Source organism: Emys orbicularis, chromosome 1 (genome assembly GCF_028017835.1).
Source record: "Emys orbicularis isolate rEmyOrb1 chromosome 1, rEmyOrb1.hap1, whole genome shotgun sequence".
NCBI classification, from domain to species: domain Eukaryota; kingdom Metazoa; phylum Chordata; order Testudines; family Emydidae; genus Emys; species Emys orbicularis.
In genome coordinates, this window is record NC_088683.1 from 245,589,821 (window position 1) to 246,743,253 (window position 1,153,433).

At 42.4% G+C, this 1,153,433-nt stretch overlaps 3 protein-coding genes across 5 annotated transcripts; 1 reads left to right on the forward strand and 2 right to left on the reverse strand.

Moving 5' to 3' along the window:
- Positions 1–71,572: 71,572 nt before the first annotated feature.
- GABRG3 (gamma-aminobutyric acid type A receptor subunit gamma3) lies at positions 71,573–614,696 on the reverse strand. The gene is made up of 10 exons (XM_065403796.1): positions 614,644–614,696; positions 609,847–609,995; positions 582,883–582,950; positions 315,926–316,146; positions 312,196–312,278; positions 145,965–146,102; positions 91,103–91,255; positions 76,548–76,744; positions 74,311–74,340; positions 71,573–71,851 (listed from the first exon to the last, which is right to left on the reverse strand). The coding sequence occupies exons 1-10, from the start codon at positions 614,694–614,696 to the stop codon at positions 71,573–71,575; spliced, it is 1,371 nt and encodes a 456-aa protein (XP_065259868.1).
- A 13,689-nt stretch (positions 614,697–628,385) lies between these two features.
- Positions 628,386–716,074, reverse strand: GABRA5 (gamma-aminobutyric acid type A receptor subunit alpha5). The gene is made up of 9 exons (XM_065423471.1): positions 715,989–716,074; positions 703,508–703,629; positions 700,806–700,873; positions 700,474–700,694; positions 675,207–675,289; positions 645,169–645,312; positions 631,985–632,137; positions 630,155–630,366; positions 628,386–628,688 (listed from the first exon to the last, which is right to left on the reverse strand). The coding sequence occupies exons 1-9, from the start codon at positions 716,072–716,074 to the stop codon at positions 628,386–628,388; spliced, it is 1,392 nt and encodes a 463-aa protein (XP_065279543.1).
- On the forward strand, positions 643,372–921,518 carry GABRB3 (gamma-aminobutyric acid type A receptor subunit beta3). Of its 3 annotated transcripts, none has more exons than XM_065423468.1 (10): positions 643,372–643,472; positions 760,292–760,339; positions 766,879–766,970; positions 767,151–767,218; positions 891,216–891,436; positions 897,305–897,387; positions 899,377–899,514; positions 905,925–906,077; positions 908,218–908,462; positions 921,168–921,518. In XM_065423468.1, exons 1-10 carry the CDS (start codon positions 643,372–643,374, stop codon positions 921,516–921,518), a joined length of 1,500 nt encoding a protein of 499 aa, XP_065279540.1. The 3 variants fall into 3 exon arrangements, with proteins under 3 accessions (XP_065279540.1, XP_065279541.1, XP_065279542.1); XM_065423470.1 differs by lacking the exons at positions 643,372–643,472; positions 760,292–760,339 and adding exons at positions 766,373–766,419; positions 916,738–916,743; XM_065423469.1 differs by lacking the exons at positions 643,372–643,472; positions 760,292–760,339 and adding an exon at positions 766,340–766,419.
- The last annotated feature ends 231,915 nt before the right edge of the window (positions 921,519–1,153,433 follow it).

A 1,153,433-nucleotide genomic window follows, 5' to 3' on the forward strand; every position in this document is an offset into this window, starting at 1 on the left:
CCTTGCTCTAATCACATAAATCATTTTATGCCAATACAATATGCTTGAAGTGTGATGGATATGCCAGGAGGGATACACAGTCATGCAGACTACTGGTGACTTTCAAGTTAACACTGATTTTGATTTTTGCCTTGATTCTTTCTTTTAGTATCCTTGAAGCAGCCAATGAGAAAATGTTTCTTGGAGGTTTACAGAGGCAGTAATATTAAATGAAAAATGTTAATCTTGTATTATTGCTGTCATTTTGATACAGAATTATACCAATATAATGATGCATGCTGTTACAGTTATCTATTAGATTGCCTTTCAGATTCATTGCCAGCTGTCTTAGACTCTAACCCTTTCTGTGCTTCTAATGATATTTAACTCAAATGGCTGAAAACCTATATCTTGGAAAGTTTTGGGAAGTTAGATGTGTAGCATTAAGGTCATCACCATGTAAAAACTCAGTCTTTGCCTCTTCATAGTGATTGTGGTACTACTGTTGTAAATATAGAAAGATCCCACTGGTAATTGTAGGTATCTGAAGCTGTGAATATTCAGGGCTGGATCCTCAGTTTAAATCAGCATAGCTATAGTAGATTTCAGAGTAGCAGCCGTGTTAGTCTGTATCCGCAAAAAAGAACAGGAGTACTTGTGGCACCTTAGAGACTAACAAATTTATTTGAGCATAAGTTTTCGAAGTGGGCTGTAGCCCACGAAAGCTTATGCTCAAATAAATTTGTTAGTCTCTAAGGTGCCACAAGTACTCCTGTTCTTATAGCTGTAGTAGTTATCTTATATTTTCAAAGGGCTTTACAAGCATTAATGAATTAATTTTAACATAGACAAGCAAGCCTACATTTCAGAAATGAGCAGAGATTTTAAGTGCTGACCTCGGAGACCTTAAGGGGTCTGATTTTTAGAAAGTGCTGAGCACTATGCCTCTGAAAATCAGGCCCCTTTAAGGTGTCTCAGGGTGGACATCCCAAAATCCACCAGTTACTTTTGAAAGTTTAGGTGGCAGTGCATCTTCATGGAACGGGTATTTGTATTTATTTTGCTGAGTCCCAGACAGAAGAAACTGCATTTGTGCAGAGCCTTGCCAGTTATGTCTGGTCTGGTGTGGCATGAAAAGTGTTAATGGCACAAGCAAACCCTAAGACTAAAGTAACTGAACTGAGAAGAGCATTAACTGTACAATGACAAACATCATTTGGAGCCTGTGGGGTTGAGAAGTGGCACTTAGTCATTTACCCAGGAGAACATAGGGAGGGCAGATTGAAAAAGTGTTCAAAATGTATAAGTCTATCACTGTCTATGCTATTTATGATAATCTTGTCCCTTCTAAGATGCACAAAGCTGTCAGCGACACTTCATAAAATATGCCTCTCTGTGTCTTAAGTAAGCCAGGCTGGACAATATTGAGCAGTCTTAAAAATGTTTCTTTCTTCCCTTGCTAAAAGCAATCGCAAAAATCCCTGTGAATTCTGTTGTTGAACAACAAAACAAAAACGGGGGGCAGGGGAGGGGGGGAAATTCATACATGAGTGACAGCCACTCAAATGGTTTTACTAGCTTCAAGCAATATGCTGTCAAAACAGCAAAATGATATTACTCTAATATAAGAGTTATTTGCCTGCAGAGGCTTCCTGAAAATAATATCAATCCTGGCTATACTATTTTTAACTTCTCTGCCTGTGGTTTTCCTCATCCGGTTCCTTCTAATTCCTGGGAGAGCCCTGGATCTTTGAATTAGCCTCCTTTTAGTGTCCACAAGTATTTAATAATGCAGGGGCTGTGTTAACGTGATTCCAGTAGCAATGCTACTCACATCACAATCTTCGTGAAGAGAGATAATCCTGTAGAGAAGAGTCCTACATCTATTGAATGTCACTTTCCACATTTGGGGATTTAATAATCCAAGTGAATCAGCTGGACAAACTCTTCTGCCTCTCTTCATGAATATTGATGTTGGTGACTTGACTGAATCTATAATTGGTTGTTAAATGTTAGTGTTTGTTAAAGATTATTCATGCCAGTGGGGGAAAAGGGAGGAAATGTGTACTGTTTCTTTAAAACTGTAGTTGGAAGCTAGGCAAGGAGGAAATGGGAAGGTTCTAGGCAGAGGCTGTAAGGTGAAGCAGACAGAGGGGGTAAGGTTTAAGGGATGATGATTTTCCTTATTCTAATAATTTTCATTGTTCAGTATTAGAAGAAAGTGACTTTCTGTGATTGTTTATGATTATTATTATTCCCCATTAAGAACAATGTGCTAAAGAAACTGGATTCTCTTCTCCTTTGTTTCACCTTGAATCCAGTGGCTGCTCACATACTGTTGAGATGGGATGTAATATGAACTTAAATGGAAGAGAAGAAAACTCGCCAACGCTAGAACCTTAGTGAATCCTTTAGTTCTTTGCTGCCAAGGTATTATTTCCAGCTATGAAAAAAAAGTTTTTCACCCCTCTTATTCAAGATCCAGCTCTGGAATAACCCAGCCATCTTTCATTGCCCCCATTCATTTTGCAAAACCTTCTCTGAGAGCATATCCTCAGCTTCTGAAATTTTCCATAATGAAAAGTGCAATTCAGCACATTTGCAACACAGTCATCTTCAGTGGCATTACCATCTCCAAGATCATAAAAAAGTCAAAGAAAAACATATCCCTTCACAGGGCCTCCCACTACATAATTATACTAAATAATTAAGAGAAGGACTGTACCTAGGCCTTAGTGTCTATTTTAACTGCCGAAGCATGAAGCATTGTAACCAACATTTCAGCTTTCAGGCTTTTCCCAAGAAACTTTGCAACTTGAATTCCTGTCCTCCTCAGTGTACTAGAACACTAATATTGTTTCAAGTCCCTCACTGAACTCTCTTGTTAAGTGGAAACCCAAGTCACTATTGTTAAGCCTGACCTTAGCAAGTTCTTGATTTTGGGTTGAATTCTTGTGGTGGTCCATACTCACAATGGAATAGTTGTACATTGTAGCGTGCACTGTAGCATGATTAATTTGTTAGCATCTCTGGCTACTGTGGCCTTTTTTATTACTTCTTTTTTTGGAAGACCTGGCTTCATCCCCTTTCTGGAACAAAATAATAAATAAATTATCTGTAGGATTCAAGCACTGCTGTGCAGAATGTAGGTTTGGCCGGATTAAGTGTTAAATTATCAGCTGCCAGACAAAGGCTGCTGTGAAAGCTTGATTGTGCTCTGTAAGAGTTTGGGCAAAGACTAGAGTGTTATCACTGAAGATGACTGTGTTGCAAATGTGCTGAATTACTCTTCTGATTATGGAAAATTTCAGAAGCTGAGCATATGGCATTTATTAATCTTTTGCACCATCTCAGGGTTACATTCCTGAATAGAAAATGCTAGCAAGTAGCATAGTTCTGATGTATGTTCTAGCTAAGGGACGCATACATTATAAAGCAAACTTGGAAAGGGAGCTTTTTTGGTGAATACTGACAACTGTTTACAATAAAAATCTCTATCTTTCTCTCCACCACTGAATAGGGAAGCTGAATTTTCAGGGCATTGTGACCTCTTTCAACACTTCCATTTTAGGAATTAGCAGCTAGATAGTGGGCGATGTACTAATATGCAACAGCTTTAAATGACACAGTTGCTACACCACTGCTCATTTGTTATGACAGAAACCGGGTAATAAAAGACAGGAAGCATCTTGTCTGTTAAAAGTTGGAATTACCCAAATCTACAGTTTCTTTCAAAGCCACCATAAAAAAACCTTCATCTCATAATTATACTCATTGCAGAACAAAACACTTGTTAATTTCTGTGGATGCTAAAACAGCAGGCTGTTAATCATACTGCTGTTGGCAAAGGATCATTTGTGTTGCTGAATTGTTGTGATGTATTTGATGAAATGCCATTACAGGATGGCTTATATCTTGCCTAAACAGCTGAAGATTAGAATTATGGAGCACAAGAGGTGTGTTAGGAGAAATGATAGGAATGCACTTTGGGCCACGTTGAAGTTTTTATAAGATGTATGTTATGTATGTTGAACACAAATCCTGTTTTTTCTTTCATGAAGCATTTTGCTTTGCATTGGTGTAAATCAGAAGTAACTCCAATGACTTAGAGGTTTTTAAGGTCAGGCTTGACAAAGCCCTGGCTGGGATGATTTAGTTGGGAATTGGTCCTGCTTTGAGCAGGGGGTTGGACTAGATGACCTCCTGAGGTCCCTTCCAACCCTGATATTCTATGATTCTATGACTGAATGTAATCAGTGTTTATTGTAGTGTAACAGAGCAGAGACTGGTCCATGGGCCTTAACTGTATGTAAGATCAAAAATCCTGGGGAAATGTGACCACAAATATTTCTCATTTCCTTCTTTATGAATGTCTTTCCCACTAGTTTTCTATTGTTTTATGTTCTCATGCATTCCCATATGGAAGCGGGTTAGGTCTGTGTTGAATTTCTCTTTTTTCACATGTTAAAGATTCCATTATGAGTCAAATCTGTTGCTCTCCACAAACAAACATGCATTACTTTGTGTTGTTATTCTTGACATTTGGTCAGTCCCATCGCTCTAAGCAACATTTTCTTTCAGAAACTGCCAAGAAATCTGTCGGGACATTTTCTCCTGTATGTGGAAGAGGAGGAATAAGAGGGGGGGAAGTGGGTGATATTCTTTATAGTTTAAAAGACCCTTGGGTCACTGATAGGAATTATGGTCCTAAAGTGGCTAGAACTCTGATTCATAGATTTTTAAAGCCAGGGGGACCATAATATCATCTAGTCTGACCTGCTATAGAACACAGGCCCTTAAATTTCACTCAGCTACCCCTGTTTTGAGCCTGATAACTGGTGCTTAACTAAAGCCTATTTCCCAGAAAGGCATCCACTCTTGATTTGAAGACATCAAGAGATGGAGAATGCACCACTTCCTTTGTTTGTGCTAATGGTTACAGGACTGTCGCATCTTACGCGCATTTAACATGCGTGATTTCAACTTTACGCGGTCGGCAAAAACAAAAAACAAAAACAAAAAAAAAAGAGAGAAAAACAACAGTTTTAATACTATACCTGTAGTGCGGGCGATTTCGCCCGCCATTGAACTCAATGGGGTTTTGGCTATATGCGGTTTTCGCTTTACGCGCTAACCGTGGAACGGAACCCCCGTGTAAGATGAGACAGACCTGTATTCACCTTCCCTGTTAAAAATACATGCCTTATTTCTAATCTAAAACAGTGCATGCTTGTGCAGTTTCCTGCCCATTTCACTGAGCTCCTGGATTCTGACCACTCCCTCTTCCCATTGTGCAAGGGCCTGGAAGCTACTGGTGCCGTGGGCTACAACTAGCCCTTCTGGATCCACCTGCGTGAGGGAGGATGGGCTGGAGTGGAGACTGGACAAGTGTTTGGGAATTCACTGTGGACCTCCAAACCAGGGTTCCTGGGTAAGGGCTCAGGAAGGCTCCTTTACTTTATCTTCTGAATATTATGTAGTGACTGAGAATTCAGAGTGATCAGAAGGCTTTGGGGCAGGAGCTGAAAGTGGGGACTGATTGGCACCTTTGCTATCTGCCCAGCTTTCAGTCAGTAGGGGAGATGTCAACCACGGCCTCCTTTCCTGCTGACATGCTTTCCCCCCCCCATCCCCCCCAGCGCTATAGACCCTGCCTCTGGGAATGGGGCTGAGTATCTGTGAAGCAGCCTTGCAGCCCCAGACCACATAGCCCAGGCTTTGATTAATGCTTAGGGGCTATGGAACACGGCACGGCTCAATAAGATTGTCCCAAGTCACTGCAAATTTGTGCAGTTACCATTTTGCTAACTGGTGCAGACCAAAACGTCACCAGCAAAGGTTTGCAACGGACGTTTGCCCACATCCAGAAAAGGGGGAAAGAGGTGGGGGTTTTCATCTTAGAAAATGTGAATCCATGGCAAACCCCCTTCCTTGCATTTTGTCCAAAAACCTTATGTTTGTCCAATCAATCAATCAATCAATCAATCAATAAAGGCACTTTAATAAATAAAATCAAAGTCTGAGATGAAAGCATATAAAAAAACAAAAAGCTTTGCTTTTTTTGAAACCCTCTGAATTTACCTTAAAAACAAAAACAGCTTTGTTTCCCAATGAACAATCACAAACGGGCAGTTGGCAGAGTGAAACTTTACATAGTAACTTCAATTCATGTGCAAAATACTGTCCCAGCATTCATCACTTGGAAGATAAATTCACGGAGTCAGAAATTCTTCTTTCCTCTGTGTTGATACAAATGGTTAAGAGCTGAGTCAATATTTATTTTGTCTTTGTGGACAACCACAGATTTTCAAGGGCACCCAAAGATATTATCAGTCACACAGTATGTCATCAAGGAGACTGTTTTGATTAGCGTGCAAAATGGATGGTCATATACTATAGCCGGGGATGATCATATAGTACAGCAGTCATATAAGTTAATCATAGTACACTATTAGATGGTGATAATGCATATTCCTGCTAACCCAGTTAACATCTATTTCTTTGCAGGATTTTGGGAACATCCAAAAGCTTTTAATAAATGAGGGAGTCTGTCCCTTTATGGGTAGTGGTGCTTAACGGTCGGCCCACCCCATCACATGCTGTGACCCTTTAAGCTTTTTGGGCAATCTGATATATAAACAATGGCATAGGAAATAGCCTGAGGACGGTCAACTTAAAATGTCTCGCGGCCCGCCAGCGGATTACCCTGATAGGAAATAGTAGCGTTTGGGAGGAAATCCCATTACTGTTTCTTTAAGCACTGGGAACCCCAGATCCATAAAAGGGACTTAGGTCCCATGACTTTGAGGTACCTAGAAACTCACAGGAACAACTCTGTGATCCACAAAACTCGAGTTAGGCACCCAGGCTCCCTGTGCAATGCATGGGGAGAGACAGACACCTTAGAATGCGCTCCACAAAGCCAGCATGCTTGGCATGGAGCTGCCTAAGCAAGCCAATGAGAGATTGTGACCCAAGGATCTCTTCATGTCAACTGGCAGACGGCTCGGGGTGCATAAGGGATACAGGGATCCCCTGGGAGTGGTAGTTACACTCTAGTACACCAGAGAATGTCATAACGTTTCTACTAAAAACCCGTGTCACACCATTCATTATAATCATTGCAAAATGTATGTGCAGATAAACTATGTAAGGCTATATATGTGTGTATATATAAACTATATGTATATGGGAAATTATTTTCTTAAAGCCTTGTAGTTAAAGACAGCTCACCTGTAGCATGCCTTGAGACAGATTCCACCAGAGGTGGGAGACATTTAGCTCCCTAGCTGGCCATTGTCTATTGTGTGAAGTCTATTAGTGCACTGAGTCAAATGCTAATGAAGAGAGAGGGTAGGGACTTCAGAAGGAAAAATTAACAGGAAGAGGAAAATGGGGATGTGGGGCTCTGTTTTACTAGTGAAGAATAAAGGGCTGGTCTAATATATGTAGGGGTGCAGAGACACTAGGGCATCCTTCATCTGAGACCATAAGTTGCTAGTGGGTTTGATCTCATGAAAGGAGGGTCGCAGCCATCCTGGTTGGAAAAATGCGGAGAGAAGGACTTTGAAGTAAGCAGGATCTTATTAGACAAGAGGGCATCTTGTTAGATGAGTTTAGGCTCCAGAAGGCGTCTTAAGATTTTATTTGATATGTAAACCTTTGTTCCAATATTTCTGCTTGCCATCATTTGAATCTCGGTTCTTTGTTAAATAAACTTATATGTGCTTTCTCTATAAATAAATCTAGGTGCTGTGGGTTATGCAGAGATGGGGGGTCAAAGGTGTAACTAGTAAGCTGTGGTGTACTGTTCCTTTGAGAACAGAGCCTGGTACATCCGTGGGTGTCCAGTGGCTATGGGGCTGGATGCTGCAGGGGGTTTCTCGGAGGACTTGGGGGTTGGAACATGCCTATCTCTAGCCTGCACGAGGCACAGAGGAGCCCACATCGGCTAAGAGGGGAGTGTTTTGTGTTGCCTGTTGCTGGGAGAATCAGGGAGCTGACCCTTGACAGGTACACACAAGGCTTCTTCATGCTATGGGCAGTTGTTATCAAGGTGCCTCACACCCCTGGTAGCCCTGGGAAGCATCACAGAGATACCAACCAGCGGCATATGTCTCAAGTCCCACCCCGCTCTCAGAGTTTGACACCTACCTCTTTTGTGATTCATGAAACAGGGGCAGTTAGGTGTTCGGCTGCTTAAGTCACATGCTGGGCCCAATCCTCTAGGGGTGTTCAGAGGCCACCTACTGGATCAGACCCCTCAGGTGAGTTCACCCAAAGCAGTTGAGGTGGGGAGAGGAGGCAGTGCTCCCTCATAACCTTTAGCCCAGTGGGTTAGGGTCCTCACCCAGGATGTGCGAGATCCCCAGTTCAAGTCCTGCTCTCTGCCCGATGAAGAGAAGGGATACAAACAGGGATCTGCCATCTAGCAAGTGAGCACCCTAAGCACTGGGATATAAAGCCTTTCTGATACTTTCACTGGCCCAATCAATATTTAATTATTCAATTAAAGTGTTAGAACGTCAATAGGAGAGATTAAGGATGACCCACTTCAGACTGTTCCATAGCCTAGTGGTTAGGACACACACCAGAGAGATAGAAGATCCCTCTTCAAACCACTTCACATTAGGCACAGCGGGAACTAGAAGGCAAACTTGAACTGGGGTTTTCTCACATCTTGGGGGAGTACCGTAACCACTAGGTTAAAGGCAGCCCTTCCCCTTCCCCCAGCTGGTTGTGTGACTCACTGGAGGGGCCCAATCTGGTAGGCGGCATCTGATCGTGCCTATGAGATTGAGCTCCACATGCGACTTAGGTGGCCAATTGTCTGACTTCCCTGGTTTGGGGCTTAGATGGGAGATCAGCACCCAGCCATCTAGAGTGAGGCAGCAGTATGCATGCTCAGAGGCAAAAACATAGGTACCCAGGGAACTTTTACTGCAAAACATAGGTGTCTTGTGACTTTAGCCACCTACAAGGATAGGCAGCAACTGAGTGGGATTTTTGTGGATTGCAGTGGGGCCTAACAATGGGACTTAGGTGCCTAAATACCTTTGTGGATCCCACCCCAAGAGCCTTGCCGAGTGCACGGGATCATGGTCCCCTTTCCTGGCCAAATGTAATGAGCTTTAGGAAGCAGACCAACCTATATGCTCTCTTCTTCCTCATGAAAAGGGAGACACCAACAGTAAAAGGCCTGCTTGCTGAACCCACTAAATGTGAGGATTAATTGGGGAAAAGGGACCAGCTGAAGGAGAAACTGGCTAAGGCCCTGCAGCAGGCAAAGGTAGGGGCAGCTCAGGGAAGTGGTGTGGAATTGCAGGAACAGTCCTTAGCTTCCTAACCTAGGGTTCCTGGGCTGGAATCCAGAGGAGAGGGTGGGCTTCCTCTCCCTGAGCAAGAGACAGATTACAGGCGTCAGAGGCCAAGAGTGATGAGTCCCATATAGGAAATGATGGCCTGACATAGAGGCCACTAGACTTTGAGTTTTCCTATTTTGGACTTTTCTGATAACCCTGGAAGAGGACTGGACTGAGAGGCCATGGAAGCAGCAGACTGTTCTGGAACCAGGAGGATGGACAAGGATCCACGGGAGTGGAAGATCCCTTCAAGCACTGTGTCCTGGCATGAGGGGGTGCTCTAGTGGTGAGTGAGCTAGGAAGTAAGGAATCTTGCAATTTTAAGTAGGTTTTGGAATAACTGGGTTAACATAAGATATCATTTTAAAAATTAAGTGCATGCAAATGGTCATTTAGAATATAATTGTATGTTGTGCATGCAGTTCCCCAGTTTGTGTGCACAGTCATGGAGGAACACAGCCCTATGTTGCCTGTGAGTGTCTGAGATCTCAGAACAATAATGGTATATTCCCCAGGTCATACAAACTAGACAGAATAATGCAAGGGGGCCAAAGTCTACTATTGGTTACACTGATATAAACTGGAAGCAACTCCACTGATTTATCATGGCATGTAACATTGATGTTCCTGCCAGCTGTAAAAAATTAGGTGTATTCTCCATTTCATATCTAATATCATGTAAAAGACACTGTCATGCATTTGCAAAGGGATGGTGGGAATGCTTTTGAGGATTTAATAATCTCACTTCTGTAATTTACATAATAAAGCTAATTTAATTTAACCGGTTTCTCCATTTATCAAATATGTGTTTGCAAGGATCTTGCTATAATCTGTAGTAAAATACTTCCCCCTCCCCTTGTAAAAGTCTCCTGCTTGGTCTTAAAAGCTGTAAGAGAATCATACTTATAACAAGTAGCAGTGATTTTCTCAAGCAAAAGCTCGGTCCCTCCATAGGAATAATGTTTTTCTTTTAGTGTGGACTAGCAAGAAGTCTAGCTGCTTATTTATAAATAAACTGTAATCCACAGAGTGTTAGTAGGAAATCCAATAAACTGGGAGTTATAATAATGAAATGTAAATGTTATGAACATGTGAATCAGAAGCACCAAATGACACTTACATAGAAGAGGGTGCACTTTAGCAACATCCCTGAAATGGTAAATGGAACATTTAGAGAGATCCTTAATGATTTCCTGCATATTCAGCCCATAGTGTAATAATGTCTTCAAATTCCTAGCTGCGGGGACAGGTGTAATATTGCCATAGTCATCAAAAGTTAAGGTAAGAAGGTAGAAAATGTGATAATAGTATAGGCTCCAGGATAGTTATGCCATTCAACTTTGAAGTGTTCTTCATAATGACAATCAAAAGACACCGTATCACATTCTCTGTCATTGCAGGTGTACTATAGAGAAAAGAAAATGTAGATTTCACTGGGCTACACCATTGTGACATGATAAACCTTAGGGGGGAAAGTCAACATAAACAAACATGTGCATTCTAATTGCCCTGGAGCTTGGAGGAACATCTGTGCTGGTTCCTGTTCTGTCAGACGTCTTGTCTTCAAAAGATATAAATTGAATAGGGCCATAATAGCAAGATTTAAACAACTCAAAGAGCAGTTTGGCTTCTCACTGTAATGTGATTCCCACATACTGTAATTTTCCACTCAACCGTACCAGAAGTCTAAGGACTGGATTCAACTCCCAATGAAGTCATTGTAAAAGCTTCCTCCTATAGCAGTGAATGATGGACTCGCCTTTACAAAAAAACAGCATGACAGATGGCAGTCATGGGCACTAAAAAGACCCCTGCAGGTTCTAATCAAAGCCACTTCCATAGTGGGTTCTAAACCTGGTTTTATCAGCACACATTCTTTCTAAGCAGTGGCTAGAACTGAAGTGTACATTTGACAAAAAGGGTAAATGAGAGGGAGGTCTGGAGCTAGCAATGTAATGGGGGACAAAGGTTTGGGTTTTGTTTTTTTTTAATAAAGGAATTAAAGTTATGCAACTGTCCCTTTAAGCTGAGTGCATAAATTGACAGGTTCATTTTCTGTACCTCTGCTGCACAATGCTAAACATGAGCTAACTTGTTGCAAAGGCTTCTCCATATTCATAAAATAACCTTGCAACATACTCCTGGCTTTGGATTACAACTGGAGGCAGTAATGCCTGAGAGTATTCTTCAAGATCATAAATTTACCAGCTTTTTGATAGATGCTTATGTTAGAGTTCTCAGCACTACAATCCCCATTAAGAGTCCTCTGAGACAGTTCTCGGGGTGCCCCGGACTGTGAGTAACCTTGTTACCCCCATGCCTCCAACATGAGAGAGTCTTGCTTGTGCTTCACTGGTGGGTCAGCTCCCTGGCACCACCAGCCTATTAGCCACCCAAGCAGGGCCAGTGCAACCACTAGGCAAACTAGGCAGCCGCCTAGGGCGCCAAGATTTGAGGGCGCCAAAAAGCAGTGCCCAAAATGTCTGGGATGCTCACCCGGCGCCGGCTAAACATGTAACCCTCTTCCTGCCGCTGTGCGAGGTGGCGCTGCGGCTTTGATCAGCTCCGGCCGGCCGGCCGGGAAATGATGTCATTCCTCCTCCGGCCGCCGGGGGCGCTGCGCTGCTCCCTGCTGCTCTGGCTCTTCCCCAGGGCCCCGCCACTGCTCAGCCCCGTCCTGCCCCCACTCCCCTGAGCTCTGCAGCAGGGCTGGGGCTGCACTCACCGGCGGCGGGAAGTACCGAGACCCGGCCCCAGCCATGCCACAGGTGAGTGCTGGTGGGTGCTTCCCCTCTGCCCTCCAAGCCAGCCCCCCCCCCCCGCTTCCGCCTCCCCCACGGAGGCCTGGGGCAACCCCCCCCCCCACGGGGGGGCTGCGTAGGGCCCCAGAATATCTAGGGACAGCCCTGGTACCCGCCACCCTGCCCACAGCCAGCCCCACATGCCCTGTCTCCAGCCAGCCCCGCACCCCCTGTCTCCAGCCAGCCCCTGCTACACTCCCTGCCCTGCCCGCAGCCAGCCCCGCACCTCCTGCCCGCAGCCAGCCCCTGCTGCACCCCCCTGCCCTGCCCGCAGCCAGCCCCATACTCCCCTGTCTCCAGCCAGCCCCTGCGGCACCCCCATGCCCGAAGCCAGCCAGCCCCACACACCATCTCCAACCAGCTCCACATCCCCTACCCTGCCTGTCTCCAGCCAGCCCCACACCCCCCTGCCCGAAGCCAGCCAGCCCCACATCCTGTCAGGTTATTCATTTATTTTCATTAAATATGTAGTCTAAATAATGAAATTAATAAATTTTCAAGCCGAATATGTATGTATTCTAATGAACAATGCCACATTATGCAGTATTCATTTTTGAAAGTTTATAATAAGCGATGCTCTGGGGGGTGGGGGGCGCAAGGTGGAAGTTTTGCCTAGGGCGCAAAATATCCTTGCACCGGCCCTGCACCCAAGCACTTGGCACTGGGCTATGTCAGCCCTTACTTTGCCTTGCACCTCAGTCCTGGAGTCCCCTTGTAGCATTCCCGTGTTGTGCTCAGACCCATATCCACTGCACTCTCACAGAAATGCCAGGACTGCTCTCCCCGAGGGAACAGCTTTCACATCAGATTGTATGATTCAACTCAGGATCAGCATTTGGCTTAATAACACATCACTTACATTAAAAGTGAAAACAATAATCCCTTCATCAGAGAGTCAAGTGATTGTAAGAATACTAGAAGTAAATGGTTACATGTAAAACAAAATTATAATATGCTCTCTAGAGTAGGGTGACCAGATCACCCAGGTCAAATATCGGGACGCCGGGGGGTGGTGGGGGTGGGCAAAAAAAAAAAAGGTGGCAGAGCAAACAAAAACAAAAAAATGCAACCCCCCACACACACACAAGTGCTGGAGGGAGGCCCCGGAGACGCAGGGGGAGCGGGGGGCTGCCCAGCCCCTGGCCAGTCGCGTCTGGGCTGGCTGCCCAGTTGGTGCAATCCCACGGCGGCCCCGGGGCGGAGGTATCGGCAGCCCAGCCCCGTTTGTTCCCCTGCGGGACCCGAGCACTCCGGGGCCGCCACGGGATTGCACCAGCTGGGCAGCCAGCCCAGATGCGACTGGCCAGGGGCTGGGCGCAGCGTGCGCACTGTTGGGTCCCCGCAACAGGCCATGGCCGCTTCCTCCCCCCGCGCCCCTCCCTTCCGCCCCCCTACTCTCCCTACCACCCGACTGAGTCCTGTCTGCGCTCGGGGCCAGGCCGGACTCTCACTCACGGCACCCCGCTCCCCCTGCGTCTCCGGGGTTCGGGCCCGGGCGCCACGTGCTTGGCCGCTTCCTCCCCCCGCGGCAGTGGGAGCTGCAGCAGCGGCTGCTCCCGAGTCCCGCTGCCCAGGTGGGGAGAACAGCCGCCGCCTGGCCCCGTGGGCGGGCCGCCCCCCTACTCTCCCTACTGCCCAACTGAGTCCTGCCTGCGCTCAGGGCCAGGCCGGACTCTCACTCACCCCGGCCCCGTGCTCCCCCTGCGTCTCCGGGGCCTCCCTCCAGCACTTGCGGAGGGAGGAGGAATGGCGAGCCTGGGGAAGAGGCGGGGATTTGGGGAGGGAGCCAATGGGGGAAGGAAGGGGCGGAATCAGGGCGGGGTGGGGTGGGGGGTGCAAGCACTTCCGGGCTCCGGAGCATTTGCTTGTTTGTCCCGTGTCCCGACCTAACATTGGTCGGGACGCGGGACAAACAAGCAAATATCGGGACAGTCCTGATAAAATCGGGACTTTGGTCACCCTACTCTAGAGACTAAGCTTCCAGGTTAAGCTCCTGTCTAAAGAAGTTTCTCTCCCTTCCTCCCACCCCCCGGCCAAGTTCTTTGTGGCATTTACAGTCAAAGTTAGCTGAGATCCCATTTACTTCCTAGGTGCAGGAGAAAGGGATGTTCTTTTTTGCCTTGTACTGAGATAGTCCCCAAAGTTCATTGTCTGCACTCAGAGACAGTATAACCACCCGTCGCTTGTTTTTCCTGTGTGCTGCTTCCCTGCTGACTTCACATCTCTTTGTCGACTTGGTATGTAAATGGGTATCCATTGCGCTAGCTTACAGTGCTTAATTTACATCTGACAGAGAGACAAGTGAATAAACAACTCTCTGACAGAAAACCTGTTTTTTCACCTCTGCAGCTGACTCATACCTGAATACAGACGCTAACATATGTTCATTGAATACACATAACTCCTATTATATTATCTGTACATACATCTCACACTGATATTCATGACGAGTGTAACCCCAGCTTTTACTGAAGACCTCACATGACATTCTTTGATGAACCATTCCTACGATTCTTTGGTACATACCAGAATCAGGACTTTCTTGTAACCCCCTTGCCAGTTGGCACTAAGGGGTTTTAAGGTGACAGACTCTCAGCGGCAAAGACCAGCAACTGGTAGTTATGCAACTAATACAAACAGTGATGTACAGCAAGCCAGAACTGATGAACTTTAGGTTGCTGTGAGAGACGGTCTTCTTCTTAGCTGGTTTTTAGATGGTCTGTTGCCAGAAGCAGGGCCGCCCGGGGGGGGGGGGGGGGGGAAACAAGTGGGGCAATTTGCCCCAGGCCCCAGGCCCTGCAAGGGCCCCCATGAGAATATAGTATTGCAACATTTTTTTATGGAAGGGGCCCCCGAAATTGCTTTGCTCCAGGCCCCCTGAATCCTCTGGGCGGCCCTGGCCAGAAGCACAAGATATTTTAATCCAAGATGATGAGGTCATGTCAAAACCACTGCAGCGGAGAGTATCACTTATTGCAACTACTGAAGCAAAGCCAGATAATGGGAGAGCAGAAAAAAATAGCCAGATGCACTGTCCATAATGAGTTTGGAAGTGTACATATTAAAAGTGGATGCTAGCCAATTAGATGATGTGCTGATGTAGCCAGTCCAAGGAAAGCAGCGTGGCAAGTGGTTTGAAGGGGCTGCAAACAGCAGTGTCCCCTAATCCACAGATATTTGCAGGGTGTCTGATAGAACGGGGCAAAGTTCTGGAATCTGGAAAAGTTAGGCAGGGCTAGTGTCAGCTGCCAGCCATCATCACATTGGTTCAGCAGAATAAGTGAGGTAAGTTTAATTATAGTTAAGGAATATGTAAATAACCAAAATGCATAATTGCTTGTTAATTCAGGATCCGAACTTTGTCCCAGCCAACTTACCATCCTGTGTTGGAGGGAATCAAATTACAAATAACTAAGCTGGGATTCAGACTTCAACTGGAGACCTACTGGTATGAAAGTTTGAGTAGGAATGTAGCTGATTCTGTGACTTGGAGGGATGAATACAGCATACACTTTTGGCCCTGCCAGAGGCTTCTGCACAAATTATTTCAGGATTATACTGTGCTTGCACACCATACCAAAGCACAGAGAGACAGAAACAACCACTGAGCTCCAGTTGTGCTAATGTAAGCGGGGGAATGGTCCCGCTATTGTGGGGAACTTTCCTGGCTTCTGCACTACCCCGGTGAAGTGGGCTAGCGAAAGGATCTGAGTCCTCGCTCCCACTCCCTTTACCCAGAGGCCTCCCTGCCCTTGAGGACTCCCCTTCCACTCTCCTGTCTGGCAGAGTCCTCGTAACCCCAACAAGGCTGGGCCCAGGATTCCTGGGGGGCTCAACCCCCAACCCTGCTGTGGTCACCTAGGACAGGGGCTAGGGTGTCCCCACTCCGGGGTACCCTCTCTGCACTGGGCACCTCCCTGACCCACTGATTATTCCATACAATTTAAAGCAAATACAAGTTGTTTAATTAACAATTAATCTAAAGAAAAGAACAAGGAAAAATGGGAAAGGTTAAAGGAAAACACATCACCCCGCTCTGTGGCAGGGAACATCACAAACAGTGTCTCTGGACATCAGGGCACTTCACAGTCTGTTCCTTGTAGGTCCCAGATTTCCTTCTCAGGCCCTGGCTGTGCTGCAGGTATGCTGCGGGTTGGACACTTGCAATGGTGGTGGCCACACACCTCCGGGCTTTGAGTGGTGGGACCCTTCTTCCCAGCGTCAGCCCCCCGTCAGGTTAAGGTCCCCCTCCCGGTCTGGCCTGCAAGGGCCCTTGTCTGGGGGTGTCTTTCTGTGCTGGGCCCTTTGCCCAAGGTCCCCCCTTGGCTGGCCCCACTTGCTCACCACACCTGGCTCTGTGGCTGCAGCTCTGCTCCCAGCACAGGATCTGCTCTCCCTGGGCTGCGTCTCTGGCTCTGTGGCTGCGGCTCTGCTCCCAGCACACGATCTGCTCTCCCTGGGCCGCGTCTCTGGCTCTGTGGCTGCGTCTCTGCTCCCAGCACACGATCTGCTCTCCCTGGGCTGCGTCTCTGGCTCTGTGGCTGCAGCTCTGCTCCCAGCACAGGATCTGCTCTCCCTGGGCTGCATCTCTGGCTCTGTGGCTGCGTCTCTGCTCCCAGCACACGATCTGCTCTCCCTGGGCTGCGTCTCTGGCTCTGTGGCTGCGGCTCTGCTCCCAGCTCAGGATCTTCTCTCCCTGGGCTGCGTCTCTGGCTCTGTGGCTGCGTCTCTGCTCCCAGCACACGATCTGCTCTCCCTGGGCTGCGTCTCTGGCTCTGTGGCTGCAGCTCTGCTCCCAGCACAGGATCTGCTCTCCCTGGGCTGCGTCTCTGGCTCTGTGGCTGCAGCTCTGGCCCCTTTGGATCTGGCACGGTTCTGCTCTCCAGCTCAGCTTGGGCCCCTGCTTTCTCCTTAGCTCGGCCCCACTCAGTCTGACCCAGGCAATTCCAGCTCACACGGAGGACGGGACCCCCCTGGCCTCCTGATTCTCTGATTAGCCTGCCCTCCCTGTCAATCAGGCTGATCTGGAGCATTGGCCTCTCCCCATTGTTCCTGGGGACTGTCAGTCTCAGGCTCCTGATTTGCCATCGACCCTTCCCCTTTTAGTGCTGGGAGCTAGCCAACCAAAACACCCCCACTGAATGTTAGTAAGGGGGCAACAGTCCCCTTACACTAAGTTAATACAACTAGTTCTTGGAAATAGAGGAGGGGGAGAAAGAAGGAATATTATGGCCAGACGGACAACTGCGATTATCTAGTCTGATCTCCTGCATTACACAGGCATTAGGACTTCCCTGAATTCATTCCTATTTGAACTAGAAATTTTCATTTAGGAACATACCTAATCTTCACTTAAAAGTTTTCATGGATGGAGAAACTACCACAACCCTTGGTAGATACTTATAAATGGGCTAAACCCAGGGGTGCTTAGACCCATATTGGTCAGTTCCAATGTGGTCAAGCAGGTAATACCAATGAACCCTTTAAGAAGTGACTTTTTACACCCTTTAACAAACAAGTGATGTTATTGCCAGTTACTGACTTCAGCTACAGACCAATTTGAGACAATTCACCCTTTTTTTCAGTCTTAATCCAGACAAGATTTACAATCTCCTTTCTTCTCAAGCCCTTTCCTCCTTATCTCTTCCCCTCCTTCCTACTGACCAACAGCCTTTTTGTTGCACCTGGATTCACATCTGAGATAACACTAGTTTGTGGGATGGGAAGGTCTATGTTGGCTCCTTTAAGAGAGATTATTTTTGTCTTATTGAAAACCATCTGCAGTCACTCCTATCAGTCAGAGGCCTTCTTAGAAACTTCCCCTTTCATTAGGTATTCTTTGCATCAGACATCCTCCCTACTTTGTACCTTTTGGCCTTTCTTTGTAACACATATATATTTCCTTAACCAATAAGCTAACTTTAATTCTTTCTTAACCAATAAGCTAACTTTATCCTACAGTAAGCCAAACAAATTGAGCTCCTCAAGTCTATTTTTATAAGGCATGATTTTCCAATTCTTTAATCATTCTTTTGGCTCTTCTAAACCCTGTCCAGTTTATCAACATCCATCTTGAACTGTGGACACCTGAACTGGACACAGAATTCCAGTAATGGTCACACCAGTGCCAAATACAGAGGAAGTATATTACCTCCTACTCCTAATTGATATTCCCCTGTTCATACATCCAAAGATTGTATTATCCCTTTTGGCCACAGCATTGCACTTGGAGCTCATGTTCAGATGACTATTCTCCATGTTCCCCAAGTCCTTTTCAGAGTCATTGCTTCCCAGACTAGAATCCCTCTTCCTAAAATTGCGGTCTATATTTTTTGTTCCTAGATTTTCCATTTGGTAGTTTTTAAAATCGAAACATATATTGTTTGTTTGTGAACAGCTCTGTATCAGTTAGAGGTGATGAGTGGGGGGGGGGCATGCAAGGTCAAGTCCCCCCCGCAGCAGCTGGCCCAGGTGGGGAGCGCAAGGGGCAAGGAAGAGCCTCTTCTTATGCCGGACGCTGGTATGCTGCTCAGTGGAGCCGCTACAGTGCAGCAGCTGCCTGCAAGACAGCCTAGCTGCAGTGGGCTGCCCCCCACCAGGCTCAGCTTCTGGGGACAGAGGCTGAGCGAGCCGAAGTCCTTCCTCCCTCCTGGCATGCTCAGCCCCTGTCCCTGGAAGCCAAGCCCAGGGAGGGAGTGGGCTGCCGCTGCCCCTCCCCAGCTAGGCTCTCTCACAGGCAGCTGCTACGCTGCACAGAGTGGTGACCACGAGCAACTCCGCCCCGCTTCCCACCCGGGCCTGGCTGCCAGGGAGAATGGCCAAATGTGCTGGGGAGAACCGATGTAGTGGGAGAAGGACAGAGCCCCTCTCTCCCTGCAGGCAACGTGAGATGAGGAGGGGGCGGGGAGAATGCGGCAGCCCTGGGCTGGGGACAGGGTGGGGGAGGAGACATGTAGGGCAGTCAGATGTCCTCCTCTTTAGATTATGTCCTGTCATCTGTGTGTCCTTCCCCCCCTGCCCCCCCCCGCTCAGTATGGGAGGCACCAGTCATCTACGGTATCAGTGACCTGTTGTCTTAATTATTTACCATCTCCCCAATCTTTGTGTCATCTGCAAACTTAATCAGTTTTGTGTGTTTTCTTCCAGATCATTGACAAAAAAGTTAAATAGGGTGGAGCTAACAACCAGTCTCTGGAAGACCCCAGTAGAAATGTATCCACTTGACAAAATGAGAGCTAAGGGGCTGATAACTAGCACTCAGAATGCTACTGCCGAGGATCCAGACCTTCCACTACAAGAGACTGAGAAAACTCAGGCAGAGCTTTGGACAGCTTGTGTTGTTGTTCATTTACAGATAATCTGTCTGCCAAGAGATTGCAGTCTGGAATCTCTTTAGGAGGTGAGATAAAATGTTGAAGCTTTCCAGGCCTCTCTGAAGCAGCAAATGGACCACAAATATTACAGCAAATTAAACATTAGTGTCAACAGCGTTGATCCTGCACAGAAGCACATCAGAAATATTTTTCTGACTTAGGAATTGATTTATCTGAAATAATAACTTCAGGGCTAGATACAAGAACTTTGTTCAAATTTAGAGGTTTTTTTAAGTAAAAGATATTGTAAGGAATTCTGAAGTTCAGACTCACAATAGATTGATGTTTGAGCCTATTGTTTAAGGTAAGCAGTTTAATGCATACCCACCACCTATACAAAACCTGTATAGCAGAGAACCAAAGTATTGAAAAGATGCACTTGTAGAGGAACCTACATTGTCTTGGGCCACATCCTGGGTCATAGTAAGGAACCTAGAAGGTGACATATTATCAGATCAAAAATGTTCACTAGGTTTGATTTGCTTTTAGGGTATCATCAACTCAACACCCTGGTCTGGCAATGAGCTCCAGTGAAGCTCCACTGCCTGTGCAGAGCTCCACTGAAATCAGTGAGACTCCATTTGGCAACAAGGAACTGCCTTTATGGAACTCATTGTGGGGCAGGGCCCGAGGTTGCACAGACAAAAGTTACAGAACAGTGATTGATCCTATGGTGATGACGGTGATGATTTAACATATACATTGTGGTGATGACTAGAGAGAAACCAGAGAAATTGGCAAATATGAGATTTTTATTTATTTGGCCAGAAAAACAAAAAATCAGAAAAATATTTGGTCTGGTTTTGAAAATGTTCAAAGTTGGTCAGCAAATCGAAGAAGTGCATTGCATTCCAGTCAGCTTCAGAAAATGTAGGTCTGGATCTCCTGTTATAACCTTTAGCTCCGTGGCTAGGGGACTTTCCTGGGAGAAAGAAGCAAGAACTCAAACTCAGATTTTTCTGCCCTCCTCAGTGACCAACTTAACCACCATGCTATAGGCTGAGGTGGGGTGGCTGTCATCTAGCCTACCCAAGCTGTTCTTTTCTCTGCCTGATTCCCAGTTGGGGTTTGAAACTATATCTGCTACCTCCCAGGTGAGTGCCTTAATCACCAGGCTATAGAATCATAGAATCATAGGATTGGAAGGGATCTCGAGAGGTCATCTAGTGCAGTCCCTGTACTCATGGGAGGACTAAGTATTATCTAGACCATCCCTGACAGGTGTTTGTCTAACCTGCTCTTAAAAAACTCCAATGATGGAGATTCCACAACCTCCCTAGGCAATTTATTCCAGTGCTTAACCACCCTGACAGTTAGGAAGTTTTTTTAATGTCCAACCTAAACCTCCCTTGCTGCAATTTAAGCCCATTGCTTCTTGTCCTATCCTCAGAGATTAAGCAGAACAATTTTTCTCCCTCCTCCTTGTAACAACCTTTTATGTACTTGAAAACTGTTATTATGTCCCGTCTGAGTCTTCTCAAGAGTAAACAAACCCATTTTTTTCAATCTTCCCTAGGTCATATTTTCTAGATTTTTAATCATTTTTGTTGCTCTTCTCTGGACTTTCTCCTATTTGTCCACATCTTTCCTGACATGTGGTGCCCAGAACTGAACACAATACTCCAGCTGAGGCTAATCAGTGCAGCGAAGAACGGAAGAATTACTTCTTGTGTCTTGATTACAACACTCCTGCTAATACATCCCGGAATAATGTTTTCTTTTTCCGTAACAGTGTTACACCATTGATTCATATTTAGCTTGTGGTCCACTATGACCCCCAGATCCCTTTCTGCAGTACTCCTTCCTAGGCAGTCATTTCCCATTTTTATGTGTGCAACTGATTGTTCCTTCCTAAATGGACTTCTTTGCATTTGTCCTTATTGAATTTCATCCTATTTACTTCAGACCATTTCCCCAGTTTGTCCAGATCATTTTGAATTTTATTCCTATCCTCCAAAGCAATTGCAACCCCTCTCAGCTTGGTATCATCCGCAAACTTTATAAGTGTACTCTCTATACCATTATCTAAATCATTAATGAAGATATTGAACAGAACCAGACCCAGAACTGATCCCTGTGGGACCCCACTTGTTATGCCCTTCCAGCATGACTGTGAACCACTGATGACTACTCTCTGGGAACGGTTTTCCAACCAGTTTTGCACCCACCTTATAGTAGTTCCATCTAGGTTGCATTTCCCTAGTTTGTTTATGAGAAGGTCATGCGAGACAAAAGCCTTACTAAAGTCAAGCTATACCACATCTACCGCTTCCCCTCTATCTACAAGGCTTGTTACCCTGTCAAAGAAAGCTATCAGGTTGGTTTGACACGATTTGTTCTTGACAAATCCATGCTGACTGTTACTTATCACCTTATTATCTTCTAGATGTTTGCAAATTGATTGCTTAATTATTTGCTCCATTATTTTTCCCAGGACAGAAGTTAAGATGACTGGTCTATAATTCCCTGGGTTGTCCTTATTTCCCTTTTTATAGATGGGCATGATATTTGCCCTTTTCCAGTTGTCTGGAATCTCTCTCGTCTTCCATGACTTTTCAAAGATAATCGCTAATGGCTCAGATATCTCCTCAGTCAGCTCCTTGAGTATTCTACGATGCATTTAATCAGGCCCTGGTGACTTGAAGACATCTAATCTGTCTAAGTAATTTTTAACTTGTTCTTTTCCTATTTTAGCCTCTGATCCTACCTCATTTTCACTGACCTGAGAAGATGGTGCCCTCCAAAGAGAGGTCTGATGTGCTGTTAGATTGATAACTGCGACATCAAGGTGTGAGCCTGTGTGTGTGCATGTACACACATACAGGTATGCATCTGCACTTAAATGTACTTTGTTAAAGTTGTTACATATATTTATGTGACTTTTTCATTCCATTTTTTGACCAGCCTCCTCATCACTATTTGTGAATATGAGACATTTCAGTGTTGGTCTGGGTGATTCAGTAAAACTTGTATCCTACTTTGAACACATGTATCCAACATTGCACCTACGTATTTGGAAATACAAAGATTCTCTACTGAATACACATTATTGACTGAATAATGCCTTTTATACAGCGTCTTTTAATCTAACGAAGGAACTGAAACAAAACGATGTGACGTGGTGACTAGCTTCAAAGCTCAAGTGCCAACATTGGGTATTTCTATGAATGCTGCTTAGGTTATCAATTATTTGTTTGGAACTAAATCAAATATTTTAGAACACTGGTTGGCAAATGGCTTTGTGAAGCCAAAAAGACCACTATCCACCACATGCAGCATTTGCCAAATACAGCTGTAACTTCTACCGCTGGGTGATGAAGAACACATTGTTATACTTTCACAGTCCCTTCATCTTCCTTCATTTTATTATATCTGTAGACTATGTCATTTTATTTGCTTTATTTTATATACTTTTTCAGTGCCAGTTAGACAAAGGAGAGGTCCCAATGAAAGCATATTTAAGTGGGGGTGAGGGTGGGTGTCTTACCAAGGCTGTAAAAAGCAGAATTAATATTACTCCTTTTGGTCTTTCAAGAGATCCTTTGGTTAATACACACCCCAGGATTACTGCTGGGCAAATGGATTTTCAATTCACTGGAAAATTTGAAGAGTTGAGGGGGGGAAATTGTTTCAGGTCAGATCGAAAACAATTTTTTAAAAATATTTTTGGCAAATCAAAAAGTTGAAAAAAAATTACATTTCATTTAGATTCTGAGCATTTTTAAGCATTATCACCATTTTAAAATGGTTGTGACATTTTAAAAATAAAATTAAAGGAAATTGCAAAACAAAAAGTTGTTATAAAAAATCAAAAATGTATAATTTAGAAAATTTGGAATTAAATGCTTAAATTTTATAGATTTTTTTTTAAATGGACAATTTGGCAAAAGACATGAATTTGTCAAATGTTTCAGTGTTGCTATATCTGCATTTTCACTTAAGAAGTTGCAGTCAAAATGTTTTTCTCAGCTCTACCTAGGATGGCATTTATCTATATTGCTTCATTGTGAATTCTTCTCCAGTATACTATCCAGTATAACTCCAGATTTTATTTTCTGCATTATTGCTTTCTAATAATCTCCAGTTCTGAATCTCTGCCCATTATTTTTTCTCCCTAGATACATTGCTTTACATGTATCTGTTTTAAATCTCATTTATTTTTGTCCATCTCTTTCTTAGTTTGCTAGATTGCTATGTTGATCTATCCTCTCTGGCATTTCCTAGCAGCTCACATCCCTCACCTTCAGACAAACTCCTTGCTCCAGTTTCCTGTGTCCTTTCTTCACCTGCTCATCCCTTTTCACAAACTACCTGGATTACAAACCCTCCTCATAACCATATGCAAATGACACAACTATGGTGGTGATTACTCCATCACCTGTTAGATAAGGGGTTAAGAGCCAATTAGTTCATCTAAAATTGATTGATTGTCTCCTGGCTTGGAGGGGGCAGAGTTAGGTAAGTATCATTAGGCACTTCGGCCTTATGAGGAAGCTGAGGGACAAAGAGAAAGGAAATTTAAAGAGAGTAGCTCAGCCCAAGAGGAGTCAATTCAGCAGAGGAAAGAAGCTGGGAGGATCTAAGAAGAAATTAGAGGCCTGTGAATCAAAGGGTGGTTGCATTAAGCACAGGCTGTAGGGAAGCAGCACAAGGGGGTTTGGAGGTAGTAAGCAGGCCAGGGAAATAGCAGTGTGTCTGAAGAAGCAGGCCTATCTCCTTAATACAGAGTCCCTATATAATAAGGAATAGCCTAAGAGGGGGGTAGAAGGCTCTTTGGTGTTGGGATATTTTATGGACTTTCTAATTGGATTGTTTTGTTATTCCAGAAGGGGATTAAACTTGATGTGAGTTGGCCTTGATTTGATATTGGCTGATCTTCACTGCAGAGATTGACATTGACCAGCATTGTATCTTGCTTGAATGTACTTGATTTCATGTAGAAGGGGCTTAATTTGGATTCAGATCTTAAGCCTCCCAGACTGTAGAAGTGATGATCAGAACTGGGGTTTTGCTTTGCACATCTTTTCTTACTACAGGTAGATTTGGTGAATTGATTGAAATAAAATAAAGACAGAACCAAGTCTTCACCCATAACTCAAACCAAATTTGTTTGAGGCTCAAAATAAATCAGAAGTTTTCCCCTTTATTTTTCATTTTCTTGGGCATCTTCACTTCATGATTCTGGATGGGATTGGAAAGCTGAAGTACATGGGAAAAGGCTGTTTCATGGAGTATCTTTGGACTGAGAAGAAGCAAGAATTATCAGAGATCTCATGAATTCTTCTTATAGCCAATTTTCAAGATACAGGCTAGCTGAGTTAAGTGTTCATAGTTCAGGTTGCAGAACTGAATCAAAACTGGGCTACACTTCACTGTTGAATGCAAGGGTAATGAAATGTTATGCTTATTGTATGTGTAAAGGGCAAAAGAACTGAACTTAGCCTGCCCTGATTGGGAGGTCACCCTAAACTGAACCTCACTTGCTAAGTATAACCCACACACCTCCTGGGTGCGGTGTTCTGTCCCATCTAGTGGCACTGCGAACACTTAGAGGGAGATTAATGAATCTGCTCTACAGCCTTAGCTAAGGACCATATGGCTTTTAGCTCCAGGTCCGCCCAGAGGATTCAGGGGGCCTGGGGTCTTCGGCAGCGGGGGGCCCCCGCCGCCGAAGACCCGACACTTCGGCGGTGGGTCCCGGGGCGGAAGGACCTCCTGCCGCCGAATTGCCGCCGAAGACCCGGAGCGGGAGAAGCTCCGGGGGTCCGGGCCCCGCGTGAGTTTTCCAGGGCCCCCGGAGCGAGTGAAGGACCCTGCTCCAGGGGCCCCGAAAAACTCTCGTGGGGGCCCCTGCGGGGCCCGGGGCCTGGGGCAAATTGCTCCACTTCCCCCCCCCCCCCCCCCAGCGGCCCTGTTTAGCTCATGTATTTAGCTCCAGAGGTCCCAGGTTTGATCTCGCCTACCAACAACTGGGGTCTGTTGGTGCTACATAAGCATGGGGTAGGGATGCCAAATCCCAGTGCAAATGAGAGGGGGTTGAAACAGGTGTTCCTACTTGATAGTGTGAACTCTGTCTAAAAAATCCTAGACACCATTTCGCCTTCTGCTCTCCAGAGTTTAAAGACAGAGCTGCTTGTACTCAGTTGAGAGTCCTTGTTTCTGTTCAGTGGTTACTAGAACTGAAATCAACTCATGAGTAGGTCTAGGGCTAAGCCTTAGACCTGGTGTGGGGACAGTGTTGCAGTGAAAGATGACAAAGAGGCAGCAACTAAGGCTACGTCTACACTACGGGGGGGGGGATCGATTTCAGATACGCAAATTCAGCTATGGGAATAGCGTAGCTGAATTTGATGTATCTGATCTGACTTACCCCGCTGTGAAAACGGCAGCAAATCGACCGCCGCAGCTCCCCCGTCAATGGCGCTTACTCCTACCTGGGCTGGTGGAGTACGCACGTCGATTCGGGGATCGATGATCACGTCCTGACGAGACGTGATAAATCGATCCCCGAGAGATCGATTTCTACCCGCCGATCCGGGCGGGTAGTGAAGACAAGCCCTAAGAGGTTGCCCACTACCCAGTGATGGACCCTCTGAATGCAGCATTGCAGAAGTGGCAGTGAGTGGAAAGCAGTGGCAGCAATAACAGCCGCAAAGCTGAGTAGCAGCAGAGACAACAGTGGCAGCAAGTGGCCAGAGACGGCCAAGATAACAGTAGTAACAGTTAGCCAGTCCCAGAAGCAGGGGTGGGAGGTGAACCCACATGAACCCACTTCTGAACTCTGGGTCCTTGCTGACTTAAGACTACCAACTGTGAGTGGAGTGCAGCAGAGGGACAGAGGAGTGATGTGTTAAAGGGACATTTGTTTGTTGGACTTTCACGCCGCAAGGCGGGAAACTAAGGCAAAGGAAACTGCCTAATGTATTCTGGGGTTGGTGTTTGCTTATGGTTACATGCTTTGAATCGGGATTGTGGTATTTTCCCAAATTAACGCTGGATTCGGTTTCCCTTTTTGATAAGTTTCTTTTTTTTCTTTTGTTATATACAGACTCAGTACTTGTGAGGGGGGAAGTATTGCCTCAGAGAGGCAGCCAGGGTGGTGGTCGGTTTTCCCCGATTACTGGGTTGGGGCTCAAATTGATTCTGTTTCTTGAGAGGAACCCCTGGATATTGAACCCCAGCCCTCATGGAGTTGACAACAACCTGACAGAACGGTTACACACCGATAACTAAATACAATTATTTTATGTGCAAATTTGTCTCCTTCTAGCTGTTTTCACTATTCATTACATTAAACAATCTGCATCTGAAATGTCAAATCATTAAACTGCAGTTATAGAAAAAATTATAAATGTTGAAGAACTCAATAATTTCAAGCTTACACCTCTGTTTTGACCTGTGTGCCTTGTTCTGGATCTTTGGACTGCAATCTAAAAGCCAGTGTGACCTACTTGGTTATTAGCATGTTGAGACTGAGCAGGGAAGAGAAATGAGAAATAAATGTAGTAAAATTAAAATTAGCAAAGCAGCTCTTACCCTCTGAGCTCTGTTTGCTTGTTCACAAGATCCCCGGGGTAAAACCATCTTCTTCGTCATAAGTGACTGCTGCCTCTGCAAACAACTGAAAGTGGTGCTACTTGGTAAACAAACACACTGACTCTCAGTATAATGTACTGTGGGCTTGCGGGTGCGTTTGTGTACTGCTGCCCAAGGGGGCGATTGAGTGTAAATACTTCCGCACTGTGCTGGTTGGTCCTGACTAGGTCTGAGATTCCAGACTATGGCCTTTACTTGGTTGCATGGAGCAGGAGGGTTCACAAAAATCCTTCCTTTCCTTTTGTGTGGCTGTGCGAGGGCCTCCTGTGAAGTGTACCTTGCCCCACCACTGCCACTGGGGAACAAGATGCTGAAAAGGGGCAGGAGTTGTGTCCTTCCCTCCCTCTATTCTAACCTGCAGATCTGGGCTGGCACCCAAGAATGATTGTGTCTGCCCAAGGCATAATCTCTATAATGCTGTACCTGCGGTGGGGTAGCTTTGTGCCACCGCCTGTGCAGGGCTATGGACAGATGTAGCCAGATCTAGTTCTGTTTCATAATTGCAATCTGCTGACGAGCCCAAAAGGAATACATACACGCTACTGCTAGAGATTGCTGACCCCCACTGAAAATTCTACCTTCCCTTGAGTAGGAAAAGCCTAGGGTGTGGAATGAGAGAATATACCATGTGCTGGATAATAACATGAGGGGACATGCTTGTAAAACTTAAACTATCTCTTTATTTAGAGAACTAGTTACAGAAGTGCTGCAGCTAGCTTCAAAACGGCATGGGGTATCGTGAATATTGTCCATCCACTCCTCAGCTGTGTTGAATTTGGTGGGTAAGTTAATGCAGGCTGGATCAGTATTAACTTATCCTTCTTTTTCTCCATGGTCCAGGACAATCTAGTTAAAAGAATGTAGGTCCCATGGCCAATCGGGGAGTCCATTTAGCTTGGATCCTGACAGAGGGGCAGAACATGGCTTAGAGTCATTGCAGAGGCATGAGGCTTCCTCACAGATGGCCAGAGCCCCTGAGATCTGCTGTGTTGCCAGCTGTCATAATTTCATTGCAAGTCTCATGATATTTGATACTCTTCTTAAAGTCTCAGCTTCTGGAGTCATGTGATTACATGAGAATCTCAGCTTTGATTACTTTTTTAAAAGAAGTTTTTAGCTGTCATGTTTGTGGAGGAAAGCCCCAAAGGCTCAAAACCCAGGCAGCATATAAAAAGATCCTAAAATTTATTTAAAAAAAAACAAACTCATGATCTGCATGGGGAGGGAGGGTAATATGATTTTTTAACCCTTGGGCTTGGCAATATTAGATCTGCATAGAGTTTGTGAGGTCCACTAATTTTGTGGACCAAATCACCCATGAAAGAACATGTAGGAAATTCTTCAAGAGGAATGTTGTGGGGTTTCCTGTCCCTCTGTCTGGACATCGTCACAATAATCCCTATCTGTCATTCCTACATGATGAATAGCTTGTCACCAAATACATTCTATCTTTTTACGTTATTTATAAACCTATACTATGTCCCGTGTTATGCAGGAGGTCAGACTGGAGGATCATAGTAGCCATAAATTCTATGACAACTTTGGTGAAACCAACCACTTACAAGAAAACTTTTCCTAACCAGGAACTTTTCACCCCTATATACCTTTATTTTGTGATACACTGAGCATTAGCTACCTGTTCAAACTGAATAGGAGCTCTGTATATTGGCCAATAAGTAATTGGGAATTGGGGTAATTTTCTTGGCACCAAGACTTTGTCTAGGCACTAGTTTCCTTTGAACTTCAATCATGTTAAGTAACACAAAGAAGACTACACACTTTTAACCAGCAAGATGACATAGGGACTAGTTAGTTGTGATTTATAGAAAATGAATTTCATTCTCATGAACCTGAATGCTGCAATTATATACCTCCGCCTTTCATACATGTAGCTTCTGCATCTGTGTCTTTAATCATCTGACTCAGTTTTCCTTTTCTCTGCCTCCCTCGCAGACTTGGTTTATTCTCTCTCTAGACCTCTGGGCATGTGTTGACAGTACTTTTAAAATGGTCACAATCTGAGAGGAGCTATTCTGAAAAGCCATTCAGCTGATTGTTAATAGTAGTCATCAGAATACTTTGTAATTATTCCTGTAAGAATACTTGTATAGATTACATGATAGGATGATTACAGAGGACAATAATGGCTGCCTTGAGTGCCCATTATTTATCTGGAAAGCATTTTTTAATAAAGAAAAAGTGGCTGCCATACATTATGTAAATGTTGCACTGTTTTTTGTTTTTAAGTTCTTGCTCTTAGCTTCTCTCCTACCTAACATAATGACAGGTTTCAGAGTAGCAGCCGTGTTAGTCTGTATCCGCAAAAAGAACAGGAGTACTTGTGGCGCCTTAGAGACTAACAAATTTATTAGAGCATAAGCTTTCGTGGGCTACCGCCCACTTCTTCGGATGCATATAGAAAGGAACATATATTGAGGAGATATATATACACACATACAGAGAGCATGAAGTCACCTCCTACAAGACAGGCCCAACAAAGAAAATAACAGAGCACCACTAGCTGTCACCTTCAGCCCCCAACTAAAACCTCTCCAGCGCATCATCAAAAATCTACAACCTATCCTGAAAGATGATCCCTCACTCTCACAGATCTTGGGAGACAGACCTGTCCTCACTTACAGACAACCCCCCAACCTGAAGCAAATACTCACCAGCAACCACACATCACTGAACAAAAACACTGACCCAGGAACCTATCCTTGCAACAAAGCCCGATGCCAACTCTGTCCACAAATCTATTCAAGTGACATCATCATAGGACCTAATCACATCAGCCATACCATCAGGGGCTCATTCACCTGCACATCTACCAATGTGATATATGCCATCATGTGCCAGCAATGCCCCTCTGCCATGTACATTGGCCAAACTGGACAGTCTCTATGCAAAATAATTAATGGACACAAATCTGACATCAGGAATCATAATACTCAAAAACCAGTGGGAGAACACTTTAACCTGTCTGGTCATTCAATGACAGACCTGCGGGTGGCTATTTTACAACAGAAAAGCTTCAAAAACAGACTCCAACGAGTGACTGCTGAGCTGGAATTGATATGCAAACTAGATACAATCAATTTAGGATTGTATAAGGACTGGGAATGGCTGAGCCATTACAAACATTGAATCTATCTCCCCTTGTAAGTATTCTCACACTTATCAAACTGTCTGTACTGGTTTCAGAGTAGCAGCCGTGTTAGTCTGTATCCGCAAAAAGAACAGGAGTACTTGTGGCACCTTAGAGACTAACAAATTTATTAGAGCATAAGCTTTCGTGGGCTACAGCCCACTTCTTCGGATGCATATAGAATGGAACATATATTGAGGAGATATATATACACACATACAGAGAGCATGAACAGGTGGGAGTTGTCTTACCAACACTGAGAGGCCAATTAAGTAAGACAACTCCCACCTGTTCATGCTCTCTGTGTGTGTGTACATATATCTCCTCAATATATGTTCCATTCTATATGCATCCGAAGAAGTGGGCTGTAGCCCACGAAAGCTTATGCTCTAATAAATTTGTTAGTCTCTAAGGTGCCACAAGTACTCCTGTTCTTTTTGTCTGTACTGGGCTATCTTGATTATCACTTGAAAAGGTTTTTTTCTCTTACTTAATTGGCCTTTCAGAGTTGGTAAGACAACTCCCACCTGTTCATGCTCTCTGTATGTGTGTATATATATCTCCTTAATATATGTTCCATTCTATATGCATCCGAAGAAGTGGGCTGTAGCCCACAAAAGCTTATGCTCTAATAAATTTGTTAGTCGCTAAGGTGCCACAAGTACTCCTGTTCTGCTACCTAATTTTCTCAAATACTTGCTTTTTCCATATAGCTCCAGGATATAATGCTGCCTGCTTCTTATTTACAATGTCACCTGAAACTCAGAACAGGTGTTCTCATGCCACTGTTGTAGCCGGTGTTGCAAGATATTTACATGCCAGATGCACTAAAGAGTCATATGTTGCTTGATGCTTCAACCACCATTCCAGGGGACATGCGTCCATGCTGATGACGGGTTCTGATCGATAATGATCCAAAGCAGTGCGGACCGACGCATGTTCATTTTCATCATCTGAGTCAGATGCCACCAGCAGAAGGTTGCTTTTCTTTTTTGGTGGTTTTGGTTCTGTAGTTTCCGCATCGGAGTGTTGCTCTTTTAAGACTTCTGAAAGCATGCTCCACACCTCACCCCTCTCATATTTTGGAAGGCACTTCAGATTCTTACATCTTGGGTCAAGTGCAGTAACTATCTTTAGAAATTTCACATTGGTGTCTTCTTTGCATTTTATCTAATTTGCAGTGACAGTGTTCTTAAAATGGACAACATGTGCTGGGTCATCATCCAAGACTGCTATAACATGAAATATATGGCAGAATGCAGGTAAAACAGACCAGGAGACATACAATTCTCCTCCAAGGTGTTCAGTCAAAAATTTAATTAATGCTTTTTTTTTTTTAAATGAGCATCATCATCATGGAAGCATGTCCTCTGGAATGATGGCCGAAGCACGAAGAGGAATATGAATCTTTAGCACATCTGGCATGTAAATATCTTGCAACACCCGCTACAACAGTGCCATGCGAACACCTTTTCTCACTTTTAGGTGACATTGTAAATAAGAAGTGGGCAGCATTATCTCCCATAAATGTAAACAAACTTGTTTCTCTTAGCAATTGGCTGAACAAGAAGTAGGACTGAGTGGACTTGTAGACTCTAAAATTTTACATTGTTTTGTTTTTGAGTGCAGTTATGTAACAAAAAAATCTACATTTGTAAGTTGCACTTTCATGATAAAGAGATTGCACTACAATGTATGAGGTGAATTGAAAAAATACTATTTCTTTTGTTTACCATTTTTACAGTGCAAATATTTGTAATAAAAATAATATAAAGTGAGCACTGTACACTTTTTATTCTGTGTTGTAATTGAAATCGATATATTTGAAAATGTAGAAAAACATCAAAAATATTTAATAAATTTCAATTGATATTCTATTGTTTAACAGTGTGATTAATCGCGATTACTTTTTTAAAGTTAATCATGTGAGTTAACTCTGAGTAATTGACAGCCCTAGTTTTCACATTTGTTGAGCTGATTCAAACCCCTGTTCAAAAATGAAAATACACTTTGACCTCATCCTTCTTCCCTTTACATAATACTAATGAACTCACCAGACAACATTCAGTCTCTGCTTAAGAAGAGCTCAGGAGTGGATCAGTGGAAAATTGCTAATGGATATCCTGCATCACGCCATACGTTCCTCTTTATTGGATGTAGGGCAAGTTTCTGTACTGAGAGGCAACACAGAAAGCACAATACCTGAAATAGGACTGGTGTGTAGGTGGGAGAATGGCTTTAGCCCACCTTCATGCTTCCCAGACTCTGAGCTGAGGCGGAGGCTGCTGCAGCCTTTGGTGTAAATTATTTCATGAGGTCAAGAGGTAGAGATCTGTGCTCTGGGTCTGCTCTAACTTCTGGCAGTCTGACTCTCTCTGCTCTCTATGTGCCTTGAAGCCCAAAATTGATGGAGTGCAACGTGCTCTGGCCACATCTGTTCTGTTACATGCTCCTGCACTGGAGGAATTCCCCAGGGACCTCCTTGGCTCCCTTATGGCCATTGTATGTCACTGGAATGTCATGAAGAGGTTGTTGAAAAGCCTGGAATCTCATGGGCTCTGTTTCTTATTACATCACCTCACCTGATCCCACCTCCATTCCACCCATTATGTCTTGATAACCCAGCCTTGATAAACCAGCTGTGTGACCAAGATTTATAAAGGTGACTAGTGAATGTGGTTATCTCAGTTTTTGGGTGCCCATCATAAAGGGGATTATCTAAAAAGTACCAAACACCCTCCCTCTGAAAAGCAGCCTCTGTGAATGTGTCTCATGCTGGGCATCCAAAACTTGAGACTTCCACAGTCATGAGTCAATCTGAAAATGCTGGCTTAACTGTATTTGTAATGTTTAGCACTTATGCAAGCCCATCCTCATCATCACTACCATTTTCCTACTTAACAGTTACAGGGTGTGTATCGCTTCCAGACATTTATGTTTCTTTACCCTGATCCTTCTCCTTTTTTCCCTTCTTTTCTGGGGGGAGAGAGTTCAAATATTATCCATTACAGAGGTGACATTCTTCCATCAGCAGCGTCTCACGAAAAGTAGGCCCCAGCAATCTGGAATGTACAACGCTATAAAGACTGACCGTGAGGGGAGAAATGCTTTATTAGACAGGAAAGTAACTTGTTAATAAATGTAAGCTATAGATTGTGGGGGTTTTTTAACCTGCAACATTATGTTTTCAAATTCTTTTACTTGTTTTGAGTTGAATCTCTAACTCAAACTTTGTTACATAAACTGCAGTTTGGTTTTACTATAGACATGTCTACGTGCTTTGCTCTGAGGAGACTGTTGAACTGACATAAAGCTGGTAAAATGGGGTGCATTGCTTCCAGGGAGGCAGTGGATCAGTGACCATTGCAGGTGTCCAGAAGACAAGGGACTGGGCACTTAAGTGTAACAAAGTGAGTGTGTAAATTGCTAGCCTTCAGAGAGGGAAAAAAATAGGGCTTAGGAAGCCCAGAGTGGAGTGTTTGTGCTGTCAGGGGCCAGAAGAGTTGAGAAGATTTTCCCCTGGTGGGCCCAGACAAGGCTCTCTCATGCTGTGAGCAGGTGGTAGCGATTCTCCTCAGGTAACCTCCAAAAGTGTCGTACCTCTATAAAGGTCTCAGCAACAGTTCTCCATCATTCTTCCATATAGGTCTCTGTGGCCTAAAGAAAGTTGATCAATCCTCTACCATTCGGAGGAAGAAAGAAAACAAATGTCTTTTCATTAAAATTTCATCAGCACCTCCTTTCCCACCTGGTCAGATTTCATGTACATGACTCTGCTAATGTTTTGTTAGCACATAGTTAAAGATTGAAAAGTTTAATAGGGGAATGATTTGATCTGTATTAACCCTGAAGTGAAAAGAACTGGGTCACTCCCCAATCTATCTCCCTCCGCTTCAAATGAACACTGACATTTTAATCAGCCTATTATTCCTGGGTAAAATAAAATCACATCAGTCATCACAGACCTCAGAGAGCATGCCTTGAGCTCAGTGCTCAAAGAGGGCATTTATAGTATATTGCAAACCTTCTTCACACTGCTCTCTGGTTTAGCTTTATTACACAACTGTGCCCCAACTACAGGGAAACACCTTCAGTTTGATGTTATTACTGATCTTACTATAAATTGAATGACGGTTGGATCCCAGGAAATTTGGATCCCTCCAAATACTGGAAGAATCAAGCAGAGCAGTAAGCCCCAAGTCTTGGATAATGGGTTCTCTAGCAAAGTGTCGGAGAGAATTATGGCATTATAGGCTTTATTAATAACGGACATTTATATGTAACTGTGGTTAATTTCAACCTGTCTCTTAGGTGCTTTTTAAGTCAGCTCAAGGGGATTCCTTGCGTTAAACTAATAAATTCAGGAAGAAAAAGGATGACATGTTTTATAAGTCATCTCATGCCAGGTAAAAAATGACAGGCTCTCTGTTTTCCTACAACAGATTGCCTATGCCATGTGTAGCAACAATGGTCTTATTATTGGCAGTGCAGGTAGCAGTGCCTACAGGTAAGGTTACCCAACACTTTCACCCACCCTTCCGGTGCTCCAGTGTCGTGGGGGCTGGGGCTGCACTGCCTGGCCTCCCTGCACTCCGGGGTTGGGCCGTGCTGCCTGGCCTGCCAGCGCTCTGGGGCTGGGGAGGCTGGGGCTCTAGCCTGGGGAGGGGGCTGGCGGCCACAGTGGCGGGGCTCTGGTCTCTGGTGGGCGGGATGTGGAAGGGGCAGGGCCTTGGGAGGAAAGGGCGGGGCCTTGGGAGGAAAGGGCGTGGCTGGGGGTTAGCCTCCCCGAGCCAGCGGTTCACCCGCCGCCCATGCTTACCATTATAAACCCCACTTTTCAGTTGCTGAAAACTTTGCTACATTTTAACCATTTGGATGGGAAATTTTCCAGGCTGAATATCAGCCTCAGGCTTATTGAACTGTTTAGTTATTGGACAATTTCAGCAAAAATGGTTTGGCCAGCTCTCAGAATGAGGTTAGTGTTTGCTCATGTTAAAAAAATGTCTTACAACCTTTTTATTGAGAAGCTCTGATTGTGTTTGGGAGCAGGTACTTTAAATTAGGGAACAGTCACCCTAGTGTTAGCCATCCCTGTGAAAATCTGCCCAAATTTGGTCAAGTTATGAGTTTCTGAAAAATCACAGCTTGCACATGAGCAATAGACTTAGTTTGATAAATTCTCTGATTCTATCTGCACTGAGCACACTCAAGCCAAGGGCTCCATGGGCTGAGAAGGACTTTCCTTGTAATTACTCCTCCTGGCCAGGGCTGGCTCCAGCATTTTTGCCGCCCCAATCGGCGGGGGGAAAAAAAAAAAAAGCCGCGATCGGCGGCAGTTCGGCGGCAGCTCTATTGCAGCCGCTTCATTCTTCGGCGGCAATTCTGAGGGACCCGCCGCCGAATTGCCGCCGAAGAGCTGGACATGCCGCCCCTTTCCGTTGGCAGCCCCAAGCACCAGCTTGCTGCACTGGTGCCTGGAGCCGGCCCTGCTCCTTGCATCCAATAGCTGCTGTGACTTTCGGCATAGGACCTGAGGATGGGGGACTGGGATGAGGGGATGGGTGGCTGGGACAGGGAGCTAGGCAGGTGGCACAGGGATATGTAGCTGAGGGAAAGTTGTGATGGAGACTGGTACAAGGAGCCTGATGGGAACCTTGGACTTGGATGAAGACAGGCTGAAGCAGCCAGGGGCAGATGAAATCAGACTAGGAGGAAAGGGGCAGAAGGGTGTGTGAACATAGGTGCTGGAACTAGGGGTGCTGCCGCACCATGTGGCTTAAAGTGGTTTCCATTATATACAGGATTTACAGTTTGGTTAAATGGTTTTCAGCACCCTTACTATAAAAATTGTTCCAGCACCCCTGTGAGTGACCACTAGAGAACACTCCTCTCAGAACATGCAATAGAACCCAGTATTCCTCAGTCTCCACACTCTTCTGCTGTCAACAAAAAGCCACAAAGCCCACTAGCAAAATGTGTTCCTCATCTCCCTCTAGCGGCTAGGCCACATACTGTATAACAACCTACTACTGCTATCATTAGCTCAGGTGGCGGAGGTCTGTGCTGTGGATCTTAAGATGCTAACCATACTGATGAACCATGTGGGCATCCATATGATTCCACATGATGGAATTTCTGCCCCCCTCCCCCCGCGCCAGTTTGGTATTTTAAAAAGTTAGCAAATTATACAAAAATTACATTAGAAGAACTCAGAAGTCAAGCACTCAAAAATTAGGAAAGGCCAGAATGAAGGTTGGCTGTGCAATTTTAATTTGGACCCCTTGTATGTGTACACTGGGATACAGTCTTTAACTAATTGATCACATGCAACTGAATCCTTGCCTCAGACAGTGCACAGGATGAATCAGATTGCAGGGTGAATGAGGCTGTTGGCTGTAGGAACCCTGTTTTATTTATTCCAGAAGTTGGAAGATGTCTAGTGAAAGAATCAGGGGACTGCAGGAACAGAAAGGATGTTCTGATGGTTTAGGGAGTTGAATGCCACCATGGCAACCTTATTTCTGGCATTTCTTAACTTTTGAGGGCTTGACTTTGCAACCGTAAATTTATTTGAGTGTATTTTTATCTAATTATTATTACAGAAGCATCTAGAGACCCAAATGAGATCCGGCTTCCATTGTGCTAGGCACAGCATATGCACAGAGTGAAGAGCTTGCTATCTAACTAGACAAGACAGAAAAGGGCCAGGAAAAAAGGAAGTATCTTTATCTTCATTTTACTGAGTGAGAACTGAGCTGCAGAGAAGTGCAATGTCTTGCCCCAGGTCACATGGGAAGTCTGTGGCAGAGCCAGGAATTGAGTCCAGCTGTCCCATGTCCCACTTGGATGTGTTACTCACAAAACCATTCTTCTCTGATTAAAGATAGCTTCCTCTCTACGCAAAAGAATTAATGGACACAAATCTGACATCAGGAATCATAATACTCAAAAACCAGTGGGAGAACACTTTAACCTGTCTGGTCATTCAATGACAGACCTGCGGGTGGCTATTTTACAACAGAAAAGCTTCAAAAACAGACTCCAACAAGAGACTGCTGAGCTGGAATTGATATGCAAACTAGATACAAGCAACTCAGGCTTGAATAAGGACTGGGAATGGCTGAGCCATTACAAACATTGAATCTATCTCCCCTTGTAAGTATTCTCACACTTCTTATCAAACTGTCTGTACTGGGCTATCTTATCACTTCAAAAGTTTTTTTCTCTTACTTAATTGGCCTCCCAGAGTTGGTAAGACAACTCCCACCTGTTCATGCTCTCTGTATGTGTGTATATATATCTCCTCAATATATGTTCCATTCTATGTGCATCCGAAGAAGTGGGATGTAGCCCACGAAAGCTTATGCTCTAATAAATTTGTTAGTCTCTAATGTGCCACAAGTACTCCTGTTCTTCCTCAGAGAATTTGTGCTGATGAAGAATGCACTTAACAATTGTCAATATAATAAGATCCCTTAGAAACCAAGCAGTTTGTTATGTTCTACCATTGTGCCTGTAATTAAAAACCATTTAACCCAAATAAAGCTTTTCCAACTCACTGGATCTCTTTTGTTTTTTGCTCCTGTTCTAAATGACTATAGTGTTAGAAAAGACACTCAGCTGGCAATTTATTATTTTAATATTTTGAAAGGTTTTTTGAAATTTCAAAAGGTGGCTTTTTCTGTGTATCAGAAAAGTAAATATTTTTACTGAAAGTCTGTTTAGAAAACCACAATGCACTGTTCAGTGTTGTGGATAAGTTTCATAAGCACTCAGTGCACCTTTATGCAGAATGACAGCACCTGTTGTAGCCATCATTTAAGTTCCAACTGTGGGGAGATTTTCAAAAAGTGCATAAGGGCTAGATTTTTAAAGGTATTTAGGTGCCTAAATATGTAGATGGGCAGCTAGTGGGGTTTTCAAATGTTCCTTGGTGCCTAACTCACTTAGATGCTTTAGAAAATGCTACTGTAGAATCTTAGCTGTATTTCACACAGACCACTGAGCAAACTTAGTATCTGAGGCAAAAAGTGAATAATCCACTCTTTATTTGGCTTTCACTGTGGTGGATAGGTGGATAGGTCAGAGGAAAGTATCAGGGGGTAGCCGTGTTAGTCTGTATCTACAAAAACAATAAGGAGTATGGTGGCACCTTAAAGACTAACAGATTTATTTGGGCACATCCGAAGAAGTGAGGTCAGAGGAAAGGAAGCCTTTGGAAAAATTCCCAAGAATAGAGCTGGCCGAAACTTGGGATTTCTGATACCTGCAAAATTTTGATATTTCAAATACTTTTGTGAACCAGAAATCCCCCAAATATTTTGTTACTGACACATGGTGTTTTCAGAAAGAAATATGCTCCCAGCAGCTGATTGAAACTGACATTCTTGTTACTTTCATCCTTGCTAATAGCAGCAATGAAAAGTGACAAGAATGTCAATTTCATTCAGCAGCTACTCAGGTGGGGCTCCCAAGGTCTGTGGCTCTGGGGCAACCCCCTGGTGTGGACTTCCCCAGGGCAGGAATCCCAGGCTTTCCCGACTCTTTGGCCAGCTGATTCCCAGGGCTGCTGGCTCAGGAATTTGCATGGTAGGGGCTGCACTGGAGCCACAGACCCTGAATGCCCTGGCATCCAAGGCCCAGGGCAGTTTTCATACTGGGCTACCAGAAAGCTGTGGACCCTGGAAAACAGAGTTTCCCAGCCCCAGGACAGTTCACATTGCCCAGCAGCTGGCAGGGGAAACCAGGTAGGTTTCTGATGGAACCCTTTCTGTGATCTGATGACAATTCTGTGACGTTGTGCAGTCTACATGGTTTTATAAAAACATGATAATAAGTGAATATAATGTAACTGGGATAGTTTTATAAAAAATTTGATAATAAGTGACTATAATGCAAATGGGATATGCTTTGTGCAAAAGGTCTCTTGTAAGGTATCATTACAAAACTCATAATCTACTGAGTGTGATCATCCTATTTGTAGAAATGTACCACTCTTGTATCTAAAACTAGAACTATAAAATGTAACTCTGAGGGCCTATTGTAATTATGTAAAGTGTGGGCCATTAATGATGGTTTGGAATCTTGATGACTCCCATTGTCTGCAGATGGCTGTTTACCTGTGAGTCTCCCTGTATATGTGTGTGCTGGCAAGTGAGTAATGAAGTCTTGCAGTGACATGTGATCATGTCACCTGAACTGGAATCCATCTTTAACCTGGTGCTTTTCCAGTGAGGGGGGGTGGTGGAAACCCAGAGGGACAAAGGGTTCCCGCCTTATGCAAAAGATATATAAAGGGGTGGAAGAGAACAGAGAGGGAGAGAAGCCATCATGAAGAATCCCCTAGCTATCACCTGAGCTGGAACAAGAGCTGTACCAGGGGAAAGAATTGTGCCCAGGCCTGGAAGGTGTCCAGACTGAGAAAAAGCTTACTGAAGCATCTCTGAGGGTGAGATTATCTGTATTCAGTTTGATTAGGCATAGATTTGCGCATTTTATTTTATTTTGCTTGTGACTTACTTTGTTCTGTCTGTTACTACTTTGAACCACTTAAATCCTACTGTCTGTATTTAATAAAATCACTTTTTATTTAGTAATTTACTCAGAGTATGTATTAATACCTGGGGGAGCAAACAACTGTGCATATCTCTCTATCAGTGTTATAGAGGGCGAACAATTTATGAGTTTGCCCTGCATAAGCTTTATGCAGGGTAAAACGGATTTATCTGGGTTTAGACCCCATTGGGAGTTGGGCATCTGAGTGCTAAAGACAAGCACACTTCTATGAGCTGTTTTCAGGTAAACTTGCAGCTTTGGGACAAGTGATTCAGACCCTGGGTCTGTGTTGAAGTGGACTGGAGTGTCTAATTCAGCAAGACAGGGTGCTGGAGTCCTGAGCTGGCAGGGAAAACAGAAGCAGGGGTAGTCTTTGCACATCGGGTGGCAGCTCCCAAGGGGGTTTCTGTGATCCAACCCATCACAAATTCATCAAACTCAGACTGTTTTTGCCAAACACGTTGGGTTCAACAAACTGGTATTTTCTCACAAAAAGTTTTTCAACCTGCTCTACAGAAGAGAAATATACATTACAAGTTAATCGCCCTCTGCCTTCTGCAGGATCAACACTTCACTGTTCCCCGAAGGTGTTCTAACTAGGGGCTGACTCCCAAGAATAACAGGAATAAGAGCCTGTTAAAATGAATAAACTATGGCTATCTTAAAGCAATCTGATGTTTCAATAATGAAAGTGACCAGGTTAAGGTCACTCAGGAGCAGGTCTAAATTGGGCTCTGAGCTTTCAGTAAGAATTTTTGTTTTCTAATAATCTACTGCAGATATGACACTAAGACTGAGCTGACTGAAAAGATAATATTCCTGCTGATGCACTGGTTGAGCTTGTATTTTCTCCCATTTATTGTATAACTTCTCCTTGAAGATGACTGTATGGACATAGGGTGTTAATTTGTCTTGCATATATGTCACAGCAAGCTCTGACCTGGTCACTAGTGCACAAATGAAAGTGTATTGCATTGGAAGCATATTTTTATGGCAGAGTGCACAGGAAATCTATGTGTTACTGTAAGCAGAAGTGATTTACTATATGGTGCTCTTCCTTCTGAATCAATAGGAGAAGCAGGCAGGGCCGGCTCTAGGCACCAGTGTTCCAAGCATGTGCTTGGGGCGGCCCTTTTCAAGGGGCGGCATTCCGGCCCTTTGGGGGTGGCACTTTTCAAGGGGTGGCACTCCTGCTTTTTGCTTTGGTGGCGGCACTCCTGAGCCAGCCCTGGAAGCAGGTGAATACTACAGAAACCTTCCTGATAGAATTGGTTTGGATATTTAAATGCATAAGCTTTTGCTAAGTTCACATCCCTCTCGGGTTTCTTTTCTGCAAATTTTCTAGAAAAATAAGTTTGCCAACATGAAAGCTAGCTGCAAACAGTGAACACTGACAGAAAGCAAATGTCAAATTAATAATTTCAATGATTTATACCAGATATGTGAATCTATTTGGTATGGTCAGCCCAGCAGGGAACCAAAACATAAAATGCTACATATGTATCCCATCAAAACAGCTCAAATTTCAGATTTATAATATCAAATACTGAAAAGAAGCTGCTTGTGAACATGCTACAGACCATTGTAAGAGTAGTGGGGAGAAAATTACATTAAGACTGTACCCAGCCAAAATATCTGACAGCAGCTGATGTTTTTTTCTAGGAATAAGTCAAAACCTGCTTGGTCTTTGGAAAGGAGGTTTAAAATTCCCCACCTTTTACCTTTCCCTAAATGGCTCTCATTCCTTGTGATAACTGAGTTATGCTTCTACAATCAGATAGCAATAACACGTGACTTGTGCCCATAGGTGTTGTTTGACTTCTATATTTGAGGGGGAGAGGAGGGGCAGTTCCAGTCAGGCCAACTGCCTGTGTGTGTATGGGGGTGGGGGTGGGAAGAAATTCTGTGCCTGCCCACAGGGGCGCCTTTTCAGATTTGGGAGTGGGGGCGAGGGCGCAACTTTAACTGATTCCAGGTGCTACTTAGGCAACTGAAAACTCTAGTGTTTTTGCAGATAATAACTTCAAAATATCTGACAGGAGCATTGTATCTAATTCCTATATCAAGAAAGAAAATTAAATAAACATTAGACCCACTCAGCTCTAATACTAACATGTTCTGACATCTTGTGGCAAGTCGCTTATGGGACACTGGTTAGGTTTACAATTGTAATGTATATTCTTACTCAGATACTCTTACTGAAGTCAGAAGGGACCATTGTGATAATCTAGTCCAGGGATCGGCAACCTTTGGCATGCGGCCCATCAGGGAAACCCGCTGGCAAGCCGAGACGGTTTGTTTACCTGCAGCGTCTGCAGGTTCGGCCAGTCGCAGCTCCCACTGGCCGTGGTTCACCATTCCAGGCCAATGAGGGCTGCAGAAAGCGGAGGACAGCACAGCCCTTGGCCTGCGTTGCTTCCTGCATCCCCCATTGATCTAGAACGGCGAACCGCGGCCAGTGGGAGCTGCAATCGGCCGAACCTGCGGACGCTGAAGGTAAACAAGCTGTCCCGGCCTGCCAGCGGGTTTCCCTGATGGGCCGCGTGCCAAAGGTTGCCGATCTCTGATCTAGTCTGACCTCCTGCACATTGCCGGCCACAGAACCTCACCCACTCACTCCTGTAATAGACCCCTATCCTCTGGCTGAGTTACTGAAGTTCTCAAATCATGGTTTAAAGACTTAAAGTTACTGAGAATTCACCATTTACACTAGTTTAAATGACCCCATGCTGCAGAAGAAGGTGAAACCCCCCACAATTTTTGCCAAACTGACCTAGGGGAAAATTACTTCCTGACCCCAAATATGGCGCTCAGTTAGACCCTGAGCATGGGGCAAGACCCACCAGGGAGATACATGGGAAAGAATTCTCTGTAGTAACTCAGAGCCCTCCCCATCTCCAGCCATTGGGGATTTTTGCTACAGGCAGTCACCAATGGGCCACACACCATTGTAGGCAGTCCTGTCATACCATCCCCTCCATAAACTTATCAAGTTCAGTCTTGAAGCCAGTTAGGTTTTTTTCCCCCGCTGCTTCCCTTGGAAGGCTGCTCCAGAACCTCACTCCTCTGATGGTTAGAAACCTTTGCCTAATTTCAAGCCTAAATTTGTTGATAGCCAGTTTATATGTATTTGTTCTGGTGCCCACGTTTATGCTTAACTTAAATAACTCCTCTCCCTCCCTGGTATTTATCCCTCTGATGTATTAATACAAAGTAATCATATCTCCCCTCAGCCTTCTATTGGTTAGAGAAAACAAACCAAGCTCTTTGAGTCTCTTCTGATACTATAGGTTTTCCATTCCTCAGATCATCCTAGTAGCCCTTCTCTGCACCTGATCCCATTTGAATTCATCTTTCTTAAACATCGGAGACCTGAATTGCACACAATACTCCAGATAAGGTCTCATCAGTGCCTTGTATAATGGTACTAACACTTTCCTGTCTCTACTGGAAATACTTCGCCTGATGCACCCCAGGACCACATTAGCCATTTCACAGCCGCATCACATTGATGGTTTATAGTCATCGTGTGATCCACCAATACCCCCAGCTCTTGCTCCTCCACTGTCGCTTCCAACTGATAAATCCCCAGCTTATAGCAGAAATTCTTGTTAGTCCCTAAATGTATGACCTTGCACTTTGCACTATTAAATATCATCCCATTTCTATTACTCCAGTATACAAGGTCATCCAGATCTTCTTGTATGGTATTCCAGTCCTCCTCTGTACTGGCAATACCTCCCAACTTTGTGTCATCTGCAAATTTTATTAGCACACTCCCACTTTTTGTGCTACAGTCAGTAAAATAAAAATGCTAAATAAAGTTGGTCCCAAGACTGATTCCTGAGGAATTCCACTAGTACCTCCCTCTTGCCTGAGAATTCACCGTTCAGTATGACCTGTTGTAGTCTCCCCTTTAACCAGTTCTTTATCCACCTTTCAGTTCTCATATTAATCCCCATCTTCTCCTCCAAGTTAACTAATAATTTCCCATGTGGAACTGGATCAAATGCCTTACTGACATCCAGGTAGATTAGATCATCTGCATTTCCTTTGTCTAACAAAACATTTATCTTCTCAAAGAAAGATATTAGTAACTTTTTGTTACCACCTCTTGAATACAACAGTTGAAACAATTGTAGAAAAATCTACAATTACTTTCTATCATTTAGACTACTTACTTTTTGCAGTTCAACAAGCTTGGAACAGATCATTTAACTTTAGGAAACATCCTAACAGCCCTTCTTATCTTAATTACCCGTTAATCACTGTTTATAAACAACATTCTGACTCCCTGCCTCCCGGGTGCAAATTGGGAGCAACAAGTCTCCTGTCTCCTCTGCAGAACTCACTGCATTGCACACTCTGGCTGCCTGCCCTGGAGGCTTGCAGTTTGTTTTTGTTTGTTTGGTTTTTTTTTTGGGGGGGGGGGGGGGGAAACAATGCCTATGCATTGTGCCCAATCGCAACTAAATCCCCATGTCTGGGATAAGGCTGGGATTGAAGAGCTGTGTACTTGTGCTGTACCTCTTCTGTAGATAAATAGATGACTTCAGTCTCTACACCTGTCAGTTGGGGACCTTGCACCAAAACTAACTACAATTTGAAAAACCATATAAAAAAGAGGACAGACAAACTATGATAGGTTCATTAATTTACAGCTTTTAGACTAGGGCTGACATTTTTTTTGCTTAACCACTCACCATTTTCCTCAAATGTGCATCATAAGAAGTGTTCAGAGTTCATCTTGTTTAAGAAACTGGACTGATTTATTTATAGGTATTTCTGTGGCGTTAATTTCCATGGTATCCAAGCCCTTCAGATGCAGAATTGTTTGTGCTGTGGGATCATTTGAAGTGTGGCCCAAGCTACGTACAGTGCATTTATTCCTTTGCCCACTATTCAGCATAGAATATTTTTTGTTTAAATTAATGATGGAGCAGAGCTGCACAGTTTCAATCTGAGCATCGTTTGCCTTCAAATAACTTTCTACTATTTCCCAGTGCAAAGAGATTTTGTAAATTAAACCATATTAAATGTAAAGATAATATAAAGCTGAGATGAGCCCTTGCTTGGAAACCATGCCATATAATTTCTTATTTAAGGTGCCCTGTTTCTTTTTCGCAATCAGTGATTAATATGATGACACAAATGCACTGTCATGGTGTACTGACCCTTCAGGACTCAAGAAGGGTAAAACCTAATACAATCTATGGTACTTATATGATCCCTATTATCATGGTACCTGAATGCCTCACAGTCTTAATGTATTTATCTTCACAACATGTGAGGGGGGAAGTGCTACAAATATGGAACAGAAGCAGAAAAACCCAAGTGACTTCCCCAAGCTTATCCAGGAAGTCTATGGCAGAACAGGGAATTGAACCAAACCCCAAGCTAGTGCGCAAATCACCAGAGAAACCGTCCCTTCACCAGGCTTCCTTTGGGGAGGCCCTGTAATCATTGCAGTGATGTTTTCAGGGTACCAGAGAAAGCAAGGAAACCGATTATTGCTTCCAGGGATCCAGGTGGAATGGGTGTAACTGCCAGTGCAGATCTAGATGTGTCCTTGGGTTTCTGAGAGGAATTACTGCCTAAGTACTTTACAAGTGTTCTAATCTCCTCAGTGTGGCTCATGGATAGCGCTGGGCTTCTGGTTTAGTTAATCAGGACAGGAGGACTTTATCAGCCTATGAATTGACAAATCAGGGTATGTGAATAGCTGGTCTCATCACAGAAAGCAGAAGAGAGGGGGGAAAGAGAACCTACAGGGAGAGGTGATTGGGGTGGCACCGTTTGTCCTACAGTGTCCATTTTACTGGTAAGGGGTCCCTAACTGCATAAAGAGGGATCATGGTTCTGCAATTCTAGGTGGAAAGGGTTTTTTCTTTGTTTTAGGTCACCACCAAAATAAACATAGGAAGGAGAAATGTTTATATCGAACCAATAAAAACTGAGATGCATATCCCATCAGCAGTGCTGCCCTATGTCTGCTGCATGATTATTTTCAATTGGTTCCAGCACATAGAGAAAACTGCCTGTTTGAACTACAGTCTCTACAGACAAGCGAGCATATGGTTTTGGACTGCCAAAGTCCACAGCCCATTGACTAGAACGATAGCATAGTATTTCCTATCTTTCTTAGATCATCCCATAAATCTGAGACTAAAAAAGAAGAGACACAGCATGAACATAGCAACGTGACTGGAGCCTTCGTCAATTCCATGATGTCTGTATTTCAACAACAATATAGCAAGGTAATGATGACACTAAGGAAATTGCATTCTGATCCTTTGTGAGGGCTTTCAAGACCTTTGCACCTACCTTGATGTGCTCTCTCACTTTCTTATAATAGTCAATATAACGTGCTGACAGAATGTTATTAACTTGCTGCTAATATGACACCTTACAGGAAAAAAGCATGGATACAGAGAAATATTTCTTGGTAAAACCTCATAATACAGTGACCTCTCATTTAATGTGGAAGAATAAAATACTTTGAAATATACACATCGTTTTGTTATATCTTTCCCATACCACACTGGCCTCAAAGGACATTGGATTATACCTTGAGTTTAAGCTAGGTGTGCATAACGCAACCTAAATATACAGTAGACTGAGATATATTGTGTATTATAAGTGAGTTTGAGTTTTGAATCAAAAACTGGAATGTATCAAAATGCTGAAATGTGCTAACATCTGGATCATATGACTGACATTTTCATAATTTATGTTCCTTGTAGCATGCAATTATTTTTCTGAGAATTTTTCTGAGCCCTTTTGAGAATGAGATTCCATGTGTCTGTCCATTCTACCTCTTCAGAAAGCATGGGTGAGCTTGGGAGCATCAGCAGTGCCCTAAGGATGGGCTTTTCAAAAGAGCTCAACTGAAGTCAATGAGAATTTTAGCAGTGGCTTCAATGGGAGCTGAGTTAGGCCAACAATGAGCATTTCTGAATATCCCATTCATATTCTCCATTCTGCAAGTGCTTCCTGTGAGGAGGATTTTAAATCTTGTCACATATGCATGTTTATAAATCAGGTTCAGTTGTCAGAATTGTCAAAAATTTCTAACATGTACAAAACCTGTTTGGTCCATAGCAGCAAATTGTTTGCCCAGTATTAGTTTATATAAAACTAGCTGTAATGCACAATTAGAGTCTGAATTACTCATAAAATAGTGTTTATTTACTGTAAATACATTAAATTAGAATGATTATAAAATACATGAATAAAACTATAATTATGTAAATGGCACAAAGAAACAACTTTAAAAGCTACCAATGTACAAAATACTTCAATCATTTTAAAAACTTGAATTGTTAAAGGCAGGGTTCAGAGTAACCTCTCTATTCTTAATGCACTGATTTAAAAGCCCCTTATTATCAAGAACAAGGTGCTACACTGAGAGTGAGAACCATGTTTCAACACAACACTTTACAAACAAATTAGTTAAAACATTTCACATTGCGCAATAAAACTAGCGATGGACTGGAGCAGTGGGAAGCCATTAGACACACGGGAGAGGTGATCACTGACAGAGCAGTTCAGTTTGCTTTCTGAACATAACATTCAGGAAAATCCGCAGTTGAGAATGTGTATCTGTAGCACAAAGAGGTTTTCCACCTTTTAAGAAAAGTTCAAGCCTTGCAAAACTTGAAACTTTTATGGTACTTGTGTTGAGCATTCTTCTCTATGCTGGTACCCACCCGCATTTTTGGGGACTTCTTTTAAAATGAATTTTTAGAGATCATGAAAAGAGCTGGAGTGACAGGAAATCTGAGGTCTTCTACTTGCCTACGGAGCAGGTACAGAATACACAATTACAATGGAATTTCCCCACATTGCCCCATCCAAGTGCCTCACCCTTGACTTGGGGAGCTCACTCCTAAGTGTAAGAGGTTCAGCCTCCTTGACGATTAAATATTTTGTGTCTCTACTGAAATTGCTAATAAGGATGCCTGTAGTGACTGTTTTGTTTTTGAGTGATGGAAACTGGTCAACTACTTATCAGATAGCTGCAAAAAGTCCCCACCCCCCAATCCGCCTGATTGCATATAGGTGACAGCACCTGAAATGGGGAACCGTGGACTTCCATTCAGTGCAGAGATATGCAGGCAAAGTGTCTGTGTAAGGCCTGCGGGAGTTGAAATATGCACTGATATTGGGTACTGCTTTCCAACAAAGAGTGAAGTAACTGCGCTTCCACAAAAGGGCTCGGAACCCACTCATCCAGACCCTGTGTGCTGACAAGCACCTTAGTGTCAGCACATGATGAAAAGTGAGAGGTCCCGAAGTGCAAAGTAGGCATAACAAAGACTGAAGGCCAGGGCTCGGGCATATGCTGCAGTGGCAGCAAAGCCACAAGCTGGAATACCAGGCACAACACGGTCACTTTGGAGGGGAGGGGATAAAAGAGCAGCCAGACAGCGGTTAGCCAGACTAAACCAATGTCCTAGGAGCAAGGGCCATTGTCTGTGGTATGTAACGGAGCAGCACTTGGATAGAAGGCACACAGAGAGCTTTCCACAGTGAACTGCAGGCACCATTCCCATTATGCTGATGGTAGCATTGAACTCCAGAGGCAAGCTGCAGATGGAGCACAATCTCTGACCAAAGGCCTTTGGATAACGTGAGCAAACTGTGGGAAGCCAAATGGACATAGTCCAGCTGGTGTTCACATCCATCTGAATCTGCTGAATGACATTTAGCTCCTCTCAGGCTGAGCGCTTGCAAGGGTGGAAGAGGCCTTTCCAAACCTGGTATAGTCGCCAGCATTAGTAGCAACAGGCTGTGTAGCTTGTCTCACCAGGGCACAACTGGACCAGGTGCAACATCCTGTGACTCTCCTAGCCAGTCAACATCACCCGATCTTCCCCTTGGTGACAATGCCCATGAGAACTGCCCAGGCATAGCTGGAGGGGTGGTCATGACACCTGATTACTATGTGGCAGAGAGCCAGCCATACACGTCTGAGATGGTCGGGCTGTATGCTGTTTCTGTTAATGTCTGTATCACATTAACGTGCTCTTCCAGCACTTTCCCTCAGTCCTGCAGCAATTTGTAAAATCCCCTTTCTCTTTCCCCCCAGCCCCATGTTAATACAGGCCTTTCCTGCAGTGGTGTTTTGTTCTGCCTCCTGAATGTAGCAGCGTCAGCCTCTGCTTTTGCTCTGTGGATGATACTGGTGCGTATAGTAGCTTTCCCTGCTGATATTTATATTAATACCTACTGTGGTGATTTCAGCTGGCCAGGCCCTTGGGTGAAGGTTGCAATACACACTCTAGTTTTCCTTGTCCTACAGCTATGCCTTCTTGCGTGGGGCCCAGTGGTGGGGAGATCAAGAGGGTAAATTCTTCCCATATGCACCTTCCACTTCACACCATGAGGGGCATATCAGGGACTCAACTCAGATGCAGTGACTATACTTCTGTCAGTACAGCTCCTTATGGGGCAGTGCTGCCCAGGGATGTGTGTGTAATGGGTAGCAGAGCCTGCAGCTGCAGCTGCTCACAGCACAGCAATGATCAGCAGGTTGTTAATTGGGTCTGCTCAACCGTCTATGACATTCTACCCATTGCGGGGCCTGCAGGTGCTGCCACCTCGCCTGCCTTTGATTCACTATCCTCCCTTGCCTGCCACATGTTGGTGCTAGGAGAATGCCACTCAGTGCTCTCTGCTGTATAAGTGGCACTATAACACTATGATATTCTGTGATGACTTTTGCCAGTGAACGTGTATATAGACTGATAGCAGCTCACGCAGTGCCTCCAGGGCTCCTGTTTGCCCTGCTGTGGAAAAGCAGTTCACGCTCTTCTTGGCCCTTGCAGTCAGCTGTTCACCCTTCAGTACATTTGGACCATTTATGGGAGGTAGCTACATGTTTACAATGCATAAGGTCTGCTCTCTGGCTCTTAGTTAGTCTCACACCTGTCAGTATTTGCCTCCGTATTTGATATAGCTGATACATCTTAGCACACACTATTCATCCAGCTTTCCTAGGGATGGGGTTGTCTCAGACCTTGTTTGGCTAGATGCCATCCTTTGCAGTATCACTTGTGATTGGTCATCTTAGTGTCATGTCCTAGAGGAATTGGCCACACCCACCAGCAAGGTCACCTCACTCTGATATCCCAAACTCCTCCTCCTCCAAGATGAGCTACAGGCTGCATAAATGAGCCTCTTGGTAGTGAATGTGTAGTAGGACTTAAACTTCACTGCACACAGCAGAGCTACTCCTTTCTCTTCACAGAAGTATTGAATTGAGCCCCTAAACTTGAAAGGACCCCTGTATCGCCATCAGCTTCCTTCTGTGTTTGTTCCTTATAAAGTTTCAGGTGTTCATTTACTAATGTACCTGTAAAACTTCTAGTAAAATAAATAAATACCTACACATATAACAGATATAGCTGTGAATCTTGGGGCAAATGCATTAGTCACCAAACCCCTTACAATCATGTTTTGACCCTTCACCTGCTTATGGTAGTGACCAACTGTGACTTGTTGGCATTATACATGGCTACAGGTGAGAGAAACGTACATTCAAAAAGAGTTCTGTAGCTTTGTCCCCTGTAGTAGGAATTTGCTCACTCCACACCATTTGGAAAACATACAGTTTTAGGGGTTACCTATATTTGAGATATCTAGGAAAAAATTTATTCTTATCCACAGTGATTTATAAATGATATTACAGTGAATGGAAGGCCCTCATCCTTGCCCTCTAATGGTTGGCATCTCTATTTTGGAAGTACCTAAGTCTTCCCAGGTGTATCCAAAATATCTTTCTCTATGCACACGTACACACACAATCACAACACACAGTAGCTGTTTTGTAGCTAAGTAGCTATTAAAATATCCACCACCGATCTCATTTTGGGGGGCTTAATACTTTGCCATTTCAGACAGCATCTGTCTGGAAACTTGGCATATAAGTTACCAATTGAACACACATTTAGGTGTTTTATTTTGTTCATATAATAAAATGCATGAATTTAGTAACATATCAGTTAGTGAGCAGTAAATAACAAAACTGTCAGAGAAGCAGAGGTGTTTTTTTTTAAAGTAGCCTTATGAATAAATGTTTTATTTGGAACAATTTATTTGTTCATTAAACAAAATGTTATTGAAATAAATTAGACATTAGAACTGGGACTTTTAGTAAGTCATAAAAGTTTACATCCCTTAATTTGGTGCTGAAAGGTCCTGCTTAGTGTGATTAATGCTATGCCCTAGCTCGTGTTTAGTAAGGGCTACTGTCCTGGGAATGATTTGAACAGTAGTGTCAAGCAATATATTTTGTATATTGTGTATGATTATTATTTTACTAATGAATTTAATGAACACATGGAAGGAATAATTGGTGTTAAACAATGCCGGTACTAGTCCACTGGGGGCCCTAAGAAGGAATATTCTCCCCCCCCCATACTAATAATTAATAGGGGGCCCCCCTGAGCTGCTTGGGGCCCTAAGCAACTGCTTAATCTGCTTATGCCTAGTGCCAGCTCTGGTGTTAAACAACTTTTGTTTAGTGTTTTTATTACTTACCTACTCTTGAATTTCAGCTATGCAAAGCTAGGTCATGGAAGGAGGGAATTCCATGAGACATAGGATGGGGGGTTTCCTGAAAATTCTCCTCTGAAGTGGGTTCTGAACTGGAACTAAACTTTCCCAAAGTAGATAAGGATGATTAGTGATAAATAGCATGTTTGGCTATAAAGATGGAGAGGGTTCAGAGCCAGTGTTGTAAATTCAGGTTCATCTCTATTGTAGTAGCAAAAGAATAATGAGCCATTAGCGATCCTTTCACGATTCTGGCCCAGAGCCCTAGCACAATGTATGGGGGAAATATTTCACCACTGGTGTTATTCAGACTTTCACTAGTAAGAATACTATGGTCCAATTGAAAACAACGGGTATTTTGCAATTGATTTTGTTTGTTTATTATTTTGGTTGGAAAGTCCTGTCTAAGGACTTTGGACAAAATTCTATTTAACGTCAACCTTATGAAGTGCCTCTAGTAGAAAATTCATGCATCTCCTTTATGCAGCTCTATGTCATAGCCAGACGAGCTTGAAGCTAGTCCCCAGAGCCACACACCTTCAAAACTTTGGGCAAGTTTGGCTCTGAACCCAATCTTCTCTTTGTGGCTTTGGTCCAGTCCTACTATCCAGTCTAGGTTTTGTAGTGATCTGATAACTACTCAGAAAACAAAAGTCATTTTTTAAAAGCAAACAAACAAACAAATTGGTTTAAATAATTTGGGAGTGACAGACTGTAGCGAGAGCTCTTGGGAGGGTAAATTGAGGGGTTTAGTGAGGGTTAATTCCATATGTAGGTAAATTAAAGCTTCCTAGTTCAAAAGCTCTATTAGAAACTGCCATACTGCTACCTCAATATTTGCATCTGTTTCTTTCTACCATTGGCTATCTTGCTATGATTCACAATGGCTGGTGCTGGACAGTTGTCAATGAACCCACCGGACTCTAGAAAGTTCCATCTCATTTCCCTTTCCATGCAATGTGTATCCAGGACTGCTTGGAGGGCTAGCGGGGAGGTATGGGCTGTGGGGCTTTCACTATTCTGAAGATACCCAGCTGTATACCTCTGTTTTATCTGACCCAGCCAGTACTGTTGAATGTCAGCATCTGATTGAGAGCCAGCTGGTTAAAGCTCAATCTGAATAAGACTGAGATGGTGCTGTTAAACTGGGGTGAGTAACCACACATTATGGTGTGGATGGTATCTTGAGCATGTATGTGCATCTTTTCTAACCAGGGTTCACCTCAGAGATATTATTGGATCCTTAGCTGCTTCTAGATGATCATATAGCAACAGTGACCAGGAAATGATATTCATCTTTGGCAAAGCAAATGCAATAGTTTGTTTCAGATGCTACCATAATCCATGCCTTCGTCACGTCAAGATTAGATTAGTGTATTGTACGTTGCATGAAGGTACACCTGCAATCAACCTGGAAACTGCAGCTAGTGCAGAATTTGGCTTCCCATTTATTAAGTGGTATATCTCTCCATAAGCACAGGACACTGGCACTGTGTGATCTGCACTGTTTGCATGGTTTCATGGTGGAGTTCAGAGTGTTGGTTTTGACCAATTAGGGTGACCAGATGTCCCGATTTTATAGGGACAGTCCCGATATTCAGGGCTTTGTCTTATAAAGGTGCCTATTACCTTCCAACCCCTGTCACTTTTTTTCTCACTTGCTATCTGATCACCCTGTGACAAATCAAACTCTAAGTGGCGTGAGTCCTGCTTACTTGAGAGATGTTTCTGTCACTGAGCCATAGTGCCACAACTCTGGAGGCACATCAGCTGGGACCTCTTCATTAAAAAGACAGAGATCTGCTGACATGGGTTTCTCCCTGTGGGACGTGAGAATTTGGGAATTACTCTGCACCTTGGTCGAAAGTATCCTGAATCGGTTGACCTTCAGGCCATGCTGCAAGGTCTATGCATTTGCCCAGGCTTTGAGGAGAGAGTTGAGATTATGGAATGAGGCAGAGCATTATCCATATTTGAATTCATTTCTGGTTGATTCAGTTTTGGTTTTAGAGGAAGAGGAAGCTGCTGGCTGTATTTCTTATATGACTAGGGTTGCCAACTTTGTAATGTTTATAAACCAGACACTCTAGCAGGAGTTCTGGAACCCCCCACTTTCCCACCCCTTCCTCCTGAGGATCCGCCCTTGCCCTGCCCCTTCCCTTTCTGGATTTCTGGTTAAAAACTGGGCACCTGGCCACCCAGGGCCGGCGCTTCCACTAGGCGACCCTAGGCGGTCGCCTAGGGCGGCAGGACTTGGGGGGCGGCATTTTGCCACCCTTGGCGGAAATTTGGCAGCAGGTCCTTCACTTGCTCCGGGACCCGCCACTGAAGTGCCCTGAAGACGCGGAGCGGAAGGACCCCCCCCCGCCGCCGAATGCTCAGAGGAGGAGCGCTGTCCCCTAGGGTGGCAAAAACCCTGGCGCCGCTCCTGTGGCCACCCTATATGTGGCTGCATTTTTAAGTTCTGTCAAAGATGCCTGTGAGAGGCTCTTAAAATACTTATTAGAAATGGGAATAAAAATTAAAATAAAAACACAGGAAACTTCAGCCAATGTAGGAGGAGAAAGAGGCAGAGGTAGAGGTGTGTGCCAATTTCTAATATATCTTTTTAACTATGAAGTATTAATTTACTTAAGTATGGTTATTAACCCTAATTTTTATTTTAATATCTGTCAGTGGCAGTGGATTTGTGTGTGTGTGTTTTAATACCTTCTGAATATTCTCCTTGCTTGCAGCATTATCCACTGCCCATTTCACAGAGTGATTTTACTTTAATTGCATATTCATTTGTCACTGTCTAGTGGGAATTCAGTCACAAATAAGAATTGGAGTGATGAGGGAGGGCAAAAGAGAAAGAAAGAAAGATTGCATGGGCCTGATTCTCCAACACCTTGTGCAGTGTTTTATACCTACATAAAGTGGGCAAAGAATGCTACCATATCAGAAGGAGAATTGCATCCCTACTTTTAAATGGTGGGAAGGAGTGTCTTGATCGGTCAGCAGGGTTTCAGTCCTCCAGAATGTTGACAGGAGTAGAAGGAGCATTCCAGTTTACATTCTGGTAGCTAGAGAGAATAGCCACTTTATTGTTTACACCTTGATGAGACAAACGAACGACCCATTTATACAGGACAAATGACTCTGTTTAACAATGCTTAACCAGAGATCTGGCTGAACTGGGGTATTACAACATTTTCTGGCCACTGTATAGGGTCCAATTGTGTTATAAGTTGGGTCAGCCCAGGGGTGAAAGTAACTTAAAGGATTTACCGGTATGCCGGAGTCCTTAGGAGGAGGCGGGGCCTCAACTAGAAGAGGCGTGGCCTCTGTGGGAAGAGGCGGGGCCTTTAAATCCCCACCTGCTTTAAATCAGGATTTAAAGGGCTCAGGCCTGGGGCTGTGGTAGCAGCAGCTGGGAGCCCCTGGCCCTTTAAATCACCGCTGGAGCCCCGCTGCCGCTACCCCAGGGCTCCACCAGCCGGACTCTGGTGGTGATTTAAAGGGCCCGGAGGGTAGCAGCAGTGGGAGCCCCGGGCCCTTTAAATCGTTCAAAAACCACTGACTGGGCAGGATTTTTGCAGTTCCTTCTCAATTGCATGAAACTAGTCCCTAGATTCCTGGGGGTGGGAGGAGGGGGGAGGACCCAAACACCTATGAAACATTTAAGATTTTCACTCAAAAAACATCCTAAAGCTATTGAGAGCAAACACCTTGCACTTTCTAGAGTTTTGAAATTTCCTATATTTCAAATTGCCCTGTGCTGCCCCGCCAGCCGGTCCCCCCTACCCCGCACCCCCCAGCAGCGCCCCGCCAGCCGGTCCCCGTACCCCGCGCCTCCAGCAGCGCCCCGCCAGCCGGTCCCCCTACCCCGCGCCTCCAGCAGCGCCCCGCCAGCCGGTCCCCCTACCCCGCGCCTCCAGCAGCGCCCCGCCAGCCGGTCCCCCTACCCCGCGCCCCCCAGCAGTGCCCCACCAGCTGTTTCTCCCCTACCCCGCGCCCCCAGCGGCTCCCCGCCAGCGGCTGGAGCCCCGGCCCTTTAAATAGCCGCCAGAGCCCTGCTGCCACCTCCCCAGGGATCCGGCAGCAGGGCTCCGGGGACAATTTAAAGGGCTGGGGCTCCAGCCGCTGGCGGGCGCTGCTGGGGGCACAGGGCAGGGACCGGCTGGCAGGGCGCTGCTGAGGGCGCGGGGTAGAGGGGAATGGCTGGCGGGGCGCTGCTGGAGGTGCGGGGTAGGGGGAGCAGCTGGCGAGGCGCTGCTAGGGCCGCGGGGTAGGGGGACCGCCTGGCGGGGCACTGCTGGGGGGTGCGGGGTAGGGGGGACCGCCTGGCAGGGCGCTGCTGGAGGCGCGGGGTGGGGGGACCGGCTGACGGGGCGCTGCTGAGGGCGCAGAGTAGGGGGGACCGGCTGGCGGGGCGCTGCTGGGGCCGCGGGGTAGGGGGACCGGCTGGCGGGGCGCTGCTGGGGCCGCGGGGTAGGGGGACCGGCTGGCGGGGCGCTGCTGGAGGCGCGGGGTAGGGGGACCGGCTGGCGGGGCGCTGCTGGAGGCGCGGGGTAGGGGGACCGGCTGGCGGGGCGCTGCTGGAGGCGCGGGGTACGGGGACCGGCTGGCGGGGCGCTGCTGGGGGGTGCGGGGTAGGGGGGACCGGCTGGCGGGGCAGCACAGGGCAATTTGAAATATAGGAAATTTCAGAACTTTAGAAAGTGCAAGGTGTTTGCTCTCAATAGCTATAGGGATGTTTTTTGAGTGAAAATCTTAAATGTTTCATAGGTGTTTGGGTCCTCCCCTTTTCTCCCCCCTCCCTCCAGGAATCGAGGGGCTAGTTTCATGCAATTGAGAAGAAACTGCAAAAATCGTGCCCAGTCGGTGGTTTTTGAGCGATTTAAAATGCCCGGGGCGGTAGCAGCGGCTGGAGCCCCGGGCCCTTTAAATCGCCCCCGGAGCCCCGCCGTCTCCCAGCAGGTCTCTGGCGGCTATTTAAAGGGCCCAGGGCTCCAGCCACTTCTGGGAGTCCCAAGCCCTTTAAATTGCTGCCTGGGGGAGCCAATCTGCCCCGTAGGGCACACCAGCTCTTGCTGGTAGGCCATACCGGGCGGACCGGCTTACTTTCACCTCTGGGTCAGCCACACTCAGTCTAAACATGGAAGTTGAGTGTAACTGTTTATTCTGAGTAGACAGGTCAACAAAAGCCCCATCTGACGTAAGAACATAAGAAGGGCCCTACTGGGTCCAAAGGTCCATCTAGCCCAGTATCCTGTCTTCCAACAGTGGCCAGGTGCCCCAGAGGGAATGAACAGAACAGGTACTCATCAAGTGAACCATCCCCTGTTGCCCATTCCCAGCTTCTGGCAAACAGAGGCTAGGGACACCATTCATGACTATTCTGGCTAATAGCCATTGATGGACCTATCCTCCATGAATTTATCTAGTTCTTTTTTGAACCCAGTTATGGTCTTGGCCTTCACAATATCCACTGGCAAAGAGTTCCACAGGTTGACTATGCGTTGTGTGAAGAAATACTTCCTTTAATTTGTTTTAAACCTGCTGCCTATTAATTTCATTTGGCGACCCCTAGTTCTTGTGTTATGAGAAGTATTAAATAACACTTCCTTATCTACTCTCTCTACACCAGTCATGATTTTATAGACCTCAATCATATCTCCCCTTAGCCATCTCTTTTCCAAGCTGAAAAGTCCCAGTCTGATTAATCTCTCCTCATACGGAAGCTGTTCCATACCCCTACTAATTTTTGTTTCCCTTTTCTGAACTTTTTCCAATTCCAATATATTTTTTTGAGATAGAGCGACCACATCTGCACACAGTATTCAAGATGTGGGCGTACCATGGATTTATATAGAGGCAACATGATATTTTCTGTCCTATTTGCTATCCCTTTCTTAATTATTCCCAGCATTCTGTTCGCTTTTTTGACTGCCGCTGCACATTGAGTTGATGTTTTCAGAGAACTATCCACGATGACTCCAAGATCTCTTTCTTGAGTGGTAACAGCTAATTTAGACCCCATCATTTTAAATGTATAGTTGGGATTATGCTTTCCAATGTGCATTACTTTGCATTTATCAACATTAAATTTCATCTGCCATTTTGTTGCCCAGTCATCCAGCTTTGAGAGATCCTTTTGTAGCTCTTGGCAGTCTGCCTGGGTCTTAACTATCTTCAGTAATTTTGTATCATCTGCAAATTTTGCCACCTCCCTGTTTATCCCCTTTTCCAGATCATTTATGAATATGTTGAATACGACTGGTCCCAGAACAGACCCCTGGGGGACACCACTATTTACCTCTCTCCATTCTGAAAACTGACCATTTATTCCTACCCTTTGTTTCCTATCTTTTAATCAGTTACCAATCCATGAGAGCACCTTCCCTCTTATCCCGTGGCAGCTTACTTAGCTTGCATAGTGCTTACTTGCATTAGATCTGGCTCTTGCCACTGCTGCTGGCTGTCCACAGCAAGCCAACTTGAGGGGCAAAACAGTACATTCCATGAGACATTAGAGTTTGCAACAAGCTGTCCCATGTCCTTGAAACAGATTTTAACTTGTGAATTCAATTAACTTTGCAGGTCCACTTTTTGGTTTTTACACTAGAGGTCTGGGCAGAATTTTCAGGAGTAGCTGAATGGGTTGCGCATGGAAAAGTCATAAGCAACACTTAAATTATTTTACTTCCTATCAAGAAATACAAAGGATGATGCTCACTCAGGAAACACCTGTGTACTGGGAAAATATTTAGGGAGTTTCCTGGATTCAGTTATCATCAATGATCTGACCACTGGACTGCAGCTGAGGCCTGGTCTGAGGCACAAGGGATACCAACAGGTGGAGGCTAGGCATGTTTGCACAGTGTTAAAGCATTCACAAGGGGAATGGACTGTAAAAAAACTGCATTTGAAATTGAAAATGTGAAAGTGGCACAGTTTTTGGAGGGGAGACAGACAGCTTTGAATGAGCTAGTGACTAAACCAGAGCTGGAAGTTAAAAAAGAAGAGGAAAATCTCTTCTAAAATAATGGGATTAAAGGCAGGAAAATAAAGGAAAAAGCAATAAATAATTTGACAAACCACAAAAGAGAATGTCTTTCTCATACTAAGGGACCAAGAGCAATTCTAGAGGTTTTCTCCACTTGATCCTTATCAATTGTAAGCCCAAAGCATTACTTTTGAAATGGAGGCTTGAAATGAAGCAGGGATTTCAGAGCAGCAATTGGTTGATATCTGTGGATTCTGTGGCTGTCGATGTAGAGACAGAGGGAGTGGGGTTAAGTTTTAGGTACCAGAATAGGATCTGATTTTTCCCAGGAAATTCAGTAATCCTGTTTAGAGCTTTAGGGAAATTTACTAGTATAATTATAATGGTATATATAGTCTGGAATAAGAGTGTCTGAATGGAGACTCGTACCAGTATAACTGTACCAGCATAACAATATGTAACTATTGATATAGTTATGCTGGTAAACTTTCCCATGTACACAAAGCCCTAAGAGTTAAATTAAATTAAGAAAACAAATTCTTTGGAATTTTGGATGTGGACATCTCTATAAAACCAACACTATATACCATTTTAAAAAAATTATTCTACTGCTATATTCAATTCTGTTTATACATCAAAGAGATTACTTCATATCTTGTGCCACATTACCCTGCTGCTGTTTGTAAAGGATGTAACAGCAGCAGGATCCATATTGGATCCATGACAAACTGATCTCTATTTCTTTTCAGCCTACAAATCAGTGGTTGTTAAATCTTAATGTTGGAATCCATTTTTTAAGGAATAAATGTTTGGCATCTCCATAAAGTCTTCATAAAACATCCTAACACAATGACACAGTTGTCATGGTGCCTCCATCATCATCTTTGCTTCAGACAGTATTTCAGTTTTTTTTTTTTTAAAGTTGTTTACTTTGAGAAGAAAGCACAGTCACCAATATATCCACTCAATCCTTGGCATTTTCTGGCAATATGTGCATTTATTTGTATTCAGAAATACAAATGTTGCAATCAAAATACAAATATAAATATTGGTCTAGACGCACAGCCCTACACCTTAACACAAAGTACAGTGGAATGTGTGTGCCTTTAAGGGAAAAGTTGTTTGAGAACTTGAGGGTATGAAGCACAGAGATGTTTGGCTTTTTTTTGATGGTTCGGCCTGTGGGGTTTCCTAGGATGGTTATCTTGACTAGAATGACATACTGGTACTAGTGCTACCTGTATTATCCAAGGCACATTGGGCACAGAAGTTTACTTTCATTTCACTATGACATCACAAGCTGCACTGCTAGCAAAGAAATCACACGTCCGTAAGAAAAACCTAGTAAGTAAGGATAGTAAGAAATCTATGTTTGTTCTTGGGTAAGCAAGGTGTATTTTGGCACTGTTTGTGTGGATTTCACTTAACTCCCCAAACTGCACTGACTAAACTAAAAAAAAAAAAAAAAGAGAGAGATGCATTTGCTTATGTTGGACTACCTTTTTCTTTTTTTTTTAAGTTACCTATGACCGTAACATGTTGGATACTAACGTCTAGCTAGTATCACGTGGTCCACTGAATGACAACAAAGCCTCATGTCTCCCTAACACAAGTAAATAAGAAACTGAGGGATTGATCCTCCAAGCTCTCTACCCCTGAAGTCAATAGGAGTGTTGTATACTTGAGCCAATGGTGAAATTTGATTTTTCCTGTGGAAAGTTCCCACCAGACTTGTTATGTACATTCTTCATTTGCACCACAGTAACCAACCCCCCCCCCCCTGCATTCAGCGGCATTTAATAGTTAAATCCTGCAATAGGGTCCCATGAATTCTACAGCATGTTCAGTTTGAGATGCCTTGTCATTAGTAGTTTCCAAATGTGCTTTTATCAGGATACTGTGTGGAGGACATCTTCAACTGTTATTTTCTTTTAATATATCATTAAGATATAGATCATGCTATTTGTGTGTTTTTTATAGGACAAATTCAAAATGTTAAGACTTTCAAACACTGCATCCAATGCAGATAAAAAGAGAGCAGCAGATTTTTCTCTTTCTGGTAGCATGGCTGATTTTACCTTATTCTTTTGCAATTGTGTTTGATGTTTTACATGTATTTTTAGATAATTATATTGAAAGAAAAAGAAAGAGACTTTTTGATCAAGATTCCAATGTTTTTAACTCAGTCACAGAGGCCTAAAAGACTTCTCCTTAGAACTTTTAACCCCAGCACAGGCTCAGTAATAAGTCAGCAGAATAGTGTGCTTTCAATGGTAATGGTTCCTTCTTGGTGTTCTATAGTGTATATATCAGGGAAGAATCCTCTCGCAAGACCATTGCCATAGGCTAGCAGTTTGTATGAAGGCCCACTAGCACAAACGTTAAACATCATGAAAAAAAAAACCAGGAGTAATCAAAAAAGAGAGATGGTCCCTGTCACTCCTATAGGTTCCTCTGTAATAGGCTCTGCAGGTTAGTTTGGTCCTTCAGCTAATCCTGAGTTATTGTGACATGCTACCACTAGAGCTGGGTGACAACTGCAGATTTGGCATGACCAAACAATTTCCTGAATTTGTGTTGATTTTGCCAGATTGCTTTGCTTAAAAAAGAAAGAAAGAAAGAAAGAAAGAAAGAAAGAAAGAAAGAAAGAAAGAGAACTTATAAAAATTCAAAACAAAACATTTTGTTTGGGCATTTTTCCAAATTAAACATTTTGATGTTTCTATTTAAAATTACTTTTTGTTTTGAAATTTCCTTCAACTTTATTTAAATTAAAAAAAAAACATTAAAAAAAAGCTCAATGAAACATTTTGTTTCTGATAGAAGAAAACATTTTGTTCAACCCAAAATGATTTTTTTCTCCAATTTTTTGGCACTGTCAGTGAACCAAAAAACCCTCCAGCTATTCACCTCATTTGTTGCTGTTGCTCCTCTGTTGAATGTCTCTGGTTATTATCCAGACAAAAGAATACCTCACAAATAATTGACTATATCAGTGTCTGGATCTAAACCTGAGAGAGCCCACAAGTCAGACGAATGAACAACACAAATGCCATTGGATCTCCATTTTCTTTCATCCTCTGTAGCTAAGCAAATGATTAGAAGACCAAGATGCACTGTTTAGGCATCATTAAAGAACTCCTGGGTGTCAAATACTGAGGCACTTAACATTATGAGGAATGCCCATGTCTAATTACAGATATCCCTTGTGTACAAAACCACACCACCAACTGAGGCTCACAGTGAAAGAGGAAAAAGAAAATAAATTTAGTAGCAGAAGGGAAAGACATAATTGCAGATCTGGGATACCTATGCTGAGAAATGTCAGGGGTTAGTAGCCAGATGCTGAAAGGCAAATAATACTAGGGAGTAGTCATATTCTACAGTAATTAGAAAAACAGTTAGAAAAGTTAAATCTAAATTATTTTCAGATGATGTAACTATACTGGTAGCCAACCCCTGGGCATAATACCAAAGATGGGGGTGGACTAGTATGCTTTTTTCCACCAAACATACTGTGTAGGGGAGGTAGTTGTTTCACTTGTCACATTAGTGTAGCTGAAGAGAGGGTATGTAATCTCAGTGTTAAACACCTTTGTGAGAGAGGAAACACTTCAGACGTCAAGAGTAAAAAGCCAAGAAGCTAGATTGTCTAAGAAATGAGGGCAATAGTTAAAAAAGAGAAGGGGTCATTTCCGTGGGAACAGGCATAAGTGCTATGCTGATTGAGTTCTGGAGGATGATCTCCATTTTCCCCCCACAGAAGTACTGGTACTCTTAAAAGAGAAAAATGTTTTGAATCTTTAGCAGCCTGTATGCAAGTGGATGTAGGCCCAGGCAAGTGATACTTTGTTGTCTGTAATAAGCAAGCGTAAGTAAAATGTCCACGTGATTAGGCTTGAAATAAGAATATAGCAGATGTCAGATACTGTTCTTGGACTGATGTTGCTATTTAACATGGTTTCCAGCAAGCCATTTATAAAATTAATGACAGCTGCTCAATTACCATCTTCTTTCTCTTGTGTTCTTTATTTCTTAAGAATAAAAACTGGCAGCATTGTAATGTGTGAGTTGAAGCAAGCTGTGGAAAGTTGCTCCAGCTCTGTGGGTCATTGGCAAAGGGTGAATTACAGGATGGGCACTGTCCATGGATCAATGTTCCAATCTATCAAGTCTTCCCAACCATTCTCCTGCTCCCCGCCCTCCCCAAACATGCACTATTGGGTAGCAAAGCTTTTGCAAAAGTAACATACTGGTTGTCTTAGAAGAGGAACCAACCCAAGAATATACTTCACTGGAGGTACAGATCCATATGCATACTTCTTTGACAGAGTTTTTGGCCTAGTGGATGGGGGGAAGCAGTGGATGTGATATATCTTGATTTTAGGAAGGCTTTTGACACAGTCCCACATGACATTCTCATAAGAAAATTAGGGAAATGTTGTCTAGATGAAATTACTGTTAGGTGGGGGCAAAACAGGTTAAAAGACCATAGTCAAAGAGTAGTTATCAATGGTTCACCATCAAACTGGTGGGATGTATCTAGTGGGGTCACACAGAGGTCTGTCCTGGGTCTGGTACTATTCAATATTTTCATTAATGATTTGAATACTAGAGTGGAGAGTATGCTTATAAAATCTGTTGATGACACCAAGCTAGCAAGTGTTGTTAGCACTTTGGAGGCCAGGATTAGCATTCAAAACAACCTTGACAAACTGGAGAATTGGTCTGAAATCAATCAGAAGAAATTCAATAAAGACAAGTGAAAAGTACTATCCTCAGGAAGGAAAAATCAAATGCACAACTACAAAATTGGAAATAAGTGGTGAGTTTGTAGTACTGTTGAAAAGGATGTGGGATTTATAGTGGATCACAGATTGAATATGAGTCATCAATGTGATGCAGTTTTGAAAAAGTCTAATATCAATCTGGGGTGTATTAATAGGCATATCATCTGTAAAAGACAGGAGGTAATTGTCCCACTGTACTTGGCACTGGTGAGGCCTCAGCTGGAGTACTGTGTCCAGTTCTGGGTGCCACACTTTAAGAAAGATGTGGACAAACTGAGGAGAGTCCAGCGGAGAGCAACAAAAACAATAAAAGGTTTAAAAAACAGACCTCTAAGGAAAGGTTTAAAAAAACTGGGCATGTTCAATCATGAGAAAAGCAACCTGAGGGGTGGGACCTGATAAATCTTCAAATATGTTAAGGGGTGTTAAAAAGACAATGGGGATCAATTGTTCTCCATGTCCACCAAAGGTAGGACAAGAAGTAATCTGGAGCAAGGGAGGTTTAGGTTAGATATTAGGAAAATTTTCCAACGACTCCTCTACCTCGATATAATGCTGTCCTCGGGAGCCAAAAAAACTTACCGCATTATAGGTGAAACTGTGTTATATTGAACTTGCTTTGATCCACCGGAGTGCGCAGCCCCGCCCCCCCAGAGCACTGCTTTACCGCGTTATATCCGAATTCATGTTATATTGGGTCGCGTTATACCGAGGTAGCGGTGTATAAGGATAGTTAGGCACTGGAACAAGCATCCAAGAGAGGTTGTGCAATCTCTCTGTCATTGGAGGTTTCAAGAAGTGGCTAGACAAACATATGTCAGGTATGGTCTAGGTATACTTTGTCCTGCCTGAGTGCAGGGAGCTGGATTAGGTCCCTTCCAGACCTACTTTGCCAGAATTCCACACCCATGACAGCTAATTCACAATAACCTTTGCAGCCTCAATTGTCAAGGTGCCTTTGCAGCCCAGACTGTGATTTACAGTTGTCCCTCTCTGTCAGAACACCCAAGGGAGAGTTTTTGGAATAACAGAGATTTGTCTCAGTAGGAGGAAACAAAACCATAATCCTCACCCTTCCTCCTTTGGAAACGTATTCCTAATTTATTGTTCATCCTCTGCCCATTTGAACTGGCCATTTGGGAAGTCAGCAGTGATGAGATAAACATGAGTTCTGAGGTGGTGTAGCTCTTATTTCATAACTGCACCTCCTAGAGGAGGAAAGAATGCTAAATGAATCTGAAATTATGAAGAAAGGAGGCTGTTTGATTGGTTGAAACACTACTGAAGTTTCGACACTGTTTAAAGATTCAGGAATTTGTGTAATACTTGAAAAAGAAAGATGACGAGTTAGCAAAACTGCTTGAGACACATGTCAAAGCATGTTAAAATACACAACGTATACTATAATGCTCCGGGAATATTTCTCACGGATGGAATGCTGAAGGCCATGTTATTGTCCATCTTCCCAGCTGCAAGGATGTCCATATATCCTGAAATATCAAGAAATGCAAAAGGCACTGTAACAGGCATGTAGACTTTGCCTTAGGCAATAAATTAAATGAAAAATAACTGGTTTTGTGCTTGCACAGTTTCTGAAAGTAATATAACATTATGAATACTGCAGCCTTTTCTCACTAAGACAGGATTGTCCAGGCAAACCCACGAATTCTACTTTGTTGGCAGAAGAAAAATATTTCTGTAATGCTAGTTGTTGGGGGAACTCTTTAATGTATGCAGAGTGAAGAAGCTAGCTATGACCTGATCTTTTTTTGTGCTCTCCACCGGATCCCACTGTAAGGTGTGTAGTAATTGTGATGTTGTATGATTGAGATATGAGTTAAAATTACCAGTGTTAGACAATTTCAACAAATATTGTACAAAGTATATCATGTAAGGTGTCAACACAAAAGTCATGATTTGCTGAATATGAATATCCTTTTATATGCATGTTTGTATCTGAAGTTATAAATACTGACTAGGTACTGGCATTCTACATATGTTCTGTATTCCTGGGTAACACCCATTAGGTAATTTAAATCCAGTCTGGCCAACACATTGTGAATGAACTATTCAAGATGATGGCCCATTAAAGAACATGTAATGCTCACAGTGGGCCACTGAAGAAGCTTTTCCCTGCCCTGTGAGTCTTCTGCTGGATGCATTAGCCAAAATATGGGTAATGGCTGCTCCTGCAAGTCATCAAAGCATGTAAGGGCATGTGACTTGCTCAGGTGACCCTGGACTCCATCTTGTGCCTATACTTTTCCACAAACTGTGCTGGGGCCTTTGTTTGGGACAGCAAAATTCCATCTGCATGGGAGAGGGTATAGAAGATCCTGGAAAAAGTTCCATTTTGTCTTCATTTCCTGCTTCATTTCTCTGGACTGGATTTCTAATAAGGAAGCTCAAACAAGGATAGATGACCCCCAAGTTGTTTGGGTAATATCTAGAGAGACTTTTTCGAAACTAGCCATTAAAATGGTTAAGAAAAACATATACATATAATCATTGCAAAGTTCTTGTATCATGTTTGAAACTGATGGATTTAACTCTCTATTTCTTTTCTCTTAAAATAAACGTTTAGATTTTAGCTATTAAAAGATTGGCAACAGTGTGATTATTGAGTAAGATCTGAGTTATATCTTGACCTGGCTATGTAGCTGGTTTCTTGAGCTCACAAGAACCCTTTGTTTGATTAAATTGATTTTCACTAACCACTCATCACAAAGTCTAGTGTCTGGGTGGTGAAATAAGAATTTGGATGCCTAAGAAGACTGTATTTTTTGACTTCTTGCTAACCAGTGTGGTGAGACAGAAGTTTACCTTTGTTACTGGCTTGGTATATCTATGGTAGAATAATCAAAAGTGTGGGGGTGCCTGCCCCATTTCTCAACTGTTTGTTGTGAATCTGGTATTCTCAGCTGTGACCCACTGAGGCCTGGTGACAGTAACTCAGAAGACTTTGATATTAGTGGTACAGACAGAGTCATTTGACAATGCAGAGGCTGAGGGGGGACAATGAGTTTGATGAAATGTACTTCAAGATATAAAGACAAAGTCCCTCAAGAGGATGAATAGACCAGCAGTTAGGGATGGAGCATGGGACTCGGGAGACCTGGGTTTCAATTCCCTGCTCTACCACACACTTCGTATGTAACCTTGGGCAAGTCACTTAGTCTTTCAGTTCCTCATCTATAAAATGCAAATAATAGTATTTCTCTAACTCACACATTAAAGACTGTGAGGTGCTCAGCTATTACTGTGATTGGGGCTGGGGTGCACATAAATAATTAAGATAGATGTGTTATTTGGTATAATATTTGCACGGATACTTCCTCTCCCCAAAATACAACTTTATGCTAGCTAGTTGCATGCGTTTCCTGCTGCTGCTACTTTTGAAAAACACAAAATAGGCCAGTTATCTGACTTGCTGTGAGGTGGGATTTTTTTGTTTTGTTCTGAGCTGGAGGGAAGAGAGTATGAAGTAAAGTGAGTGAGACAGAGTCAAGAAATGTACAGCAGTCAAGAATACATTTGTCTATTTTTCTTTTACCTCCGTGTCTCACCACCTTTGTACTGCTGGATGCTTCCTAGTATAATTTCAGGTAATTTTTATTGATGCAACCTACCTCCTGTGGGGGGATGGGAGAAAGGGTTAAGAACATAAGAACATAAGAATGGCCATACTGGGTCAGACCAAAGGTCCATCCAGCCCAGTATCCTGTCTACTGACAGTGGCCAATGCCAGGTGTCCCAGAGGGAGTGAACCTAACAGGTAATCATCAAGTGATCTCTCTCCTGCCATCCATCTCCACTCTCTGACAAACAGAGGCCAGGGACACCATTCCTTACCCATCCTGGCTAATAGCCATTAATGGACTTAACCTCCATGAATTTATCTAGTTCTCTTTTAAACCCTGTTATAGTCCTAGCCTTCACAACCTCCTCAGGCAAGGAGTTCCACAGGTTAACTGTGTGCTGTGTGAAGAAGAACTTCCTTTTATTTGTTTTAAACCTGCTGTCCATTAATTTCATTTGGTGGCCCCTAGTTCCTATATTATGGGAACAAGTAAATAACTTTTCCTTATTCACTTTCTCCACACCACTCGTGATTTTATATACTTCTATCATATCCCCCCTTAGTCTCCTGTTTTCCAAGCTGAAAAGTCCTAGCCTCTTTCATCTTTAATGTGCTTTAGGTATTTCAGTTGCTATTAATCTACTGCCATATTTATATTGATGTATTAATGTAGCTTTGTAATCAAAGGCATCAGCTGCACATTACTGCTATGTGTTCCCAGGGTAAAATAAACTTGTCTGGAAGAATTTATAGAATATCTCTCTTTTTTTAAAGAGGAAACCAAAACCAAGGAGCTTGCTGTACATTAGGATTCAAGGTTGGAATAACTGAGAAGTGATAGCTTTTGTATCAAGCAGAGTGTTTTTATAAAGTTCCAAGTGCACTAAAAGCGCTCTCCTTAATGCAATAAAACACTTCTCAACTCCTGATTGAAGTAAATCTACAGTAAATGAAAGGTTTTATTATTGCACATTCTTCTTCTTGGTGTGTTAAATGTATTATCTCACTGGGTAATGAAGCAAAAGGACAAGGGACCTTGGTTGTTACTTCAACAAGCTATCTCAAGTTAAAACAACAAAGGTTGTCTATTGATTTTCATTTTCATAGAAATGTATATGAATTGCTTTTACTGGCCAGTCATATTTAAAACCTTTTTATTCAGTATGGTAACATAAATGTTATCACTAAGACTGAAACTGGGTAAGTGTTAATCAATACCATTAACTCTCTTGCTTTTCAGATTTTTGCACAACCAAGACATGGATAAGTCTTTTTGTCTTAATGCCTGTCTCAATGCCTGCAACAAAGCTCATTAGGAATAGAATGTTCTCAAGTATTAAAAAGTAGATTGTTAAATTTGGGTTGTGACACTCCAGAAGAGTGTTGAGCTACTTACTTGTTCATAAAAGAGCCAAACAAACCATGGGTGATATATGATTTTCATATCACGTTAACATGGGTATGGATATTCCTTAGTGCATCAAAAGGGTTTAGCACACAGATTTCATATGCAGGACCATTTTCTCTGGGGATATAGGTAGGACAAAGAGATGATGCAAATAATTGTATTTTGAATTATGCCGAGCCCAACAGACCAATCTCGCCTCAGTCTAACAGTGGCTTAACTGCCACCAGAATATTAAGCAGTGAAGCAGACACAGTAAGCCATGGAAGCTAGCAACAGTTCCAGGGGCAATGACTATAAAAACACACTCCAGAACCTAGTGTCTCACAGCTGCCGACCTTATATACAGTTTACTGCACTGAAGCTCAAATGACCAAAATAGAGACAGCAGCATAGCCCAGTTAAAGAGGAACATATTTCACACAGCTGTCAATAGATAAGAGCAGTAGCAAGTGAAGGTTGCAACTGCAAGCTTCTGTTCAGTGTATATTGAAATTATGTGACTCGTCTCAGTACATCAGTACTGGAGCTCTTGCTGTGAAACTGCACTTCTATAAAGCTAAGGAAGATAAACAGAAATTTGTGGCAGGGGTTATTTTGCCGCAATCACACTGAACTGGGAGAGAGATGGGTGTGTGGAGACATACATGGGGTGGGGTTTGCAGTTGTCCAAGTATAACAACTGAAGTGCACCTTTAGTTATACAGAGGCTGAATTTTGGTCTGGTGCTTTGCTATTGCACAGGATGGTGAAGAGCCGGGTTTTTAATGTTCTCAACATCTGTTTGTGTCGCTACTCATAAAACAGAGGCAATATAATCAGACTTCTAGTAGAATTCATCTTCCAAGGAAGGACCTGAGGGTACTGTGTGCTTTTTGCTGAGTTGGGGAGCAATCATAGAAGCATGGGACGTGAAGGGACCTCAAGAGGTCTTCTAATTCAGTCCCCTGCACTCAAGGCAGGACTGAGTATTATCGAGATAATGAGTAGAAGCGCAACCACAGTATGTGCATATAGTCTAAAAATGGAATATTCCATTTCCACAGATACTCTAAGGGAGCTCATCTACATGTATAATTACTTAATAAACAACACTTTATGAATCAATGGTCTAACGATGCAAGCAGCCCTCTTTGTCTAGAACACTCCCACTGAAGTCAATTGGTGTTCTGTGTGCAGAGGGTTTCCAGGATCAGTGCCCAAGAAGATAAATGGATCTGTTTCCTTATTTAGAGTTATAACGGGTGGCTCTTATCAGAGCATCAACTCACTTGTTTTTAGTCCTGAATATTTAGCTTTATCTCGCTTCATAAGTCTACCACCCAGACGATAACTCCAAGCCAAGGCAGGGAATCCACAATGAAACATAAACACAGAAGGTTTACAGAGTAATAGTGAGCTACAAAGGAAATGGGGTATCATTACAAATATGTGTTGATATTTTGGGGCAGATGAGTGTTTGTTTTAGTTTATTGCAGAAGATGGGTAGGATAGACTTCACTAATATGAGGTCCTAATCTGGCCAAAAAAACATTTTGTTTTCTCTCCAAAGGAGAGGAATACTTTTTCAGTACTTCTGCTTTACAGGAGCCAAACATGCAAGGATTTTTCTAGATCCAGCTTCCTTTTTCTGTTATCATTTGACTTGGCCATATTTTTATGATACCAGAAATAATATTTTGAAAAGCTACTTTTAGGTGTCTTGTGACCTATTTGTTTAATTAAAAACACTCTGAAAAGAGAGAGAAGCAGCACTGAGATTCATTGGTGTTTCCAAGAACATGACTAAATTACTGTTCCTTGTAATTACCATGGTATTAGTCCTTGTATGTTTGTGGGATTTTACCTTTGTTTCCATTTGAGGACAGGAGGAATTGCTCTTCAATTATATGTACTGTACATTATTTTCAAAGATACATGGGCGAGACTCACATTTTAATCTAACAATCTAACACACTCTTATTACTTTATGTGGCTATTTTTCAACCAAAGAGCACTGAAAATTCATTGCTATTTGGTAGAGAATGTGAGTTCTGTTGGCTTAATATTTACCGAGGGTTTGCTGAAAAGTAAGAGTTTCTTAACACTCTAGAAATATTGAAAATGTTGCAAAATGGACAATTCTCAATAATTTAATTTGTGAAACATGTTCCAAAAATACAAAATGCTTTTCCAAGTTAAAATCTATTTGGTTGTTTAAAAAAAAAATCCCCTAGTCTTTTCTGTATCCAATATCTGTTTTGATTTAAATCCAATGTTGACGCACGCAAACTCCTATACTGAACTATATAGGTCAAAATTTTTCAGTCCTTAACTCAGACAAGACTCCCATTGACTTCAACGGGAATCTTCTGTAATTAAGGACTTCAAGATTTAGCTCTATAGGAACAGAATACCTTTATTTTTCTCCACTCTGTAAAAACACTTAAAGGGGGAAGGGAGGGGAAGAAAAATGCATGGGTGAACTTTGCATTAAATTGCAATCTGCAGAAAATCACATACCCCTAGTGCTATTAAGTAGTGAATCTTACATATGTCCTATCAACTATAGTCTGCTACAATATCACAAACAAGCAGAAGTCTTGTCCAGTTGCAAGTAAATCTATTCCAGAAATCATGTACCATCCTGCTATGTTTGATCAGTTATTTTTTTTAAAAAGCTCTGAAATGCTCTACAAATAATACTTGCAGCTACTTCAGATATAGGCAACGTCTTTGACTTTATCAAACTCTGAGCATTCTTGTAAATCAGCTTTTTCACCTCAAATTAAAATTAATGTGTGCAGGAAGGGGGCTAAGCCTATGAATCCCATAGCTTTGCAGCAGAAGAGACCTTACATGGCTTGATGGGACCAGAGCAACTGTCTTTATTTTATGGTGATTTCTCCCATGCAAAGAGACAACCAAGACAAGATCTCCCAGCAACTGTGGAATAGGTCTCAATAAAAGAAGGTGGCTTGGGTTGGTCTGGATTTAGACATCTCTAGTTGCATCATGGCTAACCAGCACCAGTGGGTGTTGCTTTGAGCCCCAGGGAATAGGAGAAACTTTGAAAGGGACATAAGAATGAAGAACCCATATCAAATGTTTGACCTCTGTTTCTTGCTTGAATGCTATCTAGCTTTCAATGCCAAGGGAGAACAGTAAAGGTTCCATTATATTAGAATTATTAATAAACATTGTTTACACTACAAATTCAGCTGAATTTAGTAAGAATCTTGTATTTAAAATGAATAGCAGTCAGGGGAATTCTTCAAGGTTTTTCTTTTTCAGGCAACTACATATTAAAATCCTTCATTGATTTCTGTGATGATAAAAGGTAACGTGGCCTCTATAATTTGAGATGAAACTGACCATGTCCTCCTTCACTTTTTCATGTTCACTATCCCAAGAAGTGTGAAAACACAGCAGTCTTCACCACTACCGGCAACACTTAAAGATAGAGGTATCCAACCCAGTAGACCAGGTTAAACAGCAGGAACGATGTTGGAAAAAAGACCCTGGAATAGGAGTCCAGTTCTAAGATGTCTATGTGAATCCGTCCTCTCCTCCATGAGCCAGATTTACATTCTTCATAACAGCAGAAAAAGCTCTGGCAGTCTTTCCCATCCAGACACTCATAGACACAAGTGTCTTCAAATTCTTGCCAGTACATGGCATTGTTCAATGTGATGACTGTAGGCGGCGGTCTTATATCAAGTACAGAATAGTTCTGGGGAGAAGAAAATAAAGAGAAAACATTTGAAAAGCTGCCTTGGATTGTGAGGATAGATTCTAAAGATGTGTTGAGCATGCACAACTGACACTTTTGGATTTAGGATCAATGTCACTGCCTTTGCAAATAGGTTTCCATAGAGTAATTTTGATATACAGTCACCAGTTAAATTAATTCTGGGTGTGTATTCTTCACAGATGTTTCAAGGCCTATTATACATCTAATTTTCATATTTAAAGTGTGTGTTTAAACTACCAGTATATCACAACATGATCATCAAAATCACCTCTTTCTAAAGTTACAATTAAGAATGGTGTCAAAACTATAATTAGAGCAGGCATATGGGCACATCAGTTATTTTATGGGGCAATCTCATCCTTATCAGCAAATAAAGCTGCATTAATGCCACCTATGCTTATCACGAGTGAGAATAATCCCAAAAAATGAAAAAGTCAGCTGAGAATGACTAGAGAAGAAAAGTGTTATCAGCACAGACTTCAAATTAACATCACAGGATGCAAACATATTTTAACTCTCTTTATAATAATAATAGTCAAAAATCTTCAAGGCTCTATGTCTCTACCGGACATGGTAGGGCTCATCTTTTTTTCTATCCTGCCTTCTACCCATTCTCTCCTTAACACTTTAACTTCTCCACTGTCATGCCATTTTATTTTCATGCAGCCCTCTCTTGTAACAACCTCCTTTTTCCTAAGCATCAAATCTCTGCAAATCTCATCTCTTCTACTGAAATCAATGGAAATACTCTCATTGACCTCTTTGATCTTTGGATCAGGCCCCAAAAGCACATGCCAAAATTCCCAAGGTATACATGAAATAAGTAAATTGTACAGTTTCTCCTTCCTTTTTCTTTCATCTCCCCCTTTTCCCTGCCCACAACCTCTTTGGATTTATTAATCTTTAATATTAACCCATCTCATTAAGAATGAAAGTTCCTTGGCATAGGACCTTGTTGTCGTCACACCACCATGCATATCAATGTCTATAACAATAATATGATACAAAATGGTATCACAGGAAATCCATTTTAGCTCTGCATTAAATACTGTGCTACTAAAACACTATCATAACATTTGACTGCAGCTTTATCAGCTTGCAAACTATCACTTTGGCCTGGATCCAAAGGAAGTTACGCATTACAACACTCCGTATCACAATGCCTAGCTTGTAGGTGCCTAGAAAATCACAAGAACAAACTGTGATCCACAAAGACTGAGTTAAGTGCTCATGCTCCATATACAATGAAAAGGGAGAGCTATGCACCTAACAATGTGATCCACAAATGCCAGCACATGAGGTGAGGAGCTCCCGGAGCTAGCCAATGAGAGATGTGGATGAAAGGGGTGTGTTCTAAACCCCACCTCTCTCATGGTGATAGATGCTTAAGTTCAGGCTGTAGGGAGGCACCTATCTCTGCTAGGGATCCATGAACAGCAACCTCTCTCCTGGATTCAGGCAGCTTAGGCACTTGAGTCATTTCTTGTGAGAATGAGGTAGGTGTTTACCTCACTCTACACAAAACAGGGCAAAGGAAGGATGAGAGGTGATGCCCACCTAATAACTCTTAGCCCAGTGATTAAATCATGCATCTGGGAGACCCACATTCAATTCCCTCCTCTGCCAGAGGGGGGAAGGATTTGAAGAGGGGTCTCCTACCTCTCAGGAATATGCCAAACCACTGAGCTATGAGATATGTTGATGGGGTAGGGGGTGTGCCACAAATTCTCCTGCTGAAGCTGTTCTACTGTGGATAAATATTTACATCACTGGGCCAGACACAGAGAGTGAGAACATGCACAATAGCGAGAATGACTCTATTCCAGTGAGAGACCCAGAGTCCAGTCTTCTGCTCCAAACACTCCTTAATTATTCAGACTCAATCATTCAAAAATGGCTGAACAAAATAATTTCAGGCATGGGATGTACAAAGTTCTCTAGGAGGAAGACTAACTTTCCAAAAACAGAACAAAAACAAAAGGTCAAAAAAGGAGGGGAAAATTTGAATGCAAAATCTATTTAACAGTTTGATAGTCATGAATATATGTCCCATGATAGTTAGTTTCTATGAGAACTGTACATTCTTTGTTTTTTTCATTTTTGTTAGTTTAACTTCATGATATAATTTGTATTCACAGTTTCCATATATTACTTTATAAAGCAGACATGCAAAGTTGCATGGGTAAGAATAGGGCAGCAGGAGATGGCACATTTGGCCATCCTAGATCGTTTGGAAAGAGCTTATAGCCAGAGGCATTTATGTTCCTCTCCCAAAGCCAGAAAATAAACTGACCTTTTACCAAAAAAGAAGAAGAACATTCACAGTCAGACTCAAGCATGACCTTACATTGCAGCATCTTTCATGAATAATTTCAAACTGATGTCAACAATATGTGCATGCATCCATTTGTTGCTATTGAATAAAATAGTGTACTCACCATCATGTGACCAAAACTGACATCAGGTAGCTCAAATAAAGATAAGAGAATCATTCAGAAGAAAAAAAATCTTTACTGTTTTATATTCATCTGGTTTTTAATAACGTTTCTTAAAATATCCCTTAACAAAGGCATGAAACTCCCACAGAACCTTTCATCCACCCAGAATTCTTCTTCACCCATTGACTTCATTTATTTAGTAAATAATAACAAAGCCGGCCTTCAGTCTCATGTCACTTAGCAAACTGCCATATTTTCAGTCAGGACATCTCCCTAGCATTAGCATTATTTCCTCATCTTGACATATACTCCTTAAACGTGTCCTTCTCATAACTGCCATATTTTCTGCATTCAGACTTTCCACACCATTATCTTTTCCATTTTCTCAAAGCCAGCTCACTTCTAGCATGCTATAGAATTCCTTTCAGTAGCACTCTTCTCATGTTGCCTTTCATATACCCCATACATTTATAAGGACTGTTTTAGAAGTTTAATGGAATTTTCACTGAATTGGCTCTTGGCTATCTATTATTCTAGCTTGTACTCATCTTCCCCCATTATTCCTTTCTTTTATTCTCTTTCCACTTCATGATTTATTTGCTGAATCTTGTCTTTTCCTTCCTTCTTCCTCTTTTCCCTTGAGCTCTCTTTAATTCCATTCTTCTCAACCTGTCGCCTCTAATGCTTCACCTCTTTTATTTCAAATGAACATGTTTCCTTCCTCCAGCCTGGAAAAACAAAATTTCCCTCAACCTTTCTGACTCCTATTTTCCACTAAACATTTTCAGTGGGTGAGCTACTTCTACTCCCTCAGTTTCCTCTTCTCTAGTTCTCTCTTTTATCTCTTGCCTTCTGAATTTGCACTTCACTTCACCATAAGGTCTCATAAAGTGAACAACAACATTCTCCTGGGAAAATATTTAAGAACAGTTTATTTTAGACTTTTTGGAGGGGACTATTTTTATGTCCCTCTGGCAGGTGCCTTTGCTGCCATGAGTCCAATTGTACTGGGCTCAGAGGGAAACATACACTCTAAAAATGACCTAAAGCTGTTTTCTGAACCTAAAAATGACAGTTTTAAAGTTTACTATCTCATTTGCTTATAGAGTTAGGAACAAGTGTGGGTTCCCACTGGAGTGGTAGGGACCTGGGAATCAACTTTTCTAGACATGAAGAGCCATCAGATAACAGACTTCATAACTGGTGTTTTTATGTATATGGAAAAGCTGTTAAAGGTGCAGGACTGAACTTTGTCTGGCCTGGGCCATGTACAGGTACAATTTCTTGGTGGGAATTTCAGACTGGGGGGAGAGAAGAGGAAGAAGGAATCATTTCTGTGGCAGGTTGGGGTTAAATAAATCCCGGGGAGATGATTTCTTTTGAGGGGGCAGGTGATGCAATGAAAAGTTCATGATAAATTGGTTTGTTAATAGATTCTGCAATTCATACACAGGGATATCACTTCTGCCTCCACTCATGTGCACTTCAGCACCATTTCCATGCAACACTGATGCTCACATTCTTCATACCTACCACTTACTCTCTCTCTGTCACGCCCAACTGGGTACACATCCACCTTTCACTCTCTCCACCCTCTGTACATTCAGACACACACCCTATTCATTTTCTGAAGCCCCACTCTTCACTTTCTGCACTCCCATACATATGTACTCACCCACCATTCATCCCTACTGCAACTTGTCATTCTCTGCTCTTCCTGCGATGTGCCCCAACCCACCACCCCCCATTCACCTCTCACCTTCTGTTCTAGACACCTCTGCTGCACTCCCTCAGTTCCTCATTCCCTCAGCTCGGGGGCCTGTCTCCCTCTTTCCCCACTTTCACTCCTTAAGGCCTTATTCAAAAATCCTTGCAACTGGGGCTGGACAAGGAATCTGTGCTACTTAAGTACCTCTAGATTTATTTTCAGTGGGGGAGCCACTTTCCTTTCCATTCACCTGCACAGCTGAAAGGCAGGGAAAGGAATAGAAGGAAGGACTGCTGCTGTGGAATGTATTGCATTTGGCAGCAACAAGCTTGATGCCTACAGCAACTACTTTCCCACCTTCTTGCTGGAATTGATCAAGAATTGGGGAGGGTCTAGGCAGGGTGGGGTTGGGGTGTTATTTTGCAAAAGCATATGGTGGGACCATTGCCATGACTGGCTGTGTGAAAGATTCCCTCTCAGTATTACGCTCTATGCCCTTCATTAGTAATCTTAGGTGACCACATCTTACCGACTTTTTCTTCTTGGTACAGTTTGGCTTCTTGCAGCTTGAGTAGTAGTTGAGGGTTGCATACTCCATCAGAGCAGCAAAGACAAATAAAAAGCATACAGTCACAAACAGATCCATGGCAGTGACGTAGGAGACACGGGGTAAAGACTTTCTTGCAATGGTACTCAATGTTGTCATGGTCAATACAGTGGTAATACCTGCACACAGAAATTGCATTTAAATGTATACATATCATTTCTTAATAGAAAAGCAGAAACTTTGGAAACACACACACAAGATAGGGGACTAACATCCAACCAAGCAGTTACAGGAAACTGATTATCCCCATATGATATCAATGGATCACTGAATAGTGGTTAACATAAAACATTGAGTGAAAAATTAAATCCTCAGTAGAGTGGGTAGACAAATGGTAAATATTTTGCACAAAACATTTCAAAACCAAGGAAACATTTGCCTCTGGTATTTTTAATACCCCCCCCCCTGAAATTCTTACATTTTTCTTTTTTCAGTGCCCCTCCCCTGCCTTTCCCTCCCCATTCCCCTTTTCTTTCTCCTGTTTCAGTGGCAGGTGCGGGGTGAAAGGAGGCAGAAAAGGGGGGGAATACCTAAACCTGAAAAAATTGGGGTTTGGGTTTTTCAATTCAAAACTGAAAAATATTGATGAAAAAATTTCTCACACAAAGTCAAAAAGCCACTGTTTGTCAAAGGAAGTTTTGATTTTTTTGACCAGCTGTAATGGTCAATAAGGATTTAGGCCCTAGTCCTGCAATTGGCTGCTTGCTGGCCAACTGTTGCTTCCATGCACAGCCTCACTGGCTGAAGTCAATATCAATCAACAGCAGCAGCAGTCTGCCCAGATGTTATCAATTTACAGGATCAAGGCCTTAAGCCTTAAAATTCTCTCTGTCCCCATGTATGTAGCCTGGATGAAAATTGAGGCTTATATAAACTGTTACTGTAATTTGAAGAAAGTGGCCAGTTTAAAGGGGTGAAAGTAACTTAAAGGACTTACCGGTATGCCGGAGTCCTGAGCAGGGGCGGGGCCTCGACCGGAAGGGGTGGGGCCTCAACCGGAAGGTGACAGGACCTTTAGAGCCCCAGGCCCTTTGAATCAAGATTTAAAGGGCCCCAGGCTCTGGCTGCAGTAGTGGCGGCTGGGAGCCCCAGGCTCTTTAAATCACTGCCAGAGCTATCAGCTGCAGAGGCGGCTGGGAGCCCCGGGGCTCAGGTGCGATTTAAAGGGCCCGGGGCTCTGGCCACTGCTACCACAGTGGAGCCCTGGGCCCTTTAAATCGCCGCCGGAGCCCTGGGGGGTCCCGGCCACCTCTGCTACCTGGGGGTTCCGTCAGTGGGGCTCTAGCAGCAATTTAAAGGGCTCGGGGCTCCAGCCGCTGCTGGGAACCTCAGGCCCTTTAAATTGCCGCCAGGGGAAGCTGGTCCGGTACGGCGTACCGGCTTACTTTCACCTATGCCAGTTTAGTTCAGAATCCATTCTTTCAAATATAGTATCTTGGATGAACAGACTAATATTTAATCTAATATGAATTATCTTGATGTAAAATATGCTGAAACCACACAATCTGGTTTGTACTGGAAGTGAAAGCTGTTTGTGTGCGTTGTTCATATGTGGAAGTGGCTCTGCCTGAGAAATAAAGACAATGTTTCCATTTTTGGACTAGTACTGGCAATACTTTTTTGGGGGAATCAAAAGGCTTTTACAGAAAAATTAAAAATAAAAACTCCTGGATGGCTTGGAAGAATTTAAAGCACCGTTTGAACTACACCCCAAAAGACATACTTTAAAACAGCATAGGTATAAACAATGTTAACTGTTGTAGGAGCAGCTGTGATCTGTATGCTCTGTGTGACTATGCTATCTATGTATAACCTGTATGCTCAAAAGGTCAGTTACACTTCCCCTCTCCCCCCCTTTGTCTCCTCTCCCTCTTTGAATACCTGTGAAGTGGCTTTCCCCCTCCCCCTCCCTCCTGGAATGCTTGTGGGATGAATGGGCTGGTTGAGCAGCTGGAAGATCAGAAGAGCTCCCAGGTTGACAAGGTGTCTGGGACTCTAATTAGGCAGCGCTCACACACCCAATGCATGGACACTGCATGGACACTGTCCAAGGTGGAGTGTGACCAACCAGACGCGGCCAAGTCATCTCTAGTCGCAGGCCATGAGGAGCGGGTCCTTAAAAGGGGACTGGCCATGTGCTCAGCAGTGCACTCACAAGCTTGTACCTCCCATAAAGGCCCTTCGCCTGGACCTCCTGCCAGTAGTTCGCCACGTTGCATTTCATCGTGCCTCGGGAAGACTTACCTTCATCGCACCGTCCATCACTGCGCTGTGGGACACTTACCTTGAAAGATCCTGACATCTCCAGTGCTGTGCCTGTCCTGGGAGCGTGCGTATGAGAGTGTGACACTCCCCCGCCCTTTCTTTTGAGCTTAGCTATCAGTATAATAGACGTGCTGCTTTCTGCCAAACTCTGGTGGGTCATTAGTTCTCCCTAAGCTTACTAGCTGCCCCAATTTCGGGTAACATTACTGGTGGAGAATGTGGGCAGCTTAGTGGAGGATTTAACCCAAGAGTAGGGGTCCCCTGGTGCCCCCCGTTGTCTCTTGAGTGGGTCCAGCTCAAGCCTGCGTGAAAAAGTGGAAGGCTAGCAACCCACTGCAGGGAGAAAAGGACGCCGCTGCTAAGTATGCCACTGTGGGGCAAGGGGAAGAAAAAGGCGAAGCAGCCCGAGGAAGAATACACCCCCCGTTGGGGAGCGGCACCACTGCTCAGGGTGTTGTTAGAATGGCTCCAAAAGAAAGGGCCAGACCCCTGGATGCCAGGGGCGGTTTCACCTGGGAGTACAATTCCTGAACTAGAGCTCATGTTGGATAAATATGTATTTATATACGGTCCCAATAAGGCGGGACTGGATCGTGCAGCCGCCTGGCTGCTGTGGCAAGCAGGCTGGCAATGGCAGGCGGCAAAGATTCAGCTTGCCACTCAAGGACCGATGTAATGAGTTGGAGAAGGAACGGGATATGTGGAAGGCACAGACTCTGACTGCTAGCGCCCATGCGTCTTCCCTCTCTGTAGCTGCAGTACAGGTGGTGGCGGCAGAGGAGGAGCGGGAGCGGGTGGAAGTAGAGAATGCCGCTCTGAGCCAGGCAGTTACCTGCCTGAAGGATCTGGTCCTGGAGGGTCCGCCCGGGAGAACAGGGTCCAGGAGCCTTATTCAGCCCGGGTCGCCGCTGTTGGGGTGAAAGCCCAGGGGTGTGTGGGACCATATGATGATTGGGACGGGGATATCTGGTGTGATCCGGATCCCCCAGATCCAGACCCCGGATGGCTGGACTCCAGACACCGTGTTGGGTGGTCCGGAGGGTGGTCCGAAACTATGGGCCTGCGCCCGCAGGGGGCGGGGTAGCCCCAAGTACCGGACACACTGTGGCAGAGACCGAGTTGACTTCCGCGCAAGCAATAGAGTTAGCAAAAACCCTGGGTGGCCCCTTGCACTCTGGGTTCAGCGGGTGGGTCTGGGATATGGTGACCCTGTGTTTGGATCAGGGACTGAACCTAGCTGAGACCCGACGGGTGTTAAAAGCCGCGTCCAGGTTGGGAGGAGATTTAGCAGGGGTGGCTTGGCAGCAAGCCAGTCATGCCACACACAATAGTATCTTTGATATGTTGGCGGGGATGGTGCCTGCCGTGGGGCCGGTGCCTGCCGTGGGGCCGCATGCGTTGTTGGCAGAGTTTGTCTTGGTGGCTGCTGCGCCTGGGGAAGACCCTGTCCAGTTCGTAGAGAGAATGGTTCTCCTGGCATGTTTGTGTGGCTGCCACAGCGGGAGGGCAGGTACCTCCGGTCATAGCTCAAATAGCCTCCGGAGGAATTGAGGCTGATCGCCCAGGGTCTCCCAGTCCATGTACAGCAGACGATCGGGAGGTGGAGACCTGGGGAACCCGTGGATGTGGAAGCCCTGCTGGACGCTGCTCTCATCGCTCCGCCACAACCACCAGTGGGCAAGGCTTCTAAGGTGGCGGCAGTAGACCGCAGAAACCCCGGGAAACCAGACCCTCGGTCTGGAAACCGCAGGGGGCAGTCCTGCCTGCGGAATAACCTCTGGCGGGTTTTGCTGGAACAGGGGGAGGATACGGACAATTGGCATGGGAAACCCACCAGGGAGCTGATGCTCTGGTGCGTGCAGTTGGGGATACCCCTTCCTGCAGGGGAGCAGAGGGGCATCCCGGCCCCATCAGGAGCAGCACCAGCCGGCTTGGATCGGCCAGTGCAAGTCCCCTAGGGGAGCCCACAGGAGGACAGATGCCCAGAGGACAGGTGGCAATGGGTAGCCACCCTGTCCCCCGATCAGGGGGGGCATCTAGTAGTCCAAATGAGGGTATGAATGACATGTACCCCCTGTGTGGCACTGGTGGATACTGGTGCAGCAGTTTCGCTTTTCCCCTTTTTTCCCCCTGAATGTGTGCAAGTTCGGTCAGTTGTGCTGGCTGCTTATGGGGGCCAGGAGGAGAGAGGAACGTTGTTGTCAGCAACTAGGTGGGAATTGGCAGATTTGGTGGCTAACCTCCCCTGGGTTAATTCGCAGATGGCAGGTAAAGTTATTCTGGGGATTGATCAGCTCAGAAAGCTCCATTTGGTGGTAGATTGTGCCACTCGCTGCGTGTGGCAGGTCCCCACGGTGGATTGGGGAGAAGATCTACAAGGAGGGGTCTCTGGAGTGCTAACCCGCTCTATGTTGGGGGTGGCAGCTGTGGAGGTTCCAGAGACAGATGAATGGAAAAAGCAGATTCCTGGAGTCTGGGCTAAGGACAAATACGATTGTGGTCTCTGGAAGGGGGAGCCCATTGTCATTCAGGGTCCCCTGGTGCCGCCCCAGAAACAATACAAGTATCCTCCTGAGGCAGAGCAAGCTGTGGGTGAGATATTGGATGCCCTGATAGACCAGGGAGTGGTTTGTTTAACTACCTCTCCTTTCAACTCCCCCATCTGGCCGGTCCGCAAGGCAGACGGGAAGACCTGGCGACTAACTATATATTACAGCCGGATCAATGCTTGCACCCCACAGCAGGCTCCAGTGGCAGACATGACCGCATTGTTGGAAAGTATTCCGCCCGAGGCACAGTGGTTTTCAGTAATTGATTTAGCAAACTGCTTCTTCGCCCTGCCCCGGCTCCAGAGATCCAAGACCGATTTGTGTTTATCTTTTGCAATACCCAGTATACGTTCCCCAGGGATTCCACAGTTCCCCCATGCTAGCTCACCAAGCTGTGACTAGCACCCTAGACCCTCTCTGACCGGCCATGGGACCTCAGAGGGAAAATGGATACACTGCGGACAACTCAAACGAGCAGGGTCTACCGCTGTGGGAGCACTGTGCTAATTTGTTTCTAAGCTTCTATCTTTCAGCCTCTGAACCGGAACATCAGGAGAGCTGGTACCAGCTGAAGAGTTATAGAAATACCATGGTTATAGTGTCACGACAAAGTCTGTGTTCAGTGTTCTGTGTTGCATGTTCTGTGTCTGTCTCTGGTTGGTGTCCTGTTCTAGCATTGGGTCCAGAGAGAGAGGGGATACTACACTAGACAGGGTAAATGCCTTTTCCTCTCTCTACTTCCCCCATCTCCAACCAAATTATCAATCACATCCACCTCTGTCCAAAAGACTTTGGTCCCCAATGCATCAGGTTTATTTTTTGTTAGGTTCTCTAATAATAATTTTGTTGTTGATTTTTTGATACATTTGTATTGTTAGTTACATTTTCTTGTATTGTTAATTCCACTTTCCTCTATGCACCCTGGTTCTACTTCCCCAAGCCCTGAAGGGTAGCTCATGGGCCCCCATAACCTGTACAACTAAATGTTAGTTTAAGTATCAGCAACTTCACCAAGTTCTCTGTTACTGTGTATCTTCCAAATCAGTTTTACCTTGCATGACAACTGTGGTACTCCTACAAATCTTATTTGTTGTGTGTATTTAAGGGTTAGGGTTAACTTTTATTGTTTGATGGCTATTGCAGCATCAAACTTGGGCCTCATTTTGTTTGTCAATATACCCAATTATTGTAATGGTGATGGTTTTATTGTATTCCCAATTATTATAATTGTGATTGTTTGCATTTGTGTTTATATTATATCTGGTGTTTAGTCAATTGTAATGGTTTTAGTTATATTCACCTGGTTATGATTGTTTGGTTTGTTTGCAACAGATCACCTGTGCCCTACAACAACAACAACTACTGTATTGATCATAGATCAAGGGGCAGAGTTTTGTAGGAGCAGCAGTGATCTGTATGCTATGTATGAGTATGCTATGTATAACCTGTATGCTCAAAAGGTTTGTTACACTTTCCCCCCTCTTTTGTCTCCTCTCCCTCTTTGAATACCTGTGAAGTGGCTTTCCCCCTCCCCCTCCCTCCTGGAATGCTTGTGGGATGAATGGGCTGCTTGAACAGCTGGAAAATCAGAAGAGCTCCCCAGGTTGACAAAGTGTCTGGGACTCTAATTAGGCAGCGCTCACACACCCAATGCATGGACACTGCATGGACACTGTCCAAGGTGGAGTGTGACCAACCAAACGCAGCCAAGTCATCTCTAGTCGCAGGCCATGAGGAGCGGGTCCTTAAAAGGGGAAGAGGCCATGTGCTCAGAAGTGCACTCACAAGCTTGTACCTCCCATAAAGGCCCTTCACCCGGACCTCCTGCCAGTGGTTCGCCACGTTGCATTTCATCGTGCCTCGGGAAAACTTACCTTCATCGCACCGTCCATCACTGCGCTGTGGGACACTTACCTTGAAGGATCCTGACATCTCCAGTGCCGTGCCTGTCCTGGGAGCGTGAGTATGAGAGTGTGAGTGTGACACCCCCCCCCCCATCAGTATAATAGACATGCTGCTTTCTGCCAAACTCTGGTGGGTCATTAGTCCTCCCTAAGCTTACTAGCTGGTCCAATTTCGGGTAACATTAACTACAAAAAGAAGAGTAATGTTTTGCAGCAGCATGCAGCATTTGAAATATCAGTGGGGTGACAAAACCTATGCCTCACAGTCAGCGCCGTATTATTGCCTAGGCCAACAAGGCCTAGGCCTAGGGCGGCAAATTTTCAGGGGCGGAAGCTCCCCTCTGTGCCCCGCCCCCCTGCTCCAGCTCACCTCCACCTCCTCTGCAAGCGCGCCGCGGCGTACTGTTTCTCTCCCCTCCCAGCGCTGCGAAACAGCTGTTTCATGGGGCAGGGAGGGAGGGGGGAGGAGGGGGAACGCCACGCGCTGGGGGAAGAGGCGGGGCCGGGGGCGGGGATTTGGGGAAGGGATCCAATAGGGGAAGGGAGGGGGCGGAGTTGGGGCAGGGACTTTGGGGAGGGGGTTGGAATGGGGGCGGGAAAAGGGCGGAGTCGGGGCGGGGCCAGGGCGGCAAAATTATTAATCCGCCACTGCTCACAGTAAAATTACTGTCCACATATAGTACTCTTTTTGATACCGATACAGCAATGTCTATGGATTACGTTTACCTAACTTTACTCTTCTCTTCATAAAAGATTGTCGGCACTTGATTTGTAGTGTTTGTTATGGACTAAAGTGATTCACAAGGATCCAATCCTCTCCCACATCATATTTAATAGCTATAAAACCACCCAGGAGAGCTAGCAAGCTGAAGTGCTAGCCGAGTGTTTACACCACGCAGCTCTACATCTCCTTTATGTCAAAGGGTAAATAATGCTATCTGTCAGGGGTCTCAAATGTGCCTCTGACATCAGCATCAGGATAAAGAACACTTTGCTGAAGCTGAACCCAGACAAGCCTGAGGTGATGCTGATGGAAAGAAGGGAGTGCTCTGAAGAATTTTTCTCTTCCATAACAGCCTCTGAAGGCATTGGTTCTCAGGCCTTGGAGCTACCTAGATACCCAAATAATCATGGAGGCAAAAAGCTTCCACTTCTAGAAGGTCATGCCTGATCCTATCAGAGACAGATGTGGCCACAGTAATCCATGCACCTGTAATTCAACTACTATGGCTCAACTACTGTGATTCTCTGTATCAAGGTAGGAAGTCCAATATCCTGAAAAAGCTGCTGCTAGTTTAGAACACAACGACGTCCCTGCTCAGCAACACATCATAGCAGAGCTTTGCACTGATTCCCCCATGAACTCACAGCCAGTTCATAGTCTCTGTCTTGATTCACAGAGTTGTTCTTCGCTAACAGGGAGACTGTCTCTCTCTCTCTCTTATCACAGCCTCCAATGATCGGTATGTTCCACAGGCACAATGAAATTACAGACAAAAGGGGCAACTTGGGACCATGGGAGCTTCACCCAGACCAGGGGTCGCCAACCTCTGGCACGCGGCTCGCCAGGGTAAGCACTCTGGCGGGCCGGACCAGTTTGTTTACCTGCCGCCTCCGCAGGTTCGGCCGATCGCAGCTCCCACTGGCCGTGGTTCGCTGCTCCAGGCCAATGGGGGCTGCAGGAAGAGGCGCGGGCCGAGGGATGTGCTGGCTGCAGCTTCCCGCTGCCCCCATTGGCCCGGAGCAGGGAACCGTGGCCAGTAGGAGCCGCGATCGGCCGAACCTGCGGAGGTGGCAGGTAAACAAACTGGTCCGGCCCCCCAGGGTGCTTACCCTGGTGAGCCGCATGCCAGAGGTTGCCGACCCCTGATCCAGACTATGAAACTCCTCAGCTAAATGAACTGAAGGTGACTAAGAACCTGGCCACATTCACAACCTCCATGCAAAACCCATCTCTTTGACTGAGTGTTCTGACAACAACACTTTTACACTCCCACTGCTCACTCGATCTTTTATTTTATAAAAACAAAAACAAAAATCCTAAACTCCACTTCCTGAAAAAGAAGACAGAGATTTTTGTTCTTAGTCTTGGAGGGTACTTTGTCATAGATTCAGGGTAACTGCACCTGTATTCCCTGTCCATGGTCCCTCAAGGGCTCCCAGACATCACCTCTCCAGGGCGGAGACTTGTGTCTCCCTCCCTCCTGACAACATGTTTTAAGTCTGCACTGCTCCCTGAACTACACTGCAATATCCCTAGCAAACCAGTCTGCCTTTGCTTTCTCTCCAAGGGCTATGACTAGTGTATTGCCAGCAGGTATGCTTTCGGAGACATACCTGAGTGAGCTCTGATTGAGCTAGCACACTAAAAATAGAGTGTAACCAGGGTGATGTGAATGGTGGGAGGGGCTACCCTGAGAACAAATACAATAAACAAGCACTGAAAGCTATTTTTGAAGTAATAAAAATTTAGTCCATTGTGTATAAGCAATAGAAACACTGTTTTTAAACATTAAAATCTATTTTATAGTATCACATAGTGAGCAGGAATGGAACAAAAAGCATAAAACACTATACATCGAGCGTATATCTAGATGCCATATACATCAATAAGAACCAAAACCTATTTTTTCCCCAAAATAGTATCTAGATTCTTTACCCTGGCCTCACTGCTACTCTGTGTGAGATCATTTTGGTGGATGATGTCCAGGAGGTTCTGATAGATCTCTTATTGTGGGACCCTTCCACCCTGTTCTAAAATTTGCAATGCTCCAGAACTGTCTGTCAGTTTTTTAAGACCTACCAAAGATCTGAAATTACTATCAGAGTCATCCTGATCTCATTTCCACAGCTTCATGTCACAGCTGGCGTTAATGCCCTCAGTCAGAGAAGTGTATGTGTTTAAATTTATTTTCTGTCAGTGACATCAATACTAAATTTACTATTTTATAAATCAAATAAGACTTTCCAGCAAACTAAGATAGCTCAGGGGATTCAGAATGGGTGAACAATGTTTTACCTTTAGGTCACTGGTATGAATTTAATCGTGATCAATACTTACATTAATATTTTACCATCTGATAGTTGCTTACAGGACTTCACTATGCAAAGAAAATTAGTGGTCTGAATCTGGTAGTCTCAGAGGACTCATGGATTACATGGTTAGAGAGGCTCAATTACCCTCTTACATCTAAGGGTATCTTCTGCCAGGCAAGAATAATGGCACGTTGAGGGGGCAGCATGGGGAAGATTGTTGCCCAAGCTGTAGCTAGTTTGTAGGTAAGAATTTCATTTTCTCCGTCTTCCAATCTTGGCAACTTTCATGAACACTAAATTCATTTTCAAAATGTAAGTGACTGAAGGATGGAAGTGAAAGGAAAGTGAAGTGAGTTTTTATTAAGTGCCATCGTCGGGCTTGACGACTGCTGTATATTTGACACTTGCAATTTCAGATGCTATATGGTAACATAACCATAATAGTATCAGATAATGGAATGCGCTAACACCCTACCTATATATGTATATAGATACAGTATATCAAAAGAAGGCAGTTTGCTGAAAACTTCAGTTAAATTAAACCCTCTGAATTTCAATAAAAAACACCCCCATAGTTTACCCAGTGTAATTTTTCTTCTCTTTAAACGCCTGTCAACATATCTAGATTGGTAGCTTTGGAAGAAGGTAATTTTCATAGTTAATGAGAAGTACAAATATTAGAAAGCAATTCCAGCCCTGTAGATTGAGGCATTTACACAAGGAGGCAGCATAGTCTAGTAGTCAGAACACATAACTGGCAGTCAGGACTCGTGCGTTATCTGCCTATCTCTGACACTGACTCAGTGTGATCTGAGGGTAACTTCATCTCTCTGTTCCTCATCCCTTGGTTTGTAAAGCAGGGAAAATCACACCCATCTTTTAAAAAAGAAACTGGACTCGATGACCTCTCGAGGTCCCTTCCAGTCCTAGAATCTATGAATCTATGAAACGCTTTGAGATCTTCATATTCAGGTGCTAGTGTTTGTGTATGTGCCGTGCCATAATAGGGATTATTACTACAGTTCTATTGTCCTCTTAGAACTAAATATCCCTTATTTCATTATTTCAGTATATTTCAGTATATATCTAGCTCATTACTGATAGCTGTGCAGAGGGGAGTAAAGCCTTTATTTCATACAACCCAGAGCAGTTGCCAATAGCTCAGCACATTTCTCATTAATTTCAGGGAGTGAAATTTTTTCCCTGATGTAACACCATTTAAGTCAATGAAGTTACATCAGGGGCAAATTTGCCCCCTTCCCCAAGTCTATAAATCATTTTGACTGATTAGCATTAATGATTTAGAAAACCCAGGATGATTTCAGTGAGTAGCCGTTAGCTGTGTTACACACAAATGCTATTTTTAGAAGCGGGTACAATGTATGCTACTTTTCAATTCAGACAGATTTCTTGTTCAAATTATGTAAGTGCACTAAAGCAAATAAAGAGCACTAATGTGGCTATTCTGAAGATTTACAGTAAACTGACCATTGGGAGACATTTGGGCTCTGATGGTGCACAAGGACATATGTCCCACCTATGCATTACTTTCTAGTTCCTTGATGTAATTTATATTTTTAGACCAGTAACTAAAGGTTTAATTATGTCTCAGAGTGTATCCACATGGACTTCTCTGAACTCTATCTAACCAAAAAGAGTTGGGCACCTAATTCATCTAGATCTAGACTGCTTGGAAAACTTTAGCTTAGTTTCTAATTTGACACTCACCCATTGCTATCAGAATGTCTTGTTCCTACTGGACAGAGGTCTTCAGGAACGTTCAAGACAATACATTGGTGTGACTAAAATTCTAACCTTCACTCTTGTCTAATTAGTTTGGAAATGGACCTATGCAGTATAAGTACATGAGCTTTCTGAGAGATAGCACACAAGCAAGCTATTTCTAGTAAGAGAAAGCACTTGACACTTTTTTTTCTCCTGGTTTGTTGTTTTTAATGAAAATCAGGCATTGTGAAACATAATCCAGATGGGTGATTTGTGATTCTTCAGTACACAATATTGTCTCACACGTCTATTGACACACTGTGGTTAATCTTTCTGTGTCTCTATTGATACAGCTAATTTAAGAGAATTGCATTAGTACCATAAGGCCTGATTCTCATTTACAGTAAGGCCTCCTTATACCCCACTGGCAGTTGAAAATGGCCTTAAAATGGGTGTAAATTTTAAAGCCCTTTTCTACTGCTAGAGTAGCAATGTAGACACACAATACTGTAAATAAGAATCAGGCCTCCAGTCTTTTGTTTCTGGAAAATGGGGTTCAAATTATGCATATCTGGAATTCTGAAAGACATTTATAGTATATAGCTGTTCAATTCAAAGCTTACCAATGCAACACTCAGCAGGATTTGGAGTGTTACACCCAAGCAGAAAATCAGAACACACTTGTCAAAAGAGTTGCTAAGGTTTGTGAATTTCTGGAGTGGAATTGGGACATTTATGATTTTGTGTTGACCTCATGGGAAGTAATTTTTTAGTGTTGCATTATTTGTTTTTAATTAACTAATGTATGCTCTCAGCAGTCTTATTGCAAGTTCTCCCAAGTCTCTTCCCATTACTGCTCCTGTTGCATACCTCCATCATAATGAACCATCTATGACTTGAAGAGATGTCCCGTCATTCACTAAGAATAAAGGCTCATTTAACCCTGTAACAAGATGGGCTGTGTACTTACAGCAGGAACCGCTGATGTTTGGATTCATTGCTGAAACAAAGTGGTAGCTAGTGGAAAGCCTATACTTAAAACATATTTTTAGTAACATATTTCTGCTGTCATTCATCGTGATGAGCTGGACCATCATTTTAAGATGTTAGTTTTGCTCATTTATGTGATGCAGAATGGTTCAGGCCAGGTGCTGACAAACCTTAATAAATGGCTGCACAGCAACATGCCTCACTGAGTTACGGACTCTGCTAAAATTTTCAAATGTGCTTAAGGTATTTAGGAGTCCAAAGCCTTCTGGTGAGATGTAAGCTCCTAAATCCCTTAAGTACATTTGAAATTTTCATCTTTATTGCCTCCAGAGCTCTGTGTTCTGAGCTGGAAGCTACATCACTCAGGAGGTGGGTGGCTGCCCTGATTCACTCATTTGCTGGAAGAAATGATAATGCTAGACTGAGGCACTCTGAACAGCCAATAAACGTTGCAGTCTTGAACTAAATGGCTTCCTCTTGCGACTTTGTGAGAGAACAAACTCGTGGGAATGGGGAATTCCTCTAAGGCTACATCTACACTACAGGGGGGGGGTGTCGATTTAAGATACGCAAATTCAGCTACGCGAATAGCGTAGCTGAATTCGACGTATCAGATCCGACTTACCTGTTGTGAGGACGGCGGCAAAATCGACTGCCGCGGCTCCCAGTTGACGGCGCTTACTCCCACCTCCGCTGGTGGAGTAAGCGCGTCGATTCGGGGATCGATTGTTGCGTCCTGACGAGACGCGATAAGTCGATCCTCAAGAGATCGATTTCTACCCGCCGATTCAGGCGGGTAGTGTAGACCAGGCCTAAGAGTCTAGCTCCCCAGTGTGATCTTAGTAAGCTAGCTTGCAGAAACAGGTTTAGATAAGGACTCGTGATCATTTTCGGTTCAATAAGTCATTTTTAAAGAATTTTTCCTATATAGAAAAGGGGCAGATGGTGATGACCTGTGCATAGCTGCTAGGAGGGTCAGAAAGCTTTGTGAAAAAGGCCTCCCCCCGTTATAGGGGGCCCTCCCCACCTGCCCCCCGCAACAGCAGTCCCTGTTCATTCCAAGGGAACTACTCAGCCAAAAGGGGGTAGTGAGACTACAGCCCTGATCCCCCTCCATCTGCCATCCCCCACCCCTGGTATTTTCTCTAAAGGGACAGGCTATTTGTGTCAGCATAAGAGTTGTGCAAAGTGAGTATCCCATTGGGTGCAGAGCAGCTCTTGGAAAGATTATGCTTCCTTGAGGCAAAATTTCCCATGTGCTATTCCTGGGATGGTGCACTGACCAGGGCTCAGGCATACCAGCCCCAATGGAGCCCCAATGTCTTTCCTTCTGTTTTAATGTATACATAGTTAATCTCCTATTATAACCCCGCCCCTGTGTTCCTGATACTTGCACAGCCTGCAGTTTTTGTGTTAGACTTTGAAAATTCCACCCAATTATTTTTAACATAGCCTACATTTAAGCTCCTAAATCCACACTTTGGCACTTATATAAGTGACCTGATTTTCAGAGGTGTTGGAGAGCTGCCAGCACCTCTGAAAAACAGGACTCTTATTGATGTACCTAGCTCTAGGCACTCAAGCATCATCATTTTGGACAAATTTCTTCTTATCCATCAACATTTGTCTGTCTATAAATATAACATAAGGAACAGCAGCTTAAGGATGGAAGGAAGGAAGCAGTCTACTGTGCCTATCATTCAAAAATCCGACTAGAGAAACCACAGGAGGATTAGCGAAGCAATCATTTATTCTGAGCTATTCTGCAAACAAAACAGGTGACAGAGTCATTTATTTTTAATTGTCCCTTTAAAACTCAAATACCAAATTCCCTTGTCACAACTGGCTTTTAGGCCTGTAGGAGCTGGCTGTGACGATGTACAGTACATATCTAATGCCCAGAGACATTGGTCTCCTAATTGGAAAGGAGATGAAATTTTCAAATGGTAAAGCAGGATATTTGTTAATATTCAACACAGTGATAGAACAGAAAGAATTAAGACCTTACCTAGTGCTGTTCTTGCTGGTGTAGCATCTTTTTTAATCCAGAATGATACCCAGGATAACACAACTGTTAAGATGCAGGGTATGTATGTTTGAATAGTGAAGTATCCCATTCTTCTACTTAAATCGAAGTATATAGTCATGACTATGTAATCACCTGCAACAACAGGAAAGAAGCCAAAAAGGATATTGTGATGAAGTTCAGTTACTCAATCGCCTCACTGGTAATCTTTAGAGCAAGTATTGTTTCAAATATGCAAAGTGTATGAAATATTTCCTTGTATTCTGAGACCATCTGTGCAAAAAAGCCCAGGCATAATGCAGCTGAATTAAAGCTTTCTCACTCAGAATTTCCTTTGTTTTATCCCTTTGATAGAAATTTCAATGTTTCTGGACAGCTGGTGTGAGGCGGGGAGTGGAGATAAGATTCTTCCTCTCACCTGATCTTGACTAATAGGTTTTCCGAAGGCCTCTCTGCTTCCTGAGGCTGGAACTTCAGAATGATTCCATGGTAAGTATCACTATCATAGAATATCAGGGTTGGAAAGGACCTCAGGAGGTCATCTAGTTCAACCCCCTGCTCAAAGGGGGACCAATCCCCAGATTTTTGCTCCAAATGGCTCTCTCAAGGATTGAATTCACAACCCTGGGTTTAGCAGGCCAATACTCAAATCACTGGGCTATCCCTCCCCACCACTAGGCTACCATCTTCCCACAAACGTGCAGTGGCCATTTCACCTGCCCTCTGCCTTCCCTCCTATGGGTGCACCTTCCCTGCCAAACACCTGATTTCGGATTTGATTGGCTTCACTGTTTCCCCCTCGGACCACAATGCTGCTCTACACAAGCTGCTAGGGGTCCTTATGCAAGATGAAGCACACAAACTTTCTCCATAAACTGAGAACTTGTTCACAGACATTGAAAGCTCAATGCGGGAAAGCCTTAATTAACCTCAAATCAGGTTTGCTACCACAGAGTAAACATGACAAAGTACAGCATCCTCTCTCGGGGCCCCTTAACAATATTTTCTATGTTCTTTGTGATTGGTAACATTTCAGTATTCCTTAGTACCAAATGTATTATTGAATAGTTGGCATAAAAGGTTCCCTTGTGTTAGTAAAGTACATAATACCACCATTTGTAAATTTTGTTTTCTGTCTAGCTAGGTTTTTATGTTGTACCCATCAGCACAGTGGTGTCCAAATTGTATCAGAAATACAGCTCTGTACGCAAGAAGTGGGAAAAAAAATGAGCATACGATAGTATTTTGCACAGTGCTGTCCCTACAGTGCCTATGTGTCCTGTTTTTGAGAAGGTATAAAATTGTGTGGGTTTTCTGATTTATGTATGTAAACCACCCTAGCCTGTGGAGAGATTTTTTGCTCCTACCCTATAGAAGATACAATTCTCTGTGGTTATCAGGCTCTAAGAAGTTCTATGTGAAAGCAATAATGATTGTGTGATCTTATTTGTTATTGAGCTGGGGATCTGTGAGGTATGAGAACAGAATATGATGTAAGCACACTACTGAGTTTATTGATACATGTGCATAACTCTCAATAATTGACATGGGAAGAGTATAACGCTATGTCTACTGCTGCACTTTTAGTATACAGCACTTCACCTTTTATTCCTGTGTTCTTTAAGTAGCTTTAAAAGTCCTTTTGTGATTATTATTGCTACAGATGTGGTCAGGGCTGGCTTTAGGAAGTGCGGGGCCCAGTTCGAACATTTTCGGCGGGACCTCGGCAGGGATGACTAAAAAAAAACCCATAAAAAAAAGCCTTTCATTTCTCAGCAACCGTTTCCCTATAAAAAGTTCTGATTTAAGGGATATGCCACAGTATGTATTTTTTGTACCAATAGGGTTACCATACGTCCGTATTTTCTCAGGAGGAATTTTTAAATCCGGATGGCGATTTAAGAACCAAAAAGCCTGACATGTCCGGGAAAATACGGATGTATGTTAACCCTACCTAAAGTTCTTTTTTAAAAAGATGGGCCTGAACTAGAAATGAGCTCCGTTTCATATGTGTGGGTCCCCACCACTCCCTGGGGGTGTGTGCACATGTGTGGGTCCCAGCTGTTCCCTGCCCCTCTCATTGAAGCAGGGTTACTGCCCTGGGAACTGCAGGGCACCAGTGGACATGGGGCTGGCTGGAGGCAGGGCAGGGGCTGACTGGAGGTAGGATCTGGCTGCAGGCAGAGCAAGGGGTGCGGGGCTGGCTGGAGACAGGGAGGTGTGGGGTGGGCTGGCTGGCTTCAGGCAGGGCCGCAGGGGGGTGCGGCAGGGGTTGGCTGGAGACAGGGCAGGGGGTGCGGGGCTGGTGCGGGCAGGACAGGGGGGTGCAGGGCTGGTGCGGGCAGGGCAGGGGGTGCAGGGCTGGTGCGGGAAGGGCACGGGGTGCGGCGGGGCTGGCTGGAGACAGGCTGGCTGCGGGCAGGGGGTGCGGGGCTGGAGGCAGGGCAGGGCAGGGGGTGCGGGGCTGGTGCGGGCAAGGGGTGCAGGTACAGGGGGTATAGCCCACCCTGTACGGTGAGTGCCCCCTCCTCCTCCCTCCCCCACCGGGGTAGCAGCAGCAGCAGCAGCCTGGGGCTCAGGGGCTATTTAAAGGGCCCGGGGCTCCCCTGGTTCTACTGCCCCGGCCCTTTAAATAGCTGCGGGAGCCTTGGGGAAGCGGCAGGGCTCCAGCAGCTATTTAAAGGGCCAGGGTGATAGAAGCAATGGGAGCCCTGGACTTTTGAAATAGCCCCCAGAGCCACGCAGCCCTACCCCAGGGCTCCAGCAGTGGGGCTCTGGTGGCAATTTAAAGGGCCTGGGGCTCCAGCCCCTGCTGGGAGCCCCAGGCCCTTTAAATTGCCCCCTGGGGAAGCCCGGCCACCTCGGTAGAGTGCACCGGCTCTTGCCAGTACGCTGTACTGGGGCTTGGGCGCGGGGCCCTCTTAGGGACGGGGCCCGATTTAGGGGAAATGGTTGAATCGGCCTAAAGCCGGCCCTGGATGTGGTTTGATGAGGTCATTATGTAACACTGACAGAGCTTGGTTGCCGGCGGGTGGTATAGAACCTGGGACCTCTAGTGCTAAATGCATGAGTCTTAAGCCATATGGCTCTTAGCTAAGGCTATAGAGCAGACTCATTAATCTCTCTCACTAAGTGGTCTTGGTGCCACTAGATGGGACAGAGCCCCACACCCAGGAGGAGTGTGGGTTACAATGACAGACAGGGCATAAACTTGCTTGGACCCCTTTTCCAATCACATGGCAGACGATATGTACAGTAATCAGCACCCTGCTTTTCCAGTAGAGAGAACTGTATTTCTACTTTAGGGTTAGAAGAATCTCCAAGCATTTAAACAGCTGCCATTTTTAAGGGCTCCCCCAAAATTGCTCACAAAATCCCTGTCACACACAGAAAAAAGAACATTGAGAGCTGCAGTTCCTCTTTAAAATGGATCATTATTGGTTGGGCGCTGTCAGCATTCTTAGTGCTGCACAGAACCATGTAGGGGAGAAAATCTGTATCCCCAAAGGGCTTATAGTCAACAGGGATTGCCGTTTAGTAGTTCCCCCTTGCCAACAGATTCCACAGAGTGATCATACAATTATGTCTTTTAGATACAGAGAAAAAACCTATAGTGATTTCAGATACTGCTACATAGTAACTTTTCTTAGCTCTCCTATACCTATTTTAATTCATAGACCTCAAAGCCTCTTCTAAAGGATGGTAAGTATCGTAATTGCATTTTGCAGATCAGCAGCCAGATTTTTAAAGGTATTTAAAGGTGCCTAAAGACCTGAAGAATATTTGAGTGTCACCCAGTAAGAAATTCATGAATGGCTGGGAGAGCATTCATGTAACATAGCTGGGAGTAATTTTTCATGCTAGTGGCTGTATGTGGGCCGGCTCGGTTTGGTTGCTTTGGCAGCAAAGAAGTGTAAAAGGCACCCCAGGCTAGAGAGTTATGGGGACACCGCTGTTCAACAGTTCAGATTGTACCCTGGGGAATGTCAGAATATGATGCTATAGACATAGTAAAAGAAAACTCTAATCTAGGTACCAGATTTATTACCACAACATTAGCAGCAGGTCAATTTTCATATCTTCCTCATACCACACAACATTTCTCACAGTGAGGAATGGAGATCAAGCCATACAGGCAATTGCAGTGGGGAGCCTTTGAAGCCTTCGTTGTATGTAAATTTGTGTCCAGGACACATTCTCCCCGGTTTGTTTAATTATAGAAACATTTGACAAACAAATGGTGCATCAAGGGTCTGACTCTGAGAATCAGGAGTACCGTAGCTTCGCCGAAGTCCGTGGAGTTACGCAAGTGTGAAACTGATGTGAGAAGAGACCTAGCCCCTGAGAGTCTAAAGTAAGGCTAGGCAGTGCACTGTTTGGACACTATTAAAGCCGCTGTGTGGGGAGGAAATCATCTCAGCATTAAAAAAACTGGAAGCACTTATGTCCCTCATGTTGGCACTACTGTGGTAAGTAAAAGCTGTGTGCTGGCCCAAGGCTTTTAAAAACGACTGTAGATTGCAGTATGCATCTAAATTGCATTTTAGATTTTCTTTTAACCTTGATCAGATCAACTCCTTTTGAGTGACCTCAATTTGTCACACAGCCTACTGAATAGCTGCATCAGTCTCTAGTTATCTAAAATTTCTTGCTAGGAGTTTTTGTTAGTGTGTACAGCAGTAGCATGTACATGCCAAGTTGCACACAGTACAGTTTTACAGCTACTTATTTAAAGTACATGGACCATCAATAATGAAAATCACGCAGTTTCTATTCTAAAAGATTACAGAAACGTCAAAGGAAGAGGTATGAGTCTTATAGGCATTAACAATCCAAAATATAAAATTAAAGTATTCTCTTCATTCTGCATTGTGGGACATAGTTGTATATGGTACATTCGTTCTATAGAAATCCAACTGACAATGTGATTTCCAGATGAGGAACAAATACAGAACATGCAATACAGATCTGCAAGGCAGATTTCAGAGGAAAACCCTGCTTTAAGGTAAAAATAATGGATATAATGGACTTAAAAAAGATAAGTAATCTAATTGCAAAAATGGAGGCCACATGGAAACCAAAGAAATCTCCAATTTGCAACTAAGAAAATAATTTTAGTTATCAACAACTTAAATAATTTCTCAGGAAACTTACCTAAAATTTTAACTAAACAATCAGCCAAGTTATTGAAATAATGAAAATTGCCTGTAGGCAAAATAATCCACTACAGGTTTTATCTAACAAGAAAAAAATGTATCTTAAGGCAACAAATCTTTTAAAGTAATCAAAATAGTGAGGCAACATTTCTCATGAAACCCGGATGACTGTTGTCTGTGACCTAAAATACCCTTATTAATTTTAGTTTATAATTTGAAAATAGGACCGGGGTGGAAAAATAATGATTTTCTATGGATTCAGAACCTGGAGTTTTAATGAATGGTGCTAAGCAGCAGCATATTGTCTTTTTCTGCTAAAGACTGAGGAAGGCTTGAGTGAACTGCCAAAAGTTTTCCTATATCACATTAAAACTCAACTCCCTTAAAGATGAAATCTTTGAGTAGCACATAACTGGAAGTTGTATTTTTAAATAAATCTTTTTACAGTATAACCACACTCATGTGCATTGCATAGTAATTCATATCTTCAAATAAGACCATATGTTTGATCTATTACAGTTGTTTCACCATCTTACCCCTCATCTTCACTCATTCTGCTGTTATACTCTATGGCTAAAATAGATGGTGATCCCATTTGTCTTACTAAAAGTTAAATGAAGACTGATTTTAGTGATGTGTAATATGAAACTACCATGGACCAACTTGACAATTTTCTGGTTTACTGTATTTTTAGTATGTGAAAGAAGACAAGACTCTTGTTCTTTCTTCACCTGAAATGGAGAATAATAAAGAGTGTCAGAGTTCACCTGTGACATTAGTGAATGTGATTGTGAGAATACAATCCACTCACTAGAAAGATGACTAACAGCATGCTAGGAATATATTACTATAGACCTGTGGGACTCAAAGAGCTCATAGGGGTAACTCATTTAACATGTTTGCTTTTTATAATATTTCATGAAATCTACTTAATACTGGGTGGGTAAATTTCCCCATCCTCCAAGTTTCAATCTCTTTTCCATGTCTGAACCCAACACCATCCTCCCCCCACCCCACTCCTCTTTTTTCCCTTCCACCCAACCTTGTCTGACACCTTTTGCTTCCAAAGCCTTCCCCTGTCATTCCTTTATGGCTCTCCCACCAAGTCTGCTGTGCTGTCCTAGTAAGTTGAACAACTCTTAATGGGCTGGCTACTCTCTACCTTCCATAGTCCGGAGCACCCCTGAGTCAGAAGCACCTCAGATTGCAATGCACATCTCTGATCTGAAAACAACCAGCCCAGCTCACAGGGCACTAAACAAGTTAGGATTTCTTTAAGTATCGTTTGCCTCTTATTGATGCGACTTCTGCAGTTGACTTGTCTATCCAATTGCTATGTTGTGCTGAAATGATTTTGCCAGATGCTGCCCTCTTACTCCGTCAGGGAGAGGAAGACCTGCCTTTGGAAGATCCAACAATTGAGCGCAATCGTGGATGAGACAGCCTGGCAGCAGTGACTCTAGAAAGATGTTCTCTTATTTTAAAAAAAAATAATGATAAAAATAGGACATTGTAAATGCTTCTTGGAGATGCAGAGAAAATGAAAGGCAGGGGAATAAATGTCCCTGTCTCCCTTAAAATCTTGATAACCAAAGAAAATGTGCTAGGGCTTATGCAGTCTTTTATTCTGACCCCTCCAAAACATGTTTTTCTGTGTGTATCACTAATGCTCATCACCATGGAACAATCTTTGATCCCAAGCACTCTAGGATGAATGCTCCTAAGGCCTACAGAAATATAAAATGACTGAGGCCACCCTGCTACATTAGGTGTTTTTCTCAGATGGCTACACATTGCTCTGATGATAGGGTTTCTCCAGTGTGAGTAATGATGCGCATGTTCACACAGGTGCACACACACAAGAGCAGACAGGCACATTTGCACACATTCCAACATGTAAACGTACTAATTCTGAACTGTTATATTACAGGTAACTTGTGGGCATGATGTGTTAAATAACCGTCTCTATGGGTTTCAAGGGGTGGCTTTGAGTATTATTTGTATTATCATAGTATTGTAGCCTAAGAGCCTCAATCTTGGAGCAGGATTCCATTGTGGCAGGTGCTATGAAAACACAACAGAAAGACGATGCCAGCCCTTAGGAACATACAATCTAGATTAATAATTGTTCTAGGCATGGACAATGTGTGTGCGTATGTATTGTGTACAGTCCAGAGACCACTGTCTTAAATAATATTGAGTGTGCATTTTTTTCTTATGAAATACAGTGAGCCCATTAATTGCAAATGGCTAGCAGTAGTAGTAATTGTGTTGTTGTTACATAAATTGTAGGTCTTTTTTTTTTTTTTTTTGTATATCACAGAGCCATGTATAATAATATGGGGGTGGGGGAGACAAGCAAATTCCAAAAGTATGTTTTCATAATAGGAACTTTGAGGGTTGTTTTAAAGAATATAATAAAAAAAAAAGACACATGCGTAAATAAAAGGGATTAATGTAATGAGTGGATATAAGGTCTCATTAATGCCAATGGGAGATTTGTCTTTGACTCAAGTAGGACCAGGATTTGGCCCTAAATTATAACTCATAACTGAACTGTCTCTTATTTAAATGTTTGCCATTGTAAAGATTTTTTTTTCTCGTGTAACAACATTAGGAAGTATAACATTTGGGAACATATTTTCACTTGAAGCTATCTGTTGTTTATTTACTGCGTCAGCATCAGGTAATTTACAATTGACGTTATTTGTTCTTCCGTAGGCAATAACCTTTCATTTTCTTTGACAGAACTAGCATTTTCAAGAGCCCAATAAAATGTCAAAGTTGTGTTGAATGACATTGTGTCTGTTTTGAAAATCTGATGACTAGTATGTATTTAAATTTATTTCATCCTATGATTTTGAATGGTAGTGTTAAGCTTGGAAACATTTATGAAATGTGTTAGAGGTCTAAATTATTCATACTGGCAAATTTTTCAAATTATTGACATACGTGTATGAAATAAAATGTTTAAAAATGAATCTTTTTCAATAGTTTAAATAACTGTGTGAAACCAAAAAGACAGTAATTATCGTGTCCTAAAGAACTCATTATGTACTGTACGCCTACATTTTAAAGTAGTTGATTTGAAATTTGGTTGCACATATTCTACAGTCTTCAGCTACACTACACAACTTCTGTTAAGTCCCCTTTAGCTCTTTGAGAGTACAGGGGAGATAGACCAACCTCTGTATATACAGCTGCATGCAAGAAGGCAACCCCAAACATATAAACTCCCAAACAATAAAGCCTGAGTTACTACAGTGCTTTGTTTGAGTGATTAAAAAGAGTTTGATCCTTATGATGATCACTTTATTCTGAAAACCTAAGTGTTCTTTGTTTGCAGCACTACTATAGAGTATAATACTTCCCCTCAAAATAGGCCATGTGAAGTTATAGCATCCTACTCATCCAAGCACTGCTGCCAGCATCAGAATTGCTTTTAGACCACGTCTAGCCATAATGACATTTTCATTTCAGAGCAGAAAATAGCATTTTGTATGCTCTTTCAAATACGGAACTAAAGAAAATGATTGATTTTTCATTTTACTATTGCAAGGTACAAATAATATTGAGCAGTCCTCACAAAAAATGCAGGTCCATCAAGCCAAGCAATACGAATAAAAACATATAATACCATAAGCAGAAATTCAGGCCATGATTACAAGTCTAGTTCAATTTCTGACTGAACAATAGAAAAGCTACATGTATAACCTCTATCACCTAGAATGCATTTAGTGCATCAAGCAGAGAGTAAATCAGTGTCCAAATATTGTAGATCATGAATTATCTATTACTCTTTATTCATAGAGAAATTATCACTAAGTATTACAATTAGGTTCCTCTTTTGCCTAAGGAAAGATTAACAATATCCAATGTAGTTTGAATAATAATAAGTTACCATATGCCACTGCTGTGTCTGTGAAGATGGTACTACAAGACCCTAAAATATGAATTATTTTTATAGGGTTATATAGCATTGCAAGGGTTATTGGCTGGGAGCACAGTGATGCTTTTAGAACAAAACATTCTCCACACTCCGTGAAGTACAGAATGCAGCAGGAGTAATGAGCAGACACTAAGCTAATGCTTCTCAAACTGATTTTGCTGTTAATAATTGTCCAAACATGCCTGGAGAGCCACAGTTTAATGTCACCTGTTAGGCAGTGCTGATCACGTCCCACTTATGTATACTACTAAGATTTTTAATGACACGATCCATTGACAATATTGCTTGGGGTAGGGGACTTGGCCTCTTTGTTTTTAATGATGTTTGGCATGAAGTCGCACAGGCTTTAATGTCAACACTTTTATTATTCAGAATTTCATTTAGACTGATACAATTAAGACTGGAAATGGAATCTAAATTACTTTGAATTTTAGAGCAGTTCAGATTTCAATAATTGGACCTAAACCTGCCTTGATAGTGTTGGGTCTGACTCAAAGCCAGGAGACCTATTTTCTAGGACTGTTTCGGAAATGGAATTTTTTTTGACAAAATACCAAGTCATTGAAACTGTAATTTTTCATAGGAAAGGGTCACTTTCAACAAATGTCCCATTTAAAAACGGTTTTTAAAAAGTTTCAAAATTGCCAAAACATCCCATTTTGACATTTTCTATATGAAACGGTATGTTTTCTCAGTTCAAAATGACTTTTCATTTCAAAATTTAAGTTAAATCATAAAAAAGAGGTCAAAATCTAAATGAAATGTTGTAATTGATCCCAAGCATTCCCGACAACCCGTCCCCCGGCCTCCCCAGATTTTCAGTTATCCAAATGTTTTGAGATTTGGACTTTTTGTCCTGATCTGGGCAGGACAATTTTTTGAAATCTTGAAAACTTTCATGGGACAGGAAAACAGTTTCCCAGCTGGCTCTACTATTTCCAGGTTCAGATGCAGATGAAATCTCTCTTGTTTCTGCAAAACTTCTTCCCCCAAATGGCAGAACCTTCATGAGAATAGCCGTTCTTGTGAGATTACTGTGCATTTTACAAACATCAGTTGACCTCACAATCCTTCCACCATCCGTGGCAGAAATCTCATGAGAACATATTACAAGGTTCTGGTGCTGTCAAATCTGAATCCCAACCTCAAGCCCTAAAGCAGCTTTCATTGATTTTAAGACCAGAAGGGACCATTGTGATAATTGAGTCTGATCAGCATAATACAGGCCTTAGGACTTCCCTGAATTAATCACTGCTTCAGGTAAAATACATGTGGTTGAACTAAAGCATATCTTTTAGCAAAACATCAAATCTTGACTTAAAGAATTTCAGTTGTAGAGAATCCACCACAATCCTTGGTAAATTGTTCCAATGGTTAACTACCTTCTCTGTTAAAAAAAAATGCACCTTATTTCACATTTGAATTTGTCTAGCTTCAACTTCCAGCAATTGGATCTTGTTCTACCTTTGTCTACTAAATCAAAGGGCCCTCTTGTAGTCTGGTGAACATGATCACCAGTTTGGGAAAAACAATTGGCCATGCCCAGTTCAGTTTGTAACCCTTATCTCAGAGCCCTGTTTATTCACCACAACACCCACATGAAATGTGGAACAACACCACTAAGTAACAGCCCTGTTCCCAGCCTAGTTTTGGGGGGGTCTCTGTACTCCTGCAGCTTAATGGTCTAGATCTTTTCCAATCTAACGGAGTCTACAAGGCCTACCTGCCTTCTCATAGCCAACTTCTGCAGCCACAGGAGAATGTGCTCCCAGCCCTCTTCTGGTCCCAGGCACTCTCAGGAACTTGGGGTCTTTACTTACATCCCTTAGCTGAGAATCATCCAAAACAGTCACTTGATGCTGTCCAGCTGGGTTTGATGATTCCCAGCACCTACCTGCTGGGCTTCTCTCTAAAACAAGGCTGGTGGCTCCCTCCTCCTCCTCCCCACCCCTTAAAAAGGCAGACTGCCCTGTTACAGGTCTATTATCAAATATCTGTTCCCCAGGTAGGTTCTTGCAGTTGGTGATCAAGACACCTCTTCACCTCCTGTTAGAATAAACAGATTGCGCTCCTTGAATCTGCCACTATAAGGCATGTTTTCTAATCCTTTAAACCTTCTCCCAGCTCTCCTCTGAGCCCTCTCCAATTTATCAACATCTGGACACAGTATTCCAGCAGCAGTCGTACCAGTGCCAAATACAGAGGTAAAGTTACCTCCTACTCCTACTCAATATTCCCCTGTTTATACATCCAAGGATCCCATTAGCCTTTTCAGTCATAGCATTGTACTGGGAACTGTTGTTTTACTTTAGAGGGAATACATGGGCCAAAGGTGTTAACATAATTCTGTCATTGACCAACAATAAACAGTGTTAAACAAGGTCTCGGCTTTGGTATACAAAGACCTCAGCCTGCTTCGGACCATGGCAAACACACCATTAGAAATCCCTTTAACCTTTTATTAAAGACACAGAAAAGAAGGGGAAAAATAGCTGAAGTGTTTAAAATGTGAAGTACTAAACAAGATTTTCATTTTAACAACATCCCTTGTTCCCTTTAGCTGTAGACAGTTTTTAGGAGGAAAACCTCCCTGTTCTTTGACAGTCTTTTAGAGGGTATCTAAGAGGGCAATAACTGTCCTTTTGTGGGGAAAGAGAAGAAGTTAGTTGAGGTGGGCTGGAGATGTTCTCGCTGCTGCTGCTGCTGTTGTTCAAGCCCAATCCTAGAAGGAAAAGCCCCCTTGTCTGACAGTCTCTTAGATGGTATCCAAGATGGCAATAACTGCCATTGCAGGTCATGTTTGGGATTCACCTGGAGCTGGTAGTGGTGGTGATGCCATCTGGATCCCTCTCTCTTTCTGGCCCATTCTGATCAGGACACCTCTCAGGAGCAGGATGGATGAAGGCCTGTGGTTCCAGGAAATGGTAGGGGTGGCAGCCATGATGATGACATTCATTCCAGTAACCTCGGTCTGTTCTTTTCGTCTGGTCTCCCTTTTGTTCTTTTTGGTACTTTCCCTAAAAAATCTTTTTTCTTTTAAGGACCCCAAAAGGGAGTGATGGGTGGAATAGCCCAACCCCTGATTATTTTGTCCACCAAATAGGTCTAGTGTCCAGCATATGAGTTTTGGCTCATTAATTTCCTGGTCTACATCTCCTGTTTTTAACCAGCATAATTTCAACACAGTCCTGGAATCATATCGACTTGGCCATTTTGTTTAGACTAATACAATTATTCTGTGTCCCTTTTATACCTTTTCCCATAAACATAGTATAGGTTTTTGTAACATCTTATGAACATTTACATACTGGTTAACACAATGCAGATACATTTGTAGGCCCAACTGCACAACAGATCTCATGTTATTCTGAGCTCATGAGTTATGTTATTATGAGCTTTCATGGGCCTTTTACTTGTCCTCTAACTCAGGTTGTTGTTTTTTAACCAGTAGAGACTTCTTTATCTATTGTTGGATGTGGCTTTTGGGCATCTAGTAAAATGTTAAACATTCATCAATTGTCATTCACACTTTTCCATTAAAATTATTTCTCCCAGTTGATTTGGCTCATAATTATTTTCAGTTTTGTGAAAATTGGCTCCTTTAAAGCAATAAATATATATGTTACTTGTTGGGATTTTATTCTGTTTGCACATAAGAAATGTAATCAAGTCACAATCACTTGTCACTTAGCAATCACTAATTTTTAGTTCTGTGATCAATTCATTTTTATATGTCAATATGAGGTCTAAGATATAATTCCCCTATGTTGGATGCAACACTTTTTGAAATTGTCATATATAATATTTAGAAATTCCAAGGATGTTTCACTGAGGGACATAATTTCAGAAATATTCTGTGGGAAGGGGGAAAAGTTATGTCAGCATATAGAACATTATATATGATTATATTATATCCTGCAAAGTTGGAGATGGGGTTGAGAGGGGGAGGGCAAAAAGGGGAAGACATAATGGAGCATAGCAAATAATGTCTCTTGATTTAGTACTGGCAGCATGAGACCTCCCTCATATGTCACTCAGATTGAAGTCCACCATGGCAGCACAGGTATTTTTTTTTCTCTACACATTATAGGTAAGTGCTTATGGAGTTGGTCATACTGTTTTTAGTGTAATTTGGTGGCCTGTACTTAGTTACAGCCATCAACTAGTACATCCTCTTGCTTTATCTGTTGATCCATAATTGTTCAAGATCATTTTCTTTTGAGTTGTCAGTGACTCGGAAACAGGTAATGCTGTTTTTGACAGAGTGCTACTCCCGCTCCCCTTACCCACTCGATCCTTCCAAAATAAGTTATAATCAGTGAGTTTAACATTCTTATCATGCAAATCTTCCACCAGGTTTCAGAAATGCCAGCTAGGTTGAATTTATGATCATAAAAGAGTAATTCAAATTCCTTTTGTTTATTACCCAGGCTCCTAGCATTGGTGTACAGGCAATAAAACAATTTCTTCTCTTCATGTCCCTTGGTACCTTGATTAATTTTGCTCTCAACAGCATAAGTCTATGCTAAATGAGTGCTCATTTGTCCCCGCTTTTCACCCTCCCCTTTTGTGGTCAGTTCTATGCCCTCCTCACTAGTCTAAACAGTCTGTGCCCTAGAAGATTGAGTCTCCTTCTATTGAGCCTTGAACTTATCTTTAGCCCCTGCCTAAACCTGCCTGTTCTGCTCTTCTCTTCTTGAAAGTTGTATTTGTACTTCTGAATTCTCAGACCACATACCATTTTTTACATTTTTTTTTAATCACAACTGTAACTATTTTCTTATCTGGTTCACAGTAACAATTCACTCTTCTTTGACCTGTGATTGCTTTAGTCATGTACAATATCTGCATAAATGCCCTGAATTCACATGTATAACTCATCACTATCCTTAAAATAGTTTCCTTTACCTGTCCAAAGCGTCATCCTCAAATCCTTTGTCAAGATACAATTCTGAGAAGTCTTTCAACAATAATACACCAATTATTGAAAAACCAACAAACTCTCCTCCCCTTCAGATAATTGACTTTGCAGTCCCTGGCCATTCGGTATATTCAGATGATTTGTATCATCTGTACAGTTTAGACTGTAAACTCCATTGACTGTGTCTGCAGAACAGTAATGTTGGCCTAAAACTGTTAAAGAAACAAAGTCACAAATTTAGATTGAGTTTGTCAATATCTGTCTCCTCATTTTCTCCAGGGCTTTCCTTTGTTTACTGATGGATTCTCTAGGTCTTCTGACATGTAACAATATAAACTATCTAAAACACAAAAAAGAAACATGCATTGTGTTTCCACTAAGTTTCTCAGATCAATTGTCATGTCACTCCAAAATAACCTAGTGCGAGAAAAAAAAGTACAGGCATCTTACCAAAAGGTCTCTCACCATCCAAAAGTCCACTGTTCTCTTCTTCTCTGTGGTCCCTCAAAGTTATTCACCTTCTCCCCATGTTGGAAGTGGGACCATTATAGATTATATAGAGGAAGAGGATGAGGAATCCCTATCAGAGTTTGTGGGGAAAATCAAGGGAGAATGCTCCAATAGAATATGACAATTCATACCAAATTCACAGCTGATTATGAAAAGGTGTAACACTAGTGAAGTTGACAGATTTGCACCCACTTATACCAGAGGAATTTGACCTTTCACAAACAAAAATGCAAGCTGCTAGTAATCAACCAGGATGAAAATATGCCGACCTGCCTTAACTAATGTGCACACTGTGCACTTGCATGGGACCAGCATCTCAAGAACCTCTCTCCGTCCACAACAACTAGGGAAAAAAACAAAACCAAAATGACTCTCACAAAACTGAAAGGTGCTGTGACCCCGTGTACCTAATTGGAAAGCCACTTGCTCAAATTTGATCCACTTACTCAGATCTGACCTGGCCGCTCCTCTGTCATGTTTACAGAGGTCCCAATTTCTGTAGTGTGCAGAGCCCCCACATTCTTTAATCCGGATTTGAAAATATGATACATTTTGTATATTGTATCCTTCTAAAGAGCAGGTGATGGTATTATTTTTGGTAATTACTTTGAACATTTCAGTTTTCCTTATTTAATTGGTAAAGCACAAATATCTATGTAATTACCAAAATTAGGTCTTATTTTGGAACAAGTTTGTAAATCTTAGCCTTATATTCTTTATTGCTGTAATCCACACGTCTGATCTATTCCAGCAGGACTCTGTGAAAACGTTGAGGAAGGATGGGGGTCAGAAAAGGGGTCTGAATTTTCAATGGCAAAACCACAATATTTTTACTAATTCAGTAAATTTTGGGCTTAGCATTCAGGGTTGAGGAATCAGTATATGCCACCAAAATAGGCTGACTGGCAATTATGTATGATTGTGTTTAGTATGATTTTTATTTAAATGAGTGTGTTGCTATTATGTTGCCATGGTAACTGAATCTTCAGCGGAACAAAAACCAAGTATAGAACGGAGTGTGATTTAAACAGATTTAAAGTTATTTCTAACTGAAGGTTTGTGGAACATTAATTGCAAACGTATCTTTCTTTTACTGAAGCGGCAACTGCCATACCTGTTTCGTTCATGTGGAAGGGCTCAGTTAAGAATCAAAGTGCTGCACCTGATGGAACAAAATAGCTAAGGAAAGGACTGCAGCGACTATTCCAGTGTAGCAGCAGCTTTAACATCAGACATGGTTTTCAGCAAGAACAGCTATCCTAATTGACCATTATAGGCCTGATATCAGTTACTGTTACTGTGTCCTATTCACAGTGAAGAACTGGGGGTGAAATTCTGGCCCTACTGAAGTCTATGGAGGTTTTACCATTGACTTCAAGCAAACCAGGATGTCATCCTTAAACATAAAGGGTAAAATTTTCAGAAACACCTAAGTCCCATTAAAAGTCAATGGGACATAGATTGCTAAATCATTCATCTTAATCTGTGGGTAGCTGTAGCCTAGGGGAATGAGTGCAGGTCTGGGTTTCTGAATAGCTGGTCTGGCCCTCACAAATATTTGCTACGTCTCCTTACTTTATGCTTCAGTTATCCCATGTGTAAACTGAGGATAATAATGCCTACACCCATTTGCAAAGGGTTTGGAGATAAAACATATAATATGAGTGCCAAAGCTGAAATCAGAGTTTCATTGTAAACTCTATTTTGATCCTCTAATTATTTTTATAGATACAAAGGGCTTGATTCTCCTTTGCCCTGAATGTCACTTCCACCAGATGGGTGTAAAAAGCTAGACCATAAGAATAATTACAACTGATTAGGAAATGTGTTTTGCTCCTAGGGAAAAATAATGATGAAAATGTAAAAGTTATAAACTCAGGTAATTAAAGTTCAGTTTAAAAGCAATCTGGCCATTTACAATCTAAATACTAAGTACAGCCAATTTGTCCATTCAAGAGCTCCCTGAATAACCATCAATTCTGGGAAAGGAATGCAAGTAAATTTTTCATGATCTCCTCCCCAATAAAATCTGCCAGACTGGAGAATGAAGTACCTTATTTAGCAAATGAACAGGTAAGTAGCAGGACTCAGCAATGCAATTTCCCCTACACTGCCTTGTGACGTGCCACAACCTGACCTGAGAGTGCAGTTCAGTCCCCATGTCCAATTCTTGGCTTCTCTGTTGAGATTGGTAAAAAGAAATAGTCAAGTGTGATGGCTGGTTTGGTGATGTCTACCAAGTACCAGACTCAGACTACTTGATCATTTTTTCTTAATTTATGAGTGAATTTAGCCTTTCTGAGCATTAAGTTCTAATAGCCATGTTCTGAGCCAGGCATAGTATAGACGGGTGCTTCTATCAACAAGAATCCAAGTCCCCAGAGCATGTCTGTTCTAGTAAAAATTATCCTTTAAAAGGCACAGAAAGGACCAAAGCACCATCTCCCCTTTCTTCTTTTTTCTTTTGCGATTGTTCTTGATAATGAAAGAATATTCTCTTTGTGGCTAGAGTTCTTTTTTATTACCACATGAGTGCTGTGGAACAAAGTTATGCTTGATATCTTACTCTCATATATTTATTCATGGGCTTGGCTACCTGCAAAGCATCCATATTATGCTTAACACTTTGTTAAATAACTAGTTAAGCATTTGGGGATTCGGTTGGTTTTTCCTGCACATGCTCCAGCCCTTTGACAATGCACCTTATTCCTGACTAGCACTCCTGGACCTTCATGGAGCAGAGACTCCCATTGGTACCATATTGCTTAGTAGTTTTGTGATGTGGCTAAGTGGGAACAAACACAATTGTGGCCTAATGAAATACATAGACTCTAGGTGAAAGGCTCTTGAGCTAATCCACTGCACCACTTAGCCCTGGAACTAGGTTTCTCACACTTGGCCTTGCATTGTATACATTCATGAAGTCTAATGTTAGAGTCAAACCCTTAAAGTTAATAAGAAATTAATGGTAGCTGCAGAAGCTCTTGAAGTGCTTGGGAGAGCCAGACTCGGAGCATGAAAAATCATTTGTGATGCAAATAGGTTTCTTTCCCATCAATATTTAAGCATATTTTTAAGACAGGGACAACAATATTGATGCATTTTAAATGCAAAGTGACAGCTTTCAAATAAACACTGCCTCATATTTTTTATTTGTAACCATGTTTATTATTTATATATATATATATATATTTTATAGTGCCTCTAAAGTTCAGGTTATGTCAGCATTTCCGTATTTTTCAAGTGTGTACCAGTCAGCTGTGTAAATTCATTCCGAGCTGAAATTTGCCTAACAAGGCATCAGCCTGGGAGATTTTTCCTATGAACTTTCAGAAAAAATTGTCCTAGCCATTTCTGATTTACAAGTGCTAAGGAAATAGTTTAATTTGTGTGAGAGGCTATTTTTAGTGCAGCTTAAAAAGGGCTTTGATTTAAATATTACATTGAGCAAGTACAATAATTAATCAGTGGCATGATCTAATTGCTTTGGGTATTTTGGAAATACCAATAGATTTGCTTATTAGCAACCCCTCAGAAAACATCCGCTCAATGTGCAGCGACAGTCAAAAAAGCTAACATTCTGTTAGGAGTCATTAGAAAAGGAATAGAGAATAAGGCAGAAAATATCATAATGCCTCTATATAAATCCATGGTATGCCCACATCTTGAATGCCGAGTGCAAATCTGGTCACCCCATCTCAAAAAAGATATATTGGAATTGGAAAAGGTACATAGAAGGGCAACAAAAATGTTTAGGGGCATGGAACAGCTTCCATATGAGGAGAGTTTAAAATGACTGGGACTTTTCAGCTTGGAAAAGAAATGAGTAATGGGGAATATGATAGAGATCTATAAAATCTTGACTGATGTGGAGAAAGTGAATAAGGAAGTGTTATTTACCCCATCACATAACACAAGAATTAGGGGTCCCCCAATGAAATTAATAGGGAGCAGGTTTAAAACAAACAAAAGGCAGTATTTCTTCACACTGTGCACAGTCAACCCGTGGAACTCTTTGCCAGGGAATGTTGTGCAGGCCAAAACTGAAACTGGGTTAAAAAAAGAACTAGATAGGTTCCTGGAGGATAGGTCCATCGATGATTATTAACCAAGATGGGCAGGGATGCAACCCCATGCTCTGAGTGTCCCTAGCCTCTGTTTGCCAAAAGCTGAGAGTGGAGAGGGAATGGATCACTTTATGATTAACTGTTCTGTTCATTCCTTCTGAAGCACCTGGCACTGGAAGACAGGATATTGGGCTAGATGGACCATTGATCTGACCCAGTATGGCCATTCTTACGTTATGTTCTCAGTTGCTAGCAAAAAGTTGCCATTATCCAGCAGTTGCTAATAAGCAGAAGGTAGGTTTGTGAGGCAGCAGCCAGGGAAGGAAATTCTGGGACATGCCTTTCCTGCAAACCTGCCTGTGGGCAGGGCCACAACAAAGCGGGGCTGCAGCCTTGATGCCAGGGCTTTCTTTTGGGAGCAGAGGCACTGGGATTTCAGGGGGCTGCACCTTACCTCTCCCTGTGCTCTCCAGGATTTGGGGCTCAGCATATCCCAGTGCTTCTTCCCTGTGTACCCTGACAGGGCACAGCCCGAAGAGTGCAGGGAGAGGTACTATGCAGCTCCAGCATCCAGGCTGCAGTCCCCATCCCCACTACTGCTCTGTCCACAGTCTCTTGTCCCAGCCCACAGCCCCTTACGTCCTGCGTGGTTCCTGTAGTCAGTCAAGTTTGCTGGGCTGCAGCCCCAGAAGGAAGTGCTGGGATGGGCTCAGCTCAATACTTCAGGCAGGTTTGTAGGGCTGCAGCCAGGAAGTCCCAGAACTTCCTTCCCTGACTGCAGCCTTGGAAATCTGCCTTCTGCTGGGGCCTTTCTTTAAAAAAAAAGTTGCTAATAAGTGGCATTCCATTGCCAATATCCAAATCCCACTAACACTCATGCTAATGGGATGGGATCGGTTCCCAGCAAAATGTTGCCATTATCCAGAAGCTGCTAATGTCAAGATTGCTATTAAGCAGAATCTACTATGACACATTTAAGTGGCCAAGCTATTTATCCTCAAAAAATGTCTATGCTGCAATAGTTGCTTTTCTTGAATCTAGAGTCAGAATCAGTCTGACTAAGAAATTTCCCTAACCACTCTCTGATTACCTTCCCACTCACTTCTCCCAAAATCCTGCTGCATTCCCCAGGTGGCTAACCTCATCTGAAGCTATCCAGGCTCATGTAACTCCCTCTTCTACCCTCTGCTTGCACCTCATGACTTCTGCCCTACCCCTATGCAAATACCTTTAAAGAGATATGCGAAAGCTAGCTACATCTGAGCTGGACACAAGAGCTTCGACACTAGTTATTTGTATAGCAGAACCGGGTACACCCCATCCTGCACTGGGAATCATCACATGAACTGTTTGTTCTGTATTGATTTTTGGATTTTAATTGATTAAAATAATATTTTAAAAAATCTCATTAGCCCTTTGATGAATGCAACTGAATATCTGAATAATGTAATGAACATTCAAATGACCTACAGGAAAATCTGCACTCATTCAAGCAAACATATGAGTCTCCCATTGATAATGAGTGGAAATTCAGTTAATGAGTTCTTATGAATACGCAGACATTTGTCCCTACTATTTTTCATGGGTGGCACTGTACCATCTTACAAAAGAGTGGATGAGTTCATCAAAGTCTGGAGGAGACTACATAGAAAACCCTGTAGTTATACAAAAACATTCCCAATGGATTTCATATAGATAGTTGTGTAAAAAAACTGAACATAAGAGGTTACTCTTAGGGCTAGAGTGACATTTGAGGTTAGTAGTTCAAGACACAATGAATTCTCCTGAATTTTATGGTTCTCTCATCCTCTCAAACACACTGACCCAGTTTGTTTTGTCCATCTGCTAAGTCCCGTCTGTCATGGAGATTGTGAGCTCTCCAAGGCAGTAACTGGTTTCTTTGTTACATGTATTTATGATGCTTAGCACAATGGGACCTGGATAATTGGGGTCCCTAGGCGCTAGCATAATACAAATAACCAATCATTATAATGAATATTAATAAATAATAAGATGTTTCAAAAAGATGAAGTAAGGGCTATTTCAGCTGGATGTATTCCTCCAGAAGGGCAGTGCAACAGGGTGGCTTGCCCTTCAAGAGCTGCAAGGCCAGGGGCTAGCCAATCCTGATTAGTAAAGAGGCACACCTGGGTTGGATCAGGGAATCCCCTATAAAGGCAGCATAGCTGCAGTGAAGGGGGAAGCTCAGGAAACTGTAGGATACTAGAAAAACTTCACCAGGAGAAACCTTGATACCAGGGGGTTTGGAAACCAGAACCAGAACCCTGAGGCTCCAGCTGTAGCCAGATCTATAGATTATATATATCAATTACTTCAAAAATCATCTCCTGCAAGTTCAAGTCATCATGCATCGGAGCAACTGAACCAGAATAACACCCTCAAGATTATCCAGATCTATGCTTCCACAAGCACAAGTGAAGATGATGATGTGGAAGAATTCTATTAAGAGCTTGAGGAAACCCTCACTCTAAAATCCACATATAAGATTGTGATGGGAGACTTCAATGCCAGAGAGAAAGAAGGCAAAAAGTTCATTGGAAGGTATGGCATCAGTGAACGGAATTCATGAGGAGAACAACTGGTAAATCTGGCAGAGACAAAAGAAATGTTCACTGGTAACATCTGGTTAAAAAAAAAAGGCCAAGAGAGGTGGAAATGGATCGTGCCCAATGCAAAGAACAAGAACGAGATTGACTATATTCTGATCAATAAGCAGTGCATCATACAAGACATCTCAATAGTGCCATCATTCAACACTGGTAGTGACCATCACTTGCTCAGAGTGAGGCTTAATGTCAACATAAAGGTGGAGAAGAACACGCTACTGATGGCAAATCAGAGACAGCGTCCGAAAATATTTGATGAGCAGTCCTGAAAGCAAACATTTCCAAGGAAGACTGGAGTCTCATAGATAACGGTGACGAGGACTATAAAAACTTCACGGATAAGTTGAGACAATGTGTGAAATTAGCCAAGAAAGAAAGGCTGAAAAGAGCAAAGGGAAGAATCTCGGAGGAAACGAGGAATTTGCTAGAGAAGTGGAGGAATATGAAGCAAAATGATGGCGACAAACTTGAGTACTCCTTCCTCTGCAAGCTGATAAGAAGAAGACTAAAAGAGGACTTTGAGAAGTACTGAAATGAAAGGCTCTTAAAGACTGCTGAAGATCACAGAAGCCTCAAAAAATGCAAACGGGAATTGATGCTGTACAGGTCGACAATAATGGCACTGAAGAACAAGGATGGAAAAACAGTAATTGACAGAACAGGGATGGAAGTGGTCTGCCAAGATTTCTACACTGAACTGTTTGCATCTCAAATAAATGTCCCATTACTAACACCTCAACAGACCAGTGAGCGCGTATTCCCAGTCCTCATCAGCGAAGTTCAACATGCAATTTACCAAATGAAGGAAGGAAAAGCTCCAGGAAAAGATGGACTAACAACCAAAATGATAAGAGCTGGAGGCCATGACCTCTGGAAAGCTCTTGCTCAGAGGTTTAGCCGTTTCTTGGAAATGCAGAAGATACCATCTAGCTGAAAGGAGTCCAACACCATTTTGCTGTGCAAGAAAGGTGATCATGAAGATTTAAAGAACTATCATCCAATATGCCTGCTCTCACATGTCTACAAGCTATTTACCAAAATAATAACAAACTGACTCCCACAAAATCTGGACGAGCAGCAGCTGAGAGAGCAGGCAGGTTTTCGAAGGAATTTCAGTATATTGGACCATATCTTCACTATAAACCAGCTACTGAAGCGCTCAAGGGACTACAAATTCCCTTTATTCATTGCTTTCATTCACTAAGGCCAGGTCTACACTACCGCGGTAGTTCGACAGCTGGCAATCGAAGTTCCGAGTTCGATTTATCGCGTCTGGTCTGGACGCGATAAATCGATCCCGGAAGCACTCGCCGTCGACTGCGGTACTCCAGCTCGGCGAGAGGAGTACCGCGGAGTTGACGGGGAGCCTGCCTGCCGCGTGTGGACCGCGTCTGAACCGCGGTAAGTTCGAACTAAGGTATGTCGACTTCAGCTACGTTATTCACGTAGCTGAAGTTGCGTACCTTAGTTCGAATTTGGGGGTTAGTGTAGACCAGGCCTATGAAAAAGTATTCAACAGCGTAGAGATCAATGCAGTGCTGAAAGCTCTCACAGAACAGGGCATCGACACAAACTACATCAAACTACTAAAGGAAGCAAATTCTGACTGCACTACAGATATAACTCTGTTCAATACTCCCCTTCGCATCCTGGTCAAAAAAGGTGTGAAGCAAGAAGACATGGTTTCCCCCCAACTCTTCACCTTGAAATGGTAATGAGGCCGATGAACTGGAAGGGTGGAACCAGCGTCAATGGAGAGCAGTTAAATCACCTCAGATTTGCGGACGACATTGTGTTGATTACCAAAACCACTATCAAACTACAGAAAATGCTGTGAGAACTCGACACAAAAAGCAGCCAAGTTGGACTGAAAATGAACCACTCTAAAATTAAATTTATAAGATCTGATGCCTTGCCAAAAGCCCAAATAATAGTCAAGGGAGAACAAATAGAAAAAGTTGAATAATACAGCTATTTGGGCCAAGAAATTAACATGTGCGACGATCAGGAAGGTGAACTCTCGTGAAGAAAGAAAGCTGGTTGGCATGCATTGAATTCTATCAAGGATGTCCTCCCAGGAAAAATCAACAAGGCAACATGCGCCAATCTCTTCAACTCAACAGTACTGCCAGAAATGTTGTATGGCAATGAAACATGGGCGCTGACAAAGATAAAGAAGGAACAACTGTCTGTCATGGAGAGAGCGATGGCAAGAAGACTTTTGGGGATTTCAATCCACTACTAAGTCTCCAATGAAATGATCAGAAAGCAGAGTGGAGTGCAGGACATTGTTGGGGGGAGGGATAGCTCAGTGGTTTGAGCATTGGCCTGCTAAACCCAGGGTTGTGAGTTCAATCCTTGAGGGGGCCACTTGGGGATCTGGGGCAAAATCAGTACTTGGTCCTGCTAGTGAAGGCAGGGGGCTGGACTTGATGACCTTTCAAGGTCCCTTCCAGTTCTAGGAGATGGGATATCTCCATTAATTATTATTATTTATTATTTGAAAGCAGGTACAGTAAAATGTGATGGGCCAGGCATATAGCTAGGCTCACTGACAACTGATAGACTACAGCTGTTGCTGAGTGGTACCCATGGCAACTGAAGCGACCACTCAGCTAACCTCCAAAGAGATGGGAAGATTTTATTGTGAAAAGGCACGGCCGCACATGGAGAAGGAAGGGCAGGATAAGAGAAGAATGGAAGATGTGTTGTGATCAGTGCAATCTATATGAGGGCTGAAGGACCGATCGATCAAAGTGATCAAGGTGACTTAAGAATTCTCAGTTATCACTTTGAGGGTTGACAGGTTCTTGTCCCAAGATCAGGCCCAGTATTATTTAAATTATTATATAGTTGTGAACCCCGATGTGCACAGCTGCAACACTCACACTACAGGAACTCTTCTACTTTTACAAATAGTTTATTAATGCATTTTAATGCACAGTCACAAGCACCTCAACTCAGTAAGGTAGATAAAGATATTACAGAATGTACATCTGAACATTCATATACTCTCACCATCTCTTGTAGAACAACCTGAACTGTTAGCCATCATCTTTTTTATCACAATCACTGTCCCCCTCATCACCAGTGGCCATCATTCTGGCACCTCCCAAGGACTATATCTCCTTCTCCCACCGCCCGTAGGCTGGGATGCAACTTTTATCATATGTTACGCTGATGCCACTATGTTTGATGCATATTCAGTAGGGGATTTGCCCCTTTTCCTTATTTGTATTTCCTCACCTTACTAATGTTGGAGTGTCTTTCTTCTATAGGTTAGTATATCAATGATCTCAACTTATTATCCATTCATTACCATGGCCCTTTTGTAGTTAGGTATCTGCAGATGTAGCTCATGTACCTGTTATATACTTCAATTCATTTCCATGATACTCTTGTGGTTGGATCATGTACCTGTGGTCAGAACTTCCCTTTAAACACTCTATTTTCAGCTCCCCAATACTTAGGGTTTCCATTGGCTGTTTATCTGTTCAAAGTATATCTGTTCAAATGTCATAGGCCTCAAGCCTTATGCTAACTTGCTGAAGCTAATGTCTTACAGGACACAGGCCTGTAGGTTCTTTGCATTACTACTGATTCAAAGCAGTGAATATACTAAAGGCAAGCTAGCCCACTGGGTTAAACAGCCAGGTATGGCCTAGGCGGGTATGTCTATATTTGCAAATAAAATCCTGTGGCTGACCCGTGCCAGCTGACTTGGGCTCCTGAGGCTCGGGCTATGGGGCTGTTTCACTGCAGTGTAGACTTCCAGGCTTGGGCTACAACCTGAGCTCTGGGACCTGCCCACTTTGCAGGGTCCTAGAGCCCGGGCTCCGGTCTACACTGTAATTAAAGAGCCCCTTAGCCTGAGCCCCACAAGCCTGAATCAGCTGGCGCAGGCCAGCTGCAGGTGTCTAACTGCAGAGTAGACATACCCGGAATGGCCTGCCAAAGCAGGAAAAGCTCCAGGCAGGAAGGCCTGGGACTTGGGCGAATTGGAAACTGCAGGGAGTGAGCAGGCCCCAGCAGGAACACCTGGGACATGGGGCTTCCCTATTGAGTCTGCAGGCAGGAAAACCCAGGGAGTGACCTGACAAGAGAGTAAAATCAATGGACTTTGTTTGGGGACTTTGAGCTTTCGTAATGTGAAGAAACTTGTGCCCCTGATAGAGTGGTTGATGTAGAAGAAAAGTCTCTGTGGAGTTTAAGAAGACATTTGAGGGGGAACTATGTAATGACAGTATTCAAACTAACTCCCTCTTGAGTCTTTATCATTTTTTAAGTGCTTAAAAAACACTCTCTACCCCCCCGCACACATATGCTGTTTCATTTTGCCAGTTGTGTAACATTTTCTCTCCTGCAATCTTTCCCTCCTTAGCCTTTCTCATATTGTAGACTGACCAGCTAACTGAGGTTCTTCAAATTCTCCCCACAAGGGATTGTATGCTTTTTTTTTTTTTTAAAGAACTCCTTTCTCTCAAACCCACTGGGGTACAGTGCTGATTTCTCAGATGCTTCCTTTCATTCTTTAATATTCTGTGCATTTTGTGAGGTCTTTTTCTGCATGGAACAATGTATAGTTAAATCAAGGCAATCTGCATTTCCCTCCTGGAGCCTATCAAGTTTCACAAAAGTTTGAAGCCCTCCCTGCAGGGAATATCAGCTTTATTGCAATTGCCCCCAAATAGTAGTGATTGACAAAAGTAAAGGTGGCTGAAAAATTTCTGACAGCATAGCCTGCCTGTCTGATTTCTGTTTCAACTGAATCAACATCTTCCCATGGAATGTTTTGATTTCCGCAAATCAGCATGTTCTGAGAGAGAACTGTTCTGTTTGAAAATTTTTGACCAGCTCTATCACCAGGATATCAAGTCAGGCATCCAGAAATGAGGAACATGCAAGTAGTGACCACTTGTGAAAAGTTTGGTTTGAGTGATTTCCCCAGAAATGCATAAGAACTCTGTAGCAGAGGTAGGAATATAATCCTCAAGGTACCATAATAGGACTGGTGCTGTTTAACACATTTATTAATGATCAGTGAAAAGAGATTTAGAGTGGTGGCAAAATCGCCAGATGAGACAAAAAAATTTAGGTTCTTCAATATTAAAGACTACTATGAGGAACGTTAGAGAGACCTAAGACAATTAAGTGAATGGATAAAACAATGGAGTTGAAATTTAGCCACTACTTTAAAAAAAAATACTGATTTACATTTGTACATGTTTTATGCTGTTAATTCAGCTTCTTCTAGTTTGCTTTATGGAGTGAAATCTTTTCCTGCCATATACTTTTCATGTACTACCTCCTTTGGAGTTTAGCGATACAAATGGACAGACATAAGTGTGGGCCATGTCCTTAAAAATGCAGGTGTGTAGCATGTTATGTCTTATCTAATTGGCTGCTATGTTTCTGGGGGAGCAGGATCTCTTTTTTGTAAATCTCACTTATCAATAAATCACAATTATTGCTTTTTCCAGCAGCTTACCCAAGCACTGATATCTTTAATAAAACTGTAATAGTTTTTACTGAGGTTTGGATGGTTGAAAGTGTTTGATTTATAAAACTGCTGATATTTGTTATTAGTACTAAGGATGTGAACCTGCTAAAAATATTGAGATGGCAAATCAAAGCTGGAAATCAACAAAGACCCAGAAAATCCTAATGCTTGAGGCTGCATTCACACTGAGGTGCACAGGGAGTGTATTGTGCTCTCTTTCATTAACGGTACTGCTGCACAGTGAACTCCCCAGGCACTGTTATAAAAATGTATTCCTGGTTTCAGGGTTTATTTCCCTGGAGTCAGATGCTGATCTACACAATGAGGAGTCCGGTGGCACCTTAAAGACTAATAGATTTATTTGGGCATACGCTTTTGTGGGTAAAAAAACCAAAGAAATGGGTTTTTTAGCCACGAAAGCTAATGCCCAAATAAATCTGTTAGTCTTTAAGGTGCCACCGGACTCCTTGTTGTTTCTGTGAATACAGACTAACACAGCTACCCCTCTGATAGATGCTGATCTAAAGATTTATAAATTGTAGCCCAAAGAGTAAACCCTCTTTTTCCTTTTTCTTAGTTCTAAGATTCCTACCCTTGCTGTTCCCTGTAAAGCACAACACACTCAGTTCCAGCGGTGATGAGCACAGTATAAATACACTTATGATTGCAGATGATTAGATATATTGAATCAGACAGAACCAGCCAAAATATTGAGACTGAACTTCGACTGCCTTACATCTTTCTGAGGTCATTTAAACCTGGGCAAAGTGGATTCAAAGAGCTACCATTCTGATCTGACAGAGTTTTACACCCATTTTGCACTGGCGTAAATGACCACACAAGATGCAAGGCAGTGAAGAATCAGACACATTGTCTTCTATGTTTGTCTTTATTTCCCTAATTCAGTGGCCTGCCTGTAATACATAGCCATTGTGAAGTTCTCATAAGTCCCTGGAAGGCAGGCTAAAGAGACAAATATAAAAGATAATTATGTCCAATGCACTTTTTTTGTATATAGTCACACTGAGTAACATGCTGTCAGTACAAAAAATGGTGCTAACGGAAAACGAATGGGACTCTTTAAAAAAAATTAATGCAAACTCCTCAAAAACTGCTTTCCACTGCACTCTGGGGTGAAAAGTGATTTAAATAATCAGACACTGAGATATGGAAGTGTTAAATAAAATGAAGAGAGAACCTACTAGCAGGGTACCCTGAGAAAGGCCAATCAGGTCAATTATTTTGTTCTTAAATTGGTGCATTACTTGAATCAAGTCTGATTCAAGAGAGAAATAGTTTGTGGGAACTCCCTAATTAGAACTGGTTTCAGAGTGGTAGCTGTATTAGTCTGTATCAGCAAAAACAACGAGGAGTCCTTGTGGCACCTTAGATACTAACAAATTTATTTGGGCATAAGCTTTCGTGGGCTGGAACCCACTTCATCAGATGCATAGAATGGAAAATACAGGAGCAGGTATAAATACATGAACAGATGTGAGTTGCCTTACGAAGTGTGAGGTCAGTCTAATGAGACAATTCAATTGACAGCAGGATACCAAGGGAGGAAAAATAACTTTTGAAGTGGTAATGAGAGTGGCCCATTTCAGACAGTTGACAAGAAGGTGTGAGTAACAGTAGAGGGAAATTAGTATTGGGGAAATTAGGTTTAGGTTTTGTAATGACCCTGCTCCTGTATTCTCCACTCCATGCATCCGATGAAGTGGGTTCTAGCCCACGAAAGCTTATGCCCAAATAAATTTGTTAGTCTCTAAGATGTCACAAGGACTCCTCGTTGTTTTTATAATTAGAACTATACAGCTAGCTGACGAGGAAAATTGGGGTTGGGGCGGGAGAGCAAAAGCCATCAGAGATGGTCGTGTGGTTACTAGATTGGGGCATACCTTTTCATTATGTGTGTGTACAGTGCCTAGCATCATGTGGCCCTAATCCCTGATTGGGATCGCTGGGTGCTATCACAATACAAATTAATAACAATAATAGTAAGTGTAAAACACATGGCTGGGGCTTAGATCTGGGTTCTGTTCCTGATTCTACCACAGACATCTATATGAATTTGGGCAAGTCACTTCATCTCTGGGCCTTGGTTCCATAATTGGGTTATTGATATTTACTTTCTCCTGCCTTTAATCTGTTTTGTCTATTTAGATTATAAACTCTTTGGGACAGACAGTGTGTTTTATGTGTACAGTTCTGAGAACCATGGGACTTTGATCTCTGCTGGTGACTCTAAGGCACTATCATAGTATAAATAATAGTTGAGAAACTCCAAAGTAGGTCAGATTCTGCTTTCTATTCACTTCAGCAGATCTAAACTCTGATATTTTGTTTTCCCTAGAAGGCTCATATTGGGTGTGTGGCTCTAAGAGCAGACTCTTCCCCAAAAGTAGGAGGAACATGTGCCACTTAACCACAAGTTTATTCAGGCACATAAGTCCTTTAAATGCATACAGAATCTTGTAATTCAGTATTGCCTCTACAGTAAAGCTCACTGAACTGTTTGTTTAGAATAGTATTCATTATAAATTAAGGGTGGAATTTTCAAAAGCTCCTAAGTAGAGCTGGTCAAGAACGTTTCAACAGTTGTATTTTTAAAATACCAATACTTCAGCAGATCTAAACTCTGATATTTTGTTTTCCCTAGAAGGCTCATATTGGGAGTGTGGCTCTAAGAGCAGACTCTTCCCCAAAAGTAGGAGGAACATGTGCCACTTAACCACAAGTTTATTCAGGCACATAAGTCCTTTAAATGCATACAGAATCTTGTAATTCAGTATTGCCTCTACAGTAAAGCTCACTGAACTGTTTGTTTAGAATAGTATTCATTATAAATTAAGGGTGGAATTTTCAAAAGCTCCTAAGTAGAGCTGGTCAAGAACGTTTCAACAGTTGTATTTTTAAAATACCAATGCCTCCATCATGATTAAAATACCAAATGCCTCCATCATGATTAAATTTCTGGTCAAAATATGAGACAGGCCCATGCAGAATAGCCAATAACCTGGTGGTTCAGGTATGCTCCTGGGATGTGGGAGACTCAGGTTCATGTCCCTGTGCTGGGTCAGGCAGACTAAGGACTTGGATGTGAATCTCCTTCATTCTAGATGAGTACCCTAAGTAATGGGATAATGGGTCTGCTTTCTTTACAAAAAATTTAAAAGGGCTTGGTTTTATTCCACAGCAGAACAGAAACAAAAACCTTTAAATGTTTTGCAAAACTGATTTCTTGTGTTCTGGCCAGCCCTTTTCCTAAATTACTTAGGCTTAGATGGGAATACTTCCAGGGTTAAAATTAAGCATGCTTAAGTGCTGTGATGGATAAAGGTATTAGTCACTTTTTCATTTAGTGAATCATACACAAACTCATCCTGAATGCTGCCAATGAATTTGTTATTTGTAAGGTTAGCATTTGCTGAATAGCGTCAATTAATACTTTTCAACCTCTGTCATGTTTTTGAACTGGTCATTGAAATATATGGTTTCAATATTTGCATTGTACAATTGGTTATCTAATTCACATGGTGTTGTTTCTGCTGACTGGATGACAGGCCTTTTAAGCAGAAGAATAATGAATGACCAATGAACATCCAGCAACAAGTTCTGGACAAATAAATACTGATATTAAAATTGATGAACTTTGATGATCCCATGAATCATAGCAAAGTTAACATAGTGCCTTTATTGCTAAAAATATTCATAATTCTGTTTTTTTTTTAACTTGAATCAGTTCCTCTCTGGAATGGCCTATCATTTTTTATACAGATAGAAATTCAAATGAAATTATATATGACCTCTCAAGGTCCCGTCTAGTCCTACGATTCTAAGATCAATGCATTTCTGAAATTCTTATGCCACAGTCACCTGCCTGCCACTTTTCAGTACAACTACAGGTTAAGGAGCAGATACTGAAAGCAATAGCAACATTCTAACACACATAGAAAGGGGTCAACTTCAAACCAGTTGATTGTCTAGAAAGAAGCCACAAATACATAAATAAATACCAGAAAGACCAAATTAATGTGGCTCACTTTATTTCTGAGCTACCATCCCTACTAGAAAACATGTTATGCAAACCTCCTATTGACCTCCTTTTGGAGTTCTCCTTATGAAATAAAGGTAGAATATGGTATTAGAAACATTGCTTTTTCAGCATTTGTAGAAATATAAGCACCTATTAGATTTGGGTGAACTATAGCTTTAAATTGAGTGGGGGCTATTAGAATGAGCAACAGGCCCAAAGCATTTGACCAAAACAGAATAAAATCATGAGAAGAGTTGTTGTTTTAAACTTGTAGTGACCCTTCAAAATATCGGTGTTACATTATTTAAGGTTTGGGCTGAATAACAGAAAAGAAACACAGTTAATTGGGTACCAGCTGCAGTAAATAATTGGCTATATAAGAAACTGCTTCATCTGGCGTCAGCTAAGGTCCAATAATTGGCAATGGCATCACTTGTTTCTTAAAGGGCATACAAAATTAAGCTCTCAAAGGGTTCATTGCTAATACCCACCTGATCACATTGGAGCCGACCAACAGGGGTCTAAGACCCCTGGGTTTAGCCCATTTGTAAATATCTTGATCAAATGCTTATAAATGTTTTGTTACAGTTTGGAGGTAGTAAGTTGCTTATTATTTAGGTTTTTTTTATTATTATTTAGGCATATTTAGAGCAATTGCATAAATCCCACTCAGCCTTTGTATTTAATAAAGGAATTTATGGTTAAATTGATGTCGGGGTAAAACCCTGCATAAATAATAATAATTCCAAAAGCATTGGAAACATTTTGGTTTATTGACTGTCCTTTACTATGCAATGTCATAATACAGTATTCATCTAGAAATGTATTCTTCTTAAGCAACGGTATCTGAATCCCAACACGTTTTTGATTAATCAGTCAGATACTAGGGTAAGCACTAGGGGGTTTTATGCACTTAGCCATGAATATGGGGCCCAGCAATCAGCTACAATATAGCATGGATACCAGTGCTCAGCTGACAGCTTCTCTTCAGCCATAGCTGTGCTTCCCAGACATCATTTAAAAGGGCATTAGCCTGCCTGGACGTGTTGGGATCTCCTGCACCATTCAAGCTGTTAGGCTAAAATGATGAGATAATTTTTTATTTCTTTTGACGGACTGAGCACTGGATGCAGTGGCTAACAATGCTCACCTTTTAGAAGCATCAAGGAATGGGTGGAGAGGGGTTATCTATGCGGCCTATTATTAGAGATGATCAAAAATAGTGAGAAATGACTGTAAAATCTTTGATGTTTTGGTGGGTTTGGGGCGGAGGTGGTTTGCATGCCCCCAATGCCCCAAAAGTCTGCTTTTCCATGAAATTGGCTATTTTTTGCATAGAGGGATTCAAACATGTAAAAAGCCAGCACTGTTTAAGCATGCAGCACCTTTTATTCTGATTTTCTTTAAGGAATTCCTGCACAATTACATTGAACGACGTGAGCAGAGCAGAGGCTGTGGAGAAGCCCGTGTCATCGTGCACTCTACACATTTCACAGTTGCCCTATTTTCAGAAACTATGATCCTTAAGGAGAGATTAGATAGTCAGTCACTTACCTACTGATCTCTGCAGCTTGTACACAAAAGCACGTGCAGTATATGATTTTTTCTAAACTGCCACATGACATCCTGCTGATTGCTACTGTAATACTACTCAACTATCCTCCCCCCAAAGTGATCTAATCCCATATATGGCACCTGGCCTTCACTCAGCAGCTGGTGAGTTGACATCTCCTGCTTATTGTATAAAACGGCTCACTTTGCCCTCCCCTCTCCCACCCCTCCCCGCCCCCCTCCCACTCCTCCTGTTTGTTTGTCTTACCCACCTTTGGTGTCTTGTCCTAGATTTTGAGCTCTTAGGAATTAGGAATGTACGTTAAATACTGTGCAGTGTCTAGGACAATGGGGCCCTGTTCCTTGATTGGTGCTGCTAGACACTACTGCAATACAACTACTTGATCCACATATTTATTGTGAGGTGACCTGCTGTGTTTCCTAGACACCCTCAAGGCAGAGGGGATGCCAGTGAATTGAGTGCCAACAGTTCTGTCAGTCTGGCATTAGATAAATTAGGGATGGAGGCTGGGGTAGGCAGACTCTGCATCATTTTAGAACAAACACTAGCAGCAGTAGAATCAAAAGACCTGAAAGTGTATGTGCACAGAAAAGGGACAACTTTAGAATATCAATTAGCAACAGTAGGCCAAAAAGGCATTTTAAAACTATCTACGTCTAACTAGAGGAGTGTGGCCATTCTGATGCGGACGTGGCTATCATCATCATCCATGCCTTTGTCACCTGAAGACTCCACTCTTGCAATGCATTCTGCGTGGGGCTGTACAATGGGGCTATTCAGAAGGTGGAGGTCTACGTGTTTAGGGCTAGTTTCCAAGCTGGAGTACAAAACTCTGCCGAGAGCACTTGGTATGGGAGGGGTGGGGAAATGGCTCTGCCGGCTCAGCTGGCATGGAGGATATCAAAAATTGCTGGTGGCGTAGCACTGAAGCAAGTTACTACCCTATCATCGAGCAAAGGGAAGCAGGGAGAGAGATGTGCCGCAGAGCGCATAACGAAACACAAAGCACAATGACTCTTCAGAGGTGGTGCTGCTTACACCCAGCCCTTGGTCAGAACAGTGCCTAAAAGACACAAAAACTATCCCTTAGAGGAGTTCTCTTCATATAAATGAGTGGGAGTTACTAGCAAAGTTTTCTCAACTTTGGAATTCACTTCCCTCTGTGGTCTGCCAGATGTTAACCTGGCAGGCATGCTACAAATGACCATCTTTTCTAGGAAGCATTTAGGAAAGTTGGATCGTCTATGTATAGAGTGGGCAGAATTTTTTTTTTTGTCATTTGGACAAATAATATTGAAGTTTATGTTTAAGCATTTTTTTCAGTTTTTCTTGATTGAAATTTCACAGATGTGTTAAATTATGGTGGGGTCAGGCAACAAAGGAGGTCAGACAATAATTATTTAATGACAGATGTTGGGATTCAAAAACTTAATGCTTTATAACTCTTAAAACACAAGCTGTCAACCTCACATGTCAAAATATTGAAAGTCAATATCCTCCAATCTAACTCTAATAAGGTCTCAAGAAGCATTTTTCTTACTTTGTCTATCTGCAAATTTCAATTATTATTGCTGGAAATATTTTTTCATCAGTTTGTGTGTGTGCAGTCAAATTGACTTTTATTGCCGTTTACCACTAAAATTCCAATCCTTCCAAGCTTATCTATGTGTGGAGGGTCTGGAGAATAAAGAATGCTCTGATTATTGGTTGGAAAGTCTTTGGTTTTTCTTTTATGGGAATCTATAAAGAGGTATTTGTGAAGCTGGAAATCTGAATCAACCTGTTGTATTAATATTTTTTAAAAGATTAATATTTTTATATTAATATTTTTTAAAATTGTCAGCGGTGTGTTTATTTCCTGGGAGGTGGCTAGAGCGATGGAAAGATGTTAGCTAAGTTGAAAAAAATAAAGAAAACTCAAAATGTAGCTGCTCTATAATTAGACTCAAGCCATTAGCCACAAGTTTGGGTTGAGGTTCATCTATGGTTTTACACTATCTTGACAAATGTGCATGCCTACAGCAAGAAGACGTAGAGCAGTTTCAAAAGATATTTTTAAAATCTTTATGCACCTCATACTATTTCCTTATATAGAGAACTCTGGGAAGTATCTATAAGCCTTTTTTTCTGTTCAGGCTCTAGGCCATGCAGTAACTTCTGTATTTCATTACTCTTAGCCAAATTCTACCCTCAACCAATAGTATTACTAGAATCTAACAAAGGCAGAATATGGCCCACTGTTTAGAAAGATATGCCGAAAGTTATATGGTCTGTAAAACAGAAAAATAAACTCCAAGGGTTCTTACCAAGGGAATTCTGCCATTATCTTAGCATGAATTCAAATGTGGAGTTCTGTTTTGGCAGTTATTATAAGAAAATATTTAATCTATAGTTTATTTTACTCAATAGAAGCCATTCTGCTTATGTACAAATATAGGGTTTCTTTTTCAGGAATCACGTCCAGGACAGATTTGCAGTATTTAACTTAAAACATTTGTAGGTGATTTTACTACAGCTGCATGACTCATAGACAATCATAACACAGAGCTATTGTGGATTATTTTTGTCGAATGACCATTCTGCTGAAGAAAAATAAGACAGATGATGGGATAGCACACCTCTTTGTTTCAGAGAGGCTCTTTGCACTATGGGGGGACTCAGCCACTGACCGAGCAGGCAGTATTTCTGCTGCTGCCCACATTCAGGGATTATGTTAGGGGATGGCAATTTTAATTTCCTTCTGCACAGAGACCAAATGTCAAAAGATATCACTCCAATGGTGGTATTCTGCAATAGGTATAAAGCCTTTGAAAGAGGCAAAATGGTCAGCTTGCCCATAACTAGCTTCTAACTCAAAGCCATGCTATGTACATAGATGTGGTGTACTGAAAACTGTGTTAAAATACAAGTGATCAGCCTTATAAAGGGTTTCCTGGCCCTGCTAACAGGCTAGAGGGTGCTCAGGGAAGCTGTGTGATATGGGACATCTTGTATAGTTTGAAAAAAGACAGCCTGGAGCAAGGTAGGTTGAGTTGTACTTCTCTGCCTTTGGTAGCAGCCTGCTTTGTGTGTGTCTGCTTTTGTTGTTGTTGTGTGTTAGGGTTCTGGATTTAAAAACAAAACAAACAAACAAAGTGTTATGGTGCAGCTTTCCAGAAAGAATATTTATGTTTTTCATTTACTTCTCTGTGTGTATGCCATGCACATAACAGTACACCTGGGAATGTATTCTATATTATTATTTATAGCTTACTTGTACTAGAGTTTGACTAATATCTGGGCTTAATCTTACACAGACCAAACAAAGATATTGCTCACCCTCCTGCAAGCAGGAGGGTGGGATTTTCAAAAGCACCTAAGTGACTTAGGAACACAAGTTCCACTGAATGTCAATAGAACTAGTGCTCCTCGGTCACTTGAACGTTTTTGAAAAAACTTGCTCTTAGTGCTTCTGATGTTATAAATTTTCCTTTTCTGAAGCAACGGAAATCCAGTGCATGCCTAATTGTACCCTGAGTATGCCTCAATTTTACCACAGAGTACTTTTCCTTCATAGGATCCCATGTCACGGCATACTTCCTTCCACCTCATGAAGTTTGTATGGAGCTCTCTCTTGTGAGGAGGAGTCAGAAACTTACTAGATGCTTGCTTACTGCTTACAGGGGTTCCCCTGCCTCTGATATCATAGCCCATCATAACACTCGAGGCCTGATACAAAGCCCAATGAAGTCAATGGAAAGACTCCTATTTATTTCAATTGGCTTTGGATCAAGCCCTTAATCATGCAAGTAGTCTCACTGAGTTCAGATATTAGTACCGCTGCAACCAGAAAGCAAGGGGATTGATTGCAGTGGGATTATTTGTGAATAAAAGCTGCATGTTGTCAATAAAGACTGCAGAAATGGGTCCTCCATCAGCACAGCAACAGTGTCTCTGCACCTCTTCAAGCTCTCTCCAGATCAGAGGCTGAATTTGGGGACAGCAGGAAACACTAAGGGTTATATCCATAAAGGGATGTAGGTGTCTAAAGTGGCAGTTAATCACCTAAATCTAAAATGTGGATCCTCAAAACCCCTGCTCAGCTGCTGTCTCACCCAGAAGCTACCTAAATTCCACAGGTACCTAAGTCTCTGATAATAAAGTCCCCTAAAATTTTGCCAGCAGGCATGCACATTGCCACCTAAATCCTGATGCCTGAAACCTAGCCCACAGGTAAGTCCCAGCAGAATTCACAAACAAGGCACTTCCCACCACTCTCTCCTGTGGGCCCTGATCTGTTAGGCATGTTCAGAGGCCACCTAAGAGAACACCTACTGGACCAGACCCTGCACAAAACCCAGGAGAAGGAGATATCCCCTGTTTGCCCCGTATCCCAGAAATTAGAAAGCTCACGCAAAGACACAGAAGCCCTGGGTTCAAATCCTCACTCTGCCCAAGACAAACAGGAACTTGAACCTAGGTATTCTACGTCATTAGTGAATACCCTGGGCTACAGGGTATTCTTGGGTGGGATTTTCTCAGTTTATTCTGCTGAAGCTGTTCCCCTTTGTATAACATACTTGAATAGTCACTGGGCCAAAGAGAGTGAGAATGACTTTATAGTCCAATGGTTAAGCCACTCACCTGGGGTGTGAGGTTCAGGTCCTTGTTCCAATGAATATTGAATCATTTATACAAAGTGGACCCATACCAGAATACCTTATAGTCCAGTGGCTAGGGCATTCACCTGGGAGATCCAGTTTCATGTCCTTACTCCCTATAGACAGGAGTGGAGGAACTTCATCACTGCCCTAGGTGCCAGAGGCGTAATGGGAACATGATGATGACGATGACACCTCTCAGGCAAAGTTGGTATTTGTACCCGCATCTCCAATATCTGATGTGAACGCTCAAACCACTGGGCTATTGGGTTCAAGAGGACTGGGGTTGCTTCCTTCTACCTTTGTTGTTGTTGTTGTTATTGAGAGAAAGGGCTGACCTGACTTAGGTGCCTAACTCAAGGAGTGGCTTCCCAGCTGTGTAGTGTAGGTAGGTGGCTAAGGATCCTCTCCTTAGAATTTCCTATTGGTTAGCTTAGGTGGCTCCCTGCTCAGCATGCTGGCTTTTGGGTATCCTGTTCTTAGGTGCCTAACTTTCCCCATGTGTCGGGAACCTGGGCACCTAATTGGGTGCTGTTGATTCCACAAGGCAGCAAGGTGCCTGAACACTAGGCATTGCAACACAGCCTAAGTGCCCTTTGTGGATCTAGCCCTAAGTTTAGAGTAACCTTGCCCACCCATACTTTCCTTTAACCTGCATTTCTCTTTTTAATGTTAGTGCAAATTAACTACAAAGTATTCAAGACCATTCTGCCACATATGAATAATCACCCGGGTTTGAACCTTTAAAGTCTCGTTAAGATTGTAGATTCACTACTGAATGAAAATATAAAGCATCCTTTGAAATAGTTTCAGCTCTAAATTTAGCATAATTACTGCTACTGAAAGGGCTGCGGATGACATTATAACAACCTTGGGTCAAGGCCAAGCCTACAGAGCTTTATTTATTAATATAACAAAGGCTTTTGATAGAGCTGACCATAAATTATCAGTACAATGGCTGGATGACACAGGATTTAGTACAAAAATCAGAAACAGATTGGGCAGCAACTGAATAGAAAATAGCTCCCAACTGATTAAATTAAAGCAGTTCCACAAGCTTTTATACTGGCTTACAATCTCAGTTCCTGGTTACAGCGGTATTAATAGCAGGACCATGAATAGTATTGTCAATCCATATTTAAACATATACAAGAAAAACTCTAGATGACTGATGAAAGGGTTCATGTCTCTTGGGTACCCTCTTAGAAATGAATACAACTAATGGGCCCCATTCTGCTCACATCTTGTGCAGTTATTTACAGCTGTGCCATGTGAGTGCAACACAGGTGTAAAACTCTACCATTCTGACTGCAGTTATGGCTCTCCCTATTATGGGGAAAAGTTTCATCCTACCCCTGGGCTCCTGCATAAAGGCCAAGCACATTCTGACCTTTATAACTATAGTCCAATATTTAAAAAGAAAAATAGGAGCCTAAATTTAAGCTCTTAAACCCATGTTTAGGGTCCTAAACAAGTGGCCACATTTTCAACAAGAGTATTGAGCATCCAGCAGCTCCCACTGAAAACAATGGCAGTAGCTGGGTGCTCATCACTTCTCCAAGTCATGCCATTAGTTTAGGAGCCTAAATATGGAATTAGGAGTCTAACTTTGGACTCCTGTTTTTAAAAATCTTTGCAAAGCTCACTATTAAAGGGCCCGATTTTCCATCTTGCAGAGTAAAGTATTATTTGACAGGGTGGCAGAATTGAATTCCAAGAGCTACAAAGTGCCTTTGGGCATAGTGCTGAGCAAGGGGTGGTGTGTAAGCTCCAGGAGATGCTCAGTGGTTTGAGCATTGGCCTGCTAAACCCAGGGTTGTGAGTTCAATCCTTGAGGGGGCCATTTAGGGATCTGTCTGGGGATTGGTCCTGCTTTGAGCAGGGGTTTGGACTAGATGACCTTCTGAGGTCCCTTCCAACCTGATATTCTAAGATGCCCAGAGAGGCATTATGCTTCAGAGGTACCCCTTTGAGATACAATTCCTTTCTGGATCCTGTTTTGTTCAAGGGAGGGGAGAATACGTTACTTCCGCCTTTGAAACAGTGCAGCTTACCTCCCACCTTCGTGCTTGGACACTTAGGGTAGGCCCAGGGTTAGTAGAACTCGAATGGGCAGACCCTGGGTTTGTTAAGCTAGGGCTTGAGCATCTACACTCATTTGCAATCCCGTGTTAGGAATTGTTGAACCCTGGGTCCCCACCCAGGGCTCCAGTGTTTATACTGCATTATGTGGGCCTGAGTCCAACCACACATATCCCAGACTTCCTAGTGCCCTTGGTTTGACTGTCCCCCAAACTTGACTAGCCAGAAGACAAAGAAAATCAGACTGTGGGATTGCGGGATACTTTTGGCAGAGTCCCTGAGCATGAGTTCAGTGGGGCTGTGTCTACACTGCAAAGCAATAGGGCTTGAACCCTGGGTGCCTATTTGTCTCAGGCTTGGACCTCCCCCCAGCCCATGGGGTCCTGGAACCCTGGGTCTGAGCCCTAGGTTAGCGTGATTTGTGGTTAGACAGAAGGGAGGTTAGGCTTGAGCCTCGGACTGCAGTGTAGATGTATCCTTACACTGCCCATTGAGCACTCGGGCAGATCCAAGGCTCCACCCACTCAGTGACCCCTCGCCATCCACTTTGCTCATTAGGTGGAGTATCCAGCGAGCAGGGGTTCTTGTGCAACACACTAGATGCAAAACTCGATGGGTCTTACACGCCTGCTCACCTAATTAAGACTAGGGCACCATTGAGCCTTAAATACGTAACTGTATCCTAGCCACATAGAGAACCACTACTGCATGGCAGCAGGGTCCACACAGACACTTAGCAAGTGGCAGGCTAGTACTAAAAAGTTAGAACTTCAAAAGTAACCTCAAGATTCTCCTTTGGTTAAACAAACAGAATCACAAGAATTAGGGAGAAATTTGGTATGGCTACTTAATTGTTCACCCACCAGAAAGTTTTAGCACATGAAGTTTTGTACATATGCAAGAGGAAGTTGTCCTACTTCTTGTTAAAATGTTTGGCTTAAGTCAGGCAGCCTGCAATAAAATGTAAATAAATTGCAATAATGTGATGAATGTCTCCAAAATGCTAAAGTCAATGCTACAATATTTATACCAGAGTAGTAACTTCACTGAAGAACTGACTTTAAGTAGTTTAGACAATATTCCCACACAAATAGTGAATATTTATTAATTTGGAAGGACACTGAATCAAGCTTTGCAAACCACATTGTACATTCATCAAAAACACAAAGTACATTTTTCATGTAGAAACAGCTATTTTTCTACACAGAGCTATTTTATACTTTTCAATGATCAAACTTCAACAGTGATGTTGCCTCTATGAATGAATCTATACAAAAGTCTATTTTAAATGAACAAAGCACTGAAGGGCCAATACATAGAGAAGCAACAATAGTTATCTGAATTCTAACTGGTGCAGTGAATTAATAAATGAATTAATGATCCTCATTAAGCTAGAATCACATGTGTCTTTCAAAACATGGACGTGCCAAACTCTTTTCTTAAGATGGTTGTTCATGGAGAATCTCTTCCAGTCTTAGCAATCTTCAGTGTTATTTGCAAGAACAGAAGGTAAAACATTTTCAGACAGAAGTGTGATTTTAATTTGATGAACTATTAACAATAAGATGAACTATTTTTCTTAGCTGTCATCTACTGTACAATTATTTACTTAGTGCTGTAATTTAAGTCACCAATTGTAGGGTTTTACGGTATTCTAGGACCAACCACCTGATCCAAAGCCCAGGTCTTTGGAAAGCTTCCATTAGTTGCAACAGGCTTTTTATCAGGCCGTAAGTCGTTGTATTTAGAAGTTAGCTTTCTATGACCTTTGCTTGTCTTCTTATAGTCAGACAAATAACTTTTCCTGAAGTACATTTGCTGAGCAATATAAAATCTACACACTAGAATACAATCATTTGCAGTTGGCGTTGTATCAAATGTTGGCCTATCAACTTGTTATTGTTTTCTTTACAAAACCGTCGAGTCAAGCTGTAAAAGCCATTTTGAACATAAAGTGAAATCAATGAGATTTAACTTTTCCCTGGTTTCCATCAAAAGGTACAAAGCGGCCACTATTCATCAATGGCATTCTTCTGTATTTCACTCTCAGCAACAGGCCATTTTCACTGAGTTTAGTTCAGCAAAGCATTTTAGCACAAATTTTCAAACTAGGCCACTTAAACCGAATGCCATGTCCTTCTCTGGATACTCACTCAACTACTTGGGTACTGCAACTGTTTTAGGTATCTAGGTTCCTTATTTGAGTGTGCAAATAGGAACTTTGTGCCTAAATCTTGGCATCCAACTTTTAATAGAGCTGTCCGGGTCATAGTGAGAAATAGGAGAGGAGAGAATTTCAACACGTTTCATTAACAAGAGGTCATCTGCAAGTATAGCTTTGACACAGATTGCACTATAGTATGTGTGCATTCTGAAGGTTCATAGCTCATCCACTTGATTCTCTGCTTTAGAGGGGACAGATATAGTATATGTACATCCTCAAGGACGAGTGCTACACTCTTTCCTCCTATTGCCTACTTTATCCTTAGCAAACAGAGGAATGGAATAAAACATAAGAGCCACTATAAGCAACATCTGTGATATTTTAGCAAAGCCTAATACAAAGCTACCTAAATTCAACAAAACTTGAGCAGCTTAACCCTTGTCAAGTTTGCATAAGATTTTCCTAATATATTAATATGTCTCCATGTTTACATTTTTATTAAACAGATCCTTATTATTTAAAACACACATTCAGGATAGGAAAATATCTCTCTAAAATAGAGAGGAGATAGTATCCATAATTTCCTGTTTAATCAAAATGTAAATTCACAAGTTAAATGAATAAGGAGCAGAAATCTCAACATCTTGCATGAGAAGGTCACAAGAGGATCGCAAAATTGGGAGGTTGTTAAAAGAGAAATCGATGTTCCCCCCAGGAGAGCCATGACTTATTGCAGGTATTACACCAGACTGATTATCATTTGATGTGTGGATTTCTTTTAAAAGGTGATACAGACACTGATTTGTTGATTATGACTGTTAAATAGGTCTTGATTTATTGCAAATATTGTACTGTAGAGTAATATTCTGACAGCAAAAGATTATTGTCAGACCTCATAAACACCAGGCTATTTCTCCACTGATAGGATAAATTACTGTTTACCACCAAGAAAGAAAGCTCAGAATATCCCCTTACTCCAGAGATGATTATTAAAAGAGTTATATTTGTTGATTACAAGGGAAAGGATTTGCAGTCAATTGTTCATGGGCCTTATTCTGTTCACACTGCAGTCAGTGGGGCAATGTGTATAGTGGGGGCACTGAGAGCCATTGACCCAAACTGTAAATCCTGTATATAATGGAAACCACTTCCAGCCAGGGGATGCGGCAATGCCCCCAGCACCCCTAGTTCCAGCACCTATGCAGTGGGGAAAGTCCCACAGTAGAAATACATTCATGGAGGCAGGATTGAGCCCTATATATGAACCTCACAAAAACTAATTTTGAAGCTATGCCACAATTCTGGGTTTAAAAGTGACTCAGATGTTATTGGTTTCACACTTCACTTGAGATTATGATAAATGGAGCAGAGAAGTGGGTCCGGTGAAAAACAATGAGAGGATAACGTTCACCCCTATGCAATGGGCCAGCACAAGGCCTACATCATACTTAGGTACTATTTAAGACCTATTTTAAGGTGTTAAATGGTACTTTAAGTGATGCAAAGTTCTTATGCTGGACCTGCGTGCAAGGATGAATTTCATAAATAGAAAGACTGATAAAAGTAGCAGAGAGGAGGGAGAAATTTATTGAAAAAATAAAAGATATAAATACCATCTAGGTACCAATTTATGCCAAGCTAACTTGTGTATTTGTGTGAGGAAGTGAAGACATCTTCTTTTCCAGGAGCAGCGGCACAGGTGCAGCTAACAAAGCTGTAAACAGGGGAGTTTTAGGGGAGTTCTGCTGGAGGAGTTTGGAGTGGGCATGCGGTGTTGTGATTTTGTTTTAGTATTTGTTTGAGTCTTTTTTCCCTCTTGACAGGACTTTAGGTGGGAAGGCTATGACAGGTACAAAGGCAGCAGTGGTTGTGACCGAAGCCATGGAAGAGACAATGAAAATGACCAGATGTGGAAGCTGAGCAGCGGTACATGATCCTGGAGTGAGTACCTGAAAAGAGCTTTGTTTGTATGAAGTGCTGCTTGATAGAGCTGATGGAAGAGAAGATCAGAGGCTTGGAGATGCAGGTGGAAACTATGGCTGAGTTTCAAAGGGGGTTCAAGTAGATGATGGAGCAAAGGCAAGAAGAGGCTGAAAGGAAAAGTAAAGATTTGCAGATGCAAGCTGGACTGAAGAACTTGGAGGAGATACTCAGTGGTTTGAGTATTGGCCTGCTAAACCCAGGGTTGTGAGTTCAATCATTGAGGGGGCCACTTAGGGATCTGGGGCAAAATCAGTACTTGGTCCTGCTAGTGAAGGCAGGGGGCTGGACTTGATGACCTTTCAGGGTCCCTTCCAGTTCTATGAGATAGGTATATCTCCATATATTATACTGCTGCGTGAGGAAAGTGGTCAGTGGAAGCATGTCACTACAAGAACCAGGCAGAGGAAAGGACCAGCTAGTGAAGGAGAAATAGAGCTCAGGAACAGGTTTGCTGAGTTGGAGAGTGAAGTGGCACAGCAGGCAGTAACTGAAGGAGGGAGGGCAAGGAAGAAGAGAAGAGTGGCTAGTCCTGTAGGAAGAAGAGAAGAGCCAATGGAGATACCCAGAGTTCAGAGCCCTAGGAGGATACAGGGTGACTTTCAGAAGATTTCAAGGGAGAATAAAAGACAAGAGGACTCACAGACAGAAAGAACAGAAGGAGGAAGGCTGGAGAATCACACCATCACCAGGAAAAGGCAGGTCTATGTGATTGGTGACTCCCTACTAAGAAGAATGGACAGGACTGTCACCAGAGCTGATCTGGAGAACAGAAGGTGTGCTGTCTTCCAGGATCTAAAATATGGGATGTGAACCTGAGGCTGAAGAGGACCCTTCATATGGGAACAAATGACACAGCTAGATTCTCACTGGAACATATCAGGTGACACTATGCCACCTGGGGAAGACACTTAAGGAAATGGAGGCTCAGGTGATCTTCAGTGGGATTCTGCCTATCTCTAGAGGAGGAGAACAAAAAGGAGACAAGATTATCATGATCAACTGATGGCTCTAGCAGTGGTGCTATAAGGAGGGCTTTGGGATGTTTGACCACTGGGAGGCATTCATGGACAGAGGAAAGTTCTCATGGGATGGACTCCACCTGAGTAGGGAGGGAAATAGACTTCTGGGATGGAGGCTGGCACAACGCATTAAAATAGCTTTAAACTAGGAACTCAGGGAAACTGTTGGGAGATGCTCATGTAATCTCCATGCCTCATTTAAACATTGAGAGGGAGGAAAATCAAGTAAGGAAGGATACAGCAATGGAGAAAGGAACAGCAGGAGGAGAATGGACATTGAGAGGAAGGACAGTGCTGATAACAGTCAGATAGGTTACACTGGCAGTAGAATGACTGCAACCAATCAGGCGAGGAATGTGAGCAAATCCAAGCAGCAACAATTTAGATGTTTGTACACCAATGCAAGGATGGTGGGTGACAAAATGGAGGAACTAGAACTACTGGTGCAGGAAGTGAAACCAGATATTATAGGGATAACAGAAATGTGGTGGAATAGTACTCCTAACTGGAGAACAGGTATTGAAGGGTATGTGCTGCTCAGGAAAGACAGAAATAAAGGCAAATGTGGTGGAGTAGCATTGTATATTAATGATGAAGTAGACTATAAAGGAATCAGAAGTGATAGAGTGGATAAGACAAAGTCTGTTGGGGCCAAAATCAAATTGGGGAAGAAAGGTACTAGAGGTTCCCCTGTTATAGTGCTTGGGGTGTGTTACAGACCACCAGAATCTGGTTTGAATATGGATAGAGACCCCTTTAATGTTTTTAAATAAATAAATACTACTGGGAATTGTGTGATTATGGGAGACTTTAACTTCCCAGATATAGATTGGATGACAAGTGCTACAAATAACAGTAGGGCCCAGATTTTCCTCGATGTGGTAGCTAACAGATTTCTTCACCAAATAGTTGCTGAATGAACAAGAGGTGATGCCATTTTAGATTTGGTATTGGTGAGTAGTGAGGACCTCATAGAAGAACTGGTTGTAGAGAATAACCTTGGTTCGAGTGATCATGAGTTAATTCAGTTTAAACTAAATGGAAGGATAAACACAAATAGATATGCAACAAGGATCCTTGATTTCAAAAGAGCTAACTTTAAGAAATTAAGGGAACTAGTTAGGGAAGTGAACTGGACCAAAGAACTCAAGTATCTGAATGTGGAAGAGGCTTGATATTACTTTAAATCAAAGTTCCAGAAGCTATCTGCAGCCTGCATCCCAAGCAAGGGAGGAAATCATACAGAAGGGTTGCAGACTAAGCTGGATGAGCAAGTATCTCAAACAGGTGATTAAGAGAAAGCAGAAAGTCTATAAGGCATGGAAAATGGGTTGGATCAGCAAGGAACACTACCTCTTGGAAGTCAGAAAGTGTAGGGATAAAGTGAGAACTGCCAAAAGCCAAGCAGAGTTGAACCTTGCAAAGGGAATTAAAACCAAAAGGAAAAGGTTCTATAGTCATATAAATAAGAGGAAAACAATGCAAGAAGATGTGTGATTGCTAAGCACTGAGGATGGGGTGGAGGTTAAAGATAATCTAGGTATGGCCCAACACCTAACGAATACTTTGCCTCAGGTTTTAATGAAGCTAATGAAGATCTTAGAGGTATTGGCAGAGTGACTATGGGAATGAGGATATGGAGGTAGAGCTTAATGGTACTAAATCGGAAGGGCTCAGGTAATCTCCATCCAAGAATATTAAAAGAACTGGCATATGAAATTGAAAGCCCAATAGCAAGGATTTTAATGAACCTGTAAGCTCTGGGGGTCATACCCTGAGACTGGAGAATTGCTAATATATTTCCTATTTTTAAGAAAGGGAAAAAAGTGATCCAGGAAACTGCAGGTCTGTTAGTTTGACCTCAATTATATGCAAGGTCTTGGAAATTTTATTGAAAGAGAAAGTAGTTGAGGACATACTGGTGAACAGTAATTCGGATAAAATACAACATGGTTTTACAAAAGGTAGATCATGCCAGACCAACTTGATCTCCTTCTTTGGGAAGATAACTGATTTTCAGGACAAAGGAAATGCAGTAGATCTAATCTACCTGGATTTCAGCCAGGCATTTGATACAGTTCCAAATGGGAATTTATTAGTTAAATTGGAGAAGATGGGGATTAATATGAGAATTGAAAAGTGGATAAGAAACTGGTTAAAGGGGCGACTATAAAGGGTCATACTGAAAGGTGAACTGTGAGGCTGGAGGAAGGTTACTAGTGGAGTTCCTCAGGGATCTGTCTTGGGACTAATCTTATTTAACATTTTTATTACTGGCCTTGGCACAAAAAGTGGGACTGTGCTAATAAAATGACACAAAGGTGGGAGGTATTGCCAATACAGAGTAGGATCGGAATATCATACAAGAAGATCTGGATGACCTTGTAAACTCGAGTAATAGTAACGAGATAAAATTCAATAGTGCAAAGTGCAAGGTCATGCATTTAGGGACTAACAACAAGAATTTTTGCTATAAGCGGGGAATTTATCAGTTGGAAGAGACAAAAGAGGGTGGGTGTATTGGTTGATCACGGGATGACTATGCGCCGTCAATGTGATGTGGCTGTGAAAAAGGCTAAGGCATTCCTGGGATGCATCAGGTGAGATATTTCCAGTAGAGTTAAGGAGGTGTTAGTACCATTATACAAGGCACTAGTAAGACCTCATCTGGAACACTGTGCAATTCTGGTCTCCCATGTTTAAGAAGGATGATTTCAAACTGGAACAGGTGCAGAGAAGGGCTACTAGGAGGATCCAAGGAATGGAAAACTTACCTTATGAGAGGAGACTCAAAGAGCTTGGCTTGTTTAACCTAACCTAAAGAAGGCTGAGAGGAGATATGATTGCTCTCTATAAACACATCAGAGGGATAAATACCAGGGAAGGTGAACAGTTATTTAAGTTAAGCGCCAGTGTGGAGGAGTGCAGTTCTGGAACAGCCTTCCAAGAGGAGCAGTGAGGGCAAAAAACCTAATTGGCTTCAAGACTGAGGTTAATAAGTTCATGGAGGGGATGGTATGACAGGACTGTCTACAATGGCATGTGGCCCATCAGCGACTGCCAGGAGCAAAAATCCCCAACTGCTGGACACTAGATGGGGAGGTCTCTGAGGTATTACGGAGAATTCTTTCCCAGGTATCTGCCTGGTGGGTCTTGCCCACATGCTCAGGATCTAACTGATGACCATATTTGGGGTCAGGAAGGAATGTTCCCCCATGATAGATTGGCAGAAACCCTGGGTTTTTTTTCACCTTCCTCTGCAGCACGGGGTATGGGTCACTTGCAGGTTTAAACTAGTGTAAATGATGAATTCTCTGTACTTTGAAATCTTTAAACCATGATTTGAGGACTCCAGTAACTCAGCCAGAGGTTAGGGGTCTATTTCAGGAGTGGGTGAAGTTCTGTGGCCTGCAATATGCAGGAGGTCAGACTAGATGATCCCGATGATCCCTTCTGGCCTTAAAGTCTAAATAGCATATTTTCCCATCTAAAGCGATATACAAACTCAGTAAAGAAACACTGTCAGGATAAAAATCATAGCAACCAGCTTAGAGTGAAATAAGTAAAGTTTCTCTATAATCAAAATCATTCTTAGTGGGTTTAATAGGAGGGCTAGATTCTCCTGGTGCACCCCACCCTATTAGCAGGTGCTAGATACCAGAGGAAGCTGAAGGTCAATTACTTTAGACTCACTGGAGGAGATACAGGTCATTGGATGCCACACATGGATATTAGGAAGCCAATATAATGCTGTTGTACCCTCCAACTCCCACTGACTGCCCTTCCCCTCCTATGGATCCCTGACCAAATGGAGGGCCCTCTGCAGAGACCAGGTATTGAGGAGTACGAGGTCACAGAATACCTTCCATGTAGGAACATGAGATCTGTGAGGGGAAGACACTCTCTATGTATGCAATCCCATGGACCAGAATCTGGCTCGGATGTCCTGAAACCAAAGTTTTCCCAGCAATTTCATTTTAATGCTAAAGGGTTTGGGGTTTCAATATGCCCTGGCTGAAACAGACTGGGCTCCTGCAGGGGGTAAAACCGTTAGAAACAGGTGCTGCTTTCGGATGATATGAAACATTTTTGAGACCCCATTTTTCTGCCTCAAATGATCACGTTATTAGAGGTTAACCCCATGGAATGTTTTGCTGATGTACCCGTGCTGGATCTTTTCAAGTCAGGCAATTAAAGGAGAGAACACACCCCACCGCGCTTGTCCTGTAAGGAGCACTCATGTGACAAGCACTCTTTGATGTGCCATCGGGACGCAGTTGGGAGCCACCAGTGCTTTGAAAATGTCACTGACATTTAATAAACAATTGAGCTTCATGAATAGTCATTAAGTAAATGTCGTTAGAGCTGGCACCTAGCTGTGGAGTGGGCGTGGCAAAAAAGACAATTAAAAATATCTATGCAGGGGTTCTCAAACTTTTGTACTGGTGACCCCTTTCACATAGCAAGCCTCTGAGTGTGACCCCCCCCTTATAAATTAAAAATCACTTTTTTATATATTTAACACCATTATACATGCTGGAGGCAAAGCGGGTTTGGGTTGGAGGCTGACAACTCACAACCCCCATGTAATAAACTCGTGACCCCCTGAGGGGTCCTGACCCCCAGTTTGAGAACCCCTGGGCTATAGTGACAAACTGTAGGGTCTTGAACCATGTTTTTCTTTCACTAATAACACAAGCTCTTTTCTTCAATGCAAGACTTTGTAGTTGTGGATGGGAAGTACCTAGCATACAGGCTGCCACACATATACCTGCAAATCCTGGCGACAACACTGCTACAACAACACTGCATGCGAACCTGAACACAGTCATGCCTTACACGTGTGATTTAACTGGCTCTAAAATGCCTTCAGTTCTGTGGAGTAAGCTCGCTACAAATTCCACACTATCACAATTGCCCACTCCCTCAGGTCTGGGCTGGCAATCTGTTTGCAGACAACATCTAGGGCTATGTTGTTTCCAAATCCCAAGCAGACATTAATCTTCTTAACACAAAAATTTCCCTTCACTGGCGTTCTAAAGAGACAGCACACCCTGTAGTGCAGCTTGAATAAGGCAGCTAAGAGAATGTAGAAATTTAACAGAATAGTTTTACTTATTGAATTTCCATGCTTGTATAATTTAAGCTATTTTAATATTTATATTGCCAGCCAATTTCTCTGCCATGCAAATATTTGAATACAATAGTCGTAAATAAGCACAAATGCATTTCAGGACTTTTTTAGAAAATGTGCCTTTTCATAGTTATTAATATCTTTGTTCCCTAAAACAGAATAACATTTTACTGACAGTGACTAGCACAGAACTACAAAACGTGTCTTTGTGTATGTGTGTGTCTATATTCCCAAATAAAAATAACAGCTAAGGTTACGAGTTGCCCCCCCAAATACATACAAATACCACACATTATTTTAAAAGACATGAATTTGTGTACTTATAACCTTAGCTGGTGATTGCAATGTTTTGTAATGTTTGGGGATTTTTTTATAATGAGTGCAAAAGTACATGTTGCTCTGAGCAGCACCTCTTGGTTTTAATGATTAGTTAATAAAGTTTTGGTTTGGAGCATTACTATGCTCTTTGTATTGCTAGTTAATGAGCCCAGTTCTCATTTACACTGCACAAGTTTGGCAGATTAAAAGGGCCTTAAGTGAGTGCAAATATGATTTATGTGGTGTCAAGGAGCCAATCTCTCTCTATATTTGGGTTGAATTAATGTTATAAAACCCTGAGTGGAGAAAAAGGATGTAGACCTTGAAGTGAAGAAGAGTAGACTGGGGAGCAATGAAGAACAACACTACAGCGGCAACCAGGATCCCTCAGCAACAGCTCCCCCACAGCTTCCTCTTCAGACCTCTGCTTTCCTTTTGCCCCACTGTGCTTTTTAGCTTCTAAAAGCTAACACTTAAGTGAACAATTCACAGCCAGCACTCTGAGCCTGGGTTTAAGGATTACACAAACTGCACTGCAACAAGGTTACCCTGATATGAAAGTACAGAAGATTTTTTTTCTCATGTGTAGTCTCCCTTTCCCACAGCCCAGTCCTAGAGGGCTAAATAGTATTCGTGCTGTTTTTAACTAGCCTAATCTCTCTCCTGATGGCCTTATACTCACGGCCGGTTCTAGAGATGGCTGGGCAGAGTGCTTGCCCTACATGCCAACTTCCAGAGAGGACCGTACTTTTCATGGTTTGGGGGTTGTTGTTTTTTTGCTCCCTTCTAATTGGCTGCCCTTTTTTTGCTCTGCTGATTGTCCAGGGTTCATGTTTGGTGGGTTTTTTTTGCTCAGCTGGTGCAGGGGTGGGAGGTACTGAAAATGTTTTTCACTTGGCAGCCTAGGACCACCTCTATTTATAGAGATACAAATCTTCTTTGGCCCGCAAAGGTCATTAAACCCCAGATTACTCTTCCCCCTGAGTGCACACCACCGGGGCTGTGCTTTAAGCCTTTGATGATTTGGGGCATTGATTTGTTGTTGTTGTTATCTTGTTTAGATTCTAGGAATTGTGAAGTCCTTGTAGCAACCATCTTGTTACTTGTAAAACCCTGACCATGTCTACAATTACACAAAATGTATGTAACTCTCTAAAAGAGAAAGGTTTAATGGAATGTTGTCTCTGGGCTCTGCTAAGCTCATGAAGTGGTCACTTGATGAGCTAAATTATATTACAGGGAACGGGTTATACACATATTGGCCACCATGGCAATATGTTCCTGTACAGACTATCAGCACTCATGCTGCAAGTTTGCAGAAGAGAATATAGAGAGACGCAGAGAGGTATACCGGTGATACTGACAAAGGTCTCACATTACACACACAATTCTGGAAGGAAGTAACTGTATCATAAAATGTCAGAAACAAACATTAGAAGTGAAAAAGACATTAGGCTAGTGAGTCCATCTCTTGGGAATGCAGGACTGTTTCCTACAGTATATTTTCTAATACTTTGTCTAATTTAGTTTTAAATGTCCCATGCGTTGGAGGTTTTCACAATTTTCCTGGGGAGGAACAGAATATCATTTTTTCCTGATATTCAGACTGCTTTTCTTTTCTGAATTTCATCCCATTGTTCTTAATTGTACTCTGTGTATCACCCTCCATAATTCTGTTCTTTCCATGGGTCCTGATCTTGCAAAAAGATCAGGGCTGGTGGGACCCTTACAGTGTCCAGCAGACTTCATTGGACCTCCACAGAGAGAGTTCACCTCAGGCAAGTTCAGAGATTTGGTTTTCACATGCTTCATATATCTGTAGACTCCCAGCACCTCCCCTCCTCATCCATCTGTGAGCCAAAATTAATGAGTGAGATATTCAGCTGGTCTCTCTGCCTAATGACACCAGCTGAATCACTGGCCTATATACATTTCATTTTGTTACTTGTAAATTCATTTCTATAGCCCCCTTGCAATTTTTGGTGCTCTTTAAAAAAAAACAAAAAACCCACCGGTTTGGCAATAGTTTCTGCTATCATGATGGCCCAAAGTCATTATTATTATTGTTTATGTATATTTACTATAGCACCTAGAAGCCCAAGTCATGGGCCAGGGCCCCATTATGCTAGGTGCTGTACAAACACAGAACAAAAAGATGGTCCCTACCCCAAAGAGCTTACAGCTGAGGAACTATCATCTCCCTCTTCCCTGATATGACTGCCCCAAATCTCTAGCATATTGTAACTTTTCTGTATCTTAATTCAGTAATTTGCTTTATATTTTATTATTTAGTTGGTAATGATTATATTTTTTTCCTTTGGGCCCATCTACAGCCTAAATGGTGATTTGTTTAATTTTGATGACAACAATATCTTGCAGAACATTAGGGCCTTTGGGAATTTGTAGGAAATTTTGACTAATTTGTGGAATACATCATACTGAAAGGTTGCATCATCTAGTGATACAAATCACCCGATAACCCAAATAACTCATTGCTAAGGGATGCTGTGAAGGCCAAAACTATAACTGTGTTCAGAAAAGAATTAGGTAAGTTCATGGAGGATAGGTCCATCAATGGCTATTAGCCAAGATGGTCAGGGATGCAACCCCATGCTCTGGGTGCCCCTAGCCCCTGACTGCCAGATGCTGGGACTGGACGATGGGGGATGGATCACTTGATAATTGCCCTGTTCTGTTCATTCCGTTTGAAGCACCTGGCATTGGCCACTGTTGGAAGACAGGATACTGAGCTAGATGGACCATTCTTATATTCTTATTTTCAAATACTGTACTGAAAAGCCAGTAATACTGATCCACTCAATGAATATCTGAATAGAGAAAACCTCTCTTCCAGGCACCCCTCAGTGTTTTATAAGGAACTCCCTCTACTTCAGATTGACATTTTAAAAAATTCACATAAACACCAGGTTTTAAGCTATCATGCCCACGAAGGCCATATAAGAATCTGGATAGACAGGTTTGATCAGCACAATTTTCAAATGTTGGTACCTCACTATGGTATGCAAATCCCACATTTGGAAGCTCAAATCAGTATTTAGTGCATCAGTGCTCATTTTAAGTGCCCATCTGAACATCCAAATGTTAGATCAGTATATCCTATGACAGTGCTGGTGCATGAAAAATTGGCCTACAGTACATATCTAATGGCAGAAAAGAAATTGACTCCAGAGGTTGATTTTTGCTCAGAAGCATGACTGAGAAATAGCCAGGGTAATGGGGGTAAAAAAGTACCGCCAGCTCGGCCGCTTCTTTCAATTATAACTTGGAGTCTATGAAGAGGAGTATAAAAAAGGAATTTGCCCGGTTACCTCATTTATTATTTGTGATCGTAAATGACTATGTGAAGCTGGCTTCTGACTTGTTTAAATAGAGCGGGTACGTGTATTTATTCGGATACCGCCAGCAGCTTCATATTTCAGATGGGGCTGTTCTGTGCATTTAACGAGATTTCTTGATGAAAACTGTCAAGCTGGCATGACTCCTGGTGAGCACAGAATAGAAGTGGCAGGTCACTCACACTATCTCTAGCTTTCTCACCATCTCTCCTAATTAGTTTCATGCCTCCTGTCACAGATATTGGAACCAAAATGTATCCTGGGCTTGACCTTGATCTACCAACATCCAGATCACAGTTAACTTGCCTGAAGAACTTACACATCCATATTCATTATTCAGAAGCAGAACAAACTTTTATGTTTGCTCCATTTGTTAACACTCTCCTTAGCCAGGCCATATACCCAAAAGACTTACTAATACGTTAATTGCATTTAAGTGACAAAACTGTCTGTCAGCCATGAGAATGCATTATGGATGCAAGAGGATGGGCCATAAATTTTCCACATTAAGCCCACAGATCAGTGTGTTTTACTCTTTATCCACAGTGTTCCCCAATAAATAATATAGATGCACTTAAATTCTGCTTTTTAAAAATTCATAATTGGTTAATATTAAAGCAGCAGACTGCTACGAACACCACTCGCCACATGTATTGATGTGTAGCTTACTTCAGTGTCATCTATAACCTTTGGATGGTGATTGACTTTTATGAGTTTTTTAATCTACCAAGTGCTGCATCTATTGTTTATATTGTGTTACGTTTAACTTTACAATTTTAGCAATCTACGCCATTTAATGCATAGTTCATTTATTATTAATTATTATTATTATTAGACAGAAAAAGGTTCCTGTGGAAATAAAATGGCCATTAAGTTTTAATTAAAATCAATTGATAAGGTCAATGGAAAAAGGCATTCATCAGCTGGAGGTGTACCATGCCTTTGAAACATTAAGAAAAATACTCAAACAGTGGATGAAAGATTAACTTGTCATGAAAACGTTTAATTTTATTAGCTCTACCGCTATGCTCTGGGCTACGATAATAAACAGTCAATGTTCTTGATGCTTGCTATTTAAAAAAAATCAATGATCAAAACATATGTCTCAATGCAGGGATAATTTAATAACACCTAATTGCAGAATGAGCATATTGTGGCAACTTAAAATGTAGTGTAAACAGCAGCTGCAAGTTAGTATTATTCCTAGGTTGGTAATACTATGAAGAGAGGAGAGGAAGAGAGAAGGGTTTTGTTAGAAATCCAAACAGTCAATGAGATTGAAGTCTGGATTTTGGCACTTTTCAAATGAACACTTGTAAACACTGTAATTCCCTGAATTCAAAGTGTACTTAAATGAAAACAAACTTTCAAAAAATGCCCAGTCCATTCCTCACTGCACATAGTATATTCTTCATCATTTTATTCTGAGTTCATAAATATCAACTGTAATTGTAAAAGGTGATCATTTTAAAAATCAATATTTTCTAGCAGTTTATGGGCAACATTTTCAAAGTAGGGTCCCTAAAGTTAGACACCTACAGAGTTAGAGTCCTGAACATCTGAAGTTCCCACTGAAATTAATATTTGTGGAAAGCATTAGCCCTTAGTTTACCATGAGAATAACCTGACTAGTAAAAACATAAACACAATTGAAGTCAAACATGTACAATAGATTGCAGTGTAGTAGATTAACTGCTGAAACCTGTCAGATTCAAAGCACAGATGAGATCATGTCATACACTGAGTGTAGAAAACTATATATTGAACCTCTTAACCTTGAGAACTGAGCATTCATTCAATTCCTACCTGCAGAGGTTTTCACAATTTCTGAAGTATTTCTGAGTCCCATGAAGTCAAACTGATAGAGTCTCCAAGATTTCTGGTCTGCAGCCTCTACCGAGTTTTTCCTCCATCTGTAAATCATTTCTTCTTTAGGATAGCCATCTGTAAATTTTTTAAAAAAGTGTTACCTTTCTTAAAGAGATGTTGGAAAAATATATTTATGATTTTTGACAATTTGAGAATGTTAAAATTCTTGGGGGGGGGGGGTCTGTTCCAGTTCCTTTATTGATACGATTCAGCAGAGGAGAGTTTTATGGCATAGACAAGAAGAGCCAATAGTCCTGGCAACAATATGCTTATTGAAAAAGATGACTTTATTAATTCATTCACATACCCGGTTATATATTTCTATAGAGATAAAAGTTCAGAGGAAGTTGTTGGGAAAGGACAAATTAGGGCTGGTCAAAAACTTTCTGTTGAAAAATTTTAAATGAAAATTGGGTTTTCTAATAAATATTTTTTGTGGTAAATATCTGCTTTCCTAGATTTTTAAAGTTATTTTTAATTGAAAAACACCAAGACTGAAATGTTTTGCCTGAAAACTAAGAAATGGTATTATTTGGCCAAACATTTTTCAGGTTTCAGCAGGTTTCTGGCCAAAAAATGTTTGTGAGTTAAAACAAAAAAGTTGAGATTTTCCACAGAGGAAAAAAAAATTGATTAGCTCTAGAACAAACAGATCTTTCAGTGATGCAGATGTTTATACTAAATGAAGCCTGGTCATATATGACATTAGTTTAGTGTGAAAGAGTCTCCATAGTGGTTTATTTTACAAATAACCTTTCAGAATGCGAGAAGTTTCACAACAAAAAGGAAGATCTTTCTTGTTCAGTGATGTATTTTTTTTTTTTAAATTAACAGTGTATACCATGATATTTCAAAAATGAATTAAGCACAGTGCAACCAAGCAAAGCTTTTGTCAGAACATGATTTCAACCATATTAGTTCTAAAGGCCAGGAAATGCAGTAATGCATCACATGATCCATACAGCTGAAAGGACTTAAGCCTTCTTTTACCACTACAATAATAATTAATAATTATTAAATTCGGCTGCCCAATATTTACATTTCCTTCTTTATTTACAGAATATTTAATTCTATATCTGAATGAGCAAAGACCTTCCAGAAATTCATTCATATAAACCATAACAATAAGAATGTCTAGAAAAGAACAATACGCCTTCACTAGTTAAGTCTATAGGCCTAGGTACACAAAAGGGGTTAGGCACCTAAATTCCTATTTTAGGCATCAAAGTTCCAGTTTTGGGACCACTGCAATGCACAACCCTCAACCCCCCGGACCCTGTAGGAAGCTAAGCTCACTCAGCATCTATGTTCAAATAAAAGAAGTAAAGTAAAACAAAACAGTTTGGAGTGGGAGAGGACTTTCCTCATAACTTTCAGCCCACGGGTTAGAGTGCTCACCTGTGATGTGGGAAGACCCCCAGTTCAAGTACCACCTCTGCTTGAGGGGAAAGAAGAGATTTGAATTAGGATCTGTCACTTCTCAGGTGAGTGTCCTCACCATAGGGCTCTGAGATATTCTGATGTGGGGTCCTTTGTAATCTCTCCGGTTGAAGTTGTTGCACTCTGGATAACTACTTGAAGCATCATTTGGGCTGGAGAATGAGCGAGTGAGAGAGAGAGCTCAAGCATGAAAATTACTCTATAGGTTGGTAGTCCCAAATCCACCTGGGATTTGGGAGACCCAGGGTCCAGTAACCTGCTCCAGTTGCTCTTTCATTATTTATCCAGAGTGCAACAGCTTCAACAGGAGAGACTGAAGGAGCCTTCATATCAGAATACCCCCAAAGCCCAGTGGTTAGGACACTTACCTGAGCGGTGGCAGAGTCAAGTTCAAATCCTTTCTCCCCTTCAGGTGGAGGGGGGAGTTGAATTGGAAGTCCCCCATATCCTAGGTGAGTACTCTAATCTTTGAGCTAAAACTCTGAGGGAGGTTGTCGTCTTCCTCTTGACTTCCTGATAAAACATCATAGGCACTTAACCAAGAGAGGGTTAAGCACACACCCCTCTGGTCGGTTGGCATCTCCCATTGGCTAGCTTAGCAGCTGCCTGCCTAGCATACTGGTTTTTGTGAATCGCAGTCTAAGGTGCCTATCTCTCCCCATTCATTGTATGGGAGCCTAGGTGCCTAACCCGGGCTTTGTGGATCCCAGTGATTTTCTAGTGTTTAACTCCTATCCTGATTATCACAATGGTCTGTTCTGGCCTTGAAATCTATGTATATCGTGCTTTCTAATATATATCCTAATAAACCGTTAGTCACTCCAGTATATCGTGCTTTCTAATATATATCCTAATAAACCGTTAGTCATCTGGTAATTATTAAAGTAGATGTACATCAAAAGATAAACTTTTACAATGGGAAAAATGAAAAGTAAATCCCACCTATTTAAATACAATCCACTTGTTTTTTTCAATATATTTTTTCTTTTCTCTGATGAACATTGTTACACCCTGATATATGTGTTGAAAAGAATAAGCTCTCGCATAATCCCTCTCTTGATCTTGCTTAAAGTTTATTCCATTATTATAAAGACTTCCTTATTTATCCTCCATCCCAATACAGCAAAGAAAGATACCCCAGAGTCCTTCACTTCTGATCTTTCCTAAATGACTACAGTAAATCCTCACTTAAAGTCGTCCCGGTTAACGTTTCGTTGTTACATTGCTGATCCATTAGGGAACATGCTCATTTAAAGTTGTGCAATGCTCCACTCTTACGTTGTTTGGCTGCCTGCTTTCTCCACACCTGGCAGCCTCCCTACGCCCTCCCCCCTCCCCACAGTGCCTCCCGCCCACCGGCAGACCCCGCGGATCAGCGCCTTCCCCCTCCCTCCTAAACGCCGCAAGCCAGGTGATTGCCCTGGGCAGGAGGAAGGGGGGAGGAGCGAAGACTCACCGCGCCTCCCCCTCCCTCCCCTGCCTCCTGCCAGCGGCAATCAGCTGGCTTGCAGTATTCAGAAGGGAGGGGAGGGAGGGGGGAGGAGTGAGGATGCAGTGTGCAAAGTAAAGGGAGAAGAGGTGGGGGAAGGGGTGGAGTGGATGGGCCGAGGGTTGAGCCCCCTGCCCCTGGCAAAATCAGTGCCTATACTTGAAAGAACAGCAAGAGGAGCAGCCAGACAATCCATTCTCTTCCACTCGCTGACTCCACCACCTCAACCAAGCTTCATACTCAGCAGTGATGATTGTAGTATTAAATTGTTTCTTTAAAATTGATTAAAACTTATACCTGTATTAAATTGCGTGTTTAAAATGTATATAATGCCTTTTGTCTGGCAAAAAAAAAAAATTCCCTGGAACCTAACCCCCCTCTATTTACATTAATTCTTATAGGGAAATTGGATTCGCTTAACATCATTTCACTTAAAGTTGCATTTTTCAGGAACATACCTACAACTAGGGTGACCAGACAGCAAATGTGAAAAATTGGGACAAGGGGTGGGAGGTAATAGGAGCCTATATAAGAAAAAGACCCAAAAATCGGGACCGTCCCTATAAAATCAGGACATCTGGTCACCCTAACTACAACATTAAGTGAGGAGTTACGGTACGTTCATTTAGAATGCAATGTTCCTATATTCTCTATCAATGTTTGCACAACTGAATTCCCCATTCAATTTTAGCAGAAGAATTCTAATGAAAAGATGATAATTCATACTGCAATGATCTGTGGGGGATTTAGAGGTAATTTGTTGCCAGGCAGATTATGGCATTGGATCCATGCAACATATTTAAGCAGTAGAGATCCTGTGAAGCTTTAAATACCCCCTCCTAATTGACTAAGTGCATGTCTGGAATTTGCTCTGTGTACGCTTCTAATTGAAATAAAGTTGTTCCCGTCTTTACCTTAAATAGCTTCTCAGACTGACATTATTTGGGGGGGGACTCTTCCTCATGTCCTCACAATTCATAAAGGAAGTATCAAATAGCATCCTAGATACTCTAAGGGCTGATGTGCTCTCTCACTGATTTGGGATGATAGGATCACTGCTTCACTTGAAAGTAAGAGCAACACCTTACTGAAGTCTGCCACTGCTTCTTGGTCCTGATCTTGCCCTTTAGGAGTGGAGATGTGGGGGAAATGAGATTATCACTCACCCCATCAGAATCCTTGCTACATCCATAGTTCAGCACCAGTCAGCACAAATACTGAGGGCAAAGTGCTACCCCGAAACAAGCTTCACATAAAATACTCAGATTTTGTAATCTGAAAATAGGTCATGTATGATTTCTGAGATGTCTATGGGAGAATTCTTCATTATTCCTTCAGCCACATTCAAAAAATGACTAGTTCAAACATGATTCAGCTCATAGTTATTTGTCAGTGGCCTGAGCAGTCTGTGGTCAGTCAGTAGTTTAAGAGAATCTAGTCCTCCAGTATTTTGTGAATTTCCAGATGCTTTTACTGCAGTGAAAGAATGTCAATCTGAACATAACAAGTCTCAGCATCAGTCATTGTCCTGGAACCATATGCACCAGAATTCAGTTGACCATAGAATCATAGAATATCAGGGTTGGAAGGGACCTCAGGAGGTCATCTAGTCCAACCCCCTGCTCAAAGCAGGACCAATTCCCAACTAAATCATCCCAGCCAGGGCTTTGTCAAGCCGGGCCTTAAAAACCTCCAAGGAAGGAGATTCCACCACCTCCCTAGGTAAAGCATTCCAGTGCTTCACCACCCTCCTAGTGAAATAGTGTTTCCTAATATCCAACCTAGACCTCCCCCACTGCAACTTGAGACCATTGCTCCTTGTTCTGTCATCTGCCACCACTGAGAACAGCCGAGCTCCATCCTCTTTGGAACCCCCCCTCAGGTAGTTGAAAGCAGCTATCAAATCCCCCCTCATTCTTCTCTTCTGGAGACTAAACAATCCCAGTTCCCTCAGCCTCTCCTCATAAGTCATGTGCTCCAGACCCCTAATCATTTTTGTTGCCCTCCGCTGGACTCTTTCCAATATTTCCACATCCTTCTTGTAGTGTGGGGCCCAAAACTGGACACAGTACTCCAGATGAGGCCTCACCAATGTCGCATAAAGGGGAACGATCACGTTCCTCGATCTGCTGGCAATGCCCCTACTTATACAGCCCAAAATGCCATTAGCCTTCTTGGCAACAAGAGCACACTGTTGACCATCATGCCCTTGCAATAAAACGTAACTTAATCCAGAGTCACAGGCATCTGCTCTGAGAATGGTTGGCTTACTTACATCAAAGAAGATAAACACTTATGACTCAGACAGAAGTTGTTTCACTCTATTGAATGACTGCTCTTATGTTCTGCACCAATGCTAGGTGCTTTCACTTTTCACTTCACTCAGAGGGTATCATTTTCTGACAGGTTGACCACACATCTACCTAGATAGTGAATCGTACTTAGGATTTCTTTCCATTTCATAATGGATTCAGGAGGTTGCAAATACTTAATGGTTTCTTACTTTCTCAGCATTTGGGACTTTACATTATTCATTATATGAGGTCCCAAAAATATCTAGTTGTTTCCAGCCCAACAAGCTCTTTCACTTTATACAGCATCAGAATTTTAGACTTTATGTTTTCAAAAGACACTACACAGGTTTTTTAAATCAGGTTCCTCTTCAATACAGCCATGTACACAAAGTATTAGTTTATCTGTATAAATGTCTAGCTTTTCCAGGTGCTTCAGTAGTTCTGCCATTTTCCTGTGAAAGATCTCAGATGCACTAGTAATGCCAGAAAGAGGTCTGTGGTGAGACTACTGTATAAATGGAGTGGAAATTGTGGTTAACTTGACACTCTTTGGCTGTAGTGGAATTTGCCCCAAAACACCTGTGGCATCTAAAAGAGTAAATACTTGGGCAGCTACTTGGGAAGATGTCATCCAGTGTGGGATAGGACACATTTCTCTCTCTAGCCTGATTTTTCATGAGATTCAGGTCATCAAATAGGCAGAATTTTCCAATTTGATTAAGCATTGGAATCAAAAGTATACACCAGTAATTGGGCTCTACAATTTCAATAGCCCTCCATCTAATGATTTGGCCTATATGCTCTTTTACTTAACGGAGCACTGGAATTGAAATTCCACTTGTTCTTTGGCTGCAGCACGACCCATGACTTCCTAGAATTATCTGGGCAAAGGATATAAGAAAGATCAGTCTCATTTTCTTGTGACATTGCAACTCCTTCCACTTCTCTAGTGCAACAGATGGCAATGAATTAGCCGATCTTCTTGCCTTTGTGGCATTCAGCCATCCATGCTGAGCAATCAGTGGCATGTGTATTTAAGAACATAAGAATGGCCATACTGGGTCAGACCAAAGGTCCATTCAGCCCAGTATCCTGTCTACCGACAGTGACCAATGCCAGGTGTCCCAGAGGGTGTGAACCTAACAGGTAATGATCAAGTGATCTCTCTCCTGCCATCCATCTCCACTCTCTGACAAACAGAGGCTAGGGACACCATTCCTTACTCATCCTGGCTAATAGCCATTTATGGACTTAACCTCCATGAATTTATCTAGTTCTCTTTTAAACCCTGTTATAGTCCTAGCCTTCACAACCTCCTCAGGCAAGGAGTTCCACAGGCTGACTGCACTGTGTGAAGAAGAACTTCCTTTTATTTGTTTTAAACCTGCTGCCCATTAATTTCATTTGGTGGCCCCTAGTTCTTATATTATGAGAACAAGTAAATAACTTTTCCTTATTCAATTTCCTCACACCACTCAATGATTTAGAATCTTTTTTATTTGGGATGGTTTACTATTCTGTGATAAAACCTTGCCCCAGAAGGAATGAGATTTAAATGCCTTAAAGTCATTTTATGACATCTTGATTGCCAGTCTTTGTATAAATTCAGATTATGTGCAGTTGATAAAGTTTTCTTTGAAGTCTGGTCATGTTCTAATGGCAAGATCAGATATTTATTTAAGAGCCCAAAGACACGTTTGTCCCTGATGCCTTCATGATTACTTTTTCCAAACACACAACTGTCTGCTAATCTAATTCATACAAATGCCATGTAAATGCTTTATTTTGTGCATGTGATTCCAAAAATATTTTAGAGTGTGTACAGTCATCTTTAATTCTAATAGTAAAGTAAACATTACTAACTACTGAATACACCTTTGCCATATTTGCAGGCCCGGCTCTAGGTTTTTTGCTGCCCCAAGCAAAAAAATTTTTGGCTGCCCCCCACCCCAGCCCTGAGCTCTCTTCCCCCCCCCCCCAACTGCACCCTCCTTCTGCCGCAGCCCTGGGTCACTGGTAATTCGCTCCCAGGGCGGGTCATTCAGCAGGAATTTTGGATGTGCACAGAACACAGACAGGATTGGTTCCCATATGGTTACAGAACTGCAGTGAAGTGGAACAATTTTCAGCTTGTGTGATTGGAGGATATCTGGATGCATATTATAAGACTGTCCTACATAAATGAGGAAAAGTTGAGGTGCCTTTATTATTCTTTTGTTCCATTCTTTGTTTCTATGGGGAATTTGCCAATGCAATATCACGGTCTTCCTTTTAAACAAATAAAACTAAAAAAACAACAACAACAACAAAAAAAAGCAATGGCTGTTGAAAATAGCAATTCCAGTCCTAATAACCACTGGGAAGCATTTCTTGCTCAATTTATTCTACTTTTTCTACAGCAAGTTACAGTGGATCAGTATATTTGATTTGGGAGAAATGAAGTAACAGCTGCCCAAATTGAGCTTGAGCACTCCTGAATTTTGAGGGTGTTCAAATCTGGAAAAGAAAAGTCAATTTCTGCTTCCATGGCTCAGAAGTGGAAGCAGACCGCCCTTGCTAGGCTTCAGATAGAGAGGGACACTGTCCATTTAGTCCACCCAATTCTTTCTTTGGGGGAGAGCCCAGGGCTGGGGCAGCAGGAGGTGCGGGGGGGGGGGGGGGGGAAGAGCCCAGGGCTGGGGCAGCAGGAGGTGCAGGTGGGGGCCAGAGCTGAGGCAGCAGGAGGTGCAGGGGGGGGGGGAAGAGCCAAGCGCTGGGGCAGCAGGAGGTGCGGGTGGGGGGAGAGCCCAGGGCTGGGGCAGCAGGGGGGTGCAGGTGGGGGCCAGAGCTGGGGCGGCAGGGGGTGTGAGTGAGGGAGAGTCCAGGGCTGGGGCAACACAGGGGTGAGGGGGGAGCCCAGGGCTGGGAGGGGGGGCGGCAAAAAACCTAGAGCTGGCTCTCTCCCTACCATTCACAGCAAGCTGCAGGTTTCAGTTCCATACTCCTTCCCCCTCCCTTTCCTGTTACTAACGGCCGAGGGAATGCTGGGAAATGTAGTTCTTTCCCTGCTCTAGGGCTGGCTCTATAGGCAGGGAGCTAACCATGGAACTACAGCTCCCAGGGCTCCTTGTTGGTTCTCAGCTCCCATGCTGGATTCTTGCGCCCCTACAAATATGCTGCCCCAAGCAACTGCTTGCTTTGCTGGTGCCTAGAGCCGGCCTTGCATATTTGAAGATGAACCAACTGAAAGGAGGAGAGTTTTCCAAGGGAAGATATAAAGGTTTTTTTGTTTATTTTACTGTACTTCTCTTTTATTATTGTAAAAATTAAGATCATATTCTCACCCTATCTTCCTAAACTGCCTCCACTGTATTTTTAAACAGTGTATTTAGAATGTTTTATAGTTATTCTTTGCATTTACACTGCAATGCTTTCCATGGAAACCAGATCATTTGGGCAGAAGCAGAGGTCTAGCTTTGAAAATAACTATGTGAAACAGTAGTCGACTCGCTTCACCTGCCTTGATTTTGCACTGCAGAAAACAGAAAAATCAGCAAAACAATACGTGAAAAGTTCAATGGTTATTACAAATGTCTCCAAACAGAGATTAATCTTTCCCTTTTCCTGTCTGGATTCCCTGGGGAAGATTAATACCGATTAAAAGCCCTAGCTTCCTGTGGAAAATGTGGTGTATTCTCCACTTAAAGCCAAATACTGCCATAGTCTGTAGTCAATAGGAGTTGAGTGAAAAGCATGAGGATGGAATATGGCCTTTAATATGTTGGGCACAATGTTTTGCAACATGTGAATGCCCCACTTTGCAGTAGTTTTAGCCTTCTGTAACAATTATCAGGGGAAAATGTAATATATATTTAATATAAATCCAGTATATTTTACCTTTGATAGTGAAGGGCTAGAAGCATTGTGACACTGGAAAGTATCAAGAATGGAAATCACACAGGGGTGATTAAATTCAGATTAGATACTCATATTTCACAGGTTTACACACTTCCTCATACGTGTTCAGATCTATTAGAGCACAGTTTGCTCATCACTTACATGGGCACAACTCCGTTAACTTCATCAGGACAGATACAGCGGCAGCAATCATTTCTGGAACACCCCAGGAGAAATCTAGAATGTTTACCATGTAAAGTTTGACTGATTGTGGCACTGACATGCTGCTTGCCTTTCGGAACGTTCCTTCTGCTGACATGATCACGATAAAACTGTTCGGAGAATTGGGCTCCAAGTTTGCATCAAATTTCCTACCTGCTCCCACCTTGATTTCCCCAAACTATTACTGTTTGTCTCAGCCTCTCAAGTCAATGCTCACTTCATTTTCCTATCCCTCTCTGCTGCACATATGGGCCTGTTGTGCGAAGTGATTAGAGATGAAAGGAAGATAATAAATGTGACAAGGGTCATGCTAAAGGACACAGTCAACTTGAATATCTTATTACAAGCTGAATATTTTGCTCGAAAAAAGTGTTGCAAGTAACACCAAATAAAATCGTAACTGAAAGAGTGGGGGAGAATCCCTTTTTGGGGGATTTTTTAGCTTTGTGATGTTGACAGAATTGTGTGTGTAGTCAGGTTCTTTTACTTCTTTTTTACTGATGGTCAGTTCTACTTTATGCTCTTGCATAAGACAGGATAACATCACACACATATACTGCAACAGGAAAGCTCACAAACCATTCTTCTTCAGCCGTCCTCTGGGGAGGACTCAATTGCATGTTCTTCTCCAGCCCATCATAGAATCATAGAATATCAGGGTTGGAAGGGACCTCAGGAGGTCATCTAGTCCAACCCCCTGCTCAAAGCAGGACCAATTCCCAACTAAATCATCCTAGCCACGGCTTTGTCAAGCCTGACCTTAAAAACCTCCAAGGAAGGAGATTCCACCACCTCCCTAGATAACCCATTCCAGTGCTTCACCACCCTCCTAGTGAAAAAGTTTTTCCTAATATCCAACCTAAACCTCCCCCACTGCAACTTGAGACCATTGCTCCTTGTTCTGTCATCTGCTACCACTGAGAACAGCCTAGCTCCATCCTCTTTGGAACCCCCTGTCAGGTAGTTGAAAGCAGCTATCAAATCCCCCCTCATTCTAATCTTCTGCAGACTAAACAATCCCAGTTCCCCCAGCCTCTCCTCAAAAGTCATGTGCTCCAGCCCCCTAATCATTTTTGTTGCCCTCCGCTGGACGCTTTCCAATTTTTCCACATCCTTCTTGTAGTGTGGGGCCCAAAACTGGACACAGTACTCCAGATGAGGCCTCACCAGTGTCAAATAGAGGAGAACGATCACGTCCCTCGATCTGCTGGCAATGCCCCTACTTATACAGCCCCAAATGCCGTTAGCCTTCTTGGCAACAAGGGCACACTGTTGACTCATATCCAGCTTCTCGTCCACTGTAACCCCTAGATCCTTTTCTGCAGAACTGCTTCCTAGCCATTCGGTTCCTAGTCTGTAACAGTGAATGGGATTCTTCCGTGCTAAGTGCAGGACTCTGCACTTGTCCTTGTTGAACCTCATCAGGTTTCTTTTGGCCCAATCCTCTAATTTGTCTAGGTCCTTCTGTATCCTATCCCTACCCTCCAGCGTATCTACCACTCCTCCCAGTTTAGTGTCATCTGCAAACTTGCTGAGAGTGCAGTCCACACCATCCTCCAGATCATTAATGAAGATATTGAACAAAACCGGCCCCAGGACCGACCCTTGGGGCACTCCGCTTGAAACCGACTGCCAACTAGACATGGAGCCATTGATCACTACCCGTTGAGCCCGACGATCTAGCCAGCTTTCTATCCACCTTATAGTCCATTCATCCAGGCCATACATACTTCTTTAACTTGCTGGCAAGAATACTGTGGGAGACCGTATCAAAAGCTTTGCTAAAGTCAAGGAATAACACATCCACTGCTTTCCCCTCATCCACAGACCCAGTTATCTCCTCATAGAAGTCAATTAGGTTAGTCAGGCATGACTTGCCCTTGGTGAATCCATGCTGACTGTTCCTGATCACTTTCCTCTCCTCTAAGTGCTTCAGAATGGATTCCTTGAGGACCTGCTCCATGATTTTTCCAGGGACTGAGATGAGGCTGACTGGCCTGTAGTTCCCCGGATCCTCCTTCTTCCCTTTTTTAAAGATGGGCACTACATTAGCCTTTTTCCAGTCATCTGGGACCTCCCCTGATCACCATGAGTTTTCAAAGATAATGGCCAATGGCTCTGCAATCACATCCGCCAACTCCTTTAGCACGCTCGGATGCAGTGCATTCGGCCCCATGGACTTGTGCTCGTCCAGTTTTTCTAAACAGTCCCGAACCACTTCTTTCTCCACAAAGGGCTGGTCACCTCCTCCCCATACTCTGCTGCCCAGTGCAGCAGTCTAGGAACTGACCTTGTTCGTGAAGACAGAGGCAAAAAAAGCATTGAGTACATTAGCTTTTTTACATCCTCTGTCACTAGGTTGCCTCCCTCATTCAGTAAGGGGCGCACACTTTCCGTGACTTTCTTCTTGTTGCTAACATACCTGAAGAAACCCTTCTTGTTACTCTTAACATCTCTTGCTAGCTGCAACTCCAAGTGTGATTTGGCCTTCCTGATTTCACTCCTGCATGCCTGAGCAATATTTTTATACTCCTCCCTGGTCATTTGTCCAATCTTCCACTTCTTGTAGGCTTCTTTTTTGCGTTTAAAATCAGCAAGGATTTCACCGTTAAGCCAAGCTGGTCGCCTGCCATATTTACTATTCTTTCTACACATTGGGATGTTTTTTTCCTGCAACCTCAATAAGGATTCTTTAAAATACATCCAGCTCTCCTGGACTCCTTCCCCCTCATGATATTCTCCCAGGGGATCCTGCCCATCAGTTCCTTGAGGGAGTCAAAGTCTGCTTTTCTGAAGTCCAGGGTCCATATTCTGCTGCTCTCCTTTCTTCCTTGTGTCAGGATCCTGAACTCAACCATCTCATGGTCACTGCCTCTCAGGTTCCCATCCACTTTTGCTTCCCCTACTAATTCTTCCCGGTTTGTGAGCAGCAGGTCTAGAAGAGCTCTGCCCCTAGTTGGTTCCTCCAGCACTTGCACCATGAAACTGTCCCCTACACTTTCTAAAAATTTCCTGGATTGTCTGTGCACCACTGTATTGCTCTCCCAGCAGATATCAGGGTGATTGAAGTCTCCCATGAGAACCAGGGCCTGCGATCTAGTAACTTCTGTTAATTGCCAGAAGAAAGCCTCGTCCACCTCATCCCCCTGGTCTGGTGGTCTACAGCAGACTCCCACCATGACATCACCCTTGTTGCTCACACTTCTCAACTTAATCCAGAGACTCTCAGGTTTTTCTGCAGTTTCATACCAGAGCTCTGAGCAGTCATTCTCCTCTCTTACATACAATGCAACTCCCCCACCTTTTCTGCCCTGCCTGTCCTTCCTGAACAGTTTATATCCATCCATGACAGTACTCCAGTCATGTGAGTTATCCCACCAAGTCTCTGTTATTCTAATCACATCATAGTTCCTTGACTGTGCCAGGACTTCCAGTTCTCCTTGCTTGTTTCCCAGGCTTCTTGCATTTGTGTATAGGCACTTAAGATAACTCGCTGATTGTCCCACTTTCTCAGTCTGAGACAGGAGTCCTCCCCTCTTCCATTCTCCTGCTCATGCTTCCTCCTGGTATCCCATTTCCCCACTTACCTCAGGTGTTTCTTAGTAACAGCAGCAGCAAAGCTGAAACTGTCCACACACCTGTCCGCTGCCTCCCCAGAGAGGAAAGGGAAGAAGAGTCAGCCCAGGTACGTTTGGTGATATCATGCTCAGGTCTGCCCTAAAGACCTTCCTAAATATGAGTAGGAGAGCTAATGCCTCTGACAGTGGTAACTGTGTAGGAGACAGGGTGGGGTCAGGGGAAGTTCTGTCATTGAGTGGCAGGAGAGCCAAGTTAAATGTCAGCAGAAGGAACGTTCCGAAAGACAAGCAGCATATCAGTGTCACAATCAGTCAAAATTTACATGGTAAATATTCTAGATTTGTTCTTGGGTGTTCCAGAAATGCTTGCTGCTGGTGTGTGTGTGTTTTACTGAGGGAGGATACCCCCGTTATGCAAGCAGAAGCTTACTTTTCAGAGGGGTAATGAACAAGCCTTACTCATGACTGACTGATTGTGGCAGTAACATGCTGTTTGTCTTTCAAAACACTCTTTCTTCTGGCATTCAACTTGGCTCTGATGTCACTCAGTGACAGAAAACCCCCACCTCTGAGCCCAGACAGTGGCTATGTCTGTCACCGCTGTCACAGGCATTAGATAGAGAGGCTGATGAGATCCAGAAATAGACCACTCTGATATGGCCATTCTACTGGCAATCAAGCAGGTTGTTGGCATTGTCTTTTTTTCTTGTTAGGGGGAGGAGACGGGTGGTTTATAAATGCTTCTTTCCTTGCCTGCAGCAGCAGCTGCAAAACGAACATTTCTCTATCCAAATTACTAAACATCTTGCAGGGAGGAGCATCCATTTCCAAATCTCTCCAGGGTCTGTTCTTAGAAAAGTTGCATGTCTTAGGTATGCAAGACATGGCAGCTTCTAGTTAGCATGCTTAAAATTATGGTATCTTTGATACCACGATCATAAACTCTTTGAGAAAAATCAGTTAGACGACAGATAGATTAGATCCCCTTTCAATTGTTTGAAATACAAATTTCAGGAGATGTTGCAATTCTGCCGACAGATGCGTGACCAGAAAGGTTTGAATACAAGGACGTCACTAAAAGAAACCATCAGAATAGGCCAGTTCTGAGGGATGAAAACATGGTGTCACTGTGTTTTAGTGAATTACTAGAAACCTAGGCAGAAAACGGAATTAGATCACAACTAAAAGTAGATTGGTGGCATCCATATCTACAAATAAAGAGGATGATTAGTCCCTATTCACCCAGTCACTAGTTTTAAAATGTTTAACTGTGAGGCATTTTATAAGGCAGCTACAATTAAAGACACAGATATGAAAAATGTAAGGACATTTTAAAAAACTTGAAATGAGTTCTGTCAGCAGTTGGAGACAACTGTACTTAAACAATAACTACAGCAATTATGTCGGTTGCTCCTTCTAGTTTTCACTGGCAATTGATAGCTAATTAAACAGCACATTAGCAACACTGAAAAGCATGAGAAAACAAAACAAAAGAAAAAACTCAGTGTAATGGTGACAGGTTTCAGAGTCATAGCCGTGTTAGTCTGTATCAGCAAAAAGAATGAGGAGTACTTGTGATACCTTAGAGACTAACACATTTATTTGGGCATAAGCTTTTATGGGCTAAAACCCACTTCATCGGATGCATGCGGTGGAAAATACAGTAGGAAGCTATAAATACACTCAGAGAACGTGAAAAAATAGGTGTTGCCATACCAACTCTAATGAGGTCCCACCTTAATTGATTAGTCTCGTTAGAGTTGGTAAGGCAACACCCACTTTTTCATGTTCTCTGTGTATATATATCTTCCTACTGTATTTTCCACTGCATGCATCCGATGAAGTGGGTTTTAGCCCACGAAAGCTTATGCCCAAATAAATTTGTTAGTCTCTAAGGTGCCACAAGGACTCCTCATTTTTTTTTAGTGTAATGGGGAGAGGATCAAGTACAGACCTGAGATAAGTAGGAGCAACTCCCACTGTTGATAGTATTATTATAAAATTATTATAAAAATGCCCCAAATATGCTGGTCACATCACAGATATATTATAAATTCAGTATCTTGCCCCAGAGAGTTGTCAATCCATTCTAAACAGATAAGGAACAGGGGAAGGAAAAGAACACATCCTCCCATCCTTCCTCTTTTTCCACTTTCTGTTTAGCCACCTTGCCTATTTTTTGTTTACCCAGGCTCATATTTGAAGTATATACATGCAAGACCTGGCCATTTGGTCCCTTTCCTGTCATTCCCCAGTAGAAGTTCTGATCACTTCTCTCCAGGGCCGCCCGGGGGGGGCAAGTGGGGCAATTTGCCCCAGGCCCCGGGCCCTGGGCCACAAGAATATAGTATTCTATAGTATTGCAACTTTTTTTTATGGAAGTGGCCCCCAAAATTGCTTTGCCCCAGGCCCCCTGAATCCTCTGGGCGGCCCTGCTTCTCTCTGCAATTTGCCACCCCCATAGTTTCAGTTTTCTTACCAGATACGACTCACCACAACCCTCCAAAGAGCTCTCAGTACCATTAACAGCTCACTGAAGGTGATTCTGCTGAGGATAGAGGGCTTTGAGCAATCACTGAGACACAGATCCTCAAAGGTATTTAGGGACCTAACTCCCATTGAAATCGATCCCTTTGAGAATCTGGGCCTGAGGCTTTGAGATTGTGCTCTGCACTATTGTTCTGTCTCTCCTATCTATCCAGCTGTTTAATTAGGTTCTTCTTCTAATGGAGCCCATCATGATAGTAAATCAGCCCCCCAATAAGTGGAGATTATGAAGTTCCCACCCTTCTTTCCTCAAGGAAGTTGGGAATGTTTAGTTGTTTTTAATTATTTCCTCTCTTTCTCCTCCCTCTACTCCTATTATTTCTTTTCTACACTCACACTCTCTTTTCCCTTCTTGTTTTTATCCTGTTTTCCTCCTCCTTTTTCTGCAGTCTTCAGGGCACAGTTTGGCTGCTGTGATACCTTAGGAAGAAGAGGAGAAGGTTTTTTTAGCCTCTATCATGACTGTGCTACAGGATAAGGAATTCTCTCTGTTGGAGTTTATTTATATCCAACCGTGTTCTCTACCAGCTACATACACTTTGTGTTCCTTCCTTCCTGCTTTGCCTGAAAAGATCAGAGAACTATGGAAATTAGCAATGGTAAAGAGATGAAGGGTGCATTTAAACTATCAGGTTGAAGGTGGTAGCCAAATTGCCCATTCTTTAGTAAGTGTTTAGTAAGTTTTCCATTAGGGATGCTCTGGAATTTGGCTCATTTGTGCCCACTTGATGAAATAAGTTTAGTTTTCAATTTGACATCAGGCAGCCACTACTCTTTTTGTAGCTGCTTGCACTGATCAATACACATAGCCCCATATCTATCTTGTAAAGTCACTATTTCCAATATCATAAACCAACCTTAGTGTGGAACCATGTACTATAAATTTCATAAGAGACCCAACAGAGAACTGTTCCTGCTTCACCATCACAGCTTTGTCTTCTAGCTTTATGTTCACAAAACTATTTTGCTTTTGGATTACTTTAGTGTCATGAGTGACACATTTTTGCCAAATGCTTGCTTTTTTTCAAACTTGGAATTATATCTATTATGTTAGACACTTTTGTATTGGTTTGTAAATGTCTCCACATTTATTAGAAACAAATCTAGTCTCATTTATTTATCCTGTATTCTGTCTTTGTTTTGATATACATTTTTAATTAAAGGGTTTTTTTGGTTTTGTTTTGTTTTGTTTTTTTATAGCTTCTTAACAGTTTTGTTTGGGAAGCAATTTTTAGTAGCCCTGCATATACCAATTGTTTTTGCCCATAACCTTGCAGGTTACCAGAAATACCACAAATATTTCTCTCTCCTTTAGTCCATCTATTTACTGTTCAAAGTCCCATGACTTAGATTTATTTCTTAAGTCTTTAACATAATGATATATGGTATCACCTTTCAGCTGGCTTTTTGTAAATCAAATGTGCTTTTCCGAAATGGCAATCTTGTTTGGATCACAGTACTTACGACATGTTTGAATGATTTATCTAGCAGATGTTAGTCCCCTTCATGCTCTCACGGGCATGTATTGTAGATTAAAGCCTCTGGTTCTGCCACACACATGTAGCAGTGAGAAGCGTTTACCCTGTCCAGTATCTGGGAAATATCTCTTCAGAAAAAAATGTGGAAGTGTTGCAACTACTTCTTCCAGTTCAGGTTTCTTTCCAGACTAGTGCATTCAGGCATTTTCCCCCTCCATTTTATCAGATATTTACTTTTTTCCTTTCATCAGCAAGGTAAGAGGCTGAATTTTATGCTCCCCATCTTTGTTCGGCACAACTAAAATACAAACAAACATAACAATTCACCCCCTGTCTCATAGCAGAGGTCAGTATCCTCTAACACAAAACATTACTGTTAAAGCATTGTCTGCTGTGTGGGAATAGCATGGCTGCTCAACCTTATTTCTGTACGTTCTGGGAGGTGTGGCATACAGAGTAGCCTAGTAGGATGAGTAGGCCAGCAGTGATTTTATAGGGCATGTCTACACTGCATCTGGGAGTAAACCTCCCAGCCTGGGCCAACAGAAACATGCTAGCACTCTAAAAATAGCTGTGTTGATGTTGTGACTTGGGCTGGAGCTTTGGCTATCAAACCCCCCTGGCTTCAGAGCCCAAGCTCCCGCTGGAACACAGCTGTTTTTAGAGTCTATGGACCCGGACTGGGAGGCTCACTCCTACATGCAATATAGGCATGCCCATAGAGTTATCTTCCCATGTTTCAATCATACAGGCCAAGGTGGGGGTCTCATTGACTATGAGGCTGTGGACGGAGGCGTTGGGGAAGGAGGACATCTGGTATGAAGCAGGACTTTGGGGGCCTGCTGGCACACACTCTCCTTGCTGCTCTGTCCTTCTGCCCAGTGGGGAGTAGAGGTCTTAAGGACCACCCCTGGCTGGTGACCAGTGAGGTTCTAGCCCTGTGTCACTGGAGGCATGGGGAAGACTCAATTGAGGGCCTGCTGCCCTGTACTCCAAAGTGCAGTGGGGGCACTCAGCTGGCTGATTAGAGCTGGGTGGTTTTTTTCCCTCAGATAAGGCCGATTCGGGTCAACCAAAACATTTCACAAATTTGTGTAGATTTTGGTGCCTTGTTTCTGTCTGACAAAAACAAAACAAAACAAAGCAAAAAACAAAGAAACATTTGGAAATGTCGAAATGGTTCATTTTCACATACCCAAAACACTTCAATTTTCCAGGCTAGAATCAGACACCATTCACAAAGCCACTGGACAAGGTGCCCCCCCTTATACCTAATAACCCTGCTCTTAGGCACTCATCTGGAATGTGGGACACCCAGATCTGAATCCCCATGCTAGAGCAGGGACTTGATCCCAGGTCTCTCTTGTCCCAAGTGACTGTCCGAGCCATCAGGCTATTGGTTATTCTGGGGGGTGAGGGGATGCTCTCATTCTCTCCTGGTGAAACTGTTCCACTTTATATTAAATACCTGAATAGTTACTGCACCAGAGAATGACCAGTAACTCTATAGCCTGATGGTGAGGTTACTCATCTGCATGGGAGGAGACCTGGCCTCAAGTCCATGCTCCAGAGTGTTGATTCAAACAGGGTCTCTCCCATCCCAGATGAGTGATCCAACCACTGAGCTAGTGAGTAACAGGGGAGACCCAAAATGAAATTTTCTGACTTATCCAATTGCAATTTTTTAAAATTAATTTTGGTATGATTCAAACCTTCCCCTCCCCCCAAACTTCCAATGAACAGGGAGAAAAATCAATTGTTTGCCCAACTCCACAGGTAACATTCTCCTCCCTATTTCCTCCAGTTGGATAAACAACTTATTCTGGAGCAGATTTAGACCTGGTATATCTAACATGGCTTATGCTGAAAACTCAAGCACTACAGGTCAGAAAAAAGTCTAAGGATTTGACTGTTAAAATATAAATTCAATGTTTCTTTAAATAGAAAAGTGTGCCTTTTAGCAAATTAAAGTATGTTTGATCAGTTGCATTAACTAAAATTTAAGAGAAAATAGACTATATCTTCAGTTTGCTGTTGGTTATCAGAGCACATTGTTCTAAATTATGGATTCTCCCTTTTTTTTTTTTTTAGAGATGAATTCTGTATCAGCTTTTCTTTCCACAGCTATCCAGGGTGGACCTTTAGCCACATCACAAGATTTTACCTGAGATCTACAGACTCTGAGCAGCGGCATAACTGAGCATCCCAGGCAGATGTAGCTGATTCCAATCTTTGCATAAATGATGGATGTTAAATCAATTCTGAGAGATTGACTGGAAGCTAACATAATACAGTAAAAGCTGTGTTACCCAGCACTTTACCAGCTGGAAAGCTCTATAAACCGACATTTCTGATCTTCATTGAAAGTCCGGTATATAGTCCGGTTGGTGCAGGGCCTGCAGGCTCCTTACCTGGCTCCATGTGGCTCCCCAGAAGCGGTGACATGACCCTGTAGCTCCTAGGCGGAGGAAAGGCCACGAGGTGTTTGGAGTATGGGAGGGGCTGCGGGGCTGGGGGTTGGGGGGAACCAATGAGAGCTCAGCGCAGAGCTGCCTAGCTGCGCCTCCGCCTAGAAGCAGCAGGGACATGTCGCTGCTTGTGGGGAGCCGCCGGAGGTGAGCACCACCCGGATCTGGCACAGCAATCCCCCTCCCATGCCCCAACCCCCTGCCCCAAGCCCCCTTCCGCACCCAAACTCCCTCCCTCTTAGTTAACTGGAATTTTTCACTTACCGGCACCCTCCCATTCACTCAACATGCTGGATAAAAAAGCTTTTACTGTAAAACCAGAGAGACAAGGTAGGTGAGAGAATATCTTTTATTGGACCAATTTCTGTTGGAAGAAAGTACAAGCTTTCGAGCTACACAGAACTTGTCTTCAGACCTGGGGAAGGAAATCAAAATGTCTGAGGGCTGGTCAACACCTAAAAGTTAGGTCAACCTAGCTACAACACTTAGGGTTGTGAAAATTTCACAAACCCCCAAGAAATGTAGTTAAACTGACCTAAACCCAAGTGTAGACAGTGCTGAGTTGGCAGAATAATATTTCCATCGTCTTAGCTACTACCTCTCAAAGAGGCAGAATTACTACAGTAATGGAAGATCCCCTTCCCCTGTAAGTACATGTTTAGTCAGGATATTCCTGACGCTGTAGTCAGGGTATGTCTACATTAGCTGTGCGGCTCTGATGTTTCTAATGTAGACATACCCTGAGCTAAATATAAGTTGGGAGAGATTGTTAAGCATAAGGGGTAATACATGTTGTATGAGGCCACTTGAAATGGAATGGGAAATAAAGGTTAGATTATTATGCAAATAGAGTATGAAATGGGCAATTAATGGTTAGCAGGAAAGTGTGTGTTACATGAAACTAGTGTCCCTGTTCAGTCCATGAATTTAAGTTCTCAGGCTTGCCTTTTGAAGGTGATGTGGAGGCTTCCTTTGAGGAGGAGTACTGAAAGATCAAACAGGGAGTGATCACTTTGTAAAAAGTGTTCGCCCATGGGTGATATGGTGTTTTTGTCTTTTATAATTTTTCTGGGTCATTTCATTCAAGAGCTCATTACAACAATTTGTAACACACACCTGCCTGCTAAGCCTTGGTAGCCCACTTATGTATAACAATCTAACCCTTATCGTCCATTCCATTTCAAGGGGCCTCCTACAACTTGCATTACCCCTTATGTTTAACAATCTGTCCCAACTTGTGTTTAGCTCAGACATTCTGATTTCCTTCCCCACACCTGAAGAAGAGCTCTGAGTAGCTCGAAAGCTTGGATCTTCTACTAATAGAAGTTGGTCCAATAAAAGATATTGCCTCACCTATCTTGTCTTTCTCATGTCCTGGGACCAACACCAGGACAGCAACACTGCAAATATAATAAAACCAGAACAGACAAAATAAATTCTTGGCTGAATTAGAGCATATCAGCACTCACATCATCAGAGTTTCAAAAAAACTGGTGTTTAGACAAAGTAGTTTTAGGTAAACAAAGCTATGAAAAAGTCAAAGCAGGACACAAACCCCAGAACCTATTATAGGAATAAATTTCAGACTTACAGTTCTTTGGCCTGGTCATATTCTGTATATGTTAATAAAAAAATCCCTAACATTTAACATGTATTAAAAATACCTCTCACGGAGTTCAAATGCAATGGAAATTTTTTTTTGCAAAGAAACAATATCATTCTATTTTTAGCCACTTCAATAGCAAGAACTTAACTGTATCTTCAATCTATGTCCCTCAGACAAAATCCCAAAGAGACAAACAAACAGAAAGGCACAGCCAACACTGCTCAATCGATCCATTACTCAGTTAGACATAAGGCAGAGGAAATGTGTTCTTGCTTGCCTGAAATCACATAATCAATGGGGAAAGATTCTGGTGGAAACTCAGAGTTCCAGGAACATAAGCAACTAAAAAGCAAATAGTTTGGGAAGTGAGGAAAATCTTCCTGGGAAGTCCCTCTACTCCATGCCTGCAAATGGATAGTACATCTGCAAAGGAGGTAGTTCATCCTCCCCATATGAGTGATCTTAGTTCCAGGGATTTTAAAATACTTATTTTGTGTCCAGTACATAAAGATAACAGAAACTGATATATTCTCATACAAAATCTTGATTAAGACACAATTAAATATCATATTATACTGTAAAGAACAAATATTAATAGGTTTGAAAGAAAATTGTCAAAAAAAAATCAGGAAATGTGCAGTGAACCCTTTAACTGTAGTCTTAATATTGCCCCTGTATCCCTGCCCTCTCTCCACTTATGGTCCAGAAATCCTCTTAAAACCTGCCCGTCTTTCCCCTTCTACAATTGTTTCCCAATACTGGGTTTTAGTGGATATTGTATCTAAAGTGATGGCCCAATTTCAAATGAAGTTACACATTTAACTGATATAGCCCACAGAGCTCATAACCAGCATGACCCCTACTTTTCATGCCCAGCAGAAGGTAGAAATCTATAACATATCTTCAAATCATTGTGAAATACATTTCAAACTCCACAGAAGCTCATTCAGCGTAGCCTGAAGGGCTCACAGAATCCCTTCTAAAATGTGCCATACTCAGCTGACATAGTACTAATAGAGGATATAGCAACTTTCATAAGTTCAGCTGAAGACACAAATTGAGGATTAATACATAAAATCAGTAGGCAAACCGTTTTTTATGTACAGTACAAGTGGATAACTAATGACAAAGTTGACAAAACTGATTATAATGGCACCTTTTTTCTGAATTCCATCGCTCAGAAAACCAACTCGTATAATAAATACTGAACTATCCCCAAAATTTCCCTTTGGCCTGAGACTAAATAGCTTTTTTTCACCCCTGAAAATTTTGTTGTTGGTAAAGAAAGTTAAAAGTGGGTCAAAAATGTAGTTTCTATTATCAGACTTGCCTTTCAGTTTCACAACACAGTGTGACCCAGAGAGCAGAATGGGAATAACTGGAGAATCTAATGATAGTTAGTGATAACAAATAATGGTCCAGTGTCTCCTTGCAGTAAGTGCACAACTTACAGTGAAGTAAATGGGAGTTCTGTAGGCACAACTGTGGAAGGATCTAGTCCATAATGCTCATCGGCATTGGTTATTGCTGTTCTGTAAGCAGATTTATATTAGCTTGCTGGGTTTTTTTTGTAAATCTTTACATTTAGAAAATGAAAAGCACCTGAAAAAAAAAACAGCATTAAATATGCAGAGGTAAATACCTAGTCAAAATTTCCTCATAAGTTTCCTTTTATTCTACACTCTTGTTAACCTTCCGATCCTGGAACAAATTTTCTGAAGACTGACTGACCAGTTGTCTCTGCCGCTCTTTAAAAACATGCAAGGCTCTGTCCCTATGCCAGACCCCATATTAAATCACTGTCATTATTAAAGAAAAATTGGAAGATTCAATGTCCTCTTTGACAGTACTTGTTTGAAATATATTTGTGTCAAGTATGATACACAAGTCTTAGAAAGGCTTGCCCCTCACATAATGATCAGGAACCTCTCTGAATGTGCTGCTTACATTATGAATATTGTAAACAGTGTTACGAGGTATTCACTGGTGGGCTGGGATGAACTGTTGACCACAGTTGTGGTGGGAAAAAAGGAAAACAAATGGAGCAATTCATAAAATTATGTGGCAAACTCACCCAGTTTTCAGTCCCATTTCTGGAGTCAATATGCCCCAAGTTTGCTTCCCATCCTTGTGACCACTTAGTATACCTTTTTCTTGGTGCTACCTTTAGCACACCCTTTTCTAGTGGTGCTACTTCCCCCAGCATGCCTTCCAGCACACCTTTCACTTGCATAGGCTATCCTCACACCAACTCAGTTGGCAGGGGTTGTATTTTATAGTGCCATGAGGTATGTCTACACTAGAGCTGGAAGATGTACATTTCAGCTTGAGGAGACATACCTGCACTAGATCTGATTGAGCTAGTGTGCTAAAAATAGACGTGTAGCTTTGGTGGCATGAGAGGTGGCAGGGGTACAAAAGAATAGCACAAACATGTAGGGACAAAATCAGAAACGCCAAGGCATAAAATGAGTTAACCTATCAGGGGACATAAAAGGCAATAAGAGGAGGTTCTTTACATTAGGAGCAAGAGAAAGATGAAGGAAAGTATAGGTCCTCTACTTAGTGGGGAAGAAGAGCTAATACTTGATGACATCAAGAAGGCTGAGGTGTTTAATGACTATTTTGCTTCAGTCTTCACTAAAAAGGTTAATGGTGATTGGGTACTCAACACAATATTAACAGCAAGGGAGGAACACAAGCCAAAAGAGGGAAAGAACAGGTTAAAGAATATTTAAATAAGTTAGATGTATTCAAGTCGTCAGGGGCTGATGAAATTCACCCTAGGATACTTAAGGAACTAGCTGAAGCACTCCTGGAACTGTTAGCAATTATCTTTGAGAACTCATAGAGGATAGTCATGGTTCCAGAGGACTGGAGAAGGACAAACATAGTACCTTATCTTTAAAGTACCTATCTGCATAAGTATAGACAAGTCAGCCTAACTTTGATACCTGAAAAAATAATGGAACAAATTATTAAACAATTTGTAAGCACCTAGAAGATAATTAGGGATGTAAATAGGGTTTAAAAAAGTAACTGTGTAACCCAGTGGTGGGCAACCTGCGGCCCACGGGCCACACACAGCCCATCAGGGTAAATCGCTGGAGACGGTGTTTACGTTGACCGTCCGCAGGCAGATTTGAATTTTGTGAGCAGCTGTTATGAGGTTTAAAACAAAATGGCTAAAGATTTGTGAAGTAACCCTCCCATGACATTTCCCCCATCTTGAATTATGGCTAGTTTGGATTTGAGGTTGTGATTCAGGCTCATTTCTAGTAATTGATGTGTTTTTTCTGGGGGAGCCAGCAATATCACCAGCACTTCACCCCTGGGGCTTCTCAATACCCTTACACAAGTTCATTGCAGAAGAGGCTATTTTGGTGACAGCTGAATAAGTACATGCAGGGAGTAAGTATATTGGCTTGTCTGTCTTATATAAAAAAAACCTCCTATAGTAAATGAATAATAGTAAATATAACACTCTAATCTAGGGGTCAGCAACCTCTGGCACGCGGCTGGATGCGGGAAGCGGCGCGGGCCGAGGGATGTGCTGGCTGTCGCTTCCTGCAGCCCTCATTGGCCTGGAGTGGCGAACCGCGGCCAGTGGGAGCCATGATTGGCCGAATCTGCAGACGCGGCAGATAAACAAACCGGCCCGGCCCACCAGGGTGCTTACCCTGGTGAGCCGCGTGCCAGAGGTTGCCGACCCCTGCTCTAGTCAGTAGCATAAACACTGAAACAATCACTTTGTTATCAGATTGAACACCCTGTCACCCAAAATAATGATGAAAAAAAGCTAAAAGTAATTCCTTGGACATGTGTGTATTGTGTAAGGAATGAAAAGTCCAAGTCTAAGTTTTTTTTACTGGTCAGGCCACACAAACATTTAGTGGCTCCTAGGACAATTGGCATCTCAGACTCATTTGTCACAATTTTTTTTGCAGCAATATATAACATACCATATTGACTGTCCCTGAAGTTCAGTAATGCACACAACTGGCTCAAAGGCGCCAGAGAAGTAATTTAACATAGAAGGCTAGGTGGATATCTTCTGTTGCTCAGTGGTAAGTGAGGTAGGATATTCACTATAATGTTTTCCTTCAGGGAAAACATATTGGACATCACAGCAATCAGGGATTTTGTTGGTTTGTTTGTTTGAAGTGCAGGGCAGCAGCCTATCCACCATATAGCATATATATACATACACATTTCACTTGTCCAGACTGGGATTTTTGCTTGTCATAGACTACCAATTAATAGGATTTTTCCTAGTCTGATATTCACTAACCCCAGTGCTGTTTCTAATCTCACTCCCTTTGTCTCCTCTTTTTTCTAACTGTGATATTTTAGTGTGTGTTTATATATAAAATTTACTATAATGCACATATCTGGAGGGTCTGAAGTCTGGTTCAGCCTTCAGAAGAGCTATGGAAAATGGCATGTCCCAAATCTCAGGGTTATCATCACATTTAATTAAATGATTTTGATGCACAATTGTGCTTTTCCCCTTATTTTCATGCATTTTTGTAGTTCAGGCATTTCCGATTGTGACTATATCTGAGCAGGCAACCCTTCAATCTGGATGTCAGGACTCCTGCACCTCTTGAATTCTGAATTGATTGGATACTGCAGCAGAGAGACTGAGAGCCAAATTTGACCTCAGTTACACCAGTGTAAGTCTGGAGTAACTCCAGCAAAGTCACATTAGAACTCAGTAACTATGATGGTGGCCATTTTGATTAACTAGTTTAGCACTAAGAGGAAGACACACAAGATTGTGAACTGAGACCGAAATAGGACTTTAAAAAAAAATGGTTTTGTTTTTTAACCCCTTCCAAAATATTGGAAGAACAGAGACTTGAGTTTCAAACACAAAATAGCACTTTAAACCTTTTAAAACAGGACACTTGCTCACAAAACTGAAACAGAAGAAAAGAGTATGAAGTACATGGAGAGTATGGCTTGTGCCTGAAACTGCCTTTAATAGTGATGCTTTCAGTACCTGACCCATGTAAGTTAATTGAAAGGCTCCCAGTGATGTCAATAAGGCCCTGCAAAACATCCCACTCATTGCAGGTGAACCTTGTGGCTGGGTCTGGGAATTAGCTCTCGCTCCATCTGGTGCCCATTCTGTTGGTTGCCCTCTCTCTCCCTCTGTGCCTCGGGGTGCTCCCTCTTCATGACTCAGCCCTCTGGCCAGGTCACTACATAGTGTCCCCCTTTCTGGGGTAACAAAGTGCCACCAGACACAGTCTCTGACAGTCTTCTGTTACAAGTTTAGGTCCAGTGCCACTTTCCCAGAGGCTGACGGGGAACTGGGCCTGCCTGCTATTCCAGGTTCCAGCCCAGGGACCCTATGAGCCTGCAGTCTAGGTCTACTCAGTTACAGACTCTGTTACTGTTTCTCTGAGCTCCTTCCCACCCCACCTCTCTATCTCCTTGCCTATCTGTGGATTTACCACCCAAGATTCCTTTGCTCTGTAGCTACTTCACCCTTCTTGGCCTCTTGCCAGACACCCTGGTCAGAGACAGGATCCCAGGGCTTACTCTCTCCCTGGACTTCCTCCTTATCCCTGCCCAACTCTCTTTCCTTCTAGAGAGTGAAAGCTCTTACCTGAGCTTCTTCCTGCTCTCACATCCTGTTTTATAATCTTATCTCAGCCTCTTCCCCTCCCCGGCCCCCGGCCTCATTTGCAGTTAGGGCCTATCATCCCTGTCTTTCCTCCAGGTGCAGCATATAAGGTTAATTGGCCCTTTCTGGCCCACATTAATCTGCTATGGGCTTGTGGGGGGGTGAATACCCCATTACAGGGCAGGATCCAAAGCCCTTTTTATCTCATGCTACATGTTAGCTTTGCCCTCTAGGAGTAGTACATGTCATCCAAAAATAGTGCCAATAAATCCTTTAGGGCATATCATCATGTCTGTGTCTTGTCTGTACAGCATGAGCTCATTAATCTGGAATAAAAGTTCTGACATAATTTTCATTTAAATAATTATACATTGAAAGCCAAACTTGATAGCAAACGGGATGCTGTGAGAAAACAGAGAACTGATTAACCATTTTAAGCTATTTTAAGATTGTAGAATTGGCAGTACCCTTTCTCCTTGGGCAACTGTCCTTGTTTAAGACACAGGTAGAAATGAAATTGTTGGTATGCACTAGTCCTTTACTGAGCATTTAGCCACAACATAAAAATACCATACATTTTGGCACAATTGCCAGTGAGAAGAAGGGGCTGTGGTAAAAAGGGCTAAAATAAGAGGTGGAGGGATAAAGTGATAGTCAGAATGACTTAACTGCTCATTTGCTTTGGTTTTATAGTGCATCTCTCCCACTCATCCACCATTTTGGGGGGTCTTTTTAGATCAGTGGTTCTCAATCTTTTCCACAATGTGACCCCATTTTATAACAAAAACATAAAAGACCCTCCTCCCATCTAGCCACAATGGGAGGGTGGTGTTAACCGATATGAACCTGGTCACAGCTTCTCCTGGGGTCATGACCCCCAGGTTGAGAACTCCTGAGTTAGAGTGTAAGATCTTTAGGGCAGGGGGCTCCTTTCACATACCTGTAAAGTACCAAGAACCATTTTGATACCTCTTAGGCACAGGGCCCTCCACTATTGCTGTGCAGACATTCATATTCACTGTAGATGTTTATCTCTCTAGCTGAGCACCAGCTTTGATTTATTTTCTGATTTTTGTCCTTAATTGTTTTCAGCATAAAAAACCTCAATTCCTTTTGTTTCCTGTTATCTTACTACACTGACATTCCATTAGATATATATTTATATCTTGGTGCACTTCAGAGGGATTTTACCCCTTATAAAGCTCCTGGTTACTTGTGAATGCCACCTTTAGCAGTATTACTTTTCTAGTGGTGCACATGCTGTACCTTGATTAGCATGCCAGTCAGTTTCACCTCAGGAAATCATTTCAGCATTTAACAGAGGACACCACATTAAAATTCCTCAATAGAACTACATCATGTAAAAGTTAACACTGACAAATTAGCTATTCTTTTCATAGCAGCCCAGAACTTTTTTGCTGTCCCTTGAGACTAGACTTCTTCTTTGTTGCTCTTCCTTTAGAAAATGTCTTTAAAATGATCTTCTGGGAATGATTTTGGGTCTACATTTCTCCTTCCTTATTTGCTCACAAGACTAATAAACAGACTAGAGATATTTTTAAAAAGTACTGATGGTTATGGGTGCTTCAAAGAGACCATTTCATGAGCCATATTTCACTGCTATCTAATTCATGATCTAGAGAATTTTAGGAGTCAGAAGTCATTGATTGTTTCTGTGACTTAGTATCTGATAAAAAGACAGAATCTGCTGCATAATGAAGCCAAGGAATGCATTTTAATATTTGGCTAAATTTTAGACATGAGTTTGGATTTCTACAAATTATTAGGGGCCAGATTCTGTTGCTTTACCCATGTTGGATAGTATTTACTGCACAAGGTGTTCCATTCACTATCTCTAGACTAAGTACTATTCAGTATTATTAAGGGTATTGGAGTATGGCCTTTAATTGTACAGAGCCAGTAATTAAGCCTGCATATCGAATATGGTGATGGGGATTGGAGGGAGAAACTTTCTCATGTCAGTTAGCTAAATACAGCCAGATTCTTAATATACAGTCTGTAAAAATGCTCGACACATTAAAATCTGTGAATGACCAGCCTGAAGAGGTTTCTTTTAATATCTCCAAAAATGTGGCTGTCATTGCACATGTTTTGCATTCTTTCCCAAACTTATTAATATAATGGGAGAACCTTTAGGGGAATGCAGCTGCAAAGGTAAGCTGGACATATGATTGGATCACAGTATTTTATGATGTTTCTAATGGCAGAACTAAGAATCTGGCAGCGATGAAGCAACCACTTCCCTGTCAAATTTCTAAGGGTACAGTTGTGGCTAGCGCACAGAGAATAGTTAGTGTTTCAATTTGGTGGCTAAGCTGAAAAATCAGGAAAAAAAACCATCATTTGGGGTCAGCCCAAAATGGAAATGTTTTGGTTTTCTCACTGATACGAAAAACCAAAACCTCCATTTCGGGTCAAGGGAAATGTTTTGTTTGACCTGAAACGTGAAATGTTTTGGATAGTTTTGGGGTGGTTTGTACCCTTTTAAAAATTAAATCTAGCTACATTTCTAAACAAAACACTGTTTTGAAACAAAAAGTTGAAATGTTGTTTTGAAAAGTTTGAAACAAGACATTTTGGGGTTATTTTTTGGAATTTCCTCCCAACTTTTTTGGCTAAAACTATTTGCAAGATTCAATCCAAATTGAGAACAAGTTTCGGTGGATCAAAAACTGCATTTTTGCTGAATAAACCATTAGTCAAAAAAAATTCACTCAGCTCTAACTGTGGCTTTATAACAAGGGGAAATGCAGAGTTGCGTTATTCCAGGGCCCAGATAGGGAAGGAAATTGTGACATTGAGAGTTACACTCTGGTTCTTAGTTCCACCCCTGGCTCCAGGGGGCTGTTGGTGTTGGGGAGTAATCCGCACCACCCAGATACCTGTCATAGATTACTCTCTGTGGAATATTGGCTCAACTATGCAGCTGGCATGTTGGAAGGCGGAGGGAAGCCTTAATCCAATCCCCACCCACATGTGTGGGACCAACAGTGGCCCCATAGTTGCTCTCCTGCACATGCAGATACCTGCAATACAGGCAGTTCACACAGGGCAATACGGGGCCACTGAACACAAACTTTTGTAAAAATTCAGGTTTGATAGCCTAGAATGTGCCCAGTAAAGATAACCATGCAAATCGTATGCTTAACCCTTGTTTTCAGAAGCTCTAACAGGACTCCCACTAAGAAACTCACTGTCAATGCTTGGAGACTCTCTCACACCATTAAACAAAACACTACACAGTGATTACTAGATCCAAAACTATAAATTAGAGAGATCCCTCTGATCACTTAAATACAAGCAAGTTTAAATAACGTTAAATGAAGCAAAGACTTTCTCAGGTGAAAATGTCTGTCCTTGTAGGGAGCACACACTGTACTCTGATTCAGTCTTATTCAACTCCAGTCTACTTTTAAATGCCATAAAGGCTTGTTTAGCTGTTCTGCCATAGGGAATTACATGGATGGTTTACTCTTTTGCCTCTGGTAGCTTTAGAGGTGCAATAGAAAGGGAGGGCATTTGAAATTTGTCATCAAGCATCTGATTTTATTTTCCATTTCACATCAAACTTCATAGTCAAAGTTGATAGTCGATTAAATGTTTTATTTCCCATCCGCTTATTTGACATCTGTGATCCTCTGCCATATTTGCTGAGATTCCTTTCCCATCTTCAATACTGACCAATACAATGTAATGGATATTGAATGGAACAATTTGAACTACTCATAAACTACTCAGACAATTTACCAGGTTCTAAATTAACCATAACACCATCAGAAAAAGATCTGGTGAAAGCTGTGGACAGCTCAGATCTCTGTTCAATGTGCAGCAGCAGTCAAAAAATCAAACAAAATGTTTAAAAGAATGAGCATTGTACTGAAAATCTTATAATGCTATTATATAAATCAATGGTAAACCTTTAACTGGAATACTATATTCATATCTGATCATCCTAACAAAAGAAATTAGAAATAGGAGTTCAGAGATGAGTGACAAGGATGATTGGATGCACAGAAACCCTCTATATGAAGAGAAATTGAAAGGTTTGGGAGTGTTTACTTTAGAGAGGAGATGAATAAAATGGACCTGATAAAGGCACATGAAATAATCAATGATACAAACAAGAGTACTTCTATTCCCCCTCTCTCAAACTACAAGAATCAGGGGCCATCTGATGACAATCAAAAGCATCAATCAAAAAATGATAAAAAATATTTTTTGTGCAACACACAATCAGTCTGTGGAATTCATTGCCATAATTTTGAAAGCAAAAAGCATAATGGGATTCAAAAGAGGATTTGACATGTATATGGGTAACAGGGACATCCAGAGGTACATAGTAGGAATTAAACAAAAGTTATGGAAGAGGGAGAAACCATCATGCTTCAATGTATAGACTGATCTCTCATTGATGGCATTTAGGGAGAAAATTTCCCTATGGGTCGGTTAGTCCATCATTGTCTATTGCAGATTTTCTTGCACGTTCCTCTGAAGCATCTGGTAATGCCTGCTGCTGGAGATGGGATACTGGACTAGATTAATCATCATCTGGTCTGGTCTAGTCTGGCTATTACCATGTTCTTTTCCTGCATAGAATTTGTTTTATTTGAGTCCTATACTTTGTTCTAGCATTAGGAATGAGTCAGACTAATTTCCTTCCTTAGTTTAATAAGTAGAGTTAGAGGGCTGAGTGAACTCAATGGACGTTAGCACTTGAAATAGAAGTGTGGAGACTAGCTCCTTTTGCGCATTCAGCCCTATGTCCTTTTCCAAAATAGCTTGGAGACAGAATTCTTTCAGCATTCTTCAAACTTTGCTGCTAACGCATTTCTTGTTTTTGTCCAACTGTCCAATAAGGTCACCAATTATATTAATATTAAATGAAAAAAGTTTATTTAGAATGAACTCCTTATGGCTGATCCTGAGCTGTAATTTTGACTCTTCTCAGGTCATTTAAACCAGTATCCTCTTAATACACATTTTCTTACTAGTTCTCTAGTTGGAGCCAAGTTCTTAATTCTTCAACTTTAACTGTTAGGGATGAATGGCCTTCATAAAGTGAAATCACGAGGATTTAAAAAGTTTGCACAGTCTCAGTGATCATATCCTGTCCAAAGCACTGGCTTCAACTATTCACGTAATTCTTGTTACCATACTGTACTGTACAGCATATAGCTCCGGGACGTAGTGGTGCAACAGATGCAATTACAGTTCCTCACATTTTGGATGGGAAGCCACCCTGGCATCTATCCTGGATTATAGAATTTATGTCAACACTGGGAACATGTATCATGTAAGAAAACATGTTAACTGGTACACTTTTAACTCTATGATAATAAACATAATTTTGCCCTTAGTGTGGACAAGGAAAGTCATGTTTAAAAATGTATTAGCTGGTCATGATTAACTCTGTAGAGAAGGCTAAAGGTAGAATACTAATAATATGAAAGTGGATAACATGAAAGTAGCACATGGGGGCCTCAGCTGAGGTCAGAGCCCCACTGCGATAGGCCCTGTACATACACATAGTAAGAGGCAGTTCCTGTTCTGAAATGCTTACCAATCTAAATAGACAAAACAGACAAAGGCTGGGAGGCAAAACAAGCACAGAGAAGAAGAGACATGCCCAAGGTCATACAGCAGCTTAGTGACAGAGCAAGGAGTAGAACCCAGGGCTTTGAAGTCTTAGTCCAGAGTCTGAACAACTATTCTATTAGAACTGGGATAATTTTTGTGTGTGAATAGTTTTCACTGAAAAATGCAGATTTTGGCGACTGAAACTATTAGTGAATTCGGATCAACTTTGGCGAATGTTTCAGTTAAAAACACACACATAAAAACCCAACCAAACAACTCTATCCCCACCACCACCACCACCAATTTGGGAATGTCAAAACTGTTTATTTCTGCATTTCTGAAACCAAACATTTTGATTTCAAATTTAGGACAGATGTTTCATTTAGGTACTTCCCTAAATTTGACATTATTTTTTTTTAAACCACCAGAATAAAACAAAACATTTCACTTTGAACAAAATGTTTCATTTGACTCAAAACAAAACAAAAACAAAAAATCAAATGTTTCATTTTGCCAAGAAATTTGAAAAATGTGCATGTTTCATTTTTTGGTTCAGCCACCAAACTGAAAATCGGTTCTTCGCCCAGCTCTACGCATTACTCTGTCTCTCCAATCAGTTAATTCATTTTTAAACATAAATTGCCCACCTACACTCAATACTAAGTGGTGCTTGGCATGTTAAAATGTCTTATTAATGTACTTTCCTTGGGTAAACATGACATAGGAGCCTATAAAAATGCCTATTCTAAGTGACCATTCAAACTCACAGGTGTCAAAACTTTGGCTTTGGGGCACCAGGTTATTATTGTGCTACCTGACAATTCTCTTTGTCCATGCCCTGTGAGCCAACTCACTGGACACAAGCTTAAATTATCACCTTAATCTCCCATTGACCTCTCACTATCATATAACAGATGTAGAAGAGAGATTTACAAAGGGCAGTTAAGTGCTCATCTCATGAAAGTCAATGGAAGTTGGGCAGCTGAATCCAACTTGTGTCTTTGAAAATCTTACCTATAGAAACTCCAGAATCCCAATATTCCTTGGAATGGAAGCTATAATATGGTTATGACAATGCCTAAATAATACAAAATCAAAACCTGTAAAAGTGAGGATATCCAAGAAGTGAGTTGTAACGAGAGGAAAAAATATCAGACCCATCAAGCCTGGGCTGAAGTGACATTTCAAACACAGTAAATCCTGTTACATGTAGAGCGGTTTCTGGAAATGCAGATGAAGCATGGCTGGGTAGTGGGCTGGGAAAAGGTGGTGATGGCGAAGGACAAAGAGTTTATGGCATCCACTGATATTCTCATGTTCTAAAACTCTGCTTGCATAAACTTGTCGCTTTGCTTACTACATAACATTTTGTAATATCCAGGTTGCAATTGTTACTGCAGGATTCATTAATTCTGGCCTTGGAATCTATGAAGCTATCTACTTGACAGCTTTTCTCTTCTGTTGTTGGCAGAACAGCACTTTGGGTGCCTAGGATGTCTCCAGATTTAATGGGTATTTCAATTGGGGTAATTCACCTACAGTATTTGACTTCCATCATGAGTATTAATTTTGAGCTATTTCTATGGTGGTAACATAGTTAATTAAATTTCACTCATAAAAAATGAAAAGTTAAGCGCATCACATACTCTGTACAAAGTAATAAAAATTTAAGTGATCTTATTATCCATCTTTTCTCACAAAACATAGCAAATCTAATATTTCTGTTTGAGCTGAATGCGTAGGTTAACATCTTCCATAACTCTTCATTTCCTGATCCCATATCTTTTCTGCCTTAAGGTACAACATTATTAAAACGATATGAGCCAATTTTTCATCATGTTTTATAAATATTTCACCAAGGGAATAATCTTGACGTTTTTGCTCACTCTGGGCTCTATCCTGCTGGGTGCTGAGCCATCTGGCCCTGATCCAATAGAGCACTGCGCACGTGAGTAGCCCCACTGACTTGAATGGGATTACTCATGTACTGAAAGATAAGCTTGTGCTTAAGTGCTTTGATGGATCAGGGTCAGAGTGCTTGGAACCTTGCAGGATGAAGCCCCTCTGTGTTCAGGACAAACACCCAGAGAGGTCAGTGGAAGTTTTGCATTAGCATAGAGGGTCTGTTTGCAAGCTCAGGTGTACAGTAGCAGAGGAGCACACAAGAAACCTCCTCTTTACCCTTGGCAGCTGCTCAAGGACAGCACAAAATACCCTCTGAAGAGCACAGGGACTTCTCCCTCCTGTTCCTCATCCCCCAATCCTATGGGGATCAGGGCAGACAAAAAAGGGTGGGGTCATGCCCGTTTCCCCATACCAGACCAAAGAGTGAGGCTGTTGCATAAAGGAGAGCATTCTCCATAATGACTCATGTCCTGGCAGTAGTGCCAGGGGGATTGAGACTTAGGCAGCCACAATCTCTCCCAGTGCTCCTTCTGGGGTGATGCAATTATGCACCACTCCCTATATCAGGATTGTGGCTAAATGCCACAGTCTAGCCCAGAATGACTAAAGACTTCAGGGCAGAGCCCAGTATAAAAGATGAAGTTCTTATAGATTTCAAATAATAGAGCCTGGTATGATTATGTAGCATGTTGGCAGATGTTGTTTATAGTGTGCTTTGACTTGCTATGGTGATAGAGACTTCAATTATCATTACTTTCTTTATGGAATACACCTTATAGTTTCCACTCTGAGAATAGACATCCTGCAGCTTTCTTGTTATACTGAAAACTCTGCACCTGCTTTAGACATTTGAACTCCCCCATTTATTAAGAAGGTCTGAGGCTGCCATAGGATGTTGCAACAGCTACCACCCTGGAGCCTTTTGAAAATGTAGGACAACAATAAAAAGGATGATGTGCCACTTCCATCAAATGCTGCTCCCTATTATAACTTCTGGGCAAATGGATACTCTAAAAATGTAGGCGAGTATTGATAGTGTTCAGTATGTAATAAATTCAGAGTTTACAGAACGCAGCAGGGACTCTGGAGTGGAACTGTTCACTTGCTTGAGAAACATGGACATTACAAATGTATTAAATTATTTTTCAATAACATATTTCATAAATAGAAAAACAGCAGCTGGGAAGCAATATTCGATTCCACTCCTCCTTTAGAACTCTAGCGGCAGACCCCAATGATAAATGGGCACTTGCAGGCTCCAGCTGATAAATATAAAGACAAGCCTGCAAGCAGTCTCTTGCCCCCTCCCCCCTCTCTCGGTGCGAGATAGTTGAGTAGGATTTAGAAAGGCCATACTGAGCAGACTGTGCAGCTGTTTTTTGAGGGTGGGGAAGGTGGTTGACACTCCAGGAATTAATAATGGTATACAGAGCCTTTCACATCTAGGGCATTATTTCAAGGTCAGATTGTGACTGAATGTTGTTACCATCTGATGGCTGTTTGGTGCCCTCCGAAACGAGCAAAATCACCCTTAGTACCTCATCAGGTGTCCACATCACAAGGCCGTCATTACACCTGGCACTAACCAGTACCCTTCTTCTGCCAATCACTTTAGTGCTGATGCTGGCACTCTCAAGAGAGAGGCCAAGAACTAAATGAGGATGGAAATGGGACACCTTGTGACTGTTAATGGTTACACACCGGAACAGGGCTGAGGTAGATGGCTGAGGCAGCAGAAGGAAGCTTACACTGCTGATGCCCATGCTACAATTGTTATATGGTTAACAGAGGACTCCTTCTTCAGGGCTGACAGGCCTGCAGCTTTCACGAGAACTAGCATTTAACTTTTAAAAAGAAAACCCAAAAAACCTCCCCCAAAACCAAGCAATGTTTTATATTCACAACAAAACATAGCTGCTCTCTTTTGAGTCACTATGAGTCCCTCCAGTAAAGAGTTGGATACTTAAAGTATCTCTCTAATGGTCAACATTGACAATATGTGCAATGCTTGGCCTGGGGGAGGGGAAAATAAGTCTATTCTTTGTATGGAGCATTGAAAAATAAAAGGTACTTGGTGCTGCTGATATATATATAGGGTGTGTGATGGAAGACGAGGAGACACTGAATGCCTACACTAGCCAGAAGTTGAATTATGCCTGATGACAGCTCTTCTTCAGAGGCTATTAATCCACCTGCCCCTCCTGCTAATGTGCATGCTGAAGAAGCTTTGCTCAGAACAGAATCACTACTTCGGGTTCATGCAGTGCTTCCTCTTAGTGATTGACAGATGGGGGTGATATGTTCAGCAAAGCAGTGCGGATGCATCGGTTGAACATCAATGCAGACTAATAACTGCAGAAGGGAAGTAATTATACACATTACTTTTTCTGAAGCAGGAAAAAAGCCCGCTTCACTGATGGCCTCACAGAAGACCCATGTTTGTGTATAGAGACAGGAACTTCTCTATATGATATAGATATGATATAGAATATGATATTTAAAAGATACAACAAAACAATTATTCCTTATCTGTTTCTTCCAGGGCTCTCTTGGTTTGTTTTCTTGGAAATCTCCTTATATAATGGGACAGAACAACAAAGGCCAAAACAGATATAGGAGTGAGGATCCCTGTGACAGATTGAGATTGGCTAGTGATGGGAAAAGCAGAAAGAAACCAAGTGGAAGAAGATGTTAAGCTTCCTCTTTTCACCCAGTCTTCCATGCCATCAGGCTTAATACAGGGGTAATTGGGTGCAATTTAATGGCGTGTGATATAATGGAGATCAAACTAGATGATCCAACAGTCCCTTTTGGTTTTAAACTCTATTAATTGCAATCTGAATCTGCTATTGTACAGTGCCTGCCACCTGTGGGTCTATCCCACTGGATTTGCATGAATAAAAGACATGAAACTAACTTGATGTGGGATACCTTCCCCATCTTGCATATTCCCTCTATGATACTTCTGAGATAACTGGGCCCTATTTTTCTGTGGAATTGTAACGGAACAAAATGAAATTGAAATTAGACCAGTATGACCTAGTTCCCAGTTGTCAATAATACTAATTAAATCAGTGCTTTGCGGGAGGCCTCCTTTACCCCCATACCAACATCTTCAATCTGCTTGTGCTGCTCCCTTTATCAAATTCATCAAGTACGTTAAGACAGTATTAGAATCAGATCTCCATCAGCACAAGCAATCCAGAAGGAAACAAGATTATACAGTGTTAAGTTTTCTGCTGGACACGAGTATAAAACTTCCACTCTGCTCAATACAAAAATTTCAGAGGGAAGTTTGGGGAAGTTGAAGGTGTTTCCTACCTCACAATAGCAAGCCTTCTTTGGTATGGAAAAATCTATTGTAATGATTCTTAATAACAGCTGTCAGTAACATCATATTAATTAGTTGACCAGCTGTCTGTGTCAGTTCAGGAAAAAGGTCTCAATCAATGGTGAATGTATGGATTCTAACTGGAGCTGGGAGAAAAATGCTTTTTTTCATAGATTTTTTTTTTAATTGTTTACATCAATATTTCCTGTGCAAAACATTTAGTGTTTCAATTAAAAACAAAAATTGAAAAAAAAAATCTGTATAAAAGGTTTAGTTTTCCCTTGAAAAATGGAAAATTTAATTGAAAATTAACAAAAATTGTTTTAGATAAAAAGCCATTTGTAATCAAAGCTACTTTTCAACTTAACAATTTTGACCAACTCTAATTGTAACTCTATATCCCAGATTATATTTTTTTAAAAAGCCCCAGTCCTGTACATATTTATATACAAGCTTAACTTTGAATAGTCACATTGAGAGTAAAAGTTAAATATATGCATCACTTTTCGCAGGACCATGGAATATTCTCTGGCTAAACTGATGTCAAAGCTTTTGGGACACATTGGCTTGAGTCACAATGGAAAATCCAAAGTGGAGAGAGCTCACCACATTCTGCAAGTGAAGCAGGATCCTTTCTTTAAAAATGTAAAGACAAGTTTGGAAGGGACTTGGTTCTTCCTTTCCACCACACACAATACAATGGGATGGTTGTATTACTACGGTGTGGTTATTGGAAAACATGATCACTCTAGCAAAATTTCCTTCATATAATCAGTTGTAAAAAGACTTATACCTTAATTAATGATGGATAAGTCAACTTACAGATCTACTTAAGATACCTGCTAATGCTTCTCACTTATTGTGATTAAATGGATTATTCTTCACATAAATCAATAAGTCAACCAAATTTAAGCACAGTATCATCAGTATGATCAGCTACAATCAATGCACATTTAAAAAAAACCAGTTTATTGTAACAGAAGGCCTCAATTTTTAGAACTGCATTAAATACCGCCAAAAAATATTTGCCTCAATTAATTTGCTTCAGTGGTATTCCACAAACCAAGTTCTTATCTGCATCCATAAATATTAATCGGAGTGATTTCCAGTTAAAAGAATGTTCATGGGAAACAAAAGGCTAGTGCAGGAAGGGTTTGCTCAGCTAACTTGAAACTTCCAGTTTCCCTCCTTTTTATAAAAAGTTTCAGTTATCCAACTGGGAATGCAGAAGCAATGCCAAATAACTTAGGTGACTGTGGATAGCTAACGATATGCCAAGTCAGTTATAATTAATAGGCTAAAGAGTTCAAACTATTTCATACAACACATTTATGAAAATCAAAATATATTCACGAATCATTTGTGACTGGAGAAAAGGGCTAAATGAACGGAATAAATTATACATGAGTCATAGTTTGACCAGCTCGCTTCATGTTATATGATAGTAATACACTATAAAACAAAAACTATCCTCTTACAGAGCTCAAGGGACCAAAAATGCGGATTTAGACCTATGTTCTTGACTTTACATTTTCTGACAAATACTTGAAATAAATTTGGTTAGGGAACATTATCAACTAATGGTGCTTGCAGATGGGTGGCTTTCTTAATGTATGCTTCCCACAATATACATGAGTATCAACAGTTGCTCTATCATAGCGAGATCTGTTACACTGGCATAAATCCAGAGTAACTAGACATAAACAGAGTTATACAATTTACACTGTCATAATTGGGATCCAAATATGGCCCATCCCTAATGATAGGGAAAAGACTGATTAACAATATATTGTCCTTTTATGGAATAACATCACATTCTGGGGGACACATTCATTCAATATACTTAGATGTCCAAATTCTATCCTGAACTACACCTTACGCAATTCCATTTCCATTCCTGAATCAATGGAGTTCCATGGGATGTAGGTGAAGGCAAATTTTGACCTTAAACTAGTGAGAACACTAATACTTCAAAACGTAGTGCCAGATCTTCTTACCCAACTCATATTGAGTAGTACTTCACCTTGCAAGTACTTCTATTGGTTTCAACCAGTAAGTGAGGGTAACAAACTCTGACCTATAATGTTCTACCTGCTTCACAAGTGGGATTTGTTTGACAGATCATTTGTGGAAAAGGAAACAAATGTTTCACTCTTTCCTTACAATGGAGGAGCTCATCACCATTACAAATTAGCTTATTAAATACATTGTTCAATGGCCATATTTATTTTCCTTTACCTTCCAATAACTATTACCCTACCAGGGATAAATAGAAGTTGATTTTCCGGTGTGTTTTTTTTAAAACTGTATTCCTGTATGTGACTAATTGTTTTGTCCTAATGGTCAGTGACATGCTGAAAGCTATGTCCTGAGTACTAAATAAAATTAATGAAATCACTATAGTATTGAATATGCATATTCATCTTCAAAAGCACTGGTATTCACATAAGCATACATATGCTTTCTGATTGCATGACCTTTTGAAAAGAAAAGAAAAGAAAAGTTCTTAGTAAAGCTAAAATAAATCTACTGTTTTCTTGTAAAAGAGACTGTGGTTTTATGGAGAAATATCAGGCTTTTTCCAAATTGCATCAGAAAACTATTCAAAACTAACAATAATAGAACTTCAGCTTTTCTTGCAGGGACTTGTCATCTAATAAAAACACATCTCCTTACCACTATCCTTTCCCTGTTCCCTATTTTCCTTGTTGTACTGTATCTCAGAAGACATGCTTTCCCCTCAACATTAAGGGCTGGTTGAGAAGGCAGCAACGTATCTTCCAAAGCAGGCAGCCTATTTACCAAGGTAGGCAGGTATCTCCAATATCTCTTCATATTTGGAGCTGCCCTAAACAACCTAAGTGTGCTTAAGACACAGTTAAATTTATAGTTTCCATGAAATTCTTGGCATTCTCTGTTGGTGTCATAACTGTGCTATTTATTAGATAAACCTATAAATAGACATCTCCCAGTCCACGAGAACATTAATTATACATACAGCTTCTCACAGATCTATGTACTGGGTGTTTATGGAACTTATTTGTGTATGTAGGACACAGACTGTAAAACACAAAGCTAGTCATTACCTCAAATAGATTGAAAATCTTAGTAGAGGTGCCAGAAAGGCACAATCAATTAGAGTTCCCTTCTGTGAGATGAATGATTTCAGTGGGAGTTGAGTGCTCAGCTGTCTGTTTCCCTCCTTTCTCCACCTCCCTCACTATTCCCCAGACTGATGTCCTTATATTGTATATTAAGGCCTCAGTTCTGTGAAACACTTATGAATAAATGTATGCATGTGAGTTATTCCATTAAATCTAAATTATAGATGTACAGTGTCTTAGTACTATCACTTGTAATTCACCTTATACTACAATTAGCTGTCAGCTCAAATGTCCAGCTTCTTTCTAGAGTTGGGCCACAAAGGGTTTGCATGTCAGCACAGATCTCAGTGCCGCAGCTGACAGGAAAAACAAACTCCTTCAGATAAAATGAGGAACCTCCCTAAATCTCACCCACAAGTTGCACTCAACTGAAATCTTTGAGAATCTAGAAACTGTCATTAACTTTCTCATAATTTTTTTATTTTTGCTCCCCACAACGCTTTTGGATACCAACTGGGGCCAGAAGCAGAAGTATTAAAACACAGTAAAAAAGGCGGTTCTACTGACTGACCAGCTGCAGAAGTAACAATGCTCACCAGCAAGCCTGTGCCTGTGAAATTTCTGGTATTGTTTTGCCAATCAAGATAATACAGACGATGAGCTTCTAAAAATATACAAATTGAGTTGATCTCTCACTACTATCTGAAATTCCATATATTTTTTAAGGCCAGAATGGACAGTGATAATAATTTAGCTGGGCCTTCAGCATAACACCAGCCATTTCACCCAGTTATTCATTCTTGCAATGGAAAGAATTATTCTCAAATAGTATGTAAGCAAACACTAAAGAGTCCAATGACTTGTGATAGAACTGTACCACAACTTTTGGACTGAATATCTTTCTAGATTTAAAGATTCCAAGTGATGAAGACAGACTCTTATACCAAGCTTTCCTTCCTCATTCTCTCCCCAATTCCACACACAATTGGCTCATAGACTTGCATTCCAGTTCTCAATTACCTCAATACACCGATGAAATAAGGTACGTGATTTGCAGTGCTGGAAATCCTTGAATTCCCCCCTATGCTAGTCATGTTGCAGGACGTTTCATAGGCAGTGACACTAGGAAGTTCGGGGAGCTGTAGTGTTCCAATACAGGTATATACTTGCAGAGCTCTGTTTGAAAGACTACAACTCCCAGAATATTCCACTCTTTCACATACTGCTGCAGAGACTTTTTAAAGATGATACCTGTTACAGGAGAAAATTTGGGCAATCATGAATTATTAGGGAAAAAAAACTAGAAAACTTTTCTTTACAATTTACAAATTTACATTCTGGAGTCCATATTGGGTTAATTTTAGGCAGCATGGGAAACTGAAATACAGAGGATTTTCACACAGGAAAAACAAATCAACAAGATGGATTGTACATCACAAAAACATTTATTCAGTGCTAGTTTTTGCACTGAAAGGAGTGGGACACCATCAGATCATTTTCCATGAAAACAGGGGCTAATGTTTGACTGGCATAACTAGAAAGTGGGATGCTACTATAGCAGATTCAATAATTTATTCCTTCAAGCTTTACATGACTTGGATAACAATGGCCTAGGAAGTGGATTTGAAGGTTATAGTCTATTTACAGCCCTTCCAACCACTCTACCTCCCTTTATACTAGAGAGAGTATGATCTAATTTATGTTTGAAATCCTCTTTGCTATCTTGACTAGAAGAGATCTTGTGTAGAAGACATTTTTGTTCATGTGCTTGATGTGAACTGGCCATAGTCAGTAGACTCAAGGATGTTACAGAATGACTGCCAACCAAATAGCAAATAGAGAGCTTATTGATGGATATTGTTTTCCCTCTCCCCTCAAAAGTATTAATGGGTGAACAGTGAACATGAAAGAGAAGTTCTGAGAACAATTAATAGAGTCAAGTTTAGTGCTGGCAGGATTTATGTAAACCTCTAGAACACTGGTCTGAAGATACACCTCAGTCTCTATTCCCAGTATTCCTGCAAGATTATTTTTGTGACTGCCAACTGTTCAGTGGTTTTGATACAAGGATTGTCCATAGGGACTAGGCTGGAGCCCACTGAAAGTCTGTTTTCACTTCTGCCCTAAATCAGGTTTTGAACCTAGACTGTATCAAAGGGGGAAATCTAGTACGTCATCCACTGTACACTGGTCTTAATTATTTTGTAGCATAAATACTGTAAAGGTTATGAAAATATTTTTACAGTACCAAACAGTTGTGGGGAAGTGTTCCATAAATATCTCTGATGCCCAAGAACATTCCAAAGAGCTTAATGAAAATAGAACTCCAAAAGAAAATAGAAGTAGTCTCACTGCACATTCTCAGACTGGAGGGTCAGGTGTACAAAATGAAACACCTCAAATTCCTACATGTATCATCATCTCCTTTGCACAGCACTTTTAAACCAGGGTTGGTGGCAGTTGCTCAATATTTATGCCATGCCCATGCACACATTTTTTTTAACATGCTTTATAGAATGAACAACTGTTTGGATCTGTCCCAGAGTTTGTGGATAACAGTGGTTATACTGAAGGTCAGGTTCCCTTCTTTTCTACCAACATAGCATACAACTTTTCTTTTTCAGTGTTTTTGAATTTTGTAATCAATGCAGTCAACATTATAGTTTTCCTGGAAAATGCAGAGATTATATGTCTTGATGAGCTAAAACCATTTTCTCTCTCTCTCTCCTAAGTATTTTAATTCACAGCTTTTGGTCATTATTGACTTCGAAGCTGCAAAGCCAGCACAATATTTTTCTTGACTGATTTAACAATCTGTTATCTGAGGTCTCCAAGTACACTTAGCATGATCCTCATCTTTTAGGTCTCAAACAGTGTGGACACACATTCTGTCAAACAGCAGTGACTTTTTTATAATGGCCATAGCCAATCTGAAAACTGTTCATTTACTTGACCTCAACTGATCCTTGACCTTGGGAGACTGACACAATGTTAGATGCCAAGATCTTCATGATAATTGGCATTTGGATAAAAAGACTTTGTGTATTTTATTTTTACTAGCAGTTTGGAGGAACAGTTACAAAGTCAGAGCAAATGTTCTCTTTTTCATGAAATGGAGTAACATGCTCCATATGGAGATGTTTAAAGTCTGTAAAACTGAAAGGCCAAATCCTGAGGGTCTTAACCACAGTTTTAATTCAGCGCTCAAATGTGCTTTAAACACAGAAGCTGTAGTAAGGGTCTATGTAGAGACTCCCAAAGCTATCAGAAGTGTAGAGGCTATAGGCTTGCTGCCCCCCACCAACCAGTATATGGGGTGCAGCTTACTACCTACTCTGTGCCCCTATGTTCTTTGCTGACCATTTGGGAGTGGGGAGTGAAGCAGCCTTGGTTCTATTTACTTTCTACCCCCTTTGGAGTTCTACAAACCCTAGGAAAATAAGAATGGGGCAGACCACATTTCCCACTGAAGAGCAAGGACTTGAATCCCACATAATAGCCAGGTATTGCTCAACTTGTGGCTGTTTGCACCTGCATAAAGGCAAGGCAGAATGTGGCCTTCTGTTTCTCCCATGTCCGTAATCAGGCCAACTCCAATAGGATCCAATTGGAGTTGACGTGAGTGAAAACTGAATAAAAATCTCAACATTTGACCCTTATCGTATATTATCTTTTTAACCCAGGGACAGGGAAAAATGGAGGAGTCTTTGGACTTCACAGTGGGAGCACAAGGTACTAGCCACATTCTAATCCTCTTCTTATACTACAGTATTGTCTTTTAAGTCCAGAAAAAAATGGAGAGCAGCAGTGGGGAGGAAGGAATTTGTTATAAATCACTAGGCTACTGCAAGATTTCCTGTCTGTTCATGAAAACCAAGGAGAACACATCACCCCCTTAGAGAATTGAATGCTGCCAGCTAGAAGGATTCACAGAAGAGAATTTTCTTTGTGGACTAGACAGGTAGACATTGTAGGTGTTATTCTAGTTTGACATCTGAAGATATCAGGCAACATGGTACATTTTAGGACACACAAACTAAGAAATAGCATAAGAGCATAAGAGGATAAAAAGAGTATGTCTGTCTATGTATAGGCAGCAAGAAGATTCTGTGAAATTCTTTATAAAGTATGGATACACTAATAGCCTTAGGTAGGGTGACCAGATAGCAAATGTGCAAAATTGGGACAGGGGGTGGGGGGTAATAGGTGACTATATAAGAAAAAGCCCCGAACATCGGGACTTCAGGTCACCTTAGTCTTAGGGTATGTCTACACTTTGAGCTGGAGGTATCAATTGCACCTCAAGGAGACATATCTGCATTAGCTTTGATCAAGCTATCGAACTAAAATAAGTGGGTAACTGCAGTGGAATGAGGAGCTAGCCACCCTGAGTATTATCCCATCCAAGATGATAGGTATGTATCTGGGGCAGCAAGCCCCTTACATCACTGCAGCTACAGACTCTTTTTAGTGCACTAGCTCAGTCAGAGCTGGCATAGGTATGTCTCTTCAAGCTGGAAATTACACCTTCTAGTTCAAAGTGTAGACATACCCTGAGTTACTAACTATACACCATACACCAATGTTGTATAGTTAAACAACAGTAGCTTTTGTTTAAAAGTTTAGGAGTATATTAATGGCTGCTTAAGATACTTATTTGTTTGCAATATCTGTGTACTATGCAATTTGTGTGCCATCCTCTCCTTGAAGGTGACTGGGAGCTATTAATAAGATTTAAAATGCAGCCATGGATTTAGCTCTGCGTAATGCTTTCTAAAAAGACTGAAGATGACAAAATGCTAGCCTGGGCTTCAGCAAAGAGTTAAGGCAAATGCAGGAAGAGGAATGTGAATCCTAATTTGCCCTGATATCCCAGTTATTCATAGTTCTGGCAGAACGATGTTTAACCCCTGTTTTAGATCACAGTTGTATCTTGCTTAGGCCCTGTCTACATGCAAAATAACCAACTTTAACAATATTAGCTAGGCTCTGTTGCAGCTCTGTAAATTACCATGCATACGAATAGGACCAGAGAGATAATATATAACACCAGCCTTCAGTTCTGTTCATACAGGTTGCAGCGGTTAGCCAAAATTTGGTAACAAAGGAATTATGTGAGTTCTCCCTGCCATCACCAGAGCCAGCCTTAGTACTGTTGCGTGAGCCTGTGATTTTTTAAAATCTTTATCTTACCCTTTTTACTGCAATCACATCACTATGCACAAAGATGGCATAAGGATTTTGAGGGAGATCAATGAGATGATTCTTCAGTGTCCTCCCGGACAACTAAACAGACAGACTTAGCTTTAAAATGGGGGAGACTCTTTGTGTCCCTCAGCTTCCTGTTGTAGAAATTGAGGCCAGCTGTATGTGCTTGGGTCTGTTCCTTGCTGCACACATTTAAAAAAATATCTTTCAATCCACAATTGTTTTTTTATACATGCGTACAAAATGCAGCATGTGCAGAGCATTTTACAAACATTAGGTATTGAATCACCACAACCAATGCTTACCAACACTGCAGGAATATTTTATTTCCATTTCAGGGATGGGGAAACTAAGGCGTTTAGACAGCTGACTTGGGCTCATGGGGCCCAGGCTGTGGGGCTATAAAATTGCAGTGTAGACATTAGGGCTCAGGCTACAATGCAATTGTGTAGCCCCACAGCCCGAGCCTGCAGACTCAGGTTCTGAGGCTCAGTGATGAGGGTTTTTTACCACAGTGTAGATCAGTGATCCCAAAACTTTTGAGGGCTGCACCCCCCAGCTCTCCCAGAGCTATGGTCAGGAGCGAGGCCACGGCTCCAGGCGGGGGGGATGCAGACAGGATAAGGGGGCCTAGGCTGGGGCTGCAGCTGGGGGTGAGGCAAAGGCTGGGAGCGGGGCCGGGGCCAGAGCCATGGGCAGGGGCTGAGGCTGGAGGCAGGTGCGGGAGCAGAGCCGCATCTGGGCTGCAGTGGGGGTCAGTAGCCAGGCCCCAGCTTGGTGTGGATCTGCACTGAGGCTGGGGACGGGGCCAGGTGAGGACCAGAAGCTGTGGCTCCCCCCAAAACGTGCACGCCCCACAGTTTGGGGACCTCTGTAGACATACCCAAAATGACATGACTAAGGCCACAGAGGGAGTTCAATGTCAGTCAGGGTTAGAATGCAGGATTTATTTGCTTAAACCAATAGAGAAGGCTGAGACTCATGCTACTGAGCTAACCTATTTAGCAAAGGAGCAGAGTGAGTTGCAGGCAACTGGCTGGGAAGAAGGAAGCTTGCAGTGGACTAAGTGCCATCAGCAAATGCCCAAATGACACTGAACTGTAGATTGCTTTGGCATTCCCCCAAAACATGTGGACCTACAAGCAGCTTTGGGAGGATGTGGTATGGGAAAAGGTATTAATTCATGTTCTTGAGGGGAAAAAATCAGAATAAAAATTTCACTCCAACAAATTCAAGGCTATCATCATAAGGAGATTTTTTTTTTTTAAATAAAAAGCACAGAATGGCCTTGATCACCTGGAGGACCTCTGTCCGTATGGTGGGGAATGATGAAGTTTCAGAGGCCTCAAAGGTTGATCTCCCCTTGTTGCATGCAAATAATGTTTAATATAGACCCTGAACAAAGCCATATGATGGCAAGTGCACTGATTATACAATTAATCATTGAATCATAGAACTGGAAGGGCCCTTAAGAGGTCATCTAGTCCAGTCCCCTGCACTCAAGGCAGGAATAAGTATTATCTAGACCATCCCTGACAGGTGTTTGTTCAACTTTCTCTTAAAAATCCCCAATGATGGAGATTCCACAACCTCCTTAGGCAATTTATTTCAGTGCTTAACAACTCTGACAGTTAGGAAGTTTTTCCTAATGTCCAACCTAAACCGCCCTTTCTGCAATTTAAGCCCATTGCTTCTTGTCCTATCCTCTGAGGTTAAGAACAACATTTTTTCTCCCTCCTCCTTGTAACAACCTTTTATGTACTTGAAAACTGTTATCATGTCCCCTCTCAGTCTTCTCTTCTCCAGACTAAACAAACCAATTTTTTTCAATCTTCCCTCATAGGTCATGTTTTCTAGACCTTTATTCATTTTTGTTGCTCTTCTCTGGACTTTCTCCAATTTGTCCACATCCTTCCTGAAATGTGGACACAGTACTCCAGTTGAGGCCTAATCAGCACAGAGTAGAGTGGAAGAATTACTTCTCGTGTTGTGCTTACAATACTCCTGCTAATACATCCCAGAATGATGTTTGCTTTTTTTTGCAACAGCATTACACTGTTGACTCATATTTAGCTTGTGATCCACTATGACCCCCAGATCCCTTTCCACAGTACTCCTTCCTAGGCAGTCATTTCCCATTTTGTATTTGTGCAACTGATTGTTCCTTCCTAAGTGGAGTACTTTGCATTTGTCCTTAGTGAATTTCATCCTATTTACTTCAGACCATTTCTCCAGTTTGTCCAGATCATTTTGAATTTTAATCCTATCTTCCAAAGCAATTGCAACCCCTCCCAGTTTGGTATCGTCCACAAACTTTATAAGTGTACTCTCTATGCCATTATCTAAATCATTGATGAAGACATTGAACAGAACTGGACTCCGAACCAATCCCTGTGGGACCCCACTCATTATGCTCTTCCAGCATGACTATGAACCACTGATAACTACTTTCTGGGAACGATTTTCCAACCAGTTATGCACCTACCTTATAGTAGCTCCATCTAGGTTGTATTTCCCTAGTTTGTTTATGAGAAGGTCATGCGAGACAGTATCAAAAGCCTTACTAAAGTCAAGATATACCACATCTACTACTTCCCCCCATCAACAAGGCTTGTTACCCTGTCAAAGAAAGCTATCAGGTTGGTTTGACATGATTTGTTCTTGACAAATCCATGCTGACTGTTATTTATCACCTTATTATCTTCTAGGTGTTTGCAAATTGATTGCTTAATTATTTGCTCCATTATCTTTCCAGTTACAGAAATTAAGCTGACTGGTCTGTAATTCCCTGGGTTGTCCTTATTTCCCTTTTTATAGATGGGCACTATATTTGCCCTTTTCCAGTCTTCTGCAATGTCTCCAGTCTTCCGTGATTTTCAAAGATAATTGCTAATGGCTCAGATATCTCCTCAGTCAGCTCCTTGAGTATTCTAGGATGCATTTAATCAGGCCCTGGTGATTTGAAGACATCTAACTTGTCCAAGTAATTTTTGACTTGTTCTTTCCCTATTTTAGACTCTGATACTACCTCATTTTCACTGGCATTCACTATGTTAGATGTCCAATCGCCACCAACCTTCTTGGTGAAAACCGAAACAAAGAAGTCATTAAGCACCTCTGCCATTTCCACATTTTCTGTTATTGTCTTTCCCCACTCATTGAGTAATGGGTCTACTCTGTCCTTGGTCTTTCTCTTGCTTCTAATGTATTTGTAGAATGTTTTCCTGTTTCCTTTTATGTCCCTATCTAGTTTATCTCATTTTGTGTCTTGGCTTTTCTAATTTTGTCCCTACATACTTGTGTTATTTGTTTATATTCATCCTTTGTAATTTGTCCGAGTTTCCACTTTTTGTAGGACTCTTTTTTGAGTTTTAGATCATTGAAGATCTCCTGATTAAGCGAGGGTGGTCTCTTGCCATACATACTTCCTATCTTTCCTACGCAGTGGGATAATTTGCTCTTGTGTCCTTAATAATGTCATTTTGAAAAAACTGTCAACTGTCTTCAATTGTTTTTCCCCTTAGACTTGCTTCCCATGGGAAGTCTAGTGATGCATGTTAAAATAACACCTTGGTAAGTGTGCATGTTACAGGTCCTCCTTTGGGCCCAGTCCACTGAGAATATGAGTCTGTTACAAATCCTGTTAAGATAGACTTGCGTTCTTTAGCTCAAACTGAAGCAGCTAATTCTTTTAGCTTTGGAGGTCCCCAGTTCAATTCACAGTGTGTTACCCTAGATGGTACCCTTCATAGTAACTTGCTAGAACAAGAATTTCTTTCGTTTTCTTTTTTTTTTTTTTTTGTAATTTTGTGGAGAAATTATGTAAAGTGATCAACTTTTTAATAAGACTCCCAAATTTAACTCTAAAATTAAAACAAAAAATTAACTAGGGGAAACACCAAACTGTTGTACTATTTCACCTAAGTTGTAGAAAAAAATAAATTGCTTCCCTACCTATAGTACATATAATGTTATAAAACCATTGGGCACCTACATTTTGCAGCTAACCCTTCCCTATAAGAGTTCCCTATAACCCTTCCCTCAGCTTTATGTTAACATGCCCAGTTGACCTAGGTAAGTACTAAAGTTGCACAAAACATAATGCAAATCAACCACAGCTCACTTTGACTTTCTTCATTTCATATTCATTACCCATGTACACATTACAAATATGACACAGCAAGACTAATATTCATCCACATATCTGCTTTCAGAATGTGCTCTGCTGAAAGGAACCAACACATGTTCAACCAAACTTTTCTGCCATGTTGAGAAAAAGAATCAATCTAGAAAAGAATGGCATCTAGAGTCTCCCAATATAATATTGCTCTAAATAGTCACTTTCTAATTCCACTGCTGCTCTCTAGCAGTGGGGATTAAATCTTCCAAATATCATTCATATGAAGCTCCTGTACATTTCCTACAAGCCTTAGGGTACGTCTATACTTACCCGCTGGTTCGGCGGCAAGCAATCGATCTTCTGGGATCGATTTATCGCGTCTTGTCTAGACGCGATAAATCGATCCCGGAAGCGCTCGCCGTCGACGCCGGTAATCCTGCTCTGCGAGAGGAGTAGGCGGAGTCGACGGGGGAGCCTGCCTGCAGCGTGTGGACCCGCGGTAAGTACCTTTAAGTTTGAACTAAGATACTTCGACTTCAGCTACGTTATTCACGTAGCTGAAGTTGCGTATCTTAGTTCGAACTGGGGGCTTAGTGTGGACCAGCCCTTAGAAGTAGACCCAGATCTTCAATTTTGAATATATAATCCAGTATTGTCAACCCTAAACATTCAAAAATCATGAGTCAGGGTCCAAAAATCAGGTTGGCTTAAAAATCATGAGATTTAAAAAATAATAAATGTTGGGGTGGTTCTAATTTGCTTTGTATTTTTTAGCCTCTACAGTTCACATGTTCCAGCTTTTCTCAATAACCATGAGGGCTAGAAACTTGTTAAAATGAAAGCTACGATTTTCATGTAATCACTAGACTCTAGGAGCTGGGGCTTTAAGAAAAACACTGAACATCATGAGGTGCATGATAAAATAACATGAGTTGGTAACAATGGAATCCAGGAAGGCCTAATAGCCCATCAAAATGCCACCTATACATATGTTGTTGGGGTTTCGTTTTGTTATTATTAATGGAGATATCCTATCTCCTAGAACTGGAAGGGACCTTGAAAGGTCATTGAGTCCAGCCCCCGGCCTTCACTAGCAGGACCAAGTACTGATTTTGCCCCAGATCACTAAGTGGCCCCCTCAAGGACTGAACTCACAACCCTGGGTTTAGCAGGCCAATGCTCAAACCACTGAGCTATCCCTCCTCCCCCCTAAATGTTATGGAGAAGTATAAAATATCTGATCTCAGAGAACTTCAAGTAATAGAGACTTTGTAACTTTCCATTTCTTTGTTGTGTTGCTCCTGTTTCCCCCTCTTACTTAGAGAGAACAAGATGGAGAGAGGATGCACATTCTGCCACACCTTCTACTGTATCTTTACCCTTGTCTCTCTTTACCCTTGTTTCTATTTATTTTGTTTAACAAGTATCTGTCTCTGGCTGCTTTCTTACTTAGTGCTGTGTCTGATTTTGATAGAAGATCCATAACAGAGGATAATTCATGCACAGAACTAGTCCACTTCCATGCTCAGGACTATCCTATATTGGGTAGGGCCCTATATAGTGTTTGTACTGCCCTGGTCAGCTTTGGCAGAAAACCAAGCAGGAGAAATCCAGGCTGCTGCCTCTAAACTGCTCAAAGCTATTTGTCTTTGTGGATATATATTGTTACAGTGGGAACAGTAGTGTTATAGTACAATAGCTAATGCTGAAATGCCACTTTCATTGCATTAGTAGGAGCATTGCCAGCAAGTAGAGGGCTGGGGAATGAAGACTGTTTGGCCGAAGCTTTTTCTGCTGAAAGAGAAGCAGATTTTAAATAATAAGTAAAATGTACACATGGTAACCACAGGCACCACTTTGATGGAGGGGATGGCTTGATGGTTGAACATCAATATTTAGCTTCCTTGTAGCTATTGGAGCATTGGCTCCTCTAGCCCTCACTGTAGATATATTCCATTCCTTGCTGTTAACTGCAGATGATTTCCAACAAGACTTTAAAACTTTAAGCTCTGTCTGCTCTTTATGGATATTAAAGGGCCTATGGACCAACTTATAAGAGTTAGGCATTGCTTCAAAGTTTTCCCTCTCCGCAGTGTTGACTCTGTGGGCCAGTTGGCAACTGTAGTTTAGTAATGCTATATGTAGATACATTTCATTTTAAACTGCACTCAGGATGCAAAAAGATATATAAAGATACAATTATTCAGGTGTATTATTATTATAGGGACATACAGAATGGACCTCTTCCAAGATGGAAATTGAGCCTTATACTCAACAGTAATGGTTGCTGTTTGATGGGAATAACATTAGCATAAATTTTGCTTACTGGAAATGTATTTAGCTAGTGCCAAGTAGTCAGGTGTAAAATTCTAAGGTCTGTTTTTTTGATACACAAGTTGCCAAAGAAAGATCCAGGGTTATTTGTGTGTGTGTGTGTATGACTACTCAGAGTGTCTGAGCAAATGGTGTCAGGGTTGAGGAAGCAAGAAGCAAAGTAATTCCAGAACATGAAATGTACAAACTTCATAGGCACTTTTTCTTTTCTTTTCTTTTTTTAAAAGCAAGAAAATAATAATAAAAAACACACAGAGACAAAACCCAAGGGAATTCATGGCAAAAAGAAAAAGTGTTAATACCACGTTCACAATGACAAATTAAGCAAGTCAAGAAAAGCAGAATTGAAGTTGAAGCTCAAATTGAATTTATGCTCAGAATTGCTCTGTTTATCATTTGGCAATTAATGATAAATACGATAATCCAAACTGAAGTTTTTTATACGTCTGCAAATTACTATATTGTACAGCACAGTACATGAGTACATAGATATTGATGCCCTCCCCCAACCCCCCACACTAATAGAGTGGAAGCAAAAACACAGTGAAATGTTTAAAATGTATATAGCTTTTTAAAGACATGCACTGGTTAAAAGAATGGTTTTTAAATTAAATAAACCAATTTATGGAATATTAACCAAATTGAATCTATCAGTGCTGCTGCCTACATCTAGCATTTTCATTATCTCTAATTCCATTCTCTAAAGCTAAAAACAAATAGAGATAAAAATAAAATATTTGTCTTGTGAATAGGTGCCTTTGAATTATAGGTTAAATACAGCGCAAATCCCCTGAGACTATGCTAATCCTATGGCTCCTCCTCCTCCTTTGGCCTTAACACCCCCCACATATTAACCTAAATGCTTCTTCTCTAGGCAGCCACTCTCCTTTAGATCCAGGTTGGGTAACAAGCCACCTACGTCAATGACTCACCAGAATCCACTTAATATTTCCTAGCAAGATCAACATCTGCTAACAGAATAGGGAGTTTCAGGGAAATGACGCCAACCCCTAAGACCACCCTTCATTCAAATGTCCACTGAAATGCATGTGTGTTTTAGGTGTGGAATGACATTATGACAGGGTTTCCACAATTGATAACTGGCAAAACTTGTGCCTCTACAGCTGTTTTTTGAAAGTTAAACATGTGGATTTAAAGGAATGCTTGCCGTTTTGTATGTTCTCAACTTCTTCAGGTAGGAGGTGAATTCAAAGAGCAAATGGAACCACGAGCATCTATTCCAATGACTGATGAGATTTAGAAGTGGGTCAGTCCACTGAAATCTAAAAGCAAGACTCTTTTGAAGTATCCAAGGTTGATGTGGTAGGGTTTCCAAAGCCATATTCATGAATTATCTTCACCAGTGGGTGAATCAGAGCCTTTGCTTGCATGAAGTGCATAGTCTTCTCTGGCAGACAATGCAACTATACTTTACAGAAGAGAGAATAGCACTCTGCATTAGTATTGAAGTATGGTGCCACACTGGAAACAGAATAGATAAAGACAGCTCTTTACTGTTATCACATCTGCTCCTCGTGTGTTCAGTCTTATCTGCTGACTTTACCAACAAATACATTTTTACTAATTTATATTCCTGATTGCTCTGTAGACCCAGCACAAATATGAAAGAAGGATTCTCTACCTTCTGCATTATCGGTAAAATGATTTACCAACTTTCAACTTCAGAGCTGAATTCTTCCCATCAGTTACATCTGAGGACAGAACCTCTATTACTATTATTATTATTACTGGTGATAATGTGAAAATCAGAAGGGATCCAGAAGCTGAACCGTGTCCTAAGTTGAATTATCCAGGTTTTACATTCAAATAAAAATATGTCTTTCTTGTGAAATTAAGTGTCTTTTATATGGGATCACTGAGCTACAATAGACCTGGAACTCCATGACACCGTTTTTGCACAGACATTTTTCAGAGTAGAACCATACTTAATATCCTTTATGACTAATGACATTGAAAGCACAGTATTCTGTCAAACTGTATTCTGTCAAACTGTCCTAGTCTACTCAGTATTTTTGGAAGCACTCATATCTGTACAGACCATAACTATCTAATTTGAATTTGGAATGGAAAAGACAATGTTTTGGTTTTGTCTCCTATATTCAAAGAGTTATGCGACACTCTGACCCCATGAGCACCCCAAGGCCAAAGGGCTAGTGATAGAAGGGTGTGACGGGTTGGATCACAGAAACCCCCTTGGGAGCTGCCACCTAATGTGCAAAGACTACCCCTCTGCTTCTGTTTTCCCTGCCAGCTCAAGACTCCAGCACCCTGTCTTGCTGAGCCAGACACTCCCGTCTGCTTCAACACGGACCCAGGGTCTGAATCACTTGTCCCAAAGCTGCAAGTTTACCTGAAAACAGCTCACAAAAGTGTGCTTGTCCTTAGCACTCAGATGCCCAACTCCCAATGGGGTCTAAACCCAAATAAATCCGTTTTACCCTGCATAAAGCTTATGCAGGGCAAACTCATAAATTGTTCGCCCTCTATAACACTGATAGAGAGATATGCACAGTTGTTTGCTCCCCCAGGTATTAATACATACTCTGAGTAAATTACTAAGTAAAAAGTGATTTTATTAAATACAGAAAATAGGATTTAAGTGGTTCCAAGTAGTAACAGACAGAACAAAGTAAGTCACCAAGCAAAATAAAATAAAATGTGCAAATCTATGTCTAATCAAACTGAATACAGATAATCTCACCCTCAGAGATGCTTCAGTAAGCTTTTTCTCAGACTGGACACCTTCCAGGCCTGGGCACAATTCTTTCCCCTGGTACAGCTCTTGTTGCAGCTCAGGTGATAGCTAGGGGATTCTTCATGATGGCTCCTCTCTCCACTTTGTTCTGTTCCACTCCTTTATATATCTTTTGCATAAGGCGGGAACCCTTTGTCCCTCTGGGTTTCCACCCCCCCTCACTGGAAAAGCACCAGGTTAAAGATGGATTCCAGTTCAGGTGACATGATCACATGTCACTGCAAGACTTCATTGCCCACTTGCCAGCACACATATATACAGGGAGACTTACAGGTAAACACAGCCATCTGCGGATAATGGTCCTTGTTAATGGGAGTCATCAAGATTCCAAACCATCATTAATGGCCCACACTTTACACAATTACAATAGGCCCTCAGAGTTATATTTTATATTTCTAGTTTTAGATACAAGAGTGGTACATTTATACAAATCGGAATGATCACACTCAGTAGATTATAAGCTTTGTAATGATACCTTACAAGAGACCTTTTGCATGAAGCATATCCCAGTTACGTTATATTCACTTATTATCATGTTTTTATAAAACCATATAGACTGCACAATGTCACACCTGGTACTGAGTAGTGAGTCTCAACTGGCCTGATCAGCAATTATCTTCAGTTCAAAACAAATATCAGTATAATATCAGAAATACAAAACACCCTCCAAGAACAGCCCAAGTGATGACTTCTAGTTCAGTTTGCTAATAGTTCATATAGAGATCCTACAAATATGAACTGCTGACTACAATACAGCACTGAAAATAGTATGGGAATAGGAATCCCAAATTTCTAGATCTCAAACAATTTGGAAGAATACTCCCAAAACTGTAAACGACTTATGGCCGAAAGATACATGAAATTCAAGATTCTTCACAGATTGTCCTGACACAGCTCCATAGGATTTGTTACTTAAACTCAGCTATTTAGCTTGTTCAGCCATAACACACATGCCAAGGGAGCGCCCTGTAGCAACCCTATTCTTCAGTAAGGTCCTTAAGTGAATGGATTTTGCTGTTCTATTCACTTGTATTTCCATGTGCATCTCAGATTACACTGGATACCTGTTCTAGCTTTGAGTGGAAATGATTTTTAAGAGCAATGTTGATATAAAAAATGTTCATTATAACAAAATTATAAAACAAAGCCAACACCCAGCTGGGACCAATGAATCAATTCCCTTTGGGGGACAGCAAGGCTTTAGTGAATAACCTTTGCAAGCATGAACCAGCTTAGTGCTTGCAATCTGATATGGCAATTGTTGTTAGAATTATACTTAAGGAGACACAAGCTAAATTTCCCATCATCTTACTTAACCTTTCACTTCAAACCAATCTTATTTTATGTCTCTAACAAAGCTTTTATGCTCCAGTTGCACAGCATTGGGTAAATAATGTTCCCCATTGACCCTATCTTTGAATTCTACACAGGTAGCACTGCTTCAGACTCTCTTTGTTTTGCTTCTTTTCTTCTTATTGCTGTTTATCCCATCACGTGTCTTTCAGAAGGTTTGCTGTAGTATTAATACACCCTTTATTGAATATCTAACTGCTGATACCTCATCTACTCATGCACCTATTACCAGAGTCTAGAACTGAAAGGGAAACTTGTCCCATCCAACCAAACTTTGGATTTCAAAATGTTTCCTGTTCCACTTCAGGAGGAAACTGAGCCCTGTGAAGTTTTTTCCATGTAAAAACAAAGAGAGCATCCTGAATAGCCAATAGTGCAGTGCTAAGGGCACTCACATGTGATGTGGGAGACACAGACTCAAGTCCCTACTCTGCCTAGTTCAGAGTTGGGACTTAAACCTGGGTCTCCCACATCAGGGCCCTACCCACCGGGCTCTGGGGTATTCTGGGGTGCATCTCTCTCAATGTCTTCTGTTGGAGCTGTTCTACTTTGTATAAATATTCTTTGGAAGAGGGACTAGAACCTAGCTCTCTCAAGCCAGGTTAGTGTCATAACCACTGGACTATATAGACAGTGTCTCGAGCTAGCTATTTTTACACAGCTCCAACAGGAGACACAGAAAGAATAGCCCACACCCTGGATTTTAGGGCACTCAACTGGGATAAGGGAAAGCCAGATTTCCAGTCTGTGGTCTGAAGTATGGCAGCAACTGGAGACTTGATTCTCTCACATCCCAGGTGAGACCCCAGGGTATTTGGGAGGGGAGAGGAGGTGGGTGTGTGGTTTTGACCAGAAATTCCATCCTGGATCTGAGAAAACTTTCCTGATGAAAGTTGTGTCAAAGTGGTATATTCCTGCAAAATCTTTTGGTTTTGATGATGCAGCATTCCCACTCCACCCCCCAAAAAGTCAAAAAGTTCCCAACCAGCGATACCCAAATCCTTGCTATATGCCCACCTAACTATTCCATCGGCATAGCTAAGTTTACGAGAATACGCTCTGCAGAGTGACTGCATTTCTTTAGTCTTCATACGTACTTGTGCAAAATAAAAAAACCTATTTAGACACACACACACACAAAATCATTAGATCAATGATATACAATACCCAAGCTATGTGGGATCAACAATATCAATTCAAAGGATTCAACAACAGCCAAACGAAGTACTTTTGAGCTTTGCACGTCGTCTGGGATTTCACAGCTCTCTGCACCCTTTCTGTGACAACAGAATGCCTCCACTAAATGCAATTTAGGGATTTCTTATATAATCTGATCCTTCTTATGACAGTAAATTCAGAAAAGAGGATTTTTCATCACCTCCCAAAAAGCACTAGTTCCTTATTTCTGAAGCTGTAAAATAATGCATGTGCTCTGACAATTTGTAGCTTGTTTTGAGAGGAGTTTTCAAGTGAAATCCTTCTGATGCAGATGGCACCAAATGCAGACGAGCTGCCACTGTACCTGCTGCACAAAGAGAGCCAGGCCACAGAGAGGTCATGGCCAACCTGTACCCCATGGAGCCATACCCTGCAGTAGAGCCAGGGCTGGCTCTAGGCACCAGCTAAACAAGCTGGTGCTTGGGGCGGCACATTTTTAGGGGCGGCACGGCCGGCGCCAGAATGCCGCCCCTAAAATTGTGCCCTGGCCGCCCTAGCTCACCTCCGCTGCTGCTGCCGCTCGCGACACGGCTTGGGAGGGAGGGCGAGTAGCGGCGCGCAAATCCGCTGTTTCGCGCGCCGCGGCCGCTCGGGGTCTCCCCATCCCTCCCAGGTTTGAGAGCCTGGGAGGGAGGGGGAGATCCCGAGCGTCCGCGGCGCAGGCGCCGCTTCTCCCCCTCCCTCCCTCCTAGGCTTGAGAGCCTGGGGGGAGGAGGCAGGGCTGGGGATTTGGGGAAAGGGCGGAGTTGAGGCGGGGCCAGGGGTGGGGTAATTAAAAAACGGGGGCGAGGGGACGGCCAAAATTGTTTTTGCTTTGGGCGGCAAAAATCCTAGAACCGGCCCTGAGTAGAGCCCATGATGGGAGTGGCTTTGTGGAAGGCAAGGATAAAAGTGAGGCTTTGGTCAGTGAGTCCACAAACAGCCTGGACTCCTTATGCTCAACTGCTTTTTCACTGGCTGTGCCTGTGACCTTCACAAACATTTTGAATTGGGGGAAGGCTGGGACAACTTCATCCTTCCAATTCCAGTGTTTATCCACAGAGCAAAGCCCCTTTGTTCAGGTGCTGCATGGGACCAGGATTTCACCTTCAGTGGCAATCTCCAAATTTCTTTTATGCCGGCAACAACTGTGCTTGGAGGGGTCAAACCCCTTCAGAAGACACTGTGGAGGTCAGTGTCACTATGTAGCAATGAATTCCTTGCTGTGTAGTGGTGGTGCAAACTTCACTGTAAGTACATCCTGCAGCTTAAACCATGCCGCCTGACTGAGTGTGTTCAGTGAAGAAACAACATTTGTTCCACACTGATGCTGTGGCTAATATCTTTTTACTAACGTGCTGCATCTCATGTGCTGTGCAGGGCTTTCAAAATGTTTCTGAAATGTAAAGGAGGAAACAAAGTAAATTTCACAGTGACCTTTCTTGATCATAAAAACATTAATTGTGATCTCTCGATGGCTGCTCGGACTATGCTATTCACTGAGTACCCACTGCATGCCAATCCATGTGCAGACCAGCATCAGATTGGACTAACAATGAATTATATGGCTCTCGCAGCTGGGTTTGAAGTGTTACTATGGCAACAGAAAAAAGGTGATGTTGAGATTTTGAGACACATAAAGAAAAGCTATTAAAATAATTAGGTAATGATTTACCTTTCTTATCTTCTGTTTCCAGGGCCACTTTGCAATCCCCATTTTCGAAGTGCTTCAGATCCTATGAACTTGTTGCTAATTTTCAGGCTTAGTTGTTCTTGGCTCTCTGGCTAAGTAACAGTGTCACCGATCAGAATCGCTGTTATACTGGTGCACCACTTGCAGGGGAAGTTTATATAATATGTCACTCTCCATATGTCAACACTACAAAAAAGACACCCCCCCACCCCTACCCTGGAAGTAAGTCTCAGAGCCCGGATCGACTGACTTGGGTTCCTGGGGCTCACACTAGGAGCTATTTTTAGCTCCTAGTGTAAAGGTTTGGGGTTGGGCTGGAGCCCAGGCTCTGAAACCTGGCGACAGGGGTGGGTCTCAGAGCCCAGCCTCCAGCCCAAGCCTGAACACCTACACTGTTATTTTTACACCTGTAGCGTGAGCCCAAGTCAGTTGACCCAGGCTCTGAGACTTGCTGCTGGGGTCTTTTTTTGTAGTGTATATGTAGCCTCAAGAATCTCACCTACTGCTCCTGCAGTAGGCAGATTAGGGGCCTGTTTCACCATTGTGTTACTCCAGTTTTATAGCAGTTTAGCTCTGTTGGTTTTAATGGAGTTACACCAGCATAAAAGCCAGAATAAATGCAAAAGTTACTCAGTCCCTAACGCAGAATACATGGATCTCAGACTTGGGCTGGACAGAGCCTGTGAATGCACAAAATTTGGATCCAAGAATCAATGTGGGGGTGGGGGGAGAAACTGCCAGAAAAGGTTGGGATGTACCACTGGAAGAGGAAAGACTGACAGAACACCAAGTCAGGAGTGCCAAGAACACTTTGATTTATCGTCATGAAGTTTTCGGTTCTGAGAAGGCTTTGATCAGATGGCATTTCCCCAGTACTCCAAATGAAGTGTTATATATGCTGTTATATGACCAAACCCACCTCCTTTCGGGGATCTGGCTTTACTGGGAACTCAAATAACAGAACGGAAACTTCAAGCTAAGCTTTCACCTCAAGCCTTGCTATTTTTAGGGATTCCTGAAATATCTACCTGTCTCTGCCTTTAGTTTCATAAGAATAAACCATACCTATCATAAAGAGCCAACATAATTTACTCAGCAGCTTTAGGCGGGATTCTAACGCCAGCCAACAGGGTGGGTTAGCAGAAAATCTCTCTCTTTCCCTTCCTAGGCCGTGTCATAGATTCTACAATCCTATTACAGATGTGCTGTGGTTGGGGCTTGGATCTAAATGCTATTTCAGGTTAGCTTGCTGCTGTTCACGAGTAAGCTAGGTATTTGAAAAGTATTTGTGGGATTTAGGTGGTTCAGTTTCTCCTACTTCCCATCAGCCCCTCTTTTACCGTTGTGGTTCTTTATCTTGTAGAATCCAAGTTTAGAGTACAACAGTGTTGTTCAGATGAAAAGATCTTTATTACAATGTCTATATTTAAAGGTTAATTAATGTGATTTCTGATAAATCATTTTTCTGATAGTGATTCATCAGACTGAAAAGGTCAGTCCAAAGACAAGGTGAAAAATGTACCAAATGACTTGCCTGTAGTGGTAATGTGGAAGAATTTGACTGTTATTAACAAAGATTATTAATCCATAATAGTCTGAGTGCTAAGAAGATACTGAAGACCTATTCTAAACAATCAGAACTATCACAAAGAGGCAACATAAAGCCATTTTACGAAACAATTGTTAGCTTTGCTTAAATTGAACTCAAACAAGCTTCTATAGCTAACAACAAAACACTGCTTGATTGACTATGTTACAAAATATCTTTTATTATTGCTGAAAAATATGTAATTTTTCTGATATATTGTGTTTTTATTTACTTACACTTTCTCCAAGGCAAGTAGAACTGTTGACAATACAGGTTATTTTCCTCCGTAAGTATTATGGGAGAAGGTGACAAATATAAAAAAAATAAGGTAATAAAACACAGTTGCCGTCAGTATACCCATTATCATAAAAGTGATATCAGTGATTTATTTTTATTCAGTTCATCATGTTTATCCATCTTTCCTCAGTAGTTAAGTTGTTAATGTAATATACGAAGGAAGTCATTCCATTTCTCATAATTTTGTTATTCTTGTCAACCACATTTTATAGCTAGGAATTGGTTTTGCATGCACGGGGTCCAATCCAAAGCCCTTTAAAATAAATGGATATATACTCACTGATGTCAAAGAGCTCTGGATCTGACACATCATGCTGAATGCACCCAGGCTGCACTCAAAGACTCCGAACAGCTATACATCTTTGTTTAAGTTCAGAAAAGCTGGATGCTTTCCGAATACCACAGTAATACAAATTGGGAGGGCACACCTCTGAAATAATTCTTGAATCAATTTTCTGACATCAGACCAGAAGTCTTTCAATTTGGACAAACCCAGAAGATAAGAAGAAGAATCCTTACAGCATCCCCTCCAATACACTGTCATGTATGTAGTATCTATTTTATTTTGCAAGACTAATGAGAATATCTATTCATAATTTTCTTCTAGTATTATATCAGTGAGGGGGAACTCACAGACCATTATGAGCAGTACATTTTATCTTTCCAGTCCCCTGGAGAGATCTGTTGGTTCATTTCCTTTTCCCAACACAGCTGCAAGCCTCCTGCAAAATGCTAAACATCTCAACTCACATTGTCAATATTGCCCTGTAGTTTTGCAATAAAGTGCACACAATACACATTTTTTTTTATCAGATCTGATTAGATTGTAAGCCCCTTACTGGGGATACATCTAGTTTAAGCTATCTTTAATTCCTGGATTTTGTAAATAATATCTTAACTGTAAGAAAATCCAAAATTCTTGTCAGTCTAACTTACGTTGCTCTTGTGACTGTGTAGCTCAATTTTCTACAAATTAAATGTAGACTAAGATCTGGATGCACAAAAGGAGTTCGGCATTGTGAAGCTGAGCATCACTGCACCTGATTTTTAGGTGCCTGGAAAATCACTTAGTTAGGAGCCAAAGCTGCTATATGATGAATGGGGAGATAGAGGCACCTTAGACTGTGATTCACAAAAGCCAGTGTGTTAGGCAGGGAGAAGCCTAAGCCAGTTAATGGGAGATGCTGAGGAGATGGGTGTGTGTTAAGCCCCACCGCTCTCAAGGAAAGAGGTGCCTGAATCCATTCTTCGTGGAAGCACCAATCTCTGTTAGCCATCCACAACAACTGAGGACCCTTTTTGGAGTTAGGCACCTAAAGTGTTTTTTGCACAAAGCCAGGGAGGAGAAGGAATATGACACCTCCCTCATAACTTTTAGCCAGTGGTTAGGGTACTCAAATGGGATGTGCGAGATCCCCAATTCAAGTCCACCCTCCACCTGAGGAGGAGAAGCAATTTGAACAGCAATCTGCCACCTCTCAGGTGAGTGCTGAAGTCACTGGACTATGGGATATTCTGATGTGGGGCTCTTTCAATCTTTCCTGTTGAAACTGTTGCACTCCAGATAAATAGGGTCATTAGAGCAGGGGGGCTGGATTGTGGGACTCCCTCATCTTGGGTGAGTGCTCTAACCACCAGGCTAGAGTCATGTTCAGGCTTGTGCACTTGCTCTGTCTCTCTCAAAGAGTCTCTCCCCCTGTCCCCGCACCTCAAGTTTAGAGGCTGCCTACTGGACTGGGCCCCACAGCCAACTCTTGGGTGTCCAAAGGACTATCTTCCCCTGGTTTGTGAGTCACTGTGGCTGACTGAAGGACAGTGAGGTAGCCATGCACATGTTCAGAGGCAGAAACATAGCCATTTAGGAATCTTTTATGGCCATCAGGTGCTGAGCAACTTTAGGTACCCATGGCGTTCAGTGGGTGTTTTGTGCCTCACAGTAGAGCCTAGGACTTAGGTGACTAAAACAGGGAGTTAGGTGCCTAACTCCTTTTGTGCATCCAGGCCCAAGTCACTTTTGAAAATGGGCATTTGGGCAAAAATTTCAAAAGCATATTTGTTCTTACCCATTTACATTAGAATATATTAGGGTCTGCCCTTCAGACTATCCTTACAGATAATAAGTTAAGGAATGGGTATGAGGTTATAGGATCACCATATATCACTGGCATTTCTGCTGTGCTAAGAAATAAGAGATTTCTTTTCCCTTGTACTTAAGAAGCAGCAATGAGAGTCTCCAACAAAGTGCTCAGCTCTGTTCTGTCTCATCACCCTCCCAGGATTGGGCTCAGGCATTTTTCAGAAAGGATTATCTTTAACTTTATAGTGAAACAGTAAATCCTAATTTAAGCTTTATAACTAGGGCTGACGATTAATCGCAGTTAACTCACACAATTAACTCAAAAAAATTAATTGCAATTAATTGCAGTTTTAATCACACTGTTAAACAATAGAATACCAATTGAAATGTATTAAATATTTTGGATGTTTTTCTACATTTTCATATATATTGTATTCTGTGTTGTAATTGAAATCAAAGTATATATTATTTTTGATTACAAATATTTGCACTGTAAAAATGATAAACAAAAGAAATAGTATTTTTCAGTTCACCGCATACAAGTACTGTAGTGCAATCTCTGTCGTGAAAGTGCAACTTATAAATGTAGGTTTTTCTTGTTGCATAACTGCAGAGCCTACAGGTCCACTCAGTCCTACTTCTTGTTAAGCAAATCGCTCAGACAAACAAGTTTGTTTACTTTTACGAGAGATAATGCTGCCCACTTCTTATTTACAGTTTCACCAGAAAGAGAACAGGCATTTGCATGGGACTTTTGTAGCTGGCATTGCAAAGTATTCACATGCCAGATATGCTAAACATTCGTATGCCCCTTCATGCTTCGGCCACCATTCCAGAGGACATGCTTCCATGCTGATGACACTCGTTAAAAAAATAATGCGTTAATTAAATTTGTGACTGAACTCCTTGGGGGAGACTTATATGTCCCTTGCTCTGTTTTACCTGCATTCTGCCATATATTTCATGTTATAGTAGTCTCGGATGATGACCCAGCAAATGTTGTTCATTTTAAGAACACTTTCACTGCAGATCTGACAAAATGCAAAGAAGGTACCAATGTGAGATTTCTAAAGATAGCTACAGCACTCGACCCAAAGTTTAAGAATCTGAAGTGCCTTCCAAAATCTGAGAGGGACGAGGTGTGGAACATGCTTTCAGAAGCCTTAAAAAGAGCAACACTCTGATGTGGAAACAACAGAACCCGATCCACCAAAAAATCAACCTTCTGATGATGGCATCTGACTTAGATAATAAAAATCAACATGCATCGGTGTGCACTGCTTTGGATCGTTATCGAGTAAAACTTGTCATCAGCATTATCTCCTGCAAATGTAAACAAACTTGTTTGTCTGAGTGATTGGCTGAACAAGAAGTAGGACTGAGTGGACTTGCAGGTTCTAAATTTTTACATTGTTTTATTTTTGAATGTAGATTTTTTTGCACATAATTCTACATTTGTAAGTTCAACTTTCATGATAAAAATATTGCACTACAATACTTGTATTAGGTGAATTGAAAAATACTATTTCTTTTGTTTTTATACAGTGCAAATACTTGTAATCAAAAATAAATATAAAGTGAGCACTATACACTTTGCATTCTGTGTTGTAATTGAAATCAATATATTTGAAAATGTAGAAAACATCCAAAAATATTTAAATAAATGATATTTTATTATTAACAGTGCGATTAATCGCACGATTCATCACACTACATTTTTTTAATCACGCGATTAATTGTGATTAATATTTTTAATCGCTTGACAGCCCTTCTTATAACACAATTACTGCATATTAAATGAGATCCATTTCAGCATTAAGAATGCATTTGTTGAGGTTCAACAACTATGTAATATCTGTCTAAGAGCCAGATGCTCAGCCAGTGTAAATCAGGGTAACTCCACTGAAGTCAATTGAATTTTGATTGAAATCAATGGAGTTACAGTGACTTATCCGAACTGAGAATCTGTCCCTAGGTCTCTCTATAGAGATGTCAGTAACAGAGTTATTGTTGTTCAGAGTTCTGGCATGGGAGAAGATCCCATTAAGTATAAAGTTTACGATTAGATTTGTCTGCTCATTAACAATGTGCTGGGGATCTGATGATTGGTTTGTGGTGACCTTTATTAATCTTGTGAGAGGAGGGAATAAATGGATGTTGCATATATGCAATAGTAAAAATATTCACTGTAATTATTTTCTCCAATTTATATAGATGTTTGGTATTTTTCTAATACATTTGGTTGTACCACACTTGTACAGGTCAAATGCAAATTACTAGAAAAGGCACTTGCATTACCTATAACATCTTTTTAGTAGCAATACTTTTCATGTCTCTCTATGTAAGACCATTAGTAACTAGCTTAACAAATCATAATCATGCTAAATGAGATTATTCTTTCCCCACCACCCCAGCAAAATGTACTGAAAATGAACATAATTCCAGTCATCACAAATCCGGATTCAATTTTCCTCCTTGAAATGTTGAAACTTTAAGTGGCTAGAACAATTTACTTTTGTGGCGTCGTCTATTTTTTATTAAACCCAGATTTCAAAGTAACAATTCTGCTGCTGCATCCAAGTCGAAAAGCTTTAGATTCTTGTTTTTTTTTTCTGTCACAGAGTTTAAAAGGTGCTGTATGAAAGTCTGTTTGTGTGTTATTACTAATAGTAAGACATTTCCGTACAGTTCTATTGACATATATATGTAAAACTATTATATAAAATCTTGCCTATGTGTTGTTTTTCTTTAAGCAAACAAGATAAGTATAAAAAGGTCCATTAGTTTGTTTGTGGGGGCTTGAGGGGAGAGGGGACTCTTGGTGATTTATAGAAAAGGATTAGCTGTTCTTTGATAAAGTAACTTCAACTTTCTTGATAGATTTTTACTTTTCTTAATAAGAGATGTATATGCTCTACTAGGAGGTCCTAAACCTAGAAGAAATAGGTGACGATATTGTTGCTACAATTGAAAAAGAACAATGTAACCTAGTGATACCTAAACTATGGCCTGTGATCACTTGTGTTCCTCAGAGTACTTGCTGGTGGTGTGTGGACTAGTAGCATGGTGCTGCCTCTCCCTTTTTCCCAGCTACAGACCCATTTTGAAGACAGCTGAAAATTCATGACTATTTTTCTATTACTTCTCCATGTCAGCAATTGCTGTCGTTGCTACATGTGATCACAAATGGGAAGGGAAATAATCTACCTGATCGCAAATTGGGAAAGTAGTGGATGCAAGAGATTCCGCAATATGTAAAAAGATTTGAACATATACCCCTGCTTCAAGATTTGTCAATAGCACATGCCTATCCAACCTGTCTGTAAAAACAGCTTCCTTTCTTAGCACTCTCACCATAACATCCTTCCTTGAAATACCTCCCCTGCCTTCCTCTCAGCTCTCTAGTCTACACCGACCCTCTGGTCCTACACAGTACATAGTCCTCTTTCCTTCGTAGTCCCCTTTGCCTACTCTTGTGTCCATGTCTCTTTTCTCCATCCTGACCATTTTCTCTTCCTTTGCAACACTGACTATCTATCTCCAAATTTCTTCTTGAAACACCAACAACAATAACCAGCCCACTCCCTTTCACCTATTGCTCCATTGCTAATCAACTACGACTATTGGCTTCCACTCTCACACTTCATCCTCTAATTCTTTGTTTGGTATTGTTCCAATTTAGACTGCAAATTCTATGAAATAGGACCTTTCTGGGCTTTTTAAAAAGTAACATACACACTGATGGTGATGGATAAATAATATACCTGAAACTTGTTTATTTTTAAGATTCAGAATACTAATGCAAATGTATGTTAGTAAAAAAAAATGAAAGGGTTTAAGGAGCTCAGTAAGTACCTTGAGTCCTTAAACAGGCAAACATGCTATAGGAAAACTGTGTTTTCTTTGAAAGGAATTATACACCCAGTGAAAGGTGAATGGTAGAAGTAAAGCTTTTGAAGACTCACTGTCATGTTTAACAATGGAACCTTATAATATTATGCTTATGGGAAAACTAGCTAGAGTGACTGCATTGATTTGTAGCTAGCTAGTGTATATAAAATATTAAAGGTGATGTGTTTCTCAACTATTTTACTGCTTGAAGTGGGTTTTGAACAGGCAGATATACAAAAATAAAAAGATTTGTCTTTGAATAGCATTTATGAAAAATAGAGAGGTTACTTTCTAGTAAGTGATGTTCTTTGAGAAATGCCTCTGCACGTTCACATTTGTGGGATATGGCACCCCTGGCAGCAAAGTGTGGAACTGCCTTGAAAAAGCAAGTGTCTGATGGGATGAAGGAGTTGTGAATGACATCTTGTACAGTAGTGACATCATCACCCTGCTCTGCGTACGAATCAGTGCACCACCAACTGCCTCAGCCTTTTCTCCCAAACCACTAAACCTGATGTTATATAGAAATCTGAAGCATAGGGGAAGATGGGTGGGAAGTGTGAATGCAGCGAGGATACTCTTAAAGAACAACAGTAGCTAGTAAGTAAGAAAGTGGAAATATGCAACATAGCAACTTGGAGGTCGGTGCACGCTGTCACCAGACACTACTTCTTGGGAAAGCCATGCTACACTCCATATTTAGCTAAGAACTGCCTTCCCAACATCTTCCGGGTGGAGCACGGCTTGCTAATCTCCCATGAGGGGGAATGCACACATAAAATTCAATAAGGAGAAATGCGAAGTACTCCTCCTTAGCAAGGAACAATTAGTTGCACACATACAAAATGGGAAAGACTGCCTAGGAAGAAGTACTATGGAAAGAGATCTGGGGGTCATAGTGGATCACAAGCTAAATATGAGTCAAGACTGTAACACGAGAAGTAATTCTTCCACTCCACTCCACACTGATTAGGCCAGAACTGGAGTATTGTGTCCAGTGCTGGGTGCCACATTTCAGGAAAGATGTGGACAAATTGGAAAAATTCCAGAGAAGAGCACAAAAATAATGAAATAATTGGGTTTGTTTAGTCTGGAGAAGAGAAGACTGAGAGGGGACATAATAACAGTTTTCAAGCACATAAAATGTTATTACAATGAGAAGGGAGAAAAATTGTTCTCCTTAGCCTCTGAGAATAGGACAAGAAGCAATGGGCTTAAATTGCAGCATAGGAAGTTTAGGTTGGATATTAGGAAAAACGTCCTAACTGTCAGGGTGGTTAAGCACTGGAATAAATTGCCTAGGTTACTCTACACCAGGGGTCGGTAACGTTTGGCACGCGGCTTGCCAGGGTAAGCACCCTGGCAGGCCGGGCCAGTTTATTTACCTGCTGACGTGGCAGGTTCGGCCGATCGCGGCCCCCACTGGCCACGGTTCGCCGTCCCGGGCCAATGGAGGCGGCAGGAAGCCGCGGCCAGCACATCCCTCGCCCACGCCGCTTCTCGCCGCCCCCATTGGCCCGGGACGGCGAACCGCGGCGATGTAGCCTGAATTATACAGAATATTGAGTCTGAGGCCAAACATTTGGTGTTTCCTAACAAAAGGCATAAGTGATACTTCAATAAAGGAAGAAATTGTAATGCACTCTGAAACCAAATAGCACCATTACAGCAACACAAATGTACAGAATCTTTATTGCACACATTCCTTTAGAAAATAGTGTATGCAGTTCACCTATCTCTGAAAGATCTGTAACTCTTGTTAAAATAAAACATAAGTATAGCTCTTTAAGAGGTAAAACAGAGCATTACTTCACTAATTCAGTTTTGAAAAGCACTTATGCACTAATGATCTTGTTCTAAAAGTCACAAGGTTTAGTGAGATTTCCCTTTAAGTGGACATGAGAGCTGGATGAATAATTAATAACAAATGCTTATATGAATTTCACCTTTTAATTCTATTCGCAAATTCTTTGAGCAGATCACCATTTTCTGAAACCAATTTGCTGATAAAAAAAATAATTCTCCATTTTTTCCTGGATTCACAGAATCATAGAAGATTAGGGTTGGAAGGGACCTCAGGAGGTCATCTAGTCCAACCCCCTGCTCAAAGCAGGACCAACCCCAACTAAATCATCATCCCAGCCAGGGCTTTGTCAAGCCAGGCCTTAAAAACCTCTAAGAATGGAGATTCCATCATCTCCCTAGGTAACCCATTCCAGTGCTTCACCACCCTCCTAGTGAAATAGTTTTTCCTAATATCCAACCTAGACCTCCCCCACTGCAACTTGAGACCATTGTTCCTTGTTCTGTCATCTGCCATCACTGAGAACAGCCTAGCTCCTTCTTCTTTGGAACCCCCCTTCAGGTAGTTGAAGGCTGCTATCAAATCACCCCTCACTCTTCTCTTCTGCAGACTAAATAAGCCCAGTTCCCACAGCCTCTCCTCGTAAGCCATGTGCCCCAGCCCCCTAATCATTTTTGTTGCCCTCCGCTGGACTCTCTCCAATTTGTCCACATGTTTCTGTAGTGGGAGATCTGCTGGCAATGTTCCTACTAATACAGCCCAATATGCCATTAGCCTTCTTGGCAACAAGGGCACACTGTTGACTCATATCCAACTTCTCATCTACTGTAATCCCGAGGTCCTTTTATGCAGAACTGCCGCTTAGCCAGTTGGTCCCCAACCTGTAGCAGTACAAGGGTTTCTTCTGTCCTAAGAGGAGGACTCTGCATTTGTCCTTGTTGAACCTCATCAGATTTCTTTTAACCCAATCCTCCGATTTGTCTAGTTCACTCTGGACCCTATCCTACCCCGTCCAGCGTATCTACCTCGCCCCCAAACTTAGTGTCATCTGCAAACTTGCTGAGGGTGCAACTCATCCCATCATCCAGATCATTAATGAAGATGTTGAACAAAACCAGCCCCAGGACAGACCTCTGGGGCACTCCGCTTGATACTGTCTGCCAACTAGACATCGTTCCATTGATCACTACCCATTGAGCCTGATGATCTGGCCAGCTTTCTATCCACCTTATAGTCCATTCATCCAGTCCATAGTTTTTTAACTTGCTGGCAAGAATAGTGTGGGAGACCGTATCAAAAACTTTGCTAAAATCAAGATATATCATGTCCCCCACTTTCCCCATATCCACAGAGCCAGTTATCTCATCACAGAAGGCAATCAGGTTGGTCAGGCATGACTTGCCCTTGGTGAATCCATGTTGACTGTTCCTGGTCACCTTCCTCTCCTTCAAGTGCTTCAAAATGGATCCCTGGAGAACCTGCTCTATGATTTTTTCCAGGGATTGAGGTGAGGCTGACTGGTCTGTAGTTCCCCAGATTCTCCTTCTTCCGTTTTTTAAAGATGGGCACTATATTTGCCTTTTTCCAATCGATTGCCACGAATTTTCAAAGATAATGGCCAATGGCTATGCAATCACATCAGCCAACTCTCTCAGTACCCTCAGATGCATTAGATCCGGCTGCATGGACTTGTGCATGTACAGCTTTTCTAAATAGTCCTTAACCTGTTTTACCACTGAGGGCTGCTCACCTCCTCCACATACTGAGCTGCCCAGTGCATCAGTCTGGGAGCTGACTTTGTCTGTGACAACTGAGGCAAAAAAAAGCATTGAGTAGTTCAGCTTTTTCCACATCATCTGTCACTAGGTTGCCTCCCCCATTCAGTAAGGGTCCCACACTTTCCCTGACCTTCTTCTTGTTACTAACATACTTGTAGAAACCCTTCTTGTTACCCTTCACATCCCTTGCTAGCTGCAACTCCAATTGTGCTTTTGCCTTCCTGATTACATCCCTGCATGCTCGAGCAATATTTTTATAGTCCTCCCTAGTCATCTGTCCAAGTTTCCACTTCTTGTAAGCTTCCTTTCTGTGTTTAAGATCACCGAAGATTTCTCTGTTAAGCCAAGCTGGTCGCCTGCCATATTTGCTATTCTTTCTGCACATTGGGATGGTTTGTTCCTGCACCCTCAATAAGGCTTCTTTAAAATACAGCCAGCTCTCCTGGACTCCTTTGTCCCTCATATTAGCCTCCCAGGGGATCCTGCCCATCAGTTCTCTGAGGGAGTCAAAGTCTGCTTTCATCCTTTTAAAATTCAGCCTCAATAGTATTTGACTTGATGTTCTCCTATAAATGTGAATACCACACACTGACTGTGTGTGAACTAGAATTTCCTTCATTTGTTCAAAATTTACAGGCCCTTGCTTTCATTAAATGATCCATTGTTCTCTTAGCATAAGATAGTGAATAAAGGAAGATCACTACTTACTCCTCATAATTCCAGTGAAGCCCCCTCTAACTTGTCTTTTCCAGATTATATAATCATGATCTTTTATTATTTCCCTTCCTCTGTAAATACCAGCTTCCTCTAACATTCTTTATTGCCCTTCTATTCGTTGGCAGCATATCACAGCTACAGCTTATATTTCTTAAAGGTGATGACCAAAACTGATCTGAGTATATCCGATAAGACTCACCATTTTTGTTGTATAATATTTGCTTCCTATTTGCTTTTTATACTGCTGCAGGCAGCGTTCTACCATGGCTTTAGTTTTTCTTCCACAGAGGATCCCATAAGTTCAAAGCATATTGGAGTACAAATATAGACATGTTTTGCAGGGCCGGCTCCAGGGTTTTTGCCGCCCCAAGCAGCAAAAAGAAAAAAAAAGAAAAAAAAGCCGCGATCGCGATCAGCTCTACCGCTGCCACTTCAGTCTTCCGCGGCAATTTGGCGGCTGGTCCTTCACTCAGAGAGGGAGTGAGGGACCCGCCGCCGAAGACCCGGACGTGCCGCCCCTCACCGTTGGCTGCCCCAAGCAACTGCTTGCTGGGCTGGTGCCTGGAGCTGGCCCTGATGTTTTGCTAGTGCTCATTACTTCACACTTGAAATTTCATGTGCCATCGTGTTGATGAGCATCTCAGACCATTCAAGTTAATTTTAAGTTATTTATCTGCAAACTACATCTGTTCACTGCCAATCCCCCCACTCCAAACAATCATATATTAAACACTGGCCTCATTATTGATCTTTGGTTCCATTAGCCTTTACTAATCTCTCTCCATTCGGTGCAGCTATTCATCAGGACACTTTGATTCCCATCACTTAACCTGTTTTTAATCCACAACAAATCACTGTCCCTTACCCTATACTTATTTTCCTTAATAAACTTTTTTGCAGCCTTAGCAAAAGCCTTTTGAAAATCAAAATAACTATGTGCCCACCAAATTACCTATTATTTTTGAACATCAAGAAATAAGGACATATTCTTTTATTAGGTTATCATCTGGTTATGAGAGACAATTTACCAGCAACAGTTTTTTAGAATAAACAATTCTTCTCTACTTACATGGTATTGTGGTTTCTGTCATTTTCAAAGTCTGAAGCTGCATATCTCAGCCCCACTAAAACTGTTAAGGGCCTTAGTTTTTGGTGCATAGGAGTAATAAAATCCCTTCTAGCCTCTTCTCTCAATTTAAACTTTCTGGCATTTACTGCAGATGCCATGTCTTTGACCTCACACATTCGTGAGCCCAAGAGAGAATCCATAACAAGTGTGTCAAGTGAATTTAGAAAAGCTGCTGCATTTTATAGCAATTCTACAAACCTGGCTTTCTAATAGCTACTATCCATTATAGGACCATCTAGAGAAATCTACAGGATACAAGAAAATCCACAACTGGTTGGGAACCACAGAGTACCTGCAGTATGTAAGAAAGAGAACTTACCGGTAGTTATTTTAGAACCCCACACATTCCTTGATTTATGCACTGAACAGAAATCTAAGGGGGAAAATGAGTAATGTGACTTGTCAGAGACCCCATTAAGAATAACAAAGTATTATCTTTTGCTAATTACACTGGTCTACAATTTTTGAGAAGTCGTCTGCTTCAGAGATAAAATGTGCTATTTATTATGTATTTTGATGTGCTGAATTCAAATATGACAATTAAAACAACTGATTGGCTACTGTTTCTAAGATATTTAAGTTTTTACATTTTATGTCTATGTATATTGTGAAGATAGTAGAGTTTTAATCATAAATTGTAAACCTAGGTCTTTTCATGTGTTTATGGTTGCTTTACATGATAAGATTTCATCTGTCCTATTTATGTAACACTTTAAAAATCAGCAAAAGGGTTATATAAATCAAATTTATTATGAAAAAAAAGGCAAAAAACTATGATGTACATAGTTCAGTCCTATTCAGTGTCTACTCGGCGCTTCTTGGCTTGTCTCCTTTATTCATTAAATGGAGCATCTCTTGTCACTGTCCAGCAATAGTCTGCAAGCATTGATGGGCTCCATTTGCCCTGATAGCGTTTCTCCATTGTTGCAATGTCCTGGTGAAATCGCTCGCCGTACTCGTCGCTCACTGCTCCGCAGTTCTGTGGAAAACAATCTAGATGAGAGTGTAAAAAATGTATCTTTAGTGACATGTTGCAACCAAGGCTTTTGTATGCCTTGAGGAGGTTTTCCACCAACAACCTGTAGTTGTCTGCCTTGTTGTTTCTGAGAAAATTTATTGCCACTAACTGGAAGGCTTTCCATGCCATCTTTTCCTTGCCACGCAGTGCATGGTCAAATGCATCATCTCGAAGAAGTTCACGATTCTGAGGACCAACAAAGACACCTTCCTTTATCTTAGCTTCACTTAACCTTGGAAATTTTCGGTACTCGAAAGCTGCTTGTGTTTTGTCAATGGCCTTGACAAAGTTCTTCATCAGTCCCAGCTTGATGTGTAAGGGTGGTAACAAAATCTTCCTTGATTCAACAAGTGGTGGATGCTGAACACTTTTCCTCCCAGGCTCCAATGACTGTCGGAGTGGCCAATATTTCTTGATGTAGTGGGAATCTCTTGCACCACTATCCCATTCGCAGAGAAAACAGCAGTACTTTGTGTATCCAGTCTGCAGACCAAGCAAGAGAGCAACAACCTTCAAATCGCCACAAAGCTGCCACTGATGTTGGTCATAGTTTATGCACCTCAAAAGTTGTTTCATGTTGTCATAGGTTTCCTTCATATGGACTGCATGACCAACTGGAATTGATGGCAAAACATTGCCATTATGCAGTAAAACAGCTTTAAGACTCGTCTTCGATGAATCAATGAATCAATGAACAGTCTCCACTCATCTGGATCGTGAACGATGTTGAGGGCTGCCATCACACCATCGATGTTGTTGCAGGCTACAAGATCACCTTCCATGAAGAATGGGACAAGATCCTTTTGACGGTCACGGAACATGGAAACCCTAACATCACCTGCCAGGAGATTCCACTGCTGTAGTCTGGAGCCCAACAGCTCTGCCTTACTCTTGAGTAGTTCCAAATCCCTGACAAGGTCATTCAGTTCACCTTGTGTTATGAGGTGTGGTTCAGAGGAGGAGGATCTTTGACACACCTTTCCCAACTGGAGGCACCATGCAGAAGTAACAATTGCTGGTATGATCTGTTGGCTCTCTCCAAATCATTGGCACTGCAAAAGGCATAGATTTCCTTTTCCTGTTCAACCACTGGCGAAGATTTGTTGCACAAGTGTTGCAGCATATGTGTGGGGCCCACCTCTTGTCCTGATCTCCAATTTTGCAGCCAAAATGAAGGTGATAGGCTTTCTTAACCATAGTGGTTATACTGCGCTTTTCTGATGCAAACATAGCAGAAGTTATCTGCACTGTTCACACAAGTACGAGGCATCTCTGCTCACTTTGGCTAAACAGAAATGTGTCCCTTTGCAAAATCAAACACTGACAAATAAGAGAGCACGACACTGTATGATTTCTAGAGCTGATATAGGGCAATTTGTTCAGCAGAGTGATGTAAGCTTCGTTATGACTGCATCCTCCATGACTTCTAGGAAGAACATGATGCAATTCATATCATGTATGACGCAATACCAGCTTCAGATTGCATCATTCATTGTTTTGCCTAAAAAGCAAGTACTGTCCAAACCCAGTCATAGATTTATTCATAGATCCAGTCAAAGATGTATTTTAGTCATTTCTGATTTAAATTGAGATCCCTTCCCTTTATAACTCACTTATCCTCCGCCACTCCCAAGTCAAGGGTCGTATATACTGACCCAATAGCATATCTTGAAAACTAGAGCCAATCAACAATTTTAAGCATCATTTTCGTTCTCAGTGACCCAGAATTAGTAAAGTTTGAGTACATTTATTTCAGAAGCATTTTGGCTGTAGAGCAGTGTTATTTTCCTCAAATTATATTTACAATAAAGTTTGTATTTATTACTTTCAATTAGGAATTACTTTCAATTTTCCCCTTTTGGAGGGTATTTATTATTTTAGCCTGGATCAAAGTTGTCATTTACTGGAGGGTAGACACATTTAAGGTGATTTCAAACTTTCCACCTATTAACCCCTCACTTCATGTTGTCTTCTAACTAGATTTTCCCACTGTAAGCCAGTAAAAACAGAGTTCTTGCAAGTCCCTTGAGCACTGAGTGATCCCTGAGCACCATATGGTACCAGGAGTAAAAAGGGAACATTTTTCACTGTCTACAAGAGGAGAAATTTTGGGAGAGATGAAAGATGCCAAATATTTTTCTACCTCTGATGCATCAGGAGGGTTCTGGCAAGTATCCTTAGAAAAACAGAGCACATATTTGTGCACATTCAACCGCCACTTTGGGAGACACTGCTTCCATAGATTGCCAGTTGGGTTGTGTTTGGTTCCTGAGGTGTTTCACCAAAAAGTTCAAGACATTTCTGAGGGCACAGAGGGCATTATGGTTCATATGGGTGACATGCTGATCTTGGGAAAGACAGATGAAGAGCATAACCAGAGGCTCCAAGAAGCTCTGGAAAGAACTGAAGTTGTGCTGGGCTAAAGCTAAATAAAAAAAAAATTAAGCAACTATCAAAGATCTTTTTATATATATATATATAAAATAAATCAAAGTGAAAAATCTTTGACAGTTGCCTATTTTTTTAAATTTATATATAAAGTTCTCCCTACCACCACCATTAAAAGCAACTCCAAATCTTTAATGTCCTAGGAAGGATGACATATTAGTTTCCCATGGCAAATGCCTTGCTGAGTCAGCAACAACCATCTTAAACTAATAAACAATGCAAGGACAGTAAAAGTAACCTTGAGCTGAAAAATGAATACCCAACCCAAAATGTAAATTCCATGTAATGGAAATAACATACCTGGGAGAAAAGTTAACATAGCAAGGTCTACAGGTAGATGACAGTAAGGTTGAGGTCATCATCAGCATACCTGCCCCAAGAGACAAGGAAAGAGGTACAAAGATTCCTTGAAATGGTGAATTATGCATGAAAATTGGTGCCTAATTTAGCTGCCCAAACCAGCAGTCTGAGAGCACTACTGTGCAAAAGATGTGCCATGGACATGGGATGCAAATATTAGGTGACACCTACACTACATACCAGTAATGGCTGTGTGTAGTGTCAGAATAGCTACACACCACAATGACAAGCAAGGTGCGTCCACACTGCGGCACGTAACTACACGTGTCAGCGAAAGACTCTGGCAGCGGTGATAGGCTTCAGCAGCTCCCCAGTGCCAGAGCTTGTCACTGTGGGGAGGAAAGATTCTGACAGTAAGGAGGCCACAGGGAAGCTGCCCCTGGCCGCCAGAGCCTTTCCCCACTGAGGAGTCTTACCCTACACCAAGAAAGGGCTGCAGCAGTGGGGAGGCCCTGGTTGGGTGAGGAGAGAACTGTGTAGAGTACGTATTTGCACATATGCCCACACCCTTCAGGTGTGTCTTTGCCTAAGCTGTGCCTCGCCAGCTACATTGCTATTTATACTCATGTTCGGGGGTCTACGTGGTATGTATGCTACATGCCGCCAAAAGAAGTGAGCCATGGAGACGTACCCTTAAACAGTTTGAGAAACTGAAAGAGTTAATTAAAGAAGCCCCATCCTGAGGCACTATGATAGTGTAATAGGGTGGCTACCTCTTGAGACCCCTTATTCTACTGTATAACCATATTTCCTGATAGTCTCTTCTTTTCTTCCTTTTTTAAAGCAGCAACAAAATAGGCCATCTCCTAGTTCCAATTGGGAGTGATAGATATCATCGAATGTTAAAGAAAAATGTTAGGTTTTGGATAATTATATGCTGAATTCTCTGGCTGCCTGGCTAGATGGGGCAGTCAGCAGAAAGTGCTTACTTGCAGTTCACATTTAAGGGTGTTCTCCAAGGGTATTTCTACACTGCAGTATAAGCCCAGGGTTCAAACTGAGGCTCAAGCCTAAGCCCCTTCCGTCTACAAACAAATTGTGCTAACCCAGGGCTGTCCTGATACTCTAAGTCAGGCCCTGTTCATTATGACAGATGTATTCTGCCTGGGGGAGCCCAGCCCAAAGAGGAGAATGGAGACATGAGGCAACTAAACTACAACTCCCATGTGGTACTGAGACTTCATTTCGAAATTGAAGTATTTCAGTTTTTGACCAAAATATACTGGTTTTTGGGAGTTATTTTTTCAAAGAGAAACTAAAATTTTCCATGGAAAGCAGATACTTTTCTAGGAAAAAACTGATTGGCTAAAAAAACCCAATTTTCTATTGAAAACCAGTTTTGATGGAAAAATTTTGACCAGCTCTAGTGCTCATATATTGCAGTATCAGATGTGGCATAAGAACATAGACTAGATTAGATCAAATAAAATAGGTACAGAGGGCTGAAAGATGGGAGTCACACAACTGACATAAGTACTGTGATGGGGCAAGGCCAGATGGCTATGGTAAAGTAGTGAGGAACAGGTATGTTAGCCCCAGTCTAAACAAATCCCTCGTACCATGGTAACCAAATGGCAGTTGCTCCAGGTTAATCAAGACACCTGGGGCCAATTAAGATCCTTCTAGAAGGCAGGAGAGACAGCTAGATTGATTGGGACACCTGAAGCCAATGAAGGACTGGCTGGAACTAGTTAAAAGCCTCCCAGTTAGTCAGTGCAGTGTGGGTGTCAGGAGCTATAGGAGGGTGCTGTGGGAGGAATGAAGTAGTACGAATCCATATCAGGTGCAAGGAAGGAGGCCCTGAGGCAATTGTGAAGAAAATATTGAGTGGGGGCTGCTGTGGGGAAGTAGCCCAGGGAATTGTACATGCCCTATTTCCAAAAAGTCAGCTTCCATAGCTGCTAAGTTTAGGGTCCCTGGGCTGGAGCCCGGAGTAGAGGGCGGGCCTGTGCTCCTCCCTCCCCTCCCTGATTAATCACTGATACTGGGAGACAACAGTGACTGTGTGAGGGAGGGTTGTTTCTCCTCACCTCCCTTGCTGGCTTATGATGAAAATGGCTCAGTAGACTGTGACCCTTGCCTCTAGAGAGAGAAGGGCTATGTGGAGGGTCACAGTGAGCCTGTGAGGCTAGCAAAAATCCGTCAGGAAACGCAGGACCCACGGAGTCAAGGACAGAACTTTGTCACAGTACTTAAAATCTTAAGTTGCTTACTGAAACCAAATCCAAATCATACGTATAGACTGAATGATTCATACTGATTCTGGAGGGAAATAGTGGAGGAGTGTGGCGTGGTTCTCTCAGTTTGCAAATATGAGGCAGAGCATGCTCCAAGGTTTTGAATAAAGGGCTGTCTGAGAACAATAAAAATAGTGCTCTGGACAGATAAGGGAATCCCCAACATACCTTCATAACATAGTGAAAAACACACCATTTAACATTTTACACTTATCCTAGCATTCCTGCAAGCATTTGTTAGCTTGTGGAGAACTGGGAAACATCATTTGTTGTTGTTGTTTTTTAATGAAATAATGTATATAAGTCAGTTTCCTCCTCATCTTATATTGTTACTTACCAGGCATGAAGGTGTTAATCTCTTTCTTGGAATAGGACAAGCAATACAGTGGCTGTGGGAGAAAGGCACCAAAAGCATGAATGAACTAAGAGGAACTAAAATCACTGGAAGGTAGTTAATGCCAATCTCTAGGCACTTAAACAAGTCCGCAGAAGTACCACCTCCTGGGGGAGGAGGGAACTGCATGTATTGGTTTTGAATGAGTTCAAGAGGACCGGCAAACAAAGAACTAAGGGTTGTATTCTGTGACCAGTCTGATATAGAGCAGGGGTTACTCTCACTCAGTCCAAGAACTGATATGGCACTGTGACCAAGCCAGTCACATCCCGCAGAAAGGGTTTGAAGGACTATGAAACCTATCAGGGTTTCCATGTTGAAGATGGGTGATAACAGATATGATAGGCCTACAATTACGCTGCTTGCTGTTTTCAAGATATATTTTTTCTGTATTGCTTTTGCTCTACATAAATATTTTGCTCTATAAAGACTAGCTGGTCAATGGTTATCCCTGTTATTACCCCTGAAAGGAAAGAAGTTGGCAGGTGCTGAACTAAATACAAAATAAGTGCCCAGTCTGGAGGAAGAGGAACAAGAGTTGTCACCCTGAGAAAGGTGACAGCTAGAGGCCTGAGACCTGTGTGATGTGCCCTCCCAGAGACCATGAAGAGGTCGGTGGTTCAGTTACCTCACCCCTGTGACACAGTTACGTGAATTACTTTGCTGTGTGACAATATAATATACTTCAGGTCTAGAAAAAACACCTTGTAAAACAGGTAAAAATGTCAGTAGCTATTTCATTGTAAAGAGAATTGGCTAAAAGTGCTTCAAGCATTATATTTCTTAGGCTACATCAGGGATCGGCAACCTTTGGCACGCGGCTTGCCAGGGTAAGCACCCTTGCGGGCCGGGCCAGTTTGTTTACTCGCAAGTTCGGCCAATCGCAGCTCCCACTGGCTGCGGTTTGCCACTCCAGGCCAATGGGGGCTGCGGGAAGCAGCGGCCAGCACATCCCTCGGCCCGTGCCACTTTCCGCAGCCCCCATTGACCTGGAGCGACAAACCGCAGCCAGTGGGAACCGCGATCGGCTGAACCTGTGGACGTGGCAGGTAAACAAACCGGCCCGGGTGCTTACCCTGGCGAGCCGCATGCCAAAGGTTGCCGATCCCTGGGCTACATAATACAATAATTTATTAACACATGATAAGTAATCTATTTACTGGACTGACATTTTTAATTACAACTAGAAGAAATAATTACTTATTTGTTAGGCTTTCCGAGTAAAATAAATACCTCTCTATGGCTCAAAAGAAGGGAATATTAACAGCTAAAATGTTTGTTGGGAGATCCATTGAGATAATTTCAGGTAATACCTACATCAAGAAAGATAAGATTAGACTTTATCCTTCCAATTTTAGAATCAGAACTGCAAACCTATTCCAGTAGTCTTCCTACCTAGGTTCTCTCCTTAAGAGATGCTGCTTTCTTTTACAGGCGACTTTTAGTGATCCTTGATCTTGATTTTAAACTGGGGGGGAAAAACTCTCCCCCTTGTCTCCCACTGTGAAAAGCAACTCCAAATCCTTCATGTCCTAGGAAGGATGGCATATTATTTTTCCATGGCAAACTCCTTATCAAGTCAGCAAGAACCATATGTAGCTAATAAATGCTGCAAGGACAGTAAGAGTCATCTCCAGCTGAAAACTAAATATCCAAAGAGAACAGTCTTTCAGGAGGCAAGAGAAAACAAATGAAACCAGAACATTTCTTGTTAAAGCAAAATTAAACAATTATTCTTAGTTGGCGTAAAAGTGACAAATCAGGCTGTGAAAAACAAACAATCAATTTAAGAACTCAGTCTGCTATAGTAAGGGTGAATACATGGAGTCAAATTGCAGTAGCAACGATACTCATTTTTCTATCATTTAAGTAACTGTGCTGGCCAGAAACAAATCTTCTTTCACATGAAGAGACAGATCCTACTCCCATTGATGTTGTCAGGTGGGATTTTCAAATGAGCCTAAAGAAGTGTCACAGAGTGGCTGGCCCTTTAAGAGAAGTTGGGTCCTCTCAGGTGGCCTGCAGAGTGTAATCCAGCAGGGAGCAAGGACGCTTGTCTTGATAGCCCGGCTGATGGGCTGTGGAGTCTAACCATTGTAGACATGTTTGTAGAAGATTATAATTTAGAGATGCTCCCTCATAAGGGCCAGTGTAATGAACATAAGAATTTGGAGATGTGCCCTGAAGGCAGGGTGGAGAACACCACATAGCTGTGTGCAGCAGTTCACTAGAGAGACACTCTCCAGCTTGTTTTATTAAAGTTTTATACCTTTCTCATTCACTGGTTTGCTATTTAATGAACCCCAAGATCATTACAACCATGTAGGGAGCAGCTCTGGGGAGATCAGGGGAAAGGGTATGATTGATATGTTAAACTTCTGTTCAACAGTCCTATTTTTTCAAAACAAAACTGAGTCCCTGAAGAAAAGAGACTGAAAGTCTGTGCCTCGAGTGTGAGCTCTGGTGCATGAGCTAGTGAGTTAGCTCACTGGCTTACAGGGAGCTACTTGACTTCCAGCGGCAAAACTGTCCTTGACTTCACTGTTGGGACAATTGAGCTTTAGCCTTTGCCCTAACTCTCAGTTATGAAGGATCTCTTTTTTTTTTTTAATGTAGTTAAAAAAAAATTAGTTAACTGTGAAAAGAAGGTGCATCTCTGAGTCCTAAGGATGGTGGAAGGTAAAAATACAGAAGAAACTTCATCACTGTGCAGAGAGCCACTATACAACCTGTGCACCGCTTTAGCCTTAAAAATAGTTTCTTATCCCTTTCTTTTGGAGTTGACTGTTAAAGGTTTGTGCTATTCAGGGAGTAACCAGAGCTCCTTGCTGAAAATGTGAAGTTAGTTCCAGAAAGGGCAGAGCTACCAACAGGCAAGTGAGTGGTTCTAGCCCAAAACAGATCATTTTTCATACCCAGTTTAAAATCTTAACGGTGCTATTTGTGTATCTGTACTGACATTGGTTTAGGACTGCTTGTATCCAGGGAACTGGATTCAGGAAGCAATCAGGGATACGCATGCCATTTCCTCCCCCATCATAGTCTATTGACTTCAGTGGGGATCCAAGTGAGGGTAGTTCTGCCTATTCAGGGAAGTTTGCAGGTTTGGAGCCTAAGCTTCCAACTCTAGTTTTTCAATTAGTTGTGGATTTGACACACAAGGGAGGCATGAAGATCTTGAAGTTAAGGTTCTGCACAGAGACTCAAGAGATCTGGTTCAATTCTTTCTTAAAAATTGTGGAATTTCATCCACCTCCAGGAAAGAAATTTTGAACAAAACCCGAAGTTGTTTAAAAAAATAAAGTAAAAAGGAGCAAAAAATCAGTTGGATCACGCTTCATATTTCCTTCTTAGCAGGTGTAAGTTTAAAACAGAGTAACAGAAAAATGAATCAGAAGCTTTCACCCTACTATGTTGTGAAGCCTCCAGAATGCAATTATTTTTCTTCAAATGGCATTATGTCCCATTTATAAATTGTGTTTAGAAACAGATGATCTCTTCCACTATAGAACCAGTGTGTGCGTATATTCTTATTTAGAGCTCACATTGGAACTCTGTCTCGATAACTGCAAGATTGGACCTTTCATTGCACAACAGACCATCCTTTTGAATTGCAGTTAACTCCATGGTATCAGTAGGCTCAACTTTTCTGTACACCAGACAGCCTGAAATAGGACAAACCCCTGTGTAATGGTGAAAAGTACATTCGCAGTAGGGACATAGTACTTTATCAATCTTTCCGGTATACAGAAGAGTCCACACATCAGTGATACAATGGTGTTAACATCACTTTTGGACTAATATCCCATTCAGAAGAGGACTGAACATTACTTTGAGTGTTAAGGCAGAAAAGGACTGCTACATGCCACGTTAAAAACAGAGGCCTGAGTGTGTAACGTTTTACTTTTTTTGTATACTCATGACAATGTTTACAGTAAAAGGTAAAGATGAAAATCTTTTCCACACTAACTTAATCTGTAAAGTGACCTATGCTACCTTGAATTCAGGTGTGGTTAGGAGACCAAGAGGTGTGATCAAAGGTATAAATGCTTTAGAACATGCATCTTTCAGTAAAGCTTGGAGTGGTCAAATACATTCTGGTTTAACTGCTTCTCACTCTCATGTGTATGGTGTATTTCACAGATGGATTGTGCAATCATATTAGGGATACATTTAAAAGAAAAATTTCCTTAACATACCCATCATACGGTTTCTATCCCTCAGCTCACATAAGTACTATATGTAATGAAGAGAATGCTAAGGTTTCCTGGCTAAACATAGAGAATGTCAAACATAAGATTGCATAACACACTTAACTCTACCCTTGCACATAAGCATTATGACATGATCTTTAACAACAGGCTCACATTATTTCTGAACTAATAAAAGCATACTTTTTATCTCATCTTAGTTATGCATGTGTAACATTTTCAATATGTTTTCCATTCATTTATACTCACCCTAATTTCAAGCCATAATGATCCCACATCTTTATTGTTAGACTTTTTAAATGACAAGCACTATTCACTCTGAGAGATGTATTTGAATAAATCTGTAGTTATCCATGTACTACACATTTGCTTTTCAAAAAGCAGCACAAACTTTCTTAGGTGCTGTTCATGAACTGAGGCCATTACATTTGGGCTTTATCCAAAGCCCATTGAAGGAGACCTGTGTGGAAGATGGAATACCATTTTGCAAAGGATTTTTGAGATTTCAATATTTGTCATTGTTCCAGTTAGGAGTGAAAGCTGCACATTTCAAAATTCTCTCCGAAAGACCAGTCTGAAAAAAAACCACATTTTTGTTTGATTTCACCTCTTTTAAAGAATTATATTATATACTTTAATAAAAAAATTAGAAAATCTAAACAAAAGCCATTTAAAAATGAGAAACTGAAACATTTAGTTCTGACAATGTTTAAATGTTTTCCCCATTTTTCCACATCTAAAATGTCTCTGAAATCAACATGATTTTGTGAAGATTTTAACGTTTCTGAAACTGTATTTTCAGACAGAAAATGGTTCTGTTAAAGTTTTTCCAACAGATCTACATTGAAGACAATGAAAATGCTCTCATTTACTGCAATGGACTTTGGATCAGTACCTATGTAACTGACAGAGCTCAACTGTGCCGTGTCATTTCTACCCTAAGGATAGAAAGCCTCCTGGACCTCCTGTGTATGCCAATGCTGCACCCCTGCTGCCACAGTTATTGGTGGGTTGCTGATTACAACAACTGCTTCTTCAGAGGAGTAGGGATGGAACAGTCCTGGCATCTCCTGAGTGCATGGACTCCAAATCTGCCCCGCTCTTCAGCTGGCTATACAAGGGATAGGGAATTAAAAGCTCCTTATGCCACATGCCTTCACTGTACATAAAGGCCAGTGGTGGGCAACCTGCGGTCCGCACACAGCCTGTCAGGGTAATCTGATTGCAGGCTGCGAGACAGTTTATTTACATTTGCACGGCCGCCCACAGCTCCCAGTGGCCGCGGTTCGCCGTCCCTGCAGCCCGCGCCACTTCCCGCAGCTCCCATTGGAGAGGAACAGCGAACCACAGCCAGTGGGAGCTGCGATCGGCCAAACCTGCGGATGCTACAGGTAAACAAACCGTCCTGTCCCGCCAGCAGATTTCCCTGATGGGCTGCATGCCAAAGGTTGCCGATCCCTGACTTAAGGAATAGTCTCTGATAACACTGCTCTACAGCCAAAATGCTTCTGAAATAAATGTAGTCAAACTTTACTAATTCTGGGTCACTGAGAACGAAAATGATGCTTAAAATTGTTGATTGGCTCTAGTTTTCAAGATATGCTATTGGGTCAGTATATACGACCCTTGACTTGGGAATGGCGGAGGATAAGTGAGTTATAAAGGGAAGGGATCTCAATTTAAACCAGAAATGACTAAAATACATCTTTGACTGGATCTATGAATAAATTTATGACTGGGTTTGGACAGTACTTGCTTTTTAGGCAAAACAATGAATGATGCAATCTGAAGCTGGTATTGCGTCATACATGATATGAATTGCATCATGTTCTTCCTAGAAGTCATGGATGATGCAATCATAACGAAGCTTACATCACTCTGCTGAACAAATTGCCCTATATCAGCTCTAGAAATCATACAGTGTCATGCTCTCTTATTTGTCAGTGTTTGATTTTGCAAAGGGACACATTTCTGTTTAGCCAAAGTGAGCAGAGATGCCTCGTACTTGTGTGAACAGTGCAGATAACTTCTGCTATGTTTGTGGTGAAGTGACTTTTGCATCACAAAAGCGCAGTATAACCACTATGGTTAAGAAAGCCTATCACCTTTATTTTGGCTGCAAAATTGGAGATCAGGACAAGAGGTGGGCCCCACACATATGCTGCAACACTTGTGCAATAAATCTTCGCCAGTGGTTGAACAGGAAAAGGAAATCTATGCCTTTTGTAGTGCCAATGATTTGGAGAGAGCCAACAGATCATACCAGCAATTGTTACTCCTGCATGGTGCCTCCAGTTGGGAAAGGTGTGTCAAAGAAGAAAAAGTGGACTGTGCATTATCCAAACATTCCATCAGCTATACGCCCAGTACCCCACGGAGAAGGACTGCCGGTTCCTGATGCACCAGAATCATTCTCACTTGAGTCAGACGAGGAAGAGGAAGAGGATGAAACTTCTGGTCCTGAACCATCAATGTCACAGGACCCACATTTTCTCCCATCCTCCTCCTCTGAACCACACCTCATAACACAAGGTGAACTGAATGACCTTGTCAGGGATTTGGAACTACCCAAGAGTAAGGCAGAGCTGTTGGGCTCCAGACTACAGCAGTGGAATCTCCTGGCAGGTGATGTTAGGGTTTCCATGTTCCATGACCGTCAAAAGGATCTTGTCCCATTCTTCTTCATGGAAGGTGATCTTGTAGCCTGCAACAACATCGATGTTGTGATGGCAGCCCTCAACATCGTTCACGATCCAGATGAGTGGAGACTGTTCATTGATTCATCGAAGACGAGTCTTAAAGCTGTTTTACTGCATAATGGCAATGTTTTGCCATCAATTCCAGTTGATCATGCAGTCCATATGAAGGAAACCTATGACAACATGAAACAACTTTTGAGGTGCATAAACTATGACCAACATCAGTGGCAGCTTTGTGGCGATTTGAAGGTTGTTGCTCTCTTGCTTGGTCTGCAGACTGGATACACAAAGTACTGCTGTTTTCTCTGCGAATGGGATAGTGGTGCAAGAGATTCCCACTACATCAAGAAAGATTGGCCACTCCGACAGTCATTGGAGCCTGGGAGGAAAAGTGTTCAGCATCCACCACTTGTTGAATCAAGGAAGATTTTGTTACCACCCTTACACATCAAGCTGGGTCTGATGAAGAACTTTGTCAAGGCCATTGACAAAACACAAGCAGCTTTCAAGTATCTCCATGGAAAATTTCCAAGGTTAAGTGAAGCTAAGATAAAGGAAGGTGTCTTTGTTGGTCCTCAGATTCGTGAACTTCTTCGAGATGATGCATTTGACCATGCACTGCGAGGCAAGAAAAAGACGGCCTGGAAAGCCTTCCAGTTAGTGGCAATAAATTTTCTCGGAAACAACAAGGCAGACAACTACAGGTTGTTGGTGGAAAACCTCCTCAAGGCATACAAAAGCCTTGGTTGCAACATGTCACTAAAGATACATTTTTTTGCACTCTCATCTAGATTTTTTTCCACCGAACTGCGGAGCAGTGAGCGACGAGCACGGCGAGCGATTTCACCAGGACATTGCAACAATGGAGAAACACTATCAGGGCAAATGGAGCCCATCAATGCTTGCAGACTATTGCTGGACAGTGACAAGAGATGCTCCATTTAATGAATACAAGAGACAAGCCAAGAAGCGCCGAGTAGACACTGAATAGGACTAAACTATGTACAGAATAGTTTTTTGCCTTTTGTTTCATAATAAATTTTATTTATATAACCCTTTTGCTGATTTTTAAAGTGTTACATAAACAGGACAGGTGAAATATTATCATGTAAAGCAACCATAAACACATGAAAAGACCTAGGTTAACAATTTATGATTAAAATTCTACTATCTACACAATATACAGAGACATAAAATGTAAAAACTTAAATACCTTAGAAACAGTAGCCAATCAGTTGTTTTAATTGTCATATTTGAATTCAGCACATCAAAATACATAACAAATAGCACATTTTATCTCTGAAGCAGACGACTTCTCAAAAATTGTAGACCAGTGTAATGTAACTGAAACTACATTGAAATGTATAGGCCCAAATGTGCAGAATTTGGAAGGGAACTGCATTCAACTTTGAGTGTTTAATCACATAAACCTAAAATTCTCTAACTACAATTTTTAGGATGGATTTTATTTAAAGGAAAAGTTGGAAGAAAAAAGTTTAAAAGTCGTTTAATTTTTTAGTACTCTGATACAATGATGTCCTGCAAAAAATTGGCCAGGGGATGAAAATACTACAATCTGGATATATTTCGATAGACACCCTAAGAACACCATGTCTCTAGTCCATAGAAATCCATAGGGGGGAACTCCTGTGTTATACATGTAAAAGATCTGCAGGAAACAGTTCTTCCATGAAATCTACAGGTAGGAAACATGCTCTGCAATTTAATATTATAGCATTTTAAACACCATAAGTAAATGTTGCCCATGGATAGTGACTTTTTCTCCAAGACACTATCTCTTTTCTCCACTGCACAGTCCTCCTGCTTCATGATTTCCCTGGGGGGGAAATCAACATGTACAGGCACTGCTAGTAATATGGATAATATTCTTTTAAAACAACATACTAGAACATAGACAATAGAACTGGTAAAAAGTTGGAATTTCTGTTTTGCAAGATATTTCTAAAATTCTTTTTTCTCCTTATTGGAATGAAAATATTTTTTTCAGAATTACACATGACACGTCCTTGTGTTATCCGGGAATCATTTTTCTAGGATGTTGAAAACACCTTCTACTCTAGTTCTTATCTCCTTTTCTTGTGGAAAATGTCAGTGTCAAACTGTTACACGCCAACACAAACAAGAGACACTTTTAACAGTAAAAAAAAAAGAGAAGAATTTTCAATCAGTAGTAATTAGCAGCTGCCCTTAATGATTTTAAACAAAAATAAAATAAAATAGAATATGTTGACTATTATAGTAATACTATCATATGATATGACATATCATTATGCATGTCAACATGAAATATACACTTCTAGTGACATGTAATGAAATACTGTAAAATAAGTAATATAAAAATGAAACACTTTTCATTATGAAATTAAAGTTGCAAAATTTTTTGAAAACGTTTTCTAAAACAATTGTTTACGTTTCTAAAAAAAAGGGTTCACAGGAAGTGTTATCAAAATCAATACAATTTTGTGGAAAAATTCAGTTTTGGCTAAGCAACATTTTACAATGGAAAACTTTCAACAAAACTTTTTCCAGGTAACTGTAATAGCCAGCTACCTCTAATGGTCCCTCATTTAACTGGACTACTTAAATAACTCTTTTCCATTTCCCCCCCTCTTTTGAACACATCAAATCACTGTGTGGCTGAATTGTTCTTCTTGTAATTTGACATTTTTTGTAGATGTGCTTTATATCATGTTAGATAAGAATGAGTTACACTGGGATTTACTGGTTTTTCCACCTGGTCCACATCTTTATTTTGCCACCTCCCATATCACTGCTTATTTGGGTATATTTCCTGGGGCTTTACAATGTCCACTGTCACAATATAACAGGTCAAGCACAAAACTGCTTCAGAGCCAGCTGCTCTCCTTCAAGATAGATAAAGCACAGGCAGGCAAGCAAGTATTGGGATTTAATAGAATTACAGCTCAAATGATGGCTTGGATTTTAGTCTCTACTGCATCATGTCTTAGGGTTCATCCTTGTTATAGCTGGTTCCATTAAATTGAATTACCCTGATATTGACTATTAGTTACAAGGCTTTGAGAAAATGAACTCAGTGCTCTACAGTATTAAGCCCTGGAACAAACATTACCTTCCAGTGGTCTCGGTGTCTCTCTTCAAATACACACACACACACATATATATATGTGTGTGTGTGTGTATTTGAAGAGAGACACCGAGACCACTGGAAGGTAATGTTTGTTCCAGGGCTTAATACTGTAGAGCACTGAGTTCATTTATATATATATATATATATATATATATATATATATATATATATATATATATATATATATATATATATATATATACAGACACTAGGTTATCATCTAATGGCCTTTTACCAAGATGAGTCATACAACTGGAATAACCTTTAACCTTTCCCTTCACCGAGACCAGTTTTCTTTAAAAATTCATTAATTAATTTCATTAATTTATAACCTTCTTTATGAATGCTAAAATCATGTCACTGTCTAATGGCATTTCTATTTACTGACACTGAGTGTACTTCATAATTCGCTCTCTCTGTTAACATATCGGATGAATCCTCAACTCTGCTGAGCATGAGCTGCCCTCTCCCACCCCCTTCCCCATTAGTTCTGTCCGCCCTCATCAGAGTATGGCATAGGGAGAGCGTGGGAGAGTACTAGCTACATCAGCTTTATGCAGCCTGGGGATTCAGTTACACCCGGGAGTTCGCCACAGCCCTGTTAGTACTGCTTTCTGGCCAGAACAGTGATTGAAAATCTGGTCCATGGTGTTCCTTTCTAAGTGACCTGATTCCATGAACATTGAAGTCCATGGAAAGACTCCCATTCAATCAGCTTTAGATCATAGATCCTATGTGCCTCCTTTCTGCATCAATATATGGTATTACCATGACTTGTCCTTTCCATTTACTTCATAGTATTACTTACTAAGAATACATCTAGCACATCATAAGCATGGTGGTAGCTATTCATGTTCAGTACACCATGTTTGCCAATGGTGTAGAGCTATTAGTGTAATGGCAGCAATGTGACAGCATAGTGGTATGCTGCACCATCAAAACTCAAATAATATCCTGCTCCTCAAAGTTGAATTGCTGAGGTTTATATTGTTAGAGTAGCAGAAGGAACTTAGGGCTTCTAATTCCCTTTGTTGTGTCTTGCACAGTGAAGCAAAATCACAGAGAACAATAGTGAGTTTACTCAGCAGAGGAAAAGCTGTTATGTGGGTGCTATTCCCTTTCAAATGCAGTTATCTTGTCTCTCTCCACAAAACAGTTGTATGAGAGAGGGGCCAAAAAAGTGGAAGAGTTTGGATCACTAGGCAGTGCCTGGGGAGGAGACACACTAAAAAAACACTCTGGCATGCCCCAGAGCTGTTGAACACTCCAAACAAAACACGCAGAAAATTAATGCTGTTTTAAAACAGCTTTACCCATTTCATGCCCTAGAATTCCCTCACTCAAAGGGATCACAAAGCACAGCTGGGACCTTGCAGTCAATGGTAGCACGGTTAGTGGCTCAACTTTGCTACTAGAGATAATGAGGAAAGAAAGGACTGGAAATTAGCCGAAGAGAGAGGACTTCCTTACAGATATAGGAGATACAAAACTGGGGTTCTATATATTTTGTTCCATAGGTAAGGTGGGAGACCTAAAATCCCAGCCTGTTCTGATCACCGAACTATAGAACAATTTACCAACTCCCTGTCAGTATCATGAATTTGTTTTTTGTTTTTTTGGTCAGTTTGTTCCCCACCACATGCGTTTGTGCAGGAAAGGAATATATCAGCCATAGTGAATAGCAAATCCCATACTTTCAAGGTTAATAAATGCAAAGTAATGTATATTGGTAAACATAATCCCAACTATACATCAAAATGATGGGATCTAAATTAGGTGTTACCATTCAAGAAAGAGATCTTTGAGTCATTGTGGATAGTTCTCTGAAAACATCTGTTCCATGTGCAGCAACAGTCAAAAAAGTTAACAGAATGTTAGGAACCATTAGGAAAGGGATAGCTAATGCAACAGAAAATATCATAAAGTAACTATATAAAGCCACGGTACACCCACAGCTTGAGTACTGCATGTAATTCTGGTCTCCCCATCTCAGAAAAGATATATTAGAATTGGAAAAGATACAGAAAAGGGAAACAAAATGATTAATGGTATGGAACAGCTTCCGTATGAGGAGAGATTAATAAGACTAAGATGGTAAAAGACTAGGACTGTTCAGCTCGGAAAAGAGATGACTGAGGGGGGTATGACAAAGGTCTATAAAATCATTCTTCAAAAAGTGAAAGTTAAATCCTAGTGAGGAAAATAGAAAGGAGCATAAACTCTGGCAAATGAAGTGTAAAAATATAATTAGGAAGGCCAAAAAAGAATTTGAAGAACAGCTAGCCAAAGACTCAAAAAGTAAGAACAAATTTTTTTTTAATGTACATTAGAAGCAGAAAGCCTGCTAAACAACCAGTGGGGCCACTGGATGATTGAGATGCTAAAGGAGCACTCAAGGATGATAAGGCCATTGCAGAGAAACTAATTGAATTATTTACATCGGTCTTCACGGCTGAGGATGTGAGGGAGATTTCCAAACCTGAGCCATTCTTTTTAGGTGACAAATTTGAGGAACTATACCAGATTGAAGTGTCATTAGACGAGGTTTTGGAACAAAATGATAAACTAAACAGTAATAAGTCACCAGGACCAGATGGGTATTCACCCAAGAGTTCTGAAGGAACTCAAATGTGAAATGGCAGAACTACTATCTGTAGTCTGTAACCTATCATTTAAATCAGCTTCTGTACCAGATGACTGGAGGATAGCTAATGTGACACCAATTTTAAAAAGGGCTCCAGAGGTAACATGGCAATTACAGGCCAGTAAACCCAACTTCAGTACTGGGCAAACTGGTTGAAACTATAGTAAAGAACAAAATTGTCAGACACATAGATTAACATAATTTGTTGTGGAAGAGTCAACATGTTTTTTGTAAAGGGAAATCATGCTTCACCAATCTACTAGAATTCTTTGAGGGGGTAAAAAAGCATGTGAACAAGGAGGATCCAGTGGATATAGTGTACTTAGATTTTCAGAAAGCCTTTGACAAGGTCCCTCACCAAAGGCTCTTAAGCAAGGTAAGCTGTCATGGGGTAACAGGGAAGGTCCTCTTATAGATTGGTAACTGGTTAAAAAGATAGGAAACAAAGGGTAGGAATAAATGGTCAATTTTCAGAATGGAGAGAGGTAAATAGTGGTGTCCCCCAGGGTCTATACTGGGCCAAGTCCTATTCAACATATTCATAAACAATCTGGAAAAGGGGTAAACAGTGAGGTGGCAACATTTGCAGATGGTACAAAAGATAGTTAAGTCCCAGGCAGACTGGAAAGAGCTACAAAAGGATCTCTCAAAACAAGGTGACTGGGCAACAAAATGGCAGATGAAACTGAATGTTAATAAATGCAAAGTAATGCACATTGGAAAACATAATCCCAACTATACATATAAAATTATGGGGTCTAAATTGGCTGTTACCAAGAGATCTTGGAGTCATTGTGGATAGTTCTCTGAAAACATGCACTCAATGTGCAGTGGCAGTCAAAAAAGCAAACAGAATGTTGGGAATCATTAAGAAAGGGATAGATAAGACAGAAAATATCATATTGCCTCTGTATAAATGCATGGTACATCCACATATTGAATACTGCATGCAGATGTGGTCACTCCATCTCAAAAAAGATATATTGGAATTGGAAAAGGTTCAGAAAAGGGCAACAAAAATTATTAGGGGTATGGAACGCCTTCCATATGAGGAGAGATTAAGAAGATTTGGTCTTTTCAGCTTGGAAAAGAGCTGACTAAGGGGGGATATGATTGAGGTCTATAAAATCATGACAGGTGTGGAGAAAGTAAATAAGGAAGTGTTATTTACTCCTTCGCATAACACAAGAACCAGGGGTCACCAAATGAAATTAATAAGCAGAAGGTTTAAAACAAACAAAAGGAAGTATTTTTTCACACAATGCACAGTCAACCTGTGGAACTCTTTGCCAGAGGATTTTGTGAAGGCCAAGACTATAACAGCGTTCAAGAAAGAACTAGATATGTTCATGGAAGATAGGTCCATCAATGCCTATTAGCCAGGATGAGCAGGGATGGTGTCCCTAGCCTCTATTTGCCAGAAGCTGGGAATGGGCTACAAGGGATGGATCACTTGATGATTACTTGTTCTGTTCATTCCCTCTATGGCACCTGGCATTGACCACTGTCAGAAGATAGGATACTGGACTAGATGGACCTTTGGTCTGACCCAGTATGTTCTTATGTTCTTGTTCATCAGTAGGATGGAAAAAGTGTATATGGACGTGTTATTTACCGCTTATAGCACACGAACCAGGGGTCACCCAATGAAATTAATAGGCATTAGGTTTAAAACAAACATAAGGAAGTACTTCTTCACACAATGTACAGTCATCCTGTGGAACTCACTGGGATGTTGTGAAGGCCAAAACTATAACAGGGTTAAAAAAAGAACTTGATCAGTTCATGGAGGATAGGTCCATCAATGGTTATTAGCCAAGGTGGTCAGGGGATGCAACCCCATGCTCTGGATCTCCCTAAAGCTCTGACTGATAGAAGCTGGGAGTGGACAACAGGGAATGGATCAATCAATACATCACCCTATTATTTTCACTCCCTCTGAAGCATCTGGCACAACCACTGTTGGAAGACAGGATACTGGGCTAGATGGACCATTGATTGACTCTGTATAGCCACTCTTATGTTCTTATATATTTAGATAGGTATGAAATATATAAGCCAACTTAACACAAGCAAAATCGATCATATATAGATTATTTGAGGCACCAGTTGATTAGTACATCTTTTTCCATTTCTTTTCCTTAATATACATGTCTATCATTTTCTTACCTTTCCCATCAATTTGCCTTATTTTCTTAGCTGAGATACATTTAACAGGCAACATATTTTTCTAGTAGGTTACACACACATCTGATTCAGTTGTAAATTTGCATGGAGATGCAAAATCTCCCTTAGCAAATCAGCAGACATTGTGAATCTTTACAGCATTCGCCAGTTGATTATTTCCCTACAGTTACTGCTAAATTAGATGCAAGGTTTCCTATTTATCAAACTTGTACATGTATGGCATAAGGAAACTTAACATTTCTATTGTTGGTCTTGTTTTCAGCATTTTGATCTAGATTTTATTCAGATTCTCTCCTGCACACCGTACATGATCTGAGCGGGACACCAGTGAGTTTCTGAACAAAGTGTCATACTCTCTTTTCACCCAGTACAAGGTTGGCAGGGATGAGTTTTTTCACTATATCCTTGGCAGACAATAACATTCCTATAGCAAACTATCTGAAGTATTAAGAACTCAGGAGAATATGTTTTTAAGGGCAAGATCCCCAACTGGTGTAAATCAGCATAGCTCTATTGAAGACAATGAAACCCCCAAATGTTAACACTATTTGCTGTCATCACAACACTGAATAATACATTTATTTTTTAAAAATCCCAAACATTAAATAGCATCTTAACATGAGTAATATGCCTTGTAATTTCTGCTACTAACATTGACCTTTATCCTTTTTATTTTCTTCTATGTTTACTAATAGATCTTTGTGCACACTGCACAGATTCTCTGTGTGCTTATTATGTCAGTAACATTTTTTCCTTTAGAAAACTGTTCTTGACTCATTGCTTTTTTGGTCTTTTATTTTGATTGCTGACTAATTCACTTATTTTACAGCTTTTTGCACTATCCATTTTTTTTTGGCCTTTTCTCTATTATAAATTTAATTAGTCTCAGTGATTTGGCTTTTTCCATTAAAATGTAGTTAGAGTTTAGATGTATAGCAGTTTAACTCCAGCATATTTTTTCCATTAGGTATTGAGTATCATCACTTTTAAACCACAAAAATCATTTTCACTTTTCCATTTGAGCTAGAAAAAATTGATACAAAGTTTGAAGGGATGAAAGTTTAGGGAATAAAATATCTCTACATGGAGGAACTTACACCTTCTTTACCACATCACCTCAGACCTATCCCACAGAATTACAGTAGTTATCTGCTTTTTCTTCCTGTGGGAGAACCTGAATTTAGTTCTCTTCTCATCGTGTAACCAAGCTCCCTATAGTCATATATTCCACTTTTTAAAAGTTCATAAATCCTAGGTTTTAAGTCTCTGTGCTTTGTAAATAGAACCAAGTGAATAACTCAAAATTCAAATGCTCTCCAAAAAAAAAAAAAAAAAAAAAAAAAAAAAAAAAAATTACTTAATATACATTCACCCTTTTCTGCTTGCATTACATGAATATTTTAATGAAAGTGTGTTCTGGCAGGAATGTTTCCAGGAACAACAAATTTGAAGCACATATTAGAGAATATATACTGAAAGCAAATGATGAACTCAAGCATTTGCATTGGTAACCTGATTCTAATAGCTCTAAATTATCCAGGGAGCAGAAGCAATGCCACATACTTCCACAAAGCTAAACCACATACTGAATATTTGTAAACAAACTGTTCACAAACACTTAGAAGATTAATAATTGTTTGTGAAGTTATCTGGCAAAAGGTTTTGAACGATGAATATATTTGAGCAAATCAGAAGCAGCTCAGACAATTCACCAAGAGAAAATGAGGCTTAATTTATCAAATATATTATTCTCTATAAATTATTCACTTAGCATTCTTTGAAAATATTACCTACCACTACTTCATTTTCTTGTTCTAAAATATACTGTTCTTTATTTTTAGCAACAGGCCTACTTGAAACTGCAGAAAATTTGTGAATCTTTCCAAGTATTTGCAATGTCAGTGAAAACTTGCTTCAGAATTTGGAAACCCACTTGATAGATATATGGTGTAAAAGCAGACAGAGTGGTAAAACCAAATTTAAGATCAGTTCTTTTGCAATTCCTAAAATTCCAAACTATCAAATTCAGACCTGTTCTGTATTTCATTATTTGGAACCTGGTGGTGGTGGTGGTGGGGGGGGGAGGCAGAGGACCACACACAGAGCGGATTAGATCTCTGAGGTTTCCCTCAGAGAGTTTACTACATAATAACCCTAGAAGAAACCAGGTGCTTTAACTACACAAACAAATTTAGGTGTTTTGACCACAGGGACATATACCCTGAGAAATGTATAACTCAACATGAGCTTTAGAGGCCCGTCTTTCTAGCAGTGATGCTCACTGGACTCTCTCAAATTCTCCCATTTATATTTTTCCCAGAATCCCCTTAGATTTGGGGATGTCTCCACCAAAGTTATTATTATTAATTTAGCTGTAAATTCCCTGTGGTGGTGGATCATCTTTTCCTGATAAACATTGTTTTATGGTCCTCCTGCTTCTTCTAATCCACTGCCTTGCTGGTGTGCTTTGTCCACTTGTTGTCTCCTGTCTGTCACATAGATTATGAGCTCTCTAGTGCAAGGAGTGTCTTTTTTGTTACATGTCCATACAGTGCCTAGTACAATAGGGCCCTGGTCCTTTAGAGTGCTTTGTCTTTATTGCAATAAAAATCATATTAATGATGAGCCCCTGCCCTCGCACCAATCTGGATTCCAAGCCTTCAGGCTGGTGCTTCATAGGATTTGCACTCACTCTGGCTTGTGGGGCAGAGTGGATGACTTGTCCCTTGAATTCTTAGGGCTCAATTTTGCCATTAGATGAACACACAGCTCAGCCATACAAGCATCTGAGGGTAGAATTTGTCCCTTAAGACTTTACATTCCTGGGGAAATGAGATCAGAAATGGTATCACAAAACCTAAACAAAACAGAAAAATACTACACAGCTTAGTGCAACAGCTCTAAAACAGCACAATGTTTAAAAGCACAGGACCAAAATATTCAGATCCCTGTGGGTAACTACTGTAATTTCGGGGTATATTTTTTATGAATTCAGTCTTGTATTTTTCAGTAGCTGACAGTTTGGTTTGAGGTTTAATTCAACCTTTTTGTAATTTTTCCTCTGAGAATGTTTTCTGTCCTTACCAAACAATTTCCTCTCCATTTATCAAGCATTATAAGAATGTTTCACTCTACAGATTATTGCGGGGGCGGATGTAATCACAAGAGCATTGCCAGTTGAACATCTTCCCTGCCTTGCCATCTAAATGAATGAAACAGGGGAAAATCTAGAGCCACATGTGTGGTGGCTAGAGGGTTAAGGTGAAAGTCATTTGTATGCATTTTATTTATCTTCAATGGATTAGGAGCCCCTTCTCCTGAGATGCCACCTTTCACTCTTCCTTAACTAGTAGGAAGGTGTTTTGACAGCTGAATCCAGAAACTTTTCATTTAATGTAATCTCCAAAATTCATTATATGCAATCCCATCCTAAGGTCTCGTGTTCTCCCATGAACTGTTAGCAGCTGTGGTTGAATTACAGTTAATCAAAAACTAACAGACGCAATGGAGTTATTCCATAATATTTGCTTCTCTGATTGCTATGTTTTTCTTACACACACACAATATTCTTTTGCTAGTTCTTTGTTTCCCGCCACCCCCTCCAGAGCTCCTTCTTAGTTTTGTTCAGTTTGGTATGTACAATATTTTGGTCCTGTATATAATGAGTATGTTCATGTAAACAGTCAACAAATCTTGATCTTATACATCAAATCAAAAAAACAAGGGAATTCTGGCTTATAGTTGCTCAATCATTATTTAGTTGGATTATATTTGAACATTTAAAAACATACAGTAAATGTAATGGCCAGTATTCTAAGGCATCCTGGTAATGTACCATACAGTACTGCTACAGGGCAAAGGGTATGTCTACACTACGAGAGTAGTTCGATTTTACTTAAATCGAATATGTGGAATCGATATTGCAAAGTCGAACGTGTGTGTCCACACTAAGGACAGTAATTCGACTTTGTGAGTCCACACTAACGGGGAAAGCGTTGACATAGGAAGCGGTGCACTGTGGGCAGCTATCCCACAGTTCCCGCAGTCCCCGCTGCCCATTGGAATTCTGGGTCAAGCCGCCAATGCCTTCTGGGTAAAAAAATGTGTCGAGGGTGCTTTTGGGTAACTGTCGTCATCCGTCCGTCACTACCGCCCTCCCTCCCTGAAAGCGCCGGCGGGAAATCAGTTCACGCACTTTTCTGGTCAGTGACAGCGCGGACGCCACAGCACTGCGAGCATGGATCCCGCTGCGACCATCGCTGCAGTTGTGGCCGTTGTCAACACCTCGCAGCTTATCATCCACCTTTCCCAGAGGCAGATGCAGAGAAATCAGGCGAGGAGGCTACGGCACCGCGGTGAGGACCTGAAGTCTGAGAGTAGCACAGACCTGTCAGAAAGCACGGGACCCAGCGCCGAGGACATCACGGTGGCAATGGGTCATGTTGATGTTGTGGAACAGCGATTCTGGGCCCAGGAAACAAGCACGGACTGGTGGGACCGCATAGTGCTGTAGGTCTGGGATGAATCACAGTGGCTGTGAAACTTTCGCATGCGGAAGGGGACTTTCCTGGAACTTTGTGAGTTGCTGTCCCCTGCCCTGAAGCGCAATGACACCCGGATGCGAGCAGCCCTGACTGTCCAGAAGCGAGTAGCCATAGAACTCTGGAAGCTTGCAACGCCAGACAGCTACCGGTCAGTCACGAACCACTTTGGCGTGGGCAAATCTACCGTGGGGGTTGTTGTGATGCAAGTAGCCAACGCAATCGTTGAGGTACTGCTCTCAAAGGTAGTGACCCTGGGAAACACGCAGGTCATCATAGATGGCTTCGCCGAGATGGGATTCCCAAACTGCGGTGGGGCTATAGATGGAACTCACATCCCTATCCTGGGACCGGACCACCAGGCCAGCCAGTACATCAACCGAAAGGGCTACTTTTCAATGGTGCTGCAAGCACTGGTGGACCATAGGGGACGTTTTACAAACATCAACGTCGGATGGCCGGGCAAGGTTCATGACGCTCGTGTTTTCAGGAACTCAGGTCTGTTTAGACGGCTGCAGGAAGGTATTTACTTCCCGGACCACAAAATGACTCTTGGGGATGTGGAGATGCCTATAGTCATCCTCGGGGACCCAGCCTACCCGCTAATGCCCTGGCTCATGAAGCCCTATACTGGCGCCCTGGACACTGAAAAAGAACTCTTCAACTACCGGCTGAGCAAGTGCAGAATGGTGGTGGAGTGTGCTTTTGGCCGTCTCAAGGGGAGATGGAGAAGCTTACTGACTCGCTGTGACCTCAGCGAAACCAATATCCCCATTGTTATTGCAGCTTGCTGTGTGCTCCACAATCTCTGTGAGAGCAAGGGGGAGACCTTTATGGCGGGGTGGGAGGTTGAGGCAAATAGCCTGGCTGCTGATTACGCCCAGCCAGACAGCCAGGCGATTAGAAGAGCCCAGCGGGACGCGCTGTGCATCCGGGAGGCTTTGAAAGCTAGGTTCCTGAGTGAGCAGGGTAACCTGTGACTTTTCAGTTTGTGTACAGAGAAGCTGAACCTGCCCCCGTTTCTTTACCCACTAAATGTTCAGTATCCTGTCCAGTTACATACCCCGTTCCCCCCCTTCCAACACACGTTTAAAAATAAAATCACTTGAATTTTGTTAATGAACACCGTTTTCTTTATTACTGTTTTCGTGGGAAAGTGTTGAAACTGGGACGCAGACTGTGGTGGGGAGCGGGTGTAGTGTAGTGATGCAAATGACGCTTCTAAACTCCAGGAATGACAGGCTCCGCAGTGGTGGACTGGTGGTTTCAACGGAGCCTGCCACCCCTCCTGTTCGGGACTCTGTGTGAGGGGGGGCTATGTGACTTTGTGGCAGGGGGAGGACGGTTACAGATCCCCTGCTGCGTGGCTCTGTGATCCAGGATAAGGACCGCTGCATAAGATCAATAACTGCCCTCCCCCGCCACAAAGTCACAGAGCACCCCCCACCCACCACAGAACACTAAAACCATCTCCCAGACTGACCAGGGTAACTAGTGACTGCAATGTGTGTGTGCCCTGCTGCTGAACCTGCCCCCGCCTCTGTACCCTGGTAAAGGTGACTGTCCTGTCCAATTACCAACTCCCTTCCCCCCCTTCAGACAGACTCTCCTCTAAAAGAACATGATGGAAACAGTAATTAACAGAAACGTATTTTTTATTAGCAACTACACATGAAACTGGGGGGTGAAACTTGGACGGGGGCTTGGGTGAGGCGGGAAGGAAAGGACTTGTCAAATTTTGGGGAATGAGAGCCTTCTAGTAGTAGAGCAGTCTGCAGGGGTGGAGTGAGAGTTTTCACGGCCTCTGCCGCCCCTCCTTCTTTGGACTTTGGGTGAGGGGGTTATGGGAAGGCGGTTAGAGATAGACTGCAGCGGGGCTCTGTCCTCCTGCCACCGGTCCTGCAGAACATCCACAAGGCACCGGAGCGTGTCCGTTTGCTCCCTCATTAGTCCAAGCAGCGTTTGAGTCGCCTGCTGGTCTTCCTGCCGCCACCTCTCCTCCAGTTCCATGTGTGATCGGTGCATTTGGGACAAGTTCTCCCTCCACTGGGTCTGCTGTGCTGCCTGGGCTCGGGAGCAGCCCATAAGTTCCGAGAACATGTCCTCCTGTGTCCTCTTCTTCCTATGCCTAATCTGCGCTAGCCTCTGGGAGTGTGATGCCAGGCTGGGTTGGGAGACAGTTGCAGCTGTGGGAATGGGAAAAAGGGAGTGAATTCCTCAGAAAAATAAATTTCGTTGTGAACAAAGAACATAGTCTTTCTCTGTGAACAAGACCATGCACAGCACCTATCACATGCGCACTCAGGACAAGGTCGAATTTTCGGCCTTCGCATTCAGTGCCTGGGGTCTTGCAGTGCACATCAGAGAAGCAGGGCAGGACACCGGAATTTGTGTAGCAGGCCGACATGGTAAGCCGTAGACTTGTGGCTGCTTAAAACTTTAATAGTAGCACTGGCCTCCTTTCACATTGAAAGCAATGCCAGTCCCTGCTGCCAGCAATCCGGCACGGATGAACTCTGCCCCGTCCCACCCCCTCGCGGCTGTCCCAGGGAAAGATCCCTGTATGCTGTCCCTCTCCCGCCTCCACCGCGTGGCTGTAAACCGCCGGTTACAGTTCTGTAAAGGAACAGGCAAGCAGTCCCAATACTAACATTCCCCTACCTAATTCAAAGCAGGTCACCATGAGCGACATCACTCTGATGAGGATTTCAGAGACGGAAAAAGAAAGGATGCTTCAGGAAAGCCTGCAAAGACCAGGGCCGTATGCCGCCATGCTCTTCAGGGCAATGATCCCAGAGTACTTGCTTGTCTCCCGGCGCGGAAATGTTTGCTACTACGGAGGACCCAATAAGGCCGCTCTCCCCAGGAACCTGATGCAAAGGCTTTCCAGTTACCTCCAGGAGAGCTTCGTGGAGATGTCCATGGAGGATTTCTGCTCTATCCCCGGACATATAGACAGGATTTTACTGTAGCTGCACTGGCAGGGACTAAACAGTAGAGCGGCTTGGGCAGAACAATCATGCAAAACCGGACATTGTTAGATTTTTTTTTGTAGTTGCACTGCCAGGGAATGAACCGTTAAGCGCCTAGGGCAAAGCAATCATGCAAAACCCATTGTTAATATTGTTAATATTCCTGTTCTGTAAAAAATAAATGTTTAGATGTTTTAAACACTTACTGACTGATCCTTCCCCTGATTCCGTGTCCGGGTTAACGGCTGGGGACGGTTGGTAGGGGATCTCTGTAAGAGTGATGAAGAGATCCTGGCTGTCGGGGAAATCAGCCTTGTAAGCGCTGTCGACTGCCTCGTCCTCCTCATCTTCTTCCTCATCTTCCCCGTCCGCTAACATGTCCGAGGAAGCGGCCGTCGACAATATCCCATCCTCAGAGTCCACGGTCAGTGGTGGGGTAGTGGTGGCGGCCGCACCTAGGATGGAATGCAGTGCCTTGTAGAAACGGGATGTGTGGGGCTGGGATCCGGAGCTTCCGTTTGCCTCTTTGGTCTTCTGGTAGCTTTGTCTCAGCTCCTTGATTTTCACGCGGCACTGCGTTGCATCCCGGCTGTATCCTCTCTCTGCCATGGCTTTAGAGATCTTCTCATAGATCTTTGCATTCCGTCTTTTGGAGTGCAGCTCGGAAAGCACGGACTCATCGCCCCACACAGCGATGAGATCCAAGACTTCCCGATCAGTCCATGCTGGGGCCCTCTTTCTATTCTGAGATTGCACGGCCATCTCTGCTGGAGAGCTCTGCATCGTTGCCAGTGCTGCTGAGCTCGCCACGATGTCCAAACAGGAAATGAGATTCAAACTGCCCAGACAGGAAAAGGGGCTTTTCCTGTGTGGCTGGTCAGAGCAAAAGCAAAAGCAAATTTTCCCGGGGCTTTTCCTGTGTGGCTGGTCAGAGCATCCGAGCTCGGACTGCTGTCCAGAGCGTCAACAGAGTGGTGCACTTTGGGATAGCTCCCGGAGCTATTACCATCGATTTCCATCCACACCTAGCCTAATTCGACATGGCCATGTCGAATTTAGCGCTACTCCCCTCGTAGGGGAGGAGTACAGAATTCGAATTTAAGAGACGTCTATGTCGAACTAAATAGCTTCGTGGTGTGGACGGGTGCAGAGTTAATTCGATGTAACGGCGCTAAATTCGACATAAACTCCTAGTGTAGACCAGGCCTTAGACACAATAGGACTAAGTTATTAAGGATTCCAGGGCTTGCCCTGTGTCTAGATACACCTGTGATGTTACACTCCATATTCTTCATAGAAATATTGTTATGATATGAATATGGCATAACTAAGATATGTTTTATGCAAGATGGGTCATGTGAGATATCTTTGGAAAGGTTATGATTTGCTGAATGTGTTTATCCAATTTGTATGCATGTGTAATTTCTGTAGCTGGAGTTAGGAATATTAACTCTGTAACAATTACAACTGTGGAAACGCCCACCAGACAGTAGGCAAAGAGCCTGGATGAACCATTAAAGGGAACAATAGAACTTTGAAAATGCTAATCTCACTCCTTCCTGAGACGTTTACTGGGATGCTGCATTGACACAGCAGGGTCACGTGACTGTGTCATCTGGTACTGGATAATGTCTTAATTTGTTGGTACTTTTCCACTGTAGGGAGATGGGGATCAAGCAAAGGATTCACACTTTTCCAGTGTAGGGAGATGGGGATCAAGCAAAGGGTTAATCTTGACTCTCCTCCATTGCCTGCCCAGGAAGGAAGACTGATAAAAGCACCTGGAGGGAAAGGCAGGGTTGAGTCCAGGCTGAGACAGGGGTCCAGTCTGTAAAGAGAACAACTGGAACTCTAAGCTACAGAAACTCTGCGACTTGCCTAAAACAACATTGAGGGTGAAAAATTACATTTTGTAACCTGTTTTTTGAGTGTATTAAGCCTAGTTTACGTGTATTGTTTTATTTGCTCGGTAATCTGCTTTGTTCTGTTTGCTATCCTATATAATCAGTTAAAAATTACCTTTTGTAGTTAATAAACTTATTTCTTGTTTATAACATAACCCATATCTGGGTTATGTTATAAACAATTCATATCGGGGGGGGGGGATGGGGGAAGAAGCTGTGCACATCTCTCTCCACATTGAGGGAGAGGGTGATTTTTATGAACTTGTGCTGTGCATATTTTTCTATATAGTGCAAGGCAATATTATGTTGGGTTTATTCCCAAAAGGGGGTGTGCATGTGAGTGCACAGTAAATCCCTGAGCTGATTCTTCCCACATAGAGCTGATTTCAGTCTGTGCCTGCAGCTGGGTATGACCTTACCTGTGTGTGTGTGTGTGTGTGTGTGTGTGTGTGTGTGTGTGTGTGTGTGTGTGTGTGTGCTAAAGAAGGCATGAGGGCCTGTCACAACAAAGACAGGGTAAGGAAGCCCAGGCTGGTGGAACAGGTGGAACCAGTGGGACCCCAGCACATCAGGTGGCATCCCAGACAAGGGGGTCCAATACGTTACAACACCAATGCATAAAAAAGTACATATTGAAATAATTATTTGCATCCATGAATTTCTTCCCCATCTGTAATATGGGAAATATTAAAGTTTTATGATAGATGATAAAGCCAGGCAGCAGAAGAGAGAGAAAAAATTGCTACATATCCCTGCCATCTCTATGTAACAAAGTACAGGCTCACTATTGGAGAATTACAGTGCACAAATTTGGTTGCTGGTATGAGTTCAACCAGAACTCTTTAACTGAGTTTCTTGAAGCTCCGGATTTTGCAAATGTTGGTCTTTGCCAAATAATAGGGATCAAATTTCAGTTGTACCAGTTTATCCTTCTGCATAGGAACTGAAGTTAGTTGTACTATCTTTCTACATATTTGTTATGTTAAGCTTAATGACTACATTAGCAAATAGTACTCAGTTGACTACTATAAGTGCCATGGTATATTTTTCTCCATTGACCTGTATGTTTGGTGTCTATGACGGAACTTTAAATATTATCTATCAATGCAAAACTGTTAGAATCCCTCCTCCCTGAAGTATTTTCAAAAACCCAGAGTGTGGTTAACATTAGACATCTACAAGGAGAACCCTCTCTGACTTTCACGATAAAATATTGAAGAACACTTGGATTGAATAAGCATTATATTCACAAGGAAAATCAAATGGTGTCATTATTAGACACTCTTCTCCAAAAGCCCTTTAATTACATAAATCAGAAACAAAGATAAATTTGGGAGATAAATATCCAAGGCATATAGAACTGAAAGGCTTCCTTATTTCTATTATAAATATATTTATTCCAAATAGGCACGAAATAGGTTATCATCTGGCATCTACTTGCTGCATAGCTGAAACTATGCAAGAAAATCCCATCATAGGAGAAGGCTTTAATTTTAAAACAGATGTACTTAATTGCACTCATTCCTCTTCTTCTAATCTCATTAAAAATGAAAGGTGAACTAGGCTGAAGTGATATTAGGAGAACAAAACTCTAAAGCATGGTATGCTTGGCTATATACGGTATTCTATTCCACACCTAAAGATACACATATCACACAATTCATTTTTTCTGCTTTCCAAGAATACATATACTCATACAAGTCCCACTGCATGGTCCAATCATGTCCTCATCAGTACTACAATGTCAGCCTGTCACTTTCCTGTTGAAAGCAATGATGGTGCTATTATTCCAGAACCAGGGCTAGATTTTGGGGCAGGCAACCCAGGCGACTGTCTGGGGTGCTGGGCTTGGGGGGCACCAGGCTCAGAGTGCTGCTTTTGTTGTTAGTGACAAAAGGGAAAAATAGAATGTTTGAAGTGAAATGTTTCAGGCATTCCGTATGTGGATTCATTTTTCACTAACCTCCTAGAATGTTCTGGACCTTTGTAGAATCTTGTGGAACCTTCCAGACTTTGAGGACTACATTTTCCTTCAACATCCTAGAAGGTTGTCAGCCATGCCCTCACGGGTATATAAGGGGAGGGGCATTGCCAGTCAGTCAGTGAGATATAAGAACGAAGTGAGAGCCCAGCTGCTATATTGTGAACCTTGTTTTATTGTGCACTTGTGAAAGTGTACTTGTGTTTTAAGACTTGAAGGCCTGGTCTACACTATTACTTTAATTCGGATTTAGCAGCGTTAAACTGAATTAACCCTGCACCCGGCCACACAACGAAGCCATTTATTTTGAAATAAAGGGCTCTTAAAATCGATTTCTGTACTCCACCCCGACGAGCGGAGTAGCGCCAAAATCGATTTTGTCATTTCGAATTAGGGTTAGTGTGGCCGCAATTCGATGGTATTGGCCTCCGGGAGCTATCCCACAGTGCACCATTGTGACCGCTCTGGACAGCAATCTGAACTCGGATGCACTGGCCAGGTAGACAGGAAAAGCCCCGCGAACATTTGAATTTCATTTCCTGTTTGCCCAGCGTGGAGAGCACAGGTGACCAGAGATAGCTCATCAGCACAGGTAACCATGCAGGCCGATAATCGAAAAAGAGCACCAGCATGGACTATACGGGAGGTACTGGATCTGATTGCTATATGGGGAGAGGATTCAGTGCTAGCAGAACTTCGTTCAAAAAGACGAAATGCCAAAACTTTTGAAAAAATCTCCAAGGGCATGATGGAGAGAGGCCACAATAGGGACTCAGATCAGTGCCGCGTGAAAGTCAAGGAGCTCAGACAAGCCTATCAAAAAACAAAGGAGGCAAACGGTCGCTCCGGGTCAGAGCCGCGGACATGCCGCTTCTACGCCGAGCTGCATGCAGTTCTAGGGGGGGCCGCCACCACTACCCCACCTCTGACCGTGGATTCTGAGGCGGGGATAATCTCATCAGCTACACCTGAGGATTCTGCGGACGGGGAAGAGGAGGAGGAGGAGGACGAGCTTGCAGAGAGCACCCAGCACTCCGTTCTCCCCAACAGCCAGGATCTTTTTCTCAGCCTGGCTGAAGTACCCTCCCACGCCAGTATCCAAGACCACGACCCCATGGAAGGGATCTCAGGTGAGTTTACCTTTTAAAATATAAAACTTGTTTTAAAAGCAAGCGCTTTTTAATGATTACTTTGCCCTGAGGACTTGGGATGCATTCGCAGCCAGTACAGCTACTGGAAAAGTCTGTTAACGTGTCTGGGGATGGAGCGGAAATCCTCCAGGGACATCTCCATGAAGCTCTCCTGGAGGTACTCCAAAAGCCTTGCCACAAGGTTTCTGGGCAGTGCAGCCTTATTCCGTCCTCCATGGTAGGACACTTGACCGCGCCATGCTTGCAGCAAGTAATCTGGTACCATTGCATGACAAAGCCTGGCAGCGTATGGTCCCGGTGTTTGCTGGCATTCAAGCAACATCCGTTCTTTATCTTGCTGTGTAATCCTCAGGAGAGTGATATCGCTCATGGTAACCTGGTTGAAATACAGGAATTTTATTAAGGGAACAGTGGTGGCCATTCCTACTGGGCTGTTTGCCTGTGGCTGAAAGGAAATCCTTCCCTGCAGTTAGCCAAGCGCGGGGGGGGGGAGGGGAATTGGCCCAGAGCTTTTCACGTTTGGCTAGCAGGGATCTTCCCTGATACCAGCCACGCGGTGTGGGGAGGGGTAAAGCGATCATCCCAGAGAATTCATGGCGGGGTGGGGGGTGTTAGTTTTGTTCCTGCAGGGATCTTCCCTGATACCAGCCACGCGGTGGGGGGAGGGATAAAGCGATCATCCAGAGAATTGGATGGGGGGTGGGGGGTTAGTTTGTTTTCTGCTGCTGAAGGTTAACAGGAAAACCGCAGCACTCAACGGGCTTTGCTTGGTATGTGTGAAAGGAGGGCGCAGAAGCCGAAAGACAATGGCTTACCATGGCCGCATGCAAGCCGAATTCTGTTGCCCGGACCTGCGTCTGTGATCTCTAGCAGCAAAGCCACAGGCACTCAATATTAAGAGGCAAAATGCGACCTTGCACAGAAATCACATGTGCTATGTAATGTGAATAGTGTTGGTCACCGTGAAAGAGTATAAGCATTGTTCTGCAAAATGTATCTTTTTAAAAAATTCTCTCCTTTTTTCCCTCCCTCCAGCAGCTGCAAATTCTTCAAGCCTCCCTCCTCCGTCCCGAAGGCTATCACAGATAAGGCGTCGGAAAAAGAAGACGCGAGACGATATGTTCGCAGAAATCATGGAATCCACCCGCAGTGACAGAGCTCATCTGAATGAGTGGAAGGACACGGTTTCAAAGTATAGGAAAGAAGCCAGTGAACGTGAGGACAGGAGGGACCAACGTGAGGACATGAGGGACCAACGTGAGGACAGGAGGGACCAACGTGAGGAGAGGAGAGACGCTCGAGATGAGAGGTGGCAGCAGGAAGATCAGAGGAGGCAGGATGCAACACTGGGGCTGCTGCGTGAGCAAACAGACATGCTCCGGCGTCTGGTGGAGCTTCAGGAACGGCAGCAGGATAACAGAGTGCCGCTACAGCCCCTGTATAACCCCCCTCCCCCCTCACCATGTTCCATAGCCTCCTCACCCAGACGTGTAAGAACGCGGGGGGGGAGGCTCCGTACACCTTCCCATTCCACCCCAGTGGACAGCCCAAGCAAAAGGCTGTCATTTTTTTAACCTTTTTTTAGTGGCCTTTTCCTTCCCGCCGATCCTCCTCCCAACCCCCCCCCTCCGGGTTCCCTCCCTCTTTTTATAATCTATTAATAAAGAATAAATGATTTTTAAACGATAGTGACTTTATTTGGTTTGAAAGCAAGCTGGGGGAAGGGGGAGGGTGGGTTCCTTACAGAGAATGAGTCAATAAAGGGGGCGGGTTTTCATGAAGGAGAAACAAACAGATATTTCACACTGTAGCCTGGCCAGTCATGAAACTGGTTTTCAAAGCTTCTCTGATGCACAGCGCTTCCTGGTGTGCTCTTCTAATCGCCCTGGTGTCTGGCTGCGCGTAATCAGCAGCCAGGCGATTTGCCTCAGCCTCCCACCCCGCCATAAAGGTCTCCCCCTTACTTTCACAGAGATTGTGGAGCACACAGCAAGCAGAAATAACAATGGGGAGATTGGTTTGGCTGAGGTCTGAGCGAGTCAGTAACGATCGCCAGCGACCTTTTAAACGGCCAAATGCATATTCTACCACCATTCTGCACTTGCTCAGCCTGTAGTTGAACAGCTCCTGACTCCTGTCCAGGCTGCCTGTGTATGGCTTCATGAGCCATGGCATTAAGGGGTAGGCTGGGTCCCCAAGAATAACTATTGGCATTTCAACATCCCCAACGGTTATTTTCTGGTCCGGGAAGTAAGTCCCTTGCTGCAGCCCTTTAAACAGAGTAGTGTTCCTGAAGACGCGAGCGTCATGAACCCTTCCCGGCCAGCCCATGTTGATGTTGGTGAAACGTCCCTTGTGATCCACAAGTGCTTGCAGTACCATTGAAAAGTACCCCTTGCGGTTTATGTACTGGGTACCCTGGTGCTCCGGTGCCAAGACAGGGATATGGGTTCCATCTATTGCCCCACCACAGTTAGGGAATCCCATTGCAGCAAAGCCATCCACTATGACCTGCACATTTCCCAGAGTCACTACCTTTCGTAGCAGCACCTTAGTGATTGCTTTGGCTACTTGCATCACAGCAGCCCCCACAGTAGATTTGCCCACTCCAAATTGATTCCCGACTGACCGGTAGCTGTCTGGCGTTGCAAGCTTCCACAGGGCTATCGCCACTCGCTTCTCAACTGTGAGGGCTGCTCTCATCTTGGTATTCTGGCATTTCAGGGCAGGGGACAGCAAGTCACAAAGTTCCATGAAAGTGCCCTTACGCATGCGAAAGTTCCGCAGCCACTGGGAATCATCCCACACCTGCAACACTATGCAGTCCCACCAGTCTGTGCTGTGCTTGTTTCCCTTGCCCAGAATCGGCGTTCCATGGATAGAACCTGCCCCATTAACAACATGATCTCCAAAGCACCGGGGCCCCTCGGTTTGAGAGAATTCTGTGTCCGTGTCCATGTCCATGTCCTCATCACGCTTGTCGCTGCGCTGCTGCCACCACCACCTCCTCGCCTCGTTTTTCTGGTCCTGGCTCAGCATAAACTCCACGAGAACGCGCGAGGTGTTTACAATGTTCATAACTGCTGTCTTGAGCTGAGCGGGCTCCATGCTTGCCGTGGTATGGAGTCTGCAGTGTTCACCGAGGAAAAAAGGCACAAAATGGTTGTCTGCCGTCCGTTGCTTTCATGGAGGGAGGGAGGGGTGAGGCTGTACCCAGAACCACCTGCAACAATGTTTTTTGTCCCATCAGGCACTGGGATCTCAACCCAGAATTCCAATGGGTGGGGGAGACTGCGGGAACTATGGGATAGCTATGGGATAGCTACCCACAGTGCAACGCTCCAGAAATCGACGCTAGCCCCGGTACATGGACGCACACCGCCGAATTAATGTGCTTAGTGTGGCCGCATACATTCGACTTTATACAATCTGTTTCCCAAATTTGAATTATATAAATTCGGATTAATCCCGTAGTGTAGACATACCAGAAGAGTGTAAGTAGAGACTAATGAAGGACATATTTAATGTGACACCAGAGATATCTATCAAACCCCTATCTATGCAACAATATTAAAGAAATACTGTTACTTCTTTTGCTATGCTTAACACCTAATGTTTGATGACTTTTTAAGACTGTGAAACATACCCTTTTGCTCTCTCTAATACTGTATGTTTTCCCCCATAGAAAGAAGCCTTGAGAAGCTCAGTATAGGAAGCAAAAAGCGCAATTGCAGTCTAGTTTGCTGCAAGGGACAAATCTGATGGGAAAATATCTGAAACAGAACAACATAGTCAGTCAGTAGTGATCGTCTCAGTGCAGAATAAATTGAGGAGTGGAGCATAAATGATGGAAGTTCTATTACTAAGGAATTAACAGATTTACCTGAAGATAAGGAATGGAAATGTGAGGAAAGTGAGGGAGAGTCATCCAGTTTTCCTGGTGGCGTAAAGGAGAGTGATGATAAAGATGAATGTGGCTCACATGAAAAGGAGAGTAATGACAAAGAAAAATCTGGTTTACATGAAAAGATGAGAAACAATAAAGAAGAATCAGCCTCTCATGATAGGAAACAGCAGTGAGAAAAAATGCACACCACAAATCAATACATCAGATCCTAGTGATCCTAAACTCTGCCGATATTGATCGTACAATTTTGAATGGGGTAGGCAAAATCAAGGATATGACATTAACAGTAAATGAGCACAAGTGATACTTCTCAAAGTCACACTGCGAAAGAGTGCTCGAGAATGGTGAGAAACTGAATCGGCGTTGGCTAGTTTACTTTAAATCAACTGACAAAGTGTTCTGTTTTTGTTGGAAAACATTTGACAAGAATGCCAAATCATTGCTTGTGCTTTCTGGGTACAATTACTGGCATAATTTAGCTGATGCTCTGAAGCAACATGAAAAAGTCACCCAGCAATTTTACGGCCTACTCCAAATGGATGGAGGTCGAGTCCAGGCTCAAGCCGAATAAATGCATAGACCCAGAAAACCAGAGCATTATTAATGTAGAAATCCAGCACTGGAGGAATGTGCTTGAGCATCTGATCTCAATTACCCTCTTCCTTGCAAGGAATAATTTGGTTTTCCGGGGCTTGTCGGATAAGTTGTCCACTGAACACAATGGCAATTTCCTCAATTTGGTAGAGCTCCTTGGGAAAGACGATGATGTCGTATGAGTACCTATGTCAAGTAGTTCGTAAAGAAGCTATGGACCACTACTGCAGCAAAACAATTCAAAATAAATTGATGGACCTTATGGCAAGGAAGATGCTGGATAACATATTGATACAGCTCGGCAAAGCGAAGTACTACACTGTAAGAATGGAGTACACTCCCAACATTAGTCACAATGAAAAGATGTCATTTGGAGTATGATTTGTTGATGCCTAGGATGGCTGTATCCAAGTAAATGAACACTTTATTGTTTCCAGTCTGTAGACAGTTCTACCGGAAAAGGCCTAACAGAACTGTTTATGAATGTTTTGAATGAGAATAAAATAAAGCTTCAGGACTCTGGTGGCCAAGGCTATGACAATGGAACAAACATGAAGGGAAGAAATAGTGGTGTCCAGGTAAGGATCCTTGTGCTGAATCCAAGAGCTTTTTTCATGCCTTCTGGCTTCCATTCCATCAACCTGGTTGTCTCAGATGCAGTGTCACCATCTTTAGATTCAGTATCTCTCTTTGGAGTACTGCAAAGGATATATGCCCTTTTTCAGTATCAACTATCAGGTGGAAGATCCTCACGGACAATCCTACAAATCTGACCGTGAAGCCGCTAAGTGACACTCACTGGGAGAGCTGCATAGACAGCGTAGGGCCAGTGAGGTACCAAGTGACTGAGGTTTATGACGCGCTGATGGAACTGGCGCAGTCGAGTAAAGCCGAGGCCAGAATCCAACACGAGGCGCAGAGCCTGGCAAACCAGATTATTGACTTCAAATTTCTGGTCTCACGTGTGGTTTGACACAATATCCTGTTTCAAGTAAAAGAAAGATTTGGACAAATGAAGCACCACGAAAAGACCTTTTTTTGTATGACCTTAGTAAGCTGTCAACAGACAGGAAAACACTCTGGAACAATTGTATGGACTATCACCGGACGCAGACATATGGGGAATGTCCGGATGTCTATGATAAATATGTCGACAACATCCGTCACATTCTGCAACGCGGGAAGCACTCTCCACTCCAAGTTCTCCAATTAATTCATGCTGCAGAGGTGAAGGACCTTTTCCTAATGTGTGGAGAGCTTTCAGGATTCTGCTCACGCTGACAGTCACAGTTGTGAGTGGTGAGCGCAGCTTTTCAAAGCACAGGCTCGTTAAAATATATCTTTGATCGATGATGGCTGATGAGAGACTGACATTGCTTGCTATTTTATCACTTGAAAATGCCATTGGCCAGTCTTTGGATCTCTCTTCAGTTAGTGAGGGCAAAGGCGAGAAAAGCGACCTTTTGAATTAAAGCACTAGGGTTAACATTCTAAGGCGGTCACCTACTGTAACACTATTTAATACTGGTCCACCCAATGTTGGCGCATTTCTGTTATTCTTAAAATTAAAAAAGTTTCTATAAGTTCAAAGAAAAAAAATGTATTTGCTTATATATGGCATGAATAAATACAGATTTACAGATCCTAGCATACACATTTATTGTCTTATATGACAGGGATAAATCCAAATTGTGCATCAAAGTCATGAAATGGGTTACAAATGCAATAAAAATAAGGTATTCAAAAGCTTAACAAATTGAGGGGAGTGTACCAAAGATGTTCCTCATCTGGGGTGCCATATGGTCTAGGGCCAGTCCCGTCCAGAACAACAGATGTTTTGGGTTTATAAAAGATAAATACCATTGAGAGTTACCTAAAAATAATTTGACTGAAACCTATACTTTTAAAACCACTACTTGCAAGGAGGATTAATAATGCAGTGACCTTCCATTGTAACTTTAAAACTGTACCATTAAGGTGAATTAGATGATTTTTCTGAGTTTGCTTGAAATTGTTTTTGAACTTTTATCCAAGTGTCTCATTTGAATTTCATAGCTGGATTAGGACCATGTTTTTGCCAATTCCTTTTTATAGAGCATCCAAGATGGTCAACAAAGGTAATGGATTTTACATAAATCCAGTACACACACAGACACACACACGCAGAGACATATACAGCTCCAAAGTTATGTAAATTGTAGTCTTCCATATACTGTACTTGTGAAACTTGTAAGCTAATTAGTTTTATTCTTTGTTGTTCAGTATCCTGCAGGACAGTTCATAGGCCTTCCTCTATACTTTACAATGTTCTTTTAGGAGTTAGCATATATTTCACTGAAAATATATCTAACAGTCATTGGGAAACTCCTATTTGAACGGTGAGAAGCTATTCCCAGAAGGATATTTTAATTTACTTACAAATGGCCAGATTTTGTGTAAATTGTTTCAAAATGGATGCCAGATCTTCATCATAGATTATAAAACATCATTAAAATGCTGTATTTTATGCATGCAACTAACCACTCAAAAATTTCATCAATGTATATGAATAGGCAAACTGTCTGATTCCAAGATGCTGAAAAAACTGCAGAGACACAGAAACTGAAAAAAATGTTTGTCATACATTGCAAAAACTACTTCATATGATACTCATTCCACTGAAGAAAGAACTGAAGATTATAATGGGAATGGTCTTCCTTTTTCTTATTATCTGCTCTTGCAAGACTGATAAATGCTTGTGAGCTTGTAATGCCATTTGAGTTGTACATCCTGAATTTTATTTTAGATACAGCCCAAAAGCATTTTCAATCCCCTGAAATATGTTTTGTAAGTAGGCTTCTTGTAATTAACTTTATGATTACTATATAAAAATTATTGGCTAATTTTCTTTCTCTCAGCCTTGTTTTCTAAAGATTTCATACCCATTCTTAAAACAAAAATGCATATAGAAAATTCTGACTCAAACGTCAAATTAAGAGTAATTATGTGATTAGAATCATATACTTTACAAGAGAACCTCTTCACACGATTCCATGCTTAATGTTAAAATTATTTTTATGTTTGTGTGTAACACTGTAATTTCCAAATTTCATTAAGAATAATTCTTAATAAAGGAAATGAAATGATTTATACTCATGAAGAAAACAATTTAGGTACTTTACTGAACATCGAAAATTATTAAAAAGTGAGAAAAAAAAGCTGATACATTTTACAAAATAGTAGGTGACTGGACACTAGGGAATGTAATCTAGAAATCAGGAAACTAAAGTACACTGAGTTTTAACAGTAAAAATTAGGCCAATGCATAGTTATTAAGCCCCATATAAGGGGTTTTCGGGGAAAACACAAGTGGAATGGCTGCATTTGGGCTAATCAGTGTCCTCAGCACCTACACAACAGCTGCGGCTGCCCACGTTCCACTCAGATGGACTAGATTACAGAACCCATGATCAGGATTTGAACCATGGAATAAATTACCAGAGAAGGTGATTAAGGAAAGAGTGTATCTGTCAAGGAATATAAACAACATTTAAATCTCTTCCTACTCCAGAAAGATAAAATAACATAAAATAAAAATCTAGGAATAAAATGAAAAGACAGGAAAATAAATAAATATATTACAAATAAGCACCATTGACTTCACTGGCACCAATATTATCTAGGGTAATATGAAGAGTATTTACCCCTGGTTTTCACTTTTAATTTTTTTGAGAGAAAACACACTTGTTCTTATGATGCCAAGAGTTAAGTACTAAATAACACAGCAATAAATCAAACTAAAATGTGAGATTTCCATATAATGTCAGTCAGAATTCATCAGAATGTACAGCACTGTTGATTTATGATGCAGAAAAAATTTTAGCTTCTGAGGAAAATATGTTAAATTACTTAGAAAACAAAGAAAGAAAAAGGATATAGAAAAAAGCAATTAGTGGGGAACACATTAGAGGTACTAGCAGAGCAATATACTTAATGTTAGAATGATCTCATTCTTCAGATATAGCTGTACTATTTTTGACTGTGCCAAAAAAAACTTCTTAGTGGAAATGGTGAGATTAAATTAATTGAATCAGGTACGGTATTTTCCTTACAGGTTTAGATTACTGAATTATGTTTTGGAGTTTGCTAATGCATATCTATATTATACAATTCCAGGAATATCACTCTGAAGCCTAAAATGTTTGAGTCAGTGTGAAGCAATGGAAACAACTACAAGCATAGCTGAGAGCTCTTTTTGTTCATAAATGTCATCTCTGGGTTTTGTGGTCTGTTACCAGCCAATTTTTACATTCTCAGCCATTTTGACTTTACAAATTGCACTTGTGTGGTGTAGAGCTACAGTAAGGCATGTATCTATGCCATGCCAAGAATTTTAGACCATTGTGATCTCAGAGGTAACTCAACCAATCACCACTCTAACTCTACAGTTAGTTTGCATGTAACAGCTCATTGGTTGTATGGCCCTACTGCCACACCCTTGCAATAGCACATACAATAACCCTAAACTACAGTCCCCCACAGCAGCACACAACCCTTTTTCGCCACCTTTCAAATCCACTCAGCTGTCCCAGCACAACACAACCCACAAACAAATCAATGCAACCAGCACACACAATAACTCCAAACATCACTTTGAAGCCTAGAATGCATTGCATGATTGTGAAGAGATGGAAACTGCTACAAGCATGGTTGAGAGCTCTTTTTGTTTGGATCATCACCAGACTTAAGATTTTGTGGTCTGTTACCATCCAGTTTTTAAAGTTCTGAGCTATCTGGGGCTATTTTACTCATATGACTGTCTGAATGATACCCGTATGAGATCATGGGCTTTCAGCAGGGCTGCCCGGGGGGGGGAGGGGGGGGCAAGTGGGGCAATTTGCCCCGGGCCCCACAGGGGCCCCCACGAGAATATAGTATTCTATAGTACTTTTTTTTATGGAAGGAGCCCCCGAAATTGCTTTGCCCCAGGCCCCCTGAATCCTCTGGGCGGCCCTGGCTTTCAGCTACTAGTATTAACTATATAATATCATTATCCCACCAACTATATCAACTTCCTGTTGATGATAAAGTGTAAGTAAAAGTGGATTAATTGCATTATGTAATCATTCTTTTAGGTCTTTATAAAAATATAAATCAAAAAGGGCTGGTCTTACACAAAAATTATATTTTTAACTGAAAATATCAATTTTTCATAACATTATTAGATGGGAAAAGAAATATTTAAACTATCCACTAGCATAAATTTTAAAGGATTGTTGGAATTACTTTTTCATTTATTGAGTATTAAAGGGAGCATTTTTATTTATTATTTATAATATACACACACATCCATACCCTTTCTTCTCGGTCTGTCTCCTAGCGGTCTATCAACCCCCTCATTGCCTCATGTTGGAAATTAGTTTGTAAACTCCTCGAGGCAACAACTATGCCTTCTAATCCACAGTGTGAGTCACGTAGAACACTTTTGAGTGCTGTAAAAAGTAATATATAATTTTTATAGAGCTTAATTGTAATAAGGTTTATAATAATAGGTTGTTCTAACTTAAGCCCAGCTGGCCTTGTAGCTGGAGATTGCTGGGGTTTAGGGACATCTTGACCATGAACTTTGCTTCAGGAGCAACCCCTGAACCAGGAGCCTAAGGTGCAGGGTGGAGCCATATGCTGGTGCTACAAGACCTTCTTACTCCCTATGAGAGTGCAAATAACACAGAACATCTCATCTATCAGCTTTATGGCTACTCTGCACTACTGAAACAGAGAGTTGTGTGGTAAAACTGAGAACCTTGCAGTAAATTAGAATGAGGTTTTTTTTCTGATTTTGCACTATGCTACTCCACTTTTACACTGGTGTAATTCCTCTGAAATGTACTTTGCTTTTGTGCTACAGTAGAATTCTTTGGGCCCTTCTTCATGTAAAGGTGGCAATGTGGTAGTGACAGAAAACAAGATACCGCATGATCCATTAGATCTCATGTCCAGATAGAAATGGATTGTCTCACAGGCACCTGACAATTTGATTGATTTAGCACCATAAATTCCAGTGAGATTGGATCCACAATTAGATCCACTAGTGAGATTGTTCATATAAGATCAGATGTTGTGACATGCAGAGCATCACTTGAGAGAGGCTGAGCATCTCATCTTTCATTCAAGTCAGTGAGAGTTGAGGATTTTCAGTACCTTTTCAGAGGCACTGTAGCATAGACTGTGTAACTCTTGGTGCTTATTTACTCACAAGTAATCTCACTGAAGTCATCAGCACTTCTCATGTGAATAAGTGCCGAACAACACGAGTAAGAATTGAACAATCTAGCCCTAAGTATCTTGCAGCATCAGAACCATAATTTGTGTGTCAGCCTACCGAAGGCATGATAAGGACTTCTTATTAACATTTTTCCATCTTGTGTTTTGACATGTGACTATTTTACACTTTCACAGTGACAAGGATTCTGAGACAGACATTCCTTACTATTTACAGTATTTTATATCATTGCATTTGTAATACTATAGCTAAAGAGCTGTCAGAGTTTGTTACAAACCCTTACTTTCAAAGAGATGGTATCTCAAAGAAAAACACTTTCCAGCTAAAATAGGACATACACGTTTTTCAGTTACTGAGCAATCTTTCACCTACATTTGATTTTCTTTTCATTCCAAGGTTTAAAAATGCATAGTATTGATTTATACTTCCCCTCAACATCCAGGACAGCACCGCTGACTTTTGAAATTACAAATTATGCATGAATAGTACTTGTCAAAGGATGGCTTCACTTTGTTATTTTGAAAATAATATGACATATAAGTGTTGAAAAGTGGCTACCGCAAATTTTCAATAAATATTTTTCAAAATGTTGCAGCATATCAAGAGTAAAGTTCCACTGAAATTCCTGTACATGAAAAGGGTTCTATTTATGCTATAGCTTGAAGGAAACTCATAATGTCACATAATGAAGTGTGTCATTCTTGAGATCACATACAATATACTCCAGTGAGATTTCTCAATGGAAGAATTGTAGCATGTCCGAAATGCTCATACGGTTACACTAAAATCTGTAACAGTGTAATGGAGTGTCTCACACACTTCCATTATGCTATGGAACAGAGCTGCAGAAATAGATTGTCAAACCATGTAGTGAATACCCAAACAGTCAGGGAAACAGTGGCTTCAGATTTTCCAATCTGCACTGAAATAAAAACAAAAATGCTGGGAATCCAAACTTTGACTTCAGGCTTTTGTTCAAACAAGCCAAATATGTATGGCCATCTGGATAGTATTTGAGTCTTTAGAATTATATTATATTTGTTATGCCATCTGTCCCCCCACTCTCCCAGCAACTAATCCCATGCCTATCTGAAAACAATATTGCCCCATGGAACACAATACTTACGTTATATGCTCCATGGCATTATTTTACAGATGGAACCATTCTATTATCAATGATACACTATAGGATTTCCTTTTCATAATTTTTCATTATAAATCCATTTAACAAATAGACACATTTATCTAAATAGATCTGTCAATATTTATTGAACGCCATGAATAACAGTCCCACTGCATAGCACAGTGACATGTAGGGTAGCTACCATCATAATCACAAGGAATTCTTCGCTCAATTCTAGTCTTCATTCAGCTCAAACTGCTATTCAAGCCAGTAAGATTTTTGTATGAGAAAGTGCAGCTTAAAGCACTGATCCAACAAAGGCACTGTGAAAAGTACGTACTATAAGTCTGTGCAGGATTGGGCCTTTAGTAAATAAGGATTTGGCTGATGTAGCATTAGTGTCATATATGCTCCTACTTGAAGGTTAAGTCCTGGCCCCAGTGAAGTTGATAGGATTTTTTGCATTAATTCAGTCAACCAGGCTTTCATCCTGAGACTGTATATATTCTATTGTCATGTCAATAGGAGAGCCCTAGTACAGCAATGTTAATTCTCAATTTCAAGGGGACTTTTTTCTGTTTTTTATCTCAAGACACACACTATATTAGATTTTTAGTGATAAACGTCAATAAACTTCGATTTCACCATACACACCCAAAGCAATAAAAAAATATTTACATCAATAATGCGCAAAATTTACAGATAGGCAGGGAAGGAAAAATGCTTCTTGAGAACTTAGAATTTAATTTAAGAATATTTACTTTGAGTATTTTGAAATGTGACGTTGACAGTTTGTGTTTTAAAGGCAATAAAGCTAAGTCTTTGAACTTCAATGTCTACTGTCATTAAATAATTATTGTTTGTCCTCCCTTCCATTGTCTGATCCTCCCATAATTTCCTACAACTGTAAACATTTAATTTATGAAAATCAAACAAAATGCTTAACCCACAAAATTATATTTTAAAAAATTGAATTCTGCCAGGCCTATATTATACTAAATTGTGTATATTACATATCTATATATCTATAACTAGAGCTTGTCAGAAATTTATCTTCAAAAGTTTATTTGAAAAAAATTAATAGAAATGTCTCAAAATATATGTTAATTTAAACAAAAATTCCTGTGAAAAAGATATACAAGATATTCCAAAATTAAAAAAAGAAAGTTCTAGAAATCTTCAGAATTTCATTTTGGAATTTAAAATTTTAATTTAGAATACTATTTTTATATATTTTGTATTGTTTTTACATTATGTCACAACATGTCAATATTAGTATGCACTATTACTGACATATGACAATATAATAGTTGAAATATTCTATTTTCATTTTATTTTAAATGCAACTGCTACTTAGTTCTGGTAAAACCATCTTACCATTTCTAGATCTAAATGCCTCCTGTCTGTGTTGTAATGAAGCTCTCTGATATGATATCTTCCTGGCCTCCAACAGAATAATGCTTAGACACAGAGTTGAGCCATTGGTTTAAAGCTGAGCTGAAACAAGCCAAGATACTGCTTATAAGGTATAGTCTGGTATCCCTGATGGTTTCAGATTGCATCTTATGACCCAACACAGAATCATGGTGTCTAGGAGAGGGATCTGCAGCACCCACTTGTGATAGATATGGCTATTTCTTGCAATATCCTTGAAAAACCTTAATGGCTTATGTTTAAGTTCATGTATTATTGTGGGCTGGAACTGTATGTGATCCTAGGGGGAGATGCGATGGAAGGCTTGGGTGAGCAAAGGACTGTATTGAACAATGCGCCACATAATAATGGACTTTTGAGACAATATGTGTAAAGTGGATTTTCTGGGAAATATCTAGAGGGAGGTGAATGCAAATTCACCACCCCCAGTTTTGCACAGTTCTCAAATTAGCAACAAAAAGGTGCCAGAGCTCAAGCAATAACAATGGCATCTTCCATAAAGCATTACATTGCACGTACAATACATGCAAGGTCACACTGTATGGAGGATGCCATTTTGTTCTACAAAATGGTATCCTCTGCACAGCATGAATTTTCACGCACCGTACGTGAAAAGTCACATCTTGCACAGCACTGACGAAAGAGGTGCTGGGGCTGAGCCCTGGCAAGCCTCTGCATAAATTAAGCCCTGGTTATGCAAAAACCCAGCCTTTTCAAGCTACGCCCTGAGGAGTGGGCCTTTGTTAGCTGATCCCCTGTTACATGAGGCCAAGATCAAAGGCCCAAGCAGTATAAAGGAAAGACTGAATTATTCATTGGTTGTTCTGGTTCTGAATCGGAGACAGTTAGGAACTTGTAATCATGGGAAAAACCTAGTTGTGGATTCTGAAGAACTGACACCTATCAGAGCCTGAGGCTGGAATTGGGATGACCTCTGGTAAGCATTTTAGCAGGTGTGTAGGTTCTTTTATTGTTTTGAATGTTTTTTCTGTAAAGCTCTCACCTTAAGAATACGTGTGCTTGCTTATCAAGAGCTGTGTGGCATCTCATAACTGCTGGCTATTACATTGTTCGTAGTCTTTGAAGAGAAAGCTAAGTGCAGATGTGGGCCTATTTAGGCAGCCTGGCTTGCTGGGACTATCACAGTGTAGGCAGGGAACGGTGCAGCCTAGAAAACCTCTAGTCAGGAGGGATGGAGAGAGGTGGGACTCTGCCCAAAAGAGGTGACAGCTGAGGAGCAGGGAGCCCAGAGTGGGTGCCCTTGGTGAGCCATGCAGGGGGAATACAGGTGCAGTTGCCCTGAAATGTGACACCACTATCTTAAAAAAATAAATGGAAGTTAGAAGAACGTTTTTGTAAAATTTTTCCATATTTGGAGGGAGGGGAGAGAAATGGTGTCACTGATAACTCCTAAGAAAACTACAGATAATGGGCCAAAGCCTGCTCACTTTGCTCAGGCAAGTAGTTCCTTTCGCTGAAAGTCAGGAGGGTGGGATTTGTTTCAAAATAGGGGTACTGGAGAAAGGTGTCTATAAGCAGTTGTCATCAGGGAAAAGGGTTTTATACTACAAATCTGAAAGCTAAATTGTCTGTGTCCTCAATTTTTTCTTTAGCAAGTATCATTTCAGCTGTTCCTTCCACCCTCATCAGAAACTGCCAAAGGCGCCCACCTAAGAAAGCCTGAATAAGGCTTCCTGATTAGTGGGTAGCTCCCTCATCTCATTTGAATGCACGTATTTTCTCCCTTTCGATTTTTAATATTTCAAAAAGCTTTATTCTTTACAAACCTAGAAACCAAAACCTAATGTTTAGATTGCTGCGTTAAATGAAAGCATCTCCAGTTGTGGCTGACAAGTAGCATCTCAAACACTTTGGAAATATGTAATGGCTTCATTTTACTGCTAGAACACAAGTCAGTGATGTAAAATGCACACTGTCGTATCTTCACATACTTGACAGAAACCCTTCGAATGCAAGTGTTCAAATGAAACACAGGAATTCAAAAAACATCAACCATCACCACCACTTTACAGATATTGTGAAAATAGCCAGGAAGGAAGAAGGGTTCATAGTTCTGTGTTGTATGTAAGGCAGTTCCAGTTGTTAGTTCTTGCTGTGTAACTAATCAGAATTAGACATTTCCTATTTTGCAGAATAATGTGTCTTGGTGTTTTTTTTCATTAAGTTAAATAAAGATAGGCCTACTTTAGTGAACTTCAGAGTACAGGATACTCGTTTATCCACAGTTGTGATCAGTGATTTCCTAACGTGTGCTGTATAAAACTGCCTGGGAAGATTGCTGGAGGAAATTCACATACACCTTGGACCTACTTTTGGCTAGGATCAGGCACAAAAAGGGATGATCAATGCTTGGATACGAAGCTTCCACACTCAAGCATTTTTTAGAAATTTTACAATATCCCAAATTGTGCTTATTTGCAACTCAACACATAAGGTGCCTGGTCGTTACCTTCAGGAGCTTGCAATCTAATTTCAGACATTACAAAGAATGTGGTAACACACAGTGGGGTGGGGATAGAGGATAGATGGGGTAACATAAGTAAGATTATTCGGTTACTCAAAGGCTGGAGTGTGACAAGATGGGACAAATGTGTGTAGGTTTAAGAAATGACCGTGTTGACTTAGGTTAAAGTGAAGTTTTCCTTTATCTCTAATGATAATCTCTGTATGTAGTTTAGTGGGGTAGTCACCCGCAGGTCTTCAGCCAAGGGACAGAGACTGAGTGGGCTCAGCAAGAGGCCGGGACCCAGACCCTGCAAGTGGAGGGTCAGGGGGACACAGACCTACGGGTGCGGCTGGAGGCCGCGGAGCTGGCCCACCGGAAGGCAGAGGCACACTCTTGGGAGATGGCCCAAGGCTGGGAAGCGTCAGAGAGGAAGTGTGCAGCCCTGGAGGGGCAGCCCTGGAGGAGTAGCTCTGGGGAGCCCAGGCCAAGAGTCCCTCCTACCCCCAGGAGTGGGGATTTTGGGGAGGAGGTGTAGCGGGGTAGTAACCTGCTCTGGCCCTGAAAGGGTTACAGTCAGCCTTGGGAGAGGGCTGGGGCTGCGAGCCAAAGACAAGGCTGATTGGGGAAGCAGCCACAGCTGGGGCCAAGCCCCAATCAGGCCACAGCTGGCCCTATAAAAGGCTGTGGGCCAGGAGCTCAGGCAGTCTCTCTCTAGCTGTAGAGAGAGAGAAGGGCCTGGCTGCCTGGGAGCTAAACAGGGTACCTAGAGTGTCACAGGGCTGGGGGAAGGCCAGAGGAGCTGGGGAGCTCCAGCCTGGAAAACCCCCAGGCTGCAGGCCTTGCTAAAGGCCGGGAAGGGTACTGGGGTTGCAGAGTGACTGGCAGTAGCCACTGAGGCGAGGTGGGGATACGGGGAGACCCAAAGTGTGGGGACACTGCCAGGGGGCAGCACCCCAAGGCAAAGGGGCACCGGGGTCCGGGAGAGACACGGGGGCCAGTGGCAAGGTGAGACACCGGCCTGCAGAGGGCACTCCGGAGGCTGGAGAGCTAATTCCCTGGATAACCAGCAGGGGGCGCTGCAGCGTTGAGTCGTCGCCCCGCCACAGTAGTAAATACCTGTGAGGGACCGGCTCCTATTCTGCATGAATTTGAATTTAGGAGAAGATTGCAGAACAGTAAAGCCATCTCCTTAATACAATATAAAGAAATACTGTAACTATTTTATCTTTTCAAAATTATTTGAGAACTGTCAGTGTACTTGAAATACCTTTTCTGAATACTACATGCACACAGATACCCTACATTTTTACAGTCACTCCAGATCAGGTCAAGACTAAATTAAAAATGCTTATTCTACGTCCAAATCAGTTGTATACATTTCCATAACAAGGACTCCAGGGTGATAGCCTGGCCCCATTAGAGTCATTGGAAGTTCTGCCAATAACTTCTGTGGCGTCAAGGTGTCCCCCCAAGTGTTTACAGGATAGAGACCCATGCTATCTACTTTTTTGTTTTCTATGAGACTTGTCCTCTATTCAAAGCACATCTTTATTGCTACTGATGGCATATTTGCTGGCTTCTTCAGCCAGTGTGAAATGCCTCTCCTTCTGCAATCTAGAAAACTGACCCCATTATATATCTACTCTTCTAAATAGAGGATGAGGTTGTCCAGGAAACCAAACAAGTTGACTAAATATGTTCACAATTAATTTATTTTTGCCCTCATTTTCTGTCAAGAGATGTTTGACAATCTCTTGCCACAAGCACCCCCACAGCTATGAAATACAAGCTGAGCATGTATGCTAGATATGAAGAGTGTTTTGATTCATTTGTATACTGCATGAGAATTGTTAGATACCAGATAAACTGGGAGGAGAGGCTAGTAGAAAGCATCTATCTCCTCTTTGTTCAATAGCGTTTGGTAAATGCTATTTTTATTGTTTGTATAGCTACATAATTGTGCTAGGTGCTTTACAGGAAACTTTACAGTCCAAAGACTAATACATGTCTCCTATGGCATTGGGTAGAAAGAGGGTGCAGGGATACCTACTGCTAAGTGCACTTATGAAAGGAACTCATTATGGCAACAGGTAGTCAAAAGCACAAGACAGGGGTCACGCTAATGCTGCTGGCAGCACCAGTGGTCCCAGGTGACCATGTCTGGGCAAAAGAAACCAGAGCTGCGGTGGTGGGGAAGCACCGATTAAAGCAAGGTGCACTTTCCAGCATGGTCCACACAGCTGTCAGGAGGTATTGCCCCTGCTATTACCACGTGCCAGTACACCTGCTGCCCAGGTTTATAGTACACATGATTAATCCCTGAAGTAGACATTAAATAACTGGTAACAATGAACATATTGGTGGGTATTGTGGATGAATGGGAGACTATGGGTTGCAAAAATAAGTTCATGTAGTAGTTGCTTAGGCAGAGATGCATACTTATTAGAGGTTCAGTGGGGGGATGGTTGCTGGGGTGGTGGCAGTACACTTTTTGTTGGTGATTTAATACTGTTGATGTAAATACTAACGAGATTATCCTCAGGGCACTGTTGAACATAGCTGATTGTTCCCCAGGTACATATGGCTCTTCTATTACCAATAGCATACCCCATTTTGGGGATACTAAAAGGCTTTAATGTGTAGTCAGTTGGGATTTTCTTCATTCTTCAACAAATGGAATCGATCCATATGTTTCCCCAAAATTATATAATTAACAATAAATAGCAACCAATTGTATTCTGTATTGATTTATGTTTTACTAGAAACATAAAAAGCCAAGTTCTCTTACTGATTTATTTAATCCTGCAACGTTAAAAAAAATCACAGCAAAGTTTGCTGCACCTCTGATTTAGCACTCATTGGGTTACTCTGAAAACACTAATATGTCATGTTAGTTATGCACAGAAAAAATATAATTAGCTATGAAATTAAAATACATAGAAATACCTCAACAACACCCTCCAAGTACAGATAATCTTAAAATATTCAATGTAGCACCAAAGCACAGGGAGGATAAATATAATTTGGTTATGGGATCATTATAGAGAGAATTTTTATAGTCAGAAAATTGTCTCCTCTAACCTGTAATTTGAAACAATTAGACTATTCACAGTTTGTCTGCTGATGGCCTATCTAAAAGGAGAAAAGTTATTAATAAGATACACATATTATTATAGCCAGTTTTAAAATAAGTATAAAGGTAATTGTAAGAGTGATCATCATGCAGGACTGCAGCATTACTTACTCAGTCTTAAAAGACACGCATAAAATTAAAATTACTCTAAAAATAGCACTTTTTTTTTGCCCTTGGTCCTGAAGGAAAAAATACCAGTAATTGCTTCTTGTAACGGATTAAAATCTTAGTTACTCACCAACAAGTTTAGGGCACTAGGTACTGAATGCTCTCTTTAGGTGACACTGGCCAGGCTTTGTGCTGGGATGCAAGCAGGAATTAGGGAAATGAATATACACACCAAATTAGGGGCTGACCACGAAGGTGCAGTATAGCCATTACTATAGCTTCTCTCTTCAGAAGTATAGATCCAGTAGCCCTTCTCCCAACCCATCCTCAAATATCTCTCCATGCCAGGCTAGTCCGAGCTGTTCTAAAGTTTATTTTTAAGGGCCCAGAGGACTACTTATACAGCTGATCCCCCTGCATTGCTTCATCAATGGGGTATTTACAGAATTCTTGCAACATGGATGGCCTTGAGTGAGTCCTCTGCCAATGGTGGAATGTTACCCTGTGATAGCAGGATTCTGAAATATTTGAATATCCCGCCTGGTCACAAGCACAGACAAGACATAATTGAAATATGCGTGTGTATGCTCACATTGCATGTGTATAAATATGAACCTGTCTATCCAAACTCAATATATCCAACTTTAGAATGAGAGTCTTCTGTCTGCCTCCCTGCACAATGAGGTTTAAAAATATTAAGATAACTACTTCTTAATTTTTTTGATAACAGAGCTTTCCTAGATTTTAGTGGGTGAAACTAATGTGAAACTGACAAATGCTGGCAGTCTGTTTTTAGAAAGAACAGAAAAACCATCACCACTCTGGTTGGTCACTGAAGTTACATAAATATTTGTGATCATATAAAGGCCATTGCCAGAAAAAGAAAAGAAAGTCAATCATATTTAATAAAAATGATCACCTAAGGATCAACTTTTGAGAAAGAGGATTGAGGAGCACTTGCAAAAATGTGTAAAGTTCTTGAAGTGCCCATTTGTGCATGTGAAGGACAATTTGCACAATAACATATGCAAATGATCACACATTTCATCTCACAGACATTGGTGCTCAGCTTTGGAAACTTTGGCCCCAGATTAGCAAAATATTGGTAAATTTAGGTTATCCTTTGAAATTTCACACTTTAAGGATTATTGCAATCTTTGTGAAATGCTTTCTTCACCAACCAATCTGCTAAAGTTAAAATCCAGCTGTATATAGTTTATATTACTTTCTAATGCAGAAATCCCTCATGGAAGTGCATTTTCAGAATTTTCACCATAAGGAATTAAGTTTAATTGGGTATTGTGCCTGGACTTATGGCCAGTCCAGGTTCCTTAAATGAGAACAATACAAAGAAAATACAATTCAATTATCTCTGTCTGCCTTCACTTAGGGTTACCATATTTCCACAATCAAAAAAGAGGATACTGGGGGGGGGGGGGGGAGAAACCCGCTCTAGCCCCGCCCCCGTCCCGCCCCCATCCACCCCCTCCCACTTCTCACCCCCTGACTGCCCCGCTCAGAACCCCCAACCCTCCCCGCTCCTTGTCCCCTGACTGCCCCCTCCTGGGACCCCTGCCACTAACTGCCCCCTAGGACCTCACCCCCTATCTAAGCCTCCCTGCTTCTTGTCCCCTGACTGCCCCCTCCTGAGAACCCCCCACCCTAACTGCCCCCCTAGGACCCTACCTGTCCCCTGACTGCCCCGACCCTTATCCACACCCCCACCCCATATTCACACCCCCTCCCCCAGACAGACCCCGGGGACTCCCACGCCCTATCCAACTGCTCCCCGCCCCCTGACAGGACCCCCAGAACTCCCGACCTACCCAACCCCCTCTGCTCCCTGCCTGCCTTGACCCCTCTCCCCACCCCCACCCCATATCCACACCCCTTCCCCGAGGCAGACCCCGGGGACTCCCACGCCCTATCCAACCGCTCCCTGCCCCCTGACAGGACCCCCAGAACTCCCGACCCATCCAACCCCCTCTGCTCCCTGCCTGCCTCGACCCCTCTCCACACCCCCTCCCCCAGACAGACCCCGGGGACTCCCACGCCCTATCCAATCGCTCCCCGCCCCCTGACAGGACCCCCAGAACTCCCGACCCATCCAACCCTCTCTGCTCTCTGCCTGCCTCGACCCCTCTCCACACCCCCGCCCCGACAGCCCCCTCCAGAACCCCTGACCCATCCAATCCCCCCCTACTCTCTGTCCCTTGACTGCCCCCTGCAGAAACTCCCTGCCCCTTCTCCAGCCCCCTGGCCTCCTTACCCTGCCGCTCAGAACAGCATGTCGGGCTCCGCATGGAGCCCAACACGTGGCTGCGCTCCCCAGCGCAACACACAACCCGGTCCCTGCCCCCGCACAGTGCTGCCGGAGCGGGGCGCTGGGCAGCAGGGGAGGGAGAGCAGGGGAGGAGGAGAAGGGGGGGGGGAGGAAGATCTGCCGAGGCCCGATGCGAACGGCCCGGCCGGCCGGCGATCTGAGAATGCAGGGAGGGAGGGAGGAAAGGGGAGTAGCTGTACATTGGCCGGGCTGGACTCCGGCAGCTGATCTGAAGCTGCAGGGGAAGGGCTCTGGCTGCCGGAGCCCCATGCAAGTGGCTGAATTTCGTGCAGCCCTGCTGCGCTCTGCATGGGGGGGGGGGAAATCCCGGACATTTGTAGCTATTTACAAATTCCCCCCGGACACTATTTGTAACCCAAAAAGCCAGACATGTCTGGGAAAATCCGGACGAATGGTAACCCTACCTCACTGAGCATTAAACACCATTAAATCCTGCAAAAAGGTATGTCATTTAACACAAGTTCACTCTCAGGTGACCTGACCAATTCTTAACACTGAATTGTGGCCTAGTTGTATCTATGATCTGAAAACAGCTTCAGTAGATAGGTTTGATAAGAGCCAATACTTGCAGAAAAAATATGGTGGCACTTTGTAATTTTTTTTAAATTAAATACAGAATGTTAATTTGGGTCCTTGAAATTTGCCAGAGCTAACAGAGCTACAGTCCTCTGTCTAGAGAAAAGACATCATGGGCAGTTCCTGTACACACCTCCCCACCATCTACTTCTAGCAGGGCCACTTCCACAGGCCCATACAACCCTTGGCCTCTCTGATGAGGCTGCCAACATGAATGTCAGACCAGTGGTGCTGGTGGTGGAAGTTTTGTGATGGAGCCATCTGTTGACTGGGAATTGAATTAGCACCAGATCATTTTTCATTCTATGATGTATCCAAGTCCTTCAACTTCTAAAACAAATTATCTTTATGATTTTTCCTCAACAATAAGTTGTTTTGAAATAAAATGAAATTAGGGGGCTTCCTATCTTAGTGGACCATTTGTCTTTCATTCCAGAGTACACATTATGTCTGAGGTCCTATATATGACTTGGAATTGATGCACCCCAACTCTGCTCACAGTACATTGGAATGTAGTGTCACAAAAACACCACACAGAATTTGACATGTAGATATTATCATTACGGCCAAACTAATAATTTAACCATTTTAGAAACATGTAGATAAAGGTAGCTAAGATAGTTAAAATGGAGATAATTTGGCAGAGTTCAACATAATATACAGGGTGGTGCTGGAAGAGATATTGCATTGTTTCTTTACTACATAACCTACTTGCGGTATTACTATCTATTTGTATCTGACCTAGAGTTCCAGATCCGTATCTGACCATATTATTAGAATTATAACTAAGCTAAATGGAGTGAGTTAATGATGCAGTGTCATTGTAAAGTTTATATCTTAACTCATAACATTTAAATCAGATGCATACAACCATCTAGATTAATTTTTTAATAAAGTGAAGTAAAAAGATGGTCAGCCATGGGAGAAGAACTATTTAAATGATTTGGTCAGATGTATACTACAAGAAAAAAACTTAAAGACAGAAATTGCTGGCTAACACAACGCTCAGGAATGTTTTCCCCATGCCTGCTTTCAACTTTTATTTTATAATAAATTCTAAAACTGAATAGTAAAATACTTTTTCCACTGAAGACGTTAAAAATGCTCTAATCATGACAATATGAAAAATGAAAGCAGCAGTAAGAGAAATGAATTGCAGGTTTCAAATCATAAAGTGTTCACTCATGTGGCTTTCAATAAACTTTCACTTGCTACTGGACCCCCCTTTAACTTGGGCTTTTTACTCTAAAATCCTAAATCAGGACAGATTTCATCCTTTAACCTTAAGTTTATTCAAGAAAGAGAAAGTTAACAGTGAACCATCCACAGATAAAGTCCTTTTGAAAGCTACAGGCAGGCAAACACTGGTAAAAAGTTGACTGGGAACTTCTCCCTAGTACACAGTAGGTTACTAAAAACCTAAATAAGCACAAAGATGTATTGACATAGACTTTTAAAGAAAAAAAATGGACACTAAGTGGTCTGAAGTGTTTTGACCTTATTCACACAGTAGTCTCACTAGCCTGACACAAAATCCCAGATGGCAGGGAGATGTGAAGGACAGAACATAGATTCAAACCCTTTTTAATTCACTTATCTCAAGAATCTACAGGAATTTTAAACCTGAACAAAGCAACAAACACAGCCTAGGTCATTTACGACTTCACTTCTTGCTTTAGAGTTCTACACAAATTTAAACTTTTAGCTAGGTGTCTGTTTTGGAACACCCACCTGCAGGCATTGATGAAAAGAGGGAAAACAAATCCATATAAAATCCAGCGGTCAAACAACCAGAAAGGGAGTTTAACAGACCTGCTCTCTCTTCTGGACTTCCTGCCTCTTGCTTAAGAAGATCTTCCCTTCTTCCATGCTCCCTGTGAATAAGGGTTATAGAAATCTGCTGCCTGGATGATGGAAAGGTAAAAGTTTGCAGCCAGAGACCAAAAAAAAGTTTTTAGGGTCATTTAATCACTAAATTTTATAAAAAGTGTTAAGAGTTCAAAAATGGGGAAAGTTAACAAGATAAAATGTTGGCAACTACATTAGTTTCTCTTATATTTCCACTGTGGATGATTTTTCATACCAGAAATCTATAGTCAATACATTTAATAATTTTGGTGTAGTTTAAATTCATAACAATTACTTTTTAAATTAAGAGATCCATTTTTCAACCCTAAAATGCCCTAAAGTATATGTCATTGCAGAGGAGTCACACAAGTTTTAATAAACATGATCTTGAGCATTAAAGTCATTCTTCTTGTCTGAAATCCAGACTAATTTAATTTAAAAAAAATAACAGTCTACAGACAGATTTGCTGCACATTTTTTATCTTGAAGTTCCAACAGGTGTCAATGGAGAGAACAATTTGGCTTTTGGAAATTCGTCTTTGTACCAGAACATATAGCAAGTATATCCTTCCTTAGTAGAATTTGTTTTAATTAATATGATAAGCTTATACTTCAGTCATGAGGCAATTCAGCTGCAATTATAGAATTTAAGGCTATTATTACCTAATGATTAATAGTGATAGTAGAGTCATTGTGAAGGTTTTCAAAAGTATGAATCTGATAAAAACAACAAACCTGCCTGAATACTTATAATGTAATTTAATTTACATTCAGCCTGCTGGTAGAATACTTCCAACGAATCCTAAATAGAAGGAAAAATGTAAGAGATATATAGGGGGCAGTAAATTTAACCTAAAAATGCTACACAAACTGACATTCAGGTTTCCTGTCATCCACATGGTTTGATCAAAAACTGCTCTACTTTAGTTTCTAAATCCACTACAAACTCATTTTTATAACACATAGGTTGTCCAGGGTGGTCATACATACCTGTCACGGCTGAGGACAGCATACACCTACAGGCAGCCTACAACTGCTACTAGTCATTGTTTTCTACTCCTACTCATACCTCCCCAAAGAATTACAGCTTCTCCCTTTATGCCTCCCTCTGGGGGAAAAAAAGCCACTTCTGATAGCAACACATCTGTTCTCTTCCTTCGCATCGAAACAGAACACAGTATTCCTAAAGGCTAAACTAATCCATGGCATATGGTAGACACCAAACAATCAATATGCATAAAGAATTATTTGAGCACTGCAATACTCTATACAACAATATTTAGCAAAAACACCAGCCATATCCTATGTTGAAAAGAAAACGGTCAGGTCAATTTATGTCCCAAGTGTGGATTATATAAAAATCAAGATTTTACTAGAACTTAAGATCAATATCAGTAAGCCAGGATCTTTTAAAAATCCCAGTGAAAACACACACACACACACACACACACACACTTTATTGTCTGGATCTAGACATCCCCTGCAGTGTTTGTCAAATGTAACAGTATTGTGACAGTGCATGACAGATGAAAAAAGAAACTGACTATAAACAAAAGTGAAAAACAACTTGGCTATTTTCTTTGTCCAAAGAGATAGAAATGCAAAAAATAGACCATCAGCATTAATGGTGAAGAGTACATTACATTTGTATCTTATTTTTTGCCAGCTTTAGTCACCTTAGGGACTTTTAATAAGACTGATAAGAATGGTACAAGTCAGCAGCACTATTTTTATGCCATTTGTATTGGACAGATCAGTGGTTTCCAACCTTTTTTCATTTGTGGACCTCTAAAAATTTTTGAATGGAGGTGAAGACCCCTTTGGAAATCTTAGACATAGTCTGAAGACCCTAGGTTGAAAACCACTGGGATAGAAAATTTCATTACCCTATTGAAAAAATGAGAGTACATAATTGGGACTCCTGATTTATAATTATTGGAAATTTACAGATTGAAAACATTGAAGCAAACTCAGAAGTTCATATGACAATAGAAAAATCATAAGAGGAACTCTGTTTTCTAAAACATATCTGGGGCCAGATTGGGTCTGTGTTATAGTGGAGAGGGTATAGTTCTACAGCCAATGGCCCCTAGGAAACCAATCTAATCAGCACAATTTAGAGCAGCCCTGAGTTATGCCATTGGCCCACTGTGGGCTCAGTCTGGCTGAGGAACAGAAGAGAGACTATAAGGTTTAGTCAGATAGTGATTCTTTACAATATTCTGAGTAATCTGTGAAAGAGGCTAAATAATAGCATAGGTGCAAAAAACCCAAACACATGGGAAGGGGAATATGGAACTGAAATGAGGAGGTTTCAGTTGTTCTTATAGGCCAAATCCTGCAGATCAGGTAAGACAGGTGGTAGGCTGCGAATGTAGTAGAATAAGTGTGCTGTGTGTATGATACCTGGAGTCCAAGTAAGTATCTCATTCCCCTGTGCAATGTGGAATACAGATCCTTTGGGGCTCCCAGCAGCTTAACACAGAGCGATATTTTAAAAGCAGGGCAAGAGTGATTTGGAGGAGGAATATGGTTGGTGGATCTGTGACTGTGGCTCCTATGGTCAAACTTCTCCTCTGGATGGAAGAGAGTGGGGATTCAGACTGAGGTAATGCCTGCTAAGAGATCCTTCTGCCAATCTGTGGCCTGGGGACAGGGAAGGATCCCCTCCCTCTAAATCTTCATATACGTCTGCAAAGCACACCCTGTTTTTTCTGTGGGTTGGAGAGAGGATTTTGGCCCTATTATGCTATTATGATGAACATTATCAACATACCTGTAAATAAATCCCAATAGTAAATACCACATTGCATTGCAAAGGTTTGGGATAGAATCAGCACATCAAGCTGAGTGCCTGCCACCAGTTCTGCCTCTGTCCCCAAGTAAAAGATGAGCCACAAATAAATACAAAAATCGTGTATTGCACCGTGAGACATGGGGAATCCCAGGATGAATGTGATACCACATGTGCACATCTGGCAATATGGTGCCTGACTATTCTGTACTGTCTGCCCAGCTCCTTCTTGATGTGTAGACCATTGATTTAGATTGTGCTCTTTCCTTTACACTCTCTGGGTATGTCTACACTACGAAATTAGGTCGATTTTATAGAAGCCGATTTTTTAGAATTCGATTTTATGCAGTCTATTGCGTATGTCCACACTAAGCGCATTAAGTCGGTGGAGTGCATCCTCACTACCATGGCTAGCATCGACTTACAGAACGGTGCACTGTGGGTAGCTATCCCACAGTTCTCGCAGTCTCCGCTGCCCATTGGAATTCTGGGTTAAGCTCCCAATGCCTGATGGGGCAAAAACTTTGTCGCGGGTGGTTTTGGGTACATGTCGTCAGGCCCCCCTCCCTCCCTCCTTCCATGAAAGCCACAGCAGACAATCGTTTCGCGCCTTTTTTCCGGGGTCCCATCCGCCGGACCCGCTCAGCCCGCTGCCTGCCTGGATGATCGGAACCCCAGGCAGGCAGTGGCTGAGCAGGGCCGATGGATGGAGCCCCAGACCGGCAGCGGGCTGAGCCACTCATCCCACTGCCGGTCTGGGGCTCCATCCGCCGGCTTCTGCCAGCCGGGGTCCCGCTCAGTCCCACTCAGCTGGCAGACCTTGGTGAGGTCGATCAGGGGTGCCTGGAATGACATGGCTATCCTCCTCTTAGAGCACCGAATGGGAGTGACTCCAGGGCATTCTCTTCTTTAAGTTTCGTCTCATGGAGATTCAGTCCTGCCTGGAATATCATGCGAGCTGGAGGCTTCTGCCTCAGGCTGCTTTCCCAGCCAGCATTACCGCGCGGTCACACCTACCCCAGCCTGCCCCTTGATCCCATGGCTCATGAAGCCTGGACAGTAGTAAGGAGCAGTTCAATTTGTGGAATGACAAATCCAGAACGAAGGATTGCACTCTATGGGCCACGTTAAGATTATTTCAGAGTCCTAGATAGCATTTAGTCCCTATAAAAGGCTTCATGAAAATTTTCCCCTGCCCCTAACAAAAATGTTAATTTATCAGAGCAGCTGAAAGGGTAAGGAACCCGGGACTATAACTTAGAGAGAGCTTCCATATTATTTAACTCATAATTGACATAATTCAAAGTAAAATTTCACAGCGTGGTCTGTTCTAAGACTAAAAAGGCAGAGGGGAGTCAGAAAAAGGAACAGTGACCTGTTTCCACCCGGTTTCGAACCAGGGATGTTTCGCGTGTTAGGGGAATGTGATCACCGCTACACTAAGGGGCTCTGGCAGGATTGCTAGCGAGGCATGATACTTTTGCTGTTAAGCAAACACAGCAATTCTTTCCTGGCCTCTGCCACTGAATGCTTCCATGAATTATGCTGTGCCCTATCAGTGCGGGAGGACTGCATGAGCTTATAGACTCATAGACTCATAGACTTTAAGGTCAGAAGGGACCAATATGGTCATCTAGTCTGACCTCCCGCATGATGCAGGCCACAAAAGCTGACCCACCCACAACAGAATCTTCCAGCCTGCGACCCCTGCCCTATGCTGCGGAGGAAGGCGAAAAACCTCCAGGGCCTCTGCCAATCTACCCTGAAGGAAAATTCCTTCCCGACCCCAAATATGGCGATCAGTAGAACCCCGAGCATACAGGCAAGATTCTACAGCCGGACCCTCATTTTACCCGCGATGGCACGTTAATGCCTAATTGACTAAAATCACGTTATCCCATCAAACCATTCCCTCCATAAATTTATCAAGCCTAATCTTGAAGCCAGAGAGGTCTTTCGCCCCCACCGTTTCCCTCGGAAGGCTGTTCCAAAATTTCACCCCTCTGACGGTTAGAAACCTTCGTCTAATTTCAACTTCCCCACGGCCAGTTTATATCCATTCGTTCTCGTGTCCACATTACTACTGAGCTGAAATAATTCCTCTCCCTCCTTGGTATTAATCCCTTTGATATATTTAAAGAGAGCAATCATATCCCCCCTCAGCCTTCTTTTGGTTAGGCTAAACAAACCGAGCTCCTCGAGTCTCCTTTCATAGGAAAGGTTTTCCATTCCTCGGATCATCCTAGTGGCCCTTCTCTGTACCCGTTCCAGTTTGAGTTCATCCTTTTTAAACATAGGAGACCAGAACTGCACACAGTACTCCAAATGAGGTCTCACCAGCGCCTTGTATAATGGAAGCAGCACCTCCCTGTCCCTACTAGAAATACCTCGCCTAACGCATCCCAAGATCGCATTAGCTTTTTTCACAGCCACGTCACATTGCCGACTCATAGTCATCCTGCGATCAACCAGGACTCCGAGGTCCTTCTCCTCCTCCGTCACTTCCAACCTATGCGTCCCTAACTTATAACTAAAATTCTTGTTAGTCATCCCTAAATGCATCACCTTACACTTCTCACTATTAAATCTCATCCTATTATTGTTACTCCAATTTACAAGGTCATCCAAGTCTCCCTGCAGAATATCCCGATCCTTCTCCGAATTGGCAATACCTCCCAACTTTGAAAACATGTCATCGCGAGTGCGTTTTTTTCACCTTCTAATCTGCGATAACCTCAAGGACGGAGATGATGGGGGAGCGTAGAAACATTCTGGGGGGATTGCATGGTCACCTGTGCTGCTGAGTGCTGCTGAGTTCACCACGCTGGCCAAACAGGAAATGAAATTCAAAAGTTCCTGGGGCTTTTCCTGTGTACCTGGCTAGTGCATCTGAGTTCAAAGTGCTGTCCAGAGTGGTCACAATGGAGCATTCTGGGATAGCTCCTGGAGGCCAATACTGTTGAATTGCGTCCACACTACCCCAAATTCGACCTGGTGATGTCAATTTCAGCACTAATCCCCTCGTCAGGGACGAGTACAGAAATCGATTTTAAGAGCCCTTTATCAACAAAAATGGCTTAGTCGTGTGGACGGGTGCAGGGTTAAATTGATCTAATGCTGCTAAATTCAACCTGAACTCGTAGTGTAGACCAGGGCTCTGATTTTTGCAGGTCCTAACAAAAGTAACACTGATGGGATCACAAACACCAAGTAAGAACTCTGCAAATTCTCTGTTTAAAAGTTAACAATTATCAGTGAAAAAACAAAGATCCAGACAGTCTCAGCTGTCTCTTGATCCCTACACATCTTGTGATTAGACCCCTTAACAAGTAAGTTAGCATCAGCTGTTCCTCACAGCACTCTTATATTAACAAGAGTTCCAGGTACACGAGATGTTGAAATAGAAGGAGCAGCTGTCCCAGAAGGAAAGAAGAAAGTGGAGTGGAAAATGATAATAGCCCAAGGCAATAACCTCTGTTGGGCACTCAGGTATTTCACTGCACATGCAACAAGTAACAGCTGCAATGCACAATAAGGCTGTACACACACATACAGCCATAGCTTTTTGGATCACTCTCTGGCATGCACAGAAGAACCTGACCCATATATAGAAAGCAAGGCAGAAGGTGCTTCCCACAGTGGTAATAGGTGGTAATTACTATTGGGAGTAACAGTCCAGCACTTCCAACTATCCTTGCTGTACTGCGTTTGATTTCCTGGGCAGTGTTTCACATGACATGGCATAGAGTCCAAAGGAAGAACAGAGCAGAGGTAACACAGCCAGATACATCCAGCAGCAATCTTAAGGGACTGAATGATTTCAGCATGGCCACGAGGGCACATCAGAAAAAGAAAGGGAAGAGGGATAAGAGGAAGGACAAATAACCAGTAGGGAGCTATGGAGGTAGTTGAGGCAAACATGGAATAGTGCAATCTTAGAATGACAAGGGGGGAGTGGTTGCTGCTGTGCTCCAGAAGGAGGCAGGCAGGGTGAACCTGGAAGGTGCTATGTGAAGCTCCTATGTCCTACAGGGGGCACACTATGCCATTGTGCAGCTTAGGAGCTCTGCATGGCAGCAGCCTTCCCCCTCCTGGGCAGTTCCTGAACTGTGCTGAAGCAGGGGGTCCCCTCCTGAGAAATTGTTTAGGAACAGAAGGTGGCTGTCATGCAGAGTTCCAAAGCCCCATAAGAGAGGAGATGTGGCTTATGAGCTTCACACAAGGAAGAGCTAGCTGCCCTGAGGAGCTCCCAAGCTGCACAGGTGCATTTGCTTCTGCAACATTTAGAATATGGGTCATCTTTATAACAGGGTAACTTGTGTTCATTTGTGTGTCCTTATAATCACTATGTGCCACCCTTATTATATCAGGGTACTACACACCACCCTTATTATATCAGGGTACTTCTACTTTTTTTGTGGCAAAAATCCTGGCTGCAGAGGCAACCAATTGATGAAGTGCAAAGAAAGATCAGACAGGTCTCCCACTGAAAAGCAAATCAACTCAAAGGAAGCCAAATTAGGATATTCTGATATGTTGGAATAGTCCCATGAACAAATGACATATGGAAAACAAGGCATCAGTTTTTACTGAGTGAGCTCCCGTCTTTGTTCTACATGTTTTAGGTAGATCATCAGATAGAAATTTAGGAATACCACAGTTGAATGAGACAGAATAAAAATAATGATACAATCCTTCATGATTCAGGGCATAAACTAAACCACTGACTGAGTGGGTTAAGAGGAAATCGCCCATGTGAAGAGGTTATTCCATAAGTGATCATTACAGGTTTCTTACCTCTTCCTCCGAAATCCCTATTGGAGATAGGATACTGCTCTAGAAGGACTAGTGGTCTGATTCAGTATGCTAATTCCTATGTTTCTAGTTCAAATTCTATTTTGCTATATTCAAGATATTACCCTGTGCCCATCCATCACTGTGGCAACAAAGGATAAAGTCAACACTGTAAATTCCTTCAGAAATCTGATGCTTTGAAAAAGATAGCAAAACAATGTCTAATGAATAGGAATTTCAACTGCAATAAAGCAACTTATTTTTTCCTTTCAGTATAACCATGAATTTCTGCAAGCAATAACATTACACAAATAAAATGTGTAAAATGGTTTCTCATGCCTGAAGCTTCTGTCATCTCTCTTTTTCAACAGTTATCTGGATTGTATCTGGAATACCCTCCCCTCCACCCCCACCCCAGAAATGAGAAAGTATTTTATCAGGGCGAATCACTTCAAACTTGAAACAAGGACTTTTGCGAATCTTGATGTTCTCTATTTGATTTGCCCCCTATTAAGTATTTCTTTCAGTGCCATCTTCAATAGCATCATTATTGAAGTTATAGGAATTGAATGTTTTAGGGGTTTTGTTGCTTTTAAAAATGAATTTTAAAGACTTTCTTTCCTGATTCCTTGACTTCCCTGCTTGATTAATGAGTGGAGGTTGACGCTACTGATGGAGATAAAACAGCTGAATGAATCTGCAGAACAGCTATGTGGAGTCTAATCTCAATACAGTCCATAAAAAATACTTGATGAAAAATTGAGATGCGTTATTCAAGCTAGCAGGGAAGAAAATAAAAAGCTATTTCCAATTTTCAAACCCTTGGTTGAACACAATGTGGATGCACGGAGCGTATTTTATTTGCAAATGAAGGTACAGCTATACACCCGATTCCCCCCTCCCCCACCCTTATTTTTGCTCTCTTTCTAATAGCATCCCATTGCCCATCCTCTATCTTATCATGATCGCTCACAAAATGCTTCATTCACATGTTGACAGTCAGGCTATTGTGTTTGATTTTATAGTGTCAATAAATGTTTTAATTGTTTTTTAACTCTCAGAACAATACATGTGTCAGCTGGTATTGGCAGTGCTGCATTTCAAAAAGTATTTTAGTCCCCATGATCCCACTGATGTGGGAGTTACAAAGGGTTGTGCATCAGCGGGAAGTTTGACATTGCTGTGCATCCTGCAGGACACGATGTATAAATTAACCCATTTGCTCGTGACCCTCACACAAAGAGACAGGAACCATTTGCAAACACTGAGATGGCAAATTGAGCCAGGCTGGATTCTAGCAGCACTGGTGATATGTTTACATCTTAAGTTATTTTTGTTGGTATTTATTTAAGATAGCCTATATAAATTAAAAAGCAACAAAGAGTCCTGTGGCACCTTATAGACTAACAGATGTATTGGAGCATAAGCTTTTGTGGGTGAATGCCCACTTCGTCAGACGCATGTATTCACCCACGAAAGCTTATGCTCCAATACATCTGTTAGTCTATAAGGTGCCACAGGACTCTTTGTTGCTTTTTGCAGATCCAGACTAACATGGCTACCCCTCTGATATATAACTTAAATTATCCCAAAACCTTATTTAGGTATTATTGATCTACCACATGTGGTGTGGAAAGGAGCAAAATTGGTGGGAACAGTATGGAGGGGAAAATATGGTTATGTGAGATAATACTTCTCCACATAACCATCAGATATCCCCTGTTAATGACCAATATAGCTGATGCACCTAACAGAGGAAAAGGTAGTGTGGCCAGGGGAGGACTAAGTACTATGCTTTTCCTTGACCACCTGCCCACTCCCACAAGCACAGCTAAGCACTGTCACCAACTCTTATCACATTTGTCTATTTTACTTAAAGCCCCGACTCCTGAAAACAAGTGATCACGTGAGAATCGCAGCTTTCATATTTTTTAGACTGAGTTTCTAGCCCTTATGGTTGCAGAGAAAAGTTTGAAAATGTGTCTCGGGTGCATCCTCAAGGCTCGAAAACCAGAAGGCAAATAAATGGAATTCAAAAATATATAACAAAAATACTCATGATCTTTAAGACAATCTGATGATTTGCAGGGGAGTGGGGGAGGGGGAAGAGCTGACTTATGGTTTTTGAAAGTTTGGTGTTGGCAATTTTGCAACAACTTGGTCAGCCATTACACACGACAGCAAGAGGCATGGAACCAGGTGTTGATTGTGATATCCAAGTAGCCTCCAAGTGAGCTGCCAAGACCCTAGATCAGCCAGCATGGCAGTACAAGGCCTGAATTGGAGCTTCCGTGCCATGCACATACTAAGATGTCCATAGCTCCAGGCTTATTTAGAGTGGTATCTAGGCAGCCCTGCCACATTACCCTGGGATGTCTGCAGCATGTCTGAACAAAGTCTCACAATACATTTCTTCCAAATGAAGCCATGATCTGTGTGGTCTCTTGACTCAAATGGTTAGTATCACATCAATACTGCCTACATGCCCAAACCAATACACACATCAATTTAGAAACATAGCCAAGGTGTGTCAGACATTCTCAGCATTCAAAATCTTAAGGAAATTTCTGCGCAAAAAATCTTGCTTAAACAAGAGCTACAGCTGCATACATCTATACTCATCACTGTGCCACTGTTTTCATGGGGAAAATCCCAGGAAAATGTTGCCATTTTCTCAAAAAAACAAACACTTTTAGAAAAATATAGAAATACATAGGTAAGATCACCCAAACAATCTTAATTCTTTGAAATGGGCATGTCAGGAATGAGACTGAACGCGCCTAGTGACCGGGCGACCTATGAGCACAGTTGAGCCACAGCAGGGCTACCTGACTGGCCAAGGAAGTCAGCAAATCACTCTGAAGCTCAACAGCAGCAACTGATCTATGGCTGCTCAAGACTTATGTCCGCAGCTACAGTCGCTTCTTGCCTGTCTTGTTCCCAGCCTCACTCCCTATTGGCCGCCTGACTCTGGCTCTGATACCTGGCTTTGGTTCCAGACTCCTGCTCTGACCACTAGGCCTGGCTCCAACTCCAACCACTAGGCCTGATTGCCCACATCCCAGTTCATGGCAGGGGAATAGCTTATGCACATGCTTAAATATGTGCTTATGTGCTTTGTTGGATTTAGACCCTGATTCATTTGAGTGGGCCTAGGAGTACTTTTATACCCTCACACAGCACCACAGTGACATGAAAACAGAAGAACAGAGGTAAAATGAAAGGGAAGTAGTCTCCAACAACTACCTGAGCTGATCTTGGGGAAGATTGTTATGCAAGATTAAAGTACACATCACGTGCTAAGGCATGCTAAAATGCTTTAGAAAGTGATAATCAAAGTAATTAAAGCTGTAATGATGTGAGTAGGGGAAATAAATGTAACAAAACAGGCTTTGCAATAAATATAGGAACTAAACAGTTAGCATAAGGCCTGATTAGTTAGCACAATGCCTATATGGTTAGCCTAATGTGCCTGACCTAGGTTTGTAAGATTTAGCAATATGCATCATGTGATAAAAAAGTAAACCACAAAAGGGCACTTTAACAGATCCTGGAGAATTTCAGTATAAGTAACCAGGAAGTGAAACCGCATTTACATATCGAAACCATTGTGAAATGTAACAGTCAGAACCCTTAATTATGGTCCTTGGAGTGACAACCATGGGCAGGGGGCTGAGACCTAAATCAAATAGGGTCCCGAATGTGTGGGGAATGTAAGGAAAATGGGTATAAAAAGATGGTCAGACCATCTCCTGGTTGGGACACCAGGCATGACTGAATGAGAGAAGCTGAGTATGAACAACCCCTCTTACTTTTTCTTCTATCATTCCTGCCAGTTTTCATAAGGTAGTAAGTCAACGTGGGGGAATGCTTTATCTTGTACCAGCCTAAGATTGTAAGTACGCACAATCTAGGGAGTGCTTTGTTATATGTATCCGTTTTGGTATAATTATGCTTATGCTTGGATTTTAAATAAAGTCCTCATGTCTCTATTTGCACCACTCTCACTTCATATAACAAATTTAATATAGCTGATGATTAAAGAACCTGTTATTGGTGACAGTACATTCTGCACTTCTAAATTAATAAAAATTAATTAATTAATTTGCTTAGGCCAGAATTTAGGTTTGGCTAGTCCTTGGGTTTTTGGAAGGGGTAATATCTATCTGAATGAAGGTGTCCAAAAGGTTCACAACTGATTTTATGTAATAAAATCTGATCTATTTGAATGGGGTTTTAAAAAATTTTTTTTGAAGATACATGTTAGGCTTGACTTATTTCTGTTTTAGGTAATTTTTAGGGCTTCTTCTCAATTCCCCTAAGCCTTACACAAGAGAGATGAAATATAGTGCCAGTAACATTTGTAAAACTCTAAAACATTTCTAAGGAGTTTTTCTGAAACTGTTACAGGAGACAGAGGCTATTGATTTGCTATTGCTGTTTGTGTCGCCTGTTTCAAGGGTGTCTAGAGCCTGGAGTAGATATTCATTTATATATTGAAATTAAGATCAAGTGATGAAGCAGATTTGAGGTACAATCTGCTGTCATCTACTGGTATTACTGGCTAGTTCCCAATTATAACTAAAGATGGGTGAACTTCAAAAGGTTCAATTCCAAAAAGCACCCAAAAGTTTAGATACCTATCCAAATACTGTAGTATCTGAACCTCATATTGAGGTAACAAAAGTGGTCAGGAAACCTTGTGAAAAAAAGGCTCTGGTGTGAAATTTCTGGTATGTTCTGCTTTGTTTATGCTAGAAATGCCAAATCCTTATAGAATTTCAGCACTTCTGCTCCTGGTCCTAAGCAGAATTGGAAAATTCAGATATGTATGAAAAATAAAACAATTGGGAACAAACTTGTTAATTCCAAAAACTGGTTACTTTCGATATAGTTTGAGTTAAGGACAAACATTTGAGGCAAGTAGATGTTTAGAGGTTCTCTCAGCCCACTGTTAACAACACTCTTGGCTGAAGGTTAGTCTCAACCAGATCTCAGGGGCTAGTCTGGATCACTTTTATACCATGAAGACCAATATGAATATGTATGTTCAGTCTTCCATGTCTTCCATGTACTCGCTTGTCTGATCATTATTATGTCTCTCCATCTTCTTGCCTGTGCTTCCCACTGGTGCTTTAATAGCAAATTCTTACAGGACTTGAATTTCATCCAGATGTTTGCTATGTTTTGGAAGCACTGGCGGCAGCACAAGCCCCTGTATGAGGCCCTGAGATAGTGGTGGGATGTCAGAAAGGTCCAGACTCAGATCCAGGCTGCCATGCAGTTCTTGCATCAGACCATGAGTGGCCTGGAACGAGACATCTTCCATGTCATGGCAACCTTGATGTGGGAAACCCAATGCAGATTCAGCAAATCTTAGTTGAGAAGTACCGACTCCTGAGGTGCTTTTTGGACAAAAAGGTGCAAACAGCACTAGTTTGGGCCTGTTTTACTCAGCTCCATGACATTGACGGTCCCACAAGGTTTTTCTTAGGGTTGGAGAAAAAGTCCGACTGTCAGCAGATTTTTTGCCTATGGCTGCTGGATAGTCATCTGAATGGCTGACCCTGCTTGAGATCTGGAAAGCAGCTGTTTCTTATTACAGCACTCTGTACTCGCCTGAAGCCTGTGACATGCTGGCAATGGAGGAGCTGCACCACAGGTTATCCCATCTGACTGGTGAAGAACAGCAGTGCCTGGATGCCCCACTGTCATCGCAGGAGCTCTCTGTTGCAGTCCCACTGCTCTCTACAGGCAAGGCCCCAGGTATTGATAGGCTGCCATCTGAATTTTACAAGCATTTCTGACATCTTATTGGTCCTGACCTTTTTCTCGTGGGGCTGGAGTGTTTCCAGGAGAAAGAGCTGCCCCTCAGTTGTCACAGAGCAGCGATCACCTTGCTGAAAAAAGAAAAAAAGCCGGGGAGAGGGGGATAATCTCTCTGATTGACAGAATTGGAGCTCTATTTCTCTTCTCTCTTCTGATTCTAAGACTTTATCTCAGGGCTTAGCTAACTGGCTGGACTCTTTGATACCCCAGGAATACAATAGGTTTGATCCGAACTGCTGTATTTTTGATAATTTGTTTTTAATTAATTATGTTTTTACTGTTAGGACCAGGAGAAGGCCTTTGATAGAGTTAACCATAGTTATCTTTTAAATCTATTAGAAGCTTTCAGCATTGGGCCAGTGTTCTCTTTGTATATTTCTTTATTGCACCATAACATTTTTAGTTTCCTAAAGATTAATGGGGGTCTTAGCCACTGCTTCCCAGTTCACAGAGGCATTCGTCAGGTGTGTCCTCTCTCTGGGGTGCTGTATGCTCTTAATTTGGAGCCATTCCTGCATGTCCTCAGAAGCTGTCTGACAGGCCTTTCTGTACCAGGAGTGCCAGATGCTTTCCTGGTTAGTCTGTCAGCCTGTGGTGATATCTCAGTTTTTATCACATTTGATGGTGATGTGCAGGCACCTCTCGCTTGTTTACAAGTGGATGAACAGGCATCTTCTGCCCACATTAACTGGGTTAAGAGCAATTCCATCTTACTAGCCTCTTGGCAGTGTAATGTTGCCACAACACTTGCAATGGGGGCACCTCTGGGAATAAGGTGCTGGGGATCATTTTTGGATCTGAACAATATATGCTAAGGAACTGGGAGGGGAATGAGGAGATGGTGCTGGCTCATTGCTGAACTCTTTTGGGGGCGGGTTTTGATTGACAACAATTTTGTGGCCTCAATGTTGTGGCACCGGCTAGTGTGACTGGACCCTCCCTGAGGCCTTTTGGACTAGATACAGAAGCATATTAACCATTTTTTAAATAACTGCCACTGTTCAATTTGCTCTGCTTTGCTCTTCCTCCCATTAGATGAAGGGGGCCAGCGGCTCATCGATTTATTCAGTAGTGCAGTGGCCTTCTGCCTCCAGTCTGTTCAGTGGTTGCTGTACTCTGACTCCCCACTGGTCTAGAAGTCCCTTGTTTTTTCTCTCCTCTGCCATGTTGGGGGATGGGATTTGACTCTCACCTATTTCGGTCAGTACCTGGTCGATCAGAGTCCAGATTTGACTCCATTCTATAATGGTCTCTTTAATGCCTGGCAATTTCTGCAAAGTGAGTGGCTGGACAAGGCATTTTCCAGTTTATGAGAGACAGTGGTTTTTAACCCCCTTTTCCCCACTGAAACGTTCTCCTCCAGGAGCCTGTTTTCTGCCTTTATTCAGGCTGGGTTCACCAAGCTGTTCTGCCGGATTGTTCCTAGCTGGTCAAACTGGAAGTCAGAAAAAGTCCCTGCTGTTCAGACCAGAATCCAGTCTGTGCCTTTTTTGGCTAAGAGCCTCACTGAATTCCAGGTAGTGCTCCTTCAGCAGGCTGCTCAGTATTTGCAGAAAGTTTTTGCAGCAGTTGTTCTTCCAGAGAGGAATCCTATGTTCCACTCACTAGTTGCCTCTCCATCTGTGGACAAGATCCTTGTACAACCAGGCCGACTATTGTCCTGTATGGGCTTGGTGAATGTTCCTTTTGCACCCATGACCAAGAAGCAGCTCTATGGCATGGGTGTTAAGGTGTGGCATTATGCCACCCTCTCTGATCTCCCTGATACAGCCTAGAAGATGCCCCTGTCCTTGGGTGACTATGTCTCTGGCTTGGAGGAGGTTGTACAAACTTCCTCTTGCTGAGAGCTCCAGTAACTTGCGGTGAAGATTCCTGTGTAGCATCGTATCAACCAATAGTTTTGTGCACCATATTACCCTGAAGTGTCTGCACAGTCCCCCTTCTATTGGGCTTCAGAAATGATATTTCACTTTTCCGTACATTGCCCCTGTTTTATCCCTCTTTTTTTTTTTTTTTTTTTTTTGCGCAAAAGTTTTTTTGGCTGTTTGGGACTGGGTTTCGCCAAGCTTCTATTTGCTCTCAGAATGAGACACAATGCACACATTCAGTCAGTTTCCTGCCTGGCTAACTTTTTGCTGGGTCAGGCAAAACCAGCTGTTTTGAAATCTCACCAGAACAGAATAGCTGGGATAGAGCAGTGTAACATGCTAGGATTGTTCTGCACCCTGACTGTGAAGCAGCTGCATATCGATTATACCTTTTATAAATTGATTTGTAACCTGGACACTTCTTGGTTGACTTGGTGTGTTAATAATATTTTGAGTGAAGTTGGTGAGGATGATGCTTTAGAGATCCATGTTTAATATTTGTTTAGACATGTTTTGCTTTATTTTATTAATATCTTTGAGTATATATTGTAATTTTATAACTTTTGAAATAGCTTTTAATGTAATTTTATGTGAACAAATGTGTTTTTGTGTCATCTCTCTCTTTCTCATCTCCCTGATTCTAAATTTCTTCCTCCTTTCCTCACCTCCATGTCTCCTTCCACATTCCCCTCAAATTCACTCACTACTTTTGTCAATGCCACTCTGAAGCCAACCCATTCTCTGTTTCCTTCCCCATAGGGGAAGGGATAGCTCTTCCCTATCCCTGGGGGGAGGGATAGCTGAGTGGTTTGAGCATTGGCCTGTTAAACCCAGAGTTGTAAGTTCAATCCTTGAGGGGCCCACTTGGGGATCTGGGGCAAAATCAGTACTTGGTCCTGCTAGTGAAGGCAGGGGGCTGGACTCAATGACCTTTCAAGGTCCCTTCCAGTTCTAGGAGATGGGATATCTCCATTAATTATATTTTGCCTCATATAGTCCATTTTCTGTTCCTGCCCACCCCCCACCAAATGCATACAGAAAAATCCATTCTCTGATCAGTCCAAATACACAGCAAGAGATGACTTTCTAGTCCTCATAAACCATTTTCCACTCATTCATCAGCCCATTTCATCAGTCTTTCAATTCTCCCATTTCTCACAGCTTTATTGCTACCAGCTGAGTCTTCTGGACCAGGTGGGTCTTCTTCAGTCTGCCTTGCCCTCCTTGGCTATGGTGTCTACTGAGGAGGAAGCTGCTGCTGCCCTTCTAGCTCCACATGGGTCACTCAGCCTCACATCTCCTTTTCTCTCTCTCCCTTGAGATGGGGAGCTGTGCTGCAAAACACCCCCTGCAAGGCAGTATGGAGAAGACTCTGGTGCAGCTCCAGCCTGCTCAGCAGTGGGAGTAAAAGGACACTGGAGCCTGGGGGAGACAGTGATGGGAGGGGGACAGTGGAGCGAAGGAAGGAACAGTGACTGGGAGGCAACTTCTGGGGCACCCTGGCCCAGATCTACAAAGGGATATAGGCATTTCAATGCCTAACCTTTAGGTGCCTAGAAAAATCACTGGAACAACAATGGGATCCACAAACACTGAGTTAGGCACCCAGGCTCCCTATACAATGAATGGGGAGAGAGAGGTGCCCAAGAATGGGATCCACAAAAGCCAGCACACCAGGCAGCTCCCCGCCTGAGTTAGCCAATGGGAGATGATGATCAGCGGGGTGTATCCTAAGCCCCACCCATCTCATGGAGTTCGATGCCTAAGTCTGGGCTGCGGGGACATGCCTCTCTCTGCATGTGATCCACAGCTGGGCACACCACTCCTAGAGTCAGGCAGCTTCCGTGCCTAAGCCAGTGTTTGCGAGAACGAGTTAAGCACCTGGCTAATGCACACTAAATGGTTTGGTGAGGGGTGAAGGGCGATAAGGCAATCTCCCTTATAAGATTTAGTCCAGTGGTGAAGGTACACTCCCAGCATGCAGGAAACTCTGGTTCAATTCTTCTTATTGCTTAGTGAGGAGAAGGGATTTGCCCAGGGGTTTCCCACCTCTTAAATTAAGTATCCGAATCACTGGACTGTGGAATATTCTGATGCAGGGGGGTGTCTCTCAGTCTGTCTTATTGAGGATGTTAAACTGTAATGTTTAATTATTAATTGGGCTAGAAACTGAGTGAGAATCACTCTATAGCCCAGGGATTAGGGCACTTATCTGGAAAGCGGGAGATCCCTGGGCAAATCCCTTTTCCACATTAACCAAAGGAGGGAATTGAACTAAGGTCTCCCATATCCCAGGGGAGTACTTCATCCACGAAGCTAAAGGCTACAAGAGAGGTTGTCACCTTCTCGCTTCCTCTGGCTTGTGGCTTGTACTGGGGCTTAGGCAGCTGGCGGCCTGCCTGTGGCAGCAGCAGTGCACATATTCAGAGACAGAAACTGAGGCTCCAAAGAAACTTCTACAGTGAAAATTTACGGAGTAAGATTAGGTGCCTGCAGGGATAGGCTGCAGCTAAGCACAGGTTCTGTGGAGCATGAGGAGGTTTCGTGATGTCTAAAACTGTGGTTTAGGTACCTAAATCCCTCTGTGGATCTGGCCCAGTGAGGACATGGAAGATACAGGAGTAGGAGGAAGGTATTGGGTAGACATTGGGGAGGAGAGGAACAATAGGATGTGAAAGGCTGGAGGGGGAGGGTGTGGGAATTCTGGGAGAAAGAACAGGAGCTGAGGAAGACTGGAACACTGCAGGAGAGGTGAGAGGAAAGGAGCAGAGGGCAAGAGAAGGCTCTGCAGGGATTAAAGAGGGGGAGAAGTGGAAGGGAGGAGGACAGGTCTGTGGCAGGCTCTGTGGCAGGAAGAGAAGCTCACAGCCAGTGTGAGGGAAGTGAAAGGTCTGCTAGAGTCAGAGGTAGTTTTGGGGGCTAGGGGATAGGAAGATGAGCTGTCATGCCAATACATGTGTAATCAGAAAGTCAATCTTGGGGATAGATCTGGTCAAGAATTTTTCAACAAAATGATTATGTTGGAAAATACTGATTTGTCAAACCAGAAACTTTTGACAAAAGCATATCCATTTTAACGAAACTTTTGTGGGAAAGGTTTCTCAGGTCTAGGATGTAATTTCTGATCAAAATGAGAGTGAGAGAGAGAGACTGGGGTTTGAGTCCCTGTTCTGCCTCACAGGTGAGTGTCCTGACCACCAGGCTATTGGATATTGTGGGATTTCCTTCTCTCTCCTTTTGCCAAAAAATCCAAAAGCTGTTCGGTTTGTCCTGTACACCATGGGAAAACCTTTGAAATCTCAAACAATGTAATGGGACAGGAAAACTGTTTCCTGTCAGCTCTCTACTTGGGGACCACACAGAGTCAGACATTTCAAGTGCAAAGAAGCTCTATTGACCTGAGGATGAGAAGTTCTGTCTACTGCTTGATTCTTAACAAGTTCAGTGTTCACATTACTGTCGTCAGGAGAACCCCAGTTTTCAGTCAAATGAGGGTTTGCCTTGTTTGCATAGTGGAATAAGGATCCACTGAATGAACCAGTAATTATGTAAAAACAACCACCATAACTAAATGTTACTGAAGTGATATGACCACTATTTTGAATAGGATATGAACAAGGCTAGTAAAAAGAAAAAGACAAAAAAGAAATTGCAAAAAATGTAGATTTTTTTATAGTGTGTTTCAATGTTTTTGAAAACTCATATTGAACTTTTTCAAAAAAAAAAACCTTTCAGTTTTAATTTTTAAAAGATACTCGTTTTTGAAGAAAAATAGACATTTTGAACAGAAATAATTTGATCAAAATTTTTCAACAAGCTCTATATAAGAACCATTTTGTTTACCAGAGAGACAGCAATTTGAGACCTAAAAGACTATTGTGGGATAGAGCATTAACATGTTTTATTGTTCTTGATGTATTCATACAACAAAGTAACTATAGGCATTTTTCATATTATAAATGAGGCTCTTATACATACATATATATGCCACCACCACCACTTTGTGGTCACTGCAGCACTATGCGTTTTCTTGGAAGTCTCCCGTACAAGTACCCATTAAGCCTTATGTTGTTTATCTTATTATAGCTGATAGGTGCAATGACCAGCGTCATCTGGCAGCAAATTTTGTTAAACCTTGGCAGAAAATATTGCTGTATTTTCTATATAAATAAATAAAAACCTAAAGTACCAATCCCCAAACTAAATCTGTTCATAAGCTGTTGGGAAGAACCTTATGTCTTCTAATGGCATCTCTTTTAGGTCAGACAAGAAAAGCTGTAGAGAATTTGAGTAAAGCCTTGACTTCGAGGGAAAAAATGGGATTACCTTGCACAAAGCATATATTATTAAAGTTCTGAACAGCTGTGTTTCAGTAAATATCTCTGGTGATGTATTATAACGTGGCTGCTTTCTGTCTACTAGAGGCAAGCTATGTTGTCTCATCAAAATGCTGATTTTTAAACCAACATTGTGAACAAATACATCTTTAAAATTATAAAGTTCCCTTTGTTTGAAAATCATTACTGATACTAGTAAGCTTGTCTAGACTTATCACCTCAGTGTAGCCCATTTGATGATAATGAACAAAAGAACACACACCGTAAATTACCGGTTGTACCTTTCTCTATCTTTTTATATTGAAAAAGGGCAACAGACTTTCCAGCATTAGAATATGGGCTACTAACTAGCTTCACTGACTATTTGTTCTAAGGGGTTATCATTTTTATCCTTCATATGAGATTGTAAATTTTTTGGAGAGAGTTGAAAAAAAACTAAGTAAATGTTGCTTTTTGAACAAGTTTATAGGAAATACTCTAAACTTTGTTTAGCATGTTATTCGAGTAAGTAACCAGGCTTCTGGGCAGTCCTGTACAGCTGGCACTGAAGCCAGCCCTGCTGCAGCTTCACTCCTATCAGTATTAAAGCTGTCTCAGATAAGTCTACACATGCTGCAGTATCACACCTTGATTGCAGTGTAAACATTCCCTCCCTGAGAACTAGCTTTGAAACATTCAGGCCTTGTCTACACTTGCAAGTTAGAGCTCATTAAATCAGCCCCGGGCGCCATAACTCCTAAGGTGTCCACACTGACAAGGCACTTAGAGTGCCTGGACTCTGCAGCTGGAGCGCTCCTGGTAATCCACCTCCATGAGAAGCATTAGGGTTACCATATTTCCACAATCAAAAAAGAGGACACTGGGGGGGGGGGGAAGCCCCACCCTAGCCCCGCCCCGCCCTCATCCACTCCCTCCCACTTCCCACCCCCTGACTGCCCCCCTCAGAACCCCAACTCCCCCTGCTTCTTGTCCCCTGACTGCACCAACCCTTATCCACTCGCATGGGTGGCAGGGTTGTAGAAATTTTGGTGGTGCCCAGAATCCACCCCCCACCTGCCTAAGGCTCTGGGAGGAGGGTTGGGTGGGGGGAGGAGGTCTGGGGTACAGGTCCTGGGCTGGGGATTAGGGTGCAGGAGGGGTGCAGGGTGCAGGCTCTGGGATAGAGTTTGGGTGCTGGGTGCAGGCTCCGGGCTGGGGCAGGGGGTGGGTGTGCAGGAGGGGGTGAGGGGTGCAGGCTCTGGGATGGAGTTTGAGGGTGGGAGGGGGTGCAAAGGGAGGGGGTGCAGGCTTTGGGAGGGAGTTTGAGGGCAGGAGGGGGGGTGTGGGAAGGGGGGAGGGGGTTTGGGAGGGAGTTTGGGGATAGGAGGGGATGCAGGGGTGATGGCTGTGGGTCTGAGGATGAGGGATTCATGATGCAGGAGGGGGCTCAGAGATGGAGCAGAGGATTAGGGTGTGGGGGGATGAGGGCTCTGGCTGGGGCTGAGGGGTTCATGATGCAGGAGGAGGCTCAGGGCTGGGGCAGAGGATTAGGGTGCAGGGGGATGAGGGCTGGGGATGAGGGGTTTGGGGCGTTGGAGAGGCTCGGGGCTAGGGTGGAAGGGCAGGGTAAGGGCAGCCTTTCTTCCCATTAGTGGATGGGGGCACTAGGACACGGGGTCAGCAGACAGCAGTTGCTGCCGGCTCTGGCAGTACAAGCAGGCAAGGGAGAGGCAGGCAGAGAGGGAGGGCCTCACGGGGGGGGGGACACGCGGAGGGGGGGTGGCAGGTGGAGGCCGGGGACCCATCCAACACTCCCCCGCTCCCTGACTGCCCCCCCCCCCCCGGACTCCCCTTACCATTCTGGCTCCACGTGTAGGCAAAACACGCTGCCTGGTGGGTCAGTTTGTGTGTTACACAGGGCTGCAGACAGAGGGAGGGGGGAGCAGGGGAGGGCTCTGGCTGCTGGAGGCCAATGGGAGCGGCTCAATCGGCCCAGCCGCCCAATCAGCATCTGCACTCTGCATGGAAGGGAGGGAGGGAGGCAAGGGAGAAAAAAAACCCGGACATTTTAACCTTGTTACCAATTCCTCCCGGACGGCTATTTAGAGACGCAAAAGCCGGACATGTCCGGGGAAATACGGACGGATGGTAACCCTAGAAGCATAGATCTTGCTGCGCCTGGGCTGGAGCGCCCGGGTGTCAGTGTGGACGACGTGTTGCATTACTGCACTGTGATTGGCCTCTGGAAATGTCCCATAATCCCCTGAAGTCAAATGGCCACTCTGGTCATTGTTTTGAACTCGGCTGCAGGCATGTGGCTATTCCCTTTCAAAGCTCCATTTCTGACAGCCCACATGCTTATCTGCTCCATAACACAAAGCAAACCATTACTGTGGAATGCTCCTGCTGCAGAGGCAGAGGTGTGTGTGTGTGTGTATATATATATATATATATATATAAAAAGAGAGAGGCGGGGGTGGGGTAGAGACTGATGTCTGGTTTCCCCCTTCCCCATGCCGCTGTCTGAACTTACAAGATAGCATGCTGACACATTCTGCCCCCCAAAATACTCTGTCTCTCCCCCCACATACACATAACATACTCCCTGTCACACTCCCCATCCCCTCATTTGAAAAGCAGTTGGCAATCTAGTAGGATGCCCATGGAACAATGGGATTGGGAAACCTGCATCATGTGATGCTGTGCCTGCCCCATTAGGCATTGCAAACCCCTTCCAAAGAAAGCTGCAGCCAATTGCACACTGAGATAGCTACCACAAGCCATTTGCTAACTACTGGGGGATCTGAAGAAACTTCTCTAATGGAAAGGGGGGATTTGATAGCAGCCTTCAACTACCTGAAGTGGGGTTCCAAAGAGGAAGGAGCTAGGCTGTTCTCAGTGGTGGCAGATGACAGAACAAGAAGCAATGGTCTCAAGTTGCAGTGGGGGAGGTCGGATATTAGGAAAAACTATTTCACTAGGAGAGTGGTGAAGCACTAGAATGGGTTACCTAGGGAGGTGGTGGAATCTCCATCCTTAGAGGTTTTTAAGGCCCGTCTTGACAAAGCCCTGGCTGGGATGATTTAGTTGGGGTTGGTCCTGCTTTGAGCAGGAGGTTGGACTGGATGACCTCCTGAGGTCTCTTCCAACCCTAATGTTCTATGATCCTATGACAGGTCATCTATGACCCTCAGTATAGCAATTCCTATCTTCCTGTAAAAAGAAAGAGATGAAACAGCTAGGCCCCCAGTCACAAAGACTGAATCAAGAAATTTAGCTGTGTGGTATCCAGAACTCATTGAAGAGAACTTCTCAACTAAAAAGTGCAGATTAAGATCCAGATTCTTCCTGTATGCACATCTGTGGCATTCAGTTTATAAGAAGTCTGCTCTCGCCTACCAAAATGTCAATAATGGAAACTCAGCATGGGATATAAAATCAAGCTGGGTTCTTTCTGGCTTCTGCCACACCAGTAATAAGATTCTGCAATCAGAACTTCATTAATAATTCTGTTGATGATACATGAGACAGAAAAGAATACAACGCTATCTGCCAGACCAGAATTTGTTTTTTTCAGGCTAATGGGAGGGAAAATAAAATAAAATAGTTGAAATCATTATTTTTGTCAGAAAACTAAATTGATGAGTCTTAATACCAAATAGCTAAACTGTAAATTCATAAAAGGAGTTTTTCTATTCCAAGGGATATATTTGGTGAAATGGAATTTTTATGTAGAAAGAGAGGATCTGTTTTTCCTACACACTAGTACAATAATAGATTTGTATGAAATTTATGGAAACTTTTTCACAACATTTCTTGCAATTTTTTAACCATTCTGTGTTTCATGATTTTGCATACCAATTTTTAAAAAATTGTTCTTGAAATTTCAGGAGACTGGTCATTTTTCACATTGAAGCATGCCTAAAATTGAGTAAATTGAGCCACTTTTGGTTGAAACTTCACATTTGCATATGGTTAACCTAACATGCATATATGTGTGTGTGTAGCCGGTAGGCTGTATATTTATTGTGATTGGACTGAGCAAAGGGCTGAGATCCAACATCTGAGTTCTATTCCCATCTCACCTATAGATTGGCTGCATCGTACCACAGTAGTTTGACACTTTGAACTTTGTTCTGTTAAAAGAACACTTGTAGGGTTCTAATTCTCTAAATTGATTTGGAGTTTGATAAAGCACATGTAATTCATCTAAATACCTTAAAATAACTGCAGCTGCTAAATATATCAACTTAAATTAGTAAATTAAGTAACTGTAAACTGATTTTGGAGATTAGGTGCTACCACTGGGAAAAACAGCAAAAATTCTAGTAAATGAATTAATTTCTGTAATTACAAATATATCCAGTGTGTGACCTGTATTTTAGAGTTAAATCTTTGTTATTCAACAGCAAAAGGTTAATTTAAAAAAAAAATCTAGTTGTTCTGTGGAGACCTCACTGGACATGTCAGCAGGATGGCAAACACCATATTGAATTCTTCCCTATGCAGTGATTGGATATGGGTCTGGGAGAGAGAGGAGCTGCACAACTCACATCTGGAGCCTTGAGTAGTTACAGACACGCACAGCAGGAAAGCCCATCCCTTACTTCCTGCTGACAGTTGTCCCCATACTGGATGATGGGAATGCCACATTAAGGATGAGGGGAAAGCAGTGGACGTGTTATTCCTTGACTTTAGCAAAGCTTTTGATACGGTCTCCCACAGTATTCTTGCCGCCAAGTTAAAGAAGTATGGGCTGGATGAATGGACTATAAGGTGGATAGAAAGCTGGCTCAATGTCAGGCTCAATGGGTAGTCATCAGTGGCTCCATGTCTAGCTGGCAGCCGGTATCAAGCGGAGTGCCCCAAGGGTCGGTCCTGGGGCCGGTTTTGTTCAATATCTTAATTAATGATCTAGAGGATGGCGTGGACTGCACCCTCGGCAAGTTTGCAGATGACACTAAACTGGGAGGAGTGGTAGATACACTGAAGGGTAGGGATAGGATACAGCGGGACCTAGACAAATTAGAGGACTTGGCCAAAAGAAATCTGATGAGGTTCAACAAGGACAAGTGCAGAGTCCTGCACTTAGGAAGGAAGAATCCCATGCACTGCTACAGACTAGGGACCGAATGGCTAGGCAGCAGTTCTGCAGAAAAGGACCTAGGGGTTACAGTGGATGAGAAGCTGGATATGAGTCAACAGTGTGCCCTTGTTGCCAAGAAGGCTAACGGCATTTTGGGCTGGATAAGTAGGGGCATTGCCAGCAGATCGAGGGATGTGATCATTCCCCTCTATTCGGCACTGGCGAGGCCTCACCTGGAGTACTGTGTCCAGTTTTGGTCCCCACACTACAAGAAGGATGTGGAAAAATTGGAAAGAGCCCAGCAGAGGGCAACAAAAATGATTAGGGGGCTGGAGCACATGACTTATGAGGAGAGGCTGGGGGAACTGGGATTGTTTAGTCTGCAGAAGAGAAGAATGACGGGGGGATTTGATAGCTGCTTTCAACTACCTGAAAGGGGGTTCCAAAGAGGATTGATCTAGACCAGTGGTTCCCAAACTTTAACAACCTGCGAACCCCTTTCACGAAAATGTCAAGTCTCGCGAACACCCTCCTAAAAATGAATATTTCCAGGGATTTTCTCCTTTACCTGAGTATAAATTATAAAAGCAGTGATCTTGGAAATACACAATTTGTTTTTATGACATGCTTATTACATACTGTTTATTATTAATTATTATCTATCATTACAATATTTTTATTACATTATGAAAACTGCAACACTCCAAGATCTCACTTTCGTAGCTTGTATCACTTTGAATAAGCCTGTTATAAGACAAGGCTCCTATGTTTCATCAAGGAGTATCAGATGTGAAACAGCAGGAAGGTATTTAAGAAGTCAACTCAAAGAGTTCCTCCTACACAAGCATTCAGGTCTTGAGCAGTCCAGGCAAACAACGCACGTTACAACAAAGCTTAAACTTGTTCTTCATAATAATTTTAAAAACAACACTAGCTGCCTCTTTCATTTTAAAAACAGCAAAAAATATCCACCTCCCTTTCCTTTTCTTATAAGGAGTCTTGAAGTTTAAATCTCCTCAGTGTGATAGATAGGCTTGCTTTGATCTGCTTAGCTCTTGGAAGTTCAGGGGCTCCGGGCTGCTGGCCCCGTGCTGCCTGAGGTCCCTAGGGACAGCTGTGTCCGCCATTAGGGAATTTTTTCCCGAGAACCCCCTGTAACATTTCGTCAAACCCCAGTTTGGGAACTACTGATCTAGACTGTTCTCAGTGGTACCAGATGACAGAACAAGGAGCAATGGTCTCAAGTTGTAGTGGGGAAGGTTTAGGTTGGATATCAGGAAAAACTTTTTCACTAGGAGGGTGGTGAAGCACTGGAATGGCTTACCTAGGGAGGTGGTGGAATCTCCTTCCTTAGAGGTTTTTAAGGTCAGGCTTGACAAAGCCCTGGCTGGGATGATTTAGTTGGGGATTGGTCCTGCTTTGAGCAGGGGGTTGGACTAGATTATCTCCTGAGGTCCCTTCCAACCTGATAGTCTATGATTCTAAGCAGAGGGTAGCTAGAGAAAAGCCTACATCTGCTCACCTGCAGAAAGGTCGATAACTGGCAACAGGCAATTTGGTTGGTGTTTTTGTTCCACAAACGCCAATATTCCTTTAATTAACCACCATGGCTTTATGTGGATCAAAAACAACAGGAAACAATAAATTAATAATAATAAAATAATCAAATCAGCCCAGTGAGATAGCTCTTTATTTGTATATCTCACATTATTCTTGGCTCAGTCTCCAGCTCAGATATATTTCTAAAAGTGGTAAATCTTCAAACTCTGCCACACAGATTGTTCCAGACATTAATGACGCAGTAAACGTACAGTCCTGCACTTTCTGACACTCTATATACTACAGTTGGTTCTTGAACAATCAGCTGCCATATGGTATGGCTGCTGGCAGTCATGTGCTTCTGCCTGACAGGGTGGAGCAAGTGCAAGCTCATGCTGAGCATATAGATGAGAGGTAAGCTCAAGAAGCCTCCTTGATACATGGCCCCAGGTAGGTCCTGAGGAACAGGAAGTAGCCATTTTTCCTTTGGCTACTATTGTATTTGTTACTGTTTAAAAATGCAAGAATGCTCCTTCTGCTTACACTGGCCGAGAAGAGCAAAAGCTCAGGCTTTGGGAGATGGAGGATGGAAGAGGCGAGGAGGTATATGGCTCCAGTACATGTTTCTAATCTCTCCAGAGCCTGTGGAAGGCATCACAGGCATCTTATTAAGGTAGGGCAGGAAGATGTTGATGGGTAAAAGGTTGTTCCTCTTCTAACCAGGTAGATTTCCAACAGGAAATCCACACAGAAGTTAATGCTTTTCCAAGCAGTTTTAACTCCCCTTAAATACCATTAGCCCCATCCCAGGAAGTAGAGATGCATGCAGGGGTTTGGTTTTTTTTGTGCCTTTTGCTTTTTACACGCACAAACAAAACCTTATTATGAAAGAACCACACAGGCACACTGAGATCCTAATAACCATATTTACTAATTATATACAACGTGCAAGGCCTGGCTACATATATACATTGGCTTCTCAGGCAAGGTTCGATGGCATCTGAAACATAGAAGACAGTGAGGGTCAAAGCTAATTAAAGGAATACTGCCCAATTCCTATACATTAAAGGAAGGCAGCATGATTCCCAGGCACCAGGAGTTGCCTTGGAAATGCCATAGGCTTGTACCCAGGGAATTGGCTCCCGGAACTACTATCTTTCCAGTTCATGGGGCTATAGCCTGTTTTCCTGCAGTGCTCTAGGTTCTGCTGCATCACTAACCACAAATGAGTTCAGAAACCACTTCAGAGGTGAGAGAGAAGGGAATACCATGAAGTGAACTATGCAGCATTTCTAGCTAATGTTTCCTCCTCCCATGGGTTTTCCAACAAGAGGGAATGATTAGGAGCTAGTAATCAAAATAAGTTAAATTAGCACAGTAAAATGGCCCCATCCAGCCCACTGTATTCTTCTGACTCTTCCTGGCAACCAGATCATTTGACTCCAACATACAAAAAGCAAAGAGAAAGGCTAGGAGTCAGACGGTCTTGCAAGGACCTAGCTCAGTCTAAAATGTATTTGGTAAAAATTAAAGGAAATGTTTAGAAAAGGTGCTAAGTTTTAGATATTAACATAGTTAATGTTCAAGTGTCTGTGCAGCAGGATAGGTTATAGTATATGAAGTCTGAGTAGGTTTTTTGTGGTTGCCTGCAATTTAACTTTCAATTGTGTGCGCGCGCATGGGCATTCTGCTGTAAATTCTACAACCATTTAGGTTTTTGTTTTATTCACAAGACAACACATTGTGGAATCTAAATTTGTAATAAGGTCCTCCCCTTGGAAATTTGGCATAGCTGACAGTAATAAATCATTCAGCCATTCACCTCATAAGTCCTCTGGAGCGTCATGTATCTTCAAATTGCAATGTGTGTACATAACACTGAAAATATAATGAAGCTATAACACAAACAAATCCCCGAGGAGATGTTCTACATGAAAATTTACAAAAGAAGTGCTAAGATAGTGCTAAAGGTAGCAATAAAATAGCCTTCAAGGAAAGGAATGTCACTTGATAACTTAAAAATAACCTCTAGTGAACGGCATTATTAGAGCAGGTGAGAAAGTTGCAGAATCATTTTGTTATAGTTTTTCATGTGTTATTTGCATACATCAAGAAAACTGTAAAACTGAGACAAACAAAACTCTTGACTATGCCCATATAACTGCCATTTCCTCAGATGGTGTTGCATGCATGCACCCAAAGTTAGAAAGATTTTTTTGTCTAAAAGATTTAAGTTATGATAAAACAAGTCAGGCCAAGATCAAGTTTGAAATTTAGCTATGGGCCTGAACCTTCTGATGTTCAAATCTTATTCAGTGCAAAGTGAAGAGTTGTTACTCAAAATAAGATAGTGGCACAGAATACAGCTTAATTGCTTTCTGGAGCTGCCCCCAACAGTTATTATGCCTCCAAACTGAAGAAAGGACTAGGATGATTTCTCTGCCTGTCAAGAGTTGGCCATCTTCTCTGGATATTGATAAAGCTGGGGTGTCAAACTCATTTGGCAGCGAGAACCAAACTCCATTTTTGATTATGGTCCATGGGCGGGGGTATACATTTAAAACTACACACTACCTTCAGCAAGATAGCAATGGGAGGTTTGTCACATTCAATTTCTCTGGGAAAATCTGCTCCCTTGTAGAACTGCTACAATCTTGTCCATTATTTCTCTTTCTTTCCCATCCTATTTTTCTGTTCTCTCCCTATTTCCACCTCTCTGTGGGCTTAACTCCCACCTCCTCTCCCATTCCATTCTCTAAAATGATCATCAATAAAGCAGTTCATGTTGACAATATAGCATTATCATTGGACTTTAAAGTTGACACTCCAGTGAGATTAATATAGACAGGGGAGTTAACAAATCTAAGGCCTGGTCTACACTAGGCGTTTATGTCGAATTTAGCGCCGTTACATCGAATTAACCCTGCACCCGTCCACACCACGAAGCTATTTAGTTCAACATAGAGGTCTCTTAAATTCGACTTCTGTACTCCTCCCCAACGTGGGGAGTAGCGCTAAATTCGACATGGCCATGTCGAATTAGGCTAGGTGTGGATGGAAATCGACGCTAATAGCTCCGGGAGCTATCCCACAGTGCACCACTCTGTTGACGCTCTGGACAGCAGTCCGAGCTCGGATGCTCTGACCAGCCACACAGGAAAAGCCCCGGGAAAATTTGAATTCCTTTTCCTGTCTGGGCAGTTTGAATCTCATTTCCTGTTTGGACATCGTGGCGAGCTCAGCAGCACTGGCAACGATGCAGAGCTCTCCAGCAGAGATGGCCGTGCAATCTCAGAATAGAAAGAGGGCCCCAGCATGGACTGATCGGGAAGTCTTAGATCTCATCGCTGTGTGGGGCGATGAGTCCGTGCTTTCCGAGCTGCGCTCCAAAAGACGGAATGCAAAGATCTACGAGAAGATCTCTAAAGCCATGGCAGAGAGAGGATACAGCCGGGATGCAACGCAGTGCCGCGTGAAAATCAAGGAGCTGAGACAAGGCTACCAGAAGACCAAAGTGGCAAATGGACTCTCCGGATCCCAGCCACAGACATCCCGTTTCTACGAGGCACTGCATTCCATCCTAGGTGCGGCCGCCACCACTACCCCACCACTGACCGTGGACTCTGAGGATGGGATATTGTCAATGGCCGGTTCCTCGGACATGTTAGCGGACGGGGAAGATGAGGAAGGAGATGAGGAGGACGAGGCAGTCGACAGCGCTTACAACGCTGATTTCCCCGACAGCCAGGATCTCTTCATCACCCTTACAGAGATCCCCTACCAACCGTCCCCAGCCGTTAACCCGGACACAGAATCAGGGGAAGGATCATCCAGTAAGTGTTTTAAACATCTAAACATTTATTTTTAACAGAACAGGAATATTAACAATAACAACAATGGGTTTCTCATGATTAGTGTGCCCTAGGCGCTTAACGTTTCAGACCTGGGCAGTGCAACTATTGAAAAAAAATCTAACAATGTCCGGTTTTGCATGATTGTTCTGCCCAAGCCGCTCTACTGTTTAGTCCCTGCCAGTGCAGCTACAGTAAAATGCGGTCTATATGTCCGGGGATAGAGCTGAAATCCTCAATGGACATCTCCACGAAGCTCTCCTGGAGGTAATTGGAAAGCCTTTGCATCAGGTTCCTGGGGAGAGCGGCCTTATTGGGTCCTCCGTAATAGCAGACATTTCTGCGCCAGGAGACAAGCAAGTACTCCGGGATCATTGCCCAGCAGAGCATGGCGGCATATGGCCCTGGTCTTTGCATGCTTTCCCGAAGCATTCTTTGTTTTTCCGTGTCTGAGATCCTCATCAGGGTGATGTGGCTCATGGTGACCTGCTTTGAATTAGGTAGGGGAATGTTAGTATTGGGACTGCTTGCCTGTTCCTTTACAGAACTGTAACCGGCGGTTTACAGCCACGCGGTGGAGGCGGGAGAGGGGCAGCATACAGGGATCTTTCCCTGGGACAGCCGCGAGGGGGTGGGACAGGGGCAGAGCTCATGCTTGCCGGATTTCTGGCAGCAGGGACTGGCATTGCTTTCAATGTGAAAGGAGGCCAGTGCAACTATTAAAGTTTTAAGCAGCCACACGTCTACGGCTTACCATGTCGGCCTGCTACACAAATTCCGGTGTCCTGCCCCGCTTCTCTGATCTGCACTGCAAGACCCCAGGCACTGAATGCGAAGGCCGAAAATTCGACCTTGTCCTGAGTGCGCATGTGATAGGTGCTGTGCATGGTCTTCTTTACAGAGAAAGACTATGTTCTTTGTTCACAACTAAATTTATCTTTCTGAGGAATTCACTCCCTTTTTCCCATTCCCACAGCTGCGACTGTCTCCCAACCCAGCCTGGCATCACACTCCCAGAGGCTAGCACAGATTAGGCGTAGGAAGAAGAGGACACGGGAGGACATGTTCTCGGAACTTATGGGCTGCTCCCGAGCCCAGGCAGCACAGCAGACCCAGTGGAGGGAGAACTTGTCCCAAATGCACCGTTCACACATGGAACGGGAGGAGAGGTGGCGGCAGGAAGACCAGCAGGCGACTCAAACGCTGCTTGGACTACTGAGGGAGCAAACGGACACGCTCCGGCGCCTTGTGGATGTTCTGCAGGACCGGAGGCAGGAGGACAGAGCCCCGCTGCAGTGTATCTCTAACCGCCCTCCCCCGCCACCAAGTTCCATACCACCCTCACCCAAAGTCCAAAGAAGGAGGGGCGGCAGAGTCGGTGAAAACTCTCACTCCACCCCTGCAGACTGCTCTACTACTAGAAGGCTCTCATTCCCCAAAATTTGACAAGTCCTTTCCTTCCCGCCTCACCCAAGCCCCCGTCCCAGTTTCACTCCCCAGTTTCATGTGTAGTTGATAATAAAAAATACGTTTCTGTTAATTACTGTTTCCATCATGTTCTTTAGAGGAGAGTCTGTCTGAAGGTGGGGAAGGGGGTTGGTAATTGGACAGGACAGTCACCTTTAGCAGGGTACAGCGGCGGGGGCAGGTTCAGCAGCAGGGCACACACACATTGCAGTCACTAGTTACCCTGGTCAGTCTGGGAGGTGGTTTTAGTGTTCTGTGGGGGGTGGGGGGTGCTCTGTGACTTTGTGGCGGGGGAGGGCAGTTACAGATCTTTTGCGGCGGTCCTTATCCTGGATCACAGAGCCACGCAGCAGGGGATCTGTAACCGTCCTCCCCCTGCCACAAAGTCACATAGCCCCCCCCACACACAGAGTCCCAAACAGGAGGGGTGGCAGGCTCCGTTGAAACCACCAGTCCACCACCGCGGAGCCTGTCATTCCTGGAGTTTGGAAGCATCATTTGCATCACTACACTACACTCGCTCCCCACCACAGTCTGCGTCCCAGGTTCAACACTTTCCCACGAAAACAGTAATAAAGAAAACGGTGTTCATTAACAAAATTCAAGTGATTTTATTTTTAAACGTGTGTTGGAAGGGGGAGAACGGGGTATGTAACTGGAGAGGATACTGAACATTTAGTGGGTAAAGAAACGGGGGCAGGTTCAGCTTCTCTGCACACAAACTGAAAAGTCACTGGTTACCCTGCTCACTCAGGAACCTAGCTTTCAAAGCCTCCCGGATGCACAGCGCGTCCCGCTGGGCTCTTCTAATCGCCCGGCTGTCTGGCTGGGCGTAATCAGAAGCCAGGCTACTTGCCTCAACCTCCCACCCCGCCATAAAGTTCTCCCCCTTGCTCTCACAGAGATTGTGGAGCACACAGCAAGCTGCAATAACAATGGGGATATTGGTTTCGCTGAGATCACAGCGAGTCAGTAAGCTTCTCCATCTCCCCTTGAGACGGCCAAAAGCACACTCCACCACCATTCTGCACTTGCTCAGCCGGTAGTTGAAGAGTTCTTTTTCAGTGTCCAGGGCGCCAGTATAGGGCTTCATGAGCCAGGGCATTAGCGGGTAGGCTGGGTCCCCGAGGATGACTGTAGGCATCTCCACATCCCCAAGAGTTATTTTGTGGTCCGGGAAGTAAATACCTTCCTGCAGCCGTCTAAACAGACCTGAGTTCCTGAAAACACGAGCATCATGAACCTTGCCCGGCCATCCGATGTTGATGTTTGTAAAACGTCCCCTATGGTCCACCAGTGCTTGCAGCACCATTGAAAAGTAGCCCTTTCGGTTGATGTACTGGCTGGCCTGGTGGTCCGGTCCCAGGATAGGGATGTGAGTTCCATCTATAGCCCCACCGCAGTTTGGGAATCCCATCACGGCGAAGCCATCTATGATGGCCTGCGCGTTTCCCAGGGTCACTACCTTTGAGAGCAGTACCTCAACGTTGCATCACAATAACCCCCACGGTAGATTTGCCCACGCCAAAGTGGTTCGCGACAGACTGGTAGCTGTCCGGCGTTGCAAGCTTCCAGAGGGCTATGGCTACTCTCTTCTGGACAGTCAGGGCTGCTCGCATCCGGGTGTCATTGCGCTTCAGGGCAGGGGACAGCAACTCACAAAGTTCAAGGAAAGTCCCCTTCCGCATGCGAAAGTTTCGCAGCCACTGGGATTCATCCCAGACCTGCAGCACTATGCGGTCCCACCAGTCCGTGCTTGTTTCCCGGGCCCAGAATCGCCGTTCCACAACATCCACATGACCCATTGCCACCGTGATGTCCTCGGCGCTGGGTCCCGTGCTTTCTGACAGGTCTGTGCTACTCTCAGACTTCAGGCCCTCACCGCGGTGCCGTAGCCTCCTCGCCTGATTTCTCTGCATCTGCCTCTGGGAAAGGTGGATGATAAGCTGCGAGGCGTTGACAACGGCCACAACTGCAGCGATGGTCGCAGCGGGCTCCATGCTCGCAGTGCTGTGGCGTCCGCGCTGTCACTGACCAGAAAAGTGCGCAAACTGATTTCCCGCTTGCGCTTTCAGGGAGGGAGGGCGGGAGTGACGGTTGGATGACGACAGTTACCCAAAACCACCCTCAACACATTTTTTTCCCCAGAAGGCATTGGGGGCTCGACCCAGAATTCCAATGGGCAGCGGGGACTGCGGGAACTGTGGGATAGCTGCCCACAGTGCACCGCTTCCAATGTCGACGCTTGCCCCGTTAGTGTGGACTCACGAAGTCGAATTACTGTCCTTAGTGTGGACACACACGTTCGACTTTGCAATATCGATTCCACATATTCGATTTAAGTAAAATCGAACTACTCTCGTAGTGTAGACATACCCTAAGTAATTGTTTCAGGCTGTCTACAGACTCAAAGACATTTCAGCACTAGTAACATTTGGAAGATTACTTTTTATTTTTAATGACAAGTTAGATTCTACACAATCTGAATACATCAAATGGGCTGAAGCTGGCTCACAAGCTGTATGTCCTAAAGCATTTTTGCTCAGGATTTACATATCCATCGAGCTCATAAAAATACAAATGGAATTGAATCAATTGCACTGTCTTTTTCCCCCAAAAACATTTGCCTTGTGGGAGGAAAATACCTCCATGCCCACCAAACTTGGTTCCAAATCCTGTTTCAAACTGGACAAGATGAATACTCTTCTACACTACCAATATACTTCCCAGGGGAAAAAAAGTAGTGTGTATCACATAAATGTGTTTACCAAATGGTGTTACCTCTCTACTTATTTTATAGATATGATGGGAAAATAATATTATTTAAAAGGAAAAAGAAAATGATAGCTTTCCCAGTCCTTCACTCCTATCTACAGAGTACATTCCCTGAGATACAGGATTTATCAAAGTGTACACTTTTTGTTAGAGCCCTTTTTCAAAAATATTGACAGCACATCACTGACGATGAATGATCTGTTTCAGGAAGAGGGAGTACTCTGTGAAAAATACATTTTTAATGCCTTTTTCACCCGATCATCCTAAAAAGAATCTTTTTCCCAAAACTTTTCATGCATATGAGTGCAGGTGAATGAATAGGAGAGAATAAACACACTCCTTACTACGGATTGCATTTAAAAAAAAAAATTAAGTAACTGTGAGCCTGGCCAGAAGAAAATTGTCCTTTTGGAAGGGAACACCAGTTAGAGTAGGACTGAAATTGGATTCATTACTAAGCACTCATGAGTCACACAGTCAGAATGTTCAATGTGCTGAACATTCCCTTCCTTTAGAAGGCAAATCCCACCTCAGGGGATAAACAACTGGGTTTTTTTTTGTTTTTTTGTTAAACCATTCAACTTTTATTTTTGGGTACAGAGGCAATCAGGAATGTGCCTTTAGCAAATTTTAAAAACAATTTAGAAAGTCATAAACCATGTTTGTAGGGACCCGTGGTATTTGCATACACACACAATACCTAGCATGATGATATTATGGGTTAGCTTTCACATTCCTGACTTTCTTTTCTAAAAAAATCTCACTAAAACTTGACTTTTAAGATATTAAGGAAAAAGCCTGTGATGAGAGTCAGATACAGTAAACCAAATGCCATGCTTGTCCTTTTAAACATCACTTACTACATTTGGATCATGTTTGTAATTACATTTCTGCAGCAGCATAATGTTAATTGAGATGTGCCATCTCCCATCTCTGGGGTGTTCATGTTAACAACAGGATTCCTGCCAACCTCCCACAATGATGACAGCATTTATAGACAAAATTACACACAATACAATACAGTTGGAACTACCATGCAGCTGAATAATACAAGAAAAAAATAGCCTTAGTCTAATGATACAGTCTATTTCTGAATTATGAGGCAAAGTTACTACCATGCTATTTCTCATAAACTCAGACATCAGAGATGATGGAGATCAGTTCTCCATCTAGTTCACAACTGCCCTTAGCAGCACCATTTACACACTGATCTCTCTAAAAGGAAGTTTTAATCTTTGGCTTGGAAAATAAACAGGAGTGGTTATGATATAGCCTATATCTGAACTGCACATCTCATAATACAGTAGGTTCTCTTCTCAAATATATGTTACATTATTTTTATAACCATCTCATCATAGCAGACTGATGTGAATATCTGCTCCTTGTTAAACTGTAATTATGACTGCAAACAGAGATGCTGGTGCTTGAGCTCTAGTGGTATAACTCTACATGGGGCATTTCATGACAAAAACTTCTGCCATGAATGCTGAAGCGAAAACACATATATATGATAATATCAAAAGCAAACCTCAGCTTCCAGTACCTGTTCAGGAAAACCTGAACAACCTGACAGAAATTAGAGACAAACTGGTGCCTCTCCACAAGGTTCAAGTATAATAGATATGCACTGAAGCAGTACTTACAACTAGAGAATATCAACGGGCAAGAATGTTCATCCATTGGGAAATTATGTAGCTGCAGCTGGCATTCTGCATTGATGGTGAGTCTGTGGAAAAACCAGGTAATTGTCACTATAAATCAGCACAACGAAAAGTTAAAGGAACATGGTAGGGTAATCGTTGGTAATTGTCCAAGACACAATTGGGAAATTTTGAAGCATTGCTACAGAATTAAATGCTCGGAAATGGGTGATATGGCTGTGCATGCATGCATGGAAACAGAGCTTTATGCAGTGTTGTATGGGTTTTGCTTGGTATTTCATTGTAAACTTAATAGCACAATCCGTGATATTCTTTCTCCCATGTTAGGCGACCATTTTTAAACTAGTTACTATCTACACTTCTTATCAAAGAACTTTTAAAATACATGTAACAAAGATATGCCCAATTAACATAGGCCAGCACAAATGTTTGCAAAAATATCTACCACATTTTAAAATGATGTTTAAAATGGTTTACTAACACAGGGCACACTACAAATAAGACCAGTTCTTAAATTACCATTAAGACAGGGGGTTCAGTCCATGAAACTACAAAGTCAGTCTATATATTTGACTAGATCATATCATATATTAGTTTTATTTGAAAGCTATTTTCAAGTAATGGACACTATATTAATTTCACTGCTGAGTTTGCCCAGCAAATGACAAATTTTAGGAAAACTAATTAAAAGGTAAACAAACTAGATTTGAGAAGGTCTAGATGCCTTAAATTTGGGCTGACAGCCAGAGAAATGTCTATCGTGTTTAAGCTCAGTTGTAAGTAAATTAGTTCTCTCTGCCCAGGAGTTTTAATTGTACAACAGGACAGGATTCCAAGGTTGCATACCTGAAAGTGGCCAGAGAAGAGGAGGACCTGGCACAAACTTGTACACTGATTCTTGAATTTAGAAATTTAGTCAACTCAAGGCTGTTCTTTCTGAGACATCCACAGTGGAGAAATTGGAGGTACTACAGCTGTCTCTTACCTACAGTTCTGTAGAGTCAATAATCTGCAACAATAAAGACTGCCTACTTGTTGCTGAGTTTTCTGTCCTAGCTTGTGAACATTAAGGTTTATAGAGTTCCTCGTACACAGAGGAAAGGTTGAGTGGTAAAACTGGAAACAGAACTCCTTGCATACATGTAAAATGCTCAGTTAAGCAAAGGAGGGCTGTAACAGGGTCAGCTGGGTACTGAGCTCCCCGTGACGTGGGGTGGCTCGGCAGCATCCTCCCATCAGTCTTCCCTCTCTTCAGGGCTCCCAGTTAAACTCCACAGGCCATTCTGGCAGGGATTTCTTTATTTTCCAAAAACAGTGAATCAAAATTACAATAAAATTAGGGAATTACCCTGCCTGCCTTCGTCTCTGCCCTCAGGAGTATCTTTTCCTGTCTCTGGCAATCCATGAAGTTCCTCCTTCTCTGCAGTTCCTGCTATTCTGTCATCTCCCCTAGCTGGAGCTCAGCCTTCTGGCTCTGGCTTCTAGGCCCTAAACCCTCTCTCAATCAGGTTCTCCTACAGGAGCCTTCTGCTTACTGCAGCTCTTCTCTGCCATAGATTCCTCTTCCTGTCCTCTGCTCTCCTCTTTATAGACAACAGCTGCCCTCTATCAGGCCCCATTGAAAGGCAGTTAATGAGACTCAGGTGGACTGGACCAGTTCCCTCTTAAAGAGCCCAGTCTACCCTTTGACACGGGCCAAATGTTTTTCTGATTAACAGCGTATGGTAAGATATTTTTGCAGTCCATGGGACAGATGGTGGTGTTCTCAGAGACACCTGTAAAACTCCATTACTTCAGTGAGGTTTCACAGGCGTAAGTAACAGTGCACAATTTGGCACAAAATATGGCACCAAAAATTGTTAGATAAAAGGGGGGTGCATACAAAAACTAACCAAATGAACATCTTCTCACATTCATCAAGGTCCTGTTTGAAAGCCCACTGAAGTGACTGAGAGACTTTCCATGTACTTCAGTGGGCTTTGGATAAAGCCTCAAAAAAGGAGGATACTGAAAGAACATGTAGGATACAGCTACACAGCAATTAAACACCTGCAGCTGGCCTGGGTCAGCTGACTTGAAACTTGTGGGGCTCAAGCTGTAAAATTGCTGTGTGAACATTCGGGCTTGAGCTAGAGCCTGGCCTCTGGGATACCGTGAGGGGGGAGGGTTCCAGAGCCTGGGCTCTAGCCCGAGCCCGAACATCTATATAGCAAATTTTAGCTCCGCAGCCAGATCCCAAGTCAGCTGACCCAGGCCAGCCACAGCAGTACCACCGGTCTTTTATTCCAGTGTAGACATACCCTCAGTGGTAGTTTCCAGCTGTTGTATTCCTTTCTTGTTTGACAGTCTGTAAATAGGGACACTTGTCTTTGAAGCTCAGCAAGTATCATCAGCGTGACGATGCACTGAGGAGGTTGAATACAATCAGTGCAGCAACTGTGTAGCATGGAAAATATATTTTACAGATAGATTGTTTGCTGTAGAGGGAATCTTGTTTATTGTGGAATTCCACTTTTGAACAGTTCAGCTCCTCCGCTGAATAAAAGCAATATTTCTTTATTTGAATGCACCCTTTTAATGCAAATATATACTTTATGGTATTGTCTTGCTTAGATAAACTCTAACATATTTCTTCCAGTAGTTCCCCTTTTTGACAAAACATATGATGTGCTATCTTCCAGTGTGACTTGTATATAGAAACTGGCATTGATGCTAGTATGCACCTAAACATGAGCATACTAGCAGAGGAAGAATCTCTAAATATATATTTTGCATCTTTTTTCCTCTGCAGAGCTCAAAGCATTTTCACAGATTGGTAAAATGAGGCACAGAGTAATTAATTGACTTGCCCAAGATTACATAATAAGAAAATGACACAGACAGGAATAAAATCCAGGTCTTCCAATGTCCAATTCAGTGCTCTAAACAGTAGATCAATCTGTCTCCAGAGGCTCTGTTTGGTTCAAATACACACCCAGGTGTATACCTGAATCTAATCTGAGCTAATCTGCCCTCCAAAGTAGAGCTGGCTGGGAAATGTTTTTTCCCTTCCCTCTGAAAAATTTCAACAAAATTGTTTTTTTCTTATTATTTGCAGAAGTTTTTCTTTGATTTTTTTTTATGAGGTAGGGAATCTAAAAATTAAAACTGAAAATGTTTGGTTTACTTGGAACAGCAACCCAAAAGATGTATGTGTGTTTTTTTATGAAAACACAAAACAATTGACCAAAAAATGACATTTCACGCAAACTTCTGTTTTGTCAAAAAGCCATTTTTCATCAAAAATATTTTGATTTTTTCCCCAGCTCTACTGTAAGCCAAGTCAGGAGGTTTTATAGAAACTATTTCTCTTGCAAGATTTCTGGGATTACATGCTTCTGGCTGGATTACAAACACTGAGAGAGGAACCTTTCTTGTAGAATTTTTGACACTTCTGCTTTCGGTTCCTGAATATGGAAGTGAAGAAAGGCACAAAAAGTTTTTAAAAGAATAAGCAAGCTTTTTTAACCTAAAAAATGGTTTAGCTTGGGGCTTAGTTTGAATTTTGGACAAATATTCATGTCATTTGTTTTAAACAGCATCAATTTGCCTGTCCCTAAAACAGATTCGAATATAAGTTAGGAATAAGTTAAAAAAACCAAACCAAAACATCTAAAAATACTCTGCAGAAAAAGAGACCAAATACTTTCAGCCACACACTCCTACTTCCTACCTTAAAGTATACAAGATTTTCCCATCATTCCATATTCTCAGAAGCTGATTGGGTGTAGTGATCCAATGAGCTTCTGCTGTTTTAGAATTTCGGAAGATAGTGTCTGGTATCCATATCAATCCAACCATATTGCTGTTTAGAGTCAGTATTTTCATGGTGCTGTTGAAACGAAGGCGGCTGTCTGTCCATGTCTGAGCAAAAAATATATCAATTTGGTATTCCTGTAATAAAAGCACAACATAAAAACTGAAGTTGGTTCCACGCATTCCACTTATATTTGGTCTTTGATAGGATATAGTTAAAGGGCTGTAGCCTCAGTCAGTGTAACTCGACATAGCTCTATTAAAATCAATGGATCTATGTTGATTTACACCAGCTAAAGAGCTGGTCTTTTAAAGTTTTTTTGTTTGTTTGTTTTCATTCTCAGAATTAGTTTACTTTAGGGGGAAAAAATAGAACATGATCTCCTGCATTGGCCTTTTGGCTTAGCATTCTCTGCCCCACCACACAGTCTTGACCATCCTTCTCTGTGTGAAGTCAGGGAAGTCACAACTGGACAATATATCTGCAGTGGCTTCCCTGCCTCAGTGTGAAAACAGAGGCTTTAAGGAGCTGCTATATGATGAAACAGCTGTTTGAGATTCAGGTAGCATTAGACAAATATGGCTAGTGATTAAATAAGTTAGCTGAAGAATGACAAATTGTGTGGAACATGGCAGCCACACACACACACACACATATTAATTGTTCTGTTGCATGTATAGCCTACAGCAGAAAGATGCCATGATCATAGATTCTAATTTATTTTTCTTTACAGATACCTCATGTATTTCAAATGCCAAGCGCCAGAACTCTCTTAAACTGCCATTAATATGCTAATCCAGATGCTACAATCTTATCTTTTCCATAGTTAAATTTTATTGCCATGTTTCTGTTAATAAGTAGTCATAATAAGGGTGATAAAATAGAAGTTACACACACAAGTATGAGCATGTGTATATATTATTACATACAAAAACTTTGTTAACAGATAGATATTTAAGTTTCAAAATCCAGTACTTAAAATACCAATTCCACATCTGCCAGTACAACCTTCATTCTGCATCCTGGTGCATCCAACCTATGCATTGAATGATGGGAGGATCTTGTGGGAAAAAATGTGATTATATAAAGACTTTATCATAATGCATAAGCATAAAGGGGCAGAATTAAGGGTTCCTGGTCAATATGGCAGTTCCTTGCTTGAGCCTTTGTCCAGCCTAATTTTCATTTAATGTAGGTTTTTTGCATGAAGGTTCCTTGGTGATTTTTTTTTAAAGGAAAAAAGTACAAATCAATTCTATTATGCACCACTGTAACAACTTATCATGTATTATTAGCAGGTTTGTGCCATGAATTTATCCTAGTATTCTAACTGTATTCTAGGAGCCATCTGGTTACCCTGCATTATTCCTATAATTACCATCTTTTGCAGGCCATCCTTCCAGAATTGATGTTATAACACTATTTATTGTTATTCATTGACACTATTAACCGAGAAACACGCTCTGGGACTCTCACCTTTCCATGATGAATGATCGATGGATATGTAAGAATTCTTAGCATGTATAGGAATAGCAGGTAATATATCACCTTATGACTTGCAGCATAGCTACTAACAGTCCCTAGAACCTTTCCCTTTAGCCTTTCTAGCTGTGATTTTTCTTTTTAATTAGCTTTATTTTCAGGGGTAGGACAAGAGATTTGACACTGAAGGGGACTTATTTTCATCTTGGTGTGCAGGGAATTGCGCATCTCTGTACATTGAGACAAGGAAGTATATCAAAGTATCTAGCTCATACTGATTGTTATTTCTATTTTTAAATACATGGGAAGTGCTCAGAAATTACAGGGATGAGGGAAATGGTCATAAAACTACTCACCTATATATATTTATAAATGTTCAAAAATTATTGTTTCCTCACTTTGCCATTATTGCAGAGAGTGGATTATTCACATTATGTTCTACTATTTGCCCCATCTCTGCCAGCTCCTCATTGCAACACCCTGGAGAAGAGAGGCTTGTATGTATTTACCTGATACAGAAGGGAATATGCTAGACATGGCCACATGTATAGCAGTTTTCTCTAACTGCTGAGCTAGTGGAACTGTTCCTTTAGCTTGCAAGCGGAGACCAGTATTTATGGAGCCAAAGGCTATTAGCCAGCAGTATATATACAGCTGGCTAATGAGCATGGTGTATTTATAAACAACAATGGATTGATGCAAGATGTTCATATTTGAAATTATTTGATAGGAAAAGAATGCTTATTTTGATTGCCAAATTATTTCTAAATTTAGGAGCAGCTGTAATTCTCTTTTGGGATATTGTACACACTTAGGATTTTGCTTATGCAAAAGGAAAGACAGTTTAATTAATGTCCACCATACTTTTCTTCCCCATACTCTTCACAACACACACATTCCTTCTTTTTAAGTATTCCAGGAGGTAAGGTAGTCCAGTTGGCGTTTCCTGTTAAGTACTACATTTAGAACTCCCTAGAGGTTATTCAAAATACAACTGGTAAAGCATAAGACCGGGATGGGCAGATGCAACTCCATTTACTTGAATGGGTTGTTTAAACCAGGGCTGAATTTAAACCTGTTTGCATATATAACTGCATTGGATCCTCTAGTAATAAAACATGGCCTATTGTTTTAAATGTGTCTCTCTGTCCTATGCTCAGCGTGAAATGATTTATTTAAGCAGTATCACACAACAACTCAGTAAACAGCATTTCCCCCCCCCCACACACACACACATATGTCCTAACAATTTAGCTCTGTTTAAAAGTAACACATTACAGATGCAATGTACTATATTCAATAATAAGGGATAAACAGATATTTACATCTGATATCTGAACTGTAATTTCCCCTTTTTCTTCATCCATTAATCCCTTTAAAAAAGGATGCTAGATCAGTTCAGCCTTCACATTAATCATTGTAATTACCTCAGCCTTCATCCAAATGGTGAATGGGGTTGCTATTTAGGTATTCCATTTTTGAGCTAGAGAAAGAGAGGTCAACTTTGAAAGCCGGATGTATAAAATTAGGCTCCTTTGCCCAGATCCTCAAAAGGTATTTACTTGCCTAATTCTCGTTGATTTCAATGGGAGTCAGGCACCTAAGTGCCTTTGACAATCTGGGCCCTAAATTTTAATATATAGGCACATAAACATAAGTGGCTTGATTTTCATAGATGCTGAGTGTGTCTCTCCCAGCAGTCAATAGACAACATGCATTGCAGTGTGGAGGAAGGGTGCAACGGCCTCTGAACCATTTAAATCCCACATAGGGACTGTGCGAGGAATCTGCTGAGTGTGCACTCACAGGTGATACTTGCCTATCCATTCCATGCCACAGGAAGGGTCTCCATGCTAGCTTCACGTAGGAGTAAGTATTTGGGCCATAATGTATGAAAAGACAAGGTTTTACCTTTTAGAGGAATACGTAGGCCAATTGTTTTATAGAGGTAATACTAGCATTTATGGTATTTAGGCAAGAAATAATCTTTATCTTAAGTTCTATGTAAAATCTTCTGCCTAGAAAATCTTAATGGGAACAGGTTTCTTTGCTAACACCAAGGAATACTTGATGAATGAAGAATTAGAAAGCAGAGAAACCAATCTCACCAATTATGGCTAGAGACACATCAATTTTCTAAACACATTTCTGAGATGTTACTGATGCAAAAAAATAATAATCTTCTTGCCTGTTCACAGATATACATAAACTTAGACATTATATACAGTAGGCCTGCTCCTGATTACTTATTTATGAATTACGGAAGTAGTTTGTACCCCTGGGTGTTAGAGGCCTGTGGGGCTAGAGAATGGGAGGAGGGTCTTGAATTCTTCTCTCTGGCACTGATAGGATAGAGACGCAGGCCCAGATCCTCAATGGTATTTATGCTTCTAACTTACATTGAAATCAAGGGAAGTTAGGAGCCTAAATATCTTTGAGAATCATCATAGATATCACTGTAGTAGGTTGATTAATGTGCCTTTCCACCTAGCTGCAATAGGACCATGACGATAAAGGGAGGGGAGATATGGTGGTTGTAGAAAGAGTAGATATATGTCTGGTGTGGGGAGGGAGAGTGAGGGATTGACACCATAGGGTATTAGATGCTCTAATATGTGAGACAGGGAATTATTGTGAAGTATTTTGTGGGTAGGTGGATTGGAAAAAGGAATTGCACATATTTAACTTATTTACAAATCAGACCAAACATCTGTTTTTCTTCTCATACTCAAAGGAGACATGGAGAGGAACTCTGAAAAATACTGCATGTTATTGAATGCCCTTGCTCCTGACTTGGGCAAATCCAAGACCACCAATCGTCCATTTGAAATACTTGGTTTCACTCATAAATTGCATGGAAGCATCTAGAAAGACAATATGTGATCTATCTTGCCAAACACAGAGAAAAAAAAGTGTAACAGTTTTAAGCAAAACACTAAAAATGTCCAACAAGACAGCCGTTACAGCTAGTCATTCCTGAGGGTCCCTTTTTGAGTATCCAGTGCAGTAGCTGTCTGTCTGAGGTACTTATATGGCCCCCATCACTGTAGTATCTGAGCACCTCACAAGCTTTAGTGTATTTCTAGTAACAACATCCCTGTGAGGTTGGGAAGTGCTATGTGAATGGGCCTAAAGGGGTTAATGAGAGCTAGTGGGCACAATCAGCATTGCACCACTACACATGCACTAGGCGTCAAACCTGGTGGGAGGAGCTAAAAGGGCTGAACCCGGCATCCAGGCCTAATTAGGAAGGAGAGCAGATCTCTGGCATTCACTCAGTGAGAGGAGCCTGGTGGGAGTCAGGGAGCTGAGTGGGCTACTGGCAAGTAGAGGCTCCCTGAAGGAAGGTAGGTCTAGAACAGGGATCCCAAGGCAGTTGGGAAGGAGCAGCAGGAAGTGAGTTTGACCAGGACTCTGCGAGGAGGGGCCTGCAGGGAGCACGGAATCTCCTGCTGAGTCAGGGTCTGCCCTGCAAGGGGAGTGAAGAAAACTCTCCCCAGGCGGAACCAACTGGTTAGCAGGAACTGCAGCTATGCAATGAGTGAGTGGAAGAGGCTGAGAAAGAATGGGGCTGATACCCTAGGAGTGCAGGAAGAGGCTGAGGCAAAATCCCAAGAAAGGCAAGATAGGACGTGGTCCAGGGAGGTAGTCAGAGGTCTGGGTAGTCAGGCCTTGATTATCTGTTCAAGAACTGGAACCCACTAGAGAGAGAGCCTAGGATGCCCCACCATCCCACCAAGAAAGGTGGAGTGGAACCCCCCTCCCCAACAAATGGTAAGGACTACTGAATCCCCTGATACAACGGTAAGTGCCGAGGGTCCTATATGAAGTTGATGGACTCTTATTTGTTGGACTATTGGTACCCCAGAAGTGGTGGGAGTCTATGTGACCCGGCCAGAAGGCCAAGTTGCAAGAAGTAGCCGACTACCACAGGGCTAGAACAGCAGTCAGCAGGAAGCTCTAAAGGAGGAAAGCCTGCTGTGCTATGCCCAGCCACATGGGGGCGTACTTGCTTGTGAATCATATGCTTACATCGCTATTTTACAAACTGGAACTGAGACGCAGAGAGGTTAAGTGATTTTCCCACGGTCACACAGGAAATCTATAGTGGAGCAAGGAATTTAATCCAGGTCTCCTAGTTCCTAGTGTAGTACCTTTAGCTACTGGACAATCCTGCCTCTGCAGTCCTTCAGTGGCCACTTTCAAGTAAACAAAATTACTGAATGTCCAACAAATATGCTAGACATCCCCCACAAGAAGCAAAGATACAGTCTCTGCTCAAAGAGCATGCAATCTAAATCAGACCCATAAATAACCATGGGAGGGGGGGGGGTTGAAAAAGCAAATTCAGAGGTGAAAATAATACAGAGTTACTTGTGAAGTCTACACTTATCAAAGTTTTTATTGTGATTTAAAATACACCTCCCACCATGGGCCTTGATATTGTTTTTAACCAAGTTAGGCTTGTGACTGTAAGACAATATACATGATTCAGACAACTTTCTGGGCAAATTGCTAAAATTGGTCAACTGTAAATGCACTTTCTAGACTTGTGTTTGAGGGAATTGCACATGTTTAACTTGTTTAAAAACCAGACCAAACATCTGTTTGTTTTCTCATTCTCCAAGGAGACATTGAGAGAAACTCTTAAAAATATTGCACGTTATTGAATGCCCTTGCTCCTCACTTGGGCAAATTCAAAACCACCAAGCTTCCATTTGCAATGCTTGGTTTCAACCATAAACTGCATGAGAGCATCTAGAAAGACAATATGAAATCTATCTTGCCAAACACGTAGAAAAAAAGTGTAACAGTTTTAGGCAAAACACTAAAAATGTCCAACTAACCAAAATATCCCAATATCATAACTGAAAATACGCCATTAACCATATCAATTACTACAATGCTGTATTTCTAACAGAGAAAATCTCAAATTTTGATACATTCCAAATAAGCCATTTCATTCAAGTATATTTACAATTGCTTCCTTTTCAGATATGTAATTTTTGCCTTAGATAAACACTTAACTCGGCATTTGTAGTATTCTCTATATTTATTGTAGGGTATACTAAGGAAAGACTGAGGTAATATTAGCTAAGACAAATTTTTAAGGATCCCTGCTGTTTTGCGTGCGACAGACAAAAGGTCAGTTTTCCAAAAAGTTTTTAGTCTGCCCTTCAACTGTGCATATGCACAAAATTTGCTTAGGCAAAATTGCAATCTTGTGCATTCACCTGTTAGAATCTGTACATGCAAACCACTTTTATGCACAATGTACACATTCAAGGAGGATTTGTGTACAGAATTTCTGTCATCTGATTGAACAAACGGATGGTGTAAAACTAACTTCCCATGCACACCCACAGATAAAGGCCATATTTTGAAGATACAGCTCAAAGTGTCAGGGGTTCAACCAAAGCCTCTTTCTAAAAACCTTTGTTTCCTTTAGACAAATTTCAGAAAGTCATTTTTTATATATATATATATATATACACACACACACACACACACACATATATAGCAATTAAATACCCAAAACACAATTTTTAAGTTACAGTCCAAAATTATCATGTTATTTAAAATCAAAAGAAATGTAATTCCTGTACAACACACAGATAATAAAACATGAATTTTACAATCATGAATGTGGAATGTTTGATCTCAACTGTAATTCATAGATAGCGATATATAGATAAAATTATTCACTCTCCATTTCAGCTTCAGAAGTATCTACTCTAGTATTACATGATTCCACAGCTACAATGCTATGAGCTAAATTTTGGAGAGTATATGCCAAAGAACAAAAAGAAATTCTGCAATTCCTCCTGTGAACTGATTACATTGATATAAATACAAAATCATAGGAAGGGATTAAAACAAATGCAGCTTCTGTGTGGAGGGAGGGGAACCCTGCAACTTTCATGCAATTTTCCTATATTACTAGAAATGTAATAGGTAATATATGTAGGTGATTACACAGGTACTCCTGATATGCCTATCTACCCTATTAATTACCTGCCTGATATTAGAAGTAATTGTTGCAGTTTTTTTTTCAATTTACCCAGATCTGGAAAGCTCTGTTTGTTGCTATGGAAACACTCCCACCTCTATTCCTCTATAATGAAGCAATAGTTCCCCTCCCAGTTGCTATAGTAACAGTGTGCAACAGGTTCCTCTTCACACAACAGCTGCTCTTCCTCTCTGCATTGCAGCTTTGGTCCTCACAGCTGTTAATTGCCATTATTATGCTGGAATCCACCAGAGTTGTCTAACTAGAACCTACTACCCAGGTTCTTTGGCTGTTCTTAGCAACATGTATCTCAGTACTGCTGAAAACAGCTCAGGGAGGGAAGCCAAAAGCACTCGTTATATGTGACACGGGGCAGGATACAGAGGTACTATTTTTTAATTATGACATATTTTATGGGAATATACTACAGGTGAAATTCACCTGTAAGCAAAGGGTCAAAATAATGCATATGCACAACTTAAACCCCATATCATGATATCAGTGATGCATAGGCCTATGCTGGCTTTTCCACCCAGGGTTGAATGCTAAATGCTCTCCAGCCATAGGCTTTCTCCACTGCAAAGTATATAAAGTCCACAGGGTCCTAACCCCAGTCTCTTTTAAAAAGGGCTGTTTTCAACATGGCTAGCCTTGATGGAGCCATCTTCAACTGACTTAAGATGCTTAAACTATAGAGATCATGGTTAATCTGATTAATTACTGACCTCTGTAAGCATAAGAGAAGAAACTGAAATCTAAGGGCCAAATTTTGCACGATCACTCCATTTTCCTCACTGGCACAACCCTGGATTTACACCAGTTGGATAGAAATAGAGTTTGGCCCTATTTTTGTTGCTCTAGTCCATATTTCAATACAATAACAGGAGACCTTTGTTTTATAATCATGTTTTATCTCACCAATGTCTCTAAAATATATTTCATAACACACCATGGTGAATGTTTGTTTCAAAAGTGGGGCATGAACCAGTTCATAACATACAATTCAGTTAACAACAAGAGCAGAAAAAATACCATCACAGTTTCATTATCAATTAGCTTATTGTGAATGACACTACCTTTCCTCCCCATCACCACTGTCACAGTTTCAGAGTGACTTCACCTGTGTCTCCCCATTGTGGTGCCTCAAGGGAACCCACTTAAGGTTTCAGGCTTTGTAGGCATCACCCCTCTCAGGTGGAGACCCACATTTCTCTCCCTCCAGATCGGGTGCTTAGCCTTGCAGTCCCTGTGCACCTCACTGTGCTTTCCCTAGCAAGCCAGTCTCCCTAATGGCCAGCACTCATATAATGCTTTCTCTACAAGGACAAAGACAAGTGTTTTTACCAGTGACTGCTTTCTTCCAAAGCAAAGGACATTAAGGCAAAAGCATCCCAGAGAAAACATATACAAAGCCATAAAAGGATTTAAATGCTCACTAAACATACCAGGAATCACCCGTCTTCCATATGGGGAGTCTTGTAGCCCAAAAGCCTTTCCACAAGGGTGGGGGCTGACATAGGACCAAATGTCCCATCCGTTTGCTGAATCGAAAGAAACACCCTTAGTCTGTTTAAACTCAATCTTTTATACCTAACGTCTTGCTTTATATCCCTCCTGTTCACCAGGAGGTTAAGCTTCCGAGGGTGGGGATCTACTATGCAGCTAGCCTTGGGATTTTACCTTAATCAGTCCGAGTGATTCCAGATTATGCCCCTCACCTACCACCCAGCCCTAGGAACAGACAAATGCACATCACACGTATTGATTCAAAGGGCTATGAATACATTACAGCTCGTTGTGTCTGGCCCATATCAATATATTCGCTTTTTGAGGTTTTCATGTTTTAAACATTAAAATACAATGTGGTCCATAAAGATACTGTATACAGTTGCAATATCTGTAACACCCCCCCCCCCAAAACAGCTAGAAATCCAAGAAAATGATGGTTGAAACTGGACTTGTGAGTTGCTCTTAGACTTTTTGGACTTGGTGATCTTTCCCTGAAAAATTAAGTTAGGTTTGCAGTAGTATCTGACATAGGCCACTGAACAACTGAGGTTTTAATTATCTGTCTTGGTAAGAGAAGCTCTTCCCTCCTGATAAATACATATAAGCCAGTTGCAATTAGAGTGAAGAAGGTCAGCTGGTTGAATAGTTGCTTTAATAAAGTTCCTCTCTGTGTCTTCACAGAAAGGAGAACAGTCTTCAGAGGTGACTTTCATAATGGAAAGTTACATTACCAGACTGAGGAAAAGCCAATGAAAAGACACCAAAGCAAGTGTATGACATACACTTAATTTTTTGTTTGAGATTCATTTTCCCTTGTTCCTCTAACAACATGCAGCTTCAGAGTGGCATTGGACTGATGAATTGTTTGGGTGAAGACTGACAAAAATGGGGACTTTTAAAGCTGTTTTTTATTTTGATTTTGTAGTCTTTGATAGTAAGCCAACATTAATATTCTTACTCACTGAAAGAGATTTCATGTCCTTCAAAAGGCTTCTAGGAGACAGAATTTGGATAGGAGTGAGTGGAATACAGCTGAATGCAGCTAAAATTGAAGATGGTTTGCTGAGTGGTTGTATTTTAATAAACGATCATGAAACATAAACCTGCAGTAGCATGGCAGCTGAAGTAGGCAAGGGCAGGTTTTTCCACATTTTGAGAACTTTTGTTTCAACAAGTCCACAAAAAGAATTTCAAATAAGTCAGAAAGTTTAGTAAAAAGAGGGCAAGTCGCACAACTGTCGATAGATCACCTAATCACCATAGTAATTTTTTCCTAGCCTAGCATTAAAAAAAATCTTAAATCAATAACTTAGAATAACAAAGACAGGAACAAAAAGACATTCCGAACAAATTAATAAGACCTGAAATTTAATACAGTTAAATCTGGAAATAATCCTGATAGTCACAAGTTATGAAACTGAAAACAGGATAACAAGCTGAGGAAATTAATTATATGTATGTGTTTAAAAATTACTGAGTAGATCAAAAGATCACTTAGATAAATGGCAAACAGGATGAAATGATCCAGATGAATAACACACAAATGGAAGCCAATGATCAAAATGTAACACCTGCTGTCACAAATGACATATCTGCTGGAAATATGTTAATATCCTGGAACAGCAACCCACTCCAACTAGGGATGTGAATATTAAAGCAACTCATCACAAACAAGCTCCCCTTCCTGACAGTAGCCTTTTAACAAATATGTACAGGTGTTTGTAATCTGTGCACCAGCTGAGAAGGAAAGAGAACAATCAGAATCTCATAAAAACAGAGGGTAATATGTGACTAAACTTTATTCCTAGAATTGTGAAATTAACAAAGCCTACAAATGCTGGATAAACACGATCCAAATTCAGATCAATCTATTAAAAATATAGACAAGATTAAAACAGCTCTGCCTCAGAATCCTCAACTTTCATTATAGGTGACTTCCATGACCTCCATAACAGACTCGCAGCCTTAACTATAAGGTGAGTGCATAACTGGTTGGAAAATCATTCCCAGAGAGTAGTTATCAGTGGTTCACAGTCATGCTGGAAGGGCATATCAAGTGGGTCCCGCAGGGATCAGTTCTGTTCAATATCTTCATCAATGCTTTAGATAATGGCATAGAGAGTACACTTATAAAGTTTGCGGATGATACCAAGCCAGAAGGGGTTGAAAATGCTTTGGAGGACAGGACTGAAATTTAAAATGATCTGGACAAACTGGAGAAATGGTCTGAAGTAAATAGGATGAAATTCAATAAGGACAAATGCAAAGTACTCCACTTAGGAAGGAACAAATCAGTTGCACACATACAAAATGGGAAATGACTGCCTAGGAAGGAGTACTGTGGAAAGGGATCTGAGGGCCATAGTGGAGCACTAGCTAAACATGTGTCAATAGTGTAATGCTGTTGCAAAAAAAGCAAACATAATTCTGGGATGTATTAGCAGGAGTGTTGTAAGCAAGACACAAGAAGTAATTCTTCCACTCTACTCTGCACTGGTTAGGCCTCAACTGGAGTATTGTGTCCAGTTCTGGGCAACACATTTCAGGAAAGATGTGGACAAATTGGAGAAAATCCAGAGAAGAGCAAAAAAAAAAAATGATTAAAAGGTATAGAAAACATGACTTATGAGGTAAGATTGGGAAAAAATGGGTTTGTTTAGTCTTAAGAAGAGAAGACTGAGAGGACATGATAACAGTTTTCAAGTATATAAAAGGTTGTTACAAGAGGAGGGAGAAAAATTGTTCTCCTTTATCTCTGAGGATAGGGCAAGAAGCAAAGGGCTTAAATTGCAGCAAGGGCAGTTTAGGTTGGACATTAGGAAAAACTTCCTAACTTTCAGGGTGGTTAACAAGTGGAATAAATTGCCTAGGGAGGTTGTGAAATCTCCATCATTGAAGATTTTTAAGAGCAGGTTAGACAAACATCTGTCAGGGATGGTCTAGAGAATACTTAGTCCTGCCTTGAGTTCAGAGGACTAGACTAGATGACCTCCTGAGGTCCCTTCCAGTCCTACTATGTTATGATTCTATGCTTTTGAGCAGGGATTTGCAGTTTGGCATATAGATGGCTTTTTTGTCAGGGATGTGCCTTTTGCTGACCCTGTGAAATTCTGTCTACATTTGGCCACATGATTGAATTTCTGTTTTATCAGTGCTCTTGTAAATACATAGGAAATTATACACGATAAATCTACATGAAAAGAGCATTATTAAGATCGCAATGCTGAGTACTCCAAAGATTAGACTAGATTCACAGAACACCTTGGGGTGAATAGGAGGACTCCCTTATTACCTTCAGCCCAGTGATTAGGGATGTGGAAGACCCCAGTTCAATTCCCTGCCCCTAATATGAAGAAGGGATCTGAACTTGGGTTTCTTACATTGCAGGAAACTGCCCTAACTACTGAGCTATGAGCTATTCTGTTATGTGCCTATCTCGGTCTGTCCTCTTGAAGCTACCCACTCTTTATACATGGATTAGTCATTGGAGCAGGGATTTGTACTTGGTCTCTAATATTCTAGCTGAACGCTCACACCCCCAGGCCACAAAATCATTCTCATTCGCATTCCTTGGCCCAGTGATTCATAACAACAATGCATAGTCATTGGCCCAGGCCATCCCTGGTGTTTTGTGAATCTAGTCCCCCCTTTGCTTTTGTCAAAAAAGAGATGCAAGTTCCCAGGAAAGAATTAGGAGTAAAGTAGACTGGTAAATCTTTCTAGAGAAATAAATCTGGCCACTCTCAGCTGACTGAAGTGAGATTCCAGGTTAACTTTCTCACCTGCATAAAACAGAGAATGTGTTGATACTTGATAAATGTGTGTTTGACGTGGATTAAAGTCCTACAATTGCAGGAAAATTTTGGGGTGGGGGGAATCATAAAACAGGAGGTGCTGTCTGAAAAAAGTAGAAGTAGTTTTAGTTTTGTGTTTTTTAAAAGCTAGCATTTCCTGCAGAATCAGAGAGATTAAACTGTTCGAGCTGTCCAACATGTCAACAGTAGCTCAGGGATACTTTAACATTGCCTTTCCTCTACAGGTACCTTTGGAAGTCCTCACACTTGCTGAAGGATGAGCTGGCTGAGTAGTATCATTATTCATAATAGCGGAACCAAAGTAGTACAGCCTTTTTATTTAACATGTCTGCAGAGTGTAGACTGTTTTCCTCATTTTTGCAAGTAGATACTTTCTTTCTATAGCTATATTGACTTCACATCTTCTGACCTGTTTTCATGTTAAGTGCAAACTTTGGCAGAAATGCTTTTCAATGGATCCCAAACCTCTTCAACTAATGTGAATCAATTTCTTTTCCCTTTCTTTCTAGGCTGAATATCTAAAAGCCTCAGGTATAGTATTTTTCACTATCCTCACGTAGCTAGTCATTGCAGACCTTTTCCCAGCCTGATGGTCTGTCTCCAGATACAATCCACTGTTCCTTTCTGCTTGGATAGAGAACATTATTTGTCACTTCCCTAGCTGTTGTTCACAAGCAGTAATTTGCATTCCTTAAGATAGCTATTTAACTTTTTAAATACACTCAAAGTTTCAGCTTCTATTGCTCCCTTTGTTGACCATATCCAGGGCCGGCTCTACCATTTTTGCCACCCCCAGCAAAAATAAATAAATAAATAAATAAATATACCGCTCAAAAAAAAAAAAAAAAAGCCCAGACTGTGCCGCCCCAAGAATGGACGGAATGCCACCCCTTAGCATGTGCCGCCCAAGGCACGTGCTTCCCCCGCTGGTGCCTGGAGCCGGCCCTGACAATATCACACAATCTTCATTCAGTACATAAAGAAACATCTCAGATTCTGCACAAGTGTGACTCAGTGGCCAATGTCCCCCCTAGTTGTCAGGCATGGCAGGCACGCCTTCTTTTGTGCCTCTTTCTGAAACACTTCAATGTTGATAAGCTTCATGATGAAACAATCACTAATAGTTATGCAGTAGCGATTTCCAACAAATATTCTGTATTGTCTACCATGAAGGAGGAGTGGACTTTAGTTTGGGATTCTGTCAGAGATTGCTGGAAAGCAACTGGGACTAATCAACGTTAAATTACATATGATGCCATCAAATTATGGGAAAGAAAAAAAAAAGAGGCTCAGTGCAGAAGGGATGCACTGAAAGGTCAGTCAAGTCAGCGAAGAGAGGATTGTAATCAATGGTGGAACAGTATGGCATTAGTGCATTTAGAAGAAACCTCTGAAACCTATGACCAGAAATGTGTATTTGACACTTTGAAAGCCCCAGTTGGGCATCCATTCTTGCAGCTTCTTCCAGATGAGGACAAAAATGGAGAATACTACCAGGATATTGATGCACAACATAAGAATTGTCATGAACATTTTTATGAATTAGTGATTCCCACCAAGATGTAAATTACAACTTAATCCAAAAATGAACCCAGCAGAAAACAGGGCAATGACATTAGAGGAAGTGATGCTTGTGGTCAAACAGTTATGAAGTGATAAAGCTCCTGGTCTTGACATCATCATAACTGCTAAAGAGTGGAGGGCCAGATTAGTTCACTGGTTTCACAGAGTTGTCTCAAAAGCTTGGGAAATGCGTCACTTTCCACCGTCCCTTTTTCCCCCAAACAAGAGAGCAATCAGCTTGCTAAAATTATAGGGGAATAACACCGCTGTCAGTCCCAGGGAAGGTGTTTACAATCACACAGCTGAACCAATTGAAATACTGTCTCAGCCCAAAAATGAGACCAGTGTGGTTTCCACATAGGTCAATCTACAATCTATGCTATATACGCTCTGCAGGATGTTATTGAAAAGACTAGAGTGACAAAAGGAAGTTAACATCATGTTTATAGACTTTGCAGACTTTTTTGACTCGGTGCATCGATCAGCCTTGTGGATACTGCTAGGCCAGCATGGGGTGCCTGAGGACTCAGTGTGCCTAGTGGAGGAACTGTACCACAGAACATTTAGCTGTGTGAGAGTCAATGCTTGCATTACAGACTGATTTTCAGTAGAATCCGGAGTACTCCAGGGATGCAATCTCTCACCTACATTATTTAATGTTCTAATAAACTATGTGATGACAAAGCTGATTGAGGCCAATGTAGGAGATGTGAAATTTAAAGATTCATCTTTAGAGGATCTCAAGAATGAGGATGATATTGCCTTACTTGGAGAGACTACTGACCAACTACAACTAATGCTGATAAAGCTGCAAAAAACTGCAGAATCTATGGGACTTAACATCAATGGTGATAAAATCAAAGATATGCATGCCTCCTATAAAATAACAATGAACGGCCAATGCTGTATGCAGATTGCAATGACATTGAATGGGTGAATAGTTGTATCTGTCTGGGTAGTCAGTTGATAGCAGGAGGTTCTAGACTCAAAGAATCCATGTATCAGATTGGTCTTGCGGCAGTGGCATTTTGGCATCTTTAAAAGTCTCTGTTTGGGTAGTGAGATGTCTGTACGACAACTAAGATACAAGTGTTCAATACAGTAGCGATGACAGCTTTGTTAAATGGAGCCTAAACATGTCTGTTAAAAACAGCTGAGAAGAGGAAACAGTTTTCAGTGTCAAAAATTAAAGTGTATTCCTAACATCCACTGGTTTGATTTTGTCACAAATAAAAAGGTAGGTAGATAACCCCAGCAAATTGCAGACATGCAACAGTTGAGAATAAGATGACTGTAATGATAGGGTCATTTCCAACATACAGAAGAAGGTATGCTTTTACAGATGGTTTATAGAGCTGAGGTTGAAGGAAACAGAGCACAAGGCCAACCACAAATGAGGCTGGAAGATGTAATTTTGAGGCATTTAAGCAATCTAAATCCTCCCATACTGACTCTTGCTGAAGAAGACTTGCAAGCTACATCATAGCCAAGTGAATCTGCTGCTGCTGCTATTGACCAGTCAGCTTCTTATGACTTGGTCCTCCAGCCACGTTACACATAGTCCACCCCTTTCAGGGTAACCCAGTAGTCCAAATAGTCCATCAATCTCCTATTGGGCTTCAGTCTGAAACCAGACTCACTAGTTCTTACCTCTGGTGTTCAGGGAGTTCAGTAGTCCTCCTTACCCATTGTGTCCAGAGGTTTCCACACCACCTTCCTTGGTGAGCTAGTAGGAGAACCCTGACCCTCCCTTTCCTCTGGGTTCCAGTCCAGGGACCCTCTAATGAACAGTCAGGGCCTGTCTATCTAGATCCTTTGCTGCCTCTCTGGGCTGCTGCCAGCTGCAATCCATCTTGGGCTTTTCCCAAAGCCTCTTCCCAGGCTGACTGTGTATTGCTAGCACTCTCTCTAGATCTCTTCTCCAGCCTTACTGCAGAGCTTCTTAGCACTTACAGACATCCAGCTGCTTTTGCTTAAGGAAAGTTTTGTCCGCTCCCCTCTGACCCTGCAAAAATCTTCCTGTTCCCTGCAGGCCTCTCTGCAAGTGCAGAGAACCCTGGGTGGACACCTCTCCTCCAGCTCCACTGCCCTGGACTCCCTGCTGCAGGCCTATCTTCCATCAAGGCAGCTCTGTTTGTTAGAAGTCCAAGTCAGCTCTCTGGTTCCAGCCAATTTTCTCTCACTGAGTGAGAGTCAGTAATCTGCTGCCCTTCCGGAAAAACCTCCAAGCAGAGCTGGGTTCAGCTTTTAACCATTCCCTTCAGGCTTGGTACCTAGTGTAGATGTAGCAGGACAGGGCTGATTGAGCCAACAAGCCCTCATTAGCCCTGTCTCGCCAGTGTGGGGTTGGTACACCTCATCACTGATCCTTTTATATTTGTATTCTTTATTGTTTGCTTGTTTTTTCAGCCTATTCATTGCACTCACCTATTTCTTGCCCTCAGAATTATCGACAAGTTTGCCATGTAACATTTTAGTTTTCTTTTTCTCATATAATCCTAGTGATTTTCTTAAGCCCTCATAGCATGAATCTCCAAACCCCTTCATTTATATTTCTTATTGGCTTCTGGATAATGAGCCGACCTGCTCTCTCTCTCTCCCAACCTGCTGGGAAACACAGTCCACACATTATGTAGAGTCCAAACTCACCCTGTTCCCAACTGTTTAGTTTTAAATACAGATAACAATAATAAAATTACAAAGTTTAACTCAAACCTTCATCTCAGGCTTGTTGCTCCCAGGGTTCCTCCTTCTAAGCTTCTCAGCCCACATCCTAGATCCTCTTTCCCACAGAGAACCACTCCCACTTTCTTTATATCTGTGTGTGGTAATGAGTGGAGCCCCACAAATTTTTTTTTATTTGTTTAGATTTTTCCATTTTATTTTTTGGGGGAATTTTATTTTGTTTGATTGTGGGAAATCCTGAGGTGTTGGGGGGCCCTGGGAGGGTTGGGTACTGTCCCCAGTGGGGTTACAGAGCAAGCCCACTATGCACTCACCCCCAAGTGACAGTTCTTGTTCTGTGGGACTGAGCTTGACTCCATACTCCTGTGACAAAGCCACTCAAGTATGGCCCCTCCAGCCCTCTTTCAGGATGGGAAGGCAGATGGGCCAAATTTAAGTGAGCTGCATTGCAATCTGGTGCATGGGGTCACAGTGCCACTCACTCAAAAATGCTTGATGGAGGGGTGGATGGACCAAATCTGAATGGTGATGTGACCCCATGTGCCAGGTCTTAATGCCTGGAGATGAGCGCTGGGTCCAACCCCATGGGAAAAAAGCTGCACGAGCCACCTCTGAAGGTGAGGGATTTTGTTTGTTTGTTTTATTTCATTTTATAGGTTGATTTTTGTTTTATTTTGCATTTGAATAAAACAATAATTAGCCACCTGCATCAGTGAGTCAGCATAAATCATATTCTATTGTCCAGTGGGCTCCACACCCGCTCAGAGGTGGGGGTGTTTCAGGCAACCACTGTCTGTCTATTGCATTTACCTTCTCTAAGGTTCTCATACAATGGCAATCAATTCTGTGATAAGGCTTGATAGGGGAAAAGATTTATTTATCTCTTTCCTACTGCAGATATGAACTTGATTTTAGAAATATGTAGGCCGTAAAAAAACTGCTAAACTATTTACACTCTTACGTAATGACAAAGTACTATTGTGCTAGGCAATATTGTTGTCCTTCGTGACTGAAGATGATGCTGACGATGAGTACAATTATGGCTAAAAAGGTTGATGTGCGAGTGGCAGTCCTTTCCACATCGAGTGCATATGTAGCTCGATATCGAGGAAGGAATTATATTCTGTGCCCTCTGAATCTGCCACTATTTTTGACTCAGCCTCTGTGCCTCAAGATCCATACGGTGATCAATCTCAAACTGAGTAACCCTATCATTGACTGCTGCTTGCCAGCACTATCTGTCTTTTGCCGATGACTCCCAGTTGTTGGCATCAGTGTCTGCACTGCTTCAAGTTATGCTTCTCTGCGTCCTCAAAGCATTTCTTCTGGCTGCTACACGTGTGGTTATCCACTTTCAATTCGCCATACGGCAACTGCTTTGGCATTCTGCTGTCATCCATCCCCAACACATGACCAACCCAGTGTAACAGTGATACAGTAAGCATGGCTTCAATCCCTGTGGAGTGGCTGTGTTCCAGAACCTCATTACAGGTAACTTTATCCTGACATTTGATGTGGATTATGGCATACAGATGTCATAAATGGTACTTTTCTAGGAGCTTGATGTGATGTCTGTAGTAGGACCAGGTCTAGCAGCCATACAACAAATTGGACAGTACAACCACTTTATAAATTTTAGGTTGGTTTGATGCTTAATACCATGTTACTGCTAGACTCTGCCTGGTAGTCTGCCAAATGATGAACTGGCTTTGTTGATGCGACTTGTCATCTCCTTGTCTACAGTAGCATCATTCAACAGCGTGCTGCCAGGATAGCAGAAGTCTGAACAGCATTCAGCTGTGTGTTGCTGATGGTGACTTTTGATTTTGTTTGTCGTTTCCCTTGCTCAGGTTGATATATGACTTCTGTCTTTTTCAGATTGATTGTGAGCCCATATCTTTTTGCAGACTCTGTGAAACTGTCCAAAATCAATTGTATCTCTTGTTGAGCATATGCCTCTAAAGCACAGGCATCGGCATCAGCAGCTCGAGAATAATTGCCTCAAAGACCTTTATGGAAGATAACACCCTGTTCGGGTTGAATAATTTTCCAGAGGACTAGAAACATATCCTGATACTAGCATTCAGATCTCTTGTAGCACCATCAAGTATTGCGGCATAGAAGAGATTGAACAGGATTGGACCAATTATGTAGCCATGCTTAATACCATTAGTGATAGGAAATGGGTGAGACAGAACACCAACTGTGAAGACTCGTCCAAGCATTCCCTCATGAAATAGCCTCAGAAAGTTGGTGAATTTTTCTGGGTAACCAACATTTCATAATAGCTGCCAAAGTCCAGGTCTACTAATGGTGTTAAATGCTTTAGTCAGGTTGGTGAAGACAATGTAAATATCCTGTTGCTGTTCTCTGCATTTCTCCTGCATGTGACTAGCTACAAATGTCTGCCATTCCTTGCGTGAGCCTGAAACTGCATTGTGACTCTGATAGCATGTGATTAGTGATGTTGCATAGCAGACAATAAAAGAGTACTCTGGCCAGAACCTTTCCAGTGATGGAGAGTAATGAGAGATGGTGTAGATGACACAGTATGACTTTTCACCTTTTATTTTGTATAGGATGACAATGGTGGTATCTTTGAAGTCTTGAGGTATAGCTTCAGTACTACATATACAGAGAGAGTCCTTGTGGTTGCCTCAGCAAGGTCTTGCCTCCATACTGAAATATTTGACCAGGAATGCCATCAGATCCAGGGGCTCTGCAGTTCTTCATGGCACTAATTGCAGTGCTGACTTTGTCGTTTGCTTGGTTGGTGCCATGGCAGTGTACAGACATAGAACAAGAGACAGTGTCTGCCCCAAAGAGTTTACAGTCTAAGTAGATATGACAGACAAAGGGAAGGGGATGGGGATAGTTTATACAAGACAAGAGAACAATGCAATGATGGCAAATGTCATGTTAGTTCTACAGTCTTTTGTTTTTGTTTTGTTGCTAAAATCATTTCAGTAGGATTATGTTCGAAATGAATTAGCCAGACAGAAAGACAAATCAAGGGAGATATTGAAAAAAGTCCCCAGTCAGTACATGGATAGAATGTTCAGAGTGAGAACTGCATAAAGCAGTCTGATGACATCGGTATCCTTTGGGCTCTGCTTGAACTGCTTTCTGCAGCTCTTGTGTCAGCTTCTGTCTGGCTTCTTCTGCAGTTTCTTTACCAAAGCCCACACAGATGGTGGGAGGGGCGTCACTGTATGGCTCCTAGTTCCCTCGGATGGGTGTCTCTCCCCTATACAGTTCTGGGTACGTGGGGCACCCAGGGGAGAGAGAACCCCAGTTTAGTTGAGCACAAAAAGATGGTTATGTAGTTTAACACAAAGTGGGAGCTTATCAAGTTTATAGTGCTTAGAGAATGAGACAAATGAGGGTAATTCACTGGCCTCTGTCTTCTGGAGGCTCAGGAAGAAATTCTGAATCAAATGAGAATACATTTAACATTTTGAGGCCAGATCTTGTAAAATGTATTTTCTCCCACAAGTCCCATTTAATTCCAAGGGATTCGAGGGAGTTCAGCACTACCCATAAGTCACTGAGGTCTGTGGAAAAATCAGACCCTTGATGCTATTACAAAACGAAGACAGTGTGATTAGCAATCCCTGCACAAGAGATCCATGAGTGGAAGGGCAGAGATAACCAGCTCAGGAAAGAGGTACAGGCAGGGCTGATAAAGGTTCTTTAGACATATAATTAAAAAGAAAACAGAAAAGAAGTGGGGCTTCTATGCAGAGAGGATGGTGTAGAGATTAAGGATAATCGATGTGTGGCTCAAAAAAAATAATTTGCCTCAGTTTTCAATAAAGATGATAGTGTAGAACGGGGTGGGCAAACTGTGGCCCGGGGGACACATCCGGCCCTCCGGATGTTTTAAGCCGCCCTCGAGCTCCAGCCGAGGAGCGGGGTTTGGGGCTTGCCCCGCTCCGCACAGCTCCTGGAAGCAACAGCATGTCCCCCCATCCGGCTCCTGCACATAGGGGCAGCCAGGAGGCTCTGCACGCTGCCCCCTCCCCAAGCGCTGCCCCCACAGCTCCCATTGGCTGGGAACCATGGCCAATGGGAGTTGCAGGGGCAGCGCTTGGGGAAGGGGCAGTGTGCAGAGCCGCCTGGCTGTGCCTCCGCTGCTTGAGGTAAGCGCTGCCCGGACCCTGCACCCTTGACCCCCTCCTGTGCCCCAGCCCCCTGCCCCAGCCCTGATCCCCCTTCTGCCCTCCGAACCCCTCGGTCCCAGCCTGGAGCACCCTGAACTCCTCATTTCTGGCCCCACCCCAGTGCCTTCACCCCCTCCCGCACTCCAACTCCCAATTTCGTGAGCATTCATGGCCCACCATACAATTTCCATACCCAGATGTGGCTCTCGGGCCAAAAAGTTTGCCCACCCCAGTGTAGAACTTGAGGGCAAAGGCAGGATGGCTAATGGGAATGAGTATATATAAATGGAAGGTTATTTAATTGTAACCAGGATTTTTCGAGATGGACTCTGCATAATCACACTCTTGGGATGTGCTGACCAATGCAGCTGAGATGGTAGAACCTTCTGATAGCTGTGCCTGCCTGGGGCGCTCACACACCCCTCCCATCCCGGCTCGCAGGGTTCGAGCATGATCTGAGGGTGTGGCTACAGAAAGCGTTCATTGCTGCCTCAGTTCTGTCCTCTGCTAACACAGAATACTAAATAATACCTGTACTGAAATTAGGACTCTGCAGGAGCAGGGCAGGTAGGTGGTGGGGGGTGAGTGTGAATATGGAGAGTCCATATCAAAGAACTCGTGTTACAAGTAAGTAATCTTCATTTCTTGGAGTGTCCTCGGCATATTCCCAATTTGGGGATAGTTTGGCAAGCAGTCCAATAAAATGGAGGGAGGGAGGGAGGGAGGAGTCCTAATTAAACAATGACTGGAGCACCACTCTGCCAAACTGTGCATGAGACCAGGTTGCCAGATCCAATGCATAATGTTTTGTAGAAGTGTGAATCAAACTGCAAATAACAACTTTGCATTTTGGAGTAAGGGGAATATGTTTAGCACATGCTACACATGTGGCAACCTCCTAGAGCCCAGTCTACTAGAGAGGAACAGGAGGAGAGAGTGAAGCTCCTCTGCAATACTCTTCAATATACAGTTTAGCCCATCTAGACAGGGACTGAAGTGGCCTAACCTTTAGAGTTACCTGCACTGAAGATTAGTAATTTAGGAGAGGACCTGAAATTTTTAATTCTGTCCAGGTAATTTTGAGAGTGTGCTCTTCACAACTAAGGAATGTAAGCTAGATTCCCCTGGACACGAATGAGGTTTTTGAAAGAATATTGCTAAATTACTAGCTTGATTTACATGAAACTCCAAAATCACTTTAGGAAGGGATTTAGGATGTGGTCTAAGAACCACCTTGTCTTTATAAAAAGTAGTATAAGTGGGATTCCCCCATCGAGGCATGTAGCTCACTCACACTTCTAGCAGAAATTATTGCTATTATAAAAAACTGTCTTCAAAGAAAGATTAAATAAAGTATAGCTCATTAGAGGTTCAAAGTGGGGAAGACATAAGTTGCGTTAAAACTACATTAAAATTCTATGGAGAGACACGGTCCCATACTGGAGGACACAGACTCAACACACGTTTACCAAGTTTCTCACCAACGTATGTGAAAAATGGATTTTCCATTAATGTGAGTATGAAATGCTCCTATTGCTGCTAAATGGACCTTAATGAAGGAGCGAGACAAACCCATTGCTTTTAGTTGTAACAAATATTCTAAAATAAGTTGTATAGGCACTGAAACTGGGTCAACATTCTTATTGGTCACCATATAACAAATCTTTTCCATTTAAAATGGTAACTTTTTTTAGTAGATAGTTTCCTAACATTAATTAGAAGTTGCTGCACCTCAACAGAGCATTGATTTCTCTAAATCTGTCAAAGGCCTTTGCCCAAGCTGTCAGATATAATGATTGGAGATCTAGGTGGAAGACCTTCCCCTCCTGCTGGGATAGTAAGTCTGTTGACATCTTGAATTTGCAGTTGGATAAATGGAGTAACTCAGTGTACCATTGTTGCCTTGGCCATGCTGGAGCAACTAGAATTACCCTGGCTGAATCATGTCTTGTTTTCTTTAGGACTTTGAGCATCAGAGAGAAGGGGGAAAATGCTTACATAATACCTTTTCCCCAGTCGAGGAGGAATGCACCTGTCAATGACTGATTGTCTGAGTCCACTCTTGAGCAAAAATAGGGACATTTCATATTGAATCTGGTGGCAACTAGATCTGTCTAGAAACTTCCAAAGGTTGAAAATGGTCTGAATCAGAGTCATTTAGAGACCACTCATGCCTATGCAAGGAATCTCTGATCAGATGATCTGCAATCATGTTTGTTCTGCCATTACATATAAGGCAGTTGGGTAAATGCTGCATAGGATACATCAGTCCCAAAGTTTTATCACCTCATTGATAAATTGAGATGATCAAGATCCTCCTGGTTTGTTCAAATAATACATTGCAGACATGTTGTCTGTGGCCACTTGAATTACTGCATTGTGCCCCTGGGGAAGAAATGCTTTGAGAGCCAGATCATCCTCAATTCTAACACATTTATGTATAGCAGATATTCTGTGTAGTTCCAAAAACTTTGAATGAAAAGGTTGTGGAGATGTTCTCTCTATCCTGTCTTGGATGTATCTGTGATTACTATAAATGTAGGAAGAGCTGGGTTGAACAAAACTCCTTTGAGGACACTCTGTGGTTTCAGCCACCACATCAGAGAGAGAAATGTTTTTTCTCGGAACTGTGAGTATTTTTAGCATACTGACTGTACTGGGTTTGAAGTTCTTTAATAGCCAGCTTTGAAATTGCTTCATTCTTAGCCTGGCATAAGGAGTCACATATGTTGTGGATCCTATATGGCCTAATAAAGTCAAAAAAATATATTACCCTCTGAGAGGATTGTTGAAGCAGTCTTTGTATGGTGGTGCTTAGTTTCAAAAACCTCTCTTCCTGAAGGAAATCCCTTTCCTCTATGGAGTAGAGGGGGTTGCCCAGTGAAGGAAATCCTCCGTGATGAAGACAGAAGGAACTTCCCTTTGTTTATATAAGACATTGGGTTCTGACCAGAGAACAAGTGGCCAGAATGGCTTTCCCTTAGTCTTCTTTGAATAGCACCTTTAGGAGCCAATCATCTAAGTAAGTTAAGACAAAAATCCCTTGCCTCCTCAGATACGCTGCTTCTGGAGCTAGGCATTTGGTCAAAGCTCTGGACATGATGGAGAGGCCAAAGGGTAGAATTCTGTACTGGAAATTACCTGAGCCAAGGGTAAAACATAAATATGTGATATTAGGATCTTATAGAAATATGGAAGTATGAATCTTTGAGATTGAGAGCAGGAAACAAATCCAGAGTAAACAGGGAGGGAATAATCAGAGCAGAGTTAGCATTCCGATCTGAAACTTCCTGATGTATCTGTTTAAAGCTCTGAGATCTAGAATAGCTCTGAGACCAGCATTCATATTTTTAGGATTAGAAAGTATTGGGAGTAGAACCCTTTGTTTCTAGAAGTTTACAGTGCTTCTTCTATAGCTCCTGCTTGCAATAGAGCTTGCACTTCTGTCCTTAATGTCTTCATGTGGGAAGGATCCCTGAAAAAGGAGGAAGGGGTGCATGGAGGAAGAAATTTGAACTGCATAGTATAACCTTCCTTTACTGTGTCTAAAACCCATCTGTCAGAGGCGACAGTTGTCCATGCATCATAGAAGTGTGACTGATGGTCTACAGAAATGTGGGTGGTATTTTCTACAATTGGTTTGAAGCTCTCAGTCTTCATGTCAAACCTACAGCCTGACATTAGGCAGAGAAGTTGTGGGCTGAGCCTCAGAAGTTCTTTATCTGGATCCAGGGCTTGTAGGATTTCTTCCTCTACTGTGGCTGAAAGGACATTTGTTGTTGGTGTTGCTGCTGATAGTGTGGATTTGTCTTTTGAGTGAACAGACACTCAACTTTTTTCCTCAGACCTGAAGAAAAGCTCTGTATAGCTTGAAAGTTTGTATCTTCCACCAACAGAAGTTGGTCCAATGAAAGGTATTACCTCACCTGCCTTGCCTCTCTTATCCTGGGACCAACAAAACTGCAAACAATCTTTTGAGTTTAATAAGTTGGAGAGGAAGAAGGTGAAAGGTATTGCCTGTAATACCTGAACATAGACGTAGGTGCTTTCCTTCAATAAAGAAGCAGTAGCCCCAGAGATCTTGAAGGGGAAGAGTGTCTCCTTCATCTTTTCACATACCTCATCATTTTTTGAACTAAATAGTCCATCCCTTTCAGAGGATAGATTCTCTATTTTACAGTTTGTTTCCAGTGGAAGAGAAGATACTCATAGCCATGCATGCCTACAGATAGCTATTTCTGATGCCACAGATTCTGAAGCGGCATTGGAGACATCAAATGATGCCCTGAGGGCATGCTTACTCATGTTTTGGCCCTCTTTGATGAGACCTGTTAACTTTTGCTGATCCTCTGAAAGATTCTTGATGAAGATTGATATCTTCGCCCACAAGTGAAAATGATACCTCGCTATGATCACTTGATAATTGGCCACATGCATATTAAAGGAATCCAAAGAAATAATTTCCTCCCTAGAGAGTCCATCTTTTTCCCTATTTGTCATTGAATGTTAGGGCAAAATGTTGAAGACTGATCCTGATCTTTGAAATGTTGCTGCTACAACAAGAGAGTTAGGGTAAGGGTGTAGATCCTGCACGTGGGCTCTGGTACAACTTGTCAGCCTTTTAAAAAATAATTGATTACATGACAAAGCATTGAACAGAGAGATTTTGCTGGTTGCCAGAAGGTTTCTAACATAGGCCAGAAGTCTTTACTCTTTGCAGTAGAACCCAAAATGTCAAGAAATGGATGTGTGGCTTCTTCCAAATCTATTGATGCTAATTTTAAAGTTGATGGCAACCTATCCACTACTCATGAAACTGAATCACATCTCCAGAAGGAGAAGATGCTGCAGCTACACCCACATTCTCATCTGGAGATGAGCCATTTTCTAGTTCCATGACTTATTGTTGGAAATCATCCAGAGGAGATCTTTCCTGATACTCTTCGTCAGAGTGTGTGTCTTGCACTAAAGCAGGGAAATATTCCTTGGCTATCTGATCCAGATGCCTCAGATCCAGATGCCTTGGATCCATAGGTTCCAATGAGAGATGTTTCAGCGCTCGGGAGTCAAGTTTTATTGAGTGAAATTGGTAAGTATGGGTTGGCCAATATGGCCAGGGCATCCATGGTGGCATGGACCAGTCTTGCGAGTTACTCCAATCTGGCATCATATCACTTGCTTGATACATAGGATGTCCAGGAGCGTTCATTCAAGGAGGAAGTCTCTGTTTAGGAAATGGTTGGGTCTTAGATATAAATGTTGCAATTGGCTCAACATCTGATTGTGGATCCAATCCTGAATTAGATACTGAAGCAGTAGGGAAGATAACTGAAGTAGGAATCAAACATGGAGAGAGGTGATTTGGCCTTTCTTAGTGAGCTAGTTGGAGTCTGAGGTGGTGTGGATAAGGACTTTGGAAATCTTTCCCACTCAATGTCCTGTCTCTTGTGAGAGCAAAGGGATGTGGCTAGATCTGATTGAGATGTGGGTCTGAAGAAACCTGCACTGGAACCATTATAATATGAAGATGACCTGTCATGCTTGGATCCAATGGCCTTTTCCTCAGATCCATACCTTGGAATGATCCAGAGGTCTTATGTCTTTAGGTGTTGCATCTGCATGATGCAAATGGTTTGAAAACTACCCGAAGTATATTTTAATTTAACCTTTCTTTCCTTTTGAACCAACGTACTTGGTTCCGGTAAGTTCTGGATCCTCAGGGTCTTTCTCCAGTTTTGGTTATAATGGAGACTAACAGTTTTGGAGCTGGATCACTGGAAACTCAGTTGATTTGGAACTGGAGGGTGGTGCTGAGGTGGAAGATTTCATTATTCATGTTTTCTTGGATCAGGATATGCTCAGAGCCAATTTAGGTTTCCTACCTTTGCTTTCAGATCCCTTAGAATTATCGGATCCCAGTGGCTTGACTGACAGGGCCCCTTGTTCTGGAAGGGCTTGAAGTCTGTTCGTCTCTCCCTCTGGACTTGAGCAAACAGGCTACAGATAGCCCAGTGTGCTGAGGGTGATTCTCACCTATGCATTACAGGCACCAAATGTGTGCATCCAACACTGGGAAGACAGCTGGGCATGATGTGCACCTCTTAAACCCATATTTCTTAGCACCGGGATACGCCATGCTGGAACTGATGAGTATTCTACTTAAAGCTAAAGTCCTAATCTAAACGATCCTAAAACTAACTATAAAAACTAAAAGGTAAAAGGGCACTTATCTAGCTATGGATCTGAGAGATCTGGAGAGGTTCATGTCCTTTCACTGCTGTGGTTGGAAGGAACTGAAGTGGCAATGGGCACCACACTCCCTTCTATAGCCATGCCCTAAAAACACGCTCAAACGCTGGGGGCGAGCATGGGAGGGATGAGTGAGCACCCTAACGGTCATTGTAACCAGAAGTTTCCACCATCCCAGCAGCACTGGTTTGTGTATCCCAGGAGTGGGAATAGGTAGAGGACACTCAAAGAAGAATGGAAATTACCACATCTGAGTTAGAAGCAAAACTCAAAGAGTTTAATGTGCTCAAATTAAGGGGACTGGATAATTTCCATCTCAGAACACTGAAAGAACTGGTACATGAAATTGCAAGTGTGGTAGCCAGGATTTATAATAAATTTATCAAATCAGGGGTAAAACTGTATGACTGGAAAACAGCAAACATAGTACAGTATCTATATTTAAGAAAGGGGAAAAAAGTGATCGGGACAACTACAAACTACTTAGTTTGACCTCAGTAGTATGGAAATTTTGAAGGAAATAATAACTGAAGACAGGAGGAAAATGTAAAATGGGATAAAACTCAACATAAATTTATCAACGGTATCTTATATCAGACTAACAGGATACCTTTTGTTGCTAAAATAACCAATATTTTAGAAAAGGGAAATGTGGTAGATCTTTTCTATCTGGAGTTCAGTAAAGCATTTGACATCATCCCATATAGGAAATTATCTGTTGAACAGAAAAATATGGGGATCAGTGCAAGAATTGTAAGATGGGTAAAGAGTCGGCTTAAGAGGAATCTACAATGAGTTGTGCATAAGAGAACTGTTGGGCTGGAGGGAGGTTACTAATAGAGTTCTGCAAGGACTGGTTTTGGGACTGATCATATTTTTTTATTAGTGACCTTGGCACAAAAATAGGAATGTGCTGATGACACAAAGTTGGGAGGCATTGTCAGAGTCAAGTTGTACAAAGTGCAAGGTCATGCACTAAACTAATAAAAATTTCTGCTATAAAGTGGGGCTCATCAGTTGGAAACAGGAGGACGATGACCTGGGTGTATTAGCTGATCTATGAGCCACCAATGTGATACAGCCATGAAAAAAGCAAATGCAGTCCTAGGGAGTATCAGGCAAAGTATTTCCTGTAGAGATAGGGAAGCATTGATGCCATTGTACAAGGCACTGGCAAGGCCTCATCTGGACTACTCTATGTAGTTCTTGTCACCCATGTTTAAGAAACTTGAATTCAAACTGGAACATGTTCAGACAAGGACTATTAGGATGATCAGGGGAATGGAGGGCCTATCTTATGAGAGGAGACTAAAGGAGCTTCACTTGTGTAGCCTGACAAAACAAAGGCTGAGAAGGGATATGATTGTGTAAACCACACTTCCCTGGTGTGGTGTGGTGTGGTGTTCTGTCCCATCTAGTGGCACCAAGCCTACTTAGAAAGAGATTAATGAGTCTTCTCTACAGCCTTAGCTAACAGCAATATGGTTTTTAGCTCATGCAGTAGAGGCTCATGCACTAAGCTCCAGAGGCCCCAGGTTCAATCCGGCCTGCTGATGACCAGGGTCTGTTGGTGTTACAATTGCTCTCTATAAATACATCCAGAGGTAAAACCCAGGGAGGGAGAAGAGCTATTTAAGATAAAAGACAACGTTGACACAAAAACAAATGTATATAAATTGGCCATGAACAAATTAGAAGGTTTCTACTACTAGACGAGTGATGTTCTAGATCAGCCTTCCAATAGGAGTTGGGGGGCAGGAGAGACAACCTAACTAGTTTTAATATGGAGCTTGATAAATGTATTAATGTCCTGTAATTACAGGAGACTGGAACTTGATGACCCAGGAGGTTCCTTCCAGTCGCATGTCCTTTATAATGCAAAAGGAGACTGCAGTGCATTGACAAAGCTGTAATAGGAAGTTACACAATATCTGCCTGTACTATGCCTGTCTCTCACTAGTGTCAACACTTCAATTTCATGAGGTCTATGTTCAGTTACTAATATGAAAAGACATTAAAAATTCCATGTAGCAAACAATATGTGGTAGTGCTTCATATCGATGTACAAGGTCACACAGGATCAGACCTAAAATGTGGTGTTTGCCTTAGGCTTGGTGATAAGTTTTTTGGTGTTTGTTTAAAGCTGAAAAGCACTCATAGCATGTAAGAAGACAGTGTAGTCGGCTACCCTCTGTTCACTGCTTCCCGATTCACTGTTACATTTCTATATTTATCGCTTCATTTGGCTTTTTGATCATGTGTTTTCCATCACTGTTGACTCCCATGGTTAATCAGTTAACACGAGTGTTTGGAGCCACAACATGGATTTCGTTATCACTCACATCTTTCATTTATTAGTGTCTTAGACCCCTGAGGATTACAGAGCACATCACAATTGATATTTCTCCCACACACTGTATGTGAGGACTAACAGGACAATTTCATTTCAATTTCTCTAGTCAATTAACAACATCTTGAGTTATATTGTCTCTGCAGCTGGCTAGCTCTGATTCTGTCTCCACACTGATATATAGTAGGGATTTTTCAATCTCTGAAAATGGTTTAATTTCTTTAAATCAGCAACCAAGAATTCAATGAGCAACTACTGATTTATATTTAGAAGAGCAGGATAAGAGACTGGAGAGTTAACAGATCCTATGAAATATATTTAAACAGTCACTTAATTGATTTGTAGGTAGAATTCTGCAGGAAATCTTAAACACTTCAGACTCTGGGCTTGGAGCTCAATAGTGAGCATTAACCTCATCCTATGTTTGCTTTACCACTGATGGGTCACATGGCCATTCCAATCTGGTGCAACCCTTTATATCATGTCATGTATTCTGTATACAGCCAATAAAAACAGATTCAAAATGATGGGCCCCAATCATGAAGTGTTTACTTGAGCAAAACCTCATTGAGACACCAGCACTGGGACCACAGTAGTAAAGGTGTTGTTTTTTTAACTTGGCAATATGCACGTATTTTTTAAACAACTAGTTATTCCTTTAAGAATTTTCAAATAGTTGGTGATGTAGAAGTGTCTCTAAAATTAAATCTCAATTACATATTGATGTATTTGAGTCATTTGGTCACTATGGATGGCATCAGTAGCCATTAAGCAGCTCCTTAGAATACATAGTAGCTCCGAAAAGAAGTCAACTTCTTCTTTGATCCTGAGCTCAGTTTTGATCACAGACTCATTCATTCAATAAACAGTTCCATATATACTTGTAACAGTGCCTATCTCTGGAATTGCAAAGGCATTGACTGTTCCCTCTGACTTACTTTTTCACGTTTCGGGTATGTTTTCTATTGATTATTGCTACCTGATATTTGATGGATTTACTCAAAAACATCATCTAAAAAATAAGAATTATAATCAGTTCAGCTGCAAAAGTGCCAATGCAGACAAAATTGTCTGATCCTATCACTTTATCTGCCTGGGTTTCTATTGTTCTTTACAAAGTGACTACACTATCTCATTGCAAAATGTGAATTTCTGAAAGATCCTGGTGTTGATAAGATAGTTATCAGATTCATCAGTTAATTATACAAAAGGCTCTCTCACCCATTCCCATATTCTATTGATGCTACAATGATTTGCATTAAAGGGTGAGGAGACATTTTTACAACAGACTTCACTGAGACGACCAGTTAGTACAGTACATTAGCTAGGGTGACCAGACAGCAAATCTGAAAAATCAGGACGGGGGTGGGGGGGGTCATAGGTGCCTATATAAGAAAAAGACCCAAAAATTGGGACTGTCCCTATAAAATCGGGACATCTGGTCACCCTAACATTAGCATTCTATCAAGCAACAATTCAGGCAACTCTGATGTATTTGAGAGATCTGGTGAAAGTTAGCCCTCTTTTCCCTAAGTTCTGAGCTGTTGAAAATTACCCTGCAGACACACAGGAAATTTTAAATAGTAGCACTAAGCTTATAAGATTTGTAGCTAAAAAAAGCTGCATTTGACAGAAGTACCTGAATATTTTAGTTGTCCAATTCATGAGGTACATGTAGGCTGAGAACAGAGCTCTGTTCACGGTGTATCTTAGAATACCTGATCATGGAATTTCATTTTTTTTTTAAATAAACCTAAAAACTACAATCTTGAAAACAAAATCATAACTCTTCTCCTTTAGTCACATGCATTTCAATACAGTCTTTAATTAAATGATCACATACTAGGCACGCTTACATTGCAATCGAAGGTGTAGCTCATCTAATCTAGCTATCGTGGTTAAAAACAACAGTGAAGATGTAGTGGCATGGGCAGTTCAAGACCTCTGAGGGGCCCTGGCTACATACTCACATTGCTAGTCTGTGCTCAAGCCTGTGCTGCTGCATCTTCATTGCCTTTTTAGTCGTGCTAACTAGATGAACGGTAATGCTGCAGTTATGCCTGCATAACCGGTGAGCATGCCTTTGATTGCGCTTGGATTGCAGTCTAGACACAGTCAAGATTTCTCAGACATTGAGTTTTGTTCTGTTTTGTTTTATGATCTTAGATATATTTGTAGCATTTTATACACCTGCTCGGTGTATATCAGTCAGAATCCACGAAGCCATACTTACTCAAAATGTACTACAGATTAATAGTAACAACAAAGCAGTCATGAAAATTTACAGGCCTATATTTGCCACCTAACTTTGCAGCTAATTTACTGTAGCTTTGGATAACCTGCACCCTTCACTAAATTCTGTAAGACACTTTGCATGCATATGCAGCTAAATTAGATTCATGATTTATTGTCTCATCACCCACATTCCACCTAAAAAAGGCTGAATTGAATGGAAAAATAATTTTATAATAGGTATCTGCTGACTAACTTATTAACATTGCTTAGAAAACAGACGTTATCCTATACAAATATAGAGAGATATATGATGGCATAGTAAGTATGCCAGAATGGAAACATTACTCCATAATTAGGCACTAAAATAAGTAGGCTGATTTTCAGAGGCATGGGGGATCCACAACTCACATTGGAGTCAGTGAGACCTCAGAGGTCTTGAAAATCAGGTAACTTATTTAGATGTCTAAATATAGTTTCATGGGCCAAACTTCATGCACCCAAGTTTGTACATTTTGTCCTGTGTGTCATAAGATACTGAATCCCTCACATTCCTTTTATTTCGCTTTATACAGGGAGTATTTCTTTGATCATTTTCCTTCAAATTGATTACTGCCTTTGGATTATGGACACGAAGAATATGTGACATGAAGAAAAAAACCAAAAAAAAAAAAAAATGAAAAATAAACAGAAATTCTTCATTATTTGTATTACCGACCCTATTCAGTCTATAGTAGAGAAACATACTGTGTACATCTTAATAGTATAGATAATATAACATTGCATGAAAAGTTTTAGATGCTAAACTGGTGATGTTTGCCAGTCACACAAATAGTAGAAAACAACAACGGAGCAACACAGAAAAGGGGAGAAGGTCCCTCCAATGCGGTGGCAGTTGAAAAGGAGAAATTCTGCTTGCTGTGATAAATGTTTGTGAATTTTACCACCGTGGTCAGTAACATTTAGACTCTCAGTGGGAGTTTTATTGATGGAGGAGGCTACTGCACTCTTCAGTCACAAGAGACCAGCACAGAGAAAAATACTGAAAAAAATATAATGTTTTTTGCACTTAAGTTGGTATGTACAGCTGTATGGTTGTACTCTCCATTGTGGGGGGAGGGAAGGAAAACTGAGGGCAATGGTGAATTTAAGTTAGAGAGAAATAAAATCACTTTTTTCTATTCCAGGGATACCACCACAATTGATTTAAAGGAATTTATTTAGTTAAGTGCAACCACCCACCAATATAACCCCTTAGAAGCAGGGGGGAAGAAGAAAGCCAAATTATGGGATAACTATTAACCTTACACTAATGCCTGTGCAAAATATTTCTACATCTTCAACAGGACCTTCCTTCTGGAAGCATACTACATACAACAGATTAATCACCCTCATTGTGAAACATCAAACTTTAATTATAGGCTCAACAACTGTAGCAAATATTCAACATTGATAGTTGCACAGGTTAAGCATGTGGAGAAATTATGAGGTGGTAAGTTTGCATGTCATACTGTGAAAACTCTTTTCAGTTCCTTGGCTACAGGAGCTCCTGCTCCAGTCTTTGCTGCCTCATTACAGCTCTCCTGCATCAGTAAAGGATGCAACTTTAATTTAATCCACCGGAGGACCTTTGTGTTAGAGGCAACAGAGGGTCCTGTGGCACCTTTAAGACTAACTGTTAGTCTTAAAGGTGCCACAGGACCCTCTGTTGCTTTTTACAGATTCAGACTAACATGGCTACCCCTCTGTTACTTGTGTTAGAGGGTTGCCCTATGGTTCTCACACCGAGACCTCAGTCACGGGAACACAAACTGCCTAGTTTTAGTGGAAAAATGGCAGACCTAAGTCTCATCCTGTAATGGGGCCAGGAGTCACCACCCCTGGCACCTACTGCTGGTTGCTCTGGGAATTAGCTCTTGTTAGCTGTGGAGCACCTTCTGCATGTGGTGTCTCACCTGTTGTCTGCTCTGCTGGTTTGGGACCCACGTTGTTCCCTGCTCGGCAGCACCCACTACTCCATTCTCACCCCCTTTTGGTGAGACAGCCCTTCGGCTTGCACCTGCCTCAGTGGCCAACCACAACCCCAAAGTCTAGCCCCTCACCTCAGGGAAAGTTGCAGTCTGTCTCGGCCACACTCCTCTGTGGCCAGGTGCAGTGCAAGCGGGGAAGGGGGGAACCCAAGCCCACCCGCTACTCTGGGTTCCGACCCAGGGACCCTCTAGCAGCAGCCTCTCTCTACCCTCCTTCTCTCCCCTCTTGTCCACCTATCTTCCCTAGGCCACTTCCCCTTTAGCCCCATGCACCTTCTCAACTCTTTTTAGCAGGGGCCGCAGCCTGGCAGGTAACTGGGCCAGAGCTCTCCTCTGCTCCCCTGAACCTACCCAGCACTGCTCTGTCCAAGTTACTACTCCTTACCTCAGGAGCCAGTCCTCCTCCCTTGCTAGTCAGGGAGAGACTGCCCTCTGCTTTGCTAGGCAGCCTTTATATAGGGCCTGGCCCAGCCCTGATTGGCTGTCTCTTTCTTTGCCCTGATTGGCTCTCCACAGGCCTTTGCTGATTGGCTGCTGGTCTGCGCAGTCTCTCTGTTCTGTTCCAGCCCTTTTTCTCATGGAGTGGGGCAGCTGCCCCACTACACATCCACATTGCCTTTTACACTTAATGTGCCAAATCCATGGGTTTGTATAGCCTGTCTGCAACCACTAACCACTAGACAACATTCCCCACCTAGATCCTGGAAGATATCCCAGCAATTTTAGTGCTGTCCAATAAATAGTTTTTTAATAAGAACATAAGAATGGACATACTGGGTCAAACTAATGGTCCATCTAGCCTAGTATCCTGTCTGATAGTGGCAGTACCAGATGCCTGAGAGGGAATGAACAGAACAGGGCATCTCCTATTGGCTAGTCCCAGCTTGTGACAGAGGTTTAGGGAGTCCCTTTAAACTCCCCCTCCCCCTGACCTGGAGCATAGGGATGCATCCATGACCATCTTGGCTAATAGCCTATGATGGACCTATCCTCCATGAACTTATCTAGTTCTTTAATGAACCCAGTTATACTTTTGGCATTTACAACATCCCCGGGCAACAGATTCCATAGGTTGCACTGTGTGAAGAAGTACTTCCTTATGTTTCTTTTAAACCTGCTGCCTATTAATTTCTTCAGGTGACCTCTGGTTCTTGTGTAATATGAAGAGGTAAATAGCACTTCCCTATTCACTTTCTCCACACCATTCATGATTTGATAGACCTCTACCATATCCTCCCTTAGTAATCTCTTTCTAATGTGTTTCACATCCCTTTTTGGATCCACATGAGGATAAGGAACTTCTTTTGCTCGGATAGTAGAGGTTTGTGCTGTGGTGCTGAAGAGCCAGGGTTCAAAACCTACTTATGACAACCCATATGAGGAGTCCTTATGGTCAAACAGAATAGAATTTCTGTTTTTCCAGTTTTCTTTTAAGAAATCTGGTTTAATTCTCACATTGAGAAAACATCCTTTAAAACAGGTTTTACAAACAATAGGTACATCATAATACCTTGAATAATATCAATAAATATATAGCAATTAGCTACTATATCTATTACTTTAAACTCATTTGCAGTTCATGGTGGCTACAATGTATGTATTACCATGGACACTATACACAGTATGTTCTCTGCCTGAGTTCCATAGTAGAATCAACACAATGTTTATAAAAAGTATCAACTGGAAAGGGGATGTTTGGTTTGTCAGGAGTGTAGATTTTGTGGGCGCTGTGCTTGGCAATGATCTGACATGCCATTTCAGCTAGAAAGTCATTTTGATGAGGAACTAATAGATAAAAATAACTTCACACATTTTTGATATAGCAAAATACTGTGCAGTAATTCAGCATACCAGACCTGAAGCATTAGGACAGTGGTGTACAAACTTTTCCTGTCAAACGCTCCCCCGCCCCCTGTTACCATTAATGGAATCTGTCCACACCCTCCCCCATTACTGCACAGCCAAGACTTCCTCTGCAGCAGAGCTTGAGCTGAAGGCAGAGCTGGGATCAGAACTGGGGCTGGGGGAGGAGCTGGGGCTAGAAGTGGAGCTGGTCTGGGAGCAGGGGAGGAATGAGGGCAGAGTTGGGCTGGAGACAGAATAGACTTGGAGCTGGCGGTGGAGCAGGGTTGGGGATAAAGAGAGAATGAGAGCAGAGCTGGGCTGGAGGCGGAGCAGGATTGGGGGCTGAGCAGGTCTGGGAGTGGAGCAGGGCTGGAAGCCTGGGTGCTCCCTCCCCGCCCCCATGGAGGCTGGCCCAAGCCCTGTCATATGTCTCTGAACATTCCTACATGCCCCCCTATGGGGGCACATCCCACAGTTTGGAGACCATTGAACTAGGAGTTAGATTCCAGGTACTGTGGGAAAAGTGAATTTATCTCCCCCCTTGAATGGGCACTACTTATAAAATTCTGATCTGGTAGCATTTTTCACCCACTTTGCACTGCTGTAGAGGTTCAGGCCAATGGGGGAAATCAGGCTTTCTATTTCTCCTGTTAACATGAACATAGTGCATAAAGGATCAATGGGTGGGGCTGGTATCTACCATAAGGCGGGTGTACATTAATGCTAGTTTTGCATAGTGTGTGTGTGTGACACAATGAAGCAATTTAACACACCATAGTTCTAGTGGTATAATATACAAATATCTATCTGTTCTAGGATTTTATACTGACACCCATCACCATAATATCTGAGCACCTTCCATATAAAATCAATAGCAATTGTGAAGTCCCAAATGGACTTCATGGAGTCACTTTTTCTTTTTTGGGGTGAAAACTGCTGGGGTAGAATGTTTGTGCCTCTTTTTGGGTGGCTTGCAAGGGATTTGGCGGATGGTAGGGGTTTGGAAAGAGAAGTGGGTGTTTGTATTGTGAGCTTCACTTCTGGTGGAAAGGTTTTGCTACATTTCCTAAAGATAGTCAGACTTTGGATTCACCTGATCGCCTCTGAAAGATAGTTCTGTAGATGCCAGGAACAGAGAATGCTTTGTCCCCAGCTCCCAAATGCTTCATTCTTGGCTTTGTGATCTGCATTGTCCCAGAAGAGCACAGCTGTCATAGTTGTTCTTAGATTGTCATTCAGTCCTTGTTGTAGCTGAGGCTTTATCCATTAATTAGGACCAAAGCCTTAAACTATACATATAGTATCTATATATAGATAGATATAGAGATATATAGTGTTCATTTGGGGGTTAAGGTAAAGCCTTTTCCCACAATACCCAGAATTTAACTCCCTGGGCTCTAAAACATGTTACATTGCTGCATTACATCATACGCATACACATTGTAAAACCAGCATTAACCATTTCACCTATTTTTGGCAGATACCATCCCCACACAGTGACCGCTATGCATTCTGTTTCTGCCAAGTGGTCTGGTATTCCACTGCTGTGCATCTTGTGTACTCATTTAGAGATCAGAATGATAGTGTTTCACACGCCCATTGCAGATGTGTAGCAAGACAGTGAAGATTCAAACCCTCAGGTCCAGGCTTCCATTTACACTAAGGCCCCTGTACACCTCTCTAGCAGTGTAAAGGAGCCTTACACTGGCTGTAAAGTATATTTAAAACCAGTTCAAAGCTCTCTACACTGCTAGTGCCATGCAAAAGGGCCTTAATATGTATGCATGAGAATCAGGCCCTCTCTCTTTTGATAGAGTAAGAGTTTGTGCATAGATATCTAGACTCTGCCCACCTGTTCCATGATCATATATTGTTACCCTCTTTCAAAGGCTCCTCAGGGTCAGGGACTACTTGACATACCATAATTACAAACTAAATCTTAATTACAAAAATGCAGTTCATTATACATTTATTTTTAATTTTAACAATAAAATTCCCATACATAGGCTTTTGCTGACTGTTCAGTTATTCAAAATTACAAAATCAAAATGCACCTCCGAGTTCTGTAGTTCTATACCAGGTATAGAAAGCAGGAACACATGGCTGCACATAGATGATCTAGTTATTGACACTATAGAAAAGTTAACATAACTATATTTAACACCCACATATCTGAGCTATGACTTTATAAACAAACTTGAGTGGTCTGGGGCCTATTATCAAATTAGGATAATTTGCAATTTGAGCAAACATGTTAGATTGCAGTGGAACCTAAAAATCGAAATCTTCTTGATTAATTTCAACAGCAAAGTAATCATAGACTAACCCTATATGCATATTTTAGCCTAATAGATAGATAGATAGATAGATAGATAGATAGATAGATAGATAGATAGATAGATAGATAGATAGATAGATAGATAGAGGGCCAGTATTGACTGTAGAGTTAAAACTCTTATTATTGTGCCTAAATGAAAATATTAAAATAAGAATTTTAACTCTACAGTCAATACTGGCCCTACAACTAATCAAACAGAGGAATCAAAAGGTAAAACCTATTATTTTAAAGGAAAAGCTATTGGGCCATGTGACAGAGTGTGAGTAGCCCAAGGCTGACTCGCCACTCTGCAATGGGCAAGTGTCTCCATGAGGGACAAATTGTGGAGATGGTTGGTTGGTAAGGACTGGATGGTTAACCAATTAACAAGGTGATTCAGTTTGTCAGCTGAGAACTGTTAAAAAGAGAGACAAAGAGGACAGAGGAGAGAGGGGAAGACAAGAAGGAAGGGCCAGAGAAGTCCAGGATCTCAGGGAGGTGAGATCTCTCCCAGTGGATCTGAGCCAAAGATAAAAACCTTATGTTGTGGAGGCCCAAGCACTTGTATAGTAAATTGTAAATAAAGCACTTAGTGTTGAACTTGCTACCAGTATGCATGAGGACTGTCTGCAGAGAGGAATCCAGAGTGGGGACTATTGCCCTGTGACAGGTCAAATGAACTCCACAGATAATTCACAGCTGTAATAAAGTGCAGGATACCATACTGTAAAGTACAGGATAATGGGGAAAAAAGTTTGGCTTATTTGTATCCAATTTTTTTACCTTTCAGTTTATAATATGCCACTATTGCACCATATAGAAACAGTTATATGTTTTCAAGTTCAACATGTTTCAAAACATAATTACATTGACCAAAAGTAACAGGAAACTATTTGAGCCACAAGAGAAACTCAGACTGCCCCAGCCACCCCTCCAGGTGAAATCTTGAATTAATAGATAACAAATGTAAGCAGAGGAGCAAATGGATGACACAGATTTTGTAACGTGTGGAGTTTGAATCTAAACTGTCAAACTTCATGACAATTTGGGGGTTACGGCAAGTGAACTTATGAGAGCATTTGACCCTCTCATAAGTATTTTTTAAGTTGCATTCCACATGACGCTGACCCCATACAACTCCGTAGGCATCATGAGCCAGCTGAAAATAGGGTGGATCGGCTTACAGTTTGTGGGTGGCTGACCTGAGGCTATACTGGATTTCAGTAGATAGGTAGGACAAGTCTCAGAAGACCAACACTTGGCTAGCTCTTTGGAACAGCTGAAATAACATTAAGAAAGAAGCATTGTTTTCATAAATAAAACAGAAGGCTGCCTCAGCCAGTGACTTCATTTAAAAAAATATTTCAAGATAGAAGTGTGATACAAGGCATGCGTCAATTATATTTTTACAAGGACCAATGACTGCAGCCCATTTTATAGTGGGAAATGGCTTTCAAGGTGAGGTTGTCTCACGCACAGTACAGCCAACACAGCCCATGTACAATACCCGGCAGTTGTGTGGGAAAGGAATTATGAATGCAGAAAGGGGGTGTGTGTGTGTGTGTGTGTGTGTGTGTGTGCATGCAGGGAGGTTATTTGTTTGTTTTGATTTAAAACAGGATTGTAGATTCCCAGCGCTGCTTCCCTTCCTCTTAGTTAACATCTTTTCTCAAAGTTTAGTAATCACATTCTCTTTCATATACAATAGCTAATGCACTCACGTGTGATGATGAATAAGAAATCACGCGTCAGGGTAGTATTACTATACATTATTTGTATGATAGTAGCCAGAGCCTCCAACCAAACTCAGGGCCCTGTTGTGGTAGGCACGCTACATACAAATATGAATAGGCAATCTTTGCCCTTAAGAACGTATTCTTTAAATAAATAGGTGGTAAGGGAAACTGAGGCACAGAGCTACGAAGTGGCTTGCTTGATGTCACAGAGTGGGTTGTGGCAGAGCCCAGAACAGAATAAGCTTGGTCCAATGCTTATGCACTATATCACGTCGCTTGCTTTGCTGTCTACCACCAGCCTGGAAGCTCTGCTGATTGGCCTCATTACCTCCTTTATCCCATCGCATGAGTCTGAAAAGTGGGTATTCACCCACGAAAGCTTATGCTCCAATACACCTGTTAGTCTATAAGGTGCCACAGGACTCTTTGTTGCTTTTTATCCCATCTGTGGGGATACATAGGATCCATCGGGGCACTATAAAAGAGTAGTCCTTGTGCATCAAGCCTCACCAGGGACTGTAATTTTCACTAATCCTTTTGCAGGGGCGGCAAGTGTGGAGGGCTTGTTGTATGCACAGTTTATGCACTTATGCATGGGGCAGTCACAAATGAATTCATAGATGGCCTAACTGAAATCCCTTTGAGACTCTCATTCACTTAAATGAGCTTTTGATCAGGTGCAGACAGAGCAAACTAGTTTTGAACAGATCTCCTCAGTGGATCAGAGGGGGAAAATAACCCATAGGCTATACTTTAAGTACTGTTATGGTAACAGATTGATGGCCACATTAAAGTTTATTTTCAAGATGTTTCTTTGTGTATATTTTAAAATCAACTGAACAGTGTGGTGGGTCACTGTGGTAATGCAAGGCCAAAGTGGCAGGCAGCTAACTTTTAGTAGCAGACTTTGCAGTTTAAATCTGAGTAGTAATCTAGGTGTGTTCAGAACTGTGTGAATTTGACCATAAGACAATAATGCAAAGTATCACTCTTGTAGTTTTGCCAGGCATTCTTGATAAGATGCTCAACAAGGAGAAATTATGTCGTGGTTGATCTGTGCTCAGACCTGGCCCAGAGTGGAATGTGTAGGAGAACTTACGGTTCTAATATGACTGGTTTAATTAATATTGGGGCAAAATATGAAGCATGCTGGATTTTATTCTAAGAGTGACACCCAGGCACGTGGTGCATTAATCTTCTTCAGGAGACTTTTGTGAGTGAATGGAGGCTGATTGAAAGTGAGTTCAATTTCAACAATTCAAGCTACATTGACTTTTCATAATCAACATACACTCCTCTTTTACTACTGTTAAATGCTGCAAGAGTAAGAAATTCAACAAATATAGCACCTTGAGCATCAGTTGATGTCCAAGCCAATAAGATAGGACTGATGAGCAACAGGAAAAGTGCTCACCCCCTTCTGACAGGCTGTTGCTGTGGTATTAACAAGATAGTTCAGAGTCATCTCATTTAGTGCCACAGAGTGATTTAATCAGATTGACTCATTTCTAAAATACTTAGGTCAATAAAATTAGACCAATATCAGTCCATCAGTTCCCTAAAGTTCCCTGTATTGTAGCATTGTAGAGACACTTCTAATAGTTTGTTACAGGTCAATGTCAGCTGTATGGGACAGTTAATCATTCAAACACTATCTGTTAAAAACTAATCTTCTGGAAAGCTTGTCTCCCATCTCCAGGATTTAAAATACCTACAGGCACTGCATTTTGTGATTTTTATGCTATTTTAACACTTCCATCTCCTTTTCCTATAGGACCAACTAATTGGCTACACAAGACAATGTCATATACTGCCCTCCCCAAAATCTAGTTTGCCTTCTTTGGGTGTTTCTGTGCTGTACCAGGTATTAAAGGACTTGCTGAAACTCATGCCTGCCTGTCTGCTGCATGGTATCTCCATTGCCATAGTACTGTATTGAAAAAAAAAAACATGTTTGGGACTCTGAGAAAGCTTGCATGAGAATTACAGACACTCTTATGTTAGCAACTGCTAAGTTATGTTAGTAACTGCTTCCCGGATCTATAAATATTCTGAGTTAGGAATGAACAGGAGAAAATCAGTGGATCCATTGATAACATATCCTCCTCCCACAAAATAAAAGGTTTGTGTGGAGAGGGTGAGGGATGAAAAGTGGTACTATCTGCAACAAGAATTGCAGGAGGACAAGGTTCCACAGGAGATGCAATAGGGTTTTTAGTGTTTTTTTTCTCTTTCCTTTTCAGTGGGAATTATGCTTAGTACTAAATTAGGTCCCAAATATAAAGGTTAAAAGTGCAGTGGGGTAGGTTACCCTTAAGGCTTGTCCATTTTTAATGAAAAGGTTTTTAAAAGCTTTGCTTTTTTAAATTTCTATTTTGATTTTCCCCTCCAAAAAAATAAGGGGAGGGAAAAAACCAAAAAGAACAAAACTGCAAATGAACGGAAAGGGAGAGAAAGAAAAGGAAACTAAAGAAGGGTAATAAAATTAATGCCAGTCAATATGGGTTTATGGAAAATAGATCCTACCAAACTGACTTGATATCTTTTTTGATGAGATAATGAGTTTTGTTGTTAAAGTTAATAATGTTGATGTACTATGCTTAGACTTTAGTACGGTACAACATTTTGATTAAAAAAACTAGAATATAAAACCGACATGGCACATATTAAATGAATTAAACTGGTTAACAGTCACAAAATGTAATTTTAAATGGGGAATCATCATCGATTGGGTATGTTTTTAGTGGGATCCCACTGGGGTCGGTTCCTGACCCTGGCCTAGACTATTTAACATTTTTATCAATGACCTGGAAGAAAATGTAAAATCATCACTGATAAAGTTTGCAGATGACTCAAAAATTGGAGGAGTGATAAATAATGAAGAGGACAGGTCGCTGATACAGAGTGGTCTGCATCACTTGGTAAGCTTGTTGCTACCAAACAGTATGCATTTTAGTATGGCTAATGTAAATATATACATTTATGATCAAATAATGTAGGTCATACTTACAGGATGGGGGGACTCTATCCTTGGAAGCAGTGACTCTGAAAAAGATTTGGGGGTTATGATGGGTAATCAGCCGAACAGGAGTTCCAAGGCGACACTGTGGTCAAAAGGGCTAATGTGATCCTGGGATGAATAAACAGGGAAATCTTGAGTGGGAGTAGGGGTTATTTTACCTCTGTATTGGAATACTGAGTCCAGTTCTGGTGTCAACAATTCAAGAGGGTTCAGAGTGTAGGGATATTAAAGAAGGTACTAACAGTGATTCCCCCAAGTGACAGTGACCCCCCCCATAATTTGTCCCCCACACTTTAAAATCTCTTGGGTCTTCTGTTAAAACTTGTAAGCTACTGTCTGTAGAAACCATTGATTGTATCTGTCATGTGAAAGATACTTTATTACTATGTAAAACTTACAAACAAGTTAATTGACTTTGTTCTTGAAGTAATTGATACAATGTAAACAAACGCTATAAGCCGTTAAGTGACTTTCACTTCATTGTAACAGCAACGGCTCCTAGGAATAGACCTCCACCCTCTGTGATTAAAGGGCCAGGAGTCTCAAATGAATTAGCACACACCCCGAAAGTGGTGGAGACAGTAAATTAAAATATGGTTAAGATATGGAATGTATGTTGATGAATGCTTGATGTACATGAATGGTTAGGGAGGTGCCAGTGTAAAAAGGGAGTATCCATCGGCCAAAGAATGTGTCAAGTGGAACACCAGACAACCCCCGAAGGGTAAACTGGGATCCACCCCATCACCTGGAAGGATGAGAAACACAAACTTTGGACAGTGTGGAGCCACCAGGAATGTGCCATCTGCTGATTGAGTCAGCAACAGCAGGATGAAACAGCTCCCATAGACTAACATAGGAATTAATTCCTATAAGAATGGACTCTAAAGACTGAGGACTTTGAGTCTCTGGTTCTGCTGCCAACCTCCAGGAGCATCGGGTGCACCTGACATGGACTCGGCTCCATCCTCATGACCAAGATACCTGGCCAGTAACTTGGCATGAGCAACTTCTAGGCTGGTAACTATAACACCTATAAAGAACTTGAATGAATGATTGTGTGAATGAATATATATATATGTATGTGTGTATAATGAATAAGTAGTGATTAGAATAAGTAGTCTAACAACGTTGTTTACTTTTATCTTTTGCTTTATCATTATATTTACAATAAATGTGGCATCTTTGCCGTATCCCTCTTAATAAGATCCTGCTGGTTTTTATTCTATTGGTATAACAAGAGATGAGCCACGAGAATGATTAAAGGATTAGTAGTGATAGATTCAAGGAGCTCAATCCATTTAGCTTAGCAAAGAGAAGGTTCATTACAGTCTATAAGTACCTACATGGGAAACAAATATTTAATAATATGGTCTACAATGTAGCAGAAAAAGGTATAACATCATCCAGTGGCTGGAAGTTGAAGCTAGACAAATTCAGCCTGGAAATAAAGTATAAATGTTTAACAGTGAAAGTAGTTAACCATTCAAACATTTTACCAAGGGTCGTGGTGGATTCTCCATCACTGACTATTTTAAAATCAAGAAAAAAGACATGCTCTAGGAATTATTTTGGGGAAATTCTATGCCTATTTTACTGGAGGTCAAACTAAATGTTCATAAGGTCCCTTCTGGCCTTGGAATCTGTAAATCTATGAAAGGGAGGAAAGAGAGAGACATCTCAGCTTCTGTCCGCTAGGAATTAGTCAAAGTTTTTTTAAAAAATCAGACCACATCTTTTCAAATTTGTCTGAGGTCTGACTGTGTGTTTGTTTAATATATATAATTTTGTTCTTAGTGTACCCACTTGAAGGACTAACACATAGAATTGATTCAAGTTTTCCTATTGCAGTATCTGGAGAAAAAGACAATTCTGTACTATATATAAACATTATTTTACATGATCCTTTATGAATATCAGAAAGGTAGAATTCATTTACAATAAGCAAGAATCCACACATATACCATATGAACAAGTTATATAGTAACTAAAAGCTTTATTTTAATGGAGGCATCTGGTAGCAACTCCATAGTTACGTTTCTGCTCTACCATGGAAACTCAGACTATGAACTATGACTTCAATTCTTTTCCCTAGCAACACCAGCATTCCATCCATTTAACTGCCCTTCTGCAAATTTGCCTCTACCAAATGACCCTGTACCAACACAACCAGTTACTACACCAAACATCCACAGCTACTAGTATAGGGAGAAAATAACATGGTAAAGAGGAGTTTGGGGAAGGGACACTTGAAAGAGACAGAGTTAAGGTGGAGGTGTGTTGTCTGTGTGTATTGTAGATGTAGTATTGGGAAGGTGTGTGTCAGTGGGTGGAGAAGAGGATGGGTATTGGATTACTTGGCTTTTCATTTCCTTGCTTTTACAGGTCCATGGCAGGTATGTTCTATGTGTTGAAATTATTTCAGAACAATGGTAAAATCTCAGCACCTTCTGGCCAATGCTTTTCCCACTGAAGCTATGGCAAATGTCCCATTGAACTCAATTCACAGACATCCTGCACATTGTGTAGTTATTTACATCTGTGCAAAATGAGTAGAGTGGACATTCAGTGCTAGCATTCTGATTTGCACTGATGTAAATGACTCTGCAAGATGTAGGGCAATGAATACGGGCAAACTATACCCATAGTCTTTGTTTACAGCTGGCTGGGATTCAAACTTTTGTTGTAGTGATTAAGAATTAAACCTAGGTAAATTTTTAGAATGCTGAACATTCAGTGTGTTAACTTTCCCTCCCTGAAAGCTATATGTACTATCACCAGGAAATGTGAATAATGGAAAAAGTGTTTGTACAACATGGTAATAAGGAGCATTAATACTTTGATGAAATCTACACACCTAAAGTAAACTTATAGCCATCTGGGAGCCCTTGACTGCATGAATCAAAAAGCCTCTGCAGGTCATTTGTTATTGCATGAGTGGATATGTTAACTATCATCATACGTGCATCAAGAATAACTTGTACTTTATAATGATTAACAGTTATCTACATCCAAAATAATTGCTAAAATAATCAATGCTGAGCTTTTAAACAAAAGCCAAGGAAGTCAACTGGAAAATTATTTGCAACTATTTTTTCCATTCTTTAATCAGTGCTATTTCCAGTGACCTCTTTGTAGCATCCTCATGTTATCCTTTTGAAAGCTATTTCAAGGGAGACCAAAGTAGCAATTTAAAAGCTATAATACAAAATCTAAATAGAATTGCAAAAATATCAAGGAGTTCACCAAAAGTGGGCTTTTCACAGGAAAAGCTGCACTTATGCCTTTGGCAATCAGGACATCAACAGGTTGAGTTCTCTGAAGGAAGACAATAGTATTGTCAGGAAGTGGGCTCTCCACCTCATCAAAGAGGACATTGAATTCACCTGCAAGAGGAATGCTAGTGACGTAGCTGGAAACCCACTTCCATCGTAATCTAGGATTGTAACTACCAAAGCAAACTGTGGTACAGCAGTATGAGGGCAGAATTACAGTGATCATAAATCATCTGGAAAAGAAAATGATGCACAGTTTACTGCCAGAGATTACACAGAGATAAGAATGGCTATTAAATTAAGACCTGAAAAGCAGTGTCATTTCTAATAAGTAAGGACCCAATCCTGAGAGTCCATGAGCACCAGTAACATCATGTATTGTCTCAGGATTTGGCTTGTAAACTTCAACAAGAGCTGCAATTGCACAAAACTTATCTGGATCAGGCCTGAGATGATGAAAACTAATATTTAAAACTCTAACATTTGAGTTCACTCATCATTTTGATAAAATGTAAACAACCTTACAGTAACTTGCAATGCAGGATTGTTTCCTGAGAGCAAACTTTCTTATATTCTAAAGATTGGAGATTTTCAAGTACATTTACAGTACAGATGTTCAGGATTTTTAAAAATTATTACCATTAACAATAAGATATTTTAACTTAGACATTTTTTGCAGCAAAACACATGTAACTGAATGGTATTAACTTATTACCTTCCTTTCCAAAACATAGATGGGTACCCTTTGTTCAAAAAAGTTGAAAGTTTTTCCTTCATTCATTACTTAGTGTTCCATACTCTAACATAAACCATATAAAGAAATATTTTTCAGAGATGTGTAGAAAAGAAAATGGCCTGATCCAAAGCCCATTGAAATCAATGACAGCCTTTACAAAACCTTTGTTTTGGTCAATCAAAATGTTTTGTTTCACTTTTGGCCTTTTAAAATTTTGTATACGCATATATAACAAAATAAAAAATAAGAAACTTCAAAACAAAAAGACTTTTCCCCCTGTTTTCTTCCAAAAGCAAATTCCCAAAAAATTGAACAGCTTTCAGGAAGCGTTTTGATTTCAATGGAATCACACATTCTGATAAAATATGGTTTTGTCAAAGTTTCTCTGAACAATTCTCCTACTTGACATGAAGTTTGCACATTTCCAATTACTTCTGTACCCACTTACTTAAATGTTGAGATTATAATATATTCATTAGGGCAGTGGTTCTCAAACTAGGGCCGCCGCTTGTTCAGGGAAAGCCCCTGGCAGGCCGGGCTGGTTTGTTTACCTGCCGCATCTGCAGGTTCGTCCAATCGCGGCTCCCACTGGCCATGGTTCGCTGTCCCAGGCCAATGGGGGCTGCAGGAAGGGCAGCCAGCACGTCCCTCGGCCTGCGCTGCTTCCCGCAGCCCCCATTGGCCTGGAGCGGCGAACCGCGGCCAGTGGGAGCCGCGATCGGCCGAACCTGTGGATGCAGCAGGTAAACAAACTGGCCTGGCCCGCCAGGGGCTTTCCCTGAACAAGCGGTGGCCCTAGTTTGAGAACCACTGCATTAGGGAGTCCAAGCACTTTAACTGAAAGGCGATGGTTTTCCAAAGTGATTATGATTTTGGGTATCTCTGTTTTGTGGTTTCCAGTTTGGGATCTGTTAATGAGGCCTGATTATTAAGAAGTGCTTAGAACACCCATCCTTTGAAACTCAGGTCCTTATAAGGTGTGTCTGGTTTGGGCACCCAACATCTGAGACACCCAAATTCACTAGTCATTTTAAAATAATCTATGCTAAAGATCCTATAGAAAGCTAGAAAAAGTCTTTCCCTCTTCACTATAAATTCCTCTGCTTTGTTATTAAACTAGAGTAGTTTGCAGTGGGAAAAAGGTCTACACTTGTAAATGACTGGCTTAAAATTCAATCACTCTTTCTTTTTATGCACTGTATAAATAAGTCACAGATTCCAAGCATTCGGAATATTATTATGTATATAGATGAGTTTTCTCCGGGTCCTGGTTGGTGTCAAGGCATTTTTCCACAGTATACAAGATCATTCAAGGTAGTGGAGTGGTGGGAGGAAGAAATGGGAGAGTATACAAGTGAGTCATCAGTGGGTTTTGAATTAATGTATTTTTTTGTCTCTTGTAGAAGCCTAGGAAAAATATATGTTTTATAAATATGGAACTAAATGTCCCTTTCATTAAAAGACAGATGTCTGCCCTGTACATGAGTGTCTGCAGACTTAAGCACACAAGAAACACAGTGAATGCACTCATTTCAGTTTCTCCACACAAATATTTGCATATGTGTCACAGGGACATCCACCTCCCTAAAGAAAGTCAGAACATTCTAGAAAATCCCAAGGTTAACAGGAAAGATGTTTCATAACCAATACAACCCAGTGAGTCATCATGTGGGTTTAACAGATTACTTGTCCATGGTGGGGGAGGGGGAGGAAGGGAAGCTTCCTGCAAAAGGATGGGGAGAGGAATAAGAGGAGGAGAGAGGGGAGCTACTGAGACTCAGCAAGGGGAAGGCAACCAGTTCCAGGCTGGGAAGGAGGGGCCATGGTGTATTACCTGCTTCAGGCCCATTCCCACCCCTCTGGGTCCCAGTCTCTGCTCCCCAGCCCAATCCCAGGCAGCACAGCGGCCACTCCAGCCCCTTTGGGTCCCACCCTTGCTTCTGCCCTCCCTTCCCCCGGCATAGGTGAGTTCATGTAGAATCCAAGACCCACAATATTTCCATTGCAGGGGCACTAGCCTCACTTCCTCAGTTCTGACACGTCTGCTTGTCCATGCTTTTATCATCTGAAGATTAGCACACTACAGTGCATTCTACTGGGGCTTCAATTTCAAACCGTTTGGAAGACAAGGTGCAGTCTGCTTATTAAATGGAGCTTAGATCTGGAACTCTTAACAACAGTACTTGAAAAGCTGCACATGTCTAGTGAGCTTCCAGCCGGGACGAAAGCTATGAGCAGGTGATGGAATGGTAGTTCTTTAGTGAGGCAGACATACATACCTGTTGTTTCTATCCTTTTTCTCTAGTGTTGTGTGCCTACATTTAAATAAATATACCTGTTTGCTGTCAATAATATGGTTGTCTGGGAATAGTCAATCACTAGTCATTTTTGTCCCCACAGGGAGGAATTGCAGGCGTCTGAACCCAGCTAGATGCTAAGTGATTGGCACACACAGGATAGTGTACCCAATCTCATGAAAACATGAGATTTTATTCAAAGGCAGGAAGGGCAGGAGTCCTCACACCTGGTGGGAATGCACTTAGAGACCAGAAAGGAGACAGAAGTGCAACTATATATACATATCGTGTGCCTCTAATGTAACAGAAATTCTTATTGCAGTCCTGTCTGATTGATACAATTGATCTCCATGCTCTCTTCAAGATAGAATCTTGAATTTTGTGTCCCCCGCCCCCATTCTTTACGGGATGCCTAGTACCGAACATACAGTTCTAACTTTGAGCTTTGCATGAGAGGTCACCAAAATGTCAGTCTTAAATCTGCGGTAGGACCTTTTCAATTGAGTACAGGGCTGGCTTATGGCAATGTTTGCATTTAGGAACCTTAGATGGCCACCTAGATAGGATGGAACACTCATATGCTGAAGGTCCCTTTCCAAGTTACAGGGTCTTGCTGACTGAGCTTATCCACTTGATCATTTCACTTTCCAGCCAGGTTGAGATGTCTTCATGGGATGAAGGTGTGTCTACCTGTAGCATGATCTCATATGCCTCCCTAGCAAGATTCCTGCTTTGAGTATATTTTGTTGATACAAATGACTACTACCATTTGTCCCCACCGGGAGGAATTGGGGGGAGGGATAGCTCAGTGGTTTGAGCATTGGCCTGCTAAACCCAGGGTTATGAGCTCAATCCTTGAGGGGCCACTTTGGGATTGGGGCAAAGATCTGTCAGGGGGTTGGACTAGATGACCTTCTGAGGTCCCTTCCAACCCTGTGATATTCTATGATATCATCCATCTGGATGAGGATACAGGAAGTGGTACTTTGGCTTTTGAAACTGAAAAAGTGCCCTCCAGACTCCACTGAACTCCAGGATATTGATATGTCATTTCCTGCCCCGCTTGGTCTAAGTCCAAACATGTATGTTGACAATCCAGTGTCTCTGGCTGACATTTATGGCAATTATTTTCTCCTGTGGGTCCAACAGTGGAAAATCTTGGTGACCAAGTGTAGGGCTCTGCCAACATTGCAGGGACAGATGGATACTGTCCAATAGGGAAGTCTGTGATCTGAGATCCTTTTTTTTAGATCCCTTTAGATCTCTTTTTACTAGCAGTGCCTCAGATCCAGAAGCAATAATGTTCACATGAAAATAGCTCTTTCAAGGAAGACGTGTTCTCGAGCATCTAAACCTGATGGGCAAACCACATTTCTGAGGTAACTTGGACATTGTGTAATTAAAGAACTCACTCAAACTGTGTATCGAATATCCCACCCAGACTGCTGAGCTGTGATCAGTATTCTCCTCTCTTTGTTCAAAAGAAAGCTCTGGACAGTATATCAGAAGTGTGGTTCTTTCTACTGACTGGACTTTACCAACTACTAGCTGCGGTAAGGACTGATATGGCTTGAATCAGGATAGTTGCCACCTTTGAAAAGTCCTTGGACACAGTGACAAAAGCCTGAATGTAAACAAAAGGTATTAATAATAATTTAGAGCAAGACCAAAATATAAGATATTTATAAAGCATTTCCATAACAGGAACGTAGAATTGTGTCCTTTAAACAAATTGACTTAAAAGAAGTTATCAGGTTCTATCATGGCAAGGAAGCTTCTGATGCTACTTGTAATTATTTATTATAAGTGAAGCAAAGCAAGTTACCAAAATCTAAACACACTTGCAGTTCTCTTTAACCTGATCTCTAAACAGATTAAACCTTGTATCCTTTGCAAAGTATTTTTTCAATTAGAATTGATTTTTCCCTGTTGAGTGACTATGTTTGCTTGCAATAGGAAAAGACTTAAAAGCAACAAAAATTGTTGCCTCTTATCCATAAATCAGCTACAGATGCAGTATGAGCTGTCTCAGACTCCCACGCTGATTTTTCAATGACATCATCCAGATTACTGCATCCCAAGTGTAACAACACCTGGAATATTGCATTCAGTTCTGATCACCAAATTATCAGAAACAAACAGTGATTGAAGGGAGATCAGGGAAGAGCAGTAAAATCATCAGGTGGTTCATGGGGAAAATTAGAAGTTAGTTTTGTGCTTTTTGATGAAGCATCAGCTTGGTTAAACAATAACAGGCTCCAAATTGTGATTATGGATTTAACATTTATAGTGCAGCTGTGCCCAGAAGCCACAATCAAAAGCAAGGGGCCTGTGTGCGAGGCACTTTACAAACACATAAGAAAATAGGTCTCTGGCCCCAAAGAGTTTATAGGCAAGACAGACAAGGGGTGGGGGAGTGAGATGCAACTTACAAGCAAGGTAATCAGGCAGATGTGTGGCAAATGATAACACTTGCAGGAGGTTCTGATGGCATGCGTCTGCCACCTCCTAGCTCTTGCTGGGGAGACAGCCTCTGCTCCTAGGGCTGGTTCCACCCCTTCCCCAGGTCATGTCTACACTGCCATAAAACATGCACAGCTGTCTCGTGTTAGCTGACTAGGGCTTGTGGGGCTCAAGCTGTGGAGCTATAAAGTTGCAGTGTAGATGTTTGGAGCTTAGGCTGGAATCTGGGCCCCTGCAAGTGTTTCATTGCAGCGTAGACATACCCATAATGCCTGTGGCCCTAGATGGGAGACAGTCCCCTGAGAATGAGGTCCTGCCTGCTGGTTTCAATGAGGAGGGGGGGGTCCCAGCTATGTTTAATGTAAAGGAATGACTTTAGGTGAAGCAGCCGTATAAACTAATATTAATGGGAATACACTAAACAAAAGGAAGATTTAGACTGATTAGCAGGCAAATACCTGATACATAGATGAAAGAACATAGTGAGCTAGCAACTTGAAAAAGACTGGAGCAAGAACCACGTTGCCTATAACTGAAGGACAAGTGGATTGTGTCTCTCAATAAAATTAAAGATGTACTAACCTGGCCAAAAATTATTGATATAGCTGACAAGCAATTCTCTCTGCTAAATGGAGGTTAGTTTGGAATACATATCCCATCCCTGGTCTTTTTTTAGGAATCAGGAACAAAGAGGAGAAGGGGACAGGATCTGGCTTATAAAACTGACCTCCTTTCAGTGTCATCATGACTTAGTTCATCAAATCATTTTATATCCCTAGGCCATAATGAAGCAATGTAACAAGACATAGTGCCTACAATATGCAGGATAGCACACAAAATCTCCTTATGTGCAATGTAATATCCAAGGCAATTACCCACTTTTGGTAGTTGAAATGGCCTCAAAAGGAGGCTAATTTCAGTCATGCGAGGATAACTCACCACCACAGATAATTGGCCGGATGCCTTGTTTGAGCTATATTGTTGGCATCGTTACAAAGGGACAGCAATTGATGTGTTCAGTGGTGGCACTGCATTAAAAATGCAGACAAACAACAACATAAAAAAAGGCAATAGGAAAAATCCTGTGAGAAAGAAGAGAGCTTGTGCAGAAGCAAGGCTCCACAGACAAATGGTAGCTTGTGCGTAGTTGTATAGGGTTTGTATTCTCATTTTTTAAAATGAAAGTTGTCATTCTACGTTCATGAAAGCATATCTCAACTAGTCTCTCTAAAAATACAATTGGCAACAAAGGGAAGAGCAAGGAAAAAGGAATAGCCCTGCATACTGTTTGACCATCTAATTTCAAGACTGGTGTATCTGTGTACATAAAACAAGTTACACTTTGAATATGTCCAGACACCACACCACTGACTTCTCCACTGAAAAGCCAACACGCAAAGGCCTGGATATATCTGTTACCACTCAGCAGAGCGAGCAACATCAATCTCATGATGGAACACCGGTGTAGGAAGAAATGTCAACAATATCTTTAGCATCTAATTAACTCACTCCTCTCTCATCAAAGTGCACACTCTCTGTCAAACGTCTCATTTGGAAAAACAAGAGCTGATCAACAACACTGGATCTAACTACACTGACCTGGAGGTCAATAGCAATATCCCCCCCCAAAATCACCCAACAACAACTTTTACCACCTCTTTCTACCATGTCACAAAAACATATCATTCCTCTCAAGATGTGCAGTTTCACCTTTCTCCAACATGGGCTTTGCTTTATTTGGCTGATGCCTTCAATAAATGATATATACTAGTAAAATAAATCCCCAGCTATTTCTATTAATTCAGTCATGGCTCTGTGATTCAGAAAACATCCTATAAAAATATATCTCCTTTTCATCTGTCTTGTACTTCTGGTATTTGTTTTGAAGCTTCTCTCACTTTGCTTCTATACCTTAGTGTTCTTCACTAACAATTCTTTTGCACTTGTAGATGGTTTTTCTAGTACAAAGTCCTATTACTAGCAATAATACACAAAAACAGCTGGTCCCAGGCAGCTAACCAGTAACATTACAGTACTCTGGGTTCCAGATATTCCCCATTAATGTCTTTTCTTCCCTGAACATTAGTTACTTAACAGAAAATGACAAGATAATTTCCCTAATTAGCTGCCAGGCAATCCATTTACTCCAATGCAAGTGAGATTCAGTCAATTACTCTTATATCACCCTGCTTTCTCCTCCCTGCCAAAATATCCCAGGTGACTAAAAACAAGAAATCTTGCATCAGTTTCCCAATTATTACTAACCCATTCTGGTCTTCAAGGTTGTGTTTATGAAAGCATTACTTTTAGCAGCTACTTATTTCATCCCAGAGAACATGGTTTTACTAATTACTACCAGTGTACTTCCACAGGACAGCTTGCCAATAAGGCACTTCATTGAACCTTTTATAATACTTCTCTAACATTGTTTCCATTTTCCTGAGGTGGTTTTGTATTAATTTAGATGGAATATATGGGCCCAAAAACTCAAAAGTTTGGTATGGTTTACAGAGACTGCAGTCTGCTTAGTACCCTGGCAAACATGATTCAAAATCCATTTTTTAATTCTTTTCTGTATCTTAAATAAAAGGTTAAAACAGTTAAAACATTTGAAATGTAACTAAGGTTTTCATTTTAACCATAACTCTTGTTCCCTTTGCCGTTACCTGGAGAGAGATTTTAAGAAGGAACCCCCCTTGTCAGCAGGGCAGGATTATGACATTCTGAGGCCCTAAACTATGTCAAGTATAAAAGGCCCCATACCATACAAAAAATGAATTTATTATTTTCACAGAAAGGACATTGAATATATAAACACAAAAGTTGTATATTTGCATATATACAATGGTGCAAGTAGAATTCATTTCTTACCGGTATGCTGCACTCATGGGAGGGACACAAAGAGGGGACATCAGCTAAAGGAGGGGCATGTGACCTCCCCACATGACCCCCCTGTGGCTCCTCCCCACCCCGCCCCCAGCCCGGGGAACCCCGCGCTTTCCCGTTCCCCTCCCCATGGTCCATCCCATGTTACCTGGGGGGGGTGGAGGGGTGGGCTCTGTCCTCCTCCTGCTGCGCTGGAGACTTCTGAACCGCAGGGCTCTCTGGAACTGCAGCAACAAAAGGAGCAGAACGTGGGGCCGCTGGCCTCCTCCGGCGCGGCTGTACCGCCTCCTCCCCCCCGCCCTCAGCCCTCTACTCTGGCGAGGCTGCTGTACAGACCCCATATAGGAGACGCAGCTGCATGGAAGGGCTGGGGCTGGGGGCAGTACAGCTGGGCCGGAGGAACTACCAGCGGCCCCACATTCTGCTCCTCCTGTGTCTTTCTGGTATGGTGTACCGGCTATAAATATCTTACTGGTACGATGGACCAGACTGCCGTACTTGCACCACTGCATATATACAAAGGCGAAGTTGTAAAAATAAAATAATAATCTTCATTTTCAGCAGCCCTCTCTGTAATGATGACATCATGACAGAAATAAATTTTAGACAAATTCTTTGAACTAACTTCATATGTAAGTAAAGTAGAAGTAAACAACACAATATAAAAAATACAAAATAAAAAAAACAGTAAATAATATAATTTACTAGAAGAGTTCTCAGGAAATTTTTCTTCTCTGTTGGGGCATGTAAATTGTGGAATTCCTTGTCTGAATATGCCACGAGACTCTTAGAGGATATAAGATGGCAATAGCGGATATAGGATCCAGATAACCCACAAGCTTAAAGCTCAACTATTAGTTATATTGATATGAATTACACCCAGGTAATAAGCAGACCATGAGAAAATTGTATGCGAGTTGTATTTTTCCAATAAATTTATTTATTTTGTTTTTATAGAAGGTTATGGTGAATTACCTAATATTGGTACTAAAAATAGTAACAACGTTTTTATTGAAACCAGTAAAAAATATTTTTATATTATAAATATTCAGATTTATATATGTGTACAACAACAAATAATATATATACACACCTCTACCCCGATATAACGCTGTCCTCGGGAGCCAAAAAATCTTACCACATTATAGGTGAAACCGTGTTATATCAAACTTGCTTTGATCCCCCGGAATGCGCAGCCCGCCCCCCTGGAGCGCTGCTTTACCACGTTATATCCGAATTCGTGTTATATCGGGTCGCGTTATATCGGGGTAGAGGTGTATGTATATATATATATATAAAACCTGTGTTATTTTACTAGGATATTTCTGCGAAAGTTAGTGCTAATTTGTCTACGTTCTCACAGGAAAAGAAGAGAGTATATATAATATTTTTTTATTCCACGAATAAGGAAAATTCTCCTTCTTTTCATATGAATAAATGAAAAAACGTTTAATTAATTTTGTTAGGGAAATACAAAGTTTATCCAGACTATATATAAAATATATTTACAAATGTTTATTCTGATTTAATTTTCTCTACAAAACAATGAATTGTTGGGATTTTTATTTTGCCATAATATAAAAATACAATGTATTATACATATGATATGTGAGTTATAAGTCTGTATAAGAATTTTTACTTAGCATACTGCCTATAATAAAATATTATTTTGGCCACTCCAAACCTGCTGAGCAAAAAATCCCAGTCTTTTTTCTAGGCAGACATCTTTCTTCGCATTTGCTTCTCTATCCTCTGTCCCCCCCAGGACCATTTAAAGGCTAAGCCAGGCTATTATTAGACCAAAGGCAAAAGGAGAGATATAGGAAAGTAAAGGAATAAGATATGGAAGGAAAAGGGCACGGTGACAGACTCACATCCCAGGTGGTGTTTACGTTTCAGCTGACGCAAGTGTCATCTGGCTCCCTCTCTCTGACTGATCTGTTCAGGACATCTCTAAGGATTAAGATGAAGAAGCTCTGGTCTCCCAGGAGACAATAGGGTACATGGTGGAGTTTGTTCCTTCCCCTACTCTGGTTTTTCAGTCAGCTAGTGTTATGATAGCAAGCTTTCCCCCCTAAAGTCTCTAAGGACCCCAAAACAGAGTGATGGATGGGATAGCTTATATCCTCATTATTTTGTCCACCAGTTAGGCATAATTTCTAACACACCAACTTTGGTTCACTGATTTTCAATCCCAAACTTCTCTTGTTTACCAGATGTGATCTTTACACAGTCATTGAATTACACCAGTAGGCCTCTGTTTGGATTAATTCAGACTTTGACTCTCTTTTGCACTTTTACCCCCATCAACATTTATTGTTAGAGGTTCTTGTGACATTTTATTAGCTTTCACTCACTTTTCACAGTCGAGCTCGCAATTAGGGTAAATTTGAAGGCCCAGTTATCGCAACAGTATATATCTCCATTCTCTGAATTAATCTCTAACTCCATAATGCTGGAATCTTCACCGTATTTAGCAACAATTATGTAGTAGGACAAACCCGTTCCACCTTATTACTCCAGCATAGGCAATCTGGAGCATTCAGAGAATTTCACTGAGGTGGGAAGGGTGCAGGATTATTAGGGAAGGAAACATGTAGGGAATGTTAATGAAAGAGTAGGAAATCAGGTCTGCAGGGAGTTCCCTTGTAGGAGGAGGACAGCAATGGATACCAGACAGTAATCTTACTAAATGTGCACATCACCTGGTTGACCTGAAGGATAGCTGTTCTGGTGTCAGTTACCTACAGTAACCTCCATGTATATTAAAAATGTACTAATCAATCCTATAAAAAAGAAAGGTTTATGAACATGTCCTTGAAGTCTCCCAGTCACTGCCCTTTCAGCTCACTATGTTTCTTTTACTGAATGCAACCTCTTCATTGGTACATTGCCTTTTCCCATGAATTTCCTCCTCATCAGTCAATCCTTCTAAGTCTGCAATTGGCTACATACAGTATTTTCAATTAACCTCTGCTGTTTACTAACTTTACTAACCTTTTCTTGCAGTCCAGTTTCTTGACAGCACAGTGTCTCTTATTTATTTTGCTCCATTTTATTAAAATATGTACTGAACTCATAATAAAATTCCCAAATACTTTGATTATTTCAAAATAGCTGCAGAAATTCTGACTGACCTGTTTGGTTTTCTTTAAAGAGCCTACACCTTCAAGTGTTCAATTTGCCTTCTTCATAAGTGTTTTAAACAGCTTCCCATGGATTGTGGGGGACAACTTTCTTGTCAGTGGCTATTTTATTGTTGTTCTCACATTTGAACAAGGGTGGCAAATTTAATCTCCCTATGTTGTGCTCTCATGCAAAGCTTTTCAGATATAAAAATAATCAGCTGCTTAGCTTCTGGTGAATAGTTCTTTTCCTTGCTCCCTCTTTTTTATCAGAATGAAAAATGTGCTTTTTGTGCCACGCTCTTACAAAGCCCCCTGAGCAAACAAATAATCAGTCCCCTGCAACTTCTAACCTGCAGCTTTCTATCTTACCAGCCATCAGGAATTTGACAGACATTTGACAGAATAAAAACTCACACCTGGTGAGAGAAGCATTGAGATGTAGTTCGGACCTTTGACCATTTTCATTTCTATTTCTATACTATCCCTTTTGTAATTATTACAGATCACAGAACACTAAAGACCATTTATGGAAGCCTAAGAACAACAAGATAAACCCTAACTGAATAATGGAATGTGAGGTTAAAAAGATAAGAGTTTAACCTCCTCATTGATAAATAGTATAACAGGTGAATCTAGGATATTTATTGATTACACTGGTCTATCCACAGAAAATTGGTACATCCTACATCAACTTAACCATGGCTATTAACTGTGGATGTAACTCAGACATATTCCAACAGTAGTGAAGGCTTTAAAATTAGGGATGGTTGAGCTTGACTGACGAAAGGGAGAACAAAGTTGTTGCAAACTATTTATAAAATTCTTTATTTAAAAGAAAATATTGAGGGTTTTATTTTTATTATTATTATTCCTTTGCCTATAAATCCAGGTATCCTTAGATACCAGGAGTCCAACTTCACAGATTTCAAATGGAGCTATAAAAGCATCTAAAATGTTCTAAAATATCTTTTCCAAACTCTGTAATGATTATCAACTCCATACTTTAGGGTCTATGGGACGAGGAGTGAGGACAGGGCATCCCGTTGTGAAACTAGGACATTCCTTCCTCTGAGGTAAAGTTTCCATTTCTAGCCCTGCAGAGCCATAAAACAGACTTTAAAATCATGACAGTTTTGTGTGATAAAGCTGTTACTGATGTAGGGCTGAACCTTTCCCATCCTAGGCCTAGGTGAGTGGTAATTTGCTGGTGGGTTGAAGGACAGGAAATTCCAAACTGTGGGAGAGAGGCAGGGGCGGCTCTAGGCACCAGCAAAGCAAGCACCTGCTTGGGGCAGCCCATTTGCAGGGGTGGCAGGGATCCAGCATGGGAGCTGAGAACCAACAGGGGGCCCTGGGAGCTGTAGTTCCTTGGTTAGCTCCCTGCCTATAGAGCCAGCCCTGGAGCAGGGAAAGAACTACATTTCCCAGCATTCCCTTGGCCACTACCAACAGGAAAGGGGGAGGGAGTGAGGAAGCTGAGACCTCATGCTGCAGCCTGCTATGAATGGAGAGCTGCACTGTGAGTAGGGATTCCATATTTTAACATTCAAAAAATAGGACACTCCACGGGGAGGGAGGGTAGCCCCACCCTGCCCCCATCCACTCCCTCTGACTGCCCCCCCACTCCCTCTGACTGCCCCCTCCCACAGAAACCCCAACCCATCCAACCCCCTTGCTCCCTGTCCCCTGATCACCCCCTCCTGGGACCCCTGCCCCAACTGCCCCCCAGGACCCCACCCCCTATCTAAGCCCCAATGGTCCTTGTCCCCAACTGCCCCCTCCTGAACCCCCCCCCAACTTCCCCCCTAGGACTCCACCCCCTACCTGTCCCCTGACAAACCCCTGGGACTCCCATGCCTATCCAACTGCTGCCTGTCCCCTGACTGCCCCCCCGAACCTCTGCCCCATCCAACTCCCCTTGCTCCCTGTCCCTTGACTGCCCCCCCCCCCCGGAACCCTCTACCCCTTCTCCAACCCCCCAGCCCCCTTACCATGCCACTCAGACCAGCGTGTCTGGCTTCGCGCAGCGCCAGATACGCTACTGCATACATGCTGCCGTGCTCCCCTGCGGATCCACAGGCCCCAGCACCTGCCTTCCAGATTTGAACACCTCAAAATTCAGGAGTGCTCAAGCTCAGTTTGGGCAGCTGTTACTTCATTTCTCCCAAATCAAATATACTGATCCACTGTAACTTGCTGTAGAAAAAGTAGGATAAAATTGAGCAAGAAATGCTTCCCAGTGGTTATTAGGACTGGAATTGCTATTTTCAACAGCCATTGCCTTTTTTGTTTGTTTGTTTGTTTAAAAGAAAGACAGTGATATTGCATTGGCAAATTCCCCATAGAAAGAAAGAGTGGAACAAAAGAATAATAAAGGCACCTCAACTTTTCCTCATTTATGTAGGACAGTCTTATAATATGCATCCAGATATCCTCCAATCACACAAGCTGAAATCCACTTTACTGCAGTTCTGTAACCGTATGGGAACCAATCCTGGCTGTGTTCTGTGCACATCTAAAATTCCTGCTGAATGACCTGCCCTGGGAGCGAGTTACCAGTGACCCAGGGCTGCGGCGGAAGGAGGGTGTGTGTGTGTGGGGGGTGAGCCCAGGGCTGGGGCGGCAGGAGGTGTGGGGGGGGCAACGGTGGGGGGTAGGGGGAACCCAGAGCTGGGGCGGCAGGGTGTGTGTGTGTGTTTGTGGGGGAGAGCCCAGGGCTGGGGCGGCAGGGGGGTGCGGTTGGGGGGGGTGAGAGCCCAGGGCTGGGGCGGCAGGGGGGTGCGGGTCAGGGGGGGTGAGAGCCCAGGGCTGGGGAGGCAGGGGGGTGTGGGTGGTGGAGAAGAGCCCAGGGCTGGGGCAGCAGGGGGGTGCGGCGAGGAGCCCAGGGCTGGGACGGGGGGCAGCCAAAAAATTTTTTGCTTGGGGTGGCAAAAAACCTAGAGCCGGCCCTGGAGAGAGGAGGAAACTTCTGAAACAAAATGGTGCTGTTTGAAGAAGTTCAGGACTTTGGAATGAGTCCCAGACAAGATAGATTAGTATATTCTCATACACACATATGTAGAAAGGAAGACAGACCTTTATACACTCTTTGTAATTAAAATATACATGAGAAACATAATGGGACATAAGAACATAAGAAAGGCCATATTGGGTCAGACCAAAGGTCCATCTAGCCTAGTATCCTGTCTTCTGACAGTGGCCAGTGCCAAGTACCCCAGAGGGAATGAACAGAACAGGTAATCATCAAGTGATCCATCCCTGTTGCCCATTCCCAGCTTCTGGCAAACAGAGGCTAGGGACACCATCCCTGTCCATCTTGGCTAATAGCCATTGGTGAAACTATCCTCCATGAAGTTATTTAGTTCTTTCTTGAACCCTGTTATAGGCTTGGCCTTCACAACATCCTCTGGCAAGGAGTTCCACAGGTTGACTGTGCATTGTGTGAAAAAATACTGCCTTTTGTTTGTTTTAAACTGCTGCCTATTAATTTCATTTGGTGACCCCTAGTTCTTGTGTTATGAGAAGGAGTAAATAACACTTCCTTCTTTACTTTCTCCACACCAGTCATGATTTTACAGACCTCTATCATAGTCCCCCTTAGTTGTCTCTTTTCCAGGCTGAAAAGTCCCAGTCTTATTAATCTCTCCTCATATGGCAGCCGTTTCATATCCCTAATAATTTTTGTTGCCCTTTTCTATACCTTTTCCAATTCCAATATATCTTTTTTTGAGATGGGGCAACCACATCTGCATGCAGTATTCAAGATGTGGGTGTACCATAGATTTAGATAGAGGCAATATGATATTTTCTGTCTTATTATCTATCCCTTTCTTAATGATTCCCAACATTCTGTTCGCTTTTTTGACTGTCCCTGCACATTGAGTGGATGTTTTCAGAGAACTATCCACAATGACTCCAAGATCTCTTTCCTGATTGGTAACAGCCAATTGAGACCCATCATTTTATATATATAGCTGGGATTATGTTTTTCAATGTCCATTACTTTGCATTTATCAACATTGAATTTAATCTACCATTTTGTTGCCCAGTCACCCAGTTTTGAGAGATCATTTTGTAGCTCTTCGCAGTCTGCCTCGGTCTTAGCTATCTTGAGCAATTTTGTATCATCTGCAAATGTTGCCACCTCACTGTTTACCCCTTTTTCCAAATCATTTATGAATATATTGAAAAGGACTGGGCCCAATACAGACCCCTGGGGGACACCCTTATTTACCTCTCTCCATTCTGAAAACTGACCATTTATTCCTACCCTTTGTTTCCTATCTTTTAACCAGTTACCAACCCATGAGCGGACCTTCCCTCTTATCCCATGACAGCTTACTTTGCTTAAGAACCTTTAGTGAGGGACCTTGTCAAAGGCTTTCTGAAAACCTAAGTACACTATATCCACTAGATCCCCCTTGTCCACATGCTTGTTGACCCCCCTCAAAGAATTCTAGTAGATTGGTGAGGCATGATTTCCCTTTACAAAAACCATGTTGACTCTTCCCCAACAAATTATGTTCAGGAGGACACTGGATAGATGAAGATATAATACCAGTGAACATGGATTTGTCAAGAACAAACCATGTTAAACCAACCTAATAGCTTTCTTTGACAGGGTAACAAACCTTGTGAATGGGGGGAAGTGGCAGATGTGATATATCTTGAGTTTAGTCAGGATTTTGATACTGTCTCACATGACCTTCTCATAATCAAACTAAGGAAATACAAACTAGATGGAGCTACTATAAGGTGGATGCACAAGTGGTTGGAAAACCATTCCCAGAGAATAGTTATCAGTGGTTCACAGTCAAGCTGGAAGGGCATATCAAATGGGGTCCCACAGGGATCAGTTCTGGGTCCAGTTCTGTTCAATATCTTCATCAGTGATTTAGATAATGGCCTAGATAATACACGTATAAAGTTTGTGGATGATACCAAGCTGGGAGGGGTTGCAAGTGCTTTGGAGGATAGGATTAAAATTCAAAATGATCTGGACAAACTGGAGAAATGGTCTGAAGTAAATAGGATGAAATTTAATAAGGACAAATACAAAGAATTCTACCTTGGAAGGAACAATCATACAAATGGGAAATGACTGCCTAGGAAGGAGTATTGTGGAAAAGGATCTGGAGGTAATAGTAGTTTACAACCTAAATATGAGTGAACACTGTTCCAAAAAAAAATCAGATATAATTCTGGGATATATTAGCAGAAGTGTGGTAAGCAAGACACAAGAAGTAATTCTTCCTTCACTCCTTGCTGATTAGGCCTCAACTGGAGTATTGTTTGCAGTTCTGGGTGCCACATTTCAGGAAAGATGTAGACAAATTGGAGAAAGTCCAGAGAAGAGTAACAAAAATGTTTAAAGGTCTAGAAAACATAACCTATGAAGGAAGATTGAAAAAAATTGGGTTTGTTTAGTCTGGAGAAGAAATGACTGAGGGGGGACATGATAACAGTTTTCAAGTACATGAAAGATTGTTACAAGGAGGAGGGAGAAAATTTGTTCTCCTTATCCTCTGAGGATAGGACAAGAAACAGTGGGCTTAAATTGCAGAACGGGTGGTTTAGGTTGGACATTAGGAAAAACTTCCTAACTGTCAGGATAGATAAGCACTGGAATAAATTGCCTAGGGAGGTTGTGGAGTCTCCATCATTGGAGATTGTAAAGAGCTGGTTAGACAAACATCTGTCAGGGATTGGTAACCTTTGGCACGCGGCTCGCCAGGGTAAGCCCCCTGGCGGGCCGGACCGGTTTGTTTACCTGCTGCATCTGCAGGTTTGGCCGATCGCGGCTCCAGGCCAATGGGGGCGGTGGGAAGCGGTGACCAGCACATCCCTCGGCCCGCGCCGCTTCCCGCAGCCCCCATTGGCCTGGAGCGGCAAACCGCAGCCAGTGGGAGCCATGATCGGCCAAACTCGCGGACGTGACAGGTAAACAAACCAGCCTGGCCCGCCAGGGGGCTTACCCTAGCGAGCCACATGCCAAAGGTTGCCAATCCCTGGTCTAGATAATTCTTAGTCCTGCCATGCGTGCAGGGGACTGGACTAAATGACCTCTCAAGGTCCCTTCCAGTCCTATGATTCTACCTTTGAACCAAATTTTCAAAAGCACTCAGCAGAATGGATGTGGAACACTTGAAAAATTGTCCGTAAGAATCACAATGACAGCTTCTGAGTGCTGAGCACTTCAAAAGTCTGTCAGCAGTTGTGAGGGCTGAGCATTTGGAAATTGGACCTTCTGCCTCTGAACCAAATGAAGGGTGAGCAATCAAGTTATTTACACCTAAAGACTGTTCTGTGGTCCATATGCAATGACTTGATGATTTCACTCCTATTCCTAGAAGACAGCAGTTCTTATTACCAAAAAACAAACAACCCGCCCCACTACCACCACTGTATTACCACCAATCAATATTCTTGTTGCCAGTCCCATCGGACATGTTACGAATTGAATATCTTACGAATTGAAAAAGCACACACTTGCCATTCTCTTAGCAAGAGAGTTGATTTTTCATTAAGCATGGGAAAGGTCTTCCAAAGAGTTAGATAAACAAAGCAGACTAACCAACTCCCAGGCAGTTCTCTTATCAGCTTAGCAGCAACTCTCAAGCTGCTCTTCTACTCAGCTTTAACTTCCGACTAATTAATTAAAGAAATGCAGACTTTTTAGTTTCAACAATACATCATCTTTTATCTGGTCCCTAGGAACAAATAGCGAATAGGAACGCAGCTTAGCCTGAGTTAATGCAGAGGTGGGCAAACTACAGCCCGCGGGCCACATCCGGCCCGAAGGACCCTCCTGCCTGGCCCCTGAGCTTCTGCCCCAGGAGGCTCACCCCCGGCCCCCCCCTGCTGTTCCCCCTCCCCCACAGCCTCAGCTTGCCCCGCTGCCGGCGCAACGCTCTGGGCGGCAGGGCTGCGAGCTCCTGGGGCAGCACAGCTGCAGAGCCCGGCCTGACCCGGTGCTCTGTGCTGCACGGTGGCGTGGATGGCTCCAGCCGGGTGCCTGTCCTGGTGCTCTGGGCAGCGAGGCTGTAGCGCCGCCAGCCACCGGTGCTCCAGGCAGCGCAGTAAGGGGGCAGGGAGTGGGGGGGTTAAAGGGCAGGGGAGTTTGGAGTGGTGGTCAGGGGGTGGGGGTGTGGATAGGGGTCGGGGCGGTCAGAGGGTGTGGAACAGGGGGTTGAATGGGGGCAGGGGTCCCGGGGGGGCAGTCAGGAATGAGAGAAGGGGTTGGATGGGGTGATGGGCGGCAGTCAGGGACAGGGAGTGGGGGGGTGGATGGGGCAGGGGTCCCGGGAGGCGGAGGCTGTTGGGGAACGGGGGGGTTGAATGGGGCAGGAGTCCTGGGTGGGGGTCAGGGGGCGAGAAGCAGGGGGGAATAGGGGGTGGGGGCTGGGCCACACCTGGCTGTTTGGGGAGGCACAACCTCCCCTAACCAGCCCTCCATACAATTTCCGAAACCTGATGCAGCCCTCAGGCCAAAAAGTTTGCCCACCCCTGTGTTAATTCATTAATGCACTGAGATCTGTGCCCTGTACACATATCTAACAGAATGGACATACAAACTGAAATACTCTCCTATGGATTGAGGAGATCTCTCCAAAACTGAGTTGAGACACTTTAGTAAGGCAATTGTATCTGCTCCGTAGTAGAGCACTTTGGTTTCCAGGGCTGTCAGATTAGCACCTTCCAGAAACTTTTTCTTTTTTGAAAAAAGGAAAAAATCTACCTTACAAGCCTGTAACTTGGATAGTTATTTATGCAGGTGGCTAGTAGAATAAAGCAACTCAAATTAGTCAGAGAGGTAAACTGGAATATTAAGGTTCAATTTAAGGATAATATATTCTGCATATAGCTTTGTTTTTAAAGCCTGACTCTGTGCTGATTTTCTCAGTCCCAAATAATGACTCAGATCCAAAGAGCAGAATGGAGTCCAACACTGTCTTTCAAAACACAAGACAGGTGACAGATCTGTAGTCTCTGTCATTTGCCACTGATAAACAGATAATTTTGCTTCAGCAGCAGCAGTCCCTTTCTAATTAGCTTTTCACCAGAGTCTTGGTAGAAATGTTGCTGCTTCACTGAAAACAGGATACAAACAAATAAACAAAACCCAGCCAACTGTGATATATGGTACTCATTTGGGGTTTATTATTTGTTATTTAAGAAAAGACAGAGACCTAGAGATTTACTGCTTACAACTCAACATGTTTTGTTTTCTCCTTTTTCCAAGACAGCCACTGCCTATTTCCAGTTATGGATTTTGGGTAGCATAATCCAATACCCTATAAAATTAAATGATAACTTGAATAAACAATACACCAATAGGAGGGAAGGGATACTGATTCAGGGCTTGTCTATACTGTGCAAATGCATTATGATACCTAATACTATTTAACTAACAGATTATTGAACAACATTTTGCTCTTAATGTGGAAAGGACATTTGGGTTTAGACGTGTTAGATAGTCTCACTAAACCTGGATCCCCCAGCTAGGTTTAACCATGGCCAGCTAACAAACTTTTTAAACAGAACTGTCTGTGTCCGCACCAAGGGGAAAATCATGTTTCTCAAATGTCTATTTGAAATGACATGTTATTTTGAAAACAACAATCAAAATGTTTCATTCACCCCAAATGATTTTTTCATTTTTTGGTGTGTTTTGGTAAGAAAATGAAAATCCGCTTTAGTTTGAAATGAACCTTTTTTTTTTAAATTTGGTTCAGCCACAGAATCGAAAAGTCAAGTATTAGCTCAGCCCTACTCTCTTCCTGTTTCAAAAGATAGCCACAAATCCAAACACACAGCCTGATTCTGCCACTGATTCATATGCAGAGTACAAGTACTTTGATTCCATAGCTAGGGAAATTGCCACCAGCTCCATCAGTTGTAGTAGGAATGTGTTCCTGAATCTATACTTTCATTATTTAAAAAAAAAAAAAATTAAGTGTCTGATCTTTATGGTTATAAAGAAAAATCTTCCAAGTGTGAACTGAATCCAATCAGCTGATAAAATGCTGTCTGCTTGAGTCTGAGGGCAGCCCAAAACAAACTCAATGTTGTGAACTGCCCAGTTCAACACACTGGGTGTTAACAATTTTCATCGTTCAGTTTCAAAGTTAACTGTTTAACCAATGATCATTTAAGCAAGAAAACCCAGCTAATATGCTTATCACACAATCCCAAACTGACTCCCTCTTTTCCCCCCAAGGTTCAAAAGACTCAAAGGGTCCAAGGAAGCATTCAAATAAAAAAGCTAAAATAAAAGTATCGGGGGAGATGACTTGCTATGGCTGATATTCAGTCTCTCCCTAGCTTATCTGGTTGCTCCAGTAGACGCCTGGTGCACCGCAATGGTACTAAGTAGGCCTGTTGGATATAGAACTGTTTTTACTGAAGATCTGTTGTACATTATGATTATTATTATTACTACTACAATAATCATCCAAGAAATTCAAAACTCTTAGAATATTAGGTAATACAACATTACTTTCCCTGTTACCAGATAAGTAAACTGAGGCACAAAGAGGATAAGTAACTGGTCCAAATCCTAGAGAGTCTGTAGCAGAGCCCAAATTAAAAGCCAGAAGTCCAGACTTCTAGTCCTGTGCTTGAACCTTGAATCACATAGGTTACCTGGACTTAAGAAACTCACTTTTTTCTGGTTATCATTATTTGTCACTTCAAAGCTGCTGAAGTTTTAAGCTTTTCAAAGCCTCTTTGTTTTACTGTTGTAGGCATCATTACGTTTGTACTAACTTTGCCTTTTGGTAAGTGCCTTTGTATGCTTTTATCTAGGGATGAAAATTGAACCTCAATACAATGCAGAGAACACTGCTTTTATCACCACACAGAAGTAGTCAAGGAGAAATAAGAAAAAAAGCATTGTAAGACAAATATAAATGTACCACAGGAGAAGGTGGGGGCAAAACTAGGATTTGACTGTTTGCTGTAGTGTTCACAGTGACATGCTGTGCAAAAGAAGTCAGAGATAGCACTGTACTATATAAGCTGCAGGGAGAAGGACTGAATCAGGCTTTTTCTGTACAAAGCAAAGAGAACACAGGCTGAGACTTCTTGGTCAATTTGCTGAAAGAACACATTTGTCAACTTTTGATGAACACATTCACCGTTTGGGGCCAGAAGGGGCCATTGTGAATATCTAGTCTGACCTCTTAGGGGAGGGCATGGCTACACTGCAGCGGGGGGTGGGGGGGGGGTGGGGTGAGTCCCAGCACAGGGAGACAGTCTTGTGCTAGCTCCATGTGATCTAGCAGGCTAAAAATAGCATGGTGGACACTGGGGCCCGGGCAGCTGCTCGGGCTAGCCACCCAAATCCAAGCCCACATGGCCCCTGGGTCCAATCACAGGTAGCTAACCTGAATCCCCACTCATGCTGCAATACCCATCCTGCTATTTTTAGTGCACTAGCTGGAGCAGAGCTAATGTGAGTCTGTCTGCTTGGGTTGGGAATCACACCTCCCAACTGCAGTGTAGATAGAGCCCTGTATATCACAAGCCAGAAGGCTCCTCTGAATTAATTCCTACATGAACGAGAGCAGATCTCTTAGCAAAACATCCGATCTTGATTTAACAATTGCCAGTGATGGAAATCCAGCACAACCCTGGGTAACTTTTTCCAGTGGCTAATTACTCTCATTTTTTAAACAGTTGTGTCTTATTTCTAGTGCAAATTTGGTCAAACTTCAACTTCCAGCCATTGGATCATGTTATACCTTTGTCTGTTAGATTGAATGTTGTTTCCTCAGATAGGTACTTATAGACTGCAATCAAGTCACCTCTATCCCTTCTCTTTGTTAAACTAAACAGATTGAGCTTCTGGAGTCTTTCACTCTATGGCATGTTTTCCAATACTTTAATCATTCTTAAGGCTTTTCTCTGTACCTTCTACAATTTATCAACATCCGTCTTGAATTGTGGACAGCAGAACTGGAGACAGTATTCCAGCAGTGGCCACACCTGTGCCAAATTCAGAAGTAATATAACCTTCCTACTCCTAATCAATATTCCCCTGTTTATATGTCCCAGGATCACATTACCCCTTTTGGCAACAGCATCACACTGGGAACTCATGTTCAGCTGATTATACACCATGCTCTCCAAGTACTGTTCAGAGTCACTGTTTTCCAGGATAGAATCTCTCCCCGCCCCTGCACTACTTGTTCCTAGATGTATATGTTACATTTGGCAATATTAAAATACTTACTGTTTGAAAGGGCTCACCTTATGATCCTGATTGCTTTGCATGCCTGTCCTGGCCTCAACATTATTTACGATGCCTTCAATTTTTGTATCATCCACAAACTTTGTCAGCGATGGTTTTCTGTTTTCTTCCACAGCATTGATGAAAATGTTAAATAGCACAGTTCCATGAACTAATGCTTCTAGACCCCTCTACCCCCATAAATGTCCCTTTTTGGTGATGGTTCCCAGTTTATAATTACATTGAGACCTGTCATTTAGCCGGTTTTAATCCATTTAACGTGTACCATGTTGATTTTTTACTATTCTGGTTCCAAAATGTCTTATGGTACTAAGTCAAACACCTTACAGAAGTCAAAGTATATTATATCAACACATGTCTAGTTGGCAGCCAGTAGCAAGCTGAGTGCCCCAAGGATTGGTTTTGTTCAATATCTTCATTAATGATCTGGAGCAGTGGTTCCCAAACTGGGGTTCGTGAACCCCTGGGGGTTCACGAAATGTTACAGGGGGTTCTCGGGAAAAAATTCCCTAATGGCGGACAGAGCTGTCCCTAGGGACCTCAGGCAGCACGGGGCCAGCAGCCCGGAGCCCCTGAACTTCCAAGAGCTAAGCAGATCAAAGCAAGCCTATCTATCACACTGAGGAGATTTAAACTTCAAGACTCCTTATAAGAAAAGGAAAGGGAGGTGGATATTTTTTGCTGTTTTTAAAATGAAAGAGGCAGCTAGTGTTGTTTTTAAAATTATTATGAAGAACAAGTTTAAGCTTTGTTGTAACGTGCGTTGTTTGCCTGGACTGCTCAAGACCTGAATGCTTGTGTAGGAGGAACTCTTTGAGTTGACTTCTTAAATACCTTCCTGCTGTTTCACATCTGATACTCCTTGATGAAACATAGGAGCCTTGTCTTATAACTCTGCTCTACAGCCAAAATGCTTCTGAAATAAATGTAGTCAAACTTTACTAATTCTGGGTCACTGAGAACGAAAATGATGCTTAAAATTGTTGATTGGCTCTAGTTTTCAAGATATGCTATTGGGTCAGTATATACGACCCTTGACTTGGGAATGGCGGAGGATAAGTGAGTTATAAAGGGAAGGGATCTCAATTTAAACCAGAAATGACTAAAATACATCTTTGACTGGATCTATGAATAAATCCATGACTGGGTTTGGACAGTACTTGCTTTTTAGGCAAAACAATGAATGATGCAATCTGAAGCTGGTATTGCGTCATACATGATATGAATTGCATCATGTTCTTCCTAGAAGTCATGGAGGATGCAATCATAACGAAGCTTACATCACTCTGCTGAACAAATTGCCCTATATCAGCTCTAGAAATCATACAGTGTCGTGCTCTTTTATTTGTCAGTGTTTGATTTTGCAAAGGGACACATTTCTGTTTAGCCAAAGTGAGCAGAGATGCCTCGTACTTGTGTGAACAGTGCAGATAACTTCTGCTATGTTTGTGGTGAAGTGACTTTTGCATCACAAAAGCGCAGTATAACCACTATGGTTAAGAAAGCCTATCACCTTTATTTTGGCTGCAAAATTGGAGATCAAGACTAGAGGTGGGCCCCACACATATGCTGCAACACTTGTGCAACAAATCTTCGCCAGTGGTTGAACAGGAAAAGGAAATCTATGCCTTTTGCAGTGCCAATGATTTGGAGAGAGCCAACAGATCATACCAGCAATTGTTACTTCTGCATGGTGCCTCCAGTTGGGAAAGGTGTGTCAAAGAAGAAAAAGTGGACTGTGGATTATCCAAACATTCCATCAGCTATACGCCCAGTACCCCACGGAGAAGGACTGCCGGTTCCTGATGCACCAGAATCATTCTCACTTGAGTCAGACGAGGAAGAGGAAGAGGATGAAACTTCTGGTCCTGAACCATCAATGTCACAGGACCCACATTTTCTCCCATCCTCCTCCTCTGAACCACACCTCATAACACAAGGTGAACTGAATGACCTTGTCAGGGATTTGGAACTACCCAAGAGTAAGGCAGAGCTGTTGGGCTCCAGACTACAGCAGTGGAATCTCCTGGCAGGTGATGTTAGGGTTTCCATGTTCCATGACCGTCAAAAGGATCTTGTCCCATTCTTCTTCATGGAAGGTGATCTTGTAGCCTGCAACAACATTGATGGTGTGATGGCAGCCCTCAACATCGTTCACGATCCAGATGAGTGGAGACTGTTCACTGATTCATCGAAGACGAGTCTTAAAGCTGTTTTACTGCATAATGGCAATGTTTTGCCATCAATTCCAGTTGGTCATGCAGTCCATAGGAAGGAAACCTATGACAACATGAAACAACTTTTGAGGTGCATAAACTATGACCAACATCAGTGGCAGCTTTGTGGCCATTTGAAGGTTGTTGCTCCATTTAATGAATACAAGAGACAAGCCAAGATGCGCCGAGTAGACACTGAATAGGACTAAACTATGTACAGAATAGTTTTTTGCCTTTTGTTTCATAATAAATTTTATTTATATAACCCTTTTGCTGATTTTTAAAGTGTTACATAAACAGGACATGTGAAATATTATCATGTAAAGCAACCATAAACACATGAAAAGACCTAGGTTTACAATTTATGATTAAAACTCTATCTTCACAATATACATAGACATCAAATGTAAAAACTTAAATATCTTAGAAACAGTAGCCAATCAGTTGTTTTAATTGTCATATTTGAATTCAGCACATCAAAATACATAATAAATAGCACATTTTATCTCTGAAGCAGACGACTTCTCAAAAATTGTAGACCAGTGTAACAGGCTTATTCAAAGTGATACAAGCTGTGAAAGTGAGATCTTGGAGTGTTGCAGTTTTCATAATGTAATAAAAATACTGTAATGATAGATAATAATTAATAATAAATAGAATGTAATAAGCATGTCATAAAAACAAATTGTGTATTTCCAAGATCACTGCTTTTATAATTTATACTCAGGTAAAGGAGAAAATCCCTGGAAATATTCATTTTTAGGAGGGTGTTCGCGAGACTTGACATTTTCGTGAAAGGGGTTCACAGGTTGTTAAAGTTTGGGAACCACTGTGCTAGATTTAATGAATGCTTGTGAAAATGCAGCCATCTCTAAATCCTTAAGTGGGTCAAGATGAGCAGTGTCTGGCTAGTCTGATCATGGGTAGTGATGGGTGAACCCTTAAAGCTTGTGAGGTTTGATTGAGGTTAAATCACTCCAAAGATCCACTAACCTTCCCACCTCTATTTTTTGGGAAAGGGGGCATGCAAATTACTGCAGTCTATTGGCTGCACTACACAGAGCAGCTGTGCAGCTGTTCTGGACCAAACCAGATAGTGAGGGAGGTCAAACTATTCACAATAAACCAATTATGGAATGACTGTAGCCCTATATTCTGTTTGTGAATTGTCTGCTTTTTTCTGACCTGTTGGTTATTTGAAATTATTCAATAAAGAGGATTATGTAAACATATTTCAGCCTCAAGATTACTCGCAAACTATTTGCTATGACTATTTGTAATTCATTATTCATGCTTTGGGATTATTCATGCTGTGTGATTGTTCAGCTAAGTCAGATGGTAATATTTTGTGTTTCCTAACTGGATGACTCCCAAATCCACCAAGAGTTTGTAAGTTGGCAGCATATATACTTCTGAATTTTGCACAAATATTCACAACACTTACTCTTTCCATGACATTCTTTGCTCATCTGAATGTTCACAGACAAGTAAAAGTGGTTGCAAATCACACTGAAGTGAATCAGAGGTTTTTATGTAAAGGAATGATTGAGGATACTTATTTATTATTATTTCCCCCGCTTCTAGACAGGGCCGACGAGAGGGGGGGAAGCCGGTACAAATTACTGGGGCCCAGCTGTCCGGAAGGGGGCCCGGGGCTCGGCTTTCCTGGCTTCCTCCCCCTCTCGTCGGCCCTGTTTAGTCGCTCTGCCCTTGCTGGGGGGCCCGAAAAAATTCCGGGCCCGGCTTCCCCAGCTTCCCCCCTCTCATCGGCCCTGTTTAGCTGTTCCGCCCTTGCTGGGGGGCCTGAAAATTTTTTTTCACCGGGGCCCGAACCTGCTCTCGGCGGCCCTGCTTCTAGAGAGGATTCCTTCACCCTTATCACCCCTGAAATCCCTTAAACCGGGGTTGTTAACTCAGGTATTGGGGGGGAGAAGTGGAGTTACAATAGTCAGTCCATAATAATTACATCATTGTTTTTTATAATTCTATCTGTGTTCGCATATGGCTTCAGTAGATTGAAGTAACCTTTTGGTCATCCTTTTTTTTACTACATCTTCATCTGTCATATCAGCTTTTTCTATAGTACCCATCACCATAATATGCAAATTCTATTTATACTGTATTGTAATTTACAGGCAGTATTACTAAAGTAGACAAGGGAAATATATTTAGTAAAATCAATTTTTGCGTCAGGTGAATTATCTATATCAACCAATATTCTTTTCAAGTATTGTCTTTTTGAAGACCATACAAGCCCATGTGTTAATAAGGCTCATCATCTCAGCTGCATATGAACTTTGTCTCTCCTTCAGATATGAAATCATCCTCTCACTATCTGAACCAATTTAAATCACTTTGCAAATATATCCAGTTACAGCTAGTAGACTGAAATATTAATTCTTCACTGTTAACACATAATTGCCTGTTCATAAAAGTAGAAACCTTTAAAACAAATGTATGCTTGCTTCAAAAATCAGCGAAGATAAGCAGGCTATATGACAAGTCCTTTGTCTATTTGTCTCTCTTGAATTATTTAAATTTGCTGTAAGTAAAATTGAATTTTGGCAACTGTTATAATTCTGAGATCATTCTGGCTCACAAAACTATAAGGCAAAAAGAAATAGTTACTTACTGTAACTGTGGTTCTTCAAGATGCCAGTACTTAGAACATCTTCAGAGTTTCTAAATATTATAGATGACAATTTTCTAACTCCAAAAGTGCTGCATCCAACATGGGGGAATTCTATATTAGCCCTCATCTTGACATATAAACAGGAAATGATCATTGAACTAAAAATTTGTGGTATCTTAAGTACAAGTTATCATGACTTGATCACATTTATTATGTGCAATCAGAATAAAGTACAAACCAGTAGCAAAACATCTCTTAGCAAAACATCCAATCTTGATTTAAAAATTGCCAGTAATGGAAAATCCAGCACAACACTTGGTAACTTTTTGCAATGGCTAATTACTCTCACTTTTTATACTGGTTTGTACTTTATTCTGTGTGTGTGTGTGTGTGTGTGTGTGTGTGTGTGTGTGTGTGTGTGTGTGTGTGTGTGTGCTTCAAAAAGGGCCAATTTCACAAAACTGAAAACAATTATGGGCCAAATCTGCTGGAAGAAGAAATTAAACAGCCAAGTGTGAATGATCATTGGGAATTCTTTAAGATCATTTTACTAGATGCCCCCAAAGCCACAATTGGAAAAGAAGGCCGCTTTGCTTAAAAACCAGCCTGGCTTAGCTGCTTTCATTTCCTGTCAATAAATATCTATATATAAAAAGCAAATGGACAAAGGGGAAGCTGGGAGCAATGGATACAAATCAGAAGCTGGAATTGTAGAAAATTGACAAGGGAAACAAAAGGACTCAAGGTAAAATCCATGTCCAGCAGAGTTAAGGACAATAAGCAGTTTAAGTATATTAGGAACAAAAAGAATCTTAATGGTATTAGTCTATTACTTGATGGCAATGGAAGAATTATTCATAATAATGCAGAAAAGGCAGAAGTGTTCAATAAACATTTCTGTTCTGTATCTGGGAACAGCTCAGATGATGTAGTTATATTAGATCAGTGGTTCCCAAACTTTAACAACCTGTGAACCCCTTTCACGAAAATGTCAAGTCTCGCGAACACCCTCCTAAAAATGAATATTTCCAGGGATTTTCTCCTTTACCTGAGTATAAATTATAAAAGCAGTGATCTTGGAAATACATAATTTGTTTTTATGACATGCTTATTACATACTATTTATTATTAATTGTTATCTATCATTACAGTATTTTTATTACATTATGAAAACTGCAACACTCCAAGATCTCACTTTCACAGCTTGTATCACTTTGAATAAGCCTGTTACACTGGTCTACAATTTTTGAGACGTCGTCTGCTTCAGAGATAAAATGTGCTATTTATTATGTATTTTGATGTGCTGAATTCAAATATGACAATTAAAACAACTGATTGGCTACTGTTTCTAAGATATTTAAGTTTTTACATTTTATGTCTATGTATATTGTGAAGATAGTAGAGTTTTAATCATACATTGTAAACCTAGGTCTTTTCATGTGTTTATGGTTGCTTTACATGATAAATATTTCACCTGTCCTGTTTATGTAACACTTTAAAAATCAGCAAAAGGGTTATATAAATAAAATTTATTATGAAACAAAAGGCAAAAAACTATTCTGTACATAGTTTAGTCCTATTCAGTGTCTACTTGGCGCTTCTTGGCTTGTCTCTTGTATTCATTAAATGGAGCATCTCTTGTCACTGTCCAGCAATAGTCTGCAAGCATTGATGGGCTCCATTTGCCCTGATAGCGTATCTCCATTATTGCAATGTCCTGGTGAAATCGCTCGCCGTGCTCGTCGCTCACTGCTCCACAGTTCGGTGGGAAAAAATCTAGATGAGAGTGCAAAAAATGTATCTTTAGTGACATGTTGCAACCAAGGCTTTTGTATGCCTTGAGGAGGTTTTCCACCAACAACCTGTAGTTGTCTGCCTTGTTGTTTCCGAGAAAATTTATTGCCACTAACTGGAAGGCTTTCCAGGCCATCTTTTCCTTGCCATGCAGTGCATGGTCAAATGCATCATCTCGAAGAAGTTCACGAATCTGAGGACCAACAAAGACACCTTCCTTTATCTTAGCTTCACTTAACCTTGGAAATTTTCCACGGAGGTACTTGAAAGCTGCTTGTGTTTTGTCAATGGCCTTGACAAAGTTCTTCATCAGACCCAGCTTGATGTGTAAGGGTGGTAACAAAATCTTCCTTGATTCAACAAGTGGTGGATGCTGAACACTTTTCCTCCCAGGCTCCAGTGACTGTCGGAGTGGCCAGTCTTTCTTGATGTAGTGGGAATCTCTTGCACTACTATCCCATTCGCAGAGAAAACAGCAGTACTTTGCGTATCCAGTCTGCAGACCAAGCAAGAGAGCAACAACCTTCAAATGGCCACAAAGCTGCCACTGATGTTGGTCATAGTTTATGCACCTCAAAAGTTGTTTCATGTTGTCATAGGTTTCCTTCCTATGGACTGCATGACCAACTGGAATTGATGGCAAAACATTGCCATTATGCAGTAAAACAGCTTTAAGACTCGTCTTCGATGAATCAGTGAACAGTCTCCACTCATCTGGATCGTGAACGATGTTGAGGGCTGCCATCACACCATCAATGTTGTTGCAGGCTACAAGATCACCTTCCATGAAGAAGAATGGGACAAGATCCTTTTGACGGTCATGGAACATGGAAACCCTAACATCACCTGCCAGGAGATTCCACTGCTGTAGTCTGGAGCCCAACAGCTCTGCCTTACTCTTGGGTAGTTCCAAATCCCTGACAAGGTCATTCAGTTCACCTTGTGTTATGAGGTGTGGTTCAGAGGAGGAGGATGGGAGAAAATGTGGGTCCTGTGACATTGATGGTTCAGGACCAGAAGTTTCATCCTCTTCCTCTTCCTCGTCTGACTCAAGTGAGAATGATTCTGGTGCATCAGGAACCGGCAGTCCTTCTCTGTGGGGTACTGGGCGTATAGCTGATGGAATGTTTGGATAATCCACAGTCCACTTTTTCTTCTTTGACACACCTTTCCCAACTGGAGGCACCATGCAGAAGTAACAATTGCTGGTATGATCTGTTGGCTCTCTCCAAATCATTGGCACTGCAAAAGGCATAGATTTCCTTTTCCTGTTCAACCACTGGCGAAGATTTGTTGCACAAGTGTTGCAGCATATGTGTGGGGCCCACCTCTAGTCCTGATCTCCAATTTTGCAGCCAAAATAAAGGTGATAGGCTTTCTTAACCATAGTGGTTATACTGCGCTTTTGTGATGCAAAAGTCACTTCACCACAAACATAGCAGAAGTTATCTGCACTGTTCACACAAGTACGAGGCATCTCTGCTCACTTTGGCTAAACAGAAATGTGTCCCTTTGCAAAATCAAACACTGACAAATAAGAGAGCACGACACTGTATGATTTCTAGAGCTGATATAGGGCAATTTGTTCAGCAGAGTGATGTAAGCTTCGTTATGATTGCATCCTCCATGACTTCTAGGAAGAACATGATGCAATTCATATCATGTATGACGCAATACCAGCTTCAGATTGCATCATTCATTGTTTTGCCTAAAAAGCAAGTACTGTCCAAACCCAGTCATAGATTTATTCATAGATCCAGTCAAAGATGTATTTTAGTCATTTCTGGTTTAAATTGAGATCCCTTCCCTTTATAACTCACTTATCCTCCGCCATTCCCAAGTCAAGGGTCGTATATACTGACCCAATAGCATATCTTGAAAACTAGAGCCAATCAACAATTTTAAGCATCATTTTCGTTCTCAGTGACCCAGAATTAGTAAAGTTTGACTACATTTATTTCAGAAGCATTTTGGCTGTAGAGCAGTGTTATAAGACAAGGCTCCTATGTTTCATCAAGGAGTATCAGATGTGAAACAGCAGGAAGGTATTTAAGAAGTCAACTCAAAGAGTTCCTCCTACACAAGCATTCAGGTCTTGAGCAGTCCAGGCAAACAACGCACGTTACAACAAAGCTTAAACTTGTTCTTCATAATAATTTTAAAAACAACACCAGCTGCCTCTTTCATTTTAAAAACAGCAAAAAATATCCACCTCCCTTTCCTTTTCTTATAAGGAGTCTTGAAGTTTAAATCTCCTCAGTTTGATAGATAGGCTTGCTTTGATCTGCTTAGCTCTTGGAAGTTCAGGGGCTCCGGGCTGCTGGCCCCGTGCTGCCTGAGGTCCCTAGGGACAGCTCTGTCCACCATTAGGGAATTTTTTCCCGAGAACCCCCTGTAACATTTCGTGAACCCCCAGGGGTTCACGAACCCCAGTTTGGGAACCACTGATCAAGCATAATATTCAGAACAAAGAAGAGGAAAAAGATCAGATTTAAAACAGAGAGCATTACATAATGCATAGGTATCCTAATGGCCAATCTAATAAAACTGTAAAAAGAAAGTGAGCATTTGTAGTATCACTGGGGAAGCCCTCGACTACAATACAGTGGAAATTAATGTTTTCTCCATAGTTTTTAATTATGCGATACAATCATGTTTAATTATCTCTTACAATCAGCTAATTTTCATTGGTTTAGTGTGTGTGTTTGTATGTATTATATATGTATTATTTTATTTATTATTTTAATTATTTATTCATAGCTACTCACCATATGTTTCTATCCATGAAGATCAGTAAAAATGCCAAGACTCAGTAGGTTTTTAAACGTAGATAAATATTTTCTTTTACACAGATAGAGAGTGGGAGTGGACAGTAATTTCCCTTCCCTCTTTCTGCCTGATCCCTTAACTCCAGGTGGAAGCTTCTTATGAAATACAGTAGTCGAGATGGATTTTGGTCACCAATGGGCTCTTGTAAATCCCTGTGCCTTACTCATTACTTTTGCAGCAACCTGAAGTGTGCTAGATGCTTCGGAAAAATAAGTAAAAAGAGACAATACCTCCTGGGAAGAGCTTGGAATCCAAAATCAGAATTGACACAACAAATGTAAGCCACAAACCAACGAACAAAAAGGTGTTTGAGCAGAAGAGGAGAGGAGGGACCATCAGATCGAAGGCTTACTCCATAAGCCACATACACAGCTAGTTTGGTTTTAACTAAGGATCTAAAGGATCATGAAGAGTAATTGGAATTAATAAGATCTTGCAAAGAAGAAGAACATCTCTTTTCTATGCATTTATCTTGGGCATTTTTTAAAATGGCTTATGATATTTGGGCCTATGTTTTCCAACAGAGTCTACCAAGGAGACAGGATTGAATTTGAGATATAATGAAATCCATGGCCCACATTCTTGGGTCCAGCTCAGTTGAACCCAGGTGCAGGACTTGAGGGGAATGGTGGGATGCAAAGGTGGCTTAAAGCCACTTTTACACTGCCCCAATCTTGGAAATACTAGAGGCTCTTCCAACCTATGCCAGTGGGTAACAAACTTCTAGGGCCTAATACACAGCTGGGAATTGCTGAAGTGATGCGGCCGTTATGCTGATTATCAATAGGTAAGACAAATAGCTCTCTCAGAATCACCATATGTAAACTATTAGAATTGTGCAACTCTTAAGACTGGGCATTTGCAAGAGGTTGGTTTGAATGCAGAACTACAACACAGGAATTCAGTTCCCAGCCTGGCTCTGATATAGGGTTGCCAACCCTCCAGGATTGACCTGGAGTCTCCTGGAATCAGCATCGATCTCCAGGTGACTATTGAAAGCAATCCGGGAGATTTTAATAGGATATTTTAAGAAAATGACGTTACGGAAAAAATCTTCCGGAATAGCTTCAGGCAGAGTTGGCAACCCTTCTCCGACACTGATTGCCTCTGGGAGCAGGAGTCAATCACTTAAATGTTTTGCCAGAATTTCCCTACAAATAAAATAGGGTTAATATATGCGTACCTTATGTATGATGTGGAGGATTCAATCATGCTTATGTAGTGTTTTGAAGGTAAAAAGCTAAATACAGTCTTATTAAAAATAATCACATAATTGCCCTGCTGTTTAGAAAAGTTGAAATTAAATTTAGCAAAGGTTCATCCAAATGTCAAAACATTAATTCAAATGTAAGTCAATATAAATATTTATGTAAAATGTGTTGTTATTTTCCATTTTATGTGTGTAATGCTCCAATGGAAAGGAAATAGAACCAGTGTTGTTTTTCAGCGAACAATTAGTGGTGGCTGAGAATTTTTGGCAACTTGTAGTGTCAATTCATTAATATTTATAAGTGAATAGTGTGTATTTAGAGTGAACAGTCTCTCATGTTATCTGAGTGCTTTTAGTACTGCAAATGGCTCAGAATGGTTTCTTACAACTAGCTGTTCTGAAAACGAATGTACAGTATATACAGATTGAGATGTAGTAAGATGATGCAGTGACAGTACCCCGGGCACTAATATTTTATGCATTTTTTCATGTTCTGGTTTAATAATTTATGAACTTCTGCTCTTCTTACCAAGTCCAACTCACTCTTTGGGGATTCAGCTGTGCCTTTCCATACCAACAATATTCAAGGTGGGTTGGCTTGAGAATCTAGTAATGGAAGGAGGATCTGTGCTTTGAGTACCTTATTTATGCAGTCTCATACAAACTGAAACTAACAGGATTTACACAAACCTGTCTCTAATGTCCTGAATTAGGGCGTTGAAATAGAAGGGGTGTGTGTGTGTGCGTGCGCGCATATAATGAAAACAAGCATTAAATAGAAAGTAGACCAGGGTTAGACAAAATCTAATATTCATGGAACCTTTTAAAAAGTTTACTACTTAGCCATTATGCAGCACTTTTGACCCATCAATCTCAAAGCACTTTACAAAGGAAAATCAGTATAATCATCTGCATTGTACAGGTGGAGAAACTGAGGCACGGACAGGTGAAGCAACTCGCATAAGGTCACACAAGAGGGTTTATGTATTTGAACATGCTCCCTCTAATACTAAACTTCATTAACTATTATGACTTTGTTGATAGCTCCAATTTATTAAAACTTGTGATGTAACAAAGTTTCAAAACATTAGCATTGGGTGATTTGCATTTAACATTTACTGTACAACCAAATCACTATTATTATATTAAAGACATGGTAATTTATCACAACACAATTAGCTGAAAAGTCATGCATATAAATTAGTCACACTTTCAGATGTTAAGAAAGCCTGAATTCCTGCTGAGTTTTTTTTTTCTTTTTTTTAAGCATTGTGAATTCTTTTGTAACTACAATTCACAAGTAACATCTGCTGACTATCTAACTCTTTGTTTGGAATATAATGTGGACAAGAGAAATCTGTGAAGCTCCTAAACCAACATTCCTTGTGTACCCAAATCTCTCACTAAAGTTAAAGGGAGCTCTGAGTGTGCAAGAAATACATAATTGGGCCATAAAAGGACAATAATTTTCAGTACTCAGTATAAGACAATACATTTGAACAGCTGCCAATTCACCTGTAAAGATTTTCATTAAATTGTATTCCATACAATTAATTTTATGGTGAATATGAAATATTTGAGACCTGAATATTGCACAAGAGATTAGACAAAATTTCAAGTGTTTTAAAATAGCAAAGTAATCCATTTTTTGATCTTTTCTTGATGTAAGTTGTTATTTATAGGACTATCAAAATGCACAATTTCTCTCAATGTATTTTCATATTCTATACTTTATATAAAATTTATACAAATCATTCAATGTTAATCTATCATCCACAGACACTAAAGACTAGAGCTAGTTGGAAAAATTCTGACAAAACAATTTTTCATTAGAATTTGCTGATTGGTCAAAATCAAACCGTTGTTGTGGAACTTTTCAATCTGGATGAACCCCAGGCAGTTAACTTGACAAGAGTCTGGTCATTTCCCCTGCTGCTACTGAGTGGTTGGCAGCACTGAAACTGACAAAAATTGTCAGTTTCAGTCAGCAGCTTCCTCGGCTTCCACAGTCCCCCAGCCATTGCAGCCCTGATGCAAGATCTGGGAGAGCCTATTTCATTTAGGACACACCACATTTTGGTGGTTCTGAAACAAATATTGTAGGATTTTGTTTCCATAAAAAAAATTCAAAATTTTTGCCTTTTTGGCCTGATTTGGGACAGGAGAAATGTTTGAAATCTCAAAATGTTTCCCTGGACAGGAAACGTATTTCCCACCCACCTCTATTAAAGACAACCAATCCCCAGGGCTACCTATGACCTTTTGTTTTCCATTCCAAAAGTAAATACAGATTTTAAAAAGGCAGAAGTGGTGCAAACTTCCCCACTGTTGCTCACTCTTTTTCTGGAGGGAGCAGTGCTCTTGGTGAAAGGGTAATGAAACTGGCTTCTCTATTCAAACTTGGCTTTTCTGCTGAATCAATTATGTGGTTTATTTTTGTGATGTGGACTCCCAGAACTGAACTGAGACCAAGCTTTATTCAACAGGCCACTGATCATGCATCACATGGTTGTGAGTTCTGGTCACTTCTGAACTCCAAGAGAATAGGACCAGAGACTTAGAAAGAAAGCCTGCTGACACAAGGTGACACTGACCTTTAAGAGGGAGCTGGGCCAATGTACCTGTGCTACATCAGCTGACTCAGATTAGGCTTTTTTCAAAAAGTGGGCATCTGGGCCAGGGAGGGAGAGGAAAGAAAAGACTATTAAAAACCCTGTGAGAGACTTAGTGACTCAGTTAGGAAGCAGGAGCAGCAGGATTGCTCAAGTCCACTGGGAGGAGAGGCAGAGAAAGCCTGAAAGATAAAGCTTGGAGTTTGTAGCCCAGGGTGAGCTGAGAAGCTGTTTTTGTTTGTTAGAAAATAATGCTTCCTAAAGGAGACTGTGGATGTGCCAGTAGATCCTGTGCAAGCTGGGGAGAAGCCCTGCCTTGTTAGAGCCCCTTATTCCATTATCTGTCAAATTCATTATTTGTGTGAAGGTTTTCATTAAAGTCTATATAATAGTGTATAAAACATACAACAAGCTGATTTTGTTTCAGATCTCTGAAAAATGTCACACACATGCTAACCTCTGTGTGTGTGTGTGTGTATGTATATAAATACACTGTACACACACACACACACAGGGTTTACCTACAGCAACAATTTGTTCAGGGCAAGCTGGGGTATAAATGGACTTCACACTAGCCTCCTGTGGAGTAACTATCCATGTGGACCCTGCTGACATGCATTAACAGTTCCTTAATGCGCTTTGCTTAGTCACCTTTCAAAGAGGACTAATAAGGTGCATTAACGAACAGTTAGTGCATGTCAGCAGGGTCCACATGGACAGTTAGTTATGCAAAAAGTTCATATTTTTATTAGGCCCGACTGAAAAGGAGAATGAAGAGTGTGTGGTGAATCACAAATATGTACATATTGTTTGTTCAGAAGCAGAAGGTTTTAGTCATCCCAAACAAAGAGACCAATTTTCATATGTGGGTGCTTTAATTGCTTTAGCCACCTACACTGTAAATGCCAAATTGAGCATCCAAATGTGATATCTGGATATCTGATTAAGGAGATAAATCAAAGAGTGGGCCTATATGTCACAGTTCACAGCAACTGCGCCTGTATTCCCCAACTGTGGTCCCTCGAGGGCACCCCTTCTCAACTCCCAGCACCCTCTTGGATAGAGACCCGGATCTCTCTCCCTCCTGGGGTTTTTCCAGGCTGCACAGTTCCCTGCCTGCACTATAATATTCCCTGCAAGCCAGACTGACTAAACAGGCCAGTGTCTGCACTTTGCTCACTCTCCGAAAGCTTATGAACAGTGTAGTTCCCAGCAGTGATATGTTACCACACAGCTGTTTATAAACAAGCACCGTTATTCTTAAGATAAAAGGGGAAAGCATTACTGAGAAATCACATTAAAAACAATGAAATAACCTACACACATGTTAATAACCTAACCAGAGATCACACCCCTCCCAACTCCAATAATGGGTAGAAGTCAGTCCTTCAAACCCCACAAAGGGGCTTTTCTGTGATGACAAATTCATAACAGACTTAGCTCAGAATCAGAACAACCAATGGCTAGTTCCGTCTGTCCTTTATACAGCCTGGCCCTTTGATCTTGGCTTCATGTAACAGGGGATCAGCAGACAAAGACCAGTCCCCAAGGCAGCACTCCAAAAGGCTGGGTTTTTGCATAACTGGGGGTGGGGAATTTGCATTCACCCTCCCCTAGATATTTCATACCTATTGTTCCAAAAAAAGGCTCTTGTCTGACATATTTTTCTGTATGGTCCTTAATCCACGATAATACATAACTTTGCATTTAACACAATGGACTCCAAGATACGTAAGCTTCATTCAAAAAAGTTTTTTTTAAGGATATTGAAGGAAATTGTACTATAGTGTTTGATATAATTGCAAAAAAGAATGATTTCTGATTTAAATACACTTTCTTCCTTAACAGTTTTTGGTGATGGTTTAAAAACTACCACCACAATTGTTGGCTTCCCCATTAAAAAATGTGTGTTAGAGTGCTGACTAAATGCATCCTATTTTATTAAACTGCTAAGAGTTCTTACATCTCAAGAAGTTCCATTACAGATCTTCTTTGAGTATGCCAAAAATTGCAAGAATGATGTCTTAAGGGTATTGTTAGTAATAAATGAGGACATGATGTTGACTTTTGAACATTTTGATTGGAAAAAAGTATTAGAAAATTCAAGGGCCTGCAAGATCTCTGTCAGCTTTCCTCCATAGGGATAATGGTCATATTCACAGGTTTGGTGATAAAAGAAAAAACTCTGGCTGTACAAAATGGCAAGTTTTACAGTTTTATACTGATTCTTCAATATCCTTCTTCATATCTGACCACCAAGTGTGCTGTCTAGCTAAGGCTTTCACATAAACCATACGTGGATGGTTTTCATAAAAATCCTATACAAGATGAGGATACTTTTTGGGAATAGTTAATCCTCTCAACAGGAGATATCCTCTCTCTACTGAAAGTAAATATCTAAATTACTAAGGGTACGTCTACACCCAGCCGCTAGTTCGGCGGCTGGGGATCGAAGTTCCGAGTTCGATTTATCGCGTCTGGTGTGGACGCGATAAATCGAACCAGGAAGTGCTCGCCGTCGACTGCGGTACTCCAGCTGAACGAGAGGAGTACCGCGGAGTCGACGGGGGAGCCTGCCTGCCGCGTGTGGACCGCGTCTGAACCGCGGTAAGTTCGAAGTAAGGTATGTCGAATTCAGCTACGTTATTCACGTAGCTGAATTTGCGTACCTTACTTCAACTTGGGGGGTAAGTGTAGACCAAGCCTTAGTAATTTCATATTTAGTCATACACATAATATAAAGTATAGAACTTTAGACAACTTTTCTGTTCATGTGGCCTGAACAGATCAGATCTGCTAAAAATAATTGGAAATACACATCCTCAATTGTTGAAAGAAACATAGAGGTGATGTAGAGCAACATTTGCCATACGGCACCATCATGATTTTGAGCTACATATACAGAAACAGCCTGCGGAGGAGATGGATGCCACTGACATAAAAAAAACCTCACCCATTGAAACATCATGAAAATTAAATCCCTACGACCTAGTAGGTCTCGGGATACATAGACATACAAAAACAGCATATCACAGGACATGGAGATAATAGTCCCTCTCTATCCAGGTCTGGTGCAGTCACAAGTGGAATGATGTTCTGGATACCATAGTATGAGAAAGACAGTGACAAATTGGTGGAAGTACAGAAAGGAACAACAAAAATGATCAAGGGTGTCCGTGATAACTAAAGACAGACACAATAATCTGCAAATATTTTACAAGATATGAAGAAACAAGGAGGGAGAGGAATTATTTATTATGTGCAACGAGGAATAATGGGATGAAATCAGGAAAGGGAAAACCTGACACTGAACATCAAGAAGAACTTCTTTACAGTGAGATGTATTTGGAAAAATCTCCAGATAGAAGTGACAGAAGCCCCGTCCCATGGGTCTTTTGGAACATGGCTGGAGAAAAAAAACCAAACCACTCAGACAGGTACGTCTGGTAACCATTCTGCACTGGCAGGGAGATTAGTTGGATGACCCAAAAACTCCTTGCTATCTCTACCATCTATGACTAACGCAGCTAATTGGTTGATTTGGATACTGTCCAGAAGAGTGATATGTGAGGGTGACACCTCATATACCATACTCAGGGGTGCCTCTTCAAGGTCTTTGTGCATTCCAAAGGCAACCTGTAATTCCCCTCAGCACAGCATTATGTCATGAAGCAGCATATTTGATGCCACACTGATGGGCAATCTAGTTGTGTCCTATCTCTCCAGAGACATGATTCAATAAAAGGATCATTTCTGTCTTTTCAATTCTAAAAATTGAAGCCGGGTTTTGTGATTGGTGATTAATGCACATTTTTGGCCTCACAGGTAGTTGAGAAATTGCTTCACTCTGAAAATGACAGCTAAAAGCTTCAATCACTGGGTAAGCATGCTCACTCGCATTAAGAACCTCTGTGAATAAGCGATGGAATATTTCCCAAATTGGCCAGGAGGGAGAGAGCCCAGCCCAGAAAGAGAAGCCTTAGCCACAAGAATTAGTGGTTTATCAGGATCATGGCATTCTACTACATTCCCGTGTATTAAAACCTGTTTTTAGTGATTTGAAATCTGCTTGGCATGCCGAACCCTGCTCCCAGATAACATTCACTGATAATTGCCTAATTGAGTTGTTTTAGCTATCAGGGTATATTTCAGAAAACATACAGGGCCAAAGAACAATTACAGCAGTTTTACCTTTTGGGTGAAGGGGCTTCTAAAAAAACCCTTCCATTGATGATAGTGTTGAATAGATCCCTTCATAATTTACAGAGGCAGGGCTGAGATGCCACCTGCCTCCTTATCTGATTGCCTGCTGCCCTCCAGTTCCTGCGGTAGCCACTGGGCAGTGAGCCATGAGAACAACACTTCAGGAAGTAGCCACTTGTCTACCCTGGGCAATAGAAGGCTGCATGTGTGATCTTTTCTTTCTAGCCCCCCGAGAATGGGTTCTGTAGCTAGAGATATGTGAGGAAGGTGGGGTGGGGAAGGAAAAGGACAGAGAAACCAGGGTTAGTGAAAATAATGAGAGAAGACGTTTCAAAGACTTGGGGAGATGAGGAGAGGGATAGATTGACAGATTTTGGGCAGAGGGAAGAGTAAGAAGAGAGCAGCATGTTTTAGGATAGATATTTTTAAGTGGGTGGCAAATTAACAGGGCATCATTAGGAGGCACTGCACTGTTATACAGAGGAGTCCACTTTGAATTTGTGCTTGGAGTCTATCCAAATATTGTTACACCCCTGCCCTCTGCAGCTGGGGGGTGAGTGCAGGAGGTGTTCCCACTCCAGGCCAATCCTCGGGGTCTGTTTTTTGCATGGGGCCAGGATTAGGGCTGCAATGCTGGAGCAGAGGGTGGGCAGTGCCCCCTTGGAAGCTTAGCATAGAGCACCCTTTGAATTTGGAGGTAAATCTGCCCTGTTAAACGATCTAGACTTTCCAGTCTTCTCAGCTCTTCTGCAATTTTGTCCTTCAGAAAATGTAGCAGAACTTGTAAGGAATAGCTTTTTCCTCCACTTTCAAGGCAGCCTCCATGCTAACTGCAGTAGCCAATTGATTGTCAAACACTTGATATATGGACAGTAGCTTTCAAGGTCATTCTGTATATACACACACAGCTTTAATCTTCTGCCAGTTTAACGAGTGGAAAGAGAGCCAGCAATACCAGTCCTGTCCCCTGCATTACGTACAATGGTAAATGTGACCCTCTGAGTTCCTCATTTTATTGCTACCCCTAGGATGAATTAGTGTCCCATTGAAATCAATGGTAGTTTTGCAATTGACTTCAGTGGCGCAGACTCTATCCCTGGGACGTGACAAAGAAAGCCATTCAATTCAAGTAACTGAAAGGTGCAAAATTCTGCAGATGTCAGGAGACTGAACACATTATCTGGACATACAAACAACGTCCCTCCCCCAAAATTAAAAAAAAAAACCCACCCCATTGCATAGAAAATAAAGGCATATCATTTGGCAGGAAAGAGAGATGTGTCCAAAATACCCACTCTTCTGAGGATAGTGATTTTGAACAAAGCAGAACAAATAAGTGTCCATTAGCATCATAAGCACAGTAAAACCTAAACATCCAGAAATGATGGCTGAAACTGAAATAGAGAACCATTCCACATTTATGGAATTCCATAGCTTATATCAGCTTCCTCTCTTCCTGAAAAATTTATCAGCTATAAGAAACAGATATCAATCTAGAAAGTTATCACGTTGCATGGTGCCTGTCATTAAAAAAAGAAGTGTAAAATCTTCAAGCTATTGATGTCAGTGACACAACTACCATTGACTTTAATGGGGCCAGGATTTCATCCCAGCAACTTTGAGTGTTTCTGGGCAGCATGCTTTGTAACTAGTTGCCTGCTTATCTGCAGTTCTCTGTACTGTAATGTTATCCATTTTTATGGTAAGGTCTGTTTGTACAAATAGCTGCTTTTGTGTTTCATAACCCACACTCTGATGTGTTCCATAAAGCCTTCACATAAAGTTTTATCAGTGGGCAATATGCTGACATATTTCTTAACTCTACTGAAATTTGTACCAGAGATTCACTTTTCTGTTTCCTCTGAAGAAGCCTACACTTTTCAGCAGATCAAAGTCATATTGGTCCCACATTCTCTTAAACTGATGAACACATTTCTTCATAACTTTTGGAACATTTTGCTTTATCATGTCTTAATTAAGTTAGGTGTTTTCCTTTCAAAGGAATGGCTAATTTTTTATACCAGATACTGTATAATTTTCTCTAGAAAGCTGGTGTAACCTTTCCACATCTCCAATCTTGTCCTTCTGGATAAGCTCTGATTTTCCAATATGCTGTCGTTTTCACATGCAATAGAGTACTAAACACAATATTTAAAGGGATACCATGAAATTTAAAAATCACACTTCAGTCTGAAAATTGTGCAATTACTATTGTTACAAACAACACTTCCATTTACTAAAACAAGTTAGTAGGGGGAAATGTATTTTTTTTCAGTGAGTTTACTTAGCACATTTGACAGTGCTTGGTGTACATTTCATTTCACTGTTTCCCATGTATAGTCTGTCTTGATACAGCAAGTTGCTAAACACCCTCAACATCCATTGAAGGTAAAAGTCAATAATTTGGTCTTGCCCGTATTTGAGGAAGAAGAGTCATCCTACAGTAACTGGTGAGATAGCTCAGAGAAACCATAACATCACACGTTGTTTTGGCTCATTTCAAATGGAGCAGTGTGTAAGATTTGGACAGAATGCAGATGACAATAGACACAGACAGGTGAGAGAGCTGGGAGGCTGGGCATGCCCCAGAAGTGGCAGGGCACAACCATGTCTACGTTCTTCAATATTCCCAACATGGAAGGCCAAGAAGTTCCATTGAGAGAGGCAGGTTAAGGGGATTGAATACCAGGAATGGGGTCACTCATATCCCAGATCAGAACAAAATTCCAAGAGTGGAGGTATCCCTGGGGTAAAGCGTGTTAAAACTTGAGCTGGTGTTAAATCTACAAGCACTTCTGGGAGAGCAACATAGCAGAAGATAGACAGACAGAGGACATTTTCTAATATTTTCCTGTCTTCTTTTGCACAAGGAGCATGGTATTTGGCTACATACATGACTTCTGAATATCCAAATGCTGTGTGTGTGTGTGTGTGTGTGTGTGTGTGTGTGTGTGTGTGTGATATATAGAGAGAGAGAGGAAGGCAAGGGGACCCCCACTGGAAGCAAAGGGGAGTTGACATAGTGGTTAAGTGCATTTAACAGGACCCTGATCCAAAAGCTAGGCAGCAGCACTCTGCTTGGAGAAAAGGACAGCAGGGTGAAGCTGTCAGGGAGGGAGCGGTCCCTATAGGACAGGCTAGAGGATATTGGGCTTGACATCCCCAGATACAGGAGGCGTTCCTGAAACTAAGGCCACACAGATGTTCATAGATATCTGCAGGATTCCATTGGTGTGTATGGGGATCCGTGAGTGGCTCTCTTTTAAAGTAGCTGTCCCATAAGCCTCAACTCGGAGTGGCTTTTAGTATGGCAGATACAATAGCCACTGGGCCAGTTTTTCCCTTTCCATGTTAAAAGCCTCAGGATGCAGGTAGGTGCAGTTTGTTGGTATTTGTTTGTTTGTTAAACAAGAAAATCACCACAGAGATTCCCCTGTGGAGACTATCCCACGTCATTCCCTCAGAGGATTGCCCCCTACAGAAAAGCTACTTATAAGCCCGGCAGATCACAGCAGGATCTGTGGGGGGAGGGATCAGGTCCATCTGCATGCAGACCCTGTGTCCCTGCTCTTTCTGTGACTCCTGATGCTTCCCCCCAGTTCCCTTATAGCAGAGCTTGATTGAAGCCATTCGATCAGAAATCCCTTCAGCAGCCCTGGCTTTTGAGAATACTCAAGGATGCTTTACAGAAAAGTTAATGGAGCTGGACTGAATTAATCTTTCTGGGCAAACTAGATGGGGGTGAAAAGGGAATGATTTGTTCCCTGTTCCCCTCATCTCACAGCCTATCAGACCTACCTCCATCCTACCTCCTCTATGCCTAGGGAGGTTGTGGAATCTCCATCTCTGGAGATATTTAAGAGTAGGTTAGATAAATGTCTATCAGGGATGGTCTAGACAGTATTTGGTCCTGCCATGCGGGCAGGGGACTGGACTCGATGACCTCTCGAGGTCCCTTCCAGTCCTAGAATCTATGAATCTATGAATCCCACATCACACATGGAGAGACAATCCCAAAACCTGATCCTCCTCACCCACCTTGTGCACAGTGGAGGGTTCCTCCACATGCATATCTGGCTAATCGTGCTCTGACAGGCTTTCCTGCCTGCCAACAGGCAAGGCTGAGAGGCTAGTAGTCATTAACATTAAACGTCTGTGTCTCTCTGAAAATGTCTGTCACCTGAATACATCTCTCAACCATAGTGGGAGATTGCCTTGGCGGGGGGGAGAGGAGAGATTTTTCCTGGGATTGCTGGTGGTGACTGTTGCAGATGGCAGGGAGGCATTCTGACAGAGAGCCTGGTGAGAGATAATTTTCACTTTCCTCATCCAATGATTAAGTCCATCTCTCTCTCCAGAAGTTTCCTCAACCAGAAACTCCTGTTCTACAGGTCTCTTGCTCTCCTCAAAGCATTCCTTCACCAGCTTGTGGACAGAGGAGTGGTCTTGGAAGCCCCCAGGAAAGGAGGGTGGCTGGTTATGTTTTATACACTAGACCTTGTGGGTGGAACACTATTGACTGCTCTCCCTCATGCAGTAGCTCCTCCTACGGTGGAGGCTGCTCTCTCTGGCTGTACACCATCATGCCTACTGTTGCTTAGGAGGAGGAACAGCTTCCTCTATCAGAGCTTGGATCTGGAACCTGTGGTGGGATTGAAAATAAACCTGCAGTGCTGGAGTACATACCCTATCCCCATCGACACCTCTGCTCACCTGCCTCTGACAAATATTGCAGGTAGAAAGTGTCCTGTCTACAGTGGCCTGTGGCAGGGCTATGGGGTACCCACGTCTCCCCACTTCCTTCTCCTATCTTACGTTTCTCTCTTCCTCTGTTTCATCTCTCCTGTGTCTGTCTGTCTTTCCTTCTCCATTCTCTCTCTCTCTTGCCTACTAAGCCCCCTTCTCCACTCAAAAACCCTATAGAACATTCTTAAACTGGCCACCATTGCTGTTTTACGTTGATATTAATTTACTGTTGACAGGAAACAAATTTTGGTTATGGGCCAAAATACCATTTTCTATTGATGTGTATGAAAAAAAAAACATTGCTCACATGAATGTGAGAAGAAAAGTGAAATAAAAGGTACATGAACATATCAAACTGAAGGGCACTTTAAATTTCAGGAAGTATTTGTGACAAATAATTATCACTAGTAGCCGAGCTCTAGTACATATAATTAAGTGTTATAACACAACACAGTTGTTTTTAAAGCAGTTTAGCTCTTGATAAGAAGTGACAGTAACAGTGAAAATACTGGCTCACTGTCTAAGAATGCTTCAATAGTGTAGAAATCGCAAAATTGCTATAATGGTGCTGAACTCTGTCGAAACAGAAGTTTACAACAGGATTGATCTGAATGACAAACCATTAAAACCTGAGCATCAGAAACCCATCCATTATCATAGTGTAGAGATCAGCATAATGCCGAGACACTCAGGATACTTTCATTGCGGATAATTAGGTTGAGATGGTAATGTAGCATTTCAGCTATGTGCTTGATGAAATTCTCAGAGGAAAGGTTGGGAGGTTAGGTTAACCCCGGAGACTGTAATTTGGCTAGTAAGGTAAAAATTACATAACGACTAAATGGCACAGTCAGAAAAGTCCCTGAAGGAAGAGAAGCCACCTAAACTGATCAGAGTTAACTTAAAAAAAAAATTAAATAGACAATCTGCACAGGTAACTCGGACCATAAGTCATTTACTGTGTGCTAACAGAAGTACCCGATTGCTATCAACACAGCACTGTTAAGTAAATTCAGCTGCTGAAAGATGATACAAGTGTTGACTCAGAAAGCTATGGACCCAGTGCTGCAAGAATCACAATACAACACCCATGTACCCATAATAAAAAGTGTTATTCTCTCAGTTGGAAATTACCATCCAAACTGTGCCCCTTGAATTGAAGGAACATATGAACAGTAGCCAATGACTAATTGGTTTCAAATACTCTTGGAAATTTACTTCTCCTGAACAGAACACTGACGTGCACTCGATACAATATACACTGGAATGGTGAGGGAATCATCTGCTATAACCTTTATAGCTTTCAATCAAACAAGCTCCTGTGAGAAACAACTTGTGACACAGTCAAGTTGATTGGGGTGGATAATGAGTTGCTGGTACAAAGAGCTGAGCTGTTCATGCAGGTTCTTTGACATTTGTCTTTCAGATAAAGCATAAATGAACAGACGGATGGTTGTTATGAGCTACAACACATAAATTATATCATATCTTCTTTGTAGTCCATAATTCCTGAGTCAGAAAGTTTGCTGATATCACTATCATCGCTCTGTACAGTACACAAAGAAATGTATGTAGTGACATGCAACCAGAAGGACAGCTCTGCCTGGGAATGTTTGTTTTTGCTTTGAAAGAGTAGTTTTTTCAGAATAATAGGGAACTACGTAAACCCAATTGAGACAAGTGTTCTCTAACTGTTTCCTTTCCCTTATATTTACATCATTGGAAGCATGCCCCACGGAGTTCAGTTTTCAACACGTTACATCTGACCTCCTCACATTCCCTCCCAAATCTTTCCCCCTCTGTTACCAGTGGCAACTCCACTATTCTCTCTGTCCACATAAAGTCATCACTTCTGTGTCGTCTTTCACTCCTCTCACTTCTCTACACACACTGGTGCTGTTGCTAACAGTCCTGACATTTTTTCCTCTACAATATCTCCACAATAAGTCCATCATTATCTGCTTTGGCCGCAAGCACAACATCCTCTTTTCTAGCCCCCTCTTTTTGGTATTCTTAGGGGGTCCATCCCCATAACATCTAGTATCTGACCTTTGTACACAGTTTTGAATTGCACTCACACCACTTTATCAGTCCAAAAAAGTACCCCAGCAATAAGATAATCTATTGCGTGTTGTATGTACAGTGGTTGTATTAAAAAAAGTTCCTTCCAGCCATGAAAATCCTCTGTATGCTCTGTTTTAAGTAGGGGGAATATCTCCAAATGCTGTAATCCCTATAAACCCAGAATTAACTTTAAGTGAGTCCACTGTATATGCGTGTTTTGAAACTCAATGAACATAAGAACGTCCATAATGGGTCAGACCAAAGGTCCATCTAGCCCAGTACCCTGTCTTCCAACAGTGGCCAATGTCAGGTGCTTCAGAGGGAATGAACAAAACAGGTAATAAGTGATCCATCCCCATGAAATGAAAGGACAAAAGTTGTCTTCCTACCACACAATATTACAGGCCATAATCCTTGATTTTGCAGCAAAGTATTGTAAATGACAGCATTAAAACACCTGTTGAGTGTATTTTGTGCATTTTCCTGATCATATAATCTAGTAAACACAAAAACGTATTTACCATTAATGACATGGTAACACAGAGCGACAAATTTTTTGTTTGCATTTCTTATGCACAGGATTTCCAAGATTGAAAGGCAGTTGCAGCTAATTTTTTTTTCTTCTTTTTAAATTACGGTTGTCCTCACGTTTTTCAAAGCAGTACCACCAGAAGCTGAGCTAGCTTCTCTAATCTATGAAAGTGGGGATGGTCCACTTTGTTATGGACACTTGGAACAGCAGGCAAACCACCACATGTACATTAGTGGCTGATTACTTCTTATGTGCCTTTTCAGAAGCTGGTTGCCTACTCAGTACCATTTTAAAATGCACCCAAGCCCTGCAGGAGTGTGCTCTGCCTCTCTCTCTCTTCCATCAGTAACTCTATCCTCCTCCTTTTAACCTTCTTTTTCTTGCACCTCCTTTCCTCTTTCATCATAACACCTTTCTTTTTACATGGTGTCAGCTTTTCAAAGCTGCATAAGTACAAGCCAGATATTTGTCCATGCATATTTGTCCATGCAAATGCCAGTTCAGGGTCTGATCCAAACCTCTTTGAAATCAACAGCAATATTTCCATTGACTTCAAAGGGCTTTGGTTCAGGCCTAAATGCCTATTTGGCCGTTTGCCCATACAAATGTATATAATTTACAATTTTTGATGTGCACATAAAAATGCCCAACTAATCAGATGATTGTGTAAACAATAAAGTGTGCAATGATGTGTTTCTGAAAATATAGTCCATATTTCTCTCTCACACTTACCACAACCACCACCACATCTTATTCCACATTTCTAGATACTCACTTAACCACTCCTTCTTTCAGTAGGTGAAGGTATCTGCATAGTCATAATTACATAGAAAACTGAAATGTCCCCGGAATAAAATTAAAAATGTTTTTCTTTTCACACAGTACTAACCATCAATGCTATCACATGCAGCATAAAACTTCTGCAATTTTTCTGAAGTCATTAATGTTGCTATCTAATATTGATGGTTTTATAAAAAAGGTTATCTATTCAGCTTAACAAAAGGCTGGTTACTGCAGTGGCTAAAATAGATTTATCAATGACAATCTGTTAGTCCTCTCAGACCTATATAGTAATAATTCTCTCTTTTTTCAATTATTGTATGTGTAACCTTTAAAGTTTCCTGAGAGAGAGAGCTGTTCAAGGTGAATGCTATTTATAATGCAATGCTGTTTGTATGCATTTCACTGCTTTGGCTTAAAAGTAAGACACTTCTAATATTGTGGTGTTATACATTATTTTTAAGCAGGCATTTCTAGATACCACTGTTGATATCCTCAGACTGCCTACCACGTTTTCTGATCTCACGGCCATTTCTTTTTCTAGAGAGAGAACCAGAATCTACAGCACAAGACAATTAGGATTCGTTGAAAGATCAGTTCATCTTTCTATCCTACTTTCCTTGCAGCTAGCTTCCCTTCAGAAGGGAAAACAAAGGATAAGAGTATATATTGTCTCCAATGAAGCTCAATTATATGCTTAAAACTAACTATTGAAAATAGACACTAAAAAAACAATTGTAAATACCCGTCATTTAGAAAATCATTCCGTTCTCTTTGTATCAAGTGGGGATTTGTACGATTCAGTATAAAGGAGAGAGGGTTATTGACTTGGTAAATTAATGACAGATCGATTTTCATAATAAAAACTGGGGATTTAGTACATGAAATTTTCTTGTTTTTCCTCACCTCAGGTGTTTTTTAGTATTTAACCCCATCTCTGCCGTGGTTAATTGCAAGCTCTAACTGCCTATGCTGCAAAAATGTTGTAAATTTTGCAACTACATCATTCACGCCTCTCTGTACCTCAGGCATCTTTGAGGTAGCTTAAGAAAATGTCATATACAGGTCCTTAGGATATTATCCTGGGACCGACAAAACTACAACAACATGGCACATAGAGCTCCTCTCTCCCCTCCCAAATGAACAGTGCAGACCTCCTGCTTTTAACACACTTCTCACTGTTTAATCCTTGCTGCTCATTTCAAGACTGTACTCATGGTTAGGCTTGGACAGGAGACTGCTCCTGAGCCTGCAAATAGGAACCAATGATTTCGGAATGATGGCACTGCCAGACCAGTTGCTGTGCTTTCTGAGCAGGTGAGGTACTTTTCCTGACGATGCACAATGGGTTCCCAACCAGCTGAGGCCTGCTGCTCATTCATGTCATGATTTTCTAAGGGTGAGCTAAATTACACATTTTCTTCTTCCTGTATTTGACATATTGGGTAAATCCCATGTAACCCCTGGGGATTTAGAGACCACTGCCCCTTTATATCCTCGTCCTGAGACAGCCAAAATGCCAGTGGTTCCAGGGAGAGAGAGGGCTGGTTGTTCCAGAGGGAGAGCATCAGGGGTGAGTGTGTCTGTAGCACCACACAAAAGAGCCTACAGCGAGCAGGCCCTCCCCTAGCAAAGCAGCTGAGAACCAGACTGAAGCCTGGGAGGGACAAAGAAACTGACTGGGGATATCCCAGGACGGGAGCCAGGAGGAGCACCATGCCAGGAAGGAATTACCTGATAAGGACAAACCAGAACTGGACCTGGTATCACAGTCACTCAGAACTGTACTGGGCCATGAGTACTGGGGCCTGTGACTTTGCATTGGAATTAAGGAGGGAGGTTGTAGCTAGTTCAGCACAGGGGTCTGCTGAGAGCAGCAGAAGAGTGCACTGGCGGGGTTTGCTGGGGAAAGGCACTGAAGACGACTAGGAGCACCAAAGACTCACTGCCAGACTGGAACTCTGCCCAGGATTCCCGAACTCTGAGTCTATCCTTTTATATTGTGGTACCACTGGGTCTGTGGGGCCTCATATTGGATGTAACCCGGTTTTACCGCTCTCCCTATCTTCTTCCCCTGTTGTTTTTCGTCCCTCTGTAAATAATTTTTTCTCTTTTTTCTATATTCATTGTGCTATTCTGGTGTGTGTGTGTATGTGTTTACTCGGTGGGGGGGGGGGGGAGGAGATGGAACAGGTGCCCCTGGGAGGAAGGGACTTTCCCTGCTGCATTTCCGTGTGCACCTTTTCTTGGCTGGAACTGCTTGCAGAGCAGATTCCATCTTGGCCAGGAGGGCGCTAGAGTTACATCCATATAGTGCATCCCTGGGACCATCTGAAAAAAGCATCACATTCATCTTGTAGTTCTCGGGCCTCGGAGAAGTTATCCACATGTAATCAGTGCTGCTGATTCCAATTGCTAACTGTGTCCTCTTGGCCACTAACTTTTGGTGGCTTCTCCTGTACAGGCGAGTCTCATCTTACGCGGGGGTTCCGTTCCACGGTTAGCGCATAAAGCGAAAACCGCGTATAGTCAAAATTACATTGAGTTGAATGGCGGGTGGAATCACCTGCACTACAGGTACAGTATTAAAATTGTTATTTTTCTCTCTTTTTTTTTTGTTTTTGCGGACCGGGTAAAGCTGAAATCGCGCATGTTAAATGCGCATAAGATGCAACAGACCTGTACATCAGTATCCTCCTGATCCTCCTTCCCAGCATTACCACACAGGGACTACCTTGCTTCCATGCTCATCTATCCCAGATGAATTGACAGAACAGAAGAATCATCCTCTTCAGATTTGCCCTGAGCAACAGGAACAGAGTTCCACATGTGGACTCCAGGCAGCCTAGCTTTTGGCTGTGCTTCCCTGCCCTCCCTCTTATTTGATCTCAGACTTAAGCTCAATAAGTTAGACACACATGTTTTGGCAGTGAGTCTCTGAGGTCTCTTGGCAAGACTGAGAAAGCTTTGAAATGACCACCAGGCCCAGCGCTTGACATTTGCTGTGGTCCCTTGAGGATAGTTCCTCTGTTGGAGAAATGCCTCGCTTTTCTGCACGTAGAAGCTGCTGTAGTTTATCGTTGATCATTTCCTTTTGTGAAGAATGCATCAGAGGTCACAATTGACCAGAACTCTAGTTTCATAGTCAGTGCCTCTATGTTCCTTTTATAAAATGGTGTATTAAATGTAAGGCTTAGTTAGAAAGTCAAACATAGTACATGAAAATGCTATCAGTACCCTAGCTGCATAAATCAATGGTAATAAGATAGGGGAACACAGAATTAAGCAATAAAGACACTAGGCACAATAGAACAGATTCTTGGAAGGCAGCTGTCCTGCAGAAACAGCATCCTGGTAATGTGAGGAGACAATGTTAAATAAAGGGAAATGCCACAGTTTCCTGGCTGAATGGGGGAGGGGGAAAAAAGCAATGCAGTAGTCAGCAGGACTGCAGGCTTGTCAAATATATCTCTCAGAGAGCTGTGTGTCCCTAAACATTAATCTACCTGTGCATTTGCAAAGCATATATACCATGGAAGCTTGAAGAGACTTAAAAACTGAAAAAATAAATCAGAGTCCAAGTAGAGTCACAGGAGTTCCTAGGCTGTTGGATTGTTGTTTTAAATATAAAAACTGGAAACTAGCACAGACATTGTGTTTATTCTGGACTAGCTCACACATCACCCCCTCACTCACAGAAACACTCAAAATGATTTCCACGGACCCAGAAAAGTACAGGTAGATGGCTTAGCGAATCTAAGTCTTAGTCAGTGGGTGGGGCTATCAGGAAGGCCAGGACTTTATAAAGCAGTGAGCAAGTGACCAGGGAGCTTTGCGAACAGGGGCTGCTAAAGCGGAGTTTCAAGAGGGAGTTGGGAAGGGGAGTGGGAAGGGGGCAAGGTACACTTGCCATTCTTTAAAACCTTTAACCTAAACTATACTCAAATCTTCTTGATTTAAACAAAAACCCTATCATTAACCTAGGTAGCTGTAGGAGAGAATGCAGGCAGAAGCCCAGCAGCAGATTGGGGGCTATCCAGTTTATTGTGCCGAGTGCAGCATGTATGATTACCTGCCCTGTGAGTGGGTGGTGTATGGGTGCATTCGGTGCAAGGAGCTCCTGGCCCTCAGAGACCGAGTACAGGCTTTGGAGGCCAGGGTGGTGGAACTGGAGGAGCTAAGGGAGGCAGAGAGGTATGTTGATGGCTTTCCGGGACACTGTAGATTTGTCCCACCTCTGGTCAGACAGCCCCTGCGCTGTTAGGGAGGAGGAAAGGCTCAGGGAAGGAGAGCAGTCAACTGGAGCAGAGGGAAACCTTCCCATAGTTGGAACCCTCCTTCCAGATGATGTTGGGGTATCCTCTCGCACTGAGGTTACCTCTCTGGGGGAGGGAACTCCAGTCATTAGGAAAAGGCAGGTGTTAGTAATGCCAAATTTAGGCTGCTAGGAAAGAGATAGAAATCCAGGACCTCTATGGTGGCATTCTCAGAAATGCTTCCAGTTCTACGCACAGGGCCAGGTAGGCAGGCAGAGCTTCAGAGTCTCAATGCGTGGATGAGACGATGGTGTAGAGAGGAGGGGTTTAGATTATTAGGAACTGGGGAAACTTTTGGGATGGGGGGAGCCTATACAGGAAGGATGGGCTCCACCTAAACCAAAGTGGATCCAGACTGGTGGCACTTAACATTAAAAAGGTTGCAGAGCAGTTTTTAAACTATGAGATGGGGGAAAGCCGACTGCTGCAGCGGAGCACATGGATTGGACAGAGACTTCTCTTAGAGGAGAGTCTATTGATAGAGATTCTCTAGGTTCTAGTCAGGAGGAGAGGATGGGAGACGATAAAGTATGGGCCAGATCAGATGAGAAACATTCACATAAAAAAGAATCTGACACATCAGAAATGGGCAGACAAATAAACAGTGACAAGTTTTTAAAGTGCTTGTACACAAATGCTAGACGTCTAAATAATAAGATGGATGAACTAGAGTGCCTCGTGTTAAAGGAGGATATTGATATAATAGGCACCACAGAAACCTGGTGGAGTGAGAGCAATCAATGGGACACAATCATTCCGGGTTACAAATTATATTGGAAGGACAGAACAGGTCGGGGAAGGGGGGGGGAGTGGCACTATATTGAAAAAAAATGTAGAATCAAATGAACTAAAAATCTTAAATGAATCCACATGTTCCATAGAATCTCTATGGATAGTAATTCCATGCTCTCATAAGAATATAACGTTAGGGATCTATTATCGACCACCTGACCAGGACAGTGATAGTGACGATGAAATGCTAAGGGAGATTAGAGAGGCTATCAAAATAAAGAACTCAATAATAGTGGGGAATTTCAATTATCCCCATATTGAATGGGTACATGTCACCTTAGGACGAAATGCAGAGACAAAATTTCTCAATACTTTAAAGGACTGCTTCTTGGAGCAGTGGTACAGGAACCAACAAAGGGAGAGGCAATTCTCGATTTAGTCCTGAGTGGAGCGCAGGATCTGGTCCAAGAGGTAACTATAACAGGACTGCTTGGAAATAGTGACCATAATATAATAACATTTAACATTCCTGTGGTGGGAAGAACACCTCAACAGCCCAACACTGTGGCATTTAATTTCAGAAAGGGGAACTAAGCAAAAATGAGGAGTTTAGTTAAACAGAAATTAAAAGGTACAGTGAAATCCCGGCAAGCTGCATGGACACTTTTCAAAGACACCATAATGGAGGCCCAACTTAAATGTATACCCCAAATTAAAAAACACAGTAAAAGAACTAAAAAAGAGCCACCGTGGCTTAACAACCATGTAAAAGAAGCAATGAGAGATAAAAAGGCATCGTTTAAAAAGTGGAAGTCAAATCCTAGTGAGGTAAATAGAAAGGAACATAAACACTGCCAAATTAAGTGTAAAAATGTAATAAGAAATGCCAAAAAGGAGTTTGAAGAACAGCTAGCCAAAAACTCAAAAGGTAATAACAAAATATTTTTTAAATACATCAGAAGCAGGAAGCCCGCTAAACAACCAGTGGGACCCCTGGACGATCGAGATACAAAAGGAGCACTTAAAGACGATAAAGTCATTGCGGAGAAACTAAATGAATTCTTTGCTTCAGTCTTCACGGCTGAGGATGTTAGGAAGATTCCCAAACCTGAGCTGTCCTTTGTAGGTGATAAATCTGAGGAATTGTCACAGATTGAAGTGTCACTAGAGGAGGTTTTGGAATTAATTGATAAACTTAACAGTAACAAGTCACCAGGACCAGATGACTTTCACCCAAGAGTTCTGAAAGAACTCAAATGTGAAATTGCAGAACTATTAACTATGGTTTGTAACCTGTCCTTTAAATCAGCTTCTGTACCCAATGACTGGAAGATAGCTAATGTAACGCCAATATTTAAAAAGGGCTCTAGCGGTGATCCCGGCAATTACAGACCGGTAAGTCTAATGTCAGTACCGGGCAAATTAATTGAAACAATAGTAAAGAATAAAATTGTCAGCCACATAGAAGAACATAACTTGTTGGGCAAAAGTCAACATGGTTTTTATAAAGGGAAATCATGTCTTACTAATCTATTAGAGTTCTTTGAAGGGACATGTGGACAAGGGGGATCCAGTGGACATAGTGTACTTAGATTTCCAGAAAGCCTTTGACAAGGTCCCTCACCAAAGGCTCTTACGTAAATTAAGTTGTCATGGGATAAGAGGGAAGATCCTTTCATGGATTGAGAACTGGTTAAAAGACAGGGAACAAAGAGTAGGAATAAATGGTAAATTTTCAGAATGGAGAGGGGTAACTAGTGGTGTTCCCCAAAGGTCAGTCCTAGGACCAATCCTATTCAACTTATTCATAAATGATCTGGAGAAAGGGGTAAACAGTGAGGTGGCAATGTTTGCAGATTATACTAAACTGCTCAAGATAGTTAAGACCAAATTCTATGTTTTACATAGAATTAAAAGCAGATTACTGGTTTGTTCCAGGCTATTCAGTAAATAGCTATTAAGGCATCTGTTTCAATACTTTTTACATTCTCCAAATTGTATCATGATTAATTGATTCTGGCAATTATCTTTTTATGCTTATTGATTCCCTTCAGTGGCCTTGCTTATTTTAAGTTTTAATTTTGAAGACTGTAAGTGGCCCTTAATATATTAGATAGGTAAAATTACTTTGTTCATCATCACAGTCACTATAAAACTAAAAAAAGAACAGGAGTACTTGTGGCACCTTAGAGACTAACAAATTTATTAGAGCATAAGCTCTAAATTATCAGCATTCAGATATCTATTGAATCTAATCAGTAATACCCTTTTACTGCCCCCCTCAGCCTTCCCATTACAATGTAGCTTTTAGAACAGGAGTACTTGTGGCACCTTAGAGACTAACAAGAACTCCTGTTCTTTTTGCGGATACAGACTAACATGGCTGCTACTCTGAAATGTAGCTTTTGACTATATCTAATCATTTTTACACTTTATGCAGAAAATCTGTCCTGATAGATCCCAGTTTTTCTTTATTTTACAAAAAATGATGGATATTATGAAGGAATTTACTGAGCATTCCAATTTATTGGTTAATTGAAGTAAAAATGTCATATCATTTAGACATTTGAATACAATTCGAGCCTCATCCTTCACCAGAATTCATATTTTATCTTAAATATCTTGGTGTGCAAGTGGATAAAATGAGAGAGTTTGTGTTAAATGATCAACCTCTTCTTGATACCCTATTAGAAAATTAGCTAATTGAATCACATCGTCTTCATTAATTGGAAGGGTATATGCTTTAAAATGCTAGTTCTAACTATAATTTTGTGTTTATTTCGGCATCCTCAGGGATGGTTACTTTAAAAAACCAAACCAAACCTCTGCATGCTGACATTATATTTCTTTTCGGACTAGTGTGAGTTTTACAATTAGACCTTGATCCTGCAAAGACTTATGCCATGCTTAACTTTATGCACTGTTAGATGCTCCACTGAGTTCAATGGGAGCATTTACATGTGTAAAGCACATACATCTTTTTAGATATGGGACAAAATCTCTAGACAATTCACGTGGAATTTCCACTGGGTTCATTGGTTCTCCCCAGGTTTTAGTATTATGTATGGGCTCAAAAAGTGTTATTTTAGAGAACCTTCTGTGACAATGCACATATGTTATAAACGGACATTTGTATACTACCCTGCTTTATTTTTTTGAGATGTGATGGGGGGGAAATAATATGTTTATTTAGCATTTTGGCTACATCAGATTTTTTAGAAACTCTTTTTTAAAATGTGAGGATGAATGAATGTTTGTTACATAATCATGTTGTATTTTAATAAAAACATGTTTCTAAACATTAACTAGGTAAATCTGCATTTGATTTTTCCATATCTATTTTTTATCAGTATTTGCATTTAATATAACATAGCCTCTGGTAAATTAAAGGTTTAGATCAGGGATTGGCAACCTTTGGCACGCAGCTCGCCAGGGTAAGCTCCCTGGTGGGCCGGGCCAGTTTGTTTACCTGCCGCGTCCGCAGGTTTGGTTGATCGCGGCTCCCACTGGCTGCGGTTCGCCGTCCCAGGCCAATGGGGATTGCGGGAAGTGGCGCGGGCCAAGGGATGTACTGGCCGCCACTTCCCGCTGCCCCCATTGGCCTGGAGCGGCAAACTGCGGCCAGTGGGAGCCGCGATTGGCCGAACCTGTGGATGCGGCAGGTAAACAAACTGGCCCGACCTGCCAGAGTGTTTACCCTGGCGAGCCGCGTGCCAAAGGTTGCCGATCCCTGGTTTAGATTATATGGAACCTTTACTGGAGGTTATTTTGTGCTTAAGGGTCCAATGCTCCTCTCACTTGCACTAATGTAAATCAGGTAAAACTCCACTGGAATCAATGGAGTTGTACCAACATACATCTTAAGTGAAAGGACAATAAGCCTCAATTTAAAAGATAAAGTTATATATAAATTATGTACTAAGATGTTAGCTAGTAAAGCTAAAAGATTTATTACAGTTAGAGAACAATGGTCCCATAATTTATATTTTTGTTGCTGAACCAAATCTCGCCATTCAACCTGTACCCATTAAGGCCAAAATCCTATCCAAAAGCTCTAGCCCAATTTATCAGGCTGTGCGTTGGACAGATGCAGCGGAACCTTTTCCCAGGCTGCAGAGCCACATTGCAGAGGCTTTTTAGTCCAATGGCTGATTTAGCCTAGGTTTCTTGTAACAGCTTTCCAAATACACCCAGAGCTTATTGTACATCCGCAGCATCAGATGAATGGAACAGCCTTATACAAAAGTCATGACAAGTAAACCTATAAGCAGTTTTTACACGGATTACCCACAGGATTGGGACCCAGACCATTGTAGATCTCCCATTCTGCTCCCTGCATGCCTAAGCCCTGCTCCCTCCTGACTTTCACAATTCTGGGAAAGGAGGCACTCACAGAGCAAGAGATTCACAACTCCCAGGTAACCCCTGATATCTCAATATATAAAGCCCTGGGACTAGATCCTCACTGTAAGTCATAGCTCCAGTGAAGTCAAAGGAGCTAGGACAATTTAACCAGCTGAGGATCTGGTCCATGAGGTTTATCCATGCCTCCTAAAACTCCTCATTCAGCCTCAATATATTCATTCACCAGATCACAGATCTTTGTGCTGTCATCTACTGGAAAATGATGGCAAAAAAGACAGAGGCCAAGTTCACCCTTCGCATAAGTATTGAAATCAATGGAGTCCCACCTGTTTGTGCCAGCAGTGAATGTGGCTCAGAGACTTTCTAAAATACCTCCCTCCCTTTAGCAGTGTGTTAAGTAACAGTTAGTCAAAATGTACTGGGATTAGGAGCACTTGAACAGAATGTTAAAGTTCCATGGACTTCGGCTGCCTCCTGGCTTGCAGAGAGAATGGCTTTTGAAGACTGTTGTTAATGACACATTGGGACACTGTGGTAAACTAAGGCCTATAATTTGTAGAGTTTATTTTTAGGGATGGTTTTTGGAGAACTGCAGATGGCTATGAAAAAAAAGGAAAGTAAAAAATTAAATAAGAACCATAAAGGATAAAAGCCAAGTTTTCTGGAGGGCGTTCTTCAGAACAAGAGTTAGTTATTTATTTTCCTCTTAAAGGGACAAAGGAGGAGAGTAAATCTGGTTGGTCATTAAAGGACTGTCAAAAGACTTTTAAATACCACAGAGTATGCAGAGCACATTAGATGTAAAATGCCTGTGCATGATTTCAGATTCATAAATCTATTGCTAGGAAAAACAGGGCTAAATTAACATTACCTCCCCTGCCTGTTTTTTAACTTAAACCAGAGTGTGAGCATGTTAACTGGAGAACAACAAAAGTTAATTGCAGACAGATACTTCAATCAGCTCTCCTTACTCTATAACCTTTACAGAATCCCACCATACAGACAGACAGTCCAGTCAAATTTAACGGAGGATGGGGTAATTACAGGCAGCAAATATTCTTTTTTGGTTTAATTTAATTAGCACTTTTAGCAACTGAAGAGCTGGGGGGGTTTTAATCAAAATTGGTTTTTAATCATTTCTCCACACAACCAAAGCAGTCAGACACTTGTTATTGAGACAGTTTCTTTTCCGAGTTGGCAATTCAGCATTCCAACCACAGCTTCTTTTGACAAGCACTCAGGAATTTATCTACACTTGTTTTTAACCAAGTACTTTTTGTTACCCCTTTTTTCCTTTAACTATCAAATGTACTGTATATGCTGCTGTACCTTAAAAATCATTTGACTTTACCAACTACTCTATCTTTTATTCAAAACTATGGTGTTTGCTAGTGTTATTGTACAGTATGTTTCTTCCTACAGTTTTCTAAATGCATCCAGGGCCTCATTGTAAATGAGAAACCATCAGCTGAACTGAACAACCTTCTACGAAAAAGCCTTGACAAATGAAACAAATAGTCTCTCTTCATACATTCACAAAACTATTTAAAAACTGCATTTAAGAAATTGCTGAGAAAGACAAAATACTAGTCATCCAGCAGCAATACCATCATTAGACCACTCTATTGGAGACAGTTTTTTCAGCAGACCTGATCAGGCTAAAATAGGGAAAGCCCAAGTTAAAAATTACTTTGACAAGTTAGATGTCTTCAGGTCATCAGGGCCTGATGAAATGCACCATAGAATACTCAAGGAGCTGACTGAGGAGATATCTGAGCCATTAACAAATTATCTTCAAAAAGTCATGGAAGATGGGTGAGATTCCAGAGGACTGGAAAAGGGCAAATATAGTGCCAATCTATAAAAAGGGGAATAAGGACAACCTGGGGAATTACAGACCAGTCACCTTAACTTTAGTACCAGAAAAGGTAATGGAGCAAATAATTAAGTAATCAATTTGCAGAAACCTAGAAGATAATAAGGCGATAAGCAACAGTCAGCATGGATTTGTCAAGAATAAATCGTGCCAAACCAACCTGATAGCTTTCTTTGACAGGGTAACAAACCTTGTGGATAGGAGAGAAGCGGTAGACGTGGTATATCTTGACTTAAGTAAAGCTTTTGATACTGTCTCGCATGACCTTCTCATAAACAAACTAGGAAAATACAACTGAGATGGAGCTACTATAATGTGGGTCCATAACTAGTTGGAAAACCATTACCATAGAGTAGTTATCAGTGGTTCACAGACAAGCTGGAAGGGCATATCAAGTGGGATCAGTTCTGGGTTCGGTTCTGTTCAATATCTTCGTCAATGATTTAGATAATGATATAGAGAGTACACTTATAAAGTTTGCGGATGATACCAAGCTGGGAGGGGTTGCAAGTGTTTTGGAGGATAGGATTGAAATTCAAAATGAACTGAAGAAATGGTTTGAAGTAAATAGGATGAAATTCAATAAGGACAAATGCAAAGTATTCCACTTAGGAAGGAACAAACATAGAAAATGGGAAATGACTGCCTAGGAAGGAGTACTGTGGAAAGGGATCTGGGGGTCATATTGGATCACAAGCTAAATATGAGTCAATAGTGTAACACTATTGAAAAGAAGAAAAAAAAAAAGAAGCAAACATCATTCTGGGATGTTTTAGCAGGAGTGTTGTAAGCAAGGCCCAAGAAGTAATTCTTCCTCTCTACTCCGCAGTGATTACTCAACAGGAGTATTGTGTCTGGCTCTAGACACCACATTTCAGGAAAAATGTGGACAAATCGGAGAAAATCCAGAGAAGGGCAACAAAAATCATTAAAGGTCTAGAAAACATGACCTATGAGGGAAGATTGAAAAAAATGGTTTGTTTAATCTGGAGAAGAGAAGACTCAGGGGGGACATGACAACCGTTTTCAAGTACATAAGAAGTTATTACAAGGAGAAGGGAGGTAAATTGTTCTCCTTAACCTCTGAGGATAGGACAAGAATTGCAGCAAGGGAGGTTTAGGTTGGACATTAGGAAAAACTTCCTGTCAGGGTAGTTAGGCACTGGAATAAATTGCCTAGGGAGGTTGTGAAATCTCTGTCATTGGAGATTTTTAAGAGCAGGTTAGACTAACACCTGTCTAGATAATACTTTTAGTCCTGCCTTGAGTGCAGGGGACTGGACTAGATGACTTCTCGAGATTCCTTCTAGGCCTACAATTCTATGATAGAGATGAATGATCTCCCTTAATGGCCTATGTTACAGTGCCTGTTTTAGAAACATGAAATTGGGAAACAAGTTATAGCAGTGGTCCCCAACCTTTTTCGTCTGGCAGGCACCAGACAACGAGCCACGGAGGACCGTGGCGGTGGACGAGCATCTGCCAAAATGCCGCCGACAAGCAGCGTCATCCAGAGGCATCGCCGCTGAAATGCTGCCGAAATTCAGTGGCATTTTGGCGGATGCTCGTCCGCTGGCCAGTACGCGGGCGCACTTAGATGCCCCGCAGGCACCGCGTTGGGGACCCCTGAGTTATAGGGCCTGATTCATCAAAGCACTTAAGCACATGCTTAACTTTAAACTGAAGTCAAAGAACTACTCGTAGTTAAATTAAGCATGTGCATACTCAATCCATGGAGGATCAGGTCTCAAGTCATCCCCATTTGCTGTTTTTTTAGTGGTTTATATTACATTAATTAAGGTAGGTCATATATTTCTTCTCCCCCTGGCCCATGCTCTTTTAGAAGATCTTAAGGATACCTTTGAACATAAGTAGATATCTGGAGTAAATATTTAGTAGTAAAAACATGAGCAAATTTGGCAACTTTGTTCTCATTAAATTACAGCCTACTTCTAAAAACAATTTCAGACAATTTAGCATCATGATTCATCAATTACTAGATAAGGGTGATAAAAGTGAAAAGCTCTATTGAGGGAAGGATAGTTCAGTGGTTTGAGCATTGGCCTGCTAAACCCAGGGTTATGAGTTCAGTCCTTGAAGGGGCCATTTAGGGATCTGGGGCAAAAATCTGTCTAGGGATTGGTCCTGCTTTGAGCAGGGGGTTGGACTAGATGACCTCCTGAGGTCCCTTCCAACCTTGATATTCTATGACTAATTTATTTATTTCACACTGTACCTACTATAAAAGCACCTTCCTTTCTAAAATCTTTGTAAAGATAGTTTCTTAATTGATGTGGAGTGACAGTAATTTCTATGGCTGGGAGCATTTGGTTCAACTAATTTTCTTCCTATTTAGTATAAAATGATTTGTGATTTTTATGATGAAAGCTGGACTTTCTTAAAGCGATTTAACATTTCTCTCCCTGTGTGCCAGTTTCCGCTATGTCTGCTGCCCAGAATAAATAAATAAATAAATGGCAGCATATAATTGTTGACGGGGTCAGAAATTGCTAACAAATATTTTATAATGGGTGGTGTTCTTTGTCACAGTTACATAAGACTTCTCTCCTCTTTAAAAATAAAGGTATGATGTTTTATTATTTTACACCATACTGTTAATTTCCCCCCATTTTGATTTGCATTGATGACTAAAATAAAATAGTTATATATTACTCCTGGGTTAAAATGCCTGTTATAGGGTGTAAAGCGTAGGCCTGGCCGACTTATTTATGACTCCCTAACTTGCTGAACTAAATGTCAAAACACATTACTTATTCCCCTGTGCTATCATCATTCCCCTTCTTTCCCTCCTGTACCACTGATCTATTTATAAAGGCCTTTATGTGTAAAGTGTGTTCATCCATCATTAAATTTTCATTCCAGCAGAGTACCATATTCAAGGATAACTCTTTAAATTCACTTCTTCCTTCTTCCTTTAAATTTCTCTGACAATACTTTTTTTAGTAAGTAATGGATTTCTGTGATTTTATAAAATATACCCAGCCCCTCTCCCCCATGCACACCTTGCCTGCCAGTGTAACTCTGAGGTAGAGAGAATAAAAAGGTTTCTGAATGAATTTCTATTCACACCCAGGCAGCACCGTGTAGAACAATGATAAAATAAGGGTTTATTGGTTGTTTAAATCAATGTAAATTCTGCCATGGTATATGAACATAGTAATTTCTATTTGTCTTTTAATTGTTGAATATATATATATAGCTTCATATATTGTTTATGTTTACTGAATGGCTAACATATAACTGTAAAATTGCATTAACATTACTGTAGGAATCTTAATTTTTGCATTTACTGGATAATTGTATACCCTTAATATGAGTAATTTGGGATTTTGTGTGTGTGCACACGCATGTGAAAGACAAGAGTGGGGTAATTGAGAATTAATATAGAAGTATTGTAGGTCCTTACAGCATTCTACAAGTAGCACTATTGACTTCAGTGGGACTACCCAGAGGCTAGGTCTACACTGGGAGCTAGGGTTGTACTTCCCAACTCTCTGGTGCTCTCTTGTGCTCACCACTACCTATGTTACCCCAGCTACACTACTGTTTTAGCATGTTAGCTTGATGAGCACTAGCATTAGTATGTCTGCATGACAGAGGTGAAAGTAAGTTAAAGGACTTACCAGTATGCCAGAGTCCTGATCAGGGGTGTGACCACAACTAGAAGAGGCGGGGCCTCAAACCAGAAGAGGTGGGGCCTTTAAATCCCCCCCAGAGCTACCAGCTGCAGAGGCGGCTGGGAGCCCTGGGGCTCAGGCGCGATTTAAAGGGCCTGGGGCTCTGGCCACCGCTACCACAGCGGAGCTCCGGGCCCTTTAAATCACTGATGGAGCCCTGTCGCCGCTACCCCGGGGCTCCAGAAGCCGGGCTCGGGCGGCGATTTAAAGGGCCCGGGGCTCCGGCCGCTGCGGGGAGCCCCGGGCCCTTTAAAGTGCCGCCCGAGCCCTGCTGCCGGAGCCCTGGGGTAGCAGCGGCAGGGCTCGGGTGGTGCTTTAAATGGCCGGGGCTCCCCACAGCGGCAGGAGCCCCGGGCCCTTTAAATCACTGCCGGAGCCCTGCCACCGCTACCCCTGGGCTCCAGCAGCGGGGCTCGGGAGGTGTTTTAAAGGGCCCTGGGCTCTAGCTGCTTCAGGGAGCACTGGGCCCTTTAAATTGCCAGCCTGGGGAAGCCAGTCCTGTCCGGCACGGCATACCAGCTCTTGCTGGTATGCTGTACCCGACCACAACGGCTTACTTTCACCTCTGCTGCATGAGCTGGGAAGCACAGCCCTCACCCTGAGTGTAGATGCAGCCATAATGTATAGTGAGTAAGTATCTCACATTTAGGATATGACAGGACCAATTCAGTCCATAATCTAGGAATACTCCTGGGTTCCTCGCTGATGCTAAATTCTCAGAGAGCAGCATCTGTGACTAATGCTTTCTACCATCTCCAGTTGGCTATGAAACTCCATCCGATACTGGCAAACAATGACCTAGCATGGGTAACACATGCCTTTGTCACTTCCCATCTGGTCTTCAGCAATGCAATATATCTGAGCACGAAGCCTTCAGCACTTAGAGAACTCCAACTGGTATAGATCACTGCAACACGTCTCTTCAGCATCACTAGCTACTGTGAATACATCAAACCTGTCCTCCACTTGCCTGCCGAGAAGCTGCAGAGCCTGGGCTGCTGAGGGGCCAGAGAGGCAATTTCCTGCCAAAGTTTCATTGTTATTGACATGTTCCTGCAGCATGTTTCGATTTTGACAAATTGGCATTTTCTGAAGGAAGATTTCTGACCAGCTCTACTATACAGAATAGAATCAACAATCTAGCTCTACATAGTTAGTGGCTGACTAAAACTTGAAATGATCTATTGTCCTACCACACAGGCAATAATAAGTGTTAGAGGGCAAAAGTCTACATATGCTATCACTGAGGTCCTGTGTGGACACCCTTTAAGAGAACAGCCAACATGTTGGTCTGCTTCCTCCAAGTGAATGTTTGGATACTTCAAATGCATACAGATTCAATGGCAAGACTTGGACTGCCATAGGGAAGGTCTACACAGAAATGTAACCCTAGGGATAATGGGATTTGAGTTAGCAACCCGTGTCAGGGAACCCTGGGCTTGAGCATCTACACTGCATTTCAACCCTTGGTTAAAGATTTTCTGACCTGTGTGCTGGAACTTAGGGTGCTGGTGTTTGCATTGCAGAGCACAGACCCGAGTCGAAGTAACCCTGTCCCGGAGTGCCTAGCACACCTTCCCCCCTCAGTGTTGACACTCTGGCTTTATGAATGTGTTGCACTGTGGGGAAACCCTACTGCCCACCCTGGTTTCCTAACTGTGACGAGCACATACACTGCACAATTAGCTCCTTTGGTGGCTGTCTCAGTAGAATGGCTGCAGTTTGAGAAGGCTTTATACTGATCTGCCATCTAATCTGAGAATTGACTCTCCACCTCTAGGCTGAGTCACGCTGGCAGGAAAATGCCCATGTGCCCCTGTTCTGAGGATAATTAGGATGTCAGTCTCCAGGGCTGTCAAACTGTTAACATGACACTTTGTGATTCTTAATTTTTAAACTGGGCTGTTCAATGAAGGGGTTTTTGTTTGGTTGTTTTTTTATTTATTGTTGTCTGCTCTGAAGTATGACATAAAATGAAGGTTTCAGTGGAAAAACACCCCCCTCCCCAGCTTCTACTGGGCAGTGAAGTGCATCCCCAGGACTTGGGGTGCAGTGTGCTCCAGCACCCCCCATGGACTCCTTATCTCTGCCTCCATCGCACCCTGGAAGGCAGGACTAAGGGATCCCCAGGAAGCTGTGGGGAAGTTTCGGGGCTGGCTCCCACTCACCGCCCTCACAGTGCATGTTGCCTGGGTGCCTCTGCACATGCAGCCCTAGGGAGCGTAGGGGGACCAGAGAGTGGAGCAGGGACAAAGCGGCTGCCATGCATGGAAAAGAGCACCTGGGGTATTGGGGATCATCCTCCCCTTGCTGTGCTGAGCTGGGAGCTCTGCCACTTCCCCTCTCTGCAGGGCAGCCACTTACTATCTGCTCTCTGGCCCTTGCTCCCAGGCCCTCCTATGAACCTGATTTTGTTTTTTTACCCCTCACTCACAACTTCCATTTAGTCTGACATGTCTAGTAGTTGGTCTGATGGCAGATGAGTTTCATTTCATTTGCTTGAGTTTTTGTTTGTTTTTGTTTTTTAAGAAAGGTTGAGATAAATCAAACCATTATTCAGTTGTAAGACTTGGGGGGAAACGTTTTTTTTTTTTTTGGTTTTCACTACTCAAACTTCCCTTGCCATTTTGTCCATTGCTAATTCAAAAACAATGATCTATACATTTCAAATTAGTCTCAATTAGATAGGTTTTGATGAAAACCACATGCAGTTATTAATATTGCATTAAAACTGTTATTCAGTGTAAAATTCCTAAGTGATAGGAGCACTGAGAGGTCTCCCATGGCAATTTTATCCATGAGATAGTGACCTTTACAAGCTTCATCTAATCTACATTTGCAGTTAAGTCATTAGGTCTTTCCTTCCTGAAGAAAGGCCTAATGGTTATGTTTTGAAGGTTAACTAGGGTTGTTTTTCTGTAACATTCAGTGTATTTTTACATACAATTTTGGGAGTTTCATACTGTTCTCTATACTCTATACGATGTGACAATCAGCTAAGAATCATAGAAAATCCTGTGGAGAGGAGGATATTAACATACTGAGACACTTCTTCCACAGAGCATGTTTGTTCAAATCACAAACATGATGGGTAAAGAACCTCTGAAAGTTGCCCCGGTAATAACAGGTAAATATTATGGACTCTTTACAGAGGTTTTTATGTGCAAGGTCTACGTATTCAAATTAAAAAGCTCACCCTTTATACAGGTTCAAAAGTGTCCTTTGAAAGGGGGGAAATATTCTTTGAATTTGACATATATGTAACCAGGCAAACAAAGAAGGAAATGAAACAGGTTTTGTATTTGGAGAAAAAGGCATAATTAATGTAACTAGATAGGTTGAAACTTTGAAATACAGTTGCAGCTGAGTTGTGTATTGATGTCTGCAATAAAGGGGGAGGTAATGTACACAAAGCAAGTAAGGACAGGACACATGGACACTTAGGGTATGTCTACAAAGCAATAAAAATAGCCATGGCACCATGTCTCAGAGCCCAGCTCAAATTATTCAGGCTGTGGAGCTAAGAATAGCAGTGTAGACATTCGGGCTCAGGCTGGAGGCTGGGCTCTGAGACCCACTCGCCTAGTGGGGTTTCACAGTCCGGGCTCCAACCCAAGCCTGAATGTCTAAAACTGCAATTTTTATCCCTTTAGCCCAAGTCCCAAAAAACCAAGCCAGCTGAACTGCACCAGCCATGACCATGCCATAGGTCTTTTATTGCAATGCAGATGTACCTTCTACAGAGACCCTACGGACTATAAAAGAAGGAGAATTCTAGTTACCAAAGGGAGATTACTTAAAACAAGACATTTTGCTGGGATCTGACATTTCCCTGGAGATATATAGTCTTCCAATTACTGGTGTAGACTCTGCTTAATCTTGGGAGAGGATAAGATGGAGCCAAATTCTGCCCTCTAGTCCCTGTTGAATCTCAGTGAAGCAAATAGCATTGCACTGAGGTTATGAAGTTGAATTTAGCACAAAGACAAAGTTGTAGGGTGTCTTCTTACTTAACCAATATTTTGTAACTTTGGGACAATTTCAGGGCTGGCTTAAATATTCATGAAAATCCATTTAACTTCATTCCCGTTAAACCAGCCCAATAATATTGATATTTCAACTTAGTGAGGACTTTGACCATAGCAGGGTTTGTAACTTGGCTAGTTATGATATCAGTTGATCTCATCCTTACACAGGCAGGTAACTAGAGTGGACCCAATTCTCTACTCTCTTGCACCTTGTGTAGTCATCTACACTTCTGCAAAGAGGTGTAAAATACTACCTCTCTGATTTGGTCAAAAATTACATGCACTTTGTGCTGGTGTAGATGTTTACACAGGGTACAAGGAGGTAGACAACCTGACATACTACTTCGATTTTGATTCTTTCTGATATGGGCCTGAGATCCCACCATTCAGATACAATCCAGAGATTGTGCACAACTTCTCCCTGTCCACTTTATACACATGGCCTCTGTGATAGCTGCCGTGCCTGCTTGTTCCCAATGCTGTGCTTGCATTGCTCCAGGTAACCTGGTTCGGACCTCAGCTCTGATCCTTGGCTCTATCATCTTGTCTCTGACTATGGGCTCCTATTTGTGGCTACCGACTCCTGCTCTAACCACTACACATGACAACCCGTGTCCCAGTCTCTGACAGGGAGTGAGTTCCATAGTTAAACTTGAGCAGAACTTTCTGTCTAGAAACCAGTAATCTCAAGGAGTGGGAACCCACCCATGGCAAACAGCCAAGCTGAACAAAGAGCATCTCCTTTCCAGCAGTCCTGATGTGTATTGACAATGGACTGTCCGCTGACAAATGTAGGGGTCCAGATCCCAAGGACACAAGAACCTGTAATTAATTTACCCTGACACACTTTCACTAAAGTCAAAGACCCAATAAAGACAAGTCCAAAGTACTACACTTGGGAAGGAAAAATCAAATGCACAGATACAAAATAGGGAATAACTGCCTAGGCAGCAATATTGCAGAAAAGGGATCTGGGGATTATAGTGGATTACAAATTGAATATAAGACAACAGGGTGATACTGGTGTGATGAAAAAGGTAAATGTTATTCTGGGCTGTATTAACAGGAGTGTTGTATGTAAGACACGTGAGTTAATTGTTCTGCTCTACATGACACTGGTGATGCCTCAATTATCCAGTTTTGGGTGCCACACTTTACAATGTGAACAAACTGGAGAGTCCAAAGGAGAACAAAAGTGATAAGTAGCTTAGAAAACATGACCCATGAGGAAAGATTGAAAGAATTGGGCAGGTTTAATAGAAAGAAGAGAAGGCTGGGGGGGGGGAGGAAATGATAGTCTTCAAGCATGTTGTTATGAAGATGGGGATCAATTGTTCCCCATGTCCACCAAGGGTAGCATAAAAAGTAAACAGCTTAATCTGCTGCATGGGAGATTTAGGTTAGATAAAAGGAAAATTGTCTAAATGTAGGATAGTTATATATTAGAATAGACTTCCAAGGAAGGTTGTGGACTCCCCATCATCATAAGTTTTAAAGAACAGTTTAGACAAACAGCTGTCAGGGTTGGTCTAGGTATATTTAATCCTGCCTCACAGCAGGGGGGTGAATTAGATGACCTCTTAAGGTCCTTTCTGACCCTATATTTCTATGTTTGTGTCACTGTGCCTGTAGTTTAAAGGTTGGTGAAGGTATGAGGGAAGGAGTAAGGTTGATCCTGGAACCTAAAATGAGAGTTTCAACATTTAACACTCATGACTGAGAATATATAGTCCTCAAACATCTGTGATTACCTTGAATTAAAGTTAGCGGTAAATAAATGAATGAACTTTAAGCTTCAAGCTTAAAGGAAATTTTAAGAGTACTTTACATATACAACAGAATACAAAGAGACTGTTATGGCTGTTATTGAAAGTTACAAGAAGAATTAACAGAACTGAAAGGTCTTGAAATAAAGCTGTTGGCATTATGTTTTCAATTAACACAGAGTTATAAGACTCTAGAAAGAACTAAGGATGAATGCACTGAAAGACAAACCCTTGAGAGCTTTGGATGACACCTACTGGATGGGTGGAATGAACTCCATGACATCTGACTGGCCTGAGTGATAGACTTAACACCAGTAGGTTGGAGAAGGAATTCCAAAATCTGAGTTGTCCAATAGTAAAAATATGTGCATACACTAAGAAGGGGATGGTCCAAATCCAACAATGTGACTGAATGAAAAATCTGTGCATAAGATGACTCACTGCCACAGGATAGTAGAGTAGCAGCCTCACCTGAAGATGAAAAGATCTTGAGTGAAGAGTCATCTTGATCCTGATTCAGAAAGCACCTTCCCTCTTTCTGTAAAAGTAATCCTGAAAACGGATCTTCATCTCCCCAAGAGAGGAGAATTTCTTTAACTGAGTCCTTCATGGACAAAACCTTTGGAAGATTTGAGTACTGGGCCCAAATCCTAACCAAAGCTTATGTGGGAATGAGAAACTGTCCTGAAGATTGAGGAAACCAAGAAAATGACAAACCTCTGTGCAAGAAACTCCAAAAACTGCAATGCTGGGGGTGAGGTTGTCTTATCTTGTTTAAATGTAGAGAGGTTGAGCAAAGCCATATTTGTCACTCATGTTCCATAGGTAAACCCTACGTACTCTGAAGGGAGGGCAGGATTTTGACCTGAGAGAGAGGAAAGTACTACTTTCCTAAATGATCAGGAGAACTGGAGTTAGAATCTTTGTTCCCTAAAACTAGACACTTGCGCTGGTAAGATCTAAATTCTAGAGAAAACAGATGTAATAAGCTAAACAACTTCCATAGATACTGCCAGAATACTCTGTTCTAAATAACATGATGGACACTACACAAAAGCAACATACTTTTAAGTGTAACTTGAGGTGTTTTATTTTGGTAAGAGCCAGCTTTGTTGTTCAGTGATATTGGCTTTTCCTATCTTCTTAATTTAGATCAGTTTGAAACTGCAGTGTGAGTGTTATCATCACAGACTGCTACTGCCCTGTCTGCTGTTCAGCCTATTCACTTCTCTCTCTCTCAACCCCTGACCAGCACTTCGATTGCATGCCTGTATGAAAGACAGAAATACTTTCAGCTTTTCTCTTCTCCCCCACTACTCCCACACCCCCAGCCTCCTGTGCGGTGAGCTGTGTGACGAGATTGAAACTCCTTTTAACTCAAACCTTTTAATAATCTTGATGGTGTGTATATAGATTACTGACACAATATTTCTTACCTTGGCATGTGTAAATATCTTATACAAGTTTTCAGAGATTTTCATTCTTGCTCATATGTGTTAAGATATTTCTGATTGGCCTAACAATTGTTTAATGTGATCTTGAGATAAATTGTGTGGCTGTACTATTTTCTTTTGAAAATCCACTTTCTCAGTGTTTACACTGTGTTGTTTTACATGAATCTTCCACAGTTGCCAACTTTCATGTAGTAAATAAGCACCCTGACTTTCACAATAAGCCCCAAATCAAGTTAATCCCATTTCAAAACAAGGCCAAAACAAGCCAATCCCTAAGAACCCCAACACTCTATGTGACTAGATTCCCCCCGGCGTGCAGTCTGGGATTGTGGTGGGCCCGCTGTGTACCCCTGACTCTCTCCCTCCTTGCCGGGAGCCGATCAAAAAAAAGAAGCAACAAGCTACAACAAGCAACAAGCTACAAGCCAAACAAGCAACAAGTTACTAGCCAACAAGTAACTCACAAGCCAATTAAGCCAAAAACAAGCCCAATTTCTGTGGGTTTTTTTCATGGGTTTGGCGTGTCTGGAATCTTCACCAATACAGTCGAACCTCAGAGTTATGAACACCTCAGGAATGGTCTGAACAAACTCTGAACAAAACATTATGGTTGTTCTTTCAAAAGAAAGAACTGAACATTGACTTAATACACCTTTGAAACTTTACTATGCAGAAGAAAAATGCTGCTTTTAACCATCTTAATTTAAATGAAACAAGCACAGAAATAGTTTCCTTATCTTGTCAAATCTTTTTTTAAACTTTCCCTTTATTTTTAGTAGTTTATATTTAACACTGTACTATATTTGGTTTTTTCATTTTTTATTTTTATTTTTTTTCTCTGCTGCTCCCTGATTGCGTACTTCCAGTTCAAAATGAGGTATGTGGTTTACCGGTCAGTTTGTAACTTTGGTGTTCATAACTCTGAGGTTCTGCAGTAGTTTATTCATGGAAACACTTTCCTTTTTTATGTGAATTACCTTGCACTGTATAAATTCACCTAGGTATTTCTCTTAAGTTTTTAGGCCAAACCCTTTGCCAGGTATCAGATTTTAATATACTGATATAGTTGAATATTAAGATGTTTACTCTTTTTAATGCATCTTATTAACACAATATATCTTAGGAGTTATTGGTATCCATTTTGTTTTGTACCCAAATTTGCTAGTATTGGGTTTGTAATTGTTTTTAATTAGGCATGTGTGTACTGAACATTTGCATTGAACTATGATTGTATCAGGATTTAAAGTTGTTTCTTTTGAATACTTGTTCAGCTTAAAAAACACTTTTAAATATTATTGAAAGAATTGTTAGTTATTATACTGAAGCCTTTTTATAATTTAATACTCTCTTTGTGGTATTAAGTCTGTTTTGCTCATTCTATTACTACTTTCTGCTTGTTTTTAGGATAACTGATATAATGTAACCTACATTAATTGAGCAAATAATTAAGCAATCAATTTGCAAACATCTAGAAGATAATAAGGTGATAAGTAACAGTCAGCATGGATTTGTCAAAACCAAATCATGTCAAACCAATCTGATAGCTTTCTTTGACAGAGTAACAAGCCTTGTGGATAAGGGGAAGTGGTAGAGGTGGTATATCTTGACTTTAGTAAAGCTTTTGATACTGTCTCGCATGACCTTCTCATAAACAAACTAGGGAAATGCAACCTAGATGGAGCTACTATAAGGTGGGTGCATAATTTGTTGGAAAACCGTTCCCAGAGAGTAGTTATCAGTGGTTCATAGTCATGCTGGAAGGGCATAATGAGTGGGGCTCTGCAGCGTTCAGTTCTGGGTCTGGTTCTGTTTAATATATTCATCAATTATTTAGATAATGGTGTACAGAGTACACATATAAAGTTTGTGGACAATACCAAGCTGGGAGGGGTTGCAAGTGCTTTGGAGGATAGGATGAAAATTCAAAATGATCTGGACAAACTGGAGAAATGGTCTAAAGTAAATAGGATGAAATTCAAGAAGGACAAATGCAAAGTACTCCATTTAGGAAGGAACAATCAGTTGCACACATACAAAATGGGAAATGACTGCCTAGGAAGGAGTACTGCGGAAAGGGATCTGGGGGTCATAGTGGACCACTAGTTAAATATGAGTCAACTGTGTAACGCTGTTGCAAAAAAAGCGAACATCATTCTGTGATGTTTTAGCAGGAGTGTTGTAAGCAAGACCCGAGAAGTAATTCTTCCACTCTACTCCACACTGATTAGGCCTCAACTGGAGTATTGTGTCCAGTTCTGGGCGACACACTTCAGGAAGGATATGGACAAATTGGAGAGAGTCCAGAGAAGAGCAACAAAAATCATTAAAGGGCTACAAGACATGACCTATGAGGGAAGATTGAAAAAAATTGGGTTTGTTTAGTCTGGAAAACAGAAGACAGAGAGGACATGATAATGGTTTTCAAGTATGTAAAAAATTGTTACAAGGAGGAGGAAGAAAAATTGTTGTTGTTTTTTTTACCTCTGAGGATAGGACTAGAAGCATGGGCTTAAATTGCAGCAAGGGAGGTTTAGGTTGGACATTAGGAAAAACTTCCTAGCTGTCAGGGTGGTTAAGCACTGGAATAAATTGCCTAGGGAGGTTGTGGAATCTCCATCATTGGTGATTTTTAAGAGCAGGTTAGACAAACACCTGTCAGGAATGGTCTAGATAATTAGTCCTGCCACGAGTGCAGGGGACTGGACTACATGACCTCTCGAAGTCCCTTCCAGTTCTATGATTCTATTAGGGTTTAGATTTAAGTACACCTTAATTGAATTTGAATTCCTTTACGTGGTATTGATTTTTAATCCTGGTTGCTGAATATTGTTAGTGATACTTGACTATCAGTTGTTTAACTGAAGGTTGTAATCTTTTTTCCTTGCACATAATTACTTTGTATCATTCATTGGAACTTTCTACCATAAGGCTAAAGCAGTGGTTCCCAAACTTTAACAACCTGTGAACCGCTTTCACTAAAATGTCGAGTCTTGTGAACCCCCTTCTAAAAATGAATATTTCCAGGGATTTTCTCCTTTACCTGAGTATAAATTATAAAAGCAGTGATCTTGGAAATATTACATTTGTTTTTATGACATACTTATTACACACTATTATTAATTATTATTGATCATTACAGTATTTTTATTACATTATGAAAACGGCAACACTCTTCCAAGATCTCACTTTCGTAGCTTGTATCACTTTGAATAAGCCTGTTATAAGACAAGGCTCCTATGTTTCATCAAGGAGTATCAGATGTGAAACAGCATGAAGGTATTTAAGAAGCCAACTCAAAGAGTTCCTCCTTCCCTTCCACAAGCATTCAGGTCTTGAGCAGTCCAGGCAAACAATGCATGTTACAACAAAGCTTAAACTTGTTCTTCATAATAATTTTAAAAACAATACTAGCTGCCTATTTAATTTTAAAATCAGCAAAATATATCCACCTCCCTTTCCATTTCTTATAAGGAGTCTTGAAGTTTAAATCTCCTCGGTGTGATAGATATGCTTGCTTTGATCTGCTTATCTCTTGGAAGTTCAGGGGCTCCAGGATGCTGGCCCCATACTGCCCGGGGTCCCTAATGACAGCTCTGTCCACCATTAGGAATTGTTTTTCCCAAGAACCCCCTGTAACATTTTGCAAACCCCCAGGGGTTCATAAACCCCAGTTTGGGAACCACTGGGCTAAAGCTAGTTTGTTCTGGAGACAGAGCTTTATTGGAGACTAGTACAAGTCTATGGAATGAACTCCCCCAAGAACTAAGGACCATCATGAACCTCACCACCTGCAGCTCCAAGACAAAGGCACATTACCTTGACCTTGCCTCCTCTAATATAACTATGTTGTAACAAGTGTATATAAATACATACATTATTTCATAAATTCCAAAACAAAACAATCTACTGCACACAATTCTCCTCCTGGGGAAAGAAAGAGAACACATACATGATGGACATAAGTCATATTGCTTGACGCACTACCGGAACATGCTCAAACACTATGGTGATTAGTATGGTATAAGAACCTATATAAAATAGAATTACTTACCTTATAAGTTACCTGTGTAACTAATTTGCATATCTTTTGTTTCTTAGTTGATTTTAGATTTTTTTTTTAAACAAACAAGTTTTATTTCAAAGTTTAATTTCTTTGCTTGGTTGGCATGCCCATGGGGAAAGAACTCATGGGGACATAATGGGAAATCACATTCCTGGCCGTCTCAAACCACAACAATTATCAGTAACTCTGCTGATTTTAATTTTCCCTGAAATAGTCGTGTGAGTAACCAATAGTTTTATCTTCTCAATTATTATTTCTCCCAGTTGTCAAATTTGACCATTTTTGGTGATTTAAATTTTAATAATTAACTGGCACCCAATGCTTTGAGAAAAACCCATCCTTTTCATCCCCACATGAGAATCGGCTCAGTTCTATTCTGGAACCACTGATGTTGGAGATTCTGTGCACATGGAGTTGTTTTGGGATGGGGGGAGAGGTGATTGTTTTGGAACTGCAGATGTAGGGTTATTTTGTGGGGGGTTATCCTATTACCCTGGCTGGATTATTAAATTGGACCCCAGATTTCACTGACATGCAGTAGAATGGGTTGGATTATACTGATTTTCAGTTTTAAGAAATATACTTTGACAGTGGTTAATATGAGACTTTTGGAAGACAAAATTCAACTGAGATCAGGAAGGGTCCTTCTTACAGCTATTTAGAAAACTTATTTTCCTCCTGTTGGGCAATATTTCTTCTAGTAACTCCTGATTAAGTATCCATCAAACTAACAGCTTCCTTGGAGCACAGGGAAAAACAGCTAGTCTGTCTCTTAAAAGCAGAGTGAACTGAATATATAATTTAAAAACTTTGCAGAGCTATTAAAATAAATGTACTAGAAGACACAGTCTGAGTTCCCAACTGATGCAATCAAGAACATCAAAGAGCTCATTTTTAAGTGTCACCATAAAATGCTAGAAAAGTGTAATCCTATTGGTCTTCTGAGCAATGCAGCTTTTACATTATACAACAGTCCAGACTGAGGTGCATTTGCTTAATCAAAGAAAAAAGGTAGTAAGACGTGAAACTCTAAATACAAACAAAAAGCTTTTTCAGTCTATTTTGTAAAACTCTGTAATTTTGTTTTCATTTCATTTTGAATTGAAAAAAACCCCACAAGTTGTGGAATCTGCTTCGCTGGAGTTTTCCAAAAAGGCTGGATGCCATCAGTCTTGGATGATTTAGACACAACAAATTCTGCATCTTGGCAGGGGGTTAGACTAGATCAGTGTTTCTCAAACGGGGGTCGCCGCTTGTGTAGGGAAAGCCCCTGGTGGGCCGGGCCGGTTTGTTTACCTGCCCCGTCCGCAGGTCCAGCCGATCGCGGCTCCCGCTGGCCGTGGTTCACTGCTCCAGGCCAATTGGAGCTGCTGCAAGCGGCGCAGGCCGAGGGACTTACTGGCCGCCGCTTCCAGCAGCCCCCATTGGCCTGCAGTGGCGAACCGCGGCCTGTGGGAGCCGCGATCGGCCGGACCTGCGGACGAGGCAGGTAAACAAACCGGCCCAGCCTGCAAGGGGCTTTCCCTACACAAGCGGCGTCCCAAGTTTGGGAAACACTGGACTAGATGATCCTTGCGGTCCCTTTCAGCCCTATGGGTCTATGATTCTAAGATTTTAACCCCTATGCAATATGATGATAAAACAAATCAGCACAACACATTATCTACTTTAGACCCAGCTGCACTGACTCTGTGCTGAGCTTTCAAGTTACCATGGCTCATGGCTCAGCTGACTTTTACAGACTAGTCAGCATTTCAGAAATGTTTGTTTATATCAGAGCAATATCTTAAAGCCTTTAAAATCGGCTCTCTTTTGTATAAATATGAAGCATTTTTGAAATGCCAATCTTTCTTTAAAGCAATTTTTAAAGGGATTCAACCACCGTGAAAATAATAAATCTTCAGAAAATAACCTGACAAATTACCACCGTCTAGACTCAATAGAAAAAAAAAGTAAATTCATCTTCTACTCTGTGCCTTGAAAGACCATATAAAAACTAAAACCCATCAGTCTGTGGCCTTGTGTAAATGTTTAGCATAAAAAGATCTAGAAATGGTTTACAGAACTAATGATGCTGAAGAGGAAACAAAGCATTTAGGGGATAACAGCTGTGGGGGCTCAAAAGCCTATAAAAAAATCAAGTCACATTTTCTATAACTGTCTAAATAGGCCTAACCAATAGACACTAGATAGGGTGGGATCTGAGTTACTACAGAGAATTCTTTCCTGGGTGGCTGGCTGGTGAGTCTTGCCCACATGCTCAGGGTTTAGCTGATCACCATATTTGGGGTCGGGAAGGAATTTTCATCCAGGGCAGATTGGCAGAGGCCCTGGGGTTTTTCGCCTTCCTCTGCAGCGTGGGGCACGGGTCATTTTCTGGAGGATTCTCTGCACCTTGAAGTCTTTAAACCACAAGTTAAGGACTTCAATAGCTCAGACATAGGTCAGGGGTTTGTTACATGAGTGGGTGGGTGAGATTCTGTGGCCTGCGTTGTGCAGGAGGTCAGATTAGAAGATCATAACGGTCCCTTTTCACCTTAAAGTCTATGAGTCTATGAACCACTGGCAACCAAGTTTAAAACTTTTGACCTAATCACACAGACATCAAAGCTGAAGTATTCTGACAACTTAAATTCTCAGTGCATTCAGGATATCTAACATTGCCTACCTTCTATTATGTGCTATTTCTTCTCTCTCTCTCTCTGTCACCCTTTGCCCCAAGTAATATGTGTTTTTATGTTGTATGTATTATGTCCACATATACATTTGGTTAATCAGAGGGCTAAATTTGGGACCCACTGAAGTCAGTTGGAGTTTTGCTATTGACTTCACTGGCATATGCAGCTGGCCCTGAAGAGGGAATAAATTATGGAAATATTATTCTCATACTAGAATACAAGCTGAAATATAGAATGCATATTGGTCTTTATGTCCAATATTTTCAATAATGGGTGTCTAAAGTTAGACCTCTAAATTCATTTTTAGACAGTTAAATAAATGGGTTTTTTTAAGAAGTGTTGAGCCCAGTGGTAAAAAAACCTCCCAGGACTTTCCGAAGGATAGGATTCTCCAGAGCTCATATAGCCCCTTCTGACATTTTTGCCATAACCAAATTGAGAAGAGAGCTGGAACCATGTCTCTGTTCGAGAATTCTCTCCCTTCCTGGACAAAGTTAAAACACCCCTTTCATCATTCCATCTTGACCACTCAACATAACACAGGATCACCTACAATTATATTCTATAAAGCTGCAAATTATGGAGATTCATTTATAATGGATTTTTATTGACATTCTAGCTTCCAACCTACCCCTCAGAATGGTTTGGAATGTTTGTTCTAATTTCTGGTTCCATGGGCAGAGAAATCATTAAGGTTTGGAGCAAAAACCTTTTTAATAGAATTGACCTTTCCCCATAATGGAAGAAGTAATAGCTGCCATCTTTCAAAATCACTTTGTAAAGGTTTTATTAGCAGACAATCAGTTCTCAATCATGTCACTGAGATTTCATGTGATCCAAATATCAAGGTGTTTCCCATTGTCTGGACAACATGAAAAATCCATGAGAACTGGGGAACCATGTGGAGAGGGGAAATTTTTTTTAAAAACACAAAGACTTCACCTTCTCTATTACAGTCAACTTTAAATAAAGTGTCTTCTTTAAAAGAACTTGGATGCACCAGTGGTTCAGTAGCTGCTCATTCAGAAGCTAACAACAAAAGAAAAGAAAATTAAAAAGAAAGTTAAAGTATCCTAAATGGAGCCAATGTAACTTATACACAAACCACTCCCATCTGAAGCCTATATTGATGATGCAGTTTGTAAAATAAGCTATAGACCCATGGTTGAGAAAGGCTTTATTAAAATACCTTTTAGCAATGTTTATGTTTATCTTATTTACTTTTAAGCTCACCTTACAAGGGCTGCTTTTACAAGGTAAGAAATCACTCCATGCAGAGGTCCAGCATAAGGCATTTGTTTCACTTGTCTCTTTTTTCCACATAATGTAGTAGTGTAAGATTGGTTGTTCCTTTTGTATGCATGAAACACATTTCATTAGTTTGCTTTAACAGTGACTCAATGAATGTATAGAATATTCAGGACAATATATTTGGTTTGAATTTCCTCTCCCACCCCATCTACATAACAATTGCATTACCTTTGCACCACTAGATTTGTGACTTCTACTATACATTATCTATAGTGGTGCTTAATACCTTTCCAAGCCTATCCCTAAGAGAGAGGCAAGTCACTATATTCTTGTGCCATCTTGTTTTAGATGAGATATAGAACACCTACAATAACCTTGAAGGAACAGAAGATGCCACCCACTCCTGGATATTGTGAGTTTTCACTGCTTGCTGATCCTCTCTGGATCAGCTTCTCAGCAGCATCCTAGGGCTTATCTAGACGGAAAGTGAGTGTGCAGCAAGCTGGGGTGTAAATCTACAGCACACTAGCATGGTCTGCATTAACTGGCTGCGTGGACCCTGTGATGGCGCACTAAAAGTTCCCTCGTATGCTTTGACCCACTCCTATTTCAGACAGCAGTTGGTCAAAGCACATTAGTGCATCATAGCAGGGTCCACATGGCCAGTTAGTGTGTGTCAGGCTAGCGTGCAGTAGCTCTGCACCCCAGCTTGCCATGCACTAACTCTGCATCTAGACAAACCTCTATGCAAGAGTTTCAAGAAACATTTGATTTTCCCAGGTCCTGGGACCCCTTTCTCCATATTTGTGCAGAGCAATGCAACTTTACTGACAGGTCACCCTAAGGGATATACATTTTTAAAAGGCTAACAACTGTTTCTTGCATTTAGGCTAAAGCCCTATTCTCTATATTAGAGTCCTCAGTATTTTTTATGAGCAACACATCGGTGACTTATTCCTAATGGTATAGGAGTGCCTATTCCACAATGCTTCACAAAGGATTTTTCTGTATTACACAAGAGGGCTCAAAGCAAAAGGGTTTGATTTTTCAGCTTATCTTTCAATCAGCAGATGAAACAAATATGTAAATCATCATCAGTGTACATTGTAGGACCAATGGGACCAAGAGTCTGATGAATGTATTTGGTGAATTTTGCCACTGTTTGGGATGGGATTGTAGACAAATAGATGAGAAGTTTCTCTAATCTATTCATTATCAGAAACTACCCCACCAAAAAAATGCTATGTCTTCTTGGGCTGTAGTTTGTTCATAAGCAGCTCATTGCAAGCATTCAACATTCCAAATCTAAACTGTTTTGATTCAACAGATCGGAACATACCAAGTGGCCTATTCCCTGCTTACATAAGCGTAACACTTACAATCAGGTTTCCGGTGCAAATGCTCATGATTACAATTTTTAAAATGGTTTTCGATGCATATGCTGCCCTTTTCACTTTCAATGAACATTACTGACAGCAAAATTCATTGACTAGAGAGTGATTCAAAGGCCATTGAGACCAGTGGAAAGATTTCTATTGATCTCAATGGGCTTTGGATAGGGGCCTAATTCAGAAACTGGACATAAAAAGAGAACAGTCACAACTTAAGTGGATTCATTTAAAATATTTTAAAGATTATTTCTGGGGGGGAAATGTTGTAGCACTTGCTCATTTGCAGTATAGGATACAGTATCTCAGATCAAGGACACTTGCACAGTTCTGATATATGGCTCTGACACCTAACAAATTGATCACTTTATTTGCTAGTCTGCCTCCAAATATAACCCTTGTAATATTAATGAGCCCATAAGGCTGCAGCATGGGTATTCAACTGTGAACATTTCATTTCTGTTTGGATGCAACAGCATCTCTTTCTGGGGCTCTCTTCTGTTTTTATAGTTGATTATATAGAACAGTAAGATCTCCACCTTTTACATTTAGGATGGGATTTTCAAAGGATCCTAAGTCCATGGCAGTTGGGTGCTAAACTCCCATATGTATTGTGGTACTAGCTAGGAATGTTTAGAACCACTATTTAGGGTGGCCATTAGGAAGAAGGGCTCTGTATACACAGAAAATAAGGACAGTCTTGCATTCACCCAGATGACAGTGTCCTGGGTCTCTAATCTCTACATGGCGTCAGAACAGGATCAAACAAAGACCCAACAGATAACAGAACATCCTTGCAAAAATGGAAAAGGAAAGCACACAAGCAAGCACAACCTAAAAGCCACACAGAACTAGCAGCAAGTAGATGAATTGAGCCAAGAAGGACTGGACAAAACAGATCAGAAACTTCTATGAAACCATATATTGGGCGGTTTCTGGGAATCTTACTGATCTGCTGTTGAAGTGCTCCAGACTGACTATCCCTACATCAGTGCAACAGGAAATCCTTGACAGACTGCATGAGACCAAGGTATTACAAAATGCAGGGAGAGAACTGAACAGTCTTGTTGGTGGCCTGAGCTGAGCAAGCAACTACAAGAGGCAGTGAGAAATGTGATATTTATCCTCTCATAAGAGCCAACCCACCAGAACCATTACTGCCATCTGCTGTACCAGACAGGCAGTGGCAGAAAGTCAGGTTGTATAGAAAAGATTAGCATCTATCTTTTGACTGATTATTTCTCAGGATTCATTGAAGTTTCCAATTTGTTCAACTGCCAGTTTGCTCACATCAAGTGCAGTTGTAGAGAGGATACAACCCAGCTTTACCCATTTTGGGATTTCAAAGCAAGTCATCTCTGAGAATGGCCCTCACGACCTTCAGAAGGTTTATAGATACCGACAGTTTCACTCATGTCACATCCAGGCCTCTGGCCCCCCAGAATGGTGGTAAAGCAGAACATGCAATAAAGACAATGAAATAACTTCTTTCTAAAGTCTCAGTGCCGCATCTTGCCCTGTTGCCATACACATCAACACAGCTCTGGCAAATGGATTCAGCCCTGCAGAACTTCTTGGTAGGAAAGAAATTGAGGTCCATTGTTCCAGCCACCCTTTCCCAACTAGACCCCTGTTGGCATGACTTCTCAAGACTGAAGGAATATCAATATAAACCCCATCAGAAGAGGAAATTTGTGTGATTCAAAGGCCAGAACTTTGACAGGCACCATAACATCAAATTATGCAGGGATGTTCCAGAACCCCTCACTTCTACTTTTAGAGTGCCAATGGGAAACTTCTGTCAGAACTGGGGACATCTGGATGCATCACCAGGTGGACCTGCAACACACCCTGATGATTAACCCGAGATGGAACCTGTGAATATCCCACCTGCCCACACAGAACCACCAGTGTATCCTCCAGATCTTCTTCCTGCCAGGAGATATCCTGCCTTCTGCATTCCTGGAGGATTACAAAAGACCTTGAGAATTCAAGAAAGTCAGAGGGCTAGTAGTCAAATATCTTTAAAGGGTGGAATAAATCCCTGACACAAGTCTGAAGGTTTGGGCAGTCTGCCCGGTCCGTCACAGGCCTGCCTATTCTTGTTTTGTGTTGATATTTCATTCCTGTGACAAGTTTTTAATGAAAAGTTTGAATAAAGATTTTATCACCCTTCCCTTTTCAGAAAGGAGGTTATGCTGTTAGCTGTGAACATTTAGAGCCATTCGGAGTGGCCACCACGGGGCATATACCAAAGAGGTAAGTGTAAATAGGTAATAAAAACCGTCTTGCATTCACCCTGGCCATGGTGTTCTGGATTTCTTATCTCTACAGATAGTTTTGAAAGTCCCAGTGTTAATTATTCTATTAATGAAGAATGCTTGTTTTCACAGTTGTTTCACATGCCACGTGCTGGGTAATAACATGAGGGATCAGTGTGTCAAAACTAAACTGGCTCTTTATTGAGAGAACTATTTGCAGATGTGCTGCAGCTAGCATTCATTTAATGTACAGACTGCCTGCCTGGTGCCTTCTCCAAACTCTTCCCTCTTGCAACCTCTGCCCATTCCCTCCAAGTTCCATGCACGTTGCTACAACATTTACTGAGTGGTGTATACACTTCCTCCTTTGTGAAAGGGAAGTACTAATTATTGGCTTCCAAGGGAAAGGTCTCCCATTGTCACCTGAAGTCTTATTTCAGCTAGCTATATTAATATCAATTCATAATGTGTAGCTGATATATTAAGTTGTGCTAATTTAAAGTATTTTGAGATTATGTGCAGGTCTAAAATTATTCACAGAAGGACACAAGATGGTGCAGTATTTAACAAAAGCTTTTTAATCAAGAGTATGTAGTGAGCCCAAACAGCCTGAGGATGTCAATGGTCTGAACGGCCATTGAATTTTTAACAGCCCACTGACAGCATTATGAGGTATTTATACATTCATACCTTTTAAGGCCAGAAGGAACCACTATGAGCATCTAGTCAGACCTCTTGCATAACACAGGCCCTCCCCAGGGGGGAGGGATAGCTCAGCAGTTTGAGCGTTGGCCTGCTAAATCCAGGGTTGTAAGTTCAATCCTTGAGGGGGCCACTTAGGGCTCTGGGGCAAAAATCAGTATTTGGTCCTGCTAGTGAAGGCAGGGGGCTGGACTCAATGACCTTTCAAGGTCCCTTCCAGTTCTATGAGATAGGTATATCTCCATATATTATAAAACATCACCCAGTAATTTCTGTATCAAGACCATAACATCTGTATGAGTGGGAGTATCCTTCTGAAAAATAACCAGTCTTGATTTAAAGACTTCAGGTGATGAAGAATCTACCACATACCTAGGCACATTGTTCTAATGGAGAAGTTCATTATGCCCTTGTGTGCTAGATTAAAGAGTCATCTATTATCAGAAGTCTTCTCCCAATGCAGGTACTTATAGATCATGATCAAGTTACCTCTTAACCTTCTTAGATAAGAAGTTAAATCTATTTAGTTTATGTCTTTCACTATAAGTTTATGTTTTCCAAGCCTTGAATTATTCTAGCTCTTTTCTGAACCCTCTCCATTTTGTCAACATCTTTTTTGAAACAGGCACCACAACTAGGCACAATATTCCAGTAATGGTCTTACTAATGGCATATATAGAGGTAGTATCATCTCTCTACTCCTATTTATGATTATGCATCCAAAAATCACATGGGGAATTCATGTTCAGTTGGTTGTCTACCATTACCTCTAAGTCTTCTTCAGTGTCCCTGCATCCCATGATTCTGTCTCTCTCATCTAGGTATGATATACATTTGTTCATCCTAGATGTATGACCTTGCATTGGGTTGTAGTAAAATGCATACACCAAGTGTGTAGGGCACAGTGTACTAAAGGAATACAAAGGCAAGGGCCCTGCCCCGAAAGGATTTATAATCTAGATCAACAACTGTAACAGGGTACCCCCTCCACTCCTGTCTTAATATATGGAGATATACCTATCTCATAGAGCTGGAAGGGACCTTGAAAGGTCATTGAGTCCAGCCCCCTGCCTTCACTAGCAGGACCAAATACTGATTTTTGCCCCAGATCCTTAAGTGGCCCCCTCAAGGATTAAACTCACAACCCTCGGTTTAGCAGGCCAATGCTCAAACCACTGAGCTATCCCTCCCCCACATCTGTCTTCCTCTGTACTCACAGACCACTTGGAGACTCTCTGCGTGTAAACACCATGTGTGCTGCTGAGATTTCTCTTGGCTATGGCTCTCAAAGTCTGCCTCAGCCCTGCCTGCCTGCCCACCTCCACATGCACGCCCATGCCTCCCTTCCTCCACTTCACCCTTCCACTTCCTTCCTGTGGAATTTTCTAACCGTGAGCTAATGGGCTAATTAGCACTTCACTCTCTCCAGCCCATTCTTATTTGTCAATTAGGCACAGCTTTGCCCCTCAGGTTTACTCAGGGTGATTTAATTGGTGACCCAGTGATCAGAGTCCTGGTACAGCTGTTGCCCAGCACTCTGAAATACACCTCCCCCACTTACGTGACAAATGATTGTTCTTACCCTGTTCTCTCCCTCCCTGTTCTTCCTTGTGAGAGTCTCCCTATGTCTCCAGGCTGATCATCCAGGCCCACCTTATAGGGGCCTCTCGGGGGGGGGGAAGAAATAGTTCTAGTGGTTTGAGCATTGGCCAGCTAAACCCAGGGTTGTGAGTTCAATTCTTGAGGGGACCATTTGGGGAGCTGAGGCAAAAATCTGTCTGGGGATTGGTCCTGCTTTGAGCAGGGGGTTGGACTAGATTACCTCCTGAGATCCCTTCCAACCCTGATATTCTATGATTCTCCACCTGTTGAAATCACACTCAGTGGGTGGATGTTATGCCCACAATTGTATTGGCCCACAGGTCCTCACAACATGGGTACCCTAGAGTCCACCTTTCCCTACTCATGCCTTCTGTCTAGTGGTGGGGCTGGTGGTTTCCCCCATACTCAGGGTTCCTGGTTCTCCTAACCCTCTGAACTGCACCTGAGCTTTCTCCCTTTGGCATACTGGTGTGGCGGTAGGGAAGAAAGGATTAACAAGCTTGGGTTATCTTATTTTCCTTCCTCTCCCCCCTCAGTCTCTTGGGGAACTCTCTTTTCTTCTCTTTCATCTTGGCTTTCGTCTTCCTGTCAAGATACATCTAGCTCTGACTTCTCCCTTTCTTCCTTTCCCCTTGGGTATCACTGCCTTCTCGTGGGGTTTTATTTTTTCCTTACTTGGTCCCCTTAACATCTACTTGTCTTCCCAATGGGAAGGGCCTCCAGTTGGTGCCCAGCATAACAGGACAGGATAAACTATCCACTACCCCTCCTGTTTCCAAGTGAACCTCCCCACAGAGCTCCAGGGGTACTTCTGCCATAGCACAGTGCTTTTTATCCTTACGGACACACTCTAATTTCACACTTACTTTGGGAATCATCCAGTGGGATTTTAACAACTGCTGCCAGACCAGAGAGCAAGCAGAGTCTGCCTAACAAGCCCCTTCTTCTCCATGCCCTTCCTGGTGGTGGGTTCCCTGGATTTCTTCCCTGACCTGATCCCCCAGCCCAAATTATCGGCCCTCTTTCCTGGGGAGTTCTGCCTCCACAAATTCCTGCATCAGTTTAACTCTTACATCTATGGTACCTGGCTGATGCTCCCTGACCCATACCCATATGTTCTCAAGGAGGCTCCGGAGGAACTGTTCCAAAAACAGAGCATCCATAATCTCCCCCACAGTTTTGGTGTCCAGTCTCAGCCAATGGGTGGCCCAATCTATTAACTGTTGGGTGAATGCCCAGACCACAGACCCAAGTCCATTTTGAAGCTTGAAAATTGTCGGTACTTTTCAGTGGACAGGCCCACCCGATCTAGGATGGCCGCTTAACCACCTCATAGTCTTGGGCATGCTTGTCTTTTAGAACCATGTCAGCTGCATGGGTTTCCCCAGTCAAATAGGGGCCAGCTGCAGAGACCAGGTTCCCCTGTCCCAGTCTGCACCCTTAGCCAACCTCTCAAAGTTGCCCAGATATGCACTGGGGTCACCTGTGGGGCCTGTCTTACAGAGGCTCAGTCACCATTCCCCACCACAAGACCACCATCCTTTGTAGGTACTGCTACTGAACATTCACTTGCTCTCGTCTAAAGTCCTGCAGACTCTTTTGCTGCTCCGCCTGCCAGACAAGGAAAATCCGCCTCTGCAGCTTGTGACACTGCTGGAAGCTCTGCAGAGTCCTCTACATTTCCTTTTGCTGTTTCACCAGCCACTGCAAGGTCTCCTCCATCATTCAAGCTGCCAAAGTGTCACAGCAGCAACCCCGGGAGGTTCTCCATCTGCACAGATCCTGGACAAGCCCCCATGGGTAACAGGGCACCCCCTCCACTCCTATCTTCCTCTGCGCACTCAGACCGCTTGGAGAGTCTCTGCTTGTAAACATCATGTGTGGTTTGTTTACTGTGTTCTCCCATTACCTTTACAGCACTGTGCAGTGCCTTAGCTACATAACTTACAACACATAATTCCTCGGCCTCTTCGACCAAAATTAGGAGAGCGAGGAGATCTCTCCTGCCTCTAGTTCTCAAAGGCTGCCTCTTCCTCCCTGTCTCTCTCCTCCCTTTCCACTTCCTACCTGTGTCATTTTCTATTCCCTAAACTAGTGGGCTAATTAGCACTTTAACTCTCCCCAGTCCATTCTAATCTGTCACTTAAGCACAACTTTGCCCCTCAGGTTCACTCGAGAGTGATTTAATTGGTAATGCAGTGGTCAGAGTCCTGCTGCTGTTGCCCAGCACTCTGTCACAGCAATGTACAGAACAAAGGACAGAAGAAGGGAGCCAAAAGCAAAAAAATTCAGCTTATTTGAGTTCTTTTTTTAAAAAATGTGTTGTGTCTTCTGTTCTTTACACAACAATATGAAAGAATCACATAGGTACAACGGAATCTAAATAATGGGATGTTTATTAACCATATGTAACATGCAAGGCCAGTTATGTATATATATTACTGCACTGGAAGATTTCCAAACACAGAATACAAAAACGAGGAGTCCGGTGGCACCTTAAAGACTAACAAATTTATTTGGGCATAGCTTTCATGGGTAAAAAACCCACTTCTTCAGATGCAGGTTTTTTACCCACGAAAGCTTACGCCCAAATAAATCTGTTAGTCTTTAAGGTGCCACCGGACTCCTCTTTGTTTTTGTGTATACAGACTAACACGGCTACCCCTCTGATACTAAACATAGAATACAGTGCCACTAGAGGGCTCACAAATTATTTAAAGGGATCGTACCGAATTCCTATACACTACCATAGGACTTTTTTTTTTTTAAACATACACCTTTTTCCAATAATTTAAGTTACCTTTCTGATAGGTAGGGGTGAGCTTGCATTTACTGGCCAGTTTGGAGCAATGCGTTCCAAAGAGGGTCTGAAGGCTTTAGAAAGCGGGTCAAGGAGGAGAATCTCAGCACATTTAGGGGTATGATAGAAAAAGCAGTTAGGCAAGAAGGTTAGGTGGAGGGAATGTAACAAGGGCAGTGGAAAGAGAAGAGAGCTGATGGATAGGCAGAAAACAGAAAACTGTTTTATGGCCCACAAAAGATGTGAAACCATTCCACACGGCTCTGAGACGATCATTCCCGTTGAGTCAGACACGGTGTTACAGAACATTGTGCTGCTGAAGGATTGCTATTTCATGAGAAACCTAAACCCGAGATCCCAAATAGTAGCAGCCTTTAAAAACCTCAAGGTATGTTTTACAAGTCCACCTCAGGTGCTCTGGTGTCCTGGCCAAATTCTAATTTGGGTAGTTGAAATCTGTCTATATTAAAGTTTCCTATATTGTTTTAATTAAATGTGTCAGCAGGCTGAATGACCTCAGAGAAACCAGGTGAAGTCAGCAAAGTCTTTTCTTCAAGGTTTAGTCAGTGTTTAGAATAGCTTAGCCAACTTATTTTTCTTTCTTGCTATCAGAAAACAAACATGAACCTCCCCTGTTTGTGGTTTCCCCCCATCCAGTGAGACCCACTTTCCCAAAGGCAGTCTCCTCCCTCAACATCCCAAGAAACCACTCTTATAGGCCTTTCTGTAAACACCTGTATAAGATAAGGCACAAGCCAACCTGTAGCTAACTTCTTGTTTACCAGGGTCCAGAGAGTTCTCCTTTCACCCTACAAAAATATTCTTCAATTTCCATTCTCAACTGCTGAGAATTATTCACAGTGGACATATTCCATCCAAAAGGTGGCTGCACTTCAGTGGTGGGTGAAGCAATTCCTATATAATCTGTAAATCAGTTTGTAAAGCACTTTGGGATCCCTCTGGATGAAAGATATTATAAATGGAAGTCATTATCTGTAAGTCATTAGTGACAAACTCATTACTATCTGATGGCCAAGTGGTATCTTATGTGAAATGAGTTGCTTTTCACTTCAATAATCTCCTTTATTTGCAATAGCTTAAACTGAAGAGGTGACTCTTCAGAACTAAGTGAAAATGGAAAGACAGTAGTGGCTATGAAACAGTAGAACATCAGAGCTTAAGTGCTTTCGTTCTGTTATTGTTTGGGAACTCTGAGGAATATGTTGGTGAAATAGGACTAACTTGGTGCAAAAAGTTCATGAAGATGATCTATCATTCTGTCTCTGAAACAGTAATGATGAACAAAGTAAAGTATTGTACTTCCCCCAGGCACAATTAGACTAGGAATCAAATTAATCTTGGCATTGAAATCTGTCTTGGAAAAATTGATTTCATTGTACTAAAGAGGCAAATTAAGTTTAAAATAAAAGAAAGTGCATGACCTAAAGGAGCAAACAGCTAATTTAATAGCTGTCACTTTAAACATATAGGATGAAATGGAAATACAATTGATTGCTATGTTATTCATTTATTTGCAATGACTTTTACCACTAGAAAACAAAAATATTTCTTTTGAGAGGCTGTACATGACACATTTTATTGTTGTTTCCCCAGGTGACTGTAAGTGGAGCACACTGAGTGTGAACTTCATTGTGGCTGAAAATGGTGTCATATAATACAGCCAATTACAGCAACACATTATTTCCCTTCTGAGCTTATTACTCTGATGGAACAAGTCGACACGTTAAAAATAAAACACTACCACGGTGCCAAATGAAATGGTTTATTAAATTACCAGGACAGCCCATTATATTGTCCCATCAGACCCCGTGAATGACAGTGATCCACCAAACCTGTTTTCACTGGGAGATCAAGGTTAAATGGATGAGTTATGACTGCAAGAATGAAAGGTAACTCACATGTAAAATATGTTTTAATACAACCAAATGCAATGTCGTGTGTCTAGGAACAAAGAACTCAGGCGATACCTAAAGAATGGGGGACCATATCCTGGAAAGCAGTGATTGAAAAGAATGTAGGGGTCATAGTGTACAAGCTACTCAACTAGAGCTGCCAGCATGATGCTGTGGCTAATGTGATCCTTAGATATATAAACATGAAACTAGAGAACAGAAGTGAGAGGTGATTTTACCTCCTGTGTACAACATTATTGAGACTGATATTGGAAGACTGCATACAGTTCTGGTGTCCACATTTTAAGAAGGATGTGGAAAAATTAGAGAGGGCACAGAAAAGAGCTACAAAAGTGATTTGAGGACTGGAGAAAGTGCGTCATAGTGAGCGACTTAAAGAGCTCAATCTGTTCATCAAAAGATTGAGATGACTTGATTACATTTTATAAGGCCATTGGAGGAGAAAATATGGAGTGCCAAATGGCTCTTGAATCTAGCAGAGAAAGGCATAACAAGAACCAATGGCTGGAAGTTAAAGCCAGACAAATTCAAATTAGAAAGAAGGCACATTTTTAACAGTCAGTAGTTAATCATGACAACAAACTACCAAGGGAACTAGTGGATTCTACATTTCAGGATGTCTTAAAGTGAGGACTGGATACCATTCTTGAAGATGCTCTTTAGATAAGCAAGTTATTGGGCTCAGCAGGGGTAACTGGATGAAATTCTATGGCCTATGATACACACAGTTGGCCAAAATATAGGATTTCTGGTTCATTACTTCAAAATTTTCCTTGAACCAGAGAGTCTGTTAAAAAAAAATCTGCTAGCACCTGTGCATTGCTATTAGCAGCAGCAAAACTGACAAGAATATCAGTTGCACTCAGCAGTTGCCAGGGTTCCTGAGGTCTGCAGCTCCAGGGCAGCCTTGCCATGTGACTGCCCTGGACTAGGGAATCCAGGATTCCAGATCCCCAGGCCAGCTGGGCTGCCTGACCAGCACTAGTGATATACAGGAAGTCATGAGCCAATGGTCCCTTCTGGCCTTATATGACAGATATCCTGCAGTATTCAATTTCACAGTTTTATTTTGATTCACCTCATTACTGCAAGGATTACTTGTTATGTATTTGGCTAGCAACTGATCCCAAATCCCTTCAAGTCAACGGGAGTCTTTTCATTGACTTTGGATCAGACTCATTGCTCATTTGCAGGGCCGGCTCTACTGTTTTTGCCGCCACAAGCAGCGCACCAAATTGCCACCGCGGACGGCAGGGGCAGTCTGTGTGGCATTAGGGCAGCACACGCATTTCCGCGGCGGCGGCAATTCGGCGGCACCTTCTGTCTTCAGCTGAAAGACAGAAGCCGCCGAATTGCCACCGCGGGCAGCTGAACATAGAAGCTGCCACCAAATTGCCACCGCCGCGGAAATGCGCGTGTCGACCTAACAGCACACGGACTGCCCCCGCCGTCCGCGGCGGCAATTCGGCACGCTGCTTGGGGCAGCAAAAACACACGGACTGCTGCCCCTTGCAGATTGCCGTGCCTGGAGCTGGCCCTGCTCGTGTGTGTGTGTGTGTGTGTGTGTGTGTGTGTGTGTGTGTGTGTGTGTGTGTGTGTGTGTGTGTGATCAAATAAAATAATTAAGATAATCCTGAACTAACCCCCACCCCCAATCTGAATGTCTCAACATTTAAGGATGTTGAATATCCAGATGTGAGTGTACATTGGGAGGCTTTTGCCCACCTCTAATTCAGAACCAACAATATAAAAGAGGGAGGAAGAGTGGGGACAAAAGCATCTGAGTATTCCACATTAAGTGTTCCATATCAAAGTTACTATGAAACTGCAAATATACCTTGAACTAGCCACCTGTGAATGTCCAGTATAGAAAGCATTAGACCAGAAATGATCTTTTGAATGTATATTTCTCAAAATAAGAAAATCCTCTGTAATTACAGCAGGTATACTTTCCATGTCTTAGGTATATTTACTGAAGCCTATTATCCAAAGTGAATGTTTGAACTTCACTCTGTTACATTCTATGACATATTCAATTTTCTGCCTTTCCAGCTTTCCACATCAATGCATTTTATATTGTCTGCAACAGGTTTAGATTCTCATACTGCGCACACCATTCTAGCACTTTAGAAAACACAGACAAAAGCATGTTTGACTTCAAATCAACTTTCAAGAATTTCTTTTCTCTAGCAGAGTATTTCAAAGGCTTTTGTTTGAATCGTCCTGCAATATCAACGTTCCATAGGAACTGAAATACCATCTCAGACTTTCTGGTAAATTGATTTTTAGACACAGCACTGTAGTATATAAATAAACTTAAGGAATCTGCAGTTTAGAGACCACATTTTCAAAAACGGTCTCCTAAATAAGTCCCATAAGTTTGCATGGGTGCTCCAGAAGTCTATATTTGTACTTAAATGCAAATTAGCATATTTATACATGCAAATGTACATATTTACACAAACAGGATTTGTGTGAAAATGGACGTTTATGCAAAGTGTGGCACTTGAATGTTGTTCATTTGAACAGAAGTCCAGTCCTCCTTAAAAATTCTGAGATACCAGTATACTTAAGTGGCAAATATACTCTGTCAATATTCTCCTGATTCTCTCCCTCACCCACTTTTGAAACTTCATCTGAATTCATGGATATTATCTGTATGCTCCAGATAAGTCAAACTAGACCTGGTACCTCCAGTTCAAGAAACAGTCTCATCATTGAGTATAAACCAGTTATTTTATCTACCAACCCATCTCCAAGCAAGGATGCACCAATGTTTTTCACATCTTCAGTCTTGGAGACATCTTTGACATTAGCAATTCTAGTATTGTTTAGAGCTTTCAGATCCTGGATTTTGTCATTATTATTATTATTTAGAGTTCACTGTAAAGGAAATATTTTGAAAAAATGTGAAAGAAATGAAACTTTTGTTTTATTAGTACGGCTGTCAATTAATCGCAGTTAACTCATGCAATTAACTAAAATAATTAATCACAATTAATTGCAGTTTTAAATGCATTGCTAAACAATGGAATACCAATTGAAATATATTTAATATTTTTGGATGTTTTTCTACATTTTCAAATATATTGATTTCAATTATAACACAGAATACAAAGTTTACACTGCTCACTTTATATTATTTTGTATTACAAATATTTGCACTGTAAAAATGATAGACAAAAGAGACAGTATTTTTCAATTCACCTCATACAGGTACTGTAGTGCAATCTCTTTATCATGAAAGTGCAACTTACAAATGTAGATTTTTTTTTATTACATAACTGCACTCAAAAACAAAACAATGCAAAACTTTAGAGCCTACTTGTCCACTCAGTCCCACTTCTTGTTCAGTCAATCGCTAAGACAAACAAGTTTGTTTACATGTACAAGAGATAATGCTGCCCACTTCTTATTTATTATGTCACCAGAAAGTGAGAACAGGCATTCGCATTGGACTTTTGTAGCTGGCACTGCAAGGTATTTACATGCCAGATATGCTAAACATTCATATGCCCCTTCATGCTTTGGCCACCATTCCAGAGGACATGCTTCCATGCTGATGACACTCGTTAAAAAAAGAATGCATTAATTAAATTTGTGACTGAACTCCTTGGGGGAGAATTGTATGTCTCTGCCTCTATTTTACCCACGGCGCATTCTGCCACAGATTTCAGTCTCTGATGATGACTCAGCACATGTTGTTCATTTTAAGAACACTTTCACTGCAGATTTGACAGAACGCAAAGAATGTACCAATGTGAGATTTCTAAAGATAGCTACAACACTCGACCCAAGTGCCGTCCAAAATCTGAGTGGAACGAGGTGTGGAGCATGCTTTCAGAAGTCTTAAAGGAGCAACACTCCGATGCGGAAACTACAGAACCCAAACCACCAAAAAAGAAAATCAACCTTCTGCTGGTGGCATCTGACTCAGTTGATGAAAATGAACATGCGTCGGTCCACACTGCTTTGGATAGTTATTGAGCAGAACCCGTGATCAGTATGGATGCATGTCCTCTGGAATGGTGGTTGAAACATGAAGGGGCATATGAATCGTTAGTGGAGCTGGCATGTAAATATCTTGCAACACCGGCTACAACAGTGCCATGAGAATGCCTGTTCTCATTTTTAGGTGACATTGTGAACAAGAAGTGAGCAGCATTATCTCCTGCAAATGTAAAAAAAAATTGTTTGTCTGAGCGATTGGCTGAACAAGAAGTAGGACTGAGTGGACTTGTAGGATCTAAAGTTTTACATTGTTTTATCATTGAATGCATTTTTTGTACATACTTCTACATTTGTAAGTTCAACTTTCATGATAAAGCGATTGCACTACAGTACTTGTGTGACGTTATTGACATAAACTGGGACCATATAGATCATTGTTGCAACCAAGGTCCTGTAGTGGCACCCAAATCTTGTATAAAGGGGGTCAAATGGGGTGTCTAAGACAAGGTTATGGTTTACTGGTTATGATTATGCTGTCTATATGGGTGTATCAGTTTTGTAGTTGAAGTTATGAATATTGGCTCTATACTGTCTGTATGGCAAACTTATGCTATGCTTCTGGGTGACATCCCAGACAAGCTGGGATTAGCTCTGCCTAGCCTGCTTGATGGCCCATTAAGGACCATCAGCTATACAATGGACCCATTGAGAGAAGGCCAATATGCCTTCAGACTCAGCAAAGTATGCAGGGACTGGCCCATGTGACTCCAGGCTCCATTTTGCTGTAATTTTCCACAGTGAGAACAAAGAGGTGTTCTTACACCTGGAAAAGACTATATAAGGCTGATGCCCCATCTCCATTGGGTCTTCAATCGTGCTTCATACCTCTGGAGGAACTTTGCTACAAGCTGAAGCCTTGAACAAAGGACTGAGGACCCATCCCAGCGGGGGATGTATTCCAGAGACTTGATTTGAACCTGCAGTTTATTCTATCGCTGCTGCAAGCCTGAACCAAGAACTTTGCCATTACTGTATGTAATTGATTCCATTTAACCAATTCTAACTCTCATCTCTATCTTTTTCCTTTTATGAATAAACCTTTAGATTTTAGATTCTAAAGGATTGGCAACAGCGTGATTTGTGGGTAAGATCTGATTTGTATATTGACCTGGGTCTGGGGCTTGGTCCTTTGGGATCAGGAGAACCTTTTTCTTTTACTGGGGTATTGGTTTTCATAACCATTTGTCCCCATAACGAGTGGCACTGGTGGTAATACTGGGAAACTGGAGTGCCTAAGGAGATTGCTTGTGAGACTTGCAGTTAGCCAGTGGGGTGAGACCGAAGTCCTCCTAGTCTGGCTGATTTGGTTTGCCTTAGAGGTGGAAAAAACCCCAGCCTTGGGCTGTAACTGCCCTATTTGAGCAATTTGTCCTGAGTTGGCACTCTCAGTTGGGTTCCGCCAGAACCGCATCATCACAACTTGTAATAGATGAATTGAAAAATACTATTTCTTTTGTTTTTTACAGTGCAAATATTTGTAATAAAAAAAATATAAAGTGAGCACTGTACACTTTGTATTCTGTGTTATAATTGAAATAAATATATTTGAAAATGTAGAAAATATCCAAAAATATTTAAATAAATCATATTCTATTATTGTTTAACACTGCAATTAATCGTGATTATTTTTTTTAAATCACACGATTAATCGTGATTAATTTTTTAAATCGCTTGACAGCCCTAATTATTAGAAAATGTTCACAGTAATTCTTGGTGAAATTCTGGCCCCACTGACAACAGTAGAAGTTTTACCATTGATTTCAACAAAGCCAGGACTACACCCTTTGTTTTGACAAAAACAAGTGAAAAAGGTGTTTTAATATTTTTGAAGTTATTCCAAAATTCTTTTTTGAATTTTTATCAAAAGCCTGGACATTTTGAGAAAACAAATACTCTTAGGAAACATTTAGATTTCATCAATGCCATTTTTCAATTATTTTTTTGTGTGAAATATTTTTAACTAGCTGCATTGTTTATGAAATCCTGCCATGACATATCCTGGGCTGTACTGTTAAGCAGCTGAACTTGTGACTGGCCTACGCTATGTTGTGTCAGAGGCAGTGGTCCTGGAACTAGGGGTGCTGCTGCACTCCGTGGCTTGAAGTAACAAACACCAAATACATGGTTTCCATCATCAGCACGCACACCCCAATATAGAAATTGTTCCAGGACCCCTTGTCAGAGGATGTACTTTAGGTGTAGAGGATTGTGGCCTGTGTTGCCAAAATAACGTGTTTCTAGCAGTTTAGAAAGGTCATACTTACTCCATTACTGTATAAAAGAATGTCACCCATCCTTTCCCTCTTATCCATTCTAGTTTCTTGAGATCAGCCCTGATGAGCTCTAAATGCTGAAACATCCGAGTAGTGATATTTAGCATTTCTACAGTGCTTCACATCCTCACATCACTGTACAAATATTTAAGTGTAGCAGTTTTGTCATTAACAAACATTAAAAAGTGTACTTGGAGAGTAAAATAAATTCAATGGCAAATGGTCTTCTCCATCTCTTGTGAAATCAGTGAAACAGTATCTGATTAGAACGTCCAAGGAATCTAAGGTAACTTTACATTAATCCAGATTCTTGCCTTCAAAATACTGAAAGGAAAATGTAGTTGGTAACAGCTGAACAAAGCCACCTTTTCTGCTGCGTTGTGCCCTTTCCTGTTTCTGCAGCACTAGATAAACACACACTATTATAATTTCCCAGAACTGAGCATGTACATGTTGACACCATGCAAACAGAAACGTAATAACTGACATTAAGAGTTTGTGTTCGAACTGAAACTAAAAAAATGTCAATGTCTGCCAGACATCCCTTCTCCCCCTCTTACCCCGTGACATTATTGACATGAACTGTGACTGTAGAGATCATTGTTGCAACCAAGGTCCTGTAGTGGCACCAAACCTTGTACAAAGGAGGTCAAGTAAGGTGTCTATGAAAAGGTTATGATTTGCTGGTTATGATTATGCTATCTGTATGCATATATCAGTTTTGCATTTAAAGTTATAAGTATTGGCTCTGTACTGTCTGTATTTCAAACTTGTGCTACGCTTCTGGGTGACACCATAGACAGTTTGGCATCAGCACTTCCTGGCCTGCCTGATGGCCTATTAAGGACCATCAGCTATACAATTGACCGATTGAGAGAAGGCAGATACACCTTATGACTCAGCAAGGCATGCAGGGGCATGCCTACGGAGAGGACTCTAAGGCTTTCCAGCCATGTGCTGGGCAGCTTGTGTTTGGAACAAAGAAAGCATAGGGTGCATGGGTGTAGGAGCTGGATTTTATAATGTACTATGAGAATTAATGTATGATTTGATTTCATCTTGTCAGCCACCCTTTTTGAATAGCAGAAAGGAATGACAGACCAGAACAATCCTTATGACTAATTATGCCCATCCTTTTGTTTTAGAATAAGTTATAAAGCTACTATGGTTTCCTATATGTATTACAAATTAGGAAGTAAGAGACAGGATTCTCTATTGTATCTACGTTAAGAAGATTAGAGGAATGTTGAGAGCCTGAAGCCCCAATGTGAATTGTTTTAGTTATAAGATTTAGCAAGGCTTGATTTACAATGTATTCTGCTGAATATACAATACTGCTGTCTGTATACCTTTGAAGGTTTCTGTGAGATTGTTTGTGTGAATGAGGAATGCATGCATCAGGAAAAGATAAGGTGTGAAAGCCATCACAAATGTCCAGATGGTCAAGAAGAAGTGAGAGACTTGGAAAGACCAGGAGACAATCAGAAAACATCCATTGTATCTGATGTTAAACATGTTAGCAGCATTGACGACCTCAGAGGTGAGGCAGGCACCCCCGAAGGCGAAACAACAAATAAGAGATAACGATGGGAAGCCCGACAATAACCATCAAATGATAACACCACTTAAGGACTAATGATTACAGAATGACATTGCAAAATGCATGAACTCAAATGGGAATTTACAACTATAAAGCTGGGGTGTTTTGCCATGGAACTCTGGGTTCAGTCCTGCAAAGCCTCAGAGCATCGGATCGCGACCGACAGAACCCAGCTCCACACTCGTGCTCAATCTAACTGGCCATTAGATTGACTCGAGCTACAACAGACTGGTAACTATGAACATCACTGGCAGGAGAGAGAGAGAGAGAGAGAGAGAGAGAGAGAGAGAGAGAGTGTGTGTGTGTGTGTGTGTGTGTGTGTGTGTGTGTGTGTGTGTGTGTGTGTGTAAAAAGCATATGCTAACTGTGGTATTCTCAATAAATGCTGTGTATTTATCTTCCTCTATAAAGATCCCGTGTGCTTTGTATGAGCATAACATGGGAAAAGACTATAAAAGGCAGCTGCAGCTTCTCCATTTTGTCTTCAGTCCTGCTTCTTACTTCTGGAGGAACTTTTCTACACTGAAGCGCTGAACAAAGGACTGGATGACCCATCCAAGCTGTGGATGTACTCCAGAGACTTGATTTGAGCCTGCAGTTTATTCCATCACTGCTACAAGCCTGAACCAAGAACTTTGCCGTTGCTGTATGTAATTGATTACTTTGACCAATTTTAACTCTCATCTATATTTCTGTCTTTTTATGAATAAACCTTTAGGTTCTAAAGGATTGGCAACAGCATGATTTGTGGGTAAGATCTGACTTGTATATTGACCTGGGTCTGGGGCTTGGTCCTTTGGGATTGGGAGAACCTTTTTTCTTTTACTGGGGTATTGGTTTTCATAACCATTCATCCCCATAAGGAGTGGCACTGGTGGTGATACTGGGGAACTGGAGTGTCTGAGGGAATTGCTTATATGACTTCTGGTTAGTCAGTGGGGTAAAACCCAAGTCCTCTCTGTTTGGCTGGTTTAGTTCGCCATAGTAGTAAAGGAACCCCAGCTTTGGGCTGTGGCTGCCCTGCTCTAAGCAATTGGTCCTGAATTGATACTCTCAGTAGTGTCCTGCCAAAGGCCACTTTGTTTCACACTCACCCTCCCCCACAAAAAACCCCACACAAACAAAAACCCGTCCACCCAGAGACTCAATAAATGTACTAGTAAAATGACCATATTTTCAAAATAAAAATCAAAAATGTCTGTTTTTTCAGGTTATGAAATACTCAAATGTTCTAAATCCTGGTTTCTTTCTTTGATCTGCTCCAGCTGCATTGGAAAAGTTCTGTCTTGAGCAGATGGAGGAAAGTCTGCACTCTGCCTCTTTTCCTTGCTTCCTTCTGGAAACACACAAAGAGAAGGGAAGCAAAGGAGAGAAGGGCCACCATCCCAGTCTGTCCCCCCAGGCCGAGATCGAGACTTTGCATTCACTCGACTGTCACTGAATGTGTCTATACCGCAATCACAAGGTGTGACTGCAGCTTATGTAGACATACATGGGCTAGCTTTTATCTAGCTAGCTTGGATCTCAGAGTGAAGCTGTGGTAGCTTGTTCAGCCTGTGCTGAAGTCTATGCTGCTGCGGCTTCAGTGCTCTGGTACCCACTACCTGAGTTTAAATCTAGCTCACATGTGCCTACACAAACTGCAATCACACCCTTGACTGCAGTACAGATATTCCCATTGACTCTCATTGGGCCTGTATTGTAAGACAAGATTTGGCCTTGAACAATGGTTAGATCGGGGTGGGCAAACTTTTTGGCCCAAGGGCCACATCTGGAAATTGAAATTGTGTGGCGGGCCATGAATGCTCACAAAATTGGGGTTGGGGTGCAGGAGGGGGTGAGGGCTCTGGTTGGGGGTGTGGGCTCTGGGGTGGGGCCAGAAATGAGGCATTCAGGGTGCGGGAGGGCTCCGGGCTGTGGCAAGGGGTTGGGGTGTGGGAAGGGGTGTAGGCTCTGGTTGAGAGTGCGGGCTATGAGGTGGAGCTGGGGATGAGATGTTTGCGATGCAGGAGGGTGCTCTGGGCTGGGATTGAGCGGTTTGGAAGGCGGGAGGGGGATCAGGACTGGGTTAGGGGGTGGGGGCATTGGGAGAGTCTTAGGGGTGCAGGCTCCGAGCGGTGCTTACCTCAAGCGGCTCCCGGAAGCAGCAGCATGTCCCTTCTCTGGCTCCTACACGGAGGCACGGCCAGGCAGCTCTACACGCTGCCCCATCTGCAGGCACCGCCCCTGCAGCTCCCATTGGAGTGCTGGAGGGGGCCATTGGAGTGCATAGGAGCCAAAGCGGGGCCATGCCACTGCTTCAGGGAGCTGCATAGAGGGGCCCCCGACCCTGCGCCCTGGTTGGAGCGCCAGAGCGGGGCCATGCCACGGCTTCTGGGAGCTGCATGGTGCAGCCCCCGACCCTGCGCCCCAGCTGGAGCACCAGAGCGGGGCAAGCCCCAGACCCCACTCCCCAGCAGGAGCTTGCAGGCCAGCTTAAAACAGCTCACGGGCCGGATCCAGCCTGCAGGCTGTAGTTTGGTCACCCCTGGGTTAGAGTGAAGAACACACCCAGTAGGTGAGTAGCATCAAATGCAGGTGTACTTAATACATAAGCACTTAACACAATGCAGCTTAAACCAATGGTGGCAATAAAACCCTCAAATTTTTTGGCTGATGAAATGAAAAACTGGACTTTTCATGTGTCCCAAATGACAAGTCTCAGGATGCTAGGATGTCCTGTGAAAAACATTGTCCTAGTAAAACTGGGGTAGATTGTCTGATTAGCTAGAGAACAAGAGCTAATTTAAAAACTAAAAAGTACTTGACACAACCTCCTTTGGGGTAATTTTAATAATTTACCTTAGATGTGAAAAAGATAAATATTTTGAATTGTTTATGACCTTTTCTAAAGTGTCTCTTTTCTTGCACAGTCCAGTTCTTTGACTCCAATGCCATTTTTCCTATGAAATTTAATTGTATTCCTAGATTTCAAGTGTCTTTGTATAGAATGACAGATGACTCCTAGATTCACCTTCCTCTGCAGCATGTTGGTACAGGTCACTTGCCAGAATTATCTGGCTCTCAATTATTTCCCTGCCATTGTGGGGGCCTCATACACTGGTGCATCTCAGTCCCGCCTATTCTCTGCATGTGGCACATAATAGTCTAGTCTCCTGTGGGCTGTACTACTTTGGTCTAATTTTGGTGAGTTGGGTTTCGTGTGAGAGTGGGTGATGTGCAATATACAAGAGGTCACGCTAGATGGCCTTAAGCTCTATGACTATTTATGTATCCTTTCCAGACAGACTCCATTAGTAATTACAAAACTTATGTCGGATTAGAAAACTACCTTTCACCTACTGCATTAGCGATGTACAATTGTAATGTTGTAAATGAATTTAGCTCTTTTCTTTGTGAATTTTCTGAGGACAGATTTTGATTTATACAGATTTGTTCACTATTTAAAATTCTTTGACAAGCACTTTGTGCAAACATCTTTCAGCATACGGGGTTCATAAAATATTCACGTTAGGCATGGTTCTGCTCCCATATAGGTCAATGGGAGTTTTATCACTTAGTTTTAATGGGAGCAGGATCATACCCTTTGGCTATCTGCGGGGCATAATCAGCTAAGTCACATAGTATTATTTTTGCTCCCTAATTGGACAGCTGAACTTTTATAAAAAAGGAGGAAAACCAAAAAGGTTTATGAAGCTGGCTGTACAAACACTTCCAGTATTAGCCTTTACATGAACAGATTAACATATTCATGAGAACTTCACTTTCAATAAACATTCTTACAAACAAATATCATTCCTATTCACAAAGGGATTGTGAATAGCATCAACGCAAAGTCAGGGGTTTTATTCAAAGGAATGTTCCCAACAGGGCCAGATTTAGGGGCGGGTGACCCAGGGCTGGGGTGCCAGGCTCTGGGTGCTGTTTTTGTTGTGAGTGACAAATGGGAAAATAGAATTTTTGAAGTAACATGTTTCAGGTATTCCGTATGTGGATTCATTTTTCACTAACATCCTAGAATGTTCAGGACCTTTGTAGAATCTCATGGAACCTTTCAGACTTTCTGAGAACTACATTTTCCTTGAACCTCCTAGAATGTTGTCACCCAGGCCCTTGTGGGTATATAAGGAGTAGGGTGTCACCAGTCAGTCAGTGAGATATATGAACAAAGTGAAGTGAGAGCCCAGCTGTGATACTGTGAACCTCATTTTATTGTTTAATTGTGAAAGTGTACTTATGTTTTAAGACTTGAAGAGTTTAAGTAGTGACTAATAAATTATATTTTTAATGAGACACCGGAGACATCTATCAAACCCCTATCTACACAGCAATATAAAAGAAATACTATTACTTTTTGCCATGCCTACCACATAGGCAACGTAGACTTTTGTTCTCCCCAATACCGTCTATTTACCCTGTAGAAAATAAAAGATGGCGCCAAAGAGACCTTCAGAAGCTCAGCATAGGAAGCGAAAAGCTGAACTGCAAACTAGTTTGCAGCAAGGGGCAAATTTGATGGGAAAATATCTGAACCAGAACAACATAGACGAGGCTTTAGGCAGTAGCGATAATTCCAGTGCAGAAGAAATTGAGGAGTGAAGTGTAAATGATGGAATCCTATTACTAAGGAATTAGCAGATTTACCTGAAGATAAGGGATGGAAAAGTGAGGAAAGTGATGGAGAGTCGTCCAGTTTTCCTGGTGGCGAAAAGTACAGTAATGATAAAGAAAAATGTGTCTCCCATGAAAAGAAGAATAATGACAAAGAAAAATCTGGTTTACATGAAAAGGAGAGAAATTATAAAGAAGAATCAGCCTCACATGATGACAGAAACAGCAGTGAGAATAATTGCACACCAAAAATCGATACATTAGATCTTGCTTTATGGCCAGCAATCCTAAACTGCCGATATTGATTGTACAGTTTTGAATGGGCCTGGTAGAACTTGACGATATCACGTTTCCAGTAAATAAGCAGAAGCGACACTTTTCAAAGTCACACTGCAAAAGATTGCTCAAGAATGGTGAGAAACTGAATCAGTGTTGGCTAGTTTACTCAAAATCAACTGACAAAGTGTTCTGTTTTGGTTGCAAAATATTCGACAAGAATGCCAAATCATTGCTTGTGCTTTCTGGGTACAGTTACTGGCATAACTTAGCAGATGCTCTGAAGCAACACGAAAAAGTCACCCGGCCATTTTACGGCCTACTCCAAATGGATGGAGATCAAGTCCAGGATCAAGCCGAATAAATGCATAGACCCAGAAAACCAGCCCATTACTAATGTAGAAACCCAGCACTGGAGGAACGTGCTTGAGCATCTGATCTCAATTACCCTCTTCCTTGAAAATAATAATTTGGCTTTCAGGGGCTTGTTGGATAAATTGTTCACTGAACATAACTGTAATTTCCTCGGTTTGGTAGAGCTCCTTGGGAAATATGATATCGTGCATGAGCACTTTCGTTGAGTAGTTCAGAAAGAAGCTATGGCCCATTACTGCAGCAAAACCAATTCAAAATGAATTGATTGACCTTATGGCAAGGAAGGTGCTTGATAATATATTAATGTGGCTTGGCAAAGTGAAGTACTATGCCATAATAATGGACTGCACTCCTGATATTAGTCAGTGAAAAGATGATATTTACAGTAAGATTTGTTGATAAGGATGGCTGTATCCAAGTAAAAGAACACTCTATCTGTTTCTGGTCTGTGGATGACTTTACTGGAAAAGGCCTAACAGAACAGTTTATGAACATTTTGAATGAGAATAAAATAAAGCTTCAGGACTGCTGTGGCCAAGGCTATAACAATGGCACAAACATGAATGGAAGAAACAGCGGAGTCCAGGTAAGGATCTTTGTGCTGAATCCAAGAGCTTTCTTCATGCTTTATGGCTGCCATTCCCTCCACCTGGTTGTGTCACATCCAGCATCTTCTTCTTTAGATTCAGTATCTCTCTCTGCAAAGGAAATACATCCTGTTTTCAGCATCAACTATCAGGTAGAACATCCTGACAGGCAAGGTTACAAATCTGACCGTGAAGCCACTAAGTCACACTCGCTGGGAGAGTGCATTGACAGTGTAAGCCCAGTGAGGTACCAAGTGACCAAGGTTTTGACGCCCTGATGGACCTGGCACAGTCGAGTAAAGCCGAGGCTTGAATCTGACATGAGGCGCAAAGCCTGGCAAACCAGATCACTGACTTCAAATTTCTAAGCTTAGAAGAAATGAATTTTTTATTTGCTTATATATGACATGAATAAGTACAGATTTACAGATACTAGCGTGCAAATTCATCAGCTTATATGACAGGGATAAATCATGAATTCAAATTGTGCATGAAAGTCATGAAATGGGCTAGAAATACAATGAAAATAAGGTATTCAAAAGGTTAACAAATGGGGGGGGGGGCAAAGACGTTCTTGACCTGGGGCACCATTTTGTCGAAGGCTGAACCTGGTTCCCAAATTCTTCTTTGTGGTATTTGCAAGTATTCCCTCAGCCCTGTCTGGTACGCTACAACACAGAAACTTGGAAAGGCTTACTTTCAAGCATATTTGTTAACCTAGTATTCTAGATCAGAAATAGAGCAATGGCTTTTAAACTAATTATTTGATTCCTTGGGCCAAATTTTCCTGTGCAGCTGCATTTCAATGAAAGGAACTAGTCTAACTGAAGGGAGAATTTGTCTCCATATCACAAGGCCATATCAAAATGGACCACTTAAAAGCACAATTTTCAAAAGTATAATGGAGAAAGCTACAAATACCCTCTATACAACAAAAATGTTGATGATATGGGGATAGAGGCTGCAACTCCATTCCATGCTCTCCTCAGTTTATTGATTGCCTCTAAATAAAGGCCTTATTAAATCCTTGTGCTGGCAAAGTTCCATGGTAACAGCAGTTCTCTAAATCCACAAAAACAAAGGGAGATTAATTCCCAGTAAAACTGTCGTGATTTTAATTATCACTTCTCTTATTACATTTGAAAACACAGAATTAAAACTTAGGTTACACGAAACCCCATTTCTGGAGCTTAGTGTTGTATTTTCAAGAATTATTCATCTTTATTATTAGAACTTTATAGCTGCAGAAATATGCTTCTTTCTGAAGTTACCTCAGTAAATGTTTGCAGAGACAGGAGCACTAGTGGCTAGTGGGAATGTCAATGCATGGACCTGTGCAAAGAGGTTCAAACCAGCAACTCTGGTGGTGGGAACCAATCGGATGTCCTTAGGGTTCATAAAAAGGTGAAAGATAGATTGTTTTTATGTCAAAGTACTTGATGTGGTGGAAGGCAGATTCTACACTTTGTTTTTTAACTGCAAACTGGAAACACTGTAAGCCGAGTCCTGGGGCAGTGCCAGACCCTCACGAACATTCTGGTTCCTAACAAATAAATTCTGGTGTAACAGTTAGAGGGAGCGCACATGTATTTTCAGAGGTATACAAGATGATGTGTGATTTGCATAGTTGGTTCTGCCTGTGGTGCTCGTTACATTGAGCTGCTCGCTAGGCAAGATATGTAAACAACCCTTCCATGATGATTTGTGAGTAATTTTGGCCTGAGCATCTATTTCCCTGATAGTTAGACCAATAGGAGAGCTCTTCTAATTACACACACTTCAAATCAATCTGTTTTTTGCTACGGAGGGCAATCACCATATATTCTGCTTTATAGACAGTCTGAGTATTTCCTATACTAAAAGACCACCCCACTCCTACTGAAAATTGGCGTAAGGGCAGAAGCAGCACCACCAGGCATCTGAAATGTATGCTGGAGGCAGTAATCAAAGTCAGCATGTGTTTCAAGTCTGATCAGGCAAAAAGAATATTGAAAAATGTCAAACAGTTTACAAACAAAAGTTTGCCCTTTGCATACATTCACAACTGGGAACACAGGCTTCCCATCACCCACTGGCTTTCTTCGAAGGTGCACACATATAATAAAAGTTAGAGTAACCGATGATGGCTGGAGGGAATGGACTACCACTGCAGTTTCATTTAGAAGACTGTGTGAATGTTCATATGTGCTGACAATACTGTTTCCTATAAGTCTGCAACTGATATCCACTGTTAAAATTCAGAGCTGAAGCCTAGTGTTAGCTTTATGAGATGTTGGATTCTAACTTCTTGTTGAGAAGGAAAATGAATGTGCCTTTGTATATAATCAAGACGCCCCAAGTCTCCCAGATGGGTTGATCTCACCTTCACTAGGTTATGGCTCGAAAACCTGTTAGATTTGAAACAAGAAGCACTGCTGGGTAATAATGTTGATATAGCGGACATTATCTACTTATTGCAGGTGATGGCCCCTGCAATAAATCCATAAGCTGTGGCTTTACCTTCACTCTGTGTGGAGCTGTGTGCCACACTACAGACCAAGGTTAACACATAGCTGCGACAGGCTGATGATATCTTGCAACATCCAGGACAAACCTTCTGGAATTATGATAAGTTTTAATGAATTAAGTTAAACCTTATTGAATTAGGTTTAATAACTTTGGGGTCTGTTGTAATAATAAAGCAGTTGTGTATGTGTTATTGTGGAATTGTATGTAATTCCCCTAGGGGAGGGGGATGCTAATATAATTCCTCCAGTTATCAACCCCTTTGAAGCCATCCCCTGGAGAGGGTCACATATACCAGTTCAAACTGGATTCTCCAGGGACCAGACAGACAAAAAGGATTTTTGGATAAATAGCCTGGTTTTAAAACAGGTGCAGGGCCTTCTTCCTGATCCAGCAAATGGACAGGACCTTGAAGGAAGGGTTAGAAGGACTTGCCTACTGAGGCTGTGTAAGACTGGGTTCTTGTTCTGAGCTGAAGCTGTGATGAACTTGAAACCACAAGGAAACTCCTCTGAAGAGAAAGCAAGCAAGCCTGCTTGGGCAGCCTGTCTCTGCTGGAACTAACACAGTGAAGGCAAGGAACTGTTCAGCCAGGAGGGAGAGAGATGTGGGTCTTCATCCAAGAGAGGCAACAGGCTGGAGAGCTGGAAGTCTGAGAGCAGGTGCCCTTGCTGGACCACTGAGGGGAAATTCAGTTCCCCTGTTTTTGGTGTCTTTGCATTGCAGTTGCTTAAATGCAGTACAGTGTTGTGAATTAATCATATCTGCATGGCCCTCACCAATCCCAGCATCAGACTGTGACATTGCACTCTATATGATTTCATGAAAATATGCTAATGAGTGTGAATATAATGTAACTGGAATATGCTTCATGCAAAAGGTCTCTTGTAAGGTATCATTACAAAGCTTATAATCTACTGAGTGTGGTAATCCTATTTGTATAAATGTATCACTCTTGTATCTGAAACTAGAAATATGAAATATAACTCTGAGGGCCTATTGTAATTATGCAAAGTGTGGGCCATTAATGGTGGTTTGGAATCTTGATGGCTCCCATTAACAAGGACAATTGACTGTAGATGGCTTTGTTTTACTTGTAAGTCTTCCTGTATACCTGTGTGCTGGCAAGTGGCTAATGAAGTCTTACAGTGACATATAATCATGTCACCTGAACTGGAATCCGTCTTTAACCCGGTGCTTTTCCATTTAGAAGGCGGTCGTGGGGACCCAGAGAGACAAAAGATTCCTGCCTTGTGCCAAAGCTATATAAGTGGGTGGAACAGAACAAAGGGGGCTGCAGTCATGAGAAATCCCCTAGCTACCACCTGAGCTGGAACAAGGGCTGTGCCAGGGGAAAGGATTGTGCCCAGACTAGGAAGGCATCCAGTCTGTGAAAGAAACTTATTGAAACAACTCTGAGGGTGAGATTTTATCTGTATTCAGTTTTATTACTGTATTAGGCTTAGACTTGCGTGTTTTATTTTATTTTACTTGGTAATTCACTTTGTTCTGTCTGCTACTACTTGGAACCACTTAAATTCCACTTTCTTTATTTAATAAAATCACCTTTTACTTATTAATTAACCCAGAGTATGTATTAATACCTGGGGGAGCAAACAGCTGTGCATATCTCTCTATCAGTGTTATAAAGGGCGAACAATTTATGAGTTTACCCTGTATAACCTTTATACAGGGTAAAATGGATTTATTTGGTGTTTGGACCCCATTGGGAGTTGGGCATCTGAGTGTTAAAGACAGGAACACTTCTTAAGCTGCTTTCAGTTAAGCCTGCAGCTTGGGGCTCGTGGTTCAGACCCTGGGTCTGTGTTAGAGCAGACTGGCATGTCTGGCTCAACAAGACAGGGTACTGGAGTCCCAAGCTGACAGGGAAAGCAGGGTCAGAAGTAGTCTTGGCACATCACTTGGCAGCCCCAAGGGGGGTTCTGTGATCCAACCCATCACACAGACTCTCTTTTTTGCAAAGAGAGCAGAGTAGAAGGAAACACCTACAATAAATTCAAAGCAAACAGCAAGGTGAAACCTGTAAAGGAGAAAAGTGGTGTGGGAGAGGAGGTTTTGCAATGTGGGTCCTATCCCAAACATCTACCTCTCCAAACTCATGCTAGAGTAGAGTACACCCTAACAAACTAAGGGCAGGTCTACACTAACCCCCCAATTCGAACTAAGGTACGCAACTTCAGCTACGTGAATAACGTAGCTGAAGTTCAAAGTACCTTAATTCGAACTTACCTCGGTCCAGACGCAGCAGGCAGGCTCCCCCGTCGACTTCGCGTACTCCTCTCGCCGAGCTGGAGTACCGCAGTCGACGGCGAGCACTTCCGGGTTCAACTTATCGCGTCCAGACAAGACGCGATAAGCCGAACCCAGAAGTTCGATTTGCTTGCCGCCAAACTACCGGGTAAGTGTAGACCTACCCTAATACTTTCATAAACCTTAAAGTCAGAAGGGGCTATTCTGATCATCTAGTCTGAAACGTAGATGTTTTTGGAATAGTGTGTGGATACCACACATCAGATAATTTCTGCTTTAATGTAAAATATTGAGTGTGGGTTGCAATACAAATACAGGAACCTCTATAATATTTGCCTATTATATTGAATCATGTTTAGAATAATCCAACATATTGCAAACATAGATGCATTTTGTGCTTTAAAGTGCTTGCCTTCATTTGCCAACTGGTGGCATGTGCTGCTCCAATACTTTGTTACTGCACGATTGGCTTAGATGCCTAGGTGTACTGTTAACCCATGACAAGTAACCACAAGATTTAGTGCTCTTATGGCAAGCTGCTTGATTTACAGTTGATTGACTTGAATATTTTCCAAACTGTGACATAATTTAGGAATCGGATGATAAAACCCATCAGGATATAATGATCCCTTTCCCAACACAACAGGCCAAAATTACTAACAGCATCAAATTTTCATACTTCAATGAACTCTGCAAACAGCCACCTCCCATACACAGCTGCAAGCCTGGTTTGTGAGTCTTATTCCATCTCCTCCCATGTGCATGACTAGTACACTAGATGATCTGCATATGTGCCTCTGCATATTCAGTAGTACTGCATACAATAGACATATGGAATATATAGGTCCCTACAACAGCCTCCCCTCCCCTTCCTGGATCTCACCACTCTCAAAGTATGAGCAATTTCTTATCTGGATCTGAACTCCCCATCTTTGCCCCATCTGTACTATGGAGAGTGACAATGCCAACACTAATCAGGTAATACTTGCTTAGTTCAAGCTGAATTTAGCTCAGCAACATTTATAGATTAACCTAGTACAGAGTAGTACTACGCATTTCTAATCAGCACAAATTCTACAGTGATGAGTGCATTATAAATACCTACTGTAATTTACATCAGCTCTTTAAAAAATGCTTTCTGTGGCTTTCACTCTCCAAGATAATGAGGCAGATACTCATATAGAGCTTCCTGGAAGGCATTTAAAAAAAGGAATGAAATTATTTAAGGCAGGCATGTTTACTTGCACAGTGGACTAGTTTCTTTAGGGCTCAATTCAACAAGGTACTTAACCTTAACTTAAGTACACAGTAAAGCCACTAAAGTTGAAAGTCTAAAAGTTGGTGTAGAATGCTCAGTCATGTTTTGCCAGTTTTAATCCTCTTTAACAGGCTGATTCAGAATTTACTGAAGTCAACTGAAGTCTTTCCATTGCCTTCAGGCCCTATTGAAAATTTTGGAAAAATGGTTATTTATCTAGATTTTATTGAGAGAAATTTTAGTGAACACACATTCTGATCATCAATATTATAAGTTGTATTAGACAAAGTAGCTTAGTTTAAAAGGAAAACAATTACCCCTAATCCCCCTGGACAGGTTATTTTTCACCAGATTACTTTGATGCAGAAACTATTAGAAATCTTCATTAGCAAATCCTGACTCTCAGTGTCATAAAGAAACATAGATCCTCCTAGATACTTAAGTCTGCAACTCACACCTCCCTGAAACCATATATGGGTGTTGACAACACACAAGCTGCATTTTACAACCAGATACAGGGAAAGTAAGTCTGATTTTTACTTTGACCTTTGGTGTTTGTTTATATCTCCAAAAGAATGTATTTAACACCACAGGATAGCAACATGCAAAAGAAGTCATTACTCAGAAAAGTTCAAGATACTGCTTTTCTTCTAATTTTCCTGCTGACTAAGGCACATGGAAGTCCAGTGATTTGCCATGCCAGCACCAAACCAGTGAGTCACAATCTTGGTTAGAACCTTTCAATGGAGAGACTCAGCAAATTTGAGTCTCATTTGACTTAAACACATGAAGCTTTATTGTTTATCCAAATAGCTTATCAAAAATCATCATTTTGGTTTGGAAATTACACTAGAAATCTCACACTTTGTTATGAAGTCTCCACTACTTTCTGGTTTCATGGTGTTTGTTACGGTATTTCTGTATTGGGATGAAACCAAAAAGCACAGGAGAGCTCTTAATTTCTCTCTCCCCCCTCCCCTGCCCCCCGCCGGTTAAAATTATGGCAAAACTCTTTAGGACCTAAAAATGGGTTGATTTTTATTTGAATTTGGGGGTGAATATTTGAGTCATTTCTTACTTCAGCCAAATATAATTGTTCATCTTTAATTAAAAGTTAGGATCCTTTTGGATCCTAAAGGTTTTTTTAGTCACATGGGCCACACAGTTATTACAAACTAAAGCCTAGATGACATTTAGAAAAGGTTTGCCGGTGTAGCTATGCCGGCAAAACCCGCTACTGGAGATGCAGCTTACACCAGCAAAAGAGTGCTTTTGCTGCTATAGTTTATACCAGTTCCCTCAACGAAATGAACTATACAGGTTGAAGCATTTTTTGGCCAGTATAACTGTATCTTTTCACCAGTATACAAATCACATCCTAACTGCCATTATTACACCAGCAAAAGATCTAGTGTGAACTGGCCTTGGGTTCTGAGTTGCCCCTCTCTCAGTGATGTTGCTCTTTAGCCCTGACACATTGCCTGTTGATTCTGCTCTTCCCCCTAGTGTAGATGTGACCCAACATCCTCAATAGATGCAAACACTAAATTGTTTTTGCTTTGTACTGGGCTCACTTCTTGCTCCCTTATTTGTTCTCATGAAAACAGATGCATATGGAAGCCAATGATTGCCCATTCAGCTACTACACACTAGAAAACGCTACTTTGCAAAGGGGCATTTCAAAAGGGGAACACTCACCACCAATGCTGCCTACAGGTCATGCGGGGGGCATCAGATAGTCACCCCTTTTCAGTTATAGTCTTGTCCTTCAGCTTGCCCCAGGGCATCAGGGCTTCACTTCAGGATGGGGACTTTGCAGGTCTGGGCCCTTAAACAGTCAGCGTCTTCCCCAGCTGAACTCTTTACCAAGATAAAGGCTTCTGTTGATGTCCCTATCCGTTGGGAGTGGATAGGGGAGCCGAGGCCCATCCCCTCCACCAATCTCCAATCCTGGGCCTGATGGTGGGCAGCTATGTCCTGTACCCTGGGGCACTACACAGCTGCTCCCCAGACCACTTCCTACCCAAGTTTCCCTTCTCCCCACAGAGTAAAGTACATAATCACAAATAAATTCTCTGACCTTCCCTTTGTAGGTCCTATCAGGTCTCAGGCCACGACAGCTCCTGAGCAGTACTTCCCCAGAGCAAAGGTCTGTTCCCTTTCCACTGCCATCCCTCTTCTGAGCAGCTCTGCTTCCCCTTTTAAGCCCCACTTCCAGCTTGTGCAGGCTTTTCATATGGGTCTGCTTGGGCCCAGAACTGCTGCTTAATCCCTTGTTCTATAGCATGGAGTATATACATCCTATCACAAGCATGTCTGAATATTTCCATTGGAAGGAAAAGGAAAAAAATTGAGTTTCTAAAAGACTATCACAGCAATTTTTATGCTAAGATGTGCTAAAATGTAGTCAAAAATGTTCCTTTAAGAGTAACTGTAATACTTGGCTGGAGCTTATCCTGTGTCATAGATGGAGCATTCCTTATGCTGCCATGAGCTATTGCCTTAACAACTGCTCTGATATTCTCTCCCCCTTCCATTTCACCAACAGACACATCAGAGAATGTCTCGCTTGCTCTTGTTGACAGGGCAGTGTTCTGATTGACTGATTACTAATCTTTACAGGGACTAAAAGTGTCATTAAAATGCAAAAGGGATATTTTCAAAATCATCAACCAAAAGTGCAAGATTTTCTTTTTAAAAAGTCTGTGATAAAGTGAAAGTATAACTCATTTCTGCTAGGTTTAGGATTTAACTTAACATTGTCAGCATTTACAAACCACAGCAGCAGCCATTTCTGGAAGCACACACATGTATCCTAGGTTTGTTAAAAAACAATGTCCACCCAGAGATTACAATTTTTTAAACTCAAAATTTGATAGCTGAAAGAATAATCCATTGGGGTTGAGTTTTGCAACTTGAAGGTCCAAGTGAATATGAAGGACTCCGTTTGCACCAATTCTTTATGAACCAAGCTGCCTGATTCTGTCTGCAAACACCATTGCACAGGTTTAGTCCAAGGGCTAATGGAGACCCTCAGTCTGCACAACAGTAGAAGCCACAAGCCGTGTACTCAGGCACTGCGTTTACCACTTTTTGCAGTCCCCTAATATGGGATTAAAAGTAAACCTGGTGAAATATTGATTACAAAGAATTATTGACAAAATGTAATCATTTTCAGTTTTACAAATAAAAAAACTTTGATTTTTGTACATTTGCAAAAATAGAAAGTGAATATGTGTCCATCCTTCAGAGGCAAAATGGGCTAGTGGACTGAAGACTGGTCTGGGAGCCAGAAACTCTTAACTCTTTTTTCTACCACTTCCTGTACTATGAATTTATACAGTACTGTCCAACCATATAGTTATATCAGAACATACTGTGACAGACCCAGACCAGTGGGGTACAGGAGTCTGGTAGAGGGCAAATATACTGGTCACTGGATGAGTAGTTTTCTGTTCCCTGAGTGACCAGAGAAGGGGCTGCACTAGAGTAATCAGGAACCTGCTAGAACCAGTTAAGGCAGACAGGCTAATTAGGACACCTGGAGCCAATTAAGAAGAAGCTGCTAGAATCAATTAAGGCAGGCTAATCAGGGCATCTGGGTTTTAAAAGGAGCTCACTTCAGTTTGTAGTGCAAGTGTGAGGAGCTGGGAGCAAGAGGCGCAAGGAGCTGAGAGTGTGCTGTGCTGCTGGAGGACTGAGGAGCACAAGCGTTATCAGACACCAGGAGGAAGGTCCTGTGGTGAGAATAAGGAAGGTGTTTGGAGGAGGCCATGGGGAAGTAGCCCAGGGAGTTGTAGCTGTCATGCAGCTGTTACAGAAGGCACTATAGACAGCTGCAGTCCACAGGGACCTGGGCTGGAACCCGGAGTAGAGGGTGGGCCCGGGTTCCCCCCAAACCTCCCAATTGACCTGGACTCTGGGTTCTTCCAGAGGGGAAGGTCTCTGGGATGTTCCCCAGCCCACATGGTGAATCTCTGAGGCAAGAAAATCTGCCAATAAGCGCACGACCCACCAAGATAGAGAAGGAACTTTGTCACACTGGTGTCAAGGGTGGGATCTTGGGGCGCACAACGCGGCGGAAGAAGGAGGGTGATTTAAAAAAAACAAAACCAAAAAAAGGGAGAGGGTTTATATTTTTTTTCACCACAATGGATGACGTAGTGCGGGCACTGATACAAGCTACGGCGGCCCAGCAGGAGGCTACCCGTGTCCAGGCAGCCGCCCAACAGGAGGCAGTGTGGCTGTACAGGCTGCTCAAGACCGAGCTATGTTGTGGGAACTGGTAAACCAGGTAAAGTCCCTTACAGAGCTGAATCGCGGCCATGATGGGACGCGGCTCATACGGGCAGGGCCGGCTCCAGGCACCAGCTGAGCAAGCTGGTGCTTGGGGCGGCAGATTGTTGGAGGCGGCATTCTGCCCAATCCTAGGGCGGCACGGCCGCGCTTTTTTTGTTTGTTTGTTTTGTTCTTGTTCTGCTCCGGCTGTGCTGTAGGGGGCGGCGGCGCGGAGAACCAGAGCACCCTGCAGTGCAGTCCTCTTCCTTCCCTCCCCGCCGACCGCAGCGGAGCCCTCGCAGCAGGCGGCAGGAGGCGGCGCAGCGAGAGGGGCCGCATGGCAGCGCCCCTGCTGTAGCCCTGGCCGCCCCCTTCTCTCTCTCTCTCCTGCCTTCATCCCTCCCGCGGTCCCCTCCCCCCCCCAGCTGGTCCCCCTGCACTCGCGCTCCGGCCCTGCCGCAGGTTTTTTTTTTGTTTTTTTTTTTGCTTGGGGCATACGGGCCAGCCATTGGCTGCAGAAAATGACACAGGAGGATGATGTAGAGGCATACCTTCTGGCCTTTGAGAGGACTGCCCTACGGGAGGCCTGGCCTCGAGATCAGTGGTCTGGCATCCTTGCCCCATTCCTGTGTGGGGAGGCCCAGAAGGCCTACCATGATCTGCCTGAAGAGGCTGCGGCAGACTACCCCCAGCTGAAAGCAGAGATCCTGGCCAGATCTGGGGTAACGACAGCAGTGCAGGCCCAGCAGTATCACGGTTGGAGGTATCAGGAAGACAAAACCCCGCGGTCCCAATTGTATGACCTCATCCATCTCGCACGAAAGTGGTTGCAAACAGAGTCCCAGAGTCCAGAAGAGATACTAGCGGTTCTGGTCATCGACCGATACATGAGGGGACTACCACCAGACCTTCGTGCCTGGGTAAGCCAGAACGAACCCTCCACCTATGACGAGGTTGTCGCCCTGGTAGAGAGGCGAAGGACAGTGAGGGAGCTGACCCGACCAGTTAAGGAAGAGGCACCCCAGGTTAAACTAGCAGCACCAAGCCCTAAAGTTCGGGTGACTGGGCCACCAGGAGGGCCCAGGTGGAAAAAGAGAGAGGCTGAAGGCCCATCAGAGGCCACAAAGAGTCGGAGCACTGAGGGAGAAGAGGATCGTGATGTTAGACTGCCCAAACCAAGAGACCGGGGAACGCCTAGGGCTCTATACAGATGTTATGCCTGTGGGGAGTGGGGACACATAGCTGCACAGTGTCCCAATGCTGAGGAGCCTATGCAGTGTAACCTGGGGAACTGGGCAGATCCATGCTCCCTAATCCACCTTGTGGGGGTCTCACTACCCCCACATATGTATACCAGACCAGTGAAACTAAATGGGGTAGGCACTACGGCACTGGTTGATTCGGGGAGTGCTATCATGCTTATCTCAGGGAAGCTCGTGAAACGTAGTCAGCTGTTACAGGCTAAACGTATGGGGATAACATGTGTCCATGGGACAGTTAGTTACTACCCCACCATCCCAGTAAAAATCGAGATCCAAGGGAACACTACTGAGATAGCAGCAGGTATAGTCCCTAAACTCCCAGACCCGGTGCTCATAGGGAGGGACTTCCCAGGGTTTGGAAACTTACTCCCAGTAGGGGGATTGGAGAAAGATGGGGACCCTAAAATTGGTGAGGCATCCACAGCAGACTGTCAACCCCCAATCTTCTCTGAAATATCCCCAGATTTGTTCTCCACTCCCAGACAGGGTAGAAAGACTAAAAGGGAAAGAAGCTAAGGCCTTGGGAACCCGAATACTGACCCAAAGCCAGAGGGTCGCTCTTGTAGGTAGGCGGACCCGCGCAGCTGAAAAGGAGGCCACGCAGGAGGGAGAAGCACCTGAGTCTGACCCCCACCCTAATGCTTCTGAACCAGTAGAGGCAACAGAGACTGGGCCCCTAGATCTTGGGCAGATTAGCCCCGGGAGAGGAAATTTTGGACGGGACCAGGCAGAAGACCCAAGGTATGACAACATTAGGAAGGAGGTGACTGAAATAGATGGGGTCCCCGTGGAAGGGAAAACCCAGGGACCAGCACCCTACTTCATAATGAAGAAGGATCTCTTATACCGGGTTGCACCGGTACAGGGGCAGAAGGTACAGCAGATCCTAGTACCTCAAAAACACCAGAACGCTGTATTAAGTCTTGCTCATAGTCATCTTGTTGGGGGGCATTTGGGGGTAGAGAAGACCCTGGCACGAGTCCTACGACAGTTCTTCTGGCCCGGAGTACATGAAGAAGTGCGGAGGTACTGTGCCTCCTGCCCGGAGTGTCAGCTGCACAGTCCCCGTCCCCACATGAGGGCACATTTAGTACCCCTTCCCATCATAGAGGTCCCCTTCGAGCGAATAGCCATGGACCTAGTGGGACCCCTGGAGAAGACGGCTCGGGGCCACCAATATATACTTGTTGTTTTGGACTATGCAACTCGCTACCCAGAAGCCGTCCCCCTGCAGAACACGGCCTCTAAAACTATAGCCAAAGAGCTAGTGGGGATCTTTGCCCGAATGGGGCTACCGAAGGAGATATTAACCGACCAAGGAACCCCATTTATGTTGAAGCTAATGAAGGACCTCTGTACGCTGCTCCATATACATACCCTGAGAACTTCGGTCTACCATCCGCAGACTGATGGGTTGGTAGAAAGGTTTAACCGAACCCTCAAGGCTATGATAAGGAAGGTGGTAAGTCGGGACGGGAAGGATTGGGACACCCTACTACCCTACCTTATGTTCGCTATCCGGGAGGTACCTCAGGCCTCAACTGGGTTTTCCCCCTTCGAGTTATTATACGGGCGTCACCCCCGTGGCATACTAGATATCGCCAAAGAGATCTGGGAAGAGGAACCCAATGAGGGGAGAAATATAATAGAGCATGTAATGCAGATGCGAGACCGGATAGCCCGGGTTACCCCTATTGTACAGGAACATTTGGAGAAGGCACAGGAGGCCCAGTGAACCCATTACAATCGCCAGGCAAAAGTGTGACAGTTCCAACCAGGGGATCGGGTTATGGTGTTGGTACCCATGGCAGAAAGCAAGCTTCTGGCCCAATGGCAGGGGCCCTATGAGGTGGTTGAACCCGTGGGGGAAGTAACCTACAAGGTGCGGCAGCCAGGATGCAGAAAACAAGAACAGATTTATCACGTTAACCTTCTGAAACCCTGGCATGCACAACGGTCCAAAAAGACCTAACCCAGGAAAACAAGCCTTCCAAACAGGTGAGAGTCTCCCGATTTAACACCAGACCAGAAGAATGAGGTGTCTGAGATGATCTTCCGGAACCAAGATGTGTTCTCGACAAAACCGGGTCGAACAACCGAGACACATCACCACATCGTCACGAACCCTGGGGCCAGAGTAACAATGAGGCCCTATCGGGTGCCAGCGACAAAAAGGGAGGAAATAAAAGCAGAAGTAAAAAAAATGCTGGAGTTGGGGATCATCGAAGAATCCCACAGTCAGTGGTCCAGCCCAATCGTGCTGGTGCCCAAACCTGATGGCACCACAAGATTTTGCAACGACTTCCGGCGACTAAACGAAGTATCTCAGTTCGACGCGTACCCCATACCTCACATAGATGAGCTAGTGGACCGTCTGGGTAATGCCCGGTACTTGACTACCCTAGACTTGACAAAGGGGTACTGGCAGATTTCCCTTGCAGAAGATGCAAAGGAAAAGACTGCGTTCTCTACACCAGAGGGTCTTTTTCAATATACTGTCCTCCCTTTTGGACTACATGGGGCCCCAGCTACCTTCCAGCGCCTCATGGACAAGCTATTACGCCCGCATAACAGTTATGCTGCTGCCTACTTGGACGATGTGGTCATTCATACCCCAGACTGGGAAACCCACCTGGAGAAGGTGGAGGCAGTCCTCGATACCTTCAGGCGAGCTGGCCTTACAGCAAACCCTGCCAAGTGCGCTGTAGGGTTTACAGAGGCCAAATATCTTGGCTACATTGTGGGAAAAGGTCTGGTAAAACCCCAAGTGAACAAGTTAGAGGCCATCCAAAATTGTCCCCGACCAAGTCGCAAGAAACAAGTCCGGGCGTTCCTAGGTGTGGTGGGGTATTACTGACGATTTATCCCCCACTTTGCCACAAGAGCAAGCCCCCTGACAGACCTAGTGAAAGCCCGTGGACCTGATCTGATGAGATGGTCTGACGCAGCAGAGGAAGCATTCACAGACCTACGGACTGCCCTCTGCAGTAACCCCATACTGACAGCCCCTGATTTCACCAAGGAGTTTATCCTGCAGACGGATGTATCGGAAGTAGGGTTGGGGGCCGTTCTATCACAGATGGTCGGGGAGGAGGAACACCCAATCCTATACCTCAGTCGGAAACTCCTTCCAAGGGAACAAAAATATGCAGTGGTGGAGAGAATGCCTCACTGTAAAATGGGCCATGGAAACATTGCGCTACTACCTGCTCGGGTGCAGATTTGTCCTCGTGACCGACCATGCCCCTCTTCAATGGATGCAGCGGAACAAGGAGAAGAACACAAGGGTGAACAGATGGTTCTTATCCCTCCAACCTTTCCAGTTCCGTGTGCAACACAGAGCAGGGAGCCGTCATGGCAACGCTGATGGCTTGTCACGTGTGCACTGTCTGGCATCCCAAGCTGCCCAACCCCTTGGCGTTGAGCAGGGGGGAGGGATATGTGACAGACCCAGACCAGTGGGGTACAGGAGTCTGGTAGAGGGCAAATATACTGGTCACTGGATGAGTAGTTTTCTGTTCCCTGAGTGACCAGAGAAGGGGCTGCACTAGAGTAATCAGGAACCTGCTAGAACCAGTTAAGGCAGACAGGCTAATTAGGACACCTGGAGCCAATTAAGAAGAAGCTGCTAGAATCAATTAAAGCAGGCTAATCAGGGCACCTGGGTTTTAAAAGGAGCTCACTTCAGTTTGTAGTGCAAGTGTGAGGAGCTGGGAGCAAGAGGCGCAAGGAGCTGAGAGTGTGTGCTGTACTGTGCTGCTGGAGGACTGAGGAGCACAAGCGTTATCAGACACCAGGAGGAAGGTCCTGTGGTGAGAATAAGGAAGGTGTTTGGAGGAGGCCATGGGGAAGTAGCCCAGGGAGTTGCAGCTGTTACAGGAGGCACTATAGACAGCTGCAGTCCACAGGGCCCTGGGCTGGAACCCGGAGTAGAGGGTGGGCCTGGGTTCCCCCCAAACCTCCCAATTGACCTGGACTGTGGGTTCTTCCAGAGGGGAAGGTCTCTGGGATGTTCCCCAGCCCACATGGTGAATCTCTGAGGCAAGAAAATCTGCCAATAAGCGCAGGACCCACCAAGATAGAGGAGGAACTTTGTCACACTACATATCACCCATATTCTAGAATGGAAAACAGGCTTGCAACAGTTAAATCACTTGCTCAGCATACTATGTTAGAGCCAGGATTAGAATGCAAAAGAGTAGACCATACTGGCCTCCATAAAGCAAGTCTTGTAACATCTATCTCAAAAACATTTGACTTTCACAGAACAGATGAATCTCTTCCCAGTGGAATTGAAAGCAATTGTCAAGCAACATAATCAAGACATCATCTGCAGAGATGGATTCTTGAAGCTTTTCTCTAGGAGCACTTTCATTTCCTAAATGAGGTAGTTTTTTAAAAAGATTTCTAAGGTGCAGCATTCCAGCAAATTTTCATATCATTCTTCCTGACGTTCTCCACAGGTTCGTGTTGTGTGAGGTAACTGTCCCTTAGTTTTTCAGTTGCTTTTGTCTCAGTCTGGTCATTTCCAGTATACATGTACTTCCAAGTTTAAATTGTTACTTTAACTCAGCTTGGAATTTGTCATAGCTTCGTTTCCTCTCAGGTGGTAAACCACTGTACATCTCTTGCCTGGCTTTTCATAATAAAATTAGGCAGCTTGTTCTGTCTCCATCATTATATGGATTTATTTGGCCAGTTAATTCAAATCGTTCTGCCTACAGAAGTCATTTACAATCCATTCCTCTGAACAACTCTGTCAGAAAAACAGGATACTCAAGTCTCCTACCCAGAGCCCCAGAAGCTGGAACAGACTCAACAGCCATTTCAGTGCTTCGAATCTTTTAACTGCTTTTATTATGGCTATAGAGACCCTACTTGTTGCCACTAATTTGTGACCCATTTCTTCCAGCATTCACATTTAACTCCTGTTAGTGTGCATGGATTCTTTATTACCTAGCAGCAAGTGTTCACACAGCAGAGGCAGCACTTTAAGCTGGAACCATAACAGTTGAGCGCAAGAATAATCAGTTACAGTTAGAATTGAAAGTATTTGTACATCTTTTGCCTCGGAATGCAATAGCTTTGTTCAGCTACAATCCCTTTCCCTAGTTAGAAAAAGACCATGATGGCTTCCAAAGCCAGATTTTGAGTTTTAAAGAAAGGATCCACTGTCAACATCTTGACTCTGTATCACATTATTGGAGAGCAGTGTACCTGGATTATTACTTACTGGTACTGTAGACTGGTCCAAAGGGCCAAGTCAGCATCATTGTTCAAACACAGGGAGACATGGTCCCTGCCACAGACAATCTAATTTCAGACAAGATGCAACTACTGACAAACAGTAGGGAGGGAGGACTAGGTATGTGTACAGCTTGACTGTTCCAGCTAATTGTAAATGTTTTATTTTATTAATATAATGCAAGTTATCCCTACCTACCTTTAACCCAGCTACAGATATTAATCTTCCACTGCCCAAATAAAAGGGCTTATTCTGACCCTAACCCCTACACACCAATCAAGTTGTCTTTAGGCTCTATAGGGGCACTGCAACTGGCCAGTGGAGAATTCCCTTGACACAGAAGCAGCCCAAGGGCAATCTGGGTAAGTTTGTTGTAAATTAGAGTTATTGTGTGGATACTTATTTTGATTTAGGAATGGCTTCAATTCATTAGGAGGAGTTTTGGGATAAACCAAAATAATCCATTCTTCCACTAAAACAAAAGTGTCCACACAGCCAGTTGCCCTGGTTTAACTATACCTGATTCAAAACCTATTCACGTTCTACCTATGTGATTTTCTCAGGTAGACAAGCCCTCAGTGACAGTTTACATTGCAGCCATTAGGCAAAACCATAGGAATTAGAGCATTCCATCTGTCTTCTACTAGTTTACAGTCTCAGGGAGCTAAAAAGACTATTATCTCTCTCTCTCTCTCTCTCTCTCTCTCTCTCTCTCTCTACTATATTAATTAATAGGGCTGCAAACTGGAGAACTTTTAAGAAGTGTTTTCTACTGACTGTCATAATAAATTGGGCAATTTAAAAGCTTGAGAAACAAAACAGTTGTATCTTTTTCTTATAATTACAGGGTCAAAAACAGGTGCATCCTATAAATGTATTTATAAAGACAAAAGCAGGAAGGAAACTTTCAAACTTGAGATTTTGCACATAACTAGAGATATACTAAGAAAGAAAAAGCATAAAACCAAATAGCATGTACCATTTGGGAAATTCTAAATGGTCACTGCAGCCCTTGGATGGAGGTGATTTTCTGCATTTTGTTTCTCTTATGGGACTAGTGCACATTTCAGTTGCTGACTGATCTACACTGCTGCTTAAATCAACGTAAGTTACATTGCTCAGGGCAGTGAAAATATCACCCCCCAAGCAACATAGCTTACATCGACCTAACACGGCGTCTACACCATGCTATGTCGATGAGAGATGCTCTCCCGCTGACTTACCTTCCGCCTCTCAGGGAGGCTTTGAGCAGGGGGTTGGACTAGATGACCTCCTGAGGTCCCTTCCAACCCTGATATTCTATTATTCTATTCTACGAGGTGGAGATTTGAAGTTGACAGGAGACACTCTCCCATCCACCCATCACGTCTTCACCAGATTCCGCACAGTATAGACAAGTCCTGAATCTCAGGCTTGTCTACACTACTGGCCGGATCGACAGGTCAGCGATCGATCCAGCAGGGGTCGATTTATCATGTCTAGTACAGACGCGATAAATCAACCACTGCTCGCTGTAGCGTCGACTCTGGTACTCCACCTCAACGAGAAGCCCAAGAGGACACACTGCAGTGAAGACACCGCAGTAAGTAGATCTAAGTACGTCAACTTCAGCTATGTTATTCACGTAGCTGAAGTTGCGTAATTTAGCTCAATCCCCTCCACCCCGTAGTGTAGACCAGCCCTCATTGTAATGGAAGAGACAATTTGTTAATCATTGGCTATCACTCCAAAATTGTCATATTAGAAAGCACAGCACCTCATGCTGTACTAATGAACAGGAAACCTGTATTCACTTAACCTTAGAATTCCAACAGCACAGGCCATGGACAGTGTTCCAGAATATTCTAGCAATACATTTAATTGCAAAATAATTATTTATTAATAACCAATAAGTCTTGCATATCCTGCATATAGTTTCACTTCCGGACTATGGTGAAAACAACAATTCCTACTCCTCAGTCTGCTGCCTCCTTCAGGGACTTCACACTTTTACAGAACCTTCCCAAAAATCCTAGAGTGGTTCATGAACATTGGTGAATCACACTTCACACCTACTGAAAGGAACGTATTATTCCATTATATAAGTGGGAAAAGGGAGACAAGAGGCGGTTACATAACTTGACTAAAGATATATAGGAAATCTGTGGCAGAACAAAAGCTCAAAGTGTCAGAAACCAGCATGTGGGTGGGCATGAGTCTGGGAAGTGGTGCCAGAAGTCAGAGCTGGAATCAGAAGTCAAAAGTGGGCTTGCATCAAGGCAAGCATAGGGCTCCTGGAGCTGGGCTGGAGCAACAGCAAGGCTGGAGCCTGAACCTGTCACCACTTGGAGAGTTCCAAGCATTATATGTTTCAGAGTGGTAGCCATGTTAGTCTGTATCAGCAAAAATAACGAGGAATCCTTGTGGCACCTTAGAGACTAGCAAATGTATTTGGGCATAAGCTTTCGTGGGCTAGAACCCACTTCATCAGATGCATGGAGTGAAAACTTCATGCATCTGATGAAGTGGGTTTTAGCCCACGAAAGCTTATGCCCAAATAAATTTGTTAGTCTCTAAGGTGCCAGAAGAACTCCTCGTTGTTTAAGCCATTATATGACATTGGGCAGACTGAGCTGCTGTAGCCCCTGTGAGGTTTATGTACCTGCCCTGGAGCCAGGATTGGCTGGAACCTAGCACGGGAGCGACTCATTACTGCATGGTGACAGGTTTCTGAGGGGTAGCCGTGTTAGTCTGTATCAGCAAAAACAACAAGGAGTGCTTGTGGCACCTTAGAGACTAACACATTTATTTGGGCATAAGCTTTCGTGGGCTAAAACCAAGCCCAAATAAATGTGTTAGTCTCTAAGGTGCCACAAGGACTCCTCGTTGTCATTACTGCATGTGGCTTAATCAGGCTGTAGTTCAGGGATGACTCATCACTTCACAAGAACTCCCAATCTTGTGTTTTCCTCACTAGATTACACCTACCTTTTAAAAAGTATTTGTGTCTGTTGAGAATTCCAAATTTGTCATTGCTAGTTTACAGATTTGTGCCCTGCCATTTGCTGGGAGATGCAGTAAAGTGAGCATGGGTAAAAACTGCTGACAAAAGCATCAGACAGAAATATTTGTTCTATCTCTATTTGCTAGCTTTGGCTTAATTGGTTTATCAGGCAGTGCTATTAAAATGCAGATTGTCTCTTGTGAACTGTTAATGGGACACATTGCATGCATGACTTTGCTGCATCAATACACAGCAGCCCACAGTGAAAGTTTTGCATAAATAGGTCATTAAAAATGCAATAAAAGAAATATGTTGCCAGATCAACTGAACAGCTTGCATAACTGCAGAAGACAGATGTAGTACAGCTAAAAGAAATTTCAGTCTTGGAAGTTAAGGGCTACCCTTCTGAAGCGAGCGCTGTTGCACCTCAAATCATCAGTTGCCACTGAGAATGGATAGATCTAGGCAGACTAGGGCCTTGTCCATGTAGGCGACTGTTCGGAAATGTTGCACTATTTCACTACCTCTAGACGAGCTGGCATTAGTGTAGGTGTTTGTTCATCTCTAGTGACTGGTCCAAGTAGCACCTGCTGCTATATTTCAGGCCTTTCAGCAACTTCTGTGGGGATATCATGACATCAAGCTTGCCATCAGTTGCGGATTTATAAAACCATGTACGGAAGTGAAATCTGCATGCTAAGAAACAACACTGGACTGACTTTTTTAATTTTTGTCATCTTTGCCAACTGCTCATTATTAAGAGACAGGAGACAATCAGAAATGAGGATATTTGAGGCCAAACTCAACAACCACCTCCATCAGTAGTGGTTCAGTTTTCGCTGCTTTTTTTGGTGTGGACATATTATTAGAATGGAAGACTTACAGCTTCCAAACCCTGTTTTCCAAGGAATAACACCACATGGCCATGGGCATCAAAAGCTTCAGTGGCATGATAAGATTGCCAGTGATGGACATAAACGGAATGTCAAGCCAGATCACCTTAAGGACCTAGCCAGTGATCAGTCCAGGTGGCACTCAATCTTTTTTTTTTAATTCAAATACAAACTTCTCCTTGGGAAAAGGAAGAAAAAAAAAAAAGAGTGAGATTGAGAGAGAGAAAATGAAACACACATGGTAGACCCTCTTCATGTTACTTAATGTGTTGCTGGAAGGTTCTCAGATAATATGGTGATGGGCATTGTATAACAATAGGAATAGATTAGAAATACACCAAGTTAGTTTGCAAGTGGCATTAATGTGTCATGCCTTTCTTTATGATTAGCAGGCAGTCCCTGTGGAAATGTGGAGTCTGTTACATTTCCCTTGACTCAGCATTTCTTGGGTTTTATGGGTTTATGAGAGGTGGGTTTCTAATTACGTGCATGTTTTGTTTGTTTGCTTGCTTGTTTTTGTTATAAGTTTCCTGTGTGCTTGGTTTTCTAATGAAGTGGAAATTTTATTTATTTATTTTTATTTATTTATGTGGGTATGAGCTTCCTGTGTGGTTGGTTTTCTTAAAATGGAGAAAGGGAAAATGTGGTCAAGGACAGTCTCCTACAGTGTGGAAAGGTAAAGAATGAGCAGGTGGCTGTAATGGACAGGCACATCTCTGTATAGCTGTCTGCTGGTTTCTCTTAAGGCCCTCTTTAACATCAGCCTCCATGCTGCATGGGCATGTCATGGTGGTGGCTTGTCAAGCCACTTGACTAGGGGGCCCTTCTGGGCAATACAGATGTGGGAGAACTTATGAAGAGATACATGGTCCCTAGCAGAGATCTTCCTTGGATTCACACACCCTTCTACCCTGCCCCCTACAGCCCCACATTGTCCATGCATATCCATGAAGACCAGCCCCATTGAATGCTTCCAGATCGGCATCCTCCCCACCCTATATATGCCCTTTGGGCTACGAAGAAGGATATTCTCCTTTTCTGTCAGATTTCTTGCATCCACACTGATGAAGTGAAATATCTAGAGACAGAAGCTGCCTCCGGAACAGATCTCTCAGCTTTGCACCTGGGGCAGCGTTAGAGCAAAACCAACTTACACAAAGACTGTGCTTTGCTAGATTAAGTTATAGACTTTTAGATGCGTGTTTTCACTTTTATTTGATTGTAACCATCTCTGCTTTTATTTCTTTGTACTCTGGCATCACTGAACCTACGTCCTGTTGTTATTTTAGTGACGCTGGCAAGTCAGATGCCAGCTCCTGCCCAGGCTGCAGTCAGTAGCTAAGAATTTATAACCTCAAAGCTGGAGCTCAGACCACTCCACCTGTATGGTTTGCTCAAAATAGGTATTAGTCTTATAAGAATGTATTTAGATTCTATGAAATACTTGTAAGTTGCTGTGTGTATTCATCTCACTTGTAATGTCTGTATTCCATGCTATCAGAAACTATGTACGTTTTGCTTCATAGTTTTGAAAATGGTTGCTGTGAATTTATGAACCCAGGCATGGGAATCGTCTTCCCCACCCATCCTGTCCATTCTGAAGGACTATCAAAATCAGATGGAACATTGCAATATAAATGATTAGTTAATGGCCCTATCACACCTGGAAAATGCTATGTGCAAGGAAGCTTGTCCTGTGGACTTGGAAGCTGAATGAAGGAAATAAAACACAGTCATGGGAAAAAATTCCAAGACTCTACACCGAAGCCAGAGATCTCCAGAGATCTTGTGGGTCTGCCCAGAAAGACACTTTTAATTAAAATATCACTACAGCTCTATCACTCTCAGGATTGAGATGGTAACACCTTTGTGTGTATATACTTGCTTGCCTTAACCTGCAAATAACTCTGTTTCTTTTTCCTAGTTAATAAACCCTTAGATAGTTTATTCCAGGACTGGCTATAGGCGTTGTCTTTGGTGTAGGATCTAGGGTACCCATTGATCTGGCGTAAGTGGCAGGTCTCTTGGGACTGGAAGAAAGCTGAATGTGATGTGATTTTTGGTGTAAGTGACCATTTATCACAAAGTCCAGTTTGTCTGGGTAGCAAGATAGACTGGATGGTCTAAGGGGACTGTCTGTGACTCCATGGTATGACTGGTATAGTGATCCAGGAGTTCACATTTGTTACTGGCTGGGTAAAAATCTCATTATAGAACACACCACTAATTTGGGGTGTCGGCCCTGTTTTTGATGGTCTGCCCTAAGGTAGGCACTCACGGTCGTGAGCCACTCTAAGCAGTGTGACAATTTTAATCTAAACCAACCCAATGCTGTGTTTGAACTGAAGTAATTGTTAACTCCAGTTAATATGGCAAGCTGCTGGGTATTGTCTCTTTAAAGGAGCAAACAAACCTTATTATTTCTCTGAGTGGTCCAGGAGAGGGCTGGACACTTCAGAAAGAGACAGTTCTGGGGAAATTCAGGATGGAAAGTGTGATGGGGTCCTCTTGTCAGGTGTAACCAAAGGTGGTGGAAACCAGCGTGGGGTTGTTGTTGTGGCAGCCTGCTGGGATCAGAAGCACTGAACCAGGGCTGCACAACACAGAGATATTCAGGATACTGCATACTTGTCTGCTGGTTTTTGGTGTCCTGGCAGTAAGCCACAACAGCAGAACATTTAAGGCACCTAGAGTTACTGGGCAGGTGGTGACAACTCCTTACTGGTCTGGATTACACCACAAAATGTGACAGTAAGTATTATCTCCATTGTACAGATTGGAAAACTGAGGAAGTGACTTGCCCAAGGACAGGGAGCCCGTGTAAGAGCCAGGAATAGAGGTCAAGAACTCCAATTCCAAATCTAAGCCTAAATCACTGGACAACACCCTCTGAGCTTTACCTCTTTATTGCACTAATATATTATTTCTCCATTTCCATGTGCATTTAAACATATCCATGTTTGATGACTTCAAAGCAAGCAGATGATTTTTAAATAAATAAAATGGTAAAAGCTATGCATTATTACCTCTCAATCCTAAACGTTAAGTGCTTAAGCGACCATTACTCTGTGTAAAGGAGCATAAGTGGGAACAACAGTCAGGATACTGATTTAAAGAAAACTTCGTTATCTGTCAAGAACAATAGAGAAAATATACAGTATTTCAAAACAATTCTACACATATAATATGCCCTGTATTTCTCAAGTGTTTTGCTCTCTCTTGTTTAGAATTAAGAGGATTTCATAAAAGCAGATGATGTGTTACTCAGCAGCTCATCTACCTGTTGCTTATTCCTCACCTGAAATAATAATCCTTTTTGTGATATCACAATAATCCATTAACTGTGATGGAACAAATGAAGGATTAAAAAATTGGATAAAGAATAAAAAAAATGACCCCTGTGATAGCTAGTGTTTGAATGCAAATATAATTAGAAATAAAAAAGTTAAAGAGACTGTGTGTGTATCATAATGTCTAAGAATTGATTTTCTAAGTTATCACACTATAAGTTCTCTATCATGTTTCTCCCAGCAGTGAAAACATTTGAAGGAAACTCATTGCTGACTACAGTTGTATTTCTTGTCCCCTGTTAACAATTTCCAATTAATGAGAAAACTAATAGACTTTTGGACTTCTAAACTCATGGCAGGCAGGTTTGCTCCAAGATTGATTGGAGTTCTTTTTTCATATACATTATGGAATGGGGTGATCATTGTCTCAGTTGACTGTACAAACAAATTAAAAACTATGTTTGTGAGTTTATGAAAAGCACATTACCACATCCGCTGCTTTGGATGGCTTCAACTGATACTGTTATTAAATTTCATAATAATTTATTACAGCGAGTCTTCTATCAATGGCACCTTCCCTTATCCTCTCATCCTTTCAGAAAAATGTTCAGACATAATTACAGCTGGAAAACTATGCAAGGCAAACAGTTGAATGAATTTTACACCTTTTTCTGTTCTGAATTATCCATGTACAGACTGATTTTTGTAAATACATTTGCTAATTGTTAATGTTCAGTGAACACTTTATGCAAATACATTTCAGCCGGTGGTTTCTTGGATTGCCTTACCTGCCTTTCAATATTCATAGGGGTGGGAACATACCACTTAAGTCACATGGTATTGTTTCTTTTTCATGACTGGATGAGAGACTTTATTATCAACATTAGCATGAACAGTGAATACCTATGTTTGCATGTTAGTATGGTAATTCAGAGAAAGAAGAGTCATTTCCCAGAATTCATGCAAACAAATGCTCATTTACACAAAGCTAATAAAAAAGGGGTGGGGACAGGTCAGTTCAAGGAACAACTAGCCAGGCACAATAATGTTAGTGAATGGGGTGTGTGTGTTTTGTTTAGTGGTTTTTTTTGCTATTTGCTAAAATTCTAATCATAATAATGCTGGCGCTATTAATCCCCCATTTTAATCCTACAGAAGTAGCTTGGAATTTTACTATTGTCTTCAGTGGGAACAGGATAACTACTACTGTTCACTTAAGTAATGTAGAACAGAATTTCTCTCTGTCCCCCTGTTGTAAGAGCCTATCAGTATTAGTCATTTGCACTTACAGCACATTTCATCTGAGGATCCCAACATGTCTTACAACTGTTAGGGCCTGCTCCTATTGAAGTCTGTGGCATCTGGGCAGTGACCTCAAATTGCTACCCTTATGAGATGGTTAAGTATTATTTACAGATCAGTAAACAGAGACGTAAATTGGTAAAAGTCCTTTGCTCAAACCTACAGAGAAGAAATAACAGCTCACTTAGCCAAGCCAAGGAACTCTATTCTGAGATGTATCCCAGAGAACTAGCTTAGCATTTTATTTCACTTAGCAGTAATGCAAGGAACCTACAAGCCTTTATCCTGTAAGATATTAGCTTAAGCAGTTAGTGTATGACATAAGTTAGCTAGCATAAGACTTTGAGTCCTATGACCTTTAGCACAGATAAATGGCCCAAAAGTTACCCAGAGTTTTGGGGAACTGAAAACACTTGCTTAAGAGGGGAGTTTTTACATAACAATACCAGGCAACTGCAAGAATACTGAACTGAAACTAAGCTTGGATATTTTAGGATAAACCATTGGGAGATGCTTAACTATGAACTTCTTTTGGCAACGAATTGACATATATGTTAATAGGTTAAATTCATTAATATACTAACCTATAGAATAAAAGGGAGTCCAATATTATTAGGGTGAGGAAGTTAAATACGGACAAGATAGGCTTGGCATTTGAATGAATGTTCATGACAAGTCATAGGCCCTCTAATATGTCAGACCACCATGGATGGGTTGCCATCGATTGATCTGGATCTGGACCATCAGACTCATTTGGAATGCCAAGGAAAGAGCTGGACCTTTGTCTGTTAACACCAGATTCCCTAGAAAGGGTGTGAGTACTTGACCATATGTGTGAGGAATGATATGATAGAAGATATCAGCCTAACTGTATTTTTGCTATCTGTTTATGTGGTTTGGAGCTTTTCTGTCTTGACTAATTGTGCAAATAAAAGTGGTTAAAGCTTTGCTTTGTCCTCAGTGTGAGTATCTCCATTGTGGATACCAGGGTTCCCAACCAGATATTGAAGTTCATAACCTTGATTCTGTTGTGCCTAATTCTGGGACTAGAATCCTACAATCCCCCAGCTCTTTAAATCAGATGTAACTGGAAGTCAATGTCCATCAATCACCACTAAAGAGCCAGGCTTCAGAGATTTGCTGGAGGCAATCACAGGTGAAAAAGTGTTTGATAGTGAATAATTCCATAAAATTAAGTATACTACAAGATCTTTCTCTTGTACTTATTACTTATGACCTGAAATTTTAAAAAAAAAGTTAGTAATTGTGTAGTTACTCTGTATGTGACTTAGGCTCCTTAATCACTGAGGTGCTTTCAAAAAATTTAAGCTGTTTTACTAAAACTTTAAAACAAATAAGTGTATAATAAGTTAAACCAATGATATACCTGAGCTACATCGATGATATTTTCATCTCTGGACCGATGACCTAAACTCCCTCATAGATTTCCCCCACAACTTCAATAACCACCACCCATTAATTAACCTCTCTCTAGAACACTCCCACACCAGCATCAACTTCTTGAACACCACGATCAGTTTCAGAAATGGAACCCTACAGACAGCTATATACAAGAAACCCACAGATCGCCACATTTACCTTCACAGATACAGTAACCACCCCACACACACAACAAAAAATCTGTTATCTACAGCCAGGCACTCAGATACCACAGAATATGCTCTGAGGAGAAAATCTGGGATATACACCTTAAAACACTTAAAACCGCCTTCACCAAACAAGGACACTCCACCAGAAAAGTAGATTGCATCATGGTATGGGCCACTCAAAAACCCCAAGAGAACCTGCTTTGATACAGAAATAAAACCCCCATCCAACTACACACCACTAGTTGTCACCTACCACCCCCACACCGGAACCCATATGGGGTATCAGCAAATAATTACAACCCATATTCAATGGGGACCACACCCTGACAGAAATTGTTCCTGAACCTCCTCTTCTGGATCTTCAAACAACCCCCTAACCTCTCCAAGTTCATTATCAGAAGGAAGTTCCCCACAGACCAGGACACACCAACTCAAAGTGGCACCAGACCCTGCCAGAACACCAGATGCAAAACCCGTAGACATGTCTCCACTGCTAAATGATCAACAACCCCCACAACACACCTTTCAAGATCCAGGGACCCTACACATGTGTATCACCGCATGTGGGTGTTCCTCATCCAATGCACTAAATGCTCCAATAACAAAAATGTGGGTGAAACAAGACAATCGCTACACTCTCAAATGAACTCACACAGAAAATGATAAATGACAAAAACACCATATCACCTGTCTGTGAACACTTTTCACAAAGTGATCACTCTATACCTGACCTCTCAGTCCTCATCTTCAAACAAAATCTGCACAACGCCTTCAAAAGGTGATCATGGGACCTTAAATTCATAACTTTGCTAGATTCTAAAGATCATGGACTTAATAGAGACACTGGATTTATGGTTTATTACAAAAATCTATAAACCACTACATCCATCCCCAGACTCCCCCACCCCCTTTTCCCCACTATGATTAGAGAGGTGTTAACAGGCCACTTCACCTAGAATGATCCCTTGAAATATGCGTTAACTACTTATTCTAAACAATTTGTTCCACCTTGTATTTAGCTTTGACACTCTGAGTATATTTCCCAGACTTGAAAGAAGAGCTTGGTGTAAGCTCAAAAACTTGTCTCACCAGCAGAATTTGGTCAAATAAAAGATATTACCTCGTCCACTTTGTGTCTCTAATATTATGGGACCAACATCGCTACAACTACACTGCATATAAGTAAAATAGTGACACTCATGATATTAATATGTTGCATTTATATAGTACATTTTTATGATGAGCTCACAATGCTTTACAAACAATTAGGTCTCACAGCTTCCTTCTATCATAGTAGTGATGAATAAAATAATGCAGAGTGACTTGTTAAAAGTCAAACAGCTTATTAGTGAAAGAGCTGAAAATAAAATCCAGCTGACCTGTTTTCAAGTTACCTGCTCTAATCACTACTATTTATACTGTGGTAAAACCCAAATTGTCCAAGGAATAGTACTGCACTAACACAAAGAAGAGTCAGTCCTGCTCCAAAGAGCTAAGAAGAAAGACAACAACAGACATTGCAAAAGGTCTGAGGTGATAGAAGGGGATGTAGCCTTGTTATGAGTGTTAGTAAAATAAATAAATAATCTGACTATTGTACTCATGTTAATTTATTATCCCACAATTCTCATTAAAGTGAATGGACTTGTCACAAAGTCTTTCAATTTCTCAGCGAGTTGTAGTGATGAAACGCACCAACAGAGCCTAGCAGGATATTGCCTGTGTACATCAGGATGTTATTGCGTGAATGATGAACCATAAAAATAATTTACAGAAGTCTGAATTTAATTGACCATGCTGTCAGCCTCTCTTACAAGTGATTGTAGGCAAACCTTAATGATTGAAATTAAAAGCCCCTGATTGTAACAATATTGCAATCACTCTTTGTTGTAATACACTCTTGATTTTGTGTGGATGATTAGAATGGTAAGAATTCAGACCTGAGGATGTTGTACACACATCTACCACTTACAAAAGAAACGCAGAAATTTCACTATGGATCTCTGAAGAATTTGCTAGGGCAAGATGAAAGATTTATGAACAAATAAAAGTCTTATCAGAACAGTATAAAAACAGAAAGAATACCAGATTCCTTGTTATAGTGTTTTTCCATAGCTATTGTTTTTAAAGATGCAGTGTTCTAGGATGCATTTTTATGTGTGTCCCTCATGTGCAATCCCCATTTTTACTTTATCTGTAACAATTTCATAAATTTTCCTTATTTCTTTAATGACAGATTTTATTACTTCCTTACTGTGTTACTGTCACTTTGTCCTCTACTCTTTGTAGTGTTGAAGACTGCAATAAAAAATAATGAACATGAAGATGATGAGACTTTCAGTTCTTAAGGAGGCACAAGACTTTATTTGACTCTCTCTACTGGCAAATCAACAATAACATAGTACAACTCACAACTAAACGGGTAGACAATTTGGAGAGCAGAGCAAATTGAAAAATTCCAGTTCTTTTATAAATCTTCTACTGCTCCTTGAAATGTGATCTGAATATCTTGTTGACAGTCACAGCAACTGACATCAGTAGGTATTCATCAGCTAGATCAGAGGTGGGCAAACTATGCCCGCGGGCCACATCCGGCCCGCGGGACCATCCGGCCCGGCCCTTGAGCTCGCGGCCGGGGAGGCTAGTCCCCGGCCCTGACCCTGCTGTCTCCCCTCCCCCGCAGCTACACCGCCGCACGGGCAGTGCTCTGGGCAGCGGGGTCGCGCGCTCCTGCAGGGCAGCGCAGCAGCATGTCTAGCTCTGGCTAGGCGGCGCTGCTGCCAGACATGCTGCTCTGAGCGGCATGGTAAGGGGTCTGGGGGGTTGGATAAGGGGCAGGGGGTCCCGGAGGGCAGTCAGGGGACAGGGGGCCGTTGGATGGGGCGGAGGTTTGGGGGGGGCAGTCAGGGGATGGGGAACAGGGGGTTGGATAAGCGTGGGAGTCCCGGGGGGCCTGTTGGGGACGGGGGTATGGATAGGGGTCAGGAGATGGGGAACGGGGGGGTTGGATAGGCATGGGGTCCCGGGGGGCCTGTCAGGGGGTGGGGGTGTGGATAGGGGTTGGGGCAGTCAGGGGACTGGGAGCAGGGGGGTTGGATAGGGGGTAGGGTCCTAAGGGGTTGTTAGGGGCGGGAGGTCCCAGGAGGGGGCGGTTAGGGGACAAGGAGCAGGGGGGTGGATGGGTTAGGGGTTCTGAGGGAGGCAGTCAGGTGGCGGGAAGTGGGAGGGGGCAGATAGGGGGTGGGAGCCAGGCTGTTTGGGGAGGCACAGTCTTTCCTACCCAGCCCTCCAACAGTTTTGCAACCCCAATGTGGCCCTCGGGCCAAAAAGTTTGCCCACCCCTGGGCTAGATGCATTCTGAACATTTGTGGGTTTCATGTGAAGAAAAGGAGAGTCCTCCACTTATATTTTTCATCTCTCAGATCCCACTGCAAATCACAGCAGTTCATTATGTACCATACTGTGCATTCTGAGGCCTTTCTGCACATTGCTCTTGGGTCATGTAGGGCAATTGCCCATATCATTTTAAGCAGCAGCACCACCTAAAGTGTGATTCACAGTATGAACAACACAACCATCCCTCATTCCTCCTCTCCTGCAACTTGCAGACCACAGAACTTGACTTGAGGCATGCAGCCTCTCTCTCTCAAAAAAAGTTGCATTGGTCTCATCAGCTATGGTAGTTTGCTAGCCAACTACCATTTCTCCATAATGATTACTGCTGCTAAATTAAACTTAAAAAAAATAATCCAGGAATGCAGAGTGAAAATGGTTCAAATTTTCTAGACTTTTCACAGATTCTAATACAAATTAGTGAACCTATAAGAAGGACATACTGAGACTCAAGTATATTTGTGCCATGGTGCTGCTACACTTCTGCAGGTGTACTGCATACAGGTCTAATTACTGAAACATACCAACTCTCACAAATGTATCATGAGAGATGCAATTTGTAAGTGACATTAAGCCTCACTCATGATCTCGCGATAGAACTCTCAAATCTCAGGATTTTTTTCTATTGGTGTGATTCTCATGAAGCTGCTCATGACTGCACTGAAGGATGCAGGTACTTTTAAATAGGTAGCACATACTTTTGCCAGTGCTTTGTCCATTAGAATTGGGCCTTGCGTATCTTCAGATTATATACACATACACAGATCAGAGATGGGCTGCACCAGCCATGCCTTGGATTTGGTAAATTGTCGTAGTGTTTAGCCATTCCAATGACAGAACCAAAACAACTGAATGAGACCCACCCACTCCTCTCGCCCTCTCCCCCACCCCTTCCATTCCTCAGTTAGGCATTTGAGCACCCCTCAAATACACCAATTGGTGACACACCCACATGTGCAACCTCCTGTTCCTGAAGTCTCATACCTTCTGGTAAGGGGAGGAAGAAAAGTAGCAACTGCTTAGCCACTGTTCCGAGAAGCAGGGCAGGGAGAAGGAGCTGAGAGATGGGATGAAAGAGGAGAAACATATGGGTAAAGGATGGATGGAAAATGTGAGCCCTACCCTCAAAATGGAGGAGTTATTCTTATGTACACACACACAAACACACAGTAAACCCCAGTTATACTAGTGGCCCAGAGGACACATCCAAAAGTAAATGGAATTCTCATTTCAAAGGAAATTTCCAAATTTCAGATAACCAGGGTTCAGCTAATCATTATACTCATATATAATTCATATATGCCAATAGCAAACACTATAAATAATTTTGAAACGCCGTGTTTCACAAGTTCTTCTTTCCGAAATACTCCTTTTGAGCTGAACCATTTCAGATCTAATCTCCACCCAAAAGGTAATTCTTCCCCCCACCCCCCGACTGCTAGCTTCAACTACAGCCTATAAAAACTTCCACAGTCCCCTTTTGTCTCCTAAATGAGAAATGGATTAGACTCTGGCCTCTCACTGTGATCCATGCAGCTGCTGCACTCCCCAGCAAGGATCACAAGGCAGGACTGGGGAAGAGTTTCCCACCTATTGTGAACCTCCCTAACCCCACCCTACTGGACATGCACATTTTGGGGGCAATCAGCAACCTTTTTCTAAACATGGAATTAGAAATGGGCCTTAACCGAAATCCTGATACAAACATAACAAAACATAGTGGGGAGACATGTTCCAAAACTGAACTGGGATCCAAAGCTGACTACTGCAGTTGGCTTTTCTCTATAATAAGCGGAGCAAAAACTGTGAATCTGAAAGCCCTCATACTTCGATGTGTTTGAAATCTAGATTGGAATTTTGTGCTGCAGACCAATCTCTAGTTCTCAAATCTCATATCTTCCTGCTTGTTATAAGTTCACATCTGGCAGTGCGATTGTTGCTGCTCCTGGCATTTGTCACTGAGAGCTTTAGCGTAACCTTCTGATGAAGCAACAGGACTTGAAACTACTGGAGGCAGTGCAGGCAGCTTTGAAGCAGCACTGGAAGACTGACCTTCAAAAGATTTATATGAGCTATATTTCTGAGAAGAGGGGCAAAAAGCAAGAGTCTGGGTGCAGGCCTTTACAGTGGATGAAAAACAAACACACACACTTTCTTTAAAATCCCTTTTTCTGGAGTGCATGATGAAAATAAGATAAACAAAGGCAAAAAACTTTACTTTTGTTTAGATAGAGACATTTACCAGAAATCCTAGGCAGATTCCTCAGCTGGAAGGGAAATGACACAGAAAGATCCTATGTAGAAGAATACCTTCCTGATTCCCCATATCTCATTCGTCCTGAGGAGATCTGCCGTGGCGAAGGTACCTCTGAACAAGGCAGGCAGACACCATCCAGCAGCTGGTGAAGAAATGGATGTTTCTTCCCCAGAGGGCCAGCAATGAACTGGTGTACATCTTGCACAGGCAGGGCGGCGCCAACATCCCTTGAATGAGTGATCTGTGCGATGTTGCTGTGATCACTCATGCCTTCTGCCTTCTGACGTGCCCGGACACCGCGGTGAGGAACATCGCGGAGAGTGCTCTGCAGGATGCTGTCAAGAAGCGAATCACCAAGATGTCGCCACCTATCTGAGCGGCTCACTGGAAGGTGAATTTGAAAGAGACGGGGAGACTTTGCTTCGCTCTGGACTCGTGCTCGCAATGCTATGCGACGACTGGAAAAGCGTATCGGCTGCCACTGGACGTGGTGTGAGGAATGCCAGGAGCTGGGAGTCCTGGTGCCACAGATGAAGAATACAGATCACACTATCATCACTCCGAGAGCTAGAACCATGCTGGAGAGGACCCTGCCAATACATGGAAAACCTGAAATGGAAGCCGGACCAGGGCAAGGCGTTTGAGGTGATGTGCAAGTGGGATGCCAGCAACCACTTCCTCCCCAGAGGCAGCTTCACCCGATTTGCCAGCTGGAGGTTCATCCGCCATGGGAATCAGAACAAGCGATGCAGGAAGTGCAGCTACGCCAACGAGACGCTACCCCACATCCTGTGTAGCTGCAAGCCCCATTCGAGACCTTGGCAGCTGCGACACAATGCCACCCAAGATTGCCTGGCCAGAGCCATCCTTCCACCCATGGGGAAGGTTGCCGTAAACTCCCCCATCCCCAGAACCGACAGCCAACTGCGACCGGACACTGTCATCACCAACGACGACCGGAAGAAGATCATCATGGTGGACGTCACAGTGCCGTTTGAGAACAGGACCCTGGCCTTCCATGATGCCCGAGCTTGAAAGGTAGAGAAATATGCTCCTCTAGCCGAAACCTTGAGAGTTAAGGGTTACCAGGTCCAGACACATGCATTGATTGTCAGAGTCCTAGGCGCATGGGACCCCAATAATGAGTGAGTGCTGAGAGAATGCGGAATCGGTCAACATTACGCTTGGCTGATGTGGCAATTGGGCTGGAGTGCTGATGAGAAGCACAGTCAGGAAGGTAACAAATACTTTCCTCATGAATTGTATTTTCTAAATGGACAACCAACCTAATTCTTAATTACTAAGGGACAATCTCCACTCATTGATATATCTTGATTTCCACATCCAAATCTCCTTACAACTTTTCATGAGTGCTGTACCCGATACAACGATGCTGGTTCTGGTGGGACCCAACTGAGAGTGCCAGTTCAGGACAAATTGCTGAAAGCAGGGCAGTTACAGCCCAAGACTGGGGTTTCTATGCACACCAAGGCAAACCAAACCAGCCAAACAGAGAAGATTTGGTTTTACCCAACTGGCTAACCACAAGTCACACAAGCAATTTCCTTAGACACTCCAGTTTCCCAGTATCACCACCAGTGCCACTCATTATGGGGACAAATGGTTATGAAAACCAATACCCCAGTAAAAGAAAAAAGGTTCTCTCGATCCCAGAGGACCAAGCCCCAGACCCAGGTTAATATACAAATCAGATCTTACTCACAAATCATGTTGTTGCCAATTCTTTAGAATCTAAAATCTAAAAGTTTATTCATAAAAGGAAAAAGATATAGATGAGAGCTAGAATTGGTTAAATGGAATCAATTACATACAGTAATGGCAAAGTTCTTGGTTCAGGCTCGTAGCAATGATGGAATAAGCTGCAGGTTCAAATCAAGTCTCTGGAATACATCCATAGTTGGGATGGGTCATCAGTCCTTTGTGTAGAGCTTCCGTTTGTAGCAAAGTCCCTCCAGAGGTAAGGAGCAGGATTGAAGACAAGATGGAGGAGCTGCAGCAGATGTGTATAGTCTCTTGCCATGTGGTCATTGCTTTCTTTGTCCCAAAGACAAGCTGTACATCACATGGCATGGAAAAACCTCAGAGTTCTGTCCGTAGGCATGTCCCTGCATACCTGCATACCTTGCTGAGTCACAAGGTGTATCTGCCTTCCTCAATGGGTCAATTGTATAGCTTATATGGTCCTTAATGGGCCATCAAGCAGGCTAGGCACAGCTGACACCAACTTCTCTGGGGTGTCACCCAGAAGCAGAGCAAAAGTTTGAAATACAGACAGTATAGAGCTGTCTGTATATAGCTTTATATAAAAAGCTTATAACTTATAACTTTAAATAAAAAAAATGATACATGCATACAGATAGCATAATCATACCCAGCAAACCATAACCTTGTCCCCCTTATTTGACCCCCTTTATACAAGATTTGGTGCCACTACAGGACTTTGGTTGCAACAATGATCTATACAGTCCCAGTTTATGTCAATAACATCACACCCGAGTATTTGGATTCTAATATCTAAACTGTATTGTTAAATCTATTCACCTAGATTTGGGTTATTGCTGATTATGTACTCTATGTATCATATGACTTTTAAAAACTAACTTTGTATTTGTGGATAATCTAAGCACCATACCCAGATGTACAGACATTCTTTTCCCAACCTATGTATTATATACATTTTTTAACATTAGCTTTAATAAAATTTTCAAATCTGTTTTTATCTGTTAAAAATCAGGATGAGATTCTATTGTTAGATAGATAATTGGACAATAGTATTTGTAAATGGAGGGACATGTTGATTTGGTGGTTAGGGTACAGCACCAGGAAATTATTCCTTGCAAAGCCATAGATTTTCTGTGTGATCCTGAGTAAAGTAACTTATGGAGCTGGATGGAAATTTGTGTGTATAATTTTCAAGAATTAGAATTTTATTCAGGGTTTGGCAACTGAAATGTAAGTGTTTGAGGTTTAAATCTCTAATAGGCTGAGCAAAATATTGTCAAGAAACAAAGTTTTCAGGTTCCACTTTTCAGTTGATAAAAAACCTTTTTTTCCACACACACAAAAAAATCATTTAAGCAAATAGCCATTTCCCATTGAAAAAGCATGTTGACAGAAATTTTTGATCATCTCTAGTCACTTAGCAGAATCTGTTTCCCTATCTGTATAATAATGTGGATAATAGGTTTCAGAGTGGTAGCCGTGTTAGTCTGTATCAGCAAAAAGAATGAAGAGTCCTTGTGGCACCTTGGAGATTAATAAATTTATTTGGGCACAAGCTTTTGTGGGCTATAACCCACTTCATCAGATGCACGGAGTGGAAAATACAGTAAGCAGGTATAAATATACAGCACATGAAAAGATGGGAGTTGTCTTACCAAGTGGGGGATCAGTGCTAACGAGGCCAATTCAATTAGGGTGGATGTGGCCCATTCCCAACAGTTGTTAGTCACTAAGGCGCCGCAAGGACTCCTCATTGTTTTTACTGATACAAACTAACACGGCTACCCCTCTGAAACCTGTCACCATGCAAGGCACTGAATTTAGCCTTATGAAGTGGAAATCCATCAACTTCATGAAAAAACTCGTGCAGACATCATGTTCCTTTCCAAATGCAAACAGATGGGCATCACACCAAAAGGACTGAAGGTAAAAAGTCCATTATAATCAACATACCACACAGACTATGGTGAGAGATTATGCCACACAGTCTCAGAGAAGATCAAGAATGAGCTCAAAACTGGAGACTTTCATAAAAAAACAACCTTCCACACAAACTTCCTCATGGTTATACTTTACAAAAACTAGACAAGCCATTTACAACACACACTTTGCTTCTCTACAGAGGAAAAAGGACACTAAACTGTCTACCACACAACAGAAACACTAACCAAGGAACCAATCCCTGCAACAAACCCCGTTGCCAACTCTGTCCGCATATCTATTCAAGGGACACCATCATAGGACCTAACCACATCAGCCACACCATCAGGGGCTCGTTCACCTGCACATCTACCAATGTGATATATGCCATCATGTGCCAGAAATGCCCCTCTGCCATGTACATTGGCGAAACCGGACAATCTCTACGCAAAAGAATAAATGGACACAAATCAGACATCAAGAATTGTAACATTCAAAAACCAGTAGGAGAGCACTTCAATCTCCCTGGACACTCAATAACAGACTTAAAAGTGGCCATTCTTCAACAAAAAAACTTCAAAAACAGACTTCAACGAGAAACTGCAGAGATGGAATTAATTTGCAAACTTGACACCATCAAATTAGGCCTGAATAAAGACTGGGAGTGGCTGGGTCACTACAAAAAATAATTTTCCCTCTGTTGATACTCACACATTCTTGTCAACTGTTAGGAATGGGCCACATTCACCCTGATTGAATTGGCCTCGTTAGCCCTGACCCACCACTTCGTAAGGCAACTCCCATCTTTTCATGTGCTGTATATTTATACCTGTTTACTGTACTCCATGCATCTGATGAAGTGGGTTATAGCCCATGAAAGCTTATGCCCAAATAAATTTATTAGTCTCTAAGGTGCCACAAGGACTCCAACGTGGATAATACTACTTGCTATGGCTCCTGTGAGGCAGGGCTCACTTTATTAATGTTTGTAAAGCACTGAGATTCTCAGATAGAAAATACTAAAGAAGGGGAAAATATTTTATTATTGTTAATTTAAAATTGTCAACACTGAGATAGATTCATAAATATTTTAAACCAGAAGTAACTTTAAGCTCCATAGACTCAAAAGGTTTCCCAGGTCTATATAGATCCACTCGAATAATTGTCAGTATTACTGTACACGTGTCTTAACAGCCTTCAGTTTAACATTACCTGAATAAATCTTGTTTTCCAATGCACTGGGACATGCTATCCATTGAAAAAACACACTGATTACATTTCCCAATGTAAACAGAAACCTTTTCATCTGTAACTAACTAAAGCCTTGTTTCAGATTTTTTTGTCGTGCTTGGGTACTATTTAGCAATATACTCAAACTCCCTGCCCAAATTATTGGTAATATTGAGCAATACCCGATGGTAGAAACAAGGAATACAAAATGTCAGTCACATGGGCCTTAAGCCAAACTAATAGCATATCTGTATTGCTAAGGCCTCAGTCCTGAAAATGCTTATAAATGCATGACGCCACTAGGACCACTCATTTGCTTAAAGTCAAATATGTGCCTGATTATTTGCAGGACTGTTGCCTAAGCCTGACTTTTCTCCAATTTCTCCCTTCTCCCCAATTTGCAGAGGCCAATTTATATTTATATATTAATTAGATTGGGTGACCAGCAAGGGATATTTTTTTGATGGGCTTGTGTCTGGTTTTTTTTTGTTTCTCTGTGAGGTATAATTAAGTTTTGTTGTTTTCTTTTTAATTAAATTCTACTTGCTTACTATGTTACCTTTATCAGTAACGTCAAGCTTGGGTTCCCTAAGTTTGGTGGGAAAAAATGTGAGGGTTTCCATGCACATTTACTCCAAAACCTTAACTGAAGGGACACGGCTGCTTGAATCTTTAGCAAAAACTTCCTTCACCTATAATGTTAGCTAGCTATTAACATTAAGTAAGTGTGAACAGAACAAAACAAAAACAATGGCCCAACTCCTCAGCAGGTACAGTATAAATCGATGTAGCATCACTCACCATCTTCCATGAACATATACCAGTTTAAACCAGCTGATGATCTGATCCAGAGAATTTTGAATAGTTGACTAGAAATCCCCTCCTCACTCAGTTACTTAACTTTCAAACTCCTGGTTCTTTCGATGTAATTTTTGTGTTAGTTTTTCAGTTACCATAGACTCTTTCAGGGCAGATAAAACCTGAATTTCTAATGTGAAAAACAACACTACACCAGGCCTCCTTTATAAATCATAAAGAAGAAAAAAATAAAAAGGACACAGGCCCCATATTTATTTTTGACTTTGTAGGTCATCTTTAACATTGCTGGATGGTTTCCTAAGTGGGATATTATTCTGTTACACCTAACTTACTATAGAGGTTATTCATCTCAATGACCCATAATTATTGTAGGATGAAATGATAAAAGAGATTCCAGAAAACTAAAGGCACTTTCTTCAAGAAGGCTCCAGGATTCAGTTATTACTATGGTAACATGCATTTATTCCCTAGCATTTCCTTTCTCTTTTTATCTCTTACTCGCAGCATCAGAGGATGAAATTTTATAGAAACCTCTTCATAAGCTCAAGCTTTGTATTCGAAAGTCTTAGCCTAATGCTTGATTACTATCATGCAGCTGTACAAATTATCAGGCATGAAATAGCAATTCATTCTCAAACTGGTGTTCAAAAAAAGAAATATTTCTTGAGAACAGCCTACCAGATTGTATACAGAGAAATTTGAGGAGATTGCAAATACATTAAGCCTGCTGGGACATTGTTCAAGTACTTTTGTTGCATTGGGCAGATACGGATGTGCAAAAACGTCACTTTGTACTGTAGACATTATGAGAGGATGAGGATAGACTTTCAAGTATGCCTAGAAGTTTAACCATAACAAGTGTCCAAGCCCAAGGGGGGGGGAGGGGGGGAGGGGAGTAAGGCTCATATGAACGGAGGGATTTTTGAAGCAGCACTTTGTAGTTATCATGCAACTCCTATTAAAATGAATAGGATGTATTTGATTAGACCAACACACTCCATTGCAAAATATATAACTAAAGTGGCATAGGCAACAGAGTGCCAACCTTTCCCATGTATGATGCTTGTCAAATTATCTAATTATTGAAACAATGTTTTCCAAGGCTTTTACACAAGCCTAAATGCTGATATATACACTTCTTGAAGTCTGCGTGAACTGAAGGGACTTGGTGAATCAATGCCTATCAGTAATCAAACATGACTGCCACCATTTCTGTTCTGGTACCCAAGAGTGGTCTTCTTGGGAGGTGAAAGTCAGACTTTGCCTGAGAATGGACAGTGTCCCCCACACCATCTGCTAACCCACAAATTCTCCCTGCCTCCTGCCTCTGCACATATGCCACAGGGAAGACAGGCAAGATGGGTAAGTTGTTGCATGTCTGAATTTAATAACAATTCAAGATTGTCAAATAACATGTTCAAATGGAATTATTTAATCAAAGATGATCAGAGTTTAATACAACACTATACAGAATACAGAAAGAACAGATACATTACCACCCCAGCAGTAAGGAACAGAGCTGGCTTGTGTGTCTCTCTCCTCTGTAACTAGTGGGATGCGGTCAGTCTGCACTCCCCAACTAGAGTTGCCAGGCATCCAGTTTTTGACCAGGCCATTAAAAGTCCAGTCGGCGATGCAGCAGGGTCCTGGGCCTAAGGCAGGCTCCCTGCCTGCCCTGGTTCCATGCTGCTCCTGGAAGCAGCCTCCAGGTCTTTTACAGTCCCCTAGGCGCATGGGCGGCCAGGGAGGCTTTGTGCGCTGCCCCTGCCCTGAGTGCCAGCTCTACAGCTCCCATTGGCTTGGAACCGTGACCAATGGGAGCTGTGGGGGGGGGGGCACCCAGAGCATATCCCCAGCACTGAGCCCATGCCCCCCCGCACCCCAACCTCCTTCCCCAAGCCAGAGCCCTCTCCAGCACCCCAAACCCATATCTCCAGCCGCACCCCCAGATGGAGCACTCACCCCCCCCTTCTGCACCCCAGCCTGGTAAAAGTGAGTGAGGGTCAGGGAGAGTGAGCAACGGAGGGAGTGGGGATGGAGCAAGCGGGGGCAGGGCCTCAGAGAAGGACCAGGGAAGGGGCAGGGCCTCCGAGAAGGGGTGGAGGAGGGGGAGAAGCATGGGTGTTTGAATTTGTGCGATTAGAAAGTTGGCAACCCTATCCCCAAACTAACTGTCAAGCCCTCTGTCTTTCCTAGGGTGTGAGACAAATAAACTCCTTTTTTTGGAGGGAAAATTGCTTTCCCATGACTAATTTCACTGTGTTCTATTTTTGACATTTTCATTTTATCTAATTACATATGGAATTTCTTTTATGGTATCTTTAGATTACCTGGTCAATAAACTAAAGGAATTCTAATCCAGTCATTATCACGGACAGATGTGAAACTGGCAGTTCTTAATTAGTTAAGTCATTTTTTCAATGGATCCTTATTTCATCCATTACAGATAACATCTGCAATAACAAATTCCTCATATCAATCACAGAACATAATTAGATCAGAGGCCCCTCTTATCAATCACCCACTCTTGTTTATACCATATTTCTGTAGACACTGTTTATTAGTTTTCCCTAGACATCTATATTGCCACAAACATGGAGGCACCAGCAATAATGATGTATAGCTCAACAGTTGATCACATGAAGTTCCTGAATACAGGTCAAGAATCAACACTTTAGGCCTTAAAATTCAAACACACTCTTTGCTAATATCATAAAGATTCTGGGAGAACAGTTAATATGCAAATGAGAAGAGGACAAAAAATATACAAGGAGATGAGGACAAAAAAGGTTAATATTTACTAACAAAGTCAATGCCAAGGGTGTGTGCCAGGCATGGCAAAGACAAGCCAAATGTGTAGGGGTTAAGAAGAGAGGAGACATTGTACATGCCCTGTGCCTCCTGGAAGGGGAAATCCAGGCCAGACTCAAACAAGTCAGTGCTAGTGGATGTTTATTAGTATTATACCTATTATGGCAATGCCTAAAAATGTCATTCAAGGATCAGGAGCCCATTGTGTTAGGCACTATACAGACAAGAGGAGGCAATCCCTGACACAGGGATTTTACAATCTAGGTGTCAGGCAGGGTGTATCGGATGGGCAAAATATATAGGAGGACTTGGAAGGGCCAGGCTGCAAAATGAAGAGAGTGTCGCCCAAAAACTCAGGCTAGGGCCATTGGATCCAGTGACCTTCACACCCCATCATGAGTGTGAAGCAGAGCTCAGGATTTATCCGGGATAGGGGCTGGTGTGACAGCTACAGTGTGGCTTCACAGACATCCCACGACCAGCCTGCAGATTGGGAATAAAATCTGCCCTCCCCAAATCTATTTCATTCCCTGCCCCACCCCTAGTTACTTTGTGCAAACAGGATAATCTATCCTTTGTAAGTGGCTTCTACAAAGAATATTACCTGGTGACAGACTGTTTGTTCTCCCATGCTATTTATGTATTTGCTATTTACCAGCCAATATATGTGGCCATAAACTATCCTAGGCTGTATTGGGTCCATAGAAAGAATGTGGATAATCAATTTTTAAGATTGAATTAACCCCCTCTAAAATAATGTTTTTATAGCTAGCAAGCCTTTAACTATATCCTGGTACCAATGAGAAACTGTTCATTCTTTGGTGGTTTTTCACTATGAAAAACACATTTTATATAGTTATTTCTAATGAATATAGACATTTGCCAAAATTGGGTTCACTTTTAAATGTGTTCTTTTTCTGATGGACAGTATTGTGACACCGAGATCAGCCTTAGAGGGGGGGGAAGCAAATTGGCCAAACCTTCCTAGATTCCCAAGGGCAAATTGTAAAATCTTTGAATGTGAATTTTTCAGCAATATTTCCTTGTTCCTAATTTCCCCTCCATATCTGAGTCTGCATTTCCCCCATTGTTATATTTTGACATTATGTAGTTTTGTTTGTTTGCTAATGTAGATATAAACTGTAGGCAGCAGCTACCCCCAAAGAAATAAAACAGTCAGGGAGACACACATGTACAATAGCTTTTTTGGTGCTGATATACTTGGCTTCCAGAAAGAAGTGCATCACAGCAGCCTACATACAATTTTCAAGGTATAAGACTTATACATTCAGATAAGACAGAAACAGAGCTAGAAAAACTATCTTCAATAAACCCACCAATGTCTGTCACACACACACAAATGAGGTTGAATGAACATTATTGTTTACAAGATACTGCATGAATATGCCACCTAGGTCATGCTTCCATTGTCTAACTGTAGTATTTTTTTCTGCTTTTGATAGTTTTATTTCTGCTCTGGCTGCTGATAGGCATGCAGCTTGGAGGACCAGGACCCAGGTAAATGATGTAAGGGCATAAAGTTGGGCTCTCACTCTCTTACTTCCTTATGTGGGTGTCTAGTCTTAGGCAGAAGATGGCCCTTGATAATTCAGCATGAAAGGCTGGAGTTAATGCAGAGCTTATATGTTGAAATATCAAGCACAGAAAGCTTATGGAATTCCCAAAAATCCAACTTGCTCCCATGACATTCACTTAGCCACATTACAAACCTTTTACATTTGCTGGAATAGCGTTTTTAAATTAACCCTACTAGAGCCTGTCCAAAGGGGTGGGGGGAAAAATTGTTGACAAAAAGTCATCAGATTTAGGAATTGCCATAAATTTTAATCACAATAACCTTTTTTTCATGGAAAAAAGTAAAAATTTTGAAAATTCTCAGTCAGCTCTAGATATTAAATTTAACAAGAAAAAAAAAACATTATACATATGCAATACATCCAATTTAATATTGCTGGTGCAACCTTTTGAAATATCCGGTTATAGACCGCTAGGGTAGTTCAATATAAACAGTGTATGAATATTCATTTATTTGCAATAAATCAGTGGCAGGGAGAGGTCATTGAAAGGAAAGAAATCAAGAGCTATTGGCCATAGAGTGCTTCTAAGCTCCTCTGGCTCTACCAGTGGAGTTTCAATTCTTTGATTTTGGGCCTATATACTAGAGGCTCCATAGCCACACTGAGTCTCTGGTATTTTTCAGCAAGAGAACCCTTCTGAAGTTAAAGCATAATCGTGAATGCTGTCCAATACCCAAGTTTAAGTGAAAGCAATTAATGAACTCATTGCTGACAAAAAGCTGATATCCTACGTAACTTCTTTTTTTAATTGGGAGACAGAATATTTACATTTATATTACATTTTGCTAGGAAAGGTGTGTAGGTCAAACAGTAATTCTTTCCCTGATCTTCCAAAGTGTTGAGTGTCCTCCATTCTCACCAACTTCAGTCAAAGTTGAGGGTGTTCAGCAGCTATCAGGATTAGGCCTCCTGTGAGTAAAATGAATTTAAACCCTGCAGACAATTGACAAAGTGTTTATTATGCAGCACGAGGAGCCTATCGGTCTTCCAAAAGCCCTTGTGCCAACCACTTTTTCTGCTGCCATTTTCTGCAAGGCCTCGTTGTCCCAGCAGATTAGGAAGAGGTGGCATGATTACTTGGAATGGTAAGTAACCAGATAATGATAAGAATGACTGACACCTAGATATGTTTCTGGGAGTTTTCTAAGGAAACTAAATTATATAATTTAAGCAGAGGTGAAAGTAAGCTGGTATGGTCCGGTACGGCGTACCAGCAAGAGCCAGTACGCCGTGCCGGACCACACCGGCTTCCGCGATGGGGATTTAAAGGGCTCTGGGACCCCTGCCAGGGAGCCCAGAGCTCTTTAAATGCCCCGCGCAGCTCCGGCGGCTGGGCTGGGGCCGGGATTTAAAGGGCCCGGAGCTCCCTGCAGCCGCCGGAGCCCCGGGCCCTTTAATTTGCCCCTGAGCCCCGGGGGCTCCCAACCACCTCTGCAGCTGGGAGCCCCGGGTTGATTTAAAGGCCCTGGGGCTCCCAGCCGCAGCCGGTGCCCCAGGGCCTTTAAATCTTGAGAGGCCACGCCTCTTCCGGTTGAGGCCACGCCTCTTCCGGATGAGGCCACACACCCCTCAGGACTCCGGCAGTACCAGTAAGTCCTGTAAGTTACTTTCACCCCTGAATTTAAGACAAAATGAGTGATCAACAAGTGAAAGTAAAACTTCAGGAGTGCTTCATTAGGGCCTTCTAGTGAGAAGATTTAAAAAGAGAATGAATTAAAGCTGGAGAAAACAGAAAGTGGGAAGAATGAAGATTAAATAGGAAAGAATGAAAAATGAAAAATACTTTTGACAAAACAAGAGCAGAACAATCCAATTTACCCTGGAAATCAATAGAAAAAGCTTTGGGTTGTAATTTTAGATGATTTTCTGGACAGAGTGCTATCAGTGAAAGAAGAGTGTCAAATAAATAGGGTCTCCTGTCCTAATGGCCCAGGTTTATCCTGTTTGGAAGGAAAAATAAGGATGCAATTTAATGTGAGCACTGTGAAAGTGTGGTAGCTCAGGTAATTAAAGAACAAAAGAAAGCAACATATTCTTGCTATCAAATCTAAACTAGGCTTAATTGATTTTCACTGTAATTGACATTTCTTATTACAGTGCCTAGAGAGAAGGCATGTAACATTGACTTGATATACTATGTAAATAAATTGCATTGTTGTTACTTGTTCAGCATTCAGTATGGACCTGATTCCAAGCCTAGTAAAGTCAGTAGAATTATTTCCAAAGGACTTTGGATTAGCCCCTATCTCTGTTCTGTTAAAGATTATTATTATTGATGGTATTAGGATATTAAACAGAGCCCACAGTTTGGAAGGTGCATACATATCGTGTATGTACACTTTAATATCTCTGACCTACTCACATCATATATTGCACATCCCAATCAGGGGCATGCAAACGTGCATTCATTCCCTCTCACACTTCAGAACATATGGTCTAAAACAGGGGTCGGCAACCTTTCAGAAGTGGTGTGCCGAGTCTTCATTTATTCACTCTAATTTAAGGTTTGGCGTGCCAGTAATACATTTTAATGTTTTTAGAAGGTCTCTTTCTATAAGTCTATAATATATAACTAAACTATTGTATGTAAAGTAAATAAGGTTTTTAAAATGTTTAAGAAGCTTCATTTAAAATTAAATTAAAATGCAGAGCCCCCCAGACCAGTGGCCAGGACCCGGGCAGTGTGAGTGCCACTGAAAATCAGCTCACGTGCTGCCTTCGGCACGCGTGCCATAGGTTGCCTTCCCCTAGTCTAAAACTTCCCAGGCACTGAGAGGACAGAAGACTTACTATCAGCTTTAACTATGTATTACTAGGGCCCTACCAAATTCACGGCCATGAAAAACGTGTCATGGACTGTGAAATCTGGTCTCCCCCCATGAAAACTGGTCTTGTGTGTGCTTTTACCCTATACTATACAGATTTCAAGGGGGAGATGAGTGTTTCTCAAATTGTGAGTCTTGACCCAAAAAGGAGTTGCAGTGGGGGGTCGCAAGGTTATTTTAAGGGGGTTGTGGTATTGCCACCCTTACTTCTGCGCTGCCTTCAGAGCTGGGCAGCCGGAGAGTGGTGGCTGCTGACTGAAGCCCCCTCCTGGACCCTGAACCCCTCATTTCTGGCCCATCCCAGAGCCCACACCCCCTCCCGCATCCCAACCCCCTGCTCCAGCCCAGTGAAAGTGAGTGAGGGTGGGGGAGAGCGAGGGTCTGAGGGAGGGTGGCTGGAGTGAGTGGGGGTGGGGCCTCAGAAGGGGCGGGGCAGGGCCTCGGGAAAGGGGCAGGAGAAAGGGTGTTTGGTTTTATGCAATTAGAAAGTTGGCAACCCTATTTACATCCTTAATTCTCACCACATTTTGAAGATAAGCAATATTATATTGCACTGTATCTCATTTGTCCCTATATCGTTATACTGGATGGGTCTAAATTCCAGTAGTTTCAAGTGGCCATAATACAGCAGCATTTATTTACCTGCAGCTGGCCTTTGAACTTCTTAGGTTTTGGTGATTCATTAATAAAATGTTAAAATTATAAAACCAAAGGAGCAAGAGCTCGTATTAGAAACATGTGTATGATGCCATCCTTTGATGTTTAAATGCATTAATTCTACCATTCTTGCTCTATCAAAGCAGCAGAGGGGTTCTAGAACAAAGCATGTATGGGAGAAACAAAATGATTTCAGAAGCCATGCTGCAAAATCTTCCTCCTAAGCCAGTGTTTCTCAAACTGGGGTCGCTGCTTGTGTAGGGAAAACCCCTGGCGGGCCGGGCAGGTTTGTTTACCTGCCCCGTCTGCAGATCCGGCCGATTGTGGCTCCCACTGGCTGCGGTTCGCCGCTGCAGGCCAATGGGGGCTACTGGAAGCAGCGGCCAGTAAGTCCCTCGGCCCGCGCCGCTTCCAGCAGCTCCCATTGGCCTGGAGCAGCGAACCGCGGCCAGTGGGAGCCGCAATCGGCCGGACCTGCGGACGGGGCAGGTAAACAAACCGGCCCGGCCTGCCAGGGGCTTTCCCTACACAAGTGGCAACCCCAGTTTGAGAAACACTGCTCTGGATCATGGAGAGCTTCTGTGGAAGACCACAGGCATCCAGGAGAGGACCTGTGTCCCCACACTGGCTCTGGCCCTTAGTAAGGCCTCTCCCAAAGTTTCCTGGCAGGACCATCAGTGGATGACATGAAAAAAGTAACACAGCCTGGAGATCCATTGCATTTTCGCAGTATGCTCTACAGGATCTCAGATTGGAGACAGCGCGTATCCAGTGGCGTAGGCAGGGTTGCAGCCGAGGAGGAGCGGCGGAGAAAAAAGGCACCGGTCCTTCGGTGGCATTTAGGCGGCCCTGCGCATGCGCCGAAATGCCGCCGAGGCGCATGCGCAGGGGCACCCCGCTTCCCCATCCGTAGCGCTGTCCGGGGCACCGAGACCCCCGGCCACGCTCTCAGGGCTGGAGTCCCGGCCGGAGCGCCGGGAGCCCGCGGCCCTGCTGCGCCGGCCGGAGCGCCAGGAGCCCGCAGCCCCGTTCCGCCGGCCGCCCGGAGCGCCGGGAGGCGGGAGCCAGCCCAGTTCCTCATTTCCCAGCACCTTATGAAGTCACATACACCAGTGCAAAGTGGATAACAGAGGCTACCCTTCTGATCTGGTAATGTTCTGCACCCTCCTTGCACAAGTGTCAGTGACTACATAGGGGGCAAAGGAAAAGTTTATTGGGCCCCTACTGTATGCACCTTTTAAACAGCCTCCCTCTAAACACGCACTTTTAAAAATGGAATTAAGTGTCTTGTGTTGGGTTTCCTCTGAGACCTTTTCTACTTGGCTTATCCAGAATACCTTATCCATTTCTGAGAGAACATTGCATTCAGTTCTCAGGGATCCAAAAATTCAGTTAGACTTCAGCTTGTCACTCAGGTTACTTTGTTAGGCATGTAACAGCTCTGTGCCCACACTGGCCAGGTACAGGATGAAACACAATTCCAAATGATTTTGCACACTACATGGTTTATATACATTATTCCTAGCTGCTAACATCTATATTTCTTAAATCTAATTGGTCTGGACATTTTACGGATCATGTAAGGGCCAATCATTTTGCAGATTGTGTAAGGACCAATCATTCATGTCGTCATCTTATCTACATTTCAAGCTTATCAGTTCAGGGTGTTCCCACTTATCTCAACTAGCCCAAGGACCCAGCTCCAGCACACAGCCTGTCACACCCCTGTTTACAGTTTAAGCTTGCACTCAAATCAGGCTATATGCAAGTTTACTCAGGCCCAGCAAGATCTATGCCCACATCACATATTTCATATAATTGCTGATTATATGGACTTTATTCAGTCCTTATTTAACAAAATGTCTGGTGATGGGGTACACTACCTATCTGGAGTTTTGATCTGTGTGGAAGGAGTTCCTAACATAGAATTCTGGGGGTCAGCTGGGGCCGGGGCACACATCGGATAGTAACACAATAACATGGACCCGAGGTTTGGGTTTGGTGCAAGGACTGATAACATCATCAAAAAAAAGCACTTCTAAGGTAGTGAGATGCTGGCTTGTGATACCCCTGAAGGAAAGGAGTGGCCTTTCTAAAGGAGACATTAGATATACACAAGTATCCTGGTAACAAAAAAAATAATGGAAAAGACCAATGTGAAAAAAAAAAGTATTTGACAGTTTAGTTGACATTTGACAAAGAACAGTATTATACATAACATTCCCTTACAGTGATGGGAAGCACTGGAGTTATGTCAGAGCCTATCAAAACTGAGTCCCATAAATTCAAGTACCATGTGGTGGGAGGTCAGAGTAAATGGAAATGGGACCCTTAGTTTTTACCTGTGGAGAGGGAAAACTGGAAACTTAAACTGGGGGGGGGGGTCTTAATAACCATCAATCAGTTACACAGCAATGTTTTACTGTAACTTTATCATTGGGTATGTCTACACTGTGATGAAAGATTAACAGCGACGTGGGTTTTTCATCACAGGGTAGACATATGTGAAGAGACCCAGACAGTTGTGTGTTTATACACAAGTCCATATTTATATTCCTCTGAATATAAACAGTATTAGGTAATTTTACAAAATTAATTCCTTAAATATAGGTTTCAATAGGAGTCTGCTGTATTACAATACATTCTTGTATGCATATTTGAAGGAAAACAATGCAGACACTTTAGTCTGCAAAGCTTTATTTATTATTCATAATATTCTGTTGTCTGGGTTCCCAGGTAACAAGTGCAGAAAATACATCAGGAGCATCACAGTGAAAAGAAACTCTGCTGCAGCACAGGTTTGAAATACATACCTCTCAAACTCATGGTAGCATTTCTAAAGGTCATAAAAGGAATTATACCCCTGAATGCCAAGCCACAAGCATTTCTTAATTTGAAAGCATCACATTAAGCTTTTATTACTAGGATATTTATTTTACGAAAAGTAGTATTATTGCTCTGGCTTTTCATGATGTGAGATGGTGAGCTTTGCAAAGTCAGGAATTCCATGAGGTTTTAAAGAGAAAGATATTATATGTGTAACTAACATTTGTCTTTTGATCTCTGAGGTAATTATCCTTCAATTTTAGGGACATTTCTTGCTATGGGTAACCCCCTTTAACATTTGTAGTTTTCCTGTATTATGCCTCTGTTGGTGGATATTTTAGATTCCTCTCAGATAGCTACTTTCTGTCTAGATTCATAGATTCTAGGACCGAAGGGGACCTCAAGAGGTCATCGAGTCCAGTCCCCTGCCCTCATGGCAGGACCAAATGCTGTCTAGACCATCCCTGATAGACATTTATCTAACCTACTCTTAAATATCTCCAGAGATGGAGATTCCACAACCTCCCTAGGCAATTTATTCCAGTGTTTAACCACCCTGACCGTTAGGAACTTTTTCCTAATGTCCAACCTAAACCTCCCTTGCTGCAGTTTAAGCCCATTGCTTCTTGTTCTATCCTTAGGCTTTGTCTTCACTACCCGCCGATCCGGCGGGTAGCAATCGGTTTTTCGGGGATCGACTTACCACGTCTAGTGAAGACGCGGTAAAATCGATCCCTGATCGCTCTGCCGTCGACTCCGGAAATCCACCTCGGCAGGAGGCGGCAGCGGAGTCGGCGGCAGCGCGGCAGCGGTCGACTTTCCCGCGTCCTCACCGCTAGGTAAGCCGACCTAAAATACGCAACTTCAGCTACGGTATTCACGTAGCTGAAGTTGCGTATCTTAGGTCAGACCCCCGCTGCAGTGTAGACCTAGCCTTAGAGGCTAAGGTGAACAAGTTTTCTCCCTCCTCCTTATGACACCCTTTTAGATACCTACTATGTAAATTGTTTCTTGATACTCCTTCCTTTCATTGAACCTCAGAATGGTTGTGATCAAACTAAACAATTGTATTGTCCCATAACTACACTTTAATTCTAACTTCACTACATTATTGCTCAATTCAAATTCTAGCACAATTGCTTCTAATCCATACCAGCAAATCTACATGAGTTAAACCTTCTTTAAAATACTCAGCAGCCAAGGGTTTTTAGAGGTGGAAATGTATTTAATATCAAGCGACTATAAAGCATCTTTCAGCCCAAAGACATACCAAAGCAGTTAATGTTTTACACTTTAAAGCACTTGGGAAATCTCTTCAGGATCATAGAGGTGCTTTATACATGTACGGTGTTAAGTGGCAGCTTGGTGCTACAACCCTCATCTACATGAGGGGCTACTGGAGTAAGGAGTGCTATGACACTGATTGCAGTAAGAGGAGTACACAGTGGAGGGCTATTTCCAGCACTAAAGATCACACAACAGGTGAATATTTCAAGGAAACTGATTCAGATGGACTCAGACATGAATTAACAGTCATCTTAGAATTAATTGCATTTCCACTGAACAATAATTAAAGTTTGAATTCAAATGTAATTATGCCACAATAAAGTATTTTAGAGTTTAGCCACAACCATCCTCAGCTACAGTCAAAGAGCAGGAAGCAACTTTAAAATAACTGCTCCTGGCATCCCAACACGGTCTCAAAATTTGAATATAATAAGATTCTATTTCTTTAAAGCTGCTTAAAAAGGAAGTAAAAGGAGGCTTTTATAAATCACAAATTTATCTCCCAGATTTTCGACCTGTCCTACTCGCTCTCATTGTCATCCCACCTTAACATTCTAGTAAATTGGGGCAGGAAGGGACTTGTCTCTTTTGCTTGCAAGTAAAGTACCTTGCAGCCCATGGCACTGAAAATGATAATTAAGAATACGCATAGCAGGCAGAAATGACAACTTTTAGCCTGTCTGCAGTTGAGTCCTTGATGCCCAATACACTGAAGCACAAATGGTCTTTGCACAACATTGCTAGGAAATTAGCCTGTTCTTTCCCATCTCATGTGTCAGATTAGATGTTAATTAATAATGGCACATGTCTAACAGATGCCTAACCTGTTACCTTTATCTTGGAATTAGCTGGCCCTGTATGCACTGCACACCTTACCTTCTAAACCTTACTAGCCTTATTATCCCATAGATCAACAGTCTGATACAGTTGTTGGTCTAAGAAGCTTGCTAAGTGCTAGCTGTTTAATTCCCACATTAGAGAGATGTCCAAATATACAACCAGAAGCAGTATCAGTGCCAACCATCAAGGAGTCACACTCAGTCTTTTAGACTCATTATTCCTTCAAGTTGGTGGGTACAAAGCTAGGTTGTTATCTTAATCCCGGGTGTCTTAAAATTATTCCTGGAAGCATGTTTGATCTGCAGCATAGGCTACTGCAACAGACTTTCTACTGTTGGATGTATGTCTCCAGAGCAGTAGCCTTTGGTATATTGATGCTATTACTGTGATAACAAGAGGAATGTCCTGAAATTGTAAGGGGCTTTCTGACTGTGTGGGGGTTTTAAATTGTCTGTTAGATCAGCATTGCTACTAAACAAAAAGTGCTGTCATATTACTAGCTAAAAGAACAACCACACAGACACAGTAGATCGGAATCTGTCAGCAGTAAGAGAGGAAGGGCTTTAGGTGGAGCTCTAGAGTGATCTACTGCTCCTTCAGACAGTAATTACATACATAGCAAGAAAAGGAATTCTTCAGCAACTTAAGTGAAATTCACTAGGATAAACTACAGTGTACAGATGGCTCTGTAGCTAAGGGACCAGTGAGATGGGTGATAGCTTGTTTGGGGGGGGGGGAAACCAAGGCCAGGCTAAAGGCTAATGTCTCTGGAAAGGGTAGATATAGTCAAGAAAACAATTATGGGAGGAAAAAAGAGGAAGCAGAGAATAATATTTAAGATTGATGCTTGGCTATTTTGTCCTGCTTCACATCAGCAGCAAATCAGATGCATGGTACCTATCACTTTTAAAATAAATTTGGTTAGCAGTGAACCCACGAGTGATTACAGCTTACTTGGAACCAATACAGATTTACTCCCTTCCTTTGCCATCTCATGCTTCCATTCATTACTCACTTAAAATGATTTGAGTAGTTAGCCCTTAGTGCCAGATTTAAAGATGTTACTGAGTACTTAACTGTCACTGAGTATTCCAGAGGCCAATAAATCATAACTACCTCCATTCTGAATCTCAAAGCACTTTGCAAATGAGTATTAGTACCAGTCTCCCTGGATAATAGACAGGGAGACAGGAGCATACAGACATTAAGTGACTCACCCAAGGTCACAAAGCAGGTCAGGTCCAGTGCTGGGAATACAGCATTGTGCTCTATCCATTGGGCAACAGTGCCTCCCTACTTGTAGGTATGATGCACCTACTGCAATAAGCATACCAAGTACAGTTTGTCCTGACACCCCATTGACTCTAACTGAATCCCACAAAATTACTAACCTTTGAAAACATGGAAGATATTTAAAGTGATCATGTCAACCTTATGTGTCCTTATTAAAGAGAGCTGCGCTGCACATATCATATGTTTATATATATATATATATATATATATATATATATATATATATATATATACACACACACACACATATACTAGGTTTGTCCACGTGCAGCAGATACATGCATACAGCATCTTTTTCCCTCCCAAAGCATTGCTCCCTGGTGACCAAAGATTGATTTTAGTCAAAAAGCTAGAATGGTTCTATTTCATTATTCCTTTAATTATGTATTTGGAAACTACCTCAGACTATTTTGTGGCCATCCCCTCTTATTATCCAAATCTTGACATCTCTACTCAGTTATTAAGGGAAGACACTCATTTAGCTCAGTGGAACTTTTTACTCAGATAATCAAAAGTTTTCTGATGACGTATCAATTCTGTGGGATTTGGCTGGCATCAGTAACATATATGATCCTTAGGGACAGTGAGATTTATTTGTAAATATTGTTTGTGTGACAGACATTGCAATCACATGCAATATCTTTAGGGACCATACTGTATTACATCTATGAATGGTTTATCTATGATTGTTCTCTACTCCATGAGCAAGGTTTACCACAGCTCCTACAGGAAATAAAAACACTGGTAGGGTGATTAAGGAGTGACTGAGACTAAACAACTCTAGAGACAAAACCCTTGAGTGGTTTGCATATACCAATTCAAGCTGGGTTTTCCAGAGACTAGGAGACAAGGGCTTGAACTGACACAATGCCTTCTTTCTAATCCGACAAGCAAATGGGACCTTCTTTCCAGTGAGGGGGGCCCCAGTCCTTGTAGAAAGTCTGGAAAGGCTTTGGCCTACTAGGGCCCCATAAGACTGCTCATAGAATCATAGAAGATTAGGGCTGGAAGAGACCGCAGGAGGTCATCTAGTCCAACCCCCTGCTCAAAGCGGGACCAACCCCGACTAAATCATCCCAGACAGGGCTTTGTCAAGCCGGGCCTTAAAAACGTCTAAGGATGGAGATTCCACTAGATAACCCATTCCAGTGCTTCACCACCCTCCTAGTGAAACAGTTTTTCCTAATATCCAACCTATACCTCCCCCACTGCAACTTGAGACCATTGCTCCTTGTTCGGTCATCTGCCACCACTGAGAACAGCCGAGCTCCATCCTCTTTGGAACCCCCCTTCAGTTGAAGGCTGCTATCAAATCCCCCCTCACTCTTCTCTTCTGCAGACTAAATAAGCCCAGTTCCCTCAGCCTCTCCTCGTAAGTCATGTGCCCTAGCCCCATAATCATTTTCCTTGCCCTCCACTGGACTCTCTCCAATTGTCCGCATCCTTTCTGTAGTGGGGGGCCCAAAACTGGACGCAATACTCCAGATGTGGCCTCACCAGTGCCAAATAGAGGGGAATAATCACTTCCCTCAATCTGCTGGCAATGCTCCTACTAATGCAGCCCAATATGCCGCTAGCCTTGGCAACAAGGGCACACTGTTGACTCTCATCCAGCTTCTCATCCACTGTAATCCCAGGTCCTTTTGTGCAGAACCGCTGCATAGCCAGTCGGTCTCCAGTCTGTAGCAGTCCATGGGATTCTTCCATCGTAAGTCAAGGACTCTCAACTTGTCCTTAACATAAGAACAGCCGTACTGGGTCAGACCAAAGGTCCATCTAGCCCTGTATCCTGTCTACCAACAGTGGCCGATGCCAGGTGCCCCAGAGGGAGTGAACCTAACAGGTAATGATCAAGTGATCTCTCTCCTGCCATCCATCTCCACCCTCTGACAAACAGAGGCTAGGGACACCATTCCTTACCCAACCTGGCCCCATGGACTTAACCTCCATGAATTTATCCAGTTCTCTTTTAAATGCTGTTATAGTCCTAGCCTTCACAATCTCCTCAGGCAAGGAGTTCCACAAATTGACTGTGCGCTGTGTGAAGAAGAACTTCCTTTTATTTGTGTTAAACCTGCTGCCCATTAATTTCATTTTGTGGCCCCTAGTTCTTGTATTATGGGAACAAGTAAATAACTTTTCCTTATTTACTTTCTCCATATCACTCATGATTTTATATACCTCTATGTCCTTGTTGAACCTCATCAGATTTCTTTTAGCCCAACCCTCCAATTTGTCTAGGTCACTCTGGACCCTATCCTACCCCATCCAGCGTATCTACCTTGCCCCCAGCTTAGTGTCATCCATGAACTTGCTGAGGGTGCAATCCATCCCAACATCCAGATCATTAATAAAGATGTTGAACAAAACCAGCCCCAGGACCGACCTCTGGGGCACTCCACTTGATACCAGTAGCCAACTAGACATAGAGTTGTTGATCACTACCCGTTGAACCCAATGATCTAGCCAGCTTTCTATCCACCTTATAGTCCATTCATCCAATCCATACTTCTTTAACTTGCTGGCAAGAATACTGTGGGAGACTGTATCAAAAGCTTTGCTAAAGTCAAGGTATATCACGTCCGCCACTTTCCCCATATCCAAAGAGCCAGTTATCTCATCATAGAAGGCAATCAGGTTGATCAGGCATGACTTGCCCTTGGTGAATCCATGTTGACTGTTCCTGATCACCTTCCTCTCCCCCAAGTGCTTCAAAATGGATTCCTTGGGGACCTGCTCCATGATTTTTCCAGGGACTGAGGTGAGGCTGACTGGTCTGTGGTTCCCCAGATTCTCCTTCTTCCCTTTTTTAAATATGGGCACTCTATTTGCCTCTTTTCAATTGTCCAGGACCTCCCACAATCACCACAAGTTTTCAAAGATAATGGCCAATTGCTCTGCAATCACATCAGCCAATTCCCTCAGCACCCTCGGATGCATTGCATCCGGCCCCATGGACTTGTGCATGTCCAGCTTTTCTAAAATGTCCTTAACCTGTTCTTTCACCACTGAGGGCTGCTCACCTCCTCCACATACTATGCTGCTCAATGCTGCAGTCTGGGAGCTGACCTTGTCTGTAAAGACTGAAGCAAAAAAAGCATTGAGTACTTCAGCTTTTTCTACATCATCTGTCACTAGGTTGCCTCCCCCATTCAGTAAGGGTCCCACACTTTCCCTGACCTTCTTCTTGTTGCTAACATACCTATAGAAACCCTTTGTTACCCTTCACATCCCTTGCTAGCTGCAACTCCAACTGTGCTTTTGCCTTCCTGATTATACCCCTGTATGCTCGAGCAATATTTTATACTCCTCCCTAGTCATCTGTCCAAGTTTCCACTTCGGTGAGCTTAAACACAAAAAGAGAGCTTACAAGAAGATTTCTCTGTTAAGCCAAGCTGATTGCCTGCCATATTTGCTATTCTTTCTGCACACTGGGATAGTTTGTTCCTGCACCCTCAATAAAGCTTCTTTAAAATACAGCCAGCTCTCCTGGACTCCTTCCCCCATCAAATTAGCCTCCCAAGGGATCCTGCCCATCAGTTCCCTGATGGAGTCAAAGTCTGCTTTTCTGAAGTCCAGGGTCCATATTCTGCTGCTCTCCCTTCTTCCTTTTGTCAGGATCCTGACCTCAACCATCTCCAGGTCACTGCTGCCCGGGTTCCCACCCACTTCTATGGTGATTCCTGGTATGTTTAGTATGTGTGTAAATCTGCTTAATGTTTTTATATTTTTTCTCTGTAATGCTTTTACCTTAAGAATGTTCTTGCTTAGAAAGAGCTGTGTGATAACTTATAACTTCTGGCAACACACTGTTCACAGCCCTCAGAGGTGCGGGACCTTTGGCAGACTGGCTTAGTGGGAATATCAGTGTAAGGCATGGAGCTGTGCAGCCTTAAAATCCTCAGTCAGAAGGGAATGGAACAAAGGGGGTTGCCCAAAGAGAGGTGATGGCTGGAGACCTGAGATCAGACTGGGAGCTCCTGGAATAGAGTTCAAACTGACTGTGATTGATGGAGATAAGAACTCAAATTGTATTATATTCTAAAGTCTTTCAGTGTATGTAATGTGCTAGAAGACAGAAAAGGAGAGCAATAAAGTAAATTACAGAGATCATTGAAAAGAAATATCCAGTTTATCACGTTTTATCAGACCTTTTGCCCAATGTAAAGTTACATCAAACATACTGTATTGCTAAAATCTCATGGTGAGCTTGACAATATTAATGACAGGGGAAACAGAATAAGCAGGTATCCAGAACTTACCCTACAAGGTAAATACAACCTATATTCTCTGACAGGTTCCCAAGTCACTCCCTCATATTTGTTAGGAAGATAGAAAATGGCATACTGGACCAAGCCAGTGGTACAGTGTGGCCAGTATCTCTGACAGTGGCCAGTACCAGATACTCCAGAGAAAGGTAAATTACCCCAAACTGGACAATTATAGAATATCTTGCCCAGAGTTGAAGTTTTTCTTCCTAACCCCCAAGAGCTGGCTGTTGGTTGACATGCTGAGTCACGATGTCTGAGGCAGCAGGCATGTATCTGAATTCTGCACCCTTTAGCATAACTAGCAGGATTCTAGTTACTGTAATAGAAAATAACTTCCAAACATCTATGTTTCTGCAAATTGGCCAAACAATCTGGATTCCATGACTTGTAAAATGACCCTCTTTCCTGGAGGGATCTGTTAATCAGCTAGCATCTGCAGGCTGTCACCTCTGTATGCAGCCAGGCGTTCAGACAAAAGAATTTAGAAAGGTTTGGTTTAGATAAATCCCTTTCAGAAGGGGAGATGATGAAGGAAAGGCAGAAAATTCAAATTCTTGAATAAAATGGTAACTTACCTGATGTCAACTCAGTGCCACAGGCAATAACCCAGTGGTGAACAATGAGAAATTATTCTCCAGTTGATATATACCTTGGATCCCCTTTGTCAATATATACAAAAGGGAATGATAGAGAAAAACAGAGGGTTTTCCCCCCACCAAGAAATAATGTAAAAATAAAGAGACCAAGAAGATGTTAACCACCAAAAGAGAAACCTTTTCATCTAAGACATTTTATTCTCAGCCATTCAGATCTCTAACATCAATCTGTTGGGATAAGAAGAGGTCTCCAATAGCTTTTCTTACAACCAAATCTTTGACTGTTGAGCAATCTGTTGAACAAATGGGAGCCTTGGGAATGTAGGCCCTGATTTTCCAAAGCAATTAGTTATTTTAGGTACTAATGTGAGACACCTGAAATGGGATTGGTTTTCAGAGTGCTGAACACCCACCATCTGAAAAATCCAGCCCTTTTAAAAGGGTGTCTCAAGTCGGGCACCAGAACTGAGGCAACCAACAAAAAAAATTCACTAATCACTTTTGAAATCTTGGCCATAATATCATTTAGAACAAAAGGTCCAGATTGGAACTTGACCCCTAAGTCTACAGGAGAATGTGCTCTGCTACTTGAGCCAAACACAATACTGCACTAACTCAAACCCTTCTTTGTAGCATTCACCCATTCTTCCTGATTCAGAGAAGCCCCTCCTCACAGCAGCCCTGTCCCAGTTTTGATTACAAAAATTTGATTCGATACAGAGTCCAATTTTGATTACAATTTTGACTGAATATAGAAACTAGCTTGATAAAACATTTGATTCAATGCAGAATTCCATAGCAAAGATACAACAAAATAAATCATCAGAAAGAAATGAAGTTACTGGAGCCAATGTGCTGAGACAGAGTAAATCACTAGAGGTGGTTCTGAGGAAGCTTTGATACTGAGAATCATCTTATTGCTCAGCTTTCCCCAAGCCATTACATTTCTTTAGGTCTTGTTTATTTGCTGCACCGTTGCAGATGGAAATGGAGGTTTCCTTTCCTGTGATCTCAGTACAGCATGATATTTGTCTTCAATGAAAAAATAAAAAAATAAAGCCAACATTGGTTTTCTGCAATGGCTTCAGTTAAACTCTTGCAGAATCACAAGAAATAGAATCTAACCTAAAATTTAACTCCCGTGGCAGAACTAAGCCTATCACCATTACCTTTCATTGAATAGGACGACTCATACACTGCTGCTGTATTCATATAAAACTAAGAAAACTATTTGGGTCATTACCTTATTCAAGCCAATATGTCACATTGGTCATGTTCTCAGGCTGAAACCCCTGCTATCCCTTGAGTCCTACAAACTGTCTGATTCAATGTGCCCCCTATCCAGCCTGAATTGGGATATAGGTCCCACTATGCCCTCCCATGCCAGATAAATCAACCCATTTCCCAGCTGCTGCAGCCTTTCCACAGTAGTACACTTAGTTTTGCAATATCTGCCTATCACACTTTTTATACAGATTAAAAAAAAAATCTAAGCTTCATGCCGGCATGGAAGAAATATCTTTGGTGTATCTTTTTACCTGTGGGAGGTACTTATACTGTGGTGATGGGTGCCTATATAAGAACCCAGATGGGTTGGGTAGATTTCTTTCTAACATTGTAAATCTACCCAATCCAACCTACCTCCCAGTTGCCTCTGACCTCCCATTATGCATAGGACATACACCCACCTCACCCTGCATATCCACCATGCTCTGACCTGGGTCACCAGGTCTCCCAGAAATTGCACCCATCCTACAGGCCACTCTCCCTGTGACAAATGCCTTATTCGTACCTGCACTTTCAGGGAGATGAGCGAGTTTAAGAACTAAAATAGAAGATAGCTTGAGACTGAACATGTAATTGGGATGACCTTAAAATACTTTATGATGAAAAGCTTGGCAGGGACATGGTACAATAAGAAACACTGCTAGGTATTAGTAGTAGTAATAATAATACATAACTCTTATTTAGCACTCTTCAATCAGTAGATCTCAAACAGCTTTCCAAAGAAGGTCAGTATCATTACCCCATTTCACAGATGGGCAAGCTGAGGCACAGAGAGGGGATGTGTCTCATAAGGCAGAGCCAGAAATGGAACTCATGTCATCAGAGTCAGTCTACTGCTCTATAAATAAGCCACACTGTCTCCTGCGTAAAATGGCTTGCTCAAAGGTACATTGAAGAAGCATAGACTAAACAGATCCAGTTCATCCAGTAGTGTGAAAACTGGACTCCAGTTCTTATCCCAAGCTTCTTTCTGAACATAGCTCAAGATCTAGAGCTGTGTGGGGAAAAAATTCCCCTGTCATTGAAACAAGCATATTTCTATTCCAACCCCTATTTTTCTAATTCAATATCTTGGTATTATTTTCAACAGCAATATGAATTGCATATTAGCATATAATGCAGGCTGCCATTCAGATGCATGTTTTAAAAAAGTATTACTTGTTCAGACTACTTCTATTTATATAACAAAGTAAATGCTTTTAACTAGCTTTTGATGCCTTTGTCATCAGAAAAAGAATTTAAATGCTACTTTGCAGGCCCACACACTGTGGGCAGTTAGTTTTTAAAATAAGCTATCCCTTTGGGTATTTTGGGAGAGATTTAGAAACAGATTAGATGTTTATGTCTGAAAAAAGCTATTGAGCAGGGAGGTTACCACTTTTCATTGATTTAAAAAAAAATAGTAACGTTCTGCTCTGTCAGTGGTAATATTGTAAACGAGGGGGGTTTCCCATGTCTATGCATACTATTACTACTAGTTATATGGTCATATTGTAACATTAAACAGTTAATACATAATAGTGTGACAGGATGGGATTTGAATTATAATACAGCATTCTTGTGTAGCCTGCAAATTTCAGCAAGGAGAAAAGAATATATCCCTAGCAAAATAGTATTCTCTTCCAATCTTACTTGTATTAGCAAAGATCATAAAGAATCCTACTCATTAAAATCTGAATACCCTCCACTGGGAGTGCACTTCTAACATGTTTCCTTACAGCTGGTTTTGAGCTAGATCTGCTGGCTAACCAGGGGCTCTAATTTGGGCTCTAAAAGGACGTTATGAAATCCATAATGCAGCCTGCAGACAGTTGCATAATTAGAGTAATTCCTAACTGTTCTACTAAGACCATATAATGCTACAAATGGAACTGAGTGGCCTGAAACTTAAACATAATTGTCAATCTTAAGCACTGGGTGGCGCATGATAAGTTGTTCTGCTCTTTTCTTTCTAAAGAGATTAAAATGGAAAGCAATTTCCTCTGTTTGGTCTTGGAGTGGTGACTCAGATTGGTCACCTACAGAATGTAATATGGGATTTTCTAAATTCTGACTCCTAGAACTGGCTCTTGGCTAGAGGCCCTTAATTTGGGAGTCAGGAATATCATGGCTGACCTCAGTTTTCTAGCTCTAGACTGTGGACCCCTAAAGGTTATGGATTATTTATGGTCTCCCCCTTCTACAGTGATTCCAGGCCAGCCTTTGGGGTCTATGCAACTTATAGCCACAGGTTCCTATCTATCACTTCACAGCAGAGAGGGCAGTGCCACCCAAGCTTTTACTGGTGGTAACTCCCTCGCAGCAGGGTCCTGCAGCTAAGCCAGTTTCTCTTTTGAACAGTTAATGCAACCCTTGGCCACAAAGAGGGGCAGCTCATTAACATAAGAGACAGCAAGGGCCAGTGGTTTAAGTAAAAAAAAAAAAATCAGTTCAGTTATATGGTCTGTCATACAGGAGGTCAGACCAAATGATCAGAATGGTCCCTTCTGGCTATGGAATCTATGAAGTAGTGAACAGAGAACCAGGGGCTCCTCTGTTTCAGTCCCTGACACTGATTCCTCCTTATGCTTTGGTCTAATCACTTGACCTTTTTGCTTTAGATTCTCTGTGCCCGATTGTCTATTGCCTTGCTCCTTGTAAAATCATTTACACCTGTGCGAAGTGAGTGCACAGGTCTACCATTCTGAGTTGGTAGTGTTTTACGCCATTTTGCACAGTTGTAAATGATTGAAGAAGGTATAAAACAGTGGAGCATCATGACATTTTCCATGATATTCAGCCAGCTTCTGTCACATGATGGACTTCAGTGGGATCAGAAATAAGCCAATACTGAGTGCTTTTGAAAAATCCCACCTAAAAACAGTCAGGTTGTATCTGTATATACAAATCCTCTTTCATTGTGCCTAATATACTTTCCACATCAAGTGAACTTCAAGAATATCATTGTAGAGCTACTACATGTTGCACTTTTTTCCCCTTGAGGAACTCAGTGAGATGGATAATCCAGCACCATCATAATTCATTGTGTTTTATGTGGTCTTCTCAAAAGGTCAGAGTGAAACAAAATGCAGATAATAACCCACTACCACAATAGATGCAAAGTAGCACTACCACTACTGCAACACTAGAGGCTTTAAATAGACAATAGCGATGTTGTGTGGTTCAAACCTACAGTAGGACACAATACTCCTATTTTAATTGATGCAGAGTGAGGGTACAATGCCCAAAGTATGACATATTGTAAAGGGAACACTGCAGTGATTACACTCTTAGCTCATCATGGCCTGCATGTTTTTAACATTCTGAGGTTTCCACAGGAAGTCATTTCATCATTCAAAAGAGAACAGATAAAGAATTACCAGACTTTGAGGCCATTCATTACTTTTGCCTCATTAGGGACTAAATAATTCAAGTTCTAAAAGCTATTTAAAAAGATAGACACAAGCACAGATCTTTGTAGCAAAGTTACTCATGTTCTGTGTGTTATAGCAGATAACTTGGCCTTTTCATATTGCAGAAGATTTCATAACCCAACATGTAAAGTGAACAAATGAAATCCTAACAATGATACTAGAGCAGGAGGGTAAAATTGTTGATTGTGTTGCAGAAAAGGCAGAAGTATTCAGTAAATATTTGGAAAAGTGCAGGATGATTTATTCATCTCTTATAGTGAAGAGGAATCCTTTTTATTCCATTCATAACTAGAGGCAGGGGGTTGTTAAACAGTAACTATTAATGTTACACATTTTTAGATCAGGACTAAATAATGTGCACCAAAGAGTGTTACAAGAAATGGCCAAGGAACTCTGTGAACCATTAATATTGATTTTTAATAATTCTAGAAACTCCAGGGAAAATCCAGATGACTAGAAATAAAGCTAATGTTGGGCCAGTATGTAGTAAGTGCAAATAAAAGGACTTTGAAACTGAGCACACAATTTTAACAGTGAGGGTAATTAACCATTACCAAAAAAACAAAAAATAAAAACACTTACCATGGGATATGGTGTATTCTCTATCACTTGAACTCTTTAAATCAAGACTGGAAATCTTTCTAGAAGATATGCGATAGCTCAAACAGATGCTATGGAATTGATGCAGAAGTTACTGGGTGAGGTTGTCTGCCCTGTATTATGCAGGTGGTCACTAAATCATCACAAGGGTCCCTTCTGGCCTTAAAAATCTAGGAAAATGTATGTAAATCCTTTGGTCTGGAGTTCAACCTTGGAGCAACTGTGGTTGTCGTAGTAGTAGTTATTAGTAGCAATCTTTTAGTTGATGCACTTGGTTTAGCATTGGTGAATTTCTATGTACCCCCTCCTGTGCTGGTATTTTGGTCATGTAGGTAGGTTAGCCCCAGACAAGATCCATGTACCCAGACCCAAACTCTATCATCTGTGGTGCTGCTAAACAATGCACCATGACAAACAGGAGATATGGAATCCCCCTGTATTGACTCTCTACAGCCAGTCACTCCTTCACACATGTAGCAGACCCTGCCCCACTGCAACAAGATCCTAAAAGTAGTGGATGTGCCCCAGCTTAGTATATCTGTATGCATGTACTAGTTCTCATTGGTAATATAAGCTTATATTTAAAACTAAAAAGGAAATTCAAAATTCTCCTCACAGAGCAACTGTCATTTGAGGTCAAAAGGAGCTACTTGCTACTGAGCACTGCAAAATCTGTCACAGAAGTTTGAAAATAAAGCCTGGATTTACATATGCTTGCACAGAAACAATAGCATTTTATGTTGACACTAAATTGGAATATATTCATTTTAAAATCCCTATAACATAAAATTGAAATCCTGATATGGTCAAAATCCAGAATTAAGTATTGGAGGAGTAGCCTTGGATATAAAGGAGTATCAGGTGTTAAAGCCTTTTATTGAAAGTCTATGTGCACTATTATAATGATTTGTCGAGTATCTAATAAGGATTAGGTTTTCCTGGAAACAGATTATACTGAAGTCACTTCCATGGGCTGATGAATGCAGGTCCACTTCAGTAAACTAATTAAAACAGGCTCAGTGTCTATGAATGAATGTCACATATCTGATCCAGCAACTAACTGAAGTGGAAGTCAAAAGGTCTTTTTTGCATCCTTCACAACATGACTATTGTACTGTAAATCCAAAAGTCTATGGAGCTGCATAGGAAAGGTTTGGAGCACAGAACAGGTTTGAATCAATTACTGCAAGCATTGCAGAAAAACACTCATTTTACATTTCTATGTTTAAAAATAGTCAGTCTGTATTCTGGCATCATATGTGAGAGCCATTTTTTAAGAGCTCCCCTGAAGACCAGTTCAGTAGTCTGGTGGGCTGCTTAATGAAGGACTCTACCTAGCTCCCCCATTCCTCTGACTGATGGGAGCTGAATACATTTCAAAGGTGGGATTCCTTTGTACTGGAGAGTAGGGAGAGTTTTATGCCACTCTGCAGCAAAACATGCTGAGCTTGGCCTCTCCAATCTCACGTCCACCCTGCCCACAGGGACTTGAGGCTGTGGCAGGACACTGCCAAAGGTCCACAAATGGGTGCTACTCCAAGCGAGCCACTATGGACCCAAACTGAAGGGGCTGAGGTAGGAAGTATCCCAGGGCAGTGGACTTAGACTCTTTGCCGGGAGGACCCTGCTGGCATTGCTTCACAAAGGGCCCTGGCTTCGGACACGGTGAAGAAGGAGTACCCTGGCTCCCTTACCACACCCTCTTAAGGGCTGAGATCCAGATGCAAGTGGAGGCCAGAAGGTACCCAGCCTAAGATGAAGAACCAGGTACCTCTGTCAGGGAAGCAAAGGGCTGAAAGTCAGGTGTGCTAGCCCCTACACCACCCTAAACTAAGCTCCTAAATCCATGTGACTAGATTTGCAAGACTGCTGCCTAATCAGCAATTTTGAAATTCTGGCCATTTATTTGGAAGCCTAGGTTTTAGGCATGCATTTCTGAAAAATCTTAGCTTTTGTTATCGTGTAGCCCATGTACAGTTGTACAAAGGAAATACACCAAATGAGTGTAGCCAGAGGACCAAAGAGAATACTCGTGTTTCCCACGAGTTTTGTACAGGTGTAAGTGACCATATAAGATGCAGGGCAGAGGAGCATCAAGCCCAATATATTCTTAGGAGTACATCAAGAATTCAAAATATACTAATATATACACAAAATATATTGCAGTATTTTCCCCTACACTGTAGTGTTTCTCATCATTTACTAAGATAAGTCTATCTCTGCAGATGGATTTCGGTGTTTCCACAAGAAGGGTAGGAGAATGGACATTAGGAGGAAGGATAGTGCTGATACCAGTCAGAGAGGTGATACTGGCAGTAGAATCCTCACCCAATTGGGTGCAGCCAATGTGGCCAAAGGCAAGCAGCAACAGTTAAGATGTTTGTACACCAATGCAAGGAGCCTGGGTAACAAAATGGAAGAACTAGAACTACTGGTACAGGAAATGTAACCAGATATTATAGGGATAACAGAAACATGGTGGAATTGTAGTCATGACTGGAGTACGGGTATTGAAGGGTAAGTGCTGTTCAGGAAAGACAGAACTAAAGGCACAGGTGGTGAAGTAGCAGTGTTTATTAATGATGAGGTAGACTGTAAAGAAATTAGAAGTGATGGAATGGATAAGACAGAGTCTGTTTGGACCAAAATCACTTTGGGGAAGAAAGCTACTAGAGGTTCTCCTGGTATAGTGCTTGGGGTGTGTTACAGACACCCTGGATCTGATTTGGATATGGATAGAGACATCTTTAATGTTTTTAATGAAATAAATACTACTGGGAATTGTGTGATTATGGGAGACTAACTTCCCAGATATAGATTGGAGGACAAATGCTACTGATAACAGTAGGGCCCAGATTTTCCTGGATGTGATATCTGACAGATTTCTTCACCAAATAGCTGCTGAACCAACAAGGGGTGATGCCATTTTAGATTTGCTATTGGTGAGAAGTGAGAACCTCATAGAAGAACTTATTGCAGAGGACAACCTTGGTTTGAGTTATCATGAGCTAATTCAGTTTAAACTAAATGGAAGGATAAACAAAAATAGATATGCAAAAGGGTTCTTGACTTCAAAAGAGCTAACTTTAAGAAATTAAGAGAATTAGTTAGGGAAGTGGACTGGACCAAAGAACTCAAGGATCTGAATGTGGAAGAGGCTTGGAATTACTTTAAGTCAAAGTTGCAGAAGCTACCTGAAGCCTGCATCCCAAGCAAGGGGGGGAAATTCATAGGGAAGGGCTGAAGACCAAGCTGGATGAGCAAACATATCAAACAGGTGATTAAGAGAAAGCAGAAAGCCTACAAGGAATGGAAGATGGGAGGGATCAGCAAGGAACACTACCTCTTGGAGGTCAGAAAGTGTAGGTATAAATTGAGGACTGCCAAAAGCCAAGCAGAGTTGGACCTTGAAAAGGGAATTAAAACCAATAGTAAGAGGTTCTATAGCCATATAAAGAAGAAGAAAACAAGGAAAGAAGAAGTGGGACTGTTAAGAACTGAGGATGGGGTGGAGATTAAGGATTATGTAGGCATGGCCCAACACCTAAACAAATACTTTGCCTCAGTTTTTAATGAGGCTAATGAAAAGCTTAGGGGTAGTGGCAGGGTGGCTAATGACAATTAAGATATGGAGGAAGAAATTACCAAATCTGAGGTGGAAGTCAAACTCAAACACCTTAATGGGACTAAATCAGGAAGCCCGGATAATCTCCATCCAAAAAATATTAAAGGAACTGGCACATGAAATTGCAAGCCCAATAGCAATGATTTTTAGTGAACCTGTAAACTCGGGGGGGGGGGCGGGGGCATACCATATGAATGGATAATTACTAATATAGTTCCTATTTTTAAGGAAGGGGGAAAAAGTGATCCGGGAAACTACAGGCCTGTTAGTTGGACCTCAATTGTGTGCAATATCTTGGAACAAATTTTGAAAGAGAAAGTAATTAAGGACATACAAGTAAATGGTAATTGGGATAAAATACAACATGGTTTTACAAAAGGTAGACAGTGCCAGACTAACCTGATCTCCTTTGATAAAATAACTGATTTTTTTAGACAAAAGAAATGCAGGAGATCTAATCTACCTGGATTTCAGTAAGGCATTTGATATAGTTCCACATTGAAATTTATTTAAATTGGAAAAGATGGGGATTAAGATGAGAATTGAAAGGTGGTTGAGGAACTGGTTAAAGGGGAGACTAAAGTGGATGATACTGAGACGTGAACTGTGAGGCTGGATGAGGTTACTAGTAGAGTTCCTCGGGGATTGGACTTGGGACCAATCTTATTTAACATTTTTACAACTGACCTTGGCACAAAAATTGGGAGTGTGCTAATAAAATTTGCAGATGACATAAAGGTGGGAGATATTGCCAATACGGAGGAGGACCAGAATATCATACAAGAAGATCTGGGTGACCTTGTAAACTGGAGTAATAGAAATGGAATGAAATTTAATAGTGCAAAGTGCAAGGTCATGCATGTAGGGACTAACAACAAGATTTTTTTCCTAAAAGCTGGGGACTTATGAGTTGGAAGCGACAGAGGAGGAGAAAGCCCTGGTTATATTGGTTGATATCAGGATGACTATGAGCCGTCAATGTGATGCAGCCATGAAAAAGGCTAATGCAGTCCTAGGATGCATCAGGCAAGGTATTTCCAGTAGAGACAGGAAGGTGTTAGTACCATTATACAAGGCACTGGTGAGACCTCATCTGGAATAGTGTGTGCAGTTCTGGTCTTCCATGTTTAAGAAAGATGAATTCAAACTGGAACAGGTGCAGAGAAGGGCTACTAGAATGATCTGAGGAATGGAAAACCTACCTTATGAGAGGAGACTCAAAGAGCTTTGGTTAGGCTAAACAAGCTAAAGAAGGCCGAGAGGAGATAAGATTGCTCTCTACAAATACATCAGAGAGATAAATAACTCCTCTCCCTCCCTGGTATTTAAGTTAAGTGCCAATGCGGACTCAAGAACAAATGGATATAAACTGTTCATCAACAAGTTTAGACTCGAAATTAGACAAAGGTTTCTAACCATCAGAGGAGTGAAGTTCTGGAGCAGCCATCCAAGGGAAGCAGTGGGGGCAAGAAAACCTGACTTAAAGACTGAGCTTGATAATTTTATGGAGAGGATGGTTTGATAGACTGCCTATGATGGCATGTGGCCCATTGGTGACTTCCAGTAGCAAAAATCCCTGTGGCTGGAGATGGGACACTAGATGGGGAGGACTCTGAGTTACTACAGAGAATTCTTTCCCAGGTATCTGCCTGGTGGGTCTTGCCCAAATGCTCAGAGTCTAACTGACTACCATATGTGGTGTCAGGAAGGAATTTTCCCCCAGGTCAGATTGACAGGGACCCTGGGTGGGAGGAGTTTCACCTTCCTCTGTAGCATGGGGCACGGATCTCTTGCAGGTTTAAACTAGTGAAAATGGTAAATTTTCTGTAACTTGAAGTCTTTAAACTATGATTTGAGGACTTCAGTAACTCAGCCAGAGGTTAGGGGTCTATTACAGGAGTGGGTGGGTGAGGTTCTGTGGCCTGCAATGTGCAGGAGGTCAGACTAGATGATCACAGTGGTCCCTTCTGACCTTAAAGTATATGAGTCAGATCCTTAGCTGATGTAAATAGGTACATGTCCATTGACTTCAATATGCCCATTTATACTACTTGAGGATCCGATTCAGAGATCTTAAGAGGAAACTGATTTTTAAAGCCATTTTCAATGTTTAAATTTAGTATAATGTCCTACCCACTAAATTACTTTACACTGCTCTACTGAATAGGAAAAAAATCCTACTGGGAGAGAATCTTTCATGGTGCATTATTTATAATACATATTCTACAGCATTAGTCCACACAAATAAACCTTTATGAATAAGAACATTGGTAACATTGAGCCAGTACCAAGAAATGAGCTTTGCACTATGGATCCGGTATAGCTTGAAGACTATTTTTCAGCCTTCCAGATGGGTATTCTTCATGTAATTATCACCTGTGTCTGAGAGTAAACTAATGTGACTGAGAAAAGAACAGCTACTTGTAAACACAAACAAAACCCACCAAGTAAACAGAAACTGGGGGACAATCGAGTGTTCTAAGTTTCCTTGGGAGCCAGAATATCATTGGGACTGGGGTTTTAAAATGGTAAAAATCAACTGACTGAGAAATAGTAAACACAAAGCCTAGAAGAATAGAAGTAGAAGAGCTACTGTGTTGCTGTGTGATCCTGGGTGAGTCTTTTAATTATAATTATGTTGACAGAGTGTTAGCGGACAAGCAACTCCATGTGAGCTCCCAGTGGGATGCTGTGGAAAAGTGCCAACCTGACCCTTGGATGCATAAATAGGGAAGTTGTGAGTATTAGTAGGAGGCGATTTTACCTCTCTGTATGGGACTGGTGAGACTGATACTGGAATGCAGTTAATTGCCCACTTTTTGAAAAGGAGGTTGAAAAATGGGGGCATGTGCAGAGACGAGCCACAAACATGATCTGAGGGCTGGAAAAATGTCTGACAGTGAGATTTAGGAACTCAATCAGTTTAGCTTATCAAAAAGACTGGGAGGAGTTGATTACAACATATAAATTCCACCATGGGGAGAATATACCAAGCACTAAAGGTCTCCTGTATCTAGCAGAGAATGGCATAACAAGAACCAATGGCTGGAAGCCAGGCAAATTCAAATTAGAAATCAGGCACAAATTTTACAGTGAGGAAGATCAACCATAAGAACAAACTACCAACGGAGGCTGCAGATTATCTCTTGATGGCTTCAGGTTGAGATTGGACACCTCTCAGGAAGACATGCTTTAGCCAAACACAAGCTATTGGGCTCAGTAAAGGGTAAGTGGGTGAAATGTAGGGAGCTGCTGGAAGCGGTAGCCCGTATGTCCCTCGGCCTGCACCGCTTCCAGCAGCTCCCATTGGCCTGCAGCGGCGAGCCGCGGCCAGTGGGAGCCGCGATCGGCCAGACCTGCGGATGGGGCAGGTAAACAAACCAGCCCGGCCCGCCAGGGGCTTTCCCTACACAAGCGGTGACCCCAGTTTGAGAAACACTGGACTAGATGATGTAATGGCCTTAAAGTTTATGAATCTATGTCACCCAATGCTATCATTATATATTGTATTCAATGTGTCATCCTAATCCTTCAGTCAATGTATCAGACATACAGATTACTATTACAAGATAAGACTTCAGAAGATGCAGTTGTAACCCACTCTAGAACTAAGGGGCTCTGACTTCTTGTTGTAGTGGCTGGCCCACAAATAATGGTTTGAGTCTGCTCCTGCTTTTGAACTGGCACTAGAGGCTTGTGCTTTTAGATCCAGAGGTCCCAAATTCAATCCCCACAGATGTGGGGGGGATTAAAATTCCTATGGATGTATGAAAATTGGGCTAAGCATCCCCAGCTAAGGGAAGCATGCAACCCATGCTAAAACAGTGTGTCTGTTACATTATAATGGCTGCCCCACTTGAAAGATGTGTTTTAGAGTCTGCTACTGCTTTTTTGAGCTAGGAAACTGGCTCTTTAGTTCAAGTAGGAGATGTTTATGTTTTTAGGAACAGATGCCCTGGCTTCCAACAGTGCAGACAGCCCAACAAGGGGCATTGTTACAAGTAGCCGCCCATAGGCTACTTTTAACTACTTCTTCTGCTCGGGAGGAGGGTCCCTGGCCAAGGTGAGTGTGTGAAACCCACTCTAACAGTAGGACCTCAGCAATGTTAAAGCAGAATAATTTTCCAAATAAATGGACCATGTGATAGTCAGTTGTGTCAATCTGTTGATACAGGAGTGTGACCTCAAGGTCTTATGCAATAGAAGGGCTTAGATTAAGTTAGAAAGCAATATCTACCCTGGTATGTGTAGGGAATAGATGTGAAAGCCTTTTGGCATGTTATCAGCTGCCTTAAATGCAATGTGAATATGGCAAGGAATGCTGGAGACTTTCCCCTTGACTTACAATTTGCATTTGTTCAAATTGGGGATGGTCCTGATATAACTTGCACTGTCACTAACTATATATATTTTTAATTTCTCTATGCTTCTATTTACACAGCTGTAAAATGAAAGTAATTGGTACCTGGCAGGGATATTGTGAGCCTTAGTTCATCAATAGCTTTGAAATCCTTTGATAAAGGTGGAATGTAAGTGCAAAACATATTGTCACCACTCTTTTCCTACCTTCGCACGACTGATATCTTGTGAGGCAGTATTCAGACCAGCCTACCTTTTTGCCTGAGTCTATTGGCTCATCACTTAGGAGATGTAAAAATCTCACATCACTATTAAAGCAGCCACAGACAATATGTTTTTAATTAGTTTGCCCTGGAATTCACATAATGCGTAGTGCCTTAGTTTATTGATATGAAATCAGCCTTTGGGATGCTGGGCTGACAACTCATCTTGATGTTCATCAAACTGCGGATAGCATCAGGAATGAAAAACTGAATTGCCTCATTAGGAAAAACATGCATACATGTTATTAATTTGCTCAACTATAATGACAAAGATGTGGACTTGTGAAAGCTTCAACAACTGTATGATTAATATGTATAATCATACAACCAAAAAAACCAAACACTCAGCTAGTGGGGGGGGGGGAACTGTTTTAAAGGAAATGTGAAAAGGACATGAAAGAACAGCTCTCCCTTTATGTTTAATAGCACTGCATAGCATTTAAACATCCAGCAGCTGTTGCCAGCTTTAGTCCCACAGGGACAAATTGATGATATCCATATTGCTATACATTTCTGGTGATAAACTGGCAGACCCCCAGAGATAATATGCTGCAGTTGGGCTCCCACATGCGTGGGTTCTGAGACTCTTAGGATATCCTTAGCTTCAGATGGTTGCTAGGACACAAAGTGACCCAGACATTTAAAAATAGAGCAAAGGCTGCATGCAGGATTAGAGGCAGCATCTTCCAAATTAGCTAAATGAAGGTAAATCAAAATGTGAGGGCTGGGTAGGAGCTCCTTCATAGCTCTGGGCTGCTGACAAATTGAATCAATCAGAATGAGGCAAGCTTGCATCTGTGGGAAGCTACGGTATTTCTCCAACAGGCAAGTGATGTCACATCACTGTTCTAACAAAGCTGTCTCCCCATTCATTTCACTTTTCTAAGCCACATAACATGAAAAGGGTTAATCCATCATGCACCCTTTACAAAAATAAATTGTTGAATGATCAATCACTGCCTGAGCAACATTCAGCCCTGCAGTGCCTCAACAGCTGCCACTGAGGCTATAGATTGAGATAGTGATGCACCCTTTTGTGCCCCCTATACACCTGCAACCAGCCATTGATGCCAAAAAATTGCAATGAGGTAAAGATACCTCCACATGTCCCAGAGTGAGCTGCATAAGTAGTACACATAGGGTTATAGTGACAAGTTGCTAATCTCATTCTGTGATGTGGAATCTATTAAAAGCGGGTCTGATCCTGAAAGATACGAAGCATCCACAGTTTCCACTGAAGTCAGGATCAGGTCATTACGGACACGCTCTCTCACTTCTACAATATGCATTTAATCCATTTAGTTTTAAAGTTTGCATTGCCCAAAAAGTTTCAGCATAGAGTCTTATTTGAACATACAGTAGAATTACATTCTTCCCAACAAACAGCTGTTTTGTGCATGCTAAGGTCTTGAGGGTTTTTATCAAAACAAAACTTTCACAAGTGAGTCCTGCTTTTAGTAGGATTCCCTGGAATGCTAGAAGTGAAAACTTAACACATGACTGTCTGATTCACATGCTTCAGTGTAAAGAGACTAACAAAACTGATCGGTTAGTTTGCATTGTCAAGGCAGAGTGAAAACGAACAAAAAAGATAACCAAGAGTAAATAAGGCCTTGATCCTGAAACTGGACCAACGTGAGGGAAACCCTGTGTTGAGGAGCCCTGTGGATTCAAATGGGGTGCCACACAGGTGCCAGACTCTACCCACATGGATCTGATTGCAGTAAGAAGGTCTTAAATTATTGGAATTATATCAGTATTAAGATCTAAAGTATTATTAGTAACAGAGCTAAGGACATTGATTTTAAGTATGGTCTTTAGACTGGAATTGTCCCTTTAAAATATCCCGTGGACTAAATAATGAAAAATACCAAGTGAAAGGAACCCTCACTGCTGTGGTAATCACAGTCTAAAGGCATCTATTGTAGCAAGGAAATTGAGTAACTTACAAAGTGAGGTGAGGTAGGCTTTCGCAGCTGTATTTTGGATTGGCTCACTGATTAGCTCAAAGCATCCTCCTTCTTCCCATTCACATGCCTTTTTCACAAGAAGTGAAAGGCTGTTTCATAAATAGGACTTGGGAGTTTTTTTGCTAGTAAAATTTTGTGACAATTTGGGATGGAGAACCTAGTTCAGATAAAGTAAGCCTGAGTAGAGCCTTCAACCACATACCCAAACCAATGCTTAGAGGGCTAAAAAGGTTTTTGTTGGGCTTTGGTTTTTTCTAATTAGCTTTGAATGCCTCTGTCTGTTTTGCTTTAGCATGACCCTACTAGATTTCCAGTCCACTTGTGAGAGAAAAATGTTAGTTGAGGAAAGCTTTGCATAAGCATCTACATTTTTGGATCCATAACCTAACAACTTTGGAAAACTAAGATTTATCCATCAGTATTTATAAATGAGTTTCTCCCACACAAACAAAATCTTATATACATATACTGTCATTTGCCACCTTAAATGTTAGGCCTGTATGAGCTAACATTTATAAGAGTATCATTGACTTATTTTTACTTTCAAACACAGGTTACACATTGAGCAAAATGTTTAGATGTCTTCTTTTAGAAGAGACTAACAGCAGATTGAAGATAAAACATGTGTTTCACGCCATTTCGTAATTATATGCTCCCCACCACTGCAGTATGTGAGCAATAAGCTTGTGCCCTAACCACCTGACCATCTTTCTTCTCTAGCAGTTGCATGCTGCTGTGAACCTAGGACACAGATCAGCAAAACAGAAGCATATGCTGAAGTATTTTGCTGAATAAGGATGGTCTTAGGCACATGCCTAACTGTCTTAATGCATCAGGTCCCTAAGCCTAAATTTGGCATTGTATATACATATAGAAAAATGTTGTTTGCTCCTCTTGACTAATCTTAGCAACGTAAGCAAGTAGAACACTGAGGGTGGATAACAAATCAATTAATATCATGAAACAACTCCATTAAACATTACTACATGAAATAGTTAAATAAAATAAAACTCTGAGACTTTCTGGCAGGAGAATCTTTCCATTCAGGAGCAAGGGATTTACTGGATCACAATACTTATGTTAGATGACACGTCAAAATGTATCCTTGTCAAGCACTTGAATCAAACAGACAGAACATGCAAACTTGAGTTTTAATTAAATGTATATTATCTTAGACACCTTAGGAATTTCCCTGTTGAAAATGTACTAGTTTGGTCACTTTTATATCTCAGTTCTTCTGACTAGATTAGTGAATTATATTACAATCACCATAAGCTTCTTTGTAACTGAAGGATGAATTTCAATTACTATTGTATTTGTTACCTTGAAAAATTATGATAGAACCTTTGACTGTAAAGGGAAACCTAACTGTTGATGACAGCAACTGCATTTGTTGCTGAATAGATTGTGTTATTACAATCTGCCAATTTCCTGCCTCACCTGCTTCTTCCACTATCCATTACAGAGAGCAAGAGATTGCTTGTCAAAAATGTTGCAACTGCTGGTGATGATTTTTGGTTCAAAACCAGAGAGTCACACTTTTTTTTGTTTTGTTTTCGTTAGAACTGGGATTTATAAATACGGTCCCCTTCTGCCTAGCCTCAGTATATGACATATAAATAAGTTAAATACAATTTAACACCTTGCTGCCAACAGCTGGCTGCAACAAGAACAGTCCTGAATTTTCCACTATCCCCCTATTGTAAACAAACATTTGGGTAATATCACAACCCATTATCTGAGCAATCCTAAAAAACAAAACCAGTTATAGCTAATTTGCTTCAGACAAGAGCCTCAATGGTCAGTTAGGTTTTGCTCCCTAGCCTGCCCATTAAAATTAGGCTTTGTTGGACCTACAGGATAAATGAGTTCTAATTTGAGATCCCTTCACCAAGAAAATTCTGCCTCTAGACCCAAAGATACAGATCTAGGCACTGCAAACAAGAGCATTCAATTAATCTGACCTGCTGTAGCTAGGCATGAGCAAAGAGGTGGACTTTGTTAGCTAGGACCTAATCTACATAAGGCTTTAAATATGTAACTCAAGATGTTGACTTACCTGGAATCAAGTACTTTCCTGGGACACTTCCTGGGGGTATGCAGAGTTCTAAGGCACCTCACTACCATCTGCCCTTAAGTGTGAGGAAGCCTTGTCTGTACCTACATGGGTCAGCTCCTGAACTCCACCAGCCCCAGGCAACACAAGCACTCTCCTCTAGGCCTCGCTAGCTCTGTTGTCACTCTGCCCCTGGCCTTCTGAGCGTCTCCCTGGAGTGGTCCACTCGATACTCAGTGTTTACTGATTTGCTGCTTACAAAGAAACAGTACATCCCATCTTAACAGTTACACCTCAGATCACTGCTCCACTTAACTCACAGGACTTAAATTGTTTATTGTGAAATCAAGCTTATTTAAAAGCACAGATACAAGTATCGGAAACAGTTACACACAAAATAAAATCATAACATGAATTAATTAACAAGATATTTTTCCATCTAATAAAGTCTTGTTCATCCCAAATCCTTGCAGCACTTTATAGCCAGCCTGGCCATAATCCTTCTTTCATCAGACAAGTATGCTGCCAGTTTGCCTCAGTTCAGTGTGTCTCTTTGCACTTCACAATATCCCAGAATACCCCTTTGTCTTTATCCCTAAACAGGGCACCACTCTGCTGTTTGTTTCACCCTGTAAATTTCCTCATCTCTCACTTTGCACCTGGCTCAGTATGCAAATTGTAGACCTACAGCGTAAGGCCTACAATACAGAAATGGCCAGTCAAGGAGATAGGTGTTTTACCTTAGAAGTGTTCCTTTTAGGCAGCAGGGGCATCGGATCCAAACAGGAAATCAATGTCCTTGCTATTGAAGATGTAGGGCCTGTTTACCCTGTCACATCAATGTAAAATCAATGGGACCATGAAAAAGCTACCAGGTTTCTGTGGTGTATGACAATAATGCACTCTGGAGATCACAAAGTTATGGACAAATATAGCAAAATGTGAATTTGAGAGAAAAGTTTGTAATCCTCACACGAAGCACAGATGAAAAAATGAGTTCTAGACCCTTAAATGCTCTTGAAGTCTCAGGTGACCAGAAGTACCCTCAATGGCAAATCACATTAACACTACGACATAATGGGGACAAGCACTATCCTTGCTACCCTGTCAAACTTATTCCCTCAACCAACAAGGATTACCTCCATTTTATTTGGATTAGGCATCAGACAGCATCCAAGTTCCTAGCTCAACCAGGCACCAAGAATGCAAGGACATGAAACTTATTTTCATGTCTTTTAACTTCTGTGCCAGGGAAGATAATGGAGCAAGTAATTAAGGAAATCATCTGCAAACACTTGGAAGGTGGTAAGGTGATAGGGAACAGCCAGCATGGATTTGTAAAGAACAAATCATGTCAAACCAATCTGATAGCTTTCTTCGATAGGATAACGAGTCTTGTGGATAAGGGAGAAGCTGTGGATGTGGTATACCTAGACTTTAGTAAGGCATTTGATACGGTCTCGCATGATATTCTTATCGATAAACAAGGCAAAGACAATTTAGATGGGGCTACTATAAGGTGGGTGCATAACTGGCTGGATAACCGTACTCAGAGAGTTGTTATTAATGGTTCCCAATCCTGCTGGAAAGGCATAACGAGTGGGGTTCCGCAGGGGTCTGTTTTGGGACCGGCTCTGTTCAATATCTTCATTAACGACTTAGATATTGGCATAGAAAGTAGGCTTATTAAGTTTGCGGATGATACCAAACTGGGAGGGATTGCAACTGCTTTGGAGGACAGGGTCATAATTCAAAATGATCTGGACAAATTGGAGAAATGGTCTGAGTTAAACAGGATGAAGTTTAACAAAGACAAATGCAAAGTGCTCCACTTAGGAAGAAAAAATCAGTTTCACACATACAGAATGGGAAGAGACTGTCTAGGAAGGAGTACGGCAGAAAGGGATCTAGGGGTTATAGTGGACCACAAGCTAAATATGAGTCAACAGTGTGATGCTGTTGCAAAAAAAGCAAACATGATTCTGGGATGTATTAACAGGTGTGTTGTGAGCAAGACACGAGAAGTCATTCTTCCGCTCTACTCTGCTCTGGTTAGGCCTCAGCTGGAGTATTGTGTCCAGTTTTGGGCACCGCATTTCAAGAAAGATGTGGAGAAATTGGAAAGGGTCCAGAGAAGAGCAACAAGAATGATTAAAGGTCTTGAGAACATGACCTATGAAGGAAGACTGAAAGAATTGGGTTTGTTTCGTTTGGAAAAGAGAAGACTGAGAGGGGACATGATAGAAGTTTTCAGGTATCTAAAAGGGTGTCATAAGGAGGAGGGAGAAAACTTGTTCACCTTAGCCTCTAAGGATAGAACAAGAAGCAATGGGCTTAAACTGCAGCAAGGGAGGTCTAGGTTGGACATTAGGAAAAAGTTCCTAACTGTCAGGGTGGTTAAACACTGGAATAAATTGCCTAGGGAAGTTGTGGAATCTCCATCTCTGGAGATATTTAAGAGTAGGTTAGATAAATGTCTATCAGGGATGGTCTAGACAATATTTGGTCCTGCCATGCGGGCAGGGGACTGGACTCGATGACCTCTCGAGGTCCCTTCCAGTCCTTGAATCTATGAATCTATGTCCCCATCTGGATCAGATATACAAGAACATGAACATAAGAACAGCCATACTGGGTCAGACCAAAGGTCCATCTAGCCCAGTATACCATCTTCCAACAGTGGCCAATGCCAGGTGCCCCAGAGGAAATGAACAGAACAGGCAATCATCAAGTGATCCATCCCCTGTTGCCCATTCCCAGCTTCTGGCAAACAGGCTAGTGACACCATCCCTGCCCATCCTGATGGACCTATCCTCCATGAGCTTATCTAGTTCTTTTTTTAACCCTGTTATAGTCTTGGCCTTCACAACATCCTTTGGCAAGGAGTTCCACAGGTTGACTGTGCGTTGTGCGAAAAAAAATAAATCATTGTGTTTGCTTTAAACCTGCTGCCTATTAATTTCATTTGGTGACCTCTAGTTCTTGTATTAGGAGACGTAAATAACACTTCCTTATTTACTTTCTCCACACCAGTCATGATTTTATAGACTTCTATAATATTCTCCCCCCCTTTAGTTGTCTCTTTTCCAAGCTGAAAAGTCCCAGTCTTATTAATCTCTCCTCATATGGAAGCCATTCCATACCCCTAATCATTTTTGTTGCCCTTTTTTGAACCTTTTCCAATATGGCTTTTTTGAGATTGGAAAACCACATCGGCATGCAGTATTCAAGATGTGGGTGTACCATGGATTTATATAGAGGCAATATGATATTTTCTGTCTTATTATCTATCCCTTTCTTAATGATTCCCAACATTCTGTTTGCTTTTTTGACTGCCTGCACAAACTGACCATTTATTCCTACCATTTGTTTCCTATCTTTTAACCAGTTACCAATCCATGAGAGACCTTTCCTCTTATTTCATGACCGCTTACTTTGCTTAAGAGCCTTTTGGTGAGGGTCCTTGTCAAAGGCTTTCTGAAAATCTAAGTACACTATATCCACTTGTCCACATGCTTGTTGACCCCTCAAAGAATTCTAGTAGATTGGTGAGGCATGATTTCCCTTTACAAAAACCATGTTGACTCTTCCACAATAAATTATGTTCATCTATGCATCTGACAATTTTGTTCTTTACTATAGTTTCAACCAGTTTGCCTCGTACTGAAATCAGGCTTACTGGCCTGTAATTACCAGGGTCACCTTTGGAGCCCATTTTAAAAATTAGCATCACATTAGCTATCCTCCAGTCCTTTGGTACAGAAGCTGATTTAAATGATAGGTTACAAACTACAGTTGTTAGTTCTGCAATTTCACATTTTAGTTCCTTCAAAACTCTTGGGTGAATATGATCTGGTACTGGTAACTTATTACTGTTTAATTTATCAATTTGTTCCAAAACCTCCTCTAATGACACCTCAATCTGGGACAGTTTCCTCAGATTTGTCACCTAAAAAGAATGGCTCAGGTCTGGGAATCTCTCTCACATCCTCAGCTGTGAAGACTGATGCAAAGAATTCATTTAGTTTCACCGCATGGCCTTATCGTCCTTGAGTGCTCCTTTAGCGTCTTGATCGTCCAGTGGCCCCACTGGCTGTTTAGCAGGCTTCCTGCTTCTGATGTACTTACAGGTTTTTTTTGCTATTACTTTGAGTCTTTGGCTAGCTGTTCTTCAAATTCTTTTTTGGCTTTCCTGATTATATTTTTAAACTCTAGCACATGAAGTATATGCTCCTTTCTATTTTCCTCACTAGGATTTAACTTCCACTTTTTAAAGGATGCCTTTTTGTCTCTCACTGCTTCTTCTACTTTGTTGTTTAGCCATGGTGGCACTTTTTTGGTTCTCTTTCTAGGTTTTTTAATTTGGGAATACATTTAAGTTGAGCCTCTATTATGGTGCCTTTAAAAAGTTCCCATGCAGCTTGCAGGGATTTCACTTTTTCCACTGTGCCTTTTAATTTCTGTTTAACTAACTTCCACATTTTTGTTTAGTTGCCCTTTCTGAAATTAAATGCTAGTGCTGGGCTGCTGTGGTGTTTTCCCCACCACAGGGATGTTAAATTTAATTATATTATGGTCACTATTACCAAGCAGTCCAGCTATAGTCACCTCTTGGACTAGCTCCTGTGCTCCACTTAGGACCAAATCAAGAATTGTCTTTCCTCTTGTGGGTTCCAGGACTAGCTGCTCCAAGAAGCAGTCATTTAAGGTATCACAAAACTTTATCTGCATCCTGTCCTGAGGTGACACGTACCCAGTCAATATGGGGATAGTTGAAATCCCCCATTATTATTGAGTTTATTTTTATAGCCTGTCTAATCTCCCTGAGCATTTCACAGTCACTATCACCATCCTGGTCAGCTGGTCAGTAGTATATCCCTACTGTTATATTCTTATTATTAGAGCATGGAATTACTATCCATAGAGATCCTACGGTAGAGTTTGGTTCATTTAAGATTTTTAACTTAATTTGATTCCACATTTTCTTCCACATGTGGTGCCACTCCCCCACCAGCACAACCAGTTATGTCCTTCCAATATATTTTGTACCCTGGTATTACTGTGTCCCATAAAACAATGTCATCAAAATGCCTCTTAGCAGTGCAGCCCAAGCTATCTCACTGTATTCTCATTTCCATGCTGTGCAGGAGGGCTGACAAAATCTTGTGGAACCGCTTGTGTTTGATTTTAATAATGATTAAGATTGTCAAATAACAGGCTCAAATGGAATGATTTAATCAAAGATTAGTACAGCACTATACAGAACGCAGAAAGGCTAGACACATTACCACCCCTGGGGTAAGATAGCGAGCTAGCCTAACTAGTGGGACGCCAGCAGTTTGCATTGCCCACCTAATTCCCCAAACCTCGGTCTTTTTATAGAGTATGAGACAAAGAATCCCCTTTTTGGAAGGAAAAATACTTTCCCACAATTAATTTCACTGTGTCCTCTTGACATTTTCTCTGTTCATTTATGGAGTTTCTTTTATGGTATCTTTAAGTTACATGATCAATAAGCTAAAGGGAATTCTAATCAGTCACTGTTAGTGTTTCATCCCTTACAGAACCCATCTGTACTACCAATGATCCCTTATTGACCAAATTAGTCCATTACAGAAAACATCAGCCAAAACAACCATTCCTTATCAATCGCTATGACTGAATGCACCCCTGTATTCACACCTTACACATTATTCTAATAATCTTTAGAGAAAGTATGGCTTGAGGTATCTTTTAAAACTAATAGTTCGCTGATCAGTAATATCATGGCAAAATGTATGTAGCAATATTATATGTAAAGTTATGAACATAAACTGAAATTGTGACTGAAATGTATTTACCCAGACAAGTCTTGGGAGAGGGGTAAACCTGTTTCTCAAAGATAAAAGATAGGCAAATACCTCTAGCCAGGTGTCAAAGTTGATTGGCAATCACCTGTCAAGTGTGATTCTTGTGTGATTGTTCTTTTTGCAGATACAGACTAACGCAGCTGCTACTCTGAAACCTGTCAAGTGGCCATTCTTTGGCAACGAAGGGGGGGCAGGAACTGATCGATCTGCATTTTAGCAAACAACAACATGGAACCTCTTTCACCATGAGATTCCATGTCTCCATCCTCACAGCAGAAAGTTACTTTATCTAGGGGTAATCTTCATTCCAAAGGGTGACTGACTATAAAAGGGAGGGGCAAAAACGCATGATCTTTCTTTCTCTCTTTCTTTCACCTAAGAAAAAGGAATCAGCCTTTGGATTTTGAGAGAGGTTCTGACCTGAGAATTTGGTCAGCCCCATTGCTGGGAACATGTGGTAAGTCCTTGAACCAGTTTTCGCTACTAGAAAGCATTTTATCTTTATTTCTCTTATAATCATTTCTGACTTTAATGCCTTATACTTTTACTCACTTAATCTATTTGTAGTTAAATACACTTGTTTTCTTTTTTAATTAAAAGTAATCCAGTGCTGTGTTTAAACTGAATTGTTTGGTAGCTCCAATAAAGTAGCAAACTGTTGGATATTGACTGCTTACAGGGGCAACAGACCTCTAATATCTGAATTGTTCAGGAGAGGGCTGGAGGGTGCAAAACACATACTTCGGGGGAAATTTGGGACTGAAGGTGTGTTGGGGTCACCCTGCAAGTAGTAACTGAGTCTGCTGGAAGCCAGAGCCTGGCTGGTGTGTTGCTGACCGGCTGCTGGGGTCAGAGTTGCTGGACGAGGGCTGCAGCTAAAACACAGACACTCAGGGTGTGACCTGCATGTGGTTTGGCTGTTTGTGAGTGGGCCAGGTTTGGAGCTACAGCAGCAAAGCATTGTGAGGCACCCAAGGTTGCAGGGCAGGTGGTGACACAACCCCTCACTGGTCTGCATTGCACCCCAGAATGTGACAATCGCCCAGTTTTGTTTATACTTCTGGAGACACTTAATTTGGGGGGGGTCTCTTCCCTGAACACCTGGACTACATTAGTAAAATCAGAGTGAGAATCAGGGGTAAGAGACTACACACATTTCATTACTGAGTTCATTTTCCCTTTACCCATTAGGTTCAACAGCAGATCAAAGAACTTTTTAGTTTGAATATATTCACAAAATAAAAAGGCATAATAGAATTGAGAGTTTAACATACAAAAATCATAAAAGTTAATATTTACAAACAAACTAGATGACATATGATCCCTTCACAATCAGCTACCCAAAACTGTGTCCTTAGATACAAGAGAGGGAAAAACTGAAGTCACTCAGGAGTGATCTAGTTAATCCTTTTTAGGATCTACAGGCAAGTCAACAAAAGCAATATTAGAGGTTGTTAGATTAACAGACGTAGCATGGATCTGTTACCTTTAATCCATTACAAACGAACTCACTGACACAAATGCAATCTACCCAGGCCAGAAAATACATTGAAGGGGATTAGGAAGGCTTGTGAGCACCAGAAATTGTCTCAACTCTTCAAAGTAAGAGCAAAACTGCAGGTTTTCCTGAAAGATCAGCAGTCTTCCCTTGCTGCTGCTTTCAATAATTCATCTTGAATGGCATGTTTAACCTACCTTGCTGAGAACTTTGGACACCTGAAGGAGTTGAACTCTTCTCTCAAGGAGTAGAATATGAATGTTTTCAACATGGAAACTGGTCTTTCCTAGTATAAAGAGCAAACTTTGAAGTTTTTCCCGCTTGTTTCAAACTCCATCCCTGGACAGCAAGATAAGTTCATCCATCTCATTAAATTGTAAGTATATTTAAAATTTAGTACAGCTGGCTTTTTCCCCTACATATATGTATATAAAACAAAAACTTTTACGATTTGTTTTTATACCTGGTATGTTTATAGTTACCAAATATCAGAAGATAGTTAGGGTTTGAGGTTTTTAGGTAAGGTAGTCATTATTGATAAATTTGGGAATTTTTCTGAAAGCTCAGTACTCTCATCCAAATAATTCATCTGTTCCACAAGCTCCTCGTATGAAGCCATTTTTCTTCCAAACCAACAAGTAACAAAAGCTGTCAGAGTGGAAAAAAAATTTCTACATTCATGTGTAACTAATTGCACACACACAAAAATGTAACCCAGAGAGGAAGACGGAAGTGCGCACCAATGCCCACACTCAGAAAATCACTTTACATGTACTAAGAAGACTGAGAAGAAATGCAAAGTAATGCACGTTGGAAAACATAATCCCAACTATATATACACAATGATGGGATTTAAATTAGCTGTTACGACTCAAGAAAAGATCGTGGAGTCATAGTGAATAGGTCTCTGAAAATATCTGCTCAATATGTAGCGGCAGTCAAAAGAAAGCTAACAATGTTAGGAACCATTAGGAAAGGGATAAACAAACAAACCAGTAAATATCACAGTGCCACTATATGAATCCATGGTATGCCCACACTCGAATACTGTGTTCAATTCTGGTCACCCCTATTCAAAAAAAAGATATTAGAATTGGAAAATGTACAGAGAAGGGTAATAAATTATTAGAGAATGGAACCACTTCCATATGAGGAGAGATTAAAAAGACTGGGACTGTTCAGCTTGGAAAAGATGTCTAAGGGGTGATGATAGGTCTATAAAATCATGACTGGGGTGGAAAAAGTGAATAAGGAAGTATTATTTACACTTTCATATAACACAAGAACCGGAAATTAATAGGCAGCAGGTTTAAAATAAGCAAAGGGAAGTCAACCTGTGGAACTTATTTCCAGGGGATACTGGAAAGCCCAAAAGTATAACTAGGTTCAAGAAAGAATTAGGTAAGTTCATGGAGGATAGGTCCATCAATGGTTAGGCAAGATGATCAGGGATGTAATCCCATGATCTGGGTGCCCTTAAGCCTCTTACTGCCAGTTGCTGGGACTGGATGACAGGATGGATCACTCAATAATTGCCCTGTTCTGTTCATTCCCTCTGAAGCATTTGGCATTGGCCACTGTTGGAAGACAGGATACTGGACTAGATGGACCACTAGATAAGAATGACCATAGTGGGTCAGACTATGTTCTTATAAACTCACTATGAAACCAAAACATCCACTTACCAAAGACTGCACTGCTACCACAGACTTGCCCTCAGAAATACCAACACAACCTTTCAAACAAAATCAAAGATGACCTAAAAGCACAACTTCTTTTGGAGAGAAAAAAATATTAGGTAGGGGGGAAAAAGAATAGAACAAAACCTGCTGAAATTCAGCCTGAGCCATCAGTCCTTTGTCTCACAACTACAAACAAGATGCACCTTTCACATGGCTCTTCAGCCCCTACCTCCAAGCTGAAGGAGGCCTGTCATTTATGGTTATCCCATGCAAAGCCTTCAACTAAAGCAGCCTCTGGCAGATGGAGGATTTTGGTTTCTAACTTGCAGCTTTTGTGCTTTAACAAGCAAGCAGCAGATTTTATAAATCAACCACTGCAGGATGGCTGCCATTGGAATAAGATAAATTAAACTGCCTCTTGAGATTGACAGATTTTGATTAATCACAGAAGTGACATGAAAAATTGTAGGTTAACAATATAATGAGCAGGTTTGAGCTGGCAAGGGTGGGCACGTTGATATACTTGCTGACACTAAAACCTTTGCCCAGAAGCAGTAAGAGCTTGGCTCTGGTGGTTATTTTATGTGAAATTAATACAAAGTTTGCCATCTCTGAAGACTATTTCCTGCTTTTAGAATAAACTGAATTTGTACACTTAGCCACCTAAATCAAGAAAATGTTCTGTTCTCCATGATCTGCCAACAAACCAGAAAGAAAAAAGCAGCAAGAAGACTAGTTAGAGATCCACTGCTAACTCTGCACTAGCCAAGTGTGACCTAGTTTAGGGCCCCATCTCCACCAGCAGGAGATCTGCATACTGAGATTTTATTTGGAGGTGTATATTGCCATAAGAGGTCTGACTCAGGTTCATGGGCTTGGGCTGCTGGGCTAAAAATTGCAATGTAGATGTTCGGTCTTACGCTGGGGTCTTGGAGCCCGTGGGGGGGAGGGTCTCAGAGCCAGGGTCCAGCCCAAGCCTGAATGCCTACACAGCAATTTTTAGCCCTGCAGCTCAAACCCTGTGAGTCTGTCAGTTGAGTCCAGCTGAGACTTGGTGCCATGGAATTTTTATTGCAGTGTAGACACAGAGGGAGTCGCTCTAGGGAAGAGTGGGCCAGGGTGTTTCTCTCGCTCTGCTCACTGATTAGCATGCATTATTAATAGTATGTCTTTTTCTTGACTATAGATTGCATTCAATTATATCTGAGAAAATGTAATGCTCGTTGTAAAGGAACTAATGAATCTAAGCCATAAAATTTAGTATAAGTTCAAAATGCTTTCTGAATCCAGCTCACATTGATACCTGCCAACATCCACAAACCTTTCCCCTTCACTTATTGGGTAGTTTTGTTTGGAACCTCTTTAATGCAATAAAAGCACATGAATTTTTAATTATCTTGTCAACAAGAGTCATTCATAATGTTGCCCCCCTGCCAAGCAGTAGGATATTTTGGGCCCCCGCAGTTTGGCTTCCCATTGGAGAAGTCAGTGGTGCAGATTCTGGGTGTATTTGTAATGCAACTTGTTTATTTTACACCAGACCTGGAACAGAGCTAGGCAAACAGAATGCAGCCATTCCTCTCTTGCAGAAGTCTAAACCAAAACACCAATGCCTGGTTCCCAGGCAGCAACTCTGCCCCCAAGAATTTATTATAGTTAGAGAAATTAAGGCAGAGAGCAAACTCTCAAGGAGTTTGCAACACCTCCCTTTGATGAGTATAAGCTCCACTCTGGAACTGAAGGGGTTAAAAAACAACTATGGGCCCAGGGGATCCTGCCCAGCCCCACCTACTGAGCTGGTTGCAGAGCTTAAAAGGGATCCAGACAGCTCAGAAGGGGCCTGATAGGGCAGAGAGAGATATCTATCCTGAGAGCTCCTGAAGAAGGGTGCTAGAGAAAGTCTCTCTGTGAAGCCCAGAGGGGCTGTAGGTTTAGTTATTCTCCTTTTCTTTGCTACTGTGTCAGGCTAAGACTTTGGCGGGATAGCAAGTGGTATGAAGTAGCCCAGGGTGGCAGCCTTAAAGCACTCCCAGGTGCTGGACGCTGTTGCTTTTCACAGGGCCCTGGGCTGGAGCCTGGTGGAGTGGGAGGGCCTGGCCTCCCCTACCAACCACCCTCTTACAGAGGGCACGAAAGCCTTCCACCAGACTCCCCTGTGGGGAAACCTAGAGAGGGTAAAGAATTTGCAAGCTCCATGGCTGGGACTGAACACCCACAGGGGTCATAAACACACTGAAGGTCCTCCTCTTCCCCCCCCAATCCCCTCTTGGGATTTTATTACCCCAGAGAGGGATACGGCGAATTGGTAACATGACCAGAGGGTCAGGCTGACACCCACAAAAAGGCAGAGTGCCACTGGATGTGACAACAGCCAGTGAGACACATTTGGGTGAGTAGAGACCTACTGGGGTCTCTAACCACTAGGAAACACCTCTAGTGAGAGTCACCCATACGCTCCCCCAAGAAGAAATAACATCACAAAACTAAGACAAACACAAGCATTTCTGCAAAGACTGAACACTGCTTACTCATGAAGAAAGAGACCCTGTAAGGCTATGTGTCACAGTGCCACCTGGTGACTCCCACCATCACTGCAACAGCGTGCACTAAAGGTCATTTTTTTATTTTAAAAAAACATTCATGTAAAGCAACACTTCATTGGCCAGCCTGGGGATGAATAATTGCATTATTGAAAGCAGAGCATTTCATCTCCGCAAAGACAGGATTCTAACCCTTATCTAAATTGAGCTTCATGGAGGACGAGCTTAATCTTTTCAGCTCTGGGAGGTGGAAGGTGCTGAAATGAGGGCAGACAGTACAGTCTTCAGTTCTATGGGTTTGCAAGCGTATGCTGTGCCAACTGGAAGCTTCTATTTTCTAGCCCCCGGAGAGCACAATGAAAGTTGCTTGCTAATGCCAATTTGCTTGTAAGAAGATGTGCACATAAAGATACAGGAAAATGAGGGAAAGCCCAGAATGTCATGAATATAAACAACGAAAGGGCTTTTCCAACCAATTATTTTTCAAACCATGCAAAAGGAGTATGTCAAGTAGACCAACACAATCATCTAACTATTTGTTTGCCTGTGACAGGCAGTTTCATGAAAAACTAATCACGCTAAACTACATTTTTACAGGGGCTAGGAAATTAGTTGAAAGCGATTTTTTCAAAAAGTTTTCCTCTAGATATACATGGTTTCCCCCCGACAGGGGAACTCCCTCCCGACCATAAATGTTGACACCTTTAAAGTAACCAAGATTTTCTGCATGAAAACAAAAGTCCAAATTGTTTTGTGGTTGTCAAGAAAAATATCCCTCTGAGGATTCTAAGCAGTAGAAAGAGCTGAGAGGATGTCTAAGGTGGGTTTTTTGGGAGGAGGCTACTGTGATGCTCCCCCCGGGATACCCAGGGTTGTGAGGCAACTCACCGCCACCTGCGCTTAGCGTGAAGCAGTATTGTCTGTGTCTATCGTAGCTCAGCTCCCTGAAACAAACAGCCTCTGGCATCACAAGCTCTCCAAGCCTCCATGGACCTCGCTTTCTCTGTGCAGGTTAGTGATAGGCACACACCATCCCTCAAGGCCTCAGAATGCTCCCTGCAGTGCCCAGCTCTTAACCACTGCACACCAAAATTACCAGGTTTTCTGGCCAACGAAATGCTACACACAGCTTGAATGCTACAGCATTCAGGTCCTGGATACCATACCACTAAGATACGGTTAGAATGAAACCGATCACAAGTTTCTTATCAAACGCTAAGTTTTAAGAGCTAGTGAGTAAGGACAATGATGGAAACAGAAATGGTGACATAAAACAAAAAGTATACCACGCTTCCTAGAATCTAAACAACTTCTCTAAAATAGTTTCTCACCTAAAGCAACCTCCCAGCATCTCCAGCCAACCTGGCTGGGATCCCTCTTTCATGAATGCTGTCCAAAAAACGCTGTCCTTTTTTTACTCCTTGGTGAATGATAGATAGTCTTTAGCCTTCTCTTTATATCCCCTGGTAATGGGGCCACTCATCTCCTGAGCATCTACTACGGGCCGGATGTGGTACTGCAGTCCTTTTCCTCACACCCTGGCACCCTTTGCAGGCTGCCAGCTGACCCTGGTGGGTCTTCCATGACTTGGCCCTCAGGCCAAGTCACAAAGTCTAAACGAACACCTTGCAGGGTAGTAACAAGTCCAATAAGTCAGTCCCATTGCTCTTGCTAGGGTCTTCAGCGCCACCTCTAGGCCCTAAAATTCAGCCCTTTGTTCAGGCTTTCAAATAAGCCCTGTCCCCTTCTTGGGGTTTATGCCGTGGTGGCTGGTGGGGGAACCCAGGCCCACCCACTACTCTGGTCCAACCCAAAGACCCTATAAACAGCCGCTACACACAGCTCAATTTCAGTTCATTGCTGATGCTTCCCTGCACCCCTTCCTAATAGGCCCCTTTTAGTTCCACCCTTACCTCGGGGTTAAGTTTCTTAGGTCCTAGCTCTCTCTGCAAACCCAGCATAACCAAATGCAGCCAGAACCAAACTCTGGCTGTGCCTCAACCACCTGTGGCCAGAGAGGCGCTCCCTGCCTTGCCCCTCTGGTTCCAGCCAGAAACTGATCTGCTAATGCTCTACTGCTCTTTTTATCTGAGCCTGCTGGGCTCTGACAGGCCTCATGGAAGAAAGCACTCCCACCTTCACTGCTTCTCTCCTGTCACTTCACTGGTTCCTGGGGGCACAGTGTAGTAGGACTGGAGGGCCTCCTGTAGGACCCCACAAAGTCAAGGTGTACCCCATCACATCCCACATTGCCAAAATCCACTTTGTCCCCAGAGTCAGGATATTCCCTGGTGTGCTGACTTCATGTTGCCTTCACATGCTCATATTGACTTTGCCTGCAAATAAAGCTTCCTTTGTGCTGGCTTACAATGTTTGAATTTACATGTGAACTGAGGCAGACAGGGGAATATACATTCTTTGTCTGGCAGAAAGCCTTGTCTGTCAACCCTGCTTTGATTCAGGACTTTAAAACATATTTCCCTATGTATAATAAAAACTCCTTACATACTGTCAGTATATACATTTCACAATGCTATTAATGATCTGGCTTTCATTTAAGATGTCATATAGACACTCTTTGTAGATAAATATGAAAGCAGTGTGCTAGGTGTAGTGAATTTGTCAGTTCTCAGGGGAGTTGCTGTTATAGAACACTGAACCCTTTGCCAGTTGGCACCAAGGGGCTCTTAGGGTCACAGATATAAAAGAGGGGAGGGTTATAGTTTTTCACAAAAAGGGACATATAAAGTGTAGTGTTCTATCAGGGTGCATTGTAATAGTCAAAACTGATGGGAGGGAATTCCCCAGTGAATTGTTTGAATATCAGCAGTGAGACAAATGAGGAGTTGTTTTTTAATGTTTGTTTTTAATTCTCATCTTACTTGTCTCAAAATACAGAGATCCCTATATACCTAAACAAGCATTATTATTGCATTTTTTCCAATACAGTAAACAAACATGTTATGCAATGGATAGATTCTGTACACATTTTATGTGATCTCATGAATGAGAAGTGCTGGAAAGAAGTTGGGCTACTTTTGACTAGTGAGAGCACCATTAAATGCGGATGGTAGGAACACCGACTAAACCCAACCTAACTCTTTCTTATGGTTTAAATTGGTGCAGAAACGCAATCCCCTTCACCACATCCAAGATCTGTCAGTTCACAAAAGACCTCTCTATTAGACTTCATTGGGATGCCTTGAGTGAGCATGGGTTTCAGCATCAGGCCCATTAGTAGAATGCATATCATGTTATTAGGGCCAGATCCTCAGCTGGTGTAAAATGAACATAGCTCCACTGTCTTCTTTCAGAACTCGCATGTCAGAGTACCAGAACAAGTGATATTTGAACAGGAATAGACTAGAACCCACTGTGTAACTCTACTATTATTACTCATACTATGTGTTACACACAGGGAGTATGCTCAGGACTCTATATATTACATAGTGCATTTTTATCTGTAGCTCTCAATCCACCTTACAAACGTAGCTAACTAAGTATTACTCTCCCTTTACAGACGAGGTAACTGATGCACAGAGAAGTTAAGTGCCTTGCTAAAGGCCATGCAGTAGTCAGATGTGGATTCACTGCATTAACTCCTTAGCTTGCTTCTTATCCAGAAAACTCAATGTTTCCTTCAGTGCTTTGCTCTTAAATTTTGTTAATATCTAGGTATTTATAGATGAACATTACAAAAAAAATGAGGTTTTATTAATAGCCAAGATGTATCATGACTAATGGATTAAAAAAGGCATAGTATGCTTGTCTGGCAAAAGAAAAGCTACTGTATAAATATTGTTTTACATCCTTCTCTAGGAACTTATAATCCAGGAACATTTCCATTGAATCAAGTTTTTATTAGGCAAGGCCATTATTACCTATGCTTTGTATGCTGAGCTTTCTATATAAAATGCAAGTCCTGCAGTCAGCCTACTGAAAAATTTCCTATTCATAGAACTTGGAGTTTAGCCTGTATAAAGTCTGCAGCTTCAAGGACAGAAGCAGTGAACAAAATTGGCAAAGCCTAATATTAGGATCCTGAATTCTTATTTGAAAATACCCCAATAAAAGGAGCCTGGTTTTCAGAGGAGATGAGCACTATCAGATCACAATGAAGTCAATGGCAGCATTCTGATTTTGAACATACAGCATCAGGCCACCTTTACATAGGTGTTATCAGAGTTTGAAATATTTCTTATTATGTTAAATAAAAACCCCTAATGAGCATTTGTTTTTTTTAAAGAAAAGTTGTGTTATATAAGATTCCAGGTGCATTGCTAAAGTTCTAACACTATGGAGTCTCAGTAAGAGGTGCTAAAATATTCTTCAATATACATGTGTAGAGCTAAATATTAAAAATAATCTTATTTGTATTATCATGGTGTGTCAGAGCCTGAGTCATGGACCCTATTGTGTTAGGCACTGTACAAACACAGAACAAAAAGTTGATCCCTGTCCCAACGTTGTATTGTCAGTGATCTTTAAATATTTGTTCTCCCACTGTTAGCCACACAGGTGCTGGTATTCATCTAACAAGTAGATAGGAGTATTTTTCAATAACACTAATACCAGGTCTATACTAGGTTTGTAGATACAGCTTTACTGACAAACACTTCTGGCGTGGACGCAACTTATAACAGCAAAAGAGCGATTTTGCAGTATTGCTTGTAGTAGGAAGAGAGCCCGAGACATAAACCCTTTCCTTACCACACAGCATTAATTCTAATAAGAAACCAGCTTTCATTGAACAAGTGTACCAAAGTATGGGTACTGGGCTGGGATTCCCCGACCGTTACACATCCCCTACATGTATGCCCCTAACAATGGACCAACTCAGTGAATGGCAGGTCTTTCCGTTCCTTCCTAGGCGAGACAAAAACACTCCCTCTAAAATACATCTTTATACCCCAATACAAACAAGTTACGTACTGCCCCTCTGACATAGCTACCGCCCCCTGAAGTGGCTAGTTATTACCCATCACCTTGTACATGTTGATTCAATGAAAACATCTTTATTATTTACTGTCATCCTGACCTTATCTTTTAGGAAGGGTCAGTGTGTTCCTGTTATACTTGGGGAATGTTTTTGTACCATCCTTAATATCGAAATGTTTTGGTACCACTTGATATCGGAATGTGTTTGCATGAGTACTCTGTGCCTAGCCCTTCTTAGGAATGTGTATTTCTGCAATATTAGCCCTGTTCTTGCCAGATTCCATAAGCAGGTCCTCACAGCTTCTCTTTGCTTTATATATGTAAAGCTTTAACTACTACTTTAGCCCAGACCTCAGGCCTCTGATACAAGGGCTTAAGTCTCAGGCTCTCTTCCTACTACATCGCTAATACCACTTCCCTGAGGCCAGGTCTACACTTGGAAAGTTTTGATGTTATTTTTATACTGGCACGGTGCTCCTAAGCATGGACACAGTTTATTCCAGCAAAACCTAGCTTTGGAGTGGTATAGCTTATTCCAGGGGCCCTGAGCAAAATAAGCTAAACCTGCAAAAAGTAGAGCTGTCCCAGTATAACTGCCTCTATTAGGGCTTTTGCAAAAAACAAACAAACAAAAAAACCCACTGCCCAACTGATGTACTATACTGGCAAAATTTCCTCATGTAGATCTGGCCTAAATTGAAGAACAGTCTTCTTAATTTGAATATTTATCCAGTGCATGATAGTCCTGTTTAATCACAATAGATTTTTTTCCTTAGACTTTTTAGAAATCCTACAGATCATGTGAGCACAGTAAAAATTCTGAAGATTATTTTCCTGAAATGTTTCATTACCTCACCAGTTTACCCGTTTAGTCTTGCTACAGCTGTCAAATGCTTATTGTTTTACTTTTCTGTTTTGGTTAGGCTGCTCCCAAGATATGTTTAGTGTCTTTAGCGAGACCTCAGAGGGTTTCTACATTTGTTTTAGCTCTCCCTCTCTTCTTATCATTTAACAGAACTGTCCAGATGGCAAAAAAATAATCAGCCATATTTACATAAATACAGTGTCATACACCAGAGGATTAGGGAACATATTGCAGAGAAAATAATGAAGATAGACTTAGCAACTTTCAGGTTTGCTCAACCAGAAAGTTCTTATCCATTCCTTCACTCGGTATAGAGGTCGGCCAAAAAAGTCATGAACATTGTGTGAAAGAGGAAGACAAGTGATGACGCCTCAATTTAGGAGCATTTAGGACAAATCTTTAGGAAAGAGCCAGATTGTCAGCTGGTGTAAATCAGCATGGTTCCATTGAAGCCAATAGAGCTGTGTCAATTTTCACCTGCTAAACATCTGGGTCCAAAGTTGACCTTCACAGTGGACTGAACAGTAATAGGAGTATAGTCGATACTGTAAGTCTCTCAGACAGTGGTCAGACTCATTGTTGCCTGCACCTCATGCAGTCATTTACACCAGCGTGAATGCGGATCATTCCTTTCCAGTTTAGTAGCATTTTATATCTCCTCCCCTCTCCTGGCAGTGGACTAAATGAATACACAAGGTGAAGACAATGGGGAATATGACGGAGTATACTCTGGACTGAGACAAACTTTGTGATTTTTGTTTTTAATTGCTTATCTTTCAGTATGGGATATTTTAGGAAAATGTCTCAAATTTATCCATGGCATAATTCTATTAACTTCCTTGGAAATTCATGTGGCCTTTTATGGATAATGTTCTGTTTTAATCATTGCATATAGGTATATGCATAAGTTCTGAGCAAAGGCAAAATCACCTACTGCACCCTACTTGGACCTCTGTGTAAAGCCCTAACTGAGGCCTGGTCTACACTACGTGTTTAGGTCGACTTTAGCAGCGTTAAGTCGAATTAAGCCTGGACACGTTCACACGACGAAGCCCTTTCTTTCGACTTAAAGGGCCCTTTAAACCAGTTTCTTTACTCCACCTCCGACGAGGGGATTAGCGATAAAATCGGCCTTAGGGGGTCGGAATTGGGGTAGTGTGGACAGAATTCGACGTTATTGGCCTCCGGGAGCTATCCCACAGTGCTTCATTGTGACCACTCTGGACAGCACTCTCAACTCAGATGCACTGGCCAGGTAGACAGGAAAAGCCCCGCGAACGTTTGAATTTCATTTCCTGTTTGCTCAGCGTGGAGAGCACAGGTGACCACGCAGAGCTCATCAGCACAGGTAACCGTGATGGAGTCCCAGGATCGCAAAAGAGCTCCAGCATGGACAGAACGGGAGGTACGGGATCTGCTCGCCATATGGGGAGATGAATCAGTGCTAGCTGAACTCTGAAGCAGAAAACGAAATGGCAAAATATTAGAAAAGGTCTCCAAGGCCATGAAGGACAGAGGCCATAACAGGGACGCACAGCAGTGCCGCGTGAAAATTAAGGAGCTAAGGCAAGCCTACCACAAAGCCAGAGAAGCAAACGGAAGGTCCAGGGCAGAGCCGCAAACATGCCGCTTCTACGCGGAGCTGCATGCCATTCTAGGGGGTGCAGCCACCACTACCCCAACCGTGTGCTATGACTCCCTCACTGGAAAAACACACAGGGAAGCGGGTTCGGGGTACAAGGAAGATGAGGATGGAGATAATGTAGATAGCTCATAGCAGCAAGGAAGCGGAGAAACCGGTTTCCCCAACAGCCAGGATATGTTTATCACCCTGGACCTGGAACCAGTAACCCCCGAACTCACTCAACGCGTGCTCCCATCCCCTGAGGGCACACAGGGGACCTCTGGTGAGTGTACCTTTGTAAATATTACACATGGTTTAAAAGCAAGCGTGTTTAATGATTAATGATTAATTTGCCCTGGCAATCGCGGCCAGTACAGCTACTGGAAAAGTCTGTTAACGTGTATGGGGATGGAGCGGAAATCCTCCAGGGACATCTCCAGAAAACTCTCCTGGATGTACTCCCAAAGCCTTTGCAAAAGGTTTCTGGGGAGGGCTGCCTTATCCCGTCCGCCATGGTAGGACACTTTACCACGCCAGGCCAGTAGCACGTAGTCTGGAATCATTGCATAACAAAGCATGGCAGCGTATGGTCCCGGTGTTTGCTGGCATGCAGACAACATCCATTCTTTATCACTCTTTGTTATCCTCAGGAGAGTGATATCATTCACAGTCACCTGGTTGAAATGGGGCAATTTTATTAAGGGGACATTCAGAGGTGCCCGTTCCTGCTCTGCTGAACAGAAATATTCCCCGCTGTTAGCCACGCGGTGGGGGGGAGGGGTGAAGTGATCATCCCAGAGAATTGGGTGTATGGGGGAGGGGAGTTAGTTGGGTTTGTGCTGCATGTTAACCCTGAAACCGCAGCCCCTCCTTTTACATTGCAAACCCATTTTAAATGGCCAACCCAACGGGTGCTTGGTATGGGAAATGAGAGCACTAATGTTTGAAACCATTCCCACATGTTAAGAAGGTTAAAAAAGCCGTGTCTTACCATGGCTGCCTGCAAGCCGAAATCTGTGGCCTGGCACTGCTGGAGTGATCTCTCACACCAAACCGGCAGGCCCTCAATATAAGAGGAAAAATGCGACCTTGTAACGAAAGCACATGTGCTGTGTAATGTGAACAGCAAAATGTAATGTGAAAGAGTGTACCCATTGTTCTCTAAAATGTGTCTTTTTTAACCACCTCTCCCTTCTCCTCCACCAGCTGCAAATCTTTCTCCTTCACAGAGGCTAGTGAAGATTAGAAAGAGAAAACGGAGGACGCGGGATGACATGTTCACAGAGCTCCAGATGTCCTCCCACGCTGACAGAGCACAGCAGAATGCATGGAGGCAGTCAATGCCTGATTACAGAAAAGCACAATATGAACGAGAGGAGAGGTGGCGTGCTGAATCGCGGGATGAACAGAGCAAGTTGCGGGCTGAAGATGATAGGTGGCGTCAGCTTGCAGACAGAAGGCAAGAGTCGATGCTCCGGCTGCTGGAGCATCAAACTGATATGCTCCAGCGTATGGTTGAGCTGCAGGAAAGGCAGCAGGAGCAGAGACCGCCGCTACAGCCCCTGTGTAACCAACAGCCCTCCTCCCCAAGTTCCATAGCCTCCTCACCCAGACGCCCAAGAACACGGTGGGGGGGTGTAGTAGAGTGAGTCGGGGCTCTACCCTGCCGGAGGCGGAGGGGAGCCACGCCAACTCACTGCGGCCGAAATCAATAGCCGGTCAGCTCAGGGCTCAGGCCCTCTGGTGTGGGGGCTGAGGGAAAAACAACAGTTAAAGGAGCCCAGGCCCTCTGTAGCAGGGGCTGGGCAAACAACAGTCTAGGAGCCTAGGCCCTTTGTAGCAGGGGCTAGGTAAGCAGCAGTTCACGGAGCCCAGGCCCTCTGTAGCAGGGCGGGGCAAACAGCAGTTCAAGAGCCCAGGCCCTCTGGAGCAGGGGCTGGGCAGGCAAACTGTTCAGGAGCCCAGGCCCTCTGGAGCAGGGGCTGGGCAGGCAAACTGTTCAGGAGCCCAGGCCCTCTGGAGCAGGGGCTGGGCAGGCAAACTGTTCAGGAGCCCAGGCCCTCTGGAGCAGGGACTGGGCAGGCAAACAGTTCAGGGAGCCTAGGCCCTCTGTGGCAGGGGCTAGGCAAACAGCAGTAGCTCAAGGAGCCCAGGCCCTCTGTAGCAGGGGCTAGGCAAAACAGCGGTTCAAGAGCCCAGGCCCTCTGGAGCAGGGGCTGGGCAGGCAAACAGTTCAGGGAGCCTAGGCCCTCTGTGGCAGGGGCTAGGCAAACAGCAGTTCAAGAGCCCAGGCCCTCTGGAGCAGGGGCTGGGCAGGCAAACAGTTCAGGGAGCCTAGGCCCTCTGTGGCAGGGGCTAGGCAAACAGCAGTTCAAGAGCCCAGGCCCTCTGGAGCAGGGGCTGGGCAGGCAAACAGTTCAGGGAGCCTAGGCCCTATGTGGCAGGGGCTAGGCAAACAGGCAAAGGGGGCTCAGGTTCCTACCTGGCCGGTGGGTGAGGGGGAAGCCTGCCACCCGTGTGTAGGGGTGGCAGGGGGGGACGCAGTCCCACCCACTCCACTGCGTCCCAGCCCGGGGCCCTAGCAGCGAGGACTCTCGCTGCCGGTCAGTGGGGTATCCTGACCGCAACACACTGCCATGGGCTCACAGGCCTCTGTAGCCTGACTGGGGTCGGCTACCCCCGGGCTACTTCCAAGGTCCCCCTCAGAGCCTACCTCGTCCGTGGGGCTGGGTTCAGGCCAGTCCACCAGCATCGGCTCCTCGGTGGCGGGGCTGGGGGGCTGGTTCGGTATCTCCTCCCCGGGATAGCTGGCACAGGGGAGACTGGACTCCTCCTCGGGGCCGCTGGTCCGGGGCGCGCTGGGCCAGTCCTCGTCTGGGTACCGGGTCCGGGGCAGGCTGGACCAGTCCTCGTCTGGGTACCGGGTCCGGGGCAGGCTGGGCCAATCCTCGTCTGGGTACCGGGTCCGTGGCAGGCTGGGCCAGTCCTCCTCGGGGTACCTGGCGAGAGGGAGGCTAGACCGGCGCGGGGCGTTAGCAGGCGGTTCGCGGTCTGCCGGTGTCTCCCAGGCAGGAGCTCGGTCCGGGACGTCTGCTCTCTCCGGCCGGCTGCCTCCTACTGAGCTCTGGTGTCGGGCTTTTATACTTCCGGGTCGGGGCCGTGACCTCGGAGGGGCGGGCCCCGGACCCGGAAGTTCCGCCCACGCTGGGGATGGATGCAGCTCTACCCTGCTGGAGGCGGAGGGGAGCCACGCCTCACTACAGGGGGCCTCCGGCCACCCAGTCACTCCACCCCAGATTATTGCCCTAGCATCAGAAGGCTGGCCTTCAATAAGAGTTAAAGTTTTAAACTGCAGTGTGTCCTTTTTCTTCCCTCCTCCCCCACCCATCCCGGGCTACCTTTGCAATTATCCCCCTAGTTGTGTGATGAATTAATAAAGAATGCATGAATGTGAAGTAACAATGACTTTATTGCCTCTGCAAGCGGTGCTCGAAGGGGGAGGGGAGGGTGGGGTGGTTGGCTTACAGGGAAGTAGAGTGAACCGGGGGGAGAGGGGGCGGAGGGTTCATCAAGGAGAAACAAACAGAAGTTTCACACCGTAGCCTGGCCAGTCACAAAACTCGTTTTCAAAGCTTCTCTGATGCGCACCGCGCCCTGCTGTGCTCCTCTAACCGCCCTGGTGTCTGGCTGTGCGTAATCAGCGGCCAGGCGATTTGCCTCAACCTCCCACCCCACCATAAATGTCTCCCCCTTACTCTCACAGATATTGTGGAGCGCACAGCAAGCAGCAATAACAATGGGGATATTCTTTTCGCTAAGGTCTGAGCAAGTCAGTAAGCAGCGCCAGCGCGCTTTTAAACGTCCAAATGCACATTCCACCACCATTCGGCACTTGCTCAGCCTGTAGTTGAACAGGTCCTGACTCCTGTCCAGGCTGCCTGTGTACGGCTTCATGAGCCATGGCATTAAGGGGTAGGCTGGGTCCCCAAGGATCACGATAGGCATTTCAACATCCCCAATGGTTATTTTCTGGTCTGGGAAGAAAGTCCCTTCCTCCAGCTTTTAAAACAGAGCAGAGTGCCTGAAGACGCGAGCATCATGTACCTTTCCCGGCCATCCCACGTTGATGTTGGTGAAACGTCCCTTGTGATCCACCAGGGCTTGCAGCAGCATTGAAAAGTACCCCTTGCGGTTTATGTACTCAGTGGCTTGGTGCTCCGGTGCCAAGATAGGGATATGGATTCCGTCTATGGCCCCACCACAGTTTGGGAATCCCATTGCAGCAAAGCCATCCACTATGGCCTGCACGTTTCCCAGAGTCACTACCCTTGATATCACCAGGTCTCTCGTTGCCCTGGCAACTTGGATCACAGCAGCCCCCACAGTAGATTTGCCCACTCCAAATTGATTCCCGACTGACCGGTAGCTGTCTGGCGTTGCAAGCTTCTACAGGGCTATCGCCACTCGCTTCTCAACTGTGAGGGCTGCTCTCATCCTGGTATTCTGGCGCTTCAGGGCAGGGGAAAGCAAGTCACAAAGTTCCATGAAAGTGCCCTTACGCATGCGAAAGTTTCGCAGCCACTGGGAATCGTCCCAAACCTGCAGCACGATGCGGTCCCACCAGTCTGTGCTTGTTTCCCGGGCCCAGAATCGGCGTTCCACGGCATCAACCTGCCCCAGGAACACCATGATTTCCAAATTGCTGGGGCCTGTGCCTCGTGAGAGGTCTATGTCCATGTCAATTTCCTCATCACTCTCGTCGCCGCGCTGCAATCGCCTCCTCGGCTGGTCCTGGTTTTGCTTTGGCATGTCCTGGCTCTGCATATACTCCAGGACAATGCGCGTGGTGTTCATAGTGCTCATAATTGCCACGGTGATCTAAGCGGGCTCCATGATCCCAGTGCTAGCTATGGCGCCTGGTCTGAAAAAAGGCGCGAAACTAGTATCTGACGGACCAGGGGAAGGAGGGAGGGAGGGAGGGGCGAGTGACGACATGGCGTACAGGTACAGGGAATTAAAATCAACAAAGGTGGCTGTGCATCAGGGAGAAACACAAACAACTGTCACACAGAATGGCCCCCCCCAAAGATTGAACTCAAAACCCTGGGTTTAGCAGGCCGTTGATTTCACGGAGGGAGGGGGAAGCTAATGAATACAGAACAAATCTATTTTTTACATCTTAAGCTGGCAGCCGACGGTGCAGCATGACTGATAGCCACTGCAGTATGATGACGATGGATACCAGTCGTAATATACCATCTTCTACCAAAAGGCAAGGGGCTGCTGCTGTGTAGCAATGCAGCCCCACGTCTGCCAGCCCCACGTCTGCCAGCACCCAGATCGCCCTCGGCCTCTTCTGGGTGCTTAGCAGAAAATACTGGGCGCTTGGCAGAAAATAGCATACTACGACTGATAGCCATCATCGTCAAGACAGTTCAATAGGACTGAGCATGTCTGCCCAGGTGCCCATGATCGACAGCCACTGCAGTACGATGACGACGGATACCAATCGTAATATACCATCTTCTACCAAAAGGCAAGGGGCTGGTGCAATGCAGCCCTACGGCTGCCAGCCCCACGGCTACCAGTCATGCTGCACCGTCTACCGCCAAAAGGCAGTTAGCTGCTGCTGCTGTGTAGCAATGCAGTCCCACGTCTGCCGGCACCCAGATGACATATGGTGATGGTGAGCTGAGCTGAGCGGGCTCCACGCTTGCCGTGGTATGTTGTCTGCACAGGTAACCCAGGTAAAAAGGCGCGAATCTATTGTCTGCCGTTGCTCTGATGGAGGGGGAGGGGCCTGACGACATGTACCCAGAACCCCCCGCGACACTGTTTTGCATCTTTCGGGCATTGGGATCTCAACCCAGAATTCCAATGGGCAGCGGAGACTGCGGGAACTGTGGGATAGCTACCCATAGTGCAATGCTCCGGAAGTCGACGCTAGCCTCGGTACTGTGGACGCGGTCCGCCGACTAGAGCACTTAGAGCATTTTATGTGGGGACACACACAATCGGCTGTATACAACAGATTTCTATAAAACCGGCTTCTATAAATTCGACCTAATTTCGTAGTGTAGACATACCCTCAGTCACAAATAAAAATGATTGAGTGGACTGAATTTATTCTACATTGTCGGGCCTGATTTCAAACTAACACTGAAAGGAAAGACATAAGCCTACAGTATTCTGACCAAACAATATAGCTTGATGGCTCATCTCAGTTTCTAATGAACTAATGTTTGCATAATGCATGAAGCCCAATTTAGGGAAATTGAAACTACTTTGCCTTAAAGATGGCCAGATGTTTAGCAAGCATGTGATCAAATGACAATTTCACCCAGAGAAATGAAGACCAAGACTGAAGCCAATTAGCAATGCAGGAGGAAAACTTTCATTTCCATTTGCAGTGCAGAAGACCTGCTGATAGCTCAGTGCTCTCCGTTTCAGTCATCAAAAGCAATAAAATTAAATGACTGACATTGTTAGACAGAGAGATGTTTGATTACCCTTTGAGTTTGCTGGATAAGAAGCAAGCTAGCAAATTTATTGGTCTCAGTCACCCTCCATAGACCGGGATTGCAAAAGATTAATACTTTATTACATGACAGAGGTCAGTATCCATTGACTACTAGCTACTGTTACAGGAATGATGGATTAATTTAAGAGTGAAATTCACTGGCTCTGTTGGTTACAGCAGAAGTCTGGAAACCTAGAAGTTCCTCCTTTGTTTGTAGTCCCAGTTACTCACTACCTAGCCAAAGGGGGGAAAGTCACTTGGTCTTCTTGTGCCTCAATCCATCTGTAAAAGAGCTACACTGGAAACCACAGTTGGAGACAAGGTTTTCTAGGTAAAAAGAGCTACTCTAAGGGAGTTGGCTGCCTAGTCCTTCAAACATTAGTGAAAAATCCAACCCTCTTTGCAAAATATGCTGAGTGACTCAGAAGATGCAACCTCACTGCATTCGCCTGAGGGAGACTTCCCTGGCTAAATGGGCTTCTTTCAGACAATGAGGGCCTTAGTCTGAGGACTGAGTCTAGAACATGACAATGAGGAAAGTCACACAGGCATAACGTGAATCCTGCCACTAGTTGATTACATGAGCGAGGGTATGGCCTCTATTTGGAGACCAACATCCAGTAGCAAATGTTTAACAGCTACACAATGGGAAAGGTAAACCCCGAGTGTCTGTGAAATAGCCCAGGTGGATTATAAGTGGTGATCACATCTAAGATTCAATAGATCATAGTTACTGACAGAGATTGAAGGTAGAGTTTTTGAATACTGCATATAGACCTTGCCCAGCCCAGCATGTCGACTATGTGAATGTCCAAATAGAAATGTGAGAATGATTAACAGCAGTATGACTTTGCATCATTATAGTATATCTAACTATTTTAACTTATAAAAATAGGATTAGAAGGTTACAAAGATCCCTGCTTTTCTCTAAAGAGAGAGTGAAGTAAAGCTCTGAAAACTAACAGCCACCCCAGTTGAATTTTAAGAGCATTTTGTGATAAGGGAAAGGATGAGGAGGTGTAGCTCAAAGGCATGTAGCAGTTGTATAGGAGGGAGAAAAGTTATAAATAGGCTCAGTACTTAGCAACAATTGAGTCAAGTCCTCCCCCTTTTCAGATCCAGAGTCAAAGGTGAACAGCAGTCTCAATGTTGGGATGCACCTGAACTGAAGTATCTCAGAATGATTGCACTTTTAGCTTAGCCTGTTAGAAGCATGCTGTGCGACGGTCACTGAAAAAAAATCAAGGCTGCTTTTTCAGGCTGCCATGGGAGTAGTTTCATCCCCATCAGTGGAAGGGCAGGTCACTAAGATTTCCAGCAGGTTGTCCATCAAACAGTTCATATCCGGAGCCCTCTCTTTACATCTGCTAGATTTTGCTTTTCAGAGATGTGAACATTTCACCAAAGATGCTTATAGTTTGCAAGATTTTAATTTTATTTTTTTGTGTGTGTGGAGGAAGCCTCTAAATTTTGCTCCATTATAATGTGAGGGTGGTTTATCCAAAATCATTTAGCTTCACACCAAACCTGCTGGGCCAAATTGCCCATTCCCACAGAAATACCATGGAAATCTAATGGAAACTCCACAAAGGTCTACCCTCACCAGCTACCTTCTAGTCTCAAGTCAAGTAGAAAGGGTTTGAAATGTTACAAGAAGGAAAGGCGACAGAGGGATCCAGCAGAGACCTAGGTTTTGTGGGGAGGCCAGTGGATCCAGGATGCACTAGTATTATATGCAGCAGAACTGCTTCTGCCTTCAAAGTCTAATCAGAAGAAAGAAGCCACTCAAAGAGATGGGGACAGGCAGGTCTAGCAGCTCCAGAATTGGCAGCAGCAAGAGGAAAATGGCCCTTTGAAAACATACAAAGAACCTGGAAATTATCAGCAACTTTCATAGCCTGGGAGGCTTCTCTCCAAATCTGAGAAAGTAATAAATCACCGTAATGCTCATTTGTAATGATACACGTCTGACTTTTAGCGAAAGCATGGTGAAGTCTGGATATGTCAATGCCTTTGCAGAAATGGGAATCCCTGATATTCTGTAGATTTTTAAGTTTGCAGGGACAAAGCATTCATTATATTCCTTAATTCAATAGAACCACCCAGGAGAACTAGTTGATTTGAACCAGAGTAACACTGACTGAGCACTTGTGACTCAAGGGACACTGTGTTAACTAAAAGTTTGAAATGTGAGTGAAATATAGTTCTTCCAGTTTTGATATGGAGCCATGAGACACTAAATGAAAAGTTGCCTGATTAGATGGGTGACATTCTGTCATACAGAAAGTACAAAGGGCACCCAGATCCTCTGGGTTTGATTTAATTTGAGGTTGATAAGAAAAATGAAGGATATTCTTTTGATTTTTTTGAGTAGTTGGTAAATGGAACTGACTCCCCTAGCAATAGAACATACTATAAAAAAACAGAATATTCTGCGATTCATTTGAAGATTTCGGACCATATTCTACTCAAGTGCTCCATCAATTGCACTGTTGTAAACCCAGAGGGACTCTATTGACTCCATTAGAGTTACTTTAGATTTAAGCTGGTGTGACCAACACTAGACAATGTTGTTAATAGTTTAACATTAATTGCCAAATATCATTCAGGAGGACAGTTACCAAACTACTAGTCTCCATTGTAATGTAATGCAAGTCCACTACTGAATGGTCCTATACCCAAAAACCTTTGATACAAACACCTAGAATGTGCAGTGCACCCAATAATCAAGGTTCGTTTTTTTGGGAAAGCTTGATGCAAGATGTAAAACAAACTTGGAGTTTGTGGACAGCCAGGAATCAAAGTGATCTAGGCAAGGAGACTCAGAATTTACCCAGTGGAAAAAGCATAGCAGCATAACACCCCATCCAGCAATTTTATCATAGTTTTCTGAATTAAGGAAATGATCCACCAGCTGTAGGCGAGATGAGAGTGTGGATTTAATTGGCATTCACTAGATGAGAAGGACACAAACCCTGTCTTGTTCTTACCCAGGCATTGCTCAAGTATGAAGAAACTAACATGTCATCCTGATTCTGCCTCAGCTATTTCTGTAGTGCCCATTTCTGTTGAGATTGTGCAGTCTGGGCTTCTTTTAATTGTCATTAAAAGTTATTTATACAAAACTAAGATAAATTGAAAATACATATTTGACTTTCTGCATTTAACAAAAGAATCAGATAAAGAAGGTTTGACAGATAGGAGATGGGTCCAATCCATGGAAGTCCATGAGCTCTGGATCAAGCCCTAGATTAATAGCACTAGACCATGACCCAGTAAAATACTTAGGGATATGCTAAGCATCTTCATCCCATTAAACTCAGTGGGACTACTCATTTAAAGTTAAACACAGATTTACAATGTTTTGCTGGACTGGGGTCCAGAACAGGAGCTTGAAAATTTGATGAACTATACATCAAGTTTATTTGAGAACAAGCCCTCCAGCATTTTTCATGAGCTGAACTCATTAAGTAAAACAAACCAACCAACCACCAGTTTTCCCACAAGTAGTTACTGTGCGGGGAGGAAATGGAGGGAGACCTCTGCAGAGAAAATGAAACTCCAAGCTGCAGGATAATGACTTACACAGAGTAGTTCTGCTGTAGAAGTTGTATCTAAAAGAAGCTGTGACAGATTCCTGTAACATCCTGAACCAACCTTATGGAATTAAAATGAATTTTATTGAATTAAGGTTAATACCTTTGGAGTATATTGCCTTAAAAATACATGTACTCTCTCTAGTAGGAGGGGAATTCTTAGGTGCTTTGAAGCCATCCTCCTGGTGAGGTTTGCATATACTAGTTCAAAGTGGATTCTCCAGGGACCAACAGACAAAAAGGATTTTGGGATAAATAGCCTGGTTTCAAACTGGATCAGGACCTTCTTCCTGATCCAGCAAACGGACAGTACCCGTAGTCCCTGGAGGGCCCCATTTCTTAGAGCACGTTTGGAAAAAAATGGGCCTGCCAGAATCCATGTTAGGGTTGAGGTGAATTCTGTTGAGCTTATTAAAATGTTTAGGTTCTTTTAATATGTTTTCTCTGCAATGCTTTTTACCTAAGAATAAAAGAGGGTTGTACAGAAAGTGCTGTGTGGTGCCATATAACTAGCATTTAGACCTGTTAATCATTTCTGAAGAGAAAGCAAGCAGGTGTCCACGGGTAACCTGTCTGTGCAGGGAATAACAGTGAAGGCAGGGAACTGTGAAGCCTGGAAATACACCAGTCTGAAGGGGGAGAGACACAGGGCTCCATCCAGAAAGGCAGCAGCTGGAAGCCTGAGAACAGTTGCCCTGGCTGGACCACTGAGGGGAAAATACAGGTGCAGTTGCTCTGAACTATGACAGATGCCTATAAAGAAATTATGTTATATATTTTTTTAAAACTCAGTAGAGGTGTGGGGTGGAACACAGTCGTAATTGCAATTTTATTTGAAAATAGGTTTGCTTTAGTACATTAAGTTGGGCAGATGATGTTTCCATAGTTGCAAATGCTTCAATGGTATATTTACTTTGAGTAAACAGGTGTAGAGACTAAACATGCAATTAGAAGTTCAGACTTCATTACAAGCCATAGATAGTATTTGAGAGGCAAGTGTCTATTTTCAGACATCTTTAAAAAAATACCTAGGGTGTCTGTGGAGAAGAAAAGTGAGCATTTGGGGACTTTGAAATTGCAGTTCAAAGAAGTCTATCAATACATTAAAGGGCATACGCGTGTAAAGAATTGGCTTTATTCTATAACACTGAACTGTGAACAAAGAGGAAATAGAGCATACATAAAGATATGAGGAAGCAGACTAGACAGTGGACAAAAAGAAGGTGGTGATAAAAAGCACAAAAGAACACTACATAAATTATATTTTCAAATTGTATGAGAATAAATGAGTGAGCATTTATCCAATGATAAACGATAACTTTATGAATAGATAATTATAGGTTCCTCACATTCTCAAACACCTTTTTTACATGCAGCTGCACTGAAATAAGATTTTGGGTACTACAGCCACAGAGAGGTAGAGCTGCAGCCTATTCTCATCTCAGGCTGTGACCTCATCCAGATGCTAAACAAAGTTAGGCGTGTCCATTGTGTGTATACAGACCTGGTTTGGTTTTCTAGGGACTGAATTGCCTATAGGGTAGTACTGTGTTTCTTTCTGCCTTACTGAGCTTCTTGAAGAGGAAGATGTTGGGGAATAACAAATACATTCAAGTATGTTTCCTGAATTATGTCTCAACTTCAGCTTTCTCCATTTCTAATTCATTCAGGCACAAGCCTAGGTCATACCTGAAGAAAATGTACTGTGTGGTGCCACTTTAAGCTTTAACATGTATAAAACAGTTTATGACTCTATGCTAGGGGTAGGCTATTTTGTGTCAAGGTCCAAATTTCTTGGTCAAACTACAGTCAAGGTCCAGACTTCAGAGAATATAAAAAATAATAAGTAAATAAAAAGATTTCAGGGTCCATTCAAAAGCATCTGGCGGTCCGGATTTTGCCCTAAGGTCTGCCTATTGACTATACCTGCCCTATGCTGTTACTGAAAAGAATGGGACTTGATGCAGATGAATCGATTTCCTGAGCATCATTTTGAAAATGTAGCACTAAAACTGTGATGTGGAATTTGAAAACTATATTTTGAAACATCAAACATAAAGGAAACATTTTTTAAAAAACCAACAGGAATGGTCCTAATGTTAATAAAAGTTAGCTTGCTTCACTAGGAGGGGGGTCTTCTAAACTCATTCTTTTTATTAAGACATAGCAATGCTCTTAAATAACAGTAAAAGTTGAATAAGTTCCTGTGAGAGCTCAATACCACATCTCAAAAGTCAGAACCTCTAATAACATTTCATCATTAAGTGGTTAGCGATGGGTTTCTGTAACTTATCTGTATAAAAAGATAGGATAATAAAGTTAAAGGGATATAATAATCACATGGAAAGTTCTAATGTGGTTTTATATTAAATGCCTTGTGGCAATTCCTTAGGCAGCCAGCTGATATATCTTTTAACAATCACAGTTCATGTTCCTTTTTTCCCAGTATGACTTATTTATAAAATTGACTTTTTTTTAAAAAATGCTGCCCTGAAGATTTTAGATGGGTGTGGAGATTCAGATGTAGAAACATTTCAAAGTACTTTTGTATAGCACTAGTTACTACTGTCACTTTACATAAGCCTTCTACTGCTGGAAAAATTCTTTTTTGAAGCTAATGCCACCTGGGACAAACTTTCTGCATCACTCCATTGGATTGCTTTTCCATCTATCCTCAACTTCTCCTTTCTGTTTTGACTGTGCTCAGTAATTCCTCTGCTATTTAATATTAGCTCTGCCCAGATTGCACCCCAAAGATCCCTCTTGCTGAGGGGCCCTGGACACACAGATCCCACTGCCTTCATAGAATGGGGGAACTCACCTCTATGACACTGACCCAGATCTGATAGGACCCTCTGTAGGGCCAATGAGCTGCAAGTGGGAAGGTGGTCATTGTCCTCTCAACTCTGCGAGGACTCCACTCAACTCTGCGAGGACTCCACTCACTACAGCTTGAAGTCGTAGTAACCCCTGAGTGGAACCTCTTCCTTTGTATTTTAAGAGCAGGAGACAGAGGTCCAAGATCAGGCACCAACAGAGGCCTTACAGTCAGGAGAGCACAAGGACTGCAGTAGTGTGCAATACTGCTTTCCTCCTGTGCAAGGGCACAAAGAAAGGGAAGGCTACCTTCCCACCATTGCACTCTCAGTTTCAGCCAAAATACATCAACCTTGCTGACTATTTAAATGACAGTTGTGGGAACTGCTTTTTGGCTGTATTACAAGCAGATGCAATAAATACAGTAGACTACTCAACTGCAGCCCAAAATAGAAAGTTAGCTACTGGCCCAGTTTAATATCATACTAGTTTAGACTAAACTCCTTGAACATTTTCAGGACTGGATAGGATTGTGATAAGTTACTCAAGTTCCACTAGAGATAAACTACTACTGTCAAGGCTGTATCCCTACTTTGAACTTTAGGGTACAAATGTAGGGGCCTGCATGAAGACTTCTAAGCTTAACTACCAGCTTAGTTCTGGTCCGCTGCCACCATCCCAAAGCTAATTCCCTTGCCTGGGTAGCCTTGAGAGACCTTCACCAATTCCCTGGTGAATACAGAATACAGAATCCAAACTCCTTGGATCTTAAATAAGGAGAATTTGACCCTTCCCCCCTCCTTCCTTTCACCAACTCCTGGTGAATACAGATCCAAACCCCTTTTGGATCTTAAAACAAGGAGAGATCAATCAGGTTCTTAAAAAGAAGGCTTTTAATTAAAGAAAAAGGTAAAAATCATCTCTGTAAAATCAGTATGGAAAATAACTTTACAGGGTAATCAAACTTAAAGAGCTCAGAGGACCCCCCTCTTCTGTCTTAGGTTCAAAGTACAGCAAACAAAAATAAACACTCTGGTAAAAGGTACATTTACAAGTTGAGAAAACAAAGTACATCTAAGACGCCTTGCCTGGCTTTTTACTTACAATTTTGAAATAAGAGAGACTTGTTTAGAAAGATGGGGAGAACCTGGATTGATGTCTGGTCCCTCTCAGTCCCAAGAGCGAACAACCCCTTAAACAAAGGACACACACAAAAGCCTTTCCCCCCGCCAAGATTTGAAAGTATCTTGTCCCCTTATTGGTCCTTGGGGTCAGGTGTCAGCCAGGTTACCCAAGCTTCTTAACCCTTTACATGTAAAAGGATTTGGAGTCTCTGGCTAGGAGGGATTCCATAGCACTGTACACAGGAGAGCTGTCACCCTTCCCTTTATAGTTATGACACGCCCCCCAAATCACAGATAGTGTTGGACGTCCGGTTCCACACTGGCTGTGATTTCTTCCTGGAGTTCTAGGAGAAAACAGAGTTAATAAAACACATGTACCTTTAGACATACTACTGATTATATAAAAACTAACAATATGTTTTATTTCAAGAACAATTGTTAACCAGTTAACTCTGGGAAACTTTCCCGGGAGAGTGCATCAGCCACTTTGTTAGAAGCTCCCGAAATGTGTTGTATTTCAAAATCAAAATCTTGGAGAGCTAAACTCCACCGAAGAAGTTTTTTGTTATTTCCCTTGGCGGTATGAAGCCACTGTAGCGCAGCATGGTCTGTTTGTAGTTGGAACCGCCGTCCCCAAACATATGGGCGTAGCTTTTCCAGCGCGTACACAATGGCGTAGCATTCCTTTTCGCTGATTGACCAGTGGCTTTCCCTCTCAGACAGTTTCTTGCTGAGAAACACGACAGGATGGAATTCTTGATCCGGTCCTTCCTGCATTAAAACTGCTCCCACGCCTCGCTCGGACGCATCTGTGGTTACTAGGAACCGTTTGTCAAAGTCTGGGGCCCTTAGCACAGGGTCAGACATGAGTGTTGCCTTAAGCTGGTTAAAGGCCTTTTGACACTTATCAGTCCACTGAACTGCATTTGGCTGTTTCTTTCTGGTTAGGTCTGTCAGCGGGGCGGCGATTTGGCTGTAGTGTGGTACAAATCGCCTATAATATCCGGCCAAGCCTAAGAAGGATTGGACCTGTTTCTTTGACTTTGGAACCGGCCACTTTTGGATAGCATCCACTTTGGCCTGTAGGGGATTTATAGTTCCTTGACCCACCTGGTGTCCCAGGTACGCCACTCTGTTTTGGCCTATTTGACACTTTTTAGCCTTAACAGTTAGTCCTGCCTGCCGGATGCGCTCGAAGACTTTTTTCAGGTGCTCCAGGTGTTCTGTCCATGAATCAGAAAAAATGGCCACATCATCGAGATAGGCAACGGCAGATTCTCCCAATCCCACTAAGAGACCATCTACAAGTCTTTGGAAGGTGGCGGGTGCATTTCGCAACCCGAAAGGGAGTACATTGAATTCATACACCCCTGCCTGGGTGACGAAGGCGGACCTTTCCTTAGCGGGTTCATCTAGTGGTACTTGCCAGTACCCCTTGGTTAAGTCTAAAGTAGAGATGAATTGGGCATGTCCCAATTTCTCCAATAGCTCATCTGTGCGTGGCATTGGATAGTTGTCAGGACGAGTTACAGCATTTAGCTTACGGTAGTCCACGCAAAAGCGTATTTCCCCATCTGGTTTGGGAACTAGAACCACTGGAGATGCCCATGCACTGGTAGAGGGGCGGATTATACCCATCTGTAGCATGTCCTGGATCTCCCTTTGTATAGCCGCTTGGGCATGAGGTGACTCCCGGTAGGGTGGGGTTCTAATTGGGTGAGCATTACCTGTGTCAATGGAGTGGTATGCCCGTTCGGTCCGTCCTGGAGTGGCTGAGAAAATCGGTGCAAAGCTTGTGCACAGCTCCTTTATCTGCTGTCGCTGCAGACGTCCCAGGGTCGTGGAGAGGTTCACCTCTTCCACGCCACCATTCCTTTTTCCTTCATAGTAGACACCTGCAGGCCACTCCGCGTCATCAGTTTCCTGGGCTGTAAACTGGCAAACGTTTAATTCTCTAGAATAAAAGGGCTTAAGAGAATTAACATGGTATACCTTAGGCTTTATGTTGGAGGTGGGGGAGGCTATGAGATAGTTAACAGCTCCTAGGCGCTCCTGGACCGTGAATGGTCCTTCCCACGACGCTTCCATTTTATGGGCCTGGAGCGCCTTTAAGACCATGACTTGGTCTCCTACTTTGAAGGACCGTTCTCTGGAATGTTTATCATACCAGGCCTTTTGCTCTTCCTGAGCATCCTTTAGGTTTTCTTTAGCAAGGGCTAAAGAGTGTCGGAGGGTGTTTTGTAGGTTGCTTACAAAGTCTAGAATGTTAGTTCCTGGAGAAGGTGTAAACCCCTCCCATTGCTGCTTCACCAACTGTAATGGCCCCTTAACCTCGCGGCCATACACAAGTTCAAATGGTGAAAACCCTAAACTGGGATGTGGTACAGCCCTGTAGGCAAAAAGCAACTGCTGCAACACTAGGTCCCAATCATTGGAGTGTTCATTTATGAATTTACGTATCATGGCCCCCAAAGTTCCATTAAACCTCTCCACCAGACCATTGGTTTGATGGTGATGAGGGGTGGCAACCAAGTGATTCACCCCATGAGCTTCCCACAGGTTTTTCATGTTCCCTGCCAGGAAATTAGTTCCCGAATCTGTAAGGATGTCGGAGGGCCAACCTACCCTGGCAAAAATGTCTGCTAATGCCTGGCACACACTTTTAGCCTTGGTGTTGCTTAAGGGTACAGCTTCCGGCCATCGGGTAGCAAAATCCATGAAAGTCAGTACGTACTGCTTTCCTCTGGGTGTCTTCTTTGGGAAAGGACCCAGAATATCCACAGCTACTCGCTGAAATGGGACCTCAATTATGGGTAGTGGCTGGAGAGGGGCTTTAACCTGGTCTTGGGGCTTTCCCACTCGTTGGCACACCTCACAAGACCGGACATAATTAGCAACGTCCTTGCCCATTCCCTCCCAGTGGAAGGACTTCCCCAACCGGTCTTTGGTTCTGTTCACCCCAGAATGGCCACTGGGATGATCATGGGCTAAGCTCAAGAGCTTTACCCGATACTTAGTGGGAACTACCAACTGTCTTTGAGGATGCCAGTCTTCCTGGTGCCCACCAGAAAGAGTCTCCTTGTATAAAAGTCCTTGTTCTACAACAAACCGGGATCGGTTAGAAGAGCTGAGAGGCGGTGGGGTGCTCCGTGCCGCCGCCCAAGCTTTCTGAAGGCTGTCATCTGCTTCCTGCTCGGCCTGGAACTGTTCCCTTGATGCTGGAGACATCAGTTCCTCCTTGGACTGTGGACTGAGGCTTGGTCCCTCTGGAAGCGATGCAGGTGCTGGGGCTGTTTCCATTGACTGTGAACCGCTGTCCGCTGGTGCACTATGTGGTATTTCAGGCTCTGGCTGAGCCTCTTGGGTAGGGTTATCTGCTGCTTCCACCAGTTCAGACTCGCTGGTGCCCTCTGGCATTGGAGTTGTAGACGGGCTTGCAAGCGCTGGACTCAGTGCTGGCAATGGTTCTGGTGCTGGGTGCGTTGCCAGTTCCGGTTCTGGGACTGGCTTTGGCTGGGTCTTTGGGATTGGATCCACTACGGCTGTTGCAGTCGTTGGCAGGGGATCCGGTTCCACCACCTGTGGTTGGGTCTCTGGTAACACAGACGGGGTTCTGGTGGACGGCTCAGGAACAGGGATGGGGGTGGAAGCTTGCTTAGCCTGGCTGCGGGTGACTATTCCCACCCTCTTGGCTAGCTTCACATGGTTGGCCAAGTCTTCCCCCAGTAGCATGGGAATGGGATAATTGTCATAGACTGCAAAAGTCCACATTCCTGACCAGCCCTTGTACTGGACATGCAACTTGGCTGTAGGCAAGGTTACAGACTGTGACACGAAGGGTTGAATTGTCACTGTAGCCTCCAGGTTGATGAGTTTGGGGTCCACTAGGGATTGGTGAATAGTTGACACTTGTGCCCCAGTGTCCCTCCAAGCGATAACCTTCTTTCCGCCCACTCTCAAGGTTTCCCTTCGCTCCGAGGGTATGAGAGAGGCATCTGGGTCTGGGGTTCTTTGGTGTGATTGGGGAGTAATGAACTGTAATCGGTTGGGGTTCTTGGGGCAGTGAGCCTTTATATGCCCCAGTTCATTACATTTAAAACATCGCCCTGCTAAGGTATCACCGGGGCGATGTTGGTTGCTGGAGACTGGTGTGGTGGGGTGAGAAGGCGTCTGGAGTTTCCCTTGGGATGTGGGTGGGGCCTTGGGTTGTCCCCGGTGATAAGGTTTTGTTTCGGCTTGCCCCTTCTGATATTCGCTCCAACTGCTACTAGCTTTTTTCTTTTCTGTCACCTCCACCCATTTGGCTCCAATCTCCCCCGCCTCGGTTACAGTTTTGGGCTTCCCATCTAGGATGTACCTTTCTATTTCCTCAGGAACACCCTCTAAAAACTGCTCCATTTTTACTAGGGAAAGCAGATCTCCCAGAGATTTAACATTTGCTCCTGATACCCAGGCATCACAATTTTTGTCAATGTGGTAGGCATGCCGGGTAAATGACACATCTGGTTTCCACCTTAGGGCTCTGAACCGCCGACGGGCATGCTCGGGTGTTAGCCCCATTCTGAGTCTGGCCTTGTTTTTAAAAAGTTCATAATTGTTCATGTGTTCCTTAGGCATTTCAGCCGCCACTTCTGCTAAGGGTCCACTGAGCTGCGGCCTCAGCTCTACCATGTACTGGGTTGGAGGGATGTTGTATCCAAGGCAGGCCCTTTCAAAATTTTCTAAGAAGGCCTCAGTATCATCGCCTGCCTTGTAGGTGGGGAATTTCCTGGGATGGGAAGTGGTACCTGGAGAGGAGTTGTTAGGATGGTCTGATGCACCCTGCCTAGTCCTTGCTGCTTCCAGTTCCATCTCTTTTTCTTTCAGCTCCATCTCTCTTTTATGGGCCTCCTGTTTGGCTTTTTCTTCTCTTTCATGGGCCTCCTGTTTGGCTTTTTCCTCGAGTTTTTTAATTTCAAGCAGTCTCTGATGTTTTCTCTCATTTTCTTCTGCTTCTAGTCTGGCCAGTTCTATTTTGTTAGCTGCGTCTTTGGTAGTCATTTTCCTGTTTTCTTGTGCTGGGTCACACCCTCTGCAGTTGACTGAAACTGGGATGTATTTAGCTTAGGCTCCTGCTGAGTGCTGCTGAGTTAACAGAGACTTTCTAACTAGCTACTTCCGAGGATGTAAAAAGAAAAAAAAAACAATTCAGCTTGTAAATTACCTTTACCAGATCAAAGTTTGCTCACTTATTTGAACACTTCTCTTAACAAAGGACCTTGTTAAAAAAACTTAACACCTCTGCCTTCAGGCAAGGAGAGATAAGATATGCATCTACCTTCAGCTCTGCTCTCCAAGCAGCTAGAAGGGAAAAAAAATCTCTTACTGGCTTTTGGGTTTAAAACGATCCCACCGCTGTGCCACCATGTCAAGGCTGTATCCCTACTTTGAACTTTAGGGTACAAATGTAGGGGCCTGCATGAAGACTTCTAAGCTTAACTACCAGCTTAGTTCTGGTCCGCTGCCACCATCCCAAAGCTAATTCCCTTGCCTGGGTAGCCTTGAGAGACCTTCACCAATTCCCTGGTGAATACAGATCCAAACTCCTTGGATCTTAAATAAGGAGAAATTGACCCTTCCCCCCTCCTTCCTTTCACCAACTCCTGGTGAATACAGATCCAAACCCCTTTTGGATCTTAAAACAAGGAGAGATCAATCAGGTTCTTAAAAAGAAGGCTTTTAATTAAAGAAAAAGGTAAAAATCATCTCTGTAAAATCAGTATGGAAAATAACTTTACAGGGTAATCAAACTTAAAGAGCTCAGAGGACCCCCCTCTTCTGTCTTAGGTTCAAAGTACAGCAAACAAAAATAAACACTCTGGTAAAAGGTACATTTACAAGTTGAGAAAACAAAGTACATCTAAGACGCCTTGCCTGGCTTTTTACTTACAATTTTGAAATAAGAGAGACTTGTTTAGAAAGATGGGGAGAACCTGGATTGATGTCTGGTCCCTCTCAGTCCCAAGAGCGAACAACCCCTTAAACAAAGGACACACACAAAAGCCTTTCCCCCCCCCCAAGATTTGAAAGTATCTTGTCCCCTTATTGGTCCTTGGGGTCAGGTGTCAGCCAGGTTACCCAAGCTTCTTAACCCTTTACAGGTAAAAGGATTTGGAGTCTCTGGCTAGGAGGGATTCCATAGCACTGTACACAGGAGAGCTGTCACCCTTCCCTTTATAGTTATGACAACTACCCAGGAGTTTGGGGGCACCCATAAGACCACTAATTACATAGTTAACCCCTACCCATTCCAAGCCTACCTAGATGGTTTATAACTCACAGTAAAGGGGTAATATATAAAAATGGATCTTGCTGGTTGGTTTCATGCCTACACTGAGTTAAGTAGTTCCAAAAATGCAGGATTGCAGTCAGAAATTTTCTAAAGCTTCAGCTTTATTAGTTCATGTTATGGGCAGGAAATGTAGATGAGCTCTTTTGCTTAGTCCCCAACCTCTAATCCATGCTCTGTGGGCAGAGGAGGACCAGCCCCATTTTAATGGTGGTAGAGCCAGAGGGATGATCACCCCTCATGAAGATTTAAGAAAGGAGCACAGCCTGGAGCTGTATTACCTTTTCACCATGGCCCCTTCCATTGTGGGAATCCTCAGATCCTTTAATGGAGATCCTAGGACCAGTTGGGGAAGCATTGGTAGTGCAGTGAATGAAGGTTTGGGATTGAGCTGCTGGGGGCACAAAGCCTCCATGTGGCCCTGACCTCCTGACACATCCAGGTGTGTCTCTGGGTATCCTCCAGAGTCAGAGGACAAACTCCGCCCCCAGGGAAGATTCCTTAAGGGGATCCCCAGTGATATTTCCTCCCCTTCAGATATCTAATAGGACTCCAGCCCTGGGTTGAGTAGATTCGCTTTCCTATCATGGACGCAGGTATTCACATTAAATTCATTTCATACTGTCTCTGTAGTAGTCATGTTTTGTCAGCTGTTTCCTCATTTTTTTCTCCATGTGAGTGAAAAGGGAATTTGTATTTATATTAAGGTTTGATCATAAGCAGGACAAAGGTATGTACTTCTAACAAAACTTGATCTACAAAATTTGCTCAAATATTCAATTGAACACCCATTGCTCAGATTGCTTTGTAATTTAAGGAAGAGGGTTTTACCCCCTAGATTTTATCTACAGGATTAAATCACGGATGAAACTTGATATACACATGAGTGGCATTTGAGCTCTAGGAGAGCAATATACAATTTAACCTCAGAGTGGTGCAGGTTAAATAAAAAGCAACTAAGAGTTATGGTTGGAAGACAAAAGCAGGTTAACTCCTTTCCACCACCTGTTGGTGAGCTCATGCTTGAGATACTGAGGCAGATGGAATCTAATTTAACCTGATTTTCTTTGCCCAATAAGAAACTGTTTGGCAGTTACCTTTACAGAGTAGCTCAGTATTTACTAACTTGACAGCTGTGTGATGGAGGGCTGGAAGCCACTGTCAGGCTGAGAACTAAGGGAAGAGCTGGAGGTGTGTGCTCATGACGACAAGAATGGTGCTTTTCCCGAGTTGGTCTTCTCCTCAAACCTTATCTATTTACCCCACAGTACAAGCTCAGTCATCTTCTTGCTCTACTGAACATAGCTTTCAGTGTTTTTACTTATTGCTTTACTGTATTTTATATAGATGGAATACTTACCACATGTAGCAAGGCTATGTTGTCTGTAACTCTGTATCGTTACATGAAAACAACCTACTTCATAAATATCAACATGCCAGCCACACTCCAAATATTACACAGCCACATTTGGGGATTTTTTTAAAAATAACTGACTTCTTAATGTATTTCCTCACCAGAATTTCATGAGGTACTCGGAACTTGGGCTTAAAGCATAAGTAAGCCAGGTATGGTTATACCATAGCATAAATTGACTTCCAAGTACTGCTGGCTCACTTGAAGTGTTTTTTTTTTTCTTCATCCCCTTAGTTTGGGCAGTTCCTATAAAATTTTGTTAATCCAAGTATTTTGTGACAGAAGATACATCTACATCTCCAGCAGCTCAGAGCAAGGAAAAGGAACTAAATAAACCTTTCCAACCTAATAAGTCAGTTGTTCACTTTTCTCATTCCCCTTGTGCAGGACACACACAAGACACATACTGCAGTAATGTGAGCCAGAGGAATGCATGCAGAGGAGATCCTCCTGTAGACACATTCCTCTGAATTGTAGTTGGAGGAAAGATAATGATCAATTTAAGAATAACACAGATGCCTCCATTGTTTCACATTCTGTGCTTCAACTGAAGAAATATAACCAAATGTTTCACTCTCTCGCAGAGTGTGACACTATGAGATGTTCCCAGTACTGATTATTTGTTCCATCTTCACTTGCCAAATCTCCCATTTGCACAGAGAGTCTCGTGTTTGGATTTTTTTTTTAAATATACATTAACAAGCCGTTGAAAAAAGGCATTGGCATTCAAACTCAGAACAATGGTTTCAAAACTCAGCCCCCCTCCCCAGTAAGCTAAAAGAACAATTACACTTATTGTTTAATATTTATATTACAGTTGCACAACACAGAGCGCAATCAAATTTGGGCCGTTGGCTAGGTTTTGAACACACACAATGGAATTCCAAGTGTCTGCCCTGAAGAATTTAAGTAGGAGATTTTAGATGTGAGCAGATCAAAATATTAGCAAACCTCCTTTCCCCCAATTCCTGCCCCCATTTCTGAACCACATTAGGACAAAATTCATCCTTCCACACAACATAGAGTGTTTGGAATCCATGAATTGAAGCCAAAAGTTGTGCCACAAAAACAATCCAAGTCTATGTAACTATGTCAACATCAAGATAAAGAAGCACAATTTATAGTACCGTCACTGCAAAAACTGAGCCCTTTCCTGTATGTTAAACCGTCTGTTAACAGTGAGCTAGAAGAGAGTTTTACTTCTATGATTAGATTAGGTCCAGCATAAACCAGTGGTATCAGACACACGAGCAGTGTCTCACATGCCTTCTGACAGTTCTGCGTTCCCTGGCTCATGCACACAGTACAACTAAAGATGACCTTTTTTCCCGAAAGCTCAAGGGGAAAAATGAAGGACACTATTCTCTCATTGATTTATAGTACAACATTGGAGATCTGATAAACTCATGTAAATAAATGCACTGATAGAGTTAATACTGATTTTGATCCAGAGTTAACTCAACACTTAAAGCCAAATCTTACATATATATTTCTATACAGGGACATATTGTGAATACCTGGCTTATTTTTAAGATGAACATTAATTTTACATAGACATGTTTCTATTTAATTTTAATTTCCTGTATTCCTAAACGATATTATTTAAGCATCACTTGCAACATTTTCCTGGAAACAGGCTTGTTTCATATGTGTCTTTCTGAACATCATACTTTTATCATTCAAGATATAACAGCATTTTATGACAGGCAGCACTCAGCATGATACTGCTGAGTTGGTTTATTTCTCCTCGGAAAGGCACAAAAGTAGAACTATGTCTAAAAAGTAGAACTATGTCTGCTGACTTATTTCTCACTGCTTTCAATCAAAACATCTTATCCTAGTGACATTTCTCTCCCCCCCCCCCCTCAACAGCAAGTATTGATGCCAAGACAAGCAGTCCAGATAAAATCATTGTTAGCAAGACACTTACCATATTTATTGATGACACTGGGCCAATGCTGTTAACATAAATGTCAACATCAATAACTGTTGGTTTTACTGTGGAAGAAAACAAAAGGCAGCATTTAATACCACCCTGTGGAGGACACAGCTCATCATGTTAAACTTTTTCATAATTACAGATACCCATCTTTGATTAAAACCAAAAAACTAACAAACAAAACAGCTCATACATTTTGAAGAACTGGCAAGGTTCCTTTCTATTATGCTTGCTGCATATGTACTCCCTGCTGTAAATTATAGCCCGGTCAGTTTCTCTTTATAATCTCTGTTTATCTCAGTACCAGCATGGAAAACAGATTTTTTTGTGGTTACACAATGGCCCAGATTCAGAAACTAGGCTATAAGGCATCCAAACTGATTTAGCTTACAATTTCCTCCAGTCCCCTCTTCATATAAACTACACCGCCTTCCCCCATGTGCTTGGTTACCCCAGGAAACTCCTTCGAGACTTAGGTCTTGTCTACACAAGAAAGTTGCACTAGTTTAACTAAAAAAAATCAGTTATTTAAACTGATTTTGTTCAGCCAGAGCAATCCCTCCCACCTCTTTTTGTTTAGATTTAACTGATTCATAATTGACTTAAACTAACCATGTTTTAAACCCACATAAGATAGCCTTTTGCACTGGTTTAACTAAATTGGTTTAAAATCACATTTAGGTAAGCTGGTGCAGCTCTCTCATGTAAACGAGGTCTTAGGCTCCCTCAGACTCAGGGGGCTAAATTGAGATGTGATTTGGTTCATTAACAGGCCACCTTAAAGCCACTACTTACCTCACTCCACTGATGACTAAGAGCATCAGTGCTGATATAGGTTACATGGCTAGAAGCCAAGCTTTAAATAAGGTAGGGCTACTTTAAGTGGGTTGTTCCCATCCTACGTTAACTTACACCTTCTTCTATCTCCTCAGCATGCAAGTTACACCAATTCAGATACCAGTTGTATGATAATTACTGTCTCTAAGGGATCCTACCTTACACCACATTTCTGAATTTAGCCCATTGTATGCATCGAATCATAGAAGTGTAGGATTGGAAGGGAGCTTGAGAGGTCATCTAGTCCAGTCCCTGCACTCATGGCAGGAGTAAGTATTGTCTAGAATGTAGATAATATGTAGTATTATCTTGCATGTAGAATGCAAACAATAAATGAGGCTTTAAAAGTGCTTAGCTATTTTTTTAAGTTGTGCTTATTTCAGTATTTATGAAATAACTGTCAATTCCTGTCAATCACCATTACAATAAACTTATAAAAACAGAAGTTTCTATGAAAATACAAAAGACAAACATTAAAATGAGCAGAAATAGAAACCCAAAGACAATAAGCCCTGTCTATAATTCATAAAGTGGTTCTATACTGTTAGAAAAGTGTGGTATGTGACAGTTTGGGTTATTTAAGGTCAGAAATTTTGTCTAAAGAATTGACTTGTGGTGATAAAATTCAAATCATGTCTACAGCAATCAAAAGGAAATCTGAACTCAGTTGAACAAACACAGCTGATTAATGTAACTCTAATTGTACCCAGCTGATAACAAAATAGGAGTCTAACTGCTCCTAGCAAGGAGACCGGCTTCAAAATGCAATAATAGGTAGAACTGTAGAAAGCTACAATTGACATAATTTAGGTAAGGATTGGAAGTAGCAGGGAAGCACAAGCAGTTTTATTTAGATATTACATGTGGGCAACAAGACCCTGACACTGCAAAGACGTATGCACATACTCAACATTACACACTGAGTAGTTCCATTGAACTACCCAAAGTGCATCAGGCTAGGCATATAAGTTTCTGTAGGATTGGGGACTAAATGATCATGCATTGTTTTGAATCCACATTTTAGTTAAACTGTATTTATATAAATGTGCTATAAGTAATTAATTTGCTGAATAAACTGAGTCAAATAATCTGCGGCATAAAAGGCCCATTTAAACCAGTGGAGAATGTGGCCTTCTATGTTTTGTGAATGCTCCAGATGGTTTATAAACAGAAGAGAATTAAGAAGAAGACTGCTGATGTCATGTCAGTGAAAGTCAGGGTCCAGACTCAGATTTCCCCATAAAACCCCCTAATTCCAAATTTAAAGGAGCCTGCTACACTATTACATCTCCTAGTATAGGAGAAGATAGGACGCTCCCTAGAACTAGATTGTTTTGCTTGGTAGTGGCAGAAGATACAAGTGCCACATGTTGTTTCTATAAATGTTAACAGAAATGTAATTGGCTCTTCTGTTAAAAAGCATAGCTTCTGTGGAGCCTGGATGCCTCATGGTTAGAAATGGTCATAGACAAAACCCCCACAGGTACAGATTTTTAGATTTGTTATGGTAGGACTTTAACTCAGGGATACCCAATGCCTTCTGAAATTAAAGGTTCTAGGATTATTGCACTGAAAAAAGTGTATTGTGTTAAGAAAAAGGCAGCTGGGTCTCAACTGTTTCTATACACAATGCATACAAAAACTCTCCTTACACTAATTTTCAAAACTAAACTGAGTTTAATGGAAAGAAGGAAAGAGTTACATTAGCAATTATTTCAGTAAACCTATTCTATTCTGGCTGTATAATTGAATGTTCACAAATGCACATCTTAATGGATTGATTTAGCCTTATTTGGAGCTGTTGAGCTGCTGACGGAGCCTTCTTTCTTGTATTAAAAAATAATCAGACCTCACAGACATTGAGCAGGCAAGCAACATTTTCATACCACACTAAAAACGGACAGTAAGATTACAGATGATACCCCACTCCTCAGAACAGTTTTGTCAGAGGAATCAGCCAGAAATAGTTCTAAAGAGCTGTCAAAAACCTAGGGAAATTCCTGACAGAACCATGTGTATATCATATGCCGACGTGTGATTAAAGGTTGTCAAGAGATATATCAGCATTCTCAAATGAAGTTTTTTGACACATTGTTTATTCTATGGCAGTTACTTTTGCTAAAAGACAACACAAATGAGTCCAAATTACAGCAGTGTAATGCTGACAAAGTACTGCCATACTATAGGATTTAGGGTTATTTAATTGCTTACCATATACATTTTTAATTTTCAAACATCTTAGTGTTAAAGGGAATTTATAAAGCTGATTGAAATATCTGCAAAATTAAGGTTATGTCAGGAAAGTACCAAATGTATATATCAGGGATCGGCAACCTTTGGCACGCGGCTCACCAGGGTAAGCACCCTGGAGGGCTGGGCTGGTTTGTTTACCTGCTGCGTCCGCAGGTTCGGCCAATCGCGTCTCCCACTGGCCGCGGTTCGCTGCTCCAGGCCAATGGGGGCAGCAGGAAGTGGCGGCCAGCACATCCCTCATCCCGCGCCACTTCCTGCCGCCCCCATTGGCCTGGAGCGGCGAACCGCAGCCAGTGGGAGCCGCAATCGGCCGAACCTGCGGATGGGACAGGTAAACAAACTGGCCCGGCCCGCCAGGGGGATTACCCTGGCGGGCCGCATGCTGAAGGTTGCCAATCTCTGGTATATATCATGCAATTCCCATTCCCTTCAAATATCACTGCAGAGAGAAATTCTGTTCTCATTCATACCAGGGTAAGAGAGACATACATCCGCTGGTTTCAGTGAAGTTGTACTTTAGAATTACACTGGTATAAAAACAGCAGAATTTGACATATCTATACTGCATGGACCTGATTGCCCGTTGAAGTCAATGGAAAGACTTCCTACTCACTTCACTGGGCTCTGGATCAATCCCTGGGTAAGTCTACACTGCAGTGTAAGACCAGGGTTTGAACTCAGGCTCAAGACTAACACCCCCCCCCCCTTCTCTCTACACACAAATCATGCTAACCCAGGGTTAAGACCTATGGTCCCAGGACCCCACAGGAGTAGAGGATCCAAGCCAGGACCCATGGTTCAAACCATAGTCCTTTGCAGTGTAGATGCAGCCCCATTGGACTTGTGCTCTGGAAGTCTGCCTAGAAGTATCCCCCAATCCCATGGATCAATGTTTTGTCCTCTGGACAGTAAGGTTTAGTGGACAGTCAAGTTTTCCCACACTGCAACATGAACAAAGGGCTAGAGCAGCCACATTTTGTGAGGATCCTAAGAAGTCTGGGATATGGGTGGTTGGACTGGGAGTCTGGGACTCACCTAATGCAGGGTAGATGCTGGAGCCCCAGGCTGGGACCAAGGGTTCAACAATTCCTAATCTAGGGTTACAAATTTGTAGGGGCTCAAACCCAGGGTCTCCTAACTCAAGTTCTATTAACCTGGGATTATGTTGTACTGTTGACAGACACCCTATGTCATGATGGCTAATTAGATGGCAAATTTAAATCTCTATTTTACAGCCTGTTCTTTTCTGTAAGTATCTTCACACTTTGTCGCACACAGGAAAACCGAGGGGTATACGATTCTGATCACTTATTTTTCTAATTTAGTATTTTAGAGGATGTTGCTACTTAAAGATCTCAAGACTCTTTTGTAGCTGCCGCTCAGCCGTTGGGCCTGTGTCAGCAATTCCATCAACATGAGACCATAACTGGGTATTTTCTACAGAAAGCTGCAGAAAGACCACAAAAATCTCCATATTTGAAATCTATGGAGACAAAATGTATGCTGCTGCACAGGGCTCATGAATATTTAATATTTAGAAATCTCCCTCGCTGGAAGTTTATTTAACATGAATAGAGCGAGGTGAAATAGTTCAAAACTTTAAAATTCCCATGAAAAATAAAGTTTTTAATGTTATTAAATGTCCACCTTTTATTTTTGCTATTAGTCAAACAGTCCAAACCTTAAGTTATCCTACACTTTCTTCAGAACATTGATGCAAATATTATGGATCAGTAATTAAATCATTTTTGTTTAAAATAAAGTGCTATGTTTTTATTCCTAAAGCGTGCATATAATCATGTAACCAATGTATAAACATTATATGATCCCATTTCCAAAAATCAATCTGTATTCCAAGGTGTCAAACTTCTACAGGAGTTCTGCATGCAAAATGCTAGCAGGATTAGACCCACAGTAATTAGATGCTCTTGAAAATTATTCTGTAATAATATTCCAAATTATCTGATCATTCAAAGAGTAACTAATTACCACATACATTGCCACTTTTAGACTGTGGTAAGGTTGTAGTTTAAATAATTACCCTATGATTGAGTAATGATTAGAGCTGGAAGACTGACTGACTTTTGGTTCATTGGCAGTTCCCCAAAAAATAAAAAACAATTCAACCTGAATTTTTTTTTTTTTTTAATTTTTGGCAAATCACCTATACCATCCCCTCCTCCTGTTTTGTGAATGGGTGTAAATCCTTTTGTGAATCTAGCCTGAAAATATTTTTTTCCACAATTATTCAGCAGATTTGAGTCAAGTCAGTGGATTGTTTCAGTCAATCCAAAACTGCAGGTTTTGGCAAATAAATTATTCATCTGAAAAATGTTGTCTGTCTCTAGTGGTACTGTATTCTCATATAGTTACATGTTTGTCCCTTTAAAATAAGTTGCTACCCCTACCAAAATGTCTTTATAAGAATATGTCTAGTAAGTATAGCTAATTTTTAAATGGTGTTGGGCAATGTGGGATACCTACTCACTCAGACAGCTCAAGACTTCACCTCTATATTTTTGCACCAAGTTATCCCATTCCAGCAAACACATCTGTGACGCTGGCAGACCTGGTGCCAGCTCATGCCAAGGCCCCTAGGCCTCACTGAACATGGACAAATGCAAAGCTGGAAACCAGTCTGGCTCGCCTGTGTGTTAGTATAGTTAAAATAGGTATTAGGCTTATAAAAGTGTGTTTAGTATTTAGACTTTATGAAATGCTTCTAAGTTGCTGCATGTTTTGATCTTACTTATAATATCTGTGTCACATGTTCTAAGGTAATATTTAAGTGTTTGTTCTGTAACTATAAAAATGTTTGGTCAAATTCTAATCCCTCAGAGTCAGGCGAGAAGCATTATACCAAGTGTGAGATACTAGTTTACCACAAGAGGTATCATCTCCTGCCCAACAAAAGGAAGCCCATAGACACCAGACTAACCACTGTAAAACATCAGTGGACAAAAGACTTGGTTGATTGCCCCTGCCCCCAACACCCACGAAGAGAAGACACGCACAAATACTCGTTGCATCACAGCTTGAACTCTGGGGGAAGGGAATAAAAATCCTTGTCAAGAAGAAATTATGCCTATGTTCCTTGGACTTCAGGGAGAGGGTCAGACTTCTAAGCATAAGCAAGAGATCCCCAGCTTTGTAGCTTCGGTTAGCCCTAAAGGATATATTAAGCCTGCATATTACGGCAGCTTCTATCATCTTTGAAACCTAAGACTGACTCATTTGTGTGCATATGCTTACCTACCTTAACTTTGTAAACAACACTTATTTCTTTTCTGAGTTAATAAATCTTTAGTTAATTACAGGATTAACTACAAGTATTGCCTTTGGTGAGAGATCTAGGATGCAATTGCCTGGTCCTTTGGGACTGGGAGTAACCTGAATGTTCTTATGATTTTTGATGTAAAGAACCATTTGTCACAAAGGTGAACTTGCCTTGGTGGCAAGATAGACTGGAGTGCCCAAGGGGCCTGTCTGTGACTCCATGTTAAGGTTGTAGTAGTGCCTGAGGAGATCGCACTTGTTACTTGGTTGAAGAAATGTAAGTACAGAACTCACAGCCAGTTTGGCATCTGTGTCCTGATTTCTAACAGTCTCCCCTGAAATTGGCACTCACAGTTGTGAGCCATTCTAGACAGCTTGATGATGTCGGTGGGGAATGCTAGTGAGAAAAACTATGATTTTAACTCAGAGTTCTTGACTTGCTTTTCATTTGTAGGAGGAGTTTGTGTTTTTGGACAAGGAGTAGGGGGCATAGCCTTTCATTGCCTACAGCCCAAGGATGGAACTCTGTCTTCATGAAGACCTCAATCCGAAGGACTCTGAGACAGTGTTGTGTAGTGGAAACCCCCTTCCAGGTCACTCCTAAAGTACTGCTTGCTGGAGATATGTTGCTGCAGTTTTTATCACAGTAAAATCCACAGCGATGATGCAGGGGAATCTGGGGGGTTCTGAGTAGAACAGTGAATTTCCATGAGAAAAGGGAGCAGTAATGAAGATAAAAAGAGAAATAGAAAAATGGATTCAGATTGGGAGAGAAAAATGGGCCAGGGGTGTCATTTGGATGAGAACTAGCTGAGTGCAGATCATTCTGCATGAATGTATTTAATAGTGAACTCAGGTGCTAATATTTCTTGCAAAGTCATCATGCTGACTGAACAATGCCTTACAGCCCAGCTCCCATGATCTGTAGAGACAATCCATCTTGTCTCAGGGTGCTTGTGATTTTCCCCCCATTATCAACATGACCATAATTTATTTTTTCCACTCAATAATTGAAGTGTTGAAGTCTTTCTGATGACACAGGACTTTTGGGGGGAAATGGTCATTAACATTACAGCTGTAGACCCACAAAAAAGGCATTGCAACAGGGAGTGTCAGAGACTAACCTTTAGGTACCTAGAAAAATCACAGAAGTAACACTGCAATCCACACAGGGTGACTTAGGCACCTAGGGTCCCTATGCACTGGATGAGGAGAAATAGGCATCTTAGAATGGGATGCACAAAAGCCAGCATGCTAGGTGGGGAGCTGCCTAAACTAGCCCATGGAAGATACCAACCGGGGGAGTGGGGGAGGGGTGTGCTCAGCCCCACTCCTCCCTCAGAGTTCCCAGCTGCAGGGAGGTACCTATCTCTACTGAGCGATCCACAAGTGGGAACCTGTTTCCCAAAATCAAGCAGCTTAGGCACCTAGGTAGTTTCTTGTAGGAATGAGTTAGGTGCCCGGGTCGCTTCACACAAAATGGTCAGTGGAGGAGGTAGTGCCACCCACCTTATAACTTTTAACCCAATGTTCGAGCATGCACCTGCTCTCTCTCTCCGCTCACTCCCCAGCCTGCTTCCTACTCACAGGCTCTCTTCTCCATCCTTCTCTCTTCAGGGTACACCCCTCCCTCAGGGCCAGGCTCTAAGGGGCCTACTCTTTTCCTGTGTTCCCGCCTTCCCTCTCTAACACACAGAGAAAGGGGCTACAGACATGCTCACTACAGCTCTTTCTTGTGGCAGCTTCCTGGTGTTATACTAGCCCAGCCCATACCTGCTCAGGTGAGCTTCATCCTCCAATCAGGGGTTGCTCTTCCTGCCTAATCCTCTCATGTGGGACCTATCACACTAATTGGTCCTCTCTGAGCTTCATTAACCCTTTCAGGATTGGTGTGGGGTGAACACCTCCTCATGGAGACTTCCTGCTCAAATCCTTTCTCCCCCTCTGGTAGAGATGGGAGAATTCAACCTGGGTCTCCCACATCCCTGGTAAATGCTCTAATCACTGGGCTAAAAGTTATAAGATGGGCAGCAGCAGCTCCTCCTTCAGCTATATTTTGAATGGGACCTGATCTGATCAGCAGCCTCTGAGCAAACCTACCAGATTGGGCCTCAAACGCATTCATCCCCCGGTTCACAGATTGCTCTGGGCTTTGGAAGGATATAGGCATCTAAACACCAGAGCATGCACTTATTGAGTTCCTGGGGGTGGGCGGGCACAGGAGCAGAAACTTGGGACTTACCTACATGGTGCATGAGAGGGATGTGAATTCTAATGCACACCAATGTATTGATATTAACACACTCTAGGGAACTTTTAGTTTAGCAGGGTCTACTCAGGCTTGATAGTGCATTTCATATTGGTGCACATTATAATTCACATTCTTCTAGTGCACATTGCTGCACCATGTAGACAAGACCTTAGGTGGTGAAGTAACTTTTACCCTGAAAATGAAGGCACCCATAGGTGGATTACAGGTTTGTGGGGCCCTGGGCCAGAGCAAGTGGGGGCCCCTCCTCACACCTTCTGCCTGCGGTCCCCGCCTGGCACTCCTGCCAGGGAGCGGGGTCAGGGCACGTGGGCTTTCCCCCACCCGCTCGGCACTCCTGCTGAGGAGCGAGGTCAGGGTGCCCATTTTTCCAGGGGCCCCCAGGCACAGGTCCTGTTGGCCCAGTGTCTAATCTGCCACTGTAGACACCAAGTGTGTATAGGTGTCTGCCAGGATCAGCAGGAGTTTCATGGATTACAGTGAAGCCCAAACTTGGATTTAGGTGCCTAAATCTGGGTTTAGGCACCTCAGTACCTTTGTGGATCAGGGCCATAGATATTACATACTTTATGTGGTCATTATTATCCCAGCTTAGTAAATATAGCTTGATAAATGGGGGTTATTGGAACATTAAGTGCTGCAGTAATGTTCTTACAGTGAGTACCCTACGTGTGCAGTTTTGTTACACTGCCAAAGGATGCCTGGCCCAACAAAGTAATTTGTTACTTTGACCATTACTTGCATTTTTTTAATTGTAGGGTACAAAATGGGCTGTGTAACGTAAATCAAGTGAGATGATGGTGAAGGATTAAATGGGAATGAAGAACTAGGTGGGTCAAGTTCCTTCTAGACTTCCTAACCTTTGAGATTTTTAGAGTTGAAGAATTTTTGTTCAGAAAGTAATTTTTTTTCAGGGGGAAAAAAAAACAGGAATCCATTGATATCCACTTTCAGCCTTAAGAATATTTTTAATGAATTATTTGTGGGTGGGCATAAGATTTACTAGATTTGAATCAGCCTTAGAAATTTATATGTATTGGGGAATATATATCTGTAGCAAGGCTGCTGACTCACCACCACAGCGCCTCCTGCTGGTCAGTCCAGGAATTAGCTTATCCAGCTCAGGAGTGCCCTCCTCTGGCTAGTTTCTCCCTGCCCTTACCTGCCCCTCTGCAGTCCCTTTATCTCCACCACATGTAGGCCCCACGTCCCTCCTGGAATACAGTACTCCTGACCTTGGGGTGCTGCCCCTCACACAGGGAGCCCTACTCCCTTGAGCCCACCTCGCCTCAGTGATCCACTGCCAGTCTTCATCTAGCCCCATCCCTCAGGGGCAGACTGCAGTCTGAAGTTGCCACTCATCATTGGCTAGGGGGTTGGACCTGCTTCCTTTCCCTGCAGCCCCAGTACCTCCTTAGGCCTTCCTGTCAGGCCTCAGCCTGGGAGGTCACAGGCCTGAGCTCCCCAACTCAGCCTGCCCCTGCCCCTGCCCCTGCACTACTTTGTTGAAGGTACCCTGTGCCAGGGCCGGCTCCAGCTTATCAAGCAGGTGCTTGGGGCGGCCGCTCCGGAGAGGGGCGGCACGTCCAGGTATTCGGCGGCAATTCGGCGGACGGTCCCTCACTCCGCCTTGGAGTGAAGGACCTCCCACCGAATTGCCGCCGCAGATCGCGATCGCAACTTTTTTTTTTTTTTTTTTTTTTTTTTTTTTTTTTTTGGCTGCCTGGGGCGGCCAAAACCCTGGAGCCGGCCCTGCCCCGTGCTCCCAGGCAGCCTGGGCCTATCTCACAGCCCTTTTTATACCAGCCCCTCAAGGCCTGGATTGGCTGCTACCTGCCTTCGCCTGATTGGCTCCTCAGGGCAGCCCTTTGCCAGAGCTGGTTTTAACCCCTTTCTCTCCGGAGCGGGGTGCTTGTCCCACTACAATATCCATAAGAAGGACTCCCTCCTCTGAGTTAGTATGAGGTCCAACAAGATGGGGATTCCCTCCTGCAGACTTTAGCAAGTCCACAGGTGGTCGTGTGGTGTGGGTGGAGTTATATCTGGGTGGAATATGGGGACAACACACACTGGGCAGGAATGAAAGGGGGGAAAGGAAGTCAACCAATAGAAACATTTCAAACATTTAAAATATTATATCTAGGTAATTCTCACTGTTTAAAATTAACATAAAGTGTTCCACCTTTTTCTGGCCAAATTGCACAATAGCTACTCTAGAGCAGCAGCTATTAGTTTTTGCCAAGAAAGGTCTGCCTAAGAGGGAAAAATGTCCTATAAGAGTGCATCTTTGCACTAGGAAGAATTAGCATGGACCAGGCAGTCACAAAGGAAAATGCTTTTTGGGAAAAAGCTTACTTCAGTGTGGTGCATGTCACCACCATACTACACATTGTCTGATTTTAACCAAACTTCCCAAGAAACACTATACACTGAGATTAAGATGCAGCATATAAGCTTTAGGGGGGGTTGGTTTCTTTTCAAGAAGCAATGGAATGGTAGTAAAAATCCTGTATATAATGGGAAGCTGTCACGTTCAGCCTTAACCACAGAATAGCTACAACTACTGAGTCTATGAGTTTGACTGATGTTAAGTGCCTGCCATACTTCCATAGACAGAAAATAAGGATAATGAATATTTAAACTTTGAACTTATACAGTACTTTTCCCGAGATAGTCATCACCTAGAAACAGAGAGCTCCGAGTAACCCAATCTGATGTAGGATTAAGTATTATTTACATTCACGTTCACATAGCAAGACCTTTTCTGATTTTTTCTTTTGTTTGTTTTTGTTTTAAGAAGCTCTGGTGGTAGGAATCACCTCTGATTAGGAGCACAGGTCACTGAGCTCCTCCATAGCTTACAAACTAATAAAAACCCATCAACCAGATGAATTACATATGAACCCAACATTCTTATTCATTCTATTGTACAGCATGCACCTCATGCCTGGTAAACCCATCATTCCTTCACCAAACAGCTGCAGTCTAGCACATTGTCCTAACTGGTAATACACCCTGAGTGAGGCACACTCTCAAAAGGGCTGGCACATGTTGTAATATGCGGTACCATTCAGAACCAGGTCCTCATCTGGTGTAAATCAGCATACTTCCACCAACTGCATGAGTTTTACCTTTCACATAGCCCGTATTTCTACAAAAGGACAAAAGCTTTTTGTTTATTTTGCAGGCTCTAATGAAGCTACACTGATTTTACACAATGCGTTTTGTGTTAATCTAGTTTTGCTGGGTCATACACATTTATATAAAATGAAGATGTCAGCAATTTTCCTGACTCACAGGAACCTTTTCCAGTTCTCAATAACTTCTCTAAACAATACCAATATCCAATGTGTATCAATTGGCAGTTATTTATGCAATGCTCAATTTATTGGGCTCAATGCATTGCCTTTAGATTTACAAAATTGGACATCAAATTGGTTTTGGAGCAACATATTCATGAATCCATTGTAGCTGAGACAAACCAAGAATAGGTTATACTGATTTTACCAACATAATTTGAGTGCTACCTCAAACATGAGGAACACATGGGTGCTTTGCCCAGGTAATTGTTTATTTCACCGTTTAGCCCTTTCGTAGACCTTCCATAGCAAAATATAGCTGCTGCTGTTATGCATGTTGGGGTTGTTTTTACCATTATTGGTTAGGGATCCCAGGCAGTAAATCTTCTGCAAGGGATGGTGGGGAAATCTGTTTTTCTTCCGTCCAAGATTGTCAGGTTGTTCCTATTTAAATGTCATTCTATCCCACACTCTAGAAACCTTTCTAGGAGTGCCTGTGCATGTGAATTATCCATGGAGCACAAATGACACTTGAGTGTTCTTTCGAGTCACTCGCTCCTGCACCCTAAATGCTACTTTGCATAGATTGCAAGCTTTTTGGGAAAGAAACCGTCTTTGTTCTATGTTTCTGCAGTGCCTAACACAATGGGGGCTTGGGGTCCTAAGTGCTACTGTAATAGTTATATTAAAAAAAAAAACCCGTCTTAAATCCCTCTCTTCTTCCCATGTGAAGATTCCTCTTGATATCTGTGATGCTGGCAGACCAGGTGCCAGCTCATGCCAAGGCCCCAGGCCTCACTGAACACTGACAAATGCATAGCTGGAAAACAATCTGGCTTACCTGTGTTAAAATAGATGTTAAATTGATAAGAATGTGTTTAGTGTTTAGACCTTATGAATGGCTTGCAAGATGCTTCATGCATTAGTCTCACTTATCTGTATACCATGTTATAGAGTGATAGCAAACGATTGCATTGTAAACCTCTAATTGTGTAACTCACCAAACAGGAAAAAAGCATTAATTAAAGTAAAGTACTCGTCCTGCACAAAAAGAAAAAAAAAAAGCCCATTGGAAACAAAGGAGCCATTGTGTAGCATCAAAGGACAGAGACCTTGTTGATTGCATTCCTCACTCTATCTAAGGGGAGATCTGCATATGAACTCATCCCATCAGTTTGGGCTCTGAGGTGAAGGGAATAAAAATCCCTGACAAGGAGAACCTTGGTTCTCTTTGCTGCTTGGACTGTAAAGGGGCAAGAATTACCAAGCATAAGCAAAAGACCCCCAGCTGTTTTGGCTGGGTTAGCCCCAAAGGACATATCGAGTCTGTTTATGATATAAGTTTCTATTATCTTTTGAAAGTTAGGAATGATACTTATTTGTGTGTGTGTGTATTACCTTCTTTAATCTTGTAAATAACTAATTTCTTTTCTTAGTTAATAAAATCTTTAGTTTATTACAGGACTAGCTACAGGAGTTGTCTTTGGTTTGAGATCTGAGATACAATTGACCAGGGGTAAGTGACGGTCCTTTGGGAGTGGGAGTGACCTGAATATTGTTGTGATTTTTGGTGTAAGGGACCATATCACATAGCCAAGCTTGCCTGTGTGGCAAGATAGACAAGAATGCCCAAGGGGGACTGTCTGTGGCTCCATGGTAAGACTGTTATAGTGCTTTGTGAGTTCACATTTATGACTGGGTTGGTGAAATCTCATTATAGAACATACCAACAGTTTAAGGTCGTTGCCCTGCTTCTTAACAGTCCACGCTGGGGTTGACACTCTTGCTCCTGAGTCACTCCAGATAGCGTGACAATAGCATTTCTAGTACTTACACACTTGCTTGCTCTAGAAGTGTAACTAGAAGGAATTGGGAGAACTGGGGTGTATATGTGATCCTGGATTGACAACTCATGTCTCCTTGCTTCCTGGTAGGGGATGCCTCAATGCTGTCTGTCTTTGTCATAGGAGGCCCCAAGAGAAGACTATCACTGGTGAGTAATAATTTTATCTGCTCAGACAGAGATATGGCAAAGCTGTCTCTCCAATATGATCTAGAAAATATTTTGATCTGTGATGCAGTCAGCAGCTCCCTACCATTATGTCTGGGACAGCATAGCTGGAGCTGATTTAAAGAATCAGGTGTGGCAATCAGCAGCTGACAGAAATAGAGGCAAACCATACAGAAGCAGTAGTCTGTAGTGCACTTCAGGGTGCATTTCTGTTTGGCACTCCAGGAAGGCTGAACAGGCTGAGGAAAGACTCCAATATAGCTTGAGCAGTAAAGATTATAATTTGTATAGTGCTTAAAATGCAGTTCTAGTCTAAAGAGTGACTGAGTCAAAGTGCTGTCTTCTCCATTAACAGATCTGCTCTCTGTGTGTCTTCAGAAACTGCTTACTTTAGTTACAATCAGAAGTTTTTAAATGCTTTTTTCTCCTGTAAACCCTTGTGAAGCCAGCACAGCAAAGAGTGACAGAGATGGATCTGATTCCTCTTTGCACATCATCAACAGAATATCTTACCAATTTCTATTAGCTACACTTGTGCAAACCCACTAAAGGCAAATGAGAGTTGCACAGCTGGCTAAGGGGCTAATTCTGCCTGCAGAACCTTTCCTACTAGTCATGAAAAGGCAAGGGGGGAGAAAAAAACACAGCTTGACTATTAATCCAGGTTGAGTTTGTGGGGCTGACAGAAGAAGCCAACATTTTTACTTTTAAATGGAGCACATTGGTTTGGACTCATGGGTATCCAAGGGATGGTTACCAGAAGCTGTGAAGGCTCAAATATACAAAGGGAATGGAGGAGGCAGCTAGGGTGCCGGTGCCTATGCAAAGGAGATGGGGACCCAGACATTGGTGGCATGAGGTAGTGAGTCTTTTTAAAAAAAAAAACACATACACACAAACATAAGGCCTTGAAAAATTGAGAGCCTGCCCTCATTGGACTGTCTACCTAGCTCCATCAATACCAGTGCTAACATAAGTGGGGCAAGACTCAAATTTGCTAATTAAAAATAGCACGGTCCCCATGTTTGAAACAGCCCTCATGAACTAGATTTGTAAAATCAGTATAAGCCATTCTTGTCTTGTTTCAGCTAAAATGGATTCATGAATGAGTTGCCTTGAAGTCAATTTCTTGCCCACTTGTCATTTTTTAATTACAACTTCAGACAACTTAAAAAGCCAGCTCTTGTGAAGGAGAGCAATAATAAAACAAGGTGATAAACTATCTCATGTAGACAAGGCCACCTTTGCATGTGGCAAGAACTGATCCCTTTTAAATCCTTGGCCAAATGCTAGAAAACATGAAACCCCCACCCCCGTGCATGGTGGCTCTGAGCCATGGGAATCTCTAACTAGTAGCTTTAGGGGCAATCCACAAAGGCACTTAGGTTCCGTTTTTAGACATCACTGAGATTCACAAAACTCCTGCTTGGTTGCCGCCTAACCTTGTAGGCACCTAAAGTCAGTCAGGATCTAAGTTTTTGCTTCTGGGCATGTTCACAGGTGCCTATCTCTCACCTGAGCAGGCACACTGCGGCCTTGCTCTAGGCACTCAGATGCCTGTCTCCTGCCTAAGCCCCAGAGCTATTCATAAACTGGGGGAAGATAAGCATTTGGCCAAATAGATTGCATGCTGGAGCCTGATCTGGTAGGCATGCCTAGGGGGAATTACCACTAGACTACAGAATATTCTGATATGGGTCTCCCTCCATTTTTCTTGTTGAAGATGTTCCATTTTTAATAAAATAATTGTTTATTTAAATATTAAGTGGGCTAGAATTAGAATGACTCTGTAGTCCAGAGTTAGTTGATTCATCCCCATTCAAATCCCTTTTCCCCCATGGGAGGAGGAGGGGGGAATTGAGCTGGGCATCTCCTAAATCCTAGGTGAGTACCCTATCCACTAGGCCAGGGGTTCTCAAATTCTACATTGGGACCCCAAAGTGGATCACGACCCCGTTTTAATGAAGTCGCCAGGGCTGGCAATAGACTTGCTGGGGCCCAGGACCGAAGTCTGAGCCCCACCTCCCGGGGCTGAAGCCTAAGCCCCACCACCCAAGGCTGAGGCCAAAGCCCCCCGCCTGCAGCTGAAGCCCTTGGGCTTTGGTTTTTGCTCCCCTCCACCAGGGGCTGCGCAGCTCGGACGGTCTCAGGCTTCAGTCCCCACTCTTGGGGTCGTGTAGTAATTTTTGTTGTCACAAGGGGATCATGGTGCAATGACGTTTGAGAACCCCTGCACTAGGTAACAGGTTATAAGGGGGAGACTTCCCCCAGCTGTATTGTTTTGAGCCCCAAACATGATTTAGGGGAGGGAACCAAATACTTATGTTCCCCCCAATTCATGACTCGCTAGCAGAAATAGGTGCCTCTTTGCAGCCTGGACTTAGGTGCTGAACTCAGAGAGGGGTGGGGCTTAGCACACACCCCTCTGGTCAGCCTTTCCCATTGGCTAGCTTAAGGGTTCTCATTATTTATCCACAGTGGAATGGTTTTAACAGGAGAGATGGAGGGAGCCTCTTGCCCCATTCTATATCCCAATGGTTAGGGCACTCAAGTGAGAGGTATTAGATCCCTATTCAAATCTCATCTCTTCCTGAGGTGGAGGGGGGAGGTGAACTGGGGATCTCTCACATCCCGAATGAGTACCCTAAGCACTAGGCTAAAAGTTATGTGAGAGGGTTAACAACAACAGGCATAGGCCAAGAGAGTGTTTGCAGCTGAGACTCCCAAGAAGAGGGAGGTGCCTCCCTCCAGCCTTGACTTAGGTGCTGAACTCTCTGAGCTTAGGGCACCCTGCTTGTCTTGGCATCGCCTATTGGATACCTAAGGTGAAGAGCCACCTCGTGTGCTGGCTTTTGTGAATCCCATTTTTAGGACCTTCTCTCTCCCCATTCATTGTATAGGGTGTGTAGACACCTACCATAGGCTTTGTGAATTCCACTGATTTTCTAAGTGCCTAAACATTCAGCGTATTGATGCTGAGTGTTGCATGCCTAAGTTCCTTTGTGAATCGAGGCCATGGTGTTCTGCAAAATGTAGTTCCCTAGGGGGGCTGGGATAAGACATTTTGTTGCAGGAATACTAGTATGTGACTGAGAAAATTGATGAATGTGGTTTTAAGAAATATTCTTTGTATTGAAATATGATGAGAGTTGTTAGAGTTGGTCAGGAAATGGTTTTTGTTCCCACAAAAAAAAATGATGACAATAAGATTTCATTTTTGTTGGAATTGTCTTGATTAAATTTTCTTTTTTTACAAAAACCTGATTTTTTTTTAAACTATAAATATTTCCCAATGGAAATTTCCATTTTGATGAAAAAGCCATTCTGTCATTTTGCCAAAAATAGGTTTGCATGAAAAATGTGAACAGTTCTAGTTCTTGCATCACATGTAGCTTGCTTCTAAGTGAATGAATGAAGAAGAAGGCTTTACTACTCTTGGGTGGGTGGCAGATAATGGGTTGTCTATAAAGAAGGCTGATTTGAAAAAACAAGGATGTCTTGTCTTGCATAGGCAGTGCTGGGAGCAATACGAGTAGTGAGAAGCCCGGGTCTAGTAGTAAACATCAGGCTGCTATTTATCCTGATTATCTGTTAGGTAATTCCTTCAACAGGCTAATGATAATCCCTTATTTTGTATAAATCTCCTGTCAGCTTTAAAGTTTTAAACAAAGAATGTTTATATTCTTCATCCTGGCTACTGACAGAATGATCTTGCAAACATGCATGCACATGCTTAACTTTAAGCAGGTGAATAGAAGTTAAGCATGTGCATAAATGTCTATCAAATCCTGCATGTGAACCCACACATATAGACCCTAGTGTCCACAGAGTACCGTATCCTATTGGCCACAGGGCTTACACCTGACTGCAGGATCAGGGCTTTCCTCCCTGCTAGTGCCTCCTCTACAGAAGAAGGAAGGGTCCATAAAAAGTCCCTCAAATTAACATATAAATAACATTGTAATTTTTAAAAAAACAACAACAACGGTTTAATACATGCCTGGAAACAACTCCCATCTCGCAAGCCTTTCTTTTCTGCTCAGATTTGTTTTTCCTCTGGTGAAAGCACTAGGCTCATAGAGAAGTGCCTGCCCATTGTCACCAATCAGAGAGACAGTCTGTGTCTGTTAAGTCTTCTATTTCCCTCCATTTGGGCAGATCTGATTCCTGTTATGTTTTATAGCAGTAATTGTCATTTGATAGTGTGTAAAATATGTAATTCATTTTCCTTGAATTACATTTTTTTAAAGAGAGGGAAACATTGAGGGGAAAAAATCCATTCAGGATCTTCATTCATACTTCAACATAACAGAAAAATTACATACCCGCTTTACAGCCCAGACTGAGTCTGGAATGGGCAGTCTTGCTCACTGATGTGATGAGTGGATATGTTCTCATTTCCACTTCAGAGTGGAGGGATTCAAGCCCTTTAGCTCTTCTAAGAAGGGTTTATCCCTGGACCGCAGCCATGAATAAGGCTCCAGTCCTGGAAATGCTTACATAAGAGCTAGCTCTTATTATTTATGTATTTATTTTGTATGTGGTTACCTTTACTCACGTGGGCAGCTCAACTGACTTGAGGAAAGTTAAGCATGAGCACAAGTGTTTGCTGGCTTAGGACATAAGACTCTCATCCTGCAATTGACGGCATGTGCACAGACAACTGTGCCTGCACAGTGGCCCACTGAAGTCCATTGGGTTTTATGAAGGTTGTAGGCTACCAGTTATAGGGGTGAGACCTACGTTTGTAAGAAGCTTTGTTGATAGAAATGATTGGCCCATATGTAGAATAAATTGAGTGTATGAGCATTAAAGAGCTAATAATGGTGTTCAAGATTTTTTTCTGATCTGAGTTCAGGGAGCTTGTGTGGTGTCATAGAAACCCAGAATGGTGTTATAGACTTGCTCTTCACAGGTGTAAATGCTTGGGGGTTTTATCATAGATCTCCTCCCACTTCATTCCTATTGACCATTTCCCCATCTCTCTGCAAGCTGTTTCCCAGACAGGGTTCCCCTCTGCCCCAAAGAATATTCAAACAGACCACAAAAAATTTGAACATTCTCATAATTTGTGGGTGTGATATCATCGGTCCTCTGTGGTTTCTGTTCCATCTATGAATTCAAAGATTTTTGCTGCACACAGTAGCAGCACACTTAACACTCCTACCGATGTTATTGCTCTCCCAGGAGTTGTGTGAAATCTCCTTAAAGCTGGTGGATGAAACAGCCACCCTTCATCTATGCAAAATATACAAAACCATTACGTTCATTTATGGAATGAGAGAACTGAAACAATAAGAGCTACTACCCAAACTACAGGCCACGTCTGAGCTATGTGGGGAGAGGGGTTTCACTGTGGGCAGAATGGGTATTGGTTTTGGTGGAGCTGTGTGTCAGAAGAGAAGCACCAGAGAAGTTAACAGAGAAGCAGCAGAAAGCCAAGGAGACAGCAGGACAACCACTGGGAGTGTAGGCCTGAGAAAAACCCTAGCGAGGGAGACCTTTTGGGGTAGAGTGCCGGTCTGAAAGAGGCTTGGAATTATGAGCAAAGAGACTATCTCCTGATGTTTGATTCCTGCTTTGTTCAATGTACATTCTTTGTAAATAAACAGGGTTGTATCAAAGAAATACCTGACTCCAGCATCAACTTCTCCTCCTAAGAGAAACAACCTGTAGGACCCCATATATTGGTTAACTGCTCGAGTCAAGAGAGGTAATATTATTTTTCAGGCTATAGAAATATCAGGTACTCGAGATGACATAAAAGTAATCATGAGAAACCTGTGGTCTCATCAGCAATGGTGAAGTAGTAGACGTGAAAAGAACCACACACAACTCTTATAAATGTACAGTGGCCTCACGTGAGGGGGAAGAATGGAAGGTGCATAGGCCCTCATGAGGGTCCAGCTGCATAGCCCTGGCAGGTAGCACTAGATAGTCATTACTGCAGTGTTAGAAATGGATGGGAGGCTAAGGGCTCTGGAGAGAGGAAAGAGAGATCTCATAGCAAGAGGCTCAATTTGCTTTTGTAAGCCACAAGTCTGGGTGCGTCAGGGACCTTCCTGTGGGCCAGTGTTAAAAACATACCTAGTTTGAGGGCATGTTACTGTCAAATGTTATGGAACAACTCTTTGTCTTACTTGTTGTTGTAAATTTGGAGAGGTGATGCGATGCTCCTCCTCCTACCCTCCTTTCTCACTTCTAGGTGCTCTCTCTACTATGTTCACTTCCGCCTGCCCCTGTCCCCCTCACACCATTCTCCATCGCCTCTCTTTCTTGCTACATCCACAGTTTCTCTTTTTTTGTCCTTACCTTCTATCTTTTGTCCTGTCACATCCCTTTCCTCTCTTTGATGCCCCCTCTTATCTCTTATTCTCATCCTTCCTTTGCCCCTCATTCTCTCCTCCTGCCCACATAGACTTCCTGTGTGGGGGAGGAGCATTATGTGCCCCACTGCATACTGAGCAAGTCCTACTATACATGTGAAGTTTCTCCCTTATATGACTTTCACCAACCATAAAAGAAACAGACAATATGTTATCTTCTAGATATAAAATTACTTCAGAGAACACAATGACTCTCCCTGTAAGGTGTCACAAATTGTATTTCTGAAGCAATGACGCCTCCTCTGATCTCTGCATGTGTGTCCAAGATGAACTATGTTACATGTAAAAATGAGATCTAAACAATATAATAAAACTAGCTTCATTTTTCCAGACACTTCTAAAAATTGAAAACCAGTCATGGACTAAACTGGACATAAGATGGTTGGGAAATAAAGAGACATTAAAATAAACTAATTTAAAAGGGCATATATTTGTCATCTGCTACTGAGTTTTTTTGGTGTTTAAAAAATGTTAGCTATATTAGTAGGCAAGTTAGTATTGTTTGATTAAAAACCTCTATGGGAATGACAAAATGTGACCAATTAATGGGGGATAAGTGAGGTTTGGGCTGTCTGGATTTCAGGCTGCATTATTGTAAATCACTCAGTGGCCTATTGCTTTGTCAGTTATTTCACTTGTGGTTAGATAAATAAATATGAAGTTAGGTCTTAGGGCCAATATTTGTACTCAAACTAAATGTCAGAGCTTAATCCTGTGTGTTGGGAAAATCCTGTTCCTCTGGTGAGGTCTGACCTTACTCCATAGCCAGATATGCGCTTGGGCTAGAGTCACAAAGGGGATTTAGGTGTTGCAATGCTCATTGTGGCAATGCCTAACTCCTAGGTGCCCTGATGCATGGAATTGACAGGCCTGAGTTAGACACAGGCTCCCTATGCGTTGTCTGGGGAGAGTTAGATGCTAAGAAAGGGATGTCAGAATGCTGAGCAGGGAGCCACCTAAGCTAGCCAGGAATGAAATGCTAAGGAAGGGGTGGGGCTTAGGACCCAGATCCCCCAAGGGTCTTAGGGAACTAACCAACAGGCCAGAAAGAGATACCTGTCTCTGATCAGGATTCACAGATGTGAACCCTCTCCTGGAGTTAGGCAGCTGAGCCAAATCAGCCCTTTCTAGGGAAGAGAGCCACTCCCCATTATAACCAATAGCGCCGTGACGAGGGCACTGGGGTGTGTGTGAGTCAGCATCACCCCCCCTGCATTAATGAACAGAGAGAGTGGAACAGCTTCAAGAGGAGGGGCTGGGAGCTCCCCTGACTATACCATAGCCTGGTGGTTAGGGCACCTGCCTGGGAGATGGAGGGTTCACATGAGGCAGTTTGAACTTGATCTCTCACATCCCAGGTAAGTGCCCTGACTATTGGGTATAATGGAGGACACACATGCCAGCCAGCCCCCAAACTTCTCATCCCCCATCATCCTTTGCATGGATTAGGCATGCTCAGAGTCTGCCTACTGGCTCAAGCCCTGCAAGCAAGGTAGATGCGGAAATGCCTAGTTGACAATCCTACCAGGGCTTAGGCATGAACAGGGGTGCCAAGCAACTCAGCAGCCTCAGGATTTAGTTGGTTTTGTGCATGCCTAATGGCAGAAATCAGCTTGCTGGCTTCAGTGAATTCTTTTTTAGAGGCCCAGCTCTCCCCACACAATGCCTGGGGAACCTGGCTGCCCAGGTTCTGGGAATTCTTGGACTGGGAATTCCACTAGGCAGTAGGGCACCGAGGGGTGAAGTATTGCAGCCTAGGTCCCTTTGTGACTCTAGCCAGTAGGGCTTGATGCAAAGCCCACTGCAGTAAATGGGAGGCTTTGCTTTGACTTCAGTGGGATTTGGATCAGGCCCTTGAGTATCTGGCTGTGGGAGAGGCTTCAGAGCACGCTGGAGGCGCTTTCCAGGTAAGAGCCAATGCATCCTGCTCCTTGAGTTTGGTACTGTTTGCACCAATAACTTGCCCCAGAGCAGGTATTGTTAGTCCCATGACTATGGCTAGTAGTAAGTGTGTGGCCCAGATGCTAGACATTTTTATCAGTTCTCTGCTATAAACTGTTAATTTAGGATGTGTTCTTTTTTTCTATTCAGAAAATAATTATTGCTCTGTGACATAATGGGAAAACTGCCAAATACAACAGTTAAAACCCAAATCTTTGGAAGCTGTGATGCTTAGGGAGGGAAAACTTCTCCCAAGTGTGCAGCCATAGGAGACTAAGGTCAGATGTACCACTAGTACAATACTGCTTTGATTATAAAGTCCCAAGAGGTACCTTTGACTTAGATACCTCCTTTAAAGGCATCAGAGAGGTGACGCCCTGTAGCACCTCTGCCTAATGCTTGAGTCAGACACTTCCCCTCACCCAGACCCAGTGCCTACAGATTTGTTGTCATGTCTCACAGTTCTGAGGGTGGGTTTGGAAAGATAGTGACTTTGCCATATTTTCCAGCAGCGTGAGCCTCATGTGCATTTAGATCCCCTGCAGGGTGTTATTCCTGGCTGGGATGTGATGTGACTGAAATATATCATGTGGGCCCTCAGATCTCATGGGCAGACTATAAGACCATAGATCATTTCACTGCATGAGCTTTATGCTGTGCCGATCACACACACATACCCCTTTTTCCACTCACAATCCTCTTCTCCCTCTGCTTTTGGAATGAGAATTTCAAATATGGGTGCCCACATTTAGGTGCCAAACTCCACCTACACAGGACCCTAAAGACATGGTCTGAATTTCAAAAGTGCCAAACAACCAGCAGCTCACATTAACTTCCCTGGGAGCTGCTGGGTGCTTAGTACTTTTGACAATCAGGCCACCTATTTAAGAGCCTAGTTTTAGGCTTCCATTATCAAAAATCTTGGCCTCCATGTAAAGAACTGGAATAACCAAGTGCATAACAAAGTTGCATAGAATGGTGAGTAGCCACTGCTCCATTAAATATAGGAAATGTTGAACAAATGAAAAGCCCCTGATGAGTAGTCTGTTGTACCCCAGGACAGATTTAACTCTGTGTCTATCATCAGTTTAACTTCTGCTTGGATACTAAACATTGTATTCGACCCAGTGGTATATTCAATATCTTATGTAACTCCATTTTTTTCTTAATATTCCAAACTGTGTGCTTTCTCTTTTATGCCCCAGGATGTCTAATGCATTTTCCCCCCTGATCCTTTTATGAGACAGATACCACAGTTAAGGTAGGAGGATTAATATACTACATTAATCTATCTCAAGCAATACGTTTATATCTCTGGAAGCTCTTAAGAGAAAATTTAGCTTAGCTCTTTTCCTTAGTTCACATACGTTGACATTAGGAGCTTTGCATGCTCTGGCTTTGTAAAGCCACCTATGACTGTGCTCTAAGGGAGAGGAAGGGGTGATATTGCAGTAAGGGCCTGGGATACAGGAGGCTTGGGTTCACTATCTGATCCTCCCTCAGGCTTCTTGTTTGACCTTGGGCAAGTGCCTCATCTGTAAAATAGCAATATTACTTCCCTTCATCACAGGGGTGTTGTGGGGGTAAGTTAATTAATGGTCGGGGAGTGCTTCGTTGTAGGACTGAAATTATGGGAACCCTATACATAAACTTCATTGACAGAATCCAGAACTGTAAATGCTTTATCCCGTGCTGTGTAATGCAACTACTTTATCGAAAACAAGATTTGTGACTGTTTAGGAGGAAAGATAATGGGAATTATTTGGGCACTAAATGACCTTTTCAATGCTGGACAAAATATATGACCACTACTAATCTTATGGAAGCTCACTCCCCGATTCTGAATTATTATCTCGCCCCCCAGAAGCATACCTAATTTATCCTATTCATTCAGGTCTGTGTCGGAGAGATGATTTATCTCCAAAGTTAGTGATCTGAGGACAGGTTGTACCAAGCAAACTGAAATATCAGTCCCAACATTTCTTGCAGATGTTACTGATGGCTGGGAACCTTGTTCCTGCTGCAACTCGGAAGAACATGATTCCATTGGGTATTAAAGATTTGCTGAAACCAGTCTAGCAAATTAGGGAGATGGAAAGATTAACTGTTGCTGTACAGGAAAAGCACAAACTTCTATCAGTTATGCTCTTTTCCAGCATGATGGAAATATCACTGTAATTACTAATTAAAGAACCTTATGTAGAGATGTTTAGTATAGGACAGATTTATTAGAATCGTACTAGTGCCTAGCTGGTTGGCACTTGTTATAACAATAAGTACTGACCAGAACAGAGAACTTCTAGAGGGTACGTTAAATACACTTGCTGTCACCGCATTTCTGTTCTGTTTATACTCAGGGCTAGGGATTATCTCCCTGATCTCTCTGTAAAAATCTATCAATAGCAGAGCATGCACAGTTGGGCATTTTAGGTTAATTCCCTCACCTTTTTTTTTTTTTTGTTCCTCTACCTATACATGAAGTGAGGGAAATGAAAAAGCTAAATTGACTCTTTATTTCTCTCTCTCAAAGGTTATGACCAAAGTGTGCATAACCACAAGGGATGGTAAAATGGAAGATAGAACTACATAGATATTGTTATGGAAGAAAAAAATCTTGCTGTATGAGCAAGTGAGTCAAAAGAATTGATTATAAAAAGATATCTGTTTGGTTCTTATCTAATCCAATTCCTATCATATATCCATATTGCCACTAGACTCCCACATTCCATCTGATCACCCGGGAGACATTTCCCCTGGTTTCTGATTGGAAGATTTAGGAAACCCCCCACAAGTTGCCCTTCATCTTCTGAGAGGCAAATCCAGCCCCCTCCTTTTGAGCTGCAGGAGGCCCCTTGGCAAGGGAACTTATGTAGTTATGCAGCACTGTTGGAAGGGGGCCGGATATGAGTCCACTGGGCTTCTGTTGCTGTTTTTGTTGGTTTTGTGGACTGTTGTTTTAATCATTCGTCAGGATGCACAGAGAGCTTTTTTGTCTTGTGTACTCAAATGGAAATAAATATATTCCTGACTCTGCCAATGACCAATCATATAATCCTGGACAAGCCATTTAATATTTCTGTCTGCCAAACTGCCCCTCTGTAAAACAGCTCTAATCATGTTGAGCATCCTCCTAAGGGTGCTGTGAGAATTAGTATTTGTAAATTGCTATAAAATGCTAGGATTGAATACCTACTCTGATAGACCCAGGCCAGTTGGGTACAACAAAGTAGTCTTATTGGTAGCCAGAAAGTGGCTCCCTGCACTGCCAAAGGACCTCCCCCCAGCCTAAGGGGAGGATCCACAGGACCTGGATAACGAAGTAATTCTGGGGGACAACAAATGAAATAACAGGGACAGGAGTGTGGTCAAAGGGCTAAACGTAGGAAACCTAATGGGGACACCGAGCAGAGAACCCCGGACAGCACCCACTGCTCCTTGAAGGCGTCAAGGGAGCCAGCGGACACCGCCCAGAGGAACTCTGCCTGGATGCGTGAATGGACTGAGGAGCAGAAATAGGCCCCACAGTCGCAGGAACTCCCGTCGGCCAACCTCCTCTCCCTGGTTTTGTAAATGGCCAGTTTGGTCAGGGCCAAGAGGAGGTTGACAAGGAGGTCCCGCGACTTTGTGGGGCCTCGGATGGGGAGTGCATAAATGAACAGATGAGGGGAAAAATGCAACCAAAAATGTAATAATATATCGAAGCCGGAATAGGGGCTGCAACCTGGCACACTCTAGGTAAACGTGTGCCATGGTCTCCCTCACGCCACAGAAGGGGCAGTACAACAAAGTAGTAGAAGGCAGATATACTGGCCACTGGATTAACAGTTTTCTGTTCCCTGACTGACCAGAGCAGGGGCTGCTCCAGGCTAATGAGAACACCTGACTCCAATTAACCTGCAAAGAGTCAGGTGAGGCCATTAAGGTAATGTGAACACCTGACTCTAATTAAGGCCCTTTTGATACTATAAAAGGGCTCACTCCAGTCAGGCTGAAGAGAGCCAAGGAGCCAGAGGAGAGGAAGTGTGGCTGAAGGGCTGGTTAATGAAGACACTCTCAATCCATTGGTAAGGGAGCCCTAAGGTAAGGGTGAAGAAGAGAGAAGTGGGAGAGCTGTGGGGAAGTGGCCCAGGGAAATGTAGCAACTCTGGCAGTGAAAGGTCGGCTGCCAATAGCTGCTACCATTAGGTTCCCTGGGGCAGAAACCAGGGTAAAGGACGGGCCTGGGTTCCCCCCAACCTGCCACTACAGAAACATCTCCTGGGAGGGGAAGACAGGCCCCTGTCAGGACAGGAGGCTAAACTGTTCTGAAATAAGCCCCTAGGGACAACAGAGACTGTGGGAGTTCTCTCATCAACCTCCTTGCTGGCTTATGATGAAAAGGGCTCAGTAGACTGTAACCCTGGCCCTAGAGAGAGAAGGGCTATGTGGAGGGTTGCAGTGAGCCACTGAGGCTAGCATAAACCACCTAGAAGTGCGGGACCCACGGGGACATGGTCAGAGCTCTGCCACACTACATTAGAACTGAGCCTGAACCAAAACCCTGGACCTGAACATTCCTGATCTTTGTCAAAGTTTGGATCCGGATCTTAACTTTGCAAATCAAGCCCATCATTAATAGAAACACAAAATATTTCTATCTAGACAATGGTGTATCTTTTCCACAGAAAGAAAAAGAGGACTCACTTCCAATGTCTGGCCGTAGCTTTTTGTCGTATTCCCTCAGCAACTTGTTTAATATGAGAGTCGCATCTGTGTCTTGCGTTTTTGGAGCTAATACCCATTTCTGGTTGCCTGTTACATCTTCATATTCATCCTCTTCAACCTTTCTGGAACTGCAATAAAAAAATCAAATGTTATGTTACGTAACTAAAATCTGAATTTACATTGACTAAATCTCAACAGGCACTTCAGTAAGTCTGAGTTCTTTATTCTCTCTCAGCTATCTAGTTTTAGAACTATTTTATTAAAGGAGGTATTTATTGCCAGAAGTAAAAGAGTCTGTGTAGGGGGCACTAACTGAAAATAATTATATAATCCATCTCACACCACTGATTTCTCACTGGAACTTCAATCTGTGGATTAATGCAGGGAGCAGACTAGATCACTTTTTTGAAAAATCAACAGATTAACTGATAGGTAACTGATAACTCACTGGTGACTGGGTAACTGGTAACAGAATTCTATGGTGGGTGAACATCCTGCAGTATTATACTGACTCCTTCAACACAACTGATTCATCTCTTGTACAGCAGGCTAATAAGAATATTAAAAATTCAGCTCTTTTAATACTTCCTGATCGTTTCATCCTATTAATAAATTATTACACTCTCAATGTTTTCTGAATTTCAGAACTTAATGCAGTACAAGGGTTAGAATTAAGTACATGCTTCTTGAATGTAATATGAATTATCACAAGTACATAAATAAGTTGCATAAGTCTGTTTGAATCTCAGAGTCTAAGCCATTCTGTTTTTATAGTTCTGTATTTTGGGCATTTCAGATTCTTCTTTCTACAAGAGGTAGATTATCTTTGTTATGTGAATAAGGCATTAAAATAAGTTGACAACTAATAATTGTCCAGAAACTTTAGCTAGTGCCATAGGTGCTGGAACTAAGAGTGTGGGGGGTGCAGCTGCACCCCCTGGCTTTAAGTGGTTTCCATTATATACCGAGTTTACAGTTTGGTTTAATGGCTCTCAGCGCCCCTGCTAGAAAAATTATTCCAGCACACCTGGCTAGCATAGAATGTGGCTGAACATACATGCTGTTTTCACACATGGGAATCCATTTTCATCTGTCCTACCAGTTGCTTTGCAATGCAAAATATTGACTTCAAGCTCTAAAGTCTTTTATGGTTTGGGTTTCAATAGCTTAGAGACCACATCTACTTTATCCATCACATTTGAGAACATCTGGACACAGACTGTCATGAGAGTTGCATATATGCAGTTGGAAGAAGGATGATCTCAGTGGTGGAACCTTGGTCCTGATTCTCCATAGCCTTCTACACTGCCTATGCCATTCTGATTGGGTGTAATTTTACACCCATTTTGCAAAGTGTGAAGAACAACACAAGGTGCAAAGCAGTGGCGAATCAGATGCATAGGCCATATCTACACTAGAGATTTCCCCAAACTAGAGCTATCTATAAAGCTGCATCAGTGCAAGCCCCATATATAGACAAGGTCATAAACTCTTAAACTTGCTTTCTCCCCTTCCTTCAGTACCAATTTGTTGATCTTCTGGGGCAGTTGCAAGTCTTAACTCTTTGCTCAGGCTTTTTATGAAAGGATGAGTTGAGTTAGGCCTAGAATTTATTTGTATTTCTTCTTTGGTGGGTTCAGGAGTACTTTGGGAGGGGGGTGTATAATGACATTGGATTATTTTTATAATGCTTTTAAAAGTCTAGATTGTCTGTCTGTGATGGGCACCATGTATAAATAGAAAAATATCCACAATTATCATAGTGAATAAAGATTTTATTCAGGGTACCATTCTCTGAACCCTTCAAAGAATATACCATATGTGTAAAGGGTTGTGGTTTTTTGGGGGGGTGGGGAGGATGCAGTTTTTTCCCTGTTCATATGAAGCCTATATAGAATTATTTCTAAATTGAGCCACTGGGAATTCTATGTGTGGAAGACTTGTAGGATGAAGCCTGAAAGATATATAACTAAATTGGGAGGGGGGGAGGGAAGCATTTTAAATAATGAAACTTTATTTTCTGGGGCACGAGCTATAACTTTCAGCTCCTCTTGCTCATTGGTATCACTCAATCTAAGATTTTTTTTCTTTGAGACTCCTGATAAGCCAAATATTTGTAATACAACATTTTCAGAATCATTCTTAATCATGCACTATTTTTAGATACACATTTCTTGTGTCCAACAATTAATGATCTGCATTGTTGGATGAACTATGAATGAAAACCAGGCATTTGGACAAATTCTGACCTGCGCTGTATCCTTGCAACCTGATTCCTTCAGTGGAGTTGCATGGGTGTAAATGAGGGCCATGTTCATTCTAGCACATTTTGTATAGTGGTTCACAATTTAGATATTAGCTTCTTTAAACTCATAATCAACAATAATATAACACTTGCCAGATTTTTTAAATCTTCTTCCTCCAGTAAATTGTTTCCCAGAAAGCTACATACTGGAGGTTTGTGTTTGCATCTAGATGCTTGATTGCAACTGGGGGTTGGGAGAGGTAACTAAAATATTCAGAGTAATGTGCTAACTACAGTGATGTGCATTTTATATATATATATATATATATATATATATATATATATATATATATATATATATATATATATATATATATATATATATATATATATTTATTTACAGGCACTTTTATTACCTTTATTTATGTGCTTCTAACCCAATAGGCTCCTACTAAGCATTTAAGATGCATTGTCATCACTAAACTGCTTAGTCCCCACTCCCAGGAGCCGACAACCATATTCCAAGACTTTTCAACAGCCACAGAGAAAGAGGGGCTGTTTTCTAGGTATGTTGTAAAATGGAAAGCAGGGCTGTCGCCCCTCCAAATCCTTATTATGTAACACTAGCTTTTTTCTTATTATTATGAGAGGGAAACAAAACCGTGGTGTACCCCCAAAAACACAACAGAAAAGGAAGCTTGAAATGCTATAGGAAGGTGTTTTCTTTAACGGGGAAAAGTTGTCTGCAGTCTCAGTTTCTAGATCTTGCCATCTGCTCTGAAGAGCTGATTTTAATAAACAATGAGGTAACCATGGGCTTGTGGGGGGTGGAGGAAAAATTATGTCTGCGGGAAATGAGTACCAGATAGTGAGGTGAGCTGAGAAGGGGTCTGAGACGCACTCTCTCCCCAGGGTTTGGTTTACAAAGAAAAAGTCTGAATGTCCACGTAATCAGGAATTCAGCATTTCAGTTTGTGTGTGTGCGTGGGAGAGAAAGCGAGCAAGTTAACTCTCAATGTGTCTGCGCCTTTACACTTCAGTGTGCTGTGTTCAGGGGAGATGCTGCTGGCAGCATTCCCAGCAACTGTTCCATAGGAGACATAATGGTCTTACAGAAAGTTAGCCAGTGAGAAATACTGGGCTGGACTTTGGAGTTTAAACTAAGAGTATTCGCTGTGCAGATTGTCATTTACATGGCAGGTCTGGTGTGCAGGGTATTTACCCCAGCTCTCCTCATTAGAGTTTCCTGAAGAGTTCTTCGTCAGTTTTTCTCCTCCTGGGTCTCAGTCTTTGGTTTCTGTTGTAAGAGATGGCCAATCACCTACGTTTTCAAGTGTTGCATTAAGTATTTTATATTAATAATAATCAGCCACTCCCAGGATCAAGCCCTTAGTGACAGAAACTCCCTCATGGTTAAATGCCCTGAACTTTCCTTGAAAAGCGCGATTCTGCAACACTTACTCACCTGAGTAACTCTTACTCCTGCAGTTCTCCACTTCATTTGAATGGCACTCAGGTGAACAAGGGGTGTTCCTATGAGGAAGGGTTTGCTGGAGATCAGCTCCCAACAGGCTAAGCAGGGGCATACTTACAAACTGCACAATCTCCGGATTGCCAGGATGACATTTCCATAGTGATGTTTCCACGGGGGACTGTTGTGTGGTTATTAAGGTATTATCATAACCCCTTCATACTATTATCAACGGAAAACCTTCCCATGGATAACCCCAGAGGAGAAATTTAGGCAAAAAAATCGTATTGATCTTGCCGAAGAAATCACCATCGTAAGAAATTCAGAGGACCTGTTTGCATCTGTTGCAGTGATAGAACAAGTGAAGCTTGCACTAGCCTTTTGGTTACTGGCTTGGTCGTTGTCTGAGTTACCTTTTCCTGGGCAGACCTTACCAGCTTCCAGCCAGAATATCCCGTTCTTCCCTCGCCTGCTTTCCTTGGCTTTCTTGAATCCTTGAGGCAGGTACTTTGAAGACTAAACCCCTAACTGAATGATACTCCTGACCTAGCCACACGCTGCATAGTACATAAAAGACCCGCGCCATGTCTAGTAAGTGGGTACAGCTGCAGAGAGATCCCAGTTGGCAACCCTCGGGGCTCGGTTAATTCCATGACAAGCGAAGTAATGGGGAAACTTTTTGCAGAGCCAGGTGAAGCGGAGAGATTTTATCCAACTCCGTGGCAGAAGCCTAAGGATCTCAGTTTCTCGAGCCTTAAATTACAATCCTGAGCTCGGGAGTAGTACAAAAACCCGTCCGAGATAACGGCTATTGACAGTGAATGGAGGGATTGGGGGGGGGGGGGGCTGATACCAATTAGCTAGTTTAGCTACACTACAGAGCAGGCAGAATACAAATATTGCAGAGGATAACGGGGGCAAGAGAAAGGGGCGGAATAGCCTCCTGTGTCTCTCGGACTATTTTCCCAACTCTGTGGGTGATATTCCGACATGAGCAACAAACATTACATGGAAGCACCTGGGAGGAAACACGGTAAGGGGCTGCACGGTGCAGACTTACCAGGCTTGAAACACTGCCAGGAGGAAGAAAAGCACCAGCAGCTTAGCTGACATGATCTGAGCAGGTACCAGGTGCAGCAGGATGGAGTAAATGTTGCCGGACGTTCACACGAAAAATAATGAGGCGATGGGATAGCGCTTGGATTCTCTCTCTCCTGGTGTATTCCCAGCTCTAGCCCGGGGGGAGAATATCCCCCTTGCACTGCTCCAAAACCCCAAAGCCAAACACCCAAGGAGACGCTCCCAGTGTAAAGCCGGCTCCACGGGCGGGCAGGTGCTGGGGAGCTCCAGCGCTTCCCCTCGCTGGCAGTCACTGGGCTGGAATAAGGAAGCGGCCCCTCCTGCTTTTCAGAGGTGTATTAGCCAGGCACCTTCGGTGGGGAGCGGCGAGCGAGACCAGGCACCACCAGGACAGCAGGCGGGGTGGGGGGGGAGTAGCGCACCAGCCCCCAAGTGGAAGCCCCCCTCAGCCCGGGCCCTGCCCTGCAGCCAGGCGCTCCGGCCCGAACGCACTGAGCCCCTGGGTCCCTGTCCCTGACCAACAGGTACCAGTGGGGTTGTCCGAAAGGAGCAGAGTCTGCCAGAGAGCCCTTCCCCCACCCCCTGCTCTCCCGCTTCCGTAACGATAGACAGGGGGAGAAGGGAGAGGGAACTCCCTCCCGGTGCAGTTAAATGACAGCCAGCAGCAGGCTTGGTCTCTCCCCCAGAGCCCCGGCGTGGCTGCTGGTGCTGGGCTGGCAGCGTTCCCACCGAGAGGAGCCCATTCTATTCCGTTCGCTCCTGGCGAGGAGGGATCCAAGCCCAGCTTGGCGAGCCGTTGCTGTGGGTTTCCTTGGACGCGCGGGGAGGTCTCTAACAGTTGCAATAATTATAAGGATAGAAACGAGCCTGAGGCGGGGAGGTTCAGATCCCCACAGGCACAACTTGAAGTGGAGGGGAGTGTGTGTGTGTGTGTGTGTGTGTGTGTGCGGTACTGCCTGAATCTGCCCTCCTCTTTGAGACAATTCGGGGTACGGGCCAAAATAGGAACCGTTTGCTTTGCATAGTAATGCGACACTTGTACCCACCCCCAGTCCAACCCGCACTTGGTAACTGTGGCCCCGGATGGGTTTCTATTTAGGACTGTGAATTGAGATCATTGATTTAGATGGTGGTGGTGCATATTACAACAGGTGTACAGTAAAGAACCCAAGTCTCTGATATGTTTGTAATGGGTACGTCTAAATAATGTATTATCCACCATAGGAAATAAGTGTTGAGAAGCAAGTTTGACCCAAAGTGTTTTCAAGCCAACAAACATAATAGCTTGGACCTGAACAGCCTGTGAACCTGAACCTGAAGCTTGGACCTGAACACACTGCGATTAAAAAATATCGTGGACATAATTTTTGATTTACTACTTCAGGTCTGTGCACCTCTGAGGTATCAGACGAATAATACCTACATTACTTTGGAAACAGAACAAAAGCAGCCAAAAGATTTGATTTACATTACACAAATATAGAAACAAGAAATTCTGATAAAAATACATTATATATTCATTTTGTTGTGAAAGTACATCAGGCATATTTTCTTCCTTTCCCTCCTCCAAGGCTTCTAAGTGATCATAAACGACATTAAATGAAAAAAAGAGTTATACATTAAATTGTAATCTTGTGCTCAGAATAACTTGTAATGTGAAGTCTAAAAAATAGTTACAGAGATAACTAGAAGGATTTACAAAAACAACAAGGAGTCTGGTGGCACCTTAAAGACTAACAGATGCATCTGAAGAAGTGAGGTTTTTACCCACGAAAGCTTATGCCCAAATAAATCTGTTAGTCTTTAAGGTGGCACCAGACTCCTTGTTGTTTTTGTAGGTACAGACTAACACGGCTACCCCCTGATAGAAGGATTTATGTTCCCGGAGTTATTTATTATTGGAATGATACAGCTTAAAGGAAATCCACCGTGATCCGGGCACTTAACTTCCAATGATGCACATTTCTTGGAACCTATAGTTTCATTTGTCCTATTATACATTAGTTGTTATGTGTTGACTTTATCTAATTGCATTGAATGCAAATTATTATTAATCATCTGTTATCAGATCTGTATCTCTCTCATATCGCCAGCAGGGGAATCCAGGCTAACTGTGGAACCTCCTGTTCTTTGTAACAAGAGGGATCAGAAGTTCAAAGGAAAGCTTTATTTTCATTTTCAGTGCTCTAAAATTCACCATACTGCCTATGTCATAGTGCAGGGCTTTGAAATGTTTATATCAATGAAGAGCCTCTTTTGCGATGCTTTGATATGCTCATTTGAAAGGTTATCTGCAATTATCAACAATTTTTTTCGGATAAATGACCATATTTCAGGTGTCTAAAACAGTTTAAGGTAGATTTATAAAGGTATGTTATTGAAGGAATTGATTTAGTACCTTTGCATAACTCATTGTTCCTAAACGGAACTATTGATATCTTAGGTCTCAGTGAAAGGTGGCTCTTCCTTCAACAATGTAGCATATGGTATATAATATACATGCATTTGTCTTCCCTATTGGAAAGTATATTATCTAAATTTAAAGTTCATCTTAAACTCCCACCTTAACGATCCTGGCGATTTGGGAAGAGAGGCAAGCGGGTTATATAAACAACGGTTTTACAAATACCAGCCACACTTTTGCCAGCTCTAAGGACATAAGGAAATTGCATCGTAGCAGACTGTCCGAGGACGCCTGCTAAAGCGGACACACTGCTCAGAAAAACCTGCACCGGAGCTGGATACAACATTGTGTGCACTTATTCACAGCAGTGAAATCGGGAAAAGTTGGCGCGAGACCTTGCTAGACTGGTGTCCCAGCTGGAATAGGACAGGCGGATGTTCTATCATATGTGGCTCAGGCTGTCTGTCCGGGGATTTCCATTTGTGATGGGGAGTTTCGCAAGTGTTGTTTGTATGCGCATGAGCAGCCTCCGCTCGCTGTTATCGAGTCCCAGCGCCTATCCCCAAATTCAGCACCTGCGGCGTGGCCAGCTCCGGGGGAGCCGCAGCCGGTTAGTGGGCGCGGCATTTCCTGGGCGGCCTCCTGTAGGTTTGTCCAGGTCTGCGAGTGGGGGGATGGTTAACTGTACAGCTACAGAAATGCCCGGAACAATAGGAGACGATCGATACTTGCAAGTCACACAGAGCTGCAGGGTCCCACTTCCAACGCGTGCTGAAGAGTTCGTCTTTGGGAGCAGCGGATGCGGAAACCCAGACTGATGTCACTCTACCCCAGGGGCGAGGGAAATGTGTCCTAGAGCTAAGAGGCGAGTCTCTCCTGCTCACGGGCAGGAGTGTAACATCATCCCGCTGCTTCTCCTTCTTCTGGTGACAAGGAAGAGCTGCTACTCGCACGATTCTTCCTTGGCTGCAGGAGCCTCTTGCGGCTGCCCTGAGAAATACTTCTTAGCAAACACTTGGAGAGGGGCTTTGCTTTCCTTTTCCATCTGAGCTCACTAGTAGATTCTGCTAGGGGCAAGCCACGTGAAGCACTGGTTATAGGCGATTTGCAAGCAATCCCAGGGTAACGCCGGATCCTCCAGCAGCTGTCTGAAAGGCTGCGGTTTAATAGCAGGAGGCAAGTGCTCACCAGGAAAAAAAGTGTGGGGAGACAGGTTTTTAAAATGAGCAGTAGATGGGGAGTTTTGGTAAGGAAGCCCGTCCTGCCAGCCGCCACAGACTGAAAGCGGTTTAGCTCTTAAAGCTGAAGTGCTGATCATCTCGTCCTCAGGGGGTCCCCTCTAGAAAAACTTGTAATCAAACAAAAGGTGGTTGCTGGGTCCATAATGCACAAGTATGTCAACGGCCCACTTCATCTTGAATGGTCCCTTCGTTTAGTGGAAGTCGTTAGCACATCTTCTATTTGCTCCACCTTGTTCTTCACTGAGACCCTTTCCCAGACCTGGAGAAGAGCTCTGTGTAGCTGGGAAGCTCCTCTCTTTCACCAGCAGAAGTTGGTCCAATAAAAGATATTACCTCATCCACCTTGTCTCTCTAATAGCCCAAGGGGATTTAAATAGCTGGGCGTCACCACCAAACAATGATGGAACTGGCTCCTCTGTTTTCTTTCCAGTACAGCAGAGGCAGCAACTTTAATCTTATACAGAAGCACCTCTGGTGTAATATACCTCCTATAGAAAAGGCTCCAGTGCCTGTTTCTGGGTGAAGCTTGTTCCTATAACTAGCTCAGGGCCTGATTCACCACTGCCTTGCTTCACTCCCATAACTCCATCAAAATCAATCCATGTACTGTCACCTAGAACTGGAGTTAAGCAGTGAGGAATCAGTCCCTTACTTCCCCCCTACCCTTTACAGCATACAAGCCAGTTAGCCTTGTCCACCCTTCCCATTCCCATCCTATTGTCTCTTCCATCCACTTCTCATGTTGTCCCAAATGAGATTCTAAACTCTTTGATGCAGAGACCCTGTCTTCAAGCATAAGTACCCTTAAAAGTTTTCTGGGCATAGCTATGGTGGTTATGGGTGTGATTTTTATCAACGTAGCTATACCAGCCAAACCCCTAGTGTAAAAGCATAAAAGCACTTTTGCCTGAATAACTTGTTTTGTTCCCTGAACTAGAATAAGCTATCCAGGCAAACACACTTTTATGCTAGTATAATATGTCTACTCTAGGAGTGTTTTACTGGTTTATACCCGCAAAACCCTTCTAGTGCAGACAAGGCCTTCACCATACAGCACAATGGAACTCAGGTCCTGATTGTGGCCTCTGGGCATTGTTACTGCAGTACAAATAATAGCAGTGCTGCAAATCCTAGTACATTTCTTCTGTTGCATTGAAATACACACGCATGTGGATCATTTACTGTTCCATTGCAGCAGCCTCAATGGATGCTATCAAAGAAAGCAGAAACCCTTCTAGCACACCTGTCCAACTGTACAGTGGGGGGTCTACATTGAAGAAAAATCCCTTCCTGGTATTCACAAATGATTACCTTGCAACCTGAAGCAAGAGAACTGATTGCTGTTGTTAGGCAAGCAGATAGTGCTACAAGTGTTATACGTTATCATCAAATCAGCCAGCCCTTTACAAAACTCCTCTTGTGCTGTTTAACTGAATGGTCTCCTGTGGTAATGAATTACAGAACTCAACTATAACTTCATAGTGCTGTATTACCCATCCTTCATTCTAAATATATTGTAAGCAAGAGTCCCCTTATTTCTGTAATAGAGAAAAAATAGACCTGATCCCACTGTGATCCTGCACCCCATATTCTTCTCAGTGATATGAGTATGATATGATTATGACATAATTATGATGTATTTTATGCAAGATAAGTCATGTGAGGTGTCATTGGAAAGGTTATGATTTGCTGAACATGATTATCCTATTTGTATGTATGTATCATTTTTGGATCTGAAGTTATGAATATTGACTATGTCTCTGCATTTCCAATGTAGTTACACCCGGGAATGCCACTAGACAAGATGCTTTCATTCTAGACAGTGGTTTGGAAACGGGCCATTAGGAAAACAATTGGCCTTAGGAGAAGCTTATCTCCCACCTGGGGAGCCTTCCTGAGAATGCTACAGACAGCCTCTGAGTAATGGCTGCTATGACTCTACAAAGACATGTGTTGTGACCACATGTCTCTAGATTCCATCTTGGGATGTCAATGTTTTTCCACAGACAGGTCTGGGGAGCAAGCTCTGAAACAAAGGGTTCTCACCCTGCAAAAGCTATATAAGGTGGGGAGTGACATCATCTGGTTGTTGCCCTTGCTGTCGCCTTCATATGCAGCGGCTGGTCAAAGTGCCTGAATGTAACTGCAGCTGGGTGTGTCCCTAACTGTATCTATATTGGTGAAAATGCAGGCTAGAGAGGGCTTTGTAGCTTGTCACAGCAATACAGTGTAAAAGGGAGCCCAGGCTAGTGGGCCGGGGGGCTCAGTGGTACCCCAGTTCCAGGTGGCACCCCGGAGGGAACCCATCACACCAACACCAACCACAGTTTAAGGGAGTCTCTCTGTTGCTGTCAGTGGATTTTGGATCAGGACCAAAAGAAGGAAATGAGCATTTTACTCCACCATTTATAACATTAACTATCTCAGTCTAGTTCTTGTTCACTTTTTTGTTCTTTTGTACTGATATCCTCTTCCTCATGCATTTAAATACACCATTTGCCTTCTCTGAACCTATTCCAGCTTTGCTATATTAAAGTGACATGATCATTATTAAAAACAACACCCCAACAAAAGGACATACTATTGTTTTATTTAATGGCATAGTATTTATATGTTCTTGTGATAAATGAAGGGGGGGAGGTAGCTTCCTTTTATGGATACCCAGCCAGGCAGTAGCTATAAAATCCCTCTTAGTAGCTGTTCTCTAATTGCTCTACCTGTAAAGGGTTAAAAAGTCTCACTGCGATGCATAGGTAAAAGGAAGTGAGTGGGCACCTGGCCTAAAGAGCCAATGGAACTTTTTAAAATTGAAAAAAGACTCCCCTATTGTCTGTCTGTTGTTCTCCCGGGGAGATGTGAAGAGGACAGCAGCTATGCTGTAAGAGCTTGGGCCAGTTATGAAAGATCATCAGGATCATACCTAGAAACTATTCATTTAAAACCCCAGATATGTAAGTAGATCAGGAAATGTCTAGGAAGACACAATTAGGTTTATCGCTTTTATTTCATTATGGCTTGTGGATTTCTCTGTGCTAAACCCAGGTGCTTTTGTTTTGCTTGTAACCTTTAAGCTGGATCTCAAGAAAGCTATTCTTGGTGCTTAATTCTTGTAATTGCTCTTTTAAAATCTAGCAGTAGCCTGAGTTCCCAGATGTATTTTATTTCTTTTTTTTTAGTTAATAAAATTTGCCTTTTTTAAGAACAGAATTGGATTTTTGTGTCTTAAGAGGTTTGTGCACATGTTGTTTAATTAGCTGGTGGCAACAGCTGATTTCCCTTTTTTTTCTTCTCAGCTCTTCCCCGGAGGGGGGAGAAAGGGCTTGAGGGTACTCCACAGGAAGGAATTCCCAAGTGCACCTTCCTGGGTTCTCAAAGGGGTTCTGCACTTGGGTGGTGGCAACATCTACCCATCCAAGGTCAGAGAAAAGCTGTAAGCTTGGGAGTTTAATACAAGCCTGGAATGGCCAGTATTAATTTTTAGAATCCTTGTGGGCCCCCACCTTCTGCACTCGAAGTGCCAGAGTGGGGAATCAGCCTTGACAGTTCTATATAATAAATTATATCTATTTTGTAATTTATCTTTAACTGCTGTTTCACACAGCGCAGACATCTTTTACTGAGCTACCAATAAAGACGCCAAATCTTTTATCTCGGCTAATGAGGCCAAGTCTAAATATGATACATTCCCTCCCCAAAAGCCTGTTGCTGTAGCATCTCAGCACCTCACAATCTTTTAATGTCTTTACTCAGAGCACCCCTGCAAGGGAAGGATGTGGTGTTATCCCCATTTCACAGGCGGGAACCTGAGACACAAAGAGATTTGTCCAGAGATCATAGAGCAGTGGTCCCCAAACTTTTCAGGGTCACTTCCACCCTTACTCCTGTTCTCCCGCCGGAGCCGGGGCTGGGAGTCCCGGGGGGGGGGGGAGTGGACAGGGGTAAAGGGATGAGGCTGAGGCTGGGGCTGCAGCTGGGGGCAGATCTGGAGCCAAGGCTGGGAATGGAGCCATGACCAGGGGCTGAGGCTGGGGGCGAGTCTGGGGACAGAGCTGGGAATGGAGCCACAGCCAGGGGATGGGGTCGGACTTGGGGTGGGGCTAGGGCTGGGACCAGGGCCTGGCTGGGGGCGGAGCTGCAGCTGGGCTTCGCTCAGGGGCCGCAACTGGAGGTGGGGACGAAGCAGAGCTGGGGGTGGAGCGGAGCTGGGTGGTGCTCCCGCCCTACCCCTGTGGGGGTGGCCCAGGTCCTGTCACGCCCCCCCCCAAACATTCCCCGTGTCCCCCCTAGGGAGGTGCACCCCTCAGATGAGGATCTCTATCATAGAGGAAGTCTGGGGAAGATGAAGTAACAGAACCTTGCTCTCCTGAGCCCCAGGCTAGTGTTCTAACCGCTGGACCATCCTTCCACCACAGCCCATCAGCATATATGAAAAGTTTGAGCTATTTTTTTCCAAGGTTTATTATTTTAAAGTTTCCCAAGTGTAAATTTCATCTGTCATCGTTCTGTCCAATATGCTCAAATCCATGTGGAGGTTCTTGCAATTCTTCAAACTTCCACCTGACTGAAACAAATGACTTAGCAGCACCCATAAACTTTCCTAATTTTCTTGCAGGCCTCTGAATGTTTCTGATATTACACAAGATACTGGCCCCTGGCCTGTGTTCCCTGTTGTTGGCAGTAGAATCCATCTAACAGGTCCCAGTAATCAGTGATTAAACACCACTGTGGGCAGTCCCTGTTAATTTCTCTTTCCCCTACGGTGTGGTTATTAATTGGTTTTGTCCTTGTACATATTCTCTTTTTAATGCACAAGATTTTGTCCTTAGACCCCAAGATATTTCCTCCCTCACTCCCACCAATATCACTGCTCTACAGCCAAAATGCTTCTGAAATAAATGTAGTCAAACTTTACTAATTCTGGGTCACTGAGAGCGAAAATGATGCTTAAAATTGTTGATTGGCTCTAGTTTTCAAGATATGCTATTGGGTCAGTATATACGACCCTTGACTTGGGAATGGCGGAGGATAAGTGAGTTATAAAGGGAAGGGATCTCAATTTAAACCAGAAATGACTAAAATACATCTTTGACTGGATCTATGAATAAATCTATGACTGGGTTTGGACAGTACTTGCTTTTTAGGCAAAACAATGAATGATGCAATCTGAAGCTGGTATTGCGTCATACATGATATGAATTGCATCATGTTATTCCTAGAAGTCATGGATGATGCAATCATAACGAAGCTTACATCACTCTGCTGAACAAATTGCCCTATATCAGCTCTAGAAGTCATACAGTGTCGTGCTCTCTTATTTGTCAGTGTTTGATTTTGCAAAGTGACACATTTCTGTTTAGCCAAAGTGAGCAGAGATGCCTCGTACTTGTGTGAACAGTGCAGATAACTTCTGTTATGTTTGTGGTGAAGTGACTTTTGCATCACAAAAGCGCAGTATAACCACTATGGTTAAGAAACCCTATCACCTTTATTTTGGCTGCAAAATTGGAGATCAGGACTAGAGGTGGGCCCCACACATATGCTGCAACACTTGTGCAACAAATCTTCGCCAGTGGTTGAACAGGAAAAGAAAATCTATGCCTTTTGCAGTGCCAATGATTTGGAGAGAGCCAACAGATCATACCAGCAATTGTTACTTCTGCATGGTGCCTCCAGTTGGGAAAGGTGTGTCAAAGAAGAAAAAGTGGACTGTGCATTATCCAAACATGCCATCAGCTATACGCCCAGTACCCCACGGAGAAGTTCCTGATGCACCAGAATCATTCTCACTTGAGTCAGACGAGGAAGAGGAAGAGGATGAAACTTCTGGTCCTGAACCATCAATGTCACAGGACCCACATTTTCTCCCCTCCTCCTCCTCTGAACCACACCTCATAACACAAGGTGAACTGAATGACCTTGTCAGGGATTTGGAACTACCCAAGAGTAAGGCAGAGCTGTTGGGCTCCAGACTACAGCAGTGGAATCTCCTGGCAGGTGATGTTAGGGTTTCCATGTTCCGTGACCGTCAAATGATCTTGTCCCATTCTTCTTCATGGAAGGTGATCTTGTAGCCTGCAACAACATCGATGGTGTGATGGCAGCCCTCAACATCGTTCATGATCCAGATGAGTGGAGACTGTTCATTGATTCATCGAAGACGAGTCTTAAAGCTGTTTTACTGCATAATGGCAATGTTTTGCCATCAATTCCAGTTGGTCATGCAGTCCATATGAAGGAAACCTATGACAACATGAAACAACTTTTGAGGTGCATAAACTATGACCAACATCAGTGGCAGCTTTGTGGCGATTTGAAGGTTGTTGCTCTCTTGCTTGGTCTGCAGACTGGATACACAAAGTACTGCTGTTTTCTCTGCGAATGGGATAGTCGTGCAAGAGATTCCCACTACATCAAGAAAGATTGGCCACTCCGCCAGTCATTGGAGCCTGGGAGGAAAAGTGTTCAGCATCCACCACTTGTTGAATCAAGGAAGATTTTGTTACCACCCTTACACATCAAGCTGGGTCTGATGAAGAACTTTGTCAAGGCCATTGACAAAACACAAGCAGCTTTCAAGTACCTCCATGGAAAATTTCGAAGGTTAAGTGAAGCTAAGATAAAGGAAGGTGTCTTTGTTGGTCCTCAGATTCGTGAACTTCTTCGAGATGATGCATTTGACCATGTGCTGCGCGGCAAGGAAAAGACGGCATGAAAAGCCTTCCAGTTAGTGGCAATAAATTTTCTCGGAAACAACAAGGCAGACAACTACAGGTTGTTGGTGGAAAACCTCCTCAAGGCATACAAAAGCCTTGGTTGCAACATGTCACTAAAGATACATTTTTTGCACTCTCATCTAGATTTTTTTCCACTGAACTGCGGAGCAGTGAGCGAGGAGCACGGCGAGCGATTTCACCAGGACATTGCAACAATGGAGAAACGCTATCAGGGCAAATGGAGCCCATCAATGCTTGCAGACTATTGCTGGACAGTGACAAGAGATGCTCCATTTAATGAATACAAGAGACAAGCCAAGAAGCGCCGAGTAGACACTGAATAGGACTAAACTATGTACAGAATAGTTTTTTGCCTTTTGTTTCATAATAAATTTTATTTATATAACCCTTTTGCTGATTTTTAAAGTGTTACATAAACAGGACAGGTGAAATATTATCATGTAAAGCAACCATAAACACATGAAAAGACCTAGACCTATGATTAAAACTCTACTATCTACACAATATACATAGACATAAAATGTAAAAACTTAAATATCTTAGAAACAGTAGCCAATCAGTTGTTTTAATTGTCATATTTGAATTCAGCACATCAAAATACATAATAAATAGCACATTTTATCTCTGAAGCAGACGACTTCTCAAAAATTGTAGACCAGTGAATATTAAACACTTCTTACCTTTCTCTGGAGGCAAATCCTCTCTAAAGCATAGAGGGGGTAGGGGAATGCAGTTCACACCCACCCATATATTTTACACATCAACCAAACTCCTAGAAACTTTATACTAAAAAGAAACCAGACAAAGGGCTCAGTCCTGCAAACACTTGATCACTTGAGCAACTATACACATGTGACTAGTTCCATCTAAGTAAAGGTGACTCTTCATCTGAGGAAATGTACTCAGAGAGGTAGGTATTTGCGCTGAGTTTAAGCATGGGAACCAAAAAGTGTAAGTGATCGTTCAAGAGTAATTGTAAGCAGCCCGAGAAAGGATAATTTAAAAATAATCATCTTTCACCAAAGTATCAAACTGGGCCTCTTTTTATAATGTAAGATATAACACAGCAAAACAAAAAGACCTCTTTGGATCCCACTCACTCCTGCATAGGAATAACCCACATAAGGGAGAGGAAACATTGGAGTTGCCACTCACTGAATATCCTACTCGTTCTTCCATTCCCTTTGATCCCAGATGTAGTCGAGCAACCTCATAAAAAATTGTTGGGCACCAGGAGAGAGAATGCATGAGACCACACTGAAAGGAACACAGAAGAGTAAGAATTGAGGGCACATGTCCCTTTCATTCCACCTTCCTCCTCCCCAGTGGTTGCAGCTATACGCTGAAAGAAACAGGGTACTCCTTATGTCGGGGATCCCTTAAATGCATGAAGTTTGCAGGAGCCAAGGGCCAGCCACTAAAACCATCCTATCTTTCCAGTTAAAACACTGCAGAGCAGAATATTGAACCCTGGTCTCCTGTGTCCCAGGCTACCAGCCTAGTCACTGGACCCTCTTCCTCTCTACTGTTTTTCTGATAACTTCCACTCTGTTCTTTGGCCCTGTTGGCTCTTGCTGGTTTTGAGAGAGCACAGTTCCTGTAGCTCCCCCAGGATCCTCCCTAAAGATGCGATCCTATAACATGGATGGTAGAGCAGCAAAACTTACTACACCTTTCATTTATAATCTGCTGTTTCCCTTCAGGAGTTTCAGAGTGGTGAAATGGGGTAAGGCAAGGAAGAAGCCAGAGAATTCCAGCCACTTCTCCAACCCCTGGCCTGTTCATTACCTCTCTATGGAGTAGAAGCCTTAAAAAGGACTTGCCAAAAATTGGTAGGGAAAAGAGAAGCCTGCAGTGCAGGTTGGGCACAGCCTCCCCAACACACACATTCAGAATGCACTCAGGGCCTGATTCTGCAAACATTGACACATTATTAATAACTGTATTTACATATTCAGTAGCTCTACTGGCATCAGTGAGAGTACTCGTATGCACACTATTACTTGTGTGTGTTTGCTGGATTAGGTCCTTAGCTGGCTTAAAGCTAAACATTCAGTATGTAAGTTTTCCCAAAATGATAAGCTAGAAATGGAGGACATTTTGCAACCAAGTATTGAATGCATTTTTTTTATTTAAACATTAAGATTAAATTACAAAAGCTACTGGAGCAATGGAGCAGTCATGCCAAACTTCTAAAAAAAAGTTGAAAACTCAAATTACACTTTCTTATTCATGGTTGAAGCAAAACACATGGGCAGCAGCAAGGAGGTTATAGAAAAGTTTCAGACAAAGACCAAAATGCCCGTATTGTCTCTGAAAGACCTGGCTGTCATGAAGAGTAGCTTTCTTTCTCTGACACCCTTTTTTGTGTTGGGTGATTGTTTTCTTGTTATTGGGAATAAGAAATAATCATTATTTCAGAGGCATCTCTGTTCATACAACATCATCTTCTTCAATGGAAGATGTTGGCCAAACGCTGGTTATGTTACCCTAATGAAAGTATATATTAAGGACATTAATGTTTTATCTGCACAGTATGTTCTTAGTCTATTTTTAAAGATAATTTTGTGCAATGCATGCCTAATTTTTGCAATAAACAATGAGAATTACCAGAGAAAAATGTAGTTGGAGTGTGAAAAAGCTGACTTTCCCCCCTAAGGATAAGATTCTACAACCTTTATTTACATTGAGTAGCACCTTGCTCCTCCGCAGTCCCACAAAAATCTGTGACCCAGATTCTCAGGTAGTGTAAATTAGCATAGTTCCATTCAGCACTAGGTACTATGTCCATGTCCACTGGTTGAGTATCTGGATTGATGGGATTATTTGTGGAATAAGGTGCTCCTTGGAGAGAGTAAGGGTGGTGGAATGTGACCCTACATGAGAATTATTACATTTACAACCTGCATTATTCATGGTACCCTATCAGATGACAATAATGGAACATTTCTGTAAAATATAGGTTACGCCTATGTATGTCTGATGTACATTAGACATATAAAAACTTCAGATCTGTAATACACTTGAACAGTTAAAAATATAACTTATTTTATTTATAAACTATCAATGTAAGATACTGTGCAGCATAGAAGCCATGTTCTATGACTTCTCTTGTGTTCTTCTAAAAAGCTCTGTGGCTGTAATTATTAATGTCACTGTCTCTGAAACATCTGCTGTTACATGTAGAAACAATCAAGGCAATATTATTTGTACATATTATTAAACATGCAAAAACTTCCTGAAGAATATTGCTCAAGTATAGAAAGTTTTCTGGCCTTCATATTCTCCGTGGTAGCATTTGCTTTATTAATATGGCTCACGTGTGGTTTTGGAGTCCTTCAGTTTATTTTGGAGAAGTAGCATCTTTAATAACAGGTTCCCTATTCAAATATGTGGCCCAATAGACTAAATTAAAAGTTCCAAACAATACTGGAAAAACTATTCGGGATATTTTGTCAATCTTACTGATGCTGTTATAAGTCTTTTTGCTTTCAGCAGGCTTTTCTTCTGCAGATTTCACTGCAACAGTTGCAGCGCTTGAGATGACTGATGGGGCTGAGTCCTTTGGTACGTTTGGTGTGGGGGCTGTCCTTCCAGCACTGTAAGCATTAATTGATTTGTTTCCTAGTAATTGTCGCTCTTTTCTCTGTAATATAAATAAGGAAATACCATTTGGCGTAGAAGGCACGTGAAAACATGTTCTCAGGGATTAAACAAAAATATCAGTTTAGTACTCAATCATGCAAACTGTTCACTAGTTGTTCTCATTTCAAATCCCAACAAACTATTTATGTCCTGATCTTGCCGCCCTTACTCAAACAAAACTTCCACTGACATCAGTGAACGCTGAACAAGGCCCTCAAGACTGGGTCTCAGATTAGCATGTAAATTAGCAGAATCCTTTATCGATGTGATCCTCGCCTTGGGTCAGTGCTTAATTTGTGCCGGGCCGGCACCTCTGTGCTTGCTGCATCAGTCACGAAAGTAGCTTTTGTCTTGGTATTTAGTTATTTCACAGGGGATTGATATAAGGTATATTGCCTGCAAATATTATCTTTCTTTATGAGATCATTTGATAAAGCACATTAGAATAGCCCTTATTACTGACAATAGTCACCAAAGTGCCCAGTAAAGTCCTGATGCTGAAAATACTTATACATGTAACTTTCACATGGGAGTAGTTTCAATGAAGTTGACAGGATTACTCCTGTGAATAAAGTTATGCTTGTAAGCACTAAATAGTCTAAGTATTTGCACACAGGGCCTACATTTGTAATAACTCTGGATATATTGCAGTTGAAATGTTCATGCTTTCATATTGTATTTTTGTTTGTATTGCATTTATGGCGATTGTTGTGGGATCCTGATTTACTGAACTCAATGCGAGCTTTCCCACTGATTCAATAACAGCAGGAATGGACTGTCTATATTAATTTTATGCTACATGTTTGTTTAAATTCTTAATTTCAGTGAAGAAAATCCATAGTAATTAGAGCTATAATTGATCTTTTGTTTTGGCATCGGGACTGAAGGAAAAAAATGGTTTCAGATTGATGCAAAAAAAAATTAGATGCTATCAGTGAAATGAAAAAAGTTTTGGGTTCTTTTTAACCTTTTAAAAAAAATTAAGCACATTTTGAAATGGAACATAGTTTTGAAATGAAAAATCAACATTCTTGTTTTGAAGACACTGAAACAAAGTATTTTGATTTTTTTCCAACTGAAACTATTTGCCAAATTCAGAATGAATTTGTGAACAGGTTTGGTCAACTTGAAATTGCATTTTCAGTGAATAAAATATTTGTCCCAAAAGTTTTACCCAGCTCTAGTTGTAACATACATTTAACTCTCTTGCAGTCATACTTCCAAACACAGATCAGTTCATATGCATGGTAGAGACAAATATTTCCTATTCTATCTGACAGCATATGCATTAAAAAAAAAAAAAAATCAGCATGCCCTGCAAGTTATCACCTGAAGGTCAGTGACAGTGTGACATGAGTGAATTAAATACATTTTTATGGAGCAGTTGCAAATTGTACATTCAGTTATTTGTGCTGTGCAAGGTAACTGAATCTTATTCTAGTAATTCCAAAAGTGTAAATTAAGAACCTTGATTTTTGCAGCTTCCAAAGCTTTTTTGCCATCCCATGCCCAGCTTCTCTTTGTAAAATAGTTGACTGTTGCAAATTCAATCAACGCAGAAAATACAAAGGCGTAACACACAGCTATAAACCAGTCCATTGCAGTCGCATAGGCCACTTTTGGCAAGGAGTTGCGGGCACTGATACTTAAGGTGGTCATGGTAAGGACTGTAGTTACTCCTTTAAAAAGAAAAAAAAGTTAAGTTTAGGATTCTGCATGAGACTTGGAATGTTTTGTGACGTAGGCCCTGATGCCTAAGCAGCCCCAAGGAAATAACTGTTTGTATAGCATTTTAGAAGTGCATGGTACTTTGGTCAACAATAGAAAAACAAGGTCCCTGCCTTGAGGAGCTTATTTCTGACTTTTGGGGCACCCAGCTCATCTTTAATTTCTACATATTGAAAGAACATTTTAAAAATTGTATGCATAAAGATTAGTGGTGTAAACCAGAATCTTACTTATTTTATTCATTCACGTTGATGTGTGGTACGTTTATAGCAGCCCTCATTTATAAAGAAGTACATTACAAAATCTGCTATCCATGTACTGAGGAATTAATGTAATCTTCGGACTTTCTAATACTTGCAGGGATATGTTTGTGGAAAGATACATGTAAATCCTATAATCTTTTTCCTTCTGGATTTCAGCCAATATAGAGCATGAACTTTGTAGAACAACCTAACAATGCAGATTATCACAGGTAATAAAAAGAAACTTGGAAGTCACTTTATTAGGATATGAATAACTAAACTAATTATCAGTAACTGCAGTAATAAGGCAAGATTTCAATATTTGGAGATAAAAAAACCAACATAAATTATTTTCAATAATTCATTTCCAACCATTGTAGGTATCTCATCCTGCTGCCACTGAAATTAATAACAAAATTGTTACTGATTCCACTCAAAGGAGTAAATTCTCCTGTCAGTTACACCTCTGTAAATCCAAAAATTCCACTGATATCACTGGATTTAAAAAGGTGTAACAGAGTGGAATTAGGTCCCCAATCCTTTGGCATCATGGTAGGTAGTCTCTGTGGTGTCCTGGCCCACCTCATACCACTGATTTTAAAGCAAAATGCCTGACTGATGTCAGTGGAGAGTTCTGTATAAAAATCAATAGCAAGATTTGGCTCCCTGTTACTAGTGGGAAAACTCTTTTGTACAAAACTGATTTTTGCACTCCTCCCTTTCCCAGCCACTGTGTTTTCATATTGCATCAGTCTTGGGTGTTTACTTCCTGCTTACAAGCAATCTTCTAGTGATAATTCAAGTTGTTTAGAGATCCCAAAAGGATTTTACCTATTATACATTCTGTAATATGGATACAGTTTGTAAATGAGTAATTATATTAATTTGTATTGATGATAATAATACCCCTATTATCATCAGTACAAATTAATTGGCACTAATTAACCTCTTATGATTCATCTAGATCAGCACCTGGAAACACAGACACACTAAAACTTTTGAAGAGAAATCAGCGTTTTCATTGTTGTGTTTAGGGTATGTATTAACCCCTCCCCCATTACAATAAAAACACACAGATTTGATTTCTTCTTCCCTCTTCCCGCACCAACCCCCATTTAATTCTTGTGTAATTTTATTCAGAACTAAGTCAAAGGACTTGGAAATATGGTAGGAAGAGAGCCTATGGTTTAAACTGGTTCAGAAGTAGGGGGAACAGAATCACCTGGACTAGAAATAAGTCATAGTAAACTATTATTTCCTTACACAAAGTCACCCCTTTGAGTAAGACAATCCTTTCATAACCACCACAAAGGAGTGAAATACTCACCGAAGACAGTTCTAGCAGGAACAGACTCTCTATTTAGCCAAAAGGACACTTGTGATAAGATCACGGTCATAACACATGGAAGGTACGTCTGGATGACAAAATAACCAATCTTTCTTTTCAGGTGAAAATGTGCTGTCATAATAGTGTATTCACCTAGAAGGAGAAAAATGCAGTGGTGGGAAAAAGTCAGACCATGCCTGAAACTGATGGATCCTGCTGATTTCTGTGCCCAAGTCCTCAAATTCCGTCACTGACTGAGAGAACACACTCAGCCATTTCCACTGCACCAGAAATGTCTGGTCTTCTATGCAGCCTAGCTCTGCAAGGCTGGAAAAACCAGGATCCAGAACATACATCCTGCTGATGTTTGTACCCATGCCTCCAGAATGCCACTGCATAATTATACAACACAATGAACTGCTCCTACTGCATTAAAAAGTTCCAGAACCTGGCATGTTCTAATGCCACAAGGCTTCAGAAATCTGGATAGGTGACATGAATTCTGTTAGATCCGGCCAATTTTTGAGTCCTGGGCCCCAAATTCCACCACCAAAATAAAGAGTAAATCCAACTGGTCCTAGTGCATCAAAAAGGTACAGAACCAGCACATTCCAGCAGTACAATGCTGCAAAAAACAAGATCTGGTACTAGGATCCAACCTGATCCTGACAATTTTTGCAGCCAAACCTCCAGATTTCTACTAAGGAAACATGACCAGACCCTCCTACTGCACTGAACATGTCTAAACTATGGCATGTTCCAGTGATGCAGCATTGCAAAAACCTGGATCTAGAATATGGATCCCACTGACATTCCACCCCACTATCACAGAATACTTTCCACCACTCCTAGAACACCACATAATTTGGCATGCTCTAGCACCAGAGCACTGCAAAATCCTAGATCTCAGACATAGATTATGATGGAAAGTTTGAGCTGCATTATAACCAGGGCCGGCTCCAGGGTTTTGGCCGCCCCAAGCAGCCAAAACAAAACAAAAAACAAAAAGCCGCGATCGCGATCTGCGGCGGCAATTCGGCGGGAGGTCCTTCGCTCCCAGGCGGAGTGAGGGACCGTCCGCCGAATTGCCGCCGAATACCTGGACGTGCCGCCCCTCTCCGGAGCCACCGCCCCAAGCACCTGCTTGAGAAGCTGGTGCCTGGAGCCGGCCCTGATTATAACGGTTTGTCAGTAGGCTGTGGTGTGTGAAGACTACTGCAGCCTATCTTTACCTAGCACTGAAGACAGTCTACATTCTTTTTTACAATAAAGCTGTTGCTAGTATCCATTTTGCCTCTATCTCTGGCTGACTAATCTGACATGGTTTCTGAAGAAAAACAATATAAACAGCAGAATTTTGTCAAAGTGCCTAAATTTCATGCTCCACAGAGCTTCAGCTTTGATGGAGCAGACTGGACTGACTGGAAGGATCGATTTACGGGTTTTGCATTTCAACTAAACTCCAGGAGGAGAAGGGCCTGGTCCAGTTGTGTTCCTTAGTCTATGCTATGGGCAGGGAAGCTGAACCCATCTTTAAATCCTTTGCCTTTGGAGAGGAGAGCCACGCTGTAGTGCTGGCTGTGTTTGATGAGCAGTTTACACCTCCGTGTAATGTGGCTGATGAGTGAGCCCATTTCTACCAGCATGTCCAAAAACCTGGGGAGTCTGTGGAATCGTTTATAAGAGGCTTGTATGACATGGTAGAAAACTGATATTGAAGACAAAATGGAAGAGCACAGAGACAGAGTACCGATTGGCATTTTAGACAAGGGACTGACAGAGAAACTGCAAATGAGGGAAGATTTAAACCTTCACACAGCGGTAGAAATAGCAAGACAAATGGAGAATATTAAAAATCCAAACAGAGGCCAGGGCCACCGGAAAGAAACCTAGAGGAAGTGACTTACAAATAGAATCACAATAGGAGATATAGCACAGCTGCAAAAAGCAATTGTAATCAGTCCTCAAAGGCAACATGGGGTGAGCCCTAGGCAAAATATAAACACTTTTCAGACTAGATGCACAAAATGTGGGAAAGATGACAATACAAGAGGTGATTGTTTAAATAAAGGAGACAAATGCTGTAAATGCACAAAAACTGGCAATTTAATTTAGCCAGAGAGAGAGCGCTAAACTGACTCCATTCATTACACCATTTGGGACATTTTGCTTTCAAAGATTCCATTTCAGGATTACCAATGTTCCTGAAAATGTCTCAAGAAAGATGGCAGAGCTATTAGAGAACATAAATGGGGTAGTCCTTTTTAGGGACAACACATCAGTGGAAAAACATAACAAAATCTTCAGTGAAGTCCTGACCTAAACCAGTGAGTACTGATTCAACCTAAATAAAGAAAAGTGTGTTTTCCAATGTGAATTTTTGGAACAGATGGAATTAGTCCTATCCCCAAGAAAGTAAAAGTAATTAGAGAACTGAATGCACCAACAAATGTACCAGAACTGAGACACATACTGGAGATGGTAAACTATCGTGGTTGATAGCTGCAAGACTTTTCTACAGTGACAAAACCACTGAATGAACAACTAAGGTCCAATACTTCCTGACTATGGGGCCCAAATCAGGAGACTGCCTTCAAAAGGGTAAAGAAATTATCTTTAGAACTGGGGTAGTTAAATTCTACCATGGTCAGTGCAGATATCAGTAACTCTGGCCTAGGTGGTGCATTATTGAATCTACATGGATCTGAATGGAAACCATTTGCATTCTGCCCTCATACACTTACAGAAGAAGAAAAATGATATGCATAGATTGAAAAGGGGTTCCTGGCAAGTGAATGTGCATGTGAGAACTTTTACAGATACATGTGTGCGAAGAGACTCAAATAACAACAGCTATACCAGACAGACCCTGGAAAAGGCTAACACCAGATTTGTGCGAATTTAGAGGACATCATTACCTAGTTGTAGTGGATTATTTTTCTAGATATATTGAAATAATATATTTTAAAGATACAACAAGTTGTAGTATTATTGAGAAATTAAAAAGCACATTCATCAATTTTGATATTCCACAACAACTAGTGACAGACAACACACCACAATTCACCACAACTGAACTTCAGTCATTCTAAACCAAATGTGGTTTTGAACAGATCCCTAGCAGCCCACATTACCCACAAGCAAATGGAGAGTCTGAGAGGGCTGTACAGTCATCCAAGAAAATATTGAAGCAGGAAGATCCATTCCTTGCTCTACTGAGCAACAAGTCACTACTGTTAGTAGCTACTGACTACAGCCCTACCCAGCTCCTGATGGGAAGGCAACTCAGGACTGTTCCAATCCTGGAAAACAATCTAGCCCCAGCATGGCCAGACCTGAAAAAAAGTAGCCAAGTCAGATCAACAAGCAAAAAGAGCATATGAACACTTTTATAACTGATGTCACTCAGAAAATTGCCTGTTTGTGTCAAAGTGGATAGAGGAGAAGGATGGAGAACTCCAGCTGTTGTAAAGGAAGCGAATACCTCACCCTGATTATACACTATTGAGACAGACCATGGAGAGTTCAACAGAAATCGTCAACATCTTCAGTTTGTTCCAGAGACCGAACAATCCACTGAGCAAACTCTACAAAGTGCAGGTGCGGAACTAGAAGAAAAAGATTCACCTATTCCAAACCTGCCAGAGACAGCCCTTGCAAATACAAGTCAGCCTAAATAAAATAAATAAAAATATTTTGGGGGAGGGATAGCTCAGTGGTTTGAGCATTAGCTTGCTAAACCCAGGGTTGTGAGTTCAATCCTTGAGGGAGCCACTTAGGGATCAGGGGCAAAATCAGTACTTTGTCCTGCTAGTGAAGGCAGGGGGCTGGACTCAATGACCTTTCAGGGTCCCTTCCAGCTCTAGGAGATAGGATATCTCCATTAATTTATTTTATTTATTTATTTTTTTGAGAGATGATGGAAAGTTTTTAAACGGTGTTACAATGTTTAGTCACTAGGTGGCACTGTGTGAAGACTATAGCTGTATGTCTTTACTAAGTGTTGGAGCCAGTCTTTTTTTAAACTAATTAATTTGTTCTTTATTTTACCAGTGAAGTTGTTACTGGTGTCTGTTTTGCCTCTGTGTGACAATCCTGACATAGACCAAGCTGGATCTTTCTCATTTTGGCACACAAGACTCCAAATTCCATCATCTACACAGAGAACACATCCAGCTGCTCTGACTGCACCAATACATTCCTAGGGTTACCATACGTCCGGTTTTTCCCGGACATGTCCGGCTTTTCGGCAATCAAACCCCCGTCCGGGGGGAATTGCCAAAAAGCCGAACATGTCCGGGAAAATGCCGGCCGGGCACTTCCCCTCCCGGGCTCCAGCTGCTCTGCTCCTCCCCTGACTCTTCAGCTCTGTTTAAGAGCCAAGCTGCCCGAGCGCTATGGGCTTCAGGCAGCCCCCTTGCCTCCGGACCCCAGCCGCCGGCCGGGCACTTCCCCTCCCGGGCTCCGGCGGCGCAGGGTCCGGAGGCATGGGGGCTGCCCGAAGCCGGTAGCGCTCGGGCAGCTCGGCTCTTAAACAGAGCCGAAGAGTCAGGGGAGGAGCAGAGCCTCCGGCCGCGGCGGCTCTGCTCCTCCCCTGACTCTTCGGCTCTGTTTAAGAGCCGAGCGCTACGGGCTTCGGGCAGCCCCCATGCCTCCGGACCCTGCACCGCCGGAGCCCGGGAGGGGAAGTGCCCGGCCGGGGGCGCAGGGTCCGGAGGCATGGGGGCTGCCTGAAGCCCGAGCGCTACTGGCTTCACGGTTTGCTGGGCAGCCTCCAGACCCTGCGCCCCCGGCTGGGCGCTTCCCCTCCCGGGCTCCAGCTGCGCTGGGGAAGCGCCGGCCGGGGGCGCAGGGTCTGGGGGCTGCCCGGCAAACCGTGAAGCCGGTAGCGCTCGGGCAGCCCTTTGCGCGTGGCTGGGAGTGGGAGGGAGGAGGGGGCGGGGAAGGGGCGGAGTTGGGGCAGGGCTGGGAGTGGGAAATGGGCGGGGCCAGGGCCCCGTGGAGGGTCCTCTTTTTTTATTTGTTAAATATGGTAACCCTATATATTCCAGATCTCTTTGCATCCATCCCTATGCCATCCTTGAGACCTATCAGATCCTGCTGATGTTTGGACTCAAGCCCCCAAAATGAACTGCCAAAACAGACAGTCCATAGCTTCTCTCCTAATATGCCAGACAAATCTAGAACCTGACCAGTTCTGGCACAAGGTTGCTGCAAAATCCTGTATATGGCACCTGGATCCTACTGGATCCAGGCAATTTTTGGCCTCCCAAAGCACAAATCCCGCTACTGAAATATAGAACATTGTTGACCTCCTACGCCATCAGAAAAACCAAGATCCTGACACACTCTGGTGTGTAATTTGCACACACACATCCTACAATTCGATCCAGCTAATATTTGCTCCACACTTACAATTTTACCCTTTAAATAGAGAACAAGTATAGCCACTCTTATTCTGATATAGATTGGTGTAATCATGTGATAAAACTGCTGAATTCTGCCAGATCCTGGCATTTTTGGCTACGACCCCAAAATGTATTTTCTTCAGAGACAAGTGCAGCATAGACCTTTACCACTTGAGCTAAAGGACTAACTAACTACAAATACAATATTTAGTAGCATGCAATGATTGTTGTCCTCTGCAGACCAGCCTCTAAAGGAGGATGTGTAACACAGCTAGGTTACATGTGCATGTATGGTCATATTTTACAGACAGCACAGCTGAGTAGTTAGATTTGGCAGATTATTTGTGAGAGACAGTGTGGTTAATTGGCTATGGCTTTGCTAGTATAGCTATACTGGTATGCTATGCTGCCAAAATGCTCTTAGTGTGGATACAGCTTATATCAGCAAAACTGTGCTTTGCACCAGTATAATTTATTCCAGCCCCTCTGTGCAAAATAAGCTGTACCAGCAAAAGGACAGTTTTGCTGATACAACTGCATCTACGCAAGGGACTTCTGCCAGCACAGCTATGTAAGTCAGGGCTCAAACCTCTTCACACACCCGACCAACAGAATGACACTGGCAAAGCTGTGTAGTGTAGACCAAGCCTGAGATGTGGACCTGCCATATCAGGACTCTGGGATCTAACCCCAGTTTGGGTAAGCTCTCAGTGGGGTATGAGGCTGTGGGGGCACAATAGTTCCGGCTATCTGTGACTGCTGATACCACTCTGAGGTGTAAAGGCTCTGAGGTGTAAAGGCTGCCTCTGTCTCTAATGGGCCCCGTGAGGAAGTGGTTATAGTAACTGGAAGAGGCCAGCGGAGTCTGGAGGAAAAGAGCAGTGGGGAAACTGCCACACTGCTGCCCCTAGTGTAGAAAGACTCTCCCCCTTGTGGGGGCAGGAGAAGAGCGGTGCAATTTAAGACTGCCTGGCTTCTCTTCATGCAGCTGCCCATCTAGTGCTGTTTTCTGCTCCTATAAACTCTCTCTAAGACTACTGTGATGTACTCTACACGTTGCAACCCTTTAAAGCCACCCAGTAACTGAAACTGATGCTGAATGTGGTGACTTGCCTGGTAAGCAGAGTAGCTCTCTTTGAGCACATACAATCAGTGCTCCCTGATCTGCACTGGTTGCTTATGGCTTCCCAGATAAGTTTAAGGTCTTGACTTTGACCTATAAACCCCTAAAAAGCTCAGGACCCATCTACCTGAAAGAGTGCCTCAATCCTTGTGCCCAGGGAAGGGCTCTCTTCTGGCTTCTCACTTTCTTGTGAAAAGGATCCTGGAAGAGTGCTGGGGAAAGGGGCTGGGAGAAGGTCTGCTGTAAAATCAGGTAGCATATCCCTATAACTGGATAATTTCCTATACACATTGGTTTGTGATAATCCCATACCTGGTATGCAGGATTTTTTTGGTGCTCTACACGTGGCTGCATGTGCTCTCTATTTAGCAGGATTAGTTTGTGTACGAGGCCACAGATGGGCTGGATCCAGCAGGTGTCTGCATACCAGCTACATGTTTTTTGAGCTGCTACTGCACTGGGATGTATTGGAGCCTGGATTTTCCTGGTCAACTAAGAGCAGTCAAATAGAGTTGTCTATTTTGACAGTACGGCTTGAGGAAGGGGAAAAGGGGAGACAAAAACTGGTAGGAAGCAGCAGGCTGGATAATTGTGTTTACAGTGCTATTCAAATTACAAAACCCAAAGTACTTGTTTTCAATTGTAAGGCCAGTCGTGGCTGATTTACATCCTACCTGTCATTTCTTACATAGTATTGAGACTTTGGTCCCCCCATGTCCACTCCACCAAAGATGCCAGCTTTGCCCATTGTTCAGTTTTCCAGTAAGTACCTCTGCACTTTCCCCCATGCTGCCTGTAAAGGTGTGGGTTATTCACACATTCCCCCTTGTGGTCCAGTGTGGCACTGCAAGTATGCCCCACCTTCATTTCCCCAGATTGGGGTGGCAGTAGGTTCACATTACCAGTTTGACGGGATTGGGGCGGGGTGGGGGGCAGCTGCTGGCTCCAGCCTGTCTCTTAAAGGGAGAGTACACTCTTTCACACTGCTCTTACACATGGAGGAAGCTCCCGATGAAATCTGCATTTTCTCTCCAGCCACAATGCCTGCAAAAAACTCAACTTGGGGCGGGGGGAAGCTGGTGCTCTGTGACCACTACTTATTATGCTGACTGGTATTGTCTCATTGTTACCTTGTGCTCATCTTAGCCATTTATTGTATCCACCTGTTGCCTCTAGCATTATACTTAGAATGAAATTCTGGCCACACTGAAGTCAATGGCAAAACTCCCAGTGACTTCAGTAGGGCCAGGATTTCCCTCTTAGACTTAAGCTCTTTGGGACAGGAACTAATTTTTGTTACATGTTTGTACAGAACCTATCACTGTGGGATGCCATTCTCAACATCAACAATCAAAAGAAAGAATTAATAATAAAGAAGAAATGGAGCTGCTGCATTTCTTCTGTACTTAGGTGGTAGAATTTTTGGCCTTAGAATGAAAGCTGAGCTGATATAGCTGGATCCGAGTGCTGGCTATGTGATTTTGTGCTGCAACTGTGCCAAGTTGCAGAGGGTCTACATCAATGGTTCCCAAACGTTTTAGTAAGGCATCCAAACAACTGCATTTTGTCTTTTTTTTTTATCACCCATCCGGGATCCAAATTTCGGGATGGGGGGGGAGAAATAATAGGCCAGTGTCCTCCTCCACCGCCACCTCCTCACCCTGCCGAGGGGCTACTGACCATCCTCAGCAGCATTCTCTACCCTGGCACCACAACCCTACTCCCGGAGAGGTGCAGAGGGAATGCCCCAAGGTGTCGGGGGCTGGTATTTGAAGAGTTTTCCCTGCACTCACCCCACAGTGATGACTCCTTTCTTGCAGGGCTGGGCCTAACTCCCTGCTCTGGGAGTTACAACCTGGCACACGAGTGTAAGGTGATGCATTTAGGGATGACTAACAAGAATTTTAGTTATAAGCTGGGGACGCATAGGTTGGAAGTGACGGAGGAGGAGAAGGACCTCGGAGTCCTGGTTGATCGCAGGATGACTATGAGTCGGCAATGTGACATGGCTGTGAAAAAAGCTAATGCGATCTTGGGATGCATTAGGCGAGGTATTTCTAGTAGGGACAAGGAGGTGCTGCTTCCGTTATACAAGGCGCTGGTGAGACCTCATTTGGAGTACTGTGTGCAGTTCTGGTCTCCTATGTTTAAAAAGGATGAACTCAAACTGGAACGGGTACAGAGAAGGGCCACTAGGATGATCCGAGGAATGGAAAACCTTTCCTATGAAAGGAGACTCGAGGAGCTCGGTTTGTTTAGCCTAACCAAAAGAAGGCTGAGGGGGGATATGATTGCTCTCTTTAAATATATCAGAGGGATAAATACCAGGGAGGGAGAGGAATTATTTCAGCTCAGTACTAATGTGGACACGAGAACAAATGGATATAAACTGGCCGTGGGGAAGTTTAGGCTTGAAATTAGACGAAGGTTTCTAACCGTCAGAGGGGTGAAATTTTGGAACAGCCTTCCGAGGGAAACGGTGGGGGCAAAAGACCTCCCTGGCTTCAAGATTAGGCAAGATAAGTTCATGGAGGGAATGGTTTGATGGGATAACGTGATTTTAGTCAATTAGGCAATAACGTGCCATCGCTGGTAAAATGAGGGTCCGGCTGGAGATTCTTGCCTGTATGCTCGGGGTTCTACTGATCGCCATATTTGGGGTCGGGAAGGAATTTTCCTCCAGGGTAGATTGACAGAGGCCCTGGAGGTTTTTCGCCTTCCTCCTCAGCCTGGGGCAGGGGTCGCAAGCTAGAGGATTCTCTGCGACTTGAAGTCTTTAAATCATGATCTGGAGACTTCAACAGCTGAGTTAAGGGAAAGTGGGTGGGTCAGCTTTTGTGGCCTGCATCATGCGGGAGGTCAGACTAGATGACCATAATGGTCCCTTCTGACCTTAAAGTCTATGAGTCTATGAGTTCACAGCATCTCTCTGTCATGATGGAAGGGCGGCCGGGACATATTTGAGTGAGTGGGGCATTGCGACCTGCCCATTTGGTGTCAGTGCCACTCAGGTTTGACCTATGCCATCCCTTGCAGCACTGTTCAGGTATGGCCTGACTGCTCTTCTGTCATGACAGAGGAGCAACCAGGCCAAACTTGAGTGGCACTGTGACCCTGTGTACCAGGTCACAACACCCAAAGGGGGGTTGCTGGGCCCAGTCCCGTGGGACAGAAGCCACTTGTGCAGCGTAAGTGCTGGGCAGGCTAACTCTCCAATCCCCCCAGGCCTCTCCTCCACACCGATCCCATGACCCATTTACCTCCTTTCCACGACACAGCCCATCCTTTAGGAAACATTGGCTTAGATTTTTTGATGGATTAGAAGTTGCTACATTTAAAAAAAAAATTATTTAGACAATAGAATTTTGGAGAAAGAATATGGCTAAAAAATAGCAGGCTCCAGTAGAATCCAGACACCAGATATGTGTTTTTCATATGCTGTTAGGCTGGATACATCAAGGTCTGTTCTACCAGTGGTGGAATGGTGGCTACACTTGTAGGCTGAGGCCTGCGGTGAAAAAAAAAAAGACAGGTTCTGGCAGAATTCAGGTATGTCAGATCTGTGTTATTGTGTCATTGTTGCACCAGACCACACTTGCCTCAGGATACACCAGGGTCTGTAATTTTTTGGTATAGGTGGAGCAGCTGGCTGTGTTCTGTATTTATTGGAATTTGGGGCTTGAGTGCAAAAATTGGCAAGATCCAGCAGGATCTATGTTTTGGGTCTGGGTTTTTGTAGTGCTGTGGTGCTGCAATGTGCAAAAATCCAAGATCTTTGGTGCAACAGAAGTGTCTGGACTTGTTCTCTCTTTATTTGTTCTGAATATCTTCTCTGTGTAGGCAGTGCAGGAATATTTTGATACATACAAGTGGCTGGATGTGTTCTTTATGTAGGAAGTGGAAGTATTGGGGCTCTGTACTGGTTTTTTGCAATACTGTTACATGGGGAATTTTTTCGTGGCAGCCGTATTCTCTACGTAGCCAGTAGAATTTGGGGGCTTGAGTGCCAAGATTAGCAGGATCAGGGTTTTTGCAGCATGCCAGTGCTAAAATGTGCCAGATTCCAAGATTTTTTGTGTGCACTCTAACTAGCCAAGTATCTTTTTTCTTCAGGCAGAACTTGGGGAGCTGGGTGCAAAAATAAGTAGGATCCAGTAAGCCTGGTGGAGATCCAGATTTTACCTCTTTCTAAAAAGCATCTACTTGAAGCGTCAGCATAAAAGGTGTATAAAATTTTTATATACCCAAACATTTCCCCCCGTGCAATTGGAGGGGTTGTGTAGTTTGACATGTGGCCCAAAATATATCCAAAGGATCCAAACTGTTGGATTTGTGCAGTATTCTTCCTCCTCCTTCCTCCCCTCCCCTCCCCCCCGCATTCAACAATTCTGTACAAAGGAGAAATGTCTTAAACATCCGATCACAAGTAACCCTGATTACCAGCCTACTGCGAGCTTGATGAAGTCCAGAAAATCCATCACTGACTGATGCTTTCCCTGTGTAAAATCGGATTTTTGTATTTTGCTAATCCCTAGTTACAATCTGTGTCCTGCTCTTTGTGATCCACCCTGCAATCAGAATCCAGCCTGCCCAGATGCAACCTGGGACATTAAAAAAATTCTTGACGTTGGAAAACCGTAATTTATTAGCCTCAATCTTAGGGAAGGGATGTGATTTCTGTGCACGAACTTTTTGATCCCTCCTAGGATTCTGCTGTTTCTTCAGGTTGAGGAGTGCAAGGTGCCTTCCACGGGAAAGCGGAGACGTGAAAGTGGCCCAGAACTGACACCCTGGAGCACCCACTGCCTGCTTTGGATTGTTTTCTTTCTCCCAGGATCAGGGCGAGTTTCTAGGAGATGCTCCCATACATCCTCTGGATCTTTTTCTTGGCAGTTTTGAAAGCAAGAGGGGAGCTGCCATTCATTGCAGAAAACAATGCAGCTATGATGGTGAACTGGTAAGGAAACATGTTTTTGTTCTTTAATGGGAGGCAGCTTGCTTTCCCCAGGGGGCTCTCTGCTATTAGGGTAACGACTGTGATTATTTCTACATGCATATCCTGGATGCTGATTCTTTTGGCTTATTTAGCAACTGTTTTATGGATATTGAAGGGGTTGGGAATGATTAGAACTTGCAGGGAAGTGGATCATAACTTTGCTTTGTGTTTGCCTTGTACTATGCAGAGCAAGGTTGTCCTTGCTTTGGGATTATTTGAGGAGTAAACAGCAAGCCCAGCTGGGCTCAGAGTGGGTCCCACCTTCCACAGAGCTGTTTGTTTGTTTAATTTTGAATAGAGAGCTTTAAGCACCTTCATTCCTTAATCCTACCAACCTTTGTGATTGTGTGTGTGTGCGGGGGAGCGGGTTGTGCACATGATAAAGTGTCCTAAATATCCCTTCCAAGAATAGCCCAGGTTACCAATCTGGTTTACACCTTCTCCTCAGGGTCTCAAATTAGACCTCAGAGCCTGTCATTTTTAGCCAGTGATAGGGGGTGCCAGGTCCTCACAATAAATATGTCTCAGTGCTTTACTAGTGTTAATTTCTGCCAGAGCATTGTTCAAATCTGCATTCTAAAAGCCCCCTGTGAATGAAGCCATGCGGGGGAGGGGATGGCTTTGTTTAAAGACAGGATATTTTTGGTTCCAATCATAGGAGCCCTTAGACTCTACTTCATTAATTCTCTCAAGACAAGTATATTATATAACCTGTTAAAGCCTCTGTGCTGCGGAACCCATGTAACTGTCGGGGCTGGTCTGGCGTCACCCTCCCAGGTATCCCCCACCCCCATCAGAGCACAGGGCTGCCCTGACATGGAAGCCTTAAGCAAGAGGCGAGGGGGGGAAGGGGGGCCTCACGTGGGTGGCTGGGCTGGGATTAAAGCTTCTTTGCCTCTCTAATGCTGCCACATCTGGCGCCTCCACTTCCAGTTACGGAGGAAATGGGAATCCTTGGGGTTAGCACCTCCTCTCTGGCCACGTGGTACCCAGGACACGCTGCAAAGGCCGGCAACAGCTGCCACCTTCCCTCTTACCTCCTCCCCCAAACGGTTTCATCAAGCAAATCACTATAAACCTAGGATTGGTACAGATCTAACGGGTGGCCAGTGTTTGCCTCCTGGAGCTGTTCCTCCAGCAGGGAAATAAGCCAGCAATAGTGCTGCGATTTCAGCAAATACAGCAGGACCTCAGAGTGAGGAACACTCTGGGAATGGAGATTGTTCATCGCTCTGAAATATGTGCTGTTCCTAACTGAACAAAACCTTATAGTTCTTTCAAAAGTTTACAAAAGTTTGCAGCTGAACATTGACCTAATACAGCTTTGAAACTTTAATCTGCAGAAGAAAAAGGTTGCTTTCCTTTATATTTTTAGTAGTTTATGTTTAACACAGTACTGTACTGTATTTGCTTTTTTTGTTTTTGGCCTCTACTACTGCCTGATGGTGTACTTCTGGTTCCAAATGAGGTGTGTGGTTGACTGGTTAGTTTGTTGCTCTGGTGTTCGTAACTCTGAGGTGTTACTGTACAGTTGCCAAGACTTGATATGTATTTCCCTAGTGCCCCCACCAAAGAGCCAGGAGCCTGTATACATCTCCTCACTACACCTCCTTTTCCTGTTAGCAACTGTGTGGTGGAAAGATGCATTCTACCACACCTGTACTGGTACTGATGTTTTCAGTTCCTACAGTCTGTCCCATCAGATGATACTGGTTAAGTCGTGAACCATCTTCTGCAACCACCACAGATGTAGCGGTGCTATTAGTCCAGACGTAGACCACTTCAGAATTGGGGTAAGCATCTGTTAATGGAAATAAAGATGACAGGTTAAAACAGAGATTAATTTCCTAGTGGACTCTTAGATTATATAGTTTTGGGAAGGGGAGGGGGAAGAAGAGAGGAGTGACAGCAGTTAAGAGAAACAAATAGATATGATATAACTATGTTCCCATATGTCCGGCTCACAAAGTATTAGGTCGAAGCCTTCTGACATAACAGATGTGTGGGATGGTTTGTAAAAGGCTGGAACAGTGGAGTTACAAATATAATCCTTTAGGGCCATTTGATTTGGGAGAGCTTTTGACTGGAAAAGTGAAATGTGCACGGAGTGTTGTGGGGGTGTGCTGGCTGGTATATATGCCTGGCTGGGGTTGGTGAGAGTGTGTGCACATTTGTGGGGGGGAAGGAGCGGAGGCTGATGTGTCTGCGTGTGTGGAGAGGGTTGAATTGTGTGTGTGCACATGTGTATTTGATATGAGTTCTCTCTACCTAATATTTTTTATCGGAAGGTCCTAGGAATCAAAGGCAGTGGCAGAGTTGCCAGCTCACATGACTTTATTGTGAGTCTCACAATATTTAGCATTTTTTCTTCAAGCCCCAGCACCTGGATCATGTTACTATATGAGAACTTCAGCTTTCACAGTTAAAAAAAAAAAAGTTTGAAGCCCTTGTGGCTGCAAAGGAAAGCTTGAAAACAACAGTCCTATAGTAGTAAAAAGCAGGAGTAGGGTGACCAGACGTCCCGATAAAATCAGGACCGTCCCGATTTTGAGCTGTTTGTCCCGTGTCCCAACCGATCTCTGGTCGGGATGCAATTTTTGTCCCAATATTTTGCGCCGCCAGGATCACTCGGCTTTTTTTTTCTTTTCCCTCTCGGCCGGCCGGCAGCACTCGGCTTTTTTTTTTATTTTTGGCCCCCTCCCCCTCCTCCCGGTCCCAATATTTTCTTCATCTCATCTGGTCACCCTAAGCAGGAGGAAAATTAAAAGAAAAAGCTGTGGTTTTTAAGACAATCTCATTATTTTGGGTTGCCTGTCTTATAATTTTTGAATGTTTAGGGTCGGCAATGGGGTTGCAAGGAGCCAGACTGTTTTACCAAATCCTCTGGAAAAATTAATGACAGGGCATCGATTTCCTTGCAAAGAGAGTGCAAAATGCAGGTGTGATAGACATGGAAATGCTTTGTAATAATGTAAGAATATTTATATGTAAACTAATTATTAACATACATTTATATTGGGGGTAGTGGAATGTTTATTATATTCTCACATTCACTGGGGTCTGTGCAGGGTTGCAGTACAATAGCTTCTCAGATTTAAGAGCATCCAAGCACACACTTGAAAGATAACAGGGGAAACCGGTGGTGTTAGCTTCAAGGATCCTGTATCCCATCTTCAACAAGCTGTAAGCCTTGTTTTTCTAAAGCTGGTAGCCTGTCTTGGAAAGCAGGGACTCAGAGAAGGACTTAGGGATCATTGTTCACAATCACCAGAGCATGAGCTCTCAAAGCAATAGTGTGGCAAAAAGGGGAATATCAAATAGAAGTAGGGAAGGGATCTTGACTTGTACACAGCATTGGTGAGACTGCTACTGGAACACTGTATCCTGTTCCGGGATCTACACTTCAAGAATATGGGCTAGGAGCTTGCTCTATCCACTCCACACATCAGCCTGGTATGGCAGTGCTTCCGGGAACGGTGCACCCTACTCCCCTTTAGAGGGAGGCTGTGTAGCACTGGACTGGGACTGAGGAGATCTTGGTTCTATTTCCAGATCTGTCACTGGCCTGTGGGGTGACCTTATGCAAGTCACTTCACCTCACTCAGTTTCCCCATCTGCAAAATGGGGATAAAGATAGTGCCCTCCTTTGTGAAGTGCCTGGAGATTTCGTGATGGAAAACGTGCTATATAAGAGCTAGGTGGTTTTATTATTATTATTAAGGTTGTGGAAATACTAGGGATCGGCAACCTTTCAGAAGTGGTGTGCCGAGTCTTCATTTATTCACTCTAATTTAAGGTTTTGCGTGCCAGTGATACATTTTAACAGTTTTAGAAGGTCTCTTTCTATAAGTCTATAATATATAACTAAGCTATTGTTGTATGTAAAGTAAATAAGGTTTTTAAAACGTTTAAGACGCTTCATTCAAAATTAAGTTAAAATGCAGAGCCCCCCGGACTGGTGGCCAGGACCCGGGCAGTGTGAGTGCCACTGAAAATCAGCTCGCGTGCCGCAAAGAAGGGCCACAAGAATGGTCCAGGGCCTAGAAAATAAGGCTTCTGACGTGAGGCTTAAGGAGCTGAACTTATTGAAGAGGAAGTAGAAACGTGTCTTGATCACTGTATGCACAGGTATTCACACATGGAAAATGATCTGAGCGTGGGGGATTTTCAACTTTGCTGAGAAGAGCCTAACAAGATTACGGCTGGAAGTTAAAGTTAGACAAATTCAACCTTGAAATAACACATGATTTCCCAATGGTGAGGGTAATTAAATATTGCAACAGCTTACCAGGGGAGGGACTTGACTCACCATCACTTGGAGTCTTTAAGACATGACATATTTCATTAAACATACTTTCATCTGGCTTCTGGGCGAAGTTCTGCAGCCTCTGTCAGCGGGAGGCAGTGGGGGAGATCAGGCTGGGGGATCATGGTGGTCCTTTGTGGCCTTGGAAGCTGTGGTTCTATGAATTCCCCCTTCCTTCATGGAGCATGGGGAGAACAGGAATGCCAATATAGCCCTTGACATGCTCAGAACACTTTCAGCTTTGCACTAAGACAATGCCTATAACCAAATCTCATGTTTCAGGGCTTCAAGGGTCAGGAAGGAATTTTTTCCCCCAGTGCACAATTGGCCAGATGTGTTCTGGGTTTGTTTGGGTTTTGTTTTCCACCTTCCTCTGAAGCACCAGAGATTGGCCACAGCTGGAGACAGGAAACCAGACAGGGCAGATGAGTGCTCTGAGGTGAGAATCCTCCTTCCTAGATGCCTGGCTCACTCGACTTCCTCACATGCTCAGGCTCAAACTCATCATCAGATTTGGGTCAGAAAGAAATTTTCCCACAGGTCAGATTGGCAGGGACCTTGGGACATTTTGCCTTCCTCTGCAGCATGGGGCATAGTTCACCTGCTGGGATAATCTAGACATATCTCACCTAATCAATTCCCTGCCATTGCAGGGGTATTGGGCATTGGTGACATATCGGTCACTCCTGTTCTCTGTATCTGGCACACAACAGTTTAGTCTAACTAAATTCTGAACTCAATATAGGGTATCTGGGTGAAGTGGAATGATATAAAACAAGTCATACTAGGTGATCTAGTGGTGGCCTTAAACTCTATTAAACTATGAAATCAAAAAGGACACTGAAGAGTTAAAAAAAACATTGTCAGGAGAAGAAAGGGGGTCAGTTGTTAAAAGCTTCTCAACTGACTCAGGTTAAGGTGACCAGGTGTCTGGTTTTCAACTGGAACACCCGGTCAAAAAGGGACCCTGGTGGCTCCGGTCAGCACCGCTGACCGGGCCGTTAAAAGTCTGGTTGGCGGTGCTGCAGAGCTAAAGCAGGCTAGTCCCTACCTGTCCTGGCTCCGTGCTGCACCCTGGAAGTGGCCAGCAGGTCCGGTTCCTAGGCCAGGAACCGTGGCCAATGGGAGCTGCGGGGGCGGTGCCTATGGGTGAGAGTAGCGATTCACGCAGAGCTGCCTGCCATGCCTCCGCCTAGGAGCTGGACCAGCTGCTGGCCACTTCCAGGCCGCAGCCTGGTCCACGGTGCCAGGACAGGCAGGAAGCTGCCTTAGCCCCCCTGCTGCGCTACTGACCAGGAGCCGCCAGAGGTAAGCTTGTGCCCAAACCCTGAGCCCCAACCCCCTGCCCCAGCCCTGATCCCCCCCCCAAACCCAGAGCCCCTTCCTGCACCCCTAATTAACCCCAGACCCTGCACCTCCAGATGGAGCCCTCATCCCCCCTACACCCCAACCCCCTGCCTCAACCCACAGCCCTCATCCCCAGCCCCACCCTAGAGCCCGCACCCCCAGCCGGAGTCCTCACCCCCTCCTGGACCCCAACCCCATGCCCCAGCCTGGAGCCTCCTCCCGCATTCTAAACCCCTCATTTCTGGCCCCACCCCACAGCTGGCACCTCCAGTTAGAACCCCCTCCTGCACCACACCCCCTGCCCCAGCCCAGTGAAAGTGAGTGAGGGTGGAGGAGAGTGAGCCACCGAGGAAAGGGAAATTTAGTGAGCAGGGGAGTAGGGTCTCGGGGAAGGGGCAGGGCTGGGGGCATGGCCTCAGGGTAGGAGCGGGTCTATGGTGTTTGGTTTTGTGGGATTAGAAAGTTGGCAACCCTAACTCAGATAGAGCCTCTGTGGAGGGAGTCTGAGGGAGTTGGCAACTCTTAGAGAAAGGCAGGCCTGCTACAGACTACTTTAGTATTATTGTAAAATCTATTTTCTCTTAAATGTTTTTTGTTTCAATAAATAATACTTTGCTTTAAGATGGCTGTCTGATCACTGGTTACCACTGTCATTGCTCCTGGAAGGAACAGAATTGTCAGGCCTGCTGAGGTAATCACAGTGGATGTACATCAGACTGCAGCTTGGGCCAGCTCTGAGAATGGAGGAATCAGATGTCTCCATCCTGACAGAAGTGATGCCTCCAGGCCTGGGACCTGAGTGGGGCAGGGGTAAGGTCGCCAACCCTCCATGATTGTCCTGGAGTCTCCAGGAAATAAAGATTGCTCTTTAATTAAAGATTGCGTCATGTGATGAAACCTCCAGGAATACAGGGTCCACTTGATGAGCCCAGAGGTGCTGTTAGTCAGGGAACTGTGATAGCAGATCAGCAAAAATTATATGCAAAAGTCTTGTGTTCTTAAATACAGATGGCTGCTCTTCAGTGCAAAGCAGCAAAGAGGAAGCTGCAGTGTGCTGGAGGCTTTCCAGGCTCTTAACAGCTTTGTTAAGATATTGCCACCAAACTGAATAAAGGTTTGGGTGATTTCCTGACCTCCAGAGAAATCACTCCCTCTATAAATACTGCTAAATCATCCCTATTATGGATGATTTCACCTGGGAGCTCACAAAAAGTATATGAAGATCAATCTTTTCTTTTCTTTTTTACCTTTGCAATGCCCCAAACTACTTGAAGCGTCAGGGCTTTTTTTTTTTTTAGTAAAAAGGGTAATTTATCTCACTACCTCCTCCCTACAAGATTTCTATTCCCTTCCTCCACTTCAGTACTACCCACTGTGTTCTATGCTATCAACACACTCCATATTAGTTTTCAGGAAAAACAAAATACAAACCAAAAGTGAAATCCTTGCAAGCTGCATGGAAACTTTTTAAAGACGCCATAATAGAGGCTCAACTTAAATGGATACCCCTAATTAAAAAAACAGAGAGAACCAAAGAAGTGCCACCATGGCTAAACAACAAAGTAAAAGAAGCAGTGAGAGACAAAAAAGGTATCCTTTAAAAAGCAGAAGTTAAATTTTAGTGAGGAAAATAGAAGGAGCATAAACTCTGGCAAGTGAAGTGTAAAAATATAATTAGGAAGGCCAAAAAAGAATTTGAAGAACAGCTAGCAAAAGACTCAAAAAGTAACAGCAAAATTTTTTTTTTAGTACATCAGAAGCAGGAAGTCTGCTAAACAGTCAGTGGGACCACTGGACAATTGAGATGCTAAAGGAGCACTCAAGGACAATAAGGCCATTGTGGAGAAACTACATGAATTCTTTACATCGGTCTTCAAAGCTAAGGATGTGAAGGAGATTCCCAAACCTGAGCCATTCTTTTTAGGTGACAAATCTGAGGAACTGTCCCAGATTGAGGTATCATTAGAGGAGGTTTTGGAACAAATTGATAAATGAAACTGTAATAAGTCACCAGGACCAGATGGTATTCACCCAAGAGTTCTGAAGGAACTAAAATGTGAAATTGCAGAACTACTAACTGTAGTTTGTAACCTATCATTTAAATCAGCTTCTGTGCCAAATGACTGGAGGATAGCTAATGTGATGCCAATTTTTAAAAAGGGCTCCAGTGGTGATCCCGGCAATTACAGGCCAGTAAGCCTGACTTCAGTACCGGGCAAACTGGTTGAAACTATAGTAAAGAACAGAATTGTCAGACATATAGATTAACATAATTTGTTGGGGAAGAGTCAACATGGTTTTTGTAAAGGGAAACAATGCCTCATTAATCTACTAGAATTGTTTGAGAGGTCTACAAGCCTGTGGACAAGGGTGATCCAGTGGATATAATGTACTCAGATTTTCTGAAGGCCTTTGACAAGGTTCCTCACCAAAGGCTCTTAAGCAAAGTAAGTTGTCATGGGATAAGAGGGAAGGTCCTTTCCTGGAATGGTAACTAGTTAAAAGATAGGAAACAAAGGGTAGGAATAAATGGTCAGTTTTCAGAATGGAGAGCGGTAAATAGTGGTGTCTCCCAAGGGTCTGTACTAGGACCAGTACTATTCAACATATTCATTAACAATCTGGAAAAAGGGGTAAATGGTGAGGTGCCAAAATTTGCAGATGATACAAAACTACTCAAGATAGTTAAGTCCAAAGCAGACTGTGAAGAGCTACAAAAGAATCTCACAAAACTGGGTGACTGGGCAACAAAATGGCAAATGAAATTCAATGTCGATAAATGCAAAGTAATGGACATTGGAAAACGTAATCCCAACTATACATACAAAATGATGGGGTCTAAATTAGCTGTTACCACTCAAGAGAGATCTTGGAGTCATTGTGGAGAGTTCTCTGAAAACATCCACTCAATGTGCAGCGGCAGTCAAAAAAGCAAATGGAATGTTGGGAATCATTAAGAAAGGGATAGATAATAAGATAGAAAATATCATATTGCCTCTATATAAATCCATGGTATGCCCACATCTTGAATACTGCGCGCAGATGTGGTTGCGCCATCTCAAAAAAGATATACTGGAATTGGAAAAGGTACAGAAAAGGGCAACAAAAACTATTAGGGGTATGGAACAGCTTCCATATGAGAAGAGATTAATAAAATTGGGATTTTTCAGCTTGGAAAAGAGACAACTAAGGAGGGATATGATAGAGGTATATAAAATCATGACTGGTATGGAGAAAGTAAATAAGGAAGTGTTATTTACTCATTCTCACAACACAAGAATTAGGTGTCACCAAATGAAATTAATAGGAAGCAGATTTAAAACAAACAAAAGGAACTATTTCTTCACACAATGCACAGTCAACCTGTGGAACTCTTTGCCAGAGGATGTTGTGAAGGCCAAGACTATCACAGGGTTCAAAAAAGAATTAGATAAATTCATGGAGCATCGGTCCATCAATGGCTATTAGCCAGGATGGGCAGGGATGGTGTCCCTAGCCTTTGTTTGTCAGAAGCTGAGAATGGTGACTGGGGATGGATCACTTGATGATTACCTGTTCTGTTCATTCTCTCTGGGGCACCTGGCACTGGCCACTGTCAGAAGACAGGATACTGGGCTGGATGGACCTTTGGTCTGACCCAGTATGCAGTTCTTTTGTTCTTATGTAGATTAAGTGACTGCTTGAATCTGTGAGCAGTCTATAAGAAATAGCTCTGAGAGGTGTGAAATGCCCCATGCATCCCAATGGGGCATCAACATTGTTGATGATATCACTTCTGGTAATTTTAGCAGACACATCCAGTTAATATGTGCTTGTCCCACAGTCACAGATTGCCTCCCACTCTTTCGTAGGTGCCAAAAACTCCAATTACCCCCTACCCAACTGGTATAACTTCTGGCCTCCTCCTTAACAATTTATGCAATGCAATTATGCGGTGTCCGCCTGAAAATTGCTGGTGTGGTGATAGCCTAGAATAAAATCAATGGAATATCAAGATAAGGCAGGTGATAACATACTGATTATCATAATGAATTTCACAACAATCTGTTTTTCTATTTAAAATAAGGTTCCATAAGGCTTCCAATCTGCCCTGCCAGAGTGCCACAGAACTTAAACCCATCTTGTGTGTGGTTATGAGAGAGCCTTTCTATTTGAGAGATAAATGATCTATCTTGGTCCAGCCTCTTCCATGCTTCCTCCTCCACCCCCACCAGGAAAATGGGGCAGAGTAGAGTATCATAGAATCATAGAATATCAGGGTTGGAAGGGACCTCAGGAGGTCATCTAGTCCAACCCCCTGCTCAAAGCAGGACCAATCCCCAACTAAATCATCCCAGCCAGGGCTGTGTCAAGCCTGACCTTAAAAACCTCCAAGGAAGGAGATTCCACCACCTCCCTAGGTAACCCATTCCAGTGCTTCACCACCCTCCCAGTGAAAAAGTTTTTCCTAATATCCAACCTAAACCTCCCCCACTGCAACTTGAGACCATTACTCCTTGTTCTGTCATCTGCTGCCACGGAGAACAGTCTAGATCAGGGGTAGGCAACCTATGGCACATGTGCCAAAGGCGGCAAGCGAGCTAATTTTCAGTGGCACTCACACTGCCCAGGTCCTGGCCACCAGTCCAGGGGGCTCTGCATTTTAATTTAATTTTAAATGAAGCTTCTTAAACATTTTTAAAACCTTATTTACTTCACATACAACAATAGTTTAGTTATATATTATAGACTTATAGAAAGAGACCTTCTAAAAAGGTTAAAATGTATTACTGGCACGCGAAACCTTCAATTAGAGTGAATAAATGAAGACTCGGCACACCACTTCTGAAAGGTTGCTGACCCCTGGTCTAGATCCATCCTCTGTGAAACCCCCTTTCAGGTAGTTGAAAGCAGCTATCAAATCCCCACTCAGTAAGGTAGACAATTTTTGTTAAACTACTGTCAGGATATCACTGATGGTGAAGTAAAGTGAAAGAGAGGTTGGGAAACTTGAGGGATATGCGTGTGTGTATCTGCAGACAAAATGTGGCACGTATGATGGTCCAAAACTTATCTCATTTCATTCAAAGCAGATTCAGATTCAAGGCCAATAAACCATTTGGGAAATTTTCTTTCTCTCAGAACTCAAATGATTAATTTGCTATTCTTTAGCAGAATATTTCTGATTTCCTAAAGGAGGAAACCCGGTTTGAATCCTCCTCCCTCCTCCTCTAAGCATACACTACCAACAAAAAAGAAAGAAGGTAGAGTTTGGGACAATAATATAAAAATATAGAAGTGTTTGAAACTATTAAAAGCTTCAAAAATGAGTGAGTGCTAACTGACAGATGTTTCCAATGAGCATTTTATAAAAGGCTAGAGAGAATTCTGACTTACTATCTACCAAAACAATGAAATGAAATAATTTCTGCTGGTAACTCCTGGCCAATGAGCCATGCCCTAGTTTTTCAAAACTAACAAACACTCCAAGAAATTCAAAGACAATGGAGTTCCCCTCTCCCTTTTTTTGTTTCTTAATGTGGATGGCAAGAGTCTTATACAAGGCCAAACACACTCATTCATTTCTATGGCTTGGTCTACACTTGCCCCCCAAGTCGAAGTAAGGTACGCAAATTCAGCTACGTGAATAACGTAGCTGAATTCGACATACCTTACTTCGAACTTACCGCGGTTCAGACGCGGTCCACACGCGGCAGGCAGGCTCCCCGTTGACTCCGCGGTACTCCTCTCGTTGAGCTGGAGTACCGCAGTCGACGGCGAGCACTTCCTGGTTCGATTTATCGCGTCCAGACCAGACGCGATAAATCGAACTCGGAACTTCGATCCCCAGCCGCCGAACTAGTGGCTGGGTGTAGACGTACCCTATGAGTGGAGGGGAGCACCCACAGCCTTGTGAAGCAGGGCCGGCTCTAGGATTTTTGCCGCCCAAAGCAAAAACAATTTTGGCCGCCCCCCCCCGCCCCGTTTTTTAATTACCCCACCCCCGGCCCCGCCTCAACTCCGCCCCTTCCCCAAATCCCCAGCCCTGCCTCCTCCCCCCAGGCTCTCAAGCCTAGGAGGGAGGGAGGGAGGGAGGGAGGGGGAGAAGCGGCGCCCACGCCGCGGCCACTCGGGATCTCCCCCTCCCTCCCAGGCAGCAGCAGCGGAGGTGAGCTAGGGCGGCCAGGGCACATTTTTAGGGGCGGCATTCTGGCGCCGGCCATGCCGCCCCTAAAAATGTGCCGTCCCAAGCACCAGCTTGTTTTGCTGGTGCCTAGAGCCGGCCCTGTTGTGAAGGGAGGACAGCATTTCTAACTCTCATGGGTTTTTCTGTGTGTGACAGGAGGTTGGCTGGGGCTGGAGCCTGTCTGGCAATGACACAGGAAGCTCCAACCCTCTTGTGAATTTCAGTCCATTCCCCCCGCCGCCCCCTTTGGTGGGCTACTTGCCCGCTTCCTGGGATAGAACAGCCAATCAGAGCTGCTGCAGGAAGCAGGCAGAGCTCTCTCCCCATCCCCTCAGCAGCCCCTCACCATTTTCACAGGAGGTGATGGAGGAGGAGGGAGCTAAAAAGCCCAGGAGCTTAGGGTGACCCCACTCCCCCCTGCATCACTTGGCCTGGGACAGGGCGCGGGGAGTGGGAATAAAGAGCACTGAGAGCTGCCCCCCAGCCTAGAAGAGGGAGAGGGGACCCTGCTGGCACATTTCCCCCCAGCCTGGGGGGGGGGGTTGAAGAGCCCAGGAGGAGCAGAGGTGAGATGGGGCAGAACTGATGTGGGGGCAGAACTGATGCAGGGGCTGGGGGGACAGGTTTGATTTGGAGGTGTGGGGGAGGGAGAATTATTTGCTGGGCAAGGTGTGGACAGATGTGGAGGTGGAAGCGCCTTCAGGGTGGACCAAATTCACCTTCCCCAGTGCATTTGGGTGTGATGGCAACACTAATGATCACAAACACACACTGGGGAGGGGCAGGGGGAAGTTCAAAAATCAAACAGACCCAAAAACCCACTATAATCTTTTTTTAAAGTCTTATGATTTTTGGGGGGTCAATCTCATGATTTTGGGGGTCTGACTCATGATATTTGAACCTCTGGGGTTTATGAATACTGCTATAAGGAAGCATGAGACAGTGTCTGTAACAAGGCAAAGCACTAGCCTGAAAAGGCTTAAAGGATCTCTGCCTATCACATATGGAATATGTATATAAGGAAGTGGAAGCTCAGCCCTGAAGCTCAAGTGTGTCCTGTTTTTCCTGGCTGGTGCAGGCAAGAGAAAAGCCTTTGGCACAGGAGCCAGTGTTAGTTAGTGGAGATGCTTTATTTTATTTATGTCTTTCGTGGTCAAACAAATAAATTGTGTCCTGAGACAAGGCCTTAAAAGGACATGGGTGTGGCATTTGCTTCCCCTCCCATGCTGGTGAAACAGCCCACCAGTTTACAATGCCGGCTCCCCAGCATGTTCCTTGGAGCTACTCTCTATGTGGGGGATCTGCTGGTGGGGTTGTCTGCTTGCCAGAGGATTGTCCCTCCTACTCAACTGTTAATGAGTGAGTGATATTGTAATCCAGTCAGCGTTATCTACCCACTTCTCCCAACCACCTACTCCCAACCTCACCTGATTGACGGGAAATTGGTGAACAGGAAGTCCATGGGAGCATGACTCCTGCTAGAGCCACGCTGTTATAGAAGGTGGGAAAGGGAAAACAGGCAGCAGTGCAAAGTCACAGGGTATCCCTGGCCTACAGTGGCTCTCCTAAGTCAATGGGCTGAACCACCCATGTTTGTGGGCTGTGGATAGGTATTCTCAACAGTGCAGTCACTTGGAAAATACAGCACTCAAGTCCAAACTTTTAGAGTTTCATGGCCCCTGCACTTAAAATACCCAGTTGAGGATGATTTAGGCCAAACCTGCAAGTCAGTGGGAGTTTTGTGTGTGTGTGGATTATTTCCAGGATCTGACCTTAAATCACCACCCAATTAAAAATAATAATTACCTGTACAGCTCATCCATGACAGTTATATTTTATACCCAAGTGATAAAATACAAAACAATTTAAGAAGAATTTTGCATAATTTATAGAAAGCTAAAGATCTATTGTATCCAGTAGCTGCTGCATTGCTAGATGCTACCAAATTCTAATGTGTGGTGTAACATATCCCACAAATCTGGACCAAATTTGGCTTTAAATTTAGTAAAAAAAAATTACTCTCAAACCACTAATAACTGGTTGAAGAAATAAAGAAAGATGTTCCACAGAAAGCTACCTTCACTCTTCCATTCTGTTTGTTTTGTCTGTTTAGGCTACAATCTCATACTCTATCACTATGGCATACAGTATTGATCACACCATGGTACCATTAGAGTACTTAATCTCGGAACTGCTGCTAATCCCTATCAGAAGTAGTCTACTGTAGAGATCCCAGGGCCATTAATTGGTAAAGATGAGCATAAATTATCAGATTACACAGATGGGATTCTTTTAATTACAAAGGATTTTATCTGTCATGCAATCCAAAATATTTGAATGTTGATGTCTTTTTCTGGTAAGATTTGGGGATATCATTTTAAAGGTTGAAATATTTATCTTATGGAATTGGGCTTCATTTGTTTTTAAAATATGGAATTTGAACTGTACAAACCAAAAATACGTTTCACTTGACATAAATTAAACATGGAGTTAAGGAATTTTGTTAAGGCCAATCTGGGTTCTGTTAATCAGAGAGCCAAGAGATAGACTTAACAGAGCTTCCAAACCTTATCCTTCTTGGTCAATTTGTGCTTTAAACAGGATAATGACACTCCGGTTAATTGATCTGTTTTTTGTGTTGCTTATGCAGGTCTCCTGACTTACTTACAAGAGATTGTTAAAATAGAATTGCTGAGTTCCAGGTTTATTGTCTTTTGAAGACTTCTGTACCAAATATATTTGTTTGCATAAAAAGATGCCATTACTAACTGATGAAAACTCAGTCTACTCTCCAGGAATGAAACTGTGCTCTTTCTGGTTTGTGCATCAACCTTAGTTATAAATAAGGAATCTGTACTTGGTAGTGCCTGTGCAACCGAGGGCAAAATTTAGCTCTGCAATTGGAACTTTTACTTAAAATTTTTGTTGATCATATGTGAGCCAGAATACAATCCAGCTCACACATCACTAAGTGCTAAAAGGAGAAAGAAAAGTAGTAACAACGTAGTTTTGTATAAAAACTAAGGCAATGTGGTACTGAATACGGACAGAGCAGGTCTGTTTCATACAGGCAGTTTTCAAAGTAGAACTGTAATTTAACTAGTGTGAACAAAAATTGTATCCACATATCTATGGAATGATAGCCTAAAATGAATATTTTTAAACAGTATGCTGATTTACAAAACAGGATCTTCACATTGACTCTAGTGGGAATTATGGATTCACAAGGAGATTTTAGGGGTTTGAAATTATTTAAATTCAGATTGATCATTTGGCCTTTAAACTAGCATAGGGTTTGGATAAATAATTTAAATTGAGCATGGTGATTTGCATAGCTAAGTGACTTGCAGGGGAAAGACTAGGGACTAAAAAGTGGAAAAAGCCTATCGTGAGACATTTCTGGATGGTGTGATGTAAGCTGTACAGGATGCTGAAGCCAATCTTGCGAGCAAATTCTTAGCCATGTGTTTGTCCATGGGAAACAAGAATGAGGGCAGCACATAGTTACAAAATGGGCATTTTCTAATTTCAAGCCTACTAAAAGGATCGTAATTTTTGTCCTTCCCAAAATTAAAAGAAAAATATGGCTCTATACTAAAGGCAATATTCTCCAGCTAAAAAGAATGTTCTTAGATTCTAGCCTTCCCTTTCCACAGGAGACAGAACAGGACATTTTAAAATGTGTCAGACAGACCTCATGAGGCTTCATTACTAAGCAACAGTAAGATACTACTGTGATTGGAACTATAAAAAAACCCTAAAATAGACAGCTAGAAATGGCTGTATATCAGATTGTGATGTGCAAGCCATCACAGTCAAGGTTGGAATGGGAATATGAAGTAAATGTTTCTTACTCTGAAAAGAAATGGAGCTATTTACTACACTCAGATTATAAGATATTTAGATATGCAAGCTTGACATTGATTCTGTGTTGCCAACACACGATTTTTTTGGTGACTCTCGCTATATTTGGTGTTTTTCTTAAAGCTCCTTCAGCTTCTGCAGGGAAATGGTTAGGAGAGAATCTCAGTTTCCATTAAAAAATAAATAAATAGGAATCTAGCCCTCATGGTTGTGGAGAAAAGCTTGAAAATGTGACCTGAGTGCATCCTAAGGGCTCAGGAACCAGAAGGCAAATAATATATATTGGGTGCTTTTAATTTTTTTAAATCTCATGATTTTTGAGGCCTAACATGCTTTTTGAATGCTTAGTTGACTATATCGTTGACTACTTAAAAACAATCAATTGACTATATTGGAATCCGGAGCTAGTATGTAAACTAAAATATACAAGTGTGAATTGGTACTGATAATGTACAAATACTAATGTACACATGTACTCATAAATCACTCAGGAACATCTTGTCAAGTATCAGAGGGGTAGCCGTGTTAGTCTGAATCTGTAAAAAGCAACAGAGGGTCCTGTGGCACCTTTAAGACTAACAGAAGTATTGGAGCATAAGCTTTTGTGGGTGAATGCCCACTTCATCAGATGCAAGATGACTCTTGCGTCTGATGAAGTGGGCATTCACCCACGAAAGCTTATGCTCCAATACTTCTGTTCGCCTTAAAGGTGCCACAGGACCCTCAGGAACATCTTCTGTCACAGAAAGGGACTGGGCCATTTAGGTACAGCTCTGCATTGAAGGCTGTGTAAAACATACAGGGGGAGGGATAGCTCAGTGGTTTGAGCATTGGCCTGCTAAACCTAGGGTTGTGAGCTCAATCCTTGAGGGGGCTACTTAGGGATCTGGGGCAAAATCAGTACTTGGTCCTGCTAGTGAAGGCAGGGGGCTGGACTTGATGACCTTTTGGGGTCCCTTCCAGTTCTATGAAATAGGTGTATCTCCATATATATATATATTTTAAACCAGGCCGCATTCCTCCTGAAAGATCCCAGTATGTAAGTGTGATGGAGTATATACCCTACAGTGGTTTGGAAACAGAGGGAGAGCTCAGTCAAGGCACCTGGTTGCAAATGGAAAGTTAGCTGGGGCCCAATTAAAAAATGAGTTCCAGATGGGGGAGGAGCTGGGTGGTTTCTATAAAAAGAGGAAGCCCAAAGTAGAAGAGCATGTAGGAAGAGAAGTCTGCAGTCCTTCTCTTGGTAATAGCGAGCTGGGCAGGGTTGAAGCGGAAGCTAAAGGGCAGAATTTGCCCTGGGATTGTCTCCTGAATAAAGAACTCTGGCAATAACAGCAGGAGAAAGATTGGGAAGCCACTGGGGTGCAACAAGCCCTGGCAATGAGCACTGACAAAAGGGCAGGACCCAGAGCACCAGGGAATTGTTCCAGTGAGGAACAGAACAGAGGGATGAAAGTTTGAGCCTGTGCATGGCAGAAGTGTTTTAAGCTTATATTTTTAATTTGGCATTTGTTGGAAGACTCTGGGGGAACCCTGTGAGCCTCTGGCCTAAAAGAAGGGTGAATCCTGCATGGCTGTGGTACACTGAAGCAAGCGGGTAAGGACCACTGGGCCCAGAGTCAGGGGCCAGAGACCTGATGCAAGGTCTTGATGTTATTTGTTGGACTCTGGTTTTTCAGACTCCGTTGGTCTGGGGGGTAGGGTGGAACTACAGGGGTATATCTGCACAGCAAAGAAAAACCCACAGCTGGCCCATGCCAGCTGACTCAGGCTCACGCGGCTTGGGCTGCGGGATTGTTTCATTGCTGTGCAGACTTCTGGGCTCAGGCTGGGGCCTGAGTTCTGGGACCCTCCCACCTCACAGGATCCTAGAGCCTGGGCTCCAGCCCAACCCCAGATGTCTACAGAGCAATGAAACAGCCCCATGTGCCTGAGTTGGCTGGCACGGGCCAGCCACAGGTGTCTAGTTTTTGTGTAGACATCCCCTAAGTGACCTGGCTGGAGGGCTGAGTCACAAGAAGAAGCAGAGCACTGCAGAGGCAGGAGGCATTAGATGAGGAGACCCTGCTATGTCATGCCCAGCCATGAGGGGGGGTGGCACTAGTGAGTTTGTCTACAGCAAGGTAGTGTGCACTTGGAGACACCCTTCTGAGGTGCAGCATACTAACCACCATACAACTGGCTAGCTCTAGGTAATGAGGAGGAGGGAATGTGGAACCATAATGACTCCACCTACTCTCTGCCTCTCTTGCAGTACTGAGTCCATGGGGGAGTAATTAGACAGTAGTCCCTTTCTAGCATAGGGGCTGCTCTGCTGTCTGGCCCTTGTGGAACCATGCAAGGGATGGGGGCTCCTTACTCCCCACCCTCAGCTCCCCCCATATAATGGCTAACCTGAGTCTCAGTCATGGTCTTGATCTGTAGTGAAACCCACACCATCAGGAACAATGTGCTAAGAAAAACAAGTGGCATACTGAGCCATATCGTTGAGTTGTGTATTGCGGGATCTATCTGATCAAACTACAGTTAAAGGGAAAAATAAAATGGGGAAAAGAAACTTCTTGCTAGCCAATAACATTATTCTCGGGTCCAGGGAATATCACTCCCTCCTGTATGAAGGGAAAGCCTTGCAGTTTTTTCAGAAGCAGCCATGTAGGAGTGAGTTGTCATCAGGACACAAGATGATATGGATCAATATCATGGCCCCTGGAAGTCTTTCTTGGACTACGTGAAGTCTGAGCATCTCTGCTGCGCCTCCAGGAAATGCAGCACAGAAGGTGCAACCCAGGGAAGAGGTGCAAAGGTGGCTTTAAGCCACCCTTGTGCTCTTCTGATTCTGTGCCCTCCAAGGGCTGCTACTGGGCTGCTGCACATAATCTCGTTACCACTCAGTGCTAACCTGACATGGTTCCTCCTGAGCCTCTGCCAAATCTTCCAGCAGGGGGCAGCACAGTTTCTTATGGCAGCCCAACATAACGCCTATGCTGGGGGAATTCTGCCCCAGGGAATTGCAGGGCATTCATGGCTCCTGTATGTCACTACAGTGGTGTATAAGGGGAGAATCCCTCCCAAAGCCTTCAAACATGCTGATGCTGTGTAATGTGTGCTACCCTGAGCAGCGACATCTTAACACCTTCCTCCCTTCACCTCTTCTTTTCTGTGTCTCCTCTTTTTTACTCACTGCAGTTAGTATTTATAGTATAACTTTTTTTATTTTTGGATGTAGTGTTGCCTGATTTGATGTGGAATGAATTTGAGAATTGATTTTACACCATGTTTGATGGTGACCATTTTTTCAATTGTCTCTCATGTGGAAGGGACCAGAATCTATTACTTCAGCTTCTGTGGTTCTGCTATACCTGTAATGTTAATGTCAATATAAGTGTTTTTGGTAAAAAGACTGGACAGTAGGGCTATTTTGAGATGGCATTTTAAAAATGTAAAATATCTTGGGAGTTCCCAGGTAGATTATTATCTTTGAAGGCAAGATGCACAGTAATTTCAGTGAGCTGCTGACTCAAAGACTGCTGTGAGTGTTTAGTCAAGCTGTGAATTTGAAATCACCGTATTGGGCTGCTATGTTAACTGCATTGTTAGTGCTAGCTGAGTACAGTATGTACATGCAGAAAATGTCAGGTTTCATTTATTTTCTATAAAATAGGTAAAAATCTTCTAAAATACAAACACCAGGCACTTATTTCTTCAGGGCCTGATTCTGCTGCCTTTATTCACAGTGAATAATATCTTACTTTATGAGTAGTCTTATTGATTTCAATAGATCTACTCATGTAGTACATTATCACTGAAAGTCAGCAAGGCTGGCAGAATCTGGCCCTAAGTGAGTATTAATAAGTTCTTAGGAAATTACTGCAAATATTAAGTTTATCCTGGTTGGGTGGGGTTCTTCTGCAAACATGTTGTTGTTCAGCCACATATAATACAATAGGGTGAGATCCTGACACCTCTGCTCTGCTTTGCCACATCTACCACTCGGAGACCCACAGGTTTATAAACATAGAATCTCAGGGTTGGAAGGGACCTCAGGAGATCATCTAGTCCAACTCCCTGCTCAAAGCAGGATCAATCCCCAGACAGATTTTTACCCCAGTTCCTGAAATGGCCCCCTCAAGGGTTGAATTCACAACCCTGGGTTTAGGAGGCCAATGCTCAAACCACTGAGCTATCCCTCCATTATTCTGTTTCAGTGGCCTGGCTGTTTTCCAATCGTGATTCAGTACATGGCACCATCTTGGCACATCCTGCATGATGTGATCATATGTAACAGCATCATGCCATAGTGATAGTGACTCCACATTTGGGAAGATTCTCACAGTTAAGCTAAAGCCATAGAGCAAGCAGAGTTTCAAGGTTAAAGCATGGGAGTGGGAGTCAGGAGATCTGAGCTATTTTCCTAGTTCTACCACTCATTGACCTTGCACGAGTCACTCAGGCCTTACTGTGCAGCAATGTCCACTAGTTTGGATTGCCTCTCTTTTTTGGATGCTAGTTGGTGTTTCAAGTTAGGCTTCTGAGGAAGTATAGCCTGGGAGGCAAGAGATCTGGTTTCTAATCCTGTCTCTGCTACTAACATGCCGTGTGACCTTATGGAAGCTTCTGTGCCTCCATTTTCCTCTCCCACCCACTGTCTGTATAGACCGTAAAATTACTGGAGCAGGGACGGTCTCATGTTTTTGGACATAAGTGTGTAGACCAATCTCGGTTGGGCCCTGTAAACTGATTGGAGTTACTCAGGGAAATTGTGAGCCTTGTCTGAAATGGGAGGGTTGCTAAGGATACAATCTCATTCCCTCTCCTCTTCCTCACTCTCTGCTCTCTCCTGTTTCACTGAGACTCTTTTCCACCGTTCCTCTCATAAAAACATAAAGGAACTGTTTGCTAAAGGGATACAACAGCCTTCCATTGCTAAGGCCACCTGTTCATATTTTGCCTGGGTCAGCAATGGTTAAAAGCTATTTCTATGTTGATGCATATGTGAAATAAGTTGGTGGCTCCAGTTCAGTTTCTTATCAGAAAAACTGCAATTTCATATGGCACTGGTCATAGAAACTAAACTAATGTCCCACCAATGGAAGCAAGTCCCTTCAGGTTATAGATATATTGGCCTTGAGATACTAAACTGCTAGTGCCTACGATTGATCTTTTCTGTGGACCAACAGACCACTGTTTTTCTGTCAGGCATAAATTGCTGCGGCTCCACTAGAGTCACATCATACATTTGGGGTGTGGGTGGATGTGGGTGGGTGTCAAAATGTTATGATACATTTCATCTTGTACATTTAAGAACTTTGTAACTTCCTTGGCTGGCTCAGTGTTGTAATGCAGTGTGATACTGTAGAGGGGATTGGAAATTGGGGTTGAGCTTGGACCCTTGTTAACAGAGACAAGGAGCAATGTAGAGACAGCATACTCAACCCTTTGTGATGGTCCCCTCCTGTTGGTTTATGAGCAGTGCTGACAAGGAGACATTCTCAGTGATCTCTAGCTGGTAGAATGGGTTGAACGTATGAGGAACCTTTAAGTGGACCTGATTTGGGGACTGGCAGAGAGAGGATTAACACCACATTCAAAAGCCCTTCATGTGTCCAATCCATTCTTCCTGACCAATGGGGGGGAGGTGGGAAGGAAGCATCTTCCAATAGCCAAAGGATTACATGCCCAAAATACAGGGTGCAGGTTTCTTCAAAAAAAAACAAACACAATCCCTGAATACAAAAGGACAGTTGTATAGGAGTTAAAGCAAACTAGGTATCTGGGGATTTAGGTGGAGAATTCCCATGCTAACAAGAGGAAGAGGTGCTGTGACTGAGATACTGGTTGGGGAGCTGAGAACAGGATCTGTTCCCAGTTCTGCTTCAGACCTTCCCATGTGAACTTGGACAAATCACTTTATTATTACTGTATTCCAGTAACACCTAGAGGTCTTAATTAAGACTGGGATCCTGTGGTAATAGTTGTGATACAAACACTTAAAAAACCCACAATCCTGATCCAGCAGAGATTACAATCTCTCTGTGCCTCTGTTCCCCATCTGCACAATGGAGAGAATACTCCCCTACTTCATGGGGGGAGGAAAGGGAAGGGGGAGATTAAATGTAATTACTGTTTGTGAAGTGTCTAGATATTATGGTGATGAGGGCCTTACAATAAATAAAGCCAGGATTGGAAAGTAATGATGTAATATTGCCAATGGATAAAACAATGATCTCTGGCCTTTAGCTCTAATCCAGCGTTCTGCTTTGGGCAGCTGTGAATGTGCAGTAACTTTCCCCCAGCATGCTGTAAATGGGAGGTGCTGTGAGTAGTAGGCAGAGCTAGCTGACAGCCAGAACTGCCTTGGGTACTAGGGATAAAACTATTTAGGCACAAAAGTTTGCACTTTGTTTTGTGCTGCAAACTCAAACTGGGCCATTCTTTTTCTGTATGTTCCTATTATGAGGCTTTTGAACTCAGGTCAAAACCACATCTGAAGCCAATTTGTGTTAATTTTGCATCAGTCAGTTAAACCTCCAAGGTTCTGTCTCTCTCAGACCTGACTGTCCTGACCTGTCACATGTGGAAAATTGAGAGAGGTTTCAAAGGAAGTCTCCACCCAACCCTTCTCAAACCAATCCCCGATTTCACCTTTGTTCCCTTTGCCTTAAAAAATGTTTTCCAACTCTTTTTTTTAAACTTGTTCTTCATGACGAGCCTCATAGACACTGTCAAGGCTCCTTCCCCACTCTGAACTTTAGGGTACAAATGTGGGGGCCTGCATGAAAACTTCTATGCTTAACTACCAGCTTAGATCTGGTCCGCTGCCACCACTCCCAATGTGCTAATTCCCTTCCCTGGGTAGCCTTGAGAGACTCTTCACCAATTCCCTGGTGAATAGAGATCCAAACCCCTTGGATCTTAAAACAAGGAGAAATTAACCATCCCCCCTCCTTTCTCCCACCAACTCCTGGTGGATCAAGATCCAACCCCCTTGGATCTAAAAACAAGGAAAAATCAATCAGGTTCTTAAAAAGAAGGCTTTTAATTAAAGAAAAAGGTAAAAATCATCTCTGTAAAATCAGGATGGAAAATAACTTTACAGGGTAATCAAACTTAAAGATCCCAGAGGAACCCCCTCTAGCCTTAGGTTCAAAGTTACAGCAAACAGAGGTAAACACCCTAGTAAAAGGTACATTTACAAGTTGATAAAACTAACACACCTTGCCTAGCTGTACTTACAAGTTTGAAATATGAGAAACTTGTTCAGAAAGATTTGGAGAGCATGGATTGATGTCTGGTCCCTCTCAGTCCCAAGAGCAAACAACCCCCAAAAACAAAGAGCACAAACAAAAGCCTCCCCCCGCCAAGATTTGAAAGTATCTTGTCCCCTTATTGGTCCTTTGGGTCAGGTGTCAGCCAGGTTACCCGAGCTTCTTAACCCTTTACAGGTAAAAGGATTTTGGTGTCTCTGACCAGGAGGGATTATAGTATGGTACACAGGAGGGCAGTTACCCTTCCCTTTATAGTTATGGCAGACACAGTTCATGTCCCAGTAAAGAGACTGCTTACTAAGCAGACAGTTTGGGGCTTGCAACCTTTATAAACTTGTTTGTAACAGCGGGTTCTTTGCAGCTCTTTCAAAAGATGCCGACTGTGTCCCTGGAAGGCACTTTTTAAAATAACTATCAAAACATTTTCATTATACGTGCTCTTACCTGTTTGGTGGCTGCCTTAGCTACTGATGATGCGCCAGATGCCCAGCTAGTCTACTTCAGTGGAGTTATACCAATTTATAACGGCTGACCTAGAGCTTGCCCCAAACATGTCTGTAACCTGGAATTACTTATGATTATGAGCTGCACATATAAGTTCAAATTTAAGTGATGGAAAAGAGTGCCATTCAGGGCTCATGTGGTACACAGCCTGTGTTAGCAATAGTTTCTTCTGAGCTCCCTCTCTCCCCCTCCTTATCTCAGCTATAAATCTAGCTGATGTAAATTTGTTGGCTTCCAAAAAAAATCTAAAGTTATGAATTGGCTGAACTAACAAACATGCAATCTCTCATTAAAAAGAACCACACTTCTGAGGAGTGGAGGGTAGCAAATGTGCTTATTTATAAATGACTCTAGGCATAGATGCTGGCTCCATGGGTGCTCCAGGGCTGGAGCACCTAAGGAAAAAAATGGTGGGTGCTGAGCACCCACTGGTAGCCCCCCTATCAGTGCCTCCCCCTCTCCCCAGCGCCTCCCACCTGCCGGCGGCCCCAGCGATCAGTGTCTCCCCCTCCTTCCCAGCACCTCCCACCCACCATGGATCAGCTGTGGGGGAGAGAGGAGGAGTGAGGGTGGGGTGCACTGGGGGGGGGGGAACAGGGTGGGAAGAGGCGGGGCCTGGGCAGAGCAGGGGTGGGAAGAGGCAGGATGGAGGTGGGGCCTTGAGGGAAGGGGTGGAGTGGGGGTGAGGCCTGAGACAGAGCCAGGGGAAGCACCCCCTGGTACATTAAAAAGTCAGAGCCTATGACTCTAGGTGTGATCCAGGGAATAATAGACTAATAAGCAACTGAACCTGGCAAACTGGTTGAAAACATAATTAGAAACAGAATAACAAAACACCTGGAAGATCGTGATCTGATAGGGTCAGATCAGCAGTTTCTTCAAAGAAAAATTGTTTAATTGAATCTCTTAGGATTCTCTGAACATGTAAATAAAATAGTGGATAAAAGAGAACTGGCTGGCATAATTAATTTAGGCTTCCAAAGGGCCTTTAACAAGTACCTGCACAAAAGGCTACTGAAGAAGGTAAGTGGTCATATGATGAGAGGCAAAATATTGTCATGGATCAAATATTGACTAGGAGACAGGAAGCAAAGAGTAGGATTAAATGGTCAGTTTTCATCAAGGTTTTGTACTAGGACCCGTGTTGTTGAATGAGCTAGAAAGTGAGGTGAGTGGTGAGGAAGCAAAACTTGCAGAAGACACAGTTATTTAATCACCAGAATACAACTGCAGCATCCTTCAGCACAAGAGTCCAAACAAGTGAAAAGCTCAGATTTTGACAGCCCCAAAATCTAAAAAAATAAAAAGAAAGTAAAAAGTCCAGGCCCACGGAAACATTGTTTTGATAACTCTGAAACTGTTTCCATTATCTTTTTTAATTTTTACTATAAATAGCTTAAATTTCTAAGCAAAACTGTTCAGAACTTGAAAACTAGATTTTTTTTTTTGTTTAGAAAATGTCAAAATGTAACATTTTTGGCAACTTCAAAACTTTTATCAATTTTGATAGGTAGGGTCAGTTTTAATACGTTTTTTTTCTTGCAAAAAGCTCTGGTTTCAGCTAATCTGCATTTTTTCCATCAAAAAATTCCAGACTAACTCTATTAACATTCCTTCCCTTAAAAAAAAAAAAGACTAATTACTGTGACAATGAAATTGATAGTATATTACCTAGATCATTAAATACTGAGGGAAGAGGCCTCCTTCGCAAAGCTTTTTCAGTGCTGATTGGGCTCAACTGCCTTTGCAAATGGCAGTCAGCAATACTTGCCCTTTAGCAGTGTAATGGGCATCATATTACAAAAAGAAATCCTGGCCTTCATAGAAATGATCTAGAGTTTGCTTTTCTGCACCTCAATAAAATGTGCACAATACCAGATTGAAAGCATCATAGAGACTTAAAAAAAAAAAAAGTCATTAGCTTGTTGAATAGAATGCCTGATATTTATAACAGTCCAAGAAGTAAACAAGTCAATGCCATACCACCTAAGTTACATAACTCATGCAGATGAACAGCAGTGTCAAGGAGAGACCGCAAGAGATGCCTAGAAATCCTTGGAATAGGACTTTAGAATATGATGGGTAGTCAGAGAGCCTAGGAGCATGGAACTTAGAACAGAATCAAGAGTATTAGAGATACTTCACCCCTCTGCAATAAATCCTGGGCAGGCACCGATAAATTAAAAGACTTAGGAAAAAGTAAAAGGATATAACCCCCTTCTGCAAGAGCATCCCCACAATGAGCCCATCAGCTGCACCTCTGTGACCAATAAATACCCAGTAGTGATAGAATCTTGACTCTTTAGTTCCCAAAGCACAAACCATGAGCTAAAAGAGAATCTTCATTAAGTGATACTAATATTAGAATTGTTCTGAGGGCAAGTGACTAGATTCACGCCATTAGCCATTCCATTATACAACAGTAGGCAAAAGTTCAAGTTGCCTGGTGTAGCTTGGTGGGGGAAGTTAATTGGTATGGGTCTGCAAATGCCTGCAAAACTATGGAGATAGTACAAACAGAAAACTGATTTAACCAGATAATCACACAACATTAACAAGACTCCTATCACTCCATAATGCAGAATTTCATACTGTCAAAGCACTGGCAAACATTTACTCACAAACATTAACTACTTCATCTTCAGGGCAATCCTGTGACCAAAATTAAAAGGATATAATTAACACCATGATTAAAATGAGATTGTAGGAGTGAAATCAGTTGTCTGGGCAGGGGGTTTTGTGGTCTGTGGATTAGACATCTGTCTGTCTGACCAAAGCAGTGGGTTCTAATCTGCATTCTGACATTCATTTGCTGTGTGACCTTGAGGAAAGTCAATTAACTTCTCTCTGCCTCAGCTATTTACCTGTCTCCATATGGGTGTCGGGAGCCCTAAATGAAGTCTTCTTGCAAAGTACTATCAAGGCCAGTCAGTGAACAAAGTGCAAATACAGCTTCCAGCTTTGGGGCCTTGCTTGATTTACCTACATTTATTTTTTTTTTTTTTTTTTTTTTACTCAGGCCTGTGAAACTTCAGTGTGAATCAGTTTTGCTTTGGCAAATTTAGGGAGTGAGGGGTCAGTACCAGGCCTACAATGGAAGGCGTACTTTGAACTCGCCCATGGAAGAAATTAGCTCTTTACCATAATATAACAGTTTTAATAGAAGAGTGCACAGCTAGTATCAAATTCCTTGCTAGTATCAACTGGTGTGGTTCCACTGACTTAAATGGAGCTGAGTCTGTTTACACCAGCCCAGGACTTGGCCTCTAGAGTCTGCATTCCCAGGTTTACCCTCAGTCTCCTTTTTTTTTTTTAAATGAGATTGCTGCCATGTGGTTCATAAACACCCTTACTTTGAATATGGACATGTGGCCCAAGGAGGCTACGAGTATTCAAATACTAAAGGGTATTACTTGAACTCTGGTATTTTTGACTCTCTTGCAGAGTTTAAGCACTGTGATGCTGAGCATTGCAGCACCCAATTTAAAAGTACCTAGAAAATCACAGGAACAATGCTCTAGTCCACACAGCCTGAGTTCGGCACCTTGACTCCCTGCACAATGAATGGGGATAGATAGGTACCTTAGAAGGTGCTCCACCCAAGCCAGCATGCTAGGTGGATAGCCAACTAAGCAAGCAATGAGAGAGGCCAATGAGATGGGGACTATGCTAAGCCCTGCCCCTCTCACAGAGAGAGGCACATTCCTGCAGCTTGGAGTTAGGTGGCTATCTCCGCATGCCATTTGCAAACTAGGGGAATATAGGGGTTCCGTGGTCTAAGTTGGGGGAGGGCTGAAATAAAACCTGGGGGGAAGCGGAGCAGTACCTGCCTTATAACCTGGTGGAGAAGGTACTTGCTCAAGATGTGGGAGACCCTTGGTTCAAATCCCTTCTCTGCCTGAGAGGGGAACAAGGATCAGCTCCCTCCTAGGTGAGTACCCTAACCACTAGGCTATAGAATCATTTTAACTCTTTCACTGGTCCAAATAATTAAAGTGGAACGACTTCAGTATTAAATATAAAGTGGGGGCAGTGGGAGTGACTCTGCAGCCCACTGGTTAGGGCCAGGGCCGGCTCCAGGGTTTTGGCCACCCCAAGCAGCCCCCCCCCCCAAAAAGCCGCGATCGCGATCTGCGGCGGCAATTCAGCGGGAGGTCCTTCACTCCGAGTGGGAGTGAGGGACCGTCCGCCGAATTGCTGCCAAATAGCTGGACCTGCCGCCCCTCTCTGGAGTGGCTGCCCCAAGCACCTGCTTGCCAGGCTGGTGCCTGGAGCCGCCCCTGTTTAGGGCACTCATCTGAGAGGCAGCTGATCCCTGTTGAAATCCCTTCTCCCCCTCAGGCAGATGGGGAATTGAAGTGGGGGGTTCTCACAGCCCAGGTGAGTGCTCTAACCACTGGGCTAAAGGTTACAAGGAGGGTCTCCTTCCCAGGCCATTTTGTGTGAACTCACCTGAGGAGCTTGGTCCAGTAGCCAGACTGAGAATGCCTGCTGGGTCAGGCCCCACAAGTGAGTTAGGCGGATGAAAGTTTATCTTTCCTGGTTTCAATTGTGCTGGGGCTTAGGCAGCAAATCATAGGTATCTGAGCGCCTATGGTGAGGCTGCAGCATACATGCCCACAAGCAAAAACTTGGGTGCTGAGTTAGTTTAGGTGCCTACAGGGTGTGGTGGCAGCTGAGCAGAAATTTTGTGGGTTGCAGAAGTGCCTAAAAATGGGACTTATCCAGGAAGGTATAGGTTCCCAACACTTGTGGTGCTTATTATGTAACATTATACACCTTTTCCCTCATACTCTATAGCCATCCCTTACTTTGAATTACTCCTGCAAAATATCTTGTTGCTACAGAGCGAACTTCCATCTACTTAGGGTACTTATATAACCCCATAACTGTTGCCTCTTTGAGCCTAACAATCTAAAGTTGTCCTCACAACACACCTCTCAGGTAGGAAAGTACATTCATCCCTGTTCTGCAGATGTGGACTCAGGCACAGAAAGGCTAAGTGACTTGCCCATGGTCCCACAGGAAGTCTGTAGCAGAACAGGGACTCGACCCCAGGTGATAGACTAACTACTGCACTATCCTTCCTCTTTAACTTCTGATCCTAGGGTCTTGTAGAATCTAACTTTAGCCATCTGACTTAGGTAAACAAATCCTGCATCTTGTCAGGGGGTTAGACTAGATGAACCTTTTAGCCCCTTCTAACCCTGTGATTCAAACCTAACTATAAACCAACCACATGGAAAATAAAACAGCAAGGTTTCTCTTTGTCAGGAACAGAGGGTTTTTTAATATTGAAGGAAATGTCATGCCACCTTTCACACTTTTCCTTGCAGAATTTCAGCAGTGCAATGTACATACCTGCAACCAGAAAAGCAATAACCTCCTGCTCACCCTGATTACCTATGGATTGCTTCTCAGAATCGACTCTCCCGCTCATCTGTCCACGTGATCACGCTTTCATTTTGCTTTCCTGCTACTCTGTCTGCCCTCTGACTAGTAAGCATTCTTTCTTTCCCCAGCTCCTCAACCTACTCTGCTGTTCAGGTGTTTAAAATTTACTTCCATTATATTCCCAGCTCTTCTTCTCCTGGAGGGCCATTTAAAAATGTCTTTAGGGGAAAGATGGAGAGGAAAGCAGACCGGGTGTATATTGCTTATAGCAGGCTCAGCAAGAAATCCTTGTGGACCCTGTGGAAGTGTAAAGCAGTCTTGAAGAGGATAACTTAATACAAACCTGTCTTATTATCGCTGGTAACAATATTTTGTTTCTTGAAAACACAACTAGACTAACCCAGTAAAGCCTGATCTGTTGGCTGCCCCTTCTCCAAGCACTTGCATATTAAATCACAATTCAGCTCTCACAAGCTCCTGGGTGGTGTTTCATCTACAATAAAGACATTCAGAATGCTAAAAGACTTCCCATAACTTGCCCCTATATATCTAGGAATTGCAGGTGTACCCAAGCAGTGAGCTGTGTCACACACCAAATGGTTCAATGCCTAGACACAGTGGGACATGTTGAAGATGACTTGCAGAGCACAAATTAAATGTGTCAAGTGGTAAGAGTTAGAGGGGCCTTTGGCACAAAAGTAATAAATAATGCCACCTTTATTTTTCCTTGTAAGCTTAAAATTATTTATTTGCTAAAAGCCCTTGCCCCCCACCACCCCCTGCACTTCTTGGCACATCAGACATATAACTTTACATTTAGATAAGTGCAACCTCCAAGTGCATTTTTTAAAACTTATTTCTAAATGTTTTGTGGGCTTTACTCAAACCAGTGGCATAACTTTTTGTCCTGCCTTCTTATGGGTTTATTTACATTTTTGAACCTCTGTCAGGGTGGGGGAGAGGGGAAAGAGGGGAAATAAACTGAATCATATTGGATCTGCTTTGGCAAAGCACTTAAGCACTTGCTTATCTTTAAGTATATGCTTAAATGCTTTGCTGAATTGGAGCCTCTGCTAAACTAAATACTTGTTACAGTATAAAGGTACTTCTCACACTCTGCAGCATGCACATAGGGATTCTTTACTGTAAATTCAGTAAGGCCCTTAAATCTACTCAATGGCATACTTCTACATTATGAACTAATAGCTAACCAAGTTTCACTTTAAAAGCCATAGCTGTCACTATATCAAAGAACATTAGCAAACATCTGAAACCCTTAATGGGAGAGGAAAAATGGTCCAGTGGTTAGGGTACTAGTTTAAGAGTTGAGAAATGCAGGTTCAATTCCCTGCTTTATCACAAATTTCCTCAGTTATCTTGGGTAAGTCACTTTAACATTCTATGCCTCAGTTCCCCATCTGTACAATGGGGATAATAGCACTTCCCTACCTCACAGGGGCATTGTGAGGATAAATACATGAAAGATTGTGGGGTGCTCAGATACCATGATGTTGGGAATAACTTAGAGGGTGGAATTCTTTCCAAATTTGTATTGCAGCATGTAATTAGCTTCTCTCACACAAATCATATTTTCATGTGAATGCACATATCACATTTTATGAGTTTGGAGTGAAATCGATAGTCTGCTCTTAAACCTTTAAGTTAGGATCTTGTAATGCAAGTGAGTGACAGGACTTCAAATTATATTGTCATAGGTTAACATCATTGCACTCAACTGATGCACTTGAACCTATAGTGACCCTGTAAGAAACATTTGGGTCTACACAGGTGAAACTGAGTCTTTTTTGCACTTCAAGGGAAGGGAAATCAAGTGACTGAGTTTGGTAATCATTACTGTATATAGTATTTTTACTTGTTATCACATGATCACAAGAAGACAATGCATAACCAATATTAAACCAGCACACATACAGCAGATAAAAGCAAAGATTAATCTTGGTAGGATTAGAGAATTTACATTGATACGATGTTTAGAAAAAAAGATATGGGGGGGATTGTTATGGGGGGGGGAGTTAACTTGTTAAAAACCCTGACTGGTAACTTCAAAAGTCTTGGGAGACTTTCGTTGCACCTGGAATCTGCGTTTCGATTACTGAAATAAAAGATGTCTACTCTAGTAGCCTAGTCTGTACTTTAATTAAGGGCTTTGTATTTAAATATAGCCATACAATCCCCTAAGGTTATTTTTAAAGTAAGCTGCTGGCAGGACAGCATTATGGTAGATTACAGATTCAGGGTATCAAGAAAAATCAGCACTTCAACATGCAATTTAGAGGATAATGTGTGTGTCTGTAGATACAAACAGTAGTGTGCGTGTATGTGTAATGTTTATATGTGTATGTACGCAGGTTCATGTAATAAGATATAAGACTAGATTTATCAAAGACAAGATGGGCAGATTTTCCTGTTTTGCTAACCTCTAGATATCTGTACTGTATATTTGTAGTCAATAGAAAACAACCAAATAGTACATATGTAAACACTGTAAGAGCACAGTTGACACTGAAAGTTCCACTTTTCCATACATGTAAAAACCTCAATTATTAAAAAAGTGATTTGGTTGCATCTAGTACTGAATAGGCATTGTTAAAAATACCCCCACTACCTGTCATCCTTGTGACACACAGGTTGCCAAGAGGGATACATGATCTGGAAAGTAGCAGTGCTACACATAGTTTGCCATCTATTGGAGATTAAGAGCTCGGGGGAAGATTGAGTGGGATCAGATCAACCATATCTAGTGAAAGATGCACACAAACTGTACTGGCTGAAAATGACAAGCCAAATCAAAACTATATTCAATATTCTTAATTGTGACAAGAACTTACAGCTTCCAAATTTTAGCGGGCAAGCATGTGCATCCATGGGGAAGTCTTCGAGCTGCATGGGGCATTCAGCAGAAATGGTCAATCTGTGAGAAGAAAAAAGAAACAAAATCTTCATTTTACTCAGCACTATGCAGGCCCTTCACTATGGTATCTGAGTGCTGACATAAACATACTTTACATGGGGACTTCTGTGAAATCGGAGCAATTCTCTGGTTACATGGGATGTGATATACAATATGGATAAGTGCTTGTGACATGGGCTTGATCGTTTACCTTTTATTCAGATGAGCAGTCTTTATCTATGTAAGTAATCCCAGTGAAATCACTGGTACTATTTGCATGTGAGAGAACTAGTATGTTGTAGCCCATGCCCTTGGTCTGTTTGTGTCTTTAAATTGCAACTAAATGACAACTCCCAGGAGGCACTGCAGCAGCATAGCCAAATCAAAATATCTGGGGTTTTGGATATTTGGTTTCGGAGGAAAATTTCAATTTTTCACCAAGTTAAAGCAAAAACCTAGATTTCCACTGAAAACCAGTTTTGATATTAAATTTATAGCCAACCCCCATTGTAAATCCTTCAAAGTAAGAATTGTCTCTTTTCTATGTTTGTACAGCACCCAACATAATGGGCCCCAACCCTGAGTGGGACCTTTAGAAGCTACCAGAATAGAAGTATTTAATAATATGGGTAAGAATAGCAGGATTCAGCTCTCTGCTTCATATTAGGAATGTCCACATGCTCTCCTACATTGGAATAAAACTCAAGACTGTTATGCAGACATTCCATTTTCAGATTCTGTAGATCAGAGGCACAATGTTTTTATCTCTGTACCATGCTGAAGCCTGTGGAGCACAGCTCTGGTAGCTCAGTGAGAAACCTCTTTCCTTAGAACAAATCTGTGGCTGAGCAAATAGCTCCTTGAAATACAAAAGTACACTTTCCTGTCATGAGAACATGTTCATGCAGCCACGCTGCCTGACTATACACTAAATGCTTCATATCACCATGCTGAAGTGCATATTCTGGATACATAGCCTTCTCTCCACAGGGAGAATAAAGTACTGCAGTGATAAGAATGCCCATACTGGGTCAGACCAATGGTCCATCTTGCCCCATATCCTGTCTTCTGACCGTGGCGGGTGCCAGATGCTTCAGAGAGAATGAACAGAAAGGGGATCATCAAGTGATCCATCCCGTGTCATCCAGCCCAGCTTCTGGCAAACAGAAGCTAGCAACACTCAGAGCATCTGGTTGTATCTGTGATCATCTTGGATAATAGCCATTGATGGGCCTATCCTCCATGAATTTATCTAGTTCTTTTTTTAACCCTGTTATAGTTTTAGCCTTCACAAAGTCATACACATGGCCTTTTGTTCAGCCACCCCCCTTCAATACGATACACTAGTGCATTACCAGAGTGGTCCATATATCTGACTAGTTTTTGGGGAAACAATCACACTACCAGCCTATGTACCACTGCCTGAAGGTTCTAGAGCTGTAGTTCCTGCAACAGCTTTTTGGAGGTGGAGAGGTCAAGGGGATTAGGATAAAAGAAGATTAACACTCTCTGACCCATCCATTGTGTTGGTACTGTGAGAGGACTGAGACAGTGTAGGATGAGGAGAATGGTAATGTGGGGGAGAAGAGGAACAGGTGTGCAAGGGGAAGAAAAGAAGACAGAAAACAGTGGGGACACATAATTAGGGCCCTACCAAATTCCTGGCCATGAAAAACATGTCACAGACCATGAACTCTGGTCTCCCCTGTGAAATCCGGTCTTTTGTGTGCTTTTACGCTATACTATACAGATTTCATGGGGGAGACCAGTGTTTCTCAAATTGGGGGTCCGGACCCAAATGGAAGTTGCAGGGGCTCACAAGGTCATTTTCTGGGGGTTGTGGTATTGTTACCCTTACTTCAGCGCTGCCTTCAGATCTGGGCAGCTGGAGAGCACCAGCTGTTAGCAGGGCACCCAGCTCTGATGGCAGTGCCACACCATGCCACCCTTACTTCTGTGCTGTTGCCTGCAGAGCTGGGTGGCCAAAGAGTGGTGGCTGCTGACTGAGGGCCCAGCTCTGCAGGCAGCAGCACAGAAGTAAGGATGGCAATACCATAACATGTCATCCTTACTTCTGCGCTTCTGCTGGCAGCGGCTCTGCCTTCAGAGCTGGGTTCTCTGCCAGCAGCCACCATTCCCCAGATACTCTGAAGGCAGCGTCGCCACCAGAATCACCACAGAAGTAAGGGTAGCAGTACCACAACCCCACCTACAATGACCTTGCGACTCCATCACAACTCCTTTTTGGCTCAGGACACCTACAATTACAACACTGTGAAATTTCAAATTTAAATAGCGGAAATCATGAAATTTATGATTTTTAAAATCCTATGACCATGAAATTGACCAAAATGGACCATAAATTTGGTAGGGCCCTATACATAATAGAGATGGAAAGGTAACAACAGCAGTAAAGTGAGAGAGAAAATCCAGCTTGATAGAAATGATACACCATTTCCCAATCACAGACGGGAAATGCTGCTTCTAAGATGGAGAAAGAGCAATAGGTGAGGTTTGAGTCACCTGCCCTGAGGCAAGGAAGTTAAAAAAACCCTCAAAACCCAGAAAATAAAATAGAGGGGAAGGTAACATGGTTTTGAGGGTACGGCTACTTTCAACAGCTATCAACCCATCCAGCAAAATGTTTAAGCACATTTTGAACACTAAGCATGGATGTACTTTGCGGGAGTGGGGCCTGTATAAGAAGGACCCCAGCTTTCCCATACTCACAAGTTTTGGACTCAAACCTCCAACAAATTGACTTTCTTCTCTTGGTAACTCTCCTTCCTCTTTCTCTTGCATCTCTTCACAGTTAGAATCCAGATAGCTTCTATGCAAGACTCCAGAAGCCCTATAGCCTCTGCAGGCTCTGGGTCAAGCTAGATGTTGTACTGAGTGAATTTGAACAAAAGCATTTTCTCCCCACCTGTTCTGCAATTGTAATTCTATAACCATCACACATAGAACCATTATTATCTCCAAAGAGAATCATGCACCCACAGCAACAGAACATACCTCATCCCCATAGGCAATAAAATGTGTTCTCCTAATAAGTGGTCAGGCCCATATATTCACTCTGTTTCTAATAAACCTCTCTGTCTGGGTCTGTAATTGTAACTGTAATACCTACAGCGAGTGAGCTGTAGTCAGTCCTGTGTTTTGGCAAATTCCATACATATAACCCACACCTGTTGGGTCCCAGTGACCTAAAGTCTACAGGGTGGGAGGAGCTGTAGTGGGAAAGTTGCCAACCACACTCCCAACTTACAAGGGACCCAGAGCTGTCTGGCACAGTCCAGACTTGCTGACTCACCTAACCTTTGTCTTGCCTCACCTTCCACGCAGCCTAGAACTAGATCTCTCCTGAGCCCAGTGGCTACCTCAGAGAAGGAGAGAGATGCAAACACTGCCAGCCTTTCTGCAAGGGCAAATCCCACTTGGTTACAACTTCAATCTGCTGCACCAGCAGGAGTGGATCTAGCTGAATAGTCATTCAAGAGGAGCAATTAATGTATGCAGAGGTTGGCTGCTAGGACATCAGTCTTGGCAGTAGCTGTATCCAGGCTCCAGTCCAGTACTTCTCTCTCTCTTCCTTTTTAAAAGTCATTCAAAATAACATGCAATAGGGAGGGATAACAATAAAAGTGGCCTCCCTTCCACATGTTTTGTTCTCTATGTCAAACAAGTATTTCCACACATGACATTTCTTTGATGTGTTCATAGGACAGCACCTTACTCCAAATGTTGTAATATACCTGATCTACTTATTTCAGTTCCCCATCTGTCTTTTTATTTAGAACACTTTTCATCTATAGAGTTCAAAGGATGGTAGGTATCATCATTTCCATTTTAGAGCTAGGTAGGCTTGGCAGGATTAGATTTTTATCAGTAGAAGTTGATTTCACTGTACACACACAAACTGACAAATATTTCCAGACAGTAAGAAAAATGTTGCTTGAGAACTTATTAGAGGTTGATTTAAGGATATTTATGTTGACAATTTGTGTTTTTAACAGTTATCAAACTTCAACTTTTTGAATCGCAACATCTTCGGTCATTAATTATTTTCTTCCCTCCACCCGCCCACACATGTTTTGTGACACCCCACCATAATTTCCCACAACTGTGAAATTTTAAATCGATTAAAAATTGGAAAATAAATGCTTCAAAATAAACTGATCTCTGTCAAACTTATTTAAAAAAAATCAAATTCTGCCATGTCTACAGATAGGGAAACTGAGGCACAGGGTGCCAATGACTCATCCATTATCAAACAACAGGGATCAGGGGCAGAGCTGGGAATAGACCTCAGCTCCCTGCACTTCAAGCACAATGCTGTATCCAGTGGCACATGCTACCTCTCCTCTAAAATAACATTTACATTAAATAAAAAAGAGATGACAAGACCCCTACATATCTATATTTTTAAGGAAAGACACATTGGACTCTGATCCATGTATGGTATTAGAACTTGGGCACCACTTAGTGAAACTGCAAGAGAATTTCATATTAGAAACTGACTTCTTGTGCTGGCCTTAAAATAACTGTTGGGCCTGGATCCTATAAGGTGCTGAGCACGCTGTCCCTGAACCCGCAAAGCACTATTAGGGCCAGAGCGCTCAGCAGCTTGCAGGGTAGAGCCCTGAATGCCCAGTGCATAGAACTCCTCCAGTTCCTCCTACTAATGGTTTCTGTGTCAAATCAGTGCTGCTGGATGTGTACTTTCCTTCAGTTTCAGAGGAAAACACCAGCCACTCAATGAAGTTGATTGGAATTAAAATCCTCCAAATCTCTTTAAATGAAAAGGTGACATTTATATGTAATTTAATTTCAAAGGGTTTGATTGTGCCTTTAGGGCACAGCCTTACATTGGGGCTATGTGGAGCTGCACAGCCCCAGGGCCAGGCATAATCCCTCACCAAGCTTCCTTATCCTAGCAGGCAGTGCGCAAACTGCTCTGTCTTTTAGGGTAGTGCATGGTGCAATCTGCTATCCCTAATGTTTGAGTGGTGGAAGGCACCGTTAGGGCCATAGTCTCATCTCCTCCCTTGGGGGCTATGTGGACCTCTAAGGGTTCAAGGAAGGAAGAAGCCCCTGTACCCAGGGACTGTAACCATCCCTGACCCTCACATGCAGTGTGAGGTGCTATGCACCTTCTGTGCATTTGTACAAAAGTTCTGTGCCAGACTGTCCCTAAACAATACACGGAAATATCCCAATAATTTATTCTCAGATGTGTTATTCATAACATTGCATAGCTAGTACATTTTAAATTTTAAAAATGCTTAATGGATGATGTCATAACAACCTGTTACAGAATCATTATCCTTTACTGGGTACTTTATACCATTCATTACAACATATTATTGGTGCATAATAGGGCTGGGCAATATGGATGAGCAATGGCTTTGAAATATCATACATTTTCACCATATTGTTGTGCATTTTCCTGGTGCCCTCAAATATTAGCTCTTCACTAAAATTTGAGGGTCCAAAAAAGATTGGCTCACAAAATGCACTTGTAACTCAAACCAATTTATTTCTACAGAAAGCAGCATGGCAGCCATCTCTGTGAATTCTGTAGAGAAGTTGGTGGGGATACACCCACACTTGCTTCTGGAAACGCATTGCAAATAGGGCAGGGACAGAAGATGACAGGAATGTGCAGAATGCACCGATGTTCCATACCCAGAAGTGGCAGACACATTTATACTTGGTCTTCACCTTCAAACATCACCTGGAAAGAAGCAGGACGCAACTGAAGTCCTGTCTCCTTCAACGAACAAAAATTCCACTCAGCTCACATATGCATGCATGCACAGTGCTAGTAGAACAGTGATTGGTCATTATTAAAGAACTTTTATCTTTAGTAAAAAGTTAGGGCTTGAATATCCTTTCACACACACCAGTTTTACACAGTTCACTACAATGGAGTTACTCCTGGTTTACAATTGTGTAAGGGAGAGGAAAAATAGGCCTTTTGTGCGCATGAATGGAACAGGGTTTTGTTAAACCTTTAGAATACAGGCCATTCAAATTAGATTTTAATGGGTCCAACAAAACACATGTCTGACCTAGGGACTGTCCCCAACTCAAACTTCTCCCTGGTTGTGCTGAGGCACAGGAATTATTAAAAATAAAGTTCTAAAAAATATTACGAGAGCAAGCGTGTGGCGTTTGGGGGGGGGGTTGTTTTGTTTTACTGCCTTTGTACTCAAAAGCTCACTGAATTATTTTTACTCAAATTTTTGATAAATAAAAATAACTCTTGGGCCTTGACCAGACGTGGAACATTTCTGTCCAAAAAGTGAAAGTTTGACAAAGTTGTAAGCAACTGAAAAAACCCCCAAACCCTTTAGAATGGAAGGATGCCTTCAATGGAGCAAAGATTTCACCCAGTGTGTGTAAGAAACTTCAGCAATAGCTGCTGTTGTGTTACCACCTGTAATCCTTAGTAGTTTTATGGTGTTTTACATGTTCAAAGTGCTGCACAAATGTTAAGCAACTAAAGAGAGGCTGTAACCCATCTTAGTTTCTAGGGGGTTAAATTCCAGCAAAACATATTCTACAACTAACACAAATACATACATGGTGATTCAAACTGCAAGATTTCACAAAGTCAGGAAAAGTCATGAGAGAAAAATTCACATTTTGAGCATTGAGAATTAAGCATTAATCCTTTGCTAAAATTCAGCAGATACTTTTGTGTAGCTGTACAGTTTTCACTGTACTGGGAATGAACTATTTTCAAGTCACAGATGCAGTGAGCGATTAAGTGCAGATCTTTGGGACCATATAGATCCACATCCTACATTCAGAGTGGGCTCCAGAAGGTGCTTGGGGCCCAGGAGTTCAGGAAGTCCTGAGAGAGCCATCACTGCCATAGGGAGCAGTCAGGCTACAAGAGATTCCCAACTTCCTATCTCTGGTTGACTGAGAAGGGAGAGGAGGAGCCACAGAGTATGCTAGAGAGGAAAGAAGACAACCAGAAGTTGAGGAAAGCTATCAAATAGCTACCCTCTCTGCAGGGAGCTAATGCTGCTGCTAAAGAGTGAGAAAAGCAATTGAAGGTTCCTTGGAAAGTATGTGCCTGCAGCCTTGCCCTTTCAAAAACACCTTCCAGAATGGCACCTGGCAGCTGCCAGTCGTGAGAGATGCAAGTATGGGAAGGCAGCCACCTGCACCAAGGTGGTGCAGAGGGTGGCAGGAACCTCTTATACCAGCCAGCAGCCTCCAAACTGGAAAGTAGCAGGCACAGGGTTTCAAAACTGCCTCCCCACTCTTTAAGGCCAGTTGCCATTCTTTGTTAAACTAGGCTGGCAGTGTTTGCTTGAAACTCATCTCACCCCCATTTTTGCAGCTATTGATCCTGCTTGGAAAGGGTCAAGTGGACTTTGCTGGCTCACTCATTACACCACATAGGTAAAAAAGCCATGGGTGTGGCTCTCTGAGGGGACAGATTTTAGGTATTGGTAGAGCAGTCTGTGAAAGGAACTTTAGGAGGGAAGTCGGGGAACAGGTTTGAGCTAAACTTTTAAAATTAACCTTAGAACTGATTTCCTCATCTCCCCCCAACCAGTGAAGCCAAACCCTAGGAAAGTGGTGAGTTTGGACTCTGTAGCATATGGACTGGGGTTCATTTTGTTTTTAAGGGACAGCTGGGAAAATTGTTTCCTCACAACCACAGGGAGGGGGGAAATCCCTCTAGGGAATACTAAAGATTAGAGATGTAATAAAGAAAACAGAATAACACTGTTTCATTATATTCATGACAGATACCTGATTCTGTTACTGCTCTTCTTTCACAAAATAAGTACAATGATCCATATGATTTAGTAATCTGCAATATGCTCTCATTAGATGCTTTTGTGGATAAACATGACAACGAAAGCCATTTTGTGGTATGTATAAATTGCTACATTCACTGCAGTACCCACTTAACCTTGATCTAAAAAGATATCTGATGAATAAGGTGAGTATCTGTTATGTCTTGGGAAACTTTTATAACAAATGATGAAGAAACAAAGTTTCTTTCTGAGACTTTCACAATAAAATACGTCTTAGATTCAATTAGAGTAACTATTTGGTTTAGTAAGCCGCATCACGTGCTGGACAACAAAAGTTAACTGATGTCAGTCACTGTTCTTGAAACAAGCATAACTCTTGGAACATATTTAAAGATCTCTGCTTATTCCTAGGCATTTACTTATAATCTTAATATACAGTAACTCCATGCTTAACGTTGTAGTAATGTTGCTGAAAAATGCAACTTTAAGTGAAACAATGATAAGCAAATCCAATTTCCCCATAAGAATTAATGTAAATGGGGGGGGGGGGGGGGGGGGTTAGGTTCCAGGGAATTTTTTTTTGCCAGACAAAAGACTATATATATATATATATATATACACACACACACACAGTATAAGTTTTAAACAAACAATTTAATACTGAACACAGCAATGATGATTGTGAAGCTTGGTTGACGTGGTGAAGTCAGAAGGTGGAAGAGGGTGGGATATTTCCCAGGGAATGCCTTACTGGTATATGATGAACTAGCAGTCAGCTGAGCCCTCAAGGGTTAACACGTTGTTAATGTAGCCTCACACTCTACAAGGCAGCAGGAATGGAAGGAGGGGAGATAGCATGGCAGAGAGAGACAGAGACACACACATTGCCCCTTTAAGTACACTGACCCCACTCTAAGTACAATGCCTTTTTAAGTAGATCAGCAACTTGAGACAGCAGTTGCTGCCTGCAAGCTCCCTCTGTCCTGAACCCTGTCGTGTTTCCCCCTGCTCTGTGGAGGTGGGGTAAAGGAGCAGGGGGCAGGAGCGGAGGAGAGGGGCACACCCTGACATTAGCACCCTTCTTCCCCCCCCCCTCCGCACAGCAAGCAGGAGACTCCTGGGAGCAGCTCCAAGGCAGAGGACAGGAGCAGCACAGGGAAGTGGGGGGAGAGACACCTGAACTGCCTGGCAATTGATAGCCTGCCCTGCGACTGCCACACAGGGAACTTACGGGAGCGGGGAGCTGATAGTGTGGCTGCCGGTCCACCCTGGTTCCAAGCCCCCACTGGCTAGCTGCAACAGGCTGCTCTTTCTGCAAGCAGTGGACAAAGCAGGTGGCTGCCAAACAACGTTATAAGGGAGCATTGTGCAACTTTAAATGAGCATGTTCTCTAATTGATCAGCAATGTAACAATGTTAACCAGGACAATGTTAAGTGAGGAGTTACTGTAATTTGTGCACAGAGGGGATGGTGGGTGATTTAACACTGTAAAGATGTCTTAAGGCATGGATAAACACTTAATCACTATACAGATGGCTGAAAGAGTTATGCTAAGGTGATGAAGTCCAGAAACTTGCCTCTGACAAGCTGAGTGAGTTGTCTGCAACATGGATCATGGCAAGGGAGAGGAAATGTAAACATTACTGGTAGTTCTGATGCTGCGTCACTCATGATGCCCCAGCTATTCAGCCTGAATCACACTGGGTGGCATTCACCTCTGTCTTGGGTGTGTGACAAGAACGGGAAGGCAAGGTCTATCCTTACAGGCTTAAGTGGTGCATAGTCTTTGTTCTGGCCCTGTGTTCATAGGGAATTTCACCCATTGTGTTTCTTATCTGCATTCATTTTATGTGTTGGACTCCCACTGGAAGTGAACATAGTCTAGTGGTTAAAATTCAGGGTTGAGAGCCAGGAGTTCTGGACAAATTTATATCTCTGCCCCTAACTTCTGGTTCATTTCTGGCATTTAACTATTCTGTGCAGAATACTACTGCTGTCCTACCTCATGGCAGTGTTGAGGCTCTAATTCATTAATAGTTGTATGGCTACATAGAGTGCTTTGAAAACCTCAGATGGAAAGAGCTATACAAGTGAAAAGTATTCTAATTACTGATATTATTGTGAGTTTCATTCTGCACAGTAGGCAATTCAGACCTGTAGTATAGATTAAAGGAGCTTTTTTTTTATCATAACTGAGCCAAATCCTTAACCCAGTTTATGCTGAAGTTATGGATGCATACTCCCTTTAGGCTTCCTAAACCAGCTATGCACAATACTGACTTGAGTTGGCCTGATGTGGAAAGGATGGGAAAGGGAATCCATATCCATGCTTTGGCAATAGCTACCCTGTGGTGGGGACCTCAAGCAAATAATCTCCCCAACCATGGAATGCCTTTGTATATGCTGAACACTGCTCTCCTCCTGGAGAGAGTTACTGATAGGTCCCTTAAATGTGCCTAAAAACCAAACAAACGACCTTGAGTTTTTGTGGGCATCTCTCTTCCATTGCCCAGCTGCTGGGGTGGTGGTGGGATTCTTTATCTGGTGGGGCCCCATTTCAGGTTCCTAGTCAAGGCTGAGAGTACCGTTTTCAGCTGATTCCCTTCATTCTGCAACCTTTATTACATTACTTTTCTGTATACATAATAGCAATTGAAGATAGTTTAATTTATGTCCATTTAGTCTTTATATGGAAAGTGTCTAGTACAATCTATAAGTGTCTAATAAAATAATAGCTGATCTGTTTGTGAGCTTCTCATACAAACATCTCAGCGCTTTTTCTCTTTGCTGTCCTCTCCTGCCCTGAAGGCCATTAAACTCTCCCATCCTTCAGATCTCTTCTCTGCCAGGACTTCTTTAAGAAAATAGCCAATTAATTATGTCTGGGTTGAGGAGCAGTCGGGAGAGGTGGTGTGAATAAATAAATCTGCAAATATGTACAAAAACATATATATATATATGACTTCATCAACCCGTCATCCCCCCAAACCTTCATGTGTCACCAGACTTAGACTGTAATCTCCAGGGCAGCAAATATCATTGAACACAATGAGGTCTATTGGTGGCATGCTAATATAAATGGTAAAAAGAATAATTATCAGTATGGAAATTATAGTAACCTTATACTCTTGCATAAGGTTGACCCGTGGGTTCTTCTATGCCTCTTCTGAAAAGCATGTAACAATTATTGATAAAATCAGGCTAGCTGGTTTCCAGTAGATACAGCCTTGAATTTGTTTCTACTAACTATTCTAGAACATAAACTAAGTTTAGCTTCCTTACACCAACAACTATTTACACCAAACTTTTATCTACCTCACACTTATGTTCCCCCCTCCTTGGCTACCAGTTATCAAATCCACCACTCTTCTGAATGGCTTGAAGGAATTGAACTGAGTAACTATTTCGGGGCAGACGGCAGGGGGGAATTTGAAATATACTCTCATTTGGAAAGAGTATTTGTTTACCTATTGATATTTTAAAGACTTGTGATCAACTTCTTGAAGCAGAGGCATTATTTGGTGGATGCTTGCTTTTTAGTTTCTGAAACCACAGGAAGTTTCTGACCAGCACAACTCTGGGAGTGATACTTGAAGTGCTACAGTGGGTGGGGTTTGCTGCTGCAGTGAAATAGCTCTCAGATCTTTACTCGCACAATGAACAGTCATTAAATAATTTGCTGCATCATTTTACCTCCTATTCCTAGTACAGTCAGAGCTTCCAAGATGGCAGAAGCATGCACAGCTAAATGAATCCCTGGCAGAACTCCTATTAACTTCTGATGACTTCAGTGCTGAAATTCGGACAATCAGTTTATAATACATATATATATACACATATATGCAATTAACATGATTTAAGAAGGATGTCAGGGTCAAATAATGACTTCGCTTAAAGTGTATTCAATTGTATAATGAGTTAATTATTCAAATCCAGACTCTGCCTTCCCATTAGCTCTGTAGACCTCTAGAATTTGGTTTTATTTAAACAAGTTGATGGCAGCCTTCACACTTAATGAAAGATCTACTGACATGCTCCTGCTTTTTTAAGAGTGAAATTCCAGATTCAAATGTCTTCTATGTTTCCATTGTCAGAGAACCCTAAGAAGTGGTGTTTGAACAAAAGCAAGTAAAATTAGACAGAAATACATTTATTTATGTTATATATTAAATAGGTGGATGCAGAGAGATTATTCTGAGTTTAAATTAATGCTGACCTCAGCTGGAACAAATGATGATTTTTAAGATGTATAGTTCCACCTCTTCTAGCTAGATCATAGACCCAAAATCTAGCACCTGGAAATATGATGAGGAAGGGTGACTAGAGCATATAGACAATGAACAGATTATACGGAGAAATAAGACATCTGTATAAACTTTGGCTGAACAATTTAACATTAATATCCATAAACCATCACTTAAACCAGCCTCTACCACATGACTAAAGGATAGCTAATGTAATGGTGATTTTTTTTTTAAAAGGCTCCGGAGATGAACAGGGCAATTACAGGTCGGTAAGCCTAACTTCAGTACCAGGCAAATTGGATTAAACTATAGTAAAGAATAGAATTATCAGACATATCAATTAACATGATTTGTTGGGGAAGAGTCAACACAGCTTTTGTAAAGGCAAATCGACTCACCAATCATTCTTTTTGAGGGAGTCAACAAGCATGTGGACAAGGGTGATCCAATGGATATAGTGTACTTGGACTTTCAGAAAGCCTTTCACAAGGTCCCTCACCAAAGGCTCTCAAACAAACTAAGCAGTCATGGAATAAGAGGGGACGTCTTCTCATGGATCAGTAATTGGTTAAAAGATAGGAAACAAAGGGTAGGAATAAATGGTGAGTTTTCACAATGGAGTGATAAATAGCAGGATTCCCCAAGGATCTGTACTGGGACCTGTACAGTTCAACATATTAATACATGATCTGGAAAACGGGGTGAACAGTGAGATGGCAAAATTTGCAGATAATACACAATTACTCAAGATAGTTAAGTCCAAAGCAGAATGCAAAGAGTTACAAAGGGTTCCCACTAAAGTGGGTGACTGGCCAAGAAAATGGCACATGAAATTCATTGTTGATAAGTGCAAATTGGAATGCACATTGGAAAAAATAATCCCAACTCTACATACAAAATGATGGGGTCTAAATTAGCAGTTACCACACAAGAAGAGATCTCGGAGTCATGGTGGGTAGTTCTTTGAAAACATCTGTTCCACGTGCAGTGGCAGTCAAAAAGGCTAATGGTATGTTAGGAACCATTAGGAAAGGGAGAGATAATAAGACAGAAAAATATCATAATGTCACTATATAAATCCATGATATGTCCACACCTTGAATATCCATACAGTTCTGGTCACCCCATCTCAAAAAAGATATATTAGAATTGGAAAAGGAACGGAGAAGAGCAACAAAAATGATTACAGGTATGGAACTGCTTCCATATAAAGAGAGAGATTAAAAAGATGATAGAGGCCTGTAAAGTCAAGAATGGCATGAAGAAAGTGAATAGGGAGTGCTATTTACCCCTTCACATAGCACAAGAACCAAGAGTCACCCGATAAAATTAATAGGTGACAGGTTTAAAACAAACATAAAGAAGTACTTCTTCACACGAGTTTACCTGTGGAACTCATTGCCAGTGGATGTTGTGAAAGCCAAAAGTATAACTGGCTTTCAAAAAAGAATTAGATAAGTTCATGGAGGATAGGTCCATCAATGGCTATTAGTCAAGATGGTCAAAGATGCAAAGCCTATGCTCTGGGTGTCCCTAAACCTCTGACTACCAGAAGCTGGGGCTGGACACCAGCGGATGGATCGCTCATTAATTGCCATGTTCTGTTCATTCTCTCTGATGCATGTGGCACTGGCCACTGTTGGAAGACAGGATACTTGACTAGGTGGACCACTGGTCTCACTCAGTATGGCCATTCATATGTTCTTATATTCCCAGGGGCATCTGCTCCAGATTCCTGACCTGAATAAACAAGGAAGAGAGCACCCCCAGGAAATCCTCCCTAGGTTTTACATTGAGCCTAGTGAATATGTGAGAGTTTAATGAGTGCAGTGCAATAGAACTTATAGTTGTATGTCTGTCTAACAAATCTTAGTACTATGATTTAAAAAGCACAGAATAAGCAGGGATACTATAGTGAATACCTAGACATTTTTGAAGTGTAAACATCTTAGAGAGATGTGAATTATTTTGCTTGGTTGTTGGGAGTATACATTTGAAGTAATGGGATGAAATTAAGAAAAGGAAAGTTGGGCTGAATATTAAGAAAAAAAATTCCTTAAAGTGAGATCTCCAAGGAAAATGTTTTGAGACCCATCACTTGAAACTTTGCTAGAGTAGAGTAGACAAGTTATTAGAAAACAGACTGAAGGAAACAGCTGGTCACAGGAAAAGGCTGTGAATTAGACAATTCATGTGGACTTTTCCATCTCTAATTATTATATTGGGTGCTAGCAAGACACTCTGCTATAGCAACCTCTTAGATAATTCACTGGGAGTCTGGGCTTTCAGCACAAACATAAATGTCATTTGGATAAAGTTATTGGCAGTTAGGAAGATGGTTATAATTTCAGGTAATGAAAAGACTAGGGAGCCCATTCTAGTGATTGAGCTCTCCTGTCAAAGACAAAGAAGGCTGATGGAAACCAGCACTCATTACACATGGTCAAAGTCAGAAGAAGTGTCGGGGAGGGAAAGACACTGGGGGGACTACTCTTTCTCAAAAAGAACAGCCTTAAGCCAACCAGGACTCCCCTGTGAACCAACAAAGCTTCCCCCATGGAGAGTAGCATTATTTTTAAAGACTTCAAACCTTGTACAAAAAGCATCCTTCCCCATCAGTTTGAGACCTTGAACTCTTCACCGATAGAGAATCGCTCCCTTCAATTCCAGACACTAGTTTCCCCCATCATACTAGAAAGCAAATCTTCACCTAAGCACTCTTGACATTTTAAAAGGTAATCACTTGGGTATGAATTAACTGAGAAATCAGAATTAGTTTAGCATCATCTTTGAAATTTCAGATTTCCAGGATAAGCAAAATGGATAAAATTTTCAGCTAACTTTTGTAGTGTATCCCATGTGAATAGAATGAAATTGCTTGTGCAATTTGACATCGGAATGCAACATTTTGGGGCATGTCAGAGAAGTGCAAGGCATGTTGCATACCTGCCTTTCATCTGTAACATGCCAATCCAGTCTATATGTCATACCAGCAGCTAGAGGGCTGGCTCTAGGCAAACAAGAAAATGCCCATCCCTCTCAGCTGACATTCTGCTTTCCCTAATCGTTTCCTTTTCCAAGTGATGGCTTGTTCTTCCTTTATGGTAGAGCCAGCCAACCCAGGCTAGCAAACGAAAGGAGAGGCTAAGTGACATGCCATAGCAAGAAAACAAGTGTGTGACATGTGCCTCATTTCAGACATGTGTAATATGCTGCAAAGTGCTCTAAACCTTATGGCTTAATGCTATAACATATCTTGATCAGATATCCTACATTCCTGGTCTATATTTATGTCACTGCTTTAAAGTATTCTGATAATCTGTCATTAGAAGAATTTAAAGGACATTGCAGTGCTGTATGGGAAAAATCTGTGCAAGTCTTTCACAGAATACATCTCCAAAACAAGATGCTGCCCCCAATTTCCCAGAGTTTAAGGCAGATTTCCCATTATATGTTGTTGGACTAGACAAATATGTGAGATTTATTGCATATACTGTTTTGGATAATCCACCATAAAACAACCTTTTAGATAATTCACTGATCTTTCAGCACAAACATAAATGTGCTTCAGATAATGTTACTGCCAGTTAGGAACATGATTATAATTTCAGGTAATGAAATGACTAGGGTGCCCTTTGTCGTGATTGGTCTCCTCCCAGCAATGGAGAAAACCAGGTAGCCAGGCAGATTCTTTTAGATCTGTCAGATGCCTCTAGTACCCTTGCCCATTTACTTGCCTGTGGACCCTAGCAGGATGAAGGAATCCCCTACAATGGTTCTATTTCTTTCTTTCAGATTGCAGAAGGTAGTACTGGGCAACTGCTCATCTACCTGAGGGCTGTTTCCCATGGGTTTTTGTTCTGTCATCCCATCTCTTCAATTTGTATATGGGAAATTAGGTTGTGGTGTCTTTATTAGCCACATGACATCTCTCCTTTTTGTCTCCATCTCACCTGACCTGTCCAGTATGGCTTGCCCAGTGTCTAATGGATTGGGTACAGTTTCAGTTTTCACCAAAATATTTAGTAGCAATTGGACATCTAATTTAGTAAATGCCAGTGAGAATGAATCAGAGGCAAAAATGGGGAAAGAATAAATTAAAAATTACTTAGAGAAGGTAGATGTCTTCAAGTCACCAGGGCCTGATGAAATACATCCTAGAATTCTCAGGGAGCTGACTGAGGAGATATCTGAGCCATTAGTGATTATCTTTGAAAAGTCATGGAAGACAGGAGAGATTCCAGAAGACTGGAAAAGGGCAAATATAGTACCACTCTATAAAAAGGGAAATAAGGACAACCTGGGGAATTACAGATTAGTCAGCTTAATTTTTGTACCCAGAAAGATAATGGAGCAAATAATTAAGCAATCAATTTGTAAACATCTAGAAGATAATAAGGTGATAAGTAAGTCAGCATGGATTTGTCAAGAACAAATCATATCAAACCAACCTAATAGCTTTCTTTGACAGGGTAACAAGCCTTGTGGGTGGGGGGAAGCAGTATGTGTGATATATCTTGACTTTACTAAGGCTTTTGATACTGTCTCGCATGACCTTCTCATAAACAAACTAGGGAAATACAACCTAGATGGTGCTACTAGCTGGGCGCAAAACTTGTTGGAAAGCCATTCCCAGAGAGTAGTTATCAGTGATTCATAGTCAAGATGGAAGGGCATATCGAGTGGGGTTCTGCAGGGATCAGTTCTGGGTTCAGTTCTGTTCAATATCTTCATCAATCATTTAGATAATGGCATAGAGAGTACACGTATAAAGTTTGTGGATGATACCAAGCTGGGAGGGGTTGCAAGTGCTTTAGAGGATAGGATTAAAATTTGAAATGATCTGGACAAACTGGAGAAATGGTCTGAAGTAAATAGGATGAAATTCAATAAGGAGAAATGCAAAGTACTCCACTTAGGAAGGAATAATCAGTTGCACACATACAAAATGGGAAATAACTGCCTAGGAAGGAGTACTGCAGAAAGGGCTCAGTGGGTGATAGTGGATCACAAGCTAAATATGAGTCAACAATGTATCACTTGCAAAAAAAGCGAACCATTCTGGGATGTATTAGCACTGTGGTTCTCAAACTTTTGTACTGGCGACCCCTTTCACACAGCTAGCCTCTGACTGCGACTCCCTCCTTATAAATTAAAAACACTTTTTTTATATTTAGCACTATTATAAATGCTGGAGGTGAAACGGGGTCTGGGATGGGGGCTGACAGCTTGCGACCCCCCCCCATGTAATAACCTCACGGCCACCTGAAGGGTCATGACCCCCAGTTTGAGAACACCTGTGGGAGTGTTGTAAGCAAGACATGAGAAGTAATTCTTCTGCTCTACTCTGTGCTGATTAGGCCTCAAGTGGAGTATTGTGTCCAGTTCTGGGCACCACATTTCAGGAAAGATGTGGACAAATTGGAGAAAGTCCAAGAAGAGCAACAAAAATGATTAAAGGTCTAGAAAACATGACCTATGAGAAACAATGGAAAAGACTGGGTTTGTTTAGTCTCAAGAACAGAAAACTGATGTGGGACATGATAACAGTTTTCAGGTACATAAAAGGTTGTTACAAGGAGGAGGGAGGTAAATTGTTCTCTTTAACCTCTGAGGATAGGACAAGAAGCAATGGGCTTAAATTGCAGCAAGGGTGATTTAGGTTTGACATTAGGAAAAACCTCCTAACTGTCAGGGTGGTTAAGCATTGGAATAAATAGCCTAGGGTGGTTGTGGAATCTCTGTCATTGGGGATTTTTAGGAATAGGTTACCTGTCAGGGATGGTCTAGATAATACGTAGTCCTGCCTTGAGTGCAGGGGACTTGACTAGAAGACCTCTTGAGGTCCCTTCCATCCTACAATTCTATGATTCGATGGATGAGAGCTAACTGATAGACACTGAATCCAGATAAGACTTACAGAATGTGGGAAACAACCAGATGGAATGATAGATTATATCAACCACCCTTCATGAAGGTGTATGCTTGCTATTTTCTACATGACTGGCAACCTGAGGCTATTGTTGGCTCTCCTGAATGTCCAGGAAATGCTTTTTTTATCACTTTCTTCAACCAGAAGGTTGCTGTGAAAGACCCTTTATTTATGATGCAGATCTTCACACAGTCTTCCATGCTTTTATTATCTACAGGATAGATTGTACTCTATTTTGAGCTACATCTAAAAACCACTTGGAAATTGCAGCTAGTACAGAATGCAATTGCCTGTTTATTAGGTGATATGTCTTGTAGTAAAAACTTTATATACCACACTTCGCTCTGATTTTCCTTCCGAGTGTAAGCCAAGCTGTTTGTTTTTGACTAATGGATCCTGGTTCACAACCTTGTTCCAGAACTGTGATGGTATCACATGAGGAGAGAGAGCAACTGAGGTGCTTGAGCTGATAGCTCCCTGGTTTAAACAGGAGGACCCTGGTGACAAAGGGCTCTTGACTCTGGTTCCCCTTTGGTCTGCCAGACCCTGAATTGGATCAGTGGGAGCTGAGAGTGCTTAGCATCTCAGGAGTTTTTCAGCACTCGGCAGGATTGGGTCCCTGGGAAAATCAGTTTTGTCCTGCGGTGAGGAAGCAGTTGACTGAACCTTGAGAGTGAATGAAAGGGAAGCAATGGGAGTGGGAGGGAGAGAAGAAATCCATGTGATTAAATTATTTTCAGACTTATTGAAATTGTTTTGGTTTTGTTTTGTTTGCTTATTTATTTGTTTTAATATCTGTACAGCTTTCAAAGCACTGGCCAGGCATTCTTATAAATATAAACACATATGTAAATATAGTTTCTTGTACTGAAATGAGAACAAACTACACTGATTGAACAAAAGGGATTCAATCTAGCCAGTTATTGACTGAACACTGGCCCTGTCTTTCTAAAGTACAGGTCTGCTAATTACTCCCACAGTCAGGTCCATATAATGAAATCCACAGCTGTGAATTGACAATATCTGGCATGGGTCCTGCTGTGATGAATATGTAAAGAAAAACAACCAAAATTTTTGACTGAAAGAGCTCTTTTTTTTTCAAAAGAGAAAGTTGGCCTTTACTGGGGGATTCTTGAAAAGAACCCCATAACTCCCCATTAATTAATTGTAATATCTAACATCTATACAATATACAAATGCTTACTTTGCATTAAAATATTTCATGAAAGGGTAGATTATAAACTAAAATGTACCTGAGCATTATATTTGCAACCAATATATTTGATCTTAATGTTACATAAAATGTTTTGAGCATTGATAACTGTATCCATTCTGTAAATGGTAACAACAAATGGGGATATGCTGCCATCAAGTGGATATTTAAGTTATATATGTTCCATATTACTGAATTTTATGTGGCCTCCATGAACAATACCGATATTTGTATATTTTCATATTTGTACAAGGATAGATATGCAGTTTTTGAAATGATTATAATTTCCTAAGAACAGCTGGTCAGAAATTAAATTGTGGTTAAAAACACATTTCTGGTACACACATTACTTTTGCACACATTTTAGCTAAAAATGCAGACTAATGCTCCCACAATTTCATTATAGAGGTTTAACACTGAAAGTTTACCAGTGCTCCTCTTCCTTTATACTCCATTCCAATTGCAAAAAATAAAAATAAATATAAAATAACCAGTTCACTTAGCTGTTTTGATTCTCTTTAGCAGAAACAAAGATTTCTTATCTGCTTATCATTTTTCAAAAGCTTTATGTAACAAGTGAGCTTCACAAATGTATTTTCACATAACTGCCTTGTGCTTTTATTTCTGGTATAATGAGATGTACTACATTTTTTTAAATTAACAGTAAAAAAATCTTGAACTTTTTTCCTGCCTTCACAAAGTTATGAAATCACTATGTAGACCAACAGAAGAAGAGATTCCTTTGTTAGCATATGTAAGTCCATTGCTCATATTAAAAATAGACACTTCAGAAATGCAGATAAAGACAATACTCCCCTCTATGGGTAGGAATAGAATTTGCAAATTAATTACATGACCTGGGTTTGTACAGTATAAACCTTATTAGCAAAAAAAGCAAATAAGACTAAACAAATGAAAATCAACTTTCTGGTTTTTACCTCATAGAACACTGCTGTAAAGTAATTGTTCTGTGAAATCAGTCTATATGGTATATTTTGGTTTTATTGTGATGTAGAGGGACTTTGATAACATGCATGCATAGAAGCATCTTTTTAATACTTCATTGGCAAAAAGACTTAAAATAGTTCCTTTATTTCTGTCCTAGACAATATAAAATTCAATATAAAATGCAAAATTCAAACAATGTATTTTCATCATAATGAAAATATATTTCTTCAAATATTCTAAAGCAGGAAGTTTGAAACCAAAATTATCATAAAACTGCTTTTCATTTAAATAGAAGTGACTGGGTGAGTACTATTTTGCATGTGATCCTATTACTGTGTATAGGCTATTAAAATAAAGCATCATATCTGTTTGTACAGTGGCACAACTTCAGGTTATAATCTAGTAGAGTTTTTTCTCCTCGTATTTTGATTCACATTCTAAAGTTCTCACATTTTCAGGGTTTACCTGTTTCGCTCACATTTATGATATTCCTTGTTGTGTTCTGATTAGGGTTTTTTTTTACAAGCTAGTCCATAACATGTGTGGGTCTCTTTTTCTCAACACATAGGTCTTTATCACTTGCTTTGTTCCATCTTTCAAATAACTATTCTGTGAAAATCCTAGCCAATAAGACTTTTCCATAGTCTCTTGCTAACCTGATTAAATACTATACATTTGGAATTCAAAAGAGATTGCAGGGCACTGCTCACACTGCTCTCTTCCTCCTCCTCCTCTTGGGTAATCATTCAGACAGCCCAAGCAGAAAGCTATGAAAGTAATTCAGATATCTCCAGCCAGGGCACAGGTCCCGATTCTCCCCATATACAGATTATTGCTGCATGCAGGCTGGGAAACTCCATACATTTCCTCCCAATTCTTCCTCAGAGATGGATGGGAAAAGCCCCCCACGTTGGCAGGGGGTTGGCCCAAAAATTCACAGACCACCAAGAACATCTGGTGGAGGCCACAAGAAGCAAGGCTTATCCTCATGCTGAGGCCCTGTGCCTCCACACTGCTGATAGGCCCCTGATTGGCCACTGTGACACCCCTAGACCATGAGAGTGGTGGGGAGAGGGATTTACGGTGTCTAGGAGGAGTCGTATGCTAGTTAACGCTAACGCACCATTTATCTTGTGCTGGTATTCACAAAAGGTTCTGCAGTGGTTACAGCAGACTATAAAACAGGAAGGGGAGTCCTCACCAGGCCAGCTGGAGGCAAGGAACTGATGCTTAGCAAAGCCAGGGTAGGGAGGGGAAGCTTCCTTCTGCTTTTAGCAGTGAGAAAGGAGCTGTGTCCTTCCCCTCCACTACCCTGACTCTATTTTATTTTCCCACATGAGGTTTTGGGGGGGGATGTAGCCATCACTTCAACCCTGCATCCCTCCCTTCTTTCTGGATTCCCAGACCCAGGACCCTGAAGAGAAGCCACAGAGCAAGAACTCACTCCTTAGCCTAGATCCACAGATTCATGCTTCCCCGACTATAGAAGCAGAGGGGTGCATCTGGCTTCAGGTTTCTTTTTGCTGATCCCTTTAGAATGGACTCCAGGTCTTTCATGTGGTTATGCCAGTAAGAAGCTTCCCAGGTTGCACTTTGATTCTGAACTTTATGGGCTAAATCTAGCCCTGATGTAATGGTGGTGGAGTTACACTGGGGTGCAATTTGTCCTCAGTTTGTTTTAACTGACTGTAGCTATGTCTACACAGCAAAGAAAAACCTGCGGCTGGCCCGTGCCAGCTGACTCTGGCTTTGGGGGCTTGGGCTGCAGAGCTTCTTTCATTGCTGTATAAATGTCTTGGCTCAGGTTGGAGCCCAGCTCTGGGACCCTGTTATGTGGGAGGGTCCCAGAGCCCAGGCTCCAGCTCAAGTCCCGAAGTCTACATAGCAATGAAACAATTCCGCAGTCTGAACCCCACGAGCCCAAGTCAGCTGGCACAGGCCAGCCACAGGTGTCTAGTTGCTGTGTAGACCTAGCCATAGAAACAAGGTAGGTGAGGTGATATTTTTTATTGGACCAACTTCTGTTGGTGGAAGGTCCAAGCTTTTGAGCTACAGAGAGCTCTTCTTCAGGTCTGGGGAAGGAAATCAGAGTGTCTGAGCTAGGGACAGGTTGTTAAGCATATGCCATGGGGTAACACATGTCGTAGGCGGTCACTTTAAAGGAAGTGGGCAATTGACGATTAGATTGGTATGCATAAGGTGGTTGAAGTAGATAATTAGGAGTAGCAGGCAGTGTGGTGTGTTACAAACTGTTATAATGAACCATAAAATCAGTGTCCCTGTTGAGTCCATAGTTTTTGGTGTCTAGCAGAGTTATGAATTTAAGTTCCCAGGGTCACCTTTTGTAGTTGTTCTGCAGGTGTCCTTTGAGGATGAGGACTGAGAGGTCAGATATAGAGTGATCACTTTGTGAAAAGTGTTCATCCACATTTGATAGGGTTTTTTTTGTCATTTATCATTTTTCTGTGTGAGTTCATTCGAGAGTGAAGTGATTGTCTTGTTTCACCAACATAGTTGTTATTGGGGTATTTAGTGCACTAGATGAGGTACACCATATGTTGTGATAGGCATGTGTATGACCCATGAATCTTGAAAGGTATGTTGTGGGGGTATTGATCATTGTAGCAGTGGAGATATGTCTGCAGGTTCTGCATCTGTTGTTCTGGCAGGGTCTGGTGCCGCTTTGAGTTGGTGTGTCTTGGTCTGTAGGAAGCTCGCTTTTGATAATGAGCTTGGTGACATTGGAGGGTTTGTTTGAAGGCCAGAAGAGGGGGTTCAGGAAAGATTTCTTTCAGCATGTGATCCCCATCGAATGTGGGTTTTAATGGTTTGATGATACCTCATATGGGTTCCAGTGTGGGGTAGTAAGTGACAGCTAGGAGTGTGTCATCAGTGGGGTTTTTTTCCCCTCCTGTATTGAAGCAGGTGGCCCTTTCCATGATATCATGGAAACAGGTGCATCTTTAGCATTTTGCAATAAGTTCCGGGCAAATTTCCCATGAGAAGTTCAGACCCTTTGTTGTTTAAAAATGGAAATTTCTCTATGGAGAGTTCTCTGCCAATGCCCACAATGAGTTAAGAGCTCTGGGTTGGGTGTAACTTTACCCACTGACACACATTGTGCTTTCTCCTTGTCACACTTTTGAAATTTGACATTTTATAGCTATTAGTCATTTCTTTAGGGATTAGCGACTACATATTATTTCTACCATTGAAATCTACCTCAGAAATGCCCAATTATGAAAGAGTTGACACTCTTAATGTAGCACAGTGCCTTAGAGACATCTTGATCTGATTATGTATTACACAGACACTCTCCTGGCCTAGGATTCAGTAGGATGCCACATACAATAGGATGACACGACTGTTTTATTTGAAATTTTAAAATTATCATCAAGTTGAAAGTAGGCTGTTTAAAAAGAGATGGATTCCATTCCCTATTATGATATATATGGTAAAATTATTTCTGCTCCTTCCTTCCCTCTTTCCCCATAACATCAGAAATTATTTTACATTGTTGAGCTACATGGACTTTGTGGGCTTTTCTGTAGCCTAGAAGAAAACCATGTGACTGGCAATCCAGGTAGCCTTAACTTGCTGTCTGAACTGAAGCAGTCAGAAAGAGTTAACTCAATGTCCTAAATGTTGTAAAACAAATGCTCTCTCAAGTACCACATGCTAGCTGTAAACTTGTGATTTTCTGCCAAGCAACAGAAGGTACCTAGCTTGGCTCCATGTAGACCGTAGGCTTGACTCTGACTTTATATACACCAGTGTCTATTGGGAGCAAGTGCACGGCAGTCAGTGGAGTTCCACCAGGGTAATCTCAGTGTCAGTGAGACCAGAATTACGGCCTGCCCCTTTAATACAGTTTGGAAACTTGGATTTCTTTGGCAACTATTGTAAACACACATACACACACTGTTTGTTGTTTTTAATGTCCCCCCAGTTTGTTTCAGGACATCCCATTGAGATGACTACAATGGCAATCCATGTGAAAAAGAACAGCAATGAGGAATAGAGAAAGTCAGGGGAGTTACCGAACCATAGTGTCTCTATGGGATTGGTTATTTAGTTGTGCTGTTTTGTTTAAAATACCTTTATTTCAGTACAAAGTCTTTTTTCTTTTTCTTTTTAAATTCTTAGTCATTTCTAGATCTTTCCGTTCTTTTCAAAGAAGAGTTATGAAGCAGGGATTTAGGCGTTGCTTAGATTTGGCAGATATTCATATGTGATAAGCTTAGGATAAACACTTTCTTCTCTATTTTTTTAAATCTCTTTTTAAGTGCTGTCCATATGACTACACTCTCAATGAAAGCCCTATTACAGATACAAAGCAGTCTTAATTACTGCAGATGAATTACTTATAATGAACAAAGCAGGCTCCAATAATGTACGAGTTGTTCTAGGAGAATTTGAAAAAAAGCAGGTCATGCTTTAACATCACTGATATAATATCTAGGTTAAGAATTGATGAGGCTTCATAATATCATCAGATCAGATAAGAAGCAGGGCCTTGAAAAGTTCAGACACGGATCTGATTCTCAAAGACTAAAAAATGTACCAGCTTTGGCTTAAAAGTGCACTTGTTAAATAGCTTTATAATGCCCTATCTGCTGCCTGCAAGGCTTTAATCCAGTGATGGCTTGTCCTTTAGCTAAATCAGAACTAGAAACAAACAGAAGCGTTAAGAGTTCAAGATGTACTATACCAGAGACAGATTTATCTTTCTGGTCGTAAAGACAGCTCTCTCACATCACATCAGCAGAGCAGTTGAAATCAAAAATAATAGGAGAGTACAGACCTACATAAAACAGTAGGACTGAATCATCTACTCCACAGAGAATATGCATTCCATTTCACCAAAGAAAATATTTCAGCATTAGCATTGTTCAGAAGCTGCAAATTAATTAGTAGTTGTAGGCAGCGATTATGCTTTCCATTTTCTCTTGATATTCTCATAAAAATGTGCAAAAAGTCTACTTTATTCATTCTATTGTGAGAAAAATCTGACATTCCAAATAAGTAATTGTAAAGCTACTAGGGAGTCAGAATAAAAAGAAATCAGAAAAGTCTTTACCTCATGGTATAGAGTAGAGTGCCATCATCTTCAAGGCGTAGAAGTTTGTTCGGTGTTGTCATGTTGTGAGCTATAGATTTTTTACCATTATGGAAGAAAGTGTCTGGGGTCCAGATCTTGCTGGCAAGCAGATTGTTAAGAGGGAGGCGTTGCATCGGTCCTTTGAATCGAAGTCTTTCATCTTTCCAGCTTTGTCGGAAAAAAACATCAATCGTGTATTCCTGACATAAAGAACCAGTCGTTAATAATGTGTCTCAAAAGAAATAATCATTTTTACAGTTATTTTAACAACAGAAATAATACTGATTTAGGATTCATATGCTATAACCTACCATTTCTGTGTCTGACACTGGACCAAAACTGGTAACGTAGATGTCTGTTTTCACCTGAGTTATTCTCTCTATAACAAAGAGACACAGACCCTGAATCAGTAATTGCTATAACAAACAAATATACACTCTGGATGTATTTCTTTTTCTAGTAATAACCACATTTGCTATCTTAGGCCAGGATTTTCTAAGAAACCAAAAAAATTGAAATTCAGTGGGATTTGGGTGTCTAACTCTTTGGCTCTTTTGACAATCCCAGCCTTAATGGTTTTTTAAGCATGGGATTTTCAGAAGATTTTAAGTGAGCTAGGAGCCCAAGTCCGATTTTTTTTCCCATTGGTGTCATAGTGGTGAGAGTAGGCTTAGAAAGTCTTCTAAAATACAAAATACATGAACATTAATAAATATTAATTGACTGTAACTCTGCCCTACAGACATGTATGAAAGGCCCAATTCCTGAAAGGCATTGCTATACCCCTTTGGAAATCAATTACACCAATGCAAAATCAGAATGGTAGCATTGTACATACACATCATACTTACATCACACTGATGTAACTGACTAAACCAGAAACAGGGCAATAGTGAATCAGGCCCTAAATGCTTATCCTAATGAGTGTAAAATCTATATAGACAACCCACTGCACAAACAAGGGAAGAGACAGTTGAAACATTAAGCAGTGTGTAAGAATGGTGAAATACACAATGCGGTCTGTTAGTTCCATGAGTTTCATTTGGATTTATCTTTTTTAACTTGTTTTGTGGTTATGACGTTCAGCCATGGGATTATTAATACTTCTCTGCAGAGAGGATTATGGTTCAAAGACATTTTGGAAATATTGCTTTTTAAGAAGGGACTTGGACAGATGGTGGGCCAAGTCCAGGAGAAGGGGTTCCAGGAATAGGAGCTGTGTGGATGAATGCCTGAGAGAGCAAGAGAAAAGCAGCTAGTAGAACACCTTGATCAGTGTGAGGGGGAGCAAAAGGATAGAAGAGCAGAGAAGTGAGTGGAAGCCAGGCTGTAAAAGGTCTTGGAAAGTAGAACAGGGAGATTAAACCTGTGCAGAAGGTGAGGAGAAGCCAGAGAAGAAATGTATAGAGGGCCTGGACAAGGTCAGAGTAGCAGGGATGATGGATGTAATTTTAAATACTCGCATTTTAAAATAGCAGATATAGGTGCTACACAGCAGGTATACAAATACAGTTTCATCACATCTAGCTGATCATAGAAAAGGGTATTTTTTTATTTTTACCTTTTCTAGAGATTTTTGTCATTCACACTATAAAATATGTTTGATTTATTCTGCACAACTTGTACATGTTATTTCCCAATTGTGGAACTTAAAATATTTGGAAAGGTGAAGTCAGGCATCACATTGCAAGGAAGGATTATCAAAAGGAAAAACAAAAACCTGTTCAACTACAGAAACCCTTAATGGTGATTAGAAGAATATGTGTCATGGGCCAGCCTGATCCAAACCCGATTTGAATCCGATAAGAGTGACTGGAAAGACTTCAATGGGCTTTAGAGAGGGCCCTCTCTTCAGGGAGACTGGATTGTCTTAGGCCGCACACAGCTAACTAAATCCCCTTTTTTTTTTTAGGCACTAGGGTATCAGATAAGATCCACAGTGTTACTGGTGCAGGGGTTTTCACATTTTACTAGAAGAAATGTGATGGTCTCACAGTGGAGCTGCCCATGCAGCCCTTATTCAGGTAAGACTCTCATTGACTTGAAAGAGAGAGTTGCCTGAGTGAGGATCGGGCCCATTATGTCAGGATTGGGCCCCGACTGACGATTTCTAAATACCGCTACAATCTGCCATGAAGTGCCTTATTGCTGCAAAATATAATTTTTTCAACAGGGTTATTTTAAATTTGTATTAATCTATTGTGTAAGGAGGCTGTGCTGTTTGATAGAGATAATTTTGTACAGTACACATAGTATATATTCACTTGACATATTTTTTCAATGAGGTCTACCACAGACAAATAACCATTTTACCACACTGGAAATGTTATCAGTGTGGCAGACCACTCCAAGCAGCATTGGATTCTGCTCATCTATATTAAGGTGAAACACCTCTGTGGTTTGCTTTATTGTAACATATAACAATACACGTAAAGTATACCATACCGCTTTAAGAGCCAAATGCAAATAACTGAGTAAGGCTGCCTTCATTCAAAGCACAGTTTAAAGCACAGTCTTTGTGGCTTGCTTCAGCTAAGGCCTACGCAAAGTTATGAAGTCCCAAGAGCTCATTTCAGCCATGTTCCAGAGGAAAAGGACCCCCTGTTTCTCCTCCCAAATGTAGCCTTCTAGAAATTGACTGACCCATCCATCCATCCCTCTTCGGCTGACAGCACATCCCTCTTATATTGTCTGTTAAGTGGGGATTAATTAATTGCCCACAGTTGGCTCAGTCTGCGATGCTATGAATCCCTACAGTCAAGTCAAGCAGCAGGGGTCCTTCTAGCCAGAAGGAGAGTCCTCTCACCAACTTCTGGATGGTATCTTATTCCCCATCACAATCAGCCATTTGTTTACAAAGGCTTTGTTCTATTTCCATTTGGTTAGGTAGACAGAGCATGTACATTTAACAGGTTTGTTCCACTGACATATATTCATTTTACGTAGGCTTCACTGTAGTAATTACACAAGAGTGACACTAACTGATGCAATAGCAATAGAAATTCTACTGTACCTCCCAGTCCTGGGCGCAATCTATTATCATAGCCATCCAGTAGGCCATCCAAGATCCTGGTGAATATGGTAATATTATCGTTGGTGTCATCTTTCCCTGAAGCTGTTGGCATTAGTGAGAAGCTGTTTTAAATAAATAAATAAATAAATAAACAAATAGAGGGAACAGATTAAAAGCTGTGCCAGTCTCAGAGGGATCCATGGGGATTGGAGACCAAACCCCTCTTCCCTCTGATTTTCCACCCTCTCCTGTAGTCTGAAGTATTCAGATGAAATTCTGCAATGTGAACTGTGTGGTTTTCCTCTATTCCTCCTGCCCCTCCTCTGCTTCTGCTTTTTGCTTTGCTGCTGGTAGTGATATATCTTGCTGTATGAGAAATCTCAGAAAATCAAAGATGAACAAGTGGCTGCTATTAAGTCATAGAATCATAGGGTTGGAAGGGACCTCAGGAGGTCATCTAGTCTAACCCCCTGCTCAAAACAGAACCAATCCCCAGACAGATTTTTACCCCAGTTCCCTAAATAGCCCCCTTAAGGATTGAACTCACAATCCTGGGTTTGGTAGGCCAATGCTCAAACCTCTGAGCTATTTCCCCCATGGCAAAACTCCCATTTACTTCAATGGAGCCAGGATTTCACCCCAAATCTCCTTGGTTTCTCAAAAGCACAGCACAGAATAAACAATTCTTCTACTCTCCTCCTTGTTTTCATCAGTCGGTCTTCCCTTGCATTGAGCAAACAACAGTTATACATTGTGGACCTGTTTCCACAGCCATTAGGTCGAATCATGCATTCCTTGTTCACTATAAAGTCTCATAGACTTCAGTAGACATGTCTAAATACTTCAGGCATGGTGGCCCTTTAAACAAGCAAAACACCCTCCCCCCCTCCCCCATTTCTTTAACTGTCTGCTCAAGTACTGCGGGATCAGGCCCCGGGTGCTCTATGTCAGTTTACAGACAAAGCACACCTAACCCTGTGTCCAGGGCATAAAGAAGGAAGCTATGTTAACTTCTTTTCAGGATTTTTAGAATGAAGAATATGTTACTAAAGACAATGAAAATATGGGGTCACAAGAAGAAATGGCTGGAATATTTTCACTGAAACACCTTTTTGTTTTGGTAAACAAAATATTGTTCACCAAAATGTTTTGCCTACAAATTTTTCATTTCTTGTCAAATGTTTGTGTTTTTTTAATAAAAAAACCAGAACTCAAATATTTTTCAATAAGAATTTTTACCCAAGACTGTTTTTGAAAATGGAAAAGACATTTTATTTTTATAGGCCTGAGTTGGGTAAAAAGGGCTCTGCCAGAGGATTCCCCAGTGTAGGCACTTGACGAACCTTCTTACAAGCCATGATATAGGGGAGCATTCAGGATGGGAGGGCAGCTGGGGATCGGGGGGGGGGGGGCAGTTCAGTGTGGGGACCATAGCAGGTAGTGCTATGGAGATTCCCAGAAATGCTAGAGCCCACAGGGCAGCCCTGGGAGGCTGCTGTAACTTGGGCCCTGAGGGCTAAGTTACGCTAGAGGCCTCTGCAGCCCCTTATCAGGAGAGTGCAAAGCCTTGAAGCCCCCTTTACACCCTTCCCCCTGGGTTCTTAGAGGCACCGCACTAAATCTCATCCCTTGCCCAAGCCACAAGACCATCCAACCACTCTATGCTCTCCAGGTTAATTTAACTCCCAGTTCTGTCTCTTATGACCACATCTGCTCCATTGGCCAGTAACTCACTGAGGTGGATAGTGCACTGCAAATGATCAACTAAAATAATACGGCAGCTGCACCTTCCGTTTAGTTGAAAACAACATCCTAGTGAATGGAGGTAGGTCACAGCAGTGACAGAGGTACTAACTATTCAGCTGGCATTGCAGACGCAGAAGGAAAATCCCAGAAGCCCGTTTAAAACATTTAATCAGTTTCTTTTTCCCAACTGCAGCAAAAGGACATATTCAGTTATTTCTCCTGATAGATGGAAAGATGAAATTGCCCTTTTTAAAAAGGAGATCCTAAGACCATTAAGGTTCATTTATTTTCTAACTCACTTGTATCCCCAGCCCTTACCCTGGTCTCTGGTGAAGGAATTAAATTACACATTAAACAGTTTAATATATTATCAGAATTGTTAGATTTTAAAGCTATCTCAAAAAAGGGAAGTCAAGATGCTAGTTCAGAAAAGTAAGACTTCTTTTGGTACCTGGCCAACTGAATTTCTTCAGGAGAGTGCCCATAAACGCCCCTCTATTTATTACACAAACTATTAATTTATCTCTGTGGTCTGGTGTAATTCCAATCCTACTGGAAACCCCATTCTTAAAAAAGAAAGCAAGAAAGAAAAGCAGCTTTGGAATCTAAAATATTTTTCAGTGTCTAATTTACCCTTTCTTGTGAAAGTGCTTGAAAAGATTGTTGTCAAGTAACTACCAGTATATCATCACCTTATCACAAACAATCTGTCAGTGTTAACTGTCAGGCTTTGGACCAAATTGCAACAGAGACAGTGATGCTTAAAACTGTGAATGATTTACCTTTCAATGTGGATGACTGAGCATCTTTAGGGAGTTATAAAGTTTTGCATTGCTGGACATTTCTGCTGCTTTTGATGGCCTCAATTATGCTGAACTGATTGCAATATTAAATTGGTTTGACAAGAAGTATACTTGCTTGGTTTTGCTCATGTTTATTTGATCTTAAGCAGTTTGTCTCTTTTGCTTTTATCGGTAATTCTTTTACGGTCTCTTTCCTGGGTTCACTGTCATTCCAAAACCAAAATTCTTTCTTTAACAACAATTAAAGTTGCTCAGTGACAATAACATGCTTAGCTATTACATCATTTATAAAACTCAAGCACTTAAAAGTATGGAAATGAAGGCTGAAGCAGTTTTCACAGTACCCATAAACACATTCTCACCAAATATAAAAAAAATGTATATTTCATTGTAAAATTACAACCTTAACTCTGATCCAAAGTAAATGATTTTTTCATTAGCAATCTCAAAATATAAACTGCATGCCAGACCCTTTTGCAAAATATAAAACTGTTTGCATGTCTATGTTTGCAGTGTTGTTGTAGCTGTGTTGGTCCTAGGGTATCACAGAGAAGGGGGGGGGTAATCTTTTATATCTCTTTCACCAACAGAAGATGGCCCAATAAAAGATATAACCTCACCCACCTTGTCTCTCTACATGTATATGTGGCAGATATTGCAACCCCATGTAGTATCTTTGGGGAGCATTGTATTAAATTTAGGAATGGTTTATGTATGAATGTCCCCTACTCTATAGAGATGGGGGTAGGGGCCACCACAGCTCCACCATGAACTAACAACAGTGGGGTTTGGTTAAGGCAAGTCGCTGAGACCCTAAACAGCTCCAGTGAGGTACCACCACTATGAGATGGCTTGCATACACTGGTTCCAACTGCGTTTTCCAGAGACCAAGAGACAAAGAAAGAACTTGGGATAGATAAAGGCTGAGTTTAAACAGATTCAGGATCTTCCATTTGCTTCAGCAAATGGACAGGACCTTTGGTCCTAAGGGGACCTCAGCCCTTGCTGAAGGGGTAGAAGGGATGCTGGCCTATCAGACTCCCCATGCGGAAGATGGGTAGTTTTCTGGTATGTTAGTAAGTATGTGGGAACTTTTTTAGATATTTTCTCTGTGATGCTTTTATCCAAAGAATAAATGTACTTTGCAGAGAAAGAATTGTGTGGTAATGTATAACTGCTGGCACACACTGGTCATATTCTCATAGAGCAAACTAAGCACAGGCATTGGCTTGCTGGGGATATCACAGTACAGTATATGCCAGGGGAATGTGTAGCCTTAAAACATCTGATTAGGAGGGAAAGAAACGTGGGTCTCCCCACCAAAGAGAGGTAACGACTGGGAGCCTGAAACCTTAAATGGGTGCCCTTAAAGGACTACAGAGGAGGAATACAGGTGCAGCTAACTCTGAAACTGTGACAGTATACCTCAGTGACAAATGTTGATCAGTATCAAATGTGTATTACTACAGTCTTCCTGTCATTCAGTATTCCATGCCTCCTTTGGATGAAGTGATCCCAAAAACATGGATTAGATTGCGGCTGCACAGAAGAAGCACAGATTTTTAAAAAGATGATATAAGCTTAGTCCCTTTCACCAAAAGACTTTTGCCAAATCCCCAATTCCTATTGCATTCATTCCACAGCTCAACATTTTTACTGGTAGTTCTACGGATACGCAAGCATTGCACTTTTTTTTTTTCAGATGGTCTTTCAAGGTTAAGGATGTAAAAAGGGAAGTTAGGAATAGGCTGTGAGTGGACAAAGGTGGAAAATAGGGTCATTTTCCCCAATGGATTAGCATTCCTTGTGAATGAATAGGCATCCATGTACCATGCTATTATATATAGGGTTACCAGATAGCAACTGTGAAAAAATGGGACGGGGTGGGGGGTAATAGGTGCCTATATAAGAAAAAGTCCCAAAAACCAGGACTGTCCCTTTAAAAATGGGAGGAATGGTCATGCTAATTATATAGAGACAAACTGAAGGAATTAGGAAAAGAGAAACAAAAACAATGAAATGCCTGATTCAGAGGAAGAATTAAAAGAGCTATGTATGTATTTGCTCCAAAGACCATGGAAGACCATGGGAGTCTCTTCAATGGGCTTTGGATCAGGCCCTATGAGAACATGAGGGAGAACTGACAACTATCTATAAGTGCTAGAAGCATGATGACCCCAGGGAGATTTTGAAATTCAAAAAAAGAAATTTTGTTTAAAGTTGTAGAGCATAACCAGGAATAATGTGAAGGGGAGGTAAAATGAGACTGAATTTCATGAAAATCAACTGAATGATGAGAGCTACTAGACTGTGGAGTAGTATCTCATGGAGAACAAAGAAGACCCCTTTGATTAAGATATGTAAAAGTAGACTGGATAAAACACCCAGAAAATATATAGTAGAGAAAAAATCCTTGCATTGGTAGGGGGCTAGGAGTTAGTAGGGCTCATATTTTTCTCACTTACTCTGATTAAAACTGTTAGTTGATGGTTAATAACACCAACTTATTTCCTCTCAGCTGTATTTCAGAAAACCAAAGATATCCCCTTTGCTCAATTGGAGGGGCATTCTGATTGAATTGAGGCCTTATTTGTGAAGGGCATAATGCAGTGATGAAATCAGCCTTCTACTACTTGAGAGATTTCCAAATTCTTTCCTTTTCTCTTCTGAGGTAGAGACTGTGCCTCTCTGCCTCTAGGATAAATCACTGTCAAGTTTTAGGGCTGGAGATAGCTGGTGGAGAATTACCCCCTTTGTGTAGGGAAACTCCCTTCACTGGTGGGAAGCTGGCAGCAGCAGCTCTGCTACATCCTCTGCTAATCACCCCCTCCTAATCCCAGAGAAAGGGAAGAGAAGGGGTGTATCAGGAGGAGTATGATTAGGAGGGGGCATCATACTATGACTTATCCTCTACTGATACAAGGTTAGAGTAGGCCCCCTGCTGGTTCTAACTTTTACCCTGGCTGAAGATCAGGGAGCTGCAATGCATCCATCACTCTCTACTGCCTGAATTTATTGGAAAAGCAGGGCTTTAATTACTGGCATTCCAAATTGTTTGATTAATAGTAGAACTGGTTGAAAAATGCAGAAAAAATGTTGACTTTTTGATTAAAATGTTTGACCAGCTCCAATTAACAGTTTTCTAAACTCAGAAAGAGTCAACAGCAAGCTGGGCTGATTGCAGATAGGATCACCTCACTTCTCATCTTGCACCAACAGTACTGGTTCCCAGTCAGATTTCTCATTAGCTAAAAGATATTTTTGGTCACTCATAAAGTGAGCCTTTTCCAAATAACAGCTAAATTAATCTTTTAAGGGCGTGATACTGCAAGATGCTCAGCTGCACCCAAGAAGCAACAGATACCTCACAAGATAAGACATTGAATAAGTGACTCCTCGTTCTATGGGATGCCAGCTATGGTCAACTGACACAGTTCATCTTATGCTTCACTCCTGAAATGTGCTGCTCTGGAGAATCTTTCCGCTGTCCTCGACCCCCAGTGACATCAGAAACATGCCCACCTTTTGTTTGTTCTGTGACAAACTGATACTGTATTTCTTGCACACTCAAAACACTTATTGAGTTCAGTGGAAGTTTTGGGTGCACAAGGAATGAAAAAATCAGACCCTTTGTCTAATCTGTATCTGTTTGCTTTTACTGTAATAGATTTTTTACTATTCATTAACATCATAGTACTGATTAATTTTTAATTTCAGCAAAATTGTAAAGCATCTTAAGATACCTCAGTACAGTAAGGTATTCTAAAACTTATGGTCTAATTCTAGCAAGCTTGAAGTCTGCTTGACTCACATTAGACTACAACTCTACCTCGATATAACGCTGTCCTCAGGAGCCAAAAAATCTTACTGTGTTATAGGTGAAACCGCTTTGAACTTGCTTTGATCCGCTGGAGTGTGCAGCCCTGCCCCCCAGAGCACTGCTTTACCGCGTTATATCAGAATTTGTGTTATATCGGTTCGCGTTATATTGGGGTAGAGGTGTATTTATGCAGAACAAGGCTCATAAATCGCTGTTATATGAACAATGCTGGGTTGGGGGTTTTTGTATTCTGGTCTTCTTTGATCTATACCTCTGAATTTTAATTTTGTGACTTTTTTTAATAACACCATGTAACTATGTTTACAGTTCTACACCTCGCTTTTCCCCCATGGCTTAATGTTGTATATAATTCTCAGCAGTCATTCCATATTTATGATAGCCCAGAATTACAGCTGAGATTTTGCTTTTGCTGAGATTTTAAAAACCATCTGGGGGATTTAGATACATAATTCCCATTTATTTCATTGGGTATTACGTGTCTTAGTCTCCTAGGAAGATTTTAAAATCACAGCCTTCATCTACAACTTCTTTTTGTATTTTGGTTTTTAATCTTTGTCCATTATACCAAAATGACAGCCACTTTTCCTTAATGTATTACAATTAAACACACTAAAATGTAGCACTGCATACCAAACCTAAATGATCCTAAATCATTACAGTACAGTCTATTGGCAATAATAAGTGTTAACTGTGGCAATCAAAGGGCTACTACTGTTTCTATACCAGCCTAATATTTTATCTGACTATAGTACCTTTTTATCCTGAAGCATCCCAAAGCATCTAAACTATACACTGACATTGCAGCTGCTTGTAAGGCAGAACTACTTAGATACACGGCACCACCTTTTGCCCCCACACTGCTGCATGAGCGGAGTGACAATTTGACCTTACGGCAGCACTTGAATTCTGTAGGGCTAACAGTGGAGTGGATTAGAGCTATTTACCTCTACAAGCCTAGGGTAAATTATTGGATCACAAAAGGAAAAAATGGTATTGTAGAGTCGCATTTTAGTACTTAATAGCTCATAGACTCATAGGGTACGTCTACACTTACCGGAGGGTCCGGCGGCAGGCAATCGATGTTCTGGGATCGATTTATCGCGTCTGGTTTAGACGCGATAAATCGATCCCGGATCGATCCCGGAAGTGCTCGCCGTCGATGCCGGTACTCCAACTCGGCGAGAGGAGTACGCGGCATCGATGGGGGAGCCTGCCTGCCGCGTCTGGACCCGCGGTAAGTTCGGACTAAGGTACTTCGAATTCAGCTACGTTATTAACCTAGCTGAATTTGCGTACCTTAGTCCGAAGTGGGGGCTTAGTGGGGACCAGGCCATAGACTCATAGACTTTAAGGTCAGAAGGGACCATTATGATCATCTAGTCTGACCTCCCGCATGATGCAGGCCACAAATTCTGACCCACCCACTCCTGGAATAATTCTCTCCCTTGACTCAGCTGTTGAAGTCTCCAAATCATGATTTAAAGACTTCAAGTCGCAGAGAATCCTCCAGCAAGCGACCCCTGCCCCATGCTGCGGAGGAAGGCGAAAAACCTCCAGGGCCTCTGCCAATCTACCCTGGAGGAAAATTCCTTCCCGACCCCAAATATGGCGATCAGCAGAACCCCGAGCATGCGGGCAAGATTCTCCAGCCAGACCCACATTGACCATTGATACTAATTACCAGCGATGGCACGTTATTGACTTATTGACTAAAATCACATTATCCCATCAAACCATCCCCTCCATAAACTTATCAAGCTTAATCTTAAAGCCAGAGAGGTCTTTCGCCCCCACCGTTTCCCTCGGAAGGCTATTCCAGAACTTCACCCCTCTGACGGTTAGAAACCGTCGTCTAATTTCAAGCCTAAACTTCCCGACGGCCAGTTAATATCCATTTGTTCTCGTGTCCACATTAGTACTAAGCTGAAATAATTCCTCTCCCTCCCTGGTATTTATCCCTCTGATATATTTAAAGAGAGCAATCATATCCCCCCTCAGCCTCCTTTTGGTTAGGGTAAACAAACCGAGCTCCTCGAGTCTCCTTTCATACGACAGGTTTTCCATTCCTCTGATCATCCTAGTGGCCCTTCTCTGTACCCGTTCCAGTTTGAGTTCATCCTTTTTAAACATGGGAGACCAGAACTGCACACAGTACTCCAAATGAGGTCTCACCAGCGCCTTGTATAACGGAAGCAGCACCTCCTTATCCCTACTAGAAATACCTCGCCTAATGCATCCCAAGACCGCATTAGCTTTTTTCACGGCCACGTCACATTGCCGACTCATAGTCATCCTGCGATCAACCAGGACTCTGAGGTCCTTCTCCTCCTCCGTCACTTCCAACCGATGCGTCCCCAGCTTATAACTAAAATTCTTGTTAGTCATCGCTAAATGCATCACCTTACACTTCTCACTATTAAATTTCATCCTATTACTATTACTCCAGTTTACAAGGTCATCCAAGTCTCCCTGCAGGATATCCCGATCATTCTCCGAATTGGCAATACCTCCCAACTTTGTGTCATCCACAAACTTTATGAGCCCACTTCTACATTCGGTTCCGAGGTCAGTAATAAATAGATTAAATAAAATCGGACCCAAAACCGAACCTTGAGGAACTCCACTGGTAACCTCCCTCCAACCTGACAGTTCACCTTTCAGTACGACCCGCTGCAGTCTCCCCTTTAACCAGTTCTTTATCCACCTCTGGATTTTCATATCGATCCCCATCTTTTCCAATTTAACCAGTAATTCCTCATGCGGTACCGTATCAAACGCTATTTGATTAACTCATGGAATCAGATGTCCCAATTTGGCAGGACTGTCTCTCTCTGTTTATATGGTACAGGCCTTACAACTCAGGTGAGTTGCAGGTCACAACTGAAGTGCACTGGCAAAACTTTGCGATGAATCCTGCCTGAGGCTTATTTCTATCCATTATTTTTTTCCTGTTTTTAGCCACTGCACTTAGACCCTGTCTTCAAAGAGCAACAAATCCACACTTCTTTGTTAAAGGGAATACCATACAGAAGTTAAAGGACTGAATATTATCCAAGAAAACATGGCTAACGCTAACTTATTGCATGCTTTCCTGCTTACTGTACCAGTGAAGTGAAAGGGCCGAGACCTCAAGGTTGCAATCCTAGAATGTTTCTCAAAATGGTAAAATTTTAACAAATTACCACCATGTTTGTAGAGCCAAACTATCACTGTCTAATTTCTTTCCATTTCTATAATAAACTAAGGTACATATTCACAAAAGGACGTAGTCACCTAACTATCACTTTAGGCACTTAAATCCCACAACCAGGCCCCTCTGAGATTCACAAACACTCTGCTCAGCTATCTCTGAACCCCAAAGGTGCCTCGCTCACTCAGCGCCAAAATTTTTGCAGTACAAGTTCCCTTGGCACCAATGTTTCTGCTGCTGAGCACGTGCACTGTACCCTTATGCTAGATATCCAGACACCTAAGGCTCAGATCAATGCAGAAACCAGGGGAAGCTAGGCATTGCTCGCTTTCAGTTAGCATGCTCAGACCTTGCCTACTGGCAGGGCCGGCTCCAGCTTTTTTGCCGCCCCAAGCAGCGAAGCGCGGGGGGGGGGGGGGGGAAGGTAAAGCCACGATCGGAGGCAATTCCGCAGCGAATCCTTTGCTCCAAGAGGGACTCGCCGCCGAATTGCCGCCAAAGACCTGGATGTGCCGCTCCATTCCATTGGCCGCCCGAAGCACCTGCTTCCTTCGCTGGTGCCGGCCCTGCCTACTGGATCAGGCCCTATAGAGAAGCTTACACAGAATGCTGGGGATAAAGGGGGAGAAGAAGTTTACACAACCTCCCCAGGGGGAACCTCCCTCCTAACTTTTAGCCCAGTGGGTAGAACAGTCACTTGGAATATGGGTGACCCACAGTTCTCTCCCCTCTGCCTGAGGGGGAGCAGGGATTTGAACAGGGAGTCTGTCATTTCTTAGGTGAGTGCTCTCACCCATGAGTTATGGTACATTCCGATGTGAAGTTCCCTCAGTTGGAGCAGGGGGAGTGGATCCTGGGTCTCCCAGTTCTCAGCCGAGTGCTCTAAGCATCAGGCTGTCTCTCATACTCTGACCTCACACTCTGTTCCCCTGTGGATTAACTAATGAACAAATCATTGGGGCAAAGAGGATACAAGCATGAGGATGACTCTGTAGGCTGGTAGTTAGAGCACTCACCTGAGAGTGGGAGACTCCTGTTCAGATCTCTTCTCCCCATCAACTGGAGGCGGGACTTGAGCTGGGGTCTCCCACATCCTGTGTGAGTGCCATAACCATTGGACTAAAAGCTATGAGAGAGGTCATTGTCCTTGTCCTCCTTCCCCCCTTTGGTAAAATACGAGGTAGTCATTCTCCTCCTGCCTAACACCAGGAGAGCGTTAGCAGCTGAGAATCCCAAGTAGAGGTAGGTGCCCCCAGGCAGTCTGGATTTAGGCATCTATCTCTGAGAGATGGGCAGTGGTTAGGACATACCCATCAACGTGGCATCTCCCACTGGCTAGCTTAGACGAGGAGCAACCTAGAGTGCTGGGTTTTGTGAATCGCTCAGTCTAAGACACCTCTCTCTCCCCATTCATTGCACAGGGAGTCCACACACCAAACTCAGGCCTAAGAGTTAGGCATGGTGGCTCTGAGCATCACTACACCTAGGTATTTTTGTGAATCTAGACCTAAGAGCCCAATTCTGCTCCCAGTAATGTCCAATGGGAGTTTTGCCATAGGCTGCATGATAGCAGGAGCAGGTGTACCATAGATTAGTATTTTAAGTTTTCAGCTGTTTGGCTTCCTTGTAGTATGCATTTTAGAACTGTCTGCTTTTTCTCAACTGATTGGTAACAGAGTTCTGAGTGTCTTAATAGGCTTATATTGGAGATGGGTCTGAGCCAACAGTTCAGATCCAAAGGTTTGGGGGAGTTCACATCCAGGGTGTTAGTTTTGTGCATTGTAAAGAGTCACCAGTCACAAAGTTTGGCTCCTGTGCTAGTTCCAAACTCTTCAAAAATTTAATCTTGTTCAGATGGGGAGTTTATTTGAATCTATTATGTATTTTTCCAAAGTGGGGAGCTGTTAACATGTGTCCCAGGATGGGATTAGGAAAATTTATTTTTCAGCAAAATTGTATACATACATATCTTTTCCCAAAATATAGTCACTTTAGATTTCTATAAACTTTACTAAATGCTTTGTTTAAAATCACTTTCATAGACTGCTTCTGGTACATTAGTGAAAACAGCTAAGTTTGGGGTTTTTTGAGAGGTGAAATATAGCAGTGATATTTGCTATATTTAACATTCAGAAAACAATGATTCAGGTAGGCACCTAAAAAGGTTAATTAAATAGAATTGTTTGTAACATGTTCTGTAGAAATATTTTCTCAACTTTCAAACCTTTATTTTCATTTTGAGTAGGAGCAAGCTCACTTTTAAATAATTAATTTTAATAACTGGGAGCTCATGCTGAATTCTCTGTCCTAATACAACCTGCAATGGATGCTTCACCAACTATACCCTGTGTACAATGATCCAGAAGAAGAAAGGTGTCAGCAATTCTTGTTTCAGAACTCACTAGGGGCCTAATCCCTGCAACGTGTTGGGCACTCTGGCCCTGTTCAAGAAAAGCACTAAAGCATGTGCTTAACTTTAAGCATGTAAAGTTAAGCACTTTTTCCCATTGAAGTCATGCGACCTTCATCGATTTCAAGTTTAATATGTAATTTAGTGCTTTGCTACTGGGGTCAGCACATTCAGCACCTGGCAGGCTTGACCTCTGTGGTTGTAATCCTGAATTTTTTGTATACACAAAACTCCCTTTGACTTCAGTATCCACCACAGTCAGCAGCTGTGCAGGGGATATAGGACTGGTCCATAAACTGGTGAGGAACAGAACATTTCATTGGGAAAAAATAATTGCTCCCTTTCCCCCCTGACATTAGTAGTGGATCAAAAGCAAGTCTATTTTTCTTCCTGCCACACACTGGGAGGAAACAGAGCTTTAGATGTTCTTAAAGTCATATCTGTGAACATACTGTCCTCAGTTAAAAAAAGTCAAATACGTGACAACTTACCCAAAGTGACTGGCTAAATTTATGGAAATGCAGAGAAGGAAGAAGTTTTTGATCATGATAAAAGTAGGGAACATTCCATTGTCCATTCCAAATGAGTTTAATAATATAAGCAGTTGATTCGGGAAAGGTATTCCTTTCCCTCCTTTGTTCTTCAGCTGTAAGAGACAAAGATAAATATATAAATAAAAAAACAGATACAGAGATGATAGGATATCAGCATTCAGACAACAAAAAAGTGTCTGTTTTAACTATTTACCTATATTTTCCTATAAGTATCTCATATTGTACATTATAAAAATGCATTTATTCAAGGCCCTCTTTATCTTGTACTAATAGCAAATTACAAAACAAAAGAAATTATTTTTTTGATTTGCTCATTAAGCAAATAATGTAGAATTATACAGATGTTTACTAGTTTCCAAATACTGATTTTAACCCTTACCTACTTTAAATAACAGCTATATGCTGCATAATCAAGTGCTGTTTGTGTGTGCTTTTCTTAGTTATGTTCTTTTCTTATTCCCGATTCAATTACAAATTTGTCTTTCCCAAATCTCCTGTTAGAAACCCTCTACTACTTGGAATTCAGGTGCTGATACATTGTGCATTAAAAGAAGACAAAAACATGATCTTTATTTTAAATGCACATAAACCTCATGCTAAGGAAATGATTTACAATAATATAATACCTGCCTGTGGGATTGATTGTCACTTTTTGGATGCCTGCCTCAATAATTAAGTAACCTAATAATTACAGTATTTGGGAGAGCTGTCTCTCACTGCTTAACTCTGCATCCTAATTAAAGTGTTACACACACACACACACACACACACACACACACACACACACACACACACACACCCTACCTTTCAAGCCAGCCCTTCTCACTCTTTCTTGATTTTGGATCTGCTCAGGCAAATGAACACAGCCTACTCACTTCCTCTTTCACAGTCCAAAAAAACCAAAATGGTTTAACTGTTACAATCTACGACCCCGCCTCCCAATTCCTAGAACTATTCAATTGACAACACTAGGCACCATTCAGTGAGGCTAGGGAGCTCTCCTTTGAACAGTGGGTTAAACTTGTCTATGAAGAGCCAGGGAGCCATTTCTCCCGGGATCTTACTGACAGGTAATAGCTTCCCTCAAGCCTTCCCCAGCAGCCCAGCCCTTGGCTGGAGCAGGAATCGGTCGGTGGGCTGGTTCCCTCTCTTTCTCTCCCCTTGCAGCCAGGGCATTGCAGGGACCCACAAAGCCATCATCCCCTCCAATCCACTGCCTTGCACATGCAGCCTCAGCCCTGTCATCGACCCTGCAATCACTGTAGCCTCTCCCTCATTTACTTGCTCACCCATCTCTTGACGCTCCATGCAGCCTCCCCAGAGGCACAGTACCAGCCTACAGTGGAACACAGCCCCAGAGCCTCTGACTCTGCCCACTAATGCCCCCGGTGCTCTCTGGGGCGCTGTGCCCGGCTGCCCCCGAGCTGCCCAACTCTGCCAACTTCTCAGGAAAGGCCAAAAGCAGGGTGCCTGGCCTCCAAGTGAGCCCCATGACACTACCATAGGCAGCAAGACCACAGTGTGCATGGCCAGTCCCAGTCCCACCATGAGCACCCACCATGCCAGGCAAAGTTTGCACAGGCACATACAGGGCACTGCAGGGCCCAATCGGTCACAGAACATCAGGTGCGCTGGCTGCAAAGGTTCCCCATGGGGACCCTCCCCTTCCCACAGCTCCTGTGGGACCCCAGCTCCCTACCCCCAGGATTCAGGTATCCGTCACTGCTTTGTAAGGCAGGAATAATCCCTCTTCCTACTCCCCCCCACCCTTACCAGCTGCCCTGGATCAGGAAGGGGCTACTCGGGACATCCTTCCTCTTGGGGCTGCTGCAGCCCAAGGCTGGGTGATGAACCCTGGATCTGAATGTTTCCCAGAGGCACCCAGGGATGGTGCTGGGGCTGGGCAACAGACCCAGGCAGCTCCCTCCTGATGGGCTGCACTTGCTTTCCTTGCCTGCAGAACTCTGTTTCCTGCTTTCTCACCTGCCTCGCCAGGATTGCCAGATTTCTACTGCATTAATAACCCAAAGTCACTTAAAAACTAGCCCCAAACTAAGTAACCCAATCTATTTATTGAAACCAATTTTTTTTTAATTAACACATTAGTCTATACATAAATAATATATGAAAGATTTTGGTGGATACCTCATACAGATTTGATTAAATAAATAAATAAATAAAAGCTACAAGTCTCAGCAGGAGTTCTCCACATTAGCAACAAAGCTATGAGATGACAATCAAATTCAAAATCCAAACCCCAAGGAGAATTTTGACAGGAAGGTCACTCCACTAACTGCCCCCACCTCAACCATATTAAAGTCCCCTTTACAGACAGACATCCACACACACAGCCCAGAAGAGACACCCTAAAAAAACCCTGACAGCCAATGACCCCCACTAAAAATCCTTCACCCAGAGTCCCCTACACCCTAGAAAAACCCAGAGCCCCAATATAAGCTGTCACCCAGACTTCTCCTCCCTCTCCCCGCAAATAAACATCCTGCAACCCAGAGCCCCCTGGCCTCCCTGTCACCTCAATAAACACCCTTCCATCCAGAACCCCCTGCCCTCCATTAATCACCGTCACCCAAATAAAAACCCTGCGATCCAGAGCCCTCTGCCCCCAGTAATCACCCTGTCACCCCCAACAAATACCCTGCACTCCAGCACCCCCTGCCCCCAGTAATCACCCTATCACCCCAACAAACACCCAGTGGTCCAGAGCCCCCTGGCCCCCAGTAATCACCCTGTCACCCCAACAAATACCCTGCCATCCAGAGCCCCTTGGCCCCCAGTAATCACCCTGTCAGTTACCCCAACAAACACCCTGCCATCCGGAACCCCCGACCCCCAGTAATCGCCCTGTCAGTCACCCCAACAAACACCCTGCCATCCGGAACCCCCGGCCCCCAGTAATCACCCTGTCACCCCAACAAACATCCTGCAGTTCAGCCCCCTCCCCCCCGCGCCCTTCCATGTGCAGCCCCAGAGGGGCAGCTGCGGATCCTCCCCCTGCCCACTGCCTTAGGTCCAGACTGGCTGCTGCTACCTCCCAGGCCGGAGGTCTCCTCCTCGCCCAGCCCCAGAGCCTGCGGGAGGCTGCCCCGCTCCAGCGCTTCAGCCCGGGCTCTGCAGCAGGCGCTCCCGCCGGGCAGGCTGCAGCCGCGTGAGCGGGGAGGCGGGCGGATGGGAGGCTGCGGAGGCAGAGCCTAGCCCGGGTCGGGTCGGGGGGCCAGCCCTGCCCCGCTTACCTTAGCTGCGGCTCGTGGCACGGCACTGCCCGGGGTGGGGGTGGCTCCAGCGTCCCTGCTCCTCGCTGAAGCCACGAGCGGGGTGGGGCAGCATCTTCCTCGTGCTGCAAAGTGCACCGGGGGGGACGACCCTGGGAGGGGGGAAGTACCCGGGAGAGCAGCCCCGGAGCCTTGTCCCGATCCCGACCTGCCCCACGGGCGGCTCAGCGGGGCAGGGGCGCGCTCTGCCCGCGGGGCACACGATGGGCGGGGGGCAGGGAGGGACACCCCGACATCAGCCCTCGCCCGGCTCTGTCCCGGGCCGGGCTCTCACCTGCGCATCAGAGCAGGAGGTTCCCGAGCAGCGCGGCCAGGGGACGCTCCATGGCGGGGCAGGGACAGCGGAGCGAGGGCAGCACAGGTGAATGGCCTGTGGCGCCTGTCACTTCCAGCTGGCCACAGCCTCCTACCCCCGGGGACACACACAGCACAGGCACTGCCCTCCTCCCCTCCCCCCGGGAGACACCCACCCACCCACAGGTGCTGTCCCCTCCTCTGCCCCCCGGACACACAGCACAGGCACTGCCCCCTTCCCTCCTCCCCAGGAACACACATACACACAGCACAGGCACTGCCCCCTCCTCTTCCCCCTGGACACAGAGCGCAGGCACTGCCACACCCCCCCCCCCCAGACACACAGCACAGGCACTGCCCCCTCCTCTTCCCCCTGGACACAGAGCGCAGGCACTGCCACACACCCCCACACCCCCGACACACAGCATAGGCACTGTCCTCCTCCCCCCGCCCCGGACACACAGCACTAGCACTACTGCCCCCTCCTTGAGTCCCTTCCCTCCTCCCCCGCAGGATACAGGTGCTGCCCACTCCCCACTCCCCCAGGGACACTCACAGCACAGGCACTGCCTCCTCTCCTTTGCCCCCCCCCCAGCCCAAAATGTAGCAGACTATCAGCAAACTAGCCCAAAATATCGCAACCCATGACTCCTCATAAAAACCCCAAATAAACAAACAAAACCTTGCAACTGGTATTTTAAAATTGCCCAATTCCACAGGAAAATGGCAAACTTGGCAACACCGCCATGTGTCCTCCAAGCAGAAAGGCAGGCCGCTCATGAGGCAGCTGGGCACCAGCAGAGACTGCCACACACATGGCAGAAATAGGCAGGCAGGCCAGTAGTCACCACCATGTCCCTTCCCGAGGCAATCAGCAGGATGGGACTGGAATGTGAGTGTCTTGGGAGTGTGAGCCTGGGCACAGGGAGGCTGCAGAAGAATTTGCACTGGGCAGCAGATTTGCTTGCTGTCTGAAATGTTTGAGCCCTTCCAAAGTTTGGGGCTTGCATGCTGTGCCCAAGAACAATTTTAATGCCCAAAGTCAGGGTCGATATTTGGATGGTTTAGACACAAATCCTGCAGCTTGGCAGGAGGTTAGACTAGATGACCCTTGTTGTCCCTTCTAACTCATGGTTCTATGATTCTATGAAAAGAAGAAGCCATGTATTGCTATGTATGCCTGATCACCCACACCACTACAACTATACTGCATACATTTCCCTATTATGGTTTATTGTTTGCTGAGTATTGACAATAGTCTTGAAACTTTATAAAGCACTTAATAAAATATATAGGGCTGCTCCTGCAAGTCCTTCCTGCACCAAACTCTAGTATATTTTTAATGACATTTAGTACACCTCTACCCCGATATAACGCGGCCCGATATAACACGAATTTGGATATAACGCAGTAAAGCAGCGCTCCGGGGGGGGGGGGGGGGGGGGGCTGCGCTCTCCGGTGGATCAAAGCAAGTTCGATATAATGCGGTTTCACCTATAACGCGGTAAGATTTTGTGGCTCCTGAGGAATGCGTTATATTGGGGTAGAGGTGTATTTAATAGGTATGTGGTGTAACTAGAGACTTCACGGTAAGCTAAAATAAAGAAGGAAGGCATCTTTTTCCATCTCCCCTCACACACACACACGCTGCTGCCACCTCTCCATAATGATGTCCCCTAAGACAGCAAAACATAAAAAGGTCAGTCCTGCATGAAACAAGCTCCCCATTCTCTCCAAAGGCAACTGACTGATGATGAACATACCTCCTGTGCTAGCTGCAGGATGCAGGTCATACAAATCATTTAACTGAGAGTACTTGGGCTTTATTTTTTGGCCTACATTTCTTACAGATATTTAATTCAGTTGCCATTTTTCCTTGTTCAGAAATGTAAAGATGAAGTTTGTGCTGATGTAATTGTACTACGTAGCATAACTATATTTAAAGACCTGTTAAGGTTTCTGTTATAGACACTCCTCTTTAAAATGAAATTTGTAGGTGATTGATCCATGGTCTGTACTGCTGTAAACTTTTAAATATTTAAGTGGCAGTTTGTACAGTTAATATAGTTGTATAGTTAATAGTTGTAATAAGGGTCCTTGGTAATACATTACTTGTATTACACATTTCAGAAGACACTGTGATAACTTCAATATTTTATTATGAATGCATACTAAAGATAACATTCTTTATAAATAAACCTCTGTCAGGCAGAATATTTGGTGTACTTTTTTCACTATGCATTGAAACCATACAATAAATCTCTAAGATTCAAAAGAATTGTGATATAATAGTGTGAATGAACCTTACAAAAAGTACACCAAGACTCTAATAGCACATCATTATAGTTCTAGTGATAGGATGTGTGGCCTTCAGACACCATAATGGAGCAACAGAACATTTTTTTTTAGATATCCATAAAGATCAAGGAAATTAAATAAGGAAAATATAGGATTTATCCTGCCTCCATTGGAGTCAATGGCAAAAATCTCATTGGTTTTGTAGATCAAGATCATGCTGATGCATATATGAATATAGCTAGCGTCTGACTGAAAGCCCCAAAAGCAAGCAAATTTAGAGTTCACTGCCAAATCCTGTAGTCCTCACTTAAGCAAAACTCATGTTGAAGATTGGGCTTTATGGGTGTAACTTTATTTTTTACCCATCTGCGGTGCTTATGCATTTTACAGATTGTTAAACATTGCACCCATAGTGGTCTTAAATGCAGAGCTAACGCCTTATATTTTCCTTGTTGTACATTAATAACTTAAACTGGCATGAAGTTATGAATGAATATTAACAACAAACTACTCTTCTGTGTGTTCTAAAATTCCTACGCAAAATAAAAATAGAGTCTTTAATGACAGTTTCCTTGCTTTTGTGGCTTTCCATCGACCCTTAATTTTGCTTTGAGATGATTTTTATTAATCTGAATTAATTATATGTAAAGGTGATAAAGCAAAATTTCTCATAATTAAATACAAATCATAATTAAAGGTGCTGGCCTAAATTCTTCATTTTAACTAGTAAGAGTTACACATTTTTTTAGCTCCCCGTTCCACTTTTCATGTTAATGTAGTCTAACATTACTTTCTTTAACTTGTTAGATCTTTTCCTCAGAGCCATATGCTTTGAATGAATATTTATTTAACTAAATCAAAGAGAGAAATCATTAAAAAAACAAAAAAACCTCTGGAAATTGGATGGTGGTAAAATGTTAGACCACTTGTAACTTCTTGAAGAAAAATGAAAAAGTGCATTTCTCTTTAAAACAGAACATTTGATAAATATCCATTTAATTTTAGGATATTGTGCTTGCCATGAAAAATGTCACTTTACAAGCATACCATGCTAAATCCCATCTGTTCTGTCAGCATTTTTTGTTATTTAGTTGAGTATTCTCAGTAAATATCTGTAGTTTGTTACTGGACCATTAGAGGGTATCATAGTTCCATATAACCATAGTGTTAAATAGAACTGATAGCTCTTGAAAAGAGCCATGCTCAGAGAATGAGGTCTGCATGTGAGGTTAGAATACTTGGTCAGATGGTGGAGCACTTACACTATAACATTCTCTGTCTACTCTGCAGAGTCCAGGACCTGTGTATGCATGTGCATGTATATATAATTGTGGCAATTGCAAGTAAAACACAACATATAATTAATCAAAGAGAGAGTGCAAAGTAAATTTCATTTCATTGGATATCAACCAATTACTGTGCAATACCATAGATATGATAAAGGAAAAATAAAATGGCTTGGTAGAAAACATATAAAATATAATGGGCCAAATGAGAGACTTGTGGAATTACATCAGGGATGAATTTGGTCCCTTGGTTCTAAGCAGCAATGCTGATTTTCCCTATAGCATGTTCTATACGGTACTATTGTAAAATAGAATTGACTCTGTGTGCCAATTAATTTATCCATCACGACACAGTATGTTCAAAATATGTTATTCATAATGAGTGACATTCACCCTTGGCAAAGTCCTATTTTGAGAAATTAAGTCAGACATTAAATGGTGAATAGGCCTTTATGTTGGTCCTCTGCACAGGGGAGAATTTCATCCAATGAGAATTGTAACTTTAGAATTCCTACTGATATTGGGATTTGCTTTGTCTTCAAAGAACAATATATTGTATGTGAGTTTCAGTATGATTTTTTCAATAGTTGCTTCGTGGTTTATGCTCACTCTATCTGTATACTCAGCCTTCCTGTTCAATTTAAAAGGACTCACACTCTTCAGTAAGTGAAAAAATTAACTGATCTTTACAATGCTCAAGAAGGTATTTCATTTGTTACCAACCCACGTTCCATGCCAACGTCCAACCCAGCATGACAATAACCACTTCATGATGTGTTTTTTTTTTTATTAGTTTGAGAGATAGTCATACACTGTCCACCTCCATTTTTTTGCATTTTGAGATGTAACACAGATTATTTGCAAAGATAAATATATTAGGCTAGATTTACCCGCTGCACCGACAAAAATCACAGTGGAGGATAGGTTCATCAATGGCTATTAACCGGGATGGACAGGGATGGTGTCCTTAGCCTCTGTTTGCCAGAAGCTGGGAATGGGTGACAGGGGATGGATCACTTGATGATTACCTGTTCTGTTCATGCCCTCTGGGGCACCTGGCATTTGCCACTGTTGGAAGACAGGATATTGAGCTAGATGGGCCTTTGGTCTGAACCAGTTTGACTGTTCTTATGGAGGCAGGAAACTCCTATTCTGGTGTTGGCCAACAAGTTTTACACACATACCCTCTTCCTCTGGGAAATTGGCAGGAAGTACAATTCCTAGGGTAGTCGCTGTTCTAAGACCTGGGTAGACCAGGAGCATCTCTCTTCAGTGGCCCAGAGTTTCTGTTCAATTTAGCAAGCCACCCCTTCTTCCCTGAGGAGACATGCACAAACCCCATGGGACTGAGGGAAGATGGGTGGGAGATTCACAGAATAGGAACCGTGCAGGCAGTAAACACTTCCCCATTTGCCCAGCCAATGTATTTCAGCCCCGAGCTCTGGGGTAGGAGAGTAGTTCATTCTCCATATATTTTCATTGTTTGGCCTTGTCACTAAGACTGCCCATGTAGTTAGTTGCCAGTTATGATGATGGTTTTGGTGATGTGAACACTTGTTCAGTAGAAACTGGACTGATTTCACCAGGCATTACATCTATGTCACCAGTCATCAGGTGGTAATGATTGATGGTTACTATTGAAACCTAGGCTGGATTTGAACCAAAAGGCGAAAGTTTCTGTGTTCATTCCCTCCTTTCTTGAGAATGTTGACAGAAATCAATGAATGGATGACGTTGAGCTATAAATATAGTGTCATCCTCTATGACAGACATATTATATTGATGATTGTATTACTTTTACCAAATTATTTCGCCACTGTGCTGGTGTGAACACAATAGGAATTAAATTACTGATGCAAAATGAAGCAATTTTTGTGACACTTCCCTAAAGTACCCAGGGTTGTGAGGAACCTCACTATCACCTGCCCTCAGCATGAGGAAACCTGGTCTGTGTTTACTATAGGTCAGTTACTCAATACCTCCAGCCTCTGGCAACAAAAGCACTACCTTCCAGGCCTCTGCAGCCCACTCTGTCTGTGTGGTTTAGTGATAGGCCCACCCCCACCTCTGAGTTCTCTGAGCATCCCCCTACAGCATCCAGCACCTGATTGCTGGACACTCAGAGACTTACCAGACCCACGGTCCCCAAAGGAACACTGCCCCACAGCTTACCAGTTACACTTTAGAACACAGCTCTGATTAACATACATCAGTTAGATTTCTTTATAAAGAAACCAAGTATAAGATAATTTAACGAAGAACAGAGGTTCAAGTGATGGCAAGAAGAAACACTGGAAACAAAGGCTTATACATAATATAAAGTCATAACACACCTTCTAGAGACTAAACTTAACTAATATGGCATTAGTATGTCACAATAGCAAAAGCTTACCCAAAATCCATCCACTGTATTACAGCCACATTTGGCTGTAATACCCTCTGTTCATGAAGCAAGCCCACTGTCAGCTTACTTCCCACATGAAAGATAACAGGGTGTCTCTTTGCAACCCCAGATATGTCAAAACAATCCTTTGATCTTTATTCATAAATTAGACACCCTTCCTCATAAACATTTTGCAATCTCTTGTTATTTCTTAATCTTGATTAGCTGCGTATCCATTGTGAAGTATACAATAGTCTTGGCATAATTCAATTTTATTTGTTTGCAATTTTGATAATTTATATACATTTTAATTTTAATTTTTTTCTCAAATTTTAACAATTTTAATTTTTACAGTTGTGGGCAATTATGCGGGGTAGGGTTGAGGTTAGGGTTTGGATTAGGGCAGCGCTGATGGCAGGGCTGCAAGCGGTGTCCAGCACTGACAGTGGTTCTTCAGGGGACTCCAAGTGTTTCCAAGGGCTGGGCCGGTGTAGCGGGGTGGTCACTCCACTCCTGCCTGGAAAGGCTTAAAACAGCCCTGGGAGAGGGCTGTGGCAGGGGAAAAGCTGGGCTGATTGGGAGGAAGCAGGCTCAGCTGGGGCCACGCCCCAATCAGGGCCCAGCTGGTCCTATAAAGGCTTGAGCCAGGAACTCAAGCAGACAGTCTCTCCCTGTGTTCAGAGAGAGAGAAGGGCCTGGCTGCAGGGAGCTTAACTAAGTGCCTAGAGTGGAGCAGGGCTGGGGGAAGGCAAGAGGAGCTGGGGAGCTCCGGCCTGGAAACTCCCCAGGCTGCGGGCCTAGGGTAAGGCCAACTGGGTACTGGGGTTGCAAAGGGGCAGCCCATGGGTAGGCAGAGGCAGCAGGTCCAAACCCCTTTGCCTGTGATGAGTGGCTGATACACTGCAGTCTGCCCCAGTGAACAGGGGCTAAGTGATGACTGGGCAGTAGCCAAGACTGAGGCTAAGTGGGGATAGTGGGTGGGGGTTCCCCTGGAAGGGGGAGACCCAGAACTGTGGGGGCACTGCCAGGGGGCAGCACCCAGAGAAAGGAGCACCGGGGTCCTGGGAGGGACACGGGGCCAGCAGCAAGGTGGATCACTGGCCTGCAGAGGGTGCTCCAACGGCTGGATGAGCTAATTCCCGAGAAGCCCAGCAGGATGTGCCGTAGGGGTGAGTCCGCACTGTTACAGCCGGATTAACCTTTTGTGGGCCCGGCACCAAACATATTTGTGGGCCCCCATGGGGGCAAAGGAGCATGCGTGGGGAGGTTGATCCCAAGAGCAAGAGGCCAGCCAGGGGCAATGGGGCATGGCATGGTGGGGCCGGCCCCGCTCCATCCAGCCCAGTGCAAGGGCACTGTATACAAACCGGCAGTTCCCAGACGCACACTGGCCCGCCCAGCCCTGTGCTGCCAGCGTGCCCCTTCCCCTCGGGGGTGGGCCATGCTGTGCCACACAGCCCCTGACTCCCTATGCCCAGCGTCCCCCGGAACTGCTATGCCCAGCAGCTGCCCACACAGACCCTCCACCACACATGCACAGTGGCCTGCACATCACCACCCCTGCCCAGCACCCCCCCACACACACACACAGCTGCACCACTACTGCCCAATGCACTTCCCCACAGCCACCTACCACAATTACATAGCACCCCACTCAGACCCCCCCACTGCCCAGCATCCCAACACACAGACCTCCCCCACTGCCCCTGAAGAGATTCCCTACTGGCCAGCAGCCCCCCCCCCCCCCCCCCCCCCACACACACACAGACCTACAGAGACCCACTCCCTCACACCCTGCTCCCTGGCCACACTCACCGGCCTCGCTGGAAGATGACGGCGTCTGCCAGGCTGAGCTGGAGCATGGCCGGGGCCGGTCCAGTACCAAGGCGGGAAATCACTCCGGCCTGTCGGGAGTGGCGCGATTAGCCAGGCCAGGGTCTGCCCCCGCCCTGGCCAGACTCCCTCAGGACCCACTTTCCTGGAGATAGGGTGACCATACGTCCGTGTTTGGCCAGGACAGTTCCCTTTTTAAGCTCTGTCCCGGCCATCCTGACTTTTTTGACAAAAATGGACATTTATCCCGTTTGCTTTTGACAACTGATCAATTGGCAAGAGCAAATGAACAAATGCACAGTTTAACAAAAAAGTCTGGTGTGCCCCCCTAGCGGGGCGTGGAGGAACGTGTGTGTGTGGGGTGGCCAAAAATAAATAAATAATGGAGATATACCTATCTCAGTAAATGTGTCTGTGCTGTTAACTAACATTGGACCTGCTCTATGTATCATTCTTTACTGACACAACCTATGTAAGAGGAGATTGCAGACCAGTGAGACTGGCATTACAAGTAGAGGGGGATTTGAAATAATGACGGGACCCACTCAAAACTTAAAACCTGAGCATCTCTGAAATTTGAAGAAGTCCAGGTCTGCATCCAAATCTAAACTACACTTCTAGTCTCTGACTCTGTAATGAGTTAAACTAAGGTAATAGATTCATATACCCTTGGAGTTTTGGAAAATCTGGATACAGATATGAACTTTACATCTTGTTCTCTTCTCTGATATGGGTTAATATCCATTGCCATATCTGTAAGTATAGGTATCATGTTAATAGCATAGGAGTGACTATGCAAAGGGATGTGTTTAAGCCTCTGAACAAGCCCAGTCTAAACTAGATGCATCCAAAAAGTGGAATTGAAAGTTGTACAGTTAACAAAAGCAATGTGCTTCTCTCTTCTCTCAGTCTGATTTCTTATGCAACATTACACTGTCCATATGCATAAGTAGTCCCACTGGTTTCAGAAATGAGATACTACTTAGTGTAAGAATGACAGAATCTAGAGTGTTGTGAAAAAAGGCAAACGAGAGCTTGGGGTGCGTGTATGTATCTCACACATACACACTCTCACACTGTCTGTGTGTATATGTGTGTGTTCATATGTGAAAAACATCTACTGAACTATATTACATGGCGTTCCCTCTCACACATTTATTACATATATGTATATATTCGAGAGAGCGAGCACCATAGAATAAACTTCTATAGATTTTTTTCAGGTACGTTCAGGCACTTGGAAGCTCATGTTTAAAATCTTATATGCAATTCCAGCCATCTTTACTCTACAGAGGACACTGAAATAGAAAGGGCTCCATGGAGAGCAACCAAAACGATGCAGAGTTTTATGTGTATGATTCATAAAGAAAGATTAGCAATATTTATGCTCAAAAGTAGAGGCTCTTCTCAGCATGTAGGGATTTATCTACATAACTCTTAATGCTACTTGCACATGTAATTCCCTGAGCACCAGGACGGGATGGGGGACAAACCCTAAAAGGAATATCATAGAAATGTACAGAAGCAGACTAAAAAGACTGATGCTAATAAATTGTTTGATAGACATAAGTTCAAATGTCCATTGTGGATTGAAGTTGAAGGTGCTCATAAGCAGAACAGGAAGAATGTATTTATCTAATATATGGTAGTGGTATTAAATAAGACAGCATTAGAAGTCAGCAACTGTAAATCATAGGCTGTTCAGATGCTAATATACAGTTAGATCACTATTTTTTTACAGTAAAGGGTCTCTGATGAACTCTAATTTTTTTTTCTTGCTGTTGTGATTTCTATTGTTTGTTGTGTTTTTATACGTGATGGATACATTCAAATAAGAAGTTATTTCTGCTTCTAACCACAGATAAATATTAAAAATGTCAGCAAATATATAAAATTTTACATAAACTTTCAAGCTTACCTTGTAATGATTCACTGTAACAATTACAAAAATATATTAAGAAATACCATTTGGATAACAGCAGACAAAACATACATTTGTTTTAGGGTTTCCAATATACTGCTTTTCAGTCTGATTTAATTGGCATTGTGATGGGGTTCGGGGGGTGCAATCCAGACCAGTGAGGGGCTGTGTCACCACTTGCTCTGCAACCCTGGGTGCCTCACAATGCCTTGCTGCTATCATTCCCAGCCTGGGCTGCTCACAACAAGTCTCCTAGCATGCAGGTCACACCCTGAAGTGTCTGTGTGCTAGTCAGCCCTGATTCAGCAGCTCTGAGCCCCACAGCCCCATTCTGGCTTCTCCCGGCCTTAGTTACAATCAGCAAGGTGACCCCAACACATTCCCAGTCCTGAATATTGTGTGCTCCATAATATCCAGCCCTCTCTTTGACAGTTCAGAGAAACAATAAGGCTCCTTTGTTCCTCTAAAGACACAAAAACACATCACAACTTATTAACTTAACTGGGGAAAATACACCCTTCCATTTAAACACAGCAGAGTTGGTTTATATTAATGGTAAAACAAGTTTATTAACAAAAGCAGATAGGTTAAGTGATGCCAAGTAAAAGGAATAGTTAAAAGAGTTACAAGCCAATACAAATGAACACACACATCTAAAAGTCTTACACGTAATTTAGCAAGATACGGGCTTTGTTCAAGATGGTTTGTCATGTCACCTACATGTAGTTTCCAGAGACTTCAACACCCCCCCCCCCGCCCCCGCCACCTTGATTGAAAGACTCATCTTTCTCAGCTTGTAAGAGCTCTGTTCCCTTGTGTCTGTCTAGTGATGGATGCCAAAGGTGGCTTTTGTCCTTGCTTATATCTTCCAAAGTTCAATGACTTTGTTTCAAGAAGCAGGATGACCTCATGCTGTTCTTCCCTTCCTGTGGGCTTCCCATCCCCCTATATGATTTCAGTGTAAATGAAACTTCCATTGTTTCTGATTCCACCATGCTTAATTTACATAGAAGACAGATAAATATCTGTGACATTCCCTCCTGCCTGGGCAAACTGTACAGCCTAATATGGATGAGTACCCCTAATTCCTTATATGGTGTTAATACAAACATTTCACAATGATATAATCACCAGAGTGTCATTAGCTTTCAGAAAAGACCTCACTCTATACACTTCTATAAGACAGTAATATTGTATACAATCAGTCGATTCAGTTACTTATCACTTGAGATTTAGCCCCCTTTCTCTATAGACCAATAAATCTTTGAAATGGATTCTTCTGAAAAGTAAAACCCAGACCAAGTTTCTCTCTCCTACTGGGTGTAGATGCCATGCTGTCTTCTCCCAACTTGTTAGTGTGAGGTTTGCCTCCACCACCACCCCTTGTTTGCTTAATGGGTCTGTTTACACAATATGTAAATACATTCTCATCATCTTTCAAAGTACTTTGGAGGTAACTCCTGAGAGGTGGGGAGAACACATTCCTTTGTCTGGGGCAGACCTGTTTACCAGCTCCCTGGAATGTCTGGTTTAAACACACTTTAGTAACCATTCCAGCATATGTCATAACTTTTAATACACATCACATACATATATCACCCAAGAATATTAATGATCAATGAGTTATTAGTTTTCAAATGATGTTTCACAAGGTATATTTTGCACAACAATTATTACAATAGTATGTAGGGAGTGAACAGGGCCGGCTCTAGGTTTTTTGCTGCCACAAGCAAAAAATTTTTTGGCTGCCCCCCACCCCAGCCCTGGGCTCTCTCCCCCACCCCCCCTTCCGCCGCAGCCCTGGGTCACTGGTAACTCGCTCCCAGGGAGGGTCATTCAGCAGGAATTTTGGATGTGCACAGAACACAGCCAGGATTGGTTCCCATATGGTTTCAGAACTGCAGTGAAGTGGAACAATTTTCAGCTTGTGTGATTGGAGGATATCTGGATGCATATTATAAGACTGTCCTACATAAATGAGGAAAAGTTGAGGTGCCTTTATTATTCTTTTGTTCCATTCTTTGTTTCTATGGGGAATTTGCCAATGCAATATCAGTCTTCCTTTTAAACAAATAAAACTAAAACTAAAAAAAAAAAAAAAAAAAAAGCAATGGCTGTTGAAAATAGCAATTCCAGTCCTAATAACCACTGGGAAGCATTTCTTGCTCAATTTATTCTACTTTTTCTACAGCAAGTTACAGTGGATCAGTATATTTGATTTGGGAGAAATGAAGTAACAGCTGCCCAAATTGAGCTTCAGCACTCCTGAATTTTGAGGGTGTTCAGATCTGGAAAAGAAAAGTCAATTTCTGCTTCCATGGCTCAGAAGTGGAAATCCTCCTACTGCCTGGTACTGTATCTAAAGCTGCCCAGGTCCAGTAGAGCCTCCCCTCCCTTACTTTTCATTTTAAATTCTAGTGGGATCCACGTACCTCCCTTGCTAGGCTTCAGATAGAGAGGGACACTGTCCATTTAGTCCACCCAATTATTTCTTTGGGGGACAGCCCAGGGCTGGGGCGGCAGGAGGTGCGGGTGTGTGTGTGTGGGGAAGAGCCCAGGGCAGGGGCGGCAGGAGGTGCAGGTGGGGGCCAGAGCTGGGGCGGCAGGAGGTGCGGGTGGGGGGAGAGCCCAGGGCTGGGGCAGCAGGTGGGGGCCAGAGCTGGGGGTGTGAGTGGGGGAGAGTCCAGGGCTGGGGCAACACAGGGTGAGGGGGGAGCCCCGGGCTGGGATGGGGAGCGGCAAAAAACCTAGAGCTGGCTCCGTCCCTACCATTCACAGCAAGCTGCAGGTTTCAGTTCCATACTCCTTCCCCCTCCCTTTCCTGTTACTAATGGCCGAGGGAATGCTGGGAAATGTAGTTCTTTCCCTGCTCCAGGGCTGGCTTTCTATGCAGGGAGCTAACCAAGGAACTACAGCTCCCAGGGCTCACTGTTGGTTCTCAGCTCCCATGCTGGATTCTTGCGCCCCTGCAAATATGCTGCCCCAAGCAACTGCTTGCTTTGCTGGTGCCTAGAGCCGGCCCTGGGAGTGAATACACAGGTACTTAGTGTCACAAGTGTTATGTAGAAATAAAGGTACTCTGCAGTTCCAAATCCCATTGAAGCTGATGCTGCTCTACAGATTTAAGTGCTATAATTAATGTAATTTCAAGGGAAAGGGGTTTTTTTAACTGATCAGCCTAGAATTACATACATTTAAATTAGAAAGTGATTTTTTTTTAACTGAAGGTTCATCAAAGCACCAAGTAGGACACTTTTATAATGGTTATTTTGAAATAGAAATTGATGGGGACTTAAATCATGACAGACAGTGATATATATATTATACCACAAAATAAAAATAAGAACTGGATAATATCAAACATTTATACAGCATCCATACTAATGAGGGGAATGAGATCCCACAGACAAATGTCAGAATAATTTTGTCAGTACCAAGTTGACATGTGACTGTATATACTACAGTCCATGGGCCAAAGCCTCAGCTGGTACAAATAGGCATAAATGGAAGTCAATGGACCTATGCTGATTTACATTAGCTGTGGCTCAATGAGCTTGATCCAGCAGTCATATTCAGATAAAACTGCCATGGAAGTCAGTGGGGAATTTTGCTTGAGTCAGAAGTACATTATCTGACCTAAATATACTATCAAGTACAAAACATCAGAAAAGGTTGAAATGCTTTTCTCACCACTACTCAGTCATAAATGTATATTTTTATTTTAATCCAACTAAGCTACATATTCATTATTGCCTTTTATAAAGTACAGAGTTTAATGTCCTTCTTCTAAGATGCTGGCCTCTACTACCTGCTCTGAGCAGCTCCTTCTTCTATATCACGTGGCTCTTTTACAGATAAAGTGTGGCTCGCAGAGCCCCCCCATGTTCCCCCATTCTCTGCCTACCAGACTTGGGGAGCAGAGCTTGGGCTTCTGCCCTGTGGCGGGGTGGTGGGGGTAGGGGCTTCTGCCAGAGATAACTGTTGCCTGCTGAGAGAGGGGAGGCACAATTTAAAGGCTCGCTTCCCCCCCCCCCCAACAGCTTGAATTATACCCCCCATGCCCGTCCCCTTACCCTCAGCAGCCCCTCCCTGCAGCTCCCAGATGTTAGCTCCACATGGAGAGGCAGCAGCAAACAGCTGGGAGCTGCAGGGAGGTGCTGCTGCTTTAGCTTTGCCGGGAGAGGCAGCAGCAAAAGCAGTGGCTCTTCCCTCCCAACAGCTGCAGCTCCCAGGGCTCCAGCTGCTGCCATGCAGGGAGGGGGTCTGGCAGCACCATGTGACCAAGCAGGGCCAGCAAACTCTGACAAAAATCTGGGGCAACACATGACCCAATGTGCCCCCTCCAACATGTCACCTCTGGCTTCTGCCCAGCAGGGAGAGGGGTCTCGGGGCTTCAGCCATGTAGGATGCCCTACCGTGGGTTGGGTTTTTTGGTCATTTCTCTGCCCCATTTTTTTGCCATACTGGCTTTGCACCATGTGCGGCTGCTCCTTGCCCCGCCCTGGTTACAGCCCTCATTTTGTTGTCCATGTGCATGTGGTAGAGCTCCTGGGCACAAGAATCTGTGAAAACAAAGTTCCACATGCACAAATGCAGGCCATACTTGGAAAAGTTGGCCTCAAATATTTAAAGTTACTTTTAAATAATAGCTTGGGATGATTGTTAGTTTTATTCTATTTGAACCCGATGTTGATTTCCCTTTTTACTGAAAAGAAGAAAGGCTGACTTACTGAATATGTGTCAATTTTAAACTGTTAAATCACAAGTAAGGCATGGAAATCTGAATGGAAATCTGATTTGTTTTGAAAAGCAGGAGACAATAAATTAGGAACAAATATCAAATATGGTGAGAAGAAAGAGATCCCAGAGTTAGAATCTAGTGCTACTTGAAGTCTTGCTGAAGGTTTAAAGAAGTGCACCTTAATGTTGGGTCAGTGTAGTCCTCTGTGCTTACAGGAATATATTTCATGGCAAATTTGGACTTTATGCGTCCCAGAGAAGACCCTTTAATAGATACATTTTCTTAAAGCTATTGTAAACTGGCAGAAGTTCAGCAACAAAACAAAACAAAAAATCTTAGGCTCTACACCCACATTAGAACCTGCTAGTGTGGGACCCAGGGCCCATGGCTATTGATATAAATGGGACCCAGTACATGCAGGATTCCATGGTAGGCAGTTCAGATGAATGCTTGGACAAGCTCTTAACAGTTCCAGCAGTTCATATGTAAGCAAAATAAAGAGGACGTGCATGGCTAGAAGAACCATCTTTTTCTCATGGCATGTCTGCACTACAAAGAATACACTGACATAGCTAGGTCTCCGTAGCTATGCCGGTATAACCCCATAGTGTAGATGCAACATATACATATATCTTCCTCGCCACCTCCCCAAATGACAGCAGCTACATCGCTGGAGGCATTCTTAGCCAACAGTATTATTTGTCTTGGTTTTAGTTAGATATAATCATTACATATTTCAGAGTACATCTACAACTTAATTTGCTGTTGAAATATAATCTTTTCTGGTGAGGTTTGTTATACACTACTGTGAATTATTTGCAAAAAAATATGTTAATGTCTTCCTGATTGTCATGTAGAATCAATTAGAATGTGCACCACATAATCTAGGGCTGGAAGTGCAGGGGTTCTTCATGAATCTATCAGGGTTGTGTAGTGAATGAGACTGTTGTCTGTAGAACAGAAAGACAACTCCAGGAGTTAGAAGGTGTGAACAGAACAAGGCAGAGTACTGCAGGAAAGAGAAATGATGGCTTTGCACTTAAGGCAGGCACACAGACAAATGCAATTGTGTCCTTGCCTCTGCCATAGACTCTCCATGTGATGCTGAGTGTGTCCCTGAAGCCAAAATTCTGGCAGGCGGCTACTGAATATGTTTCTTATTTCAATGATACCCAACCTGAGGCACCTGGGGTTTCATTCGCAGAAGTGCTGAGCACTCAGACCAGCAACTGGAATCAATGGGAACTGTGGATGCTCAGCACTGCTGACAGTAAGGAAGCATGGTCTGCGGGAGTGAACAGAGAGTTAGAAGTCAGGAATTACGATGCAGGCTCTGCCACTGATTCACTGTGTGCCCTTAGGCAAGTCTCTGTCTCAGTTTTCTCATCTGTAAAATAAGGATAATAATGTTCCGTGATCTTGCAGTGCAGATAAATTCATTAATATTCATGAATCATTTGGATACTGTCAGTGGACCGGGTCATAGGCTGTCAGGCCTAGTGATCAGAGTGTGAGTAAGGCCTAATGGTCAGAGTCCAAACGCCAGAGCCAAGCGGCGAGACAGAGTCAAAGTCAAGAATCAGAGTGGAGGCTCAAGACTGAAGTCAGAGCCTGAATGCCAGAGCCAAGAGTTGAGGCAGCGGCAGAGCTGGATTACCAGCACCCAGAGAAGTCAGTAGAAGGGCTGGTTCTGAGGCAGAAGAGAGGCTGGAACAGGATGGGAACAAGGCTGGGTGCAGGACAAGGTCTGGCCTGGAGCTGTGGAAGAGAGGAGCAGGGCTTGGAGAGACAACCACAGGGAGGCAGAATCCATGGGTGTGTGCATTGAGCAGCCAGTGAGCTGCTGCTGCTAGGTTTAAGAACCAGTCTGCTGGCTTCCTCAGCCAATCAGGCAGGGCGGTCCATCAGGCAACCTGGCTGGCTTGTCAGGAGTACCAAGCAGGTGCAGCTGAGAGCCTTACCTCTGACATATACTACAGTGATGAGTGGCTTAGAAAAGACCATGAAGAAATTAGTAATTTTTTATTCATTAGAGACTTTGGAGGGTGTGCAGTAAATAAGGCAGGGGCTACTGGCTGAATGATGAGGATACAATTATGGAACAGCTGCTCATTAGTGAGCAGCATCCACCTTGTGTACTGAGTGAGGCGGGGTACAAGGCCCAGAGGGTCTAGAATTCAGGCCTGTAGAGCTGTCAGGCAGCAGACAGCTCCATGCTTCCCCCAGCAGCAGCTGCAACTCATTTATACTCCACTATCCACAACCCACTGTGGACACAGACTGTGAGAAGTCCCACCTCAAGGGGGCAGCAGCCTCATGGCTCCTGATTGGCTCCCCATCCTACATAAACACAAGGAGTGGTCCAGGAAGCATCCAGGCATCAGTGTGGCTCTTTTGTAGCTCCCATGATCATTCCTGCTCCTGAATTCGTGGCTTTGACCTTGGTTTGATTTGGACTTCACCGCCTGACCTAGACCCTGAAACCTGACTTGGACTCTGACCCTTGGTATCGACCCTGGCCTGGAACCTGACTATGAACTCCTTCACTACTCCCAGCCTCACATTTGACCCTGCTCTGACCCTTGGTCCTGACTGCCCTTGTTAGGATTCTGACATAGGGGTCCTGCAGAAAAAAAAATGTAGGTGATCACATAATTAGACTATCATAATGCATATGCATAAGGGAGGCAAATTAAGGTTGTACAGGCCATCTGAATTCTGGCATTTCCTAACTTTTGAGTGTTTGACTTTGAAAGCTAAATAACTTTCTTTGGTCTTTGTTTGTATATAATTAAGTCTATAACTTGGAATTTGCCATAAATCCTCAGCATCCCAGATTAACATTTTGAGAGGGTACATGTGACCTATACTTCATCTGTAATTTCTATCATAAAAATAGGAGGAAAAAAATGTGGTGTTCCCTCTTTGTTCTGATGACACCATCAGTTCCTTGTTCTCATGTTGCACTCTTCTGGACTCTCAGATTACTCCCAGGGCAGCTGACCTATTTGCTCTCTTCACATAGCAGTCTTGTCAGTGAGTACAAATAACGCCCCCGCTCCCAAAATGCTTCCTTTTGCACAAATTAACTTTCATGTTAGCCACAAAAATGTGCTTCATTTCACAGCTAAATTAATAGATCAGTACAACTGTCAAAGTGACTTAAGCGGCCTGAATTACTGAAAATAACAAGGAACACAGTGAAGACCACTCTATAAAGTGGTAGACTAACACTCTAGTCAGACTTTATTACAGTAATTCGAACATATTTAATCTCTGATTCTATTCTTCATTAGAGCATTCTGTCATAACTGTGAAAAGTGTGTGCAATACCCAAACCAAGCTGTTAAACATCTCTTTGTAATTACACCATTTAGAGATCTTTATTATCATTCTCATTTTGTATTTGTATATAGGATGTGTCAATGCAGTGGTCCTATAATGGAATGTGAATGAAGATAATCAAAGCCACAGTTCCTTTCCTTTGTATAAGAAGATGAGTGTCCTTCCCAAGATGCAAGTTGTGCAAATCTGTTGTTGGTTTCTCCCACAGCCAGGTGCATAGTGGATGTGAAATCATTATGTACCAAATTAGAATCATGATATTCTGAGAACTCTTGACATGACAAGGAATCATCAACTGCACAGGGCATGTGGATGGGCACATAAAATGGGGGAATGGGTATAGTTGCCTTATAAAGGAACACATTTTATCCTTATCTATGTCTACAACTTTCTAGGTATTTATATCGCAATCCTCTTTGTGGTAGCTGAACCCTACTAAAGATAGTTAAATCCCAAGCAGACTGCGAAAAACTACCAAAGGATCACACAAAACTGGGTGACTGGGCAACAAAATGGCAGATGAAATTCAACGTTGATAAATGCAAAATAATGCACATTGGAAAACATAATCCCAACTATACATATAAAATGATGGGGTCTAAATTAGCTGTTACCACTCAAGAAAGAGATCTTGGAGTCATTGTGGATAGTTCTCTGAAAACATTCACTCAAAGTGCAGTGGCAGTCAAAAAAGCAAACAGAATGTTGGGAATAATTAAGAAAGGGATAGATAATAAGAAAGAAAATATGATATTGCCTCTATATAAACCCATTATATGCCCACATCTTGAATACTGCCTGCAGATGTGGTTGCCCTGTCTCAAAAAAGATATATTGGAATTGGAAAAGGTTCAGAAAAGGGCAACAAAAATGATTCGGAGTATAGAATGGCTTCCCTATGAGGAGCGATTAATAAGACTGGGACTTTTCAGCTTGGAAAAGAGACGACTAAGGGGAAATATGATCGAGGTCTATAAAATCATAACTGGTGTGGAGAAAGTAAATAAGGAAGTGTTATTTATTCCTTCTCATAACACAAATGAAATTAACAGGCAGCAGGTTTAAAACAAACAAAAGGAAGTATTTCTTCACACAACACACAGTCAACCTGTGGAGCTCCTTGCCAGGGGATGTTGTGAAGGCCAAGACTATAACAGGGTTCAAAAAAGAACTAGATAAGTTCATGGAGGATAGCTCCATCAATGGCTATTAGCCAGGATGGGCAGGAATGATGTTCCTAGCCTCTGTTTGCCAGAAGCTGGGAGTAGGTGATGGGGGATGAATCACTTGATGATTATCTGTTCTGGTCATTCCCTCTGGGGCACCTGGCATTGGCTACTGTCGGAAGACAGGATATTGAGCTAGATGGAGCTTTGGTCTGACCCAGTATGGGTGTTCTTATGTTCTTAAAGACAATAACATTGCAGTAGTGTAAATCAAGGCAGAATATGTCCCAAAAGGAATATGGAAAGTGGAATTTAATGCAGAATATTTCAAAGAATTTGTGCTCTCTAGTTTTATTTAGAAACATCAAACTGATATCCATCACGATGGATCACTTCTGCAAATGTTATTTTATTGTGAGATGATCTTGCAACCAATTATGCCCATGAGTAACTCCACTCATGTGAGTTCAGTCCAACTGCTCAGGTTTCGGGAATCAGAGCTTGCAGCAGAGCCAGGCTGCCTAATTGGCTACCTCACTTGATTGGCTGGAGGGTCCAGCAGGCTGGCTCTTAAGCCAGCAGCAGCAGCCATCTGGCTGGCTGGCTGCTCAGTGCTCATGCCCACCACTGTGACTGCTGCTGCCTTGTATACCCAGCCTTGTTTTTCTCCTGGTCCTGTACCTGCCTTGAACCCTTCTTGCCTGCTACCTTCCTTGCTCCAGTTCCTAACCTCCAGCTTGACCTGTGGCTCTGGCTTCTGACTGCTGCTTCCAGCTTGACACTTGGCTCTGGTATCAAGTTCCTGCCTTCTGGCTTGAGCCATGGCTCCAGTTTCTGACTACTGACCCTGGCTCTGACATTTGGTTCCTGATACCTGCTCTGACTGCTAGGCTAGACCACCCTCATCCTGGTTGCCTGACATCACATGTGTGAAATTATTCCCATGACAAAGTTACTAAGGGTGTGTAAGATTGTCTCCTTAGTCTTCAAGTCCCTATTTATCACTTTTGAATATAAATCATTAGTGTCATAGGCTGTGTACATCAAGTCCAGGGTACAAACAGTAGGCACACAACTGTTTTCATGGATGGGGCTGTGACCAGTACTAATTTGTGAATTAAACCTCTGCCACCTTACACTGAAAAAGCATTTTGAAGTAGTTTGTACATGCCCACTACGTTCTGCAGGAAAGCAAGCATGAAAAGGATCATCATAAGTGACATTTCAGTGAAGAAATCTTCAGCTTGTTCTGAATGCAGCACCCCAGCTGCTCAACAAAACAGGCACATGCCACCCTGTTATGCTGCTTTCTGCATTGTGTCCCCATTGAACAAGGAGTCCAGTTCAGGTCCCGTATTTATTTCCAAAGCTCTGGATGGCATTGGTGTTGGCTACCTAATATTCTAAGTCTCTTGCCATGACCATGACCTCCCACGAGAGCTGTGTTCCAGTGGAACAATACTACTGTTGGCCAATAGAGGAAGGCTCATAACCACAGGAAACATAATTGTCACAGAAACTCACTGCCAGAATAAATTAGAATGGGCACAAACTTCACTGCACTTGGAGGTAAGTGCGAAACTCACCTCTTCATCCAGGCTTTCATATAGCAGCACCCTTAGTCTCAGTCACTGGGAAAAAAGTTAAAACTCCTAAGCCTGCATCTTGGTGGTTGGGAAGACAAAGAGAGAGAATTGCCACCTTTTAAATTGTGAGAGGTGCTCTAATTACTGTGAAGGTGCGGACTATATAGTACCCAGATGGTTAGACAGCTATAAGAAACTTTACATTACTAAGTACTACATCTCCAATACCATCTGAAGATAGATCTGTGGGCCCAACACAACACAATCTGTGGTAGCTAAGAGCAACTATACAATTGCTACCTTTTTAGATTCAATCAGTCATGACTCTAAAAGGGTTTAACCTTTAAATATGAGAAATTAGTTCAAGTCTTATAGCGGTAAGGATCTGAACTACATTAGCTGTGTTATCTTGGTTTTTATATGTAGCACTCCATTGGAGATGAGAGCTACTGGGAAGTCATGCTCTGATGGGGGCATGGGATTCCTGAGCTATATGCTAGAATGGTTAAATGGGTCTGACCACTTCCGAGTATTTATCTTTGTAAAAAAAAAAAAAAAAAAAAAAAGCAATGCTGTTACTTGATTACTCTTAGACATTCAGCTAACTGCTTAGATAGGGAATACCAACTGATCAGTTATCTCTATTGCTTGAGAAGCCTTCCTAACATCAATAACTGGTCTTGTTTTTCTTTGGTTTGAGCAGATCTTTATGTATACAGTTCTGTTTAAGTTTTCTTTCTCCTTATCCACCCCGAAACCAATTTCCACATTGGTTAAAAGGTTACATTCTGATCAAAGAGGGCAAAGAAGAAGAGACCAGTGGTTGCTGGCTGTTGTTTCCTCTTGTTGATGGAAAGTGCCCTATTTTCATTCCAGCCATTTCTCATGAATATTAAGCTATAATGTGTCTTAATGTAAAGCTTTGTTTAAAATGTGAGTGCTAATGAAATGAGTACAATGGTACAAGTGGGAGTTTAATGCATTTTGGACAAGAACTACAAATACATAGGTTAATATATGCCCCCACATCACTGTAGTATCTCAGCATGTCACAAACATGACTGGGTTTATCCATACAAGCCCCTGTGAGTTGGAGATAAATACTTCACCATTTTACAGATAGTGAAACTGAACCATGGGAAAATGATCACATTTGCATAGGAAGTTTGGTAGAGGCTGGAATAGAATCCAGCTTCCTGGTGAATGCCTTAACCAAAAGCTCATCTTGACTTGTGCTAAGTGAGTATGCTGGTGTGGGGAAGAGCACAGTGAAACCTCCAGCGCAAGCAGAAGGCATGGCCTGTTATCTAGTGTTAAAGAGAGCCTCTGGGCCCAGCTACCTCACCAGATGGTGCGTCCCAAGACGTGTATTCTGCCAGGTTGCCCACATCCCCAGTTGACTAACTGGCCAGCAATGATGGTCAACAGTAAGCACTATCCAGAGGCATATGCCTAGTGCTACTTTTCCAAGGAGGAGCAGAGTATGCTTATCCGTGCATTGCAGCTGCCCACCCTGAGGGATGTGTGTGTGTTGGCAAAATAGCTCTTGTATCAGACACCCAACCAGTAACACTCCCTTCCATATACCTGTCTTTCATGAATCCCTGTGGGACAGATTCTCTGGATTGTTCTAGTCAATTTGAACTGATCAGATGGCACAAAGAAAGCCAAAACATGCCCTAAATCCCCTGCTGGGGATGCCATGAGCTCCTACACCTCCCTCCCCACAGCACCCCAGTGCAGGAGTAGCCAGAGTGCCAAGAGCTCCAACTAGTGCAGTTTAGAGCAGTCTCCAAGCTGCTTTTGATTGAGCAGCCTTCAAGCTGCTCTTTGGCCAGGGCAGAGAATTGGGGCTCCCTGACAATTCAGAAGCTGGATACTGCAGACTCTGCCCCTTAGTGTTTAGCATTCATTAAAAGGAAAACATGGAATTAAAAGAACAAAACAAGAGAAGACCATCTGGCCCAGTGTGCCCTCAGTTTAAATAGCATGAAATCACTCAAATTTACATGTTCTTTAGGGCTTTTTGGATGAGAAATTGGACTAACTTAAGAACGCTTTTCAGTTTTAACTGGGGCACCTCTTGGCTTTCAACATATTAAATCACCATCAACGTTACAAACAGATTCATACTAATGTGGATGTCAGGACTAATCACTGTTACTGTATTAGCAGATTACAAAGTTAAAGGGAATCTCAAGGACTCTTCTTCTTCCTCACCCTAACAGTCTCTCTTTAGGATAATATATCAGTATGATGTATACCAGTATAAGACCAGATTGTGCAAGAAATGCCCCTACAAACACTCACAATCTTCCAGTGGACAGTCTAACCACAGGTGTAGTGCCTGCGCTTTGCTGAGTGCTGGGCCTGCTCCCCAGTAACACTCAGATCCACAAACCAATCTCAGAGGCAGTAAGCCACGACCTTGCCCTTTTTCCATGCTGGCCTTCAGAGATGGCCAGCCACAGAGGGGAGCACATGCTGCCTTGAAAAGGTGTAGCATCAGGTGCATGCCCTCTTTGGACCATGCAGCTCTAGGAGTCAAAATGCTTCCCGGGATTCCCAATGGACAGTGCAGCTTTGCATAGCCTCCAGGGCAGGCTTGTATCTGCCAGGCACAATCTGGCCTGTAGTATCCACCTGTTATCTAACTCCAAAATATAGCTTGTCAGCACAGTAATGTTTTCAAAAATTATCATTTCAAAATTGTTCTAACTGAATCATATGTACAGGTGTCCTTGAAAGATATTGATAAAGGCATAGATAAAAAGGTAAGTTTAAAAAAGATTTGCTACAGAAGCTAATGGCTTAGTCTTTTCAGAAGGGAAACTGGAAAAGACACCAGCACATGTCACAATGGAATATGCAAACTGTCAGCTCTGGTTCCTTCTCTGCAGGATTAATTACAGTGGACTTGTAGCAATGTAATTTAGTAATGAAGGGCTCCTATCAAGAAGAGGAGTACAGTTAAATGTTGATGAAAACAATAAGTTTGGGGTGTTTCCTTAGCTTGCTAGTGGTTTAAAGACTGTGCATTTAAACCTTCAAAAAGGAATGGTGTCTCAGAAACTGAATGATAAGACAGAACTTTGCCTGGGAATTTCTCTATTAAAAGCTTAAATCTCAGGCAAAAAGTAAATTAGATCAGGTTCAGCTAAGTAAATTTTATTCCCATCGTGGATATTTCTACTGAAATGCTTCATTAAGATTTAAGATATCTACTACTACTAATAATACACGTCTCTTTTTAAATGACACTCCATTAGTAAACTAAGCAGTCTATAATAAGAGATATACATGTAACTGCAAGGGTATTAGAATCTTAGGAGTGCTACAGAACAGTTATTTGAGTAAATAGTTCCCCCCCCTAACATCTTTGGAGATGTTCTAGAAAACACATGAGAGCTACATTATCATAATGAAACTAGAGCCACTTTTAAGATTATTTAAGATTTAAGATAAAGCTAGCAGGTTGTCAAAACAGCTGGATTCTATTCCTATCTCTGCTACTGGTTCACCTTAGAACTTGGTAAATCATTTAATCACTCTGTGTTCAGTTTCCCCATCTTTTAAATGGGGTATAAACAGAGGGTTAGGAGACTTCATTAATGAATGTTTGTATAGCCCTTGATGCCTTTGGATGAAAGGTGAGATATATAGTTAGTGTTCAGCATTTTTCTATTAGTATTATTATAGCCTCTAGGCCAACCAGTAAACATACGCTTACTGCGTATGATACTTTTCTGGTGCTTCCAATAGATAATACAGCTTTCTAAAGTTAATTATAAGCAAAGCCATGCAACATACTGATTCTAGTCGATGAATGAATACAGTGAGATCTTGACCAAATATTAAAACCACTCTAAATTATGAAATAAGGCTCATGCAATGAAAGAGAGTAGGGTGAGGTGTCCCGTGATATTCAGAACAATTAAATGCTTTTTACTAAATAATTTATACGTATTCATGTTTTATAAAAATCTGTAAAATATAAATGGTGTTAGTTCTTCTGGGTTACTTTTCCGGACAAAGAGTGTCTCCTTGCTCTTCCATAGAGTGCCAGAAACACTTAACTTCACTCTACAGTTCTCTCGCTTTACCACTTGATGTTAAGTAGAGGGAATGAGAAGATACATACACTTTGTTATTAACACAATTTTGAGTGAATGATCCTTCACATCAGAACTTTCTTATGTGTAAGGGAGGGTTGTGGATATAAGAAAACACCTCTTGAGGCAATGATATGATGCTCTTAGATATCCCAAAAGAAATACATTCTTAACTATTCAACCCAATTCTGAAGAATAATGTAAGGATGAGAGTTGTGATTTTACATTCAAGTTTCCTAACACTTGGGCCAATTTCATTTGATTTTATGAGGACTCCACCTCTAGCAAAAATTATAAAGTTAAATACTATTTAAAATGGTTGCTTTGATCTTTGTTTACAAAATGGGATAGTGTAAGTTATATAAATAAATAAAGCTATCCTATCTCCTAGAACTGGAAGGGACATTGAAAGGTCATCAGTCCAGTCCCTTGCCTTAACTTCAGTAGCAGGACCAAGTACTGTTTTTGCCCCAGATCCCTAAGTGGCCCCCTCAAGTATTGAACTCACCAGCCTAGGTTTAGCAGGCCAATGCTCAAACCACTGAGCTATCCCTCCCCCCAGGTTGAGGGGGTTATTTATCAGGTTGATAATATTGGTTGAGTCTAAAGTTAGCAAGTACGGAAAAAATGCTTTCTTGAACGTATTTGCTTAACTCAACTCATGATTCAATCTGGTCATGTATATTTGCATGCTTTTTTATTAGTTTTCCCATATGCATTTTGGGGATAGGATTCTGTTTGTGAAAATGTTTGTGGGATGGGAGCTTACATTCATGCAAATATAGATATTTGTGCAAAAATGAATATATGCATGTATAAATGAACATGTTCATTAAAGCTGGTCAGGAAATGAATTTTTCCCCTTGAAAATGTTGATGAAAATGAACATTTTCAAAAAAATTTGTCAAAAAATTTCTGTGAAAAATTTTGGTTTTTTCCTGAAAAGCCAAAAGATCTTCAGTTTTTGGCAAGCAAAAACTATTTTTTTTTGTTTTAAACCAGTAATCTAAACCTTTAAAACATTTTTGTTTTTCAATTGTTCATCATTTTTCAGTTTTGTTGATAAAAAAACTGAATATTTTCACTTTAAAAAAATCATGACAAATTTTGTTTTTGATGAAAACCCATTTTTCAGCAAAAAATTGTTTAATTGGGGGAAAAAAGGTCTACTGGCTCTATTATTCATTATTAAAATGATTGCCTGGTCCTTCTACATATTGTTATTTAATTTATACTATGATAGCACACAAAGGCCTCAGTCATGATTGTGGGCCCCTTTGTGCTAGGCATTGTACAACCATAGAAAGAAAAATCCCCGTCCTAAAGCGTTTAAAATTTAAGGCTCTTATCTTGAAAATCAAATAGGTATGTGGACTCCAGAACGCTTGGCTGTCATGGATACTGGGATCCATACTGCTGGATTGCATTGACCTAAGAAAGAGTTTTTGGTAACTTGGTGGGGATCTGCCAGGAGATACTGTAACCAAATATGAAATTTTCTAGATGGCCAATAAATGTAGCTTATATGTTTCTTGCTTTCACACAGATATTTTAAAATCTAAAATGCACATACATAGGCAATTATAATGTTTATTGTGCAAAAAGGACAGGAAAAGATTTTAAATGTCCTAGGCCTCTTTTTATTTCCTGCTTTCTAAAGTGTTTCCAACTCTAACTCTGTGAGAGATTCAACATCCCAATGATGTTTTGTCTAGTACAGCTTATGTATATATATGTTATGCCATACAGCCAGGAAACAGAAAATATTCCATGTGAATTTAGGTGACCAATCAAACAGCTTGAATGGTAAATTCTGAAGATTCTAATGAATACGCACTACAGTTTGCAAGAACCTAGTTGGCTCAAAGAACAATTACCAACAGTGAACATACTCAGGAAAATCATGTTTGAAAACAAAAAAAGGGGGCTATATCTGATAACTTGTTCATAACAAATAGCTCGACCAGCTCTTGTTAGCATTTAGGGCTTGTCTTAATCCTCAGGATTATGTTACAGAAAACTAAGGTCACTTTACTCCTAAATTAAATATGCTTTAATTTATGTGCATTGATTTCACACTTTTAGTTGATTCATCTTAACTTTCCTGCGTGCCACTTTGTAGAGAAGCCTTTAGATATTACAGTGAGAGACAAGATATTATCAAAAAGGCATTTTTATTTTACCCACATTACTCATCTTCCTCCTTAAGGTGGAGGAAACTATTTATGAGACTAAAAAGAGGCTTAAGGAGTAGGTTAGGATTTTTTATGTGTATTTACTTGCCAAATGAGGGCATTAAGGGCCTGGTACTGGTTTTGGACTGCTGAGAGTCTAGGTTCAGGATCCAATCCAGCTCCATGTTAAAATTCCCATTTACTTCAGTGGTACAGGATCAGGGCCTCAGACAGCTGGATATCATGTCCACTGCTGGCCCACATAATAATAATATACACACCATTTTTCCTATCCTATGGGAAACTCTCCAGGGCTTACACAAAAGTCATTAATTATTTTGGGTTGCTCAGTTTTGGGTCCCCAACCTGAGACACCTTAAATGGGCCTGATTTTCAGAAAGTGCTGAGCACTGCCTTCTGAAAAACAGGCTCCTTTGAAGTATCAGATTCAGCATCCAAACAACGAGACAGCCAAAATCACTAGTTGCTTTTGAAAATCTTGGCCTAAATGCATTTGAAAGTCTTCATTTCTAAAAGTAAACATACTTTGCAAAATAATTTTGTAACTCACAAAAGTTAAGAAGGACACATTATCAAACTTTTGATCAGCCTAGCAGTGCAGATAGTGCCACAGGGAATAGGAATAGAAATTTAAAAAGTATACAAGGAGGTTCTTTCTCAGGTGAAGTACCACAGGGCTGGTGTACACCAGGAACTTACATCTGTATAGCTACATCTCTCAGGGGTGTGAAAAATATACACTCCTCTAGATGTAGCTGTGCTGATCTAACCTCCAGTGTAGACAGTGTTAGGTGGATAAAAGAATTCTTCCATGAACCTAGCTACTGCCTCTTGGGGTGGTGAAGTACCTGCATTGATGGGAGGACTCCTCCTATTGGCAAAGGTCGTGTCTACACTGAAGTGCTACAGTGCTGCAGCTGTGCCACCGTATTGTTTTAAGTGTAGACATACCCACTGATTTAAGAAAAGAGAATCAGAATCTATAATATATATATGCAGCACATGCTGATGAAATCTATAGGATCGCTGAAGGGTTGATAACTGCTTTAATGGCATGGTCACAATAAATTCAGGGGCATATGCTTTTGAAAGTATAATAACATAAAATAAAGTGCATTAAATGAACTCTGTGGGTCAAGTTCATAGTGTAAAGTCTGTTGAAGTCACACCAGACATTACTTGAGCCTATATATATTGAGAACACTAGTAGATTAAACTGAGAGTAAGAATCAATATCTTGACACAGTCTCGCTTTTATACTTTGTCATTAATATCCTTTGTACCTGATCCCGAAATGTAAAGGAATATGTAGACTTCTGATTCATGAGCATGATCCTGAGTGATGCTAAACATCCACAGGTCCTGTTGACTTCAAAGGAAGTTGAGGGTGTTTGGCATGTCATAGAATTGGACCTCAAATGTATTGTACTGACAATTTTTGTACTGTAGGAAACTATGCTTTCTGCACTGTTTATGGGACTTGATGATAGAAAAAGGGACTATCCAAGGATGCAATGAAACATCAAGGAAGTAATAAAATTATCATAGTCACATGTAACTTAGGCATCAGAATTACATAAAAGCACACTGAATGCTTACTTAACATAACATTTGAATAAATCATCATGCTCACTGAAACATTTATTTCAGCTAGAACCGCATACTGTAAGCTCCTCATACATAAACATTTTTTGGCATTTATTTATGAAAACTTGGCTCACACATGCTTTATTTATGCATTAAAAATAAGAGATAGATAAGTGAATTTTATATTTATAGCAGAATCCTCCAGTCTGCTGCCTACTGTGATTTCAACAGACTACAGTGATAATTCATTAATTGTGTCTTTAATATCAAGGAATTCCTACACACAATTTGCAGTTTTTGCATTTGATATTTAGAGTGTGCATTCTTATTTTTCTTGATAGGTTTCTACTCATTAAAATAATTTATCAGCATCTATCATTACCAACCACAAATTCATATATTATAAGGCCAGAAGGAACCATTGTGATCATCTAGTCTGGCCTTCTGTATAACACAGGCCATAGGACTTCCCTGAATTAATTCTTAATTGAACTAGAGCATAACTTTTAGAAAAAAACATCCATTCTTGATTTGAAAATTGCCAGGGATTGAGAATCCACCATAGCCCTGAGTAAATTCTTGCAGTGGTCAATTACGCTCACTGTAAAACATTTGTGCCTTATTTTCAGTCTGAATTTGTCTGTCACCAACTTCCAGGCACTGGATCTTGTTATACTTTTGTCTCCTAGACTGCAGAGCCCATTAGCCAATTGTTGTTCTCCATGTAGATATTTATAGTCCATAACCTTCTCCTCAATCCTTTAATCATTCTTTTGACTCTTCTCTGAAGCTTCTCCTATTTATCAACATCCATCTTGAATTGTGGACACCAGAACTGGACACACAAAATGAGCAGTGTTTGCCTGAAACACCCACCCCTGTTACCAGGTGTTGAACCTTCTAGGAAAAGCTTAAATAGTTTCACAGTCCAGGTGCCTCATTCCCCCTACTGGATGTAAGAGAGATGGGAGTATCTAGGGTGTAGACTGACTAGTCTTGAAGTAGAAACCCTAGCAACAGCTAAACCTGGGGACAAGTTTTGAGATGAAATTTTCTCTCTTATTGCTAATTTCAGTGATAATTAAGTCAAATTCCAGTAAGGGGGTAAATTTGGACTCTACACAGAGAGTGTGCTTTGGAAGTTGGGGAAAACACCTGCTCACACTAGCCTTTAAAGGGGTTAAATATAATGTGTCAGGATGCAGGAGAACTACCTGGTCCCACAGAAAAAGAGATGAACCTCATCTCAGTTTTCTCCTTCTGCACAGGTACTTGGATGAGGACTACAAATTTGCTTTCTTTAGAGGCAAAGAGGAAATTACTATGGGTGATAGGACTCCATGTACAGGGTCACATGACTGTTTTGAACTCCAAGACAGAAAGTTTTCTGTTAATTTACTTTGTTTTCTTGTTATAAGCATTCTCTCTTGAGTTATAAACATTATCCCTTGCAACCGTATTTTTCTGCTGAGTTATTCCATTATATATATATAGTATTAGTAGTGTTCTTATGGCACATTTGTGATGTTTTGTGTCCTTGCTATATTCCAGCAAAGATAATTACATTCCACCTCCCTAAATATTCCTGAATTTCCAAGTGAATATGGTGTTTTTCTTTAGTCCTTGTCTTAAACTATCTTGCACTACTGAAAGGTGCTAAACATAGTTTGTAACATCATACAAGTTATGTGCGTTATGTAAATTTAAGATGTGTAAGTTATGTCATGTTAGGTCATAAAGCACAAACACAGTAGGTGCATTCTTTGAGTAAAGAGCTAACATAAAGAGTGACAACGTTCATATTCCTCTGCAGCCCACTCCCCTTTAACAGAGACAATATTCAGGGAACACAATCCTGCTAAGCAAATGCTGATGATCCTCTTTCTGGAATCCTAAAAGCTCTCAGCATATGTATTATGTACTACTTCTGTGATTTAAGGACCTCAGTGTATGGGGCTGTCAGTCACTTAAAAATACTATGTATTTCTTCCCCTCTCACAGACACAATCATCTTCTACAAATAATCAAAAAGGTTGTATGCATACAGCAAGGCATTGTCCTTTACTTAGAGAGCAGATCTGTTGGCCGCTCAAGGGGCTCGAGGGGACATCAAAGGTCCGTGGCCCGGTGTGCTTGGCACCAATAAAGACACCGAGGGGAGAAAGCAAGCCAAGTTTATTTCAGAGCTCTGAAATGGCACTAGGAGACCAGCATGTCTCAAATCCAGTGCAACAAATACAAATAACTTTTACCTTTTATACCCCAAACTGTTTCTGTGTAAGCCTTTGTCTGGCTATTCCCCCACCCCTCCCTTCCAGACAACTGTTACAATAAGCTCTACATAAGCTTGTGAGAAAACTGTCCCAGTCTCTGCGACCTTGAGTTAGACGCCTGTAAACTAACTACCCCTGCTCCTTATCTCTATTATTTCTGCTAGTGTGAGTAAAACTGCAGCCATCTGCTAGAAACGCTGACCAATACATTTCTGCTTCAGCCTACTTCAGAGCATGTAAAGCAGTAAACACAGAAGTAGGTGAGAGTTCACAAGATGGAGTTTGGGGGTTCAGATAGGCCCAGAGCAAGAGAGTTTCATCGACACTTTGGTCTTCCGCTCTCCCGAGTTACCTGGTAGCTATGCCTAGTGGACCCCAACAATCCCTCCTTTGAGATCACTTAACAAACCTTTGTCAGAGTTTTCTCATATTCTAAAGACAAAATGCGATTAAGCTCCATACAATCAGGATTATCAATGAGAGGGTATAAAGGAACCTCTGGGGAGGGGGAGGTACAAATCTTACCTATGAGCACTTTACAGCAAATGAGCAAAAGAACAAGAACAAAACATATCACCACACCTGTGAGCAAGATGCGAACAATGCTTCCCCCTATATCCCCTAGTTCCCCTAAACCAGGTATCCAACCCCAAAGGGAATCCAAAATAGTGGGTTCCCCTTCCTGGGCCTTCCACTGGTTAAAGGCCCGTTCTGCTGACAAGATGTGCTTCTTAATGTCCTGTGAAAACTCTGGGACATAGGTACAACACTCTTCTCCAATAAGGGCACAGACCCCGCCTCGTGAGGCTAACACATAATCTAGGGCCTGACGGTTCTGCAAAGCCAGCAATCGAAGCTGGTACAGCTCAGAACTTATGCTTTTCTCTATGGCTAGGGTATCATTGGCAAACTGGGTGAGAAATTTAGACAGTCTTCTGTAAAGTTGGGCTAGTCGTCCCACCCCATAGGAAGGGAGGGCTATCATCCCAAACCTGTCTCCTTCACTGATGGGTTCTAAGGTAGCTCTCAAGGACCGATAGTACCTGGGACGACCTGAGGGAGCCTTGGGTAGAATGCAGAGGGGAGGAGCAAGATAGCCTTTGTAACAGCTACCATGCCAACCATTAGGAAGCCATTTGTAGGCACTAGTACCACAAACCCAAAAGGCTTCACCATAACTAGCCTTTCCATTGTTACCTTGTGAGTCCCGTAGGGTGGCTTGTGGGGAAAGGGTAAAGAATGCAGCTCTGGTTTGCCAACCGATGGCATTCAGTAAAGGAACAGTGAGAGACCCTAAACCTGAACCCATATTGTGTTTACAACAACCTAAATGCCCAAAAGACAAGAAGAATTATTGACACTAAACAAGTCAAAAAAATAACAAGACCAAATACATAGGCCAGGTCGGCCCTCTGTGAGAAAATAAAACCAATGCTCAGGGTTTTCGCGGGGAGTATGCTGTGACTGTTCAGAAAGATCACAACACATTTCCAGCGACCCTTACTGTTTTTTGAATAGCAGCTTAAGTCCCAAATCGTCGTTAGCAGTCTTCTCCGCAGGCTGGACAGTCCACTCTTTAGGAGCGGGCACTGCTTTCAGTCGGGAGTGATGAATCCAGTTCTTGTGTCCTTCGACCTTTGCCGCTGTATGGGTGACAAGCAGGACGGTGTGAGGTCCCTTCCACTTCTCTTGGAGGGGCTCGTCCTTCCAGGTCCGCACGAGAACGGAGTCACCAGGCTGCAGGGAGTGGACCGGAGTGTCCAGCAGAAGAGGCTGTGAATCTTTGGTGTACCTGTGAAGAAAAGAAAGAACAGCAGACAGAGGGCACATGTACTGAGACAAGAAACCATACCCCACTTCCCATTCCCCTGCCAGAACTGGGGTACCATTCATAGGCCATGCTCTTCCAAACATAATCTCGAAGGGACTAAGCCCTATCCTACCCTTAGGGAGAGCACGAATGCGAAGTAACACAAGGGGCAAGGCATCAGGCCACTTAAGAGAGGCCTCCTGACAGACCTTTGAGAGGTGTCGCTTGAGTGTCTGATTTGTGCGTTCCACTACTCCACTGGCTTGTGGTCGCCAGGGTGTGTGGAGTTTCCAGGGGATTTGCAGAGCACTTGATATCTTTTGAACAATTTGAGATGTGAAGTGTGTTCCATTATCAGATTCCATCCACTGGGGAAGGCCGAAGCGAGGAATGATTTCCTTGACAAACTTAAGAGCCACTGTTTTGGCAGTGTTGTTGCGACATGGGAAGGCCTCAGGCCATCCACTGAATCGATCCACTAAGACAAGAAGGTACCTGTACCCTTGGGTTCTGGGAAACTCAGTAAAGTCTATTTGCCACACCAATCCTGGGCCTGGGGTAGGTTCCAGGGTGGCTGGTGGCACTGCTACTTCTGGTCGAGGGTTATTCTTTTGGCAGATTAAACATTCAGCTTGTACCTGTGATGCTAGGGGTTTAAGTCCAGAGGTTAGAAAATATTTATTCATGAGCTGGGTAAGAGCCTCTCTGCCTGCGTGTGTGGTTTGATGCAGTTTCTGCAACACAGGTTGAATCAAGCCCTTGGGCAGGAGGATTTTTCCCTCTGTGGAATAAAGCCATCCCTCCTTTTCCTGGAGACCGAGACTGTCAGCCAGGTTTCTGTCCTCTTGGGAGTACTGAGGGGCTGCAAGCTCACTCACTGATGGGATAAGGGCATGCATTTGGGCATTCTCCTCTGTTGGTGATTTCAGGGTAGCAGCTCGCTTAGCTTCCCTGTCTGCTCTGGCATTGCCCCTGGTTACATCTTGATCTTCCCTTTGATGGGCTTTGCAATGCACCACTGCTACTGCTGAGGGGAATTGTACTGCTTCTAAAAGCCGGAGAATTTGAGACCCATGCTTGACCGGAGAGCCTTGGGCTGTTAGCATTCCCCTTTGCTTCCACAAACCAGCGTGAGCATGCAATACCCCAAAAGCATACTTTGAATCAGTAAAGATATTAACCCGTTTGTCTTTTGCCAGCTCGAGGGCACGGGTCAGGGCCACTAGTTCAGCAAGCTGGGCAGACGTTCCTGCCGGTAAACTCTCAGCTTCCACGGTATCATGAAGAGACACAATAGCATAACCAGCCCTCCTTTGCCCATCCACAACAGTACTACTTCCATCTGTATACCATTCCAAGTCAGCATTTGGGAGTGGCTGATCTTTTAGATCTGGGCGGCTAGAATACTGAACATCTATGATTTCTAGACAGTCATGTTCCTGCTTTTCTGTCTCTGGTAGCAGTGTAGCTGGATTAAGGGAGGGACAGATCTGTAGGGTGACTTAAGGATTCTCTAACAGCTTCACCTGGTACCGAGCAACCCGAGCCTGTGTGAGCCAAAGACCACCCTTAGTGTCCAGCAAGGCTTGGACCATATGGGGAACATACACTTGCACACTTCCTCCCAGTGTCAGTTTCTCAGCTTCCCCAAGCACTAGAGCAGTAGCTGCGACCGCCCTCAAACAGGCTGGCCATCCCTTTGAAACTTGATCCAGTTGTTTAGAAAAGTATGCCACAGGACGCTTCCAGGCACCTAATAGCTGGGTAAGCATTCCCAAAGCTACCCCTTTTCGTTCATGCACATACAGCTGGAACAGCTTAGATATATCGGGCAAGCCGAGGGCTGGAGCTTCCATTAGCTTCCTTTTCAAGATTTTAAATGCCCTGTCCGCTTCTGGGGACGAGTGAAAGGGGTCATGTTCCGCTCCCTTAACACATTCATACAGAGGTTTAGCCCACAGTCCAAACTCTGGAATCCATATTCTGCAAAAGCCTGCCATGCCCAGGAATGCTCTAAGCCGTTTACGGTTGCTGGGGATGGGAACTTGGCAGATAGCCTCCTTTCTTTCATTTGAGAGCTGTCTCTCTCCCTGCCTGATGTGAAATCCCAGATATTGAACCTCTGTAAGAGCAATTTGGGCTTTGCTTTGAGATACCCTGTATCCTCGCAATCCAATAAAGTTTAGGAGACTCACAGTAGCTCTGAGACAAGGGATTAGACCCACAGCAGCAATTAACAAGTCATCTACATATTGCAGCAGGAGGGCTCTGTCTGAATTATCCCACTCCTCCAAGTCTCTGGCCAAAGCCTGGCCGAACAGAGTGGGGGAATTTTTAAATCCTTGAGCCAATACAGTCCAACAAAGCTGCTTTTTAACCCTTCTGTTGTCTTCATTATGCCTTGCAGTATTTTGCTGATCTCATAGTTGCTCGGGCACATTCAGGCCCCCCTTTCTCTTGGGGGTCAGCCAAGTCTTAGCTGTGTACACTGTCCTTGGATGAGCCTGCTAGCTGTATTTTCCTCTCAGTTAACTCATTCTGTGCTTTTTCCTCTTCTCCCTTTCTCAGCTTCTTCTAACTTCCAAAGGAACCTTCACTTATACACCTTTCCTCCAACCATTAACACATACACATTGCCATCATACATCCTTTCCAGTAACATAACTGCTGTGCAGAGCTTTGAAGCAACAAACCAGGATGAGCACACTCACTTCTGAGGAATCCCCTCTGTACAACCTCTGGAGTCCAATAGCTTTCCCTTTTAAACCTTAAATGCCTTCTCTGTCTTCCTTCTTAGCCTTTTCTATAACCTGAATCCGCTCCACTTCAGACAACAGGGTTCTCATAAGTATATTGCAATCATCCCAGTCAGGCTTATGGCTAGCTAGACAACCTTCAAAGTTTTCTTGTGTTCCTGGACGGGCTACCACACTCTCAGTAATCAACGGATACAATCCCACGGGGGGGGGGGTACTCTCTAAAGCCTGTGGGGGTGGAGGAGCCGAAGGGGACACCGATTCTGGCATTACAACAGTGGGAGGGTTCTGGGGTTTAGCAGCCAATACTACTGAGCCTGTCGGAGTCAAATGGCACTTGAGCAAAATACCAGTCCTATTTCTTAACACCATAAACGTATACGCATAGAGATGTTCATTCCATTTACCTGTTCTCTGACAAAACAAAAGCAACTGAAGGATCGTGTTGTAATTAAGTGATCCTTCCGGTGGCCACCTTTCTTGGCACTCCAGCTGGTACTGAGGCCAATCAACTGTACAGAACCTTTTCAATTTACTTTTAATCAACTGATCAGATCCAAACACTTTCCAGTTCACCAGAATGCATTCTAAGGGTGTACACTGTACCCTGCCGGCTGTACTCTGTCCCTGCCCCATACTGAGGGAGACTCTGGGCGTCCCCAAGTCACAACAGGCAGACACTGGGCGTCCCCAGGTCAAGACAGATAAAGTCCCCACTGGACTGTTCCTACCTTATCCAAGGGTCCGGTTCTGCACCGTCGCCCTATCCACGGGACCGGTTCCCCACCGTCGCCCGCAGCTGCTTCTCCACTGTCTGTGTGCGTTGCACCGTTGTGCCCTCCGGGGTCGAACAAACCACGTCTCTGCCGAGGCCCCCGATGAAGTCACCGGTGAGCGCTCTGGGCGTCGGTCGTCGTCGTAATCCGTCGGCCACCAGGAGGGATCCGGGCAAGGCTAAATTTCAGCCTCAAGCCCACCCAGGGACGCCAAAACTGTTGGCCGCTCAAGGGGCTCAAGGGGACATCAAAGGTCCGTGGCCCGGTGTGCTTAGCACCAATAAAGACACCGAGGGGAGAAAGCAAGCCAAGTTTATTTCAGAGCTCTGAAATGGCACTAGGAGACCAGCATGTCTCAAATCCAGTGCAACAAATACAAATAACTTTTACCTTTTATACCCCAAACTGTTTCTGTGTAAGCCTTTGTCTGGCTATTCCCCCATCCCTCCCTTCCAGACAACTGTTACAATAAGCTCTACATAAGCTTGTGAGAAAACTTTCCCAGTCTCTGCGACCTTGAGTTAGACGCCTGTAAACTAACTACCCCTGCTCCTTATCTCTATTATTTCTGCTAGTGTGAGTAAAACTGCAGCCATCTGCTAGAAACGCTGACCAATACATTTCTGCTTCAGCCTACTTCAGAGCATGTAAAGCAGTAAACACAGAAGTAGGTGAGAGTTCACAAGATGGAGTTTGGGGGTTCAGATAGGCCCAGAGCAAGAGAGTTTCATCGACACTTTGGTCTTCCGCTCTCCCGAGTTACCTGGTAGCGATGCCTAGTGGACCCCAACAGATCCAATGTCCAAACTCATAGTACAAAGGTCAAGTACAAGCAGACCTGGCCTTGGTCCTCACCAAGCCACCGTATGTTTTCTGAAAGATATTCTGAATGTCTCTTATGATATTGTCCCAGAAATTCTCCATCTTGGAGAAACACTATGACTTTTACATTTAGCAGTTCACAGGGCAAGTCCTAGCTAGCAGTTCAGTACAGGTTGTTCACAGTGTGTTTTCCTGTGTCCTACCAAGTGTGATTTAAGGGGGGGAAATAGTTGAGTTAATAATAAGCACAACTGCAAAACGTTAGCCTTTTCTAGCAACAAAACCACCACCACCAGCAGCAATGCCATATGCCCTCCATTTGATTTACCATCAATGACTGCCTGGCTGCACACAGTGTTTCTTTGCTTAATAATGGCTGTAGGCAAGTGCATGCATAGTATTCAAAGCATTTTTGTTCCTTTATTAAATCTTGTGATAAGGATACCTTATATATAATGATATTCCTATACCACAGAGTGCTTTTAATGTAAGTAGTTCATTACTGTGCTGTTTTGTGAGGGGAGAATCACATGTGATCCTTTCAGAAGTATAGCTTCCATTGGTACTCAGTAGAAAGCATCAATAGGAAATGAAGTTAATTTACTCATCATTCACACTGAGACATCCTTCTTTGCAGAGACTAATAGGGTTTTGCAAGTTTACTCCTGTGCAGAATAGGAGAGTTTCAACATCAAGGAGTATCTACATTTTTGTAAAAGAAAAAGAAAAGGTGTATTATTAGTCTGAATAAAAGGCCCATTCTGAAACTTAACACTTAAAAGACTGCATTTTATTCCTTCCATTTTCCAGTGGCAATTATAGTGACATCATTTGCTTAAATTGTTCTTCTGATACACCTTTGATGTTGTTACCTTTCTACTCAAGAAAAAGCCTGAGTCAGTTCTTTGTGCTGATGTATGCTAAAAGGAAATGTGGTCATGTGGCTTACTGTTTTGCATTCTCTTATGAATTTTAATTGTAGAGATATTACAGGAAACTGTCCTTAGTATATCGAAGTCATTTATGCCTAAGGAGTATCTTTATATTTAATTGAGTAGATTTCAGATAGAGACTTTGGCCATTTATAGTTTGAATACTAACTTTGAAGTAAACGCACTTGTGCCTTCTTCTACCAGTAGTGAATTTGGCACATAATGTATATTTATTAGGACTACTATACCTTTATTTGTCAGTTACTTTTTCTAAACATGCCTAGTTAAAAGACTATTTTCCATCAAGTGTAAATGCCATCCGTCACAGTTACCTATGTCCCCTTTCTGGTCTCTCTGAGTTCACCCCTTCAGTTCTTGGGCCTCTTGCCCTAAATTGTATTGGGATGGACTCTTGTGATTCTTCTACTCTTAGACCAGGACTAGGGTATACTGTCTTGTGTTACCAACTTTTATCACACTGCAGGTTTGACTGGATTTCAGGTTTGGAATTTCCTGCATTTCCTCCCTCTGACAACCTGTGACCAGGGAAATTGACTAACAGCCTTCATAAAGTGTTTTATTTAGCAGTTGGAACAAAGCATTAGCGAACATGATTTAAAAACAACAAATGCATATTTAGTCTCATCAAAACATATGCTTCACTACTAGCTAAGTTTGATGGGCTTTCCTTTTGAGTTACAGGTTAAGCTGTGTACCAACAAACATACTTTCAGACAGCCAGGTATCTCCTGGGACCCAGCCTGGTCTCAGCTGGTCTCTGAGGGTATATCTGCACTGCACAGTTAAACTAGGCTCTTACCACTCTCCTCCCCTACTCACCCCCCCCCCCCCATCCACATATAAAACCCTCTGAACAGGGTTTGGAGATGCTTTTAAATCTGGGTAGCTTACTCAGCTAGGGTTGTGGGTTAGAGCCCGAGCTCCAGGCTGACTCGGGCTGGAGCCTGCCCACTCAACAGTGAGGTTGCTTGAGTGCTGATAGCCGTTCAATGCCTTCCCACAATTCCCCCTGAAGGGCAGACAGGTTATCCCACAATTGACACAATTGATTGGAGCATCTCGGCACAAAGAACCATGGGATACATCCCCTGACACACATGGACGTGTGCAGAAACAGTAAGGACACAGTAACTCAGGTATGACTTTGCTGTGGGGGATACTCACACCCTGGCTAGGCTAACGTAGGCGCCCAGACTCAGGTGTCCATCATCTGGTTTAACTGTGCAATGTAGATGTGGGGTATGTCTGCACTAGAGCTGGAAGGTATAATTTCTAGCTTGAGTAGACATACCCACACTAACTGATCAAGCTAACACGGTAAAAATAGAAGTGTAGCTGCAGTAGTGTGAGCAGCAGGAGAGGGTATTTGCTCAGAATATGTACATAGGATCTTGGATGGATCCTACTCACGTTGGCTAGCCCCTCCTACCATTTGAGTTGCTTCAACTACACTTCTATTTTTAGCATGCTAGCTTGATCAGAGATCTCATGGGTATTTTACCTGAGCTGGAAATTACATCTCCAGCTCCAGTCTAGATGTACCTTTGTAACCTGAGAGTCTGTCTCCTTTTTCCCTGAGAAAACTGGTTTGTTTGTTTTTGGTTTTGTTTTTGAGTCGTCACCCTCCCTGTGCTTGTCTGGGCCCCCGGATGTGACCTCTTCCTTCTACCTCTGGCTATTTTTTCCCAGTTGGCCAAAGCAGTGGCTCTCAGCCTTTCCAGACTACTGTACCCCTTTAAGGAGTCTGATTTGTCTTGCGTACCCCCAAGTTTCTCCTCACTTAAAAACTACTACTTACTTAGAAAATCAGACATAAAAATACAAAAGTGTCCCATCACACTATTACTGAAAAATTGCTTACTTTCTCATTTTTACCTTCTAATTATAAAATAAATCAATTGGAATATAAATATTGTGCTTACATTTCAGTGTATAGTATATAGAGCAGTATAAACAAGTCATTGTCTGTATGACATTTTAGTTTGTACTGACTTTGTTAGTGTTTTTTATGTAGCCTTTTGTAAAACTAAGCAAATATCTAAACAAGTTGATTTACCCCTTGGAAGACCTCTGCATACACCCTGGGGTACATGTACCCTTGGTTGAGAACCACTGGGACAGAGCATCCAGCCAAGCCATCTAGGAGAATGCTAGTGGTTCCTGCACTGTTTGCGTAGTTAGACCCAATTCAGCCTTAATGGCATATAATCACCCGAGATTACCTGTGGGTGTGAAAACTGTGTGATCCCTTCTGTTAGACTTAAACACATAGCACATAAATCACATTTTGGGATACAAATCAATAACTATTGCAGAGCACCTCCCACATTTATCACACCATTCTCAAAAACTATTTTGCTTTAACTTCTGTTTTTATACTAGTAATATCAGCAATGTCAACAATGCTCTGGAAACACTGTCTGGGCCTGCTCTTCCTGCCATTGAAATCAATGGAAGTTTGTAACTGACTTCAAGATTTGGTTCTTGGTTAGTTCCTTCTGTCATGCCAGCAGAAACAACCTTAGAGAAGATGGCTTTGTTTTGAATGTGCCACAAGATCAGTAACTATTGTTTTGTTTTTAATTTCTTGGCAACAGAGTTATAGATACATAATTTAAAACATGTTTAGACTATTTCCTGCAAATTGTAACAGTCTTGTCATGGCAAAGATTGGACAAGACAACTAACAGATTTTTTCCATATCTAGATTCTATAATGAAGGTGTGAAGATCCTGTAGGTCTAAAACTCTGTTTTATTTAGATTATGAATATATAATATATAAATAAATCACATTTACTTTCGCTTTCTCTAGGAATGCAGTTGAAGAGAACAAAAAATTGTATGCAATTTATGACACAAGGTAAGTCATGAACAATAACTTCTAATTGACATTATGTTCTTTAAATGGAACATTGACCCTTTTAAAATGTTAATAATCTTTATGAACACATACTTAGAAAGCCACTTACTCTGAGCCACATAATGATCTTTAAATTAAGGTAACAAATATTTCAGATCCTCATATATATATATACACACACACACACACACACACACCTAACAATAATTTCACTTTTAAAATATAATTATATGTTTATGTGGCCAAACTCATCCTAAGTATATTGATTATATGCAGTGGAGGTATATATCCTACGTGTACATATACTAATTTCAATAGTTACATCAAGGAAGAATTTGGCACACTATCCTGATATTTGGCAGCCAGGCTCTTTCCCCTGTCACTCTTGCACAGAATGCACCAAAAGCACTGTCAGCATTCTCAGTATGAAAGGGAAGAGCTGTCCAGCACTGCTAGGGGGATATTCTGAGTCAGGTGAGAGTGGGGATGAGGGTGTGTCTTTATTCCTGAAGCTCAAGAGAAGGGCTCAATAGCACTTTGATAGGCACCAACAGGGAGTGTGTCTGGGCAGGGTGAGAGTGTGGACACAGTCTCCTCATAGACATCTTTCCACTTTCTTCAGACACTGAAGGTATTGCTTACCACCTCGTTCCTTGTGTTCCACTGTCTCTTAAAGCCATACTTTTGCATAAGTAAGAAACTGTGTACAGGAGAGCAAAAAGGTTTAAAGCCATCTGCCATTTTATTTTTCTGTTACTCTGCATTACCACCTTCAGAACTCTAAATGTGAGTCTTAGCAAGTCAGGATTGATGCCAAGTCATTGCAGGTTTTTGGTTGTTTTGTTTTGAGTCTTATCACTTTGTCATTGCTCAGGACAAAACTGAAAAGGACATTTGGCCAAAATAATGAGCACAAGCTTATGTCTCTTTGTTTGTTTCAGCTAGTCCTTATCCAGAGGCTACTACTGTATTAAAGTTAGAGTTACTAGTAGTCGACTTGACCTTTTCTTCAGATATATATAACATTAAATATCAACAAATCAAATAACAAGCCCTTTTCTATTTTACTCTGGCTTGTGCAATGTATAGTACAATGGAGCTGCAGTCTTGACCAGGACCTCTGATTGTTACAGTATAAATAATAACATAAAGACTAACTTACAAATCATATGAACAAATAGTATTCAGATACTATTGGATAAATATGAAAATACAGATACGTCTGATGTACCCTTATACTTTGTTCTGATATATATTCTGGAACAGAATGTAACTACTAACATTTAAATTTATTTTTTATAATGTTTTGTTAAAAATATTAGGGTTATTGGTGAAGGAATTTAGATAGGAACTCTTGACAGTCTCCATGTTAAATAGATCTTTCATCAACTGCCAACTCAGAAACTCCACTTTGTTTGTTTGTTCCAGACCTAAATTGTGCTTTCCCCAGGAGAGTCATTAAGAATATTATTTCTAAGGCACTTCAGGCTTCTCTAATGCATATATGTTACTTGAGTGCATAAATATTAATCTTTATTATGAAAAATCAGGGTTATAAAGAGCCCTGACCATTTTCACCTGTGCCAAATTGTCAACATATTTTTATTTTGATGGGTCTGACTCATATTCTGCATAATTCAGAACTTTTGCCATATAAGAAATTGTGGTCAAGCTGCAAGAATACTATTTTAATCTATTCAAGTAAAGCAAATTTCAGTCAAGTTTTCTTGAAGTTGAGGAAATAATGGTCTTCGTTTATTGTTTAGTTACAAAAACTATAATTCAGAACAGTTTGGGTCAAACATATTAAGGACCAGAGTGTGTCCCCATTACTCACATTGATTAAAACTTCACCCGCACGTAGCCCCACTACAATGATAAAATCCATAGTATGTCAAAACCTTCAACATAACTGTTTTAGTAAAATTAGATGAAAAACAAGTTATGCAACTAAAACAAATAGATTCATGCAACACCATTCACTACCTGCTATTTTGAAATCTGTAGCACTACATACATGGCGAGGTATCACTCAACATGTGCAAGGGTGGCAAAATGTGCTCCTAAATATGCACACTAGATATACATGAGATTATTCTCCTAAAGTAGTACGTCCAGCAATCATGATTCATCGTTTGAATAGATGGGAAGGCGGTGTGTACGGTTGTCAGACAAGGTTCAGAGCATTCCTTAAGCCCTGACCCCAGCTGCATATTCTATAGACTTTTGCCTTCACTCTAAAGCTCTGCCTACACTAGGGAATTTTAGGGGAGAGGGAGGGAGAGAGGGGAAGTGAACAGTGTCTTCTTTCTGCATGCAATTTCAAGATTTTAATCAAAATATTTTTGGCCAATTTTTTTTCAGTTTTTGGACAAAGTCAAGATTTTCCATGAAGAAAAAAAATAAGTTTTCCAATGAGCTGTATTAATTACATCTTCTCAGCAGGTTAAACCAGCAGGATATTAAAAATGCTTCAAGGCAGAGCAGACAGGCAGTAGCATATTTCCCAGTTTAGTACAATTAATATCCCTAATTTCTCAAAAGATACTGCTTCAGTTCTAGCAGTGATTCTCCCTTTCCCCTTTTGGATCTTGTCTGCCTTTAATTTGGGTTTCTGAATCCTTTGAGTTTACATTCTTCTCCTTAGGCAGTTTGTATCTTCACCAAAGTCAGCCACAAGAAGCCAAAGAAGGGGAAAATTAAGAGAAGATGCTCTGTCAGGTAGTTCTGAGCCCAATACGGAGACTGAGCCATATCCATTTTGCCAACCAGATCCAACTTGTCTGCCCAAGAGTCCAGCGACTGCCAGTGCTGTCTTACAAGGAGTGGTTGAGTCCCTCTTCCCTGATTTTGAAGCCAGCATTTCTGCTGCAGCCTTGGTGATTTATACGTTGCAGAGAATGCTTGAGTTGCTTGCAAGCAGACCTTCTTAATGCATTGATTGGCTCCTAGAACTGTGATCTTCCTGTCGGTGCCTCCTCTTCTGTCTCCCCAGAGTGTTAAGGTGGATATTCTTGGCTACAGGGAGGAAAGCTGGAATTCTCCTCAAGATGTTGGATGCCTCCTCATCCCACTTCCACTTCTTTCAACAAGTCCCACCACCCAAAACAGATTCTTAGCATCTGAAGCCCCACCCCCTCTTCAGACAATGGTTTCCACCATAGTATCTGTACTTCCAGAGTACTACTTCACATATATAGGCTTGGCAGGCACATGCTTCTATATACCTAATCATCAGCTGCACAGATACCACCTTAACTTTTCATACCAGATCTTCCATATAAGAGGTCCAACTGCTCACATTTGGCCTATCCATTTTCCCTAGGAATAACTGTGGCAGACCTCTGAAAGAGAGGAATACAAGTTTTTCTGGTCTTGGACAATTTTTTAATCAGAGGCAGATCAGCTGCACAGAGAGTGACCTAAGAGTCCGGGAAGCTAAAGTTTTTCATCAGAATGAGCAGCTGCACCACAAATTTTCATTTTAAATATTTCCACTTATATGACTTGATCCTGAGCATGAGGGACTACCTGTAGGGATGAGAATGGAGTTCATTCTCTATACCAGTGGTTCTCAACCTTTCCAGACTACTATACCCCTTTCAGGAGTCTGAAGCCTGAGCCCCACTGCCCAGGGCTGAAGGATGTAACTCAGCTTTGCCGGGCCCCCATGGCGTGTGGCCAGGGGCAATTGCCCTGCTTGCCACCCCCTAACATGGGCCTTGCACTTGCGACCCCTCCCCAACCATCCTCCCCCCAGTTGAGAAACACTGATCTAGATGAGTTGATATACCCCCTAGAAGACCTCTGTGTACCTGCAGGGGTACGCGTACCCCGGGTTGAGAACCACTGCTCTACCCATATTCCATTGTGGTCCTTCTGCTGAGTCTGCCAATTAGTGACTGTTGTCATAGTGCCTCTTTGTATTGTGGACAACAGTCCACTAAGAAGGGGAGACCACTTTCTCTTTTCCATTGGACATCTTTCATGTCATAATGACTTTCGGTTATCACTTAGATTGAAAACAAGGTCCAGGAGGGCAAATGTTTCATATCCCATTTCCAATTCCCTGGCCCCGGGACTCCCAGTTGGACTATCTTTTAAGCTATCAACAAATAAATGGACATAGTTAAACTGAGACGTCAGATAAGAGAAAGAGTATTTTAATTTAAGTAATAAAACATGACAGACGTTACAGGAGTGTTGATTCAGTCACACCTCAGATGCATTCCCAATACACCTTAATAGGACATTAATCAGATGTACTGAATCCTCTAAAGAATATTATTTCAGTTATAAAATAGACTATTTAAGAAAAGTTCTCCATGTTTTAAATGTGTTATGCAATATTCTATTGTATACAAGGTGTATTCTTTCAGCATTCTCTAATCTTTTCTTCCTTCTTTTAGGTTTCTTGGTACCTCTCCCCAACTTGCAGGTTCCCTTTGCAGACATAGGTTCACTATGGCCAACCCCAAGCATTCAAAAATCAAGTCAGGCCTTTAAAATCATGAGGATCTTTCTATTTGTCTTTTGTTTTTTGAGCCCAGGGAATATGCTTAAGGGTTGAGACAGCTAGAGGCTTGATTTTTGCCCCCCGAGATGCTGAGCACTCACAATTTTAATTTAAGTCAGTGGGAGCTACAGTTGCTCAGAACCTGTGAAAAACAGGCCCAAGATACCTCAAATTGGATATTCAAAATTACTGGACCCTCTTGGAACTTCCACAAAGGTTCCCTGCCCACTCAGGGACCGCCATTCTCAGGCACTTGTACTGAACTCCTAAATCTCGCCTAACCCCATTGGTAGGTTAACTGCCTCATCACCCCTCTGCCAATCCTTGCGCACACCAGTCCACAAATGCATTAGTGGAGTGGGACTTGGGGGGAAGCTGCGTTCCACACCCAGTTCTGCTCATGGGTACCAGTGAGCGGAAGAAACTAGTTGCATGGGCTGCACTCATTTCTCAGCCCTGTTTGTGGGTGCATGTGTGTTTGCACCCAGGAAAGTGCATCATCCGCTTGGCCCAGGTCAGGGGTGGACTAATGGAGGGAGCTGTGGCCACGAGTTGAGGCACTGGCTGAGCTTGGTCCGGGAGTGTTAGTGGAGGGCATTGTGACCATGTGGGGCACTCACTGAGACCGGCCCAGGGGTTCGCTGGCGGAGACTGTGGCCAGGAGCCGCACTCACTGAGCCCGGCCCAGGTGTGCGCTAGCGGAGGGCGTTGCGCGGTGGAAGCTGCGCTCACTTCTCAGCCCTGGTCGTACGTGAATCGCTGCCCGCGCGGAAGCGGCTCGCACCCAGCGCCGGGCGCTGCGCTGGCAAAGGGCGCTGCGCGCACGGGCTGCCTCAGGTCACGGGTGCACTGAGCATTTTGCCCCCACGGCTCAGCCCGCCGGCCTTTGGGGCCCTAGTGCGCGCTGGCCGGCGGGGCGGGGTTACCCCCCGGGCAGTGGCGGGAGCAGCTCCGGGGCACCTGTGGCTCCTGCCCCGCTGCCGGGCCAGGCTGAGGGGGCTGCCCCGGGTGTTTCCTGGGAGCGCGGGGCCAGGGCGGCTGCAGCTGGCGGGGTCCCAGCCGGGCGCCGGCTCTCGGGCTCCCCCCGTGGCACAGCAGCCAGCCCCGCAGAGCTTCCCTCCCCGCCGGGAGGAGCCGGGGAAGCCGCCGCTCGCCCAGTGCTTGAGACCCCGGCCCCGGCACAGCCCGCTCCCCCCGCCCGCCCAGACCGAGGAGCCCTCCCCTCCCCTCCCCGGGCGGAGGGAGAAGGGGCGGGCGGGAGGCGGGGAGGGGGAGCCAGGCAGCCGGGCTCCGGCGGAGGCGGGTGGGGGGTTCCTCCGGGGCTCGGCACAGCCCGGCGCCGGGGTCTCTGCAGCCCGGCGTGCGGGCGGCTGCCGGGGCCGGGGGTGGGGGACTGTCGCCTTCGCCTCCGCCTCTTCCTCAGCGGGCGGCTCTCGAGTCGCGGCGGCGGCGGCTGCTGCGGGGAGGGAGCCCGGAGCGGAGGGATGTGGGGCTTTGGAGGAGGCAGGATCTTCGGGATCTTCTCCGCTCCAGTCCTGGTGGCCGTGGTCTGCTGCGCCCAGAGGTAGGGGCTGCTCCGAGCCAGCGCGCCCGGCGGCCGCGGCTGGGTTAAAGGGCTGCGTTTCGGCAGGAAAACAAGCTGATCCTCTCTTTTCTGCCCCTCTTCCCTCTGCTTCCCCCTGCTCGCCTCTCTGCGCTCCCCCTTCTCTGCTCTCCCCATCTCGCCTCTCCCCCATCCCTCCTCTGCTCTCCCCTCTCCGATCCCCCCCATCCCTCCTCTGCTCTCCTCATCTCCCCTATCCCCCATCCCTCCTCTGCTCTCCCCTCTCCCTTCTCTGCTCTCTCCTATCCCACATCCCTCCTCTGCTCTCCCCTCTCCCTCCCCTCCTATCCCCCATCCCTCCTCTGCTCTCCCCATCTCCCCTCTCCTATCTCCCACTCTTCCCCTATCCTATCCCCCTTCTTTTTCTCTTCTTTATCCCCATCGTTCGCCTCCCGACCCCACTTCCCATCTATCCCACAGCGTGAATGATCCGGGGAACATGTCCTTCGTGAAAGAAACTGTGGATAAATTGTTGAAAGGCTACGACATTCGCCTCCGGCCGGATTTTGGAGGTGAGTTGCCCTGTTCAGACGGAGCTGCGGTGTCTGGCTCGTTCCTGTGTCTGTGTCTGTGTTCAGCTAGTCTCTGTGTGGACTGGAAAGTGTTTCCTGTTAAGGGAAAACATGTTGCCAACAACTCTGTGGGTAAGAAGTGATGGGTAGGGGCTGATCGCTTCTCCTCCTCCTCCCCAGGACCTCCTGTGTGCGTGGGGATGAACATAGACATTGCCAGTATCGACATGGTTTCTGAAGTCAACATGGTAAGTCCCCAGCTGGTGTCTTCTGTATGCAAATAGCTTGGGGGCTGGTGGTTGTGTTGTTGTGTTTGTTTATCCTGGTTTTGCAGCTGCTTGGGGTGTGGTTGGTCCCCAAAGACAAGGGACTGAAGTGTATTAGTTGGTGTTGTGATAGGAGCTCCTAGCTCTGGCTGTTGGGAGGGACCAGTCCAGTGGAGAAGGAGAAGAGTAAGGTAGGAGATAAGAGCACTTGTAACCAGAAGCTGTCGTGAAATCAATCAACCTGGCGGAAGCGTTTGCCAGCGCTTCTAGGACTCATTTAAGAGCTGGATGCTGCCGGGGGCATTTTTGTAGGCGGGAATATGTTACAGGTGAACGTTAGGTACAGCAGGATCGAGCTGGAAACTTGATGTCCCTGGAGATCGTTATCTTTGCTGCTGGAAAGTGCTTCTTGTTGATTTGGGAAGCTAAGACGTTGGCCAGCACAGTCTATAATGCCTCAAATGTGCCAAAGGGCAATTCATTCTCTGATATGAGGGGTTAGTTTTGGTTCGTGGTAGCGGGTACAGTTGCGTACTGAACCGCCTTGGAATGAATACAGCTCCATGCTAAGGAGCTGTCCTAGGTGCTGTAAATGACCCTCTGTTCCCCAAATTCTTCTGTTGCTGACTGTGCTAAAAATGGTACGTATACATCTCGGGTTGACTGTCACTACTGCAGAATGTTTACTGAATTGCTCAGATGGACTGAAAACAGTATGGAACAAAAATAGCATTTGTTTGCTGAAAATGTCAGTCCATAGCTGGTCAACCGACTGCATTTTACTTCCTGTAATTTCATTTAAATCTGTCTGTTAACATCATGATAAACTTTTTTGTTAATGGGGCCTAAGTCAGTCTCTTGCTTTAAAAGATGCATTTGATTTTAATTTGTTTACTTAATCTGAAAGCTTTAGAGGCTGCAGGAAGCAAAGGAAAATGCAGATTAGACACTGAATTGCAGATGAAAATATAAATGTAAAAGCCATTTTTATCAGGGTTATCAACTCTAGCTATAGTAAAGATAGTGTTGAAATATTTTGATTATATGCTAAAAATGCTACATTTATCAAAGGGCAACTTTTAAAATATTTCAAATGAAGTGACAACATATATCCAAAGCATTTGGAAGATACAAAACATTATTTAAATTTAATTTTGTCTCATAAATGTTAAATATCAATACTAATTTTACTAGTTAACATAAAATTAACTTTTTCCCTTATAAAAATGTTCTCTGTCATTATTAAACACACAGGTTTAGGTTGCTCAGTTGCAATTCAGGAGCAATCCATCTGACATTCAGACAAAAAAAGTAGTAAAAAATAGAGAAATCAAAGGAACAGTTGATCACGTAATACACAAAAATTATTTTACAGTTGGAAGAAATAATGGAGAATTTTTTATATGCTTTACCTTTTAAAACATTTTGTTTTGTTGAACAGGAGAAAAAATAATATTCTTTAACCGGATCTCAGGTGGTAAACAAGGATTAGAGAAAGTAATGAGTACTCACATTTTAGAGGGTTTTTTTGTGGGGGGTGGTGGAAACTTTCAGACGTTCTCCCCAATTTCTGTTCTTTCTAGAAGAATCAACTCTGTGCTTGGTGAATGAGGAGCTAAAATGTGCCAGGACATAAGTTATTCTTAAATATCTAAAACAGCACTATACTATAAGTACTATATTTCAGCCACTCAAACTATTTTTTGGGCGGGGGGGGGGGGTATATCTGATTCATTAAAGCAAAAGAATGTGCAAAGTATTTCATAGCTCCTTTAAAGAGGCAGCGTGGTCTAGTGGACTGATCATGGGACTAGAGGACAGGAATCTTTGAGTCCTAATTCCAAATCTGACACTTACCGTACAGTCTTGAGCAAGTCAATCATCCTCCCGATATCTCAGTTTCTCCCATCTACAAAATCAGGATAGCAATATTAACCGATTTCACAGGTCTTTTCATTATAATTTTGGCATTTTTGGTTTTCCAAACTTTTGAAAGCTGAACCTCTTTCCCTTCCCCCTTTCAGGAAACTGAAATCAATCAATCACCCTCTGAAACCCAACCAGGTGTTGTTAAAGGTTTACGCATTTTGATTTATACATTTTTCACACCTTCATGGGTAATCCTTTGTGCCTCTCCCTATCCCCTTGCACTTTGAGAAATGCCAGTGTGGATCTTCTTAGTATAGTTCCTCTCCTTTCTTTCATGCTTCTTACATGAACAGTGTTATAGTTACTAATGTTCACATTTAAAGTGTAATTGGCATCTGAGTTTGCACCCATTGAGATGAGTGGGGCAGTTCATACCTCAGAGCTGTTATTTCAGGCTTTCTACAAACTCTGGTAGATGGCTCTGCGTCAGTTACATGCCATATTTCCAAGGTTTTCTCCACAACAAGAACAGCTTGGTTTTTTTTTAATAATATGGAAGATGAATCTTGTGAGAATAATTGAGAGATCTGTCTGCACCCCTCTAGCTAGTCTGTTGGTTGCACTCCATGATTTGGAAACTCTGCATTATGGATTAAATTAATATTAGTACAGCATTTTGTATAGGCAAAATGATACATAAGATATAAGTATCACAGAGAGATAGAGAACACAACGTGTATTTCTTTAGGCATGAAAGACTCTTGATGCTAAATTCCGACTTCGCCTATCCACCTGCACAGAGTTGTAAGGGACAATAATAACCAACCACCCTCACCTGATGCCACTGCACAGGCTAATCAGACCTTGGGTTGAGGTACAGCTACCTACTTCTACCCTTAATCCTCAAGACAGGTCATTGATGGTGGGAGTGCTCAACCCTTCTGACACACTAGCCTGCACAGGTGAGCTGGGATGATATTGTAATTATCTGCTGGTCAGCAAGTTACTACCCACTCTCCCCCAGTCTCCAGAAGTCAGAGGAAACAGATAAAGAATTGATTTCTTCACTGTTTTGTTTATAGGGCATGTGGCAAAGCTCCAACCTAGCACTTATTCGATACTCATCCATGGTTAACAGGTGTTATTTATTCAGAACTTCATAAGAAAATACTAGCAGGCTAAGATTCTCATAACAGCAATACATAGTGATTCTAAAGGGAACTGCTGAAAATAATACTTTGCTACAAGCACAGTATTTATTTCTTTTTGAAAAAATGGGCAGAAAACCCTTCTAGATCTGATAGGTGGATAATTTATTGCAACTTGAATTTTTGAGGGAAAAAAGACAACCAGAGTCTTCATTTACAGCTGGGTTCAAACAGTGGAGGTAGGTATTTTTTCTCTACCTGTTTCAGGTGACTCTGGACTTGTTTGGAATAAACCCTTAGACCTATATTGAGAGGGTAGAGACAGAAAAGAGAGGTTCTTTTGCTCACTAAATTATAATTTTTGAGATAGTAATTTGCAAAAATATAAAACACATTTTGTTTGAAGAGCTGAGCCAATATCTTGAACCTTCCTGCTGCCTATCAAATTTTAATCTTTGACAAATACTGTTTAATTTAATTCCAGACAGCTACTACTAGTTTTAACCTTTAACCTCATTAACAATTAAAAAAATCTTGCAGGCATTACTCTTTATAAAATGTGATAACACTGACATGAATTTCTTTAATTTAAACTTTTGCGATCACCTTTTATATAGTTAGCCTGTTAAAATTCATCTGTACATTAAAGATAAAATAATGAGAGGATTAAAATTCTTTGATTTTCTTTGCATATAAATAAAAAATTACTACACTGATATTATTATACTGCCTTGTAGGCAACACGTAATGGGGCTTTCAGTGATATAATGGGAACTCTTTGAAACTAAAATGATAGTTTGTATTGTATTCTTTCCTGAATCTTTAGCAAACTGCAGATTCCAACATAAAAATCGTCCCATATAAATCTTTAGTTACTGTAAATTACAAATACTAAGTTTTAATTAACTTTGTAACATATTGGTGTTTGGAACTTCTTTCAAGGGCAATTCTGCTGACAACTCTTAAAAAATCCTTTAGTCCTACATGACTTAACTGCCTGGTTTTTTAACATGGAAAATGGAGGGAAATGGCATTGGGCCCTCATTATTTCTGTCTCTTCTTCCTGAACTGAAGATAAGTGCTCTCTGCAGGAGACTGAATTTTATGGGACTACTAGTGGAATAAGAAGTTGAAACTGATGGGGATATTTGAAGAGCATGGCGACATTAATCATGAATAAGGTTGGCATGATCTGACCTTTAAGCTATAGCTACTTATGGAACTATTGAAAATTGGTCTGCATTTTCCTTAACTAATGGAAAAAGGTAAACATTGACCCTGTTTTTGATGCTGATATACAAAGACAGATGTGTGTGTGTGTGTGTGTGTGGGGGGGGGGGGGGGTGACATTTAAAATGACTTTAGGCTTGCATAGGACCAAAACATTTTCCTGAAGAAAGCTTTAAATAAAGAGCAGTTTATATTTAATTCTCTCTTAATGTGAGATTTGCCTTATTCCTGGTCTCCTTCCACTCCCTGCCTTTGCACCCCCATCCTTACCACCACCTCTGCCCCTCTGATGTCACCATTTGTAATCTATCTATCCCGATCCACCCCTCATCCCCTTCTCTTGCTGTGTCTGGAACACCTATTTCATCTAAGAAGGTCTCCTCTTATCTCATTCCCTCCAGGTCCTGGCTCTCACAGAGACCTGGATCTCTTTGTCTGATACTGCCTCTGCAGCTATTCTCTCTCTTCCCGAGGCTGCTCCATCTGACACACCTTCCACCCTAGTTCAGACCATGGTGGGGGTGTTTGGCTTCTCCTCTCCCATTCTGGCCACTTCCAAACCCTCCCTCCTTCCCCTTCCCACTCTTTCTGATCTTTTGAACAGCTCTGCATCTGACTCTTCTCTCCTCTCCCCCTCCATATAGCAGATTTCTACCATCCACTCAAGTCCTCCCCATCAACCTTCCTCTATGATTTTGACTTATGGCTGTTTCTTTTTTCTCTCCTCACAGTCTCCCAAACTCATCCTCTGTGACTTCAGCTTCCATGTAGATGATACATCAGACCCCTTAGCTGCACGTTTCCCCATCCTCACCTTTTCATGTGACCTGGAGCCCTACTTTAATTCTCCCACTCACCAAAAGGTCGTTCACTTGAATTGGTCTCTGATCACTCTGTTGCTAAGTTCCCCCTCTGACCATCACCTAGTCTCCTTCAACATTGCTCATCAGCCCCTTCTCTTACCCCTGTCACTTGTCCTTTTTATGATTTCCAGGCCATAAGTGTCAATGACTTCTTGTCTGCTCCCAGCCCTCTCCTCCCTGTCCTCTTACCTTTCTTCCATTGATATGGTTGTTGATTCACGCCAGTCCTCACTCTCCTTCACCCTTGACTTTTCTGCCCCCCCCCCTCTCATTGCAAGGTCTGCTCTGCCAGTCCCAAGCCCTGGCTTACCCCAATATCCACTTCCTACATTCCTGCTCTCTTGTTGTGGAGTGTCTCTGGCAAAAGTCCCATGATCAGGCTGAACTTCTGTCATTATAAATCCGTTCTATCCTTTTTCAGTTCTGCCATCTTCCTAGCTAATCAGCTGTACTTCTCTATCTTAATCAAATCTCATGCCTGCAATCCTAGCCACATTTTCTCACCTTTGACTCACTCTTCAAACCCTCCCTTCCTCCTGCGCCCACTTCTTTCTCTGTGCAGGATCTTGCCAATTTCTTTCATGAGAAAATTGATAAAATATGACGTGACCTTCCCCCCTGCCCTGGGTTTGCCTTCCCTTTCCCCCATCTACAACTCTCTCCTCCTTCCCCTCATTTCAGACACAGACTTCTTTCCCTGCTCTCCTCCTTTAAACCTTCCACTTGTCCCAGTGACCTTATCCCATCACCTGATCTCACTTGCACCCACTCTTATCTCCTACCTTACTCTTCTCCTTAACCTCTCAACTCTCTTCTGATTCCACCCAATACAAACATACTTTAGTCCTTCCAATCTTGAAAAATTTCACTCTTGATCCCACTTGCCTCTCAAACTACCACCCCATTTTTCTTTCATCTCTAAACTCATTGAATGTGCTGTTTGCAATCATTGTCTGGAGTTCCTCTCCTCCAATTCTAAATGCTCTTCATCTGGATTCGTTCCCTTGCACACCTCTGAAACTGCTCTAACCAAAGTTTCCACTGACCCCTTCCTTACCAAATCTCTCAGAACTGCATCCTAACCTCCTTGACTGTCAGCTACCTTTTACACAGTTAACCATGCTTTTCTTCTTAAAATATTGTCTTCCCTTGGCTTCCATGACTCTGTCTTCTGATTCTCTTCTGAATTCTTTATCTGCTCCTTTAGCGTGTCCTTTGGAGCAGCTGTTCTCAACCTTCTTTCATTTTTAATTCCTAAAAAATTTAAAATGTAGGTGCTGACCCCTTTGGAAATTTCAAATGGAGACTCCATTTATAATGATGGAAATCTATTGGAAATCTATTGTCTGTATATATAGTTCAGTCAGTTTTCAGTCTAAGTATTTTGCAGACCCTTTAGACATAGTCTGTGAACTCCCAGGGGTCCACAGACCACAGGTTGAGAACCACTGCTTTGGAGGATCGTCCTCATCCCTCTCCAACTTTGTGGGGGGGATCAACAGGGCTTTGTCCTTGATCCTCTTCTGCTACACCTTATCTCTGGGGAATGTCATTGCAAACCCAAATTCAATGACCATCTCTATGCTGATGCCTCACAGATCTACCTTGGTACTCCAGACCTGTCTCCTTCTTCCATACTAAAATCTCAGCCAGTCTTTCTGACATCAGCTGTCAGTTCAAGCTAAATGTGGCTAACACAGAACTCCTAATCTTGTCCCCCAAGCACTTCATACTACTTCCTTTTTCTATCCCTGTGGACAACACCACCATTTTGCCTGTCACTCAAGCCTGTAATCAGATCATCATCTTTGTCTTAGCCTGGATGTGAGGACTTAGAGCAGGGCTGCCCAGAGGTGGGGGGGGGGCAAGTGGGGCAATTTGCCCCAGGCCCCGGGCCCTGCAGGGGCCCCCATGAGAATATAGTATTCTATAGTATTGCAACTTTTCTTTATGGAAGGGGCCCCCGAAAGTGCTTTGCCCCAGGCCCCCTGAATCCTCTGGGCGGCCCTGACTTAGAGAGAGGTCCATATCTAAATCTTGCTGATCCTTTCTGCATAACATCTCTAAAATATGGCCTTTCCAATCCATCCACGCAGCTAAAATTGTCATTTAGCGCTCTCATCATTTTATGCCTCAGTTTCTGAAACATCCTTCTCTCTGGCCTTGACAAATGCAATCTTGGTCTACTCATATACATTCGGAATGCTGCTACAAAGATCATTTTCCTAGCCTGTCGCTTTGATGATTTCACACCCTTTCTCTGAATTCTTTCACCAGCTTCCCCTTCTCTGTTGTATCAAATATAAGCTGCTTGTATTCAGTTCAAGGCTCTTCATGGTCAGTCCCCACCCTACTTATCATCTGTCATTGATAACCAAGCCATCAGTGCTCCCCTTTGATCTCCCCATGAGGCCAGCTTCTACTGCCCACTTGTTAAATTTTCAAACAAACACCTTCGTTTTGTCTTCCATGCTGCCCTGAATCCTTGGGAGGGCTCCTTGTAAACATCCAGAAACCTACCTCATTATCCACTTTCTAATCCCTCTTCAGAGTCTGCTTTTTGCCATGATGCCTACAAAAAGCTTGCCGGTGGTTAGGCTGCTACTGTACAGAGACCACTGACTATCAAACTGATTAATATTTGTTTCATTGTTTACTCCCCCATCTGTCTATATCCATCAGTTGTGTCTTGTTTTATACTTGGATTATAAACTGTTTGGGGCAGGGACCGTGTTTGTACATCACCTAGCACAAAGGGGACCTGGCCCATGACTGGGGCTTCTAAGTAAAACAAATTAATAATAATAATAATAATAATTAATTAATAATGTATTCTGTATTTAGTATTATAGAAATGATCTGGGCAGTTATGGTGTACTGTCCACATCCTATTGATAAATAAGTATCTGGTATATAAATTATAATCCATAACAAGTTTTTAATTTAATACTTTGTGCGCGCAGGTACAGTAACTGCAATTTGTGCAATTAATCTGCATAGATGAGGCAAGATTTTCAAAGAAGGCTCACAATCTGTGCAGAACTTGATTAATATTTTCTTGTCTGTGCCCACCTGCATTTGTGCATGCTTTTCTATTACTATGTGCAGTGGCAGCGGTTCGCAGTCCCAGGTCAATGGGGGGCTGCGGGAAGCGGCGGCCACACATTCCTCGGCCCGCGCCGCTTCCCGCAGCACCCACTGGCCTGGAACGGTGAACCGCGGCCAGTGGGAGCCACGATTGGCCGAACCTGCGGATGTGACAGGTAAACAAATCGGCCCGGCCCGCCAGGGTGCTTACCCTGGCGAGCTGCGTGCCAAAGGTTGCCGATCCCTGAAATACACGTTCAAATAAAAATGGGTAAAAGTGCACCTGTGAGCCTCTGCCCACTGAAACTTTGTCCAACAGTATTGGAGATAATACATAGACGTCTCGTCTCCCTTTTAGGAACAGAAGATTTAAAGATATTTTTCCTCTGATTTGAATAGCTTAGCTTTTTCTCTCTCTTTTTACACTATTTTGCTTTGCTGCATCCTGGACTCTGTACATTTTTTGCCATATGTGTGATTTTTTTTGCTTGGGTGTGGCTAGCACAGAAAATTAACCAGCTCTTACATTTTTTATCAGAGTGCTAGACTCCATCCTGGCTTGACAGTATCAACAACCTGTGAAACCTTACATCATGATTCTTGCACTGTGTTGGCCTCTGAATAAAATAACTTAGATCCAGATATATAATTTTCAAGCACACAAATATTCACTCTATTTATTTTTAACATATTGAATACACTCTTTCCCAATTTTTTTTTTATTAGCAAATCACAATTTAAAAAGACAAAATATTTGGAGGATTAAGACAGTGCACTTTCACTTTAGTATAGTTTTAAGATGTGGCTCAGGGAATAGGTTATGGTATAACCAGCTGGGGTGAATGAAAGTTGTTGCCATCTGATGGCTCTTGAATTGTGTGAGATAAATTTCTAATCACTGTCTTGTTCTTAATAAATAGGGAACCACATAACCAAACCACCATCACAGTTTGGAGTCAGGTTGTCAGTCTTAGCTGAAATGCTAAGAATTAGATGAACTACCCTTTTCCCTTTAAGATAGTGTTTGTAGAGTAAGCTTGTGGTGATGGTGTGATGTCGTGTAAGGAACCTTGCACTAGTGCTGCCTATACTACATCCTTCCTGTGAATGTATACAGAAGACTTCAGTCTTCCGGGCTGTTGATCTGATACTATTTACAAGCTCTCAGTTCAATAAAATTAAACCAAAATCAACATAACTCAATAGGCATAGTTAGCTATACGGTCATTTTGCTGCTTATGAGACTACTGTACTCATGAAATTAGTCTTACATAAAGTCAGACCATAAAACTTTGTTGTTTCCAAAAAGGATGTAATCTCTTCTGTGTTAATGCTGTAATAATTATTTTTATATTTGTTCAATTGTAAAACTGCAAGTCAGCAAACAGACTTCACTGGATTCCTACTGACTTTCATAGCAGTTTTAAATTCTCCTGACAAACTACAGTTAGTTGCTATTGTAAGGTCATCTAACTTTATTATTTTCTAAGGAGAAGTATTGTCCACATTGCATTAGGGGGTGGTGAATAAACAATGTTTTTTAAATGAACTACTATAATTTCTTCATGCTATGTGTCATAATAAGCAGATCCCTTGTAAATATTATCTTTCTTTACAATTTAAAATTTATATCAGCCATTAAATTATTACTAGCTTAATGTGTATCTTGTAATGAGATTCAATTGGAAAAATTGGGTTGGCTGGAGTAAATGATACAATTGGATAAATATTATTTAATATAAAAATAAATAAAGGTCTCTTAGCTAGAGAGAAAATCTACATGATTGGAATTCATAACTTTCTCACTAAGTTAAAAGGTTAGTAGATTAAGCAACAAAAATATTAAGCTGCCTAGCAGTGATTGTAGAATTCTGGCCATATTTCTCATGTGGACTGGCTGTATGCCTGCTTATGTTTTCAAGTGATTTGGCTATGACTTTTCAAAGGTAGACTCAGAGCCATTGCTATCAGGCAAGTGGTAACTGAAAAGTATGTATGTTGCAGCTATAAGGACAAAAGGAGTTAAAATATAGTTTTCCATTATTATGTCAATTATTTGAACATTAAGGACCCAGTTATGGAACCCTTGCTCATGTTGTTCAAAACTCACAGGAATAGTCTGATTGGTTTCAGTGGAACTATGTGTGTAAGTAAGTATTGCCAGTGTGAGCCCAGTTATGTTCAGAAACATTCCTTAGATCTGATTCAGCTCCCATTGAAGTCAATGGGAGTCTCTGCATTGTCTTCAGTGGGTATTGGACTTTGGCCCCTTAGAATATGGGAAGACAGTACTTCTGTGCACTGGACCCTAAACTTCTCTCTCCTTCAGCTGACAATCTTTGAAAATGCTAGCACTCTGATAGATAAATTGTCTGTAAAATGCTATAAATGGTGAAGATTCATAAAGAGTTGCAAACTCTTTACATCTTGCAGTTTTCCCTAATCCTTAGATGATAGGAGTAGGGATATCCAGGAATGAGTGATATTTGTAGTATGTAGATCCATACTCATGATGGTGAGAACTTATTCGAATAAGTAGTTCCAGTGAAGTAAATGTGTCTAGTTATACAAGTACTCAGTAGTTTGAGAAGAATAGCACAGTTGAGTCCAAGGAATTCTGGAAAATAGTAGCACCAAAGGATGGGATCAGTTAGTAAGAATACTCCTTTTCCCAACAAATTTTATTTTTAATTAGGATTTGATTATCTAAAGAAATTAAATTTCAGCTGTGTCACATGTAATCCCTTAGTGTTTATATTAGTATAATAGAAGGGTGTTTGGGTGTGTGTGGGGGAGAAGGATTTAGTAATATTTGGTAAACAGAAGGTGGTTTTAGTGTATCCAGAACAAACCTTTTTTTTATCCAAATATGACAGCTGGTCCAAAAAAAAAAATATAGCTAGGAGAGGAATCAATTCAAAAGGAGAGTTCATTTAATATTTGTAATTGAATTTCACACTTCTGTATACTTACTTTTTCTCCCCCTGCAATCTATGTAAGTGTAAGCATGTATAACTCATTATTATAAATGTGATTGAACCAATAATTTTAGCAAAGTAATTTGTTCTCTCAGCAGTTAGGAACCAGTTGCAGGTTGCTTTGTTAATGTAACCTGCAATACAAATTTATTATTGTGTGAAGGGGAGAAGGAATCTGAAACAGCTGTGCTGGGGGCTCTGCATTTATGCTGGGTAATTGGCAGTTCCTTAGCAGTTAATGACTTTTTTTCTTTATATTCATCTGAATGTTGAATTTTCATTAGTATATGTGCAAAGTCTTTAGTGGAGTACTAAATTGTCTTCTTTATTGCATTATCACTTAATTCATTTACATTGTAAGAAAATAAATTAAAGATGCAAAAGAACATAAGGCTTAGGATATGGGACTTTTTGCATATATCATTATGAATTTAAACAAGTTACATGTAACACATTTGGGCTATAGCTAGCTCGGGTTCACTTCTGGCCTTTGCAATTCTAGCATTTTGTCTACTGTTCCTCTAGCACCAGTGAAGCTCCAGTAGTGGAAACACTCTTGTGGGTCAGGCACAGGAGATTTTTACCACTGTGTTGTCTAGTCCTGTTCAGAACAACAGTGGGAAAAGTGCTGGATGACCATTGTAGATGCACTTTGGGAAGCAAAAGTCCCATCCAACTCCCACCACCATCTCTCCAAGTGTAGATTAGAAGTTCCTAATAATTCACGTTATTTTGTACAAGGGAGATACTTCAGCCCTGAAATTGTAGGAACCCTGGGAAAGGCCTGAATGAGAGTAGAAAGTTAGACTCAGGCTAGGGAGTTATGTTGCATGGGAATTGGGCGTGCACTTTCAACTCTCCTGTTTTTCTCTCCCCTACCTCCTCCACAGCAATGTAGTAACTCTTAGCTGAGGAGTCTTATTTATTTTTTAGGCTACCATTGTGCAATGGATTCACCATTCTCTAGAAAGCCACATATATATTCCTTTATACCCCACAAATACACAGTACATAAATAATATAACTGTGATGTTTATCTTAGGGCTCCCTATAGGTAGATATTATCTTGTAGAAACTTACGAACATGAGTGGCTTTGCTGGTGTGAGTAGTCCCATTGACTATAAGCTACTTGTATGGGTAAAATGTATGCAGGACTTACAAAATAGATATTGGGCCTCATTCTGCTGTCAGAAGAGCCTGATTGTTCAGGCCCCAAAATCTGTGGATCATTCTTCTTCCATGCTGGTCTTGAGGCATCTTCTGGACTCAAAGGCTAGCCATGCTGGTTCCCACTTACCTCTACCCTGCCACCTGGCTTTTGTATTGCCCCTTGACAGCATGGAGATGGCAGGATACAGAGTTTCACAGTATTATGGGGATCCTACGTAATTTACTGCACACTTCTTAGATTAACTTGTTCTTTGGTGGAGAGGGAGATTCAGACCCATAGTCTTCCCCTGCTTCTTTCCCACTCATGGAGGCCTTCTAAATGATGGAGGTGAAGGGGAATCATACCATAAAGTTAACTTTTTCCTCTTCATAACTCCCATGCTCCAAACCTGCAATCCTTCATTCCTCTCTTCTTTCAGAGTACCGGTAGCTTGGAACTCAGTATAAGTAGAGATGAATCAAAAACCAGGAGCTGGAAAAATCATAAGAGAACAACGAGTTGCAGAGGAGAGGAGTAGTAGCTAAATCTGAATGGAGGCAGACGTTGTCTGTACTTGGGCACTAGGGGCTGTATGTGTGCATGGGATTTCAGAGGTCATGCATGGACATGCCAGAGAAGTGGGGGTGGGGAGGGAGGAAGGGGGAATGGTGTATTTGTGGAACTATATGGGTAAATAAAGAAAATGTGTTAGGGTCAGGAAATGAATTGTAAGGAAACACTTCAGTTACTGGCTCTATCCTCGTTACCAAAGAAATCGTATTCCTTGTACTTTGTCAAAAAACTGGTTGGACCAGCCTGATACAGGATAATTACTTAAAAATGCTGAGTATCTATCTTCAAGATTTTGATGAGCTCGTTTAAAATGAAGAACAGGAAAAAGTCGTCATAATAAAGGGATGGTCAATAAATTAGAAAATACAATTGAGAGTTGATCAACTGACCTTTACAGTGGAACCTCATGTATTATTAACGTGACAATAAAGCTTTGTGTCAAAAGTTAAAGTTGCTGGAGAACAGACAGTGGAGCTGGCTATAAAACAAACACTTTAACATTTTTCCTGGCATACCCATTTGTGTGGTATTAGTATTTGTTTTTTGATTTCCATGCTGGAATTGGAAATCAAGAGATTACTTGATGCAATCTCCTTATCCATTAGCAAGATGTTTTCCTTATCTTTACATTAAAAAAAATCACTTTCAACCTCTAATAAGAAGATCTCTTGCATTTAGTCTTCCTACATAAATAACTTAGCCAAAACCCTGATGATGTCCCTTTACATCCATTAGTCACATCTAAAAGGCTCATTTATAATCCTGCCTTGTTTTCTTCTAACTTCAATTTAAGATACAAATTTTTATGTAATTTTAGTAACATGCTTCATACAGTCTGCTGTGTCTTCAAAATGTTTTCAATGAAAAATTGTTGCTCCACTCAGGGAACCATTCCTTTTAATTTGACTATTTATGCTAGCTGAACAGATCTCTTTTAACACAGAAAGTAGTTGTCTAAATGATTAACCATTTATAACTGTCTCTCTCCAAAAGTTCCTGAATGGATTTTTTTTTTAATAGCTCAAGAAAGTGATTGAATCTCTTGTGTTAAATGAAATGGACAGTTGTAATTTTACCCTCTATTCCCTTTCTCCTATCCACCTTTACTGGGCTTTGAAGTAAGAGACTGAATTTCTCATTGTATTTATTTCTCTAGTCATTTTCCTCAGGTGGGCCTATGACAGAGTTGGAGTAGCCTAGGGCTGGCTCACCACTCTGTGTACTTTGTAAGTGTCCCTGCATGGGCCAAAGTGGGAGATAATTGATTAGGACTGGGTGATTAACCAGTTAACAAGAGATTCAGCTCCTCAGCTGAGTGCTGTTAAATGGGAGACAGGGAGGGAAAGGAGGGCTGTCCCTCCCTAAGGTGTTAGAAGTGCCAGTGGTACGCACATGCAGCAAATGTTTGTTTGTAAAGGGAAAATGAGATGCAGTAAATGTGGGGAAGAGCATGACTATGAAAATTATATAGAAGGGGTGGCGATCAAGTGTAGTAACTGTGGTGGTAACCACAATCCAACATATAGAGGATGTATTGCGGCAAGACAAGCTAAAGAGATACAAAAGACTAAATTGCTAAGACATCTTATGCAACAACTGTAAGAAGACTCAAAATATCAGGCAGAGAAGGAAGAGAAAATCAGCACAGGAAAAGACAGGTTTCAGAGTAGCAGCCGTGTTAGTCTGTATCCGCAAAAAGAACAGGAGTACTTGTGGCACCTTGAGACTAACAAATTTATTCGAGCATAAGCTTTCGTGGGCTACAGCCCACTTCTTCGGATGCATAGAATGGAACATATATTGAGGAGATATATATACACAAATACAGAGAGCATGAACAGGTGGGAGTTGTCTTACCAACTCTGAGAGGCCAATTAAGTAAGTGAAAAAAAACTTTTGAAGTGATAATCAAGCTAGCCCAGTACAGACAGTTTGATAAGAAGTGTGAGAATACTTACAAGGGGAGATAGATTCAATGTTTGTAATAAGAACAGGAGTACTTGTGGCACCTTAGAGACTAACAAATTTATTAGAGCATAAGCTTTCGTGGGCTACAGCCCACTTCTTCGGATGCATATTTGTAATGGCTCAGCCATTCCCAGTCCTTATTTAATCCTAAATTGATTGTATCTAGTTTGCATATCAATAGGACCTAATCACATCAGCCATACCATCAGGGGCTCATTCACATGCACATCTACCAATGTGATATATGCCATCATGTGCCAGCAATGCCCCTCTGCCATGTACATTGGCCAAACCGGACAGTCTCTACGCAAAAGGATTAATGGACACAAATCTGACATCAGGAATCATAATATTCAAAAACCAGTGGGAGAACACTTTAACCTGTCTGGCCATTCAATGACAGACCTGCGGGTGGCTATCTTACAACAGAAAAACTTCAAAAACAGACTCCAACAAGAAACTGCTGAGCAGGAATTGATATGCAAACTAGATACAATCAATTTAGGATTAAATAAGGACTGGGAATGGCTGAGCCATTACAAACATTGAATCTATCTCCCCTTGTAAGTATTCTCACACTTCTTATCAAACTGTCTGTACTGGGCTAGCTTGATTATCACTTCAAAAGTTTTTTTTCACTTACTTAATTGGCCTCTCAGAGTTGGTAAGACAACTCCCACCTGTTCATGCTCTCTGTATGTGTGTATATATATCTCCTCAATATATGTTCCATTCTATGCATCCGAAGAAGTGGGCTGTAGCCCACGAAAGCTTATGCTCGAATAAATTTGTTAGTCTCTAAGGTGCCACAAGTACTCCTGTTCTTTTCACAGGAAAAGAGGGACTGCAGAACACAGTAAAGAATATGATATAAACACCACAGACTGAATAGATGATGATATACTGGTAGTGAAAAAAGAAGGGTTTATTGCATTTATGATAGAAGTGATAAATTGCAGATAACAAACAGGGAAAAATCAGAAAAAATGAAAGTTATAGCAAGGGCAGCAGAAAAATACTTGCATGTTATCAATCTGTCAATGGATTGTATTCATGTGATTTTTGAATGAGGCTAATAGTGAAACATAACTATTATGGGGATCACAATCTTTTGTTGGAATGTGCGCAGTTTAATAGCAGATAGCCAAGAGCTAAAAAAAAGTATCCTGGAAATGAAAACTAAACCAGATATCATATGTATCCAGGAAACATGGTTGGTTAAAAAGCTTGATTTTAAAATTCCAGGGTATACTGCCTCTAGGCAAGTCCAAAAACTAGCAAGAGGAGGAGGCATTTGTACTTTCATTAGGGAAAAATTAAACTACATAGCAGTTGAGAATGAAGAAGTAAGTCAGGAGTATAACACTTCTGAGATCCCAGTGCAGAAGAGAAATATTCCTTTAAGGATTTATAATATCTATAAGCTGTGTGGGAAATTAAAAAACTCAGAATTACAAGAAATAATGAAGAATGGTAAAAGACCATATATTATATGTGGTGACTTAAATAGTCATAATAAATTGTGGGGAAGTAAGACAACTGATAAAAACGGTGCATGCTTAGAAAAGTTCATTCAAAAAAATCTAGTAGTTTTAAATGATGGAATCCCAACTAGATTTAATTCAGCAGATGGTAGTTTCTCTAGCGTAGTCCTGGGAATTATAATGGCAGACATTGTATGTAGATACAGATGGGAAATATATAAAGAAGAAGGAATGGGGAATGATAATTTCCCTATACTTATTACATTGCCCTGAAAAATAAGGTTGAAATGATTCATGATTACCTCTTCAGTTCGTTCCCTCTGGGGCACTTGGCATTGGCCACTATCAGAAGACAGGATACTGAGCTAGATGGCCATTTAGTCTGACCAACTATGGCCGTTCTTATGAAAATTACCCACGTGGAATTTTAAGAAAGCTAACTGGGATATGTACTCCTACAAATAAATGTACTGAATTTATGAATGATCCTTGTGTGAGTGATGACATAGATCATTCCAATGACAATGTAATAAAGGGATTAATTGCATCAGCCACTATAGCCAGATCTAAGATATTGAAGTATCTCAAAACTAAAAACTCATTTTCATGGTGGAATGAGGAGTGCAAAATAGCAGTTAAAGAAAGGAACAAAGTATATACAAAAGCAAAAAATACAATAAATAATGAAGATCTAATGAAGTACAAAAGAAATAAGGCAATAACCCAAAGAATTAAAAAAAAAGTCAAAGAAAGAGTTGGAGGAAGAACTGTGGGTGGATAAACAAACATACCAAGACATCTGAAATATACAGTAACTCCTCACTTAAAGTCGTCCCGGTTAACATTGTTTCATTGTTACGTTGCTGATCAATTAGAGAACATGCTCATTTAAAGTTGTGCAGTGCTTCCTTATAATGTTTGGCAGCCACCAGCTTTGTCCACTGTTTTCAGAAAGAGCAGCCCGTTGCAGCTAGCTGGTGGGGGCTTGGAACCAGGGTGGACTGGCAACCCCCCTATCAGCTCCCTGCTCCCTTAAGCAGCCGCCCAGCAGGCTATCAATTGCTGGCAGTTCAGCTGTCCTTCCCCCCACTGTTGTGTTGCTCCTGCCCTCTGCCTTGGAGCTGCCCCCAGGAGCCTCCTGCTTGCTGTGCGGGGTGGGGGTGGAGGAGGAGAGAGGGGCTAATATCAGGGTTCCTTCTTCCCCCCTGCTCCTGCCACCCACTTACCCCATCTCCATAGAGAAGCGGGGGGACACGACAGGGCTCAGGATGGAGGGAACTTGCTAGCAGCAGCTGCTGTCTCAACTTGCTTAAAAAGGCAATGTATTTAGAGTGCGGTCAGCGTACTTAAAGGGGCAACGCACATCTCTCTCTCTCTCTCACACATGGTGTGTGTCTCTGTCTCCGTCTGCCATGCTGTCTCCCCTCCCTCCATTTGTGCTGCCTTGTAGAGTGTGAGGCTACATTAACAACGTGTTAACCCTTGAGGGCTCAGCCGAGTGCTTGTTCATCATTTAGCAGTAAGGCATTCCCTGGGAAATATCCCACCCTCTGACTTCGCCCTCTGACTTCACCATCTCAACCAAGCTTCACAATCATCATTGCTGTGTACAGTATTAAATTGTTTGTTTAAAACTTATACTGTGTGTGTGTGTATATATATACATACATATATACTATATATAGTCTTTGGTGAAAAAAATTTCTCTAACTCCCCCCCCCCCCCATTTACATTAATTCTTATGGGGAAATTGGATTCGCTTAACATGGTTTCACTTAAAGTTGCATTTTTCAGGAACATAACTGCAACGTTAAGCGAGGAGTTACTGTACAGGCAAATTAGAAGAATGACTGGAATTCAGACCAGGGGTAATCACATCCCAGGTCTTATAGGGACTGACAAAATAGTTAGAAATTCTGATAATGACAGAACAGAAGTTTTAGCAGAAACTTTCTGATTGATGAGTTATGGTGAAACTCAAGGTGCAGTTTTCCACCAGAATAAAATATTTGATGCTAAATTACTTTGGAAATATCATATAGATTATGGCAAAGATAATGTACGGGAAGGATTAACCTGCATAAAAATCTTGCTGGGAGTGGGGGAAGATAAGAAAGCATTGCTGATGGTATATAAAACCTTAATCAGATTAGTTATTGACTATGGCTGCAAGCTTTTGGGACAGCATCAGAATCAGAACATAAAACATTAGATACAAGCCCAGGCACTATGAAGTGTGTGTGATATATATATTACAACACCTATATGCGCTACAGATAACGTCTAGTGAAATGCCAGTTACATTATGAATGATATTGGACCTAACTTTATAGGCCAAAGTTAATGGGAATTGGAATGATGAAAGTACCAGACAAATATACGAGGACTCTTGGGAATTTGATAAACAAACTATATAGCACATGATGTTAGCACACCACATGCCATTTGAATTAAAGTGTGGATGCAGAAGTTGAAAGACTAGGAAGAGCTAAACAAAGACAAAACTTTGATATGGAAAATTAGTTATGGATGGAAAGTCTCATAGAATCATAGAATGATAGAACTGGAAGGGACCTCGAGAGGTCATCTAGTCCACTCCCCTGTACTCAAGGCAGGACTAAATGTTATCTCTAGACCATTCCTGACAGGTGTTTGTCTAACCTCCTCTTAAAAATCCCCAATGATGGAGATTCCACCACCTCCCTAGGCAATTTATTCCAGTGCTTAACCACTCTGACGGTTAGGAAGTTTTCCTAATTTCCAACCTAAACCAGCCTTGCTGCAATTTGTCCAATTTGCAGTGTCCCACTGTGGATTTAGATTTATTTTATAAACTGAAGCGTAAAAAGAGACAGTAGGTATGAAAAATGAAGCTTACCAGTATATAGATGAAAAATGGAGACAGTTTTGTCAAATATATACAGTTGAGTGGAAAAAAAAACATAAGGAAGAACAGTGGCAGTATATTATATACCAAAACTTAGAATTAGTACATCTAACAATGTGATTTTATAGCTGTCATGACAGCCAGACTAGTAGCATAATGCTAGTATTAAATGGGATCTCGGTTGTATGCCCAACAGCAGTGGTCATTTTTTTTCTTTTTTTTGGACTCAGTCTCACCTTTTATGGCAGTGTAAAAGGGTATCTCAGTATGTGGAAGTGATTTAATCAATGAAATTATATTTCTAATAATTAGTACAGGTGGAGATACATGTAGCGTTAGCTTGGATCTCAGTGCATATTGGGATAATGGAATGAAATGGTGAACAAAGCAGGTAAGAAAAGAAAGGATTGACATAGAAATTCACCCTTGAGTAAACAGGAATTTAAAAGCCTAGTACAGAAAGCTAAAAGAGGAAAGGCAAAAACTGGATTAATGAAAAAAAGAATAAAATATTTTTTTTTAAATTGTGCCCTAGAGTTGAGGGATAGCAACATACTTCAGGGCCTAAATAGGAAATAAATGAAATGATTTTGTTTAGAGTACTAACTGGCCACTGTGGCTTAAACAAAAATCTTTTTAGAATAAATAGACACAAAGATGGACTGTGCACTCTGTAAAGTGTAAGAAACAATTGATTACCTTTTATTGGTATGTAAGGACTTTGATAAAGAAAGGGAAACGCTTTCTGAGGAATTCAAATGTCTTAGGGTAACAACAGTTTCATTGTTACTTAGTAAAAATATCAGGGAAATCAGGTGTTATTAGAAATGTTCGATTACATGAAAGACACAGGGCAGAGTGAGACAATATAAACTGTTAAGTATTTAGGAGTTATAGTTGGTGGCAGCTATAGACTATTCACTCAAATCTGCTTCACCACTAAAAAACAAAAACAAAAACAAAAAACAAAAGAGAGAAGGAGGTGGGTTGGAAGGACGGGCGAAAGAAGCTCAGGATCTCAGAGAGATGAGACGTCTCACCTCCCCTTGTGTCTAAATTGCAAGATGAAGCTTTGGAAAAGCCTTATGGAGCTGGGACATGAAACTGCAAAATACAGTGTAAATAAAATACACTGTGGTGAACCTAGGTAAGAGTGGGTGAGGACTGCTTGCAAAGGGAAATCCAGGATGATGGAGTGTGCCCTGTGACAGGGCCATCTAAAAGAAATAAATTAATTAAATTTACTCTTCTGATGGTAGTTGTGAAGAAGACTGAAAAAAGCATTCATGACTTAAACTAAGCAGAAACGCAGGATCCTTTTTACAAACACCGAATTAGCTGGTTATTCTGAGATCTACAACTTTTTCATGCATAGAGTGTTAATAGAAAAGTCCTATTTTTTTTTTTTTTCAATACTGTATTAATAGAAATTACTAGTTGATCACAGAGAGAATTTACAAAGTATCTACTGTACTGTATTATGTGTCATTGAATTCCATGTGTCTGAACAAGCACTGTTGGGTTATTGTGACCTTCTTTGCAATAATATAACCAAACAGGACCTGAAATAAAATGATATGGTAAATAATATAGTTAACAGACAATCACATCTGGGGAATTAATTAAAACATAGCAATAATACAGTAACAGTGTTGAAAATTTAGAAGATGGATATAGCTAATTGCTTCTAGAGAACACAAAATGAAATTGTTTATCTTTCAAAGATGAGTGAAATCTTTATACATAATGAAATAACAGGTGTGAACAATGGATGAGATGTGATGCTGATGAAGCCAATCAAAGGAGAAATGCATCTGGGTTACTTTCAGTCTGACACTGAATTGCATCTATCATTACAATATTTTGTCCTAGCTTCTGCTAAGATTTGCTCTGGTGTCCCTTTCTGCCTATTGCTGACTACTCTCCTTTTCATCCAAAGAGAACTTTGCTTTTCATCACTTCTTGGAACATGACCACCCCATTGACACTTGGTCTTTTTTTCATCATCTTCAAGATGTCCTTCCCTATGGTTTCAAGTATCAGAGGGGTAGCCGTGTTAGTCTGGATCTGTAAAAAGCGACCAAGAGTCCTGTGGCACCTTATAGACTAACAGACGTATTGGAGCATAATATTCACCCGCGAAAGCTTATGCTCCAATACGTCTGTTAGTCTATAAGGTGCCACAGGACTCTTTTTCCCTATGGTTGGCTTCCATGGTTCAGTGCTCAGCCTTTGGTTTCTATTCATTGTCTATGTCTCCTTTTCATATCAATGTCTCGTGGCTGTCGGGACTAACTCACTAATTTTTCATAAAGCAAAAAGTGCTTATTTTTTAATGATTGTGTCAAGCTGTAGCTTTTTGATTTATTTATTGTGACTTATAAAAAAGCACGTTGGTGGTTAAATCCCAGGCACTTGAACAAATATTAAAAATTACAATCAAGGATAAATATTGTTGGGACAAATAGGCTTTACCACCCAGAGCCATGTTACATCTATAGCACCTGGGATGCTGCACAATATATATATTTAGTTTATATTTCCATGTGCTTCAGTTTGGTTGGCACCAATAAATGTTGAATATTTTCTAATATTGAATTACAGAATAAAGCAGTTTTTCTTATTTGCAATTTTTACAGCACTGTAAAGTGATTAAGTTGTGTGGAGGTTTTTGTTTGGTTGTGATTGCTTAACTGAATGTGCTCTCTCTTCTTCAGAAACATATTGTTAGGCAGGCAATTATTCAGAAGGGACCATTGCCCCTATCAGATCAAGAGTATTCAATAAAAATCCCCTCACAAATACCTATTTGCATGATTTACTGAAAAAACTGAAGGAAACTACTTTTGAGGAATATTTTTTCCTTCCTTTTTGGAGGGGAAAAATCTGAAGAGAAATTAACTCTGTATGCAAATTCCTGCTATCACTTACATTAAAGTCATGAGAACAGAATTTGGCTCACAATCCTATATATATATATATATATATATATATACACATACACACACACACACACACACGTTGTGCAGCATCCCAAGTGCTATTACAAGATTATTTAATTACAAGATTAAATTTTGAAAGCATATTTTTAGAAACTCATTTATTTTTTAAAAAGTCTTGTTTTTTTCAGATGTTACCTGAGCTGAAATGAACTAAAACTATCCATTTGAAGGCTACTGGTAGACTCCATTCTTATGGTTTCTGACATCAGCAAAATTCTAAAATAGGCTTGAGCTAGCACTAAAAATAGCCACTAAAATAGCCATATGCCGTGGGCTGGAGCTCGGGCTCTAAAGTGTAGGTGATTGGGCATGGTTGACAGCTAAGCTTCAGCCATCACTGCAACATCCACACAGCTATCTATAGTGGGCTAGCTTGAGCCCCTCTAGCATGAGCCTATCTACTTGGGCTGGAAGGCTCACTCCTATCTGCAGTATGGACATACCCTATGTAGGGAGGAGCGTGTCAGGTATATGTTGGGACAGGGGCAGAGTGCATGGTGATCCGCCTGATCCTCACCTGTCACAGCAGACCCACTTGCGGACAGCCCATAGGCTGCTCCAAGTTATTCCTAGAGTCATTTCAATCCCTGGCCAGCCCAGGATCAAAGGAGCTGATAATTGGCTTAGAGTCACTGTCCCCCTTAGCTGTGCTGAATGTAAATTCTGTGCACCTGAGGATTAAAACAAATGTAGACTCTACAAATATATTGGTTAGTTCAATTTCTGTTGTACCAACAGGGCCAACACAATTTTTCCTTGGCTTCATATCACAGGAATAAATAAACTAGGACATGAGTCACTGACAAAAGGAGAAAAAAAGACTGATTTATTTATTATTCACTAATCTCTAGGGTTTTAGTGTCATTCAGTGTTAGTGTATATCCCAAAGAAATTATTAAACACTTTACAGTTCTAAGAAGTTACTGCCAGGAGGTGTGTGGGTGGGTGGGTGGCTGTGGGACAGCATCCATAGAAACTGACTTTTAATGAGGTTTCCACTTTTGTGTGCATACTTTCTGTGTAGTGTCACCTACATTCTCACCTGATACAGTGTGTGCATGTACATGTGCAGAAGTAGAAATGGTCATTTGAAAAATCTGTTATTTCTGGCATGGATACATCAAAGTTTTAGACTAGTAAGTCAAATATTAGCCTTTTTAAAGCATACGTTTGATATAACATTCATTTGTAGTCAATGTCCCCACTAACTCAGCCCAATTAGTTGAGTGAGGTTAGATGTCATTAAAATGCCCCATAGGCTTTCTGTCCAAACCATTGTGGGCCTCAGAATTTAAATGTCAGCTTCTCTGGGAGTGACAAGATGGGTGAGGTAATATCTTTGATTGGGGCAACTTCTTTGATAGTCATTTTGGGTTTTTCACATGATCTCCAGGTAGGATTCCTGATTTTTTTTGTCCTTCTGGTGTATGTGATGATTTCTTCCAGAGTATGAGTGGTGCAGGAGACGGTTCTTCATTTTTTCTGAAGTCCTTCTGCAGAGCTGATCAGCATATTTGGAGTTGTAAGCAGTGGTCGGAGGGTTATAGATGGTGAGTCCTCTGGGGATGATGATTTGTTTCTTTCAGTTTCTCAGGAAGTAGCTGTCACTGATAAGTTTTGCTTCCTTTTTCTTCATGTACTGGAGTTTCCATTTCAGACAGCAAAATTGGATACCTTTCAATGTTGTTTGCCGTATTGTTGTAGATGGGTTGGTCCCAGGATACTAGAGAGACAAAGTGGGTGAGGTGATATCTTTTATTATCTGTAATGAAGTTGGTCCAATAAAATATATTCACTCACCCACCTTGTCTCTCTACTATCCTTGGACCACCATGGCTACAACACTGCAAAGAGCTTCTCTTGGAGTATTTTTTCCTTTTTTGAAAACATCTTGAGTCTGGACTGTTAGGCCAAAGTCCTGAAAAAAAAATTGAAACATTTCATTCCAAAAATGCCAAAATGGAACACTTCAATGTTATTGAAACACAGAGTTGATTTTTTTCTAAATATAATTTCATTAAAATCAATATGCTCCTGCAGAAAGAAAAAAAGTTCCCTTTTAAAATTCAGTCAGCTTTACTAATTAACAAGTACGTTTCACAAAATATAGTTATTTATACTGGGACACAAGGGCGCTGGAATCAGGGGGGCCAAAGGGGCCATGCCCCTCCCCCCACTATTAAAAGTGAGAGGGCCGTGCACACCCACTTTTTAACATGGGTGTAGTAGCCTGAAGCAGGTGTGGAGTGGCAGGGGCTGTGCTTCGTGGCTGGGGAGCTGATAAGGTGATAAGCCCCTGCTAGTGGTGCCAACCTCTTCCTAGTGTGGGGGGGTGAGATGGGCCTTAGGCCCCCCCCACTATGGGGTTCCATCCTCTGCTCCTCCTCTTCCCCCCGAGGCCCCGCACACTGGTCAGGCCAGAAGCCAGAGCTGGGCCATGGTAAGAGCCGCCCAGGGAGCCTGGGTCACTGTGGGGAGCCCTGGACCCTCCACCTGCCATGGATGGCTCATACAGGGGAGCTGAGACACAGGACAGCGGCTGCTTTTGGGCCCGCTGGCCCCCACCCAGAACAGGTGGAGGTTCCAGGACTCCCTACAGTGGCCCAGGCTGTGGGCAACTCTTACCTCGGCCCAGCTCTGGTTTCTGGTCTGGCCAGAGTGTGAGGCTTTGAGGGGAAGGGGAGAAGCAGGGGGCGGTGCCTCTGGGGGGAAGAGGAGGAGCACGGGGCAGGGCCGATGGGCCCCCCACTTCTACACAGGTTCCCATCCTGCTGGGACAAGCTGTCTGAATTTATGGGCAAAATTCCTCCTGACAATAAAATTAAAATCTATAAGGGATGAGGAGCAGCTGATAGCCTGTACTTCCCTATAAGCAGCACTCAGTGCACTGGATACAGTGACACACAACATGTACAATTCTGTGGTGATGAGGAGATTCTCCTTGCTCCAAGTATCAGGGATTCCCCGGGGGATCCAAGTCACAATCAAGGACCTTTCAAGAGCAATGAACTTTGTAATTCAAAGAATGATGAGGCCCTTAATTCATTAAAGAGCATCAAGGCTACCCAGCATTCCCTGGGTTTGTACATCCCAGCCACAAGAGAAAGCAAGAAAGACCCCAGAGCTCCTTCAGGCAGCACTCTTCTGCTACTCCTACTATCAGCCTCAGATGTTGACCTCAGAGTCTCACAGCATCTCTCAAGGACTCTTTCCTCCACTTTGGCAACCACCCCTTTTTACTTTTGGAAAGTCTGCACTCAGATCACCATGCACAAGAGGGTCTCCTGACTGTTCTCCTGCCCAATTTCAGTCCCTTTGTACCCTACACCCTCCTTCCCCCCTCCCATTTCAGAGATCCGTTCCACAAGATACTGGTCAAGCAAGAAAAGGACTCTCTTCCACAAATGGGAGCAGTGCAGGAGATGCACCTACAGTTTGGGGGATGGGGTTATTTCCACTGCTCTGTCATTCCAAAGAAGAAAGGGGGTTGGTGTCTCGTTCTGGACCTCTGGTGTCTCAAATTCATCTATCATTTCAAGTTCAGGGTGGTCACTCTGGCCTCCCTAATTCCCTCATTAGTGTAAAAGACCAGGGTGTAGGCAGTCTGGCCTAACAGTCACAGCTGGGCTGGTGTCCACAACTCAAGCATGGACACCAGGGATTAGAGTTATCACTAGTGTCAGGATAAATAAGCAAGAGTCAGAAGCAGGTTGAGTTCAGAGACCGGAGATAAGAGGTAGAACCAGGCTGGGATCAGGAGGCAAGAGTCAGACTAGGGTCGAAGACTGGAGATCAGAAGCAAGGTGTGGTCTAGAGTCACAGTAGGCCAGAAGTCTATGTGGTTGCCCACCAGGATTAAAAAGTGTGCGTGGCCAATCAGAAGGCTGCAAGGTGCTGTCACTCTAGACCCTTTGGGCAGTACTTGCTGTGACACCTAATTTCACCACAATGCTCTTTGGATGTGGCTCTGCATGCCCTCCCAGTGGCAATGTGGGAATGTCAGCCATCCCAGGCTCTGCAGACCCAGATTCTAGTCCCACCCATCCTTACAATTAGATCCTCAAGACTGGGTCTCGGGTCTCAACAGTGTCCCCTTCTCTGCACCTCTACCAATCAATACTCCAGTGACAGATACCTCCATTCCGGGTGGAAAGCCCATCTAGATCACCTTCAAACTCAGGGTATGTGGTCCCCATGCTAACTAAGCAAACTGATAACTGCTCATCAGTCACTAAGAGTGGAATCCATGTGGGCCATCATTTGAAGCAGAAAGAACACTTACTTATCCTACTTATTGTAGTTCTTCTGTATGTGTTGTCCACATGGATTCTGTGACCGGTTACCCTTCCCCACTACCACCAAGTACTCCTCCTTTTGAGGTTCTCTTTTCCCCAGCCAAGTTGTGTAAACTGAGGGATGGGTAGGCCCACTCTACCCTTTATACCCTCAGATGGGGCAGGAGGGGACTAGCACATCTAGGGTGCAGATGCAGCCCCAAAGAACAAAGCTGGGCAAAAGAATATAATCTCATGAGCATGGGTTGCACTCATACCAATAGTGGAATCCATATAGAGAACATATCTCAAAGAACCACAGTTACTATAAAGTAATGGACTATTCTTTTAGCCTTGATTCAGGTAAGCATTTAAGTAGGTGCTTCATTTTAAGTACATACTTAAGTGCTCTGCTGAATCAGAATGGAATTACTCACATGCTTAACAGCCTTTCTGAGTCTGGTAGATAATCATTTCCTGATACTGGAGTGCTTAGCAGTGAATCTTTAACCATCTATTAACTTGGGCTTTTTTTTTTAAACTGAATATATGATTTGTAATATATATGTCCAGATAGAAATAGAGATAATATAACTATATGTCAGGTATAATTGATTAGTACAATTATTTTTGGAATCTAGATATTAGTGATTGGTGTCCTATAAATTCTTTAGAAAGATAAGTAAATCTATGTCAGAGACCATGTATAAATGGCTTTCTGATGGTATCTCTCATGAATAGTCCTGAGCAGACCTAAAACTCTGAGGTTACTTTGAAACACATTCAGTCAGAAGCAAGTGTGCAGTAGGTGCTGGCCTCAGATCCATTCCCATTCAGGAGCTTTACAGTCCATCCACGTGGCTCTCCCTCGGCTTGTACCCAGGACTACTGGTGGCATTCAGCTTTGTCTCACAAATACAGGTGACACTTACATTTTTGCATTAGAAGCAGCCCTATTTCTCCATCCACATTCTATTTTTGGGTGAGTCCCTTGTTTTGGGTTCAGGCATTTTGGACATCAATTGTTTTTCTTGTTATCAATTTACATGTAAGTCAGACTGGTACCTTCAAGACACAGCAGGATAGCTTTGTTGCAGTGGATGCCACAAGAGGAATTTATGAATGACTCGTGCATCAGAGAGTATGTGTCAGTGGCAGCACCACGACTCTGAAGGGGTGTTGCTAGGTCCAGCCAGTTCTGCTAATAGGTGGTAAGGCTGTAGCCTTGCCTTTATCCTACATGCCATTGCCCCTTTTGGAGAGGTTTGCATCACCAAACTACCAACAGGGCGCAATGACTCTATTCCCCAGCCAGATCGTAAGGCAGGGGAAGGTGTCTTGTGGCCTCTTTTACCCCCTGCATGCTCACATAGGACTAGCCATGATCTGGCTTATAATACTTTGTCCTTGTAGGCATGCTTTGTGAATCATGCTCTGGCAGATTCCTGTTTGAAATCAATTTATTACATGTATATTTATGTTACCAATGTTTTCAAGGGACCTCCCTGGAACATTTTAATCTGTCAGCAAATTTTAGAGAACAAAACATTACTTGTCTATAATTCTTGTTCTCTGAAGATATGTAGAAGCAACAGCTTACATCTCAGCATACTCTCAAAGTTGGGGCTAAAAAAGCTAAACCAATACAGACACCTATATATTGGTTTAACTCTATTAGTACCAATTGTACTATATTGTACCAATTTAACTAAATCATTTTTTCTACTAATTTAGTTCAATTAGTAGAAAACCTGTGTTTAGAAAAGCTGTGTAGCCCCCCAAACAAGGGCAGCAGCAGTAGGGATGGTGATATCTTTTACTGCTTAGAGTGGAGACCAGCTGCAGAGAGGGGAACGGTTCTGCCATTTCTTTGCAGGAACAGACTGAAAATCACTTGTGTAGTCTAGGAAAAAAAGGTGTGGCATTAGCAGAGATTGAGTAACACTTGGCAAAACTCTACTGTAGATAAATGAATGTGTACTTTAACATGTGCTAAACTGGTTGAGTTAAAGTCTGGGGAAGTCTACAATGTGCTTTGCCTACATTAGACTTTTCAAAAATGTTTCTAACATCACCTCTCTTAATTCTTTGACAAGGCCCTTGGGTGCCAGAAAGTCACAGAACCCATAGACTCTCATGACAGACTTACTGTACCCCCCATCCCTATACATAATGTAATAATTCCTCATTCTTCAAATATCCTGCTGTCATGGTTACAGTCTGTGCACAGGAAAGTTGGCTCCAAGCACATCCATGCATGGAAAATTTGAAAAAATGCTGCTACTATAGATGCAAGCAGGATTAAATAATTATTCTAAAATATAGAGTGAAGCATCTGTTTAAATTATATTCTGTCAAATTACTTTTGTCATAAAAGTTCTTTAAACACTTTTTTTACACTTAGAACACTGCAGATCATTAATTTTATGTGACCTAAGTAAATTGTAGTGAGGATGAAAATACTTGTTTTTATATCCTAATTGCACCTGCAAGCACCCTGACCCTCCAAATGCTGATTTTCTCCTACCACTCCTAACAAATGAAGCAATAGCCCAATAATGAGACATCTAACCTTCCTGCAAGAGCACCTCAAGCCTCTTTATATTCCAGCTGCCAAGTTCTCTCTTGCTGGAAAAGGCTTTCATGGGACATTCCTCCAAGTTTACATCCTCTTTTTCATGCACCTGGAGTCCTTTAACTTCACAGGTGCATGAAATCCTCCCATAACCCCTGAATGTGCATCTCCACATCTTCTGGAGACTATGCAGAGACATATCCTCAGGTGGTATAAATCAGCATTTCTGCTTTGAAGTCAATGATACTATGATGCTTTATATCAGCTCATAATCTGGCCCTTATATCCCAGTTTTCCTATGCTATATATTAGGAACTGTTTAGTGTTCTAAGTAGTAAGAAGCCTTGGAGAACTTCACATTGAGGAAGCAGTAAATTGTTTCTTTACATGAGAGTTTTGAAAATACTGGACTACATTCTGCTATGCTACATTGGTAGAAATCTGTTATTCCAGATTCACACCAGTGTAACAAGGCAAAATTTGGGCCAAAGAACTTAATTATTAAAAATAGGGCATTTGTTTGTATAGTGAGTTAGAGCATCAGCCACTCACCTCTACAGAGCCAAGATTTCTGTTTTGGTGCTTTGTTTGACAGATGCTGTATTTTCTTCCTTTGTGCATGAATCTCTGAAATTTTCAGGCAGTTCTGGTAGTGTACTTGTAGACCAGAACCTATTTAAGTTGACTAGAATTAAAGATGCTTAGCACCTCTCAGGATCAGTGCTACATAAATAAGTGAATCATGTGATTAGTTCACATAGGGATACAATAAAAAGTTCCACTGAGTTCTACTGGCAAAGATCTCAGCCATACGAATTTGTCTGTAATGACTAATGAAAACACAGTGATGAAGGGAATGAAAATTATTTGTTAGAACTTTGAGTCTTGGGTTATACTACAATATCAGTATAGTACATATATTAACCTAAAATGAATTATTAAATAATTATGCACATAATGGTGCTCAGCGGCTCACAAGATTAGGCTCAATTATTTGTAACTTATTGATTGGGTAAAAGAGCAGTATACATCTGAAAGGTTTTGTTGGCTGTTTGATTGATTGTTTTTTTGTAAACTGTTGGTTTACAAAAATACTTTGAAAGTTTCAAGTAAATGTTTCCTGGCCTCTTGTAAATACCCATTGTCAGTGAATTCCTCAAAATGACATCTTGCCTTTTGTTCAAACTGTGTTTCTGCTTGAAGAGTTCATAGGCATTTTTGTAATGTCTGAACTGCTTCGACTCATGTGGTAGACTTTTGCCTCTAGGGTATAGTCCTGTATTGCACTCAATCTTCTGCAGATCCAATTAACATTTTGGAAAGGTAAACCATGGATAAGTTCTGCATTTCTAAAGTGGAATGAATAAGACAAAGGTAGCAAAACTACAATGCTACATTATTGTTCCACACAGCAGTATTATTTTTGTTCACATACATTTAAAATTTAATGGTTTTAAGTGAGATTCCTTGTTTCAGACCTTTAGTATTAGTGAATCTAGCTATAGATTACACTCCTATCATGATTTTTTTTCCATTAGTCCTCTCTTCCAAATTATTTTAGGGTGAAAAATTGTCTTATTTTGATATAGTTTTTCTTCTTTCCCTCTCCTCCCACAGTTGCTGAAAATTCATTTTCCCTAATAAATAAGATAAAGATAAGCCAAATGCAGAGCAATGTTGAAACAGATAATTTTTTTTTCTTTAAGTACAGTTCCACTCTTATGTAAAGATTTCAAAACCAGTTAGAGAAGCCTGCCTAATTTGGAGAACACTAATATATTTAAGATAAAATAATGGGACATTTTATAGTGGCATCTGATAAAAGTAACTAATTCTAGCTCCTCCCATTCTACTAGGATTTAACATTTAAAGCCCTGTTGGATATGTATGGTAATAATACCAATAAAACTCTGCTAGCATTTCTGCACATTATCGTTTTATGCAATACAAATGATAATGCAGCAGAGCTGTCACTATTGGTGGGCAGGGAGGAAGATGCAATGATCCTATGATTTCTTTGCTGTACTCCCACAACACTCCAAGGAGGATCCATGTAGATTTTCTATTCTGTTTATTTAAAATAATTTCTTTAGTGTAGAGAAACCGGTGGTGAGCTCTGTAAAGTTGTATAAGTATTTCCATCCTCATCACTTAGAACTTCTGGAAGTTTCAGGATAAAATTCTCCAGGTTTAGTCTCTGCCTCATGTGGATTTTGTTGATTTGTGATAGTTTGAGCAAACCCAGGGTAGCCCATTTGGAAACAGGAGTTCTTTTAAAAGTTAAGTTTTTTATGTTGCGGTTTATTGTCTTCTGTTCCCTGCAGCTTGGAAAAGCCCAGAAGTCTGCACTGGGGAGAGAACAAAATCCCTTCTTTTATGCTAGGTCTACTGCCTTCCACAGAGCCTAAGAAAGGAGAAATTCTCAACATATGTAAGAAAATGAAAGGAAGGACCTCAGGGTAGGGGAATGTTTTACAGAGTCATTTTTGGTGGAGAGCTCCACTATTGATGGAGCTGGAGATGAGATGACTTAGTGTGCGAACATGTTTGAAGTATTTACTCTGCCTAAAGTCACCCATTTTAATCGAGGCAAGATTATTTCAGATCCCTCCAATTAACATTTTGATAAATACAGTGGATCTGAATGCCTTCTCCTGCAGGACACTGGGCTCAAGTGGGAGGAAGTCTCCCTAAGATTCTCCTCACAGAGCTTTCTCTACAATTGTTTCATCAGTTGGCAGATTAGTGGACACATACACACCCATCCATTAGGCTGTGGGGCTGGCTGCCAAATCCATAGACCCTGTGGATCCACTAGAGAAGTCAAGGCTAGCTGCATGGAGGCTCCATGACCCTGCACTGTCTTTGGGTCTTTAGAACTGTAACAGGGCATAGCAGGGCCCCCCTGCGTCCTGCTTCTGTTCCAAAAACCACTCAGAGACCTCCTAGCTCAGCAATCACCAGTGCAGTTTATTTACAGCATGTAATCCCACCACCTTCTCACCCTATACAGAATAGGGGTTTCAGTCTGAAGGACTTTCCAGCTCTGCGACCAGGAGAGTCATACTCTCACTCTCTGGCTTCCCCCCTTTCTGTCTGCCTCCCTCACTTCCTTCCTCTGAGGCTTTTATGCAGCCCCAGGCTAATCAGGCTGGCAGCTGTTTCCCCTTTTCCAATCAGGGACAGGTTTCTCTAGCCAGCTCCAATTTACCTCCCTTAATTGGAGCTGGAGTGACAGAGGGCTGGCCCTGCCCAGCACCCTGTCACAAGCACCTTGTCCTTTTTCCTGACAACGTTTCCCATGGGCCCCTCCTTAAAAGGGAATTCCTCACTGCAGCAGGGCATGGAAATGTAATACAGCCTTTATACCAACTTTATGTCCCCCATATTCTTTAACAGAACAGAGCATTCATTATAAAATATGCAAATCAAGCAGTCAGACTTCAACAAGCATCTCTGATTCAGCAATACCCTCAGCCACGTATGTAAGTCCTATTGAGGTCAGTGAGATTTAAGCAAATTCCTAAAATTAAGCACACGTTTAAGTGATTTTCTGAATAGGGATGGAAAAATCAGGGCCACAGTTAGATTGAGAAAAAATACATCTTGTAAACATGCAAATAAGATTTACAGAATACACAGCTACAGGCAGACTTTTCTGTTGCGGCTGAGATATTAGTAAATTTCACTTCTGCATTAAAACACAGAACTCAATTAAGTGAAAAGTGATAGGAATCTGGAAAGTAAAGCAACATCTGAAGAGATACGGATCTATAAGGTGATTGTAAAAGGGTTTGCGCCGGGGCTCAACCCTTCAGGACAGGAGGGGAGCCACACCGACTCCCTACTGCACGAATTAAATAGTCAGTTAGCTCAGGACTCAGCCCCTCTGGTCCAGGGGGCTGAGGAAACCACAGTCAAGAACCCAGGCCCTCTGGAACAGGGGCTGGGCAGGCAGGCAGTCACTAAGCTCAGGCCCTTGGATGCAGGGCTGAGCACAAACAGTCAATAAGCCCAGGCCCTTTGTAACTGGGGCTGGGCGAGCGAGTCTATAAGCTCAGGTCCTCTGGAGCAGGGGCTGAGCTCAAGTAGGCTATTAGCTCTGGCCTTGGGTCAGGGCTGAGCACAAACAGTCAATCTAGCTCAGGCCCTCGGTAGCAGGGGCTGAGCACGAGCAGTCAATAAGCTCTGGCCCTTGGAGGCAGGGCGGAGCACAAATAGTCAATTTAGCTCAGGTCCTCTGGAGCAGGGGCTGAGCACAAGCAGTCAATAAGCTCAGGCCCTCTGTAGCAGGGGCTGGGCACACAGTCTATAAGCTCTGGCCCTTGGAGGCAGGGCGGAGCACAAATAGTCAATTTAGCTCAGGTCCTCTGGAGCAGGGGCTGAGCACAAGCAGTCAATAAGCTCAGGCCCTCTGTAGCAGGGGCTGAGCAGACCAGTAGTCCCTTAGCTCTGGCCCTGGGTCAGGGCGGAGCACAATAGTTAATTTAGCTCAGGCCCTCTGCAACAGGGGCTGAGCTCAAGCAGTCAATAAGCTCAGGCCTCTGTAGCAGGGGCTGAGCACACAGGCAGTTTAGGAGCTCTGGCCCTGGGTCAGGGCGGAGCACAAGCAGGCAATTGGCCTAGGCAGGTAAGGGGCTCAGGTTCCTACCTGCGTTGGGTGAGGGGGAAGCCTGCCACCCGTGTGTAGGGGTGGCAGGGGGGGACACAGGCCCACCCACTCCACTGTGTCCCAGCCCGGGGCCCTAGCAGCGATTAGTGTCGCTGCCGGTCAGTGGGGTATCCTGACCGAAACACACTGCCATGGGCTCATAGGCCTCTGTAGCCTGACTGGGGTCGGCTACCCCCGGGCTACTTCCATTTTCCCCCTCAGGGCCTACCTCGTCTGTGGCATCGGCTGCGGTCCAGTCCATCAGTGGGGACTCCTCTCGGCCGGGGCTTGGCGGCAGGTCTGGTAGCTCTGTAGGGAAATCCGGCCACTGATCCTCGGGCGGTTCCTCCGGATAACAACAGGGCGGGAAGGATTCTGGCGGGGCCTCCCCTTCAGGGTTGCTGTGGGGGAGTTCCACGGGCGCCTCCCAGCGACGGGAGCGGACGGGCCCCGGCGGCTCCTCTTCGTAATGAGCTCGGGGCAGCTCCGGCCAGCTAGGGCATCCACCTCGGGCTTCCGAGGTATCCTGGCGGGGAGCTCCCGACCGCACGTCTGCTCCCTGCGGTGGCCGGCGCCTGACTGAGCTCTGGCTGCTGGCCTTTATACTTCCTGTCCCGCCCCTTGACTTCCGGGGGGCGGGGACAGGTGGTGGTGGCTCCGCCCACTTGGGTGTTTGCGCCGGGGCTCCCTCTTCAGGACAGGAGGGGAGCCACACCGACTCACTACAGTGATCAATACTGAGCAGTTCTTCAAATGTCAGGACCAGAGACCTTGGGTCAATGGCATCTCTGAGGGAAATACTTCACTTAGTAGTTTTGAGCATGCTTGTCTCTAAAGGATATAGGCACTTTCTTCTAACATCAGTACGATTTTTGGGGATTGGGGAAGGAATGTATTTCTTTAAAGATTTAAAATATATAAATTTTATTTTTGCCTTAAATATTTAATTTTGGTAAAATATTTTTATCATCCCTGTAAGCCATACTGTTGCAAAACTTATGATGTGTGATATTGGTTGAATTTTAAAGTTCAGGTTCTTGCACTTAAGTCAATATAGAATAAAGTAGGTTTTGGGGGTTGGGTATATGGCTGTTCTGGCTACAGGGATGGTGCTTGGTTGGGGGACTGGTGCATGATGTAGGCCAGTGGTTCCCAAACTTGTTCCGCCGTTTGTGCAGGGAAAGCCCCTGGCGATCCGGGCCGGTTTGTTTACTTGCTGTGTCCACAGATTTGGCCGATCGTGGCTCCCACTGGCCGTGGTTCGCTGCTCCAGGCCAAAGGGAGCTGCTGGAAGTGGTGGCCAGTACATCCCTCGGCCCGCGCCGCTTCCCGCAGCCCCCATTGGCCTGGAGCAGCGAACCGCGGCCACTGGGAGTCGCAATCGGCCGAACCTGTGGACGCGGCAGGTACACAAACCGGCCCGGCCCACCAGGGGCTTTCCCTGCACAAGCGGCAGAACAAGTTTGGGAACCACTGATGTAGGCTATAGGTAGGGTTAGGAATCTAATGCTGGCTGCTGGGTGGGGGAAGTTCATCCATATGTGAGGGTTCCTGCTGGGGATGCCTCTCACATTTTTTTAAAAATCTGAAATTATGGGTCTTTATTTGCCTTCTGGTTTTTGAGCATTTAGGGTTTAATTTTTTGAACTTTTATTTTCAACCATGAGGTCCAGAAGCTTCTTTTTTAAATTAAAGTCTAAATTTTCATGTAAGAATCTAACTCCAGAAGCTGAAGCTTTTTAAGAAAAAGAACAAATTTTGCAAGACTCACTACAAAATTGCCAGATTTGGCAACACTGGTTTCGTCTTGCATGGAGCTCCTCTCCAAGCCACTGCCTTTGGTCTTCTTGGAATGATACTTCTCCACTCCAGGAGCAGATTTCTGCGTGGGTAGGTAGGGGGTGAGGAGTCAGAGCTGCATTGGGCTTGGTTAGGCTGTGAGCTGTAATAGCTGGAATGGGGTTGGAGCAGCTGAAGGATGGCTGAGAGAGCAAGTTGCTCCTCACCTCCCCTTCGGGCACTCTCATGGGGTCTTAGTGACCACTGAATATTGATGGATTTTTTTTCTTTGCATTCTCAACCAGTGGGGCATAACCCAGAGGGTGTCCTCTTGTGAGGTCAGTTGAAAGCCTTTATTGGCATGAATGTCTTAATCAAAAGTGACCAAACCAAGCAAGCAATGAAGATTCTGTGAAATAAATGGCAACAAAGTCTCTCTCTAGCCCATTATTAACCTTCTGGACACTCTTCAACACCCACCTTTTTTCTTTTCTAAGGTTGTTGAGGAGGGGATGGACTGAGGTGGATCTATATATGAGCAGTCCTTTGCTTTGCAATTTTTAATTTATCAGATAAGGCACCTATAGTCGCATTTCAATAATATCTAGCTCTCTGACGTTTGAATACATGAATAATAAACTCACAAATCTGACAGGGGGTCTGGGGCAAATTTTCACAACCCTCCAAGTGGATAGGGTGGCTTGGGAGAGGCGGGGCCCAAGGCACCTGGGAGATGTGGTGATTCAGTGTATCACCCAGTGAGGCTTCACTGGCCAGGCACTGCTGGAATCTTGTCAGAGTTTAAAACTACTCTCAGTTGGTGGAAAGTAGTAGCAGTACATCTGTCTGCTCTCCCCCAGGAGTGAATCCTTGCATATGCAAAGGGGGAGAAAATTGTAACCTCTGCTCCCACATTGGTGAAATAAACCAGTTAGCTTTCTACCCCTGTTTATCTTACATGTAGCGAGGGATTTTTTGAGATTTTTTTCCTGGCGTATTATTCACCAAAGGTACAGTACTAGTGGTGTTATAACTCTTCAAGTGATGATCCCTTTCAGTATTCACCATGGGTGTGTGCATGTGCTCCATGCGCCCCAGACTAAAAGATCCTTCAACAGCCATATCCGTCAGTGCATGCTGTGCACTGCACCTCCTCATGCTCTGAACTGAGGGCATAAGGGGCAGTGTGGACCAACTACCTCTCCAGTTCTTTTCTACCACTCGAGGTCCGAAACGGAACTTCTCAGCGTCAGCAGCTTTGCTAGCATTCCTGTCTTCCTGATCAGGTTTCTGTTGTAAATAATTTATCTTCTTCTTATAGTTAGCTAGTTTTAGTGTGTAGTTAGGGAGTCTAACACTGCAAGGCAGAAGGAAGGTTCCTAGCCGAGTGGTACTGTTGCACAGACTAACTTGTGGCTCTGGCAGCGAGAATGAAATACTTGTGACTGGGAGTCATCTGACCTGGGCCTTGCCCATGAATAGGCTGGTGAGGTCTGAAGGGTTAGGGGTGAGGGGCGGGCGGGAAGCACAGGGCCCACTCAAGGAAAGTGGTAGAGGAAGGCGGTAAGGCTGCCCTCGCCTCCTGGAGTATATGCCGGGGGACTCAAGGGGTGGATAGTTCAATGCACCAGCTAAGCGCTAGGGGATCCAACTAGTCCCTCTAGTCATAGTCCAGGAGGTCTCTGATCATGGTGATACCACCCAGAACCAACCTCCGGTGCACCAAGGGGGACTCTGCCACCTGCATACCGAGATGGAGATTGTGAGGGGCTCCATGAGGAGGTCCTCCTCCTCGGTGGCCACCACGGACCTGGTCACCAAGACTAGCTTCCAGGTCCTGAGGAGGTCCTGGTAAAACACTGGCTGAGTGAGCAGCCTTGGTCCAGCTGTGGGTTTGCCTTACACCTATAGGCACTCCACTACCTGCTGCTCCTTCCCCTCTGTTTCAGATAATTCCTAGAGGATTCATGGCAGAGTAGGAACTGGAGAGGCAATGGGCCCATGCTGTTCCTTATACCTTCATTTCAGAGCACAAGGAGACACAGGGAGCAGACTAATTACAGTTGTCACATGTCCTTTTTTTTCCAGGATCCTCCCTTTTTTAAGGTAGCTGTCCTGGGAAATCTGTAAGGGTGCTCAGTACACACTGCCAGCTGTCCAGTTTTATGGGCTCATGATCATCCCGGATGTCCCAGTTTTTTGTACTTCAGAGTTGGCAACCCTAGAACTAACAGACACTACTACTGAAGAATCTTCCAGTCTTTGGAACATGGAGAGAATGCACACCCACGGTGAATGCCCATAGGGTATTCTCAAAGAACTCCAGTTACTGTGAATTAAGTAACCTTTCTTTTAATTGACTGCAGACCAGCCTGAATACAAATTTTAAATATGGAACATTTTTAAGGTTAAAAGGGTTTATTTTATTATTTTGTGAAATTGAAACAAGGAGAGAGAAAATTGTATATACAAACCAAGCTAGTTTTAAAGAGAAGAAGGGGATAAAGAATTGCTACATGCATATGTTGTGTGCATTAATCTGTTTGAAGTGTGTACCAAAATATTCTGTGAGTTCTTATTCGTTTAACTGAAAATTATTCAACAATCTTGAGATGAGAAAATACTCAATAAAGTTATATTTGGAAGTTAAAATCCTCTCCACCTTTGTGATCTACAAATTTGAATTAATCCAGAAACAGATAGGTAGCTGAGAAGAATCTTTCCAGTTTTGTAAAATAATTTTAATGATACATACATCTGTCTTCTAATGTCCCTGAGTACTTGTTCATTTATTTGTATTAAGTTAAGGCATGTTTAATAACTAAAATCTGGGGTAAGAAGTGTGTTTGGGAATAACTTTCTTCCTGAAAGTGGTGATGAACAAATGTTTATATATAATGAACAAATGTTTCCTGTGCCACATGCCTCTTCCACCATTAGTCTGATTCTGACAGAATTGTTTCAAACATCTTAACTGGCTGTCCACATTGCTTTGCGAAATAAAGGGTAGAATGACAGCTGCTGATCCATGTGTGAAGTTTACAATCAATTTTCTTCCAGTCTGTAAATGACAGTGATACGCCCATCACTGGCACCCAAAACTATTTAAAACCTAGTGATGACTTAACTCAGCAGATAAATATGGCCAAAATGCTCAAAACTGAGTGCCAAAAGTTAGGTGCCTAACTGGTTTGCTTGTTGGGGGTGCTGAAAACACGAGTTCCTCACTGAACTCACAGGGAGCCTGAGGTGCGCAGCACCTCAGAAATTCAGGATACTTTGTATTTAGGGGGTCTAATTATGGATTTAAGTGTCTTAGTTTGGCTTGCAGGCCTAAAAATCCAGAAATGGCTAGTGATTTTGGGTGCCTCAATTTCTGAGTGACCAATTTAAGGCATCTTGAAGGGGCCTGATTTTCAGAGGATGGCTGCTATCGGCACTTTCTAAAAATCAGGCCCTTTCAAAGTACCTCAAATTGGGCACCCAAAAATTGAGGCATCCAGAATCACTAACTGGAAAACCTTGAGCTACGTGTTTGTAAGTGTCTGAGGTTATATGGATTGTTAACAAACTCACAACTGAGAGAGTGTGGGATATCATTAAGATTAAGGTTATTAATTGTATATTGGATAACTTCCTGGAAATGTAGATTACGAGAAATATTAGGGGTTAATTTTTAACCAAATCAAGCACTGTGCAATAGGCTGAATACGTCTACAAATGCTATTTTATCTCAATGGATAGAACACAGAACCAAGATTGCTTTGGTAGTTTAGGGCAAGAATGCCTGACCACAATCTTCTAATGCTGATACATTTGTTACTGATACTTCTAACTGAAGAAACCCTCTCTGCATTTACTGCTCCTGTTAGTGCCACCCTACACTCAAAGGCAATGGGTCAGGAATCCCATTTCAGATTTTCACATGCTGAAATGAGTAAAATCCATTTAAAGTTATATCAAAATGAATTGCTGGTGTGCAAGATCACTAAAGACTAACAGATATACAACTCCAGCATCTTGAAGGGGAAATACTAGAAAAAGAATATATGGGGAACAATTCTGGAATTTGAGTATACTGTAAATAGAGAGTTTTTCTTTGTATTAGCTACAGTAAATGTTTTAAAGATTTAAAAAAGAACAAGAAAGCATCCTGATGCTACACTGCTCAAGAACAGTTAATAGTGATCAAAATATTAGCCTCTTTATTTTGGACTCAAGTCTCTTTGATCGTGGTATCTGCCACATACCCGTGATTTTAAGAAAAACAGAGCTGGGGAGACTTCAATTATGCCAGTAAAGTTTGAAAACTTTTCTGGATATCCCATTCTCGAACTTTATCACGAGCTTCTCTGTGTCTGGTTTTATAACAAATATGATCTTGACCCTGTTACTGACGTCTGTTTTTTTTCTTCAACCTCTACAGATGCTCTAACTTAAGGCAGCTTTGCTACAACTGCAATAGATTGTTGTACCACCCAAAATTACCAGAATGCAGAGCAGTCCGGCCACTCCCCTGCCCTGGTATGCCCCTGATCCAGGGATTATGCAGGGGTGACAGGGGGCATAGGTAGGGACAGCATAGTGCTGCCCCACCCACCCCTTTACAGCCCTAGTTTGTCACTGGAGCAGCGTAAAGAACCCATAGCAGAGACCAGAACCTGGACCTATGTTTTAGTCTGGCATTTATGTGGGTGGAGCATGGTGTAACAACAAGATAATGCTAATAGGGCAACAAAAATTGTATATTGTTGCAACTGAGCAGCTTTAAATAATTTAAAATGTTGCTGGGTGTATAATGGTATCTCCTTGTGTTTTCTCCCCACCTCCCCGATAAAAATATTCAGAAAAAAATATAGCTCCTTCCAATTTGTGGCCATATTATCACTGCCCAAGAACAGGTGTGCTGGGAGAGGTAGGGAGAATGTGCATGCAGAATGCAGCCATTAATGGGTTGCTTTATCATTCCCTCTACACCAGTTTGACACAAGTGTAACTCCACTGAACTTCAGTGAAGTTACTCCAGTAACTGGTGTGGTAAGAATCAGGTTCAATGGTGTCTATCTATGCTGAGAGTGCAAGGGTACTTATAGTGACACCGGAAAGGATGGGTCTGAATGATGTAGGCCATGGACCACATATTGGCAAGTGGTTGCAGGTAGAGGTGCTCATAGCTGTAGTAACTACTGCTGGTGAGCTTACTCCTTGCATGTTTCTTGCATTCCTGCTCCTCGCCTCTGCAGGTATAATGGAATGGACTTCAGTGGGGTCAAGATTTCACCCAATGCCTCCATGCACAACTGCTCAGCCAGTGTACCTTCTCCTCTTTTCCTCTGCCCTTGTTAGGACCATAATGAGCTTTTATTATTGAAACTAAAGAAGAAGGTCAAATTCAGCCCTGGTGTAAGGGATGCATCTGCTTATGTCTGGACTAAATTTGGCTCAAATGGATTACATCCCAATTTGTAAAGATGAAACTACCTACCATTGGCTCCTTGTATTCACGTGAGAGCACTGTAAAACAGGAATTGAATGTTTTTGAATGGAAGGATGATTCAATAGATAAGCATTCTGGTAGTCTTTCTATTAATGCTACAATACGGTCTCATCACTTGTATCCTCATAAAATATAATTAGGTTTTGAATGATCGCCTTCTTAAATGTTCAGCTTGAGCCACCCTGTGTTTGGAATTCTCACAGATGAACATAACTTGAAACTGCTATTCATAGTACTCTTGTAATGTGTCACTTCTGAATATTTTGTGCTATCTAGCCTTTCCTTCAAAGAAGATTTTTACTATTGTATTAGGACTTCATTTTATTTTGGCTCATTAGAGTTTAGTTCATACCTACAGCTTTTGTTGACATCAATATGTTGTGGGTGATAAGTAGAGTTGGCCATATTTTTCATCAGAACAGTTTTTTAACAAAAAAAATGCCATTTCTTTCAAAATCAAAGTGTTTAGAAAAACATGTCTAATTTGACAATTTCATCTTCAAAAAACAAAATGGAGCTTTTTGATTTGGAATGAAATTAATTGGGTTTCAATATACATTTTTTTAAAGGTTGGAATTGGAACAAAATGTTTTGATTGACCAAAAACAGATTTTTTATTTATTTATTGTTTACTTTGGAATTTCCTTTTGCAGAAAATTTTGAAATGTTTTGTTTTAATTCTGGTTTATAACAGAAAAAATATTTGAAGTGGTGGAGTTTCCCATAAAATGGAAAATCTGGTTCTCTCCTACTTCCGCACCCTCCCCCAGCTCTAATGATAAGCACCTCTGAAAATCAGACCACTTATTTAGATGCCTACATATGTATTTAAGTGCCTAACTTTAGATACCTAAGTTTGGAAAATTTTGGCTTAAATGACTTGCCCAAGGTTACACATTGAATCATTGGCAGAGCTGGGGCTAAAACTCAAGAGTTCTTGGCTTTAAGATCTGTGTTAACCTACTATAGGCACTTTTATCCCATAGCTCTTTAAAGACTACATGTAGTTATACAATATTTATGGGAATTCTTCACTCACAGCTGAAATATGGCAATTTCTATCTATTCTATTCTATTCTATTCTATTCTATTCTATTCTATACAGATTCTTAAACTGTGGATTTTTTTCTACTAAGAATTTTCACACTTAAAATACTCATCAATCTGAAAAAGACAAGTACAGGGCCATATAAAAATTCTTACTATGAAAGCAACACAAACTCAAACACAAAATTGATAAGCAAGTAGACTGTGCTGTAGTGACAACCAACACTACCTTCCAATATATTGAACTTCCACAAGTCAAGAAAGATTAATTTTGACTTTGATCAGCTTTGACCAGATTATAGTCCTTCATCAGGACTTGTAGTTTGAAATCAATGGGATTTGTGTCTCTATGTCAGTGTTTCTCAAACTGGGGTCGCCGCTTGTGTAGGGAAAGCCCCTGGTGGGCCGGGCCAGTTTGTTTACCTGCCCTGTCCGCAGGTCCAGCCGATCGCGGCTCCCACTGGCCATGGTTTGCTGCTCCAGGCCAATGGGAGCTGCTGGAAGCGGCGCTGGCCAAGGGACTTACTGGCCACTGCTTCCAGCAGCCCCCATTGGCCTGGAGTGGTGAACCGCGGCCACTGGGAGCCGCGATCGGCCAGACCTGTGGATGGGGCAGGTAAACAAACTGGCCCAGCCCGCCAGGGGCTTTCCCTACACAAGCAGCGACCCCAGTTTGAGAAACACTGCTCTATATCACTCTTGGTGCTTTTGAAAATCCAATCTAAATATGGTCTTAGTAGTTTAACTTTAGGCTCCTCTTTCTGAAAAGTTTGTCCTGCGTATATAAAAATACTCACAATAACTTTGTTAATGTACTGCATGTCGAAATAACTTTTCACTGGTAACAGTGATGTAATTTTGTTTTGAAGTGACAACAGTTTTTTGCCACTCAGAGGAAAGTTTTTAACAAAAATACAGTTCTAGTCCCTGATTCTGGTAACATTTATGCCCAGGCTTAACTTTAAGAACATGTGTAGTTCCATTGGAGTTAAAGGGCTAAAATTATGAAGTTACATGCACACTTAAATGTTTGTAGGATCAGAACCTGCAATAGCTGGAAGTTAAATGGACTGTTGGCAGACTAAGGTACCAATCAATGAGTATTGGTGCCAAAATTGGGTCCCTTCGATAATATACAATCATTTGGATCCTGTGATGGGGGACACTCACCTCCTGAATGCCTCCTGTCAGCTAGGTGTGGTGCTGCAATCTTTCTTGGTTCTGGTGCCCCCTAGAGGTTGTTGCCTTAGCTGGTCAGGTCTTCAGTGGCTCAGCCCTCTGGCTAAGTCACACCATCAAAATTGATGAGTCTGGCCCATGATGAGCTTGACAACAACCTGACTTGATCCTTCACAGCTAGGTCTGCACATATTCACATTTAGGTCTAAAATTTTTTAAAATATGTGCTACATCTCCTTAAAACTGCTATTTTCCCTGCAAGATACCATATTGGGGTGTTCAAATCATTCTTCTGACTATAATAATTATGCGTATCCACTCAGGGAACAGAATCAATGCCTTACAGCTTTGACCAATTGCAATTAGCCAATGCTGCTCAGATTTCAAATGCTTGGTAACGAATACTCATAACAAACTGTTTCCAATCAGGCTACACAATAAAAAAAAATGTAAATAATGTTATGTACATTTTGAATAACAAGTATATGTGAGGAAATTGTGATGTGCTTACAGCCATTCTGGAAACAGAAGAAAAGATGAAATTTTTCAAATAAATTATTCTCTGTGATTTATTCACTGAACTTTAGAAGCAGTGATCAAGTATAGTATGAGCACAGCAGTTGCACAAGATAAGACATAGGTTTTTAAATTAACTTTAAATGCTAGAATGTTGACATGAATTCATTCTATCCTAAACCCTGGAACTTGTGACAGATACATTGCATATTATCATGGCATTGAAAGATCACTGAAATATATTTATTTTGTGCTTTTTATTTGTTACTTCAGCATATGGCTTGTTTGTGATTTTTAATATGTATTATGGTTCAGATTCTTCACTGACCTCATAATTTGTACATAAGGTAGCAAAACTACTGTAGCATTCTTTTGCCTGTCCTCACTTTTTATTACATTGTGGAAATGATGGTTCCCGTGCATGAATCAATTTGTTTTTAAGTAGCCAAGTGTGTGATCAGTTTTTGACCTTTCCAACTCCTCGTTGTCTTAGTTAGAAAATTTCTCTCGCATCCTTCCCTTCTTTATTTATTTTCCCTTCCCACATTGTGCTTATTGTGGATAATAAGTTCTATCATCATTGTTCTCTTCTCAATCACATACTAAACTGCAAGGGGTCAGGAAAAATCAAATCAGTACTGTTTTCATCCCTGCTAACTTACCTGTACAGTCATATTAATATAACTATTTTTTGTTTAATAAGTATATAGTTCTAGATGTTTTTCTATATTACTATATCAAATCTTCTGTGGACTGCAATTGAACATGGCATAATAAAATTGTGTACAAAAGGAAAGCAAAATGCTATTAATTTACACTTAAATAATTACAAGTAGGAGGTGTGAGTGCATTTCAAAAGCAATTTTTCTGTTTGCCTTAAATATTCTTCAAAATTTCTTCCAGTCAGATCTATTTTTTAGCCTAAACCAGCATTATGGTAGAATTTTTGAAAATGAGATTCTAAGAGCTTGATTCTGATACCCTTACTCATGCTGCTCAGTATCTTCTCCATGTGTGGTCCCATTGAAGTTAATTGAATGACTTCTGAAGTAAAGTTCTAATAAACCAGAGTAAGAATATCAGAATCTAGGCCTTAATATGCTTTTGCTATATGACCTTAATGCTTGTACAGCACTTCTTCATGATTATCTTTTGCATAACAGATAACATGCATGAAAAGTCGGTTTCTTTCCTGCTTTTGGCTGTCTTGCACTTTGGCTACAAATGATATATCAAGAATTTCATGACTCCCTTTCTTTATTAATACTTTCTGAATGGGATAATTTTTCTGATATACATAGCTGCAATCCTGCTGAAAAAGAGCTGTTTCTTTTCTGTATTTATTCTAGGTAACTAAACACTACAATATTGCTTTCTTTTGTACTCAGTCTCTAATGAGCCAAAAAATCCCATTCATCATTGAAATATTTATTAAAATTCTTAGTCAGTGGGTGTAATTAAATAGACTCAGACTTCCCGCAGGGCAGTAGACACAGATCACTATTAAAAATGCAGGACATGTAAAATAATTTCTGCTATCAGTTAATCAAAGGAATGAAAAATAGAGAACTTTTGACATACAATAGTAAGTCTAATTACTTTTCTATACACTTTAGTAAAAATTTCCCACATCCTAAATAAGTTGTGATAGCATCAAAGTTCTGTTTCTTTATTAAGAATTTTGCTGGGCATGGGAAATAATGGGAGATTAGTTTTTACTGTTATTTTGGGGTTTTTCCTTTCAGAATCAGAATTTACATGGTATGTTTTAATACAGTTTAATATATATCATTATATGTCCTAATTTGTCGCTCCTTTGGATTTCCTCAAGGTTATTTAATGTGCAGCACATTAAATATTAGATCTATTAAGAAAGGTTCAATGGCATTTATCATTTCCACAGATTATGAAAGTTGGAGAATGAACTTTTAATAGTGAAGTATAAGTACATATGTTTTAAACAAAAAGGGCTACATTGTGACTTGGGCTATATGCCTGGCACTAGAGAAATAAGGGAGAGTAAGAACCCCCTTGCACTCCTGGGTGTGCTACCTGCTTATTTCATCCTGAGCTCCTGAAGCGGAGAGGCAGGAAATGTGCATAGCTTTGGCAACTCAGACTGAGCCAGGGGCGGGTTTTCATCAAGGAGAAACAAACAGAACTGTCACACCGTAGCCCGGCCAGTAATGAAAGCCATTGCTTTCACGGAGGGAGGGAGAGGGGCCTGACAACATGTACCCAGAACCACCTGTGACAATGTTTTTGCCCCATCAGGCATTGGGAGCTCAACCCAGAATTCCAATGGGCGGCGGAGACTGCGGGAACTGTGGGATAGCTACCCACAGTGCAACGCTCCGAAAGTCGACGCTAGCCTCAGTACTGTGGATGCACACCGCCGACTTAATGCATTTAGTGGGGACACACACAATCGACAGTATCAAATCGATTTCTAAAAAATCGACTTCTATTAAATCGACCTAATTTCGTAGTGTAGACATATCCTCAGAGCAGGGGTCGGCAACCTTTCAGAAGTTGTGTGCTGAGTCTTCATTTATTCACTCTAATTTAAGGTTTCACATGACAGTAATACATTTTAATGTTTTTAGAAGGTCTCTTTCTTTAAGTCTATAATATATAACTAAACTATTGTTGTATGTAAAATAAATAAGGTTTTTAAAATATTTAAGAAACTTTATTTAAAATTAAATTAAAATGCAGAGCCCCCCGGACCGGTGGCCAGGACCCGGGCAGTGTGAGTGCCACTGAAAATCAGCTCACGTGCCGCCTTTGGCACGCATGCCATAGGTTGCCTACCCCTGCCTTAGAGCACAGTGTCTGCTGTGGCTTCTGGGGTGGTGGAGTGTATGCACTATCCGTTTCTCAATGCTGTGTGTAAAGGCACAGTCTAGCCCAGGGGTGGGGAAACTTTTTGGCCCAAGGGCCACATTGGGGTTGCGAAAATGTATGGAGGGCCGGGTAGGGAAGGCTGTGCCTCCCCAAACAGCCTGGCCCCCGCCCCCTATCCGCCCCCCTCCCACTTCCTGCCCGCTGACTGCCCCCCTCAGAACCCCCAACCCATCCAACCCCCCTGCTCCTTGTCCCCTGACCATCCCTTTCTGGGGCCCCCACCCCTAACTGCCCCCCCCGGGACCCCACCCCCTATCCAGCCGCCCCTGCTCCTTGTCCCCTGACCACCCCCTCCTGGGACCCCCCACCCATAACTGCCCCCGGGACCCCACCCCCTATCCAACCGCCCCCTGTCCCCTGACTGCCCCCCAGCACCCCCTGCTCCTTATCCAACCCCCCTCTCCCCTCCCCCTTACCATTCCGCTCAGAGCAGCAGGAGCTTGCAGCCCCGCCACCCGGCTGGAGCCAGCCATGCCGCCGTGCTGCCTGGCAGGAGCAGTGGGCCAGAGCGCTGGCGGTGCGGCGAGCTGAGGCTACAGAGGAGGGGGCTGGGCGCTCAAGGGCCAGGAAGGATGGTCCCGCTGGCCAGATGTGGCCTGCGGGCCGTAGTTTGCCCACCTCTGGTCTAGCCCAAAGACAGAACACTGAGAATGAGCTAGTCTGAGCGCTAAGTGGGGAATTTTACAAGTTCAGTAGCAGCGTAGAGGCAAGCAAGAATGCTAATGGTGTAGAACATATGATTCTTTAAAACAAACTTACACTCATACTCAATAGAGTGCTTTTGTTTTAATCAGAGCAAAAATATCAGCAACCTCTAGGATTCTATGGTAATCTCCATAGCACAGTTAAAGAAAATTGATGTGTAACTTCAAAAAGCACCACATGTAATTGCCCTTTTTATTATGCAAGCATTTTTTGCTTATTTGGTGGTGCATCAACATTTCTCTTAAATAAAGCTTCTATTAATAAAAGAAAATTTTCAGTTTAGTGAAGAAATATAATATAGCAGATATCGTTTAATTAAATGGCTTGGGCCAAAATCTTCCCTGATAGCGTCACTGGAATTACACCAAGGATGAATTTGGCCCAAAGTTTCTACAGCACTAAATTACTTTACAAGTTACTATTTGAAACCAAAAGGCAAAAAGCTATTAATGGAAAACAGCTTGCGTAGTCCAGTACCATAAATATGTTCGTGGTATAATGATTTCAGCTATTGTGCTACTTCAGCAATTTTCTAGGGAATCTGCTAGTTGAAGAGGGTATAATATAAAGTAACAGCACTGACATGTTATATTTAAAAACTTTTAAAATTCCTTATCTGTACAGTACATTTCAATAAACTATTAAACATAAAACTGTCCTTATACTGTCCCCAGGTTAATTAAGTTAATTGTTTTGTTAATGCTTGAGCATATAAGACTTACTTTGTAAAATTACCTGTGATAAGATTTTAAATCCCTTTGCCACCTTACCACTGCATTAATCTATCCAAGGTTAAACATACTGTTTAATTTATACTTAATAGAAAGGAAGGAGGAATAGAGAATATTTAATTAAATTAAAGGACTAAGTTGCCTCAGTCTAAACCAGGGGTAGGCAACCTATGGCACGTGTGCCAAAGGCGGCACACGAGCTGATTTTCAGTGGCACTCACACTGCCTGGGTCCTGGCCACCAGTCCGGGGGGCTCTGCATTTTAATTTAATTTTAAATGAAGCTTCTTAAATATTTTTAAAAACTTATTTACTTTACATGCAACAATAGTTTAGTTATATATTATAGACTTATAGAAAGAGACCTTCTAAAAACATTAAAATGTATTACTGGCACGCAAAACCTTAAATTAGAGTGAATAAATGAAGGCTCAGCACACCACTTCTGAAAGGTTGCCGACCCCTGGACTCTAAACCCATTAGATCCAATACCATGTCTGTGACTACTGAACCAGTGTTACTGCAAGCTTCCATACACATATGTGACCCAGCCAAATACTGAATTGCCAAATAGTATGTTTTGGTTAGATGTGGCAAAATTAAAAACAAAAGTACTTCTATATCTTCAGCAATGTAAAGATATTATACATAAAGTAATGAAACACTCATCAGAATTTAATTTTGTGTGTGTGCTTTGATGCTTTTTTTTATTACATTTTGAAAATATTTGATGAACTAATTGGGAGCTGGCAAAAAAAAAATCATCCTTTTAAGAGGGGACCTTTACCATGTATTCTGTCAAAGACTTACAGTGCTGGCCTTGTAACTGAAAATGAGGTCCTAGAGTCAGTACTTTTCAGATGAGCCAATGCACGTTTTCTACATATTTCATCTGTATCCTACATATTCTTCTGAATACTACTTTTTATTTTTAAAAAAGGCTTTATTCTTCTGTACTGTTTCATGCACAATGTTCTTTCCTCCACTTTTGGTGCTAAGGGCTTGTCTTCACTATTGCGCTACATCAACAGGAACACACTCTCCTGTCGATGTAATTACTCCACCTCAACAAGAGGTGAAAACTATATCGGGGGAGAGCATCTCCTGCCAGCATAGTGTGGTGTAGACACTGCTTTAAGCTGACGTAACTTACGTCGCTCGGGGAGGGGGGAAGGGGAGAGGGTGGTTTTTTTCATGCCTCTGAGCAACATAAGTAACATCAACTTAAGCGGTAGTGTAAGACAAGCCCTAAGTGTTTTTCTTACCGTTTTTTTAGAAGAATTTCATATGTTTCTATGATACTTGAACATATTACTATAATAAGTTTTGAAATGCTTCAATACATTAGTAATCTTTGATAGAGGAGGATCATTTTATAATAGAAACTTGAAAAGGAAAATAAAACACACATGCACTCTCCCCCTCCCCCCGCAAAAGAGACTCAAAACCCTACAAACTATGTCTCTGAACATGCTAAAGTATGAAGGTAGGCGTGGCTTTTAATCTACTTTAGTAATGCTACAGTAGAGGCCAAACCTTGCTCACTTTACACAAGAAACGCCTCTGAAGTCACTAGGAATGTATTAGTAAAGTAAGACACATTTGACACAAAACATACATACACACACTTTCTCTTTCAAGAATTAAGGACAAAATACCTACACTCTATTTCAGTTAAGCACTGGAGTAGCATCTTTGGAGACTCAGGGCATGTCAACTAGGGTGGCCAACTTTCTAATTTGTGAAAACCGGACACTGAGTGCCGGAACCTCCCCCGCCCCCTGATCCATCTCTTCCCTCTAGGCCAGGAGTGGGGAACCTACGGCCTGCGGGCCAGAACTGGCCCGCTGCTTAATTTAATCTGGCCCACGCCAAGTCTCCACGCTGCAGGCCGAAAGCCCCGAGCCTTGGCGCTGCCCTGAGAGGCTGGAGACTCAAGCGCCGGCTGACTCCACTGTGGGGGGAAGCTAGGGTCGGCTCCAGTTCCCAGAAGTGACCAGCATGTCCCTGCAGCCCCTAGGTGCAGGGGCAATCAGGGAAGCTCTACTCGCTGCCCCTGCCCCCAGCGCTGGCTCCATAGCTCCCATTGGCTGGGAACTGTGGCCAATGGGAGCTGCGGGTGTGGCGCCTGTGGGCGCAGGCAGCACGCACCACGCAGAGCCCCCTGACTCCTCCACTTAGGGGCTGGACATGCCAGCTGCTTCTGGGAACAGCGCAGAGCTAGGGCAGGCAGGGAGCCTGCCTTAGCCCCGCTGCGCTGCCATCCGGGAGCTGCCTGAAGTAAGCACCGCCCGGCCGGGGCCTGCACCCTGAATCCTCTGCCCCAGGTCAGAACCCCCTCCCGCACCCCAACTCCCTCCTAGAGCCTGCACCCCAAACCTCCTCCTGCACCCCAACCCCCTGCCCCAGCCCTGAGCCTGCACTCCAAATCCCTTGGCCCCCATCCGGAGCCCCCTCCTGCACCCCAAACCCCTCATCCCCAGCCCCACCCCAGAGCCCGCACTCCCGGCTGGAGCTCTCACCCCCTTCTGCACTCCAACCCCTGCCCCAGCCTGGAGCCCCCTCCCGCATCCTGAACCCCTCATTTCTGACCCCACCCCAGTGCCTAGGGGAAGCCCCAAGCCTCCTCCCCCCACGGGACTTTATGTGGCCCGCGACTGATTTTTTTCTGTGGATCAGTGGCCCCTGATAGAAAAAAGGTTCCCCACCACTGCTCTAGGCCCTTCCCCCGGCTCCTCTTTCCCCCGCCATCGCTCACTGCTCTCTCCAGCTCTGTCTGCTCACCAGCTGAGCAGGGCTCGAGAGGTAAAGGTTGACTGGGGCAGGACGGGGGAGGGAGAGCCACACTCCAGAGGTGGGGGCGAAGGGTGACTGGGGCAGGATGGTGGGCAACACTCTGGGGGTGGGTGGGGCACAAAGGAAGCTGAGAAGGGGGCCCAGGAAGTGAGTTAGGCCAATGGCCCCACTTCTCAAATGCTGCGCGCTTCAGGATCCCTCCCTCCGGGCACTGATCACTGGTACCTCTGTCTGCTGGAGCAGGACAGTTCCTGAGTGTTCCTTCAGCTCCAGCAGCAGCTGCTCTTCCCACCTTCCCAGCAGCGGAGTGGAAGCTGACTACAGACGGTTACTCAAGTAACCAGACTTTTGGTGTCCGGTCAGTGCTACTGTCCGGTCTCCTTTTTGACTGGACTTTCTGATCAAAAAACTGGACACCTGCAAACCCTAATGTCAACACTCCCAGCCCAGGTCCACAGACTTATGCTAGCGGCACTCGCACTAGTGCTCTAAAAGTAACTGTGTAGACATTGTTTAGATGTGGCTTGGGCTGGAGCTCAGACTTTCGGGTCCCTCCCCACTTTCCCCCAAGGCTTGAGAGCCCAAGCTCCAGCCCAAGCTGCAACATCCACACAGCTATCACGAGTCCTGCTATCACAAGTCTGCGGACCCGGGCTGGTAGGCTCACTTCCCAGTGCAATATTGGCAAACCTTATCCCTTTGAAGTCAGTGGAAGTTACTATTGACTTCAGTGGAAACAAAATTGGGTCCTGTAAAAGTAAGGGCCCCTACTGAGCAAAGCTTTTAAACATGTGCTTAAGTCCCATTGAAGTCAATAGGACTTAAGCACATGGTTAAGAGCTTTGCTGAATGTTGGCCAAGATGATTTTTCATAAAGAGCAATGTAAAGAATAACACTTCTTAGACAGAGGTCTGCTCCAGCCTTTGAAGACAGCCTGGAAAACTGGCTTAGGCAGAGGCCTATTCTAGTTTTAATAAACTAAGGTTAGCCTGGAAGCCTGGCAGAGGGCTGTGTAGTATTAGGGGCTGTGCCTTTAAGAACTGAGCTTCCCAGAGAGAGAGAGAGTCTGGGGCAGGGCACTGTGAAGCTGTTGTTGGTGTTATTATGCACAGCCACTTGTAACTGGATGCTGCATAAAGCCAGGGCTGGCTCTAGGCACCAGCAAAGCAAGCAGTTGCTTGGGGCAGCATATTTGCAGGGGCGCAAGAATCCAGCATGGGAGCTGAGAACCAACAAGGGGCCCTGGGAGCTGTAGTTCCTTGGTTAGCTCCCTGCCTATAGAGCCAGCCCTGGAGCAGGGAAAGAACTACATTTCCCAGCATTCCCTTGGCCGCTAGTAACAGGAAAGGGAGGGGAAAGTTGTATGGAACTGAAACCTGCAGCTTGCTGTGAATGGTAGGGACAGAGCCAGCTCTAGGTTTTTTGCCATCCCCACCCCAGCCCTGGGCTCTCCCCCGCCCACACCCCCTGCCGCCCCAGCTCTGGCCCCCACCTGCACTCCCCTGCTGCCCCAGCCCTGGGCTCTCCTCCCCCTGCACCTCCTGCCACCCCAGCCCTGGGCTCTTCCCCCCCCCCCCCCGCATCCCCTGCCGCCCCAGTTCTGGCCCCCACCTGCACTCCCCTGCTGCCCCAGCCCTGGGCTCTCCCCCCCCCCCCGCACCTCCTGCTGCCCCAGCCCTGGGCTCTTCCCCCCACCCCCTGCCGCCCCAGCTCTGGGCTCTCCCCCAAAGAAAGAATTGGGTGGACTAAATGGACAGTGCCCCTCTCTATCTGAAGCCTAGCAAGGGAGGTACGTGGATCCCACTAGAATTTAAAATGAAAAGTAAGGGAGGGGAGGCTCTACTAGACTGGGCAGCTTTAGATACAGTACCAGGCACTTAGGAGGATTTCCACTTCTGAGCCATGGAAACAGAAATGGACTTTTCTTTTCCAGATTTAGCTAATATTCAGAAAGGGAATCTAGCACCTGCCTTCCAGATTTGAACACCCTCAAAATTCAGGAGTGCTCAAGCTCAATTTGGGCAGCTGTTACTTCATTTCTCCCAAATCAAATATACTGATGCACTGTAACTTGCTGTAGAAAAAGTAGAATAAATTGAGCAAGAAATGCTTCCCAGTGGTTATTAGGACTGGAATTGCTATTTTCAACAGCCATTGCCTTTTTTTTTTTTTTTTTAGTTTTAGTTTTATTTGTTTAAAAGGAAGACCGTGATATTGCATTGGCAAATTCCCCATAGAAACAAAGAATGGAACAAAAGAATAATAAAGGCACCTCAACTTTTCCTCATTTATGTAGGACAGTCTTATAATATGCATGCAGATAGCCTTCAATCACACAAGCTGAAAATTGTTCCACTTCACTGCAGTTCTGTAACCATATGGGAACCAATCCTGTCTGTGTTCTGTGCACCTCCAAAATTCCTGCTGAATGACCTGCCCTGGAAGCGAGTTACCAGTGACCCAGGGCTGGGGCGGCAGGAGGGTGCAGTTGGCGGGGGGAGAGCCAAGGGCTGGGGTGGGGGGCAGCCAAAAAATTTTTTGCTTGGGACAGCAAAAAATCTAGAGCCGGCCCTGCATAAAGCAGAGCTCTTGCAAGCAGCACAAGCCCTGAGTCATCACTGAATGCCACAGGCTGCACCAGCCTGAAAAGATTTTCGTTAGCCTGCACAAAGGCTTGTTCTATCTGTTGGGGATTTTTCTTTAGTTGGCAGTTATATTGTTAGGAAGTGGCTATGGGAATTTTTGTTACTTAAGTTAGTCAGTTTCTTCAGGACCTACAATTAAAAGTAATATATTTACCCCCTAGATTCTTAATGCTCCTGAGTCTTTTACTGAGCCTTCTGTTTCACAGTATCTGAATCTACAACCCATAGTTCACATGCATCAGAGTCTAACAAATAGATTTCAGAATTTCTGGACAGTTTGTACCTTAAACAGCACTAGTGTTAGATTAGGGTATGCTAATTCCAAATATTTTGTTATGATGTGTGGCTGAAGTAGAAGATAACTAACTATAAATGAAATTCACCCCGAGCACATTACCTATGTACAACTTAATCCCATTTAAGCACTGCTTTGAGTGTTTAAATAGGACTTGGCAGTGTTGCCAACTCTCAGAATTTAGTCAATCTTGTGATAGATGGTGCTTTTCTTAAAACCCTATGAGGTTAAATGAAAAATCTCAGTTTTGTTTTGTTAAGTAATTTTTTAGCTGTCTTGTTTGTAGAGAAAAGCTTGAAGGTGTGAGATAAGAATACTCTAAAGGTTTTGAAACCAGAAAGTAAATGAAAATAACCCTACATTTATTATTTTGAAAACTCTCATAGGTTTTTAAAGCAGTCTTGTGGTTTTCAGGTCCTGACTCATCATTTTCAGTGCTTCAGGTTGGCAATGCTGCTTAGGTGGAACATTGGCCTTCTGCTGACTCTTTGCACAGGGGCAAATGTAACTTTATCTTTGGGTCCAATCCAATCATTTTCTTTGTACCCTCAGCTCTTGTTGACTTTGCTGGATTGGGACCTTTAGATGCTGCATCAGACAGTTGTCAGGTGTTTGTACAAAAACATGACTTATTTTCCAACTTGGGCTTTGTAATTCTGAATAGGAAATTATATCTGTTTATGAAAAAACTTCCCTGATGTACATAGCTGTGGATTGGTTATAAATAAGCTTCATTTCTGTTTTTCTTCAGGCAATATTTAAGTCATAACCAGAGTTGATCCTCTTATCTTTAATGTACTTTGAGATCCTTGGATGAAAAGTACTAAATATTATTTATTAGCAGCATCTCACTCAAAGTATCCATTATATTAAAATTCTTTTTCACTTGGGTTTTTGGTGATATTGCAAAGCAATTGAGTTTCAGTTTTGTAATGTATTATGATATATAATGTAACAGAATACTTCAATGTACTGTGTTTGTAGCTTTGTAGTTCAAACATAATCGTCTGTATATAATTAATTCTGAAAAATATATCTTCATCTGATTCTGAATACTCTTTTACTTTACATCACTTTTATCAGTTTCACAGAATACATTGTTGCTTCTTTTTGGGGGGGGTCTTATATATTTCTTTCAATTACATAATTTCTATAAGAATTATTCCTTTTATATTATCTTAATATAGTTAGCTTTAATGGGAAAGTTAAAATATTTGTTTTAGATAGGTTAGTTGTGAACTGGGCATCATTAAAAGGTTCTCTCTTACCTTTTAAGTGACATATAAAGTATTACTAGTTATAATAGTATTCCCCATTGTGGACCAGGTTCTGAACCCTGCACTGATGTGTGCTTACTCACACGATCAGTCCCACTGAAGTCAATACTCCCCAATCTGAGTAAGGGTTTCAGAATCTAGCCTTATGAGTATTGTTAATATGTCCTCAAACATCTCAAGAATCTTTCTTACTGGTAAAAAGGCATGAGATTACTTTACAACTCAGCCACTTTTATTTCCTCAGAACAGAAAACTTAAAAAAATATCAGAGAAGTCACCTGCATCCCACCACCTAGATCTGAGATAGGAAGATCTCTGAATACATTTCATAGCCATGCTGTGAAATAGAACTAGTTGAAAATTTTCTGACAGAACAGTTTTCTGCCAAAAAAAAATGCTAATTTGACAAAATCAAAACATTTCCCAGGAATATACGTATTTTGTCAAAATTTTTGAAGAAAAATATTGAAATGTTTCAATAATGAATTTATTCTGAATTTTTGTTTCACAAGAAATTTTGACTGTTCATTCTGATTTGGGATTAAAGGAAATTTTGAAATGATGGAATTTCCCATGGGATGGAAATTCAAAGTTTCAACCATCTCTATTGTAGCAGTCATGTTACAGACCCTGGAATCATGCTATGTCAGGATAATCTCCCATTGGGGAAAGGGAGTTGGTGCAAACAGACTGAATAGCTGGCATTTCAGGCTTAAGTAATAAAAATGAATTGCCCTCTGGCCCCCCTTCAATTCTTCTTTGCATCTGCTATCTAAATAATAGCTCTGAAAAAGTGGGGAAAGATAGAAGGAATATGTGGATCTGCAGAGGTAGTATATTCAAAGAACTATGATTTTAAATAAATAGTTTTCTTTTCTTCATCTTGAAATTGTCTTTGCAGATCCCTAGTGTAGTAGATTAGCAAGCAGTAGGCCACCCGAGAGAAAGGCTGAGGAGTGCTCAGTTGAACAAAGATGAAAGACTGTGCTGCCAAAGTGAACCTTTGATCTGGTCCCATCGAGAGGACAGTATTGAGTAAATGTGTGGATCAAATTCCAGCCTTACAAATCTCTGGAATTCACCAAATTGCAAACACCTGGAAGATAATAAGTAACAGTCAGCATGGATTTGTCAAGAACAAATCATGTCAAACCAACCTAATAGCTTTCTTTGACAGGGCTTGTGGATGGGGGAAAGTTGTAGATGTAGTATATCTTGTCTTTAGTAAGACTTTTGATACCATCTCACATGATCTTCTCATAAACAAACTAGGGAAATACAACCTAGATGGAGCTACTATACAGTGGATGCATAACTGGTTGGAAAACCATTCTCAGAGAGTAGTTATCAGTGGTTTATAGTCAAGCTGGAAGGGCATATCAAGTGGGGTCCCGCAGGGATCAGTTCTGGGTCTGGTTCTGTTCAATATCTTCATCAATGATTTAGACAATGGCACACTTATAAAGTGTGCGGACGATACCAAGCTGGGAGGGTTGCAAGTGCTTTGGAGGATAGGATTAAAATTCAGAATGATCTGGACAAACTGGAGAACTGGTCTGAAGCAAATAGGATGAAATTCAATAAGGACAAATGCAAAATACTCCACTTAAGAAGGAACAATCAGTTGCACACATACAAAATGGAAAATGACTGCCTAGGAAGGAGTACTGCAGAAAGGGATCTGGGGGTCATAGTGGATCACAAACTAAATATGAGTCAACAGAGTAACACTGTTGCAAAAAGAGCAAACATCATTCTGGGAGGTATTAGCAGGAGTGTTGTAAGCAAGACACGAGAAGTAATTGTTCTGCTCTACTCCGCGCTGATTAGGTCTCAACTAGAGTATTGTGTCCAGTTCTGGGCGCTTCAATTCAGGAAATGTGGACAAATTGGAGAAAGTCCAAAGAAGAGCAACAAAAATGGTTAAAGGTCTAGAAAACATGACTTATGAGGGAAGACTGAAAAAATTGGGTTTGTTTAGTCTGGAAAGGAGAAGACTGAGAGGGGACATGATAACAGTTTTCAAGTACATAAAAGTTGTTACAAGGAGGAGGGAGAAAAATTGTTCTTAACTGCTGAGGATAGGACAAGAAGCAATGGGCTTAAATTGCAGCAAGGGAGGTTTAGGTTGGTGTGACCGGGGTCCCAGTGGGGGCCAGTTGTGGTTACTCAATTAGGGTGAACTGCAAAGAATGGGGCAGACAATCCCCAAAAAGCTGGTGGATATTCCAATACTTAGATTTACCAAGCCAGCATAAACCAGCTTCTTTATTACTGGTTATTCAGAAGTCCAAACAACACAGTTCCCTTAAAGTGATCCAGCGTCAGGCCTCCATCTGGGTATCTAAGTCAAATATGATGATTTCTGCAAATGTTATTTCATCATATAAAATAAAAGGTTCTATCAATTCCAAAGGATCGGACACATTACCTCCCAGGTTATTGAATATTCCAGATCTTACCCAAATATACGCTACAGCCAATTCTTATTAACTAAACTAAAATTTATTAAAAAAAAAAAAGAGAGAGAGTACGGTTAAAAGATCAATATACATACAGACATGAGTTCAATTCACTGAGGTTCAGTTTCATAGCAGAGATGGTGAGCTTTGTAGTTGCAAAGAGTTCTTTTAGAAATAGTTTATAGGCTATAGTTCAGTCCAAATATCATATTCAGGGTGTACCAGCATAACTGGGACCTCAGTCTTGCGACTCAAACTTCCCCCAATGAAGCTTAAGCAGATCTGAGATGACAGAATCAAAATCCAAGGAACTTTTATACAATTTGATGTTCTCTTTGACAAGTTGGAGTTCCTCAGGGAACAAAAGGTAATTATGATGACTTTGAAGGAGGTCCATTACCAGAACTTAGCTATACGAATTAACATAAGGCAATTGGCTTGTTCCTCCACCATTCCCAGCTGATTTGCTATACATTTCAAAGAGAGAGGAATATAGAGATATCATGTGTTTACAGTTCATTTAAATGCTAGGATGTTCTTTTGATCTCTGAATTATCAGAATACAGCATAGATAGGGACAGTTGATTACATTGTGGACCCTATCCATCTACGTGTAAATAGGCAAAACCACAAACATTATCTCCCCACATGTCTTTAAGGGTCGAATTTGAGTAGTTTATTTTGCAGGCTGTTTAACCCTTTCTAGCCATGAATCACAGTTGGACATTAGGAAAAACTTCCTAACTGTCAGGGTGGTAAAGCACTGGAATAAATTGCCTAGGGAGGTTATGGAATCTCCATCATTGGAGATTTTAAAGAGCAGGTTAGACAAACACCTGTCAGGGATGGTCTAGATAATATTTAGTTCTCCCTTGAGTGCAGGGGACTGGGCTAGATGACCTCGTGAGGTCCGTTCCAGTCCTATGATTCTCTGATAGACTGGAGTGCCCAAGGGGCTTGTCTGTGACTCCATGTTAAGGCTGATACAGTGTCTGAGGAGTTCACACTTGTTATGAGAAATTTAAGTATAGAACTCGCAGCCAGGTTGGGGTCTGTGCCCTGATTTCTAACAGTCTCCCCAAAAGTTGGCACTCTCAGTCATGAGCCATTCAAGACAGCTTGACAATTATCAGTAGGGAACCCAGCACTGTCTGTACCAGAGGTAGGTTGGCATAGTTACATCTCTCAGGAGTAGCTACATCAGGGCCCTTTTGACATTGTTTGTGAAGCCTAGCTTCAACAGGTAAAGTATGGGTTTGGAGGAGGAAAAAATGGCAAAGGAATAGTTTAGTATAATGATAGAAGCACCTTAGGCAGGCACGTCAGATGATGTTGCAACACCATTTTATCTTTGAAAGACAGTATGTGGGGTCTCTACCCTCCTAGCTTGAATCTCAGGTAGGCTATAGCAGCTCTACACTACTTTGGGATCCCCTCCATGCCAGGAGAATCCTCCATCAGCTGCTTAAACGAGTGTTATGGTTGTTTTGCAGAAGCAGTTATGGTGTGGCCAAGGCTCTGTCCCAACGTATTCTTTGTTTTATTGTCTTTTTGTCTATCTAATCCAGGGGTCGGCAACCTTTCAGAAGTGGTGTGCCGAGTCTTCATTTATTCACTCTAATTTAAGGTTTCGCGTGCCAGTAATACATTTTAACATTTTAGAAGGTCTCTTTCTATAAGTCTATAATATATAACTAAACTATTGTTGTATGTAAAGTAACTAAGGTTTTTAAAATGTTTAAGAAGCTTCTTTTAAAATTAAATTAAAATGCAGACCCCCCCTGACCGGTGGCCAGGACAGGGGCAGTGTGAGTGCCACTGAAAATCAGCTCGCGTGCCGCCTTTGGCACATGTGCCATAGGTAGCCTACCCCTGATCTAATCTGTCTAATTGGTCACATTGGTATAAACCAGAGCATGACACTGGCAGATCATTCTCTGTGAGGACATCATAGCTTATGGAATTTGTACCCTCCATTCCCCTTGGTCTGTAACAGTTCAAATCTGATGACCTTCAGGGCATGCTACAAACCTCAACTATTTTCCAGAAAGTTGAAAATGGGCAAGAAAGTTAAGTATTGGTGGGAGTGGGAGAACCACATTTTAAGTTGCATGGCTCACTGGTGGTGAATTATACTGTACTTAAGATGTATTTTTAAGTTTTATGCCCAGGTAACTGAGAGTTTGGATAAAGATATCCTTTTTAGCCTTTCTATGGGCTAATCAATAAATATATTCCTAACTGATAATCCCCTAAATTTGTGTAAATTCCTAGCCTAGATTTTTAGTTAGACATATTGACAAATGTATTTTTACTACTTTTCTACTCACTTTGTCTGATGTTTAACTTATTGTTTCTGGAATTATTAGGGAGGAAGAAATCTAATGTAGTCACCCTTGAAACACACTACTGGTCCGCAGATATAAATCAGAGCAGACTTTTGAGGCCAAAACCTTAATTAGGGATTAATCAAATATAGGGAAGTTCTGGGCTACAGCAGGGAGAAAGAGAGGCAAAGGAGCCTCTAAGGGCTAGTCTACACTACCCGCCCGGATCGGTGGGTAGAAATCGATCTCTCGGGGATCGATTTATCGCGTCTCATCTAGGCGGATAAATCAATCCCCGAATCGACACGCTCACTCCCACCTCGTCAGGAGGAGTAAGCGCCGTTGATGGGGGAGCCGCGGTGGTCGATTTGCCGTCGTCCTCACAGTGGGGTAAGTCGAATAGGATACGCCGAATTCAGCTACGCTATTCGCGTAGCTGAATTTGCATATCTTAAATCGACCCCCCCCTTAGTGTAGACCTAGCCTAAGATAGCACTATGCAATGAGATGATTCCCCCTTGCAACCAGGTGACTGTCCAAGGGCCAGCTCTATGGCTAGATTCCAAGTTTCATCAAAAATTTCTAACCAGCTATACTGAAGAGTGAAACCTCATTCCTCAATGGGGATCTGCTCGATCACTGTGTTACTCCAGTTTTATGCTGGTGTAACTAGGCTTACATTAATGTAGTTAAAACTCCAGTAATGAAGTGGTGAATTGGACCCTAGGAAAACTAGATCCTTCTCTACTGAATATTGATTCCAGCAGTGAGACTCTAGGTTTACACTGTTTAACGGAGAGCGGAATGTGGCCTAGAGGCTCCAGAAATATCATTTCAGGTAATAGGAGAGACTAGGAAGAAGCAACTTTAACCACAGGGAGAATATAATCCTTGTAAAAACTAGAAATATCTGCTGTAGATTTAAGATACAAAAGTATCAATTTATGTTTAACATACAAAAGTATCATCTAGTCTAAACCCTGGTTGTAACTTATTTTTTGTTTCTTTAATTTGCTTTTAATAATGATACATCAGGCACCATTAAAAAAATAATACTTTGTCATCTCCAACACAGAGCAATGCCTATTTAAAACACTGGAGATTTGAAGGAAGAATACTTCTCATGTATGAAATCTATTATTTATTTTTGTCGGTTCTACTCAAACTCTTTGCATGATTACAGTTAGATTAACAAAGAGAAGAGTATGACATGAGCTCCAGTTTGGAAGGCAGTATTAGGTGCACTCCAATAAATCTTCATGTACTTCATTTGACTCTGGCCCTGTTCCCCAGGTGAGTGTCTCGGGCCTCAGACTTAGTTAGTAATAGCTGCTGCAAAATGACTTATCCCCAATGATAGTTGGAGCTACTGGAATATGAGAGCTATATTTTTTTAATCACACTTGGTGGCTGGGGTAATATTCCCTTCTTTATTTTATAATGTGTACAAGTATTGGACAGAAACTTTTTAGTATGTGTACATGTGGCATATTTGTCATTGGCACAGCACATACCCTCTATGGACAAGGTTTAATTCCAGTTTGATTTGATTACCCCCTTGTTTGAGTTGATAACTTTCCCAAATTTTTTAAGGGACAAAATTGGAGGCAGAGTAATTAAACCAGAATAAAGTTACTTTTATTCCAAAATAGAGTGTCTACATAGAGACTTAGGGCACGTCTTAGGGCACGTCTAGTGAAGACGCGATAAAATCGATCCCTGATCGCTCTGCCGTCGACTCCGGAAATCCACCGCGGCAAGAGGCGGCAGCGGAGTCGACGGCGGCGCGGCAGCGGTCGACTTGCCGCCGTCCTCACAGCCAGGTAAGTCGACCTAAAATACGCCACTTCAGCTACGCTATTCACGTAGCTGAAGTTGCGTATCTTAGGTCGACCCCACGCTGTAGTGTAGACCTAGCCTCATACTAGTCTCGCTATAGCAGAGTATTTACTCCAGTATAGCTATGCTGGGAAACTTCTCAGTGTAGACAAGCCCTTAGACTGTAGTAGTGGGGAATGTTACGGATTAGTTCACTGATATTTGAAAAACTGACTGGGAGTAGAGAAACCAGAAAGCAAGTCTCCTGTTCCAAACAATGAGCTGAAATCTGAGAAAGACCTATGCTTAGCTGCTTTTCTGAGCCAGGGCACTTTTCTGAATCTGGGCATAAGAGATCCTGTAATGGACAACCTTCTGAGAACAATAAGTTTATCCCTTCGGTTGAATATCAGTGTTAATGTGAAACATCCCTTGATTCTGACAAAAAATAAGAATTCTGCAAAACAAAGTATTGAAATTTGAAGAATATATAACACAATGCATGCTATATGGTGCGTCTCATTCTAGCTTTACTTACACTGTTTAATAAAGTAGGCTATAAGGATATACAGTATGTGTGACTCAGAACTGTGCATGGGAGCCCTCTCTCCAAGCATTAGGACCCATGCATCACCACCTACATCCCCAACCCATGTGAGCTTCAGGGAAGGAAAATATTACAGGGAGGTGCCAGCCCCATGAGCCAAAAGAAACTGAAGCCAGTTGGAGCAGAGCCAGAAGCACCCTCAGCAGGTTCTGACACTGCTGATGTGAACAGACTTCTTTCCACAGTTTCACATTCAGTGTTTTCCCCCTGTGCTTGATTGGCTCTTTGTCCCAGCCACCCTCCCCGCTTCCTCTCTCACAGTCTATTCACCTAAACCTCACTCCACCTACCACCTATTCTTATCTACTTCGTTCCCTCCCGCCCTCCCCTCCTCTACTCTGTCCCCCTGCACCTCCCTCCTTTCACTGATCCCATTTTCTTTCCTTTGTTGTTCTGTTTAGCAATATTGCCAATCTCAAACATTCAGAAATTATCACACTGGGCTAGAAATCAAGTGGCTTTTTACAAACAAACAAAAATATACATGGATGGCACGTGAACCGCCTGTTTGGGGAGGCTAGCCTCCAACCCCACCCCTTCTGCCTGAGGTCCCATCCCTCCTCTGCCCCCTCCCTCTCCTCCTCCCCTTTCACCTCCCCTCCCCCGCTGGAGCTCTGAGCACCCCACCGCAGCCGCCGGCCCCCCCATACCCCAGAGTGTGCCCTAGCCCCAGAGCACTGGGTGCCGCGGCCTCAGCACCCTCAGCCCCAGAGCTCCCAGCCCCAGAGCACTGGATGGCCCCAACACCAGCCGCAGCTGCCCTCAGTCCTGGGCCACAGGCCAGCCCACCCTAGCCCCAGCCTACTTCAGGGAAGAAGAGCAGTCTGCCTGGGCTGGGGCCACAGGGGAAGTGGTGTGAAGCATGAGGGGGCCTCATGGGTGGGGCCACGCCTGGCTATTTGGGGAGGCTCAGCCTCCCCTGGCCTGTGATACCTGCCCCGTCACATGCAAATATTGGTTTTTTTTGGGGGGTGGGGGGGTTTGCCTTCTGGTTTCTGAGTCTTTGGGGTGCACTCGTGTCATATTTTCAAGCTTTTCTCTGCAGCCATGAGGGCTAGAAACATGCTTTCATTTTTAATTAAAGCTGAGATTCTCATGTTTTCTCATAATTCCAGGAGCTGGACTTCAAGAAATACATTAAATATCATGAGACCCATGATAAAATCACAAGAGTTGATAACACTGTGTATGGCCAGCCCTCTCCTACAATCCCTCCCCCAAAAATATATATGAATAAATTATGACACTAACGTGACATTTGCTGCCATCATGTTATTCACTCTGCTTGTGTGTTCTATTTAAATTGTAAGCTCTTCAGGGCAGGAATTGTCTGCTACTCTGTGTACCTAGCACAATAGGGCCTATTTTCAGTCATTCCCTAGGTGCTACCTTAATACAAATCAATAAAATGATAATTAATAATGTGTTATGAATACTGTGGTGATGAATCAATGTCATGCAGTTCTCAACATATTGCAATGATTTTATATTGCAAGGGAATAGAGCGGCTAAAAGAGGAGGAAGAATAGAACAATTTACTTAAATTTATTATAATATTGTATAGGGATTTTAGCCCTTGTGAGAGATTAGGCTTCAAATGAATTTACAGCCATGTATTTTTAAAAAATTAGTTTTAATGTTAAAATATCATTGATTTGTGTTCACCCAGTATTGCAGTGTAATTGTTTTTTTTTAAAAAAGAGTATTTAGTAATTTAGATAAATAAGCAACATAGGAATAAAATATTATAGTTTAAGTGAAGGAACATATATTTTAATAATACTCAGCATTAATATCAGATAAAATATCAACATCAAACCTATGTACATATTCATAAGGAGTGGGTATGCCTGTTGTACTTAAAAATTGTCTGAGTATAGTGGAAGAGTGATGCTTTCATCTGAACAATTCATTGTTTCTTGAAAACTAAAAATAGCTTCTTATTCAGATAGATTATCTAGCTATGTCTCAAAGAAACCATTTTTCTCTATCATTGTACATATGTAAGCATACATTCTGTCAGACGCTGGCTTCAGGCTGAAGAGCACAATTGTATTTTTGTTAAATTAACAGTTTAAGATCAGGATGTTTCACCTTTGATTACTGTGAAGACACATGCACCTCTATTATCACCTAACCTGCATGTCGACGTAATATATACTGTGCTCATACCGCATTATGGAAGGGAGGCAAAGAGATTCTTAGGGTTTGTCTATACAGTGTGCCATAATGAGTCAGAGGACTGTGATTTGTAAAGCAGACTAATGTACTGTGCCCTAGCTGCCCCGTGTAGACCCTGCTGACACACTGTAAAAGGTACCAAGTTCTCATTAACTCTATGTACCTTCTAGGGTGTGCCAGCAGGGCCTACACATGGCAGTTAGAGCACAATACATTAGAGCGTTTTACAGATCACACCCTTCTAGTGCACTTTGCCTGTGCCATGTAGACATACCCTAAGTGAATAGTTGAAATGACATTTATAAAGTGCATCCTTTTATGTGGACTGTGTATGGCCCTGAAAAGGGGAGTGGGGAGGGAACACCATGCAGCCCTGCTCTGCCCCCAGCTCTGCTCCAGTCCCAGATCCACTCTACCCCCATCCTCTGCTCCCAGCCCAGCTCTGCCCTCATTCCCTCTCTGCCCCCAGGCCAGCTCCACCTCTAGCCCCAGATCCTCCCCAGTTCTGCCCTCAGCTCTGCTGTCAGCCCAAACTTCTCTGCTGAGGAAGCCGTGGATGTGCAGTAATGGACGGCGGGAGCACGGACAGACTCCATTACTGGTAAGGGGGGGTGTGACAGGAAAAGTTTGTGCACCACTGTTCTAAGGTCATAGCTGTAGGCAGGAGGTAAAGTTGTTTGGATGACCGTGCACTTCAGTACTTCCAAATGTTTGGGTTTCTCTTAAGTTTAACATTAACTCTGAAATTCCTTTCTATCTAATGACTGTTTTTCTTTCATAACTGCAATCTTTGTCAGGATCATTACCTTTAAGTTACTGATTTGTGTTCCCAACTTTGATTCCAGCTTAATAAAGTTTTTCTCCCCCTCCCTGGGAATTGCTCATGCTCTCATGCCTCCCTACCCACTTCCTGAAGCGCTTCATGGGCGCCGACTCCATGGGTGCTCCAAGGCTGTAGCCACCAGCAGACAAGCTCCCTCCCCCAGTACCTCCTTCCCGCTGGTGGACCCGCCAATCAACTCCTCTCCCTCCCTCCCTCCCAGCGCCTCCAGCACACTGCAGAACAGCTGTTCAGTGGCATACAAGAGGGGCTGGGAGGGAGGGGAAGGAGTGGGTATGGGGCGTGCTCAGGAGAGGGGATGGGAAGAGACAAGGAAGAGGCAGGGCGGAGGTGGAGCGGGGGCAGGAAGAGGCAGGTCGGGGTGGGGCCTTGGGGAAGGGGTGGAGTGGGGGCGGGAATGGGGGCAGAGCATGGGCGGGAAGAGGCAGGGCAGGGGTGGGGGCTTGGTGGAAGGGATGGAGTTGGGGCGGGCCTGAGGCAGGGGTCGAGCACCCCCGGGTAGAGGGGAAGTCAGTGCCTATGGGCAGCTTTATCCAGTTCTGCAGCTTCCTCATGCTCTCTGTCTCCATACATTGATTTCTGCTCTCCCTACCTGAGGCCCTTCAAAAGTATACAGGTGTGACGTGTGGGGGTGCTTTTTGGTGAATGTTAATATAGGGCTGGATCTGTCACTATTGTGGTGTCTGTCCCGTAAATAGGGGTACATATTTCACCCTAGAGGTCTCACTGTGTAACAGAGTCTTCGCACCTCGGGAAAGAGAAAGGAAGACCTTCCTAAGAGCTTTTCTATACAAACACTTAGTTTGCATCAAGATGGAGATAATTCTACCTCACACTAGCTTGCCACCCATTAACTGTCCATGTGGACCCCGCTACCATGCATTAAAAGTTTACTAGTGCACACTGTTTTACTCCCCTGTTTCAAATCAGGGTAGATCAAAATGTACTAGAGAACTTTTGGTGTGTAGCAGCAGGGTCCACACAGTATGTGGCAAGCCAGTGCAAGACAGATTTACACCCCACCTTGCCATGAACTGAGGGTATGTCTGCACTACGAAATTAGGTCGAATTAATAGAAGCCGGTTTTATAGAAATCGGTTGTATACAGCCGATTGTGTGTGTCCCCACATAAAATGCTCTAAGTGCTCTAGTCGGCGGACCGCGTCCACAGTACTGAGGCTAGCGTCGACTTCTGGAGCATTGCACTATGGGTAGCTATCCCACAGTTCCCGCAGTCTCCGCCGCCCATTGGAATTCTGGGTTGAGATCCCAATGCCCGAATGATGCAAAACAGTGTCGCGGGGGGTTCTGGGTACATGTCGTCAGGCCCCTCCCCCTCCGTCAGAGCAACGGCAGACAATAGATTCGCGCCTTTTTACCTGGGTTACCTGTGCAGACAACATACCACGGCAAGCATGGAGCCCGCTCAGCTTAGCTCACCGTCACCATATGTCCTCTGGGTGCCGGCAGACGTGGGACTGCATTGCTACACAGCAGCAGCAGCTAACTGCCTTTTGGCGGTAGACGGTGCAGCATGACTGGTAGCCTTCATCGGCGATCTGGGTGCTGGCAGCTGTGGGGCTGGCAGCCGTAGGGCTGCATTGCACCAGCCCTTGCCTTTTGCCTTTTGGCAGTAGATGGTTTATTACGACTGGTAACCGTCCTCGTCGTACAGCAGTGGCTGGAACTCCGTATGTCCCCCAGTCCCCCATCCCCCCAGTCATATTCTGCTGCCTTCACAATGACGATGATGGCTATCAGTCGTAGTATGCCATTTTCTGCCAAGCGCCCTGTTGGATCATTGCACATTAGCAGAGTCTTCCCTGAGCAGCAGATCGTGCAATAGGCCTGAAGGCCATCGTCATCATAACTGCCAAGCGCCCAGTATTTGCTGCCAAGCACCCAGAAGATGCCGAGGGCTATCAGTCATGCTGCACCGTCGTCTTAAGATGTAAAAAATAGATTTGTTCTGTATTCATTTGCTTCCCCCCTCCCTCCGTGAAATCAACGGCCTGCTAAACCCAGGCTTTTGAGTTCAATCTTTGGGGGGGGCCATTCTGTGTGACAGTTGTTTGTGTTTCTCCCTGATGCACAGCCACCTTTGTTGATTTTAATTCCCTGTACCTGTACGCCATGTCGTCACTCGCCCCTCCCTCCCTCCTTCCCCTGGTCCGTCAGATACTAGTTTCGCGCCTTTTTTCAGACCAGGCGCCATAGCTAGCACTGGAATCATGGAGCCCGCTCAGATCACCGCGGCAATTATGAGCACTATGAACACCACGCGCATTGTCCTGGAGTATATGCAGAGCCAGGACATGCCAAAGCAAAACCAGGACCAGCTGAGGAGGCGATTGCAGCGCGGCCACGAGAGTGATGAGGAAATGGACATGGACATAGACCTCTCACAAGGCACAGGCCCCAGCAATTTGGAAATCATGGTGTTCCTGGGGCAGGTTGATGCCGTGGAACGCCGATTCTGGGCCCGGGAAACAAGCACAGACTGGTGGGACCGCATCGTGCTGCAGGTGTGGGACGATTCCCAGTGGCTGCGAAACTTTCGCATGCGTAAGGGCACTTTCATGGAACTTTGTGACTTGCTTTCCCCTGCCCTGAAGCGCCAGAATACCAGGATGAGAGCAGCCCTCACAGTTGAGAAGCGAGTGGCGATAGCCCTGTGGAAGCTTGCAACGCCAGACAGCTACCGGTCAGTCGGGAATCAATTTGGAGTGGGCAAATCTACTGTGGGGGCTGCTGTGATCCAAGTTGCCAGGGCAATGAGAGACCTGGTGATATCAAGGGTAGTGACTCTGGGAAACGTGCAGGCCATAGTGGATGGCTTTGCTGCAATGGGATTCCCAAACTGTGGTGGGGCCATAGACGGAACCCATATCCCTATCTTGGCACCGGAGCACCAAGCCACCGAGTACATAAACCACAAGGGGTACTTTTCAATGCTGCTGCAAGCCCTGGTGGATCACAAGGGACGTTTCACCAACATCAACGTGGGCTGGCCGGGAAGGGTACATGATGCTCGCGTCTTCAGGCACTCTGCTCTGTTTCGAAAGCTGGAGGAAGGGACTTTCTCCCCGGACCAGAAAATAACCGTTGGGGATGTTGAAATGCCTATCGTGATCCTTGGGGACCCAGCCTACCCCTTAATGCCATGGCTCATGAAGCCGTACACAGGCAGCCTGGACAGTAGTCAGGACCTGTTCAACTACAGGCTGAGCAAGTGCCGAATGGTGGTGGAATGTGCATTTGGGCGTTTAAAAGCGCGCTGGCGCAGCCTACTGACTCGCTCAGACCTTAGCGAAAAGAATATCCCCATTGTTATTGCTGCTTACTGTGCGCTCCACAATATCTGTGAGAGTAAGGGGGAGACATTTATGGCGGGGTGGGAGGTTGAGGCAAATCGCCTGGCCGCTGATTACGCGCAGCCAGACACCAGGGCGGTTAGAGGAGCACAGCATGGCACGGTGCGCATCAGAGAAGCTTTGAAAACAAGTTTTGTGACTGGCCAGGCTACGGTGTGAAACTTCTGTTTCTTTCTCCTTGAAGAACCCTCCGCCCCTCCCCCCCCACCCGCTTAACTCTACTTCCCTGTAAACCAACCACCCCACCGTCCCCTACCCTCCCCCCTTCGAGCACCACTTGCAGAGGCAATAAAGTCATTGTTACTTCACATTCATGCATTCTTTATTAATTCATCACACAACTAGGGGGATAATTGCAAAGGTAGCCCGGGATGGGTGAGGGAGGAGGGAAGGAAAAGGACACACTGCAGTTTAAAACTTTAACTCTTATTGAAGGCAAGCCTTCTGATGCTAGGGCAATAATCTGGGGTGGAGTGACTGGGTGGCCGGAGGCCCCCCCACCGTGTTCTTGGGCGTCTGGGTGAGGAGGCTATGGAACTTGGGGAGGAGGGCTGTTGGTTACACAGGGGCTGTAGCGGCGGTCTCTGCTCCTGCTGCCTTTCCTGCAGCTCAACCATACGCTGGAGCATATCAGTTTGATGCTCCAGCAGCCGGAGCATCGACTCTTGCCTTCTGTCTGCAAGCTGACGCCACCTATCATCTTCAGCCCGCAACTTGCTCTGTTCATCCCGCGATTCAGCACGCCACCTCTCCTCTCGTTCATATTGGGCTTTTCTATAATCAGTCATTGACTGCCTCCATGCATTCTGCTGTGCTCTGTCAGCGTGGGAGGACATCTGTAGTTCTGTAAACATGTCATCACGTGTCCTTCGCTTTCTCCTTCTAATCTTCACTAGCCTCTGTGAAGGAGAAACATTTGCAGCTGGTGGAGGAGAAGGGAGAGGTGGTTAAAAAAGACACATTTTAGAGAACAATAGGTACACTCTTTCACGTTAAATTTTGCTGTTCACATTACACAGCACATGTGCTTTCGTTACAAGGTCGCATTTTTCCTCTTATATTGAGGGCCTGCCGGTTTGGTGTGAGAGATCACTCACGCAGTGCCAGGCCACAGATTTCAGCTTGCAGGCAGCCATGGTAAGACACAGTCTTTTGGCTTTTTTAACCTTCTTAACATGTGGGAATGGTTTCAAACAGTAGTGCTCTCATTTCCCATACCAAGCACCCGTTGGGTTGGCCATTTAAAATGAGTTTGCAATGTAAAAGGAGGGGCTGCGGTTTCAGGGTTAACATGCAGCACAAACCCAACTAATTCCCCTCCCCCACACCCAATTCTCTGGGATGATCACTTCACCCCTCCCCCCACCGCGTGGCTAACAGCGGGGAATATTTCTGTTCAGCAGAGCAGGAACGGGCACCTCTGAATGTCCCCTTAATAAAATTGCCCCATTTCAACCAGGTGAACGTGAATGATATCACTCTCCTGAGGATAACAAAGAGCGATCAGGAATGGATGTTGTCTGCATGCCAGCAAACACCAGGACCATACGCTGCCATGCTTTGTTATGCAATGATTCCAGACTACGTGCTACTGGCCTGGCGTGGTAAAGTGTCCTACCATGGCGGACGGGATAAGGCAGCCCTCCCCAGAAACCTTTTGCAAAGGCTTTGGGAGTACATGAAGGAGAGCTTTCTGGAGATGTCCCTGGAGGATTTCCGCTCCATCCCCATACACGTTAACAGACTTTTCCAGTAGCTGTACTGGCCGCGATTGCCAGGGCAAATTAATCATTAATCATTAAACACGCTTGCTTTTAAACCATGTGTAATATTTACAAAGGTACACTCACCAGAGGTCCCCTGTGTGCCCTTAGGGTCTTCGGTGAGTTTGGGGGTTACTGGTTCCAGGTCCAGGGTGACAAACATATCCTGGCTGTTGGGGAAACAGGTTTCTCCGCTTCCTTGCGGCTGTGAGCTATCTCCTCCATCCTCCTCTTCCGAACCCTCTTCCCTGTGTGTTTCTCCAGTGGGGGAGTCATAGCACACGGTTGGGGTAGTGGTGGCTGCACCCCCTAGAATGGCATGCAGCTCCACGTAGAAGCGGCATGTTTGCGGCTCAGCCCCGGACCTTCCGTTTGCTTCTCTGGCTTTGTGGTAGGCTTGCCTTAGCTCCTTAATTTTCACGCGGCACTGCTGTGCGTCCCTGTTATGGCCTCTTTCCTTCATGGCCTTGGAGACCTTTTCTAATATTTTGCCATTTCGTTTACTGCTTCGGAGTTCGGCCAGCACTGATTCATCTCCCCATATGGCGAGCAGATCCCGTACCTCCCGTTCTGTCCATGCTGGAGCTCTTTTGCGATCCTGGGACTCCATCACGGTTACCTGTGCTGATGAGCTCTGTGTGGTCACCTGTGCTCTCCACGCTGAGCAAACAGGAAATGAAATTCAAACGTTCGCGGGGCTTTTCCTGTCTACCTGGCCAGTGCATCTGAGTTGAGAGTGCTGTCCAGAGCGGTCACAATGAAGCACTGTGGGATAGCTCCCGGAGGCCAATAACGTCGAATTCCGTCCACACTACCCCAGTTCCGACCCCCTAAGGCCGATTTTATCGCTAATCCCCTCGTCGGAGGTGGAGTACAGAAACCGGTTTAAAGGGCCCTTTAAGTCGAAAGAAAGGGCTTCGTCGTGTGAACGTGTCCAGGCTTAATTCGATTTAACGCAGCTAAAGTCGACCTAAACTCGTAGTGTAGACCAGGCCTAAGTGTTCATATAGACAAGCCCCAATAGATGCCTAATAGCTTATACTTAAGGGTTGTTAAGAGATAATGATAGAACAAGTACCCTGAGTAGCTCCCAGGGAGTACCCAAACCAGTTTGAATAGGGTGGTTCAGACTGGGAGAACCTGACCGAGGCTAGGTCTACACTGCAGAGTTAAGTCGACTTAAGTTACATTGATGATCATAATTACATTGCTTCTGCATGTTCACACAATGCTTCTTGTGTCGGCCAAGCACATCCATAGTTGGTGCTCTAGCACTGACAGAGCAGTGCACCGTGGGTAAGGTATCCCACTCTGCAATTTGCCACCTTCTGCCACTAGGAGTTCTGGGAATGGAACACAGTGCATCATGGGGGCGGGCTCTCCATCCCCTGATGCAGTTTTCTCCATCCCATCATTCCATGGCCTTCCGACCATGTTTCGTGCCATTTTTCAACTGCCCCTGTAAATTGTGCATCTGCCATCTGTCTGAAAGCATGGATCCTACACTGCTCTCCAGTATTGTGGTGAGCATTATGAACACAACATGGCTGATCCTGCAGTATTTCATGAGCTACAATTCTGACAATGAATCTGTGGTGCCTACTCTGCTGTGGGTCATGGAAAGAAGCAATTCAAGATTGATGTTGACATTCATAGAGCAGCTGCACACAGTGTACCATAGCTGTTAGGCTTGGGAAACAAGCACTGAGTGGTGGGATTGCATTGCTATGCAGGTGTGGGATGATGAGCAGTGGCTGCAGAACTTCGGGATGTTCAAAGCCACCGTTCTGGAACTGTCTGCAGAGCTCGCCCTTGCACTGCAGCACAAAGACACCAAAATGAGAGCTGCCTTCACAGAGGAGAAGCGAGTGGCAATCGCTTTGTGGAAGCTGGCAACTCCAGACTGCTACTGGTCAGTCGTGAATCAGTTTGGAGTTGGGAAGTCACTATGGGGGTTGCGGTGATGCAAGTGTGCAGGGCCATTAATCGCCTCCTGCTACGAAGGACTGTGATTCTGGGCAATGTGCGGGAAATAGTGGATGGCTTTGCAGAAATGGGATTCTCTAATTGTGGTGGGGCAATAGATGGCACGCATATCCTCATTTTGGCCCCAGACCACCTTGTGATGGAGTACATCAACAGAAAAGGCTACTTCTCTATGGTATTGCTGGCGCTGGTGGATCACCAGGGTCTTTTCAAAGCGGGGTGGATAGAGAAGGTGCGTGATGCACACATCTTCAGGAACACTGGCCTGTATAGAGAACTGCAAGCAGGGACTTTCTTTCCAGACCAGAAGATTCCAACAGGGTATGTGGAAATGCAAATAGTGATCCTGGCAGACACATTCTACCCTTTACTTCCATGGCTCATGAAGATAATCGAGGATGCAAGGGTGCATCTCCTGCATGCATGCAGCTTCAGACTGGATCCATATGCTGCTCACCTGTGTCCTGATTTGGTTCCTGCAGAAGAAATTGCCAGTTGGCATGGCACAGTTTCCTACGGGGGGAGGGGAAGAAACAAAGCAGCTCTGCCGAGGAACCTTCGGGAGAGGATTGCAGAGTACCTCCAAGAAACATTCCTAGAGATCTCTATGGAGGATTCTTGGGACATCCCAGTGTGCATTCACACACTTTTCCACAGGGCCCACACTGCATAGCTGCACAGGGAAATGAGAAGCAGATGCAAACAGTCCTAGAGTTGTTAATTACTATCCCTTATCCCACTTCTACCACGTAATGAAATAAAGGAGAGCTCTACCTCATGTAATTGCGCAGTATCAAAGCAAAATGAGTACTTACCAGAGCTCCCCTCTCCTGTTTCAAGCATGCCAGAGCTGGAGTACTAGGACTGGCTAGATCTCTAAAGAGTCAAAAAGAGGTCCTGGCTTGCCACGCCACCGGATGACCCTGTTGCCTGTCCCCCATCCTCTTCCAACTCCACTTCCTCTTCCACCACTTCGTCCACAAGGCTCGTGGAGGGGGAGTCGCCACCAAGGATGGCGTGCAGCTTCTTGTAGAAGCGATGATTGGCCTCCCTTACCTTCTGGTGAAGCTGTGACTGCACAGCCTCTTCTCCCCACAGACCCAACAGATCCAACAATTCTGGTGTATTCCAGATGGGAGCACGTTTGCTGCGACAAGCTGGCACGGTCATCTGGGAAGATGCTATGTGAACTCTCCACACTGAGCAAACAGGAAATGGAATTTCAAAAATTCCCAGGGCTTTAAAAGGGAGGGTCTTATGCCTGTATACCTGGCTGCAGGGCAGCGGAGTTGAAATTGCTGACCAGAGTAGTCATGATGGGCATTGTGGGATACCTCCTGGAGGCCACTTAGGGCGACATAAGCAAGCACAGTGACTACACTGACACTGTGTTGCTCAACTTAATTGCAAAAAGCCCTATGCCTCTCATTGAGGGGTTTTATTATGTTGGCAAAGCAGGAGAGTTAAATTAACAGGAGGAGCATTGTGATGTGCTGACCTCCACTGTTTTGTCAACAAAAGCTGCCTCAACAAAACTGTGTAGTGTAGACAAGGTCTGAACGTCATACAGACTCACAGGAGGATCTGGGCTTACTAGGAGAATGTAAGTTCGTGCTCTTCTGTTCCTGTAATGTTAGAGGAAACCTAACTTGTACTTCAGCATAATATTAGGGGAAACTAAATTTGCAAGTAGGATATTTGTTATGTAAAAATCCTTTAGGGCTTTGTTCCAAAATAAATAAATACTTTGTTCCAAAATAAAATACTTTGTTTATAAAGGCTATTGGTTACTGTTTTAGTGGTCACAGTTTGATGAAGGGAAGAAATACATGTACCCAAAACCCAAAAAAGTTGGACCTGCAGATGTTAAGCAGTTGGTACATACAAGGTAGTGTGCCCTGGGCCTGGTCTAATAAAAGTGGAAGAATCATAAGTAGGGCCCTACCAAATTCACGGTCAATTTTATGATCATAGGATTTTAAAAATCATAAATTTCATGATTTCAGTTATTTAAATTTGAATTTTCACACTGTTGTAATTGTAGGAGTCCTACCCCAAAAGGGAGTTGTGGGGGAGGGGGGTCACAAGGTTACTGTAAGGGGGTTGCAGTACTGCTACCCTTACTTCTGTGCTGCTGGTGGTGGTGGCACTACCTTCATAGCTGGGCGGCCAGAGAGTGGTTGGCCAGGAGCATAGCTCTGAAGGCAGAGCCGCTGCCAGCATCAGGGCAGAAGTAAGGATGACATGGTATGGTATTGCCACCCTAACTTCTGTGCTGCTGCCTTCTGAGCTGAGCCCTTGGTCAGCAGCCACCACTCTCTGGCAGTCCAGCTGTGAAGGCAGCAGTGCAGAAATAAGGGTGGCATGGTGTGGTATTGCCACCCTTACTTCTGCACTGCTACTGGCGGGGTGCTGCCTTCAGAGCTGGGCACCCGGTCAACAGCCGCCACCCTCCGGCTGCCCAGCTCTGAAGGCAGTGCAGAAGTAAAGGTGGCAATACCACGACCCCCCCTAAAATATCCTTGTGACCCCCCTGCAACCTCTTCTTGAGTCAGGACCCCCACTTTGAGAAACACTCGTCTCCCCCATGAAGTCTGTATAATATAGGGTAAAAGCACACAAAAGACCAGATTTCACGGGGGAGACCAGATTTCACAGTTTGTGAAGCGTTTTTCCTGGCCGTGAATTTGGTTCCACGCTGAGACAGGAAAGAGCAAGAGGTTCAAGACCTAGAGGGGCACATTCAGAGATACCACAAAGGGAACAGAGGTGCAGTAAGTCATGTAACCATGGCAACGCAATATGTTGTGAGCCTTAGTACACTAAATCTCTTCAGGAAACATCCCCCCAATGGGATTCTGTTCCTCCACTGAGAAGTGGAAAGGAGATGAGTTGGCTCAGGGCACTGGAATGAGCTCTACTCACATAGCTACGGAGCTAAAAGGGGAGTTCCTAGGGATTGAAGACTTGTGTTTGTCCTATCTAGGACATTGGGTAGTCTATGGTATGAAGGAAGTGATGCCAGAAGCAGGTGATTTAGTTAATTACCCTGGTTGCTGGTGGCTAGTAGGCAGTGGGTGGAACTGTGACACACCTCCTTGACAGTAGCTTTCAAAATGTAAGCTAATCTCCAAAATGGAGACAGACTGATATTCCACTGTAACATTGTTATAACTCCATTGTCTTCTGTAGAGCTACACTCACATCTCAATCAGTGTAACCAAGTAAGGAATCAGTCATTAATAAGTCATTTCAAGCCTTTAAAAATCTTCCAGACTCTTCTGACTGTTGTAACTGCCAGTGAATAATGTCCCAAAATGCCTTTCTCCATCTCCTAATGGTCGTGTGAGCTATAACTCACTAATATCTTTCAAATAAACCTCATTTGAAATTTCTAGGACAAGCAATTGTTTGAGATACATTATGGGAAATGTGTTAGAAGAATCTTCAAAAATTAAGACCTATTTATTTCTGAATCTTGTATCTCAAAGTTAGCTTACTGAATCACCTTAAGTTTGGACAAAAAAATTGTCCACTGACAAAGAGTGTATGCAATATAGGTGGGTGGAAGGGTCAAGTGGGTGGCAAAATTAGTTTTATAATGGAATGCAAACATCAAAGGTAACTGTGAAGAGGTTACTCTCTCTTTCTCTCTCTCTCCCTCCCCTATTTCTTTTGTACTCTAGCAGTATGTTTAAAAGATAATTTAAATTCATTGTATTCATGGTTTCTGAAAGGCTTATGATACAAGTTCATAATAACAAATCTCAGCTACCATATTATGTCAAAAATATTACACTGAAATGTCGTGTCTCTAATGGTACAAGGAAAATTAACCCAAATAGATAGCATGTTTCCCCTAAAAAAGCAGATTAAAAATACCAAACTGGTAAAGCAGTTCAGTTGTGTAATTGCCTTCAGCAACAGGATTCTTAGTACCACCGCATTTTCCATTCACTAATGGGAGGCAACATGACAGTATTGCTGTACAAAACTATTACATTTAATTACAATGGCTTTACTTTGCCTTTCGTTAACTGGAAAATGTTCATGGCTAAAAATAGAACCATTCCTTTCTGATGCAGATATAACATCTGTAGAAAGTTAACAGGTTGTATACTGTTCAGCATTCAGAGGAACATAGGAGTTCATATTTGGAAGGTTCTGACTAGTCAGAACAATGTTGGTTTTTTCTCTCTCTGCCTCTTCTTCCTCACCCCCTTTCCCCCTTTATTTTTAACTAACTGCTATTGACAGATGACATTTCCTCATGTTCAGAAAGGTGTGGTGTGGACCTCATTCAAGTTAAATTCATAGACCGGTAAAATTAGATGACTACTTATTTACCATTTTGCATGCATTTCTCTCTACTGAATAGAGGACAACTCAACCCCTACAAAGAACAGAGACAGATAAAAAAGCAGTGCTCTATTTCCATTCCTATGCACATAGCTAGGTAGGAGGAGATACCTTGTCAGTTCACCCCTTCCCACGCTCTTCAAGTTGACTTACTGTGCCTTCATCCACTCCTCAGTGCTGAGCTGCATAACTCTTTTCTCTGCATAACTAAAACAGGTGACTATTTTCAGCTGTTAATAACTCATTTCCCCCTCTCTCTTTTCACTATTCTTTTCCCGAAATGACTGAGACTTTGCGCTGAGCTCTTGCCTTCTATAGTACTTGCTTTCAATGCTGTTGGCACTTATGTCAATTCAAACTGTCATATATCCCTCATATGCTAACAACATTTATGTCATAGTTTCAGGGTAATCACATCTGTATTCCTCCTCCGTGGTCCAACAAGAGCACCCACTTAATGGTTTCCAACTCCCAGTTGTCACCTCTCTTGGGTGGAGACCAGCATCTCATTCCCTTCTGATTAGTGGTTTTAAGGCTGTACAACTCCCTGATCTACACTGCAATATCTCCAGCAAGCCAGTCTTCCTAAAAAGCCAGCACTTGCGTTTTGGTATCTCCTAGGGCTTTAACCAGTGTATTGACAATAGTTACACGTTACTACACAGTTCTTTATAAGCAAGCACATTTATTCTTAAGGGACAAGCATTACAGAGAAAACATCAGAAAAACAATAAAAGAACCTACACACATGCTAAAAAGCTTACCAGAGATAACCCCTAACTCCAGCACAGGGCTCTGGTAAGCGTCAGTCCTTCAAACCCCACAACTGGTTTTTCCCTGTGGTTACAAGTTCATATCAGTCATTTGATGAGTAATCAGAATGAAGGCCCCAAGTCCATTTAAGCTTGGGCTATCTATCCTGATGTCTTTCTTTGTCCGTTGGTCTCTAGAGAATCCATTTTAAACCAGAATATGCAAGTCTTCCCAGGAGGTGGTGGTACATCTCTGGAAGTGTTATAAACTGAACAATTTGCCTTAATCATCCACTACTGTTTTCACTTCCTGGAGGAACTGTAATAACCCTCCCCTCATGGAGTGCATACAATCCCTGGTCCACAATGATACAAAAACCATTCATACACTCAATGCAGTATAGTCTCCCAAAGAGATTATGGGAAGTTGCCTTGTCTGTCACATTGTCAAAGAACTGTACTTATTTAAAAAAAATCTTGTTGAGACAGTATGCCTGATCTTTTCTTACATGCTGTGGTATGCCAGGAAAAGAATGACTTTTGTCTTTTGATGCAGTATAGCCATGGTAGTACAATGTGCAGAAAATAATTCAAAACTCCTCAGGGTAGCTTTGTACCCACAGCTGGTGCTCAGAGATAATAAAAATATGAATATTGTCATCTTAGACAGCAAAAGATGATGTTTTCTGGAATCAATGTAAATATCACTTAGTTCCCCTATTGGCTACCTACTTCTGCAAATTTGTAGTAGTATAAAAAGTCTACTTCTTTAAAAACAAATGTATCTTTTTTTTAAAAATTGTGCTTGTGCAAGGTGCACTATCAGACTGATAGCCCTGAGGGATGAAGTCTGCTGTTACTCTACCCAACAGGTACATAATGGGTATCAGCAATCAGTGGCAGTATTAAGAGTAAGTAGGGCAGGCAATTGCTTAGGGTGCTAGATTCCAAAGACTGGCAAAATGCTCCCTCTGAAAATCAAGTCCACTGTCCCGTAATCTCTGATAGTACAAGGAGGCATACAGTGCTAGCTATGATCCTGCAACATAGTAGCAGTCCTCTCCTCCCCAGCCCTTGCCTCAAAGATATGTTGTTGAATGGCATGAGTTTTCTAAAAGTTTTACCCAGAGATGATACTCTTTCACCACCCGAAGAGGGTTTTCTTTCCCCACATTTCTCCGATTTCTGCAAACTATTCTCCAAACACTGTATACAAATACATGTTCGGCACGGTGTCCACAGATTTTCAGTTTTATTTTTATAGATATTTCTATGGGTGGTTTTCACACGCTAGGGAATAGTATACTTACTTCAGGCTGATGGCTCTAGTTGTTTGAAAAGACCCAGGACTCCTGCAGTGCCAGTGGAACTATAGGAAGGGATTGCCATAGTATCTGTCTTTCTTGAATGCCCACACAACTAGGACTGGTGCTATTAGAATGCAAACTTCTCCACACAACCCTGCTAGTAAAACTCTATCCATTCCTGGAAGAGGCTATCTCTGTGGGTAAAGTGGTAATTTATTCTCCATGCTTTTGTCCTTCCTGCTCAGTTTCCTAACAAGGTTGTCATTTAAGCCTCGATTCAACAAAGCACTTAAGCATTTGCTTAAGTTTAAGCATGTGAGTGGTTCAGTTGACTTGGATGTGATCATTGCATAGGCTTAAAGTTAAGTACGTGCTAAAGTGCTTTGATGAATATGAATTGATTTAAGTAGGTGCATAATATTAAGTATGTGCGTAAGCACATTGCTTGGGATCTTAATGCTACTTGTGATGTGTCCCCTTGTGTACTAGGGAACTTGACTGATACCACCAAATATTTTGCACAGAGCATTAAACACATTTGAAATGGTAGCCATTTTCTGCCACTAATGTAGAAATGATCAACAAGGGCAGGCTCTGAGCCGTTCAGTCGTTCAGGACTATTTCAAAAACATTTTAGAATCTCCAAAAGGGAGATGCTCACGTGTTGAAGATGTTATGTTGATAGGAATGTTCTGGTTGCTCAATGTTTTTTCAGAGTATTCCTACAACTTTTTGTTCTGCAGCTATTATGCAATTATACAAATTATACATAAAAGCATACCCCTGCACTTTTTATAAGAATTCATTTTGTTTGAAAAATGTATGTTCTTTCCACCACAAATTACCGTAAGTCAACTTGCAAAATTTAAATTAATTTGTATTATAAATGTTAATCAGATAACTGTAACCTTTTGGTCTTTTACATAGTTTAAGATATTTAGGAATGCTTTCTTGATTTTCTTGAAACCTCCCTTCTGTGCAGACACAGAAAAGATTATTTTGTTTTGATTTTTTTTTAAATTTACAAGATCATAGAAGCCTACGCAAATATTAGAATCCAGCTAATTTTGTGTGCATATTTTGTGCAAATAGCGTCAAAGAGTCTAAGCCCAGAAGGGACCACTAGATCATCTAGCCCAGGGGTCAGCAACCTTTCAAAGAAGAAGAGCCATTTTTTGTCTTTTACCAAAATATTTTGAGAGCTGCATCACACGCAAAGCTACTTGTACACATACACAAAGATAGCAGGTATACAGCAGATGACAAACAAATTCTGACTTAAATAAACAAAATAGGTGATGGAATAAACTGACCTCTTGTAGGGAGTTTGGTGCAGGAGGGAGCTCTGAGCTGGTGCAGGGGATTGGGGTGCAGGAGGGGGTGAGGGATGTGGGATCTGAGATGGAGTTTGGTGCAGGAGGGGGCTCCGGGTTGGGGCAGGGGATTGGGGTGCAGGAGGAGGTGCGGGGTCTAGGAGGGAGTTTGGGCGCAGGAGGGGATTCTGACCTGGGGCAGGGGGTTGGGGTGCAGGAGGGGGTGCGAGGTGCAGGCTCTGGCCAGGAGGCGCTTACCACAGGCAGCTCCCGGCCGGTGGCACAGCAGGGCTCAGGCAGGCTGCCTGACCACCTGCCATGGCCCACACTGCTCCCGGAAGCAGCTGGCTGCTGGCAAGTCTCTGCATGCCCCTTGGGGGAGAGTGGGCAGTGGGTCTCTGTGCGCTGCCCATGCCCGCAAGCACAGCCCCCGCAGCTCTGGCCAATGGGAGCTGTGAGGATGGTGCTGGGGGTGGGGGCAGCAGCTGGCCGCTTCCGGGAGCAGCGTGGGGCCATAGCAGGCAGGCAGCCTGCAAAGAGCCGCATGCGGCTCCGGAGCTGCAGGTTGCCAACCTCTGATCTAGTCTGACCTCCTGTATATCACAGGCCACCAGCATCACCTAGCACCTACACACTAAACCCAATGCCTGAAATTAGACCAAAGTATTACAGCCCACAGGAGACTAGACTGTTATGTGCCATAGGCAGAGAAAAGCAGGAACCAAGGTGCACCAGTGTGCATGCCTTTTTTCCTATGACATTTGGCCCATAGAGTTCTGTGAAAGGCAAATCATTTTTGATTGGTTAATAAATTATATCTAAGACTGGACAATAAAACAAAGAGTTATGTTTTATCCTCAAATCTGTGTTTACACAACCTAAATGATGGAACTTAATATCCTTCTGTATATAGGTATCCAGTATTGAAATCTGCATCTAGTATGTTTGAATTGCTTTATCTCCACACCAAATAATTCCCTTCACCATTGTGGGTGGGATGGCCAAGCTGTTCTTGTGATATTTCAGCCATCTTGCCTGGTCCTGAACAGAATTATATTTCATCCACTTCTCCTACTTTTGGATTTGATCTTGTTTGAAGTTACTTGAATCCAGAGGTTTGATTCAAGCCCATCTCCATTGTTGAACAATATATGTTCTCAGAATTTGCTCTCCTGACTTTGGTCAACCTATGGCCTTGCCCTTTATTACACTGTAGGTCTCATATATTTATGGCTATACTTTATTCTGATATTTATTCTTCCTTACATTTTTAAACTCAGAATGCATCTCTAAGATACACTTCTAAGATCCGTCATCCTCTTCCTGTCCACGCAGACAAAATTCTCTTCCAGGCCCTTAGCTCAAATCTCAACTTTTGTAACCCCTTTCTTTCTGGTCTTTCTGACATTCATATCAGTCTTTTCAAAATGTAGCTGTTCACACCATCCCCTCTGCCAGTAACTCTGAAGACATCACCCCCTCTTTGAATCTCTCCACATCAAGTTCAAACTCCTTGACCTCATCTCTAGGGAACTTGACATATTTGTATTTTTTGCTGCTTGCCCACTCTTGCTTCTTATCACTCTCCTTCACTCCACAAAGGGTGCTACCTTCATCTCTCTGTCTGTCACCTTCTCACGTAAACACCTTCTTCCATGCTGCCTCTTAGCACTGAATTGGTCCATGAGGTGACTTCATTCTCCTCATTCAGATCTGTTCTCATGACCTACCTCTACCGTGAGGCCTATAAGAAATTGGCAAATAAATGATCACGAGGTTCAGAGGGAGATGGGGTTATTGATTCAGTCTTTATTATTTCTAATAACAGAAAATACAAATGTATTTAAATTATATATATTCTTCTCCTACCACCTTTTGTATGCCACTTTCCTTCTTAGACTATTAGGGGCAGAGACTGTCTTCATGTCTGTCTAGCACAATGGGGCCCTGATCATAATTAGGATCTTTGGGCACTACTGCAATATAAGTATGAAATAACAAAAATAGATGTTTATGAATTGATAACCCCAAGTATTATTTGAAGTCAGCTGTGTTATTGCTTTATGCTACTTTGCTTCCCTGGCTTTTTCACATTGCCATTTTAAGCTTGGAACATGCAGACTGTTGGGACTTTAACATCCGGATTCACATGGAAAGTTATTTGCTCTGTTTAGCATTGTGAAGTGATGCTTTAAAGAATTTTATGTGCTTCAGTGCTAATTTTACCTTATGACCATATGAAGGTTGCTTTAAAAATGTAAGATGTAATGAGAAAAGTGTGGTCTGATCACAGGACTGGGAGAAACAACCTCCCTCAGTGGCACAAGAAAAGTTATCCAGCTGTTCTGCCTCAATTTCCCCATCTGGAAAATGAGAATATTTGCCTACCTAAGGGGTATTCTGTGGTTAATGTTAGGTAATGTTTGTAAAGGGCTTTGAAAAGAGAGTGCTAATAATAATGGCAATAGTACTTAGCTCTTATATAGCAGCTTTCATTCATAAGTTCTCATCTTATCAATAAGATTGTTTTATATTGATCAATAAGAGACAGCAGAAACAATATTATGGGGAAATGTTATTGAACTGTGGATCTCACATGAAACCCTTCCAACAATTCACAGTAGTATTTATGCATAGTCACTTTGTTTAGACAGCCCACATTTCATGGTTCACGTAATCAAGCCTCAGAGGGCTGTGCTTCTACAGTCTGGATTCACGAGACAGACTTCTCCGAAAAGATGTGGGACTAAGGACTCTAACAAAAGCCCCACAGTAGAGTGGAGCACGTCGCAATTGTAGCCCATGCAAATTATGTTATGCATATTCTGCTGCCTATGTTTCTCAAGAGCATAGCCATTGACCTGTGTGTAGGATTTCCAGATACAGACTGATTAAAACTGTGGCAGGCCTTCACTCATTAAGAGGAAGCACTGATACCTAATATAATGATCTGACCAATAGTAACTGGACACTATGCCTTCTAAACAAATGCAGGCAGTCAAAAGCCCATGTACTGTGTGTTTATCAACCGTGACTGTTGAGGGCAGGATTCAGAGCTGTTGAATAGTATCCAAATGGCTATTCATCCTGAGTATATTTACATGTAGTTGATGGAATATATTGTCTCTAATTTATTTCTTTTCTGAGCTGGATGGATTTTCAAAAATAAAGCCTAGCATCTGTGGCAATGTAAATTAAGTTCATGCCCCATTTGAACTGGGTAAGTGGGTGGAAAGAGACAGGAGAAGCATTACTGGAATTTCATCTCTCTGCTCCAGGCATACCAAGCTTTCCACTCCCATCTGAGCCCCTTAGCCAGTATTCTGGACCCCATTTTATGCTCTCCGTGTATGAACACAAGAGTTGCACCTCATTTCATTGCAGTAGTCATTGAAGAGTTAGTGTCAGAGTTTTATGTAAAATGTAGGTATTTACATAATTAGAATACACATTTAGGGGCCAATAAGCATGAGAATGTAACCATGTTTGACATACTGTAGAGCCCTGAAGGCTTTAGAAACTTAGATTTGCAGTATCGGAATAATGTAGTTGTCATAAATTGATGTTACCCTTTCTGTATCTATGTATATAGTCCTGACAATATAAACCATGGATTGCCATATGCTGAATGCCACACACTGAGACATTAACATTTATCCAAATTGCTTTGGTTCTTCTTTATAAAACAAATTTTGATAACAACACATCCTGATATTAGGCCCCTGTAGTGGGGTTTCAAATTATGATAAAGTATAATTGTTCCCATGCCAGCAGTGTAGTGAGAACTGTATAGTTTTAGGATGAACATATTTTTAAAATTATATGCAGCGTTGTTGTAGTCATGTTGGTCCCAGGATATGAGTGAGACAAAGTGGGTTAGGTAATACCTTTTATTGAACCACATTCTATTGGTGAAAGAGGCACAGAGCTCTTTGTAAGCTCGAAAGCTTGTCTCTCTCACCAACAGAAGCTGATCCAATAAAAGATATTACCTCATCTCACCTACCAAGTCTCTCTAATCTTTTAAAATTAGCTTTTTGTTACTTTTCCTACTGTCATAACATGAAGAGCAATTTGGATTCAGGGTTTTGTTTCTGGTACTGTTTTTTTTTTGGGGGGGGGGGGATTGTACACCACTAATCAGGAAATTATTTTATTTGTTTATTAAATAAACAAACATAAAGAATGAAGAATACAAACCCCCCAGCTCATTTAAAACTTAAGAGCCAAGAAAGTATTTTAACAAACTCCCTTCTCTCTCTCTCTCTTTGTGCACAGTGGTTTAAAAAAAAAAAAACCTCTTGCTTGAGAACTCTTTCAAATGTCTTTGGTAGGAAAAGAGAGAAAATTGGCTTACATGGTATATTTTAGGTTTGATTATTAATTGTTGATTCTGTGCCTTGGTAAAGACAAAACAAGATCAATGTACACTAAGGGGGGTAAGAAAAGAATATCAGACGATGGGGCAATGGAGCTTTTGGTGTTAGTGCTTCCGGTTCAATTGCTGAAAGACCCAGGCACTGCACATTGCACAAGACACAGTTTACCCTCTCCTGGACCTAGCCTTCCCCCTCTGACTCTGACAAACGTTTGATTGGATTGTATGAGAGAAAGGTTGGGTTTGTTGTGTACTTGGGTTTTTTTTGCAAACTCTGTCTGTCTGGAATTCGACTTTTCCTTGCTAAACTGGTCACAAGCAAATGTTTGCAGGCTTATATTTAATGTGGCTGGTTAAGCTGGACAATAAACCAATTTAAGGCAAAAAGAGAGTTACAAAAGAGGTATAACCAAAGAGGGGGGGATAGGATAGCAGAAATTGTAGGCTCACATTTCAGTTGCTCAGGGCACAACCATGGAGATGGTGATGCCATCTGTTTCCCTTTCCTTATTTGGTCTGGCTAGGATATTTTTTCTGATTCAGGAAGAAGAAAGCTCACTGGTGTGGGGCCCAATGGATGCCCAAAACTGAATAAATTGCCAAGCTATGTACAAAACAGAAATATTCAGCTGGGGGCAGAAACTGTTTCCCACCAATGTTTAATGAAAACAAATTCCCAATGATCCATATGTTAGATGGACACCTTCTCTTATCTCAAGAATATTCTGGTCTGTTGCTATAACTACTTTGTAACCTCCTCAGAATAACATAATAAACAACTAATTTAGTCCATGGAAACTCAGCTCACCCCATTTCTTTGATTCCATTCTGTGCTTTCTTTCAACAACAATTTTACATAACAGGCAGAGAGGGTTCAAATGACCTTCCACCCAGAGATTTCAGCCAAAGATAGTGTTCAGAGCAACAGTTCAGATGTCTCATTTTCTCCATGATTTGGTTTTGCTAGCGATGGTATTACAGAGAAGGTTAGGGTATGGCAGATGATTTTAAACAAATAAAATCAATAAACTGTACTCACTTGTACTATGAAACGTAAATGATGGTATTGTGTATGTAGGATGACATTTTATCCCTTGATATTGTACAATACTCCTGAATTTTTGGGGTTGTGCTCTACCCTGCTCTGGTAACGCTTACTAATGTGGGAGAGTAAGCTCAGGAATTTCTGCAAGGTTCATCTTTGGTATTCGTTGTGACTTTGTATAGAATGAAATTTCCATTTTGACAATCTACCTTACGGTTGATGTGATGGCAGCAGACATCTTAAGCCTGTGTGCAATGTTGGAAAAGAACACAATCAAGTAGCATTTCTGTTGCTGACATGCAGCTGGTGTGTTTTCTTTGTAGGAGAGTCTATTTCAGTTTCAAATTTAACCCATTTCAGTGTTTCCGTTGGGAATGAGAGTGTTTGGGTTCCACAGAGGTAGGCAGAGGAACGGCCTTCACACGATGTGGATACTGCAGGGAAATGATTCAAGAGCCCTGCAGTGAGCCAGGCGCTTTGTGGGTTGCCATTTCCTTCCCCTGGGAGCACAGCTGTTAGGCAGCCATTGACTTCCCCTTTTCACCTACATGGGGAGGCAGGTGTAGAGCAGGAATTAATGCAGTTTACAGTAGGACAAAGCCACTTGTGGAGATATATATCTACCATCCCCATGTTTAAAGGGGAGGATACCAAAGAGTAACTATTTCTTCAGCCGTTTCCCCTCCTTAACTACACAACCCCATTTCCATGCACTTGGGATAGAGGATCTTCCATCGAATTGGAGAAAAGGCCACTGAGATTCATATTCTTTTCTGGGAACTAGGAACGTATTATTTGTACTTTATACCCGTTGTATTCCATTTTTAATGTTCTGAGAGAGAGAGAGAGAGAGAGAGAGAGAGAGAGAGAGAGAGGTATGAGCAAGCTTTAATTTAGCCCTTGTTAACTAAATAATTTTACTAACATGGCTGGTTTTCTATTCACATCTGGACACAACTCAATTTCTGATCAGATGCATTTTGTACTCTTACTAAGATTGTTATAGTTGCTGTTTAGTTGTATTAATTATATTTTATGTTCCTGCTGGGTACATGACCACAAATATTAATGATAGCATTTTGCTTGGTTTGTGCATACAAAAATAAGAGCTTCTGCCTCCAGGTTTGTGTTTGTTTTTCTTCTTGGGAGTATTTATGAATGGACTATGATCACTGACGTCTCATTTTGTCTTCAGCTTGCTTGAAGCCTTCAATTTAAACTACAAAAATATGCTCCCTGAAAAAAGCACATGGCATGGGTACAACTAGGCCCTACTGTAATCTGTCTTCATAGTCATGTAGAATTGTACCTCAGCTCCTCACGACCAGTTTTCAGGCTTATCTGACTTTTCTGTGTAGATTTTAGAAAGAGGGTAAAATTCAGCTTTATACAGAAATGTATATACAACCTTAACTATCTCTACCACCTCTCCATACTGTATCTCATGAGTAGCATGTTTGAATAGTTTCTCTACATCAAATCCAAATAACTGTACAAAATCTATGATATTTGAGAGATACAATAAGTTTTCAGTCACCAATTAGACTATGGTAAGTAATTTTATGTAGAATTTTGTGAATGAATAGTCTCTATTCCTTCCATCCTCTCCCGCTCCAATTTGTGAGCCTTCACAGATTACTTTCTCACACACTGGTTGACATGAATAGGATATAAGTACTGCTGTATTATGGAGATACGCACATGCATGAATAGTTAAATGCATTCCTTCCATAAGATTATTCATTTGGTCATATAAACAGATTTCAAATCTACTGTTGATATAACTAAATGATCATTTGGTTGCTCCGACTCCTAGTAGAACAATGGACCAATTGGGACCAAAAAGCACTGTTACATGAACACTAGATGCCATCTAACTATAAAGAACAGTATAGCATCAGCAAGGGTCATTCCATTTTGGGGCAGAAACATCATTTGCAGGCGGTAATGTTTAGTGGTAAATTTCTATCGGCTACAGAAATATTAGACACAGATTTTTCTACCTCTTCAAGTTTGAAATCCTGGTGCCATTGAAGTTAATGGCAATACTCCCATTGACTTCAGCAAGGTGAGGATTTCACCATCTGTGTCTATATTACCAAGGTGCACTTGTCCTGAGATGCTTTCAGATCTCAAAGTAGAAGATAACAAGCTTATATGAGTCTCAGACTGCTCTATCTGACTGCTTGGATTTATGGGGGCAGAAGTTGCAAATGAAACAAAAGTGAATTGAAGTGGAACCCCATATGTGAATCATTTTCTCATGTCCTTTTCTCATTTACCCTACTTTGACTCATTGAGGAAAAACTTTTTTTAGTCCTTGCTGAGCAGTGGCTTATTTCTATGACTGAACAAAATAGAATAGGAACTGGTGGAAATACACAAGGGGATTGCATTTGTTTGACATCAAAATATTTGCCCTATGCTTTTGCCTACCTCTCATAAGATTCTTGTGACTTACTTGGTTGTTCTAGTCCAGTGTTTTTGAGACTGTAGAAATGCTTTTTCTTCTCTTTTTCTTTTACTCCTGTAATAGACTTTTAAGAGACATAGCAATGGTATTACTACATGCTGATCTAAAGTGTGATAGATCTGTGAATGCAGATGTCCACCAGACTCAAGGAGAAAGTCTGAACTGAGCATTTCTAGAAAACATAACTGCCACAAATATATGTTATTTCTGTCACTTAGTTCGGGTAGCTCCATCTTTTTTACTTTTTCAGTTTCTACACTGAAATGTATTTGATAAGTTTTTTTACAGAGGAACAGAGATACCAGAATAGATCAGTTGTCTATCTAGTCAACTATCTTGACTGATGGATGGATGGATACTTTATCCTCTGAAGATCACTTTCCTGTCAGAGGAACAATTAATTACAGCAGAACAGTAAATTATGTGGTCCTTTCTAAGCCCAGGACAAGCAAATATTCCTTCCTCAACTCCAGTGAATGTTGATTGTAAAATAGACTGACAGGAGTGAAGCGTTCTGTGTATATATACCTTCCATTTATTTCATTTCTATTTAATATGTTAAAACTACAGTGTAACCCAGACCCAAGTAAGTGGGAAGGTTGGTGAATGGAAATTTTGCACCAAGAAATACACATGGGCAGCAGCTACGGTGCTAGCCATCACCGGTGTATTATTTACTCAGAGAGTAATATTTGATATAGAGGGATGCTCTCATGTTTAAAGAACTAGACTGAGACAACAGAGACTTGGATTCTATTTCCAGCTTTACCACAGAATTTCTGTGTGACCTAGCGTAAGGAAATCTCTCTGCCTCATTTTCCCATCTGTAAAATATACTTCCCTACCTGTGACCTAACATCACTAGTATATGAGGTGCTCGGATCTTAGGTAATGAGTGCTACAGAAAAACAAAAAAGCATTTTTTTCTGTGGAAATATGGAGAAATAACTGCCATTGCAGATACTACTGGGTGGTAAAGTGTGTGTACGCTTTGAACTTTTAATGTGTTGACTTTTGGACTCTGACCTGATGTTGGGAGATCTATACCTAAGAATAACAGTAGTCTGTATGTTCAAATAAGCTGCTTAAGATATACTATAATGCAAACAGGGGGACACAAATATAATAAGTAAATAAAATAGGTTTTGCAATAAGTTAATTAAGGCCTAGTAAGGTACAGTGGTTAGTATGAGGCCTAGCAAGGCCTTGCAGGTAGCATAAGTACTTGACCTAGTGTTATAAGGCTTATAGGAGCTTTTGAAATATGTAGCTTGTGATAAACTAGTACATCACAGATGTATAGATTGTGGGGGATTTTTAATATGTATAATCATGAGGTTAACCACATTGATGTACAAGAAAAATTGGGAAAGGTATCAATGCACTTGGCTTGTGTCAATAATCAAAACCCCAATTATAGTTTCCCAGACAGCCATACGTGAACTGAAGGCCAGAAAACAATCTAAATGTGGTCACTGAACATGTGTTGGTGTTCAGGGAAAGGAGGTATAAGAGAAGATGTAAATCCAACCTTTAGTTGGTACATCAGGGATGGTAGCATAGTAGTAGCCTTAGTACTGTGAAGCCCACTTACGGTGTTCTCCATTTGCTTTTCTTCCCATCTTTATTTCTAAGGGTCTCCATAAGGTTATGAGTATTCACTGTGTAGGGGGTTGTTTTGTTATATTTATCTTGCTTTATTATATTTTTGTATGATTGCTATTATGTTTGCTTGCTTGTATCTGTGTATTGTTTCTGTGTGTGCCCATCAATCTCATCATTAATAATCTTATGTAGCTACCTGAGCAAAGAGCCTGCTGTTAGTGACTGGTGCAATTTGCACTCTAAACTTTTCAAAGGCTACAATTGGCAGTTACTGCATGTGTGGAAATTGAGAAGTGATGCAATAAGAAATGAGATTGGATGCATTTTTACTTATGGAATTCTGTGGTGGAGGTTAAAATGCCAAAGATAAAACTGGTGTTGCAGGGTGTGTGTGGTGTTTTTGTTGGTTTGTTTTTCTTTTCTCCTCCCCTGCCACCCTTTTTGAAAGTAACTTAGGACGAAAGGCCATGACAGCGTCAGAGGCAGCAGTGGTAGTGACCTGAGGAATGGAAGAGGCAACGAAGGTGACTGGATGTGGAAGCTGTAGGATGTACATTATTCTGGACAGGGTATCTAAAAGGTGCTTTGTTTGTATGAAGAGCCACCTGATAGGAAGAGAAGATCTGAGGTGTGGGGATGCAGCTAAAAATTGCAGTTGAATTTTGAAGGGGATTCAAACAGATGTAAGGAAGGAGAAAGGAGTCTTGAGAGAAACCTCGAGATTTGCAGATGAATGCTGGACCAGCGAACAGTGAGGGTAGACTTCTGGATGAAGAAAGTAGCTAATATTGAGGGGGAGGAAAATCATGTAAAAGAGGATACAGCACTGGAGAAAGGAAAAACAGAGGGTAGGAGAAGGGACAACAAGAGGAAAAAAAGTTCCAATACCAATGACACTAGCAGTCAGGTAGGCAATACTGGCAGTAGAATGACTATACCTAATCAGGTGAGGTATCTGGGCAAAGCCAAGCGGAAACAACTAAAATTTCTGTACACCAATGCAAGAAGCCTACATAACAAAACTAGAACTAGAACTACTGGTGCAGGAAGTGAGGCTCCACTGGGATAGTGCTTGGGTTCTGCTATAGACTTCCAGGATCCAATTTGGATAGGTTTAGAGACCTCTTTAATGTTTGTAATAAAATAAATACTACTAGGAATTGTGTGATTATGGGAGACTTAAATTTCCCAGATATAGATTGAAGGACAAGTGCTTCTAATAATGGTAGGGGCCAGATATTCCAGGATTTGACAGATTTCTTCACCAAATAGTCACTGAACCAAGCAGAAGTGATGCCATTTTAGATTTATTATTGTAAGTAGCCAGGACCTCATAGAAGAACTGGTTGCAGAGGACAACCTTGGTTTGAGTGATCATGAGTTAATTCATTTTTACACTAAATGGAAGGATAAAAATAGATCTGCAACAAAGGTCTTTGATTTCGAAAGGGCAAACTTCAAAAAAAAATAAGAGAATTAGGGGAGTGTACAGGACTGAAGAACTCAAGGATCTGAATGTGTGGAGGATGCTTGGAATTACTTTAATTCAAAGTTGTGGAAATTATCTAATGCCTGCATCCTAAGGAAGGGGGAAAAAACTCATAAGGAAGGGTTGCAGACCTAACTGGATAAACAAGCATCTCAACCAGGTTCTTAAGAGAAACTGAAAAGCCTCCAAGGAATAGAAGAAGGGATGGATCATCAAAGAAAGCTACTTCTTGGAGGTCAGAAAGTGCAGAGAAAAGTGAAAACTGTTAAAAGCCAAGCAGAGTTGGACCTTATAAAGGAAATTAAAACCAATAGTAACAAGGCTCGTTAGCCATATAAATAAAAGAAAACAAAGAGGGTGGAACCACTAAGCACTGAGGATGGGGTGGAGATTAACGATAATCTAGGTATAGACCAACACCTAAACAAATATTTTGCCTCAGTTTTTAATAAAGGTAATGAGGAGTTTGGCGGCAGTGGGAGGGTGGCTAATGGGAACAAGGATATGAACGTAGAAATTACTGCATTCAGGGAGAAAACCAAACTCAAACTGTTTAATGGGATGAAATCGGATGGCCCAGATAATTGCTATCCAGGGAATATTAAAGGAAGTAACACATAAAATTGCAAGCCCAATTGCAAGGATTATTAATGGATCCGTAAACGTGGGAGTCATACCCTATGACTGGAGAACTGCAAATACCTATATCTAAGAAAGGAAAAACAGTGATCCGGGAAACTACAGGCCTGCTAGTTTGATCTCAACTGTATGCAAATTTTGAAAGACAGAGTAGTTAAAATAATAGAGGTAAAGGGTAATTGGGATAAAATACCACATGGTTTTACAAAAGGTAGATCATGCCGGACCAACCTGATCTCTTTGAGAAGATAATTGATTTTCTAGATAAAGGAAATGCAGTAGATCTAATATACCTGGATTTCTGTAAAGCATTTGATACAATTCCACATGGGAAATTATTAGTTAAATCAGAGAAGACAGGGATTAATACGAGAATTGAAAGGGGAGTGGGGGGGGGGCAAAAAACCTAACTGCTTGGTAATTTTATGGAGTTTATATAGTGAGTGCAATCAGCAAATATCTCCTATGACCAGGGATGGGAAGGGCTCTGATGGGGAGGGCTCTGAGTTACTAAAGAGAATTCTTTCCCAGGTATCTGGCTTGTGGGTCTTCCCATATGCTCAGGGTCTAACTGATCACCATATTTGGGGTTGGGAAGGAATTTTTCCAGAGTAAGATTGGCAGAGACCCTAGGGTTGTTTTTTTTTTTTTTTCACTTTCCTCTGCAGCATGGGGCACTGTTCAGTTGCTGGTTTGAACTACAGTGATAGATTTTCTGTAACTTGAAGCAGGAACGGCGCCAGGGTTTTTGCCTCCCTAGGCGGCAGCACTCCTCCTCTGAGCATTCGGCGGCGGGGGTCCTTCCGCTCCGCATCTTCGGGGCACTTCAGCGGCGGGTCCCGGAGCGAATAAAGAACCCGCCACTGAATTTCCGCCGAAGACCTGGAGTGGAAGGACCCCTGCCGCCGAATTTCCACCGAGGACGGCAAAATGCCGCCCCCTAAATCCTGCCGCCCTAGGCGATCGCCTAGGGTCGCCTAGTGGAAGCGCCGGCCCTGACTTGAAGTCTTTAAATCAAAATATGAGGCTATTACAGTAGTGAGTGGGTGAAGTGGCCTGCAATGTGGCCTGCAATGTGCGGGAGGCCAGACTAAATGCTCATGATATTCCCTTCTGGCCTTTAAGTCTATGAGTTTATAAACAACACGTTATATCTGTATAATGAATGGTAGTCCCTTCAGTGAAAGTTTTGGGGTTGTTGGATTTTTTACATTTGGTTCTCTAATGTTCAGAGATAGAATCAATAGCTTTGAAGGAGATTTTCATAAATTACATAGGCATTTACAACATAGAAACATTGTACAGTATCTGTAGTATGCAAATAGATCTTTCTGTCATATTACAATATGACTGCATAATTGTACTCAGGAGAGGCCCAGAATTGGAATACTTTATTAAGGGTGCTGTGGGTCAGGACTGAAGTTCATTGGAAGACTCTATGGGTGAACTTTCACAGCACACTATGGCTGTCAAAAGTCAGTGTTATACAGGCCTTTTCAATGCCAATTGAAGACCATGGAATGTCTTTTGATTGACTTCAATGGGCAGTGGATCAGGTCCACTGTTGTTTACTTTGTCATGTTAAGAAAAGTGAAAAGAAGAGGGGGAAGGGAAGTAAATTCAGATTAGACAGTTAATAATCCATATTGATAGAAAATGTAGAAATGGTGCCCTAACCTTGTTACTTAAAGTCGTGAAGATATTTAGTTCATTAGTCATCTTGTGTCCAAGTCCTATAGAGCCAAAATGTTTTTCTCTTGATAGATGTGAGATACTATACTGCAAAGTCATGAGCAAGTCACTGGGGGTCAGACTGAGAGATCTCAAAAGACAGAAGTTTCAACACTAAGAAGACACATAAGTTACTTATAAACAGTAATAGTAAAAAACGTAATAAATTCTGTTGATTTCATTCATCCAAGGGATACTGTATTTATCAATTCTATATTTTAATTGTTTTAACTCACAATATTCAGATTATTGAATTGAAATAGGTGGTTTATTAATTACTTTGAAATGGCCAATTAAATGTTAATATTTCTGAACAAATAAACTTATCTTGATATATTTTTCAATATCAGCTTCAGAAGGAATTGTCTTTTTAAAATGTTTTGTTCATAATAACATATTCTTTAAAATAACATATATTCACATACATGTACCTACACACACACACACACATGCACACACAAACATATGCATCCTCAAAACAGCAAAACACAGATTAATCCTAATCAAAACATTATGGAAAAATTCCCATTGACTGCAAAAGGATTTGGATCTCACTCTACATACACAAAATATAACTAAAGGGTGGCAGTAATAATAATAATACCTAACTCTTAATTTTTATTTTCAGTGATTCACAGTTGGTTATGTCATCCCTACTCTTATATGAAGAGCCAGGAAGGATAAAACAAGTAATTACTGCCACTGATTTTCTGTCCTTTTTATACTACTGTGTTTTGGTATTTGTGTTAGGTGTAAAGAGAGAAGGAAGATTTTTTATTGGCATTAGTTTCAGATGACCTACATAACTCACTCATGAGTAGTGAAGCCACAAGTATTGTGAGGTCAACCCAATCTCATGCCAATAAAATAGTGTACAGCACCACCACATATCTTATTAATGCCACTAAGTTAGAAAAAGCTGTTATAACGATTTGATACTGTTGTTCAAATCCTCCTCTAGGAAAACTGTTTTGCTTTAGATACTATTGATGACAGTAGTAAAAGCAAACCAGCTGTAGGAGAAAGTGTGAATACTAATACATTTTCTAAGACTCTAAAAATGTTCTGAAATCATTTTTTACAATTTAAAATAATCTAAAATAGATTATGATGAGCTAGATGTAACAGGGGAAAATAAACCATTTTAGAGATAGGTGCTTTCTGTTTTAAAAAATAGCAACCATGGGAAACTTGCTTGACAGGATAAAAATCCTAGAAATAGTGCCAATAGGGTTCGATTGGTGGAAAGAGTGCAGGAGAGAGATATTCATCTGATGTAGAAAATGTGTTTATTCCATGTTTACGGTCATACTTATGATATGTTGCATATAAGCTTGTACAGCACCTAGCACAATGGGGCCCTGATCCATGACTAGAGATCCTAGGCCCTAAGGTCATACAGTCAATGTATAATAATATATTAAATACACATACAAGCTGTCCTTATGGCATGTGGGGTGTTTCTTGGCTAACACTGACACTGCAGCAGATTGTGAAGACTCTGCAACTTGATTAATGTGATTTTTTCCCTCCAGTTTTAGTTTAGGATTTTAGATGTAGTGATGGAGAAAAATGACAGAACAGATAGCTAATTAACACAAGCATTGCATACTGTTGTACAGACATTACTAGCAGCAGCAAAAATATTATCAATGTATGCCTTTGGCTGTTACAAAGTCAAAGTGCTGAGAGGAAGGTGAGGAATAAATAACAAATACAAAAATCTTTCATCTGCAGTGCATAATATAAACAGAGTTACTGTTTTCTAAGAGAAATATAGTAAAATCTGCATAGCAGGCTGACAACTCTACTGCCCTCAGCTATCACATACTTCTCCCCAGCTTTAGCCAAGTTGTATCATTGCTTCTACACAGAATTCATTGTGTCATCTGACATTTTACTGCTTTCTGTTTTCTGCAATCTGAGATGGCAGCCACTGATTTGGGAAGAAAGAGGTGTTTTCACCTGCTTCCCACAGCAAATGCTGGAGTGGTTTGCTATTTTTGTATAAGGAGCCTCCCTTTTTTGTGCATTTCATTTGTAGATTAAAAATTCCTTTAAATGTCTCAGTAGAATACTCATGTTGTTAATGTGTACATTTCACATCCAAGAAATGAGGAAATCTTGTACTTTCTTATACATTACATTTAGTAGGTTGCGTACTGATGCTTTCCTGAATTGGAAACATTGATAGTTTGGCTCCAGAAATGAGGTGATTCAATACACAAGCAATTATGAACTCCTTTGTTTATTCCCTTTTACATTATAAGTTTCTAGAATAATGTTGTCCCTGTTCCTTCAGAGATTTACAAGGTTTAACTAACTTGCCAGTTTCTTTTACTTAATCTTCTGAGATTTAATAAATTGTTGAAGTGAAAAAGAAAGACTTTTACTGAAAATGTATTTTGTAAATAATACAAATACATATATGAACGGCCTTTTAGTGTGCTTTCCTACCATTTATATTCATATGGTATTTAATTTGAATGAAAGGTGCTTAGTACACTTGGGAACTTTTACCAGATCTGTGATTGATGGTTGCCATTAACACCTTGCAGCATAACAACATATAGAGTCTAATGTTCAATAATTCCAATAATACAACTTTACTGTCTATGGAATCTTTCATACAAACTGCATTCCAAAATGCTTTACAGAATTAAGTAATACAGATACGGAAAAAATAGTGTGCCTCTTCCCCAGCTGTCCAAGAGAACAGGCAAGGGAGAAAAGATACATTATCAATAGTTTCAGCTAAAATTTTAAGTGAGATGGAATCTGTGAGGAAGATTCAAAATTATTGGAAAATTCCAGATGGCAGAAGGCTCTTGTACTAACAGTGGGGAGACTAAGGGTATGTCTACACCCAGCCGCTAGTTCGGCGGCTGGGAATCGAAGTTCTGGGTTTGACTTATCGCGTCTTGTCTGGACGCGATAAGTCGAACCAGGAAGTGATCGCCGTCGACTGCGGTACTCCAGCTAGACGAGAGGAGTACCGCGGCGTCGACGGGGGAACCGCGGCGTCGACCGGGGAGCCTGCCTGCCGCGTGTGGACCGAGGTAAGTTTGAACTAAGATACTTCGAACTTCAGCTACGTTATTCACGTAGCTGAAGTTGCGTACCTTAGTTCGAATTGGGGGGTAAGTGTAGACCAAGCCTAAGTGTGAAAGACAAAGAAGAGGCCTGGTCTAGATGAGCAGAGAGAGTGGGATGAGGAAAAAGAGAGAGAGACACATGATCTGTAAGGGAAGCTAGAGTGAGACCATAAAGCAGTGGTGGGCAACCTGCGGCCCGCGAACTGCACGCAGCCCGTCAGGGTAATCCGCTGGTGGGCTGTGACACAGTTTGTTTACATTTGCACGGCCACCCGCAGCTCCCAATGGCCGTAGTTTGCCGTTCCCGGCCAATGGAAGTTGCGGGAAGCGGCGGCCAGCATGTCCCTGCAGCCCGCGCCACTTCCTGCAACTCCCATTGGCTGGGAACGATGAACCGTGGCCACTGGGAGCTGCGGGCGGCCGTGCAAATGTAAACAAACTGTCTCACGGCCCACCAGCAGATTACCCTGGCAGGCCATATACGGCCCGCGGGCCGCAGGTTGCCCACCACTACCATAAAAGGGTTCTAAAATCAGAATCCAGTCATAAATGTCTTTGAAGAGAAAGTGGAGCTGCTAGAGCTGTTTGAGGATATGTGGTTTAGTCACACTTTTTGCTGTCTTTATTTTTACTTAAATTACAGTAGCACCAAAATGCTTCAGTCACATCAGTGACCCATTGTGCTCAGTGCTACATAGAACATAATAAATGAAGTTACAATCTTGGGCCCAGATTCTGCAAACATGTATGCATGTGCTCAACTTCAAGCACATGAGCAATCCTACTGACTTCAATGAGACTGCTCATGCGATTAAAGTTCAGCACCTACATTACTGTTGTTATGCTCAGAACCTAAATTAAAATTAAATGGGTATAACAAACAGAGTAGAAGAAAATGGGTAAGGGTATAATCAGGGCCGGCTCCAGGGTTTTGGCCGCCCCAAGCAGCCAAACAAAAAAACAAAACAAAAAAAGCCGCGATCGCAATCGCGATCTGCGGCGGCAATTCAGCGGGAGGTTCTTCGCTCCGAGCAGGAGTGAGGGACCGTCCGCCGAATTGCCGCGGAACAGCTGGACGTGCCGCCCCTCTCCGAAGTGGCCGCCCCAAGCACCTGCTTGGTAAGCTGGAGCCTGGAGCCGGCCCTGGGTATAATGGATAGGGACATGTGGTTACACAAACTGGCTATGGGCACAATTTGCTGGTCTTTGATACATCTTGCACCATGCTTTAACAACTTGCATTTGTACTAGCTTAGCCTGCCATGCCAGTTGCACTGTTTCAGAGACAGCTTAGAGTAGACATTAACTGTAACTTTTTTGAAAGTTCCTTGTATAACACCCCCACTACTAGACAATTTCTTTAGTGTGTTATCGAAGTCGGGGATGATCTAGGTATACTTATTGCTGCCTCAGCATGGGGGGGAGGAGGGAGGGAGAAGAGGAAGACGTGATCTCCTGAGGACCCTTCCAGCCCTACATTTCTACAATTCTATGATAAATAATCACAAAAAGAATTGCTTTCTTTTAACACTGAACAAGGGACAACTTTATCCTTAAAGCAACTCTGTCTTTTTTGCATCACAACAGATCATCTGCAGAGAACCTTTTCAGCCACTCTTGCATGGTTTCCTTTTACAGTTTAAATAAACAGTACACACTTCCTCACATGTTAAAACTCATTTACATTGGCTTTGTGTTAAGCGATTTCCTCTTATGAATATGAAGTGACAGCAACACAAAGTTTTACCACTATTGGTGTAGGCCCTGATAACGACACATTGTAATTTGCAAATGATTAGAGGATTGATAGGCTGAAGTTACATGGTATTAATATAGTGTCATGCCTGCAGATTCCTGTGAGAAAGAACCCATGGTGGCTGAGAGTTGTGGAAGGAAGTCAGTCGAGTTTAAAAAAGAAAAATAAGAACAAATTCTTAGCTGTTCAGGATCAAAGTTCCTGGGGATTTTCTGGTAAAGTTTTGGAATGCAAACACTTGAAAGTGATTAGCAAACGATGCTTATAAGCAAAGGAAAATAAATAAATAAATAAATAAGAATTTGAAAGGTTATGTCTTAAGGACATATGTTTTGAGATATTTGTATTCATTTGCTTTTTTCACGAGGAAGAAAATTGTTCTGTTAAAAGGCAATGTTCAGAACTGGAGTTACTAACAGTATGAAAAGAGTCTGAGCCAAAGATTCAGAGTGTTCTCAGAGTTCAGTGTGGAGGAAAGCTATGCGTCATACTGTATATGAAGAAGGTAAAAAAAAAAAAGGGAAATATAGTGATGATAGCTTTTGTGGTATCTGCTGTGGCACACCCCTGCATAATGAATGTTTAAATTGCTCATAGGTTAGTTTAAGACATTTTTCTAAGGGCATGATCCAAAGCCTTTTGAATTGAAAGGAAAGACTCCAGTTGACTTAGGGCTTGGTTAAAAGCCTAACTGCCTAGCAATAAGTATTGTGACTGACTAAATAGGCAAGGAAACATGAATTGCCTCTATCCTGTGAGTGTCACTTGTTCTGAAACTTTAAATTCAAACTCACAGTAACGTCAGACACTTGCTCTCTCCTGCAGATATTTCCATAGGAAGGGGGATTATAGCCTACAGTAAACTAGTCTGTTTTCTGATGAAATTCCACATGCATGTAGGTCTTGTGAAATACAGAATGCATTTTTCTGCACTTCTGAAGTCTTTTATGGTCTACCTTTTGTATATCCTTTCCTTCTAATTCTCTAATTTATGGGCTTCCCTGGTGAATAAAATAGTATCTCTAAATCCCCTGGATATTGACCAAAGAGAGTAACCAATCTTACTTTTCAAAGACAGAAGAGTTGTATTTATTATAACTGTAACTTTCTCTCAACAGTGAAATGGAAACAGGTAATATCTGAAAGTGGATAAACACAACTAATGCATAAAAGTCGCTGAGAGCCAATTTACCATAGCACATAAAGTTGACAAAGCCAACTCTGGGCTAGTTATACATATCACTTTTGTAAAGGCAACACATACTGAATCAAAGTATTTCACATGTATAAAAATGCTAACTTCTCAAAAAAAAGATCACTTCAGCCATATTCAATTTGTTCGTGCCAGGTTTTGTGCTTTTAAACCAGTGTGAACCTAGAGTAACTCTGTTGCTTCTTTCAGTGGAGTTACTCTGCACTATTGATACTGGTGTAACTTCAAACATAATTTGGACTGTGATACGTAGGGGAAAATAGCCATGTTAGAAAAGATTTATGCTGTTGTGATTCATATGCACAGAGGAAGGAGGTAATTTAAAAAAAAACAGATTGCTTAAAAATAGAAATAAAACAAGTAAGAGGGATAAAGCTCCAGCAGGATCAATCATATTAAAACATTCTTAAGTTTAGGTTGAAGATGATAAAGCAAATAGAAACTTGATACAGCAAGATTTTATTTTAGCTTCCATCCCATCAGGTTGACCAGGTGAATAGCAGGTGACAGTGAGTAATGTGTGTTTGAGGGAAGCCAGCTGTAAAATGGAATTTGTTCCAATAAATGGAGGATGGGCCTAGGTTAAGAGAAGGATATATCCATTCAGTGTTAACTACATGGTTATTCCATATGGTACTGCTACTTGGCCAAAATATATTCTCTCAGTTATATCCATGCAACCCCACTGAAATCAATAAAGTTGCATGAGTGCAAGTTGGGAGCCAAATTTGGCATATCAGTTGTAAAGTTCTGCAAGCATAAATTTAATCTAAAATAGAAAATATATAATAAAAGTTTCTAATTTTGTTAAGACACAGTTAAATGGGGGATCTCATCCCACAACCATAAATCTCATATGAGAGTCTATGAACCCAAGCAAGAGACCCTAGTTACCTCTGTAGTCTCTTAAACTTCACGATGGAGCCAGGTTAAAACTCTCTAGAATGGTGAGCTAAACAACAATAGTTAAGGCTACGTTTCAGAGAGCTCCAGAGACTTCCAGAGACCTCCATGACATTCTCTGCTTCAGCCTCAGAGGCTGCAGGACTCTGGAGCTGGCAGTCAGCGAGGCCCTGGCAGAGTTCCAGTGACAGATGACAGCAGCGACAGGCAACAGGGGGCTCCCTGCAAGGTTCCAGCAACAGGTGACAGACTCCTGAGGGGGCCCTCCTCAGCGTTCCAGCGATGGGCGACAGCCTCGTGTGGGCTGGGGGAGAGGGGGAGATGCCTCAGGTGAGCAGCTGGTGGTGTCCTGTTTTCTCTTGGGGAAATATAGTCACCCTGCAGCTTCCAGCTGCCATGGGCAGCGGGGGAACTTTACAGCTCCCAGCCACCACGGTGACGGGGGAAACCATGGAGCCGTAGCAGCAAAAGTCAAAGACCGTTCACGGCTTCTGTGAATTTTTGTTTATTGCCCGTGACATGTCCCTGACTTTTATTAAAAATAACCATGACAAAATCTTAGCCTTAATAGTAGTGTACAGTGTATAGTTATTACAATTTAATACTCCTTCATTTTTATTTGTTTGTATATATGTGTGTGTGTGTGTGTGTGTATATATGTGTGAAATGAATCTGCTAAGACTTAATTCCACCTTCTACCACAGGGTATCACTGCAGAAATAATCTATATAACACAATAAAATGGTCCACTTGTCTATGATGTCTATCAGATGAAGTGTCAGACCTGCTGAAGAGTGAAGTCATATCACTGTCTTGTGGCTGCACCCCAGTGGAGACCTATATAGTTATGAAAGTTTTACAGGTTACTGTTAGGAGTATCATAATACAATTCGAAATAATCTATCACACTATCAGAGTACAGTAGTAACTGTGGTTCCATAACAATGATGAACTGTACACTATTATATTTTAGGATTTTCATAAAGATCTGATCCTCTTTGATGGTTCCTCTCTGTCAAAAAATTGTTTTTCTTTAAAACACGAAATTTGGTGTGCACTTAATGTAAGGAGAGACATTGTATTCCAAGTAAGGGTGCGACAAAGCTAATATGATGCAATATTAGTAGGAAAGTGGCAACTGCTTATTCCTATGTTATGCTTCTAAGCAGTCCCAGTGTCAACTAGAAGCCTAAACAGATTGTCAGAGATGACTTCTTGAGCAGATAATAAAATGTTCTCTGACTTTTCATCAGCCTTCTGGCTGAGTGTTTATGAAACACTACCCTTGGAGTGTGAGGGGCCTGATATCATGAGGCACCAATTAGTTTCTGGGAGGTGTCAAGTGCCTTCAGGTCACTTTGCAGGATTGGGCCCAATATCCTTTTTCTTAAAATTCAGGCATCAAATGTGGACACCTTGAGCATTTGTATAGTTATGCTCAGCAATAATAATTCATTACCTGGTTGGAATTTAATTAACCTATTAGTCTGCATACCTCTAATTTTAATTCACACAATTTAATTGCTAAATTCCAATTATTTTCTTTTGACTAATTGTAATTAAAGTTATTAAATGAGACCTTGGGTTAAATTTTCAAAAAGTACCTAAGTGAATGTGGCACCTCCATCCCTACACGGTATCTAGGGACCTGTAAATATGTTACCTCTTGCCTCTAGCAGGATGATTTTTTTTTCAGCAAATAGTAGATTCACACAAAATATGAATTTTGGGGGGTGCAAACTATTTGTGAATTTGGATGAAAGTTAGAAAATAATTTCTGCACCACACCAAAAAAACCCTCCAAAATCTTTTTTTTTCTTTTTCTGGATATGTTAAAATGCTTCATCTCAACATTTTTTAAATTTACCATTTTGACATTTCATTTAGAAAATGTCATTTAAAAATGACGTTTTGTTTTGAAAATATAGATTCAAATAGACATTTTATTTCAAAGTGTCAATTTCAATCAATATTCAAAATTGATCAGTCTGAACAAAATTTATCTTGGTTTTTCATTTTGGTGAGACAAAATGAAAAAAATCGGTTTCAGTTTGAAACAAGCCAATTTTTTTTCAGATATTTCTGTTCAACCACTAGTCTGAAAAAATCAATGACTCACTCAGCTCTGTTCGTACCTGCTTTGATATAAATGAGAATTCATATTGCTACTAACCAATGAAATTTAACATTAAAAGGGAAAATGATATGGTTGAATTGATTGTCTTCAGAACCATCACTAGCAATCTTAAGGTATTTCTTCATTAAATTTGAGTGCAAAGATGTGTTAGCAAAATAGCTAAACTGGTACACTGCCTGAATATATCAATGGCTAAACTCTCATTGACCTCAAAAGGGAAAAGATTTCACCCTGAATTTATTATGATTGGAAGCCTACATAACTGGCACTAAATTTCATAGCTACATGAAGAAATATGCTGCTAGTTGGAACCAACCAATTTGAAATACACAGAGCAGACTTCAAATGTGAAATAAAATGTTAGTAATCCAAAAAAGACAATATTGTTGTAATTGGTGTAAATAAATTGTTACATTATCTCCAGTTGACAATGAAGAAGCATTCCGTATGTGTGTTAGGCTTGTGACCTATGTTCACTCTGTAAATTTTTGGCACAAAAAAAAATTATTTGTAATAGTTACAAGCAATGATGTTTCAAAATTGAAATATAGCAGATGGCTTACAAATTATCTGCAAGTTACATTTTCAAAATGAAAATGTTGACTAAGTGTAATGAGTGTGAGGCTTTACAATGCATAACTAAGGTAGCCAAGTTCTTGGCAGCGGAAGCTGATACAGAGTTTGGCCATTGGATGTACCCTGTCCTCATTTATACAGGCACACAAGTAGAATAGGTTGTATGTATGTGTGTGCGCACGCGCACACATGCAGCAAATCTCGTAAATATACATTTGGGTATGCATCTGAAAACTTGGCACATTACTGTCAATGAATTTTGAATACATTTACATCATGTGATGCTATTTCTACAGTTGTTTGTAACAAATAAATCCATAATTCTATTAAAGAATTTTCCTAAACAAAGAATAAATTACTCCCTTTGGGCAGATGGTTATAGAAATCATAACAAGATTTAGGATTATAGCAAGTAAATATTCAGCGGTGCTGATTACAGAGGGAGACAGTCTGGTATATTATGTTATGAGGGTATACAACACATTCATCACAGTAAGTGATAAAAGAAGGCCAGAATTGGCCAGATTTTCAAATGTGCACCACACCCACAAATGGGACCAGATTTTCAGAAGAGTTCAGCACCTAAATAAGCAACCAGTCTTTTAAAGTGCTTAGTAGTCAGCAGCTTCTACTGTTCTGAATGGGAGCTGCTGTGTTCTGGGCAACTTTGAAAGTCTGCCCATATGAAAATGAAGTGCTTGTCAGATAAAACTGGATAAAAGGAAGAGATCTGATGTATGACTAGGTCACATCAAGCACCAGAAACTTCACACACATTTAATTTCACAATTTGAAATATGGCTCTCTTTTTTATTTTATATAAATCAAATGAAATGGTAATTCTATTTCTGTTGGTAGCTGATAATTGTAATTCTAATTAGCAAAATACAAACTGTATTTCTAATCAGCATGGAAGCAAATTAATTACCATCGTGGGTTACATTCATCTCTATCTGGTTGCATAAACAGAGACAAAATCAAAAATCAATGTAATTGGATAGGCTGGACCAATATTTATTTGTTACCCATTGATTTACACTGGAATTTTCTCTGGCTTCTGGTGCATCTTCATCCACTACTAGTATTTGAATCCAGTCTTAATTACTCTATGGGTATCACAAATTTTAATACTAAACTTCATTAGGAACAATATACTTTAGTATTCACACTAACAATAACCTGCAGGTTATTTAAAGGTAAAACAAGTGTTTAAAATACAAAAAGTTCTTAAGATCTAAAATCCCTAGCAGAAAACATGTATAGACTTAAAATATATTTATTTAGAGAAATTAAATATTTGAAAATCTCTTCTTTAGTTGCCAAGATCCGTGTTTCACCTATGAGAATTGATTAACATTACTTAATTTGAGGTGAATAATGCAGCTCCCTGCTTTGTTTTTATTGTCTGTCATCAGCTCTTGCTGGTGAACAGTTTTTGGAATTCAGACCAAAGAGCCCTGAGCCTGCTGTCGTATTTGCCTGAGTGGAGTGCCACTACTAAGAGGATACCAGTGTCCCTTTTCATGCATCATTTCAGAATTTATCCTTTTTAGCCTACAAGTTATATTTGGTTATTAATTGAGATTAGTCCAATTTTAAATTCTAATATTAAAAAGCACTTTGTTTTTGTCCATGTACATTTTAATAAAATGACCTCCACCTTAGTTGTAAGACATATGTCCTCTAATGCCTTGCAGAAGCAAGACTCTGCTGACTACTGTGTTGCAATGGGAACTTAACGTTAAAGGGCATTACACCAATAAATGAACATGGATTGACAAGAATGAGTATATATGTGGATATCACAGTGTTTAAGCTTAAAAGAAAATGAATGTAAATTTCCAGTTAAACAAATACAACTGCCTTATTAAAACAATATTTTGAATCAAGTAGTTGTTGTTTACTAATTTCCAAAGTATAATATAAATATTTAATAGTCTAATTCATTCCAGTATTTGTTTGTATCCTAGGCATATTACCTTCACTTCATGCAAACTTTGTTTTTTCATGTTATGCATATACAAGCATTGAAAGGTAATAATTAAGGACATCTGCTTACATTTACCAGGAGCAGATGTTGGATGAATTAAAATGAACACAACTATCACTCAGTATCATTAAGGAATGGCATCTATAAGGATTCCTGAACACTAACAGGCAGTTAAATATTCTACATTGATATCTTTATGCTATTTGCAAAAATTTCATTTACAAAATTATCTTCATAACCAATTGAATCAAAACTGAACTGCATAAGTATTTCAGGACATCAATTTCTACTTTCTTTCCACTGAAACCATAAATTGTTTGTCAGCCGTGATGTCTGAAATTCGTAGCTTGTGTTGTCCAGTTGATAGCAATGCTTATTAACGCCACAGGACGACCAAATCAATTCATGAACAATTCAGCAGTATTCTAAACAACTTAATCACACTCTGAAGCTCCATAGTTAGTACCAAAAAACACTGCTAACTGTGCTGAGCTGGATGATCAATGATGGGAATTTTGTATATGAAGAAGCCATCTGGTCATATTTTACCTTCTCTTTCGAGTGCTAATCTGTGTGAGAGACTGAGATGAAAACAACATTAGAGTGTGTAAATGTTAGAACATACTTATATTCAACCATTTATTGTTCATTTGAAGTCCTGGGAGGGAACAGAAAGAATTTCCCCCCCTCCCATGTAAAAACAAAAGGTACACCAAAAATGTGTCATTTGCAGACTTTGAGCTGTTTGACAGTAATAGTTAAATTATATAGTTGGTTTCACAAGGACTATGAACTATATCCATGCTAACTAAAATCTGTGCTAACTAAGACTTCAATCCTGAACATACATAAGGCAGATGCTTAACTATTTATGCACTTGAATAGTCCGTCACAATAAAACCAACATATCCAGCAAACACTATCAGAACTTTATTGTACAAACAGTCCTTTTCACCCATTCTACAATAACAGAGTGTGGATGCAATGAAGGAAAAACAATTTAGATAAGGAAAATACTTTCATCCTTTCAATGAGTTTGTATCAATAGTGAAGAAATATAAATATTTTGACCTTGTCTTTTCAATTAGTAATAATTTTGGAGGAATCTCATATCACACAAAATTAGTCATTTCACCTTCAGATATGTAAGGTAAATATTTTATGTAAAATATATTCGCAAGAGCTTTCCCTATTAAACATTTTCTTTATTTCTATATTGCATACACATAATAATGTAAAATTACTTATAAAGGCAATTTGTGTACTTTTATTATGGGTAGATTAAGAAAAGGAATAAAGCAACCTATTTATAGTCCATTGCACATTCTTTTTTTACATAATCAAAATAGATAAAGGCATATATGACTGTACTCCATCACCAGAGAACTCCATTTTAAAGGGAGTGCTCTGGAAACTATAATCTTTCTCAATTACATTCATATGTACATTAAACATTTACATTGTAGCAATTACCATTTCAGATCTTGGATAATATTTCAAAGTTGAAGCTACTCTATTTATGTAGTTATCAATACCCTAAAAAGAAAAGACACAAGCAGATTTGTAGAGCATTTTCAATTTTATATACATTAGAAAAGGCATTCCCTTAGCAAGCCATTTTACCTGTAAACATGGTTCAGGCCCAGTATAGCAAAGATGGGTATGTGTGTTTGTTGGGGGGGGGGGGGGGGAGAGGGGTCAGGAAGGAGGCGGGGTTCTTCTTTGCAGCTTTTTGCAGGCAAAACTCTCGTTCACATGTACACAAATAAAATGTATATTTAGGTGTGTATATATATAATATTTTCCCTTGAATACAGTGCTTGGCTTCATTTATTTACTATTTTGATTTGATGCCAAGCTTTTCAAGTATAGCTGTCATGTGACCAATATATCCACCCGGCAGCAATAAGAAGTTTTTAAAGCATCTATTCAGATTCATTTTCAAGTTAGCATGAGTACTGCATTTGATACAGAAGACTATACAACTTGTTTTAATATTTCAGTTAAATACAGAAGGAAGAATGATGTAGGGTCAGAAGGCCTGGAAATGAAAGTAGCTCTTGTGTTGAAACTGATTTTTTGTTTTTAGATTATAAGGGAAAATAGAAAAGGAAATAAGGTAATTAGTCTCGGGGGGGAAAAAATCAGTGAGTGAAATCCTGGCCCCATTGAAGTCAATGGCAAAGTTCACCTTAAATTCAATGAAGCCAGAATTTCATCCAATATAGTTATGTATCCATTATTTATGTTTGCTGTAACACTGTAAACTCTTGCTATAACAGTGACATATGCTCAAATATATCTTTTTTAAAGTTGGGAATTTTAAAAATAATATCTTGCACCTGAAGTTTTCTTTCTGTCTTTCTTGACCAGAGTTTAGTTTAATATTTTGATTGTTTAAATAGTCATAGGCAAGTAGTAGAAGCGTTGGGCCTGATCCTGTGAGGCCCTGAAGCTACTGGGATTTGAAGGCATTCAGGACTAGACCCACAAAATGGTTCAGGTGTTGCTGTCAGTGACTGGGACATGGGTCAGAAATCAGCACCAAGGGATCAGAGCTGGAATCAGAGGCCAGGTGCCAGAGCCAAGGATCAGAGTCAGGAATTGGCGCCAACGTTCAGGACCAGGTCACCTGGAGCTAGTTAAGGCTGGGGCTAAGGCTGTAACAAGTAGATAAGAAGCTATCACAGCCATGGGCAAATGGTTTGAGTAGTCTCTGATGTGCTGCTGTTGCTGGGCTTAAGAGTCGGTCTACTGACTCTTCCAACCAGTGACTCTTCCAACCAATAAGGCAACCATACAGGCCAGGTGTGTTTGTTAGGGTGTTTGGAGACTGGCTGTGAAGGCCCTGCTTCCAGACTAGCTCTGCTGCAGGCCCTGGTTCCTGACAGTTGCAATGCTTAGTATTGAGTCTTGTAACAACTAACTTTTAGGTGCCCTGCCACCCATTGGATTTCATAGCCCTGAGCTAAGAACCCAGGGGAGAGAAAGGCGCCTCATAATGGGATGCTTGGAAGCCAGCAAGCTGAGTAGGGAGAAGCTGGCCCCACCCCACAATGGGACTTAAATGTCTAGGTTGGGGCTGGAGGGGGATGCCTCCTTCTGCTTGGGATTCTCATCCAGGAACCCTCTGCTGGAGTTAGGCACCTACGCCAGGTCAGCCCTTTTTCATACAAAGCCAGAGAGGAAGAGAAACCCTGCTATAATCTATAGTCCAGTGGTTAGAGTATTCACCTGGGATGTGAGATGTTTTCAAATTGCTGCTCTGCCTGATTTGGAGTAGGGACTTGAACCCACATCTCCAACCTCCCAGAAGAGTGCCCTACCCACCAGTCAATAACAGGGTCGGTTTATGTCTATTTCTCTTGCTGAAACTGTTCCACCTGATAGGCACCAAACTGGCACTTTATTTATTTCTAAGTCCTTTTTTTTGGCTCTAGTCTAGGGTCTTGTCTACACTACACAGTTCTTTCGACAAAAGTCAGCTTTCATCGACAAAACAGTGGAGGTCTGCACACTGCAATGCTCCTCCCACTGATTTAACTCTCCTGCAATGCCGGCATAATAAAGGCACCTTGATGAGAGTCACAGAGCTTTTTGCGACAAAGTTAGAGTGACGCAGTGTCAATGTAGACACTGTGCTTGCTTATGTCACCCTTAGCTTCACAAATGTTATGCAGATCACAGCAGGCTGCTATGACCATGGGAATATTTTTCTCTTTGAGGTCTAACCTACCAAAAAGGCAACACCAGAAACCCTTTGATCTGTCAAATGCATATTCAATGGTCATTCTGCAGCTGCTGAGCCTGTTGTTGAAGTGCTCCTTGCTGCTGTCAAGGTTTCTGGTGTAAGGCTTCATGAGCCATGGGAGTAAGGGTCTCCCAGCATCACTATGGGCATTTCCACATCCCCTGTTGGAATCGTCTCGTCTGGAAAGAAAGTCCCTGTTTGCAGCTTTCTATTCAGGCCAGTGTTCCTTAAGATGCGTGTGTCATGAACCTTCCCTGACCAGCCCGTGTTGATGTCAGGGAAATGACCCCATTGATCCATCAGTGCCTGCAATACCATAGAGAAATAGCCCTTTCTGTTGATGTACTCCGTCACAAGGTGATATGGGCCAAAATTGGGATATGCGTGCCATCTATAGCCCGGCCACAATTAGAGAATCCCATTGCCGCAAAGCCATCCACTATTTCCCGCACATTGCCCTGAGTCACAGTCCTTCATAGCAGAGGGCAATTAATTCCTTGCACACTTGCATCACTGAAACCCCCACAATGGACTTCCCAACTACAGACTGATTCGCGATTTACCGGTAGCAGTCTGGAGTTGCCAGCTTCCACACAGCAATCACCACTCACTTTTCCACTGTGAGGGCAGCTCTCATTTTGGTGTCCTTGTACTGCAGTGCAGGGGTGAGCTCTGCACACAGTTCCAGGAAGGTGGCTTTGCGCATCCAAAAGTTCTGTAGCCACTGCTCATCATCCCACACCTGCATAACAATGCAATCCCACCACTCAGTGCTTGTTTCCCAAGCCCAACAGCTACGGTCCACTGTGTGCAGCTGCTCCGTGAATGCCACCATCAATCTTGAATTGTTTCTTTCCATGGCACACAGCAGGGCAGTCACCACAGATTCTTTGTCAGAGTTGCAGCTCATGAAATACTGCAAGATCAGCAACATTGTGTTCATAACACTCAACACAAGACTGCAGTGCAGAATCCATTCTTTTAGGAAGAGATGGCAGGCGTACAGTTTACAGGGGCAGTTGAAAAATGGTGCAAAACACAGTCAGAAGCCCTTGGAATGATGGGACAGAGAAAACTGAATACTGGGACAGTGATCTCACCCCCATGATGCACTGTGATTCATTCTGAGAATTCTTAGCGGCAGAAGGTGGCAATTTGCACAGTGGGATAGCTACTCATGGTACACTGCTCTCTGTCGGCGCTAGAGCACCAACTGTGGACACGCTCTGGCTACACAAGGAGCGTTGTGTGAACATGCACAAGTGATGTAATTACAGCAGTTTATGATCATTGAAGTAACTTAGGTCAACTTAACTCTGTAGTGTAGACATGGTCTAGCTCTCAATGCTTGCAAGAGGTGCTCAGCGCCTCACAAGTTTTAGCCCTAACTCTCAAAAATTAGTTTCCAAAGGTGCATAAATGTTCCTTTTATAACAGAATGTGTAAAGGTGAAGAGACACATATTTCAGTTTGACCTTAAGAGTGTGTTTGTCTTAGTTCAATATATCTAAATATACTTCTGTTTTATTTTTTAAATCTTGAGTACGAGAAAATTGCACGAGTTCTGAAGTGCCCTCTATAAATATGTATTTTGAACTACACAGTGGCAGAACAGGCTGGACTGTTTGCACATCTCTTATAAACATTAAATACCGTTTTTATTGAAAATTGTGCAGGTCAGTTTTGATGTTTTATGTTTTCAAATGATAGGTCCAACACTATGCATATATGATTATGATATTTAAAATATAATTGAGTTTATGGAGCTATCTATGAAGGTTCTTATATGGTCCCCATCAGTGTAGTACTGAGTAGTTTGCAAACATTAACAAATTTATCTATACAACACTCCCTTGGAGGTAGGAAAGTATTGAATAAACAAGTCAAGTTGCATCAACTCATCTACTTGTTTCTCCCCCCCCCCCAATTTACAATATGGGGTATTTCAGGTAATACCAAAGAGGTATTGTAAGAACTAGAAGCATGAAAAATCCTTCTTTCTCCAAAGGTACATATACTAATTCTTCGGCTCCTGCTCCCAACTCATAAGTGGCAAGAACTCCCATACCTCTAGAATAATAGGGTAGCAGCTAACTTCCCCAAATTGTGGATGGTACATTCCTCTCATGTCTAGGAGGTGTAGCACATTTAGCCATCATTCTTTTTTCACTGAAGTCAGATAAGAAGCTCCAATTGACTGTTGCTGCATCAGTCACTTGAACAGCTGAAGGCTAATAAAACTTTGCATTTTTCCTTAGGTTCTAATCAGTATTTAAATTAATGAAATTAAATTTAACTGTTTCCTTGAGATTCTGTCAACTTTAAAAAAAAAAAAAAGCGAAGTGTATTTGTGCTGCACAAAGCAACTTCAGTGTCTTGCTCTGCTTAAGGTTATTTTTCTTTTTGATCTGTAGTTTTCTAGGATATTTGTGTTCCTAACTATATCTCTCTTAGGGTTTTCTATAGTGCTCTATGTTATTTATCTAGGCAGCTGACATTCTTATTTCTTTTCTCCTCTGATGTTTTTTTTCATCATTTGAAATTTTATATCTTAGCTGTCCATACATCAAGTGGATTTTATTTGCAACTTATCACACAGTTTTTAGGTGGGCTCCCAGGGGTATATCAAACTAGCATACTTCTGACACTGGGCTACCTCTCTGCCACCAGATCAATGAGGGTATTACAGTTCTAAAGTATAAGGGTATATGGGATAGCTTCTGCTACCTATCCATGGTGACTGGAAACTCCAGGTCGCTGAGGTCTCAGCAGGCCTTGTGGGACAGATGATACTCTGGATCAGGGAGGAAGTCTTAAAGAAATTATTTCCCTGTTCCCAGCTGTAGGTGATTTACTAACCCAGAGTGGGACAAGGTGGGTCAGGTAATATCTTTTATTGGAACAACTTCTGTTGGTAAGAGAGACACGCTTTTGAGCTACACAGAGCTCTTCTTCAGGTCTGGGAAATGTACTAAGGCCACATCTACACTACCACTTATGTTGGCAAAACTTACGTTGCTCAGGGGTGTGAATAAACACCCCCTGAGCAAAATAAGTTATGCTGGCATAAGTGGTAGTGTGCACAGCACTATGTCAGCGGAAAGCGTGAAAGCTTTTCCTGTCGGCATAGAGTGGCTACATGGGAGATCTTACAGTGGCGCAGCTGCATCCATACAGCTGTGCCTCTGTAAGCTCTCTAGTGTAGCTATAGCCTAAAACTGTCACAGCTAAATACAATATCCAACAGATAGTTTAGCATAAATAGTTAGCACATATGCTAAGGTGCCACTTAAGGTGAAGTGGCCCATTAACAGCCAATTCATAACTTTGCTAGACACTAAAAATCATGGTCTTAGTAAAGACATGGATTTATGGTTTATGGCAACAATTTGCAACCCACAAACTCCCCTTTTTGTCCTATGACTACAGTAGTGTTGATGGGCCGCTTCACCTTGAGTGGTTGCCTAGAATATGTGCTAACTGCTTATGCTAAACTATCTGTTTGATCTTGTATTTAGCTGTGACATTCTTAGTACCTTTCCCAGACATGAACAAGAGCTCTGTGTGGCTGGAAAGTTTCTCTCTCTCACCAACAGAAGTTGGTCCAATAAAGATATTACTTGTCTCTCTAATATCCTGGCACTGACGTGGCTATAATAACCCAGAGTGACTCTGTTGCAGGCTTGATTGACACTCTGGTGCTAAAACATTTGCAGAGGCTCTTTCTCTGTGACTGTATGCCAAAATACACTCCAAGCACCAGCTCTCTTACTAGACAATCCTCCAACTTTGGGTAGGAAACACTGAGGCTGGGAAGACACTGTCATGCCATTACTGTGAACATAGGAAGAGCTGAGTAGAAAAGACAACATCCAGCCTGAGGAGCGCCAACACTCTTGTGTAACCACCCTCTCTCAAGACACCAGCATACCAAAGTGAAGGACTAGTGTTGGGTGCCCAGGCATTTCCTCTCTTGCTATTCAGAGAAGGCTTCTCTTCTGTTGCTATAGCCACCCTCTTTCTTTCACATGCCGAATGGTAGGCATCTTTGCCTGGTTGCTATGTCAACCATCCTCCCTTTGCATGCAGAATGCCTAACAGCGGTTGATATGGCAACCTCCCTCAGAACATTTATACATGCTGAGTATGTGACAAACACTTTGGAGAAGGCATTTTTGGTTGCTCAGCATGTTGGCATACCACAGGGCAGCAGCCTGGGGCTGAGCAGGTTCACACAACCATACACTGAGAAGAAGTGCAGACATTCAACATGAGCTGTGAGCAAATCCTGAGGTGAGGGAGCCAAGGTAAAACTGCTGCCTCCCACTCCCACACCTGACCTTATAAGCACATCAAGGATAAGGATCAGCTCTGACTGTTACCACAGAACACTGATGTACATAAGAAACCATAAAAATAACAGGAGTACTTGTGGCACCTTAGAGACTAACAAATTTATTAGAGCATAAGCTTTCGTGGGCTACAACCCACTTCTTCGGATGCATCCGAAGAAGTGGGTTGTAGCCCACGAAAGCTTATGCTCTAATAAATTTGTTAGTCTCTAAGGTGCCACAAGTACTCCTGTTATTTTTGCGGATACAGACTAACACGGCTGCTACTCTGAAATAAGAAACCATGATGCACAAGATGATAACCAATGTTTCAAGTGGGTGCCTTAAACATATGATGGCCATGGCAAGCCTCTCTTCCCACACATTCAACTGTATATGGAAAAGAGGCTTTCTGAACATGAGATGTTCTGGTAGGGTTACCATATTTCAGCAAGCAAAAAAGAGGACGGGAGGAGCCCCGCCCCTGTCCTGCCCTAGCCCCGCCCCATCCTGCCCTAGCCCCGCCCCTGCCCCTCCCACTTCCCCCCTCAGAACCCCCAACCCTCCCCCCACTCCTTGTCCCCTGACTGCCCCCTCCTGGGACCCCTGCCCCTAACTGCCCCCCAGGACTCCACCCCCTACCTAAGCCTTCCTGCCTCTTGTCCCCTGACTGCCCCCTCCTGAGACCCTCCCCCCATCCTAACTGGCCCCCTAGAACCCTACCCCCACCTGTACCCTGACTGCCCCAACCCTTATCCACACCCCCACCCCCAGACAGACCCTTGGGACTCCCACGCCCCATCCAACCACTCCCCACCCCCTGACAGCACCCCCCAGAACTCCTGACCCATCTAAACCCCTCTGCTCCCTGTCCCCTGACTGCTCCGATCCCTCTACCCACTCCTGCCCCCTGACAGCCCCCCCCCAGAACTCCCAAACACCCCCCCGCTCCTTGTCCCCTGACTGCCCTCTCCTGGGACCCCTGCTCCTAACTGCCCTCCAGAACCCCACCCCCTACCTAAGCCTCCCTGTTCCTTGTCCCCTAACTGCCCCCTCCTAAGACCCCCCCAAAATGCCCCCCAGGACCCTACCCCTTACCTGTACCCTGACTGCCCAAAACCTTATCCACACCTCCACCCCCAGAAAGCCCCCCCCGAACTCCCAACCCCCCCGTCTCTTGACTGCCCCCTCCAGAACCTCCCTGCCCCTTCTCCGACCCCCTGGCCCCCTTGTTGTTGGCCTTCGCCTGACGTCTCTGAACTTGCTCAGGAACGGCCTGAGCCGTTCGTCCCGGCAGGCTGGCTGGCAGGGGAGGAGGAGCGGGGGAGGAGCTCCAGACTGCCGGAGGCGATCTGCGAATGCAGGGAGGGAGGGAGGGAGTGATCTCTGCTGCAGGGGAAGCGGAGGAGGGGCTCTCTCTGGCTGTCAGAGCCCCATGTAAGTGGCACCATCCGGCCGGCTGCCCTGTTAGCCGCGCGCGCTCTGCATGGGGGGGGAGTCCGGACATTTACAAATTCCCCCCGGACGCTATTTTTAGCTGAAAAAGCCGGACATGTCCGGGGGAATCCGGACGAATGGTAACCCTAGTTCTGGAAACTTTCTCTATCTCTAGCAGCAACTTGCTTCTCAGAGGCTGCCTATTTATACTCCGCCCTCCGTGGGCAGCAGTAGAGCTAGCTGATTTTTTTTTTGACTGACACTTTTTTCAGCGAAAAATGCAGATTCAGGTCAACTGAAACGTTTCATGAATTCATGTCAAATTCACCAAATTGATTTGGCAGGGGGAGGGGAGTGGAGGGCGGAGTGAAAACACTCTGAAAATATCCAAATGTTTTGTTTCAGTATTTTCAAAATGAATTTTTTTTATATTTTGGTGTGAAGAAACCTTTCATTTTGAAATGTGCTTCACTTTTATTATTTAAAAAAATAAAAAGGTAATACCTTGAAAAATGAAATGAAATATTGTGTTTGACCTCAAAAAATTATTATTTTTTCCAATTTTTTGGTTCACTGAAAAAGTATATATAGACACTATATTTCAGATTTATTTGAAATGATTTTTCTTCAGTGTTTTGGTATGGCCAGTGAACCAAACTATCAGTTATTCACACAGCTCTAATCAAAAGAAGATGAAAAGAAAATCATGTAAATCTTGTAACAAAGTGTCAAAAATAAGCTGCTTCCTTGAGGGCCTATATAGAATCAGGGCCGGCTCCAGGCACCAGCGCAGGAAGCAGGTGCTTGGGGCGGCCAATGGAAAGGGGCGGCACGTCCGGGTCTTCGGCGGCAATTCGGTGGTGGGTCCCTCAGTCCCTCTCGGAGGGAAGGACCGGCCGCCGAATTGCCGCCGAAGAATGAAGCGGCATGGTAGAGCTGCCGCTGAAGTGTCGCCAATCGCGGCTTTATCTTTTTTTTTTTTTTTTCCCTTCGCCGCTTGGGGCGGCAAAAAAGCTGGAGCCGGCCCTGTATAGAATCAGCTTTTTTTTCAAGGTATTTGGTGCACCTGTGTCCAAAAGCCTCAGTGCAGCCAAACCTCAGGGGGATCCATAAAATCCATGCATATGTTCTACTGATGCTTTTAGCTTCACCACACAGGTGCCCAATAACTCCACAGGGGCCCGGTCATGCTTCATTAGGAGGCCCCCAGTACTCCTGCCTGCTATGGCTGGTGGGTAAGTAGTGTCCAGTCCCAAATGCTACAAGGAGTACCAGACACTGCCTTGCAGTCAAGGAAGAGGGTGTCTAACTGCATAATTACACAGTGCTTCAGTGTTTCAAGTCAGAACTTGATGTTTACAGGACTCGAGCATTTCAGTTTAGCTGAGATGTGCTTAACAGAGGATAATGTTTCCATTACCAGTGTTTAGGGCCAGTGCCTTTTACAACACCAGAGATCAACATGCAATGCCTGGAAGCTTGCTCTGCACCAAAGTATTGAGATGCAAGAAATGCATAGGAGGGCAAGTCTGTATAGAAAGACCTTTCCACACCTTACCAAGACAGCAATTTAAGACTAAATTTTCAAAAGTGCCTAAGTGACTTGAGAAACCTAAGTCTCATTAGCTTTCAATGGGACTTAGGTACTTTGAAATTTTTACTTTTTGATATTAATCAAGCTGCTTTAGCATTGAATTTCTCTTGGTAACAGAGCAATATTTTAACCAGGGAGGACAATTCTCTTGCTGGGGGAATGTGTGACACGCTTCCATCCCGTCGTTATTTCTCTGTTCATAATCCTATAGTTTCAGTGTACATTAAATTAGTACTTTCCTTGTAAAGACATGGCTGAACAGCCCTAACACTGCTGCATAACTTTTGTTGACTCATTGAGATAGATTTGGCTTTTTTTAACTCCACCAGGATATTGTGGAATGGGATGGAGACTCTTTGGGAGGCAGAGGAAACCAGGGTCTGTAAGAGAGAGGTTTCAGCTGGGAACCATCATGAACAGAAAAGCTTGGGGAGAAAGCTAAGTGTGAGATTTATGTTGCATTATTATTGTTAAAATTACCCTAAAGCCAAACCCCAGAGTACATTTGGACTATAGGCAGAATGTATGTATTCTCAGAACAGAAGGCACGAATGAACACCCCTGCTCACAAAGTGTTCATGCCATCTGTTCCCTGGAAGGCATTCTGCCTCTAGGGGAAGGCTCCATACCATGGCATAACCCCCAAGGGCTAGTTCATGCTTATAGTACTGAAAGGTGTGAAATTCTAACTTTCATTCTCACAATTCTTATATTAATAAATAATTACACATAATATTTGAGAACTGACGATGTGTCAGTATTGTACAGAAAATGGAATAGATAAGGTACCTTTCTCAGGGAGCTTACACTGTCATGAGACCAAAGCCAAAATACATTAAAAAGTTAGCAGAATGCTGTGAGTGTCCTGGAATATTGTACTGTCTTTGCCTACTTAAGCTACAAGTTTCTTCATGTTGAGACTAGGGCTGTCGATTAATCACAGTTAACTCATGTGATTAACTAAAAAAATAATAATCATGATTTAAAAAATTACTCGTGATTAATCGCAGTTTTAAACACACTGTTAAACAATAGAATACCAACTGAAATTTATTAAATATTTGGATGTTTTTCTACATTTTTATATATATTGTATTCTGTTTAGTAACTGAAATCAAAGTGTATATTATTTTTGATTACAAATATTTGTACTGTAAAAATTATAAACAAAAGAAATAGTATTTTTCAATTCACCTCATACAAGTACTGCAGTAGAATCTTTGTCCTAAAAGTGCAACTTACAAATGTAGACTTTTTTGTTACATAACTGCACTCAAAACAATGTAAAACTTTAGAGCCTACGAGTCCACTCAGTCCTACTTGTTCAGCCAATCGCTCAGACAAACAAGTTTGTTTACATTTGCAGGAGATAATGCTGTCCGCTTCTTGTTTACAGTGTCACCAGAAAGTGAGAACATGCATTTACATGGCACTTTTGTAGCTGGCATTGCAAGGTATTTACGTGTCAGATATGCTAAACATTCATATACTCCTTCACGCTTTGGCTACCATTCCAGAGGACATGCTTCCATGCTGATGACGCTCATTAAAAAAAGAATGCATTAATTACATTTGTGACTGAACTCCTTTGGGGAGGATTGTATGTCCCCTGCTCTATTTTAACCACATTCTGCCATATATTTCATGTTATAGCAGTCTTGGATGATGACCCAACACATGTTGTTCATTTTAAGAACACTTTTACTACAGATTTGACAAAACGCAAAGAAGGTACCAATGTGAGATTTCTAAAGATAGTTACACCTCTCGACCCAAGGTTTAAGAATCTGAAGTGCCTTTCAAAATCTGAGAGGGACGAGATGTGGAGCATGCTTTCAGAAGTCTTAAAAGAGCAACACTCCAATGCGGAAACTACAGAACCTCCACCACCAAAAAAGAAAGTCAACCTTCTGCTAATGGCATCTGACTCAGATAATGAAAATGAACATGCACTGCTTTGGATTGTTATCGATCAGAACCCGTCATCAGCATGAAATGGTGGTTGAAGCATGAAGGGACATATGAATGTTTAGTGCATCTGGCACGTAAATATCTTGCAACGCCAGCTACAACAGTGCCATGAGAACTCCTGTTCTCACTTTCATGTGACATAAACAAGAAGCGGGCAGCATTATCTCCTGCAAATGTAAACAAACTTGTTTGTCTTAACGATTGGCTGAACAAGAAGCAGGACTGAGTGGACTTGCAGGCTCTAAAATTTTACATTGTTTTATTTTTGAATGCAGGTTTCTTTGTACATAATTCTACATTTGTAAGTTCAACTTTCATGATAAAGAGATTGCACTACAGTTCTTGTATTAGGTGAATTGAAAAATACGATTTATTTATTTTCTTTTTTACAGTGCAAATATTTGTAATAAAAAATAAATATAAAGTAAGCACTGTAGACTTTGTTGTAATTGAAATCAATATATTTGAAAATGTAGTTGGGATCATATTTTCCTTTTTCTCTCTTCTCACTGATAAATAACAAAAATAAATATGTGAACTGTCATTACAGATATCTGACTAAGTATTGGGAAAAAAATGGTAATCTCACGTAACACTGTGCAAGGCAACTGTTGGTGAATGCTGACTTTTTCAGTGCTGACCAGTGTGTGTGTTTTTATTATATATCTATTTAACTGAAACCTTATTACAAAAAATTCTGAAATGTATTTATAAACTTCTTGAATCCCTCCTGTGTATGCCGGTGTGCCTAGTAGGGTGTGAAAAGTCAAAAGCATGTTTTCAAAGTACAGAATGCAGGAATTTCGCTCCCATTAGCTTTAATGGGAATCATGTAGTTCAGTCCCTGATTGATGCTTTAAAAATATGCTCCTTACTCTACAGTATCCATATCTAAGTTATGGGGAGACTACTAGATGGATTTTCCTGGTTTCTTTTATCCTTTGAATTAATGAGCTGTATGGTTCCATCCAAAATAAATTGTTTAAAACAGTTGGGAATAATTGCATTTCCCTGTAGGCCAAGAAAGCAGTTGATGTGTATTTACATTAAAGAATAAATCTAAGACAAGTTCTCTTGCATTTCAAGAAGGTATAAATCAATCCTCAGGAACACTATAATAAATATTTTAACAAATAATTTAAAATCATGAATACTTATATTAATATTATAAGCTATTGTGATTAACTATACTATAATACTCTATTAACAATTATTTGGAGAAATACACCAATTTCTACAATTAATGGCCAGTTTGTTAACATCCTCCATGTGTAGTACACTAAAATGGACTGTAAAGTGTAATTGTAAATTTTATGGTATTTCTGCAGTGGTACATATTGTTAATGTTATTTTTGACAGGCAAATCATTATATATTTATTTATATTTGTTTTCAATTTACGGAGCATTGAGGGAAAAGCCAAAAATAACTACTCTGTAATAGAAAATCAGTTCTTTTCTATTTATACTTAATATATTATGGTACATTAGTAGATTAGTAACTTTAGTAGGTTTTGAGTGGCTGAAAAGCTATGTAAGAATAAATAATACAGTGTACTTTCTACAGATGTGTTCAGTCTGTAAAGAGAGGTACCATTTGGGGAATATTTGTTTAATTACCATATACACCTGCAGCATATATAAGGATATATTTTGTAAGACTATATTATGCTCACTTATTCACATGTGTTGGAGATAATGGACACTACTTACAAAGAGCATAGGCACATTCTATTCTATTCTATTCTATTCTATTCTATTCTATTCAGGTTCTTGCATGGCCCTCATCACCATAGTAGCTGAACACCTTGTAGAAGTAATGGAAATATTATCTGCCATGTTTGGTTCTTTCATTCTCCCGTCTCCTCAACAAAAAACTGTAATTAAAAAAAATGTATAATGTATACCTGTACTATGTGTTTGTATTAGCAAAAGCAAGGTCAAAGTGCACCTTGCACTGGAAACAAAAGGTAGTGAGGTTTGTTGTGGTATTTAATTCCTGTGGAATGAATTCCCACAGTCTTGGACTTGTCTTGTGCTGTCTTCTGCACAGACAAGCTTTGTCCTTGCAATGGACAGTTCTACTGTGCCTGAGGATAGAAGCTGAGCTGCCAGCTGCAGTCCTCATCTTGAAACTTTGGGCAGTCTTTTAGGTAGGCTGGGCCCAAATCACTGAGTGCCTTGAAGGCAATGACTGAACCCTTTGAATTTGAGAAGCCAACATCATGGTTTGATGTGCTTATGGAAGCCAGTGCTAGTGAGGAGACAGGCTGCTGTATTCTGTACCAGCTGGAATTTTTTGAGGCTGACAGTTTCATGTACTATAGAAATAATCCAACCAAGAGGTGACAAAAACTGAGGCTAGGTTATCATCCATCAGCATGGGATGCAGTCTTCTAGCCAGCCACAGATGATAGAACATGTTACTTGCAGATGTTGCTACATGAAATGCATCATGCATCAGCAAAGCATTCGGGAGCACTCCTAAACTGAAAGTTGAATTGACCAGTTGCTTGTGCATTTTCAGCCAGTGAAGACTGCATTTTGTCTAAAACCCCCTCAAAATACTTTCCTCTGCTAACCAACATAACCTCTGTCTTGTTCGGGTTGAGCTTCAACCAGTTGTTCTTCATTCATGAGCTGATCTCATCCACTCACTGGGCCAGCAAAGAGACAATGGTGTTACTTGAGAGCAGCATATCATTTGCACATTGTTGGCTCATGAGTTCATGATATCTTTCCACTTCTGCTAGTGGCCGCATGTAGGTATTGATCCTCATCTGATACAAATCAGTGTAACTTCATTAAAGTGAGTGGAGCTACGCTGTTTTGCAGAAGTTGAGGATGTGACCTCTAATGCCCACTCTTTTCTTATTCCTTTTCTATCAGAGTAATTTCAGCAGAGTTTTATCACCTCTATAACTTCATACTTTTACCTGGAGTGGAAACATTTTTTTCATCAGAATTTGCCAATTTTCATGTAGAATTGTTTTGATTTCAATTAATTTCTGATGGAAAAGTACCTGGTTTCCTGCCACCTCATCTAACTCATCAGCTAATTAGGGCAATCGGCTAGCTGTTAGCATGTATCTTATATCATACAAAAGAAGAGAGAGTTTTTCTTGAAATTCCCTTTCCTATTGTTCAGATGCTCTGTTTCAATTACATTTGAGTGAGAGCTGGTTACTCTTTCAGTGCAGTAACAGATCACACTAGTGGTTTTATGCCTTTATTTCTGCTCCTTCTAAGTTATGCAAAATACATTTTATTATATAGTGTGCATTTTACAATACTCTGTATATATCCACTATTTCACTTATTCACAGTCTCCTGACGTTGGACGTTTGAAGCAAAAAAAAGTACTGTGCTATCTTTATTATTAATAGAAACAAACATTAATCAAGCCACAACTGGTAGAGAATGTATTTGTTCTTATTCATCAACATCAGAATGCCAGGAGGTATACGGTCCTCCTGATGCACTAACAGGAGCTATGCACGTGCACTGAGAGCAGCATATACCTTTTCCTTTGATGAGCGATGATGATTAGTCCCACTAAGAAAAGCTTTTCAACCAAAAGATTGGATCAGATTATTCTGAACAGTCATGTCAGATTTGCCCTTTAAAGCATAAACTGCACTCAGTTCCACAAGGACCTCTTTTCTCCTACCATTTGGTTCCTTTGTTTTAAATGCTCTTAGCTTCTAGAAAGGGAAAAACTTACCCAATGACTATAATACTGTATTTGCCAAGCAATTAAAACTAGTTTCTTAAAGCAAGATATCTTGCCTCATTAAAGAGAATGATTCACTTGATAAAAATCCCAAGGACTCTGAATGTTGAAGGGGGTTAGTAGTTTTGTTTGAGTCTGAGGAGGAATGTTTGAGTCTGATTGAAGCACTGGGTAGGATTGATGCCTGAAACTAGGATTTCTCAGCATGAAACCCTTTCCCAAAAATGGACATACAACCTGCCACCAGCCCTAACAGTTTTACTTAGACACATTGATGATAATTCCCACCCAACCGGAGAGAAGCAAGCCTGAGGGTTTCTGTATCACCAGCTTTCTAAACCACATGGAAATGGAGATATCTTGTGGCTTGCACACTTCTAGTTCACTGTTTAAATATCTGTTTGGAAATTACATTAACTTCTCCGTGCTACATGAATATTTTTGCTATTTAAAACACTTGTATATTATTGAAAATAGGCAATGTTTGTGTTTTTATTGTAAATATAGCAACAATATTATAAGGTCTGGACACAAATTTTCTGTTTTATCTTGAATAATCAATTTGGTTTTCATACAAAGAATTATGAAAATAAAGGATCCTAAAAAGGAAATGCCCGGTCGTATTTTAAAATAGATGGAAAAAAGATATTTTGAAGATTTGTTTTCCTTTTGTATGAACAGAAAAACTTAGTATGAAATTCATTTTGACTCTAACTTATTTTGCTAGTATTATGAAATATCCACATGCATTTTTATGTTTTTGTATAATATCCTAGATCACTGGTTTTCAACCTTTTTTCATTTGCAGACACCTAAACAATTTCAAATGGAAGTGCGGACCCCTAGGGGGTTCATGGACCACAGGTTGAAAACCACTGTTCTATGGTAATGACAACCTTTTGCAGATCCCTTAGACATAGTCTGCAGACCCGAGGTTGAAAACCACTGTCCTAGATTCAGTGCATGAGCCACATAGATTATGGTTTATCACAGAGGCTGGGAACTTCTTCCCAGCATGTTAAGTGTGGTTTTATTATTGACATGATCAATTAAAATTTGCAACATCTTAAAATAGCAAAAGATTTATTAAAATGGTTGAATAAAGTTAGGCTCCTATATCCATGTTTAGGCTCCTAAATAAGAGATCTGATTTTCAAAAATGCTGAGTTCCCAGCACCTTCAATTGCCTCTAGGCACAAAGCCATGAAAATCAAATATAGAAACTAGTATAATCAGGCTAGTAGAACTTTAGCTAGGGTTTACCTACTGCTCATGTATATTGCAGCATGGTGGTAAAATCTTTACACTATGCCAGCATATATTCTCATTTTATAGGCACACATATGCACACCGCATCTTTCCAGTTTTGCTTTCTGGTATAATTTTGACTGCTGTTCAAAATATTTTGCATGGGGTGCCAGAGACTGGCAATTTAGTCCTATCTGTGTCTGTTTCATGATCTGTAAAATGGGGATTGTAACAATATTTACCTACTATTTAGTTACCCACCTCACAAAACACCCTTCATCTCTCTCTTATTATGAAGCTCACACACAATTTATAGTGGTAATTTGTGAGAAAGAAAAAGAGAGAGAGAGAGAAAGAGAAAGAAAAGATGCCAAAAGCTGTTGAATTTGCTAGAGATTTTGAAATACACATTTAAACTTACTTGAAACCATTCCTGAGTTCTTTAACATTATTTAAAACTTTCATGGTCTAAATTGTTTTTTTTTGCAAGGTAAATGTAACTCAAAATGTAGCTAAAATTGAGAACACAGAACAATGAGGATGTTAAACTACTGTTAGTAAGAATTTATTTTTTATACAAGGTGTCACCAAATACGTAAAGTTTATTTCCTCAGTAATGAATTATTGACTCTCTAATCAAGCATTGACTGCAGGGTTTTTTTCTTCTCCATTTCTCCACCAGGATTATACCTTAACAATGTATTTTCAACAATATTGGAGAGATAAGAGACTAGCCTATGCTGGGATACCTCTCAACCTTACGCTTGATAATCGAGTGGCAGATCAACTCTGGGTGCCCGACACTTACTTTTTAAATGACAAGAAGTCATTTGTGCATGGAGTTACAGTGAAAAATCGAATGATTCGCCTTCATCCAGATGGAACAGTGCTGTATGGCCTCAGGTCTGTACTTTATGATGAAGATTTCATAGCCATTGTTTCGTATTGTTGATATTTGTTTCCTGGTACAAGGTTATTACACACTCTATGTAGCATATTATGTAACCTTCACAGTAACCCTGAAAGATGCCTGTAGAAAATAAATAACACACTCAAAGTTTCTTAATTTTGCCACCAGTGTATTCAGTCAGCTTTTATCTGTTTATACAGCGTCACCATAACTGGAAAGCTCTGCAGCTACAGAAAGTTGAAAGAAAACCATTAAGTGCAAACCTAAATATTTCATTCAAAAAATATGGGCAGTGAGGTTTAATTTGGGTGCTGAGTTCCTCTCTTGATGTACCACTACTCAGTACTGGAAAAAATAAACCGTGGAAAAGTTAAGTCTATAATATTAAAACATGAATGTGTGTACCTTCTAGATTTTATATTTACTCTGGAAGTGTAAAGGGGCTTTGAAGGACACTGCTTTATATCCATTTTAAGTCCCTGTACATTGCCAGAGCAGTAAAAAGGGGACTTAGTGAAATGAGAATCAGGCCTGGAATGTTTAATTGAAATTATAGAGAGGGTGGAACTCTCTACAAATTAGGAAGGAATGAGGATGTGGAATATTCCCACCACAACCATTTTAATATTTACCAGAGCTTCTGGTTTTATCAGGCACTGAAGTTTTATTTGACTTTGTCATTGATTCATCACTTCCCAAGCTTCCATTCTGTATAAACTAGGGAGGGGTGAGCCTGTTTATATAAAATAAAAACAGCCCCACACCTTTATGGAAGTTCAACAAAGTTGGGTACGTGCAGGTTCAGCAAGTGATTGCTGCACCATAAACTATGTTTAGTGAAAGGAGGCTTTTGCTTTTGCATGCTATGTACCCATGTTGCAAATGCTGAGATGTTTTGCAGCAGCAGCAACCTGAAATCTTACTTTTGAATTCTTCCCTTTTTGAATTTAAATAAACAAACAACATAGAGCTGAATCTTTTCTTTTATTCTTCTTCAAGAATCAGCCTCACAAACAACAATGTAAAAATATATGAATATTAGCAAAGTACAGTTATTGCTTTGAATTACAAGTACTTCATTGCAACTTTGTGTATAAATGTTGTGGCAATGAACCTCTTTCATGACATCAGGGCTCAGCATTTCTCCCTCTGGCATTGAGGGAACTTGGGGTAAAACAATCCCACTTTGGAGGTTTTATACTTCATGTTGGTTTATTTACAATATTTACACGGTAGGCCTGAGGGCGCCTTTAAACAAAAACAAACTAAAATATTACATTCCCTAACTCGCTGCAGAACAGCCTCTCATGCTGGCCACTAATTGCCAGCCACCTCTCTAACCTACTCCGGGCCCAACTATGCTGGGAACCAAGACCCCTTTCCCAAACAGAAATAAACACAAGATTTGCCCTTATAGTAGGGTGACCAGACGTCCCGATAAAACCGGGACTATCCCGATATTGAGCAGTTTGTCCCGCGTCCCAACCGAAGTACGGCGGCCCTTTTTTTTTGCTTAGGCGGCGGTGACAGGCAGAGGGAGCACCTTTTCCATTGTTACACTCACCTGGCACGTCCGGGTCTTCGGCGGCACTCCGGCGGCGGGTACTTCTTTCTTCGGCAGCAAGATTTATTACCAGCCGCCGAAATGCCATCAGCGACTGAAGGACCTGCCGCCGGAGTGCCGCCGAAGACCCGGACGTGCCGGGTGAGTGTAACAATTGAAAAGGCACTCCCCCTGTGGTGGTCCCGATATTTTGGAGTCATCATCTGGTCACCCTACCTTATAGGGAAAACCATCTCTTTACCTTGGAGAAGCCTTCTCCCCCTGCTAAATACAACCCTTCTGCTGCTTCTTCTCCTCCCTTGTCTCACTCACTGGAAGAGGTTTTCAAAGGTCACGGGCTGCCCTTAATTAGACTCAGGGTGTCCTTAATCAACCTGCGGTAACTTCTTTCCGTTCATAGGAAAAAGGGCTTTAACCATTCTAAGACAGATACACCTGCCTTCAACCATTCTCCCAGAACTGTCGGTCTGACTTTGTCATAAAGTGTTCACAGCACATTCCCAAATCAATTTGATTAATATTAGTTATAAAATTAAAGCGCAGTATTAATTGGTAGAAAATCATTTATTTGATAAATTTAGTCTGCTCTTCTGCAGACAGTGAATGCCCATTAGCAGATTACACTTTCCTTGAACGTATTTGTTGTTTGAATTTACTCAATGAGAAGAGACAGAGGGACATGGACTTCAGTGCCAGCAGCACATAGATTATACCCAACTCGCAATTTTCTTCATACACACATCACTCTTGCCCAGCTTTTGCTGAGCCTGCAAGAGAGAAGAAGCTCCTGAAATTAACTCTTAGCAAAAAGAAAGGGAAAAACATTCTGAAAGCCTGGTCAAAACTTTAACCTCCTGGATCAAAGTTGCAAAGGTGGTTTGCAGACTTGTGCTCCATCTAGGCTTTGCTGCTTCTGAACAGTCAAATAACATCAGTAGCCATAAATACCTTCTGCCATCTTCATCTGGTCATGAGGCTATGCCTCTTCTTTAGTGAGCGCCTGGCTTTTGTAATTTTCATGTTTGACACCCCCAGCACTCAGTTACTACAATGCACTGGATGATAGAAAATATCATGAGAAACCTCGAGGTGGTGACCCATCTTCTGAGCAACACAGATCCCTGAAAATGTCTGATGAAAGTGACCTATATGCCACACTGGCTCCATGTTAAGTACTGGAAAATTCAGAACCCTGATCTTCAAAGCCTTCAAGGGATTGAGCCATGGTTATCACAGGTTTCTTCTCTGCCACAACAACCGCTATCCGTGAAGAACAATGGAATTAATAGTTCCAAGGATGGGACTGGGCTTTCTCAGAACCTGATCAATGGCTGTGGAACTCCCTTCCAATTGTCTACAGATGTCACCATTTGCAGCACAAAATGTAAAATGCACATTTCTGTGCAGCAGCTTTTCCTCAATAATAATTCAAACAAAACAATGTAATGTCATTTACAAAGAGGGGATAGAAAATAAAGTAGCCTTGGCTGTTGTATGCTTACCAGATGCAAATCTTTTTGCCCTCAGACGCTATGGTGATGGAGCATGTTATAAATACTTAAAGTGAGAGAGAGAATTGTTTTGCAAGTCTTTTTAATCTGTGAATTGGTTATTTTTAGTATTCAATTCTCAGTATTTGAACATTCACGCTATATTGGTTAGTTATGGTTGGTCAGATAAGGAATGTGACATTGCTTCTGTTCTTTAATTGAATGAATGTAATTTTTATAAGCAGGAGGGAAGAACATCTGAATTAGCCACTGGGACTGTGAACCTCTCAGAGAGAAGTTCTTAGTGTACTTAAACTTACTTAGACTGTAAGCTTTTTGGGGAAGGGACTATTTTTTTATGTTTCTGTACAGTGCCTAGCGCAACAGATTCAGCACCTTTAGGCAACACAGCAATATAAATACAAATAATAATAATAATAATTAATAAGGTTGCAGTTCGGGAGAGGTGTCAGGAGATAAACTAACTTAGGGAATTTTGGTTCCTTTCTGTACTGCATGCATACAAAGTGTGTGTGTGTTTGTGTGAAATTCGATCTTTGTCTGGCTCATATAATTGCTTCTTTACCAGTGCTCTGCTGAGGGGTTCTAGGAATCTTGTCATCCTGCTGTGCCAGACAGCGTCTCATTCCATAAAAAAACATACCTCTTCTTCTTGTGTGCATAACTTTCCTTTAGCGAGCATGTGTGCAAGGAAAATGAGGTTGTCTGAAAGTTCACAGAAATTGTACACAAATGGAACTGAGCATTACTGCAGCAAATGATTTTGTACATTTGAGTAAATGTGGTATTTACCTATCTGTTTTATTTTTTAAAATCTTTAGTTTGATGTTTTGGACTTACACGTTCGTGTCTTGATTCAGTACATAAATATCCTATATAGCTTTGATGGAGCATATTCTTCCTGACAATGCAACCTTGCAATACATAGATGTTGGTGGGGCTTAGGACAGAGTACATTACCTAAAAGAGGCATAAGGCAACCTAATATGTTAAAGGCAAATACAAATTTGCAAGCTGCATCATTTTTAGTAAATATACCAAATTTATCTTTTATAAATGTCCGTTTTCTGTCTACTTGGTATTTGCCAATAGTTAAAGACACTAATATTTGAGGGACCTTGATACTGCAACTGCCTCTGCATGAATTTAACCCATGCAGATGCTATGGCAGGATCTGGAACCATGTGACCCATTGTTCAATGTAGTAAATATTTTCCTTTTAAAATAGAATGGGATAACAGCATAATAATCACAATTACATATTACTGATTTTTCTTATTGTTTTGAATTGGAACTACCAATATTGTATTATATGCAAAATAATTTGATTTCATAATAAGTCTGACTTTGTAAAATTCATAATTGTTATGATTGTGTAATTTAGAATGTTCCTGCAGTGATCACAGATAAAATGTTAAGTAATTTTTTTCCCCTGAGTGCATTACTTGGTGCTCGTTTTAGGTGCTAAATCAGAGTTGCTAACAGTCATACTGCAGAGACACTAGTTTCCATAATTAATAATCCTGAGTCTAGCACCTTGACTGAGGAGCCAGCGAGGCACTGGGCAGATGTTCGATTGAGATAAATCCTTCTCCTAAGCCACAGAGCAGCTGTGGAAGCTGTTCTTTGTAAACTATTCGAGTCCATTGGGACATGTGTTAAGACAGAACATCTGTCAGGGCAGACATGCCATTGGGCAGCTGAAGGAACATGTAAAAGGGGCCATCTGAAAGAATCCCTCCATTGAACACTACTTAGAGAGGGAAACTTACATGAAAAGAGTGGCCCAAGGTAGACAGTGGTGGCAGAGCTTTGTTCATGTACTAAACGACCTTTGACAGTGAAGGAAGGATTCAGATTCAGATTTTTGTTTAGGAATTAACCATTTTTCAAGTTTGTGTCTATTAACATCAGAAAAGGGTTAATTTGGTTTTAAAATGTGGACCTAATCAAACATAGAAGGTAGTTTAAATATGAACTTCACACGAAAGCAATATTAGATAGATGATGCTCCCTTAGCACATGCTAAAGGCTAAGACTTCAGTTCAGCAAAACACTTAAGCGTGTACTTAAACTTAAACAGATGTTCAAGTTCATTGCTGAATCAGGGCCTACATGTCAGTATTAATACATTATTTTAAAAATTAAGTTCCAATTCTGAGTCAATATGTGGCTTAATATAATTGCTTTGAATGCATACATATATTTTATTACTTTAAATTGAGATTTATAAAAATAATTTGAATATATTGATCATTTCAATATTTACTATACATTGAATGCTAAATTTGGATTGAATGTACAAGTTGTACTATCACATTTAAATAAGCTTAACTATTTTGAATCTATCCTTCCACTGTCTGCTGTGGATTTTATTTCTTGATATGGGTTTTGAGTAAAACATAACCACAGTAAAACCACGTTGCATGGTAGTTAAAAAAGATGAAGACGAAAAACTGAACACAAATGTAGGATAGTAAAAAGCATCATCATGACATGTGTAGCAAACTTTTATGGTTAAACACTTTCCGATATAAAGCCATGTTCTTTAATCGTGACAAATGTTTGAATAGTACTTACACACTGAGCCCCAATGGGATGACTCAAGTGCCACTTAGAGTGGTAATCTTACTGAAGTCAATGGAACAACTCATTTGAGAAAGTTCTGCTCAGTGTAAGAGCTGCAGAATCTGGTCTGTAGTCCATGCCTTTCTTTAAACATTCCTCACGTTTAAAGAAAAAAATGAATGATTGGCCTACTGTAATTCCATTTGTTTGTATTTCAGAATCACAACTACTGCAGCTTGTATGATGGACCTGAGAAGATACCCATTAGATGAACAAAACTGTACTCTGGAAATAGAGAGCTGTATGTATATATACAGATACAAATAAAGTCCAGTTCAGTTGTGTGGGCAGTTTTCCCCAGTACAGCCATAGAACAGTCATCCTGATGCCTAACAAACATGCGAATTCCTTAACACAACGACCCTTTGGAGTGTTTATTTGATTTTATGCATCATTTAAAATATAAGGGAATTATTAATGTCAGGCTTGCATGTTGTGTTGATAAAAAGTGGGGTTAGGAGATAGAAAGAATGATACAGTTCATCACTCCAGACTGATTAGGTAGAGGTAGTCACTGGATATTTATCTACAACATGAGAACGAAGGTTCATATTTTAATCAGATTGACTTTGAAGAGAGCAAACACTGAGATACAATTTTCTTTCAGTGTACTTTATTATGCATGAATGGCCTTGCCATGGGACCTCGCTGGCTGTCATGCCCACTTATGATTTGGAGTTCAGCTCCACACACAAGCAGATTCAATCTTCAACCTTGTTGTTTTCTATAATTGGAATATTCTGATATTTTATAATTGTGCTTCAAAAGCCACTGCTCTATTTCTGCTACATGATGGGGAATGAGGGGAATGTCTACTACATACATAAAATATCACACATGAAGAACACACTAATGAATTCTATGTTTAAATTACACTTGACTTAATCCCAGTCCCATTGGCATTAATGGGAGTTTAACCATTGATTTCCATGGGAGCAGTAGAAGGCCCCCTCTCTCTAATACAGAGGTGGGCAAAATACGGCCCTGCCCAGCCCCTTAGCTCCTGCCCTGGGAGGCTAGCTCCCGGCCCCTCCTCTGCTGTTCCCCCTCCTCCGCAGCCTCAGCTCGCCCCGCCGCCAGCTCAACACTCTGGGTGGCAGCGCTGCGAGTTCCTGGGGCAGCGCAGCTGCAGAGCCCAGCCTGACCTGGTGCTCTGTGCTGCGTGGTGGCGTGGATGGCTCTGGTGCTGGTGCTCTGGGCATCGCGGCTCTAGCACCACCAGCCACCGGTGCTCCAGGCAGCGAGGTAAGGGGGCAGGGAGCAGAAGGTGTGGATAGAGGGCGGGGAGTTCGGGGTGGTGGTCAGGGGGTGGGGAACAGGGGGGTTGAATGGGTGTAGGGATCCCGGGGGGGCAGTCAAGAAGTAGAGGAGGGGTTGGATGGAGTGGCGGGGGGAAGTCAGGGGCAGGGGTTCCAGGGGCGGTCAGGGGACAGGGAGAAGGTATGGTTGGATGGGGCAGGGGTCCCAGGGGGGCAGTCAGGAATGAGAGGAGGGTTTGGATGGGGTGATGGGGGGCAGTCAGGGGCGGGAGTTCCGGGGGTGGTTAGGGGAAAGGGAGTAGGGGGGTTGGATGGGGCAGAGGTTCCGGTGGGGCTGTCAGGGAATAGGGGGGTTGGATGCGGCAGGAGTTCTGGGGGGGGGGCATCAGAGAGCGAGAAGAAGATGGGGATAGGGAGTGTGGGCCGGGCCATGCCTGGCTGTTTGGGGAGGCACAGCCTTCCCTAACTGGCCCTCCATACAATTTCTGAAACCCAATGCGGCCCTCAGGCCAAAAAGTTTGCCTGCCCCTGCTCTAATATGTTTGTTTGCATTGGTAGAACATTCTCTCTTTTCCTGTTAATTAATACTAAGTGCAGTTGATATCTGAAATTGCACCAATCTGTAAACAGACTCCTATAGTTAGTATTAGGAGCCACTTCCTGGTCATATCTATGTCTTCACTGTAGGCCTTCATTTTTGCCCTGAATTTCATCAGAACTAAAAAACAAAACAAAAATCTTGCCTCAAATACTTGTGAACTCTTGTATTTAATGGGGACAGCCCTTTAAGAGAGCATCTTAGAATGGTAATATATTTGAAAACCACCATATGGAATAAAGTAGTGGAACTATTATAGCTGCAAAGCCCTAATCCACTCTGAAATCTTCTGAAATGATACTATGTACTAGATTTTTCATGGTAGAATACAGTAGAGGTTTTTTTCCACCTTACATTTGTGCTTTGTTTGAAGATGGTTATACAACAGATGACATAGAATTTTACTGGAGAGGTGGAGATAATGCAGTCACAGGAGTAGAGAGGATCGAGCTTCCGCAGTTCTCCATTGTGGAATACAGACTGGTGTCAAAGAATGTTGTCTTCGCCACAGGCAAGTGTTTCTTTTGTTTGCATGCTCAGTGTGTTCACTTCCTTACATATGTCAGTTATTATTTTACGTAATGATAGTGCTGGATACCACATTTGTGATAAACGATTAGCTGGTAAAGCCATTATGCAGTAATCCATGAAGCAGGAAGACTTCTCCATTTCTTTTTACAGATGAGTAGTCCATGAGAGCCTATGTTGTGTCGTACTTAACAGAAAGGCTAAACATCTTTGTTATTCGGTATGAAGCCTTTCACTTTGGGCTGTTAGTTAACACTAGCCCATAGTGACCTTACAGAAGTATGGGAATGCCAGGTTAAAAATAACAGCTTTATGATAATTGATCTACAACTCTTGAGTGTGTGTTTGGATTGTGTTTCAATACAGTGGATGCAGTGTATTTTATACCTTGTGTTGTATTAAGGTATGTGTCTGCATGTAGTAGGCAACTGAAGACACCTTGTTTCTACACATCCAAGGCCTCCTATAGTCAGTTTTGGAGTGCTAAATCTGGGGTCAGAGGTCCTCCCCTCTCCCCCCACTGGAAATGTAGTTTAAATTGATAGACTCTCACAGCATCTCTGAAAACTAGACCACTTATTGAGGTGACTGAAGACAACATAGATTTAAGTGCTTAATATCTTTGAAAATGCTGGCATGAATGACTTGCCCGTGGCCACACAGTGACTCCTTGGCAGAACTGGGATTTCTGCTCAGGAATTGCAAGTGCTCGGCCCTCTGTTTAGACCATGAAACCATGCTGCCTATTGAACCCTTCATCCCAAAGCATTTAACAAACGAAGCATATGGTACATTTATGGGAATCTCTTCACTGATTCCTTGAGCATAGCATCTGGGTCAAAGTGCACAGCAGCACTACTTGTATTTCATTACAAAATATAAGCATTGGCAGAAGAGCAATTGGTATGAGTATGTTTGCCAAATGGTGTCATATTTCTTTGGTCATAGTTAGGAAAAGAGGGTTTTGTTTAAATGGAAAAGGAAACAGATTTGTTAATCCCTTACCACTCCTCTCTGCTACCTGATGCACTCCTAGCATAATCACACACTGAAGGTGGGAGTTTTTGTGACAACCGTTTTTTAAAATATTGGTTGCATGGCACTGATGGAGAACCTCATTTTTGCACTGGTTACAGGAAGTTGAGAAGAGATTTTACTACAAGATAAGCCAAGTTTTAGTTCAAGAAAGTGTGAAATGTTTTTATGATGAAATCTGGAATAATTTACAGATAGAGAGTCCTATTAAACACAGATGAAAGAGAAATCTAAAGAACTGTGTGACAGCCATATAAAAGAGATTGAAGAGGCAATAATAAACAGGATTGGACATTTATATGGATAAAAGGAATAGTCAGCATTATAACAGTTATTGCTAACAAAAATTTAAAACTCCATGCTTCAGGGTTTAAAACAGCCTAACTATTAGGGATTAGGATGAGATTTTTGTGGGAGTTAGATTATCCCACATGCCTACTATAAGGTTTCTTGTACCTTCCTCTGAAGCATCTGATGATTGCCAGTGATGGGGACAGGATACTGGGCTAGATGGACCACAGACCTGATCTAGTATGGTAACACTGTTTTTATGCAAGGGAATCAATCTTTCACCAAACCAAATTTACGTTTCTACCACAACAGCCCCCATGTATGGAATAACCTCCCTGAACTGATCCACATGGCCAAGTCCTTCCCTTTCGAATCGTTCCTCAAGACTCACCTCTGGCATACACCACAATAAATTAGCCAGCTAATTAGTGCTTGATAGAGAATGCAGTTTATATTAATTATTATTAGCATAACATTTTTTGATTGTATGTTTTATCCATCTTCTTATATGTCTGGCCAACACCCAGCACATTGTGACCATAATACAAATAATAATAATTATTAATAATAATAAATAATAATAAATCTAGGGATATTATCTGGAGGGGCTGGTGGACTCCTCAAGACCCTTTATCTCTCTTTAAAGACTCAGGGGAAAAATAACCACTGACTTGGCTGCTGCTACTGAGTTTCTCTGTCTCTGTGGAAAGGAAGTCTGATGCTGTCCCTTTTGTCTCTGAGGCTATTGGGTGCTCAAAGGCAGATATTAGATGGTTCATTGAGCTATAGATAAGATTTCAGTGTAGTAATAATTCTACTGGTTATGCAAAAAATATGAATGCATCAGGTGTATTAAAGAGCCTTGATATAAGCATTGTTTCAGATCAAATGAGTTATTCCTCCTGTGCTCCCTGAAATAGCACTACTGTATATTCTTGTACAAAATATTATGAGAATGGAAACACTGTCCATACTACTGCCCCTACTAAGGGGCAATGAAAAAGACACACATATTGGCTAAGATTTTCAAAGCTGTCTAGATCTGTATGCCCATTAAAATGAATGGGAATTAGGCATCCACATAATGTAGGCAGTTTGAAAATTTGAGCCATTGATTTTAGCAACTTTCCAGCTTCTGAACTCTTCAACTTTCCTACTATTCCTACTTCAAACTATGCATAAACTGTTGCTTACTTTGTAATTTGGCTGCCTACAATTTAGATTCAGATAATTTGCTTGAATATACTTTTAAAACATCCAATTTAAAAATTATAGAAAAGAAAGTTTAAATCAGAACTATTAAAACTATTTTAAAAATTGAAGTAGTCAATCTTCAACTGAGAATAGCAATGATTTTCTGGAAAGGTTCCATACTGCAGCCAAAGCCCTACTGCAAGAGACAAAGGGCTTGTCTACATTACTGGCTGGATCAATGGGCAGCGATCGATCCAGAGGGGATCGATTTATCGCATCTAGTCTAGACGCAATAAATCGACCACCGAGCGCTCTCCCATCGACTCCGGTACTCCACCAGGGCGAGAGGCACAGGCGGAGTTGACAGGGGAGTGTCAGCCATCGAATTACCACAGTGAAGACACCGAGGTAAGTAGATCTAAGTTATTCACGTAGCTGAAGTTGCGTAACTTAGATCGATTCCCCCTCCCTAGTGTAGACCAGGCCTAAGAAGGCCAACCATGCACCAAAGTGGCTCCTGCAGTGGCTGATCTGACAAGCATTAGGAAAAAGAAAAAATGGTCCAGATAAACTACACTAAGAATCTGACCTGAAAAGGGAAGCCATAACCCACTTTCACTGGAAACTTCATGACCCATCATAGTCTCTAGCCAAATTAGCTACTTTTTTCAAAGAGGAAGGTACTTTTAATAGGCTTTGAAAAATAATTATTTGGCATGTTCTGAAAGATCAATCTTTAAAGTACATTTCTAATTAGCTAAAGAAATATCCTGGAAGAATAGATTTGAATATGAATTCTGTAACTGGCCATCTCTGATATCTTGGTTTTTTACTTGGATAAAACAGCAAGAGACTAATTTAGCCTTGGAGCTAGGTATTTCAGCTCAGCTCACTGGCTTTTAATGAAATCGAAACAGACACAAGTAATTGCTTTTTACCAAGCATTTGAATAAATGAGAGGTTGGGGTTATTTGTACTCAGATTATTGATTAACCATTTATTTTCTTCTCTGCAGTCTCAGTCATATCGTCAGTCCTAATACTTACAGCCAGATTCTGCCACTCTATCTTGCAGTGAGTCAGTACTGTACTCTTCAAATTATCCCTCTGAAATCAGTGGAAATCCTCATGCTGAATGTGAGGGAGGGTATCAGAATCTGGCCCCTAAACATTAACACGTCTCAAGACTAAAATATATTTTTGATGTAATATATAAGAGCTAGAACCTACAGGTAATTAATTGATAAATGTATTGAGCCTTAATAAACAAGGCATTATACCACCAAAATCAGGCGAGGTACAATAATAATAGTTGAGCAAACCAGGAAATCATGATTGCACAAAGTATTTGATTTCTGCTTAAATATATAAGGATTTGATCATAATCCCTTGATCACATGTGAGTGAGGCCCCTGTGCACAGACCTTCCAGACAGAAAGGGCAGAGTCAGCTGCCTTCATAGCAAAGTTCCCTCCCTGCCATCCCTCGCAGAGTTCTGTGGTCTGCACACTGGGGCAGTGTAGGAATAAATGAGAGGGAGTAGGAGTCAGCAGGACGGAGGCTGGGACAATAGATCATGCACCATCCTTCCACCAACTCTACAAAGGTGTAAACATAATATAGTTTAGGATAATACAGACACTGGTAGTCCCAGGGTCAGGCACCATCTAGGGAAGCCCTGATAGTATGACACTATTGCTGTCTGGGAGCAGTAAGGGTGGTTCCAGGGATACAAAGCCAGCTGTGACCTCTGGATGGAATTGATCTGTGAGATGCAAACCCCATCGCTTCCATGAGCAAAATAATTTGGGAGAAACTCCCTGAGAGGAACCTGGCAGAGATTTGCTCCACTGTCAACCCCTACTGCCTGGTTTTCTCACTCCAGTGGGTGGTTCAGTCCCTGATTTATTTTTAAAACTTATTTTACAAGATGGGGTGTGTGTTTTGGTTTTAATTACACAGGCCACCCAGGAGGCCCTCCAGGCTATTTTATTAGAAAATCAGATGAGAGCATTAAACTTTGTTATCAGAAAAGTAGGCTTGGTTTCAAGGAGAGAAAGAGTTTATCCTTGGAAGTGAGACATTGTTCATTAGAAAATGAATGTGATAAAGCAAACTAACGCTTCAGGGATTGTTCACCAAAAAATATAGAGTGCTCTGCACAGTAGCGAAGGTATATTTTTTTAAAGTGAAGATTTAACCAACTGTATTTGATCAAACAAACTTTTTAAAGGAATTGTTGCATGTGGGTGCATGTGCAGTTTTTCATGTGTACATGTAAAACTACTCAAGATAGTTAAGCCCAAAGCAGACTGAGGAGAGTTACAAAATGGATCTCACAAAACTGGGTGACTGGGTAACAAAATGGCAGATGAAATTCAGTCTTGATAAATGCAAAGTAATGCTCATTGGAAAACATAATCCCAACTATCCATATAAAATGATGGGGTCTAAATTAGCTGTTACCATTCAAGAAAGAGATCTTTGAGTCAATGTGGATAGTTCTCTGAAAACATCCACTCAATGTGCAGCAGCAGTCAAAAAAGCAAACAGAATGTTGGGAATCATTAAGAAAGGGATAGATAATAAGACAGAAAATATCATATTGCCTTTATATAAATCCATGGTACTCCACATCTTGAATACTGTGTGCAGATGTGGTCGCCCCATCTCAAAAAATATGTATTGGAATTGGAAAAAGGTTCAGAAAATGGCAACAAAACGATTAGGGGTATGGAACAGCTTCCATGTGAGGAGAGATTAATAAGACTGGGACTTTTCAATTTGGAAAAGAGACGACTAAATGGGGACATGATAGAGGTCTATAAAATCATGACTGGTGTGGAGAAAGTAAATAAGGAAGTGATATTTACTCCCTCTCATAACACAAGAACTAGGGGGTCACCAAATGAAATTAATAGCCAGCAGGTTTAAAACAAACAAGAGGAAGTATTTCTTCACACAACACGCTATCAACCTGTGGAACTTTTTGCCAGAGGATGTTGTGAAAGCCAACACTATAACAGAGTTCAAAAAAGACTGGATAGGTTCATGGAGGATAGGTCCATCAATGACTATTAGCCAGGATGGGCAGGGATGCAAACCCGTGCTCTGGAGTGTCCCTAGCCTCTGTTTGCCAGAAGCTGGGAATAGGTGACAGAGGATGGATCACTTGATGATTGCCTGTTCTGTTCATTCCCTCTGGGGCACCTGGCATTGGCCACTGTCGGAAGACAGGATACTGGGCTAGATGAACCTTTGGTCTGACCCAGTATGGCCATTGTTATTTTCTTCTGTTCTTTTTCTTACTATTATTCAAGAGAATTTATTTCTGACACTTGAGGTAGCATATTTCACATAGTTTGGGTCTATTTGAGAAGTGTCAGTTAAGGAACAGCTATTCTATGCAAATAATACATTATGTGAAATTGATTTTAATTATAATTATATTAAATTTAATTAAAATAATTATTTTACATTTTGACTGTTAATTATACTAATCATCTCAATAAAGTGACATATGAAAATCATTCCATTATATAAACATTTTAGGTAGAGATTTAAGCATCACTTTTAAAAAAAATATCCAGTGCTCAGCCAATTGCTTTATAATTAAAAATTAACCTTATTATCTCTTTTCTCGGTAAAATTCAAACTAGTGTATTCTCTGCAAAAAATCCAAGATTCATTTTGAATATCATGCATTTAGCTAACCAGTAATACACTGAAGGCATTTTTCCTATTGTTCTATAAATGTCATAATATCCCATCAAAGGTGCATGATTTAGTTTCTATGGAAACTAAAGAAAAGTATTTTGTCTACCAGAGTCTTTTTTTCAGTATAAATAAGTGTTATTTTTCCCCTTTTTCTTAGGTGCGTATCCAAGACTCTCACTGAGCTTTAAGTTAAAGAGAAATATTGGATACTTTATTCTTCAGACCTACATGCCCTCTATACTGATTACCATTTTATCATGGGTGTCATTCTGGATCAATTATGATGCATCAGCAGCAAGAGTTGCCCTTGGTATGTGATAAGGATGAGTGGGACATTAAAATGTCAAACTAAATGTAGCCTTCAGAAGTTGTTAAAGACTGCAGCATGTCAGTATATTGATATTCCAAGCTCACTTATTCCAAAATCATGTCACTCTGTATTGAGTCAATCGTGCTTTGTTCTCCCCCTAAATGCAGAATGTAACTATCATTAAATCTCTAAAGTGAGTTCCTTATCTAGAGCGCAGCTCTCATCAGAGTAAAGTGGCTCCAAGCTACCTTTCCACACACTCCAGATCTTGGGGCTGTCCAGGGACCAAGCCATCCCTTGGCTCATGTTTTAGGGCTGTTCTAACTTACGTGGCAGGAACAGTCCTTAAAAACCATTCTGCTGCTCAGAAATTGTCAGACTGTAGGATGCTACAGCCACCGCCCCTGTGCCTTCCCCTGCTCACAATGGAGGTCCAGTATGCAGAGTTGGGGCAGCAGGTGGCACCAACTTGACACCATCTGGAAATCTCCAGATGCATTTTTAGAGCAGTTTTAAGCCCCCTTTGCCCTACTTTGTCCTACTGGAGTGGGACAATGGGGATGTAACATGGGTTGACAATCCAGTCCTAATGTTTTCAGATTAAAGTTTCCTTTAGGCTTGTGACAGTGCTTTCAAAACATCCCATACACTATATCTCAATTATCATTGAGGTACACTACATATTATTATAGCCTCCTTTTAAAGGTCAGTGGAGAGGAGGAATACTCCCAGTGGGCCAACCAATATCTCTGTTTTAAATTCCCGTCAGAACTGTGGTATTGAATAAACAGGAATAGCTAGATAGAAGTCACCAAGCAATATCACACTCTTGCTTAGCCCATGCAATTCTCTTCTTGGGGCACCTGGAAAGCGAGAGAACTGGGTAAGGCTGCTGGCCTGTTTTATTGTTTGTTTTTTTGGCTAGTCATGTATCAAAAGATTGCCCCACTTTCATGAGTTCTACCCCAATTTAGAGGCAGGAACTAACTTTTTGTCCTGTGTTTGCACAGCACCTAGCACAGTGGGGTCCTAGTCCACATCTGGGGCTCCTAGGTGCTACGGTAATGCAAATAATAAATACTCATAATAACAATCAGTCAGCTACACCCAAAGGAGTCACAAGAGCCCCACTGGTCTCTCTCTCCCACTGACCGAGACTGTCCTTCAGAGACCAGAGATCAATCTGGTAGGTTCTTTTGAGAAAGCAGCCAACTATCAGTATGCATGAGTTATTATGAAGTATGCCACCCAGTACCTTTGACCTGTCCCCTGGGGCTCCATAACATACAAGACTATGAGCCTGATCCTCTATGACCCTGTACCTTGTGTAGTCATTTACACTAGTGCAAAGTGGGTATAAAATGCTCTCAAATCAGTGATAGTGTTTTACACTCACTCTGCACTGGTGTAAATGACTACAGTACTATGGAGTATCAGGCCCTATAGCTTAGATGCTTGCTAGGGAAGGGATTCACTCATAGATCCTTGTTGACTAGGAAAAAGCTTTGTTTTTTGACTTCTGCAAGAGGCCTGTGTTCTTCTAGAGGTTAAGATCCTCTGGTTATGCCTTTGAAGGTATGTCTACCCTGCAATTAAACACCCATGGTGTCAACTGACTCGGGCTCGTAGGGCGTGGTCTTCAGGACTGTAAAACTGTGGTATAGATGTTTGGGCTGGGGCTGGAGCCTGGGCTCTGGGACCCTCCCTATCACGAGGTCCCAGAGCTCAGGCTCCAGCCCGAGCATGAACATCTACATCACAATGTTACAGCCTGTAAATCGAGCCCTGCATGCCCAAATCAGCAGACATGGGCACAGTGGATGCTTAATTGCAGTTTGGACATATCTCGAGGGATGACTGGTAAACAGTTTAATATGTTGCAGGGTATATGTTGAACACATTTATAAATGCCAAGGCCTGACACAGGGATCAGTTTGATCTCATCCTGATTTGGACTCCTAATATTAATGCATTGAACCAAATTCTGCCCTTATTTGCACCTGCGTGGTGCCATTAACTTCCTCGTGGTATTTTTAAGCTACTGCAAGCTGATGAAGGAAATTTCCCAAAACAGAAGAGAAAACTAAAACATGATCTGCTAAAACTTGTAAGATGCCCACTGTTCTATTTCTTTGTTTAGGAATTACAACTGTGCTGACTATGACAACAATCAACACTCATCTTCGGGAGACTTTGCCTAAAATTCCCTATGTTAAAGCCATTGACATGTATCTTATGGGCTGCTTTGTATTTGTCTTCTTGGCCTTACTTGAATACGCCTTTGTCAATTACATCTTCTTTGGAAAAGGCCCTCAAAGGCAGAAGAAACTTGCAGAAAAGACAGCAAAGGCAAACACTGACCGCTCAAAATTTGAAGGCAACCGGGTAGGATTCTTTAATCTCCTAAATGTAATACAGTGACTTGTTCTATTACAAACAAACAATGAAGAAACACAAAGAAAAACCCTGTCTCCCTTTTCATGCAAGCAGTTTGTGGGCACAATTTTTCATGTATCCAACTGAGTGCACGTCTGCATCCTTAAAGAGGTATTTAGATACCTAAATGACATAAATTATTCCCACAAATAAACATGGGTGCAAAAAGAGAGGTACATTTAGGATTGATCTGAAGACCAAGGCCATAAATTCAAAAGGTATGATTGTGACTTGGGCTGTGTGCTGCACAAGGGAATAAGAAGAGGTAAGAACTCTTTTGCACACCATCAGTCTGGGCGTGCCCACTTACCGCCTTCTCCTGGAGCAGGTGGGGAGGGAGTGGCAGAAAATAGCTGGAGCATTGATCCTATCCACTAATTCATTGGTCAGCACAGCTGAGCCAGTGTGTGTGGTGGCATTATTTACTGCTGCTGTAGGCCAGCAGCAAATTTTTACTCTTCACCCCTGGAGGCAGTGGGTACGTAGCAAGGGAACTGAACCTCAAATGGGTGTCTGAAGCCCAAGGCATCCTGGGACTGTTGGTGGGTGGTGCATAAAGGCACAGCCTAGTTCTGTAATAGTGTTCCTAAGCAGATCACCCTCATGGTTATCTTTATAAGGAAAGAAGATTTTGGAGGCAGGTTTGTCTGTGAATGAATGACAGAACATGCAGCTGCCAATGGACAGCTGGGAGGAGAGGGGAAGCGTATGCTGCACCCTGTAAAGCAGATTACTCCTGATTCTCAAGTTCAAGAGGGAGCACCAAAGGAACTGTGCCTCAGAGGGGTGTCTCAGGCACAATGCCGCCTCGAGCAGTGCAATTTACACATCACCCTTTGCTGAGGGCTGTGCCTAAGATCCCAATCTAGCCTGAAAAGAGCAGAGGCAAGCTTGCTTTATGTTAATGTTTTTACAAACAACATCCCAATGTTAAACACCTGAGTGTCACGATGACAAGAGATACCAGAAGTCTATAGGGAAAAGATCACATTGGTGAATATAGTGTATTGGTATTGTCTAGACTCAGCTGAGTTCAAGGCCAGTGTGGAAGATGGAAATTCCATTTGGCAAAGGATTTCAAGATTTTCACATTTGTTTTCATTTCAAATCAGAACAAAACCTGTAAATTTACAGTTTCAACACTGTCAGAACTTTTTTTCAGTTTTTCTCTAAAACAAAATGTCAATGAGATTGATACGATTTTGTGAAGCATTTTGATTTTATGGAATTGCATTTTCCATGAAAAATGGTTATGCTTAAATGTTTCTGACCAAGTCTATTTAGTACTCCTGTATATTCTACCCCCTGTATCATTACAAATGATCACACTGACAAATTAACTAGCTGTTTCTCAAGTAGCTGTATAATGTAAAATAATTGCAACATACACTTTATGACTCTGGGACTATATATCATTCTAAATGTGTCAGAGAATTGTGCCTGATTATCAGGAGCTTATTCCTAGTAAAACTCTTTTTAAACTAATGAACCCATTGTAGTCTGACCATATTATGCAACCAAAACTTTATCACAGTTGGCAAGTATTGTTTAGGACTAAGCTAGCATGGAGAATGAATTTTCTCTCCTCAAAAGACAGAAATGGAAAAGAAGTGTGTCACAATGAAGGCAGTAGTTGAGGTTAAGATAGAAGCTGGTAATTCTTCAATCCGAACTGTCTGTCAAATGTAATCCATTTAAGTGATTTAAGTCATTCAGTGTACGTTTTTTAAATGAGACCAATATCTATCTCCCCATGGCTCACTGTTCTTCTGCCGTGAGATCAACGAGTCCATCTTTATATTGTTAGGAGAAGTGTGAATATCTTTAGAATATCTTTAGGAAGTGAGGTGGTAATAGTGCTGATTTAAACCCGGTGTTGTGTGGATGGACACTGTACACACTTCCCCCCATATAGTTCACCAATTTAGGGCACTCCTGACCTACGTTTCCCTTGCTATTATACTTTTGCCCCCGCCCCTCATCACAGAGATTGTGAATTGTTCTGAACTTTGTGGTCGTTAAATAATGTGCACAAATGGGGACCAAAAAACCTAATTTTTACTTGTGACCTGATATCAGGTTATGAATTCATGTCTCCAGAGGAGAAAGAATACTGTACAACATAGCCCTCTTAGGGATCCTCTTGTGAAGAGAAGTCTGAGTAATGTTGGAGAAACAGCATGTAAGCGTGTTGAATATGGGGTTTTTTTTGGTATTCAGAAACACTTAGGATAAACAATGTAGCATGTTCCCATTCTATGTGCTAAACATTTTGTCCCCAGTTCTCAGCTGGTGTAGGTTGTTATAGCTTCATTGAAATCAACAGAGCCAATGATTTCACTGCAGCGACACTTGTTTACATCAGCTGAAAACTGGGGCCATTAGATGACCATCAAATGATATATTGTCACAGAAATGATACTGGAATTGCCCAATTCACATTTTAATTTACACCATCATAGATATTAATATATTTCAAGGTTAGAATTCAAGCAGATTTTTAGCTTTTTCTAAATGTTTTAATGACCTACTGTGTTTGTGGGGATTTTTTTATTTTAATAATCTAGCCCTAGCTTACATGCAGCCTTTAGAAAAATATTTATTTTCCATTTATAGTCAAACTAAAAAGGAAGAAAGGCTAATGAGAGAACAACATAACAGTTGTTCAAGACCTCAGCTTGATTTAGTGCTGTGGGCAAGAGGGTCAGCAAATACTGTGGGAGCTAGTACACCTACCTGGAAATTAGAACTTTGTATTAGTTTCACTAGTAATCCCTCTAGCTAACCCAAGAAACTGCCACTGACTGGCTTTTGAGGGAGCTGTGTCCAGCATTCCTGTGCTAGAGAGGGAGGTTTGTTTCTGTCAGGGTCCTTTTGGATGGGGGAAGTAGAGAGATAATTATTAAAGGAAAGCTTAGAAGACACCTTGAATGTTACAACTCATGCAACGCATACATTCAATGCTGTTTATTGGTACAGAAAGTAAAGACATAGAGCCTGTTAGGACAGTGCAGAGTCATCAGATGTTGTTCCATGAGGATTTCCTCTGTCTGGGAGAATCATCAGAGGATATATTGATGCTGTAGTAACTCCTACATCAACCACATGCCTTGGCTCCTGCCACAGGGGGGTGTATGTCTGGGGGAGAAGGGCATGGGCACTGTGCGCCTACTCCTCCCTGGTCATCAGAACAACTTTAAGCCGACAGTTGGCCTGCCCCAGGATGAGGGCAATAAAGGTGGTATAGTGCTGCCTGGGCCCCTACAGCCCCAAGCTGCACTGAGCACAGCTCAGCTGGACCCCAAGCTCAGGGCTACAAATTTTCAAGCAATTGGAAAAGGAAAATATAATAATAATGAATAATAATAATAATAAATTAATATCAGTTGCACATCTTATTTATTAGAGCTGTGACTTGTAGGCTAGAGGGAGAGCAACTTCCTGGTCAGGATCTGAGTTTGAGCCCTTGATCTTAAAGTAACAGAGGCTGGGCATGCTATTGAGGCAGTATACTTACCTCTTGGGCAAAGGGAACAGGAGGAGGAAGAGGAATGCCACATTACTGTCACTAGTAAGCCTTCCAGCCATTGAAAGTAGTAGCATCAACGTGAAGGATGTTTATACTGTAGCTCAGCTTTTACATTTCGTAGGACTAAAATCTGACATACACGCTGCCAAGCTTGCTTGCAAATATTCCTTTTAGATATGTTGCAAAAGGGCTTGGCATGGTTTCATGGTCTTATTTGACCCCACAACAAGAATATTTTCAATAATAGAAAAGTTATGTCTACTAAAATCCATTGGTTTGGGAGGTTCTTTTACCTGATGATTAAGTTTGAAAAGTGGCTGTAGTTCAGGCTCAGTAACTACGTTTCATAATGGCTTTGTATCATGTCAGGTCTTGCACTTGAAAAGCTGAAACTGTGTGACATAGTTATCTCCATGTTGGTCACACATGCCTCTCAAATGCCATGTTTTTAGGCAGTTTCTCTGACTTATTCCTGATATGCTGTCACCAAGTCATGCCGTATTTGGGAGTGCTATACATGCTATTGCCATACCGCCTGTCTGTTCCACTTCCAGCAGTTGTTGCTTCACTTCCCACTCTGCCAATGTGTGATGGGCAGAGAGAGAGGAAGAGCAATAGCTTCAATCAAAAGATAAAGGAGTGTTCCCAGTGACCAGCATGAGCAGTGCTCCCTCATGGTACGGAGAACGAAGGACAGCAAGGAGAAACAATGGGGGAGAAGAGAATATTCCATACTCTATCCTACTGTGCCCCACATATCAACACTGAAAATTGCATGGTGACAGGAATGAATGACGCACAGACACAGTAACATGGAAATTGGCATTTGTTTTCCTTTCCTTAATGGAAATGTTCAAACTGCTGTTAACATTTATTTATTTATATTTAAATAATAATAATGAAAAAATACCTGTACAAGGCTGTAGGCAACCTAAAATGTAATTAGAACTGGCTGAAAATTGGAATTTCCATCTTGCAAGAAATTCTGATATTTCAACATTTGTTTTCATCTAGAATTGGGACAAAAAGTCTAAATATCAAAGCTTTTCATGGAATGGAAAGTCCCAAAAAATTTTCATTCAGAAATGCCAAAATATTTTGCCTTCAGATCAGTTCAGCATTGAATTGTGTCCACATAAGCTGCCATTGTGCCTCATGGGAGTTGTAGTTTAGGTGCCTCATGACCTCACTCTTATCTATACACTGGGTTCCTCAGCTGAACTACAGCTTTCATGATGATTCAAGATAATGGGATTCCCATAAGTCACCACAGTGCTTCAAACTGAAAGACCACAAGGTATCTTGGGAGATGTAGTTCAGGCAGGGAGCCCATAGAGGAGAATGGAGATACCCGAACTACAGCCCTTATGATGCACCACAGCAGCTCAGGAAGACAAAGATTAATGTCAAATTGACCTGAAATAAAACATTTCAATCCAGATGCATGAACAAAAATGCTTTTGATTCAGGTCAGCTTGATCTGAAACTAAATATTTCTTTTCAATTTTCCTTATTGAAAATAATAAAAAAGGGAAAATTAAAATGTTCCTGCAGAAAATTTCAGTTTTGTAGTAACTACATTTTTTGTTGACAGATTTTTCATTGGAAAATTCCCAAACAGCTGTATAATTAGTACTACAACTAAAGCATTAAACTAATCATTTTTAAGGAACTCTGCGACCTACAATAAAGCTCTTTTCCACTCCTTCATCATTGTGGGAAGCATACCCTTATCCCTCTCCAAAAATCCTGTCAAACAAATGCCTTTTGCAGCCTACTCAGAAGCTCACCAAATACAGACTATTTCAGATCAATGGGGGAGCTTGTTCCAGTATCCTAGAATCCTTATGGCAAACACCCTGCCAGCCACCCTCAACTCAAGCATCCCTGCCAATCACAGTTGTGGCACATATTCAATTAAAATATCATCTTTGTTCTCTTTGCCCTATTTGGTGTGAAGATCCCAGCACAATACCTCACAAGGTATCCAGCACAGTACAGGAAATGTAATGGTTCCGCTGACATTCTGTTAGGACCACATTATCATGGAAATCATACCATTCTGCAACAGTAAGGAGAAAAATGTGATACCTGAAAAACCTCATAGTAATTGTTGTGCCCTGGCAAATTACCATGGCAGTTTTGGTTGACCAGGATTGTAACTAGACTACTTCTGATAATTTTACATGTGTACGCCAATTGCTGAAACAATTAATATACAGCACATTTTTGGCTAAGAACCAATTTCCCTGTTTTGATCTGCCTGGATCTGGCCAGCAATAAATTAGATAATAGTATGATACTCCTATGTTCAGCGCACACACACAGAGAAGTTAGATAAAAACATAAAAACTCTTGAGGTTGCAGTGTAATGCTACTTTATTTTAGAATTCAGAACGATTACACACAAGAATCCCAAAACAGAGAAAGAGATAGTCTGCCCCCAAGACAGCAAAGCACAACTTCACTGTGATTTAAGCTGTCTCTTTTCAGACTGACTGCTCCCAAATCCACGCTTCACTGTAGACCCCTGCAAGCAACACCCGAAAACTACCCCCTCACACACACTCTTAAAATGATAGTTTGCAGTTTCAACACAGTCCTCAATACACCACAGATACCTCCATTAAATGGCATACAGTGGTGCAAGTAGAATTCATTTCTTACCGGTGCGCTGCACTCATGGGAGAGACACAAAGGGGGGACACCAGCTAAAGGGCGGGAACGTGACCTCCCAATGTGACCCCTCATGTGACTCCTTCCCACCCCCAGCCCAGGGCCCCCACGCTCTCCCCGTCCATTCCTCATGATCCATCCCACGTTACCTGGGGGGGGAGGGGCTCTGTCCTCCTCCCTCTGTGCCAGAGACTGCTGAACCGCAAGGCTCTCCAGAACCACAGCGGCGAAAGGAGCAGAATGTGGGGCTGCCAGGCGGCCCCATGCCAGCAGCTCCTCTGGTGCGTCTGTACCGCCCCCAGCCCTTCCACGCAGCTGTGTCTCCTGCTTGGGGTCTGTACAACAGCCCCGCCAGAGGACAGGGCTGGGGTGGGGGGGTACAGCCACGCCGAACGAGCTGCTGGTTCCCGGGAGAGCCCTGTTCTCCAGCGGGGCTGCTATACAGACCCCAGACAGGAGACGCAGCTGTGTGGAAGGGCTAGGGGCAGGGCTGGGGGCAGTACAGCCGTGCTGGAGGAGCTGCCAGCATGGGGCCGCCTGGCAGCCCCACATTCTGCTCCTCCTGTGTCTTTTCGGTACACCGTACTGGCTATAAATATCTTACTTGTACGGCAGACCGGACCGGACCGCCATACTTACACCACTGATAGCATGTCAAATTAATGAGAATTTTCAGTTTTCTATAAAACAAGGTCTTAGACAGGAGTTTCGGGGTGGTTGTTATTTGTTTTCCTTTACTGACATATATTTGTTGTCTAGTGTTAAACAAGAGATCTTGGTTTTTAGCAGATGTAAACATCTTACATCAGGGTTTTAGATCGGCAAAGTGCACTTATTCTTTAAACATGGCATATTGCATTGAGTAGAGTTACTGGTAAACTACAAAGTATTCCTCCATATAACATGGGTGAAACCAGAATGCCATTATAAACCTTATTTTGATCCTTAGCTTTAAGTTTTAACAAACAAATAAAAAACAAAACCAAAAGCTATAGATATAGAAATGTAGGACTGGAATAGGCTTTGATAGGTCTTTTAGTCCAGTCCTCTGCACTGAGGTAGGACTAAGTATTATCTAGACATCAGTCTAGATAAACAACAGGTGTTTGTCTAAATTGTTTTGAAAACCTCCAATAATGGAGATTCCACAACCTCCTTGGTAATTTGTTCCAGTGCTTAAGTGCCTTTACAGTTAGAAAGTTTTTCCTAAATCTCCCTTGCTGAAATTTAAGCCCATTACTTCTTGTCCTGTCCTCAGTGGTTAAGGATAAAAATATATCACCCTCCTCTTTGTAACAACCTTTTACATATGTCAGACTGTATGGAGCGGTTCACGAGTGAGAATACCAACCTCTGGGCAGACTGTTAAAATAAGGGCACAAACCCCAATCCGGTTATGAGTTCTGTAACTAAATTTCACCAACCAAGTAACAAGTGTGAACTCCTCAGGCACTCTAACTTCCTTAACATGGAGTCACAAACAGGCCCTGTGCGTACTCCAATTTATCTTGCCGCCAGGCAAGCTTGACTCTATGATAGATGGTCGCTTTACACCAAAGATCACAAAATATTTAGGTTAGTCCCTGTCCTGGGTCAATTTGCACCTTAGGATGTGTCTACATATCAAAGAAAAACCTGTGGGTTGGCCTGTGCCAGCTGACTTTGGCTCATGGGCTCAGGCAGAGGGGATGTTTCCTTGCTGTGTAGACAACTGGGCTCCGGCTGGAGTCCGAGCTTTGGGACCTTCCCCCTGGCAAGATCCTAGAGCTCAGCTCCAGCCTGAGCCAGAATGTCTACACAGCAGTGAAACAACCCTGCTACCTGATCCCCACAATCCCAAGTCTGCTGGCATGGGCCAGACGTGGGTGTCTAGTTGCTGAGTAGACCTACCGTTGTATCTAACACAAAGACAAGACTTGTAATCAATCTTGTAATAAACTAACTAAAGATTTATCAACTAGGAAAAAGAAATGAGAGTTATTTACAAGGTTAAAACAGATAAATATACACACAAATGAGGTGCAGGCTTGGGTTTCAGATGGTGATAGAGCTGCTGAAAATGTGCCAGCTCTATATGTCCATTAGGGCTAACCCAGGTTAGTCCTGGGGATCTCTTGCTTGTGTTTAGGAATCTTTTCCTGTTAGAGTCTAAACAGCATAAAAAGACCCTAATTCTTTCTGTTCAGGAATTTTTTCTCCCCCCACCCCCAGAGTCCATGCGATGGTGCGAATGCTTCTGCACGTAACCTCATCATGTGTGGGTGGGGGGAACAATTGTCAAAGTCTTTGTTTCATAGTGGCCCATTTGGCTTCAGTAGTCCTTCCTTACGGGCAAGAGATAAAACCTTTTGTAGGAATCCAACATTTTGCATCAGATGAAGTGTTTGCTGAGTTACAGAGTTTCAGAACAAACGTTTTACCATAATCGGGCAAACACTTAAGCATTACCTTATATCATGGGATACAGATATTATATGTAGGATTACAACATGCAGAATCCTACAAGAATTCCATACAGTATAAACACAAAACATATTTTTATAACGCTAATATTTATTTTAACAATACTAACCCACAGGTGAGCCAGACTGGTTTCCAGCTATGCATTCGTCAGTGTTCAGTGAGGCCCAAGGCCTTGGTATAAGCTGGCACCTGGTCTGCCAGCATCACCACATACTTGGTGACCGTTATCAGGTCCCACCCCAGATTTCTCTTCTCCAGACTAAACAAACCCAATTTTTTCAATCTTTCCTCACAGGTCATGTTTTCTAGACTTTTAATCATTTTTGTTGCTCTCCTCTGGACTTTCTGCTATTTGTCCACATCTTTCCCAAAGTATGGTACCCAGAACTGGACACAGTTCTCCAGTTGAAGCCTGTATCAGTGCTGATTAGAGTAGATTGTCTTTGTATTTTGTTTTAGACTTTTTTTTTTGTTAAAGTTTCAATAATATAGGAGGCATAGTTTTGAAATAACAAGCCTTTGGAAATTACCCTCTTTTAAAATATTTATGGTGCTTCCTGATTTTTCATCCATCTCAGTCTCTAAATAGAATAATGTAAAAATCCATCGCTTCACACACATGCAAGGACTCTCATCCCTCAGAGGTGGGGAAGATGGGGGTTTGAGTAAAATTGATTCTGAAATAAGATGTTAACAATTTGAATATTTAGTCATTGCTGCAGGGCTGAAAGTAAATGAAACAGTTACTGGTACGGGAGCCTGGCTCCGGATCCCCAGGAGGGACAGGGCCTCGGGCGGAAGGGGTGGGGCTGGGGTCAGCCTCCCCCAGTCAGCTCATCCACGCTGCCTGGCCCGCTCTGCTCCGGTAAGGTCCCTACCTGCATGGCCGCCGATGGGGGTAAAAGGGGTAGTGACGTTAAAGCACTGTTGTGGCAGCACTTTAAGGAGGGTCCTGTGCTGCGGCAGCGCTTTAACGTCGCCGCCCCTTTTGTGCCCCTCTCCCTGTCGGCGGCCCTGAGACAACTATAAGTGACAATTGTATGCAAAAAAGTTAGTTGTACTTTACAACTCCTCTCTGTGTCTTTCACTTCTCCTGCTGACTGCCTCATTCTATGGACCATGCTTAGACTTAGCTACCTTGCATTCATTTTTGCAAACCTCAGCTCCATATACTCATACAAACAACAGATCCAGATTGTTACTGTGGTGAAAAAATGGGACTTCTTCACCCCCACTGAGGCTTTTTAACCCCACTGCTTCGCTACCTTGGGCCTTCGCCTTGCGCCTGGGCACTCCCACTGCAGGTGTCCTTGTCGCCCACAGGGCCAACATGTCCCTTGTCCCCTGGGTTTCCTCACCCAGTGGGCCTTCCCAGGGCCTTGTCCCTTTCCCTGCTCTGGGTGAGGCTCCTTGCCCCCATCCCAGTAGGGACAATCCCTCCTTAAATGTCCCTGCCTCTTGCGGGCGTAACAAGCCCTGTACTCCACCACTGGCCTCCTGGCCCTGGTGCAGGACTTTCCCCACCACTCTCAGCAGCTCTTCCTAAACTCCCATCTCAGGAGTCTTACTAGGGCCCGCTGCTCCCTTGCCAGCTGCCCGGCCTGCTCTTGGAGGGCCCCCTTGCACCTCCCATAGTCCCTCTGGGGTTTCCCGGCTCCCTTGCAGCAGGGAATCCTGTCTCCCTTGTGGGTCATCTGCCCCCTTCTGCCAGGGTGCTGACACCAGGGCCCAAGCAGGGATGGCATAAACACCTTCCGTGAAGAAAACCTCTGCGTAGGCGGGATCCATCATCCCTCAATAATGGCACAACTTTCCCAGTCCCCACAGTTCCCCTTGTATCAGGGGTGGACTGCAGTTGCCCACATTCTCCACCAAGTGTAGCATGGTGGGCACTCCCCGCCGCAGCGCCTCCTGCTGGTCATCCTGGAATTAGCTTAGTTCCAGCCTCAGAGCACCTGCTGCTGGCCGGTGTCTTCCTACCCATGCCTGCTTCCTCCTGATCTCCACCACTTATAGCACTTCAGGCCCCATGTCCCTGAATGGTCAACAGAACTTTCTTTATGTACAGAGGAGCATTCCACTGGCAAAAAGTTGGTGGAGGACTGGAGCTGACTCCAGCTCCAGCCTTGCTCTCCAGCCTTGCTCCCCATCCCCAGCATACCGGGAGGGAAGGGACAGATTGGACACATGGAGGGATGTGGAACAGTGGAATCCATTATACTCAATTCTCCACTGATGTAAGGTCACTGAGGAACCCAAAGCCTTCCGTGAAGAAAACCTCTGCGTAGGCGGGATCCATCATCCCTCAATAATGGCACAACTTTCCCAGTCCCCACAGTTCCCCTTGTATCGGGGTGGACCGCAGTTGCCCACATTCTCCACCACGTGTAGCATGGCGGGCACTCCCCGCCAAGGCGCCTCCTGCTGGTCGTCTGGGAATTAGCTCAGTTCCAGCCTCAGAGCACCTCCTGCTGGCCAGTGTCTTCCTACCAGTGCCTGCTTCCTCGTGATCTCCACCACTTATAGCACTTCAGGCCCCACGTCCCTCACAGACTCTGGTGCCCCATACCTTGGGGTGCTGCCCCATAGCAGTGCCCCCACACTCTGGATCTCCCCTCCCAGGGGAACCCCAACCCCCTAAGCCCACCTTGCCTCAGTGACCCACTGCCAGTCCTCATCTAGCCCTTTCCGTCAGGGACAAACTGCAGATCACACAACAGTTTAGGGTTGAGAGTAAAAAAAAATATCATATGCAGTTGAAATTGCAGGATGAATTTTAGTTGGGTAAATTTAATAACTAGAACTGGAAATTAGCCTGGACACCGGGGTTAATAAAATATTCTTACGCAAACTGACATGGAGGACCCTGCAAAGTGGATTTAAATGGTCAACAGAACTTTCTTTATGTACAGAGGAGCATTTCACTGGCAAAAAGTTGGTGGAGGACTGGAGCTGACTCCTGCTCCGGCCTTGCTCCCCATCCCCAGCATACCGGGAGGGAAGGGACAGATTGGACACATGGAGGGATGTGGCAGTGTGGAATCCATTATACTCAATTCTCCACTGATGTAAGGTCACTGAGGAACCCAAAACCAATGGCTTTACTTAGAGCTATTTCTCAACAACTGTAATGTCCACTGGGGCTGGGAGGCATGGGAATAAGGAACCACAGTTGGCTCCTTGATGCTCCCCCGTCTCCACTGCATTGAAGTAGAGCAGTGAATCTGGCCCAGGATCTTTAATGACCTTAAAGGATCAGAACTTTATTTCATGATCATTCAAAAAGACATCCCCTTCCAAACAACACCCTGTCCTCCAACACCATGCTCATCATTGGCTCAGTACAGGCTCAAAGGAAAGAGTGCCACTTTGTGACTCCAGTCACTGGTTTCCCTTCCTGCATCCCTTCGCTGTTGCCCTGATTACAAAACTGTGTAAATGACTTTGGAATGGAGAGTGTAACAGAAAAGTTGTAAAGAGGTCCACTGTGGTTCCAAAATGTAAAGCATTCAAGATTTCCTTAGAAATACTTCAGTAATGAAAGCAGAGCTGTTCCTTTCATCTGACTTTATGTGTGCACTTTGTCTCCTAGGGATAGTAGTAAATCTAGTGTGGAAAAGCTATTCTAGTTTTATTTACTTCCCTATGATGCAAGAGCTGTCAGCATGATTCTCCACCCCCACCCAGCAATGCAGATAAATTACTGAACTACACCTAACCCTCTAAAATGGAGTTTTTCTAAGGGGGAAAAAAGTGTTGGGCTGTGGTCAATGTGCAATTGCATATCATATGCTATTTTTTATTATGATCCTGATCCAGCAAAACACTTAAGCATGTGCCTAATTTTAAGTATATGAAGAGTACCATTTAGTTTGATTTTAATGGGGTTAACCTTGTGTGAATGTCAGACACATGGTCTCCAATTTTGTTTATATATGAAAACAAGTTTGGAATCCTAACGCTGTGAATTTCCTTTCGCAAACAAGGTGGATGCCCATGGAAACATTTTGCTAACATCTCTTGAAATTCACAATGAAGTGGCAAGCCATGAGGTTACAACCAGCGTTACTGATGCTAGGAATTCAACGATATCCTTTGACAACTCAGGAATCCAGTACAGAAAACAAAGCGCGCATCGGGAAAGCTTTGGAAGGCGTACAATGGATAGAACAGTGCCCCACAGCAAGAAGAGCCATTTACGGAGGAGGTCTTCACAGCTAAAAATAAAAATCCCTGATCTAACGGATGTGAATGCCATAGACAGATGGTCGCGGGTGGTGTTTCCATTCACATTTTCTCTTTTCAACTTAATTTATTGGTTATATTATGTTAACTGAGTGACTGTACTTTTCTAAAAGACTTCAATAATAATACATGAGATATTGCTCTGCCTGTCAAGTTTATATATATATGTATAATATGAACTTTTATTATATATAAAATACACATGTATGTGTGTATACATATATTGTGGAAGTGTGTGTATATATAGACACGTGCACAGAAGTGTACTCTCTATATATACACGCACGCACACACACACGTATACATATTCTGAGGTTATGGACAATTCAGTATAGAATGCACATTAGAAGAACTTTTTTAAATTGAAAGACAGGTGTCCTCAAAACAGTAAGCCTTGAGAAAATTGAGTATTGTATAATCTCACTTTGACTGTCATAGAAATTTTCAAACAGTTGTAATCATATATCAAGTCAGTATTCGTAAACATTGATTGTAAAAGCTGACATACACGTTGACCATAAATCGACACCTTTCCATTGGTAAGTTTAAAATGTCATTTGTATTGCATATCAATGTTACTTTGATCAAGCCAAATTCATTTTCCTTGCTAACAGTTCTAGTTTTTATATGTTGTAATAGATTTTTTTCCTGTCAATTTTCAGTGATCGCTTGCTTTCTCTTCTGCAGTAAATAAGCCTAATCATAGGGCGAGTGTTGCTTTAGTGTTTTGGAGAAATTCATAATGTTTCCAAACATCCATCTTAAATACCCATCAGCAATGAAAGGAATTTTTTGTAAGTACTAAAATGTACAGTGCAATTTTTTCACTTGGACTGGTTCCAGCTAATATGTCATTCTGAAAAACAAGCACATTTTTAGTGTAATTTAGCTAAGAATTCAACCACTGCCAATGTGTTCTGCATCTGCTATAGATTTTAAAGGTCATTATTCTAGTGAAAGCATAAAGACATCTCAGGTTATTTGCTAATTCAACATGAAACCATCAAGCTATATTCTTTATTAAACATGCATTCACATGATCAAACATTCTTATAACATTGTATGTTAATGTAAAATATATTTGCATAATATGCATATATATGTATATTTTATCAAGATTTTTCTTTTTGTGCTTGCTATTGTGACCGCATGCTATGTCATATTTTTGTTTCTGTGGTGTTACAACTTTTTATTATCTAGACATAAGCAAAATAGACCATTTCTAATATTTCAATAACAGCATTTTCATATTTTATTTTGTACATATAGCATATACACGTAAATTCATACAGCTAGTATGTTCCAGTCACAGATCATACCATAAATGATAGCAAACAATAGGTCTTGTTTCAGCATTAAACATGTTCAGGCATTTTCTTTATGCAAATGTGGCCACTTTTGTTTTCATTCCAATTCATTCCTTCATCAGTATCCAGACTTTTTCACTCTAGTAGGTTCTAGTAGTAAAGATACACCAGTTTCGGAGCTGTAAACTTAATTTACTATTTAACAGAACTAGACCTTTCTAAGGAAAAAAATGATATATTTTTTGTAAACACTGTTTTTATCACATACATCCATAAATAGAACCAAATAGTACAGTTGTAGACATAGATAGAAAAGGAAGTTAAGGGCTGGGTCCTGCCAGCTGTCTGCCTACAGAATTCCTATTGATATCAATAAGAACTTGGCAGGTGTTGTTTCCAGTTTGGAGTGCTACTGACAGGCATTAGTGGAGGGAAAACGTGTGGATATGCAACTGCCAAGTAAGCAAGATAAGATGAACCTAAAAAGTCTGCCTTTGATCTAAAATATTCTATGTTTTCAAAATATCTGACTTGTTTGTAAGTACAAGTAAGTGATATTTATGCTGCTGCCGTGTAAGTTCTTCATTCCCATTTTAATCTGTTCCAAGGTACATAATTCTTCTGTAAAACTTTGTTCCGAGCTGAAACTCAACATACAAACTCAGGCTGCAAGATCTGAGTCACAGTCTGATTCTTGGGCTGATGGGTTTGCAATAATGTGCTCTCCCACACAAGTAGCTTGTGGCAAAGCTGCGATTTAACCCTCAGTTGCTACTCACATGAGTAAAGTTAGACACATGCACAAGAGATCCTGGGATCAGGGCCTTAGTGCTCATACATATTTGGTTACAGTGGGTTTAGACAGAGTGCCAGTTACTGTCGTATTTAAACACAGATAAGCTTTGTCAACAATATTGGTCGAAGAGCTTCAAAGCTAAAAAAATCATTTTTTTAAAAATTTCCCAATACAAATTTGCATTCTGGAGCATGACATATTTTGAGCTTTCTAATAACTCATACATTTGCAAACTGACAAATAAAGAGAATATTTGCAACACTGGCATCATTACAAACATTTAAACAATTTCAAAACTAAAAGTACACATTTAAAAGGGATTTTAAACCCTAAAACTACATTTATGCAAACATTCTGATTAACAAAAACAAAAATAAAAACCAATTTATAACTTTCCATAATTTTTTTTAGAAAAAATTATACCTCTAAACCTATCCTTGAGCAAGCCTTGCAAGTAATGCTCTGCACAGCTGTGCTGAATAATTGGGTTAAATTCCTTCTTCTCTGGGCCCAGATATGCAAGGTGTTGAACACAGTACTGCCAAGTCTCATGATTTTATTATGAGTCACTGTATATTTTCTTAAAACCCCAGGTCCTGGAGTCATGTGATCATGCAAGACTCAGCATTCATTAAAAAAAAATAATACTAAGTTTGTAGCTCTCATGATTGTGGGAAAATACCTTAAAATTTGACCCCTACAGGCTCAAAATACAGAAGACAAATAAAAAGAATCCCAAATGTATTATTGTTTAAAATCTCATGATTTGTAGGCCAATTTGTAAGCCATTTTGAGAGGGGCCTGACTCACAATTTTTGAACACATGCGACTGGCATCTCTGGGAGGTGTAAACTCCTCAACTCTCATTGAAGTTAATGGCAGTTGAGGTTGGTCAGACCCTCATTTGATCATCCTCTTGCTTCCAGGCAAGCAAGCGGGGCCTTCCATTGGTTAACAACAACCCTTCTAGTCATTTAGGGCCCAATAGACATGCATTGAAGTCAATGGTGGGCTTTTAACTGACATCAGTGCGGGTCGGATCAAGGTCTTGGAGCTAGATTGTAACCTGACAATCTGCCGTGAGGCAGAGGCGGTGCATATCTATGCTAACCCAGGAACAGACTAGAGAACAATTTGGGTCTCAGAGAATCACAATTCACTTACTCCCCTGCTTCCTCCTTACTCTGTTGTGGGGAGAGTAAGTTAGGCACCCCTTTTCATGGGGCAGTTTATTCCTCCATCTATTTAAAATATATAAGTGAATATTTTAAGTGCTCCACAGGATTTTGTCTGCATGAGTCTAGCTGAATTCCATGGGGGACGCATATTTCAAACCTTGAAACCTTCGGCCGATCTGATAAAAGCCAGGAAACTCTAAATTAAGGCTAACACTCCATCCTGACACCATTGTGCCTTTTGTCCATCTTCCCTCATCTCCAACCTCACCCCTCACGGGCGCGCACACACACACACCCCACACACACCACATGTTAAGAACAGTGTTTGTCTTAACTTTAAATTTTCTGGCTTGTGTGAGTGTCTTCCAGAATGTGATTTTAAACTAACACTAATTATTCTAACCCAGTTACACCAGAGTAATGTATTTGGTAGCCAGTTAACCCTTTTCTAATTCATAGTGTAACTAAACAGTCATTTCCTCATCATTCATTCAATAAAGGCATAGAGGAAACTAGGATTATCCTGTGTTGTAGCCCAAAGGTTCAATAAGAAGTAGAAATATTATGGTGGTTAATTCTAAGTTGATTTCATCCCATTGTCAAGGTAAACTAAAACCCAATCTTTTGTGCTTAGGGCACATTTATGTGTTTTTGGTATTTTTCAGTCGTGGAAAAAACTAGAAGAGCAAAAACTGAATGATGATGAGATGCTATATGAACATGTTGATGAATGAATACTCAATCATTAAAAAGGGACTTAAAGATTAATCAGTTCTCTTTTACTTGGTGGGGAATAAAGTATATTTGGTGAATTTATGTTTATTCTGATTTTACATGTCCCTGATGTTTAGTCAGATATTTTTAAAATAAAAGTTGAGCAGAAAATGATTTCCCCAGTTGACATGAAAGTAAAAATAAATGCTTCTTCACTTGGAATCCACCATACCCTCAAGTGTTTTCTACAGCATAATGAGAGGAATGTAAAGTTACATCCACTTTAACTTCAAGAAATACTTTGTGGCATACCCAGGCTTGGGAAGGAAAGGCATAGTCTGGTGCGAGCCATCTTCACTTCCTGTTGAAGACTGCATGATCTTCCTCCACTTCATGTGTAGCTTCTACCACCCCAGGAAGCAAAAGAGAATGTGAGATCTGAATGAGACAATGCCCGTTCTTGACAACAGCATTCTGTACACTGTCTCCATTAATCAAATCATAGATTTTTTTTTAAATCAAACATTTAAATGTAGTGATTGTTCCAGGAGTACTAATTGTAATCAATATATTTTTATTATTAACGTAAAAATTGGTTTAGAGGACACAGAGTACTGAAGGACTCCAGTAGATTTAAATAGAAGTAATCTACATAACAGTTACAAGGAAGATAAAAATCAAGAGAAAGAAGGATATTCAGAATGAAGACTGGCTCAAGGTCCTCAAGTCCTGGATCTCTGGGAAAAGATAACGGTGTTCAGAACAGACCATCTTCCTCTGATTTGAATCTTGAAGCAACTAATGGTTTGTGTCACAACCTAAACGATAATTAAAAGTATTAGACTCTGTGGGCCTTATCCAAAACTCAATGAAATCAATGAAAAGATTCCCATTGATTTCAAAAGGCTGTGAATCAGTTTGACACACAGGGAGTTTTTCCAGAATAGCTATTCCTCATTAACTTTATGTACAGATGCTTTTAATCCAGAATGAGCAAGCATTATTCTGAATTAGTTTAATTCATTGGATTAAGCTAATTTAGAATAAGGAACTCTTATTCCAGAGTAGCTATGTTTACACATGGAGTTACTGAGGAATAGTTAGACTGGCTTAAATCCACCCTCTATCTTCTTCCAGATTTATTTTGAGTAGACGGTCCCTACTCAAGTATAGATCATGATAATTTCACACATATTTAGGATCTTTTAAAGAATTGCTGAAATGCACATTTTAGCATTTTGAGTGTGAGAATTTCTGGTTAAATGTGTCTTCAAGTGTATTCATTTTGAACATACTGTACAGCTAGATATATATGGTAGATATCTATTAAACCCTTACAGCCACATCTAATAATTGTTAAGGGAATTGAACTCCCATTGCAAGTGAATGGGTGTTTTGCCTAAAATTAATAAGGTCATTTGTTTGCACAGCATTTTGGGGTCGTTAGTTTGCCTGCCACAAATGAAAGACAAATTTTGTGTCTAACTATCTCCATAGAACATAAACTAATAGAAGAAATAAAGCATGCAGCTGAAAAGTAAGTCCAAGAATAAAAAGAGCCCTCACACTTGCTTTTTTTATTTTATGGAATAAAGGCAGCAATGGTTACAGTTGCCTTCAAACTCTCTCTAAACGTATAGGGCTTAAATTGTCTAAATGACTAGTGGCTTTGGATGCCTCAATTTTTAAGTGCTTTCCTTGAGACACCATATTTTTAGAAAAGCTGAGCACCAAGCTTCTCAAACTGGGCCCAAAAAATCGCTACTTATTTTTGAAAATGTAGGCCCAGGTGTGCTGAAGACATAGTGATATGTAGAGAATCTATTGTGAAACAAATCACTAAAATGAACTGCAAGGTTGAACTATTCGTGGTTAAACTAAAAATGCTAAATTCCAGCAATTACTTACTCCACTGCAAAGAAAATATTAGAGGGGAATGTATTTGGATGACTAATCTAACATTTGTAATGTGCTTTTATAGCATGGCTCTGTCCTGACACTGCAGCATAACTGACATTGCAGTACATCCTCTCCCTTGGCATCACGACAGCCGTAAAGCTTGATTGCTCAGATTTAACTCCACACACTTGCATTTCAGATAGTACCTATCAAAGCCAAAATAAAATGCGAGGGGTGAAGCAGTCACCATGCTACAGGCAAACACTGGCTGTACTTGTCTGTCCATGACATCATAACAATCTTCAGGTTATTCATGTTAATTTCAGGGTTAATGTATTTTGTTTTATAAATTAACCATTTGGTGATAATAGGACTGGTGCTCCTCTCATTGCTGGCACTGCATTTTATATGTACATATTGATTTGGGGGGAATCCTAGGGCTTGTCTACACAGTGGGGTAATGCAATCTGGAGGGGGAGGGGGGATTTCTAAAGCATACTAATATGTTGCACATCAATTGGTCCATGCAGACCCTGCTGAAGTTCACTAAAGACTCCCTACTGCTTCAAGCAGCATTACATTAAAAACACACCAGCAGATTCTATATGGACCAATTAATGGCCAACCTGTTAGAGTGCTTTAGAAATCACACCCCATAGAGCATGTTACTCCACCATAAAGACAAGCCTCTAGCATCAAATGGTGTTTGCCGCCCAATTCACTAGGCCCCCTCTGCACATTTTCTGAATTTTACATTCACATTGCAGGTGGGGGTTTTTGCACCGCTGAACCAGTTTGTAAACAGATACCTAACTTATCTGTGGGCTCAAGCCTACAAACACTGGCTACTGAGTAAAGTGATTACTAGGGCTGAGCAAAGAATTGATTTTTTTTAGTTCAGCAGCTGAACCAAAAAATCTGGAAAAAATCAGTTTGTTTCAATCTGAAACTGATTTTTTTTTCTCACTGAAACAACTGAGAAAAAAATTGTGCAGCTTGATGAAAACATTTTGAACCTCATTTTTAAATGAAATCTTGATTTGAATTGACCATTCTTTTCTAAATGGTTTGTTTTGAAAATGTTTTTATCTTTCTATGTAAAATAGAGTTAAACTTTGTAATGATTCCTGAAAGTGTTTTTATAGTAGTTTCCTATGTTTCCAAATCAGATACCCCTTCTAAAGCCCTGATTCAGCCAAGCACATAAGCATGTGCTTAATTTTAAGCATGTGAGTAGTCCGACTCAGGTCAATGGGATTACTCACATACTTAAAGTCAACCACATGCTTACATGGTTGATTGAGTCAGGGCCCAAGTGAGAAATCAGTTCAGTTAGAATATCAAATTTTGAAACCCAAAACAAAGAACTTTGGCTTTAATCCTTAATTTGCTGCAAAAATAGCTTCCAAAGAAGCTTTGAGGCGGTGTAATAGAAAGAACTTTAAAAATATCTAGTGCTTCTTCAAGGCACACTGTTTCCAACGCTGCAGTTGCTGATGTTTATAGTGACTGGGAGTGTGACGATAAATAAGCAACGATTTCCTCCCAATGGCCTGAAAGGCAACCAGATCACTCCACCTGGGGGTTCCCCAGAATTAGTTATGCTGTAGCAACAGTACTCCATGCCCACTACCGGTGACTGGATTTACCCCACAAAAACAGAAATAACTCAGGCTGCCTTGCATAGGTGCTGGAACTAGGGGTGCTGGGGGTGCTGCTGCACCCCATGGCTTGAAAAGGTTTCCATCATATACAGCGTTTACAGTTTGGTTCAATGGCTCTCAGCTCCCCCACTACACACATTGTTCCAGCGCCTCTGTTGCTTTGAGATGGCCAAACTGATGCTGGTTTGATCTGCAGCATTTTGTTTACAGTCAGCAAATCCAATGCTAATAAAACACAGTATGTAGAAGATACAATATGATGTGTGCCACAGCTTTGTTCTGCTCACCTTTCCTTCCCTTTGCAGCATCTGGGATGATAAAGCAACATAAGTTGATTACAGCTCTATGACAGTAGAATACATGCGTACAACACTGGCTTGGTGTTCATTGTCATGTTGGCTGCTATGAAATCACCTTTTATTACGTTTTGAGATTGGAAAGCCTTGATACAAGTTTATGTCCATGCCATTTTCACAATACGAGATTAATTCTAAAATCATAAAGAAAAAGAGAGCATTTCTGAAAGACCATTACCCCTGTACAATATAAAAATAAGGAGCAACCACAGGGAAGAGTTTACAAAAAAAGTGCAATTTTGAGAAACATTTTCCCATATCCCCATAAAATTGGCACTTTTGACTTTACCTGATAATTATTATACAATAGTTTGATAACATTTATGTTATTGCAACATTTCATAATTTTCCCCATCACCACCTTCAAACAGAAATATGTACTTATTTTCTAGCAATAAAACACAATAGCCCATATGCTGCTCAGATATCAAAGTGTACATTGCATGGTTAGTGAAACAACCACACCAATAACAGCAACCTTTTACTCTACGGGGCATAAATTTCAAAATACTATGTAACTGGTTACACCTGCAGAGTGTTCTTGGTTTGTAATAATTGTTTGGATTTTATATATGTTACTTAACACAATACACTTCTATGCATCTCATTTGCCTCTACAATACACATTTTCATTGAGCAAAGATTGGTATAATTTCCTAATGACCTCAGTGAGGGTGAATTTCTCTTTATCATTGTTTCTTGCAAACGTGTAAAATTCCAAATGCAGATGACAGTTTTAACATTCACAAAGATGTAGTTTTAATTACCATGTTGATTACTCAATTTGAAAAGCCAGATGCCTAAATATCATGAAAGGTCGAGTAGAACAAATCCTGCTAGTTCATCTGTTTCAATAGTAGAGGCATTTGTTGAATGGGAATGTGATTTTAAAAATATTTAATTATTTCGAATATCAAGGGCCTTATTTTCCTTTACACACTAAGGTACCTTTGCAACATTCTTACACTGTATTAAGGGTCTTAATATACATGAGAATCAGATCCCAAGGATTTAGGAATTGGAACTGAGGTACCTAAAAATATGTAATTTTCCTCAGATAGAATATAACTAAGAATGACTCAAGCTACATAAAGAGCTGCTATCTTTTCCCCACATCTTCCATGGTAAATGACATTTTATTATTAGGATATTCACATAAAACAGCATGAACTTCACCTCTGACAGCAGAGAATTTGTCAATATTCTTTGCTTTTATTTCTGCAATTTACAAACCCACGTTCCAAAGAAAATCAGTTGTCATAAAATCATATTATTTTGTACGCACTCCTCACACATAGTGGCTTCTCAAAAATGTTATCTATTGAGTAGAGTGTGAAAAAATGTCTACTAATCATTAATTTAACCAGCTAGAGGATTGAACCAAATGATTTCTATAAAAAACAGGATCCATATCTCATTAAAGCCAATAGCAAAACTCCCATTGATTTCAATGGGCTTTGATTAAGACCTAGAGTTAATGTCACCTAGGCTTGATATCAATTTCCTTCATTAACAATGTAGCTCTCAATCTTTTGCATAAGGTTAGTTACTTAAACAGCTCTTAAAATATTTGTATGAGTCACAGATTCAGCACAGGTGTGCACAGCATCAGGTCAATATAGAGCAGAGGTTTAAAATCAGAAATTCTACTAGGCAAGAGGGAAAGAAATGCTTGTGATTTGGGATTCATTAAATATGCAAGCACTGAATGGGGAACAACTGGTTAGGCACCAATCACACTGGCCCACATAACATACATTTCCCTTCTTGTTCCTGCAGAGCAAGAACATTCAAGCAACTCTTATGCTAGTTCTTTTGATATCAAAGTGACTGCCTTTCTCTTGCTTGTTGAATGATGGCTGCTACACCTGGAGGAGAGGGTAGCAGCATTTGTGTGGCTAGCCTAGAATGGGTGGTGCATCCCCACTTCAAAGCCCTACCCATGCCAGACTCATGTAATGGCATACAATGATGCTGTACTAGCCCATGTTCTGGGATGGATTCCAGGTGGGATATTCCATGGTTCTTAGTGGAGCTCAGTGAATTCTTTCACAGGTTCCCTCTCTGACCTAATATGTCTGTGGCAGTGGCATGAGAACAATACTCTATGTAAATAACTTCCAAGCGGAGTTATTCATTAAAGCAGACAGTTGTGAAAGTGAAAGCAAACAGCATTTGGCAGCATGAACTTCTAATGAGAATGTCATTAAGGAATTCAGTTTCCAAACCACAAAGTGATTCATAGCACACTTTCTTGAGTGGCATCTGTGTTCAAATGCTATGGGAACATAGCAGAAATGGAGCAGGTAGATGTGGAGTTAAAATGCTGAGCCAGTGTTGGTGGGCAACTGTTTGAGACAGCAGGACCTGTTTAGTTAGACAGATTTCTTCATTCAACTTGAATTGGAACCATTTGATGATCATGTGGAGGTCCTTTATCAGAATGATGCCCACCTTCTTTTCAAATTTGACAGTGAGGGATCATGTTTCAGTCCCAAAGGTCAGGATACTGACCACTAAACTTTCATCTCTCTAGTTATCAAGGTGTTTGTGTGGAAGACGCTCTTGACGAATCACCCGATTACTGATGACGCTTTTGGGGTATGGGCTTCAAGTTCTTGGTCAATGCCGCCCATGTTATCCACAAGAGAGCCAACCAACATTCCCTAAGGCGGTATGGTCATTTGCTTCGAATGCCTCCAACTTCCCTGCGAGAATTGGCTTTGACTTCAACCCAGTGAAAGCAGGATAGAAAAGACTCCCCCCAGACCCCTGAAGACCTAAAGCACAGTGGTTGGGTTGGACGGGCATTCTACCTCATAATACTTGGTTGAGGACAAAACATCATGGAGGCACATAGTGCATTCAGTGGCCTGTACACTGTCCAGACAGCATGAGAATTAACTTTGTAGGCGACTTATAGTGAAGAAGAAAGGAGGAGGTAGATAAGAAAATACAGCCCAAGTGATTACCATTGTGCGATAGCAATGGAAGACTAACAGCACTGGGCTTGATTAGCCTGCATTATCATTGCAAAGTAGGCAAGTTGCCAGCCCAGACTGAAGCAAAATCTGAATTTAAACCTCCACCCTCCACCATGCTTGCAAACCTTGGTTAGAGGTTTTTCTGAGGAGGTGAAAGGCGTGGTTAGGGGCAATGTCCAGCTATAGCTCAGACTAACTCTGCAGTGAAGACATACCCAAGCTACCTCAAATGGAAATATATGGTTCTGGCATGTGTCTGGCTATGCTCTGCCAATAAGCATTTATAGGCACAAGCTCATCATAGCAAGAACTTGGAATTGTTGCTACACTTTCATCCACACCGGACTCTCAGTAGGAGATGATGACCTGTTAACTTTGGATGAGGCCTGCTGCTATGCCCACTGAATTAAAGGCTGATTATCAGTTGGAACAAACAACATCACACGCTTCATTGTTCAGCCGTCGACAGAGACCAAATCCTTCCCCCTGAACCAGAAAAGTAGAGTGATGGAAAAGGAATCCTCCCTGCCCAAGCCATACAATGGTTGCAGTCCTATGACTTGATTTTCAGAGGTGCTGAGCACACACAAATCCATCTACAATCAATGGTAGCTGCAGATGCTGAGCATCTCTGAATATCCAGCCCCTCGTTCTCCCTCTGCTGAGGGTTGGGGTGATGGCAAGAGGATAAAAAAACCTAGCAGACCTTCTGACCCAGCCCCCCTACAACAGCCCCATCCCTCTTTTGTCTACTAGGTCCGTGGGAGCGTCTATTGAGCTTAGCTCTGTGCCCTACAGGAGCTGCACAAACAAGGCCTGGCCTCCTAAATTTCATTGCCAGGGTGGACAGAAAAGGAAGCAGAGGTGGGATTTACATCTGTGCTTTCTGATGGCAGGTGGGCTGATCAGAGAAGATCTCCACACTAGATGTCATTTAGAAGAATTAATACTGAAGGGTCCAGTTCAACAAAACACCTGGCAATTCAGCATGTGCTATGAGAGATAGGCCTTATTGTTATTAACTCATTTGGGAATGAAACAAATGCTTACCTTCTTCTTGGGGCTGATTGGATTGACTCATGCTATGTTTATACTTTATCCCGTGACAATGAGATGACTCTTGTGAGGAAAGTGAGCAAGTTTTGGCCAAAAATGTGCATTGCTTTACTGTGTATCAAAGAGAGACACTCAGGACTTGATTCTCATTTGCACTCAGGCCCAATTACATTGCTCTGAAAGTGGAAAGAGAACCTAAAGTGGGTGTAAACGAGGGATAGGAAATCACATCAGGTGGAAAGGATGAATGCCTCGCAGTGTTGCCAGGCATCATGGTACAGCCAATTCAGCAAAGCATATTGCGATCATATAAAAAGTTTACAATTTTTGGCAGAATTTCTGTTTAAAATTATGTGACCTACTTAGTGTGCAACTCTAGCTGACATGTCAAATGCATCTCCTGTTATCTTGAAAAGCCTTTTTAATACTCTAAGCTACAATAAGAAAAACAACCACTAAATGATCCAGTTCCTGGGGGATGGCGGTCCACAGCACAAAAGCCACCACCACCACTTGGGCTAACTGGCACCTTCATCGGCATTGCCTGAATGCGAGTGGAGACAAAGCTGCTTTCTCATTGCTAGTGGTGGTCTGTCCAGAAGAGGGCTGTGTTCCTCAGACTCAAAGAATCTTCATCTGCCATCTTTCACAAGCAGTGATTTAACTGGAATTAGTAAAACTGAGCCTTTTCTACCGATCCTGCCCTTTCCCAGCACCTCAGTCAGCTTTCCCAAATTAGCAATGCCTGTCAGTGACAGAGAGTAAATGCTTCCTTTCTGGTGGGCTTGATTTTCTCTTGTTTTTCTTGGCTGTTTTTCTACCTCTTCTTCAAGCATTTAGTCCCTTCCTCTTTATTTGTTCTCATCTCTTCCTTTTATTTTTCTGTTGCTGAACATTGCCTCTGACATGCTCTCCTCCTCCCCATTGTCAGTCCTTTCTCCAGCCCTCCTTCAATATCTCTCTTTTCTTATCCCCTCACTCATTTTCGTTCTTCTCCCACAGCTCCATCTTTCCTGTCTCCATGCTCCCTGCCTGTCTTCTTCTGATGTAAATAGACCAGATCATACAGCTGAAGTGTCTCCTACCATGGTGGAGGAATTACTGCACATACATTTAAAATTGCACTTCCTTTTACTGATTGACAGCAGAAGCTGAATCTACTAGGCATTTCACCAGAGTATACTGACAAACAGGCCAATGGATCACTAAGGTTGAGATCAAGTTTTGAAGTGCTGAAGAACCCCAGTGGATGGCGTTCCAGGGCATGGCTGGCTTTCATGATGGTTGGTTTTTTAATGTGCCATGACTCCTTCCTTCCTTCCTATGGCTCAGTTATGGCAGTTTCTGTTATAATGCCAGCACTGACTAAATCACACAGGTGTCTTCACTGGATAGTTAAACACTCTATGAATTATCTTGGTATCTGAATGTGAGTCGTGAAGCAAGATGTCTGTGTAAACTCTGTTCAGTAAGCACAAAACAGTTTACAGCAGAGGTGGGCAAACTATGGTCCGCGGGCCACATCCGACCCGCGGGACCGTCCTGCCCAGCCCCTGAGCTCCTGGCCGGGGAGGCTAGACCCCGGCCCTTCCCCCGCTGTCCCCCCACCCCCGCAGCCTCAGCTGGCTCCAGCATGGTAAGGGAGCGGGGAGTGAGGGGTACCGGGGGGCAGTCAGGGGACAGGGAGTGGTTGGATGGGGTGGAGGTTCGGGGGGGGCGGTCAGAGAATGGGGAAGAGGGGGGCTGGATAGGCATGGGAGTCCCGGGGGGCCTGTTAGGGGGTGGGGTGTGGATAGGGGTTGGAGCAGTCAGGGGACAGGGAGAAGGGGGGGTTGGATAGGGGGTGGGGTCCCAGGGGGGCAGTTAGGGGCAGGAGGTCCCAGGAGGGGGCAGTCAGGGGTCAAGGAGCAGGGGGGGTTGGATGGGTCAGGGATTTTGAGGGGGGCAGTCAGGGGCTGGATAGGGGGCGGGGGCCAGGCTGTTTGGGGAGGCACAGCCTTCCCTACCCGGCCCTCCATATAGTTTTGCAACCGTGATGTGGCCCTCGGGCCAAAAAGTTTTCCCACCCCTGGTTTACAGTAATCTGGCCCAGGACAGCCTGAAGCACCTTCTTTCACCAGCTCAGCTAAACAGAAAAATTGCTCATAAACATTCTGCTTAACAGTCACCAAGGGGGAAAGAACGAGTAAAGCAATATGCTTCATTTATAACAAAAGGTTGCTTCCTCCAGATGCCCTGCAGGATAGACTTGGCATGAACATCTTCTTTCATACATTTATGGGCACTGATAGGAGCAACTCTTATGGCTATGAGTATTTCTCCAGTGTTCTTAGTACAAGAGCGCAAAGAATCAAAGCCTGCTAGCTCAGGCACACCTTAGGCTGGGCAGAAGTACTCTTAGGAGGTCCTCTGCTGATGCAGGTGGATGTTTTTAAAACGTGACTGGTGATATTACATATCGCAGCTTTTGATTTTTACAAAGTGCAGAGCCTCTGCTCTCTGAAAATCAAGCCTTTTCAGACATGTCAGCTTGGGCATCCAAAAAATAAGACACTTAATTTAGGTCTTAGACTCATAGGCCCATTCCATTAAGTGCTCAACACTGCCACGGCGGTGTTTACTCTTCTCATCTCTGACTTGCCTCAGTGTGAATTGAGGGCACTCAGCAACGCATAGGATCAGACTCCTCAGACTTTACATGGATTAGAACATAAGCGTGGGAACTAGGGGTGCGGCGGGTGCTGCAGTACCCCAGGTTTTACACAGGGCCATGGTCCCTGCGCCCAGGCCTCCACTCCCCAGCACAGAGCTTGGGTCCCAGTTGCCAGCCCTGCGCCTGGGCCGCTGGCCCTGTGCCCGGGACTCCGCTCCCCGGCCCTGCGTCTGGGGCTCGGGTGCCGGCCACTGGTTCTGGGCCCCACTTCCTGGCCGCTGGCCCTGTGCCCGGGGCCCCACACCCAGCCCCCAGCTCCCACAGCTCTGCTCCCGGGGTCCCGGCCACTGGCCCCACGGCCGGGGCTCTGCTACTGGCTAGGGTTACCATATTTTAAAAAAACAAAAAGAGGACACTCCTCAGGGCCCCAGCCCTGCCCAACTCCGCCCCTTCCCCGCCCCGCCCCGCCCCCGACCCCGCCCCTTCCCCAAAGTCCCCGCCCCAACTCCACCCCCTCCCCTGAACGCTCCGCCCCCTGCTCCTCCCCCTCCCCTGCTTCCCGCGAATCAAATGTTCGCGGGAAGCCTGAAACAGGCAGGCAGCAGGTAAGCTGGGGCTGGGGCTGGGGCTGGGGCGGTGGCAGGGGGGAGCGAGGAGGTGCGGCCCAGGCTGGCCCCCCCGGCCGAGCGGCTCTGGCCTCAGCATCTGTGGCTCGGCTCGGGCCCTGGGGCGCCGGCCCCGGTTCCAGCCGAGCGGCTCCGGCCTGCCCCGGCCCCAGCAGCTCTGGCCCTGGCCCCGGCAACTCCAGCTCGACTCGGGCTCCGGGGCACCGGCCCCAGCCGAGCGGCGCCGGCTGGTGGCCGAGCACCCCCAGCCCCGGTCCCAGCGGCTCCGGCCCGGCTCGGCTCGGGCCCCGGTTCCGGCCAAGCGGCTCCGGCCGGGCCCTGGGCGAGCAGTGCCGGCCGGCGGCCGAGCACCGCCAGCCCCAGCAGCTCCAGCTCCAGCCCCAGCGGCTCCAGCCCGGATCCAAGCCCCACAACCCCTCCCTATTTTCCCGGACCTGCCCAGCTTTTTGGAATTTCCTCCCGGACGGGGATTTGAGGACCAAAAAGCCGGACATGTCCGGGAAAATCCGGACATTTGGTAACCCTACTACTGGCCCTGCATGTGGGGTCCCAGCTGCAGGCCCCAAGCCCGGGGCTCCATTCCTGGCCCCGCGCCCCGCCTCCAGCCTTTGCTCCCTTACCCCTGTCCGGGTCCCCCCGTCCCAAAGACACGGCACTGCTCCTGGCCCCAGCTGGGGATAAAGGGGCTGGCTTTCAGCACCCCCACTATTAAAAGGGTTCCAGCACCACCGGATTAGAATGTGGGTCTATTTGGTGTATATAAAGCACTTTTATTTAAATAAGAGCCTCATGCACACAGATTAACTGTGCTCTGACTGATTAATCATGCACTAATGATTTAAAACACAAAAGAAGGAGATAATTGTGATGGAGCTGCTAAGCAGGGGACCGCAACTCCCATCAGCCCCCTCCCCACTACACATCCCGTCCCTTCTGGTAGGGTAAGGGGAAAGTCCTGAACTAGGAAGTGGCCAGGCTCTGTTTGGAAGCAGCAGCCACATGGCTAGCCAGGAGCTGCAGAGTAGCTGGATGCAGAGAAAATTCCCCAGGAATCATATGCAGAGCAGTTTGTGGAACAGGCTGTGACTGCTGGCTGCAGGTCTGTGTAGCACTTACAAGGGAGCAGCAGCAGCTGGGCAGGGAGCCAGTGAGGAGGGGCCCCAATCAGAGACACTAACTGAGCCTAGCCAGGAAACATGCAAATGCCTATTTGCTTTGAATAGAGACTGAACTGGAGAGGCACCCCAGGCGCTAGTTCTGAAGAGTCTCAGCTGGACTGCCCTAGAGGCCCAAACAAAACTGCTATGGGTCACTGTGCATTGTCACTGTTTAATCGTCTCTACCTTGCCGCTGTTCCCTGCCTGACGCAGTAAAATACCCTTTCCCTTAGCCATGTGTCTGAGTGGTTATTGGAAGCTGCTAGGGCACGTGCTTAGCTGCAGTAGCACCTACAGTACTTCCCTCCAAGTCGTGGTACACGTGGCACGCTAGTGGCACCTTAGGGGTTTGGTGTACTCAATTTCTGGGCAGCCTTAGTGTTTACACAGTTAATATAAAGCAACAGGCCAAGCTAAGTTGGGTGGTTGCATAACACAGAAATATTTTAGAACTGAACACCAGCCTTGCAAAAGCAAAATGAGTTTTATGAGTGTCAGTCTTATCCATATAGTCCACTTCCCAAGCCCTGGGGGGTGCTGAGTGCCTTCAGCTCCCCTTGGCTTTAGGGAAGCCGCCAAGCCACCCTGTACCCTATGCTATTGGTACCATTTGCTCTGGTGTAATCCAGCGCTGGCACAGCACGTCAGTAGGAAGTTCTTTGGCAGAGCTGAGTCAGGAGGTTTGCATTATAACCGCACCTTGCTCAGTTAGAAGCCAGGTCTGCAGTCAGTTCAAGTGAACTATTCAGTACTTCTAGATGCAGTACGTTTATTTGTTACTGCTGGCTTTTCGGGGTCTACTGCCGATACACAGGTGCATATAATGGACCCTGAAAAGATGTTGTATTTGAGGTCAGCTGCACGGCAGAGAGCACTTTTTTATTATTACAGATTTACAATGTTTGGATTCCTTTAGAAGCCCTAGTTTTACAGTATCAAGGGCAACTCAAACCTTAAAATGGCAGAAGTTGCAAGCAATGCTATATAGTATGAAAGTATGCACATCACTTTCTTACAGGGCAATAGTACTTATCACAGCTGCTGTTGTGGGTTTTTAGAATCTAATTCCTGACACATTTTAAAAATGCAAATTGCATTTTATGCCAAAGACATTTAATTATGTTATTTTTCACGGTTCACTATTAGTTTTCAGGGGGAAATCTCCCTGGGGTCCGGGTATTCTGTTCTTTAATTTAAACTAATGAACTCATTTTTCATTCATTTACTTCTTGTTTGGGTGCAACATTCCTTTTGTTGAATGAGTGTTGGAAGTTGGCAAGTTCCGAGAATTTGTTGGGTTGGACCATGGTGGTGAGTTTTTGCAATTAGGTGAGTTATTTCTACCTGCAAGTCAAGCAGGATAAGTGGTAATTCCTGGGTTTCTTAAATCCACCTTCAGCCTGATGGAAGTTCCTTATGTCCACATCCAATCCCAGTATGGCCAGCTATGTGTGGGGTCTGGAGATTACCTTTGAGAAACTTTTATTGAGAGTTCAGATAGGAGGTTTTGTGCTACCATTTCAGGGACACTACCCATGTGAATGTGGAAATCTTCCGAGATGATGAGTTTTGTGAACATTATCACCAGGTCATGCAGAAGAAATTCTTCAAGGGGAAATTTCAACTTCTTACAATTGAAATCTCCAGAAGAAAGGGGAAAGAATCCAATATAAGAAAGAGAGAGGAATAAATTACAAATGAGAGAGTTGGACACAGGTAGTTCTATGGGTTCCATTCTCACGGATTCAGGAAGTTCATTATAACTGACCAGATGTGCACCAGAAGATGTTATCATCTCTACCCCAGCCTTAGTCATTATCTCTGGAGTACTGGCCTCGTGAAACGCAGCATGGTTTCAGGGTGGGTTTCTGACCCAAGTACAAGCCATATTAATGAATCAGAACATGTAGTAAGGTGATTGGAGGGCGTGACAATAGGGTGAATCAAGTGATCGGTTTCCTGCATCAGGGTGAGTCATTGGGAGACAGCTGCATCTTACTTAAAATGGTGGCCACAATACGGTATTTAGATTAATTTTTGGATTCCTATTCTATCCTGTACAGATTTTTGTTTGGCATTTATCAGTGAAGTATCTTAACACCTTCTAGCAGTGCATTAAGCAACATGACTACACATCTGTCACATGTTTGTTCTCTCATCCTCTCCCCAGATGTTGTATACAAGGTCAGAGGAAGAAGCATGAGCAGAGGAGTATTTTGTTTTTGGTAAGTGTTTTCTTTTTTTTAAACAAATATACTAGTTGCTATGTGTTTATGTTAGAGTAGGCAAGGTTAAAAAATGTGCCTTGCATTTGGAGCAGAAAGAGGAGAGCTTTATGGAGAGAGGTTTAGTTCTTGTGGAGAGCGCATTCCACAATATCAGACTGCTCCCCATCCCCAAGAAAGTTCTGCTTCCCACACAGACTAGCTTTATCCTTATTACTGAGAGTTTTGTTGAGCCAGAGGAGCATAGCCGTTGATTATGTTCTTCATCATGGAGCGTTAGCTAGCCCAAGATATCTTGGGCCCAGGCCATGGAGAGCTTTGAAGATATGGACCGAGACTTAGAACTTGATTCAGAATCCTATGGGAAGCCAGTGTGGAGAGCACAGAGGACAGGTTTGATGTGCATACAAATAGCTGGAAAACTTTGAGGGGGGCAGAGATGAGGGGGAAAGAGGGAGGCAGACATAAGAATCTGACCCAGAATACACCAGAATCGGAGAAGATTGTCCAAGTTGTTTCTGGTATAATAATATTCGCTGCCATTTCTGTCTTTTTTTTTAAGGATACACTACACCGATTTCTCTCTCTCTCTGTGTGTGTGTGTGTGTGTGTGTGTCTCACACACAAACACTAAAGTTCCCATGGACTGGACTGTGAAATCCCCAACAGGACCTTGGGAATGATGTAACGCTGCTCCAGTGCTAATGAAACTACTGTTGTCACGATTGCCATTGCTTTCAGTCCACAATGTTCTCCTTCTTTCTCAGGCATGGTAACCCAAGAAAGAAACAAGTGACAGCTGTCTGGGCCAAGTCCAAGAGCCACATGACCAGGTTTTGTAAGCAAACATAAAAAATACTGGCTTAAAAAAAATCACTAGCACTGTAAGAGAACCCTAATAAAGCAAAACACAGGGACTGATTCTTTTCCTGATCACACTAGTTCTATACCAGTACAACTCCACTGACTTCAGCGGAGGTACTTCCGATTGACATGGGTGTAAGTAATTGGACATTCAGACACTATGGGGCACAAAGAGAACAGCAAAAAGAGAAGAATACAAATCACAATGGCGAATGAAATTCTCCTCACAGAGGTAAGACAAACAATTATTGTCAAGGTTAATTTGCAACTACAGACGATCTGACCTTCCACTTCACATTTATTTTTAAAATGACAGGATAAACTCAATCCGCTGCAAACGTGCAATGAGAACACAATCTGCACTTTCCCCAGGTGTTCCCCAAAACGTGTACTTTCCTGTGCTGCTGCCTATCAATGGTTTATAGTTACAGAGGAAAGCATTGATTTTTACATATCAGTTCCATGATTTTAGAACAGTTACTTACTTTTGCAGGCTCAGAATCGGAATGACTCGAGGTGATGGCCAGTGGCCTGATTCTTAAAGGTGCTCAGAACACACAGCTTCCACTGGCTTCCGTGGGTGTTTGCGGCACTAGGCACCTTTGAAAAGCAGGCCATTCATGTAGTAAGCATCAGTATTGTAACACTTATACCCCCAGGATCCACAGATTCCAATTCTAGTAGGCTCAGTTCAGCCATTTGTCCTTCTGAAATAATTACCTTGGCGTTCCATGGTGAATATCATGGGGGAGATCTTTTGCATGAGACCTTACAATTGATGGCTCTTCTGCTCGCTGTGGATATTGAGGCTCCCTGGCTCCTTTTTCGGAGTAGCGGTTTGCCATGGTGATTTTGTAAATCTCTCCTTAACCATGCTTGGATGCCAATTAGCTGCACCCTCCAGTTTCACTCCTTATCTTTTTTTATTTTTACTTTGTTGTAACCCTCATTCAGTACTCTGGAAAACTGCCACCTGCCTGTTACAATCCCAGCTTGCACAAGATTTGAGGAAAGAACAATCTTTTCTTGATTTTCGTTCACATTAGTCTTCTTTCACCACTGATAATGGTTGGCTGGTTTTGCCCAAATACTTCCCTAAAAGGCGCTGGGAGAAAACAGACAGGCCAGTGTGGCGCCAGGAGAAGATAAGTACCTTGATGGTGATGGACAAGGCCATCAGGAATCAAGGTACTATGATACTATGGTGATGGGCACAGTATAGGAAACTAGGTAGAAGCCAGCCTATCTCTGTCTCTTCTTAAGAGAGATGAAGCCCTTTGTGCACAGATTGTTGTTTCCTAGAAGAGATCCCAGGCATGATTCCTAGGGCTTGTCTATATTAACACAGTTTCAGCAAACTGGGGTATAAATCTACCTTGCACTAGCCTGCCATGCACTAAGTGTCCATGTGGACCTGGCTACTGCTCACTAAAAGTTCTGTAATGTGTTTTGATCTACTCTGCTGCTTTGAAACACTAGTAATCAATCTAATGACATACCAGTTGTGGTTCCTGAGGGTCAGAATAGCTGGGGAAGTAGGCTTGTTACCTGCTTATAAGTGCCACTAGCAATTTAATAAATTCCTAATGTAAAACAGGTCAAACGGAAAAGTGACATTTGTTTTTGACAAAAGTCCTTGATGCTCTGTCTGTCTATCTATCTGAAGTATTTGTAGTTCACTTTAAAATATTTGAGAAAGATTTTTTTTCAAACTTTTATGGAATGGTCCTGATCTAGGAAGTAAGGAAGGAAATTGTAGAAAATTGATAAGGGAAGCAAAGGAACACAAGGAGAAATCTGTAGCCAGAAGATTTAAGGAGAAAAAGAAGAAGTTTTCAAAGTATAGTAGGAACAAAAAGAATTTGAGTCCATATTAAGGGATCTGAGGCAGAGTGACTGATACATGCTGATGTGATATGTTGCAGTGAGACAACACTGGGACATTTGCCAATAAACTCCACTTAAGATTGTTTAACAATTTTAAAAATCACCCATTTGTTATGCTCACCATTTTAGTGTGGTAATTATGAAGCAAAAATACCTTCTTGAACATTTGCTATCCCAAATGCTTATAGATGTCTTCACCACTCCCAGGTCTATCAGATGCATACCAAGAGTTTACCGCATGTCAAAATGAGTTACAAGTGAGGGCATTGTGGTTGATGACCAAACTGGATCCAACTTTCCCCATAATGGTTTTTGAAATACTTGAAACATTTAGTTGTTTAAACTCAACTGCAGAGGAAAGTTGAAAACATAGAAAGAAACACTACGCCAGTCAGACAGTGAGAGTAGGAGTCTAGATGAAGGGGGAAATCCTGACTCTGTTGAATTCATTGCGTGTTCTGCTGTTGACTTCAATGGGGCCAGGTTTCACTCTAAAGGGACACCAAATAGCCAGGAAGGAGGAAAGTAAGAGAATTAGATTGGGACAGAGCATTCTTGTGGAAAATAGTTACCAAGAAAGGAGGGCTCAATCTTCTTCCATTGTATCAACTTCTATATGAAGTTATTGGAAGAGACTTTTAAGGGGAGGAAAGTGTGCTGGCACCATATGGGCAGACAGAGGAACATAATTAACCAACTAGTATTTTATTTATTATTTTATTTATTATTATTATTTAATAATTTTATTATTAGTAGTAGTAGTAATCACGTTTATTACAGTAGTTCCTAAGGGCTAATCAAGAGTGGGTCCACACTGTGCTAGGCACTGTACAAATAAGAGCCACTATACAAAAAACATAATAGAGACCATCCCTGCCCTGAAGATCTTACAATCTAAATAGACAGGACAGATATAAGGTGGAGGAAGGTGTAGACCACGCAAGCTGAGTGAGCAATGTGATGGCAGAAAAGAGTATGTTAGTTCCATGACTTATTCATTTATTTTGTGTGGTGTTACTTAGGAGGAGATGAGCTAAATGGAATGAAGAGGGCTGAGGGGGACAGGGCAGGGAAGGAGAGGGTAAAAGGGGCAGGTGTGAGTGAAACTGAGATGAAGAGACTAGGTGGGAGGGGAAGGAGGAGGGTTGGAGCAAGCAGCCCATCAGCACAGGGCAGAGAAAGTCAAGTCAAGACTGCAGAAAGTTCTCTGAATGTCCAAGGATCCCTGCATTGGCTGCTTCTGCTTCTATTGGAATTTGGCATTTTCCCCAAGGCCATGGGGAGGGAAGGAGAGGCACCATCTGGGTCTTAGTTTCCCCAGAGTGTGTGTGTAGGGATCTCCCCTCTACAGTTCTGGGTCAGGGGGTGATGGGGAGAAGGGTGGCCCTGTTTGGGCCCCATATTACCCCTTTTCTCTTCACCCCAGTGTGGCAGTCCCTACTTTGGCTGCTTCTGCAGCTGCTCCTACTGGCTGGGAGGAAGACAGCAAAGGAAGGAAAGACAGCAACATATAAGCTTTGGATGGTTAACATTTAGCTAACAGACATCACCCGGGTTAGTCAGACATCACCATGGTTTACCACCACTCCTGCCACCGTTCTGGTCTTAAAATCCATGAATGAGTTTGGTATGAATGCCTAGATAATTGTGTGCCTTGCATAGGTGCCAACTTTCTAATGTGCCAGGGGGTGCTCAACCCCCAGCTCTGCCCCAGGCCCTAGGCCCCGCCCCCATTCTACCCCTTCCTCCAAGGCCCCACCCCTGCCCTGCCTCTTTCCAACCCGCCTCTTCCTGCCTCTCCTCCGCCCCCGCTCCACCCATGCCCTGCCTCTTCCCACCCTGTTCCACCCCCTCCTCCCCAGCGCCTCCTGCATGCTGTGGAACAGCTGATCGCAGCGGGTGGGAGGCACTGGGAGGGAGGGGGAGGAGCTGATCTATGGGGCCACTGGCAGGCAGGAGGCACTGGGGGGAGGGGGAAGAGCTGATCGGGGGGGCTGCTGGTGGGTGCTCGGCACCCACCATTTTTTCCCCTGTGGGTGCTCCAGCCCCAGAGCACCCACGGAGTTGTCACCGATGGTGCCTTGTCCTTACAATAAGGAGTCATCAAAGGGACTAGAACGCATTAGTTAATGTTACATTAACAGCTCGGTGATGTGGGAAAGTGAGAAGAGTGTGCACAAAGTCTCCCAAGCCTTTTTTTCAGGTACTTCCAGAGTGGTTATACCAACCCTAGTCCCAAAAAAGAGGAGAAGCTTCAGATTTGGATCTACCTGAAATATTGCTGGGTATACTGGATGGTATCCATGACTACTTCAAGCACACCTTTTGACCAATGTTAAAATTGCTACAGTACAGAGAGGTTGAAAATATTCAGCTTAACCTAAGAGGATATCTTATGAATTTCATGGTTTGGACATATTTATAATCTGGGATACTTTGGGAAAATTATTGCTATGATAAATGAATAACTGTGTGGGAAAGCACAGAGGTAGGCAGAAGCATTTTCTGTATCCTTCTTCTAAGGAAAGTCTTGGGTATGTCTTCATACATGATAGCCGGCCTGGCCTGGACCATCAATTCAGAACCAGGGGACTATTACATATCAATTTTATTCTAACTAATAACTTCCATTTTTGTATAAAGTGCTGCACAGCTTATGTGAAGCGTCACAACACTAGCTTTCTTTTTGTTTCATTTACTTTACTGTCAGTTTAAATTTGAAACTTTAATGAAAATAAATGAGTCCTAACAATTCAGAGACAGCAGGAGAACTGGCAGTAAATAAAGCAACATATTTATGGCTTCATAAAGCAGGAAATCAGTCACTTTTATTATTTCCATAGGAGCTTGTTTTGTGTCTCAATAGTTTACCCACCAGAAGGCTAATTTGTAAGTCAAACACGTCTTTGTTACACTGGTGACTGCTATCTTCCTAGGCCAGCATGATGCATGTCACATTATTTTCTTAGAGTGACTGGAAGCCTTTTCCAGTGGTCTAATAGCTGGAAGATATTGTATAACAGTTGAATTAGCAAAGTAAGCCTATTGATTTTTGTTACCTTTTATCATCTGTTCCATCACTCTTATTGGTCACCAGTCTTCACCTGTGCATCTTACTGACCATGTGAACATTTTGGCAACACCTTCTAAAGATGGACAGTCCTTTGCCCTTCAGTCTCTCACCAGAGATTAGAAGCTTAGTGTTTCTTGCCCCAAAGAATGATCTTTTATCAAGTCCCTCAAACCAGACTAAAATATCGTAAAGAAGGCAAAGATTATCAGAAAGTGAGAGGAACTATACTAAAATCAAAGGAACATGGTATAAAACCATATATAATTATACAATTAATAGCTGCTTAAGCTAATAACTTGTATTGTGGTGGTGTGTAGCGGTTCCAGCCAAGATGAGGGTCCAACATCCTTGCAGTTATGGAAAAGAGAAATGCTCACCTCTTTAGGCTGCTGTCAGTTTCTCAGAGCATCTTCCTCTGATCAGCTTGCACCTGTTCAACTCTGTGCCCCTTGATATCAAGGCTGCTAAATGACAGAGCCTTCTTATCTCTCTGGTATCCTTTTCATGAAATATCCCTGAGACCCTCTGAACTAAGGCTGTTAATATATATATACCATTATAGCTAGGGAGCAATTAGGGTGGAATAATTAATGTTGGTTCAGGAGTCGTCTCTTGGCACATCAAACTAGCAATACCTACTGTATTGAGAGAAGAACAGAGGCATTGTATATAACTGACCCCTCTTCTATGTCTGTATTTGTTTCTCTGACTTTCTTTCTTTCTTTCCTGAAACCTAGCAGTTCAAATGCTCCATTTATCATGCCCATATTTTGATCCAAATAAAATTTTATGGTAAATGGGCTCCTCATTTGGATGTTAATGGGCGTTTTTCCCCCTAAAGGTCTGGATGTACTTTCCTGTAGTGGTACGCAATGAATCAAGCACTTTTCAATCATTGCTTTAAAGTTATAGTGATGATTTGAAGCCATTTGGTGCTGTTTTGCACTCCAGGGCTGTTTTTTGAAGATGCCTGTTTTAAGTATTTAATACTAAATTCTGGTATGATGTAAAGAAAGGCCAGACTAACAGCTGGGAGACCTACTGCATATTTCTGAAGTTAGTGAATTAAAGCAAATGAACACACAATTTAAAAACAAACGAACAACCCCCCCCCCCCCCCCCCACCAAGGATAGTGTATCACAAAATGAACATACCTTTATTCATTTAGTGTGTTGACAATCTTAAATGTTCATTACTTGATAGAAATTGGAAATTTATTACTAAATGTACTGTAGAGTATTTTGTATGAATACATTCTTACTAATTAGACTTCACTACTGCACTAATTTAGCAAATTTTGCTGAGAAGTTGAGGAGAGACTGGGCCTAATTCATCACAACTCTCCTCCAGTTTTATTCCAGTGTAGCTTAACTGATGTCAGTGTAAAACTGGAGTAATGCAGAGGTGAACCAGGCTCAGATTGTGCAGACTAGTAAGCATGGATTGGTGAAAAACTCTGTAGGAGGGGTTGCCTGTTTCATCTATGTCTGCACTGATGAAGCTGTTCTTTTCTAATGAAGTTTATGAACTAAAATCAGATACAGTTTTTTTGGGGGGGTTGACATATGTGGAGCCTATTTTGATTTGCTGGGTGCAGTCCTTTGGTTATGTTGGATCCGGGTCCCATTTAGTCTTAACTACAGGCTGCAGAAGTGCAGCAATTTTTATGATATCCCTACACGGTGTATATACAGTCATATGATGAGTGGACAGAACAATGAGATACATCACATTTATCATGCAAATTGAATTGTCTTACACTTGGCAGGAACCCATTTCCACCTGGGCTACTTCAAGGATTCTGTATCCCGGAACATATTCAAACTGACACGATTCATTTTATACATCAGCCTACTGGAGGAACGTTTCCTTTCCCTTTAATGTAGAATTTCCTCCAGAATATTCAGGGTAGACAATATTCAGTCCTAGACCAGCAGTGATTTGTTTCAGGCCCTGTAACAGGGTGGTCTACCCCTTTAAGAGCCAGGGACCAGCTAGCCCTGTTTAATTATCAGAATGAAGGGGGGGGGGCAGGGGCAGGGGCAGGTGGTGTCTATAAAGGGCTGAGAGCTCAGCTGGAACCAGAGATATAAAAAGGAGGCTAGTTTCTGTGATGGTTCTGGAGTGAAACAAGGTAAAAAGGGAAAGGTCTCTGGTCCCCTGCAGTATGTACTGTATGGAAACTGCTTTGTTTTGTGTTACTTTGCAATTTTTTTTTATTTTTTTTTGTTTGAATTAATAAATTGTACCCTGAGGAAACGGCCTGAAAGAGATCTGGGTATGATATGTAAAACCCTTCCTGGGCTGGGGAAACAGGGCCTATAGCCCATGACTGCAGAGCTGGTAATAGGAGCTTTGTACCACTGGTGAGAGGAGACTCCCACTTTCCTCTAGATCTTCCAGGGCTAGAATGAAGCTGTTGGAATCTGATCTCTATGGGTAAAAATGCTATTTGAAGTCATTTGTAGAGATTTGTGTATAGCACCCTACGTGGTGGGCCTCCTAATGACAGTGACAGGCTTTTCAAGTGACCAGATAAAGGAAATTAATACAGGTACTTTAAAAATCTCTCTAAAGCATTTTTAAAACAGTGGCTCCTAAGGATATGCAGCCTATACACAATGCAGGATGGTATGTGGTGTAGTCAAAGGTTTTACCTGTATTTATGTGGAATAACCTGCTAAATTGTACCTAAATTGCTTTTTAAAATAATGCCACCAAATCCAATTCATGCTGCTAAGACTTGTGTCCCTTCCCACTATGTGCACACACATACTGTTTTAGAGTCTTTTAGGCCCAAATCAAGGCAGGCCCCTCAGCATCTGTTTAACTTTAAGCATATGAGCAATCCAATTTGATGATTCAAAATCAAACTGGACTGCTTACGCTTAAGGGTCTCTGAAAATACAAGGTATTTTAAATGGAGAGAAACTTAAAACAGATGCAGTCAAAAGCTTGTCTTATGAGAGAATAAATTATTTTTGAACATGTACTCAATGGAGTTAAACAATGTCCTTTAATAACAAACCTTATATACATGCTATCTGAAAATAAGTGACTTTTCAAGTACTATGGCATATTTATTAGGGAATATATCTTTGGGAGAGTGGCTAATTCAGTCATATATGGCGTAAAAATGAATTCTCTTGAAGATTATAACATGTCTCAAATATAGGTGTGCACATAGCTGTATTAAACCCTTATCATGAGCGCTTACCATGAGAGTACACTAAATTAGGGGGCTACCTACTGCGGGGTTGTAAATTTAGGTAAGGGATAATTATGATGGAAATCTAAGACAACACACCTTTTAGAATAAAAATCCATGTGTTTATCTGTGATTGCTCCATCTCAAATTACTGAGCGAAAATGTGATAGCTATGGCTTGCAGAACATTAAAGAATCCATAGTAGCTCCATATCATTAATTAAATCTTGTAAACTTAAATTCTCATCTGCTATTTCCTAAGCGGCACAGGCTTTATTTCACAGGCTAGCGATGATGGATGGTTTTATCTAGATGCTACTCTGATGATACATTAGATGTTCTGGTCAGGTAACCAATAAAATATATTAGGCTACCACTCTACTTATTCACTGAAGTACAAGAGTAGCAAAGTTGGTATTTCCCTGGTAAAATTGACTACACTGCATTTGTCACAGTAACATACACCTTTGCCAGCTGGAGAACATTTTTCTTCACCTTGGCAAAGAAAAACAAACACTTAGCTTGTTAGCTTTAATTTCTAATCCTGAATCACTTGGAAACCGGATGCTGCTCCCAAATAAATTAGCAAGAATTTCGCCTTTGATTTCCTGGGGGTAGGATTGAAGCTTTACCAAGTAAGTAAACAAATCCTGAGCTAAACACAATGTTCTTTTGGTACCCACTTGACTATTTCAGCTAGGACTGATTTTTTTTCCCCTACTGAAATGATTAGATTTGGAAGGATTAGATTTTTATTGGTAAATGTTCATAAATATTGATTTCATGGCACACAGATAAAGTGATGAAAACATATTTCCCTAGATAATCAAAATTTATAGGTAGGCAAAGTAAGAAAAATGCTGCTTGAGAATTTCTTAGAGTTTGATTTAAGGTTATTTCCTTTGTATATTCTGATGTGATGTTGACACTTTGTGTTTTAATGGTTATAAAGCTTTTAACTTTTTGAATCTCCGTGTCTGCTGTCATTAACTAACTGTCTGATTCCCCCATAATTTCCCACAACTGTGAACACTTCAATGATTTTAAACTTTTTTCAATTTTTATTAAACTGATACTATCCATAAAGATTATAAATAAATATAAAAATTGAGTTCTGCCCAGCATAGAAATAGTTAAACTGTATGGAGATGGCCCTAAGTTAAACATGGAATCATAGAATCATAGAATATCAGGGTTGGAAGGGACCTCAGGACGTCATCTAGTCCAACCCCCTGCTCAAAGCAGGACCAATCCCCAACTAAATCATCCCAGCCAGGGCTTTGTCAAGCCTGACCTTAAAAACCTCTAAGGAAGGAGATTCCACCACCTCCCTAAGTAACCCATTGCAGTGCTTCACCAGCCTCCTAGTGAAAAAGTTTTTCCTAATATCCTAAAAAAGGATATCCTAAAAAAATAAGCACATGACTTATGAGGAGAAGCTGAGGGAACTGGAATTGTTTAGTCTGCAGAAGAGAAGAATGAGGGGGGATTTGATAGCTGCTTTCAACATATAGAAAGATTAATTTTAAGAGAATAGCAGCTACTTTGGGCTAGAGAATCAGCAAGACCAACGCCTCACTTTTTTAATGAAATCTTTTTTAAAAATCAGCTCATAAAGCACTCCTTCATATTTCAAGAAGTGCTTCCTGAACTGTTTAAAAGCCCCCACATTAACTGTGTGACAGAGAATTGATACAAGGATGAGCTCATTGCCATGCCAGCTTTTGATATCTTCTGTCAAAAATTCTGTGCCTGTTGGTCGGTTCATCCATCTGCCTGCTGAAAATAATCCCTTTAGGGTGGGGTTTTTTTCATTTCTGCATGTATTTTAACTTCTGTGCTTACCACAGGCAATAACAAAATCTCTAGTCTTTTCCAAATACTCACTCAGTTTATTGTTTACCTTTTTAAGGACTTGGTTGCAGAAAAATAATAGCATCCCAATGGCATACTACATAGGCACACTGGAGCTTTGTACATTTGACAAATGCAAGTGAAGTGACCATCATGTGTATCTTAAATGAAACTGGTGTTGTATACATTAAAGAGAACATAACCAATTAGCAAAATCCATCCTCATTAATGTGTGTGCAACCTGCTCAGTATTGTAGCTGAACCATTGTACATATGCAGCAGCTCTTCCAGATCAGTCAAAGAAGAGTTTGACCGAGCCAATAGCTGTGCAGATCTTGTCCCAGCACTAATTTCATTCAGCTTTCTTCTCCTTTGGACAACTACACACAGGAGTTAATCCCTAGTCTCCATCACCTCTTGTCTCTGGTCTAGGGTTGCCAACTTTCCATTTTTTCAAAACCAAATACTACAGGCCCCCCTGTTACTTAATCCCACCACACACACACCCAGACTCACCTGCCACCTGTAGAGCTGGGGTTGGAGGAGCTGATGCAGAGCCTGCTTGCCCAATCGGGGTGGGAGGGCTGTCTGTCCCAGGAGTGAGGGGCTGGAGAGAGCCAGAGCCCCAGGAGACTGAGAAAACGAGATGGGCCATCACAGACAGCAAGCCCAGCTGACGGCCCCACTCCTCAAGTGCAGTGCATTGTCAGGATTCCCCCTCCTCCAGCAGCAGCTACTCTTCCCGCCCTCCTGGTGGCAGAGGCCAATCGCGGTTACTGCAGTAACCGGACTTTTGGTGTCCAGTCAGCACTGCTGACCGGACACTGCACAGGTCCCCTTTTGACTGGACTTTCTGGTCGAAAACTGGGTACTTGGCAACCCTACACCAGTTGTCAGACTAGAGTAGAACTAATTTTTGGTAACTGGAAATGCAAGGTCAAATTCTACCCTCATCCACACACATGCTGCGTCGTTTAATTCAATGGCATTTCAGAGACTTTACAAAATGATGCTAGGGTTTGGGGCATTCCAGGTGCTGATAGTGGAGAACAAATCAGGGAGGTGTTGGAATGCACAGTAGTAATGTGACTGTAGGAAAGTCAGCATATCATTTTAGGCTATTCTTGGGCTGATGCAGCTATTGAGTATCTTTAACACATGAAGAGCTCTATATTAGTGTATTCTAAAGGCACTATGTTCCTGGTGCAGTATTTATCAGCCTTACAAATATGATTTCCAAAAGGATCAGGGCAGGAGAAGCCTATTGCACCAACCTTGTGAGTCATAAAAAAAATTCAATTGATGGCTTCTGACCGTATCTTATAGAGGGCAGAGCACATTTTAAGAAAGTATCTCAATATTAATGTGCTTAATGGATGCTATCTGTCTAGAATGCTTAATCTGATACATCATCCAAAAAAACACTTGCAGAATAATAAATAGTCTGAGGATATGGAAAACCGCAGGTCAGGAGCAAATTGCAATATACGTCCACCATCTGATCACAATTTTCAAGTGAATGGCATTTGTGCTGTTGCTTTCCTAGCCGATTTGAAGAACTTCTACTCACTAGTCTTCCTCAGTATGTAGTCTCTCCACTTACCTCACTTGTCTGTCTTATAACCCTCCCTCCCCCCTTATCGCAATGCCTGACTTCTTGTGCATTATGGCAGGGTGCTGCTAGAGAGGCCTTAATCAGCTCCTGCCACTCCAGCCCCAATCAGGGGGACTGGATTGGGGCTGGGTAGATAGTCTGATGCTTGCCTGGTAACTGACCACAACTGCCAGCCCTGTTAGCAGGAGCTATAAGGCTGGGAGGAAGAGCTAGTGGGGGTTGGAGACCAGGAGGCTCAGACTCAGAGGGAGGTGAAAGTCTCCTAGTCTGTTGCTGGCCAAGCCCTTGGTAGGTCAAGTTGTTGTAAAAAGCCTGTATATAGTTGGAAACTGCTGGGGGGGATTTGATCACAAATAAAGAGCATGGGTGTTGCACCAGCCTGAAGTGTCCCTGAGTCTCTGAGAAGAGGGGGAGAAGGGCCGAACCAGAGGGGCACGGCGTGCACCCCGTTACATGCATATTAGATGGGAAATTATATCATCTCAGCAGTTGGCTCACTTGGCTAACTATTTTGACCAAGTTGATAAGATGGGCAGTTGTCATTCATTTCTTGACTCCCATAACTTTTCTATTGGGAAGAAAAATGTTGCTGCCTTTATGCTGCTCTTTGTACTCCACTCTGCTTTTTCTGATTAAACCGCAATAGAAAGTAAACAGCTAAAATCTGTAAAACTCACATCATTTTAAAAGTACCTTAGTTCTTAAAACTCCCCTTGAGAAGTAGTTTATTATTATTCCTATTTTACAGACAAGGAAACTGAAACCGGTTATGCTGAGATGGACTGGGAGTATTCTCTAAATAAAAATCTCCAAACTAGTGGGGGTATGGATTCTAAACCTAGATACAGATTGAAGTGTTGTAACTGCCACCAATTCTATAATAGGTAAACCACAGTGCTATGTCTGAACCCTTGGATTTTAGGGTAATCATTTTCCAAGTCCAGTTCTGGCTCCAAATCTTGAGGCATGGACCCCTTCTCTAGTGACTTGTCTAAAGTTTCACAGCAAGAGTGGCAGTACAAGAGCCATCAGAAGACTCGGATCTGGTGCCGTAAACAGAATTTTACTAGAATAACTACAAATACAACAACCTGTGCAGAAACTTGTATTAGTAACTTGCTATGACGTTCTCTAATCCCTGGCTTTCTTGAATATTACTTTGTCATTCAGCATCCTGTAACTAAGCAGAAGATGAACTGAGAAAAATGAAGGCCTATAGGCCCCAATTTACCAAAGCACTTGGCATATGCTTAGTTCAGTGTTTCCCAAACTTGGGACACTGCTTGTGTAGGGAAAGCCCCTGGCGGGCCGGGCCGGTTTGTTTACCTGCCACGTCTGCAGGTTCGGCCGATCACGGCTCCCACTGGCCGCGGTTCGCTGCTCCAGGCCAATGGGAGCTGCAGGAAGCGGCGCGGGCCGAGGGACGTGCTGGCCGCTGCTTCCAGCAGCTCCCATTGGCCTGGAGCAGTGAACCACGGCCAGTGAGAGCCGCGATCGGCCGAACCTGCGGACGGGACAGGTAAACAAACCGGCCCAGCCCGCCAGAGGCTTTCCCTACACAAGCGGCGACTCCAGTTTGGGAAACACTGGCTTAGTTGAATAGAGATGGTTTGCTGAACTAGGGCCTTAACTTCTTGACAAGAGAGACTTTACACTATTAACAGTTATATTTCTGGGTTGGAGTAGGTGGTAGGAACTGTTTTGTTATGAAGCCTAAGGCCTACATTAATAGTCAAACCAGGCAGCCGCTAGGTGTGCCTGGTTCCCATACCAATGTGACTCTATAAAGAGACATACCTGCATGGAGTTTGCTTCAGTACTTTCAAATTATAATGCTGGGGTGAGATACAATAACTCTGCTCCTAGCACTACTGCTGCTGTTGCTGCCTGAATCCTGGCTCTTAACTCCAGCTCTTCACCATGTATGGCCATGCCACTTTGAAGATTAGTAATGTTTTCTGTTCTATGAGGCATTGTACATCTTTGATGGTGATTAAAGGGAATCATGTTGGGGAACATTTCTCTGGGAATAAACTCCAAGATAATGGAGACTGGTAATTTATCATATTAAAAGCCCTAGTAAAAGGTAAAGTCAAGCTTTAGAGACTGGGTGTTTATATATAAACTTTTGTAAATCTATACAAAGATAAAACTTTTTTGTCTCTCAAATTAGCAGATTGAAAAGGTAACTTTTCAAGGTCAATTTATACAGTTTTATGATGTATTTTATCTAAAGGCACACAGGAGTATAGTCCTTAACTAGATCAGTTGGGGGGAGGAGGGAATCTCATAGATTCTAAAATCAGCAGCTGATCAGCGTAACTATGCAGCTGATAATATCAGGGGTCCTGGAATAAAACATGCAAAACATAATTCCTGACACTACTAAAAGAGTTGATGAATCTTCAGAATCTGATAAACCTCACCACCAATACCGACCTATGTATTTATATGGCCCTAGACCATAGTTTCAGCATACCTCACAACCTTTAATATAGTTGTCCTCACAATTTCCCTGTAAGCTAGAGAAGTATTACTATCCCAGTCTTACAGTAGTGGAGTGAGGCACAGAGACGTAAAGCAGCAAAACTTTCTAGTTTAGATAAGCTCTAACTTAGTTCAAGCCATGAGCCCTTCCCCTAGTGCTTATGCCAGGATAGGTTACTCCAGTTCAGGAAGTAAAACAAGCTACATCGGTATAAGGCGACTGGGGATGCAAAGACAGGGTGATGTGGTCAAAGTGATGGACTAGGAAAATGACCCTCGCAGCAGCATTCTGAATGGATATGAGCAGGGAGAGATGCGGCATCAATCGAGATGAGTTTTAGCTGAGCGGATGGATTGGAAAGACCATATCTTAGAGAGCTTGTGTAGAAAGAATTAGCAAAACATAGACATAACCTGGATGTGCGGACCAAGAGAGAGCTTTGTGCTGAAAATAATCAGGGCCATAGCACTGGCATCGACAGAGAGGGTGGTGTGATTTGTTTTGTGGTGCGTGTGGTGGTGTGTTTTTGTTTGTTTTTGTAGTATCTTACCGATGAGCAGAGACCAGTGTCAAGATTAACCCTTTATTATGAACAGAGCTATGTACAGCAATGAGGTGACAAACTTCCTGCAACTCTGTGTAAAGTCTCTCTTGTCAAGAAGTTGTCCTGCACTTCTCTGTTTCTGGCTGTCCCGGCAGGGAGTGTCAGAGGAAGCCCCAAAGACAGCATGAAGAATGTACAGAAAGCCTGACATCTCTGTAAACCACAGTGTTTTCCACAGTGATCAAGAAAGGAGGTAGTGGTCTGGGTTAAAGTGAGGGGGAGGAAGAAGGTGGACAGTTAGAGCTTTGTTTTAATCATGTTGACCCTGAGTTGACAGCTAGACCTCCACGAGGAGGTGCCAGACAGGTTGTGACTCTGGAATAATGTAACCGTTACTGTGCTGACTGAGTCTCTGTGTGGCACATCCACAGACACCCCACTTCTTCCAGAGGGGAAAGACCCTGCTCTTAGAAAGCTGAGGGGCTGGGCTGGGCTCCCTGCCTGAGGGAAAAGAAAGTGTCTTGGAGTTAGCAGCAGCAGGCAACTGCCTCTGTATCCTCTGACCGGAATGAATGAATGTTGTTTACTGAGCTTTTATTAGCCTCATTATTGCAGGGACTCTGCCTGCTTGTGTTAGCCCATGAAGAAGGATATCGTGAGGTCTCACAGCAGTAACTTTCCTAGTGTGGGCCATACCTAAGTGACTTGCTCAAGTCATACAGGAAGTCTGTGGAGGACAGGAAACTGGCTCCACTGGAAAGAGAGAATGGTAGGGAAAACAGGAGTTGGGCAGGGGGTAATGACTGGGCTGCCTCTTGTCACACTGCTGTTTTCCAACTCTTGCTAGAAAAATCACTGCTGGAGCTATGGGATTGCTTCATCTCAGGAGGGCCTTCTTGGCTGAGGAGGAGGACTGCTGGAGCCTAGAGTCCCCTGAATAAGAGTGATCCCAGAAGGAGTATCCGCCATTACTCTGGATCTGGGAGATAGGCATGGGGCTTTTACTTGGCTTCTCCCTGCTCTGCTTCTGCTGCTTCCAAAACTTGCTGGGGAAGTCCTGATCTGCTATCTCCAAGAAAGATGTGGCTATAGGAGGGGAGCCCACTGGGTATTGTTTGCTTCTGGAAGCGAGTTGCCAGCAGAGTATATTGAGCACTTGTGAGTGTGGTACGGAGGGGATTCTTCAAAAAGACGAGACCGCTCAGGGAGGCTATGTGCCTCAGGATGTCGAGTTTTAGATTTTCTTCTGTCTTAGGACTCAAATAACTTGTTAGAACTGGTGGTGGGAGGGGGAGATTTGTGGCCAAATTTCACTATGGCATGTCAAATTTGCAGATGAGAATGCAAAAATGTTGCATTTCTATGAAGAAATCTCTTGAAGAAATTATTGAGAAGAATTTGTTTATTAGGATATACGTTCTTGCATATTTACATTGGAAGTAAACAAGGATATTCTTCTGCCATTTTACCACTTTCTTGAAAGGGCAGGGCTTTCCTGTATGCTGCACTCGGTTCTAAAAAGCTCCTCCACAATCCATTTGAGGAGGGGGAAACGGATGTACAATTATTCTGGAAGTTGTATCTCCAATTTAAATGAAAGTGTTGGGGGTGGGGGGCAAGATGAAAATAGCTCACAGTATTAATTGCACACTGAAAGAAAAACTAAATTCACTCATCTAAACTCTAACTTACTCAGGTTATGGATTGTAGCTCGGGGAAATAACTTAGCCAAGGGCCCTGACCCCTTTTGTCCTCCCCTTCTCCCTGGCAGTGGGGAAAAATTGCTCTCTAAAAAGTGAGCTGGGAAGCCCCAACTAACTGTCTGAATTATTGAGACTGTGGGAGGAACCCTCTGCTGAGAGGGAAGCTAAGTGCTGGGACCAGGCCCAAACTGAAGAGAGAACAGGGGAGGCTGGTCTGTTGTACCAGCTAGAGGGGTCTGAGACACTTCCTCTTCTGCCTTGGGCCCTGGACTGGGACACGGTGGAGAGGGGGCTCAGGTCCCCTCACCAATCCTCTGGCTGACTGAAAGAACCCAGGGTGCGCTGGGTAGTGGGGAGGGGGGGAGCAGGGCAGCAGACTTCAACTTGGCCACCAGGCCCTCAGATTGCTCAGCAAAGCCATCCCAAGACTCTTGGGTGACTGAGTTACAGTCTGTCCACTTGGCCTGCTGGGCCCAGGTGAAGCCTACAACAGCCATCAACTATGTTGATCAGCCATCAGTTCCAGGATTATGACTTGTATTGTGGATGTTCCTAGAGTACCCAGCCCTATTGCACTAGGCCTACTACATACATTTAATGGAAAGATGGTCCCTGCCCTGGATAACTTAATATTGAAATATTAGTGGTTCTCAAACTTTTGTACTGGTGACCCCTTTCACACAGCAAGCCTCTGAGTGCGACCCCCCTTATAAATTAAAAACACTTTTTTATATATTTAATACCATTATAAATGCTGGAGGCAAGCGGGGTTTGGGGGTAGAGGTTGACAGCTCGCAACCCCCCCCCCATGTAATAACCTCACGACCCCCTGAGGGGTCCCGACCCCCAGTTTGAGAACCCCTGAAATATAAGATGAAAGGCAACAGGTGCATACCACAGAAAGTCAGTTTCCTCATGCTTCCCCTCTCTGTTAGAACACCATGATAATCAGTGGTCAGAGCGCAGCAGATGCCTACTCACTGAGGTTTATTTGTACTCATGTCATCTCTAACCAGCTCCATGAAGTATTTAATGGGTGCATGGTTACTGGCTTGTCCACAGGCAATCCGTAAAACTGTTGCATAGTGCTGCAGCACAGTGTAGCTTAGTCTTGCCATTGCACAGTCTGGGGTTGCCCTGTGCTGAGTGCTCTCATTTGAAATGGGCTCCGCAGCCTTTGGGTGCTCCCCTGTATTTCTGATTAACATGTGTTGGAGGTGGGGGTGGAGAAACAGGAGCAAACATATGTCTGTCTATGTGCATTTGATTCAAAGTCTTGAATTCTGGCCACACCTCTTTTTGCCAGTGACCACCCCTACTTAACTGCTGCTGCTGTAATTTAAGAACAGGTACATGTGACACTACACCCCATATTCATCGTGGGGGTAGGATTATGATATAATTGACATAATTATGATGCAAGTTGTACAAGATGAGTTTTGTGAGGTGTCATTCAAAAATTATAATTTGCTGAATATGATCATCCTTTTTGTATGATTGTATCATTTTTGTATCTAAAGTTATGAATATTGACTATGTATCTTATTTCAAATGGGCTTTCTCTGGAAAACACCCATAGTCAGCCTTTCAGGTACAACAGTGAAGAAGCCAGACGGTGCTAATGACTCATCAACAAAGACAATGGGCTGTGGAATAGCTTAGCCTTCCTGTACATGTTTTGGCCAGCCTGTAAGTAATGGCTGTTATGACTCTGCAAGAACATGTGACCAGACCACATGATTTTGGACTCCATTTTGGGTACCTGTATTTTTCCACAAACTGGTCTGGGAACCAAGTTTGAAACAAAGGGTTCCCGTCATATGAAAAAGCTATTTAAGGCAGGGAGTGATGTCATCTGTTGTTCTTCACTCCCCCACAACTGAACACCTGAAAGAAGCCCTGAAAGAAAAGGACTTGGAATGGGGGTGGGGAGCCCAAGCTGCAAAGCCAGTGCAGCTTGTGCCTTGAGAATCTGCAAGTCTGCTTGTATCATCAGTCAGGGTGAGAAGTTGCTAATGCATATCCAACCTTTCTAGTATCTTAGGCTTAGTTTGCAAGTTTTGTTTATTTACTAGGCAATCTGCTTTGATCTGTTTGCTATCATTTATAATCACTTAAAATCTATCTTTTTGTAGTTAATAAACTTGTTTTATGTTTGAACCTAAACCAGTGTGCCTTTAAGTGAAGTGTCGGGGGGAAAAATCTCAGCTTGGTTAACACAAGTTTGTTGCATATTCCTCTCCACGTTGAGGGAGGGGTGAACCGGGTAATAAATTCATACTGGTTGTGGTTTCGACCAGGGCAGGACGGTACAACTCGGGGGGGGAGGTGTCCTATGCTGGTAAGATGGGGATTATTTTGTCTGTAGCCTCTCTGTTGTTGGGTCATGCAGTGGCTGGCCAAAGCCTGCATGTAACTGCGGCTGGGTATGTCCCTGCCTGTGTGTATGCTGGTGGAAATGTAGGACCAGGAGCAGTCCACAGCTTGTCACAGCAGCACAGTGCTGAGAGGGAACCCAGGCTGGTGAGGCAGAGGGCTCAGTGATACTCCAGTTCCAGGAGGCGCACCGGGGAGAGCCTGTCACAATGGCATAGTCGAACAGCATGACATGCACAGATTGTTGTTCTGAGTGAGATTTGCACTTCATACACTGGTGAAGATTTTAAGTGTGGTGGCTAGAGATCAGTCAAAGAGGTTACTAGTTTGTTATTTTCTGTTTGTTTATTTCAGGAAGTAGGGACAGAAAAGCAGCAAAATGAATGAAAGTGAAACTATTAAAAAGTTGGAGCTGCGCAGATTGCAGGCAGAAGAGAGAGAAAAAGAACATGAGACCTATGGAATTAAAATGGCTGGAAACTGAGACAGAGAATGCAAGGCAAAAAGCTGCACACCAGAGAGTTTTGATTTTGGTACTGAAACAGATAGAGGCTGACAAAGAAATTGAGGCCCAGAAACTAGCCATGGAGGAAAAGGAAAGAGAGAGGGACACACCAACTGGAGTTGATAGAGAAGCAGAACTAGAGCCCCTATGCTCCAGTGAGTCCCACCTCTCCAAAAAGCCACAAATGGGAACGGTTGTGTCCTTCATGCAGCGAGACAGGGGACATTGTTGAATATTTTATCACCTTTGAGAGGCTGTGTGTACTTCATAAGATTCCTGAGGACCAAAAGATGCCCATTTTGGTTGCAAAGTTGACTGGTAAAGCTCTGGATATATTCAATAAGATGCCAATTGGAGATGCTTCAGATTATAGTAGATTCAAGGAAATGGTTTTAAAACAGTTTCAGATTACACCTGAAACATATAGAGTAAAATTTAGAAGACTTAAGAGGGGTGCTGGGATGAGTAGTATGGCAGATGAAAGATTTAATGGAAAAGTGGGTAAAGGGAAAAGGTGTTACAAGCTTTGAAGGAATGTGTGACCTTGTTGTTCAGGAACATTTCCTGAATATACGTAGAGATGATGTGAAACAGTGTTTATGGGACTAAAAGGTGAAAACTGTGGATGAAATGGTATCTCTAGCTGATGATTTTGAGCAAACACAGGCATCTATTGCACACAAACCACAGATAGAGGGGTTTAAACCTGGTGGAAAGCAGGGTTCCCATTTTACCCCTGGGAAGAAGTAGGGTGGTCAGGATGCTGGGCACTCACCTCCCCAAAACCATTCCTCTAGTCCTGTCCCAAATCTCCTTTAAAAACAGAGGAACCCAGAAGGTGCTATCTTCGGAATTCCACTGAGCACCTAAGGAATGAATGTCCTGTGCTGGGAGGGAACAGGCAGCAAGCAACTCATGGGAATGCTGCTACCCTGAGCACAGAGACACGTCAGGCAACTGCCACTTACCATACAGGGTTTGTAAAAGTAGCCTCTGCCCAGCCAGGCATGAAGCACATAAAGGCTGTCAGGATTAATGGCAGAGAACACCTGGGGTGGGAAGACACAGGGGCAGAAATTTCTTTGGTTAGGGGGAGTATAGGACTGGGAGCAGTCTACAGCTTGTCCCAGCAGCACAGTGTGAGAGGGAGCCCAGGCTGGTGGGTCAGAGGGCTCAGTGGAACGCCAGTTCCAAGTGGCATCCCGGGGGGAAACCCGTCACAGTACACAGTGTTCTCAGGGCCAGCATGTCAACAGCCCTGTCTTGGTGCCTGATACACAACACAGGGTGCAGCTGACACCATTTGTCTCTACTGCATGGTACACAACTGAGGCTATATCAACACTGGTGACTGGACATTGGTCCAAACCCCTGGTTGTGCCAGAACTCCCCTGTTGTCCACATCTAAACCCCAGAAACATGGGGTTTCAAGGAGTGTACAGGGCAAGAACACTAGCACTCCTGAGGGATAGGGGTATGAACATGCCTTGGGCTGTCGCACGGCACTGTACCCGTGCCATTTGTAATGTGGATAGGGAGTAAGGGGCATGTCCTGAGCTCAACGGTCCTCTAGCCCTGTTCCCACAATGCTTGGAACCCTTTCCTGCCTGATGGTTACCCAAATCTATAAAGGTCCCTGGCCACCCCATTCTCACTGGTGGTAGTGAGTTGTGCTTCACAACCGTTTCCCACTGCACTCTTTTTTTCTACCAGTATATGTGAATGTGGAACATGGTCCGAGAGCAGCCGCCTGGCAGCCAAGCACAGCCAGGCGCTCGTCAGTGTGTGGTCAGAGTTCACTGTCCTCCACAACTTCTCCTGCAGCACCGGAACTTCCACCCGCCCTGGGTTTCAGAGAAGCTGGCACAGGGAGGCGTTCACTGCACTCTGGCCCAGTGCCAGGAATGGATAAAGCACCTGAGACTGTGTTACTGGAAGGCAAAAGACTCCAGCAATATGCCCATTCTTCAGGGAGCTGGACCGGCTGCTCTCCAGGGCTCCCAGTACTGAGCCTGAGGTGATGCACAACCCCTTCCTCAACCCTGCTGGCCTCATTGTCTGACAGGCTGCCAATGAAGTCCAGGGTGTGGAATCAGTGGACACTGTGGAGGAGGAGGCCCAACAAGACCCAGAGGAGGAGGCCATGAAAGTAGAGAAGCACATTACCCTGCACCTCTACCCCCAGGAACTGGTTCTGCAAGCCCCTCCTCTGGAGCCAGAGGAGGACCCAGAAACTCAGCAGGAACTGGAACACAAGGCTGGTAAGCTTAAACCTCACCAACATCCCCTCCCACTCTCTCCAGGGCTGTATGCAGGATAGGAAGGCCACCACTTCCCTCCTCCCAATGGTCCCTGACAAAGGCACAACTGTAAATTCAACATGTATTGAATTACCACAAACCACTATAAAGCTTTTTGGCAGAAACTTTAGAACCGACTATCAGCAAACCATCATACTGCCCTTGGGTCTGTGCATTTGTCAGCCAACGGGCTCACAGCGAGTGGGGGAGGGGTAGAGAGTTCTGGCTTGGGGACAGGCCATTTATACAAGATTAATGGTTCTCCAAAGTTACAGCTATTTTCTACTCCTTTCAAGATCACAAATGCTCACTTCAGTACACCCCGCTTTACAAACAGGAGCCATGCTGGGGCAGGGGTCAGTTAGTATCATGGTCAGGTATGCGTGGTAAGAAGAAGGGGAACCTTTGCTTCTCAGAAGGGTGTTGGAACATTCCTTGGTCACAGTACAAGTGCATTCAATCATTCCCGCGCCCTAGTGTCTGGCGTCTCCCCGCTTGGAGCCATGCTGCTAGGAGTGGGTGAGGGATCCGCTCCAGCAGCTGCACAAACATAATGTGTTGTCTCTTTGCAGTGGGGAGGTGAGTGGCTTGTGGTCTTGATTGGAAAGTTTATGGAGCACAGGACAGTTGCAGTGTCACTTACTTTCTTTCCTGTTCTTTTCTCCATTCTTGGCTGGATGAAGGGGACAGATTTCCTGGTGCTGCAGGGGCTGGTTTTGGGGCAACTGGGCATTTGCAGTGGTTCACTTCTCCCCCTCCATTCAGGCTCCATCTGCTATCTTAGACTATATTCTATTTCCGTTCAGATTGCCTCCTAGTCCTGTAAGCATGTGTCAGCAAATTTCTGGTGCAGCAGAAACTCCAGCTGGTTCTTAAGGTTCAACAGAAGCACAAATGTGCTTGGTCCTTTTTCAAAGCTCCCCAACCCCCTCCGCTTGGCAATTATGTAGAGGGGTGACAAGTAGCACAACATCTCTCTGGCATAGATGGCCGAATTCCTCACCACAGGACTGGAAAGCCACCTCCCTCTCCCAGTGTGGTTCTTTCAGAACTGTTATCTCTAAATGATGGCCAGCCTTAAAAGAAGAAATGGAAAACTGTTAACATTGCCCCTGAAATAAATGCTCCATTTCCAACAGCTGCTCCTTTCTCAGGGGGCTGCAAGAGTTGTCTGAGAACCAAGGATACGGAAACAATCACAGTCCTGAAATGCTGGGAAAATATCAATATAGTGGCCTTCCATGCAGTTACGTTAGGTAGGGGGATTTCTTACCTGCTGTCCAAGGTAAGAAAAAAATAATAATGCTGCTCTTAGAATTCAATTGGTAGGACCTTTGGCTGAGGAGAGTAAACCCATTCTGCCCGGGGCCCAGGAGCAGCAGCCCAGGGACAGTAGGGGGAGATGGTGAATGACCCTGGAGGATCTGCTCATTGGGATTGATGGAGCAGTTTGACTTTGAGGGAGTGTTTGTGTGTGTGGGGGAGGCACTGTGATGAGATGCCCTGGGTACGACCTGGAACTGTGGGACCGCGGTGCGCCCTTAACTCTCCAGCCTGGGCTGTCTCACACGATGCAATGCCAGTGATAAGCAGGAAAACCCCTCCAAGCCTGTGATCACTCAGCCATCAGCATGTGGGACCCCACACCCAACTAAATTGCATGACTGCTCCCTGAGCCACTCACAAATCATACAGAGAGAAGCATCAACAAGTCACCCGAGCCCCCAGCCCTGCACCCCAGAAATATACCATCTTACACGGCTCAAGAATCCCTTAATTAGTTCACCACCCTGACAAAAGGGTAGTGGACATGCAACAGCCCTTGCTAGCCTGAGCTGAGATTCCCCAAGTACTTCAACCAGAACCACAATGTTTTAGGTAAAATATAAAAGAGATTTATTAACTACAGAAACAGAGATTGTAAGTGATTATAAGTAGCAGGCATACAAATCAGAATTGGTTACATAAGAAAGAAGAATATACTTGCAGTCTAAATTCTACAGACTAATCAAGCTTTGAATCACCCCCGATAGATGTTACAGGCAGCTCACAGTTCTCAATACACAGGCTGTATTCCCTTCCCAGCCTGGGACAAATCTCCTCAGTTCAAAGTCTTTGTCTTGCAGATGATCTTCAGGTGTTGAGAGAGGCCCAGTGATGATGTCACTGTCCCTCTTTTTAAATTTTTTCCGGGTGCTAGAAAGATCCTTGCAGCGATGTGGGGTTTAGTTAGCCTTCATTAAATATGTGCCAGAAGCCTCTGGGATAATGGATTCTTTTTGATGGGCCATTAACGCCTGTCTGGCCAGTGATAGTTGCTCTTTGGCCCTATTGAAAGGCTGGCTGTGGCTATTCCCCACTTCACAATATATTTCAGCAATACATATAGCAATACTTCATAACTTCTCATACAAGGATAGTACATACAATTTAACAGGATATTGAGGTTCAACAGATTGAGACTTTTAAAATGACACCTCACAAGGCATGCATTGTACATAATAATATGATAGTGGTGATATGGTGGTTCCAGGGTGCTATTTTGAGATACAGAGTTTCACAGGTGCGAATGGTGTATTCAGCAGGAGAGACATTTTTTTCCAAAGGCAGGAGCCATTAATGATCTGGTTCCTGGAGCAGGACACACAGTACAGGGAATGGGAGCTTCCCAAGGGGACTGGCATCAGGGACTGCAAACGGGCATGCTCCAAGTGGAGGTGGAATGGATTCAGGATCTGCCTGCCAGACTAGCTACTGCCATTATCCTGAGAGGGGAGGCCACAGAGCTCCAGGCACAACAGCCTGCATTGGCAGTCGGGTTGCCAACTGTCTAATGGCACAAACCCAAACACCCTTGCCCTGCCCCTTCCCCAAGGCCCCGCCATTGCCCCACCCCTTCTCTGAGGCCCCATCCCTTCTCACTCCAGCCCCCTCCCTCCGTCACTCGCTCTCCCCCACCCTCACTTATTTTCACCAGGCTGGGGTTGAGGTGCGGTGGGGGTGTGGGATGGGGGGGGGGTGATGCCAAGGGGTTCGGAGTGTAGGAGGTGGTTCTGGGCTGCGCCTGGTGCAGGGGGTTAGGGTGCAGGAGGGGGTGCGGGCTCTGAGAGGGAGTTTGAGTGTGGGAGGGGACTCCAGCCAATGGGAGCCGCGATTGGCCGAACCTGCAGATGCGGCAGGTAAACAAACTGGCCCGGCCCACCAGGATGCTTACCCTGGCGAGCCGCGTGCTAAAGGTTGCCAATCCCTGCCATAGAGTTTAAAATCATCAAATTTTGGTGTAGACCCGTTTATAAGCTGACCCCCGCTCTTCGATGCGTCACTTTTTTACCAAAAATATTCAGCTTATGAACGAGTATATACGGTATATTAAAAAAAACTAATTTAGTTTCTTGTTAATTGTAATATTAAAGCAGGAAAGTACACATTTTCTGTTGTAAGAATGCAGTGATATATGTGCGCTGATATATATCAGTGGATTCTTAAAACACAAATGTGTACTTTCCTGCTTTAATATTACAACTAACAAGAAACTAAATTATTTTTTTTATAAATATACTATGACTTTGGTGTAACCGACCAAAAGAGGAAATATATATATATATATATATATATATTGCATGTAGATCAACACAGGACCCAAATTTAAGGGCAAATTCTGCCCTCTGAATATGTACCTGACATGGCTACTGATGGCACTGGTATTTGTGCATACATATGAAAGCAGAGTTTGACACAAACTTAAAATTTCAGGAACAGTCGCTTTATGGGAGATTCAAAAGCTGGGTCTCTACGTTCTGGAGTAATAATTAACATATGAGTTTCACACACAGGCCTGGATCATGCAAGCAATTCCATGTGGGCAAGGAAACTTTTTAAATATTGCTGTAACCAACAACCTGTCGACTAGTTGTAACCAGTCAACCTGTGGAACTCCTTGCCAGAGGATGTTGTGAAGGCCAAGACTATAACAGGTTCAAAAAAGAACTAGATAAATTCATGGAGGATAAGTCCATCAATGGCTATTAGCCAAGATGGGCAGGGACGGTGTCCCTAGCCTCTGTTTGCCACAAGGGGGGAATGGGTGACAGAGGATGGATCACTAGATGATTACCTGTTCTGTTCATTCCCTCTGAAGCACCTGGGCTAGATGGATTTTTGGTCTGACCCAGTATGGCCATTCTGATGTTCTAGTTGCTTTGACACTACTTTGTTAAATATTATTTTTCCCATTAACTACAAAGGGAGCCACTAGACAATAACAGTAGGGTAACTGAAAGATATATGGCTCAGATAACTGGCAATACTTTGGAGATTAAAATACAATAATAATGTACAGGCATCTTGAGCGCCAAGATGTGGCCATTTTTGAAAAATGAAAAAGTATTTATTGAGAAATCTCTTCTATAATTACATTTATTACCTACGGGTTTGATCTTGCTTTCACTGGAGACACGTAAGAGTTTTACCATGGACTTCAGCACTAGTTCAAGCTAAAGTTAGAAAAGAAATATGAAACAGCCTCCTGTCAGTACCCTCCTTGCCTTCCTCATCCCCCAGGTTCTCTGTAAATGGACTAGGTCTTTGTGAAGCAACGTTGGTATCACCTGGTATGTAGTTGGCATTAGGCTTGGGAATTGTTCTGACTACTTGATTTTCTTCTCCTAATAGTGAAAGACATCCACATGTCTATGCCGATTTTTATCAAAGGCTGCTGATAGATTTAATATCCTTATACAGAAAGTTTTGTTGTCTAGACACAACTGCTATTGAGCTATTTCACACTCACCTTTCCAGAAGGTCCCAGAGTAGTATAAGTCACTGTTTACCTCTTCTAAGAGGCTATATTTTGTGTGTGTGTTTGGGAGGGAGGGTGATTAAGAAGTTCGAAATCTGGTGCTTTTACCGTAGATCCCTGCGCCTCAAATCCTAGCTGGTGCTGGACCTGGTACCTCCCTTTTACATCCGCAGCAGGTCAGATACCAGTAGGCACCTAGGATCTTTTCCTCTGGATTGGGAACTCCCTACAGTAATCCATGCCTTTGTGATTTTTAGCTTTATTTCTACTTGAGGCTACCCTTGAAGGGCATTCAGAATGTGCAGCTGGCACAGTATACAGCTGTTGAGGAGACTCTCAAGAATACAAAGTTCTCCAGGGGAGTTTCTGTTGGAAGCAGGGCTTCCCCCTGACCTTGCTTCTGATTCTGTCTACTTGATGGGCCTTCTGGCTAACTGCTTCAGTCAGCTCCTATTTGGGCTCCTAAGCTCAGATTCCTGGGACCACTCTTATAGTTTCTCAACTTCTTTGGGCCTACTCGCCCCTCTTTCCTCCAAGCCCTGTTTGCTCTGATGATTTGTTTCATTGGATGGGCTTCAATTTCTCAGTGCCTTTGGTCTGCCACTGCTGCTAGTTTCCCAATTTGACCTCTTGAATTATTCCTCATGTGCATGCACACAGAGCGAGGGAAGAGACAATCTTGTCCAGGTAAACTAAGTTGGCTCAAGTAAGTCTCCAGCCCCAACTTGTATCCCTCTGTGCAGTTCCATTCCGTAAGCTTTCTTTTTATGTCAGTTAGTTCCCTGCATGCTAAAAAAGAAACGGGGAAAGGATGGAATTTTGAAGTGACATCTGGAAAGGTTGTCTTGTATAACAAAAACAAGAATTATTTGGTGGGGAAAGAAGAGGAGGAGATTTTCAGAGCCAAGCTCACTTCTCTCATCTCCTGATACACTTACTTGATATATTAATAAGCCTGTAGTTTATGCAAACTTTTAGCATAAAATGGTATTAAATGTCTTCAGGGGAAAAAATCAATTACAAAACGCAGGCCCCAGTTGAAGGCTGCAGTGGGTTAAATTGTGATTTATTGAGCCAATACACAATTATTTTATTTTCTATGACAACTGCTGTATTTTAGTCATGGCACCTTGATGAAGGGCTGTGATAGCATCTCAAAAACTGCTGCTCAGTAGTGGACCAATTTGTACGGGAAGTGACAGTAGGAGAATCAACAAGATGTTTTGTGTAGTATTTGATAATGTCTCAGGCTTATTAATGTAAATGTTGGCCCATTTAGTCTTCATTTCAGTCATTTTTCTTCTGGTTGTTGGGAGCACATGAAATGAAGTTAAACTTCATCCATATAAAAGCAGTTGGCAGGCGAGCTTTCAAAATATGTTCTCAGGGGATAAAAATAACAAAACATTATAAAGTTTTATGTGATTATTTTTCTTTTTCACTCACACAAGGAATTTTGAGGGAATTAAAATGGCCGCTCTTATGTTCTTAATGTTTGTAAGGCCCTTCAGAGATTAAACATGCTATGGAAGTGCTAAGTGTTATTTTTGTTTTTCCAGTTTCTCCAGAACTAGAGGGGTAGATTGGGGTAGCCATTTTGGAGAAAGAAAAAGGATTTCAATGTAACCTGGTACTCGAAATAATTATCTGCATTTCTGTCTAGATGTGATCAATCATTTTAATTACCTTTTTACTGAATAAAGTGTTTTACTAGTTTGAGTAGTGAGATAAAGAGGGCAGACATCAGATCATTCCTTATGTGATCACTCAGGTTCCTCATGGCCTACAATACAAATAGATCTGGGCAACTGAAGATTGTATTGGCTCTTTTTCTGTACAAAGGCTTTAAATTTACTTTTTGTTATTAGAAATTGTTCAGCAAGCACTGGATGCAAATATATTTCAGTCTGTAGGTTATTTACCAGCCATTCAGTTAATCTCCATCCACCTTCAAGGCCCTTTACAAATCCACTCCCGAACACGCCCACCTGTCTGCCTCCTATAGTAGAGAAGCTGATGACTCTGGTTATGGTTTTATATTTCTGGCTATTTGATTCTTAGCACTTTGATGCACTCACCCTGTAACTTATGCTAAGACCTGGTAAATCAGCTGCAGTCTGACATTCTTTGTGTCCTGTCTCATAGTATTACCACACCCCATAGTGTGTGAAATGGTCTACAGAACGTAGAAAAGAAATGACACTTGTCCCAGAGGGCTTGCCTTTTTGTTTATTTCCTTTTTTTAACCTTCTCCTAATGTGTTCCCTAATTCTACTATTCTTTTGCTTTTCATCCCATATTTTGTTCCACTTCTTCTCCCTCGTGCAGTGACAACTCAATGTCCCATTCTTCTATATTCTCTCATTTTCCCCCTCCTCAGCTCTAGTTCGTCCCCCGCTCTCTAGTTTATTCTTGTCCTCCTCCCAGCTCCAGTTCTCCTTCCCTCCAATTTCCTTCTCCATCCTCAGTTCTCACCCCTTTTTTTGAGTTTGGCAAGACCTCTCCACTCTCTGCTAGGTCATGCCTCTCCCAGCTCTTCTATTCCATCACAAGCTATCATGTGACATCATGCTTCACTCTCCAGGCTAATCCTTACAATAGTGACTGCATGCAATAACAAGAGGGGAAGTGTCAGGTACCACTCCCGGGAAGGTTGAGCACACATGCAGCTACACCCCTGGGCACATGGTCATTGTGGTACTTCTGAGGTTTGCTTGCACCCTCTGGATGTGGCCTACAGGTTGGGAATCCCTGAAATAAGATTTAGATTATGTTTAGGATTTCTACTTTTCTGTGCACAGGAGAAGTGCCAGATTCCTCCCCCACCTGTGTTACTTTTACAAGTTCTGTTCCTCCCATCATAGGCATTAATGCTATTAATGGAAATGCCACCTGTGAAACAAGGAGCAGCCACAGACCAGAACCAGAAAACATTTTAGTTGGAAAAGGTTAATACATTTAAAAAAAAATCCGTAGTAGGACTGGCTACCTTACTAAGTATGATCTAGTTAGCTGAAATCTGAATAAGGAGGAGTGATACAAAAGTGCTCTGTCTTATATATATTAATAGGTGGTTCTCAAGAATATGCAGAATTGTTCCTACAAAATTTGCAACCAATAAAATGTCTTGCTGTTGACTACTGCAAATGGCTTCCTTCAAGGATCCGTACAAAGTCAGCTCTTAACAAGGAAGGAAAGCACAGTATGAACAGCCTACACGTTATGGAGAGATGGAAGCTGCTCCTTATTTACATAGCCATATATAGGGCTATTTTAGCCCTCCCTATGAGTTTGGCCTAAAAATGGCAGGAGTTACGCTGAAGTGAGAAGTGAATGCTTCTGGTGTTTGAAGAAAACTAGACAAACACTTTTTGAGTTACAAGTCATTTAAAAGGTACTCATTTAGAAATTTTGACTTCCATCCTTTGTCTTGTACTATCTCAACAATGAGTCTATACATGCCATTAATTCAGTAATCTGGAAACCCCTCTATAATAATGATAAGGTATTTTAAAAGTATAAGTCTGGGTGGGTCAGGGTGCTTACCCTGGCGAGCCACGTGCCAAAGGTTGCCGATCCCTGCTCTATGGAATCATTGAATTGAATATCTAATACATTATCATTTTGTTTACCTGGAGCATCTGCAGTCATGGAGCCCCTCAGCTCCCTGTGGCCACGGTTCACCGTTCCCAGCCAATGGGAGCTGCGGGAAGTGGCCACAGGGAGCTGAGGGGCTCCATGCCTGCAGACGCTCCAGGTAAACAAAACGTCTCGACCTGTCAGCGGCTTACCCTGACAGGCTGTGAGCCAAAGTTTTCCAACCCCTGAAATATAGGGTCGGCTTATGAAAGGGTCATACAGTTTTTGCTATTTTTACTTATCCATCTTGGGGGGTCGGCTTATAAATGAACGGGCTAATGAACGAGTATATATGATACTGTGACTTTGATGTACTTAACCAAAAGAGGAAATGTCACAGTTACGGCCCTGATTCAAAACAGCAGTTGACATCAATGGAACTCAAATGTGCTTAAGTTCTTTGCTTTACAGGGATGTGTTTAAAGTTATCCATGTGCTCTGCTGAATTGGGTGAACACTTGGGTCTTGATTCTGCACTCCATTGGTCATTAGAGCTACAGCAGATTTTCACAGGAGTGGAGAATCTAGTCCCATCCTTAACTCACCTGGTAGCATTCAGTGATTGAAATCTCTGTTAAGTCATATACAGTATGGGCTCTGTAGTACTGAGTTCCATTGAGGTAAGTGAAGGACAGAATCCTCCTTATCTGAAACATCTTGTTTTAGACAGTTTAAGTCAGGCTCCAGATGTCATTTTAATGTAGTTTTTCTTATATTTTGTAGTTAAACAATCAGCACAGTAGTGATCAATAACTGTATGCACTTGCAGCTTGTCTGACTACAGACAATGTATCCCTAAGGGAATCTAAAAGAAGTATATTTAAAGTAAATGATGTTGCTAAGACACCCATTAAGTGACAGAAAGTATGTGGTTAATTGACAGTGAATAGCCTCTTAGTTATTGGGAACATTTTCTTACAAACTCTGTTTAGTGTGGTGTGCGAATGAGACGTCGTGTAATGGTAAGTGCTGATGTCAATGGTGTTCAATTTAAGAAGAGCACCCAGCAGGATATGTGAGAGCCAGTAATGATCAGATAAGAAAATTATCATTGTTTGCTTTCACACTGGCAACATTATTCAGGTGACATCAGAAAACTTGTAATTTCTTTGCATGAATGAAGGAAAGCAAGTGAAAAATGTAGATATCTGAAAGTGCAGTGAAATGCACTGATTTTGAAGAACACACTTATTCCCTTAACACTTTCACAACAACAGAAGATATTCTCTGTGCAGTTGGACAATACAACTCTAACTAATTTTAAGTGTATTTCATGTTCATGGCTGGCGTCTTATCGACAACAATGGAGAATAAAATTAACTCCATGGCAAATAAATGGAGTTAATCACACAGGCTGCTATGTACTGGGTTGGTAGGCTCTGTGTGTGGGCCTGTGTGATATATCTATAATTGTATGTGTTCCTTCTGCAGGACTGGAAAGTTTATTGCCTTCTTTCTGTTAGAGCTAGTTGCATGCTAGGAAAATTAATGATTGAATATTTTCACAAATAAAAGCACTGACAATTCATTTTGATACGGTCAAAACTTTTATTGACATTTTTAGAACAGTGCACTTCGATAGTTTTCAGTTTGAAATTTATTTTATATTATCAAAAACAAAATCAAAATGAAACCATTTGATTGACCTGAAATGACCTTTTTTTCCAGATTTTTTTATGCTGTTATATTTTTTTGTTCTGATTCAGAATGAAAATACATTTGAAATTGAAAAATTTCCTGCTAAATAGAAATTCTAGTTCCCTCACCGTTCTAATGCAAAGTAAGGGTGACAGAACATTGCTTCCAAAAACACCCCAAAAACCCAACAGATTATCCACTTGCCACCTTTTCCCTGTGCCGAGAGGGGTCATTAAGATTGTAGACTTCCATGTGACTTATGTTGTAGCCCCCCAAATTTAATATTCCTGCATGTACCCCAGAATTTGACAGTCAGACATTTTGCATGTTCAAGCACTGCCAGCTGAAACCCAAACACCACATAGAGAGGCAAGGTCATGCACCTGCATGTTTGCAGTTTTGCTATCAGAATAGGAGAGGTTGGGACAGGGTGTTAAGATTCCATGAAAATAGAAGAAATGTTTGGACAGCCTTGGTTTTAGATGCCTCTGACCTGCAAGTTTTATTGTTGTTATGACTAGAAATGCTTTGATAAGGAAAATAATGAATTGTTATTGGCTGTTGCTAAGGAAATTATTAGCCTATTAGGGGCTATTATGAGTTATGTGCTTTGATTGGAGAAAAATTTATAAAACACTAAAAATCATTAAAAATCTACTATAATTCTTTGAGGGGGTCAACAAGCATGTGGACAAGGGGGATCCAGTAGATATAGTGTACTTAGATTTTCAGAAAGCCTTTTGCAAGGTCCCTCACCAAAGGCTCTTTACCAAAGTAAACTGTCATAGGATAAGAGGGAAGGTCCTCTCATGGATCAGTTAAAAGATAGGAAACAAAGAGTAGGAATAAATGGTCAGTTTTCAGAATGGAGAGAGGTAAATAGTGGTGTCCCCCAGGGGTCTGTACTGGGCCCAGTCGTATTCAACATATTCATAAATGAACTGGAAAAAGGGGTAAACAGTGAGGCTGCAAAATTTGCAGATAATACAAAACTACTCAAGATAGTTAAGTCCTAGGCAGACTGCGAAGAGCTACAAAGGGATCTCACAATACTGGGTGACCGGGCAACAAAATGTTAGATGAAATTCAGTGTTGATAAATTCAAAGTAATGCACATTGGAAAACATACTCCCAACTATACATATAAAATGTTTGGATCTAATTTAGCTGTTACCACTCGAGAGAGATCTTGGAGTCATTGTGGATAGTTCTCTGAAAATATCCACTCAGTGTGCAGGAGCAGTCAAACAGCTAACAGAATGTTGGGAGTCATTAAGAAAGGTATAGGTAATAAGACAGAAAATATCATATTGTCTCTATATAAATCCATGGTACGTCCACATCTTGAATACTGCGTGAAGGTATGGTCGCCCCATCTTAAAAAAGATATATTGGAATTGGAAAAGGTACAGAAAAGGTTAACAAAAATGATTAGGAGTATGGAACAGCTGCCATATGAGGAGACATTAATAAGATTAGGACTTTTCAGCTTGGAAAAGAGCTGACTAAGGGGGGATATGATAGACGTCTATCAAATCATGACTGGTGTGGAGAAAGTAAATAAGGAAGTGTTATTTACTCCTTCTCATAAGACAAGAACTAAGGGTCACTGAATGAAATTAATAGGCAGCAGGTTTAAAACAAAAGGAAGTATTTCTTCACACAATGCACAGTCAACCTGTGGAACTCTTTGTCACAGGATGTTGTGAAGACCAACAATATAATCAGGTTCAAAAAAGACCTAGATAAATTCATGGAGGATAGGTCCCTCGATGGCTATTAGCCAGGATGAGCAGGGATAGTGTCCCTGGCCTCTGCTCCAGAATCTGGGAATGGGTGACAGGGGATGGATACTTGATGATTACCCATTCTGTTAATTTCCTCTGGGGCACCTGGCATTAGCCACTGTCACAAGACAGGATACTGGGCTGGATGGACCTTTGGTCTGACCCAGTATGGCTGTTCTTAGGTTCTTATGTGCTTTGGAAGCAGTCCGGGGAAGCTTTCTTTGGGCAAGATTCTAATATTTAAGTTCTTGAGCAGCTAGATGGAAGGAGGGACCCCCCACCCCAGGAAGCCTGGCAGTTGATTCCTCTAAACCGTCTCTTAACTTTACATAAATATACATGTTTTGAGATGCTCTGACAGCATATGTCTGTGTGTGTGTGTGGTTATGATCTAATAAAAAGTAGTTTTAGGTAAAAGCATTCTGGTTTGTATCAATCATATATCAGATGGAGGAGCTGTGTCTCCATTGATTTATTCCTGACATCGCCAGGAGACAAACAATTAAGTTACCACTGCTTTGGGTTCTGAAAACTCTGGGTAACAATGTTGGGTCATATTAAAGCTCTGTATGGAGGGAGTCCTTCACTGTAATCTAAAAGTAGGGTTTTTGCTGACCTTTAGTGGTTCAGTGACCTGCTCTTTGTGAATGCCCCAACCTTGACCTTTGGGGGAAAGGTTCACCCCATAGCCAGATGAATGAGGTGCAAGAGGGAAGTCTTGACATTCTTGCTGCTGCTGTTAGGCTGCATTAGAGCAGCAGCACATCTGACAAAGCAACAGATGAGGGAATGTGAGGAGTTGGGCTGGCAACAACGCAGCCACATGGACAGAGAAGTTCATGGGGTTTAATAAAATTCCATTTGTTCAACTGAACGTGCATTCAGCTCCACTCTTTGCTAATGAAACACAGCTGTGTGTTTTTCAATGGCACATATGCAGTAGTGTCTCATGCAAATTGCCCTAACATTAGCCTGAGAGCAATGGTTCTCGTGCCTTTTAGGCTAAGCAGAGAGAATGTCAGCTTTAGTTGTTGTGAATAAAACATGGTGGCTGCGTCTGAGTGGTGAGTTCTCTGAAATGCAGCAGCTGGCATCATGAGCTATGGAACTTGGCCTGAAGCCCCCGATTCCTCAGATCACCAACCCCTGGAGACAATCATGGCAAAGCCCCTTCTTAGTGCTCCAAAGAGATAGCAGCACATGTTGATGCGATACCTACACTAGAAATCAGGTATTTTCTAGGACAACTACTGGTGTTAGCTGACATCCTGAGCAGAGCATATATACCCAGCATCAGCAAGTTGGGGAAAGGGGATCAGGACATTGTGCAGCATGTTAATGGATTCAATCACCCAGTTCCAACAGTGAAACTGATGGAAATCAAAGCGGCTACAGAAAAGGACATCCAATTTCAGGCAGTCAAGACAGCAATCCTAGCAGAGTGGCCAGAAGACAAAAGCCAAGTACACTGCTCTACAGCCAAAATGCTTCTGAAATAAATGTAGTCAAACTTTACTAATTCTGGGTCACTGAGAACGAAAATGATGCTTAAAATTGTTGATTGGCTCTAGTTTTCAAGATATGCTATTGGGTCAGTATATACGACCCTTGACTTGGGAATGGCGGAGGATAAGTGAGTTATAAAGGGAAGGGATCTCAATTTAAACCAGAAATGACTAAAATACATCTTTGACTGGATCTATGAATAAATCTATGACTGGGTTTGGACAGTACTTGCTTTTTAGGCAAAACAATGAATGATGCAATCTGAAGCTGGTATTGCGTCATACATGATATGAATTGCATCATGTTCTTCCTAGAAGTCATGGATGATGCAATCATAAGGAAGCTTACATCACTCTGCTGAACAAATTGCCCTATATCAGCTCTAGAAATCATACAGTGTTGTGCTCTCTTATTTGTCAGTGTTTGATTTTGCAAAGGGACACATTTCTGTTTAGCCACAGTGAGCAGAGATGCCTCGTACTTGTGTGAACAGTGCAGATAACTTCTGCTATGTTTGTGGTGAAGTGACTTTTGCATCACAAAAGCGCAGTATAACCACTATGGTTAAGAAAGCCTATCACCTTTATTTTGGCTGCAAAATTGGAGATCAGGACAAGAGGTGGGCCCCACACATATGCTGCAACACTTGTGCAACAAATCTTCGCCAGTGGTTGAACAGGAAAAGGAAATCTATGCCTTTTGCAGTGCCAATGATTTGGAGAGAGCCAACAGATCATACCAGCAATTGTTACTTCTGCACGGTGCCTCCAGTTGGGAAAGGTATGTCAAAGAAGAAAAAGTGGACTGTGCATTATCCAAACATTCCATCAGCTATACGCCCAGTACCCCACGGAGAAGGACTGCCGGTTCCTGATGCACCAGAATCATTCTCACTTGAGTCAGACGAGGAAGAGGATGAAACTTCTGGTCCTGAACCATCAATGTCACAGGACCCACATTTTCTCCCATCCTCCTCCTCTGAACCACACCTCATAACACAAGGTGAACTGAATGACCTTGTCAGGGATTTGGAACTACCCAAGAGTAAGGCAGAGCTGTTGGGCTCCAGACTACAGCAGTGGAATCTCCTGGCAGGTGATGTTAGGGTTTCCATGTTCCGTGACCGTCAAAAGGATCTTGTCCCATTCTTCTTCATGGAAGATGATCTTGTAGCCTGCAACAACATCGATGGTGTGATGGCAGCCCTCAACATCGTTCACGATCCAGATGAGTGGAGACTGTTCATTGATTCATCGAAGACGAGTCTTAAAGCTGTTTTACTGCATAATGGCAATGTTTTGCCATCAATTCCAGTTGGTCATGCAGTCCATATGAAGGAAACCTATGACAACATGAAACAACTTTTGAGGTGCATAAACTATGACCAACATCAGTGGCAGCTTTGTGGCGATTTGAAGGTTGTTGCTCTCTTGCTTGGTCTGCAGACTGGATACACAAAGTACTGCTGTTTTCTCTGCGAATGGGATAGTCGTGCAAGAGATTCCCACTACATCAAGAAAGATTGGCCACTCCGACAGTCATTGGAGCCTGGGAGGAAAAGTGTTCAGCATCCACCACTTGTTGAATCAAGGAAGATTTTGTAACCACCCTTACACATCAAGCTGGGTCTGATGAAGAACTTTGTCAAGGCCATTGACAAAACACAAGCAGCTTTCAAGTACCTCCATGGAAAATTTCCAAGGTTAAGTGAAGCTAAGATAAAGGAAGGTGTCTTTGTTGGTCCTCAGATTCGTGAACTTCTTCGAGATGATGCATTTGACCATGCACTGCGTGGCAAGGAAAAGACGGCATGGAAAGCCTTCCAGTTAGTGGCAATAAATTTTCTCGGAAACAACAAGGCAGACAACTACAGGTTGTTGGTGGAAAACCTCCTCAAGGCATACAAAAGCCTTGGTTGCAACATGTCACTAAAGATACATTTTTTGCACTCTCATCTAGATTTTTTTCCACCGAACTGCGGAGCAGTGAGCGACGAGCACGGCGAGCGATTTCACCAGGACATTGCAACAATGGAGAAACGCTATCAGGGCAAATGGAGCCCATCAATGCTTGCAGACTATTGCTGGACAGTGACAAGAGATGCTCCATTTAATGAATACAAGAGACAAGCCAAGAAGCGCCGAGTAGACACTGAATAGGACTAAACTATGTACAGAATAGTTTTTTGCCTTTTGTTTCATAATAAATTTGATTTATATAACCCTTTTGCTGATTTTTAAAGTGTTACATAAACAGGACAGGTGAAATATTATCATGTAAAGCAACCATAAACACATGAAAAGACCTAGGTTTACAATTTATGATTAAAGCTCTACTATCTACACAGTATACATAGACATAAAATGTAAAAACTTAAATATCTTAGAAACAGTAGCCAATCAGTTGTTTTAATTGTCATATTTGACTTCAGCACATCAAAATACATAATAAATAGCACATTTTATCTCTGAAGCAGACGACTTCTCAAAAATTGTAGACCAGTGGTATCGGTAGGCACAGAACTGTATTTTCAAATTAAAGATGAACTGAGTGTGCAGGATTGAATCATATTTTGAGGACAGAGAGCTGTTGTCCCTGTCTCATGCAAAAATTACATGCCTCACACCTGGGCATTTACTGCTGTCTTAGGCAGGCCTGAGAGTGTGTTTACTGGCCAAGAATGAATACACAATTCCACTTCTTGATAAAAGGGTCTGACATCTGTTGGTTGTGCAATAACCGCCAGAAGAAAGAGACCCTGTTACCTCATTTGCTGCCCACCCAACTGTGGGAAAAGGTGAGAGCAGATTTATTTACCTTCTATAAAAAGCAGTATTTTATTACAGTGGACTGCTATTCAGTTTTGGAAAGTCAATGCCCTGCCGGATACAAGAAGCAAGTCAGTGATTGGTAAACTGAAGGCCCACTTTGCAAGGTAGGCACTCAGGACACTGTATTCACCACCAACAGACCCCAGTTTTGGAAGAATTCAGGGAATTTGCACGCAAATAGGAGTTTGACCACTACATCACCTCCCCGGTATGCCCACAGAGTAATGGTAAGTTGGAATCAGCTGAGAAAACTGCTCTGAGACTGTTACACAAAACTGTCTCTTGTGGTCCCTTGTTGACATTTTGACACACAAGAATACCCCATCGTAGAGGTGCCAAAACAGTCTGGCACAGGCACTGATGGGGCGAAGGACCAAAATCCTGCTACCAGTGAGGGGAGACCTGTTGCAGTCAGAAGGATGGAAATACTGCCAAAAGAAGATGGCCAACAATCAGAGAAAGCAGGCGCTAGAGTACAACAGGTCCGCTAAAGACCTACCAGCCCTGGAAACAGGCTCTCCTGTGAGCATCAAGCCACTAGAGGGACACCATATAGAGTGGACTAATGGAGTCATGAGTAAGGAGGCTACCTGTCTGGTATCAAACCGGACAGTCCTCTTTTTGAGAGGTTTGTCCCCCATCCATTACTGGGACAAAACCAGACTTGTTTGTCCGGTATCAGACCGGGGCCGCCATTTTAAGAGCACACCACTCCACCTCCTCCGGCGTAATTTTGCATGCCTGATGTGTGCACGGTCATGATGGTGGGGGCCGGGCAGCACACCAGCGGGGGTGGAGATGACACACTCTTAAAGATGACACCCTCCCCCCCTGCAGCATGATCTCACACACCCCGTTGTGGAAGGTCACACTGGTGTGGGTGGGGTTATCCTGGTGGGGCAGGCCCACACCATTCCCAGAAGTACTGGAATGTCCGGAACTGCAGGAACATGTGAGTGGCCACCTTAGTCATGAAAGGTGCAGTGGCACCAGGTCATACAAAGTGACTACGCAAGAGAGACGAGTGATCTGATGGAACAGGAGACACTTAAGAGCCAGCAGACAACACACAGAGAGAGCCTACCAAGATCTTCACAGAAAACCACCTGGAGTCCAACCCCACAGGGAGGGAGGAGACTCCACAGAGAGAAAGTTTGTGAGAATTTGACAGGGGTGACAGGGAGACAGAGAGAAAGGTTGCTCCTAGTGTGGTCACCGGTTGAGGTGACCCAACTTTCTCAAAGAGTATGTAGCTGGCTGAGTCTATGGTAAAGACAAGACTCCAACTCAACGATGCACTAGCAACCTCTAACCAAAGGAACAGGGAGTGAGGATCATGGGTTCAAATGTTTTTTTACAATGTGTTTATTAAAATGTTTGTAAAATAGGAAAGATGGATCCTGATCCGTGGAATTGGAGTCAGAGGGCCCACGTTCCCTGGAGAAACTTTTTACTGAAGTTACAGCAAGAAAACAGGGAATCTGAGGATTTGGGCTGGCGGCAGCACAGCCACATGGACAGAGCAGTGCACAGGGTTTATTAACATTACACTTGTTCAACTGAACGTGGATTCTGTTTCACTCTTTGCAAATGAAACACAGCCGTGTGTTTTTTCAATGGCACATTTACAGTAGTGTCTCATGCAAATTGTCCTAACATTAGCCTCAGAGCAATGGCTCCTGTGCCTTTTAGGCTAAGCAGAGAGAATGTCAGGTTTCATCAATATCCACTAAAGTCCCAGAAGGTACTTAATACTCATGGTTAAAAAAAAATTCGAAGGGAGTACACGTGCTAACAAGCATTCTGCTCAGTAATCTGTATTTGTAGGGCCAGGTCCTCAGAAGCTTAGTACTAGAATTTTCAAACTAAACTAGATTTCCTTGTTCCAAAATGTCAGACATTATAAAGAGATTATATTTTATTGAGCTGTTCAGTCCTTTTTCACATTACAAAGAGACTGATGGGGGAAGGCTTCTTAAGAAGATAGATCTTTCATAAGAAAGAAGAATCATTTGCCAAAAGTCCCAAGAAGAAAATTCTCTTCCTAGATCTTCTCAAGGACTAGATTAATATTGCTTAGATCATCTCAAGGATTGGGCTAGTTGGAATTATTTTTGCTCAGACTTCTTTCAGAGACGAGTTTACCTCACTCACTATCCTCCAATTTGAAATTCAAAACCTGGCAATAAAAACCTTTCTACTGACAATCTCACAATATACAGCATACTTAGAAGACCATAAATGATGATCTTAAATAGTTTCATTACATTTCTTTAACTAGATTGTCTTAATCTCTGGGAAACTTTTAAAATTTACTTAACATATGTATAGTATGTAAGGGCTATCTGTTTGTTTAGGATTCAGATGTTAGTATTGTAGAATGTGAAATGTACTTTTCTGTATCATTCCAGAATGAATGCAAACTCTTGGTACTCTTGCATTCCTTCTTTTGGAGAAACATTCTTTCCATGCTCTGAAGTATCTTTAGCCTCTGTTTGCCAGAGGCTGTGAATGGGCGATAGGGAATGGATTACTTGATGATTACCTATTATGTTCATTCCCTCTGTAGCACCTGGCATTGTCCCCTGTCAGAAGACAGGATACTGGGCTAGATGGACCTTTTTTCTGATCCAGTATGGCTGTTCTTATATTCTAACAGGATTAACTCAATTTCATTTAATCATAAACAAGAGATATACGTACAATTCCGTACTAAAGCAAATGTTTGATTTAGAACAAGAGCTCAAGATATCTTGCACCAACATCCCATGTGTGAAATACACAGCATCAAAAATATATAAACGTAATTTTGAAACCTGAAAGGTATTCTGTTTCTTCCCTTCCCACCTTGAAACAGGCCTTACAACTCTAGTAGTAATCCAAGTAAATTATTGTCCTGTTTAATGAAAAATTAGAAGGAAAATTAATTTCATCATCTACCTCCCCTCAAAGATATCTGTGGGTGAACAGTTTATGAAACTAAAGCTATTAACTTGATGATGAAGAAATCCTGCCAAGAACAGTACATGACTGCTCCTTTGGGACCTTTAAATACTATTAATACTTTTTTTTGGTAAAATTAATCCCTCTTCATTGATGCAGAACACTGATTGAAATCTGTTTGCCTTAAATGGAGAGCAGAGCTAGGACTAGCTTTATAATCCTTAGTGAAGGGGAAGGTGCCAGGCTAGGATTGCTTTAGGAGCTCATTTCTGTGAGAATTTTTTGAAAAAGGCTTTGCTTTCTTGCCAATAGGTTAATACGTGCTGGTTCCTTGCCATAAAAATGCCTCATAGGATAGGTTCTTCAAAGGTCTGTCATATCACAAGCATACAATTCCAATCTGAACAGCTAGAAGCAACCATATTCTGTTTTATTTACAGACCTTCCTTACCAAAAATAACACAACCCACACTGCCTCCAAAATCATTGTTTACAGATGTTGCAATGTTGTTCTTTCCTGAACAGAAAATTTAGGTAGAGGATTTTAAAGGCACAGAGGGCAGTTAGGCATCCAACTCGCATTTAAAGTCATGCTGTATCCTCAGGGGGAGCTGCATGACTGGTAATGTAGTGGAGAGAAATTTGAAGAAAAACACTGATATAGGCACAGTAATTTAGAATCCCTTACATCTGCCAACATTCATTTACTGCTGGGTGAGTGAAAGGAGCCAAAATTGGTATAACTTCTCTCTTCTGATTCAAAGCAAGGATTTGAGTCCACATCTCCTACCTTCCAAATGAGTGCCTTAATCACCAGGCGGCAGTCTTTCCCTCTTGGGTCCTGTGAATATTTAAGTATTTACAAGAAATTGGAGCAACCTCAACAGGAGAGATTGAGTGAAATAGCCTGGTGTTTAGGGCACTCACCTGGTATGGGAGGAAAGTGAGTTTAAGTTGTTGCTCCAAAGTGGGGATTCAAACCTGGGTCTGTCCACATACCAGGAAGGGCCCTAGCCACTGGGCTAAGGATTACAAATAGTGCCCCTCCACACAGGGCTTTCTGAACCTCGCCCTGAAAATCTTTTTCCCCAACCAGAACTAACTGGGTCTGATTTGTGAATAGTTTCAGGTTGACCAAAACTGCACTTTTTGGTGAATAAGCAATTCAGTTGAAAAACTTCACCCACTTCTAGCTACACCAGCTTTAAAAATCAACAAATGTTGAGTCCTGATCTCCTCTTGCTGACTATGCGAGTTGTTGGATTATCACAGGAGGTTAATCAGAGGTTAATGAGGCTAAAACTCAGAGGTGAGTGTGTTTAGTGGAAATCAGAGCTGGCATAACCCATGCTGAGAGGCCAAAAGAAAGGAGTGTAGCATGAAAACAACTAGGTTTAAGTCAAAGTAGGCCACCTCATATTATAGGGCACTTTAACACACTTATTTCCTAAGAAGCAACAGAGGGTCCTGTGGCATCTTTAAGACTAACAGAAGTATTGGAGCATAAGCTTTCGTGGGTGAATGCCCACTTCACCAGACGCAAGACTAACACAGCTACCCCTCTGATACTTATTTCCTAAGGCTCCTTGTTCTCATTCACGCATCTCGAAGTGCCATGCTAAGGAATTACTGTTTATTTTGTTTACCTTTGGGGGTTGGCCAAGCTAAGCCATGCTTTGCTCTAACTATGATCTGAGAAAACCAGGGAAAGGCTCTCGCCTCCCCCATTCTCAACTGGCTCCTGTTTGGCCCTCAAAGAGCAGGACTGTGGTAGACCCTATTTGTGGTGTTAGATGGCAACAGAACCTCCCTACTCCAGGCTGTGGAACACTTATGTGACACATTAGCTGTTGTTTGCCCTCCTGGCAAAAACCTTAATATCATAGACCTTTTTCTGCAGCAGAAATAATGTAGAATATTGATACTCCAGTCCCTGGATGGTAGAAATAATACAGAAAGGCTGCATCTCATAGGCCAAAAAGAGACATTGAAGAAGGCATTAGGAAACAAACTTAAATAGACATTCTCTGAATTTTGCACAGTGCCTAGCATTCTGGGCCCTGATTAGGGGATAGGGTGTGTGTGGCTGCTGCTACAGTGTAAATGATTCAGCTTTATTTAGACTTGTCTAAATAATGCTGTGATTGAATTATTCAATTTCACTTTCTCCAGCCACTAAAATGAAACATGATATGGTGGATAGGGCACTGGGTTGGGATTTTGAAGACTGGTTCAGCCATTGACCTACTGTGTAACCTTAGGTAACATTTTCAAAAGCACTTAAGTGACTTAGAGGAATAAGTCCCATTTTCAAAAAAAGACATAGGCATTTAGGGGCCAATAATCATCGGGAGTTAGGCACCTAAATATCTTAAAATCTGGCCCCCTAAGTGCATAAATCTCTTGAATATGGGACTTATGTTCCCAAGTCACTTAAGCACCTTTGAAATTACCCTTTGTGCCTCTGTTTTCCCTCTCAACCATGTCTATTTAGATAATAATAGTGCCTTCCCCAAAATATTTTACACACAATGGTACTTGAGTCTCAGGGCCTTTAGGGAAATACTGTAATATAATTATTAATAATGGTGCTCTGTGTTTGGAAATACTCTGACCCTGTTTAACAAGTTTTTCCACTTCTAGAAACAGGGAAATATAAAAAGTAGTAGAACTGGGCTAACTGTTCATTATGGATAATATTTATTTAGCAAATAGATCCTGAACCAATACTGATTTTCTTCTAATGAATTTGAATAAATTTTTAGCTTACTGGTTATTCACAAACTTATTTGTTTCAGCTACTTACTATTCAAAAATGTCCTCTAGTTGATCACCCAAGCACATGGTTTTGCTTCTGCCCCCTGATTGGAGGACCGAAACACTCAAATAGGGGAAATGAAATAGTGAAGAACACTCTTGCATGAATTTGTCCAATGAATAAACACTTATGCTAACATGAATATTTTTTACAAATACCTTGCAGCTATCTGAACACTCACAAATAATGAATGACCACATATTAGTGACCTAAACTTTGCACCTGTAGCCATGAAAATACTTGAAAATCAGATTTGTTAGACCAGCTCTAGAAAAACACCATTCTTATTCTCTATGTTCTCTCTGCCTTGCTTCTACGGCAATATCTATTTCTTTAGAAATGAGGCAGTACAATGTCTCTTCTACATCAAGGCTGATTATTCTGATTTTGTACCAGTGAGTAACTGCTGATTTTAGAAGTCAGCTCTTCACTCTGTCATTCCACTGAGAAATTTTTTTAATAACAGATCTTTTCTGGAATCCATATTTCTCTCTCTCAACTACTACCCAACAGCCCTGGGGACTGGTGCTGGCAACTGATCCAACAACATTTCCAGTTACATCCTGCCTTCTGATTCCCTGCTTTTTGCTAGCTGAAGCACTGAGAGTTCTTATTTTGGATCTGGACCTCAATACAGATTGTGAAACTCAAAACATACAGTTTTGACATTGAAGGACTCCAGCATAGAATCTTAGGGGTGGAAGGGACCTCAGGAGGTTATCTAGTCCAACCCCTTGCTCAAAGCAGGACCAATCCCCAGATTTTTGCCCCAGATCCCTAAATGGCCCTCTCAAGGATTGAACTTACAACCCTGGGTTTAGGAAGCCAATGCTCAAACCACTGAGCTAGCATGCATAGGCCCATTACAGGCTTGAAACTTTAAAGTAAAAGCTAATTCTTATTCCTACATGATACATTGTGCTAATGTTTTGGGGAAAGAAGCAGTATACAAAAGTGATGTAAACTATTTTCCTTTGAATTTCAGGATTTAACTTTTGATAGCACACATTTAATTGAAAACCTATATATACATAGGGGATGCTGACTTGAGCTTGAACTTCTAATATTTTAAAAATAGTTGCATTCATAAATATCATTCACATTCAGTTGCAGAATTCCAGATTAAAACCCTGTTTCCTGCTGCCCTTTCCCTTACTATGTGCTGCGCACATAGGGTGACCAGACAGCAAGTGTGAAAAAAGGCGGTGGGGGGTAATAAGAGCCTATATAAGGAAAAGACCCCAAAATCGGGACTGTCCCTATAAAATTGGGACATCTGGTCACCCTATGTGCACATAGCTGGTCTGCACTAAGCTATCCTGTGACTGTGGCCTCCCCTGCTCACTGGTTTGTCCCACCTACCTGCTATGTCTTGGCTTTCAAATTGTATGGTCTTTGTGGCAGAGACTCCTTCCTTGCTATATATTTGTGCAGTGCCTGGTGCAGGGGGGCCCCAACCTTTAGGCACTGCTGCAACTCAAATAATTGACAGTAATAAATCCCTTAACCTTGACTGCACCACCTTGTTGGAGATCTAGACACCCCTTTTGTCAGACATGGCAGACATTGTTCTAGACTGGTGACGTGCAAAAGTGGCCCCCAAAAACCAGAATTCTGTGCACTCTTTTATCTGAGCCTACTTACACCCACAAAATATTAATGCCCTGGACATCATCTGCATGGAGACATCTCTAAATTCAATAGCGGCCTTGGGGCAAAACTTGACACAGAAACATAGGTGCTCTCTGGGTCCTCTGACATTTTTATTTGAAGTGTTCATAATGGCAGGGATGGGATAGCTGGGTTAAAATGAAAATGCACAAGCACAACCCCCACATTCACTTTGGGCATAGAAAGTTAATCTAGCCGAGGGTACAGGCTTAGTGCTGCATCACAGCAAGGCACTAGGTGCCCGTCTGGTGACATTTTGATACAGCCTCAGCTTGGTTGTGTCGTGTTCCTGGAGTGTTGCAGGGGGCAAGGTCTGATGTGTAGAGGTATCTCGGTAATATGCCTCCTCCATTTAAATAAGCACTGGGACCTTTAATAGGCCATGAGTCTGGTAGGTGCCTCGTAGGATGAAGGTGCATCAGCAAGAACCTCAGCTTCACAAAGCTCAATGTATTAAGCATCCAGGTCTGTCTGGTGATTGTAGCAGATACATGGCTGAACTAGAGCTCCTGTGCTATGGTTTTGTTAGAGAGCTTCTGTAAAAGCCCCAATTCTCAGCAGTGCTAGCTACTCTGATGCACACTGGGCATCACTTTTCACACTCTCTAAACCAGTGGCTCTCAAACTTTTGTACTGGCGACCCCTTTCACATTGCAAGCCTCAGAGTGCGACCCCCCCCTAATAAATTAAACACACTGTTTAATATATTTAACACCATTATAAATGCTGGAGGCAAGCGGGGTTTGGGGTGTAGGTTGACAGCTCGCGACCTCCCATGTAATGACCTCGCAACCCCCTGAGGGGTCCCGACGCCCAGTTTGAGAACCCCTGATCTAAACCCTGCTATTTTACTTTGCAGGCATGCAAGTTGTTAATGGGCTGCATTTATGGGAGAGCAGGAGAGCTTAGTACCACTAGTATTATCCAGAAATATTGGTCATAAATACTTTATTAAAATTCCTGCTTTTTCTACATAAATTTGTCAACCAGAAACTGGCAACAATACAAATGGAGATTATTGAAATTCAGTTCCCTAAAGCAGCCATTAAATCACTTACTTTTTTTCTACTAGACAAATGCTGCTCCTGTAAGTTTTTAATTGTCTAGATTGTCAGTTTTTGACATCTTAATCTCTCCTGATGAGCCTGGCATCTTAAAAGAGCAGAGCCTGCATACTAAATTGTCCCTCATAAACAGCAACAGTGGGCTGTATGTTAATCAGCTGCAGCTGGAGTCCAGTTTACGTTAATACTTTCTGGCTCCGATTCCACACTCACACTTTCGTAAAGCTGTAATTCCATTAGTTTCACTGGGATTGTTCTCTGTTTACACAGGTGAGTTGAGAATCAGAATCTGTCCATCCTTAAAGTCTTCCTAAAACAGGAGATAAATCTTGCACCAATCAAAATATACCCTTGAGCCAAATATTACTGGACCAATTCCTGTACTGGTATAAATCCCTGCAGCTCTGCTAAAGTCAATTTACACCAACACCATTGACTTTGGTGGAGTTATGCTGATGGACACCAGTTCAGGAATTGCTTCATTGTATTTATGCAGCTTCTATTCCTTGGTATTTCATTAAGTATACACTCTTCATATGTTCTCTACCTTGCACAGCAAATACATTGTATACTTACTCTTTCAATAAGAAGAATAACTATAATCAAGCCAATTAATATTTTCCAGAGTAACTGATCAAAATAGTTGTCATACCTCTACATTGTGTAGAGGCAACAACACTAATCCATTGTACAAATGATTGCAAAACAATCTTGTGAATCCCCAGGAATGGGGATATTGTGAAGGTGATGTGCTTGGTATATGGAAAGCGATACAAATGGCCTTGTTTCCACCACAGGTTTTATAGGAAAAACTGGAGAAGCACTTTTGGTGCATTAGAGCAGGCTACCATTCTCCATGAAAATGCCTACATGGAGGATGCAGATATGATAGGGCTCAACACAGTGATCCTCCCATCCTCCGAATAAAGAATTGGGCCACTGGCTCCCTGGGTGCAGGACTTGATTACCAAACATCTGTTAATTGTATAATATGTAGTGTTTACATATAGCCTCTATGCCAGTTTCCCTTTTTTATAAAAGTGCTATAAAATTCAGAACTGCATTCAGGCAAGAAGTTCATTGTGGATAGTATGTTTCAAAGAAAGGAAATGGAAACAAAGCATTTCTCCCCACTACTCCCAAATAGAAACTCTTTTTAGCATACAATACTTGGATCCAGCATTGAAAACAAAATAGCATTTAAGGGTTTTCCATAATTCCTACACGGAGGCAAGTAATTCTATTGATCAACCAGATTGATTATTGATAGTATATCAGTGGATCTCTCTTACCCAGGAAAGCTGAGGATTTTTAGCGGGGCAGAGGGATACATTAGCTGACACTCTCTATGCTGTGCTGTTTGTGTGCTTAGTTAGATTAATTCAGTCTCTAGGGAGGCCAGACTGGCCCTGTTCACTGTTACATTCACTCTAAAATACAAGCGCAGGACAAAAATGAAGAAAAAATATACAAAATGCCTTGAATCAGCAGCTAACTGTTCAAGCTGATCTACTAAACAGGGGAGGATTTCTCCCTCACCTTGCGCCTTCCCCTGTATAAAGCTGCATCACCATCAAGGGGCTGGAAATGCTCCATGAATGGCCCAGGGAGAATTTCCCCAGCACAGGCATTGTATAGTGTCGCTGTAAGTGGCATAATGCAGATCCCCTTCACAAGCTTTGGTGTAGGAGATTTGCTGTAGACAGGGACGTGGATGGAAAGAGGCAAGGCTGAGGCCATAGGGATTCTGGGCTGCACTAAGTTGGACGGTTGGCAGCATTGGCCCCCAACCACCTGAGAAGCACAAGGGTACAAGGGCAGCTTAAAGCCACTTTTGCCTTTTTTCCCCTCTTCCTTACTCTCGTGCCTCCAGTCTCACTCTGTGTGTATAATATTTATAGGCCCCTTCATTTTCTGTTTAAACTGATTTTTACCAAAAATTTCCCAGGTTTTACAGAAAGTATTATTCATTTTTTTTTTATTTTCACCCTACTTTAAATATATAAAAATAACTTGTTTTATTAGGAAAATACAATGCATATCATGAGATATATGTATTACGATATTACATTAGTCTGTGTGTACATGCAAAGCTGTTTGTTGAAGTAAGGCTATGTATTAGTCTAGACTCTAGAAGATACACATAATAAGCAGGCATGTACTCAAGCTCTGAAGTGTGTGAGCATCTGAACATATTGATGAAACTCACACCCAACACGTACACATTTCAAGCTGTCAACAGATAACAGTTTAAAGATCTGACACACTAAAATGCGAAGAAAACGAAAATCTGTATCAGAAAACATTTCAGAACACAAGGAAGTATTTGAAAGTTTAAAAAAAAAATAGGAGAAAAGGATGAAGTTGAGTGTATGTGCTGCAAATGGTGTGGCCCAATTACTAAATGTAAATATTTATAGGCTAGTCGTTCAAAGTCTATAACAGTAACTGTTTATTCAAATGAAAAATTTTATTTGGGGATTAGAGATATATTGTTTTCTTAAACTCAGAGGTGGCATTGTGTTTTGAGTTCTGTTTTAGTTCTGCAGCAAACCACATTGATGAACGGAATTCAAAGCATTAATCTACTGAATACTTTTCCCCACTGTCTTTCCATCCACCAAAATAAACCCCGATATTTACCCAGAAAAATTAATCGTTTTTTGCATTGATTTTCACCTGTTTTTGTTGTTGTAGTAATAAACACTGATAAATTCCTGGGAAAAATTAAATAAAATAAAAACTGAAAACAAAGGGCCCTAAATATTTATTATAGGGCTAATGTGTCTGAGTTTTCCCCATATTTTTTTAATGGACCTAATTTACTACAACGCTGAATGTAAATTCCTTTTGAACCGCTTGTGATGAACTGAAGAGAATAGGAAACCAAATTAGTGGAGTGTCAAATTGTGACCAAGAGACACAGGAGGCATTCAACATGGCTAGAAATATCAACATGTTACTAGAATCTCGGCAAGTCAACTACCAAGGAACCTATCTCTGGAAGAATGGAGAAGAAAGACACAGGGGACATACTTGATGGGCTGGAGAAAATACCTTAAAGAGCTCAATCTGTTTATTTTATCAAAAAGAAGATTGAGAGGTGACTTGATTACATATAAGTGCATTCCTGGGGTGAAAATACCAGGTACTAAGGGCTCTCTAATCTAGCAGAGAAAGGCATAACATAGCAATGGCTGGAATCTGAAGCCAGACAAATTCAAATGAGAAGTAAGGCATCAATTTTTAAATAGTGATGGTGATTAAACATTGGAACAAACTACCAAGGGAAGTGGTGGAATCTCCATCTCTATCTTAGTTTGAAGACATCAAGATTCAGAGATTCTTGGTCTTAGACTATGAATCTTGATGTCTTCAAATGGAGATTGGATGCCTTTTTGGAAGTTATCCTTTAGTCACACACAAGTTCTTGGGCTCCATAAAGGGGTAACTGAATGAAATATAATGGGCTGTGATATACAGACTAGGTGATCTATTCTATTGGTCCCTTCTGGCCTTAAGTGCTATGAATCACCCTGTAGTGAGTGCTCTGGTCAAGCACTCGATCCAGACCGAGCCCGGAAAAGTGATCCAAAAGACAACCCGGCCCCTGCCGTATCGAATGCGCGACAAGGTCGAGAAGGAGGTAAGGGCCATGCTGGCTCTGGGCATCATTAAGCCGTCCCAGAGCGAGTGGCGCAGCCCGGTGGTCCTGGTGCCCAAGCCAGATGGCACCCGCCGCTTCTGCATCGATTTCCGGAGGGTAAACGCCATCTCCCGCTTTAACGCCTACCCGATGCCCCGCGTGGACGAGTTACTGGGCCGCCTGGGGGAGGCCCAGTTTATTACCACCCTCGACCTCAGCAAGGGCTATTGGCAAATCCCCCTCAAAGAGACCTCGAAGAAAAAAACCGCCTTTGCCACCCCAACTGGGCTATACCAGTTCACTCGAATGCCGTTCGGTCTCCATGAAGCCCCTGCCACCTTCCAGCGACTGATGGACCACCTCCTACAGTCCCACCATAACTATGCGGCCGCCTACCTCGACGACGTGGTCATCTATAGTCGCCGCTGGGAAGACCATCTGCCCCAGGTCGCGGTGGTCCTAAGGTCCCTGCGACAGGCGGGTCTGACCGCCAACCCCAAAAAGTGCCGTATTGCCTGAAAAAAACCCACCTATCTCGGCTATACGGTTGGGGGCGGGTGCGTCAAACCCCTCGTGGAAAAGGTCCAGGCTCTTCTGGACTGTCCCACCCCGACAACCAAATGACATGTTCGGCAGTTCCTGGGCCTCGTTGAATATTATCGACGGTTCATCCCCCAGTTCGCGTCCATATCCGCGCCCCTAACTGGGCTCCTGACTAAAGACCGCCCCCGGCAGGTACAATGGACCCCAGAGTGTAAGGCCGCCTTCCGGACACTTCAAAAGTGCCTCTGCCAGGAGCCGGTTCTATATAGCCCGGACTTTAATCGCCAATTCATCCTTCAAACCGACGCCTCCAAGGTGGGGTTGGGGGCGGTCTTATCCCAAGAAGTAAATAAAAAAGACCACCCCGTGCTGTACCTCAGCAAAAAGCTATTCCCCCCAAAAAGAAATTATGCAGTCGTAAAAAAAGAGGCCCTTGCCGTAAAGTGGGCCTGCAATGCCCTCCGCTTCTACCTCCTCGGGGCACCGTTCACCCTGGTCACGAATCACGCCCCCCTCCGGTGGCTGATGCGTATAAAGAACAATAACGCCCGCATCATGCGTTGGTACCTGGCCTTGAAGCCCTATGCGTTTACTGTTCAGCATCGGGCTGGCAAGGACCATGCAAACGCGGACTTCCTATCCCGCCTAGGGAAAATGAAAGGACCTGGCCCCGGTACGCGGGAGCCAGTCTTGAGGGGGGGGGGGTGTAGTAAATCGGTGTGGCTCCCCTCCTGCCCAGAAGAGGGAGCACCCTTGCAGGCACCCGAGTGGGCGGAGCCACCGCCGCCTGTTCCCGCCCCCCGGAAGTCAAGGGGCGGGACAGGAAGTATAAAGGCCGGCCGCCGGAGCTCAGTCAGACCCCGGCCACCGCAGGTAGCAGACGTGCGGCCGGGAGCTCCCGGCCGGGATACCTCTGAGGCCCGAGGCCGTTGCCCTAGCTGGCCGGAGCTGCCCCGAGCCCACTACGAGGAGGAGCCGCCGGAGCCCGTCCGCTCCCGTCGTTGGGAGGAGCCCTTGGAACTCCCCCACACCCAACCCGAAGGCGAGGCCGCACCAGAACCCCTCCGCCCCTGCTGTTACCCGGAGGAGCCGCCCGAGTGCAATTGGCCGGATTTCCCCACGGAGCTGCCGGACCTGCCGCCAAGCCCCGGCCGAGAGGAGCCTATGCTGGTGGACTGGACCGGGCCCGGTGCCACGGACGAGGTAGGCCCTGAGGGGGATCCTGAAAGTAGCCCGGGGGTAGCCGACCCCGGTCAGGCTGCAGACGCATGTGAGCCAATGTCAGTGTGTTTCGGTCAGGATACCCCACTGACCGGCAGCGGCAGTAACCGCTGCTAGGGCCCCGAGCTGGAATGCAGTGAAGTGGGTGGGCCTGTGTTCCCCCCTGCCACCCCTGCTCACGGGTGGCAGGCTTCCCCCTCACCCAACGCTCTGGTGTCGGAGCCAGGGCTTACCCCCAAGGGAGTGTTGCTCAGCCCCTGCACAAGGGGGCCTGAGCTCCCTAACTGTGTATCTGCTCAGCCCCTGCATCCAAGGGCCTGAGCTGTGACTGTATGTGCCCCGCCCTGAACCAGGGCCTGGGCCTTCCTGGTTGTTGGTCTGCTCAGCCCCTGCATCCCAGGGCCTGAGCTGTAACTGTTTGTGCCCCGCCCTGATCCAGGGCCTGGGCCTTCCCTACCTGATTGTTTGCTCAGCCCCTGCATCAAAGGGCCTGAGCTCCCTGAACTGCTTGGCTGCTCAGCCCCTGCACCAAAGGGCCTGAGCTCCCTGAACTACTTGTCTGCCCAGCCCCTGCACCAGAGGGCCTGGGCTCCTTAACTGCTTGTCTGCTCAGCCCCTGCACCAGAGGGCCTGGGCTCCTCAGCTGCTTGTTTGCTCAGCCCCTGCACCAGAGGGCCTGAGCCCCGAACTACCTGTTGGTTGCTCAGCCCCTGCTCCAGAGGGCCTGAGCCCCGAACTACCTGTTGGTTGCTCAGCCCCTGCACCAGAGGACCTGAGCCCTGAACTAACTGTTGGTTGCTCAGCCCCTGCACCAGAGGACCTGAGTCCGGAACTAACTGGTTGTTTGGCGCACCAGTAGTGAGTCGGTGTGGCTCCCCTCCTGCCCAGGAGGGTCGAGCCCCGGCACGAACCTTCTACACACCCTTTTTCCGTAGAGGTAGAATAAAGCCATGAACGTTTAGATTTTTTAGGTTGACAAATAAAAAAAAATCAGTTTAGTCTGGAAACTACTGTGGAAAATAGAAAGCAAGGTAGTTTTTGCAAGTAGAAAAATCTCACTATTTGCAAAGTGAAAACTGGTACAACGTATCTACACAACTGTAGAGAAAAGGAGGCAAGAAAAATTGTGTGTGCAGTATGTGTAAAAAATCTGGAGAATGTCTGTATTATTTATTATAATGTATGAAGCTGTAAAAGGGAGACAGGAAGGATAAAACCATGTCACAGATAAAGAACATTTCCTCAAACACAGTAGTCGGGTTTTTAGCTATGAAGAGGGTCCCTCAGCCTCAACTATGGTAATGAGGTTGTTTGGCATAAGCTGAGAAGAGAGAGACTGAAAGACACTGACTTGTTGAAAGGTGCCAGTGGCAGAGAGGAAAGGGGGAAAAGTGTCAGCGTGCCATGAGGCTGACCCACAGAGACTAAGGGCTAGTCTACACTAGAAGCTTCTACACCGATGCAGCTGCGCTGGTCAAGATGCTCTATGCCAACAGGAGAGAGCTCTCCCATCTGCATAGTAAAACCACCTCTGTGAGAGGCAGTAGCTATGTCATTAGGAGAAGCGCTCCTGCCGACATAGCACTGCCCATACTGGCACTTAGGTCGGTATAACTTACTGCATTCAGGGGGGTGGTGACATAAGTTGTACAGACAAAGGTGGTAATGTATAGAAACCCTAAGAGTCGGAGCCTGTAGGAAGCAAGATGTAACTTGGTGCCAAGAGAGAATGGGGACAGGGCTCCTAAGGCTAAGTCATGTCTACCTAGGGGCTTGAGGGGAATGCCAAACATAGGTCAGACACTATGCACATATATTGCTCCTGGTTATTTTTAAACCTACGTCTCTAAGCTCTGCATACCATTTGGGCAAAACAAATCATACTGCTTCTGTATCACTGCACACTGTTACTCTCCACAGTCCCCATAAGGAGAGCTCTGGCCAGGTCCAAAGCCCAGTTGGACCTGCTAAGTAACAGTTGGCAACAAGGAGGGGTGTAATCCAGAAACTCAGTCAGAGAGTGGTTGGATCATAGGATCCCACCCCAAAGAGAATGGGAGGCCTGGGCCTGCCACTTGCAAAGGATGCGCTCAAGGGAATGGAAAGGGTCTCAGAAGCAGTAGCCTATTCAGGGACTGTGACAGAGGATACATCATGGCTCCTGGCAGGAAAGCGGCTCAGAACTAAAAAATTGCTCTTGAATTTGACTCTTCCTGGGGTATTATGCAAGTGAATATTAAGAAGACGATGATTATTTAGATAGATTAATATATTCATAGTCATGACTGAACAAGCTATAATTTAAAGAACAAAAAAGGCTCTGGGTTTTGTGAGACTTTTTTTTAATATTATTGAAATGAAAAGTTAAAGAAGCCTGGGTTTTTCAGATTGTTCCGCTCTTCAATACAAAATTATCATTCTTTTTGGGGGGGAAAGAACCCTCTGCGGTTGTCAGCTAACATCACCAGGTGCCACTCAGAACCTGTCATATAACAATAGCTGCACTTCTTGTTATTTGCATTATCCCATTACTTGTAAGACTCTGTCAGGTCCATTACTCACCTTGCAACTGATTTGGGTTAAGATGGAGTGGGGTGGGGGGGTTGTTAAAATTGAAATGCTGCATCTTGGGAAATTGGATTAATTTCCATTTAAATGCAAAAGTGAATGTATTAGTGCTCTTAATTTCACTGCAAAGTCCATTTTGTACAGAGCCAAAACTAGTTCTGGAGGTGCGGGAGCATTCCAACCCGCTTTCAGCGTTTACAAACACCTCTCCTTTGTTTCTGCTTTCATAAAAATAGAGAACAACTGCCAACACTGGGGAAGGGCTGAATTTGTCACATGAGGCAGAAAAAGTCCTCGGTCCTAAATCAAACTGAGTTTCCAGCAGATAACAGAAACCAATACATTTTTCAGGAAAAGCATCATGCTGAGGAAGCGTTTCAGAGGTATAGGCTTTTTAAAGTCTCGCTCAGGTGTGACTGCTATCAATACTGCATTCTGCTTACTACAGGGGAACAAAGATGGAGCAGCTCACTCCTTGTGATGTTATGCATTTTGTCCTCAGTTCATTGACCTTCAGCTATTGACATCTTTATCTCCATAGCCAGTAATGACTGTTCCAACTATGAACAGCTCTCTGATTTCACTACATATACAATTCATATGCTTTTTGGAATGTGCTATTCAGAAACCTAGGAATTCTGCCCGATGAACTGAAGCCAAGTGTTCTCAGTGTGTGTTCCATCTCCTGTTTGTATCACAGCTGCTAGGGATATCTTACAAAATGTTCTGTCTGTTTAATAACATCAGAAATGTCATGTGCCAGCAAACATCTTGGTAATACAGAAGTTTTCTTAGCTTTGCCTTCTGATTTCAGGGCTGAACTCAGAGACTTTAATCACAACAGAGATCTGCTGGATCCTCAGCACTTCGGAAAATGAGGCCTCTGAAATAGATGCCTAAACATGGATTTGGAAGCCTAATGTTAGGCACCTGCCTTTGAAAATCTTGGTTCCTAGTTACCTCTGTTTTTGCTAGCTTCTTTCTTTCTTTTCTCTCATTTTCAAAAGTCTTAAAAATGCAACTGAATGGGGGTAGGGTGCAGTGGCAACATGAGCCTTCATTCCACCTCTTCTATTGATATATTTGACTCAGCTGTTAAGATCTAGCCCTAAAAAGCAGAGGCTGTGGGTGCATATTCCTTTTAGGAGGCAAGTTTGTGGGAAAGAATAGGTTCTGTTCCATTTTAGACAATGTTTCTGGCACCCAATCTAAAAAGGAATAGGAAATAGAACTGCTTCTGAGGAAAGAAGCTATTTCCTTCGCCTTTTCTTAGTCACATGCACGTTGTCTGATTCTTTAGCACCAAGAAACAAAAACATTTTTGCAAATATCAGTCAAACATGCATAGACAGCCAGAGTGACCATGGTACTGGCGTTGCACCAGGCACTGAGTAGTGAAGTTCCCAGATCTGTCTCAGTCCTGCCAACCCACAAATCTCTGGGACAGCCCCATGGGAGGCACCAGGGAGTGCACCCCTTTGCACATTGAGGGAGGGTTTGAGAGCATGATGTGCTGGGGTGTTTTTGCCCATCCTGGCAACATGGCCGAAGAGCAGGCAATGCTGCTTTTGAATAAATGATAGAAGGAAGGCCAGATCTTTGCGAGATTGTGAACTTTGCAAAAAGACAAGCCACTTTATGCTCAGACTTTCCCCAGTGGGAATTTGACTGAATAGGAATGGGTCCTGATCTTGATTCCATTGAAAGTAATTGCAAAACTGTCACAAAACAAAGCAAGACTGACCTTTACTGAGGATTTGATGATTTGACCTGTGATTAGAGACTAGCCACACCATATGTGGAATTCCCATTAAGCTCTAGGAGTTTCTCAAATAGTAGCTTCAAGCTTGAAAAAGGTGATTGTTAGGAAATACAGGCTTGATCAATTTAAATATCAGAGTGCATCAGTCAGTGCAATTCTGAAACTAGTCATAACAGCTAGTAGTTAACAGGTTAGCAAAGCTAGAAACCCTTGTGAAAACTTCCTTTGAAAAATGCCTGTTTAAAGATGATAACCGAAACAACACTTGAGATTGTGTTATTGGTTTTGATGTAACACACACAACTTTCATTCCAAACTTTGTTACATTTATATGAGTGAAATTTGATTCCCACATTAGTACGTCAGGGTAGCAAAGCAAACAAACCTTTTGTGGAATAGGAAGGAAGGAGGGGAGAAGGAAACTGTAATCTGAGGCTGCAATCAGGAAAGAATGTAAGCACCATATTACGGTGGTGCAATGTAGCTGCAGGGATAGTTTGTACTGCTGTAGGAACACCAGTACAAATTGGGCCAGTCTATACTGGAGATAAATGGCATGTTACTGAATAAAAATACAACTAACAGGACAACCCCCCCACTCCCCCCCCACACACACACACAAAAAGAAAATACCCTCTGGATTTTGAAAGGGAGCATGAGTTCATTAGAATTTCTGATACCCACCTGACCCATTAGCCTCCCACTGGTGCTGAGATGCCTGGATGATAGGTGCTTAAAGATAGAGAAAGAGATTCATCTAACACGCCTCAGCTAACCCTCTAAAAAGAGCAGTGTGGATGTGGTGTCTCCAGCAGAGACTTAGGTTAATCACCCAACCTCAGGCCTAGGGGGTCGGTCGGGTGGGCTTGAGAGCTGAAGCTGCAACAGCCATGCTGCTATTTGTAGCATACTAGCTGAAGCCCTGCTAGCGCGAGTCTGTTTATCTGGGTTGGGAAGCTCGCTCCCAGTGCAATCTAGACAAACCTAGAGGCAGTATGTTACAAAGGTCACAAAGGAAGCCTGAGGAAGTACACAGATTTGACCTAGGTGTCTTGAGTCCAAGGCTAGTCCCACTGGGCCTTTCTTGAGTCCAAGGCCCAAACCACTGGGCCTTTCTTACAATTTGCACTATGTTACAGTCAAACCCAACTTCAAGTCACCAGCAAGCCCTTACCACCTCCTTTTGTAAACAGGACACCAGTCAGACCCCTGCCCCATCCTGACCGAGATCTCCCCCAAACCAAACACTAATGTCCCCCCACATACTCCAGTGATTTTGGGACCCCATTCCACAATGATGTACATCTGCTCACAAGACACACATGATTTTTGGCCACACACAAATGCCACATGCTGTTGGTGACACCCTCAACTTGAGGCCATAGACAGAGTGCTCTCCCTATTTCCAAACCAATGTCACCCCACACATTACTATGTGTATGTTACATGGCATGTCTCTTCTGCACTCCCCTATGGTAGGCACTCCAGGCCAGATTCTTCTGAACCCTCTGGCTTTCCCAGAAGGAGGTCTTCTGATTCTCCCAGGGAAGATCAGCAGGTTGTGGTAGGAGGAGCTGCAACAGTAGCACCTCTCTTTCCTGCCCAGACTTGACGCTTCGGAGCAGTACTCCTGTCCGGAACATTTCCAGGCTGGTCAGTTACAAACAGCAGCCTGGGGCTGTTTACTGGAGGAAACTGTGTGTGTGTAAGAAAGAGATGCTAAACATACCTTTTAAAATTGCAAACTTGACTTACCAATTTCCTTTTAAAGCAGTGAAATAGCATTCTGTCTGTTTCATGAAATGCATGCTGGGTAATATCATGAAAGGACTCCATGCTTGTCAAAATGAACTGGCTCTTTAATAAGAGAACTATTTGCAGAGGTGCTGCAACTGCAACTAGCGTTCAAGCCATGTGCATGCAGACTAACTTCCTGCTGTCTCCTCCAAACTCTTCTCGCCTGCAACCAACCTGTGCTTCTCCAAGTATCATGGAGGTTGGTACAGACTTACCTCTTGCTTAAAATGCTTGTAAGTGTAATGGGGAATACCTGGATGTGAAAACTAAATGCTTTCATATGTGTAGGTGTTCTTTCTCTTACAAAAAAAAGTAATCAGTGCATTCTTTCCATCAAACAAAAGGATTTGCTGCCACCATTATAGCCTCTTCTTGAGGAAATAACCCTTCTGAGATATAGAGTACCTGTGGAATTTTACATGATCTGTTACTCGCTAACACAGACTGTAGAAATTAAACTAGAAGTCTCTTGAGTCAGTCAAGGATAAACTATACCCTGACCCCTGCTAAGCAGGCCAGCCTCCTCAGTTGCTGGCCTGCCTTGTGCTTAATGCCAGTTCTTTGCTTTGCTCTTATGCAGAACTTCTTTAATGATCTGCATTTCCCATGTTGGTTCCCTGCCCTGCACTTGAGTCAAAGTGGAACCCAGGAAGACATGTCAAGTCAGGAAGGAAGGCAGTGGAATGAGAGGCTTCTCAGCAGCAGAGAGGTGGGGTGAGTTGGGACACACTCTACTCATCAGTCATGATTTGCTTTGCTTCCCAGTGATCATGACCAACATGATTTTAAAGGTACTTATACTGTATCCTGATTCACGTTTAAAATTATGTAATCTCCTATTTGAACTTGTGTTAGCTATCGTCTTACTCTAGATCCAGCCCAAAGGTTCTATAGCACCCTAGTGTGGATGTACTGAAACGTAATTGCTGCCTTTTGCTACCGTTCATAATCTGTACAGTGTACGTGTCCACATTTGGCTTAATAACCGTCAAAATTCCTCCCAACATTTAGATTGCAAGATCTTTGGGGCAGAGAGTACCTTGCATGTTAAGTCTGTAAAGTGCCCAGCACAGTGAGGTCCTGGTCCTGACTGGAGCCTCTGGGCACTTTGGTAATAGAAATAATGAATAATAATAGAGCATTCCAAGCTAACCACTTGCAAATAGATTCCCTCCATGGTGGTACATTTTTTTTCTTTATTCTGTATTTTCAGTGGCATCACACCATAATGGTGCTTGAGCAAACCATTACAAATATGTTCATGGTATTAGATTATTTACTAGTTTCATATTTATCTGAGTTATTTTATTAAATACACTTTAAAACACAATAGAAAGGCATTTATTAGATGCGGTAACAACCTTTAAATATGGAGTCCAAGTCTAAGAAGCTCTGAGGAAGAGTGACTAAAGCTGCCTGTTAGAAATTTTTGAAGAGTCTCACATACACTAGGCAGAAAAGAAATGATTGGCTGGGTGATGGAAGCCCCAGTCTTGGAAGATTTATGCAAATTTTCAGTCACTTCATGCTGGTTACGTTCTTTGATGATATGGTATGTGGTTTGGTCACATACAATTCTGTATCTCATGCACTCATTACTCATCCAGATGATACCCCAATGATCTTTTCAAGATCTAAGGTTGCTGATGCTTAGTCTCCTCATTAATACCACAGTCAAAGTGACTCAAACTGCAGAAGTTGTACATCAAGCACAAGGATATCTGACAAAGGTTAAATGGATGGCTTGCCTTCAAAGTGTAAAAAAAATCGCATACTGAAATAAATGAATGCATATAGATGTGTCTGTAGCTTTATCAAACTAAAGCTGTTGCTATACAAATTATAAAGAACAGAGTATTGCCAAAATGAATCTCTCCCTCAGGTCCATCATTTTCCAAATGGGCTCTCACATGCTGCTGTGGTTTGAATTATGAGCAGGAGCTGAGGTAGCCTCCTGATTCAACGCATTTACAGAGATAGGGGGACAGGGGGGGTCTTCAGGGTCAGAGAAAGCCTGGGGGGTCACAGGGATTGTGGGGAGCTCTGACCTGCATGTGCTGGGGAACACACCTGGTCCTACCTCTCCCTGAGCTCCAGTTCCATTGCCAGCTGGGAGTAATATCCCCAACCCCGCTCCTACCGCCAGGCTCTTGGCCTGGCGGGTGGCCTCAGGCCCAGTGCAATGATGCTAGCAGTGGAGATGGTGAGATCTGGGCCCAGCTGGGGTGGGCAAGTTGCTCCCCACCCTATTGATGGTGAGCTCAAAAATTGAGTGAGTCTGTGACCCCATGTGCCATGTCAAATTTGCCCAGCTGCCCACAGTCACACCACTTCTCACTCAAATTTGGTCCAGCTGCCCAGGGTTGCAACACCACTCACTCAAATTTGGCCCAGCCACTCCTCCAGTGGCCGGGCCAAAACTGAGATGGGAGCCCTGTGCAAATGCACCCAGTGCACATGCTTCATGGGACTCTTGATGCTGAACCAAAGTTCAGCGGATCAGCGGGTAGTGTTCGATGCCTTTAATAATCACGTCTCATAGAATGAGGCTAGTGATAGGAGACAGGACTGCTAGTTAGAACAGGCAAGTTAATAAAGGGTAACCATCTTGAAAGACCACAACAGTAGTCTGAGCTTAGATTTTCAACATATGACAGAAGAAGGCAGTCATCTGGTGGTCAGCCCTTCAAGGGAAGATACCAGGACTTAAAGGATAGCAGGCTCCTGGGCCCTCTCCTGTAAACCCGCCACCATAAATAAGAAGAGCATGTGGAATGCGTAGGGGTAATGTTTGGAAATGGGCAGAACCTGGCTGGATCACATGGGATTGATCTGGGAGTTACCCTTTCAGGTGTAAAGGAAGCAGTAGGCAGGGATGAACTCTTATAAAGCAGCAAAGAGTCCTGTGGCACCTTATAGACAAACAGACGTATAGGAGCATGAGCTTTCGTGGGTGAATACCCACTTCTTCAGATGCAAAGATCTATATGAATGCCCTACTAATAAAAATAGCCTCCGGAAATATACAAAATATAGACAGAGCTATCTCTAACTCAAATTCTAAAATAGAACAGACAGAGTTTGGTCTAAAATTGTTTTTCAGCCTTTTCCCTGAGTGATCAGAGGTTTTATTTGAAGTACAGTTCGTTCACATCCCCTCTGAGTTCTTCTCCTGGTTACTGAAAAGTCAGACTAAGACTACTTTTTTGAGTCTCCTTTAATTTTTCCCTCTTCTATGACTCAATGATACTACAGTTCTATTGTACCTTACACTCTTTTTTTTAAATAGTCCCCCTTTCTATTTCCAACTGCAGGATGTCTCTTCCCTATTATAGTCTTGTCTCTATCTGTTGAAAGTAACATATCTTGCTTCAGAAGCTGGATCCATTAATTGGCTTTTTAGTGTCTTCTGACTTTTCCCCCCTGCTTCTTCACATTTCATGCTGCTTTTTGCAGTATGGACAGATTCACTTCACTTCCTCTCTTTAATCCCCTCTTTCTTGCAGTGGTTCCCGCCATCTCTCACTAACCTTAGTCTATTTGCATATTCTAATACCTTAAGAATAAAGTGTCAGCTCTAATCTTATTTTCATCTTGAAGATGGGGTAGGGTGTATCTGGACTAAGCATAAAGGTTCACAATGGAGCTGTTAACTATTAAGTGGATCTCTATCGTAGGAAGAACAGAAGTGGGGCAGCAGGTTGTGCCCAATAAGGAGAATGGGCTGAAATTGATGGATCATGCCATTTCCTCTTACCAGCTGCTCAATCTTTGTTCACCCCACGCCTACCCCACATCCCCATGAATGAGAGCTTCTTGCAGTGCAGTGGAGGACTGAGATGTACAGCCTTTATTTGGTTGTCAACCATCATGCATATGATTTATATTTAGTTAAAAGAAGATTCAAGGTTTGAATGAAACTTAGCATATTCTTTGTGGAATGTATCATAGAGCAGTTGCAACTCCAAGTGTCTGGACAAGGGTTGTTCCCACAACATATTGACTCCAAATTAAAACTAGGTTTCCATTTTCCTCCCTCTCATCTTAAGGTGCTATATTACCTCTTATTTATTAGATTTATAAACCACTTTAACCCCTCCCCCCCAAAAAACCCCAACCCCCTCATATATTGCTATGGGCATCCTAAAGAAACAGTACTATTAAAAATAAAGCAACCCCCCATTTAGAAACTACAGCTCCAACAAAACCAAATAAGAGGCTCTCCTAAACCTCCTGTCTTCCATAAAGCATAGCTCTCATCAGGTCCCACCCTCTCTTCCAAAGGCCAGGCAGAAAGATAAGCTTTGCAATTTGCCATAAAGTTCACATGTACTAGACTAAGTGTGGAAAACTGTTCCACCATTGAGGGTCCTTTACAGAATGTTCTACTGCAAGCGCATTGACTTTAATGGGACTACCTGTCAGGTATGGTACTACAGAGTGGAAGTAAAAGTGGAGGGCAGAATCAGACCCTTTGGAGCCTATATGCAATATTATCCATCCTTTTCATATGGCAATCTTTTACAATAGGGAATTAAACCCTAGTTTACTTAATATTGCATCAAAACAAAAGTCAGTGAAACCTATTTGAATGCTTTTGTTATGCCAGACTACTGAAATTAATTCATTTTTTAAAATATATGTTCCTTGACTCTCCTCATAAAATTACTATAATATTCTATGCTAGTAACCTAAAACACTGCAGCAAGCCTATTGTAAGTGTTAGTGTTTAGGACCCTTCCTGTAAAATATTCTAGTATTGACTATAAGAGTAGTAGTGCTATAGCTTCCATTTAATGTTTCATTAATTTTAGGAAGCCAAAGCAAAAGCAGAACTGTACAATAAGTCAGTGGGAGTCCTGTCACCTGTACCTCCTCCAATTTACTAGTTCTGTTTTGTCTTAAGGCTTCTCTGCAGTCACCTTCTGCAGCTCTTCACATTGCACCTCAGTGGAAGAGGTCACATCTATCCATGCCCCCATTTGACAGAGTTCATGAATGGGTGAGGTTAGGTTCCAAAAACTCCTCACCCTTCAGTACCTCTAAAGGCTGTGGGTTTCTTGTCTCTTTGAGACTGTCTACTTGAAGTTACCCATACAGAAGTAGTCTTCTGTGATGGGGCACATAGCCCACATTGGAGCCGGCAAGCTCAGTTAGTGCATCTGGTTGAAGATGAAGCCCAGCTAGGGGAGAAGCTGTGTGGTGAGCATAAAGGAAGGAAGCCAAGAGGAGAAGGGGGCTATGAGATGGCTGACAAAGCAGCAAAACTTGCTCTAAAAATGAATAGGTGGTATTAAGATACCCTTAACTAGACAACAATTTAAAAGTGTGGGCACGAAGGAGCTTGTGAAGGAATGGCAAGAACTATGGACTAAGGAAACAAAAGGATGAAGGATCTACAATGAATGCTCAAAAATCAAAGACAATACTATACTCCACAGTCATGATGAGAAAAATGAAGTAGTCATTTTTAGAGTGTGAACAGGTCATTGGGTCTTAAATGATAAGTTAAACTTATTAAAAAGACCCAAAGACAGGCTGTGTAATGTGTGCAAAACCAAAGCAACTGTTGGTCATGTTCCATGGCACTGTGGGCAATATTCTATCAAAAGAAAGTTTCTTTATGAAAAATTGTGTCAGCTCGGAATCAAAGGTTTTTCCCTTATGGAACTAGTGAGAATGTCAGGGAAATGGAATAGTGCCAAAAAAGCTTTGCTGCATTTTTAAATGATTCTAGACTGAGAGAAAGGAAATAAAACAGTAAAAAAAACATGGCTAAAAAGGAAGGAAGGAAGGAAGTGGAGCTCATAGCCTCAGCTGATAAGGCCGTTGCGCCAAAAACCAAACCAAGTCAAGACAAGAAGGGTGCTGCAAGGAGAGAGGAGAAGAACTCTGCTGGGCCTAGAGAGAGGCAGATATACAGCAAGTCCAGGGAGCAGCTGAAGGAATGCCGGAGCAGGAAGAAGTACAAGTTGACGGTGAGGAGTCTGAGAGAGCAGATCTTCGCTGCACATCACAGGGTCCTGGGTTTCCCTACTGATCACTGGAAAAGGTGGTACATAAATCCCCTGACAAAAGGGGGAAAAGGACTATTGAGTTTGGAGCTGGGCCTCAGGGTAAAAGCCCTAGGAGGTGTTGCTAGAGTGGGAGGACAACCCTGCAGAGCCCAGGAAGGAATGAAGAGGCTGTAGAAGAGTGAGCCTGAGTAGGGGGCGAAGAGAGATGTTTAATTTATTGGACTGTTTGTTTCTTCTCGAAGGCGGGGGTTTGGGGAGGGCTGTAAATGACCTGGCTGGAGGACCAAGTGACCATTGGCAGAGGGCACTAGAGAGGACAGAGCCTGCTATGATATGTCCAACCACGAAGGGGTACACCAGTGGTGAGTCAACCCTTCCACATCTTAAACAAAAAATAGAAAAGAGAGGGAAAAGATAACGAAATCAGAGATATGGGCTGTATAACATACCTCATCTGAATACTTTGGAATGTGCAAGGAGGTAGTTTTCCATGGCTTAGTTGCAGAAAAAAGAAGATTTTTACATTTCTATGAATTAGTACTCCGATAATTTCCCGTCAGCTTTCCATACTTCATGCTCCTGAGAGCAATATTTCCTATACTCCTTTCCCCATATAGCAGTGTTGTTGCAAAATGACCAGACTAGTCTCCTTTAAACTTTACACTCTATATCAGGGGTCGGCAACGTTCGGCACGCGGCTCGCCAGGGTAAGCACCCTGGCGGGCCAGGCCAGTTTATTTACCTGCTGACGCGGCAGGTTCAGCCGATCGCGGCCTCCACTGGCCGCGGTTCGCCGTCCCGGGCCAATGGGGGCGGCGGGAAGCCGCGGCCAGCACATCCCTCGGCCCGCGCCGCTTCTCGCCGAACGTTGCCGACCCCTGCTCTATATCCATTTTTTATTCTTTACTGATGGTGGAGGGGAAGATGGTGGAGGGGAAGAGGTGATTTCACAGTGCACACTTCTGCCAAAGATTCACAAAATTACTTCCAGATGCTTTCAATTTTTCAGTATTTGTCTATTTTGCTTTGCAATCCCTCAGACTATGTCATCAGTCATAACATTCATAGGGGGATCATCCATATGGCATCACAAGAGAAATGGAAGGTAAACGTTTGTCATCTGTATACACATAAGCTACTCTTCCTTCTTTTTATATCCCTTCCAGTTAATTTACCCCCCCCCCCCCCAAAAGTATAATAGCTGGAGTCTCCTTTATTATTATTTATCTACTCCCAAAGAGAGAGTAATATTCCTTGATTCTAAGAGCCAGATCCTTATTTACAGTAAGACCCTTCTGGCAGTGTGAACAGGCCCTTACAATATAATATACACCCACATTTTAAGGCTACTTTACACTGCCAGAGCATCATAAAGTGGTCTGATGTAAATGAGAACCAAGCCATTGGATCTTGTTCTACTTTTGTCTGCTAGATTGAACAACCCATTATCAAATATTTGTTTCCCATGTAGACACTTATAAATTGTGATCAAGTCACCCATTAGCCTTCTCTTTCTTAAGTTAAATAGATTGAGTTCATGGAGTATGTCACTACAAGGTGATAGATCTAGCCCCTCTGAGATCCTGTGATGATTTAAGCATGCGTTTAGTCCCATTATTGAGACTACTCATGGGTGCAAAATTACACACTTGCTCACATCATTGCAGGATTGGGGCAATAATTGTTCACAAATAAAAACTTCCTTAGAATTGAGGTTGAAAGTGTAATTCACGGGAGTCCAGCTAACACCCCACCCAATATTGCACTTCATTTACAAAAATTCTCCTTTTAAGAAACCTAAATGGTGAATGTTTTGGAAATGAACAGTTAAGAGAACCAGCAAGTTCCCCGCTGGTGTAGAATCCTTCATCATTCACTATAGCCCCTTCTGATGCACAAATAAACAATAGCAGCCAGGGCTGTGAAGGGCCTTGAAGGTGAAGACAAATCTGGAATATGATGCAATAGAAAAAGAAGAGTCAGTCAGAGGGATTCAGAGTTGGGCGAGATGATGTAGTCAGAGCAATGGGAAATGAGAGAGAGGATATCCTAACGGACCAAAGACTCTGGACAATAGTTGGCGTTTTTTATTCCCTCATTGGAGGTGTGTAATACATAGGATCACTTTTCAGCAGGGAATACTCAAATTTACAAGTTCAAAACTCTCTTTCCCTACATATCAAGTGGCAGGGGGTAGCCGTGTTAGTCTGTATCTACAAAAACAACAAGGAGTCTGGTGGCACCTTAAAGACTAACAGATTTATATGGGCATAAGCTTTCGTGGGTAAAAACCTCACTTCTTCGGATGCATAGAGTGAAAGTTACAGATGCAGGCATTATATACTGACACATGGAGAGACGGGAGTTACTTTGCAAGTGGAGACCCAGTGTTGACAGGGCCAATTCAATCAGGGTGGATGTAGTCCACTCCCAATAATAGATGAGGAGGTGTCAATTCCAGGAGAGGAAAAGCTGCTTCTGTAATGAGCCAGCCCCTCCGCAAAAGAATAAATGGACACAAATCGGACATCAGGAATGGTAACATACATAAGCCAGTAAGTGAACACTTCAATCTCCCTGGTCATTCTATTACAGATTTAAAAGTCACTATCATTGAACAAAAAAACTTCAGAAACAGACTTCAAAGAGAAACAGCAGAACTAAAATTCATTTGCAAATTTAACACCATTAATCTGGGCTTGAATAGGGACTGGGAGTGGCTGGCTCATTACAGAAGCAGCTTTTCCTCTCCTGGAATTGACACCTCCTCATCTATTATTGGGAGTGGACTACATCCACCCTGATTGAATTGGCCCTGTCAACACTGGTTCTCCACTTGCGAAGTAACTCCCTGCTCTCCATGTGTCAGTATATAATGCCTGCATCTGTAACTTTCACTCTATGCATCCGAAGAAGTGAGGTTTTTACCCACGAAAGCTTATGCCCAAATAAATCTGTTAGTCTTTAAGGTGCCACCAGACTCCTTGTTGTTTCCCTACATACGCTCTTGGCTTAAAATTCTAGTTTCTACAAATACTTCTATCAAGTATCAGAGGGGTAGCCGTGTTAGTCTGAATCTGTAAAAAGCAACAGAGGGTCCTGTGGCACCTTTAAGACTAACAGAAGTATTGGGAGCATAAGCTTTCGTGGGTAAGAACCTCACTTCTTCAGATGCAAGTAATGGAAATCTCCAGAGGCAGGTATAAATCAGTATGGAGATAACTAGGTTAGTTCAATCAGGGAGGGTGAGGTGCTCTGCTAGCAGTTGAGGTGTGAACACCAAGGGAGGAGAAACTGCTTCTGTAGTTGGATAGCCATTCACAGTCTTTGTTTAATCCTGATCTGATGGTGTCAAATTTGCAAATGAACTGGAGCTCAGCAGTTTCTCTTTGGAGTCTGGTCCTGAAGTTTTTTTGCTGTAAGATGGCTACCTTAACATCTGCTATTGTGTGGCCAGGGAGGTTGAAGTGTTCTCCTACAGGTTTTTGTATATTGCCATTCCTGATATCTGACTTGTGTCCATTTATCCTCTTGCGTAGTGACTGTCCAGTTTGGCCAATGTACATAGCAGAGGGGCATTGCTGGCATATGATGGCATATATAACAATAGAATATTTCAGAAAGGGCACAAACACAGACAAAACACAATCAGGCTTTGGATTTGTTTGGGTTTTTGTTGTTGTTTGGTTATTTGTTTGGTTGGGTTTTTTGAGAAAATAATTGTGGAATATTTATTGAGGCATTCACACAGCTTGACTTGTGACCCAGGAACTAGTAAACTATGTAGTAAATCTCATGAAGTTCAGCTCTTCCAATTATGGGCACAGCATAGTCCATAACATAGGATTACTGAGGACAAATGTATAAAATACTGCTCAGTTATTACAGGCAATTTAAGGACAAGGGTTGAGCACCAAAATATGGTAGCATCGTTGGCCAAAGCAAGGGTTCCTGTGCCATCCTTCAATTCCCTAATGTTCTTCTGTATAAAAAGAGGAACCTTCCTGGTGCTCTTGAAATGTACCCATCCGTTTCCCAGAGAATTGTTTTTCTACTGGGCAAACACCATTTAACTGGTTGCAAATTAGCTGTAAAATAATTTAAAATACTGCAGATCACATTTGAGCAGAGCTTCTGGAGCTGGATCCAGAAGCCAATAAATTATTTTGTGCACTTTGGAAGCAATATAAAACACTGTTCTGAAACATAATTTGTAAGGAATGCATATTTAAAGGCTTAAAACTGTGCTAGCAGGTTGTTTACAGTGTGAAGCTGCTCCTTCTGTTACAGCATGAGACAACTTCCCAAAGAGCTTTTGTAAATAACACCACAAAATGCAGAATAGTCTACATTGACTGCAGTTATTTAACAACACTCCGCTACATAAAAGCACTGGACCCTAAAAAGTGTTATGACTTAACAGGTGAAAGGTCGAGTCTTTCCTTGATACAGAATTCACATAAGAGTTTAGTTGCACACATGTATAATCAAATTTAACACCGGCCCTGAGTTCATACCCAGGGCTACTCAAACAAAGGGGGTCTCTTTTGGATGACAAGATGTGAAACCAACGCTCTGCTTTAACTAGCTTGCAGTTTAGTTTCCAGGTAGAATTGCTGATTTTGACCTGTGAGCATGAATAAGTGGAGTTAACTTGGAGGATTATTAGAGGGGTAGCCATGTTAGTCTGGATCTGTAAAAAGCAACGAAGAGTCCTGTGGCAACTTATAGACTAACAGACGTATTGGAGCATAAGCTTTCGTGCGTCTGACGAAGTGGGTATTCACCCACGAAAGCTCATGCTCCTATACGTCTGTTTGTCTATAAGGTGCCACAGGACTCTTTGCTGCTTTTTGGAGGATTATTATTTCCTTCGTTTGGGATGCCAGTTTATTTCAGGGGAAATATATAAAAGTGCTAAATTTTATCTTTAAAAAAATCAAATGTAGTAAAAAGCAGTAATTTCCTTATAACATAGCACTGGGTAGTAATGAGTCAAATTATACTGCAGGACTGTATTTCTCTGAAAGGGCCAGCTGATGTACTGCTTATTACCATTTCTGAGCTGTTACAGGACTATTCTCGGGAGTAATTGCTCCTCACTAGGATTAATAAGGGGTTCACAATCTGGCCTTAAGTCACTTATCATTTTTAGACAGCAGTGTTAAACTAGGACACTGGCTCTGATCTTGGGCCACTGGTTCTGATCCTGATTGCTTTGTGCCACTCTACTGACATAAAGCAATCCTAGATCCAGTAGATTCAGCCCCAGACTATCTCCTTTGTGCAGGTAGATCTTCAGGTGGCAGAGAGTTACTGTAGTGGCTCCTACATCACCCTCCCTCCGGAATGTTATTACTACTGGGGACAGAGAGTGGGCAGAACTCTTCTGCCATATCAAAATTCACATAAGGTTACACTGGCAAGTTCACAAAATGGATGTGTGACAGGGACAGAGGGCAAGGAGCACCCTGATATCTGGTAATGAATTTCAGCTGGTGAAACCAGTTCAAGTGTACCCCAATTCTTTAATGTCATGAAAGGTAGCTGATAAGTGTCATGCAAGGGTATCAACCAAAAGCATCTATCTCACTGGTTATTAGTCTCATTGTGTAATGTAGGTGCAAGCAATTGATGCAAAGTTATGGACATGAACTGAAACTGTAATTCTTAAAATATGTTTGCCAGCCAAGCAGGAGCTACCCCACCCTAGAGAAAGGAATGTGGGTCACCTGCGAGTTACTTTCAAAGTACTTTGAAAGACTATACGAATGTATTTACATATCATGTCAAAGGACCCATCAAGCTAACAAGGGGTGGAGGCACACCTCACACTATCACCGTGAGGGAGGAGATTCATAAGGACATGTTTAATGTTCATTCAATTGCCCCAGAGGGGGCAGCAAAGAACTAATTTGCATTTTAGCAGACAACCCAGTGGGAGGAGAAGCAGCAGGACACTTCCTTCAGGAGAGACTCCATGTTCCCTACCTCACAGCTGGAAACAGACAGACTGTTATCTGGAGGTATTCCAGAAGAATCCATTCCAAAGATTCAATGGGCTACAAAAAAGAAGGGTACAGAATCCCAAATTATCTATCTTTCACCTAAGAATACAAAGGTACCAGCCCTTTGACTTTGGGGGATAGATCCTGACCCAGGAGTTCAGTCAGTCATCTTGATGGAAATACATGGTGAGGATTTTATCTTGAACAAGTCTAGCTTGTTAAGTTTTAGTTACTAGAAAGTGTTTTATCTGTATTTCTATTGTAACCATTTCTGACTTTAATCCTTATCCTTGTACTCATTTAAAACCTCTCTCTTTGAAATTAAATAAGCTTGTTTTATTTTTAATCTACAATCCAGTGCTGTGTTTGAACTGAACTGTTTGGTAACTATTTAAAGTAATACACTGTTGAATACTCTTTAAAGAAGGAACAAACCTTAATGTTCCTCTGATGGTTCCAGGACTGGGCTGGGCAATTCAGAACACGTTTTGGGGAAAATTCAGCGCTGGGGAGAATATGGAGTCACCTCACCAGTTGTTAACCAAGCCTGGTGGAGACTAGTGGAAGTCTGTGGTATTGCATCAGGCTCCTGGATCCAAAGCACTAGACCACGCCTGCCCAATACGTAGACATAGAGTGCATGTATTGCTGACTGTGGGCTACCCAGGCAGAAAGCTAGAGTAGCAAAACTTTAAAAATAATAGGAGTACTTGTGGCACCTTAAAGACTAACAAATTTATTGTAGCATAAGCTTTCGTGGGCTACAGCTCACTTCATTGGATGCATGTAGTGGAAAATACAGAAGGAAGATATATATATATACACACACATACATACAGGGAACATGAAACAATGGGTGTTACCATACACATAAGGAGAGTGATCAGTTAGGGTGAGCTGTTGTCAGCAGGAGAGAAAAATAACTGTTTGTGGTGGTAATGAAAATGGCCCATTTCCAGCACTTGACAAGGAGACTTTAAGGTACTTAAGGGTTACAGGGTAAGAGGTGATACAATCTTCACTTTTCTAGATTGCATCCTAGATTGTAACAATGTGCCATTGGACCAAGTCTCATTGCAGTATTATTTCAAGATTCAAAGAGTTAGGTAATCTCATTTAGAAGTCATCCTGTTTGTCACTAATAACATACACTAGTTTGTGACCAGTTACATATGAGAGAGAGAAAAGAAAGAGATACCTCTGTGATCTCTGGCTCCCAGCAGACAGAAGGTTTTGGCTGAAACCCAAATTTACGTTTTTCTTCTACCTTAGGAAATGCTTAGATGATCTAGCATCTGGAAATACGTGAAATGGGTTTTGCTTTAAAAAATCTGGGGGACCAACTTAAAAACCAGTGATATTAATATAAAGGTATGCCCCTTAACCAAATTCTATAGGTTGGGCAAAAATTCTTGTTCAAGGAGGCTGGTACTGCCAGAAAGGAAACTGAATCTATACAGCTCCATTGATTGCATAGTTCATATTAAATTTTATCTCATGCCCATAGACCTATAACATTCTAAGTTGTTCGGGACCCATCTGCCACAATGAGTGCCTTCCATTCCTAGTGACTTCACACCTGCATTAAGAATGTTCAGCACTTCACAGGATTAGGCCCCATGTCATTAAGGTAGCCAGTCACGCAATAGAATTAATAAAGAACAGCATAGTGAACACAGCTCTTGAGCGATGCAGAGGCCAAAATGTATTCATAGAGTTTAAGTCCAGAAGGGATCATTAGATCATCTAATCTGGCCTTCTGAAACACACTCACATGCAACATTTGTTGAGCAAATGTGTACAAATCCAAACACTATTCATGAGCAATTCACTAATTGGGGGATACTTCCAAAATTGTTGAGTAAATGGTTCACTATAAATTGCAAACCCAGCTCTAATCGTTATTATGTGTAGATAGGCGAGCATTGCTGTTTGCAAGAGACCTCCCTGATAATGTGTATACATATAGATTTTGAAACAAGAAAAATATGTTCAAACTGTGGGTTGTTTAACAGAAGTGAAAAGCCTCGTCTGGCTTCATTCAGCTGTGTAATGAGATGATCCTGTCTCTCATCACAGAAGAAAGACTGAAATGTACCTGTATTATGTAAGATGCTTTGTGCTTGATCAGAAATGTGAGTACAGCAAAAGCTGCTTTTATCTGCTAGAGTAGCTGTTACTCATATGTTTTTGAAGTACTTTCACTGTATTTTGTACAATCGTGAATGCTTAATTATTAGGCACATGTTGTAAACAGCATTTCACTTTTCCTTTTAAAATGATTTTGTACTAAAAAAAGTTTGCAGTCATAGCTATATGCATTTTTTGGTATCAAGGTTTATGCTGGTTTGAAGACTGTCAGCTGACAGGTGGGAAATAATCAACCTTGCTGTTAAATTTCAAACTTACCTTACTGTGTATATACAGTATGAACTAAAGTTTCCTTTCAAATATACAGGTACAAGGCTACAGACTTCAGTGAAGTTGCACCAGTGAAACTAGAGAGACATTTCCTCTAAATGTATTCATATGTAAAGCTGGCCAAAACTCAGGATCTCCAGTTCATGAGAGGCTGCCAGCTTGGTAGTTGAGCAGCCTGGGGAACAATCTGGCCTGGGAGTGTGGAAGCCCTGGGTCCCTAACTCCAGGGCTGTCCACACAGCAAGGCTGCCTGGGATCCAGACCTTGGAAATTCATCCCAGGACCTCCAGGCTACCAACTCCACAGCAATGAGTCTGGAGACTCTGAAAGCACTGTGGTGCCAAAAGCCTAGACTTAGAGACCCCCAGCTAGAGCTGGGTCTCCTGGGGCTTCTGGGACTCTTCTAGGCTCCGTGGTAGGGAGCCTGGATGCCTTGGGGTGGCTGGGCTGTCAAAGAGCCACAGATCCTGGAAGCCCAGGGTCTCTGGACCTGGGGCAGTCCACATGGCAGAGCTCCCCTGCAGCCCACCAGGCTAGCCATGAGGGAACCGGGCAGGGTTCTGGCAGACAGAGTTTCACCAGATCCCAGCTTGTAATTCAGTGCAACTTCATCACACCCAACTCACTTTCACAAGAAATGTCAGGTTTGATGAACTGCCATTTTTGACAATGTCCAACCAGCTCTACTCATATGTTAAAAGAGCATTTATTTTATAAGCTTCAGAGAACTGACTTAACTAAGCACAACAGTCCCTTGATGCAATATATGCACATGTAATTAACTAGCTTCCTGGATGACACTGAAGCTATTGTTTTCCACAAAATTCCAAATATGTTGGTAAATAATGGTAAATTTAAAAAACTGTCCTAGACAAAATGGATAAAGACTAAAACAGCAGACAGTTATTGTTAAGCTACATTCAGACATTAGCAAGACACTGCTGTCTATAAGTTGTAGTAGTAGTGTAAGCCAGTACAGTAGGAGTGTGAAAGTGGTTTAAAAAATTGACAAATGTTGCCATTTCATATGACTTCTGCATAACTTAATTTTTTTTGCAGATTGGTTACATAAATTCATTAAAATACAAAAGAGCCCAGGGGAGCTGGTACAATTTGTATCATGGGGATGCTGAGCGCCATTGAACCAAACTGTAAATCCTGCATATGATGGAAACCACTTCAAGCCAGGGGGTGCTGCAGCACCCCCAGCACCCCTAGTCTCAGCACTTAAGAGCTTGAAATGGCATGCTTTTGGAAATAAGTTGAAACAGATACACTCCATTATCTGGGTCTTCTAAAGTGGAGTTATTGAAAAATTAAGATTCACAGGTGCAAAGCAGGCTATTATCCTCATTAAAACTATTTGTTAATTGACATTATATTATATATAAAACCCATAATGTTGAATATTTTATGGAGATTTTGTGGCAGTGACTGTGTCTTTAAAGAATTTAATCTCTATATTGGACCAAAAGAACCTGAATTTAACACAAAACATAAAGGGTTAAAGAATGGAGGACCAAGAGCTGAAACAAATAGAAATGAGTCCTATTATTGATTAACTTGATTAACTAACACACACACACACACACACACACACACACACACACACACACAAAAGAAACAAACATAACAAACTATACATAAACTATTCATAATAGATAATCTTATCATAATATATTAACCATTTCTACCTAGCTTTAGCTATACTTGAAACATTTAATTATATATAACATTGTATTGAGGCAGATTGGCCACCCACAGACCCGGAGGGAGAGGGGCCCCTTACTGAACCCTGGTGGGCGGAGCCACACCATGCTCAACCCTCCCACGGGAAGTCAGTGGGCAGGACCAGAAGTATAAAAGGCGGGCCGGATAACTCAGTTGGGGCCCAGCATCTGGAGGGGCCAGATGCCTCCTGCAAGCTCCTGAGCTGGGAGGATGCCGCAGACCCTGAGGAAGCTGAGGACTGGCCAGGACCGCCAGGGCTATTTACAGACCCAAACATGGAGGCGCTGCAAGCCCTGACAGAGGCCCCCTTTACTGATGACCAGGATGACCCTCTACAGAGCCAGGTACACCCTGAGGGGGAGTTAGGAAGTGACCCAGGGCAATGCTGCCAGCGAGTGAGTCAGCGCAATGGGGTCAGGATCCCTGCTGACCCAGTGGCAGACTGCTCTGCCACTGCTAGGGCCCTGGGCTGGGACACAGTGGAGTGGGTGGGCCTGTGTCCCTCCTGCCACTCCAATCCATGGGTGGCAGTCTCCCCCTCTCTTACGCAAGAAGCCTGTGCTTGTCAGCCCTCTGCTAGAGCTAGGAGGCCTGACTGTTTTGCTGCTCAGCCTGAGTGCAGGCCTGAGCCCCCAGACTCTCTACTGCCCCTCGCTGAGCAAGGGGCTGGGCTAACTGACTGTTTTGTTAGGATGCAAGAGTTGGGATTGGAATATAACTGCTTTATCCATGAAATAAAGGCTTTCCCTAACCCAAATTTATCCAGGATAAGAAACAGATATTGCCAGTTCACTCTGTCAAAGGCTCTCTCCGCATCTAGTGAAATGATTGCATAGGAATGTCAAGAATGTTGGTAGAATGCCATAACATTAATCAACTGACTTGTGTTATCTGAACCATGCTTTTTAAAAAATAAATCCCACTTGATTGGGGTGAACCATATCATTCATTACTTTTTCAAGCCTCTTAGCCAACATTTTTGAAAGTATTTTATCTAAGTATTGATTAAAGAGATGGCTCTATAGCTATTACACTCCTGCACATCCGTACCTGGCTTAAGTAGTACAGTAATTAGGGCTTCCCTCATAGTAGAAGGTAATGCACCTTCCTTTAAGTCCTCTTTGTAAATGTATAACCGCTTAGGAGCCAGAATTTCTTTGAGACTTTGATAGAATTTTATTGTCAGGCCATCATGGCAGAGGGTCGGTCTTGCCTCAACTCATTTCCTCCATTGCCTTATTTCCTTTGATTGCAAAGGAGAGGCCAGCGTGGCCTGCTGCTTTTCTGAGATTTATGGGACGGTAAGAGTTTTAACAAAATTATTCAGTTCTTCTGGGCCAGGGGGTGAATCATTACTGTAAAGAGCCTGGTAGAATTTCAAAAAATGATCATTGGTCTCTTTTTGCTCAGTAATAACCTGCCCTTGTTCTGATTCAAGTAATATTGTTTGGGACCTTTGACCTCTCACTTTTAATCTGCATACACAAATTTTCCTTGCTGTCTCCCCTGGCTCCCTGTATGTTTGTCTGAGTCTAAAAAGATCAAACCTGACTTGTGCTGAAGTCAATCTATTTATTTCATATTGAAGATTGATTAAATTTTTATGATTCCCTTGGAAGGGGTAGTTTGCACAGTCTAAATCGAAATCTAAATTCTAAATAGATTTAAGTTGTTTGGTTAATTCCAGGAGCCGAGTCTGCCTAGTCCTCTTTCTATCCACTGAGTAGGAAATGAGCCTTCCCCTAATAAAAGTTTGTAATGTATCCTATAGGGTGGATTGGGATATCTCTGGTGTATCATTTGTTTAATAGAAAAAAAGAATTTCTTCTGTGACATAGTTCTGAAAATGTTTATCTGCCAAAGGAGAGGAGTTCAGTCTCCATCTTTTACAACTCCAATTTATCTCAGGAGGGGGAAATTGTAGTATCACTGGTGCATGATCAGAAATCATGATACACTTGATTTCATTATTAAGCACTTAGATATTTTTTCCTGATTTCTACAAATCTGGTGAACTATTTGTGAATATGGGGAGGAAAAAATCCTTCATTTTTTAATATATATAATCTTTTCTAATGTTTCTAGCATGTGACTGCGTATCCTGGGGCTGGCCTGACTTGCCCAACAAAGGGTCCAACACTTCATTAAAATCTCATGCTATGATGACTGATTCTAGTAGGATATTAACTAATTTGGGAAAACCTTTTTTTAAAAAAAATCTTGGATAATCTTTATTGGGTCCATATCTATTAATCAGGATATAAAGAGTGTCAGACATCTTAGCCTTCGCCAGCAAAAATCTGCCTTCCTCATCTTTATTTATATCCAGAATTTGTAAATTGAGTCTTGTGAAACCATAGTGCTACATCTTTGGCTGTAGAGGAGAGATTGTTAAACACCTCTTCCCTCATCTACCCCCTCCTAAATTTTTCTGACTCAAAATGGTTAAGGTGGGTTTCTTGTAGGAAGATCTCTGCTTTCATTATTTTTAGATGGGTTATAATCCTTCTTTTATCTGGTGATTCCAGGGGCGGCTCTAGGCACCAGCTAAACAAGCTGGTGCCTGGGGCGGCAAAATGCTGAGCTACCAGCTCCTGCCTGGGGGGGAAGTGGCCGCTGCCCGCAGGAGAGCAGCACAAACAAGCCGAGGAGCGGCCCGTCCTCTGCAGCCGGGGCAGGGCCGCGCTACCGGCTCCGCCTGGGGGGTGGGCGCTGACAGCAGGAGAGCGGTGGGAGCCAGTAGCGCGGCCCTGCCCTGGCTTCAGAGGACGGGCCGCTCCTCGGCTTGTTCACGCCGCTCTCCTGCGGGCAGCGGGAAGCAGCCACCCCAGGAGGGAGCCAGTAGCGCGGCCCTGCTCCGGCTGCAGAGGACGGGGGAACATGGCGCCCGGGCGGTCCGCTCCTCCTTGGCTTGTCCCCGCCTCTGCCGCCTCCTCCTCCTCCTCTCTGCGCCGCCTCCTGCCAGGGGAGGGGAGAGGAGCGGCAGCCTGGGCTGAGCCCAGCTCATGCCAGGGCCAAGGCGAAGCCCAAGGATGAGCAGGGCTGGGATCCAGCAGCAGCCCCAACCCCTGGCCCTGGGAGCAGCGGTGACCAGAGATGACTCCACCTCAGGCCAGATCTGCAGCAAGGTAAGAGTCGGGCCAGGCGGAAGGGTCCCCAGGACCCCTGGGGAGCTTCTACCTGCTGGAGCCCCAGAGGCTGCTGCCTCCCTCCCCTACAAATTCTTTGTTTTCATTTTTTTTTATTGTAAACAGTCAAAACAAAACTGCAAAGTGCAAACATGTGTAAAAGCCAAAAAAAAGCATGGGGGGCAGCCAAAAATTTTTTTGCTTGGGGCAGCAAAAAAACTAGAGCCGGCCCTGGGTGATTCACCCCTTTGATGTTCCAGGAAATACAGTTTATTAGCCTTAAGGAGTGTTTGGGTCAAATGTCTCTTTATCAGGTGCCCAAATAGCATCATGGCTTGGGCCATTGTCCGTTCCAGATCTAGGAATGATATATCTGGGTTCTCCTTCACTGCCTGGTGGCTTGAGGGGGGAGAGGTTAAGCAGATGACAAAAGGTAAAAGATAGGGATAATGTGGGAAACAGAAAAACTGAGAGAGAAATTCACTGGTCAAAACTGACCACAGATCACTTAAAAGTACATAACTCTTATCCAAATGGAAATAAGACCTCAGTCTAGGAGGGTTATAAATGGGTGGCCTTGTCTCTCACTAGATTCCCTCTAACCTTGGGCTTGTCTACACTACCGCTTAAGTCGATGTAACTTATGTTGCTCAGGGGTGTGAAAAAACCACCCTCCCTGAGCAATGCAAGTTAGGTCGACCTAAGTGCTGTCCACACCAGCGCTAAGTTGGCGGGAGATGCTCTCCTGCCGACATAGCTTCCGCCTCTTGCTGAGGTGGAATAATTATGCTGACGGGAGAGAGCTTTCCCATCTGCATAGCACGTCTTCACCAGACACACTACAGCAGCCAATGTAGTGTGATAGTGTAGATTTAACTAGTCTAATATCAAGTGAGGGAATGGTTTCTGCACTATTCACAGCAACAACAAAAAGGGGAAAGAAGGCTAGCATCTGAACTGTGCTGTTGCAAAAAAAGCAAATGCAATTTTAGGTTGCATTAACAGAGGCATAGCATGCAAATCACGGGAGGTGATAGTACCACTCTACTCAGCATTGGTTAGGCCTCAGCTGGAGTACTGTATCCAGTTTTGGTCACCACTGTATAGAAATAATGTAGAGAAACTGGAAAGGATCCAGAGGCAAGTGACAAAGATGTCCAAAGGTATGGAATGCAAGCCATACAAGCAAAGGCTGAAGGAACTGGGTATGTTTAGTTTGGAAAAGAGGAGATTAAGTGGGGACATGATAGCAATCTTCAACTATTTGAAAGGCTGCCATTAAAAAAAAAAATGAAGAAAAGTTGTCCTCTCGTTACAGAGGGCAGAACAAGAGGCAATGGGTTCAACGTACAGCACAGCAGATTTAGATTGAATCTCAGGAAAAACTTCCTAACTGTAAGAACAGTAGGACAATGGAACAGACAACCTCGGGATATCATGGAAGCTCCTTCACTGAAGGTTTTCAGAAGAAGGCTGGATGGTTTAGACACAACAAATCCTGCATCTTGGCAGGGAATGGACTATGCTCTGGGGCTGGAGCACCCACAGGGAAAAATTAGTGGGTGCTTTGCACCCACTGGCAGCCAAGCTCCCCTGCCCCCCTCCTCCTGCCCCCCCCCCCCGAGCACGCCACATCCCCGCTCCTCCACCGACCTCCTAGGGCTTCCCACTGCCGAACAGCTGTTTGGCGGCACTTAGGACTTTCCAGGAGGGAGGGGGGAGGAGCAGGGACGTGGCGCACTCAGGGGAGGAGGAGGAGAAGAGGCGGGGCGGGGATTTGAGGAAGGGGTTGGAATAGGGGCAGGGAGGGGATGGAGTGGGCAGGGAGGGGACAGAGTTGGGGTGGGGACTGTGGGGAAGGGGTTGGAATGGGGGTGGGAAGGGGAAGAGGTAAAATTTAAATTAATGGATCCTTGCAGCACAGCTACATTTAGCATTTCTTCAGCAGTAATTTAGCGGGGGATGTAAAGAATATAATTTGCACTGAGGAGATTCTTGGGGCAGCGGAACGAAGGAGGTAAATTGACTCATTCTTGTGAATGATGTTAGTTACTTTAAATCCATCTGTTCTGTGGAACAGGATAGGAGCTTTCTTCTTTCTGTATGACTCAATTCTTTTCTTGAGTTTGCCTCATTCTGTCTCTTCCCATTCTCCCAGTCACTTTCATTCTGCTTTTTAGTTACTCTTCCAGTCACTTACTTTTCGAATCCTGTGGTCTGATTCTCAGGGCCATTTCCAACAAGGCCTCAAGTGAGAGAGAGAAAGAGAGAGGCAATTTTAGACCTTAGGGCTAAACATGAACACTGCATACAGCTGGGCACATCATTGGCTGGTGTAAATTGTCAGAGGTCAGTGGAAGTCAGTGGAGCTATGGCAGTTTATACCAGCTGAGGATCTGCCCCAGCATTTCTATTCTGTAGGGCTATTATAACATATCTAAGGCTTCAGTGACGCGGCCCTCGGGTCAATGTATTAGTCCTCATGTGGCCCTCATGGTGATTTGAGTTTGAGATCCCTGGATTAGATGGCCCTTGCGGTCCCTTCTAAACCCTACGGATCTAGGATTCTGTAAACTTCAGAACAAGTTTATAGTGGATATATAAGAAAGTTATACGGATTGTTTAAATACCTTTCTTTTAGCATAACTGGATCATTTGCAGATAAGGGTTCGTTGGCAGAACAGTGCTGCCTAAACTTTGCCCCCTAGAGCTTTGTCCATGCTTGATTATAGCGTGAACACCATTGCCCAATAGTTACATCAGCAGTGTAACTCATCAGAACATTTATTTCAACTCATTTAACAAAAATTAAAACTAAAGAAAAGCACCTGAACTAATATGATAGCATGAGACTGTCAGTTGTTGTTGTTGTTGTTGTTTTTTTTTTTTTCAAACACATTCTCAATAATTTGGAGAATCATAGCCAGCAATAATAATTTTTGGATAGGATTTTAGGGGATCTGATTTATTTACAGTTGGGGAATTGAAAAGATTAATCATTAAATTGAAATCTTCATTACATCTGGTATCTCTTATAACTATACATTTATGTCAAATGGATTGAATATTTCCAGATTTACTGTAAACATAGAATCTAAGAAATTATATTGGGATGAATCAAAGTAAAATCAGAGGTAGGGAAGGGAAAGACTTTTTTTTAAAAGGGGGAGGGGCAGTAGGGATGGAAAAGGTGCCAGGAGGGAGAGTGCCTCAAATAGAAAACAAAAATCACACTTTTTTGAGCCTCGCCAATCCATGGTAGTAAAAAGTCCCCAGGTCTGGTGAGGCAATTTGCTTGGAGTCAGGATCTCAAGGTTGGATGTGCTTCTGGTGCACTGGAATCATGGGGACGGTACATACTCTGGGTGCACTGGAATCATGGTGGGGGAGGGGAGATGGGGTGGGGAGGGTAGGTTCCAGGCAAAGCAGGTGTGTCCATATTGTAACACGCCAACCTGCCAACAGCAGCATCTAGAGCTGCTCCCTGAGTCTGGATGGAAGGTCAAAATTCCATCAGAGGAGATCTTTCTCCCCACCCACTCCTCTGCTGGTGCAAGTAGCAAAGTTCAAAGAAATAAAACTACAGAAGGGAGGAGTCAAAATGGTGGGCTTGTATTCCAAATTCCTACACTGCAGTGACTGATCTGGTAAAGTTGTTTAATGCATCCTGCTTGTATCTTCTGCAGGGGGTCAGTTGCTGTTCTGAGATCAGACAGCCCCTTCTGCTATCCTAAAACTAAGCATCTTTGAAAGTAGCAGGGAAGGAAATTAAGTCCTTTGGCTAGGGCTGTTGATCTATTGAATGTAGCCTTCTTTTCAACCACATCCTTGGTGTAATCTGGAGGAAAACATCAGCCTGTCAAATTTCCATATTAGGGTTTTATGTTCACAGGCTTTTTTAAGAATGAGTTCCTTAAGATTTTAAAAAATACAATATTATAATTATGGCCTGGGGCTTTGCTTTCCGAGGGTGTTTTGGTGCAAGTGAGTGATGGGCTCTCTCAATATCTAAGTTCTGATCAGGAGCAGAGACAAAAACAGCATGATGGATAAAAATTCCACTGGCCTCCCTTTTTTCCAGCCCCTGTGGGAGACCCACAATACTCAGATTGCTTCTCCTTAATCTTCCCTCAAAATCATTAACCTGCGGTGCTGTAATAGTCCTTTCCTATTTTCTCTTCAGTTATATTCATAGTACTCACCTGTGTCTTCTAGGAAGGAGATTCTGTTCTCCACTTCCTCTGGTCTTGATTCCACGCCTTGCAAATTAGCTTGATGTGTACTAGGGATATTTTCAATCTCAGTTATAGCCTCAGCTATTTTTCTCAAGACAGTCTGTTCACTTGAGATTAGTTTTAGCCAGTTGATTTCATTAAGTCTCAGAAGGGCAGCCTCTCCCTAAGCAGCCATCTGCTTTTTTAGGATTTTGTAGAATGTCTGGAGATGGAGAGCATCCATAATGGTACTAAATTGAAAGAAAAGCATTGTACAGGAAGATCTGATGAAAATTGGATGGACAAAAAATGATTCAGTTGCTGATGGTTGTGGATTTTAGGAGGTGGGGAAGGGAGCTGTAAAGCTATGCAGCCACCATCCGCTAGTGTCTCCCAGAAGTCCAAAATGAGCCGTGTTAAATAGTGATATTGAAGGTGGCATAGAATTTTGTACCTTATGCCCATCTTTCTGCATTGGCCAAAGTCTGGTCAAAGAGTTTACTACAGTTCTGAAGCAGCCACTAAGGCTGTCTTCAACTGCAACTTATCTGAAGCCTTTTCTGATCCAACTTGTAACTAACTCTCCTGGCCTGCTACTGATGCCAGCTAGAAAAGATGGAACTGCACACAAAGTAAAAACTGGGGAATGGAAGAATTTTTTTATTTTAGATTTAGTTATTTTTTTAACGTTGGGGATCCTGGGTGTTTGAACCATCTACCACAAGGAAAGTTCAAGATTTTGGGAAGGCTTCTAAACTCCTGGTAACAGCAAGTAGGAAAACTGGTCTTGTGATCGGATGGACCTCAGATGGTTGGCAGTTTCAATTTGATGTGCTTCAGACAAGTAACCAAAAGCTCCTGGGTTGCTCCTGAGAGTAAAATGAGCAGTTTTTTTGTTCCATTGATTGTCAGCTCTTCAGGGGAGAGAGTACATCTTAATCTGCTTTTTGTAAAGCACAGTGTTAATGTAAGTGCTTTATAAATTATTTTTAATCATTAATATCCTCTTTCAATTGCTGAATAAAGGTCTTAGCCATTACTGTAATGATATACAGTGATAAACAGTTCCCTTTCTACAATCGCTGCCTCACTATATATCTTCTGTGAGGTTTTTAATAGCTGCTGCCCTACAAAAAAGCAAATTAATCTCCATTTTGCAGCTAAATAGTGCTGAATTTTAGCCGGGATTTGCTCGTTAGTTCTGCATTGCAGTCTGTCATGGTCTCAGAGTGGCCTCCCTGGTGAATATTTATTATTCTGGTACTCATTTGGTAGTAATTATCTCATCTCTGTCTGCACTAACCTGTTACAGCTAGTGCTAGTTTTTCTCTGCTGGTGTGTAATTCCATTACATAGCCCATCAGTGGCCTGTTGCTCCTTATTGCAAGCAAGAAAAGTAGCACACTCCCCTCACTACAGATGCTAATATTTGTCCCTGCTTCATTAAATATCAAGTACTGCAGTCACAAAAGATTAAGGAATGATCATGTATAATTATGTGGCGCTAATAACACCATCCTCCTCAAGCTTTCTGGGAAATTATTTTTTCCCCAGTTCCCTTTCTTTATTTAGATAATATCAGTGAGGTAGCTAACCTGCTATTTAATGTATCAATTTTGACAAGTCATGGAATCAAAAAGGCCCAGCGGGAAGTGCACTTAGAAGTAAAGGTTGTATTAGAAATGAGTAGCCAGTATTCCGTGATGGGGCATAATCTGTGAACCGGAGGATGATAAAGGGACTAATATGGAACCACACATAGTGCTGATGAAAAGCTTGCTCTTTACCCATTGCTGTAATTTTTACTTATATTTTCTTTAATTCCCTCCACGTATGCGTACTCTAGTTAGCACAGCTCTCACGCTTCCCTACCGTGATGCTCTGCATACAGAGCTGATCTAAAGCCCATTAAAGTCAATGGGAGGCTTTCTACTGACAAGCTTTGGATCAGGACCACAAAGAGGTTTGTACCAAATTCCCTTCAGGATCCACCAGCACTACTATTTAACTGTCTGTAATGGCCTCTGAGATCCTTCCCCCAGGAATGAATGGTCTCCCTCCATTGCACTTCCAACACTCTCAAACATGGGAGCAAAAGCCAAGGATCAGAGTGAATTCCTTGCTCCACTTAAGTCAATGGAGTTTTGTTGCTATTGATGTCAGTGGGGCCAGGTTTTCACCTCAGGGGTTTAATCTCATGACAAAGGACAGTGGACAACACAACTGTTAGGCGACCAGGCTCATTCACTGATAGCATTTTTAATCTTGAATGTAAATACACAGTAAAACATGATGGAATATGAGACTTTCTTAGCAAAAGGCCTCTGACTGTTTCGTATTTTGGGCCAACAAGAGGCTAAGGCTGGGGGATTGGGGTTGGGACGGGGGGAATTATGGGAGTCTCTTGTTAAAATATCAGCAGGCCATCATTTGATAGGTAGACTGTTTGGTGACTTGATCAATATAAATTTTCAAAGTGTTCAAAACTCGCCTCCAGTCACAGAGAAAAACAGTCACTGTTCTTGACATGCTAGCATTTCTAAAAGAATAGCAATAGGGACCACAGATTTGATTTGATTTTTCTGCATCTTCATTCACAGTTGTTGTTAGCACTCTCTGAAACTGATGAGTGTTTTTACTGGAAGTTTCAGATTTCTGATTAACTGAGCTCATTCCCACTCCCTATAACTGGAGATGAGGGATTTTAACCTAAACTATTGATGATGCCTCTAGTCAATTTTCTTGATGACTTCTAGGGATAGTGGAACCTTTAAACTTACCTTCTTCACATGGTTTATACCTTTCCTTTGTTAGCATTAAAGGCAGCAGGACTGATATAGGTTGTCAGTGACTGGAAAATATTCAAGGCTGAGAATTTCAAAGCTGCCTGAAGGATCTGGATATCTGATTCCCATTAAAAGCAGTCCAGACCATGGCATTCACAGATGTCCAAACCAGATGTTTCAATTAAGATTTTGCACTCAGTTTTGGCTACTTGTCTCAAGACTCTTCTTTTTCCCAAAGGCAGCTGTCTTAAACAGATCCCTCTCCTGTTCTTCAGCATCTTTCCATTACCAATATTGGTGCTGCTGATTCTCTTCCTCAAGACAACTCTTGCATCCTCCCCTACTCCACAAGCCCAAATCCAAACCAGTTTTCTTGCACAATAATCTTCCCCTAGTTTTAATTAGAGCTGTTTGAATAAATAGGACAACGTTTGGTGAAAAAAATTGTGAAAATTGTTCCCCTTTTACGTGGTTCCCCCCCCCCCCAAATTGGAAAAATTCAACCAGTTCTACTTTTAATGCATCTACTTATAGACTCTTTTAGTGTTTCTGTATGTTGTGGCCTTGGGCACTATCACTTGCGGGTGGTGGCAAGGAAACTTCATATACGGAGGAGGCATTGTGGGGACTAAAACACAAACCATTATGAAGGTTTTCTGAATGTCAATGGCAGCTAACTAGGAGGTTTTATGTGGGCTGGTTTTCAAAAAGGGTGGATGACATGAGGCAGGCAGGGACTCCGTTATGGAGAGAGATGAGCAACTAGGTCAAGAGAAGATCTAGGACCAACCCTTAACCAAAACCTTATCTAGCAACTCGGACTCTTTTTGGTGGTGAGCCTAACTTCAGGCATCCATTTTGGCCTAAGTATGTATAGGCTAGTTAAGGAGCAAATGGGGACATAAGTCTTTAAGTATTTGAAAGATGTAGGCACCATGGATGCAGAGGAATTATACAAAGGGGTGGAATTAAAAAGAAAATTTCAGCTGTATATCAGAAACCTTTCCTGACAATGAGGTTTATTAGAATGTGCCATAGCTTCCAATGGGAAATGGTGAAAGATCAGTTTCTGGACATTTTAAGCTTGAATGGACAAAGCACTTGAATATGGTACTGGATATATTATATTGCAGGGAACATCGCATTAGCAGGAGTTTGGACCAGATGGTCTAACAACTCTTTTCAATGTCTAATTTCTTTGCTCTTATGAAATAACATGGAGGTTGAGTGAGATAGAATAAAGGTATATTAGGAAGGGGGTTCTGGTCAAAGTGTGGAACCCTAATATGCTATTTTTATACTGATACCAGGGTATCTGCTCTCAGATGAATTTTCCATACCTTTATTGACACCGATTAAAACCAGTCATCTTTGCAGGAGAGCAAAGGACTTCTAAATTAGTTTGTTTTTTCTTGTTACTTATGAGGAAATAAAGGAATTCTGTTTTTTCCTACTGAAGCTCATTTTGCTGTACAATACATTCTCTTGAGGTGCAATGTTCCTTGATGTACTTCTAGCAATCATTAGTGAAAGATCTTAAAATAGGGTCTAGCTCCAGCACTTTCATCACATCCCTTGAAGTGTCATGCTAAGTATTCACTGAATAATTGATTCAGCAGTTGGCATCATGACACAAGTGGTTATGAATATGCAGCAAGAACTTTTGTCAAACTGAAATTTAAAAAAAAAGTACAGAACTTTTGTGAGGGAAAAAACACTTTGTACAACTGTTTTATAAATGGAAACAAAAACCAACAACAAAAGGACTATCTTTGAGAATGTGTGCCCATAATATTGCTCTATTATAGAGGTCTGTCACGCAAAATGTTCAATATGTGCTCGTAGAACTATAGGTCCAGAAAAGATTATTTCAGACTGCAGCTATCTACATGTCTTTGGAGTCAATTTAGCAAAATTTCCAAATCAATCATTTATTAACATCAGTGGATTCTCCCTCTGAATGTTTTATAACTGTAGTTGTTCAGAAAATGAGTGGTCAAAACTAGGAAATCATAAACCTTTCAATTAGGGGTGTGGGGAATCCTAGGATCAGGATACCTAACCAGAATTTGTAGAATCATGCTTTATGAAAATTGTGTATTTCACTTGGGGCCTATGCATTTACATGTGGGGGAGGGAGGAATGAAAGTGGTAGGGGGGTAGTAGAGCTGTGTAAATTGATTTTTCTCTGGAATGTCTGAAATAAAATAAACAAATTGCAGGCAGGGGGGAGGTGTTAAATGAAATGTTATAGGTATCTTTTAGTCAGATCAAAGGGAATGAAGGGTTATCTTCACAACAATGGAGGAGAAGGAACTAGTGGTGCTCTGTTATCATCCTTAGCCCTGTGGTAAGGCCACTCACCTGCAGGTGGGGGCAGAGAGACAGGTACAAATCCTTCCATGGGAGTCTTGAATGTAGTGCTCCCTCCTCCCAGGTAAATGCCCTCAATCCTGGCCTGTAGGATACTCTGGGGTCAGGCTCTTTTAATTTCTCCTCCTGAAGCTGTGCACTTTGTATAAAATACTTATCTATTCATTGGATAGAGAATGAGAATGACTCTATAGTCTGATAGTAAGGGAAAGTGGTGGAATCAGGAATTTGAACCTAGGTCTCCTCCACAGGTGAGTGCCCTCACTACTGGGTTAAAGGTTTAGGGTGAGGGGGTGGGCCATTCCTCCTCTGTGAATGGTGCCTGAAAAATGAAAATGTTTCATTTTGAGAATGTTGGAATGGTTCATTTGGACATTTCCAAAACATTTTTGCTTTCACTTTGGCCAAAACAATTAGCTAAAATCAGCATGAATCTGCAAACAACACAGCAACCTAAATCTATACTTTTGGATGAAAAAATTGTGTCCCAAAAATGTTGCCCAGGTCAATGCAGAAGTGCCAAATTTGAGTAATAGCCGTCTTACATTTGCAGAATTGGTCCAATAAAAGATATTACCTCACCCACCATGTCTCGCCTTTGAAGAATTCTAATTCTTCCAGGGTGGACTCTCTCTGCACTCTAAAATTTCCATTCCCCAAACACAGTGATGGGCTGCTGAAATTTTAATAAGAGCCTCACACAATTTTCCCACCCGTCCCCCCAATCAACTTGTAATAAAGTCCATATCCCAGCGGCCCTTGTGCTCAAAGCTGAGTAAAGGATTGCAGATTTCTTTTGCTTACATAGATGCTTCTTCCTAATCAAAAAGGGAGGCAACACTAGGCTAACTTATCAGAAACTGCACTTGTGCAGGAAATGTATGTTATACAGTGTTCAGCCTGTCTTCTTTGAAGCTAAGTGTGTGGGTAAAAACCTTGTAGGGGTCTGAACTATCTGTCCTAGAAAAATTTATGGAAATATGTGAAACATGCAGCTTGGCTTATTCCAAAAGATAAATATTTCTCACTTTAGAAGCATTTTTATGAGCCCTATGTGTCTGGCAGGGTGATTTTTAGCAGTATCCAGGGAGGGGCAAGGAAATCACTTCCCTTCAGTGGGGTAGCACAATTTTAACATCGGCATCTCCAAGAATTCCCTCCAGCACCTAAGTGCCAACACACTAACTGATGTGAGAAAGTTGGTGCCAGAAAACAAAGTACATTAATAAGATAGGACCAGGGGAGTCTTCTAAAGAGAACTGCAGGCAATAGAACTCCCTTTTTCTGGCCAGCTAGAACACTGCAATGATTCTTCTGTCCACTACAGTCAACAAACACACTCCCAAGCACTCTTCCTTGCCTTTATCCTCCAGGTTATACAGCTGGCCTATGACAGATGAAGGAGAGGAGTAAGCTGGTGGGCTACTCACCAGCCCAGGAGAGAAGCAGCACCATGCCCATGTCCATTTCAGGCCCTTGCCTCAGGGCATAATTTATTGTTCAAAACACAGTAATTCCCCTGAACAGTACAGACTTCAGTCTGCAGAGGCCTCTCCCTTGACCCTTCTCAGCTCCTGGAAAGACATTCTCCTTCCTCCTGCTAGTTCAGGTGATATGCAGGTAGCCCATAACCCTTTAGTGGCTGATTTACCCTGTCACAGGAGGGTAAACGTCTTGGTGAATGGTGACAACTCAACTATAAAGAGTTTAAATAAAACACACACACACACACACACACACCCCTCATGATAGCTGTGCAGGACTGTAGCAGGGTAGGGGTAAACCCCTTGAATGCCCTGCTAAAATGCTGGCTAAGCCCTGCTTTTTGGTAAGGAGGCCAAGTGCAGGGGCTCAAGCAGCCAGCAGAGGGCCGACTCACAGCAATGACTTGAGTTGAATGCCAGCAGCTGGGCTTAGAAAAGGAGGGCTATAAAAGCCCTGAGGAAAGCCTAGTCAGGAGGCCTATATCTCTGTCTCCCCTCCCAAGGAGAGGAGCCTCATGGGCCAGCAGACCCTGGGGCGGGTGTAAAGGTGGATTACTGTTGGGGGAACAAAGTGGGGTTGCACTGTAAATAAAAACACAAGGGTGAAGCACGGAAAAAGACATGAGGACTACTTATTTAACCAGCCAACATAGGGCACAGGCACCAGAGGGTGGACCCTGTGACAAGGACCCAAAAAGGTTTCTTACTTCCCTCAGAGCTTCTGCAAAGTCCCACGTAGCAAACCCTATTCCAGGCAGTCTGGTAAATCCTTTCTGTTTCTAGTTTCACTGTCACTCTCTGGCTGAAGGAGCCTAGAGCATGTCTCTGCTTTTCCCCTTAGTGCTTGGTTCCAGCTCTCACAATTCTGTTCCTGAAACTTATTCACCCACCTGTGTGTGTAGGAATAGGTTGCACAGCTGTCCCATTTGCACTGGGCTCCCAGTAGCACCCAGAAACACCGCTCTGCTAGCTCTTTCGGCATGACGGATAGCATTGAGATTAGGGCTCTATGTGTATGCTAATGAAGCATCCTGAGGCATCTCTCTGCCTCTTCCATGAGGGCTTGGCTTCAGCTGTCACCACTGGCAACCAGTGACAGGTGAATAATGGGAGACTGAAGCAGAACTCATTGATTAAGAATAGCAAAGTATGTTAATTGCATTTGGAAATAGCCCATGAGTAGACCTGAGCAAATAACAGATTTTTTGGTTTTAAGGGTTGAACAGCAAAATGTAAAAAGAAAATCTAGTTTGACTGGAATTAAAATTTTGTTAAAATGTTTTGCCATCAAATATAAAATACTCAGTTTCATTCAAATTGACTGAATGTTTTGATCATTTTGAAACAATTTTCCCCCCTAGTTTTTATTTAGATGTGGCCATTCAAGTGTTCTGCATCCCTTTATGGTGTGTGGTTTTTTTATTGAACAAATTTGAAATTCAATTGCTATTTTGAATCAAAATTGAAATAAAATGAAACAATTGGACATTTAAAAAAATTCAACCAAAACTACATGCTGAATTAGTTTAGGGTCCCAAAGATGCATTTTAAATGAAAACACAAGTAATTGAAAAGATTTTGCCTGGTCTACTCATGAGTATAGACAGCAATAAGTGGCCCAGAGCTCTGAATGGCTTAGTGCACTGAGCAAATCCAGGGGTGGGCAGGCCTCAGCCACATCTCCCTGATGCTCCTTGAAGGAAAGGCAGCTTATCACTGGCCATACAGTAAGCTTTATGCACCTGGACAATGTAGTTCTAAGTTAACACCATGCCATGGCATAGATAGAGAGCAAATCCTATCACTGCGCAGCATTCTATCCCCAGTTTCAGCAACAGTAACACTGACAACAGCACTGTAAAGTCCATTCCATTCTTGTCATTCACTCCCTTTATATAATTGTATCTTGATGAAGAAATACAGCTGCATCCTGACTCATTGATTATTTTCTTAATGGCAGGAAGATGACGAGAAGTCTTTAGTGGAACAAGGTGTGAAGGAAAACAAAGAAACAAATGGGACCCACATTGCCCCCCCACACCCTACTCCAGCTCTAACGGACCATTGAAACATGTTTACGCTATTTTGAAATTCTAAGGGTTCTGCAGCAATTTATCATGGTGTCTTTAAATTAGTGCTCCAAGGTAGCTATGAAATTAATGTACAGTATTTATCTGTGAACAAATTGTGTGTGACAGCCTGCTTAAAAATCCTATTTTCCCTCTTTTCATAAGTAAAAAAACTGAAACAAATGATGCACTTTACCAGAACTGAATTTCTAATTAAAGAAAGAGGGAAACAGGGTCAGTTAACAAATACATCAAAGTACTTCATGAAAATCTGTTTTCTCTTGCTGACAAGAGTGCCAGATATTACGTTATGCCTATGGTAAGTGATCTTATAAAAATATTTGCTTGTATTTGCCCATCATGCACAAGTTTGGTTTTAGATTGCTTTCCATCTTGTTTATTTGTTGTTGCAGCATCTAGTAGTCATGGACCAGGACCTCATTGTGTTAGGTGCTGTACAATCGCAGCACAAAAAAAAGTACCTGCCCCCAGGAGCTTATATCGTGGTATTTGAATCTACATAATGCTTTCCCTGTTTGTTTTGATAGAGGGCAAAAAAATTGCCAGTTTAAAGAGAAATTCCACCCGTTTTGCTCAGAACAAGAGTCTTAGAGCTTGAATCTCATTTACGCTACCCACTCTGGCAGTGTAAAGGAAGCGATGTCAGTGAGAATTGGCCCTGAAATGTCAGTAGATGAGAAGCGTTTATCCCATTTTTACAAAAGAAGAAACTGAAGCACGGGAATTAAGGACAATTTCTGTAATTGAATCCATGTGGCTGGAATCTTGTGTCCACACAGATCCAATGCAGGATCGGCAGCTTCATGCAAGATTTTAAAACCTTTCTTTCAAATTCATTTCACATATCAGCTTGAAGCTCACTCAGGCCCAATTCAATAAGCATTTCAGCATGTTTTTGAGTCTCCTTGCATGAGCCCATGCCTAAAATTACACACATGTTTAAGTGAATTTTTGAACAGGGATAGTCTGCTGAATCCGGGCCTCTGCATCCTCAGCACTTTCTTTTTGTACATAGTCAATTTTTCATTCAAAACTTCTTTTGCCTATGCCTGTGGTTTTGTGGGTTTAAATCAGTGGTTTTCAGCCTATGGATCCGTACCTCCATTCAAAAAATTTTAAGGGACCCCTAAAAAAATAAGGTTGAAAACCACTGTTAGATGGCTGGAAATTTTTCAATGATTTTTGTTGTTTTGGGGGGCGGGGGTAGAAAATGCTTACTCATCAAAACCTAAACTTTTTGCAGAATTGTGTTTTGATGGGAAGGGAGAGACACACACACACACACCCCACCCCCGCGAAAGCCAAAATCCCTGTGGTGAGGGCATTCACTTAGGATATGAGAGGCTCACATCAAAGTCCCTGCTCTAAATCAAGCAGAGCAAGGACATGAACTTGGGTCCTCTAAATCCCAGACAGTAGTTCTAACCCAGACTATTGGGGGGGGGGGGGGGGAGAACCTCACACCCTTAACTTCAAAGGGGCCAGGATTTCATGTCAGGTGCATATCTTCAGTGCCTGGAAGAAGGTCCCTATCTAGACGTTTAATCTGCCTCATCTTCTCCAGACAAACCTGCGGAGATCAGAAGGGATGCCTCAAATTCCTAATGGACTAGTGGACTGAGTCTTTCCTGAAATCAGCCTTTTTAGACTGACTTAGTCAGTTTGGTGTTGACCCCTCCTGGTGAGACAGGTAGTTGATGGACTTTGGCAGTTTAGAAATACAATACTTTTTTCTCTATCAAAAAAATCTCATTTTAATATATTAAACCTTGGCACAAACCCAATATTATGAAATATTGATAGTGCTAGCATCTGTTACAGATGTCTTTAGTCTGCCAAGCCAACACAATTGCTGATTTTAATAAAGCAATTATAGATTTTAGGCTCTGACAGGGTGTTAGAGGCTGCAAATTATCTCCATTTATCTAAACCAGTATTTTGCAAACCATGTGTTTTGGGGTTTTTTTGTTTTTTTTGGACTGTGTGGTCCATGGAGCACATGCCAGTGGTGAAGTGCTTGGGTGCTACATAGATGAGCATGGCATAAATAGCTAGCTCAATTACATAGTCGTCAGTGGAAAGATGGCAAATCACAAAGTGCTTCTTGGCGCTTGCTCATTTCCAGCTGCTTCTGCAGGTGTCAGAGGTACCTTGTAGAAGAGCTGGCTGGGAATTTTTTGACTAAATGTTTTTTCTGTCAGAAAATGAGTCTGTTGAAATCAAAACTCTTCACAGGTATATCTCCATGTTATATTTCTATCTCATAGAACTGGAAAGGACCTTGAAAGGTCATTGAGTCCAGTCCCCTGCCTTCACTAGCAGGACTAAGTACTGTCCCTGACAGAGTTTGTGTTTGTTTTTTTTTTTTTTCCTTTTTTCCCCCCCCCAGATCCCTAAATGGTTCCCTCAAGGATTGAGCTCACAACCCTGGGTTTAGCAGGCCAATGCTCAAACCACCAAGCTATCCCTTCTCCCCCCACCCCTTGATGAAACATTCATCAGGAAGGTTTCTCAGGGCCAGGCCAGGCCTGTGTCTCTGCGCTCTCTCTGGCTCCATGAATATTAACACAAGTGGAACTAGTCCACTGGGTGAGAGAGAGTCTGACTTTGTAGCCTGGTGGTGCTGACACTTGTCAGCCATGTTTAAGTCCCTACTGTGAATCAGGGAGAGCAGGGACTTAAACCTGAATCTCCCATCCCAGGTAGATACCCTAATTATCAGGCTTTTGATTATTGTAAGGGTGGGTATCATTCCTTTTAAAGAAACAATTTGAAAGCTCTAATTTTTGCTCCAATGTAAAATGAAAAATTCTGAAACCTCAATCTTTAACAAAATGGAATCCTTGGATTTTGTCCAGCCCTAGAAACAAGTAGCCAGATTAGCAGCTACTGAAGAGAAGGAAGAGAAACTTCCCTCAGGGACCTGTGCTAGGAAAGCATCCAGAGACCATCAGGAGTCATCAGAGAGAGAGAGCGCAAGAGGGCCCTGGAAAGGTTCTATTTATTATATTTACAATATCCCTAAAACAAAATTTGTCAGGCACTCTTCCCATGCATTTAGTGTGTGGTAAATACAGAGAGAAATCCTGATTTCACCTTCACCTAGAATGCCAGACTGTGATGCCTTTATTCACGGTGAGTAACAACTGATTCTGCAAGTAGTTTAACTGAAGTCAATGGGACTGCTCATGTGAGGAACCGCTCATCAGTGCAAGTTCAGGGTTCATAATCTGGCAAGCACTACCAGTAGAAGATGAATGTTCAGGAGAACTAAAGAGTGGGGAACCCAGGAGCAAGCAGATGAGAGAAATGAAACAAAGAGAAAAAAGACTTTTTCAAAAAGGATACCTCACTTATCCTATTACAGGCTATTATAATACAATAATCCCTTCTTAATGTTACTTTTCCAATTGCTGCAGTCGTGTAATGGTGACTGGGATCACACTTGAGAGCTGAGCTGGGAGACTCTCTCTAAGATATAGTCCACACTATGTAACCGTTTGAAAATCTGTGATATTCAAATAAATATTGTAGAATCAACCAACCCAGGGAAAATGGTTTAAATATGAAATGCCTCAAATCAGAATAGACACAGAAATACAATAAAGTCTTCTCAAATGAATACCCAATGAAGCCATAAATCCTTCACAAGTATAAAATTCCACTACAGCAAAAATAGAAAGCTGACTTGATAGGAATACACCTGGTAAATAAAGTTTTTGTTCAAATCAACCTTCAATACATTGAATTTCACAACACATAGCAGAAGCACAGGAGTACAGCTGTTAATAGAATAGCAATTTTAAGCAACCCAAGTTATCAGGTTTCTGCTGCATTAACTCTGAATTGTATTTAATCAGGGCCGGCTCCAGGGTTTTGGCCGCCCCAAGCAGCCAAACAAAAAAAAGCCACGATCACGATCTGCGGTGGCAATTCAGCGGGAGGTCCTTCGCTCCGAGCAGGAGTGAGGGACCGTCCGCCGAATTGCCGCCGAACAGCTGGACGTGCCGCCCCTCTCTGAAGTGCGCCCCCCCCCCCCCCAAGCACCTGCTTGGTAAGCTGGTGCCTGGAGCCGGCCCTGTATTTAATTTATATGACAAGTAGAGAAAGAAGTCTTGAAAGACTGAATAAGAGAGAGAAACAGTGCTGTGTATATGCTGAGTGACTACAGAGCGTCAAGCTGTAATGAAAATACAATGACCCCTATAAATCTTGGGTTACTCTTCCAAAAGGGGCCAGGAAGACCAACTCGGCTATAAGGATTTCAGCAACAAAACCTAGTTTTAATATAAAGTTAATTTTTCAGTTTTCAAATGAGATGATTAAAACAGAATACTGAGAACACAAAGTGGAAGGGGTTGAGCTAAACAAAACAAGGAAACTGAGGGCAGAGAGCCTTTCAGAATCATAGGAAAGACTTTTATTGACTTCGGTGAGCTTTGGCTAAGCTTTAAGAGAATAAATAAAATTGCAATAAAGGGTCATTTGCATAGGAGCAATTTGTTTAACCCTTCCCCTCCTGCCACGCTCCAATGTTACCTTCCTGGCAAAGGAGGAGAGGAACAAAAAGGAAACTTAAGATTTTATCAGTAAAAATAAATAGAATCTCAAACAGTCCTGTAAGTTTGCTTGAGAATTCAGCTGAACTTTCTTGCTTTTCTTTGTTCTCTACTTATTCATATGTACACCATATATTATTCCTTAGTTAACTTCATTGCTGATTGTTAACTAAACAAAGAAAACCCTTGTTTGTAGGTAGAATACTTGATTCAGATCTTTCTACAACATAGTATTTTGTTTTGCTAACCATTATAATAATGGCATACAAAGTTCTTTAAACACCATGTACTAAAAAATTAGCAGAATTATAAATGCAAATGATTTTATTTAACCTGCACAATTAGTAAGTATTATATGCACTAATATATTTGCAGGGCATATGATTGCATGGTAATTACATATATTTGTGTTCCGATAACATGGTTATTTGTACTGTAACAAATCTGGTACAGAATCAACTGAAGTCAATCAACTCCCATTGACTTCAAAGGATTTTAGATCACACCCACATGGAGCATCTCTTCTGCTAAATATTTTGTCTCAGTATTTAAAACACTTTCAGGCAAGGTAAATAATGATTGGAAGATATAGCAGTGAATCTAGATATTAGCTGCTTTGGCTCAGGGTGAGAATTATTCTGGGGCTCACAATTCTGAAAGTTCAAGAAGGAAAACCAGTACCTTTCACCATGGGAAATCAGATTAAATGAAAGAGAGGCCCCTTTGTTTCTGTATTGCAAGCCTGAATGATGTCAAGATTAGAGCTGAATGAATAATTTATTTGTTTTCAGTTCAGTGGCCAAACCAGAATATCTGGAGAAAATGTGTTTCAAACCAAAACTGAAGTTTTGGTGTTTGCTGCTGACACAAAAAATTGAGGAAAAAAAAAAAATCATTTGGGTGAAACAATGTTCCAGCATCATTTCAAATCAACATGTTGATACAATTAATTTAGAAAATGTTGAAACAAGCTCTTTCACCTTTCATTTTTATTTGGCTGAAACTATTCACCTAATTAGACCAGAATCTACAAAGTGTTTTGGTTGTGCCAAAGCTGAATTTTTATATGAATTTACTATTCAACCAAAAATTTTCACTCAGGTCTAGTTAGGACTGAGATGAGAGCCAGAAACTTCACTTTCCCCTAGCTCTCCACCTCCACCATCTGTCTTTCTATCCTTTCCATAATTCTTTTCCCCTGCCTTTTCTTGCCTGACTATGCTCTTTGCCTCCTTAACCCCTCCTGTTCACTCTCCAATTGTTTATCTTCTCTTCTCCCCTGCTTTACCTTTGTTTCATTTCCCCTTCCTTACATTACACTAACGTGCCTTGTGTGGTCATAGCACAGCACTCTAAAAAAGTGCTCTAAAGTGCTCTGCCAGTGCTCTTTGTGGATCTGGACCCAGGTGATCGTCAAGCTATCACCTGATCTCTGGCCTCCCAGCATCAGCTGAGAGGCAGTTGATTAGTCACAGGTGGTTAGGCACAACTCCCTTTAAAGCCACCCTATGACAGCACTGCATAAACCCAGAACAAAAAGATAGTCCCTATGTTGGGGGGTGGAGGGGTATAATCTGTTGTACTATTTATGAGGCTAGTGACAATCAAGGACTCAAGAGTAATTTAAGCTAGCTGCAGTGGTGAATAGATATGTTATTGCTGTGCTATTCTTTAGCAACCTTTCCTATATTGAGGTTTGGGAATCTCTCAACCATGTTATCCCTGAACTAAGTTCTCTCATGCTTTTTGTTTTTACATCTCTACTTCTGTTGCATACACTCTTCCATTAAATATTTAACTTGTATTTGTTTGTGGCTGGAATATAATGGATTTATAGCTTTGTTTTGCTCAGAATAATGTTGAAATGGGAACCTACTAATGATAACTAACACACATGATGCATTTAAGGGAAAACTTCATTTGCCTTGCTATTGAAATTTGATATGGCTCAAGCACAGTTTCATGCTACTGAGTTGACTAGCCCTTTCAGGTTGCTACTCTACTGATTTTTAGTTTTAACTAGGGCTGTTGATTGATTGTAATTAATTTGAGTTAATTGTGTAAGTTAACTGCAATTAATCGACAGCCCTAGTTAAAACTAAAAATCTGTAATCACACTGTTAAACAATAGAATACCAACTGAAATTTATTAAATATTTTGGATGTTTTTCTACCTTTTCAAATATATACAAATACACATACAGTGAAAATACATTATTTTGGTTACAAATAAAGTGAGCACTGTACACTTTGTATTCTGTATTGTAATTGAAATAATATATTTGAAAATGTAGAAAATATCCACAAATATTTAAATAGTATTCTATTATTGTTTAACAGTGTGATTAATCATGATTAGTTTTTTTAATCACTTGACAGCCTTAGTTTTAACTGAGCTGTGGTTTGTGATCTGAGCTCACTTTCCCTGGATTTGAACCTTGACTCTATTGTATTACTGAGAACTGGCTCCCACAGATCTTACTGAGTTTATAATGGTCTTATTCTAGTGACCACTTGCCTGAATTCAGTTTGACTTCAAATTTTGCAGAGTATTTTTCCCTTTTAGGATAGCTGCAAGATGCCTTCAGTGTTGAAAAGGGCACAGCTCTGCCTGGGACATTTCTAGAGCCCCAATTCTGCAAGTTCACCTGTGCTTAAATAATAAAGTTAAAGATATGTGCAAGTCTTTGCAGGGCCTAAATCCTCTGCATCTTGGCAAATAAGGCTATGTCTATACGCGCAGCATTGCAGCGGCACAGTTGTAATGCAACATCTGTGCCGTTGCAGTGTGTCTGGTGAAGACACTCTATGCCAACAGGTGAGAGCTTCCCCCGTCAGCATAAAAACTCCCCTCCGCGAGTGGTAGAAGCTAAGTCTGTGGGATCAGCTCTCCCACCGATGTAGCGCTGTGCACATGAGTGTTTGTCGGTGTAACTTATGTCACTCAGGGGGTGGTATATTCACACCCCTGAGCGACATAAGTTTTGCCGACATAGGCTGTAGTGTAGACATTGGTTTCAGGAGGAAAAGCAGCATAGAAATGCAGGCTTTGGGATGGCCTCTTGGATGTAAACAGCAGAGTTTAACCATGTAATAATGGTCTTTCAGCACATTTAATAATGCTGTTTCCTTCAACTCTGCTAGTCTGTTGCATTGCAAGTTGCTAATGAAGTAAGGAGACCTTTCAATTCCTGGGTGTCTTTCTTGAGAAGGAAGTCTAGGATGCCGGTTTGACTCTAGTCTGCTACTAAAGTCCTGTTGATAGCCTCCTCCAGTATGAAAGAGGTAACACAGTCTCTATTGTCCTAATCCATACTTGCTGTGGTCATGAAGTTGAGGTGTTGAAAACCCAAGTTCCAAAGCCTTTAGTTGGTTGTCATTTAGGGGAAAACTAAAGAGCTGGATAACACATGGGCATGGTCTAGATAGAGCTTTTGTACCACTAAAAGTGCTTAGATGAGGGGGATGAGGTGTATCTGGTTTGGTTTTAGTTTTTTCTTTTTTTCTCTTGACATAGTTAGACTACTTAACTCTTCGCATGGATGTAGTTATATTGGTATAACTTATCCCCTCTCCAAAACAGGAATAAGCTCTACTGGAAAAAATGCCTTTTATACCAATGAGTGTGTCCACAGTAGGAGGTTTATACTACTCTGCCTACTGTGGTGTAGTTAGAGGAGTACAACTTCTGTACGTAGACAAGTGCTAAGTCAATTTCAAACAACATAACAAGGCTGTGGAATGTGAGGAACTGACAGAAGAATTTGCCTCATGAAAGGCCAAATCCCACTCTCCTTAATCATGTGAGTAGTCCTATCAAACTATTGGCTCTGCTCTTCACTGTCTCCTTCTGCTCCACTTTATTTTGCTTCACTTTTTTTTTTTTTTTTTTTTAAAGTGCTACTCTGGTGTGGAAGTCCTCCATTTCCCTTATCCTAATCTTTCTTTCCCTCCTGCATAAACCTCTCCCAAGCAAATCCTGTCAACTATGTAAGAAAATCATAAAATAGGGTATTGTCTCTTTTCAGAATCTATTTTGTCACATAGACTTAATTGTTATACCATATCCAACTACTGTAACTGTGCAGCAGCAAGGTTTTCTTTCTTTTTCAAATCATAGATACTATCTATGGCCAGTTTCTCTCGAAGGCCCAAACTGCTCTCCTGAGGAGACCAGTGGAGTAGTCAGTTACCTCTGCATTAACATAGGCAGCTGCCAACAAATCTGTGAGAATGACATTTGCAAGTTCCAGGATAAAGTATATGAAAGCTAAAGTTGGATCTGTTTCCTCCCTTTATATAGGGTCAATGTGCAATCCCAGCAATCCAGAGTTAGTCCACCTCTAAAACATGCTTCAGGAACCATCTCTGTGGTAAATCTTTGCCACCGTAATGTGGAATAGTAACAAACGTGTTCAAAAGTATGCTAAACAGCATCTCCCATAAAAAGAGTAGGGAGAAGACTCTACATGATAGCCCAGTTTATGTGGGAACCACAGAGATACTATAGTGCCTGGTATGTTAAAATCCTACTATAGGTAGTTGCGTGGATGTGTAGTTCTCTTTAATTCACATAGGAAGGGCTACCACGAAGGAACTAATTCTCTTAATAAAATATAGTTGTAATATTAACACCTACCTCGCCCTTCTATAGCCCTGTGCATTTTCCTTTGAAGCCCAAAGTTTCATCTTTATTCCAGGAAGTACTACCAATAAACCACGTGCAACAACAACAGGCTTGATCTTTGCCCCTGGAAAATGGGACCCTCATTAGTTTCTCAGGGCAGGCTTGGCAGACTTATGCTGTTGTTGTTCAATAGGTAGTGAAATTATTAAAGAGTCTATGCAGCTCTGTGGTCCTTATTTTTAGGCTCTAACTGATGTACATTATAACTCAACATGCTTATTTTTATACAGCAATTACAATTTAGGCAACTTGTTTGTATCTAAACAGCTCACTAGTGCCCATTAGAGAGCAATATCCAAAGCTCTTGCAGAGGAGCAACCTCAGATTATGATGATTTGATTAGAACAGAGAGGCACTTCCATTTAAGAAAATAAAAATACTTGGGGGGGCTCTGTGAACAGCTTGTTTTGTAACCTGTAGTTCTTCCTCTTCTCCTGCACACCCTGGGACTAATGCAGCAACTTGCAGAGGAAGGTACTACTTGGTGTGAGTAAGGGTGGCAGAATCTGACCCTTAATAAATAAATAAAACAGTGTTGTTCTCTAGTTGCTGAAAAGTTAACGAGGGGATGGTTAGCAGGAACACAGCACTGGTCAGAGGGTGCAAAAATAACATCTAAATCAATAACCACATCATCCCATTATACTGCTTGGAAGGGCTGCACAGTATGTGAGAATTTGACAGTGAGAACCACTAATAGTACAAGTGCACTATACATTTAGCATCTCCAGGCAAAACATTGCTGAAATTTCTCATGTAAAATTAAGAATGGACTGAACTATTATGTTACCATGTTTCATAGCACAAAAGGGGTGATGCTATATGGGACACGAGATGCTCCTGACTTCAAATCTGTCTGTCTTTATAATGTCCAAAAGTAGATCCTCTTTAAAAGGAGGAATTGAGTGGCTGGCTCAAAGGCTCAGTAATTAGATACCCAGCCTTCCACTCTTCATTCCTAGATCTGTCTATAAACTCATTCCACATGAGCCACTGGGCAGCCATCAGTTATTTCTTCATTACTGCAGTGATGGGCTGGATAGACACCAGTAACATAGAAGGGAAGTCTGTATCCATTTGCCAATCCACTGAGTGAGCCTTCCAATCCCCTTATGTTCTTACAATTGATGTATAATATGTTTGGATTTGGAATACTATCTTTATGGGGCTCAAGTCTGGAAACTACAGTGCTCCATATTAGGATTCTGTACTGGGATGGAAGGGTTAATGGAGAACAACCCGAAGCAGCTGGACCTACAATGTTGCTTGTGTTGGACCACTGGAGAAAATATGGGATCTCATGAGACCACCAGCCCTTGGAGGAGAAAATTCAGATTTGGTCCTCTTTGGGCTAATTTAAAAAAGTAAACATCCAACTCCTTTTTGGGGGGGGGGGGGTGTCAAATTAAAAGTGTGCTAACTGAATAAGCTGAAAGGCAAACTCAAATCTAGTGGCATGTAAAAATAAAACCTGGAGGGGTGGGGGGAGTCTCATGGCAATTTTGCCTGGATATATTTGAAAGACTGACAACTGTACCAGATTCCTTAGAACAAAGGATGGGTGATTCACTCAATCAAGTAGAAAATATCTGCCTGATCTGCAACTCTCTCTCTATTCTCTACTCTACTGCACCCCCCCCCCCCCCCCCGCTCCCTTTTACTACAGAGAACTAAAGCGGCATGTAATGAGCCATGTCTCACATCTATCACTAGCCCAGGGAACCCTATTGATCTCATCAGTATTAAATTAACCTTGATGGTGATATCCTATTTTGGACACTACTGAGCTGTAGTAATGCCATTTCCTAAACAAGCCAGGGGTTTTATTTCAAATGAACATGGTAACTGACTAATCAATGCTGAAAGATTATTAAAACCAGATTCCTGGCTTTAACAAAGCCTGTCTCTCTTCCCCCCCCAGGCTGTACAACAGCCATTGGCCCCACAGTATGACAACATTTTTATGTCTGACTTAGAACAACGCTTCCTTAGCTCTCGTCCCCCAACGCCCCTACTCTACTTGCGCTACATTGATGACATCTTCATCTGGACCCATGGAAAAGAAGCCCTCGAGGAATTCCACCATGATTTTAACAATTTCTATTCCACCATCAACCTCAGCCTAGACCAATCCACCCAAGCGGTCCATTTCCTAGACACTACTGTGCTAATAAGTGATGGTCACATAAACACCACCCTATACTGGAAACCTACTGACCGCTCTACTTACCTACATGCCTCCAGCTTCCATCAGCCAAGCTCTAAGATACAACCACATTTGCTCCAATCCCTCAGACAGAGACAAACACCTACAAGATCTCTATCAAGCATTCTTAAAACTACAATACCCCCCTGCTGAAGTGAAAAAACAGATTGACAGAGCCAGAAGAGTACCCAGAAGTCACCTACTACAGGACAGGCCCAACAAAGAAAATAACAGAACGCCACTAGCCGTCACCTTCAGCCCCCAACTAAAACCTCTCCAGCATATCATCAAAGATCTACAACCTATCCTGAAAGATGATCCCTCACTCTCACAGATCTTGGGAGACAGACCAGTCCTCGCTTACAGACAGCCCCCCAACCTGAAGCAAATACTCACCAGCAACTGCACACCATACAACATAAACTCTAACCCAGGAACCTATCCTTGCAACAAAGCCCGATGCCAACTCTGTCCACATATCTATTCAAATGACACCATCATAGGACCTAATCACATCAGCCACGCTATCAGGGGCTTGTTCACCTGCACATCTACCAACATTATATATGCCATCATGTGCCAGCAATGCCCCTCTGCTATATACATTGGCCAAACCGGATAGTCTCTACGCAAAAGAATAAATGGACACAAATCTGACATCAGGAATCATAACATTCAAAAACCAGTGGGAGAATACTTCAGCCTCTCTAACCACTCAGTGACAGACTTGAAGGTGGCAATTTTGCAACAAAAAAACTTCAAAAACAGACTCCAAAGAGAGACTGCTGAACTTGAATTAATATGCAAATTAGATACAATTGAATTAGGTTTGAACAGAGACTGGAATGATTGGGTCATTACACTAATTGAATCTATTTCCCCATGTTAAAATATCCTCATACCTTCTATGGGTCATCTCGATTATCACTTCAAAGGTTTTTTTTCTCTCTCCTGCTGATGATAGCTCATCTCAATTGATTGGCCTCTTACAGTTGGTATGGCTACTTCCACCTTTTCATGTTCTCTGTATGTGTAAATATCTTCTTTCTGTGTGTTCCAGTCTATGCATCCGATGAAGTGGGCTGTAGCCCATGAAAGCTTATGCTCAAATAAATTTGTTAGTCTCTAAGGTGCCACAAGTACTCCTGTTCTTTTTGCGAATACAGACTAACATGGCTGCTACTCTGAAACCAGCCATTTTTTGTCTGACGAAGTAGGTATTCACCCACGAAAGCTTATGCTCCAATACATCTGTTAGTCTATAAGGTGCCACAGGACTCTTTGTTGCTTTTTACAGATCCAGACTAACACGGCTACCCCTCTGATACTTGATTTCTTGTCTGGTTTCCAGTGCCATTATGCCCTTCTCTCTGAGCATTATTCTCTCAATTCAGTGGCTCACAGCTACACGTATCTTCTGAACTGCATCACCCAATGGCTCACAATCGGTGTGTTACAGTACTGCAGGTATTGTTTATGCATTTGGGCTTATTTCACCCTCACACCATATTCTTGTTATAAAGAACCCTTAAAACCGAATACTAAAATGTCTGAACTATATTATACCACTCTGCAATCAAATCTTCAGTTCTTAAGAACAAAGTCAGTTATTCTTTCCTCAGTGAAGATAAATAGAGAAATATTTTCACCTTCACTTTTTTGCATAAATGCCTGGGCTGACTTGTACTAAGGGGATCTCCTGAAGTCTTTTTTTGTTTGGAAAGCTGGTGAAGCACTCCCTCCACTAAAGCCATTCCCTAGGTTTATCAAACTGAAAAATCTTGGAGCTTTGAACTTTGATACTTTCTCTTCCTCTACTTTATGATGCTTCAAATGAGTCCTCTTCTGAAACCCATGTGATTATGATTTAAAAAAATAGAATATTACTTTCCTCTAGCAATGAAAGGGGAACTACAGGGGAACATGTCGTGAAGTTCTAATTGGACTTGGTCTTGTGGGGAAGAAATGGCTTGAGGCTCATAAGTTCTTAACAAAAGAGTCTTTAGGAAATCTGAACACATTAGCAAATTTAAATATAGCACATAGACCATGTTCTCACTGCAGAGTTAACCTGGCCTTTTATTAAAAATAACAGGAGTACTTGTGGCACCTTAGAGACTAACAAATTTATTAGAGCATAAGCTTTCGTGGGCTACAACCCACTTCTTCCTCACTGCAGAGTTAACCTGGCCTTTTATTGGGCTTTACCTCTACCACCCACCTACACACCTCTCTACCCCCAAACTCCTCTAACCCAGGTTTGGAGGCACTTTATAACTGGGCTGGCTGACCCAGCTGGAGATGTAGGTTCTTCTTTAACTCAAGCTCTAACCCACCCACTTCATAGCATACATGCAGGCTACTTAATGTGGGTACTGATAGTCCTCCAATGCCTTCCCACAATTCCCTTGGGCTGCCCTTCTACCTAGTCCCTTCTTCTGCATTGGAAGTCACATACCAGTTTGTATACACTTGTTCAGCATTTCAACCCCACATTTCACACAGCCTATTAGGTTCCCATGCTTACTTGGACAGGGATGCCATTTGGGAAACCTTCCTGCCAGCTTGCCAGAGGCTCAAGCCAAGGTCTGGTGGACCTCTGTCATGAGGCCAAGAAGTACTGTGATTTAGGGAGGAATAAGAACCTCTCTAAGAAGCTGCCAAAGGAGGAGATTTTTCCTGGACAGCATTACAGTACAGGGAAAGAATCAAAAACGTGAAGAGCATGTACTGCAAGGCAAGTTGCCAGACTTGCCATTGGAATCATTTGCCAAAGGCTCCCACTTGGCAAACCCTGAGGAGTTTGGCCAGGTGCTCGGCACTACCCAGAGTACTAGGGTGACCAAATGTCCTGATTTTTCACACTAGCTATCTGGTCACCCATACAGAGTACAGATCTCACACTCATGCTAGAAAGGCTTTTTGAGACCAGATGTTGTTTGATTGGGGGACGGAGGGACTGGAGGAGCTTGAACAGACTCCAATTGCTTCAGGGGATGGCCAGTATGGCCCCAGCCCAGAGCCCCAAGACCTGTTTGAGAAGAAGACAGGGAATGGACCAGGGAGGAAGCAGTATTGCAGCAAGTGGGTAAGATGTAGAGATGGCAGCTGCTATTATGGCAGCGATTCCATCATATGGGGGCAGGTTTTTCCAGTTTATGACCAATCTCATTACTGATGTGGGCAGTGTTATGTGCCGTGGGGTGGGTTCTGCGTCAACTGAGGACCGAAAAACCTTTGTCATTAAAATGTTTACCATTATCTTGGTGTGGTGGTAATCGGGGATACCGCTGCCTTTGAGAAGAGAAGTGCAGATATCTTGGAAAAGAAGGCACATCGAGGAGCTGAAGTTGCGACTCATGGAATCTTGGTGTGATGCAGGAAAGTTAAAGAGGAGATTGCATTGTTTGTTTGTTTTTTGCAGGGCTTTCTACCTTACTTGTTGTGAGACACCCATCCAGGCCTCTGGCAGTGAGGACCCTGAACCAGCAGGGGGAAAGAGAGTCAGGGATGACCTGCTGCAGGATCTGCAGTAGGACTCTGCTAGCAAGTTGGACCAGCTCCTAGAAATACAGAGGGAGATGCTCAAGAAAGAGATACAGAACAAGGGTGCATGCTGGAGAAGATGGTGGCTGAGTACACTGGGCATGTTGTGCAATGAGTGAGCAGGACCAGTAGCAGCAGAGTACTCTTCAAGAGACTGACTGCCATGATAGGCAGCAAGAACTTAGCGGGCCAGACTCCAGCACCTACCCCAATCCAGCCTGCTTTAGTGGACTTCTCTACACACTACCATCTCCTGCAGCCACCGGACAGTTCTAGGTAAGGGAGGGATGGATGTATGCATGGGCAGAAGTCCTTTGCTCACTCTACCCCTTGGCAGCCATGGGAGAAGAACAGGTACATTGACTATATGCATTTCCATTACGTGTGACATGGCACTGAGTGGCTTGATTGTTGGTGTTTTTTGCACTTTGCACTTTTCTTGACACGTTCATTCTTCACATAATAGCAGCTGTGCTGCCTGTGATTTTAATAGACTGGTTGTACAATCCATTTGTGCGTGAGTGTTTGAAGGAAATAATAGAGACAGGAAGTTCAAACCAAAGCTTTTAATAAAGTCACAAATTAATAATAGACAATGGATGAGAGTATCTCTAAATATTACTGCAGACTAATTGCATTATTCCATGTTGTCTCACTTCCCTGAGCAAAGCAATGATGTGGACACACAAGGCTGGCATCTTTTAAGTCCCTTGCTCTGCTAGACCCAGTCCCAGTTACAAGAGGCGCTCTCTGGTTGCCTGTAAATCAGCACTGTCTCTGACCCGCTGCTCCTAACCTTATCCCATTCTCTCCCTTATCCTAGCTTCTTGTTGTGCAGTGCACAAAATGCCCCAAAACATGAATGGAATTGGGCACATTTGGCATCCAAACCATCTCCCTTCAGTTAGCCAACCACACATTCCACCGCTATCCTACAACTGCTCAGTGTGTAATTCAACCTTCTTTTGCCAGACACTCACATCAGAGTAGGGCTTCACGAGCCAGGGCAATAGAAGATAGACTGGATCTCCCAAAGTAACAATGGGCACAGATACCCCCTAGATCCACATTAGTGGGAGGGAATAAAGTCCTTTCTTATCCAAATTTGAAAATCCCTGGCATCATGCACCCTCCTGGTGTCCTTGGTGTCCTTGAACCTTCATCTATGGTCCTCCAAGGCCTACATAATATGATTTCTGGTTAAAGCGTTCATGTGCACCTGGGAGGGGGGTTATGGGAGGGAGACATTAGGCACATGTGTGCCATAAGTAGCCCCAGCAGAGTTAAAAAAAAATCCCATTTGCTCAAAGCTAGCAGTAATTCTGGGTCCAATTCCAAATTTATCCACCCATTGGTAAACCACACCAATAATTGCCTGGCAACTCTCCATCACCACAGCACTGACAATTGACTTGACAACACCAAACTCAGTAGTCGCAGACCTGGAGCAGTCTGGGGCAGCTAGCTTCCAGATGGCACTAGCAATCCTGCTTCTGGACTAGTAGGGCCTCTCTCTTCTATGGGTCCTGGTGCTGAAGGGCCAGAGCTCACATGGCCACCTTTATGGAGCTTTTGTCATGTGGAATTTCTGGGTCCAGTGCTGGTCATGTCAGGTCTGGGTGACAATGTTGTCCAACCACTCTGTTCTTGTGGTCTTGCATAAAAACCACCCGTCAGGATAGAGGGAATCCACAGTCATTAAAAACTGTATTGGCTGTCTACAGAGGACCATGCCTCCATGATCTTCATAGTAAGACATTGTGTCACCTTTTGCAGGCTGACAAGCCGCTGATGAAATGCCTTCCACTGTTTCTCATGCCCTGTGTTCTCATGCTGTTGCCTACATGAGTTGCATTAATGCCAACAGCTGGAAGAAGTTGTCACCCTGAGCTGGAAGCATGCCCTGCTACCGTTTGGAACAGAGGCTACGGGAAGTATCATGGAGCATTCCGAGCTGGAAGTGCTTTAGTTTACTGAATTGGTGGGCTAAGGATGGTTCCGCAGAGGGTCCAGGTGTGACTGAATACACCCTGTATTCACATCCTATACGCTATTGTAATAATCTTTGTACAAAATGTTCTTTGTGGGGTATAATTTGAAAACTAAACTCACTGGTCAATGAGATCATGGCAAAATGTGTGTAGCCACAGCATATGTAAAGTTATGAATTTCCCCTGTATGATGTTGGTAGCACATGTTCAATCCCAGGCAAGAGTGGGTAAACTGGTCTATCCTAAACAAGGGAACACGTCTTTACCTTAATTTACATATACACAGTAAACAAGGTCCTTGAGGCAGCAAAAGGAGACAAGGCAAATCGGCATTTCAGCATACACAGGAGGTAAGAAAGAACATGGGGCCACTTTCACCTCCAGACTCTACATCACTGTCTTTATTTACTGCCTGAATAAACTTTGCTTTGAGGGGTAATCCTCAGAAGAATCCACTTCAAGGGGGGAATAAAAGTGAGGGGCAAAAACACCAGTCTCTCTCTTGTTCATTCTTTCACCTGAGAAGACAAAGGAACCAACCCTTTGGACCTTGGGAGCAGATCTTGACTTGAGAATTTGGTCCGCTATGTTGCTGGAAACATGTATAAGGATTTTTTACCTTGAACCAAGTCTAGTTTGTTATGGGTATTAGGAAGTGTTTTCTCTTTATTTCTCTTGTAACCATTTCTGACTGTAATACCTTGTACAGTACTTGTAGTCACTTAAAATCTCTCTCTTTGTAGTTAAATAAACTTGTTTTATTCTTTAATCAAAATTAATCCAGTTCTGTTTAAACTGAGCTGTTTGGGTTACTCCAGTTAAAGCAACAAACTCTTAAGGCCTGGTCTACACTGGGGGGGGGGGAATCAATCTAAGTTAAGCAACTTCAGCTATGTGAATAATGTATCTCTACTTTTCACAGTGTCTTCACTACAGTGAGTCGACTGCTGCCGCTCCCCCATCGACTCTGCCTGAGCCTCTCACCCGAGCTGGAGTACAGGAGTTGACGGGAGAGCATTCGGGGATCGATTTATCACATCTAGAATAGACACGATAAATCGATCCCCGCTGGATCGATTGCTGCCTGCCAGTCCAGCTGGTAATGAAGACATACCCTTAGTTTTTGAGCCTTTACATGGGCAATGGACCTATAATATCTGACCTGCCCAAGAGAGGCTGGTTAGTGCAGAACACATGTTTTGGGGAAAATTCAGGACTGGGAGTATGTTGGGGTCACCCTGCAAGTAGTAACCGAGGCTGGTGAAAGCTAGAGCCTGGCTGGTGTGTTGCTGACCGGCTGCTGGGGTCAGAGTTGCTGGACGAGGGCTGCAGCTAAACACAGATACTCAGGGTGTGACCTGCATGCTGTTTGGCTGTTGTGGGTGGCCCAGGTTGGGAGCTACAGCAGCAAAGCATCGTGAGGCACCCAAGGTTGCAGGGCAGGTGGTGGCACAACCCCTCATTGGTCTGGCTTGCATCCCAGAATGTAATACCAGGAAGGACAGACCAGTTCTTCCATCAGACACTGCAAAACAACTCAGATTGGCACAACTGAGTGCAGCAGTAAGAGCCCTGGGATATGCCCCAGAAGTCCAAACAACTCTCACAGGTTAGTGCAGCACCAGTGTAGGTGCACCTAAATGGGTCTGAATTGAGTGTGGCTTAACAGTGTTCACACCACTGTCACAGTGTTCCCAGACCATGGTGCCTGGATCAGGGTAATCGCTGAGTGATCCCAGAGAAGCAGGGATTTTCCAAGGCATCTAAGCAATTGATAGTCTAACACTAGAAAGTCCCTTTGAAAGCCCAAGCCCGAAACTGTATGCTGAGGACAAGCCTAAAAACTGAGTTAATACTTTCCAAAGGGCAATAATGTGAAAAGTCTCTTGGCATTTTAAACCATTACAGTATGTGGGATTAGTTTTACTGTTAACAAAAAAGGGTCTCATTTCAATTTAGAGATTACATTTACCCAGTGATCCATTGTCTAAATTATTACTTATGACTAGACAGTAAAAAATTCTACACTCTGTTACAGGTAATCTGCAATATATGTACCTGCAATTGATTACAGATGGGGCCAGATTGTTCCTCTAGGAACATAACATGGATAGGAAGATTTGTGCATAGATCCCTCTGTGACACGTTACCCCCTCCACGGCACCCCAGAGCCCACTGTGGATGCCGAGGGGAAGGGAACTTACTGCAGGTGGGAGATGGTGATGATGAGTGCATTACACACATTGTCTCCCATCTCCTCCTTCTGCCCCAAGGTAGACAACAGGAAATGTGCTAGAAAGTTAATAGCACATCCGATTATATTAATGAGGAGTTCAGGCATTGGCTATGCAAGCTCTATCAGCTTGGCTTCACTGGAGAAGTGCTGATATGTTTTTGGTGAGAGCTGCAGGATGGGGAGGCACAGGGACTCAACAAATCACATAGGACCTGTGGGTTCTGGGGAGCAAGCCCCATGCCCTCTTTGTAGGGGGGGATGGCAGAGGGACAAATCCCCAAAGGAAATGTAGTGTAAAGTCTGTAAGGGAGCCCAGTATAACTTCCTGTCCTCCTACATGGAATTTTCTGTGTAGAAAAACAATCTGGTCTAGAGTTTATATGCACAGGATGATAGGTTATGTATGTATGCATCTTCCCTTTATTTATGCCCTTGAAAAACAATACAGTAAACTGCAAACAACAAATCTACACCCCAAGAAACTGTGATTTGGACACTATATCCAAAGGAATAAATCATTCCTGAAAGACAGAAGTGATATTACTGTTGAATTAGTGCTGAATGTTCATTTGTTAAATTGTATACAATCAAAGCAAGGTGCCAAATTGCCAACTAACTGTCTGGAGGTCGATTTTTAAATTCACGGATGAGCTAATGTGTTTGTGGTGATGATCATAAAGGGAGGAGTTCACCTTGCATTAGCCTTGACTCATAACAATAAATCTGCAATGTATCCAGAAATAGATGTCCTATTTCCTGTCATTGCTCTGTAAGCCAGAATTTAAACATTTACATGTCCTAACATAAAGCCTTTTGAAAGATTTCTCTCGAGGGAATAATCACTACAAGGACAGATACTTTAAAAGTATAAGCATCTTCAATGGAAACTGAGGTCCTTCAGTATATTGCAGCTGATCAGAAGTCTTGTAAGCCAATGAGAGTGAAAAGTGAATGATAAAATCACACTGGTAAAAGTCAAAGGAGGATGGGAGAAAACAGGAATATATGTTAGCTTACGGGAACTGGTGGAGGGAGAAATTAAAAGGGGGGAAATTACACAGGAAAAACAAGTAAGTGTTAATATAAAATTAATCAATGTATTTCATTCAACAAAACAAACATTGTTAATATAATGTCAAAGTTGCTATTCTTCAGTAAAACTATGAACACTGGAGGAAAAATAAATGTTAAATCAAATTGTTACCTCTTTAAGTAGTGACATAACTACTAGCTTGTTGCCAAGAAGAAGGCCAACGGCATATTGTGCTGTATTAATAGGAGCATTGCCAGCAGATCGAGGGAAGTGATTATTCCCCTCTATTTGGCACTGGTGAGGGCACACCTGGAGTATTGTGTCCAGTTTTGGGCCCCCCACTACAGAAGCGATGTGGACAAATTGTAGAGAGTCCAGCTGAGGGCAACGAAAATTATTAGGGGGCCAGGCTGGGGCACATGATTTATGAGGAGAGGCTGGAGGAACTGGGGTTATTTAGTCTGCAGAAGAGAAGAGAGAGGGGGGATTTGATAGCAGCCTTCAACTGCCTGAAGGGGGTTCCAAAGAGGATGGAGCTAGGCTGTTCTCAGTGGCATCAGATGACAGAACAAGAAGCAATGGTCTCAAGTTGCAGTGGGGGAGGTCTAGGTTGGATATTAGGAAACACTATTTCACTAGGAGGGTAGTGAAACACTGGAATAGGTTACCTAGGGAGGTGGTGGGATCTCCATCCTTAGAGGTTTTTATGGCCCAGCTTGACAAAGCCCTGGCTGGGATGATTTAGTTGGTGTTGGTCCTGCTTTCAGCAGGGGATTGGACTAGATGACCTCCTGAGGTCTCTTCCAACCCTAATATTCTATGATTTTATGATAACTTTTATCAGAATATAGCTTCACAAAACAATATGCATTTGGAAACTCTCTTGGTTAAGTGGCATCTATTATGAAAAGATGTGTTAATTTGGTAGAACAGATTATTAGGTGTTAATTAGAGTAGCAGTACCAAGGTGACTTAATAAAATTGATCATAAATTATTTGTAGGGAGTGTGTGGGGTGGGGGTGGGGAATAGGTTCACTTTCAGTCAGTTTTTTCAAAACTGTATAAATATATAGAGACACTTTTGTTTCATGTCAAACTTTCTGTTTTCATCTTTGGGTTGGATACTGCAATTTTATATATATCTTAAATGAAATTTGACGTGTTTTTCTGCACCACTGAGGTAGAAAGCATTTGAATATCACTATGAGTTTCTAGACATTTTGGATTCTATGATTTTACTTTTTTAAAAAAAAGCATCGGATGAAGATCAAATTATTGTGCGATTATCATTTTTAATTTAGGTATTTCATATATAACATTTTAGACATTTCACCCCATAACAAACATTAGAAATCTTAAAAGTAGTTTACTGTACTAGTTTTGATGGTTGTCAATGTCCTAGTTTTTATGTCACTTTGGCCACTCTCTGCTGCTTACAGTTTCATTTTAAAAAAGGATCCCTGGCAAAAGCAGGGCAATGCAACCACAGATCGTCTTTGAACACAGGGCAGTAAATATGCAGATATGGTAGTATCTAATAGCTTTTTAAAAAAAACTCCAAGGCACTTTTCAGTTAAAAATGCATTGTCTTGTACTCAGAGCAGTTACGAACTCCAGCAGAACCTCCGAGTTACGAACACCAGAATTATGAACTGTCTGATCAACCACACAGCTCATTTGGAACCAGAAGTTAGCAATCAGGAAGCAGCAGAGACAAACAAAACAAAAACAACCAAATACAGTACAGTACTGTGTTAAACGCAAACTATTTTTTAAAATAAAGGGAAGTTTAATTATTTTTTTTACAAGGTAAGGAAACTGTTTCTGAGCTTGTTTCATTTAAATTAAGATGGTTAAAAGCAGCATTTTCCTTCTTAGAACATAAGAATGGCCATACTGGGTCAGACCAAAGGTCCATATAGCCCAGTATCCTGTCTGCCAACAGTGGCCAATGCCAGGTGCCCCAGAGGGAGTGAACCTAACAGGTAATGATCAAGTGATCTTTCTCCTGCCGTCCATCTCCACCCTCTGACAAACAGAGGCTAGGGACATCATTCCTTACCCATCCTGGCTAATAGCCATTAATGGATTTAACCACCATGAATTTATCTAGTTCTCTTTTAAACCCTGTTATAGTCCTAGCCTTCACAACCTCCTCAGGAAAGGAGTTCCACAAGTTGACTGTGCGCTGTGTGAAGAAGAATTTCCTTTTATTTGTTTTGAACCTGCTGCCCATTAATTTCATTTGGTGGCCCCTAGTTCTTATATTATGGGAACAAGTAAATAACTTTTCCTTATTCACTTTCTCCACACCACTCATGATTTTATATACTTCTATCATATCCCCCCTTAGTCTCCTCTTTTACAAGCTGAAATGTCCTAGCCTCTTTAATCTCTCCTCATATGGGACCCTTTCCAAACCCCTAATCATTTTAGTTGCCCTTCTCTGAACCTTTTCTAATGCCAGTACATCTTTTTTGAGATGAGGAGACCACATCTGTACGCAGTATTCAAGATACCATGAATTTATGTAAGGGCAATAAGATATTCTCCGTCTTATTCTCTATCCCTTTTTGAATGATTCCCAACATCCTGTTTGCTTTTTTGACTGCCGCTGCACACTACGTGGACATCTTCAGAGAACTATCCACGATGACTCCAAGATCTCTTTCCTGATTAGTTGTAGCTAAATTAGCCCCCATCATATTGTATGTATAGTTGGGGTTATTTTTTCCAATGTGCATTACTTTACATTTATCCACATTAAATTTCATTTGCCATTGTGTTGCCCAATCATTTAGTTTTGTGAGATCTTTTTGAAGTTCTTCATTCTGCTTTAGTCTTAATATCTTGAGCATTATTTCTTCATAATAAAGTTTGAAAGTCAATGTTCAATTGTAAACTTTTGAAAGAACAACCATGATGTTTTGTTCAGAGTTATGAACATTTCAGAGTTATGAGCAAACTGCATTCCCGACGTGTTCGTAACTCTGAGGTTCTACTGTACACTGCTTTGTGTCAACTATATACTGCATTTCTGATGTCCAGGTTTTTGACAGTGGGGTTCAACTTTCTTCTATCTTTCTTGTAGTAATCCCAAATCATTATAGCAAAGCAAACAAGTGTCAGTGTAGTACAGTAACTCCTCACTTAAAGTTGTCCCGGTTAATGTTGTTTTATTGTTACGTTGCTGATCAATTAGGGAACATGCTCGTTTAAAGTTGTGCAATGCTCCCTTCTAACGTCATTTGGCAGCCGCCTGCTTTGTCCACTGCTTGCAGGAAGAGCAGCCCATTGCAGCTAGCTGGTGGGGGCTTGGAACCAGGGTGGACCAGCAGCCCACCATCAGCTCCCCGCTCCCCTAAGTTCCCTGTGCTGCAGCTGCCCAGCAGGCTAGCAATTGCAGCTGTCCCTCCCCCCACTGCCATGTGCTGCTCCTGCCCTCTGCCTTGGAGCTGCTCCCAGAGACTCCTGCTTGCTGTGCACGGGGGCGGGAAAGGGGTGGGGGGTAATGTCAGGGTGTCCCCCTCCCCCCTGCTTCTGCATCCTGCTTACCCCTTCTCCATATAGAGCAGGGAGGGGACACGAACAGAGAGACATAGAGAGCTTGGAGCAGCAGCTGCTGTCTCAACTTCCTGATCCACTTAAAAAGACAATGCACTTAAGAGTGGGTCAGCTTACTTAAAGGGGCAGTGTGCATCTCTCTCTCTCTCCCACACACAGTTCTGGATGGTTATATTTAGCACAGGGGTCGGCAACGTTCGGCACGCGGCTCGCCAGGGTAAGCAACCTGGCGGGCCGGGCCAGTTTTATTTACCTGCTGACGCGGCAGCTTCGGCCGATCGCGGCCCCCACTGGCCGCGGTTCGCCGTCCCGGGCCAATGGGGGCGGAGAGAAGCGGCACGCGCAAGCGATGTGCTGGCCGCGGCTTCTCGCCGCCCCCATTGGCCTGGGACAGTGAACCGCGGCCAGTGGGGGCCGCGATCGGCCGAACCTGCCGCGTCAGCAGGTAAATAAAACTGGCCCGGCCCGCCAGGGTGCTTACCCTGGTGAGTCGCGTGCCGAACGTTGCCGACCCCTGATTTAGCACATAGCACCCGATTGGTAAGTAGAAACTAGCCCTTTACATTAATGTAATTTGGAATTAGATTATTTATTAGCACAATTAACAGTCTCTTCTATAGTTTTTATTTGCACAAGAATGACAAATATTTATGGATATACCTGTATAGTAATTGTTCAGTATGGTCTTTATTCAGCAAAGCAATTAACCATGGGCCTAGGGTCAACTGAAATCAGTAAGAATTAAGCACATGCTTAAGTAGTCTACTGATTTGGGGCACATTTGATTAAATAGCTATCCTATGGAGCTATTCTTTTGTCATACTGGGGGAGCGAGAAGATACTAATGGAACCATCTATAACTGAGTATCAGAGGGGTAGCCGTGTTAGTCTGAATCTGTAAAAAGCAACAGAGGATCCTGTGGCACCTTTAAGACTAACAGAAGTATTGGGAGCATAAGCTTTCGTGGGTAAGAACCTTACTTGCATCTGAAGAAGTGAGGTTCTTACCCACGAAAGCTTATGCTCCCAATACTTCTGTTAGTCTTAAAGGTGCCACGGGATCATCTATAACTGAATAAAGCATAAGTACACTTTGGGGACAGCAAAATACTGTAAAATGATAGAAAGTGAATGTAAACACTTTCCACATTTTCAAGTAACCTGTAATGGTTTGCTTTGTTTCATCTCCCTCTGCTAATTGTTCTCTTAAGGTGACCTGAAAAGCTTTTCATTTGCCAAGACCTGCATTCAAACGACTTTTTCCCTTGCAAAAGTAGATGACATCAACAACACCTTAAACCAATGGTTTTCAAACTTTTTTTCTTGGTACCCGGTTGAAGAAAATTGTTGATGCCCGTGACCCAACAGTGCTGGGGATGAGCGGTTTGGGGGTGTGGGAGGGGCTCAGGGCTGGAGCAGGGGGTTGGGGTGTGGGAGGGGGTCCGGGCTCTCGGCTGGGGATGCAGGCTCTGGGGTGGGCCAGGGAAGAGGGGTTTGGGGTGTAGGAAGGGGTTCCAGGTTTGGGGGGGCTCAGGGCTGGGGCAGGGGATTGGGGCACAGGGTTGGGGTGCAGACTTACCTCCAGTGGCTCCTGGTCAGTGGCACAGCCGGGGTGCACTGCAGACTGCGCTGCACCCTGGAAGCTGCCAGCAGCAGGTCTGGCTCCTAGGCGGAGGCGCGCAACTCTCGCTCGCGGGCACACACACCCCCAGTTCCCATTGGCTGTGGTTCCTGGCCAATGGGAGTGCAGAGCCAGTGCTCAGGGCGGAGGCAGCATGTGGAGCCCTTTGGCCCCCCTGCCTAGAAGCTGGACCCGCTGCTGGCCGCTTCCGGGTAACAGTGCAGTGTCGGAAAAGGTAGGCACTAGCCTGCCTTAGCTGGGCAGAACCGCCGATAGGACTTTTAACGTCCAGGTCAGTGGTGCTCACCAGAGCAAGGCGACCCAGTGCCTACATGCCACGACCCAGTAGTGGGTCGCGACCCACGGTTTGAAAAACACTTCCTTAAATGAAGCCGGGGACTTCAGTTCTTAATGGTATTTTAGTTTAATCCATTCTTGAAAGGGAAAAAGAGAGCCCTGGACTTGGGTCTTGGCAGGTAAATACTAGGGCTGTCGATTAATCGCAGTTAACTCACGCGATTAACTCAAAAAAATTAATCGCAGTTAAAAAAATTAATCATGATTAATCACACTGTTAAACGATAGAATAACAATTGAAATGTATTAAATATTTTTGAATGTTTTTCTACATTTTCAAATATATCAATTTCAGTTACAACACAGAATACAAAGTGTACAGTGCTCACTTTATATTATTTTTATTACAAATATTTGCATTGTAAAATTGATAAACAAAAGAAATAGTATTTTTCAATTCACCTCTGACAAGTACTGTAGTGCAATCTCTCTATCATGAAAGTGCAACTTACAAATGTAGGGTTTTTTTGTTACATAACTGCACTCAAAAACAGAACAATGTAAAACTTTAGAGTCTACAAGTCCACTCAGTCCTACTTCTTGTTCAGACAGTCGCTAAGAGAAACAAGTTTGTTTACATTGTTTTATTTTTGAATGCAGGTTTTTTTTTTTTTACATAATTCTACATTTGTACATTTAACCTTTATGATAAAGAGATTGCACTACAGTACTTGTATTAGGTGATTTGAAAAATACCATTTCTTTTGTTTTTTACAGTGCAAATATTTGTAATAAAAATAAATATAAAGTGAGCACTGTATACTTTGTATTCTGTGTTGTAACTGAAATCAATATATTTGAAAATGTAGAAAACATCCAAAAATATTTAAATGAATGGTATTCTATTATTGTTTAACAGCGTGATTAATTGCAATTAATTTTTTTAATCACTTGACAGCCCTAGTAAATACACAAGAAACTATTTTTGCTATTGTTTGAAGATGTATTTATTTCTAATTCTAAATGTGTGGGTATTTTGTCAATCTGAATTTCATCTTCTCCTTCCACCAGTAAGGGCTTGATCCTACGCTACTCAGAACAATGGCAGTATTTGCACTGACCTGACTGGGAAATACGATCGAGCCTTAAACCCCAAGCAATTGAACTATATATAGGGAACTCTGCAGGGACTAGGAAGGAAGGGACTTCATCCCACTTACCTGCAAGCAGATAATAGGACTATAATTCATTCAGGGTCTTATCCAAAGCCCATAGGAGTCAATGAGGATTTTTTCATTGATTGGAGTGGGTTTTCAATCAGGCCTTCACTCTATACATTGATATAGTGGCTGTGATCCCTTAATTGGGGACTGTGAACAACTGGATCTGTAAGTTTGTAAGCAGGATCTTTTATCTGCTTGCACCCATAACGCCTCCCTCTGTAACAGTCTAGATGGGGCTGGTGTGTAGCCCTCATTCAATGGAACACAAGGCATACAGAGAGACTCCAGCCTGGTGCTCCATCCTGGTCCTTCAACACCAGGAAGGGGCAGTATGGCAGTCCAGTGGCTCAAGGAACACCTTGTGCAGATGCTACATACCTATGTGAATATTGCCCTAATCTTTTTTAAAATTTTGAGTAGTATGACTTATCTTCTCCCTAAACATGCTTTTTTAGTTTGCTTTTAAAAATAGCAATGTAATTTTATATGCAACTTTGAATCAAATGGAATGCAAGATAAACCATGTACATATGACTAGTGTTCCTGGATGCTACAGTAATACAAATAATTAATAATCTACACGGTAACTACATTCTCTGTGTATCGGGGGAAAGATGACATGGATAATAAGCAACTGACTGCTAAACACTATCTGAAAAAAGTGATACATGCACATATTTGTGGTGAAGCCCTGATTTTCATAAGATGTACTTAGGAACATGAATCCGATCCAGTATGGCAATTTCTATGGTCCATAGTCCAGTTCTGTCTAGCAGTGGCCAGTGCCAGCTTCTTCAGACCTTGAAGATGCAAGAAATCCCACAACAGGCAGATGTAGTACAGTCTGCCCCCATGAAGGTCTCATGCTAATCCCTAATAATAAGAAATTGGCTTAAACCCTGAAACATGAAGTTTTATCTTCCTTCCAATACTTGTTCCTTCTATTGGCTATTATAAAAAATCCAAACCTTTTTATCTCTTCATGTGAAAGTCTTTCTGTGCCCTTGACCACTTTCATCACCCCTCTCTGAACCACTTTCATCACCCTCTAATAGCTCTGAAATAGCAGAACAGAAATACATAGATTACCGTATATACTCATTTATAAGCCGAATATTTCTGGTAAAAAAGTGACACATCAAAGAGCGGGGGTCGGCTTATAAATGGGTCTACACCAAAATTTGATGATTTTAAACTCTATGGAATCATTGAATTGAATATCTAATACATTGTCGTTTTGTTTACCTGGAGCGTCTGCAGCCCCTCAGTTCCCTGTGGCCTCAGTTTGCTGTTCCCAGCCAATGGGAGCTGCGGGAAGTGGCTGGGAACAGCAAACCACGGACACTGGGAGCTGAGGGGCTCTGTGCCTGTGAACGCTCCAGGTAAACAAAATGTCCTGACAGGCCAGGAGCCAAAGTTTGCCAACCCCTGAAATATAGGATCGGCTTATGAAAGGGTCATACAGTTTTTGCTATTTTTACCTAACCATCTTGGGGGGGGTCGGGTTATAAACAAACGGGCTAATGAACAAGCATATATGGTACTTAGCTAACATTGGGAAGGTGTGGTTTTCTTGTGCAAGGCACATACCAGCTGTAAATGTCCCAAATAATGTGTCTTCCTCTTCTTCTCTTGGCAGACAATCCCATGGTCTTTTAGATTTCACAGTTTTCACTGCTAGAACATTTTTATTCAGACAGCATTTTCATTTGCTTAATGTCATTCAATTTCTCCGTGAACCACCCTAAACAATTTCATTCCCTCCTTGCTGTTTGCCTCCTCTAAATGCTTATCTGCACTTACATAGATTTTTTTTTTCAGCTGCAACCTCCCTTGTGACCTCTCGAGTCATGAAATTCACGAGCATACTGAGAACAAAGAATGACGCCTCCTTAAGGTTGATGGTGGTGGGTATCACTTCCTGGGTAGCTGTGTGGCCTAAAGAAAACTTCTGCTAGATTCAAGGGTTATTCAGACTACATGTTAACCTAGCTAGAGGCATTTTGTGCCATAACTATATAATAGCTCTTCTTTGCAAAGTTTAAGAGTTGTGAGAATGAGCACATTTTTAAGCAGGCTTTGATTTAAATTTAGGGTATCCTTAAGTAAATAAATAATTATGGACTATGAAGGGCATACTTTGCCTCCGCTCTGTCAACAGAAGTCTACATTTCCCAAAGCCTATTTCATGTCTCAAGTATAATACTGAATCCACCAATTATCTCAAAAAAAGACAATAAGTATCCTCCCAGAGTATTTAAATTTGCCCAATTTCAGTTCTCCTTTGAAAGCCACACAGTGTGTCATGATTCCTACCATTTCATGATCAATTAGAGAGCATGAAATCCTTCAATTAATCTTTGCCATCCAGGAAACAAATCCACTGTTTACATTTACCCTATAAAATGGATATAATTTAAAATTTAGAATGGCCTATGGCAATAAAATATGGAAAACCATAAACATCATCAAACATAAACCAAAAGTGATGGCTTCAGGAAAATGACACAGTTTATCCGGTGAAGTGAAACTTTCAGCATTTATTCTCGGCAGGTACAATAGGTTTCTTCTAATTAAAACAATTATTACTCTCCAGTGTGAGATAAGCACTACCCCTCGCCTGCTGTAATTAAGCCCTATGCTATAAAGGGATTGCTGAAGAAATGGAAACGGGCTCTTTTCTAATCACATACTACTACACAACTGCTGCAAAAGCAATCCTGGGATTTCCAGGGGGCTTACTTCCAAATGTATTACCAAAATACTGGTATCATCCTCTGTTCAGTAAAGCTCATTTGGAGTCTGTAGCACTGTGAGGTGTTGTGGGTGATGTCTTGTCAAGGATACTTTGTCATGGACCTCTTGTTGATATATCATACCTATTATTACATGAAAATTCTAGCCTTAGGAAACGTGGACCTGATGTTCTTCTCACATAAGTGTAAAACATGAGTAACACCATTAACTTCGATGACATGACACCAGTGTAAGTGAAAAGTCTTAAATAAAAACCCTGCAAAATATAATAGTGGTGACAAAATATCCACAGCAATATATTACTGCCAAAACTACCCCCTTCAGGTTCGTGTGTCAAGCTGTAACCTGCCAAATGATGTTGCCAATGAAATGTTTACAATAAAATGTGACCCTTTCTAGTCTGGGGACTGTTATAGTGTCACAGTGAATTATTCCATTCTAAGTAGTGTTGAAAAGGATCTTCTCCGAGAAGCTAGAATATTGAAATTGAGCTTCTCAGCTTGAGCATGTTTTACCCAAGTACCTTGTAGCCAAGAAAGAAGAGGAGGGATAGCTCAGTAATTAAATTTGTGTTTAGTTCAAGTAAACACGTTAGTACTGTGGATTCCATGATTTAGATCATAGGGACGGCACACTCTTTAGATACTGGAAAGATCCTTATTAAACTAAGGATAGATTAAACCCAGGATAGATTAAATGCTGATATGTGAACATGACTGTACTGCGATGAGATTTGCTCAGTACTCTAATGGGAGCTGTTAGTGTGCTGCTAAGGAACTTGCAAGGAACTGCTCCAAAAAGGCTATATGGTGTTACACTAGCAATGGACATTTTTGGGGGATGTGCATTCCCATTACACTTTCCTTAACAAAAATAGAGCTAGCACCTAGAGGTACTCCAAGTTGTTTCTACTGGAAGGGTATCCAATAGATAGGAAAAACATAGGAATTGTCATATCACGTCAGACCAGTGGTCCATCTCACTCAATGTGTTGTTTCTCATAGTCAGGGATATACATGGGGAATTTAAATAGCTATTGAGGAATCCATTGTAGATAAGATAGTGTAAAACCCACTTTGTATAACCTGACAATCAAATCTCTCTGCTGCTATGTGTGTGCCATTTGTCCCCTTAACAGTCATGATAGCAAATGTTATAAATCAAGGACTATGTCACCAAACAGACCCAGAGCACTGACCTCTACGCAGCTTAATGCTGGGTGTGTCACTGCCTCATTTATAAACGGAGATAGTGATTTCAGCAAATTGACTCCTGTGTTGTGGGCTGCAGGAACCTGCCCTCTGAATCTAATCAAATTATTTATCAGTGTGCCAGAGAGAAGTGTCCTCTTGGAGATCTGCATTACAAGCCCACATTAGATGAAGTTGTTAACGTGACCTCTAACTAGCTATGTTCTTCCTCCCTCTGCTGTGATATGTCACTGGGATGTTTCTGGAATTTCAAATTTTGACTGATGTCAAGAAAAAATTACTGTTAACTTTTCATTTAAGAAAGGAGGTTCACAAATACAAATTAACAGTACATCAGTTATTTCAAACTCTGGTCTTGAATAAAGGGAAAGAGAGGCTAATGTTTTCAATAAAGTTCTAGTTACATGAAAGCATCTATACTCACATAAATTATCTCAAATGCCTTATTTCCCAAACCATGTTAATTTCCCCCACCATTACTGAAAATGACTATATGCTGCACTTGTGGATATCCCTAAAGTTGGCTAGTAGAGGATTTGCACCATTGCTTCCTCAGCAATTAATGTATTACCAAGAGGAAAGGGGCTGAAAGAATGACAAAACCTGCTCTTACTTGGTTTAAAAAAAAAAATCCTATGAAGGCCAGACAAAATATGTGCTGATGTGGGGTGCTGTAAAATGATTGCTATGTAACTAAAAGTCACTATTGCCACTACTTAGGAGTAATGCAACCTTTCCAAATTTGAAATACATTTTTATAGCAACTTACACCATTATTTATAGTTTATGCTATTTATATCTATTTTGCTTCAAACCATCTGCCAACACTGAGATTTTAAGAAAAATGAGCTTCTAAAAACTGTGTTCCAAACAGCAATATCCCACCCCTGGCTGCTGTCTGGAAGAAGTCAGTACAGCACAATGAGGCAGCCCTGTAACTTCCTACTTTTGGACCTCTTCATATCTTCATCTGAATTTACCAATTCATCGAAATTGAAACATTTTGTGGAGCATGTTCGATTTCAGTGATGTTAACCCTGCCTGCCAGCCTGGTGTCTGTCAGGAACCTGCTAACTCACTTGCCCAGCTTATCACCAGCCTGGGCTTTTGGGTTCATGGCTGAAGGGCATCCTGCCAGTGGACTGCCCTGGAGTGGGGATCCATCCCATTTCACAGAGAACTTCTACATTTTTGGTTTTCATTCCAAATTGGAACAAAACCCAATTTTGAACGATCAAAATCTTCTAGGAAATGGAATACCTTCTCTGCCCAGCTCTAATAAATACACTAAAGATTGTGCGGCACTCAGATACTATGGTGATGGGCTGCATATAAATACTTTAGATATTATATGGAATAGAATAGCCTTCCTGTACTACTTCTGCAAAGGATGCTACAGGAGCAGCAACAATGGGCCTGATTCTCCACTGCCTTGCCCTTTGTGTAGTCACTTGCTGACAGATCAGGATAGTAGCGATTTACCCCCACTGTGCACAGGTGTAAATCATGACACAAGGTACATGGTAATAGAGACTCAGGCCATGAGCCAGATTTAAATGGGGGTTAATTGGCTAATTAAGCTCGATTTGCAGAGGTTTTGCTTCATTCAGCACAACAGCAGCAACAACACACCAATGGATCTGACCTATTATGTGTATTGAGTCAGCTAAAGCCTTTAGTGAAAAAAGCAACTTGTAACCCTTGTAGTGCTGTAGAATCAGTGCTGTTATGGGTGCGTTATCTGGATTCTATTCCTGCATGCACAGAAGCAATTCCACTTTCTGGACTGAATCCTGACTTTCAACACCTCTCACCGGTTTTACACAGGTGTCAATCAAAGAATTTGAAGAATATGGGATTGCCAAAAAATTAGGGTTGGCAGGTGTCCATTTTTTGACCAGAATGCCTGGTCGAAAAGGGACCCTGGGGGCTCCAGTCAGCACCAGTGACCAGGCCATTGAAAGTCCGGTCAGCGGTGCTGCAGGTCTAAGGCAGGCTAGTCCCTACCTCTCCTGGCAACACGCTGCACCCCGGAAGTGGCCAGCAGGTCCAGCTCCTAGGCAGGGGAGGGAGGGCGCACAGGGCTCCATGCACTGCCCCCGCCCCGAGCACCGACTCCACACTCCCATTGGCCAGGAACCACATCCAATGGGAACTGGGGGGAGGGGGGTGCCTGCGGGCAAGAACAGCGTACGGAGCCTCTCCCCCCCCCCCACCTAGGAGTTGGACCTGCTGGCCAATTCCGGGGCACAGTGCAGTGCCAGGACAGGCAGGGAGCTTGCCTTAGCCCCACTGCACCACTGACCAGGAGCCACGCAAGGTAAACCCACACCCCAACCCTGAGCCAAAATCCCCTACCACAGCCCTGAGCCCTCTGCAAACCCGGAGCCCCCTCCTGCACCCCAAACCCCTCATCCCTGGCCCCACCCCAGAGCCTCCACCCCCAGCCCAGAGCCCACACACCCTCCTGCACCCCAACTGCCTGCCTCAACCTGCAGCCCCCCCCCCCCCCACATTCTGAATCCTTCGGCCCCACCCTCCAGCCTGGAGACCCCTCCTGTACCCGAAACACCTCATCACCAGCCCCACCCCAGATCCCACACCCACAGCCGGAGCCCACACCCCCTCCCACACTCCAACTCCCTGCCCCAGCCCGGAGCCCCCTCCCACACCCTGAACCCCTCATTTCATAAGAACATATGTTCTTATGTTCTTATTTCTGGCCCCACCCTAGAGCCCACACCCCCAGTTAGAGCCCTCACCCCCTCCCGCACCCTAACCCCCTGCCCAGCCCAGTGAAAATGAGTGTGGGTGGGGGAGAGTGAGCCACTGAGGGAGGAGGACTGTAGTGAGTGGGGGGCGAGGCCTTGGGGAAGGGGCGGGGCTAGGGTGTTGGTTTTGTGCCATTAGAAAGTTGGAACCCTGCAAAAAGTAACTGGGCAGAATGTGGCCTACTGAGGCTTTACTGTAATAGTGGTGATGAAATTAGGAAGACTATAGATTAGCTTGTGATATCCAAAACATTTTGAAAATTGACCTTTGACCTGAGTACTTTAATTCTTTTCTCCAGTCTGTTTTAATTCCAAGTTAGGTTGATCAGGATATTAACAGGTACAGAGGAAATGACTGAAGGAAAACAAGGGTTTTGCAAGAAACAAAGAATTGCAATCTTTGGCCATGATCTTATCAGGTATAAATTAGTTAGAGTTTGATTAGTGCAGCTCTTGAGATCAGATCCATCAGAAGAGTTTCAGTAGGCCCTACTTTTCCCTGTCAGCCTGTAGGGAAACAATACTAATTTGTTGATCACGGTGTTGTCTTTCTAATCAGATGACTTGATCATTTGTGATCTTACAAGTTATCATAATAACAATTGCAAGAATAGTAGGATTGTAAACTTCAGTGTTTTGGACTAAATTCTAAGTCTGATCACAGTGTTTTTTTTTCCCCTGCCAGGACTCTTGTGTAGAATGACGGAGACATTTATATTTTTATTAATACCATACCTTCCTCAGTTTACCTACTTGGTATTAGCTTGCCCGTCTGCATGGATTTACCTCATGCATAAATCAATGGAGGCTGTTGAGGGGGCAGGGAAATGGGACAAACAGGAAATAAAACAATGACAAAGATATGGGAGCACCAGAGAGAATACCAAGGGTCTTCAAAGAAACAGTGGAGGAGATATTCATAGATTCTAAGGCCAGAAGGGACGATTGTGATCATCTACAATGACCTCCTGTATAACACAGGCCATAGAACTCCCCCAAAATAATTCCTAGAGCATGTCTTTTAGAAAAACATCTCATCTTGATTTAAAACTTGTTAATGATGGCGTATCCACCATGACTCTTGGTAAATTGTTCCAGTGATTAATTACTCTCACTCTCAAAAATGTACACCTTATTTCCAGTCTGAATTTGTCTCGCTTCAGCTTCCAGCCATTGGATCATATTATACCTTTCTCTTCTAGTTTGAACATTGCATTATCAAATTTGTTCCCCAAGTAGGTACTTTATAGACTGTAATCAAGTCACCCCTTAACCTTATCTTTGTTAAACTAAATAGGTTGAGCTCCTTGAGTCTATCACTGTAAGGCATGTTTTTTAATCCTCTAATTCTCATGGCTTTTCTCTGAATTCTCTCCAATTTATCACCATAAGAAAATAAGAATGGCCATACTGGGTCAGACCAAAGGCCCCTCTAGCCCAGTATCCTGTCTTCTGATGGTGGCCAATGCCAGGTGCCCCAGAGAGAATGAACAGAACAGTGATCATCAAGTTATCCATTTCCTGTTTCCCATTCCCAGCTTCTGGCAGAGGCTAGGGACACCATCCCTGCCCATCCTGGCTAATAGCCATTGATGGACCGATCCTCCATGAACTTATCTAGTTCTTTTTTGAACCCCGTTATAGTCTTGGCCTTCACAATATCCTCTGGCAAAGAGTTCCACAGGTTGACTGTGCGTTATATGAAAAAAATACTTTGTTTTAAAACTGCTGCCTATTAATTTCATTTGGTGACCCCTAGTTCTTATGTTATGAGAAGGAATAAATAACACTTCCTTATTTACTTTCTCCAAATCAGTCTTGATTTTATAGACCTCAATCATATCCCCCTTAGTCATCTCTTTTCCAAGCTGAAAAGTCCCAGTCTTATTAATCTCTCCTCATATGGAAGCCATTCCATACCCCTAATCATACCCCTAAACATCCTTCTTAAAATAAGGACACCAAACCGGATACAGTCTTCCAACAGCGGTCACACCACCCATGCCAAATGGAGAGGTAAAATAACCTCTCTACTCCTATTCGAGATTCCCATCTATTCATCGAAGGATCACAGCTCTTTTGGCCACAGCATAATACTGGGCATTTACATTCAGCTGATTATCCACCATGACCCCCAAATCTTTTTCAGTCATTGCTTCCCAGGATAGCGTCCCCCCATCCTGCAAGTATGTTCCTAAATGTATAAATAAACATTTAGCCATATTTAAATGCATATTGTTTGCTTATGTCTAGTTTATCAAGCAATCCAGATCACTCTGAATCGGTGACCTGTCCTCTTCATTATTTATCACTCCTTCAATTTGTGTGTCATCTGCAAACTTCATCAGTGATGATTTGGGGGGGAGGAGGGGAGAGGGAGTTTCCAGGTCATTGATAAAAATGTTAAATAACATAGGCCAAGAACCAATCCCTGTGGGACCCACTAGAAACTTACCCACTCAGTGGCAATTACCCATTTACAGTTACATTTTAAGACCTATCAGTTAGCCAGCTTTTAATCCATTAAATATGTGCCATGTTCATTTTATATTGCTCTATTTTTTTAATCAAAATGTTGAGTTGTACCAAGTCAAAGTATATTAAATCTCATTAAAAAAAAATCAAGGATCTATTTTCCATAAATCCATGTGGATTTACATTACCATCCTTTAGTTCTTTATTAATTGAGTTCGGAATCAGCAGCTCCATTATTTTCCCTGGGATTGAAGTCAGGTGTCAGCCCTGGTTTCACCCAGAGAGGGGTGAAGGTAGCACAACCTACTCCAAACGGGCCTAAACCACAGCTTGTGAGAACTCTTGTTGTGGCTTTTATCAGATAAGATTCTCTGCAGTTCCCTCTCTTTTAAAAGAATCATTATCATGTTTTACTGGCTACTGAGTTCCTGTCCAAAAGAGACTGCACTTCAGTGGTGGATGAAGTGATATCCAGACATGAAGTCCCTGAGTCTCCAAACACTTAGGGGTTGCCTAGACAGAGAGGTGCACTAGTTTAACGAAAGATGTGAATTTCAACTGATTTACTTTAACTGAAATAAGGAGGTTCCACAGTTTGAGAGTGACTTATTTCGTTTAAACTTAAATAGGTTTAGACAGGCTTAAGATAAACGAAAACAAGCCATAGTTAACATGAACTAAGTATCCACACAGGGCTTTGAAGTAGCTTAACTAAAGCAGTGCAAATTTGTGTGTAGTCAAGGTATTAAATATGTAAGTTTTAAGTATGAGCCCCTTATGGAAAATGACCCCTTACATCCATAGTACCCTTCTTTGTTTAAAATTAGTGCATGTATATTGGTAGCTCTCCAGACATGGGGTCTAAAGCATTATGCACTTTACTATCCTTTGGGAAGGATTGTCATGTAAATGTAAATTATTACCATTTATTATGAAATTGTGGCATGAGATTGTGCCTGAACTTCCCTATGGAGTTAACTAGCATGTTGTGTAGCGTTTAAAAAGATTTTCTGCAGAAAACTCCTGCTAAATCCCCAAAGCCCTCTTTTTGTCCGCCTGGCTGGTCAGCCATTCCGAGGGCCCCAAGGAATATACCTTTTGCATTTTTTTAAAAGGGCAAAATCAACCAAAACTGTCTTTCCAGCTTAAAAAAATATAAACAATTCTCTTTTCCCCACAGACACAACACAATAAGAATGTTTCAGATTGTGGAATATAGTTATAACTGTGAGGAAGCTCCTATCACTTTCATAGGTTTTGCATGCTTATTATGTGACACCACTGCTCACAAACTGCGGGACTTGTTTTGCTGTTCTGTGTCGGAGTTGAAATAGAATTCTTATATATGGAAGGAAGCTGGAGGGGGTGTGTGGGGGGAAGACACCATAAAAATGTCTTAATAAGATAACAGTTCTAAGTGAGCAACATTTTCCCCATTTTCTTTTTTATTCTTCTCTGATGATAGTGATCAGCTCCTGGTGCCTTCATAAGCCCCTTTGTATCACTGCAGTGATGCAAAAAGGACTTAAAGCCCCCTTAAGGAAACTGCTGAAGATTCCTGTTAGCAGATGTAGAGCTGGAGGAGTAACCAGCTATGCTGCCTACACTCTCCAGCAATGTAGAGGGTGTTCTGGGGTGGGGTCAAGCTCTGGGGGGTCTAGTCCTGTAGTTGGGGCGGGGTGGAATGGTTATGTACACATGTAGGGAATCCTCATGATGCATAAGAATTATAACGATTGCAGGGGCAACAGCATGACTAGACACAACCAACATGGGGACTATGTTCTCAGATTCACTGTCTCTGAGATATTTGCATTGTATACAAATGCAATGTTACAGAAGCAAGCTGTCTAAATTCCCCACCAAGCCATAATGCAGAGCAGGTGCCAGCTCATGCCAAAGCCCTAGGCCTCACTGAACACTTACAAATGCATAGGTGAAGCCAGTCATGCTTACCTGTGGGTTAGCATTATCAATACAGATATTAGATGTTAAATTGATATGAATATGTTTAGCGTTTAGACTTTATAAAATGCTTGTAGGATGCTGCATGTATTGATCTCATTTATAACCTCTATAGCCCATGGTATAAAGGTATATTGAGTGTTTGCATTAGAAACCTCTGTAATTGTGTAACTCACCAAAGAGGGGAAGAAGCACTATGGTAAAGTGTGTAAGATGGCCCACTGAAGGCAAATAAGGCATTGTGTAGCATTAAAGGAGGGCGGCCCTGTTGCTTGCATTCCTAACTCCGTCCAGGAAGGGGAGACCTACAGATAAACTCATCCCATCAGTTTTGGACTCTGGAGTGGAGGGGATAAAAATCCCTGACAAAGAGAAACTGAATCTCTTTCATGCTGTCTGGACTCTGAGGGGCAAAGATTCCTAAACGTAAGCAAAGAGATCCCCGTGCTACTTGGCATGGGTTAGCCCTGAATTGCCAGGTGACTACAGCTCTGTCACCTTTTGAATCATACACTGAAACTCATTTGTGTTGCTTGCTTTAACCTGTAAATAACTCTCATTTCTTTTTCCAAGTCAATAAATCCTTAATTAGTTTACTATAGGATTGGCTACCGGCGCTGTCTTTGGTGTGAGAGCTAAGGTACAAATTGATCTGGGATAAGTGACTGGTCTCTTGGGACTGGAAGCAACCTGAATGTGGTGTGATTTTTGGTGTAAGTGACTATTTATCACTACGTCCAGCTTGCCAGGGTGGCTAGACAGGCAAGAGTGTCCAAGGGGACTGTCTGACTCCATGGTAAGACTGTTACACTGATACAGGGGTTCACATTTGTTACTGGGTTGATGAAGTCTATTTATAGAAAATAGAACCAATTTGGGGTGTCTGCCCTGTGTTTGACAGTCTGTCCTGAGGTAGACATTCACAGTCATGAGCCACTCCAGACAGCATGAAAGCATCTACGTCAGCGGTGGGCAACCTGTGGCCCGGGGGCCGTATGCAGCCCATCAGGATAATCTGCTGGCAGGCCACCAGAAAGTTTGTTTACATTTGCACGTCCGCCCACAGCTCCCAGTGGCAGTGGTTTGCCATTCCCTAGTCAAGTTACCACATCTCCAAAAATTCAGGATTTTTTTCTAGTCTTTGGCTACCAATCTTTTACTAACTTTTTTCCAAACCATAAGGTTTTCAGGCCACTGACTTAACCCAAGCATTACCAGATAGCTACAGTTTCTTCTGGGTAGGTATTTTGCTTGACTCCCACCCAATATGGTTCACCCTGCTGACCACTTCATCTGGGCTTCAGGTTGCTGTCATGTAGGATCATGATGCCACTATATAAATCAAGGGTACACCCACACCTTGAATACTGCAGGCAGCTCTGGTCACTCCATCTCATTATATCATAATTGGAAAAGGTACAGATAAGGGCCACAAAAATGATATGAGGAGAGATTAAAAAGACGGGTACTTTTCAGCTTAGGAAAGAGATAATTATGATAGAAGTCTATAAAATCATGAATGGTATAGAGAAAGTGATATAACATAAGAATCGGGGGTCATCCAATCAAATTAATATGCAACAGATTTAAAACAAACAAAAGCAACTACTTCGTCACACAATGCATAGTCAACCCGTGGAACTCGTTGCCAGGGGATGTTGTCAAGGTCAAAAATATAACTGGGTTCAAAAAAAGAACTAGATACATTCATGGATGTTAGGTCCATCCGTGGCTCTTAGCCAGGATGGGCAGGGATGCAGCCCCATGTTCTGGGTGTTCCTAAACTTCTGATTGCCAGAGCTGGGCCTGGATGTCAGGGGATGGATCACTTGATAATTGCCCTGTTCTGTTCATTCCCCCTGAAGCCTTTGGCCACGGTCAGAAGACAGGATACTGGGCTAGACAGATCATTGTTTTGACCCAGTATGAGGGTACTTACGATGCCATGGATTTAGTTTAACATTTCAGATTTAATTAGTTTATAAGAAAATGCAAGATAGTTTAAATAAAACTAAACATATTTAAGACATTATTTTATGATGTGTACATATCAATTTATTTTTTGTGTACTGTAGCTTTAAAACATAATAAGTCTATATGCTAATGAGCCAGGACTATGAGGAGTTTCAAAATGGAGAGGCCGAGAGCCACTTTGTCCTTTCTCTCTTGTGGAGTTTGTTCATCCCCTCCGTCTCCCCCCCATTATTTACAGTAAGTCACCAAATTGAAAGTGCACGTTTGCCTCTGTGTATGGAGAAATATAGCACATTCCTTTTATCATTACTAACACATTGTCAGATAATAAACTGATAGTCTTTAGTTTAAGTAAAATTAATGACTGTTTCTTGTAATATAGGGTTCATCACAAGCTTTGCTCATAAGTTTACACATCTGTGGAAAAAGATAAATCAATGAGGGAAAAGAGCCATCAAGGGAAAATCATGGCCTGTTTCTCCCTTCCCCAAATGTGCACTTTTGGAGAGAAATGCCACCAGAATGAGGTTCAGGATGAAGCAATGGTCAGTCCTAAACCAGTGGCACATTTAAGGTAATGAATTTTATGACATTACAAAGTTAAAAATTGAATATTCATACCACTGTAAAACAGATTGCCATCTTTCCAGTGTGAAACCACTTGCTCTGAGAGGTTCCTTGGCGATCAGACTTCAAAGTTGTGATGCCCATGTAGAGAAGCATTTTACATCATTTTTAGAGGTGTGGACTTATTACTAGAGCAGGCTGAAAAATGATGACATTTTTGCATGTTTAAAAAATAACAACTGGCCAGGTTTACTACTGAGATCCCTACAGTTGGACTTGTGGTGAAGGGACACAACATAATACCAGTCAAAATACTTTAACAGTCTAAGACAGTTTTCCTGTAAAATGTGGCATGTGTAGAATACATGATGTTGTGGCGCAGTGTTAAGATTTTAATTGGTACTTATTTGGAATGCCCCTTATAATTCACTTGCGACTTCACTCATGAGTAATTCAGTTATTTCATTACTGGAAGAGACATACTCCTAAACTGAACGGAGATCTCTGATTGATAGTATTTCGCTCCTGTCAAAAAAAGCTCCAATAGACAGAAGGCCTGATTCAACTCCAAATGAGGTTAGTGGCCAAACTCCTACTGACTTCACTGCTGCAGAATTGAGCCATAGTAATGACTCCCAACACATTTTAAAATGGGATTCAGAGGCCATTACATTCTCATTAAGGTATTTGCTTGGGAGAAGAAACAGGCTCTGAGGGAGGTCACATTAATGTTTAAAAAATAATCTTGTATTATTGCAAAATAAAACCAATTTGAATATTTAAAAATTTAAGGACAGAGTTTGATCCTGTTATTCATGATGAGTAGTGACTTACTACTTGAGTATTCCCACTTATTTCAATGGGACTGCCTGTAGCATAAGGTACTACTCGCTGTGAATAAGGGTGATAGAAACTTCCCTTAACGTAGGCTGCTCAGCTTTGCCAATTAATCATTGTCCTTTTCACTATAAATAAATGTTACAGTGAACAAACTATTCTAATTTCTATTTGTTCTTCTAACAACTAACTAAATTATATTAAAGCAAACAAGGAAAATCAAAAAAAGCATGTCACCTGTATCCTTTTCTAAAGTCATGTGTGTAATTATGTTGGATCAGACAAACTAGGTACAAAATAGTACAGGAATGCCATTCCCAAAGGGCAGAAGAGAAGATCCAATTCAGTACAACATGTAATCTTATCCCTTGTCTCCTTAAGGGATCTTTGTGTAATGATTGCTGAGTGGCAGGCTCCTGAGAAATTTTCAAAGATCCAGCAAACAAAGCCCTCCTACATGTCTGTGACACAGTCAACAGCTGGGTAATTAGGGGGCATCATGCTGGCAAAGAAACTGTAATCTATAGAACAATAACATTAAGAAAGAGTCAACATCCTGGGGACTTTGCCAGTGATCTGGGCACTATAATTGCTATAATTAAAAGCAAAGCAAAATTTGCAGGAAAAATAGATCTCTCATCAACCTGGCGTATTCCTGATATAACTGGAAAGGAGATTGACATTTATCAGACCGCTTTATGGTCTGACCTAAAGCAAAAAAAAAAAAAAGAAAGAAAAAAAAATTGGCTAAATATTTGGATGTCTGTGTTTCCCCATCCTATGCCTGTTATTTTCATAGACACTGCCTTCAGTGTAATTATCATACATAGAATGAAGCTATGGTAATGCCACAGAATGTCCATGGGAGGAGTCCAGGTTAAAATCTAATGAGTGGAGTACACATGTTTTGTACAACAAATACACTGTTAGCCAATACATATATGTTAAGTGTTGTACACACTACATTAATAGGTATTATGTGCACAGTATTCATATGATATAAATGATATACATAGGTGTTGGAAAATTATACTAACTGAATGGTATTATGCATTTCCCATAATTCAGTTCACTTATGTCAAGATATATTTATATCCCACAATACCCTGCAAAGCTGAAGTCAGCTTTGGCACTGGAAAATACAAAGACATGAATGTTCTGACTTGGTACAAGGTTGGGAGGTATCTTCACAGGCTGATAGTACCTGTAATAAAACCAAAGATAAGGAAAGGTACCGGACTGGTATGAAGTGGTGGGTTAGAACTCAGTGACATATAGAAAGCCTTCTAACTCATAATCGGGTCCAATATGAATTGAGGTGGTTTTGAATGCATATTTCAGAGCATACCTGTGTAAGGTGAACTGCATGCTGCAAGACCACAGCTTCCCAGAGGGAGTGACGTGTATACTTCCTTTTTACATTGTACTACTTTGTCTTTAGACAATAACCTGACTAAACTTGGTTATTTGGTCCCTTGAACGTTTTTAATATTGCGCCACAAGTGTAGTCAAAATCAGTTAGCTATACTGTGACTGTAACTGTGAACAAAGAGGCTAGTGCTTTCCTAATAACAGTTTTCCTTCATCCGCTCCTGAACGTAACATAAGTGGCTTAGTATTTTTAGAGATACTGATGCTCGAGCCAATATTTACAATCTTTACAAGCCACTTGATGATGGGTTTTTAAGGCAGGGACAACCCACAGTGACAAGAAAATAGAACTTCAAGTTACTGATCATCCACTCCATTGTCACAAGAAGTGGAGGAAAAAAAGGTTAAAATATGATGTTATAGTGGTTCCTCTTTCTGGAACAAAAAATGTGTTTTCCATTAAAATATGCTTCCACTAAGCTTTAGCTAGAATCCCTAGTTCAGTCAATTAAAACTCCATCTTACCTACCACTCACCAGTTCTCCTTCCCAGCTTCAACTCCCTCATTTCACAGCCCACATTTGTCTTCTTGTGTAGGAGTTTCCCGAGCTTGTTTAATGCATATGCATCAGTGTTGATAGTTTATTCCCCTGAGTAGTGATCAGTGTTGATAAGTATCCTCTGCAGAGCCCTGATCTTTCCCACATCTCCACCGCGTCCTCCTCCTTTAGAACTCCAGCTCCCATTCACAGCCCTGCTACCCCCACAAGCCACCCTCATGACCCTGCTTTCTGACATGCTTCCCTCTCCCATCTGCCCACTTCCTACCAGCCCCCCTCTACATTCTCACTACATTCAGCTTTTAAATGTATTATTGTTCATACTTACCAGCACTGCTCCATGTGAATAATGATGGTTCCAAATGCAGGTAGAGCTAAATTCCCTCCATAGCACACAATGGGTGTAGAGGAGCCCCCTTGGGTGACCACTCTGTCCAGATGTCTTGTGGTCCCCCTCCTTAGAGCTTTTCTATGGGTTTAAAGCAGCACAGAGAGCATTATATGGGTACTGTGCACTGAGATGGATTTTACCCTCCTCGTGTAGCAGACCCTTCACCAAACACTGTTTGTGAGACATCACATATTTTACTGTGGAAGTAGCTATAAGGACATTTAAAATTAGTAATTTTAACTCTTCACTTTTCGCTGATTTTAAAAGTTTGCAAATATACTGAGTTTTACACGCAATTGCAAAATTTATTCTACCGTTGATTTCAGGAGTCCAAAAATCTTGCAGTAACTCAGTGAGTAAGAATAGGGAGTGTTTATACTTAAATTGAGTGCATTTAAAGCAATCAGCTGTCCTGCAAGCTCCCCTTTTCTCCAACCTTTGCCTGTGCCATGAGAATCTTTCTGAAAGTCAACATTGTTAACATTCTGTTCAGCCATCCCAATGTTAAACAGTATAGTTTTAATTTCTCTCTACTTCAATATCATATTAAACACAACTGTGACCATATTTCCACTATATATTACACTGCCAAAGTGACAGGAGTTGCAAACAAATTTCAAAGCATGTGGACCTGTTACCTTCTCTGATGGCACAGCAAATCATCACTCTAGGTCAGTGTGAAACAATGGGTTTGATGCAGTTAGCAGCCTTTAATCCTATTCAGACGATCAATTCAAATTGATGTGGAGCTTCTCTGGTAAACTACTAGGTTATTAACCTTAATGATGTCAGGTTTTTTTTTTCCACTATTGAACTCTACTTATTAGTGTCTTAGGTACAAGTTACAAGCACACTTCACACTGAGAAATGTATTAATGTCCTCAATTAAACACAGCAACCTACTAACACCGTGTGAGGGATTTGGGAAGGGGGCTAAAGTCTAGAGATGTGCTGCAAAGACAAAGGACGTGTACGGAGATTTCTAGAATGGTCTCATTGGTATGGATTGGTCTAGTGCACACTGCACTGGCTGGCAGTGCCATTTAATGCAAAGGAGAGTATATTGAAATAATCTTGGAAAACATTTTGATTACACTGGAATCAATAGAACACTACATGTAGAGCTTTCAGTTGTTGACTAGTTTTATTGTTTGGTGCCATAATATCATGTTGTACATACACACTGACAGGCCAGACTCATGACTAGGAATATAAGAAATGGGAGGAAAACCTATGCATCTCCTGCAGTTCTTCATAAGCAGCTCCTGGCTCAAGCTGACACTTAGGAAAAATTGTTTCTGTTGAGCTAAAGATTTTTTTGCACCTTGTTCTCTATTGCCCCCATGATTCCCAGTGTAGAGGGGACCATCCACTGAGGTCTCTCCCCTCCAGTGAAAGTTGGATTACATATGTGGCCTCCTACTCCAGACTTGTGTATTTAGTTATTTTTGCTGTTGTATTTTTGCTGACCAGATGAGGAGAGTCACGGATAATGAAGACTGATGGATTAAGGTGGGACTCACGAAAAGGACCATTATGGTTATCTACTCTGACCTCCTTCACAGCACAAGCCATAGAATTTCACCCCAGGATTTCTACACTGAGCCCAGTAACTTGTGTTTGAACTAGATGTATAGCTTTTAGAAAGACATCCAGTCTTTATATGATTATTCCAACAGAGGGAGAAGCCACGGCATCCTTTAGTAATCTCTGTTCAAATGGTTAATTACTCTCACCATTTAAAAAAAAATAGTATCATATTTCCTGTTTGAATTTTACTAGTTTCAACTTCAAGCCATTGAATCTTGTTATGCATTTGTCAGCTAGGCTAAAGAGCCCTGTAAAATCAGCTATCATCTTCCTGTGTAGGTACTTATAGAATGTGATCAAGTTGCCTCTTAGTATCTTCCAAAGGAGCACTTTGGTCCTCTGTGGAAGGAAGTTGCAACAGTCCAAGAGAAAGAGGGATGTCATGATTGGACAAGGAGATTTGTCAAGAGCCTGAAAGAGCAAAGAGCAGTAAAAGGAAGAGTCAAAGATTACTTTAATTTTGGAGCTTAAGTGAAAGGGAAGAAATGGTTATCAATGGTAATGGAGAAAGGTAGATGGGGAAGGTTTTTAGGCATATTTAGTGTAAGGAAGTAATGGGACATGCATGAGAAGATTTACTAACATAAAAGATGTGAGCCTGAGCATAGTATTAAGTCAGAAGTGGAGAGGTGGATTTCAACTTCACCACTGGTGAAGTGATAAGACCATAGGAGCAGACAAGATCACATAGATGTATAGTTGATATGGGGGGGAAAGGAGATCAAGGACAGGCAGCTGGGCAATACTAAAAGAGAAGTTGAGGGAGCAAGAAGAAGATATCTTGAAAGCGTAATCAGCAAGAAGCCACGTAAGAAGGGGTCTGGAAGAGAAGTGGATTGTCAATGGTATGAATGCCAGCAGAGGGAACCAGGAAAATGAAAAGGGAGAAAAGACACTTAGATTTGAGAAGGAAGAAGTAATTATTCTTATGAGAGCAATTTAAACAGGGTGAAGAAGGCAGGAAATCAAGACAGTAGGAAGGAAAAAGCCAGTGTATGAGCTTAGAGAGAGTAGTAGTGAGAATTTGCAGGACAGTCACACAAATGCCAATGCTGTCCTACAACCACTCACTATGTAGACATGACTTTGGTCAAGCTTATTGTCATTAACTGATTACTGTGGGCTAACATCTCTGCTAGAGACTATGAAGAGTCTCTCTGAGCAGTTGCCAGAGAAATCCCAGAGATGGCCTAGCTATCACACCAAAGATTAGGGGGTGTCACAGTTCAGGACAACTGCACCTGTATTGCCCCTCAGTGGTCCAGCAAGAACATCTGTTCTCAGGCTTCCAGCTCCCCGTTGCTTTTCTAGGAGTATCCCTCCATTCAGACCAGGGTATTTCCAGGCTGCACAATTCCCTGCCCTCATTGTGTATTTCCCAGCACAGACAGGTTGCCCAAGGACACCGGCTTGCTTTCTCTTCAGAGACAGTTAACAGGTGTAATTGCTACAGTTATAAGGGTACCACCCAAACCTTCCTATGAAAGCCTATGTTATTATTAAGGTAAAGAGCGTTACAGAGAAAATATATTAAAACAATACAAAAACCTACAGGCCTGCTTACAAACTTACAAGGGGTAACTCCAACCTTAACATAAGCTCTGGAAGGAGCAGTCCTTCAGCACGCCACCCATAGGGAATTCCTCGTGGTTACAAGTTCATCACAGCTTTAGCTCAGAACAAGCATCCGGTCTTATGGGACCTCAGTAGCCCCATTCCTTACAACCCTCCCCTCCATAGACTAGGAGGGTCTGTCCATTTGCTGGTCAGGAAGGCCCTGACTCTGAGCCTATTTAAAACCAGGCTATTTATCTAAAAACCCTTTCTTTGTCTGTTGGTCCCTGAAGAATCCAGTTTGAACTAGCATATGTGAACCTCACCAGGAGATGGCTTCAAAGGCTGATAAGGGAGGAACTACTGTAGCACCCCCCTTCCTACAATGCCATGACACATACACAATTACATTTTTAATATATTGATGTGAGATTGCACTCCATATGATTTTATGAAAATATGCTAATGAGTGTGAATATAATATAACTGGAATATGCTTCATGCAAAAGGTCTCTTGTAAGGTATCATTACAAAGCGTATAATCTACTGAGTGTGGTCATCCTTTTTGTATGAATGTATCATTCTTGCATCTGAAACTAGGAATATAAAATATAACTCTGTGGTCCTATTGTGGTTATGCAAAGTGTGGGCCATTAATGGTGGTTTAGGATCTTGATGGCTCCCATCAACTAGGACAATTAATCAACTAGTGGGGAGGAGGGATAGCTCAGTAGTTTGAGCATTGGCCTGCTAAACCCAGGATTGTGAGTTCAATCCTTGAGGGGGCCATTTAGGGAACTGGGACAAAAATCTGTCTGGGGATTGGTCCTGCTTTGAGCAGGGGGTTGGGACTAGATGACCTCCTGAGGTCCCTTCCAACCCTAATATTCTATGATTCTATGACAATTGACTGTAGATGGCTCTGTTTACTTGCAAGCCTTCCTATGAGTCAGGCTGGGAAGAATGAAGGCTTGGAGTCTCATAGGACATGTGACCATGTCACCTGGTACTGGAACCCATCTTAAACCTGGTGCTTTTCCATTTAGAAGGAGGGGTGGGGACCCAAAGAGACAAGAGATTCCTGCCTTGTGCCAAAGGTAATAAAAGGGGGTAGAACAGAACAAAGGGGGCTGCAGTCATGAGAAATCCCCTCGCTACCACCTGAGCTGGAACAAGGACTGTACCAGGGGAAAGGATTGGGCCCAGACTAGAAAGGATTCTAGTCTGTGAAAGAAGCTTATTGGAACATCTCTGAGGGTGAGATTTCATCTGTATTCAGTTTCCTACTGTATTAGGCTTAGACTTGCATGTTTTATTTTATTTTGCTTGGTAATTTAATTTGTTCTCTCTGTTATTACTTGGAATCACTTAAATCCTACTTTTTGTACTTAATTAATGAGTAAAAAGTAATTGTATTGACCCAGAGCAAGTAATTAATACCTGCAGGAGCAAACAGCTATGCATATCTCTCTATCAGTGTTATAGAGGGCGGACAATTTATGAGTTTACCCTGTATAAGTTTTATACAGAGTAAAATGGATTTATTTAGGGTTTGGACCCCATTGGGAACTGGGTATCTGGGTGCTAGAGACATGAGCGCTTTCTAAGCTGTTTTCAGTTAAGCCTGCAGCTTTTGGGGGACGTGGTTCAGACCTGGGTCTGTGTTTGCAGCAGGCTAGTATGTCGGCTCAACAAGACAGGGTACTGAAGTCCCAAGCTGGCAGGGAAAACAGGTTCAGAGGTAGTCTCAGCACATCAGGTGGCAGTCCCAAGGGGGTCTCTGTGACCCAACCTGTCACAATTGGCCCAAAGGTATTCACCCTAATTCAATGAACTTTACCCTAATTTCATAAGGTTTGTTCAGGATATTCTCAGTCTGGGAAAAGGGGTATTTCTTAATCCCTATTCAAGAAAACTGTCTGGGAGAGGGAGTCATTCCCCTTTCCTGCTGTATTTTATGTGACAGGCTGCCACATCCTCCACCTCTTGACATAGCTGCTGGAACTAGGGGTGGCTTGAAGTGGTTTCTATCATATACAGGGTTTACAGTTTGGTTCCATGGCTCTCAGCACCCCCACTATACACATTGTTCCAGTGACCCTGCCTCCAGAAGGACCGAGGGAGGCAGCAGCTTGTACAGGGTAGTCCCTGAAAGCCCTGCTGGAGGAGAGAGAAGTCCCCTGATGCCCCAGACAGACCCCCCGAGGAGAAGTACACACAAAACAATGACAGCATCATCTGTCAGTTATATACATACCAGTAGCTACATCTGTTGTGATTTTCTCAGTACCGACAGTGACACTGGGTAAACTGCTCAATAGCTGGCAGCTGTTATGTCTCAGCAGCCACTGAGAGCTAGATTCAGGATTGTTCTATGGGCCCTCTTTTCTGGCTATGCTAGTACAAGCCACCGTAGTACAGATGTATGGCCTCCCTGGTAAACTGTGCCTCCCTCACAGAAGCCCTTGACACAGGGGATGCTTGGAAGTGTTAGAAAGTGTGACTAGGGTAGGCCTGTGACCTGGCACTTCCCTACTGCCACAAGCTCCATGGGGCTAGTGCAAGTTGCAGCAGCCCTTAAGGCTAGGGTGACCATATTTCCCAAAGGGAAAATGGGACACTGCGTGGGGTTAGCCCAAGTCCCCTCCCCGTGTGGGGATGACCTGAGCCACTCACCCGAGCCCTCCTCCAACCCCACGCCCCACAGGGTGGGCCCGAGCCCCCCTTCTTCCCCGCACGAAGCTGCTCGCTGAGCCCTGCCAACCCCAAGAGACAGCATAGGTATGTCCTCAGCTGTAGCTAATCAGAAGACCATCAAGTGTTGAGATAAGTGCCTGCAGATCAAGCAGAAAGGGGTCATCCAAAGAATCTGAGGGACTCTGCTTCAGCCACAAACTGGCAGGACAAGGCTCAAGGAGCTGGAACCTCTCCTGAGAAAGCACTGCAAGGAGTTGCTCCGTGAAAGGGGCCTGGAGGCAAATGAAGTTAAGAAGTGTCTGAGGGAAACTGCAGCGAGTCTGAATAAGCAGACCGTAGCTGCTTAATGCAGGGTCCCTGGGCTGCAACCCAGAATAGAGGGAGATCCTGGGTTCCCCTTAATGCCACCAGGAAACAAGAACATAAAAGCCTTCCTGATGCAAGGGGGTAAAGTCTATTGAGCTTAGGGTGGGGCTCAAGACCTGGGATAAGGTAATTAGACTTTGTTTGGGGGATTCTTTTCTACCCTGGAAAGGGTAGGAACTATAAACAACCTGCCAGAGAGCTGAATAGTGAGAAGGGGTAAACCACAACCACTGCAGGCACAGAGTTAAAGAGGCAGTTGCATCATGCCTGGCCATGCACCCTGGTTGCATTTACAGATGTTGTCCTGGTTTTCAATAGTGCAGAAAAGCACAGTAGATGCAGTTTGATGCTAATGTCCTTCTGCACACCACTTACTTCTCTATAAAGATGTTCATGGATGCATTTCAGGGCAAACATCCATCCTATCAATGTTCTAGCTATATAGCCTGAATTTTTAGCGCCCAATCCTTAAGTCTTTGCTCAAGGAAAAAGCTCCTAGTAAACCTAGTACAGTAAAATCTGCCAAGAGAGACCACTCATGGAAGTTAGCAAAAGTGGTCACTTGTAAGAGATGGTCTCTCTTCAAAGATATGGTATGGTATTGCCACCCTTACTTCTGTGCTGCTGCTGGCAGCGGCGCTGCCTTCAGAGCTGGGTAGCGGGAGAGCGGCAGCTGCTCTCTGGCCACCCAGCTCTGAAGGCAGCACTGCTGCCAGCAGCAGCACAGAAGTAAGGGTGGCAATACCATACCATGTCACCCATATTTCTCCACTGCTGCTGGTGGCGATGCTGCTTGCAGAGCTGGGTGCCCGGCTAGCAGTTGCTACTCTCCAGCCACCTAGCTCTGAAGGCAGAGTAGAGAGTGGTGGCAGCTGCTGGCTGGGCACCCAGCTCTGAATGGAGTAACAAAATGTGGTCACTGATCGCAGATGACAGGTGATCACTCTTCACAGTTAAATTATCCAGGGGAAAAGTTCCATGGCCTCTGCAAGTACTCGCTCATGACAGGTGGTTTCTATTCAGATGTGGTCACTAATGCAGGTTTTACTGTAGATACTTTAACTTAGTAATGACTGAATATTTGGGCTCTCAAATCACTGATTAGTAGGATTAACAGAGGAAAAAACATAGTGCATCAGTTATGCTCCAAAGAGCTACAACTCTCTAAACAGTAAATAAAGTGTACAAACAAATCTATCTTTAACAAAGACTGAGACCAGTCTTCACTTTGCTAAAGAAATAACTGACATTTCCTTGTATGAAAAGAAAATCCTCCAATGACTTTCTTATTAGAAAATTATTTTCAGTAAAAATTGCCAGAAATATACCCTGCCCCAGGTCCACTGCTACTGACTATTCCCTAGAATGGAAATGTACAAATATTGATCCTCCCTAAAATCAGTTTGGAAGTCCACAAACAGCAAACTTATTAGAAGCTTAACTTGGAGCTATTGTATTTCTTCCTGCTACTTGCTTTGTTTTCTGTTTTTTCTTCTTCCTTCTTTTGGAAACTGAATAAAAACTACAGTCACTAACATTCTTCCAACCCACCACACACTTTCATGTCTCTGCTGTTGTTTTTTAAGTTTTTGTTGCAAGATAAATGTTCTGTCTAGTGGATTTGCACCAAGTATAGACCAGCAGCCCAGCTGATTAATCAAAGTAAACCTTTCAGATACACACATTGCAAAGGATGTGTAATATCATAAGTCAGGCTCTGTCAGTACACAAAGGTGATAGGATCAAATTCAAGTCACATCATAGTTTCTTGTTTTAAATTTCTAATTTGATAAGATGATACCTGTGGAGAACCAGAAATATTTGTATTATTTTTTTCATAAATACCAGTATGTTCCTGTGTGATATTACCCTGCCTGTAGCAGAGTTAGCATAAAGGGAGTTGTTAAAAGAAACCAGGCAGGAAAGGTAAAACAATGGCTTAGAAAAAGAGCATCTCTTCAAACATAATAGCCAGATTTATAGCTGTGAAGAAGGACCCCTTGGCCTCAGCCCTGGTGAGAAGGCTGTTTGACCAAGGCTGAAAAGAGAGAGATCCAGAGACACTGAGCTGTTAAGAGTTACCCTATAGAAATGGAGGGGGAAGTACTCAGTATACAGCAAGGATGACACACAGAGACTGATGGAGAGCTAGAGTCTGCAGCAAGCAAGCTATAACTTGGTGCCCAGAGAGAATAGGGGACACCAAGATGAAAGGCAAGTCTACACTACAAAATTAAGTCAACCTTAGTTATGTCAACATACAGACATCATAGTAATTGAATCAGTTTTACACATCCACATTACATTCCTTGTGTCAGCGGGCCACGTCCTCACCAGGAGCACGTGCACCGATTTAACTGCCGGTGTGGGGCATTGTGGGATGGTTTCTGATAGGCACCAACAGTCCATGTAAGCAATGCAATGTCTACACTGATGCTGTGTTGACCTAACTACATCGACCAGAGCGCTGCTCCTCTCGCAGAGGTAGAGTTATTAAGTCGGGGGAATAGTGGGCGAGTTACGTCGGTGGGAGCTACATTGCAGTGTAGATGCTTACAGAGTTAGGTCGACATGACTCTGTAGTGTAGACCAGACCTAAGTCATGTCTACCTAGAGGCTTGGAGGGAATGCCACGCATAAGTAAGACAAGATGCGTGTAGATCTGTTGTTTTAAAGCGGCTGCTCTTTTGGGCAAAATAAATCAGCCTGTTTTGGAGGCACTGCTTCTGTATCACTGCATACTGTTTCCATCCACAAGCTTCTGAAGGAAAACTCTTGCAGGTTCCAAGCCCACTGGGCCTGTTATGTCACACTGTTGCATTCAGGAGCAGGGCCGGCTCCAGCTTTTTTGCCGCCTCAAGCGGCGAAGCGGAAAAAAAAAGATAAAGCTGAGCGGCAGCACTTCGGCGGCAGCTCAATCGCACCGCTTTATTCTTCGGCGGCAATTCGGCAGCGGGTCCTTTGTTCCCTCTCTTCCTCTTCGGCGGCACTTCGGCGGCAGCTCAAAGACGAAGAGAGGGACTTAGGGACCTGCCGCCGAATTACCACCGAAGACCCGGACGTTCCGCCCCTTTCCATTGGCCGCCCCAAGCACCTGCTTCCTTCGCTGGTGCCTGGAGCCGGCCCTGTTCAGGGGTGTAATCCAGTTGGAGAGTGAGTGTATCGTGGGATCTCACCCCAAAGTGGAGTCCTGGGTCAGCAACTTGAAAGGGAACAGGAGGTGTTGCCTATGTGGGGACCAGGATAATACTAACATTTAATAACAATACTTAAAGATCCTATAATGAAAATGCTTTATAAACAATAACTAATCAAACATCACAGCCCTCTGATGGAAGTAAATACGGTATTGTCATCTCCATTTTACAGATGGCAACATTGATAAGGTTGGGGTGGAGTCAGGAATACAAATCAACTCTGAGGCCTGGCTCTCAATTTCTGAACTACACTGAAAAATTTAAAACTGATTTGCAGCCTCATTGGCTCAGTGTATTGTAATTATAGCGCTGGATGCTTACTAACCTCTGAAATTCTCTTCAGTCAGACACTTTCCAATATTTCACTCAAGTGCTTTGCTCTGCTTTCCACAGTTCCCTAACAATCCATTCTCCTGCTGTGCCTTTTTACTGCCCTGGGCTATTGCATTGATTGGCTAGGTTCACCTTTAGTTTATATATAAAAAAGCCCTCTTTTTTGTTTTGTTGTTTGTACATTTGTTCCCAGGCAGCTTGTCAAATACTATCAATTCTTATCTTAAGCACAGGAAGCCAAAACTCTGTTGACCTACCTGTCTCCCAAAACTTCCAGCTTCATGTATGTTTGTGATTATTACAGCAATGGCCAGAGCCAGAATACTGTTGCTATTAGAATTGGTTCAGACAGTTAATGCTTCTCCTGGAAGCTTTCCCCTTCATCTGATGACTGGAAGACTTGGTCCAGGGATGCTGAAGACACTGAAAAATTCACAGTATAACTCCACAATCAATAAGGGTTGGATTCTCACAGACCTTTATGTGGGTGCCTGGGAGTGAAGGACACATGAGCACTTTCGTTCACTTTTGCATCCAGTGCAAAGGCCTCAGATTTGGCTCCAAGGAAGAAATCCACTGTTTCCTTCATGAACTTTCAGTGCTGTAAAGGAAGAGAGGCATGGAGAAGGCAGGGGCCTTGCTCCTGCCCTATGTCCACTGGCCTGCAGATTGGTACTGGGGGAGCGAGAGTGGCCTTTTGGTTAAGGCACTGACTTGGGAGATCAAAGTTCAAGTATTAACTCTGCTACAGACTTCCTTTCCTAAGCAAGTCACAATCCCTGTACCTCAGTTTCCCCGTTGGTGAAATGGGGATGATAATACTTCCTTATTTCACAGGGATGCTGTGAAGATGAATCCATTAATAGATATGATGTGTTCAGACCCTACTGGGATGTGCACCGTAGAAAAACCTACATACACAGCCTACAGGGGAGTGGATATGCTGCGTCCCATAAGGGGGGTGGTGCTCCCCTTGTTTTTGTGTTGCTCCTCATTTTCCCCCCAGTGCGAGGCTGTGCATGCTCGCAACTGCATTACAATTTAAATGTAGTAGAACCAAAAACACTTCAAAATAAGCACTGCGTCTTGCTTCAAGTAGAGAACACCAAATTTGAACGTCTGTGCTCACTCTGTCTATGTTGGATAGTTTACAATAGGCTGGTAGTTTGAAGAATAGCACGTGCCCTACTGCCAACACACGTGGAATGTTGACATCCAGCAGATCTCAAATTACAAGTAGGCAAGGCTCTTCCATAGTTTGCTACTGGGTGCAGCCACGTTCTGAACCAATGCATCATCCAGGGATGTTGCCTCCATGACGTATCACACATAAACACCTTCAAAGCATTGTAACTCTGATACTGTGCATGTGCCAGAAACCACCCTCCCACCAGCAGTTTTAGGATTTATTCCTTAGCAAGATGCCTCTCCTGAAGGAGAAACATATAGCTATCAGAATGTCTTCATCTAATATTTAAAAAATATGTTAAATAAAAATCTGATCATTCCTTTTCTAAAGGCAGATGTGCTTCATTTGGAAAAGAGAAGCTCCTTCAAACAGCTCTTGCTCAGTCCCCTCCATGCCATAATCATTGTAGCAGGATCTCTGACACTGCAGCCAGACTGGACCCGTGCTCTGAGCCTGGGCTGAGATTGTTATCTTCATTTCATACACACAGAGAAGGTGGATAAAAAATATCAAATACTCTTCCTGGAAGGTTGCCATGTAACACTACTTATTTCTTACCATTCAAAACGATAGTGCACAAGAAAAAGAGACACAAAGCTGACTGCTCACTACAGCAGAGAAGCACAAGCCAACCCACTTTGCTCTAAGCTAGCTCTCTGCAGACTGGTTGCTCAAGGCCTAGCTCACACATTGTCCTACAGAGCCCACTAATCTGCAAGCAGAATTAGGATACCCCTTACAAATTTAAAGTAATAATTGTGTTAAAATTACAAGCTTTCATTATTCCATAAGGAGCATCCCTAAGGAAGATCTCCCCACAATTCTCTGCCTCCAGGCAGACTCCAGGATTCCTTTTCAAGTGAGTTTTTTCAGGATTTTTCAGGATTCTAAATGTCTCTCCATTTCTTTGTTGGCTTTGAAGTTTTTCTCCTAAACACTGTGAACTGAAAAAGAAATTCCTTTTTGCTTTCGGAGGCAAGTCTGAAGGATAGCAACTTCTCCTCGCCTCCCCATTCAGAATTGGCAGACAGACAGCAGGCCACAGGGAAACCAGCTCCCAGCTGGTGGGTGGGCAAGGCCTATGCTGAGACAGTTGAGCAGGAAACATGCCCAATTTTTGGTAAGTGAAAACTGTTCAACCATTTCAAAAACATTTTTGATAAACATTTAAATCACCCAAAATCCAGTTCCAAAGCAAAAGCAAGTTTGAAACTTCAAATTTTTCTGAACCTACTTTTGGATATTTTGACCAGCTCTATTGTGCAAATATCATGGTCTATTTTAAATATCATGAGATAAAGCTCCTATGAGAAATGGTACCTTGTGGCACTGGGCCAGAAAGGGTTAAGCAACTAGCAGGGTAAATGACCCAAATTCTACCTTTAAAGACATATTAGGAAAGTATGTACGTGGTAATTAGGGCTATTCCTTACAAGTAGCTAGCAAAGTAATGTTAGATAGACTAGAGCTTTGAAATGTAAACTTGTACTGTTAAAGAATTGGAAGAAGATAGTAATTGTAGTAGTCTATGTTTACCTATATCTTGTTAGAGGTTAACAATGTAACCAAACGGTTTCTGTCTAGGGCTGTATTCTGTTATTTCAGGGATCAAAAGGAAATATTAACATTTAGATGAAACTTGGGTAAAATAATGTCCTTGTCTACATGTCTCTTTAAAGTTTGTGATAAACTGCTTAATGGATAATTACCTTATGTTAATCCATGTAGTTAATTACCGATGATGTTTAGGAAACAGAAGGTTACTTCAAAAGCCTATTGTTCGCCTGAGGACTCCTTGCTGTCAAGAGAAGGCCTGAAACTGTATAAAGGACTCTTGGGTCCTGACCCTTTTTATCTCAGATCGGCTTGAGCTCTATTCAAGGGAAGTTTGAATCATAAGACTGAGATCTCCAGTCCCATCTGGATCACCCTGGATATGAACACTGGACTATAACCTCTGGACTAATTCTGAAAGAACTATGTGCAACTCCAAAGCTCACCGTCTCTACTATGAAACTGATCTCAGAACTGTGCTCATGTCTGTATGTATACTGATCTTTTTACCAATACGCTCGCTTTTCTTTTTAAATAAATTTTAGTTTAGTTAATAAGAATTGGCAGTAAGTGTGTATTTGGGTAAGATCTGAAAGATTCATTAACCTGGGAGGTGATGTGTCTGATCCTTTGGGATGATAGAACTTTTATATTTGACTTGGCTGTCTGGGAGGGAGCCCAAAGTAGTAGTTTGCTGGGTTGCTTTTAAGGGAGCTGTGTTTTGGATTCTATGTAACCAATACAGTATTGTAGAATCTGTTTTGTGGCTAGCTTGGTGGATCTAAGTGCTGGAATATCCACCAGCTTTGGGGATTGTCTTTCCCATTCTTTGCAGTTTGCCCTAATTGAGTAACCTCAACTTGCTGCCCTCCTCGCCCCCGCCCCACATACACAAAATAAGTTGTGAAAGGGAATTCATTACAACATGTGAGTCAAAGAAGAGGCATGTAAATCCCACATTAGAGACTGAAATGTTCCTAATGTTTTCAATATTTCTAAGAATTTCAGAATGGTGTTTTTCAAAAGGAAGGTAGATGCCTAACACTTTTAGGCACTTTTGAACACCCCATGCTTAATTATTTTTCTTCCAAGCACTGGGATTCAAGTTTGTGGTAATAGGTGAGGAAGGGGAAATGAGGCCTTTAAAAAAAATTCCAGTCTCCAACTCTACCCAAATCAAAGGGAAATCAGGGCAACATCCATCAAATCCTCACTGAGCTCCTTCAAAGGTTCTCTGAGTATAAATCTCAGAAAATAATCTGTGCTTAATCTCCACATATACTTCCCCACAAATCTCCACAGCAGTTCCAGTATGCCAGTCACATCCAAGTCCTCCAGTTTTAATTCATGAGTTACTACTACTCTCCAATCCTCCTCCAAATATGAATATGAAACATAAAATGCATCTTTGCAGTTGTTTGTGTCTGATAAATTTCTTGGAGCATTGGGCCATTAATATTTTAACAGCTCTGCAAACATAAAAGCAAATAATATATTTTTTTTTAGTCTTTTCTATCCAGTTTGACAAATGAAGCTGTCCCTGTGCTCACCAAGGAATCTTCACCATCTCAAAGGCAATATTGTGCCAAGGTAATATTTCACACTGCTACCTTGATTTACATCTTCCATTATACAGAGGACAGAAGACACATTGAGGGTCTGTTCTCAACTCTATTAATTTTCTCCCCATGAGACTTTGCAGGTTCACCCAGATCAGTCAGGGGTTGTGCCATTGCCTGCCCTGTAACCCTGGGTGCTTCCGTGCTGTGCAGCTTTGGCTCAGAGCCCTGACACCAGCAGCCTGTTTACAGCACAATGACCTCACCCTGGCTGCCACCAGCCTTTTTACTCCTCGCAGGGTGACAACAATAGTCCTGCTAGTCCCAAGTCTCCTCAAAACTGTCTCCTCTGCAGTGCTCAGTCCTTCTCACAGAAGCACTCACAAAACTTACCAAGTTCACTGCTCCTTTAAAGAGACAGTGCATAGAACCAGCCTGTTTGGCTGAGGATTTTTGTCTTTAGTTTGAAACATTGCACTGAGATGGTAGTGTAATAAAACAATATTAGGTTTATTAACAAAGAACAGATATTTAAGTGATACCAAGTAGAAGGAATTGGGATAGAAATGGTTACAAACAAACAAAAGTAACAACATGCTTCTAAAATTAAAACCTAAACATAACAAACTAGAGTCTTTTGTTTCAAGTAGTTTTCTCAGCACAGTCATTTTTGGCCAGGATCCTGCACAGAGCTCAAAGTGCTTGGTTTCTTTGTCTCCTCAAATTCAGGATGCCAAAATGGCTTTCTCTTTCTGCTTATATCCTCAAAGTTTATCTTTGTTTTCAAAGTCAGGAAGCTCTCCTAGGGGCTCATCTTGCTGACACCATGTTAATTTTGGCAGTCTCCTCCCCCTCTCATGATAGTTAAGTGGCTACCTCCCCCACTCCCTACGTTGGCGGCTTTGTTTACCTTTTATGTAAATGTACTTCCATTGTCTCTCCCTGCTCAATTGACATCGGAGACACATTCAAGCAGGTAGAACCACATTCCTTTGTGTGAGGGAGGGATGACTTAATCCCTACCAGCCAAACACATTTTAAGATCATATTTTAAGCACATATTAATAATTTTTATATATCACCCATACATAGATCATGCAATAATATTCATAACCAGAGTGTTACCAGTTTCCATATGATACTTTACATGACAAGAGAAGAAAAGACTGAGGGGAGACATAACAGTCTTCAGGTAAAAGGTTCTTATAAAGAGAAGGGTGATACATTGTTCTTCTTATCCACTGAGGACAGGACAAGAGGTGATGGGGTTAAATTTCAGGAAGGGAGATTTAGGGTACGTCTATACTTACCTCCGGGTCCGGCGGTAAGCAATCGATCTTCTGGGATCAATTTATCGCGTCTTGTCTAGATGCGATAAATCGATCCCGGATCGATCCCGGAAGTGCTCGCCGTCGACGCCGGTACTCCTGCTCCGCGAGAGGAGTACACGGAGTCGACGGGGGAGCCTGCCTGCTGCGTCTGGACCCGCGGTAAGTTCGAACTAAGGTACTTCGACTTCAGCTATGTTAATAACGTAGCTGAAGTTGTGTATCTTAGTTCGAAGTGGGGGGTTAGTGTGGACCAGGCCTTAGGTTAGGCATTATGAAGTTTTTCCTAATTGCCAGGGTAGTTAAGCACTGGAACAAATTACCTACGGAAGCTGTGGAATCCCGATCACGGGAGTTTTTTAAGAACAGGTTAGACAAACACCTGTCAAGGATGGTCTAGATAGTACTCAGTCCTGCCTCACTGCAGGGGACTGGATTAGATGACTTTTGGAGATCCCTTCCAGCCCTACATTGCTATGATTCTGTGACACCATTTTAGATACAGATGATGCCAACAGTGAGTTGGGGTGCACTCAGCTCGTCAGGCCAGCTGAGACTCATGGCTAGATACCAAGGACGCCCTTGCCCTCTGGCATTGGGATGCCGTTAGGTCACACTCCCCTTTCCCATTGTATTAAAAAAATCATTGTACTACGTCAGGCTGCTTTGGTTCATAATTTTCTTTGGAGCAAAGATGCTTGACAAATAAAACTTCAGCAGAACTTCTGCTGATGGGGTGCCGAAGGAGTGCTGTTTTAGCTGATATCAACAACATTTCTTATGTGGGTCATCCGGACATTAGTTCATTATTCTTTGCATCCTCTCTTGAAATGCACATTCACCACCCCAGATATTAAATTGTTATCCATTAAGATAACAGAAGAGTGCAAATAATATTTTTAGTCCAGAGGTGGGCAAACTTTTCGGCCCGAGTCAGGATAAGGTTTTGGACATCTTGCCTTAAGGGTGGCTTTCTCTCTCTAACACAGTCTATGTGATAATTCCCCAAACAGTCCTAGACAATGGTTGGCTTAATTAAAACCAGATTTATTAAGAACAGAGAGAGGAATCCATAATGTAACAAAAGAACCAATTAATGTCATAGCTAACTTGAAACTGTGCAAAGTTCAAATTAGCTAGACTACCATTAGCTTTAGTTACAGTGTAATAAAAGGTTTCAGAGTAGCAGCCGTGTTAGTCTGTATCCGCAAAAATAACAGGAGTACTTGTGGCACCTTAGAGACTAATAAATTTGTTAGTCTCTAAGGTGCCACAAGTACTCCTGTTATTTTAGTGTAATAAAAGGACGGCATATTTCACTTCTAGAAATCCACTTCTCCTCTCTGACCCTCTGGGTCAGACAGCTCCCGGGACATGCCCTCTCCACTCTGTCCCAGTGGATATATTTTCATTAATCATTCCTACCATTCATTCTATTTCATAGTAAATATGAATTATTGACACACAAATCCTCTGGCACTGTTCTAAGTCTGAATTTGACAAGCCACTTAAGTCCAATGATATTTTTTTTTGAGGGGGGTGGGAGAAAAGTAGTGGGTATTTGTTCTGCTGGGTTTTGTTTCCTGTTCATTACAATCTCGTGCTCCTTGCCCCCAACAGCAAGCTAAGCAGCAACAGGACTTTTCCTGCTCCACTCCCTCAGACCCTGAACACAGCTATAAGGAAGTGTAATGAAGGCCAGTGGCAGACTGAAGTATGATTTTAACATATTGTCTAATCCACCTGCTATATTCTGACCAGGGCCCCCAGTATACCCAAGAAAGAGCTTTAAAAATGTTTCCAGCAACCTGTACCACAACTCATTATTTTAATCCTGCAGCAACATCCTTGTAAATAGATTTTGTCCTCCTCACCCGCAGCTTTCTGAGAGGAGCCTACATTTAGCCTTAATCCATTCTGTGGTGTAGCCAGCCCCTTCACTTAGAGAGAGGAGAAGCAGCAGCCGAGGAGCAGCATCCAGACATTGCTATTTTCTCACTCTCTGATGCATTTATTCGTTTTGCTATCTTCTGACATACTGATTAGCTCTCCATTGTGAACAGGGTTTTAGACACACATTCTATACAGCAGAACAATTGTGAAAGGAGATAATTTCTCACGGGTAGGTTAAATCTTCAGCAATCATGAGTGAATGCAGAGCTGAAGACTATTTCAGCAATAATGTTCTGTACCCACTTGTTTTGCAAAGAGAAAGCATTCTGCAATAAATATAACCTGCTAGACTTTCATGTTCTTTATTTCAGCCCTTAAGTGGCTGATGAAGTTCTTGAAGTTAGTGCTTTTAGATGTGAAGAATCTCATTTTAATAAAATTATATCCTTTCTACTAAGTCAGTGTTCTTGCGTGATGTGTAAACCTGATTATCAGACTTCACAAGGAAAGATAACTGTAGAATACACTTTTCTTCCAAAGAGAGTTGGCACTTAATAACCTCTTTAGACAGATGCTAAAAACATATTGTAGCTAATTCTGTTACCTTAGCAAAGTTTTACTAAAAAGTGAGTGAGAAAAACAGCACAAAAGGAAAGTGAGGATATGCCCTATGTGCTGTGTTGCAAGTTGCAATTTATAGGATTATTGGCCTAGATTCAGCAAGATACTAAAGCAATTGCCTAATTGTAAACACATGAGTTCTCATTGAGGCTATATTCACGTGCTTAAAATTAAGCACATGCCTAAGTATCTTGCTGAATTTAGTCACTGTGGTGTGATCCACAAAGCTTCCAGAGTTAGATGCCTAAATCCCCAGCCATAGCATGACTTCAACCCACAAAACTCCTGTTTGGCTGCCCCTAAACCTGTGGGTGCCTCAAGTCACTTGGCGCCTAATGTTCTGCTGTAAAAGTTCTAGGCACCTGTGTTTTAGACACTGGGGCATGTGCACTTCAGCCCCGCTGTAGGTGGCGGGGTGCTTATCGCTTGCCTAAGATCTAGAGCAATTCATGAACTGGAGCAGATAGGCATTCAGCTGCCTAAGTCTTATGGGGGCCTGAGTCAGTAGGTGGTGTGATAGACCCAGACCAGTGGGGTACAGGAGACTGGTAGAGGGCAAATATACTGGTCACTGGATGAGTAGTTTTCTGTTCCCCGAGTGACCAGAGCAGGGGCTGCACTAGAGTAATCAGGAACCTGCTAGAACCAGTTAAGGCAGGCAGGCTAATTAGGACACCTGGAGCCAATTAAGAAGAAGCTGCTAGAATCAATTAAGGCAGGCTAATCAGGGCACCTGGGTTTTAAAAGGAGCTCACTTCAATTTGTGGTGCGAGTGTGAGGAGCTGGGAGCAAGAGGTGCAAGGAGCTGAGAGTGAGAGGGTGTGCTGCTGGAGGACTGAGGAGCACAAGCGTTATCAGACACTAGGAGGAAGGTCCTGTGGTGAGAATAAGGAAGGTGTTTGGAGGAGGCTATGGGGAAGTAGCCCAGGGAGTTGTAGCTGTCATGCAGCTGTTACAGGAGGCACTATAGACAGCTGCAGTCCACAGGGCCCTGGGCTGGAACCCGGAGTAGAGGGCAGGCCTGGGTTCCCCCCAAACCTCCCAATTGACCTGGACTGTGGGTTCTTCCAGAGGGGAAGGTCTCTGGGCTGTTCCCCAACCCACATGGTGAATCTCTGAGGCAAGAAAATCTGCCAATAAGCGCAGGACCCACCAAGATAGAGGAGGAACTTTGTCACAGTGGCTACTGAGCACACCTACCAGATCAGATCCCATTCAAAACCATCCAGAAGAGTGGTGCCCCACTTTACAGCTTTTAACCCAGAGATTAGAGCACTCACCTAGGATGCTGAAAATCCAGGTTCAATTCCCTCTCTGAGGCAGATGCTTTAACTACTGAGTTAAGGGGCATTTTGATGTAGGGCTCCCTCAGTCTCTCCTGGTGAAGCTTTTCCACTATGGGTAAATAATGCAAGAGTGACTGGAGCAGGGGGACTGGATCTGGGTGGGTGCCCTAACCACTGGGATACAGAGTCATTCTCTCTCTTTCTGGCCCAATGATTAGATACTTGAGTGAGAGAGGAAGACCGAGGGTGCAGTCCCCCTTCTCCAATCTCTCTTACATTATTTATTCACCATCATCACATCTCCCCCTGACCATTCCATGTGGAAGGAGGCTGGTGCCTAACTTATTCCTGCAAGAAACACCTAAGGTGCCTTAGCTGCCTGACTGCAGGCAGCTGGTTCCCATTCATGGATTGCTCCATGCAGTAGAGTTTTAGGCACTTATCTCTTTGAGAAGGGCAGGGTTTTAGCACACACCCTGTCATCTGGGGAGGGATAACTCAGTGGTTTGAGCATTGGCCTGCTAAACCCAGGGTTGTGAGTTCAATTCTTGAGGGGGCCACTTAGGGATCTGGGGCAAAATCAGTACTTGGTCCTACTAGTGAAGGCAGGGGGCTGGACTCGATGACCTTTCAAGGTCCCTTCCAGTTCTAGGAGATAGGATAGGATATCTGCATCTCCCATTGTCTAGCTTAGGTGGGTCCAAGCTTAGTGTGCTGGCTTATGTGGGTCACATTCCTAGGTTATGTCTACACTGGTAGTGGTGTATGGTATATGTGTAACCACACACCCACAGTGAAAAGCACACCGTGTCCACACTGCGGTGTGTTCCTATGCATGTCAGTGAAGCCCTCTGGGAGAGGGGAGGCAGTGGGGAAAGACTTCAGCAGCTCCCCATCCCCCGCTGAAGTCTTTCCCTATAGCAGGGAAGGGCTCCAGCAGCAGGGAGCTCTCCCCACTGCCAGTGCCTTCCCCTCTTTTCCTGCAGCAGAGAAAGTCTCCAGCACTGGGAGGCAGCAGGACATCACACTGCTAAAAATATCAATGTAGACAGGGTAAGAACAAGTAACTCTTGATAGTGGGGGGAGGGCAGAGTTTAAAGGTTCGGGGGACTTGTCATCTCTGCCTTTCCCACTACACCTGCACTTCCCACACCTGCTCCAAGCCAGCACCGCTTTGCCCCCACTCCTCTCATAGCTCCTTCTCCATTTACTTCTCCCAGTACTGGCCAGAGCAGGAACTGCAGCAGCGGATGAGGAAGGGGCGGGTCTCAGCAGGCTTCCAGGCACCCCCTCTGGCAGAGCTGTGCTGCCAGCCCAGTCTCTCTTCCCTGCTCCAGGTGCCTCCTAGCGGGGCTCAGTGGGAGCGCGAGCTGCCAGTGCCTTTCCCAGGCACATCCCCCTCAGCTGTGCTTAGCCCAACTTCCGCCCTGGCAGAAATGCATTTCACCTCTGCAGGGAGGCACTGCTTGGGTGAGTAGAGCGGGGTAGGGTATGTATTCACACACATCCCCACATCCTTCAGGCGTGCCTTTATTCTACTTGCCTAAGCAGTGCCTCGCGGGCTACATTGCTAGTTATATGTGTGCAGGGGGATGCTATGCAAGTATGAAAGAAGCCCCAGAAAGAAGCATGCAGTATAGACACACCCTTAGGCACCTGTCTCTCCCCATTCATTGTATTTAGGGAGCCTAGGCTGCCAACTCAGGCTTTGTGGATCACAGTGTTGTTCTTGTTGTTGTTGTTTTTTCTAAGGTCTGAAAAGTTAGGTGCCATGACACTCAGCATTGTACCACCTAAGTACTTTTCCAGAGAATGCCCCCAATGACTAATGCTTTGCTCTAGCTCCATATATCTCCTGGGAAATCAGATGGCTGGACTCATTGCAGGCACCATGTATTAAATCTGCTCCAACACCTCAAAGGCACATGTTCATAACTTAATTATCAATTTTGTATCAAAGCCACAAAGGTAAACTCTCTAACGAATCCATGGTTTATAAATGACTCCATATTCACATACTTTTCCTGCAAACATTGTGAACATAGATTACTTCCAGGTCTTGCAGTTGTTTCTCCAGGAATCAATTAACGTGGAACCGAGGTGCTTTTGTTGACAATTCTCATCACCACCTCGTGAAAGTCTGACAGAATGGAGAAATGTAAACTATTGCTATTACAAAATAAATTACAATATAGTGACACTGCAGCTGTTTGTAATAACTCAGTGTAGTCACATGTCTGAACTGTTATAGCCCATATCCTCACCTGGTATAAATTGGCATAGTTCTCCAGACTTCAGTGCCCTGTAGCTGGAAACTGTTAGCACTTGATCTTGATCCCTTGGATGTCAGAGGTTTTATGACTGACGTCAGAGAGACTAGGATCATGGCTTGAGACAGTAAGTTGAAGACCGTCTCTTCCTTTGTGTTTTCTTCTGCGCTGAGCTCCTGGCTCTCTAATGCTGATAATGTTTACATCTATAATTTATATGTTGTATCATTAAAACTTAAAGAAATTCCAAGCTAACTGCCTCCCCTAGGTTTCCCAGTGTGTCATCTTTTAATAGGCTCCTATATGGCAAGTGCAGCTGTTCAGAGGGTTCCTCTGCCTGCTGGGGCTCCTTGTGAGTGCCAGGTCTGCCATGAGGATGCAGTTGCAGGATCAGGGCCTTAAACTGCACATTTTTCAGGCCAGGAGCTAGGGACTTTATTGAACAAACCCATGTTGTCCCTCATGTTTTGTGGGAGACCTAGAGGTGCTGATTTGTAGGCACCAAAAGGCTGGTTCTGTCTGGATCAGAAGAAATTTGTGTATATGTCTCTCTGCATGACATTCCCTTTGCAAATATAAGCAAAATAAGTCCATGTGAAAAGGCATTGTAACCTTTTTCTTTTTAAAGTATCCATTCCAAATTCTAGGACGTTTGAGATTCTGAAAATACAGCTTTCTTGTCGCTGTTACGGCTTTAGCTGTGTTGATTGCTGCTGCCAGAAGACAGCTTTTTCAGAAATCAATGAGAGTGCACGGAGCACAAATTTGTCATTTTAAGCTAACCAATCTCATTTCTCTGGTTACATAATAGAACCAGGTCATATCTGTTCTCTCCCTGGAGATCCAGCCACTGGAATTTTAAAGTAGTCCTAGGTACAGCAGGATTCTGATTAATTGCATTAATCAATACAGAGCAATTCCCAAAAAACCATATCAATTAAAAGAAAGGCACTGTGAGAAACCAGTCATTTTTGATGTATCATTTATCACAACAACCTGGTGTTATTCGGCATCTAGAATTCTTAGAACTTTGGTTACCATAGCAACAGGATGCAGCTTTTATACAAAGTGGGCCAAATTCTGCTCTTGGTTACTCAGAAGCAAATTCAGACTCTCTGAAGTGCATGGAATGACACTGATGCAAATCCAGAGTAACAGAGGCAGATCTAGGCCTGCTATCTCTTTTATATAATCTTCCCCCTCTTCACCCCCGCCCTGTCAGGAAGACAAGATGTTTTTCTCTCCTGTTCTGAGTAAGCTCGTAACACAGTAGAATAATCAGACTTAATGACAGGTTAAACCACAAAGGAATGTTACATCTTATGTGACATTAACTTAATCTGCAAATTTGTATATGAACTGGTCCTATTTAAAAATACTCCAGGAAGGAGCAAATCAGAATTTATTCCTATCATCAATTCATTATAAGGCTACATCCAGAGAATGTAACATAATTAGAATGCTACAGAATAAACAGACACATGCAACTAAGGATAAATTCAAAATCTTTGGCTAAGGCATAGGACTTGATCTTGCAATAAGAACCTGTGTCTCATTAACTTTGATGGGGCTCCAGGCAATTACATGTGTCCACCCACATGGAGCTTATATTCATGTACAAAGCAATAGCTGGCCATATAATGTTCTTAACCCTTGCATAGTACAAAGTGGAATCTGTGGAAATACATCCACAGTTCAAGGTCAGTACATGAGCCAGTGTGTTCAAAAGAACCAGAGTCCAGATCAAAACAAAAAATCTTCTTTGTTGGGCTTGATCTGTAAATGCAAAAGTACAGTGGCATTTTCCAGACTGCCAGCCAAATGAGAGGTTAGATTAAATACACGTAGCAATGAAAGGAACCCTTTTGGGAAAGTGCTGTTGCACTTAGTAGGGATTAAACCAATAGGGTGCTGCTCTAAAAATATCAGGTCTGAATTTTCACTTGGTTATGCCAGTTTTACACTGGAGTTACCACCTGCACTAAACTGATATAACCAAGTGAAAAAGCAGGCCCATAGAATTTGAATAAAGCATGGGAACCTTTTCTGTGGGGTTTACTTTTTAGTCATCCTCCAGAATTCTACATCAGGGAAATAATTAAATTATATAAGGCAGCTCAAAAATTAGAATCATACAAGAATCATAGAAGATTAGGGCTGGAAGAGACCTCAGGAGGTCATCTAGTCCAAACCCCTGCTCAAAGCAGGACCAATCCCAACTAAATAATCCCAACCAGGGCTTTGTCAAGCCAGGCCTTAAAAACCTCTAAGGATGGAGATTTCACCACCTCCCTAGATAACCCCTTCCAGTGCTTCCCCACCCACCTAGTGAAATAGTGTTTCCTAATATCCAACCTAGACCTCCCCCACTGCAACTTGACACCATTGCTCCTTGTTCTGTCATCTGACACCACTGAGAACAGCCTAACTCCATCCTCTTTGGAACCCCCCTTCAGGTAGTTGAAGGTTGCTATCAAATCCCCCCTCACTCTTCTCTTCTGCAGACTAAATAAGCCCAGTTCCCTCAGCCTCTCTTCATAAGTCATGTGCCCCAGTCCCCTCATCATTTTCGTTGCCTTCTGCTGGACTCTCTCCAATTTGTCCACATCCTTTCTGCAGTGGGGGACCGAAACTGGACGCAATATTCCAGATGTGGCCTCACCAGTGCTGAATAGAGGGGAATAATCACTTACTCGATCTGCTGGCAATGCTCCTACTAATGCAGCCCAATATCCCGTTAGCCTTCTTGGCAACAAGGGCACACTGTTGACTCATATCCAGCTTCTTGTCCACTGTAATTTCCAGGTCCTTTTCTGCAGAACTGCCGCTTAGCCAGTCAGTCCCCAGCCTGTAGCAGCACATGGGATTCTTCCGTCCTAAGTGCAGGACTCTGCACTTGTCCTTGTTGAACCTCATCTGATTTATTTTGGCCCAATCCTCCAATTTGTCTAGGTCACTCTGGACCCTATCTCTATCCTCCAGCGTATCTGCCTCTCCCCGCAGCTTAGTGTCGACTGCAAACTTGCTGAGGGTGCAATCCATCCCATCATCCAGATCATTAATGAAGATGTTGAACAAAACCAGCCCCAGGACCGACCCCTGGGACACTCCGCTTGATACCGGCTGCCAACTAGACATAGAGCCATTGATCACTACTCGTTGAGCCTGACGATCCAACCAGCTTTCTATCCACTTTATAGTCCATTAATCCAGTCCATACTTTTTTAACTTGCTGGCAAGAATATGTGGGAGACCATATCAAAAGCTTTGTTAAAGTCAAGATATATCATGTCCACCGCTTTCCCCACATCCACAGAGCCAGTTATCTCATCAGAGAAGGCAATCAGGTTGGTCAGGCATGACATGCCCTTGGTGAATCCATGTTGACTGTTCCTGATCACCTTCCTCTCCTCCAAGTGCTTAAAAATGGATTTGTTGAGAACCTGCTCCATGATTTTTCCAGGGACTGAGATGAGGCTGACCAGTCTGTATCATTCTCTACTAGATTATATAGGATTCTTTCACAATAAAGAGATCAACTATTATTCTAGCGGACTGTGCATTCTCACAGGTTTTAGATAGCTCATATAGTCACAACTAGTCCAGAAGTAAGAAGTCAGGTGGTTTGCCACATTCAGAACAGTTTAAAATGATCTCATTTTAGAGAAGTACATTGCAAGGAAACCTTATACCAGCAATCCATTGGGGGTGGGGCGAGGCGAATAGATTGAGACCTACCAGAGTGTAATTCTTCAGTTACAAGGGAGCAGGATGGCAAGTGTTAGAAGTATAATAAAATGACACTCATTCAAGGGGAACAGGCCAGATTGAGAAAGCAGAGATCTGATTCTGTTCCCATGGAAGCCAAGACATTGCATTGTTCTCTCTTTCTACTCCTGTCCATGTTCCATACTATGGCTCTAGAGCATTCCTCTACAGCACTCTGCTCCTGAATCACCAAATGCAGTCTGGTGCTTCTATTGTGACTGATATGTACTATATACATTGGACAATGTACTTGATAGTGTGCAAGAGGAAAAGTCAAACTGCACTTTCTCAAATATCAGTGAATTACAAGGGCATTTTTGTTATGTTCAGAAGCTTGTACCTTAGCAAAATACACAAGTGATTAAGTGAATGAGAGCTGTGATCTGTTTGAGGTGCTAATTAAATTCCCTAAATGTTATATTTCAATTGCCACATCTCCTGTTCAACCTCCTTTTGCCTGTGAATGCAGAAAACATTTCTAAAGTGCATTAAAATGGCCAATTATAGAAAAATATCTATCAAATGAAATGATTCTCCCATCTGTTTTGCCCCCAAACTGATGCCTCTGTATATTTCTGCAATGAGTCTCCTATCACCAGTAATAAGCTGCAAGGTGAGAAATAGGAGTTTGTAACAGAGGTGGGTCCAGGCTAAAACTCTGTATCTGAATTTTGTAGAAAAGAATTCAAACAGATTTAGATCTGGATTTTGCAGCTGGCCCCTTCTCTATAATGAACACCATAAAAAAAAAAAACACAATTGTAACCCTAAACAATAGAAAATATGAAATCCAGGTCCAGATTTAAAATTTGTAATTTAGATCTATGTTGGCATTGACCCCTGGAGCATCCCCTGGAGGCCGGATATGGAACAGTGGTTGCAGCTCTGCCTCAGTTTCCCCTAATGGGCTTTTAATGAGGCTTTGTGCTATTGTTTTGCTCCTTCTTGAGTTGAGATATTTGGGTTTCTGGGCATTGCTTCTCCTCTAGGACTTTGAGTATACTGGTCACCCCCATGATTGGTCCATCCCAGTCACTCCATGTCTGGCACCTGGCACCTTGTTCAAGCTCCTCAAGTGTAAGCTCCTCTAGCACTTGAAGCATCTTAGACATCGTCTGCCCACCCAGGTGCTTGAGCTTCACCCTTATTGCTGGACTTCTTGGGCACTAACGTAGATTTCCTCATGAAGAAGGCAGCATTCCTTTTCAAGCATGACAAAGTGACTTCTCTCTCTTTCTGCTACTAGCCCTGCCTGCTTGTCAGGTAGTCTCTGGCTTGCTTCCCTTGCTTCGACAGTTTCGGTAGGAAAGCCCACATTTGGGCCTGCAAACTGAATAATGGGCTTGCAGTATGCCCCTCAAGCTTCCCAAGCTCTCATGCCCTGAGGCTAACAGGGGTGTCAAAGCACCCCTGTTAATAGAGGGAGAAATATAAACCTTATGGCCATTCTCTTGCTCTGACCTCTCTACCCTAGGGTTGCCCAGTTATACAGCCTCTTTCACCCCCATAGTGATGTCCCATCTGTTTTTGAAGCTTGAACTTCCTGCAGGGCAACATCTTTTTATGTGCCCAAGCTCTCCACTCTTGAAGCACATTACCCCTAGGACTACAATCTTTTTGACCCTGCTCTGTGTTTCATCAGGCTCTAGCTCAGCGTTTGCAGCCATCAGGGTCTCTGATATCTGAAACCAAGTGTTCTTCATGCTCTGGACTTCCCCAGGTGCCTCAGCACCCTGTACCAATCAGCAATCTCAATGATCTCTGCTCCCCTAGGGGCAGACACAACTTACATCCCCACTTGTCCATAATACCTGCCCCCAATTGGCAGGAGTATCTTGACTCCTTTTCTTTTGATGTTTGCAATGGCAGAGCCTATTTGGTTCCTGCTGTGGTTGCTGCACCCTCCCCTTCACACACACCCCCAACTGACACCCCCTCCATGGGTCAGCTATCCTGTGACAACCCTAAAAAATACACTAAAATTTGTTTAAGAAAAAGCCTAGACATAGGACAGAGTCGATTTCTGCTGCCATGAACTCATGCAAAGAATCCCTGACAGAAGAAATTCTGCTTTTGGTGGAGGGAGAGTAGAAGGATAGGGCTGAATGGTGCACAGTGCCCCACTGCAACTTCACTTCTGCCTGAGAGTCTCAACTGTGTAATGCTACCAGAAGAATGATGTCTGGGGAGAGAACATGCCTGGCAATGAGTGTAGATATGCTGATTCAGCTTGTTTGTCACCACAGCATCCAAATGTTGTCAGCACAGCATCCACTGGTGGGTCTCCTAAGAAGACCCTGGTGAAAACAAGGGCTAAAGTGGAATTCCTGAGAGAGGATGGTAGACACATCACCTGCCTTCTCGTGGAGATGTGTTGGAAAAATATGTTGGAGAAGGTGCAGAAAAGAGCCACAAAAATTATTTGAGGGCTGGAGAAAATGCCTCACAGTGTGAGATTTAAAGAGCTCAATCTGTTTAGTTAAAAAAAAAAAATTAGGTGACCGGATTATGGTGTATAAGTACCTGCATGGGAAGAAAATAGTGGAAGAGCTCTTTGATCTAGAGATAAGAGGCAAAACAAGACCAAATGGCAGGAAGTTGAGGCCATGCAAATTCAAATTAGGAATTATGCACAATTAGTTAACAGTGAGGGTGAGTTAACCATTGGAGAAAACTACTAAAGGAAGTGGTGCTTTAGTCAAACACAAATTACTGAGCCCAATAATGGGGTAATTTGGTGAAATGTAATGGCCTTTGTTACACCAGAGATTGGACCAAGTGATATCATGGTTCCTTCGGTCCTAAAACTCTATGAATCTCTCCTGGGGAGCAATTAGCTCCCTTTTTTTCCTGAGGTTTTTCATGCATCTTCCTGTGTCAATAAGAGTGAATCTAGCTTTGGTATCCCAGGAACTCAAATTGTACACTGATTTACACACTATACAATCCTATTAAAATCAGTGGGGTCTCACTCATATATATATATAAAATGCCTCTGGAAATTAAACCCATAAGATTCCATCTTAGTGTAATATTGTACCTTCATATATGCACTAACTTGTTCTTCATGGCCATCTGTATCAATTTGTATTACATTCTCTGTTGTTCAGCTTTGATAATATCCAATGACATATACATAGAGAAGACTATAAAATGTAAGCCATCCATAATTATCTATTACAATGGAATGTCTGCTCTAGATTTGTTTTTACAAAATATGACTTTCAGCTGAACATTTTTACATGGCCAACTGCACAATTATGAGTCCTATTGAACTGGCAGTTGGCAGATTATTAACTGGATTCTGCTCGCACTGCAATCATTAGGAGTTTTGCCACTTATTCCAATGGGGGTAGGAGTGAGCCCCATGAATTAGCCTAGTTATTGGATAACAGAAAGCACTGGTGAGCACTGGCATTGGTACATGAACAGCTTGGTTTCTTTAATTTAGAACCACTTAATTGGCTTTGCTGGCGTTTTGTTTCAGTGATTATTCTGTTATATTTCCCTGAACGCAATTTTCTACAATTAGGTTAGAAACATTTCCTTCCTCAGTTGACATATGCTACGGCTAGTAATGCAGCTTTTGAACCACTCAAATGCTCCAGTCCAAATTCCAACTTACGTGCTCTAAAGGAATTTCTATTTTGGGATAAGAAATCTCAGGGTGAATAGGGGAAGGTGAGGAGGAGTGAGCGACTGGTTTGAGGAAACTTTTATTGGCGGAAGGGAACTCAGCAAGGGGAAAGGTGGCTCAAGAAGACTGAATCCAGTGCATTTCGGTTCCAGGGATTGTGGCCTTTGAGGCTAGGTAAGTAGATAAAAGGGACTCTGGTCCCTTTGCCAAAATCCCCCCATTGTTCTTACAGATCTATGTGAGCCAGACGCTCTGTAGGTGTAAACTGGGGTGACTCCATTGACTTCAATAGAATTATGACAGTTTACACCAGCTGATGGTCTGGGCTGTATATATTTTCTTCACATATTCCCAGGAATTATGAATTTATTGTAGCACTAAGAACATGGGGGGGAGGGGCAAAACGTGCAGATCAGCACCTTCTGGGTTTGTCAGTATTTTTAAAATGTGAATTTTCTAAACAAAGTCAGACTTTCCCACAAAGATGTATTAATTTATAGACTTTTCCCTACTACTCTCATACAGTGTTTACCCTTGTAACGCACTAATGAATTATCTTTACAATACAACTGTGAGACATGTGGGGAAACTGAGGCACTGAAGTTCATAGATGTCTTGCTAAAGTTCACAAAGGAAGTCTGTGGCAGAGCTGGGGAATAGAACCCAAGAACCTGGTTCTGATCTCACTTGCATTGATGTTACACCATTGCATCGCTATTAACTTCAGTAGAATTACTCCTGACTGACACCAGTATCCAATCAGAATTAGACCCCTCAGTCCAAGACCAATGACTTAACCACAAGACCACCCTTCCTCTCAAGGTTTGGGGAAGCCACTGGGCCTATTTTTGACCCAGAGAACGAACAGCTCCTAAATTAGGGAAAGTTTGGATCTGGATCCTAGCTTTGTGGCACAATCCCATCTATGGAAAGAGGTTCCGAAACTTTTGAGATTTGCGACTCACTTCTGGCAACAGTGACTTCCACGTTCATTTCACGGTATTAAATTAATCTGTTCAATATCAAATTAGCCAATACAATCCTTTGCCAAAAACAAACATCAACAACCAGACCTGCAAATATAGTGCTGCTGAAATACATCAGTATGGCTCACTTCAATGCAGATGAGCATACGGGGTGTCTGGAGGGGAAGGGTGTGTCCTTAAAATAATGCTGCCATTTCCTGAGTTGGGGAAAGGTAATGGCTCTCTCGAAGAGAGAGGTGCCAAACTGGCTCAACTGGAACAGTGCCCTGAACATCCTAATTAAAGCTCACAGCAGGCTCTGATTTTCAATTTTTCTTGGAATTGTTATCTTAAATTCCCCCTGTGAGCAGGGCTCAAATGCTTCTTGTTTAATAGGCAAGCAGTAGCAGTTGGTCAGGAGGGTTTATAGTACCAAGGGGGTGATTCACCATGGTATTTAGGTGCCTAAGTCCCATTTTAGGCATCTAAATCCTGTTTTTAAGCACCGCTCTGATCCACAAAACTCCTGCTCAGCTGCCTCCTAACCCCGTAGGTGCCTAAACTCGCTCCGTGCCTATGTTTTTGCAGTAACAGTTCCCCAAGTGCCTATGTTTGAGCCCCTGAGCATGTGCACTGCTTCCTCCTCCAGGCATCCATACGCTCGTCTCCCTGCTGTGTCCCACAGCGACTCACAGACCAGCGGGGAGAGACGATCCTCTGCCTATGTTGTGTGCAGGGCTCGCACCGATAGGCATACTCAGAGACCGCCAACTGGATCCAGCCGCTCAGGTGAGTTTATGGCTGGGAAGGCGGGAGTGGGAAAATCACTGGGCTATGCAATATTCTGATGTGGGTGTTCCTCAATCTTTTCTGTTGAGTTCTACTTTAATTGAATACCGTCTATTCCCGATTATCATAACAGCCTGGGGGAGGGCAGGGATTTTATTCAGATAATCGGGAGTTCAGATAATCAAGAGGGCAGGAGCCATTCAGCAGCAGCCAGGGGCTTTTCCTCCTCCTGCACTTCTGGATGGGGAGGTTTCTACTCTACTGTCTGAACCTCCATATTATCCAAATCCCTTCCTCGTCCCCAGCATGAGATTCCTGGGGGACAAGGAAGGGATTCAGATAATGTGGAGGTTTGAGCAATAGGGCTTCAGATAAATGAGAGTATACTGTAATTAAATATTAATTGGGCCAGTGAAAGAGTTAGAATGGCTCTGTAGCTAGGGCACGCACCTGAGAGGTGGTGGATCCCTCTTCAGGTGGAGGGGGAACTTGAGCCAGGGGTCTCTCACATCTTGGATGAGTACCCTGTCCACTGGGCTAAAGGTTATAAGGGAGGGCATTCTACTCCTTCTCCCCATCCCATTTTGTTTCAGGCCCCACACACAACATAGGCAGATGAATACCCATCTTCTCCCAGTTCATGAATCACTAGCAGAAATAGGCATCTCCCTGCAGAATGGACTTAAGGGCTGAACTCTGTGAGAGGGGCAGGGTTAGCAAACACCCCTCTGGTCACCGTCATCCATTGGTTAGCTTAGGTAGCTATCTGCCTAGTGTGCTGGCTCTCTGGATTATGTTATATGATGCCAACCTGCCCCCATTTGCTGTATAGTGAGCCTAGGCACCTAACTCAGGCTTTGTGGATCAGTGTTGTTCCTATGACTTTTCTAGATGCCTTCAGATGCGATCAACACTCTTTTTTCCCATGTATTATGTTCATCTACCTTATCTTAAAATATCATTAGAGTTGTACAATACAGTAGTGGAAACTACATGCCAGAACAATGTGAAATTCTACAGTTCCAGTTTGCAGTGTTTCAAGCCACACATTATTGCCCTGTGTGTATATATATGGTCCCATTTCCTCACTTCATTGTTCAGTCTGAACTTATTCAGATAATACTCGCCCTTAGCATTTGCTGGACAGTCATCAGGCATGTAATTCAACAGATCAGCATCCTAATTTATTCGGTTACAACAGGGAAACAAGTTAGTAATTATGCAGGCTTTGCAACTCCTCAGGTTATTTTTTTCCCCTCTCTCTCTCTCTCACTCTCTCTCTCTCTCTCTCTGCCTTTTTTTATATAGATCCATTTTAGCGTTCATGACACAGAAAGATAATTGTCCCACCTATTCTGTAACACATCTGAAACTGGAATTCTACATCCCCCTGCTGGAAGGTTTCTTTGAGAACTCAAAGCATTTTATCATGATATCTTTTGCAGTTTGAAAAACAGCACAGGTTGCTTTGTAATGAATTCAGCCATTCTCTCAACCTCATTACAGTGGAGCCCACATAAAGAAATCACTTGAAAAGAAACAGACCATTTTAAGTTACAAAATACACTTGCCATGCAAGAAAAGCAAAACATCAGCAGAGATACTTTATAATGAAATCTTCTTCAAATGGATGCCTGGGAAAAAGAGAGAAACAAAAAAGAAAATGTAAAAGAATGAGCAAACATCAGGTTGGACAAAGAGTAAAACGGTAATAGAAACCTGACAGAAGAAAAATCCTGTTAACTGTGTACCGATTAAAACAAGTTTCAGAAAAAAGCTTTTAAAAATGTCTATCTGCCAAACAAATAAGAGATCTCTGGTTATTTTTAAATATGTTCTTGCAACAAAGGTATTGCGACAAAGATAAATAATTTGCAATTATTTACTTCAAGGCAGAATGCGAAAGTATACATGTGTATGTGTTTCTGTGCATCCCCATGTGTGCATGTGAAATTATTTGAGGGGTGTATTGAAGATATACAAATCTGATCAAAATTTTGTTTCTTTGTACTTTATTTATTTGAATGTGCAATGCATCCTGGAAAAATGCTAGAATTTAATTGTCACGTTTCCCTCATAGTCATGTTAAGTAACTCTTTCAATCCATCTGTGATAGCTGTCAGTCACTGCTGGAGCATCTAGTTTTGACATGGTCTGAATTGAGTTCTGGGGCTTTCTTGACATTAGATGTTGTGAGCTATAAATTAATTGCTCCAAAAAAGGAAGAATTTAGCAATGTTGATGATCTATCAAAATTAACTGAAAAATTTAACATGAAATTTCAGCAGTCTTTGTTGTTGTTTTGTTTGTTTGTTTTTGCTTGAAAACATTAAACTGAAGCAACACTTGATTTATGGGTAGTGAAGAGACACGCCACAGGTAGATTTTTCCTCTGCTCATGTGGAAGGGACACCCCTATGGATGGTTTCCCTCCTGTAAACCCTGTGGAAGACCATCCACTGGAACTCTAACCAGAAGATGTTCTGAGAGTTTTGGTGAAGTGTCAGAAGAAGGGACAGAGGACTGGCCATTATCCTAACAGGAGTTAATGCTGGCTAAAGCAGTATAGACAAAGGGTATGTCTTCACTACCCGCGGGAGGTCAGACTAGATGACCATAATGGTCCCTTCTGACCTTAAAGTCTATGAGTATCGGCGGGTAGCAATCGATTTATCTGGGATCGATATATCGCGTCTCGTTAAGACGCGATATATCGATCCCCGAACGCGCTCACCGTCGACTCCAGAACTGCACCAGAGCGAGCGGCGGTAGCGCAGTCGACGGGGGAGCCGCGGCGATCGATCCCGCGCCGTCTGGACCCCGGGTAATTCGATCCAAGATACTTCGCGTAGCTGAAGTTGCGTATCTTGGATCGATTTCCGCCCCCCCCCCCCCCCAGTGTAGACCAGCCCTAAGGAGCAGTCCCTGCTATAGATGTTACTAAGCAGCTGCAGGGGGAATTAGGGTAGCACAAATCCTGTCAGGAGGGAGGCAGGTGGGCAGTAATGCAGCTTGGAGGGCAGCTCTTTATATGGACAGCTTCTGCCTACAGGGGTCTGGGCTTGCTCTTCCCTTCAGATCTCCTGGATCCACTGGATTGGGAAAACATCGCCCTGCAAACTCCACAGGACCCCACACCCAATATGATGGGTGAATGTATATGCTATGTGTCCTTCTAGTCACATGTTACCGTTGGCACCATGTTAGAGCTAATACAAGTTCAGCTGAGCTCCATGCTAAGCCCCTAAGTGGCTTCTTCTATGTTTCTTCAGAATGATAGATTGCCAGATGTAGTTACCTCTTCTGATACCTATTCTGGATCCTACATTATAAAGCACACCACATATTATGACAAAAGTAGAACAAGCCATCTGTGTTCATATTCTTACATCGTAACAACAATTTGACTTCCTTTAATGGGGATGATCCACTTCTGTAGTCTCCACCCACTGCTCACTGTGAACAACATGACAGGTGTAACCTTCACACCACTATTTTCGTACATTTTGAGATACACATCATTTTCCTACATACTTATTTGGGATGAGTGAGGCTGAATAATGGAAAAGTACTGACACAATTTACAAATGTATATTCTGCATCAAGCTTCATCTGTATCCCCTATAGGTCTCAGCAGGAATTGCATAGCTAAAAATGCCAAATTATAATTTAAATATGCAGGAGAAAATATATAAGATGATGGTAACCTAGCAGGAAGACAAAAACAAGAGCATGAAGACAAGTCCTAGACCGAGGCCCCTGGCTCTTTGCAGTGGCTTCTGTAACCTGCATACAAGAATAAAGAATCTTATCAGTTTCCATTCTGAATTTACATTAGATTTACAGCCTAAACCCAGAGAATATTTCTCAATACGCTATGTTTAGCCATAAATGCTATTAAATGTTCCTGTCAAACTTGGAGCCCTATTGGTGTTTCTTAGTAACCCACTTGAGTCCTGGAGGTTCACTACTCTAGAGTTTTCTCATGCAACGACAAAGGACAGATGGGTATTTGAGCAAAATAGAATAAAAATATCAATCTATGGAAACACGTATTGGGGACTAGTGAAATGGAAGCAATCTGGTGCAGAAAGAGCAGTAGAAAATGAAAGTTGCTCAAGAGGTGAAATGCAAACTTAAAAAACAAATTCTCATCTAAAATAAAAAATGCTGAAAAAAAGGGATTTTGGCCAGGTGGCTCACTTCCTCTATTAGCTACTGGGATGTGCAGTAGTGTTGCTACTGACAATATATTTTTAAATGCATACTGCCCTGGATTGCATTTAGAACAGTGATTTGGTATCAATGCAGGATGGATCTAGGAATGATGGTCTTGTGTGGCCTAGATTAGGACTCTCAAAACCTGGGTTCACTTCTTCTCACTGCCATAGAGCTGATATGTGACCATGGGCAAGCTGTCTACTCTCTTGTGCTCTCTCTCAGTTCACCATCATACACTAGCATTTATAATACTTCCATACTTTGTGAGGGTATTTTTCCTACAGTAATGGGGGCCATATAAGCACCTAGGTAAAAATACTAGTATGTTTTCCTATAATTTTAATCATAATCAGAATTTAGGACAAAATGCTATCCTTACGAAAATAATTGTCTATGTACATTTTTTTAGAAGGTGTCTACATATTACTGTATAAGGCGAGCATAAACTCCTAGATATGCTGTCCTTTCTCTTCTGTAGATCCACTTTTCCTATGGACTGTTTTATTGTTTCAACCACTTTGGCTAAGTGTAATATGGTCAACAGTGAAGCCATACTGCCCATTTACCGATACACCTGCATTTCTATTTTCTCACTATAGTCACAAGAACAATTGGTTAGAATCAGACATGCTACTGCATTGGATTGTCTTCAAAAAGTATGCAGGCGGGGACACTCCCTTGAGAGTGCTGAAAGTATACTCCATATGGTAACAGAGTTTTGTGTGTAATTGGCGGGGATGCTCTTGCCTGCCCATGGTGTTCTGCCCTGCTAAGATTTTATTTCTGCCTCACAACTCTCAGAAAAGGCCCGTTTCCCTTATAGCTCGAAATCCCATTTCTTCATTATGAAGCATCTGGGTTTTCTATCTGTCTGCCCCAGACATTTTCCACCTCAAAGTAAACAGTAAAGCTGGTATCACTGTGAAGTGCATAAGTCTGTTGTCTTCCAGCTCATGAAATTTGCATGACTGTTGGTCTTTCAGGGGGTAGCTATATTTCAGGGCTGAGGATCTAAATCTGAATATTAACTGTACCATATGGAACTAGCACTATCTCTTTTTCCAATAACAGTTTGCCTGACTTCCTTCATTTAAAAGAAACCTTGAGTAGTCATTTAAGGCAAAGGACTTCACTCGAAGAGACTCTTAATCTATTAGGTTTGCCAAATTACTTCCTGCTGTACTATTTCACACTATTATTTCATGCGCTGTGTAGGGAAACAAAAGTCCAAAAACTTGAATTTTTTCCTACAGTTGGGTGTCCATTTCATTATGTTTACAAAACACCACAATGTTTTTGCAGCAGGAATGTCTGTGTATCCAAAATGAAATATGTTCCCCAGTGAGCTACTGAGGAGCGTGGGGCTAGGAACCCCAGTTCTCAAGCTCCCCGCAAGGCAGGCTGCCAAGGTGCCTGAGAGCCCAGGAAACCCTTGGTCCCCAACAGCCAGTAGGGTAAGCTCAGGGCCGGCTTCAGGCACCAGCTTAACAAGCAGGTGCTTGGGGCAGCCAAGGGAGAGGGGCGGCACCTGCAGCAATTCGGGGGCGGCAGGTCCCTCACTCCCTCTAGGAGCAAAGGACCTGCCGCTGAACTGCCGCCGCTGATCGCGGGTTGTTTTTTATTTTTTTTCCAATTTCCGCTGCCGATCGTGGCTTTTTTTTTTTTTTTTTTTTTGCTTGGGGCGGCAGAAATGCTGGAGCCGGCCCTGGGTAAGCTGCCAAGCAGGCAGGTGCGTGGGCAGAAAACCTACATGGTTTCCATTGAGGTTTCATCCAAACTGACATATTTCTGTGGAATGATTTGATTTGGACAAATTGGCATTTTTTGATGGAAAAACATTGTCAGCAAATTTGTGACCAGCTCTAGTTTCTTTTTCTTTCTACTAAAGTAGTGCTACAGGCTCCAACTGAGATTGGGGCCCTAATGTACCAGCACTGTACAAACACATAGTAAGTCCCTGTCCTGAAGAGCTTACAGTCTAAGATAGACAAAGAGGAAAAACGAGGTACATAGAAGCAAAGTGACTTACACTCCCTCCTGCACCCCAACCCCCCTCCCCAGCCTGGTGAAAGTGAGTGAGAGTGGGGGAAAGTGAGCAATGGAGGGAGGGGGGGATGTAGTGAGCGGGGTGTGGGAAGAGGTGGAGTGGGGGCAGGGCTTGGGGGTATCCAAAAAAATTAAATCAAAATGGGGGTCCTCGGGTTGCTAAAGTTTGAGAACTGCTGCTCTAGATAATACAGCAGGCCAGTGGCTCAGACAGAAGCAAAACCAGAGTCTCCTGACTCGGAATCTTGTGCCCCATTCACTTATTTATATGGTCTCCAGTTATCCCTTGCTTACATGCATGCAATTCTCATTGACTTGTGAAACTGAGGGCAAAGTTTGGCAGTTAGAAAACGGATTGGAACTACCGTAACTTGAATAAGTGAAAGACACCATTACCACAACAAAAGCCATACACAAGTATAAGTATGCAAGAGTTAGAGTGCATAACCCCTACAGGAGTCACAGGTGGACACAAAGTATCTTGCCTGCATATTTCAAATCCTTTTCCTTGCATGAGAAGTCAATAAACTGTGTGTAGACTGTAGAGGAAGGGAGAAAGTTCAGCCACGCAGTTAGTCAAAATATCTGTAGGTTCAACTCCAGCTTGCTTGCTTACATGAGTAGACCCATTGACTTCAGTGGGCGGGATGTAAGGCAAGCAGGATTTGGATCATGGCAGAAACAATGAGCGTACACATTGAGTAATTGCTGTTTAGGCAGTGCAGCCGAGGTACCAAGAGGACAGTGAACAATAATGATACATGCAGATCGTTTGTGAGGTTCCCACCTCTTCTTTTCTACTTGGAATAACCTCATTACCAGGGAATTGCGCCTTCTAAAATGAACAAAGAAAATGCAGATTATACATTTGTATTTATTTATTTATTTAGCTTAGGCAAGCACTAACCACTAGAATGTACAGTATTGCAAATGAGGAAAAACAACATGAAGTCCCAGAGAAGAAACACAGTGTTTAGAGAAACAATTTAAGGGGGATTCCTGTGTGGCGGGATCCCATGTATGCTGGAACTATTAAATCTTTGCTGTAAGGAAAAGGGGGGAGGATTTGGGAAGGTCGCATAACAAGGAAGCTGTGGTGTTACCTGTGTGCTGGCAGTAAGGCATGATTGGGGCCAGTGGATCCAAGACTCTGTGAGTCCTCCTGGTCTACTCCCTTTCAGAGCTGGGGCTCCAGGGCTCTGGAGTCTAAGCCCTGCTATGGAGCAGCTCTGCTTTTGCTCTGTAAGCTGGAGGGGATAAAGACTCTTCCTCATGCATCCAGCCGAATTACTCAGGCTGGGTGCCACAGAGAGGAAATGCCCCTAGTTACATAACACCAAGGCTGGATTTTCCTAATGAACGTGTTGGTCCTAAATAATCAGTGCTCTTCTACGACTACTGCTTATGGTAGCAAGCAGGTTCAAGAGAACAGGTTGATTTATCAGCATCCCATTTTGTAGTTTCATTTTTCATGTACCTCATGCTCAGGATGGAGTATAACTGGACAGGAAGAAAACATGACTACATGGATCTACAGTTGCATCTGTTGCTTGTGAGCAGCTGGTGGCAATGAGCTGTTATTAATTTTATTATGTACTTTGTAGTCACCCAGAAGGAGTTGGACAGGGAGCTTCAAATAATGAAGTGAAAAGAAGAGAGAACTAGCTCTTTGTTTTAGGCTGCATCGAATCAATTAGGGCTTCCCTCCCCCTTTTGTTACGTGGCTGTAACAATCTGTGTATTTTTCCATAGCCCTCAGAATCCCTACACCGGAGCAATGCTCTGACATGTACTCCCCCTCAGTTAGACTTTTCTCTAGAATTGCAGTAAGGAGAGTGGCTGGCAACTCATCATGAGCATGACCCTTGGAAACTGCTTTTCCATAACTTATAAGAGAGACATTGATAGCCAATAACAAAAACATTAAAACAAGTAGAAAGGTTGGCATTTGTGCACTTTGGGCTGAATCCTGAGGAACAGAGTGAGCTTTGCTTTGCAGGAAAATAGCATGGACCTAGAGGGCTGAACCCGCAAACCCAGCTGTCCCCCCTGCCTGTGTAGCTGTGTCATAGCTGATAATACAGATGATGGGTAGATGCAGCCTACTCCTCTTCCATCCTCTCCACACTGGCTTCAGCCCATACAATGCATGGAACCACTGTCCACACATGTGGCTCTCTGAGAGCCTTTAGCCCAGATACTGAAAGTTATTTAGTAATCTAACTCCCATTCATTTCAGTGAGAGTTAGGTGCCTAAATATCTTTGAGGCTCTGGGTCCTTCTCATGGGGTGTACAAACCCCACACTGGTGAGATGAGAGTTAAGGAAATGTTCTGGACACAGGAAGCACAGCACCCTCTCCCCTTCTGGGCAGGCTCCAAGTGAAGGGAGACTTCAAAAGGGAGAGCCTCAGCTTGGACTGGGCTAATGGAGCAGGGGAGCAGCTGTGTGCGGCAACCTCCTGCAGAGAAGCCGCCAGGGCTCCAAGCAGCCGGGACCAGGCCTCACAGTCAAGCTGCCACAGGCCCTTCAACTGCAGGGGTTGAGGATGATGAGTCATTGCAGATAGGGGAAGACACTGCAGAGAGTGACCTGAGGAGATGCCAAGGGAACCTCAAGACAGACTTATGGAGCATACAGAAGAAAAGGAGCTGAGGTAGGAACTGGCCCAGGGAACAGGTGTAAAGGAGTCCACCCCTAGGCCATCTAGCTGGCCCATTATTTTGAAGTTCCCTGGGTTGGAACCCAGTGGAGCAGAGTGGGTCTGGGTTCCCCTACCCTCAGCTACTGACTCTATCTGCTAGGCAAGGTGGCCACAGACTCTAGCCATTGGGTGACATAGTCTGGAGTATTGCCACTAGGTGGTACTACTGGCCTTGGATGCAACCTCCCAACCCCGTGATAGCCTTCCTCCCCACCTTAATGAGCTGCAGACACATGTGGCAGAGAGAGGTTCTGCAGTGTAGACACAGCCTATGCTGGCACAGCTATAGAGGTGTAGCTATATCAGCATACCCCCTAGCATAGATGTAGCATATACCAACACAAGGAGCTTTTCTCCTGGGGTAGGAACACCACCTCCCTGAATGACGTTAGCAATGCCAACAGAAGCATAATCCTGTCTACACTGGAGGTTTTGTTGACATAGCTGTATTACTAGGGGTATGTTTTTTTCCCACCCCTGGCTGACATAGCTATGCCATATGAATTGGAAACTTCAAAACTGAGAAAAAAGTTGAGCAGTCCTATTGTTCAACTTCTGCCCCTGACTTAGCAACTCTCTGCTTCTTTCGCCCAAGAGGGGCAAACTGTCAGGTCGTGTAAATCATCATAGCTCCTCTGCAGCCAAATTGCACCAGATGCCATGAGGCAATTTACACCAGCTGTGGATTAATTTACACCAGTTGAGCCGTATATTTTCTTGTTCTGATGGCTGCCTCTGTCTCTGATTCGCTCTGCACTTTCTAGAGAGCTACGACGTGGGAGCCCTCTGCTTCCTTCATGAATTTCCATCTCTATCTTCAATCTCATATATTTCAACCTATTGTCAGCATCACAGCTAAAGAGAAGTGATGAGTTTAGCTATCACAGTGACATGTGCATTAAAATGATCTCAGCTATTGTGGGGCTTCGCAGGGGTGCTAGAACTAGGGGTGCTGGGGGTGTGGCAGCACCCCCTGGCTTGAAGTGGTTTCCATCATATACAGAGTTTACAGTTTTGTTCAATGGCTTCCAGCACCCCCATTATAAAATTTGTTCCAACACCATTGAGCTTCACACCTCAATTGGACTCCTAAATTCATAAAAATTATTCACTTTTCCATTTTCATAGATGCTTTTTATTTCAACAAACAAAGAAAATAGAGAACTTGGTGGTTCAGTGTTCATTTATTGTCTGATATTGACTTAGTCATGTTGAGCTATGTCTTGACATGATTGATAAAAACTAGCACCACTTGGTAGTTGCTTTTTGAAAGCCGACATTTTCACAATCTGTATTCCTCCTTATAACTATCAGGGTGTTTCAATAATTGGTAAAATGACTGCTGCAGCCACGTGGTTTCTGGTCAAACTCAAAACAGTGGAATACCTAACGAGACAATCATACTGGGCCTGCAGTGATAGAATGTGAAGACATGGATGTACAAATGTACAGATGTATTTAGATTTGAAAGCTGGCATCTTGGTGCAGAGTCATAAGACTGTATGTACAAATTCTGCCCTGACCTACACCCTGTGCCAAATTTAATCCCCTCTCTAGAGCTAAAGCCACTGAGAGACATTCAGTTTGATATCAAACTACTGCAAAGCAGCTAATAATATTGAACCTCATTGTGCCATGATTGCAAATGGTTATTGACATGCAAAGAAGTTCAGTTCATCACATTGCCTTTGTTCTTTAATGCACTGAACTTTGTTGTACTGCCAAAGGGAGAATATCATATATCAGAGAATGTGTGCAAGCGAGAAAGACTCCAAGGCAATGTTTTGACAGATTCATCATCGATTCAATGGAGTGAAACCAGTGGAGTGAAATAATCACGGTGCCCTCCGTCTTATTTTGAAAATAGCAATTTTCCTGTTAAATTTTGAACAGGAAAACAAATTGTGCAGACAAGAACCTATAATAATAATAATCATTATTGTACTTTTTCTGAAGCAACAGCAAATGTCAATAGAACAAATGTGAAATACATGTTTTCGGAGCACTCTGGCAGGGAGCTGGATGTTTGGGATATCTCAGCTCAACAGCTGCCTCAGCAAGCAGTCAGAGGTCAAGAACTACAGTAAGGTTTCATAGAGGAAGAATTATTTTAATGCCACTTAATGTGATGTCCTTACATTTCCTCAATTAAGATTGCTAGTGCACTGTGTAGGAAAGCCTACAACGTCCATAACTAGGCTACCTATCAGTCTAGGAAAGAAAAAAGAACACCAGTTTCCATTCCTTAAAGCCCATTTACATTCAAAAGGAAAGATTTCAAAGTAGACGGTTCTTTGTACAATGGTTTGTGATAGAGCTGAAAAAATAATTTGCAGTGAATAATGTTCTGGATTAATGTCTCTCTTTTTCCTGCTCACAGAAAGTCCAGGAGCAGCTGTAATTTATTCATTGTTCAAATTTACATGACACATTTTGTTGCATGGCTTTTAAATCTCTTTGGATCGATGCTAAGCAACTCACTGTGAGTATTCTGCTATCTTGGTTAGCTGAGACTGGTCACAAATCACATGGCATTGTTTCTGTTCCCTGATTGGATTAGCATAACTCATAATCAGGAGGAGGGCTTGCAGAAATTACTGGGGTTTTGAATCTTTCAGTGAGCCTTAAACAAGAAATGTTAAAATGTTTGAAGGTTTTTTTCTTTCTGAGCCACACAACCATTGCTCAAAGCATTTTTCCTAAAAGTTCAGGCCACTATAACACTTGTTGGCTGAGTGCAGAGTTTAAATTTAATGTTGTCATATTACAGTAAAAAAAGTAATTGAAGGAACTGTCCTACTTGCAGAAGGTGTAGTCAGAACTTCATATGCCTAATCTAAATGCCCGTGTGCTAGACTGTGGTTAGGGGTGTAACAGGTTCCCCCAGGTGCCACCTGGAACTGGGCTACCACTGAGCCTGTCTGACCCACCAGCCTGGGCTCCCTTTACACTGTACTGCTGTGGCAGGCCCTCAAGTCCCCTCCAGCACACATACAGTTAGGGACACACCCAGCTGCAGCTACACACAGATGCTGAGATCAGCTCTGCATGGGAAGGCTCAGCTAAGGCACCTCCGAGCTCCAAAGGCACGCACCCCTCTCTGGAGTATTAACCCAAAATGATACCATCTTATGCTGCACAGAGAACTGTACAGCATAAACTCATGAAATTCACCCACTCCCTCAATGTGGAGAGGAATATACAACAGCTTTCTGATCCAAGTTATGATTTCCATACACTGGTTTTAGACAAATCAAAACAAATTTATTAACTACAAAAGATAGATTTTAAGTGATTATAAGGGATAGCAAACAGATCAAAGCAGATTACCTAGCAAATAAGCAAAACCGCAATCTAAGCTTAATATACCTAAGAGATTGGATATGAGTAGCAAATTCTCACCCTAATTGTTGATTTAGGCAGTTTGCAGAGATTCTTGAGGGCAAGTTGCACTTGTTTGCAGCTTAAAACCCCTGGCATTCCTTTCACAGACTAGAAATCCCTTTAGCCGGGGTCCAGCACTTTCCTCCCAGTCCAGTCCTTGTTCCTCCGGTGTTTCCAGCAATCTTCTTGGGGAGGGAGTAAGTGAAGAACCTTGATGATGTCACTCCCCTGCCTTAAATAGCTTTTGCATATGGCAGGAACCCTTTGTCTCCAGGTTTAGTTCCCACGACTTTCAGTGGAAAAACACTGGTATTCCAAGATGGAGTCCAATACCAGGTGACTTGGTCACATGCCCCTGTAGGGACACAACAGCCATGACTTGGAGGCTGTTTGTAATGTCCTCAGGAAGGCTCCCCAGTGGGAGATTAGCATCTTTTAAGACCTATTTTTCTCCCTAATGGCCCTTCTCAGCCAGCCATCTAGACTGATTGCATTCTGCTTAGTGGCCATTCCCCAGGTGTAAACACATTTGTAATGGATGCATAGACAATATTCCTAACTTCAGATACCAAAATGATACGTGCATACAAATAGGATAATCATATTCAGTGAATCATAACCTTGTCAATGATACCTTACATGACATATCTTGCATAAAATACATCATAGTTATGCCATAATCATAATCATTACTATGAAGAATATGGGGTGTAATGTCACAACAGGGTTTCAGAGATTTTTTTATACCATTTTGTTCTCCGGCATAACAAGGCCATAGACTTTTACCTAGTAGTTCCTGCATTAAATTCTGGTTGAGTTAGAGCATCTCTCTTAGAAATACATCCAATCTAGATTTAAAGACTTCAAGTCCACCACATCCCTAGGTAAGCTGTCCTAGTGGTTAATTACCATCATTCTTAACACATTGTACCTTATTTTCAGTCTGAATATGTCTAGCTTCTAGCCCATTATGCCTTTGTCTTATTGATTAAATCACCCTCTACTGTCAGAAATCTCTTCCCTGTGTAGGTTCTTATAGACTACAATCAAGTCAACTCTTATTCTTCTCTTGCAAAAACTAACTAGATTGAGTTTCTTATGTCTCTCACTGTAAACCATGTTTTCAAGACTTCAGATAATTCCAGTAGCTCTCTTCTGAACTCTTTCCAAGTTTTCAACCTCCTCTTAAAAAGTGTAGACACTAGAATTGTTCAAAAATCTGTCTCCCCAAAACCATATGTAGAGCTATTACCACCTCCTTAATCATAGAGGATTCAGTTGAGCCCCAGGTTTTTCTGTTTCAAAAGATTCATAGGTTAAAAACTATTGGTGCATTTAGATCTGGATGTAAATTTGGGCAATTAACCTACAAAAGCTGTTAACTACATTCTAAAATTGTGCCTTGAATTTACTAAAGAAGGGAATACAAAATTATTGTAAACTCTGTTCTTAACCTATATAAATTGCTTAGCTTGTCACATTACTAATACTGCTCACCTTACTCACACAAGTAGGCACATCCCAACCCAATGGGACTACTTCCATGAGCAAGGCAAACAGCGTTTATTCCATATTGGGCTACAATACCTTTGGCACAATAGGGTGAGCTAAGGACAAAGATCTTGCCTCAAGTGATTTTCTCTGTCTTTTGTGGGTTTAAATGAGATGCTTAATATCACTTTAACATACTTCTAGTAGTTTAATTCTGTATAATAGCAAAGCCAGTAGTAAGTTAATTAAAAAGTGCTATAATGTCTGAAAGAAGTCAGCAGGTTTCTATGGGTTGCTGATCAAAGAGAAAGTGTTTCTTTTTTAATGATGTTTCTCTTTTGCTCTGTTAGTTATCGTGTAGCCATATAATCACCTACTTCATTGCACTCATGACAAAATTAGATTTAAAAAATGGTCTGAAGCAAAATAAAATTGAAAATGAAAATGACAGATAAAAGTTAAAAACATATACTTATCAGAACTATGATCTTCTTGCCTAGAGCCAAGATTTTCATTAATTACAACATTGAAATGATATGTTCTAAGAATGAATAATGAAGGGCAATAGTTATCCAGATTGACAATTCCTTATCACTTGAGTAATGACGATGCACTAATGTAATTGTGCCATTAGTGCAGATCAATTGAAACTATGACTTACACAATATTTGAAAATCCATAGATTTGTTTGAATTACAGAAACTAAACAGTACAGCGTTTATATGCGTTTAGATTTTTTTTTAATGTCAAGCCCAGTGATCCTGATTCTTCTCTCACCATGCACCAGTTTTATTTTGGTGTAATCTATTTTAGTATGGCTTAATTTAGCATGATCTCTATTCAGAGTGGAGAAGGGGCAGCATTGCTAGACTTCTGTTTTAATCTGTAGCTATGTATAAATAAAAATCATCCAAAAACTTCTTCATATACTGTTCTCCTCCTTTAAGTGCTAGTAGGCTTTTCTGTAAATTATTAAGCATAGTAACAATAGACAATGAGATGATGGATATACAGTTAAGGACAAAATAGATACTTTCTCAACTGTCTGTAATGTTTTCTTTGAAGAAATTCATTGTATTAACCAAAATGCTGTTTATGTGTTTACTACATTAAAATATGCAATTGGAGCCAGGAACTCATCAATTGTAATCCTGTCCCTAACATGGATTCACTCTTTAGCCTTGGATAAATAAACTTCTCTGCCTCACTTTCCCCGTTTGTAAAGTGAGGATATTGTCCTTTCTCAGACAGATGTGTTTAGTAGAGCTAGTCAGAACATTTTCAATTAAACATTTTTGGTGACTTTTTTTTCATTGAAACTAAAACATTTTGCAGAAATGTATCATTTTGAAGTTTTGAACAGGATGATTTCTGAAGTCAAGTATGGACTTTTCAATCTGAAAATAGATGTTTGGACACAATTCCATTTTGTAGACACTTTCAAAGGTTTTGTTTTCATTCCAATGAATGAAAGCAAATTTAGAAGCCTTGAAAGTTTCATGAAATTAATTGTCATTCTCTGGCCAGCTCTAGTTTTTAGGATTCATTCTTGATTATAAAGCATTTTGCAGATAAAAAGCACTACAAAAGTGATAAGTAATTTTATTGGGGCAGTGGTGTGGAGAGGATAATAAATCTAAGAAAAGTATTATGCATGGAATCTAAATCTTATCTGTTTCTTTACACTGCTCTACAGCCAAAATGCTTCTGAAATAAATGTAGTCAAACTTTACTAATTCTGGGTCACTGAGAACGAAAATGATGCCTAAAATTGTTGATTGGCTCTAGTTTTCAAGATATGCTATTGGGTCACTATATACGACCCTTGACTTGGGAATGGCGGAGGATAAGTGAGTTATAAAGGGAAGGGATCTCAATTTAAACCAGAAATGACTAAAATACATCTTTGACTGGATCTAGGAATAAATCTATGACTGGGTTTGGACAGTACTTGCTTTTTAGGCAAAACAATGAATGATGCAATCTGAAGCTGGTATGGCGTCATACATTATATGAATTGCATCATGTTATTCCTAGAAGTCAGGGATGATGCAATCATAACGAAGCTTACATCACTCTGCTGAACAAATTGCCCTATATCAGCTCTAGAAATCATACAGTGTCGTGCTCTCTTATTTGTCAGTGTTTGATTTTGCAAAGGGACACATTTCTGTTTAGCCAAAGTGAGCAGAGATGCCTCATACTTGTGTGAACAGTGCAGATAACTTCTGCTATGTTTGTGGTGAAGTGACTTTTGCATCACAAAAGCGCAGTATAACCAGTATAACCAAGCGCACTATGGTTAAGAAAGCCTATCACCTTTATTTTGGCTGCAAAATTGGAGATCAGGACAAGAGGTGGGCCCCACACATATGCTGCAACACTTGTGCAACAAATCTTCGCCAGTGGTTGAACAGGAAAAGGAAATCTATGCCTTTTGTAGTGCCAATGATTTGGAGAGAGCCAACAGATCATACCAGCAATTGTTACTTCTGCATGGTGCCTCCAGTTGGGAAAGGTGTGTCAAAGAAGAAAAAGTGGACTGTGCATTATCCAAACGTTACATCAGCTATACGCCCAGTACCCCACGGAGAAGGACTGCCGGTTACTGATGCACCAGAATCATTCTCACTTGAGTCAGACGAGGAAGAGGAAGAGGATGAAACTTCTGGTCCTGAACCATCAATGTCACAGGACCCACATTTTCTCCCATCCTCCTCCTCTGAACCACACCTCATAACACAAGGTGAACTGAATGACTTTGTCAGGGATTTGGAACTACCCAAGAGTAAGGCAGAGCTGTTGGGCTCCAGACTACAGCAGTGGAACCTCCTGGCAGGTGATGTTAGGGTTTCCATGTTCCGTGACCGTCAAAAGGATCTTGTCCCATTCTTCTTCATGGAAGGTGATCTTGTAGCCTGCAACAACATCGATGGTGTGATGGCAGCCCTCAACATCGTTCACGATCCAGATGAGTGGAGACTGTTCATTGATTCATCGAAGACGAGTCTTAAAGCTGTTTTACTGCATAATGGCAATGTTTTGCCATCAATTCCAGTTGGTCATGCAGTCCATATGAAGGAAACCTATGACAACATGAAACAACTTTTGAGGTGCATAAACTATGACCAACATCAGTGGCAGCTTTGTGGCGATTTGAAGGTTGTTGCTCTCTTGTTTGGTCTGCAGACTGGATACACAAAGTACTGCTGTTTTCTCTGCGAATGGGATAGTCGTGCAAGAGATTCCCACTACATCAAGAAAGATTGGCCACTCCAACAGTCATTGGAACCTGAGTTAGTGGCAATAAACTTTCTCGGAAACAACAAGGCAGTCAACTACAGGTTGTTGGTGGAAAACCTCCTCAAGGCATACAAAAGCCTTGGTTGCAACATGTCACTAAAGATACCTTTTTTGCACTCTCATCTAGATTTTTTTCCACCGAACTGCGGAGCAGTGAGCGACGAGCACGGCGAGCGATTTCACCAGGACATTGCAACAATGGAGAAACACTGTCAGGGCAAATGGAGCCCATCAATGCTTGCAGACTATTGCTGGACAGTGACAAGAGATGCTCCATTTAATGAATACAAGAGACGAGCCAAGAAGCGCCGAGTAGACACTGAATAGGACTAAACTATGTACATAATAGTTTTTTGCCTTTTGTTTCATAATAAATTTGATTTATATAACCCTTTTGCTGATTTTTAAAGTGTTACATAAACAGGACAGGTAAAATATTATCATGTAAAGCAACCATAAACACATAAAAAGACCTAGGTTTACAATTTATGATTAAAACTCTACTATCTACACAATATACATAGACATAAAATGTAAAAACTTAAATATCTTAGAAACAGTAGCCAATCAGTTGTTTTAATTGTCATATTTGAATTCAGCACATCAAAATACATAATAAATAGCACATTTTATCTCTGAAGCAGACAACTTCTCAAAAATTGTAGACCAGTGTATATCAGCAGTTTCCCCCTATAAAATGTAAAGCTGTTATAAGTAAGAATATGAGAAAGGGAATTTTGGTGGTAAATTACTTGTGAATAAATTGTCCACTAAACTTAGCCCTTTTTTGCATTCATGAATCTATGGCAAATCAATGCTGATTTGGAGCTAATTAATTAATAATTCACAATATTCATTAAATGATTTATTCAAATAAAATCAGCTTCTGGTGTGTTTGCAAACTCTTCACTCCATCACACACTGCAAATAGTGAAAACTGACTTAAATGACATTGAAACGTTTTCCTCCCTGTAGCGAGAAGGCGTGGCCTCCCTCAGAGGCAGATGCAGAGAGAATGCCGCAAGCCACCTGGTGGGCGGAGCCAGGAGGACAACATCCTGCATGCTGGAAGCAGAGGGGTGGGACAGGAAGAGGAAGTATAAAAGGCTGGCCCAGCAGCTCACTTAGGAAGAAGCTGCTAAGGGAGACAGACGTGTTTTCCTTGCTGCTGGAGAGGGACGCCGAGGAGAACCATGGTTGCCCCAAGGGCCTGCACGAGCTTCCAGAGAGCCCTGCCACTCCGAACACTGAGGAGCTGCTACCGCTGCCCTTGGTGGTATATCTCAGGGAGACTGAAGACGACCTCTGGACACAGGTACATCCGAGGGAGGGAGTAGGAAGCAGACCAGGGAAACCAGGTAACAGTCTGTTTGAGAGCTGGCCTGATACAAGGTCAGCGTGTTGCAGGCGGATCCCCACTGACCCGTGGCGGACCACTGCACCACTGTTAGGGCCCTGGGCTGGGATGCGGTGGAGTTGGGTGGGCCTGTGGCCCCCCTGTCACCTCACCCTGGGGTGGCAGTACTCCCCCTCTTTAGGCCAGGAGGCCTGCACTCCTCAGACAACCCTGCCTCAGCCCCATAGACTGTGCTTGATGCTCACCCCCCTGCATGAGCCCCATAGACAATGCTCGGTGCTCACCCCCTGCATGAGCCCCATAGACTGGGATGGTGCTACAGCTCTGTGTGACTGAAGGCCAGAGCCTTGACTGTTTTCTGCTCTGCCCTGTTTCAATGCCATGTGAATAAACTGCTACAGCTCTGCCTGACTGCAGGCCAGAGGAGCCCTGTTTGCAGCCCCACCCTGCTTGAAGGCCAGGGCCCATTGCGTACCACTAATTCCCCCTTTCTTGGTTTTAGAGACATTCTCTGGCAGACCAGACTGTGAGGAGGTGTGACCTCCCTCAAAGGCAGACTCGGAGGGATGGCCACACTTGCTTACACTCCCACAGTTGGATAGCTGAAACTTCTTATAAAGGAGAACAAAAAATAAGAAGTGATCAATAGTGTCAGCCAAATCACAAATAATGAATACTGAGCATATTGGTTCATGCACGAATACTCTTGTTAACAGGAGGTATTCAGATTAAGGACAGCCATTTCGCAAATGTTTTTGCAAATAAATATTAAACATAGTGGAATCCAACAACTCTGGGGAATTCAAACAAATATTTCTGAATAGTGATTTTGACATTTGATTTTGCTGTATTTGATCAGTTCTAACTGGTTAGGTTCTTTCAGGCTTTGTCTTGACTAGGAATAGTGGATGAGTTTAGATTGGGCTTAGGTAACACATGCTAGGTAAACCTGACTTAAACTTGACCTTTTTCCTAATGTTGATGCAGAGTAATGTCTTCTAGTTAGATATAGCTGACTGAAGTATAACCCAAGATCCTCACATGAAGGATACAGACTTCTATTTCTCTGAGAGCTTTAGCCGGCATCATGGAGCAAGCATAGTGAAGACATGGTGTGATGGAATTGGAGCTGCTCTATACAATTTCTGAATAGTGTAGGTTGGCCTGGTTATTGAGATGTTTACTGTATGGATATATTGGTTTAGCTTAAGAGAGATACAAGCAAAAGGAAAAAAAATAGTTCAAGATAAACCACCCCTCAGCAAACATTTGAGGATTGTTAAGGGACAATGCCCAACCTGTTAGCTTTGAAGATTTTACCTCCTCCCCAGCCAACCTGCAAAGCTGGTTTTGTCCAGAAAGGCCAAAGCTCAGGACCACAGAAATAAACTGGGGGAGGGGAAGAAGAGCTATAGCACTCTTTAAAAAGGGTCTCAAGAGAGGAGAGTCGTTCAGGGTACCAGTCTGAGACACACACACTCACTGGGGTTTCTGAAGAAGTTAGCCCAGCCAAGGTGGTCATCATGGAATAGTAGGCCTTTGGGTAAAATAGGCTTTGTAAAAAAAATTTCTCTTTCAATGTTTTGTTCCTAATGTTAAATAATATTTTTGTTCTAGGAAGGTTGTCTCATCATTGTCACCGACCTCCAAAGGGAAGAGCCACAGGTGACAGAACTCAGTCCGACCTGCTGGGTGAGAATGGTTGAAATGCAGGTACTGTAGCCCAGGGTCTGGTCTACAAGTGGGAGAATTGTGGAATTCCACTGTGGCATATGTAAAGACATGAGGCCCAAGGAGTGCATACAGAGAGACCAGAAAGGAGACCAAGGTGCAGCTAGCCATGTAACGATAACACATGGTATCAAGGTATCTGAGACAGATCTGAACATTCCTGTGTAATTTAGTAATTTTTAAGTTTTAGAAAAAAAAATCTGTGTTTCTGAGATTAGAAATAAGCCCTAAAGGTTCAGTTGTTTAAAGAATTGCAGGAGCCATTAAAAGTTGCACTACTTAGAATATGTTGAACAGAACTGGTCCCAGTAATATACTTGGGGCACCCAGCTATTTACCTCTCTCCACTGTGAAAGCCGATCATTTATTCCTTGCCTTTGTTTCCTATCTTTTCCCAATGCATGGGAGGACGTTCCCTCTTTTTCCCTGACAGCTTACTTTGCTTAAGAGTCTTTGATGAGGAACCTTGTCAAAGGCTTTCTGAAAATCCAAGTAGACTATATCCACTGGTCATCCTTGTCCACATGATTGTTGACATCCTCAAAGAATTCTGATTCAAACATCTTTTTAAGCCTGGAATTTTGGTAGTTGTAAGTGAATGCTGCTGCTTTCTGCAGGCCATAGTTCAAGCATTCACTTAAACAGATTTCATCGTTGATTTCAATAGGGAATTCTGGTTACAAATCAGTGGCCCAATACGGCCCTATGTGATTAATGTTATAAGATAATTTATTGAGGCAAAGAAGGCAGAAGTTATTAACATAGGGTCATACATTGCCCTTGGTAGTAAAAAGGTACAGAAGAAGCTAAGATCCTCAACTTATGCAGCTGATTTCTGTAGTAAATTATGGATCATGCCATTGAAACCTGAACAAAAAGTGTGTGCAGGGACAAGTGAGTATGGCTAGCAACATCCCCTTGGGAAAGTTAAAACCTGTAAACTGTATTGAAGAAGATGCAGCATTTAACACCACTCAGCACATGAAAGAATCAGTGGTAAGATGCCACCACATATGGAAATATACAACAAAAGCTTTTCCAGGCCCCTTGTGGTCCGATATGAAGCATGCACCTCCCTACCACAGGCTCAATCCTGCAGGGTGCTGAGCATTTTGACACCAATCCAAGAATGTACTAAACAGGTGTTTAATTTTGTGGACATGAGTACTGCCATTGACTTTAATGGGACTGCTCATATGCTTACCATTAAGCACATGCTTAAGGGAATTGCTGAATCGAGGCCGGAGTGCTCAGCACCTTGCAGGGTAGAGTCCCATTTACAGGTAGCCTTTGTATGCTTGGACAACCAATTAAACACTTACATTTTGCACAAAAAGATGCAGATGTTTGCTAATAGCAAGTTAGTGCTTCTCATAGCAGTACTATTTTGGATCAGTTTTCTAAAACAACTGTTTCCAAGGAGCATCGATTGTGCTTTAGACTTGGCTCCTCCTACAATTCCTTTAATCACAACCACTTTTTAAAGAGTTTGCAGACCTTCTGCGTCAGAACTTTGTGTGTCTCTGTTGTATATTTTCAGGGTAGCGTGGCCAGTAGGATGGCCAACCCCTTTCTCTGCCTTCTCATAAGGATTCTAGGGCAAATTCCCTACATCCTCCCTTTTTTCTGGAACTTGCAAATGAATTGGGGATAAGCTGCATTCATAGCATTGGGATTGAGAACCAAGCTGAGCCTCATGTATGAGATGGAGCTTAAAATAGCCCTGTAGCTGGCAGAAATACCTTGACAGAGGGTTTATTGATATATTACACTGTTTTGCAGGATGTTTTTATTTATTTAGAATGATCTGGGCACTCTGGGGAGGGATATGTTTTAGATTTACTCTGCTCTGACCCAGTCACAGTGTGTATGAAATGCAAAGCAGGGTTGAGCCTTCCCTGTGGATCTGGAAGCTCTGTGTCTCTAGAGAATGGTAGATGTTAGCAATTCTCTTGAAGAATCCCTCCTGGCTGATGTAATGCTGATTAAATCAAGCACGTTTTCTCCTACCGCACTCTCATTCATCGCTCCACAGCCGTTCACTGCAGTGACCATGCAGGCTTTTAATTCTTTTACTAAGCAGAGGACATTTTTCTTGGAAACACATGATGAAATTTTAATGTCTGTGCTTTTAAGTCTGAGCACAAAATCCTTAAATAGATGTAATGCCCGTTGCGAAAGTCCATATAGATTCTATTTTTTCACCTACTAACACCATAGAATTTAAGGGCCTTGATTATATGTACAGTATTTTAAATTTCTTCTAATCATAATTTTTAAGCCTTTGTTTTTTCACGAGTTCATAGTGGAAGACAGTTTGTTGTCTTGTACAGCAGTCACCATGGCAACCTATCATGAAAGGCCCAGTTATGAAAGGTCAGGCATTCTGTCTGCCACGGGCAATATTTACTTAAGTCTTATGGACTGGCTGATATATTTTTAGCATATATAGTTATGTCTCTATGAATGATAGCTGTGAATAAGGCCTGATCAAAGGAACTGTTTGATCACTGGCCTCATGCCTTCCATTATGCATTTATGTTGTGGTTGTTCTTCGGAGGCATCAGTGCAGTTCCCACTGTAGGTGTGCTTGGGTCTCGTGTGTATGAGACTGGAGTTTTTCCAAATATCCATGTCTGTCTGGGCCACACCTGTGCTCTGTGCCTCATGCCTCCTCATGCTCCCATGTGAGGGCATAAAGGGTGGAACAGCAGCAACCCTCCCTCAGTTACTTCATTGCAACCATATTATGTTAATTGCAACCATATCATGTGCATTCAGCCACCATGAATTAATGAAATAGAACACCATATAGTTAAGGGTTAATTTGGAGACAGGCTTCAGAAGCAAGGTCAAAACTAGCTACAGTTTCTGCTAATCAGAATGGGAGGAGGGGGCAAAGTAAACAACTGAGACTGAAAACCTCGGTGGTTAGGAAACCTTGAATCTAGATGCCTCTGATATTAAAAGTTTATTGAACATTAGAAAAGTGATGATACAATAGGGGTCATTATGACCTATGTATTTTGTAGAAGTTAGTTATACAAGAATAGCTAATAGTGTGTACTTTGGAGCAGCTCTCTGAAGCCATCTTGAGAGACGTTTTTCCTGACACCCTTTCTCCCCGGTGGGCGAGCAACTGGCTACTGCAAGCCTGCTGTTAATTACTCAATACCAATCCAGATGTTAGGTAATATCTGGGATGTTCTAAACCTATTGCTCATGTTTGTGTGTGCTTAAATCTAATAAACTGCAGTTTTAGATAGAGCACGCTTACTTGCATGAATCTTATCAGACAGAATTGCTGTTGATTTATTCCTTACACCGCCTGGAGTGAAATTGTTAACTTGCCTCTATTGGGGGTTCTGAAAACCCCGGGTAACACTGACCATGAAATTGACCAAAATGGACCATGAATTTGTTAGCACCCCTCATTACTTATGAGTGGTTGCTATGGAGGTCCATTCCATCTCTGGAGAACCCTGGTGATAGACTTATTCACCATCTGCATCAACAACAACTGCTAGAACTTTTGTTCCAGAAGGAACATGAGTCCAGGATCATTGCCATATATCTTCCTTCTGCAGTGGTCCCAAAGCCTCCTGTATCCCTTTCCCAAGATTTTCCTGATTGTCAGGGGGATTTCCCATATCAAAAGAGACAATGCTAAGATTATTCACATGGCTCCCCACTGGCCAGTGCAATTTTGGCTGATGGACCTATTACATCCAGCCTCTGATCCAACTATGAGACTGCCTGGCCCTGATCTCACAACACCATAGCTAGATACTCCATCCAGACCCAAAATCACTTTATTAGACAGCATGGCAGTTGGTTGGCTGTATACCACAGGCAGGGATTGCTGTTTACAGGTCTAAAAAAACCTTATATAGAGCAGGAAAACATATTCTTCTAAACAGAAGAGATTCTTGGTCTGGGAAGGCCAACATGATCTGTCTGGGTCTGAGTTCAAAGATCCTTGGCTACTTTTTGCATTTAAAGTAGACCAGCCTTTCATTCAGTTCTGTTTAAGCTGAAGCTTGAGGCAATTTTGGCTTGCCATCGGTCCGTGCACTTGTAGGAACATACGACTGAAAGGGACCTCCAGGGTTAGGCCGACTCCATCCCTGCTTCCAGATTCCTCATCTATCACAGGCTTTCATTTGTAAGGAATCTGGGGAAGGGTTACAGCTACTTTCTCCTTTACTCTCTCTGAAGTCTCAGGGCATATACACAACCCTGATGGATACTGCTATTCAAAACAAAATTCTATGAGCACCTACAGTGAGATCCACATTCACTACAACATCTTGAAGAACTACAGTTATTGTACAGTTAGTAACTAATCTTTGTTGGTGGGGGTAGGGAGTGTAAATGTAAAATTGACCTCTGTTTGATGGAGGTAGTTTAGCTTCCAGCAGCTAGAAAGGCCTAAAATAAGAGCCAAGAAATTAACAGGATCTTTAGGGCCTAACTAAGAAAATTAAAAGTAGAGACTGATTCTTATCAGGTACATGCACTTGTACTGAGTTTTTAGCCTTCAAATGCTGTGCTGTAGTGCTTAAGGCTGTGTAGATGGAACTGCTTTCTTGTCAGTTAAAGGGACTTGGTGAAAAGGTTGATGGGACACATCAGTTAGGTGGGCAGCCCTAGAATCAGAAGAGTTCGCTCAAGACTCTTGTTCGCTGAGTTTAGTTTTATGATGGAATACACTCTGATACCACAGTGAATGGCAAAGAGGGCTGCTGGGAAGAAGGTGACACATTTGAGTGTTCACTGCTTCTGGATTCAGAGAAGCAATGGTGAAGTATCTGGGGCAGTCTCGGGATTTTAAGAATAAGGTTGAAGCAACCCACAGAACTCTGAACATCCGCAACCTTCAGATAACCAGAGGTTTTTGTTAACTGGGGAGGCGTTTTTATATTGCAGCTACTTTTGAGAACATTTATGATATTCACATAATTGAGAGTTATGATTAATTGGGGAGCAAACAGGCTTTGACTGTGTAGGGCATTTGCCAAGGAAGTAAAATATTAAGAAATAAGATCACTTGGGAAGTTTTAAAAAAATAATTACCCTAACACATCTTGGTTTTAGTTCTCCTATTTTTATCACGCCTTCCTTAGAATGTGATTCATTCTAACCTTATACCTCCATATTTTTTCTCATTTCTCTTCTTATTTTTCTGTCTTGCCTTTTCTTTCTTCTCATTCTTGGTTCTCTTTTTTTCTTTTCACTTCTCCCATTCTCTGTTCAGCCCGCATTGGTCTCTCCCATGTTAAATTTCCTTTTCCCCCTTGCTTTTTCTTTGTGTCCTTTATTCCCCTTGCCATGTCTCTAGAGGTAAGAACTATGTTGCCCATTTCATGAAGGGAGTTAAGGTGGTTTTTAAAAAAGGATTAAAGTAAGAGCTCCATGTAGAGTTGTGAAGGAACAACCAAAGGCACCCTATTGCATTTAGATCAAGATTAGCACTGAGAAGGTAGGCACATTGGAGTATGCATTGCATATTGGAGTGTCTACTTCTCTTACTCACTGTCCAAGATTCCCAATATATATGGGTGCCACTTTCCTGCTCCCCCACACTCCAGAAAATAGAGTAAACTAGCCTACCTTCCAGAAGAAAAGATAATACTAAGGGTCATATTATCATTTCTGATGCATACCACACCTAGCCATGTGGATCTACAATAGTGAATTCTGATTTATACAGTATTAATGAAGTAAGATATCCACCATGTGCAAGTTGTAATCTGGCTCTGAAAGTGCTGTTGATAGGTACGTATAGGTGGAGTTAACTATTGCATCACTACATACAAATCTTACTTCAAATAGGTTATAGCACTTTATTACAGACCTGGTTGCATAACATTGTGATTATCTGAAATGCACTTCACACTACCTATTAGAAAGGGAAAGTCCCCCAGACCTTAGATTTCTATTCAAATTCAGATTATTAACTAATACTGCCATTCTGTGCACTCTTCACCTAAAATGTATTCAATGGCCATCGGAGCATTCAACTCAACTACAGCACTACTTTTACAAACCTTATCAAGAATAAAAAAAAATCCCATCACTCCCTCCATGATCATGCCCAAATGCATCTTTTTCTTTTCCTGGCAGTTCTCTCTGTTTTCAGGTCTTTTTCCCCCCATGGCTTTTTGTCAAGGCTGCTTTCCCACTTTGAACTTTAGGGTACAAATGTGGGGGCCTGCATGAAAACTTCTAAGCTTAACTACCAGCTTAGATCTGGTCTGCTGCCACCATCCCAAAGCTAATTCCCTTCCCTGGTTAGCCTTGAGAGACCTTCACCAATTCCCTGGTGAATACAGATCCAAACCCCTTGGATCTTAAAACAAGGAGAAATTAACCATCCCCCCTCCTTTCTCCCACCAACTCCTGGTGAATACAGATCCAACCCCCTTAGATCTAAAAACAAGGAAAAATCAATCAGGTTCTTAAAAAGAAGGCTTTTAATTAAAGAAAAAGGTAAAAATCATCTCTGTAAAATCAGTATGGACAATAACTTTACAGGGTAATCAAACTTAAAGAGCTCAGAGGACCTCCCTCTAGCCTCAGGTTCAAAGTACAGCAAACAGAGATAAACACTCTAGTAAAAGGTACATTTACAAGTTGAGAAAACAAAGTAAAACTAACACGCCTTGCCTGGCTGTTTACTTACAAGTTTGAAATATGAGAGACTTGTTTAGAAAGATATGGAGAACCTGGATTGATGTCTGGTCCCTCTCAGTCCCAAGAGCGAACAACCCCCAAAACAAAGAGCACAAACAAAAGCCTTTCCCTCCCCCAAGATTTGAAAGTATCTTGTCCCCTTATTGGTCCTTTGGGTCAGGTGTCAGCCAGGTTACCCGAGCTTCTTAGCCCTTTACAGGTAAAAGGATTTTGGAGTCTCTGGCCAGGAGGGATTTTATAGTACTGTACACAGGAGAGCTGTTACCCTTCCCTTTATAGTTATGACACTTTTAAATATCTTTCCAAGGTCTTTCCCTTCTTCGCTCCAATCTTTCTCCCATTTTGCTCTGTGGACTCACCAGCCCAAAGATTTACCCCCAGCCGGGGCTATGAAAAATGCATGTACTTCAGGGCCTGGTCACACACCATAGTATTGCTCAGCAACAGGGACCAGATGGGGAACAGAGTACAGATGGTGGTAGCATGGGAGAAAGGCAGAAAAGGCAACAGCCAAAATCTGCAGGTGGATTATTTAGGTATCCATCTCTAGTTGGCCTCTGTGTTGGACTGCCAATATTCACTGTTACATGCAAAAAGAATGGTTGAAGCTCTGCTTTCTCAGTGTTAATGCTTTCACTTTAAGTTCAACTTTTTCTTCCTTCACTGATGGTGGGGTGGTGGTGGTAGAAATGGGTCCTTTACAGGCTGACACCAAAATGAAACTCATTCTGAACCCGGATCTCATTCTAGGAAACTAGAAAGGCAGTTTTCTGGCAAAAAACAAAACAAAACAGGAGACATCACTTTATTTACTAGTGCAGAAAAGATTTCCTGCATAAATTCATTTCTACCTACACTGGACTCTTGCTCAGTCAGCAGATTGTAGTGTAATAAATCAAGAAATCATCAAAGTCAAAGTCAAAAAGGGTTTTACAAAAGATGACCCAGAATATTAAGCACTTGGAACACTGGCTGGGAGCTTGCGAAGATGCAATAAGTGAGGTGAATTAGCTACTAACAAAAATGAAATATGTAGAGATCTTGGTAAAAATTCAGAAAAACAGCATGAAAAGCAAAAAATTGAAAATTTATGCATTGCTGTGTGCAGCAATGAAGATAATGATGATCCAGTATTGTTCACAGACAATTTAATTCCTTTATTACTAAAAATGGTCTTTTTATAAAGGACTTTGAAGTAGACATATTACAATTAATTATTTTGATAAAAAGCCAAGATCTTTCATCTTCAAAGTGCTCTGCTATCAACATACCCCAGTAACAATGAGGGATGTTCATCACTAGCATCTCTTACATATAATGGGAGCAAAACATGTTTCCTGAGAGCTTGCAAAAGAAACCGTAATGAGAGAAAAGAAATGTTTTGAGATGAGGCTGTTTATAACTAATTTTATTAATATTTTATGAGTAATATGAATACCTAGATACTACATCAACAAATGAATATTTAAAGGAAAGAAATTAGAATGAATTTGTCAATCAAAAGTGCTCTAAACCCAGAGACATGCTCTAGACCTGATCCTGTAGATGTTTATGCACATGAATAACTCATGAGTAATCCCACTGAAGTCATTGGTACTGATTTACCCTTTATGCGCCATCCATGTAAGAATGACGGTTCTCCTCGATCCAAGAGTACATCTATACTGCAATCAAGGAGTGAGATAGCAGCTCTAGTAGATGCAGCTAGCTCGGGTCCTGGAGTAGTGAAGCCGCGGCAGCACAAATAATTACCCAGAGTTCCGGCCAGGCTTCTACAGCCTCCACGGAAGTGCCCACTGCCACAGTTTTACGGTTCCTGGAATCAAGCTAGCTAGATTAAAGCTAGCTCAGGTATGTCTACTCAAGCTGCAATCGCACCCCATGATTGCAGTATTGTCATACCCCAAATCAAATGGGAGACCAGCTACTTGCTGTATATAACCAGAGAGGCAGTTGTTCTCCTTTGTAATATAATAATGTCAACATGTTGTCCATCATGACAAAGGACATCCCAGCTGTGTAAAAACTGACCTGTCTGCGGTCATTCCTTATCATGCTTAGCTACAGCCAAATGACACTGTGCCTTTTTGCTCCCCAGCCAGGTCCCTGGTACTGTTTATTCTACCTACAGAAGATCCGCAACTCAACCAGCTAGCATCCATCCAGGCTTGGATTCTTTAATAATAATTAACACTTAGAATGATGTGTTAATAATAATGTCAGAAATGTTGCTATCTTAGCACATACTATCAACTATATGAACAAGTACAAATGCAGCCAACAGGAGAGAAAGCTGTTCCTATCCAGAAAGCAATTAATCAGCTATGACTTTGACATCAGTCATGTTACCCTTCTATTTTTTAAGCTGTTGAGTTAAAGTTATGGCATCAGTCTATTCCAAAAAGGTGTTATATTTTATTTCAATATTTATACATTATTCAGCAGGAAAATGTACCAATGCATTAGTAGCCAGGGAAGTACATCTGTTTATATGAATCAGAAATCCTGTTCATTTTGGTTTTGCAGCTCCAATCCTTCTTTAGCATAAGCCTTCTTCTAACACCTCAACATGTAAACTGTACAAATTTAGGCTAAGATTATCAAAGCAGCCTCAGAGAGTTAGGTACTCAAACCCCATTAATGGGGCTGGGTGCCTAATTACCTCTGAACTTTTAAAATCCCACCTTTGGGTCTCAGTACTGTGGCTGTAAGTAGCTTTAAGGGAGTCTGACAATAACAGTTGGCTGAGCCCCAGAATTTAGCCTACTGGGTCTAACTTATACCTGACTCTGAATTTATCTTCATTTTTAACAAGAACAGTGGTTAAAGTATTATGCTGAGCAGAGGACAACAATTCTGTTTTGTGGCAAGTTTTCAAAATTTGTTTTCGTTCAAAATTGGAACAAAAGAAACCCTGGCATACCTTTTTATGGAAACATAATTATGTTGAAATGCTCATTTACAGATAAAAGCCAGAACGTCTCAGGGTGCATTGGGGAAGGAGGGGGCTGGGATGTGGGAGACCCAGGTTTGAGTTCCTGATCATTTTTTCTGATTCAGACCAGAGTTTTTCATCCCAGCTCACTCTGAATCAGGGATTTGAACCAGCATCTCCCACATCCAAGCCTACAGCCCTAACCACCAGAATATAGAATCAGAAAAAGGCTTTTTCTCTCCACTCCCTGATGAAAACTTCATATTCCAGTTATATTTCATTTAGTTACAAATGTTTCAACCAGCTCTACTGAAGTATTTGAATTATCTTTCTGTCACTAATTCAAAAAATGTACACTATTTTTTTTTCTTTGTACAATCATTGACAGGCTTTATTTTTTTTCCAGTAATGAGAATGTTACAAATAAATTATTAATTGAATTTAGTTGCAACAGAATCAGCCCTTTTGACTGCAGGCCCGGTATGGCAATGAAAACAGTTTTTAATGTATCTTTAGAAGTTTTGAAGGAAGTTGGATATGAAGGTGATCGCTTTTCAGCACTTTAAACACTATCCAATGCTGTGGTTGCAACAGGACACAGCAAAGGGCAGGGAAAATGAAAGAATCTTGTCTTGTAATTCCATAGGATGAACATACATAAGAAATATTTATCTCCCCATTTTGTTTTTTAGCACGTCTCCCTTAGGAGACATTTCTCTGGGGGGAGCACGGCTAGGAAGTAATAAGGACCAGGATGTGAACTGATAATATTTCCTTTAAAATCATTTTAAAATCTATTACCCAGCACAACAGAATGTAATTTTTAATGTTCCCTTCTCCCAAGGAACCTTCTTTAAGTTAGTAATAAAAGCAAATACCAATCCAAGAAGGAAGTGAAATCTTAATAACAGCCCTGACTCTATTAAAAAGGAGAAAATATCATTTAAGAATAAGCAATAAAGTATTCAACAGTTTCAGAAAGTGATCTCAAAGCAGATGTTAAAAAACCTAACTCCAAAACCCAGTAGAGGTCCTAAAAATATGAAGTGCTTTTCCCAAGTAAATAAGAGATCATTGACAAGCTAACTGTTTAGAGTTCACATTGTGGAAATCCTGAACTTTCAGGAAAAAATAATTAAAAGGGCTACTTTTCACAGCAAATCTTGCAAAGGGAACAATAACTTTAAAATTTCATACAAAAGGAGTACAAAAATATTTTAAAACATTTTTAATATAATCCTAAAAGAGGAGCCCTTTCAAAGTCAATATTTGAGGAGATTTTTTTTAGTTAAATCCCTCCAAAAACTAAGATTATGATCTCAGGAATGAAAAAAGTAGAAAACAACCTGAAGGAATCCTCCCTTACTTCTAGCAGGATAGTGGCACCTTTTCCGTCACAGAGAAGAACTAAAAGGACTACAGAATAGGAGGGAGGCAATCACATCTCACCCCTTCTGGATAGTTGAGAAGATCAGATGCTGTCTGGCAATCTTCCCCCAGTCTTGCTCTGGACCCCTCTAGAGTGAGCAGGAAGGACAGGTAATGCAAAGGACAGTGTGGAAGATGCGGGCTAGGGGTCAGGGCCTAGGGCAGATATGCATCATCCTCTCTCCAAGTCTATGAAAGATGCTCAAGAAGCTTTCTGATGGAGCCTCTTGTGCTTTGGGGGACATCCCCATTAAAAGTCTGGTGGTGGTCCTGGTTCAATGACTGGCTGAAAATTCCTTGTCTGAGATCCTCTGAAATCCAAGTGAATCTTGAGGGGTTCATAGTGTTTGAAACCAGGTCTCCTGGAGGGATTGGGCAATGCCCTTCTTGGGTTATAATTGGAAGACATGGTCAGGCCCTATGTTGTCAGGAAAGAGTGTGGATATGTACTTAGACCTTGAAATGGACTGCTTACAGCATGCCACTGCCTTCTGCAGTGGAATGTCATGTCTACTGAAGTGTGCAATAATATTACTGGTAGCTAATGCTTGCAGCCTATGGAAATTCTAAGCCACAGTACTTTTGTAAACAGGGAATCCTGAATAAATCTAATGAAACACAACTCTAGTTCACTTAGGACCTGATTCTGCCACCCTCATCCCTACTGAGAAATACTTTCCTCCATGAGGAGTCCCAGATTTATGTGATCAATTAGTATGATGCCAAGGTGAAGCTTCAAGTAGTTATTTAAGATGCAGAACTGAAGATGACATACTACTTTAAGTACATATGTTGCTTTTTCCTTCTTGCCCTCCTGCTATCGTATACTCTTCGTTGTCTTTATGCTGATATTGTTTTGAAAAGGGGCGAGCTGCTGGATCAGACTGAGGGAATATTAAAATAAATGGAAAGTTGTTGATTATTAAGACAAACTCCCTTCATGTATACAGCATGACTCTGAGATCTGTACGAAATAAGTTAATCTGATAGAGCTGACTGTGACATTCTGCTGGGGTTCCCAGAACTCTGAGCCACTTCATCTCCCCTCTCAGCCTCAGCAAGGGAGAGCTTTGCTACTGCGTCAGCTCTCCGGCATATCAGCTTGTCTTCCTTGCCAGCAAACTCTTCAGGATTCTGCCTGTCCAAACCATGCCTAGCAGGTGACAATCAGTGAACCCCAATTTCTGAGTTTCAGAGACATCTTTCTCTGCATTGTGCAGGCCCTGTTTCTGTAGCACCCACAAAACCTTATCAACTTTGCTGCTCCTTTAAAGAGACAGTACAAAGCAGCTTATTAAATTAACTGGGGTTGACAAACCTTCTACTTCAATCAAAGCACTGAGTTGGTTTTATGGTAAAAGTAAAACAAGTTTATTAAGGTTTAAGTGTTACCAAGTATAAGGAATTAGGACAGAAATGGTTACAAACAAACAAAAGTAAAAATACACTTCCAAGACTAAAACTCAATAAACTAATGTTTTTTTTCAAAGAAGTTTTCTCATCATAGTATTTCTTCCAGCATGGCTCAATAGACCTTTTTCCAGGACCCAATACACAGAGCTAAAAGCACTGGGCTGCTTTGACTTCTCAGGTAAAGGATAAGTCTGGGGTTTCCTCCCCTTCTGTTTATGGTCTATTAAACCTTTGAAACTAATTATTTGAAAAATAAGCCCAGATAAGTATTCCTAGAAAAGTAAATTTCTCTCTTTTGCTGGGGTATGTGCTGTCTTCTTCCCTGCTCGTTAGCTTGATAGCTTTGTTTACCTTGTACGTAAATTTATTTCCATTGTCTCTCCCTGATGGCCAGACAAGCAACCACACATTCTTTTGTCTAGGGCAGACTGGCCTTAGATACTGCTTGCCAAATGCATTTTAAGAACATAATCCTAGCACATATTTATAACTCTTTGTACACACTCTGCATATAGGGTTGCTAACTGTTTAATCACACAAACTCAAATACCCTTGCCCTGCTCCTGCCCGGCCCCTTCCTTGAGGTCCCGCCCTTCTCACTCCATCCCCCCTCCCTCCATCGCTTGCTCTCCCCCACCCTCAATCACTTTCACCAAGCTGGGGCAGGGGATTGGGGTGCGGGGTCTGGGCTGGGGCCAAGGGTTGGGGTTCAGGAGAGGGTGCAGCGTGCAAGCTCTGGGAGGGGGCTCAGGGTTGGGATGTGGGAGGGGTGTGGGCTCTGGGAGGGAGTTTGGGTGCAGGAGGGGCTCCAGGCTGGGGCAGGGGTTTAGGGTGCTGGCTCCAGGAAGGGGCTCAGGGCTGAAGCAAGGGGGTTGGTGTGTGGGAGGGAGTGAGGGGTGTGGGCTCTGGTCGGGTGGCGCTTACCTCTGGGTCGATGGTGCAGTGGGGCCAAGGCAGGCTCCCTGCATGCCCTGGCCCCGCACCGCTCCCGGAAGCAGCTGGCATGTCCCTGCAGCCCCTGGGGGGAAAGGGGTCTCTGTCCGCTGCCCCTGCCTGCAGGCACTGCCCCATGGCTCTCATTGGCCGCAGTTCCCAGCCAATGGGAGCTGTGGAGTCAGCACTCGGGATGAGGGCAGCGAGTGGAGACCCCTGCCCCCTCCCCCCCCGGGCTGCTTTTTACTCTGAAGGATATTATTTGACCATTAGCTACTAAGTTGTGTGGAATCCATTTCATTATTGGTGAATTTTAATTTAGCAATATTCAAAATTCCTTTTCAAAATAAAGCCAGAGAAACAAATTTCTTGTTTCTGGTTCCATCCACATCTTCTGTAATATCTGTTCTCCAGAGATAATACAACTGTCTCTGTCACAGCTAGCAATTGAGATAGGCTTCTCAACACAACTGTCAGCAGTAAAGATGTCAAGTACAATGAAGACCTTCTACAGCCCGTCCCTTTATTCATACTTATCTGAACTGCCTGGTATTCCTCCTCCCCACTGGCACATAGAGAAATGTCATTTTTATAATATAGAGAAAAGTAATTGGGTTAACTCAGTCCAAAACAACTCTGCCCTCAGTGAAAAATGATACAGGGACTTTTGATGCATAGGAATAATGGAGTTGGCTAAAGGGTTTAATTACACACTGCGGGCTAGATACACTCCTACAGTTGAAGTGCACAAGGAACAGCCCCCGAGAGGATGATCTTTGCATTCTATGATCCTGGCACAATTAAGAGCAGCCTTCAGTAGGCTCTGCAGGTTGTTAGATGTCAACAGCTACATGGGGCCAATATACCAATTGGAGTTCAGTGAGGTGTCAGGGAGGCTTGACTATCTGTTCTGGCTGTCTGATACATCAGCAGCAGAAGGCAATGGAATAGCTGATCTTCTGTCTTTTTGCCATCGGAGGATCCCCCTCTATTGGGTGATGCTCCTGTGGTTGGCTGAACAAGATTTAGGGTCATATTTTGGCAGCAGTGCAGCTAGGGTTGCCAACTTTCTAACTGCACAAAACTGAACACCCCTGCCCTACCCCTGACCCGCCCCTTATCCCCCACTCACTCATGCACCAATCCCTCCATCGCTTGCTCTCACTCACTTTCACGGGGCTGGGGCAAGGGGTTAGGGTGCGGGGGGGGGGGTGAAGACTCCAGCTGGGGGTGCAGGCTCCGGGGCCAGAAATGAGGGGTTCAGGGTGTGGGAGGGGGCTCTGGGCTGGGGGTTGGGGTGCAGGAGGGGCTGAGGGCTCCGTCTGGGTGTGCGGGCTCTGAGGTGGGGCTGGTGATGAGAGGTTTGGGATGCAGGAGGGGGCTCAGGGCTGGTGCAGGGAGTTGGGGTGCAGGCTCTGGGAGGGAATTTATGTGTGAGAGGGGATTCCGACCTGGAGCAGGGGTTTGGGTTTGGGGTGCGGGTGGGGGAGCAGACTCCAGCCGGGTGGCGCTTACCTCAGGCGGTTCCTGGTCAGTGGCGCAATAGGGCTTAGGCAGGCTCCCTGCCTGCCCTGACGCCACGCTGCTCCTGAAAGCGGCCGGCATTTCCCGGCCCTTAGGCAGAGGTGCAGCACTGTATGGTGTACACTGCCTGCACCCGCAGGTGCTGGCCCCGCAGCTCCCATTGGCCATGGTTCCCGGCCAATGGGAGCTGCAGAGCTGGCGCTCAGGGTTGGGGCAGTGCACGGAGCCTCCCTGGCCACTTCTGGGAGCCCTGTTGAGCCAGGACTAGGAAGCCTGCCTTAGCCACGCTGCACCGCCAACCTGTTTTTTTAACGGACTAGTCAGTGGATGCCCGGCAACCCTAAGTGCAGCATAAAGCAACTGTACTGCACACAAGAACCAGGTCTCCTATTATCAGGAGAACTGTAGAAAAGTATTTAGTGGGCAGCATGGTGGCAGCTGATATCATAATGTTACTTTAAAGCACCAGCTAATCCAAATTTGGATCAAGAGACTCCACAACCAAAGTCTTTAAGGAAACTGACAAGCTCTGTCTAACTAGGGTCTTGTACTTCTCTCAAAAGCAGAGGGATGATATCAAGACAAAACTTTGTATAGTGTGTTTATATACTGTTTATTGTTTCTAAGTTGCTTTTTAAAACTTTAATATGTCAATGAAAATGTTTGCTTGCTGTGGTAAGCAATAAAAGAGCTCCTGTATGGTATAAAATTATATGATTATTACTGTAATTTAGCACATAGTTAATGAAGACTTGAACTGCTGACCCTATTGGATAATAAGGTATCCCTGCTTACATTTGCAAGAAACTGATTTAACTGTAAAGGTTAATCCACTGTCATATAAACATTTGATCTTGCAGAGATCCCATTAACCTTTTCAGAAAGTGAAGATTAGGGATATGTGTATAGCAAAATACTAACCTTTTAAAAGGCTTGAGTATATCTAACAATCTTTTGCATTTAGCCTGGGGACTGAGGTTGAGGGACTGCACTGTCCTCAGAAAGAGATCATGCTCAGCAACTCGCAGTGTTTTCTGTCATCACTAGTTTTTAAAAATGCTGTTGCAATTAGCAGTTCTGTGAGATAAAGCCAATTTGAAACTGGAAAATCTGCTTTTCATCTTTGTAGACCTGGGTTGAAATTGTGCCCTGGGGACAAAAGAGAAGTAAAGCTTATTAGGAGTTTCATATTAGTCATCAGTGGACCTTTCTGCATACACATTTCACCTTTCTTCAAAGGATCTCACTGTGATTAACAAACATTAACTAGGCATCGCAGCTCACCGGTTAAATAGGTGAGGCCCATAGACAGAGTTTTTTCACCCATCTGCAGATGGAATATAGAGTATTAACAGTGCAAAGCAACACTGCAATACCCATAGTAACAGCTAGAGGCATACATAGAATCATAGAAGATTAGGGTTGGAAGAGACCTCAGGAGGTCATCTAGTCCAACCCCCTGCTCAAAGCAGGACAACACCAACTAAATCATCCCAGCCAGGGCTTTGTCAAGCCGGGCCTTAAAAAACTAAGGATGGAGACTCCACCACCTCCCTAGGTAACCCATTCCAGTGCTTCACCACTTTTCTAGTGAAATAGTGTTTCCTAATATCCAACCTAGACCTCCCCCCACTTCAACTTGACACCATTGCTCCTTGTTCTATCATCTGCCACCACTGAGAACAGCCAAGCTCCATCCTCTTTGGAACCCCCCTTCAGGTAGTTGAAGACTGCTATCAAATCCCCCCTCACTCTTCTCTTCTGCAGACTAAATAAGCCCAGTTCCCTCAGCCTCTCCTCATAAGTCATGTGCCCCAGCGCCCTGATCATTTTCATTGCCCTCCGCTGGACTCTCTCCAATTTGTCCACATCGTTTCTGTAGGGGCGGGCCCAAAACTGGACACAATACTCCAGATGTGGCCTCACCAGTGCCAAATAGAGGGGAATAATCACTTCCCTCGATCTGCTGGCAATGCTCCTACTAATGCAGCCCAATATGCCGTTAGCCTTCTTGGCAACAAGGGCACACTTCTGACTCATATCCAGCTTCTCATCCACTGTAATCCCCAGGTCCTTTTCTGCAAAACTGCTGCTTAGCCTGTAGCAGTGCATGGGATTCTTTCGTCCTAAGTGCAGGACTCTGCACTTGTCCTTGTTGAACCTCATCAGATTTCTTTTGGCCCAATCCCCGAACTTGTCTAGGTCACTCTGGACCCTATCTCTACCCTTCAGCGTATCTACCTCCCCCCCAGCTTAGTGTTTTCCGTGAACTTGCTGAGGGTGCAATCCATCCATCATCCAGATCATTAATGAAGATGTTGAACAAAACCGGCCCCAGGACTGACCCCTGGGGCACTCTGCTTGATACTGGCTGCCAATTAGACATCGAGCCGTTGATCACTACCCGTTGAACCCGACAATCTAGCCAGCTTTCTATCCACCTTATAGTCCATTCATCCAATCCATACTTTTTTAACTTTCTGTCAAGAATACTGTGGGAGACTGTATCAAAAGCTTTACTAAAGTCAAGATATATCATGTCCACCATTTTCATACATGATTCCTTTTCTTCTTAAAAGAGCTGCTAGTGCGTTTTATCACACGGATGGACCAAAAATCCTACATTGTGGGGTAAAAGCATTTTTGTTATCTTTCCACCTTTGCAGGATCATAGTGAAAAATAAATGTGATGAACAAATATAGCCACAGAGGACAACTCAGATGTTCAATTCAATAAACTAGAAGGTAGCACACTGTGTTGCTGCTGCAGGCTGAGCTGTACGACCAATGAGAGAGAGCAGTGTATGAAGCCGCTGCCTATGGTATGTGCAGGAAGCAGCAGGGGGTGTCGCCAGAGATTCCTCTACTTGCAGCCATTTGCTTTGTCTTTTACCCTTCAGTTCCTCATTAACCTACCCCTATCTCCTTCCCACTGGGCCCCAGAAGTTCACATCTCTCCCTCATCAGAAACTTGCCCCCAGCTCTTGGTTGGGAATCGTTCTTACTTACACACACACTCGCCTTTCCCCTTCCAGGGTTCATTATAAACAGTCCCTGCTCCCCATCCACACTCCCCTCCTCCCACCACAGACGCCGACTTTTAGTATTCTGGGGTTGCTCTACCCCGAGGCCCTGCCCCACTCCGCCCCTTCCCACCACCCCTCCACACCCTCCCGGAGGCCCCTGCTTGCCCGCCGCTTGCTGCTGTCTGCCCTCCCCCAAATCCCTTCCCAAGCCGCCAATCAGCTCATCGGCAGCGGCCGCCGATCAGCTCACCACCAGCGGCCCCCAAGCCATCAACCTGTTCTTTGATCTATAGATAATTACCAGAGATGGTTAAAGTAGGTGTGTGTGGTAAGCAGATGCAAGGGGCTCTGTATGTCCCCCCTTTTTCCTTTCCAGTTTTCCCTCCAAATCACGGGGCTTTGCCCATTGATGCCTAGAACATTCCCAGAACTTTTGGAATTGGCATCCTAAGTTATCACGTTGCAAACAGACAAAGCCATCAAGCTGAGCCCAGGGCCTGTCTTTGCTTGGCCAGAACAATTAGGAAAAAAACTGAGGTGCGCTCATAATCCCTGCTGCAAGCACAGGGAGCCTCTTTACTCTCCCGTGTGGGCTACCTGCATGGCTAGAACCTGCATGGGTGTGGGAGTGTGAAAAAAGTAGCTGCGACTTTTTCTTGTCTCCCACACTATTAGGGAGAGAGTGGGCAGAGCGATCCCTCTGCCCACCCAACACGCCTGCCTGTTCGCCAGAGCTGTACGCTTATGTCTCACTTCTGCAGCTCCCTACATGCTGACTGACTAGTGGAGTCGGATTTGAATAGATATTTTATGGTTGTTCCTCAATTGCTGTGCCATACGCAGATCCCTGTGTGCTGATTGGTTCATTAGCCATTTATAGCAGAGAGATTTGAATAATGGAAAATATATTCTGTTCCATTTCCCACGACAATGTTTTACAATGTTGCATTTCGTTGTTTGAAATGGCACCTCCATAAAAGTTTTATATGGCCCAGCTATTAATGTGTCTGTCTCTGCCATGTGCCCAGGAATAGATTCTTTAGGTTGACATCCTTATACTTTTTTCTTTCCATTACTAATTTATTTGAATTCCCCAAGTAATTTAATTTTAATGCAAAAGAAAAAAATTCATGTTGCCTTATGAAGTCAGATTCATTATTTCTGAAGTACTAAAATCTACCAGATTAAAACAAAGTGGTAATAGCTGTTAGAGGATTTAATTAAAAACAACAAATCATTGGGTCACCAGTAATAGATGAACTGATAATCCAACTCACTAGATGCTTTATGTATAGTGAGATACAAAGCTAACATTTTAATCACTAAAACAGAACTTATTAGAAACTATGGACCCGTATCTCACAGATGATTTGACCCTCTGTTTACAGCGGCCTCTTTTATCCTGTTGTAAGATTATAAACTCTTTGTGTTAGCCACTATATGTTTTGATGTGTTTGTACAGCACCTGGCATGTCATAGGGGCTACCTGAGACAAAAGCTAGCAATCAATCAATCTTTCTTTTGTTTGGCTCTTTTTAGAGCACAGTCTTCCAATGTATTAGGTCTGCTTTGTGTCCCTTTGAAATCTAGGGGCTCTTTGGTTAGTTTAGGGCCATTCAGCTGCCAGCATAGAGAATGTGGACAAGAGATAAGAAGGCATGGATGGGGTTGGTTGTCCCTGTGCTTGGGAGAACCTCAGCAACCGGAATGGTCTCTTGGGGCCATTGGCAGCTGGTATAAAGTAGAGCAGCCCTGTGTTCTAATTTATGCCTGGGACTGGCACTCAGATGACCTCCTTTCCCCCAGAATAGGGTTGAGTAAAAAATACTTTTGTGCCCACCTCATGCAGCTGCCTCAAGCCTTCCTCATCTGCAGCTAAGGATCTGGCCTTTGCTGTAGGGTTTAACCGGGCCAAAGAAAATGTAGTTCTGTGAGCCAGCTAATTTTAGTCATGCTCTGCCTTCATTTATAATGTTAACCAACACATATTCAGAATGCTTTTGTGGCTCAAAGACAGAAGCAGGCAAGTGGGAGTTCTTTAGGAAAACTGTTACTACTGATTGCTGTGACCAATGCAAACAACAGTCATTGCTGCTGCTGTGGCAAGCTCCTTTTCAAAATGACTCCTGTTTATCTCTCTGGTATGGCAGCAGGAATGGAAAGATTGTCAAAATTTTAAAATTCTAATGGGTTAGTGGTAGATAATATATATATATATATATATATATATATATATATATATATATATATATATATATATATATATAGTAGGTCTTAACTAATATGCGCTTTCCTGAACTATACACTTTACAATCAGTAATAAAAATTGGCAGCCTCTCACCAAAGATTTAATGAAAGATACTGTAGTCTTCTATTAATAGCATCATTTCTACAAACTGTATCACAGTACATTGACTAATATATTATGAAGCATTGCCATACATAACAATCTACAGTTAACCACATAAATGCACAAAACACATCTTGATTCACTCCGCTTCTTTTTATTTTGTTCAGTCATTTGTTAATTTAAAAAATGCAATAATTTTCAAGGGGCCTCCAATCATTAGTGCATATTAGCAAGCTTCTGCTGTATTTAAATATTTCTCCTTATTTATTTATTTATTTTAGTTCTGATCAGTAGAAATAGGATTAGGTAATAGAAAATTAAAATGGAAAATGAGAACAGTTTATAAAAGGAGGCAATAGATTACTGCACATATTCTAATCTTTCAAAAATGGCAGTTGCAGTATATGCTGAAACCTCTGTGAGATGGATTTATGCCCACTTTATAAATAAATATGTAAAATGTGTGTTTATGAACAAAATAACAACTCGTTCTTGCAATAACTGTGTAAAATATTATATTTGAGATTGGGAAAGCATTTTCATTCTGGGTTGAGCATTTATATCTTGATCTATGTGAACTGGGTTTTTTTATCCAAACTGAAAAATTGAAAAAAAAATTGTTTCGAAAATTGACCCAAACAAAAGTATTTTGGTTTTCTCCGCAGGAAAAAAAAAAAATCTTTCAAACTGTACCAAAATGCTTCAACCCAAGCTGAAGTAATTTGAGAGCAAATATACCCCACAGGCTCAGAAACCAGGGGGGAAAAAGGAGCCACATACTTATTATTTTCAAAAATCTCCTGATTTGTAAACCAGTCATTTTTTAACACTTGGGGTTGACAATATTAACATCACCCACAAAGGGAGCAGGAAGGAGAGGGAGTGATGGCCCTGCTTCTCTGTACCAGTCAATGGAAAGACTCCTTTTGGCCTTAATGGGCTTTGAATCTAGCCCTATATCAGCTGTCATCATGATAAGTCAGTGCAAATAGTTACTCAAATTTTATTGCAGGTTCTTTTTCATGATCCTGTTTTGTTAACAATACATTTTAGTCTTGTTGCATGAGAAACAAGGACTTAAAAAAGTAGTGAGAATAAATAATAATTAGGGCCCTACCAAATTCACCATCCATTTTGGTCAATTTCAGTCTCATAAGATTTTAAAAATCATAAATTTCATTATTTCAGCTATTTACATCTGAAATTTCACAGTGTTTTAATTGTAGAGGTCCTAATCCAAAAAGGAGTTGTGGGAGTCGCAAGGTTATTGTAGGGGGTGGCTGCGGTACTGCTACCCTTACTTCTGCCATGCCATGCCAGTCTTACTTCTGTGCTGCTGTGATGGCAGCTCTGCCTTCAGAGCTGGGCAGTTGGAGAGTGGCAGCTGCTGGCCGGGAGCCCAGCACTGAAGGCAGAGCCACCGCCAGCAGCAGTGCAGAAGTAAGGATGACATGGTATGGTATTGCCACCCTTACTTCTGCGCTGCTGCCTGCAGAGCTGGGCCCTCAGTCAGCAGCCGCCACTCTCCAGCTCTGAAGGCAGCAGCACAGAAGTAAGGGTGGCATGGTGTGGTGTTGCCACCCTTCTGCACTGCTGCTGGCGGGGCGCTGCCTTCAGAGCTGAGTGCCCGGCCAACAGCCGCCATTCTCCGGCCGCTCAGCTTTGAAGGCAGCGTGGAAGTAAGGGAGGCAATACCACAACCCCCCTAAAAATAATGTTGTAACTCCCCCACACACACACACACACACACACCGCAACTCCCTTTTGGGTCAGGACCCCCCAGTTTGAGAAATGCTGGTCTCCCCCATGAAATCTGTATGGTATAGGGTAAAAGCACACATAAAACCAGATTTCACGGTTGGTGATATGTTTTTTTATGGCCGTGAATTTGGTAGGGCCCTACTGATGATCTATGCCCTGGGTATTAACATGACATAACTTCAAAGTAAAAATGGACAAAAATATTCATTTTTACCTCAGACATACTGTATGATAGTTGAACCACATAAGTTGACAGAAACAAGCAGGAGTCACAAGTCCTCTTTCACTCAGATTGTATGTTAGGTATTGGCACCATTTTCATCTCTCCTGATAGCACAGTTATCTTTCCAAAGAGAGGAAGCAATCTGATTTAAAAAAAAAAAAAGTGGTGAGTCCTCTGCCATGGACCCTGGTCTTATCACTGTTTGATTTAATTAGCGCTGGTGAAGAAAATTTCAATGTACTCATTTGGAATTTCATTGGCATTTGCCCATTTTTCAATATGGAAACATTCTGCAGAACTGTGTCAATTTTTTACAAAAATTCTGCTGGAAACCAGGCAGGATTCTAATGGAACTCTGCCTGCCAGGTAGCTTTTGGTCAGGAACCTGCCTGTTTCCTGACACTTCGCCCACGTGACAGGATGGGAAGGAACTGAGTGCCTGGGACCCCTAGATCCCAACTCCTCGGCAGCTCAGGTTTTTAGGCTCCCAACTCCTCAGCAGTGGTGTTCATATTATGGGGGAAAAGTAGGGGGGCCCTGAATGTCAAGTGGCTTGCTTTCATTTAAATACTAGTGAGAAATAAGGGGGCCATAAGCCCCTAAAAGTACTAAGGGGGCCTGACTTCTCCAAAGCCCCTTGTAATTCAAGCATTGCTTGGCAGCCTGCCTAATGGGCTGAAAGGGAGCAAGGAGCTTGGAAGCTCCAGGTCCCAAGCTCCCAGATTTAGGATTCCCCAGCAGCCTGGTATTCCATGGTGCCTGGCTCTAGGACAGCCAGCCAGGTGCACTCTCTCAGAGCTGAGGCTCCCGGGAGCCCTGGGTGGAGAATGGTAATTCTGTTTTGAAGAGAATATTCATTCTCTGCCCCGACATGGTTGTACGCAGAATTTTGCGTCAGCTTCAGGTAAAGGTCTGCACTATAACTACTGAGTTGAGGGGCATGGTTAAATATGGTAGACCCCCCATCACGGTGAAAACACAGCTCAGTTGTATTAGGTCAACAGGACCCAACACTGTTCTAACTATGTTCTCAATTCATTTTGCTGCCTTGGACTTCATCAGGACTGTAGCACAGTTTGGAAAATGGGTTGTAACATGGTTAGACTGTGTCTACACTCCAAGCCCATATCACATTAACTGAATAAGGGCATGTCTTGTAATTTGGCCCACTAAGGCAATAGCAACAACAGTACAGATGTCACTTCACTTTGGGGAACTTGTGGAAAGAGGAGCTGTGGCTTGGATGTTTTGTCTGGTATGAACATCTGTGATTTGGGTTTCGGCTCTGCCCTTTCCATAAGACATCTTTAATTCTGCTTTATGGACAGCAGCCTTCCACTTCTTAAAACAGTGTTTGTAGAATAGAATGTAATACTTGTAAATTTTTGCAGATTTTCAGCAGCTCTACTGAAATGTTCTATCCACAAAACAGACAGCAGCAATTCAAGCTCCCAGCTTCATCCTAACTGTGTGTCCCAACCCTGACCTGGGAGGATACCTCTAGGGGTGAGAGGGTAGTTCATCCAGCCTCCTATTTCAGTCTTTGGCCAGTTTGCTGAGATTGCCAACAAGGCCTCTCTTCACTGGAGTAATCCAGAATCCCAGACCCTGCATTGCCGCGTTTGGTCACTTTCTGCTGCCATCTCCAACAATGTTGTATCTGTGCAGTGTGTGCTTTTTTCATATGCTTCAATGCTATTTCAAGCAAAGTTTTAAAGTCTGGGCTTTTATGTGGTTGTACAATTTTGCATGTACAATTGTGTGTGTGCATGCATGTGCACATGCATTTTTGTGCACTACTGTCTGCACATACAAATAATAACACTATTCACGCAAAAACCATTTGTATGCACACACACAGCATAAACACCCTTGCAGTTGTAAATTCTTTTATTTGTTCACGCAGGGAAAACTGACAGCATACAAAAACTGTGAGTGCAAGTGAACCGCATACACAAAGCTGCACATGAACAAAGGGTCATCTTGTAGCCCCTTTGAAAATTGCACCACAGATGAGTATTGCTGAATGCCAGCTTTGTGTAAGAGTTCTCAGCAGGCACTCAACTCCATATGATTTCCCCTTCAACAGGGCTCCTGGCTTGGATATAATGTGCTGAACCTACTTTTTGTCTTCAGCCTGCAATATGAACATGTATTGTACTGTCCTTGTACATTAAGGTCGGGTTACTTAGCTTGGCTTGGTGACTACTCTCCTTTTTCATCTCTTTGAATTTGTCAGGTGCTATATTAGGGAAAACAGTCACTCTCTAATTATTCATCTTTCATATTACCAATATCCCTTTTGTAATTCTCTGAATATTTGCTGCTGTGGTTTGCCCTCTCTGTCTCCTTCTGCTAACATCTGTTTTCTCACCTGTAGCTGTGTCCATTTTATTCTACATGGGTTCTGACACCACCCTCATCCCCATAGTATCCGAGTGCCTCCCAGTAGTGCATTAAGCAATGTGACCAACATCTGTGTCTATCTTACATTCTCCTTGCACTAAATCCCCATAGCAATTCAGCTCTGTCTCCTCTGTAAGAGAAGAGACAAAGTGAGGTTCTAACTACATCCAAATACACCAGATAAACATAGTGAAGAGCAGGAATGATTTCTTTTATTCCCACTCAGTCTAGTTCAGATGCCTGACTTTCTCCAATACCAAACTCTGCCATATTTCTTTTTAAGTACAATTCACTCTATTGCGGCTTTACTCCTGCTGGCCTTTCATAGCTAAAGATGGCATACAGTGCTTAAGAAAATATTGAAAGGCAGCAAACCAGGAAGAGCACTGAAATGGTTTGTCCTCTTTGTTTTTTCCAAAATCTATACTTGGCTTAGAGGTTAGTAAAATTCCCACTTCCTGTTCCAGCCTCATGAATGCAGTAGCTTGTCCTACTTCAGGTGCTGCAGGAAATAAATGCTAATATTTTCAGCCTTCTTGGCCTTTCAAGTCATAGAACATGTAATTCTACACTCCTGAAACATTACATTTAGCAAGGTCTATAAGCACCATCACAGCCCATAAACTACAAAAAGGAAAAGAATTTTTTATTGAGCATTATTGGAGGTACTATACATTTAGGAGGTGCATGAATTTCATAGTTCTGACTTCTTACTACTCAGCATAAATGTCGGTCCATTTTAGAGGATCTCTGCTTTATTTCATTTCTTATAATCATCTTGCATGCCAGGGCTGATGCAAATGTGCTTTCTTTACATTCTTTCTGCAACAACCATTTCTGCAACAGCATATTAGAAAATCCTCTAATCTTGATTTAATGCTCCTGTAACTTGGTGCTATTTCCACTTCTAACACAGACACTCTGTTGATGGTGTTTCATACTTCAAAATGGGCAGTATTCATCCGCAGAAACATTTAAAGGGGCTGCAAAAGACAAAATACGCTTTATCCAGGAGGAAAATGAAACTTCCCTTCCAATTCCCAGCTATTTAAGACACATTGTGAAGAATACTGACTGGAAAGGAAGACAACATAATGCTGTTTGAATTTTTAAAAAAGCTTACTCTGTTGACTCACATTAGAAATGTTAATCAAATTCACCAAATACAATTGTTCTCAGAGTGAGACCTTTTTATAGCAAGTATTTTTTAGGAGTGAAAGGAAAGAAGAGTCTATTACAGTCTGAAAGACTCAACTGTAGAACTCAAATACTATTCAGCACATATAGCACACTTTATCCATAAATTACTAAGTGCTTTGCAAATTATCTCCAGTGTGCAGATGGGAATACTAAGTGATTTACCTGAGAGCACAGAGTGTGGTGATAGCAGGGATAGCACCCTCTTGACACCCAGTACAGTACCATGTCCACTGAATTAAACTCCCTAGATGTGTGTTGGAAGTTTCCAACTCAACTAGGTAAGTGCAAGGATACTGGGGAGAATTCAACCCTATGCTGTGGCCACTTTGGGTGAGCTACAGTCGGATAAAGGGGCTGTACTCCTATCTGGTGAATAGCTCTGGAGGAGTAGGCACTCAGATACCACAGCTACAGTATAACATCCTAAGACAGCAAGGTCACTTGCCAGGTGCAGAGCTGTCTCTGCCAAGTCTGCACCACCTACATAGCAGCCACTGATGCCAGGAGCATTCCTGGGGAGGGGCAGAGACAGCAAGTGGATTTATTTCTGGTGGGAGGAAGCATGGTTGCGATAGAGCTGTGTCTTTCCAATTCCCCACTGCTGCAAGCTCCACAGAGCCAAAAGCAGCAAGATGCTCAAGCTAGGGCAATCATGAGGGCTGCCCTAGCCTTCACTCAGACGCTCAGCAGCAATGGAAATGGAGAGGCACAACCACCTCTCTTCTGCCCTATTGCTAGGCCCTACGCAGGGGGGAACATATCTCATTATGAGTAAAGCTGGTGGCTAGATGATAGCTGTGAAGTAAAAGATATAAGGCGAACCTTCCCCGCTTATGTTGGGAATGTTTGCATAACCATGGAGTCTTTGCTGGAATTACTGTCAATAGGAAACTATTGGTAGCTCAAAAACAAAAACAAACCCTTACTGAACCTTCATTTTCACTCCTGCTCATTACCAACATTCATACAAGTTGAGGTGTGGTGACAAACTATATGGGTGCAAAGGCCACTGTCACAGCTTTCTTGTATTTTCAATGGAAATACTCCTGGTAGGAGTGCGACTGATTTTTAGGAATGTGACAAATATTCTGTGCATATATATACACAAATAGAGCCATTTCCCCAAGCAGTTGTATTCTATCAAGTAGTTTCCCTCAAATAAGAATGAGTAACAACTCGTGGTGTGTGTGTGTGTGGTTGTTCTCCAGGGACATATTTAATCTGATCTTTGGCTGGACGCCTACCATTTGTCACAGTCATCTCATGACATGTTGGCCAATGCTGGAACTGGACTATCAGTATTCAAATGCAGCCTATTACTCAGCATTTGATGGGAAGCCTTCATTTTGATTTTGTTTAGGAAAGATATTAGAGATAAAAAGCAGGGGTTGGTCTGGGAAATTTGTTACTATACACAAGAATAATCCTGATTCAGTTCCCAACTCTGTCGCAGGCTTCCTGTGTGAGTTTGGGGCAGTCTTAATCTTTCCGTGCCTCTGCTCCCCATTTATAAAATGGAGATAATGATAATGACAGAACAAGGAGCAATAGTCTCAAGTTGCACAGAGGGAGGTCTAGGTTGGATATTAGGAAACACTATTTCACTAGGAGGGTGGTGAAGCACTAGAAATGGTTACCTAGGGAGGTGGTGGAATCTCCATCCTTAGAGGTTTTTAAGGCTCGGCTTGACAAAGCCCTGGCTGGAATGATTTAGTTGGGGTTGGTCCTGCTTTGAGCAGGGGGTTGGACTAGATGACCTCCTGAGGTCTCTTCCAACCCTAATCTTCTATGATGCTATGATTCTATACTTCATTTCTTCCCCTTTTGTCTGCCTTGTCTCTTTAGGCTAGATTTAGCCCCACCCATGAAGAGTCCAGGCTATGTGTTATTATATATAAGACCAGCGCATAGGGCCTACAG

What these genes read in the sequence shown, in the direction of transcription:
- GABRA5 (XM_065423471.1), bottom strand. Translation starts at nt 716,074, where the DNA reads ATGGACAATGGAATGTTCCCTACTTTTATCATGATCAAAAACTTCTTC. An exon ending in CAGTGTCAGACACAGAAATG is followed by an intron (nt 700,695 to 700,805) that starts GTAGGTTATAGC and finishes TCTTTATGTCAG; the next exon opens with GAATACACGATTGATGTTTT. An exon ending in TCCTGCTAGAACTGTCTTCG is followed by an intron (nt 630,367 to 631,984) that starts GTGAGTATTTCA and finishes TTCTTTTTAAAG; the next exon opens with GAGTAACTACAGTCCTTACC.
- GABRG3 (XM_065403796.1), bottom strand. Translation starts at nt 614,696, where the DNA reads ATGTCAGCTAAGCTGCTGGTGCTTTTCTTCCTCCTGGCAGTGTTTCAA. An exon ending in AAAATCTTGTATACTTTAAG is followed by an intron (nt 312,279 to 315,925) that starts GTAGGAAGTAGG and finishes GTTTTTCCACAG; the next exon opens with ACTCACCATCAATGCAGAAT. An exon ending in ACCAGCAAGAACAGCACTAG is followed by an intron (nt 76,745 to 91,102) that starts GTAAGGTCTTAA and finishes TTCTGTGTGCAG; the next exon opens with GTATTACCACTGTATTGACC.
- GABRB3 (XM_065423468.1), top strand. Translation starts at nt 643,372, where the DNA reads ATGCTCCCATACATCCTCTGGATCTTTTTCTTGGCAGTTTTGAAAGCA. An exon ending in CCTCCGGCCGGATTTTGGAG is followed by an intron (nt 766,971 to 767,150) that starts GTGAGTTGCCCT and finishes CCTCCTCCCCAG; the next exon opens with GACCTCCTGTGTGCGTGGGG. An exon ending in ACAGTGCTGTATGGCCTCAG is followed by an intron (nt 891,437 to 897,304) that starts GTCTGTACTTTA and finishes TTTGTATTTCAG; the next exon opens with AATCACAACTACTGCAGCTT.